This window comes from Microcaecilia unicolor, chromosome 3 (genome assembly GCF_901765095.1).
Source record: "Microcaecilia unicolor chromosome 3, aMicUni1.1, whole genome shotgun sequence".
NCBI lineage: Eukaryota > Metazoa > Chordata > Amphibia > Gymnophiona > Siphonopidae > Microcaecilia > Microcaecilia unicolor.
Window position 1 is genome coordinate 486,122,231 of NC_044033.1, and position 1,153,433 is coordinate 487,275,663.

The 1,153,433-nt window shown below is 45.5% G+C and overlaps 5 protein-coding genes across 9 annotated transcripts in view; 1 reads left to right on the forward strand and 4 right to left on the reverse strand.

The window, feature by feature from the left end:
* Nucleotides 1-10,124, forward strand: part of IRAK1BP1 (interleukin 1 receptor associated kinase 1 binding protein 1) — a 14,631-nt gene extending 4,507 nt beyond the window's left edge. Inside the window, exons 2-4 of the mRNA XM_030195628.1 lie at nt 2,501-2,566; nt 9,648-9,778; nt 9,881-10,124. Coding sequence (XP_030051488.1) covers nt 2,501-2,566; nt 9,648-9,778; nt 9,881-10,124 — 441 coding nt within the window. The remainder of the gene's footprint in view (nt 1-2,500; nt 2,567-9,647; nt 9,779-9,880) is intronic.
* Nucleotides 10,125-26,078: 15,954 nt separating this feature from the next.
* LOC115465226 lies at nt 26,079-64,299 on the reverse strand. Its single transcript, XM_030195629.1, has 7 exons — nt 64,217-64,299; nt 60,524-60,665; nt 54,474-54,563; nt 47,447-47,502; nt 39,158-39,327; nt 31,039-31,149; nt 26,079-26,266 (listed from the first exon to the last, which is right to left on the reverse strand). The coding sequence occupies exons 1-7, from the start codon at nt 64,257-64,259 to the stop codon at nt 26,168-26,170; spliced, it is 711 nt and encodes a 236-aa protein (XP_030051489.1). The 5' UTR covers nt 64,260-64,299; the 3' UTR covers nt 26,079-26,167.
* Nucleotides 64,300-92,081: 27,782 nt separating this feature from the next.
* On the reverse strand, nt 92,082-955,130 carry PHIP (pleckstrin homology domain interacting protein). The gene is made up of 39 exons (XM_030199061.1): nt 954,762-955,130; nt 954,590-954,619; nt 954,328-954,387; nt 924,509-924,659; nt 895,214-895,312; nt 863,276-863,436; nt 846,033-846,254; nt 832,815-832,915; nt 801,752-801,822; nt 780,829-780,929; nt 780,698-780,738; nt 755,798-755,896; nt 725,879-726,032; nt 697,300-697,434; nt 671,532-671,660; nt 649,901-650,126; nt 579,336-579,473; nt 552,170-552,353; nt 551,151-551,274; nt 516,501-516,638; nt 513,545-513,642; nt 502,940-503,180; nt 466,842-466,961; nt 448,000-448,107; nt 438,171-438,295; nt 423,187-423,269; nt 321,921-322,032; nt 321,184-321,245; nt 274,840-274,995; nt 257,775-257,895; nt 238,374-238,499; nt 215,683-215,755; nt 214,101-214,151; nt 192,068-192,217; nt 155,806-155,958; nt 148,407-148,570; nt 141,119-141,384; nt 100,838-100,999; nt 92,082-94,680 (listed from the first exon to the last, which is right to left on the reverse strand). The coding sequence occupies exons 1-39, from the start codon at nt 954,990-954,992 to the stop codon at nt 94,007-94,009; spliced, it is 5,640 nt and encodes a 1,879-aa protein (XP_030054921.1). The 5' UTR covers nt 954,993-955,130; the 3' UTR covers nt 92,082-94,006.
* Nucleotides 955,131-1,055,489: 100,359 nt separating this feature from the next.
* On the reverse strand, nt 1,055,490-1,100,858 carry HMGN3 (high mobility group nucleosomal binding domain 3). 5 transcript variants are annotated; one of them, XR_003941668.1, is made up of 7 exons: nt 1,100,569-1,100,858; nt 1,084,252-1,084,302; nt 1,067,331-1,067,360; nt 1,060,306-1,060,356; nt 1,056,688-1,056,801; nt 1,055,815-1,056,562; nt 1,055,490-1,055,651 (listed from the first exon to the last, which is right to left on the reverse strand). XR_003941668.1 is itself a non-coding variant. In XM_030199062.1 (7 exons), the coding sequence occupies exons 1-7, from the start codon at nt 1,100,581-1,100,583 to the stop codon at nt 1,056,140-1,056,142; spliced, it is 375 nt and encodes a 124-aa protein (XP_030054922.1). In that variant the 5' UTR covers nt 1,100,584-1,100,855; the 3' UTR covers nt 1,056,066-1,056,139. The 5 variants fall into 5 exon arrangements, 3 of the variants coding, with proteins under 3 accessions (XP_030054922.1, XP_030054923.1, XP_030054924.1); XR_003941669.1 differs by lacking the exon at nt 1,055,490-1,055,651 and having other exon boundaries at nt 1,056,055-1,056,153; nt 1,056,463-1,056,562; nt 1,056,729-1,056,801; nt 1,100,569-1,100,847; XM_030199062.1 differs by lacking the exon at nt 1,055,490-1,055,651 and having other exon boundaries at nt 1,056,066-1,056,153; nt 1,056,463-1,056,562; nt 1,100,569-1,100,855.
* Nucleotides 1,100,859-1,131,205: 30,347 nt separating this feature from the next.
* Nucleotides 1,131,206-1,153,433, reverse strand: part of LCA5 (lebercilin LCA5) — a 124,309-nt gene continuing 102,081 nt past the window's right edge. The window contains exons 8-9 of the mRNA XM_030199065.1: nt 1,140,763-1,140,916; nt 1,131,206-1,132,142 (exon numbers count right to left, since the gene is read on the reverse strand). Coding sequence (XP_030054925.1) covers nt 1,131,301-1,132,142; nt 1,140,763-1,140,916 — 996 coding nt within the window. The 3' untranslated portion in view covers nt 1,131,206-1,131,300. The remainder of the gene's footprint in view (nt 1,132,143-1,140,762; nt 1,140,917-1,153,433) is intronic.

The window sequence follows — 1,153,433 nt, forward strand, 5'->3', positions numbered from 1 at the left end:
CAAGTGAAATCAAATTCAAACATATCAGCACCGTGGAAAGCAGGCTGCGGAGTACCTCAAGGATCACCACTATCACCGATCCTCTTCAACCTACCCTACTAGCCAAGTCCCTATCCGACCAAGGTCTTAACCCTTTCATCTACACGGACGATGTCACAATATACATTCCTTACAAACATGATCCGACAGAAATCACCAACAAAATCAAGCTCGGCTTGAACATCATGGACTCATGGGCAAATGCATTCCAAGTAAAACTTAACACAGAAAAAACACACTGTCTCATCCTCTCTTCCCAACACAATGTGAACAACCCCTTAAATATAAACACACCAGACTACACCCTCCCCATCTCAGACAGCCTGAAAATCCTTGGCGTTACAATCGACCGCAACCTTACACTAGAAAGCCACGTGAAATCCATAACTAAGAAAATGTTCCACTCAATGTGGAAACTAAAACACGTGAAACCATTCTTCCCGAGGGAAATATTTCGGAATCTGATACAATCAATGTTACTATGCCACCTAGATTACTGCAATGGAATTTATGAGGGATGCAAAAAACAACTCACAAAGAAACTTCAGACCACCCAAAACACGGCAGCCAGGCTTATATTTGGAAAAACACGATTCGAAAGCGCCAAACCCCTCCAAGAAAAACTGCACTGGCTCCCAATCAAAGAACGTGTAGCTTTCAAAATCTGCACCCTGGTCCATAAAATTATCTACGGTGAGGCCCCAGGATACATGGTAGACCTCATCGAGCTACCAATCAGAAATACAACCAGATCAACACGGACATATCTAAACCTCCACTACCCAAGCTGCAAAGGACTCAAATACAAATCAACTTATGCATCCAGCTCTTCCTACATAAGCACACAACTATGGAACACTCCACCTAAAGCCGTGAAAACAACGCATAACCACCTAAACTTCCGGAAATCACTAAAAACTTACCTGTTCAAAAAGGTATACCCTATTGACCTTACTTAAATACCTGAACCCTGCAACACCATGAATCCAAAGCACGTAACGGACATAACAAAACTCTTCCTCTATACAATTCCCTAATACGTTTGTTCCAATGAACCTAATTCTACCATAACATCACTGTGTAACTGTTTATATCGGAATCGGTGATCGCCATTACGGTACTGTGTAAGCCACACTGAGCCTGCAAATGGGTGTGGAAATGTGGGATACAAATGCAATAAATAAATAAAAAATAAATAAATACATTTTGGATGTGTGCGTGCATCCTGCTGCGCTATTCTATAAAGATCCACATGCAAATCTTATAGCAATCAACTCAAAAAGGGGGCCTGGCCATAGTCCTTAGTGTGCATTCTGTGCTAAGTCAAATCATAGTAAGCATGTGCATTGCTGAAATCTTTAAACAGTCCTGCCATTAGTGTAAAATAATGAAGGAAGAAAAAGCCCCAAATCCTGGCAAATAGTTCAATGCCAACATGGCTAACAGTGATTGCCACACAAATGCTAGGTAATTACATATGGGGTAATTTTATATAAAATTCTTTGTACATTGGGAGAGCTGTTTACAGCACTCAGACAGAACAGGGAGAAAGCGGCTTCTCTAAACCAGATACTGGTGGGTGACATCACTAATTGTATTATTAAATGTGTGCTGCCAGGATTCTTTATCAGTCCAGACAGAGAGGCAATAAACTAAATATCATTTATTGTCTTAAAAAATTGAACAGTGGAACAAACAAAGTGCAATTAGCAAACAATAACAGGTGACTAAAATATGGATCAATTATAACACTTACTAAATATTTGTTTACTTTCTAGAAAGTACCTGGGAAGATCAGGAAATATGCTGCTCACATATTATCAAATATAACTGATCACAGGGCCTTATTAAAGAGATCCTGTTCGCTTTTCTTTCTGGCTAAGACTGGAGCAAAAGTCAGTACTCTCCAAATGAAAATGAGCTCCTGGGCCAATCAGAGCCCAGAACAAGAAAATTTCAAAAATATACTGCTTCTTGCTTTCTGTTTGTGTGTTAAAACTAAAGAAAAGAACAATCCTTTCTCTGTAATAGCTTTACAGCAAAGAAATACCACCTGCTGGCCAAATAGAAATACTCTTCAGGACATAAATAAGGCAGGAAAATATCCAATAATTACAGGCTTAAAACATGCTGTTTCTTCACAACTGCATTCCTGACAGATAACACCTATTTTAGGATAGCCTTTTTTTTCCAAGCACTCACTGTGCAAATGAGTAAGGCATAGGAGCCAGCTCTGTGGGTGCTTGATCAATATTCAGCAAACTCCTCAGCTGTGTCCAGGAAAGGTTAATTTCCACTGGGTTTTTAGTATCCTCAATCAGTTTGAATAGTTGTCTACTATGGAGTAAGGCATAGATTTCTGTATCATATTCTGATGCAGAGCCATTTTCATGCATTTACCTTTTTATCTCATTGTCAGTTTCCTAGAAAAATTAATGCATGCTGACCCATTTTGTTTTAGGATGAAGACATGACTGTGATGAAGACTTTTACTAGAATAGAAAATGCTTATCACATGGAAGCAGAGGTGTGTATGACTTTCGTTTTTTTAAATATATGGTTGCAAAATAATCAATTTATTATAAGTGCACTAGGCATCATAACACAGTGCTGAATCTTATCTTTAGTTGCCCTGGCAGGCAACACAGAAGAAAGGGTACAGCATGAATTCTAGAATTGGAGGAAAGGTATTTAAATATGTAGGCTAATTCAGGGCTGGTGTTACATGTGCTGGGGTTGACAGCAGAATTTTGGGAGGGGGCTGCAGAACCCACCAGCAAGCTCTTTCTACTTCAGGCAAACTTGGTGCCCCCGGCATTATGGAAGCCCAGAGCAACTGCCCTGTTTGCAGCCTCCCAACTCCAGCCCTGGGCTAATTCCATACAGTTACACAAATTAACTTGAATCTTTGTAAACAAATTAAATTTTGCTAATACAAGCAAAAAAGGGTTAAAAATCATCAAATGGCATAACTTTATAACATGTATAAGTTACACCATATTTAAGTATATGTGCTAGTAGAGCTGTACCAAATAGTATATTTTACTATTTGACCATATACAAATAATGGGGAAAGAAATACGAATACTGAATACAAATAATGGACATTGAGCTTTAACATAACAAATAAAAGAAACTATGTGAAATCAGAGATCAAGTGTACGTTTCAGTAGGATTTAAACTATATTTATACTTTACGGAATGAAACTCGATTACATGCAAAACTTGATAGACCTCCTGGCATGAAATGCATTTCCCTAACTGGAATAATAACAGAAATCTATAGTTACTTGCAGCTTCTCATATTTAAGCACAAAATGGTAGAACTTTCTTCCAAGAGAAATAAGACATAATGATAACTACCTGTCCTTCCGCAAATCCCTAAAAAGTTTCCTGTTCATAAAGTTTTTCTCTTAAGATGCTAATTAATTTCAGCATTTCCATTAACCATCATAATACTGCACTAGTTGTAAAATTGTTCTCTCACTTTGTAATCTTCAAAATCTTTAAATCTCACTCCAAAAAAATAGTCACGTATACAAAATAATCAGTGGCTATGAATTGTTTCTTGATTTTTTTTTTAAGTAATCTTGTACAGCTTATTGCAGAATTTTGATCTCTGAAGGCAACACCTTAACAAATAACAAATGAAATGTCCATGTAAAAAGTAGAAGTAAATGTAAATCGGATTTAGGAATCTAATGAGTTTGGCATGTTTCTTTAAAAAAAAAACTAATGGGTACTTTTACTAAGGTGTGCTGAAAAATGGGCTGCACTAATTTAGGCGTGTGTTTTGGGCGCGCGCAGATCCATTTTTCAGCATGCCTGTAAAAAAGGCCTTTTAAAAATTTTTGCCAAAAATGGATGTGCGGCAAAATTAAAATTGACATGCGTCCATTTTGGGTCTGAGTCCTTACTGCCAGCCATTGACTTAGCGGTAAGGACTCACGTGTTAACCTGCGGTAATCGTCCATGCACATAGAATGATGATTACCACCCGGTTTCTGCAGTGCGCCAGAAAATAAAAATTATTTTCTGGCACGTGTAGCGGACGCATGTCAAAAATGAAATTACCACAAGGGTCACAAGGTAGCTGGGCGGTAACTCCAAATTGATGAGCATTGGGCTCACGTAGGCGCCTACGTGGCTTAGTAAAAGGGCCCCTAAATGCTCCAAATTCTCATGGGTCAAACAAGTTCTTCTTTCAGAAAAAGTGGTCCCAGCATTATTGAAGAGGATGAATGGCACTTGATATACTACCTTTCTGTGGCTTTTACAAGTACATTCAAGGTTTCCATGGTATATACAGGTACTTATTTGTACTTGGGGCAATGGAGGGTTAAGTGACTTGCCTAGAGTCACAAGGGGCTAAAGTGGAAATTGAACCCAGTTCCCCAGGATCAAAGTCCACTTCACTAACCACTAGGCTACTCCTCCACTCCACATACATTTAACTTTGGGTAAGTGTGTTCATGTTTTTTCCACCATAGAATTGGATCTATAGTGCTTGGTAAGCAGGGTTCTGCAAGGAATTTGTTGATTTCCGTTTCAATCTCAGAAGTAGTAGAACTTGTCCGTCACTTCTCATTTGAGAATTAGAGGAATCCTATGCAGCCAAGAAGTCAAACAACTAAGTCCACAGACCCCAACATCTTTCAGAGTGTTACTTATATTGGCCCCATTGTCTTGTAACATGGACTCAGTTTTTCTCAGTGTTCCACTTTGTGAGCATTTCCAACAGAGCTTCTGCTAGATAAGCTTCAGTGTGACTACCATGAACATACTCCCAATGCAAGGCAGCAAACTGTTGCTGAAAATGATAGCTAATCCCATTGAGTAGTAAGACTTATAAATGATTCAGTTCTGCATAACCCTAGTAGCACTCTAGAAATGTTAAGTAGTAGTAGTAGTTGTTGTGTTTTCTGATGTTGTGACATAACAGTGGGGTTTTAAGTCTGTAAAACTGTATTATTTCTTGAACTGTATTTCTCTTGTTTGGCCAGCAGGTGGTGCACGTTTATGTTTAAAGCAGTTACAGAGAAATGACTGTTCCCTCTTTAGTTAACACAGATAAGAAATAACTTGCAGTGATGTGGCTAGCAACTTTCAAAACTTGTTGTTCTGGGCTCTGATTGGTCCAGGAGTTCAGCTAGGATGTACTGGCGTTTTCCCCAGTCTTAGACAGGGAGGAGAGAGAGAAAGATCTCTTTGCTGAGGCCCTGTGAACAGTTATATTTGATAACCTGCGAGCAGCTATATGTTCCTGATCACCCCAGGCACTGATCAGGTAGTGACTAAATGTTTAGATACTTTTATAATTGATCTATATTTAGTTGTCTGTTACTGTTTGCTGAATTGCACCTTTTCTGTTCATTGTTCTAATTGTTAATGACAGTAAACATTTTTAGTTCATTGCCTCTGTTTGTCTGGACTGACTAAGAATCCTGGTGGTTTGGGTCTGTGGGTGCTTTCTAGGAGCTGTAGGACCACTGGGAGTGTGGCCCCAGTAATCTGGGAATCACTGGGGATAATTTGAGAGCAGGAGACTTGCCCAGAGGCAGTTGGGACCCAGTCAGTGGGAGGAGGGTGCTAGTATCGAGCACAAGTGGCAGGTGTGGGCAGACCTAAGCTGAGCTGGGGATAGACCCTCTAAGTGGCCGCAGAGTAGCCCCAGGCAAGTGGCTAGGCATTTCATGATAGATGTGCAACAATCAGTCGTGAGAGATATTTTATTTGCCTTATCAATACCTGCTTGAACGTTACTTTTGATCCGTTCATACAACAACAGAATGACCTTTTCTGAAAAATACTTCCTTGATGGCAATTTATATTTAGGTTCTAAAGCCGCTACTAACTTCTGGAAGCCAATGTCCTCAACAATAGAGAAAGACTGGACATCTATGTCTATTATTTCACCTTTAGCTTTGTGAATCTTATGGGCCTCTGGAATACCTTTAAGCTGCTGTTTTATGGTTAAAATTAAATCTCGTACACTTTGTTGGTTTTCATTTTTTCCTGACTGGGCTTTGGATGGGCATAGTATCACACTTTGCCAATGTAGATTTAAATTCCTCATGATGTTTCTACTTTAAGTGGTTGTTTAAAGCGGAGGTCATGACATTTTTAGACTGACTGACACCACGCCAAATCATTGCTCTGCATATGCCGCAGATCGATTTGCTTGGATCTTTATCCATAATCGGAAAGTATTTCCATACTGGATTTCTTTTATCCATTTAATTTAATTCAAACACTTTAAAAACGAAACTGCTTTGAGTCAATGGACCCATACAGCTGCACATTAATGCTCTAAGCCAATAAAGGAGAGAGAGGAGAGAGGCAGGACCACCCCCTCTATTCTCATTGCCATGACAGTTGTACATGATGAAGCTATGTGACATTAAGGTTGGAGGGGGCAGTCCTGTGTCTCTCTCCTTCATTAGCTTAGAGCATTAATGTACAGCTGTATGGGTCACGCAGCTGGGAGTGAAGGAGAAAGCGCTTCATATCTTGCAGGAGCCGAAGAAACTGTTGAAGAGTAAACCACTTTCATGTGGTCTTAAACAGCTTAGCAACCAGTGCCAGATCTCTGGTCAACAAAGGAACCAGAAGTACAAAGGGAAACAGGGACAGATTTGAAACCAAATGGGCGTTCGCTTTTATAGCACAAATATCATTCATATTCAGATTTAAATCACTATTCGGCCAAATAAGAATAAGGTATTTGGTGCACTATTTGGGGCCAAATTGGTTCAAATACGAATATTTGTATAATCCCCTAGGAAAACCAGTGTTGGGAATGAAACGGGGCGAGTTTCCCCAGGGAATTAATGAATCATATCTGGCTCCTGGCCAGGGGCTGGGAGGAATGATGGGAGTGGTTATTGGCTGGAGGGATGTTCATACCAGCTGATTGACAATAGTGCTGGTACTATAATGTTCTGAGGGACAAGAAATTGTTACTGTAATGACTGACAGGGCGATGTAATCAGTGGGAGGGATGAAGTAAAATTAAAGTGTATGCCATTTTGTGCACAATGTCTTTGGTTGTCCAAACCCCCCTAGGACTCGTGGAGTGAGGAGGTATTCCGCTCAACAAAATAAGCAGGGACTGCTGTGACAAAGTAATTTGCTGCTGAAAAAGCAGAGTTTGAAGTAAGAAGGCTCTGGGGAAGACAAAGAGAGAATACCTGCCTCGTGAGTGGAACAGGGAGATACCTGGGGAAGAAGGACAGATAGGAAGGTTTGCTTCTGTATACATTTCGGCAGCTCCGGGGGAACAGCCCAGTGGGATGCTTGTCTGACAAGGAACTTGAGGGACTGTCCATCTGATTAATGCTCTGGGATTGCCCCTGAGGGAATGAGAGTTAATGTCTATTTAAATTTACCTGTTGTTGAAAGTTCCTGTTGATTTTGCTGTTAGTAAAGTTCACCATTTATTAAAAAGCTACCTTTGGAGTGATAGTGGATTCTTTTTCTCGACTGTACTCAAGTGACAAAGGTGGTGGCAAAACCCCTTGGCCTACCAGGATTTAACCTAGTCCTGGCCTGTGCCCAGCTCAAAAGGACAAATTACCTTTTCTATGCCCTGATTCGGATATCTGACCCAAAGAGCTTAGCCGGCATCCAAGACAGTCTGAAGGGGGACAAGCATTACCTTCGGTACAGCTCTATGTACTAATATTTGAGACAGCGTGGCAAGTAGGCAATTGTGAAATCAGGAGTTTGACTGTTTAATGTCTTCCCAGGGTGCATATATTCAATCCCATCACTATTTTTGTCTCCGCCAAGATGGTGATCCAGCATCTGCCACCCAGTTTACTTCCTTTTAGTTTTTATTTAATTTCTTATAGACTGCTTGCAAGCTATTGAAGCATTTAGCATTCAGATACAGTAGGTATTTTTTTTTTCTGTCCCTGGCGGGCTCATAATCTGAGTTTGTACCTAAGGCAATGGAGGATTATTGGACCTGCCAAAGATCACAAGGAACTGCAGTAGGATTCGAACCAGGCGCCTGTGGTTCTCAGCGCACTGCTCAACCATTAGGCTGCTCCTCCACACTTCATCTCATCTCCTCTTATTCTACAGCTTTCTTATCTTTGGAAAAATGAATTAATATCTTTCAAAACTTGAATATGTCCATCACATATTCCCTGTCCCTCCTCCAGTGGCTTAGGAAGGGGGGGGAGCGGGAGGGGTGGGGCAGAGGGAGCAGGGAACCAGCGGGGCCGATGCAACTCCGAGTGATGTTCACTTGGGGCGGATCGGCCCTCCCGCAGGTAAAAATGGGGTCCGGGGGGGTTGTGCCGTGCTGCACCCGGGGGGGGGGGGTACGCAGCGGCGACCTGCCCCGGGTGCCATTAGCCCTCGCTACGGCACTGCCCTCCTCTCCTCTAAGACAGGAGTTCTCAAAAACAGTCAGGACACACCTAGCCAATTAGGTTTTCAGGATACCCACAATGGATATATGTAAAGATAGATTTGTATAGGATGCAGGTAGTGCATGCAGATTTACCTCATATATATTCATTGTGGATATCCTAAAAACCTGACTGTCTAGCAGTGTCCCGAAGACTGGGTTGAGCAACCCTGAGTTAGTACATACTTAGCTCTACTCAAGTCTCCCTATATCCTCTCAACCCATTTCAGTCTGTTTATATGTTTAGCCAAATAACTACTACTACTACTACTACTTAGCATTTCTATAGCGCTACTAGGGTTACGCAGCGCTGTACAGGATAAAACATGGGGAAGGACAGTCCCTGCTCAAGAGAGCTTACAATCTAAGGCCTCCCAAACTGAACACAGTACTGAAAGTGAGGCCTCACCCAATAACAGGTAGATGGGCATTATCCTCTCTTCCTTCTGGCTTTGGCTACCACTTTGTCACACTGTTTCACAACCCCAAGATCCTCACCCACTATCATCCCAAGGGCTCTGTCTCCTGGTCTCTGCACCTCATCCACTCACCTCTTATTGCATCCCTCTACATCTGCGCTTCTCAGCCTAGTTCCTGGGACACTCCTAGCTAGTCAAGTTTCAGGATACCTACCTACCATGAATATGCATCACATAGATTTGCATAGGATGGAAGTAGTGCTTGCAAATTTAGCTCAGACACATTCATTGTGGAAATCCTGAAAACCTGACTGGCTGGGTGGGTCCTGAGAACTGGGTTGAGAACCCCTGCTCTGTATCCATAAGATTGTCTTCATGTTGGTGTAATGGTATTACTTTACAAGTCTGAACTGATCCAGTTTCAAGGCATCCATAAATGTAAATGTATCTACCTTTCAGAGTAAATGCATATTTGAGATATCCTGAGAAACAAATCTGTGGGGAGTTCTCAGTGATATGACCTGAAAACTATTGGCAAATTGCAAATATCCACAATGCGTCTGACCCATAATGCTCCAAGAATTGTAAGCTGCTGTTTTATAATAGTAGTAAAGGAATGCTGCAGCAGACAAAACAAAAATACATTTAGATAAGAAAATCAGCAACATTTCTATGCAGAAGATACCATTCTTATTCTAACAAATATTTAGGAATATAAGCCTGATTGCAGTACACCCCAAAATGTCTTCCATACGTGTGTCTAATGACAGGTCTGCATTACATTCAGCGACTTCGGAAAGATGCAGAATCTTTGTAATCTGCTTGTTGAAAAACTGGATAGTTCAGTTGTCTTCAGTCCAATTCAATTCTTTCATTCCGAAGAAGCCCTGGAAAAACTCCGGTATGTTATTTTATACCTTTACATAATTACATTGTATTTTGATTCTATATACTTTGTTCAAAGTCTATTACAGACTTTCTGTTGTTTTTTTTTAATCATAAGCCGGCAAGTGTGCCTCGCTGCTGTAGGAAATGCACGGCGCAAAGCTCAAGATGTCTGTCGACTGGTTGGCCACGCCTTGGGGAAGCCGTTACTGATCAGAGAAGAGGAGCTAAGAGAATGGGAATGCCAACCAGAATCATTGACAAATCAACAGAAAATTAAAAATGCAACTGTCTTTGCAAGCTCTAAAGTATTTGTCACTTTTGAAATAAAGGCAAAAGAAAAAAACAAAAAGAATATATAAATGATACAAGCCAACGTATTTCACATCTATTTTTCCTCAAGGGGTCTATTTACTGGTTTGTACTAAGGTTTTAATGCATGTTAACAGCCAAAGTTGAGTCACATTATAAAATCTCTTTCTTAAAGATTAGGGATGGTTTTGGTACTTCAAAAAAGGCAGCCATATCACTGACATGGAGTAATGGTTGCTACTGCATATGGGGAGGGCAATTCTACAAAGAGGCACCTAGTTTTAGGTACCAAGAACACAGGTATTTGGATCCTAATCTATATAGCAAAGTAGGCATGGCCCCTACGTTTCTTTATAGAATACTAGTATAAACAGGAAAAATGTGCATCTACATTTTGGGTGTGAGCACGTACTATGCAGCAAAATGTGCACTCTGTCCAACCCCCAACCACGTAAACACGCTCCTGCAATTTACACACTATCGTACCTAGGTAGGCTTTTTGCAGCTGGAACATGGTCATGTATGCTCTAGAATACTGCCATTTATTCATATCCTTGCTGCCTAAATCTAGGCAGCTCCTTATAGTATTTCCCACTAACAATACAGCCACTACTAGGGAAGAAATTAGTTATAGCTCTGGAGGTGTTGTTAACAATAGGGATGGATGGGCACCCAGAACATTTTTTATTTGATATTGTTTTTTGTGTAATTTCCATGAATGTTCATTTTATTTGTTTTCATTTGGCTATTTTTTGTCACAGGAGTAGAGTAAAGTCATCAGGTGCATGATTCTTGAAGTTGTCTGGGTCTTGCCGCTTCTGAGTAAGTGGAACCAATGTGTTCAGCCATCATTTTTTATTTTTATTACATTTGTACCCCATGCTTTCCCACTCCTAGCAGGTTCAATGCGGCTTACATATTATATACAGGTACTTATTTGTACCTGGGGCAATGGAGGGTTAAGTGACTTGCCCAGAGTCACAAGGAGCTGCCTGTGCCTGCAGTGGGAATTGAACCCAGTTCCCCAGGACCAAAGTCCACCACTCTAACCACTAGGCCACTCCTCACCTCTACTGTGGCTTTCTTCAGGATATGCTGTGGGCTCTGCAGTTTGTCTCTATATATAGTGGGTTCTCAAAACTGATTGGGTAGAGGTTGAGGTGGATAGTTTCCTCAGCAAGGAAGAAGATTTCAGCAGGGAAATTGAGGCAGAAAAATCCATCGGTCAATTGAGAATTTTGACAGAAAGGGTCATTGGTCATAACTTTAAATGCTGGAGAAAGAGACTTGAAATTCATTGGAACAGTTCTGTCTCTGGAGCGCACTCTTTTGAAAAAGGGCACACGATGGGGGTAATTCTTACAAGGTCACCTAAAGATAACTGCCGGGATAGCTCAGCATGGATTCTATAACAGCAATTGTACATCCAATCACTTTTATAGAATACTAGCAAAAGTCTGTGTTTATATGGTGAACTTTACGCACAGGTCCTTATGCTAGCTGAATAGCTGGTGTAAATGCTCAAGACTAACTGTAGACAATTAGGCAGGTCAATGCAACAAGCCAGACTCACCCCTGATCCATCCATGCCCCTCCCACATCCACACCCCCTTGCAGTTGCTTGTTCCAGAATTTGTATGCTCAATTTATAAAACACCAACCAGGAGAAGTTACACATATAGGACTAGGTTCTATATAGCACACCTAAAACATTGGTGCTGAAAAAAAAAATAGGCATACTTTATAGAATGTGCCTAAAAATCCACACAGTTTAGAGAATATGCCGAGCGCCCATCTGCATGACTAAATTTAGTAGTGGGCTGTTACACCAAGCGTAAATACAGATGCCTAAATTAGGCATGGACCAGGTCTATTCTATAAAATGCATATATTTTAGAAACACCCATGACCCACCCATTCTACACCGTGGCCTTGCCCCCTTTTCAACTATGCAACTTAGAATGTGCAGGCATCCCATTATAGAATACGCTTAGACAGTTGTGAATGTAAATTCTAATTAAAGCCAATTAGTGTTAATAATTGCTTATTTGGCAACTATCAGCACTGTTAACTTGTTGATTAATAAAGTTACACACACAAATCCAAAATGTGACTAGACTTGAACACTCAACTTAAGTCGTGCTATATAGAATCCAGGGATAACTGAAATTACAACAAATTAGCACCAATAGTTGGTCATTAATACCACAAGTAACTGACCTTATGCTACAATTTACACACACTTTATGAGCTTGTCAGAAAGTTAGGTGCACAATTTTATACAATTAAGGAGAATGTGCAACAAGTAAGCACTATTCACAATAGTTTACGCATGCACAATGGGTGCCCTCTTTGCGAAGTGTACACTCTCTTGAAAGAGTGTGCACTATTAACAAGTGGTAAAACAATTTTCATGGATCAGGTGATGCTATGCCAGGAAGAGGACGCTGATCGCTTCTTCTCCTGCCTTCCCGATCTAAAAGCCCTGCCAATTAGCAACTCAACCTCCTGCCTCGACTAGATTGGATTGCTGAAGTGCATCAGAGAGAGAGGTGGTGTGGAGCATGACAGTGCACAGCAAAATAGCCGCTAAATCGCTCTGAAAAGAATAAGATATGACAAGGATGCATGAGGACAAGATAGTGACCACGCAGAGTCCTGTGGGGCCTTTGCTGAGCTTGGCATGGGTGGCAGAGGTGGCCACCGAGGTAGCAATGGTGATGGAGTCCACGCTGGATTGGCAATTTCTCCTGTTGGAAGAAAAGCGGGGAAAGGTGCATGTTGCGTTAGAGGAGCTGAACCACGAATTTGCACAGTATCAGCACAGAACCAGTGACTTCGAGGATCGCACCCAAAAGCTGGAGCTTCCCAGGCACAGATGCACAAGGCTTTGGCGGCCTGCCAGAATAAATTAGAGGACCTGCAGAAATTGCTCCAGCAGGAGTAATCTGTGATTGGTGGGGTTACCAGAATCGGTGCTAGAGCCTGAGCTTATTGGTTTCCTGGAAACGTGGTGCCCCCAGGAGCTGGCACTCAGCTCTGATCAAAGAACACGTTGACTAGGTTCCCAAAGACTGGCCCACGGGAGACCCCAGGTGGTTCTAGTTGTAGGTATACAGAGGTACTTAGCTGTCAGAACACTACTAAATAGCAATTATATATATACTAGTAAAAAAAGGCCTGTTTCCGAAACCAATGAAACGGGCGCTAGCATGTGGCTTTTTCTTTTTGTGTGTGTGTGTGTGTGTGTATGTGTCACAGAGTTATTTTGTGTGTGTGTGTGAGTGTGAATGTGTGAGGGTGGGGTGTGTGAGCAGGTTGTTGATGTGTGTCTTTTTTTTTTGTTTTGTTTTTTTTGGGGGGTTTGGGGGATGTGCTGTGCTGGCAAAGTGGGATGGATTGGTGTGTGGCTTTGAGGGTGTGTTTCTGTTGTATTGTGTGTGTGTGGTTTTGTCTGTCAAGGAGGTTTGTGGAGGGGGGGGTCTTTCTGTTGGTGAAATGTAAATGTGGTTGTAGGGGGGTTAGCCTTTGCTGAGTGGTGGATTGTTTTTTCCGGGTTTTTTTTTTGTGTTGTGCTGAGGCAGCAGTGTTGTTTTAGATGGGCGGAAGGTAGAGGAGCATGTTCTTGGTCTGTCGGTATTTTTTGGCTGTTTCAGGGCTGTTGTAGGGGAACGCTGGAAGAGAAATGTGCTGTGAGAAGCAGCACTGTCTTTTTCCGTTGGGCTGGGGTTCTGGGCATCCTGGAGGTGTGAGACGGCTTGCCTGAGGACGGAGATGGTTGTTTTAAGTTGGCGGAAGGGAGAGGAGCACGGTCTCGGGCCATCGGGGGGGTGATCCGGTATGTTCGGTCCATTTCAGGCCGGCTGCTGGGGAATGCTGGAACATTTATGCACTGTGGGAAGCAGCGCCGTCTTTTTACGGGTGCTCAGGGAATCCCCGAGGTGGGAGACGGCTTGCCTGAGGCTGGGGATGGTTGGGCACGTCCTTGGCCGCTTCGGTAAAAGGGGAAGAGGAAGGGGGTGGGGAGTTACCTGCAGCCATGTGAGAAGCCGGGTATTCTTTGTTTGTTTTGTATTATTAGTTTGCATTTCTGTTGAAGAGTGGATGCCTTTCGAATGATGGAGGTGGTGCGTCGGTGTGCGGTTGTTTCGTTAGTTTGGCAGCCAGTCTCCAGCGATTCCTAGGCAGGGAAAGAGTAGGGAAACACTCCTCCCCCTTCCTTGGTCGCTGTTTGCTGCTGGCTGGGTCGCGGGTAATCCTTCCAGCTGAGCCGCAGCTTGTCCTGTTCGCCCACGTCCCAGATGGTGAGGGGCACGCTGTTCTCCGGCTCCACCGGCTCCACGTCAAGCGAACCCAAATATAGTCTGTGCTATAGGCCCTCTGGCACTCTTCAGTACCGGCATTAGGCATTTAAAATTTTCTCCCCCCCCCCCCCCCCCCGGTCTATTTTTGCACATACCCACAGCAGGAATATTCTTCTCTCGTTCAAGCGGTGCTTCTGTGCTCTCTGTGCTGCACAGATAATGAGCCATTCTGCTGGTGAATGCTCCTCCCTTATTGCCACGTAGTTTCCTCTGATAGGTCCGTCTTATGTTAGCCTAGCGTTGCCTGGGAACGGTTTTGTGATGGTCCTTTGTGTTTCAGAACGTTGAGGGTGTTTTTTTCTGATTGGTCCGTCATGCGAGGGCGGGGCAGAGAGACATGGTCAGTGTTGTGGCTTCACCACCATGAACTGACGAACCCTTCAGGGAGTGACTGAGTGACTTCAGAACGTTGTCTTCAGAATGTTGAGGGTGAGTTTTATTATAGTAGATATATATATATATAGTTCTGAAGCAAAATGCCAAGCCAAATACAAAATAACTTGCTATAAAAATAGATTATCACCAAAATATAGATAATGACATATGATTATCCTAATGGACTAACTAAATGAGTAATTACACAACCAATCACAATACTGATATCCTAATGATTATTATGAGAAGTTACACCACATGTCTTATGCAAAATACAGTTAGCAGCTAAATTCATAGACCAGAAGTCATGACATACAACCCATCTGTCTCAGACAAAAGCCAAGGACTAATTATCCCCATGACCATAGGTAGTAAATCCTGTTATCTCACCCTGCAGTCTGCGGCAGACTTCCAATGATGAAGAAGCAGATTCGTCCTCTGAGACTCGAGCTGAAACCTCATCGAATCTCTCAGTCCAGGAATAAAGTCCGAGATCTGTATTCTGGATGCAGATGGCACAGTCTTAATGTAAGGCTGTATATTATAGCTGAGCTAACCTTGTGAGTTTGTTACAAGGTATGCAGTCCACTGGTGTTTAGGAAATCAGTCTGGCTATTCTCGTGCCTTCTATCCACCTGCATAGTCTTCCGGTTGTCTCCCTACTCCTTCTCCTCGTCAGTCCAACTTTTAGTATCCAAGGGTCAGATGATACCTGTGGACCAATCACAGATGATGTAATAATGTCCAGCCAGCTTCTTGGTCACGAAGCAAGCCTTTGTTGTAGTATCGATGGCATGCAAACCTCCCTGTCTGATCCCATACTCCTGGAGCCATGTGTGTCTCTCTCCTCCAGGCTTCCCAGGAGATATCTGGGCTAGTTTGCAACAAAGAATATGTCCTTAGATGAAGTCATCTTAGAATGCTCAGCAGTAAATTTCCTTTTTAACAAAGCTGGTTTCTGATGGTTACTGTTGCAAACAGGATATGTAGGTAAAATCCAGATGGTAAAGCAATGGCTGAACAGGCCAAGACCAGCAAAGGTGAGATCTCAGGTAAATACTCCTACATAGTGATGCTACTAACCAACTCTCACAAGGTAGCTATACTCCAAGCTATGCGTGCTGGTAAACACTCACCTATGAGAATGAAGTGACAGGGGTAGCAGCCAAGTGTCATAGTTTCGCATTGGTCTGCTCCCAGCTTCATGCACAGAAAATTAAATTTGCCATGTTGTACCTGGTGAGACCCACCAGGCTCAGACACTTTTCTTTGAGATGGTGGAAGCAGCACAAGGCTTTTTGGACGGCCTGCATCTGCCTGGCGGTTAGAGGTGACAGGCTTAGTCAGTTGTGGAGCCCGTCATGAGGCGCTTAGTTGAACATTTTTTAACGTTTCTTTTTCCCTATGTTCCTCGTGGAATGGGTTGAGAGCAGAGTTAGCCCAGCTTTACTGTGTTCCCACTGTAAAGATGGATTGAACGCTGACACTGAGCACAGGGAAATGTGGACGGACCTGGAGAGGGGACATGTTTCAATCTGTTCGACAACAGGATCAGCCCTGTGCAAGGGCCAACTGGGCTAAGATTATTTTTTGGGACACTACATCCAGGCGAGATTCCACCACTGTCGGAGGCTGTGTGGAGTCCCCCAGTCACTAGCCTGGATGTTTTTTTTTCTCTTTTTCCCCTATGTACTGCGAACTTATGTACTTTACTAATCAGCAGATGAGACTGACCAGCGCTGGTGGAGTTTACCTGTGACTAGTTTTCTGTGGACATGCCTGGGGCGGGGGGGGGGGGGTTCAATTGAGGGGTTGCGTACTTCTTGGGGGTCCCCAGATTGATGTGTCCAGAGGCATGGATTCGAGTTCAGCACCTGGATGGGACTTGGATGTTGGGTACCCCACTCATTGTTTTGTCATACACCTAGAGGGATGCTGGGTAGGTGCCCCCTTTTTGTTTTGTCATACACGTAGGGAGTAGGGTGTAGGAGGGGGAGGGGAGGGTGGGACCATAAGTTATTGTGGGATCTGGCAGGATTTGGGTCAAGGCAGGCATCATAATGTGATAGCTCCACGCAGGAGCTATTAGTTTTTGGCCAGAGGGGTAGGGAAATGGGACTTGATATACAGCCTTTCTGAGGTTTTTGCACTACATTCAAAGCAGTTTACATATATTCAGGTACTTATTTTGTACCAGGGGCAATGGAGGGTTAAGTGACAGAAGTCTTTCACCCACCATTTCTCTATTGTCAGAGGCCTACAGCAGCCCTTATGTTTGGGCTCCAATTGCCTTGTATGACTGGGAGTTTATGTGGACCTGGTGAATCTTGTCTTGTGGAGTAGACTGGATTGCAGCCCAGTGGAATCTGAATCTATGCCTGTTAGCCTGAAGTCTGGACAGACCATACCCCAGGTCTGTGAGGCAGTCTGTGCTGAAGATGTGACCATTCCGGGAAGAGTTAGGGACTTTCCCATCAAGCTCTGTCTCACACATGGACAGCGTCTGTTGGACAAAGTGGTGTTCTTCAACCCACATTCTCACTGTCGGGACCTAGGGTTGTCTACCGGTGTTCTGCCATGTTTGCAGGTGACTTTTCACTTGTTGGTCACCAATCTGCAGTCAGATGAAGTTGTTGTGTCTGCAGGAGACCCTTTTGGCTTTCTGGTGGGAGAGTCTTTTCCTGATGTCGAGGTAGATTTGCCTATTTTTGGCAGGCTGCCTTCCTCTTGGAACACCTGCCGGGGGGGGGGGGGGGGGGGGGGGGGGGGGACACCTGAATGTCTGTTTACCTCTCCCAGAGGCCTCATATCTCTTGAGTTTGTTTGACTATATGATGCAACATGTTCACAAGTGCAGTTGGAAGATGACTTCTTGATTTTGTCTAGTAGGATGTCTTTACCCCAGAAGTCTAGAGTGGTGAATTCTGTTGAAACTTCGTCTCTGCAGGAGGAAATTGAAGAGCAAGTGGAAATTCCATCCAACCAGCCTCTCGGAGTTTGATGCTATGGTGAAATATCAAGTGGAACAGGCTGATACAGAGAAGGTGCAGTTGACTGAGTTGCTGTACAAATACAAGGACCTTTTTGCTGCAGACTTGTATGATTGTGGGCTCACAGACCTGCATGTCACCAGAGTTCCTACGGAGCCAAATAGCAAGCCTGTCTTTGTGCGCCAGTACAAGATTCCATTGGCTTCCTACGAATCCGTGCAAGAGATTCTCAACACTTTGGAGGCCAGGGGCATCATTAGGCAATGCAACAGCACATACAACTCCCCTCTGTGGCACTGGATTACCGTCAGCTGAATAAGCGAGTACCTTTGTCCAGGTGGCCTATGGCTCCTTTGGATCAGAATCTTGCTACCATCAAAGGGGCTAAGTATTTCACAAGCTTGGATTTGGCATCAGGGTTTTGGACAGTACCTGTTCATCCACACGACCAGCATAAATTGGTTTTCTCAATTCCCCTGCTGAATTTAACATCTTCCTACACCCCTGATGGCGAACCTATGACACGCGTGTCAGCACTGACATGCGTAGCCATTTTTGATGACACGCGGCGCCGCCGCAGTGTGGTCCGCCCTCCCTCCTCGCTCCCGGAAACTAACCTTAAAGCCTCCTTTCACGTCGCAGCAAGCAGCAGCAGGGCAGGCCACTCCTTCCTTCCGTGTCCCGCCCTCGCCTGACGTAATGTCCGCGAGGGCAGAGCACAGAAGGAAGGAGGAGAGGTCTGCCCTGCTGCTGCTTGCTGCGACGTGAAAGGAGGCTTTAAGGTTAGTTCTGGGCCCGGTAGCAGGTGGAGGGGGGGGCCCAGCGACCTCGGGTGGGCAGCGATCTCGGGTAGGGGGGGCCCGGGGGCGGTCCTAGTAGATTTTTCTCGAAGTGACACACCACCCGAGTTATGCTCGGTTTTTTCGCGAATTTTGACACACCAAGCTCAAAAGGTTGCCCATCACTGTCCTACACAAAGCATTTCCAGATGCCGAAGCTCCAGGAACTGTGGTTTATGTGGATGATATTCTGATCAAAAGCTCTACCTTTCAAGAACACTTGGCAGAGATTGAGCATGTTTGCTTACAGTTGGCAGATGCTGGAGCTAAACTGACACTGGCCAAAGGACAATGGTGCAGGAAATCGCTGAATTACCTAGGATACGAAATTTCTGCTGAGGGTCTGCAACCTCAGAAGAAGCGAGTGCAGGCCTTACAACAGCTGAAACAGCCCACCAATCTCACAAAACTTTGTTCCTTTTTGGGAATATGCAATTACTCCCGACAGTTCATAGATGAGTATGCGGAGATCAACTCGCCAAGGAAGGTGCACTTACAGGAGAATTATGGCAGTTCTCAGAGTCTGAGACATTGGCAGTTCATGCTGTCACTTGACAACAAAGACAGCCTAGTGAGACTCCAGTGTTCCAGTGGTGCAGTGACATCCCATCATTTGATCTTGTCACGGCTCAGAAAGCAGATCCAGTTGTTGGACGATTTTATGAGTACATCCAGAATCCGCAAGAACATCCGTTGTCAGAAGAGGAGTGTCAAGCTGAAGAACTGAGGATACTCTATGCCCCCTGAGAGAAGTTTAAGCTCTATTAGGACCTGCTTATTCGGACGAGTAAGCACGGTATTGAGCAATAGGTTGTGCCACAGGCATATCGTGGCATTATGTTGCAACATGCTCACGATGAACCATGTGCAGGGCATTGAGGTGAAGACATCACCTATGAGACTTTGAAGCAAGTGGCTTATTGGCCCCACATGTGTCAGGATGTACAGCTGTATACTCGAGGTTGTTTGACCTGTTGTCATTTCCAGCCATCTTCACCATCACATCGAGCACCACTCAGGAAGAGGGGTATTGCTATGTCCTGGTCAGATATCCAGATTGATTGGATTGGCCCCGTGGTTCGATCCACCTGTGGCAATAAGTATATGCATAGGAGCTGACTCTATGGGTGCTGTGGGTGCTTGAGCACCCCCAATATTGAGAAAATTCCTTCTATATGTCCAGGAAGGGGTTATTTCAATTGGGCTTAGCACCCCCAATAATTCTGAAAAGTTGGCTCCTATGAGTATATGCTTACGGTCACCTGCCTGTTCACCAAGTGGTTGGAGTGCATACCTGCACCCAATTGCACCGCAGAAACCACGGCTACCTTACTATTGAATCATGTGTTCAGCCAGTGGGGTCTGCCCATGCGAGTGGATTCAGACCAAGGATCCCAGTTTACTGCAGAAGTAATCTAACACATGTGGAAAATGCTCGGAGTGAAGACTAAATTGCACATTGCCTACAGGCCTCAGTCCTCGGGACAAGTGGAAAGAGCTAATCACACCATCATCACCATTCTGAAGAAGTATGTTTCATCTTCAGGTAAGGATTGGGACATGAAGTTACCATTGGTCCTCATGGCTATTCGTGCCACACCCTATCATTCTACAGGAGCGTCACCCTTTGAGATGATGATAGGTAGGGAAATGATGTTACCAATTCATTTGCTGTACAGGACTAATAATGTGAACTTGTCCAGTGCTACTACCTCTCATGAGTATGTCACTCAAAAGAACTTGGAAAGTAGTGCTAGAGGTAGAAAAGCCTATTATGATCAAGGGACTACCTCCAAAGAATACCAAATTGGCGACAAGGTATTCTATTTCAATTTTGCCAGAAACAAAGCGAAAGAAAAGACATTTCTGCCAAATTGGTATGGTCCATTCCCTATAGTGGAAAAGGCTTCACCTGTGGCTTACCAAATTCACTTCAAGAAAAATTTTCAAGGTCCTTAAATGGCTCCACATCAATCAGTTGAGACCATGTCATCCCTGTCATTTTGCCCCAGATACATGCATTGTTGAAATGACCCAAACTAACCATGAAGCAGAATAGCTTCTTCTTTTGTTTTTCAGCTACAGCAACAATCTTGAAGATTCGGTGCTGTAGCCAACCAGATTGACCCTGTTCCCATTCCTGATGTCATTCTTCAAGATGTTCCTGACTCCCTGCGTCCTCATCCATTTGTGGTTTTGAACATTCCTTCCCTTTGTTCCTCATGATTTCCATTGTCTAGTCATGACTGTTGGATTTTCTTTTCCCAATAATTTTTCTTCTTGTTGGGGGGGGGGGGGGGGTGTTTGGTTTTTATTTTGTCAGATCCAGTGTTCTTGAAATTGAAGTTATGGATGTGTTTTTTTGGACATTTTATGGAATTTTTTTTGAACTGTGTCCAATTGTTATGTTTTAAGGCTTTTTTCATCATCACCATTATGTGGACCATTTTGTTCCTGTATGATGTCTTCTTGGTGCGAGACGTTGTCCATTTACACTTCATCATTCTTCAAGGTCCACCACCATTGACTTTGTTGTATTTTGTGGAGGTCAATCATGCGTAATTTCCACTATGCAACATCTTTGTCTAATGATCATATTCTGTACTAATTTTGCTGATGTTTTTGCCATGCATTATGTAGAATCATGATTTGATGTTTATTATAATTTCATGTGTTAAGACATTATTACTACCACCATATTATTGTTCCAGTATTCAGTAATTTGCTGTATTAGCATTTTTAATTTACTTTTGAACATTGTTATATGATTATGAAGTATTTGCTTCTAGTTTTCATTTTGACAGAGTGTTAACTTTGAGTTGCTGATATTTACTGTGTATGCGTCTCTCTAGTCTTGTACATTTGGGAAGCTCGCCAGGTGCCCTTGGCCTAGATTGGCTGCTGTCATGGACAGGATGCTGGGCTTGATGGACCCTTGGTCTTTTCCCAGTGTGGCATTACTTATGTACTTATGACAAGTCCTGGTTCTAACCTGTCTAGTTGTATTGCTAGTTAGGTTGGAAAAGGCATTTACTCCTTTGTAGTAATTTCCATCTCCAAGGGGGGGGGGGGGGGATCTGTAGAGGTTTTTACCTGAGATCTCACCTTTGCTGGTCTTAGCCTATACAAACCTGAACCATTTTCTTATAACAATATGGATTCTACCTGAATATATCTATCAGAAACCAGCTTGGTTACAGAAAGGGAATATGTCCTTGGATTAAGTAAACTAGCCTGTATCTCCTGGGAACATTGGAGGAGAGAGACACGGCTCCAGGAGTATGGCCTCAGACAGGAAGTTTGCATGCCATCTATAACAAAGGCTCTCTTCATGACCATGAAACTGGCTGGACATGTGATTGGTCTACAGGTATCATCTGACCTTGCAATACCAAAACATTTGGACTGAAGAGAATAAGACAAACATCGGAGGATTTGCAGGTGAACAAAACGCTCGGAAGAGCCAGACCGATTTTCCTACCACCAGTGAACTGCGTGCCTTGTAACCAAGTGACAAGGCCTGCTCAGCTACAACATCAGGCCTTATCTAAGACTGTAGTATTTGCATCCAGAATTCAACTCTCGGACCTTATTCCTGGAGTGGGAGGCTCGCTGAGGTTTTCAGCTCGAGAGTCTGAGGAACTCCGCTTCTCTACCATTGGGAGTCCGTTATAGACAGCAATGTGAGATAACAGGATATATTACCTATGGTCACGGGGATAGTCAGTCCTTAGTTTGTCTGAGATAGGTTTACGTCAGGACTTCTTGTCTGTGTATGCAGCTGCTAATTGTATTTTGCATAAGACATGTGATAAGTTATAATAATCAGTGTATCAGTTGTGATCACTCCTTTAGGTAGGCTGTTAGGGTAATTATATTGTATTATCTATTCTGGTGATAATTGTTATAGCAAGTTATTTTTGTACTTTGCTTGGCATTTTGCTTCAGTACTGTTTATATATATATTTCTTTACATAATATATTCCATCTGTGGCATGGTTTCTTTTACAACAGCTAGCATGCCATTCGGGCTATAGAGGTACACCTCCTTAGACACGAGTCCATAGTACTGCTATCTGGTAATGTTCTCTGATATACAAGTAGCTCTAGCATGCCTACAGTACATCTCTGGATACTAGGATAACTTGAGAAAAACTTTCCACCACTCAACATCTGCATATAATGCTCCTTCAGAAAGGGATTCAACCCAAATCCACACAACCCTGTCTATCCAAACCATTCTTGGTTTTTCCCAAGGCTATGTCCATCTGAAACTAATCTGCACAAATATATACAGCAGACTGGATATTTTACCACCTCTGGAAGTTTACTGCAATTAGTTTTGCCAAAGTTAAGATGGTAGCAGCTGTGGGTAGATGGTTTTTGCAAACTGTACTCCAACATGGATTTCCCTTGTTTGACAGACTAGTCTGACCCTTGGCCAGGGTACCTTAAGACTACAGCTAGGGCGCACATGGCACCAGTTTTGTAAAGACAGCCACCAGGGCAGGACTGAGCAGGTTTGCTCCTACTCTCCACCCCCCTTTTGCTTCCTTGAACTGATTATGGCCTCATGGTGAAACGGGGGTGTGGGGGGGGGGGGGAGTAATCGGGGACTGATTCCCATTGGCACACATCTGCTTCAGCTCTTTCCACAGTCATTGTTTAAACAAGTGCAACAACCTGTACACAGCCAGACCCTCAATAAGTACTTTTGAAGTATACCTAAAATTCTGCCAGCTACCTTGATGGGCTAAAAGTTTCAAAAAGTAAGACACCAAAGAACCTAGAGTGGTGGACAGAAAGATCTTAGAATAAGGATCAATAGTTTTCTGCTTGCAGGGAAAGAATAGATTTCACAACATACAGAGTATTGACTCTTAACCATGAAACAATACATTTGCCCGCATGACTTTTCTACCAAAAGCTTCACTATTTTTATACAGAGATACGTGGAATGGCCTCCCAGTGAAGAGGCTATATCTGAATTCAAGAAAGCATGGGACCTCTTAGGTCAAATGGTCCATCTGCTCCTCTCCCTATCTGCTACATAGTGTGGTATATACATAGAACAAGATTTTTTTCCCTCCCTAAAACCACCATGTAGTTTCATTTTTTTTCCTCCACCATGTTACTCTACCAAGAAATCCAACACCCCCCCCCCGCCCCAGTGTCTCAATGTATCCAGTGTGCAGGGCAGCTTTAGACACTGGATTAGTGTTTTGAGGTTAAACACCAAAATTTCCATAAACACAAGTTTTATGCATCCAAATATCCTTGTTAATTACTACAGCAAGAGCTGAACGCAGTGGTCTAGTATTTTCATGCAATTTTTTTTCAAAGCTGAAATTGCCTCTCACTACTAAACAGTTACTATAAAAGCAAGCATGTAAATCCTCTCACACATTCATTGTAGGTATCCTGAAAACATGACTGGGTGTAGCCTTGAAAAGCCCCAATTCTAAAAAAAAAAAAAGTTACCAGTATTGTCCAGATGGTGGCTGCATAACATTATCAGGACATTAAAGGCAGTCTCAAAACAAGGTGTGAGCAAGGGAGCAGGGAAATCAACAGAACAAACCTGAAAGAGAAATATTTCTAAAAGTAGGCCTCCATTTCATACATCTGCAGGGAAGTGAATTTCCCACACTACTCAGGTATTACATCCTTGGTTTTATAGAAGTGTGTGGTGTTTTGGGGCTCATTTGAAAGAGAAAAATACCAAAAAAAGTGTCAAAGCATCATTTGGATGGATTTCTTCTCAAAATATCCAAATCGGTATTTTTGAAACCTGTTTTGCAGATGTCTATCTATACATTTCATCTGCAGTGCATCCAAATCACAAGGGGGCATGTCAAGGGGGGGGGGGGGGGGGGGGGAGTTTCAAAGGTGAGATTAGTGCGTGTATAATACTTGGATATTATACAGCCAGAATGGGAACAAAAATCAAGATATCTAGGACGAAAACGTCAATATTTTCATCTAGAATCATTTCTCTCATGAAGACAAAAAGGTGCCCTGAATAACCACTGGAGGGATTCAGGGATGACTCCCCCAGTAGTCACTGACCCCCTCCTATTCCCAAAAAAGTAGTACCAGTCTGACAGCCTCAGATGTTATAGCCAGGTCCCCAAAGTAGTGATGGGTGCAGTGCATTGTCAACAGGCGGGACCCAGGTCCATACCTCCCCCTACCTGTTATACTTGTGGTGGAAACAGCGGCCTCCAAAACTCACTAGAAACCCACTATTATCCACATATAGGTGCCCCCTTCAACCATAAGGGCTATTATATTGGTGTACAGTTGGGGGTAGTGGGTTTGGGGTGGATTTTGGAAGGCTCAGACTAAGATAAGGGAGCACTGGTGAGATGTAAGTGGAACTCCACAGCAGTGCCCCCTAGGGTGCCCCCACTGCTCTCCTGGGATGTCTGGGGGAACAGTCTGCTAAAACTGCTGGTCCCTCCTACGTCCCAATGGCTTTTGCCTCCCTCCCCCCCCCCCCCCCCCCCAAAAAAAAGTCACACAAAGCCTTGTTTGAAATAGTATTTTCAAAAAAAGGATGAGAGGTTTCTCTTTTTGAAAATGGGAATATCCTATATAATAATTCTCACCTCCAACGTTCCATGCTTGGGCCCGTGGGTCCCTGGCTGCAAGTGGTCTGCGAGGCAGACACGCAGGACGTCACTGACGTCAACACAGCTGATTGCAAGGCAAGGGGAATTTCCCTACTCCTCCTACTGCCTCGGAATCAGCTGTCACCCCCCCCCCCCACGCTATGGACCCCTCGAAACCCACCCCCTCCCGCAAATCTGTCGATCCCCCCTCCCCCCACCGTAACGCCGAAAACTGCCACCGCCGTTGTTGTGCTACCTTCCCTTCCCGTAGGTTGTTCAATCATCTTCTTAGAAAGTTTAACTCCGTGCGTCTGACGTCAGACACACTGAGTTAAACTTTCTAAGAAGATGATTGAACAACCTATGGGAAGGGAAGGTAGCACAACAACGGCGGTGGCAGTTTTCGGCGTTCCGGGGTGGGGGGGGGGGAAAATCGACAGGTTCGCGGGAGGGGGTGGGATTGCCTGCCTAAGGCCCGTTTCCTTGCCTACAGAAACGGGCCTTTTTTACTAGTTTCCAATATGGATTTGATACTTTTAGCACATCAAAGTCTGACTTACATGCACTATTGAAAATGCCTCTCCATGTGTCTTAGCTTACAGATTTTAGAAGATGTAAGAGTGCAGTTTAATTTACCAGGATACATAAGAGTAGCTATACTGGGTCAGACCAATGGTCCACGTAGCCCAGTATCCTGTTTTCCAAACAGTGGCCAAGCCAGGTCACAAGTACCTGGCAGAAACCCAAATCGTGGCAACTTGGATGCTCATTTGAATCATTTCTGAATATACTTTACTGCAATTGTAAGAAAAATATTTCAGGAATCTTAGGAATCATTTCTTTAATGAAAAAAGCTATAACATTACATGGCAATTTATTATTGCAGAAGATATCAGTAGAAAATGTAGACTTCAGTCATCATGTGGATAAATGCGCTGCAGCCAGGGATGCATAACATATCTAGATCCTTCAAACATGGAGAAGTAAATATGCAAAACAGGATGGTACAGCTGTAAAAAGAATAAGTAGATCATCAGAATGATTGGCAAGTTTATATATTTTTATACTCTTAATAGAACCACCATGAGATGGAAGCAAAAACATAGCTCACAGTCATAAATCTGTAAGGTTACTATATGGCCGCCCTCCCCTCCAGTGGAGCCACAGGTTTACGTTATAACAAAAAGTATACAAGGAAACAGACAAGCAGGAGTTTTCCCCAGAGCATTTCTTCCAGGATGGAGCTGGCCCATCTCAAGGAATAGAAAAACAAAACAGGAAAAAAAAATAAGTACCAGCTTAACAGACCTAATTTTGCCACCATGTATGTAGTAGTGAGGTGATAAACAAGGGACATATGCCTACTCAAACCTGGTAGAAATGCTGGTGCCCAATAACGCTAAGGCAGTAATTATATGTGCAGGTTTTCAGAACACCCCTGACACTGACCATGCTCCCTTTTGAGTTACACGCTAGTAGAGTAAGGCACCATACCTTATATAGAATAGTGTGAAGCCAGATGCATACACACATCATAATTGGGGCCCATCAATAATTGGTTGTTAGCATCTAATTGATCAAGGTCTAGGCACCATATACAGAATCTGGGAGCAAAGTTGGATTATAATCATTGTCCTACCAAACTGTCAAATTCCAGGGTACAATAAAAAGCGTGCAAAGGGCATTATGAAATATCCCTCTATAGTGATGGCATTAAATGGGAACTGTGATGCATCTGAAGCAGTCACTACCAGCTAATAAATGATTTAGAGATGGGAGTAACTAGCGAGGTAATTAAATTTGCTGACGACACAAAGTTATTCAAAGTCGTTAAATCGCGACATGATTGTGAAAAATTACAAGAGGACCTTACGAGACTGGGAGGCTAAATGGCAGATGTTTAATGTGAGCAAGTGCAAGGTGATGCATGTGGGAAAAAAGAACCCGAATTATAGCTACGTCATGCAAGGTTCCACGTTAGGAGTTACGGACCAAGAAAGGGATCTGGGTGTCGTCGTCGATAACACACTGAAACCTTCTGCTCAGTGTGCTGCTGCGGCTAAGAAAGCGAATAGAATGTTGGGTATTATCAGGAAAGGTATGGAAAACAGGTGTGAGGATGTTATAATGCCGTTGTATCGCTCCATGGTGCGACCGCACCTTGAGTATTGTGTTCAATTCTGGTCGCCGCATCTCAAGAAAGATATAGTAGAATTGGAAAAGGTGCAGCGAAGGGCGACTAAAATGATAGCGGGGATGGGACGACTTCCCTATGAAGAAAGGCTAAGGAGGCTAGGGCTATACAGCTTGGAGAAGAGATGGCTGAGGGGAGACATGATAGAGGTATATAAAATAATGAGTGGAGTGGAACAGGTGGATGTGAAGCGTCTGTTCACGCTTTCCAAAAATACTAGGACTAGGGGGCATGCGATGAAACTACAGTGTAGTAAATTTAAAACAAATCGGAGAAAATTTTTCTTCATCCAACGTATAATTAAACTCTGGAATTCGTTGCCGGAGAAAGTGGTGAAGGCAGTTAGCTTAGCAGAGTTTAAAAAGGGGTTGGACGGTTTCCTAAAGGACAAGTCCATAAACCGCTACTAAACGGACTTGGAAAACTCCAAAATTCCAGGAACAACATGTATAGAATGTTTGTACGTTTGGGAAGCTTGCCAGGCGCCCTTGGCCTGGATTGGCCGCTGTCGTGGACAGGATGCTGGGCTCGATGGACCCTTGGTCTTTTCCCAGTATGGCATTACTTATGTACTTATGACTGGAGGTTTTTTGTAAACTCTCAGGATTTAAGGTAAATTGAATGAACATTACCACCTTAGATCCAGGTGGTATGAGGGACGTGACCAGCACTTTCCCCTTTCAGGGTACCAAAGACCATGCTAAGATATTTGGAGGTCCAAATTGGGGGGAAAAAGTATTCCCCCCCCCCCCCCTTTTCTAGAAACAAGTTTGGTCCTATATTCAGAAAGTACTTAGAATCACAGCTCCTTTAACTTATGAAGGAATACTATTTAACATAGGTTCTGAATTTGAAGGTCATTTGCTCCTAGGTTCTCAATTACTGCACATCCAAATGGCCATAGCATTGTAGCACACTTTGAAAGTGTGGAAAAATGCCTACTTAATGTGCAGTTCTGCTCGCTTATATACATGAGATTATTATAGCAGAAACTGGTGGGAATGTTCAGAAAAGCTTGACGTGGACACTTGCATGAATTATTGGAAGGTAAGATTCGATTTAGATAGTTTAACAATAGTTGCTTCCTACCACATATGGGTAATCATCCTGTTGGTTGGGAGTAGAGGAATATTAGGTTTTTACTCCTAAAAGGTAATATATATCTGTTGATGTTTAGTGTGAAGTATTGCCACACTGGGACAGAACAAAGGTCCATCAAGTCCAGCATCCTGCCTCCAACAGTGGCCAATCCAGGTCACAAGTACCTGGCAAGATCCCAAAAAACAGTACATTTTATGCTGCTTATCCTAGAAATAAGCAGTGGATTTTCCTCAAGTCTATCTTAATGACTTAGCCTTTTTTTTTTTTTTTTTTTTTTTTTTTAAAAGGAAGCTAGCCACGCCTTTTTTTAAACCCCACTAAGATAACTGCTTTTGCCACATTCTCTGGCAAAAAATTCCATAAGTGGAATTAAATGAGTGAAGAAATATTTTCTGTTAAATATTACTGCTATCACTTAAAATATAATTGAACAAAATAAAACATATGGTTTTATATTAGTATTTTGTTACATTTTATGTATGTTTGGGAATGGCAAGATCATGTGGCATAGACATTTATAATAAAGCTATACCCAAAGTCCACATGAGTGTGCATCTTGTTGGAAAACTTGATTTAAAATGGAAAGGGCTGACTAGTCTAAGCCTCGCCTCCCTGCTGTGGAAAAATTGCATGCTGCCCTATCTTCCAACTGAACAGTAAGCTGTAGTTTGGTTTTAGCTCAACAGCCTATGGCCCTTTTTAGAAGGACCCCCCCACCAAAGCTTTTATAGGCATTGATGGTGATTTTAGAAAGCTACCATGTACATGAGGAGATCCATACCATGTCTGGGTAGATGGCAAGGGAGTGAAGTAAGGGTATGGAGATGGAGTATGTGGGTAGGACCAACACAAACATGCATTCCCCCAGAACACATGCATTGCAGCACGCAAAAGTGCCTGCTCCAAGGGGAGATAAAGGCCAAGGCTACCTCTGCCACCTGAACGTCCCTTGCAACAAGAACCCACCACCACCAGTCAAGGTTCTATGGGGTCCCTGATTTATGTATGTCTACTGGGAGCAGAAGCAATGTCTGCGCCTACTTCTCTGTGTCTCAAGTTCAAAATAGCAGCCGTGAGCCCTAGCAGTAAGAGAGGGGGTTTATCTAGGTGTGCATGGAAAAATAGGAGCAGCAATTTTAGAGAGCGGCATATGGAGAAACAAAAAATGATGTTCCTTCACCCCATATATGCATGTGTCTTTCTAATCGTTGATACCATCTGTCATTGACATGTACTCCTGCATGATGCCCTTACACGTAATTTACAAGATGCTCTGTGATAAGAGCCTTTGTAAAAATGGAAATTTCCCAACCTGGACATCAATTCTCGTCTTCACACTTTCTAAAGTTGGACTGTGTACCAGAAGCGATATATGTAGGACTTGTAGTCTAAGATGTTGCTAACTTGTAAATTTAGGTGTTTATCTTCCAGCTAATTAGGGGCTCTGAGGGTACCAAAAAAAAATAAAGTGTGTTACTTTCACCCCATATCTACTACTGCTGCATATCTTTTTAAATCAAGTCGGGGAGGGGGTACAAGTGTATTACGGACATTGTTATTTTTCCTGGTAATTACCCAGTACATGCTTTTTTTTTGTCATGCATCTGGGCAGTTTTATCAGTTAAAACTTTTATAGGGACATTAAGGGGAGCCTTTAACAGGCTTGGCATTGCTAGTGGGTGCTACCACTAGGCAGAATGACCAATGCCTCTGTTGGCTAGTGGCTTTTGAGATGAGGGAAGTGTCAAAATTGGACCTTTGGTATAGGTTTTGGGAGGAGAATTGTTATAAATACAATAAGGTGGCAATAAAAAAAGGAAGGAGGGGAAACGCATTTCTGCAGACCCTGACTTTTTAGTGTTTCCAGCTCAGTTTTAACTGTCCATATCTTTCTAATATAGTGTATTTGGTAAGTCTGGTGCTCTGTGTGTAGGAGATGAGGGATTCTCCTGTTATGTAAGGATCTTTAGCAGTCTAACATGTTTTTTTCAGTAGGTGCTATTTGGTTTTGTAGGGACTCGTGTAAAATTTGCAATTTATAATTGTATTCAACCCTTCTGGAAACACACAGGATGGATAACTGCTGCCTTTTTATAGTATCTGTTGCAGGGTGTGGGCAAGCCCTGTGCATTCACCCCCCTCCCCCCCCCAAGACTGGCCTTCATGTAAGTGCCAGCATCTTATTGCTGGCAACAAAGCAGTGTGCTTTTTTTTTTTTAACAGATGCAATACATACTGTTTAAATGAGTAAATTGTCCTAGATATTTAAAGTAATAAATTGGCAATTATGTTCTATTAAGTGGGGCTCAAAAAGCTTCCAGAATTATAGACACTTAAGATACAAGGTAGCTTGCTGTATTCTCCCAGATATCCTGAAGATTGTAATATTTGTAGTCGTTACATAAGCATTCTAAAAGGCTAAACCTACACAACATATACATGAGTTACATTCCAGAACATGGCCCATTCCCACCACCTTCCACATACCTGTAATCCCTTGAGTACTATAACCTCATCCTGAGCAATATAGGATATTGTTTTTCCATAATTCTGTGGGCGGCATATAAGGATTCTGTAGTGAGGAATATTCTTTTTAACCTACAAAAGCATATTTGAAATTTACAAAAAAGAGTTGTGTAAGCCCCAACCTCATTCTCCATATAATCTTGGACAAAATAGAGCAGAAGCTCTCAACCCAGTCTTTTAGGACACATCAAGCCAGTCAGATTTTCATACATTGAAAAACCGTGTGTGGTAATTTTCTCATGCATATTTATTGTGGGTGACTTAAAAACCAGACTCGTTCATTGTGTCTTCAGGACTGGGTTGAGAACCCCCTGCTATACAGTTTTCAATTGTTGAACAAAGCTATTTAGCCAGGTAAATTAATCTAATTGGGCAAACCAGCTGTCTTCCTGAAAATCACAGTGGATTATTCCCCCCCCCCCCCCCCATGTAGTGAAGCCAACGATGACCCAAAGATGCAGGTATATCAATTGTTGTAGAGTCTGTAGCTAACTTCAGAATCCCTCAAGCACACATACTGGTTCAAGGGTCCCCCCGGTGATAACATTAGCCACACCAAAACACAGAGAAATAAGAATTAGGGAGGCTAGTAGGTTTAACAATTCCCCATCTATTGGATCCTCTCAAAATGCACAAATATAAGTAGTAGTGTAAACTCTGGTGGTCAAGTTACACCTTTTAAAATTGTAAACTGTCAAGATGGATGCTATACTGTGTAATTGGGGAAACCAAAATATGTACAAAAAATACATTTCACAAATCTAACAAGATGTTAATATGCACAGTTTATCATTTCACATAAATCTTAAGATTGCATATCCAATTAGATGTTGCCATTAACCTTAAACAGCTGTAAACATTAACAAATGTTCCACTATTTTCTACACTGCCATATCAACCTTACTCTAAATCAGAGTTTCACATCCCAGTCCTTGAGGAACCCCAAGCCAGTCTGGTTTTCAAAATATCAACAATGAATATGAGATGAGGGGCATTTCGATTATCACAGCTGCGTCCCATGTCCAGACTCACCTTTTCTTCCAGTGGTCGGGCTCTGTGACTTCTCCAGATGTCCTTTCCCTGCACAGATACCACTGTTGCCCATTTCCCTGTTTCTCAAGACTCATTTCAAAGATTATTCAAGTCTCAGGCTGATGTCCCAGTATCTTGGCCTTGCTCTGGTTCCCTGTTGTGTTCCAAACCTCATTCCAAGTTGAGAAATCAGTGAAGACCTTTATAAGGAACCTTGGGACTTTCATGCTTTGCCTTCACAAAGGTGTTTTAGCCTTGACTTAGTGTTCCTGTGAGTCTTGCCTGAAGCCCTGTTCCAGTTCCTACCTTGCCAAGTTCCTGAAGCCCTGATCCTGCTTTGTCCTCTAGCCTTGCCCCAATTTTAATCTAGTTCATAGTCTTGCCTTGTTTTGCCTGAGTTCCAGTTCTAGCCCCTTTGCCTTGTTTTTCTTGCCTCATCTGGATCCAGTCCAGGTCCAGTCCTTGCCTAGCCTTGTCCTCATCTTGTCTTTTCTGGACCCAGTTTTAACCTAGTTCTTGTCTTGCCTTGTTCTGCCTGGGATCCAGTTCTAGCCTTTTGCCTTGCCTCATCTGGATCTGGTCCTCATTCTTGTCTGTTGTACCTTGTTACTTCTGAGCTGCCTGGTTTATTCTAGTACTGTCTTGTCTAGCCTTGCCCAGTCCTGTCTTGTTCCAACTTCTGCCCTGTGCCAGCCCACTTCAGCTGCAGTCCAAGGGCTCACCTACCTTGAATTTATGACATCAATAAGATGTCCAAATCGGTCTTTGGACGTTTTGCTCAAAACATCCAGAATCCAAGTAGCAAAGATACCAATTTTCAAAACAGTAAGTCTTCAAAAAGAATTTTTGAAAATAGCCACTTGCTAGATGTTTTTGTGCTCTGTGCATTTGTCTAATCTATTTTCAGGAAAAGAAAAAGTCCACGTGAAAGACACAAAAATCAAGCCACTGGTATGTAGGAAGAGTCAGCATTACTACTCCTCCACATTTCTAAAGCGCTACCAGGGTTACGCAGCGCTGTACAATTTTAAACGAGGAAGGACAGTCCCTGCTCAAAAGAGCTTACAATCTAAAGGATAAGTATTCATTCTTAGTAGACTAGCCACACAGACATCCCAGCAGAGCAGTGGGGCACCCTAGGGGGCACTGCAGTAGAGAGTTGCACGGGGACAGAAATCTTACCCGCCCCACTGGAATTTTACCCATCCCCATCCATCCCCGCAAAAATGTAATCCATTCCAACCCATCCCTGCAAGACTTTAACCCATCACTAAGAATTTAATGATAAATAAAAAAATTCCAATCAGCTCCCTCAGTCTCTCTCTGGATTTGAGCCACAGCACTGTAGGCAAGGAAGGCATGGAAGCTGAAACTTGGAACACTCTGGTGTGCACATGTAAGATGTGTCTCTGATTTACTGGCACTGTGTGCTGAGAGGTCACCACATGCACGTGCCAGTAGGTCAGGTGACATCTGATGCTCATGCCTGTGTCAGAGCTGAGGTCTGCTCATCAGCCCGGGAGCAAAGAGGATTAATTGTAACATAGTAAATGACAGCAAATAAAGACCTGAATGGTCCATCCAGTCTGCCCCCAATAGTCACACTCATTATCAATTCATGATTAAATCAACGAGTGTGATATATAGTTATGGTCTTTGTGTGTTTCTGGAACATAGACCATAGAAGTCTATCTGGCCCTATCCCTATGTTCCAACTGCTGGAGTTGTCGTTGAAGCCCACTCTAGTCTGGTCGTCTTCTCATTTGAGGGACACAGATCGTAAAAATCTGTCCAGAACTGCGTTATATACTTAAATATACACAGTTACATCCCATGTCAATGTTAAAAAAAAATTACTAAATGACAAATTGGAAAAGTGGCACATTAACCTCAACATACTGAGCATTGTTCCTGGATAAAGAAGTAATTATCCCCCCATCACATTTCTATGCATCATGACTGAATATATTTTAGCAATGAAAGCAAGTGATAACCTTTTAGGTAATGGTGTTAACACTACCTGAAAATTTGCTCAATTACTGACTGCTTCTTTCGTTCTTGCTCTCAAAGATGGCTAATTAAGAAAACATTTAATATAGACTTTTGTACTTTTGATTGATAATTCTGGTTACACATATACTATAGAAATTACCATTGGGGGGGCGGGGGGAAGCATATAATTTTTCATATTCATTCCATTTGCAAGATTTGTCTGTGGCCTTAAAAACAGCATCTTTGTACCAACAAGCAGGCCAGCAAAGGAAGTTTTGGTAATTGAAAAAAAGTGTTAAGTACATCTTACAACAGGCTTACTTCCTCATATCAGGGTTATACATAATCTGTGGTCTTCACTGTTTTTCCAATGGGGGGGGGGGGGGGGGGGTTCAAAACACGAAGTATCCAGCAATGGTACAGAACAGATTGGCATTCTATGCAAGCGGTTTGGAGGGGGGGGGGGGGAATTCTAATATAGCTGACCAAGCTTCTAAATTACACGCAGAACTCAAGTAAAAAAAAAAAGCCTGTTCCCGCATTCTCCCTCTCTCTTCAGCCCAATAGTGCCACTCATTTCCCCCCCCAGTCTCAACCCCCTTACATTTTTCCCCCCATGCATCCCCATCTTTCTCTTCAAGACGACTTCCCTCAGTTTAATCCTTTTTCTCAAATCTTCTGGAGGTTTCTTATGACAATAGCACCACATGATCTGAGTTTACAGAGACCTGCGTAGTGCAGACAGAAAACAGAACAGCTGATCTGGAGAAGCAGCAAGCCTCTACATAAGAAAGGAGTGTGCATGTTGTCGAAGAACCATACTTAACAGTTGATGACAGCTACTACTGGACCTCAGGTCTTACACTGAACACTGCCTAGAGTATTCAAGTCTGCATTCTCTAGGGCGACTACTAGGTCCACGCCAAACCACCCAGGGCCTCTGCTCCAGGTGCTGTGGAGGATTTGCAGCCCATCTGCATATCCTCCCAAACATTCTCCGGGTTGACATCCAGGTCCACTGCTCTGTCTACATCCCATCTGAAACCACAGTATATAAAAAAGGACCACATTGCCCACCTTCCGTTTTCATCATCATCTCACCATCCCTTTTGTCTTCTCTCTTTTTCCTCAGCTCAAGCTTCAACATTTTCTTCCTTTCATTTCAACCATCTACATTTTGTCTGAGTGCATCTCATCTTCATCATGCCTCTCCTCCATATTTGCTCCTTCTGCTGGGGATATGAATTCCAATCCTGATCCTCCAGATCAGCTCTCACCCTACTCGTGAAGGTCACACTGCAATGTCTCCAATATAAAATGTGTTCCTCTCCTCCCCCTCACCTATCCTGTTGAATGCCTGCTTTGTCTCCAACCACCTTTCCTACATTCACAGCCTCTCTTGTACTCTCCATCTGCTTGCACAGAGACTTGACTGCTTCAGCTGTTACCCTGCGTCATGAAGATTTTCTTCCACACACCTTGCCCAGTTGGCCACAGAGTTGGTGTCAGGCTACTATTTTCATTTCTTCCACCTCAGTCTCACTGCTTTTCTTCCTTCAAAGTTCACTCCATTTATTTACTCATCCACCTCCAATAAATCCCTTTCTTCCTTTCTCCTCACTGACCGACTCCTGGCTTTCCTTCTCTCTCAAACCTTCATCTCCTTCCCTCATTCTTGGGGATTTTAACATTCATGCTAATGAGCCCTTTGACTCTTATGCCTCTCAGTTTCTTGCTTTAACATCCTCCAATCTTCAGTTGTGCTCACTACCCCTACTCACCATAATGGCCACTGTCTTGATCTTGTCTTTTCTAACTGCTCACTTGGCAGTTTCTGCACTCAGTTCTTGCCCTCTATCATCTGATAACCTTCACACGTAAAACACCCTTCACACCAAAAAAACACCCTCCCATCCAATCTCCACCTATACAATTAGGAATCTTCAGGCTATTGGCTCTTGCACTCTCTCCACCAGTGCTTCATCCTTCTCAACCACTATGCTACCCAAGTCTTTCAATGAGACAGTCTTCCTATAATATTCTCTCCTCTGGATATTCACTCCTCCCATTCCCCATTCTGCAATACCAAAACCCAGCCTGACCTCTAAATCTGCTATGTTCCTGATCTGAATGCTTTTGGCTGAAATCCCATACTGACTTCATACATTTCAAATTCTTGCGACCTCCTTCCAGTCTGCTTTTTCACTTGCCAAAACAGGACTACTACATCCAGTTGACTCTTGGCTCAAAATGCTCAACGTCTCACTGAACCCCTCTTTCACTTTCTCCCCAGACTATGGCTGAATTCTTCCATGACAAGGTTCACAAGATTAACCTTGGGAGTTCAAAGTCACCGCCATCTCTACTTCCCCCAGTCCATTCTAGTCAGCCCTCCTTCAAACCCTGCCTCCTTTTCTAAAACTCACTGAACAGGAAACTGCACATTTTCTTTCCTCCTCCAAATGGAGTACCTGTTCCTAATCCCACCCATCTAGTCAGCACTCTCCTCCTCCTACCAGATATGTCCTCAATCTGTCACTTTCCACACAACTGTTCCTGATGCCTTCAAACATGCTATAGTTACACCACCTTCCTATCCAAGACACCTGAAAATGACTGCCATTGCCTTGACTTCATCTTATTCTTGATCCACCAACATGGCTTTTGCCCTCTACATTCAACTGAAACAGCCCTTGCTAAAGTCTCCAATGACCTGTTTCTGGCCAGATACAAAGGTCTCTGTTCTATCCTCATCCTTCTCCATTTATCTGCTGCTCACCACCTACTCCTCGATAAGCTGCCCTCAGTTGGATTTCAGGGCTCTTTCTTGGTTGTTTTATTCTTCTCTCCCATTGTACTTTTAGTGTATGCTCTGGCAGAGCCTCCTCAATTTCTATCAGTCGGTGTACCTCAGGGCTCTGTCTTGGAGCCTCCTTCTCTACATCTATGCTTCCCTTGCTCCTTCCATGGTTGTCAGTATCACCTTATGCAGACGCCCAGATCTGCCTCTCCACACTAGAAGTGTCAGCAGGATTCCAGACCCCCCCCCCCCCCAAGTCTCAGCCTGCCTAGCTGACATTGCTGCCTAGATGTCTCACAGCCATCTGAAACTGAATATGGCTAATCTTTCCCACCTCTTCTCTTCCCCCATTCTCTTGCTGTGGATTACATTCTCATCCTCTCCGGCTCATCAGCTCATAAAACCTTGGGGTCATCTTTGACTCCTCTCAACCTGCACATATTCAACGATTGCTAAAACCCGTTTCTCTCTCTGTAAAGATCACCAAAATTTGTCAGTTCCTTTCCGAGCACACTACCAAAAACCCTTATCCACACTCATCACCTCTCGCTTAGACTACTGCAACTTGCTTCTTACAGATCTCCCACTAAGCCATCTCTATCCCCTTCAATCTGTTCAAAGTTCTGCTGCACGATGTATATTCCTCCAGTGTCACTATGCTCATATTAGCCCTCTCAAGTCACAATTGGCTCCCTATCCATTTCCGCATACAATTCAATCTCCTGTTACTACTTGCAAGTGCATTCGCTCTAACTCCTCAGTACCTCTCCCTACACTCCTCCCCGGGAACTCTTGTTCATTGGGTAATCTTATCTGTACCCTTCTCCTCCACTGCCAACTCTAGACTGTTCCTTTTACCTTGCTGTACCATATTGCCGGGAATAGACTTCCTAAATAAGTACACCAAGCTCCAGCTCTGGTCATATTCAGATCTAGGCTAAAAGTCCACCTTTAGGCTGGGTTAACTCCTATTCACTTTTTCAGTACCTATGTCTGTTTTATAATTCCCACATTTATCCTGTTTGCTCCATCGAGCAGGGACAGTCTTACATATTCAATGTACAGCACTGTGTACTCTAGTGCTATAGAAATGATTAGTAGTAGTCTCCAGCAGTTCTAAGCTGAGTATGCTCAACATGCCCTTTTTCTTATCCTACTATATACAACAACATCTAATGGCTACAATAGTCTTACAATTAGATCTACCATGAAACCCAGGGCCAGAAAATAGCTCAGCATAGAAGAGGAAGTCATTCAGTGCATAGAAGGTGAAGATTGGAGGAACAGGTGGGGGGAGGGGGGTAACAGGCAAAAGACAGCATTGAAGGTCTTCTATATACAAAAAGACCCAGCTCTTATTTGAAGATCTCACTTGGCAAGTTAGAAGCTGGAATGATGGGGATGTTTTTTTCTTCTTTTGAAACATTTGGAGTTCTCTAGCTAGTACTGGCCACTTTTCAGCACTGTTTCATTCTAACATTTACCAAACTACATAAATGCTATGATCGGCACCTACCCCGGATATGCAATGCCAGGCTGTTTCCAGTGACCAGTATTGAATATCCAGGGGTCCTTTTTGGCCAGTGCTAGCTTAACCATCCAGCACCAAATATTCGCTTGGCTGGTTAAGTTTATAGAAGGCAAAGATCGGACTACATAAGAGCAGTCCTATTTGCCCACTTAACTTAGCCAGTGAACGCTGAATACTGCTGGTTATCATGCGACAGAGCCAGTTAACCTTTCAGCACCATCTGCAAATATTCAGTGAAGATAACCAGTTATCTTATGCTGAATATTCACAGTTAGGTGCCAAAATGCTATTTAACCGGTCAGCAGCCGTGTCCGAATAGTTAAATAGTTTTGACTATCCAGAAGAGCATAGCTTAAAAATACAAAAGCCTTTAATTAGAATGAAGCCAGGCTGTATTCAACCTAATTTTCCCACAGATTTGTTGAATCACCACAGACAATAAGCAGCACGCATTGTAGCACAGTTTTACCTTTAACTCCTGCAGGTTGCACATGCTAACAATTAGCAATTCATCCCCTTACTAAGTCAGGGCCCAAACTGACATTTGTGCATCTCTCTCTCATTAGGCCAGTGGTAACAGAAATTCAGTTAGTACACAAAGATTTCAGGTCACACATGCTTGGAGAAGGCCAACACAGCTGGCATGTCTTCTGCACAACAGAAAGAGGCAAGGTAATCTTCCCATAGAATAGCACCCTTACAGTTTAGAGGAAAGTCTGCCATACCTCTATCTCTTTCTCCGATGAATACGTCTCTTTCAGCCAGTCTTCTGGAGCCCTGACTTTTGGATCCCAGCCAGTAATCACCCCTGAATAGCCGAATTGCTTGTGTACTACCATTTGTCCCACACTAAACTTAACAAATGATGGCTTTGGGCTGCGAACATCAGTAGATTCTATGAAAGGAAAAAAAAAAAAGTCCAAAATGAGACTTCTGAAAAGCTGATAATGCCAGAGGGTGCTAACGTGCCAATTCCAAGAGTCAGTTTGATCCTTCTGAGGTTCCATTTTTAGCTTAACCAATGCGATTCAAATATTTATTGCATTTGTATCCCACATTCCCTCACCTATTTGCAGGCTCAATGTGGCTTACATAGATTTGTTGACAATCATAACAAGATATCAGATACAATTCGTAATGTGTAGCGATCAGGTAGGGAGGAGGGAAGAAGGAGGGAGTGATTAGGATAGTTGTATAAGGTGAGCTTTCATAATTGAGTGGGTTGTGAGGTAACTTAATGAGATTATAGGTGTTCATTGTAGGCCTTGTTGAAGACTAATGTTTTCAGAGATTTTTGAAAGATAGTTGTTTCGTTGATTGCTTTCAAGTCTGCGGGTAATGCATTCCATAACTGCGTGCTCGTGTACGAGAAGGTAGTGGCATGCATCAGTTTGTACTTCAGTCCTTTGCAGCTGGGGTAGTGCAGGTTGAGAAATTTACGATATGATCTTGTGGCGTTTCTGGGAGGTAGGTCCACGAGGTTTAGCATGTAGTTTGGGGCGTCTACATGAATGATTTTATGTACCATCGTGCAGATCTTAAACGCAATAAGTTCCTTAATTGGGAGCCAGTGAAGTTTCTCTTAGTGGTTTTGCACTTTCATATTTAGTTTTTCCAAATACGAGTCTGGCGGCCGTATTCTGGGCAGCTGAGTTTTTTTTTGTCTGTTCTTTGCACTCTGTGTACAGTGCATTGCAGTAGTCCAGATGGCTTCTTACCATTGACTGTACCAGGGTACGGAAAATGCATCTCGGGAAGAAAGGTTTTACTCTTAAGTTTCCACATGGTGTAGAACATCTTTTTGGTCGTGTTTTTCACGTGGGTGTCGATCAATGGTGACTCCAAGAATTTTCAAGTTTTGTGAGATCGGAAGGGAACAGTATGGTGTTGAAGTTTTTTGTGTTATGTTGTGAGGCGAGTACAAGGCATTGTGTTTTTTCTGCGTTAAGTTTTAATTGGAATGCATCTGCCCAGGTGTGCATTATTTGGAGGCTTTGGTTGATCTCATTGGTGATTTCTTTTAGATCATGTTTGAATGGAATGTAAATTGTGACATCATCTGCATAAATGTAGGGGTTGAGGTTTTGATTGGCTAGTAGCTTGGTTAGAGGTGAGTTATGATAATTAAAATATCTAAAAAGGGGATTTCTTTACTACTATTGTGGATGGAAACATTGAGACATGTTTATAAAAGACCGGGACACAAATAAAGTTTTGCATTACACTAGTTGTCATAGTAGAGCACTGAAACTAGTTTACCATCTAGCCAGTTTCTGCATTTGAAACAATTGTGTTCAACACAGATGGATTTTCTAAGTCAATCTGCAGTCATGCACAATTGATTTTTAGAAAAGGTGTTATCCAAGAGAAACAGTTGAGATGTTTTCAAGATAACAGTTGATTTGGATAGAAGAGATATTGAAATATAAGAGAAGATTGAAACCTAAAGTGCAAACAAAGTACCGTCTATCCAAGGACACGGCATCTTTTATATGAGGGGAAAAAAGAGCACTCAATAAGATTAATAGAACACAGAAGCATAAAGCATAATTAAAAGGCAAGCAATAGAGACGCCCCTGGTTAAACATTGAGGGGGTCTTTTACTAAAGCTTAGCTCGAGTTATCTGCAGTAGGGCCCATAGGAATAAAATGGGACCTGCTGCAGCTTGAGCTAAGCTTTACTACGAGACCCCCTCAATGAAAGCCAACCACAAAATTTGATTCATAAGCCCATGGTATCCTGGAGAGAAGGGGATGTAGATCTATTTCCAATCTGAACACCGTTATCTTTAAATGGAAGTTTTATAAGAGTGATTTGCTGTTTACATTTATTGGAGTTATGTTTAAGGTTATATTTGAAGATGTAATTTTATCGTTTAAAAAGGATACATACTTCAAGGATGGGCATGCACATATTTTCTCTTATAAAAACTATTTTATTTAGTATTTATGTTTTGTAAATCAGTTCCTTTAGTGTTAAAAAAAGTATCCATGACTACTTGTGAAAATGCTCTAGCATCTTGAATTAGCCAATTAGTCAAAGCAGTTGCGGATACATTTTTGTCCCTATCTACAGAAAGGCAGTATATGAAATGTGGAATAAGTTATGGGCTCGGTTTAAGCCGTGCTAATGCTAGAGACACTCGCTAAAACACACACATGCACTTTAGTAAACAGGACCCTATATAAATAAGAGGCAACATTAAATGCAGGTTTTTATTTATATGGAGTGGTGCATAGGATATTTATATATAACCAAGCTTATCATTCTCAAATGCTTGTCGCCATTTTGAGGCAATGCAGTTGAAGTGAAGTTCCTCCTCCAGAAGCAGCATGTTTTGAAACAAGGGGGCCCTTTTCAGGGTTTTGGATTTGAACTGTTGGCAGCCTTTACATGTGGAGCATTTGGAAGTAAACTGAATATATGAATGACGCGACTAGATATGATTTTGGCATGCCTAATTCTATCCTGTGGAACTGTCAGGTGTTCAACGTTTTTTTCCAGTGCAGAGTGAAAATTCTCTATAGTGGTTCTCTCTCCTTTAATAGGAGTTATTTCCCACTTTTGTTTTTGCAGTCTCGCACTGAGCCGATGAGAAGCCCTCAAGGGGTTATATTAAGTAAAGGTCTATGACTTTCCCAGGGCAGTTGAGGCTCAATTGAGTAAAAGGTTATCCAAGAGTGGTGCGTCTCCTCTTCCTTAATCTTAAAGAAGTATATTTACTAGTTATACTCATTTATGCCAGCTCCTGATTCAAACAAACTTAGGTGCATTTATATTTTGAGTATTTTGCATGTAATGTATGTGTAAATGTTAGAAGCTATTTTATAGAATTGATCACTATGTTATTCTCCGAGTTAGGAAGCAGAGAGTTTATGCAAGAAAGGGGAGCTCATGGCTTTTCTGCAAGAAGAGAGGAAAGGAAAACTTTGATTTTTAAGTGGTACCATTGGGTGCAGAATGACAAGGTTAGAAAGTGAGAGAAGGGTAGCACTGTACTGGCAGCATGAACTAGGACTGCAGATAACCAGGATGTAAATTTTTTTTTTGAGGCAACATGCAGAGATATGGACTGAAGTAACAGTTTATACTGCATCTCCTTCATTACATAAAAATGGTGGTAAAAATAATGGTTGGGAGACCTCAAACTATGTGGGAGGTACAGAAAAGAGCAAGGCACACTGGTACATCTTGGGTTGGGTCTTTCTGGCAGATAGTGTGCGGTAAGAAAAATTTGAGGTGGTCTGCAATCAAGATGCTAATATAAGCCATGGTCCTGATGTTGGGGGATATTTGGAGAAAATGGCACAGCACCATCTGGAAGAGATTTTGTTAAATTCCCATGTTACAAGGTAGGAAGTGAGTGTTACAGATGTAGCGGACTGGGGATACATCGCCCCACCTTGATATCCTGGGAGGAGCAAAAATCAAAATTTATTTAGCTGGAACAAATGAAGCAAGGTCTAGATTTAGAAAGTACTTACAAAGGGCCTCTTTTACAAAGCTGTACAACAGATTCTCAGTGCAGCAAATGAGGGGAAGCCCATTCAATGGTATCTATACCTCTAGGTTTCTCTCCCTCTACACAGCAGAGACCAGCTTCTGCCTACACTTGCTACAAACTCGCTGTCTGTGGCAGCTGTACTTTCCCATCCAACCAGAGAGAGGAACCAGGAACAACTTGAAAAGCTAAAGGTGGACAAAGCCATGGGGCCGGATGGGATCCACCCTAGGATATTGAGGGAGCTCAGAGAGGTTCTGGCGGGTCCTCTTAAAGATTTGTTTAATAAATCCTTGGAGACGGGAGAGGTTCCGAGGGATTGGAGATCGGCGGATGTGGTCCCACTTCACAAAAGTGGTGATAGGGAAGAAGCTGGAAACTACAGGCCGGTAAGCCTCACTTCGGTTATTGGAAAAGTAATGGAAGCGATGCTGAAGGAAAGGATAGTGAATTTCCTGGAAGCCAATAAGTTGCAAGATCCAAGACAACATGGTTTTACCAAAGGGAAATCGTGCCAAACGAACCTCATTGAATTCTTTGATTGGGTGACAGGAGAATTGAATCAGGGACGAGCTATGGACGTAATCTACTTAGATTTCAGCAAAGCTTTTGACACGGTTCCCCACAGGAGGCTCTTAAATAAACTGGAGGGGCTGAAGATAGGACCCGAAGTGGTGAACTGGATTAGGAACTGGTTGACGGACAGACGCCAGAGGGTGGTGGTGAATGGAATTCGCTTGGAGGAGCTAAGGTAAGTAGTGGAGTGCCTCAAGGATCGGTGCTGGGGCCGATTCTGTTCAATATATTTGTGAGTGACATTGCCGAAGGGTTAGAAGGTAAAGTTTGCCTATTTGCGGATGATACTAAGATCTGTAACAGAGTGGACACCCCAGAGGGAGTGGAAAACATGAAAAAGGACATACGGAAGCTAGAAGAATGGTCTAAGGTTTGGCAATTAAAATTCAATGCAAAGAAATGCAAAGTGATGCACTTAGGAAGTAGAAATCCACGGGAGACGTATGTGTTAGGCGGGGAGAGTCTGATAGGTACGGGCGGAGAGAAGAATCTTGGGGTGATAGTATCTGAGGATTTGAAGGCAACGAAACAGTGTGACAAGGCGGTGGCAGTAGCTAGAAGGTTGTTAGGCTGTATAAAGAGAGGTGTGACCAGCAGAAGAAAGGGGGTGTTGATGCCCCTGTATAAGTCGTTGGTGAGGCCCCACCTGGAGTATTGTGTTCAGTTTTGGAGGCCATATCTTAAGGATGTAAAAAGAATTGAAGCGGTGCAAAGAAAAGCTACGAGAATGGTATGGGATTTGCGTTACAAGACGTATGAGGAGAGACTTGCTGAACTAAACATGTATACTCTGGAGGAAAGGAGAAATGGGTGATATGATACAGACGTTCAAATATTTGAAAGGTATTAATCCGCAAATGAATCTTTTCTGGAGATGGGAAGGTGGTAGAACGAGAGGACATGAAATGAGATTGAAGGGGGGCAGACTCAAGAAAAATGTCAGGAAGTATTTTTTCACGGAGAGAGTAGTGGATGCTTGGAATGCCCTCCCGCGGGAGGTGGTGGAAATGAAAACGGTAACGGAATTCAAACATGCGTGGGATAAGCATAAAGGAATCCTGTGCCGAAGGAATGGATCCTCAGGAGCTTAGTCAAGATCGGGAGGCGGGGCAGACTTATACTGTCTGTGCCCTGAAGAGCATAGGTACAAATCAAAATAGGGTATACACAAAAAGCAGCAAATATGAGTTATCTTGTTGGGCAGACTGGATGGACCGTGCAGGTCTTTTTCTGCCGTCATCTACTATGTTACTATGTCATCAAGATTTGTAAATTGTATTCAGAAGTTATACTTCACTGTAACCAAGTTCAGATAATCTAACTTAATAGACATATGGAAACAAAGAAAAGCCTCAGAAGCTCAAAGGCACTAGAAAACAAAGTGAATGCAGTATGATAAATCACCGGCATAAAAACCTTCTGTATTCTTTCACTTCAGTCCTCACAAAGGTTTGGGTTGTTCTAACACTTGTATACCATTGTACAGAAAAACTTCATTTAAAATAGTATAAAGGAATCAGCACAAACAGGAGCTCCACATAGTTTCAGTAACAACTCAAAAAAAACTCCCACCTCAATTCTAAAATGCCTTTAAAAACACTTCCTCCGCTGTAAAAAAAACCAAAAACAAAACACCACTTTTTAAAAAATTGCTCATACCCTGCAACTCCTCTGGCATTTTATTCCAGCATTCCGAGACTACAACACAAGCACCACCTCATTTTCTGCATCTCCCTTAACGCAGGTATGGCAAGCAAGTTCTCCTGTTTCAGCCTCTTAATATCTTCAGTATCTTACCACAGTTAACGCGTGTGTTTTCTGTTTGAGCCCTTTGTTGAGTTAAACAGCTATCTAGACACTTTATTCTACAGTCCAAGGATCCAGTACAGCAAAGCATAATGTCTGTTGTATAACAAAACCTCCAGATAATGACTGTGCTGATCTCAAAGTGTGTGCACTTTGATATCAGCATTGCTACCAACGCTGTCCTGAACTTCTACTCAGCCACAAACCAATAACATCCACAAGGAATACGCTGTCCTGAATTTCAACTGTTTGCTATTGCAAAGTGTAAACAGTTTACTTGCTGCCTGCAGAAGCTGAAATCACAAGTCTTTCTACTCCAGGGCAATAAGCTTTGTACTGGATATTCACAATTACTGGCAGGCCAATTGGATATAGAGCACCTGAAGAATGCACAGATTTGTTGCAGAGGTACAGCAACGTGAGGAAGTTAGGTATAAAGGCTGGGCAAGAGAAAGTTTGAGTGAGCTGGTTTAAAAGAAAATTTGGTGAAAGTCTGCTCTTCTGGAGGAAAGGGATGGTTTGGCTGTGTATTGAGTGACTGGTTTTGAGACTTCTATTACTGGAGTTCTTATATCATTTAATTTTATTGTACAGTGGTATATCAAACCATAAAGCCATCTACGATGAATAATCTGCCTTGCAGTAAGGAGGGAGCAAGATGCCCCATAAGGGTCCAGGGCAAGGAAAGGGACTACTAGGATCAGTGCGTCACTAAGGTAAGTGAAACCACTTGGAGGAGCAGCCCAGTGTGACTATTAAGAGCATAATTTGTTCAATAAGTGATATCAGCACTGAACACACATTGGAACCACAAATAAGAAAAATGCAGAACAAGGGCTGGTAATATTGGCAACTTACTATTAGGGCTGTACCAAATATTCATTTTTGATTTGGGCCCGAATACATTATTCATCTTCGGCCAAATAGTGATTTGAATTCAAATACAGGTAATCTGGGGCTTTAGTGTACTAAAACAAACCACTTATCTCCAATTTCATGTTGCTTCTTGTATTTAATGTTAAAATCTCAATGCCCATTAGTTGTATTTGGCCAAACAAAGCATTGCCATACTGGGACAGGCCTAAAGGTCCATCAAGCCCAGTATCCTATTTCCAACAGTGGCCAATCCAGGTTACAAGTACATGGCCAGATCCCATGCTGCTTAGCCTAGAAATAAGCAATGGATTTTCCCCAAGGCCATCTTAATAATGGCTAATGGACTTAAGGAAGTTATCCAAACCTTTTTTAAACCCCACTAAGCTAACTGCTTTTACCACAGAAATTACACAGAGTGAAAAAAATATTTTCTTCAATTTGTTTCAAATTTACTACTTGGTAGCTTCATTGTGTGCCCCCTTGTCCTAGTATTTTTGGAAAGAGAAAACAAAAAGCAATTCACATCCACCCATTCCATAGACCTTTATCATATCTCCCCTCAGCCAGCCGCCTCTTGTATAAGCCAAAGAGCCCTAGCTGCTTTTGGCCGAATAGTAAATATGCTTTTCGGTACAGTTCTTGCTTTATTGCTTACCTGACCAAAGGGGTTTATAGACCGAAAAACAGGGATTTACTGACCTCTGATTGTATTAATACAGCGTTTGGCAATCTATAGTGCTCAGCTGAAAGCAACAAAGATGGGTTGCTTAGATCTCTTGGAGCATAGTCATGATTTGTCCCGTCCCCTTACTGTCCTGGATTTTTCCTCCTTTCCTTGGTGTGCTCTAGATGTTACATGAGCTGAAAATTATTGTAAAGGATCCAGTATGGTCTTTTTTTTGGGGGTGGGGGGGGGGAAGAAGAGTGGAGGAGTGGCCTAGTGGTTAGGGTGGTGGACTTTTGGTCCTAAGGAACTAAGTTCGATACCCAGCACAGGCAGCTCCTTGTGACTCTGGGCAAGTCACTTAACCCTCCATTGCCTGCCGCATTGAGCCTGCCATGAGTGGGAAAGCACGGGGTGCAAATGTAACAAAAATAAAAAAAATACATTTGACTGTGCAGTCACATGGTGTAAACTATTGCATTTGCAGTGCTGTGTACAGATTAAATGAACTGCTGAATAAATGGCTTTCAGAATTTAAAAAATAAAATAAAATAAAAAAAGTTGAGAAAAAAAATACCCGCAACCATTACCTGCAAAATAAGATTCAGCTGCTTCCTTTTCAATCTCATCTCTATAGTACCAAAGCCTGAAATGCAAGTTAAAAAGCATATAATTTGTAGAAATAAAATACAATAATGGCAAATTCCTATCTAGTCTGCACAATACTTTTTTTTGTTGTTGTTGCATTATAGGCCCTATTCTTTCTGATTTTACTATCATTTCTTCACAAATTAAGAAAACAAAATTCTGGATGAAATACGATAAAAAGGGTCCCCCCCCACCACACCACCACCTTCTCTGCCAAGAGGTTGTTCCATGTAAGTTAGATGGAAAATTGTTCCCAGTTTACTTTTTAATCTTGTCATTTTCCATAATTTCCTTTCCATTTAACAAGTTTTCTTGAGTATTATTTGAAGTACTAAAATGTCCACTCAATTCTCTTCACCTTCTTGAACTATATGTAGATTTTATTAAACTGCAATAAAGTCTTACATGCACTGTGCCCCAAGTACAAATATTGGGGGGGGGGGGGGGGGGGTGGGGGGGGGGGGAGGCATTCCTAGCATTTTCTCATACAGTCACAGCATGGAAAAATAATAGTACCGAGCACTTACTGCTTCCTTTTATAAGATTTTATTTAGTGCTCTATTGGCTTTTGAAGGCACACTTTAGACTTTTGAAGAAATTGCATAATAATTTGGGTCTCCTGAAGTTTGAAAAACATGGCCTCTGTCGGGACCCTGTTCACATGGATTTTGACTTCAGAATTTCTCAATAAGTACATTTATTCACAAGTTAAACAGACTCAGTGCAATGATTATGTATCATAAAAAGATTAAATGCTGTGATCTGTTTAGACTGTGGCAGCCTCCTACTTGTAATACAAGCAGTGGTGTGTGGGAGCTGGCTCGCAAGAGCCAGTTACATTTTGTACTGACTTGCTGAGCCGGTTGTTTCCTACTGCGAGCCGGCTCTCCTCCCTCCCGCCCGATCCCTCACTGTCACCGACCGTCACCTGACTCTTCTAATTCTTCGGTGGGGCAGGCAGTCTTGCCTGCTACCAGCACTGACTCTCCCCTGCCGGTTCGCGCAGGGGAGGGGAGAGAAGAGTGATGAAGGAGATGAGGGAAAAGGAAGAGAGGAGAAAAACTGCACATGGATGAAGAAAATAGGCAGAAGCTGAGGACCAGAAATGAAGAAAGGAGGAAAGGAAAAATAAATGGAAAGGAAGCCCTGGAAACAAGTTAAGAGGACAGATAGCAGCAGAATCGGATACTGGGCCAGCATGATCAGAAACACACAGAAAACAAAGGTAGAAAAAAATCATTTTCATTATAGTGTTTGGAATATGTTCACTTTGAGAATCAGGTGCTCAACATTAAAAGTTTGTGTTTACTTAATGGCATTTTATCGCACATTAAACATGAATTAGATTGGAACCTGGGATCATTTTTTTTCCTGGAGTAATGCATTGCCAACCCCCCCCCCCCCCCCCCCCCCCCCCCAGGCTCTCTCCCCGGCTATAGCCAGCTCTGCAATTTGGTGGGGGGGGGGGCGCAGAGGGGGACCGGGGACAGAGCCTGTTAAACATTTACCAGCACACCACTAAATACAAGTTATAATTTCTACTCTACATTTTTGGACCGCTTTCTATTATCACAAGCATACGAGAAATACCATTGAACTGATAGGCTTTGATATGACTAACATTGCCCTCCAGTAAATGAACTTCCTGCATGAGTCATGTGAAGTTTCCTTTTATACGAGGCAGCAGGAAAGGACCAGCGCTCAGTATTTTACTGCATACCACTTGCAATGTGCATTCCCTACCCTATATCAGGGTATGAAGTTAGCACATGAATTAAAATGCTGTCATACTGGCATGGTAATGTCACCATGGCCATGCACCAACACCACATAATAGGGTAACTAAGGCAGCACCAACTTCGCTCTTCTCACTGTAGAAAGTCAATAAGTTCTCAAACACTCACTGTAAACTGGACACCTGGCCCAGTTACCTATTAAAATCCACCCCTGACCGCTTCACAGGAGACCTCACAACCCACCTAAACTACATGCTTCAGCAAGGCCACTTCCCTAAGGACAATGGCAACATCCTACTCACCCCAGTACCAAAAAAACCCAACCACCACCAAGTAGCATCTATCCCACTGGTAATCAAACAACTCACCAACTATATAAATTCTCAATACTACATGAATCACAATCAGGGTTTCACCCCCTCCATAGCACTGAAACATTACCAGTTACTTTCTTAGCCAAATTCAAACAGGAAATAGCAACAGGTAAAAGCATACTCCTCCTCCAATTCGATATGTCTAGTGCATTCAACATGGTAAACCATAATATACTTCTAAGACTACTTGAGTACTTCAGGATTGATGGAAACACTTAGTTGGATCAAGGGTTTCCTAACCACCAGAACATATCAAGTGATATTAAATTCAAACATATCTTCACCATGGAAAGCAGACTGCGGAGTACCCCAAGGATCACCACTATCGCCAATCCTCTTCAACCTAATGACCCCACTAGCCAAGTCATTAACCAATCAAGGCCTTAACCCTTTCATCTATGCAGACGATGTCAATATATATCCCTTACAAACATGATCTGACAGAAATCACCAATGAAAATCAAGCTCAGCCTGATCATGAACTCCTGGGCAAATGCATTTAAACTAAAACTCAATGGGGTGGGGGGAAGTCTCATCCTCTCATCCCATTGCAATATGAACCACCCTACAAATATACACCCTCCCTATCTCAGACAGCCTGAAAATCCTCATTGTTATAAAATCGACCGAAACCTTACACTAGAGAATCAAGTGAAATCCACAACAAAAAATGTACCACTATGTGGAAACTCAAATGCATGAAACCATTCTTCCCGAGGGAAACATTCCGCAACCTGATACAATCAACGGTATTGCGCAAAACCCCTCTGGGAAAAACTACATTGGCTCCCTATAAAAGCACGTATTGCTTTCAAACTCTGCACCCTAGTTCATAAAATTATCTGTGGCGAAGCCCCAGGATACATGACAGACCTCATAGACCTACCAACCAGAAACACATCCAGATCCACACGAACATACCTAAATCTCCACTACCCAAGCTGCAAAGGACTCAAATACAAATCAACCTATGCATCCAGTTTTTCCTACATAAAGCACACAAACTGTGGAACGCATTACCAAAAGCCGTGAAAACATTATGACCACTTAAATTTCCGGAAATCACTAAAACCTAACCTGTTCAAAAAGGCTTACCCTACCGATCCAACTTAAATGCCTGGACTCTGCTGCAACACAATGAAACCAAAGCACGAAATGGACATAACATTCCGCTCAACGATGCCGTGTTCCACTCCAACCTATCTTACCCAACATCACACTGACACAAATGTAATAAATGTTTAGAATACTAGCATGTACACTTGCCAATATTCTAAGCACCTCATGCATTTCCAGGTGGGTGTACACATTATAGATCCCCTTTATAGATAAGTTATGCATATTTATCCCCTGAAACTAGGCTACAAGCACTTACACTATCAACACCTAAGTGCACATGTTTATAGTTTAAGGCTTACTATACCACTTTTCTAAAAATAAGTCAAGGCTGTGTTCGTAACAGGATTGTGATATGCCTGCTGCAGCAGAGTTGTATCAAGATGTGAAATCAGAAATGCATGAATAAGTATGTGCACTGATGAGTGATCAAGTTATTTTCCTGAGTGGGCAAAGTGTACAGAGAACCAAGAAACCTGATAGTATGACCTGAGACATGTTTTAGAAAGGAAAGTATCTATTGCACCTAAATATCGGAAAGATTCAACTAATTTAACTGGAGAATGAGTGTGAATGATAGAAGGGCAAATGGAGTAGCCTGTTAACAAGTAACTATTCAGTACTATACCTGGTAGTGGTTATGCTAAGGAAAAACTAGGCACCTCCTTCCAGGGGTGTAGCTATTATGGGGCCACAGGGGCCTGGGCCCCTGTAGATTTGGCCCTGGACCCCCCTTGCTGACACCGCCGTCTACTACCTTTGCTGGTGGGGGACCCGCCAGCCGAAGTCTTCTTTCTTCATTTTGTTTCCGAGTCTAACGTCCTTCACGTACTACATGCAAGATGTCAGACTCACAGAAACAGAACGAAGCCCAGTAGATCGCAAGGCTTCATTCTATTTCTGTGAGTCTGACAGACACTAGACTCAGAAAAACAAAGAAAGACGACTTCAGCTGGCGGGGATTGGAGTCCCCCCGCCAGCAACGGTAGCAGACGGCGATGGCGGGTTGGCGGTCAAAGTTGTTGGTGTCAGCCATGGCGGGGCGGGGGTCGGCAGTGCCAGGGAGGGGCTAAAATGTGCCCCCTCACACCAAAGTCTGGCTACGTGCCTGCCTATGAAATATGCACCAATCACATGCCCTCTGGGCACCTACATCTAGAACACTTATTAAAATAAAGTTAGTCCCTATGTACACCAGTGCCCAAGTCACAAATGACTTACAGGGGCTGCCACTAGCAGTTTGACAGGATGTTAGGGTGGTTTGCCACTGCCCTCCCTCATCACCTTTACCCCCTAGCTAAGGCCAGGTACTTGCTTACCAACCAAAAATGGTGGATGGGAGGGGACCACCTGATAGAAATTTAAGCCTGAATTCAGGTCAAGGGCATAGTATGCAAGCAACTTACAGATTGCATCTCCGTTATAGAATTACTCCCCTGATTAGTGATTTGGATCCGTAAGCCCTATGGTGCTAACCCTGCACCATTTCCATTTGGCTTATGTCTACTCTACAGAATTATTTTTGAAGGTGTCACAAATATTTGGGGGGGGGGGAGGGGGAGAAAAGAGGTCCTCCTGTATCTAAAAACCTCCAGTCTTAGCCAGTTTTTGTTTTAAAGTTATAGCTTCAACCATGTTAATCTATTCTTATGTTCACTCTATTTGAGGAAGGTCAGCTTTCTGTCCTGCCACATCTCAACATTGATAAGAGCAATACCTGTGCTTTTTTTTTTTTTTTTTTTGGGGGGGGGGGGGGGGGGGGAGATTTGAATTTCTATTTCTCTGCAGTATAAAAGAGCTAGAGGGTGAGAATTGTTCTGTGGGAACTCACCCGATACAGTTACTTCAGTTCATAGGGTGAGTGAGCTCCAGGCTCTAACAACAGATTAACCTTATATCACAATTTTTCTACAAGTTCGTCCAAAGCCGTTTCCCAAAGTAGTGATCAAGTTCCATGTTAAACAGTCAATAGTCAATCTTTTTGCAAAGCTTTATGCCCAAGCACATTGCATACTTTGGACTTCTATCTACTTAAGTATTGCCACACTGGGACAGAACAAGGGTCCATCAAGCCCAGCATCCTTTTTCCAACAGTGGCCAATCCAGGTCACAAATACCTGGCAAGATCCCTAAAAAGTTCAATACATTTTATGCTGCTTATCCCAGAAATAAGCACTGGACTTTCCCCAATGATGGTCTATGGACTTTTCCTTTAGGAAGCCGTCCAAACTTTAAACCCCGCTAAGCTAACCGCCTTTACCACATTCTCTGGCAACAAATTCCAGAGTTAATTACATGTTGAGTGAAAAATTCTCCAATTCGTATTAAATTTACTACTTTGTAGCTTCATTGCATGCCTTCTAATCCTAGTATTTTTGGAAAGATTAACGATTCACGTCTACCCGTTCCACTCCACTCATTTTATAGACCTCTATGATATCTCCCCTCAGCCGTCTTTTCTCCAAGCTGAAAAGCCCTAGCCACTTCAGCCTATCATAGGGAAGTCGCCCCACCCCCTTTATCATTTTCTTCACCCTTCTCTGTACCTTTTCTAATTCCACTATATCTAGAGCAGACTAAATACCCAAAGGAAGTCCACTTAGTTTTCTTTTCACCCAAACAGGATGGCGACTGCTATCAGCAAACACACTTTCCATTCGGCAAGCAAGACTACATTTCCATCACTTATACCAAGGCAGGCCTGACTTTATAGCCTTATGCCTTGGCTCAATGCCAGAGCTATGGCAATAGTGAAGAGACTCGATCAGCTCCCATAGAGAATATTTGCAAGGATGCAATATGAACCTCTGTCCAAACATTCACATCCCATTGTTAACTAGAACAGTGGGTTGGGTCAGTCAGTCCTCCAGAAACTATTTGGGATTTAGAATCCAGCTCAATTACCTCAAGGTCCTCTTTGTTCAATTTTACGCTGCTTTTTAAAAAGGAAAGGAAAAAAAAAAAATTACAAGCCGTAAAAGGAGATTTTGTCACCAAAAATAATTTGGTGGGTGCCTGCCTGAAGTGCTAGTCATATGTTCCCCCTCTTTTTTTTTCTGTTGAAGACCATCCCTTAAGTGGCTATTAGTTCCGCTTGTCCTCAGAGAGCACCTGCTACAGGTAACTTCTCATGAGGACAGAGCAGAGCATAAATCTTTTACAATCCACACCTCCAAGGAGCTGAATTCTTCTAGCTAGTTATGGACCAAGAAAGTCCCATGTGGCAGCAGCAGTGGAAACGGACATGCATGCATGGTGAACCTACTCAAAACGTTTGCTGGAGTAGCATTTCCCACACCAGGCTCTGCCAGTGACAGATGAGGATTTACATTCTGCTGTACTAGAAACCCCCAATATAGTATAACTACTAGTTAATGCCCGCAAAAAAAAAATATAGATATGAAGCATGAAAGGCTGGAACTGAAAGGAAAAAAAAAAAAGATCTTATTTAAGTTCACACACCATGACTTGTGTCATTTATGAAATTTCTCCAAGTATCTTCAGACACTGGGAAAACAATTTAAGTCATCTTGTGAAGAGAGCTATACACAGGAAACCTGATATATTGAGTGTTTCATATTATTCAAAATTGCTAAAAACCACACACAGGACTCGCTCAAATTTACCGTTATCAGTTTTGTACATCCAATCCCACTTTAAATATTTGTTCCTGATCAGTTCAGACCAAAAAAAAAAAAAAAAAAAAAAAAAAATTTACACAGCTCAATAGCCATTTAACTTACCTGACATTTGATATCCATTCGTTTACCTGCTCTATCCATACATTAGGACTCAAATAAGATTGTCTGAAATCGCTCCAGTGGAGAGTTATTCTGCAATTAAAGTTCATAAAAATGTTGCTAGTTAAGTGGAAGTTATCCAATACCTTATGATTTTATGCTCACAAAAAAGTAAATATGTTTTCAAGAGGGAGGTGGGAGAAGAGAACAAAATCATTCTATTGCAACGATTAGCTATACAATATACATTATATTTTGTGCCAATATTTATAAATTGGGATTTGTTAGGATAGACTCCTCAGGACCCCAGCCACAGATCGAGAGTGTGGGATTTTAGGTAGGAAGACAAACTACATAGAAAAAACAACCTGCCGGTGTTCAAGAATGTAATGTAAACGCTGTAATTACAATTCCATTCAAAATTCTATCAATTGTGTCACTGGGTTCCCACTTGGAATTTGTTGAGAACTCCGAAGTGGGAACCCAAGTATTTGGACCAGGTTCTGTTGTGCAATGAAGTTACTGTAAAACCCAAGCTTCAGTTATTTGTTCATTTTAATGAGCTGTTACCTTAAAGAAAAAAAAAATTAAAAAACACGTGATTAATTTAAATCGCTTTCAAGAGTGCAATAATAAAACAGAATATGCTTGCTAATTGTTAAAATCATAGTTAACACTTAAGTACAAAAGATATTTCCTGGAAATAAGTACGTCTTATACCCTGCTTATACCACAAGTTTCGTCACCGACAAACTCAGTTAAGTAGGTTTCTTTTTAAACTTTAAAAAGCTACCAAGGACAGTTTTTCAGCAAAAATATTTATCCAAAAATAATTCTTTGTTACCCCTCTTTTCCAGGCTCCAGGTCATCATGGAACACTGCACCTTGTTCCCTCAGGTAAGTATTTTCCCAGCTTCTCTTTTAAACCCCTTTGTAGGTCAGTCTCTTTCCCTCCCTGTGTGCTTCTCAGGACTAATGTGGCAAGGCTCACTTATATGGTTCTTCTTACTTGCACGGGAGACCATGGGTCACTGTGGTGGTTCTTTTCCTGGTTCCTAGTTCCGACTAGAGACTTGCATAGGAACTGGGTTTGTGGGAATCCTGTGGGGATGGAAGCAGTTCCTGCGAAAGTGTACACCGCACTTCTGCCAGCCTCTCGCCTATTGAGTACCGTCTCCTCCACCTCTTTGCTTTAAGAGCACATATGTGGAAAGTCTCCATTAAGGAGGTGGTAGACACAATGCAAAGAGGCATGGGATGAACACAGAGGATCTCTAATTAGAAAATGGAAGTTAAAACAAACAAAAAAAAAAAACAACAACCTAAACTTAAATGGCTGCATCGAACGATGCTTAGATAGCAACTCTGGCTGTGAAGAACTAGGGCCGATACCAGGCAGACTTGTAATGTTTGTCTCTCATATGGCAATCTGGTTTAGGATGGGCTGGACAGGGCTTAAGCCAGCAACTTTTAGTGGTTGGAACATGAGGACAGTGCTGGACACACTTTCACGGTCTGTGTCCCACAATTGAGAAGACGAATAGGCTGGAGTGCGCTTCGACAGCAGCTCCAGCAGTTGGAACATAAGGATAGGGCTGGGCGGACTTCTATGGTCTATGCTTCAAACGCCAAAGAGACCATAATCTCACATTCATTGTTGATTTAATCGGCAGACTGGATGGACCGTTCAGGTTGTCATCTGTCGTCACTTACTATGTTACTGTTAATCCTCTGCTCCCAGGCTGATGCGCTGACCTCAGCTCAGACAAGCATCAGATGTCACCTGACCTACATTCACATGCATGTGGCGGCCTCTTAGCACACAGCGCTAGTAAATCAGAGAAGTCTTATATGCGCACACCAGAGTATTCCAAGTTCCAGCTTCTGTTCCTTCCTTGCCTGCAGGGCTACGGCTCAAACCCAGAGAGACAGAGCTGCTTTTTTTTTTTTTTTAAGTGTACCATTATATTCCTCTAGGACCGAGTGGGGACAGGTAAGATAACCCTGTCGTTACTAGTGGTAACTTTCTTTAAAGAAAACCACCAACTAGTTTCCCTAAATTAGAAAAAGAATTAAAATCACTAAATATTTCCTAATCTTGGCACCGAGTCCCTTTACTGAAGAGGGGATGGCAGTTAAGACTCGCCACTGGTTCAGCATTCATACACACTATCACCCAGTTTGAAATGCTGCTGCACACATTAAACATTGTTACACAGACAGCTAGGACTCAAAAATGCCACAAGTCACCGCTGCTTTCTTCACAACCACAGCTGCTAGCAGCCCAGTGTTCTCTCCGATTTAGTAATGGCAACTGAGACACAAGCTCGGCGTGAGCGCACACTTTTGTCCTCAGCAACCCTACTCAGCCACCACCCAGTTCATGCAGATAGGCCTCACAAGGGGGGGGGGGGCAGCCTTTTTTTCCTCTCTGCACCTCTCACAGCCAAATCTTAATTCAATTGCATTATCAGCCAAAGAATGTAGACCGATTTCTCTAAAATCCAACATGCTTCCATTCAGACATTTATAGTTTCACTCAAATCCACAGAAGATTGTCTATGGTGTGACTTCAACTGAGTATCGCATTCAATTCTGGTCGCAGTATCTAAAAGATACAGCGGAAAAGATTCAAAGAAGATTAACCAGAATGATAAAGGGGGTGCCTATATGAGGAATGGCAAAAGATATAAAGACCAGGGGACACAATGAAATTGTTGTCCAAGTGGACTCAATACACTCCGTTGGGAGAGATAAATCACACCAAGATCATACAGAATCCTGTAAATTGAGTTCAAATTATAGACCAGTAAATGCTAGTTTCAAAATGGTTGGAAGGACTGGTATTTGTTCAGCTTAATTACTATTTAGTGAAGCATGTTTTGCATTATTCAAAGTCAGGATTTAGGTCCTGGCACAGTACAGAATCTTTTTGGTAGGTCTCTGCTATGTAAAAACAAAGTTCTCGTTCTACAGTTTGATCTTTCCTCATGGGCTGGGAGCCTAGTCAAGATATAGAAGAATGTCACCTGTGAATAAGCTAAATTTTACACTCCACTCCCCCCCCCCACCCTGATGCCCCTCAGTTGAGGGATCTCTATGGCCAAAGGATCAATAGCCATCAAGAATAGGAGAGGGGAAAGGAGGCATTCCTATCTGGCTCCTTATATCAAATGGAGCAGAAACTCCCATTCACCAATGAACATGCCCACGGCACAGTATACAAGGCATGCACCTATCCCAGAAAGAGCTCTTGCAGACCATAGCGCTCCAGAGCCCAAAATAAGTACTTCCAGGATATGCCATCAAAATGCCTTTTGCATATCAAGTCCCACAATAGCTGAAGTGCCACCCTTCTCTCCGATTTATTACATTTGTATCCCACATTTTCCCACCTATTTGTAGGCTCAATGTGGCTTACATAGTACCATGATGAATGATGGATAAAACCAGACTTATCTACCAGGTACAAATCACACCTGGTCAGGGTGGATGAGAGCTGGCAGATAAGCATTCAGGTGCCATGCCAATGTAGTTGCTAGTATCTAAGTATAGGAGCCTACGTGTGTCTAGTCCTTTCCCAGCTTAGGAAGCAAGACCACATGGGCCACGTTCTCGTATCAGACTATAATCCATGGCCATCACATTACACTGATCTCCCAGTGGATCACTAGGTCTTGCAGAATACGATAATATTCAGGACCAAGCCCATCAGGCCCGGGCAACAGTAGCCTAGTAACTAGTGCAGAGGGCTGATCCTGGGAACAGGGTTCAACTCCCACTGCAGCTCCTTGTGACTCTGGGCAAGTCACTTAACCCTCCATTGCCCTAGGTACAAATAAGTACCTGCATATACTATGTAAACCGCTTTGAATGTAGTTGCAAAAACCTTAGAAAAGGCAGTATATAAAAGTCCCATTCCCTTAAGATGTTTCATACAGTATAAAATCTCAGCTTTAGTCAGTGGGCTATTCAGAGCTGATCTGCATTAAATAGCCAAACAGAGCGCTTCCAAAATAGAGGTCCTGCTTCCCATAAAAGGTTCTTGTAAAAACAAACAAACAAAAAAAACTATTCTGTTGCTCCTGGGTACAAAAGGTCCGTCGTGGACCAAATTACCCATCTCTTTTTTGGGGTCCCTACTAGGGTAGCTAGCAATTTCCCCACCTTACCTCCCCAGCGATTAAGTTTATAACACTGGTAGTATAGCATTTGTTCCGCCCTGTTGGAAGATTGTTACCCCACTGCTGATGCCCATTGAAGGTGGAATACACCTCACCCAAGCACGGAGGAGCTGTTCCTTCTCCCTCCAATTAATGTACTGTGCAGTCACTGTCCTTAGCTTGTGTTTGCCTCAAGTTTTACCACCAATGCAATTAGTATGTTGCAGCAATACTGCCCCCCCCCCCCCCCCATCATGCACTGTACTATGCCCAGCTTCTCCAGAAGCCAGGTACTATAAAACAGTATACAGGTCGGCATCAGAGACAGACTCAGGGAGGCCCATGATTTTCAAGCTGTTGCGATGACTGCTATTACCTTGCTGCTCAAGTTGGTCCTGGAGAAATCTAGTCATCTGTAAAGTCTCACTTGTTATTCCAGCCAGACCTCCTGATCTTCCTCGTTGGAGACCCGGCGCTCCACTGCTGAGCTTGTCTGCGAGTATCATAACATTCCTGAAGCTCCTAAACTACAGCTTGTTGAGGCAATCTTCCTGAGCCACTGCCACCAACCTGAGAGACCTCCTGCACCCAGTCACCCACCAGAATGGTGATCATCACCTGGGACTCTGCCATCATGGAAGGGCTAGCTTTTGGCTTCTCATGTCATCAAGACAGTTTTTGCCAGAACGCTGCAGTGGGCTGCCCAATTAGCACCAGAAACTCTAAGTCCAAAATGTGTACCAAGGGTTTGTCTGTCTGCAGTATTACAACGGTGTTAGATTTGGGGACTAGGGGGGGGTGTACCACTGGAGCTCCACTCATGCTTCCTAAGCAATCACCACATGAATCCCCCCCCCCCCCCCCCCAACCAAAAAAAAAAATCTGTTGTGCCTTACTTTTTGGGCTCCTTTTACAAAGCAGCACTATTAGCGTGCAACTGACTGAATGGGCTTTTGCATTCAGCACGTCAATAATCAGTAGTGCCACTTGAAAAAAAAAAAAAGCCCATACTGCCTTCACAAAGCACAACACCCGTGACATGTCTGCATTTGCTGCTATCCCAACCCCCTCTCAACTGTAAATCTGTCTCCTTGGAGATTGAGTCTTCTGACATCACTAATGTCATTGTTCCCGCCAAAGAGGCCTCTGTCCAATCACAGACACATTTGAAACTTCTAATGAGTTTTGCATGCATACCTACTCCTGGTGTAAACCAAGTTTCAAAACTGAATTTACTTTCCCAATTTCTTCCACTGACTACAATGGCAGAAACCCAGTTTTTCACAATTGCTTCTCTGAAACCCAAATATTTTCCATATTTATTAAAATCTAAAGCCCCTTTTAAACCATTTTACAGTCACCACATATGAATTTTGATTCCCTCAAACACCATCTAAATCTCCCCCAACCCCCTCACACTGACCATACAATGAACATGCTGATCACCCTCAAGCAGCACATTCACTGTGCTGGCATTTAAACCATTTACACAATATCGATGTATCCCAGATGGGTAAAGCCAGAGTAACACGTATTGGAAATTCATACATACATTTTCAGTGTTAGAAAAGAATGTCAGTGGAATAGCCAGTGTTGGAGTTTAAGATAAAAATAGCTAAAATTTCATATTTATATCCCACCTTATCCCAAAGTGGTGGACAATTCAGAGAGATACATAAAACTTTAAACAAAAATAGAATATCATAAAAAAAACTCCGTCATTTAAAATATTGAATATTTCAATCCTCCAAGTAAATAACAGATCTTCAAATGCCTCTTAAATTGCTATACAATTACTATAAAATCTCAGATGGCCTGGAAGGCCAGCCCACAGAATTGCTAAATAGCTATTTCAAAGAGGGAGTAGTTAAGGAAGAAACCCCTTACAACCTTTGCATTAATTCAAGGCGTTCAGTAGAATCCGTCCCAAAATATCGAGATATGAAGTACTGTACTGGAACAGCAGAAAGCAGTAAGCCGATCTGCAGAAGTGTTGCGGGATTAATCCGAGGCATTGCCTTTTCTTCACAGCCTGCAAGTTGAAAAGTCACATTTTATGGTTTGTCCAAGCCAGGCCACACAGCAAGCTAAATAAAACCGCATGTTATTAACATTTAGCCTAGCGTTTAGAGCAGCATCCACAGAACCATGAAAACCAGGGTACAAAACAAAATTGCTCCTTGTAACCTGTACCCGAATGTAACTCACTTTGAGCTACTAGTGAAAAGTCATGAGCTAAATGGTTTTTTCCCCAGCAGGGTGCACTTCTGAAGCACAATTTGGAGAAAGGAAAAAAAAAAGTTTTAGCACTAAAACTGTACTTCAACCCCAGAAGCAGAGTTTAATCTTCTGATTGACTTCAGTCAGATGCTAACCAGAATGTCAGTGTTAAGACCCTGAAGGTCAGGGCAGAAAAATTGTGCCCACCAGCAGGATATGCCTATTTCCACCTCCCCTAACACCAGCCCTGCATGTCCAGACTCCATTCACATCCCCCCCCCCCCCCCCCCCACACACACACACACACACACACATTTCTCCACCTCATCCCTATCCACCATTCCCCTGCCCATCTAGGGCTGTTATGTAGATGATTGAGGAGTATCTTGTTTTCCCCTAAAAACAAAAAGTGTCCAATGCATTCTGGTCATGGTTTTAAGTCTGCATGCCTCAGGGATCCCAAATTATTTTGGGGGTCCTTTTACTAAGGAAATGCTGCACATGGAACTACTGCCAACGCCTGCATTGGGCCAGCAGTAGTTCCAAATTTCCACGCGGTAAGCCTGCAGTAGGCTTAACGCTGTTTTGTAAAAGGGCCTCCGAGTCAATCCACCTTTAACAGCTAAATTTAACAAAAATTTAAAAATGTATGTCAGATTTAGCACGTTAACTATTGTGCACTATTGAACTCCAAAACAGGAAAAAAAGTCTGCATTAAAGTTTTAACTGAGATTTTCAGTTCACTCTTTCTATGTCAGGATCCAAGAAATCCAGGTAGCCCTGCAAACGTGCAGAGGGGAAGCATGGGATATGCTGGCCCTGCCTAATACCTGGCTGTGATACACATACACAGCAAAATGGTGACTCTTACCAAGGAGAGCTGCCAGGTTACCCATTCCAGGAGAGAGACCTTTTGGCTGGTACTGGATTTCTGCCAACCTCATCCTGGTACATTTTGGGTCCTGCAGCACTGTTTTGGATAGAACCATGGACTACAAATAAAACACTGCTTTGTGATACAACTTTACAACCAGGACAGGTCAAAAAGTCTCCAGCCTTGAATGGGTAAGCAGCAGAACGGTAAAGTAACATAATATATGGCAGTAAAAACATGCATGGTCCACCCTGCCTGCCCAATAGACAGCCTAAGCTTTTGCTATACCAGCTGGTGTTAGACACTTAAAACACACCAAATCAAGAAACGAATGTGAACACAGAGCTGAGTTGCTATGCAGAAAGTCCAGAAGATGTAGGATGAAAGTTACAAATGATTTTCAGTTGGGATGTGCTGACCACCCAACAAGGAGACAGGACAAAGCCAATGACATAAAATTAGTTGAGATTTTAGTGGCTTTAGTTCACACCTTTTTCAGTATCATCTCAAGGTGCGTTACATTCAAGTACATTAGGTACTCCCCTTTCCCCCAGAGGGCTTACCAGCTAAGTTGGTACCTGAACCAATGGAAGGTTAAATGACTTGCCCATGAATACAAAGAGGCAGCGGTAAGATTTGGAACTGTCCTTTCCTGGTTGTCAACCCAGTGCTCTATCCACTAGGCTATTCTGCCACCGCAATACAGTGAGACGGGAAAGGTAACATTGAAGACACTTATTGCACTAAGTATTATGTAGCTGTAGCCCATAGTCATGATTGCTAGGACCCATCAGTTGCTACAGGTAATTAAGAAAAAACAAAAATAAGATGAAATAGAAGCGACTGTGCTTTGTTGTATGTCTACAGTTCAACTTCCCCATTTCAATGTTAGTTTCTAGTGTACATTAAAAAAAACATTTTTTTTTAATCTAAAAAGAAAAAAGTGAAACCTACTGAGTCCAGAAATACAACACCTGCAATAAAACATGTAGCTAGTGTCTAAATTCATATGAGGACTCTTGAGTTTCTGGTATAACTTCTGTTTATATTAAACTAATTCCAGTCACATTTATTGTTCATCTTGACCCTAAGAGCTGATATTAGTTCCTACTCTGACACTATTCTATGAAAAATGCCTTTCAAAAAAACAACTCTGCAGGACTCAGATCACCCTAAGATATTATTAGTGTAAATTATTCCAAATAGGATAGGAGAGTCTCTCTCTAAATCATAACGCCGCCTGCTGAGATGCTAAGTTATCCAGTTCCAGGAGGAAGACTTTTTGGCCAGTCCCGCTTTTAAACTTCCATCCTAAAGCAGTGTGGTATTTGTAGTCCTTGATTCTATACGTTGAATTCAGTGCTGCAGATCCCATAATGCATCAAGGTGAGAATGCAAGAAATCCAGGACTGCCCTCACTTTCACCTACTGGAACTAAGTGACTTGGAATCTCCACTCCCCTACTACTGCTAATTGGCTCCATTTTAGTGACAGGTTCATGCAGTCCTGGTTTTACTTGTTACATGCATGCCATTTGTTCTTAATTTAATATCAGTACATATATTCTACTCTTTCAAATCACATGTCAGAACAGCTTATAAAAAAAGTCACAATCAAATACAAAACCATGACGCCGATTCATTTCTACTTCATCTGACCTCAACACAATCTTGTATTTGTTATCAACCGAAATGGCAACACCTTTACGGTACTTTGTAAGCCACATTGAGCCTGCAAATAGGTGGGAAAATGTGGGATATAAATGTAACAAAATAAAACCATTTACAACAAACAAAATAAAGATTTAATGTTGCAATGTATGAAGTCTTCACACTAAAAAATATGTATACCCAATCTACTTTAAATCTTCAGTCTCAGCCATATACACACCTAGCATTTACCCCTGGATAGCCATATACTACTACTACTACTACTTATAATTTCTAAAGTGCTACTAGACGTACACAGCGCTGTATAGTTTAAAAAAAACAAAACTTGTCAAGTTAGTTCAATAAGAAGGTAGCAACCACAGCTTGTTCGTTGATATTTTTGTTTTAAATTACAACGTCAATAGGTAGCATTACAAACCCACAAGTGTGATAGGGTGAAACCAAGAATGCATTAAAATCTATCCTGAAAAAGATTACCACCCCACAACACTCTTGTACTCCTATTAATAACTCTTTAACCAGACTTCAGCTTTTAAGTAAGGGAAAGGGGCCTTGATATACCACCTGAGGTTTTTGCAACTACATTCAAAACGGTTTACATATATTCAGGTACTTATTTTGTACCAGGGGCAATGGAGGGTGAAGTGACTTGCCCAGAGTCACAAGGAGCTGCAGTGGGAATCGAACTCAGTTCCCCAGGATCAAAGTCCACTGCACTAACCACTAGGCTACTCCAAGTAAAAAAAAGTACTCTCCAGTCACATCCAAAGCACATCACTTTGCAGAACAATCCAACATACTCATAAACAACCAACCCACCTGCTTCCTCCTCCTTTCTGCTGATTGTGTGAACTGAGTCCATAGAGAGAGAGAGCAGGAAATAGCAATTCTATCAACTTTAACCCCACCCCCTCCAGTCCCTACAACAACAGGCAACACCTGGGACCTCTTGCTGTCCCTCATAGTTTTAGCTATAAACCTTTGGTTGCACAATGAACATGAGGAAGGATTGCTTTGAATACATTTTAGGATTATCTGTGAGGTCAGGGATAGGATCAACAAATTGGGAGGCTAGAAGACATTCATTTAGCACAATTCTCTCATCCAGTATTATAGTGCAGGCCAAAAGGTACAATTACAACTAGTTTGCTGAACTACCTCTCAGTAACTATTTACACAGTCATTAGCAAAAATAAAGTAGAATCAATCACTTAGTTTCTTTATAGGTAGGTAGTCTGATGAACCAAGGTTTGTTGCAAAGTCCTTTACAGCTGTTCTCTCTCTTGATAAACTTAGGGCTACATAGAGAGGTTGTTTGGTATTAAAAATTTTAAAGTATTCTTAGGAGGCTGGGCACTTTGAACCTGTAGGTGGAACCCCAGCCAGTCAGGGTTTTGGAATACCCATGAGATTCATTTATACACACTGCCTCCTTGGTGTGCAAATCTTTCTCATGCATATTTCTTATGGATATCCTGAAAACCTGACTGGCTGGGGTTCCCCCAGGACAGGTTTGGGAATCCCTGTAGGTAGATGGTCACTTCCCAGATAGGAATATATTATTGGGTTCTCTGTCCTGGTGCTTCTGCTGGATAACTTCCACTGTTCCTCTCCTTATTTCTCCATAACTAGGTGGGTTTTTTACTGTTTCCCTCACTCCTTCTGTCCCCCCCCCCCCCCCCCCCCCCCCCCCCATGCATTGGCTGTGTTAGTCAATCACAACTCCACCTTACTTAATGGTGCAGTGACCAGGAGCAAAAGGCCAAAGACATGGCCATTTCCATGTGTGTGGCATTTACAGTCCCTCAGTTTTCCTTTTGGGAGGGGGGGGGGGGGTCTCATCCCTCCACTATCACTCTCAGACAGGAAAATTCAGCCCTAGTTCTAGTGCAAAGTTCAGACTCCTAACACTAGCAGTTGAATAGAGATCACTGCCAAGCTGTTTCTGACAGGCAGAATCTGAATGACCCATATATAGATATATACACACATAAGCATATGCATACAGTAAGGCTAGAAAAACACTTTTTTGGTTAGGAGGGCCAAACAAACCAACCACATGCATCCTCCCCCTTCCTCAATAAAGTTCCCTAGTTGTTGACGCTGTGTGTACCCAAAAAAAAGAAATGACTGGACAAAGGGTTGACAATTGGATCCAGATTCGCCTGACAGGGTTGACCAAGGCCTGGATTTACCCCATTGCATGCATGGACTTGTAGTTCTGATTTCTCCATTGCATTTCTTAAGACAAGCAAGACTGCAAGTCTCTGCACGCAGTGAGTAAACTCAGGACTGGATTAACCCTGTCAGGCAAATGTGGATCCAGTTGGCAAACTTAGGGGCCCTTTTACTAAAGGGTTGGCGTGCGGCAACAGGTATGCCACGCACCAATCCACAACTACTCTGGACTACCGCAGGAGTCCGGCGGTAGTTTCCACTCCCAGCGTGCGCCATTTCTGGCACTACAAAAATATTTCTAGTGCCGGTGTTTACCTGGTGGTAATCGGGCAGTGCCACATGCTGCCCAGTTACCGCCGAGTTAGTGCAGGAGCCCTTTCCGCCACCTCAATGGGTGGTGGTAAGTGATCCATCCTCCCGAAATGGCCGCACGGCAAGTGGTTCACTCACCGCATGGCCATTTCTTTTCCAGCAAAAAAAGACAGCCTTTTACCCACTGCGGTAAAAGGGGCCTCAGCGCGCATCAAAAATACACTAGCACAGGCCTCCTTTACCGCAGCTTAATAAAAGGACCCCTTAGTTTGGCTCACCCTGTTCTGCTCCCTACACACACTTTCACAGGGGCTCATGTACAAAGCGGCGGTAAGGGCTAAAAGGGAAGTACCGCCAGGCTACCGCAGCAGCCCGGCGGTAGTTCCCACCATTTCTGACGCTATAAAAATATTTTTATTTTTGTAGCACCGGGGTAGCGTGGGAGCCCTTACCGCCACCTCAATGGGTGGCGGTAAGTGCTCCCAGTCGAAATGGGCGTGCGGCAAGTGCTTTGCTTACTGCACATCCATTTCTGGGAAAAAAAACACCTGCCTTTTACCCGCTGAGGTAAAAGAGGGACTCGGTGCACATCAAAAATACGTGCTTCATAAAAGGACCCCTTAGTTCAACAATTTATCCAATCGGCAATTACTGGACAGGAGTAGCTACAAAGAGGCTCATCCTGTTTGTATTGAACCAGAATTGGTGCAGCACTCTTGGTTTCAACTATCTACAGTAAGTTACTTGTTAATTAGTTGAAAATTAAGAAAATGAGTGTCCTTTTTGGATGTTGAAGTGGTTTAGCTTACTATTGAGTAGTGCACTGGGATAAGCATTATGAGAACACATTGAAGAGAATAGTTGCTTGGTAATTATGCTTTTATTAGTAATGATGATGTTTTTGTGGGTTTCCTCATTTCCACTATGTTGGGTTTTCTAGCGTAAAACTTTTTATTTGTTGGTTTGAGAAAGTCCTATGTGATTGAATGACTATACTTTATACAATTTGCATTAAAAATGTTGTGTAAACTTTAAGGGCCATGTTTACAAAGCTGCGTTAGTGCGTTAACGCATGGCTGAACGTGTGTATGGATGTGCGTTAGCTGCCGAAGTGTTAAAATCGGCACCTACGCGTGTTCAGTCACGTATTAATGCGTAACATGGACAAGGGAGGAGAAAGGGGCATTTTGTAGGCATGCCTACGAAAGGGTGCTTTCACATACATGAATTTTCCCAGCCGCACATTGCTGCGAGGGATGTGTGAGGACCGTGTGGTCGCCCTGTACCGTTGAGCTCAGCAGCTATAATGGAATTATATGAACACCTAAGAGCCGACCTCAAGTCCATTACAGACAGGTCCCAGCTGATACCTGGTCTGACTAAGCTGTTGAGCTTTTTACATTGTGTGGCCTCCGGCAGTTTCCAACAATCTATGGCCGCTCCGTCTCTCGTCGTATCCACTAGGTACTGCATGCCACGATGCGCCGGCTTGACTACATTCATTTCCCTAATACTAGGCAACAGTGGGAGGCCCTGGGTGACCAGTTTCTGAACATCGCAGGGCTACCGCAATAGATTGCACACATGTGATCCTCGTACCACCCAGTGAAAGGGAAGTGATATATAGGAACCGTAAACATTTTCATTCAATGTGCAGGTGGTGTGTGATGCAAATATGCAAATCCTGAATGTGGTAGCCAGGTTCCCAGTGGCCACCCATGATTCATATATCCTGTGTCACTCAGGCCTGTTCCAGCAGCTTGAGCAGAGCAGGTGTGGCCACGGTTGGCTAATAAGGAAGTGGAATGATGCTGTTTTGCTATAATATATGCAGTGTTTTTTTTGTGTCGATACGCACCGGTATGGTGTACCGGCATCTTTTTTTCTGAGGGCTGGCAGCTCCCCTACATTCCGGTCTGCCCCCTGCAAAATATTCTATTTACCAAAGTTGCAATGGCGAACCAGCAGGCAGGCAGGCAGGCTCGCCTCCGTCCTTCGCTTCCCTGCCCTCTCAGCGTCCCGCCTTCCTCTGATGTCATTTCCTTTCCGCGAGACTTTAATAGTCTCCTTTGTATTACAACCAGATAGAGATTGGATTCTTAAACAATTTTTTCTTCATAGAGATCAGCTTTTTATGAACTATAAAATAAGAATGTTTCCGGATGTTTCTAAAGCAACCCAAAAGTGGCGTCAAGAATTTCTTACATCTTTTTTAGTGCGAGCAAGAGCTGAAGGTGAGTTACATTCAGGTACACTGGGTATTGCTTTGCCCCTGGAGGGCTCACAATTGTATTTTGTACTGGAGGAAATGGAGGGTTCAGTGACTTGGTCAAAATCACAAAGAGCACTAGTGGGAGGGATTTGAACTGGCCACCTCAGGCTATCAAGACTGGTGCTCTAATCACTAGGCTATTCCTCCACTTCAAAATATGCTTCTCCAAGCCATAGAGCAGATTCACAGCATGTGGTGACCAGAGTGGTATTTATTTTGTTACATTTGTACCCCACGCTTTCCCACTCATGGCAGGCTCAATGCGGCTTACATATTGTATACAGGTACTTATTTGTACCTGGGGCAATGGAGGGTTAAGTGACTTACCCAGAGTCACAAGGAGCTGCCTGTGCCTGAAGTGGGAATTGAACTCAGTTCCTCAGGACCAAAGTCTACCACCCTAACCACTAGGCCACTCCTCCACACATGTGAGTAGGGTGTGACATTGGTAAACCCTGCGTCTGCATACTGTTCACCTCTCTTCTATTTGTAAATGGTCTGATCTCATCTGCATCCCTACATTGCTCATCTCCTGATGTACAGTGGATTTCCTTTGCTGTTTTGCCTGCTGATATCTATGTGTTACATTCTGGACATTTTACTGTTGAAGGTGAGATTTGCCTTAGCTGAGCAGAAATGCTGTTCTCAAGCGCTTAGTGCACTGTCTATGCCATCCTGGAGTGGTGGGTTCAAATCCACCTCTCCCTCCGATCCTGCCTGACTTCAGTGCAGGTTCTGTAGCCCCATTTTGCATCCATATGAACATCTGGCTAGAGTCCAAGCTTTCTGCATGTTCCCTGCATTGCAGATAGTTGATGTGGAGTGCTACAGCAACAGGTAGGTGTTGACACACCATGCTTCTTTTTCAGCCAGACAACTCAGTAGTGTTGCATGGTCCGTACATGATAGTTCTCTGCTGTAAGTAGGTATGACAGTACTGTAGTTTTGTAAGCATCTCTTAAATGGCTCTAGGACTATGGTCTGATGTGATAAGTACAATATAGAAATGTCCTGCAGACAATATTGGCGGAGGCTCCCTTAAAACTACTATGTACATATCAGAGATGGCCTCACTCTTAGCTGAGACATCATGGATCATGTTTTGGGGGTAGCCTAAGGATAGATTTGGAGATCAGGCTCTGAGGTTAGTTAAGAGATTTGCCCTTCATAGGGATGGTTTGGCTCTCTCAGTTGCCATTAATATTGAACATCCATGATGTAGTTGTAAAGAGATGTCCAGAGCACAAAAAAACACAAAGAGCCTTGAAAAATGGAACAAAGGCTTTTATTACAGTGTGTAGGGTTAGCATATCTACATGGTGAAATAAAAGCCTTTGTCCATTTCTCAAGGCTCTTGGTGCTGTTTTGTGCTCTGTATTGCGTTTTGTACCTTGAACCCTCTCTGGGCCTGATTTTCGAAAGAGATCGCCGGCCATCTTCCGAAACAAATCGGGAGATGGCCGGTGATCTCCTGAAGTCAGCCAAATCGGTATAATCGAAAGCCGATTTTGGCCAGCTTCAACTGCCTTCTATCGCGGGGCCTGCAAAAGTTCAAGGGGGCGTGTCGGCATGGTAGCGAAGGCGGGACAGGGGCAGGATGGGAGCGTGCATTGAGATGGCTGGCTTCGCCTGATAATGGAAAAAAGAAAGCCAGCCTTCACGAGAATTTGGTCCGCTTTATTTGGACCCTTTTTTTTCAGGTCCAAGGCCCAAAAAAGTTCCCGAACTGACCAGATGACCACCGGAGGGAATAGGGGGTCACCTCCCCTGACTCCCCCAGTGGTCACTAACCCCCTCCCACCCTCACAAAAAACAACTTTAAAAACTTTTTTTGCCAGCCTTAAATGTCATACTCAGGTCCATCGCAGCAGTATACAGGTCCCTGGAGCAATTTTAGTGGGTGCAGTGGACTTCAGGCAGGCAGACCCAGGCCCATCCCCCCCTACCTTTTACACTTGTGGTGGTAAATGGGAGCCCTCCAACCCCCCCCCCCCACCAAAACCCAATGTACCCACATGTAGGTGCCCCCCCTTCACCCCTTAGGGCTATGGTAGTGGTGTGTAGTTGTGGGGAGTGGGTTTTGAGGGGCTCAGTTCCCAAGGTAAGGGAGCTATGCACCTGGGAGCTATTTTTATTTATTGTTTTACTTTTTAGAAGTGCCCCCTAGGGTGCCTGGTTGGTGTCCTGGCATGTGAGGGGGACCAGTGCACTATGAATCCTGGCCCCTCCCATGACCAAATGCCTTGGATTTGGTTGGGTTTGAGATCGCTGGCTTCAGTTTCCATTATGGGCAAAAACCGAGGCTGCCCATCTCAAACTCGGCCATCTCTGGCATTTGGGTGGCCCCCAACCGTATTATCGCAAAAAAAGATGGCCGGCCATCTTTTTCAAAAATACAGTTGGCTCTGCCCCTTCGCGGCGCTGTACTTGGAGATGGCTGGCGCCGTTCGATTATCCCCCTCTCTGTGTCATATATAAAGAGATGTCACCACACACAGCCTGCAGAGTCATGGTCTCACACCTAGAATTATCAAGGTAATAGGCATGTGGATATTTGTGAGGAATATGTCATTCTTTTGTGCTCTAACATTCTTGTATTGGAAGTTGGATGCACACATACAGCAATGTGATAGGCACCTTTGTGATTACAACCAAGTGTCAGATCTACTGACTCTGGACCTTCTGTGCAGATGTGACCCTGAATTCATTCTATTCTCACTCCCAATTTCACATCTATAAACCTATTTACACCCTGAGAGCTGCTGCACAGATTTGACCTGTATGAGTTTCAGCTTGGGACAAAGAAGATCGACAGTGCAGTGGTTCTCAAGCCTGGTCCTGAAGGCACCCCAGCTAGTCAGGTTTTCAGGATATTCACAATGAATATTCATGAGAATATGCATGCTTCCACTGCATGCAAATATGTCTTATGAATATTAATTGTGGATAGCCTGAGAACCTGACTGGCTGGGGTATGTCCAGGACCAGCTTTGGGAAACTGACAGTGTTTACACAGTTCTAAACATCTGACTAGTTAAACTGTACATCAGTATAGTTGCTGAGTTTGCGCTGGGCCTCAGCTAATGTGGCAACACCCCAGGGCAGTGGTTCCCAAACCTGATCTTGGAGGCACTCCAGCCAGTCAGGTTTTTGGGATATCCACCATGAATATTCATAAGAGAGATCTGCATGCAGTGGAGGCAGTGCATGCAAATATCTCATGAATATTCGTTGTGGATATTCCAAAAACCTGACTAGGGTGCCTCCAGGGCCAGGTTTGGGAACCACTGCCCCAGGGTATGTCATGTCAACAGACTACCTCAATTGTATGACAACATGAAGAACTCATTGCACTATAGATAGTATGCTCATATATACATTTTACTGGTAAAAATAAAGGGAACAAAAATGGTTAACATCACCACAAAACAAAATATTCCAATAAGGAAACTAAAATAAGTCACTGTGGACCTCTTAGGGATCCAATTTCAGGATCTTTCTGGGGTGTCCATGGGTTTGGGGCTGTGGTGATGCTGGAGGTGGCGGTGGTGTTGCTGCTGCTGCAGCAGGGGCTGAGCTACGGGTGGGCCTGGATGGGCCTATTTATAATAGGGAGAAAGGTGCTGGATCTATGGGAGGGGTTAGAGGGAAGGGAGAGAGATGCTGGACAAGGGGATAAAGGAAGAGGGGGTCAAATGCTGTAACTACAGTGGGAGAAAAAGCCAGATGCATAATGCGAAGGAAAGAGAGAGGAAGAGAAGCTGTTTGGGGTGGGATCAGAGAGGAGAGGGGCACATTGGTGTGGAGGAGGGAGAAAGGGGACATAGGGAGGTGTACAGATACAGAAGGGAGATGATGGGCATTAGGTGGGAGCATGGGGACAGGGACACAAATGTGAGATGCTGTTTGAGGATGGTATATGGGTACAGAGGGGCAATGCCTGACAAGGGGGGAGAAGGGGGATATGGAATAGAGATACAATGCTGGACACTGGAGATGGGGGTATATGGACACGGGAGGGGGGGAGATACCAGACAAGAATAGGAACACAGAAGGGATATGCTGCGCATGGGGGTGCACAGAAGAATGATGATGGATGAGGGAATATGAACATAGGTGAGATACTGGACAAGGAAATATAGGAAAAGAGATGGGGCATGGATGATGGACATGGAGAAAGAAGAAATGTCAAATAGGCAGGAGCCCAGGCAGGTGAGTTAAGAGAAGACCAAGAAAGGTATCTAGATGTCGTCTTTGATGATACTTTGAAACCTTCTGCTCAGTGTGCTGCTGCTGCTGCTGCTGCTGCTGCTGCTGCTAAGAAAGCAAATAGAATGTTAGGTATTTTTAGGAAAGGAATGGAAAATAAAAATGAGGACGTTATAATGCCTTTGTATCGCTCCATGATGCAACCACACCTCAAATATTGTGTTAAATTCTGGTAACCGCTTCTCAAAAAAGATATAGCGGAATTAGAAAAGGTGCAGAGAAGGGCGACAAAAATGATAAGGGGATGGGACGACTTCCCTATCAGGAAAGGCTAAAGCAGCTGGGGATCTTCAGCTTGGAGAAAAGATGGCTGAGGGGAGATGTGATAGAGGTCTCTAAAATAATGAGTGGAGTGGAATGGGTAGACGTGAAGCATCTGTTTACGCTTTCCAAAAATACTAGGACTAGTGGGCATGCGATAAAGCTACAAAGTAGTAAATTTAAAACAAATTGGAGAAAAAGTTTCTTCACTCAACGTGTAATTAAACTCTGGAATTCATTGCCAGAGAATGTGGTAAAGGCAGGTTAGCTTAGCGGAGTTTTAAAAAGGTTTGGACGGCTTTCTAAAGGAAAAGTCCATAGACCATTATTAAACTGGACTTGTGGAAAAGCCACTATTTCTAGGATAAGCAGAATAAAATGTTGTGCACTATTTTGGGGATCTTGCCATGTATTTGTGACCTGGATTAGCCACTGTTGGAAACAGGATGCTGGGCTTGATTGACCTTTGGTTTGTCCCGGTATGGCAATACTTATGTACTTATGTAAGACAGAGGGAAGCAGAAACCAGAGACTTGGACCAATATGAATTGAAAAATAAAATGACCAGACAACAAAAAGGTACAAAAAATTATTTTATTTTCAATGTTGTGAATGTATGATGTTGGATTTGGAATGTACTTCTTGCCAGAGTTGATGTTCAACATGGCTGGGGTCCAGGACAGAAATCTAGGAAAGGACCCCAAAGTCCATTACCAGGCTGCCAGCAGACAGGCTTTCTCTGGCCTGGGAACCAAACATAACCAAGCATAGTTGCAACCCCTAACATCATCCCTGGTGTGTGCCATCGTTATATATTGCAAAGGAGGAAATGCTTTTCTTTCTTGTTTCTCTGATGTTGTACTATTTATTTATTTATTTTATTGCATTTGTATCCCACATTTTCCCACCTATTTGCGGGCTCAGTGTGGCTTACAATACATTGTGAATGATGGAAATACAATGTGTTACAGTACGATTATGGGTTACATTATGAGGAGTTATGGGAAGACAAAGTCAAGTCAAACATCATTTGGACTACATGCAAGGTCTGGTTTCTTGGGGGTTCTGTTTAATTTATATTTCTAGTTTGTGGTCACTTAGTCTGTATTTGGCACTGTTTATTGAATAGCATTTAGTGTTAACTTTTCTCATCACCATATATAAGAATTTGGTCCTAGGCGCATGACACATGCATTTGTCTGCTCTCACATGCATTCTGGTATCTTTTCCTCCATTCCACTCCTCCTGCCTACAGTCTGGCATGTTTCTCTGCTCGCCCCTCTCTCAAACCTTTAACTTGTCTTTGGCTGGCAACTGTAGTGAAGCACAGACACCTGTGGCTGGCCTGGGAGTCTTCCCTCTGACAATTCCTGCCCATGTTGAAACAGGAAGATGCATCAGAAGAGAATGGGACACTCAGAGGGAAGGAGTGGCCTATGTATATCACTGCTGCCCGCTGCTGCTGAAAGACAAGTTTAAGGTAGACCAGGGAGAGGGTTTGAGAGAGTGCTTACTTGTGCTGGAGTTGCCTTGAAGGTGCTGTATTTCTCTACCTAGTGAAGTAATCCCATTAACTTGCAGTAGCAGATAGTGACGTGAGAGGAGGAGAGGCGAATTTGGGTACAGCAGAGTAGTTTTGTTTAGAAAAGGGGCGGGGAAAAACAGAACTTACTTGCCTTGGATTCGTGTGGGGGAGCTTCAGGGCTGGTTTGCTTGGTGGCTAAGGCTGCCTGTGGTTTAAAACATTTCTTTCTCTATAAAGCTTTTTCTTATAACTGTCTGCCTCTATATCTCAACTAAAACAAACATAAAAAAAAACCAAAGAAAAAAAAACGTTGTTCTTTCACTGCTGAGGGTCTTTCCTCTCTAAGCCTCTTTTATCTACTCTATACTTGCTAGGTTTAATTCTGGGGCTGGTTGTTTCTTTTAAAACTGTGTGATGGGAAATTGCTTTACTTGTCCTGGAGTTGCTTTGAAGGTGCTGTGTTTCTCTACCAAGTGAAGTAATCCCATTAACTTGCAGTAACAGATAGAGTCTGACAGGCAGTGTAGGATCTAGTTTAGTCTGACATAAGATATTGGCAGGAAGTAGACTGTGATAGTAAGCGGATACATTTGAGACGAGAATATAAAATAATATAAAAAGTAAAAAAATCAGTATCAAGGCAAGAGGGGGTCAGTCAATGATTACATCCATCACCAAAAGGGTATACCAAGATAAATGGTTGATATAATTCCCTGGTGATTATATGAGATTTCCCCTGTTAAGAGATATAGTTACAATTAACGCAGCAATCCTGCAGCGTAAACCTCTACTATTGTAAGGTTTGTAGTCATACATTGGCAGTAGAGTATAGCCATATTAGTGTGACAGTATCTTAGAAATAAGCAGTAGATTTTCCCCAAGTCCACCTTAATAATGGCTTATGGACTTTTCTTTTAGGAAGCCATCCAAACCTTTTTTAAGCTAACTGCTTTTACCAATTTCTCTGGCAACGAATTCCAGAGTTTAAGTATACATTGAGTGAAGAAATATTTTCTCCAATTTGTTTTAAATTTGTTACTTTGTAGCTTCATTGCGTCCCTCCTAGTCCTAGTATTTTTGGAAAGAGTAAACAGGATGCTAGTAATTGTTAGGAAAAGGATCATAAATAAGACTAAGAATATTATAATGCCACTGTATTGCTCCATGGTGTGACCTCAACATCGTGCATTCAATTCTGGTCGATATATCTCAAAAAAGACATGGAGGGGCATTTTCAATATGATGTCTAAGTCTGACTTTGGACGTTTTGCACAAAACGTCCAAAATCCAAACCGGAAAGGTCATTAAAAAAAAAAGAAGTCTTTCTTGTTTTTCAAAAATATGGTTTTGAACAAGGTTTTGTAAGTTTTGTTTTTTGGCCTATTAAAAAAAAACGGGGAGGGGCGGAGCAAGATGGCGGCACGCTAAGTTCCCCGTGAGAGTCTCCACCATGCTAGCTGTGCTGTTTTTGGATGTTCTTCTTTTTCATCTAAATAACTATGCCTCAGACTAAACGAAAGGGCTCAGTGAAGGTCAATGCCCAGATGACCAGAACATCATCACCCTCGCAGCAGAGCATTGAGAGATTCACTACGAGGCAACCCACCTTGCATGGCGTCGGAGAGGATCCTGCTGTAGTCTCGGCTCAAGGAGAAGCTGAGACCTTGGGACTGAACGTAACACTTTCACCTCCAACTTTCAATCCACCGCCACATCCAGCCGGGCCCGACCCACGAGGAAGTGCTTCCATCCGTGAAGCGGATAATGGAGGCCTTCAACATCGGGGTCTCGCGGTTGTGGACCCGGCGGAAGTTCGGAGAACGACGGTTCTTCCGATAGCACCTGAAACAACAAAGGGCGTTTCTGCGGTGGTTACACTGGACTCCATTTGGAGTACACTCCAGCACTTAGATCAGACCATGTCAAATTCTGCAAGTCGAATAGAGACGCTTGTGAGTACTGTTGAAAATTTATCCACAGCATTTATTAATATGAAAACTGAAGTTAATGGGAGAATAGATATCATAAATGATGAAGTTAAAAAAGTGAAAGAAACTTCGGGATGTCTGATAAAAGATAATGCGATAATCCACCGAAAAATGGAACAATTTGAAAACTATAATCGAAGGTTAAACCTCCGATTACTGAATTTTCCACATGTGCCTGTTTATACTCCTCTGGAGGTATTCAAAAGATATCTTATTGAGAATTTAAAATTTTCCCCAGAATCTATTCCCCCTGTGAATAAAATTTACTATTTGCCAAATAAGAAAAATGAGGAGGATCAGCAGAAGCCACCACAAATTAAAGGAGAACTGAATATTTCGGAAATATTGGAAACATCTTTAACTTCAGTAACCGAGAGACAAACTTTGCTTGTGAGAAGATTAGCTTTAAAGAACTTACAAACATTATTTTATGGGGGGAAAATATGGGTTTTCCCTGATGTGACTAAGCAAACCCAAGAGAGAAGAAAAGCTTTTCTTGCATTAAGAACTGAGACTATAGCCGTAGGGGCATCATTCAATTTGAACTACCCCTGTAAATGTAATGTTAAATATTTGGGAACAAAATATGTGTTTTTTCTTCCAGAACAGTTAAAATACTTTATAGAGCAAAAATGAATATGAAACTGCAGGATTTATATGGTTAGGATCTAATATTTGGGAAGAAATGAAAATAATTAAGCCTTTATTGAAATATTTTCTTTCTAAATCTCATCTCTTGAGTTTATAACGGGTCCCTCCCCCTCTTTATTGGTGGTCTAATACAAGATGCAAATTTATTACTTTTTGATCTTGATGTTTCTAGAATATGCCTGTCTGTTTTTTTTCCTGTTCAAGATGTAAAGGCTTGTAAATAATTTAAATTTATAAATAATAAAAAAAACGAGTAAGTGCAAATGTAGTAAATTAAACCATTGGGATGTAGGAGAAGCAAGTATTTTTTTTTTAGCAGACTGGTTCCCCAGATATCCCAGGAGAGCAATGGGGCACCCTAGGAGGCACTTCTGTGCATTTCATAAAAATGCTCCCAGGTACACATCTCACCTTTGCTTCCTTATCTTGTCCCCCGAGTCCTCCAAAACCCACTGCCCCACATTACAATAGCCTTTATGGGTGAAGGGGGCACCTATATGTGGGTACAGTTGGTGACTTTGGGAGGGGTCACAGTTTTGACCACAAATGTGACAGGTAGAGGGATATAGGGACCCGAGTCCCCCACTCCATAGTGCACTGCACCGACCACTACACTACTCCTGCATGCTGTTCTAATAGACCTGTCTATAACATCTGAGGCTGTCATAAGAGGCTGGTAAGTCATATTTTTATTCACATTTTTGGGGGATGGGAGGGGGTCAGTCACCACTGGGATGGGTATTGTGGAGTCATCCCTGATTCCCTCCAGTGGTCATTTAGGGCACCTTTTAATGTCTTATTCATTGTAAAACAGGTCTAGCTCAAAACATCTAGATTTAGTTTTGTTTTGTTCCATTATGGCTGAAAAAGTCTGTCTTAGGAATGCTCAAACCCCTCCCTTAACACACTTTCAGCATGCCCCCTTGAGATTTTGATGCAGTGCAGATGAACAGTATAGAAAAAAAAAGTCTGAAAAATAGGTTTCAAAAATACTGATTTGGATATTTTTGTGAGAAAAAATGTCCAAATGCTGTTTTATGCTATTTTTTTTAGACGTTTTTCTCTTTTGAAAATGAGCCCCATAGTGGAATTAGAAAAGGTTCAAAGAAGAGCGACCAAATTATAAAGGGGATGGAACTCCCCTCATATAAGGAAAGGTTAGAGAGTTTGGGGCTCTTCAGCATTGAAAAGAGACGGTTGAAAGGGGATATGATTGAGATCCACAAAAGGCTGAGTGGTATAGAACAGGTAAAAGTGAATCAATTTTTCACTCTTTCAAAAAGTGCAAAGACTAGGGGACACTCAGGGAAGTTACATGGTACTATTTTTAAAATGAACAGGAGGAAATTTAGTTTTTTTTTCCACTCATTGAATAGAAGCTCTGGTACTCATTGCCAGAGGATGTGGTATCGGTGGTTAGCATATCTGGATTTAAAAAAGGTTTGGACACGTTTCTGGAGAAAAAAATCCATAGTCTGCTGTTGAGATAGACAAGGGGAAAGCCACTGCTTGTCCCTGGGATCAGTAGTATGAATCTTGCTACCATTTGCAATTCTGTCAGGTACTTGTGACCTGAATTGGCCACTGCTGAAAGCAGGATACTGGGCTAGATGGACCATTGGTCGTACCCAGTATGGTTATTCTGATGTCCTTATGATTGGGATTTCCCAATGTACATTGCCAAGGTCTACCTTACGACTTCAGCAACACAGCAAAGACAATAACTAGTCTTTGACTTTCCCTTTTTGACTGGGAATTCTTCCTAAACTCCCCTCATCCATGAACCTGACCGGAAACCCTTCCAATTTATCTGCACTCGATGCTCTCCCACGAAACTTAGATTATGTTAACGAAATATGTCATAACTTGCACATGAATTGGATGTAAGAAACCCTCACTCACTCATTCATAAAGGCTGGCCTGAATTCAATGACATTGTATACAGTGACTACAGAAAGTCTACAACCCCTTGAATGTTTTCCATATTGTGTTGTATCAGTACATCAGATTTGTTTGCATTTAAATGACACAAAACCTTGTAAGAATAGATATAATTATTAATATTAATTACTCCATCATTATTTAAAATCCATACTTTACATACTTTTCCCCCCACTTGTCAACACACCATATTCAACATTTTCAAGGGAAATATGTTTTATTGGGAGTCAAAGTATATATATATATAAAACAAAAATGAAATGCAATAACTGGATAAGTCTTCACCCTTCTGAGTCAATGCTTGGTGGAAGGACCTTTGGTACCAATTACTGTTGTCAGTCTGTCATGATAAGTCTCCACTAATTTTGCACACCTAGATCTGTCAATATTAGACCATTTTTCTTTACAAACCTGTTGAAGCTCTGTCTAGTTTCTTGGAGAGCATTGATGAACATCAATATATGAGCCATGCCAATGTATAAGTCATAATGTCACAATAAGATGAAATATCAGATTACCATAACAAAAAGTAACTAATTTGTTAATCTCACTCACTCACTCTCTCTCTCACACACAAGGAGTGACACGGGCTGCACATATGGCAGCAGGACATGTTTATCTACGCCTACCCTACCTGAGATAATCTATATATATAAAAGGCAAGACCAACGTTCTATGAAGCCTCCAGCCGGAAGTGTGAAGCGCCAGAGATATCCGGTTTCCCCATGAGTGAAGGAAAACAGCACAGCACGAAATCTCACACAGTGAAGGACTCAGAGGGGGGGAGGGGAGAGAGATGCCCTCACTCTCTCTGTAACAAAAACACAGAACAGCAGGAAACTTAACACTGAAGGACTGGACTCAGAGGGGGGAGGGGGAGGGAGTGAGGGCAGGGACACACACTCCCACATGCACACTCTGAAGAAAACCTTGCTAGCCCCCGTTTCATTTGCATCAGAAACGGGGCTTTTTTACTAGTATTTAATAATATTTAACCATCTCTCTGACCTCATGTGTAACTTTCTTTAAATCAGTCACCTTACTTTCTAACTCTTCTTACTCTCTTATGTTCCATCTTTGTTTATACCCTTCACTATCAATTAAAATGTTCTATTACGTATTGTGTTGACATTGTAAGTAGTATACTATATAGCCATACTTTGTATTATTTGAATATTTTGTCTGCTGTAAATGCCTGTTGATCATGTTTGATCTATTCATACTGTACACCGCCTTGAGTGAATTCCTTCAAAAAGGTGGTAAATAGATCCTAATAAATAAATAAATAATAGAAACAAACGAAAGGTAAATCTGAATCCAGTTCCAAAGGACCATCAGAACGTAAGCACAAACATCTAGACAGAGCAGCTTACAATAATGACATAAATAAGGTTGTTCCTCCATTCCTCATTGGTCCAAAATATGGATTTTATACATTTTTATTATATACAAATTACTTCAATTATCTTTTTAACTTCTGTCCAAAGTACATTATCAATTTTTCTTGTTTATTAATACTCTATATAAAAGTAGTGAAACTTAGTTTAGTTGATCTGAAGCAAGTCAAGCCCAATAGAGCCCCCAATATAGCATCATATTCACTTCAAGCTCTGTCAGGGAAGCGTAAAATGCAGATGAGAAAGTAAAATAAAATATTGCTATAGTCAAAAGTTTTTTCAAAATACAGTCAGTATGTTGGTCCTCACAATATACAGTTTCTCAAACGAGTTCCTGGCAAGTATCATATCCATATCAGCATAGCTAACTAAAGAGGGTGGCGGCATGTGGCATCAAATATGTGAGTCTCAGCCAATCAAATTCAAACTAGTGACATTCAATCAAATTCTTCACTGAGCCCCTAGTAGACATCATAGATAATTTAAATATCCAGTGCTGTTCTATATAATTTAATCTGCGCTCATAATTACCACTCTCCCACCCATGAAACAGTCAATAATGCACTATTTTATATCTGTAATTGAGTGTTTTTCTTGCAACCAATGGGATACACGAGGAGCAGAGAGTTGTTAATTTTTAATACAGGATTTATGTTCAATAAGATGAATCTTCACAGGTCTAGTTGTTCTGCCATCACATGCTTTTAAACAAAGGCATATAGGGGAAGATCCTATATATGGCGCCTAAAATAATTGGCACTGAAATCAGTGCCAACTAAGAGTATTCTATAATCAGTGACTAGATTTAGGCATTGATTATAGAATTCATTTAGTTGATATTTCAGCACCTAAATCTTAGAGAATTCCAATTAAATTCTTCATGGATATTTCTTAATTAGCTCTAGGCAATAGCTAATTTTGGTTTGAAGATAAATTTTATGCACAAACTCATGGCATTGCAATGGGTGCCTCATTTGCACCATCAGTGGCCACCATTTATGAAGCCTTATTGAAAAAAAACATTCTATATCCCTGTATTTGGTCCCAATTTCTCTTTACTTGGATATATTCTTCAATTGAACTGGTGATGAGACTATGTTTTTATAATTTGTATCTTGGCTCAATATAAGAGATAAACATCTTCAATTTACTTTAACCTATGATAAAGTGGCTATAGATTTCCTGGATGTACATATACACAAATCTTCAGCAAAATTTGAGATCACACTTTTTTGAAAATCTTCTGATTTTCCTCTTTAATCCTACAGCTTTCCCCCTAGAAAATTAAGAGTCTACCTATTGGTCAATTTCTCTGTTTATGAGGAATATGTTCTACACTGTCAGAATTTAAATATCAATCTCAAGACTTAAAATGATGTTTGTTGGATAGGGGTTATCCCACAAAGATGATAAAACAAGCATATTTGCATGCCAGATATGCACAACACGATTTATTACTCCATTACAAGTGTCAAACTGACTTTGATATACTTGCGTACTTACAGATTCTATTTTCACATCTTCGATATAATTTGTCAACATTCGCATGTTTTAAGCCTTCTGTCATCTCTCCTGAATTGCCTTTTATATCTTTACATAGAAATAAAATCTTTGGTGATTACACCTCTTGGAAGAGAACACAATATTAAAGATCAACAGGGTTCCTACAGTAGTTGTGGGAACTGCCAATGGTATCTTCCACTATTGAAGGTTCAGAATGGGAGTTCACCCAAAAAACCATCATCTTACTGAGAAAACAGACACTGATTATAATTCTTCTTTTGTGATTTATGCCATTATATGCACTTGTTTAAAAGAATATGTTGGCAGAACAACTAGACCTGTGAAGATTTGTGTTACTGAACATAAATCCTGCATTAAAAATGAACAGCTCTCTGCTTCTCTTGTATCCCATTGGTAGAAAGAAAAACACTCCACTACAGATAGAAAATGGCACGTTATTGACTCTTGTGTGTGTGGGAGAGTGGTAATTATGAGCGCAGATTAAATTTTATTGAACAGCACTGGATATTTGACTGATCTACGATGTCTCCTGGGGGGCTCAATGAACTGGATTGGATGTCGCTAGTTTGAATTTGATTTGGCTGAGATTCCCTTATATTTGATGTCAGAAGCCATCACCATCTTTAATTAGCTATACCGATAGGGACATGATACATGCCAGGAAGTAGTTTGAGAAACTATATGTTGTGATGACCATTTACTGACTGTATTTTGACTATAATTGATATTTTATTTTACTTTCTCATCTGTAGTTTATGCTTCCCTAATGCAGCTTGAAGCAAAACAATGGTGCCATGTTGGAGGCTTGATTGGGCTTGACCTGCTTCAGACCAACTAAGGTAAATTTCATTACTTATTTATTTTAGTTACATTTGTACCCTGCGCTTTCCCACTCATGGCAGGCTCAATGCGGCTTACATGGGGCAATGGAGGGTTATGTGACTTGCCCAGAGTCACAAGGAACTGCCTGTGCCTGAAGTGGGAATTGAACTCAGTTCCTCAGTTCCCCAGGACCAAAGTCCACCACCCTAACCACTAGGCCACTCCTCCACTCTTATATACTCATATACTTTTATATAAAGAGTATTGACAAAAAAATGTGATAATTTTGTACTTTGAATGGAAGATAAAAGTAATTTGTATATAGTAAAATTTTTTTAAAATACCATATATTGGACCGATGAGGAATGGAGGCATAACCTTATTTATGCTGTTACTGTAAGCTGCTCTAACTAGATGCTTGTAGCCAATTCCTTCCTGAGGTTGTTGATTTAATCTTTCATAGCAGATATCTGGAGACAGATGGCCAAGCTCTAAGGTTCCTGATTGTTTGCTTTAGGACTGAAGCTCAACATGTATTGCATTGAATGAAGGTCATGTTGATGTGATTCACAGGTGTGAAAAGGTGAATTATGTTAAGGGATATGAGTGAGGATGATTGACCAATGTAGGGTTTATTGAAGATATTTGTCTCTAGATGTTCCTATATAGGGGTTAACCTAGGCGTGGGTGGGAGAGGTGTGGGCATGGTGGTACTATAAAGTCAGGATAAAGTCAGTTATCCCTGAAAGTGAAAAGAAAGGGTTTTTTAAATATATTTTTTGTCTTTTTCAGATAGAGATAAATTCAGCAGATAGGAGATATTAAGAGAAGGAAACACAGGTATAAGCAGACAATTTGAAATTTCTCTGCTTAGCCTTCTGGCAGGTACAAATCCAAGTGTTCACTTGTTCAGAATATACTAAGGCTCTAAATACAAGCCCTGAATGGCACACAGACTGAGTCACAAGATAGAATGGAACTCAATTGATTGGCTAAAAAGTCACAGATAGCTCTGCAGTGGATTGCAGATACAACAGTTCAGATAGTGCTCCTCCTCCCGTCATCTGTACTAATTGTTGATATCCTCCACTGGCTCTTTCTCCCTTCAGAGAAGGAGCCAGTGGGGGATATCAGGAATTAGTACAGCTGATATCCCCCACTGGTGCTTCCTCCTCCCTTTGGCTGCAGGGTTACTGCAGCATGCCATTTATAGCCACGAAGGGAGCACTTTAGCAATGGAGTGTGTATACACACTAATGTGTGCATGTGCATATCAACTTTTGCAATAGATACCACACACGCATTATATATACAAGTCATGTATTTCATATTATTAAAGTTGTTTAGTGATGCAGCACCTTGTCTGTTGTGGTTGACTTAGCTGGCATTCAATAAATCAGGGGGTCAAATTATGGCTGTGGACAAAGCTGCTTCCAAGAACTATGCTTGTAGTAATGTTATGGCTGCTCTGAGATCTGGAGCTTGTTTGATATCTGTAACAGAGATTTACATAAGGTAGGCACTGATCTTGAGAAGGTTCTCTTTCTGGTGCCTGGTAGGCACTGTTTATAAGGAACCAACAGGACTAAGCAGACTTGGGCAGTGAACAGAGAAAGCACAAAGATGCAAAAAATGTGTGAAATTGTGAGACAACTGCAGAAGTAGAGCATATCATACCTTTAAAGGCTTCTAAGTCAAGATTTTAAAGCTGACATGATATATCAGAAGCCAGTGTAAAGATTTTAAAATCAGCAAGATCCTTTCAAATCATTGCTTGTGTTCAGTATCATTTGAGTCTCAGTATTCCAAGGGAGAAGAAATGACAGTAATCACTGTTAGGAAATCATGTATGCCTGGATGACTATGGCAAAGTTTGGACCATCAAAGAAGGGCTGGAGGTGATATAACTGAAAGAAAATTAATATAGCTACTGCTAGGACTTGCGCTTCAACAGCTAGCTTCGAGTCTAGCTTGAACTCCAGGCTCTGTATTTAGCAGCTGAAGGGAAGAGATCCCATTGAGGATCACGTTTTCAGTTTAGGTGGCTGAGGTCTTTTTTTGCGGATATAAATTGTTTAATTTATTGGACCCATCAGAAAAATGTTTTTTTTTTCTCAGCACTCACTCACATCGACAATTGTTTTGTCAGATTCTGGGATAAGAGGAATCAATAGCTGAGTATCATCAGGATAATAAAGTGCTTCAGTTTCTCATTAGTTTAGCTGGGGAAGGGAGGACCATGTAAATATTGAAGAGTGAGTGATAAGATAGATCAAAATGAGGATGAGTTAGGGTGTGATAGTGCTGAAAGTAATTATAGAAGAAGGATTTGAACCAGGGTAGCAGGACTTAATGGTCAACACTATTAAATCATACTGAGAGGGTAAGTATCACCTGCAGGGCTGCCTGCCCACTATCCAAAATACAAATTTGACTAAGTTTATTTTATTTTAATTAGTCCAGTCTCTGGGGCCGACACAAAAGTGTGTGCTAGTTAGCTCAACTTTAGCTCACAATTTTGTGGGTGCCCTATGCAAAAATGGGGTTTGCATACAAGCTAACAATGCAGAAATCCTAGCACACACACACCAGCACATAGCACATTTAAATCCATGGTAATGAGGCTTTTGGCAATCTAGCATAGATGCAAAGAAGTGTGCAGACGACAACAAGGCTCAACACAACAGTGGGGCTTTAATGCTAGGTCGGGGAGGATGGGTTACCTTGGAACATTGGTAACATTTGTGAGGATTTCATGCCTTTTTCTTCCCTTTACTGTGAACAAGATTTGCAACTTTTTTTTTTGGTATAGTATTTATCATACACAATCCCCATGATTACAAGTATAAAGAGCATGAAGTGCTGGACTGTGGGGACACACACATCTGGGTTCAACAAATTGTACAGGCATCTGAGCTGCATGTGCAGACACAACTTCCACTACCACAGACCTGTGTGCACCTCCATCCTTGAGCTCTCTCATGTGAGTACATGTTTTCTGTGCAGGGCCGATTTGGGTGTTATTTGACTACTACATACAGCTCTAATGCAAGGTAACTGCCATCAGTCCTCTGTGCTGCTGTGAGGCTTGAAAGCTCACTACTGTACAAAGGGATGATGCAGTAACCTTGCATTAGAGCTGTGCATAATAACCAAATAAAGTACATGCTGATCTTAGGCAATCAGACTATTATTTTATTCAGAAATAACACAAGATGTAAAAAGGCTTAGAAATACAGTTTTTCTATTTATTTAAAAATAATAGTTTGTAGTTACTACATTTAAGTGACAGTAATTCTTACACATACATTCTAATCTGTATAAAAGGATTAAAAGTAGTATGCATCCAAACTAACATAGAAAGTGTCCCATGTAACAGTAACAAAAGGTTCATTCAATATGTACAAAAAAAAGAAAGGGCACTATTATTCTGGTGCGATACTGTTGGTTATTTAACATAATAACTCCAGATATCTGGAGCAGAAAATTATAAAGCTAAAGAATTTCTTTTAAAATTTATCTTACACATCAAATACAACTTTTTGTGTTTTGTATGTTATTCTGTACAAAATTAGTATAACTCCTGTTAATCTGAAAACATGTCAGTTTGAAAACTTATCCTTCTAGGTCACTTTCATAAAGCTTGAACTACATTCTATACATTTACGTCTCATAAATGATACAACTCAAAGAGATGTACTAAAAGGCTGTGAATCTTTAGCATGTTAAAACCTAGGACAGTTTTGCCAATTTTAATATGGTCCAAAAATGTAAGAGTTTCTACATTCTAAAGGACATCATATCGGGACAGAACATACACAGACCCAAGTACAATAATACAATAATATGCTGTCTGAAAGAAGGATAGTTATACTGTATAACGTTTCCATTAACAAGGTATCCAAACTCATGCAAACTAATTTTCAATATAGGAAACTGTCCTTCCCATTCACTATTCGCTGTATTATGCAATATTTTAGTCCTTTTCTTTTTCCTAAGGTCACACTATAATTTGTTTTTAAGGTACTGTATACATTTTCCTCCAGTGGTATCTTTTTGAACCAAACAAGGGTTACATAATAATTTTAAATAAGTTAATCAGAAAAGTTGGTTTCTTACAGCAATATTATTGCTCAAAATACATATATATCAATTTTTATGTTGTAAATGTCAAATGAATAGCACTCTTTTATACCACAAACACAGGAAATATAATTTGAAAATGATTAATATGCACAACTAAATTATGAACAGTGATAACATTCTGCTTAAATCAAACCTATCACCCTTGTAGCCAGTTCAGTTTCAAAGCACAGAAGTCTTTTTGGAGGTTTAATTCTATTTTCTAAATCAAAACCAGATATGATCAATGGAAATATACTTGAGTTGGACAATTTGCCAATTTCAGTTTAAAATTTCTGATTAGACATGAATTCATTTTGAGGAGTGGAGCAATTAACAGGCACAACTACACCAGGAACTGCAATACCAAATATAGCTTAACAGATAATGAGGGGCATAATCGAATGCGAACGCCTATCTCCATGGGTGTCTATGTCCGAAAACGGGTACGTGAAGAGGCGGGACAGACCGTATTTTCTAAAAAATGGACGTTTTTCAGCTGGGTGTTTGTTTTTTTTTAGCGATAATGGACACTAAAAACGCCCAGCTCAAAAACGTCCTAATCCGAGCCATTTGGTCGTGGGAGGGGCCACGATTCGTAGTACACTCGCCCCCTGATATGCCAGGACACCAACTGGGCACCCTAGAGGTCAGTGCGGTGGACTTCAGACAACGCTCCCACATGCATAGCTCCCTTACCACGGGTGCTGAGCCCCCAACCCCCCTCCCCCAAAACCCACAAATGTACAAAACTACCATAGCTCTTAGGGGTGAAGGGGGCACCTACATGTGGGTACAGTGGGTTTTGCAGACCTCCCATTTACCAGCACAAGTGTTACAGGTAGGGGGGGGATGGGCCTGGGTCCACCTGGCTGAAGTGCACTGCGGTACCCACTAAAAGTGCTCCAGGGACCTGCATACACGCAGGCCTCTAGGACTTGTTGCTGCTGTATAACATTGGCACACCAGTTGACACCTGAAGACTAATCTCTCCGAAAACGTCCTTTATTGGAATAAGCACGCTTACTAACAGTTAACTGCAGATCAGAGGTTGTGCCCCACTGGTAACGAGTCTCCCTGGTACTGAGATGAGCAGTAGGTCAGAGCTGGCAGAATGCTGTACAATGCCCTCTTTCAGCCACATTCAAGGTAAGAACTAAGTTCTGTAATGTGGCTAACACGTGAAAGGGATCTAAAACTGGCTTACAAAAATGGCCACTACCTAATGGACTACCGGAAACAAAACAGGGCACACTCTGACCCAGTAAGCAGGGGGAAAAGCACCATGGGAGTAGAGCCTACCAACTACCAACATCGTGAGCATTTGCCACAAGCTAGTGGAATCACGGAGCCCGATACCCTACACCCACCACAATGCATTGCTGATGTGAATCTGCAGTGCCCTTAACAGAAAAGGTGTCACACTCACCCGAGAGCCACATCAGAACCAGGGAAAGGCTGTCACAGGATAGAACACATTCTGCTGTCATGGAGGTGGGTACGGCATTTGAGGCTGGCATAGAGGCTGGAAAAAAAGTTTTTTAAGTGTTTTTGTTTTTGGTGGGAGGGGGTTAGTGACCACTGGGGGAGTCCGGGGAGATCATCCCCGATTCCCTCCAGTGGTCATCTGGTCTGTTGGGGAACTTTTTTGGGACTTGTTCGTGAAAAAAAAGGGTCCAAAAAAAGTGACCCAAAATCGGGGTAAAAATGCCTTTTTTTTCGATTATCAGCTAAAGACGCCCATCTCTCCTCGGCCGATAGCCCCAGTTCCGCCTTCACCACGCCTCCAACACGCCCCCGTCAACTTTACCCGTTTCCACGACAGATTGCAGTTGGAAACGCCCAAAATCGGCTTTCGATTATACCAATTTCGGCGCCCATGGGAGAAAGACGCCCATCTCCCGATTTGGGTCGCAATATAGGCGTTTTTCTCTTTCGATTATAAGCTGGAATGTCACTCTAGCCATTTCTGGTTTGGTGGTATGGTTTGCAAATATCAGTGATATTTCTTAGAAAACTGCAGGAACACTAATTTTTGCAAATTCAGTCTTTTATGTTAAACTAAAAAAACATGATAAAGTATTTGTCTATAGTTAATCACAGATTTTGTTTTCTGAGATTTTGGCAGGGTTCTCCAGGTAGGTAACATTAGTACCCCATGCCAGCAAATGATTCATTCTAATCATGAGAAGGGAAACATCAAGTACACATCCACTGTCTAGCAAATTAACACCTTTAGAAGAAAGGAACAACAAGCAGACTATAAAAAAAAACTTCACATTTACTAACAAGAGATACAAAAAGCTTAATTGTAAGTATTTGCTTATGTAGTCTCAGAGAAGTCAATATTTTATGATTTATGAATCTCCTACAATGTGCATCAAGTTAGTCTGCACAATGCAACAGAATGCTGGACATATCAAACACTATTCTCTACTTTCAGACATGATTGTAGAATCTCATTCACATATATGAGAATGAACATAATATATAAGACTAGAATATTTGTTTCACATAATTACCCATAAGCTCAAGCAAACTTTAATTGATGGCAAAAGTCTGATGGAATGTTAACAGAGACAAAATGTTTCCCCTATTCCCATCATCATCATGTCAGAATTATCCCTGAACCTCTGACCTTCTGGATTTACACATTTAGCTCTGAATGCTTGACAGTGGCTATGTACAAATAATCTAATATTAAAATCCACTACTGCTTGGACCATCACTTCAATAATTCAAATAGTCTTAGCCAGAAAAACTCTTGCCACTGAGCATGTTTATTAAGAAATGATCTGATTGCTCCAATGTGTCTCAAAAACAGAAAACAAAAGTTGATGAAAACTGCCTCTCAAAAGAAATCTGTCTTGATGACCCTGTAACCCAGCTGTGCTTTCATGATATTCACAACAAAAAAGATACAAATTTACAAGAAAAAAATAAGATTAATCTATATACATTAGACATCACATATGCAAACTTAAGTCAAGCACATTGTGGGTATCATGAAAACCCAAGTAGCTGTGAGGTCACCAAGATAAATTTTGGAAGCCCTGCTGTAAGTGATAAAACTGTATTCCCTGTGTAATAAAGCAATAATCAGAAACAGCAATATTTACCCTCTAGTAATTAAATTGTAAGGTGTCACTCTAAAGAGGGAGCCATAATTCTTTTAAACAGTGTCACCATTGGCATGTGTGATACTATTTGCAATATTACAGTCAATATGAACCATGTGGAAACAAATAAGAATTTTGCAAAGACTGTTTCACCTGGAATTGCAGATTGGCAATGAGTTGCAGAACTAATTCAAGGACATACCAATAATACTAACAAGGTATACTACTACTAATCAACTATAAATTCATTTTAAAAGCTAGACAAAACATGGTAGTTTTCTTTTAAGTGTGCTTGTCATCTCCCCTTCCCCAAAATTTCATCCAAGGAGCAAGGGCTTTCCATGGAGGTATGATATGAGACTTATGATTGACCAATGGCGGCATCAATTTCAGCCATAAGTCTTGTACACCCACACATATAAATCATTTAAAAGATGAACCAATTTGTCTTTGCTTTAGGATAGTGGGGAGGACTTATTGACTTCTTCTGGCTTTCAGAGAAGCTTGAGCCTGTGCCTCTGGAGTACTAGGTATAACAGTGTAACTAATTCTTTGTCTTTTCTCTGACGATTATAATTTCTATTTCTGTCTTTTCTAATATATTTTGCAATATTGCTTTGTAAACCACTTTGTTAGGTCCTTATTCAATTCTGAAAGACAGTATATCAAAATGTAAAATTAACAAAACTTGTATACTAAAGCCATACTACTCTCCAGAACAATGTACTAGTGTTTGTACTGTTACCTTTAAACTTTTCAATTATAATTGAAATCAAATGTTTTGAAGTAGAGGAATATATTTACATTTTTATTCAACTGCAGTTTTTCTGCAGAATTAAGGCATGCCTTGCATTAGGGATAAGCTACATAAAAACATTTTTATTCAATAACAGATTTTTTTTCATGAGTTTAGGGCCTTTTTCAGTTCATTTTGGACATCTAATAAAAAAAAATGTAATGTGCATTAAATTTTTAATGCACACAAATTGGTTGTATACAGATTAATGCACATTAAGGGGTTCTTTTACTAAAATGCAGTAACTGCTAGTGCACGCTTACAGCAACTTAAAATGGCTTATTGTGGGATGAACTCAGGTGCCTTGCAGTAAAAGTTCCTAATCTGCAAGTGCTGCCTGTGCACTAAAAAATATATTTTATTTTTGAATGGTAGGGGCATGTTGGGGGTGGGGAAGAATGGACATTTCTGCACTAATCACTTAACACAGGTACATTAACTGCATACTAAGAGCTTCTTTTATCAAGCCACGTGGCAATGCTAACGAAGCCCATTTAAAACGAATGGGCTTTGTCGGCATTGTTGCACTGGGGACTGCTAGTGAGATTTGATAAAAGAGGCCCTAACTGATTAACACAGGATTACCAGGAGAGCCCTTACTGCCTACAAAATAGGTGTCAGTAAGTGCTAATGCAGTAATCTTTTTAAATGGCTGCACGCTAATGGCAATATTAGAACATGGCCATTAATGCAAAAAGTGGAAAACCTGCCATTTTACAAATGTGCTAAAAATGGCCTTAGTGCATGAGAAAAACTGGTGTAAGAGCGCATTAATGTCACTTTATACTGCAACTTAGTAAAACAACCCTAAAGTTTTCATGGCGAACTAATGAATGCACATCTCTAATGAGGTCAGATATTCCAGTTTACTACTTTATATGTATTTCTTTTATGCACATACACATCCTAAACTAAGCAGAACATTCTTATATAATGGAGAACAGATTAGAATTATTCTGTAACTCACTCTCTGAGCTCATACAATATTAAGAAATTAATAATTCTGTTCTGCTTGCTTTCATTGACAATATCCTGATCCTTTACAATGTGTAACAAACCACTGAAAATTTCTCCAACAGCTACAGAAATTCTCACAGTGCACAGTGTGCAAACATACTGCATGAATATGTTCAATTATGGGATTTTAGGTAAAAAGTCAGATGATTTTTATTGGGAAAATAAGGTACACAGCATAATCAATTTGTTTGTAACAGCAGAATCATACATCTATTCTGCATAAAGAAAATAAAAAAAAAAGTGTATTGTTTTTGAGACATTTGATCCTGTAAGTAAATCTAAGTAGCCACGCTGATCAACGTTATCAACTGCAAATTAATCTTAATGAAACTAAGAAATATTCCCCTTACAGTGTATAAAACAGCAATTTGTATAATTTAATATTTTTAAGCTTATAAATGTTTGTTCCATTTAACTGGTCCTAATGAACAGCTCCTACTTTGTTCACATTTTTGTACTATACTTTAGATGCCACTGCAACTGTCTATACTTTTATTTAAAAAAAAAACCCCGGGACAGTCTATATATTTAAAAAAAAAAAAAAAAAGAACATGGAGTTTCAATTTTAATTATAAGATAACATTGTACCATAAACAAATAAATAACTGCTTTTCTATTCCATAACAGTACATAGTATAATACATTCCCTTAAGTCATATAGCTATCGTTTTTACAATAGAGAACTTAAACATTTTACTAATGATGTAAGAAATAATAAAATACAAGGCACAATCATTAAATGGAATTTTTCAGTTGTATCTTGAATTATCAGTATAATAAGTATGCCAGAAGAGGTGCAGACAAAAAATATAATGTGCAATGAGACCACCGTATAAAACATGATTGCATAAAAATGATTTGGCCTTTTTTAAACCTTCGTTAATGGAAAATGTCCTTAAAATGAAGATACATACAACATCTTAATTTCTTTAACCTAGTGCTACCTAAAAAGAAAAAAAAAATCCCAAAAATGAATGTATAGAGTTATATATGTATATACACATGTAATATGTATACATGTGCACATGGTTCTTGGTAAGTTATTTTATCCTTTAAAGATGTCTGAAGTCACAGAAATGACAATCCTGAAGTTAGCATGGAGAGTAATGTACCCTTCCCTGCAGTTTTAATTTTTAAACTAATATTACATGTTTTTCCAAGCATCTCTGTCAATAGACCCCTGCTAGTGCACTGTCGTATTCTATCTTGTGTACCCAAAACAGACCAAATTATAGCACAATTTCTAATACCACGTGAAAACTATGATACAGCAATTTTTCACTACGGAAAATTGTATGCTGCTCTGACAGATAAAATAAAAAAGCTAGGTTTTCCACTGCACTGATTCTCAGTCTTTGGCACAATAAACAGAGATTAAGGGGGAAAGTTATCAATGTGGCCCGTCGTTAAGACATGTTGGTTTACCAGTAACTCATGCTATTTTAGCGCAGGTCCCATTTTATGCAAAGAAACCAAGTTACTAATAACTGGGGTTAACAGTATAATAGCACGTCTCAATTGTAGCACACACTGATAACTTCTCCGCTTAGTGATTGATTACAAGAATCAAGGTCTGAAAAATTAGACTTATTAATGAAACATTTTCCAATGTGGATACATTATATATATATATATATATATATATATATTCTTTTGCTATTACAACCAACTTTCCCTCCAAGCTGCATGTCCATGCGAGTGTGCAGACAGAATCTTAGCAGCACGTCAGTGTGTTGGTGCAAGGACTGCTATTGCCTTAATAGTGGTGACCTGAGCTGGCAAAGACAGAGGAGTGGTGTGCTCCTCTTAGAGAGAAACTTTTGATTACAACATCTATGCATTGACCGAAATGTGACCCAATAGAAGCCCCAGTTGAAAGGCTTCTCTTGCAGCTGCTATATTCCATAACCACTGAATATATATTTTCGAACCAGCTCAGCAAAGTTGAGTAAACATACATTTGTCCCTACTGGAAACTTTTTTTCAAGTTATCACCACAATTTGCCAAAACAGTCCTGGGAGATAAAGCATTTGCAATTAATAAAACACTACCTTGCATTGTCAAAAATAGACCTATTTCCTTTTGCTGCTTGAAAAGTTCTATTATTACCTCTTTAAAGGAATTTGAGGCAATATGCACATTCCAAGAGCATACACTTCTTCCACAAAGCAGTCAAAAATTATTTACAAAGTCTTCAAAGAAAATGACTGCTGAAATGCATAACCTATTTAGGGCAATAAATAGCAAAATTTTAAAATATATATTTCTTTCAAAGAAATTTTTTGGCTATTTCTTTTCACTGATGAAATATTGTTCAATACATAGTAGCAGCAGCAAAGCAGAAGAATTGGGTCTGCTTATTTTTCAATTATGTACCTGCTTTACAGCTTTATCAGTAAAATGTTAGGTACCAGTTACCAACCAATCAAATTAGCCTTTGCTTTTTCAGTCAACTTTCGAACTCTACCCCGGCTAGAGGTTCCAAAAGTCAAAGAGGTGTCCTCAAAGAGTAGCTGCCTTTGTTCCTCTTCAGAATCCTCTTCATTGTAAAATGCTGTCCTCCTGCCCTGATTTCTAGTTCTCATTTGTGTCTCTGAATTTTTACATTCCTTTGATCCTTCATCATTTTCTTCTAGAGGCTCCTCTGGTTTCCTGCGACTGCTTCTTGTTTGCATTTTGTCACTTTCAGGGCTTGTGTGCTTTAAGTCTGGTTGTGAGGTCTTTGCTTTGGGTTTTCGGCCTCTATGGCCTTTTTTGTGCAAGGAATCTTTTCCTACATTTAGTTCAGAATGAGAGTTCCAGGAAGAGGAAGTTGCTTGCTCCTCCACATTATTTGCAGTGCCTTTTTTGAGCTGTATCATGCCCTGCATATCACACTCTTGTTCAGTACTTGGTAGCTTTTTGGGTTTTCTGCCTCTCTTCTTGTGAACTACCACCTCATTGCTGCTGGTACTGGCACTGGTATCACTGGTAACATTTATCTTAGGCTTTCGGCCAGGACCTCTTTTCACTATAGTTTTAGAGGGCTGCCCACCATGTCCATTTATTTGAACAGCTTCAGGTGTCAAAGTATTATTTTTTTTGTCAACTGCAAAAGAAAAAGAGTCATTAGCAGGCTTGCAAATGTTTATGCATATATTATGCATGTATTTATATCTGTGCACAACTATAATTTTTCATGCAAAATGATGGGTTCTTGTTGACTGTTACTACTGAGGAAAACATTTGATCTTGGGTGTTAGTGTGGACAGTTCTCTAAGAACACTGATCCAATGTGCATCAATAGATACAATGATTATAAACATTAGATTTGGGAAAAAAACAAAACAAAACTTAAATATACAGAATACTGACATTTAGGTGAGCATGGGGCTTATTTTCAAAGCATTTAAGACTTAGAAAGTTGCATAATAATCAGTGGAACTTTGTAAGGGGGAAAGGGAATGGGACTTAATATACCGCCTTTCTGTAGTTTATACAACTACATTCAAAGCGGTTTACATAGTATGTATGATTTGCCCAGAGTCACAAGGAGCTGCAATGGGAATCAAACCCAGTTCCCCAGGATCAAAGTTCGCTGAACTAACCACTAGACAACAATATCAGGAAAAATTAAGAGAAGCTGCTAAAATAGTCAGAAAAGCAAAGATACAAATGGAAAAAAAACTAGCTAATACTGTAAAGTGGGGAGACAACACTTTTTTTTTTTTTTTAGGTATGTTAGTGATAGGAAGAAGTGCAAAGTGGCATTGTCAGACTTAAGGGTGAAGGGAAGGAATGAATACAAGCTAAGGGTAAGATGGAATTGCTTAACAAATATTTCTGTTCTGTGTTCACATATGAAGAGGCAGGAATAGTACCACAGAAAACAAACACAAGTAGGAATGAAAGTATCTTAGGAGCCTGCATGATTTTCAGAAGAATGTGTTCATGATGAGCTAGCCAAACTAAAGAGGGACAAAAATACATCTGAGGGTACTGAAGGAACTTAAGAGGTGGTCTCACGGTTCTTGCTTCTCCAGGTCTCTGAGACCATTACTGACTAAAGAAGGGCCTTGTGGTCCCTCTCCACATAAGTGGAATAAGTAGGCAGCTGGGAACCAGTAGTGTACTAAGGACGGGGCGGTAGGGGCAGTCCATTCTGGGTGCAGGCAGCAAGGGTGTATGCAGAGCAGGCGCATGGCTGTCGGCTCTGCCAGTCCCCTGCCCTCTCTAACATTACCTCCTGTTCTGGGGTAGGGGAACAGCAGAGCCGGCACTCCTTTGCTGGGAGGAAAGGTCAGGTGATGCGCAGCAGCGAACAGGCTAGGAATGCTACTGCTGGGAACTACAGGTTGGTTAGTCTGACCTCTATGGTAAGTAAATTTCATTCATTTTTTTGACTGGCAGATTAGGAAATTAGATCGAGAGAGAGCACTAGATGTGGTGTACTGCCTTTGACACAGTTCTGCACAGATGACATAAATAAATTGAGTACCTTAAATATGGGCCCTAAAGTGACTGATTGGATTAGGAACTGGTTGAGTGGGAGTTGATAGAGGGCTGTGGTAAACAGAGCTCACTCTGAGGAAAGGGATGTTACCAGTGCTATGCTGCAAGGTTTGGTTCTTGAACTGATTGTTTTTAACATTTTTGTAAGTGATATTGCTGAAGGGATGTCTGGTAAGGTTTGCCTCTTTGCAGATGATACCAAAATTTGCAATAGGGTAGATACACCTGATGATGTGGATAACATGAAGAGGGACCTACCAAAGCTTGAAAAATGGTACATAATTTGGGAGCTAAGATTTAATGCTAAAATATGCAGGGTCATGTACTTTAGCTGCAAAACATGAGGGAACAGTTCAGCTTAGGAGGTGATGTACTTTTGTGCAAGAGTGAAGATTGGGACTTGGGTGTGATCATACGTGATGATCTTAAGGGAGAGGAATGGTCAGCAGCAAAAAGGAGCCAAGTCTTCCGTAGGGATCCTTCCTGGAGGCAGTACCATCAAGAAAATACAATGTCTTTGCCGCGCATGCACAGAGCAACCATGTTTACTGATTGACTGTTCTGCGCATGTGCAGCTTACTCGCTGTTTTTGTGAGCAGCTCATTTTCATCTATTGGGGTTTTTTTGTGCATTGCTTGCTACTTCCACCTCGGTAATTCCGGGAGGAAAAGTCCATAATCTGCTACTGAGACAGGCATGGGGAAGCAACTGCTTGCCCCAGGATTGGTAGCATGAAATGTTGCTGCTAATTGGGTTTCTGCTATGTACTTGTACATGGATTGGCCACTGTTAGGAAAACAGGATACTGGGCTAGATGGATCATTGGTTTGACCCAGTATGGCTACTCTTATGTTCTTATACCTCTGTATAAACCTTTGGAGAGACTTCATTTAGAGTACTGTGTACAATTCTAAAGACCGCACCCTCAAAAATATATAAATAGGATGGAGTAAGTCTAGAGGGTGGCTACTAAAATGGTCAGTGGTCTAATTTTCTACTGTAGAAGTATATTCTCTAGGCATCTGTTATTTTATATTTTGGTTGGACATTATTTTTTGTTAGGGATTGACTCCTTTTCTCTTTTATGATTCTTTCTCAGGAGTCAGTTACAAGCATTATCTTGAGGCTTCTTTCATTTATCAAGTTCTTCATTTTTGGTCATCTCTATGCTCCTTGGGTTCTTAAGAAATTTTGTTACATCATTCCTTAATCGTTACCCGTTTTGAACCACTTTTTGTGGGAGTTAGCGGGTACAAGAGCTGTATTACATAATAAGATCAAGCAGCAGCAGCTGGCACGATAAGTGCACAGTTCTCAGGGTTGTCAACCATCTTTCCTGGAAGCCTGCAGGATTTGGGAGACACCCTCAGGCAGCTGCAGGGATACAAATTCTCCAGGCCTTGAGGGGCAGGGACTAGAATCTGGGATGAAGAAGAGACCCCTCGTTCTGCATGATGAAGGTTGGAAAACAGTCCAATCTCCACGGTACTTTGGAGGACAATTCCAAAAGAAGTGGGAAACAGATCTGTCTTGGCCAATAAGGCACGATGAGAATCATAATCTCCCTGCTTGAATTTCAGTAAAGTTTTCCTTACCAGAGGGAAGGAAGGATATGCATATAGGAGAGCCCTCCCCTTAATTCAAGAGAAAGGCATCCGATGCTAGTCTGTCATATGACCTAAGCCTACAGCAGTACTGAGAGATCTTGTTGTTGAGAGGAGTGATAAAAAAGATCTACCAAGGAGGTGCCCCACACTCAGAAGATCTTGTGGGCAATACCAATGCAGAGAGATCACTTGTGAAGTTGCATCACTCTGCTCAACCTGTTCACCAGACTGTTTTCTTTTCCCACCAGGTAAGCAACTCAGAGCATCATGCCTTGACTGATGGGCCACTCCCACATCCTAACTGCCTCCTGACACAAGGGGTTCGATATCGCACCTCCGGCTTGTTGACGTAGTACATGGCACCCTGATGATGCTGATTTGCAGCTTGGTTTAAGTGGAAACAGTCCCCTGGATGTACAGCCTGTCTACATAGGCCCTCCACTCTTGGATGGATGCATTCATAGTCAGAACATTTTGGGGCTGAGGAATTTGGAATGGGCACCCAGGGTCAAACTGGGCTGAATCATCCCAGAGAAGATGACTGGGCTAATTCTGGACTGACTGTGATGACATCCGCAAGGTTTCCCATGAACTGACACTACTGGGCAGCAAGAGTCCATTGGGCTCTCCTGAAATGGAGGCAGGCCATGGGAGTGACATGCACCGTGGAGATAATGTGGCCCATCAACCTCAACATCTGTCGAGCTGTGACCTACTGTTTGCCATGAACCTGAGTGACAGTGGCAATGAGGGCATCTGCATGTTTAGCAGGCTCCAATGTACTCCGATATCTGAACTGGGAGCAGATGGAGTAGTTGATGACGAATCCTGTTAATTCCAACACGAACAGTTCTCTGCATGGATTGCTGAGCTCCATCCTTTGATGTGCTCTTGACCAGCCAATTGTCTAAGTAAAGAAACACATGAACTCCCAGTTTGCGTAGAGATACTGCAATGATGGTATTGAGAGCTGAGGTGTGATGCTCTTGGTGGGCAGGTTGGAGGCCTCTTTCCTCAAAAAATTCAGCTTCTCTCCCACCGGTGGGTAATCTGAGACCACTACTTTTATGGGGCTATGCTCTCTTGGAGCCAGTCAAAAGCTTGTGCTCTCTTTAGACTGAGGAGCCGTCTGGGTCTTTTAAGAGTGCTGTTGTCTAGGCGGGAGCGCTGGGGCTGGGTCTGCTGTTGAAGATTTGAAGAAAGAGGTGAACCTATGCCCTTGAGAGAAATAGGAACCCCTTCTAGGTCCTCCAGAAAACCTATGAGAAGTGGAGGATGCAGAAGGATGCGGCCAAGAGAAGGACTTGTGTTAGCATGCTTCTTGATGAGGTCAGCAACATCCTCCACTATGCCCCCCAAAAGGATGTCACCTTGACATCGGCCGTCCATCAACTTCTCCTGAACCGCAGGCTCTAGGTCCATAACTGTGAGAGTCTATGCATACTGATACCTAAAGCGGAGCATCTGGACGCCACATCAAAAGAATCAAAGATGCCCCTAGCTAAATACTTTCTGTACGCCTACTTGGAGGCTAGCTGGCAAAGCTGTATGGCTCCGGCAGGAAAGTGTCTGCAAAGTCAAGCATACTGGATACCAGGGACTTCAAAAGTAAATGCTTGTGTAGAACTGATAGGTCTAGATGCGGGAGATAAGTATCACAACCTGATAAGCCTTCTTCTCAAAAGAATCCAGTGTCCGAGCCTCTCTGCTGGGGGTCCTGAAGCATGAGTCTTGGAAGTCTTGGCTGTTTGGAGGCGGATTCGAGCACCATGGAGTGGTGGGGCAACTGGGCCTTCTCGAATCAGGAAGCTTTTGAGCTCTATAAATAGAGTCTGTCTTTCCAGGGATCACATGCACAGAGAGAGGGGTCTCCCAGTTCTTTATCCGTGCATCCTGTAGGAATGATAACAAACATAAAGTACCACAAGTGAAGGCACACCCAATAGAAAAATCACTGAAAAACTTGGATGTGCTAAAGACAGATTAGGAACGTGACCTCTCTGCTCCACGGACAACTAGAGACTGCAGGTCCCATGCGCTCTCACTGGGCAGGAAGACACTCGGGCATGAATGGTGGGATGTTGCTAAAACCTTCTTTAAAGTAATAGAATGCTGGGCAGCATCCACATCGGGGCTCCATCTGATGACGTCACCCATATGTGAGAAACTAAGTTCTGCTTGTCCTCGGAGAAGTACCGGTGGCTAGCTCTTAGATGGTCATGCCTGGATATTCAATGTTGGAGCCCAGACATGGCCTGGCACTGCATATCCAGATCTAACTTAGCTGGCAGCATTTATAAAAACACTCACTGCAGCTGGCTGAATATTGACTGCAAAGTTTATCTACTTACGTTTCCAGTTGAAGAGTACAGGGGCTGCCTGCATCTATGCTGAAATTGCACAGCATGCAATGGCTAGATTATTCACCAGTACTTCAAGATTTGATCATAGCACCCCAGCAGTTTTACAGAAATTACATTGGTTGCCAGTAAAATGGTGTATACAATTTAACATTTTGATGCTTATTTATAAACCCTTGAATAATGATGTTCCCATTGCACTGGCAACCTCTTTAAGAATTTACTGTTCTTTGTGCTCACTGAGATCAGTAAATAAACTTTTACATGATATTCTCTCTTTTAGGCATTGCGATCAGCAAATAAACTTTTACTCGATATTCCTTTAGGCACATCTGTTTAGAAGATTACAAAACCAAGATGTTTTATATTGAAAGGACTCATTTGTGGAATGCGCTTTCTAAGAGTGTCTATAGTCTGAAGAACTACGTTCAGTTTTGAAAACTTTTAAAGGCGTTATTGTTCAAACAAGCATTTAACTGAAGGTGTGAACTGGATTAAGAGTTATTGAGAAAAGGCATTTATTGCTGAACATTTGATTAGATGATATTGTTTTGTTATAGATGTATTTTGCCTTTGTTATGTGACTTTTTAATTATATGTTAATTTGTAACCCGCCTGACAGTGCGGCATACAAACTGTGAAAATAAATGAATAGATAAGTAAGTAAAGTACTATCATAGTACACTACTCAGAGTGGTTCAACACAGCACTACTGAATCACTCATAAGACATGTTGCAGTTCTTAAATATTAACAAATATTCATGTAAGAAGCATAGTAAACATTACCCTGCTGATTGTTGATGGAAGTCTTCATCTTACGTTTGACTTGTTTATCCTTTTCCAGATTTTCACTTGAGAAGTTTGTCCTAGTGTTATGACTAGTACTGGACTGGCTAAGACTAGTCAGCGTATTCTGGTTCTTGAAATGTTTGCTGTAATTCTCTAGTACTGCAACAATAAGTGAACAAAATATCCTGAACACATCACATGGAAAATGACAGTATATTTTTTTCTTATACTTTATAGTCACCAGGAAGGTATATGTCTTATGTTCTCACACCAGCGACAGAAATTTTTTTCTGGGTGCTTCAAAAATGTTGCATGTGTGTATACATTTCTTAAACTAGCCTATTATTACCATCTAAAATATATCCTAAAAATCACACATTACTATTTTTGCAACTTGCATTCTTTAGCAATAGGTTCCAAAACTGTATATTAAAATCAACATTTTATTAATTTATTGGGATGTATTAACCACATTTATGAATAAATTCACCCAAAGTGATATACAGCAGGTTTAGTTTTATGTTTATAATGTTGTTAACAGCATACCAATAGTAAAATAACTAAATATAATTTGAGATATATAGACAGGGACATGATAAGCTGTATAAAGTCAATTGGGATAAACAGATGGGTGGCTAAGTCAAAGGCAAATTATATGTAGCGTTGAATAAGATATGACAAACTGGTGCAGCAAGTTAGTCTAGGTGCAGAGTGAGTAGTCAGTTGCCACATGTATTAAAGTTTTGGGAGAAGAGCCAGGCTTTTATCTGCTTCCTGAAATAGAGGAAGTCTTGAATTAGATGTAGCCCCTCTAGGAGTAAGTTCCAGAGTGTGGGGGCTACTCCTGAGAAATATAAACACAGTATATTCATTATTTCTTTAAAAAGTGTATCCTTATCATTGTTTACTTTGGAAAATAAGGTATGTTTGTCACTGTTATATATTAAGAGGCCAGTTTATGATTTGAAACATCTAACCGAGATGGTTTCAAATTACATATATATTCAGCGGTATTAAGGGCCCTGTTTACTAAAGTGCGCTAGTGTTTTTAGCTCATGCTAATGCTAGAGACACTCATATATTCTAATTATTGTTAGTAATATGCAATTTATCTTTAAAATCAAGCATGGTACCAGAATATTGGAGGCACAGGAGCCAACTTTTCACAATGATTGGGCGTGCTGAAATTTTTTTTTTTTTTTTTTTACAGGTGGTGCATTCCCTCCTCTCCCGTCCTCCCTCCCGAGTTCCAGGCCCCCCTCCCTCCCTCCGAGTTCCAGTCCCAACCTCGTCTCCCACAACAGTCCTCCACCGGTCTGCCCTCACCTTCCTGCGTGCCACCCAGAATTATAAAACTCATCTTACCTCAGGGTTCTGGCAACATCAGTGAAAGGCGAGCAGGCTCGGTGCTTCAATCTTCCCTTCTCTCTCAGCTCCGGTCCCGCCCTTGCGGAAAAAGGAAATGAGGGTGGGACCAGAGCTGAGAGAGAAAGGAAGGCTGAAGCGCTGAACTTGCTCGCCTTTCACTGCTGCCTCTGGGACCCCGAGGTAAGATGACTTTTAAAATTCTGGGCAACACGCAGGAAGGCGAGGGCAGACCGGAGGACTGTTGAGGGAGTAGAGGGCGGGCACTGGGCAGGTTGGGCTGGCTGGGAAGGGAACTTCCTGTTCCGACTTCTGGCGGGTGAAAATATTGGGGGTGCTCGAGCACCCACAGCATCCACGGAGTTGGCGCCTATGATTGGAGGGTGGCCAACGTAACACCGATTCTTAAAAAAGGTTCCAGAGGAGATCCAGGAAATTATAGACCAGTGAGCCTGACGTTGGTGCTGGGCAAAATGGTAGAGACTATTATAAAGAACAAAATTACAGAGCATATTCAAAAGCATGGATTTAGTGAACAGAAATCTTGTCTCACCAATCTATTACATTTCCTTGAAGGCGTGAACAAACATGTGGATAAAGGTGAGCGGTCGATATTGTGTATCTGGATTTTCAAACGGTGCTTGACAAAGTACCTCATGAAAGATTCCAGAGGAAATTGGAGAGTCATGGGATAGGAGGCAGTGTCCTATTGCGGATTAAAAACTGGTTAAAAGATAGAAAACAGAGAGTAGGGTTAAATGGTCAGTATTCTCAATGGAGAAGGGTAGATAGTGGGGTTCCCCAGAGGTCTGTGCTAGGACCGATGCTTTTTAACATATTTATAAATGATCTTGAGATGGGAGTAACTAGTAAGGTAATTAAATTAAATTTCACTCTGATGATGTGAAAAATTACTAGAGGACCTTACAAGACTGGGCATCTAAATGGTAGATGATGTTTAATGTAAGCAAGTGCAAAGTGATGTATGTGGGAAAGAGGAACCTGAATTATAGCTTTGTAATGCAAGGTTCCAAATTAGGAGTCACCGACTAGGAAAGGGATCTAGGCATCATCACTGATGATACGCTGAAAGCCTCTGCTCAGTGGGCGGCGGCGGCGGCTAAGAAAGCAAATAGAATGTTAGCTATTATTAGGAAAAGAATGGAAAACAAAAATGAGGAATTTATAATACTACTACTACTTAACATTTCTAAAGCGCTACTAGGGTTATGCAGCGCTGTACAATTTAACATGGAAGGACAGTCCCTGCTCAAGGAGCTTACAATCTAAAAGACAGGTGTACAATCTAAAGACAAGTGTACAATCTAAAAGACAGGTGTACAATCTAGAGACAGTGTACAATCTAAAAGACAAGTGTAGAGTCAATCTGATAGGGCATACTATATTTCTCGAAAGGTTAGGTGCCGAAAGCAGCATTGAAGAGGTGAGTTTTAAGCAGAGATTTGAAGATGGGTAGGGAGGGGGCTTGGCTTAGGGGTTGAGGAAGATTGTTCCAGGCATTGGTGAGGCAAGGCAGAATGAGCGGAGCCTGGAGTTGGCAGTGGTGGAGAAGGGTACTGAAAGGAGGGATTTGTCCTGAGAGCGGAGGTTACGGGCGGGGAACATAGGGGGAGATGAGGTAGAGAGGTAGTGAGGAGCCGCAGACCGGGTGCATTGTAGGTAAGGAGGAGAAACTTGAATTGTATGCGGTATCTGATCGGAAGCCAGTGAAGTGACTTGAGGAGAGGGGTGATATAAGTATATCGGTTCTGGCGGAATATAAGACGTGCGGCAGCGTTCTGAACGGATTGAAGAGGGGATAGATGGCTAAGTGGGAGGCCGGTGAGGAGTAAGCTGCAGTAGTCAAGGCGAGAGGTAATGAGAGCGTGGACGAGAGTTTGTGTGGTGTGCTCAGAGAGGAAAGGGCGAATTTTGCTGATGTTGAAGAGGAAGAAGCGACAGGTCTTGGCAGTCTGTTGGATATGCGCAGAGAAGGAGAGGGAGGAGTCGAATATGACTCGAGGTTGCGGGCAGATGGGACGGGGAGGATGAGGGTGTTATCAACTGAGATAGAGAATGGAGGAGAGAGGAGAAGTGGGTTTAGGTGGAAAGATGAGGAGCTTGGTTTTTGGACATGTTCAGCTTCAGGTGGCGGTTGGACATCCAGGCAGCAATGTCGGATAAGCAGGCTGATACCTTGGCCTGGGTCTCCACGGTGATGTCTGATGTGGAGAGATATAGCTGGGTGTCATCAGCATAAAGATGATACTGAAAACCATGAGATGAGATCAGTGAGCCTAGGGAAGAGGTGTAGATTGAGAAGAGAAGGGGTCCAAGGACAGATCCCTGGGAACTCCAACAGATAGTGGGATGGGAGTGGAGGAAGATCCATGAGAGTGTACCCTGAAGGTGCGGTGGGAGAGATAAGAGGAGAACCAGGAGAGAACAGAGCCTTTGTATCGCTCCATAGTGCAACCACAACTCAAATACTGTGTTCAATTCTGGTTACTGCATCTCAAAACAGATATAGTTGAATTAGAAAAGGTACAGAGAAGGGTAACGAAAACGATAAAGGGGATGAGATGACTTCCCAATGCGGAATGGCTAAAGTGGCTAGGGCTCTTCAGCTTGGAGAAAAGACTACTGAGAGGAGATATGATACAGGTCTATAAAATAATGAGTGGAGTGGAACAGATAAACATGAATCACTTGTTTACTCTTTCCAAAAATACTAGGACTAGGGGGAATGAAATGAAGCTACAAAGTAGTAAATTTAAAATGAATCAGAAGGTAAAATTATGTCCTTACCTGAAAAATCTCTTTCCTTTAGCTGCAGCAGATGAATCCATCTACCAGCAGGTGGACATAGAGATCACTAACTTTAGTGTATGGCATTGGATGGCCAGCCCCTCTGCAAGCTAGTATATGGCTCATCACAAAGCAAAGGAAATCCCATAAAGTAGAAAACCTTCACCATCGGAAGAGAAACAACAACAGAACCAGCAAAAAGTCAAGAAAAGATGAAACTCTGTTTAAATATTTTGAAACTTATGCTTGAAACTTCAAAAAAACCAAGAGCTGAGAACACCCACAGCGAATAGAGCAACAAAGTGACGGTAAGCTAGGGAGGGATGCTGGATTCATCTGCTGCAGCTAAAGGAAAGAAAATTATCAGGTAAGAACATAATTTACCTTCCTTAGCGCAGGCAGTAATTGAATCCATCAACTGGTGGGATGTACCAAAAGCAGTCTCTAAATAGGGTGGACACCGTCGCCCCCCCCTGACAATACCGCCATACCAAAAGAAGCATCAGATTTGGCAGCTACGTCCACTCTATAATGCTTGGTAAAAGAATGAACGGAGGCCCAAGTAGCTGCCCGACAAATTTCCTGTAAAGACAGACCGAAGACTCCGCCCACGAAGTTGCCTGCGCTCTAATAGAATGAGCACTTAAGGGCTCCGGCAAGGAACGACCAGCGAACAAGTATGCTGACGAAATAGCTTCATTAAGCCATCTTGCAATAGGTCGGTTTTGAAGCTGCCTGAACCACAACGAGCGCCTTGAAGAAGCACAAACAAATGATCTGTCTTCCGAAAATCATTAGACTTTGCCAGATAGCGAAGCAAAAGTGGACGCCCTGTCGCGTTCTCGAGGACCTTGGCATGCTGTCAGGTCCTCGAGGCGGAACTGGGAATAGTGAGTCCTTGGACCCCTGCCGAGGAGCGGCAGAGGCAGGCAAGACCACCCTGGAGCGGAACACATGGAAGGGCCGGACTGGACCTCTGGATTGGAAGCAGGCAACTGGAACTAGCAGAACAGGAACCTCTTCACCTGCACTTAGCCACCGTTCCGCTGGAGTTGAGCTCCAGCGTGCAGGCGGCCGGCAGGACTTGCAGGACAAGGTGGAACTGGAATCCAGAGGACCCGACCCCGGGTCTAGGAAACACGAGGGAACGAACTATACTAGACTGCACTAAGCGCTGCACGCAGCCGCTAAGCCAGACACACCGGACAGACTAGACAGACAAAAGCTTATCAGGAGCAGGGACTAGGGCAGACATGCAAGCAGGGAAAAAGGGGAGACAGGGAATACCCACAGGGCAAACCCACTAGCTAAGTCGAGGCAGGTAGGATAAATCCCCCAGAAGATACACGCTAGCTAGACAGATACAGGAATCAGGACACATAAGCAGGGATCCGGATAAGCACACAGGATCTACAAGCAAGGTACAAGGTAGACACACGGGACAGAAGGTAGCTAGGCAGAGCGGAAAGCCGGATAACACTAGCTAGCCAAAACCAGGCCTCAGGACGAACAAGCAAGGACCAGGATGTGCACACAGGATATACAAGGTTCAGGATGTGCACACAGAATATACAAGCAGGGAGTAGGGCAGGCTGCAAACACAGACGGGGAAACCCGGGCTGACCTGCAGAGGCTACTTCCGCAGCGAAGGCAGAAGGACTAGCAGCCAGGATGTGCACACAGGATATACAAGGTTCAGGATGTGCACACAGAATATACAAGCAGGGAGTAGGGTAGGCTGCAAACACAAACGGGGAAACCAGGGCTGAACAGCAGGCTCCAAACACAGACTAACGGCAGAAGGGCTAGCAGCCCACGCAGAAGGGCAATCAGCCCACAGGTACTGGGAACAGAAGGGCACCAGCCCACACAGAAGGACAAGCAGCCCACCGGTACTAAACAGAAGAGCAAGAAGCCCTCACAGAAGGGCAAGCAGCCCACAGGTCCTAAACAGAAGAACAAGCAGCCCACAGGGCCTAAACAGATGGACAAGCAGCCCACAGGTACAAAACAGAAAGGCAAGAAGCCCACACAGAAGACAGGCTTAGAAGCAGCGCAGCAACACACTGACTAACCTGTAGGCCTCTGGGCATGACAACAGACAATGACACCATGCGAAGGCCCTGACTGCAAGCACAGGCCTTCCTTATAAAGGAACTCACTGATGAGTCACCACCAGCAGGACAGAAGCAGGAAGTTCCTTGCCTCCAAGCAGAGGCTTGACACACAGAGAAGTGAGCCCACAGGAAGGACAAGCAGGAGCCATCTTGGATACTGGCATAGAGGAGTTGGCAGCCATCTTGAAAGAGGCATAGCCCACACAGGTGAGGTCCAGTAAGGCAATCAGCACACAGAGCCAGAGAGAAACTAAGGACAGAGACAGACACAGAGACAAGCAGAAGCCAGCACAGCCACTGACTCCCAGAAACAGGGTACGTATGAGGGGTGGTCACGGGCCCACAGACGTGACACGCACATCTAAAAGATTGAAGACTCTGAAAAGCCACAGGAAAATCTTCTTCTCTAAAGGGAGGAAGAAAAAGAGGCTGATTGAGATGAAAGGCTGAGATAACCTTCGACAAAAAAGAAGGCACAGTACGCAACCTTGACCCGGCCTCTGAGAACTGCAAAAAGGGATCGACAAGGAAAGGGCTTGAATCTCGGAGATTCTACGTGCAGAAGCAATAGCCACCAAAAACACAGTCTTCAGGGTGAGATCTTTATTGGAGGCCCTACGTAGCGGCTCAAAAGGAGAACCTTGCAACGCCTTAAGAACTAAATTAAGATTCCAGGACAGACAAGGTTGTCGTAAAGGGGGGCGAAGGTGAAGAGCACCACGCAAAAAACGTACTACATCAGGATGCGCTGCCAAAGGAGAACCTGACACTCTTCCCCGAAAACACACCAAGGCTGCCACCTGAACCCAAAGCGAGCTGTAGGCCAAGCCTCTCTGTAAACCGTCTTGCAAAAAAGTCAAAAGCTGAGCCAGGGAAGCTTGAAAAGGAGGCCAAGCGCAGGCCTCACACCAAGCCACAACAGTGCGCCAAACACGGGCATACGCTGTCGAAGTGGACCGCTATGAGCCTGCAATAGAGTAGTTATACAACATCAGAATAGCTTTTTTCCTCAACCGCGACCGTTCAATAGCCAGGCCGTAAGACCAAAGTGGTAAGGATCCTCCATGTTTATTGGCCACTGATGAAGATCATCAGGCAGAACCGGGAGACAAAAAGGCGACTCCACTAGGAGCTGCACCAGATATGCAAATGACGCCGAGGCCAATCTGGAGCTACCAGAATGACTCAGCCTGGGTGAAGAGCAATCCTGAGTAGCACCCTTCCGATCAGGGCCAAGGAGGAAACACATACAGAAGCCGTTCTCTGGCCACGGTTGTAGAACAGCATTGAGACTTACAGACTTGGGTTCCTTTCTTCTTGCTGAAGAAAAGGGAAACCATTGGTGGTCTTCTGTGTCGCCATGAGATCCATGTTCGGAGTTCCCCACCTCCGCTGACAACTCCCACTCCGCTGGATCCAGGGTGTGTCGACTGAGGAAATCCGCTTGTACATTGGAGATTCCTGCAATGTGAGCTGCCGACAGGAACTGCAAATGATTCTCCGCCCAATGGAGTCTCTGCAATTCTGACGAAAGAGCTGAACTCCGAGTGACGCCCTGGCGATTGATGTAAGCTACCGCTGCCGTGTTGTCTTAGAACACACAAACCTTCTTTCCTGCCAACAAGGACTGAACATGAAGGAGGGCACTGAACACTGCTCGGAGTTCCAGGCGATTGATCGGCCGACTGGCCTCAGTCGCTGACCAAGTCCCCTGGGCATAACGTTGGAAGCAAAGAGCCCCCCAACTCAAGAGGCTGGCATCTGAGACTACTATTATCCACTGCGGAACCGCCAGAAAACACCCCTTTCCGCAAGTTGAGACTGTGAAGTCACTATGTCAAACTGCATCGCGCCCTGGGAAGCCAAGGGAGACGGCACTGATAATCCTGAGAGATCGGGGACCATATGCGCAGCAGAGATGATTGAAGCGGCCTCATGTGAGCTCTGGCCCAAGGAACTACCTCCAAGGTTGCTTCCATGGAACCCAGAACCTGAACGTAATCCCAAGCCCGATGATAGGGCAAACTGAAGGATGCCGAATATCTAAGACCAGAGCTTGAGTACCTGCTCCTCTGGGAGAAAGACACACCCAGCGCGGTATTGAAATGCACTCCCAGGTAGGCAAACTGCTGAGACGAATCAAATGACTCTTTGGAAAATTGATGACCCATCCCAACGACTTAACAGAGAAATGACCTGGTCGGTAGCCTTGCGGCTCTCTAGAATCGAGTCCGCTCGAGTTAACCAGTCGTCGAGGTAGGGATGAACTCTGATCCCTTCCTTCCTCAAGAACGCTGCTACCACCACTATGACTTTGGAGAATGTCCGAGGAGCAGTGGCAAGGCTGAAGGGAAGAGCCCGGAATTAGAAATGACGCCCTAAGATGGCAAACCGGAGAAAACGCTGATGATGCTGCCAAATGGGGATATGAAGATATGCCTCCTTGAGGTCCAGAGCCGTGAGAAACTCTCCTGGCTGAACTGCTGCCACCACGGAGCGCAAAGTTTCCATGCGAAAATGCGAACCCTCAGGAACTGATTATTTTGCGGAGATTGAGAACTGGGCCCGAAAAGAACCTCCTTTTCGAGGCGCCACAAAATAAATGGAAAGATATCAGAAGAACAAATATTATCCGATTGCCAGGATGGAGTTTCGAGGGAGAGGAAGAGGATGTGGCAGAGGGAGAGGCAGGATGCCACATTATCATCACCAAACAAGAACTAGACACCCCAATCATCAATTTGCCAAAGTCTTATCAAATGCAGAGATTTCGGTTCTTAAGAAAGGCCTCAAATTTGTTCCCTCTAACAATTACGATCCTTTACAGACCAGAATTGATTTATGTAGATTTGAAAGAAAACTTAGAATTAAACATTTTTTTGGAGATACCACCTTGTAAGTGGTGGAGGGGCTTCTGTGTTTCAATGACTCAGAGGGCTATGCTGTAGGGTTACCCATATGAGACAGGCCTCTGAGGAGAAACCAGACAAAGAGTGTCCCAACCTGGAGGATCCAAGACGGCGTAGAGGGAGGACGTACGCTAGTTGAGTTCCCGTTTTACACCAGAATGCCTGAAGAAGAGGGCGCGCTCCCCAGAGAATGGGGAAGAGAAAAGGCAAAGTCATGGTGCTGTCCTCCTCGAACATGGCTGAGGTTCCCACCACTTCTCAGTCTATTTTGGAGAGATTCGGGGTCATAACGTCAGGGATATCGGTTCTTGCTTCGAGGAACAGCAAGGCTTTATTGCCGAATCTCAGTGGAGGGAGTGACTTTGAGTCCCCCTGTTGGCACGACCCCTCCAAGACCCGGAAATAGTAATGCTTCGTATGGAGGTCAATAATGGAAATGCCCGAAGTGGGTTAGGATTTTCACGTGACCCGAGGAGGTCCTGGCGCAGCATCGACTCGGATAATAAACCAACTGGGGGATTGGAGAGTGAGCTCTTCTCCCCCACCCCCCCCCCCCCCCCCCGAAGATATCTGGAGCGGTTTTCTGTGGAGAATTGGACTTGGTGAAGCCAATAATGTCATAATGGACGTACTATAGGAATGCAGCAGAATGTGAATAACTCTCTTCTTCAGATGTTTAAACTTTTTTCACTATGTGAGTTAAAGATTTATATTAATACTTATCTAACAAAGAGGAAGTCCAAGATATAAAATAGAGACTTTGATTACGGAAATGGCTTCTCTATGAAAATCAGATAATTTGGTAATGAAGAATAGTTACCTTTCTTGTAAAAATTGGAATTTCTGGAGAACCAATAAGGGAAATAACTTGAGAATGATAAATTTACCTATAATATCCTATATATCAGCTACTGAATTCTTGAAGAAATATTTCTCTGATACTTTGCTAATACCTTCTGATAGCCACCTTTTGGTGACTAAAATTATATTTCCTTTAAAATCTTCTTTATCAGAGAAAAGAGATGTAAGTTTAACTGACATTTTGGAAATTCAGAAGTTATAGATAGAGTTATGTTACTAGTGACTTTCGTCTTTGATTTAGATAGGAACAATGTTTTGAAATTGTATTTCTGATACATGGTTGATAGCTTTTGGGTTCAAAGATGCATATATTTCCTGACACATCAAGGGAATCGCAGACTGGGAGGTGTGAAGTCTTGGCTTTTAAGCCAGGAATCATTGCCCTAGGTGGGACCTTCCTAGCGCGATTCCCTTGTAAGTGTTTTATTTCCTTATAACTTATTTGTTTGAACCTAAGAAATAGAAGTTTGTGGAACAGATGAAGAAGAAGCCACTGCAGGCAACTTCCTTAGTTACCACTGTACCGGCTGCAAATAACCGATTAACCTTCCTCCCTCAGAAAATGTGAAGTGTAAGATTAACCATTTTGAGTTTTTCTTATTTTCTTTAAGATTGTTTTCCTGATCTTGGATCTTCCAATTGTGGACAATTATGTAAATATAATATGTTGAGAGAAAATGTTTTCCTTTTTATATTAATTTCTGTATTTCCTTACATTTATGTGATAAATTGAATGTAATTAAGTAAAATGATAAATAAAAAAAACAAAAAAAACAAACATTTTTTTTGGAAATAATGACACAAATTCGGATCCCTCAATTGTTAAACCTCCATCAAGATGGTTGCCACCAGGGCCCATTGACCCATTAACAACAACTTTTAATCAATGTGTACTACGAGATATAGAATTGTTAGAAAAAAAGAAAATTCTATAATCTTTCTACAGAAGAAAACAGAGCACTCAATGACCTCAAGTTCAATAAAGATATCATTTTAAAACCAGCGGACAAGGGGGGAGGCATTGAGGGGTGTAATCGAACGGTGCCGGCAAAATAGATTGCCGGCACTCTATTTTGGCGCCCGCCGCAAACAGCTGGCTGGAACCGTATTATCGAAAAAAATGGCCAGGCATCTTTTCTTTCGATAATACAGTTTGGACCGGCCAAATGCCAGAGTTCGCTGGGTTTTGTTTTTCAGCGATAATGGAAACTAAAAGCGGCCATCTCAACCCCGGCTAAATCCAAGGTCGTGGGAGGAGCCAGCATTTGTAGTGCACTGGTCCCCCTGACATGCCAGGACACCAACTGGCCACCATAGGGGGCACTTCTAAAAATTAAAAAATATATATACAATAGCTCCCAGGTGCATACCTCCCTTACCTTGTGTGCTGAGCCCCCCCCCCCCCCAAAACCCACTCCCACAACTCTACACCATTACCATAGCCCTTATGGGTGAAGGGGGGCACCTACATGTGGGTACAGTGGGTTTTGGGGGGGGGGGGGGTTTGGAGGGCTCAACACTTACCACCACAAGTGTAACAGGTAGGGGGGATGGGCCTGGGTCCACCTTCCTGAAGTCCACTGCAATCAACAAAAACTGTTCCAGGGACCTGCATACTGCTGTCAGGGAGCTGGGTATGACATTTGAGGCTGGCATACAGGCTGGCAAAAAAGGTTTTTATTTTTTTTAGTTTGGGAGGGGGTTGGTGACCACTGGGGGAGTACGGGGAGGTCATCCCCCATTCCCTCCGGTGGTCATCTGGTGAGTTGGGGCACCTTTTTGAGGCTTGGTCGTGAAAATAAAAGGACCAAGTAAAACCGGCGAAATACTCATTAACGCCGCTTTTTTTCCCATTATGCGCTGAAGCCAGCCATCTGTTAGCCACGCCCATGTCCCGCCTTCGCTACACTGCTGACACGCCCCCTTGAACTTTTGCCGGCTCGGCAACGGGGAAGCGGTGATGGTGTAAAAAAAGGGGGTTTCGATCATACCGATTTGGCTGCTTTTGAGAGATCGCCGGTGATCTCCCGATTTGTGTCGGAAGACCGCTGGCGATCTCTTTTGAAAATAAGCCTGATTGTGATCCTAAACACTAGTAGTTACATACAAGAAATTAATCGTCAACTCTCTGACACTGAATATTATTGCAAATTAGACATAGATCCAACGGAAGAGCTTAAAAAAAAGAAATCAATTTTTGGATAAATTTTGGGTTTAGTTCAGGATTTTTAACAAAGACAGAGATTTCCTGACAAACCAAACACCCCAATACACCAATTATGTATGTTTTGCCTAAGATCCACAAATCTTTAGTGGATCCTCCTGGAAGACCCATTGTATCTGGGATAGGCTCTATCCTTGAGCCTCTCTCTATTTTTGTAGACACCTTTCTTAGACCATTCATCCCGCTTGTGAAATCATATATTCGCGACTCATCTCATGTTATTAACTTATTAGAGGGATATGATGGAGACCTCAGTGATACCATTTTGGTCACCTTTGACCTAGAGTCACTTTACACCAACATCCCACATCAACCAGTTTTGCATATCATCACAGATGTGCTGAACGATAGAGAAAACAATACTAGGGTTCCAACTGCTTTCATTATCCAGCTTGCATCAATAGCACTTTAAGAAAATTTATTCTGTTTCCAGGAATCATTTTACAAACAAATCAGAGGAACAGCAATGGGAGCAATCATGGCCCCTGACCTTGCAATACTGTATGTAGCTTTCATTGAGTATCAACATCTGAAGAAATATACTGTCACTTGCTTGAAATACAGGTCAATGGCTCAGGGCTCAGGCTAAGAGCTAGGCCTGTAAGAATTAGAGATCACCTTTGACACAGTTACATTTTACAGTAACAAATGCTGAAGTAAGTGCTCAGAAAGCTGACAGAGGGTGGGGGAAATCTACTCTGTAAACAATAAGGAGACTGGCACCTACAAGATGTCATGAGCAAGATTGTTTTGGTTATGTAGAGATAGTACTGAGTCAGCTGCACCCTGGGTGAGAACATCCAAATGAGGGGGCTAAGGGAAGGTTTGGGGAACATGTGGAGTCATCTAACAAGATGCGCTCTAAGCATATCTTGTTTATACTTAGAGCTTGATAACATGTGAAGTCATTCTGATCAACTGATAAGGGCCAACAACCCTGGTGAGAAAGACTAGGGTCCATTGGAACCAATAGAGTCAAAATGGTATATAAGGACCAGTCTGAGGGGTATTAAATCAGAAGGAAGGCTACAAGAGAAGGTGGGTGACAGACGTGTCGTGAACTGCTGCTCAACCATATGAATACCTCATTTGCTTGTACTGCTATTGGTGAGATTGTAATAAACTGTCTTCTTATATCCCAGCGAGTCCTTCTGATTATGGAGTTTGTTAATTCCTAGATTGTGTAAAGAGCAGTCTTTGGAGGATGAGGTCAGAGTAATTGGTGGGAACACGCGGATTATAAACACATCTAGAAGATCATCCATTTAAGGAAGAACTCAAATTATGGAAGAGATACATTGACGACGTTCTAGTACTCTTGAAAGGAAGCATCATTAGACTAAATGAATTTCATTCATGGCTATAAAGTCTTAATCAACATCTCAAATTTTCCATGCATCATGATAATAATGAAATCCCTTTTCTGGATATTCTTATAAAGAAAAACACATATAACTTCTCTACCACAATATACAGAAAACCAACTGATAAAAATCATTTTTTGCATTTTCAAAGCTTTCACAATAGAAGCTTGAAACAGAATTTACCATAATCTCAATTCCTTAAACTCAGAAGAGTTTGCAGTGATTATACTGAGTTCGAAAATCAAGCAAAACCTATGGCAACAAGGTTTTTAAACAGAGGCTACCCGAAGGAGAGTGTCAGAAAAGGACTTAATAGGGCCAGAATGGCAAATAGAGATGAGCTTTTAGAAAGAAATCTAAGACGTAAGAAGCCAGATATAGTGTGCAGCCTTAGATTTTCAAACCTTTCATCGGATATACAAAAAATACTAAGAAAACACTGGCACATTTTGGAAAATCATGACTGCTTTAAAGATAAACAGCTCACGGTTGCTCACACCAGAAACAAAATATCAGGAAATCATCGCACCTTTGGTATTACCACCCATAAAACCACCTCTTCAACTCCTGACTGGACACAAACCATGCAGATCCTGCTCGGTCTGTGCATCGTCTATGTCCATCACTACTTTTACATATCCCCGCACTATGAGATCTTATGTACTAAATCACTCTTCAAATTGCAATACAGAATGTGTGATATATCTGATCATCTGCCCTTGTCAATTAATTTACATAGGCAAAACCATTCGCAAATAAAACCAGAATGATTGAACACAGGAGCAGTATTAGATGAGGGGATGTTTCAGTTCCCCTAGTCAAACATTGCATTGAACAGTCACATAACTTTGGAGATCTAAGATTTTGTGCATTTACATTTTTTTCAAAACATTGGAGAGGCGGGAACTTAAATTTTACTACAACATGAAGAAAGAACAATTTTTGAACAACACTATCCATCCAGCAGGACTTAATGCAGAATTAGATATTATAACAAAATGTTTTAAATATTATCATCACTTTTTATATTTAAATTTTCCATTATTTTTCATTAAGGAGCACTTTTTTAAGTTTAATATGAATCATTTATTCTTATTAATATACCAAATAACTATAAAAGTACAATTTGAATTTACTGTTTTTTTTGGTCCATATACATGTTGTTGCACTGTATTTCTAAATTGATGAGTATTTATTAAGATTTCATTTTTATTAATATTATTCTTTATTATGAAGAATTTGCTTAAAATTATTATGTGTCATTCAATTCCATTAACTGAATACTTTTAACGTAGAAATGGAATTAATTTTTATTTTTTTCGACATTATTTATAATTGTAGAGTATATATTTTTATGCATTCTCATGCAGTACTTATTATACTTTCTTAATAGATAAGACCTATACAAAAGGAACATGTTTTAAAAAGTATATATATATATATATATATATATATATATATATATATATATATATATATACAGGAGTTAACATTTAAATCATTCCATAGTGTATGCACTTTAGATTTATTTACATATGCTGTGTGCACCGATTAGGCAGATAAAGTATCACTTTAGAGAATTACGCTGCATCCATACGTCATTACGTCTGGACGTCGGTCCAGACGTTACCTCTGCTTTTGCTTTTGGCACCTTTTTGTGATAAAAAGTTAGTAATAGGCTGCCTTACCGATTTTATAACCTTTAAATTTATATATATACTGTGTGCAATAATTAGGAGGATAAAATATAATTAGACGGATACGCTGCACTAATATGTCATCACGTCTGGACGTCTGTTCTGACGTCCCTTCCGTTCTTTTTGCGCTTGTTTTTGTGATAAAAAGTCAGCATTAGGCTGCCCCGTCAATTCTATAATCTGTTTTTATAAAAAACAAGGCTAATACAGGAGTTACATTTCCACATCGTGGCTGTCTTTTCTGACAGAAACGTTTGGCTTCCAAGATTTTTTCCGTCTATTTTCAGAGGTAAGCACAGGATATACTAACATCTGAAACATTATTATAAGATCACGTTCACCTCATTTCATAAACCTGATATCTTTGATATACAATTGTCTTTGTATTAAATTTAAGACAGCAATTACACGCTATTAGTTTTTAAAAAAAAATTAAAGAAGAAAAGACTAATTTATGTCGTCTTCGATATAACGGATCGATCACTCACTGAATGCAGTTCTGTCAGATAAATAACTATACTTTAGTACTTGGGTTCAAATATAACACATGAATTATGTATGGTACATTTCTCATTACTTTTTTTAATATATTTTTTGATTTTTGCTCCGTTTTATTCTCCATAGGCATCGAACAAATATATATCAAATATTTTACTCGTTTTTTTTTGTGCCTCTCACCTTCCGCCGCTTGCAGTTGCGGAATCGGGAATCCCCCCGGGGGTGAGATCGTTGATAAAATAGCTGATTTTAAGCGCTTGAGTCGGAGCCGGTTTCAGAGGCCTCCGCTCAGCTCCACGTCATCACGTGACCCCCCCTCAAATATTTTACAAGCAAACCTTGGTAAGAACCTTAGCTACCTTTCAACATAATTGACTAATTCCCTTATGGGACTTAAAGAGATACGATTCAGTGAATAAATATATTCATAAAAATACAACCAACCTTTACCAGTAATTAATCATTCTAAATATATGGTTTTATCAAAATAAGAAATGAATAAGACTGCATATAAATCTTGTCACTAAGACTTATTGTTCTATAAGTGTATATGAATACATTAAATAATAATTCAATCACAATGTTATGAATGTATTTGTTTTCTATATAAAAACAATCCTTCATTAAGCTTAATAATATGACACACATAAATGTAAAAATTAGAATTTTCATGTAATTTAATATCTATTGAGTGCTCTGGATACATTTTACAAATATCTTTATTGCTATTATTTCTATCTTTTATTTTCAATTTCTGAACATATTTAATATAAATGTATTTGTTCATTTTTATTATTTATGTAGGTTTTATCATTTTGAAAGAATATTTTGCTATATGGATTTTTTATATAAAGGAATGTTCTTCTAATTATCAATTGTTTAATCAAAGAGGTAAGCTCATCCTTATGAAAAACCCGGACAGCCGAAGGGTCATCAAGCACATCCTGCTTCAAATCACCCTCCTCGAAATTATCTATTTTAGAAGGGCGGAGAGACTCCCTAGACAAGGCCGTAAGCGAAGGCAACGGGGAACCGGGGCCCAAAGATGCCCCCTCAGACATAGAGGTCACTCTTCTTCTCTTAGGAGGCACAGAATCAGGAGCCAAGGGGAGAATTTGCTCAAAACCTGCCCCTGAAGGAGTTAAGTGTCAGCAAAGGCCCCTGGAAGCAGGCAGAGGATTCCTTTTTAAAAGATATGCCTGATGTATAACAGCACAAACTGGGGAAACATATCCCCAGATCCCCCAGGTACTGAAATAGAATCCCCAGACAGATGCGCCGACGCGGGTGAAAAACGCTCCTATTCCGCCGGCAACAAAGGTTCCTGAACCGTCATCAGCTGACTGGCAGGAGCCGCTTCAGGTTAAGTCAAAATGGTGCACCTAACAGCGCAGGAACCCGAAGGCTCTGCGACGGAAGCCGCCTCAGCCGACTTCGAGCAGCCTGCCACACACAGACCCGATGCGGATATCTTTTTACCGCATCGGGAGCAGCACTTAGCTGCTTCAGCTGCCATAGAGATGCGATCTCCCCAAAGAAAAGAATTAACAGCACTCACCCAGAGTCTGCTGAAATAGAGAACAGCTGATGAACACACAGCGTCTGAGTTCCTGCTCTCTGCAGCCAAGACCAAAACACTTCCACTTAGGAGCCCTGTTTTTTTTTTCCCCAGACAGTTAAAGCTGCAGCAGAAGAACTGAAGCTGTTTCTCTCTCTGTCTCTTAATTTTTTTTTTAATGGTGAGGAAGGAAACAGCAACCAGGGAATCAGAAGGGGACACAGCGTGAGGCAGGGACCCCAAAGAAGTATTCCCCCAAGGATGGTACAAGAGCCAATCGCCCCTACACTCAACTGGCTAGCCAAAACTAACCCAGGAGGAGTCCCAAGCAGAAAAAATCCCGGAGCCGGCAAGGAAACGTCCACCACCCGCTGGAGATAGAGATATACTGGCTTGCAGAGGGGCTGGCTGTCCAATACCATACACTACAGTTAGTGATCCTATCTCCACCTGCTGGTAGATGGATACAACCCACCAGTTGATGGATTTATCTGCTGCCTGCGCTAAGGAAAAAATATTTATTCACTCAGCATATAATTAAGCTCTGGAATCATTGCCAGAGAATGTAGTAAAAGCAGTTAGCTTAGCAGGGTTTAAAAAAAAAAAAGGTTTGGATGGCTTACTAAAGGAAAAGTCCATAGACCATTATTAAAATGGACTTGGGGAAAATTCACTGCTTATTTCTAGGATACAGTGACACATTCAGTGATTAAATGTGTCACTGAATAGCAGGGGTGTAGCCACGGGGTGGCCTAGGCCCCACCCAGTTTTGGTTCAGGCCCACCCAGCAGTGGAGGCAGCGGAGCAGAGGGAGCAGGCTGAGCTCAGTTCCGCATCTACCTCCCTCACTCTCACGGCAGCGCTTCCCAAACGCTGTCCACCGCCGCCACGATCGCGGGATTTACCTCCCTCCTCTCAGCACTCAGCAGCAGCGGTAGCGAATCATACACGCTGCCTCCTTCTAACCCGGAAAGCGGCAGAGGAGACGCTTCCGGGTAGAAGGAGGCAGCGTGTATGATTCGCTACCGCTGCTGCTGAGACGGAGGGAGGTAAATCCCGCGATCATGCGCGGCGGTGGGCAGCGTTTGGGAAGCGCTGCCGGTGAGAGTGAGGGAGGCAGATGCGGGAACGGAGCTCAGCCTGCACTGTAAATTTTTTTTGGGGGGGGGGGGGGAGAAGAGGGCTCCGGGCGGGCAGGTGGAATTGCAGGACATGGATGGGAGCGGGAGGGGCGAGAGGAGAATCGCTGATGGCTGGAGGGAGGGGACAGGGAGAAAAGAGAATTGCTGGGTATGGTATAGATGGATAGAGGGGGGCAGGGGCAAGAACAGAAATTGCTGGGTATGGCTGGATAGGGGACAGGGCAGAGAGGAGAATTGCTGGGTATGGATGAATGGGAGGGGGGGGCAGGGGAGGGAAGAGACTTGCTGGGGATGGATGGATTGGAGGGGACAAGGGGAGAGAGAAGAGACTTGCTGGGTATGGATGGATAGAGGGGGGCAGGGAAGAGAAAAAGAATTGCTAGTATGGATGGCTGGAGGGGAGGAGAGTTGCTGGACATGCGTGGATGGAGGGGAGGAAAGAGGAGATAGGAAGGTTGCTGGACATGGGTGTATGAAGGGGAGGCAGGGGAGAGGAGGGTTGCGGGACATGGATGGAGGGAAGGACAGGGGAGAGGAGGGTTGCTGGACATGGATGGAAGAGAGAGGAAGGGAGAGAGAAGAAATGCTGGACATGGATGGAGGGGATTGGAAGAGTGAGGAAGGAGATGAGATGAGGGAAAAGGAAGAGAGGAGAAAAAACTGCACATGGATGAAGAAAAATAGGCAGAAGCTGGATCCACTGGACAGTCAAGTCTGCAGAGGACCCAGCTTTTACTTATGGATATAGAGCAAGAAATGAAAAGAAAGGAGGAAAGTAAAGAAATAAATGGAAAGGAAGCCCTGGAAACGGAGTTAAGAGGACAGATAGCAGCAGAATCGGATACTGGGCCAGCATGATCAGAAAAACAGTCACCAGACAACAAAGGTAGAAAAAAAATCATTTCATTTTCATTATAGTGTTTGGAATATGTCCACTTTGAGAATCAGGTGCTCAATATTAAAAGTTTATATTTATTTACTTATTTATGGCATTTTATCCCACATTAAACATGAATTAAATTGGAACCTGAGATCATTTAACTTTTTTTTTCCTGGAGAGAGTAATGCATTGCCCCCCCCCCCCCCCCCAAGGCTCTCTCGCCGGCTATAGCCAGCTCTGCAATTTTGAGGGGAGGTGCAGAGGTGGACCGGGGAGAGAGCCTGTTGTTAAACATTTACCAGCACACCACTGTCTAGTGCCCACCCATCCAACCTGTTGACCCACCCAAACATTGACTTCTGGCTATGCCACTGCTGAATAGGCCCCACGGGTGATAAGTGAATAGCCTCAGTGACTATATGAGACTTTCCCTGAACAACCTACTCTGAAATTATCGGAAACTTTTGCTTTATATTCTACTATTTTTTGTTTTGTAGTTAAGAAGTTTTTCAGTAGACTGATGCCATTAAAATTTGACAGATTTTCTAGGATAAGCAGCTTAAAATGTACTTTTTGGGGATCTTGCCAGGTACTTGCCAGGATAGGCTACTGTTGGAAACCGGATGGACCTTTGGTCCGTCCCAGTATAGCAATAGTTATTATTTATTTATTTATTTTTTTACATTTGTACCCCGCGTTTTCCACTCATGCAGGCTCAATGCGGCTTACATGGGGCAATGGAGGGGTTAAGTGACTTGCCCAGAGTCTATGCACTTATGTAGGTATAAGTGGAATTCCAAAGTATAGCATTTTACTTATACCTCCTTTTTTGGTGACTCAACTAGATGTATACCACCCCATTCTATAATCTTAGTGCCTAAATGTAAGCACCATTTGCCTGCTATGTTTATAGAGTACTACCACCCACATGCATGAACATCGATTGTAGAAGTCCGCCTGACTCTGTCCTTATGTTCCACCTACTGAAGTTGCCATCAAAGCCTTCTCCAGCTATATGAATATGTCTTGTCATTTGCAGGACCATGATTGTAAAAGTCTGCCCAGCACTGTCCTCAGTTCAGCTACTGAATTTGTTATTGAAGTCCTTTCCAGCCTATCCTAAACTTTTTATTTATACCATCTATTTTTCTAGATAGAGTTCCTTTCCTCTGTGTTCATCCCACGCCTTTTTGAATTCCATCACTGTTTTTGTATCTACCCCTCCTTTGGGAGTACATGCCAGTATCGACAACCTTCTCCATAAAAAATAATTTCCTGACATTACTCCTAATTCTACCATCCCGCAACCTCAGTTCATGTCCTCTAGTTTTATCATTTCCCCTTCTCTGGAAAAGATTTGTTCCTATATTAATACCTTTCAAGTACTTAAACGTCTGTATCAAATCTCCCCTGTCCCTTCTTTCCTCTATGCTATACATATTCAGGTCTTCCAGTCTCTTTCATACCTCTTTTGGCCCCAAACCCATATCATTTTGTTGCCTTCTTCAGGACTGCTTTCTAGTCTTTTACTCCTTAGGAAGATGTGGCCTCCAAACTGAACACCATACTCCAGGGGGGGCTCACCAGCGACTGTACAGGGCATCAACACCATTTGTTTTGCTGGTACTCCTCTCTCATATGCAGTCCAGCATCCTTCTGACTATAGCTACTACTTTGTCAAACTGTTTTTTTTTCGCTTAAGGTCCTCAGACACCATCACCCCAAGGCCCCTCCCCCGTCTGTACATATCAAGCCTCTCACCTCCTAGGCTATACAGCTCCCATGGGTTTTCTAATCCCCAAATGCATCACTTTGCACTTCTATGCATAAAATTGTAGTTGTCAAACATTAGACCATTCTTGTAACTTTGCAGATTCCTTTTCATGCTTTCAATTCCCTCCAGAGTGTCCACTCTATTACAAATCATGGTATCATCCGCAAAAAAGGCAAACTTTACCTTTTAATCCTTTGGCAAATGTCACTCACAAATATACTGAACAGAATTGTCCAAGCACTAATCCTGAGGCACTCTCACTACTCACTTTTCCTTCCTCCGAGGGGGGGGGGGTGTCGGGAAATCGGAGGAAGGGGGTGTCTGCAAATCGGAGGGAGGGAGGCAGGGAGGTGGGGTCTGAACTCGGAGGAGCGGGAGGGAGGGGGTCTGGAATTCAGAGGAAGGGAGGGAGGGAGGTGGGTCTGGAACTTGGAGGAGGGGACGAGAGGGGAGGAGGGGGGGAATGCACCACCTGTACAAAAACTAAAAAAAAAAACAAAACAAAATGGGGAGATGACCCTGGAACTCGGAGGGAGGAAGGAGGGACGACGACCCTGGAACACGGAGGAAGGGGGGACACTGGAACTGGGTGGGAGGGAGGGGCCCCAGGCCCACACACACACTCTCTCACAGACACATTCGCACCCAGTCTCACTCTCTCTGTCACACACACACACTCGCAGATTCACTCTCTCTCTCACACAGTCCCTCTACACACAGTCTCTCAAACATACACACTAGCGCCCGTTTCATTTGTGTCAGAAACAGGCCTTTTTTTTTTACTAGTTTACTTTGTTACTAAATTACCTCGACCCTTCTGCTTATTATGCCTCTTTGTGCAGCCCTATTAAGATGTAACACCTCAGATTTTTAAGAATTCAATTTAAGCTTACACCCTGAAATCCAAACAGAAAAAGCAATCCAAAATTAAGTTATGTAGACTCTCCCTCTGTACTGAATCAATATAAGCTACTATTTGAATATCATCTGGAAAGAAGAAATGAAAACCTAGAGACTGAATCAAAGTCCTCAAGGTTTCTAAAAATAAGCCACAAAGCACCATACTGATCCCTAAGAGACTCCAAGTTATTATTACTCTGAAGATAATTCAGTTTAACAAAAAATATTGAAATCGACCAAAGACAACTGGACAAAAATATTTTACTAATAGGAAGAGACCTCAGAGATTACTGCCCATATGAATTGCTTATATTCAAATTAAGGGCTAATCTTCTTGAATACAGAACAGGAAACCCTCCTTAATATAGAACATTATTTGCTACTTGAAATGTTATTCTAGTGTTGCTTCATAGTGTTTGTAATGAATATCATATAAAAAAGAATCAAGTTTTTGTGAATAAAATGTCAACTGATATAAAGAAATCTCGTTTAAGGGAGTAGTAGAGAACTACCATGCAGAGTTGCAATACACTTGTCTCAGCCTAGACTGAACAAAATGAGGGCCCCATTAGGCCTTTGGTTTGACATTCATGTATCAACAGTAAATGAAGCACCCAGATATACAAACATTAAATCATTTAAGATGCTGCTAGAGGAAAAGTCCATAGTCTGTTATTGAGGTAGACATGGGGGAAGCCACTGTTTTGCCCTGGGATTGGTAGCATGGAATCTTGCTACTATTTGGGATTCTGCCAGGTTCTTGTGACTGGATTTGCCACTGTTAGATGAGGATACTGGGCCAGATGGACCACAGGTTCTGACCCAGTACTGTTATCCTTATGTTGTTAAAAAATCTTAAACTCGGACAAACCTTGAAGACTGGTCTGATAATTGGCACCTAAGATTTAATGCTAAGAAATGCAGGGTCAGGCACTTGGGATACAAGAATCCAAGGGCACGGTACAATATAGGGGGTGAAGTGCTTCTGTGTATGAGAGAAGAATGGGATTGGAGGTGATTGTGTCTGAGACCTTAAGGTGGCCAAACAGGTAGAAAGGCAACTGTCAGCCAGAAGGATGCCTGGGTGCATAAAGAGAGGGATGACCAGCAGGAAAAAGAGAGGTGATACTGCCCTGTAAGTATCCTGGTGAGGCCCCATTTAGAATACTGCGTGCAATTCTGGAGACCGCACCTACAGATATACACAGGATGGTGGACAGTCCAGAGGGTGGCTACAAAATTGGTAAGCAGTCTTTGTCATAAAACTTATAGGGACATGCTCATGAACTTTAACATGTACACGCTGGAAGAGAGGCGGGAAAGAGGGGATATGGTAGAGATGTTTAAATACCTCAGTGGCGTTAGTGTACAGGAGGTGAGCCTTTTTCAAATGAAGAAAACTCTGGAATGAGAGGGCTTAGGATGAAGTTAAGAGGAAATAAGCTTAGAAGAAATCTAAGGAAATACAGTTTCCACGGAAAGGGTGGTGGATGCGTGGAATGGCCTCCCGGTGGAGATCATTGAGACGAGGACTGTGTCAGAATTTAAGAAAGCGTGGGACAGGTGTGTGGGATCCCTTAGGAAAAGGAGGAGTAGTGGCTACTAAGGAGGGGTAATCCATTTGGCCCTTATCTGCTGTCACGTTTCTATGTCTAAGAGGAAAAGCAAGTTGAAAGAGGTGGCAAACTGGTGAACCCCCCCCCCCCCCCCCCAAAAAAAAAAAAAAAAAATTAAAACAGTAATAAGTTACCTGACCAACAGACAAAGAAAAAAACGCAACCTATATGGGATCTGCAGAAACGTAGAACTCAGGAGGCCACACTCTTTGCCACACTGAACTCTCTCCTCAAAGTGCCTTCACCTCCAGATCCCTCTTCACTTTCTCCTCAGACTCTGGCGGAGTACTTTCATGATAAGTTTCACAAGATTAAACTTCTCAACCAAGTCACCTCCACCTCTCCTTCCCTTAGTCCATTCTCTCAACCCTCTTTCAACCCATGCCTCCTTTTCTTCCATTTCTGAATCACTGAAGAGGAAACAGCACATTTTCTTTCCACCTATAAACTACCTAGTCCTCTGATCTCATCTACTTAGCACTATCTTTCCTACTGTCATCCCTTTTATTTGTAATATCCTCAATCTTTCACTTTCCACTGCGACTGTTCCTCATGCCTTCAAACATGCTGTAGTCACACCACTCCTCAAAAAAATCTTCATTGGACCCTACCTGTCCTTCTAACTATTGTCCCATCTCCCTCCTTCCTTTCCTATCCAAGATATTTGAACGTGCTGTTCACCACCGTTGTCTTGACTTTCTTCATCTCAAGCTATTCTTGATCCACTTCAATCTGGCTTTCTCCCTTTTCATTCAACTGAAACAGCGCTTGCTAAAGTCTCCAATGACTGTTCCTGGCCAGATTCAAAGGTCTCTATTCTACCCTCATCATCTTGATCTATCTGTTGCTTTTGATACTGTTGATCACCACCTTCTCCTTGATATGCTGCCTCACTTCGATTTCAGGGTTCTGCTCTTTCCTCGTTTTCTTCTTCTCTCTCCCATCTTGTGACCTGGATTGGCCACTGTTGGAAACAGGAAACTGGGCTTGACAGACCTTTGGTCTGTCCCAGTATGGCAATACTTATTGTACTTTTAGTATATACTCTGATGGATCCTCCTCCACTTCTATCCCACTATCAGTTGGTGTACCTCAGGGATCTGTCCTAGGACCGCTTCTTTTCCCATCTGTACTTCTTCCCTTGGTACTCTGATCTCATCTATGGTTTCAGCATCACTTATGCTGATGACTCCCCGATCTACCTCTCCACATCAGAAATTTCGACAGGAATCCAGGCCCAAGTCTCAGCCTGTCTGACATTGCTGTCTGGATGTTCTCACTGCCATCTGAAACTAAACATGACCCAAGGCTGAGCTTCTTATCTTTCCCCCTAAACCAACCTATCCTCTTCCCCCATTCTTTATCCTCTGTGGTAACACTCTATCCTCCCTGCTTCATCAGCTCGTAACCCTTGACGCCTCTCTCTCCTCTACACATATTCAATAACTGCTAAAACTTGTTTCTTTCTCATATACACACAAAATTCATTCCTTTGCTTTCTGAGCACACTACCAGACACCCTTATCCACACTCTTATCACCTCTCGCTTATACTAGTGCAACTTGCTTTTCACAGGTCTCCCACTAAGCCATCTCTCTCCACTTCAATCTGCTCAAAATTCTGCTGCACGACTTATATTCTGCCAGTGTCGCTATGCTCATATTAGCCCTCTCCTCATGTCATTTTATTGGCTCCCTATCAGTTTCCACATACAGTTCATACTCCTCTTATTGACTTACAAGTGCATTCACTCTGCAGCTCCTCAGTACCTCTCCATTCTTAACTCTCCCTACACTCCTCCCCGGGAACTCCGTTCACTAAGTAAATCTTTCTTACCTGCATTCTTCTCCTCCACTAACTTCAGACTCTGTTCTTTTTATCTTGCTGCACCATATGTCTGGAATACAGTACATCAAGCTCCATCTCTGGATTGTCTTCAAATCTAGGCTAAAAGTCCACCTTTTTGATGCTGCTTTCAACCTCCTAACCCTTACTTACTTGTTCAGTACCAATGTTTATCACTTCCATCTTAGTAATTCTCTTATCCCTTATTTGTCCTGTTTGTTTTTCCCTAATTAGATTGTAAGCTCTGTCGAGCAGGGGACTGTCTCTTCATGTCCAATGTAAAGCTCTGCATATGTCTAGTAGCACTATAGAAATAATAAGTAGTAGTACTAGTAATAATACTGATGTTATAGAGCAAGGGAAAATTATGTCTTACCTGATACTATTCTTTCACAAAAAATGAATCCAGCAACTAGTGGGTTGTGTCCATCTACCAGCAGGTGGCTATAGAGATCACTGTCTTACACACAGTGATATGGGATGGATAGTTCCTCAGAAAGTCAGTATGAGGCATATTTTTAAAGCACTTAGCCTTCCAAAGTTCCATAGAAAACCTATGGAACTTTGGAAGGCTAAGTGCTTTGAAATATGCCTCTGGGTCCTCTATCAAAGCAGCCCACTGAGACCATGCCCCAACGGGCCACCATGTCCACCAGGATGGGCCCTAGATGGTCTTCGAGCAATATGGCAGTCCTCTGTTCCAGTCACATTCAGACATGTCCTGGACTCTCTTCCTCTCCCTATGTGCTTATTCCATGCTTTCTTGAATTCAGACACACCCTCCATCACCTTCACAGGAGAACGTTCTTTGTAGAAAGGGTGGTGGATGCATGGAACTATTTCCCTATATCACTCCTGAGTCTCTCTTTAAACAAGAATAGGTGATAACTACTTAAGTGGTTGCTCTGCTGCTTTTGATAGGACATAATACAATTCTGTCCATTTAAGTAATGTCAGAGACAAAAATTATCATACATCATGTACTTCTGTTTAGCTCTGCTGTCTGGCAGAGGGACACATTTTTGTCCACCAGTTTTTGCCTTCTCCTAAAGGACAACTGGGACTGTGACAGCAAATGCCTTATTTCTAGTTACCTGTGTATTTTTGCTATGCTTGTTAATTCTCTTGTCTCTACTCTAGTCATCACAATGACAAGTCAGAGGCTACAGATTTTGGCTCTCTCTGGAACACATACACAAACTCCCTAACTATTAAGTATCATTACCATGTACTGGCTAGAGTTTAATCCAGGAGATGCTCAAGAAAACTTCCAGGAGGAGGAATGCTGGCTTCGGCCTAACCCCTGGTAAGCCTTTCCTCAGCTGAGAGGTGCCCAGCTCTACCACCAGCTGCCTTTCAGGTGCTGTGGAGGACTTGCAGCTCATCTGCCTATCCTTACAGCCTTCTCCGGGGGTGACACCCAGGTCCACTCTGATCCACTCAGGGCCTCCGCTCTAGGTGCCCAGCGCTCCCACCAGGTGCTGTGGAGAACTTGCAGCCCTTCTGCATTTCCTCACAGCTGTATCCGGGGTGACTCCAGTTCCACCCCGATCTTCCCAGGGCCCTCGCTCCAAGTGCACAGAGTTTCCAGGTGCTTTTTGACTAGGATCAGGCGACCCTCAGGGGGAGGAATGCTGGCTTCGGCCTAACCCCTGGTAAGCCTTTCCTCAGCTGAGAGGTGCCCAGCTCTACCACCGGCTGCTTTTCAGGTGCTGTGGAGGACTTGCAGCTCATCTGCATATCCTTACAGCCTTCTCCGGGGTGACACCCAGGTCCACTCTGATCCACCTCAGGGCCTCCGCTCTAGGTGTCGTGCGCCGTACATCTCTAATCTTCTCAGTTGCTAAAGTACCTCAGTCATTTATGGCCCCTATTCACATTCTCTTCCTAGCCCTGTCCTTTCCTAATCTTTTCCCTCACCCCCTACCTCTCTCCGCTACAGGAACTCACTGCCCATCCATCGACTTCATCACCTCACCTTCTCTCCTACCCTCTTCCTCCCTCTTGGCTTTTAATCTCCGCCTCTTTCTTCCGTCCATTTTGCCTTCCCCATTCCACCTAAATACCTCTCGCCTTCGACGCCTTTGTGGCCACACCTCCCCTATTCTCCTCCGTTCTCTTTTACTCCTTCTCTTACTCTCAGCCAGTGACATCAATCCCAATCCTGGCCCCCATCACCAACTATTATCCCAACTCTACAGATCTCACCGCAACCTCTCTAACCTCATCTCTATTTCTCTACTCCCCTCCTCTTCTCTGCCCTTCTCTTGTGCCCTATGGAATGCCCGCTCTATCTGTAACAAACTCGCCTATATCAGGACCTCTATATCTCGCGTCACCTCCATCTGCTCGCCATAACAGAAACCTGGCTCTGCCCTGATGACTCTGCTTCAGTCGCAGCCCTGTGCCCTGGCGGTTATCTATTTTCACATACTCCTCGCCCTGCTGGCAGTGGGGGCGGTGTTGGACTACTTCTCTCTCCCTCCTCCAGATTTCAACCCCTTCTTCCACCTCAATCTCACTGTTTTTCCTCCTTGAAGTCCACTCTATCCGCCTTTTCTCTCCTCTGCCTCTTCGAATAGCAGTCATTTATCGTCCCCCTCATAAGTCCCTTTCATACTTTCTCAGTGACTTTGACGCCTGGCTTGCCTTCTTCCATGATCCTTCCTCCCCCTCTCTCATCCTTGGTGACTTAATATTCCTGCTAATGATCCTTCCAACTGTTATATTTCCAAGTTACTCGCTTTAACGTCCTCCTTTAATCTCCAACTATGCTCCACCTCCCCCACTCATCAAAATGGTCACTGTCTTGATCTCATCTTCTCCTCAACTGTTCACCCTCTAGTTTCCTGCCTCTGATTCACCATCTTATAACTTTCACACTTAAATCTCCTCCCTCCCAGTCCCGTCCCTATTCTTATCTAATTTATCTAGGAATCTTCACGATATTGAACGTTCATCCATCTCTATCCTCCCCATGTTCAAACCTCCTCTCTACTGTGGCCCCATCCACGTCTGTCAACAAGGCTGTTCTTCTTACAACAATACTCTATCCTCTGCCTTAGACCCTCTTGCACCTTTTGATGACCCGCCCTGTAAGGCGTTACAAAAACCCAACCTTGGCTGACTTCTAATATCCGCTACCTACGTTCCTGTACCCCACTCCGCCGAACGCCTCTGGCAGAAATCTCGGGCCCTTGCTCGATTTTCTACACTTTAAGTTCATGCTGACCTCCTTCCAATCTGCTCTTTTACGTTTGCCAAACAGGATTATTATATCAACTGACCAACTCTCTTGGCTCTAATCCTCGACTTCTCTTTACCACATTGAACTCTCTCCTCAAGGTGCCCCCTCCCCCCAACTCCCCCTTCATTATCTCCTCAGACCCTTGCTGAATTCTTTCACAACAAGGTTCAAAAGATAAACCTTGCTTTCTCTACCTCACCATCTCTCCCTCTACTAGTCCGTTCCCCTCTCTCTCCTTCCTCTCATTCTCTTTCCTCCTTTCCTGAAGTTACTATTGAGGAAACTACACTTCTCCTTTCTTCCTCAAAATGTACCACCTGTTCCTCGGATCCCATTCCCACCCACCTTCTTAATGCCATCTCTCCTGCTCTTATTCCTTTTATCTGTCACATTCTCAACCTCTCACTTTCCACTGCGACTGTCCCTGCTGCCTTTAAACATGCTGTGGTCACACCTCTCCTTAAGAAGCCTTCACTCAACCCATCTCCCTCCTTCCTTTTCTCTCCAAATTACTTGAGCGTGCTGTTCACCGCCGCTGCCTTGATTTTCTCTCCTCACATGCTATTCTTGACCCACTACAATCTGGTTTTTGCCCTCTCCACTCAACCGAAACTGCGCTTACTAAAGTCTCCAATGACCTATTACTGGCTAAATCCAGAGGTCAATATTCCATCCTCATTCTTCTTGATCTTTCCGCTGCTTTTGACACTGTCGATCACAGCATACTTCTCAATACCCTGTCCTCACTTGGATTCCAGGGCTCTGTCCTTTCCTGGTTCTCTTCCTACCTCTCCCTCCGCACCTTTAGTGTTCACTCTGGTGGATCCTCTTCTACTTCTATCCCTCTGCCTGTCGGCGTACCTCAGGGTTCTGTTCTTGGTCCCCTCCTCTTTTCTATCTACACTTCTCCCTTGGTTCATTAATCTCATCCCATGGCTTTTCCTACCATCTCTATGCTGATGACTCCCAAATCTACCTTTCTACCCCTGATATCTCACCTTCCATCCAAACCAAAGTTTCAGCGTGCTTGTCTGACATTGCTGTCTGGATGTCTCAACGCCACCTGAAATAAATATGACCAAAACCGAGCTTCTCATTTTCCCCCCCAAACCCACCTCCCCGCTCCCCCCGTTTTCTATTTCTGTTGATGGCTCTCTCATTCTCCCTGTCTCCTCAGTTCAAAACCTTGGGTCATCTTTGACTCTTCTCTCTCCTTCTCTGCTCATATCCAGCAGATTGCCAAGACCTGTCGTTTCTTTCTTTATAACATCCGTAAAATCCGCCCCTTTCTTTCCGAGCACTCTACCAAAACTCTCTTCCACACCCTTGTCACCTCTCGTTTAGACTACTGCAATCTGCTTCTTGCTGGCCTCCCACTTAGTCACCTCTCCCCTCTCCAGTCGGTTCAAAACTCTGCTGCCCGTCTCGTCTTCCGCCAGGGTCGCTTTACTCATACTACCCCTCTCCTCAAGACCCTTCACTGGTTCCCTATCCGTTTTCGCATCCTGTTCAAACTTCTTCTACTAACCTATAAATGTACTCACTCTGCTGCTCCCCAGTATCTCTCCACACTTGTCCTTCCCTACACCCCTTCCCGTGCACTCCGCTCCATGGATAAATCCTTCTTATCTGTTCCCTTCTCCACTACTGCCAACTCCAGACTTCGCGCCTTCTGTCTCGCTGCACCCTACGCTGGAATAAACTTCCTGAGCCCCTACGTCTTGCCCCATCCTTGGCCACCTTTAAATCTAGACTGAAAGCCCACCTCTTTAACATTGCTTTTGACTTGTAACCACTCGCCTCCACCTACCCTCCTCTCTTCTTTCCCGTTTCACATTAATTGATTTGATTTGCTTACTTTATTATTTTTTGTCTATTAGATTGTAAGCTCTTTGAGCAGGGACTGTCTTTCTTCTATGTTTGTGCAGCGCTGCGTACGCCTTGTAGCGCTATAGAAATGCTAAATAGTAGTAGTAGTAGTAAATAATATCAGAGAAACTGAGTGACATCTGCACTTTAAAGCCCTTACATAACTTTTCTGCAGCTGGATCCTCAGCTATTGTTTTTCCATACCAACAGATAATTTGAAAGAAAAGAACTTTTAAGAAGTGGAAAAGTTCTATTAAGATAAACTGAGCAGTGCCAAAGAATGGAAGCAGGTACCATGAATGCTAAAGTAGCAATAATGAGTCTTTGAAACCAGGACAAACTTGTGAAGAATACTTTCAATTGCAGATACATAAGAACACAAGCATTGCCAGACTGAAGGTCCATCAAACCCAGTATCCTGTTTCCAAAAGTGGGCAATTCAGGTCACACGTACCTGGCAAGAGCCCAGAACAGTAAAACAGATTTTATGATGCTTATCCTGGAATATGCAGTGGATTTTCCCAAATCCATCTTAATGGCTTATGGACTTTTGTTTTTGGAAATTATCCCAAACTATTTTTAAACCCTGCTAAGATAAAGTGAATGATACATACCTGTAGCAAGTGTTCTCGAGGACAGCAGGCTGATTGTTCTCACGACTGGGGTGACGTCCGCGGCAGCCCCCACCAACCGGAAGAAGCTTCGCGGGCGGTCCGCACGCAGGGCACGCCCACCACACATGCCGCGGCCGTCTTCCCGCCCGTGCGCGACCGTTCCCACCAGTTGAATGACAAGCAAAATGAGTGAAAACGCAACTCCAAAGGGGAGGAGGGAGGGTAGGTGAGAACAATCAGCCTGCTGTCCTCGGAGAACACCTACTACAGGTATGTATCATTCACTTTTCTCCGAGGACAAGCAGGCTGCTTGTTCTCACGACTGGGGTATCCCTAGCTCTCAGGCTCACTCAAAACAAGAACCCAGGTCAATTGAACCTCGCAACGGCGAGGGATACAACAGAAAATTGACCTACGAAGAACAACTAACTGAGAGTGCAGCCTGACCAGAATAAATTCGGGTCCTGGAGGGTGGAGTTGGATTTACACCCCAAACAGATTCTGCAGCACCGACTGCCGAACCGACTGTCGCGTCGGGTATCCTGCTGGAGGCAGTAATGTGATGTGAATGTGTGGACAGATGACCACGTCGCAGCCTTGCAGATCTCTTCAATAGTGGCTGACTTCAAATGGGCCACTGACGCTGCCATGGCTCTAACACTATGAGCCGTGACATGACCCTCAAGAGCCAGCCCAGCCTGGGCGTAAGTGAAGGAAATGCAATCTGCTAGCCAATTGGAGATGGTGCGTTTCCCGGACAGCGACCCCTAGCCTGTTAGGGTCGAAAGAAGAAACAAACAATTGGGCGGACTGTCTGTGGGGCTGTGTCCGCTCCAAGTAGAAGGCCAATGCTCTCTTGCAGTCCAATGTGTGCAACTGACGTTCAGCAGGGCGGGTATGCGGCCTGGGGAAGAATGTTGGCAAGACAATTGACTGGTTAAGATGGAACTCCGACACCACCTTCGGCAGGAACTTTGGGTGGGTGCGGAGCACTACTCTGTTGTGATGAAATTTGGTATATGGAGCATGAGCTACTAGGGCTTGAAGCTCACTGACCCTACGAGCTGAAGTAACTGCCACCAAGAAAATGACCTTCCAGGTCAAGTACTTCAGATGGCAGGTATTCAGTGGCTCAAAAGGAGGTTTCATCAGCTGGGTGAGGACGACGTTGAGATCCCATGACACTGCAGGAGGCTTGACCGGGGGGCTTTGACAAAAGCAAGCCTCTCATGAATCGAACGACTAAAGGCTCTCCAGAGATGGCTTTACCCTCCACACGATAATGGTAAGCACTAATCGCACTAGGTGATTCCTTACGGAGCTGGTCTTGAGGCCAGACTCTGATAAGTGCAGAAGGTATTCAAGCAGGTTCTGTGCAGGGCAAGAACGAGGTTCTAGGGCCTTGCTCTCACACCAAACGACAAACCTCCTCCACTTGAAAAAGTAACTCTTTTTAGTGGAATCCTTCCTAGAGGCAAGCAAGACACGGGAGACACCCTCAGACAGACCCAACGCAGCGAAGTCTACGCCCTCAACATCCAGGCCGTGAGAGCCAGAGACTGAAGGTTGGGGTGCAGCAACGCTCCGTCGTTCTGCGAAATAAGAGTCGGAAAACACTCCAATCTCCACGGTTCTTCTGAGGACAACTCCAGAAGAAGAGGGAACCAGATCTGATGGGGCCAAAAAGGCGCAATCAGAATCATGGTGCCGCGGTCTTGCTTGAGCTTCAGTAAGGTCTTCCCCACCAAAGGTATGGGAGGATAAGCATACAGGAGGCCGGTCCCCCAATGAAGGAGAAAGGCATCCGATGCTAGCCTGCCGTGTGTCTGAAGTCTGGAACAGAACAGAGGCAGCTTGTGGTTGGTCTGAGAGGCGGAAAAGGTTCCACCGAGGGGGTGCCCCACTCTCGGAAGATCTTGCGTACCACTCTGGAATGGAGCGACCACTCGTGCGGTTGCATGACTCTGCTCAGTCTGTCGGCCAGACTGTTGTTTACGCCTGCCAGGTATGTGGCTTGGAGGAGCATGCCGAACTGGCAAGCCCAACGCCACATCCTGACGGCTTCCTGACACAGGGGGCGAGATCCGGTGCCCCCCTGCTTGTTGATGTAATACATTGCAACCTGGTTGTCTGTCCGAATTTGGATAATTTGACAGGACAGCCGATCTCTGAAAGCCTTCAGTGCGTTCCAGATCGCTCAGAGCTCCAGGAGGTTGATCTGCAGATCCTTTTCCTGGAGGGACACAGTCCCTGGGTGTGAAGCCCATCGACATGAGCTCCCCACCCCAGGCGAGATGCATCCGTCGTCAGCACTTTCGTGGGCTGTGGAATTTGGAATGGACGTCCCAGGGTCAAATTGGTCCGAATGGTCCATCAGAGCAGTGAAGTGCGGCAACTGGTGGAGAGGCGGATGACATCTTCTAGATTCCCGGTGGCTTGAAACCACTGGGAAGCTAGGGTCCATTGAGCAGATCTCATGTGAAGATGAGCCATGGGAGTCACATGAACTGTGGAGGCCATATGACCCAGAAGTCTCAACATCTGCCGAGCTGTGACCTGCTGAGACGCTCTGGTCTGCGAAGCCAGGGACAGGAGGTTGTTGGCCCTCGCTTCGGGAAGGAAGGCCTGAGCCGTCTGGGTATTCAGCAGAGCTCCTATGAATTCCAGAGACTGGGTTGGCTGGAGATGGGACTTTGGGTAATTTATCACAAACCCCAGCAGCTCCAGGAGTTGAATAGTGCACTGCATGGACCGGAGGGCTCCTGCCTCCGAGGTGTTCTTGACCAGCCAATCGTCGAGATATGGGAACACGTGCACTCCCAGCTTGCGTAGATACACCGCTACCACCACGAGGCACTTTGTAAACACCCGTGGGGCAGAGGCGAGCCCAAAGGGCAGCACGCAATACTGAAAGTCCCGTGCGCCCAGGCGGAATTTGAGATACTGTCTGTGGGCTGGCAGTATCGGGATGTGAGTGTATGCGTCCTTTAAATCCAGGGAACATAGCCAATCGTTTTTCTGAATCATTGGCAGAAGGGTGCCCAAGGAAAGCATCCTGAACTTTTCTTTGACCAGGAATTTGTTCAGGCCTCTCAGGTCTAGGATGGGACGCATCCCCCTGTTTTCTTTTCCACAAGGAAGTACCTGGAATAGAATCCCTGCCCTTCCTGCCCGGGTGGTACAGGCTCGACCGCATTGGCGCTGAGAAGGGCGGAGAGTTCCTCTGCAAGTACCTGCTTGTGATGGGAGCTGAAGGATTGAGCTCCCGGAGGACAATTTGGTGGCAGGGAGGCCAAATTCAGGGCGTATCCGCACCGCACTATTTGGAGAACCCACTGGTCGGAGGTTATGAGAGGCCACCTTTGGTGAAAAAATTTTAACCTCCCTCCGACCGGCAGATCGTCCGGCACGGACACTTTGAGGGCGGCTATGTTCCCGTGGATCCAGTCAAAAGCCCGTCCCCGGCTTTTGCTGTGGAGGCGCAGGGGGCTGCTTAGGCGCACGCTGTTGACGAGAACGAGCGCGCTGGGGCTGTCCCTGTGCCTGACGAGGCCTTCGGGCAGGCTGGGTGAACCTACGCTTGGTAAAAGCATAGGGCGCAGCCTGCCGGGCCCGGGAAAAACGTCCACCTGCTGAGCTGGATGCTGAAGGCGCCCGGTGGGAGAGCTTGTCGAGAGCGGTTTCCCGCTGATGCAGTTGGTCCACCAGCTGCTCGACCTTCTCACCAAAAATATTATCCCCCCGGCAAGGGACGTCAGCCAGTCTCTGCTGGGTGCGTTTGTGCAGGTCAGAGGCACGCAGCCATGAGAGCCTGCGCATCACTATACCCTGGGCCGCAGCACGAGATGCCACGTCACAGGTGTCATAGATACCCCTGGACAGGAACTTTCTGCACGCCTTCAGCTGCCTGACCACCTCCTGATAAGGCCTGGACTGCTCCGGCGGGAGCTTATCAACCAGGTCCGCCAGTTGCTTCACAGTGTTCCGCATGTGGATGCTCGTGTAGAGCTGGTAAGATTGGATGCGGGTCACGAGCATAGAAGATTGGTAGGCCTTCCTCCCAAACGAGTCCAGAGTGCGAGACTCCCTCCCCGGGGGCGCCGAGGCGGTATCCCTCGAACTCCGTGCCCTCTTGAGAGCAGAATCCACGACCGCCGAGTCATGGGGCAATTGGGGCCACATCAACTCTGGGTCCAAGTGGATTCTGTACTGGGACTCTGCTTTCTTAGGAATAGTGGGATTAGATAATGGTCTCATCCAGTTCCGAAGCAGTGTCTCCTTGAGGACATTGTGCAACGGCACTGTGGAGGACTCTCTAGGTGGTGATGGATAGTCGAGGACCTTGAGCATCTCAGCCCTCGGCTCGTCCACAGAGACCACGGGGAAGGGAATGCATATAGACATATCCCTAACAAAGGAGGCAAAGGAGAGGCTCTCAGGAGGCGAGAGCTTCCTCTCCGGTGAAGGCGTGGGGTCAGAGGGGAGACCCACAGACTCCTCTGAGGAGAAATATCTGGGGTCCTCCTCTTCCCCCCACGAGGCCTCTTCCTCGGTATCGGACATAAGCTCATGTAGCTGAGTCCTTAACCGGGCCCGGCTCGACGTCGAGGCACCAAGGCCTCGGTGTCGTCGAGCGGTGGACTCCCGCGCCGGCGGGGACGAAGCTCCCTCCATCGACGTCGACGGGGACTCCACCTGTGTGGCGGTCGAGACCGGCGCCGCAAGCGGCGGCGGTGTTGAAGGCCTCGGCACCGGGCTAGAGCTCGCCGGCGCCACAGTCATCGGCGCCGAGGGCGCAAGCACCCCGGCGCCGGCACAGTCTGGCACATCAGCCCTTCCAGGATCCCCGGAAGGATGGCTCGGAGGCACTCGTCCAGGCCCGCTGTCGGGAAAGACGGGGGGGCCGGTAGAGGCGTCGGTGCCGGAAGCTGCTCGGGTCCAGGAGACTGCACCGAAGTGCTGGGACCCTGACGTGTCGTTACCTCCACTACCGAGGGGGACCTTTCCTCTCGACGTGGACGCTTCTGCGTCGGCTCCTCTCCGGCACCGAGGGCCGGGCGCACCTATGGGGACCGATGACGGTGCTTTTTCTGTTTTTTGCGGTGCCCGTCATCGGCGCCAGGTGGAACGGAGGAGGAGGAGGTCGATCCCCCTCGGTCTCGAGGGGCCAGGTCGGACAGGGTTCGGTCCCGAGGGCCATGAGTAGAGGGAGTGACCGGGACCGATTGCCCACGCGGCCTCTCACCCCTACCCTCACCGGAGGACCGGCGGGCCGACGGGACCTGTGCTCCTGGGGTCGATGCCATCGGTGCCGATTTCGCGGACAACGATACCGGTACCGAAGAACCGGGCCGTCGATACCGATGCCGTTGAGGTCGACGTCGAGGGGCCGGTGCAAGTTCCAAAAAGACGGTCCCGAAGAACTTGCCTCGCAACCTGAGTCCGTTTCCGGAGACCAAGACACAAAGAACACGACTTGATATTGTGCTCCGGCCCGAGGCACTGGAGGCACCAAGCGTGGGTGTCGGTCTGCGAGATAGGCCGGCCGCACCGACCACACTTCTTAAATCCACTCGGGACCTTCGAGGACATCGACGGAAAAATCGCGTCGGCGAAGTTAAAGTCGTCGATGGTGGCGGTAAATCACACCTCGAAAAATAAATCGACCGCGTGGCCACAAGGCCGCAATGCGACGCCCCAGCTAGAAACGAGGGAAAAATTAAGCGCGTTCTCTCTCTCACTTTTTTTTTTTTTAAAAAAGGATAAAAAGAAAGGCTTGGAGCGCGTGGCAACAAGAAACAGAAAATTAACGAATTCGCGAACGCGACGGTTTTCCGGGGCTGACTAAGAGAGAGCGGCGACGCACGACTCTCTCCAGCGCGGAAAAGACTGGCGGGAACGGTCGCGCACGGCCGGGAAGACGGCCGCACATGTGCGGTGGGCGTGCCCTGCGTGCGGACCGCCCGCGAAGCTTCTTCCGGTTGGTGGGGGCTGCCGCGGACGTCACCCCAGTCACCCTGCTTGTCCTCGGAGAACTGCTTTTACCACATTCTCTGGCAACGAATTCCAGAGTTTAATTACTTGTTTAGTGAAGAAATATTTTCTCAGATTCGTTTTAAATTTACTGTTTAGTAGCTTCTTTGGGTGCCCTCTAGTCCTAGTATTTTTGGAAAGAGTAAATAAGTGATTCACATCTACCTGTTCCACTTCACTCAGTAATTTATATACCTCTATCATATCTCCCCTCAGCAGTCTTGTCTCCAAGCTGAAGAGCACTAGCTGCCTTAGCTTTTCCTCATAGGGAAGGTCTTCCCATCCCCTTTATCATTTTCGTCTCCCTTCTCGGCACCTTTTCTAATTCCACCGTATCTTTTTTGAGACGTGGTGACCAGAACTGCACACAGTATTCAAGGTGTGGTCGCACCATGGAGCGATACAAAGAAATTATAACATTCTCAGTTTTGTTTTCCATTTCTTTCCTAATAACTCCTAACATTCTATTTGCTTTCTTTGCCACTGCTGCACATTGAGCAGAGGGTTTCAACATATCACCAACGATGACACCTAGATCCCTTTCTTAGTTGGTGACTCCTAACGTGGAACCTTGCATGACGTAGCTATAATTTGGGTTCCTTTTTCCCATATGCATCACTTTGCACTTGCTCACATTAAACGTCATCTGCCATTTAGACGCCCAGTCTTCCAGTCTTGTAAGATCCTCTTGCAATTTTTCACAATCCTCTTGCGATTTAACAACTTTGTACCATCAGTACATGTAATTACCTCACTAGTTATTCCCATCTTTAGATAATTTCTAAATAGGTTAAAAAGCAGCGGTCCCAGCACAGACCCCTGTGGAACCCCACTATCTACCCTTAGAATACTGACCATTTAACCCTACTCTCTGTTTTCTATCTTTTAAATAGTTTTAATCCACAATAGTACAATGCCTCCTATCCTATGATGTTCTAATTTCTTCAGGAGACTTTCATGATGTACTTTGTCAAATGCCTTTTGAAAATCCACCTACACAATATCGACCGACTCACCTTTATCCTTATGCTTATTCACCTCTTCAAAGAAATGTAGTAGATTGGTAAGGCAAGATTTCCTTTGACTAAATCCATGTTGGCTTTGTCTCATTAATCCATGCATATGTATACGCGCTGTAATTTTGTTTTTTTAAATAATATTCTTTACCATTTTGCCTGGCACCGACATCAGGCTCATCGGTCTATATAGTTTCCCATATTGCCTCTGGAACCCTTTTTAAAAATTGTCGTTACATTTGCCACCCTTCAATCTTCCAGTACCAAGCTTGATTTTAAAGGGGTAAACAGTTTTAATATAAACAAGCTTTATTTATAATGTTTGCAGTACAGATCAATGAATTACTGATAAGTTGAAGTTTCAGAAAGTCATATGGACACCAGAACTAGCCATAAGGTTTGTGCAATTTTTATTTTTAAACTCCATTTTATTGAGCAACAATATAGGGAAATATGATACAACATGAAAAGCAGAGCTCCCATTACGTGTTTGGGGGGTGGGGGGGGAGGAGTACGGATTTGTCAGATGATGGAAGCATCAACCTCAGGGAGAGGGATAAGATGGTCAGGGGTGCACAGTTGCAATGCTTTACCTGTTAGCAGCCATGTGACTGAAGTACTGATAACACGATTGCACATACTGCATTCTCTAGCTGTCAGAAACGACCACTCCTCTTCCCTCCCATACCATGCGCTTCTCCCACCCACTCCCGCGTTATGCAGCTAACATGGCCCTGTGCTAATGTCTGCCACACCCAACTAGCACTCATATGCGAATCTGTAACATTCACATGTGTAAGTGCTAGTATTCTGAGCTTGCAAATTGGCATATAACTTTAGGTGCCCTGTTATAGAATGAGAGAGATGTTTTGCCATATGCATTAAAGGTGACCAACTTCTATAACAGCTTTAGAAAGGTATCCTACGCGCCGTTTGAAATTGGATAGCTGTTGTGATAAAAATTTACATTTAGAATCCCTAAATGAACATTTTGCAGAGGGCCTTAGAACAAAGAAGTAAGGTGGGGCATCTCCCCCTATTCTAGGAACAGGATCACCTCAGAAGATCCAGGAGAGGAGGATATTGAGGGATCCCTTTTCTTTACCTCTTTCTTGATGTAGCAGCCCCTAAAGGAGAGTTTCTAGGTCAATTCTAACTCTTCCTGGGTAATCTTCCTCTTACCCTCCACTCAGTCTGCGCTCATATCCTCTCTGTGCAACCTTCCTCTACCTCTCCCTTCCCTCATTATCTATGGTCCATTCTTGTGTTTACCCTAACAGCCTCTTCTACATAGTCTTCTTTCCCTCCTAATGCTCTCCTTCCAGACCAGATTCATTTCAGAATTATATTCACTCCCCACTACTCCCTTCCTTGATCACCCATTCCCAAGACCTTTCCCCCCTACCTTCCTCATCACACTCCTTTGGCCCTTTTCCCCCCCCCCCCCCCCCGGTCCATCCTTATATCCTCCCCTCCCATCCTCCTCCTGTCAGCCCTTAAAACTCATATGGACAGACATCTTCAAGCTTCAGAAAACTTCAAGTCCAATGCTTGGCTAGGTCAGTTGAGCAGCATCAATTATTCCACACATTGTTGCTGAACTATATGGGGCCTGTGAACCCCGTTTTCCATCATAGGTTTTCAGGTCCCACAGAAACCGATGTAACCGATTTCAGTTCATAGGCCCCACGGTGAATTTTGCTAATATTAGAGCTACAGTGCAATTGCTATTCGTGGATCTCTCTAGGGTTGGCTGGTACTGATCAGTTAGCTTTGTCCTGTGCTGACTTTTACTGAGCATGCAATAACATTACCGCTGCAGCAAAGGTGGGCTGCAGGGCTCCCTTCTTGCTTGGGGACCCTCTCTGTCTTGGTGAGGTTGCCTTGGCAAAAATTTACACCACTTGTTTGCTGTACTTATAATACCACATTTCAACTTACCTGATTTTCCTAATATTGCAGATGTAATGGGCTTTGAAGTTAACGGCTTTAATCCTAAGGAAGTAGATGGCTGTTCATCAACTGTCAGATCTAGTTGACGCCTATTGCTTCTGGTGCGAACCACAGTGGCTAACTCTGCTGCTTTTCCATTCATCTGAATAACAGAGTGTTTCTGTGCCAAAGAACGTGCAGGTGTAGTAACCGGAGAAGAGGTAACAGTTTCAGTCGTTGGCAGAAATTTTATTAATTTTTTCTTCCTTTCTGGGCTGTAGATTAAAAACAAAGTCTGTAATTTGATGATATTAGTATGAACAACTCTTTTGTCTAGATTAGTGGTTTGCAGATCTAGCCAGCTGAGTTTTCAGATTTTGCCAAATAATTTATAACATCACTATCCTAATACCTTCTGTGTATTATGATTTAAATTTATTTATGGTGCTTTGCAAAACTATTCAGTGTCTTGTACGTTTTTCACATTCTGCTCTCAAAAAACACAATTAAAATACATTAAAATACAAGGTTAATTCATGATCTACTCAAAATGTTCTACACTTTGTGCAAAAGAAATATTCAAAAAAGTAATTAAGAATAAGGAAACAAAAAAGTTTTCATTTGAAAGTCTTCACAATCCTTGACACAATAATTAGTGGAATCCCTTTTTGCACATCTTTCTTGGCAGAATAGCTCAAACTGGATCATCTATAGACTGCCATCTTAATTTAATATGAACATTTATATTCCACTTAAACAGAAGTTCAAAGTAGATTACAAAATAAAAAGCTACGTCATACAATCAGCATTATATTACTACAAGACAATATCTCAACAAATATACAGGTAAATACTGACGGATTACAGGAAATTAGAAAACCATGGGATAGAAGGTAATGTGCGTACACTTACCTTTAAGGCATTTGACAAAGTACCTCATGAAAGATTCTGAGGAAATTAGAAAGCCATGGGATAGAAGGTAATGTCCTATCGTGGATTAAAAACTAGTTAAAAGACAGAAATCAGAGATTGAGGTTAAATGGTCAGTTCACAATGGAGAAGGATAGATAGTGGGGTTCCCCAGGAGTCTGCCCCCCTTCAACCTCAATCCATGTCCTCTTAGTTCTACCGCCTTCCCGTCTCCGGAAAAGATTCATTTTCGGATTAATACCTGTCAAATATTTGAATGTCTGTATCATATCACCCCTTTTTCTCCTTTCCTCCAAGGTATACATGTTCAGGTCAGCAAGTCTCCCCTCGTACGGTTTGCAACGCAAATCCCATACCATTTTCGTAGCTTTTCTTTGCACTGCTTCCAGTCTTTTTAGTCTTTAGCAAGACTGAACACAATACAAGTGGGGCCTCACCAATGACTTGTAGAGGAGCATCAACACCTCCTTTCTTCTGCTGGTTATGCCCCTCTGTACGCGGCCTAGCATCCTTCTGGCCACAGCCGTCGCCTTGTCGCATTGTTTCTTCACCTTCAGATCCTCCGACACCAACACCCCAAGGTCTCTCTCCTGAGTCGAGTTTACTAATCTTTCCCCTCCTATCCGGTATCTCTCTTTTGGGTTTACGCACCCCAAGTGCATCACTCTACACTTCTTGGCATTATATTTTAACTCCCATATACACATAGGAGAAACCATTGTACACTAATTGAGTTACTTATTTTGTATTTAGTTTTTATATTTGCTGTGAATAACATATCAAAAAAGTGATGTTGTTAAGAGTGCGCAGTAAAAACATGCTGCTACAGCTGGGCTGCTAAAAAGCAACATGAAGTAGTCAAACATCATTATTATGATCAATGTTCTCGTCAGTGAAACCATCTAACAGTTGTATAAACTGCGAAGAATCACACACATATGATGTGGCTTGATCCACAAATTTTTTCAAAGTATGGTCCAGATATTTTGACAATGGCTGTAATACCGAGTCCCGGGTAGACACTATAGGGCGAGTGGGGGGGGGGGGGGGGGGGGGGGGTGTTCTCTGTGGATCTATGGATTTTTGCCACGAAATACATATAGGGTATTTTTGGATTGGGGTGACATAGGAACCGTTGCTCCTTCTTGAACAAAACGCCATCCAGTACCGCCCTATCCACAAATTCAGCAATCATCTCCTTTATTCGTCCCGTAGAATCATCCGCTATACATTCATAATATTGTGGCTGTTGAAGATGACTTAACCCTTCCATAATGTATTTCTGCGTATCCATCACCACAGTGGATCCTCCCTTATCCGCTCTAACTATAGTTGTTTATTATTAGTTAACTAGTAAAAAAAGGCCTGTTTCTTGCTGAAATGAAACGGGCGCTAGCAAGGTTTTTGGCGGAGTGTGTATGTTTGAGAGAGTGTCTGTGACAGTGACTGTGTGCGTGAGAGAGAGTGAATGTGCAAGTGTGTGTGTGTGAGACAGAGAGTGGGTGCAAGTGTGTCTGTGAGAGAGTGTGTGTTTATGTGAGAATGAGTGTGTGCGAGTGTGTGTGTAAGACAGTGAGTGTTCTTCGCTTTCCCCCTCTCAGGTCTGAGGACCCCTCTTCCCCCCCCCTGTCTGTGGTGTGAGGACCCCCACTCTCTGTGCTCTGAGGGCCCCCCTCTCTCTGTGGTTTGAGGACCCCCTTCCCCCCTCTGTGGTCTTAGGGTCCCGCCTCCCCTGCCCCCCCCCTGCATAGTTCACCTTCGATAGAGTCGATGCGGGTTGCCTGTACCAATGAATCTTCCTATTTAGCAGCAGTGGCAGGCAGGCAGGCTTCAGAGTAGGCTATAGTAGTGAAGTCAGGGGGTTAAAATAGGTTTTGTTGCAGGTTTTTGGTGTGGGCACGCGGTTTGCAAGCCCCTTCGCCCCCCCCCCCCCGGCGATCTCACCCGACCCACTCCCCCCCTGGCGCATAACGAAGCCCCTCCCCCCCGCCCACATGAACCCCCTCGGCACCCGCAAATGCTAACTCTGTGGCTGCTGCTGCTTCTCCTGTTCAGCAGCAACAGCCGGAACATAAAGAAACAATTTTTAAAAAGTTGTTAAAAGTAAAATGCACCTCTGCAGCTGCTGCTCCTCTCCCTTCTGATGTCGCTGCGCTCCTCCGGGGTCTTCTCCAGGGGCAGCGTCGTAAGGGGAGAGGAGGAGCGGCTGCAGAGACGTCAGCTGTCTGTTCTCTTTTTTTTGTTGTTGTTAGTGTGGGAGAGCAGGTCGGCGGTATTCGGGTCAGCTGGCGGCAGGTTCGGGAGGGCGGCAATGTTGGGGCGGTGGTATTGTCCTCAAATGGGCGGTAGTTTCGGGAGGGCGGGAGTGTCGGGGCGGCGGTTTTCTGCTCAGCTGGGCGGCATGGGCGGTTAGGTTACGCGGAGGGGGACAGAGTGTGGGAGGGGCGTGAGGTGTAACGTCACTGATGGTGCCTCGTAGACCACGGATCCACGGTCCCTGGCACAGAACGTTGGAGGTGAGAATTATATTATAGGATTGGCGAATACAACCACGTTTGGCATTTGAAAGATTATTCCTACAATTAATTCTATTATTTTCAATCTGGACTAAATCACGGAGGACCAATCTCTGAAAGGCTGCTATGGAGGCGTCGATCGGACCTGGGGGAACTCATCTTGACCTACAACCTGTATGGTTCCGTTTAACTTCATCTTCAGATTCACTTTGTTTAGTCCCAAAAAATAACCGGAGTCTAAGCTCTCTAAAGAACCTGAAAAGACCTTGACGTGTTGCAAACCCATCATGCCTAGAATATCCTCTTGATCAGATGTCAACTGACATTTCGATATGTTAATTACATTGCTGCTTTCTTCGTTTTTTTCAGTTTGCTGGCTAATTTTGTTGATTCTATTTTGGGATCGCTTACCACCTCTTGTCTTTGTTCTGTCATGCGTAAAAAAGAACTAGGGAGAGTGTTTTCCATTTCCTGCATATTACTAGGCAGCACCTCCTTACTTTTGTTTTTTAAGGGTTTTTCTTTTCTCCAGTCTTCCTCCCCCGAAGATCCACTAGATGACATCTTAAAATTGACTCTTCTACCTCCCCTTAATCTTCTGCCCCGTCCCCGTTTGTCCATCCAAGTATATACATAGCCCTTAGTATAATCATATTCGTCTCTTTTGTATTTCGCTATTTTTAATGCACGTTGTTCCATCCGATATACCTCTATTTTCTGATTATGTTCACCATATTGTTTCTCAAATGTCTATCTTGAATTGATTTGATACTATCGATTTTTTGTTGTAAATCATCCTGATGTATTTTAATCTCATCTTGTAGTGCATCCACTGTGAGTAACATAAGATCCAACGAATATTGCGTGATGACAGAATTCCATTTAGCCGCATACTGATCATTACCCAGAAATCTGGGTTCTTTATTCATATGTAGCCTGCGGGGTACCCGCTGAGCATGAATATATTCCAACAATGCGGCTGAATGTAATTCCACCCTAATTAGTGTTTTATGTATCCTGAGCACCTCATCCCACCCACAAGCCGGAGATTGCTGTGCATCTGAAAACAACCGGACACCTCCTAATAACTCAGAGATGCGGTCACAGATGTGGTAAAAGGGGGCCATGGTGTGCGGCAAACCAGTGCACCGATGTCAGTGCAGGGTCCCTTTTACCACCAATGGAACTGTTATTTAGTATGAACAATGCTCATGGTTTATTTTAGATGTATATATTATATAAAGTACAACAGCAATTGTTTTCCCAACCCTCCTCTAGAATTGCTCTTGCTTATGTCACATGTGCTAGAGATATGCATTCATTCAATTTGTTTGGACACCTTAAAAAAAAAACATGAGCATACATAATTGATTTGGGATGTATTAATAATGAATTCACAAATATACAATTTCTGCATATTAGCATTTGTTTTATTTAACATGAATGTGTAAAAATAACCACAACAGCCCAACGTAAACCAAAATTTGTATGAAGTCCACATTGCTACTACTTGCATTCATGGCTCGATGTGCCTCAGTTTTATATAAGGATATTTCTGCAAAAAAAAAAAAAAAAGGAAGCATTTAGCTATCCATTACTTTCCTTTCCTTGAATTCTGTAAGATGAGTCCAGGCAAGAGACAGAGAACTACAGCTTCTCCCATTAAGTCTTCACTGGCATGGGCTCTGGGTAGCTGGAAATGATCCCAGTATACTAAGCTACAAGAACTTATGATCATAACTCTATACCAGTGGTTCTCAACCCAGTACTCACTGCACACCCAGCCAGCTGGGTTTGTAGGATATCCACAATGAATATGCAAGAAATAGGTTTGCATACCAAGGAAGCACTGCAGGTCAATCTCTCATATACATGACAGGCTAAGTGTGCCTCAAGGACTGGGCTGAGAACCACTGCTCTATACCTTACCTGAAACTCCAAAACAGGAGGGAAACCAACTCCATCTTATGTCCCTTAATTCCTAGTCCCTAAGGGACAAAGATTCAATTTCCAGGAGTCCCAGTAGTCCCTTCCCGGGTCTGAGAGAATCAGGACTGCATATCAGGCCTTTCATCTGAAAATAAACCTTCCAAATACTACTGAAGCCCTTGCCCTCTCGGGAGATTACTGTGCTTATCTAGAAGGATTGAAAGGAAATTAAAAGGTAACTGAATTTCTCATTCCTTATCATCCTGCCAGACCAGCTCAGGTATATGAGAAGTACTTAAGCTCTCCTTAAATCCACGCTGAGGACTGCTGCTCCACTGGCTTGCAGGTTCAAATGGTAATGTTTGGTGAATGAATAGGAGAACCATGTGACCACCCTGAAACTTCCTTCTTGGGAAAGTTCTTGTACTTTTCCTAGGACAATGTCTGAACCGTGGTCACATAAGCAATTAAGTTCTCTAAAAATCACAATCATGTGGGAATAAGCTGATTCAATTGACTTTATAATTAACCTTGAGAATTTTCAGGCCACCTTACTCTTGGGATAGTCTCTAAATAAACCCAACAATTTATTCAATTTTCCTGATTGGTTGTGACCTTTGGACATAAGAATAGTTCTTTCTGAACATCCAAGAGGTACTCACACCTGTGCAATCTGCTTTCTGAAATGCTTGAAGTGAATTGGCCTTGTTCTCCAGTTACTGAAGCCGAATCTGTCCAGCCATGATCAGGGCACAGACTGTAGAATTCTGACCAGCACTGGCCTTGATTCCCAATTACTGGTGTTGCCATTTGATCACTGCTAAGCTTATTATTCCATGCCTTCTATACAGGATTCCTTTGTGTTTATCCCATGTATTTCTGAATTCCATTACCATTTTTGTCCTCCAGGTATATACCACTCTCTCTGTGAAAAAGTACTTCCTAACATTATTCCTGAGTTGGCACCTCTGCAACCTCAAACATGTCCTCTAGTTCTACCACCTTCCCTCTCTGGAAAAGGTTTGTTTATACCATTCAAATATTTGAATGTCTGTATATCACCCTGTCTCTCCTTTCGTCCAGGGTATACATGTGCAGGTCCTCTTTATTTATCCATAGACGATACAGCCTCCAAAACTGAACATAATAATACATGGATATTCAGCACCGCTATCCGGGTTCAGCCCATTGCTGAATGTCCAGGTCTAAAGAACCTACAGCAGCTGGCGTTTAAAAAAGATTGATCACTGCCGGATAAATATTTTGGAGGGAGGGGGAGGTACGTTTCTTATTGTGTATAGAAGGAAACTAGCTTCTACGTTGTATTTTTAAACAGCAAAATATGAAAAATGTAGAAAGGCATCAAGATTTTTACAAGATACTTTAAATGATAGAAGATATAGACAGTAAACTCAGGCCACATTACCTACTCTTATAGAGTGTAACCAGACACTGGACAAGAGCAATGAAAATCCCATGCCTGGAGTTGCTTGGCACCATCCCCAATTCTATAGCTGAGTAGCTCTCACCCCTGGACTCTGAAGCTCAAATCCTGTTTCTACTGTGGCTATATGTTCTTATGCACAAGGTAGTAGAGAGGGTTTACTGGAATCAGCTTTCCCCTGCCTTGAAAGTTTCTACCACAGTGCCATTCAGGAGGGGAGGTGGGCAAGGTCCCCAGGCATTGGCCCTGAGGCATCAGATGAGGGAAAGTGGAAGGATATATGGGGGCAAGCTGAACCTCCTGAATGCACATTGCTTGTTCTGCCACAGCTAAGGCAACTGGCAACTAGCATCCCTCACGAAACCTCTAGCACATCATGGATTGATCTAGGAGAAAAGGAAGCATTACAAATGTGACCAAACTATGTTTTACTATATCCAAGTTAAAATTTGATCCTGTAGCAGAAAAATTACAATACCTTGATGCTGTACTACTGGAAACAGAGTTGCTTCTGTTTCTTTTCCGTCTGCATCTGGTCACTGTGCTCCTCTTGTGAAAGCGCAGAGCAGATTTATAATCTGTTATTATAGAACTAATGCGTTCCTCAAAAAACGCAGACAGGCGCAAACTCATGCTGTAAATCTAGTGAAAGAAAAAAATACAGTAGTATGCTACATGAATTTGGATTAAACCAAGATACATATCTGTAGCATGTGTTCTTCATAGAAAGCAGAATTCAAGCCCTCACAAATGGGTGTTATCATCTTGGTAAGGGAAAAAGCTCCCACAGCTTAGAATAATTTGTAGCAGCTTTCTGACATTCCGCTGTGCATGCGCACCATGTCCCATGCTGTATAGCTGTGTAAAGGAGAATCGCTGGGTGGCTGGAGGGGGGCAGGGGAGAGAGGAGAATCACTAACACTCTCTCTCACAGACACACTCGCACGGTGCTGCCAACCACGCGGGGGGGGGGGGGGGGGGGGGGGGGGAGAGGCAGGGGGTCCTGAGACTGGAGGGGAGGGGATCCTGAGACCAGGGGGTTGGGAGGGGGGAGGTATCTCTGTCACACACACACTCTCTCACAGTCAGTGTCTTTCTCTCTCTCACAGTCTCTCACACTGTATCACATTCACTCTCTATGTCACAGTCACTCACACACACTCTCGGTCTCACACACACTCTCGGTCTCACAGACAGTCTGTGTATTGCACACATACTCTCACACTCTGTCTCACACACATTCTCTATCTCACAGTGTATCTGTGTGAAACATGGGTGTAGTTTGACTGTTTCATTTGGGGGGGGGCAAAGGATGGGGCGGATCATATTAGCATATTCATTTGCATATATATATATATATATATATATATATATATATATATATATACAAATGAATATGCTAATATGGAGGAAAGATACACAATTTCTCTTTGTGGATTAACTTTTCACCTCATCTTAAATGGATGTGTGTTAACATGTATGCAGTGATTTCTGAGAAATAGCAGGCACCATACAGGACATTCATCTTCTGATTTTGGACACCATGTCTCAACCCACAGTAAATTATTAAATTCAAACATCTCAAAACACTCCCCTTTCTGCATGCACACATGATTAGCAGCACAAGCTTAATTTCACCCATTTCAGTTTTGGTTTTATGTGTTTCTAGTGAATTCTAAAGCAGGGATGGACACCCACGGTCCTCAACCCAGTCAGGTTTTCCGGAGGACCCCAATGAATATGTACGAGACCTATTTGCATGCACTGTCATACATTTTCACAGAGGAAATACTGAAAACCTGACTGGGATGCAGTCCCCTACAAGGCTGAGATTGCCCACAGTTTCTTTAAAGTGACCCTGCTTTTATCTAGCTTCTAGAAAGCGAGAATTCAGTGTCCATACTCATTCAATCTTCAGTTTCTCCCATAACTGCTAATAAAGGGGGCCACTTATGATAGCAGTTTTGTGGTGAGCTGTTTCTGCCCACTGAGAACTTAGACTAGCAGATTAATTCACACATAGCTTTTGGCCATTGATAGTCCAATTTGAACCCGTGGTCTGAAGACGAAGGCTCCATATATACTAGCATGCCTGTAAGTCATCCAGTCCTATTCACTCTTGAACAGCAGTGGTTAGACTAGAGAGATCTCAATGTAAATCCATCGAGTAGAAGGTGCCAAATCTGGGACAGATACTTTTTTGGGAGAAGTTACAATTATGCTGAATACATCTATAGAGCTAGCTGTCTGTTTCTCTGCTTCTACCCCACAAGCTGCATGAAGCAAGGCTGAGTCTTACTGTGAAGTTTCCATCTTTTACCCAATGCTATTCTTGTTAAGCATTTTTCTTCTTTAATAAGTTATTTTTATTAAAGACTAGTAAAAAAGGCCCGTTTCTGACACAAATGAAACGGGCGCTAGCAAGGTTTTCCTCGGAGTGTGTATGTTTGGGAGAGTGTATGTGAGAGTGACTGTTTGAGAGTCAGAGTGAAAGTGTGAGTCCAATCCATGCTCCTCTGTCACCTGGCCCCTCCATTCATCCCTATCCAGCAATTCCCCTCTTCCTGAGTCCTGCCCTTCCAATCCATGCCCATCCATGCTCCTTTGTCACCTGCCCCCTCCATTCATCCCTATCCAGCAATTCCCATCTCTCCCTGAGGCCTGCCCTGCAATCCATATCCATCCATGCCCATCTGTCCCCTCCATTCATCCCTATCCAGCAATTCCCCTCTCTCCTTGAGGCCTGCCCTCCCAATCCATGGCCATCCATGTTTCTCTGTCAGCTGCCCCCTCCATTCATCCCTATCCAGCATTTCCCCTCTCTGCCTGAGGCCTGTCCTGCAATCCATATCCATCCATGGCCATCTGTCCCCTGCCCTCTCCATTCATCCTTTTCCAGCAATTCCCCTCTCTCCCTGAGCCCTGCCTTCCCAATCCATGGCCATCCATGTTTCTCTGTCACCTGCCCCCTCCATTCATCCCTATCCAGCATTTCCCCTCTCTGCCTGAGGCCTGTCCTGCAATCCATATCCATCCATGGCCATCTGTCCCCTCCATTCATCCCTATCCAGCAATTCCCCTCTCCCTGAGTCCTGCCCTTCCAATCCATGCCCATCCATGCTCCTCTGTCACCTGGCCCCTCCATTTTTCCCTATCCAGCATTTCCCCTCTCTGCCTGAGGCCTGCCCTGCAATCCATATCCATCCATGGCCATCTGTCCCCTGCCCCCTCCATTCATCCTTTTCCAGCAATTCCCCTCTCTCCCTGAGCCCTGCCCTCCCAATCCATGGCCATCCATGTTTCTCTGTCACCTGCCCCCTCCATTCATCCCTATCCAGCATTTCCCCTCTCTGCCTGAGGCCTGTCCTGCAATCCATATCCATCCATGGCCATCTGTCCCCTCCATTCATCCCTATCCAGCAATTCCCCTCTCCCTGAGTCCTGCCCTTCCAATCCATGCCCATCCATGCTCCTCTGTCACCTGGCCCCTCCATTTTTCCCTATCCAGCATTTCCCCTCTCTGCCTGAGGCCTGCCCTGCAATCCATATCCATCCATGCCCATCTGTCCCCTCCATTCATCCCTATCCAGCAATTCCCCTCTCCCTGAGTCCTGCCCTTCCAATCCATGGCCATCCATGCTCATCTGTCACCTGGCCCCTCCATTTTCCCTATCCAGCAATTGCCCTCTCTCCCTGAGGCCTGCCCTGCAATCCATATCCATCCATGCCCATCTGTCCCCTCTATTCATCCCTATCCAGCAATTTCCCTCTCTCCCTGAGTCCTGCCCTCCCAATCCATGCCCATCCATGGTCCTCTGTCCCCTGCCCCCTCCATTCATCCATTTCCAGTAATTCCCCTCTCTCCCTGAGCCCTGGCCTCCCAATCCATGCCCATCCATGCTCCTCTGTCCCCTGCCGCCTCCATTCATCCTTTTCCAGCATGTCCCCTCTCTCCCTTCCATGACCCCCCCCCTCGCATCCATGCTCCTCTCTCTCCCATGTGGCAGCCTGGGCCGGCCTCTTCTCCCCCCCCCCCCCCTTCGCATCCATGCTGTGGTTTCTCCCCTGCCCTCCCGCTCCCATTGTTGTAGTTTACTGACCACCCTCTTCTCTCCCCCCAACATGCGTTTTTTTTTTTTTGTTTCTTGTTTTTAAATTTACCTCCGTGGCGGTTCCGGCAGTGAAGCGTCAGGGAAGGAGGCGGCGCTCTCGACGTCTAGCCTTCCCTTCGCTGTGTTCCGCCTTCTTTTGACGTCATCCTTGACGTCAGAAGAAGGCGGAACACAGCGAAGGGAAGGCTAGACGTCGAGAGCGCCGCCTCCTTCCCTGACGCTTCGCTGCCGAGCGATGCGATTGGTTGTGTCATAGCTCCGCCCTCGACGTCATCACGTTTGACGCGTGGGCGGGGCAGACACAATGCGATCTCACCCCCTTCACTTTGCTAAGAGAGGCTTCAATAGAACGTTGGAGGTGCGTTTTATATAGAGAGATAGTAAAACTATATACAGTAGGCGCAAACACCCAACCAGATCAGTTTGTCCATCTGCCAGTTTAAGCCAAGAGTAAAAACACAGCAAGAAAGATCTAATATACCTGGCATTCTGCTCCTCCCTCCTATATAGGAAGGCCTTCTTTCATTTTTTTTCTCTAGCCACCAAAAACTCCTGTATCCTCCGTTATTCACCTGCCTCCTCCGCTCGCTAACGTGCGAGACGCTACTTACACCAGGGATCCGCTTGCATCACACTTACCGAAGCAGTCCTCTAGGCGACTGCACCCCACCAGCCTCCTGATCACAAGCCATACCCTGATCAGCTCACAGCCCAGCAACACCATACGCAGCTCCCGCAGCGACGAATGGGCAGGCAGCGCTGCGGTAGTAAAAGCAACAAGCAGGCAGGTTCGACTCCGTCCGTCACTTCCCTGCCCTCTCAGCGTCCCGCCCGAAAGGAAATGTCATCAGAGGAAGGTGGGACACAGAGGGCAGGGAAGTGACGGACGGAGTCGAACCTGCCTCCTTGTTGCTTTTACTACCGGCGCAGCGCTGCCTGCCCGTTCGTCACTGCGACTTCAGGTAAAAGTCGCCGTTCCAGTCGTCGTCATTTGGGGGGGCAATGCCCCCCTCGCCCCCCAGTCTACGCCCATGGTGTGAAACACACTCTTTCTCTCACAGTCACTGTGTCTCACATACACACTCGCACACACTTTCATTCAAATACACAAACTCTCATTCTCACACACTCTCTCTCACACAGACACACTCACACCTAGACTCACTCTCTCTCTGTCACACACACACATTCGCACATTCACTCTCTCTCTTTCACACAGTTACTCTCACACACACTCTCTCAAACATACACACTCCGAGGAAAACCTTGTTAGCGCCCATTTCATTTGTGTCAGAAACGGGCCTTATTTACTAGTCTCATATAAAATCAACGAAAGAGAGGACATGGGGCGGAGAGTTTCTCCTTTTCTGTGGAGCAGATGGGTCTGAAGGGATGACAGTGAAGCTCTCCAGAGAACTCTGCTGGTTGATATTCTGAACCCTAAGAATGCTTGGAATATAACCCATAAAAACACTCCAAATCAGAAGTCTGGGCCTATGCTTGACCACCAGTACAAACCTCAGTTGATACTGACTTTGGTTGATACTGACTTTGGGGTTCTCAACATTGACATGGAGGCCCCTCTGGGGCCCCAGTGTCAATGAAACACTACCAGGCAGAACATCGGGTTTGAAGATTGGCCACATGATCACCTGCTTCAATGTCACCAATGTTGAGTTGTCAGACGGTGAGCGAGAAGTCTACAGTTAAAGCAGTTGGTTAAGAACCAGGAAAAACTAGTTAAAATCTCACTGTGGCTCCTTAGGAAAATAAATTAAACTCCTATTGCTTCAGGTACATACTTAGACTATAATCCCTCTGGAGACAGGAAAATACCTACTGTACCTGAAAGTAACTCACCTTGAGCTACAACTGAAAAAGGTATGAGCTAAAGCCAAAATCCCTTTTCCTATCCAGCTCCTCCTTGAAGACTTCCAATGCCAAACGTCAAAGAGTCATAACAGGGAATGGCACATCTTTTTTTTGTAATTTGAGGTATACTGGTGGTCTGCTCCCAAATCAATGGAGGCTAGCATGCCCCATCTAACTTCAAAGATGAACTGTTCCTCATTTCAGGGAACTTGTCAGATACCACAGCAGATATCATCTGGGTGCTCTTGAAATCCTACTCCAGTGAGAAACAATTTTGATGTTTTTCTGCTTCCACACCATGAATTGACACTGGTAGCCTCTGATGCTGATAAAAGGCATCACCGAATCCTTTTTCAGACAGGCTTCCATCAATGCACAACACTGAGGGAGACTAAGGTCTCCTCAATGCCAATACATCCCCAGCATCCAGTGCAGCCCTTGGACAATTTATGAACCAAAAAGAGTGGAGGAGTAGCCTAGTGGTTAGTGCAGTGGACTTTGATCCTGGGGAACTGAGTTTGATTCCCACTGCAGCTCCTTGTGACTCTGGGCAAGTCACTTAACCCTCCATTGCCCCTGGTACAAAATACGTACCTGAATTTACTATGTAAACCGCTTTGAATGTAGTTGCAAAAACCACAGAAAGGTGGTATATCAAGTCCCATTTCCCTTTCTTTCTGCTTTTTCTGTCCATGAAGTCTCCTCTGAATCATTTGAAAAGATTACATAGAGGGCTTGTAATGAAGCACCAGGCACAGCAAGAGCCAACTGTGACTATCCATAATGGATAGGATCTTTGCTGCACACCCTGCATTTTTTAAAGCTAGAGAAGGCTTTTTTTTCTGGGCCACACTGAATTCAAACAACTTAATTTTAAAACAGCAAGAGGCTCATTTTCAAAGCACTTAGACTTACAAAGTTCCATAGGTTACTATGCAACTTTGTAAGTCTAAGTGCTTTGAAAATACACCTCCAAGGCATTGCCAAACTGCTAAAGCCAAAAGAGGGGTGACAGAAAGGTAAACATAGAAAGAGAAATCTTGAAAAAATCGCTACAAACCTAAGGGGTCCTTTTACTAAGGTGTGCTGAAAAATGGCTTGCGGTAGTGTAGATGCGGGTTTTGGGTGCACGCGCTGATCCATTTTTTTAGTGCGCCTGTATAAAAGGCCTTTTTTTTTTTTTTAAAAACTGAAAATGGATGTGCGGCAAAATCAAAATTGCCGCATGTCCATTTTGGGTCTGAGACCTTATTATCAGCCATTGGCCTTGCGGTAAAGAATCCGGGTGGTAATGACCTGCGCGTGTCCATTACGCATGCCCGAAAATAAAAAATATTTTTCAGATGCGCACCAAAAATGAAATTACCGCAAGAGCCATGCGGTAGTCGGGCACTAGCTCCATTTTGGCGCATGTAGATGCTTACGCAGCTTAGTAAAAGGGCCCCTTAGTGTAATAAGATGGGAGGATGTCTGCGCAGGACAGAAATTCTACAGATAAAACTACGCATTTGTTAAACAAAAACATACAGCAACAGGAACAATGCCCAACTGACTCTTTAAAAACAAAGCTTGAGGAAGCAATGTGGGAAGTGGTGCACATGCAATCTCAAAAAGTTTCTAAACTTGTTCTAAGATGTGGAAGCTTTTTTCCTACTCTGGGCTCTGTTGGATACTGTCACACGTTAGGACATCCATTTTCCCTTGGAGAATTTTTTCACTTTTTATCTGTAGCAATTCTGCCTTATTTTTCCTAAAATAATCTCCAATTTAAAGCATGTATGCAAACAGTGCTCAAACTATCATGTTTTACAGGTTTCTTTTAAAATAAAAATGAGGACTTTGAGTTAATAGTACATTGCAGACGTGAAGCTATTCTTCAAAAACAATTCTTACCCTTGATCTTTTACTTGGTGTGTAAGACTTGGAGTTGCTGAAAATAAGTTTCACATCTTTACACAGTTCAATGGGGGTTTCATAATTCCCAGCCTCCAACGTTGCCCTAACAGTCCCAAAGTCCATTGGAGTGTCAATGATGTCTCTATAATCCTAAAAATAAAGTCTTATTAGTAAAACGTTATTTTAAATAAATAACTGGATGTATATATGCTAAAAACCATACTATATGAACCATTAGCCCTCAATACTATATGAGACTTGTAATACATGAAAAGAGGCCCTATCTGAAAAGGTGAAATATTCTGAATAAGGATTTAGCAAGAATCATCATCTAACATGATGAACTCAGAGGACTTTGTTTTGCAAAATTTGAAGTGAGAAAAAATGATCATGGATATTTCTTAAGAACAATATATGAGGAAACTGTTTGTAACTGACTAATAAATAGGGTCACTATTTGCTACAAAGCCACTAAATAAACATCTAAAAGCTGTCTTAGCAAAATACCAGGTACAGAGGTAAAGTTGGGTGCAAATGTTTAGCCACCATTGGTGAAACGGTATATTTCAGGTACACAGAAACCAGCACAACCTCAACATGGTTCAAAGTTGAACATGACACTTTTCTGAAAATTGTAATGCATTATTACTATTTGCAGTTTTTAAAAAATAGATTCAAAATAAGAAAACAGTGAATATGAGATGTGCCAAAGGTTAGACACATTTCCAGTTAATTCATTACTATTTTTCTTAACAAAGTTGTTAACAAGACCATAAAAGATGATTAGCTATTTAGGCCTTCAATTAGCCAGGTGAAGACAATTCCAAGGTTGAGCTAGGGACAGGCAGCCCAGAAATGTTCATTTTCTTTTGTTTCCAGTTTGTTAGTCATAATTTTCATTTCAGGAGCAATGTTGTTAAGAATAAACACTCCTTCTGGAATACTGCATCCTCTTTAAAAAGAGGGCGCATTCCTTCCAATACTGCAATGGTTCACACATGGACCACTGGAGTGTCAATGATGTCCGTACAATCCTAAATATAAAGTCTTTGCAGAGTGTATGCACTATTATCAGCAAATGAGAAAACACAAAATGTTGTGTTTTCTGCTTGCTTTTGTTTGTTAATGACATGCAACAACATAGGATATGCATTGACTCTTCCCACGTCACTGCAAACAGCCAAACCCTACATTAAACAAATACTATGACACTTAACTTTTCAGGATGTGATTCCACTGTCTACTGTTAACCAAGTATATTTGAAATGAAGATAAAACAAAGATACTTATCTATAGCAAGTATTCTCCAAGGACAGCAGCCCTTATATTCTCATGTATGGGTAACGCGATCCCGCATTGCCCAGCCCACAGTTTATGACAAAATATTAAGAGCATTGTGGAGCATGAGTCACGCTCCACTGCGCATGTGTGAGGGCCTTCCAGCCCGCTGCGAGAGTGCGGTTACTGCAGTAAAATACTACAGTATATATAATAAAAAGACAAAAAAGGAAACAACTCCAAGGGGAGATGGGAAGGTTGTGAGACTATAAGTCCTGCTGTCCTGGAGAATACCTTCTACAGGTTAAGTATCTTCGTTTTCTCTGAGGACAAGCAGGCCTATTTATTCTCATGTATGGGGAATCCCTAGCTACCAGGCTCACCAAAAACAATCACCATTGGTCAGCTGGGCCTCGACAAGGGCGATGACATAACATAGATTAACCTGAAACTATATACGTACAAACTATGAGACTGCAGCATGGAACAGAGGAAAATGGGCCTGGAGGGGGTGGGGGTGGAGTTGGATTCTAGACCCCAAACAGATTCTGCAATACTGTCTGTTTAAACCAACGGTTACGTCGGGTATCCTGCTCAAGGCAGTAGTGTGATGTGAATGTGAGGACCAAAGATCACATTGCAGCCGTGCAAATTTCTTCAATGGAGGCTGATCGCAAGTGGGCTACTGACGCAGCTATTGCTCTGACACTGAGCCTAGACATGACCCTCCAGGGTCAACCCAGCATGGGCATAAGCAAAAGAAACACAATCTGACAACCAATTAGAGACTGTGCGTTTCCCGATGGCGACCCCCATCCTGTTGGGATTAAAAGAAACAAAAATTTGGTTTGACTGTCTATGGGGCTTAATCTGCTCCATGTAATAGGCCAATTCTTGCTTGCAGTCCAAGGTGTGCAAGGTACTCTCGCCAGGATGGGTATGAGGTCAGGGAAAGAATGTTGGCAAGACAATCCGACACCATCTTAGGCAGGAACTTAGGGTGCATGTTGTGATGAAATTTGGTATAAGTTGCATCCACTACTAAGGCCTGAAGTTCAATGACTCTACGAGCTGAAGAAGTAACAGCCACCAAGAAAATAACCTTCCAGGTCAACAGATCAAGTACTTCATTTGGCAGGAATCCAGTGGCTCAAAAGAAGCTTTCATCATCTGGGTGAAACGATATCGAGGTCCCATGACACTGGTGGAGGTTTGACAGGGGGCTTTGAAAAAAGCAAACCTCTCATTAAGTGAAAAACTACAGGCTGTCCAGAGATATGCTTACCTTCTACATGTTGATAAGCACTAACCGCTATGAGGTGAACCCTTACGGAGTTGATCCTAAGACCAGACTTGGAAAGGTGTAGGTGGTGTTCAAGCAGGATGTGTGTAGGACACGAAATGCAATCTAAGACCTTGCTCTCACAGTAGACGGCAAACCTCATCCATTTAAAAGAGTAACATCACTTACTGGAATCTTTTCTGGAAGCCAGCAAGACCTGAGAGACACCCTCTGGAAGATCCAAGAAAGCAAATTCTAGGATCTCAACATCTAGGCTGTGAGGGTCAGATACAGGAGGATGGGATGAAGAAGAGATTTCCCCATTCTGTGTGATGAGGGTTGGAAAACACTCCAATCCCCACGGTTCTTTGGAGAATAACTACAGAATAAGAGTCGAGACCAGTAAGGAGAAATCAGAATCATGGTCCCACGATTTTGCTCGACTTTCAACAGTCTTCCCCACAAAAGGTATGGGAGGATATGCATACAGAAGACCTGTTCCCCAACGAAAGAGGAAGGCATCTGAAGCTAGTCTGTCATGGGCCTGGAGCCTGAAACAGAACTGATGGACACTGTGATTGATGTGAGTGGGAAAGAGATCCACTGAGGGGGTGCCCCATGCTTGAAAGATCTCACAGGCAACACCCATGTTGAGAGACCACTTGTGTGGTTGCATTACCCTGCTCAGTCTGTTGGCCAGGCCATTGTTTGTGCCCGCCAGATAAATGGCACAAAGGAACATTCCATGCCAAAGAGCCAACGCCACATCCGAATGGCCTCCTGACACAAAAGGCGTGATCCGGAACCCCCCTGCTTATTGATGGAATACATTGCAACCTAATTGTCAGTTTGAATGAGTTCAATTTGGTGAGCTAGCCAATCTTTGAAAGCCCATAGAACGTTCCAAATAGTCCGAAGCTCTAGAAGATCAAGCTGGAGATCTGATTCCTGGGTGGACCAAGCACCTTGGATGTGGAGCTCATTCACATGAGCTCCCCACCTCAGGCAAGATGCATCTGTGGTCAGCACTTAATGTGGTTGAGGAATTTGGATTAAAGTCCCAGAGTCAAATTGGATTGCATGGTCCACCACAACAGGGAGCGAGCAAGCTCCGGGGCACTCGGGACATCTTCTAGGTTCCCTGTGGCTTGGCACCACTGAGAAGCTAGGGTCCGTTGGGCAGTTCTCTTGTGAAGATGTGTCACAGGCATCACATAAACTGTGGATGCCATTTGTCTCAATAACCACAACATCTGCAGAGATGTGACCTGCTGAGAGGTTCAAACTCAAGAAGCTAGTGGAATCTTTCCAACTGTTAGTACAAGCGTTGATTTTTTCGAAACTTGATTATTGTAATATTATATATACTAGTTGTTTGAAATACTTGCTGAGAAAACTCAAAACCATCCAGAATACTGTGATTTGTCTTATATGTGGTTTAGGCAGATTTGATAGTTTCCCCATGCTATGAAAAACTCAACAGGTTACCAGTGGCGGCTAGAGTCCTTTTTAAGCTCTGGGGAGTGGCTCATTGCTATATGTATTCAATGTTAAATGTACTGATTTCTAAGCATGGTACCTGTAATAATCTAAATTTATCTGTCCACTCTTACAGGGGGTTTATTTTATGGCTTTATTTTCTTATCAAGCTTCTCAAATTTGGAATTCTCTACCAATCCTAGTTAAATCTCATTCACATTATCTATCTTTCTGCAAAATTTTAAACATGAACTTATTTAGGAAATATGTGCTTTCTAATTATTTATTGATGTTATGTTTTTATTCTATATTAATTGATCATATTGTGAACTCCCAGTTCTGTAGACTTGTTTTATCTTGAATTGTAATCCATTCTGAACCCAGTTTAAGGTGTTGAGGGGAATATAACGTTAATATTAACATTAGAGTGTCCGCTCTTGGTCCTGGGGAGAAAGGCTCGAACCTTCTGAATATCAAGCAGGGCTCCAATGAACTCCAACTGCTGGACAGGGTGCAGATGGGACAGTGTAGTTTAAAACGAACCCCAGTGGCTCGAGCACTCAAATAGTCCCCCGCATGCACTCCCGAGCACTGTTCTCCAACGTGCTCCTCACTAGCCAACCGTCGAGATAAGGGAACACATGAACTCCCAATATGCCTAGTGATGCTACAACTACTGCTAGACATTTGGTAAATACCCTGGGAGCTGACGTGAGGCAAAAGGGCAACACACGATACTGGAAGTATTGGGGTGTGTGTATAAGCATCTTTTAAGTCAGAGAGCATAGGCAACCGTTTTCCTTAATCATGGGTAGAAGAGTGCCCAGGGAAACCATACTGAACTTTTCTTTGACCAGGAATTTGTTCAAGGCCCTTAGATCTAGGATGGGTTGCATCTCCCCTGTCTTCTTTTACAGAAGGACGTACCTGGAATAGAATCCTCGCCCTTCCTCTTCTGGTAGAACAGGCTTCACCGCATGTGCCTTCAAAGGGCTGAGAGTTCTTCTGCAAGTAGCTGTTTGTGCTGAAAGATGAAGGAATGAGCTCTTGGTGGGCAATCTGGAGGTTTCTGAAGCTGAGGGCGTATCTGAGACGGACTATTTGAAGAACCCACCTGTAGGTCACAAGGGGTTACCTTTAGAGAAAAACTTCAGCCTCCCTCCCCGACCTGCAGATTGTCCGGCATGGACACTTGGACAGCGACTATGCTCTGCTAGAGCCAGTCAAAAGCCTGTCTCTTGCTTTGATTGGGGAGCAGCAAGAGCCTTAGGTGCATGCTGTTGATGAGAATGAGCACACTAGGGCTGAGCCTGAGAAGGTGGTGTACCCAGTAGTAGGTACCCCTTCTCAACTTGCCAAAAGAACTCCTAAAGGAGGAGGCAGATGTAGGTGTCCGGAGGGAGAGAGAAGAGATGGTATCAGTATGTTTCTTGATCAGGTCAGTGACCTCCTCCACCTTCTCGCCAACAAGGTTATCCCTCCAGCATAGAGCATCCGCTAATCTCTGCTGAACCGCATTGCTATACTTTGGGCAGAGATTCTGGATGCCATATCAGAAGTGTCATAGACGCCACGGCCAAGAATTTACGACACACTTTCTGCTGCTTGGCCAACTTGTGAAGAGACTCAGCCTGCTCCGGTGGGAGAGAGTCATCTGAATCAAACATCATGCGCACCAAGTCTCGCAAGTAGATGCTCGTGAAGAGCTAGTTTGATTGTAGCGGAGACACAAGCACAGAGGCCTGAAACATCTTATGCACAAATGAGTCGAGGTTCTAGCTTTTCTGCCCGTGGCGCCAAAGCATAGTCCCTAGAACTCTTGGCCCTTTGAGGGCAGATTCAACCATAAGGAAATGATGAGGCAACTGAGGCTTATCAAACCCAGGGTACTGTGAATCTGGTACATGGTAACGATTTTTTGGGGCAGTACCGGGACAGACAGAGGGAACTCCCAGTTCCACACGAAAATGCCCTGTGGTATCTCATGCAGTGGTATAGTCACAGCCTCTCTAGGAGGAGATTCGTCCAACAGAGTTCATTGGCATCAGGGGTTCTTGTGCCTACCATGCCTCCCATTGCAGACCCGCTTAGCCACCTCCAAAGGAAATGGAATGGCAGCTGCCATTTCCTTGACAAAAGAGGGAAAGGAAAGGATCTCAGGAGTAACTTTCTCTTTTCCTGTGGAGGGGTTGGAAAGGATACCATAGGGCTCATCCTCTGACTCCCATGAGTGCCCCTTATCGGTTCTGCCAGAAACTCCTCATGGGAGCGTTGAGACTGAGCCTGCATCACGTTAGAAGATTCATGCCCCTGCGAGAGGTGTTGAGGAGTTGGCTCCTGCCTCGATTCTGACAACGCTTCCTTTATCAACGTCACAGGTGTACCAGCTTGGGTAGCAGGCGACACTGGCTGCACCGCAGGCTGAGGGCCAAGTGGGGCTACAACGGGAGGCATGGTAGGCACAAGAACCCCTGATGCCAATGAACTCTGTTGCAGGAAGCCAGCTAGCAGCTCAGGGAGCAAGGCCTAGAAGCACTCATCGTGGGCCAATGCCGGCTCAAAGACAACCTGCAGAACTGCTGGGATCAAAACGGGAGGCTGGTCATGGCTGCTGGAAGACCGATACAGAGGCACCTCTTGAATGGAGGGGGAGCAGTCCTCCCAGCGCTGACACTTCTCGGGTGCAAAATCCCTTGATGCCCTGGAGCTCCCAGCATCATATGTCGAGGGGGATCGATACTGATGCTTCTTGGTCTTCGCACGAAGCCGGTTATTGAGGCTCCTCGGTGCTGACAAGGACGATCTCGGATTCTCACACTGCATCGATGTTAGGTCCAATGCAGGCTGGTCCCAGGGACCCTGCACAGCAGTCGGTGTTGAGGCAGGTAGAGACCCACTTGATGCACAATTGCTCACAGTGTCCACAGGCCAAGCCATATGTATCGATACTCCTGATGCAAAACCAAATGTTTATGCTGCTGCCACGGCTGCCGAAGATTCAGACCAGGCTCCAAAAATCTGCTCCTGCTGAGCCTCTCTGGCCAACTTGGTCCTTCTCTTCATATGAAGACACAGGAAACAGCTAGAAGGACTGAGCATGATGTAAATAGGAACAACAAACATAGTTTGAAATGTCTATCTGCGAATGCCAGAAGCCTAAGAAATAAGATAGGAGAGTTAGAATATATTGCACTAAATGAAAAATTAGATATAATAGGCATCTCTGAGATCTGGTGGAAGGAGGAAAACCAATGGGACACTGTCATAATGGGGTACAAATTATATTGTAGTGATAGTGTGGATTGAATTGGTGGAAGAGTAGCATTGTATGTTAAGGAGAGCCTTGAATCAAATAGATTGAAAATTCTGCAGAAAACAAAACACTTTTTGGAATCACTGTGGATTGAAATTCCATGTGTGAAGGGGAAAAGTATAATGATAGGAGTGTACTACCGTCTACCTGGCCAGGATGAACAGACGGATGCAGAAATGTTAAAGGAAAATAGGGACGCAAACAAACTGGGCAACACAATAATAATGGGTGATTTCAACTACCCCAATATTGACTGGGTAAATGTAACATCGGGGCATGCTACGGAGGTAAAATTCCTTGACAACATCAGGGACTGCTTTATGTAGCAGCTGGTACAGGAGAAGATTAGAGAAGGAAAATTCTACACCTAGCCCTTAGTGGAGCACATGTTCTGGTGCTGGGGCCGCTTGATAACAATGATCATAATATGATCACATTTGATATTAGCTTTGAAGTATACACAGGAAATCCAATACATTAGCGTTTAACTTTAAAAAAGGAGACTGTGATAAAATCAGAAGAACGGTGAAAAAAAAAACTTAGAGGAGCGGCTTCGAGGGTAAAAAATTTACTTCAGGCGTGGATGCTGTTCAAAAACCCCAATCCTGGAAGCCCAGGCCAAATATATTCCGCATATTAAAAAACGAGGACGGAAGACCAAACGACAGCCGGCATGGTTAAAAAGTGAGGTGAAGAAAGCTATTAGAGCTAAAAGAAAATCCTTCAAAAAATGGAAGAAGGAACCGACTGAAAATAATAAGGAACAGCATAAGGAACGTCAAGTCAAACGCAAAGCGCTGATAAAGAAGGCAAAGAGGGACTTTGAAAAAAAGATTGCGTTGGAGGCAAAACCAAATAGCAAAATTTTTGTTAGGTATATTAAAAGCAGGAGGCCGGCAAAAGAATTGGTTGGACCGCTAGGTGACCGAGGGGTAAAAGGGGCGATCAGGGAACACAAAGCCATAGCGGAGAGAGTAAAAGAATTCTTTGCTTTGGTCTTCACTGAGGAGGATTTGGGAGAGATATCGGTGCCAGAAATGGTATTCAAAGCTGACGAGTCGGAGAAACTGAATGAAATCTCTATAGACTGTAGGGGTATTTACCTGAGATCTCACCTTTGCTAGTCTTGGCCTATACCAGCATGAACCATTCTTTTATAACAATATGGATTCTACAGCCTCTGACCTGTACAGTAACCTTCAGAAACCAGCTTGGTTACAGAAAGGAAAATTCCACTAGCCGAGCAAGAGAGGACTACAGCCAAGGACATATTCCTTGTTGCAAACCTGCACTGTTATCTCCTGGGAAGAATGAAGGAGTGAGGTATACGACTCCAGGAACAGTGAGACCAGACAGGCAGTTTGCACACCATCTATAACAAAGACTTGCTTATTGTCCATGAAGCTGCCTTAACATTATGTTACCATCCGTGATTGGTTCCCAGGTATCATCTGACCCTTAGATACCAAAAGGTTGGGACTGAAGAAGTCAGTAGCCATAGGAGTCGGGAGCAAGAGAGTTTGAAAAAGATCCTGAGGACACACAAGCAAAGAAGGCTCTGAATCAGAGCTAGAGACCGATTTTCTTAATCAGTGTACTGTGTGCCGTGTAACTTGTTCCTAAGGGTTGCACCGCTTTCACAAGGACTTATCTACTGACTGTGCCATCAGTATAAACCTTGGACTTTATCTCAGGATTGAGACTCGCTGAGAAATTCAGCTAGAGACTCTGAGAAGTTCTGCATCTCTGCCAGTGGAGTCTGTGCATAGACAGCAAGGTGAGATCTGGATTTATTTCCTCTAGCCGGGGTAATTAGTTCTAGCTTGTTATTTCAGACAGACAAGTACATCAGGATTCCTGGTCTGTGTATTTTGCATAAGACTGTTGGTGTAAGTTCTGGTATGAATCATTAGGTTATCAGTTGTGATTGGTGGTGTCACCACCCATTTAGTTAGTCCTTTGGGAGAATCAGATTGTAATATATATATATATATATATATATATATATATATATATATATATATATATATATATATATATATATATATATATATATACACACATGATACATGATAATCTATTTTTATAGCTAGCTTTTGTATTTTGGCTTTGCAATTGGCTACAGAACTATTTTTATACTCTTATCTATAATAAATAATATATATTCCATCTGTGCCTTTAGTTCACTCTTACAGCACTGCTAAGCTAGTATGTTAGGCTGATTACTGAGGTACACCCCTAGACCCGAGTTTGTTTCATTGTTATCTTTTAATGTTATCTGATAAGTACCTCTGAGCGAACGCCCTACAAGACCCAGAGGATGTAATGGGGCAATTTCACATACTGAAGAGTAGCAAATTTCCTGGACTGGATGGTATTCATCCCAGAGTACTGACAGAGCTGAAAAATGAACTTGCGGAACTATTGTTAGTAATATGTAATTTATCCTTAAAATTGAGCATGGTACCAGAAGATTGGAGGGTGGCCAATGTAATGCGGATTTTTAAAAAAGGTTCCAGAGGAGATCTGGGAAATTATAGACAGGTGAGTCTTACGCCAGTGCTGGGCAAAATGTTAGAGACTATTATAAAGAACAAAATTACACAGCATATTCAAAAGCATGGATTAATGAGACAAAGCCAACAAGGATTTAGTGAAGGGAAATATTGCCTCACCAATCTATTACATTTCTTTGAAGGGGTGGACAAACATGCGGATAAAGGTGAGCCAGTTGATATTGTGTATCTGGATTTTCAGAAGGCATTTGACAAAGTACCTCATGAAAGACTCCAGAGGAAATTGAAGAGTCATGGGATAGGAGGTAGTGTTCTATTGTGGATTAAAAACTGGTTAAAATATAGAAAACAGAGAGTAGGGTTAAATGGTCAGTATTCTCAATGGAGAAGGGTAGTCAGTGGGGTTCCCCAGGGGTCTGTGCTGGGACCGCTGCTTTTTAACATATATATAAATGACCTCGAAATGGGGGTAATTAGTGAGTTAATTAAATTTGCTGACAACAGAAAGATATTCAAAGTAGTTAAATCGCAGAAGGATTGTGAAAAATTACAAGAGGACCTTACGAGACTAGGGGGTCTAAATGGCAGATGACGTTTAATGTGAGCAAGTGCAAAGTGATGCATGTGGGAATGAGGAACCCGAATTATAGCTATGTCATGCATGGTTCCACGTTAGGAGTCACCGACCAAGAAAGGGATCTAGGTGTCATCGTTGATGATACGTTGAAACCTTCTGCTCAGTGTGCTGCGGCGGCTAAGAAAGCAAATAGAATGTTAGGTATTATTAGGAAAGGAATGGAAAACAAAAATGAGGACGTTATAATGCCTTTGTATTTCTCCATGGTGCGACCGCACCTCGAATATTGTCTTCAATTCTGGTCGCCACATCTCAAAAAAGATATGGTGGAATTAGAAAAGGTACAGAGAAGGGCGAAGAAAATGATAAAGAGGATGGGACTACTTCTCTATGAGGAAAGGCTAAAGAGGCTGGGGTCTTCAGCTTGGCGAAAAGACGGCTGAGGGGAAATATGATAGAGGTCTATAAAATAACGAGTGGAGTGGAATGGGTAGACGTGAAGCGTCTGTTTACGCTTTCCAAAAATACTAGGACTAGGGGGGTATGCGATGAAGCTACAAAGTAGTAAATTTAAAACGAATCGGAGAAAAAATTTCTTTGCTTAACATTTATATTTCAACATTTTCATTGAAGTTTCAGGACAAGAAAAAAAAGCCTTCACATACAATCTCAAAATCTTGCTTTAACCAAACCAGAATAAAATCAATTGACACCGGAGTGTTTCTCCCACCCCTCCCTACCTCCAGACCCCCCCCCCCAAAATTCCACCCCTCACATCTCACCAAAGCAAACTTCCCACAAAAGCCCCCCACCCCCCTAGCCAGACACACTGACAAGCTCACTGATATGTCAACGTATTCAAAATAAGGCTTCTGCCTCTAGACGACATAGAGGTCAAATAGGGGTTCCACACTTTCAAAAATCCTCTTCTACATTTAAAAGAGCCTTTTGATTCCCGCGCCTCCCAAGACAGCAACTGATGCGCCATATTGCGCCAGTGCCAAAATTCAGGTGGGGCATCAGAGGTCCAGGTCTGTAAAATACACTTCCTTGCCAATAAGTAGAGTTTATGAACCAACATTCTATATGCCACTACAGGTCCACTAAAGCCCCCCCCCCCCCCCCGGGCATTCCAACACTAATTGAAGAGGAGATTCAGCCACCCTACAAGACAAAATTAGCGATAAGTAGTCAATAATCTGACGCCAGAATCGCCGTATCTCCACACAATCCCAAAACACATGAAAGAAAGTATTGTCCACTGTTTTGCACTTGAGACATTTCTGTGATGCGATACCACCCGCCCAAAAAAGCTGTGCCTGGGAAAAATAAGCTCTATAGTAAACGCGAAAAGAGCACTCCCTATAGATAGCACTATTAGTTAGGCGCGGGATGCTCTTAATAGAAGCCAGAAAGTCCCATATGTCCAGCCGACCTCCCACATCCCTTTCCCAGTTGCATTTAATGCTCTCTATACCTTTGGTTCCCCAGAATTGCAATAAGGCCCTATGCAAATAAGATATCGTGGGGGCATCCTCAGCGACCATCTCAAAAAAGTTCCTCAACCTGTCCCCCCCCCACTCCGAGCTCCCAGGGCTTCAGATGGCAGAGACCGAACGTAGTGCTTGACCTGACAGTATGCAAAGGTGTATCCTCATCTAATGTGTTCTTGTTCCTTTAATTGGTCCAGAGATTTCAACTGTCCCTCCCTGTCCAAGAGATGTTCCAAAGTTTTTACTCCCACCTGTTCCCACTGGCCAAAAACTGGGTTATCCAATCCTGGAGGAAAGGCAGGGTTCCCTCCAATGGTCAACAGCTCCGTAACCTGTGGATCCCCCCCTAATCCTTCCAACAAAAACCGCCATACTTCTCTAAGAGGACTTAGAAGCACGCTGTCTCTTAAAAAGCCAGGGATCTGCGACCTCTCCACATGGAGCAGCGCTGTCAAGTTATATGGAGCAAAATATGCCATCTCGAGTGCAAGAGGAGTGATAAAGTTCTAAAGGTACACCCAATCCCGAACGTGTCTTATCAAGCATGCATTATGGTAAAGTCTCCAATTTCGAAGACCCAACCCCCCTTGCGCCCAGTTACCCATCAAGTACGAGAAACGTAATTTTGCTTTCTTTTTGGTCCAGCAGAACCATGAAATAATATGATTTAGGCGGTGCAAATCTTTTTGTAATAACCTCAATGGCAAGGTTTGAAGCACATTAAGAGGCGTATTTTCAAAGCACTTAGACTTACAAAATTCCATAGTAACTTATGGAACTTTGTAAGTCTAAGTGCTTTGAAAATGAGCCCCAAAGTCACCTAGGAAAAATTACCATGCGTACTAAACAAATATGCCCTATCAAAGGCAACGGCAACGTCTGCCACTTCTCCAATTGTCGCTGAGTTTGTAGTAACATCTGAGTCACATTAAGTTGGTATAGTTCCTTAGTCTTTGCAGACAGGAGTACCCCCAAATATTTAAAAGATTGATCTGCCCACTGCACAGGAAACTGCCCAGGCCACGAATTCTTAATCTCCAACGAACTAGCCAAAGCCTCCGATGTATCCAAATTTAGCTTGAATCCTGCAAAATCTCCGAATTCTTGAAAAGACTCTAAAAGAGCTCCCAGGGAAGCCTGCGGATCGGTGAGAACTACCAAAAGGTCATCCACAAACGCAGCTAGCTTAAAACTTTCCCTCCCAATCTCCACCCCCCCCTAATATCCACATTAGAATAAATCTCCAGAATAAGAGGATCCAAGTACAGAACAAAAAGGAGTGGAGACAGGGGGCAACCCTGCCGGGTTCTACAACTGATAAAAAAAATCCGTAGACCTATGGCCATTGACCATTACCTTGGCCTAAGGAGAGGCATACAACATTCTGATTGCTTCTACAAACCACCCCTCAAAGCCATATGCACCCAGGGTAGCAAACAAAAACTCCCATCGAACACGGTCGAAAGCCTTTTCGGCATCAAAGCTGATCATTATAGCAGGTTTCTGATGCAGGTTCACCCACTCTAGGGAAGTTAATATTCGTCTAAGATTCCTTGTGGCCGATCGATTCTTAACAAACCCCACTTGGGATTCATGAATAACATGAGGCAACACCCGACCCAGCCTATTAGAAAAAATCTTTGCAAACAACTTTACTTCATAATTTAATAATGATATCGGACGATATGAGGCCGGTGAAGTAGCATGCCGGCCTGGTTTGGGCAGAACTATAATTTGCGCTACATTCAAATGCTGAGGCATCTTACCTTCCGCTACCCAAGTGTTCAATACTTTTGTTAAATGTTCAACAATGGCTTCCCCCAATATTTTATAAAACTCGGCTCGGAGCCCATCCGGCCCAGGAGCCTTACCCAATGGACTGCCGTTAATTGCCCCATATACCTCATCTGATTGAATAGGAGCGCACAAAGTTGCCTTATCTACCTGTGAAATCCTCGGGAGGTCCAAACTCTCTAAGTAAAGGCACCCAGGGAGGTCACCCGTCTCCTGTGCAGTATATAAAGTTTGATAAAAAGATTTGAAAACCTCACATATTGCTACACTGGAGTGCACCAACTTCCCCGTGGGGTCTTTAATTGACGTCACTGTCCTAGACGCCTGTTTCCTCACAATCAAACGGGCCAGCAATCTCCCATTTTTATTACCATGTTTGTAAAGTTGATATCTGTAAAAACACTGCGATTTAACCGCACGCTCTTGAATTAAGGAATTCAAGGCTGTTTGTGTAGACAGAAATTCACCTTTAAGAGCGGCCGACGAGTGCTCCCCAAACCTCTGTCTCAATTTCACAGTCTCTTTTTCCAAACGTAAAATTTCTCTATCCCTGGCCCTCCTTTTTTGACTGGCATAACTAATGATTGATCCTCGTAAAACCGCCTTAGCAGCTTCCCAGGATAAAACTGCATCGGAAACCGAAGCCTGGTTAAAATCACTGTACTCCACCCAGCTAGCCAACAGTCTCCCTGAACCTCACATCAGTATATAAAGCACAGGAAAAAGCCCAGGCTGACTGTAAAAGCCCCTGTCCTCCAGGCTCCCAATCTAGCCAAACCGCCGCATGATCAGAAATCAAATAAGGACCTATCTGGACATCCACTATGTCATTAAATAGTGCACGAGAGGTCAAAAGCTAATATAATCCTGGATTGAGTTCCACGTGCCCGCGACAAATGTGTGTAGTCTTTCTCCGAAGGATGCAATACCCTCCACACATCTAACAGATCCAACAAAGAACTAAATTGTGGAAGACCTTTAACAGACCTGGAGCTCGTCCCTCTTGGAGGATCCGATTAGTCTAGTTGTGAATTTCACACCATGTTAAAATCTCCCCCTACGATTAAAGGAATAGTATACTCCATACATAGAGTGTCAACCAATTTCTTATAAAATGCACAGTCCAACTGATTAGGAGCGTATATATTACCCACTCTTACTTCTCTGCGGGCTATCGTGGCTTGGCAAAAAACAAAGCGCCCCTCCTGGGTCGTTCACCACCTTCTCAATGTGCATGGTCACCCCTTTATGGAACAGCAAGGCAGCTCCTCCTTTCTTACCCACCGCTGAAGTGGCAACACACTCCCCCACCCACCACGATACCAATTTAGCATGCTCCACTTCGGAGAGGTGAGTTTCTTGCAGAATTGCCAAATCAGCCTTAAGACGTTGGAGATACTGCAAGAATTTAGATTGTTTAATGAGGGAGTGTATACCCCCTACATTCCATGTTACTACCCTAACCATCTTACCAGTCATAAAAATGAGCTACCCATAAGGAAACTAAATCTCTGAAAAAGAGAGACCACCCCAGCCTGCAGCCCCTCGCCTGTCTTTCCTTGAAGCTCCACCTAATCTTCCAATAATCTGTCAGTGTTAACCTATTCCATATAAGACCAAACCCATGTATCACCCCAAACCCCTCCCAATCAACCCCCCCCCCAGGACCAGAGCCCTCCCCCTCCCCCCAAGGCGTTCCCTAAAGGAACCATCACACTACCGACACCTCCCCCTCCCCATGATTGTGGCCGTGACCCCCCCCCCCAACTTACCTTATTTCTGGGGGTCAGCTTCTGTGCTGGCTTCTGTTTTCTCTGTCTGTCCTTTCTGAGCTAGCTCTGTCTCTCTGTGCTGGCTGCTTTCAGCAGCATAACTCTAATTGCTTCACTATACTGCAGCTGTGTGGGTTAAGCCTCTCGGTGTTACAGTATGCTGGCTGCCTGTGTCTAGTAGTTGTGACATCATCAGGCAGGGCCTTGATAGGGAAGTGGTGTTCTTTCCTTCAGGGCCTTTGCAACATTTGCTTTAGGTAGGGGTGGTGCAGTGTGCACTTCTGACTTGTGTTTAGCTTTCCTGCTTTTCCCTTGTGGCTCCCCTGTTTTCCCTTTTGGTGCTTAGGAGCACCTTTGGTAGTTTAGTGCTGTGGAGCACTGCTGTAGCTTGGTGCTTAGGAGCACCTGTGTTAGTTTATGTGTTTTGCTTCCCTGCTTTCTCCTTGTGGCTCCCCTGTTTCCCCTTGGTTAGTTTAGTGCTGTGGGGCACTGCTGTAGTTCAGTGCATAGGTGCAATGTGTTTAAGAGCACTTCTGTTAGTTTAGTGCTTAGGAATTCTCCTGTTAGTTTAGTGCTTAGGAGCACTTCTGTTAGTGTAGTGCTTAGGAGCACCCCTGCTAGTTTAGTGCCTAGGAGCACTTCTGTTAGGTCAGTACCTAGGAGCACTTGTTTCAAGCTTGTTTTAGTATCCTGGTCCCTGTGTTATCCTGTATCCGGTAAGTCCTGTCGGTCGCTCGAACCCAGGGGCTCAACTCCTGGGGGACCGTGGCTAAGTGCAGGTGAAGCTGTACGGACCAGTCCGGTGTACTCCAGTCCAGTGTGTTCCGGTCCAGGGTGTTCCAGTCCGGTGTGTTCCAGTCCAGTGGATTCCGGTCCAGTGTATTCCAGTCCATGTGTTCCGGCTCGCTGGGCGGTGCCTGCAGTCCTTGCCTGTGCTGGTGTGCTGGCTCAGTGTTGGTTGGTGGGTTTTGCCTGCTGCTGTCGCTCCTCGTCAGCAGCCCAAGGGCTCATGTTTGCTCCAGAGCCCGTCCCCGCGGGCTCTGAACCTGAGAACCTATCAAGCTACCATGCCTATTCCATATCCCCCCCAGAGTCGTACTTATACTCCATGACTAAAATTCAAAATTACCCCATCTTCCCAGCAAATTGACAAAAAACAAGTGAAATGCACTGTAAGAGAAACAAACAATAAACAGAAAAGACTTCTTGTGTGCAACAAAAATAAGGAAACAACAACAGTACTTCTGTTATCTGCGACCACATAATCCACGCTCCAAGTAATCAAACCGTTGTAAAGGGAGCCTCCTTATAATCTTAGCAGAGTCTAGCAGATGCTGCTCCTTATTCAAGTAAATACAGACCTAAGCCTGCTATAACATCCAAGTATCAAAACCAAACTATTGATCTTCCTCCTTGCCACATGCAATAAGTACCCTATCTCTTCAGAAAATGTCATGATGGCTAGTCAAATACCTTGTAATGTGAGCAAGCATGTAACATTAAGAGTCATCCTGTATACAGTCATGAAATTAAAGAAATATAGAAAGGCAACCATTTTGCCTCCCTATACTTCCATGATATTCAACCGTGCAGGCTTCCTATGACATCCCGGTTGTCAAACCAAGCTTGATCTATTCCTTCTCAGTCTTGTTTCAAATGTCAGATCGCCCTGTGAAACAGAGAAACCAACAACCACCAAAGTTTTCAAGTTTCAGCCGGGCCCAACTGACGTAAAAAGGTCTTTGCTTCCTCCATTGATTCATAGGTTTTCGTGATTGCTTGATGAGTGACTCTCAGCTTTGCCGGGTATAGTAATGCAAATTTAATTTTCCTTGCAAACAATTGAGAACAGGTGAAAAGCTCTTCCGCTGACTAGCCACAAATGCTGAGTTGTCTTGAAAACATAAAACTTTTTGGTTATGATATCGTAGCTCTTTGCCTCCTCGCAGCGCTTGTAGTATCGAGGTTTTCTGGGAGAAATTGAGAAACCGGCAAATTACCACTTGGGGTCTGGATTCCGGCTGACGTTTAGGGCCTATTCGGTGTGCCCTCTCTATTTGCAGTGTTCCCCCCGTCGGACTCAGCTCCAGCTCCTGGGGCAGCCATGACTCCAAAAATGTGCGTAGCTCCCGTTCTTCTACTGCTTCAGGCAGCCCCACGATACGCAAGTTATTTCTTCTTGACCTGTTCTCCAGGTCTTCAATTTTAGCTTCATATGAGGTTATCAGTGTCTGCATTCGGGCCTGCGCTTCTTCGACCGTTGTCAATCGGTCCTCCAGTTCCCCGGTTCGCTGCTGGTACGTACTTAGATCGTGACTGAGCTGTTCCATATTGCTTTGCAGTAGCTCTAGCTTGGTGTCGATTGGGCTCAGTCTTTTATCCAGGATGACCTCCATCGCCCCGTTACCTCCGCCGCAATCTCTGCTGCCCATGCCGAGGCTATCAATGAGTCCGCCGGGCTTGCAGGCACCGCCATCTTGTCTTCGGGGACCTTCCTGCGGTCTTTTTCTTTTAGCAATGATTTCATGGCCATTCTCTACCGCTGCTTCCCAGCACGTTCCTGTGGGGTAGCTTAAGGTGCTGCCCGATTAGCAAATCGATGTTGTGGGGGTTATGGTATTAAAATCGTGAGAAAGTTGGAGGGTAGGCAGGAGCACAGCCGCTATCGACTGCTCCTGGTCATAGCGTCACGTGACCTCATCTCGCTTAACGTTTAATTCAACGTTGGAATTCATTGCCAGAAAATGTGGTAAAGGCAGTTAGCTTAGCAGAGTTTTAAAAAGGTTTAGACGGCTTCCTAAAGGAAAAGTCCATAGAGCATTATTAAGTTGGACTTGGGGAAAATATTTCTGGGATAAGCAGCATAAAATGGTTTGTACTTTTTTTGGGATCTTGCCAGGTATCTGTGACCTGGATTGGTCACTGTTGGAAACAGGATGCTGGGCTTGATGGACCTTTGGTCTGTCCCAGTATGGCAATACTTATGTACTTATGACTATGGTCAGGTCCTAGGCACTAAGACACCAAGAATGGGTGTCATTGCCAAAGATGGTCTGATTGCACTGGGCACAGTGCTTAAAGCCACTGGGAACTTGAGCGGACATGAAAGTAAAAACCTCCGCAGCCAAATCAGACGACTCAATGGTGCTACAAAAAGGGCAAGGCACCAGAGAAAAAGAAAAAGAAAATGCAACCGAAGTCAAGGCCTATAAACAGCCCAGTGACACTGAAAAAGAAATAAAACTTAGAAGCGGGAAAAAGAGCTAAAAACAATAAGGGAAGGGAAAGGAGTCATCCGAACAGGGAAACAAGAAAAGGGCAGCGCAAGTACTTGTAAATAAAACTGTAAACCGCTTAGGTTTAAGTGGTATATAAATACTTCATGCTGAAAGGCACTCAGAAAAGCTCTTTGGACTGAGCTGTGAATTAAAGCAGAAGAAAACTACCACTTTTCACTGTGGTAGAAAAAGAAGTGCGGTAACCGCGCTCTCGAGGTGGGCAGGAAGGCACTTGAGCATGTGCAGTGGAGCTTGTCTCATGCTCCACAAAGCTCTTAATAGCTTGTCATAAGCTCCGGACCAGGCAATGCGGGATTGCGTTACCCATACGTGAGAATAAATAGGTCTGTCTTTGAAGAATTCACCCTTACAAAGCAGGGGAAGGCTACAGAGAAAAAAATCTCTCAAAAGCATTGTTAAAAATGGAAATTACATGGAAATGTTGAAGTCAAGGCAAGATCTGGAAGATGAAAAAAAGTCTTTGACAGACTTGCTTGAAAAAAAGGTCATATATCTGCAAAGTAGAACCTACAAATCACATATCAACTGTTGGTGGAGGTGTACATTGTACTTATGAAGGCCTGAAACAAGCAGTTTCAGTGCTGCTAAGTATCTAATATCTAAGAATTAATGTACAGACGATGAGAAGTGGAAATTTCTCTTTTTTCTGTAAATTACAATGATATTAAGCAGGCCAGGTGGAGCAAGTACCCCCCACCTCTTTCCCCCACCGTCCTCTGACCAAGCAAGTGAAAGACAATGAGCTCCTGCCATTTGTTGTCCATTTGCTGTTCACATGAATGTGTGTATTAGCCTTTGAGAGACTTTTAGGATGCAGATCAAAGGAAGTTCCAGGTGTAGGGGGCAGGGCTGACAGAGGAGAGAGAGATACAAATTCTGTAGTAAGGACTGGATAAGAAATATTATTGCAGAAGGGGGAGAATCTCTCCCTTTGAATATGGCCAGGCTTGGAAGTAAGGCTACTATCCAGGACAGAATTACCCTTTTACAACCATGAATCAGGTAACACCTTATTTCCTTCTCTGCCTAGAACAATTCAAACACTATCTCCCTGGTCCCTGGAGTCAAAAGCAATAGTTCTATTGACAAGAGAAACCTAACACCTCTATAGCAACTGGAAGCAGTAAACTTTTGTCTCCTCTTTTAGAATAGGGGAGATATTAATTAAAGGTTTGAGAAATGTATGTCCAAAACATTTGGACAACAGACCAAATGCATCTTCAAAAGGAAATATAAACAGATGCTGTGTATTTTATTGATACTAGAGATCCTGACTGACTGTAAGGTGCTAACTAAGGGGGTGTGACAACCCCTCCCCCTTGTGCTCCCTTTTTGTCTTGTAAGGGAAAAGAAACCCTATATAATATTTCTCTGCCAGATAGGAGGTTGGGCAGTGTACATCTCTTTTGGCTCCCAAGCCAGGGAGTCTGAAAGAATGTCCTGCTCCCACTTTCCATTGCCATTTCCATTTCTATATATGTTCTCATTTCTGTCATATTCTAGACTATACTTGAATATTTTCTTATTTTTGTATCCTAATCTCTGGATAATTAAATAAACCTGTGTTAACCCCAGGAAGCGCATCCTTGGTCTCTTTTTGTCTTTGTTGCAGTCTAAATAGTGCTACCAGTTGTCTGGTTCTTTTAAGGTATCGGTCTAGGGGATTGCATTTGTGTAAGTAGTGCTGACCGTGATTAGAGACTCTGGAGGCAGCACGAAAAGGCACAAACACAACATATCCTAGAAGTAAATGTCCAAAGTCAATGAAGTAACTGAAGCTGAAGACAGAGGATATTTCAAGCAAGATAATCCAAAACATACCTGATTCTGTTATTTTATGACTTTACAATAATATTTCTGTATGTTTTCTTTATTGTGCAATTTGCTTAGCAAATTAAACTAAACTAAATCACAGGCATTTCATATTAGAGTGCTAGCGAGATGCAGGAAAGCATTTTGATTTTTTCACTGCTGTTATAACAAGACAGTGACTAAACTTTTGCATGCCACTCACTGAACCCTTATCTTGAATCTTTAAAAAAAAGGAGGAACTAAAATATTAATTGTACATTAAAATTTGTAGCAAGATATTGTACTTAAGTTTGTATTATATAAAGGTTGTACCAGTTTCTGTTCACTTACAGAATCATTGAAATATACAGTTTTGACCAGGAGTACCAGCTCATGACCTACATGATGATTTGCACTAATGATTTATAAAATGGAGGTCATTTTAAAAGCATCTACTCAAGGAAATAGAGAAATTATGTCTTACCAGATAATTTTATTTCCTTTAGTTCTACCAAACCAATCCAGAACTATAGGGGTACAAGCCCCTGCCACTGTATCACACAGTGAGTACACCTGTGGATACCTTAAGGAACTCAATCCTGCAGTGTCTTGTGATTTACAATACAGAGACAATTCTAAGACTTGTGTTGTAACTAAGGACATATTCAGGAATGCCTGTCTGAACGAGACCTGTGGCCTGGTATTGGCTGATGCAATGCAAAGCAATTTCAATTCGCAACAACCCCTCAAGACTGAGATAGACACATCGAAGCTCGAGTCCCCAGAACTGATGCCGCAAGATGGGTTGGAGCCCTGAATTCTAAGAAATGTAGCTGGAATGACAACAGAAATCTGTGCTTAGCCAGAATTCTGAGAAATGAATCTTGAATCATGTTATACAGCCAACTGTCTTCTGAAATGTTATCAACATATCTGGTATTACTGTAATCAGAAATGGTATATAAGGTCGACATCTCTAGCTGGAAGGGACCTTATCGTTCCTGTTCTTACTTTCATCTGAACGTTTGGCATCACATCAAGTATCTAAACGTTCACAGCCTTCAAGACAACCAACCCTGCTTCTTCAAACATCTCCAAGTGACACTGGTAACCCGTGCAGGTTGTATGGTCAAACACTGTCATTACTAAGGGGTGACAGAGTAGGCAATGGCCGAGAGTTTTACTTTCAAAGAACTTTATTTTCTATATGTCATTTTCCCATTTTTGTAAATAGCGTGCACTATATGTAAATATCTTTTAAGAAATTTATTATACTTTTTATAGATGTGTGTTCTTATGGTTCATCAGAACATCAACAAAGGAGTGAGAACTCAGGATTGCTTATAGGAGGCATGTTTTCACATAAAGATAATAATTCCAGTGTTAAGAATATTCTTTGCAAGCCTCTACCTAATTACTGCGCTACTCCTACAATTATATAGTGTATGGTTCCATAGTTAACCCTTTGGATTATGAATTCAGTGATCAGAGTTCAAATCCCAGTAGAACCTCCATTATCTATAGGAGCAAATCAGACAAACACTGCCGCCTATGGAACAGCGCATATAGGGACATACGAAGAGTATTTTGATAGCACTCTGGATTGAAAAGATTATGGTGTCGTATCCCCTGATTGAGCAAATCTAAGCTCCTGGAAACACTGCAAGCAAATGACACAAGCCCTGAATGAAAATAAAAGCAGATTTATTTACAAGTAAAACAACCAAAATTAAGATGGACATAATTAGAACGCAAGAACTATGTACAAACGCTAGGTAGCTCTGAGAGAGGCAGAAGACAGAGTTAAATCCTTCAAATCCTTTCATGCACTGCTAGGGCATCACTAGAGTACTCCTTCATTAATTACATCAGGCCTAAGGACTTCATCCTTATGCCAAACTGTTGTCTTGGTCCATGCGCATATGGTGACAAATCCTCCTAAAGAGAAATGCACAGACTTGCCTTTTTTTTTTCTTTTTTAAACAGCTGGATGGGAGCTGTTAAGCACATGTCAAAAAAAGTTGCTAGTACTGATGCCTTATATGAAGAGAGATGTGCAAATTAATTAGGTGTGCAAAGCAGTGTGACCCCAAGAGCTGATTTACTGCCTTTAAAATTCTGATAAGGTGGATGGCAGAGAACCTCAATGAATTCAGACTTTACCAGCCCCACACACATACAACAGGAGGGACAGAGTTCCTTGCAGCCCAAGAGAAAGGAATTGACTGCTAACAAATAGCTCCCCCTGGAAAACAACACAAACTTGGTGCTTCTCGGTAGCTGTGATGCACACAACTGTAACAGTGAGCCTCAGAAAAAATCCCATGATTGTATTTTTGAAGTCAGCAAAAGGTGTGGTTCTTCTGACACCACTCCAAGGCAAAGTTCACCCATGGTAGAAATCTCTTACTTTTTCCCCACAGTGTTAATCACTATCATACACAAGCTAATGTTGAATCTGTGACCTTCAGGTTCTAAAGTAGCCACTGCAAGAGGAACCACTATGCCCTTTAAAAAAATGTTTAACTGCTCTCAGAGCAATCAAGTTATCCTGATTTTCAGTGTCCAGAGAGCAGCATAATAGCCTGACCAAGTTACTCTATATTACTAAAAAACTGGGTCTGAAAGATTTCATATCCAGCTCCCTGTCAAAGTCCCAACCCCACTATAAGGGGTAAAGCCCCATGCAACAATATAACCAATGTATCACAGACCTTGACTTATTAAAACCTATGGTGCAGGCTCATCATGTAATCTGACTATTCTGTACTGACTTGCTTTGCCTTTCATCTCATGACTCCTGGCTGTGACCCTGAGGATCCGTCTATCCAATGACACATCTGGCTCAGTTTGGAGGCTTGCAGATAACCTTAGACAAGGACTATTGTTTATGCAGCCCCAGGCTTTGGGGGGGTTTATGAAGATGACACCTAAGACATTCTTGTAGTTTGCAGCAGCAACAACAACAACAACAACAACAACAACAAAAGGGCACGAGCCAATCACCTATGATGATGATATATCCCAGTTTCTGTGGCTCTACCACTATCTTCTAACCCCACCCTTTCTAAGGAGTCCAATTCTCTCACTGCTTCTCTCTCAGTCTTTACCCCTCTTTACCTTACTCAAATAACAAAACTGCTTCAGTCTGTTCATCTGACTAACTGTTCCCTGGACTTGACTCTCTCATCTTAGCTAAAGATTTCCAGTCATGGTCTTTCCCCATTAGTCCTCTCAATGATTAATGCCAGTTTGAGAACAGAGGTTTACACAGAATACTGAAATACTGCCAACATCCGGTCTATTGTCAAGAAGCCTACCCTTGACCGTTCACAGTTGTCGAATTTCTGACCCATTTCCAGTTTGTTGCTAAGTTAGAGGAAAGGGTTGTCTTCAATGGGCTCTCTCAATTTGTCGACAACACTCAGGCCTTTCATCCATGGCAATCTGGATTTAAGACTGTTCACAGTACAGAGACTGTTGTAGCGAGTCGTCTTAATTATCTTCATTCTGCCCTCGACAGAGGTAAGATTGCACTACTAGTTTTCTTGGATCTTACCGTGGCATTTGACCTGGTCGACTTCAGGGTATTTATGTTACAGGTTTCGCTTTTAACTAGTTTGCTTCTTTTCTAATATACAATTTATGGTATCCCACTATGGCACCTTCTTCATAATCTCTTCCGTGTGAGGTTCCCCTCACATTTTCTTAAGTCCGTCAGTGTTTCTTCTTTATGACCTGGGCCTACCAACCTATCTCTATGTTGGTGATGGTTCTTATAGTTCACTACACAGATCCATCTGCCACTGATATCTCTTTCCCGCAGTCGGCACTATCCAGAGTATCTCTTTGGCTTTCAGAAAATCTTATCCTTAATACAGAGAATTCTGTGGGCTGTAGGATTACTGGCCAACACCCCATCCCGTCTTTAGCAACATTTCAGAATGGTACGCCTCTGATCTTAGTGCATACTCTCAAATATCTCAGCATACTCACTAACAGTAACCTTTCATCTGAACTGCAGGTTAATGCGTTGATGAAATCTTGCCTTTATTTGCTGTCGGGTTCTTGAGGGCCTTTGCATTCTGTCAGTCTTCTTCCCTGGAAGCACTGGGTTTGTGAGCCCTTGGACCACTACCGTGGAGCGGCAGTGGCAGGCAAGGTCACCTTCAAAGCAGAGACGAGGCAAGGCTGGTCTGGAACCCCGGACTGCAGTTCTGCACTGGAATACACAGGACTGGAACGCACCAGACGGGTGCGCACTGGACTGGAACCCACTGGACTGGTACACACTGGACTGGAACACACGGGACCGGAAGCTTAGCAACCGTTCCCCGAGGGTTGAGCACTCAGGTTCAGGTAGCCGGCAGGGCTTACAGGAAAACCGGAACTGGAACTAGCAAGCAGGAACAACAGGAATCAGGATACAAAAGTGCCCCCAGGCACCTAGGCGAAAGTAAGGCAGACAGGCAGGGAATGTCCGGGTTCCGGCAATAGTCAGGTCTGGCCACAGGCAGAGAGTATCCGGGTTCAAGCAGTAGTCGGGTCAGGCAGCAGGCAGCAAGTATCGGGGTTCAGGCAGTAGTCGGGTCAGGCAGCAACACTATGGCTGCCAGTAGCAAGGAGTACTGGCAGCGAACAGGACTAGGGCTGAAGCTCCAGAAGCAAAGGAAAACACACACGGGAAAACCAGAAAGCTAAACACAAGAAAACTAGTAAAGCTGTACACAAGCTAATAAGCAAAGCTATGCCCAAGCTAACTAGTCACACGCTAGGAACTCACACAACACAACACACAGGAGAACTAGTAAAGCTGTACACAAGCCAACAAGAAAAGCTATGCCCAAGCTACTAGTAACAAGCTAGAAACTCACACTGAGTTGGACAAGGTAGCAGTGCACAGAGCACTCTAACATACCAGGGACCTTAGACGATGCAAAGGCCAAGGCTGCAGTCTCTAAGTGATTAATAAAGCCCTTCAACACCTGAGGAGCAGCTGCAGCCATCAGTAAGCAACTACGGAGGCTGTCCAGGCACAAACAAGAGAGACAAGTCCGGCAGCCTGGAAGAACCGGACCGGACCAAAGTCTGGAACGGGTAGGAACAGCAAGACAAACTATGGCAGCCACTGGCTTTGGCCACCAGCGGATGAGAGGAGCACAAACCAAGGAGCAGGCAGAGCGCACACAGAACATAGAGAGACTTAGAATATCTAGGTGCAGCACAGAGGAGCAAACAGAGCCAGGATGGAGACAGAGGTAGAGCTAACTCAGGCAGCACCCCCAGGTGTAGTAGAGTGGAGTAATTAGAGCCATGCTGGAAGCAGCCAGCACACAGAAGGAAAACTACTCCAGAAAGGATAGGCAGAAGCCAGCTTAGAAGCTGACCCCCAGAAATAAGGTAAGTCTGAGGGTGGTCACGGCCACAGACGTGACAGTACCTCCCTCTCAAGACCCCCCTTCCGGTCTCCACGGGAGGTTCAGGTGTCCAGGGGTAACTGTGGTGAAACCTCCTGATAGGTTTCAGAACCCAAACATGGATCGCTGGACTGGAAGCAACAAGGAAGTCCAGCATTTGCGGCCAGGAGTGGGTCTTGTAAACAGGAAGCTCTTCGAACCACCGCTGGACGGAATCAGAATCTTGGATGCAGCAAGAGGAGTCCTACTCAACCGGAGCCCTTTTCTGAGGGGATCCACAACTTCTTGGGCCTCCTGGCATATCAACCTAGTAGCAGAAACAGGGCTAGCATCCAAAGCTGGGCTGGGATTGGGACCCAAATGGGAATCAAAAGCTTGACTGTAACTGGAACCAGGAACTGGACCGGGATCAGGAGCTTGACTGAACCTGGAACCCAGCGCGGCTTCAGCATCCTGGCTGGCACTGGAACTCGGAGTGGACTCAACATCATCTTGGCTGGAACTCGAACTCGGAGTGGACTCAGCATCATCTCGGCTGGAACTCAAATTCGGAGTGAACTCAGCATCTTGGCTGGAGCTGGAACTCAAACTCGGAGTGAACTCAGCATCTTGGCTGGAGCTGGAACTCAAACTCGGAGTGAACTCAGCATCTTGGCTGGAGCTGGAACTCAGCTCGGACTCCGTATCTTGGCTGGAGCTGGAACTCTGAGTAAACTCAGCACCTCGGCTGGAACTGGAACTTGGAGTAAACTCAGTGCCTGAGCTAGAACTGGAGCTTGGAGCAGACTCAGCATCTGGGCTGGAACTGGAACTCGGAGCGGGGATGGAACTGGAACTCAGAATAGATGCAACAGCTTGGCTGGAACTGATGCTCTTCTGGTTGGACTGGAATGACCTTCTAAGCTGTCTCCTTTCGGCGTTGGCTTCAGGAGTAGTCCGCAGGGCAGGCTCCAAGAGAAGACTGTGGCGGTACAGAGCGTGATAGAAGGATCAATTGCAGAAACTGGGTTTCTCTGGACCCCAAGCCGCTGAACTCGCCTTCTCTCAGCTACAGCTTCGGGGGTATTTTCCAAGGCTGGATCAGAACAAAGTCTATCATGGTACTCTTGGAGCGTCATCTTATCATTAAGGGCAGAAACTGAAGAAACCTTTATAGGCTGGATGCTCGGTCTGGTATCAGTAGCAGTCCCGGGATTGGGACCCGGACTGGAATCAGGACTTGAACCGGGGCTGGGACCCAGACTGGAATCAGGAGCTTGACTGGCCGCGGTCCTCAAACTGGACTTTAACGGAGGCTTGGCAGAAAAAAACCCCTCAGACAGGGATCAGAGGCTCAGTCTGAAGCACCACTCGAACTGGTCTTAGGAGCTTGACCGGACGGGTCACTCGCACAGGAATTGGAGGCTCAATTACAAGCGTCCCTCGGACTGGACTCAGAGGCTTGATTGGATGGGTCCCTTGGACTAGAACCGGAGGCTCGACCTGGAGCGCCACTTGAACAGGTTTCGGAGGCTCCGTCAGAAACACCTCCCGAGCGGGCCTCAGGGGTTTCACTGGTCGTGCCACTTGAACGAGGACTGGAGGCTCGGCCAGAAATGCCACTCAAGCAGGCATCAGAGGCTCAATCGAAAGCTTCCCTCGGACAGGACTCGGAGGCTTAACTGGAAGCGTTACTTGAAATGGAATCGGAGGCTCAGTATGAAACACCCCCCGAACTGGACTCAGGCGCCTAGGTGGCAGCACAGCTTGGACCGGAATCAGAGGCTTGGTCCGATGTCTCACTCGGCCTGACCTCAAAGACATGGTCAGGACCGTCCCTCGGACTGAACTCAGAGGTTTAACTGGACGTGTCCCTCGAACAGGTTTCAAAGGCTCCGCTTGAAACTCCCCTCGGACTGGACTTAGAGCCAGCGGACTGGAATCCCGAATAGGAACTAACCCGCTATGGTACCGCAGGCTGCTCTGCTGAGAAGACCCGCGCGGAGGAATTCCAAGGTGTCTTCTTTCAGCCTCAGGAGTATCCCGCAGAGCTGGCTCCTCGAGAAGTCTGAGGCGGTATTCAAAAAGCAGAGTAGAAGGATCAATATCATAAACTGGGCTATGGCGGACCAGACGCCACCAGAGACGCTTTCTTTCGGCTGCTGCTTCAGGAGTATCCTTCCAGGGCTGGATCAGACAAAAGTTCATCTCGGTACTCCTGAAGCGTCATAAAACAAGTCAGAGAAAAAATTGGGTTGGCATAGGGAACCGACCAAATATCAGGAGCAGCATCCGGGTTGGAACCTGGATTGTCAATAGGAGACAAGGTCATGGGCAGGAAGCCCAGCTAGACAGATGATCTTGCCGGACTCATGGCCTTTGCATTCTGTCAGGTCCTCGAGGGCCTTTGCATTCTGTCAGTCTTCTTCCCTGGAAGCACTGGGTTTGTGAGCCCTTGGACCACTACCGTGGAGCATCAGTGGCAGGCAAGGTCACCTTCAAAGCAGAGACGAGGCAAGGCTGGACTGGAACCCCGGACTGCAGTTCTGCACTGGAATACACAGGACTGGAACACACCGGACGGGTGCGCACTGGACTGGAACCCACTGGAGTGGAGCCCATTAGACTGGAACACATGGGACTGGAACCCGCTGGACAGGAACACACTGGACCTAGGCTTCACCTACGCTTAGCCACCGTTCCCCGAGGGTTGAGCACTCAGATTCGGGCAGCCGGCAGGGCTTACAGGAAAACCGGAACTGGAACTAGCAAGCAGAAACAACAGGAATCAGGATACAGAAGTGCCCCCAGGCACCTAGGCGAAAGTAAGGCAGACAGGCAGGGAATGTCCGGGTTCCGGCAATAGTCAGGTCTGGCCACAGGCAGAGAGTATCTGGGTTCAGGCAGTAGTCTGGTCAGGCAGCAGGCAGCAAGTATCGGGGTTCAGGCAGTAGTTGGGTCAGGCAGAAGGCAGCAAGACTATGGCTGGAGCTCCAGTAGCAAGGAGTACTGGCAGCGAACAGGACTAGGGCTGAAGCTCCAGAAGCAAAGGAAAACACACACAGGAAAACCAGAAAGCTAAACACAAGAAAACTAGTAAAGCTGTACACAAGCTAACAAGAAAGCTATGCCCAAGCTAACTAGTCACAAGCTAGAAACTCACACTAAGCAAAACACAGGAGAACTAGTAAAGCTGTACACAAGCTAATAAGCAAAGCTATGCCCAAGCTACTAGTAACAAGCTAGAAACTCACACTGAACTGGACAAGGTAGCAGTGCACAGAGCACTCTAACATACCAGGGACATTAGACGATACAAAGGCCAAGGCTTCAGTCTCTAAGTGATTAATAAAGCCCTTCAACACCTGAGGAGCAGCTGCAGCCATCAGTAAAGCAACTACGGAGGCTGTCCAGGCACAAACAAGAGACAAGTCCGGCAGCCTGGAAGAACCGGACCGGACCAAAGTCTGGAACGGGTAGGAACAGCAAGACAAACTATGGCAGCCACTGGCTTTGGCCACCAGCGGGTGAGAGGAGCACAAACCAAGGAGCAGGCAGAGCGCACACAGAACATAGAGAGACGTAGAATACCTAGGTGCAGCACAGAGGAGCAAACAGAGCCAGGATGGAGACAGAGGTAGAGCTAACTCAGGCAGCACCCCCAGGTGCAGTAGAGTGGAGTAATTAGAGCCATGCTGGAAGCAGCCAGCACACAGAAGGAAAACTACTCCAGAAAGGATAGGCAGAAGCCAGCTTAGAAGCTGACCCCCAGAAATAAGGTAAGTCTGAGGGTGGTCACGGCCACAGACGCGACATTTGCTCAAGACAAGTTTGCTCTGTCCGTTCCTTCCTTGACCACTCCTCACAAGTTACAGTCTTGCTTGCCCTTACTATTTTCAAGCATGTTTATTGTAATGTTATTTATGCCAAGTCTCCCTCAGTCACTACTCTGAAGACTTCAATCTGTTCAGAACTTAGCAATTTGGATCTTGTGTCAAACAAGTTGTTTTGATCATGTTTCACCCACTCCTTAAGCAGCATCACTGGCTCCCAGTCAAATACTGAATGCAAAATCAAGGTACTTATCCTGACACACAAAATCTTTCGCTCTGGTATTCCATCTTATCTCTCGTCCTCTATATCCCTGCTCATATTCTTCAGTCTCTGGACGATTGCCGGCTTTGCCTTCCCTCTTTATCCTTGACACATCTTGATGCTACCCGATAGTCTGCTTTCTTCTATCTGGCTCCATCCCTTTGGAACTCGATACCAAAACCCCTCAGTCTCAAGCTGTCTTTTTTCAAATTTAAGGCTGGTTTAAAAACGCATCTGTTCACACTTGCATTTGGGTCTTGAACGTACTTTTCATCATCCCACAGTTACCTGTATTTGCAACAGTAGTGTGTGTGTGTTGTTTTTAATGTCCTCCCCTTTTTTCTAACTCTGCCCTTTGCTTTCCTATTTGGATTTTGTAGTTCCTTTCATTTTTCTGTATTTTTGATATTGTACACCACCTTGACATTTGCTCGAAAGGCGGTACATTAAACCTAATAAAACGTAAGTCATATAAGGTGCACATGAAAAAGGCAGAGAACATACGTCACATGACTACAACATGTGCTGAGGCAACAACAACAGAAGAGGATCACCTGCCGCTTTAGTGCCAACATGATGAAATGACCCTATATAACAGACTGAAGTCATATAATTTAAGTTCTGTGATCAGTACCAGCTGGGATACAGGTGGCTTTGCCTATAGGGAGTGTGTGTTAGTATTCCACCTAACTTCTATTCATTTTATTATCCAAAGTATTTGTATTAGGGGCTTAGAAATCTGTTCTAAAACTTTATTTCTGTTTGCACTTTACCTTTGTAAACAAATCTTTTCCTATTTACTCCATGTAGTTCCTGTGGCTGATCAGTGAATAATAGAGGGCACTCTGAATTTAGGACCTTTGTTTAGATGTGTTCCCCCACCTCCCAGATTCAGTACCATCATTTACACCTGTAAGAGGAGTGTCATAGCTGTTTCCCTCATACCATGTGCAGTGAATTCTAAACTGATGTACTGCAAACAATCATCATGGAATTCTAGAACTCCATGCACTTACCCACAGGTCCCCCCCCCCCACACACACACACACAAAAACAACACTACAAAACTGAATAGAGGAGTGATAGAATACACCTTGATAAAATACACCTTACTACAGCCATGAGGGAGGGAGGAGGAGGGGAAGAAACTCCGTGGGCCCTGAGTAAACCCCAGAAACACAGCCCATGGAGTTTCTTCCCCACCTCCTCCCTCCAGGCTGGCTCCTCCATGTTACTTGAGTTTTCAGCATCAAAGAAAAGACATCCTGTCCAGATTTCAGTTGCACTTCAACCAGTAAAACCCCTGCTAGGTGACAGGAAGAAATAGAGGAAAGAATCTGGACGTTCAATAAACCACCAAAGTTTTACTACATGGAAATAAGGGGATGGCAGGGTAGAGAACTCAAAGATCTCTGAGTTACACCCCTGCTCCAAACTTCTTCAAATTCTTAAGGAGCTCATACATTTTAGAAAGGTATCCCCTGTACTCAATGAAACTCAGCTGCCAACTGGGAGTGGAGCTGTCACAATAAACAGAAGCTGAATAGTGTGTCTCCAAATATCTGCTGAACACAGAGAAAAACTGAACATTCTAAAATACACGGTGCCCTTAAGGGTCAAATTACACATAACTACTTTGTTTCTCTGTCTCCATTCACTTGCCGACGGATAAAATCCACTGGTTCTGGACTGGTCTGGTACAGACGCTAAGGAAAATGGCATTTACAAATGTAGACTGAATATAGATGTAAATGACAATTTCAGAAAGTTGCTGGTTACACATGAAAAGCCCTAGGATGCAGAGATTTTAAGGGGGCATAGTATGAGCAGGCAAAAGATTTATACACGTATATACAAAGAAATTTCACTATTGCGTTTTGCAGCAGCTCAGAGGGAAGCACTGATTTTAAAGACATGCTTGATTTGGCCAGAACTTTAGGTAAAGATTAAGTTAGTAATTCTCCTTAATCCTCTGTTTTGTTTTCATTAATGCCCACCTGCAAATAAAAAAAAATTGCAGTTTCACTAGTTAATTGATGGCACTTATATGTATAGGTTTGTAAAATAGCACCGCTATACGAAGAAGTTGTAAAATCACCATAATATGTTTATTATTTTACATTTGACTTGTTTTTATCATATATATATATATTTTTATAGACTTCTGATGCAGGCCTAACGGCCGAAACACAACGTTGTGTCAAGTCTTCATACTTCAAATAAACCTTCTTATTAATGTACATCTTCCTGTCTTTGGTTTCCTTGGTCGCTCTCCCACTTTTTTTGTTGTACTGTAAAATCACCATTTACATATACTTTATATGTGAGGAACATTACAGAACAAGAGCAAAGCGGGTCAAAAGGAGTTTTCATGAGAGATGTTAGGATGATATTCAGATCCCACGCCACTGAAGGCAGTTTGATAGGAGGTTTGGAATGAAACAAACCTTTCATAAATCTAATAAGAACTGAAACTGGCTTATTATCAACTTTAGAATGAAAAGCACTGATACTACTCAAATGTAATCTGACTGAGTAAGTTTTGAGGCCAGAATTCAAAAGGTGGAGAAGGTATTCCATAAGGGTAGAAAGACAGCTTGTAGTAGGATCGAATGTTCTGGCTGCATACCAGAGATAAAATGTTTTCCACTTTAAACTGTAACATTTTCATGTAGAAGGTTTCCTAGAGGCTAGGAGTATCCTAACGAAAGTAGAGACGCTTTCTGTGAAGCTTATGGAATTCTTCAGTTTTCTCAGGGGAAAGGAATTCTATGAAAGATAGAGTACTCTGCATTAGAGCTTTTAAGTAAATTGTGGAATAAAGTTGGTAATCCAATATGTGATTGGTTAGCACTGAAACCTGAAAATTGTTTCTGCAAAAAGAGTCTAATGTTCTAGCTTTTCCTGGAGGAGCAGAAGCATGAGAGCTTGCACTGTGAGTGTGTTTTAAAGTAGATTCCACAACTAGGGAATGATGAGGTGACTGTGTTTTCTCAAACATTTGTGCATTTCTTTATCCTATACATTCTATCAACTTTCTTTGGGGCTACTTGAACTGACAGTGGAGTCTCCCAAATTTTAAGTTGAAGTGAAAACGTGATGCCCTCCGTTCTTCCTCCATTTCCAATTTGAAAGGTATGGCTTGAGCCACTCTCGGACAAAGCCAGAAAAAGATATACTCTTTGGAGGAGATCTGTCTCTCAGGTGGCAGAGATGGATCAGGTGGAATGTCATAGGACTCATCAGCTAAGAGATCTTGTGGGTCTTGATCCATCTCCCAGGAGAGGTCTGGGTCTAACTCTTCAAAGTACTGTTCACAGGAAGTATGTAATGACTAGAGTGCCGGATCTGCGTTGAGGCAGATGAGTCTCTGAAGTTGGAGAAAGATCCTCTGATTATGTCAACACATGTGTTGGTCAGGCTCATGCCTCATTGAACAGTCGATGTCGAGACGGCTTGTTGGACCTCTCCTATGACTGTCTCTCCGATGAATTGATGGGCTGGGCTGAGGCTGGCACAAGCACCCTGTAAGCTCCTTCTTGGACATAGCCCATATTTCCTTGTAAAGTGTAGGCATTAGTACTGGCTGAGAAATAGGTGTGCAGATGTAGAAGATCTCAAAGGCTGCTGATGAAAAATGAGCTGGAGAGAAGGAGAGTGGTCATTATGGCATGGACGCTTCTTGTGCACTGAGGATGTCGATGCAGGGGAGGTATGGGCAGAGTGCCTGGAGTGAGAATGATGGCGATGATTCATAGGTTTTTTTAATGCTGCACAATGCGTGTAGCAATGATGACAAAGACATCGAGTCCTTATGGGTATGTGGTACAGAGTCCGATGTCTGACCTTCTCAATGCTGCATAGGTGCACCCGATGTCGATGCAGGTTCTGTGTCGAGTACTGAATCCCCTACCAGCTCAATGTCGATGCAGAACCAAAAAGATTTCCTTGCTGAACTCTGCTGACTAAGGGTGCTCTGGACTTAAGCACTGAACACCCCAGTTATGGGAGTGTGTGCCTGAAACTGTCCTATTACTTTAGACTCACTGAGGAGAGATTAAAAAGTGAACCTCTATGCTCTGGGGAACAATGATAAACTGCTGGTCCCGTACTTGAGTGTATGGTGGGAAGGCACCCGAGTAGTGGTGGGGGCACTGCCTGAAAGATTTAAAGTGACAGTGCACTTGGCAGTGTCTGCACTAGGCTCTATGGATGACATCACCCACATGATGCTGATGGTTCTGTTGGTCTCACCCCCTCTGATGTAAACTTCTAGTGCGAGAGAGGCGGGACCAGCAGAACTATCAGAGATGGATCCCTGGGTCTTGGTGTTATTTTTACATCTGCTTCTGCCAATGACACCAACAACGACAGGGTAAAACAACAACAGTGTGAGAAAGGGCGCAATGCTGGAGAAGGAAGGACAGGGAAAGAAAAATGGGGAAATGCTGGATGGAGAGGAGGAGAGACACAGGAGGTATTACATGGCAGGGGGCAGAGAGAGAGAGAGCAAGAAGGTGCTGCACAGTAGTGGTAGGAAAGAAAAAGAGTACACCAGCCTGGTAGGGGACAAGATATAGAATGAATCTGGGGGGGGGGGGGGGGGGGGGGGGGGAGGGTAACACGGCATGGGTGCATCTGGCAGAGGTAAGTAGGGGTGAGAGAACAGAAAACCTTTTGTCAATTATTTTGTCCTGATTGCTGATCTATGATTTTGATGATGATGCTGTAATATAAGATTGTTTTTAATGTACCTTATTATGTATGTTTTTGTTGTAAACCGCTGAGAATGGTAGATTGTATGGTATATAAATTCATAAATAAATAAATAAATTAAATGAATGAAAGAAAGAGGATAAGTCTGGGAAATTGAGTATGAATAAGGGGAAGAGAAAGGGAGTGAGAGAGAGAGAAGCGGTGGTGATGAACTGGAGAGGAGTGAATGAGTAGGGGTGGGAGTGGCAGAGTCTACTGCTGGGGATCATGAGGTAGGAGAATGAGGGCAAGAGAAGGGATAGAAGGCAGTACATAAGTACTATTAATTCACTCAAGCTCATAAGTTGTTATTAATTAGAAACTCAAAAACACAGCTTCACACTCACTGTGTAACAAAAAGGGTACAGGAAACAGCGCACTTCCTATAGAGATCAATTGCTACTATTTATATAGTTTTAAGTGGGAAAAAAAAGGCTTCCGTATCGCCACCCAGGCAGCCTGGTTTCTCTTTCCCACATGCATCACTTTGCACTTGCTCACATTGCTGCAAAATCTACCACTGCTGAGGAATAGCAAGAGACTGCTAAATAATGAAATACCACTGCCTAGGGCACTTCTTCCCTTGCTACAATTGCAGGCTGCTTTCCTTCCACGGCTTCTGCCAGGACCCCTTTTTTCCCTTCTGCTACTAACCAAGCTGCATCTCTCTCTCTCTTTGTCTGTTGCTTTTCCTATCATAGATCTGGCCATCTCTTTTTTCTTCCCAGTACTATAGACCACATCACCTCCCTTATTTGGGACAGTGTCGCTACTCTGGCTTCCTGGCTTCTCAACTGGTGTACTTCTCTTTTGCTACCAACACAAAGGTAGATCACAGAAATGAAAGAGAAAACTAGGAAGAATGACAGAGAGGATGGCTGACAGAGATGGAGGGAGGAAAGAAAATAAGAAATAATTTAGAGGATCAAGGCAGTAGGGGAAAAAAAGGAAAGGAGAGACAAACTAGGAAAAACCTTAAAAATAGAAAAATAATGGAAATGGAAAACTATATTAAAAGAATAAAGTAAATAATACAAAGAAATACAAAAAGCTGAAAAACTATTTTTCGTTATTTTCTTAATGATTTTTAAAGAAATATTTTCAGTAATACATGGTGCTTTTTAACATATCAAGATGTATGAAGCATATAAAAATACACTACTAAATGTTCTCTCACTGCTCAATTTACCCTTGAATTGCTATAAGAGATGAGAAGTTTAACATACACCTACCTTCTAAAACATTTCCACAAAACTAAAGGAAAGTTCTCTTTAGACAGAAGAATAGAAAGAACCTTGAGAAGGAAGACTGAATGACAATGTACAGCATAGTAATCATCAGGTCCTGCTGTTGCACTTCAAAACTGGAAATATTATTGTTAACACTGAAGAGGAGGAAATACTATAAAAACCAACTCACTGGATATTCAACGAGGTCTACTGGTTGTCGGAAAGGTTCAGAGTCTTCACACTGAAAAATTAGATTTAACAGCTCTTGACACTGTCTTTTCCATGCATGAATATCACAAGATTGAGCTCTGTTGCGTAGTCTCCGTTTAGGCTGAGGATCCTGAAATGGCAGTAATCGCTGTTCATAATATGCTTTTTTGTCAGGGTAGCAAATTCATACAGTTAATTTATTCACCTACACTGTATTAGTATTTCAATCATTTTACAGTACAAATGTAAAATTAAGCATTTTACCTATTTCTTGCTACAGAATGCTTTTTTTTTTTTTTTTTGATGTGTCATATTTTCCTGGACAAACTTTCATCCCTATGGATTGAATGAGGTGGTAGAGAGGGTAGAATTAATATGAAGCAGCTAAGAAATAGGATTGGCAATTAAGTATAAGTGTGGCCAATAGTGACGTTGCACAGCAGGATAGGTGGATCTTTAAATGCAGAGAGCTTCTACTGTGCATGTGACAGCGTCCTTGATGGTTCAAATGTGAGGAAGGGCAGTTCAACTTGAACAGTCTTCCATCTGAGGGACTGTGCTTTAAATGATGAAGAAGTATAGAATGTAAGCGTGATTAAGTTAGATTTATCTTGCATAGCAGTTTTTGTCTAGCTTACATGGATTGTAAACAGTGTTGTTACTGTGTTATAGTCAACAGCTACACTACTGTGGAGTGAGGCAGTTGAAAACTTTTGAATATTCATAAGTCACTGAATCGCAGTGATAATTACAGCTCCTGAAGACGCCAAATGGCGAAACGTAGCTCTGTGTACAGCTGCAAGAAATATTGAACAAAGACCTTCACTGGGTTAAATACGATTGGAAAATATAAACATCGTTTGAACTGTATTAAGTTTGATCACAAAGTGAGTTGTTGATGAATACAACACAGAACGGGGATTTATTGTTCATTTCTCCATAAGGATTACAAATGTCAAGTTCCTCTGTGGACAATGATTTTGGACATTATAACAAGTTGTGAATAATAACTTCTTAGGAGGATACATGATTCATTAGAGGTTATATTTTCAATAACGTTGTGGAGAATGATATATGTTAGAATGCTAAAATATGTGAAAAGAAATCCGCCAAAGAACGGAGAACTCAAGACACCCCATGGAATACAACAATCTAAAATAAAAGTGGGAGGACGACCAAGGATGCCAAAGACTGAGAAGATGTATAATAATAGAGAAGTTTATTGAAGTATGGAGACTCCATACATCTTCTCAGTCTTTGGCATCCTTGGTCATCCTCCCACTTTTATTTTAGAATGTTAAAATACCAATAATATGTAACTGTTAAGGTAATAAATAGATTTTGATACTTTACTTACAATATTCTATTCTTATCAATTAAGGCTATATATATTTTGAAGAATAGTGGCAATTAGTTATTCCTTAATACTGTTTTAATTTCTGGACAAAGATTCATTCCCATTTCCTTCCCAAAACAAAACAATTTTTCCTGTCCCCACCTCATCTCCGCAGTCAAGCAGATTTTGTAACCCCATCCCATCACCACATTCTCCTTCCCCATCCCCACAGTCTTAATTTTCTTTCCCGAATCTACCCGCTCAAAGCTGAAAGGAAGATTTTATGCAATTTTATAACAGGCATTGTAAATAAACAACTTAGACCTACAGTTTAAAAGTTCCAAAACAGAGAAAAGAGCTTTCTCGGATTGAAGGTTCAATTCTTCCTTGACGTAATTAAAGAAACACAAAAGCGCCGACAAAGATTTTTATTAATGAGACCTGGTGTAATCCAGTTAGGTGGAACTTTTTTCCTTAAGTACCCCTGCAAATGTATCATAAAATACCAGTTAAATAAGTATGTATTCTACGAACCTTCACAGCGCTCCGCTTTTCTGGCTGCCAAACAGAATAAGGGAGAAACTAGATCATATCTCTTCTTGTTAATATATAGGGGTAATAGATATGAGCCTCTGAAATAGTGAAGTTTCCTGTAACTTTGTCTTAAATTGTCCATAATCGAATATTTTGAATCCCATTAGTGCAGACTTTAGAAACTTGCTGTATGTATTTTTCTTCATTAGGGTTTTTTTTCCCTTTTTCTTATAAAATATGAGGCAGCAAATGTTTAATTTCTTGACAAGTAGTGTATTTTGCTTGTTTTTGTATTATATAATTTAATTAAAAAAAAAAAAGACAAATAATATTTAAACTGAAAATGAAACACTATTAATAAAATATTTCATTTTTTTTCAATCCATGAAGATACAGTAAATCATCTGTTTCTGTGTTTAACTGAGTCCGCTGATCCTCAGTTGTACGACCAGCTAATGAGAACACACGTTCAGAAGAGGTTTCTGTGGCTGAAACTGTCAAGATCATTTTTGGCAAAAGATGAACGCTTTGGTCAGACATCAGATTTAAGACACCAACAGCATAACAAGTCATCTTACAAATCCGTGCAAGCCAAATACAAATCCAACCCATGAGATTCTGGTTCCACAGAACACACAAGTCTACAAGAAAATTATCAGCAATTAGCTTTGTTTTTTTTGGAAGAAGGTGGTTTGACTTCTTCATCAACAGCTGAGGAGTTGTCCATCAAATCAATCACAGGACCATCAGGAATGACTGAGACCATTTTATGGATGCCCTCAATGGCAGCCTGTCGTTTCTATGTTAAATTGTACAGCGCTGCGTAACCCTAGTAGCGCTTTAGAAATGTTAAGTAGCAGTAGTAGTAGTGTTATATTTTAGGTGGGGATCCATAAGAACGGCCATATAGTGGAGTTCATGCAAAGGGAAATGGCTGTCAAGAAAATGACACAGTTTCAGTTTGAGATGCAGAACTGGTTCAACTTCATCACTAAGGACTGAAAGACGTTTTGCTAGCTTCACACAAACAGGGACTACTAGATGAAGTGTTGGTGTCTCATCAGATGAAACGAATCTTGTTGCATCAGCAAACAGTGCAAGTGCCTTAATTACATCCGAAAGAAGGTCCTCATTAATATCCAAGAGATGCTTGGTAAGTATGCAGTCTTTCCCACTGTCGGCAAGTAACCAAGTGCTCCAGATTTTCCGAGACAGATTTAAGCATAGTCAGTGTGCTGCTCCATCTAGTAGAAACAACCTGCTTTAATGTTGTTTCCAAACTGTGTTGTAGACAGGTACACATAACCCTAGTGACAGTTTCTATGCAAGTTGTAATCAGATCAATAACTGGTCAAAATGGTGAACTTTCCGCAACTGGCTTAGGATCCTCCAATGCATGAGACACAACCAAATTGATATTGTGCCCAGTACATGGGAGCCAGACCTAATTGAAGATAATATGAGATCGACAGACATTTGAAACAAGCGGCTGGGTAACTGGAACGAGTTTGTTAACAAGGAATCCCTAACAGAGGTTTTGTATTTGAAAATATTGGAGTGACTCAGATCCAGAAGAGTGTTCAAAGCAGTGAACTGTGGTCTTGAATGCAGGAGAGTGGATATAGACTCTTATTTACGGAGAATGTTTTAAACATCGAATTGGTTTATAGTGAAGGAGAGCATAATATGTAGAAAAATAATGTAGGCGTTGGTCTGAGATATTTATTTATTTATTTTTTTATATATTGTTTATTGGCACAACAAAACACGGTACAATATGCCAAAACCACAAACATTGCACTGAATAATAGGAACAGGATAAGGCCTATATATAAAGGTGCCATCATACAATTTTCCATTAGTCAATTATGCCCCTCTACCCCCCCCCCCCCCCCCGCATAAACCCCCCCAACCTCCCTCCCCACCCCTCCCCATCCCCCTAACAATTTAATAATCTACTTTTTGCCATGGGAGTGAGCGTGTCCCAATACGGAGACCAGATCTTGCAAAAATGGTCTCCTCGCTTAGAGGCAAGATCACGGACCCTCTGCTTCTCCACTGAGCAGCACTGCATCATGGCGCCTCGCCAATGCGCTATGCAGGGGGCCTCCCTGTTGAGCCATTGTTGCAAGATAGTTCTTTTCCCCATCAGTACAGATCTCTTCAAAAAATCTTTCATTCCCTCAGGCATGGGCCCTTGCACTAAAAACACATCAAACAGCTGGCCAGGGGCTGGTTTCCATCGCATTTTCCACAGTCTTGATACCTGTTTTCCCATATCCAACCAAAAAGAATGCACCAGCGGACAAGACCAAAACATATGGCCTAAAGTGGCGCTCTTTCCAGTACACTTGGGGCAATCATCTGACTCTCTCAGAGTTGCTCTAAAGGCCCTATGGGGTGAGATGTGTAAGCGCAGTAGGAACTTGTAGTTCAATTCCCACCACGCCGCATTCTCTGTCACTCTGCACATCAACTTCAGACAAAGCTCTAACTGTTGGGGTTCTAGACGCCATTTCAGCTCTTGACTCCACCGAGTGCATACAGAAGTGATGTCAAGTGGTGGCATAGAGTCTCGTAAGCAACCATGATAATATTTCAGAGGAGTTCTCAGCTGCGCCTCTAACCCCAACAGCTCATCCTGACGTTCCCACACCCCTCTAGTCAAGGAACTGGTCGGCAGTGACCGCACATAATGTTTTAGCTGTAAATAGGCAAAAGCGTCACCCCTGTCTAAACCAAATTCTTCACATATGGATTGGAACGGTTTTATACCTCCCTGCTCCGTGACCACCTGGAATAAAAAGCGGATCCCCCGGGAAGACCACCTCCTCCACAGAGTTGAGGACCCCCCCTCCGGGAAAGCCAGATTACCCCGGATTGGCAGCAAGGGCGACACTGATTTGTCCCATTTAAAAGTTTTACTGAGCCATTGCCATGTTTTACGTAGAGGGTTCAAAATGATTCGATAGGGGCCCAAGGGGGGAAGTTGGTCTGAGGGGGCCTGCAGCCAATATGCATAGTGAAGAGGTTCCATTAAGGTAGTCTCGACCCCCGTGCATGAGAAGAATTCAGTGGATCTAAACCAATCCGATAAATGGCGCATACAGCTGGCTAAGGAGAAAAGTTTCAGGTCCAGAAGCCCCAATCCTCCCCTTCCCCGTGGTCGCATTAGTGTCTTGATCCCAATTCGTGCTCTTTTTCCCTGCCATAGAAACCCATTAAGCTGCTTTTGAAGCCACAATTCTTCTTTGTGGGTCAAGACAAGTGGTAGCATCTGTAAGATGTATGTCCATTTAGGAAATAGGATCATGTTGTATAAAGCAATGTGGCCCTGTAACGAGAGTGGAAGCCCCCTCCATCCCCGCAGAGTATTCATAAGGTTATCCCTCATTGGTGTTAAGTTTGTGGCGGACAACCTGGCCAGGTCAGATGTAATCCACACACCCAGATAACGAACCTTCCCCTCAGCCCATTGGAATGGGAATTCCCCCGCCCACTCCTCCCTTATCACAGATTGAACCGGCAGAGCCACTGATTTTTGTAAGTTGAGAGTAAGACCAGAAAAAAAACCGAACTCCTTTATAACCTCAAGTACATGGGGGACTGAGACGGAAGGCTGTGTGAGGGTCAGAAAGAGGTCGTCCGCAAAGGCAAGCACTCGCGTCTCCCTCCCACGGCATGTCACTCCCCTAATGTCTGGATCCTTCAATATTGTACGTAAAAGCGGCTCCAGATACAGAAGGAACAACAGTGGGGAAAGGGGAAACCCCTGTCTTGTACCCCTCGCCACCGAGAAGGGGGTCGAGCGGAGCCCATTTACTAGCACTCTCGCCGCAGCATTGCAATAAAGAGTCTTTATGGCAGCCAAGAACAGCCCTCCCACTCCGATAAACTCTAAGACATGGAATAGGTAGTCCCAGCTCACTTTATCAAAGGCCTTGGCTGCGTCGAGACTCACCAAAAGCAGGGGGTCTCCAGCAACCTGGCTGTAGGCTGTAGCTAGCAGCACCTTTCTTACATGAGTGACCGCTTGTCGGCCCCTTACAAACCCCACCTGGTGTTCCCCCACTAGGGATGGAATGTGGATTGCTAGCCTATCTGCTAAGACTCTGGCCAAAATTTTTATATCCACGTTAAGCAGGGATATGGGTCGATAGGACTCCATCTGATCCGATGGCTTGCCAGGTTTAGGTATCAATGTAATAAGGGCTTCATTTTCTCCCCTAGAAAAGTACCCCCTCTCTATCACCTCATCATAATAAGCCACCATGGGGCCACAGATCTGAGGTGCTAAAATTTTGAAGTATTCATTAGAGAATCCATCAGCCCCAGGAGCAGAGCCCAACTTCAATGTCTTGATGACTTTTTGCACCTCTACCCCTTGTATTGGAGCAGATAGCGCCTGTTGTACTTCTACCCTCAACTTAGGCATCCCCGCATCTTCAAGATAATCCCATGGCGAGGGCCCAAGTTCGCGGTCACCCGTGGCATACATGTCCTCAAAAAAGGATCGAAACCCATCCAATATGGCTTGTGGGGTGGAGACCCGGGCCCCCCCCTGATTGACAATCGTGGGGATAAACTGACGCGGTTTATACGACCGTGCTACTCTTGCCAATAATCTACCCGATTTGTTACCAAAACATTGAAATTTTAGCCTGCCTGCCAATAGATGTTTCTGGGCTTGTTCATGGAGAAGGGAGTTGAGTGCCACCAGGGAAGCATCCATTTTTTCTTTATTTACGCGGGAAGGGAGCGCGATATACTTTTTTTTTGATTGCCTATACTCCTCTTCTAAGCGGAGTACCCCTGAAGCTAGTCTCTTGGCCCTCGCACTTAGATACGCAATCACCTCCCCTCTCATGACAGCCTTAGAGGCCTCCCAGAATGTAATGGACGAGTCACACGAGTCAGCATTTGTATCAATATAAAATTGCCACTTTGTCCGCAGGTGCTCTAGAAATTGCTTGTCCTGGTGTAGATATGATGGGAATCTCCAGGACCTTACCCCCGGTGGGCCCACAGCCAGGTCCAGTACTAACCAGATCATCGCATGGTCAGAAATCGCCATCGGTCCCATTTCTGCTTTCCTAACCCTGAAATACCATGCTTGGGAGACTAGAATGTAATCAATTCTTGACCAGGTTTGGTGAACTTTGGACTGATGTGTATAGTCTCGAGTAGTAGGATTGTGCACCCGCCAGGGGTCTACTAACAGAAGTTGGTGACATAGCGCCGGGATGCCCTTCCCGCTCCCTAACCCTGGGATCGCCCTGGGAGAAGATCTATCCAGGGCCGGATTCAATACTTGATTGAAGTCCCCTGCCCATATCCAAGGGGCGTCTGCATGTTGAAACCCCAATGATGTAAGTGTTTGAAAGAAGGTTGGGCTGTAGTCATTGGGGCCATACACTGCGCATAAATAGAATTTCAGGCCCTGGTAATTCAACTGTAGCAATACTATTCGACCCTCAGTATCTTTATAAACCAGTTTGGGCTGACAGGGAAGGCCTTTTTTAATCAGTATGGCGACCCCACTTTTCTTACCCCCCGAGGAGGAGTAAAAGCACTCGCCTACCCAGAGCTGCTTCAATTTCTGATGTTCTATGTCCGTGAGCTTGGTCTCCTGGAGACATGCTATTGTGACGCCCTTTCGTCTCAACTGTGTCAGAATTTTATAACGCTTCACCGGTGACGTGATCCCTGAGACGTTCCAAGAAGCTATTTTAAACTGTGAGTGGTCAGCCAGTCACCGGGGTTTCATTGACTATGGTAGCGGTAATGTACATTAGCCACCCCCAGGGGCCAGCCCCTCCCCCCGGGGGATCCACCTCCACACAGAGCAGGGATTCCCTTCCAGGATCCAAATCCACAATTGATGGCATCCGCCTTTCACCCATGTACTCACACACTCTCACCATGAACTTACAATGATTAATAACTCTCCCCCTATCCCTTCCCTCTATTAACCCCATGTGCTCTTCCCTTCCCTCCCCCCCGTGCCCCAGACCACCCTCCTCCCATACCCCTCCCTTCCCCCCCTCAACCCCCAACCCCCACATGACACACAACTGTGGAATCACCTAGATGTTTTGGGGAAAACCACGCCCTAACAAGCAATAACATTAGACCCTAATATATGAAACAAGCATTTTTGTACATTTAACGTATCCTCTATAGATATCACTGCTACTGTTACTTATCATGCCCAAATGCCAGAGTCCTAGCCCTTGTAGCCAGAGACCAGATAGTTCATCACACAGGAGGCTCCTCTTGGTTGTTGGATCCTTGGTGTTCGAGTCCAGCCACAAATTCTCTTGCAGCAGAGGCTGAAGTAAAAGATTGCCAGCTTCCATTCCTCTTTATCTTTAGAATAGCGGGGTAGATCAGCATGAAATGAATGTTCAGATCATGGAGGCGGCTGCACGTGGCCGAAAATGTCTTTCGTTTCTCTTGAAGCGCTGCCGAGTAATCTTGGAAGATGCGCACTGCGCCACCCTTAAAATTTGTAGTTTCGCGTTTCATCCGAAAGCCATTAAGGATTTCCACCTTGTGGATGTAATTGTGTATTTTAATGATCACCGTGCGCGGTCCTGCACGGCCATCTTGGGGCCTCCCGATTCTATGTGCCCGCTCCAGGCTTAATGGTCCCGCGTGGTCTGATAGCGCGAATTCCGCTTTTAACCAAGTTTCCAGCTCAGCCGCAAGTACTCTGTCTCCCACCGACTCCGGAATCCCAATCAATCGTAAGTTGGAGCGCCGTGATCTGTTTTCCAAGTCGTCCATTTTCGCCGATAGGGAGGCTACTGTTTGCTGAAGCTGCTCAATACCCTGGGGGGTGGATGCCGCTGCGTCTTCCAGGTCTGAGACCCGTTGCTCGAGTTCTCCAGTCCGGCGTTCAAGAGCTTGTTGCGCTGCTTCAAAGCTAGCGAACTGGTTGGAAAGTTTGGCGAGTCGTGGTTCCAAAGCTGCTTCCACCGCGGCGGTAAGCTGCTCGAGTTGTTCTTTTGTAAACCCTCCGTTCCCGCTTAGCGGTTTTTTACGTTCTGGCGGCTCGTCGCATGCTCGTGGTTTTTCTTTCTCCCGTTTAGCGCTTCTGCTCGCCATAGGTCTCGGGGAGGATTCTACAAATTTGTCCATGCGGTCCCCTTATGCCCCAACAAATTAAGGTCACTCTGGATCCGATTTTCGGGTCAAATAGCAATTTTGGGCCTGATTTCCCTCAGAGAGAGCAAAGCACGCGTCCTGCTCCCTCTAACACATCACGTGACTCCGGTCTGAGATATTTATATAGATAATTGTGATTGTAAACACCATATAAAGAAGAGTATAAGTTGTAATATCATCATAAAATTAGGAGAATTTTGTAATTATAGAAAATAGAACGTTGTGGGTATATTGTGGACTGTGAGTTGGAAAAGTAGAATGAGAGTGGTAAAGATAGGGAATGTATGACTGGTTGAGTGTTGAAGAAAAATATTTTATATGATTATTGATATAAATAAAGATGATTATCAATAGAGTATAATTATATGTGATCATTATATTGATGAGAGTATAATTATATTGGAATTTAGGTACCCATTTTAAGATATCCAATGATGTCATGCATCCGACAGCCAAGAAGGCGTGAAACTCCACTGAGGAAGAAACAGAGAAAGGCCTTACGGTCACAATCTAAGCCCAATGGGCTGACATGGGGCCGAACCAAGGTCTGCTTCCTTAGAGGCTTATTTCTATGATGAAAGGCTGACAACCCTTTCGGACAGAAACAGAGAAATGTCACAGGCCAAAATTGTACGAGATGCAGCATACCCGCTACGACAACCCTGAGAAGGGAATGGCAGCGCCAGGATTTAAGAAAACCTGCCATAGCCGAAGGCTTGCACAGCTGGTAGATGACCCAGTTCACAGCAACCACCAAAAACCTGCCACTGGTGCAGACACTGAAATACAAGTGGCGGTAAGGAAGTCTACCAGGCTTCTGACTAGTGAACTGCAAGAGACCATCAGCAAGACAGGGAAGCGTACCTAGTCAAAACACTGGGATATATTGCTGCTTGCACAATTACTGCTCAAAAACAACAGTCATACTCAGGAGCAGAACAGGCATGGCAACAGGGTAGAGGAGGATGCAGCAAGCTTGGCATTGGGCCCAGCGAAACTAAAAAAAAAAAAAAGCCAAGTTAGTTACTTACCTGCAACCAGGTGTTCTCCAAGGACAGCAGGCATATACTCTCACTTATGGGTGATGTGATACACAGAGCCTGGTGTGGACACTGCCAAGTGCACTGTCACTTTAAAGCTGCGACCCCACCACACATGCACAGATGCCATCCTGCCCAACGCATGAGCAGCACGGGACCAGCAGTACAGTGTTAATGCTAAGAAGATAATTCCAAGGGGAGGTGGGAGGGATGTGAGAATATATGCCTGCTGTCCTCAGAGAACACCTGCTACATGTAAGTAACTTAGCTTTCTTTGAGAACAAGCAGGCAAAAAATTCTCACATAAGGGACTCACTAGCTACCGGAATCACAAAAGAGATGAATTTTGTAACTAAGTAGATAGTGAGCCTTGGTGGAAATAATGGGCCGGAGTGTGGAGTTGGATTTTAAACAGTAAAAAGATTTTGCAGGATGCTTGTCCAAACCTGCTATTCTGCTTGGAATACTGCTCCAGACAGCAGTGAGCAGGGAAGGTGTGCTTAGAAGATCACGTAGCCGCATTGCAAATGGCTTGAATAGAGGCAAAGGAGAAATTGGCTACTAGGGCTGCCATGGTTCTCACATTATGAGTGGTGCGCTGGCCATGGAGGGTCAGCCCAGCATGAGTATTTGTATAGGAGATACAGTTAGCCAACCAAGAAGAGATTCTATACTTGGTGATGGGAATTCCCAACCTGTTCAGATCAATGGATACAAAAAGCTGCTGGGATTTTCTATGAGGTTTTGCCCGTTCCAGATAGTATTCTAGAGTACACGTGCAGTCTAAGATATGCAGTGTTGCTTCTCTAGGATGAAAGTGTGGTTTAGTAAAGAAAACAGGTATGAATGTTTATTTGTTACCCGCTTTGTATAAAGGCGAGATATAAATAAAATAAAATAAATAAATAAATAAATAAATAGTGCAATAGACTGATTGAGATGAAACTCTGAAACCATCATTAGGAGGAATCTAGGGTGGGTTCAGAGTATAGCCCTATCATGGTACAACCTGGAGTAAGGTGGATCTGCCACAAGGGCTTGAAGATCACTGACTCTTCTGGCAGAACTATCAAAATTCTGCGCAAAAAATTTCAAAATTCTGTGCACAAAGTTTGCAAATTCTACAAGTTTATTTGGCATAATTTAACCAATACTTTTTGCAGCCTCCTCACACCAAAAGCATCCTTTTTTTTTAAACTACTGCACAGCATCCCTCCTATTTTACAGTCCCTCCCTCGCACAAACATAGCATTGCCTTTTTGCAGCCCCCTCCCTCCACCCCCTTTTATACAGCCCCCCCACCCACCTAATCCTTTCTTTTACAGTCACCCACAGCATCCTCCCTTTTTTATACAGCCCCTCCTCCAGCCACCCCCTTGATGTAGGAGGAGCTGCGCTGGAAGACCCTCTACAGGGCAGGAAAGAACCTCACTTTTTCCTGCCTTGCTGCCCTCTCTTTGGTGCTGTGCTTTTTCCAAATGGCAGCTGAGATGTCAAGCAGAATATCTCATGAGTTTACTGCTTGAAGTTTCGGTGGCCATTTTGAAAAAGCATGGCAGCGAGACCAAGAGCGGCGGTGACAGCAGGGCAGGAAAGTGTGGGGTTATTTCCTGCCCCCGATGAGGCCACTTAGACCACCAGGGTGTGCAGTGTTCAGGTAGATGATAGCAGGCAGGGAGGTTGGGTGTCATCATCAGGCGAGCGAGTGGGAGAGAGAGAGTGCAGAAAACAGGCGGCAGCAGGTGTGTGGGCTGAGTAGCAGCGTCGGTCGGGGGGAGAATGCAGATTCTGCACCGACATATTGAATTCTGCGCGACTGGAGTTTTCTGCGCAAATTCTGCACGCCGCAGTCGCTCAGAATTCTGGCAGAGGTTTCATAACAGCAGCGAGGATGACATTGCGAACCCGTGCCCCCAGAGGTGATTTGATAGGTTGGTATGAAATAACCCCTTCATGAATCTAACTATTAAGGGATGAACTGAAATTGGTTTGTTATCGATTTTAATATGAAAGGTACTTATAGTGCTCAAATGTACTCTGAGTGAGTCAGTTCTGAGTCCTGAATGAAAGATGGAGGAGGTACTCCATATAAGTAGGAATGAAGCATGTAGTAGGGCTGAGTGATCTAACTGAACACCAGAGGGAGAATCTTTTCTACTTTAAACAGTAACATTTTCATGTGGAAGGTTTTCTAGAGGCAAGAAGTTTTCTAGAGAATGTATATGGAAGGTTCAATAAACACAGATCTATGTCGTCAAATACCAAGCTGTCAGGGCTAGAGAGCGAGGATCTGGATGAAGGAGGGATTCTTTGTTCTGTGTTAGTAGGGTTGGAAAAAGGATGCAACCTGAAGAGGTAAACAGATTTGATGAGGCCAGTATGGAGCAATTAGAATCATGGTTCCTCAGTCTCAGCACAGCTTAAGATGAGTTTTCCCTATGAGTGGTAGTGGGAGGCAAGTGTGTAGAAGATCCATCCCACAGTGGAGGAGGAAGGCATCTAGGCCTATTGGTTGCGAGCACAGAGTCCCAAACAGAAGCAGGGAAGCCTGTTGTTCTGAGTAGAAGCAAACAGGTCTATCGTTTTGGTTTCCTACTCCTGGAATATTTGACAAACAATTGAGGTACTGAGAAACCATTCGCTAGGTTGAAGAACTCTGCTAAGTTTGTCTGCTGGGCATTCTACTTGCTGGCTAGATAAACAGCTCTTATGAAGATATTCCAAGAAGCCGCCCCAAGTTCAGATTTGGATTTCTTGGTAACAGAGGAGGTAAGATCCGGTTCCTCCCTGTTTGTTCAGGTAATATATTGCTACTTGATTGTCTGTATGTACCATTATAACCTGATGAAGAACACAATTCTGGAAGGTTCTGTGAGCGTTCCAAACAATTCGCAATTCCAGGAGCTTGATATAATGTTGTTGCTCTTGTGGGGACCAAGAACACTGTGTATGGAGACTGTCAAGGTGAACGCCCCAACCCGTAATGGAAGCATCTCTGGTGAGAACCTTGTGATGTAGAGGGGCCATAGGTGTGATTGTAGGACACCGTCATAGATGTCGAGTTAATTGAATTTGAGCAGATAGCAATCCTGTGGCTTGGGACCATTAAGAGGAGAGTGTCCACTGAGGAATTTAGAAATAAAGACAGACCAATGGAGTTACATGGACTGTTGAAGCTATGTGGCTGAGAAGGAGGAGCATCTGACAAGTAGATATATGAGTCGACTGGGATACCTGAGTGGTAAGACATAATATACTGTTTGCCCTTGGTTGAGGAAGGAGTGCTTGACCTTGAGTTGCGTCGAATAGAGCCCCTATGATCTCTACCAGCTGGAAATGTGATTTGGGGTAGTTTGTGACAAACCTAAGGAGTTCTAGGAGTCTTATTGTGGACTCTATGGAAGCGCTGGCGGACTCCTGAGATATTGCTTTGCTTAACCAATCGTCCAGGTAGGAGAAGACATGGATGCCCTACCTGCAGAGTATTGCTGCTACGACTACTAGCCACTTTGTGAACACTCGAGGAGCCGAAGCCAAGCCAAATGGTAAGACCTTGTACTGATAATGTAGAGCTCCACATCGGAAGCAAAGAAATTTTCTGTGTGCAGAAAAAATAGATATGTGGGTATATGCCTTTTTAAGGCCTAGAGAGCAAAGCCAATTGTTGAGTTATATCAAGGGAAGTAGCGACCAGAGGGATACGATGCAAAAGTTATCTTTGAGGAGAAACTTGTTTAGGTCTCATAGAGAAATGGATGCACTCCTGTCTTGGCAAGGAAAACTGGTCAGTGGCAATGTCCTCTAGGAAGAAGTCAAAAGTTTGTTGTTTAGATTGAGAGGCCATTTGGGATTTTTGTCCCCACTGCTGTCTTGGAAGTAAGCGTTGGGGTGTAATGATGCTTAGATATAAAATAGTTGGAATGTCGATATCCTCTTGGAAATCTTCTAGTAGAGGAAGAAGCAGTAGTAGTTTGAGGCCTAGACAGAGTCTTTATCATACCTGTATGTTTTTCAATTAGGTCAGCCACCTCCTTAAATTGGTCACCAAACAAGTTTTCCATGACAAGGGACATCTGCTAGATGCTCTTGGATGGCAGATTCAAGGTCGGAGACCCCGAGCCAGGATAATTGGCGCATTGTTACTCCTATGGCAGAGATATGTGAGGAGACATCAAAGGCCTGCCTTGCAAGACACTCCTATGGCAGAGATATGTGAGGAGACATCAAAGGCCTGCCTTGCAAGACATTTACGATAGTCTAGAAGTTTTCTGTAAATTTTATAGAATTCCTCTTGCTTGTCAGAGGGAAGAAATTCTGCAAAGGATAGAGTACTCTGTATTGGAGATTTTATGTAAATGGTGGAATAAAGTTGATAATCCAAGATGCAACTGGTTAGCATTGATGCTTGAAATGTTTTTCTGCCAAAATAGTCTAATGCTTTCGCCTGTCTGGAGGTATGGTATGGTAGTTGAGTTTTCTCAAACCCTGCACATTTCTGTATCCTATACATTGTGTCAATTTTCTTTGGGGCAATCTGAACTGTCAGAGGGGTCTCCCAGATTTTTTAAGTAAAGTACTTTTCATAACAGAATTGGGGGGGGGGGGGGGGGGGAACTATAATACCCTTTCTTGACAGTCATAATCCAGAACTTCAAAGGGTTCTGAACGAGGTTTTTCCTCTGTTACTACTTTAAAAGGTGTAGCTTGAGCCTGGACAAAGCCTGGAAAGATATACTTTCTGGGGGAGACATATACCTCTGAGGTGGCGGAGAAGGATCAGACAGAATGCCATAGGACTCCTCATCTGAGAGGTCTTGTGGGTCCTGATCTGTCTCTCAGGAGAAGTCCAAGTCTGACTCTTCAAAGTACTGCTCATGAGGAACACAGGGAAAAGAATGTCGACCAGAACGTTGGCTTTGCATTGAGGCAATGAGCTTCTGAAGTTGGATAAAGCTTTTATGCTGATGATGTACGTGTCGTTTGGGTATGAGCTGTTCCCAATGGTCAAGAAACTGTGAATGCAGTAGCCCTGAAAGCTCTTCCTTTGAGCATAGCCCAGATTTTCTCATGAAGGGTAGGCTTCAGTATCGGCTAAGAAAGCAGTGTGGATGCAGTCAGAGAGCGCCTCTGCAGGTATGAGAGATCTCGAAGACTGCGTAGGCTCTCGATGTGATACAAGCTGGAGAGGAGAGCGGTCACTGTGGCAAGGACGCTTCCCATGCATCAAGTACATAGAGTATCTGGAGGGAGAGCGATGGCAATGATTCTTAGGCTTTTTGTGCTGCAGATCCCTCGATGCACGCAGCACCGATGATCAAGACATAGAGTCATGACATGTTCGCAACATTGAGTTCGATGTAAGCACCCTCTTGATGCTGAATGGATGCACCTGATTCCGGTTCTGCATCCAGTACTGAGTCTCCTGCCATACTCAATGGGATGCCATTGTCTATGGGCTTTAAGGGATCTTGTCTGCATGCGCTAGCAGAGGTTACAGTGAATATCTGGATCTAGGCACTGAATATACCAACTATGGGAGTCTTTGCTTGAAATAGTCCTATTGCGTCGAGTACATCTCTTAAAGCCACTCAGCACCCTCAATGACAGAGTGAAAAACAGCCAATGCAAGGTCAAAAGACTCTATGGCCCAGGGAGCTTGAGTAGCTACGAATCTAAAAAAGGTCAATGCTTCCCAGGTAGGAAAAAGGGCTCAGAGGTCCCTTGGGCCAAAAATTTTAAAAAATGTATAAAAAATGAGTAAGCTATATAAATTATTACTGAAAAAGATAAGATATGAAGAAAGAATATCCCGAAAAAAGGGAAGGTGCCAGAAGGCAAAAGTTTTCACACTAAGGAGAGATCAAAAGCACCTCTGTGTTCCAGGAAAAAATGATATTGCTTGTCCCACGCTTGCGCGTCTGGCAGGAAGGTACCCGCAGCACATGTGACATGGGGGCATTTAAAGTGACAGTGCACTTGGCAGTGTCACACCAGGCTCTGTGGATCATGGCACTCATGTGTGAGAATATAATTCCTGTTTGTCCTTGGAGAAAAGCCAATTCCATAGCCAGGGAGAACGCTAGCTTGGCATAGGAATCCCAAAGCACCGTGTGTTAGAACAAGCCGCCTTCAAGAAGAGTCCGGTGCCGCAGGCAATAATGAACTGAACTGAGCCTAACAGCAAGGCAGCTCCAGACTGCAAAGAGGAATACCGCCAGCCAAATGCAATGAAAAAAGGAGCCAGACACCACATACTTTCTAGGTAGACAGACCCAGACCTGAAGAGCGGGAGAGTGAGGTGGGAGGAGGAAACTGCACCACAGGATGTCACCCAACTCCACTGATAGCTGCAGTAAACTATAGGAGCTAAAATCCTCTAAGAGGAAACCCCCTGCTCAACTGACCCTCCGAGGGAACTGAGGCAGGAGCTGGCTGAGAGGCACCACAGAAGAGCTGCATAGTCAATCAACCATCCAACTGGAGACAGAGAAAAATTCTGAGCATTTCAGGCTGCAAAATACCCTTAAGGAGCGAATTACATTGAACTATTTTTCTCTATCTCCTTCTGCTGGTAGATGTATATAACCCATTAGTCTGAACTGATCTGGTATGACAAGGACATGGTTATTGCCACAATATGGGTGACCCGCGGCATTATGCTCAGATGAGGGTCAGTTTCAATGCTTCTTCACTTCTGCTCAATACATGACATTGGTAGTGGTATAGGAGGTTACAAAAGAGGGAAACCTTTGCCTTCTTTGAAGTAATACTGGTGGATGTCTGATCCAATTGGGTTCTGTTGATGCTTGATGTCTCCTCAATGCTGATGCACCCCAAGTATGAAGAGCTGCTAAAGGATCCTGTGGTTTTAATACTGTTAAAAGTGAATTGGGCATTGATGATCCAAAGAGCTTTTCCTTCTGTTCTTTACAGCCATGGAGACATCTTCATGTCATCAGTAGATGTAGTTTAGGGTCCAGTACCTTGCTCTGGCCATTAATGAGACAGGTTAAAATTATGTGGACTAAAGGTCCAGCTCTGAGGAATTGAGTGGCCAGTTCTTGAGTAGCCAAAGCAGATTATGGTATCAATGTTTGTCTTACAAAGAACTCTGGACAAGAAAATGAGTTTGATTCAAAGACAGTGAAGTCTATCTCAACAGGAAGAAGGCGAGTACAGACAGAATGACTCTTAACAGAATTACCAGAACCAGTAGTTAACCATGAATTAACACAAAAAGGGAATGGGACTTGATACACCAACTTTCTGTGGTTACAATCAAAGCAGTTTACATATTATATACAGGTACTTAAGGAGAATAAGGGACTGCTTTTACTAACTGTATGCCTTAATGTACAATAAGGAGGAGAACTGAGTAGTAATGCAACCACAAGGTCCACACCTGGAAACACAGCAACAGGCCTATCATGTGTGAAAAGACTTCTGTAGGCAAACTCCAAAGGCCTTGCAATGATGTTTCCATAAAAAAAGGGATTGGAGCCTAGCAACAACAACAAACTCCAAAGGCCTTGCAATGATCTAATATAATAAAACGCACCGTGAACGTTCTAATGAGGACAACGTTCTGAAGTCACTCAAACATTTCTTAGGGTTCGTGGATTCGTGGTGTGAAGCCAGCCAGGCTGCCAGCCGTCTCTGCCCCGCCCTCGCGTCAAACGTCATGACGTCTAGGGCAAACGTCATGACGTCGACGGCGCAAAAAAAAAACCAACAAAAAACGCAGCGTCAGGGAAGGAGGCGGCGCTCCCAACGTCTCTAGCCTTCCCTTCGCTGTGTTCCGCCTTCTTCTGACATCAAGGATGAAGTCAGAAGAAGGCGGAACACAACGAAGGGAAGGCTAGTCGTCGGGAGCGCCGCCTCCTTCCCTGACGCTGCGCTGCCGGAACCGCCGCCACGGAGGTAAATTTAAAAAAAAAAAAGGGATGTAGGGGGAAGAGAAGAGGGTGGGCAGTTGAACAATGGGAGCGGGAGGGCAGAGGAGAAACGACAGCAAGGATGCGAAGGGGGGGGGGAAGAAGGGGGCGGGACATGCTGGGACATGGGAGACAGAAGAGCATGGATGCGAGGGGGGGGGGTCATGGAAGGGAGAGAGGGGAATTGCTGGAAAAGGATGAATGGAGGGGGCAGGGGACAGAGAAGCATGGATGGGCATGGATTGAGATGGCAGGGCTCAGGGAGAGAGGGAAATTGCTGGAAAAGGATGAATGGAGGGGGCAGGGGACAGAGAAGCATGGATGGGCATGGATTGAGATGGCAGGGCTCAGGGAGAGAGGGGAATTGCTGGAAAAGGATGAATGGAGGGGGCAGGGGACAGAGAAGCATGGATGGGCATGGATTGAGATGGCAGGGCTCAGGGAGAGAGGGGAATTGCTGGAAAAGGATGAATGGAGGGGGCAGGGGACAGAGAAGCATGGATGGGCATGGATTGAGATGGCAGGGCTCAGGGAGAGAGGGGAATTGCTGGAAAAGGATGAATGGAGGGGGCAGGGGACAGATGGGCATGGATTGGGAGGGCAAGGCTCACACTCTCTCTCTCATATACAATGTCTTTCTGACTCTCACTCTCACACACTCTGTCTCACAATGTATCACATTCACTCTCTATGTGCCACACAGTCACTCACACACTCGCTTGGTCTCATACACTCTCTCACAGAGAATCTGCATCTCACACACACTCTCTCTCTCGCACACACACACACACACACTTTCACACTGTGTCTCACATACACACTTGCACACACTCTCATTCTCACACACACTCTCACAAACACACTCACACCCAGACTCACTCTCTCTCTCACACACACACACTTTCACTCTGACTCTCACACAGTCACTCTCACATACACTCTCCCAAACATACACACTCCGAGGAAAACCTTGCTAGCGCCCGTTTCATTTGTGTCAGAAACGGGCCTTTTTTACTAGTGTTTCCATAAAAAAAGGAATTGGAGCCTAGCAACAACAACAAACTCCAAAGGCCTTGCAATGTTTCCATAAAAAAAGGGATTGGAGCCTAGCAACAACACTGTCATTGGTTGAACACCACAGCCTAGGACTGCATTTACTGGTTCAAGTTTCACTGTTGAAGCCAGTACCCCCTTCCAATCAACACTGGGAAGCAAATTTCAGATTTCTACTACTACTAATCATTTCTATAGCGCCACTAGACATACGAAGCACTGTATACATTATATACAGGTATCTTCTCTATCCTTAGGGGGTTCACAATCTACGTTTTTTGTACCTGGGGCAATGGAGGGTTAAGTGACTTGCCAAAGGACACAAGGAGCTGCAGTGGGAATCAAACCCAGGTAGCTGGGATCAAATCAAGATGTTGTGCTGACTATGAGACTTTAAAAAAGACCACGAGGGATTCCTCACCTGTTACATGAAATTTCCCACATGGCATTTTAGTTGGACTTCTGGAAAAACCATTCTAATTGGGAGGAGTCAAATGTATGATATGAAATGCACATGACTGGTCAATGATGAAAATGCAGATGTTACATTTTGTAACTGGACTTTAGAAATACCATTATCCTACTTCATTCTCAAGTGAAGCAGCATATGGTAATTGCCTGCAATGCAAACACAAATGAAACTTAAGAACCATCATGATTGCAAGCATCATTTCTGGGTACCCATATTGGATTTTTAGAATCTGTTTTTGTTTTTTTTTTTTTTCCTTCCTTTTCTAAACTATCTTGTTTTTGGAATGAATGTGTTAGGTCTTCCTTATTGTGATTTATGGAGTTTTTTTTCTACTACACTGCTTGTACGTTTTAATGCTGAAGACTTTCTTCTGAGAAAAGTCACTGAAAAAAAGATGGGAAAGTAAATTTGGGACAAAAAGTGTGGCCAAGCTGTCAAGGCTCCTGAAAAACATTTTGGAGAGGTGGATGCACTAAAAGAAGGAAACTTACAAATCACTTGCAAACCCTAAATAGGGAAACCTAAAAGGAAGAAAGAGAAAGGGAACAGGACTTGGAGGCAGATGCACTAAACGTTTTTCATCGTTAAATGAGCCCTCGGGGAAGAATTTCCGATCCTTTCCATGCACTTAAGCCTATTTTCCGACGACAGTAGCAGCTAACGAAAACGGAATGGAGATGAGCAATTAGTGTGAAAACCCCATTGAAACGACATGCACTAACCTTTTCCGATTGCCTTTACGCAGGAAAAAGGCAGGAAAACTAACGAGAGGTCTGGACCTCTCGTTAGGACAGCTCTGTGCCAGGAAAAAGTGTTAAGTGAAAAAATAAACAAACTTTGAGCCAATCCCAGCGCATTAGCAGAGCTAAAAGCGCTGTGATTGGTCCAAAGGACCTCAGAAAACACATAAAAAATAAAACTAAAAAAAGGATCGGGAGGGGGCAAGGGCGCTCATCAGGAGCGTCCTGTACGGACGGCCTTGCCCCCCCCCCCCCCGCCGCTGCTCCCCACTTTCCGCCGCTCCCCCCACCCCGAAAAAGCAAAATTGTAGCAGCCCCTGCCCCCCTCCCTTCCTCACTACTCTCAGCTCCGCCTCCCGACATCCTCCGTCTGTGCCCCGCCCCCTTTGGGGGTCGTCGCCGCCATTCCCCTTCTCCATCGGGCCCCCCTCCCTCTTACCGGGCCCGTGCAGCGCCTCTCTCCTCTGTCCGAAGGCGCTGCACGGGCAAGAAGAACGCTGAATCAGCTGATGCCTGCCTTCGCGATAGAGCGTCTTTCTCCTCCTGGGCCCGCCCCTTTCTGACGTCGGTAACCTACGTAGGTTACTGACGTCAGACAGGGGCGGGCGCAGCAGGAGAAAGACGCGCCATCGCGAAGGCAGGCATCAGCTGATTCAGCTTTCTTCTTGCCCGTGCAGCGCCTTCGGACAGAGGAGAGAGGCGCTGCACGGGCCCGGTAAGAGGGAGGGGGGCCCGATGGAGAAGGGGAATGGCGGCGACGACCCCCAAAGGGGGCGGGGCACAGACGGAGGATGTCGGGAGGCGGAGCTGAGAGTAGTGAGGAAGGGAGGGGGGCAGGGGCTGCTACAATTTTGCTTTTTCGGGGTGGGGGGAGCGGCGGAAAGTGGGAAGCAGCGGCGGGGGGGGGGGGGGGGGGGGCAAGGCCGTCCGTACAGGACGCTCCTGATGAGCGCCCTTGCCCCCTCCCGATCCTTTTTTTAGTTTTATTTTTTTATGTGTCAATTCAATTTGCCATGTGCTTGTGATTTGACTGTTTGTGGCATGCGCAGAGCAGCTAACATAACGCTTGGCTGCTCTGCGCATGATTTGGGGGCCGATTAACGATGTGTATTGTGATTCTTTGATACATTGTACGTTTCAATACCGATTCCAGCATGTGTGACTTTTTTTTTTGGTGCATTTTTCGTTATTTTAAAATCGTTAGGGACTTTAACGATTTAGATTTTTTTACGTTTGGTTGCTGCATCTGTCTCTTGATATACCACCTTTCTGTGGGTTACAATTATATACAGGTACTTATTTTGTACCTGGGACAATGGAAGGTTAAGTGACTAGGCTACTCCTCCACATAAAAAAAAATGAGGCAACTAGTGCTGTCTAGCTACAAAAAATTAACTCTGAGAATGAATTAAAAAAAATATTATAAATTTTACCATGATGGGAAGGCACTGTGGAAAACAGAGAACTGCAGCACAGGAACTATAGCATATGCACAGTAAGAGTTAAAACTTTACAGTTAGAAAAGCTAAGTGAGGAGCTTTCCTATGTCGGCTCTGTTAAATGTCATCACCCAACTATTAGGACATTCCATCCTGCTTGTCCTCCGAGAACAGAGAAATATTTTATTTATTTGTTACATTTGTATCCCACATTTCCCACCTATTTACTGACCCTTTGATAAGTAGTAATAGTAATTTGACATTTTACTTTTGATAAGTAAAGGAAAATCAATACCTTCGTTTTTCTCACTGAGGTTCCTGGCAAATCAGCATCTTTCTCTTCTTCCTTTTAACAAAAAAGCAGGAATCACATAAATATTGTGCCGTAGTACCTGTGCAATTTAAAACATTACTAAATGATACATATTAGATTAGCAATGACATGGTAAAATTAGTGGATTTTATGAAATATTTCTACAGAAAGTCTATACAACTGATGTTTACATGTTTGTAAACAATTACTGAAGACTTGATCCTCAGATACAAAATAGAAGAAAACCTCTCAGTAAACCGGGCCCTCAATCAGTGTGTAGGGGGAAAAATAGCAATCAGATGACAACACAAAACATTTTCATTCATACGTGATGAATCTGAACCCTATTACACCTAGGCTTGCCAAATGGTTCCAGAATTGACAAGTGGGGTTTATCCAGTTCTGGGTTCACTCCAACACACAAACTTGTAATCTTACTTTTCTTAAGGAATGCAGTTGTGAAATCAGAACTCTAAGATCCTGCATCCAACAAGGTAAACTCAGGACTAGATCAACCCTACTAGGCAAATCTGGAAGCTGTTAGTAACTAAAGGTCATTCCATTAAACACTAACAGTAAAAAAAAAAAAAAAAAAATCAGGCAAGCCGTGCCCTCCACCTACAAAAAAAATGAACTCTGTGAGGAAGGAGGGTATTCCTTGTTGGCTTTTCTAGGAATGCACAGGGTTTCCCATGTAGTCCCTAAAATCCTATATGATACCTTAAAGAAGCCAACTGCAAAATGGGAGGAAGGAGGGAATGTGTGGCTGATTAACCTGCTGTCTAAAGAGAATACCTATATGAAAAAGCAACTTGGTTTTCCCAGTTGATAAATAGGATGAATCAGCCACACAAGTGGAAACTTATAACTAAGGGGGTCTTTTACAAAGGTGTGGTAGCGTTTTTAGCGCATGCAAATGATTAGCATGCAATAAATGCTAGAGACACCCACAGGAATATATGAGCATTTCTAGTGTTTAGTGAATGCTAAAAATGCTAGCACACCTTTGTAAAAGGACCCCCAAGTGTTATATTCTCATAAAAAGGGGAAAGATAATGAACTGCTAATGGATGGAAGAACAAATTTTTGTGGGGCAAGCCCTTTTACAATCTATCTAATCTGCTGTGTATTGTGTTGGTCATTTTTTCTTTCTTGTTTTCAAAGCCATATTAGTTCTGTCTTTTCATGGTTATTGCTTAATGAAGACATCTAATGGTTGAAATAAGGGACCAAGCTTTCAGATTTCTAGAAAGCTTTGGCATAAACACTGTCACTATTGGGGAAGTTACAGGACGGGGACAGACAGGTAGTTGTGAAAAAAGGCATTATGGCACAAGAAGGAAAACTGCCAGGTTCAAAAACGTTCCAAGAAAAACTAATCTAAACACAACTCTCTGATAATTAATTGGTCCAAATGGACCTCTGCAGATGTGCTTTGACTTTTGGCCTTAGACACTTCTTTATTTGGACAAGTGTTTATGTATAAAAATAATAGTACAGATAAAACATATATTGTTATAAAATCATGTGATAGTAAGAAAATATACTATCTGTAGTATCTTACCTCCTCAGAGTCAGACAAAACTTTCTTCTTCATGCTGTTGTACAGTGGAATTATATCATAGCAAGACTGGTCTCTGCACAGAAATAAATACACTTTCATTTTACAATATCCACTCTTTTCTCCCTACTGAAAAACACTATTCAATGAAATGGTCAAATCCCATTTTAAAAGAGGATACCAGTGCAGATTTTTGAAAATTTGTTAAAAAGTTTAAAAACAAATTCAGTCACTATAGGAAGAAGGTTCTTACACCATGAGAGTAAGTTTAAGTGCTTTGAAAATGAGCCCCATGGTGTCTGCTATCATTTATTTTATGAAAAGTTCTGATTAGTTATACAAATTACTACTAATGCTAGGGTTCTATTAGTTGCTTCCTATACGAAAACCAAAAAAAAATATAAGAGAATGCTGAGCATAATCGTCCTTTGGTCTGGTTCAATTTTGAAACACAGAAGATACTGGCAAGCATAGGAGCCGACTCTGTGAGTGCTTGAGCACCCCCAATATTGAAAAAATTCCTTGCAGGTTTCCAAGGAGGAGTTATTTTCATTGGGCTTAACACCCTCAATAATTTTGAAAAGTTGGCTCCTATACTGGCAAGTAAGACTCACCTGGTTATTTGTGCCTACCTACATACTCGTAGCTTTTATGTAATCTTTGCCTTTTTTGTTCCCTTGTTCTTTCATTAAGGTTCATCTTTCTCTTTCTTGCTCATACTTTACCAATGCTTTAGCAAAAGGCTCAAGTAATCATGCAATTCCTAGATTCTACCTATAAAAGAACACACATTTAGATAAAGTAGGTTGTGATCTTAACATGTATTTTGCAATGTTGCATTCCTCAACAACTGTTACATAGAAACATAGAAAAATGAAGGCAGAGAAAAACCATATAACTGAATCAGTCTGCCCATCCATGCCATCTACTATGCCATCCTCTCCTTTAGGGGCCCTTTTACTAAACAACTACCTTTATTCACTACAAAAGGTAGCCTGTGGCAGTGCAACAACATCATTTGAGCGGGTGCTGGGCCATTTTTTAACCACGTCCTGGAGAAGGGGTCTTTTTTTAAGGGGCCAGAAAATGAAAATGCGACAAAATGAAAACCAGGACGCGTCCATTTGCAGACTAAGACCTTACTACCACCCACTGACTTAGCGGTAAGCTCTCACGTGCTACCTGGACAGTAAGCATGCAGCGCGCGTCAACTGCTGTTAACTGCTGGGTAACGCCTTGAGGTAGAAAATATTTTCTATCGCGTATTTTTGGCATGTGTCAAATAGTAACAGAAGGAACTTCCAAGGGCATAATGTTCTTACTAACTGCCCCTCCATCTTTGCTGGAAGATGTGGTAACAGCAGTTAGCATATCTGTTTTTTTAAAAAGGTTTGGACAAATTCCTGGATGTAGACATGGGAAGCAATTGCTTGCCCTGGGAATTGTAGTATGGAGTGTTGCCATGATTTGGGTTTCTGCCAGGATACTGGGCTAGATGGACCACTGGTCTGACCCAGTACGGCTACTCTTATGTTCTTAATCTGTGACACAGGGGTAGATGTTGAGGAATTCACAAATGTATCCATAGGACCTTGCGTTTTTATTCGAGGTGTTGCTATTTCCTTCACAACCCCTTTCCATTTCCCCATATCACTGAAGTTCAACAAACCTCTAAGCAAAAGGCTACAAGAAAAGGAGAAGGGTAGAAAATAGTACCTGATAATATTCTAAGTTAGTAAATACTCCACCCAGATCCTGAAAAGTCTACAATACTTCTCAGTTGCTCAAAAGGGGCATGACCTGCCGCTTTGGGCACGTGACCATGGGCAGCATACCGCAGCAGCTATCATACTTGAAGGAGGCAAAAGTTGCGGGCCCTCTGATGTCACCGGAGTGTCAAGCAGCTGGTAACTATTCCCGCTATTGATGGCTTCAGTGTCCTTCTGGATTTTTTCACAGCAGCTCCAATCTGGGCTCAGGTAAGCTCTCCTTCCTCCACAAACAGTGCGGCAGCTCTCAAACGTGAAGGAGGCAAAAGGGGCGGACATCTGATGTCACTGGAGCGTTGGGCAGCTGGTAACTATTCCTGCTATTGATGGCTTCGGCATCCTTCCAGAACCCTTCCACAGAATCTCCAATCTGGGCTCAGGCAATGTCTCCTTCCTTCTAAATGGGTACATTTTTAACCCTAGTTTAAAGCTAGAGAAGGCTTCATTACAGAGGGAGTCGTTCCATAAGGTGAGCACTACAACATTAAACATAGACTTAAGAAATGCATTCTGAAAAATCTGATGGAAAGAGGGAATAGCTAAAAGATTCTGACTAGAAGAACAAAGAGTAAGAGAGGTAACGTAAAGGATTAATTACCCCGAGAGAAACAATGGTAAACCTGTGTGAAGAATTATATGTACCAAATGCAACATTTTAAATTCTAGTCTGTAATGCACATGGAGCCACTGTTCTAACTGTAACAATGGTTATGCAGATGACATTACTGTTTTAATTCCTTCTCACAAAAAGTGCTATCAGTTATTCAAAAATGTACTCTATTGATTGAAGCCTGAATGGTGAGACAATGTAAAGTTGAATACTGAAAAAACTAAGTTTCTTCTTGTTGATAAAAATCCTGATTCTAATTATACATCACTCCCTATAGGGCAACATAATTACACTCGTTCATCTACCACAAAGATATTAGGATATTTTTATTGATCAAACTCTATTGTTTGATGCTCGGCTTAACTCTGTAACTAAAAAATCCTTTAATCTTATGTGGAAACTTTGTAGGTTATGCCAATTTGTTTCCTTAGATCAGTTTAGATTACTGGCTCAGGTTTTGATCCTGTCGACACTGGATTATTGCAATCTTATTTATTTAGCTGCACCTAAACATAAATTAAAGAAGCTACAAACAATCCAGAACACAGCAGTTACATTAATTTTCTCACTTAAAAAATTTGATAGTATTTCAGATTATGTCATTTTTGCATTGGCTGCCTATTGAGGCCAGAATTTATTTTAAAATGTTTGTGCTTTCTTTATAGAAGTTTGAATGGTTTATATGTATGATCATTTTTTTCTGTTGAATACTGCTAGAAATGATCATTCTAGGGGGGTCTTTTACTAAGCTGCGTTATCATTTTTAGCTCACTGTAGAAATCAGCTGGCGATAAATGCCCATTATATTCCTATGGGTGTCTCTGTGTTTACTGCCAACTGATTTCTACTGCAAGCTAAAAGCGCTACCGCAGCTTAGTAAAAGACCCTCTGAAGTTAAATTTTTTTTTTGCTTTTCTTCTAAGAAAGGAAAAAAAGAGATTAAAGTTAGTTGATTATTTTCATACTAAGCTGCCAAGCATGGAAGGGAAATAACTGCTATCACGAGGGTCTTATCTAGTTATTTAGATTATAGAAAGTGGATAACTTTATTTCAAAGATATTTTATATACTCAATGTTGATTATCACGCTGATGTAAAGCGAATGCTACATACCTGTAGAAGGTATTCTCCGAGCACAGCAGGCTGATTTTTCTCACTGATGGGTGACGTCCACGGCAGCCCCTCCAATCGGAACACTTTTCTAGCAAAGTCCTTTGCTAGTCCTCGCGCGCCGATGCGCACCGCGCATGCGTGGCCGTCTTCCCGCCCGAACCGGCTCGTGTTCGTCAGTCCCATATGTAGCAAAACAAAGGCAAGGGAAGACACAACTCCAAAGGGGAGGCGGGCGGGTTTGTGAGAACAATCAGCCTGCTATCCTCGGAGAATACCTTCTACAGGTATGTAGCATTCGCTTTCTCCGAGGACAAGCAGGCTGCTTGTTCTCACTGATGGGGTATCCCTAGCCCCCAGGCTCACTCAAAACAACAACCATGGTCAATTGGGCCTCGCAACGGTGAGGACATAACTGAGATTGACCTAACAACTTATCCAACTAACTGAGAGTGCAGCCTGGAACAGAATAAACATGGGCCTAGGGGGGGTGGAGTTGGATTCTAAACCCTGAACAGATTCTGAAGCACTGACTGCCCGAACCGAATGTCGCGTCGGGTATCCTGCTGCAGGCAGTAATGAGATGTGAATGTGTGGACAGATGACCACGTCGCAGCTTTGCAAATTTCTTCAATGGAGGCTGACTTCAAGTGGGCTACCGACGCAGCCATGGCTCTAACATTATGAGCAGTGACATGACCCTCAAGAGCCAGCCCCGCCTGGGCGTAAGTGAAGGAAATGCAATCTGCTAGCCAATTGGATATGGTGCGTTTCCCTACAGCCACTCCCCTCCTATTGGGATCAAAAGAAACAAACAATTGGGCGGACTGTCTGTTGGGCTGTGTCCGCTCCAGGTAGAAGGCCAATGCTCTCTTGCAGTCCAATGTGTGCAGCTGACGTTCAGCAGGGCAGGAATGAGGACGGGGAAAGAATGTTGGCAAGACAATTGACTGGTTCAGATGGAACTCCGATACAACCTTTGGCAAGAACTTAGGGTGAGTGCGGAGGACTACTCTGTTATGATGAAATTTGGTGTAAGGGGCCTGGGCTACCAGGGCCTGCAGCTCACTGACTCTACGAGCTGAAGTAACTGCCACCAAGAAAATGACCTTCCAGGTCAAGTACTTCAGATGGCAGGAGTTCAGTGGCTCAAAAGGAGGTTTCATCAGCTGGGTGAGAACGACATTGAGATCCCATGACACTGTAGGAGTTTGACAGGGGGCTTTGACAAAAGCCAACCTCTCATGAAGCGAACAACTAAAGGCTGTCCTGAGATCGGCTTACCTTCCACACGGTAATGGTATGCACTGATTGCACTAAGGTGAACCCTTACAGAGTTGGTCTTGAGACCAGACTCAGACAAGTGCAGAAGGTATTCAAGCAGGGTCTGTGTAGGACAAGAGCGAGGATCTAGGGCCTTGCTGTCACACCAGACGGCAAACCTCCTCCATAGAAAGAAGTAACTCCTCTTAGTGGAATCTTTCCTGGAAGCAAGCAAGATGCGGGAGACACCCTCTGACAGACCCAAAGAGGCAAAGTCTACGCTCTCAACATCCAGGCCGTGAGAGCCAGAGACCGGAGGTTGGGATGCAGAAGCGCCCCTTCGTCCTGTGTGATGAGGGTCGGAAAACACTCCAATCTCCACGGTTCTTCGGAGGATAACTCAAGAAGGAGAGGGAACCAGATCTGACGCGGCCAAAAAGGAGCAATCAGAATCATGGTGCCTTGGTCTTGCTTGAGTTTCAACAAAGTCTTCCCCACCAGAGGTATGGGAGGATAAGCATACAGCAGGCCATCCCCCCAATCCAGGAGGAAGGCATCCGATGCCAGTCTGCCGTGGGCCTGAAGCCTGGAACAGAACTGAGGGACCTTGTGGTTGGCTCGAGATGCAAAGAGATCTACCAAGGGGGTGCCCCACACCTGGAAGATCTGGTGCACCACTCGGGAGTTGAGCGACCACTTGTGAGGTTGCATAATCCTGCTCAACCTGTCGGCCAGACTGTTGTTTACGCCTGCCAGGTATGTGACCTGGAGCACCATGCCGTGACGGCGAGCCCAGAGCCACATGCTGACGGCTTCCTGACACAGGAGGCGAGATCCGGTGCCCCCCTGCTTGTTGATGTAATACATGGCAACCTGGTTGTCTGTCTGAATTTGGATAATTTGGTGGGACAGCCGATCTCTGAAAGCCTTCAGAGCGTTCCAGACCGCTCGTAACTCCAGGAGATTGATCTGCAGATCGCGTTCCTGGAGGGACCAGCTTCCCTGGGTGTGAAGCCCATCGACATGAGCTCCCCACCCCAGGAGAGACGCATCTGTAGTCAGCACTTTTTGTGGCTGAGAAATTTGGAAAGGATGTCCCAGAGTCAGATTGGACCAAATCGTCCACCAATACAGGGATTTGAGAAAACTCGTGGACAGGTGGATTACGACTTCTAGATCCCCAGCAGCCTGAAACCACTGGGAAGCTAGGGTCCATTGAGGAGATCTCATGTGAAGGTGGGCCATGGGAGTCACATGAACTGTGGAGGCTATGTGGCCCAGCAATCTCAACATCTGCCGAGCTGTGACCTGCTGGGACGCTCGCACCCGCGAGACAAGAGACAACAAGTTGTTGGCTCTCGCCTCTGGGAGATAGGCACGAGCCGTCCGAGAATCCAGCAGAGCTCCTATGAATTCGAGTTTCTGCACTGGGAGAAGGTGGGACTTTGGATAATTTATCACAAACCCCAGTAGCTCAAGGAGGCGAATAGTCATCTGCATGGACTGTAGAGCTCCTGCCTCGGATGTGTTCTTCACCAGCCAATCGTCGAGATATGGGAACACGTGTACCCCCAGCCTGCGAAGTGCTGCTGCTACTACAGCCAAGCACTTCGTGAACACTCTGGGCGCAGAGGCGAGCCCAAAGGGTAGCACACAGTACTGGAAGTGACGTGTGCCCAGCTGAAATCGCAGATACTGTCTGTGAGTTGGCAGTATCGGGATATGAGTGTAGGCGTCCTTCAAGTCCAGAGAGCATAGCCAATCGTTTTCGTGAATCATGGGAAGAAGGGTGCCCAGGGAAAGCATCCTGAACTTTTCTTTGACCAGATATTTGTTCAGGGCCATTAGGTCTAGGATGGGACGCATCCCCCGTTTTCTTTTCCACAAGGAAGTACCAGGAATAGAATCCCAGCCCTTCCTGACCGGATGGCACGGGCTCGACCGCATTGGCGCTGAGAAGGGCGGAGAGTTCCTCTGCAAGTACCTGCTTGTGTTGGAAGCTGTAAGACTGAGCTCCCGGTGGACAATTTGGAGGTTTTGAGGCCAAATTGAGGGTGTATCCTTGCCGGACTATTTGGAGAACCCACTGATCGGAGGTTATGAGAGGCCACCTTTGGTGAAAAGCTTTCAACCTCCCTCCGACCGGCAGGTCGCCCGGCACTGAACTTGGATGTCGGCTATGCTCTGCTGGAGCCAGTCAAAAGCTCGTCCCTTGCTTTTGCTGGGGAGCCGAGGGGCCTTGCTGAGGTGCACGCTGCTGACGAGAGCGAGCGCGCTGGGGCTTAGCCTGGGCCGCAGGCTGTTGAGAAGGAGGATTGTACCTACGCTTACCAGAAGAGTAGGGAACAGTCTTCCTTCCCCCAAAAAATTGTCTACCTGTAGAGGTAGAAGCTGAAGGCTGCCGGCGGGAGAACTTGTCGAAAGCGGTATCCCGCTGGTGGAGCTGCTCTACCACCTGTTCGACTTTCTCTCCAAAAATGTTATCCGCACGGCAAGGCGAGTCCGCAATCCGCTGTTGGATCCTATTCTCCAGGTCGGAGGCACGCAGCCATGAGAGTCTGCGCATCACCACACCTTGAGCAGCGGCCCTGGACGCAACATCAAAGGTGTCATACACCCCTCTGGCCAGGAATTTTCTGCACGCCTTCAGCTGCCTGACCACCTCCTGAAATGGCTTGGCTTGCTCAGGGGGGAGCTTGTCCACCAAGCCCGCCAACTGCCGCACATTGTTCCGCATATGTATGCTCGTGTAGAGCTGGTAGGACTGAATTTTGGCCACGAGCATAGAAGAATGGTATGCCTTCCTCCCAAAGGAGTCCAAGGTTCTAGAGTCCTTGCCCGGGGGCGCCAAAGCATGCTCCCTAGAACTCTTGGCCTTCTTTAGGGCCAAATCCACAACTCCAGAGTCATGAGGCAACTGAGTGCGCATCAGCTCTGGGTCCCCATGGATCCGGTACTGGGACTCGATCTTCTTGGGAATGTGGGGATTAGTTAGAGGCTTGGTCCAGTTCGCCAGCAATGTCTTTTTGAGGACATGATGCATGGGTACCTTGGACGCTTCCTTAGGTGGAGAAGGATAGTCCAGGAGCTCAAACATTTCAGTCCTGGGCTCGTCCTCCACAACCACCGGGAAGGGGATGGCTGTAGACATCTCCCGGACAAAGGAAGCGAAAGACAGGCTCTCGGGAGGAGACAGCTGCCTTTCAGGAGAGGGAGTGGGATCAGAAGGAAGACCCTCAGACTCCTCGTCAGAGAAATATCTGATGTCTTCTTCTTCTTCCCACGAGGCCTCACCAGCGGTGTCAGACACAAGTTCACGGACCTGTGTCTGCAACCTTGCCCGGCTCGACTCCGTGGAACCACGGCCACGGTGGGAGCGTCGAGAGGTAGACTCCCTCGCCCGCACCGGCGAAGCTCCCTCCGCCGACGTAGTCGGGGAGCCTTCCTGGGAGGCGCCCGCAGTCGGTACCGCAAGCGGCACCGATGTCGGAGACCTCACCCCGGACAATGGGCCAGCCGGCGCCTCGCTCGACGGTACCGGTGGCGCAAGCACCCCCGGTACCGGAGGGGTAGGGCGCAACAGCTCTCCCAGAATCTCTGGGAGAACGGCCCGGAGGCTCTCGTGCAGAGCGGCTGTAGAAAAAGACATGGAAGCCGATGCAGGAGTCGATGTCAGAACCTGTTCCGGGCTGTCCAGAGTGGAGCGCATCGACACCTCTTGAATAGAGGGCGAGCGGTCCTCTCGGTGCCGATGCTTACTGGGTGCCGACTCCCTCGGCGACCCAGAGCTCTCGGTGCCGACACGGGAAGGGGACCGGTGACGCTGCTTCTTCGATTTTTTGGACCGAAGCACGTCACCGGAGCTTCCCGGCACCGACGAGGAGGACGTAGAATCCAGCCGTCTCTTCCTCGGGACCGAGGCCGAAGAGGGTCGGTCTCGGCGGGGCTGTACCGCAGGAGCCCTCAGGGTAGGGGGAGACCCACCCGAAGGCTCACCGCCACCAGCAGGGGAATGGACAGCCCTCACCTGCACTCCAGACGAAGCACCACCGTCCGACGACATCAGCAGACGAGGAGGTCTCGATACCACCGACGCCGACGCAGCCCTCCGATGTCGCCCCGATGCAGAGGGCCGATGCCTCGATGCACTCGATGCAATCGGGGGCGAGGATGAAGGTCCGGGCGCCGACGACGTCGAAGCAGTCGATACTCCCGGTGCCGATGCCGACAAAGAGCCCGAGAACAAAACGTTCCACTGGGCTAACCTCGCTACCTGAGTCCGCTTTTGCAAAAGAGAACACAGACTACAGGCCTGAGGGCGGTGCTCAGCCCCCAGACACTTAAGACACGACGCGTGCCTGTCAGTGAGCGAGATTACCCGGGCGCACTGGGTGCACTTCTTAAAGCCGCTGGAAGACTTCGATGTCATGGGCGGAAAAATCGCGCCGGCGAGATCAAAACTCGAAATGGCGAAAATGGCACCGCAAAAATAGGGGGAAGAAAAACTTCGACCGAGGCCTAAATAGGGCCTACCCCGACGACGAAAGAAAACTTACCGGGGCAAAACTAGAAGTACGGGAAGGGAGAAAACCAAAAGGTCTCCTTCCGACAGCTTTTTTTTTTTTTGAAGAACGAAGTCGATAAACGACGCGCGAGGTCAACTTTGGGGCACGAACGGCGAAACACGACCGTACCGAGCTCGGACAAAAGAAGACTGGCCGGCACGAGCCGGTTTGGGCGGGAAGACGGCCGCGCATGCGCGGTGCGCATCGGCGCGTGATGACTAGCAAAGGACTTTGCTAGAAAGTGTTCCGATTGGAGGGGCTGCCGTGGACTTCACCCATCAGTGAGAACAAGCAACCTGCTTGTCCTCGGAGAACCTATGCTCTCTCATTCTAGAGCTTTCTTTCAATTAAAAAAGGCTCACCCCTTCCTGTGCATTTATGCCACATAGGTATTTAAACATCTTTATCATATCTCCCCTCTCCTGTCTTTCTTCCAAGTGAGTTACTAAGATGGTTTATTTTCTCCAGTGCTGTAAAGATTTGCAGGGGATGACTTTCTGAACTCATCTGCTTCCATTTCCCACTCCGTACCCTCTAGTTTAAATGACTAGAAGTATATTGTCTGAATTTCTCAGCATGGATCTCTTTCCTGTCACAGAGATATAACCCATCATCACAATATAGACTTTTGTTTTCCTGTATATTGGGCAATACTCCTATATATCTAAAGCCTTCTTGATGACACCAGGTTTTGAGCTAGCTATTGAACTTCTCTATATTATGTATTTTTTTTCTCTCCTTTTACATAGGGAGTTAGCACTTCAGAAAAAGCTACAGTCCATGTTATTTGTCTCCAGGTTAATTACAACAGTAACATTAGAATCCTTACTCTGTTCTCTGATCACATTATTTGGTTGGTATTTCTGCTAGCTGAGGATCCTGGAAGGCATGTCACTTTGGGCCAGATGCACTAAAAAATCGTTAAAACCCTTCCCTTTCCAATTCCCTTAGCAAATCGGTAAGGAACGGGCATGCATCAAGGAAAAGGAATGCAAATGAGCTGCTCGTTGTAGCTCACTTGCATTCTCTATTCCATCGGTAACCAGTCGGCCAGTTGAGCATGCGTAGAGCATCCAAGCGTTATGCTGGCTGCTCTGCGCATGCCAAATACGTCCAAAAAGTGCCTAACAGCCATGTAAAAAAAAAAAAAAAAAACAAGCTGCATGTCCCAAGTCCTCGTGAGGGACTTAAATTTTTTTTTTTAAAGTTATGGCACCTTCGCAATGTCTGTGGCCGTCCCTGTGCCGACCGGGAAAGGAAGACGCCGTGCCGCTCACCCTCTCCACAGCCTGCTGCAGGAAGGCTCCGATGCGGCTCGATCCTAGCAAGAGAGTGCAGTTGAGGATGTCCATCCAAAAAGAAGTCCTTTTTGGACGTCCTCCCCCCTCGCTGTGATTGGCTCAGAGACTTCCAGGTCTCTCAGCTGAGTGGACATCCAAAAAGGCCGTTTTTATTATTGCCGGGGGGGGGGGGGGGGGGGGACGTCCAAAAAGGACGTCTTTTTGGATGGATGTCCTCAACTGCACTCTCCTGCTAGGATCGAGCCGCATCGGAGCCTTCCTGCAGCAGGCCGTGGAGGGGGTGGCAGCACGGCGTCTTCCTTTCGGGCGGCAAAGGTTTTTATTAAGTGAAGGACGTCCAAAAAGGACGTCCCTGACGATATTTTTTTCTTCCGATTTGCCCCAACGAGAGGTGTAGACCTCCCGTTAGGTTTTTTGATGGTAAGTGGATCGGAAAACTGTAGTGCTTCTCATTATAATAGCCTTGCAACGGTAGTGCAGCTCATTATAATAGCCTTTGGATCATCTGCATTCCGTTTTCTTTGGCTGCTACCATGATCAGAAAATGGCTCGGAGAAGCCTTTAGTGCATGCCACGGTTTACTGGTTGATTGGTTGGAATGAGCTTGAATATCTGTACTATGATAAGGAATACCAATCAGCAAGATTACTCGATTGCCACTTGATTGAATAATATTGTTTGCCTACCGGGATGACTATATAGGAACAGAAGGGGTGGGAAATGGTGGGTGGAATTTTAAGTGAGAAAATCTGCTCACTCAAAAAATTAACACCACAAAATGGTAATAAGCAATCAGCGCCATTTTAGAAGCATGCACTTGGGTTTGAGACACGAATATCCTGACTTTCTAAAATGGAGACTTAGATATCTATGTAAGATATAAGTTTAAGTGTCGGTTTATGCACATCTCAAACATGAACAGGAGCTGTAAAATGAGAGCCTGTATGTTTGAAGTACCACTATTAAAGTTATATTGCAGGAGCTAGCAGAAAGAGTAAAACCGTTAATTTAAGATGATACCTTTAATACAGAAAAACCTAAGTAGAGCAGTTATTGTTTTAAGACCTCCCTGGGATAAGTGAAAAACTCACTACAGAAGAATCATGGGACAGCATTTAAGCAGGTCCTGATTTTTAATGGCACAGACGGTAGACCTTTTCTATAGGGTTTACTCATGGAAGGCTTTCTTACAGAAATTAACAGTTGTACTTGCTGAAGGAGGTTTAAGGATGAAACTTAATGGTTGCTAAACATCCAAGCTCTCAAGGCTACAAATAAAATGCTGTGATGTTCTAGGGTTTCCTGATCCTGGGTGGTCAATTTGAAGACAGTTTTAGTCTTACGGGTTCTTTCTATTAGTAGTCCTAGCCAATATGAGGTTACGAGGATTCTCTTCTCTGTGTTTGAATAAGTTTCTGGATACTACAGGAACTACAAGAAATGCATATATGAAATTCAACATTCTACCTACTATTACAACATTGTACACTATTCTGCTCTTATTTGGTTTCCTGAAATAGAAATACCGTAGGCTTCTAGTTCTAGTAGGATACAAAGGGATCAGGGATGTTCCCATTTTCAAAAGTTTGCTGCATTGCTATCTAGAGACTATTTATGCAGCGATGGTGCTTGAGTGAGCCTCTCCCAGCTGATTCTGCATTCTGCCCATGCAAGGCCTGTGTTTCTATTGGGTGATCATCATCAGCTTGTAAAGTTGTACAATAAATATATAGCACCATGTCAGATGCTAGCAACTCTTAAAGACTATCTGTAAACTTCCTTTTTGTTAACTCAGAAAAAGCCATGACTGTTAGGTACATCTGTTCAGTGAATGCAAAAGACAAAGGCTACCTTTAACATTCCTCTTACTCCAGTAAGCAATCTTTAGGTGCACAGCTTCTTTCCAGTAAGAGTACATAAGAACATAAGAGTAGCCAATGGTCCATCTAGCCCAGTATCCTGTTTTCCAAACAGTGGCCAAGACAGGACACAATTACCTGACAGAAACCTAAATCGTGGCAACACTCCATACTACAAATCCCAGGGCAAGCAGTTGCTTCCCATGTCTGTCTCAATAGCAGACTATGGACTTTAACTCGAGGAATTTGTCCAAACCTTTTATAGACCCAGATATGCTAACCGCTGTTACCACATCCTCCGGCAAAGAGTTCTAGAGCTTAACTATTCGTTGAGTGAAAAAATATGTCCTCCTATTTGTTTTAAGTTTAAATCTTTTTTATTGAAGCTTCAAAGCACAGGGTAACTAAGATGCACGAGCTATTGCTCCAACTTAAAAAACAACAATAATCAGAAGCTTCAATAACAACATTATTATGCATCCCCCTCTCCCCGCACTCCCCCACCCCATAAACTGAAACTCAAGGTTAGATGTTCAACAAGTAGCTCCTAGCTTTCGAAGATAGAGTGAGCCAGAAAGGTTCCCATGTGTCACGGAACCGGCGCCCTGGTCCATTATCTAAAGTTATAATCCCTTGTCTAATCGCATCTGGAAGAGTAAAAGTGATCTCCAAAGTGAAAACGATAGGCCTGCATCCATCAGCCAGGTTAGTAGAATTGGTTTGATAGCAGAGAAGATGGCTAGCTAAAGGAAACTCTTGAAGCCCACCAGGGGTGGATTTGTATAACTATTAAAAAAAGATCAGCCGGTCATAAGCGATTGTGCAGCTCCAATAAGAATCCAATGCCAGCACACATCTCTAGAAGTTACTTATTAAAGGGCAAGATCAAAACATGTGCCCAGGTTGGTTGAAGTGTCCCACATTTACCACAGTTTGTGCTCTGAATCAAAGCTGCTTTGAACGCACGTTTTGGTGAAAAGTGGAGTCTAAATAGAAATTTGTAAAGTAGTTTTCTTTGTTGCACAGATAATCGTTGCGAATGAAGTTGTTTTATGTAATTTTTGCAATGCTCTACTTTTACAGTACACGTCAGGTCTTGAGACCAGTGAGTCACCAAGAGTTGATAATCTAACTCAGGCGTTGTGTCTTTTAAATGCTGATGTTGGTATTTTAGAGGTACCGATTGTTGAGATCCCAAAGTATAAGCGTCCGACAAAGTGTCTGTCACATCCTCCGTTAGATCAGTCCAATTCAAGGAGGAGACATAATGTCTAAACTGCAGGTAGGTAAAGTAATGCACTGAGTCTGCTCCTGTAGCAGAGAATTAAAGTGATTTGTAATGAGATATAATTTTCCTTATTACTACCCGTGGGACCCCTGGCATATGCATGCTTTGCTCTCTGTAACTGCAAGTCTAAGTTTTGGAAACTGTGGACCACACGCTTGCGAACTGGTGCTGTACAGGCAATGATCTCCCTGAGCAATATAATTGTGGATCATTTAAATGTTGTTGGTTATGGGTAAGGAAGGACTCCCATTTAGAGTTCAGGTAAGAGTGAAATTCCTAATTGTGAACAAGGTATCTGGGGAACCTCCACCTTGGGGATACCTGAAAATTCCCCGTTTCCTCCAGGTCGATCCAGACGGGTGCATGACCTGAAACTACATAAATCCCAATCTGAGCCTCCGTGACCATAGGAAACAAAGAGCAAAAGACCAAAATGTAATCCAATCTCGTGAGTGTATCATGCGCCCACTATCTCTGCGTAAAATCTCTTTCGCACGGGTGCAGCAGTCTCCAAGCATCCACCAGAGAGAGGGAGGTGCAAAAGGACTGCAGCATCTCCGTGCCTGGTCTAGAAGTATGGGCCCGGCACGCCATTCCTGAGCTGTCTAGAGCAGAATCTGCTAGCAGGTTCATATCTCCCAGCACCAAAAGAGCCTTTCCTTGACAATGTAACAATTTGTCCATAAGGGCCGGAAAAAACATAGGGTCATAAGGAATATCCCCTGTGCATCCCGCAACAGAACTTCTGATGTGCAGGCTAGATGTTTATGAATTAATATCACCACTCCTCCTTTCTGCTCCCCTCAGGCCACAAAGTGTACCTTAGCCACCCAGGGCTGTTTGAGCTTCTGGTGTTCACTATCTGAGAGATGAGTCTCTTGGATGCAGGTGATTTTGGCCTGTCTTTTTAAAGCAGATAGAACTTTCTTACACTTAATGGGAGAAGTAACCCCCCCCCCCCCCCCCCCAACATTCCATGTTATAATCCTACACTGAGGCACTGCGATTGACACTGTAAGAAAGTGCTGCCCATTACTACACTTCCCAATTGATCTGGAGATCCCAGCCTTCCTCCCAGACCTTGCAAGTCACCCTGTACCACAGGAACTCTATCCCCATACTGATCCCTTAAAAAACACTTTCCAGTAAGTAACCACCCACCACCGCCCACCGTTTTAAAAATTTTACAAAGACTCCCAACCTTGAACCCTTTTGTACAAAATTTCACTTGAACATAATCCCCATCACTTCCCCCCCCCCCCCCCCACAGAAGAGAGCCCCCATAACTGGGACCTGCGAATAACCAGATGGTTAGGAATCTCAAAACCCCTCTCCTCCCCACCCAACTGCCCTCCCTCCCCAACTTCAATCTTCAGACCCCATATACCTGCCTGCCTATTTGCCATGGCAGAGAACCAATCACAAAATGCTAGGTCCCTCCCCCCTCACAGAAAATCGAGCAACAGAATGTTCCACAAATAATTAAGAACTCTACGTTACTATTAAGATTATTAAACAAATTACTATTTAAGGGCTAACATCTGACAGCCAAGGTCCATTCCGCAATCCAACATGGACGATGCCATGTGCTTCACCTCCAGGATGCAGTCCCGCTTGCGATGACCATCCTGCTACTCTCACCCTGCAAGCATGTTGAGAGAATCCTGTGCTGCGGAAACAGTGTCATAAGCAATCCACTTCCCAGCCATGTTCACCTTTAAGAGTGCCAGATAAAGAAGCATAAAGCAAACCTTTTTTTCATTTAGTGGGGCACAGATTGAGCAATCTTGGAAAAATTTGATGGGCTCGCCCTCATAGATTAAAGTATCACGTTTAAGTTTTAGGTCTGCCTTTTTGCGGATGACATGAAAATAGCCAATAGAGTGGATACTCTGGAGGGAGTAGAAACAATGAGAAGTGATCTCCAAATGTTAGAAGAATGGTCGAGGGTCTGTTAGTTAAAATTTAATACTAAGACAGTTCTGGGGTAACAAAATGTTCTGGTTTCAAAGTTATGTTTCCATATACACACAGAAGAAACCGTTGTACACTACTTATATTCCTTATTTTTTTGTTTAATTTTTACAATTGCTGTGAATAACACATCAAAAAAGCGATAGCATAAAGCTAATGCTATAATGGGTGCTCAGTAAAAACATGCTGCTGAGGCTGGGCTGCTGAAAGGCAACATGAGGCAATCAACAACACTGCACCCCTGCCCTACCTACCGCCACTTTGCTCTTAGTCTATAATCTTAGCAATCAAACACATTTAATGCCAAGAAGTGTAGAGTGATACCCTTGGGGTGCAGAAACCCAAAAGAAAGATACTGGACAGGAGGGGAGAGACTAGTAAGCTTGACTCAGGAGACCTTGGTGTCCGAGAATCTAAAGGTGAAGAAACAATGTGACAAGGCAACGGCTGTGGCCAGAAGGATGCTAGGCTGCAAACAGAGGGGTATAACCAGCAGAAGAAAGGAGGTGTTGATGCCCCTCTACAAGTCATTGGTGAGGCCCTGCTTGGAGTACTGTATTCAGTTTTGGAGGTCGTATCTTGCTAAAGATGTAAAAAGACTGGAAGCAGTGCAAAGAAAAGCTACAAAAATGGTATGGGATTTGCGTTACAAAACATACCAGGAGAGATTTGCCAACCTGAACATGTATACCTTGGAGGAAAAGAGGAACAGGGGTGACATGATACAGACGTTCAAATATTTGAAAGGTATTAATCCGCAAACAAACCTTTTCTGGAGACGGGAAGGCGGTAGAACTAGAGGACATGAATTGAGGTTGAAGGTGGGCAGACTCAGGAGTAAAGTCAGGAAGTATTTTTTCACGGTGGTGGATATGTGGAATGTCCTCCCACGGGAGGTGGTGGAGATGAAAACGACAATGGAATTCAAACATGCGTGGGACAAGCACAAAGGAATCCTGTTTAGAAGGAATGGATCCACGGAATCTTAGCGGAGATTGGGTGGCAACGCTGCTAACTGGGAAGCGAAACCGGTGCTAGGCAGAATTCTACGGTCTACGCCCTGATCGAAACTGAACAGATATGGATGGGTTTGAGTGTAAATTTTATGGGGCTTGGACATTAGCGTCAGAACTTTTAGTACAAGAGGAGTGCTGGGCAGACTTCTACGGTCTGTGCCCTGAGAATGGCAAAAACAAATCAAACTCAAGTATACATATAAAGTATCACATACCATGTAAAATGGGTTTATCTTGTTGGGCAGACTGGATGGACCGTACAGTCTTTATCTGCCATCATTTACTATGTTACTATAAAATTTCAGTTTTGTTTGCATAATTATGGATTTTTATGACAACAATTCGCAGTCTCTGTTGGCCATCTTGAAAACGCCCAATTCTGTGAGCCATCTCGCTGCGTGACCCTGGTAGCGCTTTAGAAATGTTAAGTAGTAGTAGTAGAAAGGGCCAAAGCTGTCCGACAATGCTGAACCGTTATTACAAAGAGTAGCCAGATTTCTTTCAGGTATGTGCTCTGACAACCCCACTATACTGCGATCTGTTTTTCCAAGTCCTCGATTTTGTCTGCCTGCTCCTGGAGCCTCTGCTTCAGGTCTGACAATTCCGGGCCCTGCTGCGCCATAGTATCTTCCATTACAAAGACCCTTTTTTCTAAATCAGAGGTTTACTACCTGGAGCAATGGAGGGATAAATGACTTGCCCAAGGTCTGGCTGCAGTGGGAATCGAACCCAGTTTCTCAGGATCAAAGTCCACTGCACTAACTACTAGGCTACTCTTCCACTTTTGGCTGCCTGGCATATCTTAACTAGGGTGGTTCACTTCCTCCATTTAAGACATAGATGAACCTCTATCACAATGCACTGCTAAGAATAATGTGTGTGTTTATTTTCAGTATTTGATATACCGCTCCTCTTGTACATAAATAAATCTAAGCAATGTACAATGTAGCAAAACATTTAAAATATTAAAAAAAGAAATAAAAAGAAACAAAGAAAAAAATCCATATGGCAATATAGCCCCCATAGGCTGTTAATTTCATTTTAGTTAAAAAAAATCTAAGCAAAAGAGAGAGAGGTTCAAAACATCTGAGAAAACCTAGTTTTCCCAAATAATTTAATACAATTAACATCCAGAGGAGAAGATTTTATTTACACTGAATTAAAAAGTTTCAATCAAAAAGTAGTCAATCTTGGAAACTTGGAAGAGAGCACAACTGTCAGCATATTCATAGGCCCTTACCTCACTTACTAGTCTGGTTGATCACATGACTACAAAGAGAACCAAATTCAAGGCCAAAAAAATATAAGGAAGCCTTCCAAAGAGTTCAAAGGAAGGCTTCGCTAGTTTGCTAAAATTCAATTTTCAGGATGACTACACAATTGACCACTGCATTTTCTGAATTTGGAACACTGTTAGAATGAGTAGAATGAGAACATTAGATCCTTTATAGGTATGTAATTTGTTAAAAAAGCAACACAGATTCTTACTATACTCAGGCTACTACTGCTCAAATTTAGTCCTTTGAACAAAGCGCAGGATGTAAGAATGTCACAAAAAAACCCAAACAAATCAAAAAAGGCCATTGCAGTTCACAGAAATGATACAGAAATATAAACATGATGGCAGATAAGGGCCAATTAGCCCATCCTCAGTATCCACTAACTCTTCCTTTCCTAAGGGATTCCACATGCCTGTCCCATACTTTTTAAAATTCTGACAGAGTCCTCGTCTCCACAACCTCCACTGGGAGGCCATTCCACGCATCCACCACCCTTTCGGTGAAAGAGTATTTTCCTCCTAAGTCTATTTCCTCTTAACTTCACTGTACGTCCCCTCATTCCAGAGTTTTTCTTTATTTAAAAAAGCCTCGCCTCCTATATACTGACGCCACTGAGGTATTTAAATGTCTCTATCATGTCCTCTTCTCTTGCCTCTTTTCTAGAGTATATATGTTGAAGTTCTTAAGCCTGTCCCTATATGTTTTATGACAGAGACCGCTTACTAATTTTGTAGCCGCCCACTGGACCGACTATCTTGTTGATATCTTTCCGTAGGTGCGGTCTCCAGAATTGCACGTAGTAGTCTAGATGGGACCTCACCAGAGACTTATACAAGGGTACTATCACATCTTTTTTCCTGCTGGTCATTCCTCTCCTTATGCACCCAAGCATCTTTCTGGCTTTGGCTGTCACCTTTTCTACTTGTTTGGCCGCCTTAAGGTCATCAGATACAATCACCCCCAAGTCCCGCTCTTCTTTCGTACACAGTACTTCACCCCCTACAATGTACAGCTCCCTTGGATTCTTATACCCCAAGTGCATGACCCTGCATTTTGTAGCATTAAATCTTAGTTGACAATCATTGGACTATTCTTCAAGCTTCTCTAGATCCTTCTTCATACCATCCACACCCTCCAGAGTGTCCACCCTATTACAGAGTTTGGTATCATCCGCAAAGAGACAAACCTTGGAGAACGGCGGAGGTGGTCCCTCTTCACAAAAGTGGTGATAGGGAAGAAGCTGGAAACTACAGGCCGGTAAGCCTCACTTCGGTTATTGGAAAAGTAATGGAAGCCATGCTGAAGGAAAGGATAGTGAATTTCCTGGAAGCCAATAAGTTGCAAGATCCGAGACAACATGGTTTCACCAAAGGGAAATCGTGCCAAACGAATCTCATTGAATTCTTTGACTGGGTGACAGGAGAATTAATTCAAGGACGTGCTATGGACGTCATCTACTTAGATTTCAGCAAGGCTTTCGACACGGTTCCCCACAGAAGGCTCTTAAATAAACTAGACGGCCTGAAGATAGGACCCGAAGTGGTGAACTGGATTAGGAACTGGTTGACGGACAGACGCCAGAGGGTGGTGGTGAATGGAGTTCGCTCGGAGGAGGGAAAGGTGAGTAGTGGAGTGCCTCAGGGATCGGTGCTGGGGCCGAATCTGTTCAATATATTTGTGATTGACATTGCTGAAGGGTTACAAGGTAAAGTTTGCCTTTTTGCAGATGACACCAAGATTTCCAACAGAGTGGACACCCCGGAGGGTGTGAAAAACATGAAAAAAGATCAGAAGAAGAAGCTAGAAGAATGGTCTAACGTTTGGCAATTAAAATTCAATGCGAAGAAATGCAAAGTGATGCACTTAGGGAGTAGAAATCCAAGGGAGACGTATGCGTTAGGTGGGGAGAGTCTGATAGGCACGGACGGGGAGAGGGATCTTGGGGTGATAGTATCTGAGGACCTGAAGGCGACAAAACAGTGCGACAAGGCGGTGGCAGTAGCTAGAAGATTGCTAGGCTGTATAGAGAGAGGAGTGACCAGCAGAAGAAAGGAGGTTTTAATGCCCCTGTATAAGACATTGGTGAGGCCCCACCTGGAGTATAGTGTTCAGTTTTGGAGGCCGTATCTTGCGAAGGATGTTAAAAAAATGGAAGCGGTGCAAAGAAAAGCTACGAGGATGGTATGGGATTTACGTTCCAAGACGTATGAAGAGAGGCTTGCTGACCTGAACATGTACACCCTGGAGGAAAGGAGGAACAGGGGTGATATGATACAGACGTTCAAATATTTGAAAGGTATTAATCCGCAAACGAATCTTTTCCGGAGATGGGAAGGCAGTAGAACGAGAGGACATGAAATGAGATTGAAGGGGGGCAGACTCAGGAAAGATATCAGGAAGTATTTTTTCACGGAGAGGGTGGTGGACGCTTGGAATGCCCTCCCACGGGAGGTGGTGGAGATGAAAACGGTAACGGAGTTCAAACATGCGTGGGATATGCATAGAGGAATCCTGTGCAGAAGGAATGGATCCTCAGAAGCTTAGCTGAAATTGGGTGGCGGAGCAGTTGGGGGGAAGAGGGGGTGGTGGTTGGGAGGCGAGGATAGGGGAGGGCAGACTTATACGGTCTATACCAGAGCCGGTGATGGGAGGCGGGACTGGTGGTTGGGAGGCGGGAAATACTGCTGGGCAGACTTATATGGTCTGTGCCCTGAAAAGGACAGGTACAAATTTAAGGTAAGGTATACACATATGAGTTTGTCTTGGGCAGACTGGATGGACCATGCAGGTCTTTTTCTGCCGTCATCTACTATGTTACTATGTTTCTACTAACCTTCCGCAATATCACTCACGAAAATGTTAAAAGAGTTGGCCCTAGGACCAAACCCGGCAGCATAGCTGACGAGAGGGGATGTGGCGGGGGAAATTCCCTGGACCCGGGCCTCCAGGGGGGCCCGGCACAGGGGTCTCTCTCTCCTGCTCCTGACGGGACCCGGGTGATCGTGTCCCGACAGGAGCAGGAGAGAGAAAACTCCTACACCGGGTCCCCCTTGCATTGTCTGCCTAGCAGTTGTTGGGCCCTCAGGCCGCGTATGCTCAGTTTTGAGACTGAGCTTCTGTGACCTGAAGAAAGCAGGGGCAGGCAATGCTGGACACTAGAACAGGAAGGAGCAGTGCTGCCTGCAGCTGGTGGGGCCAGCCAAGGTGCTTTGGGTGGGAGGGAGGGGGGTGCGACAGTGATGACGATTCTGCCCCGGGCCTGCTTAGTCTCTTGGCGGCTCTGCTCTGCAATACACCACTGATAACAGCCTTTTTCCTCAGAAGAGCAAGCTCCATTTACCACTACCCTCTGTCTCCTTCCACTTAACCAGTTTTTAACCCAGTCAGTCACTTTAGGTCCCATACCAAGGGCACTCAGTTTATTTATTAGTTGCTTGTGCAGGGCCGTGTCAAAGGCTTTGCTAAAATCTAAGTACACCACATCTAGCACTCCTCCCATGTCCAACTGCTTGGTCAAGAAACAAAACAGCGAAGATGACTAACAAAAGCAAAAAACAAAAAATATAAAAATAAAAAATTTATATTAAAAACATCAAAATTTAAAATTAATCATAAAATATGTAGTTAAAAGATGAATCCATCAAAATCAAAAAATTACATAAAAAAGACGACACTTTGGATGTAAAAATGAAGAATCAACTTTATTAGCCAAACTGTAGCAGGGAGAAAGGGACTCGACACAGCTGTGTTTCAGCCGTACTGGCCTGCGTCAGGAGTCTTCTCTGCCGTCTGTTGATTATTAATTCTATCCAAATATAAAAAGAATATGTATGTCAATAAATTGAAGCTATAACGCTCAATTGTACTGGAAACGAAGTTGTTGAGCGGAGACGATCAGAGCAGCATCTCTGATCTATGCAATCAAAAGAACAGAAATTGTTAAGCAGCTCAGTTTTATCTCCTTATCAGCTTCTACATATTCCTCTTGCTCAGCTTTGAGTCTCACAATGCTATTATGGCACTTCTTCCTGTCATTTATATATCTGAAAAATGTCTTGTCCCCCAATTTTACCATATCAGCTATCCTTTCTTCCATTTGCTTCTTTACATTCCTGACAGCTTTTTCAGCTTCTCTTAGCTTTTCCAGATATTTTTGCCTACCCTCCTCTTTCTCAGTCTTCTTGTAATGTATGAAGGCTAATTTTCTTTCCCTTACCTTTTCAGCTACTACGTTCAAGAACCTGCTTTTTCTTGGCTTAGACCAAAGTAAAACTTGGAGGAATGGAGCCATACAATTGAAGATCACACAGTGGAGAAGAATCTGCATTTCCCACACATATGTATGCCTATTCCTTTTATTTTGGACAGTCAGGGAAAGTATTCTTAATGGAAGGAACTATGCAGCTGAAGACTGTATAGTGGAGCCATATGAATGTTAGAGGTAGCCTTTGTTGCAAATATATTCAACAAAGTCAGGGCAAAGCAGATTTACAATAATTTTAAGAGTTGCTAGCATGCAGATGCAATTCCTGATGGTAGGCATAGTCTATTTACACCTCTCTAATGAGACATCCCTAACTAAAGAATTAGAAAATGCAACTCAAATGGTCTTGCACTAATAATTTATAATATAAACTGAGCTTTTATCACTTAACTTACTTTATGAAATGTAGAAGAAGATCTGAAACAAATTTGGCAGCCTTTACAATAGGGCTTCCGGGCTCATTAAATGTACGTGCATTATGTTCAATGTACCGAACTTCCCACATAAGTGAAGAAAGACGCCTTTGAAGAGAAAAGAAGATATTAAGCAATTCAACTGTCATTGCAGCAAATTTAAACCATGTTGTTTAAGTGGAAGAAAATATACAGAAACTGGCTTAAAAAATGAAGTTGCTTACCTATGTGTTCTCTGAAGACAGCAATTCACCAGCCAGATGTGTCAGACACATGACAATGCCAGACAGGCAATCTTTCAGAGCTCTTTGGAAAGGAATAAGCCTTCATCTTTTCACTGTGCTGTGGTGACCCTAGGCAGAGACCCAAGGGCGGATGGTTTTGTGTGTCTATTGAACTGCTGTCTTCAGAAAACACAATAAATGTCACCGATATTAGGCAGCAGATCATTAGAATTGTTAAACTATTTGTGCACCTGTTCTCTTACCTGTGACGGGCAGTGAGCGAGGTTACTTGATGCAATATTATGATGAGTTAATATGTACCATGTTGTATCATTTTTGCTTTTATATAGAATTTGTTTTTCTAAATTTAAATATAGATGTTTTATTGGAATCTGCCTAAAACATGAGGGTAAGACAGAAAAGAAACTGAATAAACCAAATGAAGAATGTAAACAACTTCATTTTCTTGGAAGATAAGCAATTTACCCAGGTCACACATGCAGTAAGCCCTAAACTTTAACATTTATTAAAGTGGGAAACATCAACAACCGCAAACAGGTAGACAATATTTCTGATGAAAAAAAACCCTATTCTAATTATAATTTTTTTTAATGTAATATCATTTTTATTAACAGACAAGCAAACAACATCACAACAAAATGATACAGTGGTTTAATCGGAAGTCAAACTTATACATCATGATGCAATGTTCCATTATAATACAACACTGATGGAAACGCACCCACACTCCATTCATCCCATATATTTTTTTAAATAGGGAAACCTATGGAACTTTGGAAGGCTGTGCTTTGAAAATATGCCTCTTGGAGTCCAGTCTCTGACCAATGGAGTTCCTGCATGTGCAAAAGAAGGTTTATAGGGTTTTGCCCACACCAAAGACAAAAATCTTTCTCCATTTTAAACCAAATGTATGTCTAACAGCCAGGGCTTTGGGACAAACCGAGGGATAATACATGGAGTGGAGAAGTAGCCTAATGATTGAAGCAGTGAGCTGAGAACCATGAAAGCCTGCATTCAAAACCCCCAGACACTCCCTTGTGACCTTGGGTGGGCAAGTTACTTAACCCTCCATTACCTACAGCATAAACTTTGTCCCTTTGGGGACAGAGAAATAATTGCTGTATCTAAATGTAACTCACCTTGAACTACTACTTAGAATGTGCAAATTAAATCCTAACTAAATACATTTGGGTGTGAAGGCAAAGATTGGATGTTGAAGTGGAGAAATAATTCCTGGCTCTGTATCATCAGATTTAGAGAAGTTCCCAATCTGACTGATTTTCTCTGGGCTTTCTCATAAAAGGAGGAAGTCAAATCTGTTTCAGTCAGAAGGGGGCTATGGAGTTCAGAATTCCTTGGAGTCTTTTGAGTTTTATCAAGGTTTTGATCACTAAAGGCATGGCATCTGAAAACAGTCAAACTTGTGATATCCTGGGCTGCTATATTTCTCTTCTGGGCTGTTTTAAGAAGGGTGTGCTCTTCTTGAGAAAGAGCCAGATGGTCACATTATGATCTAGAGACTATTTATGGGAAGAAGAGGGGGGGGGGGGGGGGGGGGGGGGCTCAAGTGTTGATGGTCTCTGCCAGGATATGGTTTCTTACTGCCAGTTATATGTCTTTCTTGGGGGTCCTCCTGTGTGATAGGGAACAGTTTCATATCCAATACAAGAAGATGCTCCTCCTGGCTTAGTCAGGTAGAACATCACCTGATTGTTTGTTAGGGCTAGGTCAACTTTGTCAGCCACGTAATTTCTGAAAGCTTTAAGAATATTCAAAACAGCTCATCGCTTCAGCCACTAACTCATCCACATTATTACATTCTGAATACTCCTGGAAACTATACTGTCTGGGGCTATCAAGGGCCATTTTATTACCTTTACCAAAGGCTGTTCTGGAAGGGGAGCAGCTGGCAACCCATGTCAGGTGCCTGGTGGTGACATCAGCAACCGGGACATTTATATCATGCTGAATCCTGAGGCATCGTGCTGAAGGGGTATGCAAAAGGGGCAAGTCCTGCCTCTTTGTGAGCTCTAAACTTTGAACTCCTGACATGATAGAACTTCTGCTTATTTCTTGTCAATAAGGATAATGATAAATATAAATGGATTTTAAGATGGTAGAACTTATTTGTATTTTAGGTCTAATTACAATAAAGGGTATGATACATACCTGTAGCAGTTGTTCTCCGAGGACAGCAGGCTGATTGTTCTCACGACTGGGTTGACGTCCGCGGCAGCCCCCACCAACCGGAAGAAGCTTCGCGGGACGGTCGGCACGCAGGCCACGCCCACCGCGCATGCGCGGCCGCCTTCCCGCCCGTGCGCGACCGCTCCCGCCAGTTGAATGACAAGCAAGAAAATATGAAACACACAACTCCAAAGGGGAGGAGGGAGGGTAGGTGAGAACAATCAGCCTGCTGTCCTCGGAGAACAACTGCTACAGGTATGTATCATACCCTTTCTCCGAGGACAAGCAGGCTGCTTGTTCTCACGACTGGGGTATCCCTAGCTCTCAGGCTCACTCAAAACAATAACCCAGGTCAATTGAACCTCGCAACGGCGAGGGTACAACAGAAATTGACCTACGAAGAACAACTAACTGAGAGTGCAGCCTGACCAGAATAAATTCGGGTCCTGGAGGGTGGAGTTGGATTTACACCCCAAACAGATTCTGCAACACCGACTGCCCGAACCGACTGTCGCGTCGGGTATCCTGCTGGAGGCAGTAATGTGATGTGAATGTGTGGACAGATGACCACGTCGCAGCCTTGCAAATCTCTTCAATAGTGGCTGACTTCAAGTGGGCCACCGACGCTGCCATGGCTCTGACACTATGAGCCGTGACATGACCCTCAAGAGCCAGCCCAGCCTGGGCGTAAGTGAAGGAAATGCAATCTGCTAGCCAATTGGAGATGGTGCGTTTCCCGACAGCGACCCCTAGCCTGTTAGGGTCGAAAGAAATAAACAATTGGGCGGACTGTCTGTGGGGCTGTGTCCGCTCCAAGTAGAAGGCCAATGCTCTCTTGCAGTCCAATGTGTGCAACTGACGTTCAGCAGGGCGGGTATGCGGCCTGGGGAAGAATGTTGGCAAGACAATTGACTGGTTAAGATGGAACTCCGACACCACCTTCGGCAGGAACTTTGGGTGAGTGCGGAGCACTACTCTGTTGTGATGAAATTTAGTATATGGAGCATGAGCTACTAGGGCTTGAAGCTCACTGACCCTACGAGCTGAAGTAACTGCCACCAAGAAAATGACCTTCCAGGTCAAGTACTTCAGATGGCAGGTATTCAGTGGCTCAAAAGGAGGTTTCATCAGCTGGGTGAGGACGACGTTGAGATCCCATGACACAGTAGGAGGCTTGATAGGGGGCTTTGACAAAAGCAAGCCTCTCATGAATCGAACGACTAAAGGCTCTCCAGAGATGGCTTTACCTTCCACACGATAATGGTAAGCACTAATCGCACTAAGGTGATTCCTTACTGAGTTGGTCTTGAGGCCAGACTCTGATAAGTGCAGAAGGTATTCAAGCAGGTTCTGTGCAGGGTAAGAACGAGGTTCTAGGGCCTTGCTCTCACACCAAACGACAAACCTCCTCCACTTGAAAAAGTAACTCTTTTTAGTGGAATCCTTCCTAGAGGCAAGCAAGACCCGGGAGACACCCTCAGACAGACCCAACGCAGCGAAGTCTACGCCCTCAACATCCAGGCCGTGAGAGCCAGGGATTGAAGGTTGGGGTGCAGCAACGCTCCGTCGTTCTGCGAAATGAGAGTCGGAAAACACTCCAATCTCCACGGTTCTTCGGAGGACAACTCCAGAAGAAGAGGGAACCAGATCTGACGGGGCCAAAAGGGCGCTATCAGAATCATGGTGCCGCGGTCTTGCTTGAGCTTCAGTAAGGTCTTCCCCACCAAAGGTATGGGAGGATAAGCATACAGGAGGCCGGTCCCCCAATGAAGGAGAAAGGCATCTGACGCTAGCCTGCCGTGTGTCTGAAGTCTGGAACAGAACAGAGGCAGCTTGTGGTTGGTCTGAGAGGCGAAAAGATCCACCGAGGGGGTGCCCCACTCTCGGAAGATCTTGCGTACCACTCTGGAATGGAGCGACCACTCGTGCGGTTGCATGACTCTGCTCAGTCTGTCGGCCAGACTGTTGTTTACGCCTGCCAGGTATGTGGCTTGGAGAAGCATGCTGTGCTGGCATGCCCAGCGCCACATCCCGACGGCTTCCTGACACAGGGGGCGAGATCCGGTGCCCCCCTGCTTGTTGACGTAATACATTGCAACCTGATTGTCTGTCCGAATTTGGATAATTTGGTAGGACAGCCGATCTCTGAAAGCCTTCAGTGCATTCCAGATCGCTCGGAGCTCCAGGAGGTTGATCTGCAGATCCTTTTCCTGGAGGGACCACAGACCCTGGGTGTGAAGCCCATCGACATGGGCTCCCCACCCCAGGCGAGATGCATCCGTCGTCAGCACTTTCGTGGGCTGCGGAATTTGGAATGGACGTCCCAGGGTCAAATTGGTCCGCATGGTCCACCAGAGCAGTGAAGTGCGGCAACTGGTGGAGAGGCGGATGACATCCTCTAGATTCCCGGTGGCTTGGAACCACTGGGAAGCTAGGGTCCATTGAGCAGATCTCATGTGAAGACGAGCCATGGGAGTCACATGAACTGTGGAGGCCATATGACCCAGAAGTCTCAACATCCGCCGAGCTGTGATCTGCTGAGACGCTCTGGTCTGCGAAGCCAGGGACAAGAGATTGGTGGCCCTCGCTTCGGGAAGGTAGGCCTGAGCCGTCTGGGAATTCAGCAGCGCTCCTATGAATTCCAGAGACTGAGTTGGCTGGAGATGGGACTTTGGGTAATTTATCACAAACCCCAGCAGCTCCAGAAGTTGAATAGTGCACTGCATGGACCGGAGGGCTCCTGCCTCCGAGGTGTTCTTGACCAGCCAATCGTCGAGATATGGGAACACGTGCACCCCCAGCTTGCGTAGGTAGGCCGCTACCACCACGAGGCACTTTGTAAACACTCGTGGGGCAGAGGCGAGCCCAAAGGGCAGCACACAATACTGAAAGTGCCGTGCGCCCAGGCGGAATCTGAGATACTGTCTGTGAGCTGGCAGTATCGGGATGTGAGTGTATGCGTCCTTTAAATCCAGGGAACATAGCCAATCGTTTTTCTGAATCATTGGCAGAAGGGTGCCCAAGGAAAGCATCCTGAACTTTTCTTTGACCAGGAATTTGTTCAGGCCTCTCAGGTCTAGGATGGGACGCATCCCCCCTGTTTTCTTTTCCACAAGGAAGTACCTGGAATAGAATCCCTGCCCTTCCTGCCCGGGTGGTACGGGCTCGACCGCATTGGCGCTGAGAAGGGCGGAGAGTTCCTCTGCAAGTACCTGCTTGTGATGGGAGCTGAAAGACTGAGCTCCCGGAGGACAATTTGGAGGCAGGGAGGCCAAATTCAGGGCGTATCCGTACCGCACTATTTGGAGAACCCACTGGTCGGAGGTTATGAGAGGCCACCTTTGGTGAAAGAATTTTAACCTCCCTCCGACCGGCAGGTCGTCCGGTACGGACACTTGTAGGGCGGCTATGTTCCCATGGATCCAGTCAAAAGCCCGTCCCCGGCTTTGCTGTGGAGGCGCAGGGGGCTGCTTAGGCGCACGCTGTTGACGGGAACGAGCGCGCTGGGGCTGTCCCTGTGCCTGACGAGGCCTTCGGGCCGGCTGGTTGTACCTACGCTTCGCAAAAGAATAGGGTGCAGCCTGCCGAGCCCGGGAAAAAACGCCCGCCCGCGGGGGCGGGTGCTGAAGGCGCCCGGTGGGAGAGCTTGTCGAGAGCGGTTTCCCGCTGATGCAGTTGGTCAACCATCTGCTCGATCTTCTCGCCAAAAATATTATCCCCCCGGCAAGGGACGTCAGCCAGTCTCTGCTGGGTGCGGTTGTCCAGGTCAGAGGCACGCAGCCATGAGAGCCTGCGCATCACTATACCTTGGGCCGCAGCACGAGATGCCACGTCACAGGTGTCAAAAATCCCCCTGGACAGGAACTTTCTGCACGCCTTCAGCTGCCTGACCACCTCCTGATAAGGCCTGGACTGCTCCGGCGGGAGCTTATCGACCAGGTCCGCCAGCTGTTGCACATTGGTCCGCATGTGGATGCTCATATAGAGCAGGTAAGATTGGATGCGGGTCACGAGCATGGAGGATTGGTAGGCCTTCCTCCCAAATGAGTCCAGAGTGCGAGACTCCCGCCCCGGGGGCGCCGAGGCGGTATCCCTCGAACTCCGTGCCCTCTTGAGAGCAGAATCCACGACCGCTGAGTCATGGGGCAACTGGGGCCGCATGAGCTCTGGGTCAGAGTGGATCCTGTACTGGGACTCTGCTTTCTTGGGAATGGTGGGGTTAGTTAGTGGTCTCACCCAGTTCCGAAGCAGCGTCTCCTTCAGGACATTGTGCAGCGGTACCGTGGAGGACTCTCTAGGTGGTGATGGATAGTCGAGGACCTCGAGCATCTCGGCCCTCGGCTCTTCCACAGAGACCACGGGAAAGGGAATGCTTATAGACATATCCCGCACAAAGGAGGCAAAGGAGAGACTCTCAGGAGGTGAGAGCTTCCTCTCCGGTGACGGCGTGGGGTCCGAGGGAAGGCCCGTAGACTCCTCTGAGGAGAAATATCTCGGGTCCTCCTCTTCCCCCCACGAGTCCTCATCCTCGGTATCGGACATTAGCTCATGTAGCTGAGTCCGGTACCGGGCCCGGCTCGACGTCGAGGCACCGAGGTCTCGGTGTCGTCGAGCGGTGGACTCCCGCGCCGGCGGGGACGGAGCTCCCTCCATCGATGTCGACGGGGATTCCACCTGCGTGGCGGTCGAGACCGGCACCGCAAGCGGCGGCGGTGTCGACAGCCCCGGCGCCGGGCTAGAGCTCGCCGGCGCCACAGTCATCGGCGCCGGGGGCGCAAGCACCCCCGACGCCGGCACAGCCTGGCGCATCAGCCCTTCCAGGATCCCCGGAAGGATGGCTCTGAGGCACTCGTCCAGGCCCGCTGCCGGGAAAGGCGGTGGGGCCGGTAAGGGTGTCGGTGCCAGAAGCTGCTGGGGGCCAGGAGACGGCACCGAGGTGCCGGAACCCCGACGCGTCGGTACCTCCACCACCGACGGAGATCTCTCCTCTCTGCGATGACGCTTCGGCGTCGACTCCTCTTCAGGGTGCACCGAGGGCTCCCGGTGACGGCGCTTCTTATCTTTTTTCCGGTGCACGTCACCGGCGCCGGAGGGCATAGAGGAGGAGGAGGTCGATCCCCCTCGGTCTCGAGGTACCGGGTCCGACAGGGTTCGGTCCCGTGGCTCACGAGCTGAGGGAGTGACCGGGGCCGACTGCCCACGCGGCCTCTCAACCCCACTCTCACCGGCGGACCGGCGGGCCGACGGGACCTGTTCTCCTGGGGTCGCTGCCATCGGTGCCGATGTCTCGGGCATCGATACCGGTACCGAAGACCCGGCCTTCGATACCGATGCCGTCGGGGTCGACGTCGAGGGGCCGGCGCAAGTTCCAAAAAGACGGTCCCGCAGAACTTGCCTCGCAACCTGAGTCCGTTTCCGGAGACCGAGACACAGCGCGCACGACTTGAGATTGTGCTCCGGCCCGAGGCACTGGAGGCACCAAGCGTGGGTGTCGGTCTGCGAGATCGGCCGGCCGCAGCGACCACACTTTTTAAATCCACTCGGGACCTTCGAGGACATCGACGGAAAAATCGCGTCGGCGAAGTCAAAGTCGGCAATGGTGGCTAAAATCACACCACGAAAAAATTAGCCGACCGAGCGGCCACTAGGCCGCAACGAGGCGTCCCCGCTAGAAGCGAGGGAAAAGGGGAGCGCGTGCTCCACACGCGCGAAAATCTTTTTTTTTTTTTTTTTTTTTTTTACAATGCAAAGAAAGAAAAGAAAGAGGAAACCGAACGGGAATCCAAAGCAACGATCCGCGTAAACGCGGTCGAAAAATCCGGCGGCTGAACGGAGAGAGAGGCAATTGCACAACTCTCTCCAGTCGCGGAAAAAAAGTAACTGGCGGGAGCGGTCGCGCACGGGCGGGAAGGCGGCCGCGCATGCGCGGTGGGCGTGGCCTGCGTGCCGACCGTCCCGCGAAGCTTCTTCCAGTTGGTGGGGGCTGCCGCGGACGTCAACCCAGTCGTGAGAACAAGCAGCCTGCTTGTCCTCGGAGAATGTAGGGTTCCATTACTATGGAAGGCAATTTAAATAGGATAGATTAGAAAATGGGAAAGGGAAAGGGAAATGAGACTTGATATACCGCATTTCTGAGGTTTTTGCAACTACATTCAAAGTGGTTTACATATATTCAGTTACTTATTTTGTACCAGGGGCAATGGAGGGTTAAGTGACTTGCCCAGAGTCACAAGGAGCTGCAGTGGGAATCAAACTCAGTTCCCCAGGATCAAAGTCCACTGCACTAACCACTAGGCTACTCCTCCACTCCGACAGAGAGGCATCATTTTTCCTAGTTCCTTGGGAGAAAAGAAAGGTGGGAACCCTTAGAGAAAGAAAAGACTTTTTTTTTAAAATGAAATGAGTCATGTTTGATTGATTGTTGATAAATCAGACTATTACTACTATATTAGGAAGGGGTAGTAGGATGGTAGATTAAATAGACAGTGAGGAAAAGGAAGAGAATAGCTTATCTAAGATTAGTGAAACGAAGCAAAAGGCAGAAAGAGGAAAATATAAGAGCAGTTTAAAAACATAATTTCAATGCAAGGTTAGTTTGTAATGAGATAGATCTTATTAGGTATCCAGTCTGAAATAATTATTAAGGCTTGGTCATAACAATAGAAACATGGCAAACTGAGACAGCTCATTATTACAGATCTGCCCACATTCAATTTATACATAAAAAAAGGTGGAGTGAGGTGGCAATTTTTAATAAGACTTGAAGTAGAGATATTGAACTCAATGAATGGTCTCAGGTTTAGAGGACTAGCACTAAAAGTCAGACTGTATCAGGAATGTTTGGGTTTTCAATGATCTAAGATCGCCAAAGAAATGCGCACTTGAAATGGAAGAACTGCAAACAATGATATTACAAATGGTTATGCATGATTTTAATCTGCATTTAAGGAATAGTGAGGAAAAAGAAGCAATTGCTTATATGAGGTTTTTAAGTAACAAATTTGAGAACAATAAATAATGGTAGCTCCCATATAGGGGGGCATAAACTAGATGCAATCATTTCATCATCTTGTAAAAATAGGACAAGATATGTAGATGCTTGCTCATCAGCATTGATCTGGTCAGATCATTATTTACAAGAATTTGTGGTCAGATTAGAAATTGCATGCCCACTGCAAGACCTTCCTTATTAGACATTTAGGAACCAGTCTTCTCAGGAAGCACAGTAATCTGGGAGATGGCTAGAATCTTTCTTGGATCGATGATGAGTTGAGGCTCAAAAATGGTACTAGCGAGATTGAAGGACTTGGAAAGGGCATCCGCCCAGGCATTCTTTTCTGCCAGATTACAGGTCAACCAAAAATCAAAATAGGAGAAGAGTGACCAACTAGCCTGATGAGGGTTCAAGTCTTTTGGTCTCCTGTGGTTAAATCTTATGGTCGGTGGTTATGATTAAAAGGTGTGTGGCCCTTTCCAATAAATGTCTCCGTCAGCTGACAGTCTCCATTCTTCCAGAGCTAACTTGATGGTCAGAAGTTAACGGTCTCCAATGGTACAGTTCTGCTCAAACGGGGTGAACTTCTTAGAGAAGAAGAAACAGGGCAAGAGGTTCCCAGTGGGAGAAGCCTAAGAAACAGCTTGAGAATCTGAAGGTGGACAAAGCTATGGGGCCAAATGGGATACATCCCAGGATACTGAGGGAGCTCAGAGAAGTCCTGGTGCGACCTCTTAAAGATAGATCTTTACAGACGGGAGAGGTTCTGCAAGACTGGAGACGAGCGGATGTAGTCCCTCTTCACAAAAGTGGAGAAAAGAAGTGGGAAACTACAGACCGGTAAGTCTCATGTCGGTGGTAGGAAAAATAATGGAGTCGCTGCTGAAAGAAAAGATAGTTAACTTTCTAGAAGACAACTGGTTACAGGACCTGAGGCAACATGGCCTTATCAAAGGAAAATCCTGCCAAATGAATCTCATTGATTGACTGGGTGAGAAAAGAAATGGATGAAGGCCGTGTTCTAAATGTAATCTACTTGCATTTCAGCAAAGCCTTTGATACGGTCCCCCACAGAAGACTCGTGAATAAGCTGAAAAGGCTGAACTTAGGATCGAAAGTGGTGAATTGGATAGAAAACTGGCTGACCGACAGGTGGCAAAGGGTGGTGGTAAATGGAATCCGCTCGGAGGAAAGGATGGTGAGCAGTGAGGTTCCTCACGGGTAGGTGCTAGGGCCCATTTTATTTAATATATTTGTGAGAGATATTGCTGAAGTGTTGGAAGGTTTGCCTTTTTGCAGATGACACGAAGATAGCCAATAGAGTGGATACCCTGGAGGGAGTAGAAACAATGAGAAGGGATCTCCAAAATTTAGAAGAATGGTCGAGGGTCTGGCAGTTAAAATTTAATACTTATCCTAAATTGGGGTAACTACTCGTTCTGGTTTCACATGATCAATGTAACAGAACTATGAGAAACCGTTTTTTTTAAATGATTTTTATGTATGTTATTAAGTTCAAAATCACCCTTGTTGTATACAAATACTCACTTATAAATAAAGCGAATGATACATACCTGTAGCAGGTGTTCTCCGAGGACAGCAGGCTGATTGTTCTCACGACTGGGTTGGGCAAAGGATGGATAGGAAAAGATAAGGGGATAGGAGATTGGGAAATATAGTCTAAGGTATAATGATCATCAGGACTGAAATTAGGAGGAAGAGTTTAAAGTTAAGTCGGGTCAGGCAGGTAAGCTGTCTTGAAGAGATGGGTCTTCAGCATTTTCCTGAAGGGAAAACATTCAATGTTGATTTAATCATATATTGATAATGAGTGTGACTGTTGGGCAGACTAGATGGACTGTTCAGGTCTTTATCTGCCATCACTTACTATGTTATCATTAGATCATCAAGGCACATCAAGGCCACTGCGGAGAGACTGAATGGTTTGCTTTGGTCTTTACTGAAGATGATGCAAAGAATCTACCAGTACTAGAAACAGTTTTCAAGGGTGATGACTGAGAAATCTAGGATTTTGAAAGAAAGATAGCGTTAGAGGCAAAAACTGATAGTAAATATTTTTTTAGATACATTAAAAGCAGGAAACCGGCAAAAGAATCGGTTGGCCCTCTGGATGACCGGGGTGTAAAAGGGGTGATCAAGGAAGACAAAGAAATAGCAGAAAAGGATCGTATAGGAAGCGTCAACGGACACGCTTTTGAGACTGATCGAATCTCGCTGAAGAGAGCATCTTACCCCATCCGCGTGATGGGGAAAAGACGAGGCAAAGTTCGGGAAGCTCCCCTTGCCCCGGGCGGAATGCCCCAGCTCAAACAGACGACTTTGGATCGCTTTGGAGCAGTGCCCGTTCCTACGATGGTTTCTACTCCTTCTGCTCGAGTCAGTGCCTCGTCACTGAACAGCAGTGGAGACGGAGCTTCCCTAAGCCCCGTCGAACGTGCGGCGCCCCCTCAACCCGGAAGAGAATCTCTCTTGGTGAGCCCTGACGTCTTGGACCGAAGCGGAGTACTGAGCGTTCAGGGAGGGAGCCTACCGGAGAGAAGATCTGGAGCTGACAGCCAAAGAGCCTCGGAAGTGCCATCAACTCATGCAGTTTTATCTAAAACTGTGAGTATTCTGGAGCAAGCTGTGAAAGCCCCTCAACTGGAGGTTTTGTTGGGAGAGATAGAAAAACCAGCCGTAGTGACCTTAGAGTCACTATGGGACTTGACATTTAACACTCGAACTGCTTTACAAACTTTAATTTTTCAAAATATAGAGTCAATTAAAGCACTGTCTGAGACTGCATTGAACCAACTACAAATTAATGTTTCTCAAGCCTCTGAAGTCAAAAAACTGACTGAAAGAACTGAAAAATTGGAACTTTTTGAACAGGCTTCAATTAAGGAGAGAAACTTTACTCTTAGACGATTGGAATATCTGGAAAATTAATCTAAAAGATTGTCTCTTCGTTTTTTGAATTTTCCCAGATCACCTTTGATTTCTCCAGTCCAAATGCTTAAAAAATATTTAGTTGAGATACTAGGAATGCAGGAGACATCATTGCCCCCTATTACTAGAGCCTTTTACCTTCAATTAGATGTTAAATCATCTGAAAATGTACCTTTACAGGGGGCAATGAACTTAACTGAATTCCTGGAAACATCTCTTGAAGTAATTACACAGAGAACTACCTTGCTTGCAACGTTTGCGTTAGAAATGGATAGAGATGCAGTACTTAAACTATCTCTAAGGCATTTAGATTCTGAGTTTTTGGGTTCAAAGATAAGAGTTTTTCCGGATCTTTCCAGGGAAACGCAGAGGAGACGTAAGAGGTTCCTACTGCTGCGGTCTAGAACAGTAGCAGTGGGGGCGGAATTTCTTCTGCGGTTTCCCTGCATTTGTAGAGTTAAATTTCAATCCAAACTATATCAATTCTTTGACCCAAAGCAGTTAGAAGAATTTCTGAGTAGCAAAGAGGTTAGTGTACAAGTTTAACCCCATATGTACCACTGTATAGCAGGCTAGAGTTAACCACTTAGGAAAGACGCTTCTTTAGTTATAGTTATATTGATCAATGACTGTTTAATATAAGCTGGATTACTTTATTTTTCTTATCTTGGATCATTTATTTGATGTAATATTGTGGACGATAGTAAAAGGGAACTTAGATATTAGTTGTTATTTATAAGTGAAGACATTTTCTTTTTGTGTATTAACACTCATATAATTCATTATGTTTGTTAAAAATCTATAAATAAAGATTAAAAAAAAAAAAAGAAATAGCAGAAAAACTAAATGAGTTCTTTGCTTCAGTCTTCACCGAGGAAGATTTGGGTGGGATATAAGTGCTGGACAGGGTATTCGAAGCTGAAGAGTCAGAAAAACTTATTGAAATATCCGTAAATCTGGAAGACGTAATGCTACTACTACTACTTATCATTTCTATAGCGCTACTAGACGTATGCAGCACTGTACACTTGAACATGAAGAGACAGTTCCTGCTCGACAGAGCTTACAATCTAACTGGAGCAGTTCTGCAAACTGAAGAGTAGCAAATCTCATGGACCGGATGGTATTCACCCTATAGTACTGACAGAACTAAAAAATGAGCTGGTGGAGCTCCTGTTATTGATTTGTAATTTATCCTTAAGATTGAGCGTGGTACTGGAAGATTGGAGGGTGGCCAATGTAACGCCGATATTTAAAAAAGGCTCCAGAGGAGACACGGGAAATTATAGACCAGTGAGTCTGATGTCGGTGCCGGGCAAAATGGTAGAGACTATTATCAAGAACAAAATCACAGAGCACATTCAAAAGCATGGACTAATGGGGTAAAGTCAACATGGATTTAGTGAAGGGAAGTCTTGCCTCACCAATCTGCTGTATTTCTTTGAAGGGGTAAACATGTGGACAAAGGTGAGCCGGTTGAAATTGTGTATCTAGATTTTCAGAAGGCATTTGATAAGGTGCCTCATGAAAGACTACAGAGGAAATTAGAGGGACATGGGATTGGAGGTAGTGTCTTACTGTGGATTAAAAACTGGTTGAAAGATAGGAAACAGAGAGTAGGATTAAAAGGTCAATATTCGCAATGGAGAAGGGTAGTTAGCGGGGTCCCTCAGGGATCGGTGCTGGAACCTCTGCTTTTTAACATATTCATAAATGACCTAGAGATGGGGATAACTAGTGAGGTAATCAAATTTGCCGATGACACAAAGTTATTCAAAGTAGTCAAATTGCGGGAAGATTGTGAAAAACTACAAGAGGACGTTACAAGACTGGGCGTCTAAATGGCAGATGACGTTTTATGTGAACAAGTGTAAAGTGATGCATGTGGGAAAGAGGAACTCTAACTACGTCATGCAAGGTTCAGCACTGGGAGTCACGGACCGAGAAAAGGATCTAGATGTCATCATTGATGATACGTTGAAAATTTCTGCTCAATGTGCTTCTGTGGCTAGGAAAGCAAATAGAATGTTGGGTATCATTAGGAAAGAGACTGAAAACAAAAATAAGGATATTATTCTGCCGTTGTATCGCTTCATGGTGCGACCGCACCTCGAGTATTGTGTTCAATTCTGGTTGCCGCACCTGAAAAAAGACATAGTGGAATTGGGAAAAGTGCAGAGAAGGGAGACAAAGATGATACAGGGGATGGGACAACTTCCCTATCAGGATAGGCTGAAGAGGCTGGGGCTCTTCAGCTTGGAGAAAAGGCGGCTGAGGGGAGATATGATAGAGGTCTATAAGACAATGAGTGGAATGGGTCTATGTGGAGCATCTGTTTACGCTTTCCAAAAATACTAGGACAAGGGGGCATGCGATGAAGCTGCAGTGTGGTAAATTTAAAACGAATTGGAGGAAACATTTATTCACTCAACGCGTATTTTAACTCTGGAATTCACTGCCAGAAAAGGTGGTTAAGGCGGTTAACTTAGCGGACTTCAAAAAAGGGTTGGACAGCTTCCTGGAGGAAAAAGCCATAAAATGTTATTGAATGGATGAGGGAATAATACAGTATTTCTTGAATGGGCGGGACAAATTGCTTGTTCTTTTGGGCGCGGTCAGTGACAGGGTGCTGGGCTTGATGGACCTTTGGTCTGTCCCGGAATGGCGATGCTTATGTACTTATGTAACCTGGAAGATGTACTGAGCCAAATCAACAAATTAAAGAGTACTATATCACATGGACCAGATGGTACGCACCCCAGGGTACAAAAATAACTCAAGCATGGAATTGTTAATCTGCTGTTAATGATCAGTAACCTGTTGATAAAACCATCTGTAGTATGTGAAGATTGGAGGGTGGCCAATGTAAACTTATTTTTAAAAAGGGTTCCAGGAGTGATCCGGGAAATCACAGATCGGTAAACCTGACTTCAGTGCCGGGCAAAACAGTGGAACACAAAGACAAACATGGTTTAATGGGACAGAGTTAGCATGAATTCAGCCAAGGGAAGCCATGCCTCACCAATCTGCTTCATTTCACATGTGGATAAGGGTGAGCCAGGAGATACAGAGGCTCATTTTCAAAGCACATAAACTTAAAAAATGACATAGGTTACTATGTAACTTTGTAAGTCTATGTATCTACGTTTTCAGAAAGCTTTTTACAAAGTCCCTAATGAGAGACTACAGAAAAAATTAAAAAGCCATGGGATAGCAGGCAATGTTCTGTTCGGAATTAAGAACTGGTTAATGTATAGCAAACAGTGGATAGGGTTATATGGCCATTTTTCTCAATGGTGGTGAATAGTGGAGTGCCGCTGTGTACTGGGACAAGCACTATTTAATTTAACATATTTATAAATGATCTGGAAATCTGAACAAGAGAAGTGATTAAATTTGCAGATGACACAAAACTATTCATAGTAACATAGTAAATGATGGCAGATAAAGACCTGAATGGTCCATGCAGTCTGCCCCACAGTCTTCATGATCAATTCAAGATTAAATCAACAAAAAACATATGACATACTTGATCATGGTCTTTCTTTGGTGTTTCTGGGACAAAGACTGTAGAAGTCTTACAGGCTCTCTCCTTATGTTCCAACTACTGGAATTGCTATCAAAGACCAACCCAGCCTATCCAAATCTGTCTTGTCATTTGCGGGACACAGACTATAAAAAAGTATACCCATCATTGTCCTCACGTTCCAAATTACTGGAGGTACCGTTGAAGCTCTTTCCAGCCCATCCTACAACCGGATTGATATATGCACGACTCAACTGTACAAGCCAGACTAGCACCAAGCTTAGTTGATACAGCCAGAGTTTCCATCTAAGCACCAATTGACATGCAAACCCTTAGTTTTGTTTTTTATACCATTCACTTTCTAATTAGAGATTGTCTGTGTTCATCCCACGCCTTATTGAATTGTGCTACAGTTTCTTTCTCCACCACCACCTTCCAGGCATCAACCACCCTCTCCATAAAAAAGAATTTTCTGACATTACTCCTGAGTCTTCCAACCTGCAACCTCAATTCACGTCCTCTAGTTTAACCATTTTCCTTTCTCTGGAAGATATTTGTTTCTATATTAATACCTTTAAAGTATTTAAATGTCTGTATCATATTCAAAGTGTGCTTCTGTGGCTAGGAAAGCAAATAGAATGTTGGGTATCATTAGGAAAGAGACTGAAAACAAAAATAAGGATATTATTCTGCCTTTGTATCGGTCCATGGTGCGACCGCACCTCGAATATTGTGTTCAATTCTGGTCGTCGCATCTCAAAAAAGATATAGTGGAATTAGTAAAGGTGCAGAGAAGGGCGACGAAAATGATAAAGGGGATGGGACGACTTTACTATGAGGAAAGGCTAAAGCGGCTAGGGCTCTTCAGCTTGGAGAAAAGGCAGCTGAGGGGAGAAATGATAGAGGTCTATAAAATAATGAGTGGAGTTGAACGGGTAGATGTGAAGCGTCTGTTTACACTTTCCAAAAATACTAGGACTAGGGGGCATGCGATGAAGCTGCAATGTAGTAAATTAAAAATGAATCGGAGAAATTTTTCTTCACTCAATGTGTAATTAAACTCAGGAATTCGTTGACAGAGAATGTGGTAAAGGTGGTTAGCTTAGCGGAGTTGAAAAAAAGGTTTGGATGGCTTCCTAAAGGAAAAGTCCATAGACCATTATTAAATGGGCTTGGAGAAAATCCACTATTTCTGGGATAAGCAATATAAAATGTTTTGTACTTTGTTGGGATCTTGCCAGGTATTTGTGACCTGTATTGGCCACTGTTGGAAACAGGATGCTGGGCTTGATGGACCTTTGGTCTTTCCCAGTACGGCAATACTTATGTACTTATGGTAAAAGTGAATCGATTTTTTACTCTTTCAAAAAGTACAAAGACTAGGAGACACTCAATGAAGTTACATGGAAATACTTAAAATGAATAGGAGGATTTTTTTTCATTCAACAAATTGTTGTTGAACACTGCTCATTGTTCAGGGATCAGTAGCATGGCATCTTGCTACTATTTGGGATTCTGCCAAGTATTTGTGACCTGGATTAGTCAATGTTAGAAAGAAGATACTGGGATAAATGGACCATTGGTCTGATCCAGTATGGCTATTCTTATGTTCTAATGCCTCTGTGGGCACTAAGGAGTGAGCTCTGGAACCTCTGGCTCTTTTGAGAGCAGATTTGACCACCATAGAACGGTGAGGAAGCTGTTTCTCAAATCCTTGAGACTTCTGGCCTCTATACACAGAGTTGACCTTTTTATTAATAGAATGCATGCTCTTCCGAATGTTCTGAAGAGGCACTGCCACAGCCTCCAGGGGGAGTAGAGACAAGGAATTGGAAGATATCTAATATTTCTGCTCTGGGCTTCTCCTCCATCTCTAACTGAAATTCGATGCTGTGTGCCATCTCTTGTATAAAATCAGTGAAAAGTTCCTCTGGTGGGGATTTGAAGGGAAATCTGAACAAAAACTAATGGATTGTTCCCTGCGAAGCTCCTTAGTTCCTTCTCTGACTCCCAGGAGTGTCTGACTCAGACTCAAAAAAGGAATTCAGTTGGTGAAGCCTGAGTTTCTCACTGTCTCGCACTATTGACATAATGGTCAGGCCTCCTACGGAATCAAATCACTGACGACTCTTGGTGCCTTGGTAAGACTTCCTCCACCCACTGCACTAGAAATGGAAAACGTTGCAGCTAACCCTCCAGGTCTCAACACCAAGAAGTCTATTTCAGGCAGGGCATGGGTCTTGAGTACTAGCTACACTGCTCCTGCCATCAACATTGACGGTGTCGAATCTGCAGCATTGCATTCAGCAAATAAGTGCTCCATAAAGGTGGAGACATCATGGTAGGAGTGGCCATGTCCTCTTGAGTCACCTGAGGCATACTGGATCTGGCGTCTCAGGCTCATAAAAGCTGGTGCACCCTCTCCGATGGCACAGAGGATGAGTGGTCCTCATCCTAATGGGGCTTGGATGACCATCAGTGATCTCAGTGCCATCCTTCAACAGAATGATGTTGAGACACCTCAGCCTCTGCCCAATACCCTGTATCCCATTTCCTCAGCACTGATGAAGACAAGGTCAAATCCGTCCTCTTCTTTGGGCGGGAATTGGATGATGTCCACTTCTACTGTTCAATACTGAGGGTGACCAAGATATTCTCAATGTCAATGCATCCCATAGCATCCAATGCAGCTCCTGGACCTATGGAAACCGATTCTTCCAATGCCGATTGACCGTTCTTATCTCCAAAAAGATTCTCAATCTTTTTCTGCCTCTTTTTGACATGTGTGAACAAAAAATACAATGAAAAGGATCATGGTTTATAGAGATGAAAAAATATTTTGAAAAATGGTGGAAAACCTAAGAAAACAACAGGGAAATGTCAAAAAACTATGCAACAGGACATGCCTTAAAATAAACTTTGAGGTTTTAAGGGGTATCATGGTAGGAGTGGCTGGTGGGAATGGGTGCACATATGTGATGAGGCTTCTAGAAAAGCTTCTAGAAAAGCTTCTAGAAAAGGTTTCTGGCATACTGTTTCCCATGCTGGGCTCCATCAGTGATGTCACCCGTATGTGAGGATTCTGTGCTGCTTGTCCTTGGACAAAAGTACTCAAGGAACTTTAAAATAACAGTGAACGTATGTTATTTTATGAAATAGAGAAGTGTGCTGTGATGCCCATGCACAAAACTCTAGAAACCAAATCTGAATAGCATAAGCCTGAAACACACATTTCTCCTACAAAATTTTTAAAAAAACTGAGGAAAATAATTTAACTTCTTTTTTAGCTTATCCCTCCCAAATAAATCAGACTGAAACAAGTCAATTTTTATACTTAGTTTGATTTATCTCGGAAGTTCTACCTCTTAGCAAGCTCTGATCCTAAGGCATATACTTGATATAAAAGAAAAATAAATTTACAGCTTAGAATTTCTTTACAGTCAAAGGCTTCATTATATATAATAAAAGACTATAGACCTAACCTGTAAAATCTGTTTTCCAGTCTTTGCTTAATTGTACTGAGGTCAGTTGGATATGACACCACAGTGCAGTACATTGGATAAGCTTGGAGATCCACAGGTGCCATGAATGCAGAAGCAATATCTAAAACATATTAGAAAAGAAAACATTGCTTTGAACTCAACCATAAACCTACAATGCTCTAAAAACCACGTTCCTTGACACACAGTTTAAGGGACAGAAACAGAATGTTTTCTATTTTTCCAAAAACTGAAAGAAAAGTCTCTGACAAGGGTCAGTCTTTATCTCTGACATATGGAGGTAAACTCGCTGAACTAAAGGTCTTCTTACCTACATAAAGAGATCTACAACCTATACTCCAGGAGGATGAATTACTGAAAGAGATATTCCCATCCCCACCAGTACTGGCCTTCCGACAGCCACCCAATTTAAAATACAAGCTAATCAGAAGTAAACTTCCTTCACAGACTGAAAAGGAACAGAAGTGCACACTTCCCTGTAATTTATCCAGTTGCAAACTATGCCAAAATATTTCACAGGACCCCAAAGTCATCCACAAAGGAAAGATATTCAACATAAAGGGATCTTTCACTTGCTCATCTTCCAATGTGGTATATATCATTCAGTGTAAAAAATGTAACGAAGGATGCTATATTGGAGAAACAGGCCAGATGCTTAAGACAAGATTCAATTTACATAGACATCATATGAACAATACTGGTGCCAGCAGGGTTCCCACGCCTGTTGGTCAACATTTTACAGGACCAGGACACTGTACCAGTGATTTCACAGTGAGAATCCTCAAAGGTAACTTTAAAACCATACAAGAACGTAAGACCTTTGAAGTCAGAATGATTGAATATTTTAACACCCAACAGAAAGGACTTAACAAGGATCTGGGGTTCCTAGCCCATTATAAACCATAAAGCTGTATGTCTCTGTAGATCACCCCACCCCTCACCTATCCACACCCATCCTGTTAGAATATCAATGATATGCTTTGATGTCCCCATGCATACTTCCTACCCACCCCCCTCCTCCCACCCTGTCAGACTTTCATAGTAATGCTTGAATGTTTTCACTTATATACACTGTCAGCTAGCACATTTGCTTATTTCCGATCTGAGGAAGAAGGGCAACCTTCGAAAGCTAATCAAGAAATGTATTAAGTTATGTCCAATAAAAAAGGTATCATCTTATTTTCTTTTCCATGTTTTATTTTGTTTGATTTCTATTGAATATCTACATAAAGAAATGGAAGTGGTAAAGGGAAAGGGGATAGGACTTGATATATCGCCTTTCTGTGGTTACAGTCAAAGAGGTTATATACAGGTACTTATTTTGTACCTGGGGCAATTGAGGGTTAAGTGACTTGGCCCGAGTCACAATGAGCTGCAGTGGGAATCAAATTCAGTTCGCCAGGAGCAAAGTCCATTGCACTGATCACCAGGCTACTCCTCCATATGATGAAAACATATGCTTTGTTTACTTGCACAGAGCCATTAATTGGAGTTAATATTCTGAGAGAAGAGGACATCTCTGTGAGTAAGTGACATTATTCTATTCTGAGCTTGGTAACGTAAAGATTAGGGTTTAAAAGAGGAATTGTAGGATATTGATAAACACAGAATCTTCCTGTCCTATACAATAATTCTCACCTCCAACGTTCTAATGTGCCTGGTACCGTGGCTCCCTCGGAGGTGGTCTGCTAGGCAGGTAAGAATGCACTGACGTCAGTGATGTCACTGACAGCTGATTCCAAGGCAAGGGGAGGAGTATCTGCCTGGGAAACAGCTGTCAGTACCCCCCCCCCTCGGCGCAACACCCAAGCCCCTGCCCTGCAAAACCGCGAGCCAGGCAGTGCCCCTGCAGGAAGACCCCGGAGGAGTGCAGCGACGTCAGAGGGGAGAGGAGGAGCGGCTGCAGAGATGACAGCCAATGCCGTGTTTCAGGTTTAAAATCTTTTTTTTGGCTTTTTTCTTTTTGTACCGGCCGCTGCTGCTCAACAGGAGACGCAGCAGCGGTCGGACAGCGTTAGTATTGGCAGCTGCGGGTGGCGAGGGGGGTTGATGTGCCCGAGGGGCGGGGGTAGGGGCTTGGGTGATGCACTGGGGGGGGGGGGTAGGGGTTTGGGTGATGCACCGGGGGGGGGGGGAGGGGAGGGTCGCCGGACATGGGTAGCTGGAGGGGGCAGGGGGAGGGTCGGGTCGCTGGACATGGATGGCTGCAGCGGGGGGGAGGGAAGAGGGAGGTGGGGAGGGGGTCCTGAGAACAGATGGGTGGCTGCAGGGGAGGGCATGGGAGACAGAAGGGACGCTGCAGGGGGAGAGGAGGGTCACTGGGCATGGGTGGCTGCAGGGGGGGCAGGGGAGAGAAGTGGGTCGCTGTCCATGGGTGGCTACAGGGGGGGCAAGGGGAAAGGAGAGGAGGGTCGTTGGACATGGGTGGCTGCAGGGTGGCAGGGGAGAGGAGGGTCGCTGGACATGGGTAGCTGCAGGGGGAGAGGAGAGTCGCTGCACATGCGTGGCTGCAGGGGCAGAGGAGGGTTGGTGGGGAGGGGGTCCTGAGACCAAATGGGTGGCTGCAGGGGGGGAATACCTTGCTAGCGCCCGTTTCATTGCCTACCGAAACGGGCCTTTTATACTAGTAATATAATAATTTGTACCTCAACGTTCTATGGCTGGCTGGCTGGGTTCATAACATCCTGACGTCAGCCAGCCTCCAGCGTTCCCTTCCCTCTCACTGTCCAGCCCTCGCATAAAGACGAGATGATGTCAGAGGAAGGCGGAACAGTGAGAGGGAAGGAAACGCTGGGGGCTTGATGATGTCAGGATGTTACGAACTCAAGCAAAGCAACGGAACGCTGGAGGGGAGGGGACGCGAGCCCAACCTGACTGCAGGGAACGCTGGAGGGGAGGGCAGGGCAGAGGAGAATCGCTGGGGAGGGCAGAATCGCAGGACATTGAGGTGAGGGGAGGGCAGAGGAGAATCGCTGGACATGGAGGGGAGGCCAGAATCATGGGACACGGAGGGGAGGGCAGAGGAGAATCGCTGGACATGGAGGGGAGGCCAGAATCGCTGGACACGGAGGGGACGGCAGGGCAGAGGAGAATCGCTGCACAAGGAGGGGAGGTCAGAATTGCGGGACACAGAGGGGATGGGAAGGGAAGGAAGAATCGCTGGACATGGAGGGGAGGGCAGGGGAGAGAGGAGAAATCGCTTCGACGAGAGACTTAAAAACATAATCGTAAGACCTTTGAAGTCAGAATGATTGAATATTTTAACACCCAACAGAAAGGACTTAACAAGGATCTGGGGTTCCTAGCCCATTATAAACCATAAAGCTGTATGTCTCTGTAGATCACCCCACCCCTCACCTATCCACACCCATCCTGTTAGAATATCAATGATATGCTTTGATGTCCCCATGCATACTTCCTACCCACCCCCCTCCTCCCACCCTGTCAGACTTTCATAGTAATGCTTGAATGTTTTCACTTATATACACTGTCAGCTAGCACATTTGCTTATTTCCGATCTGAGGAAGAAGGGCAACCTTCGAAAGCTAATCAAGAAATGTATTAAGTTATGTCCAATAAAAAAGGTATCATCTTATTTTCTTTTCCATGTTTTATTTTGTTTGATTTCTATTGAATATCTACATAAAGAAATGGAAGTGGTAAAGGGAAAGGGGATAGGACTTGATATATCGCCTTTCTGTGGTTACAGTCAAAGAGGTTATATACAGGTACTTATTTTGTACCTGGGGCAATTGAGGGTTAAGTGACTTGGCCCGAGTCACAATGAGCTGCAGTGGGAATCAAATTCAGTTCGCCAGGAGCAAAGTCCATTGCACTGATCACCAGGCTACTCCTCCATATGATGAAAACATATGCTTTGTTTACTTGCACAGAGCCATTAATTGGAGTTAATATTCTGAGAGAAGAGGACATCTCTGTGAGTAAGTGACATTATTCTATTCTGAGCTTGGTAACGTAAAGATTAGGGTTTAAAAGAGGAATTGTAGGATATTGATAAACACAGAATCTTCCTGTCCTATACAATAATTCTCACCTCCAACGTTCTAATGTGCCTGGTACCGTGGCTCCCTCGGAGGTGGTCTGCTAGGCAGGTAAGAATGCACTGACGTCAGTGATGTCACTGACAGCTGATTCCAAGGCAAGGGGAGGAGTATCTGCCTGGGAAACAGCTGTCAGTACCCCCCCCCCTCGGCGCAACACCCAAGCCCCTGCCCTGCAAAACCGCGAGCCAGGCAGTGCCCCTGCAGGAAGACCCCGGAGGAGTGCAGCGACGTCAGAGGGGAGAGGAGGAGCGGCTGCAGAGATGACAGCCAATGCCGTGTTTCAGGTTTAAAATCTTTTTTTTGGCTTTTTTCTTTTTGTACCGGCCGCTGCTGCTCAACAGGAGACGCAGCAGCGGTCGGACAGCGTTAGTATTGGCAGCTGCGGGTGGCGAGGGGGGTTGATGTGCCCGAGGGGCGGGGGTAGGGGCTTGGGTGATGCACTGGGGGGGGGGGGGGAGGGGTTTGGGTGATGCACCGGGGGGGGGGGGGGGGGAGGGGAGGGTCGCCGGACATGGGTAGCTGGAGGGGGCAGGGGGAGGGTCGGGTCGCTGGACATGGATGGCTGCAGCGGGGGGGAGGGAAGAGGGAGGTGGGGAGGGGGTCCTGAGAACAGATGGGTGGCTGCAGGGGAGGGCATGGGAGACAGAAGGGACGCTGCAGGGGGAGAGGAGGGTCACTGGGCATGGGTGGCTGCAGGGGGGGCAGGGGAGAGAAGTGGGTCGCTGTCCATGGGTGGCTACAGGGGGGGCAAGGGGAAAGGAGAGGAGGGTCGTTGGACATGGGTGGCTGCAGGGTGGCAGGGGAGAGGAGGGTCGCTGGACATGGGTAGCTGCAGGGGGAGAGGAGAGTCGCTGCACATGCGTGGCTGCAGGGGCAGAGGAGGGTTGGTGGGGAGGGGGTCCTGAGACCAAATGGGTGGCTGCAGGGGGGGAATACCTTGCTAGCGCCCGTTTCATTGCCTACCGAAACGGGCCTTTTATACTAGTAATATAATAATTTGTACCTCAACGTTCTATGGCTGGCTGGCTGGGTTCATAACATCCTGACGTCAGCCAGCCTCCAGCGTTCCCTTCCCTCTCACTGTCCAGCCCTCGCATAAAGACGAGATGATGTCAGAGGAAGGCGGAACAGTGAGAGGGAAGGAAACGCTGGGGGCTTGATGATGTCAGGATGTTACGAACTCAAGCAAAGCAACGGAACGCTGGAGGGGAGGGGACGCGAGCCCAACCTGACTGCAGGGAACGCTGGAGGGGAGGGCAGGGCAGAGGAGAATCGCTGGGGAGGGCAGAATCGCAGGACATTGAGGTGAGGGGAGGGCAGAGGAGAATCGCTGGACATGGAGGGGAGGCCAGAATCATGGGACACGGAGGGGAGGGCAGAGGAGAATCGCTGGACATGGAGGGGAGGCCAGAATCGCTGGACACGGAGGGGACGGCAGGGCAGAGGAGAATCGCTGCACAAGGAGGGGAGGTCAGAATTGCGGGACACAGAGGGGATGGGAAGGGAAGGAAGAATCGCTGGACATGGAGGGGAGGGCAGGGGAGAGAGGAGAAATCGCTTCGACGAGAGACTTAAAAACATAATCGCCATTACATGATAGCCTTGCTAGCGCCCGTTTCATTTTTTGAAGCAATGGGCCTTTTTATTAGCTAGTCTCCATAGCCTTTTCCCCTAGTTTTAAAACTTGAAGTTTCTACCACAGCTTAAAGATCAGGGTTTAAAAAGGAATTAGGATATTGACAAACATAGAATTTTAAAATAAAAAAAGCAAGCAGATTTTATTAGTTAGTCTCCATAGCCTTTTCCCCATAGTTTTAAAACTTGAAGTTTCTGCCACAGATTAAGGGTTTAAAAGAGGAATTGTGAGATATAGAGGGGCATAATCGAACGGCGACGGCCATCTTCGGAGCCAACCATATTATCGAAAAAGATGGCCGGCCAACTTTTCTTTCGATAATACGGTTGGGCCCGGCTAAATCTCAACATTTAGGTCAAATGTTGAGATCGTCGGGTTTAGAGATGGCTGGCTTCGGTTTTCGGCCATAATGGAAACCGGGCCCAGCCATCTCAAACCCGGCAAAATGCAAGGTATTTGGTCGTGGGAGGAGCCAGCATTTGAAGTGCACTGGTCCCCCTCACATGCCGGGACACCAACGGGGAACCCTAGGGGGCACTTCTAAAAATTAAAAAAATAAAAATTGCTTCCAGGTGCATAGCTCCCTTACCTTGGGAGCTAAGCCCCCCAAATCCCCCCCAAAACCCACTCCCCACAACTCTACACCACTACCATAGCCTTAAGGGATGAAGGGGGGCACCTACATGTGGGTACAGTGGGTTTTGGGGGGGGGGGGGTTGGAGGGCTCCCATTTACCACCACAAGTGTAACAGGTGGGGAGGGGGATGCGCCTGGGTCCACCTGCCTGAAGTGCACTGCACCCACAAAAAACTGCTCCAGGTACCTGCATACTGCTGTCAGGGAGCTGGGTATGACATTTCAGTCTGGCACAGAGGCTGGCAAAAAAATGTTTAAAATTTTTTTTTTTTTGGGTGGGAGGGGGTTGGTGACCACTGGGGGAGTAAGGGGAAGTGATCTCCGATTCCCTCCAGTGGTCATCTGGTCAATTGGGGCACTTTTTTAAGGCTTGGTTGTAAAAATAAATGGACTAAGTGAAGCCGGCGAAATGCTCATCAGAGCCAGCCATCTTTCTTCCATTATCGGGCAAAGCTGGCCATCTCATAACCACACCCCCATCCTGCCTTCTGTACCCTGCCGAAATGCCCCCTTGAAGTTTGGCCGGCTCTGCAACGGAAAGCAGTTGAAGCCAGCCAAAATCAGCTTTCAATTATACCGATTTGGCCGGGTTGAGGAGATGGCCAGCCATCTCCCGATTTGTGTCGGAAGATGGCCAGCGATCTCATTCGAAAATAAGTTGGATTGATAAACACAGTTAGAATTTTAAAATAAAAGAAAAGCAAACAAACAAAAAAAAAAAACCAAGCAGACTTTATTAGCTAGTCTCTACAGGTTTAAAACTTGAAGTTTCTACCACAGCATTAACTGATAGTCTCTAGAAGGCACAGAAGGGCCCACTGCAGTCCTTATTCCCGCCCACCCTCCCCAACTTCCACTCACCTCTAGCTCAACTCTTCATTTATAGTCAATTCTAATTAAGACAATAAGAGGGGAATTTTCAATTTTCATTACTCTGAATTACATTTAATTATTTTCTAAGAAGCAAACCCTAAATAAATTGCAAATTACAACATTCAAATGATCATTATATTCATCTGATATCCCTAGTGCCTTAAGAAGTTTTAATTAAAAAACTCTATAATATTAAGATACAGACAGTAGTCCAGCAGCAAGAAGGGTGCTAGCCAGTCTTTTGATTTGAGTGTCACGTGTATGATTATCTCCCATTTGGTGAGATGTCCTATGTGTGTGCTTCATGCAAAGGGCTCCTAGCTCTCAGAGAACGAGTCCATTCTCTTGAGGCTAGAATAGCAGACTTGGACGAGCTGAGGGAGACAGAGAGGTACATAGAGGAGGCCTACAGGGATGTTGTAGAGAAGTCCCACCTCCAACCTGGCAGCCCCTATGCTGCCGCGGAGGAGGGAGGCCTCCGAAAAGGACAGCATCGCCCTGGTGAGGCTGGAAGTAATCCTGTAGACAGGACCAGCACAGCAGAGAAAGCAATATCCTCTCACACCAAGGATGTGTCTCCAGGAGCTACTGCCCAGGTGGGAAGGGACAGGACAGCTGTTGTAGTTGGTGATTCGATTATTAGGCATGTAGATAGCTGGGTGGTTGGTGGACATGAGAATCGCCTGGTGACTTGCCTGCCTGGTGCGAAGGTGGCGGACCTCAAGCGTCACCTAGATAGGATTTTACATAGTGCTGGGGAGGAGCCAGATGTCTTGGTACATATGGGTACCAATGACATAGGAAAATGTGGGAAAGAGGTTCTGGAAGCCAAATTTAGGCTCTTAGGTAGAAAGCTCAAATCCAGAACCTCTAGGGTAGCATTTTCTGAAGTGCTACCCGTTTGAAGAGCACAGGCAGAGCTCCGGAGTCTCAATGCGTGGATGAGAGGATGGTGCAGGGAGGAGGGTTTTAGATTTTTTAGGAACTGGGCAACATTCTGAAAAAGGGGGAGCCTATTCCGAAAGGATGGGCTCCACCTTAACCAGGGTAACATAGTAACATAGTAGATGACGGCAGAAAAAGACCTGAATGGTCCATCCAGTCTGCCCAACAAGACAAACTCATATGTGCTACTTTTTGTGTATACCTTACCTTGATTTGTACCTGTCCTTTTCAGGGCACAGACCATATAAGTCTGCCCAGCACTATCCCCGCCTCCCAACCACCAGCCCCACCTCCCACCACCGGTTCTGGCACTCTCTCTGTGAAAATAATACTTCCTGACATTTTTCTTGAGTCTGCCCCCCTTCAATCTCATTTCAAGTCCTCTCATTCTACCGCCTTCACATCTCCGGAAAAGGTTCATTTGCGGATTAATACCTTTCAAATATTTGAACGTCTGTATCATATCACCCCTGTTTCTCCTTTCCTCCAGAGTATACGTGTTCAGGTCAGCAAGTCTCTCCTCATACGTCTTGTAACACAAATCCCTACCACAAGTGTAACAGGCGGGGTGGGGGTGGGGGGGGGGGGGGGAAATGGGCCTGGGTCCGCCTGCCTGAAGTGCACTGCACCCACTAAAATATACTGCTGTCATGGAGCTGGGTATGATATTCGAGGCTGGCATCGAGGCTGGAAAAAATATTTTTAAAAAGTTTTTTTGAGGATGACCACTGGGGAAGTAAGGGGAGGTCATCCCAGATTCCCTCCGGTGGTCATCTGGTCAGTTCAGGCACCTTTTTGTGGCTTGGCTGTAATAAAAGGACCAAGTAAAGTCGTCCAAGTGCTCATCAGGGATGCCCCTTCTTTATTCCATTATGGGTCGAGGACGCCCATGAGTTAGGCACGCCCAAGTCCCGCCTTCGCTACGCCTCCGAAACGCCCCCGGGAACTTTGGTCGTCCCCGCGACGGAAAGCAGTTGGGGATGCCCAAAATCGGCTTTCGATTATGCCAATTTGGGCGACCCTGGGAGAAGGACGCCCACCTTGCGATTTGTGTCGAAAGATGGGCGTCCTTCTCTTTCGAAAATAAGCCTGAAAGTATTAGTAAAAGTACAGATCTAAGTTTAATTTCATGGAATGTTAATGGGTTACAACACCTGATTAAAAGGAAAAAAGTTTCTACTTATCTCAAGAAGCTAAAACCGTCAATAATATTTCTTCAAGAAACACATGTGCCAAATCTTATTTGTCAAGTTTTCCCTGGATCTCTCAGACAACAGATGCACCTTCTATTGGCAGAAAAAAAATGGTGTTTCTATATTATTTCATAAAGATCTAAATATCACCATATTAGAAAAGATAATAGATCCAGAAGGCAGGTGGCTTATACTCAAAATTGAATCGCAACTTAAAAAATTCCTGTTAGTGAATATCTAAGCACCCAATGCGGATTCACCAGATTTTTTCTAAATCTATCTCAAGTTCTATTTGAGCATGACTCACTCCCTATGTATATCGCAGGAGATTTTAATCTACCAATGGACATATGGCTTGATACACATTCCATCTCTAAAACTACCGTTACAAAGGCGAGTATTACATTAAAGTCACTATGTTCCACTTTAATCTTGTCGACCTTTGGAGAAATTTGCATTCAGATGCAGGAGAATATACCTTCTACTCCTCTCCTTATTCGAGTTTTCTAGACTCTTTTTTTAATCTCCTCCTCTGTTTTACCTAATGTTCTAAAGGTACATATAAATACAATTGTTATTTCAGATCACGCTCCCATTTCTTAATCACAAGCCCATTCTCTAAAACTACAAAATCTCCCCTTTGGAAAGCCAATCTCCACTCCTTAAATGATGAAGCTGTTAAATTTAGAATCCATAACTTTATAACAGATTTTTTTCAATTTAATTCTTTGCCGGAAAGTGATCCAACTTTGGTGTGGAAAGCTTTCAAGGCCTCATTAAGAGGTGAATTAATATCAATATCAGATTTCCATTATAAACAACAAAATAAGTAGCTTTCAATGTTGGAAACTCAAACCAAAGAAATTGAACAATTGTATATTCAATCAAACAATAATTCCAACTTAAATAAATTATGTCAGTTAAAATACTCCTACAACAAAATTGCTAGTGAAAGAGCTAATCAAAATATTTCTGCCTCCAAGACTAGTTACATTCTAGGGAAAAACAAGAATGGCAAAATGCCTGCAAATTAAAACATAAAAAAACTAAAATTCATGTTCCTACAGTGAAGGACCATAACAACATACCAACTACTTGCTCTAAAAATATAACGAGTATATTCCACAAATTTTATGAAAATCTATATAAATCAGAAGTTTTAGACCCTTCTACTTTAATTGATCAATTCTTGAATTCACTGCAAAGATCTCAAATAACTGACTCAGATAATGAACTGCTGAGAAAACCAATAGATGATGAAGACATCTCTAAGGCACTCAAAGAGATACCTCCAGGCAAAACTCCCGGCCTAGATGGTCTCCCTACAGAATTCTACAAAATTTTCAGGCAAACTCTTATTGCTCACTTAAAAACTTACTATAATTCATTGAATTTACAAAATGTTCACAAAACTAAATTTGCAAATGAAGTCATTACAGTTATCCTAAACCTAATAAAGACCCTCAAATACTACAAACTTATTGTCCCATCTCATTACTGAATTTAGATTAAAAAATATACACCAAAGTATTAGCAAACAGATTAAAAAAGATAATTTGTAAAATTCTCTCTCTTAATCAGGTCGTTTTTATGCCAGGACGACATAACAGACAACTCTAGATTATTTTTTCATCTATTTGATTTAGCAAAATACTACTCTGACCCTGTCATAGCACTCTCTTTAGATGCAGAGAAGGCTTTTGAAAGGGTTGAATGGGCTTATCTCTCTATATAAAACGCACCTCCAACGTTCTATTGAAGACTCACCTGCAAGCCGGAACTTTGAGGTGGTGTAGATATCCGGTTTGCCCATGAGTGTCTGCCCCGCCCTCGCGTCACAACATTATGATGTCGAGGGCAGAGCAATGACACTCATGACACCCAACCAATCAATGCACAGCAGCAGCAACAGAAGCCCCCCCCCCCAAACCACGAGACTGGCTGCTGACCTCCACAAAAAAATTGCCGCTGGACCCCCGCCCTCCTACCCGAGTCCCCGCTTCAGCTGCCTGCCTCGACTCCCCGTCTGCTCTCCCTCACCTGCACCCCGAGTCGCCACTGGACCCGCTGCTCTCTCCCTCCCCCTCCCGAGTCGCCGCTGGACCCCGTCCCCCTCACCCACCCTCCTCCACGATGGACACTTGCAGCTGCATGCTCGCCGTTCCGCTGCCCTCCCTCTCCAAGTCCGGGTTCGCACTCTCGGACAGGACGAAGAGGGAGGGCGGCGACACGGTGAGCGAACAGCTACGGCGAGTGTCCAATGTGGAGGAGGCGGGTGAGGCCTCAGGCCCAGGGTCGGGGACCACTGGCGACTTGGAAGTGGGGGGAGGGAAACAGCACCGGCTACGACTCCAGCGCAGCCGTCATCCCCGTTCACTGAAAACAAAAGAAGCAAACCAATGACATGCTTCAGGACGTTTAATACACAGGAGTGGAAGTGACCCAAGTAAGTGTACGGTAAGCAAGGAAGCCCATTGGTTAATCTCTGTTTCAACTCCCCCACGCATCCGTCATTGCTATACACTCACAAACAAGCAAACCTAGGAGCTGCTGCTTCACAATGCCGTTTTTAAATTGAGGACAAAAGGAGAGGGGGATACAGACAGACCCTGCAACTGGGAGGGAGGGAGACCCTGCAACTGGGAGACCCTATAACTGGGAGGGAGGGAGACCCTGCAACTGGGAGGGGGACCCTGCCAACTGGGAAAAAGAGAGGGGGGATCCTGCAACTGGGAAAAAGGGAGGGGGAAACCCCCCTGGAACTGGGAGGGAGGGAGGGCAGGAAATCCCCCTGGAATTGGGAGGGAGGGAGGGGGGAACCCCCCTGCAACTGGGAGACAGACCGGGGGGGGGGGGGGGGGAAGACCCTGGCACATACTCTCATTCTCACACACACACTCGCACCTAGTCTCACTCTCTGTCACACACACTCACACATTCACTCTCTCTCACACACTCTCTCTCTCAAACATACACACTCTCTCAAACATACACACTCCGAGGAAAACCTTGCTAGCGCCCGTTTCATTTCTGTAAGAAACGGGCCTTTTTTACTAGTCTTTTTCATAAAATGCACTGGATTGGTTTCCACCCTTCTTTTATTGACAAAGTTAAACTTCTGTATACAAAACCTTGAGCTCAAATCCTAGCAAATAACCATTTACCAAACTCTTCTTTAAAAAGAGGTACCCGTCAAAGGCTGCCCTCTATCCCCATACCTTTTCCATACAGCCATAGAACCCCATATAATTGCAATAAAATCTCACCCGCAAATCACTGAAATAAAACATAATCACTCTGAATACAAATATCTGCATAAGTAGATGATATATCACTATATGTTTTAATTCAGTCCTTTTCACAATTTTCCGGATACAGGCTCAATAAAACAAAAGCTGAAGTCCTACCCCTTAATGTGGAGTGGAGGAGTAGCCTAATGGTTAGTGCAGCGGGCTGTGAGCCTAGCGACTGGGGTTCAACTCCCACTGCAGCTCCCCGTGACCTTGGGCAAGTCACTTAACCCTCCATTGCCCGAGGTACAAAAACATAGATTGTGAGCCCCCTAAGGGACAGAGAAAGTACATACATATAAAGTGTATAGCGCTGCATATGTCAAGTAGCGCTATAGAAATGATTAGTAGTTGTAATGATGTGCACAAACATCCAAATTTGATTCAAGTATTTGGATTGCTTTGGAAGAAGCAATTCAATACTTAGGAATTGACTTATATTCAGATATTTCAGACACAGCTAGGAAAAATGGAAAACATATTTTCACTTTCCTAAAAGCTTTACTCTCAACTTGGCATCTTCTACACTTATTATTGTGGGGTAGAATTGAGACAATTAAAGTGATGATCTCTCCTAAAATTAATTACATACTAAGCATAATTCCTGTACTATTTCATAATTCCTTCTATAAACAACATGATAAGATGTTAACAGTATTTTTATGGAAAGATAAATCTGCCAGAATTTCATTAAACAAACTTAAAGCACCTAAGAGCAGATTTGGTATACTGTTTCCAGATTTCCTTCTCTATCATAAGGCATTTATTATGCAACCAGGTTGTCTTTGGTTTTCTTCTTCTGCTGAATATCTCCCTTCATGGCTTCAATTGGAGCAAACTCTTGCCAACCCTTTTCCACTAAACATTCTACCTTGCATGTCTTTACCAGTTTTGAAACAAATCAACTCATTAATCATCAATACTCAAAAATGTATACTTCTACCTTGCACAGTAAAGTAAATTCTGACCTTTAAATTCCAAACTTCTCAACTTTCTGGCTATAGGTACTGGACCCCTGAACCTAACTCTTGCACAGTAAAGTAAATTCTGACCTTTAAATTCCAAACTTCTCAACTTTCTGGCTATAGGTGAGATACCTGATATTCTCTTTAATTTAATGCTTATTGCTTAATGAATTAATTTGCCCGGTGTAACCTTTTTTCTTTTTCTTTCTTTCTTTTCCTGCCAAGCTCTGATAGAGAGGAGAGGCTGTTTTAAACTGCATAGCACTCAATTGAGGCTCTAAAGTAGCATTTTACATTGCTGAAACTGCTATTATTATAATTATTGGGAATATTTAGATTTATATCACAAGAAGGAAAGTTTTATATTCTAGGGCAATTTTGAAAGTTAAATCAATTGAAAATTCTTTGATTAGACTGTACCAATTCTGGTCCTCATCTAGAGAATTGCCTTAACAACAGTAGTTAGCTGACACTTTGGGACTTATAATCCCACCCACGCACCCCAGGGTTTTCCACTCATTTATAGACAAACCAAACCTCATTACCTTACTCAATCATACAAAGGCAGTCTTGCAGACTGTTAACCCAACATAGTACACCTGTTCATACCCATTTCAACCAATCAGGATGACTTTTATTCTCTGCAATAATTGTGGTGCTTTAGTTTCAAGGCCAATCATCTGGAGACTTAAAGCTTGTCCTCTCTGTCTTCAGCTATCTAGTTTACAACAAGAGCTCAGTAATTAGAGGAACTAGATAAAGATCTGATCGCGGATATTCAAAAATTAGGAAAGAAAAAAGAGGTTCTGTTGATGGGAGATTTCAATCTGCCGGATGTAGATTGGAAGGTTCTGTCTGCCAAATCGGAAAGGAGTAGAGAGATTGTGGATGCTTTCCAAAGTGCTCTGCTCAGACAGATGGTGACGGAACCCACGAGGGACGGAGCGATGCTGGATCTGGTGCTCACAAATGGGGATAGTGTGTCAAATGTCCGAGTGGGTGTACACCTGGGAAGCAGTGACCATCAAATGGTCTGGTTTGATATAACAGCTGAAGTGGAGGGCGGCCACTCCAAACTCAAAGTCCTGGATTTCAAGCGTGCTGACTTTAGTAAAATGGGGGAATACCTGAGGAAGGAGCTGATGGGCTGGGAGGACGTACATGAAGTGGAAGGGCAGTGGTCCAGGCTGAAAGAAGTAATAAATAGGGCCACAGACCTTTATGTAAGGAGAGTAAATAAAAGCAAGAGAAAAAGGAAACCGATATGGTTCTCCAAGCAAGTGGCTGAGAAAATAAAGGCTAAAGAGTTAGCGTTCCAGAAATATAGAAAATCTCAAGAACAGGAACACGGGGAGGAATACCGGATGAAACTGAAAGAAGCCAAGTGAGAGGTACGTCTGGCGAAGGCGCAAGCGGAAGAACGAATGGCTAGAAATGTAAGGAGGGGCGACAAAAATTTCTTCAGCTATATTAGTGAAAGAAGAAGGACTAAAAGGGAATTGTGAGACTAAAAGATACAGCGAACCGCTATGTAGATAATGATGAAGAAAAAGCCAATTTGCTAAATAGATACTTTTGTTCGGTTTTCACTGAAGAAAATCCTGGAGAAGGACCGCGAGGGACTGGCAAAAGTACACCTGAGAATGGAATGGATAGAGCACCGTTCATGGAAGAGAGTGTGTATCAACAACTTGGAAAGCTAAAGGTGGACAAAGCCATGGGACTGGACGGGATCCATCCCAGAATATTGAGGGAGCTCAGAGAGGTTCTGGCGTTGGTGAGGCCCCACCTGGAGTATTGTGTTCAGTTTTGGAGGCCGTACCTTGCGAAGGATGTTAAAAAAATGGAAGCGGTGCAAAGAAAAGCTACGAGAATGGTATGGGACTTGCGTTCCAAGACGTATGAGCAGAGACTTGCTGACCTGAACATGTATACCCTGGAGGAAAGGAGGAACGGGGTGATATGATACAGACGTTCAAATACTTGAAAGGTATTAATCCGCAAAAAATCTTTTCCGGAGATGGGAAGGCGGTAGAACGAGAGGACATGAAATGAGATTGAAGGGGGGCAGACTCAAAAAAGATGTCAGGAAGTATTTTTTCATGGAGAGGGTGGTGGATGCTTGGAATTGCCCTCCTGTGGGAGGTGGTGGAGATGAAAACGGTAACGGAATTCAAACATGCGTGGGATGTGCATAAAGGAATCCTGTGCAGTAGGAATGGATCCTCAGAAGCTTAGCCAAAATTGGGTGGCGGAGCAGGTGGGGGAAGAGAGGTTGGTAGTTGGGAGGCGAGGATAGTGGTTGGGAGGCGGGAAATACTGCTGGGCAGACTTGTACGGTCTGTGCCCTGAAAAGGCAGGTACAAATCAAGGTAAGGTATTCACATATGAGTTTATCTTGTTGGGCAGACTGGATGGACCATGCAGGTCTTTTTCTGCCGTCATCTACTATGTTACTATGGCATAATCCACACATCAAGATAGACAATGTACCACTATACTGGAAGCAATGGCACCATAGAGGAATACTAACTGTAGCAGACATTTGTGATGCCTCATCCAAAACAATTCTTCCATTTGATTATTTACAGAAGTCCTTCTCTTTACCTTCTTCACAATTTTATAGATGGTTGCAGTTGAAAACCTGTATTCAGAAGTCTGAGCTTCAAGTCTATTATCTTCCACTCCAAGCATTAGAACTCAAATAGTAACCATATCAGCAAATGGTCATATAGCATCATCTCTATACAAACTTTTGCTTGATAATAAATATAAACACAGTACTTTAATTCAAAACCTCTGAGAACTCGATACAAATTTCAAGTTAGATAAATCATTATATAACTCTCTATGGTATGCTATTTTGAAACCTGGTTCTGCAGCTTGTTTCCTACAATCAATACTCTTTATTTATCAAAGGGCCATATGGACTCCAAGAAAACTTCACTTGGCTAAATTAACCTCACACAATACTTGTTGAAACTGTACTTCTCAAGTTGGTACTTTCATGCACATGCTGTTGAAATGTAGAATAGTCAATATCTTTTGGTCAGACATATGGTCAATCATGGCAAAAGTTATTTTCACTGCTCAGAAAATGTATTTGTTTGGATTGGTGGTATAGAAATTGTAAAAAATACATTAACATAACTAGGTTACATATAGAATTAGAAGTCCCAGAAAGAGAGAAAACAGCAGGAATAAACAGATTAAGGATAAAAAAAATTTATGCTAGAAAGACAAGTAATTTTGGTGGCATTTTAAACATTTACATGTGTGAAACACCATTGGGGTTGTGTTAGTGATCCCCTCTGGCCTGTCTGTTGCTGTATAAATTGGGATCCTTAATTAAGGTATTTTCTGTGATATCAATAAAGGAACCGCACAATATTCAATATGTGTACACCTCATCCTTATTTTGCAAAAAAACAAATGCCATTTTTACCTAGCATCAAAAGCTGATTTATCCCCGAGATAATCCTCTCACATTCTTCATCCCTGCTTCTGGATCCCCATTCTCCATCCAGTGGTTTATATATCAATGTTCTGATCTCATCATTTGTCAAAAGTACACTAGTTCCAAGTTCCTCCGGAAATACAGCTGGAAGTTCAAAATTAGAAAAAGAACTGCTAAGATAAATGACAGCAATTCACACATAAGAGAGAATTATTTGGGCACATATGACAATGTTTTTAACAAGCTGGAAAGTCTAGAGGGGACTTGATAGTGTGATTATCTTATCTCTGCAGATTTGGACATGTCTATGTGGAAAGCTTAGTGAGGGATGTGGTGGTTTGTACATTAATAGGGATGGAAGATAGGAGTTTGTGATGATTCTGTTCATGTGTGTTGGTTTATGTGGGACATGTATGAGAGGTGCTGCATGGGGGGGGGGGGGTGTCTGGTGATTTGGAGATGAAGGAATATACATGCATGTGTTGGATGGGTGTCTGTGGAGCAGTATATATTTGGGGAAAGAGAGTATCTGTGAATTGTGTGTGTGTGTGTGCCTGTAGACATGTATATGAGTGTGTACAGAACTAGCAGAATTCTTCTCGCCCTTGCACATTTTTCACATTCTGGCATCTAAACAATACAATTCAAATTGTGCCACAGTAGGACCCTGTTTCATACAACATATTCTACACTTTCAATGTGAAAGAACAATTACTAAAAAGGGAAAATCAATTAAGAATAAGAAATAACAGGCATGTCTTAATCTGATTACCTCAAGAGACATGTTAAAAAATACATGGAGATTCTACAGGTACTTGAGAAAAATATATTTCCTTTCATTCAGGTTTACTATTTGCCTATGCCTAGCAGCTCAGAAAATATCAGCAAGCTTCATGGCAATCTGAGGTGCCTTCAGATGCGTCAATTATTTTAGAATTTCCAATAATTGAAACCCCAACTAGTTCTACATCAATTGCAGTATTTGCACTTGCTCCTGATAAACAGTGGCTCTTGAGACTATTTTTCAGACATAAGACAAAAAACCTTTTATGGTTTGAAGATCAGAGTTTCCCAGATGTGTCTAGAGACACCCAGAGATGGAGGAAACAGTTCATACTTATGAGAAGACCTGGAATGCTTCAGAGAGAAGCTACTTTCTCTCTTAGATATCCATGTAAATGTGTTGTAAGATATCAATCTTCTAAATATGTTTTCTTCAAATCAACTAATCTCACTGCTTTGCTAGCTACCAAACAGCTTGGTATAAGATCTCCATCTAACGAAGGTGGGACTTAACAAGGTTGTAATCTAGCAATGTTATCTGTGTTTAATTGTCAGAAATATTTCTCCTTAGTAGCTTCTATTGTTACTTTCGCTAGATCTCCTGGTCTATAATTCTTGGATCTAAAAATTGAGGACTTGAGTATATCAATAATTTTGTTTAATTTTTTCTTTATTGCAGTATTTCTTTTTTATATATTTCTTCACTATAGTGTATAAGAAGCCCACTGACAAGAGCAAGTTTTACAATAAGATAGTTTTCACCCAACTTCTTTAAAAACAGTTTACATTTTTCTCAATTTTTAAGATATAAACACATTTGTCCTACAACACATGAATTTAAATATCGAGCTACTGTATTATCTAAAAATCCTATTTGTAGGAGATATACCAAGACAGTGTTGATGAAGGCGAAGGCTTATACTAGTGCCTATTATAGTGATACAGAACAGCTTCTTGAGTAAACAGAGGGAACAGAAGGCTGCCATCGATTTCTCTAATAACATGACATGTGCTTTATGGTATTCTGCTTTATCTTCCAAAATCAGCACTATTCTTTATAATTACTGGTCTGCTTTGTCTGTGTATTCTTGTTTTGAGTCCTGCTCGCTGTTTAAAGCCCACAGTCATTGAAGGAATTTAAAGGATTATGTTGAGTGATGCGACCCCTTCAAGAAGAAAAAGGAAATTTGAATATTGGACACTGTCCTTGTGGAAACTGTAATTTTTGCAGTATGATGTTATCTGGAAATAAACTAATCCAACAGATGGAAAAATCCATAGATTGCAACATCTAACAACTTGTCAGACCAGTTATGTGGTTTATATTCTGTATTATCCCCATTCAAAGGTTTATATAGGTAAAAAATTCTCGGTTGCTTAAAACTTGTTTGATATAACACAGACGCTGCTTAAATTGTTGGAAACTTTCAGCTCCCCTAGTAGCACACAGCCTGGCTCAGAATCATTCTCTCTCTCTGGTTGTAAATGTTCAGTTATGGAGCATGTTCAACTACTTGCAGGGGAAGTGAAAGGATTAAAATGTTACAGCAGAAAGTCTATAGGATTACACTTGAGAATTGATTGGACTGGCTGTTGGTCTTTAATGACCTCCTCTCTTGTTACCAGAAGTTGAACCTGCAGAGCAGAAGGACGCTGTTAGGACGCTGTTTGAGCAAACATCATGATTTTGTGAAATGAAGTGAAGTTCAGGAAGTCCACCCTTGAAGCAAGAAAACCAAAATCAGAACCTGTTTGTGGATCCTGAACAATGTTTTGAACTTAACTACACTTCATAGGGATTAAAAAACTGGTAAAATAAATAGCAAGGAGTATTTTTATATCTATGATTGATCCAGCTAAGCTTTAGCACCATGAAATTGTGTGTAACTTGCTCTGTGGCACAAAGTTCATTTTTTTTTCTTGCAGGGTCTCTGTCTTTATAGTGTTTTGGGTTTCAGAACATAAGTATGTGCCTTCTTGTCAGTGTGTGTATCTATACAGGCATGTGCCTTCTTGTCAGTGTGTATGTGTACTTATCTGGCATATAATGCCACACAATCTTGTAACAGCTCCTTTCTGCATATAAAACATGCTTTACAAGCAGAATATTTAAAAAAATAAAATCACCCCCTATCTGAACGGTACTGTACACATCTCATAAATGCTACACAAATCAGTAATATTTTTCAGTTCCTTTATAGGTTTTTAACTTTAAACCTCCACTACCCAAGCAGCAAAGGAAATATACAAATCCACCTATGCATCCAGCTTTTCCTACCTAAGCTTACAACTATGGAACGCATTACCAAAAGCAGTAAAAACTAAGCTAGACCACCTAAATTTTCAGAAAGCACTAAAGACAGACCTGTTCAGAAGAGCATACCCACTGACCCAACATAAAAATACCTGAACACTTGCGACACAATGTAATCAAAGATTGTAACGGACATTACCTGACTCTTCTTCCCCCTTTCCCTCCCTAAGTTCCCCCCCAATTGTACCTACCATACATGTACCTCATTCTACCACAATATCACTTTGTATTCATTCATACAGTACCATGTATTTGTTCAGACTAGAATCGGCTAAAGCCGTTAACGGTTATATGTAAGTCACATTGAGCCTGCAAAAAGGTGGGAAAATGTGGGATACAAAGAATAATAATAATAATTATTATTACGTATAAGGATAATAATAATTATTATTATTATTACGTATAATAAGGATCCTCCATAACGAATTGATTCCTATACTACACCAGATACAACCTACTTGGAACCCTTCTAATTTGTTCATTTTAATAACACCTTCATTACTGAATATTATATATTGGCCTGATCTCATTATGTTATGCTTTATCTATTTATCTACTTCGAATCCTACATGATATTTTATGCACCTTATTTGTAACAGTTCTGAAATTCTTATTCCATTATTATGATTGCCATGATATTACTACTACTACTAACATTTCTAAAGCGCTACTAGGGTTACGCAGCGCTGTACAATTTAAACATAGAAGGACAGTCCCTGCTCAAAGAGCTTACAATCTAAAAGACAAGAGAACAATCTAAAGACAAGTTTACAATCTAGAGGACAAGTGAACAGTTAATCTAATAGGGTGGATAGATTGGGGCATTCTATATTTCTTAAGCGGTTAGGCGCCGAAGGCAGCATTGAAGAGGTGAGTTTTAAGCAGAGATTTGAAGATGGGTAGGGAGGGGGCTTGGCGTATGGGTAAAGGAAGATTGTTCCAGGCATAGGGTGAGGCAAGGCAGAATGAGCGGAGCCTGGAGTTGGCAGTGGTGGAGAAGGATACAGAGAGAAGGGCTTTGTCCTGTGAGCGGAGGTTACGGGCGGGAACATAGGGGGAGATGAGGGTGGAGAGGTAGTGAGGAGCCGCAGACTGAGTGCATTTGTAGGTAAGGAGGAGGAGCTTGAATTGTATGCGATATCTGATCGGAAGCCAATGAAGTGATTTGAGGAGAGGGGTGATATGAGTATATCGGTTCTGGCGGAATATAAGACATGCGGCAGCATTCTGAACGGATTGGAGGGGGGATAGATGGCTGAGTGGGAGGCCGGTGAGGAGTAAGTTGCAGTAATCAAGGCGAGAGGTAATGAGAACGTGGACAAGAGTTCTGGTGGTGTGCTCAGAGAGGAAAGGGCGAATTTTGTTGATGTTGAAGAGGAAGAAGCGACAGGTCTTGGCAGTCTGTTGGATATGCGCAGAGAAGGAGAGGGAGGAGTCGAAGATGACTCCGAGGCTGCAGGCAGATGGGACAGGGAGGATGAGGGTGTTATCAACTGAGATAGAGAGTGAAGGAAGAGGAGAAGTGGGTTTAGGAGGAAAGACGAGGAGCTCGGTCTTGGACATGTTCAGTTTAAGGTGACGGTTGGACATCCATGCCGCAATGTCGGATAAACAGGGCGATACCTTGGCCTGTGTCTCCGCGGTGATGTCAGGTGTGGAGAGGTATAGCTGGGTGTCATCAGCATAAAGATGATACTGAAAACCATGAGACGAGATCAGCGAGCCCAGGGAGGAGGTGTAGATTGAGAAAAGAAGGGGTCCAAGGACAGATCCCTGGGGAACTCCAACAGATAGTGGGATGGGAGTGGAGGAAGATCCATGGGAGTGTACCCTGAAGGTGCGGTGGGAGAGATAAGAGGAGAACCAGGAGAGGACAGGGCCTTGGAACCCAAAAGAGGACAGCGTGGCAAGAAGTAAATCATGATTGACAGTGTCAAACGCGGCGGAAAGATCGAGGAGGATGAGGATGGAGTAGTGACCTCTGGATTTGGCCAGAAACAGGTCATTGCAAACTTTAGAGAGTGCCGTTTCTGTCGAGTGCAGAGGGCGAAAACTGGATTTAAGTGGATCGAGGATGGCATGAGAGGAGAGAAAATCAAGGCAGCGGCTGTGAACGGCGCGCTCAAGTATTTTGGAGAGGAAGGGTAAAACAGAGATGGGGCGGTAGCTGGAGGGGCAGGTAGGGTCAAATGAAGGTTTTTTGAGGAGAGGTGTGACAACGGCGTGCTTGAAGGTGTCAGGGACAGTTGCAGTGGAGAGAGAGAGGTTAAGGATGCGACAGATGGAGGGGGTGACAGTATGGGAGATGGTGTTGAGTAGGTTGGTGGGGATGGGATCAGAGGAACAGGTGGTGCATTTCGAGGAGGAAAGAAGGCGGGAAGTTTCATCCTCGGTAATCTCAGGAAAGGAGGAGAAAGAGGCCTGGGTAGGTTGGAGGAGGGAGAGGGTTAAAGGGTGAAGAGGAGGTGGTGGCTTGGTCGTGAACTCAAGGTTGATCTTTTGCACTTTGTCGCGGAAGTAGTCGGCCAGTGATTGAGACGAGAGAGAAGGGGGAGTAGGAGCGGGTGGCACTTTTAGGAGGGAGTTAAGGGTGGTGAAGAGACGACGAGGGTTGGAGCTGAGAGAATTGGTCAATTGGGTGTAATAGTCCTGTTTTGCACGGAATAGGGAGGAGTGGAAGGAGGATAGCATGAATTTGTAGTGGAGGAAGTCTGAAAGGGTACGAGATTTCCTCCAGAGGCGCTCAGCGGATCGGGTGCAGGAGCGAAGGTAATGGATGCAAGGAGTCAGCCAGGGCTGGGGATTGGTGCGCTTTGTGGGACGGGAGATGGATGGTGCGAGGGTGTCCAAAGCAGAGGAGAGAGCGGTATTGTAAGCGGAGACCGCTTTGTCGACAGTTTCGGAGGACGTGATGGAGGGGAGGAGATTAGAGATAGTAGATGATAAGGTGGAGGGGTCAATAGCCTGGAGGTTCCTGGAGGTGGTGGTTAAAGTTGGACGGGGTGGAGGGGGGGTGAAGAAGTGTGAATGTGATCAGGTGATGATCGGAGAGAGGAAGAACTGAGGCTTGGAAATTGGTGGGTGAGCCGGAGGAGGAGAGGACGAGGTCAAGACAATGGCCGTCACGGTGAGTAGGGGTGGTGGAGCACAGCTGGAGGTTGAAGGAGGATGTTAGGGTGAGGAACTTAGAAGCGTGGGGGTCGGATAGGTCATCAGTGTGTACGTTAAAGTCTCCGAGAATGAGGGAAGGAGATGAAGGGTCAAGAAAGACGGACAGCCAAGCATCAAAGTCGGTGAGGAAGGAAGGGAAGGATTTATCAGGGAGGCGGTAAATGACTGCCACTCTGAGTGGTAGCGGGTAGAATAGCCGGATGGAATGGGCTTCAAAGGATGAGAAGCAGTGAGACTGCGGTAGGTGGAGGGGTTGGAAACTACAGGAGGGTGAGAGTAGTAGCCCAACACCTCCGCCGCAGCCAACTGGGCGGGGCGTGTGGGAGAAGAGGTAGCCTCCATGGCAGAGGGCTGCAACTGAGGAAGAGTCTTCCGGGGAGATCCAGGTTTCGGTTAGGGCGAGCAGTTGAAGGGAGCGAGAGATAAAGAGATCGTGGGTGACAGACAGTTTGTTGCAGACTGAGTGGGCATTCCACAAGGCGCATGAGAAGGGGAGGGAGGAGGGGGGAAGGAGGGGAATAGAGACGAGATTGGAGACATCCCGGAATCGTTCGCAAAGATAGGACGGGGACAGGTGAGGGGGACCTGGATTTGGGTTAATGTCTCCCGCAGATAGCAGGAGGAGGAGCAAGAGAGTGCGTAGGAGGGTGGGGGAGGTCGGGCGACGAAGACGGGGTGTACTTAGGAGGAATGGGGATGGGTTAATGGCAGGAAGGAAGTGCTGAAGGTTGAGAGCCAGGAAGGAGGAGGGGGACAAGAGGGATGGTGAGGTAAGGTTTGAGGTGAGTAGGGTATTGCGTTGGCGGGCAGGGTGGGAGGGCAGCGGGTTCTAATGGTAGACAGTGGGAGTGGGGGGGGGGGGGGGGGGGGAAAGAAGATTAGGAAGGGACAGGGCAAGGAAGAGAACATGGACAGGGGCCATAGGTGGTGACTGAGGTGTAATAGGTGACTATGTAGTGACTGAGGTGTTAAGCAGTTAACAGGTGTTAATAGGTGACTATGTAATGAATGAGGTGTTAAGCAGATAGATAGGGCTTGAAAGCTAGGTTTTGGGTTGGCGATTAGGTAAGTCAATGGCTGATAAGCTAGCAGGCAGGTAGGTAAGTCAATGGCTGAGAGGCTCCCAAGCAGGCAGGCAAGTTACTCGATGTGTTAACAGGCAGATGGATTGGAGCAAGCCGGAACAAGCTGAAACAAGCTGGGACAAGCCGGAACAGGCAGGAACAGATGGACAAGCTGGAACAAGCAGGAACAGATGGACTGTGTCAAGATGAGCAGATGGACAAGATGGGATCAGGAAGACTGGAACGAGCTGGAACACGCTGGAGCAGATGAACTGGAGTAAGCAAGGAGAAGCTGGATCAGGCAGGCTGGAACACACTGGAGCCGATGGACAGGACCAGGCAGGGGGAAGGCTGGATCGGCTGACTGGAACTAGCTGGACACGCTGGAACCGGTGGACTGGGGCAAGCAGGAAGAAGCTGAATCAGGCGGACTGGAACACACTGGAGCCGATAGACTGGAACAGGATCAGGCGGGCTGGAACAAGCTGGGCTCAGAACTGGAACGAGCTGGAACACGCTGGCTGGATCAGGCGGGTTGGAACACGCTGGAGCCGATGGACTGGAACAAGCGGGCTGGAACACACTGGAGCCGATGGACTGGAACAAGCGGGGGAAGCTCTGTCAGGCGAACTGGAACGAGCTGGAACACGCTGGCTGGATCAGGCGGGTTGGAACACGCTGGAGCCGATGGACTGGAACAAGCGGGCTGGAACACACTGGAGCCAATGGACTGGAACAAGCGGGGGAAGCTCGGTCAGGCGAACTGGAACAAACTGGGATCAGGAGGACTGGAACAAGCTGGAACACGCTGAAGCAGATTGACTGGAGCAAGCAGGGAGAAGCTGGATCAGGCGGACCGGGACACACTGGAGCCGATGGACTGGAGCAGGCAGGGGGAGAGATGGATCGGCGGACTGGAACAAGCTGGGATCAGGAGGACTGGAACGAGCTGGAACATGCTGGAGCCAGTGGACTGGAGCAAACAGGGAGAAGCTGGATCAGGCAGACTGGAACACACTGGAGCCGATAGACTGGAACAAGCAGGGGGAAAACTGGATCAGGCGGACTGGAGCTGGAACACGCTGGAGCCGAAGGACTGGAACAAGCAGGGATCAGGAGGACTGGAATGAGCTGGAACACGCTGGAGCAGAAGGACTGGAGCAAGCAGGGAGAAGCTGGATCAGCGGACTGGAACAGGCTGGGATCAGGAGGACTGGAATGAGCTGGAACACGCTGGAGCAGAAGGACTGGAGCAAGCAGGGAGAAGCTGGATCAGCGGACTGAAACAGGCTGGGATCAGGAGGACTGGAACACACAGGAGCCGATAGACTGGAACAAGCAGGTGGAAAGCTGGATAAGGCAGACTGGAACAAGCAGGGATCAGGAGAGCTGGAACGAGCTGGAGCAGGGAAGCAGGGAGAAGCTGGAGCAGGCAAGCAGGGAGAAGTTGGAGCGAGGGAGAAGCTGGAGCGAGTGGACCGTGCAAGCTGGAATAGTTGGGCAGCTACACACACTGCCTTCAGAGCAGCCTGCACCATGAAAGCACCGCAAAAGACTGCCCCGCTGGGATCCGCAATGCCCCACTACGACTGCCCTAGTCCCGAGGACTCAGCCACACGATGGGGGGCGGGCCGCGGAAGGACGAGCAGCGTGGGCGCCATGATCCGTGGCCAGCGAGGCCGTGCCCGGGCCGTTCCAGCCGGGGAATGCGGTGGCAGTACTGGACACGCTGGAGGACTGCCCGGCCCTTCTCGTATCGGGTCGTTAGGAGGGCTCGGGCCGCGGCAGAGAGGCAGTCGGGACGCGCCGCGTCGGCCCCGCAATCAATCCCGGCTCACCGGCCGAGTTCAGTGAGGTCGCCGCGATCCCGAGGTCCCTTCTCAGCCCAGCCGGGGGCAGCGCGGCTCGGTCCAGGCAGGTCCACAGACCAGATCTCGGGAGCTCAGTCGTGGGGCTCCTTACCCGTCGGCCATCTTGGGCCACTTCGGTTCAGGATCCGAACAAGGGATGTTCGATTCTGGTTGACTTCTCCGTACGCCCACAAATATTCTTGTGCACCTTATTTGTAACAATATTCTGAAATTCTTATTCCATTAATATGATTATTGTTATAACATATTGTAAGCCACATTGAGCCTGCAAATAGGTGGGAAAATGTGGGATACAAATGCAGCAAAATAAATAAATAATAATAAAAGCACATCAAATTAGAGTAGTGTTCTTCAACACAAGGTCTAAGTGCCAATGGCAGCCCCCAGTGACCTCTGGGGCAGCCCCCATAGTCTTTCTGGGTTTTTTCCCTCCTACTCTGCCTCTCTACCTAGGCTTACGATAGAAAGGGAAAGGTGGATGAGGGGAACATAGTAACATAGTAGATGACGGCAGAAAAAGACTTGCACGGTCCATCTAGCCTGCCCACGATAAACTCATATGTGTATACCTTACCTTGATTTGTACCTGTCTTTTTCAGGGCACAGACCGTATAAGTCTGTCCAGCAGTATTTCCCGCCTCCCAACCACCAGTCCCGCCTCCCATCACCGGCTCTGGCACAGACCCCCGTATAAGTCTGCCCTCCCCTATCCTAGCCTCTCAACCACCAACCCCTCTTCCCCCCGCCACCCAATTTCAGCTAAGCTTCTGTGGATCCATTCCTTCTGCACAGGATTCCTTTATGCCTATACCACGCATGTTTGAATTCCGTTACCGTTTTCATGTCCACCACCTCCCGCGGGAGGGCATTCCAAGTGTTCACCACCCTCTCCGTGAAGAAATACTTCCTGACATCTTTCCTGAGTCTGCCCCCCTTCAATCTCATTTCATGTCCTCTCGTTCTACCGTCTTCCCATCTCCGGAAAAGATTCGTTTGCGGATTAATACCTTTCAAATATTTGAACGTCTGGATCATGTCACCCCTGTTCCTCCTTTCCTCCAGAGTATACATGTTCAGGTCAGCAAGTCTCTCTTCATACGTCTTGGAACGCAACTCCCATACCATCCTCGTAGCTTTTCTTTGTACCGCTTCCATTTTTTTAACATCCTTCGCAAGGTACGGCCTCCAAAACTGAACACAATACTCCAGGTGGGGCCTCACCAACGTCTTATACAGGGGCATTAAAACCTCCCTTCTTCTGCTGGTCACACCTCTCTCTATACAGCCTAGTAACCTTCTCGCTACGGCCTCATGTTTGAAGATCAAGGTATTTCTTAATAGACAAAAGAGAACCGCTTTGAATGTAGTTGCAAAAAGCCACAGAAAGGCGGTATATGAAGTCCCATTTCCTTTTCTCTATTTATGATACATTGGGCAGTTTACCACTTGCTATACAGCAGTTTGATGCTACAGGCAGCTTCAGAAAGCCTAGAAGCATTCTGGAGATAGTGAGCTCAATGGATTGCTGGGAGACATTGTAACAGAGTCTTGCACTAAGAAATGAGCTGACATTGGAGACAGGTAGTCTAGAAAATGTAGACAGCAATCAACATGGATTCAATAACAAAATAAATGATGGCAGATAAAGACCTTCACACAGCCCACCCAGTGTGCCCAACAAAGCGGTCAGAGCCACACCCCACCACTCTGTGCAGGTTATATTCATTCATGAGTAAACCCTGGGTGGCTATTTGCCATCATGCAAACCACATATAGACAGTTCAATATGATGCAGACTTGGAACAATGTATGTTTAAACCAAAAGTATTAACAACAGTATTTAACTTGCTAATTTCAACACAGTTGAAGGTAATTAAGTACCTGAAGCTAATCGAAAGGCTGCCAATGGAAGCAAAGCCTAGATTGTTTGCAGAAAGGAGATGCAAAAGAAAAAGGAAAATAAATACAAAGTGGTTTCAGAAGGAACACAAAGGTGTTTAAAACTTAGTTGCCAGACCCTTAAGTAAGGCAGGAACTTAAATACGGATACAAATTTGGGGACCTGTTTACTAAGCTGCTCTGTAGGCGTGCTAACTTTTTAGCATGTGCTAATGATAAACACACCCATTATATTCCTATGGTTGTCTCTAGTTTTAGCGCATACTAAAATGTTTGCGCTCCTACAGCGCAGTTTTGTAAACAGGGCCCATGGAGATTAAGGAATTCAGGACGTTTTGGGACGCTGCCAGAAGAGCAACGCATTTGCTCTGTGAAAAATCCTGATTAGCAGCCATAGTAAAGCATACACCTAGTACTTTAAATATCTAGGCAGGCAAGTTATGTGTTGGGGAACGGTACTATGAATTAAGCTGTGCAAAATCTTTAAAGTTTCCTGTTTAAAAACACATAGCAACATAGTAGATGATGGCAGATAAAGACCTGTACAGTCCATCCAGTCTGCCCAACAAGATAAACTCATATGTGCTACTTTATATGTATACCTGACCTTGATTTATCCTTGCCATTTTCGGGTCATAAACCGCAGAAGTTTGCTCAGTACTTGCCCCGCCTCCCAACCACTGGTGCTGCCACCCAATCTCTGCTAAGCTTCTGAGGATCCATCTGAACAGGATTCCTTTACGTTTATCCCACGCATTTTTGAATTCTTGAGTCTGTCCCCCTTCAATCTCATTTCATGTGCTCTAGTTCTACCGTCTTCCCATCTCCAGAAAAGATTTGCTAGAAATTCAACAGTTTATGTATTTAATCACCGTACGGAGTCTTTCTGAAGGGGTAGTCCCTGCTACTCTAAAAGAGGCGCTAGTAAAGCCTATTCTGAAGAAGCCCTCATTAGATCCTTTAACACCCAACAATTATAGACCAGTTTCTAATCTTCCGTTCCTATCCAAAGTGATAGAGACAATAGTGTTCAGACAATTGCAAACGTATGTGGATTCCAAAAATTCGCTACATCCTAGACAATCGGGCTTTAGGAAAGGCCATAGCACAGAGACTATCCTCACTTCGCTGTTAAGTGAGATTCATGCAAAACTAGAGCATGGCTATATTGCCTTGGTTGTTTCACTTGACCTATCTGCAGCTTTTGATTTAATTAATCATAAACTACTTCTTGACAGATTAGGTGAGATTGGTCTTTCAGGGACAATTATGAAATGGTTTATATCCTTTCTTACCGAACGTTCATTTAAAGTAGTTCAGCAGCAATCATCCTCTACAATATACAATCTACCATGTGGGGTTCCACAGGGATCGGTCCTGTCCCCATTACTGTTTAATCTATATGTTAGTCCCTTGGCACTTCTCAATCAAACAATGGGTATTAGTTTTTATTCATATGCGGACGATTTCCTTCTTATTCATTATGTTAAACCGTCTAATATGGATCTTACACCGCTTCAAATCTGTCTGGATAAAGCGGCAGATTGGCTCACAACATATCAATTAATATTAAATCCAGATAAGACTATAACATCTTGGATAGTAGGACAGGGCACATGTCCAGCAGTGGTACCTATGCTATTTGGCCAGAACATCCCTACAGTTAAATCTTTTAGATACCTTGCTTGGGGTTATAATCGATTCTGCTCTGACTTTTGAGAAACAAATATCAGACGTAGTGAAAAAATCTTTTTTCCATCTTAGGAGACTTCAGTCAGTTAGGAATTCAATTAGTAAGGATTCCCTTAAAACACTGACATCTGCTTATATTACCTCACGCTTAGATTATTGTAATATCATATATGCAGGGATCACTCAAGCTAGCTTGAAACGACTACAAAGAATACAGAATACAGCAGCACGTATGATTTGTAGGGCCCGGAGGGATGACAGAGTCACACCTTTACTACATCAACTGCATTGGCTGCCGGTTGAAGCAAGAGTTAAGTTTAAAGCCTTAGTTTTGATCCATAAGGCTTTTTATACACTAAACCTGACTATCTGTCAAATCTAACTATTCCTTACACTGCCACACGAACCCTTAGATCCCTAACAGACAACAGGTTAGTGATTCCTCCTCACGCTAGGGCTAGATGGGAATCTACACGGAATTCGGCTTTTTTCTATTTGCCCCCCTCTCTTTGGAATGGCCTTCCAAAAGAGATCAGACTTGAGAAATCTTCCTTTCATTTTTGGAAACTTTTGAAAACCTTCTATTTTATCAATTATGTAGAACAGAATTTAGAATAATGGAAGAAAGGTTATAAATGGTAATCTGTAATGTATATTAAATCAAAACTGTACTGTTTGTTTGTGTAGATTATATTACGTACTTAATCCTGTATTTGCGGTGCTCTCCTGTACACTAAATCATGAGTTATACTGTTTTTCATCTTATGTAGCTAGTTTGTGGTTTTGCTGTGCTTTCCTGTAATTATTGGAGTTCTAATGTTTGTCCAACCTGTATATATTGTATTGTTTCTTTTATTTTATAAATTGTAAACCGTTCTGTCTTGCAGTAGCAATAAGATACAGTATATAAATTGACGTAAATAAAATAAATAAATAAAATACCTTTCAAATATTAGAACGTCTGTATCATATCACCCCTGTTTCTCCTTTCTTCCAGGGTATACATGTTCAGGTCAGCAAGTCTCTCCTTATATGTCTTGTAAAGCAAATCCCATACCATTTTTGTAGCTTTTCTTTGCACCACCTCAGTTCTTTTTACATTCTTAGCAAGATATGGCCTCCAAAACTGAACACAATACTCCAGGTGAGGTCTCACCAACGACTTGTACAGGGGCATCAACACCTCCTTTCTTCTGCAGGTCACACCTCTCTCTATACAGCCTAGCAATCTTCTGGCTACAGCCACCGCCTTGTCACACTGTTTCGTCGCCTTCAAATCCTCAGATACTATCACCCAAGATTCCTCTCCCTGCCTGTACATATCAGAATCTCACTGCCTAACACATACATCTCCCGTGGATTTCTACTCCCTAAGTGCATCACTTTGCATTGAATTTTAATTGCTAAACATTAGACCATTCTTCTAGCTTCTGCAGATTATTTTTTCATGTTTTTCACTCTCTCTGGGGTGTCCACTCTGTTAATGTGGACCAAGAGGGGTCAGAATATCTGTTTCTAGGGAATGCTATTGTTTGTAGATACTGCTAGGAGCTATATGATAGTTAAGTAAAGTTGTTAATGAGAAGCCCATGGTGAAACATCCACTTAAACATCAAAATAAAGCTTATAAATAGTAAACTAGCTTCCTGTCTCATCTATGAAAATGGGAGTATTGCTGAATTCTTGATCCAGAGAGCAAACCTAGAGGGACCAGTCTGACATATACTACAGATTTGAGACCAATATACTTATAGAAAGCAATGGAATAACTGAAAATAAAATACATCAAAAACATACAAACATATGATCATCAAAGCAAAAACAACATATTATTCAAAATCTATTGGTGGAACAACAGTTAACCCAAGAAAACTCTATGCCCTAGTAAATAATTTGTTAAATACTCAGAAAGTAACTATAACTAATGAACCTACCTCATCCGCCAACCAACTGGTGACTTACTTCAAGCAAGAAATAACTAAAATTAGACAAGAACTAAACAAATCACTAACATCAAAAGACCATTTCCTAAATCTACTCAAGCCATCTCCTTTTAGCACACAAGAAGAAAGGATTTGGTCTACCTTTCTCCCACTCACAGTTGACAAAGTTAAACAAACCTTACTCAAATATGCAAAATCACAATACTTACTTGATATGTGCCCAAACCACCTTCTGAAATCAGCCCCTACAATATTTATTCATTATCTACACTCAACAATTACTCTGATGCTATACCAGGGATGGTTCCCTAGAAACAATGAAGCATTGTTCTGACTCCCATACCGAAGAATACCCAGACAAGCTTAAGTATAGTCTCCAATTATAGACCGGTGGCTTCCATTCCTTTATTAGTAAAGGTAATGGAGGCACTTATATCTCAACAATTGATGGATTATCTTCAATTGCACTCCACCTTACTAGCCAATTTCAAAATAGAACTAAGTTTGGGTAAAAGAATCTTAATATTTATTAGGATTTATTTACTGCCTTTTTGAAGGAATTCACTCAAGACGATGTACAGTAAGAACAGATCAAACATGAGAAATAGGTAATTACAGAAGAAACATATTCAACTAACAATACAAACTATGGCATGGTATACTACTTGCAATGTCAACACAATACGTAATAGAACATTAAAATTGATAGTGAAGGGTAAGGCAAAGTTGTAACATATAGATGGGTAAGAAAGTAGGAAGTCTTAGAAGGTATGGTGACTGATTTGAAGAAAGTTGCATGTGAGGTCAGAGAGATGGTTAAATATTATCTCAGCTAGGGTAGGAGTGGAAACATGTCCCGCTGCAGTATGTGCAGCCCGAGTCACCCTTTGTGTGTGTGAGTGAGACTAACAAGTTACTTACTTCTTCCATTAAAGGCCTGGTTGAAGAGCCAAGCTGTCACCTGCTTCCTGAAGTAGAGATAGTCTTGTGTTAAGCGGAGCCTTTCAGGCAATGCATTCCAGAGTGTGGGGGCTACTCTGGAGAAGGCTTGCTTGCGGGTATCACATCGTGTAATGTCTTTTGGAGATGGTGTGGTTAGTGAAAGTCCTTGGGAGGACCTTAGTGTCCTTGGCAGTGTGTGGAGGATCATCCTATCCTTCAGATACTCAGGGCCATTTCCTTTCAGGGCCTTGAAGATCAGACATAGAGTTTTAAATTTAGTTCTGTATTATACTGGTAGCCAATGAAGTTTTTGCAAAAATGGTGTGACGTGGTCACATCGCTTGCAACCTTCTATGAGTCTTACTGCTGCATTCTGAATCAACTGGAGTTGGTGCAGGCCCTTTGTAGTCAGACCATTGTATAGTGCATTGCAGTAATCCAGTCTTGATGTTACCATGGCATGCACAACTGGGATAAGATTTACCTTCTCAATGTAAGGAGAGAGGCAGCATAGTTGTTGCAAATAGTAGAAGCAGTTCTTGAAGGTTGCTTGGATTTGGGAAATCAGAGTAAGTGTTGAATCTAACTGTATTCCAAGGTTCCTGACTTGTGATTTGAGAGGGGGGGAAGGGGGGAAGGGAAATGGGACTTGATATACCGCCTTTCTCAGGTTTTTGCAACTACATTCAAAGCGGTTTACATATACTCAGGTACTTATTTTGTACCAGGGGCAATGGAGGGTTAAGTGACTTGCCCAGAGTCACAAGGAGCTGCAGTGGGAATCAAACTCAGTTCCCCAGGATCAAAGTCCACTGCACTAACCACTAGGCTACTCCTCCACTTCCCAAAATGGATTTTGATGTCAGGTACGTATCCACTCGTGTTAGGGACCCAGAGAAGCTTGGTTTTACTTGGGTTCAGGCAAAGTTTGTTGTGTTTTGCCCATTCTTGAATTGATGTTAGACAGGTAATCAGTTTATTCAAGGCTGTAGGTAAGTCAGGTTCAATGGGTATGAGTAGCTGCACATCATCCGCATAGATGTAGAACTGAATGTCCATTGACTGAATCAGCTCAGCTAGTGGCTTGTGGTAGATATTGAACAGAATAGGTGACAGTATCAATCCTTGTGGCACCCCGCAGGTCTGTGTCCTTGGTGGTGATGAGTTGCTGTCAACCATTATGGATTGTTGCCTGTCTGATAGGATCTGAACCAGGCAAGTACTGTTCCATTGATACCTGTTTCTGTCAGTCGTGCTAGCAACATATCATGATCCACAGTGTCAAAAGTTGCTCAGAAATCTAGCAGTACTAACATCAAGGCGAATCCTTTGTCTCGGTTTCTGTGAAGATCATCTAGCAGGGATACGAGGACCGTTTCTGTTCCATAACATGGTCTGAATCCAGACTGACACGGATCTAGCCAGTTACTCTTTCCTAGCTAATCATTAAGTTGAACACAGACTGTTTGTTCTATGAGTTTCCCTAGAAACGGGATGTTGGATACTGGCCTGTAACTTTCAAGTTGTCCTGGTCACGGTTGTTTTTCTTCAGCAGAGGGCGAACCACTGCCCTTTTTAAAGCTGTTGGTAGTTGCCCACTAGAAAGAGAGGTGTTCACAATTTTTGTGGTGCCTTCTATAAGGCCCATACTTGCCTGCTGCACTATCTTTGATGGGCAGGGATCGAGGGAGCAGGTGGTGGGTCGAAGGTCTCTTAGGAATTTGTCAAGGCTCTCCTCTGTCATGTGTTAAAAGTGTCCCATCTGTCTCTGTTAGGAGGGGGTGAGTTTGTGCACTCCTGGTTGACTGGTTGGGGACTGGGTGGGATTGACTGTAAATCCTCGCGGAGACTTTTAATTTTGTTGGCAAAGTATGCAGTAAAATCATTGCAGTTCAGTTTAGACTGGGCAGGCTGGTTCTGTTGTGGCAGTTGCAGTAGGCTGTTTACTATACTGAACAGCTGCTTGGTTGAATTGGCAGCCTGTGCAATGCATTGAGAGAAATACTGTTTTTTGGTTGCTGTTAAGGCTTGGCGGTACTTTCCTATGTGCTTCCTGCAGTTTGGCCTGTCTTCATCCAGGCGAGATTTGACCCATCTCCTTCCCAGTTTTTGTCCTTTGCGTTTCAGGATCCAAAGTTCTGCATAAAACCAAGGTGAGCGTTTATGAGTGGGGCATAAGACCTTTTTTAGAGGTGCTGTTTTCTCTAAGGTCTTGGCTAAGTGTGTATTCCAGATGTCAACTTGTTCTGACACTGTTGTCTTTTCATCCACATGTGGATAGTCCAAGGCCTCTAGGAAATTCTCAGCGGTCAGCTTTTTCTTTTTTGTCTCTGATCTTCTTCCAAACTCTGGGAGGTGGCATTTGTTTCAAGTGGTCACTTAGTGATAATTTAATTAGAAAATGGTCTGACCATAAGGGTGTTATTTAATATTATCCCAGAATTCTCGGATATCCACCCCTTTATAGAATACCAGGTCTAGTATGTGACCCTTTTCGTGGGTTGGAAATCCTAGTGCTCAAAAACAGAGGGAAGTGGAAATAAAAACCAGGATTCCCAAAGACTGGACCACAGCAGTAGTGAAAATGAAGCAAAGTTTACCAAACAATAAAATGACTCGACACTGTCTCATCTGCGATCTAGCAAGGATTCTCAATAACGGTGTTTTTGAAGACCACCATAATCCGTCATCACCACTACTGGATTCTCATTTTTTGGTTACGAGTCAAAAGCAATGTTAAAGAGGTGGGCTTTCAATCTTTAAATCTAGATTGAAAGCCCACCTCTTTAACATTGCTTTTGACTCGTAACCACTTGTATCCACTCGCCTCCACCTACCCTCCTCTTTCCTCTACACATTAATTGATTTGTTTGCTTTATTTTTTTTGTTTACTAGATTGTAAGCTCTTTGAGCAGGGACTGTCTTTCTTCTATGTTTGTGCAGCGCTGCGTACGCTTTGTAGTGCTATAGAAATGCTAAACAGTAGTAGTAGTAAACACATAGACTCCTGCTGTAGGCCTTTTGGCTGAAACACAACGTTATGTCGAGACATTTTATTGCTTAATAAACTTTGATTCATTTTCACTATTGCTGTGGTCCAGTCTTTGGGAATCCTGGTTTTTATTCCCACTTCCCTCTGTTTTTGAGTTTCTCTGTGGGACTTCTTGAGTTCTCCACGTCAGTGGATTCTCTTTTAAATCCTAGTGCTGTCATCGTGTCCAGAAAGGCAGCTGTGGTGGTATCTGGGGTTTCGATGTGTACAATGAAGTCTCCCATGATCATCAGCCTACTTCAGTTCAATATGTCCAGTGTTTTTTTGACACTGTTGATTATGGCATTCTCTTAAATATTCTGGACCACTATGGTATATGTTGAAATGTTCTGAGATGGTTCTCTGGCTTCCTAAGATCCAGATCATATCAAGTAAAACAATCAGATGAAATTTCTTCAAAATGGTTACTGGACTGCAGCATCTGAAAGAATCGGAGCTGGGGAGGGGAGGGGGGGTTCCTGGAGAACTGGCTCCCGAAAACATTGAAGCTTAACAATTTGCCTGGCCCGCTGAGGATTGAAAGAGCCCATAGGCTGGGCCTGAGAAGATCTGGAGCCGCGAGACCACATGCAGTGATTATAAAAATTCTACACTACAGACAAAAGCAGGTGATCCTGCAAGCAATAAGAGCCGGAGGTGAGCTTTGCTATGATGAACAGAAAGTGCTCTGCTTTCAAGATTATTCGGCGCGTGTGGCTGCAGCTCGGAAGGCATTCGCGCCAGTTTGTGCAACGTTGCATCAGAAAAAGCTCCGGTTCGCCTTGATGTACCCAGCAAAGCTGAGGATTTATCAACATGGTGCAGAAAAGTATTTTGATACAGTGGAGGCAGCTAAGGACTTTGTGCAAGGGCTGGCTCAAGATTCGGACACTTGAATCGCTAACCGGCAGAGACAGAATGTGCAGGATCTGAGGAACCCTTGTGTTTTGGACTGGAAAGGAGCGAACTGTGCGTCTGAAACTGCAAGGACACTTTTGCAGGCTGATTGGGGAATATGCTAGTGAGTATGAGGAGTGGATGTTGATGTAGAATTGAATGGTTGGAAGGGCAATTTGGTAAAATGAATGCACGAATGGCGGACGAATGTATCTTGGAGGGATGGGGGGACAACTACGGTTGGCAAGTGCTTGAATGTTCACAGTTGGGATGCGAGAAAAATCTCAAGGTGGGGACTTGGGACACCAATACGTGATGAGTTCTTCTAGAGAACTCGAGGGAAAGGGGGGTAGGTACAGAGGGGGACACCTCTATATGCAACATGTGGGAAAGAAAGGGAGAAAGGAGAGAAGCTTGGGCTCTGGGGAAGGTAGAAGGGAGGGGTGTAGGCTGGGACACTGCTCCCAATATTTCAACCTTAATCGGTCACTTAAACCACTGCCTGTAGGATATGGTTAAGATAGTGTTTTGGAATGTGGGGGGGATTTCCTCCCCAATAAAACGGAGCAAGATCTTGCAAACTTTGAATAGACAAAAAGCACACATTGCCATGCTGCAGGAGACACACCTGATGGCGGTGGAGCATAAAAAGCTATGTAGATGGTGGGTGGGGGATTACGTGGAGAGTCCTGCTTCGAATAAAAAAGCGGGAGTAATTATATTATTTTGTAAGGGGCTCCAAATTGTTAAAAAACGGACGATCACAGACCCACTAGGTAGATATGTCTTCTTGGAGGTGCACGTGGATAATCATCCTTTGTTACTAGTCAATGTCTATGTGCCAAACCAATATGACAAGAGGTTTTTACAAACCCTAGTGAGGCTGGTGCATTCCTTTGATAAGATCCCAATAATTATAGGGGAGGGGGGGAGGGGATTTTAATGAAATTTATGATCCGTTACTGGATAGCACGGGATCCTCTAGAGTTAGACCAGTGAATTTGCAGCGGGGTGTACCCAGAATATATGCACTGTTGGATCTGGTGTACACATGGAGGCTGTTGCATCCAGGGGAGAAGGACTACACACACCTCTCTAGGGCCCATGACACGTTATCCCGCATCGATTATATACTTGTATCGGCTAATAGTATGGCAACACTTTCACAGGCAGAGATTAGGTCGACTCAGGTTGACGGACCATGCATTGATCTGGGTGACTATCTTGGGGGAGGGAAAGAAGTCAGGGAACAAGGTGCAGGTTTCCCAGGGAATTGTACTATGATGCACAATTTGCTCAATACTTACATAAGTACATAAGTACATAAGTAGTGCCATACTGGGAAAGACCAAAGGTCCATCTAGCCCAGCATCCTGTCACCAACAGTGGCCAATCCAGGTCAAGGGCACCTGGCACGCTCCCCAAACGTAAAAACATTCCAGACAAGTTATACCTAAAAATGCGGAATTTTTCCAAGTCCATTTAATAGCGGTCTATGGACTTGTCCTTTAGGAATCTATCTAACCCCTTTTTAAACTCCGTCAAGCTAACCGCCCGTACCACGTTCTCCGGCAACGAATTCCAGAGTCTAATTACACGTTGGGTGAAGAAAAATTTTCTCCGATTCGTTTTAAATTTACCACACTGTAGCTTCAACTCATGCCCTCTAGTCCTAGTATTTTTGGATAGCGTGAACAGTCGCTTCACATCCACCCGATCCATTCCACTCATTATTTTATACACTTCTATCATATCTCCCCTCAGCCGTCTCTTCTCCAAGCTGAAAAGCCCTAGCCTTCTCAGCCTCTCTTCATAGGAAAGTCGTCCCATCCCCACTATCATTTTCGTCGCCCTTCGCTGTACCTTTTCCAATTCTACTATATCTTTTTTGAGATACGGAGACCAGTACTGAACACAATACTCCAGGTGCGGTCGCACCATGGAGCGATACGGCATTATAACATCCGCACACCTGGACTCCATACCCTTCCTAATAACACCCAACATTCTATTCGCTTTCCTAGCCGCAGCAGCACACTGAGCAGAAGGTTTCAGCGTATCATCGACGACGACACCCAGATCCCTTTCTTGATCCGTAACTCCTAACGCGGAACCTTGCAAGACGTAGCTATAATTCGGGTTCCTCTTACCCACATGCATCACTTTGCACTTGTCAACATTGAACTTCATCTGCCACTTGCACGCCCATTCTCCCAGTCTCGCAAGGTCCTCCTGTAATCGTTCACATTCCTCCTGCGACTTGACGACCCTGAATAATTTTGTGTCATCGGCGAATTTAATTACCTCACTAGTTATTCCCATCTCTAGGTCATTTATAAATACATTAAAAAGCAACGGACCCAGCACAGACCCCTGCGGGACCCCACTAACTACCCTCCTCCACTGGGAATACTGGCCACGCAATCCTACTCTCTGCTTCCTATCTTTCAACCAGTTCTTAATCCATAATAATACCCTACCTCCGATTCCATGACTCAGCAATTTCTTCAGGAGTCTGCTTGTTCTCACTGATGGGGTATCCCTAGCCCCCAGGCTCACTCAAAACAACAAACATGGTCAATTGGGCCTCGCAACGGCGAGGACATAACTGAGATTGACCTAACAACTTATCCAACTAACTGAGAGTGTAGCCTGGAACAGAATAAAAAATGGGCCTAGGGGGGTGGAGTTGGATTCTAAACCCCGAACAGATTCTGAAGCACTGACTGCCCGAACTGACTGTCACGTCGGGTATCCTGCTGCAGGCAGTAATGAGATGTGAATGTGTGGACAGATGACCACGTCGCAGCTTTGCAAATCTCTTCAATAGTGGCTGACTTCAAGTGGGCCACTGATGCTGCCATGGCTCTAACACTATGAGCCGTGACATGACCCTCAAGAGCCAGCCCAGCCTGGGCGTAAGTGAAGGAAATGCAATCTGCTAGCCAATTTGAAATGGTGCGTTTCCCCACAGCCACTCCCCTCCTGTTGGGATCAAAAGAAACAAACAATTGGGTGGACTGTCTGTTGGGCTGTGTCCGCTCCAGATAGAAGGCCAATGCTCTTTTGCAGTCCAATGTGTGCAGCTGACGTTCAGCAGGGCAGGAATGAGGACGGGGAAAAGAATGTTGACAAGACAATTGACTGGTTCAGATGGAACTCCGACACTACCTTCGGCAAGAACTTAGGGTGAGTGTGGAGGACTACTCTATTATGATGAAATCTGGTGTAAGGGGCCTGGGCTACCAGGGCCTGAAGCTCACTGACTCTACGAGCTGAAGTAACTGCCACCAAGAAAATGACCTTCCAGGTCAAGTACTTCAGATGGCAGGAGTTCAGTGGCTCAAAAGGAGGTTTCATCAGCTGGGTGAGAACGACATTGAGATCCCATGACACTGTAGGAGGTTTGACGGGGGGCTTTGACAAAAGCAAACCTCTCATGAAGCGAACAACTGAAGGCTGTCCTGAGATCGGCTTACCTTCCACACGGTAATGGTATGCACTGATTGCGCTAAGGTGAACCCTTACAGAGTTGGTCTTGAGACCAGACTCAGACAAGTGCAGAAGGTATTCAAGCAGGGTCTGTGTAGGACAAGAGCGAGGATCTAGGGCCTTGCTGTCACACCAGACGGCAAACCTCCTCCTTAGAAAGAAGTAACTCCTCTTAGTGGAATCTTTCCTGGAAGCAAGCAAGATGCGGGAGACACCCTCTGACAGACCCAAAGAGGCAAAGTCTACGCTCTCAACATCCAGGCCGTGAGAGCCAGAGACCGGAGGTTGGGATGCAGAAGCGCCCCTTCGTCCTGTGTGATGAGGGTCGGAAAACACTCCAATCTCCACGGTTCTTCGGAGGATAACTCAAGAAGGAGAGGGAACCAGATCTGACGCGGCCAAAAAGGAGCAATCACAATCATGGTGCCTTGGTCTTGCTTGAGTTTCAACAAAGTCTTCCCCACCAGAGGTATGGGAGGATAAGCATACAGCAGGCCGTCCCCCCAATCCAGGAGGAAGGCATCCGATGCCAGTCTGCCATGGGCCTCAAGTCTGGAACAGAACTGAGGGACCTTGTGGTTGACTCGAGAAGCAAAGAGATCTACCAAGGGGGTGCCCCACACCTGGAAGATCTGGCGCACTACTCTGGAGTTGAGCGACCACTCGTGAAGTTGCATAATCCTGCTCAACCTGTCGGCCAGACTGTTGTTTACGCCTGCCAGGTATGTGGCTTGGAGCAACATGCCGTAACGGCGAGCCCACAGCCACATGCTGACGGCTTCCTGACACAGGAGGCGAGATCCGGTGCCCCCCTGCTTGTTGATGTAATACATGGCAACCTGGTTGTCTGTCTGAATTTGGATAATTTGGTGGGACAGCCGATCCCTGAAAGCCTTCAGAGCGTTCCAGACCGCTCGTAACTCCAGGAGATTGATCTGCAGATCGCGTTCCTGGAGGGACCAGCTTCCCTGGATGTGAAGCCCATCGACATGAGCTCCCCACCCCAGGAGAGACGCATCCGTAGTCAGCACTTTTTGTGGCTGAGGAATTTGGAAAGGGCGTCCCAGAGTCAAATTGGACCAAATCGTCCACCAGTACAGGGATTTGAGAAAACTCGTGGACAGGTGGAACACGTCCTCTAGATCCCCAGCAGCCTGAAACCACTGGGAAGCTAGGGTCCATTGAGCAGATCGCATGTGAAGACGAGCCAAGGGAGTCACATGAACTGTGGAGGCCATGTGGCCAAGCAATCTCAACATCTGCCGAGCTGTGATCTGCTGGGACGCTCGTACCCGGGAGACGAGGGACAGCAGGTTGTTGGTCCTTGTCTCCGGAAGATAGGCACGAGCCATCCGAGAATCCAACAGAGCTCCTATGAATTCGAGTCTCTGTACTGGGAGAAGATGGGACTTTGGGTAATTTATCACAAACCCCAGTAGCTCCAGGAGTCGAATAGTCATCTGCATGGACTGTACAGCTCCTGCCTCGGAATTGTTCTTCACCAGCCAATCGTCGAGATAAGGGAACATGTGCACTTCCAGCCTGCGAAGCGCTGCTGCTACTACAGCCAGGCACTTCGTGAACACCCTGGGCGCAGAGGCGAGCCCAAAGGGTAGCACACAGTACTGGAAGTGACGTGTTCCCAGCTGAAATCGCAGATACTGCCTGTGAGCTGGCAATATCGGGATGTGCGTGTAGGCGTCCTTCAAGTCCAGAGAGCATAGCCAATCGTTCTCCTGAATCATGGGAAGAAGGGTGCCCAGGGAAAGCATCCTGAACTTGCACGGGCTCGACCGCATTGGCGCTGAGAAGGGCGGAGAGTTCCTCTGCAAGTACCTGCTTGTGCTGGAAGCTGTAGGACTGAGCTCCCGGTGGGCAATTTGGAGGCTTCGAGGCCAAATTGAGGGTGTATCCTTGCCGGACTATTTGAAAAACCCAACGGTCGGAGGTTATAAGAGGCCACCTTTGGTGAAAAACTTTCAACCTCCCCCCGACCGGTAGATCGCCCGGCACGGATACGTTGATGTCAGCTATGCTCTGCTGGAGCCAGTCAAAAGCTCATCCCCTGCTTTTGCTGGAGAGCCGTAGGGCCTTGCTGAGGCACATGCTGCTGACGAGAGCGAGCGCGCTGGGGCTTAGCCTGGGCCGCAGGCTGGCGACAGGAAGGATTGTACCTATGCTTACCAAAAGAGTAGGGAACAGTCTTCCTTCCCCCATAAAAACGTCTACCTGATGAGGTAGATGCTGAAGGCTGCCGGCGGGAGAATTTGTCGAAAGCATTATCCCGCTGGTGGAGCTGTTCTACCACCTGTTCGCCTTTTTCTCCAAAAATGTTGTCCGCAATCCGCTGCTGGATCCTATTCTCCAGGTCGGAGGCACGCAGCCATGAGAGTCTGCGCATCACCAGACCTTGAGCAGCGGCCTTGGACGCAACATCAAAGGTATCATATACCCCTCTGGCCAGGAATTTTCTGCACGCCTTCAGCTGCCTGACCACCTCCTGAAACGGCTTGGCTTGCTCAGGAGGGAGCTTGTCCACCAAGCCCGCCAACTGTCGCACATTGTTCCGCATATGGATGCTCGTGTAGAGCTGGTAGGACTGAATCATGGCCACGAGCATAGAGGAATGATAGGCCTTCCTCCCAAAGGAGTCTAAGGTTCTGGAGTCTTTGCCCGGGGGCGCCGAAGCATGCTCTCTAGAACTCTTAGCCTTCTTTAGGGCCAGATCCACCACACCAGAGTCGTGAGGCAACTGAGTGCGCATCAGCTCTGGGTCCCCATGGATCCGATACTGGGATTCGATCTTCTTGGGAATGTGGGGATTAGTTAATGGCTTGGTCCAGTTCGCCAGCAATGTCTTTTTTAGGACATGATGCATGGGTACTGTGGACGCTTCCTTAGGTGGAGAAGGATAGTCCAAAAGCTCAAACATTTCAGCCCTGGACTCATCCTCCACAACCACCGGGAAGGGGATGGCTGTAGACATCTCCCGGACAAAGGCCGCGAAAGACAGACTCTCGGGAGGAGAAAGCTGCCTTTCAGGGGAGGGAGTGGGGTCAGAAGGAAGGCCATCAGACTCCTCGTCAGAGAAATATTTGATGTCCTCCTCCTCCTCCCACGAGGCCTCACCATCGGTATCAGACACAAGTTCACGAACCTGCGTCTGAAGCCGTGCCTGACTCTACTCCGTGGAAACACGGCCACGGTAGGAGCGTTGAGAGGTAGACTCCCTCGCCAGCACTGGCGAAGCTCCCTCCGCCAACGTCGTCGGGGAGTCTGCCTGGGAGGCGGCCGTAGCCGGTACCGCAAGTGGTACCAATACTGGAGACCTCACCTCGGGCAAGGGGCCAGCCGCCGCCTCACTCGACGGTACCTGTGGCGCAAGCACCCCCGGTACCGGTGGAGAAGGGCGCAACAGCTCTCCCAGAATCTCTGTAAGAACGGCCCGGAGACTCTTGTGCAGAGCGGCTGTGAAGAAAGACTGAGAAGCCGATGCAGGTGTCGAGGTCAGAGTCTGTTCCGGGCGTGGAGGCGGTTCCGGGCTGTCCAAGGGGGAGCGCATCGACACCTCCTGAACAGAGGGTCAGCTGTCCTCCCGGTGCCGATGCCTACTGGGTGCCGACTGCCTCGGTGACCCAGAGCTCTCGGTACCGAGACGGGAAGGAGACCAGTGACGATGCTTCTTTGACTTCTTCACGCGAAGCATGTCACCGGAGCTTCCCGGTACCGATGAGGAGGACGTAGAATCCAACCGTCGCTTCCTCGGGGCCGAGGCCAAAGAAGGTCGATCTCGGGGGGGGGGGGGGGGGGGCTGTACCACAGGAGCCCTCAGGGCAGGGGGAGACCCACCCGAAGGCTCACCGCCACCAGTAGGGGAATGGACAGCCCTCACCTGCACTCCAGACGAAGCACCACCGTCCGACGACATCAGAAATAGCGGAGGTCCCGGTACCACCGACGTAAACGCAGCCTTTCGATGTCTCGGTACCGACGATGCAGGAGGTAGAAGCCTCGATGCAGTCAATGCCGATGCCGAGGTCGAAGACTTCGATGCTGTCGACGTCCATGCACTCGATGCGTCCCGTGCTGTTGTCGTCGAAGAGCCCGAGAACAACGCGTTCCACTGGGCCAATCTCGCTACCTGAGTCCTCTTTTTCAAAAGAGCACAAAGACTGCAGGCCTGCGGGCGGTGCCCAGCCCCCAGACACTGAAGACAAGAAGCGTGCCTATCAGTGAGCGAGATTACCCGGGCGCACTGGGTGCACTTCTTGAAGCCGCTGGAAGACTTCGATGACATGGGCGGAAAAATCACGCCGGCGAAATCAAAATTCGCGATGATGACGAAAGGCACCAAAAAGAAGGGAGAAAAAACCCAGACCGAGGCCAAATAGGCCGGTCCCAAAAGCGAAAGGAAACTTACGTGGGGAAAAAGCTGGAAACACGGGAAAGAGGTAAAGACCGGATTGGTCTCTTTTTTTAGCGAAAATCGCGAAGACGCGCGAGGTCAACTTGAGGGGCACGAAATGGCGGCAAAACACGACCGTCCTGAGCGTGGACAAAAGAAGACTGACGAACACGAGCCGGTTCGGGCGGGAAGATGGCCACGCATGCGCGGTGCGCATGGGCGCGCGAGGGCTAGCAAAGGCCTTTGCTAGTGAAGTTTCCGATTGGAGGGGGCTGCCGTGGACGTCACCCATCAGTGAGAACAAGCAGCCTGCTTGTCCTCGGAGAAGGTCACGTTTCGTATCGCAAGTAAAAGATGTCCAGGGGAGAATTTGTAGTACACCTGAAGAGGTGAATGAGGTTTTCAGGAAGTTCTATGAAGGACTGTATTCTCCTCCAGAAGATCAGGGACTCGAGGCGGAGTGGTACTTGTCTGGAAAACAACTCCCCAAAATTACGGATAAGCAGCAAGAGGATCTTAATAGGGATATAACTGAAGAAGAGGTAAGTTGGTGTTTACGAAGCAGCCCCTTACACAAATCACCGGGCGTTGATGGGCTATCCTCAGAGTTTTATAAATTTCTAGTATTACTACTACTATTTAGCATTTCTATAGCGCTACAAGGCATACGCAACGCTGCACAAACATAGAAGAAAGACAGTCCCTGTGTCAGGTTCTCAGGTTCAGAGCCCGCGGGGCTGGGCTCTGGAGCAAACGTGAGCCCTTGGGCTGCTGACGAGGAGCGACAGCAGCAGGCAAAACCCACCAACCAACACTGGGTAAGCACACCGGCAGGGACTGCAGGCACTGCCCAGTGAACCGGAACACATGGACTGGAATCCCCCGGACTGGAACCACTGGACTGCAATCCTCCGGACTGGAACACACACCGGACCGGAACACCCTGGACTGGAGCACACTGGACTGGTCCCCCGGACTGGAGGACACAGGACTGGAACACGGGACTGGAGCACACTGGAATGGTCCACACAGCTTCACCTGCACTTAGCTACTAAGCCCCCCAAGAGTTGAGCTCCTGGGTTCGAGTAGCCGACAGGACTTACTGGACGACACAGGGACCAGGACTAGAACAAGCTGTAACTGAAGTGCACCAAACTCCTAAAGTGACCAAAAGTGCTCCTAAGCCCAGCACCAACAGAAAAGCTCCCAAGCCCTCCACTAACAGCAGTGCTCCCAACAGAAACTAACAGGGGTGCCCCTACGCCCTACACTAACAGAAGTGCAAAGAAACCACAAGGGAAAAGGAAGGGAAGACAAATGCCAGACCTAACACTGGTACTTCCTAAGCACCAAGCTGCAGCAGCTAAACATGGGTTCTCACCCTGGTGCTTCCAAAGCACCCAGCTACAGCAGCTAACCACAGGTCATGAGGAAAAGCGAGGCAAGCACAAGGAAACAAACAGGAAAGCCAAATACCCCAACAACAAAAGGTGCTTCCTACACACTTACTCATGTATAATTATACTACAGCAAGAGGCCCTCACTGGATGCCCACCGGAAGGGTGGAAGGCCAGATTTTAGGACTCAGGCTGTAAAAATACCAGCTAGGTTTAAAAATCAATGACTGGCTGAGCAAGGACTTGCTTTTCCTGCAAGTTAATATGTGTTCTAGCTAAAGACCTATCCACTGGAATAGTGGTGGGCCAAGCTACATAGCTTTAAACAGCTGAAAAGCACTGAGTAGGCCTGATAACAAGATGATGGCCTTATAGCAGAGAGCTTGGACTCTTGGTGAGTCCTAATGAAACCTGGTGCAACTTCCAAATAGAGTGTAACACACATAATGAAGAAATTAAAGACACTTGATATATCCAATTTTAGATATCTTCATAAAAAAAGTTGTTTTGTTCTTGTTTGGATGTTTGGATACCCGTATCTAAGGAAATGTTTACAAAGAAGGAAATGTCTCAATCTCTCAAAATAGCTAGAACAGGAAAGGAGATGGTACAGATGGTACAGCAAAGTATGACTCATAGATTGAGCAAGATTAGAAAAAAAGTCCCTCTCAATAGACTTGTATGGGGACCAGATGGTATATAAGGACTGGTCACCCAAGCATATTTCGGAGGTTCTCCCCAACGCATCTAGGACGCAGAGCTCCGGTCAGTTGAATCCAGAAATTGTCTGATGAATGTATCTGATTAAAGTCTGATTTGGTAAGACTAAAAAGACTATTTCTTTAACTACACTGTTTCTGTCCTTGCTTCAATTTATTCTCTATCTTCTATCTACTTTGCAAACTAAAACACACACACACAAGTAAGATTTCTCACTGAACATAAATAGCCAAAGATTTATTTAGATCCGAAGAGACAGAAAGCTGTGGTCATGGGAATAGGATGTGAACTGAGCCTTCTGATGCCTCCCCAGCACCAATACCCATGGGAAGGGGTGTCATTGGAATTCTGTACACCTCCGTGTGGAAGGATCCCACGGGGGTCTGTAGAGGGGTAGGTTAAACAGTGGTGACCACCGTCCGCTGTCGTCCTATTCCCTGTTCCATGCTTTCCTGTCCCTTTTCCTTTCTTTTGTGTTTCATCTTGGCCGCAAGAGGGGAGATTCTATGCGTCCAAGATCTCCTTGGGATGCTGCTCATGACTTCCCTTTCACCTTATGCTTTCCCCCTTTTTCCTTTTCCTCCCCGTCCCATGTCTTGCAGTTCTTACCTCTCCTATTTGCCCTCTCTGTTTTCTGCTGTTGTTTTATTGCCTGTAAGGGTTCTATGATGCCCCATCTCTGTCTTTCTTTATTCTCTGTCCTCCTCTCACTGCACCTGTATTAGGGCTGTGCAGTGCTTACTGTCTGTAATGCCTTCCCCATGTTTATCTGTCTGTAGATCTTGGGGAACACTAAGATCAAGATTTTCCTCCCCGTTGTCTCATGTCCCTTATAATAGCAATCTGCTCTTCTCTCTCTAAGTTTTCACTCTTTTCTGTGGTTAAGCCACTGCTACTTTCCCTTCCGTTATACTTTCCTATCGCAGTCAGTGAACTCTGTCCGTCCTCTCGTATACTCTCTGCCCTGTTCTCCCGTCTACCTTTATCTATTGCTCTTGTGACTGGGTCTTTATGACCTCTGTGCGGCATTGCGCTCACAGATTGCACCATCTGTCCTCTGTCTCTTTGTTTCTGTAGAGACTGTTCACTAGGAGGGTATCTTCATTTCCGTCCTCCCTTCTGTCTCACTTGCCTATTTTGTGTATTCCCGTTATGTATCTTATGTATGTCTACTAACGCTATTCTTCTGCCTTTATTTCACTGGACTGGCATATACCCTGGTGAAAAGTGCCCTTTTGAGGGGTACTGGGAACTGGTATTCAGTCCGCTCCTTTACTAACCCCTTCCTCTGGTACTATTCTGTTTTTCTGCCTTCTTCCTCTGCTCCCTTATCGCTTTCTCCTTCTGCTCTTGGCTGGCACATTTGTTTTTCTGTTCCTGTCCTTTTGTGAGTCTGTCTAACGATTATTATGTGATAAGTGCCCTTATATCTCTTCTTTTATTCATCTCCTATACACTGTCCCTTTCGAGCGCTTGGTGTGTGCAAGGGTACGAGTGGCATCTAGGTTCTAGGCTGGGAGACCACGCCTAGCAGATGCTGGCTGTTTTTTCTTGTTTCGCCACGATTGTCATTAGCAGTCTCATGCTGGCTATTCTTAGCCTAACGCCTTGACATTTCGTGTCTTAAGTCTCCTTCCTCCCTTGAGCGAAGCTTCTCCTGTCTTTTTAGGCTATTCAGTGTATGTTGAAGTTGATCCCCGTTATGTTTCCCACCTTCCCTACCTGTAGATCATGTGTTCCTACTTTTGTCTGAGCTCCTATTCACTGCAGTTCCCTGAAATCCTATATCTCTTCTTTGAAATCATTCTGGTTTGTGTGTTTTTTGAACTATTCTTCAACACTGACAGCCCACAGAGCCCCCACCTCCTTTCCTGCCTATACACTTCTGCTTTTAGATCTCGTACGGAGGGAGTGTCCCTTCCCTGCCCTCCTACAGATCTGTGCTTATTTCTTCTGCGCTGTACTTAAACCTCCGTGAGGTACTTAACCTCTACCTTACATGCTCTCTGATTCTGTTTTGATTTCTCCCCATCCCGGTTTGAAACTGTCCTGATGCGTCTTTGTGAAAGATTTCAATCTTAAAACTGCGTAGTAAGTCTTGCTTCTTTATTTTTCTGTTACTGCCACGCTCTATGGGCACTCTTACCCCTCCCCTCCCCTCCTTCCTTCCTGTCATACAGCTTTAAACCACATTTTTTCTATGCCTGCCAGCTTTGGAAACCCCCGTCTGAAACTTTCATGATATTATAAATCTTCGCTTGAGAAGTCCCGGTCTGTATTCCGTCTCTGTTCCCTGTAGCCACTTTAGTTGCATTTCCGGGTTTGATAGACCCCGTCTCTGCCACTTTCGGCACCTTTCTGTCATACTCACTATATATGAAACTGTTACTACGCTCCAAGTCCTGCACTAATCCTGACAGTTGTTTGCCTTAAGCTCCCGTTGTTACTGCTTCTCTGAGTGAATTTGCCACTTTTTTCTGTACCCCCTCTCTCCTGTCACAGCCTCGGCTGTAAGACTGTTAAATTTATCTCACTTCCACCTATACTTTCTCCTTGCAAAAGGTCTCTTGTCCATTATACAGCATTCTCCTGTCCCCTGGCTCTGTGACTTGTTTTTCTAAGCTATCTGGACTTCAGAAGCATGCTCTTCTCCTTCATGTATTGTCAGTGCTTTATACTGTAACTTATGGCTGGCTGTCAAACTATACGGCCATCTTCCGGTCTGATTAATGCTTTTTCTTCTCCTTTTACAGTTGTAATTTTAAATTTGTACTTGACCTAGTAGCTGTTATCACACCCTTTTAATTTATAATTTGTTTTGGGACAATGTTATATTTTTAATTAATAATGCTTAAGATTTGTCATTTATTTTCCTTATTTATGTCTTGGATAAGCTTTGGGCTCTCACTTTGACGCTCCATACTTGGGATACACCTCATGACCCTCCTCTCTGATGCTCTACCGACTCTTCCACCTTTTTATTCTCTTCCCTGCCCTCCTCTCTGATGCTCTCCTCTTACATAATTTTATTTATTTTCCTCCCTCCAAAACTGTCCCTCTTTGCCGCTACTCTTGTATATTAAGTTTACGGGGTAATTAATGGAATGTATCAAAAGTAGTAGCATTTATATCTATAGATTATTGTTATTAGACTTAGAATTGATACTTTGCTATGTAATATTGGGAACTGTAATCGTGCGAGTCCGTTTTTAAATTTGGACACACATATGCAGCATTTCTTTTGCCTTGAAGGGGGTAATGGAAGTGACTGTCTGCAATGTAGTTTCATGATAATATGACTTAGCCCTTATTAATGAGGTATTTTTGGCCCCGGGACATAGTTTATGCCATTGTTTCTGAACGGCATGATTATTTTGCACTTATTTCCTGTAGAACTGCTTGCCCGTAACTTTTCAGGATGCAAGTTAGATTGTAAACTACTGATTAGGTTTACTGTGAAAAGCAGGGGTTTTTCATTTTTAATTAAGGCTGTGATACTGTGCTTGCGTTCTATAAGTAAATGGTGTACAGCATTGTTGTCAGTTTTATCATAAATACAGTTTTATAAAGGTGTAACTTAGTTTTATGGTATACTTTTTTGCATGCATTACGCTATGCATATTTAATAGAAATATATTCCTCCCAAATACTTATCCTTTACGTCCACTTTCCTGCATAAACAATTGTGTTAGAATGCTTTTACTTTCGCTTTCATGATTGCAGCGCTGGTTCGTTGCTTTCTTAAAGACAGATTTTAACCCTTCCAGAACATTAATTTACAACCTGGTTTTATTTTATTAATTCTGTTCATTTATTCTTATTTGCTTTTTTGCTTTTGATCATTTCTAGCTTGTGTAATCGGTTCTGAATTCACTTTTATATTAAGATTTCCTGTTGTTGACAATGCCAGCCGATGTTTCTTTCTCCCTAGCTATGCATAATTTCATATATAATTGCTGAGGTTTTCCTGAACTAGTAGTTTGAAATGGGGCTTTATTGTGACATAATTAGGAAACATATCTTTACAGTTTGCTGTTTAGACATTATAGCTTATTTCCTGCTCTTGTTATAAGCTAGGCGTTATGCTGTCCCCGCCCATCAGCTACTATTGCTTGTACTATATATGGACATTTTACTGTTTGTGTTATACTGCGCTAGATATGAGATCTTATTCACCCTCTAGATAAGATTCTCATATGCTTTGCATTTCCGATACTCATATAGTTCAGGTTTCTTGTGCTCTGTCTTAATGGCGTACTCGTCTAAAAGAAATATAAGTTACAGCCCCTGCACCGTGCTATCGTGTTAGTTTATGGTTTGACTTTAAATAATACCACAAGCCTGCTTATCTTCAGGAAACATGGGTTTTTGAATCCTGGTTTTGAACAGTATTATAGATTGTCAGAATTATAAATTGTACTCATATTTAAGTCTCATTTTAAGGATGCTTTTTAATAATTTTAATAATCGAGTCTGACTACATTATAACGTTATCTACAGGAAATACTGCACTTCCTCGCTTGCATTGTGGTTTTCGTCCTCCAAGTGCATACAGCCTGGACTGGCTTATTTTAAACACTTGTAATAATGAGCTATGTTATAATGTTTCCTGATGAATATTTCCACGTCCTGAGAATGACAATCACTTTTAAATAATATGGTTCTATAATGAATTAAATTGTGTAAGTCTTTATAACAAGTTTTCTGTTTTTATTCGACAGCATTGTGAACTCGGATCCAATACAGCAAATCACATGAAATTACAATGGTTTATTGTTACATTAAGAGCTAGATAACCCCTTGTATAACTTATATGATAGTAGAAGTATTATGTACTATATAGAAGCATTTCTTAGCTTTTACCTTAATAGATATGCATATAAAATATGTTTTACCTTTCCGGTTGAGAAGATGATGGCTGCGTGCCATGAGAATACAGTGTTGCTTTCCTTCTTCAGTTATTTCCTGTTGGTTCTTTATAACCCAACCCACCTTCTCTTTCCTTCTCATGCTGCAGCTGTTCTGTTTGTCATCATTTAGACATATCATTTCAGTCACTGATTAGTATGTATGTTTTATGCCGTATCATTAGAAGTTCTTGGTGTACGAATCACATGTTTTAATTTGTTTTTTTCCCTTTCACCTGTTTAAGCACAAAAGCTTCCTGCCATCTCATCCGGGTTTATTTTATTTACTATGTTCCTTTTCTGAGTGTAATTTGTCATATTTATAGGTATTAACTTGTCATCTTTGCATCACGATTCTGGCGTTCTGTTTAAGAATTTATTATAATATATGCTTCTCTTATATTTTCCTGTTTAGATGCTACTTCCAACCTATCCGGTACACGCCCCAAAAGCATTTAATATGTATTTACCTTTATTTCATTTATTCTAGGGGTATAGCTCCGGACTACACATATTACAATGCCTTTCTTGCCTTTTGTTGAAATCGGTGTTTCAGTAACATATATGGTTATCCCCTGTTACTCTTCTTATAGTATGTAGAAGTTTCATGTCTTGTTTAATGTCTATATTTTGTTTCCATACACAGCTCCCAACATAACTTTACAATTTATTTTCTGCCTTACATTACAAATTAGGTAGGCCCAGTTTTTGCCATATAATATGTACACTTTATTTTTTATTTCGCAGCTGGATCCTTAAAGTCTTCAGAATCGGCTGCCGCCCTTAAGGTGCCCTACAGTTCGTCCCTCATATACGTAAATATACAGACATGATGCCATGATGCTGTTCCAGGCTGGAGATTATTGCCAGGTCCTTGTTTACATTTTGTAACTTAAAGTTGGGAAATTTTTACTCCAATTCCCTATACTCTATACCTTTTCTATTTCTATATCTTTATCTTGCAATAAGTTAGAACAATTGACAATTACTGGTACTGGCTGGGATTGCGGTAAACCACCCCATATTGGGACTAATATCTGCCATAAGCAGGTTAACCGTGGTTGGGGTGACAGTAACTAAAAATATAGATTTTGGAATATACACCTGTTTTAAGGTGTCCTCTAGTGAGGTGTTTGATTTTGCGTAACTGGCATATTTGGCCCCCTTGGATATACTTATAGCTGGTGTCGATCAGTTGCTTGGGTTTAATTACTGATCTAGAGGTTAGTCGGGAGAGTGCCTGTCCTAATTCCGGCAGGGTATATCCTGGATTTCTAAGTCTAGAACACTTAGGAACGTTAACTGGGGGTGTGTATAGGTCAATGATGGGGCTCTTGACTATGTATAATCCCTACTCTTCAGACTTTTTTCTTTAATACTTTCATTAATTTTAACGCTTATATTGGGTTGTGAGCAAATGTTAGTTCTCTGTCTCTCCGAATTGTGGGGATTCCTTTACCATCCATTTTGTGAGTAGTTAAATCTTGTACAAGTACTTTGATGGTGGAGTGAGTTCTTATTTCTTTGGACAGACTACATAATGTCTAGACATTAAAAGTTATTTGAGTTATGAAAGATACGTAAGAGTTATTGGATTTATTACTGAGGATGCATAAGAGTTTTTTTGGAGTTATTACAGAAGATACATAAGATGTTTGATATAGTGTAGAAACAGTTAGATAGAGTTCAGGGACTGATGCTCTGCGAAGCTTCCATTTGCTCAGGGGCAAATTCTTGTGTTGTCCCTATGGTAGGTGACAGTGCCTAGTTAGGGATTGTTACAAGGTTTAGATACAGCTAGGGTACTAACACAAACATAGTTTTAGGGACATGTAAATACTTGGATATAGCTTAGGTACTAACCCAGATTTCGTCATAAATAATGTAGGGAATTTAGTAAGCATGGTTAGAGTAGTTAGGGAATGACGGAACAGACATTTCAGTCCTTTAGCATAGATTTTGCACGGTGCGGTGTCCCCCGCCTTATATCTATCTGTCTACCCGGCGCAGGGTAACACAGTAGTGGGGGTGTGCCGTTAAGGTATCCCCACCGAGACGGTGGTGTGACCTTTCGGATTTCCTCCGTGGACCTGTAGTTTATTGTCACGTTAGTTGTGATAATCTATGGAGTTGGTGATTTTTAGTTGGATTCATAGTCGGATTTCTATTGGCAATTTTATATTCGGATTTCTTGTGGAGATAATAGTAACAGATAGTAGTGATATAGGTGTTGTATAAGACTAGATTTGCCAGTACAATTTGACACAACCCAGATATCGGTGTTCTACCATACCAGAGTTCTGGTACCCAATTCATTATGCTGCCTCTTGAGATAGTGATAAATCACTTCCCAGGAGACCACATAAATCTTATAAAGTTTTGCCAAATATGGCATTCCTGGAATAAGTTTCAGCCTGGACTCTCGTGGCCCCGTAAGGGCACCTTTAATACCAAAAATCTGCAAAGGTTATTAGACTTTATTTACACATACACACCCGATTCCACCCGTCATCTCCATTATCAGATCCTCAGTAGATGGGTATCGACTATCACAGATTATGTGATCCCAGACACTGTCGATCTGACATTGTTATTGATACCTGGTGAGGGCAATCTTAATCCGCGGCCTAGTAGACGGCCCCCTGTAAGAGCCGATTCACTCATTCCACATAAATCCAATGCTCCTAGTGCTAACAATCAGTGCCGGGACTATCGCTCTCAGCCTACTCCCAGCCACCGAGCTGAAGTACAGTACAACCGTTGTTTCCAATTGGGACATTACGCCATGGAATGTCCATGCCGGCACCTTCCTCATAGTCAATACCGTCAACCTCCTTCAGACTCCCCATCGCTACGTGTCTCCCGGATGCAGATACGACAGCCACAGAGAAACCGCAGACGACCGAGTGACCTCCCCTCGCTAGATAACCCACATCGCCGAGACTGTAGGAATGATTACCCTGATAATCATGGCCGCCGGTCTCAACCTGAAAAAGGCCCACCCGACACTAATAGACGACCTAGAGACTACCGTTCCCGGCCTAGTCCTTATCGCTTTCCAGATGTCCAGTGCTATCGCTGTCAGCAATACGGTCATTATGCACGGGAATGCGCGCTACCTCCACAAAATGGACTTAGAAATCAAATTCGCTGAAATCAACGGCAAGAACGGCAGTCATTCCCTTTGTGAACCCAGATCAACGCCGTCCGCAGTGACCACAGACCTAGGGATCAATATTACCCACCCCATAATGACAAGGTGTATTCCGAACCCGATCTGATTTTGTTGCTCTCAGTAACTCATGATACTCAGCTCCTCATTTAGTATCCAGAAACCATTTCTCTGTATATGTGTTCGTGTAATGTTTCTGTTTCTATTACAGGTGACATGTTTTTATTTTATATTTCTCTTGGTGTAATTGCAAGTGTATATTTATGGTACCATACAAATGACCTAACTGAGTCAGCAAGTTATTTATTTGCTTCTATGCATACCTTCCCTGGGGAGTTCTTATCAACTGCAGGGATGAGCGATCCCCAGAGGATATTCATTTTATGTTTATATATATATACCTTTACTGACTTATTTATGCCATTTTACTTTATACGGGATCCCTTTTAAATAAATGCTATGTATTGCTCATTGTTAAAATGTTTAAATTGATGTGACATTTACTTCTTTAGTTTTTTTCATGAATATAAAGCCTTCATTTTTGAAATCTCTTTATGGTGTGTGATATCTGAAAGCTTTTCATTATTTCCTTGTCTAAGAAAGAGGAAATATTTAATAACCATTATCCGTTATATGGAATAAATGCGAGAAATATTCCCTTGAACTGGCCATTTGGGGGAGCATTTTGCGCTGATCATAGAATTTGTAGTATTCTTGAACGGAGAATTGATGAAGCTTTCAGACATGAATAAGGAAAATTATGCACTCCACTTTTTAATTCCTTTCTATTTACAACAGGTTATCACAATAACCCCTGGAATGCCAACTATTGCACTTTTTATCTCTCTGTCTTTCACTGTGAGTGATTGTGAGAAAAACTGGTGTAGATTATTTGTCTGCACTTTTGAATGTTTTTTCTTCCATTTGTCTTTTTCAAGGAACCTTTTACTGGCATTGCCATCTGGATATGCCTTGCTGCAATTCAGATGTATAATATTTTGTTTTAGTTTTTTAAGCCTATTTTTATCTTACACCCTTCAGGGTGCTTTTCTAATATTATTATTTTTTTATTTTTTATTTTTTCATTCTCAATGCTTTGTTTCTTACCCTGCCTCCTTCCTGGCCCCCATTTATACCCACGCCTCCACGAAGCAGCCCCTTACACAAATCACCGGGCGTTGATGGGCTATCCTCAGAGTTTTATAAATTTCTAGTATTACTACTACTATTTAGCATTTCTATAGCGCTACAAGGCATACGCAGCGCTGCACAAACATAGAAGAAAGACAGTCCCTGTGTCAGGTTCTCAGGTTCAGAGCCCGCGGGGCTGGGCTCTGGAGCAAACGTGAGCCCTTGGGCTGCTGACGAGGAGCGACAGCAGCAGGCAAAACCCACCAACCAACACTGGGTAAGCACACCGGCAGGGACTGCAGGCACTGCCCAGTGAACCGGAACACATGGACTGGAATCCCCCGGACTGGAACCACTGGACTGCAATCCTCCGGACTGGAACACACACCGGACCGGAACACCCTGGACTGGAGCACACTGGACTGGTCCCCCGGACTGGAGGACACAGGACTGGAACACGGGACTGGAGCACACTGGAATGGTCCACACAGCTTCACCTGCACTTAGCTACTAAGCCCCCCAAGAGTTGAGCTCCTGGGTTCGAGTAGCCGACAGGACTTACTGGACGACACAGGGACCAGGACTAGAACAAGCTGTAACTGAAGTGCACCAAACTCCTAAAGTGACCAAAAGTGCTCCTAAGCCCAGCACCAACAGAAAAGCTCCCAAGCCCTCCACTAACAGCAGTGCTCCCAACAGAAACTAACAGGGGTGCCCCTACGCCCTACACTAACAGAAGTGCAAAGAAACCACAAGGGAAAAGGAAGGGAAGACAAATGCCAGACCTAACACTGGTACTTCCTAAGCACCAAGCTGCAGCAGCTAAACATGGGTTCTCACCCTGGTGCTTCCAAAGCACCCAGCTACAGCAGCTAACCACAGGTCATGAGGAAAAGCGAGGCAAGCACAAGGAAACAAACAGGAAAGCCAAATACCCCAACAACAAAAGGTGCTTCCTACACACTTACTCATGTATAATTATACTACAGCAAGAGGCCCTCACTGGATGCCCACCGGAAGGGTGGAAGGCCAGATTTTAGGACTCAGGCTGTAAAAATACCAGCTAGGTTTAAAAATCAATGACTGGCTGAGCAAGGACTTGCTTTTCCTGCAAGTTAATATGTGTTCTAGCTAAAGACCTATCCACTGGAATAGTGGTGGGCCAAGCTACATAGCTTTAAACAGCTGAAAAGCACTGAGTAGGCCTGATAACAAGATGATGGCCTTATAGCAGAGAGCTTGGACTCTTGGTGAGTCCTAATGAAACCTGGTGCAACTTCCAAATAGAGTGTAACACACATAATGAAGAAATTAAAGACACTTGATATATCCAATTTTAGATATCTTCATAAAAAAAGTTGTTTTGTTCTTGTTTGGATGTTTGGATACCCGTATCTAAGGAAATGTTTACAAAGAAGGAAATGTCTCAATCTCTCAAAATAGCTAGAACAGGAAAGGAGATGGTACAGATGGTACAGCAAAGTATGACTCATAGATTGAGCAAGATTAGAAAAAAAGTCCCTCTCAATAGACTTGTATGGGGACCAGATGGTATATAAGGACTGGTCACCCAAGCATATTTCGGAGGTTCTCCCCAACGCATCTAGGACGCAGAGCTCCGGTCAGTTGAATCCAGAAATTGTCTGATGAATGTATCTGATTAAAGTCTGATTTGGTAAGACTAAAAAGACTATTTCTTTAACTACACTGTTTCTGTCCTTGCTTCAATTTATTCTCTATCTTCTATCTACTTTGCAAACTAAAACACACACACACAAGTAAGATTTCTCACTGAACATAAATAGCCAAAGATTTATTTAGATCCGAAGAGACAGAAAGCTGTGGTCATGGGAATAGGATGTGAACTGAGCCTTCTGATGCCTCCCCAGCACCAATACCCATGGGAAGGGGTGTCATTGGAATTCTGTACACCTCCGTGTGGAAGGATCCCACGGGGGTCTGTAGAGGGGTAGGTTAAACACTCACAAGGGAGCTCCCAGCACCAAACTCCAGCACTGCACTAACAGCAGTGCTACACACCGTAACAAAAAGGGAAAACAGGGAAGTCAAACACACAAGTCTCGAGTGCACACTGCACTAAACTAACCTGGACCTAAAGCAAGTAGCCAGAAGCAAACGTTGCGAATGCCCTGAAGGAAAGAACCCACTTCCTTATCAAGGCCCTCCCAGATGATGTCACACTCCCTAGACCTAGGCAAAAGCACACTGACCCAGAGAGGCCCAACTCACATCAATGCAACACCGTGAAACACTTGAAGCCAGTACACCCAAAGAGAGTTAGAGCAACTCAGACTACCCACACAGGTGCAGTATAGTGAGACAATTAACCCCATGCTGCTGGAAGCTGCCAGCACAGAGAGACAGAGCCAGCTCAGAAAGGACAGAGAAAGAAACAGAAGCCAGCTAAGAAGCTGACTCCCAGGAAAGAGGTAAGTTTGAGAGGGGTTCAGACCCCAATCATAACAGCCTGCTCAAAGAGCTTACAATCTAATAGACAAAAAATGAAGTAATCAAATCAAATCAATTAATGTGTACGGGAAGGAAGAGAGGAGGGTAGGTGGAGGCGAGTGGTTACGAGTCAAAAGCAATGTTAAAGAGGTGGGCTTTCAGTCTAGATTTAAATGTGGCCAAGGATGGGGCAAGACGTAGGGGCTCAGGAAGTTTATTCCAGGCGTAGGGTGCAGCGAGACAGAAGGCGCGAAGTTGGCAGTAATGGAGAAGGGAACAGATAAGAAGGATTTATCCATGGAGCGGAGTGCACGGGAAGGGGTGTAGGAAAGGACGAGTGTGGAGAGATACTGGGGAGCAGCAGAGTGAGTACATTTATAGGTTAGTAGAAGAAGTTTGAACAGGATGCGAAAACGGATAGGGAGCCAGTGAAGCGACTTGAGGAGAGGGGTAGTATGAGTAAAGCGACCCTGGCGGAAGACGAGACGGGCAGCAGAGTTTTGAACCGACTGGAGAGGGGAGAGGTGACTAAGTGGGAGGCCAGCAAGAAGCAGATTGCAGTAGTCTAAACGAGAGGTGACAAGGGTGTGGACGAGGGTTTTGGTAGCGTGCTCGGAAAGAAAGGGGCGGATTTTACGGATGTTGTAAAGAAAGAAACAACAGGTCTTGGCAATCAGAAATAGCGCCTTGTCTAACGGTGGTATTTAACCAGCATGTGCAACGGGGGGTATTGCCCGATACGCTGAGGAAGGCTCAAATAGTGGTACTGTTAAAGCCGGGCCGTGATCCTCTTCAGGCTAGTTCATATAGGCCTATCTCTTTACTCCCCTATGAAACAAAGCTATTAGCAAAAATTCTAGCCAACAGACTGGCAAGGGTGCTGCCTAAGATAGTGGACGAGGCTCAGGTGGGCTTTGTCAGAGATAGGTCAGTGGCCCGTAATATGAGACGAATTTTGGCAGCATTAGAGAGTTTACACCATCAATCAACTCCAGCCTTAATAATTAGTTTCGACGCCGAAAAGGCGTTCGATCGCGTCCACTGGGACTTTATGTTTGCCATTTTGAGGGCATATGGCATAGAGGGATTTTTCCAGACAGCGCTTCAGGCCTTATATCAGGAGCCAATGGCAGAGCTGTGGGTGAATGGAATGGCATCAGCGACATTTAAGATTGCTAGAGGAACAAGGCAGGGATGCCCTCTCTCACCACTTATCTTTGTGTTGGTACTGGACCTCCCTTATACGAGAAATTCGGCGGATGGAAGAAGTGCAAGGTGTCCAGATAGGTATGGAGCAGTTCAAGATATCCGCATTTGCCGATGATCTTTTAGTAGTGGTGCAGGAGCCCCAGGTACCTCTCCCAACACTATTAAGTCTGTTTGCGGAGTTTGGGGATTTCTCTGGATTCAGCCTTAACCTAGATAAGTCTGAGGTCATGACAATTAACTTAGCGGAGGGGCAGTGGGATAGACTGAACTGCCCATTTAAGAGAGCTCAGGGAGCATTCACATACCTAGGAATCCAACTTACAGGAGATCCTAAACAACTCTATAACACTAATATAACGCATTTAATGGAGGTCACTAAGGAAATGCTTGGGAGGTGGGAGGGGATGCTGCTATCCTTGATGGGCCGAATTGCTTTATTTAACATGGTGCTGTTCCCTATTTTTTACAAACTTTGCCCCTGTCCCTCAAGCGGCGAGATCTAGGTGCTCTACAAAGTTTACTTTCCAAATTTTTCTGGGCAAAAAAGAGACCTCAGCTAAGTTACAGAAGCCTAGTGGGTAATTGGAGAACTGGAGTACTGGGGGGTCCCAGATATCAAGCTTTATAATAGGATGTGTTTACTGCGCCATCTGGGAGACTGGATCTAACAAAAGGAGGCCTACACCCCGTTGCAAATGGAGGCGGCACTTTGTAATCCTTTGCATTTGTACTATGTACTGCACGCTGAATGGAAAGATCTACCGGTGTACCTGAGAAATAGTGTTCTGATACGGCCTATGAAGGAGGGGTGGAAAGACTTGGCAAGGATGTGGGCCTTTGACGTTCGATGTAGCAGGTTGTTGCCATTAAAGGGGAATGGACGGTTTCTACCAGTGATGGGGAACTCGGGCATGAGGGCTTGGGAAGAACGAGGTATCATGCTGTTGCATGACATACTGGAGCCCAGTGGTGATCTTAAGTCTTTGAGGGCACTACAAATTGAGACCTTAGATTGGGGGGCGAGATTTGCGTATGAACAAGTAAGGCACTATATAGTATCATTGCCCAGAGTTCCTCTGGGGGTGGATTTGAAGACAAAGTTGGAGGAGTTGTTTGAGACGGTGACTGGAGAGCCCACCTCGATATCATTATTGCATAAAAGACAACTACAGATAAGCCCCCCACGAGACCTAGAGCAGGTGGCGAACCGGTGGGCGAAAGATTTAAGGATAGGGATCACCACACAGGATTTGTTGAAGGGACTGAGGGGGGTTCAGGGATGGGCACAGAGTGCAGAACTCCGGGAGTGCCAGGTACGAGTGACATACCGGGTGTACACATCTCAACAGCGGTTGTATAATATGGGCTTCCTGGAGTCTGCACAGTGTAAATGATGTGGGGCAGAGCATAATGACTTTTATCATGCTTTCTGGCAATGTTCCGCCATAACAGCTTTTTGAATTAGAGTGAGTAGGTATATAGCAGGGCTGGTGGGGCATACGATAAGACAGCAGCCGGAGTGCACACTATTGGGTTGTAAGGCGACTGTAGAGGGGGTGTCGGCTTATCAGAATGCACTGGCCCACAAGGCTTTTCTTATGGGGAAAAATGTATATTAGTTTATTGGACACGAGAAATTCCCCCCTCCTTTTGGCATTGGCGCAACCGCTTTCATGCGTTGCTTTTGATGGAACTTCAGGACTCTCTGCGGGGCCCCAAAACCCAGCGTAGCTTTTATCTTGCTTGGAAAGGGTACATTAACTCATTGGCGCACAAAATGCGGAGCCATATTCTCAATAAACTTGGAGGTTTGAAAGAATCTCCCGACACAGGCAGTGGTAATTAGAAGGGCTTTTCAACTCTCCTACTAGAGGGTTGGCGAAACCAGTGAGGAGGCAGTAGGGGGTTGGGGGGGGGGATTTAGTAAGTGCTGGGGTGTTTTATTATAAAGGGGATGGGGGACAGCTAGTTGGGGGGAGGGTCGTCAGAGTACAGGCCCTCTTTGCCTTTCTTTGGGGGGGAGCTTGCTATTCCCTGTTGGGTATTTAGAGTTGGGGGGGGGGGTTCTGGGGGGGAGGGTCTTTGATCACAAGGGAATCTGGGTATGGAGAGCCATGCTTAGTACGGGGTCTGTGGTTGGGGAGTCATATTCATGTGCAGAGTCTTAGAGGATAGGCGCTTGGTAGAAAATGTTCACACTGTAATTTGTTGGTATCTCATACAAATATGAGGGAGGGGGAATACATGTTTAAGCTGATGGAGGGGATAGCCGAATATGAATATTTTTGAATATTTTAGAAGGCCTCCCCTTGCCGGAGTCTCGGTACAGTGAAAAGGGGAAATGAGTTATTGTTAATTTGTTCTCAATAACACCTGTTGAACGCAATGTTAAGTGGGGAAGGAGGGAGATAAAAGTTAAAGGATTAATGAGGGTATGTAATATTTGATATTTATCGAGGCTTATGACTGCTAGTTGATTGTATTGGAATTGATAAAATGTAAGTATAATTTTTTGTGCGATCATTAATAAAAACTGCTGGAAACTAAAAATTATGTGTATTCATTCACCAAATTTTATATGGCTTGGCACCATTCTACAAGTACAATCTCATCGAATTGCCATCACGCAATGTCATTATGTCATCCAGAGAATATCTTATCTTACATTTTCCTAACTGTAAAAATGTGAGCTACAAATCGATCCATAACGTCAATTTCTCATATCACGGAGCCAAAATTTGGAACTCTTGTTCCCAAAATAATAAAATGCACAAACTACCTGACATTCAGAAGTCTTCTGAAAACATATTTCTTTAGATCAGCCTTTCATGACAACAATCAAATTTAAATTGAATGTAACTAATAAACTCTGAAAATAACATTGTTTGGTTCCAGATTAATTTGAAGCTTCTTCAACTCAATCTAACTTCATCATTAGTATATCTTTTCTATCATTTTTACCACCAAGACGTACCCCTACCCTAAAAACAATTCATCTCTCTTCATGTAATCAAACATATAAACGGCGAGTGACCGTACTCACTCGCAAAGGCGCAGTAGAGACTTCCCTCTCTGCCCCGCCCCCGCTTCAATACGTGATGATGGGGGCGGGACAGAGAGGGAAGTCTCTACTGGCATGCTGCAGACGTCGGAACCGCTCCCCCCCCTCCCCAGGAGTCGCCGTCGCCCCTCCATCTGGCCCGAGCACTGTGAACTTACATCAGCACGCAGCAGCAGGCACATCAGCAAAGCTGCCGTCGGGCTTCCTTCTCTGCCTTTGTCCCGCCCTCGCCGACGTTACGTCACACAAGGGCGGGACACAGGCAGAGAAGGAAGCCCGCCCCGACGGCAGCTTTGCTGATGTGCCTGCTGCTGCGTGCTGATGTAAGTTTACAGTGCTGCTCGGGCCGGGTGGAGGGGCGGCGGCAGCGACTCCGGGGGGAGGGGGGGCTCGGAAACCCCCCTCCCATTCCAAAAGTAGCCCGTTTTCACGGGCTCAACGGCTAGTATAAACATACTTAGTTTCTGCAGCAGTTCACATGCTATATTTTAATTTCAAAAATGTATTTCTCAATAATGTTTGTTATATAAGCCACATTCAATTAGAATACACTAAAAATAATTCACTTCTCTTCATGTAATATAAAATCATATTTAGCTTATGTAGTGTTTCACATGATGTACCTTAATTTCTGTTAACTTTCTATAATGTATTTCTCAATAATGTTTGTTATGTAAGCCACACTGAACCGGACGGAGTATACTCTCTCTGGATCATGCGGGATATAAATGTCATAAATTCATATAGCATATCTGCACGTACCATCATTAGGTATAACTTCCATATCCCAAGGACTCATCTTTTCAGTATCACCATTATCCCAGCTTAAAGAAAAAGAAAACATTTTATGAAAAGTGAATCGTCATTTTTACATTTCAGGTTGTCTATATCATGTCATAAGAGCAGATTATGATAAAAGCACTACATCTTTCCATACTCTCCTTTTTAAAACGTTTACATGAGGTTGAAGTTCTTGTACATTCTTTGTACTCATTTGCTTTTGCTCCACTACTAAATCCTCCTCCCTTACCCCTGTCAGGCTCGGCAGTTACCTCATGCCTATATGGGCTTACAAAGTAATTAGAACCAGCCTCTATTAAGCTAAAATACCATAGACCTTCATTCACAACGATCTAGTAGGATTATCTCAATTTTATAAAGCCACCACATGTGTATCTAGGACAGTCACTGTTGCCAACAGTTCTCGTTTAGTGCCTACAAACCATAGCAACTTTTGAAATCCAGTATAAGTAATCCTGAATATGATTGCTAAATGTCATTGTTTTTCCAGTGGGTGAATATCTCTTTCCCTCTTTTCCTTCATAGGTTGTAAATACTGCTTCTGCTGGCTAAAGGGCTTTCAGCCAAGATCTCTTGCATCATTCAGCCAAGACACTAGGCTGATCCTATCAATTACACATTTTACTGGGCGGAACTACAGAAATTTTAAAGTGAGTAATTAAATTGTAATAGGTGAAATATGAAAACCAAATGCTTACCAAACATTGTAACATTGAAATAAACTGTCTGGGTAAGCTGACTGAAGGGGTTCTTGGCTTTCAATTGTTCCAAACCACCATGCATCATCAATCACAGACCTGAAACGATCACCTGAGCAGAAACAGAAAAATATTACTTTTACCTGCAGGCACAGTGCAAGCATGGCAGAAGGCAAACTTCAGCCAACAGAAACCTCAACACTTGCTTTAGATTACAATGATTCACTATACAAATATCTTTTGATGCCTTACTTGTATTTTATGTAATCTTTGTAACATAAAACAGTGTTACAAACTCTACAATGAAGAATAATTTACCATTCGTAAATGTTGCACTACAATTGCTGTAAGTTCTAACACATTGCTGCTGCTGCTGCTGCTGCTGCATACTGAGCTGAGGCTATTCACCATACAGGTGGCTCTCATCTTTCAGGAGTTATTATACTATGGTGTACAATGTATGGACCGGACCCTGATGCAGCAAAAGCAAAACATGCCGCATGTCGGCCAGTGGTCCCGCTACTTATGACTGCAACTAAAGCTAAGTCTTTTTGTTAAATTTTCAAGAAATATATATAACAGATATTCAAATAAAATTAAAATAAGGAACTGGAATAAAAACTCAGACCGGTGAAGAGGCAAGGCGAGCTAAAAGATATTCTGGCTCTTATGAAACGAGTTGCCACTGAGGTCCATTACAGACTACACAGAATACTGCTTCACTAATAAGTCTTGGAAATAAAGTATTAGACGGTGGGCTCTTCTAGACTGTTCAGTATGGATGATCAGGCAACATCTCAGTACACCTTTAGAAAAGTAACTTAGCGTTCACAGGATTAATTTTGGGTAGGTTACAGCCATCCACAACTTAATTCACCTAAAGCATGTATCTAAAAATTGAAAGTAGCCTATAGTGACCTTTGAAAAAGGTCAATGACAACATCCTTTGATAAGGGACATCAAAATTCAATAAACTTGGGAGTGGTTCCAGAAGAATGGAGACCGGTAGATGTGGTTCCTCTTCACAGAACGTTTACTAAAGAGGAGTCTGGGAATTCAGGCTGGTTAGTCTGATGTCAGTGGTAAGTCAATTAACAGACTCACTGCAAACAGAGAGGATAGTGCAGTTTCTGGAATCCACTAGATTACAGGTTACAAGGCACAATGCTTTAAAAGAGTTATGTCTTGTCAGAAGAATCAGATCAATTTATTTGTCTGGGTGACAGAACAGTTTTTATTTATTTATTTGGGGGGGGGGGGGGGGGGAGAACCACTGGATATGGTGGCCTTGGATTTTCAGCAAGGTCTTTGATCTAGTTCCAACATAGGTAATTTATAAAGAAACTCAGCACCTTTTATACGGGCCTTAAATAATTACATAAGTACTGCCATACTGGGACAGACCGAAGGTTCATCAAGTCCAGCATCCTGTTTCCAAAAGTGGACAATCCAGATCACAAGTACCTGGCAAGATCCCAAAACAGTTCAATACATTTCATGCTGCTTATACTAGAAATAAGCAGCAGATTTTCCCCAAGTCCATTTTAATAATGGTCTATGGACTTTTCATTTAGGAAGCCATCCAAACCTTTTTTGAACTCCACTAAGCTAACCGCTTTTACTACATTCTCAGGCAACGAATTCCAGAGTTTAATTATATGCTGAGTGAAGAAATATTTTCTCCAACTCATTTTAAATGTACTAATTTGTAGCTTCATTGTGTGCCCCCTAGTCCTAGTATTTCTACCCGTTCCACTCCACTCATTATTCTATAGACTTCTATCATATCTCCCCTCAGCTGTCTTTTCTCCATTGAAGAGCCCTAGTCACTTTAGCCTTTCCTCATAGGGAAGTCGTCCCATCCCCTTTATCATTTTTGTCATCCTTCTCAGTACCTTTTCTGATTCCACTATATCTTTTTTGAGATGCGGTGACCAGACTTGCACACAATATTCAAGGTGCAGTTGCACCATGGAACGACACAAAGGCATTATAATGTTCTTATTTTTGTTTTCCATTCCTATCCTAATAATACCTAACATTCTATTTGCTTTCTTAGCTGCTGCCGCACACTGAGCAGAGAGTTTCAACATATCATCAACGATGACGCCTAGATCCTTTTCTTGGTGGACACCCCCTCACAGAACAAAATTAAAAGGGATCTAAGAAAGCATGGATTGGTTAAAAGTGTGGCAGTCAAGATTCAGTATCAAAAAGAGCCAAGCCAAACACCTGGGATGCAGAAATCTGAGACAGCAATACACAACTGGGGGAGAAGAGTTGATATGCACTGACCTATTTATTTGTAGCATTTGTATCCCACATTTTCCCACCAATTTGCAGGCTCAATGTGGCTTACATTTGCCATAATGGTGGTTGCCATTTCTGGTTAAAAGGATTACAAATGGTATTGCGTTAAGGTGCATACATACATGGTAACATGCATGGAACATATTATATATGGAACAGATCATGGTGTATATATATATACCACGTGCAAACATACATGGTAAAGAAGATTACATTATGGTATTGCAAGAAGGCTCCTGAGTAATAAATTGGGTTGTAACATACATTAGGTCATCGACTATAGAGAGACCCTATTCGACATAAGGTTTAAAGTGGTAGTGCTTGATCATTAATAGGAAGGAGGTTAAGCAGTCATGCGATAAAAGTTCGGTTTTGTATAAATCATGTATAATATTATTTAGTATTTAAGATGGATGTTTATGTATGCCTTCTTGAAAAGATCTGTTTTCAGTAGCCTTCGGAAGATGGTTAGGTCTTGCGTTGTTTTTATGGCCTTTGGTAGTGCATTCCATAGCTGCGTGCAGATGTATGAGAAACTGGTCGCGTATGTGGATTTGTATACAGTTAGGATAGTGGAGATTGAGGAATATGCGTGATGATCTTTTTACGTTCCTAATAGGCAAGTCTATAAGGTCTGACATGTAGGTCGGGGCTTCCCCAGAGACGATTTTGTGGACCAAGGTGCAAACTTTGAACGTAATTCGTTCTTTTAGTGGGAGCCAGTATAGTTTTTCTCTTAGGGGTTTGGCGCTTTCGTATTTCGCTTTCCCAAATATGAGCCTGGCTGCTGTGTTTTGAGCGGTTTGAAGCTTCTTGATGATTTGTTCTTTGCATCCGGCATAAATGCCATTGCAGTAGTCTAGATGACTTAGCACCATTGATTGTACTAGGCTGCAGAATGCTTCCCTTGGGAAGAAAGGTTTGATTCTTTTAAGTTTCCACATTGAGTAGAACATTTTCTTTGCTGTATTTTTCGCATGGTCTTCGAGTGTGAGATTTCTGTCAATTGTGACTCCCAGAATTTTCAGGCTGTCTGAGACCGGAAGTGTGTAGTCTGGGGTGTTTATGGTATTGGGTTTGTTTGTGTTGTATTGTGAGGACAGGATGAGACAATGTGTTTTTTCTGCGTTTAGCTTTAGTTGGAATGCGTCCGCCCATGAGTTCATTATTTGGAGGCTGTGTGTGATTTCATTTGTGATTTCGGTTATGTCTTGTTTAAACTGGATGTATATCGTGACATCGTCAGCATAGATGTACGGGTTAAGTCCTTGGTTGGATAACGATTTGTCTAAAGGTATCATCATTAAGTTGAAAAGGGTTGGTGACAGCGGTGATCCTTGTGGTACACCACATTCAGGTTTCCATGGTGTTGATGTTTTTGAGTTTGAGATCACTTGATAAGATCTTGCTGTTAGGAAGCCTTTAAACCATCTTAGTACGTTTCCTCCAATCCCGAAGTAGTCTAGGATGTTCGGGAGTATTTGGTGGCTGACCATGTCGAACGCGCTGGACATATCAAATTGTAGGAGTAGCACATTGTTTCCAGTTGCAATTAGTTGTTTGAATTTGGTTATGAGAATGGTCAGCACTGTTTCAGTACTATGGTTGGATCGAAATCCTGACTGTGATTCATGTAGTATTGTGAATTTGTTTAGGTAATTGGCAAGTTGTTTGGTTACCATACTTTCCATTAGTTTTACTATCAGGGGGATGGATGCTACTGGTCGATAGTTTTTTTGTTTGTTTTTTTTGTTACATTTGTACCCCGCGCTTTCCCACTCATGGCAGGCTCAATGCGGCTTACATGGGGCAATGGAGGGTTAAGTGACTTGCCCAGAGTCACAAGGAGCTGCCTGTGCCTGAAGTGGGAATCGAACTCAGTTCCTCAGGACCAAAGTCCACCACCCTAACCACTAGGCCACTCCTCCAGTTGGTTGTGCCATTTAATTTTTTCTTTAAGTCTTTGGGTATGGGTGTAAGTAATATATTTCCTTTGTCCTTGGGGAAAAGTTCATGTTGTAGCATGTAGTTCAGGTGTGACGTAAGTCTCTGTTATGAAGCGTTTGGGGGCGGACCTTATTAGACTACTGGGGCAAATGTCCAGTTTGGAATGGGTTTTGGAGAATTTGTTGAGTGCTTGAGTGATGGTTTCTTCGGTTAGCAGATCGAAGTCATTCCAGGTTCGGTCTGCTGGGTATTCACCGGGAGTAGGGTCCAGGCAATCCATAAATTTTTCAGTGATATTGAGTGGTAGTGTGGGTTGAAGTTTTATAATTTTCTCATTGAAGTATTTGGCAAGTTGGTCTGCCGATGGGGTGTCTGTGCTGGCTGTGGTAACCAGTGTGGTGTCTATTAGTTTATTCACGAGTTGGTAGAGTTTAGGTGCGTCTTTGTAGTTTGGTCCTATTTTGGTTTTGTAGTATGCTCTTTTGGTTTGTCTTATTGTATATTTGTATTTCCTTTGCATTTGTTTCCAGGCTTTGAGTGTATGTTCATTTTTTGTTTTTTGCCATGCGCGTTCGAGTCTCCTGACTTGTGTTTTTAGTTTTTTCAGTTCTTCGTTAAACCAAGGTATTGAGCTGTGTCTTCGTGTGGTTCTTGTTTGTAGTGGTGCAATTTCGTCTAGTATGTTCCTGAATCTGTCGTCCCAATTTTGGAGATAGTGTTTGGAGTCTGTCTGTGCTATCCATTCATTTTTGTAGATCTGTTGCCAGAATGTAACAGGATCAATCTGTCCTCTAGTGGTATAGGTTATGCATTCTTGCTTGGGTTGCGTGTCTTTTTTCCGCCATTGTAGGGCTACATTTAATTTATGGTGGTGATTCTAAGGATAGTTTGTAGGTAATGAGGTCAATTGTGTGACCTTTGACATGTGTAGCTTGCATATTAAGCAAGTTAAGGTCCCATAGTTGTAGGAAGTCTTTGCAATTCCGTGTATTGGTTGCATTAGGGTCTTAAAGGTGTAGGTTTGTGTCACCTATTATGAGGGAAAGGAGGGAAAGGATTGCCTGTAAAGCTGCTGCCGCTGCTCACCTGCTGGATCAGTCAGTTCCAGTCTCACTCTGCAGCCTCTCGATAAGCACATGGATCGGACTGGCAGGGAGAAGTAGGGTCGTGATCCAGGCAGAGGTTCCAATTTGGGGTATCTAGAGTAGTGCCCGGGCCCCCTGTGCTCCCTCCTTCCTGTTGTTCTGATCCCTCGGCTCTTGTTTCAGCCGTCCGGCCCCGGAGCACAGAGGGAAGGGGGGCGGCCACTCCCAGGGCTTCAGCTGTTCCCAATGCTGCTGCTGCAGGGACGTTGTTGCGTCGGGGCCGGGCGCACAGTCGAGGTCACGGTCGTGTGGTCTCCGGTAAGGAAAAGCTCGGTCACCTCTCGTTCCTACAAGTGGGCAGGCGGGCGGGAGGCAGAGCTGGACACGCGATCACCGTCGGGCAAGTCTCGCCTGTTCCCTCATGGGGAGAGGTTCGCCTGCCTCTCCCTGCACTGGAGGTACAATGGTATCATTTATTGACTCCACCCGGGTTTCGTCGGCCGATTCCTAGACTTTCAGTATAAATGTCTAATATCATGGGAGTAAAACTGGGCAATAAGGTAGTTGTCAGAGCCAGAAGGAAAACTGGGTGGACCAAGGCACCACATAACCAGAAGAAAAGATGATGATATCTTCTTTGTACAAGTTGTTTGCTAGATTTTGCCTACTGTACTATGCTCAGTATCTCAGAAAAAATATAGAGAGACTAGAGAATGTCCACAGAAGGGCAACCAAAATAGCTACGGACTTGCACCAAAAACTGTATGAGACTGAAAGACCTCAACATGTATACTCTACAAGAAAGGAAAGATGGAGAAATATGACCAATTAAGTGCCACTGAGGGGCAGTTCTTTGATAGTGTTCAGTTTTTTTGCAATGTGCTTGACTGCTGCTAAGGTGGTAGTCACTGCTGCTATTGAGCCAATCCATCTGTTTGTTGGTCTTCCTCTTGCACACCTTTTGTAGCATAATATTCTTTTCAAGCAAATCTTACCTTCTCACCAACACAATAATTCAAACTCAAGTCTTTTTTCTTGCCTCCTCACTGTCCAGCTTTTACAGTTGTATGATCGAAAAATCATAAAGGGAAAGGGAAATGGGACTTGATATACCTACCGCCTTGATATACCCAGTTTGATTCCCACTGCAGCTCCTTGTGACTGTGGGCAAGTCACTTACTTAACCCTCCATTGCCCCAGGTACAAAATAAGTACCTGTATATATGTAAACAGCTTTGAATGTAGTTGCAAAATACTACAGAAAGGCAGTATATCAAGTCCCATTTCCCTTTATGATATTTCTCCATCTTTCCTTTCTTGTAGAGTATACATGTTGAGGTCTTTCAGTCTCATACAGTTTTTGGTACAAGTCCGTAGCTGTTTTGGTTGCCCTTCTGAAACTGAACAAGTTATCTTTGTATTTTATGACACATCCTTTTCTCTGAATATCTTGTCCATTTCTTTTATAGCTGTCTTCCCAAGTATAATTCTTCACTTAACTTTGACTGCTCTTCGCTTGTCCACTGAACCCCGTTTTTGACTCTGATATTTGATCTTCAAAATAAGGGGACCAGGAGGGGCATCAAAAGTTCAACATTTCTACCCTGGGCTCATATTCAACCTCTAACTTAAATGGAACGGCCTGAACAACCTCACTTACTGAACTGGTGAAGGAAAGCTCCTCAGGGAGAGACTTTCTCCTGTAACATGGCAGGGAGGGATCTGATGGAAGTTCCAAAGATCCTTCCTCAGAGAGAAATTCATGTACTTCCTCAGAAACCCAGTAATGGTCCAAATTAGACTCACGTTAATATTCCTCTGTTTGAGTTCTCACTTGCCTCAGGCGACTAGACTGATGGGCAGGCTGTGCATGGAAGTGCCAAGGAACCATACAGGACCTGGACCTCGAGGAAGATTCCTCCTCTGAGGGGCTGGATATCAACACTGTCTCAACCAGAACTGACCTCGACACCCCTTCAGTCATTGAAGCTAATGCTCAGCCAAAAGTGAGTACATGGGCCTCTAGTATGGGTTGGACTGACACTGAGTCCAAAGAGGATCTGAAAAAGCACACAAATGGTCTGCAAGATCCAGAACAGCAGAAAAAAGCAGACCCAAGTGGAAAAATAAAACAAAATGTTTTCAACATAGATACGTAAAATCAGCATACAACATTCCTCTAACCACCCAAAATGGCCATGTTTCACCCTCTCAATGGCTGCATCAGGGGCTTAATATGAACTGTAAGATAAATACATAAAAGGCCATCAGATACAATGATATAAAAAAAACTACAATTTAATACACCTTAAATGTATAAAACAACTAAAAGCAGCAGCAATTCATTCATAGGTACAAAAGACAAACCATTGGTTGAACATTCTATTCAGGCAGGCCACTGTTTTTATGATTATAAGTTCTATGTTTTGGCAAAACCACAACAATCTTTGAGGGGTGGAGACATGGATCAACTACTATTGCGTACTGAGCAAAGAATTATTTTTAGGTTTAATTCCATGACTCCTCAAGGATTGAATTTAGAAATGGATTTTTCTGTGTTCCTTTAATCTATGTATTTATTCTATCATGCCTTCTTGTATTTACTGTTTTTTTTGCTATATTATTCATGTTTTATGTGACATATTACATTTTAGTTCAAGTTCCATTTGCATATGGATTTTATTTGGTTGACTAACAATATTGTTTGCATGTTATTTTTAAGTTTATATTTTACTTATGATTTTAACTGATATATTAATAATGTATTGATTTTATGTTGTATGGTTTTTCTTTGGTTTATGTATATCATATGGTTTTAGGTACTATATGTTATTTTATAGTACAATTATGTTTTTTTTATTACTTAAGATTTTTGTCTGATATTTATCTCTGTATCCATGAATGAAATTTTGTAAGATTTTATGGTATATATTCTTTAATTGATTATGGGGCTCAATTTCAAAGTACTTAGACTTACAAAGTGCTTTGAAAATACGCCTCATATGTCTGTTTACATACAATGTCTCTGTATTTATTTCATGATTTTATAGTGTTCTGTTATCTCACTGAGTGAACCACAGTCACTTTTTGTTTATTATGTAAGTTTATTGCTTTCCCTATTATTTTAAGGTTTTTTTCACTAGTAAAGAAGGCCCGTTTCTGAGACCATTGAAACGGGCGCTAGCAAGGTTGTCATCGTAGTGTGTATGTTTGAGAGAGTGTGTGTGACAGTGACTGTGTCAGAGAGACAGAGTGAATGTGCGAGTGTGTGTGACATAGAGTGAGGCTGTCTGTGTGAGAGTGTGTGGCAGGGGCCCCCCTCTGTCTCCCGCCCTCCTTCCACCTCCCCCCTGTCTTCCCTCCCCTCCTCCTCTTTCCTCCCTGCTCCCCCCTCTCACAGCTTCAGGGTCATGGGCCCCCCTCCCTCAGCCTTTCTGGCTCGTGGCCCACACTCCCTTTGTCTTTTCTCACGTTCAAGCGTGTGTTAACAATGCAGTATTGTTGGAGTCTCGTGCTTAATTGCGTGTTTTACGCTGGCCGGGTGTTCTGGTTCGTCCTGCCTGTAACCTGGTCGGGAGTCATCTGTTACGTGCCGGACGTGTGTGTGTCAGTGGGAGAGATGCTGTCTGTGTATGGCTGATTGCGTGTGTGTCTGTGTGTTAGTATTTTTGTGGTTTTGTGTAGGGCGCGTTTTGTGTTTGTGGGGTTGGGGGGGGGAGGGTGTTTCGAGTGGTAGGCAACTTGTGTTAGTTTGTGGAGACATAGTAACATAGTAGATGACGGCAGAAAAAGACCTGCACGGTCCATCCAGTCTGCCCAAGAAGATAACCCATATGTGCTACTTTTTTTATTTATACCGTCCTCTTCAGGGCACAGACCGTATAAGTCTGGCCAGCCCTATCCCCGCCTCCCAACCACCAACCCCGCCCCCCACCACCAGCTCTGGCACAGACTGTATAAGTCTGCCCAGCACTATCCTCGCCTCCCAACTACCAGTCCCGCCTCCCACCACCAGCTCTGGCACAGACCGTATAAGCCTGCCCAGCACTATCCCTGCCTCCCACCACTGGCTCTAGCACAGACCGTATAAGTCTGCCCAGCACTATCCCCGCCACCCAACCATCAGCCCCGGCACAGACCGTATAAGTCTGCCTAGCACTAGCCCCGCCTCCCAACCACCAGCTCTGCCACCCAATCTAGGCTAAGCTCCTGAGGATCCCTTCCTTCTGCACAGGATTCCATTATGTTTATCCCCGCATGTTTGAATTCCGTTACCGTTTTCATCTCCACCACCTCCCGCGGGAGGGCATTCCAAGCATCCACCACCCTCTCCGTGAAAAATACTTCTGACATTCTTCTTGAGTCTGCCCCCCTTCAATCTCATTTCATGCCCTCTCGTTCTACCGCCTTCCCATCTCCGGAAAAGGTTTGTTTGCGGATTAATACCTTTCAAATATTTGAACGTCTGTATCATATCACCCCTGTTCCTCCTTTCCTCCAGGGTATACATGTTCAGGTCCGCAAGTCTCTCCTCATACGTCTTATAATGCAAATCTCATACCATCCTCGTAGCTTTTCTTTGCACCGCTTCAATTCTTTTTACATCCTTAGCAAGATACGGCCTCCAAAACTGAACACAATACTCCAGGTGGGGACTCACCAACGACTTGTACAGGGGCATCAACACCTCTTTTCTTCTGCTGGTCACACCTCTCTCTATACAGCCTAGTAACCTCCTTAGCTACGGCCACCGCCTTGTCACACTGTTTCATCGCCTTCAGATCCTCAGATACTATCACCCCAAGATCCCTCTCCCCATCCGTACCTAGCAGAATCTCACCGCCTAACACATACGTCTCTCTTGGATTTCTACTCCCTAAGTGCATCACTTTGCATTTCTTCGCATTGAATTTTAATTGCCAAACCTTAGACCATTCTTCTAGCTTTTTCAGATCCTTTTTTATGTTTTCCACTCCCTCCGGGGTGTCCGTGTTACAAATCTTAGTATCATCTGCAAATAGGCAAACTTTACCTTCTAACCCTTCGGCAATGTCACTCACAAATATATTGAACAGAATCGGCCCTAGCACCAATCCCTGAGGCACTCCACTACTCACCTTTCCCTCCTCCGAGCGAACTCCATTCACCACCACCCTCTGGCACCTGTCCGTCAACTACTACTACTACTTAGCATTTCTATAGCGCTGCCAGGGTTACGCAGCGCTGTACAAGTTTAAACATGGGGAAGGACAGTCCCTGCTCAAGAGAGCTTACAATCTAAAGGTAAAAACTATGTAGTCAGTGTAGGTATCAGGAATGGGAAGGTGGTTAGGCACCAAAAGCAAGGGAGAAGAGATGGGCCTTGAGTAAGGACTTGAAAATGGGCAGCGAGGGCGCATGGCGTATGGGCTCAGGAAGTCTGTTCCAGGCATAAGGTGATGCGAGGCAGAAGGGGCGGAGTCTGGAGTTAGCAATGGTGGAGAAGGGTACAGAAAGGAGTGATTTGTCCTGAGAGCGGAGGTTACGGGTGGGAACATATGGGGAGAGGAGGGTAGAGAGGTAATGGGGGGCTGCAGATTGAGTGCACATGAAGGTCAATAGGAGAAGCTTGAACTGTATACGGTAGCGGATCGGGAGCCAGTGAAGCGACTTGAGGAGAGGGGTGATATGAGAGTATCGGTTCACGCAGTAGATAAGACGTGGGCGGAATTTTGGACAGATTGAAGGGGGGATAGGTGGCTAAGCGGGAGGCCAGCGAGGAGAAGGTTGCAATAGTCAAGACGAGAGGTAACGAGCGAGTGGACGAGGGTTCGGGTGGTCTGTTCCGTCAACCTGTTCCTAATCTAGTTCACCACTTTGGGTCCTATCTTCAGCCCATCCAGTTTATTTAAGAGCCTCCTGTGGGGAACCGTGTCAAAAGCCTTGCTGAAATCTAAGTAGATTACATCTATAGCACGTCCACGGTTCAATTTTCCGGTCACCCAATCAAAGAATTCAATGAGATTCGTTTGGCATGATTTCCCTTTGGTAAAACCATGTTGTCTCGGATCTTGCAACTCATTTTCTTCCAGGAAATTCACTATCCTTTCCTTAAGCATCGCTTCCATTACTTTTCCAATAATCGAAGTGAGGCTTACCGGCCTATAGTTTCCAGCTTCTTCCCTATCACCACTTTTGTGAAGAGGGACCACCTCTGCCATTCTCTAATCCCTCGGAACCTCTCCCATTTCTAAGGATTTATTAAACAAATCTTTAAGAGGACCCGCCAGAACCTCTCTGAGCTCCCTCAATATCCTGGGGTGGATCCCATCCGGTCCCATGGCTTTGTCCACCTTTAGTTTTTCTAGTTGTTGATACACACTCTCTTCCGTGAACGGTGCTATATCCACTCCATTCTCAAATGAACTTTTGCCAGTCCATCGTGGTCCTTCTCCCGGATTTTCTTCAGTAAAAACGGAAAAAAAGTATCTATTTAGCAAATTTGCCTTTTCTTCAGCATTATCTACATAGCGGTTTGCAGTATCTTTTAGTCTCACAATTCCCTTTTTAGTCATTCTCCTTTCACTAATATACCTGAAGAAATTTTGTCACCCCTCCTTACCTTTCTAGCCATTTGTTCTTCCGCTTTCGCCAGATGTACCTCTCTCTTGGCTTCTTTCAGTTTCCTCCGGTATTCCTCCCCGTGTTCCTCGTCTTGAGTTTTTCTGTATTTCTGGAACGCCAACTCTTTAGCCTTATTTTCTCAGCCACTTGCTTGGAGAACCATAGCGGTTTCCTTTTTCTCTTGCTTTTATTTACTTTCCTTACATAAAGGTTTGTGGCCCTATTTATAGCTTCTTTCAGTCTGGACCACTGTCCTTCCACTTCTCGTACGTCCTCCCAGCCCATCAGCTCCTTCCTTAGGTATTCCCCCATTTTACTAAAGTCAGCATGCTTGAAATCCAGGACTTTGAGTTTTGAGTGGCCACCCTCCTCTTCAACCGTCATATCAAACCAACCGTTTGATGGTCACTGCCGCCCAGGTGGGCACCCCTTGGACATTTGACACGCTATCCGCATTGTGAGCACCAGATCCAGCGTCACTCCCTTCCCTCGTGGGTTCCATGACCATTTGTCTGAGCAGAGCACTTTGGAAAGCATCCACAATCTCTCTACTTCTTTCCGATTACGCAGACGTTGGGTCAATGGGTATTTTGTTCTGGTAGGGCGTTTTTTCAAGGAAAAGCACATACTGTGTTCTTAAGCATGGGCCTCCAAATTGTAATCACCTTCCAGTGATGTTCGTTGTCTCCTTGTTGTTCTGAAAGTGGCCGGTTGTATTTCTCGTTCTGCTCCCTTGTTCTGTTGCATTGTTTCACGATGCGTTTGACGTCGCGGAGCAACGGTTCGTGGATTCCTTAATTATGTGCTGCGGGTTTTCATTGGTCCGCGATGCGTCTTACGTGACATTGCATCGCTTAGTAATGGTTGCGCGATCCGATTTGTTGAGTGTCCTTGCTCCGCCCTCGACGTCATGACGTTTGACGCGGGGGCGGGGCAAACAGTCATGGGTGAATTTTGGGTTTCACCACCATGCATGTAGAGCGTTGGGACTTGTGGAGGCTTCATTAGAACGTTGGAGGTGCGTTTTATATAGAGAGAAGATTGTTTATGTCAATTCTGCAGGGTATGCCTTTCTGAAGAGGTGGGTCATTAGGTTTTTTCATAAGTTTAGATGAATGTTCATGGTTTTTAGGTCTTTGGTAGCATATTCCAGAGCTGAGTTCATATGTAGGAAAAGCTGGATGCATATATTGATTTATATTTCAATCCCTTGCACTTTGGGAAGTGAAGGTTTAGGTACGTTCTTGATGATTCGACAATGTTTCTTGTTGGTAAATCGATTAGTTCAGTCATGTATGCTGGAGCTAGTCCATGGATTATTTTGTGAACCAGAGTACAAATCTTGAAGGCGATGCGTTCTTTAATTGGTATCAGCAAAACAAAATAGGGGATCCCTGTATGACAGAGTCACAGCAACAAAAGTAGAGGCTGACCAAAGACGAATCCATCACTGGGGATATGGTCCAACAGTCTTTATTGAAACAAATAAGGAAAGGACCTGACATGGTCTGTGTTTCGGTGCATATGAGCGCCTACATCAGGGGTCAATTGGTAAACACTGGACGGAGGTGCAGGTATTTTGCTCTGCGTTTATACAAAGAATGGAGTATCAATGCATTTAAGCACTGAACGCTAGTGAACCAACACTTGCAAAGACTGTAGAAACAAAACTCGCTTTTCTTATTTTCTTTAATTGGTAGCCAGTGCACTTTTTCGCGAATAGGTTTCATGCTTTCAAATCTTGTCTTTCTGAAGATAAGCCTGACTGCTGTATTCTGAGCGGTTTGAAGCTTTCTTAGGATTTGTTCTTTGTATCCTGCATATATACCGTTGCAATAATCGACGTAAGATAATACCATTGTTTGAATCATGTTACGGAAAGTTTCCCTTGGGAAGAATCATTTTACCTGTTTTAGGAGAAACAGGGGTGATATGATACAGACGTTCAAATATTTGAAAGGTATTAATCTGCAAACGAACCTTTTCTGGAGAGGGGAAGGCGGTAGAACTAGAGGACATGAAATGAGACCGAAGGGGGGCAGACTCAGAAAAATGTCAGGAAGTATTTTTTCACGGAGAGAGGTGGGGATGCTTGAATGCCCTCCCGCGGGAGGTGGTGGAGAGGAAAACGGAATTCAAACATGCGTGGGATAAACATAAAGGAATCCTGCTCAGAAGGAAGGGATCCCCAGAAGTTTAGCCGGTGGTGGGAGGCAGGGCTGGTGGTTGGGAGGTGGGGCTGGTGGTTGGGAGGCGGGGATAGTGCTGGGCAGACTTATACAGTCTGTGCCCTGAAAAGACAGGTACAAATCAAGGTAAAAAAATGGCACATGTGTTTATCTTGTTGGGCAGACTGGGTGGTCCGTGCAAGTCTTTTTCTGCCGTCATCTACTATGTTACTATGTTTGTGCTTGATCCTCTTGCAGCTCCGATGCTTAAACATAAAATGATGTTTTAGCTATATAACACCATAACTAGAAGGTGGGCTTTCATATGCCAACTTATTCTTTTTTTAATTATAATTTTTTTTTGCATTTTGGGTAACCAGGCAACAGTTAAAAGTAAGTATGTACTTTCTTGTTATCCTGTGGCAGTAATCTAAATAGAAAATACACATTTTTTTAAAAGTTTTTGATACTAAAGAAGAAGTGACAGGTATCTGAATATAAATATTTTATTTGCTCTGATATGTAGAGTAAGGTAGTATTTAAATGAGAACTTTGACCCCAGCCAGGCATTTATTAATCTGCATTTGTAAGCAGCCTAAGTGTCAAGCTTCAGTTGTCTGGAACAGCCTGCTCACTGCTTGTGAGCCTTATTCTTTGTGCTACACTGGTGAATAATCAATTTTGAAATATTCTTTTGTTTTTATTTGTTTTACTGGGCATATTTTGTACATTATGGCAGTTTTGTGGGATCTTTGTAATTAATTAAATTACATTTTTAGCACTAATCAGACACGGAAAATACTGGGACTGTTCCTGCTGGGTACTTAATGCTATTTTTTAGTACCTATAAATTAATTGCTGTTGCTTTTAGTTGTTTTATACATTTGTGTATTAAATTATAGTTTTTTTATATCATATCATCTAATGGCCTTTTATGTAGCAGGTGTTCTCTGAGGACATCAGGACTAGCATTCTCAAAGATACATGGTGTCCCCCGACGGAGCTTAGTGCTGACGCTACCCAGCATTCCTGTACCATTAAGAAGCCTTTGGTTGGCCTGTACTATGCATGTGTATGCGCCTTCCCAATAGCCCACATCATATGGGACCCTCAGTCCGATCCAAAAGGAATGCAACTCCTATGGTTGGTGGAAGGGTACGTAAGACTATTAGTCATACTATCCTCAGAGAACAGTTAAGTGAGTTCACTTTCTCTGAAGACAAGCAGGACTTAAGATTCTACTTCTAGAGCACGACCCAAAACTGTACCTTGAGGGCAGGCATCAGAAAAGACACGGACGATGACAGTGCCCAGAGAAGTCATTAGAGCTGGATGGAAAGTGGGATCCTGGCTTTGGGGAGATTAGCACAACAGCACTGCTGAAGAGGAGCAGTCCTCCTGGTGCTGATGCTTCTTGGGTACTGTGCATCAAGGAGCACCAATGAAGGTGCTTCTTTGCCATTATTTGGTCCCCGGCATCAGAGTTCCTCGGTGCCGACAAGGATGATGCAGAATCCACACATCTCCTCAGTGCCAGGTTGGAAGATGCCTGGTCTGCAGCCTGTTACTGATCCTCAACATCAAGGTGGGGTGGGGTGGGGGAGGAACCTCCTTGATTTCGAAGCATCACCAGTGTCTGGTGCAGCCATGGGGATTGATGCTTTCTTGCTGATGAACTGGATATCTGGGCATCAAAAAGCCTCTCACACACCAACTGCCCATACTTTTGTGTTCTCTTCTGCATTTGAGAACAAAGTGAACATGTTAGGGATTCATGATAGCGCCCCAAAGCATATGTCGTGAGAGTCAGTCACAGACATGGTCTTGTTGCACTGGGTTCAATTTTTAATACCAATGGCAGGTTTCTGGGACATCATGGGGAAGATAGCCACAGTGAAATCAAATGGCTCAATGGTGGACAGAGAAAGAAAAAAAGCACCCCCCCCCTTTCAAAAAACAGTGGATAACTCAGCTGGGAAACTCAGGCCAAAAAATGACTGCGAGCCGCAAAAAACAAAGGAAATCCATGGAAGAAAGGGTAGGGATAGAAAGGGCAAACCTCCCCCCCCCCCAAAAAAAAAAAAACCAAAACTACTCACACCACGCAGAAAGGCAAAAAACTAAACACACACAAAAAAGAAGTTTGCTTGTGTCATAAAGGAAGCAAAGCTCCTCACAGTTCTGTGAAGAGAAAACGACTGAGGGCATGTGGGAAAGCCCTCGCACATGCACTATGTGGCCTACCAAAGGCTTCTCAAAAGTACAGGAATGCTAGGTAGTGTTCACACCAGGGATCCATCGTGGGATGCCACCCATCTGTGAGAATCTAAGTCCTGAGGTCCTCGGAGAAAGATTAGTTTGTATATTAATACATTTTTACGTATTTAAACATCTGAATCATATCCCCCACCCCTACTTTCCTCTAGGGTGGCTCTTTTCATACATCTTTTGGCACAAACCCATATCATTTGTGTCACCTTCCTCTGAACTGCCGCAAGTATTTTGATGTACTTAGCAAGATAGAGCCTCCAAAACTGAACACAATACTCCAAATGGATCTTCACCAACTCCTCGTATAGAGGCACTAACACCTCCTTTCTTCTACTGGATATGCCTCTCTCTATGCAGCCTAGCATCCTTCTGGCTACAGCCACCACCCTGTCACATTGATTTGTTGCCTTAAAATCCTCCAACACTATTACCCCATAGTTCCTCTCTTGTTTATCAGCCTCTTATCCTCTAGCAAATGCAACTCATTCCTACCTGATTCATACTACACTTCTTTATATTAAATTTAAACTGCTAAACATTAGACCATTTCTCATGTTGTCCACTCCCTCCTGGATGTCCATTTTGTTGCATATTTTCATATTGTTTGCAAAAAGTCAAATGTTCCCTTCTAACCCTTCAGCAATGTCACTCACAAATATATTGAATAGAATCAAACCTAATACCAATTCTTGGGGCACTCCGCTACTCACTTTTCTTTCCTCAGAATGAACTCCTTTTACTACCAAACTTTGATATCTGTCAGACAACTAGTTTCTAATCCAGTTTACACTTCGGGTCCTAACTTCAGCCTGCTCAATTTATTCACAATCCTCCTATGAGGAACCATGTCAAAGGCTTTGCTGAAGTCCAAGTAGACCACATCGATCCAGTTCTCTGGTCATCCTGTCAAAGAAATCAATCAGATTCATTTGACACTATTTTCCTCTGGTAAAACCACTTTGCCTTGGATCTAGTAAGCCATTGTACTATCTTTTCCTTTAGCAGAGCCTCGATTATTTTTCCTACCACAGAAGTGAGGAGTTTCCCATTTCTTCTCTATCACCATTTTTCCGAAGAGGGACTATATCTGCCCTTCTTTAATCCTGTGGAACCTCCCCTGCATCCAAGGATGTTTAACAGGGCCCACCAGAACCCCTTTGAGCTCCTTCAATATCTTTTGATGTCTCTCATCTGGACCCATGGCTTTGTTCTCTTTCAGTTTTTCCAGTTGTTCATAAACACTTTTTTCTGTGAACACTGCAATATCTATTCCATTCCCATATATGCCTTTGCCAGCAGACAGAGGTCCTTCTCCAGGATTTTCTTCCATGAACACAGAACAAGTATTTGTTTAGTATGTCTGCCTTTTCCTTATCATTCTCCACATATCAATTCTCAGCAAAGAGCAAAAAAGGCTCTCGACAGGAGAGCTTAAGTTCCAAAATGTGTCTAGCTGAAGTGACAGCCACCAAAAAGATCACCTTCAACAAATGATCCTTGAACGCTGCAGCATATGAAGACTCAAAAAGTGCTTGGTCAATGCCTCCAAAACCAGATTCAAGTCCCATTGGGAGAACAATCCACTTGAACAGAGATTTCAAATGATTCACTCCCTAAAAAAAATCTGAATGTAGAGCCAAAGGCTTGCCCTGATAGGACCGCGAAAAGGATGCCAAAGCTGCCAACTGAACTCTAAGAGAGGACAACACTAGCCATCCTAAAGAAAGTCCAAGATTCTGCAACCAAGGCCCAGAGCAGAATGGTATCTCTGTTGCTATAACAATCCTCAAAAATACAACAAACCCCGAATGTAAGCTACTGAGGTAGGATGTTTTCTTGAGCTGAGCAAAGTGGAGATAACTCTGAAGGAATACCTGCTCAATAGTCAGGCTGTAAGCGAGAACCAAGCCATGTTCAGCATGCAAACGGGACCCTGGAGAAACAAGGAATCCAAGAGGGGCAGAAGGAGTGGCTCAATGACCTGCAAGTGGACTAGATCTCTGTAGCACAGATGACGAGGCTATTCTGAAGACACCAGTACAATCTATCATTCATGGAGCTCGATTCATTGGCAATGAGCCCCCAAACCAGAAAGGTTGACATCTGTGGTGACTAAAGTCCTCTCTGGGGCTTCCAGGTTTAACTCATGTTCCAGATGATGTCTGTCCAACCACCAAAGGAGACTGTGCCTGGACGAACATGGAAGAATCAGGCGACAATATATCTTGTCTAAATGGGGAGTCCAAGGGAATAAGATAGTCCCCTGATGAGCAAAAATAGAGCATGGTACCGGAAGATTGGAGGGTGGCCAATGTAATGCCGATTTTTTAAAAAGGTTCCAGAGGAGATCCGGGAAATTATAGACCGGTGAGTCTGAAGTCGGTGCCGGGCAAAATGGTAGAGACTATTATAAAGAACAAAATTACAGAGCATATTCAAAAGCATGGATTAATGAGTCAAAGTCAACATGGATTTAGTGAAGGGAAATCTTGCCTCACCAATCTATTACATTTCTTTGAACAAACATATGGATAAAGGTGAGCCGGTTGATATTTTGTATCTGGCTTTTCAGAAGGCGTTTGACAAAGTACTTCATGAAAGAATCCAGAGGAAATGGGAGAGTCATGGGATAGGAGGTAGTGTTCTATTGTGGATTAAAAACTGGTTAAAAGACAGAAATCAGAGAGTAGGGTTAAATGGTCAGTATTTTCAATGGAGAAGGGTAGTTAGTGGGGTTCCCCAGAGGTCTGTGCTGGGACCGCTGCTTTTTAACATATTTATAAATGACCTAGAGATGGGAGTAACTAGTGAGGTAATTAAATTTGGAGATGACACAAAGTTATTCAAAGTCAAATCATGGTAGGATTGTGAAAAATTAGGACCTTATGCCCAGTCTCCCAGTCTCAAAGGTCCTCTTGTAATTTTTCACAATCCTCTCGCAATTTAACAACTTTGAATAACTTTGTGTCGTCAGCAAATGTAATTACCTCACTAGTTAGTCCCTTTTCTAGATCATTTATAAATATGTTAAAAAGCAGCAGTCCCAGCACAAACCCCTCAAACCTAATATATACTCAAGCACACAAACCTGATATATACTCAAGCACACTTTGTGCCCCAATTCACAATACTACATATAGACAAAAGAATATAATACAAACCTTTAATCTTACATGGGGCCCAGTGCATGGAAGAGGAGTTGTGCTACAACGGCTGCTGGGTGGGGGTATTACCCACTTGGCAGCCCTGAGATAAGTGCTGTGCTTTCATCATTTTATTATGTAGGCAAGTAAGAGACCCAAACATTTGAAAGAAACGTGTCTGCATTTGTTAGATTTGTGGAGAAAAGTGAATGATACATACCTGTAGCAGGTGTTCTCCGAGGACAGCAGGCTGATTGTTCTCACGACTGGGTGACGTCCGCGTCAGCCCCCATCAACCGGAAGAAGCTTCGCGGGCGGTCCGCACGCAGGGCACGCCCACCGCGCATGCGCGGCCGTCTTCCCGCTCGTGCGCGACCGTTCCCGCCAGTTGAATGACAAGCAAAAAATGAAAGCGCAACTCCAAAGGGGAGGAGGGAGGGTAGGTGAGAACAATCAGCCTGCTGTCCTCGGAGAACACCTGCTACAGGTATGTATCATTCACTTTCTCCGAGGACAAGCAGGCTGCTTGTTCTCACGACTGGGGTATCCCTAGCTTTCAGGCTCACTCAAAACAAGAACCCAGGTCAATTGAACCTCGCAACGGCGAGGATACAACAGAAAATTGACCTACGAAGAACAACTAACTGAGAGTGCAGCCTGACCAGAAGAAATGCGGGTCCTGGAGGGTGGAGTTGGATTTACACCCCAAACAGATTCTGCAGCACCGACTGCCCGAACCGACTGTCGCGTCGGGTATCCTGCTGGAGGCAGTAATGTGATGTGAATGTGTGGACAGATGACCACGTCGCAGCCTTGCAAATCTCTTCAATAGTGGCTGACTTCAAGTGGGCCACTGACGCTGCCATGGCTCTGACACTATGAGCCGTGACATGACCCTCAAGAGCCAGCCCAGCCTGGGCGTAAGTGAAGGAAATGCAATCTGCTAGCCAATTGGAGATGGTGTGTTTCCCGACAGCGACCCCTAGCCTGTTAGGGTCGAAAGAAACAAACAATTGGGCGGACTGTCTGTGGGGCTGTGTCCGCTCCAAGTAGAAGGCCAATGCTCTCTTGCAGTCCAATGTGTGCAACTGACGTTCAGCAGGGCGGGTATGCGGCCTGGGGAAGAATGTTGGCAAGACAATTGACTGGTTAAGATGGAACTCCGACACCACCTTCGGCAAGAACTTTGGGTGGGTGCGAAGCACTACTCTGTTGTGATGAAATTTGGTATATGGAGCATGAGCTACCAGGGCTTGAAGCTCACTGACCCTACGAGCTGAAGTAACTGCCACCAAGAAAATGACCTTCCAGGTCAAGTACTTCAGATGGCAGGTATTCAGTGGCTCAAAAGGAGGTTTCATCAGCTGGGTGAGGATGACGTTGAGATCCCATGACACTGTAGGAGGCTTGATAGGGGGCTTTGACAAAAGCAAGCCTCTCATGAATCGAACGACTAAAGGCTCTCCAGAGATGGCTTTACCTTCCACACGATAATGGTAAGCACTAATCGCACTAAGGTGATTCCTTACTGAGTTGGTCTTGAGGCCAGACTCTGACAAGTGCAGAAGGTATTCAAGCAGGTTCTGTGCAGGGCAAGAACGAGGTTCTAGGGCCTTGCTCTCACACCAAACGACAAACCTCCTCCACTTAAAAAAGTAACTCTTTTTAGTGGAATCCTTACTAGAGGCAAGCAAGACACGGGAAACACCCTCCGACAGACCCAACGCAGCGAAGTCTACGCCCTCAACATCCAGGCCGTGAGAGCCAGAGACTGAAGGTTGGGGTGCAGAAGCGCTCCGTCGTTCTGCGAAATGAGGGTCGGAAAACACTCCAATCTCCACGGTTCTTCGGAGGACAACTCCAGAAGAAGAGGGAACCAGATCTGACGGGGCCAAAAGGGCGCTATCAGAATCATGGTGCCGCGGTCTTGCTTGAGCTTCAGTAAGGTCTTCCCCACCAAAGGTATGGGAGGATAAGCATACAGGAGGCTGGTCCCCCAATGGAGGAGAAAGGCATCTGACGCTAGCCTGCCGTGTGCCTGTAGTCTGGAACAGAACAGAGGCAGCTTGTGGTTGGTCTGAGAGGCGAAAAGGTCCACCGAGGGGGTGCCCCACTCTCGGAAGATCTTGCGTACCACTCTGGAATGAAGCGACCACTCGTGCGGTTGCATGACTCTGCTCAGTCTGTCGGCCAGACTGTTGTTTACACCTGCCAGGTATGTGGCTTGGAGGAGCATGCCGAACTGGCAAGCCCAACGCCACATCCCGACAGCTTCCTGACACAAGGGGCGATATCCGGTGCCCCCCTGCTTGTTGGTGTAATACATCGCAACCTGATTGTCTGTCCGAATTTGGATAATTTGGCAGGACAGCCGATCTCTGAAAGCCTTCAGTGCGTTCCAGATCGCTCGGAGCTCCAGGAGGTTGATCTGCAGATCCTTTTCCTGGAGGGACCACAGACCCTGGGTGTGAAGCCCATCGACATGAGCTCCCCACCCCAGGCGAGATGCATCCGTCGTCAGCACTTTCGTGGGCTGCGGAATTTGGAATGGACGTCCTAGGGTCAAATTGGTCCGGATGGTCCACCAGAGCAGTGAAGTGTGGCAACTGGTGGAGAGGCGGATGACATCTTCTAGATTCCCGGTGGCCTGAAACCACTGGGAAGCTAGGGTCCACTGAGCAGATCTCATGTGAAGACGAGCCATGGGAGTCACATGAACTGTGGAGGCCATATGACCCAGAAGTCTCAACATCTGCCGAGCTGTGACCTGCTGAGACGCTCTGGTCTGCGAAGCCAGGGACAAGAGGTTGTTGGCCCTCGCTTCGGGAAGGAAGGCCTGAGCCGTCTGGGTATTCAGCAGAGCTCCTATGAATTCCAGAGACTGGGTGGGCTGGAGATGGGACGTTGGGTAATTTATCACAAACCCCAGCAGCTCCAGGAGTTGAGTAGTGCACTGCATGGACCGGAGGGCTCCTGCCTCCGAGGTGTTCTTGACCAGCCAATCGTCGAGATATGGGAACACGTGCACTCCCAGCTTGCGTAGATACGCCGCCACCACCACGAGGCACTTTGTAAACACTCGTGGGGCAGAGGCGAGCCCAAAGGGCAGCACACAATACTGAAAGTGCCGTGCGCCCAGGCGGAATCTGAGATACTGTCTGTGAGCTGGCAGTATCGGGATGTGAGTGTACGCGTCCTTTAAATCCAGGGAACATAGCCAATCGTTTTTCTGAATCATTGGCAGAAGGGTGCCCAAGGAAAGCATCCTGAACTTTTCTTTGACCAGGAATTTGTTCAGGCCTCTCAGGTCTAGGATGGGACGCATCCCCCCTGTTTTCTTTTCCACAAGGAAGTACCTGGAATAGAATCCCTGCCCTTCCTGCCCGGGTGGTACGGGCTCGACCGCATTGGCGCTGAGAAGGGCGGAGAGTTCCTCTGCAAGTACCTGCTTGTGATGGGAGCTGAAAGATTGAGCTCCCGGAGGACAATTTGGTGGCAGGGAGGCCAAATTCAGGGCGTATCCGCACCGCACTATTTGGAGAACCCACTGGTCGGAGGTTATGAGAGGCCACCTTTGGTGAAAAAATTTTAACCTCCTCCCGACCGGCAGATCGTCCGGTACGGACACTTTGAGGGCGGCTATGTTCCCGTGGATCCAGTCAAAAGCCCGTCCCCGGCTTTTGCTGTGGAGGCGCAGGGGGCTGCTTGGGCGCACGCTGTTGACGAGAACGAGCGTGCTGGGGCTGTCCCTGTGCCTGACGAGGCCTTCGGGCCGGCTGGGTGTACCTACGCTTTGCAAAAGAATAGGGTGCAGCCTGCCGGGCCCGGGAAAAACGTCCACCTGCTGAGGTGGATGCTGAAGGCGCCCGGTGGGAGAGCTTGTCGAGGGCGGTTTCCCGCTGATGCAGTTGGTCCACCAGCTGCTCGACCTTCTCACCAAAAATATTATCCCCCCGGCAAGGGACGTCGGCCAGTCTCTGCTGGGTGCGGTTGTCCAGGTCAGAGGCACGCAGCCATGAGAGCCTGCGCATCACTATACCTTGGGCCGCAGCACGAGATGCCACGTCACAGGTGTCATAGATACCCCTGGACAGGAACTTTCTGCACGCCTTCAGCTGCCTGACCACCTCCTGATAAGGTCTGGACTGCTCCGGCGGGAGCTTATCGACCAGGTCCGCCAGTTGCTTCACATTGTTCCGCATGTGGATGCTCTTATAGAGCTGGTATGACTGGATGCGGGTCACGAGCATGGAGGATTGGTAGGCCTTCCTCCCAAACGAGTCCAGAGTGCGAGACTCCCGCCCCGGGGGCGCCGAGGCGGTATCCCTCGAACTCCGTGCCCTCTTGAGAGCAGAATCCACGACCGCCGAGTCATGGGGCAATTGGGGCCGCATTAACTCTGGGTCAGAGTGGATTCTGTACTGGGATTCCGCTTTCTTGGGGATGATGGGATTAGATAGCGGTCTCATCCAGTTCCGTAGCAGTGTCTCTTTGAGGACATTGTGCAACGGCACCGTGGAGGACTCTCTAGGTGGTGATGGATAGTCGAGGACCTCGAGCATCTCAGCCCTCGGCTCATCCACAGAGACCACGGGGAAGGGAATGCAGATAGACATATCCCTGACAAAGGAGGCAAAAGAGAGGCTCTCCGGGGGTGAGAGTTTCCTCTCCGGTGAAGGCGTGGGGTCAGAGGGGAGGCCCGCAGACTCCTCTGAGGAGAAATATCTGGGGTCCTCCTCTTCCCCCCACGAGGCCTCTTCCTCGGTATCGTACATAAGCTCATGTAGCTGAGTCCTTAACCGGGCCCGGCTCGACGTCGAGGCACCGAGGCCTCGGTGTCGTCGAGCGGTGGACTCCCGCGCCGGCGGGGACGAAGCTCCCTCCATCGACGGGGACTCCACCTGCGTGGCGGTCGAGACCGGCGCCGCAAGCGGCAGCGGTGTCGACGGCCTCGGAACCGGGCTAGAGCTCGCCGGCGCCACAGTCAACAGCGCCGAGGGCGCAAGCACCCCCGGCGCCGGCACAGCCTGGCGCAGCAGCCCTTCCAGGATCCCCGGAAGGATGGCTCGGAGGCACTCGTCCAGACCCGCTGCCGGGAAAGATGGTGGGGCCGGTAGAGGTGTCGGTGCCAGAAGCTGCTCGGGTCCAGGAGATGGCACCGAAGTGCTGGGACCCTGACGCGGCGGTACCTCCACAACCGAAGGGGATCTCTCCTCTCGACGAGGACGCTTCGGCGTCGACTCCTTGCCGGCACCGGAACCCTGGTGCATCGAGGGCGACCGATGACGGTGCTTTTTTGGTTTTTTCCGATGCCCGTCATCGGCGCCAGGTGGAGCAGAGGAGGAGGAGGTCGATCCCCCTCGGTCACGAGGAACCGGGTCCGACAGGGTTCGGTCCCGAGGGCCATGGGCCGAGGGAGTGACCGGGGCCGATTGCCCACGCGGCCTCTCACCCCTACCTTCACCGGAGGAACGGCGGGCCGACGGGACCTGTGCTCCTGGGGTCGATGCCATCGGTGCCGATTTCTCGGGCATCAATACCGGTACCGAAGAACCGGCCGTCAATACCGATGCCGTCGAGGGGCCGGCGCAAGTTCCAAAAAGACGGTCCCGAAGAACTTGCCTCGCAACCTGAGTCCGTTTCTGGAGACCGAGACACAGAGAACACGACTTGATATTGTGCTCCGGCCCGAGGCACTGGAGGCACCAAGCGTGGGTGTCGGTCTGCGAGATCGGCCGGCCGCACCGACCACACTTTTTAAATCCACTCGGGATCTTCGAGGACATCGACGGAAAAATCGCGTCGGCGAAGTTAAAGTCGTCGATGGTGGCGGTAATCACACCTCGAAAAAAGAACTCGACCGTGCGGCCACTAGGCCGCAACGCGACACCCTCGCTAGAAACGAGGGAAAATGGGAGCGCGTGCTCCTTTTTTTTTTTTTAAAGAAAAGAAAAGTGGAGCGCGCGGCAACTAAATAAAATAAAATAGAGAAGTTCGCGTAAACGCGACGGTCTTTCCGGGGCTGAAACAGAGAGAGCGGCGAAAGCACGACTCCCTCCAGTCGCGGAAAAAAAGGAACTGGCGGGAACGGTCGCGCACGGGCGGGAAGACGGCCGCGCATGCGCGGTGGGCGTGCCCTGCGTGCGGACCGCCCGCGAAGCTTCTTCCGGTTGATGGGGGCTGACGCGGACGTCACCCAGTCGTGAGAACAAGCAGCCTGCTTGTCCTCGGAGAACATGTGTTACCACTGTTGGAAGTATTGCTAAAAGTGTATTTATGAGGACATTAAAAAAGTATTAAGTTGCAAGATAGGATACCCATAAGAATATTTAAGAATATGAAGATAGGAATTGTTGCACTTATGTAAGATTAAAAGTTTGTATTACAATTTGTTGTATATATGGAGTATCGCAAACTGGGGAACAAGGTGTGCATGAATATATTAAATATAGTGGGGATATTCAATGATTGAGAAGCTTATCCACCCTCTAGGGTAGTATACTGCCACTGAGTGGATACCCCTGGAGTGGGTGAGTTACCACTCTGAGAGTTTCCCTAATATATTTAAGAAACTCTGTGTTTATTTATGGTAGGTTACTTGACACAGGTACTCCAATATACTTCAGAGTTTTGGGGGAAATCCCTTGAACAATAGATGTACATGTTCTCCAACAGTTGGTGGTATTGAAACCCCTGTTCTGTATTAGCATTGTGAGGTTTAAATACTGGTGTGTTATACTGGGATTTTTGTATTACATTTTTGGTTTACCACAGCTGCTAGGGCAGGTAAGTTGGGTACAGGAGACTGGAAATTGATGCTGGGGCTGAGGGGTTGAAAAAAGAGGGCTGAGTTTTGGGAGATGGGATATTGAGGCTGGAGGCTAATGCTGGTCTTGGGGACTTGGAGGAAGAGGTTGGAGGCTAATTCTGGTCTTGGGGCCTTGGAGGAAGGGGTTGGAGGCTAATGCTGGTCTTGGGACCTTGGAGGAAGAGGTTGGAGGCTAATGCTGGTCTTTGGACCTTGGAGGAAGAGGTTGGAGGCTAATGCTGGTGAGCAGGACAGAGGAGGGGGCTGGGGCTAATACTGGACTTGGCATTGGGAGAAAGGAGCTGGGGTTAGTGTTAGAACTGGACGGTGGGAGAATGGAGCTGGGATCAGGGAAAGGAAGCTAACAGTTTTTGCTGAGGCCTAGGAAAAGGGAGCTTGTGATTTATGTTGAAGCTGGCGCATGGGAGAAAGGAGCTGGAGGTTTTTGCTGAGGCTGTGGCCTGGGAGAAAGGAGATGGTAGAGGAGGAGGAGGCTGGGAGAAAGGATCTGATGGTTGATGTTAATTACCACTTACTGATTACGTTCATTTTTTTCCCACTGAAAATTTAGATTTTTTTGCCTTTTTGATATTATGCTTGAGAACCTTGAATTCTTAGTTATCATCAAATAAGTTATGCTTAGATCTTGAAAAGACTCAGATTTTATTCTTTCTAGTTCTTTTTGAGGATGATATTACAAATTTCTTTTCCTTTGATAGGACCAGTATCCCTATTTTGAAGGAACTGTGATACTTCGGGTGCAACCTTAGACTCATCTTTACAGATGAAGTCATATTTGAAAGCAGTGGTTCAAAGAATGTTTTTTAATCTCAGGATATTACATCATCTACGTGAATTTTTGAATTCTTAGAACTTTATAACTATTGTTCAAGAATTTATTTTTCCTTTATTTGATTATTGCAATGGACTTTTTCTTGGTTTAAACCATCTAAACAAAAAACAAAAATATGTGTGAACAAAAAGAATGTACATAAAAGGAAGGAAAAAGCCTCAAAGAGCTAAACATCAACCAATCTACAGAGCTAAAGAACAGATGCAGAACAGATCATTGTGATCGTCTTTAGCTCTATAGATCGGTTGATCTGGAGCTCTTTGAGGCTTTTTCTTTCCTCTTATGTACATTATTTTTGTTCACACATATTTTTGATATTTCAGTGGGTCATTTTTTTTTTTTGTTTAGATGGTTTGACTCAATTGAGTCCACATCCTTTTGAATTACTTTTTCTTGGTTTGCCTCAGAAATGCAATTCAAAGTAGCCCAGAATGCTACAACTCAATTGATATGTAATGTTCCTAATTTTGCACATATTTCTTCTGTTTTGTCTCAATTTCATTGGCTACAGATTTATTTTAGAATTCAGTTCAAGATTCTGATATTGATCTTCAAAAGACTGTATGATGATACACCATTGTGAATTTCTTCTCTTCTGAAAATGCATAATCCATCTCATCTGTTAAGAACTGCCAATAAAGGACTGATAGAAATACCTTCTTTCAGATTTATCGAGCTTAACATCTGTGAGTCTGTTTTGGATAAATAGTCCAACCTTACAGAATGTTCTACCTGACACAGTTCGTAACGCACCATCTTATCTGATTTTCAGAAAATAGCTCAAAGATTTTCAGAAAGCTTTTGACAAAGTTCCTCATGACAGACTCCAGAGAAAATCAAAAAGTTATGGGATAGGAGGCAATGTCCTTCTGTGGATTCAGAACTGATTAATGGACAGAAAACACAGGGTAGGGTTAAATGTCCATTTTTCTCAATGGAGGGTGAATAGTGGAGTGCCACAAGGATCTGGACTGGGATCGGTGCTATTTAACATATTTATAAATGATCTGGAAAACGGAACGAGTGAGGTGATTAAATTTGCAAATGACACAAAAGTATTGAAAGCTGTCAAAACACATTCGGACTGTGAAAAATTGCAGGAAGACCTTAGGAACTTGAAAGACTAGGTATCCAAATGGCAGATGCAATTTAATGTGGACAAATGTGGGAACAATAAACCAAATGATAATTACCTGATGCTAGGGTCCAACTTAGGAGTCAACACTGAAGAAAAAAATCTAGATGTCATTGTAGACAATACGCTGAAATCTTCTGCCCAGTGTGCGGAGGTGGCCAAAAAAGCAAATAGGATGCTATGACTTATTAGGAAAGGGATGCAAAATAAGACCAAGAATAGTATAATGCCTCTGTATTGCTCCGTGGAGCAACCTCACCTTGGGTATTGCATTCAATCCTGGTCGCTGTATCGCAAGAAAAAATATAGCGGAATTAGAAAAGGTTCAAAGAATAGCGAGCAAAATGATAAATGGGATGGAACTCCTCCCATATGAAGGAAGGTTAAAGAGGTTAATGCTCCTCAGCTTGGACAAGAGATAGCTGGGGGGGGGGGGGGGGTGGATATGATTAGAGGTCTATAAAATCCTAACTGGTGTAGAACAAGTAGAAGTGAATCAATTTTTCACTCTTTTAAAAAGTACAAAGATCGGGGGAAACGCAATGAAATTACATGGAAATACTTTTAAAACAAATAGCAGGAAATATTTTTTTCACTCAAAGAATAGTTAAGCTCTGTTGCCAGAGGATGTGTTAACAGTGGTTAGCATATACAGGTTAAAAAAAAAGGTTTGGACAAGTTCCTGGAGGAACAGTCCATAGTCTGTTATTGAGATGGATATAGGGAAGCCACTGCTTGCCCCAGCATTGGTAGCATGGAATGTTGCTACTAACTGGATTTCTGCCTAGTACTTGTGACCTGGATTGGCTAGTGTTGCAAGCAGGATACTGGGCTAGATGGACCATTGGTCTGACTCAGTATGGCTCTTTTTTTGTTCTTATTAATATTTTTTAATTCAAGCATATCCTGGATGAGAAGTTGACATTGTAACTGGCCAATACACACAGATATATACTTTTAAGTTTACTTTGGAATTTGTAGTATGTTTTAGATCGTATACAGCAATCTTTATTAACTTCTAAGATAAATCGACATGGGCTGTGATTCGGTTATATGGCGTGCATCAGAAGTCAAACAAATATAAATTTGGAACAATGTCAATATAGAAGCCCATAAATGATGTACATCACATCCAAAACAAATAATAATAATTAGTAGAATTAAAAAATTAGAAGAATATATATAATGTGGAGTAAAATAGTCTATCACAACAGAAACCAATGAGAGTAAAAATATAACAACTGATTTGAATAAATAATATAGGACAGTGTGAATTATAAGTATATTCATGTCAATAAAAATCATGCACAACATAATCCAGAAGTGTGGCATATAAAGGAACTGTTGTACACTGCTGTATCCAACACACCAGCAAATATGCGTTCTAATACACATCAAAGCAAATTTTTAAAGAAAAGACAAAAGAAGAACAAAAAAGGCAAAGAAGGAAATCCATAGGCCAAGAGGGGGCAGGAAGGGAAGGGAAGGAAAAAAGGAAAGGAGAAGGAAGAATGATGTAATGTGGTTCTGAATATAATCCAGTGATAAAACCTTGTGGAGTATACCATTGTGAAAATACTCATGGTCGCAAAAAGATATATGCCAGTGCCATTAAAAAAAAAAACCCAAACTGAGCTGACTTACATAGAAAACGTTAAAATCTCATAATGTTGGCAATGGTCAGAAAAGGCAAATTCTGTAATCCAAAGGGAGACAAATTATCATATACAATAAACATCATTATCTGGAGTGACTAATGTCATCCAAATAGAAAGGTCTGTGTAAGTAAGGATTAAACAAATGATCAAATATTAAGTAGCAGAGCTAAATCGTGACCACTACCCAGGGTACACCGCAATCTGTGACTAAATCGCTGTTTATGATGTAGCATCATGAGTACAGTACAGCTTGAAATGACATCATCAATGGTGTCACTAGCCTGCAAACTCTAAAAACATTTCATATCTAAAATTATCACAAACCTTAGAACAAAATCCGTAAATAAAAGTAACCAGTGAACATACCGGATTATCTTGCCACAAATATAGACTTTTGAATATACACATAAATGTAAAGATGTATAGGGCGACTAAGCCTGCCACACTGGTCAATACTTAAAATGTTAAATAGCAATGGCTTAAGACATCATTTTCAGATGTGAATAAAAAAGTATAAATAAAAGATCTGTTATAGTGCTCTGTAATATTTAGGTAGCTAGAGCTGCTCTTGCTATAGCTTGCTTGCTGGGCTCGAACAAATGTCTGTATACATTAAAGCTGTGGTTCCCAAACCTGGTCTTGGAGGCACACCATCTCGTCAGGTTTTCAGAATATCCACAATGAATATTCATGAGAGAGATCTGCATGCAGTGGAGATAGTGCATGCAAATCTCTCATATGAATATTCATTGTGGATATCCTGAAAACTTGACTGGCTAGGGTGACTTCAGGAGCAGGTTTGGGAACCACTGTGCTAAAGAACACTCATATTCATTATAACTTACCTCATAAACTGACCTGGTTTAGGCTCTGGTTTTCAAGGACCACAGCATCATATACCTGGGCTAGAGCAAACCCTGGAATTGAAGAAGATGGAACTCATGACGAGATATCTGCTATACTCCCTAATACTAACATGGACAATAAATGTGCAAGCCTGGTACATGGTCTAGAACACAATATACCCATGCTACCAACCACTAACCATCATTTGGGAAAACACAGAACTCACAGAGAATATAAGAACATAGAGTAGCCATACTGGGTCAAACCAATGGTCCATCTAGCCCAGTATCCTTTTTCCAAACAGTGGCCAAGCAAGTCCAAGTACCTAGCAGAAACCTAAACCATGGCAACACTCTAATACAAATCCCATGGCAAGCAGTTGCTTCCCATGTCTGTCTCAATAGCACACTATGGCCTTTTCCTCCAGGAATTTGTCCCAATCTTTTCAAACTCAGATATTCTAACTGCTGTTACACCTCCTCCGGCAAAGAGTTTCCAGAGCTTAACTATTCGTTGAGTGAAAAAATATTTCCTCCTATTATTTTTAAGTATTCCATGTAACTTCCTCGAGTGTGCCCTAGTCTTTGCACTTTGGAACGAGGTAAAAATATGATTTTCTTCTACTCATTCTACACCACTCAGGATTTTGTAGACCTCAATCAAATTTCCCCTCAGCTGTCTCTTTTCCAAGTTGAAGAGCCCTAACCTCTTTAGCCTTTCCTCATATGAGGAGTTCCATCCCTTTTATCATTTTAGTCGCTCTTCATCTTGAACCTTTCTCTAATTCTGCATACTCTTTGCAGCTACGGTGACCAGAACTGAATGCAATACTCAATGATATAAGAAGGGTTGGGCCTCCAACAATCTCTGCCCTCAGAAAACGACATTCTCCAGAAAACAACAAACCCACCAAAAAATCAAACAGAAATCAGAATAAATGACAATTAGGCATATTTTCAAAGCACTTAGCCTTCCAAAGTTCCATAGAAACCTATGGAACTTTGGAAGGCTAAGTGCTTTGAAAATATGCCTCAATGGCAACTAATCAACATCAACAATGAGGAGAAAGGCCCCCAAACATATGGACCAATACCAGTGGGTTACATAAATTCAGAATCAGTAGTAAACAAACGGAAGCAAATACGAGTATGGCTGGAAGAGGAGCAACTGGGCCTTCTCTTCATAACAGAAACATGGCTACGAAGCGAAGATGATCCAATGCCGAATGAAATATGCCCACTGGGTTACAAAATCATTACCCTAATATGGAAGAAAAAAAAGGAGGAGGAGGAATAGTTGTTTTGTACACATCAAGTTAAAACAAATATCAGACTACATAAATCCTTCTATAGAACTCCTAGCGTGCACGATCAATGACCCTACTCTCCAGGGTCAAATATGTCCCAAAGGTAACTAACCCAAACCTCAAGAAGATTTCTTTGACTTCATTTCGAACATCTGCACATCCCACTCGAATTTGGTTTTATTGGGTGACATTAATGTCCACTTGGAGTCCTGAGACAAACAGATCGCAAAGGATGTTCATGACTTTCTGGAATCCTGGGAATTTACTAGGCCAGAGAAAACATCGACCCATCTGAAAGGTCATCTCCTAGATCTGTTTGCCTACGGATGAAAGACTCACGAGGAAGTCTATATGTCAAACAACTGCTGGTCCTCTGTCCCATGGTCTGACCACAAAAAACTGTCTTTCACATTAGATTGGAGAGAGTCCAAGCAAAGCAAAGATCGCAAGACACACCAAGCGCTATCTACAACAGGGGCAACATAAGAGCCACAGAATTCTGGGAGCTGATCTTAAATATCCAAGACAATCTACAATCAGACTCAGCTGACTACAAGGGTCAACAGGACAAAAACAGAAACACCATCCTTGATAAAATAGCACCTGAGAGACTTAGAAGGAAACATAATAGAAGACCAATACCATGGTTCTATCAAAAATTACTAACCACCAAACAGCACTGCAGGAGACTAGAAAGAAAATGAACCAACAAAATAGCGAATGATACATACCTGTAGCAGGTGTTCTCCGAGGACAGCAGGCTAATTGTTCTCACCAACTGGGTAGACGTCCACGGCAGCCCCCACCAACCGGAAGAAAAGTCTCGTAGGAGGTCCCGCACGCGGGGCACACCCACCGTGCATGCGCGGACGTCTTCCCGCCCCTGCACGACCACTCCCGCTCAGTTAAATGACAAGCAAAGGAATGAGAAAAAAAGCAACTCCAAAGGGGAGGAGGGAGGGAAGGTGAGAACAATCAGCCTGCTGTCCTCGGAGAACACCTGCTACAGGTATGTATCATTCGCTTTCTCCGAGGACAAGCAGGCTGCTTGTTCTCACGACTGGGGTATCCCTAGCTCCCAGGCTCACTCAAAAAAAAAACAACAAACAGGGTCAATTGGGCCTCGCAACGGTGAGGACATAACAGAAATTGACCTGCGAAGAACAGCTAACTGGGAGTGCAGCCTGAACAGAATAAAACCAGGTCCAGGAGGGTGGAGTTGGATTTAAACCCCAAACAGATTCTGCAGCACCGACTGCCCAAACCGACTGTCGCATCGAGTATCCTGCTGGAGGCAGTAATGTGATGTGAATGTGTGGACAGATGACCACGTCGCAGCCTTGCAAATCTCTTCAATAGTGGCTGACTTCAAGTGGACCACTGACGCTGCCATGGCTCTAACACTATGAGCCGTGACATGACCCTCAAGAGTCAGCACAGCCTGGGCGTAAGTGAAGGAAATGCATTCTGCTAGCCAATTGGAGATGGTGCGTTTCCCGACAGCGACCCGCTTCCTATTGGGGTCGAAAGAAACAAACAATTGGGCAGACTGTCTGTGGGGCTGTGTCCGCTCCAGGTAGAAGGCCAACGCTCTTTTGCAGTCCAATGTGTGGAACTGACGTTCAGCAGGGCGGGTATGAAGGATGGGGAAAGAATGTTGGCAAGACAATTGACTGGTTAAGATGGAACTCCGACACCACCTTTGGCAGGAACTTAGGGTGAGTGCAGAGGACTACTCTGTTATGATGGAATTTTGTATAAGGAGCATGAGCTACCAGGGCTTGAAGCTCACTGACTCTACGAGCTGAAGTAACTGCCACCAAGAAAATGACCTTCCAGGTCAAGTACTTCAGATGGCAGGAGTTCAGTGGCTCAAAAGGTTTCATCAGCTGGGTGAGAACGACGTTGAGATCCCATGACACAGTAAGAGGCTTGACAGGGGGCTTTGACAAAAGCAAACCTCTCATGAATCGAACGACTAAAGGCTATCCAGAGATGGGCTTACCCTCTACACGATGATGGTAAGCACTAATTGCACTAAGGTGGTTCCTTACTGGGTTGGTCTTGAGACCAGACTCTGATAAGTGTAGAAGGTATTCAAGCAGGGTCCGTGCAGGACAAGAGCGAGGTTCTAGGGCCTTGCCCTCACACCAGACGACAAACCTCCTACACTTAAAAAAGTAACTCTTCTTAGTGGAATCCTTCCTGGAAGCAAGCAAGACACGAAAGACACCCTCAGAGAGACCCAAGGAAGCAAAATCTACACCCTCAACATCCAGGCCGTGAGAGCTAGAGACTGAAGGTTGGGGTGCAGAAGCGCTCCCTCGTTCTGCGAGATGAGGGTTGGAAAACACTCCAATCTCCACGGTTCTTCGGAGGATAACTCCAGAAGAAGAGGGAACCAGATCTGACGGGGCCAAAAGGGCGCGATCAGAATCATGGTGCCGCGGTCTTGCTTGAGCTTCAATAAGGTCTTCCCCACCAAAGGTATGGGAGGATACGCATACAGGAGGCTCTTCCCCCAATGTAGGAGAAAGGCATCTGACACTAGTCTGCTGTGTGCCTGTAGTCTGGAACTGAACTGAGGCAGCTTGTGATTGGTCTGGGAGGCGAAAAGGTCCACCGAGGGAGTGCCCCACTCTCGGAAGATCTTGCGTACCACCCTGGAATGGAGCGAGCACTCATGCGTTTGCATGAGTCTGCTCTACCTATCGGCCAGACTGTTTACGCCTGCCAGGTACATGGCTTGGAGAAGCATGCCGTGCTGGCATGCCCAGCGCCACATCCCGACGGCCTCCTGACACAGGGGGCAAGATCCGGTGCCCCACTGCTTGTTGATGTAGTACATTGCAATCTGATTGTCTGTCCGGATCTGGATAATTTGGAAGGACAGCCGATCTCTGAAAGCCTTCAGCGCATTCCAAACCGCTCGGAGCTCCAGGAGATTGATCTGAAGACCTGCTTCCTGGAGGGACCACACCCCTTCAGTGTGGAGCCCATCGACATGGGCCCCCCCCCCCCACCCCAGGAGAGATGCATCCATTGTCAGCACTTTTTGTGGCTGAGGAATTTGAAACGGGCGTCCCAAGGTCAAACTGGTCCGAATCGTCCACCAGTGCAGCGAATTGCGGCAACTGACAGACAGGCGGATAACATCTTCTAGATTCCCGGTAGCTTGGCACCACTGGGAAGCTAGGGTCCATTGAGCTGATCTCATGTGAAGGCAAGCCATGGGAGTCACATGGATTGTAGAGGCCATATGGCCCAGGAGTCTCAACATCTGCCGAGCTGTGATCTGCTGGGACGTTCTGGCCTGGGAGGCGAGAGATAGAAGGTTCTGAGCCCTCGCCTCGAAAAGATAGGCATGAGCCGTCTGTGAATTCAGCAGAGCTCCTATGAATTCGAGAGATTGGACTGGCTGGAGATGGGACTTCGGGTAATTTATTACAAACCCCAGCAGCTCCAGAAGTTGAACAGTGCACTGCATGGATCGAAAAGCTCCTGCCTCCGAGGTGCTCTTGACCAGCCAATCGTCGAGATACGGGAACACATGCACCCCCAGCTTGCGAAAGTACGCCACAACCACTACGAGGCACTTTGTAAATACCTGTGGTGCAGAGGCGAGCACAAAGGGCAGCACACAATACTGGAAGTGCCGTGTTCCCAGACGGAATCGTAGATACTGTCTGTGAGCTGGCAGTATCGGGATGCAAGTATAAGCATCCTTTAAATCCAGAGAGCATAGCCAGTCGTCTTTCTGAATTAGGGGAAGATGGGTGCCCAAGGAAAGAATCCTGAACTTTTCTTGAACCAGATATTTGTTCAGGCCTCTCAGGTCTAGGATGGGGTGCATCCCCACTGTTTTCTTTTCCACAAGGAAGTACCTGGAATAGAATCCCTGCCTCTCCTGCCCGGGTGGCACGAGCTCGACCGCATTGGCACTGAGAAGGGCGGAGAGTTCCTCTGCAAGTACCTGCCTGTGGTGGGAACTGAAGAATTGAGCTCCCGGTGGGCAATTTGGCGGAGTGGAGATCAAATTCAGGGTGTACCTGCACCGCACTATTTGGAGAACCCACTGGTCAGAGGTTATGAGAGGCCACCTTTGGTGAAAAACTGTCAACCTCCCCCTGATCGGCAGGCCGTCCGGCACGGGCACGTTTATGGCGGCTATGCTCCCATGGATGCAGTCAAAAGCCTGTCCCCTGCTTTTGCTGTGGAGCTGCAGGGGTCTGCTTGGTCGCACGCTGTTGATGGGAACGAGCGCGCTGGGGCTGGCCCTGTGCCTGAGAAGGCCTTCGGGTCGGCTGGTTGTACCTACGATTGCTGTAGGCATAGGGTGCAGACCGCCGGGCCTGGGAAAAACGTCCACCTGTGGAGGTGGATGCTGAAGGTGCCCGGTGGGAGAGATTGTCGAGAGCGGTTTCCCGCTGGTGGAGTTGCTCAACCAACTGCTCGACCTTCTTGCCGAAAATATTATCCGCCCGGCAAGGGACATCCGTCAGCTATTACTGGGTACGGTTGTCCAGGTCAGAGGCACGCAGCCATGAGAGTCTGCGCATCACTATACTCTGGGCAGCAGCTCTGGATGCCACATCACAAGTGTCATAAATACCCCTGGACAGGAATTTGCGACACGCCTTCAGCTGCCTGACCACCTCCTGAAAGGGCCTGGCCTGCTCCGGCGGGAGCTTGTCAACCAGGTCCGCCAGTTGCCGCACACTGTTCCGCATGTGGATGCTCATGTAGAGCTGGTATGATTCGATCTTGGTCACGAGCATGGAAGAATGATAGGCCTTCCTCCCAAATGAGTCCAGAGTGCGAGACTCCCGCCCCGGGGGCGCCGAGGCGGTATCCCTTGAACTCTTGGCCCTCTTGAGAGCAGAGTCCATGAACGCTGAGTCATGTGGCAACTGGGGCCGCATCAACTCTGGGTCAGTGTGGACTCTATACTGGAACCCTGCTTTCTTGGGGATGGTGGGATTAGATAGGGGCTTCAACCAGTTCCGAAGCAGCGTCTCCTTCAGGACATTGTGCAACGGTACCGTGGAAGACTCTCTAGGTGGTGATGGATAGTCGAGGACCTTGAGCATCTCAGCTCTCGGCTCATCCACGGTGACCACTGGGAAGGGAATGCTCACAGACATGTCCCGGACAAAGGAGGCAAAGGAGAGGCTCTCTGGAGGCAAGAGCTTCCTCTCCGGTGAAGGCGTGGGGTCAGAGGGAAGACCAGCAGACTCCTCAGAGGAGAAATATCTGGGATCCTCCTCCTCCCTCCACGAGGCCTCCTCCTCGGTGACGGACATGAGCTCTCTGATCTCAGTCCGCAACCGGGCCCGTCTCGACCCAGAGGAGCCACGTCCTCGATGATGGTGCCGAGAGGTGGATTCCCATGCCGGCGGGGACGAAGCTCCCTCCATCGACGGGGATTCCACCTGAGTGGCGGTCGAGACCGGCGCCGCAAATGGTACCGGTGTTGAAGACCACATCACAGGGCCAGAGCCAGCCGGCGCTTCCAACAATGGCGCCGAAGGCGCAAGCACCCCCGGTGCCGGTAGGGTCTGGCGCAACAGCCCCTCCAGGATACCTGGGAGGATGGCTCGGAGACACTCATCCAGGGCTGCTGTCGGGAGAGGCTGGGGAGCCGGTGTAGGCGTCGGTACTCAAAGCTGTCCGGGTCCAGGAGACGGTACCGGGGTGCCCGATGACCTGCGCGCATCAACACCTTTTCAATAGAGGGGGAGCGCTCCTCCCGGCGTTGGCGCTTTTTAGGGGCCTAGTCTCTCGACGCCCCTGAGCTTCCAGTCCCATGCGCCGTGGGCGACCGATGACGGTGCTTCTCTGCAAGCTTCTTCCGATGTCCGTCATCGGCGCTCCGCGGCACTGACGAGGAGGTGGAGTCCCTGCGCCCCCTTGGGGTCGGGTCCGACAGGGTTCGGTCTCGATGGCCCTGGGCGGCGGGACCAGCTGAGGCGGGTTGCCCACTCGGCCGTTCACCGTTCCCATCGCTGGCAGGTCGTCGGGCCAAAGGAACCTGTGTTCCTGGGGTCGATGCCATGCTCGGTGCCGAAGTCGTCTACACCGGTACCGATGCTGAAGTTCCCGCTGTCAACACTGATGCCGCTGACGTCGACGGGCCTGCGCAAGTTCCAAAAAGACGGTCCCGAAGAACTTGCCTCGCCACCTGCATCCACTTTTTCAAGCCGAGACAGAAGGTGCACGCTTCGGAATTATGCTCCGGCCCGAGGTACTGGAGGCACCAAGCGTGAGTATCGGACTGCGAGATTTGCCGGCCGCACCGACCACACTTTTTAAATCGGCTCGGGACCTTCGAGGACATCGACGGAAAAATTGCGTCGGCGAGGTCAAAACCATCGATGGTGGCAGTAAAAAGGGCCACAACAAAAAGGGAAACACGGACGCGGTGAAAATAAAGGGAGAAAACACACTCGACGGAAAAGGAGACGTCTCTACTTTTTTTTTAAACACGACAGAGAAACAGTAACGCGAACGCGCGTACACAAGAAAGAAATAGCGGACAAGGCCGCAAAACGGTTTTCCGGGGCTGACAAGGAGAGGGACAAAACTCCATCTCTCTCCAGCGCGGAAAAACAAAAACCTCCCGCGAGACTTTTCTTCTGGTTGGTGGGGGCTGCCGTGGACGTCTACCCAGTAGTGAGAACAAGCAGCCTGCTTATCCTCGGAGAAAACAGAAGACAACCACACCGTTTGAAGAAATGCAATACGGACATGTAAGAATGCGATAAAACAAACAAAGATGAAAGTCTAAGAATCACACATCGGATCTGGTCAACCCAATGTTAAAAAACTATATGGCTTAATGAACAACATGACAGATGTCTAGAAAGTGACGTCCTCAAACGAGATATCACTAGCTACTCATTTGAATTTAAAAAAAATCACCAAAATTAAGGCAGAACTACTGCAACCAACAATTCCTATCAATAACTACCTAGACGTCAATGAAAATAACCAGATAGATCCTAGGGCTTATTCAAAAAGTCAATCACACTTGAAATCCAAACCTTAATGCAGAAATAAGTGAAATCACACTGCTCGCTTGATGCCTGTCCTAATAACATCATGAGGCAAGCACTAACAGCCGAACACATATTCTACCTGCTACAAAAAGGAAGCTTTCCCTCAACAAGGGTAACATAACACTAACCCCAATTCCTAAGAACATGACAGCTAAGATCAGCAACACCACAAACTACAAACCTGTGGCCACCATCCTACTACTGGTTAAGACAATGGAGGGGCTGGTATCATAACACCTGATGGAATACTTGTCCCAACATTCCATCCTACACTACTCCCAGTCAGGATTTGGACCACACCACAGTACAAAATCCACTCTACTATCATTTCTGGGTAATACCAGAAGGGAGCTCAGTACAGGGAAGAAAATCCTCGTATTTCAATTTAACATGTCTAGCGCCTTCGATGTGGTGGATCACTACAATCCACTCTACATACTAGACAACCTTGGAACTGGAGGGGCAGTAATGAGATGGTTCAAAGGATTCCTCAGCAACAGATCAAATACAGCTATCACTACATCGCAACCCTGGACCCTATATGTCATCAATGTGATACTTTGTCCATACCTTGTATTATCTCTGTGATACTTTGTACCATACTTTGTAAGCTGCACTGAACCTGCTATCGAGCGTGAAAGAGCGGAGTATAAATGCCACAAATTAAAAAATAATAATAAATAAATAAATAAATAAATAAATATGTGGAGTACTACAAGGCTCCCCACTCTCACTGATACTATTTAACATCTTAATGGCACTTCTGGGTACAGAATTAGAGAAAGGTGGCTTTAACCCCCACATATATGCGGATGCCATCATGATGGACACCATGGCCACTTGGGCATCCACCTTCCGACTAAAACTAAATAGAGAAAAGTCTAAACTGCTTGCATTAAACAACACATACCATCAAACTGCAGAAAATGCTATCATGATAGGAAACACCAGTTATTCGCTTGAAAACAGCCTAAAGGTCCTAGGGGGCCTTAATAGACCAGCACTTAACGCCTGACATAAAAAGTATCAACAGTTACCGCAAAGGTATTAAGAACGCTTTGGAAACAGAGAACTGGAAGCTTCTTCTCCATGAACTCACTCCGAATCCTAAACCAATCCATCACAGATTGATTACTACAATGAGATCTATGCCAGGTGCAAGGAATCTAATATAAAGAATTATCAGACTGCCCAAAACACAGCTGCACATTTGATTTACAAGAGGCCCTGTTACCATAGAGCCACCCTCTATTAACAGCACTGCACAGGATCCCAGTGAAAGCCAGAATCTACTTCAACATTTCTGTCACAATATTCCAAATATTGTACGGACTGGCCCCAAGCTAGTTAAGTTCCTTTGTAACTCTACCACTGAAGAATGCACTGAAAAGCACCAGACAATTTCTTCTACTACATCTCCCCAGTAACAAGGGTGTGTGATACCAATCCATGCACTCAACGGGATTCTCGTATCAGGCCACAAAGATATGGAACTCAATACCTAGAGACATTAAGCAGATAACCGAATACCTAAGATTTCACAAAATGCTAAAAGCTCACTTAAAGATTTTCCTACTAGAACAAGGGTTACTACTGACTATTTGCATCACACCAGATAAAAAATAGGGTTAGTATATTCCTAATGCAGAGAACACCACTTGTTAAAATGACTGCCATTGGTAATGTTTCATTGCAACCTTGTACTGCTCCTTTGCAAAGCTGTGAATGTTAATGTTTCATGTTAACCTATAATTGTTTCTTTGCAAGCCTGTTATTGTTTAATTATTTCACTGCAAACCTGATATCGCTTTATAGTAAAACTGTTACAATGGTCATGTGATGCCATGACCTACTACTACTACTACTTAACATTTGTAAAGCGCTACTAGGGTTACGCAGCGCTGTACAATTTAACATGGAAGGACAATCCCTGCTCAAGGAGCTTACAATCTAAAAGACAGGTGTACAATCTAGAGACAAGTGTACAATCTAAAAGACAAGTGTAGAGTCAATCTGATAGGGCATACTATATTTCTCGAGAGGTTAGGTGCCAAAGGCAGCATTGAAGAGGTGAGTTTTAAGCAGAGATTTGAAGATGGGTAGGGAGGGGGCTTGGCATAGGGGTTGAGGAAGATTGTTCCAGACATAGGGTGAGGCATAGCAGAATGAGCAGAGCCTGGAGGTGGCAGTGGTGGAGAAGGGTACCGAAAGGAGGGATTATGACCGAGAAAGGACGCAGCGGATGAACTCTCCTGGTTTTCCTACTTTAACCATCTAGAAAGATTTCCTCTAATACATGCTATAGTTTTGAATCTTCCTACTTTAACCCACAGATTAATCTATTATTACCACGCCATCAAGGAGCCTTTTTTGATGCTCATCTCGAATCACAGCGTACTTGTATCCCTGCCAATAGTGTTATTCATGGCGTCTAAATCTTTGCGGAAGGGCAGTGAGAGAGCTCGTGCAGGGGGTGACAAGATGGTGGCAACCTGCCAGCCCAGCAGTTATGGGCCTTAGCTCAGCTTGGGTCACAGAGGTGGCATCTGAGGTTACTGCTGCAATGGAGTCTCTTTTGGAGAAGTGATTGCTCCCTATTGATACAAACGTAGAGCGGCTGCAGGAGTGTCTGGACACTATTACTCGCGATCTCACTCAATACCAACAGAGGATGAGTGACTTGGAGGATCGTGTGCAGAAGGTAGAGGATTCTCATGTTCTCCTTCGGAAGACCACTTCGCCGTATGAAGACAATCTGGAGGATCTTGAAAACAGATCCAGACAATAATTTATGTCTGGTTGGCTCGCCAGAATCAGTGAAGGAGAAGGAGCTGATCAGGTTCCTCAAGGCCTGGTTTCCTACATCAGGATTGAACATGCTCATAGACTGGGTCAGCGCCAGGCACCCACTGCTAGGTCACGAGTTTTCACCTTTCGGGTCCTTAACTATGTACATAGTGTCATCATCTTGCAGGCCCTGAGTAACGGGCAGTCCCTTACATATAATAACCACTGTTATGTTTTTAGGATTATTCAGCGAGGTGGCCTCCCAATGATGCAGTTTTGTGCCTCTTTGTACTCAGCTGGTGGACCACAACATTTGGTTCGCACTTCTGTATCCCACTCGTTTAAGGGGGACATATGGTGACAAAAATGCAGCTTTTTGGCACTCTACCTGTAGCACAAGAATTTAAATCCCGTTTGCCGACCCCGTCGTCAACTATTGGTGCTGCAGACTAAAGGCTGGCTGCATGACTCTCCCATTTGTGTATAGAGCCCCAGGGACATTTTACTGGAGGCCTTGTTTTGCTAGGCTCCATGGGCTAAAAATAATAAATCTAAATCTAGAATGAGTGGAAGTTGCTTTCGGTAGCGGGGCTGTGACGGGGCCACCTTTCCTTCATGGCGCTTTGTCAGCACTTTTCCCTCTTTTGCTGATGTGGCTGGTGGTTCGGATGCTCCTTGAGTGGGTTCTTTTGTATCTAAAACCTACTGCATGACAATCTCGAACAAATCCAATCTGCGACGATTGGATTGAAAACGGTAACGGAATTCAAAAATGCGTGGGATAAACATAAAGGAATCCTGTTCACAAGGAATGGATCCTCAGAAGCTTAGCGGAAATTGGGTGGCAGAGCCGGTGGGGGGAGGCAGGGCTAGTGCTGGGCAGACTTCTACGGTCTGTGCCCTGAAAATGGCAGATACAAATCAAAGTCAGGTATACACAAAGTAGCACATATGAGTTTATCTTGTTGGGCAGACTGGATGGACCGTACAGGTCTTTCTCTGCCGTCATCTACTATGTTACTATCCTGCTTATTTTCGAAGGAGAAGGGCGTCCATCTTCCGACACAATGGGCGTCCTTCTCCTAAGGTCGCCCAAATCGGCATAAATGAAAGCCGATTTCGGGTGTCCTCAACTGCTTTCCGTCGTGGGGACGACCAAACTCAAGGGGACGTGTCAGCAGTGTACCGAAGGTGAGACAGGGGTGTGGTTAATAGATGGACGTCCTCGGCCGATAATGGAAAAAAGGGCGTCCCTCACGAGCATTTGGACGACTTTACTTGGTCCATTTTTTTTCACAACCAAGCATCAAAAAGGTGCCCAAACTGACCAGATGACCACTGGAGGGAATCAGGGATGACCTCTCCTGACTTCCCCAGTGGTCACTAATCACCTCCCAACCCGTAAAAAACTTCAAAAACTTTTGTCTTTTTTTTTTTTTTTTTTTAAGGGTATGTCCTTCGCTATGCCTCCGTCCCTGCAACGGCAGTTGAGGACGTCCTTCCCTGCAACGGCAGTTGAGGACGTCCAAAAATGTGGATGTTTCTGTGAGAAGGACATCCATACCTTTGCTATGCCTCCAACACCCTCTTTATTTATTTCCTCCAACACCCTCTTTATTTATTTGGATTTTGGATCACAAGTAGCAGCAGTGGGATTTGAACCAGCCACTCCTTCACTCCACTCCCTTGAAATTTGGTCATCCCTGGGGGGGAGGTATGAATGTGTCAGCAGAGGCATAATGAAGGCGTGGACGTCCTTCTTTCAAACATTTTGGACGTCCTCAACTGCCCCCCCCCCCCCCCACAGCCAAATTTCAAGGGAGTGGAGTAGAGTGGAGGAGTGGCAGAGTGGCCTAGTGGTTAGAGCACTGGTCTTGTAATCTAGAGGTGGCCGGTTCAAATCCCACTTCTGCTACTTGTGATCCAAAATCCAAATAAATAAATAAAGAGGGTGTTGGAGGTGTAGCAAAGGCATGGACGTCCTTCTCACAGAAACATCCACATTTTGGACATCCTCAACTGCTGTTGCAGGGAAAGACGTCCTCAACTGCCGTCGCTTCCCCTCCTTAGGAAGGAAATCGTGTGCAAATGAGCTAACAGCGAGCAGCTCATTTGCATGCAATTTCCTTCATTCATGCCCATTCCTTTCCGGATCTGGAAGGGCTTTTTCCATTCAGTTAGTGGGACTAGTGCACTACGAATGCTGGCTCCTCCCACGACAAAATGGCTTGGATTTGGTCGTTTCTGAGATGGGTGTCCTCGCTTTCCATTATCGCCAAAAACCGGGGACGACCATCTCTAAGGTCGACCTAAATTTCATGATTTTGGGCGTCCCCAACCGTATTATCGAAACAAAAAAATGGATGTCCATCTTGTTTCGATAATACGGGTTGCCCCGCCCCTTTACAGGGCCGTCCTTAGAGATGGGCGCCCCAATTCGATTATCCCCCTCCATGTTACTATCTTCTACCCTTGAACCTTGGCCATGTGCTGTACCTGCCAGCTGAGCAAAACTCACCCACTGAAATGCCAGTCTTCTTCTCAGTTGTACGGTTTTATTTACTTATTTACAGACAATTGGCTACAATTTTGATATATCGCGATTGAATATAACATTGTTTTAGTTCTACATTTAAGTGCAATATTATTCAATGTCATGCAAGTACTTCTTGCATATGTATATTGTGGATAGCTCTATGATATGATATGGTTAATCACATCTCTCTCTCTCTCACATAGTTGAGTAAGGATGTCGTTATAAGTAATTATACATGCTCAATATAAGTACAGAAGTCGTTTAGACTCCATAGCCAGTATTCCTCATGCTCTGGTATGGAAACATTTCCAATGTTTCAAGCTCACTCTTTTTAGACCAGTTAATGATTATAGTATTGGTATTTCTTAAAACTGTACGGCCTGCACATCTCTATGTCATCCTAGAGATGTTCCACATCGTTTTACATTACCTTTTTTTTTCTTGAATTTTATTCTCTGTTATTGATAGTGCTGATTAATGCTTTCTTATCATAGTAGCTTAGCCATGCACCCCGCTGCCTTTGTCATTTGCGCCTTTGCTTACTGTATTTAATGTACAATTGGGAAGCGACAGGGCTTGGATTGGGTAGCTTCGCTTTCTCAGCTGTCCACACTAGAGTGGGTTAGGAGGTAGCTGTAGGTAAATGGTAGTTACCTATGGGTTTGGCATCTTTTGATGGGTGGAGTGAGGTGTTAACGTACCTGCCCCCTTTTATGGGGCAACTGTGGGATAGGGTATTTAGGAGGGGTGGGGGATGGGAGCTGAGGTGGTGGGGGAGTTTATCTCAGATCCATGGATGGCTTGAGGGGAGTCTCTCTTTTGGTATTTTGTACTGTTGGGGTTTGGAGATACAAACAGGAGGTGTGGTATCTATTATGGCCGTGCTGTGTGGAGGGAGGTTTCAGTGGTATATTTCAACCTCTGGTGTTGGAAATAGGGCTGACTTCGGATCATGCCCCAGTGTGGGTTGTGCTTAGAGTGGAGGGCCCCCTATGTGGAGATTTCCTCTTGATTTATGTACACTCAGTTTACATATTATATTCGTCAAAAATGGGAAGCTTATAGGACGTTTAACCACATACATAGTTCGGACTCTGTGCTTTAATGGGATGCAGCTAAGACTGTGTTGTGGGGGGACATAATTGCGTACTTTTTGGCAACAAAGAAGGCCCGTGATGAGCCATCCTCAGTCTGGAGAAACAGTTAGTGGATCTCCGCAGGCGTGCAGGTGGATCTCCTACCCAGAAACACATGAACTCATCCATCAGAGAGCTAAGAAATCAGAGGTCTATTATTGGTATCACCTTTATAAATTTAGGGATAAGGGTGGGAGACTGCTTCTGCATCCTCTAGGGTTATGGTGCTCAAGGAGGGGGGAGGGGGGAATTGGTGGTACCTGATAAATGATACTCTGGGAATTACTGATACTTTCACATGCTTTTATCAGACTTTATATCAGGGGGATATTGACTCGGGCTTGGATCCTGATGTCTATCATCTCCAGTATAGATCTGTCTACTTTGACTCAATTTAAAATTGCCTCATTAAACCACCCTGTTGGGGAAGACAAAGTCATCTGGGCTATAAACAAGAACTCCCATTTCAAAGCACCACGTCATAATGGCTACAGGCTGAGTTCTACAAGCTTTTGGTGTCAGATATTGCTAAGCCCCTTATGGCCGTATTTAATGATATTGTCATTAATAAATGACTGAGTCCTTGAATCTGGCTTATATCATAGTATTCCCTAAGCACCGTAAGGATCCTTACTTTACCAGCCTCGTAAAGGCCTATTTCATTCCTCTATTTCAAGGCTAAACTGTTGGCCAATAGACTAGCCAGGGAGCTTCCTACCATTATTGTCTCCTCGCAGATTGGATTTGTTCGAGATTGTCATGCAGTTAAAATTATCATACAAATCTTTGCCTCTCTGGAAGCGGTCTGGGCATGCTGTAAGCCTATGTTGCTTATCGGTTTTGATGCTGAGAAGCTTTTGACAAAGTGGCCTCACCTATTTTGCTCAAGGTACTAGAGAGATATGGTATCCAGGGCATTTTTATAATGCTATATGTGCGCTTTATCATGCTCCTAGAGCGTTCATTTGTTAGTGGGTGCACCTCAGCCCCGTTTCTGAACTGCAAGGTACTCATCAGGGCTGTCCTCTCTTTCCTTTGCTCTTTGCCCTGACCCTTGATTCTTTGATCTGGGAGATTTTAGCAAATCCTGAGGTTAGGGGACTGAGGGTGGGTATAGATCTTTAAAATATTGGCCTTTGCCGATGACTTCCTGGTTAATCTTGCAGATCCAGCTCAGTCCCTTACCAGTGTTGTTGGAGAGTTTTCAGGAATAAGGGGAGATCTCGGGGTTCAGGCTTAACATGGACAAATCAGAGGCATTACCAACCTCCCCCATTTATGTAGGGATTGGGTTGGTAGGTTCCCTCTTTCTGGGCTACAGATCAGTTTACCTATTTGAGTATCCCAACTTCCAGCTGACTCCACTCAATATTGGGGATCTTTTACAGGCTACGAAGCAACAGCTAGCTATTTGGCACTCCCTACCCGTCTCTACAGAATTTCCTCTCTGGCTTTACGTACTCCAGCAGCTTCCTCTCTGGGTTAAGAAATGGCATCTTAGAGTGCTAACTTGGGCCTTGAGCAGGTTTCTTTGGAGGGGAAGGAAACCTAGAATCTGCATCGAACTGCTCTATGGTTCCTGGGCAACAGGTGGGCTGGGGGTTCCTAACCTTCACCAATGTAATATGGCATGTCTCCTCTGGCACTTGAAAGATTGGGTGCTGGAGACAGATGACTATACTCCATGGCTTGTGGGGAATGCACTTTTTCAACCACTGCATCCTCATAATTTATTGCATGCACCCCAGAAATCTTTACCGTGCTTAAAATGTAATGTCTTGCTTAAATCTATGCGGGCCATGTGGCAGTCCTTATTAACATATTGGCATAAGAATCCCATTGATTTTTTGCTCCTGGAGAACAATCTGGACTTTACGCCTGGAGTTAACGCAGTCATTTTTAATGAATGGGGTCAGAAGGGTTACCTGTGTGTTGCTGATCATCTTACAGAGGAGGGCACCCTTAAGCCTTTTGATCTTATTGTTGGAACATTGCCTCCACATCCTGGGAATTTTTACTCCTATTTGCAGGTGGCCCAATATGTGAATCAGCTTTTATGTACAGGCTGTGCTCTGGCCAGGGTGGCTCAGTTGTAAACCTTTTTTTTACTTCATCACAAGTGTCTCGTATGTCCATATCATACTTCCATAAATCTTTGGTCTCCCTGATGCCTAATAGGTCCCATTCCTTCATTACTGCAAAATAGTACCTAGAGTTAGGTCTTCAACTGGGTGAGGATGCCCTGTTTGAAATGTTGAGACTTATCCCGTGGGTGGTCCACAGCGCTCATTATAGAGAATGTCTGTTTTGGACTTTGACGAAAGATTATTTCTCGCCCAGGCAGGCATTCCATGCCAGGTGTGTCCCTTCCCCCGTTTGTAGTGCTTGTGGGGAGGTGGAGAATACTTTATCATGCTGTGTGGACTTGTCCAACTATCCAGGGATTTTGGCAACAGGGATCTCCTTTGCAGTATACATTTTCCACATGTCCCGTAACTTGTCACCATTTAGTTTCTTATTGGGGATTGGGGCATCTGGTAGTTTTCTCTCAAAGGGGAAACACTTATTTTTATACAAAGCATGTGTAGTGGGCATGACATGTATACTTCAGCATTGGTGTTCTAGCAATGACCCTTCTTTTTGGCATTGGTGCAATGCTATTCAGCTGTTAGTGACATGGGAGGCTTAACCCTTTAGTGTCCAATGTTCCCGTAATAAGCCATATGGGCACAGATTGATGGGAACATTGGACACTAAAACTGTTCGTCTTACGCAGAAGCTTAGAAAATGGTTTTGGCTAGTTTGGGAACCCTTTTATTCAAAACCTCTCTCCTTCTGCTCACAGTTTGTTGACTTACCCTTACCCTTCTCATCTTGTTGGCAATGATGGCACCCCTCCTGTTTTATTTTTTTTTCTCTCTTTTTGGGAGGATTAGGGTTTCAGACTTGATCTGTTGGGTGGGGTTGGGAATGTTCCTATTGCTTCTACAGGGAGGGGAGAGTTGGAACTCTCTCTTTCCATTTTTTTAAGTTCTGGTGTATAGTGTTGCAGGTTGAATGTTCTCTGGGGTGGGGAGATGAGTTGGAATTGGGAACTATTACACAATAAAAAAGTTGGTTGCAATTGTACAATTGTACTATTCTTTGTACATGCATTGATGTATGTCGCTCATCTTTGTTTGGCTATCATAAATGAAAATGATTTAAAGTAAAACCTTAAACAGAATCGACTGTGCTTCGTTTGCAATCAAACCAACTAGCTTGTTTGTGTAAAATTTCATTGTCGCTTACACTGTAAAATAACTGATGACGTTATGTGATTGTTGGGCTCTGGATTTATAGACACACATTAGAAGCAGAGCATAAAACAAAAAATTGACACTTACCAAAAGCTTCACTTCGCAAGTTGCTTTGATTGCAGGGGTGTGTGCAATCAATGCTGTTTAATAAGATTTTATATACAATCCCATAGGCTAGTTTATAAGGTAAAGTACAATGAATATGAGTATTCATTGGTGTGTAACTTGACTGTCCTCAGAGTAAGTTCAATGTATGATTTTTTTTTAAAAGTTTAATACACACACACACACACACACATATATATATATATATATATATATATATATATAAAGTTTTATTTAAACACACATTTATTTGAGCCCAGCTAGCGAGAAATGTCAACAGCATCTCTAATTACCTAAATATAACAGAAAACATTTAACAAACTATTTTATTTATAATTTTTTATTCACATCTAAAAATGTCTTAAATAATTCCTATTTAACATTTTAAGAATTATCCGGTATGGCAGGCATAGTCGCCTTATACATCTTTACATTTATGTGCATATTCAAAAGTCTACATCTGTGGCGAGATGGTTCGGTACATGAAGTGGTTACTTTTATGTACAGATTTTGTTCATCATATGCTATTATAATCTTTATTTAACTTTTGTCTAAGGGTTGTGATAATTTTAGATATCAGATGCTTTTAGAATTTGCGGGCTGGTGACACCATTAACGACGCCATCTTGAGCTGCACTATACATGTGACACTATATTGTAAACATAACAATATTCGTACTGGGTCAGACCAATGGTCCATGTAGCCCTGTACCTTATTTCCAACAGTGGTCAATCCAGGTCACAAGTACCTGGCAGAAACCCAACATTCAATGCTACCAATCCCAGGGCAAGTAATAGCTTCTCCATGTCTGTCTGAATAGCAGACTATGGCCTTTTCCTCCAGGAACTTGTCCAAACCTTTTTTATACCCAGTTGCGCTAACTGCTTTACTACATCCTCCAGCAAAGAGTTCCAGAGATTTAACTATTTGTTGAGTGAAAAAATATTTCCTCCTATCCCATGACTTTTTAATGGTATTTCCATGAGACTTCCTTGAATGTCCTCTAGTCGTTATACTTTTGGAACAAGTAAAAAATCAAATCAATTCACTTCTTCTCGGTCAACACCACTCAAAATTTTGTAGACCTCAGTCATACCTCCCCTCATCCGTTTCTTTACCAAGGAGTTCCATCCCCTTTATCATTGTGGTAGCTCTTCTTTTAAACTTTTCTAATTCTGCTATATCTTTTTTGAGATATGGCGACCAGAACTGAACTCAATACTGAAGGTGAGGTCATACCAAGGAGCAATACAGAGGCATTATAGTATTTTTGGTCTTATTTACCAAACCTTTCCTAATAATTCCTAGCGTCATGTTTGCTTTTTTTTAGCAGACGTCGCACACTGGGCAAAGGATTTCAGTGTATTATCTACAACGACACACAGATCTTTTTCTTGGGTGCTGATACCCAAGGTGGACACTAGTATCAGGTAGCTATGGTTCGGATTATTCTTTCCAATGTGCATTACTCTGCATTTGCCCAAATTAAATTTCATCTGCCATTTAGATGCCTAGTCTTCCAATTTCCTAAGGTCTTCCTGCAATTTTTCACAGTCCGCATGAATGTTAACAACCTTGAACAGTTTTATGTCAACTGCAAATTTAATCACCTCACTCATCATTCCGATTTCCAGATCATTTATCAATATGTTAAATAGCACCAGTCTCAGTACTGATTCCTCCGGCACTCCACTATTCACTCTCCTCAATTGAGAAAAATGGCCATTTAACCCTACCCTTTGTTTTCTGTCCAATAACCAATTCCTAATCCACAGGACATTGCTTCCTATCCCATGACTCTTTAATTTTCTCAGGAGTCTCTCATGACGAACTCTGTCAAAAGGTTTCAAAAAATCTGGATACACTGCTTCAACTGGCTCACTTTTATTCAACCCTTCAGAGAAATGAAGCAAATTGGTGAGGCAAGACTTCACTGGGTTGAACCCGAGATGACTATCACATTAAACCATGTAATTTTATTATTTATAACAGTTTCCACTATTTTACCCGGCACTGACATCAGGCTTACTGGTCTGTACTTTCCTGGATCACCCTGGAACCCTTTTTAAAAATAGGTGTTACATTGGTCAACCTTGAATCTTCAGGTACTACGAATGATTGTAATGACAGATTACATATCACTACAAGCAAAAATAAAGTACCAGGGGCCTCAAAAATAGTTCCATTAATCATACACCTTTATAAAGTAATCTTCAACAACAGCAGATCAGCAATTTCATGCTTGAGTTCTTTCAGTATCCTTGGTTGTATGCAATCCTGTCTAGGTGATTTACTACTCTTTAATGGTCGATTTGGCTCAGTACATCTTCCAGGTTCACTGAGATTTCTTTCAATTACTCCCACCATCACCCTTGAAAACCACTTCCAGTACAGGCAGATCTCTTACATCTTCTTCTGTAAAGACTGAAGCAAAGAATTCATTCAGTTTCTCCGCTATGGCTTTGTCCTCCCTGAGTGCCCCTTTTGCTCCTTCATGATCTAATGGTCCCATGGATTCTCTCACACGCTGTTTTTGATGTACCTGAAAAAGTTGTTATTGTGAGGTGAGTTTTAACCTCTGCGGGAAGTTTCTCTTCATATTCTCTGAGTCATAGAGGGACAAATTCTATATATGGCGCCTAGAAAATACGTGCAGAAAACATTTCCGCCTAAGCGTAATCTATAGGTGGCACCTAGATTTAGGCGCAGGGTATAGAACACGCTTAGTTGATATCGTATGCCTAAAACTATGCGCCTCCATTTACACCAACAAAAATATTGCGTAAATCCTGGCACATAGATTTATATGCTGAGGGCCATATTCTATAACAATGCACGTAAATTTTGAAACGCCCATTTCTCCACCCACAACCATGCCCCTTTTTGCCTGTGCACAATGCATTACAGAATAAGCTTTGGGAATTATGCACGTAAATTCTAATTATGGCCAAGTGCTGTTAACAACGCTGATTGGCTTGTTAAGCCAATTAAGTTACAAGCGTTATTGAATATGCTTGGAGTTCGCATGCTATATAGAATCTGGGGGACAGTGTGACGCACCCTGTGTAGTTGTCATATTTAGCTCTGCTACTTAGTATTTGATCATTTGTTTAGTCCTCATTATTTATTATTTTATTTGTTGCATTTATACCCCGCTCTTTCCCGCTCGGTAGCAGGCTCAGTGCGGCTTACATAGTATGGAATTACATAGTATCACAGAAAGAACACAGCTGTAGCAACAGTAGAGGTATGATGTGGTTGTTAGGAAATAGGTTGAGATAGGTGAAGTGGGCAGGGGATGTAGGGGTAAGAGAGGTAGGAGTGGGTTCATAGGTTAAGTCTGGTCATTTGGGTAGGCTTGTTTGAAGAGGTAAGTTTTTAGCAACTTCCGGAAGGGTAGATGGTCGCTGTTCGAATGGGTCTTGGTAAGGCATTCCAGAGTTGGCTGCCTAGTACGTTTTGTACTTGAGACCTTTGCAGTTGGGAAGGTGTAGATTGAGATATGTTCGAGAGGATTTTGATCAGTTTCTAGCTGGTAGGTCAATTAGGTTGGTCATATAGCTTGGAGATTCTCCGTAGATAATCTTGTGAATCAGTGATTGGACTTTGAAGTTTATTCGTTCGTTGACAGGGAGCCAATGGCGTTTTTCACGAAGCGGTGTTGCGCTTTCAAATCGTGATTTACCAAAAATGAGTCTGGCTGCTGTGTTCTGGGCGGTCTGGAGTTTTTTCCGGATTTGGGCCTTACAACCAATGAAAATGCTGTTGCAGTAGTCAGCGTGGGTAAGTACAGTGGATTTTACCAAATTGTGGAAAGTTTTTAGGGGGAGATATGGTTTTACTCGTTTCAGCACCCACATCATGTTGAACATCTTCTTCGTCATAGCTTTTGCGTGAGGTTCCAGAGTTAGGTGATTATCTAATGTTACTCCTAGGATTTTTAGATTGTCGGATATGGGGTAATCAGGGTAGTTGGGAGGAGTGTAGAGTATTGGGATGAGAGGATTAGGCATTGTGTTTTTTCCTTATTCATTTTCATCTTAAAAGTGTTAGCCCAGGAGGCTAAGATGTTCATGCCAGTGATTATTTTATCGGAGATTTCTGCTAGGTTGGATTGGTAAGGGATGAATATGGTAACGTCATCTGCATAAATGAAGGGGTTTAGTCCATGTTTAGATAGGGTCTTGGCCAAGGGGATCATCATAAGATTGAAGAGGATCGGGGATAGAGGCGATCCTTGGGGAACTCCACATTTTGATGACCACGCAGACGAGATTGTTGTGGTTAATTTGACTTGGTAGGATCTTGTGGTGATGAAACTTTTTATCCATTTAATGATGTTTCCGCCGATCCCTAGTTTGTCCAGTAGTTTTGTAAGAACGTCATGATTTACCATGTCAAATGCGCTAGATAAGTCAAACTGCAGGAGAAGTATGTTGTTTCCGAATGATATTTCTTGTTTGAACTTGGATATTAAGGTGAGTAGTACCGTTTCAGTGCTGTGTGCAGGCCTAAAGCCCGACTGCGACTCATGCAGTATGGAGAATTTTTGTATAAATTCATTGAGTTGGGAGGTTACTCTGTTTTCCATTAGTTTGATCAGTAGAGGGATGGAGGCCACAGGGCGGTAATTGGTTATGTCATTTGCAGGTTTCTTGGGGTTTTTTGGTATTGGTGTGAGTAGTATGTTTCCGTGCTCGGTGGGGAAGGAGCCCTGTTGAAGTAGGAAGTTTAAGTGAGTGGTGAGGTCTGTAATGAATCGTGCTGGCGCATTTTTCATTAGATAGTTGGGGCAGGGGTCCAGGTGGCAGTGTGACTTGGAGAGTTTGGATAATACTGTAAAAATTTCCTCAGTGGTGAGGAGGACAAAGTTTGTCCAGGAGCGGTTTACCAGGATTTTCGTCCATGTTGGGGTCCAGTTCGTCAAGGAAACTGTCGATGCTGGGAATTGTGTTGCACAGATTGATAATTTTGTCGTTAAAGTATTTGGCCAGCTGGTTGGCAGGTGGACAGTTTGAGGATGAAATTGTGACTGGATCGGTATTGAGCAGATTCTTTATAATTTGACTAGCCGTTGAGGGGGGGGGGGGGGTTCAGAGCCCCCCCCCCCCCCCCCGGAGTCGCTGCTGCTGCCCCTCCACCCGGCCCAAGCAGCACTGTAAACTTACATCAGCACGGAGCAGCAGGCACATCAGCAAAGCTGCCGTTGGGACGGGCTTCCTTCTCTGCCTGTGTCCCGCCCTCGTGTGACCTAACGTCGGCGAGGGCGGGACAAAGGCAGAGAAGGAAGCCCGCCCCGACGGCAGCTTTGCTGATGTGCCTGCTGCTGCGTGCTGATGTAAGTTCACAGTGCTCAGGCCAGAAGGAGGGGCGGCGGCGACTCCGGGGGAGGGGGGGAGCGGTTCCGACGTCTGCAGCATGCCAGTAGAGACTTCCCTCTCTGTCCCGCCCCCATCATCACGTATTGAAGCGGGGGTGGGGCAGAGAGGGAAGTCTCTACTGCGCATTTGCGAGTGAGTACGGTCACTCGCCGTTTATATGTTTGATATTGTTTTTTTATGTGTGTTCCGGTGGATGTAATCCGTTTTGTATAATAGGATCTTTTGGCTCGTTTAATGGCATTTTTGTAGTTCTTTTGTGTCTCCTTCCATGCATTAAGGGTGAGAGTGTTTTTTTTATTTGCTCCAAGTATTTTCAAGTTTTCTGGTTTGTGTCTTTAGATTTTTAAATTATTCGTTAAACCATGGTGAAGGGTTTCATCTACGCAGAGTTTTGGAGTGTACTGGAGCGATTTCATCTAGAATAAGGCTGCACCTGTTATCCCTTTCTGTGAACCAGTGGTTTGAGTTTGGATCTGTTGACCAGTCATTGTCATAGATTTGTTGCCAGAAAGTTTGTCTATCCGTCTTCTGGTGCTAATTATTATGGGATCATGTGTTCTAGGCTGGTCTTTTTTTCGCCATTGTATGGACAGGGTCGCTTTGTGATGGTCAGACCAGGGAGAAGCAGACCAGTGGATGTCTGATAAGAGGAAGTTTTGGTCTGTGGAGTGTTTGTGGGTGATGATGTCTAGTGAGTGTCCTTTGAAGTGGGTTGGTTGCATTGGAGGGAGGTTGAAGTCACATAGTTGGAGTTACTTACACAGACTGCTCTATTTGGAGTGACACTAGTCACAATACTTATTGCATATGATAATTTATCGCCTTTGGATTACAGGATTTGCCTTTCTTGACCATTGCCAACATTATGTGATTTTAACGTTTTCTACATAAGCCCTGTCAAGTTTCATGGTACTGGCATGCGTCTTTTCACGACCATGAGTATTTTCTCAATGGTATACTCCACAAGGTTTTATCACTGGATTATATTTGGAACCACATTACATCACTCTTTCTTCCCCTTTCCTTTTTTCCTTCCCTTCCTCCCCCCTCTTGAGATGTAGATTTCCTTCTTTGTCTTTTCTTTTTTCCCTTTCTTCTTCTATTTTCTTCTTTTTTATTGTAACGGATGGATGCGGTGATGGGCAAAAAAGGAGGAATGAAAGACAGGGTCAATTTGTGGATTAAAGGTTAAATGTGAGTCAAACGTGAAACCAAGAATCTTGAGTGTCTTTTGAAGAGGAACAGGACTGGCGTCCAAGATGGGGCAAGGGGGTGGTGGAGTGTGGGGCCATGAGAAAGCAATTGCTTCACACTTGGAGGTGTTAAGAAATAAGTAATATTTCCTAAGCCAAGAAGAGACCTTAGACAAACAAGCATTAAGAACAGATGGGGTTGAGAAGAGATCAGAGGTATGATAAAGAATCTGGATATCATAGGTAAATGGTGTGCAACCCTGCTCCTGAATAAGAGTGAAGAGTGGGGAGAGAAAAAGGTTGAACAACATAGGGGCAAGAAGGGACCCCAGAACAAAGACCATAGGTAGGGGAACGGGAACTATCATGAAAAATCTGGAAAATACGATCAGAAAGATAGCTAGAAAACAAAGAAAGGACAGTGCCGTCAATGTCAAGAGAATGAAGGTGAGTGATAAGTGTGATCTACAATATCAAAAGCAGAAGAAAGGCATAGGGAAACAACAATTACAGAAAGATGCAGGTGTTTTTTGTTGCAACCCATTCAGATTTATAGATGGTGAAGGATATAAATGATTTTAAATAAATACATATGTTGCAGCTAAGGATTGGAAGAAGGGAGCTGGAAGCTGATGCGGGGAAAAGTAAGGGTATATATGCAGGAGGAGGATGCCAATGAAGGAGAGAAATAGGTATGGTGGAAAAGGCAGATTCAATGAGTGCCTAGGAAAGGGAGAAAAAGGGTCTGGAGATCAGATCTAAGGACATAAAGGTGAGGGACAGTAGTGACTCAGACTTAAGTACAACCACCAGGACTGAGTGAGAGACCAGAGAAAGGCAGACTCTAACTTTGGCTGAATATTGGGAGGGTAAGTAGAGACTCGAGATTGGGTGGATAGAAAAGTGAGAACTTGGGGATTAGGTGATTGGATGATAGTATAAATGCAGAAAAATGGGGAGGGGAAACAGTTTGAAGGGCCTGAAGGGGTTAAGAAACAGTTAGTACATAAGTGTTGTCATACTGCGACAGACCGAAGATCCATCAGGTCCAGTATCCTGTTTCCAACAGTGGCCAATCCAGGTCACAAGTACCTGGCAAGATCCTAAAACAGTACAATACATTTTATGCTGCATATCCTAGGAATAAGCAGGGGATTTTCCCAAGTCCATTTTAATAATGGCTTTTAGACTTTTATTTTAGGAAGCTATCCAAACTTTTTTTTTTAAACCCCCCTAACTGCTTTTACCACATTCTCTGGCAACGAATTCCAGAGTTTAATTACACATTGAGTGAAGAAATATTTTCTCTGAATCATTTTTTTAGTGTCCAATGTTCCCATCAATCTGTTCCCATATGGCTTATTACAGGAACATTGGAAACGAAAGGGTTAAATTTATTACTTTGTAGCTTCATTGCGCGCCCCCTAGTCCTAGTATTTTAGGAAAGAGTAAACAAGTGATTCACGTCTACTCGTTCCACTGCACTCATTATTTTACAGAGCTCTATCATATCTGCGCTCAGACATCTTTTCTCAAAGCTGATGAGGCCCAGCCGTTTCAGCCTCTCTTTATAGAGAAGTTGTCCCATCTCCTTTATCATTTTTGTCACCCTTTTCTGTACCTTTTCTAATTCCACTATATCTTTTTTGAGATGCGGTAACCAGAATTGCACATATTATTCAAGGAGCAGTCGCACCATGGAGAGATACAAAAGCTTTATAACATCCTCATTTTTATTTTCTATTCCTTTCCTAAAAATACCTATTTACATTCTATTTACTTTATTTGCTGCCGCAGCACACCGGGCAAAGGGTTTCAAAGTATCATCGATACCTTCTGCTCAGTGTGCTGCTGCGGCTAGGAAAGCGAATAGAATGTTGGGTGTTATTAGGAAGGGTATGGAGTCCAGGTGTGCGGATGTTATAATGCCGTTGTATCGCTCCATGGTGCGACCGCACCTGGAGTATTGTGTTCAGTACTGGTCTCCGTATCTCAAAAAAGATATAGTAGAATTGGAAAAGGTACAGCGAAGGGCGACGAAAATGATAGTGGGGATGGGACGACTTTCCTATGAAGAGAGGCTGAGAAGGCTAGGGCTTTTCAGCTTGGAGAAGAGACGGCTGAGGGGAGATATGATAGAAGTGTATAAAATAATGAGTGGAATGGATCGGGTGGATGTGAAGCGACTGTTCACGCTATCCAAAAATACTAGGACTAGAGGGCATGAGTTGAAGCTACAGTGTGGTAAATTTAAAACGAATCGGAGAAAATTTTTCTTCACCCAACGTGTAATTAGACTCTGGAATTCGTTGCCGGAGAACGTGGTACGGGTGGTTAGCTTGACGGAGTTTAAAAAGGGGTTAGATAGATTCCTAAAGGACAAGTCCATAGACCGCTATTAAATGGACTTGGAAAAATTCCGCATTTTTAGGTATAACTTGTCTGGAATGTTTTTACGTTTGGGGAGCGTGCCAGGTGCCCTTGACCTGGATTGGCCACTGTCGGTGACAGGATGCTGGGCTAGATGGACCTTTGGTCTTTCCCAGTATGGCACTACTTATGTACTTATGTACTTATCCTTTTCCTGGTAGGTGACTAATGCAGAACCTTGATTCACATAGCTATAATTTGGGCTCCTCTTTTCCACATGCATCACTTTGACCTTGAAAGGGAAACAGGGCTACAGAAAAGGCAAGAGACAAAGGAAGAGGACTAGTCTTTAAAGGAAATGAGAGAGAGCAGAAATGGGGGAAGTAAAAGGGAAGAATGGGGGTGATACATAGGAAAGGGTCTGGAGGCGGAAAGGGGTTATTTCACAGGGAAATAGATGATGTATGAGGATGGGGAGGGTGGAAATGGGGGACTATAAAGTGGGTAAACGGGAAGATAGGAAACTGTGGAAAGAATGAGAGACAGAGGTGGGGAACCAACTGGAAAAATAAAATGATCAAAGGTAAAAATTATTTTTTCAATTTTTATAGAATGAAAATGTACATTACTTATATTTTGTTCTGCAAAGGAGGAAATGCATTTCTGTTTTCCTTTCTTCAGTGTTCCATTGTTAATTGATTCTGGAATTTCTTGGGTTTCCCACTTAATTTATTCAACTGAATACTTGTTTCTAATTTGCAGTCTCTTATTTTCACTAGGTGATAAGACTATTTCCAACTGAAGTGAGGATTTTTTTTTTTAACATGTAGGTAGTGTGCAGAAATCTGTCGGAGTCCAGCTTGTCCTTATTATCCCAATACAGGTGCACTGCTGACTAGGTAGGGCTGGTGAATCTTGACTTCTTAGTCTTGGTGCTGGTATAGTAAGGTAAGCTTCCGAGTGTCCAATTGCAGGATTCTGTGTTACTGCACACAGTGTCTGGCAGTGGAGAGAGAAGAAGAGTGTGCTTGGGGGGAGGGAGGGAATGCATAGACAATAGAATGGGAATGTCCACAGGGACATGGCCATAACAATTTTCACACAACATAGCATCAGCATGGGATGGGGAAGGTAGGAACAGAGTTTGTTTTGTTTGGCTGTCCCAAATAAAAAGATGTTCTGGTGACCCCTAGGGAATAGGGCCCGGGGGGGGGGGGGGGGAGGAGTGAGAGATGGAGAAAGTAGTGGAGGAGAGGGTGTGCCAGAAAGGGCTGGAGGGTGAGAAAGAGTAGGCCAGGAGTAGGAAAAAAAAAGAAAGAGGGAGTATGCGCTGTAAGTGAGAAACATGGAGGGATGGGAAGGAATGAAAAGGAAAAAGATTAAGGAGTGAGAGAATGTGGAGGGAAGGGATGAAAAAAAGCAAGAGGAGAGTGAGGAAGGGGGAAGGAGAGAAATGAAAGGGGAGGAAGAATTGCTGTGAGAAGGGTGGGGAGGGCTAAAGGTAAAAAAGAAGGAAGGAGAGAAAGGGTGGTGTGAAGGAGAGAAGCAAGTAGGGAGCAGTTGAGAAAAAGATGAGGGTGAAGGGTAATTATGGAGAGGTGGGGGATAAAGGATGTGTATAGAAAGGTGAGGAGCAAGTGGTGTGAGCAGGAGGGGGAGGCAAAAAGAAGAGTGTAAGGGAATAAAGGGAAACACAAGGAAAAGTTGAAAACAAAAGAAACGGAGGCAAGAGAGTAAGCTAATCAGTGCCATCTGAGGGGAGCAGGAGAAAATTCTCTCCCAACCACTAATCTAAATTCTCTATCCCTTACACCGCCCCCCCCAACCAGATTAAGTAGGCAAAATATGCCTATGTATGTACCTTAAAGACGGTCTGTGGGCCAATTCCTAAGCTGAAGAAAATGCCTGTCAACCACCAACAGGGCTAAATTTTTGGATGAAATATTTTTTCACTCAACGAAAAGTTAAGCGCTAGAAATTTTGTGGAAGATACAGTAACAGTATCTGGGTTTAAAAAAGGATTGGACAACTTCCTGGACAAAAAGTCCATCGTCTGCTATTGAGAAAGACATGGGGAGATACTGCTTGCCATGAGATTGGTAGCATGGAATGTTACTACTATTTGGGTTTCTGCCAGATACTTGTTTCCTGGATTGGCCACTGTTGGAAGCAGGATACCGGGCTGACCCAGTATGGCTATTCTTATGTTCTTATCTGCCAAATAGGCAGTAACATAGTAACATAGTAGATGACAGCAGAAAAAGACCTGCACGGTCCATCCAGTCTGCCCAAAAATGATCATCTTGAAGTCAATGACAGCTTCCAAAAACTCTCCCTTGCAAACCGGCACTAGCAAGATAACCACCACCGATGGCCGCCTGCAGGCCAAGGTGCTCAAAGGATCTCTTTAAAAGTACTAAGATACAGCAATCTTGAGGGTCATTAAGAGCTATACCACATTCCACTAGAATAGCAGTCTTCTTCGTGACTGTTGTGAAGAGGGCATCCAACTTTGGTAAACGGAACTTCTATAACACTGAAAAAGGAAGCTGATAAAAGTCTCGCCATGGCCTGTCCAATCCTAAGAGCAGCATCCAGATTGCCACTCAGCCTGAACCATTTCCTTAAGGTCTTCAATGAAAAGAAAGTTTTTTTCCGGGGGGGTGGGGGGGGGGAATGACAGATCCCTTTAAAAGAGTGAAATTACAGACCCGTAAGCCTGATGTCAGTGCAAGAGGAGGAGTGGCCGCTGCTTCAAACAAAATGGCAGAGGTTCCTTGCAAAACTGGGGCCTCCGTTGAAACCTGAAGCATCTTTATTGTATTAGACAGTCCCTGAACACTGGAGGATGGCCAATGTAATACCGATTTTTAAAAAGGGTTCCAGGGGTGATCCAGGAAATTACAGACTGGTAAGCCTGACGTCAGTGGAAATTATTATAAAGAATAAAATTACGGAACACATAGACAAACACGGTTTAATGGGACACAGCCAGCAAGGATTCAGCTAAGGGAAGTCTTGCTTCACCAATTTGCTTCATTTCTTTGAAGGCGGGAATAAACATGTGGATAAAGTTGAGTCGGTTGATGTAGTGTATCTAGATTTTCAGAAAGCTTTTCACAAAGTTCTTCATGAGAGACTCCTGAGGAAATTAAAGAGTCATGAGACAGGAGGCAATGTAGTAGTCTTTCCAAAGTTTCTGTTCAAGGGCCACACCTATGGAACTCACTACCCCTACATCTTAAATTACAAATGTCCTTGCCTCAATTTAAAACAGACCTTAAGATTTTATTATTATTATATCTCTCTATATAAAACGCACCTCCAACGTTCTAATGAAGCCTCTGTTAGCCAACATTCTAAAGTGAAGGGGGTGAGATCGCATTGTGTCTGCCCCGCCCACGCGTCAAACGTGATGACGTCGAGGGCGGAGCAATGACACTCAACCAATCGCAACGCTCGGCAGCGAAGCGTCAGGGAAGGAGGCGGCGCTCTCGACGTCTAGCCTTCCCTTCGCTGTGTTCCGCCTTCTTCTGACGTCAAGGATGACGTCAAAAGAAGGCGGAACACAGCGAAGGGAAACCTAGACGTCGGGAGCGCCGCCTCCTTCCCTGACGCTTCGCTGCCGGAACCGGCACGGAGGTAAATTTAAAAACAAGAAAAAAAAAAAAAAAACAACCATGTTGGGGGGAGAGAAGAGGGTGGCCACTAAAGAACAACAATGGGAGCGGCAGGGCAGGGGAGAAACGACAGCATGGATGCGAAGGGGGGGGGGGGGGGGGAAGAAGAGGGTGGCCCAGGCTGGGACATGGGAGAGAGAGGAGCATGGATGCAAGGGGGGTCATGAAAGGGAGACAGGGGACTTGCTGCAAAAGGATGAATGGAGGCGGCAGGGGACAGAGGAGCATGGATTGGGATGGCAGGGCTCAGGAAGAGAGGGCAATTGCTGGAAAGGGATGAATGGAGGGGGCAGGGGACAGAGGAGCATGGATGGGCATGGATTGGGAGGGCAGGACTCAGGGAGAGAGGGAAATTGCTGGATAGGGATGAATAGAGGGGACAGATGGGCATGGATGGAAATGGATTGCAGGGCAGGCCTCAGGGAGAGAGGGCAATTGCTGGATAGGGAAAAATGGAGGGGCCAGGTGACAGATGAGCATGGATGGGCATGGATTCGAAGGGCAGGACTCAGGGAGACGGGAATTGCTGGATAAGAATGAATGGAGGGGACAGATGGCCATGGATGGATATGGATTGCAGGGCAGGCCTCAGGCAGAGAGGGGAAATGCTGGATAGGGATGAATGGAGGGGCCAGGTGACAGAGGAGCATGGATTGGAAGGGCAGGACTCAGGGAGAGGGGAATTGCTGGATAGGAATGAATGGAGGAGACAGATGGCCATGGATGGATATGGATTGCAGGACAGGCCTCAGGCAGAGAGGGGAAATGCTGGATACGGAAAAATGGAGGGGCCAGGTGACAGATGAGCATGGATGGGCATGGATTGGAAGGGCAGGACTCAGGGAGAAGGGAATTGCTGGATAGGGATGAATGGAGGGGACAGATGGGCATGGATGGATATGGATTGCAGAGCAGGCCTCATGCAGAGAGGGGAAATGCTGGATAGGGAAAAATGGAGGGGCCAGGTGACAGATGAGCATGGATGGGCATGGATTGGAAGGGCAGGACTCAGGGAGAGGGGAATTGCTGGATAGGGATGAATGGAGGGGACAGATGGGCATGGATGGATATGGATTGCAGGGCAGGCCTCAGGCAGAGAGGGAAAATGCTGGATAGGGATGAATGGAGGGGGCAGGGGACAGAGGAGCATGGATGGGCACACACACACACTCTCTATCACACTGTGTCACACATACACACTTGCACACACTCTCTCACAAACACACTCTCTCTCTCACACACTCACACTTTCACTCTGACTCTCAAACAGTCACTCTCACATACACTCTCCCAAACATACACACTCCGAGGAAAACCTTGCTAGCGCCCGTTTCATTTGTGTCAGAAACGGGCCTTTTTTACTAGTTTATTATTAAGAATACCTACTGCTACATCTACCGAACTGCAAAAACACCATCTACAAAACTATCTACACAGCAGGATTTAGCTACCTGGGTTCCAAATTGTGGAAATCAATACCAAAACCTATAAGAAGCAAATCTCCTCCAATTCAGAAAAGAAATGAAAACCTAAATTCTACCGCTAATCACAAAGATATAGTCGCCTCCCTTTCACAGCTACTGCTTCAAAAACTATATGAATAAATATCACCAAAACACTATAATTGAACACAAAAGCTACCACTACCTTTCCCACTTCAAATCTCTCTCTTTAAAGACTCTATGAATAACCACATGAACTATAGATGCCATCTCAACATTGCACAACACTATTGTAATTCCAACAAAATGTAAATTGTAAGTCACTTTGAACTGAAATTTGTTTTTGGATAATAGTGGGATACAATGCATAAATAAAAAACTGTTCAACGGTGCCTATTGCTAATTCTCTCCCTTATTCTAAGAGCCACCTAGGGCACTCCCCATAGGACAGCACGAGAACCTATCCTTTTTTTTTTTGTTCCCCTCTCCTGTGTTTCTTCTCTCAATGGAGTTCTACCCACCTCCCCCCACTATCTATCTTGCATAATATTTATATTTTGTTTTATTCGATTAAATATTGTAAACTGTCTAGATGGTATCTCCATATGGCGGGATAGTACATACAATAATACACTTCGAAACTTCTGGTGTGGATTAGAAATTGGTTACTGGACAGAAAACAGAGGGTAGGGTTAAATAACTATTTTTCTCAATGGAAGAGGTTGAATAGTAGAGTGCTGCAAATGGCAGATGAAATTTAAAGAGGACAAATACAAAATGGTGCACATTGGGAAGAATAATCCATATCACAGTTACTTAATGCTAGGGTCTACCTTAGGAGTCAGCACTCAAGAAAAGGATCCAGGTGTCATTGTAGACAATACGCTGAAATCTTCTGCCTAGTGTGCAGCAGAGCTTCGGCCAAAAAAGCAAACAGGATGCTAGAAATTATTAGGAAAGGAATGCAAAATGAGACAAAGAATATTATAATACCTCTATATCGCTGCATGGTGCGACCTCACTTTGAGTATTACGTTCAATTATGGTCACCGTATCTCAAAAAAGACAGAGGGGCACAATCGAAAGGGGCGCCCAAGTTTTCCTGAGGATGTCCTCGCAGGAAGTCCCGACAAAGGGGAGGGAAAACCCGTACTATCTTGAAATTTAGGTTGTCCCTAGAGATGGTCGTTTCTGATTTTTGGCGATAATGGAAACTAAGGATGCCCATCTCAGAAATGAGCAAATGCAATCCCTTTTGTCGTGGGAGGAGCCAGCATTCGTAGTGCACTGGTCCCCCTCACATGCTAGGACACCAACTGGGCACCCTAGGGGGCACTGTAGTGGACTTCAGAAAAAGCTCCCAGGTACATATCTCCCTTACCTTGTGTGCTGAGCCCCCCAAAACCCACTCCCCACAACTTTACACCACTAACATAGCCCTTATGGGTGAAGGGGGGCACCTACATGTGGGTACAGTGGATTTCTGGTGGGTTTTGAATGGCTCACTTTTACCACCACAAGTGTAACAGGCAGGGGGGGATAGGCCTGGATCCGCCTGCCTAGAGTGCACTGCACCCACTAAAACTGCTCCAGGAACCTGCATACTGCTGTCATGGAGCTGGGTATGATATTTGAGGCTGGCATAGAGACTAGCAAAAAATATTTCTAAAATTTTGTTTTGAGGGTGGGAGGGGGTTAGTGGCCATTGGGGGGAGTAAGAGGAGGTCATCCCCGATTCCCTCCGGTGGTCATCTGGTCAGTTCGGGGACCTTTTTGTGGCTTAGTCGTAAGAAAAAAAGGACCAAGTAAAGTCGTCCAAGCGTTCGTCAGGGACGCCTTTTTTCCTCCCATTATGGGTCGAGGACGCCCAAGTGTTAGGCACGCCCAGGTCCCGCGCCTTGCTATGCCTCCGACACACCCCCGTGAACTTTGGTCATCCCCGCGACGGAAAGCACTTGGGGACGCCCAAAAATCAGCTTTCCATTATACCGATTTGGGCAATCCTGTGAGAAGGACGCCCATCTTGTGATTTGTGTTGAAAGATGGGCGTCCTTCACTTTCGAAAATAAGCCTGATAGTGGAATTAGAAAAGGTTCAAAAAAGAGTTACCAAAATGATAAAGGGGATGAAACCCCTCCCATATGAGGAAAGACTAAAGAGGTTAGGGAACCTCAGCTTGGAAAAGAGACGATTGAGAAGGGGATATGATTGAGGTCTACAAAATCCTAAGTGGTGTAGAATGGGTAGAAGTGAATCGATTTTTCACTCTTTCAAAAAGTACAAAGACCAGGGGACACTCAATGAAATTACATGAAAATACCTTTTAAACAAATAGGAGGAAATACTTTTTTCACTCAAAGAAGCTCTGGAACTCACTGTTGGAGGATGTGGTAATGGCGGTTAGCGTATCTGGATTTAAAAAAGGTTTTGACAAGTTCATGGAAGAACAGTCCATAGTCTATTATTGAGATGGACATGGGTGAAGCCACTGCTTGCCCTGGGATTGGTAGCATGGAATGTTGCTACTAACTGGGATTCTGCCAAGTACTTGCAACCTGGATTGACCACTGTTGGAAACCGGATACTGGGCTAGATGGACCATTGGTCAGACCCAGCATGGCCATTCTTACAGGAGTGATGCTATTTAACATATTTACAAATAATCTGGAAATCAGAATGACAAGTGATGTGATTAAATTTGCAGATGACACAAAACTATTCAAAAGTTGTTAAAACACAAAGACTATGAAAAAATTGAAGGAAGTCTTTAGGACATTGTAAGACTGGGCTTCGAAATGGAAGATGAAATTTAATGTGTACAAATGCAAAGTGATGCACATTGGGAAGAATAATCCAAATCCTAGTTACCTGATGCTAGGGTCCACCTTGGAAGTTAGCACCCAAGAAACAGATCTAGGTGTCATTGAAGACGATATGCTGAAATCTTCTGCCTAGTATGCGGCAGTGGCGTCCATACAACCTAACAAAATGCTAGGAATATTAGGAAAAGGAGACTATTGTATGCCACATTGAGCCTGCCCGTGGGTGGGAATAATGGGAGATATAAATGCCATAAATAAATAAATAAATAAGTCCAAGAATACTATTATTCCTCTGTATCATTCCATGGTGCAACCTCGCCTTGAGTATTGCATTCATTTCTGGTCGTATCTCAAAAAAGATATAGTGGAATTAAAAAAGCGACCAACATGATAAAGTGGATGGAACTCCTCTTATAGGAGGAAAGGCTAAAGAGGTTAGGGGTCTTCAGCTTGGAAAACAGACTGAAGAGGGGAGATATGATTGAGGTCTACAAAATCCTGGGTGGTGTACTTAAGTATTGCCATACTGGTACAGACCAAAGGTCCATCAAGCCCAGAATCCTGTTTCCAACAGTGGCCAAATCCAGGTCACAAGGTTCCTGGCAAGCTCTCAAAACAGTATAATACATTTTATGCTGCTTATCCTAGAAATAAGCAGTGGATTTTCCCAAGTCATTTTTAAACCCTGCTAAGCTAACTGCTTTCACTACACTCTCTAGCAATGAATTCCAGAGTTTAATTACACATTGAGTGAAGAAATATTTTCTCCCAATTGGTTTTAAATTCACAACTTTTCAGTTTAATTGCATGCCCCCTAGTCATATTTTTGGAAAGAGTAAACAAGCAATTCATGTCTACCTGTTCCATTCCACTCATTATTTTATAGACCACTATCATATCTCCCCTCAGTCATCTCTTCACCAAGATGAAGAGCCCTAGCCGCTTTAGCCTTTCCTCATAGGAAAGTCGTCCCATCCCCTTTATCATTTTTGTCGCCCTTCTCTGTACTTTTCTAATTACACTATCAGGCTTATTTTCAAAAGAGAAGGGCGCCCATCTCTCGACACAAATCGGGAGATGGGCGTCCTTCTCTCAGGGTCGCCCAAATCAACATAATTGAAAGCTGATTTTGGGCGTCCCCAACTGCTTCCCGTCACGGGGACGACCAAAGTTCCCGGGGGTGTGTCAGAGGCGTAGCGAAGGTGGGACTGGGGTGTGCCTAACAGATGAACGTCCTCAAGCAATAATGGAAAAAATGGTGTCCCTGACGAAAACTTGGCCGATAGAGATACGTCTGGCGAAAGGGCAAGCGGAAGAACAAATGGCTAGAAATGTAAGGAGAGGTGACAAAAATTTCTTCAGGTATATTAGTGATAGGAGAATGACTAAAAAGGGAACTGTGAGACTAGAAGATACTGCGAACTGCTATGTAGATAATGATGAAGAAAAAGCAAATTTGCTAAATAGATACTTTTGTTCTGTTTTCACTGAAGAAAATCCTGGAGAAGGACCACAATGGACTGTAAAAAGTACAAATGAGAATGAAGTGGATACAGCACCGTTCACGGAAGAGAGTGTGTATGAACAACTTGAAAAGCTAAAGGTGGACAAAGCCATGGGACCGGACGGGATCCACCCCAGGATATTGAGGGAGCTCAGAGAGGTTCTGGCGGGTCCTCTTAAAGATTTGTTTAATATATCCTTGCAGACAGGAGAGGTTCCGAGGGATTGGAGAACAGCAGATGTGGTCCCTCTTCACAAAAGTGGCGATAGGGAAGAAGCTGGAAACTACAGGCCGGTAAGCCTCACTTCGATTATTGGAAAAGTAATGGAAGCAATGCTGAAGGAAAGGATAGTGAATTTCCTGGAAGCCAATAAGTTAAAAGATCTGAGACAACATGGTTTTACCGAAGGGAAATCGTGCCAAACGAATCTCACTGAATTCTTTGATTGGGTGACAGGAGAATTGAATCAGGGACGAGCTATAGACGTAATCTACTTAGATTTCAGCAAAGCTTTTGACACGGTTCCCCACAGGAGGCTCTTAAATAAACTGGATGGGCTGAAGATAGGACCCGAAGTGGTGAACTGGATTAGGAACAGGTTGACGGACAGACGCCAGACAGTGGTAGTGAATGGAATTCGCTCGGAGGAGGGAAAGGTGAGTAGTGGAGTGTCTCAGGGATCGGTGCTGGGGCCGATTCTGTTCAATATATTTGTGAGTGACATCGCCGAAGGGTTAGAAGGTAAAGTTTGCCTATTTGCGGATGACACAAAGGTCTGTAGCAGACACCCGGGAGGGAGTGGAAAACATGAAAAAGGATCTGAGGAAGCTAGAAGAATGGTCTAAGGCAGTGATGGCGAACCTATGGCACGCGTGCCAGAGAGGGCACGCAGAGCCCTCTCCCTTGGCACGCGCGCCGTCGCCATCGCTGGTCCGCCCACTCTCCCTCCCAGTTCGGCCTTCCTCCCGCCCTCCCTCCCTCCAACGCAATGAGCAACAGCCCGCCCGCCCGTCCTCCCTCCTTCCCAGCACCAGGGACCCCCCTCCTCCTAAAATTTAAAAAGCGTACCTCCTCAGTCGGGGTTAAGGCGGCGTGCGTCGGCAGCGAAGCGCCTGTGCTTCGCACGACGCGCCTTCGGCCTTCCCTGTCTCAAGCTCTGGTCCCGCCTCGGGACCAGAGCTTGAGAGACAGGGAAGGCCGAAGGCGCGTCGAGCAAAGCACAGGCGCTTCGTTGCCGCTGCCAACGCACGCCGCCTTAACCCCAACTGAGGAGGTTGGAGGCACGCTTTTTAAATTTTAGGAGAAGGGGGGTTCCTGGTGCTGGGAGGGAGGGAGGACGGACGGGCGGGCTGATGCTCCTTGGGTTGGAGGGAGGGCGGGCAGGAGGCCGGCCGGGTGCTGTCTGTGTGCTGCTGGGTGGGAGGGAAGCCTGATGGTGGGTGCTGGGTGGGAGGGAAGCCTGATGGTGGGTGCTGGGTGGGAGGGAGGCCTGCTGCTGGGTGGGAGGGAGGCCTGATGGTGGGTGCTGGGTGGGAGGGAGGCCTGATGGTGGGTGCTGGGTGGGAGGGAAGCCTGATGGTGGGTGCTGGGTGGGAGGGAGGCCTGATGGTGGGTGCTGGGTGGGAGGGAAGCCTGATGGTGGGTGCTGGGTGGGAGGGAGGCCTGATGGTGGGTGCTGAGTGGGAGGGAAGCCTGGTGCTGGGTGCTGGGAGGTAGGGCAGGGGGGAGAGGAGGGCTGCTGGACATTTGTGGCTGGAGGGGAGAGGATGGTTGCTGGACATGGATGGAGGGCAAGAAATGAAGAAGAAAGGAGGAAAGTAAAGAAATCAATGGAAAGGAAGCCCTGGAAACGGAGTTAAGAGAACAGATAGAGAGCAGCAGAATCCGCGACTAGAACCAATATGGATAGAAAAACAAAATCACCAGACAACAAAGGTAGGAAAAATCATTTTATTTTCATTTTAGTGTTTGGAATATGTCGAATTGGAGAATTTACATCTGCTGTCTTATTTTGCACTGGGCATACTGGAGCTGTAACAGCTTACAGAAATGATTTATAATGGAAGAAAGTCATGTTATTTTTTTCTCCTACACTAGTATAATATTTTCAATGATGTCTGTTTATATGCGCCATGGCAGGTGTAAGGGGTGTGGCTACCATAGGGGTGGAGTCATATGTGGTGACCCCGCCCATAATGAGTACCGGCACTTTGCGATAAATAATTCGGTTTTGGGTTGCTGTTTGGGCACTCGGTCTCTAAAAGGTTCGCCATCACTGGTCTAAGGTTTGGCAATTAAAATTCAACGCGAAGAAATGCAAAGTGATGCACTTAGGGAATAGAAATCCACGGGAGACGTATGTGTTAGGCGGGGAGAGTCTGATAGGTACGGACGGGGAGAGGGATCTTGGGGTGACAGTATCTGAGGATTTGAAGGCGACGAAACAGTGTGACAAGGTGATGGCCATAGCTAGAAGGTTGTTAGGCTGTATAGAGAGAGGTGTGACCAGCAGAAGAAAGAGGGTGTTGATGCCCCTGTATGTCATTGGTGAGGCCCCACCTGGAGCACTGTGTTCAGGTTTGGAGGCCGTATCTTGCTAAGGATGTAAAAAAAATTGAAGCGGTGCAAAGAAAAGCTACGAGAATGGTATAGGATTTGCGTTACAAGACGTATGAGCAGACACTTGCGGAGCTAAACATGTATACTCTGGAGGAAAGGAGGAACAGGGGTGATATGATACAGATATTCAAATATTTGAAAGGTATTAATCCGCAAACGAACCTTTTCTGGAGATGCGAAGGCGGTAGAACGAGAGGACATGAAATGAGATTGAAGGGGGGCAGACTCAAGAAAAATGTCAGAAAGTATTTTTTCATGGAGAGAGTAGTAGATGATTGGAATGCCCTCCCGCGGGAGGTGGTGGAAATGAAAACGGTAACGGAATTCGAACATGCGTGGGATAAACATAAAGGAATCCTGTTCAGAAGGAATGGATCCTCAGGAGCTTAGCCGAGATTGGGTGGCAGAACCGGTGGTGGGAGGCGGGGCTGGTGGTTGGGAGGCGGGGATAGTGCTGAGCAGACTTATACGGTCTGTGCCAGAGCCGGTGGTGGGAGGCGGAACTGGTGGTTGGGAGGCGGGGATAGTGCTGGGCAGACTTATATGGTCTGTGCCAGAGCCTGTGGTGGGAGGCGGGACTGGTGGTTGGGAGGTGGGGAAAGTGCTGGGCAGACTTATACGATCTGTGCCAGAGCCGGTGGTGGGAGGCGGGACTGGTGATTGGGAGGTGGGGATAGTGCTGGGCAGACTTATATGGTCTGTGCCCTGAAGAAGACAGGTACAAATGAAAGTAGGGTATACACAAAAAGTAGCACATATGAGTTTATCTTGTTGGGCAGACTGGATGGACCGTGCAGGTCTTTTTCTGCCGTCATCTACTATGTTACTTGGTCCTTTTTTTTTTTACGACCCAGCCACAAAAATGTGCCCTAAATGACCACCGTAGGGAATCGGGGATGACCTCCCCTGACTCCCCCAGTGGACACTAACCACCTCTCACCCCGAAAAAAAACAACTTTAAAAACTTTCGTCTTTTTCTTTTAGAGTATGGGTGAAGGACGTCCTTCGCTATGCCTCCGTCCCTGCAACGGCAGTTGAGGACGTCCAAAATGTGGATGTTTCTGTGAGGACGTCCATGCCTTTGCTATGCCTCTGATACCCCCTTTATTTATTTGGATTTTGGATCACAAGTAGCAAGTGGGATTTGAACTGGTCACCTCTGGATTGCAAGACCAGTGCTCTAACCACTAGGCCAGTCCTCCACTCCACTCCCCTGATATTTGGCCATCCCTGTTGGGGGGGGGGGGGCAGTATGTAGGTCCCTGGGGGGGAAGGTATATGTGTGTCAGTGGAGGCATAACGAAGGAGTGGACGTCCTTCTTTCAAACATTTTGGACGTCCTCAACTGCCCCCCCCAACAGGGACAGCCAAATTTCAAGGGAGTGGAGTGGTGGAGTGGCCTAGTGGTTAGAGTACTGGTCTTGCAATCCAGAGGTGGCCGGTTCAAATCCCACTGCTGCTACTTGTGATCCAAAATCCAAATAAATAAATAAAGGGGGTGTCGGAGGCATAGCAAAGGCATGGACGTCCTTCTCACAGAAACATCCAGGCATGGACGTCCTTCTCACAGAAACATCCACATTTTGGACGTCCTCTACTGTCGTCGCAGGGACGGAGGCATAGCGAAGGACGTCCTCTACTGCCGTCGCAGGGACGGAGGCATAGCGAAGGACGTCCTCTACTGCCGTCGCAGGGACGGAGGCATTGCGAAGGACGTCCTCTACTGCCGTCGCAGGGACGGAGGCATAGCGAAGGACGTCCTCTACTGCCGTCGCAGGGACGGAGGCATAGCGAAGGACGTCCTCTACTGCCGTCGCAGGGACGGAGGCATAGCGAAGGATGTCCTCAACTGACGTCGCAGGGTGGGAGGCATAGCGCAGGATGTCCTCAACTGACGTCGCAGGGACAGAGGCATAGCGAAGGACATCCTCAACTGCCGTCACAGTTTTTAAAGTTGTTTTTTTCGGGGTGGGAGGTGGTTAGTGACCACCGCATGCCTTTTTCCATTCAGCTAGTGCATCAGTTAGTCCACTGCAGTGCCCCCCCCCCCCCCTAGGGTGCCCGGTTGGTGTCCTGGCATGTCAGGGGGGCCAGCGCACTACGAATGCTGGCTCCTCCCACAACCAAAGGGCTTGGATTTGGTCGTTTCTGAGATGGGTGTCCTCGGTTTCCATCATTGCTGAAAACCGGGAATGACCATCTCTAAGGTCGACCTAAATGTTGAGATTTGGGCGTCCCCGACCGTATTATCAAAACGAAAGATGGACGCCCATCTTGTTTCGATAATACAGGTCTCCCCACCCCTTCGCCGGGACGTCCTGCGAGGACGCCCTCAGGAAAACTTGGGTGCCCCGTTCGATTATGCCCCTCCACATGTTTTTTGAGATGCGGTGAGCAGAATTACACACAATATTCGGGGTGCGGTTGCACCATGGGGCGATACAAAGGCATTATAACATCCTCATTTTTTTTCTCATTCCTTTCCTAATAATACCTAACATTCTATTTGCTTTCTTAGTCGCCACCATTCACTGAGCAGAGGATTTCAACGTATCAACAATGACACCTAGATCCCTTTGCTGGTCGGTGACTCCTAATCAGTGGCGTAGCTGGGGGGGGGCTGCGCAGAATTTAGGATGTTATGCCACTTACATTTCCTCCAGTCCGCGGCAACCTGGAGGAACCATGAACTTCCCTTCCCCTTGAACCAATGCCTCCCCGACTTGGCTGCAACAAAACAAAGCCGTGTGCCGGTCGGGCCATAGCCCTATGCACACCACTGCCTCCTCTGTCGATAACCCTTCTTCACTCCACCCCCAAGATGTACTTTCATGATTGGGAGGGAGCAGAAGAAGGAAACCGGCAGAGGTGCCAGTGGCACACATGGGGCTGTGGCCCTACGTACAGCTTCATTTTTGTAGTAGCCAAGTTGGGGAAGCAGTGGCGTGAACAAGTTGAAGCCATTAGGTAGGTCTCCCTTTCCCTCTTCTCTGCGCAGCCATTAAGATGTCAAGATGGCCGCTGCCTGAAAGGTCACGAAGCAGCTGGCTCCGAGGATCAGACCCAGACAGGGACAGAACCGTGCCGGGGCGAACCGAGGGGCGAGGCGCCCCGGACTGCGGCGGCCCCCAAGCTCAGTGGGAGACCAATGGACTGGAACCGGACGGTCGGTCGGGCCTGCGCTGACCATGAGGCGGCCTGGCCCAATCGGAGGTGAGGACAGAGGAGAGCCTTGTCGCTGAGCTGCCCACGCCGGGGACTGAGGGGACGGACAGACATGCACCCTGCTCGCCTGGCCTCTGGCCAAGACCCACCTGCCCTGCAGCGAGTCGAGGCATGAGGGACAGACTGAGCCCACTCCTTGGACGGAGCACACAGAGCTGTGCGGCCGAGTGCGGAGGGCTGTCCGTCCGGGACGGGAGCCCGAGTTCGCCACGTGTGAGCACAGAGGGTTGCTCTGAGGACGAGCAGAGCGGCGTGCAGCTCCCAACGGGTCGAGACACGCCTGCAAACAGGAGCTTCAGGCTCCCCGGGGGAAATCAGGAGAAGCGGATTACGGCTCCCGACCTGGGCAAAACGCGCCTACGAAAGCCCAGGACCAGGAAGCCGAGGCCTGAGCCGGAAAGCGAACGACACCCGGTCTGACCGAGAAGTGGCGGAGGGAGCTCCGCGACTGAAGACTGAGACCTGGTCTGGGCACTGAGGTCGCTGATACAGCATTCTAACTTGCGGAGTCTTTGCGCCCAGAGCAACACTTCTACACGTCTGGCTGCAGAGAGGGAGAGCAAGCCCCAGCTTGCGGGGCAAAGACTCCTGTCCAGCACATCTGAACAGTGAAAACACCCTTCCTCAGAACTGGGCTCTCTTATCGTCTAACCTGAACTGCCCCTACCTGCCCAGCTATCTGATCTTCTTGGACAACAACCACCACTCGGAGACCACTACACCTGACCATTAATACAGCTTCAAAACCACACATCTAAATGTGAGTAAATCAGTCACTCATAACCAACCCACCCACCCACCCACCATTACCACAGAGCAACAAACCAACTCCAGACCATACAAACACCATCCTCTGAACAAGGACCAACATCACAACCTTCATACTCGATCAACTAACAGCCCAAATTGAAATAACACCAAAATGAACACCACCAAATTACTCCTAATAATTTACTCAGTATCCCTAATTCACCACACACTAACCATCCCCCTCACGTACACCAACAATATACCCACAATACACAAGCTTAACAGACTACCCATATACAATACACCTCACAAGAATAACAACAATGAAAACAAAGGAAGAATTACCATACATGGACAAACTCAATACAAAGGAAAGAAAGGACACAACAAACCCACACTAAAGGAGAATAGACAACTAACGAAAATCAACACAACCTTGAACCAAACTGAACCCTACCAAACAATTCAAGTGGGATAAGTACATATTGCCATACTGACAAAAGGTCCATTGACCCCAGCATCCTGTTTCCAACAGTGGCCAATCCAGGTCACAAATACCCAGCAAGATCCCAAAAATGTACAAAACATTTTATACTGCTTATCCCAGAAATAGTGGATTTTCCCCCAAGTCCATTTAAATAACGGTCTATGGACTTTTCCTTTAGAAAGCCGTCCAAATCTTTTTTAAACTCCACTAAACTAACCGCCTTTACCACATTCTCTGACAATGAATTTCAGAGTTTAATTACATGTTGAGTGAAGAAACATTTTCTCTGATTCGTTTTAAATTTACTACATTGTAGCTTCATTGCATGCCCCCCTAGTCCTAGTATTTTTGGAAAGTGTGAACAGACGCTTCACATCTACCCGTTCAACTCTACTCATTATTTTATAGACCTCTATCATATCTCCCCTCAGCCGCCTTTTCTCCAAGCTGAAGAGCCCTAGCCGCTTTAGCCTTTCCTCATAGGGAAGTCGTCCCATCCCCTTTATCATTTTCGTTGCCCTTCTCTGCACCTTTTCTAATTCCACTATATCTTTTTCTGAGATGCGGTGACCAGAATTGAACACAATATTCGAGGTGCAGTCGCACCATGGAGCGATACAAGGGCATTATAACATCCTCATTTTTGTTTTCCATTCCTTTCTTAATAATACCTAACATTCTATTTGCTTTCTTAGCCGCAGCAGCACACTGTGCAGAAGGTTTCAACGTATCATCAACGTTGACACCTAGATCCCTTTCTTGGTCTGTGACTCCTAACGTGGAACCTTGCATGACGTAGCTATAATTCGGGTTCCTCTTTACCACATGCATCACTTTGCACTTGCTCACATTAAACGTCATCTGCCATTTAGACGCCCAGTCTCCCAGTCTCGTAAGGTCCTCTTGTAATTTTTCACAATCCTCCCGCAATTTAATGACTTTGAATAACTTTGTGTCATCAGCAAGGTAAAATTATGTATAATCATACCTGATAATTTTCTTTCCATTAATCATAGCTGATCAATCCATAGACTGGTGGGTTGTGTCCATCTACCAGCAGGTGGAGATAGAGAGCAAACTTTTGCCTCCCTATATGTGGTCATGTGCTGCCGGAAACTCCTCAGTATGTCGATATCAAAGCTCCATCTGCAGGACTCAGCACTTAGAGAATTACACCCACAAAGGGACACTCTGCCCAGCTCACCACCGCCGAAACGGGGGAGGGGAATTAACCCAGCTCATCCCCACACAAGTGGGGGAGGGGAATTAACCCAGCTCATCCCCACACAAGTGGGGGAGGGGAATCCGTCCAGCTCATCCCCGTGGAGCGGGGGAGGGACACCACACCCGCCGATGCGGGGGGATCTGGCTTATCCTGCAACCGCAACCGCGGGAGGAGCTGACTGACCCTAGCACCGCCGAAGCGGGAGGGGTACAAAACTGCCCTATAACCGCACGAAGCGGGAGGGAGTGCCGGCAGAATTTATGTCTCAATCCAGCCCCGTAAAACGGAGGGGAGAGGAATGCAGCAGCTCACTGTAACACAAACTCGTCTCAACTCTTGAAGAATCCAAGTGAAAAAACTTGAACCCGAAGTCCTCCTGAAGTAACTGAAGACTAAACTTGAACCTGAAATGCAACCAGAATAGAAACCATACAGATATCTGGGCGGGGCTATGGATTGATCAGCTATGATTAATGGAAAGAAAATTATCAGGTATGATTATACATAATTTTACCTTCCATATCATCAAGCTGATCAATCCATAGACTGGTGGGATGTACCGAAGCAGTACTCACCCAGGGCGGGACATAGAAATCCCTGAACTCAACACTGAAGCGCCACACCGGGCCTCCGCCCGTGCCGCCACAGTCAAGCGGTAATGCTTGGAGAATGTATGGGCCGATGCCCAAGTTGCCGCCTTGCATATCTCTTCCAAGGAGACGGACCCGGCCTCTGCCATCGAGGCCGCCTGAGCTCTAGTGGAGTGAGCCTTCAGCTGGATAGGCGGCACCTTCCCCGCGGCCACCTAAGCCGCGGCAATGACTTCCTTGACCCATCTTGCCACTGTAGGCTTAGCAGCCTGCAGACCCTTACGAGGACCTGCAAACAGGACAAACAGATGATCCGATTTCCGGAAATCATTGGTCACTTCCAAGTATCTGATGATGACTCGTCTCACATCCAGATATTTAAGAGCAGAGTACTCCTCTAGGTAGTCCTCCCTACGAAAGGAAGGGAGACAGAGCTGCTGATTCACATGGAAGCGAGAAACAATCTTGGGCAGGAAGGAAGGCACTGTGCTAATAGTCACTCCTGCCTCAGAGAACTGCAGAAAAGACTCTCGACATGAGAGTGCCTGGAGCTCGGAAACTCTTCTGGCTGAAGTGATAGCCACCAAAAAGACTGCTTTCAACGTCAGGTCTTTCAGAGATGCCCTCAACAAGGGTTCAAAAGGCGGCTTCTGTAATGCTCTGAGCACCAGGTTAAAATTCCACGCAGGCACCATTGAGTGCAGAGGAGGGCGCAGGTGCTTACCTCCCTTGAGAAAACGCACATCTGGCTACGAAGCCAGGGAAGCACCCTTCAGGCGGCCCCTGAAGCAAGCCAGGGCCGCTACCTGGACTTAAAGGGAACTGAGCGACAGGCCTTTCTCCAGACCTTCTTGCAGGAATGCCAACACTGGAGAAATTGGAGCAGTGAATGAAGAAAATGAGCCTGCTTCGCCACGCTGCAAAGGTACGCCAAACCCTGGCGTAAGCAGTAAAAGTAGAGCGCTTCCTCGCTCTCAGCATAGTGGCGATGACCTTGTCTGAGAAGTCCTTCTTCCTCAGACGCTGCCGCTCAATAGCCAGGCCGTAAGCCCAAAGGGGGAGGGATCCTCCATCACCACGGGACCCTGATGTAACAGACCCTGCTCCACTGGCAGCCCCACCAGGATTATCCGGCCCGGATGCTTTGCCAATCGGTCTAGCACCCTGCCCAACATGGGCCAGGGCGGGAACACATAGAGAAGCTCTTGTGTTGGCCACTGTTAGAGGAGAGCATCTACTCCCAGAGATCGAGGGTCCCGTCCTCTGCTGAAAAAGCGCGGCACTTGGCAACTGGCCGATGACGCCAATAGATCTAGGCTCGGCTGGCCCCAGCGCTTCGTGATATCCAAGAACGCCTGAGCCGATAACTGCCACTCTCCGGGATCCAAGGTATGGCGACTGAGAAGTCCGCCTTGACATTCATGACTCCGGCAATGTGGGCTGCTGACAGCTGCTCTAGGCTCGCTACCGCCCACTGGCATAGATTCATGGCTGCCTTGGCTAGAGGGGCGCTCTTGGTACCTCCCTGGCGGTTGACATAGACCACAGCCGTGGCATTGTCCAACAGGGCCCGTACTGGCTTCAACGCCAGTACCGGGATGAACTCCAAAAACGCCAACCGAATGGCTCTGAGTTCCAGGAGGTTGATAGACCACTTTGCCTCTGCAGGAGACCAGAGCCCCTGCGCTGTCCTTCCCAAGAAGTGGGCTCCCCAGCCCGACAAAGAGGCGTCCGTCGTGACGACAATCCACTCCGGGGTCACCAGAGGCATTCCTGCAGACAACTTGTCTGTCTGCGTCCACCAGCTCAGCGCCTTGCGCACTGCTGGGTCCAAGGGAAGGCGCACAGCATAATCCTCCGACATCGGAGTCCAGCGCAGCAGCAGAGATTGTCGAAGTGGTCTCATATGAGCCCTGGCCCAGGGCACTACATCCATCGTGGCCGACATAGAGCCCAACAGCTGCACATAGTCCCAAGTCCGAATAGGAGAGGCTACTAGGAACTAGTCCACCTGAGCCTGAGCTTGACAATCCAATTGTCTGGCAGGAACACTCTGCCCACTTGGGTGTCGAATCGAACTCCCAGATGCTCCAGGGACTGAGTCGGGCGCAGCTGGCTTTTCTCCCAGTTGATGATCCACCTCAGGGAGCTCGAAGAGCAAGCACCCGGTTCACAGCTTTGCCGCACTCTGCATAAGAGGGGCTTGGATCAACCAGTCGTCCAGATAAGAATGGACTTGAACTCCTTCCTTCCACAGGAAGGCCGTGATGACCACCATTACTTTGGAGAAGGTCCGCGGAGCAGTAGCCAACCCGAATGGGAGGGCTCTGAACTGGAAGTGTCGGCCAGTACTACAAAACGCAAAAAGCGTTGATGAGGAGGCCAGATGGGAATATGCAAGTACGCGTCCTTGAAGTCCAAGGATGCCAGGAACTCTCCTGCCTTCACTGCCGCTATAACAGAGCGGAGGGTCTCCATGCGAAAGTGCCGAACTTTCAAGGCCCAATGGACCCCTTGAGGTCGAGGATAGGCCGTACAGAACCTCCTTTCTTTGGAATCACAAAGAAAAAGGAGTAACGTCCCTTGCCAGGCTGATTCTCTGGCACCGGAACGACCGCCCCCAGGCGGAACAGATTGTCCAAGGTCTGCTGCACTGCCACAGCTTTGACCGGAGACTTGCAGGGAGAGAGTACAAACCCGTCTTTTAAGGGTCGGCAGAACTCTAGCTTGTAGCCGTCTCTGATGACTTCCAGCACTCAAGCGTCTGAAGTTATTGTGGTCCACTCGCCCATAAACGAGGACAGCCGTCCTCCAATCTGCACTGAGGCGTGGACCAAGGCCCCGTCATTGGGTACGAGACCCTGGGGGAGGACCGGAGGGAGCACCTCCGGGACGGCGGTCTCTGCGAAAGGAATGCTGCTTGGGGGAGAAGTTCCTCTTGAAGGAAGAGAGGGCAGAGGAGCCCGACCTGCCCGGGCGGTACCGACGGGCTTCCTGAGCCCGTCCTCTGGAGGTACCAGGGCGAGTACTAGCCCGAGCCCTGACCTCTGGTAACTTCTTGCCCTTAGACGTGCCGAGATCGGTCACGATTTTGTCCAACTCGACCCCAAAGAGCAGCTTGCCTTTAAAAGGCAATCTAGCCAGGCGGGATTTAGAGGCATGGTCAGCAGACCAATGTTTCAGCCAAAGCCACCGCCGCGCAGAGATTGTCTGAGCCATGCCTTTAGCTGAGGCTCTCAAGACATCATACAGCAAGTCTGCCAAATAGGCTAAGCCCGATTCCAGGGCCGGCCAAACAGCCCTCAAGGAATGATCCGAGGGGGAAGCCCGCTGCACCATAGTCAGGCACGCCCTGGCCACATAGGAGCCGCAAACTGAGGCCTGCAAACTTAAAGCAGCCGCCTCAAAGGACGACCTTAAGGCCGCCTCCAATCCTCTGTCTTGGGCGTCCTTTAGGGCCGTGCCACCTTCCACTGGTAACGCCGTTTTCTTAGTCACCGCAGTGATTAAAGAATCCACGGTAGGCCACAGAAAGGCCTCACGTTCACCTTCAGGCAAAGGATAGCGGCGGGACATAGCCCTAGCCACTTTAAGGCTCGCTTCCGGGACATCCCATTGAGCCGAAATTAAGGAGTGCATGGCATCATGCATGTGGAAGGTTCTAGGCGGGCGCTTCGTCCCCAGCATAATGGCGGAGCCAACAGGGGCTGAGGGAGAGACGTCCTCCGGAGAGGAAATCTTCAAAATGCCCATGGCCTGCACTAACAGGTTGGGCAAATCCTCTGAGCTAAAGAGCCGCTGCAGAGGGGTCATCCGCTCCATCCGAGCGGGGATCCGTCTCCTCCAAGGAATCCGCAAAGGACCGTTGGGAGACCTCAGACACGCTGCCCTCATCTACATCGGAGGAGACAAAGTCCTCCAAGGCCTGGGATTCAACCCGAGGGTGTTTACCTCTGGGAACCTCAACCTCTTTACCAGACGAGGGAGCAGGGGCAGCGTTTTGCATGAGGAAAGCCTGATGCAGCAGCAAAACAAACTCGGGGGAGAAACCCCCCAGACTGTGCACTTCCGCAGCCTGGGCAACAGCCCTAGACGCACCCTCAACCGGCGCTCGCAAGAGCGGGGGAGAGACATGCTGCGCATCCAAAATGGCGTCCGGCGCGACACTCCGCGAAGGAGCCGCGCGGGAAGAACGGCGCTTAACTTTAGCCGCTTTGTGCCGTCGCCCAAATTAAGGGCGTTCATGGCATTAATGTCTCCAACCTCAAGGGCGGCCCACGAAGAAGCCGTCCGAGCCGCGTGGCCGGCCAAGATGGCGGAGGCGAGGAGCGGGGGATGGGCGTTTATGGCGGGAAAAACCGCCACGCCGGAGGAAGGACCGGGACATTCATCGGTCACAAAACTGTCACCCAACAAGGGCGAATCAGGCTGTAAGACCCCCGCATCCCCTCTAGAAGCGCTCAAGCGATCCGGGGAGCGACCCTTTGCGCCCTCGCCCTCCGACGCCATATGCCACGAGGAGAAGAATCGGGGAACCCCCTGCCCGCTATAAAAAGGTAAAAATTACCTGCTGTCCGCTCCGAGCTGTAACGAACTGGTGTCCCAGTGAGTAGCTGCAATGAACGTTTAAATAAACGTCGAAATAAACGCCTTTAAGGACGTTTAAAATTTTTTTTTTTTTTTTTAAACGGAGCCAGCGGGAGGGGGGAGAAAAGGAGGGACCTGGCACCACCAGGTTTGCACTTGCTCAAAAGAGCCCTCAACCCCAGGCACTCAACAAAACCTAAAAATTAGGCTTGGAGGCCTAGCCAGAGCTGCTGCTGTGTGTGACCACCACCTGCTGAGATAGAGAACATACTGGGGAGTTTCCGGCAGCACATGACCACATATAGGGAGGCAAAAGTTTGCTCTCTATCTCCACCTGCTGGCAGATGGACACAACCCACCAGTCTATGGATTGATCAGCTTGATGATATGGAAATTTAATTACCTCACTAATTACTCCCATCTCTAGGTCATTTATAAACGCCAGATCAGTAGTCAACAAAACAACAGCAGCAGCAGACTGGATCACGGCAGATGACCTTGACCTACTATTCATCAGCGAAACCTGGATCCACGATCTAAAGGACCCCATAATTTTAGAACTGTGCCCCCCAGGTTATAAAATCACTCACTGGACAAGAAAAGAAAAAAAAAGGAGGAGGCATAGCACTAATCTATAGATCCCACTTCACCGTAACAACAACAGCCGAGTCTATAATCCCAAAACTTGAGATCGCCTCATCCACCGTACCACCTTGCTTGACCACCTAAACACTGTCTTGTTTTATAGACCACCAGGTAACTGGCAAGAATGCCAACCACATTTCATGGATTTCATATCGAATACCTGTGTATCCAACTCCAATCTATGTATAATAGGGAACATAAACCTACACCTAGAAGACCCTAACACAACCAATACACATGAATGCAAGGATTTCCTCCAACTATGGGACCTCAACTGGCCTAATATGCAAGCAACCCACTTCAAAGGACATACACTTGACTTCATCACACACAAACTGTCCTCAGATTTAAACCTAATACTAATAGACACAAAATGGACAGACATACCATGGTCAGACCACCACAAATTAAACCTAGCCCTACATTGGCGGAAAAAAGGCTCACGGCACAAGCAAGAACGCACAACCTACACCACGAGAGGCCAGTTAACCCTGTAACATTCTGGCAACAGATCTACAAGAACGAATGGATAGCACAAACAGACTCCAAACACTATCTCCTAAATTGGGACAACAGATGCAGGACCATACTAGACAAAATTGCAGCATTCCAAACAAGAACCTCACGAAGACACATCTCGATACCATGGTTTAACTAAGAACTGAAAAAAATTAAAAACATAAGTTAGGAGACTCAAACGAGCATGGAAAAAAATGAAAGATGAACACACACTTAATGCATGGAAACAAATGCAAAGAAAATACAAATACACAATAAGACAAACCAAAAGGTCATATTACAAAACCAAAATAGGGCCAGACTACAAAGACACGCACAAACGTTTCCAACTTGTGAACAAACTACTAGACACCACATCGGTCACCACAACCAATACAGACCCCATCAGTAGACAGCCTTGCTAAATACTTCAATGAAAAAGTCATAAAACTACGACTCACATTACCACCTAATACCACCGACCACGAAAAATTCATTGATTGTCTGGACCCCTCTCCCGATGAATACCCAGCAGGCTGAATCTGGACAAACTTCGATCTACTGACCGATGAAACCATCACCCAAGCAATCAACAGATTCGCCAAATCCCACTGCAAACTGGACATAAGTCCCAACAACCTAATAAAATCCGCCCCTCAAAGCTTCATAACAGACATCAAGTCACATCTAAACTACATGTTACAACAGGGATTCTTCCCTAAGGATAAAGGAAATATACTACTAACCCCAATACCTAAAGACCCAAAGAAAAAAGCAAATGACATAACCAACTACCGCCCGGTAGCATCCATTCCACTGGCAGTCAAACTAATGGAAAGTATGGTAACTGTTATGATCCTGTTGTGACTTGAGCAGTGAGCCCTTGTGCCCCGACTGAGCACAGTGGAAAAAGTCGCGTCACATTCGGTCAGGCAGCCGGACAACCCCTAGCTTCACCTGGGAAGTGACCACCGTTCCCCAGGAGTTGAGCCCCCAGGTGCAGGTGGCCACCAGGACTTCAGGATCCGGATGGGGTTGGGCCCCCCAGACCAGACTAGGTGACAAGGCGGGCTTAACTCAGACAGTGAGCCGGTACAGTCCAGAGAGCAAGCAGGCAGCAACACAATGGGTAAACAGGTGCGGTGCAAAAGGTCAGGGCAGGCAGCAATCCACGGGTAATCAGGTACAGTCCAAAGGTCAGGGCGGGCAGCAATCCACGGGTAATCAGGTACAGTCCAAAGGTCCAGTAACAGCTGACAGGAAAGGCAATGCAACACACTAGATGAGCACCACACCTCTATGAGCTTAGAAGCCGAAGCAAGGTGTGCCAGGAACTGCCAGCCTTAAGTAGTCCCCGCATCAGCAGTAACCATGGGTAGCTGCCGCAAATGCTCTAGATTGGTGCCTGCAAGGAAAAAGGTGGAACCTCGAGAAAGGCGCCCAATCCCGTGCAACCAGGCCATGTGAGCTACCCGAACTGGAAACCGACGTGGCTTCCGGAACGTCGCCAGACTGCCTGGCCGGCCAACGCCCGATGGCCGTCCAAACAATCAGCTGGATCCCCACCCACGGCCGGAGCGACATAGTCGGCCATCGGAACCGGACCCCAGAAGACTGCCGCTGACAGCCCGCATGGCCGGCTATCGCCACCGGGACGAGACTCGGCGGCGAATCGGCTGCGCGGACCGCAGCTCAGGTGAGGGACGTAACAGTAACCAAACAACTTACCAACTACTTAAATAAATTCTCAATATTACATGAATCACAATCAGGATTTCGACCTAACCACAGCACCGAAACAGTATTAATCACTCTCCTAACCAAATTTAAACAAACAATTGCAACTGGCAAGAGTGTACTTCTCTTACAATTCGACATGTCCAGCGTGTTTGACATGGTCAGCCACAAAATACTATTGAACATCCTAGAATACTTCGGTACTGGAGGAAACGTAATTAGATGGATCAACAGCTTCCTAACCGCAAGAACATACCAAGTGATATCAAATTCGAATACATCATCACCATGGAAACCTGAATGCAGAGTACCCCAAGGATCACCGCTCTCACCAACCCTTTTTAACCTAATGATGACACCTCTAGCCAAATCACTATCCAACCAAGGCCTCAATCCTTACATCTACGCAGACGATGTCACGATCTACATCCCGTTCAAACATGATCTAACAGAAATCACAACTGAAATCAAACACAGCCTTTAAATAATGAATTAATGGGCGGATGCATTCCAATTAAAGCTCAACGCAGAAAAAACACAATGTCTTATCCTCTCTTCACAATATAACACGTACAAACCCACCACTATAAACACCCTAGACTACACCCTTCCTGTTTCGGACAGCCTGAAAATTCTTACAGTTACAATTGACCGAAATCTCACACTAGACTGTCATGCGAAAAATACAACTAAGAAAATGTTCCACTCAATGTGGAAACTCAAAAGAATAAAACCTTTCTTCCCAAGGGAAATATTCCGCAGCCTAGTACAATCAATGGTGCTAAGCCACCTAGATTATTGCAATGCCATCTTTGCCAGATGCAAAGAACAAATCATTAAGAAACTCCAAAGTGCCCAAAACTCAGCAGCCAGACTGAAATTCGGAAAAGCGAAATACGAAAGCACCAAACCCCTAAGAGAAAAACTACACTGGCTCCCACTAAAAGAACGAATTGCGTTCAAAGTCTGCACCCCGGTCCACAAAATCGTTCACGGTGAAGCCCCGATCTACATGTCAGACCTCGTAACCCTAGTAGCACTCTAGAAATGTTAAGTAGTAGTAGTAGTAGATTTGTCAACCAGGAACACAAAAAGAGCCGCATGCACATTCTTGAATCTCCATTACCCCAGTTGCAAAGGACTCAAATATAAATCAATTTATGCATCCAGCTTCTCCTACATAAGCACGAAACTATGGAACGCACTGCCAAATGTCATAAAAACAATGCACGACCTAACAATGTTCCGAAAACTACTGAAAACCAACCTGTTCAAAAAGGCATACCACAATGATCCATCCTAAATACTAGACAACAAAATTCTACCAAAACTAAACAAAGCCGAACTCCCTACACTGGACTACCTCACTTACGCGGACACGCGTAACACGTTATGCACTACCACTTTATTTCCCATGCCGGAAATGAACTTTCTATATTTGGCTATCCAACCTACCCTATAATTTACTCTATCATCTATGAACTTTAATGCAATACCACCTTGTAATCTACTAGATCATTTATGAATTTCAATGCTATACCACTTTGTATTCCTCAGATCCGGAATTGGCGATCGCCACTATAGCATAATGTAATTTACTGTATCATCTATGAACACTAATGCAATACCACTTTGTAATATACTTTGTAATATCATTTACAAACTTTAATGTATACCACTTTGTATTTATCAAATCCGGAAATGGCGTTTGTCATTACGGAATAATGTAAGCCACATTGAGCCTGCAAATAGGTGGGAAAACGTGGGATACAAATGCAACAAATAAATAAATTATTCTCATCTACCCAAAACAAAGTAAGTAAATCTAGGAGCTGCTCTATCCAAGTTGTCATTTTTTTTTTTTTTTTTTTTACTTTCTTTGGACTGCTTTGAGTCCTGCTGATCTGTACATCTGCTGTCTAGAATTTTAGAAAATGGAAATGAGAAAATAAAAATTAAATTTTGGATGTACTCTGCAGAAGTTGTTGTTTACTTTTGCAATGTGATGGATGCCTGTTCTGGTGGGTGCATGTGATAATCTTTGAATAACTGTCTATACTTATGGCTATGACTTCTGAACATTTGGTATCATTAAAGGACAAACTTTTGAATGCTCAGTTGGGTATATATGCTAATCTCAACTTTGTAAAATTTTCAGACATATCCATCTATTTGTTCCAGGATATAACTGAATTCTATTATTCTGTCCTACTGTATTTTCAAATATAAGCCACATTGAATCCGACTTTGCTTGGGATAATGTGTGATATAAATGTAAAAAAACAAACAAACCTTTATCCTCCGCCTTTTAAGACACTGCCTATCCTGCTGGAAAGTGATGGCACAAGGAAAGCAAGTTTGGTCCAGTGAAGACTAACTCAAAATAATCTGTTCCTTAGCTGGGCCCTAGTATTACCATATTAAAAATGCAATCATACCATGCCTCTGTGGCTATGTTCCACTAATGTTAAACAATTAACTGGATTTCTTGAAAGGATCATATAAACGTAGAATGCATGACTAGGGACACAAACATACACTTATTTATTCAATATCACAATTCCTCATGTACAGCCACAAAACAACTTTTTAGGGTGGATAGTGTTCCTTTTATTATCGACCAGATAGAGATAAGAGTTTTCAGTTTTAGCACAATATTAGTCATCACAAGAACAAAATATAAGAAAACCAATGGACTGCATTAGGGGCTTATAGCCCATTTATGTTTAAACAAAAGAGATCTGCAAGAAACAAATTATTTATTTTTGACTTACAAAACCACTTGCCCCTGAAACATGTTGAAAACAGAATAATCCATTTGTGTATCTAAAAGGTAAACTTCTACAAAACAGATGAAGATGTGATTCCATGTGCCCCAATTAAAGGAGAGTTTAATTCTACTTCCATTTAATTTCAATAGATTCTATTATTTTTAAGACACCAGGCTTCCCAAGGCAGATTAAAACAACAGTTAAGATGAACCCATCAGGAAACTGGATATCTTCACTGAAATCTGGCCATTTTCTTCACTGTTAGAAGAACAGTAAAGAAAAAATAAGCACAAACTGCAGAGTTTGTAATTGCGGTTTCTACTAGCTATAATAATTTTTGAAGCTGTTTTAGTGATATTCAATGACAATGTGGATGCAGCAGCTCATAAGTTTGCTTGCTTTGTTTTGAGTGAACGGCAAGGACGGCTGCGCGAGAAAGTGGAAATAGATTAACCAAATTGGCTTCCTTGCTTACAGTGGACTAGATAGGCTCACTTCCACTCATGTCTATTAAACCTTCTTGGGCAGCTCTTTCTCCCTTCTCCACCAACCCACTCCTGTCTATTAAACCTCCTTGGGCAGCTCTTTCTCCCTTCTCCACCCCACCCCCAGTCATGCATCTTTCTCCCTCTCTTCTGCCAGCTCTCTCCCCCATCCGCGTGCTCATTTTTACTGCCCTGAAGCACTCTCCCTCCGGCACCAGCGATTCACAGTCAGCCTTCTGCCAGCGTCGGGGCCTCTCCTCAGGCGCGTCCTGCCTACTCTAATGCAACTTCCTTTTTTCCGCAGAGGTGGGACATGCCTGAGGAGAGGTCCTGATGCTGGCAGAAGGCTAACTGTGAATCGCCGGTGCCGGAGGGAGAACGCTTCAGGGCAGTAAAAATGACCACACAGATGGGAGAGGCAGAAAAGACAGGAAATGATGAAAGACTCGCGAGGGAGAGGGGACATCGGCATGAGGCGCACTGGCGCCATTTTTTCTAAAAATCTGTTTGGGGGAGCGACCGCACCCCCTGTGCCCCCCTCTGTTGTCAGAGGAAGAGACTCATTCTTTCCACTAAAGGAGTATCATGTTCCATCCCTCCCCACCTCCCTTTACGGATCCTCCACATGTAGAAGATTCACCGACTTTAATTCTATCAGGTTCTCATCAGGAATCCTTCCCTTTAAAGAACCTTTCCCTAATCCCTCTCCTCTGGTTCTTTTTGAAAATTTGGTTCGTTTCCTTCTCCTTTCTTTGGGCTCATTTGGATGCAGGACTGGAATCTGGAGCCAGGAGCCTTCATTTATAACCATGCCCTATTTTATATCACTCCACATCTCCCAAAAATTTACATACTGCAGACCTTAGTCAAGTCACAGTGCCATATGCCAGTGCTACTGCCATCACCTTGCAATCATCAGGGACCCTAAATCAACTTACCAAACGTTGTCTTTGTACGGTGTAATATTGAATGGAACCTCCATACAGAGTTTCCAAGTTATCCAGTTCCATAAGGCAGACTTTAGACCAGTCCTGGCTTTCTGATAGCCCTATCCTGTTGCATTATGGACTGTTTGAAAAATCTCCCTCCTCGAACTGGATCACTTGGCAGCTCTGTACACAGCTATTTGATAGCGGGAACATAAAACAAAAGCTCAGTGCCAGACAGATGTAGAGAAGGAAAGGAAGACAAGAGAAGAGAGAAGAAATGGAAAGGCCAACCTGGAAAAGAATTTGGAAGGCTGACTCATAGAAAGTGAAAAAAAAGAATGAGACCAGCCCAATTAGAAAATTAAATTACCAGACAACAAAGGTAGAAAAGAAAAAATTATTTTTATTTATACTTTGTAAGGACAGAAATGTACTTGCTTTGTAAAATGTACATTTTTTTTTTCTATTTTTATTTTGCAAAGTACAGGACAAAATGCATTTCTGTTTCTCTTTTACTAGTATTAAACTGTTCATAGAGTTTGGCTTTCTTGTCTGTGTTTTATTTATTTATTTTTTTTTTGGGGGGGGGGGGGGGGGGCGGCTCCTTATTCTGTATTAGACTGGTAGCATGGAATGTTGCCATGATTTGGGTTTCTGCCAGGTACTTATAACCTGGCTTGGCCACTGTTGGAAACAGGATACTGGGCTGGATGGACCATTGATCTGGCCCAGTATGACTACTCTTATGTTATGTAAATGAGGGTCTGTCCATGTTCTGCAAGTGCGACTGAGATGAAAGATTCTGCTAGCATGCAGTTTCTATGTAGGAATGTGTAACAATGCAGCTTGTTCCAGTTTCCCAATAGTAGGTATACTGGTGATCTAGAGCCCAATATATATCAGGGGCATAGCCACGGGTGGGCCTGGGTGGGCCTAGGCCCACCCAGCAACGGTGCACCTAGACGCCCAAACCGCCGGCGCACCACAAGTTTTATTACCTCCCTGCTCCCTCCTTCCTCCCCTATCATCCCCGTCCGGACTCCAGCAGCGGTGCCATCTGCTACGAGTGCTTCCTCTGCGCTGGCCCCGCCTCTTCAGAAAGAGTATCGGAGGTGAGGCCAGCCGGAAGGAAGCAGTCGTCGTGTAGCAGCGTGCTGGTGACGGATGCGGCGCCGTTGCAGACGAGCTGGGTTGGCTGGCTGGCGAGGGAAAAAGGTGCTTACAGCATGGCGGGGGCAGGGGAAAAAGGTGCAGCATGGCGCGCGGCGGCGGCAGGGGAAAAAGGTGCAGCATGGCGGGGCCATGGGGGGGGGGGGGGGGAGGAGGAGAGAGGGGGAAAAGGTGCAGGCTCCTGAGTGGAATTCTTTAAGGGGGATAATTCAGTCAAAGACTTTGAAGCGATGTATTCCAGGTGAGATCCTGATTGTCTAGCCACACTGTCGTGAAATGGTCATTAGATAAATCAAGGAGTGCACAAAGGTAAGCCCTTCAGTGATAACCAAAAGATTTCTACTCGCTGTACAGCCGGCCTGCTTTTTTTGGACGGGGGTTGAGGGGGCAATTGATCTCAAACATAATAAGGGAATGGTCCTTGAATGGCAGTGGGTCAATGGCTGTGGGGCAAGAAAGAATAGCAGGGCACAAATTGGAAAGCACCGTATCAATGTATGGCCTGAACTGTGAGTGGGAGAGGAAATATATTTTTAAAGGTTTAAAGACTACATAAGAGATAGGAAGGTCCTCTTTGAACAGCTAAGGATCTCCCCAAAGAGGGCCAGAACTCCCTTCTACCAAGCTCTGCAGTTGGCAACAGCATCCTTGAACCACTGACAAGCTTGGTAAAAGAGAGTTCTGGCCATCTTCAGAGAAAGTCTTCAGCTGACATTAGCTAAAGTATTTATATTTTGAGGTGGAGGTAGGGCAGGGCAAAGAAAATTTTGTGCCCACCCACTTTGGGCTCAGGCCCACCCAAAATTGACTGTCTGCCTACCCCACTGATATATATATAACACTGTCTTTTCACAGGTGGGTTAGGGCTGTTATGGTGTAGTAAGTTTGGTGTTCTAGGGCAGTGTTTCCCAAGTTGGTCCTGGAGTACCCCCCTTGCCAGTCAGGTTTTCAGGATATCCACAATAAATATGCATGACATTGATTTGCATATACTGCCTCCATTACATGCAAATCTCTTTCATGCAGATTCATTGTGGATAGCCTGAAAACCTGAATTGCAAAGGGGTACTCCAGGACCACCTAGGGAAGCACTTCTCTAGTGCTCAGAGTTAGGACTGTTATGGTGTGGCAAGTTTTCAGTATAGCTTTTGAGTGCCTTTTTGCAGGGTTTTGTGTTATTTCACAAAGTGTCTGGTCCTACTTGAAAGTAGACTCAGCCGCTCTGGGGCAAGGGCTGCCATTGTTGGCACTTCTCACCAAAAATAAAAATGCTCAGGACTAGTGGTCTCCACATCCAGTAGAGTCACCACACAAACAAAAGCTCATCTGATTTAACAAAAGTGTCTAGCAGTGGAAGGAATGTGTGTGCTATTCCTACGGTGACAGTCACAATTTGAATATTTTTACTTTGTAGTTAAGAACGCACGCTGCCTGTTCTGGCCAGTCCAGGGATCCCTTCTGCGTCTTGCCTCCTGATGTAACTTCCTGTTTCCTTGAAAGCAGAATGCAACAGAGACAGCCTGCATTAACCATTGCCCACCACAGCCACTGCACCTGAGCGACAGTACAGGCGTTGCTGTCTAGCTCACACCAACCGGTGCCTATTTTATAGAAGTCTGCTCCCCCTGATGTCAAAACCTATCTACGCCTCTGCTCCTAATATGGAACCTTGCATCATGTAGCTATAGTTCAGCCAGGGCCGCCGAGTGGGCCAGGCCTGGGGCAAGGCCGCCCCCACGAGGTCGTCGCCGCCGCTCCCCCCTCCACCAGATCCCCTCCGTTCGCCACCGGGCTAGGCCCCCTGCATTGAAATCACAGCACCTCTCACCTCCGTGTGAAAGCGCTGCAGGCAGATCTCCTCCCTTCGGGCCTCCTTCCCTTCCTGTGTCCTGCCCTCACGGAAGTTACGTCAGACGAGGGTGGAACACAGGGAGGGAAGGAGGCCCGAAGGGAGGCGATCTGCTGCTGCCTGACTTTCACACGGAGGTGAGAGGCGCTGTGATTTCAATGCAGGGGGCCTGGCCCGGTGGCAGACGGAGGGGGAGCTGCGGCGATGACCTCGGGGGGGGGGGGGGGGGACACGACCTTGCCCCGGGCCTGGCCTAGTCTCTCGGCAGCCCTGCATTTGACTTGACATTCCTTATGCTTTTTTTTTTAAATCCCTCTTTGCCTTCCTTATCAGCGCTTTGCATTTGACTTGGCATTCCTTATGCTCTTATGCTGTTTCTTATTATTTTCAGTCAGATCATTCTTCCATCATTTGGTCTTCCTTCCTCCTTTTTTAATACACAGGATATATTTGGCCTGGGCTTCCAGGATGGTATTTTTCAACAGCCTCCACACCTGATGTAAATTTTTGACCTTTGCAGCTGCTCCTCTAAGTTTTCACCGTTCTTCTCATTTTATCATAGTTTCCTTTTTGAAAGTTAAATGCTAACGTATTAGATTTTCTGTATTTACTCCAAAGCCGATATCAAATCTGATCATATTATGATCACTGTTATCAAGTGCCCTCATCACCATTACCTCCTGCACCAGATCAAGCGCTCCACTAAGGACTAGATCTAGAATTTTTCCTCCTCATGTTGGCTCCTGTACCAGCTGCTCAATAAAGCAGTCCTTGATTTCGTCAAGAAATTTTACCTCCCTAGCATGCTCTGACGTTATATTTAACCAGTCAATATTGGGGTAATTAAAATCACCCATTATTATTGTGTTCCCTAGTTTGTTAGCCTCTCTAATTTCTGATAACGGTTCTACATCCATTGTTCATCCAGGCCACGTGGACAGTAGTACATTGCTATCACTATCCTTTTCTTCTTTACACATGGAATTTCAATCCCTAGGGATTCTAAGATGTGTTTTGTTTCCTGCAGATTTTTCAACCTCGTATCCCTGCTAGATGATCTTCACAGAAACCGAGACAAGGGATTTGCCTCGATGTTAGTACTACTAGATTTCTCAGCAGCTTTTGACACTGTGGATCATATCTTGCTAGCACGACTGACAGAAACAGGTATCAATGGAACAGTGCTTGCCTGGTTCAGATCCTATCTATCAGACAGGCAACAATCCATAATGATTGACAGCAACTCATCACCACCATGGACACTGACCTGCAGGGTACCACAAGGATCGATACTGTTACTTATTCTGTTCAATATCTACCTCAAGCCACTAGCTGAGCTGATTCAGTCAATGGACACTCAGTTCTACATCTATGCAGATGATGTGCAGCTATTCATGCCCATTCAACCTGACTTACCTACAGCCTTGAATAAACTGATCACTTGTCTAACATCAATTCAAGAATGGGCTAAACACAACAAACTCTGCCTGAACCCAAGTAAAACTGAGCTTCTCTGGGTCCCTAACATAAGTGGACACATACCTGGCATCAAAACCCCTTTTGGGAAGTATGAACTCCCCCTCAAATAACAAGTCAGGAAACTTGGAATACAGTTAGATTCAACACTTACTCTGATTCCTCAAATCCAAGCAACCTTCAAGAGCTGCTTCTACTATTTGCAACAGCTACGCTGCCTCTTTCCTTACATCGAGAAGGTAAATCTTATCCCAGTTGTGCATGCCATGGTAACATCAAGACTGGGTTATTGCAATGCACTATACAATGGTCTGACTACAAAGGGCTTGCACCAGCTCCAGTTGATTTAGAATGCAGCAGCAAGACTCATAGAAGGTTGCAAGTGCCCCTCCGAAGGGACACCACCTTGTAGGGGTGGAGGGGCTTCCGTGTTTCAGTGACTCAGAGGGCTATGCTGAAGGGTTACCCATATCACACAGGCCTCTGAGGAGAAACCAGACAGTGTCCCAAACTGGAGGATCCAAGATGGCGTCGAGGGAGGACATACGTTAGTTGAGTTCCCATTTTACCCCAAAATATCTGAAGAAGTAGGTGCGCTCCCCAGAGAATGGGGAAGAGAAAAGGCAAAGCCGTGGTGTTGTCCTCCTCTAACACGGCTGGGGTTCCCACCACTTCTCAGCCTACTTTGGAGAGTTTCGGGGTCATAACATCGGGGATATCGGTTCCTGCTTCGGGGAACAGCAAGGCTTTATCGCCGAATCTCAGTGGAGAGGGAGTGACTGAGTCCCCCTGCTGGCACGACCCTCCAAGACCCGGAAACAGTAACGCTTCGCTATGGAGATCGACAGTGGAAACGCCCGAAGTGGGTTAGGATTTTCACGCGACCTGAGGAGGTCCTGGCGCAGCATCGACTCCGGATAATAAACCAACTGGGGGATTGGAGAGTGAGCTCTTCTCCCCCGAAGATATCTGGAGCGGTTTCTGTGGAGAAATTGGATCTGGTGAAGCCAATAATGTCACAATGGACGTACTATGGGTAGTGCTGCAGAGTGTGAATAACTCTCTTCTTCAGATGTTTAAAAATTTTCAGGAATAAACATGTGAGTTAAAGAATTTATATTAATACTTATCTAACAAAGTGGAAGTCCAAGATATAAAAATAGAGACTTTGACTACGGAAATGGTTTCTCTACGAAAATCAGTTAATTTGGTAATGAAGGACAGCCATGTTTCTTGTAAAAACTGGAATTTCTGGAGAACCAATTAAGGAAAAATAACTTGAGAATGATAAATTTTCCTATAACGTCCTATATATCAGCTACTGAACTGTTGAAGAAATATTTCTCTGATATTTTGCAAATAGCTTCTGATAGCCACTCTCTGGTGTCTAAAGTGATTTATATTTCCCTTAAAATTTTCTTTATCAGAGAAAAGAGTTGTGAAATTAACTGACATTTTGGAAAATTCAGAAATGACAGATAGAGTTATATTATTAGTGACTTTCGCCTTTGATTTAGATAGGAACATGTTTTGAAATTGTATTTCCGACACATGGCTGATAGTTTTTTGGGTTAAAAGATGAATATATTTCCTGACGTATCAAGGGAATCGCAGACTGGGAGGTGTGAATTCTTGGCTTTTAAGCCAGGAATCATTGCCCTAGGTGGGACCTTCCTAGTATGATTTCCTTGTAAGTGTTTTATTTCCTTATTACTTATTTGTTGAACCTAAGAAATTACAAGAGTTTGTGGAGTTGAAAGAACAGATGAAGAACACTCTGCAGCAACTTCCTTTAGTTACCACTGTACCGGCTGCAATTACCGATTAACCTTCCTCCCTCAGAATATGTGAATTGTAAGATTAACCATTTTGAGTTTTTCTTGTTTTCTTTGAGATTGTTTTCTTGATCTTGGATCTCCCAATTGTGGACAATTAAATAATATATATTGATAAGAGAAAATGTTTTTTTTCCTTTATATTAATTTCTGTTTTTCCTTACATTTATGTGATAAATGTGAATGTAATTAAGTAAAATGATAAATAAAATAATAATAATAAAAAAAAAAGGTTGCAAGTGACGTGACCACATCACACCATTTTTGCAAAAAATTCATTGGCTACCAGTACAATACAGGGCTAAATTTAAACTCTATGTCTGATCTTCAAGGCCCTGAAAGGAAATGGCCCTTAATATCTGAAGAATAGGATGATCTTCCACACACCGCCAAGGACACTAAGGTCTTCCCAAGGACTTTCACTAAACACACCCTCTCCAAGACATTACACGATGTGATACCCGCAAGCGAGCCTTCTCCGGAGTAGCCCCCACACTCTGGAATGCATTGCCTGAAAGGCTCCACTTAACACAAGACTACCTCTACTTCAGGAAGCAGGTGAAAGCTTGGCTCTTCAACCAAGCCTTTAACGGAAGAAGTAACTAACCTGCTAGTCTCACTCACACACACAAGGATTGACTCGGGCTGCACATACTGCATTGGGACATATTTATCCACTCCTACCCTAGCTGAGGTATTTAGCCATCTCTCTGACCTCACGTGCAACTTTCTTCAAATCAATCACCTTACTTTCTAATTCTTCCTACTTTCTTACCCATCTATATGTTACAACTTTGCCTTACCCTTCACTACCAATTATAATGTTCTAGTACATATTGTGTTGTCATTGCAAGTAGTATACCATGCTATACTTTGTATTGTTGTTCGAATATTTTTACTGCTCTAATTGCCTCCTGCTCATGTTTAATCTATTCTTGCTGTACACCGCCTTGAGTGAATTCCTTCAAAAAGGCGGTAAATAAATCCTAATAAATAAAATCTATTTGATTCAAGGCTCTGTTTAACATACAATGCTACCCCCTCCACCAATTTGATCCACGATATAATTTGTACCCTGGTATGACAGTCTCACTGGTTATCCTCCTTCCACCAGGTCTCGGAGATGCCTATTATATCTAATTTTTTTAATGCAATATATTCTAACTCTCCCATCTTATTTCTTAGGTTTCTGGAATTTGCATAAAGACATTTCAAACTATGTTTGTTGTTCCTCAGCGGTTGACAGTGTTAATTTGCAATTGTTTGTCTGCTTCTTATTTAAAGACACCTGGTCTACTAAGGTCTCTATTGCAACCTAGCTATCGGGATACCCTATCTTCCCTGTTTTGGTGATATCTTTGAAAGATACCTTGTTCCAAAACATGCGCTTTTGAACAACTGTCGGCCTTTTCCCAGGGTCTAGTTTAAAAGCTGCTCTATCTCCTTTTTAAATGCCGATGAAAGCAGCCTGGTCCCACCCTGGATAAAGTGGAGCCCATCATTCCGAAATAGGCTACCCCTTACCCAGAATGTCGCCCAGTTCCTTACAGATCTAAAATCCTCCTCCTTGCACCATCGCCTTATCCATGCATTGAGACTCCACAGCTCTGCCTGTCTCTTGGAACGGGTAAGCACTTTGGAAAATGCTACCTAGAGGTTCTGGATTTGAGCTTTCTACCTAAGAGCCTAAATTTAGCTTCCACATTGTAGAAAGGATAAAGGTGAATCAATTAATTGTACAGATTAGGGGACACTGAATAATGTCACACTGAAATATTTTTAAAACATAGAGGAAATATTTTTTTCACCCAATGAATAGTTAAGCTCTGGAACTTGTTGCCAAAGGATGTGGTAATGGCAGTTATCATATCTGGGTTTAAAAAAGGTTTGGACAAGTTCCTGGAGGTAAAGTCCATAGTCTGCTATTGAGATAGACTGCTTGCCCTCAGATTGGTAGCATGGAATATTGCTACAATTTGGGATCCTATCAGGTATTTTGTGGCCTGGATTGGCCACTATTGGAAACAGGATACTGGGCTAGATGGACCATTGGTTTGACCCAGTATGGGTATTATGTTCTTACTCTTATGGTCTTAGGCTATGCTCAGGATGGTCTAAAGAACCATTGACTGTTTCCTGTATGGCTGCATCTGCTGCCACACATTCCAAGCAGACACAGCTGAGCCTGGATACTGTGGAAAAATTTGGTGCCAAGGAACGCAAGATGCAGCAGTGCTGCTTTTCAGTGGGAGTCACTATAAAGGCGTCAACAGTAAAACTTTGTGGAGCCCTGACAAGACTACCCCCACTGCAGTTCCCTTAGTACCTGGTCTCCTAACCTCCCAAAGCAAACAGAAAGAGACCCGAAATGGCTCCAGCAATCTCATTTCGCTCTCTCTCTTTTTTTTTTTTTTAAAGCAACGGTTGCCTCCAAAGCCCTTCAGGGTGGCTCTTAAGGTACCTCTTCTCAGGAAAGGGGGCCGAAGCACATGCTCCAACTCAGGATTTATTTTCGGGGGGGGGGGGGGAGAGAGAGAGACCCAGACACCGGAGTGTGCATTCCTGGGGCCAAGCTCCAGTAATTGAAGCGCTCCAACAGCGATTGCAGATCCCAAGGGTGGTACTCTCAAGTCTCGTCTAAGCACTCCTTAAGTTCCCCTATTAAAAAAAAAACTTTTTAAGTCTGCTGTTGAAGAGAAAGTAAATCCTCACTTCTCTCTCTTTTTTTTTTTAATTGGGCCTAGAGGGCACATCAATATACTTTTTATTTATATATTTTTAATCAAAATAGAGCACAGCTGTACTTACCTACCATTTGTTGAGGAGACTGAGAAACACTGGCTGGCACACGGCTGCACACTGCCTTATTAGGTGATATCACTCAGTTGTTTTCAGTCTCCCCATCTGCTGATAGGAGGGCATATACTCAAATGTCGAGAGTGGTCTGGAGATAAGGAAGAATGTTTGATTTTTGTTCTTATTATTGCAATAACCTGTACCAAATTAATTAAAATTTTTACATACTACTGTCACAAATCTCAGTTCCCGACATGACTTAGTTACTTACTTAATCGCTGATGTCATTGTGCATTGTTAAACAAAACACTGTCAAAATAATATTTTGTTTTAATTAAAATATTCAGAGCCCGGATCTCAATCTGGTGGACTAACACGAGTCTAATACTGCCAAATCTGTGACTTTGATCACCTGAAAGAAAAACTGATTGAAAACTGGCGCCGTTTTGATCAGAGAATCATTGACAGAGCAGTGAACCTGTGGCAGGATCGACTGCATAAATGTACTCATGCAAAAGCGGGACACGTTAAACATTCCGACTAATCACGTTAAACATTCAGACTAATCAGAGTGATATTAACTGTGTTAGAAACTAACTTTTGGGTAGTGTTATTTAAAAATTTGACATCTCAGTAACGTTACGGTGGATTTCTATGAAACCACACAACATTGTTTGAAATAAATGTCACTTTGTGCACATAAAATTTTAATTAATTCGGTGCAGGTTTGTGGTTGTTATTGCAAAATATTTAGGGGGCCCACTTTTTTCCAGACACAGTGTATTTTGAAATGTATTTTGTAATGCTTTCCTCATTATTGATCTTTCAAAAGCTTGTCCAAAATGTATTAAATTAGTCCAATGAAAAAAGGTTATCACTTTATTTTCTTGTCTTTTGTATTGTTTTATTCTACTCTGAGGATTGTGAAAAACAGGGACACTGGGCATCGAAATGGCAGATGACTTTTTATGTGAGCAAGTGCAAAGTGATGCATATGGGAAAGAGGAACCCAAACTATAGCTACGAGATCCAAGGCTCCACATTAGAAGTCACCGACCAGGAAATGGATGTAGGTGTCATCGTTGATGATAATTTGAAAAACTCTGCTCAGTGTGCAGTGGCAGCTAAGAAAGCAAATGGAATGTTAGGTATTATTAGAAAAGGAATGGAAAGCAAAAATATGAATGTTATACTGCCTTTGTATCACTCCATGGTGCAAATGCATCTTGAATTGTGTACAATTCTGGTCACTTTATCTCAAAAAAATATATAGCAGAATTAGAAAAGGTACAGAGAAGGGCGGCGAATATGATAAAGGGGATGGGATGACTTCCCTATGAGGAAATTTATTTATTTGTAACATTTGTACCCCGCACTATCCCACTCAATAGCAATGCTAAAGTGGCTAGGGCTCTTCAGATTGGAGAAGAGACAGCTGAGAGGAGATATGATAGAAGACTTTAAAATAATGAGTGGCATGCAATGGGTGAACATGAATTCCTTGTTTACTCTTCTCAAAAATATGCGATGAAGCTGTTAAGTAGTAAATTTAAAACAAATCAAGAGAAAATATTTCTTCACTCAATGTGTAATTAATCTCTGGAATTTGTTGCCAGAGACTGTGGTAAAAGCAGTTAGCTTAGCAGGGTTTATAAACAGGGTTGGATAACATCCTAAAAGAAAAGTCCTTAAGCCGTTATTAAGATGACCTTGAGGAAAATCCATTATTTATTTCTAGGGTAAGAAGCATAAAATCTATTTTACTGTTTTGGGATCTTGCCAGGTTCTTGTAACCTGGATTGGTCACTTTTACAAACAGAACACTGGACTCGATGGACCTTCGATATGGCATAACAATATCGGGGGTGAAGTGCTTCTGTGCATGAAAGAAGAGCAGGACTTGGGGGTGATTGTGTCTGATGACCTTAAGGTGGCCAAGCAGGTAGAAAAGGTGATGGTCAAAGCCAGAAGGATGCTTGGGTGCATAAAGAGAGGGATGACCAGCAGGAAGAAAAGAGGTGATAGTGCCCCTACAGAAGTCTCTGGTGACGCTCCATTTAGAATACTGCATGCAATTCTTGAGACCACACCTACAGAAAGATATAAACAGGATGGAGTTGGTTCAGAGGGTGGCTACAAAATTGATAAGCGGTCTCTGCCATGAAACATATGGGAACAGGCTTATGAACCTCAACATGTATACGCTAGATGAGAGGGGGTATGTTAGAGACGTTTAAATACCTCAGTGGCATCAATGTACAGGAGGTGAGCCTTTTTCAAATTAAGGAAAACCCTGGACTTAGAGGTCATAGGATGACGTTGAGAGGAACTACACTTAGGAGGAATCTAAGAAAATACTCCTTCATGGAAAGGGTGGTGGATGCATGGAATGGCCTCTCGGTGGAGGTAGTGGATACGAAGACTGTGCTAGAATTTAAGGAAAAATGGGACAGGCACGTGGGATCCCTTACGAAAAGGAGGAGTTAGTGGCTACTAAGGAAGGGCAGAATGGAAGGGCCATCTGGCCATTATCTGCAGTCATGTTTCTAATGTCCGTATTTTTTCAAGTGGCTCAATTCAGTCTATATCCTATCAGAAGCACCAATGAAATTAAATATTTTATTTTGCTTCTTTCATTTGTAAAGCTTTGTTCACATATAAAATTTTGTAAATTTATACCTCAGACATATTGTCTGTTAATATCATTCTTTGAGGCAATCCACCCTTGGCATCTCTGATTTGGACCAGATGCAATGAAAGGTGAAAATGATTTGCCCTGTTACCCTGGTTCTCAGTTCACTGCTGCAGTGATGCCAAGCTACCCCAGGTCTAAGAGGGACACTTTTTGGCCAGTCCTATTTTTGAACTTACATCCCAGTTCAGCATGTTATTTGAAATCCATGGAAATCAGTGCTACAGGTCCCATAAAGCACCTGGATAGGGTTGTCAGAAATCTAAGACTGGTCAAATCTCTCTCTCCAGCTCTAACCACTAAACCATTCTATTTGAATCATGTGCCTGTCTATCCTCATGCTGAATCACAAACTATTACTGCTACCATGCTTCCAGTCAGGCTTTGTATTAGACTTTTCTGCTTCTGGAGAGTTGAAAAGTGGAGGTGGAGCCAAGGCATAAAGTTCTCGGGAACAGATGGTGAGGGGAATAGTAAACTGTGGTGGTGGGGTCGTGGTAGGGCAGCCCACAAATGTACAATATAGTTTTAATCTGACCATAATAACTCTTTCAAAATACTTTTGTTTATCTGGAAACCCCCTCCCCCTTACCTTTAACTTAACAAATAAGAACATAAGAGTAGCCATACGGGGTCAGACAAATGACCCATCTAGCCCAGTATCCTGGTTTCCAAACAGTGGCCAAAGCCAGGTCACAAATACCTAGCAGAAACCCAAAAGTATCTTCCATCCCTCCCTCTCTTGCCACTTTTAGCCAGCCTCTGCCCTCCTTTTCTCTCCCTTCAGGCTTCACTAGCTGTAAATATTTATAAGAAATTAAACCTCAATACATAAATGTTGCGTATCATCTTGCAACTGAACAAAAACAGTCACAAAAAAATGGTATGGTGTAATTTATACCATACCATTTTCTTGACTACTAGCACCTCTAGTTTATCTCTAATCATAACCAGTGCACAAAGGCATTTCATACAGTACAGTAAAAAGATATTTCAAAAACGATTTTCAATTTTTCCAAAACTTTCACTTTTTTCTACTTCTGGCCTTAGGTAATATTTTTTTTTTTTTGGGGGGGGGGGGGGGGGCTGGACATTTCCCCTGAAATTTTCCCAGACCTTCCCATCTCTACTGGTACTAAAGGAGATATGAAATATATCATGTTTGTAACTTACCCTCTTCTTGTTTATCTTAGTCTTTCTGCTTATCCAGATACAGTCTCTCTCAACTGCTTTCCTTAATGTTACATTTTTACACTATTTTTCAGTCATAGTTTTTTCAGCAAGAAAATATCTACCATAAACTTGAATTTGGTAATAAATCTACCTAACCCTCTTTTCTAGGGAGTAGACTTTACAAAGGAATGGGTAGGCAAAGTACACACAAACTATGCAAAAAGAATAAGTAATTTCAATAAAATCACTATTTATCCTTTCATGATAGCTATGTCCTACCTATATTCCACTGTCTGTGTCTTGCATCATCAAACTGCTGACGGAGGACAAGGAAATCAATAACGTCTGGCATATCATGGTACCTGGATATAAGCACAATAGAACAGCAGGACAACTATGAAACAAGAACACATTATTCTTCACCTGTAACAGGTGCATTTTGTAGGCAGCAAGAATGATCAGGCATACAGGTGAATGTCATTACTCATCACAACTACTACTTATCATTTCTATAGTGCTACTAGATGTACATAGCTCTGAATGATCTGGCCTGTACAAGAATCAAACCTGCAACCCTGGCATTATTAGCACCATGCTCTAACCAACTGAGCTAACCGGTCTCATCAGAACAGACCAGCTCTCCCAGCGGTAAGGAACTGAGTGTACAGTTCTAAGCTTGAGTGGCTCATCCCACTTGCAGAAGCTCCTCAGCAACTCAGTTAGTTCTAGAGCTAAAGAATTAATGCAAATATTAGGGGGGCAGGAGGGACTGTGTTACCGATCAATCATGCTGTCCTTAGAAAACATGTGTTATAGGTGAGCAACAATTCATTTTCCACTGACATGCAGGATTAAGTCTGCCACACAAGTGGGTTGCTACTAAAACTTAAGAGCTGCTCATAATTTTAGAAAGTATCTCTTGTTTAGGAGCAGCCCGCACAGGAAAAAACTGTAGGAGTTGCCACAACTTACAGATCAGCTAGCACAGCCTGACCAAAAGCAATGCTCTTTACTGTGAATTGGCCCAAGCAACAGTTCAAATGTGTGAAACAATAATTATGACAATGCTATACAAAAATTTCCTGTGAAGCAGACTTCAAAAGAGTCACAGGAGCTGCTGTGGCTCTGATTTGGTAAGAGGAATACCTATTTGTTTATAACAGAACTGGATTCAGGATGCCAGTAAATTTGCTAGAGCTCTGTGGCAACTGGTATGTTTCCTTTGACCCCAACAGAACTGGGAAAGAACTGCACAGATTTCCTACTACTACTACTTTTTTTTTTGTTTTGTTTTTGAGACACTAAGCAATGTGCGAAATTGTCACACACACGGATGCCTCACTCAGGGGGTCGTTTATAAAGGCGCACTAGCGTTTTTAGCACGTGCTAAAACCTAGAGATACCCATAGATTCCTATGGGTGTCTCTAGCAAATGCTAACTCTAGCACGCCTTAGTAAAAGGACCCCTCAATCTTGCTTGTTGATGGAAAATGAAAATCAACTTGAAAGTGTGAGCTGCTCTACCAAAAATAGGCAAAACCTTGACCACCCTGCTGAAAAAAGCTGGTAGACATTTATCCTAAACATCTCATGGCTGCTGTTGCTGTAATAGAGGCTTCGCCATGTATTGAGTCGAGGGGTGTGAACACTAACAGAAGAAGACAGCAGATAAAAACATGCATGTTCTATCCATTCTGCTCAACAAGATAAACTCATATCATATGATATAGTGCAATATAACACATGTATACTTGTTTAAACAGGTGAACTATGAATCCACTAAGCACCAAGCCTTCCTTTGGCTCATTCCTTCCCTATGGAATTCCCTCCCCTCTGCAATTCAACAAGGTTTTTACCCCAAATTTAGAACACTCCTGAAGACCTACCTTTTTGAGAAGGCATACAATCTATAGATGGGCCCTAATGATAGTTTGGAGATCCACTAGCTTATGCAGTCCTACTGGATATTACCTATCCAAACCAATAATTGGTGTCCCTTTCTCCCTTTTTCTTATTCACTGTACACCGCCTTGTTACCCTGAGAAAAGGCGGTATATTAAATAAACTAAAAATCCAATGGTTTATTAAACAAGGCCCTACTTTATTAAAAATAAGGGGATGACAACCTGTAAAGCACTACAATTCAGTGATAAGCACACCATCTTGTTGCTGCTACTCATATGGTTAACATTTTAATTAAAAGGTACAGAGAGCAATTACAGCAATTCATGCAGGTAAACTAATGTTACTAGAAGAAAACCATGTTTTGATACTGACCTTTCAACTCCTCTCTGTCTGTAGATAAAAGCATATTGTGAAAAATAAGGGGCTGTCCTGTCCCGGGTAGGCCACGAGATGGCGGTGTTCCCATAGAAGTGGGGGAAAATGTCCAGGATGAGCCACTAGAGGGAGCCAAGTAGGGGAATGTCCAGTGGAGGTTGCTAGGACCAAGGAGAGTCCTGGGCTGGAAACAGGTGTAGGTGATTATGGGCTGGGTCCTGCCTGTAATTAGGGGGAAGAGCCTAAAGGGGTGGAGAAGCTAATTAACCACCTTATACCTGCCTGTGGAGGAAAGAGAAGAGAGAAGCTAGAGACCTGGCAGCTGGAGGAAGAAGATCCTCTTGAAGGTACTGGCTGAACTCTGTGGACTTTTGAAGCTCTTTGCTGAAAAGGTGACAGCTGCACTACTCTCTGAGACAGAAAAGTAAATGCTTTTGTTTGGCTGTTTGAACTGTGAAAGTTTGAGGAACTGCTTTAAATGTTTGAATTGAAGAAGAAATGTTTAATTTAAGGAAGGAATAAGCCATGAAGAGTATGTTAAATGGCAACTAATAAAACCTTTAGATATAAGAAGCCTGGTGTTGGTGAACATTTGTGGAAGGTGAAGAGGAGGCAGAGAACTCCCCAGTGGTTGAGGCAGAGTCCTGGAGAATTACTGAGAAGTGTAGAGCCCAACCGTGACTGTGTGTGAAGGAAGCTAAGCAGGGTCAGCCCTGGACAGAGCCTGGAAGGGTGACCAGTTCACAAAGCGAATGCTACATACCTGTAGAAGGTATTCTCCGAGAACAGCAGGCTGATTGTTCTCACTGATGGGGGTGACGTCCACGGCAGCCCCTCCATCCAATTGCAGGGGCTGCCGTGGACGTCACCCATCAGTGCGAACAAGCAGCCTACTTGTCCTCGGAGAAAGGGAATGCTACATACCTGTAGAAGGTATTCTCCGAGGACAGCAGGCTGATTGTTCTCACTGATGGGTGACATCCACGGCAGCCCCTCCAATCGGATGGAGGGGCTGCCGTGGACGTCACCCCCATCAGTGAGAACAAGCAGCCTGCTTGTCCTCGGAGAATGTGTTTTCATAACACATACTTTTACATGCCCAAAATAATGGGTGGAGTTAGGTCAGGGGAAAGAAATTACACATGAAATTACATAATCGATTTCAGTCTCTTTTCTGGTGTGTACTTTTGCATCTACTCTATGAAAGCACAGAGGTCAAAAAAAGTATCTTGCTCCACAATTTATGCACTAGCCACGTTTTCAAAGGGGCAAATCCCCCCCCCCCCCCCCCAATTTTTTTTCCTTTAAACAGTAAACAACGCAAGACCTAACCATCTTCCGAAGGTTACTGAAAACAGATATTTTCAAGAAGGCATACCATAAGCATTCATCTTAAATACTAAAAAATGACAATATACAACGACTATACAAAACCGAACTCTTATTACATGACTGATTAAACTCTCTGAAATTAATGATCAAGCAAAACCACTTTAAACCTTATGCTGAATAGGGACTCTCTATAGTCTATGACCTAATGTATGTTACAATCCAATTTATTACTCAGGAACCTTCATGCAATACCATAATGTATTCTTCTTAACCATGCACGTATGCACATGATGTATATATACACCATGATCTGTTCCATTTATGTTATGTTATATGTTTGTTACCATATATGTATGCACCTTAACACAATACTATTTGTAATTCTGTTACCCGGAAATGGCAACCGCCATTACGGCAAATGTAAGCCACATTGAGCCTGCAAATTGGTGGGAAAATATGGGATACTAATGCTACAAATAAATAAATAGTGCCTGGGTATAGAGCAACCATGGGACTTTAACTCTTCTGATCTGATTTTGGGCTTCCCTATAGATAACAATTTACATAGAATATCTTCTGATTAATAAAAAGGGCTTTAATAAAAGAAAAGTATTTTTCATATTTATTTAGGGGGTCCATTTACAAGCTAAGGTGAAAACCGGCCTTAGGTTGCCTTTATGTGGGTTTTTTCCGCGTGCTAAGGCCATTTTTTACTGTGGCCACAAAAGCCCAATTTTCAATTTTGTCATTATAATGTTCATGCATCAATGTTGCTATTTTTGAAAATTACTTCAGCGCAGTTAGCACCGCCTATTTTGTAGTCGGTAATGGCTCTCGTGTTATCTATGTGCTAACCAGTAAGCACATGGTTTACCACACAGACACCCAAAACTAATACGTGATACTTTAGCGCATCCTGTATTAGGCAATTCTTTGCTGCATTAGGTGTGCATTAGAACTAAATGCAGCTTAGTAAAAGGTTCCCTTAGTTTGTAAACACAGTCTGTTCTAGCTTCTTATAGAGGTGGGCAGAGGGTCAGGTTGTATTTGTTGGGAGGGAGTGCTACTCTATTTTAAATTTTTGACGACTTAAGACATTTTTTTAAATGTATTTAGGACTATTGTAAAATAAGATTGTTGGCTTGTCCCATAGAGAGGCACGAGAAAGCTCAATTAATAATGTAAAAAAAAAGATTTACACTAACTAGAAAGCAAACCCTGAATTTTAATAGAAAATCATTTCACAAAGAAATTCAAAAATCAAAGTATAAAGTTATTTTATAACTAATTCAGGAATCTTACTTAGCTAGATTTATAGTATCCTGCAAGAATCCTCAATCCCATGCAACCTTTTACAAACTGCTGTCAAAAAAAATCAATTGAAAAACCATTAAAGAGTTTGTTTCACTAATCTATATGACATAAACTCTACATTTTTAATGTGAAAGAACAATCACAGAAATACCCAAAAAGTAATTAAGACTAAGCAAAAGTCTAGAAAGTATGAAAGACTGTGACTGAATTCAAGTTATGCTTGGGAAAAGAAAGGAGGTGATAATGCTATCATCTGGATGGGCTAAAGGTAAAATTATGTATCATACCTGATAATTTTCTTTCCATTAATCATAGCTGATCAATTCATAGACTGGTGGGTTGTGTCCATCTACCAGCAGGTGGAGATAGAGAGCAAAGCTTTTGCCTCCCTATATGTGGTCATGTGCTGCCGGAAACTCCTCAGTATGTCGATATCAAAGCTCCATCCGCAGGACTCAGCACTTAGAGAATTACACCCACAAAGGGACACTCTGCCCAGCTCACCACCACCGAAACGGGGGAGGGGAATTAACCCAGCTCATCCCCACACAAGTGGGGGAGGGGAATCCGTCCAGCTCATCCCCGCGGAGCGGGGGAGGGACACCACCCCGCCGATGCGAGGGGATCTGGCTTATCCTGCAACCGCAACCGCGAGAGGAGCTGACTGACCCTAACACCGCCGAAGCGGGAGGGGTACAAAGCTGCCCTACAGCTGCACGAAGCGGGAGGGAGCGCCGGCAGAATTTATGTCTCAATCCAGCCCCGTAAAACGGAGGGGAGAGGAATGCAGCAGCTCACTGTAACACAAACTCGTCTCAACTCTTGAAGAATCCAATTGAAAAAACTTGAACACGAAGTCCTCCTGAACAGGAACTGAAGACTAAACCTGAACCTGAAATGCAACCAGAATAAAAACAGTACGGATATCTGGGAGGGGCTATGGATTGATCAGCTATGATTAATGGAAAGAAAATTATCAGGTATGATACATAATTTTACCTTCCATATCATCATGCTGATCAATCCATAGACTGGTGGGATGTACCGAAGCAGTACTCACCCAGGGCGGGACATTGAAATCCCTGACTGCAACACTGAAGCTCCAAACCGGGCCTCCGCCCGCGCAGCCACAGTCAAGCGGTAATGCTTGGAGAATGTATGAGCCGAAGCCCAAGTTGCCGCCTTGCATATCTCTTCCAAGGAGACGGATCCGGCCTCTGCCATCGAGGCCGCCTGAGCTCTCGTGGAGTGAGCCTTCAGCTGGATAGGCGGCACCTTCCCCGCGGCCACATAAGCCGCTGCAATGGCTTCCTTGACCCATCTTGCCACTGTAGGCTTAGCAGCCTGCAGACCCTTACGAGGACCTGTAAACAGGACAAACAGATGATCCGATTTCCGGAAATCATTGGTCACTTCCAAGTATCTGATGATGACTCGTCTCACATCCAGATATTTGAGAGCAGAGTATTCCTCTGGGTAGTCCTCCCTACGAAAGGAAGGGAGACAGAGCTGCTGATTCACATGGAAGCGAGAAACAATCTTTGGCAGGAAGGAAGGCACTGTGCAAATAGTCACTCCTGCCTCCGTGAACTGCAGAAAAGGCTCTCGACATGAGAGTGCCTGGAGCTCGGAAACTCTTCTGGCTGAAGTGATAGCCCCCAAAAAGACTGCTTTCAACGTCAGGTCTTTCAGAGATGCCCTCGACAAGGGTTCAAAAGGCGGCTTCTGCAAGGCTCTTAGCACCAGATTGAGATTCCACGCAGGCACCACTGAGTGCAGAGGAGGGCGCAGGTGATTAACTCCCTTGAGAAAACGTACCACATCTGGCTGCAAAGCCAGGGAAGCACCCTTCAGGCGGCCCCTGAAGCAAGCCAAAGCCGCCACCTGGACTTTAAGGGAACTGAGCGACAGGCCCTTCTCCAGACCTTCTTGCAGGAACGCCAGCACTGAAGAAATTGGAGCAGTGAAGGGAGAAAGTGAGCCTGCTTCACACCACGCTGCAAAGGTACGCCAAACCCTGGCGTAAGCAGTAGAAGTAGAGCGCTTCCTCGCTCTCAGCATAGTGGCGATGACCTTGTCTGAGAAGCCCTTCTTCCTCAGACGCTGCCGCTCAATAGCCAGGCCGTAAGACCAAAGGGGGAGGGATCCTCCATCACCACGGGACCCTGATGCAACAGGCCCTGCTCCACTGGCAGCCGCAGAGGGTCGTCCACTGATAGCCTTATCAAGTCCACATACCAGGGACGTCTGGGCCTGTCCGGACCCACCAGGATTATTTGGCCCGGATGCTTTGCCACCCGGTCTAGTACCCTGCCCAACATGGGCCAGGGTGGGAACACATAGAGAAGCTCCTGTGTCGGCCACTGTTGGAGAAGAGCATCTACTCCCAGAGATCGAGGGTCCCGTCCTCTGCTGAAAAAGCGCGGCACTTGGCAATTGGCCGATGACGCCATCAGATCTAGGCTCAGCTGGCCCCAGCGCTTCGTGATGTCCAAGAACGCCTGAGCCGACAACTGCCACTCTCCGGGATCCAAGGTATGGTGACTGAGAAAGTCCGCCTTGACAATCATGACTCCGGCAATGTGGGCCACTGACAGCTGTTCCAGGTTCGCTTCCGCCCACTGGCATAGATTCATGGCTTGCTTGGCTAGAGGGGCGCTCTTGGTACCTCCCTGGCGGTTGACATAGGCCACAGCCGTGGCATTGTCCGACAGGACCCGTACTGGCTTCAACGCCAGTACCGGGAGGAACTCCAAAAGCGCCAACCGAATGGCTCTGAGTTCCAGGAGGTTGATAGACCACTTTGCCTCTGCAGGAGACCAGAGCCCCTGCGCTGTCCTTCCCAAGCAGTGGGCTCCCCAGCCCGTCAAAGAGGCGTCCATCATGACAACAATCCACTCCGGGGTCACAAGAGGCATCCCTGCAGACAACTTGTCTGTCTTCAGCCACCAGCTCAGCGCCTTGCGCACTGCTGGGTCCAAGGGAAGGCGCACAGCATAATCCTCCGACACCGGAGTCCAGCGCTGCAGCAGAGAGAGTTGTAGTGGTCTCATATGAGCCCTGGCCCAGGGCACTACTTCCATCGTGGCCGTCATATAGCCCAACAGCTGCACAAAGTCCCAAGCCCGAAGAGGAGAGGCTACTAGGAACTGGTCCACCTGAGCCTGAAGTTTGACAATCCGATTGTCCGGCAGGAACACTCTGCCCACTTGGGTGTCGAATCGAACTCCCAGATACTCCAGGGACTGAGTCGGGCGCAGCTGGCTTTTCTCCCAGTTGATAATCCACCCCAGGGAGCTCAAAAGAGCAATCACCCGGTCCACAGCTTTGCCGCACTCTGCATAAGAGGGGGCTCGGATCAACCAGTCGTCCAGATAAGGATGGACTTGTACTCCTTCCTTTCGCAGGAAGGCCGCGATGACCACCATTACTTTGGAGATGGTCCGCGGAGCAGTAGCCAACCCGAACGGGAGGGCTCTGAACTGGAAGTGTCGTCCCAGGACTGCAAAACGCAGAAAGCGTTGATGAGGAGGCCAGATGGGAATATGCAAGTACGCTTCCTTGATGTCCAAAGATGCCAGGAACTCCCCTGCTTTCACTGCCGCTATAACAGAGCGGAGAGTCTCCATGCGAAAGTGCCGAACTTTCAAGGCCCGATTGACCCCTTTGAGGTCGAGGATAGGCCGTACAGAACCTCCTTTCTTTGGTACCACAAAGTAAATGGAGTAACGTCCCTTGCCAAGCTGATTTTCTGGCACCGGAACGACCGCACCCAGGCGGATCAGATTGTCCAAGGTCTGCTGCACTGCCACAGCTTTGACCGGAGACTTGCAGGGAGAGAGTACAAACCCGTCTCTTAAGGGTCGGCAGAACTCTAGCTTGTAGCCGTCTCTGATGACTTCCAGCACCCAAGCGTCTGAAGTTACCCTGGTCCACTCGCCCAGAAACGAGGACAGGCGTCCTCCAATCTGCACTGGGCCATGGACCAGGACCCCGTCACTGGGTACGAGACCCTGGGGGAGGACCGGAGGGCGCACCTCCGGGACGGCGGTCTCTGCGAAAGGAATGCTGCTTGGGGGAGAAGTTCCTCTTGAAGGAAGAGGGGGCAGAGGAGCCCGACTTGCCCGGGGCGGTACCGACGGGCTTCCTGAAACCGTCCTCTGGAGATACCGGGGCGAGCACTGGCCCGAGCCCTGACCTCTGGTAACCTCTTGCCCTTAGACGTGCCGAGATCGGTCACAATTTTGTCCAGCTTGACCCCAAAGAGCAGCTTGCCTTTAAAAGGCAACTTAGCCAGGCGGGACTTAGAGGCGTGGTCAGCAGACCAATGCTTCAGCCAAAGCCACCGCCGCGCAGAGACTGTCTGAGCCATACCTTTAACCGAGGCTCTCAAGACATCATACAGTAAGTCTGCCAAATAAGCCAAGCCCGATTCCAGGGCTGGCCAATCAGCCCTCAAGGAAGGATCCGAGGGGGAAGCCCGCTGCACAATTGTCAGGCATGCCCTGGCCACATAGGAGCCGCAAACTGAGGCCTGCAAACTTAAGGCAGCCGCCTCGAAGGATGACCTTAAGGCCGCCTCCAATCTTCTGTCTTGGGCGTCCTTTAGGGCCGTGCCACCTTCCACCGGCAACGCCGTTTTCTTAGTCACCGCAGTGATTAAAGAAACCACAGTAGGCCACAGATAGGCCTCCCGTTCACTTTCAGGCAAAGGATAGAGGCGGGACATAGCCCTAGCCACTTTGAGGCTCGCTTCCGGGACATCCCATTGAGCCGCAATTAAGGTGTGCATGGCATCATGCACGTGGAAGGTTCTAGGCGGGCGCTTCGTCCCCAGCATAATGGCGGAGCCAACAGGGGCTGAGGGAGAGACGTCCTCCGGAGAGGAAATCTTCAAAATGCTCATGGCCTGCACTAACAGGTTGGGCAAATCCTCTGAGCGAAAGATCCGCGCTGCAGAGGGGTCATCCGCTCCATCTGAGCAGGAATCCATCTCCTCCAAGGAATCCCCAAAGGACCGTTGGGAGAACTCAGATACGCTGCCCTCATCTACATCAGAGGAAACAGAGTCCTCTAAGGCCTGGGAATCCACCCGAGGGCGTTTACTTCCGGGGGCCTCAACCCCTTTATCGGACAAGGGAGAAGGGGCAGCGTTTTGCATAAGGAAGGCCTGATGCAGCAGCAAAATAAACTCGGGGGAGAAACCCCCCAGACTGTGCACTTCAGCAGCCTGGGCCACAGCCCTAGACGCACCCTCAACCGGCGCTCGCAAGAGCGGGGGAGAAACATGCTGTGCATCCAAGATGGCGTCCAGCGCGACACTCCGCGAAGGAGCCGCGCGGGAAGAACGGCGCTTAACTTTAGCCGCTTTTTTGCCGTCGCCCAAATCAAAGGCGGCCATGGCATTAACTTCTCCCAGCTCAAGGGCGGCCCAAGAAGAAGCCGTCCGAGCAGAGTGGCCGGCCAAGATGGCGGAGGCGAGCAGCGGGGGATGGGCGTTTATGGCGGGAAAAACCGCCGCACCGGAGGAAGACCCGGGACACTGACCGGCCTCCGAACTGACACCCAACAAGGGCGAATCAGACTTTAAGACCCCCGCATCCCCGCTAGAAGCGCACACGCGGTCCGGGGAGCGATTCTTCGCGCCCTCGCCCTCCGACGCCATAGGCCACGTGGAGATCGATCGGGGAACCCCCTGCCCGCTATAAAAAGGTAAAAATTACCTGCTTCTCGCTCCGAGCTGTAACGACCTGGTGTCCCAGTGAGTAGCTGTAATAAACGTTTAAATAAACGTCGAAATAAACGCCCTTAAGGACGGTCAAATTTTTTTTTTTTTTTTTTTTTAACGGAGCCAGCGGGAGGGGGGAGAAAAGGAGGGACCTGGCGCCACCAGGTTTGCACTTGCTCAAGAAGAGCCCTCAACCCCAGGTACTCAACAAAACCTAAAAATTAGGCTTGGAGACCTAGCCAGAGCTGCTGCTGTGTGTGACCATCACCTGCTGAGATAGAGAACATACTGAGGAGGAGTTTCCGGCAGCACATGACCACATATAGGGAGGCAAAAGCTTTGCTCTCTATCTCCACCTGCTGGTAGATGGACACAACCCACCAGTCTATGGATTGATCAGCATGATGATATGGAAATTACAATTACCGGCCAAGTTCTCAAATGGTTCAACGAATTCCTCTCAAACCAAAACTACTCAGTTAAACAAAATAATACTTTCCAAATACTGGATTCCCCAAGGGACCCCACTCTCTTCCATCCTGTTCAACTTCATATCTTCCATTAGCCCTATTCACCTGGGATCAGGAGAATTACTTCTATCATACACGGATGACATCATGCTCCTCCTATCTCTAACATCCTAGCACCATGACCCTACCCGAACAGTAACAATCGGGATGAACACTATCCAGACTTGGGCCCTAGCAAACAAATTGAAACAATACTCAAAAGACTAATATTCTCTGGTTCCAGAATCAAGGAACCGAGGTCCTATCTTCAATAACACTACCCAACACAACCACCTTTCCTAGCTGAATCAGAAGCAAGCGTGCTTGGCATCGTCCTTGATTCTTCCCTCTCACTCACATCCCATATCAACCAACTATGGAAGAAAATAATGTTTAAAATGAGACAGCTTCGTCTAGTCAGGTCATTCTTTGATCAAAAAGCTTTTGCGATTCTGGTACAAATGTTTATCCTACCACAACTGGACTATTTCTTGGCCTTTGGAGAAAATACAAAAAAAAAAAAATATACAGGTCATATAGAATACAGTGGCAAGACCAATCTTCAAACTGAACAGATACACCAGTGTCTCAACTTACCTTGCAAAACTGCACTGGCTACCAATAGCTGAAAGAACTAAGCTTAAGGTTGCCTGTCTAGCCTTTCAGATTCTTCGAGGTGCTACCTCTGCACTCCTGATCAACATCCTATCTATTTGCATTGTTCACTCCAACAGACTAAAAGAACTGATCCTAGCCCCACCATGACTCAAGGGAACCTGATCTCAGAAGATCTTTAACTCGCTCTTCTCAGCGGCAGGGATCACATTATGGAACTCACTCCCTCTGGCTATCAGAACAGAGTAAAACTACCTCAGCTTCTGAAAGAAGCTAACAACCTTCTTCTTCCCAAAGACTGCTACATAATACTCACCGATTCCCAAATAAACTTTAGAAATACTGAATTTAACAAACACTGTAATAACATAGCATAACGCTCTATAACATAGTATCATTCCAATAAGAATTGTATTCACCCATTAGCCTACTTATAAAAATGTAACTGTTGTGCCATTAATGTTATAAACCGCACTGAACCCTAGACAGGGAATATTAGCAATATACAAGACCAAAATTGAATTGAAGTTTATGCCATCCACTATCCTGGTTGCAATTTCATGTAGATTCTTTTGAAGGGGATATAGATTGATATGTCACCAGCGTATATAAGAGGGCTGAAACTTTGTTTGACTAGTGTTCAGACAAGATGGACCACCGTCAAGCTGAATAGTGTTGGTGACAGTGGCGCACCCTGGGGGTCCCCACATTCTACTTTCTATGGAAGAAAGAGGGAGGAGTTTATTTTCACTTGGTAGGATCTGGTGGTCAGCAAGCCTAGGAACCATTTAAGCACCATCCCTCCAATTCCAATTTTTATCAAGTATTCTTTTGAGGATGTGATGTTCGACCATGTCAAAAGCACTTTGACATGTCAAATTGTAGTACAAGAATGTTTTTTCCATATGTGATTTCCTTTTTGAGGTTAGCTAGTAGTGTAATGAGCACAACTGTGTTGAGGACTGAAGCCTGACTGTGATTCGTGTAGTATGGAGAATTTGTTCATGTAGTCAGTTAGTTGGTTGGCTGCTATCCCTGCCATTATTTTTGCTGTTAGGGGTATGGATGCCACCTTCAACCGGAATCACGGTTTTCTTGGTATCTGCTGTTACTAGGGTGTGTACTTTAAAGTTGCCTCAACTCTTTTTTTCTCCTCTGGTACTAGAGAGTAAATATTACCCATGGCCCTGTCAAACCTAAGCCTTGCTTTGGGATACTCTCACTCTACTGAAATGAGGGTATGAATTTGATGTACCAGGAAAGCTATAGGGGACTTTCTAATCCCTTTCCAAGACTGGATTTCCCACTGAGGCCAGTTCTTGAACTAGAGCTTTTGCGATTACTAATGCTTCTAAGGTTCTAGCAATGAAAAAGGCATACCATAGTAGGTTCATTCTCCACTTCTAACTGGGAGCTCTCTCTTTTCTAGAGGGTCAGCCAGCAAGGTACTCACATTGGAAATGCTGCCACACTCCAGTGAAGCTATCAGTCCTACAGACTAGGACTCATAGTACTCTAGGGCGTTAAGCTCTGGTGTCTTGGACTGCCTAGATTCCTCCAAACCTCTGGGCACAGAGAGATTCTCCATGACTGGTGCCTGTTCTACCTTAGACCTTTTTAATAAAAAGGCTCTGAATAAAAGTAAAATAAACTCTGGAGAAATGAGTCCTCTGCTCCCAGGGGCCTCAAACTCTCCACTGGCCTTCATAAGGCTCCCCCCAGGGACACTGGATCTATCTGCAACTCTCTTTGCAAGACAGATGTAGAAACAGCCTCAGGCAAAGAAACAACAGAGGAAGGTGGAAAATAGCTGTTTCAGCATTTTCTCTGAGACTCAGGGCTGCTCATTTCTACAACAGAGCCCCCCCCCCCCCCCCCCAGGGCTAATGTACGTTCTATAACTTCATCTACGTGCTGGGCTCCCCCCATGTTGTTACTTTTCTACGTTCTTCTGTTGCAAGAACCGCATAGACCAAGTTTCCTCAGCAGCTGCCGGAGGCAACAACACTTGAATCGCTCCAACAGGGCCTCCATAAGCTGCTGTGGATTCAAAGTGTAGCTAAAAATGGCATGAAGTTGCCCCAACAAACTCCTCTACACTGCTCCTGGAATGGTCAGGCCTGCATTGCACTTGCCTTTTGCGCAAGCTCCCTAAAGCCATCAATCACTCAATAGCCCTTCCCTCACAAACAGCAATTCACTAACCTTCCCCAGTATCCTGCTCTTGTTTCTGCTGATGTGCCTTCCTCTAGACCTTTGTCTTTTTTCTTTTTTGAAACAGGAGGGGGAGGGAGGAAACTATGAACCAAGGGCTATGCTGAATACACCAGGGGGAGGGACCCATGTTCCTCTCAGTATTCCCTCTGATGACACTGTACCCTGGATTCCTGCTATTCCTCCTTGCTCAATTGGACACCAGTTTTCCAACTGGCTGAAGAGCTAACCACACCACCTCAGATCAATACTGAACAGTATGCCTGTTACCACCTGCTGGAGACAGAGAAAAATGTGCCCTTTAAAGGGGAGAGCTAAGTGATTAATCTGACTACATCTTCTGGTTGATGGGCCAGAACCAATTTGGTTCAGGACTGATCTGGTGAAGATGATGAAGTAGCAACATTAGGCCTCATACTGATCTTCTTTGGCAGATTCCTTAATCCATGGATACTGAGTTTGGAGAAACTGCCTGATCAAGACATTGCCTTGGTACTGCCAAACCTTTTCTGTTCTACAGTGATGGATCTAACAGTGCTCACTGCATATTCAAATACAAACTTTTGTTTCAAATTAATTGTATGCAATAGAAATAGCTGAATTCTTCATCCACGAGTATTTTAATCACCTCACCTATTTAGATAACATAGTTAGGCTCTATTTAACTTACCATGGATCTTGTTAACACAATTTTTGGAATGTAGCCAATTGGGTTTGCTATGATAGGGAATGAAGACATAGAAGATGTCTGGTTTCTTATTTACTTTTTGCTATTTCTTTAAATATCTTTTCATGTTTAAAGTGAAGATTATGATGTGTAGATTCAAGAAATAAGCTCCTACTTCAATGCATTTTGAATTATACTTTTAGAAAGCAGATTGTGAAGATTTTTACAAGGGACCGTATACAGTGTGTTTTTTCTAGCAAAAAAGGTGCCAGTACTCATATGCCAGGCCACCTTTCAGGGGTGGGGTGATCACTGAGAGAGCCACCCCTCAATAGCTAGGCCCCCTGCAACCAGTCACAGAAACTATGACAAGGCAGAATTGATGTGTAGCGCCTGAGATCTTTCATTAAAACTTGGGGACCATGGATCAATTTTAGCAGACAGTGGAAAAGGTGCAGGTACTCAGTACCCCCTCAAAAAAAGCCCTGACCGTATATAATCAGACTAATCACAACTAAAGATATCTGAAGGATTTCCAATAACCTGTTAAAATAATTCAGATTGATGAATTCTTCAAATACAACATATATACTAATGCATTTACTTCATTGTAAAGGATCCTCCAGTTAGTTTACCAGTGTCTGGATCAAGGAAAGAGAGTTTAAGACAGCAGAGGGTAGGCAATCCCACTTCATATTTAATACCAACTATTTTCATCAACTCTTGTTCCTGCAAAAGATAAAACAACAAGTCACCTACTTAATTCCATCAGAAATGATTCATAAACAGAGCTACGATTGAATCATTTATGCTCACAAAACATTTGGGTCACACATTTTTCAAACTGGTCATAATGGAATGTTACAGAAATATATCACATTTCTCAAACTGGTCATAATGGAATGTTACAGAAATATATCACATTTCTCATTCACTACTTTAAAATGATGGGGAGATATAACCAAAAATCAATAAAGGCAAACATAAAAACTGCCAAACTAAGTCAATCCAAAGATCCATCAAAATCCAGAATCCTGTTTCCAACAGTGACTGGCCACACAACAGTATCCAAACTGGGTCTGACCAATGGTTATTCTACACTCAGGATTTTGTAGACCTCAATCATATCTCCCCTCATCCGTTTCTTTTCCAAGCTGAAGAGCCCTAACCTCTTTAGCCTTTCTACATACGAGAGGAGTTCCATCTCCTTAATCATTTTGGTCGATCTTCTTTGAACCTTTACTAATTCCATTATATTGTTTTTGAGATATGGTGACCAGAAATGAACACAATACTCAAGGTGTTTATTTTTAAACCATTTATATTCTGCTCAAAACCAAAGCGAATTACAATTATTCATAAAAATTAAAATAAACCTACAGTCATCCAATCTATGCCCAGTTAAAAGTGGAATACATTACACCCATGCTTAGAAACAAATATGTCCCCAAAATGCACCAAACTACATTGAAGGAATATGTTAAAATAATATATGTATGAAATAGGAGGATGCCTCAGAATAATGTTATCGCTCATATTAACAACAAAAAAGGATCTAAATACCATATACAAAATAGAAAACTTCTAAATATAGATAATGGTAAGTATGTAGGAAATACAGGAAATGAATTAAATTGTTAACAAAAATAGGGAGAAAAAGACCTCATCAAGACGCAGACCACTAATAATCAGAGTCAACCTTTTTTTATGGCTACCTTTTAATGTGATCAGTCAAAAAGGCATCATTGGTCTAGAAAAACCTCCCTCAAAAAAAGTTGGCTAGATCCAGTGATTATCAAAACTTTTAATATTCTTCGTAATATCTACCAAACTAGAAAAAAATTTTAGAATTATAATATAGAAATTGAAAAATAATGACACAGCTTAGAGGGCACAGCTGAATCACATCAATCTGTTGTGATCTCTGTTCCACTGATTCTATCTTCATAGGGAACCGGATCAGCAGGTATCAAAATTATCAATTCACATAGGCAAAGGTCCAGACGGGGACCCGTTTCGAAAAGGCTTCATCCGGAGACCTTGCTGTCACTTTGAGCTGTGCAACACTTCAAGCTGTTCAATTCACTTAATCTGTTCCGAAAAGCAGCTTAGCCACACAATTATGATAAAAAGTTGCTGCTTGCATGGTAGGTTTAATATGAGCCATAACATTATTCTGATGTTTCCTCCTATTTCATACATATATTATTTTATCCTTCAAAATAGTTTGGTGCACTTTGGGCACATATTTGTTTGTGCCATATCAATTAGCATCTTGAGAAGTGTGGACCCCCTTAAAACTTAATAGAACTAAAGAAGGGAATTTATTGATTGACATATGTTGCCATTAAATTACAATAGTGGTTTGTCAGTATTTAGCACTTTAATCCAGAGCTCTCTACAACAAATTGCATAAAATTAAGTTCTAGCCCCAGAGATCATACAGCTTTATGTGAGGCTCAGATGATTAATTCTCCTTTCTGTTCTTAAGTAGAGGAGTGTGGTAGCTGTGTTAGTCCACTCTTAAGGTTATCAATAGAAATCAAACAAAATAAAACATGGAAAAGAAAATATGATACCTTTTTTTATTGGACATAACTTCATACATTTCTTGATTAGCTCCCGAAGGCCGCCCCTCCTCGCCAGACCGGAAACAAGCAAATGTGCTATCTGACGGTGTACACAAGTGAAAACATTCAAGCACCACCATGACAGTCTGACAGGGTGGGAGGACAGGGGCGGGCAGGAGGCATGCATGGGGACACCAAAGCACATCATCGATACTCCAACAGGATCTGGGGTTCCTGGCCCATTATGGACCATGGGGCCGTGTTTCTCTGTTGATCACCCCGCCCTTCGCCTATCCACACCCATCCTGTTGGAGTATCGATGATGTGCTTTGGTGTCCCCATGCATGCCTCCTGCCCGCCCCTGTCCTCCCACCCTGTCAGACTGTCATGGTGGTGCTTGAATGTTTTCACTTGTGTACACCGTCAGATAGCACATTTGCTTGTTTCCGGTCTGGCGAGGAGGGGCGGCCTTCGGGAGCTAATCAAGAAATGTATGAAGTTATGTCCAATAAAAAAAGGTATCATATTTTCTTTTCCATGTTTTATTTTGTTTGATTTCTATTGATATCCTTTCTGTTCTGAAACAGCATCGTAAAAATACCGCAAGAACATTGCGGGGATTTTACTCCCCAGTGATAAGAGCGAATGATACATACCTGTAGCAGGTGTTCTCCGAGGACAGCAGGCTGATTGTTCTCACGACTGGGTTGACGTCCACGGCAGCCCCCACCAACCGGAAAAAAACTTTGCGGGCGGTCCCGCACGCAGGGCACGCCCACCGTGCATGCGCGGCCGTCTTCCCACCCGTGCGTGACCATTCCCGCTCAGTTGAATGACAAGCAAAGGAATGAGGAAAACGCAACTCCAAAGGGGAGGAGGGAGGGTAGGTGAGAACAATCAGCCTGCTGTCCTCGGAGAACACCTGCTACAGGTATGTATCATTCGCTTTCTCCGAGGACAAGCAGGCTGCTTGTTCTCACGACTGGGGTATCCCTAGCTCTCAGGCTCACTCAAAACAAGAACCCAGGTCAATTTAACCTTGCAACGGTAAGGGCATAACAGAAATTGACCTACGAAGAACAACTAACTGAGAGTGCAGCCTGAACAGAATAAAATCGGGTCCTAGAGGGTGGAGTTGGATTCAAACCCCAAACAGATTCTGCAGCACCGACTGCCCGAACCGACTGTCGCGTCGGGTATCCTGCTGAAGGCAGTAATGTGATGTGAATGTGTGGACAGATGACCACGTCGCAGTCTTGCAAATCTCTTCAATAGTGGCTGACTTCAAGTGGGCCACTGACGCTGCCATGGCTCTAACAATATGAGCCGTGACATGACCCTCAAGAGCCAGCCCAGCCTGGGCGTAAGTGAAGGAAATGCAATCTGCTAGCCAATTGAAGATGGTGCGTTTCCCGACAGCGACCCCCTTCCTATTGGGGTCGAAAGAAATAAACAATTGGGCGGACTGTCTGTGGGGCTGTGTCCGCTCCATATAGAAGGCCAACGCTCGCTTGCAGTCCAATGTGTGCAACTGACGGTCAGCAGGGCGGGTATGCGGTCTGGGAAAGAATGTTGGCAAGACAATTGACTGGTTAAGATGGAACTCCGACACCACCTTTGGCAGGAACTTAGGGTGAGTGCGGAGTACTACTCTGTTATGATGAAATTTGGTATAAGGAGTATGAGCTACCAGGGCTTGAAGCTCACTGACTCCACGAGCTGAAGTAACTGCCACCAAGAAAATGACCTTCCAAGTCAAGTACTTCAGATGGCATGAATTCAGTGGCTCAAAAGGAGGTTTCATCAGCTGGGTGAGGACGACGTTGAGATCCCATGACACTGCTGGAGGCTTGACAGGGGGCCTTGACAAAAGCAAGCCTCTCATGAATCGAACGACTAAAGGCTCTCCAGAGATGGCTTTACCCTCTACACGATAATGGTAAGCACTAATCGCACTAAGGTGATTCCTTACTGAGTTGGTCTTGAGACCAGACTCTGATAAGTGCAGAAGGTATTCAAGCAGGTTCTGTGCAGGGCAAGAACGAGGTTCTAGGGCCTTGCTCTCACACCAGACGACAAACCTCCTCCACTTGAAAAAGTAACTCTTTTTAGTGGAATCCTTTCTAGAGGCAAGCAAGACACGGGAGACACCCTCAGACAAACCCAACGAAGCAAAATCTACGCCCTCAACATCCAGGCCGTGAGAGCCAGAGACTGAAGGTTGGGGTGCAGAAGCGCTCCGTCGTTCTGCGAAATGAGAGTCGGAAAACACTCCAATCTCCACAGTTCTTCGGAGGACAACTCCAGAAGTAGAGGTAACCAAATCTGACGGGGCCAAAACGGCGCTATCAGAATCATGGTGCCGTGGTCTTGCTTGAGTTTCAGCAAGGTCTTCCCCACCAAAGGTATGGGAGGATAAGCATACAGGAGGCCGTTCCCCCAATGGAGGAGAAAGGCATCCGACACCAGTCTGCCGTGCGCCTGTAGTCTGGAACAGAACAGAGGCAGCTTGTGGTTGGTCTGAGAGGCGAAAAGGTCCACCGAGGGGGTGCCCCACTCTCGGAAGATCTTGCGTACCACTCTGGAATGGAGCGACCACTCGTGCGGTTGCATGACTCTGCTCAGCCTGTCGGCCAGACTGTTGTTTACGCCTGCCAGGTATGTGGCCTGGAGAACCTTGCCGAACTGGCAAGCCCAACGCCACATCCTGACGGCTTCCTGACACAGGGGGTGAGATCCGGTGCCCATCCCTGCTTGTTGATATAATACATAGCAACCTGATTGTCTGTCCGAATTTGGATGATTTGGTAGGACAGCCGATGTCTGAAGGCCTTCAGTGCGTTCCAGACTGCTTGGAGCTCCAGGAGGTTGATCTGAAGATCTTGTTCCTGGAGGGACCCATTGACATGAGCTCCCCACCCCAGGCGAGAGGCATCCATCGTCAGCACCTTCGTGGGCTGCGGAATTTGGAATGGACGTCCCAGGGTCAGATTGGTCCGAATCGTCCACCAGTGCAGTGAATTGCGGCAACTGACGGACAGGCGGATGACATCCTCTAGATTCCCGGTGGCATGGCACCACTGGGAAGCTAGGGTCCATTGAGCAGATCTCATGTGAAGACGAGCCATGGGAGTCACATGGACCGTAGAGGCCATATGGCCCAGGAGTCTCAACATCTGCCGAGACGCTCTGGTCTGGGAAGCGAGACACAGAAGATTCTGAGCTCTCGCCTCGGGAAGATAGGCCTGAGCCGTCTGAGAATTCAGCAGAGCTCCTATGAATTCCAGAGATTGGACTGGTTGGAGATGGGACTTCGAGTAATTTATCACAAACCCCAGCAGCTCCAGAAAGTGAATAGTGCACTGCATGGACCGAAGAGCTCCTGCCTCTGAGGTGCTCTTGAGCAGCCAATCGTCGAGATACGGGAACACGTGCACCCCCAGCTTGCGTAGATACGCCGCAACCACCACGAGACACTTCGTGAACACCCGTGGTGCAGAGGCGAGCCCAAAGGGCAGCACACAATACTGAAAGTGCCGTGTCCCCAGACGGAATCAGAGATACTGTCTGTGAGCTGGCAGTATCGGGATGTGAGTGTAAGCGTCCTTTAAATCCAGGGAACATAGCCAATCGTCTTTCTGAATCATGGTTAGAAGGGTGCCCAAGGAAAGCATCCTGAACTTTTCTCGGACCAGATATTTGTTCAGGCCTCTCAGGTCTAGGATGGGTGCATCCCCCCTGTTTTCCTTTCCACAAGGAAGTACCTGGAATAGAATCCCTGCCCTTCCTGCCCGGGTGGCACGGGCTCGACCGCATTGGTGCTGAGAAGGGCGGAGAGTTCCTCTGCAAGTACCTGCTTGTGATGGGAGCTGAAGGATTGGGCTCCTGGTGGGCAATTTGGAGACCAAATTCAGGGCGTATCCGCACCGCACTATTTGGAGAACCCACTGGTCGGAGGATATGAGAGGCCACCTTTGGTGAAAAACTTTCAACCTCCCACCGACTGGCAGGTCGTCCGGTACGGATACTTTGATGGCGGCTATGTTCCCATGGATCCAGTCAAAAGCCCGTCCCCTGCTTTTGCTGTGGAGGCACAGGGGGCTGCTTAGGCGCATGCTGTTGACGGGAATGAGCGCGCTGGGACTGTCCCTGTGCCTGAGGAGGCCTTCGGGCCGGCTGGATGTACATGCGCTTGCTGTAGGCGTAGGGTGCAGCCTGCCGGGCCCGGGAAAAACGTCCACCTGCTGAGGTGGATGCTGAAGGCACCCGGTGGGAGAGCTTGTCGAGAGCGGTTTCCCGCTGGTGTAGTTGGTCCACTAACTGCTCGACCTTCTCGTCGAAAATGTTATCCCCCCTGCAAGGGACATCCGCCAGTTGCTGCTGGGTGCGGTTGTCCAGGTCAGAGGCACGCAGCCATGAGAGTCTGCGCATCACTATACCTTGGGCCGCAGCTCGAGATGCCACATCACAGGTGTCATAGATACCCCTGGACAGGAACTTTCTGCACGCCTTCAGCTGCCTGACCACCTCCTGAAAAGGCCTGGACTGCTCCGGGGGGAGCTTGCCGACCAGGTCCGCCAGTTGCCTCACATTGTTCCGCATGTGAATGCTCGTGTAGAGCTGGTATGATTGGAGGCGGGTCACGAGCATGGAAGATTGGTAGGCCTTCCTCCCAAATGAGTCCAGAGTGCGAGACTCACGCCCAGGGGGCGCCGAGGCGATATCCCTTGAACTCCGTGCTCTCTTGAGAGCAGAGTCCACGACCGCCGAGTCATGAGGCAATTGAGGCCGCATCAACTCTGGGTCTGAGTGGATCCTGTATTGGGACTCCGCTTTCTTGGGGATGGTGGGATTAGATAGTGGCTTCAGCCAGTTTCGAAGCAGTGTCTCCTTAAGGACATTGTGCAATGGCACCGTGGAAGACTCTCTAGGTGGTGATGGATAGTCGAGGACATCGAGCATCTCCGCGCTCGGCTCATCCACAGTAACCACGGGAAAGGGAATGCAGATAGACATAGCCCTGACAAAAGAGGCAAAGGAGAGGCTCTCAGGAGGCGAGAGCTTCCTCTCCGGTGAAGGTGTAGGGTCAGAGGGAAGGCCCACAGACTCCTCTGAGGAGAAATATCTGGGGTCCTCCTCCTCCCCCCACGAGGCCTCCTCCTCGGTGTCGGACATGAGCTCTCTCAGCTCAGACCTCAACCGGGCCCGTATCGGCTGCGAGGAACCACGTCCTCGATGATGGCGCCGGCGGGGACGAAGCTTCCCCCATTGACGTCGACGGGGACTCCACCTGCGTGGCAGTCGACACCGGTGCCGCAAGCAGCGTCGGAGGCCTCGGCATTGGGCCAGAGCACACTGGTGCCTCCATCAACGGTGCCGGGGGCGCAAGCACCCTCGGTGCCGGCAGTGCCTGGCGCATCAGCCCTTCCAGGATTCCGGGAAGGATGGCGCGGAGGCACTCGTCAAGGCCCGCTGTCGGGAAAGGCAGGGGGGCCGGTGTGGGTGCCGGTGCCGGAAGCTGCTCGGGTCCAGGAGACGGTACCGAGGTACCCGCGGACTGACGCAGCGACACCTCTTCAACCGAGAGGGAACGCTCCTCCCGGCACTGCCGCTTCCTGGGCATTGAGTCGTCCCTCGAAGTACCGGAGCTGGCAGTCCTGTGCGCCGTGGGCGACCGATGACGGTGCTTCTTTGCTTTCTTTCGATGCCCGTCATCAGCGCTCGGCGGAAGAGACGAGGAGGAGGTGGAACCCCCCCCCGGCCTCGAGGAATCGGATCCGACAGGGTTCGGTCCCAATGGCCCTGGGCAGAGGGAGTGGCCGGGGCAGACTGCCCGCGCGGCCGCTCACCCCCGCCGGCGGGCCAAAGGTACCTGTACTCCTGGGGTCGGTGCCAGAGACGGCGCAGATTTCGTCAACAGCTGTACCGGTACCGAAGACCCGGCCGTCAACACCAATACCGTAGAGGTCGATGTCGAAGGGCCAGCGCAAGTTCCAAAAAGACGGTCCCGTAGAACTTGCCTCGCCACCTGTGTCCACTTCCTTAAGCCGAGACACAAGGTGCACATCTTGGAATTATGCTCCGGGCCAAAGCACTGGAGACACCAAGCGTGGGTATCGGTCTGCGAGATCTGCCGGCCGCACCGACCACACTTTTTGAATCCACTCGGGACCTTCGAGGACATCGACGGAAAAATCGCGTCAGCGAGGTCAAAATCGTCGATGGTGGCAGTGAAAAGCACACCCGAAAAAGAAAAGGCCGCGACGAAGCGCCCTCGTGGCTAAGAACGACGAGGACAACTCCTTTTTTTTTTTTTTTTGAAGAAAAAACACGCGAACGCGTACGCAAAACAAAGAAAAACCGCGGCTAGGCCGCAATCCGGTTTCCGGGGCTGACAAAGAGAGAGACGGGTAACACGTCTCCAGTGCGGAATAGAAAAAAACTGAGCGGGAACGGTCGCGCACGGGCGGGAAGACGGCCGCGCATGCGCGGTGGGCGTGTCCTGCGTGCGGGACTGCCCGCGAAGTTTTCTTCCGGTTGGTGGGGGCTGCCGTGGACGTCAACCCAGTCGTGAGAACAAGCAGCCTGCTTGTCCTCGGAGAAAAAGAGAAGACGCTGGATGGAAGGTTATGGAGAGAAAGAGAAGACACTATATGGAAGGGTAGGGAGATAGAGGGAAGACGCTGGATGTAAGGGTACGAAAGAGGGGGAGACAATGGAAGAATGGGGAGAAAGAGGGAAGACGCTAGATGGAGGGGGGAGAGGATAGAGTTAGTGAAAGACTGGAGAGTAAGAGGAAAGGGTATAATAGGGGAGAACAATGGTGAGGGAAAGATGAAAAGCCATAGGTAGATGAAGTAAAAAGAGGGAACTTAAAGACTGGATAATAAGGATGAATTAAATCTGGACAGAGAAGCAAAAAAATAAATTGAAGAAAACTGAAAGAAACAGAACGGAGAAAAATGGCAAATGGACAAAGAGTTAAGAGAAGATGTAAAAAAGCAGAAACAAGAGAATGGGAGCAATACAATTGGAAAAAGTAAATGGCCAGACAACAAAGGTAGAGAAAATAATTTTACTAATATAGGATAAAGTAATATAGCTGTGTTAATAAAGGATAATAAATACAAATAAAACGCAAAATAGAAATAAGATGATACCTTTATATTGGACTAATTTTAATACATTTTTGACTAGTCTTCAGAGACCACTTCTTTCCTCAAGTTAGGAGAGGATACTATAACAGCAGTGACCTAAGGCAGGAGATTTTGGTCTTTTAAAGCTAATGAAAAAATGTATTAGGCTAGTCTAATAAAAAGGTATCATCTTATTTTCTATTTTCAAATGCCTGAACTGAGCATATGCAGGAAGTTCAGCATCGGTGGCTGAAGCACATAGCTGACTGCTGCACTGCTCAAACAGCAAGGTAGGGGGCATCTCCACCAGTGATTCAACCAGTGCCACAATTTTGGAGTGGGTCTAAGCTCAAAGTGGGGTGGGGTGGGGAGTCCCCCTAGTGGTTATGCCCCTAGGGGGAACAGATGCTGGACAGGGGGTATAATAGAGCGAACTGCAACACTCCTTACCTCATCCCTGCTGTCACTAGTGTAAATAAAATATTTTCTGCAATGGCCATGGGAGTGGAGCCATGAGGTAGAGTGGGGCGGGGCTGGAGCACGTACTAAAATTTTCCTCTCAAAAATCGGGACCCCTTGGCAGCTCTGTACATTTGAGATTGTGGCTTACATGGAACAAACTAAGCTACAGGAAATAATTTTTCAGGTCAGCTGGAAAGCATACTAAAGATATTTACACTGTAGATATAACAACAAAAGGGAAACTGGAGAGAAGGAAACAGCATACCCTTAATTCCATTTTATGCCATGGCTGCTTTTTAGGATTAATGCTATATATTCTGTTCTTTTTTGCCATTTCAACATATGCGTCATGTCCTTGCCGAAAATAGTAAACCTACAAAGACAAATTGTAAAGGAACTAGTAAACACCTTGTTAAAAATCAAAGAAAAAAACCCCACATAACATAGTTATGGACATCAGTTCTTCCAAATAAAGGCTTCCCAAACCTTATAGCTTTCAATTTATTGCATATTAGTTGTTTAACATGCACTGCCCTGAAACATTTTTTTTTAACAGGTAAGAAAGAAGTAACACCTAAAGCAACAATGGTATCTCAGATACACGTCTTATATTTAAAATAGCAATCTATTTCAGTTAATTGCATTACAAAATTTCTCTTAAAAACTGTACAAGCTATGGAATTTGTTGTCAGAGGATGTGGTATTGTAGCTGGGTTTCCTCCCCAACCTCTTCTGGAGCCACAGTACTAGGTGACATCCTTGCATCACCATTCTGGATTTTTTTTTTTTACTCTCCTTACAGCCTAGGAGTGGCCAAACAAATGCTTCTAAGTACACACTGTAATGCTTGTGGAGGAATAGCCTAGTGGCTAGTGCAGTGGACTTTGATCGTGGGGAACTGGGTTTGAGTCCCACTGCAGCTCCTTGTGATTCTGGGCAAGTCACTTAACCCTCCATTGCCCCAGGTACAAATAAGTACCTGTATATACAATGTAAACAGCTTTGAATGTAATTGCAAAAACCACAGAAAGGCACTATATCAAGTCCCATTCCCTTTCCCTATCTGTGTTTAATTACTATTATTTATTGTTTTGTTCTTTTGCTCTCTTTAATGTGGCTTATGGTTTATATCTCGTTTGAGCTTTACATACAGTGGTGGAAATAAGTATTTGATCCCTTGCTGATTTTGTAAGTTTGCCCACTGACAAAGACATGAGCAGCCCATAATTGAAGGGTAGGTTATTGGTAACAGTGAGAGATAGCACATCACAAATTAAAACCGGAAAATCACATTGTGGAAAGTATATGAATTTATTTGCATTCTGCAGAGGGAAATAAGTATTTAATCCCTCTGGCAAACAAGACCTAATACTTGGTGGCAAAACCCTTGTTGGCAAGCACAGCGGTCAGACGTCTTCTGTAGTTGATGATGAGGTTTGCACACATGTCAGGAGGAATTTTGGTCCACTCCTCTTTGCAGATCATCTCTAAATCATTAAGAGTTCTGGGCTGTCGCTTGGCAACTCGCAGCTTCAGCTCCCTCCATAAGTTTTCAATGGGATTAAGGTCTGGTGACTGGCTAGGCCACTCCATGACCCTAATGTGCTTCTTCCTGAGCCACTCCTTTGTTGCCTTGGCTGTATGTTTTGGGTCATTGTCGTGCTGGAAGACCCAGCCACGACCCATTTTTAAGGCCCTGGCGGAGGGAAGGAGGTTGTCACTCAGAATTGTACGGTACATGGCCCCATCCATTCTCCCATTGATGCGGTGAAGTAGTCCTGTGCCCTTAGCAGAGAAACACCCCCAAAACATAACATTTCCACCTCCATGCTTGACAGTGGGGACGGTGTTCTTTGGGTCATAGGCAGCATTTCTCTTCCTCCAAACACGGCGAGTTGAGTTCATGCCAAAGAGCTCAATTTTTGTCTCATCTGACCACAGCACCTTCTCCAATCACTCTCGGCATCATCCAGGTGTTCACTGGCAAACTTCAGACGGGCCGTCACATGTGCCTTCCGGAGCAGGGGGACCTTGCGGGCACTGCAGGATTGCAATCCGTTATGTCGTAATGTGTTACCAATGGTTTTCGTGGTGACAGTGGTCCCAGCTGCCTTGAGATCATTGACAAGTTCCCCCCTTGTAGTTGTAGGCTGATTTCTAACCTTCCTCATGATCAAGGATACCCCACGAGGTGAGATTTTGCGTGGAGCCCCAGATCTTTGTCGATTGACAGTCATTTTGTACTTCTTCCATTTTCTTACTATGGCACCAACAGTTGTCTCCTTCTCGCCCAGCGTCTTACTGATGGTTTTGTAGCCCATTCCAGCCTTGTGCAGGTGTATGATCTTGTCCCTGACATCCTTAGACAGCTCCTTGCTCTTGGCCATTTTGTAGAGGTTAGAGTCTGACTGATTCACTGAGTCTGTAGACAGGTGTCTTTCATACAGGTGACCATTGCCGACAGCTGTCTGTCATGCAGGTAACGAGTTGATTTGGAGCATCTACCTGGTCTGTAGGGGCCAGATCTCTTACTGGTTGGTGGGGGATCAAATACTTATTTCCCTTTGCAGAATGCAAATAAATTCATATACTTTCCACAATGTGATTTTCCGGATTTAATTTGTGATGTGCTATCTCTCACTGTTACCAATAACCTACCCTTCAATTATGGGCTGCTCATGTCTTTGTCAGTGGGCAAACTTACAAAATCAGCAAGGGATCAAATACTTATTTCCACCACTGTAGTTCTTCTTCTTAACATACTAGTTCTACAATATTTGTACATTTCTTAGACTACATTTAGAAATTTAAATTAAAAAAATAAAACCTACATGAAAGCTGCACATTTACTTTAGTGAACTACAAGTTATAACAGACAACGTTTTAATTTTCAACATCTAGTTTAATATAAAGAGCCAGCTAAAAAGAACAGTAGAAAGCAAATTTGGCATAGGTTGCTCAATGTGCAACAGTGGCAAAGAAAGCAAACTGAATTTTAGGAATAGAAAACGAAACAGAGGTCATCGTGTCTGTGCTGCTCCATGATGCAATTCTGGTAATCGCATTCCAGAAAAAAAGATTATAGCAGAATTAGAAAAAGTTCAGAGGTTGACCACAATGATAAAGGAAACAAAATGACTCTTAAGAATGGCGGTTAAAAAGGTTAGGAATCTTCAGCATGGAAAAAACACGGCCAAGGGAGATATGACAGAGATCTAGAAAATCCTATGTAGAGTTGAACAGGTAAATAGAAATCAGTTATTTATCCTTCCAAAAAGTACAAACACTAGGGGGCACACAATGAAGCTACTAATAGCAGAAAATATTTTTTCACTCAATGCGCAAGTAAGCTATGGAATTTGTTGTCGGAGGATGTAGTAGTATAGCTGGGTTTAAAAAAGGTTTGAACAGTTTCCTGGAGGAAAATTCCAAAAACTACTATTAAGGGTGTTTGGAGAAATCCACTACTCATCCCAGGAATAAGAAGCATGGAATTTATTTATTTATTGCATTTGTATCCCACATTTTCCCACCTCTTTGCAGGCTCAATGTGGCTTACAATACATCAAAATAGTGGAAATAAGAAGAGAATAGACATTTGGTATTATAGAAAGTTTTTGGGTTACATGATAATGTTAGAACATGATAGTAATATAATAAGAAAATATTATGAGACAATTGGGTACATGTGGGGGAGTTCACATGTGTTGATCTTTGTGGTATGTCTTGTTAAAGAGATGGGTCTTCAGTAGTTTGCGGAAGTTGGTTAGCTCATAGATCGTCTTTAGGTTGCGTGGCAGCGCGTTCCAGAATTGTGTGCTCAAATAGGAAAGGTTGATGCGTGTGTTAGTTTGTATTTTAGACCTTTACAATTGGGGAAATGAAGATTAAGGAATGTGCGAGAATTTTTTAGCATTCCTGGTAAGTCGATCAGGTCTGACATGTAGGCTGGGGCAATAATCTACTTTTTGGGATCCTCCCAGATACTTGTGACCTGGATTGGCCACAAGGATACTGAGCTTGAGGGACCTTAGATCTGACCCACTATGGTGATTTCTTATGTTCATTTGAGCTATATTCATGGTTTGGTGCAATAGGCTTTAGAAGAACACATGGGCAAGAAATATGCACATTGAAAGACTGCATCTACTTTTATGTGATCAATGCACAGGCGCTTTTGAGAGCATTGTCTGGGTGGGGCTGAGGCAGAATTGTAAAGTACAGGTATACGTTGTAAAATACGCATGTAAATGCCTAAAGCATATGCACACATTTATACCGGCATTGGAACAGGCTTAAATTTACTACTACTACTATTTAGCATTTCTATAGCGCTACAAGGCATACGCAGCGCTGCACAAACATAGAAGAAAGACAGTCCCTGCTCAAAGAGCTTACAATCTAATAGACAAAAACTAAATAAAGCAAGCAAATCAAATCAATTAATGTGAACGGGAAGGAAGAGAGGAGGGTAGGTGGAGGCGAGTGGTTACAAGTGGTTACGAGTCAAAAGCAATGTTAAAGAGGTGGGCTTTCAGTCTAGATTTAAAGGTGGCCAAGGAAGGGGCAAGACGTAGGGGCTCAGGAAGTTTATTCCAGGCGTAGAGTGCAGCGAGACAGAAGGCGGGAAGTCTGGAGTTGGCAGTAGTGGAGAAGGGAACAGATAAGAAGGATTTATCCATGGAGCGGAGTGCACGGGAAGGGGTGAAGGGAAGGGCGAGTGTGGAGAGATACTGGGGAGCAGCAGAGTGAATACATTTATAGGTTAGTAGAAGAAGTTTGAACAGGATGCGAAGACGGATAGGGAGCCAGTGAAGGGTCTTGAGGAGGGGGTAGTATGAGTAAAGCGACCCTGGCGGAAGATGAGACGGGCAGAAGAGTTTTGAACCGACTGGAGAGGGGAGAGGTGACTAAGTGGGAGGCCAGCAAGAAGCAGATTGCAGTAGTCTAAACGAGAGGTGACAAGGGTGTGGATGAGGGTTTTGGTAGAGTGCTCGGAAAGAAAGGGGCGGATTTTACGGATGTTGTAAAGAAAGAAACGACAGGTCTTGGCGGTCTGCTGGATATGAGCAGAGAAGGAGAGAGAAGAGTCAAAGATGACCCCAAGGTTTCGAGCTGAGGAGACAGGGAGAATGAGAGAGCCATCAACAGAAATAGAAAACGGGGGGAGCGGGGAGGTGGGTTTGGGGGGGAAAATGAGAAGCTCGGTTTTGGTCATATTTAATTTCAGGTGGCGTTGAGACATCCAGGCAGCAATGTCAGACAAGCACACTGAAACTTTGGTTTGGATGCAAGGTGAGATATCAGGGGTAGAAAGGTAGATTTGGGAGTCATCAGCATAGAGATGGTAGGAAAAGCCATAGGATGAGATTAATGAACCAAGGGAAGAAGTGTAGATAGAAAAGAGGAGGGGACCAAGAACAGAACCCTGAGGTACGCCGACAGGCAGAGGGATAGAAGTAGAAGAGGATCCACCAGAGTGAACACTAAAGGTGCGGAGGGAGAGGTAGGAAAAGAACCAGGAAAGGACAGAGCCCTGGAATCCAAGTGAGGACAGGGTATCGAGAAGTATGCTGTGATCGACAGTGTCAAAAGCAGCAGAAAGATCAAGAAGAATGAGGATGGAATATTGACCTCTGGATTTAGCCAGTAATAGGTCATTGGAGACTTTAGTAAGCGCAGTTTCGGTTGAGTGGAGAGGGCGAAAACCAGATTGTAATGGGTCAAGAATAGCATTTGAGGAGAGAAAATCTAGGCAGCGGCGGTGAACAGCACGCTCAAGTAATTTGGAGAGAAAAGGAAGGAGGGAGATGGGTCGGTAATTAGAGGGACAAGTAGGGTCAAGTGAAGGCTTCTTAAGGAGAGGTGTGACCACAGCATGTTTAAAGGCAGCAGGGACAGTCGCAGTGGAAAGTGAGAGGTTGAGAATGTGACAGATAAAAGGAATAAGAGCAGGAGAGATGGCATTAAGAAGGTGGGTGGGAATGGGATCAGAGGAACAGGTGGTACATTTTGAGGAAGAAAGGAGAAGTGTAGTTTCCTCAATAGTAACTTCAGGAAAGGAGGAAAGGGAATGAGGGGAAGGAGAGAGAGGGGAAAGGACTAGTGGAGGGAGAGCTGGTGAGGTAGAGAAAGCAAGGTTTATCTTTTGAACCTTGTTGTGAAAGAATTCAGCAAGGGTCTGAGGAGATAATGAAGGGGGAGTTGGGGGCACCTTGAGGAGAGAGTTCAATGTGGTGAAGAGAAGTCGAGGATTAGAGCCAAGAGAGTTGGTCAGTTGGATATAATAATCCTGTTTGGCACGTAAAAGAGCAGATTGGAAGGAGGTCAGCATGAACTTAAAGTGTAAGAAATCAGCAAGGGCCCGAGATTTCCGCCAGAGGCGTTCGGCGGAGTGGGTACAGGAACGTAGGTAGCGGATATTAGAAGTCAGCCAAGGTTGGGGTTTTGTACGCCTTACAGGGCGGGTCATCAAAGGTGCAAGAGTGTCTAAGGCAGAGGATAGAGTATTGTTGTAAGAAGAAACAGCCTCGTTGACAGACGTGGACGGTGCCACAGTAGAGAGGAGGTTTGAAACATGGGAGGATAGAGATGAAGGGTCAATATCGTGAAGATTCCTAGATAAATTAGATAGGATAGGACGGGACTGGGAGGGAGGAGATTTAAGTGTGAAAGTTATAAGATGGTGATCAGAGGAGGGATGATCAGAGGCAAGGAAACTAGAAGGTGAACAGTTGGAGGAGAAGATGAGATCAAGACAGTGACCATTTTGATGAGTGGGGGAGGTGGAGCACAGTTGGAGATTAAAGGAGGACGTTAAAGCGAGTAACTTGGAAATATAAGAGTTGGAAGGATCATTAGCAGGAATATTAAAGTCACCAAGGATGAGAGAGGGGGAGAAAGGATCATGGAAGAAGGCAAGCCAGGCGTCAAAGTCACTGAGAAAGGATGAAAGGGACTTATGAGGGGGACGATAAATGACCGCTATTCGAAGAGGCAGAGGAGAGAAAAGGCGGATAGAGTGGACTTCAAAGGAGGAAAAACAGTGAGATTGAGGTGGAAGAAGGGGTTGAAATCTGGAGGAGGGAGAGAGAAGTAGTCCAACACCGCCCCCACGGTCAGCAGGGCGAGGAGTATGTGAAAATAGATAACTGCCATGGCACAGGGCTGCGACTGAAGCAGAGTCATCAGGGCAGAGCCAGGTTTCTGTTATGGCGAGCAGATGGAGGTGACGCGAGATAAAGAGGTCCTGGATATAGGGGAGTTTGTTACAGATAGAGCGGGCATTCCATAGGGCGCAAGAGAAGGGCAGAGAACAGGAGGGGAGTAGAGGAATAGAGATGAGGTTAGAGAGGTCACGGTGAGATCTGTAGAGTTTAGATAATAGTTGGTGAGGAGGGCCAGGATTGGGATTGATGTCACCAGCTGAGAGTAAAAGAAGGAGTAAAAGAGAGCGGAGGAGAGTAGGAGAGGTGTGGCCACGAAGGCGTTGAAGGCGAGAGGTATTTAGGTGGAATGGGGAAGGCAAAATGGAGGGAAGAAAGAGACGGAGATTAAAAGCCAAGAGGGAGGAAGAGGGGTAGGAGAGAAGGTGAGGTGATGAAGTCAATGGATGGGAAGTGAGTTCCTGTAGCGGAGAGAGGTAGGGGGTGAGGGAAAAGATTAGGAAGGGACAGAGCTAGGAAGAGAATGTGAATAGGGGCCATAAACGATTAAGGTACTTTAGCAACTGGAAAAAGATTAGATGTAAAGAGAAAAAAGCCCCGCACGCCTAACGGCGCGCGGCACCTAGAGCGGAGGCCCTGAGTGGATCGGGGTGGACCTGGGTGTCACCCCGGAGAAGGCTGTAAGGATATGCAGATGAGCTGCAAGTCCTCCACAGCACCTGAAAGGCAGCCGGTGGTAGAGGTGGGCACCTCTCAGCTGAGGAAAGGCTTACCAGGGGTTAGGCCGAAGCCTAAGTTTATTTTACAAAGAGGCATATTTTCAAAGCACTTAGCCTTCCAAAGTTCCATAGAAACCTATGGAACTTTGGAAGGCTAAGTGCTTTGAAAATATGCAAAGTCACCCAGAAGGTTATGCCAAGTATATGAGATGGAGCATTGGCAGCAAATTCCTGAAAGAAAAAAATGTAGTAGTCAATCAGCTTATGGTTTTTGAACTTTTATTCAGCATACTGTTTCTGGCACCGTTGTGCTTCTAATGTGTTTATTTTCACTGAAGGTCCATCAATTTTTGATATGATGTGCTCGTGTGCGGGTGGTTTGGGACTGGGTTTTTATTGTATATGTACATTTTCTGAGTTGTGGGTATGGGGGGGGGGGGGGGGGGGGGGGAGTGGAGAGTGCATCTGGTGTAAGGGCTCAGGACCTTTATTGCCCATTTGGGGTCTCCTGCTGTTTTACTTTTTGGTGTACATTTAATCAGTGGGTGGGGGCTAAGGAACTTCCTTTATAGCTTCTATTACTTCTAGTTCTATGAGTGCTGATTTGAAAGTTCTTACTTGCAATGTTAGGTAGCTAAATTCTCCTTACAAAAGACACTTTTTGTTTCAGGAATTGCTCCAGGTACAATGCTGTTTTATTGAGACTCGCTTCTTGAAGCAACACGAGAGTTTGTTAACTCACCTGCGCTATCCAATTCTTTTTTGTGCTTCTGATGTGCATGGTGTTAAGAAGGGTGGTGTGACCATCCTGTTTAATTCATCGGTTCAGGTCCAGACCCAGGCCCAGGCCCAACACACTAAGCATGATCCAGAGGGTTGCTATCTTTTGTTACATATTCTATTAGATGTACTGATAGTCTCTGTCTATGTTCCTAATGAACATCAAGATCAGTTTTTTGCCCAGCTTCATTGTTTTGCAGTCCTTTGCAAAGGGTAAATTGATTCTGGCGTGTGATTGTAATGATTCAATGCATCCTGCTCTGGATTGCTCAGGCACACCATCTGCTACTGACCATAAAGTGTCTCATGCTTTAGCACAATAGGCAGAAGGACTGGGGCTGTTCGATATGTGGAACATGGGTCACCCTGAACATCAGGCTCATACTTTTTAATTTCATTCTCATGGTACTTATTCTAGACTAGATTACATATTTTTGAGTAAGACATTATCTGATATGGGAAGCATCTCAACTATAGGGCACATTACTATCTCTGACCATGCCCTGGTGTGGGTTACAATCCCAACTTTAAGGGAGGAGGATAGGGATCAATGGTGGACACTAAATTGGCATTGGTATCTCTCCCAAATCATTCTTTGCTTCAGTCTTCACCAAGGAAGATGTGGGAGAGATACAACTGCCAGAAACGGTATTCAGTTATGACGAGTCAGAGAAACTGAATCAAACCTCTCTTAAACCTTGAAGATGTAATAGGGCAATTTGACAAACTGAAGAGTACCAACTCACCTGAACCAGAAGGTATACATTCCAGAGTTTTGATAGAATTGAAAAATGAACTTGCAGAACTATTGTTAGTAATATGTAATATCTTTCAAATCAAGCATGGTACCAGAAGACTGGAGGGTGGCCAATGTAATGACAATTTTTTAAAAAGGTTCCAGAGGTGATCTGGGAAATTAGAGACCGTTGAGTAGAGATTATTATAAAGAACAAAATTACAGAGCATATAAATAAGCATGGATTAATGAAACAAAGCCAACATGGATTTAGTGAAGGAAAATCTTGCCTCACCAATCTACTATATTTCTTTGAAGGGGTGAACAAACATGTAGATAACGGTGCGTTGGCTGATATTGTGTATCTGTATTTTCAAAAGGGATTTGACAAAGTACCTCATGAAAGACTTCTGAGGAAATTAGAAAGTCAAGGGATAGGAGGTAATGTGCTATTGTGCATTAAAAACTGGTTAAAAGATATAAAAAAAAGAGTAGGGTTAAATGGTCAGTATTCTCAATGGAGCAGGGTAGATAGCAGGGTTCCCCAGGGGTCTGTGCTGGAACTGCTGCTTTTTATCATATTTATACATGATCTAGAGATGGGAATAACTAGTGAGGTAATTAAATTTGCTGATGACACAAAGTTATTCAAAGTTGTTAAATCAAAAGAGGCCTGTGAAAAATTGCAAGAGCACCTTAAAAGACTGGGAGACTGGGTATCCAAATGGCAGATGACTTTTGATGTGATCAAAGCAAAGTGATGCATGTGGGAAAGAGGAACCCAAACTATAGCCACATGATCCAAGGTTCCACATTAGGAATCACCGACCAGGAAAAGGATCTAGGTGTCATCGCTGATGATATGTTGAAAACCTCTGCTCAGTGAGCAATGGCGGCTAACAAAGCAAATAGAATGTTAGGTATTATTAGGAAATTTACTTGTTCCAACTGGGCAAACGCCTTTGACGGTACTATGTAAGCCACATTGAGCCTGCAAATAGGTGGAAAAATGTGGGGTACAAATGCAACAAATAAATAAATAAAAGTTAGGTATTACTAGGAAAGGAATAAAAAGCAAAAATGAGAATCTTATGCCTTAGTATCAATCCATGGTGCGACTGCACCTCGAATACTGTGTGCAACTCTGGTCACCACAGCTCAAAAAAAAAAGATATAATGGAATCAGAAAAGATGCAGATGTGTTTTGGTCCTTTTTCTTTTATGTTTTTAATGGAGTTCCTTTATGTTGCCTATTCCGATTTGACTTGCTATGCAAATAATGCCAGTATAGAAAAACAAACGATAAAGGGTATGGGATGACTTTTCTATGAGGAAAAGCTAAAGTGGCTAGCAGGCTCATTTTCAGAGGAGATGGACGTCCATCTTCCCACATAAATCGATACTTGGAAATCCATCGTCCAGAGACATCCAAATCAGTTTAATTGAAACCCGATTTTGGACATCTCTAGCAAAAGTCCGTCACAAGGATGTCCAAATCTCAAGGGGGCATATCGGAGGTGTGGTGAAAGCGGGACTTGGACGTTCCTAAGACTTGGACATCTTTGAACCATAATGGAAAAAAGCAGAGATGCTCATGACCAACACTTGGACGTTTTCACCCGCACGTGTTTTTATTACAAATAAAGCACAAAAAGGTGCCCGAAATGACCAGATGATCACTGGAGGGAATCGGGGAAGACCTCCCATTACTCCCCCAGTAGTCACTAACCCCCTCCCACCCTCTAAACACAGAATTAAAAATATTATGTGCTAGCCTCTATGCCAGCCTCAAATGTCATACTCAGGTCCATGACAGCGCATGCAGGTCCCTGGAGCAGTTTTAGTGGGTGCATTGCACTTCAGACAGGCGAACCCGGGCCTATACCCCCCTACCTGTTACATTTGTGGAGGAAACAGCGAGCCCTCCAAAACCCACCAGAAACCCTCTATACCCACATATAGATGCCCCCCTTCACCCATAAGGGCTATGGTAGTGGTGTACAGTTGGGAGTAGTGGGTTTTGGAGGGCTCAGCACACAAGGTAAGGGAGTTATGTACCTTGGAGCATTTTATGAAGTCCACTGCAGTGCCCCCTAGGGTGCCCAATTGTTGTCCTGACATGTCAGAGGGACCAGTGCACTAGAAATGCTGGTTCCTCCCACATCCAAATGACTGCGCTGCTCCAAGCGCAAGTGACTGCACAGCAATCCTAGAAACTGGAGAAAGTGAATACTGAGCTTCAAGAAATGGGGACTTTAGAAATTGCACTGGTTAAAGATAATAATTTCCTGCATAAACGAATGGAATACCTGGAGAACCAGGCTAGGAGACTTAACCTTAGGTTTCTTAACTTCCCCAAATCTCCTTTAATTTCCCCTTTGGAAATGGTGAAAAAATATATGGTAGACGTTCTTGGAATGGATAAGGACTCACTACCTCTCATTACACGGGCCTATTACATCTGGAACCCGAAGGGGACTGATGGAAACCCCCCAGAAGTGGGGGATGGAATGAATCTTACTTCCTTCCTGGAAAGTTCACTGGAAATAATAACTCAGACGTCAACTATGCTGGTCACTTTTGTGCTGGAGCCTTACCGCAATGCTGTTTTAAGACTTTCCTTAAGACACTTAGAAAACTTGTTTTTGGGCTCAAAGGTCCGAATTTTCCCCGATCTCTCGAGGCCTACACAAGTGAGGCGCAGGGCTTTTTTGGAGCAGCGCCCTAGAGCATTGGCACTGGGAGTAAACTTTGTATTACGATTTCCTTGTATTTGTAATGTATTGCTTGAGGGTAAACATTTTCAGTTTGTAGACCCAAAACAGTTAAAAGAATTTCTTGATGCTAGAGCTGATGTGAATGTTGTATGCCTTCCCTAAATAGCAGGCTAGGGTCGGTAACCCGAGGTAGCAACCGCTAGATTATTTTCTTTAATCCTTTTTAGACTTTTGAATTCTTGGAATCTAATTTCTTTACTTGTGGATGAATAGGCTGTTAAGAATTTTTCTTTACTTTAATTGTATCTTAAATTTCCTCTGTATAATAATACCGATTGCATATTCACATTGTGTAGTGAAATATTGAAATTTATTAATAAAGGAAAGAAAAAAAAGAAAAGGGTGAATTCCGTGGATAGGACTGGAATATGCTGGTAGGGAGTTCTGGATGCCGCAGGAGAGTAACAGGGTGTGGGGTGAAGTTGAGGCAATACTCCTGAGAAGACAATGTCCAGGGCCCATTGCTCAGAGGTGATAGCTTACCAAGGAGGAAGAAAGAAAGCTGTCTCTCTCTCCCAGAAAGGCAGCATGTCAAAAGCTGGGGGTGGATTTTAGAGAGGGCAGCTGAGTTGCGGTACCTGGCTTCTGTTCCTTGGATCTCTGCTATGCTGAATAGGGCTGCTGCTGGAGACAATGTGGATTAGACTTAGTATAGGGAATGAAGCGTCTGCATGGGTAGTACTGTTGGAAAAATTGCTGGTGGAAGGAGCAGATGTAGCCAGCAGAGAACGTCCAGTATTGCTGTGTCTGATCTGGTAGGTGAGAAGAGAGTTCACGAATGATTGAGACACGGTATTCCTTACTTTCTCTCCAAATAGGCTGTCCCCAAGGCAGGAAGCTTTAGTCAAGCGGTAATGAAGATCATCTTGGAGATCAGAGGCTTTCAGACAGGCCATTCAGCGAGTGTGCCCACTGCCACTGTTTGGGAGGTAATATCATACGCGTCATAATTGTTTTTGATCAAATGATAGCTGGATTCTTAAAGGGCAAACTGAAATTGGGTCATACTTTCCGGGGAAGCCCCCTCCAGCTGTTGCAAGACAGAATGCTGGAAATGAAGGATCTGCAGCTGATGAGCAATGATGTTTGAAAACATGTTTGGTGTGGTAGTTATTATCATGGCCTAGAGCCTTTAAAACCTTTTATTTGAGCTCCACACACTTGGAGGTAGTGAAAATAGAGTGAAGCTTCTACCAGCTGGAGAGTTGAAAGATCATGCAAAACTTGATGGACTGGGAGCGCACTGAGCTCCCTAGGAGGGGCCTGACAAGAATGGAGGATGGCTTGAAAGTCCTTCTTGCCTGCAGGTGTATTGATCTGGTTGGGAGACCGATGAAAGTGGAAACCATCTGGAGGAACATGGGGTAGGAGTATTCCTTGGTGAGGTCTGCGGCTTAGGAGGAGGGGAAAGTGGTTCCGGTGCAGGATCCCTTCAGTGTCCAATCAGACATGGCGGAGGTGTGGCGAGAACAGGAAGACAGATGCACAGGGTCCCCAGATGGAGGTACTGAGTGGATCCTGCAGCGTAGTACAGAGGTCCTGCTGACCATAGAGGTCTGGCGAAGAGGAGGGCTGAGAGGGTTTCTCAGGCCATACCAGCTCTGGTGTTGCAGAGGTGGTGGGGCTGGAGTAGGAAATGGGTTGAGGAGAAAGGCACTGTCCTGTACAAAGTTTTGTAGGAGCTGCAGAAAAAGCACAGCAGGAGGTGCAAGTCCAATTTTAGGTGGGGGGGGGGGGGGGGGGGACTGGCCTATTTTGGAGGAGGAACATTGGAGAGGTCTAGAATGGCAGGCCATTTTGATTTGGAATGTGCCTTTGCCAGGCCACAATGCTGCAGGGAAGGGGCCTCATGCTGCACATGCTGAGTGCCCTTACCTTTGTCAGAGAAAGATTTTTCTTTCCTGAGTGCTGAACATGGCTGTCCGACCAAGAATGGGACTCCTGGGAGTTTACTGCACTGTGATTGAAGACGGGGTGGGGATGGAGCAACAGTATGTGGACCGGTGCTAGTGCCCCGTTGGATGATCCCATGCACGCCGCTTGTGCGGGCACAGGGAAGGTCGTTGGTCTGTGAGTCACAGTTCTGTGGGTCACCTCCACCAGCGGTGTCAAAGCAGGGCCCTGGGGGAAGGGAGAAGCTTAAGTGGTCATTGGTCTGTGATGCACCTCCCCCAGCAGTGCCAAAGCAGGGCCCTGGGGGAAGGGAGAAGCTTAAGCGGCTGCCAGAGGTTCAGAAGGTTCCAAAGGTGCAGAGGGAGAGGAGTCTCTTGCAGAGAAAGCTACCAATGGTTTGAGCAGTCCTTGATCTTCCCCTTTTAATGCAGTATTTGGTTGATCCTCTTTGTTCTGGCGTCTATCATGTTTTCTTTAAACTGGATTGTCTAGTCTATTATGTATATTCTGGAATGTTATTTATTTTTTATTCAATGTGTGTGTGAGGAGACGGCCAATCTGTGACTGACCAGTAACAGTCGAAGAAAAAAACTGAGGGAAGGAGCATTCCAGACGCTGGAACTCCCATACATGCCCAGTAAGCTTAAAGCTTTACTACAGCTAGGGGAGAGCACTGACACTCAGGATCAGTCCAAGGACTTCCATTTCCTCTGCTTGCCTCCAGTGAATATGGGTTATCGGGTGGCCGACAGGCTTACTGGAATATAACTGGGAGGATGGAGGCTGGTTTGCTTGAAAATAAACTGGGGGAGGAGGTGGCTGACTGGAATTATGGGATGAAGGGTACGGGCTGATGTGGCCAATTTAAGGAAGCAAGGACATGGTGAGACAGGGAATGGAAACTGGTGAGGAGGAATGGGCTAAAAGAGAAAGACAATGACAATAGGGTAGGGTGAAAAGGGGTGGAGAGAGACAGAGATATCGAGAGACTGTGTGGGGAGGGTGGTTGCTGAACGTGTATTCCTGTCAGTGCTCTGCAGGGGTGCATTACAGACCTGATTTACTAAACTTTGTTTCTGTTACACACAGAATGGAAAAACAACCTTAGTAAATCAAGCCCTAAAGGAACTGTGGTAGACATCAGAAGAGATCTCCCTCGGCCTCCATTCCTAACAGTGGAAACAATGGGGGCAAAAGAGGTCTCGGTCACTGGCTCCTAAATTCAAAGAAAATTTGTCAAGGTCTGATTTAAGATTTGTGGCAACTAAAAGGATGCCACAAAAACATCAGCAACAAATGGAGTAGCCAGCTAATAGTTAGAGAGCTAGGGAAGCCAATACTCAAATCTCAATGATGCTCTGTTGTGAACTTGGGAAGTCATATCACCCTCCAACGCCTCAGGTACAAACTCACATTGTACTGTAATGCACAGCACCATGAGATACCGAGGGAAAGGTGAACACTAATTAAGAATAAATAGTTAATAGGTGATATAAAATCGCTTCTCACAAAACTCAAAGGTAAGCCTTTACAAGAAACCACTATTATAATCAAGAGTAACCTCTGGAATGAGGTAGCATAGGATGAAGGTGAAAGGGGACAGCCTCAGGAGTAACCTAAGGAAATATTTTTTCATGGAAAAAGTAGTGAATGCATGGCACAGTCTCCTGGTACAGCTGGTGGAGACAAAGACTGTATCTGAATTAAAGAAAGCTTCGAACAAGAACATACTATCTCTAAGGGAAAGGAAGGGCAGACTGGGCAGCTTCAAGAAGAAAATCCTGGAGAAGGACCGCGATGGACTGGAAAAGTACAAATGAGAATGACGTGGATAGAGCACCGTTCATGGAAGAGAGTGTGTATGAACAACTTGAAAAGCTAAAGGTGGACAAAGCCATGGGACCGGACGGGATCCACCCCAGGATATTGAGGGAGCTCAGAGAGGATCTGGCAGGTCCTCTTAAAGATTTGTTTAATAAATCCTTGCAGACGGGAGAGGTTCCGAGGGATTGGAGAATGGTGGATGTGGTCCCTCTTCACAAAAGTGGTGATAGGGAAGAAGCTGGAAACTACAGGCCGGTAAGCCTCACTTCGGTTATTGGAAAAGTAATGGAAGCGATGCTGAAGGAAAGCATAGTGAATTTCCTGGAAGCCAATAAGTTGCAAAATCCGAGACAACATGGTTTTACCAAAGGGAAATCGTGCCAAACGAATCTCATTGAATTCTTTGATTGGGTGACAGGAGAACTGAATCAGGGACGAGCTATAGACGTAATAAGTACATAAGTACTGCCATACTGGGAAAGACCAAAGGTCCATCTAGCCCAGCATCCTGTCACCGACAGTGGCCAATCCAGGTCAAGGGCACCTGGCACGCTCCCCAAACGTAAAAACATTCTAGACAAGTTATACCTAAAAATGCGGAATTTTTCCAAGTCCATTTAATAGCGGTCTATGGACTTGTCCTTTAGGAATCTATCTAACCCCTTTTTAAACTCCGTCAAGCTAACCGCCCGTACCACGTTCTCCGGCAACGAATTCCAGAGTCTAATTACACGTTGGGTGAAGAAAAATTTTCTCCGATTCGTTTTAAATTTACCACACTGTAGCTTCAATTCATGCCCTCTAGTCCTAGTATTTTTGGATAGCGTGAACAGTCGCTTCACATCCACCCGATCCATTCCACTCATTATTTTATACACTTCTATCATATCTCCCCTCAGCCGTCTCTTCTCCAAGCTGAAAAGCCCTAGCCTTCTCAGCCTCTCTTCATAGGAAAGTCGTCCCATCCCCACTATCATTTTCGTCGCCCTTCGCTGTACCTTTTCCAATTCTACTATATCTTTTTTGAGATACGGAGACCAGTACTGAACACAATACTCCAGGTGCGGTCGCACCATGGAGCGATACAACGGCATTATAACATCCGCACACCTGGACTCCATACCCTTCCTAATAACACCCAACATTCTATTCGCTTTCCTAGCCGCAGCAGCACACTGAGCAGAAGGTTTCAGCGTATCATCGACGACGACACCCAGATCCCTTTCTTGATCCGTAACTCCTAACGCGGAACCTTGCAAGACGTAGCTATAATTAGATTTCAGCAAAGCTTTTTTTTTTTTTTTTGTTACATTTGTATCCCGCACTTTCCCACTCATGGCAGGCTCAATGCGGCTTACATGGCGCAATGGAGGGTTAAGTGACTTGCCCAGAGTCACAAGGAGCTGCCTGTGCCTGAAGTGGGAATTGAACTCAGTTCCTCAGTTCCCCAGGACCAAAGTCCACCACCCTAACCACTAGGCCACTCCTCCACTCCACTTTTGACACGGTTCCCCACAGGAGACTTTTAAATAAACTGGATGGGCTGAAGATAGGACCCCAAGTGGTGAACTGGATTAGGAACTGGTTGACGGACAGACGCCAGAAGGTGGTGGTGAATGGAATTCGCTCAGAGGAGGGAAAGGCGAGTAGTGGAGTGCCACAAGGATCGGTGCTGGGGCCGATTCTTTTCAATATATTTGTGAGTGGTATTGCCGAAGGGTTAGAAGGTAAAGTTTGCCTATTTGCGGATGATACTAAGATTTGCAACAGAGTGGACACTCCAGAGGGAGTGGAAATCATGAAAAAGGATCTGAGGAAGCTGGAAGAATGGTCTAAGGTTTGACAATTAAAATTCAATGCGAAGAAATGCAAAGTGATGCACTTAGGGAGTAGAAATCCACGGGAGACGTATGTGTTAGGCGGTGAGACTCTGATAGGTACGGACGGGGAGAGGGATCGTGGGGTGATAATATCTGAGGATTTGAAGGTGAAGAAACAGTGTGACAAGGCGGTGGCCGTAGCTAGAAGGTTGTTAGGCTGTATAGAGAGAGGTGTGACCAGCAGAAGAAAGGGGGTGTTGATGCCCCTGTATAAGTCGTTGGTGAAGCCCCACCTAGAGTATTGTGTTCAGTTTTGGAAGCCGTATCTTGCTAAGGATGTAAAAAGAATTGAAGCAGTGCAAAGAAAAGCTACGAGAATGGTATGGGATTTGCGATACAAGACGTATGAGGAGAGACTTGCTGACCTGAATATGTATACTCTGTAGGAAAGGAGAAACAGGGGTGATATGATACAGACGTTCAAATATTTGAAAGGTATTAATCCACAAACGAATCTTTTCCAGAGATGCGAAGGCAGTAGAACGAGAGGACATGAAATGAGATTGAAGGGGGGCAGACTCAAGAAAAATGTCAGGAAGTATTTTTCACGGAGAGAGTTGTGGATGCTTGGAATGCCCTCCCGCGGGAGGTGGTGGATATGAAAACGGTAACGGAATTCAAACATGCGTGGGATAAACATAATGGAATCCTGCTCAGAAGGAATGGATCCTCAGAAGCTTAGCCGAGATTGGGTGGCAGAACCGGTAGTGGGAGGAAGGGATAGTGCTGGGCAGACTTATACGCTCTGTGCCAGAGCCGGTGGTGGTTGGGAGGCGAGGACAGTGCTGGGCAGACTTATACGGACTGTGCCAGAACCGGTGGTGGGAGGTGGGGCTGGTGGTTGGGGGGCGGGGATAGTGCTGGGCAGACTTATGCGGTCTGTGCCCTGAAAAAGACAAGTACAAATCAAGGTAAAGTATACACAAAAAGTGGCACATATGAGTTTATCTTGTTGGGCAGACTGGATGGACTGTGCAGGTCTTTTTCTGCCATCATCTACTATGTTACTATGGACAGGCCATAAGGTCTCTTTCTGCCTTAATTTTTTATGTTTCGCTGTTTCTTGTATTTAAAATGCCTTAAAGTGAGCAATTTTGAAAAAGTAGTTTTATTTGTTCACCTATCTAATAATTAACTGATTTGTTACACTTTGCTTTGACACTTCAGCAATTTACTAATATAATTTTTTCTTGGCTTGCAAGTCTGAATTATGACTTTATCAACATAAAATTACTTTTAATTGTGCTCCTAAAAAAAACAGATTGTACAGAAGTACAAATTTTACATTTTCCTAAGAAAATGCATTACAGCTGAAAAATTAAATATAAATACCTCATCCCCCATTTGTGGCACAAATGGACAACGTCTAGGAGCAGTATCTGTAATCCACACTGAAGGCAGCCATTCCTCCAGAGTCATGCCTTGTTCTGTAAGCTCGCCAACAGGCAGCCTCTAGCAAAAACAGGAATATGAGAATTTTTCTACCAAAACTTTAAAATTTAACTTATAAATGACTTTTCATCATAATTCATCATATAAATTTTGACAATTTCAACAAAACTTTATTATGTTTTTTTTCTCACAGTAAAAGAAAGCCTCAAACCTCAATGGAAGGCAGCCCTCATACACCATTACCTGTAAAGACGAAATGATTGTGGAGAAAAAACAGGCACAAAAACCAAAACAGGACTTGTGTTTTACATTCAATTACTGTTCCATTAATTCTGTCAGTAGCCATCTCCTGTGCAAGGAAAGTATGAACGGCTATGGAAGCAAGATGCAAAGCTGCAACTAGAAATTCCATAAAAATCTTCAAAAAAAGTTACAGAATACTTTAGTGATCTGCATATACCAAATTTAGAAGAATAATTTTTAAAGCTGCTATCATCCCCAGCTTCTTGAAATTCTACTTCTGTAGGTCCCTTGGCATAGACAGTGAGTGTGATATTGACAGAAATTATATTTTCATCAATTACTACCCCACTAATTTACAGTCCTCCCAGAATACAAATGCAGACTGACTATGGCAGGTGGTATACTCTTTGATATTGTATTTATTACAAAGGGGTCATATCACATAGGCGTGATATGCTGCATATTGCACAATATGCTACTAAGTGGTTTACAAAAATCATAGTATGATAACAGAGAGAAAAGAGAAAAAAAAAGAGGAGCAGAGGAGGAGCAGGGAGAAGGTGGAGCGGCAAGGTCTCTCAGTCGAGAGAAAGAGAATCTGACTGTAAATATGCTCAAATAACCAAGTTTTTATTTTTATTTTAAACTTTGCTAAAGAAGATTCAATTCTAACATCAAGTGGTAGTGCATTCCACAGGAAGGGTCCAGCATAACAGAATGCTATATGATTTACATCAAAATGTGAGGGGGAGTTATAACAGGACATTGATATGATCATAGTAGCTGAGAGAGAGAACAGCGTTATTAAAAGCTTAAACAAGCTGTCAGGGACCAAAAGTAATAACCCCTTGTAGACAAGGGTCAGGAGTTTGAAATTGATCCGTGCTGAGATAAGCAATCAGCATTCAGCAACTAAGAGTGTCATAACATGATCAAAACAGGCAGAGTTGTGAAGAAGTCTGAGAGCAGCAGATTTAAAAACTTAATTTAAGACATGAGAGCAGCAGGCCAGCACAGAGATTACAGTAATCCAAATGAGAGATCACAAGGACCAAAATGAGAATATGAATAAGAGAGGAAGGTAGAAAGGGTTTAACTGTATGTATCCTATAAGGTGCTAAAAAGGAGGCACATATAACTGAGCCAGTTTGTTGCCTAAATGAAAGTTCTGAATCAAAGATAGTAACATAATAGATAATGGCAGATAAAGACGTGAATGGTCCATCCAGTCTGACAATAAGATGAACTCATAGCATGTGTTACAACATAATATATATATTCCTGATCTTGCTCTATGCATGTCATTTTCAGGCATGTTGCCCATTATCAAAGTTTCTTATCTCTTTGCCAGCCTTATCTTCATTTAGAGTAATTTAAGTGGATGCATCTGGACACCATCCTATCCTACCTCCAAGAAAGCAGCTTTCCTCACCATTGACATTTCACTAAAAGTGCAAACTGAACTTGAGGACTTGTAGGCTGGAGATTCCAGTAATGCCTTTTGGATTTTAGAATCAAAAGCAGACTTCAGGAGGGAATGGAAAACCATCCTGGAGCATGAATCCTCATAGCTTCTAAGTCTTAAAACATATGCAATCTCTTCTGAGATATTTCTAACATTGTTAGCTACTCCTAGGCAACATAAGCACAATATGTTTATCTATGATAACAATTTTCAGTCACAATCTGTCCTTCAGTTATGGCCCATCACTTTTTTCAGCTGTGGTGGAGAAAACAATCAGTGAAACTGAACGAAAATATTTCTCTCTAGGAAGCAGCAGCCTGCCACATGGAAACTACAGAATAAGTTAAGATAAAAATCAGATGGCATAAAAGCATTTTGTGAGAAACATCACAACTAATGTTCGGAGCTCTGCAAGACCAGTCTTACATACTCTGTGGAAAAAGGAAGGTGGAGGACATGTTATCCAAGACTAGGCATGTGTAATACACATGATTAATAGGAATGCACATTCGTTTGAAAAAACATATCACAATTTTAAACTCAAAACAGGGAAAAAAAAATCCAAAAGCTTGATTCTTTACTATGTTGCCCAATAGTGTACATTACATTATTGCATAATAGGGCATACTATTGACAGTACCCCAGAAAAGGGGGAAAAAAAAGGTAAACAAAAATGGAAAAAATAAAACCACAAATGAAACAAATTCCCACATGATACAGGAAACAAACAAACAAAAAAAAAACCTCATAAATGTTTGGTCTGCACACACACAATGAGCATGGTAAAATTACTTGAGCCTGTTAATTTCCTTTCCTGCAGCCTGGACCAACTCTGTATGCTTAATGACAAAGTTGAAATTATTTAGACCAACCAGCAAACATAACATTTAACTATAACTAGGACCCCAGCGAGGAAACTCCTTCCACAAGAGTGACTTGTTAAAAAGCATGTCCAACTCAGAAAATGGACATCCAAGTCTTTATGTCACATATGGATGCCCATTTCTCATGTAGTTTCAGAACAGGATCTGCTGACAAAGCCTGTTCTAAATTACATGAGAACTGTATGTCGATTTCTCATGTAATTACGGTACATAAAGCCTGTTCTAATCAGTTCAAAGAAGGCTACAAAAACTAAGAGACCAGATCCAAGCATATACCCTTAAGATACAACAATTAAGGATCGGTTCGCGTAAACAAAGACGTTTTCAGATTCTTCCTAAATAATACATAACATTGACAACATCGCAAGAACAAAGGAAATGAATTCTATATTGAAGTAATCTGATAAAAAAACGAACAAGAAAAATGTCTAATTGATTTTAAAGCAGTAACACTGGGAAATTGTAAGAAAAATTGACTTCATGTATAAGATCTATGAAGGAATTTCATTAAGTCCATTACATACAAAGGAGCAAAACCTGACAAAAACCTAAATACCATTATACACACTTTAAATTGAACATGTTCTTTGATTGGCAACCAATGCAAGTTCAAATAGCATTCCTTCACTGAATCATAGCATATCAAACCATAAATCAACCTAAATGCCATATTTTCTATGACTTGTAATTGATCTAATAATCTCTTGGAACAAGCAGAGAGCCAAGTTACAATAATCAAATCTGGCCAACACAAGCGCCTGAACAATCTAAAAGATTTAATTACAAAATATTTCTTAACTAGTAGTAAAGAAAGATGGATGGAGATGTGCTAAATAGGGTCATTTTAATTTTATTTCCTTTATGTTGATAGGTATGGATTGGTATTTTATTTGTATCATTTTGTGTGTGCTTTATAGTCCTACTTTGAGCCTTTTCTAATTCAGCTATATCTTTTTTTTTTTTAGATATTGCAATCAGAATTGTATGCAATACTCAAAGTGAGGTCGCACCATGGAGTGATACAGAGACATTATTATATTCTTTGTCTTATTTTCCATCCCTTTCATAATAATTCTTAGCATGCCATTTGTTTTTTTTTTTGGCTGCTGCCACATAGTGGGCAGAAGATTTCAAAGTATTAACTACGATGATACCTAGATCTTTTTTCTTGGGTGCTAACTCCTAAGGTAGACCACAGTATCAAGTAACTATGATTTGGATTATTCTTCCCAATGTACATCACTTTGTATTTGTCTACATTAAATTTCATCTACCATTTGGATGCCTAGTCTTCCAATTTCCTAAGGTATTCCTTCAATTTTTCACAGTCCGCATATGTTTTAACAACTTTGAATAGAGTGAAGATACATACCTGTAGCAGGTATTCTCCGAGGACAGCAGGCTGATTGTTCTCATAATTGGGTCGTCGTCCGCGACGGCCCAGGAGACGGCCCAAATCTCTCAAGCAAAACAAAAAAAACTCTCTAGAACGCTCCGGCGCGTGGGCAGAGTGCACCGCGCATGCGCGAACAGCTTCCCGCCCACAGCACGAGCGTGACCGTCAGTTTAATAAAAAAGCAACCAAAAAATTAGAACAACTCTAAAGGGGAGGTGGGTAGGTTTGTGAGAACAATCAGCCTGCTGTCCTCGGAGAATACCTGCTACAAGTATGTATATTCACTTTCTCCGAGGTCAAGCAGGCTGATTGTTCTCATGATTGGGGTATCCCTAGCAGCCAGGCTCACTCAAAACAATGAACATTGGTCAATTGGGCCTCGCAACGGCGAAGACATAACAGAGATTGACCTGAAAAAAACACAACTAAGTGAGAGTGCAGCCTGGAACAGAACAAAAATGGGCCTAGGAAGGTGGGGTTGGATTCTAAACCCCGAACAGATTCTGCAGCACTGACTGCCCAAACCGACTGTCGCGTCGGGTATCCTGCTGAAGGCAGTAGTGAGATGTGAATGTGTGGACTGATGACCACGTTGCAGTCTTGCAAATCTCTTCAATAGAGGCTGACTTCAAGTGAGCCACTGACGCAGCCATGGCTCTGACATTATGAGCCGTGACATAGCCCTCTAGAGTCAGCCCAGCCTGGGCATAAGTAAAGGATATGCAATCTGTTAGCTAATTAGAGATTGTGCGTTTTCTGATGGCGACTCCCCTCCTGTTGGGATCGAAAGAAACAAACAATTGGGCGGACTGTCTGTAGGGCTTTGTCCGCTCCACGTAAAAGGCCAATGCTCTCTTACAGTCTAAGGCAGTGATGGGCAACCTTTTGAGCTTGGTGTGTCAATATTCGCCAAAAAACCGAGCATAACTAGGGTGGTGTGTCACTTAGAGAAAAAAAAACCATAATTTCTCGATATTTATAGTTTAAATAACAAAAATGTATAATTGTAATATATAACTGTATTTAATAAACCAAAAACTAATTATTTAACTTATCTGCTTAGTGACTTCTTTGTTCATCTGTCAGTCGGTTTCTTTTGTTGGTCTTGATATTATTTAACTTGTGTGGGGTGCTGTGAACTAAGATAAGTGAGGGGGAGGGGGAATTCTTTAACTAACCTGCCTATTAATGACTTTTTTATTGCTGAATTCCATTGACTAAATCTTCAATTGAAGGTTGATATTTTGTACACTTCAAGCCCAAGCAAGCGCTACTAACTTCATCTGTCAATCTGTTTCTTTTGTTGGTTTTGATATTATTTAACACTGAGAATAAGGTTTCACAAAAGTACGTAGAGGGAAAAATTGTGAGTAAAGCCATTGCTATATTTTTCAGGGTGCTAAAAGTGTCTGGTAATCGGTTCCAGGCACTCCAAATTTCCTGTTCGTAGTGGCACTCCTCTTGATTCTCCAAGCAGCACCTTTCCAGATTCTCAAGCTCTGACCTCAAGTCGACAAACACCTGAGCCCAGATGCTGTCTTGAAATTCTACAAGTTGCATCTCCAAATCATCAATTTGCATCCATTGGAAACCATTTAATTCCAAACTACTGTAGACTACTACATCAGAATACTTAATTATTTTCATGGTCTGTTCTAGGCTTCTAAATTGATTAAATATATCACTGAACTGGTCAAGTAACGAGTCTAAAACATGCTGGTACTTCATATGCAAGGGTTCCATTTCATTTTGTATAGCTGCACTGGCCTTCTCAAAATACTTTGTTACTCGAGGAAAATACCTATAAGTTTTAATTTCTTCATCTCGCTTGAAAATTTTAAGTTTACTTTTATGTATCCAAACATAATGTCAATACTTTTGCCAAAACCTTGTAACTTTAAGTTCAGTTCATTAATATGAACAGAGAGATCTGTAAAAAAAACATCAGGGTGTTGACCCACTTATCAATGAGCTGAGGAAAGTTTCCCAGATCCTTATCCTCAAGAAATACCTTAATTTCTTCAAAGCACTCTACAAAGCGCTCAAGAACTTTGCCTCGGCTCAGCCATCTTACATTATTGTACATCAGCAGTCCACTATAGGTGGAATCAACCTCCAGTAAAAGTGCAGAAAATTCTCACTTGTGAAGGGGGCGAGCAGCTATTAAATTAACTATTTTTGTAAAAATTGACATTAAGTCGTTTAAGTCGGTGAATCCTGCCTTGGCACATAAAGCTTCCTGATGGATAATACAATGAAAAGGATGTCCAATAGCTTCCGTAAACAATTTGAAAAAATCCGACTTTTTTCCCCACCATGTTTGGTGCCCCATCTGTCGTCACTGACACAACTTTAGAGATATCAATGCTTAGGTCACGGAATGTTTGTATAACAACCTTACATATTTCGCTTCCAGATGTACTTGTTGGCACTGATACTAACTTTATCAACTCTTCTCTCATTGTGAGACCATCAGAATATTGACCAATAATGGCCAACTGAGCATGTGATGTGACATCAGTAGTTTCATCAAGAGAGATCGAAAAATATTTACAATTACTTATGTCTCTCTTTAATTGATGTTGTACGTTTGTGTTCAGGCTCATTATTCGGTCTTTTATGATATTTCTACTGAGTGGTAACTCAGATATTCTCTTAATAATTGCATCTTTATTCTGCATATCGTGAAATAGAACTGGTGCACATCTTAGGAGAGTTTCTTTAATAAATTCTCCCTCACTGAGTGCTTTTCCATGCTGAGCTATGGAGTGAGCAATGCTCAAACTTGCAGATGTTAAATTTGTAGAACCTTTTACAAATTTAAGGATGGAATTAGATTGGCTCTTATAAAAGTGTAGCTGCCTGGAAATGTATTCCTTCCTTTCATCCTCACTTTTTTCAAGAGCTGGGAATGATTAGTTTCAAAATGTCTATTTATATTCCACGTTCTGCTTACTACCGTTTCAGTGCATAGAACGCAAAATGATCTGTCATTTTTTTCTATAATGCCATACATCTCGGTCCATGTCTCTTGAAAGGGTCGGCTACTGCTACTACCACTTCCTTTACTTAACCTTGTTTTTTTATTTCTTGGGTTCTCCAACAGGGGGGCAGTGACAGAAGATAGAATTATAGATAGCCTGTTAGCCCTGCAGGCAATTAGGGGTTAACTAGCCTAACTGACCACCTTATGTAAATTAAGATGGCTGCCGCTATTTCTAATGGCGGGAAACGGCACCCATAACACATGCCCTCGCCTCTCCCAGCCTCCCCCTCACTTATCTCAGTAATGATGGTCAGTTAGAAATCCACGACACCCCAGAACAGTAGATTGGATGATGGTTGCTGTGGTTACGTGGTTGCTGGTAAAGCAAATGCTACATACCTGTAGAAGGTATTCTCCGAGGACAGCAGGCTGATTGTTCTCACTGATGGGTGACGTCCACGGCAGCCCCTCCAATCGGAAACTTCACTAGCAAATGCGCGGCCGTCTTCCTGCCCGAACTGGCTCGTGTTCGTCAGTCCCATATGTAGCAAGACAAGGGAAGACACAACTCCAAAGGGGAGGCGGGCGGGTTTGTGAGAACTATCAGCCTGCTGTCCTCGGAGAATACCTTCTACAGGTATGTAGCATTCGCTTTCTCCGAGGACAAGCAGGCTGCTTGTTCTCACTGATGGGGTATCCCTAGCCCCCAGGCTCACTCAAAACAACCACCATGGTCAATTGGGCCTCGCACCGGCGAGGACATAACTGAGATTGACCTAACAATTTTTCCAACTAACTGAGAGTGTAGCCTGGAACAGTATAAATATGGGCCTAGGGGGGTGGAGTTGGATTCTAAACCCCGAACAGATTCTGAAGCACTGACTGCCCGAACCGACTGTCGCGTCGGGTATCCTGCTGCAGGCAGTAATGAGATGTGAATGTGTGGACAGATGACCACGTCGCAGCTTTGCAAATCTCTTCAATAGTGGCTGACTTCAAGTGGGCTACCGACGCTGCCATGGCTCTAACATTATGAGCCGTGACATGACCCTCAAGAGCCAGCCCAGCCTGGGCGTAAGTGAAGGAAATGCAATCTGCTAGCCAATTGGATATGGTGCGTTTCCCCACAGCCACTCCCCTCCTGTTGGGATCAAAAGAAACAAACAATTGGGCAGACTGTCTGTTGGGCTGTGTCTGCTCCAGATAGAAGGCCAATGCTCTTTTGCAGTCCAATGTGTGCAGCTGACGTTCAGCAGGGCAGGAATGAGGACGGGTAAAGAATGTTGGCAAGACAATTGACTGGTTCAGATGGAACTCCGATACAACCTTTGGCAAGAACTTAGGGTGAGTGCGGAGAACTACTCTGTTATGATGAAATTTGGTGTAAGGGGCCTGGGCTACCAGGGCCTGAAGCTCACTGACTCTACGAGCTGAAGTAACTGCCACCAAGAAAATGACATTCCAGGTCAAGTACTTCAGATAGCAGGAGTTCAGTGGCTCAAAAGGAGGTTTCATCAGCTGGGTGAGAACGACATTGAGATCCCATGACACTGTAGGAGGCTTGACAGGGGGCTTTGACAAAAGCAAACCTCTCATGAAGCGAACAACTAAAGGCTGTCCTGAGATCGGCTTACCTTCCACACGGTAATGGTATGCACTGATTGCGCTAAGGTGAACCCTTACAGAATTGGTCTTGAGACCAGACTCAGACAAGTGCAGAAGGTATTCAAGCAGGGTCTGTGTAGGACAAGAGCGAGGATCTAGGGCCTTGCTGTCACACCAGACGGCAAACCTCCTCCATAGAAAGAAGTAACTCCTCTTAGTGGAATCTTTCCTGGAAGCAAGCAAGATGCGGGAGACACCCTCTGACAGACCCAAAGAGGCAAAGTCTACGCTCTCAACATCCAGGCCGTGAGAGCCAGAGACTGGAGGTTGGGATGCAGAAGCGCCCCTTCGTCCTGTGTGATGAGGGTCGGAAAACACTCCAGTCTCCACGGTTCTTCGGAGGACAACTCCAGAAGAAGAGGGAACCAGATCTGAAGCGGCCAAAAAGGAGCAATCAGAATCATGGTGCCTCGGTCTTGCTTGAGTTTCAACAAAGTCTTCCCCACCAGAGGTATGGGAGGATAAGCATACAGCAGACCTTCCCCCCAGTCCAGGAGGAAGGCATCCGATGCCGGTCTGCCGTGGGCCTGAAGCCTGGAACAGAAGTGAGGGACTTTGTGGTTGGCTCGAGATGCAAAGAGATCTACCAAGGGGGTGCCCCACACCTGAAAGATCTGGCGCACTACTCTGGAGTTGAGCGACCACTTGTGAGGTTGCATAATCCTGCTCAACCTGTCGGCCAGACTGTTGTTTACGCCTGCCAGGTATGTGGCTTGGAGCACCAGAGCCACATGCTGACGGCTTCCTGACACAGGGGGCGAGATCCGATGCCCCCCTGCTTGTTGATGTAATACATGGCAACCTGGTTGTCTGTCTGAATTTGGATAATTTGGTGGGACAGCCGATCTCTGAAAGCCTTCAGAGCGTTCCAGACCGCTCGTAACTCCAGAAGATTGATCTGCAGATCAAGTTCCTGGAGGGACCAGCTTCCCTGGGTGTGAAGCCCATCGACATGAGCTCCCCACCCCAGGAGAGACGCATCCGTAGTCAGCACTTTTTGTGGCTGAGGAATTTGGAAAGGACGTCCCAGAGTCAAATTGGACCAAATCATCCACCAATACAGGGATCTGAGAAAACTCATGGACAGGTGGATCACGTCTTCTAGATCCCCAGCAGCCTGAAACCACTGGGAAGCTAGGGTCCATTGAGCAGATCTCATGTGAAGGCGGGCCATGGGAGTCACATGAACTGTGAAGGACATGTGGCCCAGCAATCTCAACATCTGCCGAGCTGTGATCTGCTGGGACGCTTGCACCCGCACTCGAAGTTGTTGGCTCTCGTCTCTGGGAGACAGGCGCGAGCCGTCCGAGAATCCAGCAGAGCTCCTATGAATTTGAGCCTCTGTACTGGGAGAAGATGGGACTTTGGATAATTTATCACAAACCCCAGTAAGCTCCAGGAGGCGAATAGTCATCTGCATGGACTGTAGAGCTCCTGCCTCGGATGTGTTCTTCACCAGCCAATCGTCGAGATATGGGAACACGTGCACCCCCAGCCTGCAAAGCGCCGCTGCTACTACAGCCAAGCACTTCTTGAACACTCTGGGCGCAGAGGCGAGCCCAAAGGGTAGCACACAGTACTGGAAGTGACGTGTGCCCAGCTGAAATCGCAGATACTGTCTGTGAGCTGGCAGTATCGGGATGTGCGTGTAGGCGTCCTTCAAGTCCAGAGAGCATAGCCAATCGTTTTCCTGAATCATGGGGAGAAGGGTGCCCAGGGAAAGCATCCTGAACTTTTCCTTGACCAGATATTTGTTCAGGGCCCTTAGGTCTAGGATGGGACGCATCCCCCCTGTTTTCTTTTCCACAAGGAAGTACCTGGAATAGAATCCCAGCCCTTCTTGCCTGGATGGCACGGGCTCGACCGCATTGGCGCTGAGAAGGGCGGAGAGTTCCTCTGCAAGTACCTGCTTGTGCTGGAAGCTGTAAGACTGAGCTCCCGGTGGACAATTTGGAGGTTTGGAGGCCAAATTGAGGGTGTATCCTTGCCGGACTATTTGAAGAACCCACTGATCGGAGGTTATGAGAGGCCACCTTTGGTGAAAAACTTTCAACCTCCCTCCGACCGGCAGATCGCCCGGCACTGACACTTGGATGTCGGCTATGCTCTGCTGGAGCCAGTCAAAAGCTCGTCCCTTGCTTTTGCTGGGGAGCCGAGGGGCCTTGATGAGGCGCACGGTGCTGACGAGAGCGAGCGCGCTGGGGCTTAGCCTGGGCTGCAGGCTGTCGAGGAGGAGGATTGTACCTACGCTTACCAGAAGAGTAGGGAACAGTCTTCCTTCCCCCATAAAAACGTCTACCTGTGGAGGTAGAAGCTGAAGGCTGCTGGCGGGAGAACTTGTCGAAAGCGGTATCCCGCTGGTGGAGCTGCTCTACCACCTATTCGACCTTCTCTCCAAAAATATTGTCCGCACGGCAAGGCGAGTCCGCAATCCGCTGCTGGATCCTATTCTCCAGGTCGGAGGCACGCAGCCATGAGAGTCTGCGCATCACCACACCTTGAGCAGCGGCCCTGGACGCAACATCAAAGGTGTCATACACCCCTCTGGCCAGGAATTTTCTGCACGCCTTCAGCTGCCTGACCACCTCCTGAAATGGCTTGGCTTGCTCAGGAGGGAGCTTGTCCACCAAGCCCGCCAACTGCCGCACATTGTTCCGCATGTGTATGCTCGTGTAGAGCTGGTAAGACTGAATTTTGACCACGAGCATAGAGGAATGGTAGGCCTTCCTCCCAAAGCAGTCTAAGGTTCTAGAGTCTTTGCCCGGGGGCGCCGAAGCATGTTCTCTAGAATTCTTAGCCTTCTTTAGGGCCAAATCCACAACTCCAGAGTCGTGAGGCAACTGAGTGCGCATCAGCTCTGGATCCCCATGGATCCGGTACTGGGACTCGATCTTCTTGGGAATGTGGGGATTACGTAAAGGCTTGGTCCAGTTCGCCAGCAATGTCTTTTTTAGGACATGATGCATGGATACTGTGGACGCTTCCTTAGGTGGAGAAGGATAGTCCAAGAGCTCAAACATTTCAGCCCTGGGACGTCCTCCACAACCACCGGGAAGGGGATGGCCGTAGACATCTCCCGGACAAAGGCCGCAAAAGACAGACTCTCGGGAGGAGAAAGCTGCCTTTCAGGGGAGGGAGTGGGATCCGAAGGAAGGCCATCAGACTCCTCGTCAGAGAAATATCTGATGTCCTCCTCCTCCTCCTCCCACGAGGCCTCACCATCGGTATCAGACACAAGTTCACGAACCTGTGTCTGAAGCCATGCCCTGCTCGACTCCGTGGAGCCACGGCCACGGTGGGAGCATCGAGAGGTAGACTCCCTCGCCTGCACCGGCGAAGCTCCCTCCGCCGACGTCGTCGGGGAGCCTTCCTGGGAGGCGACCGCAGTCGATACCGCAAGCGGCACCGATGTCGGAGACCTCACCCCGGGCAAGGGGCCAGCCGGCGCCTCACTCGACGGTACCGGAGGCGCAAGCACCCCCGGTACCGGAGGGGAAGGGCGCAACAGCTCTCCCAGGATCTCTGGGAGAACAGCCCGGAGACTCTCGTGCAGGGTGGCTGTGGAGAAAGACATGGAAGCCGATGCAGGAGTCGAAGTCAGAGGCTGTTCCGGGCTGTCCAAGGTGGAGCGCATCGACACCTCCTGAACAGAGGGTGAGCGGTCCTCCCGGTGCCGATGCCTACTGGGTGCCGACTCCCTTGGCGACCCAGAGCTCTCGGTACCGACGCGGGAAGGAGACCGGTGTCGATGCTTCTTTGACTTTTTCAAACGAAGCATGTCACCGGAGCTTCCCGGTACCGACGAGGAGGACGTAGAATCCAGCCGTCGCTTCCTCAGGGCCGAGGCCAAAGAAGGTCGGTCTCGGGGGGACTGTACCGCAGGAGCCCTCAGGGTAGGGGGAGACCCACCCGAAGGCTCACCGCCACCAGCAGGGGAATGGACAGCCCTCACCTGCACTCCAGACGAAGCACCACCGTCCAACATCAGCACTAGTGGAGGTCCCGGTACCGCCGACGCAGCCTTCCGATGTCTCGGCCCCGACGATGCAGAGGGTCGATGCTTCGATGCAATCGATATAGTCGCGGCCGAGGGCGGAGGTCTTGACGCTGTCGATGTCGACGCACTCGATACTCCCGGTGCCGATGCCGACGAAGAGCCCGAGAACAACACGTTCCACTGGGCCAATCTCGCTACCTGAGTCCTTTTCTGTAAAAGGGCGCAAAGACTACAGGCCTGCGGGCGGTGCCCAGCCCCCAGACAATGAAAACACGACGCGTGCCTATCAGTGAGCGAGATTACCCGGGCGCACTGGGTGCACTTCTTGAAGCCGCTGGGAGACTTCGATGACATGGGCGGAAAAATCACGCCGGCGAAATCAAAACTCGTAATTGCGGTAAGGCACCAAAAAGAGAGGGAGAAAAAACTCGACCTGAGGCCTCACTAGAAATACGGGGAAGGGAAAAAGACCGAAAGGCCCTTCTCTGAAATCCCTTTTTTTTTTTTTTTTTAAAGCGAGTCAAAAGACGTGCGAGGGTCAACTTAAGGGGCGCGAACGGCGCAAATACGACCGTACCGAGCGCGGACAAAAGAAGACTGACAAACACGAGCCGGTTCGGGCGGGAAGACGGCCGCGCATGCGCGGTGCGCATGGGCGCGCGAGGACTAGCAAAGGCCTTTGCTAGTGAAGTTTCCAATTGGAGGGACTGCCGTGGACGTCACCCATCAGTGAGAACAAGCAGCCTGCTTGTCCTCAGAGAATGGCGATCACAGGGCCCCCAGAGATGCGTCCCCCACGGCATTCCGCTGCTCTCTGCTCCGCTGGCCTGAAATGAGGTCAAAGATCCCTTAACGGCCGTGCAGGAGCCGGGGCAGAGGGAGCAGAAGGGAGGGAACGAGCGGAGGACTCGGAGGGAGCCAATAGGAGCGCGCACGGCACCCCCCCCCCCCCAGCAGGTAAACATGCACCGGGGGGGGGGGGCACATCGGCGATCCGCCCCAGGCGTCAGCAAGCCTGGGAATGCCGCTGCTTCTCTGTATGCGGCCGCAAGCGGCCGCGTTTCATCAAATATGGCTACGTGTGTCAGTGCTGACACGCGTGTCATAGGTTCGCCATCAAGGGTCTAAGGTGTGCAACTTGTCTTCACAAGGGTGGGTATGAGGATGGGGAAAAAATATTGGCAAGACAACTGAGTGGTTCAGATGGAACTCAGACACCACCTTCGGCAGGAACTTAGGGTGAGTGCAGAGGACTACTCTGTTATGATGAAACTTGATATAAGGCGCATGCACTACCAGGGCTTGGAGCTCACTGACTCTACGAGCTGAAGTAACAGCCAACAAGAAATGACCTTCCAGGTCAAGTACTTCAGATGGCAGGAATTCAGTGGCTCAAAAGGAGCTTTCATCAGCTGGGTGAGAACGACGTTGAGATCCCATGACACTGGAAGAGGTTTGACAGGGGGCTTACCCTCTACACGTTGATGATAAGCACTAATTGCACTAAGGTGAACTCTTACGGCGTGGGTCTTGAGACCAGACTCTGATAAGAGGTATTCAAGCAGGGTTCGTGTAGGACAAGAAATAGGATCTAGGGCCATGTTGTCACATCAGACGGCAAACCTCCTACATTTGAAAGAATAACACTTTTTCGTGGAATCTTTTCTGGAAGCAAGCAAGACTCGGGACACACCCTCTGAAAGACCCAAGGAGGCAACTTCTAAGTTCTCAACATCCAGGCCATGACAGCCAGAGACTGGAGGTTGGGATGTAGAAGCAACTCCTTGTTCCGGGTGATGAGGGTCGGAAAACACTCCAATATCCACGGTTCTTCGGACAATTCCAGAAGAAGACGGAACCAAATCTGACGCGGCCAAGACGGCTCAACAGGATCATGGTTCCGCGGTGTTGCTTGAATTTCAGCGAAGTCTTCCCCGCCAGAGGTGTGGGAGGATACGCATACAAGGCCTGTTCTCCAATGTAGGAGAAAGGCATCTGATGCAAGTCTGCCTGTGGGCCTGAAGCCTGGAACAGAAATGAGGGACATTGTGATTTAGTTGAGTAGCAAAGAGATTCACACTTGGAAGATCTCGTGGGCCACGCTCATATTCAGCAACCACTCATGCGGTAACATAACCCTGCTCAGCCTGTCGGTCAGACTGTTGTTTCTGCCTGCCAGATAAGTGGCTTGGAGAAATATGCCGTGACAGCGCGCTCAAAGCCACATCTGGACGGCCTCCTGACACAGAGGGGGTGAGATCCAGTGCTCCCCTGCTTATTGGTGTAGTACATTGCAACCTGATTGTCTGTTTGAACCAAGATAATTTGGACAGCGGATTTCTGAAAACATGGAGAGCATTTCCAGATCGCTCGGAGCTCCAGAAGGTTGATCTGAAGATCTCTTTCCTGGAGGGACCAGGCCCCATGGGTGTGAAGCCCATCTACATGAGCTCCCCAACCCAAGAGAGATTCATCAGTCATCAGAAATTTTTGTGGCTGAGGAATTTGGAATGGACATCCCATGGTCAAATTGGATCGAATTGTCCACCAGTAAAGAGAATGTAGAAAATCGGTGGATAGAAGGATGACGTCTTCTAGATTCCCTGTGGCCTGATACCACTGAGAAGCTAGGGTCCATTGAGCAGATCTCATGTGCAGACATGCCATGGGGGGTAACATGAACTGTGAAGGCCTTGTGCCCCAAGAGTTTCAACATCTCCCGAGCAGTGACTTGCTGTGACGATCGAACCTTGGAAACTAGGGACAGAAGATTGTTTGCCTGCGCCTCGAGAATATAGGCTCGAACCGTTCCCATGTCAAGCAATGCTCCAATGGACTCCAATTTCTGAACAGGAGTGAGATGGGACTAGGGATAATTTATTACGAACCCTAGTAGTTGGAGCACGTGAATAGTATTCCGCATGGACTACCAAGCACCGTCCACCAAGGTGCTCTTCACCAGCCAATCGTCGAGATAAGGAAACACGTGCACTCCCAGCCTGTGTAGCGACGCTGCAACTACCGCTAGGCATTTTGTAAATACTCTGGGAGCTGATGCTAGGCCAACGGGCAGCACGCTATACTGGAAGTGCTGCATTCCCAGCAGAAAATGAAGATACTTCCTGTGAGCTGGAAGTATCGGGATGTGCATATAAGCATCTTTCAAGTCCAGAGAGCATAGCCAATCATTTTCCTGAATCATGGGATGAAGGGTGCCCAGGGAAACCATCCTGAACTTTTCTCAAACCAGCAATTTGTTCAGGGCCCTTAGATTTAGGATGGGACGCATCCCCCCATTTTCTTCTGCACAAGTAAGTACCTGGAGTAGAATTCCAGCCCTTCTTTCCCTGGTGGAACAGGTTCAACCGCATGGGCCTTCAAAAGGGCGGACAGTTCCTCTGCTTGTGCTGGAAGCTGAAAGAATGAGCTCATGGTGGACAATTTGGAGGTTTGGATTCCAGACTGAGGGTGTATCCCAACCGGACTATTTGAAAAACCCACCGGTCAGAGGTTAATAGAGGCCACCTTTGGTGAAAAAACATTAACTTCCCTCTGACCAGCAAGTCATCCAGTATGGACTCTATTAGTTTGGCTATGCTTTCCTGGAGCCAGTCAAAAGCCCGTCCCTTGCTTTTGATGGGAGCACTAGTGGCCTTGGCCGCACGCTGTAGAACGAGCACGCTGGGGCTGAGCTTGAGTAGGCTGGCAAGATGCTGGAGTGTACCTACGCCTAGAAAAGAAATAGGGAGCACTCTGAGGCCCACCAAAAAACCTCCTAGTTGTGGAGGTGGTAGCAGAAGGTATCCAGCGGGAGAGAGAAGCCATAGCATCTCTGTGCTTCTTGATCTGGTCTACCAGATCTTCTACCTTTTCTCTGAAAAGGTTATCCCCCCAGTAAGGAACATCCGCTATCCTCTGCTGGACCAAACGGTCCAGGTCAGAGACACGCAGCCATGAGAATCTGTGCATCGCTATACCTTGAGCAGAGATCCTGGATGCTATATCAAAAGTGTCGTAAATGCCCCGGCCAGAAATTTATGACACGACTTCTGCTGCCTGACCAGCTGGCGAAAAGGTTCGGCCTGCTCCAGAGGAGGGGATCAACCAAACTAAACAGCTGCCGCACCGAGTTCCGCAAGTGGATGCTCATGAAGAGCTGGTATGATTGTATATGGGCAGTGAGCATAGAGGCCTGATACATTTCCTCCCAAAAGAGTCCAAAGTCCTAGCTTCTCTGCCTGGGGACACCGAAGAATAGTCCCTAGAACTCTTGGCTCTTTTGAGGACGGAGTCCACCACCATGGAGTTATGGGGTAACCGAGACCTCATCAACCCAGGCTCAATGTGGATCTGATACTGGGAATCTGTCTTCTTAGGGATCATGGGACAAGACAAAGGGGATGCCCAATTTCACATAAGGACTTCCCTGAGTACCTTATGTAAAGGAGCTGTCACTGCCTCATTGGGTGGAAAGGTGTAGTTCAGGACCTTGAGCATCTCAGCCCTGAGCTCATCCTCCATGTCTACGGGGAATGAAATGGCCTGAGCCAACTCCCGTACAAAAGATGAGACAGAAAGGCTCTCAGGAGGAGACAGTCTCCTTTCAGGTGGAGGGGAAGGATCAGAGGGAATCCGAAAGGACTCATCTGAGGAAAAGTACCTGGGATCTTCCTCTTGACTCCTACAAAAGTTCCTCCTCAGTATTGGAGAGCACTTCCCTCAGTGATTTCCAAGACCGGACCCGCCTTGATGCCGAAGACCCGTGGTCTCGATGGCGATGTCGAGGAACTGACTCTCCTGCACAGACTGCAGCGAAGCTTCCTCCACTGACGTCGATGGGAAAATCAACCTGGGTGGCAGCCAATACTGGAGCCACAAATGGCACAGAGTTCGGGGATCTTACCACAGGTGGAGGGCCAGAGACAGCTGCAGCAGACGGCAAGGTAGGTGCAAGCACCCCTGATGCAGATTGAGGCAGCAGTCCTTCCAGAAGTTCTGGAAGTAAGGCCCGAATGCGCTCATTGAGAGCTGCCATCAGAAGAGGCTGCAGGGCCGGTGGAGCAGTGGATGACAGAGCTGCCTGGGGCTCGGGAGCAGGAACCGGGCTGCTGCGAGACCGACAAGCCAGCACCTCTTGTATGGAATGTGAGCGGTCCTCCCGATATTGATGCTTCTCAGGTGCCGAGTCCCTCTGCGCCCCAGAGCTCTCTGCACCCTGCATTGAGGGATATCAGTGTCAGTGCTTTTTCGCCTTCGCTCGATGCACCTTACCGAGGCTCCTTGGTAGAGACGAGGATGACGTCGAATCCCCACGCCGCCTCGGGGTCACGTCAGACAATCGACGGCCCCAAGGGAAATGCATAGCAGGAGGCCTTGAGGCAGGTGGAGACCCACTCGATACCTCGCTGTGCCCAGTGTGTCGTAGTCTCTCAGCAGCTATGCTTATCTCCACTCCCGACGTCGATGCCAACGTTGAAGGAATGGACTGAGTCCCAAAAAGTTTTCTCTCTGGGCTTCTCGAGCCAGTTGAGTCCTTTTCTTCATACAAAGACAAAGGGCACAACAGGACAGGCTAAGGTCAGGCCCAAGGCACTGAATACATCAGGAATGAGTATCAGTAGATGAGATGGTCCAGTTACACTGAGAATACCGTTTGAAGCCACTGGGAGTATTCAATGACATGGAAGGGAAGACTGCCCTAGCTAAATCAAAAGACTCGATGGTGCCGAAAAAAGTGCACCAAAAACAAAGGGAAAAAACCCCGGCCGAGCAGGCCTAAGAACGGCCGCGACTGAAATTTAAAAAAAAAAAAAAAAAAACTTATACATGGGGCCAAAAAACTAAGATCCACAAGGAAAATAAAGAAGAAAATAAAGAAAAAAAAAAAAAAGAGAAAAAAAGTGAAAAAGGAACTGAGGCTCTCCTGGGCAACAAAGCAGAGCCAGGTAAATTAGCTGCCGCTCCTCACGTGGAAAAAAGAGGAGCATGGCTGAGCGGTGGGCAAGCACTCGGTGCATGCACAATCGGGTGAGTGGTGCTCTGGATGGCTCCAGCTAACTTTTTTGCTGTACTAAAGGCTGGTTCCCGGGCCAGCGCGAATCGCTGACCCACTTGTGAATATAATACAGCCTGCTTGTCCTTGGCGAAAAATTATATCGCAGTGATAGGGTGGATCAAATCGGTGGAGGAGTAGCACTGTATGTTAGGGAGGGCCTTGATTCGAATAGACTAACAATTCTGCAGGAAACAAAACACATCTTGGAATCGCTATGATTGAAACTTCTTGTGTAAAGGGGAAAAAGGATAGGAGTGTACTACTACCCACGTGGCCAGAATGAACAGGCAGATGTAGTAATGTTATCAGAAATTAGGGAGACTACCAAACTGGGGAACACAATAATAATGGGTGATTTCAGTTACCCCGATACTGACTGGGTAAATTTAACATCAGGGCATGCTAGGGAGGTAAAATTCCTTGATGAAATCAAAGACTGCTTTATGGAGCAGCTGGTAAAGGAGTCAACATGGACTGTTGAAGCTATGTGAACGAGAAGGCAGAGCATCTGATGAGCAGATGCACGAGTCAACTTAGATACCTGAGTAGCGAGGTGTAATATATTGTTAGTCCTCAGTTGAGGAAGGAATGGTTCACCTTGAGTTGGGTCGAGGAGAGCTCCTATGAACTCTAAGGTCTGTACCGGTCAAAGATGTGATTTGGGGTACTTGATGACAAATCCAAGGAGTTCTAGGAGTTGTATGGCGGGCTGTATGGAAGCGATGGTGGCCTCCCGAGATGATGCTCTGATTATCTAATCGTCCAGGTAGCGGAGGATACGGATGTCCCACCTGTGGAGTATTGCAGCTACAACTTCTTGACACTTTGTGAAGACTAGAGGAGCTGAGGACAAGCCAAACGGTAAGACCTTGTACTGATATTGTAGGGCTCCACAGCAGAAGTGGAGGAACTTTCTGTGAGCAGGGAGAATAGATATGTGGGTATATGCTTGATTGATATCTAGAGAGCAAAGCCAATCGTTGAGTTGTATCATAAGAAGTAGTAACACCAGAGATACCATGTGAAACTTCTTCAGGTCTCGTAGATCGAAAATTGGACTTATTCCTCCTGTCTTTTTCAAAATGAGAAAATACTTGAGTAGAACCCTCGAGCCCTGTCCAGTGGAGGAGCTGGTTCTAATGCATTCTGCTGAAAGAGGGATGAGGGCTCCTCTTGAAGTAATCAGATTTGGAGGGAGTTGAAATGAGACTCTCTTGGTGGATGATGAGGGTTCTTTTTTGTCAACTCAGAGCGCAGCCGTGTTGAATGGTAGGTACGACCCATTGATCAGTGGATATGAGAGGTAATTGCTGTTGGAAGAGAATGAGTCTCTGTGCAAGTCACTTGGAATGGACAACTGAACAGTGGCAATGCTCTCTAGGAAGGAATCAAAAATTAGGTTGTTGTTTAGATTGAGAAGGAGTTTGGGATTTTTTGTTCCGGCTGCTGTCTTGGACGCGAGCATTGGAGTGTGGTCTGTTGGGGAGGAGGAAGAGTAGGGGTGCAATGATGCTTAGATATATACTAGTTGGAACGTTGATATTCTCCTGGAAATCTTTTAGTAGAGGAAGAAGTGGTAGTAGTTTGAGGCCTATATAGAGCCTTGTATTTGCATGTTTTTTAATTAGGCTGAGCACACAGTACAATAAGGAAACCAGATGACTCTATTACTAGCATCAAGAACATCTGAAGGAGGACCTACCACAGCTGTGTTTCTGCACCAATGAGTGCCTGCACCAGGGGCAAACTTAATTCTCATTGTCAAATGCTAATAGATTGCAAGAGCGAACACTGGTCCAGATCCTATTGAAGGAAGGATTGTGGAAGACAGGAGAGCTAGACAGTGCTTCATAGGGCATATTTCTCACCTCTAGGGCATACAGAACGGGTTGTATTTTGTACACCTGCACATTTTAACAGGGTGGATTAGGATTCCTTGGGGGTAGTAGAAATCAGCTATTGTTCGGGTTGGGGAAGGGTAGAGGGTGGTGGTGAGGAGGGTTATTATAGCTGCTCACTGTTGTTGTTGTTTTCTATTTATAATTTGTACACAATAGTTGCACAGCATATTGTTCCTTTTAAATATAAAATCATAATTTTGTTCGAGGCTTTTGCAGATGAGGACGGAGTGAGGACGGGGCAGGGACAGAACTTGTGGGGACGGAGACAGGGCCTGCGAGGATGGGACGGGGAAGGAGACAGAACCCACGGAGATGGGGTGGGAACAAACTTTGTCCACATGTCATTCTCTAGTTCAGATGTAGAGGCTGCAAAGATAGAAGCAAACCTGGATTTAGCGGCAGTTACAGAGACATGGTTCACCGAGTGCCAGGACTGAGATTTAGTTATACCTGGCTATAATCTATTCGGGAAAGACAGGGTAGGAAAAAAGGGTGGAGTGGCATTATATGTTAAGAATAATATTAAATTGACAGAACTGCAGGATATATGGGGTAAGAAAGAAGTGTTGTTGTTGTGTACAAATTATAAATAGAAAACAACAACAGTGAGCAGCTATAATAACCCTCCTCACCACCACCCTTCTACCCTTCCCCAACCCCAACAATAGCTGATTTCTACTACCCCAAGGAATCCTAATCCACCCTGTTAAAATGTTAAACTAATGAGACGAAAAGGAAAATATATTTACATTGATGTAATATAAAGGTCACATTCACAGTCAGAAGAACTGGACGGAGACTTAATTGAAGACATCTACAAGATAGCCAGGAAAGGGGAAGTACTATTGATGGGTAATTTTAATATGTCAGACATCAACTGAAGTGTCCATGCTGTGGAGTCAACTAGAAGCAAAGGGATATTGGATTCTCTACAGGAAGAATTGCTTCAGTAGTGGGTAACGGAACCGATGTGGGATGGAGCTATTCTAAACCTAGTGCTTACAAACAGGGACAATGTGTATGATGTTATGGTGGGAGATCATTTGGAATCTAGTGATCACCGAATGGTGTGGTTCAATATTGCCACAAAGGAGGAGAGGGCTTTTTCAAGATTAAAGGTCCTAGATTTCAAAAGAACTAACTTTGCTGAGATGGGGGAATTTCTCAAGAAAGTTAGATAAATGGGAACAGCTGAAGGAAGTAGATCAGCAGTGGGCAAAACTGAAAGGAGTCATTTTAAAGGCAATAAACCTTTATGTTAGAAAATTACATAAAAGTATTTGAAAAAGAAGACTGCTCTGGTTCTCAAATGTAGTTGCTGAAAAGATATGGGAAAAAAAGGTTAGCCTTCATACAAGATGACTCAGAAAGAGGAAGACAGGCGAAAATACCTAGAAAAGCTAAGAGATGCTGGAAAAGCTGTCAGGGAAGCGAAGAGGGAAATGGAAGATAGCCAATACAGTAAAATTGAGGGAGATGATGTTTTTCAAATATGTAATTGTGTAATCCGTTGGGTTGGTCATGAGCCCTAGCCGAGGCCAGCGGGGCGCCGACCCAGGCCAAGGGGAGACCGACCCACCACCACACACCCCAGCTACACAATACCCCTAAGCTACCCCTCCCCGCAGTCCCTCAGGAAGAAGGGAAATAGGCAAACAGGCGGGCCTCGCAGCCGAACCGGAACCCACACACACAGAGCCACTCGTGCGGGCCTCACGGCCGAACAGGAACCCATACACACACAGGGGGGGGGGGGGGTGAAAGAACCCAGAGGGCCCCCGGGACCCCAAAATGTCAGATACGCACTGAACACCAGCGATAGGGCAGAGAGAGAAACAAAAGAACCAGAGCGGGCCACACCCACCCCAGGGACTAGCACAGGGCAGGGAAACTAACACAGCAACCCCCAAAAGGGTTAGGAAGCCCCAGGCAGAAGCCAGAGGAACCAGACACAAAAGGAAGGCAGAAAGCCTTTGCCCCAAACCCACAGCAGACAGAGGCAACCAGAACACAAAGGGTTAAGCTTGTAGAGCCAGCAGGCACACCGGAGAGAGAGAGAGAGAGCTCCCTAAATCAACAACCAAACAGAGAGAATGCTTCCCGAGGGGAAGCAGGGCCGATAGAACAAACACACTGTCAGAGGCAGGGACACAAAACACACAGTACACAAAGGGTTAAACTCACTGAGCCAACAGGCCGGGACCCTGGGAAGAGAAATCCTAGAGTAAACAAACAACTGGAGAGGATACTACCAGACAAGCAGCCTAGCTGAGACTAGAGCAGAATAAAGCCCAGCCCCCAACTGAGGAACAAGCAGCTGGCTTCCCACAGAGAGCTGCTGCCAGCGAAGAGAAGCCCAGCTGGAGGCAAGAGAACTAATCATACACACACACAGCCCCCAGCGAACACAAACAAAGGAAAAGGAAGGAAAGAAATCCCTGAACAGGGAACTCAGATCACAGTCAGAGCACAGAGCACGTTCTGACCAAGAACTGCGGCTTTCAAGTCACCACAAGAGTGTAAGTAACACCAAAGCAAGGCAGGGAGTAACACGCAGGCTTAAGTAGACTCACAGACATCAGCACAAACCCTGGCAGCCAAGCCGGCAGAATCATAACAAATTGATAGGAAGAAGTGCCATAATAGCATTGCGAGGCTCAAAGTTGAGGGGGAGGAATATGTAGAATCCAACAAGGATAAAGCTGAACTGCTTAACAATTACTTCTGTTCTATGTTAACGGATGAAAGGCTGGGGGTAGGACCGCAGAAAACAAATGCTAATGGGGATGGATGTATGGAAGACCTCGACTGATTCTCAGAACACTGTATTTGTGAGGAGCTGGCTGATGGGATACATTCAAGGGTGCTCAAGAAACTAGGAGATGTCCTGGTGGCTCCGCTATCTGATCCCTTCAATGCTTCCTTGGAGTCAGGAGTGGTCCTGGAGAACTGGAGAAGGGTGGATGGGAATTACGGACCTGTCAGACTGACCTCAGTGGTGAGTAAACTAATGGGAACAATTCAAAAGTGGAGGACTATGATGTTTCTCGAACTGAATGGACATGCAGGACCCGAGGCAGGTCATGTCAGACGAATGTGATTGATTTTTTTGAGTGTGTGACCAAACATTTGGACATGGAAGGGGCGCTAGATGTGGTGTACATGGATTTTAGCAAAGCCTTTGACACAATTCCTTACAAGCGACTGATTAATACATTGAGTACTCTTGGTATGGGACCTAAAGTGGCTGACTGGTTTTAAAAAACTGGTTAAATGGGAGGAAACAGAGGGTAGTGGTAAATGGAGCTGACACTGAGGAAAGGAATATTATCAGTGGTGTACCACAGGGATTGGTCCTTGGGAACTGTCTGGTAAGGTTTGTCTCTTTGCTGATGATACCAAACTCTGTAATAGAGGTGAACACCCTAGAGGGTGTGGATAGAATGAGGAAAGTTTTAGCAAAGCTTGAAGAATTGTCCGATAAGTGGCAACAAAATTTTAATTTTAAGAAATACAAGTTCATGCACTTGCATTTTAAAACTGTTTAGTGCCATCTTGTACCCTCAAACATTCTTTGAAAGTTCCTCCTCCTGACGCAGCTCCACCAAACAAGGGGGCCCTTGTTGAGATCCGGAATTTGGGTGAGAATTGGTCTGCCTTTCTTGAGCTGATGGCTGATTCTTCATTATACGGGACAGTGGATACTGACATTTATTGATAACTGGAACTATTTCAGGTAGGCTATGCCCTATTCCTTGGAACGAAGATATTTATGATAGTAAATTGAGTAGAGTCAAAGCTAAATGTTATTCATTTCTTGAGGTATAGTGATTTTTTTTTTTTTTGCAGTGCTTTTTTTCTCTAGATAGAGTTGTTCCCACTGCAGTTTTTGCACTATTTAAATAATCAAGCCAATGAGAGAAAACCCTTATGGGTTATTTATAGTTAAAAGTCTACGACTTTTCTGGGGTAGTTGAGGCTTTTGTTAAAAGCTTTAAAGGTATAGATAATGATAACTCTCTCAATTTATTGAGCAAAAAAACTTATAGCTTATTTTTAAGCAATGACCATGCCTGATTTGAAGTCCTAACATTCATGGCTGATCCTTTTAACTTCTTTTTAACCATTTTCCTCATCTCATCATAGTTGCTCTTTTGAAAATTAAATGCTGCTATAGTAGATTTCCTTAGTGACTTCACTCCAGATATTAGCTCAAATTTGATCATGTAATGATCACTGTTTCCCAGTAGACCCATCAATACCTCTTGTACTAAGCCCTGCATTCCACTAAGGACAAGCTCTCCCTCTTGTAGGTTCCTGGACCAGTTGCTCTAAGAAGCAGTCATTTATTACATCTAGAAATATTACATCCCTTGTACTCCCTGATGTGATATTTATTCAGTCAATATTACTGTAACTGAAATCACCATTACACTGCTGCCCAATTTGCCAGCTTTCCTAATTTCTGTTAACATTTCTTCATCTGTCTGTTCATTTTGCCCTAGTGAACGGTATTATAGCCCTATCAGTATACTCTTTCCCTTCCCACATGGAATTTCTATCCATAACGATTCTATGTTGCCGTTTCATACAGAATGTTTATTTTGTTTGACTCAATTCCCTCTTTAAAATACAGCCCAACTCTCCTCCAATCTGATCCACTCTATCATTGCAATACAATTTGTAGCCTGATAACACAGTGTCCCATTGATTGACCTTCTTCAGCCAGATCTATGTTGTCATTTTCTTTGTTACTTTTCTAAGGCAGAAGTCATGGTTCTAGAGAACGTACAGGTTTAAATTTCTAAAATAAATACATCCCCAAAGTACTAGCAGCTATTGAGTCAACACATTTTTTTTCTGTTGGTCATTATAAAAGTGTACAGGTGTATTGCTGTTCTGGGCCCCAACATAATATCTGAAGTGCTGCCTTTTCTTACTTAGCCACAAACTGCTATTTTAGGTACAACGCCTTAACCTGCAACCCTCTTGCATTTTTACCCAGTTTTAGAACTATGGGTCAGTAGGAAATTAAAAGGGCCTCTATCTGCCCCGCAAGCCTGTTGGAGTTGGGTGGAGATCCTGATGCTGCCAAAATTGCTGCGTCTGTTGGGATCTTCTGAGGGTTCAGACCTGAATAGAGATCAGTGTGGAAGTTTTTCTGAAGTTCCCACGGCCGTTACCCTCAATTCCATCTAGAAAACATTGCAAAAGCTCGACAATACAGTCATCCGATCTACTGTTGAGGTTAACAGCTCTTGTGGATACAGTCAACCAGTTTGCTAGACTGGTGGATACAGTTAAGCTCAATTTTTCTAATCAGCTAGAGCAAGTTCAAGAAAATGAGAGATCTTCAGGATTTTAAAAATACTGTTGCTCTTGATAAACTGGCCCTGCATAGAAGAACTGAATAGATAGAAAACTTTAATAGGAGACTCAATCCTCGTGTTTTGAATTTCCTGAGGACCCTTGGTATACCACCATTGGACCTGTTTAAAAGATATATGAATGAAGTTTTAAAATTATCTCTTGATACTATTCCTCCATTACACAAGATTTACTATTTATCTGTTTCTTCAAAATAAACCCAAGGGGAGATAAAAGAAGGTTTGGGTCAAGAGGTTCAACTAGATGTGGAGAAAATATCTGCTATTTTGGAAGATTCTATAATTCAGGCTAGTCAAATGGCCACTTTATTAGTTTCATTTGTTTCTGAGCAGGACATGAATGCTGTTTTAAGATTTTACTTTAAATATTTACAGGATTTGTTTGGTGGACAAAAAGTCTGGATATATCCTGATGTTACAAAGGGCACACAAGATAGATGTTAAGGCTTTTTTACCTATGAGGCAGGAAACAAGGAATCTTGGTGCCACATTTCTGTTGGCTTACTCTTCTAAGATTAGGGGGAGACTAAATATGTCTTTTTTTCTCCTGACCAATTACGTGCCTTTCCAGATTTGAAAAAGCTCATGTAGGATGTAGAGTTTTTGCGATCTTGTTAGACAATTGGAATATTGACAGAATATGTGATTATTAAGCCTTATTTTTTTTCTTCTTATTGGATCTTCACCTCCAACGCCCCCTTCACTTTCTCCCCAGACTCTGGCTGAGTACTTTCATAAGGTTCACAAAATTAAACTTGAATTCTCAACCAGATCACATCTACCTCTTAGTCCATTCTCTCAACCCTCCAACCCCTGCCTCTTTTTCTTCCTTTTCTGAAATCACTGAAGAGGAAACTTCACAACTTCTTTCCTCCTCGAAACTAACTACCTCTGATCCTATTCCCACCCATCTACTTAACACTCTCTTTCCTACTGTCATCCCTTTTATCTGTCATATCCTCAATCTTTCACTGTCCACTGCAACTGTTCCTGATGCCTTCAAACATGCCGTAGTCGCACCACTCCTTAAACCTTCATTGGACCCTACCTGTCCTTCCAACTATCGCCCCATCTCCCTCCTCCCTTTCCTATCCAAGATACTTGAAAGTGCTGTTCACCATCATTGCCTTGACTTTCTTTCATCTCAACCTATTTTTGATCCACTTCAATCTGGCTTTTGCCCCCTTCATTTAACCGAAACAGCGCTTGCTAAAGTCTCCAATGATCTGTTCCTGGCCAGATCCTTCTCGATCTATCTTCTGCCTTTGACACTGTTGATCACAGCCTACTCCTTGATACGCTGTTCTCACTTGGATTTCAGGGCTCTGTTCTTGCCTGGTTTTCTTATCACTCCCAGCGTACTTTTAGCATATACTCTGGTAGATCCTCCTCTACTTCTATCCCACTGTCAGTTGGTAAACCTCAGGGATCTGTCCTGGGACCTCTTCTTTTCTCCATCTATACTTCTTCCCTTGGTACTCTGATCTCATCCCATGGTTTTCAGTATCATCTTTACACTGACGACTCCCAGATCTACCTCTCCACACCAGAAATCTCAGCAGGAATCCAGGCCAAAAATATCAGCCTGCCAGTCTGACATTGCTGCCTGGATGTCTCAGCGCCATCTGAAATTAAACATGATCAAGACTGAGCTTCTTATCTTTCCCCCTAAACCAACCTCTCCTCCTCCCCCATTCTCTATTTCTGTGGATAACACTCTCATCCTTCCTGTCTCATCAGCTCGTAACCTTGGGGTCATCTTCCACTCCTCCCTCTCCTTCTCTGCACATATTCAGCAGACTGCTAAAACCTGTCGTTTCTTTCTCTATAATATCACCAAAATTCGCCCTTTCCTTTCTGAGCACACTACCAGAACCCTCATCCACACTCTTATCACCTCTCGCTTAGACTATTGCGACTTGCTTCTCACAGGTCTCCCACTTAGCTATCTCTCTCCTCTTCAATCTGTTCAAAATTCTGCTGCACGACTAATAATCCACCAATGTCGCTATGCTCATATTAGCTCTCTCCTCAAGTCACTTCACTGGCTCCCTATCCATTTCCGCATACAGTTCAAACTCCTCTTATTGACTTATAAGTGAAATTCACTCTGCAGCTCCTCAGTACCTCTCCACTCTCACCTCTCCCTAAACTCCTCCCCGGGAACTCTGGTCACTGGGTAAATCTCTCTTACCTGCACCCTTCTCCTTCACTGCTAACTCCAGACTCCGTTCCTTTTATCTTGCTGCACCATATGCCTGGAATAGACTTCCTGAGCCGGTACGTTAAGCTCCATCTCTGGCCGTCTTCAAATTTAAACTAAAAGCCCACCTTTTTGATGCCGCTTTTAATTCCTAACCCTTATTCACTTGTTCAGAACCCTTATTTTATCATCCTCACTTTAATATTCCCTTATCTCTTATTTGTCCTGTTTGTCTGTCCTAATTAGATTGTAAGCTCTGTCAAGCAGGGACTGTCTCTTCATGTTCAAGTGTGCAGTGCTACGTACGTCTAGTAGCGCTATAGAAATGATAAGTAGTAGTAGTAGGATCTCCTGTGATTTCTTAGTTTCAACTCCCCCCCCCCCCCCCACCACCACCACCACCTTTCTTACTGTGCTCTAAGGAAGACAGTATTTTTCTGTTTAGACAGTATTTCTTCTTTTTGTTTAAATTACTTTCTATGTTATTGGTTCAAGAGTAATCTTGCAAATATGTTAAAAATGTATTTAAAAAAAAACAACAAAAAAACAAACAGTGCCTCTATCAAGCTATGTGCAAACAATGCCGTTCTTTGGTTAGCCTTCATCTGCACTGCAGGAACCACTTTCTACCCTCATGCAGGACACATGCCTGCATATTAATGCCTTTTTCTGCATATGATAGAGAAGGTTTTCAAAAGAAAGAATGTCAGTGAAGCAATGTTCTTATGTTGTTAAGGTAAATATGTACCAGAACCAAATACGAGCAACGTGAGGAGAGAGGTGAGTGCTACTCAAAAGCATCATCTTTACAATGAAAGTTACATAGCCATGGGTTTTACATGGACTGGGGAACAAGACTGTTCTCTTCTGTTGTGTAGTGTTTGTGGGGAAAAATCTCAGTAACAAATGTATGGACCTAGCCAAGTTGAATTGTCACTTCAGTTCTAAGCATTGCTACTTGTTAGAGAAACCAGTTTGTTACTTTGAAACACTTGTAAAAACAAAAGACAGACAATGGCAACATTTTGTAAAGAAGGTATGTTCTACAATCCTTGAAAAGGCTCAAGAACCAAGCTATCTAGTAGCTGAGCTAATTGCAGAACAAATGAGAATCCACAGTACCACTGAAAGCCTGATAATGCTTGCTTGAAAAATATTAGGAAAAACCATGATAGGTAAAGAAGCTGAAAGTAAAAAAGGAAAGTAATACTATGAAAAGGTATATAAGTGACACGTCACACAGCATTGAAGATATCCGGTCAGAAATGCTAAAAACACACCTCCTTTGCCCTACAAGTTGTGTCATCAAAAGACAACAAGGAAAGCTCAGCTTTTACCATTTGTACATTTTGAAAACAACAGTAAAATAACGGCGAATTTTTTATACTACAAAGAAACAATCAGGAGCCAAGATATTTTCGAAATCTCGTCCTCTAATTTAGAATCCAATTGTTTGTCATGGAGCCAGTGTGTTGTAATTTGAACCTAAGATGCCCCTTCAATGACTCGTTCTATAAAGGGGTGTATTACGCTTGTCAAACAAAAAAAAACCTGATGTAATAATGACTCATTACTTCCTCCACTGGGAAATTCTTATTTCAAAAAGTACTGGGGAAAATTTAAAACAAGTCTTGGATGTCCCAGTGAGCATGGTCAGTTTTATAAAGTTGCATCCTCTTAAGACTTGCATGTTTGCAAAGCTGTGTGAGACTATGAAAAAAGATCATGTAACTCTCATATGTACATAAATATTGTCATACTGGGAAAGACCAAAGGTCCATCAAGCCCAGCATCCTGTTTCCAACAGTGGCCAATCCAAATCCCTGGCAACATCCCAAAAAAGTACAAAACCTTCTATACTGCTTATCCCAGAACTAGTGGATTTTCCCCTAGTCCATTTAATAATGGTCTATGGACTTTTTCTTTAGGAAGCCGTCCAAACCTTTTATAAACTCCGCTAAGCTAACCGCCTTTACCACATTCTCTGGCAACGAATTCCAGAGTTTAATTACACGTTGAGTGAAGAAAGATTTTCTCCGATTAGTTTTAAATTTACTACATTGTAGTTTCATCACATGCCCCCTAGTCCAAGTATTTTTGGAAAGCGTAAACAGACGCTTCACATATACCCGTTCCACTCCACTCATTATTTTATAGACCTCTATCATATTTATTTATTGTTCACTTATATCCCACTCATGCAGGCACAATGTGGCTTACAAACATTAAATAAAATACAGAATAGGAAAACTTACAAGAATATACAAGGAGTATGCAGGGGGAGAAGCATCTAACAGGGTGAACTAGCAGGGTAGGAGCCAGGGAGGGTGCATCAAGCAGCGGTATAAAGTGAGGAGTAGGTCTTGGCAAAGAAGTAGGTCTTCAACAACTTCTTGAAGAGGGCGTAATCCGCTTGAGTTTTAAGGTGTTGCGGGAGAGAATTCCAGTGCTTAGGACTCCAATAGCGGAAAGATGAGGCGAAGATCCTCTTGTACTTGACACCCTTACAGTTTGGGAAGTGAAGGTGGAGGAAGGAACGAGCAGCTGGGTTGGCATTCCTGGGCGGGAGGTCGATCAAGGGGTGCATACACTCCAGGGCAAACCCATAGATAATTTTATGGGTCAAGGAGCAGAGTTTAAAGGCAATGCGCTCCTGAACAGGCAGCCAGTGTAATTTGAACCGTAAGGGTTCGGCAAGTGCAAAGCGTTGCTCTCTCAGGATGAGTCTCGCAGCAGTGTTCTGAACTATTTGGAACTTTTTCAACAGAGAGGCCTGGCAGCCCGCGTAAATTCCGCTGCAGTAGTCCAAGTGGGAAAGGACAAGCCAGTGGACAAGTGTGCGGAACATATCTCCCCTCAGCTGCCTTTTCTCCAAGCTGAAGAGTCCTAGCTGCTTTAGTCTTTCCTCATAGGGAAGTCGTCCCATCCCCTTTACCATTTTCGTCGCCCTTCTCTAAACCTTTTCTAATTTCACTATATCTTTTTGAGATACGGCGACCAGAATTGAACACAATATTCGAGGTGCGGTCGCACCATGGACTGATACAAAGGCATTATAACATCCTAATTTTTGTTTTCCATTCCTTTCCTAATAATACCTAACATTCTATTTGCTTTCTTAGCCGCAGCAGCACACTGAGCAGAAGGTTTGAACATATCATCAACGACAACACCTAGAGCCCTTTCTTAGTTGGTGACTCTTAACGTGGAACCTTGCATGACGTAGCTATAATTTGGGTTCCTCTTTCCCATATGCATCACTTTGCACTTGCTCACATTAAATGTCATCTGCCATTTAGACGCCCAATCTCCCAAGGTCATTTTGTAATTTTTCACACTCCTCCCGCGATTTAACGACTTTGAATAACTTTGTGTCATCAGCAAATTTAATTACCTCACTAGAAACTCCCATCTCTAGGTCATTTATAAATATGTTAAAAAGCAGCGGTCCCAGCACAGACCCCTGGGGAACCCCACTAACTACCATTCTCTATTGAGAATACTGACCATTTAACCCTACTCTCTGTTTTCTATCTTTTAACTAGTTTTTAATCCACAATAGAACACTACCTCCTATCCCATGACTCTCCAATTTCCTCTGGAGTCTTTCATGAGGTACTTTGTCAAACACCTTCTGAAAATCCAGATACACAATATCAACCGGCTCACATTTATCCACCCCTTCAAAGAAATGCAGTAGATTGGTGAGGTAAGATTTCCCTTCACTAAATCCACATTGACTTTGTCTCATTAATCCATGCTTTTGAATATGCTCTGTAATTCTGTTCTTTATAATAGTCTCTACCATTTTGCCCAGCACCGACGTCAGACTCACCAGTCTATAATTTCCCGGAACTCCTCTGGAACATTTTTTTAAAAAGCAGAGTTACATTGGCCACCCTCCAACGCTAGTCTGTTGTGAGCCTGGAACAGAACCAAGGGATTCTGTGATTGATGTGAGTGGCAAAGAGATCAACTGAAGGAGTGCCCAACGCTCGTAAGATCTCCTGGACCACGCCCATGTTGACAGACCACTCATGCCGTTGCATGACCCTGCTCAGTCTGTCGACCAGGTTGTTATTTTTGCCCACCAGGTAAGTGGCGCAAAGGTGCATACCATGTTGGAGAATCCAATGCCACATGCGAATGGCCTCATAACAAAGAAGGTGTGATCTGGTGCCCCCCTGCTTGTTGGTGTAACACATTGAAACCTGACTGTCTGTTTGAATTAGTACAATTTGGTGAGACAGCCAATCTTTGAAAGTCTTTAGAACGTTCCAAATAGCCCGAAGCTCCAGGAGATTGATCTGGTGATTTGTTTCCTGAGCGGACCAAGACCTTGGGTGTAAAGGCCCATCTACATGAGCTGCCAAACAAGCAGATCAGTATCCGTTGTCAGCACTTTTTGTGGTTGAGGAATTTGGAAAGGAAGTCCTAAGGTCATACTGGATCGAATGATTCACCACTTCAGGAAGCGAGCAAGCTCGGGGGATACTCAGATGACATCTTCCAGACACCCCGTGGCTTTAAATCACTAAGAAGCTAGGGTCCATTTGGCAGTTCTCATGTGAAGACGTGTTATAGGCATCACATAAACTGTGGACGCCATGAGGCATATTTTCAAAGCACTTAGCCTTCCAAAGTTCCATAGAAACCTATGGAACGTTGGAAGGCTAACCTGCTGAGAGGTGCAAACCGGAGAAGACAGTGAGATTAGAGAGTCTGCTCTTGGCCCCAGGAGGAAGCCTCGAACCTTCTGCAGATCGAGCAGGGCTCTACTGAATTCTAATTGCTGGACCGGGTGGAGATGGGATAGCTCAAAAATGAAACATAGTACCTCGAGCACCCGAATATTCCTCCACATGGACTCCAGAGCACCATTCTCTGATGTGCTCTTTACCAGCCAATCGTCAAGATAAGGGAACACATGGACTCCCAATCTGTGTAGTGACACGACTACCGCTAGACATTTGGTAAATACCCTGGGAGCTGACAGGAGGCCTGATGACACAAGGCCAAAGGGCAACACGTGGTTCTGGAAGTGACGAGTACCCAACCAAAATCGTAGATATTTCCAGTAAGCTGGAAGTATTGGGATGTGTGTATAAGAATCCTTTAAGTCCAGAGAACATAGCCAATCATTTTCCTAAATCATAGAGAGTAAAGTGCCCAGGGAAACTTTTCCTTGACCGAGAATTTGTTCAGGGCCCTTAGGTCTAGAATGGGACACATCCCCCATGTCTTCTTTTACACAAGGAAGTACCTGGAATAGAATCCCCACCCTTCTTCCCCTAGTGGAACAGGCTGAACTCCATATGCCTTCAGAAGGGCTGAGAGTTTCCTCTGTAAGTACCTGCGCTCTCGGTGGACAATTTCAAGGTTTCTGACGCCAATTCAGGGCATATCCGAGATGGACCACCTTTACAGGTAATGGAATTTTGCTGGGTTTCTGCCAGGTACTTGTGACCTGGATTGGCCACTCTTGGAAACAGGTGCTGGGCTAGATGGACCACTGGTCTGACCCAGTATGGCTATTCTTATGTTCTCTTCACTGGTAAGCCTTGGCAGTGGAGGAAAAAGAGGCTGCTGTCCCTGGTCCTCTTCCCACCTCATAAAGGGATGACCTTTCAGAAATTTGTCGGTACTCACCTGGATGGAACAGACACATCTCTAGTCCCTGGAGCAAGACCTGGTCCAGACACTCTAGCTGATTGAACCCTGTCCACTAGAATACACTGGGGTTTGGCTTCACTCACATCCATAGCCAGTTTCTCCAAGTTCTCCCCAAATACCTCACCAACCACCCCCCCCCCAAAAGGGAAACTTGCTGAGATATAATTTGGAGACAGCATCAGTCAACCAGTTCCACAGACAAAGCCACCTATGGGCCCTCACCACCAAGATTACTGTGAGAGCACAGACTCTAACCAGGTCAGAAAGGACATTTGTTAAGAACAATGTTCCTGATTACAGCCTTACCACCTCTGGCAAAACCAGCAACTGATGAATCTAATGTAGAACAGCTGTTGCCACATACTCCCGAATATCGCTACCTAAACATCCAATGTGGAGGAACCAAAAACCTCTGCTTGAGGAGTTTTTTCAACCTATGGTGGAACCTCCTTCAGATTCACTCTACACTGAACTAGGATGGAGATCTTTTTGGTCACTGCTATATCAAAGCATGAACCCAAGGAGTCTACACAGATCCTCCCACTTATTTATTTTATTTCTTTACTTAACATATTGATAGCCTGCTCATCCAACCACAGAAGGAGAAACAAAAAGCCCAATACCTTAGTATCCCAAGGGACCATATCAAGGGCTTTCTACCTCACTAGAACCATCTGCGAGAGGGCCCTGGGGAGGGGAAAGGCTTTGGATAGCAGTCAGATGCCCTCCAGGACTGGATCCCCATATAACACCTCCTTCTGAGCTGCTGCTGCTTCCAAAATTCAGGGCACCTCGACCACCTGGTCAGTCTGGGAGGGCAGCTGTCACCAGATGTCTCAATATAAGGGTGTCACCCTCATCTTCTTCTGGGGTTGAATCTTCAGGTTCCAGTAAAGACCTACCCAGGGGGAGCTCTCCTTGCTTCAAAGCCTTTCAGACATCCTCCAAGGAAGACAGCCAAGATAGCACCCCTGTCATCTGCAGAGGAGCCTGGGATGCCTTAGTGTCCTGAAAAGCACCAGTTGCGACCCTTGTGGACACTTCCAAGGGACCTGCCCCTTGCCTCACCTCAGGTTCCATTCCAGGATCCCTAGAAACCTGCCAAAGTCACCCAAATGCCCTACTAGAGGGCCTGAACAAACCAGAACAAAACTCCATCTGAGCTCCCAACACCCAAGCAAGGCATGGAAGCAAAATGGTTGTCATTCCCATCAACGTTTGCTCCTCTACTGTGGTTCCAAAGCACTGCTCCAGTGACTGGGTAACCATAGTCTCTTAACTTCCTGCTCACTGTAGGTAGTAGGAGCTGGCCATGCTGCCAGAATTCTGGCTCTCGCAATCCCCACACATCTTTCCTGCCAGCATTGTAACCTGAATTGGCACCCTGCTTTTACTCCCACCATCCTCGGACTTGCCTGGACCCCCTTGCTTCAGCTCTAGCATGCTATCCCACCCCTACAAGGCTGGCCCTGTGATCTGCACTGAACAATTAAAAAAAAAAAAAAATCACACACCTAGCTAAGGTAGAAATCCTTTTATTTCCCTTGGCTGAGTGAGACCTGGGGAGAGAAAGGGAAGGGGGGGGGAGGTGGCCAAAAAACTAACCACCACTCATCCCACTGGCAGAGGCCCCTAGGAGTCACTGCCATCCTGAGCAGGCTAAGCTCTGGGGCAGAGAGGACTTGATAGAGAGTGACTCGGTGAGGGGGGGGGGGGGGGGGGGGAGAGAAAAATGGAAGCGGATGATTAAAAATAAAAGGGACAACACTTACTCTATTGGCAGAGGCCCAACACCTGCAAGCTCAACTCACGAAAGATCCATGCACCGATCCTCAGGAGCTGTGGCCACAGAATACTTCAGGACCACAGGCAATAGACTGAGGCCCAAGAAGCTAGGCCCAACTTTCGCCCTCCTGCACTATCTGCTGGAGGCAGCAAAATACCAAGTTATTCTAGGCTGCACCATTCCTTATATTAATGATATCACTAGAAAGTTTAGAGTCTCTTCCTCCATATGCTAGTAAGGTGATATAATCTACTGGTCTGGACTGATCTAGCAATAGAACTTTTACTCATTGCTGCAGCACTTCCATTCTCAGCATGAAGTTACCAACAAATGAGATTATTTTTTCTGCTTATCCATAGAGAAACTCTGTACACAACACCTTACCTAACAGCCTTACCTTTTGCTTTCTCTCTTTGGCTTTCCTTTTCTTTGGTGACGCTGTTGGGCCATTTCTATCTTCATTTCCTTTTTTCCTTTCTTTTTTAATATGCTTCAGCTTCTGCTTTTCAGCTTCTTCTCCATCATCGGAACTGCTTTCTGCTTTCTTAATTTTGTGTTTATGTTTTGGTGTTTTCTTTGGTGGTTGCAGATTTATTCCTGCATCAGCTGTCCAGTCTGAGTAATCACTAGAATAGTCACTAAACAAAGGGCAAAAGAAATACTTTGTATTAAATATACATAAAATTTTAAAGCAAATACATTACGCAATTAATTTGGCTGAACGAAACTTGTGACTATAAAATCCCCAAAGCCCCATTCTTCTCCTTTAGACTGGTATTAGGCATTCATTCAATTTTTGGATATAGCTCCTATCTTTTTCTTTTGTACTTTGCTTCTATCTAACACATTGTAGTTTCTTTCTCTTCCTTGATTAGTATGAAAACTGCTCTGCTGATACACATTAAAGGGTTCTAAACCAATAAATTAATAAACATGGGAGCTGACTTGGCATTTGAAGAAGGGAACCACCCACAACTCCTGCTGAGACTATTTTAAAAGATATTTGGACCTTACTTTCTAATAATCATTTATTGCTAAAGAGCATGACTGAATAGATTAACTTTTCACATGGAAAGGTTGAGAAAATGGGAGAGATTGATGGTAGACTTAAAAAGATTGAAGAAACACATGATGGTTTTACTTCTCAGCTTTCTTCAATGCAATCTTTAGGACCTGCAAGAGTTAAGGATAATTTGCTCCTTTATAGGCACGTAGAATATTTGGAGATTTCTCCAAGGATAAAGAATCTTACATTGTTGAATTTTCCAAAAAACCCAGCTTTTGTCACCAGAGAATTTGCTCAGGAATTACCTTAAACAAATTTTGCAATTACCTGTGTGAGGCGGCAGATGGTACGGGATCAAGGAGGTCACGGGAACAGGGGTCGCAAAGAGCAGGGGAACCCCGACAGGGAAGGTTTCGATGCCAAGGCCCCAGTATTCCGAAAGCTAGGCTCCTTGGGACAGAAAGGCCAATGGGAATAAAGAAGAAGGGTAGGAACTACCATTCCCAGAATCCCCCCCCCCTCTTCCCCACCAAACTATGCAGAAGCTAGGAGAGGGAATAGAGGATTGGGAGATGGGTTCTGAGGAAGGTAATGAGGAGCAGCTGGGGAGAGTGGGGGAGGAGGAAGCCGGTGATGAGGATAAAATGGAGATAGCTGAGGGACTGGAGGAGGAGAGGATAGAAATTGCTGCTCTGGCTCAAACAGGAAAAGATACTGTAGGTGGGTGGGTGGCAGCTCCTTTGAGACGGTGGTGGAAGGCTGGAGGAGAAAGGCTGAGGCATTGGGGAAGGTCTCTGTTAAAGAGGGGACAGGTGCTGGCCTCAGGAAAGAGACAGGAATGCGGCACGGTTTTAAACCCCAGGACAGGGAAGGTGAAAAGAAACTGTTTCTTTGTGCTGTAAGATTAAGGAAGGAAAGCTGTATAAACTGTTTGAACCTGGAAAGTGCTCTGACTGCAAAACACAGAACTACTGTGTCTTCCTTTGGTTGTGTTCTGATTAGAAGAGGAATTATTTTGGTGTTAAAAGAAGGAAAGTTATATGAACTGTTTGAGCCTGGAAAGTGCTTTGACTGCAAACACCAAACTAATATGTTATATTCTGATTAAAAGAGGACTAAGCAAGAAGCATTATTTTTTTTTCACTTTAAATGTTTTTATTCAAGAAGCAAAGCAATTCAACAGAGCAGTATAAATTTCAACAACAGTTCGCAAAGAAAAATGAATAACTATTACCGGTATAACCATAATGACTGGAATGTCATCCAAGTTATGCATTATAAATGTCAACAACAATTCGAAAAGTTAAATTTACAACTATTATAACCAAGAAGGATGGAACGACATCTCAGTCTCCCCGTTAGTTCAGAGCTGGTCTCTTTAAGCTGAAAGCTCACATTTCTAATACAGAGCCGTAAGAGACTACGCCCCCCTCAACAGCCTGCCCCTGTAAACCCTCTTGAATTTATATATATACCACTTCCCCTTCCTACCCTCCCCTACCCATCCCATCCCCCCTCCCTCATCCCCACCCTATCCTATCTGAATTGTCCTTACCCAATCACTTAGCCGAGTCCACCCCCTCTTATGCCGCAGCTCCCCATCTCTCCGATATGCAGTTAAGCGTTCCATAGCTATAAGTTGTTCTAATTTTCCCTTCCACTCACCCATGGAAGGAGGCTTAGTATCTTTCCATTTTCGCGCTATGAGGCATTTTGCTGCCGCTAGGCCCCATCTTTGCATTTTGTTCCGTTCCCATGTGTCACTATCATTATGGAGCCCCAGCAAACATACCTGTGGGTTACATACCAAGGAAGCCCCAAACATTTTAACCATCTCTTTCATTACCCCTATCCAGAATGGCCTCAATCTTGTACATGACCACCATATATGTAGAAATGAACCCTTGTCCTTACCACATCTCCAGCACCTGTCAGAAGCATTGGGATACATATGTCTAATTCTCTCCGGGGTATAATACCACCGTGAGAGTACCTTATAGGCGTTCTCCTGTACTAAAGCACATATGGACGCCTTTTGCACCTCCCTGCATATCTTTTCCCATTCCTGATCCGTAAATTGGTAATTTAAATCCTTTTCCCACGTCACTTTGAAACTAAAGGGGGTGGGATCATATCCTCTCATAAATTTGTAAATCACCGATATAGACTTAGGCATCTTCTGTAGTATGCCCCATAAATTCTCCAAACTCTCCTGTCCTTGTATGTTACCCTCCTTCCAGCCCATTGCTCCCAAAAATAACCTAACTTGTATATACGAAACTTGATCCCCCTCAGGGATCCCATAATGTGTTTTCAATTCCTCAAAACTTTTCAACCGACCTCCCTGCAACAGATCCCTAAAACATGAGATGCCTACTTGATCCCATCTCACAAACGTGCGATTATTCTTCCCCGCTCCAAACTTCGGTTCCCACCGAATTCCTGCCCTAGTGGATATCCCGGCTCCCTGTCCCCATTTGCTCCGGAACTCTTCCCATACACCCAGAAGGTGTCTAAGGAACGGATTTTCCACTCCTGCCACCAAGTCCCCCCTACCCTCTGTGGTCCATAACATCGACTTTAAGCTTCTCTGTGGGAAGTATGACTGTTCCACCTGTCCTACGAGCTTTAATCTTTTATTCTCCCATTCCAGAATCATCTTAACCTGAGCTGCCAAATAATACCATTCCAGCCGCGGAACTGCTCTTCCCCCCTCTTTCTGCCTCCCCCCATAACACCCTCCCTGCTAACCGGGGGTGTTTACCATCCCAAACAAATTGCAATATTAAGCGCTGTAACTGTTGCAGCTCTCTCCTGTGTAACGCCACCGGCAGGCTCTGAAACAAAAACAGCAATCTGGGTAATATATTCATCCTTATTACTGCCATCCTACCCCACCATGACAACCAGAGCCCTTTCCACCGTACTAGTTCACTTTTAATGCGTTCCACAATTTTCCCGTAGTTAAGGCCATATATGCTTGTCAAATCCCTTGGTAGAAGAACCCCCAGATATCTGATATAATTCTTAGCCCATTTAAAAGCAAACTTCCGTTTCAACCCATTTTCTTCCCCCCGAGGGACTGAGATTCCCAATATTTCACTTTTGTCCATATTGATCTGTAGCCCAGCATATTGTTCAAATTTCCCCAGCACCTCCACCACTACCTCCAATGTTTTCCCTGGGTCTGTCACGTAAAGCAGCAAATCATCCGCATATAGCGCCAGTCGGTGTTCCCTCCCTCCAACTATGATTCCTCTGAATTCAGGATGCCTTCGTATCATCTCTGCGAGTGGCTCAACATAGATGGCAAATAGTAATGGTGACAAGGGGCAACCCTGCCGGGTCCCGCGTTCTATTGTAAAAAAGGACGTATAATGGCCGTTGACTTGTATACAAGCCTTCGGAGCTTCATATAAAGCTGCTATCCACCTACAAAAATTATCCCCTACCCCCATACGCTGCATAACCTCTTTCAAGAACCCCCAATCCACCCTGTCAAACGCTTTTTCAGCGTCCACTGCTAACAATAAGGTCCCCGGGAGACCCTGTCCTGCTTCCCACTGTAGATGTAAAGTGCGGCGTATATTATCACCCAATTGTCTACCCGGGATGAACCCCGACTATTCCTCCCCTATCAATTTTGGTAACACCCTCCCCAACCTATTGGCCAACACTTTGGCCAGGATCTTGACATCCACATTTAAAAGGGAAATGGGTCTGTAAGAACCACATACCGTAGGATCCTTCCCTGGCTTAAGCAATAGTGAAATTCCTGCCTCCATCATTGAATTCGCAAACCCCTTTCCCTCTAGCACTCCATTTCCTAACCTTATCAGTTGAGGAACAAGTTCCTCTGCATAACACTTATAAAATCGCGCTGTAAAGCCGTCTAAGCCTGGGGCCTTCCCATTCTGGAGATTCTTAATCACCCCATATATTTCCCCCCAGCTAATTGGTTCTCCCAGCCGTCCCTGCTCTCCCTCAGTGAGGCAATGTAGCTGTAATTGGTCTAAAAATTGCCCGATCTCCTCTCATTGCCTACCCTCCCCCTTCTTATACAACTCTTTATAAAAGTTCCTAAAGCTGCTTGATATCTCTGTATCCCTGTAATACCACCAACCTTTCCCATCTTTTAGTTTTTGAATAAGAGCTTTAATTCATCTCGCTCTCAACCTACGTGCTAAAAAAGCACTTGATTTATTACCAAATTCAAATACCCGCTGTTTCAGTTTAGTTTGTAAAAACTCAATCTCTATCATTAGCAGTTGTGTCAACGCCCCCCTTACAGCTTTAAGCTCCTCCCCAATCTGTTTTGTGGGTTGTCTCTTATGTTGTTTCTCTCGTTGCACCAAACGGGTACGCAACTCTAGAGAATTTTGCCCTCTTTCCCTTTTTTTCCGGGCCCCCCATTTAACAAGAGTCCCTCGCACCACTGCTTTCATAGCATCCCATAAAAACCCATCATTCACTTCTCCATTGTCATTATGCTGGTAGAATTCTTGTATTTCCCACCTAATATCCTCTCGCACCGTTTCATCCCCCAGTAACGTTTCATTTAGCTTCCACCTGCCCCCCTTCTGTCTACTCCCCAGGCCCTTGATCCTAATCCAAATAGGGGCATGGTCAGAGATCTGACATCTTGGCTGCTTCTATCTGAGGCCAACTAATACGATGTGCCCAGATGCTATCTAATCTCTCATAAGACTGTGCAGCATTTGAATAATGTGTACAATTTCTTTGTACCCCATGCAGTAGTCTCCAACAATCCACCACTTCACATTCTTTCAGAAATTTCAGCAATGCCTTACGACCGGATCCCCCAGATCTCCCCCTACCTGCTGAGTGGTCCAAAACCGCATCAGGGGCAATATTAAAATCTCTGCCTATTATCACTTGACCCTTCAGGAAACCAGAGATATCCTCCTTCAGTGTATCGAAAAATTGCTTCTGACCCTCATTAGGTGCATAGATGTTGATAATAGTGACTGCCTTTCCTTGTAGGAGCCCCCCGATTCCCAAACAGCAACCACTCGAATCACGGAATTCTTCCTTTACTTCCAACCCACAGGTATGCCGCACTAATATGGCCAGTCCCCCTGCCCTTCGTGGCTCCCTGCTCTGATGTACCCATATATCTTTAAAAGGTTTGCGCTTCAGCAAGTGTATGTCCCTTGGTCTCAGATGTGTCTCCTGCAGCATTGTCACATCCCAATTCAAACTATTCAATTCCTTGAAAACTCGGCTTTGTTTCCCCTGGTGGTTAAGACCATTCACATTCCAGGACCCGATCTCCAATCTTTCCCCTAATCTTCCCCTTCCCCCTTCTCCTACTCTAGTCTTCTCCCCCCCCCCCCCCCTCCCGTTTACCTGTCCCCCCGCCCCTCTCTCCACCCTCCCTCCCTTCCCCTTCACCCCTTGCTGGTCCCTGAACCAACAAGTCAGTCATAGTAGGAAACCAGACGTATATTACCCAAGGCTGTGGTCAAATATGCCCTTATCGATAAACCCCTCCACCCACACCCTCTATTACCCTCCTAAACCCATTAAACCACCCCCCCCCCACCTCCCACCAAAACTCCCTTAGTCCAACCACATATTACATTATGTCCTGCTCATTTCTAGCAACTCAGGTCTCTTGCTCCTTCCAACTGCCTCCTCCATGTTTGGACAGGCTAGCAGTTGTTATCCAGCAGAACGACCATTCTCTTCCTTTCTATTCCACACTCGGTCTCTGTAAACTTACTCCGCCAATAGTTATATCCACCACCAGCAAATATTTTTGAACAGTTCTGCATGCCATCCCTTGGGAAGTACGTTAACTTGAAGCTGAGTAGTTACATTTCACTCACACAGCAACTCGCTTCCTTACCAGCCTCCACTCAAACCTTACAAACTTACTCCTCCAGTAGTTATCGTCACCACCAGCGAATAACTTCAATCAGGATTGCAGAACCTCCCTTGTGAGGAGTCTAATCTTTAAACTGCTAAGTCACTTGCGCTCACAAAGCAGCTCGCAATAAAATCCTTCTAACAATATATAACCAAGTGCTCTGCAGGAACTTATGCAGAAAAGTCATATCACCCAGACTTCTGTGATATTTGCAGTTAGTTTCGTTCTCAAGAAGCCTGTTTATCTTTTTTGGAACCTCTTCCAATCACCACTTGCCAAGTTGAGTCCCTTCTGGGAGACATGTGGGTCCGCGGCTCCTGGCGCTGCTCCGGAACTCCTTGACATCCCATCGCCCGTAGAGCTGACCATGTTTCCTCAGGCGTAACCGCCTTGCGGGATTTTCCATCCACTGTAAGCCAGATGGCAAATGGGAACAGCCACCTATACTTAATTCCCTTGGAGCGCATAAATCCAGTGACCTCTCTGAAAGATCCTCACTTCAGCAGCGTGGTACGGGCCAAGTCTTGAAAAACCTCAATTTTATAATTTTTCCAAATTAATTCCTTACGCAACCTGGCTTGCCTCAAAATCTGTTCTTTTATTTGGAAGTCCCGGAAGCACACCACCACATCCCGCGGTTGTTACTCCCTGCGTGGTCCCATTGCACGGTGTGCTCTTTGTAAACAGATCTCAGGTGGGGGGGTATCCGAACCACTGGCCAGAATATATTGGCAAAACTCCTTTATAACAACTTCACAATTTGAAAAAAGGTCCAGCTCCGGGATGCCTCTAAAATGTAAATTATTTCTTCGGGACCTATTTTCTAGGTCCTCAACTTGGTCTCGAAGGTGGTTCAGTCCCCCCTGCTCCTCAGTCGCTCTCCGTCTCACCGCATCCATTTCCGACTGCAGGGACAACATTCCTTCCTCCATTTCACTCACCCTGGATCCCAGTTCATGGACTTCCGCTCGAATGTCCTTGAGTGCCGCTTGTACATCTGACCTTATTCCAGCGAAATCGGATTTCAAGTCCTGCAGCAATCCTGCTACATCGGAGTGCAGCATACTGGCTGCTGCTGGGGGCTCCTTGCTCCTTATCATTTGTTCTTGGGAAGCTCGGGCGGTTGCCATCTTGAGGCCACGCAGCTCCGATCCCACTTTCGCTTCGCTCGTTTTCTCGCTCCGGTCCGAAGTAAATCGGAATCGCTCCAATGTTTTCTTGGGTGGCATAGCCCAGAGGAACCTTCTTGTTCACTTTTAATTCGTCCCACGCCTTGGGGGATAGGTTTGTTGCGCTAATTTCACTTCAGCCCCGATGGAGCTCCTCAGTTAAACCGCCACCTTGGGTGTCCTTTAGGGCCGTGCCACCTTCCACCGGCAACGCCATTTTCTTAGTCACCGCAGTGATTAACGAATCCACGGTAGGCCAAAGAAAAGCCTCCCGTTCACCTTCAGGCAGAGGATAGAGGCGGGACATAGCCCTAGCCACTTTAAGGCTCGCTTCTGGGACATCCCATGAAATCAAGGTGTGCATGGCTTCATGCATGTGGAAGGTCCTAGGCGGGCGCTTCGTCCCCAGCATAATGGCAGAGCCAGTAGAGGCTGAGGGAGAGACGTCCTCCGGAGAGGAAATCTTCAAAATGCTCATGGCCTGCACTAACAGGTTGGGCAAATCCTCTGAGCGAAAGATCCGCGCTGCAGAGGGGTCATCCGCTCCATCCGAGCAGGAATCTGTCTCCTCCAAGGAATCCCCAAAGGACCATTGGGAGAACTCAGATACGCTGCCCTCATCTACATCAGAGGAGACAGAGTCCTCTAGGGCCTGGAAATCCACCCGAAGGCATTTGCTTCCGGAGGCCTCAACCCCTTTATCGGACAGGGGAGCAGGGGCAGCGTTTTGCATAAGAAAAGTCTGATGCAGCAGCAAAATGAACTCAGGGGAGAAACCCCCCAGACTGTGCACTTCTGCAGCCTGGGCCACGGCCCTAGACGCACCCTCAACCGGCGCTCGCAAGAGCGGGGGAGAAACATGCTGCGCATCCAAAATGGCGTCTGGCGTGAAACTCCGAGAAGGAGCCGCGCAGGAAAAACGGCGCTTAACTTTTGCCGCTTTCTTGCCGTCGCCCGAATCAAGGGCGACCATAGCATTAACGTCTCCCACCTCGAGGGCGGCCCAAGAAGAAGCCGCCCGAGCAGAGTGGCCGGCCAAAATAGGGGGGGGGGGGGGGCCAGCAACGGGGGATGGGCGTTTATGGCGGGAAAAACCGCCGCACCGGAGGAAGAACCGGGACACTGACCGGACTCCAAACTGACGCCCAAAAAAGGCGATTCAGGCCTTGAAACCCCTGCATCCCCGCTAGACGCGCACACGCGGTCCGGGGAGCAATTCTTCGCGCCCTCGCCCTCCGACGCCATAAGCCACGTGGAGACCGATCGAGGAACCCCCTGCCCGCTACAAAAGGTAAAAATTACTTGCTTCTCGCTCCGAGCTGTAACGAACTGGTGTCCCAGTGAGCAGCTGCAATAAACACTGATATAAACATTGAAATAAACGCCCTTAAAGGATGTTCAAAATTTTTTTTTTTTTTTACAGAGCCAGCGGGAGGGGGGAGAAAAGGAGGGACCTGGCACCACCAGGTTTGCACTTGCTCAAGAAGAGCCCTCAACCCCAGGTACTCAACAAAACCTAAGAATTAGGCTTGGAGACCTAGCCAGAGCTGCTGCTGTGTGTGACCACCACCTGCTGAAATAGAGAACATACTGAGGAGTTTCCGGCAGCACATGACCACATACAGGGAGGCAAAAGGATTGCTCCCTATCTCCACCTGCTGGTAGATGGACACAACCCACCAGTCTATGGATTGATCAGCATGATGATATGGAAAGGCTCAGCCTGCTCCAGTGGGAGCACACTGAACAAGTCTGACAGCTGCCTCACCAAGTTCCACATGTACACGCTTGTGAAGAGTTGGTATGACTGGATACAGGCAATGAGCATAGCGGTCTGATACTTCTCCCAAAAGAGTCCAGGGTTCTAGCTTCCATGCCTTTGGGAGCCGAGGCATAGTCCCTACTACTCCTGGCTTTTTTTGAGAGCGGCATCCACCACCATGGAATCGTGGGTAACTGAGACCTCATCAACCCAGGTGCAGCGTGGATCCGATACTGGGTATCAGTTTTCTTGAGGACCAGAGGGACAGACAAAGGGGATGCCCAGTTCCGAATGAGGACTGCCTTGAGTACCTCGCGGAGAGGAGCCATCAATGCCGCTTTAGGAGGGGAGGTGTGGTCCAGGACCTCGAGCATCGTGGCCCTGTGCTCATTCTCCATTTCTACAAGGAATGGAATGGCCACAGCCATTTCCTGTACAAAAGAGGTGAATGAGAGGCTTTCGGGTGGAGACAGTCTCCTCTCAGGTGGAGAAGGCTCAGAGACGATCCCCATAGGAGTCGTTGGAGGAAAAGTACCTCGGATCCTCTTCTGATTCCCATGAGCGCTCCTCTTCAATATCGGACAGCACTTCCCTCAGGGATGTCCGAGACCGAGCCCGCCTTGACATCGAGGACCCATGCCCTCAAGAACAGTGTTGACTTCGGTGAAGCATCCTCTACCGACGTCAAAGGGGTACCGGCCTGGGTGGATGTCGACACCAGGGCCGCAACATGAAGGAAATCAAAGAAAATGTGTGTATGCATGGTTCATGGCCCTAAGACTTTATTATTTATTTATATTTTGCTCACACCTTTTTCAATAGTAGCTCAAAGTGAGTTAAATTCAGGTACACTGGGTATTTCCCTGTCCCTGAAAGGCTCACAATCTAAATTTGTACCTGAGGCAATGAAGGGATAACTGACTTGTCCAAGATCACAAGGAACAGCAGTGGGATTTGAACCAGGCATTTCTGGATGTCAAGACCAGTGCTCTAGCCATTAGGCCATTCCTCCTCCCTGTTTGAGCCCTTAACCTCCATCTTCTGTGTGTGACGCAATAGTGTGAAGAAACCACACACATTTTCAGGATAAAATAGAGCCCTTGATGGGGAGATGCCTCAAATTACAATGCACTTTATTTTAGCATATTACTTATAAGTAGAAATTCTCCCACCTTGAGCTGCTGCCATCACTGTTCCAGGCTTTTTCTTCATCTTCAGATGTTCCACCACTGGCACCCACTGCTTCACCTTCTGCTTCACCTTCACCATCCTAACAAACAAATGTTAGGCAATGTATTATATTGAAAAATAGAGTGGAATTCATTCTCTTATTCATTAAGCTCTGAATAACTACTATAAAACTAATAACATGCAAGGAAGTATGCGTCAACTGAGACACAAATCTTGGAAGATTATGCAAGGCTATATGCTTCCTATACCAGAGGACACCGGTGTCGCCCATTTGAACTGTAGAAATAATATTATTCCCTAGCTAGATATCATAACACCTCCAGCTTTTGACAAAACAGGGGCATGGACGGGAAGGGAATCAACAGGAGAAAAAATACTACTACTAATCATTTCTATAGCACTACTAGACATACGCAGCGCTGTACACATTATATATAGGTTCTTTCTCTGTAATGGGGGGACTCACAATCTAAGTTTGTTTTTGTTTTTTTTGTACTTGGGGCAATGGAGGGTTAAGTGACTTGCCCAAGGTCACAAGGAGCTGCAGTGAGAATTGAACCCAGGTTGCCAGGATCAAAGCCCGCTGCACTAACCATTAGGCTACTCCTCCACTCCCTGAGTGGACTCAAGGAGGTATTAGGTGAGGGTGGAGTAGGCCTTTTTCCAACATTCAGAGAGGCCCCAGATACAAAACCTGCTGTGTAAGTCTTAGGAGCGGAACCCTGCCACATACACGTGTGTCCATAGGATCTGTTAATACAAGTGTACCAATCACAGCAGTTCTAGATTCTGCATTCCATTTCCTCATCAACAAACTACCTGGGCTAATAGAGGCAATAGCTGTACACAATGAAAAATTCTTGGTTCTTCCTGGGCTCCAAAGGGGGCGCACATCACACACCAGGTTCCCTCTTATCTACTGACATTGGTCACTAAAGATGATAGCAGCATGACTGATGGGTTACGACACCACTGCCTTAGGTCCGGAATCTGCCTTCAAACTGTGGGGCTCCGCCACTCTCCAACAAGGAAACACCTCTTCTTCCAAAGGAAGAACCAAATTGGGCCCCCTTTTATATTTCAAAGCATGGTTATGCCATGCTTTGATTACTGCAATAATTTATTGGTGGAACTAAATTAAGGCCTTCTGAAGGCTTTACAGATAGTTCAAAATGCCGCAGTGTGTATCATTTTTTGTTTTTCACGATTTTGCCACATCTACTTATATTGTCAAGGTATACAACTCACTTTACTAATGCTTCTGAAGTCTTTTATAATATTCCAGTGATATATACTCCAAGACAACATCTACACTGGACACCTAATAGATTCCAAAATAATCTATCCACCTTAGAATTCAATCGTCTGGCCCATAATGGTGTAAACACAACACTTCCTACCAATCACAATAAAAAAAGGTTCAAAGATCACTCATAATAAACATCAATTAACTAAAACACCACCATCAAATCATGACAAGCACTCTTATTTACCTTTAACTATAGGCTATGTTAATGCTCACTCAGTTGTAAACAAAACTGAAATAATCAAAGACTGGATAAATGATGCTCAATTTGGTATAGTGTTAATTGCAGAAACCTAGTTATAAGCAAAAGCCAATCCAATAATTTCTATATATTTGTCCATCTGGATATACTATTCATCGCTCAAGAGACAAGAAAAGAGGGAGCAGCTTAGCAATTATTTACAAATCATTTTTTGAGGTAAAATTAATTTCAGAATTACAAACTCCGGCAATTGGAAATAGTTACTTGCTCTATAAAAGACAATTCCCTATGTAAACCTATTTGCTTATTATTACTATATCGCCCTCCAGGAAGTTGGAACCTTAGCACAGGTAGGCTAAATGAATTCACCGCCAATGCTTGTGTTAACATTGATATTATTTTAATGGCTGGCGATATAATTTACATCTTGAAAACATTAGTGATCAAAATGCTAACATTTCCTTGATTTTCTCAATATGAGGCAATTCTCACTCTTCAATGGATCACCCTCCCACATCAATTAGATATTCTAGCAACCAAATTTAGAGAACCAAACAACTTTCTTATTTCTGAACCACTATGGTCTCCAATTCCTTGGTCGGACCACAGTAGTCTCACATTTAAACTTAATTGGAAGGAAATCATCAACTGCACTAAAACAGTGAGTAATTCATATACCTTTAAAACTAGAGGGAAAGAGAAAGGGGAATGGGACTTGATATACCGCCTTTCTGAGGTTTTTGCAACTACATTCAAAACGGTTTACATATATTCAGGTACTTATTTTGTACCAGGGGCAATGGAGGGTTAAGTGACTTGCCCAGAGTCACAAGGAGCTGCAGTGGGAATTGAACTCAGTTCTCCAGGATCAAAGTCCACTGCAATAACCACTAGGCTACTCCTCCACTCCTCCAATTGACCTTATAAACTTCTAGTTTAATGAAAAATTCAGTAATTTGCTCACTTCCACTCCATATACACATTTCATTCAACAATGGGATGATACATGCAGAGTAGTTCTAGATGAGCTAGCACCAGTAAAAACCAAATCTAGATCTAAAAAGAAGGTATATCCTTGGTTTAATGAAGATCTTTTGCAAATGAAGCGCAAATGCAGGGGACCAGAAAGAATTTGGATCAAATTAAGACCACTGAACAATGGACTAATTGGAAACTGGCCAACGATAGGCCTAATATTTTGGCCGCCAAACTTAGCCCGTGATGCGCTAAATATTAGTGTATAGCTGGTTATATCACTCAATATAACCGGCAATCCACTAAGCACTAACTGGCAAAATTCAGCAGGAGATAACCAACGATCTCTTGCTGAATATCGCTGAACAGCTGGTTAAGTGCCATTTAACTGTGGAATTAAGATTGTATAAAACTAATTTTAAAATATCAAAAAATATATTGTACAGTATCTTACATCAGAAGAACTGATATTTTCTAACTCTTCAGCAGGTTCTGCCATTTCTTCTAATGCAGATCGGGTGCGGTAGTTGTGCAGGTTAGCCTGTTGTCTTTTTGTATCTCCACCATCCAATAAAAGGTCTTGAGAATGATTCTGTAATAGTACATAAAAAAATGAAAGAAAACAGTTTCTTTCTGAGTTTCTGAAGGACATTTTGGTTCATCTGAAATACAAGAATGCTATCAAAATATCAGCTTCTAGAATTTAGTTGCAAAATTAGTTAATAGATTTTACATGCCATTCAAAAAAGAAGAACAAATTTCTATTATCCACAAGGACCTCATCTACATTTCTGCATCTAACCTTTCAATATTACTCCATTATCATTTCATGCTGCACAATTTTCTTTAGTATAGACATGGGCACAAGAAATTCATATAACAACACAAACCTGGTAACTGACAAAAAGACAGGTACAAAATGTACACCTAAAGGGTACCCAAAGAGTAAAAACTGTGCAAAGCACCATTCTATAAAAGGAGGAATATATGCACACATATACATCATGACATTCAAATATGTCAAATACATCAGTCCAGCTAAAATAAATTCAGTAGTGGAGGTCATTCATACATGTACCATATAACACACAAAACTAATCAAAAATGATCAAACCACCATACGCTATAATAGTTTTCTAGACCTCAATGGCAATGTTTTTCACACAGGACCTCCGAGATCGTACCTGCCTCAACGCCGAAGACCCATGGTCTCAATGGTGATGCCAAGGGGCCAACTCTCGCATGGACTACGGCGAAGCTTCCTCCACCGACATCGATGAGGAGTCAAGCTGGGTGGCAGCCGATACCGGAACTGCAAGCAGCACCAAGCTCGGGGACCTCACCACAGTTGGGGGGGGGGGGCAGAGACAGCAGCAGAAGTCAACGCGGTAGGCGCAAGTACCCCCAACACTGATGCAGATGTACACAGCAGTCTCTCCAGAAGCTCTGGAAGCAAGACCCGAATAAGCTCATAGAGAGCCGCAATCAGAAGAGGCTGTGGGGCCGGTGGAGCAGTCGGTGGCAGCGTCGGCTGGGGTTCAAGAGCAGGAACCAAGCTGCTGAAAGGCGGACGCATTGGCACCTCTTGTATAGAGGGGGGAGTGATCCTCCCAGCGCTGACGCTTCTCAGGTGCCAAATCCCCTGGTGCCATGGCTCGAGGGGGAACAGTGTTGGTGCTTCTTAGCCTTCGCTCAATGCACCTCACCGAGGTTCCTTGGTGCCGATGATGACGTTGAATCCCCATGTCACCTCGGGGTTGGGTCCAACGATGGAGAGTCCGGGGGGAGGGGGAGGCTTGCACAGCAGGAGGCCTCGAGGCAGGTGAAGACCCCCACTCGATGCCTCACTGCTCCCAGCGTGTCGTACCATCTCAGCAGCCCTGCGTACCTCCACTCCTGATGTCGATGCATCCCTCGATGTCGATGCCGCCAACCTCAGTTCCGATATCAAAGGACTAGACCGAGCCCCAAAAAGTTTTTCTCTCTGGGCTTCTCGAGACAGTTGAGTCCTTTTCTTCGTACAAAGACAAAGAGCACAACGAGCTGGGCTATGGCCGGGCCCAAGGCACTGAATACACCACAAATAGGTATCGGTGCCTGAGATGGTCCGGTTGCACCGAGTACAGCATTTGAAGCCACTGGGAGTCTTCGATGATATGGAAGGGAAGACAGCACTAGCTAAATCAAAAGTCTCGATTGTATCAAGAAAAAAGGGCACAAAAGGAGAGAAGGACCCAGCTGAGCAGCCTACAAACGGCCGCAATGGAAAAGAAAGGAAACTTTACAGGGGAATAAAATAAGAAAAATAAAGGGAAAAATCGCTTTTTTTTTTTTTTTTTAACAAAATGAAACAAATAAGGAAAAAAAATTGTTAAAAATTCAAAAAAAACACTCAAGGCTCTTTCCCGGGCACAAAGAGGAGCCACAGAAACTCACTGTTGCTCCTAGCGTTGAAGAAAAAGAACTGAGGAGCGCGGCCGCGCGGCGAGTGGGAATACACTCGGCGCACTCAGAAGGTTCTAGCTAACTTTTAAAATTGTGAAATACCGGTTCCAAGGCCAGCGCGGATCGCCGACCCAATTGTGAGTATAATACAGCCTGATTGCCCTCGAAGAATATGAAATATTTCTACCTCCTGCTGACTTTATAGCCCACTGATTTTCAACCTTTTTCATCTCGTGGCACACTTACAAGGTGCAAACATTGTTGAGGCACACCACTGTAATCTAACCTATATCTGCTTGTCCCTACTAAGATTCATTCCATCCCCTCCCATATCTATAACCTTCAGAAGTAGTTATTTCATTTAAATGTGCTACTGAAATACATTACATTACAGCACCAATATACCTGTTACTGTCACTCTCCCTCCCTCCCTTCTTCCTTCCCTCCAAGGTCCGGTGTCACTTTCCCTCCCTCTCTCCCTCCACAAAGTCTGGTGTTGCATTCCTTCCCTCCATCCGTGTCCAATATTTCTCCTCTCTTCCCTCCCCTCCATCCGTGTGCATCTCCTTCCTGACTTCTCTTCCCTCCATCCATCCATGTCACGCAACTCTCCATTCTCCCCTGCCCCCTCCTCCATCCACCCATATCCAGTAAATTTGCTCTCTCCCCTGCCCCCTCCATTCATCCATCCATGTCCAGCAATTCTCCTCTCTTCCCTGCCCTCCCCTCCCATCCATCCATGTCCAGCAACTCTCCACTCTCCCCTGCCCTTCTCCTCCATCCATCCATATCCAGCAATTTTCCTCTCTCCCCTGCCCCCTCCATCCATCGAGGTCCAGCAATTCTCCTCTCTCCCCTGCCCTCACCCCCTCCATCCATCCATGTCCAGCAACTCTCCATTCTCCCTGCCCTCTCCTCCATCCACCCATATCCAGCAAATTTGCTCTCTCCCCTGCCCCCTCCATTCATCTTTCCATGTCCAGCAATTGTCCTCTCTCCCCTGCCCTTCCCTCTATCCATGTCTAGCAATTCTCATCTCCCCTGCCCTTCCATCCATCCATGTCTAGCAATTCTCATCTCTCCCCCTGCCCTCCCCTCCTCTCCATGTCCAGCGATCTCTTCTCTCCCCCTGCCTTCCCCTCCTCTCCATGTCCAGCGATCTCTTCTCTCCTCCTATGTCCAGCGATCTCTCCCCCTCCCCTCCCATCCATGTCCAGCGATTCTCCCTGCCCTCCCTCGCCTCCGTTCCTTCCTGCCCCCCTCCCCCACGCGTTTAAACCTTTTATTTTTCTCACAGCGACGGCAGTGAAGCACACAACACAGCGGGCTCGCCTCCAGCCTTTCCCTTCCCTCACAGTGTCCCGCCCTCGCGGAAAAAGGAAATACATCATCAAAAGAAGGCGGGACACTGAGTGATGGAAGGGAAAGGTTGGAGGCGAGCCCGCTGTGTTGTGTGCTTCACTGCCGTCGCTGTGAGAAAAATAAAAGGTTTAAACGTGCCGGGGGGGGGGGGGGGGGGGGGGGGGGGAACGAAGAGGAAGCCTGTCCGGGAGCTGAGGGCAGGAAGGAACGAAGAGGAAGCCTGTCCGGGAGCTGAGGGCAGGAAGGAACGAAGAGGAAGCCTGTCCAGGAGCTGATGGCAGGAAGAGCTGCCTGCAGCGTTGCGTCAGCCCTGCGTTTGGGGGGACAATGCTCCCCCTCGCCCCCCCCCCCCCCAAACTATACCCATGAGTAGGCGTCTGTTGTACGCGGGTGCAGGGGTTATTACTGCTCCTGTGGAGCGGGAAAATAACCTCTTTTTGCACCCGCGGTAAAACTTTGAAAATTTTCCCCATTCCTGTGGTTTCACTGTGGATTACTGCAGTTTACTGCAATTACCCGCTCCAGTGTCATTCTCTATTCTCAACAAGTTACCTCAACCTCTCTTTCCCTTAGCCAATTTTATCAACCCTCCTTCAACCCATGCCTCCTTTTCTTCATTTTCTGAAATCAATGATGAGGAAACGGCACATTTACTTTCCTCCTCCAAACTGACTATCTGTTCCTCTGATCCCACCCATCTACTTAGCACTATCTCTCCTACCCTCAATCCTTCACTTTCTACTGCGACTATTCCTGAAGCTTTCAAACATGTCATAATCACAACACTCCTTAAGAAACCTTCATTGGACCCTACCTGTCCTTCCAACTATCGCTCCCTCCTCCATTTCCTAGCCAAGATACTTGAACGTGCTGTTCACCACCATTGTCTTGACTTTGTTGTGTCTCAAGCTATTCTTGGTTCACTTCAGTCTGGCTTTTGCCCTCTTCATTCCCCTGAAAAAGCGCTTGCTAAAGTCTCCAATGACCTGTTCCTGGCCAGATCAAGATCTCTATTCTATCCTCATCTTTCTAGATCTATTTGCTGCTTTTGACAATATTGATCACAACCTACACTCCTTGATACTATGTCCTCACTTGGACTTCAGGGCTATGCTCTTTCCTGCTTTTCTTCTCATCTCTCCCATCATACTTTTAGTGTATACTCTGGTGGATCCTCTTTCACTTCTATCCCACTATCAGTTGGTGTACACCTCAGGGATCTGTCCTGGGACCTCTTCTTTTCTCCAACTATACTTATTCCCTTGGTACTCTGATCTCATCCTACGCTTTCAGTGGTAACACCTTTATGCTGAAGACTCCCAGATCTACCTCTCCACACCAGAAATCTCAGCAGGAATCCAGGACAAAGTATCAGCCTGCCTGTCTGACATTGCTGCATGAAATTAAACATGACCAAGACTGAGCTTCTTATCTTTCCCCCTAAACCAACCTCTCCTCTTCCCCCATTCTCTATCTCTGTGGATAACACTCTCATCCTCCCTGTCTCATCAGCTCGTAATCTTGGGGTCATCTTCGACTCCTCTCTCTCCTTCTCCGCACATATTCAACAGAATGCTAAAACCTGTCATTTCTTTATAATATCACCAAAATTCCTCCTTTCCTTTCTGAGCACACTACCAGAACCATTATCCACACATCACTTCTTCCTTAGACTACTGAAACTTGCTTCTCACAGGTCTCCCACTTAGCCATCTCTCTCCTCTTCAATCTGTTCAAATTTCTGCTGCACAACTTATATTCCGCCAGTGTCACTATGCTCATATTAGCCCTATTAGCCCTATGCTAATGGCTTCATTGGCTCCCTATCAGTTTCCGCTTAGAGTTCAAACTCCTTTTATTGCCTTACAAGTGCATTTACTCTGCATCTCCTCAGTACCTCTCCACTTTTAGCTCACCCTACACTCCTCCTCGGGAACTCCTTTCACTGGGTAAATCTCTCTTACCTACACCCTTCTCCTCCACCACTAACTCCAGACTCCGTTCCTTTTATCTTGCTGCACCATATGCCTGGAATAGACTTCCTGAGCCGGTGCATCAAGCTCCATCTCTGGCTGTCTTCAAATCCAGGCTAAAAGCCCACCTTTTTGATGATGCTTTAAACTCCTAACCCTTTCTCACTTGTTCAGTACCAATCATTCCCAGCTTAGTAATTCCCTTATCTCTCAGTTGTCCTGTTTGTTCTAAATACATTGTAAGCTTTGTCAAGCAGGAACTGTCACTTTATGTCCAGTGTACAGCGCTGCATACATCTAGTAGTGCTATAGGAATATTAATAGTAGCAGTGGTAGTAGATTTGTTAGGAACTGGGCAACATTCTGGGAAAGGGGGAGCCTGTTCAGAAAGGATGGACTCCACCTTACCAGGATAAAACCAGGCTGCTAGCGCTAACATTTAAAAAGGAGATACAGCAGCTTTTAAACTAAAATAGGGGGCAAAGCAGACAGTCGCCAGGAGCGCATGGTACAGTGTGGAATATCCTTAAAGGATACTACTGAAACAGGATATTTAGGAAATTCCAATAGAGAGATGTAGATGAAAGGGGGGAAAAAAACAACTTGAAGTGTCTGTATACAAATGCTAAAAGCCTACAAAATATGAACGGAGAGTTAGACTATATAACACTAAATGAAGAGGAAGATATAATGGGCATCTCAGAGACCTGATGGAAAGAGGACTGTCACGAAATGCCTAGCCAACCACCTGGAGTCACCCCGTGGCCACTTTGAGAGTCTATCCCCAGCACAGCTGGTCCACCTGCACCTGCCGCTCGTGCTCTACACTAGCATCCTTCTCCCACTGACTGGGTCACAACTGCCTCCGAGCAAGTCTCCCGCTCTGAAATTATCCCCACTGATTTCTAGTTTACTGGAGTCCCATAGCTCACAGAAAGCACTCACAGACCCAACACACAAACCACCAATCTAGACAGGCAGAACAAACAAACGTGTTATTCTCAGAACTTGGAAAAGTGGACAAAAAAAATTAGCAAACAGTAACAAGTAACTGAAAAATGAATTAGAAAACTAACTAAACATTTGCATACTACCTAGAAAGTGCCTGGGGAGATCAGTGCATATACAGCTGTTCACCAGTTATCAATTATAACTGTTTTTTTACAGGGTTCAGCAAAGAGCTCTCTCTCTCTCTTTCTCTCCTCCCAGGCTGAAACTGAAGCAACAGCCAACATCTGCTGGGTAATTTCAAACTCCAGGCCAATCAGAACCCAGAACAGTCTTTCAAATAAAAACCAGTTACATCACTACAGGCACTTCCTATTATCTGTCTGCCAAGTAAAAGAAAGAGAAGTCAGTCTTCTGTAACAGCTTTAAGCATAAACATACACCATCTGCTGGCCAAATAGGAGAAATACAATTAAGACATATTTAAGAAAGGAAAATATCTAATACATTTTAAAGGCTTAAAACACACTGTTTCTTCACGCCCTCCCCCTTGAGAGAGACCCTGGACTGCGGCATCCACAGACCACGTCTTGATAGTCCAGTATCAGGGTGGTTCTGGCTCTTCCTTTCTAGACAGGCCATCAGAGTTACCATGTTCACTGCCTTTCCGGTGCTGTATGGTGAAGTTGTAAATTTGCAGGGGCAGGCTCCATCGGAGTAGCTTCCCATTCTCTCGAGACCTCTTCAACAAGACCAATGGATTGTGATCTCTGATGACAGTAAAGTCTCGCCCATACAGATATGGTTATAACTTCTTGAGGGTCCATACTAAGGTCAGACACTTCTTTTCAATAGTGACATAGGCTACCTCTCAGTCAAGGAGCTTGCCACTTAGATATTCAATGGAAAGTTTGCTCTCCTCTGCTATTCACTTGACTGATTACAGCCCCAATACCAACCGCAGAGGCATCACTCTGTACCACAAATCTTTGCTGGTAGTCAGGTGCAGCTAGTACGGGATTGGAAGGTAATGATGTCTTTAATGACTGGAAGGCCGCTTCATACTCTGGGGACCAGGTAAATATTTCGTGTAGTCTCTTTTTTTTTTCAGGTCAGTTAGGGGCTCGGCTATAGTACTGTAGCGAGGCCCAAACTTCCGTTAATATCCCGCTGTTCCAAGGAAAGCCAGCACTTGCTTTTTAGTTTGGGAAATGGGCCAAGTTTGTGTAGCTTCCACCTTAGCTGGTTGAGGCTTCAGCTGTCCACCTCCCACTCTGTGCCCTAAGTATTGCACTTCTTCCATCCCCACCTGGCATTTGCTGGGTTTTATAGTCAGGCGGGCCTCCCTGATCCAATCCAGTACTCCACTTAAATGGATCAGGTGCTCATCCCAAGTCTGACTGTACACAGCAATATCAACAAGATAAGATATAGCATACTCCTGGAGTCCATCTAATAGACGATTCACTAAGGACTGAAATGTGGCAGGGGCATGTTTCATTCCAAAAGGCACTACAGTAAACTCAGACAAAACAAACGGGATAATAATTGCTGATCAACCCTGAGCAGCAGCTATGAGGCGAATCTGCCAGTACCGTTGGCTAAGGTCTATTGTAGCCAGGTACTGGGCCCCAGCTAAGTGGTCTAGTAACTCGTCCATCTGAGACATCAGATACGCGTCGAATACAGTACAGTCATTAAGTCTCCTGTAATCCATGCAGAAGCAGTTTGTGTCTTATTTTGGGGGGAAACGAGAACTACAAGAGAAGCCCAGGGACTATGAGACTTCTTGATAACACCCAGGACTAGCATCTCATCAACCTCCTGCCTCATCTACCATCCCACCTCAGCAGATATTTGATAGGGACACTGCTTTAGCGTATCATCGCCACCCGTGTTTACATTGTGATTAGCCAAAAGGGTAAGTCTTAGTTTAGGGGAAAAGACATCAGCATACTTTTGCAATACTGCTTCTAACTGCTGTCTACGGGTGGGGTTTAATTGCTCTCCCACTAGAATTAGTTGTATAGATCCCTCTGGTAAGGCCTCTGCTAAGAGGTTAGATATGGGCTCACTATCCTGACACTCCTCTGGTAGGCTGCATACATCTAGCACCAAAGCTGTACAATTTGCACAGGCCTTTAACATATTTACATGAAAAGTATGCTGCATTCTGTCTTGAGAGACCATAGATATAAACAAATTTTGTATCATTCAGGCATCTTATGACTTTGTAAGGTCCCGCTCAATTAGCTTGAAGTTTATTCTGATAAACTGGGACTAAAACAAGTACCTGATGGAGCTCATAAAACTCTCTATTTCGGGTCTTACGATCATACCAGGTCTTTTGCTTAGTCTAGGCTGCCTGCAAGTTATCTCTGCAGCATATTAACTAAATATTCAATTAAAGGGATGTCAGAGGTATCAACTTTCCCCTCCCAATGCTCTCTTATTAGGTAAAGGGGTCATCTCACCCTCTGGTCATAAAGCAACCCAAATGGGGAGAACCCTGTAGACTCCTGAGGTACTTCTCTATATGCAAACAGTAGGAAGACCAAGTATTTCTCCCAGTCATGGTCTCCTGTTTCTAAGAAAGTTTTTAACATGTGCTTTATAACAGTAAAGCTCACCACCAACCCATTAGTTTCAGGATGATATGGTGTGGTACATACAGATTTCACTTCACTGTGTGCCTACAGATTCTGTATCAATTCAGACATAAACTGTGTCCCTTGGTCTTTAGAGTATTTCTCATGGATATCTTACCCGGGAAAATATTTTTAGCAGGGCAGTGGCAATTTTCTCTAATTCTATGGAGGATAAGGCTACTGCTTCAGGATATCTGATAGCAAAGTCCACCACTGTCAATATAGCGAATGCTACATACCTGTAGAAGGTATTCTCCGAGGACAGCAGGCTGATTGTTCTCACTGATGGGTGACGTCCACAGCAGCCCCTCCAATCGGAAACTTCACTAGCAAAGGCCTTTGCTAGCTCTCGCGCGCCCATGCGCACCGCGCATGCGCGGCCGTCTTCCCGCCCGAACCGGCTCGTGTTCGTCAATCCCGTATGTAGCAAGACAAAGACAAGGGAAGACACAACTCCAAAGGGGAGGCGGGCGGGTTTGTGAGAACAATCAGCCTGCTGTCCTCGGACAATACCTTCTACAGGTATGTAGCATTCGCTTTCTCCGAGGACAAGCAGGCTGCTTGTTCTCACTGATGGGGTATCCCTAGCCCCCAGGCTCACTCAAAACAACAAACATGGTCAATTGGGCCTCGCAACGGCGAGGACATAACTGAGATTGACCTAACAACTTATCCAACTAACTGAGAGTGTAGACTGGAACAGAATAAAAAATGGGCCTAGGGGGGTGGAGTTGGATTCTAAACCCCAAACAGATTCTGAAGCACTGACTGCCCGAACCGACTGTCGCGTCGGGTATCCTGCTGCAGGCAGTAATGAGATGTGAATGCGTGGACAGATGACCAAGTCGCATCTTTGCAGATCTCTTCAATAGTGGCTGACTTCAAGTGGGCCACTGACGCAGCCATGGTTCTGACATTGTGAGCCGTGACATGACCCTCAAGAGCCAGCCCAGCCTGGGCGTAAGTGAAGGAAATGCAATCTGCTAGCCAATTGGATATGGTGCGTTTCCCCACAGCCACTCCCCTCCTGTTGGGATCAAAAGAAACAAACAATTGGGCGGACTGTCTGTTGGGCTGTGTCTGCTCCAGATAGAAGGCCAATGCTCTTTTGCAGTCCAATGTGTGCAGCTGACGTTCAGCAGGGCAGGAATGAGGAAGGGGGAAAAATGTTGACAAGACAATTGACTGGTTCAGATGGAACTCCGACACTACCTTCGGCAAGAACTTAGGGTGAGTGCGGAGGACTACTCTATTATGATGAAATTTGGTGTAAGGGGCCTGGGCTACCAGGGCCTGAAGCTCACTGACTCTACGAGCTGAAGTAACTGCCACCAAGAAAATGACCTTCCAGGTCAAGTACTTCAGATGGCAGGAGTTCAGTGGCTCAAAAGGAGGTTTCATCAGCTGGGTGAGAACGACATTGAGATCCCATGACACTGTAGGAGGTTTGACGGGGGGCTTTGACAAAAGCAAACCTCTCATGAAGCGAACAACTAAAGGCTGTCCTGAGATCGGCTTACCTTCCACACGGTAATGGTATGCACTGATTGCGCTAAGGTGAACCCTTACAGAGTTGGTCTTGAGACCAGACTCAGACAAATGCAGAAGGTAGTCAATCAGGGTCTGTGTAGGACAAGAGCGAGGATCTAAGGCCTTGCTGTCACACCAGACGGCAAACCTCCTCCATAAAAAGAAGTAACTCCTCAGTGGAATCTTTTCTGGAAGCAAGCAAGAAACGGGAGACACCCTCTGACAGACCAAAAGAGGCAAAGTCTACGCTCTCAACATCCAGGCCGTGAGAGCCTGAGACTGGAGGTTGGGATGCAGAAGCGCCCCTTCGTCCTGTGTGATGAGGGTCGGAAAACACTCCAATCTCCACGGTTCTTCGGAGGACAACTCCAGAAGAAGAGGGAACCAGATCTGACGCGGCCAAAAGGGAGCAATCAGAATCATGGTGCCTCGGTCATGTTTGAGTTTCAACAAAGTCTTCCCCACCAGAGGTATGGGAGGATATGCATACAGGAGACCTTCCCCCCAATCCAGGAGGAAGGCATCCGATGCCAGTCGACCGTGGGCCTGAAGTCTGGAACCTTGTGGTTGGCTCGAGATGCGAAGAGATCTACCAAGGGGGTGCCCCACACTTGGAAGATCTGGCGCACTACTCCGGAATTGAGCGACCACTCGTGAGGTTGCATAATCCTGCTCAACCTGTTGGCCAGACTGTTGTTTATGCCTACCAGATATGTGGCTTGGAGCACCATGCCGTAACGGCAAGCACAGAGCCACATGCTGACGGCTTCCTGACACAGGGGGCGAGATCCGGTGCCCTTCTGCTTGTTGATGTAATACATGGCAACCTGGTTGTCTGTCTGAATTTGGATGTTATAATGCCGTTGTATCGCTCCATGGTGCGACCGCACCTGGAGTATTGTGTTCAGTACTGGTCTCCGTATCTCAAAAAAGATATAGTAGAATTGGAAACGGTACAGCGAAGGGCGACGAAAATGATAGTGGGGATGGGACGACTTTCCTATGAAGAGAGGCTGAGAAGGCTAGGGCTTTTCAGCTTGGAGAAGAGACGGCTGAGGGGAGATATGATAGAAGTGTATAAAATAATGAGTGGAATGGATCGGGTGGATGTGAAGCGACTGTTCACGCTATCCAAAAATACTAGGACTAGAGGGCATGAGTTGAAGCTACAGTGTGGTAAATTTAAAACGAATCGGAGAAAATTTTTCTTCACCCAACGTGTAATTAGACTCTGGAATTCGTTGCCGGAGAACGTGGTACGGGCGGTTAGCTTGACGGAATTTAAAAAGGGGTTAGATAGATTCCTAAAGGACAAGTCCATAGACCGCTATTAAATGGACTTGGAAAAATTCCGCATTTTTAGGTATAACTTGTCTGGAATGTTTTTACGTTTGGGGAGCGTGCCAGGTGCCCTTGACCTGGATTGGCCACTGTCGGTGACAGGATGCTGGGCTAGATGGACCTTTGGTCTTTCCCAGTATGGCACTACTTATGTACTTATGTACTTATGGATAATTTGGTGGGACAGCCGATCTCTGAAAGCCTTCAGAGCATTCCAGACCGCTCGTAACTCCAGGAGATTGATCTGTAGATCGCGTTCCTGGAGGGACCAGCTTCCTTGGGTGTGGTCCATCGACATGAGCTCCCCACCCCAGGAGATACGCATCCGTAGTCAGCACCTTTTGTGGCTGAGGAATTTGGAAGGGGCGTCCCAGAGTCAAATTGGCCCAAATCATCCACCAGCAAAGGGAGTTGAGAAAACTCGTGGACAGGTGGATCACGTCCTCTAGACCCCCAGCAGCCTGAAACCACTGGGAAGCTAGGGTCCATTGAGCAGATCCCATGTGAAGACGAGCCATGGGAGTCACATGGACTGTGGAGGCCATGTGGCCGAGCAATCTCAACATCTGCTGAGCTGTGATCTGCTGGGACGCTCGTACCCGGGAGACGAGGGACAGCAGATTGTTGGCCCTTGTCTCCGGGAGATAGGCACGAGCCGTCCGAGAATCCAGCAGAGCTCCTATGAATTCGAGTCTCTGTACTGGGAGAAGATGGGACTTTGGGTAATTTATCACAAACCCTAGTAGCTCCAGGAGTCGAATAGTCATCTGCATGGACTGTAGAGCTCCTGCCTCGGAAGTGTTCTTCACCAGCCAATCGTCGAGATAAGGGAACACGTGCACTCCGAGCCTGCGAAGCGCTGCTGCTACCACAGCTAGGCACTTCGTGAACACTCTGGGCGCAGAGGCGAGCCCAAAGGGTAGCACACAGTACTGGAAGTGACGTGATCCCAGATGAAATCGAAGATACTGTCTGTGAGCTGGCAGTATCGGGATGTGTGTATAAGCATCCTTTAAAAGTCCAGAGAGCATAGCCATCGTTTTGCTGAATCATGGGGAAAAGGGTGCCCAGGGAAAGCATCCTGAACTTTTCTTTGACCAGATATTTGTTCAGGGCCCTTAGGTCTAGGATGGGACGCATCCCCCCTGTTTTCTTTTCCACAAGGAAGTACCTGGAATAGAATCCCAGCCCTTCTTGCCCCGGTGGCACGGGCTCGACCGCATTGGCGCTGAGAAGGACGAAGAGTTCCTCTGCAAGTACCTGCTTGTGCTGGAAGCTGAAGGACTGAGCTCCCGGTGGACAATTTGGAGGCATGGCGGCCAAATTGAGGGTGTATCCTTGCCGGACTATTTGGAGAACCCACTGGTCGGAGGTTATGAGAGGCCACCTTTGGTGAAAAACTTTCAACCTCCCCCCGACCGGCACATACACTTTGACCTCGGCTATGCTCTGCTGGAGCCAGTCAAAAACTCGCCCCCTACTTTTGCTGGGGAGCTGTGGGGCCTTGCTGAGGCGCACGCTGCTGACGAGAGCTCGCGCACTGGGGCTTAGCCTGGGCCGCAGGCTGTCGGGAGGGAGGATTGTACCTACGCTTACCAGAAGAGTAGGGAACAGTTCTCCTTCCCCCATAAAAACGTCTACCTGAAGAGGTAGATGCTGAAGGCTGCCGGCGGGATAATTTGTCGAAAGCGTTATCCCGCTGGTGGAGCTGTTCTACCATCTGTTCGACTTTTTCTCAAAAAATGTTGTCCGCTCGGCAAGGGGAGTCCGCAATCCGCTGCTGGATCCTATTCTCCAGGTCGGAGGCACGCAGCCATGAGAGTCTGCGCATCACCACACCTTGAGCAGCGGCCCTGGACGCAACATCAAAGGTATCATATACCCCTCTGGCCAGGAAATTTCTGCACGCCTTCAAGCTGACTGACCAGCTCCTGAAACGGCTTGGCTTGCTCAGGAGGGAGCTTGTCCACCAAGTCCGCCAACTGCCGCACATTGTTCCGCATGTGGATGCTCGTGTAGAGCTGGTAGGACTGAATCTTGGCCACGAGCATAGAAGAATGGTAGGCCTTCCTCCCAAAGGAGTCTAAGGTTCTAGAGTCCTTGCCCGGGGGCGCCGAAGCATGCTCCCTAGAACTCTTAGCCTTCTTTAGGGCCAGATCCACCACACCAGATTCGTGAGGCAACTGAGTGCGGATCAGCTCTGGGTCCCCATGGATCCGGTACTGGGATTTGATCTTCTTGGGAATGTGGGGATTAGTTAGAGGCTTGGTCCAGTACGCCAGCAATGTCTTTTTTAGGACATGATGCATGGGTACTGTGGACGCTTCCTTAGGTGGAGAAGGATAGTCCAAGAGCTCAAACATTTCAGCCCTGGGCTCATCCTCCACAACCACCAGGAAGGGGATGGCCGTAGACATCTCCCGGACAAAGGCCGAGAAAGACAGACTCTCGGGAGGAGAAAGCTGCCTTTCAGGGGAGGGAGTGGGATCAGAAGGAAGGCCATCAGACTCCTCGTCAGAGAAATATCTGATGTCCTCCTCCTCCTCCTCCTCTCACGAGGCCTCACCATCGGTATCAGACACAAGTTCATGAACCTGCGTCTGAAGCCATGCCCGGCTCGACTCCGTGGAAACACGGCCACGGTGGGAGCGTCGAGAGGTAGACTCCCTCGCCTGCACCGGCGAAGCTCCCTCCGCCTACGTCATCGGGGAGTCTTCCTGGGAGGTGGCCGCAAGCGGTACCGATGTCGGAGACCTCACCCCGGGCAAAGAACAAGCCGGCGCCTCGCTCGACGGTACCGGTGGCGCAACCACCCCCGGTACCGGAGAAGGGCGCAACAGCTCTCCCAGAATCTCTGGAAGAACGGCCCAGAGACTCTCGTGCAGAGCGGCTGTGGAGAAAGACTGGGAAGCCGATGCAGCCGTCGAGGTCAGAGTCTGTTCCGGGCGTGGAGGCTGTTCCAGGCTGTCCAAGGGGGAGCGCATCGACACCTCCTGAACAGAGGGTGAGCGGTCCTCCCAGTGCCAACTCCCTCGGCGACCCAGAGCTCTCGGTACCGAGGCGGGAAGGAGACCGGTGTCGATGCTTCTTCGATTTCTTCAAACGAAGCATGTCACCGGAGCTTCCTGGTACCGACGAGGGGGACGTAGAATCCAACCGTCTCTTCCTCGGGGCCGAAAAAGGTCGGTCTCGGGGGGGCTGTACCGCAGGAGCCCTCAGGGCAGGAGGAGACCCACCCGAAGGCTCACCGCCACCAGCAGGGGAATGGACAGCCCTCACCTGCACTCCAGTCGAAGCACCACCGTCCGATGACATCAGCAACAGCGCAGGTCCCGGTACCACCGACATCGACGCAGCCTTCCAGCGCTGTTAGGGACAGCTAAAGGCCTCACTATATCCACAGCTGTTCTCTCAAAGGGCTCACTGATAATGGGTAAAGGTTCAGGGGAGCTCGGGGGTGATCTTGGGTTTACCCACTGTTTGGCAAGCATCACAGGTTCAACAATAATCAGCTACGGCTCTAGATACTAACAGCCAATACACGTTCTGGGTCAATCTAGCGCGTGTGCATGTCACCCCCTGATGTCCTGCTAGTGGAATATCATGTGCAATCTGTAGGAGTTGTTCTCTGTATGCCATGGGCACTATAAGCTGCTGGCATGCTGTTCAGAGCCTATTAGGATCAGTCTCTCTATACAACAAGCACCCTTTCCATAGATACAATCTTTACCAGTTTCATTGGATGGCTGATGAGCCCTCTGCCTCAGGGCTTCCAGGTCAGGGTCAGAACACTGTGCTTCCTGAAAAGCATGTCTGTCCTACATCTGTAAGAGTCTCTGCTGGTAAATCTGATAATTCAGGGTCATCAGTATGATCAATAGGTGTGTCAGTAAAGTCAGGCTGTTTCATACTCGTGGCCCCAGTCACCTCTGGAACTGATGCTGCTGGAAGCACTGGAGTGTCTCCTCCTGTCGCTTGGTCAGCTAGTCCAACCTGGACTGGCTCAGGATCTGGAACTGGAGGTGTGATCTCTGCTGCTTCAGATTGCTGGGCCATACGGGCCTGACTACAGGTCACCATAGCGGAAATGCTGATTCCGCTATAAAGGGTAATATTCATTGGACCCATGTTGGACCCGCACACCATTGGTACCAGCATGTTTCTCATTATGCCTACTTCTCTGTATCCAGGCTTGGTTCCCCAATCAAGGAATACTAGAGCAATGGCTACAGTCTCTCTTCATCCATTGGCTAGCACTACCTCTGAAGTGTGCCCTGGTAGAATAGCATCTTCCGGCAATAGCAACAAAGTCATGCTAGAGTCAGTGTCCACAAGCTCAGCCACCTGTCCGGTTCACAGTTACTGGAGTGCTGTAGTGTTGTGGAAATCCATCTGCTTCTTTGCTTGATGAATGGCCAGTAACTTTTTGTGCTGCAGCAAATGTGTGGGCCTCCTTCGTGGTACTGGAGCCACCCATGAAAGCCACAAGCTTAGGTGCAGGAAATGGAATGCTCTTTAGTGCAGGTTTGGGATTATCTGGGCTATCCGCTTTGAAATGTCCTGTATGCCCGCACTGGAAACAAGGACGTTCATGTCTAAAGTCTTTGGGGGAGTACTGGAGAGTTTGATGACAGTCTCTGAAGTTGCAGGGATCCCAGTTGCTGCTGATAAGGATGGCTTCTATTTTCCAATCAGGGAAGGCTAGCAATAAAGATGTCAGCTAACTCAGCCACTTTCTATGGAGTATGGGGCTGGTGATCTTGAAAATGTTCCCTCACCTCTGGATGACAACGCTGCAGAAACTGCTCCAGGACAATCAGGTTTTGGCAGTCCTCCAGGGTTTTAACTTCAGTTCCACTGAGCCACCGCCAATGCTAGTATCTTAGCTAACTCACAAACTCGATGTATCCCCCCCCCCCCCTTCTACAAAGTACAGAACTTTAGTCTGTAGGTCTCGGGGGTAATGACATTAACGGCTCAACAAAGCTTTGCATTCTGGGAGCACGTCTCCATGGACAATCCTTGGAATGCCTTAAGTGCTCTACCAGTGAGCTTTGCTCCCACACAGCACACCCAGTGTTTCTGAGGAATCTCACTGAGGTGGCAAATGTTTTCAAAGACAGTTAGATATTCATCTATGTCACCTTGGGTATCATCAAACTGCACAATCAAGTTGGGCCTGATCCGGGCTGTGGGTCCTGCCTATGGCCTCAGTGCAGGGATTGGACAGGATCTTTGGATATGAGCCATTTCCATCTTTAATTTCTGCAGCTGGAACTCCCGCTCCTCATGCTGCTGTCGCTCTTCCCGTTCCTCTAGCAGCAGCTGCTGTTACTCTCCACGCTGGCACTCTTCCCGTTCTTCTCGCCGCTGGCACTCTTTCTCATTCCTCATGCCGCAGCTGATCTAGCACTGTCGCTCTAGCACGTAAATCTGCCAGATCTCAGCTGGTGTGGCATCTGGCCCTGCTAACTCATGGACCTCTGCCCATAGGAGAACTCTGTGCAGGCAGGTCCTGCAGCTTGTCCCGACTGAGGTCATCTGGTTGCTCTTGTGTCAGGACAGGCATCTCCAGTGCCTGCTGTCCGCTGCCAGTCACCATCAGCACACTGCTAATCTCCTAACACTACCAATAAAAAAAACTTAACAGGAAAGAGACCCTGTTACTGCTGCACTTGTTCACTGTGCTCTGCGTCTGGAGGTTTCAGATAAAAAAAAAGACTGTACCATTCAGTGCATGGTGACCCTCACACCACACACAGAGCCTGACAATCCTACCATGCTGCCACAAAAAAAGAAGGACTGTGTGTCATGAAACGCCTAGATACCCACCTGGGGTTACCTGTGGCCACTTAGCGGGTCTATCCCCAGATCAGCCTAGTGCAATCCCTCGTACTCAGCCATCTGGATTACTGCAACTCACTATACGCAGGTTGTAAAGAGCAAATACTGAGGAAACTTCAAACAGCCCAGAACACAGCAGCCAGACTCATCTTCGGAAAACCAAAATACGAAAGTGCAAAACCCTTACGAGAGAAGCTACACTGGCTCCCACTCAAGGAACACATTACTTTTAAAGTATGCACATTAGTCCACAAAATCATTCACGGTGAAGCCCCAGCCTACATGTCTGACTTAATAGACATACCACCCAGAAACGCTAAAAGATCATCCCAAACTTTCCTCACCTTCACTTCCCTAATTGCAAAGGCATAAAATACAAAGCGCTGCACGCATTAACCTTTTCTTATATAAGCACGCAACTCTGGAATACACTACCACGCAACCTGAAAACAATCTGCAAACTAACAACCAACTTCCGCAAATTATTGAAGACTCATCTCTTTGATAAAATTTATTGAAAGGATCAAAACACATGAAGTCCACACACACTGTTAGTAATGCATCAATACATTCTCTTCTGAATTCTTATCCCCCTTAATTTATACCTTTACTCACAGAGAAATGTTATACCAAATGTTCTCCTACTATTGTTCTGTTGCCCTATCAGTTTCCCGTTGTTTCTTTCCATTGTTCTTTCCCATTGTTCAATTCCCTCAACGATACTCTGACTTTGTCTTCGCATAACTCCTCACAATGTAATCCATAACCGAGTTGTAACAAATTGTATTTCCATCATTCACAATGTATTGTAAGCCACACTGAACCCGCAAATAGGTGGGAAAATGTGGGATACAAATGCAATAAATAAATAAATAAACAGCTCAGGTCCACCTGCCGCTTGAGCTCTACACTAGCACCCTCCTCCCACTGACTGGGTCACAACTGCCTCTGAGCAAGTCTCCCGCTCTGAAATTATCCCCAGAGTTATCTAGGTTACTGGAGCCACACTCCCAGTGGCCCCACAGTTCACAGAAAGCACTCACAGACCCAACACACAAACCACCAGGATTCTTTATCAGTCCAGACAGGCAGAATAAACAAATGTGTTTATTCTCAGAACTTGGAACAGTGGACAAAAAAGTGCAAATAGCAAACAGTAACAAGTAACTGAAAAATGGATTCATTAGAAAACTAACTAAACATTTGCATACTTCCTAGAAAGTACCTGGGGAGATCATGACGTATATAGCTGTTCACCAGTTATCAAATATAACTATTTTTTACAGCGCTTCAGCAAAGAGATCTCTCTCTCTATTCTCCCAGGCTAAAACTGAAGAACAGTTAGCATCTGCTGGGTAATTTCAAACTCCAGGCTGATCAGAACCTAGAACAGTCAAGTTTCAAATAAAAACTGGTTACATCACTACAGGCACTTCCTATGATCTGTGTGTCAATGAAAAGAAACAGAAGTCTGTAACAGCTTTAAGCATAAACGTACACAATCTGGCCAAACAGGAGAAATACACTTCAGACATACTTGAGACAGGAAAATATCCAATACATTTCAGAGGCTCATAACACACTGTTTCTTCGTGAGGACAATCAATGGAGCACTTATCAGGGTACAAATTATATTGTAATGATAGACTGGATCAAATGGGGGGGGGGGGGGGTTGCGATATATGTTAAAGAGGGAATTGATTCAAACAAAAAAATCATTCTACATAAAACAGATAGCAGCGTGGAATGCTTATGTAGAGAAATTCCATGTATGAAGGAAAGGAGTAAACTGGTAGGGTTGTAGTATCATCCACAAGAACACAAAAAAAGACAAATGAAGAAATGTTTACAGAAATTAGGAAAGCTAGCAATTTGGGCGACAGTATAATAATAGGTGATTTCAATTACCCACATATTGACTGGATGTTACATCAGGGAGCGCTCGGGAGGTAACATTCCTAGATGTAATAAATGACTGCTTCTTTGGAGCAACTGGTTCAAGAACTGAAAAAGAGGGAGCTATTTTAGATCTAGTTATTAGTGGAATGCAGGGCACAGTATGAGAAGTAACGGTGTTCGGTCTGCTGGGAAATGGTGATCATAATATGATCAAATTTGAGCTGATATCTGGAGTGAAGTCACTAAGGAAATCTACTGTAGCAATATTTCATTTTTGAAAGGGCAACCATGATAAAATGAGGAAAATGGTTAAAAAGAAGCTAAAAGGATCAGCCACAAAGGTTAGGACATTATATCAGATATGGACATTGTTTAAAAATACCACTGGGTAAGCCCAGACAGTGAATGATACATACCTGTAGCAGGTGTTCTCCGAGGACAGCAGGCTGATTGTTCTCACGACTGGGTGACGTCCGCGGCAGCCCCCACCAACCGGAAGAAGTTTCGTGGGCGGTCCCGCACGCAGGGCACGCCCACCGCGCATGCGCGGCCGTCTTCCCGCCCGTGCGTGACCGTTCCCGCCAGTTGAATGACAAGCAAAAATGATGAAACGCAACTCCAAACGGGAGGAGGGAGGGTAGGTGAGAACAATCAGCCTGCTGTCCTCGGAGAACACCTGCTACAGGTATGTATCATTCACTTTCTCCGAGGACAAGCAGGCTGCTTGTTCTCACGACTGGGGTATCCCTAGCTCTCAGGCTCACTCAAAACAAGAACCCAGGTCAATTGAACCCCGCAACGGCGAGGATACAACAGAAAATTGACCTACGAAGAACAACTAACTGAGACTGCAGCCTGACCAGAATAAATTCGGGTCCTGGAGGGTGGAGTTGGATTTACACCCCAAACAGATTCTGCAGCACCGACTGCCCGAACCGACTGTTGCGTCGGGTATCCTGCTGGAGGCAGTAATGTGATGTGAATGTGTGGACAGATGACCACGTCGCAGCCTTGCAAATCTCTTCAATAGTGGCTGACTTCAAGTGGGCCACTGACGCTGCCATGGCTCTAACACTATGAGCCGTGACATGACCCTCAAGAGCCAGCCCAGCCTGGGCGTAAGTGAAGGAAATGCAATCTGCTAGCCAATTGGATATGGTGCGTTTCCCCACAGCCACTCCCCTCCTGTTGGGATCAAAAGAAACAAACAATTGGGCGGACTGTCTGTTGGGCTGTGTCTGCTCCAGATAGAAGGCCAATGCTCTTTTGCAGTCCAATGTGTGCAACTGACGTTCAGCAGGGCGGGTATGCTGTCTGGGAAAGAATGTTGGCAAGACAATTGACTGGTTAAGATGGAACTCCGACACCACCTTCAGCAGGAACTTTGGGTGGGAGCGGAGCACTACTCTGTTGTGATGAAATTTGGTATATGGAGCATGAGCTACCAGGGCTTGAAGCTCACTGACCCTACGAGCTGAAGTAACTGCCACCAAGAAAATGACCTTCCAGGTCAAGTACTTCAGATGACAGGTATTCAGTGGCTCAAAAGGAGGTTTCATCAGCTGGGTGAGGACGACGTTGAGATCCCATGACACTGCAGGAGGCTTGATAGGGGGCTTTGACAAAAGCAAGCCTCTCATGAATCGAACGACTAAAGGCTCTCCAGAGATGGCTTTACCTTCCACACGATAATGGTAAGCACTAATCGCACTAAGGTGATTCCTTACTGAATTGGTCTTGAGGCCAGACTCTGATAAGTGCAGAAGGTATTCAAGCAGGTTCTGTGCAGGGCAAGAACGAGGTTCTAGGGCCTTGCTCTCACACCAAACGACAAACCTCCTCCACTTGAAAAAGTAACTCTTTTTAGTGGAATCCTTCCTAGAGGCAAGCAAGACACGGGAGACACCCTCAGACAGACCCAACGAAGCAAAGTCTACGCCCTCAACATCCAGGCCGTGAGAGCCAGAGACTGAAGGATGGGGTGCAGAAGCGCTCCGTCGTTCTGCGAAATGAGAGTCGGAAAACACTCCAATCTCCACGGTTCTTCGGAGGACAACTCCAGAAGAAGAGGGAACCAGATCTGACGGGGCCAAAAGGGCGCTATCAGAATCATGGTGCCGCGGTCTTGCTTGAGCTTCAGTAAGGTCTTCCCCACCAAAGGTATGTCCCCCAATGAAGGAGAAAGGCATCCGATGCTAGCCTGCCGTGTGCCTGAAGTCTGGAACAGAACAGAGGCAGCTTTTGGTTGGTCTGAGAGGCGAAAAAGTCCACCGAGGGGGTGCCCCACTCTCGGAAGATCTTGCGTACCCCTCTGGAATGAAGCGACCACTCGTGCGGTTGCATGACTCTGCTCAGTCTGTCGGCCAGACTGTTGTTTACACCTGCCAGGTATGTGGCTTGGAGGAGCATGCCGAACTGGCAAGCCCAAGGCCACATCCCGACGGCTTCCTGACACAGGGGGCGAGATCCGGTGCCCCCCTGCTTGTTGGTGTAATACATTGCAACCTGATTGTCTGTCCGAATTTGGATAATTTGGCAGGACTGCCGATCTCTGAAAGCCTTCAGCGCGTTCCAGATCGCTCGGAGCTCCAGGAGGTTGATCTGCAGATCCTTTTCCTGGAGGAACCACAGACCCTGGGTGTGGAGCCCATCGACATGAGCTCCCCACCCCAGGCGAGATGCATCCGTCGTCAGCACTTTCGTGGGCTGTGGAATTTCGAATGGACGTCCCAGGGTCAAATTGGTCCGAATGGTCCACCAGAGCAGTGAAGTGCGGCAACTGGTGGAGAGGCGGATGACATCTTCTAGATTCCCGGTGGCTTGAAACCACTGGGAAGCTAGGGTCCATTGAGCAGATCTCATGTGGAGACGAGCCATGGGAGTCACATGAACTGTGGAGGCCATATGACCCAGAAGTCTCAACATCTGCCGAGCTGTGACCTGCTGAGACGCTCTGGTCTGCGAAGCCAGGGACAGGAGGTTGTTGGCCCTCGCTTCGGGAAGGAAGGCCTGAGCCATCTGGGTATTCAGCAGAGCTCCTATGAATTCCAGAGACTGGGCTGGCTGGAGATGGGACTTTGGGTAATTTATCACAAACCCCAGCACCTCCAGGAGTTCAATAGTGCACTGCATGGACCGGAGGGCTCCTGCCTCCGAGGTGTTCTTGACCAGCCAATCGTCGAGATATGGGAACACGTGCACTCCCAGCTTGCGTAGATATGCCGCTACCACCACGAGGCACTTTGTAAACACCCGTGGGGCAGAGGCGAGCCCAAAGGGCAGCACACAATACTGAAAGTGCCGTGCGCCCAGGCGGAATCTGAGATACTGTCTGTGAGCTGGCAGTATCGGGATGTGAGTGTATGCGTCCTTTAAATCCAGGGAACATAGCCAATCGTTTTTCTGAATCATTGGCAGAAGGGTGCCCAAGGAAAGCATCCTGAACTTTTCTTTGACCAGGAATTTGTTCAGGCCTCTCAGGTCTAGGATGGGACGCATCCCCCCTGTTTTCTTTTCCACAAGGAAGTACCTGGAATAGAATCCCTGCCCTTCCTGCCCGGGTGGTACGGGCTCGACCGCATTGGCGCTGAGAAGGGCGGAGAGTTCCTCTGCAAGTACCTGCTTGTGATGGGAGCTGAAGGATTGAGCTCCCGGAGGACAATTTGGTGGCAGGGAGGCCAAATTCAGGGTGTATCCGCACCGCACTATTTGGAGAACCCACTGGTCGAAGGTTATGAGAGACCACCTTTGGTGAAAAAATTTCAACCTCCCTCCGACCGGCAGATCGTCCGGAACGGACACTTTGAGGGCGGCTATGTTCCCATGGATCCAGTCAAAAGCCCGGTTTTTGCTGTGGAGGCGCACGCTGTTGACGAGAACGAGCGCGCTGGGGCTGTCCCTGTGCCTGACGAGGCCTTCGGGCCGGCTGGGTGTACCTACGCTTGGTAAAAGCATAGGGTGCAGCCTGCCGGGCCCTGGAAAAAACGTCCACCTGCTGAGGTGGATGCTGAAGGCGCCCGGTGGGAGAGCTTGTCGAGGGCAGTTTCCCGCTGATGCAGTTGGTCCACCAGCTGCTCGACCTTCTCACCAAAAATATTATCCCCCCGTCAAGGGACGTCGGCCAGTCTCTGCTGGGTGCGGTTGTCCAGGTCAGAGGCACGCAGCCATGAGAGCCTGCGCATCACTATACCTTGGGCCGCAGCACGAGATGCCACGTCACAGGTGTCATAGATACCCCTGGACAGGAACTTTCTGCACGCCTTCAGCTGCCTGACCACCTCCTGAAAAGGCCTGGACTGCTCCGGCGGGAGCTTGTCAACCAGGTCCGCCAGTTGCTTCACATTACTCCGCATGTGGATGCTCGTGTAGAGCTGGTACGACTGGATGCGGGTCACGAGCATGGAGGATTGGTAGGCCTTCCTCCCAAACGAGTCCAGAGTGTGAGACTCCCGCCCCGGGGGCGCCGAGGCGGTATCCCTCGAACTCCGTGCCCTCTTGAGAGCAGAGTCCACGACCACCGAGTCATGAGGCAATTGGGGCCGCATTAACTATGGGTCCGAGTGGATTCTGTATTGGGACTCTGCTTTCTTGGGGATGGTGGGATTAGATAATGGTCTCATCCAGTTCCGAAGCAGTGTCTCTTTGAGGACATTGTGCAACGGTACCGTGGAGGACTCTCTAGGTAGTGATGGATAATCGAGGACCTCGAGCATCTCAGCCCTCGGCTCATCCACAGAGACCACGGGGAAGAGAATGCATATAGACGTATCCCTGACAAAGGAGGCAAAGGAGAGGCTCTCAGGAGGCGAGAGCTTTCTCTCTGGTGAAGGCGTGGGGTCGGAGGGAAGGCCCACAGACTCCTCTGAGGAGAAATATCTGGGGTCCTCCTCCTCCCCCCACGAGGCCTCTTCCTCGGTGTCGGACATAAGCTCATACAGCTGAGTCCTCAACCGGGCCCGGCTCAACGTCGAGGCACCGAGACCTCGGTGTCGTCGAGCAGTGGACTCCCGCGCCGGCGGGGACGAAGCTCCCTCCATCGACGTCGACTCCACCTGCGTGGCGGTCGAGACCAGCGCCGCAAGCAGCGTCGAAGGCCTCGGCACCAAGCACCAGCTCGCCGGCGCCACCGTCAACGGCGCTGAGGGCGCAAGCACCCCCGGCGCCGGCACAGTCTGGCGCATCAGCCCTTCCAGGATCCCCGGAAGGATGGCTCAGAGACACTCATCCAGGCCCGCTGCCGGGAAAGACGGGGGGCCGGTAGAGGCGTCGGTGCCGGAAGCTGCTTGGGTCCAGGAGACTGCACCGAAGTGCTGGGACCCTGACGCGTCGGTACCTCTACTACAGAGGGGGACCTCTCCTCTCGACGCTGACGCTTACTCGGCGTCGACTCCTCTCCGGCGCCGGGGGCCGGATGCATCGATGGCGACCGATGACGGTGCTTCTTTGTTTTCTTGCGATGCCCGTCATCGGCGCTAGGTGGAATGGAGGAGGAGGAGGTCGATCCCCTTCGGTCTCGAGGGACCGGGTCAGACAGGGTTCGGTCCCGAGGGCCATGGGCAGAGGGAGTGACCGGGGCCGATTGCCCACGCGGCCTCTCACCCCTACCGTCACCAGCGGACCGGTGGACCAACGGGACCTGTGCTCCTGGGGTCGATGCCATCGGTGCCGATTTCGCAGACATCGATACCGGTACCGAAGAACCGGCCGTCGATACCGATGCCGTCGAGGTCGACGTCGAGGGGCCGGCGCAAGTTCCAAAAAGACGGTCCCGAAGAACTTGCCTCGCTACTTGAGTCCGTTTCCGGAGACCAAGACACACAGTACACGACTTGGTATCGTGCTCCGGCCCGAGGCAATGGAGGCACCAAGCGTGAGTGTCGGTCTGCGAGATAGGCCGGCCGCACCGACCACACTTCTTAAATCCACTCGGGACCTTCGAGGACATCGACGGAAAAATCGCGACGGCGAAATCAAAGTCGTCGATGGTGGCGGTAAATCACACCTCAAAAAACAACTCGACCGCGCGGCCACAAGGCCGCCACGCGACGCCCCCGCTAGAAAACGAGGGAAAAGTACAGCATGTTCTCTCTTTTTTTTTTTTTTACAGAAAAAAATTTTAGAGGAACGCGCAACGAAAATAAACGAAAAAAAGAAGGTTCGCGAACAACGCGACGGTTTTCCGGGGCTGAGGAAGAGAGAGAGGTGAACACGTCTCTCTCCAGGCGCGGAAAAGAAAAGACTGGCGGAAACGGTTACGCACGGGCCGGAAGACGGCCGCGCATGCTCGGTGGGCGTGCCCTGCGTGCGGACCGCCCGCGAAACTTCTTCCGGTTGGTAGGGGTTGCCGCGGACATCACCCAGTTGTGAGAACAAGCAGCCTGCTTGTCCTTGGAGAAAAGATGTATTCAACATATTAACAAAGGTGAAAAGAAGAGCAAACGACAGCCAGCATGCTTAAAAGGTGAAGTAAAGAGACATTTAGAGCCAAAAGAATGAAAAAGGGATCCAAATGAAGAAAATAAGAAACAACATAAGCACTTGCAAGCTAGATGCAAAGCACTGATTAAGAAGGTTAAAAGAGAATGAAGAAAAACTTTTCACATAGATACAAACTCATAGTAACAACTGTTTCAGGAACATCAGAAGCAGAAAGCTTGTGAGGGAATATGCGACACTATAAATCATGAAGGAGCAAAAGTGGCACTGAGAGAGGACAAGGCCATAGGAGATAGACTGAATGAATTATTTGCTTCAGTCTTTACGGAAGACATCTACGTTTACCAGGAATGGCTTAAAAGGATGACAATGTGGAGGAACTGAAAGAAATCTTAGTGAATCTGGAAGACGTACTGAGCCAAATCGACAAGTATATACCCCATGATACTGAAAGAACTCGACCATGAAATTGCTGACCTGTCGTTAAAATCATCTGTAGTAGCTGAAGATTGGAGGGTGGCCAATGTAATGCAAATTATTAAAAAGGGTTCCAGGGGTGATCCAGGAAATTACAAACCGGTGAACCTGACATCAGTGCAGGGTAAAACAGTGGAAACTATTCTAAAGAATAAAATTACGGAACACGTACACAAACAAGGTTTCATGGGACACAGTCAGCATGGGTTCAGCCAAGAGATGTCTTGCCTCACCAATTTGCTTAATCTTTTAAAGGCATGAATAAACATGTGGATAAAGGTGAGCTGGTTGATGTAGTGTATTCTAGATTTTCAGAAAGCTTTTGAGAAACTTCCTCAAGACAGACTCCAGAGATAATTAAAAAGTCATGGGATAGGAGGCAATGTCCTTTTGTGAATTGGTTATTGAACACAAAACAGAGGGTAGGATTTAACAACTATTTTTCTCAAAGGAGGAGGGTGGAGTGCCCTTTGGGATCAGCATTGGGATCGGTGCTATTTAACATATTTTTAAATGATCTGGAAATCGGGACAAGTAAGGTAATTACATTTGCAGATGACACAAAACTAATCCAAGTTGTCAAAACATATGTCAACTATGAAAAATTGTAGGGCATCCAAATGGTAGATGAAATTGAATGTAGACAAATGCAAAGTTATGGACATCAGGAAGAATAATCCCAATCATAGTTACTTGATGCTAGGGTCCAGTTTAGGAGTCAGCACCCAAGAAAAAGATCTGGGTATTATTGTAGAACATATGCTGAAATCTTCTGTCACTCTGGTGTGCAGCAGCAGTCAAAAAGCAAACAGGATGCTAGGAATTATTAGGAAAGTGATGGTAAATAAGACCATCGTATAATTTACAAATTACTACTCCCTTCTTTATAAAATTCATTCCTCAGGTAAACCAGTTTACCTCTCTCGATTTCTTACCCCATACTGCCCTTCACAATTACTTCGATCTGCTCAAGAAAAACAATTGGTAATACCATCTTTTCAAGAAATCTGCCTTGATATTACAAGACAGTCCATTTTCTTTGGTTCAAGGACCAGAATTATGGAATAAATTGCCATCTTACTTGTGCTATCATCATCTCTAGCTAATTTTAAGCCTGATTGAAAACTCTTATTTTCAGATGCATATAGCTTTTATTTTTATCTCTTGTTCCTGGTAGTGACTTCAACATTACAAATTTCCCCTTTCCCTTTTGTGTTTTCCTTTCCCCTACTTTCCTGTCATGACTGTAGTTCTTCCCATCTCTCCTTATGATCATGTTATTATTGCTCTTCTTCCTTACTTTTAATTCTTTTATTGTAAGCCACTCAGACATTATTTGATGGGTGGGAAATAAGCCTTGAATAAATTTGAAAACCAAGAATATTATAATGCTTTTGTATCGCTCTATAGTGCAACCTCACCTTGAGTATTGTGTTCAATTCTGGTTGCCTTATCTCAAAAAAGATATAGCAGAATTAGAAAAGGTTCAAAGAAGAGCGACCAAAATGATAAAGGGGATGTAACTCCTCTCATATGAGGAAAGACTAAAGAGATGAGAGATCTTCAACATGGAAAAGAGATGGCTGAGGGGGCTATGACTGGGGTCTACAAAACCCTGAGTGGTGTAGAACGGGTAAAAGTGAAAGTGAATGATACATACCTGTAGCAGGTGTTCTCCGAGGACAGCAGGCTGATTGTTCTCACGACTGGGTGACGTCCGCGGCAGCCCCCACCAACCGGAAAAAGCTTCGCGGGACGGTCGGCACGCAGGGCACGCCCACCGCGCATGCGCGGCCGTCTTCCCGCCCGTGCGCGACCGCTCCCGCCAGTTGAATGACTAGCAAAAGAAGGATGAAACACACAACTCCAAAGGGGAGGAGGGAGGGTAGGTGAGAACAATCAGCCTGCTGTCCTCGGAGAACACCTGCTACAGGTATGTATCATTCACTTTCTCCGAGGACAAGCAGGCTGCTTGTTCTCACGACTGGGGTATCCCTAGCTCTCAGGCTCACTCAAAACAAGAACCCAGGTCAATTGAACCTCGCAACGGCGAGGGTACAACAGAAAATTGACCTACGAAGAACAACTAACTGAGAGTGCAGCCTGACCAGAACAAATTCGGGTCCTGGAGGGTGGAGTTGGATTTACACCCCAAACAGATTCTGCAGCACCGACTGCCCGAACCGACTGTCGCGTCGGGTATCCTGCTGGAGGCAGTAATGTGATGTGAATGTGTGGACAGATGACCACGTCGCAGCCTTGCAAATCTCTTCAATAGTGGCTGACTTCAAGTGGGCCACCGACGCTGCCATGGCTCTAACACTATGAGCCGTGACATGACCCTCAAGAGCCAGCCCAGACTGGGCGTAAGTGAAGGAAATGCAATCTGCTAGCCAATTGGAGATGGTGCGTTTCTCGACAGCGACCCCTAGCCTGTTAGGGTCGAAAGAAACAAACAATTGGGCGGACTGTCTGTGGGGCTGTGTCCGCTCCAAGTAGAAGGCCAATGCTCTCTTGCAGTCCAATGTGTGCAACTGACGTTCAGCAGGGCGGGTATGCGGCCTGGGGAAAAATGTTGGCAAGACAATTGACTGGTTAAGATGGAACTCCGACACCACCTTCGGCAGGAACTTTGGGTGGGTGCGGAGCACTACTCTGTTATGATGAAATTTGGTATATGGAGCGTGAGCTACTAGGGCTTGAAGCTCACTGACCCTACGAGCTGAAGTAACTGCCACCAAGAAAATGACCTTCCAGGTCAAGTACTTCAGATGGCAGGTATTCAGTGGCTCAAAAGGAGGTTTCATCAGCTGGGTGAGGACGACGTTGAGATCCCATGACAATGTGGGAGGCTTGATAGGGGGCTTTGACAAGAGCAAGCCTCTCATGAATCGAACTACTAAAGGCTCTCCAGAGATGGCTTTACCTTCCACATGATAATGGTAAGCACTAATCGCACTAAGGTGATTCCTTACTGAGTTGGTCTTGAGACCAGACTCTGATAAGTGCAGAAGGTATTCAAGCAGATTCTGTGCAGGACAAGAACGAGGTTCTAGGGCCTGGCTCTCACACCAAACAACAAACCTCCTCCACTTGAAAAAGTAACTCTTTTTAGTGGAATCCTTCCTAGAGGCAAGCAAGACACGGGAGACACCCTCAGACAGACCCAACGCAGCGAAGTCTACGCCCTCAACATCCAGGCCGTGAGAGCCAGGGATTGAAGGTTGGGGTGCAGCAACGCTCCGTCGTTCTGCGAGATGAGAGTCGGAAAACACTCCAATCTCCACGGTTCTTCGGAGGACAACTCCAGAAGAAGAGGAAACCAGATCTGACGAGGCCAAAAGGGCGCGATCAGAATCATGGTGCCACGGTCTTGCTTGAGCTTCAGTAAGGTCTTCCCCACCAAAGGTATGGGAGGATAAGCATACAGGAGGCCGGTCCCCCAATGAAGGAGAAAGGCATCTGACGCTAGCCTGCCGTGTGTCTGAAGTCTGGAACAGAACAGAGGCAGCTTGTGGTTGGTCCGAGAGGCGAAAAGGTCCACCGAGGGGGTGCCCCACTCTCGGAAGATCTTGCGTACCACTCTGGAATGGAGCGACCACTCGTGCGGTTGCATGACTCTGCTCAGTCTGTCGGCCAGACTGTTGTTTACGCCTGCCAGGTACGTGGCTTGGAGAAGCATGCCGAACCGGCACGCCCAACGCCACATCCCGACGGCTTCCTGACAGAGGGGGCGAGATCCGGTGCCCCCCTGCTTCTTGACGTAATACATTGCAACCTGATTGTCTGTCCGAATTTGGATAATTTGGTAGGACAGCCGATCTCTGAAAGCCTTCAGTGCGTTCCAGATCACTCGGAGCTCCAGGAGGTTGATCTGCAGATCCTTTTCCTGGAGGGACCACAGACCCTGGGTATGAAGCCCATCGACATGAGCTCCCCACCCCAGGCGAGACGCATCCGTCGTCAGCACTTTCGTGGGCTGCGGAATTTGGAATGGACGTCCCAGGGTCAAATTGGTCCGAATGGTCCACCAGAGCAGTGAAGTGCGGCAACTGGTGGAGAGGCGGATGACATCTTCTAGATTCCCGGTGGCTTGGAACCACTGGGAAGCTAGGGTCCACTGAGCAGATCTCATGTGAAGACGAGCCATGGGAGTCACATGAACTGTGGAGGCCATATGACCCAGAAGTCTCAACATCTGCCGAGCTGTGACCTGCTGAGACGCTCTGGTCTGCGAGGCCAGGGCCAGGAGATTGGTGGCCCTCGCTTCGGGAAGGTAGGCCTGAGCCGTCTGGGCATTCAGCAGAGCTCCTATGAATTCCAGAGACTGTGTTGGCTGGAGATGGGACTTTGGGTAATTTATCACAAACCCCAGCAGCTCCAGAAGTCGAGTAGTGCACTGCATAGACCGGAGGGCTCCCGCCTCCGAGGTGTTCTTGACCAGCCAATCGTCGAGATATGGGAACACGTGCACTCCCAGCTTGCGTAGGTAGGCCGCTACCACCACGAGGCACTTTGTAAACACTCGTGGGGCAGAGGCGAGCCCAAAGGGCAGCACACAATACTGAAAGTGCCGTGCGCCCAGGCGGAATCTGAGATACTGTCTGTGAGCTGGCAGTATCGGGATGTGAGTGTATGCGTCCTTTAAATCCAGGGAACATAGCCAATCGTTTTTCTGAATCATTGTTAGAAGGGTGCCCAAGGAAAGCATCCTGAACTTTTCTTTGACCAGGAATTTGTTCAGGCCTCTCAGGTCTAGGATGGGACGCATCCCCCCTGTTTTCTTTTCCACAAGGAAGTACCTGGAATAGAATCCCTGCCCTTCCTGCCCGGGTGGTACGGGCTCGACCGCATTGGCGCTGAGAAGGGCGGAGAGTTCCTCTGCAAGTACCTGCTTGTGATGGGAGCTGAAAGATTGAGCTCCCGGAGGACAATTTGGAGGCAGGGAGGCCAAAATCAGGGCGTATCTGCACCGCACTATTTGGAGAACCCACTGGTCGAAGGTTATGAGAGGCCACCTTTGGTGAAAAAATTTTAACCTCCCCCCTACCGGCAGATCGTCCGGTACGGACACTTTGAGGGCGGCTATGTTCCCGTGGATCCAGTCAAAAGCCCGTCCCCGGCTTTTGCTGTGGAGGCGCAGGGGGCTGCTTAGGCGCACGCTGTTGACGAGAACGAGCGCGCTGGGTATGTCCCTGTGCCTGACGAGGCCTTCGGGCCGGCTGGTTGTACATAAGTACATAAGTAGTGCCATACTGGGAAAGACCAAAGGTCCATCTAGCCCAGCATCCTGTCACCGACAGTGGCCAATCCAGGTCAAGGGCACCTGGCACGCTCCCCAAACGTAAAAACATTCCAGACAAGTTATACCTAAAAATGCGGAATTTTTCCAAGTCCATTTAATAGCGGTCTATGGACTTGTCCTTTAGGAATCTATCTAACCCCTTTTTAATAGGGTGCAGCCTGCCGGGCCCGGGAAAAACGTCCACCTGCTGAGGTGGATGCTGAAGGCGCCCGGTGGGAGAGCTTGTCGAGGGCGGTTTCCCGCTGATGCAGTTGGTCCACCAGCTGCTCGACCTTCTCACCAAAAATGTTATCCCCCCGGCAAGGGACGTCGGCCAGCCTCTGCTGGGTGCGGTTGTCCAGGTCCGAGGCACGCAGCCATGAGAGCCTGCGCATCACGATACCTTGGGCCGCAGCACGAGATGCCACGTCACAGGTGTCATAGATACCCCTGGACAGGAACTTTCTGCACGCCTTCAGCTGCCTGACCACCTCCTGATAAGGCCTGGACTGCTCCGGCGGGAGCTTATCGACCAGGTCCGCCAGCTGCTTCACATTGTTCCGCATGTGGATGCTCATATAGAGCTGGTATGACTGGATGCGGGTCACGAGCATGGAGGATTGGTAGGCCTTCCTCCCAAACGAGTCCAGAGTGCGAGACTCCCGCCCCGGGGCGCCGAGGCGGTATCCCTCGAACTCCGTGCCCTCTTGAGAGCAGAATCCACGACCGCCGAGTCATGGGGCAATTGTGGCCGCATTAACTCTGGGTCAGAGTGGATCCTGTACTGGGACTCTGCTTTCTTGGGAATGGTGGGATTAGTTAACGGTCGCATCCAGTTCCGAAGCAGTGTCTCCTTGAGGACATTGTGCAGCGGTACCGTGGAGGACTCTCTAGGTGGTGATGGATAGTCGAGGACCTCGAGCATCTCGGCCCTCGGCTCTTCCACAGAGACCACGGGGAAGGGAATGCTGATAGACATATCCCGCACAAAGGAGGCAAAGGAGAGACTCTCAGGAGGCGAGAGCTTCCTCTCCGGTGAAGGCGTGGGGTCCGAGGGAAGACCCGTAGACTCCTCTGAGGAGAAATATCTAGGGTCCTCCTCTTCCCCCCACGAGGCCTCATCCTCGGTATCGGACATAAGCTCATGTAGCTGAGTCCTGAACCGGGCCCGGCTCGACGTCGAGGCACCGAGGCCTCGGTGTCGTCGAGCGGTGGACTCCCGCGCCGGCGGGGACGAAGCTCCCTCCGTCGACGGGGACTCCACCTGCGTGGCGGTCGAGACCGGCGCCGCAAGCGGCGGCGGTGTCGACGGCCCCGGCGCCGGGCTAGAGCTCGCCGGCGCCACAGTCATCGGCGCCGAGGGCGCAAGCACCCCCGGCGCCGGCACAGCCTGGCGCATCAGCCCTTCCAGGATCCCTGGAAGGAGGGCTCTGAGGCACTCGTCCAGGCCCGCTGCCAGGAAAGGCGGTGGGGCCGGTAGGGGTGTCGGCGCCAGAAGCTGATGGGGGCCAGGAGACGGCACCGACGTGCCGGAACCCTGACGCATCGGTACCTCCACAACCGACGGGGACCTCTCCTCTCGACGTGGACACTTCGGCGTCGCCTCCTCTCCGATGTCCGGATGCACCGAGGGCGACCGGTGACGGCGCTTCTTATCCTTCTTGCGATGCACGTCACCGGCGCCGGGAGGTATGGAGGAGGAGGAGGACGATCCCCCTCGGTCTCGAGGAGCCGGGTCAGACAGGGTTCGGTCCCGTGGACCACGGGCTGAGGGAGTGACCGGGGCCGACTGCCCGCGCGGCCTCTCACCTCTACCCTCACCGGAGGACCGGCGGGCCGACGGGACCTGTTCTCCTGGGGTCGATGCCATCGGTGCCGATGTCTCGGGCATCGATACCGGTACCGAAGGACCGGGCGTCGATCCCGATGCCGTCGAGGTCGACGTCGAGGGGCCGGCGCAAGTTCCAAAAAGACGGTCCCGTAGAACTTGCCTCGCAACCTGAGTCCGTTTCCGGAGACCGAGACACAGGGGACACGACTTGAGATTGTGCTCCGGCCCGAGGCACTGGAGGCACCAAGCGTGGGTGTCGGTCTGCGAGATCAGCCGGCCGCACCGACCACACTTTTTAAATCCACTCGGGACCTTCGAGGACATCGACGGAAAAATCGCGTCGGCGAAGTCAAAGTCGTCGATGGTGGCGGAAATCACACCTCGAAAAAGGGGAAAACGACCGTGCGGCCACTAGGCCGCAACGCGGCGTCCCCGCTAGAAGCGAGGGAAAAGGGGAGCGCGTGCTCCACACGCTCAGGTTTTTTTTTTTTTTTTTTTTTTTAAAGAAAACCGGGCGGTCCAAAACAAATAGAAACAAAAAAAATAAACGATTCGCGTAAACGCGATCGACTTTCCGGCGGCTGAGAATAGAGACAGCGGCAAAGCACGACTCTCTCCAGACGCGGAAAAAAAGGAACTGGCGGGAGCGGTCGCGCACGGGCGGGAAGACGGCCGCGCATGCGCGGTGGGCGTGCCCTGCGTGCCGACCGTCCCGCGAAGCTTTTTCCGGTTGGTGGGGGCTGCCGCGGACGTCACCCAGTCGTGAGAACAAGCAGCCTGCTTGTCCTCGGAGAATTGATTTTTCACTCCTTAAGAAAAGTACAAAGACCAGGTGACAGTCAAAGAAATTACATGGAAATACTTTTAAAACAAGTTGCAGGAAATATTTTTTTTTCACTCAAATAATAGTTAATCTCTGGAACTCGTTACTGGAGGATGTGGTAACATTGGTTAGCGTATTTGGATTTTAAAAAGGTTTGGACAAGTTCCTAGAGGAAAAGTGCATAGTCTGCTATTGAGATAGACATGGGGGAAGCCACTGCTTGCCTTAGGAATGGTAGAATGGAATGTGGGCCATTTGTCTTACCTTAGGAATCGGGGAGATTTTATTTTCCCTTGGACCATGGTTTGAAGTATTTTTCTTCTTTTCTTCTAATTTATACATTTCTATTTCCTGTATTCCTTTTGCAGTTCTCCACTCTTCCTGCCTCCTGAAAAGAGAGTTTGAGAGCATGTGAACACAATGGCAGACACTGCTAGTTAAGCAAGTCAGATGGGTAGATTTCTTTTTAATATAGATATCAGTTTTATCTTTGGGAAAATGTTCAGTATAGTTATGTGCAAATGTTTAGGCACACTGCTAGTCAAATAATGTTTTAGTGAAACCAGAAGATAACACAATGTCTGCATGATACAACGTATATCACATTTTTTCTGGAACTTCAAAAGCAAAATTATTATTTGTTGATTTTAACAGACTGAAAATAATAAAAACATGAAAAACTCTGGATACTGTGGAACAAATCCTATGACCCTTCTAACCTCTTAAGTTGTGATTTTTCTTCTGCCTACTTTCAATAACTACTAGCTCCTCTAATTAGCTCTGGGAGATAAGTGGCTGTTTGAATGATCGCATGTTATTGATCATTTGTTTCAATATCTCTGGGAGAGTCGTTTTTTTCAAGACATCAACTGTATATTATATTACAGTTGCTTTTATCATCTTACTCCTCCTTTGATAGTGGAGAATCATTGAGTAGCCCCTGAAGCAGCCCAGCAGGGCGAAACACGGCCTGTGTCGGGCTATTGTATGCATATTTTAGTTTATTAATAAAAATCATTTTTATCTCTCAACGATCTGCTCTATATATTTTCCATCTAGGACTGTTTCCGTGCAGAAATTGAGTCTGAAGCCATATTGTGTATAGCGAAGAAGGAAAAGGAAGACAGATAATTCATAAGTTGGTGAGCGACTATGCCCTCAATCACCTTTACTAGTAAAGGGATACAGGCCACTGGCCTGTTATATCATTTATTTTTGACAGGGGATTTTTAGGGATGGGGGTTAAAATTATGGACCCCTTTTCTATTAGGCCATTTTCTTACCTTGATATGCCTAGAGGTAATTCTGGCACAACAACCCTTCGACTCCAGGCAACAAGATCTCGCTCAGTAGCCATTTCGCTCCTTGGTGCATTGCTGTGCATTTGCCGCACACCTTCAATCTGGCCACTGCGCCTCAAACCAATATTTGGTGGTGAATGCAATTCAGAGGTAGAACTTAAAGAGCCTGTGTACAAAATAAAATATATATGGCAATTTAGTTCACAATATACAAGGGTGAAGAGGACTGGCCTAGTGGTTAGGGTGGTGGACTTTGGTCCTGGGGAACTGAGGAACTGAGTTCAATTCCCACTTCAGGCACAGGCAGCTCCTTGTAACTCTGGCCAAGTCACTTAACCCTCCATTGCCCCATGTAAGCCGCATTGAGCCTGCCATGAGTGGGAAAGCGCGGGGTACAAATGAAACAAAAAAAATAAAACTCTAAACCAGGTAAACCAGTGTTCAAACCATCCAGTGACAAAGGTACCAATAATTTTAAGCAATCTGAAGACAAGGAAATATTTACTTTCACTGTACCTAAATTTAACTCATCATATGCAACTAATGAAAAAGCATGAGCTAAATCTTCTAAATAAATAAATGACACCTCTAGAATTGTTGAAAATGTACCCCCACACACACTAGACTCTATATATTATGGCAGTAAATCACAAACACTGAAGCATGGGAATTGTGCTATAGGGTCGCTTTCTCCAAAGCCTCATAAAACTTAAATGGGTCTGATAAATTCAGAATAACTTCAGTGTATCATAAGTATTGCCACACTGGGACAGACCAAAGGTCAATTAAGCCCAGCACCCTAGTTCCAACAATGGCTAATCCAGGTCACAAATACATGGCAAGATTCCGAAAAAGTTCAATACATTTTATGCTGCTTATCCCAGAAATTAGATTTTCCCCAAGTCAATTTAATAATGGTCTATGGACTTTTCCTTTAGGAAGCCATCCAGATCTGTTTTTTAAACCCCGCAAAAGCTAACCACCTTTACCACTACAAGTTGAGTGAAGAAAAATTTTCTCTGATTCGTATTAAGTTTGCTACTTTGTAGCTTCCTCGCATGCCCCCTAGTCCTATTATTTTTGGAAACAGAAAACAAATGATTCAGGTCTACCTGTCCCACTCCACTCATTATTTTATAGACCTATATCATATCTCCCCTCAACCAACTTTTCTCCAAGCTGAAGAGCCCTAGACGCTTCAGCCTTCCCTCATACAAAAGTCATCCCATCCCCTTTATCATTTTCGTCGCCCTTCTCTGTACCTTTTCTAATTCCACTATATCTTTTTTTGAGATGCAGCAACCAGAATTGAAAACAATTTTCGCGGTGCGGTTGCACCATGGACCGATACAACGGCATTATAACGTCCTCACTTTTGTTTTCCATTCCTTTCTAATAATACCTAACATTCTATTTGCTTTCTTAGCTGCCGCAGCACACTGAGCAAATATTTCAACGCATCATCAAGACGATGCTGAGATCCCTTTCTTGGTCTGCAACTCCTAATGTGGAAAGTTGCATTACGTAGTTAAAAGTCCGGGGTCCTCTTTCACACGTGCATCACTTTGCACTTGCTCTCATTAAAAGTCATCTGCCATTTAGACGCCCAGTCTCCCAATCTCGTAAGGTCCTCTTGTAATTTTTCACAATCCTCTTGCGATTTAAACAACTTTGAATAGCTTTGTGTCGTCAGCAAATTTAATTACCTCACTAGTTACTCCCATCTCTAGATCATTTATTAATATGTTAAAAAGGAGCAGTCCCAGCACAGACCCCTGGGTAGCCCCACTATCTACCCTTCTCCATTGAGAATACTGACCAATTAAACCTAATTTCTGTTTCTATCTTTTAAACAGATTTAATCCATAATAGGACTCTCCAATTTACGCCTATTGAAAATACAGACACACAATATCAACCGGCTTGACTTTATCAATGTTTGTTCACCCCTTCAAAGAAATGTTGTAGATAGGTGAGACAAGATTTCCCTTAACTAAATAAAAGTTGGTTTTGTCTCACTAATCCATGCAGCAAAACCTACATACCTGTAGAAGGTATTCTCCGAGGACAGCAGGATGATTGTTCTCACAAATGGGTGACGTCCACGGCAGCCCCTCCGATCGGAGATCTTCACTAGCAACAGCGTTTGCTAGCCCTCGTGAGCGCATGCACAGTGCACATGCGCGACTGTCTTCACGCTCGAACGCGAGCGTGATCGCCAGTCCAGTAAATAGCAAGACAAAGGAAGACACAACTCCAAAGGGGAGGCGGGCAGGTAGGTGAGAACAATCAGCCTGCTGTCCTCGGAGAATACCTTCTACAAGTATGTAGCATTCGCTTTCTCCAAGAACAAGCAGGCTGCTTGTTCTCACAAATGGGGCATCCCTAGCCCCCAGGCTCACTCAAAACAACAAACAGGGTCAATTGAGCCTCGCAACAGCGAGGACATAACTGAGATTCACCTAAACTTATTCAACTAACTGAGAGTGCAGCCTGGAACAGAATAAAAATGGGCCTGGGGGGTGGAGTTGGATTCTAAACCCCGAACAGATTCTGTAGCACCGACTGTCGCGTCGGGTATCCTGCTGAAGGCAGTAATGAGATGTGAATGTGTGGACAGATGCCCACGTCGCAGCCTTGCAAATCTCTTCGATAGTGGCTGACCAAGTGGGCCACTGACGCTGCCATGGATCTAACACAATGAGCTGTGACATGACCCTCAAGAGTCAGCCCAGCCTGGGCGTGAGCGAAGGAAATGCAATCTGCTAGCCAACTGGAAATGGTGCGTTTCCCAACAGCCACTCCCCTTCTGTTGGGATCAAAAGAAACAAACATTTGGACGGACTGTCTGTGGGGCTGTGTCCGCTCCAGATAGAAGGCCAATGCTCGTTTGCAGTCCAATGTGTGCAGCTGACGTTCAGCAGGGTGGGTATGAGGATGGGGAAAGAATGTTGGCAAGACAATTGCCTGGTTCAGATGGAACTCCGACACCACTATTACTACTTAACATTTCTAGAGTGCTACTAGGGTTACGCAGCGCTGTACAAATTAATAACTAAGAATGGCCCCTGCTCTGAAGAGCTTACAATCTAAAGGACGAAATGTCAAGTTGGGGTAGTCTCGATTTCCCGAGTAGAGGTGTTGTGATTAGGTGCCGAAAGTGACATTGAAGAGGTGGGCTTTGAGCAATGATTTGAAGATGGGTAGGGAGGGGGCCTGGCGTATGTGATCAGGGAGTTTGTTCCAAGCATGGGGTGAGGCGAGGCAGAAAGGGCAGAGCCTAGAGTTGGCGGTGGTGGAGAAGGGTACTGAAAGGAGGCATTTGTCTTGAGAGCGGAGGTTACGGAACTCCGACACCACCTTCGGCAAGAACTTAGGGTGAGTGCGGAAAACTACTCTGTTATGATGAAATTTAGTATAAGAAGCATGAGCTACCAGGGCTTGAAGCTCACTGACTCTGTGAGCTGAAGTGACTGCCACCAAGAAAATGACCTTCCAAGTCAAGTACTTCAGATGGCAGGAATTCAGTGGCTCGAAAGGAGGTTTCATCAGCTGGGTGAGAACGACATTGAGATCCCATGACACTGTAGGAGGTTTGATGGGGGGCTTTGACAAAAGCAAAACTCTCATGAAGCTAACAACTAGAGACTGTCCCGAGATTGGCATACCTTCCACACAGTAATGGTATGCACTATTTGCACTAAGATGAACCCTTACAGAGTTGGTTTTAAGACCAGACTCGGACAAGTGTAGAAGGTATTCAAGCAGGGTCTGTGTAGGACAGGAACGAGGATCTAGGGCCTTGCTGTCACACCACACGGCAAACCTCCGCCATAGAAAAGAGTAACTCTTTTTAGTGGAATCTTTCCTGGAAGCAAGCAAGACACGACAGACACCCTCGGAGCGACCCAAGGAGGCAAAATCTACGCTCTCAACATCCAAGCCATGAGAGCCACGGACTGGAGGTTGGGATGCAGAAGCACACCCTCGTTCTGAGTAATGAGGGTCGGAAAACACTCCAATCTCCACGGTTCTTCGGAGGACAACTCCAGAAGGAGAGGGAACCATATCTGACGCCTCGATCTTGCTTGAGTTTCAGCAAAGTCTTCCCCACAAAAGGTATGGGAGGTTAAGCATACAGGAGGCCTTCCCCCCAATCCAGGAGAAAGGCACCCGACGTTAGCCTGCCGTGGGCCTGAAGTCTGGAACAGAATTGAGGGACCCTGTGATTGAGTTGAGTGGCAAAGAGATCCACCAAGGGAGTGCCCCACACTTGGAAGATCTCGCGTACCACCCTGGAATGAGCGACCACTCATGAGGTTGCATTATCCTGCTCAATCTGTCAGCCAGACTGTTGTTTACGCCTGCCAGATAAGTGGCTTGAAGAAACATGCCGTACCGGCGAGCCCAAAGACAGATTCTAACGGCCTACTGACACAGGGTGCGAGATCTGGTGCCCCCCTGATTATTGATGTAATACATGGCAACCTGATTGTCTGTCTGAATTTGAATAATTTAATGGGACAGCCGATCTCTGAAGGCCTTTAGAGCATTCCAGACCACTAGTAACTCCAGGAGGTTGATCTGTAAACCTTTCTCCTGAAGGGACCAACTCCCTTGGGTGTGAAGCCCATCGACATGAGCTCCCCATCCCAGGAGAGACGCATCAGTCGACAGCACCTTTTGAAGGTGAAGAATTTGGAAAGGACATCCCAGAGTCAAATTGGACCGATTTGTCCACCAATGGAGAGACTGAAGAAAACTCGTGGACAGCAGGACTACATCCTCTAGGTCCCCAGCAGCTTGGTACCACTGAGACACTAGGGTCCACTGAGCTGATCTCATGTGGAGGCGGGCCATGGGAGTCACATGCACTGCGGAGGCCATGTGGCCCAGCAATCTCTACATCTGCCGAGCTGTGATCTGCTGAGACGCCCGCACCCAGGAAACGAGAGACAGGAGAGTGTAGGCACTCGCTTCCGGAAGATAGGCATGAGCCGTCTGAGAGTCCAGCAGAGCTCCTATGAATTCTAGCTTCTGGGTTGGAAGAAGATGGGACTTTGGATAATTTATCACAAACCCAAGTAGCTCCAAGAGTCAAATAGTCACCTGCATGGACTGTAGAGCTCCTGCCTCGGAGGTGTTCTTCACCAGCCAATCGTCGAGATAAGGGAACACGTGCACTCCCTGTCTACGTAAAGACGCCGCCACAACAGCCAGGAATTTTGTAAACACTCTGGGCGCAGAGGCGAGACCAAAGGGTAGCACACAATACTGAAAATGTCGTGTTCCCAGACGGAATCGCAGATACTGTCTGTGAGCTGGCAGTATCGGGATGTGAGTGTAAGTGTCCTTTAAATCCAGAGCGCATAGCCAATCGTTTTTCTGAACCATGGGAAGGAGGGTGCCCAGGGAAAGCATCCTGAACTTTTCTTGGACCAGATATTTGTTCAGGGCCCTTAGGTCTTGGATGGGACGCATCCCCCGTTTTCTTTTCCACAAGGAAGTACATGGAATAGAATCCCAACCCTTCCTGCCCCGGTGGTATGGGCTCGACCGCACTGGCGCTGAGAAGGGCGGAGAGTTCCTCGGCAAGTACCTGCTTGGGCTGGAAGCTGAAGGACTGAGCTCCCGGTAGACAATTTGGAGGTTTTGAAGTCAAATTGAGGGCGTATCCCAGCCGAATTATTTGAAGAACCCACTGGTTGGAGGTTATAAGAGGCCACCTTAGTTGAAAAAATTTTAACCTCCCCCCCCCCCCCCCCCCCCGACCAGCAGATCATCTGGCACAGATACTTTGACTTCGGCTATGCTCTGCTAGAGCCAGTCAAAAGCTCGTCCCTTGCTTTTGCTGGGGAGCTGCTGGAGCCTGTTGAGGCGCACGCTGTTGACGGGAACGAGCGCGCTGGGGTTTAGCCTGAGCAGCAGGCTGGCGGGAGGGAAGATTGTACCTACGCTTATTAGAAGAATAGGAAACAGTCCTCCATCCCCCATAAAAACGTCTACCAGTTGAGGAAGATGCTGAAGGCGCCGCCCAGTGGAAGAATTTGTCGAAGGCAGTATCCCGCTGGCGGAGTTGTTCTACCACCTTTTGGACCCTTTCTCCAAAAATGTTATCCCCCCAGCAAGGAGCATCCGCAATCCGCTGCTGGAGCATATTCTCCAGGTCGAAGGCACGCAGCCATGAGAGTCTGCACATCACCACACCTTGAGCAGCAGCCCTGGACACGACATCAAAAGAATCGTAAACACCCTTGGCCAGGAATTTACGACACGCCTTCAGCTGCCTGACCACCTGCTGAAAAGGCTTGGCCTGCTCAGAAGGGAGCTTGCCCACCAAGTCCGCCAACTGCTGCACATTGTTCCCTATATGAATGCCCTCCTGCGGGAGGTGGTGGAGATGAAAATGGCAACGGAATTCAAACATGCGTGGGATATACATAAAGGAATCCTGTGCAGAAGGAATGGATCCTCAGGAGCTTAGCTGAAATTGGGTGGCAGAGCCAGTGGGGGGGAAGAGGGGTTCGTGGTTCGGAAGTGAGGATAGTGGTGTGCAGACTTATATGGTCTGTGCCAGAGTCAGTGGTGGGAGGCGGGACTGGTGGCTGGGAAGCGAGGAATAGTGCTGGGCAGACTTATACGGTCTGTGCCAGAGCCGGTGGTGGGAGGCGGGGCTGGTGGTTGGGAGGAGGGGATAGTGCTGGGCAGACTTATACGGTCTGTGTCCTGAAAAAGGTAAGGTATATGTGTATACCTTACCTTGAGGTACAAATCAAGGTAAGGTATACACATATGAGTTTATCTTGTTGAGCAGGTCTTTATCTGCCGTCATCTACTATGTTATTATGTTATAGAGCTGGTATGATTGGATTTTGGAAATGAGCATTGCAGAATGGTAGGCCTTGCGCCCAAAAGAATCCAAGGTTCTAGAGTCACGGCCCGGGGGCGCCGAAGCGTACTCCCTAGAACTCTTGACCTTCTTAAGGGCCAGATCCACCACACCAGAGTCATGGGGCAACTGGGTCCTCATTAACTCTGGATCCCCATGGATCCGATACTGGGATTCAATTTTCTTGGGAATGTGGGGATTAAAGGCTTCGCCCAGTTCGCTAGCAATGTCTTTTTGAGCACATGATGCATGGGTACAGTGGACGATTCTTAGGTGGCGAAGGATAGTCCAAAAGTTCAAACATCCTCCGTAACCACAGGGACGGGAATGGCCGTAGACATTTCCCGGACAAAGGCCGCGAAAGACAGACTCTCAGGAGGAGAAGGCTGCCTTTCAGGAGAGGGAGTGGGATCAGAGGGAAGACCACCAAACTCCTCGTCAGAGAAATATCTTGGGTCCTCTGCTTCCCACGAGGCCTCGTCCTCGGTATCGGACATAAGTTCACGAACTTCAATCCGAAGCCGGGCCCGTCTCGACTCCGTGGAAACATGGCCACGGTGGACACGATGAGAGGAAGGCTCCCATATTGGCAGCGATGAAGCTCCCTCCATCGATGTCGTTGGGGAGTCAGCCTGGGAGGCTGCCGATGCAGGTACCGCAAGCGGTACCAGGAACAAAGACCTCATGACGGGCGAGGGGGCCAGCCGGCGCCTCACTCAATGGCACCGGTGGCGCAAGCACCCCCGATACCAGAGGAGATGGGCGCAACAGCTCCTCCAGAATCCCTGAGAGGATGGCCCTGAGGCTCTCGTTCAGAGCAGCTGTCGAGGAAGGCAAGGAGTCCGGTAAAGGCAATGAGCTGAGAATCTGTCCAGGACGCGGAGGCGGTACCGGGCTGTCCACAGTGCAGCGCATCGACACCTCCTGTATGGACATGGGAGGAAAAATCACCCCTCAAAGTCAAAATTCGCGATGATTGCTAATGGCACCAAAAAAATTAGAAAAAAGGCCGCGACCAACAACGAAAGAAAACTTAACAGGAAAACTCTCGAAATAAAGGAATTTTTTTTAAACGAAGTACGAACACGACGGAAAAGAAGAATCCGGACACTTCCAAACGGAAGAACGCGGCGAAAAGAAGCGAGGGGTCTCCTTGGGGCGCAGACCGACCAAAAACAGCAGTCCTGAGCCGCGGAAAAAAGAAGACTGGCGATCACACTCGCGTTCGGCCGGGAAGATGGTCGCGCATGCGCACTATGCATGCGCACACGAGGGCTAGCAAACGCTGTTGCTAGTGAAGATCTCCGATCGGAGGGGCTGCCGTGGAAGTCACCCATTTGTGAGAACAAGCAGCCTGCTTGTCCTCGGAGAATTTTGAATATACTCTGTAATTTTGTTCTTTTTAATCGTCTCTACCACTTTACCCAGCACCGACGTCAGGCTCACCGGTCTATAATTTTCCCTCTGGAACCTCTTTTTAAATATCGATGTTACATCGGCTACCCTCCAATCTTCTGGTACCAAGATAAATTATATATTACTAACAATAATTCTGCAAGTTCATTTTTCAGTTCTACCAGCACTCTGGAATGAATACCATCCGGTCCAAGAGATTTGCTACTCTTCAATTTGTCAAATTGCCTCTACTACTACTACTTAACATTTCTAGAGCGCTACTAGGGTTACGCAGCGTTGTACAAATTAACAAAGAAGGACGGTCCCTGCTCAAAGGAGCTTACAATCTAAAGGACGAAATGTCAAGTTGGGGCAGTCTAGATTTCCTGAGTAGAGGTGTAGTGGTTAGGTGCCGAAGACGACATTGAAGAGGTGGGCTTTGAGCAATGATTTGAAAATGGGCAGGGAGGGGGCCTAACGTATGGGCTCAGGGAGTTTGTTCCAAGCATGGGGTGAAGCGAGGCAGAAAGGGCGGAGCCTGGAGTTGGCGGTGGTGGAGGAGGGTACTGAAAGGAGGGATTTGTCTTGAGAGCGGAGGTTATGGGTAGAAATGTAAGGGGAGATGAGGGTAGAGAGCTAAGGAGGGGCTGCAGATCGAGTGCATTTGTAGGTTAGTAGGAGAAGCTTGAACTGTATGCGGTACCTGATCAGAAGCCAGTGAAGTGACTTGAGGAGAGGGGTGATATGAGTATATCGGTCGAGGCGGAAGATAAGACGTGCAGCAGAATTCTGAACGGACTGAAGAGGGGATAGATGGCTAAGTGGGAGGCCAGTGAGGAGTAGGTTCCAGTAGTCAAGGCGAGAGGTAATGAGAGTGGATGAGAGCTTGGGTGGTGTGCTCAGAGAGGAAAGGGCAAATTTTGCTAATGTTATAGAGGAAGAAGCGACAGATCTTGGCTATCTGCGGGATATGCGCAGAGAAGGAGAGGGAGGAGTCGAAGATGACACTGAGGTTGCAGGCAGATGAGACGGGGAGGATGAGGGTGTTGGCGACTGAAATAGAGAGTGGAGGGAGAGGAGAAGTGGGTTTGGGTGGAAAGACAATGAGCTCAGTCTTGGCCATGTTCAGTTTCAGGTGGCGGTTGGACATCCAGGCAGCAATGTCGGATAAGCAGGCCGATACTTTGTCCTGGGTTTCCGCAGTGATGTCTGGTGTGGAGAGATAAAGCTGGGTGTCGTCAGCATAAAGATGATAGTGGAAACCATTAGATCAGGGAGCCCAGGGAAGAGGTGTAGATTGAAAAAAGAAGGGGTCCAAGGACAGGTCCCTGAGGAACTCCAACAGAGCGGGATAGGGGTGGAGGATGAACCATGAGAGTGTACTCTGAAGGTACGATGGGAGAGATAAGAGGAAAACCAGGAGAGGACAGAGCCCTGGAACCCAAAAAAGGACAATGTGTCAAGAAGTAACTTGTGATTGACAGTGTCAAAAGCGGCGGATAGGTCGAGCAGAATGAGGATAAAGTAGTGACTTTTGGATTTGGCGAGGAACAAGTCATTGCAGACTTTTGATAGTACCGTTTCTGTCGAGTATAGGGGGTTAAAGCCGGATTGAAGTGGATCGAGGATGGCATGAGAGGAGAGAAAATCAAGGCAACGGCTGTGAACGGCGCGTTCAAGTATCTTGGAGAGGAAGGGTAGGAGGGAAATGGGGCGGTAGTTGGAGGGACAGGTAGAGCCAAGTGATGGTTTTTTGAGGAGTGGTGTGACTACAGCATGCTTGAAGGTGTCCGGGACAGTTGCAGTGGAGAGAGAGAGGTTGAGGATATGACAGATGGGGTGGGGGGGGTGATAGTAGGAGAGATGGTGTTAAGTAAGTTGGTGCGGATGGGGTCTGAGGAACAGGTGGTGCATTTCGAGGAGGACAGAAGATGGGCGGTTTCCTCTTCGGTGATATTAGGAAAAGAGGAGGCAGCGGCCTGGGTAGGTTGGTTGAGGGAGTGGGTTATAGGATGAAGAGGAGGAGAAAGTTTGGTGGTGAATTTGAGGTTGATCTTCTGGACCTTGTCTTGGAAGTAGTCAGCCAGAGATTGGGGAGAGAGTGAGGGGGGAGCAGAGGGCACTTTGAGGAGGGAGTTGAGGGTGGTGAAGAGACGACAAGAGTTACAGCTGAGGGAATCAGTCAATTGGGTGTAATAGTCCTGTTTGGCAAGGAATAGGGAGGACTGGAAGGAGGATAGCATGAATTTTTAGTGAATGAAATCAGTATGGGTGCGAGATTTCCTCCAGATGCGTTCAGCCAAACGGGTGCAGGAGCAAAGGTATCGGGTGCAAGGAGTCAGCAAGGGCTGGGGATTGGTACGCCTTGTGGGACGGGAGATGGACGGTGCAAGGGTGTCGAGAGCAGAGGAGAGAGTGGCATTGTAAGTGGAGACAGCCTTGTCAACAGACTCGGAGGACATGATGGAAGGGAGGAGATCAGAGATACTAGAGGATAAGGTGGGGGGTCAACAGCCTGGAGATTCCTGGAAGTAGTGGCTAGTGTTGGGCGACACTGAGGGGGAGGATGATGAAGTGTGAATGTGATCAGGTGATGGTCAGAGAGAGGAAGAGCTGATGCGCGGAAACTGGAGGGTGAGCAAGTAGAAGAGAGGACGAGATCAAGACAGTGGCCAGATTGGTGAGTAGGAGTGGTGGAGCTCAGTTGGAGGTTGAAGGAGGAGGTTAGAGTGAGGAACTGAGAAGCGTATGAGTCGGCTGGGTTATCAGTATGTATGTTGACGTCACCAAGAATGAGGGATAGGGATGAGGGCTCAAGAAAAACGGAGAGCCAGGCATCAAAGTCGGTAAGGAAGGGAGGGAGGGACTTATCAGGGGGGCAGTAAATGACTGCAACTCTGAGTTGCAGCAGGTAGAATAGACGGATGGAGTGGACTTCAAAGGATGAGAAGCAGTGAGACTGTGGTAGGAGGAGAGATTGAAAACTGCAGAAGGGCGAAAGTAGTAGCCCAACGCCGCCACCGCGGAAACTGGGCGGGGCGAATGGGAGAAAAGATAACCTCCGTGGCATAGGGCCGAGACTGAGGCAGAGGCGTCAGGGGTGAGCCAGGTTTCAGAAAGGGCGAGCAGTTGAAGAGAATGGGAGATGAAGAGATCGTGGGTGAAGGAAAGTTTGTTGCAGACCGAGTGGGCATTCCACAGGGCACACGAGAAGGGGAGGGAGATGGGGGGAGGAGGGGAATAGAGATGAGATTGGCGATATCGCGGAAACGTTTGCATACATGAGACGAGGACAGGTGTGGGGGACCTCATTACATCATCTAGGTTTATAGAGATTTCATTCAGTTTCTCTGACTCATCAGTTTCGAATACCATTTCTAGAACCAGTATCTCTCCCAAATCTTCCTCGGTGAAGACCGAAACAAAGAACTAATTTAATCTCTCTGCTACGTCTTTGTCTTCCCTAATTGACCCTTTTACCCCTCAGTCATGTAGTGGTCCAAAGAATTCTTTTGCCGGCTTCTTGTTAATATACCTAAACCAATTTTTACTATGTGTTTTTGCCTCCGACGCAATCTTTTTTTCAAAGTCCCTCTTTGCCTTCCTTATCAGTGCTTTGCATTTGACTTGACATTCCTTATGCTGTTTCTTATTTTCAGTTCTTTCTTCCATTTTCTGAAAGATTTTGTTTTAGCTCTATTAGATTCCTCCACCTCACTTTTTAATAATGACGGCCGTCATTTGGTCTTCCTCCCTCCTTTTTTAATACGCGGAATATATTTGGCCTGGGGGTCCAGGAAGGTATTTTTGACCAGCATCCACATCTGATGTAAAGTTTTGACCCTCACAGCCGCTCATCTAAGTTTTTTTTTCATTGTTCTTCTCATTTTATCATAGTCTCCTTTGTGAAAGTTAAACACTAATCTATTAAATTTCTTGTGTATACTTACTCCAAAGATAACATCAAATCTGATCATATCCGTTCAATTCCACTTATTATTTTATAGACCTCTATCATATCTCCCCTCAGCCGCCTTTTCTCCAAGCTCAAGAGCCCTAGCTGCTTTAGCCTTTCCTCATAGGGAAGTCGTCCCATTCCCTTTATCATTCTCGTTGCCCTTCTCTGCACCTTTTCTAATTCCACTATATCTTTTTTTGAGACACAGCGATCAGAATTGAACACAATATTTGAGATGCGGTCGCACCATGGAGCGATACAAAGGCATTATAGAATCCTCATTCTTTTTCCATTCCTTTCCTAATAATATCTAACATTCTATTTGCTTTCTTAGCCGCAGCAGCACACTGAGCAAAAGGTTTCAACATATCATCGACGATGACTCCTAGATCCCTTTCTTCGTCCGTGACTCCTATTGTGGAATCTTGCATGACGTAGCTATAAATTGGGTTCCTCTTTCCCACATGCATCACTTTGCACTTGCTCACATTAAAAGTCATCTGCCATTTAGACTCCCAGTCTCGTAAGGTCTTCTTGTAATTTTTCACAATCCTCCCTCGATTTAACGACTTTGAATAACTTTGTATCAGCAGCAAATTTAATTACCTCACTAGTTACTCCAATCTCTAGCTCATTTATAAATATGTTAAAAAGCAGCGGTCCCAGCACAGACCCCTGGGGAACCCCACTAACTACCCTTCTCCATTGAGAATACTGACCATTTAACCCTACTCTCTGTTTTCTATATTTTAACCAGTTTTTAATCCACAATAGAACACTACCTCCTATCCCATGACTCTCCAATTTCCTCTGGAGTCATTCATGAGGTACTTTGTCAAACGCCTTCTGAAAATCCAGATACACAATATAGCGAATGCTACATACCTGTAGAAGGTATTCTCTGAGGACAGCAGGCTGATTGTTCTCACTGATGGGTGACGTCCACGGCACCCCCTCCAATCGGAATCTTCACTAGCAAAGACGTTTGCTAGCCCTCGCGCGCCCATGCGCACCGCGCATGCGCAGCCGTCTTCCCGCCCGAACCGGCTCGTGTTCGTCAGTCCCGTATGTAGCAAGACAAAGACAAGGGAAGACACAACTCCAAAAGGGGAGGCGGGCGGGTTTGTGAGAACAATCAGCTTGCTGTCCTCGGAGAATACCTTCTACAGGTATGTAGCATTCGCTTTCTCCGAGGACAAGCAGGCTGCTTGTTCTCACTGATGGGGTATCCCTAGCCCCCAGGCTCACTCAAAACAACAAACATGGTCAATTGGGCATCGCAACGGCGAGGACATAACTGAGATTGACCTAACAACTTATCCAACTAACTGAGAGTGTAGCCTGGAACAGAATAAAAAATGGGCCTAGGGGGGTGGAGTTGGATTCTAAACCCCAAACAGATTCTGAAGCACCGACTGCCCAAACCGACTGTCGCATCGGGTATCCTGCTGCAGGCAGTAATGAGATGTGAATGTGTGGACAGAAGACCACGTCTCAGCTTTGCAGATCCCTTCAATAGTGGCTGACTTCAAGTGGGCCACTGACGCTGCCATGGCTCTAACATTGTGAGCCGTGACATGACCCTCAAGAGCCAGCCCAACCTGGGCGTAAGTGAAGGAAATGCAATCTGCTAGCCAACTGGAAATGGTGCGTTTCCCCACAGCCACTCCCCTCCTATTGGGGTCGAAAGAAACAAACATTTGGGCGGACTGTCTGTTGGGCTGTGTCCGCTCCAGATAGAAGGCCAATGCTCTTTTGCAGTCCAATGTGTGCAGCTGACGTTCAGCAGGGCAGGAATGAGGACGGGGAAGAATGTTGGCAAGACAATTCACTGGTTCAGATGGAACTCCGACACAACCTCTGGCAAGAACTTAGGGTGAGTGCGGAGGACTACTCTATCATGATGAAATTTGGTATAAGGAGCATGAGCTACTAGGGCTTGAAGCTCACTGACTCTACGAGCTGAAGTTACTGCCACCAAGAAAATGACCTTCCAGGTCAATAACTTCAGATGGCATGAATTCAGTGGCTCAAAAGGAGGTTTCATCAGCTGGGTGAGAACGACATTGAGATCCCATGACACTGTAGGAGGTTTGACGGGGGGCTTTGACAAAAGCAAACCTCTCATGAAGCGAACAACTAAAGGCTGTGCTGAGATCTGCTTACCTTCCACACGGTAATGGTATGCACTGATTGCACTAAGGTGAACCCTTACAGAGTTGGTCTTGAGACCAGACTCAGACAAGTGCAGAAGGTATTCAAGCAGGGTCTGTGTAGGACAAGAGCGAGGATCTAGGGCCTTGCTGTCACACCAGACGGCAAACCTCCTCCATAGAAAGAAGTAACTCCTCTTAGTGGAATCTTTCCTGGAAGCAAGCAAGATGCGGGAGACACCCTCTGACAGACCCAAAGAGGCAAAGTCTACGCTCTCAACATCCAGGCCGTGAGAGCCAGGGACCGGAGGTTGGGATGCAGAAGCGCCCCTTCGTCCTGCGTGATGAGAGTCGGAAAACACTCCAATCTCCACGGTTCTTCGGAGGACAACTCCAGAAGAAGAGGGAACCAGATCTGACGCGGCCAAAAAGGACCAATCAGAATCATGGTGCCTCGGTCTTGCTTGAGCTTCAGCAAAGTCTTTCCCACCAGAGGTAAGGGAGGATAAGCATACAGCAGGCCTTCCCCCCAATGCAGGAGGAAGGCATCCGATGCCAGTCGACCGTGGGCCTGAAGTCTGGAACAGAACTGAGGGACCTTGTGGTTGACTCATAATGCGAAGAGATCTACCAAGGGGGTGCCCCACACTTGGAAGATCCGGCGCACTATCCTGGAATTGAGCAACCACTCGTGAGGTTGCATAATCCTGCTCAACCTGTCGGCCAGACTGTTGTTTACGCCTGCCAGATATGTGGCTTGGAGAAACATGCCGTAACGGCGAGCCCACAGCCACATGGTGACGGCCTCCTGACACAGGAGGCGAGATCCGGTGCCCCCCTGCTTGTTGATGTAGTACATGGCAACCTGGTTGTCTGTCTGAATTTGGATAATTTGGTGGGACAGCCGATCTCTGAAAGCCTTCAGAGCGTTCCAGACCGCTCGTAACTCCAGGAGATTGATCTGTAGACCTTGTTCCTGGAGGGACCAGCTTCCCTGGGAGTGAAGCCCATCTACATGAGCTCCCCACCCCAGAAGACACGCATCCGTAGTCAGCACTTTTTGTGGCTGAGGAATTTGGAAAGGACGTCCCAGAGTCAAATTGGACCAAATCGTCCACCAGTGCAGGGATTCGAGAAAATTCGTGGACAGGTTGATTACGTCCTCTAGATCCCCAGCAGCCTGAACCCACTGGGAAGCTAGGGTCCATTGAGCAGATCGCATGCGTAGACGAGCCATGGGAGTCACATGAACTGTGGAGGCCATGTGGCCCAGCAATCTCAACATCTGCCGAGCTGTGATCTGCTGGGACGCTCGCACCCGCAAGACAAGGGACAGCAGATTGTTGGCTCTTGTCTCAGGAAGATAGGGACGAGCCGTCCGAGAATCCAGCAGAGCTCCTATGAATTCGAGTCTCTGTACTGGGAGAAGATGGGACTTTGGGTAATTTATCACAAACCCCAGTAGCTCCAGGAGGCGAATAGTCATCTGCATGGACTGTAGAGCTCCTGCCTCAGATGTGTTCTTCACCAGCCAATCGTCGAGATAAGGGAACACGTGCACTCCAAGTCTGCGAAGCGCTGCTGCTACCACAGCCAGGCACTTCGTGAACACCCTGGGAGCAGAGGCGAGCCCAAAGGGTAGCACACAGTACTGGAAGTGACGTGTTCCCAGACGGAATCGGAGATACTGCCTGTGAGCTGGCAGTATCGGAATATGCATGTAAGCATCCTTTAGGTCCAGAGAGCATAGCCAATCTTGTTCCTGAATCATGGGAAGAAGGGTGCCCAGGGAAAGCATCCTGAACTTTTCCTTGACCAGATATTTGTTCAGGGCCCTTAGGTCTAGGATGGGACGCATCCCCCCTGTTTTCTTTTCCACAAGGAAGTACCTGGAATACAATCCCAGCCCTTCTTGCCCCGGTGGCACGGGCTCAACCGCATTGGCGCTGAGAAGGGCGGAGAGTTCCTCTGCAAGTACCTGCTTGTGCTGGAAACTGAAAGACTGAGCTCCCAGTGGGCAATTTGGAGGTTTGGAGGCCAAATTGAGGGCATATCCTTGCCGGACTATTTGGAGAACCCACTGGTCAGAGGTTATAAGAGGCCACCTTTGGCGAAAAACTTTCAACCTCCCCCCGACCGATAGATCGTCCGGCACGGACACCTTGATATCGGCTATGCTCTGCTGGAGCCAGTCAAAAGCTCGCCCCCTGCTTTTGCTGGGGAGCTGAGGGGCCTTGCTGAGGCGCACGCTGCTGATGAGAGCGAGCGCGCTGGGGCTTAGCCTGGGCCGTAGGCTGTCGAGAGGGAGGATTGTACCTTCGCTTACCAGAAGAGTAGGGAACAGTCCTCCTTCCCCCATAAAAACGTCTACCTGATGAGGTAGATGCTGAAAGCTGCCGGCGGGAGATTTTGTCGAAAGCGTTATCCCGCTGGTGGAGCTGTTCTACCACCTGTTCGACTTTTTCCCCAAAAATGTTATCCGCACGGCAAGGGAAGTCCGCAGTCCACTGCTGGATCCTATTCTCCAGGTCGGAGGCACGCAGCCATGAGAGTCCCCTTTTAATCCTCGGTCATCTAGCGGTCCAACCGATTCTTTTGCCGGCTTCCTGCTTTTAATATATGTTAAAAAAGTCCCTTTTTGCCTTCCTTATCAGCGCTTTGCATTTGACTTGACATTCCTTATGCCGTTTCTTATTATTTTCAGTCGGTTCCTTCTTCCGCCACCTTCACACCAGACAGGCAAGTCACCAGGCGATCCTCACATCCACCAGCCACCCAGCTACCTACATGCCTAAAAGAATCACCAACTACAACAGCCATCCTAACCTTTCCCACCTGGGCAGTGGCTCCTGGAGACACATCCTCGGTGCGAAAAGATATTGCATTCCCTGGTGTGCTGGTCCTGTCTACAGGATTACTTCCAGCCTCACCAGGGTGATGCACTCCTTTTAGGAGGCCTCCCTCCTCCTAGGCAGCACAGGGGCTGCCAGACTGGAGATGGGATTTCTCTACATCGTCCCTGTAGGCCTTCTCTATGTATCTCTCTGTCTCCCTCAGCTACTCCAAATCTGCTACTCTAGCCTCAAGAGAATGGACTCATTCTCTGAGAGCTAAGAGCTCTTTGCATCGAGCACACACATATATGACATCTCACTAAATGGGAGATAATCATACACGTGACACTCAATGCAAAAGACTAGATAGCACCCCTCGTGATGCTGGACCACTGTCTGCATCTTAGTATTATAGAGTTGTTTAGTTAAAACTTCTTAAGGTACTAGGAATATCAGATGAATATAATGATCCTTTAGACTGGTGCAACTTGTAATTTATTTACATTTTGCTTCTTAGAAAATAATTAAATGTAATTCAGACTCTAATGAAAATTGAAAATTCCCCTCTTGTTGTCTTAATTAGAATAAGTGAGTATAAATGAAGAGTTGAGCTAGGGGTGGGTGGGAATGAGGACTGAACTGGGCCTTTCTGTGCCTTCTAGAGACTATCTGTTAATGCTGTGGCAGAAACTTCAAGTTTTAAAACTATGGGGAAAAAAGTATGGAGATGAGCTAATAAAGTTTGCTTGCTTTTTTTTTTATTTTAAAATTCTGTGTTTATCAATATCCTACAATTCCTCTTTTAAACCCTAATCTTTAAGCTGTAGCAGAAACTTCAAGTTCAAAAACTATAGGGAAAAGAGGATTAATTAATTAATCACTATATGCAAAGTTGTAGTAAACTGCAAATTTTAATATTAGGAATCATTTTTCAAATGGGATGAAAAGAAAAAAGATTAGTGCTTAATTTAACTGCCTTTATGAAGAGAATAGCAAATACAGCTTGGCATAAAACTTACAATTTTATTAAGAACATAATAGTGAAATAAGCAAAAATAAGCATAAATACAATCAATGAGTTAAACTTGAAGAAGTCAAACCGAATCTTAGAAATAGGAGTAACATGATATAGTATCAGAAATATATACTTATTGAACAGCATAGTAGAACAACAAAATGTAACAGCAGAGTACAAATGATACATCATAAAGGGCATCATAGCATCAGATCATAGATCAGCCCGCAAATTTCTCAATCTGCACTTCCCCAGCTGTAAAGGACTAAAATACAAGCTAATACACGCCACCACCTTCTCTTACACGAGCATGCAGTTATGGAGCGCATTACCTACAGCCCTGAAAACTATGGATGAAATAACTAACTTTCGCAAATCTCTGAAGATACATCTCTTCAACAAGGCCTACAAAGATAACCCATAGCCTTACAAACTACCTCACCAACCCATTCAGCTATTAAAGTCCACCTTCTATACTATCCTGCCTAACATCTTCCTTCTCTCTTCCCTTACTTAATGTTTGTACACTTCCAATTCTATCTGTTATACTGTACATTACCAATTGTATTTGTGAACCTGGAATGACTATGTTATAACAAAACTCTGTAAGCCACATTGAGCCTGCAAATAGGTGGGGAAATGTCGGATACAAATGCAATAAATTAAATAAAACACAGATAGGACACTCACAGTGTCAGTGTAATATAAATGAAACAGCGCTGCGTAACCCTAGTAGCGCTCTAGAAATGTTAAGTAGTAGTAGTAAATTACATAGATATAACAAACACCATGCCTACACAGTAAAAATGACATACCTAAATAGTGTAGAAGGAAATAAAGATTAAAAAAATAAAGTTGCTTTTTACTTAGCGTTACTGCTTATCTTTGGGTTTTACAAATATTATTCAACTTGCTTTCCTACTTGCCCTAATTTTACTTTTAGATTTTAAAACAGCGCCATACCCATGGCACCCTGTAATAAAGAAACAAAAATAGTAATACAGTATAAAATGATATACAGGAAGTCAACCAGATAAGATAATCACTGAGAAATGCAGTGTTAGGGTAAGCTAAAAGGTGACGCAAACCGGCATTGACTAGTCAAAGGGAAAATTGGGTTCTTACCTTGGTAATTTTCTTTCCCTTAGTCACAGCAGATGAATCCATTAACTGATGGGTTATATCTGCCTACCAGCAGGTGGAGATAGAGAACACTGAAAAACCATAGTGCCTCTTGGACGGCTAGCCCCCCAACTGCCTTCAGTATTTGATATTTCCAAAGCAGAGTGAACCATAAAGGTATAACAACATAAACTTTCCTCACAGCGAACAAACGCCCCAGAACAGGAGCAATAACCACACAAAGGAGGGATGAACGCAACCTCCTGTAGTAGAACATCATGTAGAAATTTTAAGAACTGGTATCCAACATCTCCCAATGAGATCTATATCTGCATGAAAGATCTGAACAAAAAACAAGTCAGACAGGGAGGGATCATGGATTCATCTGCTGTAACTAAAGGAAAGAAAATTACCAAGGTAAGAACCTGATTTTCCCTTCCTTGTCATCAGCAGCAGATGAATTCATTAACTGATGGGATGTACAAAAGCAATCCCTACTTAGGGTGGGAACAGGCCACACCGCAAGCAAGCACTTGTGCTCCAAAAATAGCGTCCTGCTTCGCTGCAACATCCAGTCTACAATGCCGGACAAATGAGAGCTGAGAAGCCCAAGTAGCCGCACTATAGATCTCTTTTGAGAGAGTGCACCCGTTTCAGCCCACGAGGAGGAAATCGCTCTCGTAGAATGCGCCTTAAACGCTTCAGGCGGAGACCGACCTAAAAGCAGATACGCAGAAAAAATGACTTCCTTGAGCCAAAGGGCTATAGTGGCCTTAGACACCGAGCCTTCACGCCGAGGACCTGACAACAAGACAAAAAGGCGATCAGAAGTCATGAAGTCATTTGACATCTGTAGATACTGCAACAGCGCCCTGCGGACATCCAGAAGATGTAACTGCCCAAAGGCGTCTGGGAACTGTTCCCTAGGAAAGGAAGGAAGAAAAATGGGCTGGTTCAGGTGAAACGCTGAAACCACTTTAGGCAGGAAGGAAGGCACTGTACGTACCGTTACTCCGGACTCCGAGAACTGCAGAAAAGGGTCCCGACAGGACAGCGCCTGCAGCTCAGACACGCGTCTAGCCGATGTAATGGCCACCAAAAAGACTGTCTTGAGAGTCACATCCTTCTCCGAAGCTCGCTTAAGCGGCTCGAAGGGCGAACACTGAAGAGCCTTCAACACCAGCCCCAGGTTCCAGGCCGGACAGGGCAACCGGACAGGAGGACGGAGCCTAAGCACCCCTCTGAGAAATCGGGCAATGTCTGGATAAGCAGCAAGGGACAAGCCAGCGACTTTCCCTCGATAGCATGATAATGCTGCCACTTGCACCCTCAGGGAACTGTAAGCCAGGCCTTTTTGTAAGCCCTCCTGAAAAAGGTCCAGCACTATCGAGACTGTAGCCCGCGTGGGTGTGATCACCTTTGAAACACCCCACGCCTCAAATTTGTGCCAGTTCCGAGCATAAGCTGCGAAGGTGGACCGCTTGCGGGCCAGCAAGAGAGTGGAGATGACCTTGTTAGAGTAGACCTTGTCTCTCAATTGCGTCCTCTCAATAGCCAGGCCGTAAGACCAAATCGGCAGGGATCGTCCATAGACACCGGACCCTGAACCAACAGGTTCGGCACCAGGGGCAAATGCACCAGAGCATCCACCAACATCTGGCGGAGATCCGCATACCACGGACGCCTTGGCCAATCTGGAGCGATGAGAATCACCAGACCTCGGTGCTGTCGAATCCGCAGGAGGACTCGCCCTTATCAAGGGCCAAGGAGGGAACACATACAGGAGCTCCGAGGGCCAGGATTTAGCCAGCGCATCCAACCCCGCCGAGTGAGGATCTCTCCTTCTGCTGAAAAAGCGAAGTACTTTGGCGTTTGCACTTGACACCATTAGATCCATTCTGGGAGTCCCCCATTTGGCACAAAACTGAAGAAAAACTTCTTCTGCCAGTTCCCATTCCGCCGGGTCGATTTGATGCCTGCTGAGAAAATTGGCTTGCACGTTGCTCTGACCTGCTACGTGAGCTGCCGACAGAAGCTGCGGGTGTAGCTCGGCCCAGTGGCAAATCTGAGTGGCCTCCGCAGCCAGTGCCCTGTACCGAGGGCCTCCCTGACGATTTATGTATGCCACCGCTGTCGTGTTGTCTGACAGAACCTGGACAGCAAGCCACTACATAGTCTTTTGAAAGGCCATAAGAGCCAAGAATATCGCTCTCAGTTCTAAGCGATTGATGGACCACCCAGCTTCCACGGGTGTCCACAGACCCTAAGCATATCTTCCTTGGCAATGCTCTCCCCAGCCTAGAAGGCTGGCATCTGTTATGACCAGGCACCAAGAAGGAAGAGCAAGAGGCATTCCTTGGCGCAGCATCCTGTCGGAGAGCCACCACTCCAAACTGAGCTGGGCCGCAGGAAAATGTTAGTCTGCATTGATATTCCTGGGACATCGGAGACCATTGTTGAAGCAGGGCAATCTGCAGAGGCCTCATATGCGCTCTCGCCCAAGGCACCACCTCCGAGGTGGCCGTCATCGACCCCCAACAGCTGGACAGTCCCAAGCTTGCGGGCGAGGCATCCGCAGGAGCAGACGGACCTTATTCTGAAGCTTGCACCACCTTTGGTCGGGGAGAAAGACAAACCCCGAGGCTGTGTCGAACCGGACCCCCAAATGCTTGAGAGACCGAGAGGGGGTCTGGTGGCTTTTGGGTATATTGCCCACGCAGCCTAGCGCCTGCAGGACCGCCACCACTCTGGCTGTGGCAAGACGACTCTTGGTTGCCGAATTTGCACTGATGAGCCAGTCGTCGAGATAAGGGTGAACTCTGATACCCTCTCACCTGAGGCAGGCAGCTACGACCACCATTACCTTGGAGAAGGTACGGGGAGCTGTGGCTAGGCTGAAAGGCAAGGCCCGAAACTGGAAATGATTTCCCAACACCGCAAAGCGGAGGAACCACTGGTGTGGAGGCCAGATAGGAATGTGCAAATATGCTTCTTTTAGGTCCAGAGACGTGAGAAAGTCTCCTGGCTGAACCGCCGCAATGACGGAGCGCAGGATTTCCATGCAAAAATGTCGCACTCTGAGGGCCTCGTTGACTCTTCGTAACATAGTAGATGACAGCAGAAAAAGACCTGCACGGTCCATCCAGTCTGCCCAACAAGATAAACTCATATGTGCTACTTTTTGTGTATACCTTACCTTGATTTGTATCTGTCATTTTCAGGGCACAGACCATATAAATCTGCCCAGCACAATCCCCGCCTCCCAACCAGCCCCCCCCCCTCCCACCACCAGCTCTGCCACCCAATCTCAGCTAAGCTTCTGAGGATCCATTCCCTTGGAACAGGATTCCTTTATGTTTATCCCACGCATGTTTGAATTCCGTTACCGTTTTCCTCTCCTCCACCTCCTGTGGGAGAGCATTCCAAGCATCCACCACTCTCTCCGTGAAAAAATACTTCCTGACATTTTTCTTGAGTCTACCCCCCTTCAATCTCATATCATGCCCTCTAGTTCTACCGCCTTCCCATCTCCGGAAAAGGTTTGTTTGTGGATTCATACCTTTCATATTTGAACGTCTGTATCATATCACCCCTGTTTCTCCTTTCCTCCAGGGTATACATGTTCAGGTCAGCAAGTCTCTCTTCATACGTCTTGTAACACAAATCCCATACCATTCTCGTAGCTTTTCTTTGCACCGCTTCAATTCTTTTTACATCCTTAGTCCAGAACTGAACACAATACTCTAGGTGGGGCCTCACCAATGACTTATACAGGGGCATTAAAACCTCTTTTCTTATGCTGGTCACTCCCCTCTCTATACAGCCTAGCAACCTTCTTCTTACAGCCACCGCCTTGTCACACTGTTTCGTCGCCTTCAGATCCTCAGATACTATCACCCCAAGATCCCTCTCCCCATCTGTACCTATCAGACTCTCACTGCCTAACACATCCGTCTCCCGTGGATTTCTACTCTCTAAGTGCATCACTTTGCATTTCTTCGCATTGAATTTTAATTGCCAAACCTTAGACCATTCTTCTAGCTTCCTCAGATCCTTTATCATGTTTTCCACTCCCTCCCGGGTGTCCACTCTGTTACAAATCTTAGTATCATCCGCAAAAAGGCAAACTTTACCTTCTAACCCTTCAGCAATGTCACTCACAAATATATTGAACAGAATTGGTCCCAGCACCGATCCCTGAGGCACTCCACTACTTACCTTTCCCTCCTCCAAGCGAATTCCATTTACCATTTAAGTCGAGGATCGGTCTGAAAGACCCGCCTTTTCGAGGCACGACAAAAATAATGGAATAGCGGCCGCAGTCGCGTTCGGCGGGAGGCACCGGGACCACTGCTCCGAGGTGCAGCAAGACTTGTAAGGTCTTCCCTACCTCCGCCCGTTTTACGGCAGTGCCGCATCGGGACTCCACAAACACGTCTCTCACCAGGGCACTGAATTTCAGTCGGTAACCTTCTCTGATCAGGTCCAGGACCCACTGATCCGAGGGAAAGACGTCCTCCTATTGCAGGCATGGAGGAGTGGACCGGCGTCCCATCATTGTGGAGGACGCCCCTGAACTCCTGGCCTTGAACCAGCCCCTGCGGAACGTTTGTCTGAGCGAAAGGCGTTCCTATGCTGAAAACGGGCACGTTGAGAAAACCCAGCAGAGCGCCCCGGGCGATACCTGCGAGCTTCACGGAAGCGAGGTCTGGAAGAGGAGGGAAACACAGAACCTTTGGAAGAAGGCCTCGGCCTTTCCTCAGGTAACCGCTGGGGTTTAGAGTCCCCCAGGTCTTTCACAATCTTCTCCAATTCCTCTCCAAATTAACAGGAGGCCCCAAAAGAAGGCGGCGGGCAGAAACCACCACAGACATCTGTTTAGCCGAAGCTCTGACCAGAACATAAAGGTAGTCAGCCAAAAATGACAGGGCTGAATCCATCCGCGGGGCAACCTCAGAAAGGGGACCCGCACCATCGGCGGGCTGTTCCCCCGCCTGCTGTAGCCAGGAAAGACATGCCCGGGCTGCATAGGAACTGCAAATAGACGCCCTCAAGGCAAGGCACGCAATTTCAAAGGACCGCTTCAGAGCGGACTCCAGCCGCCGGTCCTGTATGTCTTTCAAAGCGACCCCTCCCTCTACTGGGAGAGTGGTCTTTTTTGTCACCGCCGTGACCAATGCATCCACTTTAGGCATCCCCAAAGGGGCCAAGTGCTCCTCACACAAAGGGTAAAGCTGACCCATAGCCCTGGCCACTTTCAACGGCCCATCAGGGTCAGACCATTGAGCAGAAATAAGCTCTTGGATGGAGTCATGCACCGAAAAGACCAGAGTAGGCTTCTTAGTACTTGCCATCCTAAGATTAACAGAGGAGGCCTCGCCTTCCGCAGGATCATCAATCAAGAGGGCCTGCAAGGCGTCAGATATAAGAGCTGGCAGCTTGTCGCGATGGAAAATCCGGACCGCATTGGGATCATCCAAATCCAGTGGCAGACAGACACCCTCCTCTGGATCATCCGTCCCTGAGGGCCTGCCAGACCCCTCAGACTCCCCACAGCCCGACCATGGGGGGGGGGGGGGGGGGGGGGGAATATGCGCCACTTTCAGACGGCAAATTTACCCATCTACGTTTAGCGTGTTTCCAACGCTCGGGGGAGGAAATAACATCTGAAGCCATCCCCGGGGCCTCAGCACCCGGAGGGAAGCCAGGATGGAACGCAGTGTCAGACACCTGCAGCGGAGCTCTTTTCAGCATGAACGCCTTATGCATTAAAAGCACAAACTCAGGGGATCACAAGAAACAACAGTGGGATTTGAGGGAAATGGTTAAGAAGAAGCTGAAAGAATCGGCCATAAAGTTTAGGACTTTAAATCAGCAGTGGAAGTTGTTTAAAAATGCCATGTGTTTACAAAGGTGGAAAAAAGGGCAAACAACAGTTGTTAAAAGGTAAAGTGAAAGAAGCTATTACAGCAAAAAGAACATCCTTCAAAAAAATGGAAAAAGGATGCAAATGAAGAAAATGAGAAGCAACGACAGTCAAGTCAGATGCAAACCATTGATAAAGGCAGCTAAAAAAGAATATGCAGAAAAACATGCTGCGGAGAGGAAAACTAGTAGTAAAAATGTTTTAGGTATATCAGAAGTAGGAAACCTTTGAGGGAATCTGTGGGACCGTTAGGTCAGGAAGGAGAAAATGAGCACTTGGGCATCCCCAAGTGGGGAACAAGGCAATAGTGGAGAGATTGAATTATTTGCTTCGATCTTTACAGAAGATATATCAGATCTACTTGTACCGGAAATGGTTTTCAGAGGTGATGATGTGGAGGAACTGAAAGAAATCTTGGTGAACTAGAAATATGTAGTAAGCATAATTGACAAATTAAAGAATAATAAATCCTAGGGTACTGAAAGAACTCATACATGAAATTACCGATCTGCTGGAACTGATCTGTAACCTGTCATTAAAATCATCTGTTGTACCTGAAGATTGGAGGGTGGCCAATGTGATACCAATTTTTAAAAAAGGTTCCAGGGGTGATAGAGGAAATTACAGACTGTAAGCCTGACTTCAGTGTCGGGCAAAATAATGGAAACTATTATAAAGAATGTAATTACAGAATGTATCTATGATTTAATGGGACAGAGTCAGCATGGGTTCAGCAAACGGAGGTCTTGCCTCACCAGTGAGCCGGTTCATGTAGTGTATTCTAAACTTTCAGAAAGCTTTTGACAAGTACCTCATAAGAGACTCCTGAGAAAATTAAGGAGTCACGGGATAGGAGGCAATGTCCTTCTGTTGATTAAGAAATGGTTATTGTACAAAAAACAGAGGGTAGGGTTAAATAGAATTTTTCTCAGCAAAGGAGGGTGAATAGTGGAGTACTGCAGGGATCTGTACTGGCACTGGTGCTATTAACATATTTATAAATGATCTGGAAATAGGGACTTTGAATAAGGTGATTAAATTTGCAGATAACATGAAACTATTCAAAGTTGTAAAAACGAATGCGGACTGTGAAAAATTGTAGGAGGACCTTAGGAAACTGGAAGACTGGGAATCCAAATGGCAGATGAAATTTAATGTAGACAAAGGCAACGTGATGTACATTGGGAAGAATAATCTGAATCATAGTTACCTGATGCTGGAATCCACTTTGAGTACTGTGTTCAATTCTGGTCGCCATATGTCAAAAATACATAGCGGAATTAGAAAAGGTTCAAAGAAGAGCAACCAAAATGAAAGAGTGGATGGAACTGCTCCCATATGAGGAAAGGCTGAAGAGATTATGGCTCTTCAGCTTGGAAAAGAGACAGCTGAGGGGGGATATGATTGAAGTCTACAAGATTCAGAGTGGTGTGGAACGGATGGAAGTGAATCGATTTTTCACCAATTCAAAAGTACAAAGACCAGGGAACACTCAATGAAACTGAATGGAAATAATTTTAAAACAAATAGGAGGAAATATTTTTTGGCTCAAAGAATAGTTGAGCTCTGGAACTGGTTGCCAGAGGAACAGAAGTTGGAGTATCTGGGTTTACAAAAGTTTGAGACAGGTTCCTGGAGGAAAAGTCCATAGTTTGCTACTGAGATGGACATGGGAGAAGCCACTGCTTACCCTGGGATTGGTAGCATGGAATGGTGCTACTAATTGGGTTTCTGCTAGGTACTTGTGACCTGGATTGGCTACTGCTGGAAGCAGGATACTGGGCTAGATGGACCATTGGTCTGACCCAGTATGGCTATTCTTATGTTCTTATGATTTAGTAAAAGCTTTTGCTCACCTCTGCCCAGACGACTGGCACTGCTGGTTCCAGACTCAAAAGAAAGTCTCTGATCTTGTTCCCGCTGAAGTCTTTGAATCAAACTGTCTAATGGGCTAACTTCACTGTTTGCTTGTTGACTCAAAACTTGATTCAATCCTATGAAAATAACAGCACATTGTTGAACAAATATTAGCTGAAGTATTGCTGTTTCAATTATGTATATTATCCTTTCAGATGCAATGTTTATATGCCAAGGAAAAGCCAAGTAGCTTATCTGTAACAGGGGCTCTCCATAGACAGAAAGATATATCAGCTATACAACTCAGAGATAACATCTCACTGCACCCATGTAGAACAGCACTCCCATCACAGAAAGTCTACTTTTTAAAAATACACGAGAGTTTCCATGCAGTCTTCCTCTCATGATCACCTTCGGAATAATCAGGGATTTTACTTTTATGTGTTTTAGAAATTGTATTATTGGAATTCTGATTAGATGTTCTTTTTCTACCTGCTTGTGGAGAGAGGGTGTGAGAAATTGGTGTTTATTTGTTTGGTACAGTTTGTGCTTGAATCAAACATATCAATATCCTCAACTGTAGAGTCAACATAGGAGAAGTACAACACAGTAGAGGACCAAGACATGGAATGGGGTGAGAGAGTACATATAAGTGGTACTTCCAATATTCATCCAATAAACTTTTTTTTTTTTTTGCATGAAGTTGAAGGTGAGCTACCAATGCTACCGTAGCTCTGACTTACTCATCTTTTACTTAGTCCTGGACACTCATACCATCTTTTTTTTATATAACAAAAAGTAACAACAATCAGCAAACCAATTGGGGTTTTGTTTCAGCTACAGCGACACCAAGCTTCTTTAGGTTTGATTATATGAACAATTGAATTGATTTAAAATTACACTGACACTGACTATCTTACAGATAGTACACAAAATGCGTTTTTCAATTCAGAGGGCACAGCACTTGTTCAACATTAAGAGCATAAGGTCTTGCGAAAAACAATGGAACAACAAATGGTTAGGAAAATCTAACAGGTGTTTTCTATATGACAGCAAAGATTAATCAGCCACACAAGTATGTGATGTCATTGCATAGCACAAGAGAAGAACTGCTCTTCCATAACTGCAGAGACTTTTTCATATACACTGGTATCCCTAGTCTCCTCAAATACAAATATCAACTCATATTCTGTAAATCACAAGACTGTCTAATGCAGATTACAAAAGAAAAACAATTAAACATACAGAAATTTCCTAAGAAATAATAACTTTAACTTATTAAGAAAAATAATGTATTCTCTTTGTAATCTACCATCACATAGTAAAGCATTCCATACTAAAGCATCCTAAGTGAACAAGCATTCTCAAGCTTTTCACTCATTCAACCTCTGGCTAATGCAGCATCAAATTTTGTCTTGGTTTCAATTGCCTGGTAAAATTTCAAAGTACTATTAGATGACTCAGATAAAGTACAGCTTGACCCTGTAGAATATTATAAAACAAACAAGCGAGTTTACACATAATACGACCATCAATTGGTAACCAATTTAACTTTATCAACACTGGGGAAGCTTATGGGCTCACTAACATGTCACAATAATCGGGCTGATGTATTTTGAAGAGGTTTTGGTTTTTTTTTTTTTTTTTGTTACATTTGTATCCCGCGCTTTCCCACTCATAGCAGGTTCAATGCGGCTTACATATTATATACAGGTACTTATTTGTACCTGGTACAATGGAGGGTTAAGTGGCTTGCCCAGAGTCACAAGGAGCTGCCTGTGCCTGCAGTGGGAATCAAACCCAGTTCCCCAGGACCAAAGTCCACCACACTAACCACTAGGCCACTCCTCCACACCACAATTTCCAAATGCATCCAATATACACATTGAACTATAATTTTAAACTGATCAAAAAAAATTTTTTTAACCGAATTTGCTGAAGACTTCTCAGCTGCCAAAAAGCGAATGCTACATACCTGTAGAAGGTATTCTCCGAGGACAAGCAGGCTGCTTCTTCTCACTGATGGGTGATGTCCACGGCAGCTCCTCCAATCGGAATCTTCACTAGCAAAGGCCTTTGCTAGTCCTCGCTCGCCCATGCGCACCGCGCATGCGCGGCCGTCTTCCCGCCCGAAACCGGCTCGTGCCGGCCAGTCTTCTTTTGTCCGCGCTCGGTACGGTCGTGTTTACGCCGTTCGCGCCCCAAAAGTCAACCTCGTGCGTCTTTTTTTGGACTTCGCTACGAAAAAAAAAAAAAACATTTGGAAGGAGACCTTTTCGGTCTGTTCCCCTTCCTATATTTCTAGTTTTTGCCCCGTTAAGTTTTCTTTCGTCTTCGGGGTAGACCCCTTGGAGGCCCCGGTTCGAAGTTTTTCTTCCCCTCTTTTGTGGTGCCATCTTCGCCATTACGAGTTTTGATCTCGCTGGCGCGATTTTTCCGCCCATGACATCGAAGTCTCCCAGCGGCTTCAAGAAGTGCACCCAGTGCGCCCGGGTAATCTCGCTCACTGATAGACACGCGTCATGACTTTAGTGTCTGGGGGCTGGGCACCGCCCGCAGGCCTGTAGTCTGTGCTCTCTTTTACAAAAGCAGACTCAGGTAGCGAGATTGGCCAAGTGGAACGTTTTGTTCTCGGGCTCTTCGTCGGCATCGGCATCGGGAGTATCGAGTGCATCGACGTCGCCAGCGTCCAGACCTTCATCCTCGGCCGCGATTGCATCGAGTGCATCGGGGCTGAGACATCGAAAGGCTGCGTCGGCGTCGGTGGTACCGGGACCTCCTCGTCTGCTGATGTCGTCGGACGGTGGTGCTTCGTCTGGAGTGCAGGTGAGGGCTGTCCATTCCCCTGCTGGTGGCGGTGAGCCTTCGGGTGGGTCTCCCCTACCCTGAGGGCTCCTGCGGTACAGCCCCCCGAGACCGACCTTCTTCGGCCTCGGCCCCGAGGAAGCGACGGTTGGATTCTACGTCCTCCTCGTCAATGCCGGGAAGCTCCGGTGACATGCTTCGTCCCAAGAAGTCGAAGAAGCATCGACACCGGTCCCCTTCCCGTGTCGGCACCGAGAGCTCTGGGTCGCCGAGGGAGTCGGCACCCAGTAGGCATCGGCACCGAGAGGACCGCTCACCCTCTGTTCAGGAGGTGTCGATGCGCTCCACTATGGACAGCCCGGAACAGCCTCCACACCCGGAACAGACTCTGACATCGACACCTGCATCGGCTTCCATGTCTTTCTCCACAGCCGCTCTGCACGAGAGTCTCCGGGCCGTTCTCCCAGAGATCCTGGGAGAGCTGTTGCGCCCTTCCCCTCCGGTACCGGGTGTGTTTGCGCCACCGGTACCGTCGAGTGAGGTCTCCGACATCGGTGCCGCTTGCGGTACCGACTGCGGTAGCCTCCCAGGAAGGCTCCCCGACGTCGGCGGAGGGAGCTTCGCCGGTGCGGGCGAGGGAGTCTACCTCTCGACGCTCCCACCGTGGCCGTGGTTCCACGGAGTCAAGCCGGGCACGGCTTCAGACACAGGTCCACGAACTTGTGTCTGATACCGACGGTGAGGCCTCGTGGGAGGAGGAGGAGGACATCAGATATTTCTCTGACGAGGAGTCTGATGGCCTACCTTCTGATCCCACTCCCTCTCCTGAAAGACAGCTTTCTCCTCCCGAGAGTCTGTCTTTCGCTTCCTTTGTCCGGGAGATGTCTACGGCCAACCCCTTCCCGGTGGTTGTGGAGGACGAGCCCAGGGCTGAAATGTTTGAGCTCCTGGACTATCCTTCTCCACCTAAGGAAGCGTCCACAGTACCCATGCATCATGTCCTAAAAAAGACATTGCTGGCGAACTGGACCAAGCCACTAAGTAATCCCCACATTCCCAAGAAGATCGAGTCCCAGTACCGGATCCATGGGGACCCAGAGCTGATGCGCACTCAGTTGCCTCACGACTCTGGAGTTGTGGATTTGGCCCTAAAGAAGGCTAAGAGTTCTAGGGAGCATGCTTCGGCGCCCCCGGGCAAAGACTCTAGAACCTTAGACTCCTTTGGGAGGAAGGCCTACCATTCCTCTATGCTCATGGCCAAAATTCAGTCTTACCAGCTCTACACGAGCATACACATGCGGAACAATGTGTAGCAGTTGGCGGGCTTGGTGGACAAGCTCCCTCCTGAGCAAGCCAAGCCATTTCAGGAGGTGGTCAGGCAGCTGAAGGCGTGCAGAAAATTCCTGGCCAGAGGGGTGTATGACACCTTTGATGTTGCGTCCAGGGCCGCTGCTCAAGGTGTGGTGATGCGCAGACCCTCATGGCTGCGTGCCTCCGACCTGGAGAATAGGCTCCAGCAGCGGATTGCGGACTCGCCTTGCCGTGCGGATAACATTTTTGGAGAAAAAGTCGAGCAGGTGGTAGAGCAGCTCCACCAGCGGGATACCGCTTTCGACAAGTTCTCCCGCCGGCAGCCTTCAGCTTCTACCTCTACAGGTAGACGATTTTTTTTGGGGAAGGAGGACTGTTCCCTACTCTTCTGGTAAGCGTAGGTACAATCCTCCTTCTCGACAGCCTGCGGCCCAGGCTAAGCCCCAGCGCGCTCGCTCTCGTCAGCAGCGTGCGCCTCAGCAAGGCCCCTCGGCTCCCCAGAAAAAGCAAGGGACGAGCTTTTGACTGGCTCCAGCAGAGCATAGCTGACATCCAAGTGTCAGTGCCGGGCGACCTGCCAGTCGGAGGGAGGATGAAAGTTTTTCACCAAAGGTGGCCTCTCATAACCTCCGATCAGTGGGTTCTCCAAATAGTCCGGCAAGGATACACCCTCAATTTGGCCTCAAAACCTCCAAATTGTCCACCGGGAGCTCAGTCCTACAGCTTCCAGCACAAGCAGGTACTTGCAGAGGAACTCTCCGCACTTCTCAGCGCCAATGCGGTCGAGCCCGTGCCATCCGGGCAGGAAGGGCTGGGATTCTATTCCAGGTACTTCCTTGTGGAAAAGAAAACAGGGGGGGATGCGTCCCATCCTAGACCTAAGGGCCCTGAACAAATATCTGGTCAAAGAAAAGTTCAGGATGCTTTCCCTGGGCACCCTTCTCCCCATGATTCAGGAAAACGATTGGCTATGCTCTCTGGACTTGAAGGACGCCTACACACACATCCCCCGATACTGCCAGCTCACAGACAGTATCTGCGATTTAAGCTGGGCACACGTCACTTCCAGTACTGTGTGCTACCCTTTGGGCTCGCCTCTGCGCCCAGAGTGTTCACGAAGTGGTTGGCTGTAGTAGCAGCGGCACTTCGCAGACTGGGGGTACACGTGTTCCCATATCTCGACGATTGGCTGGTGAAGAACACATCCGAGGCAGGAGCTCTACAGTCCATGCAGATGACTATTCGCCTCCTGGAGCTACTGGGGTTTGTGATAAATTATCCGAAGTCCCACCTTCTCCCAGTGCAGAAACTCGAATTCATAGGAGCTCTGCTGAACTCTCGGACGGCTCGCGCCTATCTCCCAGAGACGAGAGCCAACAACTTGTTGTCCCTCGTCTCGCGGGTGCGAGCGTCCCAGCAGATCACAGCTCGGCAGATGTTGAGATTGCTGGGCCACATGGCCTCCACAGTTCATGTGACTCCCATGGCCCGCCTTCACATGAGATCTGCTCAATGGACCCTAGCTTCCCAGTGGTTTCAGGCTGCTGGGGATCTAGAAGACGTGATCCACCTGTCCACGAGTTTTCTCAAATCCCTGTATTGGTGGACGATTTGGTCCAATTTGAATCTAGGACGTCCTTTCCAAATTCCTCAGCCACAAAAAGTGCTGACCACGGATGCGTCTCTCCTGGGGTGGGGAGCTCATGTCGATGGGCTTCATACCCAAGGAAGCTGGTCCCTCCAGGAACGCGATCTGCAGATCAATCTCCTGGAGTTACGAGCGGTCTGGAACGCTCTGAAGGCTTTTCAGAGATCGGCTGTCCCACCAAATTATCCAAATTCAGACAGACAACCAGGTTGCCATGTATTACATCAACAAGCAGGGGGGCACCGGATCTCGCCCCCTGTGTCAGGAAGCCGTCATCATGTGGCTCTGGGCTCGCCGTCACGGCATGGTGCTCCAAGCAACATATCTGGCAGGCGTAAACAACAGTCTGGCCGACAGGTTGAGCAGGATTATGCAACCTCACGAGTGGTCGCTCAATTCCCGTGTAGTGCGACACCCCCTTGGTAGATCTCTTCGCATCTCGAGCCAACCACAAAGTCCCTCAGTTCTGTTCCAGGCTTCAGGCCCACGGCAGACTGGCATCGGATGCCTTCCTCCTGGACTGGGGGGAGGGTCTGCTGTATGCTTATCCTCCTATACGTCTGGTGGGAAAGACTTTGTTGAAACTCAAGCAAGACCAAGGCACCATGATTCTGATTGCTCCTTTTTGGCCGCGTCAGATCTGGTTTCCTCTTCTTCTGGAGTTGTCCTCCGAAGAACCGTGAAGATTGGAGTGTTTTCCGACCCTCATCACACAGGACGAAGGGGCGCTTCTGCATCCCAACCTCCAGTCTCTGGCTCTCACGGCCTGGATGTTGAGAGCGTAGACTTTGCCTCTTTGGGTCTGTCAGAGGGTGTCTCCCGCATCTTGCTTGCTTCCAGGAAAGATTCCACTAAGAGGAGTTACTTCTTTCTGTGGAGGAGGTTTGCCGTCTGGTGTGACAGCAAGGCCCTAGATCCTCGCTCTTGTCCTACACAGACCCTGCTTGAATACCTTCTGCACCTGTCTGAGTCTGGTCTCAAGACCAACTCTGTAAGGGTTCACCTTAGTGCAATCAGTGCATACCATTACCGTGTGGAAGGTAAGCAGATCTCAGCACAGCCTTTAGTTGTTCGCTTCATGAGAGGTTTGCTTTTGTCAAAGCCCCCTGTCAAGCCTCCTACAGTGTGATGGGATCTCAATGTCATTCTCACCCAGCTGATAAAACCTCCTTTTGAGCCACTGAACTCCTGCCATCTGAAGTACTTGACCTGGAAGGTCATTTTCTTGGTGGCAGTTACTTCAGCTCGTAGGGTCAGTGAGCTTCAGGCCCTGGTAGCCCAGGCTCCTTACACCAAATTTCATCATAACAGAGTAGTCCTCCACATTCACCCTAAGTTCTTGCCGAAGGTTGTGTCGGAGTTCCATCTGAACCAGTCAATTGTCTTGCCAACATTCTTTCCCCGTCCTCATTCCTGCCCTGCTGAACGTCAGCTGCACACATTGGACTGCAAGAGAGCATTGGCCTTCTATCTGGAGCGGACACAGCCCAACAGACAGTCCGCCCAATTGTTTGTTTCTTTTGATCCCAACAGGAGGGGAGTGGCTGTGGGGAAACGCACCATATCCAATTGGCTAGCAGATTGCATTTCCTTCACTTACGCCCAGGCTGGGCTGGCTCTTGAGGGTCATGTCATGGCTCATAATGTTAGAGCCATGGCAGCGTCGGTAGCCCACTTGAAGTCAGCCACTATTGAAGAGATTTGCAAAGCTGCGACGTGGTCATCTGTCCACACATTCACATCTCATTACTGCCTGCAGCAGGATACCCGACGCGACAGTCGGTTCGGGCAGTCAGTGCTTCAGAATCTGTTCGGGGTTTAGAATCCAACTCCACCCCCCTAGGCCCATGTTTTTTCTGTTCCAGGCTGCACTCTCAGTTAGTTGGAAAAATTGTTAGGTCAATCTCAGTTATGTCCTCGCCGTTGCGAGGTCCAATTGACCATGTTTGTTGTTTTGAGTGAGCCTGGGGGCTAGGGATACCCCATCAGTGAGAACAAGCAGCCTGCTTGTCCTCGGAGAAAGCGAATGCTACATACCTGATTGTTCTCACAAACCCGCCCGCCTCCCCTTTGGAGTTGTGTCTTCCCTTCTCTTTGTCTTGCTACATATGAGACTGGCCGGCACGAGCCGGTTTCGGGCGGGAAGACGGCCGCGCATGCGCGCTGCGCATGGGCGCGCGAGGACTAGCAAAGGCCTTTGCTAGTGAAGATTCCAATTGGAGGGGCTGCCGTGGACGTCACCCATCAGTGAAAACAATCAGCCTGCTGTCCTCGGAGAATACCTTCTACAGGTATGTAGCATTCGCTTCTTTCAGGGAAGGCCCGAGCAGCTTTCTTGGTACTAGCCATCCTGGGATTACCCGAGGAGGCCATGCCACTGTCAGGATCTTCAATCGAGAGGGCCTGCAGGGTATCTGAAATTAGCGCTGGCAGCTCATCACGGTGGAAAATCCTCACCGCGGAGGGATCATCCAGATCCTGTGGTAAATCCGCACCTGACTCTGGTTCCTCAGACCAAGAACGTCTGTCAGAGTTCTCCGAATCCTCACACCCCGACCACGGGGGGGGGAAAAAGGTGCACCACAATCTGAAGGGGAATTAACCCTTCTGTGCTTATCTTTAGGCCAAGCATCTGGGAAAAAAGCCTCACTGGGCAGTCCCAGGCCAGAATCCATCGGGGGGGCAATCAGAGGAGCCTCAGGCGACCCTTGAGGAAGGGCTCTTTTCATCATGTATGCTTTATGCAGCAAAAGCACAAAATCCGGGGAGAAAATCTCACCCTGGGCACCCAAATCCTGTCCGGTGCTAGCCACTCCTGAAATAACCTCATCTCGAGGTGCCCCACCCGGCTCAGGTCTCTCCGTGTCCACGGAGGCCGCGCCATGCGGTGTAAGCAAAATGGCGCCCGCTGCCAGCTCAGAGCGGGAAGAAACATCGCTCGTCATGCTCGGGCCGGCTCCTACGCCAATACAGCACGATTTACAGAGCTCTGCTGCTGATTTGCGCTTGCCACAAGTGGAACAGCGCTTTACATTGTCCGCAGCCATCGCCGAAAAACGGCAGTAAAATCCAAAATGGCGGTTCGCGCCAAAATCGCCCCGATCGCGGGCCCACCCCGGAGGAGTTGGAAAACACTCTTACCTCAAAGGATCTAGTGTACAACTACGATCCTGCTGAAAATCAGGTCAAAAACCTCTGTTCCAGCGTCTCTGCGTTTAAAAACGCGACGCAACTTTTTTTTTTTTTTTTTTTTTTTAAGCTGTGAGGAAAGCAGAGGTATTGAAGACTCCGGAGGCTCAGATGAGTGGGAAAGGCAGGGAAAGGGCGAACCTATATGCCTGCATCCACTGTTGGTGGGTAAGGACAGGGAAAGCAAGGCAATATGTCCACATCCACAGAGGTATGGGTAAGGCAGGGAAAGGGCTAACCTATGTGCCTTTAAAGTGAAGCTGCTATAGCCTCCAACACCCCGGTTAACAACTGGCAAGTCAGGAACCACCTCCCGGCAGATTTTTCTGGAGCTCGAACAAGCTGCAGCCACCCTGCTAAGGGAGATAGAGAATACTGAAGAGGCAGTGGAGCTAGCTGGCCAAGAGGGCACTGTGAAAGTTTGAGTGCTCTCTATCTCCCCTGCTGGTTGATGGACATAACCCATACATAATGGCTTCATCTGCTTGATGACAAGGAAAGACTGGTTTCAGGCCAACCAGGCAAAGGGAGTCGTTTAGCATCAGGGTCAGGAGACGACGACCAGAAGACAGGTGTACTCAGGGTAAATCAGGAAACAAGATCATCGACTCTCAGACTGGTACAGGTGGCTAAACAGGGATGTATTTCCAGAGCAAAGCAGATGGCTAGTCAAAGGTTCACACAGGTAAAGGGCAATAGTGTAATTGGAACCCATTCATACACAGAAGCAGAAAGCTTCTCAGGAACCCACACAGACAAAAGACAATGGCTTAACTGGAACCCATTCATACAAAGAAGGGGCAAGCTTCTCAGGAACCCACACAGACAAAAGACAATGGCTTAACTGGAACCCACTCATACAAAGAAGAGGCAAACTTCGCAGGAACCCACACAGGCCAAGAGAATAGCTGGAACCCACACAGGCCAAGAGAATAGCTGGAACCCACACAGGCCAAGAGAATAGCTGGAACCCACAAAGGTCAAGAGAATAGCTGGAACCCACAAAGGCCAAGAGAATAGCTGGAACCCACACAGACCAAGAGAATAGCTGGAACCCACACAGACCAAGAGAATAGCTGGAACCCACACAGACCAAGAGAATAGCTGGAACCCACACAGGCAGAGTAGGTGAAGCTCACAAACAGAGACAGCGCAGCTGGAGCTCAGACAGCGCAGCTGGAGCTCAGTCAGGCAGACAGTGTAACTGGAAGATGAAGGCATCTAAGGACCCACAGAAATGGAAGTGCAGATGGTGGCTAATGATGCCAAAGATGAAGGCAGAGGGGTTTAAGTCTCTATAGGCTTCACAGCAGGGCATCTATGGACCAAACTTGCTTTCCTTGTGCAATCACCATACAGTTGAATAAACAGTACTTTATAAGGTAAAGGATAAAGGATTTGTGCTTTTGACATTTATATCCCACAAAATCCCAAGTAAACTCGGACTTAATGTGGCTTACATTTGAAAATAGAGTGAGACAGAATAATAGAAATCAGTAACAATATGGGAGCAAAATGATGGATATGTCTGAAACATTTAACAAAGATGATATTTTCCATATATACCCAACAGGGCATTTAAAAGCCTTATTATTAATGATGCCACATGTTCAAAAATCATAGCCATAGGTGTAGACAGTTTTTCAATTATCTCATGCACACACCAGAACAGGCATTCATACAACACATTGTAAAAGTAAACAACAACTTCTACAGAGTTGGTCCATTGAAGACTAACTCAAAACAACCTGTTCCTTAGCTGGGCTCTAGTATTACCATATTGAAAATGTGACCATACCATGCCTTTGTGGTTATGTTCCACTAATAAGTTAAACAATTAACTGGCTTTCTTGAAAGGATTATAACCTTTGGATGCATGACTAGGAACACAAACGCACACTTATGAAATACCACAATTCCTCATGTACAGCCACAAAACAACATTTTAGGGTGGATAGTATTCACAATGAGCTCCCTTTTACTATCGACCAGAGAGACAACATAAGAGTTTTCAGTTTTGGCACAATATAAGTCAGCACACGAACAAAATAAAAGAAAACCAATGGACTGCATTAGGGGCTTATAGCCCATTTAGTTATGTTAAAACAAATGAGAGATCTGCACGAAACCAAATATTTATTTTTATTATTTTGACTTATAAAACCACTTGTCCACGCAAGATACTCAAAATAGAATAATCCATTTGTGTATCTAAAATATGAACTACAAAACAGATGAGGTGAAGATGCGATTCCATGTGACGGTCTTACCATGACTTCCAACGCACCTCGAAGCTATTGGGCTGTGGCAGAAAACCATCCTCCAGGGCCTCTGGGAGCGTTGACAAGGGCCGCGGGTACGAGTGCCTACATAGACGCCCTGCTGTGACGTCAGACATGGCTATCAAGACTTAAACCCATCTGCCTTCAAATTTGGCACTTTTGCCTTGTTGTATTGTCCTCTGCTCTTCCAGTTCCGTGTGTTATGAGATGCCTTCATCTTCTACCTACGTTCTCTGCCTGTGTGAGCTCCAGTTATCCTGTCTGCCTGTGTGGGTTCCTAAGAAGTTTGCCGATTCTGTGTATGAATGGATTAAAGTTATGCCATAGTCTTTTGTCTAAGTGGCTTCTTGAGAAGCATGCTGCTTCTGTATACGAATGTAAGAAAATAAGCGTTGCCATATTGGGACAGATCGAAGGTCGATCAAGCACAGCATCCTGTTTCCAACAGTGGTCAAATCAGGTTACAAGTACCTGGCTAGATTCCAAAAAAGTGCATTAAATTTTATGCTGCTTATCCTAAAAATTAGCAGTGGAGTTTCCCAAACTCCATCTTAATAATGGCTCGTGGACTTTTCTTTTACAAAGCTAGCCAAATCTTTCTTAAACAACACTAAGCTAACTGCTTTTACCACATTCTCTGGAAACAAATTCCAGAGTTTAATTACATGTTGAGTGAAGAAACATTTTCTCCAATTTGTTTTAAATTTATGACTTTGTAGCTTAATTGTATGCAACCTAATCCTAGTATTTTGGAGAAAGTAAACAAACGATTCAGGTCTACCCGTTCCACTCCACTCATTATTTTATAGACCTCTTTCAGAACTCCTTTCAACTGTCTTTTCTCCAAGCTGGAAAGCCCTAGACACTTTAGTCTTTCCCCACAGGGAAGTCGACCATCCCATTTATCATTTTTGTAACTATTCTCTGTACCTTTTCTAATCCCACTATATCTTTTTGAAGATGTGGTGATCAGAATTGCACACAGTATTCGAGGTGTGGTCGCACCATGGAGTGATACAAAGGCATTATAACATCTTCACTTTTGTTCTCCATTCCTTTCCTAATAATACCTAACATTCTATTTGCTTTCTTGGCAGCTGACGCTGCACACTGAGCGGAGGGTTTCAATGTATCATCAACAATGACACCTAGCTCCCTTTCCTGGTCGGTGACTCCTAATGTGGAACCTTCCATCATGTAACAATAGCTCAGGTTCCTCTTTCCCACATGCAACACTTTGCACTTGCTCACATTAAACATTATCTGCCATTTGGATGCCCAGTCTCACAGTCTCGTAAGGTCCTCTTGCAATTTTTCACAATCCTCTTGCGATTTAATAACTTTGAATAACTTTGTGTTGTTAGCAAATTTTATTACCTCACTAATTACTCCCATGTCTAAATCATTTATAAATATGTTAAAAAGCTGTGGTCCCAGCACAGACTCCTGCCAATCCCCACTGGCTACACTTCTCCATTGAGAATACTGAACATTTAACCCTACTCTCTGTTTTCTATCTTTTAACCAGTTTTAATCCACAATAGAACACTACCTCCTATCCCATGACTCTTCAATTTCCTCTGGAGTCTTTCATGAGGTGCTTTGTCAAATGCCTTTTGAAAATCCAGATACACAATATCGATCAGCTCACCTTTATCCACGTTTGTTCACCTTTTTAAAGACAAGATTTCCCTTTACTAAATCCATGATGGCTTTGTCTCATTAATCCATGCTTTTGAATATGCTCTGTAATCTTCTTCTTTATATTAGTCTCTGCCATTTTTCCCAGCACCGTCAGCATGATCGATCTTTAATTTCCTGGATCACCTCCGGAACCTTTTTTAAAAATCGGAATTACATTGGCCACCTTCCAATCTTCCAGTACTATGCATGATTTTAAAGATAAATTGCATTTAATACACAATAGTTGTTTCATTTTTCAATTCTATCAGTACTTGGGGATGAATAGTACCCAGCCCAGGCGATTTGCTACTCTTCAACTTATCAAATTGCGCCATTACATCTTCCAGGTTTATAAAGATTTCATTCAGGTTCTATGACTCATCAGCTTTGAATATTTTTTCCAGCATTGGTATCTCTCCCAAATCTTCCTCAGTGAAGACCGAAGAATTCATTTAATCTCTCCACTATGGCTTTGTCTTCCCTGATTGCCCCTTGTATCCCTGGGTCATCTAGCGCCCAAATGATTCCTTTGCTGGCTTCTTGTTTTTAATATACCTAAAAAAATTTTTTACTATGTTTTTTTGCCTCTGAAGCAAACTTTTTTTCAAAATCCCTCTTATCAGCACTTTGCATTTGAGTTGCCATTCCTTATGCTTCTTATTGTTTTCAGTCAGATCCTTCTTCCATTTTCTGAAGGATTTTCTTTTAGCTGTAATAGCTTCCTTCATCTCACTTTTTAACCATGCTGGCTATCATTTGTTCTTCCTTAGTCATTTTAGAATACATGGAATATAACTGGCTTGGGCTTACAGGATGGTATTTTTGAACAGCATCCACACCCTATGTAAAATTTGACTTGTCAGCTATTCCTCTAAGTTTTTTTCACAGTTCTTCTCATTTTATCATAGTCTCCTTTTTGAAACTTAAATGCTAACATATTGCACTTCCTGCATGTACTTATTGCAGAGCCGATATCTGATATTATAATCACTGTTATTGATTGCCACAGCACCATTACCTCCCGCACCAGATCATGCGCTCCACTAAGGACTAGGTCTAGAATTTTTCCTTCTCTTGTTGGCTCCTGTACCAGCTGATCCATAAATCAGTCCTTGATTTCGTCAAGGAATTTTACCTCCCTGGCATGCCCTGTTACATTTTCCCAGTCAATATCAAGTTAATTGAAATCATCCATTATTATTGTGTTGCCCAGTTTGTTAGCCTCCCTAATTTCTGATAACATTTCTACATCTGTCTGTTCATCCTAGCCAGGTGTTCAATAGTACACTCCTATCACTATCCTTTACCCCTTTACACATGGAATTTCAATCCATAGGGATTCCAAGATTGAAATTTCTGCACGACACAAAACAAACTATTTGGTTCTAGGCCCTCCTTAACATACAATGCTACCCCTCCACCAATTCGATCCACCTTATCACTACGATATAATTTGTACCCTGGCAAGACAGTGTCCCGCTGGCTATCCTCCTTCCACCAGGACTCAGAGATGTCTATTATATCTAATGTTTCGTTTAGTGCAATATACTCTTAACTCTCATGTCTTGCTTCTTAGGCTTCTGGCATTCGCATACAGACATTTCAAACTATGTTTCTTGTTCCTATTTACATCTTGCAGCTTTACCATTGGCTCTTCACCGAGAGGGTTCCTGAGAAGTTTGACTGTTCACGTTAATACTTCACAACCTGATTGGATGAGAACAGTTTGGTCGAGCAACTGATCTCTGAAAGCTTTTAGAGAGTTTCAAATTGTCTGGAACTCAAGAGGTTTATCTTTAAACCCATTTCCTTAGCAGATCATGGATCTTGAGTGTGAAGCCAATCCAAAGAATCTACCCATCACAAGTTGGATGCATTCATTGTCAGTACCTTCTGGGGCTGAGGAATTTGGAATGGCAGTCCCAAGGTCAAACTGGATAGAATCATCCACCAAAGGCGAGATTGAGCCAGCTCTGGGTTACTCAGATGATATGTATTAGATTTTTCAGTGGCCTGAGACTACTGAGAAGCTAGGGTCCACTGGGAAGATTTCATAAGGAGATGTGCCATGGGAGTGACGTGTAAAGTGGAAGCAATGTGGCCCAACAACTTCAACATCTATGGAGCCGTGATCTGCTAGCTGCTGCAAACATACAGCAAAGGCAACAAGAGTGTCTGCCAGTGACAGAGAGAGAAAGGCTCATGCTTGAAATGTATCTAGCAGGGCTCCTATGGACTCCAATTACTGAGCCACTAAAATGAGACCTGGGCTAGTTGACAACAATCACAAATTTAACAAAACCACTATGAAAGAACTATTCAACTATATCGGAGTGCTATAATTATTCTCTATAATATCTGTATATTTATTCTCTGCAATATTTATGTCAAATTTAGAAATAGAAGGAAAGCCCTCAGACCCAAGTCCAGAATCTTGAATGTTCTCAGGGACTAAAAACGGAAAACCTCGTAAGCATAAAACCTTCAACACAGATGCAAAAAAACTATCAACTGCATCTGTGTAGAATGTTTTTATGACTATGGGGTTTCCCGTCTTTAGTCTATGAGAATATTCAATGTTCCGAAGTTGGGTCTGAGGCTTTTCCTTCCATTTCTCATTCAATGTGATCTTCATCAACCAAATGACCAGGTAGAGAAACACATGGACACCCAGTCTGAATAGAGATACTACGATTACTGCTAGGCATTTGGTAATTGGGAGATGACGCGAGGCCAAACAGTAGAATGTGGTATAGAAAGTGATGTGTTTCCACCCGAAATCTGATATGCTTCCTTTAAATCCAGAGAGTACAGCCAATCTTGTTCCTGAATCATTGAGAGAAGGGAGCCAAGGGAAACCATCTGAACTTTTCTTTGACCAGATATCTGTTCAGAGCCCTTAGGTCTAGGCAGGGGTGTAGACACGGGCTGGCCTGGATGGGCCCAGGCCCAGCCACTTTCCCTCCAGGCCTGCCCAGCCAACATCCTCGTACCAAGGGCGGGGCGGAGCAGTCCACCCCGCCCCGGGTATCAGCAAGTAGGGGGGGTGCTCCGCTGGCGCCGCAGTCCCCACCTGCCAACCAGCTCTGTCGACAGAAGGACAGACTGACCCTCTTCTGCCACCCGGCACCCAGCCTTAAAAAAAAAAAAAAAAAAAAAAAAAAAATCGGTGAAGCGCCTCGCGTCTGCTCTGCCCTGCTCTGCTGCAGCTGTAAAGCAAGCAAATCGCCTCGTCACGTCGGCCCTTCCTTCACTGTGTCCCGCCCTCTGATGTAACTTCCTATTTCCGCGAGAGCGGGACACAGTGAAGGAAGGGCCGACGCGACGAGGCGATTTGCTTGCTTTACGGCTGCTGTAGCAGCACAGAGCAGGGCAGAGCAGACGCGAGGCACTTCACCAAATTTTTTTTTTAAGGCTGGGTGCCGGGTGGCGAAGAGGGTCGGTTTGTCCCTCCGTCGACGGAGCTGGTAGGCAGGTGGGGACTGGGTCGGGGAGGGGGCTCAGATGGGGGTCGGGAGAGGGCTCAGATGGGGGACGGGGCCTGGAGCTGGAACTGGGGTCTGAGAAGGGGGCAGGAGGGAGAATGGGTCTGGGACTGAAAAGGGGGACCCCAATGAAAGGCATATGGATGAAGGGAAACAGGGGGGCTGAAAAGGGGCAGGGGCTGAAACTATGTGGACTGGGGGCTCAAAACGGGACAGGGAGAAGTGGCTGGGGCTGAAACTTGGGACTGGTGGGAGAAAAGGGCTTGGGCTGAAACTGGGGACTGGTGGGCTAGTAGGGCTGAAACTGGGGGCTGAAAAGGAGGGGCATGTGGGAGATGAGAGCTGAGGCTGGAACTAGGGGTAGGTGAGATAATGGGGCTGGAACTGGGGGCCGAAAAGAAGGGGCAGCGAGAGGGAGGGCAGACCCTGGATGGATGGGAGAGGGAGGGCAAATGGTGGATTGAAGAGGCAGAGAGAAAGGGCAGACAGTGGATGGAAGGGGGGGCGCAGAGAGAAAGGGCAGACAGTGGATGGCAGAGAGAGTGAAGACAGATGCTGGATGGAAGGAAGACAGTGAAAAGAAGATGAGGAAAGCAGAAACCAGAGACAACAAACTGTAAATAAAATATATCTATTTTTTTCCTTTAGGATAAAGTAGTATTATAGATGTGTTAATAAATATTTATAAATAGAACATGTAAATACGGTAATCTTTTTATTGGACAAATTTTAATACATTTTGACTTTCGGAGAACAAAACCCCCTTCCTCAGGTCAGGATAGGATACTGTAACAGCACTATACTGTACTGACCTAAGGACGGAGGTTTTGGCCTCTGAAAGCTAAATGTATTAGTCCAATAAAATGGCATTTTATTTTCTATATTTTTTTATTTCTACTTGTTAATTTGTAAAGTAGTGATTGATATTTGTTAGCTTTTTTCAAATTTACATCTGCTGTCTTTATATTTTGCACAGTACTAGGGGACATTTTCTGTTTTTGTGGTGTTGCATTGTATGCAGAGTCTGGCATTGGGGGTTCAGTTTAATTTTTGTCTAAATAGAAAGTTTATGATTACTTATTCTATAGTGGATTAGGGTGTATCTGTGTTTGTGAAAAAGACATGGCTTTCAGTTGGCATTGACTGTGCAGGATAGACGATCTGTACTATTCTGTCTGGTTTCGTTTTACAATAGGTGAATTGATGTTCTAGTGCTCACTGTAGTGTTTAAGATGCTTTCCTTTTCCTTGTGTGGCTTGTAGAAATGACTGCTTATGGTGTGCTACAATTGCTCTATAAACTTTCTATTTAGACAAAAATTAAAATGAACCCCCAAGATGCCAGACTCTGCATACAATGCAACACCACAGAAACAGCAAATGTCCCCTAGTACTGTGCAAAATATAAGACAGCAGATGTAAATTTGAAAAAACTAACAAATACCAATCACCACTTTACAAATTAACAAATAGAAATAAAACAAATATAGAAAATAAAATAATACCATTTTATTAGACTAATACATTTAGCTATCAGAGGCCAAAACCTTCTTCCTCAGGTAAATACAGCATAGTGAATGATACATACCTGTAGCAGGTGTTCTCCGAGGACAGCAGGCTGATTGTTCTCACGACTGGGTGACGTCCACGGCAGCCCCCACCAACCGGAAGAAGCTTCGCGGGCGGTCCGCACGCGGGGCACACCCTCCGCGCATGCTGCCTGGCCGTCTTCCCACTCGTGCGTGACCGTTCCCGCAGTTGAATGACAAGCAAGAAACAACATGAAAACGCAACTCCAAAGGGGAGGAGGGAGGGTAGGTGAGAACAATCAGCCTGCTGTCCTTGGAGAACACCTGCTACAGGTATGTATCATTCACTTTCTCCGAGGACAAGCAGGCTGCTTGTTCTCACGACTGGGGTATCCCTAGCTCTCAGGCTCACTCAAAACAAGAACCCAGGTCAATTGAACGACCCGGGTCAATTGAACGGCGAGGATACAACAGAAATTGACCTACGAAGAACAACTAACTGAGAGTGCAGCCTGACCAGAATAAATTCGGGTCCTGGAGGGTGGAGTTGGATTTACACCCCCAAACAGATTCTGCAGCACCGACTGCCCGAACCGACTGTCGCGTCGGGTATCCTGCTGGAGGCAGTAATGTGATGTGAATGTGTGGACAGATGACCACGTCGCAGCCTTGCAAATCTCTTCAATAGTGGCTGACTTCAGGTGGGCCACCGACGCTGCCATGGCTCTAACACTATGAGCCGTGACATGACCCTCAAGAGCCAGCCCAGCCTGGGCGTAAGTGAAGGAAATGCAATCTGCTAGCCAATTGGAGATGGTGCGTTTCCCGACAGCGACCCCTAGCCTGTTAGGGTCGAAAGAAACAAACAATTGGGCGGACTGTCTGTGGGGCTGTGTCCGCTCCAAGTAGAAGGCCAATGCTCTCTTGCAGTCCAATGTGTGCAACTGACGTTCAGCAGGGCGGGTATGCGGCCTGGGAAAGAATGTTGGCAAGACAATTGACTGGTTAAGATGGAACTCCGACACCACCTTCGGCAGGAACTTTGGGTGGGTGCGGAGCACTACTCTGTTGTGATGAAATTTGGTATAAGGAGCATGAGCTACCAGGGCTTGAAGCTCACTGACCCTACGAGCTGAAGTAACTGCCACCAAGAAAATGACCTTCCAGGTCAAGTACTTCAGATGGCAGGTATTCAGTGGCTCAAAAGGAGGTCTCATCAGCTGGGTGAGGACGACGTTGAGATCCCATGACACTGTAGGAGGCTTGATAGGGGGCTTTGACAAAAGCAAAACTCTCATGAATCGAACGACTAAAGGCTCTCCAGAGATGGCTTTACCTTCCACACGATAATGGTAAGCACTAATCGCACTAAGGTGATTCCTTACTGAGTTGGTCTTGAGGCCAGACTCTGACAAGTGCAGAAGGTATTCAAGCAGGTTCTGTGCAGGGCAAGAACGAGGTTCTAGGGCCTTGCTCTCACACCAACGGACAAACCTCCTCCACTTGAAAAAGTAACTCTTTTTAGTGGAATCCTTCCTAGAGGCAAGCAAGGACACGGGAGACACCCTCAGACAGACCCAACGCAGTGAAGTCTACGCCCTCAACATCCAGGCCGTGAGAGCCAGGGACTGAAGGTTGGGGTTGCAGCAACGCTCCGTCGTTCTGCGAGATGAGAGTCGGAAAACACTCCAATCTCCACGGTTCTTCTGAGGACAACTCCAGAAGAAGAGGGAACCAGATCTGAGGGGGCCAAAAGGGCGCTATCAGAATCATGGTGCCGTGGTCTTGCTTGAGCTTCAGTAAGGTCTTCCCCACCAAAGGTATGGGAGGATAAGCATACAGGAGGCCGGTCCCCCAATGGAGGAGAAAGGCATCCGACGCCAGTCTGCCGTGTGCCTGTAGTCTGGAACAGAACAGAGGCAGCTTGTGGTTGGTCTGAGCGGCGAAAAGGTCCACCGAGGGGGTGCCCCACTCTCAGAAGATCTTGCGTACCACTCTGGAATGAAGCGACCACTCGTGCGGTTGCATGACTCTGCTCAGTCTGTCGGCCAGACTGTTGTTTACACCTGCCAGGTATGTGGCTTGGAGGAGCATGCCGGACTGGTAAGCCCACCGCCACATGCCGACGGCTTCCTGACACAAGGGGCGAGATCCGGTGCCCCCCTGCTTGTTGGTGTAATACATTGCAACCTGATTGTCTGTCCGAATTTGAATAATTTGGTAGGACAGCCGGTCTCTGAAAGCCTTCAGTGCGTTCCAGATCGCTCGGACCTCCAGGAAAAGGATCTGCAGATCCTCCTGGAGGGACCACAGACCCTGGGTGTGAAGCCCATCGACATGAGCTCCCCCACCCCAGGCGAGATGCATCCGTCGTCAGCACTTTCGTGGGCTGCGGAATTTGGAATGGACGTCCCAGGGTCAAATTGGTCCGGATGGTCCACCAGAGCAGTGAAGTGAAGCAACTGGTGGAGAGACGGATGACATCTTCTAGATTCCCGGTGGCTTGAACCCACTGGGAAGCTAGGGTCCATTGAGCAGATCTCATGTGAAGACGAGCCATGGGAGTCACATGGACTATGGAGGCCTATGACCCAGAAGTCTCAACATCTGCCGAGCTGTGACCTGCTGAGACGCTCTGGTCTGCGAAGCCAGGGACAAGAGGTTGTTGGCCCTCGCTTCGGGAAGGAAGGCCTGAGCCGTCTGGGTATTCAGCAGAGCTCCTATGAATTCCAGAGACTGGGTTGGCTGGAGATGGGACTTTGGGTAATTTATCACAAACCCCAGCAGCTCCAGGAGTTGAGAGTAGTGCACTGCATGGACCGGAGGGCTCCTGCCTCCGATCACAAACCCAGCAGCTCCAGGAGTTGAGTAGTGCACTGCATGGACCGGAGGGCTCCTGCCTCCGAGGTGTTCTTGACAGCCAATCGTCGAGATATGGGAACACGTGCACTCCCAGCTTGCGTAGATACGCCGCCACCACCACGAGGCACTTTGTAAACACTCGTGGGGCAGAGGCGAGCCCAAAGGGCAGCACACAATACTGAAAGTGCCGTGCGCCCAGGCGGAATCTGAGATACTGCCTGTGAGCTGGCAGTATCGGGATGTGAGTGTATGCATCCTTTAAATCCAGGGAACATAGCCAATCGTTTTCTGAATCATTGGCAGAAGGGTGCCCAAGGAAGCATTCTGAACTTTCTTTGACCAGGAATTTGTTCAGGCCTCTCAGGTCTAGGATGGGACGCATCCCCCCTGTTTTTCTTTTCACAAGGAAGTACCTGGAATAGAATCCCTGCCCTTCCTGCCGGGTGGTACGGGCTCGACGCATTGGCGCTGAGAAGGGCGGAGAGTTCCTCTGCAAGTACCCGCTTGTGATGGGAGCTGAAGGATTGAGCTCCCGGAGGACAATTTGGAGGCAGGGAGGCCAAATTCAGGGCGTATCCGCACCGCACTATTTGGAGAACCCACTGGTCGGAGATTATAAGAGGCCACACCTTTGGTGAAAAAATTTTAGCCTCCCTCCGACCGGCAGATCGTCCGGTATGGACACTTTTATGGCGGCTATGTTCCCGTGGATCCAGTCAAAAACCCGTCCCCGGCTTTTGCTGTGGAGCCGCAGGGGGCTGCTTAGGCGCACGCTGTTGACGAGAACGAGCGCGCTGGGGCTGTCCCTGTGCCTGACGAGGCCTTCGGGCCGGCTGGGTGTACCTATGCCTTGCAAAGGAATAGGGCACAGCCTGCCGGGCCCGGGAAAAACGTCTCCACTGCTGAGGTGGGTGCTGAAGGCGCCCGGTGGGAGAGCTTGTCGAGGGCGGTTTCCCGCTGATGCAGTTGGTCCACCAGCTGCTCGACCTTCTCACCAAAAATGTTATCCCCCCGGCAAGGGACATCGGCCAATCTCTGCTGGGTGCGGTTGTCCAGGTCAGAGGCACGCAGCCATGAGAGCCTGCGCATCACTATACCTTGGGCCGCAGCACGAGATGCCACGTCACAGGTGTCATAGATACCCCTGGACAGGAATTTTCTGCACGCCTTCAGCTGCCTGACCACCTCCTGATAAGGCCTGGACTGCTCCGGCGGGAGCTTATCGACCAGGTCCGCCAGCTGCTTCACATTGTTCCGCATGTGGATGCTCGTATAGAGCTGGTATGACTGGGGTGCGGGTCACGAGCATGGAGGATTGGTAGGCCTTCCTCCCAAACGAGTCCAGAGTGCGAGACTCCCGCCCGGGGGCGCCGAGGCGGTATCCCTCGAACTCCGTGCCCTCTTGAGAGCAGAATCCACGACCGCCGAGTCATGGGGCAATTGTTGGCCGCATTAACTCTGGGTCGAGTGGATCCTGTACTGGGACTCTGCTTTCTTGGGGATGGTGGGGATTAGATAATGTCGCATCCAGTTCCGAAGCAGTGTCTCCTTGAGGACATTGTGCAGCGGCACTGTGGTGGACTCTCTAGGTGGTGATGGATAGTCGAGGACCTCGAGCATCTCAGCCCTCGGCTCATCCACAGAGACCACGGGAAAGGGAATGCAAATAGACATATCCCGCACAAAGGAGGCAAAAGAGAGACTCTCAGGAGGTGAGAGCTTCCTCTCAGGTGAAGGTGTGGGGTCCGAGGGAAGACCCGCAGACTCCTCTAAGGAGAAATATCTGGGGTCCTCCTCTTCCCCCCATGAGGCCTCTTCCTCGGTATCGGACATAAGCTCATGTAGCTGAGTCCCTGAACCGGGCCCGGCTCGACGTCGAGGCGCCGAGGCCTCGATGTCGTCGAGCGGTGGACTCCCGCGCCGGCGGGGACGAAGCTCCCTCCGTCGACGGGGACTCCACCTGCATGGCGGTCGAGACCGGCGCCGCAAGCGGCGGCGGCGTCGACGGCCTCGGCACCGGGCTAGAGCTCGCCGGCGCCACAGTCATCGGCGCCGAGGGCGCAAGCACCCCGGCGCCGGCACAGCCTGGCGCATCAGCCCTTCCAGGATCCCCGGAAGGATTGGCTCGGAGGCACTCGTCCAGGCCCGCTGTCGGGAAAGACGTGGGGGCCGGTAGAGGCATCGGTACCAGAAGCTGCTCGGGTCCAGGAGACTGCACCGAAGTGCTGGGACCCTGACGTGGCGGGTACCTCCACCACCGAGGGGGACCTCTCCTCGCGACGCGGACGCTTCGGCGTCGACTCCTCTCCGGTACCGAGAGGCGGATGCGTCGAGGGCGACCGGTGACGGTGCTTCTTTGCCTTCTTACAGTGCCCGTCACCGGTGCCGGGTGGTATGGAGGAGGAGGTCGATCCCCCTCGGTCCCGAGGAACCGGGGTCAGACAGGGTTCGGTCCCGAGGGCCACGGGCTGAAGGAGTGACCGGGGCCGACTGCCCACGCGGTCTCTCACCTCTACCCTCACCGAAGGACCGGCGGGCCGACGGGACCTGTTCTCCTGGGGTCGATGCCATCGGTGCCGATTTTTCGGGCATCGATACCGGTACCGAAGGACCGGGCGTCGATACGATGCCGTCGACGTCGAGGGGCCGGCGCAAGTTCCAAAAGGTGGTCCCGCAGAACTTGCCTCGCAACCTGAGTCCGTTTCCGGAGACCGAGACACAGAGAACACGACTTGATATTGTGCTCCGGCCCGAGGCACTGGAGGCACCAAGCGTGGGTGTCGGTCTGCGAGATCGGCCGGCCGCACCGACCACACTTCTTAAATCTACTCGGGACCTTCGAGGACATCGACGGAAAAATCGCGTCGGCGAAGTTAAAGTCGTCGATGGTGGCGGAAATCACACCTCGAAAAAATAAATCGATCGCGCGGCCACAAGGCCGCAACGCGACGCCCTCGCTAGAAACGAGGGAAAAAGGAGCGCGTGCTCTTTTTTTTTTTTTTTCTGAAGAAAAGAAAAACTGGAGCACGCGGTAACCGAATAAACAAAAGTTAAACAAAATCGCGTAAACGCGACGGTCTTTCCGGGGCTGCGAAGGGAGAGCGGCGACGGCACGACTCTCCTCAGGCGCAGAAAAGAAAAGACTGGCGGGAACGGTCACGCACGAGCGGGAAGACGGCCGCGCATGCGCGGTGGGCGTGCCCCGCGTGCGGACCGCCCGCAAAGCTTCTTCCGGTTGGTGGGGGCTGCCGCGGACGTCACCCAGTCGTGAGAACAAGCAGCCTGCTTGTCCTCGGAGAAAGTGCTGTTCCAGTATCCTATCCTGAGGAAGGGGGCTTTGTTCTCCGAAGGTTTGTCAAAATGTATTAAAATTAGTCCAATAAAAAGATTACCTTATTTACATGTTCTATTAGAAACATTTATTAACACAGCTACAATACTACTTTATCCTAAAGCAAAAAAATAAAAAAATATATATTTTATTTACAGTTTGTTGTCTCTGGTTTCTGCTTTCCTCATCTTCTTTTCACTGTCTTCCTTCCATCCAGCATCTGTCTTCGTTCTTTCTCTGCCATCCAGTGTCTGCCCTCTCTGCTGTCCCCTCCATCCAATGTCTGCCCTCTCTCCTTGCCCTTTCCATCCATCATCTGCCCCTGTCTGACTCCCAGCTCTTATTAGGGCTGAAAATTAAGTATTATTTCTCTGTAAAGAAATATAAAGTCCTCCTCTGCGGGTGGGAAAAGACATTTTGGGTGATTCCAGGTACTTGCTGCACTGTGGAACAGTGGAATCCATCCATGGAAAAGGGCAATTAAGCAGTGAACCACTGTGAACTTTCTCGCAAAGGAAAATAAATGCTAAATATATGCAAATTCTACAGTTCACATACAATTATGCTGCATTAGGGAAAAAAAAGACTAACATGCAGCCATTCAGACCAGTGGATCCCTTGAAACAAACTCTGCACCTACCTAGGACCCAAGCCCATTAAGAGTAAGATTAACTGAATGCACCATCCTAATGTTTCGCTTTACATGTGAAGAGGGTGCTAATTGCTTGAAAGTATTTTTCTGAAGGCTTTGGAGAGCCACAGGCTTCAGTTTCCTTTTTGCTCTGGTTACAGATTTCAACTGCAAACAGTGCAAAAACTATTCTTTTACCCAGCTGCTCTTAAACAAGCGGCTCAGACCCTTGAGAAACAGCACAGTGGATGTTTGTTTACCTGACCTTTTCACAGCCCTGCTCAGTGACCCCTTTCAGAATAACTGTTAATATATGGTGGCTAATTAAAGCAGTACAAACACTGCTTTAGACCTGTCCCTGCCTGGAAGCCCTTCTCTCTCCTACACAGGAACAGGAAGTTGAAGGAGAAAGAAAGGCTTCTCGGGCAGGTCTAAAGCAGCGTGTGTACTGCTTTCTCACTGACACTATCCGCGGATCAGGGGATTGGAAGGCTGGGGGGGGGGGGGGGGGGGGGGGGGGCCCATACCTGGTGGCTGGTGCCGGGATGCTGGAAGGAGAGAGAAGAGCTGCTCTTTCCTGTTCGCTGCAGGGCTAAAGGCTGGCTGTGCACTGATTGGAGGAGCAGGGAAAACTGGGTGGGCCTAAGCTGAGATTGGGTGGGCCCAGGCCCACCCATAGCTACGCCCCTGATGTGACTGATGTAAAAGATTCTATGTGCATGTAGTTCGTGTGGGATCTATATGAGTCTGACTTCTCTGGCTTTTTAAATGGGAATGTCAGTTTCAGAATTTATCTGTTTTATGAATACAGCTTAATCAGACATTTGCATTTGTTACAAAGCAAAGTTTGAAGGATATGTGCCATTGACATGTTTGCCTTATAGCAGTCATATTTGGTCAAGTTTAAGATATGGGATAAATCACTATATTTAAAAATATCGGTGGTCCAAGAACCAGGTATGTGGTTTGTGTTAATGCAGGAGAGCTGTTGCACAGACTGTTTACTTAGAAATCCATCATCCACTGCACTCTAAGGTATTAGTAAGGAGTATCCCAAGAAACACTACTCACACCTAGTGCCCATCCATATTAGCTCTGGGCCCACCCAAAATGTCAGGTCTGGCTACGCCACTGGGTCTAGGATGAGACGCATCCCTCCTGCATTTTTGGTAAAAGGAAGTACCTGGAATAGAATCCCTTCCCTTGTTCAAATGGTGGAACGGGTTCCACCACATGGGCCATGAGAAGAGTGGAGAATTCCTCTACAAGTACTTCTCTGTTGTGAGAACTGAAGTAAGTAGCCTATGGAGGGCAATTTGGTGGTTTCTTTTGCCAATGGAAAATGTAACTGAGACGGATTATTTGACAAACCCACCAGTTGGAGTTTATGAGGGGCCATCTTTAATGAAAAAATTCAGTCTCCCCCTACCGAATAGGATTTTTAAACGGTCAGTGTAATTGTGGCTATGTTCTCTTGAAGCCAGTCAAAAATTTGTCTCCTGTTTTGACTGGGGAGAAAGCTGGGCCTTTTCCACATGCTGTGATACGCTGGGGTTGACCTGGCTGAGTGGAGCAAGGAGGAGTGTATCTACACCCTTGAGAGTAGTAGAGACCATGCTTCGACTTGCCTGAAAACATCCTGGAAGAAGAGGGCGAAGGTGGTGTACACCAGGAGAGGGTATCGATGGTATCAGTGTGTTTACTGATCAGGTCGGTGATCTCTTCCACCTTTTCCCCAAAAAGGTTCTCTCCACAGCAAATGGCTTCTGCATTCTTTGTTGGATCAACAAGTCCAATTCAGACACACGCTGCCATGAGAGCCTTCGCATCGCTATATCTAGGCAGAGATACTGGACACTGCCAAAGTGTCAAAAGCACCTCTGGTGTGAGGGGGCAGATGGTAGGGGATCAAGGAGGTCATGGGAACAGGGGTCGCAAATAGCAGGGGAACCCCAACAGGGAAGGTTTCGATGCCAAGGCCCCAGTATTCCGAAAGCTAGGCTCCTTAGGATGGAAAGGCCAACGGGAATAATGAGGAAGGGTAGGAACTACCATTCCCAGAATCCCCCCCCCCCTTCCCCGCCAAACTATGCAGAAGCTAGGAGAGGGAATAGAGGATTGGGAGATGGGTTCTGAGGAAGATAATGAGGAACAGCTGGGGTGAGTGGGGGAGGAGGAAGCCGGTGATGAGGATAAAATGGAGATAGCTGAGGGACTGGAGGAGAGGATGGAAATTGCTGCTCTGGCTCAAACAGGAAAAGATACTGTAGGTGGGTGGGTGGCTGGCAGCTCCTTTGAGACGGTGGTGGAAGGCTGGAGGAGAAAGGCTGAGGCATTGGGGAAGGTCTCTGTTAAAGAGGGGACAGGTGCTGGCCTCAGGAAAGAGACAGGAATGCGGCACGGTTTTAAACCCCAGGACAGGGAAGGTGAAAAGAAACTGTTTCTTTGTGCTGTAAGATTAAGGAAGGAAAGCTGTATGAACTGTTTGAACCTGGAAAGTGCTTTGACTGCAAAACACAGAACTACTGTGTCTTCCTTTGGTTGTGTTCTGATTAAACCATGGGATCGAAACCTCACACTCGATACCCACGTGAAGAATACAACGAAAAAAATGTTCTACTCGATGTGGAAACTCAAAAGAATAAAACCTTTTTTCCCAAGAAACATCTTCCGCACCCTAGTACAGACATTAGTGATAAGTCACTTGGACTACTGTAACGCTCTGTACGCAGGCTGTAAAGAACAGACCATTAAAAAACTCCAAACAGCCCAGAACACCGCAGCCAGACTCATTTTTGGAAAAACTAAATACGAAAGTGCGAAGCCCCTAAGAGAGAAACTGCACTGGCTCCCGCTGAAAGAACGAATTGAGTTCAAGATTTGCACAACCGTTCACAAAATCATCCACGCAGACGCCCCACTCTATATGTTAAATCTAGTGGACCTACCGCCCAGAAACGCCAAAAGATCGGCCCGCAAATTCCTCAACCTGAACTTCCCCAGTTGTAAAGGAATTAAATACAAACAGGCATATGCCACTACTTTTGCGTACAGAAGCACACAAATATGGAACGCATTACCCATGGTCCTGAAAACCATGGATAATCTAACCAACTTTCGCAAATCTTTGAAGACACATCTCCAACAAAGCCTACAAAAGCAATCCTCAATGAAACAAATCATTCCTTAAACCACTCATATGCACCCACTCATGGGCACCAAAAAACATCTCTCACACTACCTTACCTACCACCTTTCCATCTAAATCCCCATTTACCTTCAGCCTACTATCGATTGTACTTAAGATCCCTCAGCCTATCATCGATTGTATTTAAGATCTTGTAATGACTACATAACAACACTCTGTAAGCCACATTGAGCCTGCAAAAAGGTGGGATAATGTGGGGTACAAATGCAATACATAAATAAATAAAATTAGAAGAGGAATTATTTTGGTGTTAAAAGAAGGAAAGTTATATGAACTGTATGAGCCTGGAAAGTGCTTTGACTGCAAACACCAAACTAATATGTTATGTTCTGATTAAAAGAGGATTAAGCAAGAAGCATTATTTTGTGTTAACCAAGGAAAGCTGTATGAACTGTTTGGGCCTGGAAAGGGCTTTGCCTGCAAGACACAGAACTAATGTGTTTTCCCTTTTTGGTTATGCTGAGTTAAAGCAAGAAATAAAACCTTTTTACTTATAAGCAGTTTGCCTTTGTTGAGAATCTGTGAAAAGAAACGAAGGAGGAGGGAAGTCCTAAGAGCTCTCAGGAGTCTGAGACCAAATCCAAGAGCAGCCCGAGGAGGTGTGGAGCGGAACAATAGCTGTGCCGAGAAGAAAGCTAAGCAGGGTCTGGCTGGGCCGGGTCCTGGAAGGGCGACCCGGCTACACTGGCCAGAAATTTACAACATACCTTATGGCCAACTGAAGAAGAGACTCGGTCTGCTCCTGAGGGAGAGTGTCTGCCAAGTCAGTCATAATACGTACCAAGGACTGCAAGTAAGGGTTTGAATAGAGCTGGTATGAATGGATATAGAAGAGGAGCACTGAGGCCTGAAAATTCTAATGCCCCAATTACTTCAGTGTCCTAGCTGCTCTGCCTGAAGGAGCAGAGGGAAAGTACCTGAAACTTCTGACTCATTGAGCATTCAACTACCAAGGAATTATGAGGCAACTGAAGACTATCAAAACCAGGTGCATTCTGAATCCAGTACACAGTGTCAACCTTCTTGGGTTTGACCGAAACAAAGAGAGAGAACTCCCAATTTTTCACCTGAACATCATGTAGGACCTTGTGAAAAGGCAACGTCACAGACTTTCTAGGACAGTAGCAGTCTAGAACCTCAAATATCTCAGCTCTCGGCTAGCCCTCCATGTCTAATTTAATAGGGATGGCAGCCGCCATCTCTTTAACAAAATCAAGTAAGAACAGATTCTCAGGTGAAATTCCATAATACTCTTCCTTTGAAAAGTAAATAATTATCAGACTCCAATGAACGATACAAATTGCAATCAGCAACATAATCTGCATGGAAGAATGAGTCCACAACACCTCTGATGACAGAAAACACATTCATGCCTGGAATGGTGCCAAGATGCAGGTTCTCCCCTCGACTCTGGAGAAGATTCCTCCACAGATGTCAAGGGGATACCTAAAACAGGAAGGTTTTGACGATGATGCCCCATGTAGCAATGGCATCAGTGACTATGCCACAAAATGGGAGCCCTAGGAGGCAAGCAGAAGTAGAGACATGAATGGCACAAGCTGCATCTGAAGAAGCCCTGCCAAGTGCTCCTGGAGTATGGCCCAGATCCATTCTTCAAGGGCAGACATCGGTAAAGGCTTGGGTGCTGGTTTGGAGATAGTCTGAAGAGTTGCTGATGCTGTATCAGAAACTGGGTCCCGGGTAATTGGGGAACGGCATGAAGGCACACATTCAATAGAGGGGGAGCAGTAATAGCAGAGCCAAAGCTTCTCAAATATTGATGCCTTTCATGCTAGAGAGCTACCAGCGCTGTGCTTTGAAGAAGACCAATGCTTGTGCTTCATGGCCTTCACCGGATGCTGAACATCAAGGTCCCTTGGTGCTGATGAGAATGGCGTGAGCTCTCAGCCACTCCCAGTGTCAGATACAGGTACAGTAGTCAAAGGAACTGACTTTCAGATGCTACCCGTTCTACACAACTCAGGATATTGTACACTTCAATCATATCTCCCCTCATCCATCTCTTTTAGAAGCTAAGCCCTAACCTTTTTAGCCTTTCCTCATACGACAGGAGTTCCATCCCTTTTATCATTTTGGTTGCTCTTCTTTGAACCTTTTCTAATTCCACTATATCTTTTTTGAGATACGGCGACCAGAACTAAACGAAATACTCATGGTGAGCACGCACCATGGAACGATACAAAGGCATTATAGTATTTTAGGTATTCTTCACATTCCCTTTCCTAATAATTCCAAGCATTCTGTTTGTTTTTTCAGCCACAGTCGCACACTAAGCAGAAGATTTCAGAGTATAATATACAATGATGCCCAGATCTTTTTCTTGAGTGCTGACCTCCAGGTGGAACCTAGTATCAAGTAACTATGATTCGGATTATTTTTTCCAATGTGCATCACCTTGCATTTGTCCACAATAAATTTCATCTGCCATTTAGAAGCCTAGTTTTCAATTTCAAAAAGTCTTCCTGCAATATTTCAAAGTCTGCACATGTTTTAACAACCTTGAACAGTTTCGTATCATCTGCAAATTTTATCACCTCACTCGTCATTCTGATTTCTATATCATTTATAAATATGTTAAATAGCACACCAGTCCCAGTACAGATCCCTGGACACTCCACTGTTCACCATTGAGAGAAATGACTATTTATCTCTACCCTCTGTTTTCTGTCCAATAACCAATTCCTAATCCACACCAGAACCTTGCCTCCTACCCACGACTCTTTAATTTTCTCAGGAATCTCTCATGAGGTACTTTATGGAAAGCTTTCTGAAAATCTAGATAGATCAACCAGCTCACCTTTATTAACATGTTTATTCGTGCCGTCAAAGAAATGAAGCAAATTGGTGAAGCAAGATTTCCCTTGGCTGAATCCATGCTGACTCTGTACCATTAAACTATTCTTTATAATAGTTTCCACTATTTTGCCCAGCACAGACATCGGTCATACCGGACTATATTTATTTATTTATTTATTTGTTACTTATATCACACATTTTCCCACACATGCAGGCGCAATGTGGCTTACAGAGAATTACATAAGAGTACAAACTTAACAGCTTAGGCAAGCATAAAGAAGTAAACATGGGGGAAGAAACTAACAAAGTGAACTAAGTAGGGTAAGGGACAAGGGATGTTTTAATCAACATGGTAAATTGAGGGATATCTTCCCAACCCTACAATATTTTTAAAAAATAGGCATCAACATTGGCCACCCTCCAATCTTCAGGTACTATGGACAATTTTAACAAAAGGTTACATATTACTAACAGCTTATCAGCAATTTCATGCTTCAGTTCCTTGAGTACCCTTGGATGTACAGTGGTGGAAATAAGTATTTGATCCCTTGCTGATTTTGTAAGTTTGCCCACTGACAAAGACATGAGCAGCCCATAATTGAAGGGTAGGTTATTGGTAACAGTGAGAGATAGCACATCACAAATTAAATCCGGAAAATCACATTGTGGAAAGTATATGAATTTATTTGCATTCTGCAGAGGGAAATAAGTATTTAATCCCTCTGGCAAACAAGACCTAATACTTGGTGGCAAAACCCTTGTTGGCAAGCACAGCGGTCAGACGTCTTCTGTAGTTGATGATGAGGTTTGCACACATGTCAGGAGGAATTTTGGTCCACTCCTCTTTGCAGATCATCTCTAAATCATTAAGAGTTCTGGGCTGTCGCTTGGCAACTCGCAGCTTCAGCTCCCTCCATAAGTTTTCAATGGGATTAAGGTCTGGTGACTGGCTAGGCCACTCCATGACCCTAATGTGCTTCTTCCTGAGCCACTCCTTTGTTGCCTTGGCTGTATGTTTTGGGTCATTGTCGTGCTGGAAGACCCAGCCACGACCCATTTTTAAGGCCCTGGCGGAGGGAAGGAGGTTGTCACTCAGAATTGTACGGTACATGGCCCCATCCATTCTCCCATTGATGCGGTGAAGTAGTCCTGTGCCCTTAGCAGAGAAACACCCCCAAAACATAACATTTCCACCTCCATGCTTGACAGTGGGGACGGTGTTCTTTGGGTCATAGGCAGCATTTCTCTTCCTCCAAACACGGCGAGTTGAGTTCATGCCAAAGAGCTCAATTTTTGTCTCATCTGACCACAGCACCTTCTCCCAATCACTCTCGGCATCATCCAGGTGTTCACTGGCAAACTTCAGACGGGCCGTCACATGTGCCTTCCGGAGCAGGGGGACCTTGCGGGCACTGCAGGATTGCAATCCGTTATGTCGTAATGTGTTACCAATGGTTTTCGTGGTGACAGTGGTCCCAGCTGCCTTGAGATCATTGACAAGTTCCCCCCTTGTAGTTGTAGGCTGATTTCTAACCTTCCTCATGATCAAGGATACCCCACGAGGTGAGATTTTGCGTGGAGCCCCAGATCTTTGTCGATTGACAGTCATTTTGTACTTCTTCCATTTTTCTTACTATGGCACCAACAGTTGTCTCCTTCTCGCCCAGCGTCTTACTGATGGTTTTGTAGCCCATTCCAGCCTTGTGCAGGTGTATGATCTTGTCCCTGACATCCTTAGACAGCTCCTTGCTCTTGGCCATTTTGTAGAGGTTAGAGTCTGACTGATTCACTGAGTCTGTGGACAGGTGTCTTTCATACAGGTGACCATTGCCGACAGCTGTCTGTCATGCAGGTAACGAGTTGATTTGGAGCATCTACCTGGTCTGTAGGGGCCAGATCTCTTACTGGTTGGTGGGGGATCAAATACTTATTTCCCTCTGCAGAATGCAAATAAATTCATATACTTTCCACAATGTGATTTCCGGATTTATTTGTGATGTGCTATCTCTCACTGTTACCAATAACCTACCCTTCAATTATGGGCTGCTCATGTCTTTGTCAGTGGGCAAACTTACAAAATCAGCAAGGGATCAAATACTTATTTCCACCACTGTATGTCATCCAGCCCAGGTGATTTACTACTCTTTAATGGTAAAATTATGTATCATACCTGATAATTTTCTTTCCATTAATCATAGCTGATCAATCCATAGACTGGTGGGTTGTGTCCATCTACCAGCAGGTGGAGATAGAGAGCAATCCTTTTGCCTCCCTATATGTGGTCATGTGCTGCCGGAAACTCCTCAGTATGTCGATATCCAAGCTCCATCCGCAGGACTCAGCACTTAGAGAATTACACCCACAAAGGGACACTCTGCCCAGCTCACCACCGCCGAAACGGGGGAGGGGAATCCGTCCAGCTCATCCCCTCGGAGCGGGGGAGGGACACCACCCCGCCGATGCGGGGGGATCTGGCTTATCCTGCAACCGCAACCGTGGAAGGAGCTGACTGACCCTAACACCGCCGAAGCGGGAGGGGTACAAAGCTGCCCTACAGCCGCACGAAGCGGGAGGGAGCGCCGGCAGAATTTATGTCTCAATCCAGCCCCGTAAAACGGAGGGGAGAGGAATGCAGCAGCTCACTGTAACACAAACTCGTCTCAACTCTTGAAGAATCCTTCTATACCAGTTTTTCTTGAGAAATCCACCTTTTTACAGATTAACTGGCTGTGCTGCAGCTCTGTCTGTACATTTTAGACTTAGCAGCTCTGTCTCTGAATCTCCCCCACAAATTCAAACTTAGTGGGTGTGACCTGATTCTCTGTTAGAGGGGCAGCCTTCTATACCAGTTTTTCTTGAGAAATCCACCTTTTTACAGATTAACTGGCTGTGCTGCAGCTCTGTCTGTACATTTAGACTTAGCAGCTCTGTCTCTGAATCTCCCCCACAAATTCAAACTTAGTGGGTGTGACCTGATTCTCTGTTAGAGGGGCAGCCTTCTATACCAGTTTTTTCTTGAGAAATCCACCTTTTTTACAGATTAACTGGCTGTGCTGCAGCTCTGTCTGTACATTTTAGACTTAGCAGCTCTGTCTGAATCTCCCCCACAAATTCAAACTTAGTGGGTGTGACCTGATTCTCTGTTAGAGGGGCAGCCTTCTATACCAGTTTTCTTGAGAAATCCACCTTTTTACAGATTAACTGGCTGTGCTGCAGCTCTGTCTGTACATTTTAGACTTAGATCTCTCCCACCCACCCCTCTACCCACCCACCCCTAGGGTGATAGGTCTTATATACCCTCCCAAGCAACCTAATCTGCCTGCAGATAACTGCTCTGTCTCTGTGTTCAGGCTCTTCACCTCCTTTCCTCCCACATTTTTCAAACATAGTGGGTGTGACTTGTTCTTACTGGGCAGTGCCTACCTGCCTGCTGCCTACCATTCCAGTTTTAAGCCTCTAATCCAGCTCTGCCGTTCTATCTATCGCTTAACACCTCAGTCACTACATATATACCCGTAACACCTCAGTTGCTACTTATGGCCCCTTTACACATTCTCTTCCTTGCCCTGTCCCTTCCTAATCTTTTTCCCCTCCCCCTACCGCTGTCTACCACTGGAACTCACTGCCCACCCATGTCCTCTCCCATCTTGCTCACTACTGCAATACCCTACTCACCCCCCGTCCCTCACCACCTCACCATCTCTCCTGTCCCCCTCCTCCTTCCTAGCTCTCAACCTTCAACACTTCCTTCCTGCCATTAACCCATCCCCATTCCTCCTAAGCGCATCCCGTCTTCGTCGCCTTCGTCGCCCTACCTCCCCCACCCTCCTCCGCACTCTCTTGCTCCTCCTCCTGCTATCCGCAGGAGACATCAATCCCAATCCAGGTCCCCCACACCTGTCCTTGTCCTATCCATGCAAACGTTTCCGGGATGTCTCCAATCTCATATCTATTCCCCTCCTCCCCCCCTCTTCCCTCCCCTTCTCATGTGCACTGTGGAATGCCCACTCGGTCTGCAACAAACTTCCCTTCACCCACGATCTCTTCATCTCTCATTCCCTTCACCTGCTTGCCCTAACTGAAACCTGGCTCTCCCCTGACGACTCTGCCTCAGTTGCGGCTCTATGCCATGGAGGCTATCTCTTCTCCCATACTCCCCGCCTAGTTGGCCGCGGAGGAGGCGTCGGGTTACTACTCTCGCCCTCCTGTAGCTTCCAACCCCTCCTCCTACCACAGTCTCACTGCTTCTCATCCTTTGAAGTCCACTCCATCTGTCTATTCTACCCGTTGCCACTCAGAGTGGCAGTCATTTACCGCCCCCCTGATAAATCCCTCCCTTCCTTCCTCACCGACTTCGATGCCTGGCTTTCTGTTTTTCTTGAACCCTCATCTCCATCCCTCATTCTCGGAGACTTCAACATACACGTTGATGACCTGTCCAACTCTCACGCTTCTAAGTTCCTCACTCTAACATCCTCCTTCAACCTCCAGCTATGTTCCACCACCCCTACTCACCGTGATGGCCATTGCCTTGACCTCGTCCTCTCCTCTTCCGGCTCACCCTCCAATTTCCACAGCTCAGCTCTTCCTGTCTCTGATCATCACCTGATCACCTTCACACTTCTTCACCCTCCCCCTCAGCCCCGCCCAACATTAACCACTACTTCCAGGAATCTCCAGATTATTGACCCTCCCACCTTATCATCTAGTATTTCTAATCTCCTCCCCTCCATCATGTCCTCCGAGTCTGTTGACGAGGCTGTCTCCGCTTACAATGCCACTCTCTCCTCTGCTCTGGACACCCTTGCACCATCCACCTCCCGTCCCACAAGGCGTACTAATCCCCAGCCCTGGCTGACCCCTTGCATCCGTTACCTTCGCTCCTGCGCCCGATCTGCTGAACGCCTCTGGAGGAAATCTCGCACCCATTCAGATTTCCTTCACTACAAATTCATGCTATCCTCCTTCCAGTCCTCACTATTCCTTGCCAAACAGGACTATTACACCCAATTGACTAATTCTCTCAGCTCTAACCCTCGTCGTCTCTTCGCCACCCTTAACTCCCTCCTCAAAGTGCCCTCCACTCCCACCCCACCCCCGTCACTCTCTCCTCAATCACTGGCTGACTACTTCCGCGACAAGGTGCAAAAGATCAACCTTGAGTTCACTACCAAGCCACCTCCTCCTCTTCACCCTTCAACCCTCTCCCTCAACCAACCAACCCAGACCTCCTTCTCCTCCTTTCCTGATATCTCCGAGGAGGAAACCGCCTGCCTTCTTTCCTCCTCAAAATGCACCACTTGTTCCTCTGATCCCATCCCCACCAACTTACTTAACACCATCTCTCCTACTATCACCCCTCCATCTGTCATATCCTCAACCTCTCTCTCTCCACTGCAACTGTCCCCGACACCTTCAAGCATGCTGTAGTCACGCCACTCCTCAAAAAACCATCACTAGACCCTACCTGTCCCTCCAACTACCGCCCCATCTCCCTCCTACCCTTCCTCTCCAAGACACTTGAGCGCGCAGTCCACAGCCGCTGCCTTGATTTTCTCTCCTCTCATGCCATCCTTGATCCGCTTCAATCCGGTTTTCGCCCTCTTCACTCGACAGAAACAGCACTTTCTAAAGTCTGTAATGACCTGTTCCTTGCCAAATCCAGAGGCCACTACTCCATCCTCATCCTCCTGGATCTATCCGCCGCTTTTGACACTGTCAATCATGACTTACTTCTTGCCACACTGTCCTCATTTGGGTTCCAGGGCTCTGTCCTCTCCTGGTTCTCCTCCTATCTCTCCCACCGCACCTTCAAAGTTCACTCTCATGGATCTTCCTCCACCCCCATCCCCTTATCTGTTGGTGTTCCCCAGGGATCGGTCCTTGGACCCCTTCTCTTCTCAATCTACACCTCTTCCCTGGGCTCCCTGATCTCATCTCATGGTTTCCAGTATCATCTCTATGCTGATGACACCCAACTGTATCTCTCCACACCAGACATCACCGCGGAGACCCAGGCAAAGGTATCGGCCTGCTTATCCGACATTGCTGCCTGGATGTCCAACCGCCACCTGAAACTGAACATGTCCAAGACCGAGCTTATCGTCTTTCCACCAAACCCACTTCTCCTCTTCCTCCACTTTCTATCTCAGTTGATAACACCCTCATCCTCCCCGTCTCATCTGCCCGCAACCTCGGAGTCATCTTTGACTCCTCTCTCTCCTTCTCTGCGCATATCCAGCAGATAGCCAAGACCTGTCGCTTCTTCCTCTTTAACATCAGCAAAATTCGCCCTTTCCTCTCTGAACACACCACCCGAACTCTCGTCCACGCTCTCATTTACCTCTCGCCTGGACTACTGCAACTTACTCCTCACCGGCCTCCCACTTAGCCATCTATCCCCCCTTCAGTCTGTTCAGAACTCTGCTGCACGTCTCATATTCCGCCAGAACCGATATACTCATATCACCCCTCTCCTCAGGTCACTTCACTGGCTTCCGATCGGATACCGCATTCAATTCAAGCTTCTCCTTCTTACCTACAAATGCACTCAGTCTGCTGCCCCTCACTACCTCTCTACCCTCATTTCCCCTTACGTTCCCGCCCGTAACCTCCGTTCACAGGATAAATCCCTCCTCTCAGTACCCTTCTCCACCACCGCCAATTCCAGGCTCCGCTCATTCTGCCTCGCCTCACCCTATGCTTGGAACAACCTTCCTGAACCCTTACGCCAAGCCCCCTCCCTGCCCGTCTTCAAGTCTTTGCTTAAAGCCCACCTCTTCAATGCTGCGTTCGGCACCTAACCCTTACCGTTCAGTGAATCCAGACTGCCCCAATTTGACTGCCCCTATCGGACCGACCGTTCACTTGTCTATTAGATTGTAAGCTCTTTGAGCAGGGACTGTCTCTCTTTGTTAAATTGTACAGCGCTGCGTAACCCTAGTAGCGCTCTAGAAATGTTAAGTAGTAGTAGTAGTAATCCAATTGAAAAAACTTGAAGTCCTCCTGAACAGGAACTGAAGACTAAACTTGAACCTGAAATGCAACAAGAATATAAACAGTACAGATATCTGGGAGGGGCTATGGATTGATCAGCTATGATTAATGGAAAGAAAATTATCAGGTATGATACATAATTTTACCTTCCATACCATCAAGCTGATCAATCCATAGACTGGTGGGATGAACCGAAGCAGTACTCACCCAGGGCGGGACATAGAAATCCCTGACCGCAACACTGAAGCTCCAAACCGGGCCTCCGCCCGAGCAGCCACAGTAAAGCGGTAATGCCTGGAGAAGGTATGGGCCGATGCCCAAGTTGCCGCCTTACAAATCTCTTCCAAGGAGACGGACCCGGCCTCTACCATCGAGGCCGCCTGAGCTCTCGTGGAGTGAGCCTTCAGCTGGATAGGCGGCACCTTCCCCGCGGCCACATAAGCCGCTGCAATGGCTTCCTTGACCCATCTTGCCACTGTAGGCTTAGCAGCCTGCAGACCCTTACGAGGACCTGCAAACAGGACAAACAGATGATCCGATTTCCGGAAACCATTGGTCACTTCCAAGTATCTGATGATGACTCGTCTCACATCCAGATATTTGAGAGCAGAGTATTCCTCTGGGTAGTCCTCCCTACGAAAGGAAGGGAGACAGAGCTGCTGATTCACATGGAAGCGAGAAACAATCTTGGGCAGGAAGGAAAGCACTGTGCAAATAGTCACTCCTGCCTCAGTGAACTGCAGAAAAGGCTCTCGACATGAGAGTGCCTGGAGCTCGGAAACTCTTCTGGCTGAAGTGATAGCCACCAAAAAGACTGCTTTCAACGTCAGGTCTTTCAGAGATGCCCTCGACAAGGGTTCAAAAGGCGGCTTCTGCAAGGCTCTTAGCACCAGGTTGAGATTCCACGCAGGCACCACTGAGCGCAGAGGAGGGTGCAGGTGATTAACTCCCTTGAGAAAACGTACCACATCTGGCTGCGAAGCCAGGGAAGCACCCTTCAGGCGGCCCCTGAAGCAAGCCAGAGCCGCCACCTGGACTTTAAGGGAACTGAGCGACAGGCCTTTCTCCAGACCTTCTTGCAGGAACGCCAACACTGAAGAAATTGGAGCAGTGAAGGGAGAAAGCGAGCCTGCTTCACACCACGCTGCAAAGGTACGCCAAACCCTGGCGTAAGCAGTAGAAGTAGAGCGCTGCCTCGCTCTCAGCATAGTGGCGATGACCTTGTCTGAGAAGCCCTTCTTCCTCAGACGCTGCACTCAATAAGCCAGGCCGTAAGACCAAAGGGGGAGGGATCCTCCATCACCACGGGACCCTGATGCAACAGGCCCTGCTCCACTGGCAGCCGCAGAGGGTCGTCCACTGAGAGCCTGATCAAGTCCGCATACCAGGGACGTCTGGGCCAGTCCGGACCCACCAGGATTATCCGGCCCAGTACCCTGCCCAACATGGGCCAGGGCGGGAACACATAGAGAAGCTCTTGTGTCGACCACTGTTGGAGAAGAGCATCTACTCCCAGAGATCGAGGGTCCTGTCCTCTGTGAAAAGCGCGGCACTTGGCAATTGGCCGATGACGCCATCAGATCTAGGCTCGGCTGGCCCCAGCGCTTCGTGATGTCCAAGAACGCCTGAGCCGATAACTGCCACTCTCCGGGATCCAAGGTATGGCGACTGAGAAAGTCCGCCTTGACATTCATGACTCCGGCAATGCGGGCCGCTGACAGCTGTTCCAGGTTCACTTCCGCCCACTGGCATAGATTCATGGCTTCCTTGGCTAGAGGGGCGCTCTTGGTACCTCCCTGGCGGTTGACATAGGCCACAGCCGTGGCATTGTCCGACAGGACCCGTACTGGCTTCAACGCCAGTACCGGGAGGAACTCCACAAGCGCCAACCGAATGGCTCTGAGTTCCAGGAGGTTGATAGACCACTTTGCCTCTGCAGGAGACCAGAGCCCCTGCGCTGTCCTTCCCATGCAGTGGGCTCCCCAGCCCGTCAAAGAGGCATCCGTCGTGACGACAATCCACTCCGGGGTCACAAGAGGCATTCCTGCAGACAACTTGTCTGTCTTCAGCCACCAGCTCAGCGCCTTGCGCACTGCTGGGTCCAAGGGAAGGCGCACAGCATAATTCTCCGACACCGGAGTCCAGCGCTGCAGCAGAGAGTGTTGTAGTGGTCTCATATGAGCCCTGGCCAAGGGCACTACATCCATCGTGGCCGTCATAGAGCCCAACAGCTGCACATAGGTCCCAAGCCCGAAGCGGAGAGGCTACTAGGAACTGGTCCACCTCAGCCTGAAGTTTGACAATCCGATTGTCTGGCAGGAACACTCTGCCCACTTGGGTGTCGAATCGAACTCCCAGATACCCAGGGACTGAGTCGGGCGCAGCTGGCTTTTCTCCCAGTTGATGATCCACCCCAGGGAGCTCAAAAGAGCAATCACCCGGTCCACAGCTTTGCCGCACTCTGCATAAGAGGGGGCTCGGATCAACCAGTCGTCCAGATAAGGATGGACTTGTACTCCTTCCTTTCGCAGGAAGGCCGCGATGACACCATTACTTTGGAGAAGGTCCGCGGAGCAGTAGCCAACCCGAACGGGAGGGCTCTGAACTGGAAGTGTCGCCCAGGACTGCAAAACGCAGAAAGCGTTGATGAGGAGGCCAGATGGGAATATGCAAATACGCTTCCTTGATGTCCAAGGATGCCAGGAACTCCCCTGCCTTCCACTGCCGCTATAACAGAGCGGAGAGTCTCCATGCGAAAGTGCCGCACTTTCAAGGCCCGATTGACCCCTTTGAGGTCGAGGATAGGCCGGACCGAACCTCCTTTCTTTGGTACCACAAAGTAAATGGAGTAACGTCCCTTGCCAAGCTGATTTTCTGGCACCGGAACGACCGCACCCAGGCGGATCAGATTGTCCAAGGTCTGCTGCACTGCCACAGCTTTGACCGGAGACTTGCAGGGAGAGAGTACAAACCCGTCTCTTAAGGGTCGGCAGAACTCTAGCTTGTAGCCGTCTCTGATGACTTCCAGCACCCAAGCGTCTGAAGTTACCCTGGTCCACTCGCCCAGAAACGAGGACAGGCGTCCTCCAATCTGCACTGGGCCATGGACCAGGACCCCGTCATTGGGTACGAGACCCTGGGGGAGGACCGGAGGGCGCACCTCCGGGACGGCGGTCTCTGCGAAAGGAATGCTGCTTGGGGGAGAAATTCCTCTTGAAGGAAGAGGGGGCAGAGGAGCCCGACCTGCCCGGGCGGTACCGACGGGCTTCCTGAAACCGTCCTCTAGAGATACCGGGGCGAGCACTGGCCCGAGCCCTGACCTCTGGTAACCTCTTGCCCTTAGATGTGCCGAGATCGGTCACAATTTTGTCCAGCTCGACCCCAAAGAGCAGCATGCCTTTAAAAGGCCAACTTAGCCAGGCGGGACTTAGAGGCGTGGTCAGCAGACCAATGTTTCAGCCAAAGCCACCGCCGCGCAGAGACTGTCTGAGCCATACCTTTAGCCGAGGCTCTCAAGACATCATACAGTAAGTCTGCCAAATAAGCCAAGCCCGATTCCAGGGCCGGCCAATCAGCCCTCAAGGAAGGATCTGAGGGGGAAGCCCGCTGCACAATCGTCAGGCACGCCCTGGCCACATAGGAGCCGCAAAACTGAGGCCTGCAAACTTAAGGCAGCCGCCTCGAAGGACGACCTTAAGGCCGCCTCCAATCTTCTGTCTTGGGCGTCCTTTAGGGCCGTGCCACCTTCCACCGGCAACGCCGTTTTCTTAGTCACCGCAGTGATTAAAGAATCCACGGTAGGCCAAAGAAAGGCTTCCCGTTCACTTTCAGGCAAAGGATAGAGGCGGGACATAGCCCTAGCCACTTTGAGGCTCGCTTCCGGGACATCCCATTGAGCCGAAATTAAGGTGTGCATGGCATCATGCACGTGGAAGGTTCTAGGCGGGCGCTCGTCCCCAGCATAATGGCGGAGCCAACAGGGGCTGAGGGAGAGACGTCCTCAGGAGAGGAAATCTTCAAATGCTCATGGCCTGCACTAACAGGTTGGGCAAATCCTCTGAGCGAAAGATCCGCGCTGCAGAGGGGTCATCCGCTCCATCCGAGCGGGAATCCGTCTCCTCCAAGGAATCCGCAAAGGACCGTAGGGAGAACTCAGATACGCTGCCCTCATCTACATCAGAGGAGACAAAGTCCTCTAAGGCCTGGGAATCCACCCGAGGGCGTTTACTTCCGGGGGCCTCAACCCCTTTATCGGACAAGGGAGAAGGGGCAGCGTTCTGCATAAGGAAGGCCTGATGCAGCAGCAAAATAACTCGGGGGAGAAACCCCCAGACTGTGTATTTCAGCAGCCTGGGCCACAGTCCCAGACGCACCCTCAACCGGCGCTCGCAAGAGCAGGGGAGAAACATGCTGCGCATCCAAGATGGCGTCCGGCGCGACACTCCGCGAAGGAGCCGCGCGGGAAGAACGGCGCTTAACTTTAGCCGCTTTTTTGCCGTCGCCCAAATCAAGGGCGGCTATGGCATGAACGTCTCCCAGCTCAAGGGCGGCCCAAGAAGAAGCCGTCCGAGCAGAGTGGCCGGCCAAGATGGCGGAGGCGAGCAGCGGGGGGATGGGCGTTTATGGCGGGAAAACCGCCGCACCGGAGGAAGACCCGGGACACTGACCGGCCTCCAAACTGACACCCGACAAGGGCGAATCAGACTTTAAAACCCCCGCATCCCCGCTAGAAGCGCACACGCGGTCCGGGAGCGATTCTTCGCGCCCTCGCCCTCCGACGCCATAGGCCACGTGGAGATCATTCGGGGAACCCCCTGCCCGCTATAAAAAGGTAAAATTACCTGCTTCTCGCTCCGAGCTGTAACGACCTGGTGTCCCAGTGAGTAGCTGCAATAAACGTTTAAATAAACGTCGAAATAAACGCCCTAAAGGACGTCCAAAATTTTTTTTTATTTTTTTTTTTAACGGAGCCAGCGGGAGGGGGGAGAAAAGGAGGGACCTGGCGCCACAGGTTTGCACTTGTTCAAGAAGAGCCCTCAACCCAGGTACTCAACAAACCTAAAATTAGGCTTGGAGACCTAGCCAGAGCTGCTGCTGTGTGTGACCACCACTGCTGAGATAGAGAACATATTGAGGAGTTTCCGGCAGCACATGACCACATATAGGGAGGCAAAAGGATTGCTCTCTATCTCCACCTGCTGGTAGATGGACACAACCCACCAGTCTATGGATTGATCAGCTTGATGATATGGAATTGTCAATTTGGCTCAGTACATCTTCCATGTTCATCGAGATTTCTTTCAGTTACTCCCATCATTAACCTTGAAACTATTTCCGGTACAGGTAGATCTTTTACATCTTCTTCCATAAGACAGAAGCAAAGAATTAATTCAATTTCTCCGCTATGGCCTTGTCCTCCCTGAGCGTCTCTTTTGCTCCTTGGTGATCTAACGGTCCCACAAATTCTCTCGAAGACTTTCTGAATCTGATGTACCTGAAAAAGTTACAGTGAGTTTAAGCCTCTGCAAGACGTTTCTCCTCATATTCTCTTTTAGGCCTTTTTTATTAATGCTTTGCATTTGACTTGCCAGTGCTAATGTTGCTCCTTATTTTCTTCATTTGGGTTCTTTTTCCAATTTTTGAAGTACAATCTTTTGGCTGTAATGGTCTCTTTTATTTCACCTTTTAACCATGCTGGCTGACGTTTTCTCTTCTTTCCACCTTTCCAATACGTGGAATGCATCTGGATTGGGCTTCCATGATGATATTTTTGAATAACATCCACGCTTGAATTAGTGTCCTAACCTCTGCAGACGATCCTTTTAGTTTCTTTTTAACCATTTTCCTCATTTTATTATAGTCACCCTTTCGAAAATTAAATGCAGCTACAGTAGATTTCCTTTGCGGGTTCATCCCAGATAGTAGCTCAAACTTGATCATGTTATGATCACTGTTTCCCAGGGGATCCAACCATGCCACATCTCACACTATTGCGCTGCACGCCCACCAAGAAAACAGATCCAAAATGGCTCCCTCTCTTGTCGGATCTTGGACCAGTTGCTCCAAGAAGCAGTCATTTATTACATCTAGAAATTTTGGCATGCCCTGATATAAACATTTATGCAGTCAATAATGGAATAATTGAAATCAGCCGCCATTATAGCGTTGCCCAATTTGCCAGCTTTTCAATCTCTGTAAACATTTCTTCATCCGTCTGCTTGTTCTGTCACGGCAGACGGTAGTAGAGCCCTACAAGAATACTCCTTCCCTTCACACATGGAATTTCTATCCATAATGATTCCATGCTGCTATCTGAGTCATGTGGAATGTTTTGACTCATTTCCCTCTTTAATATATAGCGCTATCCCCCCTCCAATGGATTCTCTCTATCATTGTGATACAATTTGTACCCTGCTAACACAGTGTCCCATTGATAACCTTCTTTCCACCAAGTCTCTGAGATGCCTACTATATCCACCTCATCATTTACTGATATATATTCTAACCCTACGATCTTATTTTTTAGGCTTCTTGTATTTGTATACAGGCACTTCAAATTGTGTTTTTTCTTTTGATCTACAAGGTGCTTAGAAGTTGTAGATAAGGGATAATGTGCATCCCTTATCATGCTCTCCTCATTAAGCACACCTGGCTAACTTTCACAATTGTTGAAACCTATCAACTGGGATTCCCTAAATGTCCTGTTTCAACAGTATCCTTCAAGGATTACTCCACACTGAACCATGCGCTCCTGGGTGACTGTCGGCTCTCCCCCCCCCCCCCCCCCCCCCCCCCCCCCCCCCCCCCCAATCTTAGTTTAAATGCTCCTTTTCTCATTTTTAAAAGTTAGCACCTGTTAAGGTGGAGCCATCCTTTTGAAACAGTCCTCCCCCCTTTCCCACAATGTCGCCCAATTCCTAACAAATCTAAATCCCTCATCCCTGCACCATTATCTCAACAACGCATTCACACCTTCAGATTTCTGCCTGCCTTTTGCATCCTGCGCTTGGAATGGAAAGCATCTCTGAAAATGCTATACCCAAGAGGATCTGGACTTCAGCTTTCTACCTAAGAGACTACATTTGGGCAAGTCCTGGCTACAGGAGAACTTTCTACTTAATAAAGTGTGATGCACTCCTTCTAGGAAGCCTACCTCCTCCAAAGCAGCACTGAGGCTCCCAGACTGGAAGTGGGACTTCTTTACAACATCCCTGCAGATCTCCTCTATGTACCTCTCTATATCCCTCAGCTCCACCAAGTCTGCTACTCTAGCCACAAGACAACAGACCCGTTCTCCGAGAGCTAGGAGCTCCTTGCATCAGAAATACACATATAACTGCTCACCAACTAGGAGATAATCATACATGGGACACTCAATGCAAAATACTGGATAGCATCCCTCTCACTGCTGGACTGCTGTCTCCATCTTAATATTTTTAAGTTTTTCAATAACTTAAAACTTGCTCAGGTATTAAGGATATTAGCCTAATATAAAAATGTCTTTAACTTATATGCTATATTTTGTGATTCATTTAGTATTTTCTTCTTAGAAAGTAATGAAATGTAATTAAAAATCTGTAAGAGCACTCCTCGCTTGTTGTGCTAATTACAGTAACCAACAAGGTACTGCTGTGCCTGCTAGAGGCTGTTAATGTTGCTGTGGTACAAAGTTCAAGTTTTAAAACTAGGGGGGAAAGGCTATGCAGATTAGTTGATAAGGGAATAAAGAAACAAAAATAGTAATACAGTATAAAATGATATACAGGAAGTCAACCAGATAAGATAATCACTGAGAAATGCAGTGTTAGGGTAAGCTAAAAGATGACGGAAACCGGCATTGACTAGTCAAAGGGAAAATTAGGTTCTTACCTTGGTAATTTTCTTTCCTTTAGTCACAGCAGATGAATCCATTACGAATGGGTTGTGTCCACCTACCAGCAGGGGGAGATAGAGAACACTGAAAACCATAGTGCCTCAAGGACGGCTAGCTCCATCTGCCTCTCAGTATTTTGAAGCTTCCAAAGCAATGTTAAACCGCAAAGTAGCATAACATGAACTTTCCTCACAGCGAACAAACGCCCCAAAACAGGAGCAATAACACAAAGCAGGAACGAACTCAACCTCCTGTAGTAAAACAGAAATCCTGAAGACTGTTTTCCAACTTCTCCCAGTGAGGGAACATGTCTGCTGGAAAAACCGAACACAAAACAGAATCAATCGGGGAGGGATCATGGATTCATCTGCTGTGACTAAAGGAAAGAAAATTACCAAGGTAAGAACCTAATTTTCCCTTCCTTGTCATCAGCAGCAGATAAATCCATTACGAATGGGATGTATCAAAGCAATCCCTAGATAGGGCGGGAACAAGCCACACCAAGCGCAAGCACTTGTGCTCCAAAAAGCGTGTCTCTCCTGGCAGCCACATCCAGCCTGTAATGACGGGCAAAGAGAGCTTAGAAGCCCAAGTAGCTGCACTTCATATCTCTTGAAGAGAGAGTGCTCCCGTCTCAGCCCAAGAGGAAGAAATCGCTCTTGTGGAATGTGCCTTAAAGGCGTCAGGCGGAGGCCGGCCAGATAGCAGATAGCAGAAAACATGTCTTCCTTAAGCCAACGGGCTATAGTGGCTTTAGACACTGGAGACCCTCTGTGAGGACCTGACAATACAAAAAGGTGATCAGAGGTCCTGAAAGCATTAGACATCTGCAGATACTGCAACAGGGCCCGGCGCACATCCAGGAGGGTGCAACTGCCCAAAGGATTCTGGAAACCCCTCCCTAGTAAAAGGGCAAATAAATAGGCTGGTTTAGGTGAAATGCTGAAACCACCTTAGGCATGAAGGAAGGCACAGTACTTACCGTTACTACGGACTCTGAGAACTGCAGAAATGGGTCTCGACAGGACAGCGCCTGGAGCTCAGATACCCGTCTCGCCGATGCAATGGCCACCAAAAAGACCGTCTTTAGAGTCACATCCTTCTCCGAAGCTTGCTTCAGTGGCTCGAAGGGCGAACACTGAAGAGCCTTTAATACTAGCCCCAGGTTCCAGGCCGGACAAAGAGGTCTGCACGAAGGCCGGAGACAAAGCACCCCTCTCAGAAACCGTGCAATGTCCGGATGTGAGGCAAGGGAGAGGCCAGCGACCTTCCCCGAAAAGCATGACAATGCTGCCACTTGAACACGCAGGGAATTATAGGCCAAGCCTTTTTGTAAACCATCCTGCAGAAAGTCAAGTATCGGCAAGACAGAAGCCCACATGGGTGTGATCGCTTTAGAAGCACACCAAGCCTCAAACTGGCGCCAGATCCGAGCACAGGCAATGGAAGTGGAACGCTTGCGGGCCTGCAAGAGAGTGGAGATGACCTTGTTAGAATAGCCCTTGTCTCTCAATTGCGCCCTCTCAATAGCCATGCCGTAAGACCAAAGTGGCATGGATCCTCCATGGTCACCCTGCATCAACAGGTTCGGAACCAGAGGCAAAGGAAGGGGAGCCTCCACCAGCATCCGCCGGAGGTCCACATACCACGGCCGCCTGGGCCAATCCGGGGCAATGAGGATCACCACTCCTTGATGTTGCCGAATTCGCAGGAGGAGCCGCCCTATTAAGGGCCAAGGAGGGAACACATACAGGAGGCCCGGAGGCCAGGGTTGAGCCAAGGCATCCAACCCCGCCGAGCAAGGATCTCTCCGTCTGCTGAAAAAGCACAAGACTTTGGCATTTGTGCATGACGCCATGAGATCCATTACGGGCTTTCCCCATTTGGCACAGATCTGAAGGAACACTTCGTCTGCCAGTTCCCACTCCGCTGGGTCGATTTGATGCCTGCTTAGAAAATCGGCTTGCACGTTGCTCTGACCTGCTATGTGAGCTGCTGACAGAAGCTGCAGATGTAGCTCAGCGCAGTGGCAAATTAGAGCGGCCTCCTTGGCGATTTATGTAGGCCACTGCTGTCGTGTAGTCCGACAGAACTATGACAGCCAGTCCCTCCAGGGTTTTGTGAAAGGCCAGAAGCGCCTGAAATATCGCACTCAGTTCTAAGCAATTGATGGACCACCCCATTTCCTCGGGTGTCCATAGACCCTGGGCATAGCTTCCCTGGCAATGCGTTCCCCAGCCGACCAGGCTGGCATCCGTTACCACCAGGCACCAATCGGGAAGCGCTAGCGGCATTCCTCGCCACAGCATCCTGTCTGAGAGCCACCACTCCATACTGAGTCGGGCCACAGGGAGCCACGTGAGTCTGCGTTGATAATCCTGGGACATCGGAGACCATCATTGAAGCAGGGCAATCTGCAGAGGTCTCATATGCGCTCTCGCCCATGGCACCACTTCTAAGGTGGCCGTCATCGACCCCAACAGCTGGACAAGCAGACGGACCTGATTCTGAAGCTTGCACCGCCTTTGGTCGGGTAGATAAACAAACCCCGAGACCGTGTCGAACCGGACCCCCAAATATTCTAGAGATTGAGAAGGGGGTCAGGTGACTTTTGGGTATATTGACGACCCAGCCCAGAGATTGCAGTACTGAGACCACTCTGGCTGTGACATGATGACTCTCTTCTGCCGAGTCCACTCTGATGAGCCAGTCGTCTAGGTACGGGTGAATCCGGATACCCTCTCGCCTGAGGAAGGCAGCTACTACCACCATTACCTTGGAAAAGGTTCGGGGAGCTGTGGCGAGGCTAAAAGGCAAGGCCCGAAACTGAAAATGTCTTCCCAACACCGCAAATCGGAGAAACCGTTGGTGCGGGGGCCAAATAGGTATGTGCAAGTAAGCTTCTTTTAGGTCCAGAGACGTGAGGAACTCTCTTGGCTGTACCGCCGCAATGACGGAGCGCAGGGTTTCCATGTGAAAATGCCGCACTCTCAGAGAACTGTTGACTCCTTCAAGTTGAGAATGGGCCGAAAAGACCCGCCTTTTCGTGGCACCACAAAGTAAATGGAGTAACGACCGCAGCCGTGTTCGGCGGGAGGCACAGGGATCACCACCCCAAGGTGCAGCAAGACTTGCAGGGACTCCTCTACCGCCGCCGTTTGATGGCAAGTACCGCATCGGGACTCCAAAAACACGTCTCTCACCGTGGCATTGAATTCCAATCAGTAACCTTCTCTGATCAGGTCCAGGACCCACTGATCTGAGGTAATCTTGGTCCACTCCTCGAGAGAGAGGGAAAGGTGTCCTCCTACAGCTGTAAAGGAGGAGTGGACCGGCGCACCATCATTGAGAGGGTCGCCCTTGAAATCCAGGCATAGCACCGGCCGCTGCAGATCGCTTGTCCGAACAAAAGGAGTTCCTCTGCTGAAAACAGGGACGTTGAGTAAACTCAGCAGAGCGCCCCAGGCAATACCTTCTAGCTTCACGGAAGCGAGGTCTAGAGGAGGAGGGAACCACCTGACCCTTGGAAGAAGGCCGCGGCCTATCCTCAGGTAACCGCTGGGGTTTAGCATTCCCCAGGTCTTTAACAATCCTCTCCAACTCCTCTCCAAATAACAGAAGGCCCCGAAAGGGCAACTTCACCAGCCTTTGCTTAGAGGCCATATCAGCCACCCAATGCTGTAGCCATAGAAGGCGGCGGGCGGACACCGCCACACACATCTGTTTAGCCGAAGCTCTGACCAGATCATAGAGGGTGTCAACTAAAAATGACAAGGCCGACTCCATGCGCGGTGCAACCTCAGCGAGGGACTCCGCACCATCCACGGGCTGTTCCACTGCCTGTTGTAACCAAGAAAGGCAGGCTCAAGCAGCATAAGAACTGCAAACAGACGCCCTTAAGGCTAGGCCCGAAATCTCAAAGGACCTTTTAGCGCTGATTCCAGGCGCCGGTCCTGAGTGTCCTTCAGGGCAACCCCTCCCTCTACTGGGAGGGTGGTCTTTTTTTTGTCACAGCCGTGACTAAGAGGCATATTTTCAAAGCACTTTGGGAGGCTAAGTTCCATAGGTTTCTATGGAACTTTGGGAGGTTAAGTGCTTTGAAAATATGCCTCTAAGTCATCCACTTTAGGCATCCCAAAACGGGCCAAGTGCTCCTCACTCAGAGGGTAAAGATGCCACAATGCCCTGGCCACTTTCAAGGGCCCCTCTGGGTCAGCCCATTGAGCAGAAATAAGCTCATGGATGGAGTCATGCAAAGGAAAGGCTCGAGCAGGCTTCTTAGTACTCGCCATCCTCGGATTACCAGAGGAGGCCTCGCCTTGAACAGGATCATCAATAGAGAGGGCCTGTAAGGCATCAAGATAAGCGCTGGCAGCTCATCGCGGTGAAAAATGCGAACCACAGTGGGATCATCCAGATCCAGTGGCAAACCGGCACCTTCCTCTGGCTCCTCAGACCACGAAGGCCTGCTAGATCCCTCAGAGTCCCCACAGCCCGACCACGGCGGGGAAAAGGGAGGTGCACCACTCTCCGACGGGGAATTTACCCATCTATGTTTGGCGTGCATCCAACGCTCAGGGGCATCCACTTCTGACATCTGCCCCGGGCCATCATCAGTCGGAGGGAGAACAGGTAGCAACGCAGTGTCAGACACCTGCGGAAGAGCTCTTTTCAGCATGAAGGCTTTATGTAAAATAAGCACAAACTCAGGGGAGAAAAACTCAACCTGACCTCCCATCTCCGAATTAGGAGCGACGGGGAATAGAGCTCCTCTGGTAGCCTCGACCCGAGGCGCCCCTCTGCTCACAGACTCCTCCGCAACCGCGGGGGTTGAGCCATGTGGCGCTTCCAAGATGGCGCCCACTGCCAGCTCCATAAAGCGGGAAGACTCCTCGCTCGCCATACTCATACTGGCTCTACCGTCTACACAGCACATTTTACAGAGCCCCGCTGCTGACCTGCGCTTGCCACAACAGGAACAGTGCTTAACTCCTTCAACAGCCATCACCGAAAAACGGCGGAATAAAATACAAAATGGCGGCTTTGCACCAAAATCACCCCGATTGGAACGCCGTCCATGGGCCCTTACCTCAAAGGACCGAGTCCACCGAGCTCCGGTCACGCTGCACGTTAATAAAAGCATCAGAATAGCAGCGCATTAAAAGCGCATGGTTTTTTTTTTTTTTTAAATGCTGTGAGGAAAGTTGGACAAACAGCTACAGATGTATTCCAGAGGCAGTTAGAGGGTGGAAAGGCAGGGCAAAACCTATATGCCTACATCCACAAAGGGGAAGTGGGAAAGGGCGAACCTATGTGCCTGCATCCACAATGGGTAAGGCACGGAAAGGGCGAACCTATGTGCCTTTAAAGTGGGCACCACCAGCCAAAACACCCCAGCTCAACTGGCCAAGCACAAGAGCCTCCCCAGGCAGAAATTTTCAAGGACCTGAACAAGCTGCGTCCTACCCTGCTGGGAGATAGAGAAATACTGAGAGGCAGATGGAGCTAGCCGTCCTTGAGGCACTATGGTTTTCAGTGTTCCCTATCTCCCCCTGCTGGTAGGTGGACACAACCCATTCGTAATGGATTCATCTGCTGCTGATGACAAGGAAAGTTTGCTTTTTCACATTTTTATTCTGCCTCTCACTAACCTACAATTCCTCCTTTAAACCCCGATCTTTAAGTTCCAAAAGCACAAAGCAAAATAATGTTCACTTACCAGAGAAATGTCTTCTTCTCTCAGAGTTTCTCAGAAAGTTAAATGGGACCTTTCCTTTTTTCATAATTTTGAATATAAGACTGCTTCAAACAGACCTTTTCAAGCTAACTCTGTAATAAGATTGCCCTTAATAACCTTTGCAAATATTTACTTCCTCACATCTTAATTAACACCTAATTGAGTCAGTAGCAGTGCTACCTTTCCAGCAACCAAAGACAAGAAAATAACTGTCTTTTAGAACAAGATTTGAGCCTTCCTACTATCCTCTTTAAAGTTCTATTGCTGTTAAGTTTCTACGTCTAGAAATAAAATACAGTTTAAAACTATGTGAAAAGTGTCTACTTGTAGAGGAAATTTCAGTTTAAAACCATGGGAAATGCTTGTTTTTATCTCTTTTTTTCCCCCCTAAAACTAAACTAGATCCTGCGGTGCCTGCTAGAGGCTATCAGTTAATGCTGTGGTACCAGCATCGGAAGTAAATCAATTTTTTTACTCATTCCAAAAGTACAAAGACAAGGGAACACTTGAGGAACTTAAAAGCAAATACATTTAATACAAATAGGAAGAAATATTTTCTCACTCAACAAATAGTTAAGCTGTGAAACACTCTGCAGGAGGATGTGCTAACAGCGATTAGTGTATCTGGTTTTAAAAAGGGTTTGGACAAAGTCTGCTATTGAGACAGATATGGGAAGCAACTGCTTGCCCTGGTATTTGTAGTATGGAGTATTGCCAGGATTTGGGTTTCTGTCAAGCACTTGTGACCTAGCTTGGCTACTGTTTGGAAAACAGGATACTGGGCTAGATGGGCAATTTATTCTGACCCAGTATGGGTATTCTTATTTATTTTTATTTATTTATTCATGACATTTAAACCCCACCAATAGCCCCAAAATAGACTCAAGTTCAATGTGGCTTACAAACAAACAATAAAGTGAATAAACATAATAATGTACAGAATATAACACAACTTACAATAACTTCAAGAAGCAAATTAATACATGTGCAGTAAGTAACCAGGGATTTAGAATATCTCAAGGACAAAATATTAAGGGTGGCATAGGTGCTAGCAATAATTAGCAGGACTAGATGGAAAAAAAGATTAAGAAAAGGGGTTGTGGGTAAAATTCAAATAGAGTTCTTTGTATTCAGAAATGGCCAAACTGAACAAATGTGCTTTAAGACTTCTGAAACCTTAGGCAATCATCTGTAAACTTGATTGATTTAGGAAGAGAATCCAAATTTTAGTGCCTTGATAGGAGAAATTAGAGTGAATTGTTTTATATACCACATTCTTACAGATAGGGAAATGTAAGACACAGATATTCTCTAGATGATGAACGGCATTATGCGGGGCAATCCAGTAAGATATTCATATATGATGGAGCTTGTCCCAACAGAATTTGGTGAATCAAAACGCATAATTTGAAAGATATTCTCTCTCTTATTGGAACCAATGCAGCTCATATAAAAGAAGAGTGGCTTCGATGAAGCGAGGGAGGTCTACATATAAGACAAGCAGAAGTATTTTCAGCTGTTGCAATTTTTTTGAGAAGACCACCTTAAGTCCAGCATAGCTGGAATTGTAATAGTCAAATTTGGTGAGGACAAGGGATTGAACTAAAGTACGAAAAAACAGATTTACAGAAAAATAGCCTCATCTCTTTAGCTTCCAAAGTGAGTGAAATATACTCGAGGTCAACTAGAGACTTGGTTTTCATGGGTGAGGAAACAATCTATTGTGACTCCCAAAATTTTCATTGATGACTCAAGGGAATAGGTTTTGTCATAATAGTAAAGTTACTAAGATTCATAGGATGGTGAGGGTTAGTTATAATTAGAAACTTAGATTTATCAGTCATTAAATTTAGTTTGAAATCCGAAGCCCATGATTACATAGTTTTATCCCTAGACTAATCATCGTGAGTTATGTCAAGTAATTCCTTACAGAATGGGATATAAATGATTTATAAATATAAATCATCAGCATATATGTATGTCGAAAGACCATGCTTTTCTAAACGATGGCCAAATGTATCATTATAAATGTTAAACAAGATGAGGGAAAGAGGGAAACCCTGAGGGACCCCACAGCCAGGAGACCCAACTGAAGAAAGTATACCTGGCTGTTTGACTTGATACGAGCTACATCTTAAGCCAGAAAAACATTTCAGGACAGCTCCACAGATCCCATAATAGTCAAGAATATTTAAAAGAATATTATGATCAGTATCAAAGGCACTGGATAGATCAAACTGAAGTATCAATATTTTGTTGCCAAAACTTAATTCTCTCCTAAAGTTAGTTAAGGGGGTGGTAAGTACAGTTTCTGTATTGTAAGAGAGCTTAAAACCAGATTGTAAACTACGTAAAATGGCACGGAGCTGGAGATGGTCCATAAGTTGGCACATGACAAGTCCCTCCATTACTTTAACAGGAAGAGGAATTGAGGCTACTGGTCTATAGCTGGAAACTAAACAGACTAGTTTGGCTATTTTTAAGTATAGGAGTCAAAATAATATTGCCATTGTCAAAGGGAAAGAAACCTTGAGACAACAACAAGTGAGACAGTGCAAACTATGTAAGAATAAATCAGGAGCTGACCTGAGGAGATACGTAGGACACGTATCAAGACACAATGTGAATTTGCATATCTGTGTGACGCATGATTGACCTGATCAGTAGTGATGGGATGAAAAACAGACCAGATTCAGGACTGACAAACAGGACATATGAGAATAAGAGAATTACTAAGGAGGGAATGATAAAACATACATGGGTGAGGTTCAAGTGAATAGGGGTTAGAAGTTAGAAGCAGAAGCAAAAAATTGGGCCTTTTAGCCTAGATTTGAAGACAGCCAGAGATGGAGCTTGACAAACTGACTCAAGAAGTTTATTCCAGGCATATGGTGCAGCAACATAAAAGGAACATAGTCTGGAGTTGGCGACGTGCGAGAAGAAAGGCACAGAAAAGAGAGAATTGCCAAAAAATAAAGCTCAGGTGTATACTGTTGACAGCTACAGAATACGTACATAAGTAAATAAGTAGTGCCATACTGGGAAAGACCAAAGGTCCACTCTAGCCCAGCATCCTGTCACCGACAGTGGCCAATCCAGGTCAAGGGCACCTGGCTACGCTCCCCAAACCGTTAAAAACATTTCCAGACAAGTATACCTAAAAATGAGGAGAATTTTTCCAGTCCATTAATAGCGGTCTATGGACTTGTCCTTTAGGAATCTATCTAACCCTTTTTAAACTCCGTCAAGCTAACCGCCCGTACCACGTTCTCCGGCAATGAATTCCAGAGTCTAATTACACGTTGGGTGAAGAAAAATTTTCTCGATTCGTTTTAAATTTACCACACTGTAGCTTCAACTCATGCCCTCTAGTCCTAGTATTTTTGGATAGCGGTGAACAGTCGCTTCACATCCACCGATCCATTCCACTCATTATTTTATACACTTCTATCATATCTCCCCTCCAGCCGTCTCTCTCCAAGCTGAAAAGCCCTCGCATTCTCAGCCCTCTCTTCATAGGAAAGTCGTCCCCCATCCCCACTATCATTTTCGTCGCCCTTCGCTGTACCTTTTCCAATTCTACTATATCTTTTTGAGATACGGAGACCAGTACTGAACACAATACTCCAGGTGCGGTCGCACCATGGAGCGATCTACAACGGCATTATAACATCCGCCACACCTGGGACTCCATACCCTTCCTAATAACACCCAACATTCTATTCGCTTTCCCTAGACGCAGCAGCACACTGAGCAGAAGGTTTCAGCGTATCATCGACGACGACACCCAGATCCCTTTCTTGATCCGTAACTCCTAACGCGGAACCTTGCAAGACGTAGCTAATTCGGGTTCCTCTTACCCACATGCATTCACTTTGCACTTGTCAACATTGAACTTCATCTGCCACTTGCACGCCCATTCTCCCCAGTCTCGCAAGGTCCTCCTGTAATCGTTCACATTCCTCCTGCGACTTGACGACCTGAATAATTTTGTGTCATCGGCGAATTTAATTACCCTCACTAGTATTCCCATCTCTAGGTCATTTATAAATACATTAAAAAGCAACGGACCCAGCACAGACCCCTGCGGGACCCCACTAACTACCCTCCTCCACTGAGAATACTGGCCACGCAATCCTACTCTCTGCTTCCTATCTTTCAACCAGTTCTTAATCCATAATAATACCCTACCTCCGATTCCATGACTCTGCAATTTCTTCAGGAGTCTTTCGTGCGGCACTTTGTCAAACGCCTTCTGAAAATCCAGATATACAATATCAACCGGCTCCCCATTGTCCACATGTTTGCTTACCCCCTCAAAAAAATGCATTAGATTGGTGAGGCAAGACTTCCCTTCACTAAATCCGTGCTGACTTTGTCTCATCAGTCCATGTTTTTGTATATGCTCTGCAATTTTATTCTTAATAATAGCCTCCACCATCTTGCCCGGCACCGACGTCAGACTCACCGGTCTATAATTTCCCGGATCTCCTCTGGAACCTTTCTTAAAAATCGGAGTAACATTGGCTACCCTCCAGTCTTCCGGTATTACACTCGCTTTTAGGGACAGATTGCATATTTCTACCAGTAGCTCCGCACGTTCATTTTTTAGTTCTATTAATACTCTGGGATGAATACCATCAGGTCCGGTGATTACTACTCTTCAGCTTGCTGAACTGACCCCATACATCCTCCAAGGTTACAGAGAATTTGTTAGTTTCTCCGACTCCCCCGCTTCAAATATTCTTTCCGGCACCGGTGTCCCCCCAAATCCTCCCTCGGTGAAGACCGAAGCAAGAATTCATTTAATTCTCCGCTACGGCTTTGTCCTCCTTGATCGCCCCTTAACACCATTTTCGTCCAGCGGCCCAACCGACTCTTTGGCCGGTTTCCTGCTTTTAATGTATCTAAAAGTTTTTACTATGTATTTTTGCTTCCAACGCTTAATTTCTTCCAAAGTCCTTTTTTGCCCTCCTTATCTCCGCTTTGCATTGGCTTGGCATTCTTATGATCTATTCCTGTTACTTTCAGTTGGTTCTCTCTCCACTTTTCTGAAGGATTGTTTTTTGGCTCTAATGATTTCCTTTATCTTACTGTTTAGCCACGCCGGCTGACGTTTAGTCTTTTTCCCTTTTTTCTAATACGTGGAATATATTTGTCCTGAACCTCCAGGATGGTGTTTTTAAACAGCATCCACGCCTGATGCAAGTTTTTACTCTGCGAGCTGCTCCTTTCAGTCTTTTTTTCACCATTTTTCTCATTTTGTCGTAATCACCTTTTCTATAGTTAAACGCTAGCGTACTTGATTTCCTAAGTTTCACTTCCTTCAATGCCAATATCAAAACCGATCATATTATGATCACTGTTATCAAGCGGCCCTCGTTTCGTTACCCCCTGCACTAGATCATGAGCACACTAAGGACTAAGTCTAGTATTTTTCCTTCTCTTGTCGGCTCCCTGAACTAGCTGTTCCATGAAGCTGTCCTTGATTTCATCAAGAAATCTATAGTCCCTTGCGTGTACAGATGTTACATTAACCCAGTCTATATGCGGGTAATTGAAATCCCCCATTATTATTGTGTTGCCCAGTTGTTTGCGTCCCTGATTTCCTTTAACATTTCCGCATCCGTCTGTTCGTCCTGGCCAGGCGGACGGTAGTACACTCCTATCACTATCCTTTTCCCCTTTGCACATGGAATTCAATCCACAGTGATTCCAAGGAGTGTTTTGCTTCTGCAGAATTTTCAATCTATTTGATTCAAGGCTCTCGTTAATATACAATGCTACCCCTCCCACCAATCCGATTTTGATGCAATGCCACACTCAGCCCAAAATATTTACCAAGAAGCAAAGCAAACACTCTACTGAGCACTCAGATATTTCACTGACTCAGGAGATGCCTAAAATTGGAGGACTTGAGAAGTATCCAAGAGGAAATAATATCACCTGTAAGTGACACGAACAAAAAGGGAGCACAGGTCTAGAGCAATAACAGCCAGGGAGGGTTTCTAGACTAGTCTGGTTGGACCTAAACGAAAAAAATTATCAGGTAAGAAATAATTTCTCCTTCCTTTTTCATCTATACCAGACCAGTTCAAAACAAGTAGGATGAACAAAGCAATTCCCTACAGGTTGGGAGATGGAGCTGCGAAAGGGGTGCTATCAAGTCTTTAGCACCGAGTGTCACATGTATGATTATCTCCCAGTTGGTGAGCGGTTATAGTGTGTGACCAATGCACAGAGCTCCCAGCTATCAGATAATATGTCCGTTCGCTGAGGGTAGAGTAGCAGACTTGGTGGAGCTAAGGGAGGCAGGGAGGTACATAGAGGTATATAGAGGGGAGTCACTTTGGATCTGGTCCTTGGTTGCGTGCACGGAAAAGTGTGAGAGGTGGCATTGTTGGGTCCCCTGGGAAACAGTGATCATAACATGATCAAGTTTGAGCTACTATCTGGGAATGAACCCGCAAAAGGAAATCTACTGAAGATGCATTTAATTTTCAAAAGGGCGACTATAATAAAATGAGGAAAATGGTTTAAAAGAAACTAAAGGATCAGCTGTAAAGGTTAGGACACTAAATCAGGCATGGACATTTTTCAAAATAATTATCTTGGAAGCCACAGTCCAACTGCATTCTACGTATTTGCAAAGGTGGAAAGAAGAGAAAAGTCAGCCAGCATGGTTTAAAAGATGAAGTAAAAGAGGCCATTACAGCAAAAATATTGTCCTTCAAAGAATGGATAAAGGATCCAAATGAAGAAACTAAGAAGCAACATACGCACTGGCAAGTCAAATGCAAAGCATTAATAAAGAAGGATAAACAGAATATGAGGAGAAACTTGCCGCCAGAAGCAAAATTCACAGAAACAACTTTTTCAGGTACACCAGAAGCAGAAAGCAAATGAGAGAATCCATGGAACCTTCAGATCACGAAGGAGAAAAGGGCACTCTGGGAGGTCAATGGCCATAGCGGAGAAAATGACTATGAATTCTTTGCTTCTGTCTTTATGGAAGAAGATGTAAGAGATCTACCTGTACAGGAATTGGTTTTTCAAGGGTAATGATGGGGCGAACTGAAAGTAATAACGGTAAACCTGGAAGATGTACTGAGCCAAACTGACAAATAAAGAGTAGTAAAATCACTGGACTGGATGGCATACATCCCAGGGCACTCAAAGAACTCAAGCATGAAATTGCTGATCTGCTGTAGTAGTATATAACCTGTCATTAAAATCGTCCGTAGTACCTGAAGATTGGAGGGTGGCCAAGTGACATCTATTTTAAAAGGGTTCGAGGGGTGATCCAGGAAATTATAGACCAGAAAGCCTGATGTCTGTGTCTGGCAAAATAGTGGAATCTATATAAAAGAATTAAAATTACAGAACACGTAGACAACATGGTTTAAGGGACAGAGTCGACATGGTTCAGCTGAGGAAAGTCTTGCCTCACCCCAATTTGCTTCATTTCTTTCAAGGCGTAAATAAGCATGTGGATGTGAGCCAGTTGATTGTAGTGTATCTAGATTTTCAGAAGCTTTTGAAAAATGTTGGTTATGGAACAGAAAACAGAGGGTAGGGTTAAATGGTCATTTCTCTCAATGGAGGAGGGGTGAACACTGGAATACATCAGGGATCTGTACTCGGACCAGTACTATTTAATATATCTATAACTTTGTGGATTTAATGAAGGGAAATCTTGCCTCACCAATCTATTACATTTCTTGAAGGGTGTGAACAACATATGGATATAGGCGAGCCGGTTGACATTGTGTATCTGGATTTTCAAAAGGCATTTGACAAAGTACCTCATGAAAGACTCCAGAAAAAATTGGAGGGTCATGGAATAGGAGGTAGTGTCCTACTGTGGAATAAAACTGGTTAAAGGATAGAAAACAGACAGTAGGGTTAAATGATCAGTATTCTCAATGGAGAAGGGTAGATAGTGGGGTTCCTCAGGGGTCTGTGCTGGGACCGCTGCTTTTTAACATATTTATAAATGATCTATAGTGAGGTAATTAAATTTGCTCACGACACAAAGTTATTCAAAGTTGTTAAATCGCGAGAGGATTGTGAAAAATTACAAGAGGACCTTACGAGACTGGGCGTCTAAATGGCAGACGACATTTAATGTGAGCAATTGCAAAGTGATGCATGTGGGAAAGAGGAACCCGAACTATCTCTCTATATAAAAGGCAACCCCAACGTTCTGAAGCCTCCACGGAAGTTGAGGCGCCCGAGATATTCGGTGTGCCCTGGAGTGTCTGCACCGCCCTCGTGTCAAAACGTCATGATGTCGAGGGCGGAGCTATGACACTCGAGGGCCGAAACGGAAACGCCACAGCGAACAAGGCAAGTAGCTTGGAGGGACGGAGGGAGGGGGCCCCTTGCTAGCGCCCGTTTCATTCCGCTCAGAAACGGGCATTTTTTCCTAGTAGCTACATAATGCAAGGTTCTTCGTTAGCAGTCACCAACCAAGAAACGGATCGCGCATCGTTGTTGATGATACATTGAAATCGTCTCCTCAGTGTGCTACAGCGGCTAAGAAGCAAATAGAATGTTAGGTGGTATTAGGAAAGGAATGGAAAACAAAAGTGAGGACGTTATAACGCCTTTGTATTGGTTCACAGTGCGACCGCACCTCAAATATTGTATTAAATTCTGGCTGCATCTCAAAAAAGATATAGTAGAATTAGAAAAGGTACAGAGAAGGGTGACGAAAATGATAAAGGAGAAGGGACGACTTTCCTATGAGGAAAGGCTGAAGCATCTAGGGCTCTTCAGCTTGGAGAAGAGACGGTTGAGGGGAGATATGATAATGAGTGGAGTAGAACGGGTAGACATGAATTGTTTGTTTACTCTTTCCAAAAATACTAGGACTAAGGGGAATGCGATGAAACTACAAAGTAGTAAATTTAATACGAATCAGAGAAATTTTTCTTCATTCAACGTGTAATTCAAATCTGGAATTCATTGCCAAAGAATGTGGTAATGGTGGTTAGCTTAGCGGGGTTTAAAAAGTGCCTGGACGGCTTCCTAAAGGAAAAGTCCATAGACTACTATTAAGTTGGCTTGGGGAAAATCCACTGCTTATTTCTGGGATAAACAGCATAAAATGTATTGAGGTTTTTAATTATCTTGCCAGGTATTTGTGACCTGGATTGGCCACTGTTGGAAACAGGATGCTTGGCTTGATGGACCTTTGGTCTGTCCCAGTGTGGCAATACTTACGTACTTATGTGAAAATCAAGACGAGTGAGGCGATCAAATTTGCAGATGATACAAAACTATTCAAGGTTGTTAAAACACATACAGACTGTGAAATATTGCAGGAAGACCTTAGGAAATTGGAAGACTGGGCATCCAAATGGCAGATAAATTTAATGTGGACAAATGCAAGGTGATGCACACTGTAAAGAATAATCTGAATCATAGTTACCTGATGCTAGGGTCCATCTCGGGGGTCAGCGCTCTAGAAAAACATCTGGGTGTCGTCGTAGATAATACACTGAATCTTCTGCTCAGTGTGCGAAGGCAGCCAAAAAGCAAATAAGGTACTAGAAATTATTAGGAAAGGGATGGTGAATAAGACCCAAAAACACTATAATGCCTTCGTATCACTCCATGGTGGGTCCGCATCTTGAGTATTGTGTTCAGTTCTGGTCGCCGTATCTCAAAAAAGATATAGCGGAATTAGAAAAGGTTCAAAGAAGAGCAACCAAAACGATAAAGGGGATGGAACTCCTCTCGTATGAGAAAAAGCTAAAGAGTTTAGAGCTCTTTAGCTTGGAAAAGAGACGGATAAGGAGAGAGATGATTGAGGTCTACAAAATTCTGAGTGGTGTAGAAGTAAATCGATTTTTTTACTCGCTACAAAAGCACAAAGACTAGGGGAGACTCAAGGAAGCTACATGGAAATACTTTTAACACAAATAGGAGGAAATATTTTTTCACTCAACGAATAGTTAAGCTCTGGAACTCTTTGCCGGAGGATGTGGTAACAGCGGTTAGCGTGTCTGGGTTTTAAAATGTTTGAACAAATTCCTGGAGGAAAAGTCCATAGTCTGCTATTGACGCAGACATGGGACGCAACTGCTTGCCCTAGGATTTGTAGTATGGAGTGTTGCCACAATCTGGGTTTCTGCCAGGTACTTGTGACCTGGCTTGGCCACTGTTTTGAAAACAGGATACTGGGTTAGATGGACCATTGGTCTGACCCAGTATGGCTACTCTTATGTTCTTATACATCAAGTCGTATAGAAAGGATTGAAAATAGCAGAGGAAAAAAAACAATGACTGTGACTGAAGAACAACGGATGTAAATACCAAAATTCAGAGCTAACAAGGGAGAAGAAAATAAAGAAATGTAACAATGGATACAAATAGCCTACTAGAGTTTGGTAAGAAAGGCCTTCAAAGGAGACAGCCTAAGGCAGAAAGAGTCAAAGTAGGGACTGGACCAGAAAGTGGAATCCCCTGAGGAAATCCATCTCATTAAAGATCCAAAAACAGAGAAGAGAGAAAAAAGTTAAATTTGAAAAGCTAACTCTAAACTAAACTTTAAAAAATTCTTTCATACCACAGTAACCTTGCCAGTTCTATGCAGTTTACAAATAAAAAGAAGCCAGTCATGCCTAGGAAGTTACAACCAAATCAAAGAAAATGTATCATACATTCAAATACTCAGTGCAAAAACTCCTCAAATAGCCAAGTATTAATAATTTCCTAAATTGCGAGAGACGCCCAATGGATTTGAGAACTACAGAAAGATCATTCCAAAATTTGACTCCTGTAAAAGAAAACAAAGACAGAAATATCCTTTTATATCTAACAGATCTAAAAGATAGTAAGTGTAGAGACAAACTATTCCGTAGTTGCACAATATTATCTTGACAAAGAAAAATTAGTGATATCATGTATTCTCGGTCAAGACAATATAATGTTTTACAGATAACTGTACAATCCTTAAAGTATACCCTGGCTTAGGGAGCCAGTGAGATCTAAAAAGCAATGGAGTAACCTTAACATAACAACAGTCATACTGGGTGAGACCAATGGTCCATCTAGCCCAGTATTCTGCTTACAACAGTGGCCAATCCAGGTCACAAGTACATGGCAGAAACCTAATTAGTAGCAATATTCCATGCTGCCAATCCCAGGGCAAGCAGTTGTTTCCCATTCGTCCATCTCAATACCAGACCATGGACTTTTCTTCTTTTGTTTAAACCCTGATACTCTAACCGCTGTTACCACATCCTTCAGCAACGAATTCCACAACTTAACTATTCTCTGAGTAAAGAAATATTTCCTCCTGTTTTAAAAATATTTTCATGTAATTTCATCGAGTGTCCCCTAGTCTTCGTACTTTCTTAAAAATCGATTCACTTTTACCCATTCTATCCATTCTACAGCACTCAGGATTTTGTAGATCTCAATCATATCCATAAACCTCTTTAGCCTTTCCTCATATGGGAAGAGTTCCACCCCATCATTTTGGTCACTCTTCTTTGAGCTTTTTCTAATTTCGCTCTATCTTTTTTGAGATAGTGTGACAGAATTGAACAGAATACTCAAGGTGAGGTTGCACCATTGAGCAATACAGAAGTATAATAATATTCTTGGTCTTATTTTGCATCCCTTTCCTAATAATTCATAGCATCCTGTTTGCTTTTTTTTGGCTGCCGCCGCACACTAGACAAAAGATTTCAGCATATAGTCTAGTGACACCTAGATCGTTTTGTTCAGTGCTGACTCCTAAGGTTGACCCCGGCATCAGATAACTATGATTTGGATTATTCTTTCCAATGTGCATCACTTTGCATTTTTCCACATTAAATTTCACCTGCCATTTAGATGCCCAATCTTCCAATTTCCTAACGTCCCCCTGAAATTTATTTTCACTCCAATTTCCAGACCATTTATAAATATGTTAAATAGCACCATTCCCAACACAGATTCCTGCAGCACTCCACTATTCACCCTCCTCTATTGAAAAAAATGGCTGTTTAACCCTACCCTCTGTTTTCTGTCCAATAACCAATTCCTAATCCACAAAAGGGCATTGCCTCCTATGCCATGACTTTTTAATTTTCTCAGGATTCTATCATAAGGAACTTTGTCAAAAGCTTTCTGAAAAACTAGATACACTACATCAACTTTCTGAAACTTCTGCATGACTGAAAAAAATGACTGGAAAATTAAAACGGTGGAACGCGTGAACGATGCTTTTTTTTTTTTTTTAATAAATCAGTCCCACAGATGTTTGGAAGGAAACTAAGCTACATCAGGGCAGGAGACTAAAAGAATGGAAAGCAACCCTCACAGAGTGAGAGTGAAAGACTGAAAATAGAATGCTACAAGGAAGGAACACCGTCCTGCTTGTTCAAGAGTAAGGTTAAGATAGATTTCCAGGATGAGGTTCATTCAGTATGCTAGAAATAACCGAGCAATTGCATTGTTTGTGGAAGCCAAATAGTACGCTAGAGCTGTACAATAGAATTGGCTGGAACATCTGTCATACAGCTGGTGGGAGGCAGGCAAACCAGCCAGCTGTATGGAATAGGCATGCCCCTAGCTGGTTGTAGGGATAATGCAATACATCTACTGTTGCATGTGAGCTACAACAGTGGCTGTCACACATACAAGTGCTGCAGCAAAAAGTCTTGGCCGCCATTTTGGATAAGGAACCAGAGGAAGCAAGAATAACCGAGAATTGCTCTTGCTGGAAGAAGCCACTAGACCACCCAGGGAATTAAAAGGTAGGCCCGGGAAGAGAACTTGGGTGGCCAGGCAGCCAAGGTGGTGACGGAGAGTAATCGAGGGTGGGAAGGGGGAGGGTGTTTTGTTCCAGCCAAAAATGTCCTTCACATACAAAAAGATCCACCATTTACAGCCAAGCCACAAGATACCACCATATCTGCTCTGACCCAGGGGACAGAGACAGACACCTTAAAAGCCTGACTGCATCCTTCAAACAGAAAGGCTACAACCCCAAAATAATCTCCAAGAATATTGCCTCCTCCCTCAAAACACCCAGGGAGAATCTGCTACAGTACAAGGAGAAAAAAATCCCACAGACAGAATCCCCCTTGTAGTGACATACAATCCAGAGCTGGAAAAACTGAGGAAAATCATAAGAGATCTACAACCTATACTCCAGGAGGAAGAATGACTGAAAGAGATATTCCCATCCCCACCAGTACTGGCCTTCCGACAGCCACCCAACTTAAAACACAAGCTATCAGAAGTAAACTTCCATCACAGACTGAAAAGGAACAGAAGGGCACACTTCCCTGTAATTTATCCAGTGCAAACTATCTAATATAATAAACGCACCGTGAACGTTCTGAAGACAACGTTCTGAAGCCACTCAAACACTCCCTGGCTGTAGGGTTCGTGGATTATGGTGTGAAGCCACCCAGTCGCCTCTGCCCCGCCCTCGCGTTCAAACGTCATGACGTCGAGGGCGGAAACAAAAAACAAACAATTCCGGCAGCGCAGCATCAGGGAAGGAGGCGGCGCTCCCGACGTCTCTAGCCTCCCTTCGCTGTGTTCCGCCTTCTTCTGACGTCAAGGATGACGTCAGAAGAAGGCGGCACACAGCGAAGGGAAGGCTAGACGTCGGGTAGCGCCGCCTCCTTCCCTGACGCTGCGATGCCGGAACCGCCATGGAGGTAAATTTAAAAAGAAGAAGAAAAAAAAGGGGATGTTGGGGGAGAGAAGAGGGTGGGCAGTAAAGTTGAACAATGGGATCGGGAGGGCAGGGGAGAGAAACGACAGCATGGATGCGAAGGGGGGGGGGCATGGATGCGAAGGGGGGGGGGAGAGAGCAGGGCGGGCCAGGCTGGGACATGGGAGAGAGAGGAGCATGGATGCGAGGGTGGGTCATGGAAGGGAGAGAGGGGACTTGCTGGAAAGGATAAATGGAGGCGGCAGGGGACAGAAGAGCATGGATGGGCATGGATTGGGAGGGCAGGGCTCAGGGAGAGAGGGGAATTGCTGGAAAGGGATGAATGGAGGGGGCAGGGGACAGAGGAGCATGGATGGGCATGGATTGGGAGGGGCAGGGCTCATGGAGAGCGAGGGAATTGCTGGATAGGGATGAATGGAGGGGACAGATGGGCATGGATGGATATGGATTGCAGGGCAGGGCTCAGGGAGAGAGGGGAATTGCTGGATAAGAAAGAATGGAGGGGGCAGGTGACAGAGGAGCATGGATGGGCATGGATTGGGAGGGCAGGGCTCAGGACGGGGAATTGCTGGATAGGGATGAATGGAGGGACAGATGGGCATGGATGGATATGGATTGCAGGGCAGGGCTCAGGGAGAGAGGGGAATTGCTGGATAGGGATGAATGGAGGGGGCAGGTGACAGAGGAGCATGGATGGGCATGGATTGGGAGGGCAGGGCTCAGGGAGAGAGGGGAATTGCTGGAAAGGATGAATGGAGGGGGCAGGGGACAGATGGGCATGGATTGGGAGGGCAGGGCTCACACTCTCTCTCTCATATACAATGTCTTTTCTGACTCTCACTCTCACACACTCTGTCTCACACTGTATCACATTCACTCTCTATGGCCACACAGTCACTCATTACACTCGCTTGATCTCATACACTCACTCTCACAGAGCATCTGTGTCTCACCACACACTCTCTCTCTCGCCCACACACCACACTCTCTCTCTCACACTGTGTCTCACATTACACACTTGCACACACTCTCATCTCACACACACACTCTCACAAACACACTCACACCCAGACTCACCTCCTCTCTCACACACACACACTCACACTTGCACTCTGACTCTCAAACAGTCACTCTCACATACACCTTCCCAAACATACACACTCCGAGGAAACCCTGCTAGCACCCGTTTCATTTGTGTCAGAAAACGGGCCTTTTTTACTAGTGCCACACTATTTCACAGGGACCCCACAGTCATCCACAAAGGAAAGATATTCAACATAAAGGGATCTTCACTTGCTCATCTTCCAATGTGGTATATATCATTCAGTGTAAAAAATGTAACGAAGGATGCTATATTGGAGAAACAGGCCAGATGCTTCAAGACAAGATTCAATTTACATAGACATCCATGACAATACTGGTGCCAGTAGGGCTCCCACCCCTGTTGGTCAGCATTTTACAGGACAGGACACTGTACAGTGATTTCACAGTGAGAATCCTGAAAGGTAACTTTAAAACCATACAAAACGTAAGACCTTTGAAGTCAGAATGATGAATATTTTACCACCCAACAGAAAGGACTTAACAAGGATCTGGGGTTCCTAGCCCATTATTAAACCATAAAGCTGTATGTCTCTGTAGATCACCCACCCCTCACCTATCCACACCCATCCTGTTAGAATATCAATGATATGCTTTGATGTCCCCATGCATACCTCCTACCCACCCCCCATCCTCCCACCATGTCCGAACTGTCATAGTATAGCTTGAATGTTTTCACTTATATACACTGTCAGCTAGCACATTTGCTTATTTCCGATCTGACGAAGAAGGGCAACCTTCGAGAAAGCTAATCAAGAAATGTATTAAGTTCTGTCCAATAAAAAGGTATCATCTTATTTTCTTTCCATGTTTTATTTTGTTTGATTTCTATTGATTACCTGAATGAGAAATTACTGTAGGCAGATAGGAAACATGAAAAGAGCATATAAGTCAATAAGCAGAACTTGTCCCAGACAAAAGGCAGTATAAACTTTAAAAGTAACTGTAAAATTGTAAGCCACTTTGAACCGAAACTTGTTTTTGGAAACAGTGGGATACAAGATTGAGGGGGCCCTTATACTAAACGGCATCAATTTTGAAGTACCACAAGGCTACTGCATGGCTCGGGCGGTTAATTTCATTTTTTACGTGTGTCCACCAAGCACGCCCAGAAATTTTCTTGGCACACAGCACTAACCAGGCTGTAATCAGCATTGATGTGTGTAGACCATTACCACAGGGTTAACGCGTGAGACTTTACCACTAGGTCAATGGGTGGTGGTAAGGTCTCAGGCCCAAAACAGACACACATCAGTTTTTATTTTGCCGCATGTCCATTTTCGGGACCCCCCCCTCCCCCCCAAAAAAAGGCCTTGCCTTTTTTGTAGGTGACCTGAAAAATGGGCCTGCACGTGGTCCAAATATCACACATCTACACTAGAACAAGGCCACTTTTTGGCATCCTTAGTAAAAGGACCCCTGTATAAATAAATGTGGCAGGTGGTGCATTGTGTGTGTGTGTGTGGGGGGGGGGGTGACAGAAGGAGGGACAGCCACCACCAAGTGTCACCCCAACTCCAGAAAATCTTCACTTCTATAAAAGGAGCATCATCCTTCCAACAAAAACCGTCTTCTCTACTAACACCTAGTCACAGAACCGGGCTAGTAGCTGTCTGAGAAACACCAACTAGAATGATCTACCAAACATCTGCTGGAGACAGAAAAATAATGACCATTTCATGTCTGCACTGAGGGACCCTTAAAGAGCGAACCACATAAACCTACTTTCTCTTTCAGTCTCCATTTGCGGTCGGTGGACCACCACACTCACTTGCACTAGACTATTCTAGTATAGACACAAAATGATATATATTTTGTGATAAGAGAGGTGCTTTGCTAAGAATACGTAATTTTATGTGAATGCTTTGCTCCTGCACTGGGCAACTGGAAAAGTGAAAATCAGAGAATGCAAACTCAGACAATAAAAATATATATGAGAGAGAACATACATATTAGGTAAGCTGAAGGGTCTTACTAGAGTGCATCTATGTCAGTGTCTCTGGATGACATCATTATAATTACAATAAAACTATATTTCACACCACAGCAAATTTTGGATCAATGCGGATTACAATATGAAAAAATCTAGGCCAACCCTAGAAAGTAACATATCCAGAATTACATTAATTAACAATCTCTAAAAAAGTAAATATCCCATATACCAAAATTTCAATATCTCCTCATCAAATAAGTACCACTTCTGTGGATGAATCAACTGTTTGTCAACAGAGAAATCATAATCATTTGGGCCAATGTGCCTTGCATGTAAGTAGGGACACTGACAAAGTAGATCTCTTCCCATTTACCTTCCATTACCTTGATGGTAGCCCTTAGCAATGCAAACATATGCACTGGTACCAACATAGTTATTTGGGTCATTATCATACACATTAGAAAATACTCAATGAGTATCCTCTTGCCCCCATCCAAGCTACTCTTATCTTTTCGTCCAATTTAGTTGGACCTAAAATTTTATTCTCTGCTGATAAATACCCTTACATAATCTTTATGGGGGACACAAACAAGAACCTTCTCATGGTGAACAAAGTAAAAGAAAACTCTAAAAACACAATATTGAAAAAACCTGAGCACCTATAACTATGCCTATTTTCAACCACTCTTAAGAAGAACCTAAGTGTTCAGCTGAAAATTCAACTTTAATGGGAGCTTAAATATTCTTATAAATTTAGAATAGCAATTTATGACCCCTAATTTATGAGCATACGGTCTCTAGGTTCTAGACATGGTTACCTTCAAAATCGGCAGCTCAAAAAAATATTCCTAGGCATATTCTATAAACTACTGCCTAAAATTCCTAGGCAGATTCTATAAACTATGCCTAAAGTTAGGCGCAGTTTATAGAATATGCCTAGTGGCCATGCCTGTGCCTAAACTCCTGGCGTGTCCATTTACGCCAAGTAAAACTTAGTGTAAATACTCAGCACCTAAGTTAGGCACAGGGCACAGTATTCTATAACCGTCGTGCGTAAATTTTTGGAATGCCCACGGTTCACCACTCCACACTCCCTTTTTGGCAGCACACACTAGAATTTACACGCACCACTTTACAGCCTATGCTTAGCAATCTGTGCGTGTAAACTCTAATGCCAATTAGTATCAATAATTGCTTAAGTGGCATTATCAGCACTGACTTTGGCTTGCTAAGTAATAAATTGCACGTGTAAATCCACAATACAACTGGATTTGAATGTGCAATTTTGGTTATAATATAGAGAATATGTTTTGCTACAGCGCTGCTATGTTTGTACAGCGCTGCGTATGCCCTTGTAGCGCTATAGAAATGCTAAATAGTAGTAGTAGTAGTAGTAGAATCAGGGAATAGTGCTGAAAATATGGGCCTAAATTCCTAACACCCTGCCCTAAATCCACATAAATTTATACTCTCAGCCCTAGTAAATTTTCCAAAACACTAATTTAGGAGCATTACTCTCAAAATTAGAGCACTAAATCCTTTTAATACTGGATCCTTTGTTCTATGAACCTGATATGCCAAGTGTTTCTGCTATCGTATGCAACTGCAAAATGGGATAATGTCTCAAGATCAGTGGCTACTAAACATCTTTAAAAACTTGTGCTTCAAGCTATAATTTAGATTTGTTTCAAATCTGTTTTCCCCAAATCAACAAATTAATGAGTTTAAATATATACTAACATACCCAGAGGAACTTTAGGACCCTCTGTAGTAAAGTGTAAATGACTACTACTTTGCACGAATAATAGAGCAAACTGTCTAGAAACACAACACACCAAAATGAAGGTGTTTTGTGCTTGTTTTTTTTTTTAAACAAAAAGTGTACTTTTGCAAAGTCACTTCATAAAAAGCATATTTTGCAGTAGTGAACTTCTGCACAAAAGAGTTTCTGTAAACATTGCATTAATAAGTTGTTGTGATACAAAATCCTGCAAAGAAGCTCATTAATGCTAAAAAAAATAAATAAATTTTTTAAATGAGTATGGGCCTATCAAGCCATTTTCACATTTTCATTGGAAAATAAAGGGCTCTCCAACTTGAATCAATGGTCATACAAGGCCCTATTCCTTAAGGAACCTCCACTCCACTGTGGCCCTGTGAGACCAACACTGCCAACACCCCCACCTTCTCAGTTCTGATACAAGGCTAAAAAGGATCAAAAGCCTTCCCTCTTTGAAGACCCTTGGTGAAACCTCACCCCTTCCCAAAGTACAGGTCTCCTCCAGAACAATGTTGCAGATTAGTACATAGGCCCCTTAATGTCATGGCAGTAGGATTACAATTAATCAACACTGAACAAACCTACTGCAAATATCCCAATACATCACTGAAGAATGGATTTCCAAAAGAAAAATTCAAAACATCCCAAACCAAACTATCATAGAATACCCATAATACCTGAGGAAGTGACACCCATCTGTGGAATAAGCTGCTCATCTCTGCAGTTCTCACGTCCTGGGACTAATCTTTGATATCTTGGCGGGTGAGGGTTGCCATCAACATCCACTAAGAATGGTGGTGGCATTAGATGTGGAGCTTGTTGTGTCTGCTCATCTAAGACAAAGTTGTTGGCATCACGGATAAGAGGTCGATAATCGCTGTGAAAGAACATCTGATCTGCTATCTATGACATGAGAAAAGACAGAAAATTAACTCCATTTAATTAAAATCTTCAACATCTATTTTTATTAACAATATTTCTATCTCACAGTATTTTAACATTCTATCACACCTAACAAATAACAGAAATGGTAAAATTATGTATAATCATACCTGATAATTTTCTTTCCATTAATCATAGCTGATCAATCCATAGACTGGTGGGTTGTGTCCATCTACCAGCAGGTGGAAATAGAGAGCAGACTTTTGCCTCCCTATATGTGGTCATGTGCTGCCGGAAACTCCTCAGTATGTCGATATCAAAGCTCCATCCGCAGGACTCAGCACTTAGAGAATTACACCCACGAAGGGACACTCTGCCCAGCTCACCACCGCCGAAACGGGGGAGGGGAATTAACCCAGCTCATCCCCACACAAGTGGGGGAGGGGAATCCGTCCAGCTCATCCCCGCGGAGCGGGGGAGGGACACCACACCCGCCGATGCGGGGGGATCTGGCTTATCCTGCAACCGCAACCACGGGAGGAGCTGACTGACTCTAACACCGCCGAAGCGGGAGGGGTACAAAGCTGCCCTACAGCCGCACGAAGCGGGAGGGAGTGCCGGCAGAATTTTAAGTCTCAATCCAGCCCCGTAAAACGGAGGGGAGAGGAATGCAGCAGCTCACTGTAACACAAACTCGTCTTAACTCTTGAAGAATCCAAGTGAAAAAAACTTGAACACGAAGTCTTTCTGAAGTAACTGAAGACTAAACTTGAACCTGAAATGCAACCAGAATAAAAACAGTACAGATATCTGGGAGGGGCTATGGATTGATCAGCTATGATTAATGGAAAGAAAATTATCAGGTATGATTATACATAATTTTACCTTCCATATCATCAAGCTGATCAATCCATAGACTGGTGGGATGTACCGAAGCAGTACTCACCCAGGGCGGGACATTGAAATCCCTGACCTCAACACTGAAGCTCCAAACCGGGCCTCCGCCCGTGCAGCCACAGTCAAACGGTAATGCTTGGAGAATGTATGAGCCGAAGCCCAAGTTGCCGCCTTGCATATCTCTTCCAAGGAGACGGATCCGGCCTCTGCCATCGAGGCCGCCTGAGCTCTAGTGGAGTGAGCCTTCAGCTGGATAGGCGGCACCTTCCCCGCGGCCACATAAGCCGCTGCAATGGCTTCCTTGACCCATCTTGCCACTGTAGGCTTAGCAGCCTGCAGACCCTTACGAGGACCTGCAAACAGGACAAACAGATGATCCGATTTCCGGAAATCATTGGTCACTTCCAAGTATCTGATGATGACTCGTCTCACATCCAGATATTTGAGAGCAGAGTATTCCTCTGGGTAGTCCTCCCTACGAAAGGAAGGGAGACAGAGCTGCTGATTCACATGGAAGCGAGAAACAATCTTGGGCAGGAAGGAAGGCACTGTGCGAATAGTCACTCCTGCCTCAGTGAACTGCAGAAAAGGCTCTCGACATGAGAGCGCCTGGAGCTCGGAAACTCTTCTGGCTGAAGTGATAGCCACCAAAAAGACTGCTTTCAACGTCAGGTCTTTCAGAGATGCCCTCGACAAGGGTTCAAAAGGCGGCTTCTGCCATGCTCTTAGTACCAGGTTGAGATTCCACGCAGGCACCACTGAGTGCAGAGGAGGGCGCAGGTGATTAACTCCCTTGAGAAAGCGCACCACATCTGGCTGCGAAGCCAGGGAAGCACCCTTCAGGCGGCCCCTGAAGCAAGCCAGAGCCGCTACCTGGACTTTAAGGGAACTGAGCGACAGGCCTTTCTCCAGACCTTCTTGCAGGAACGCCAACACTGAAGAAATTGGAGCAGTGAAGGGAGAAAGTGAGCCTGCTTCACACCACGCTGCAAAGATACGCCAAACCCTGGCGTAAGCAGTAGAAGTAGAGCGCTTCCTCGCTCTCAGCATAGTGGCGATGACCTTGTCTGAGAAGCCCTTCTTCCTCAGACACTGCCACTCAATAGCCAGGCCGTAAGACCAAAGGGGGAGGGATCCTCCATCACCACGGGACCCTGATGTAACAGGCCCTGCTCCACTGGCAGCCGCAGAGGATCGTCGACTGAGAGCCTGATCAAGTCCGCATACCAGGGACGCCTGGGCCAATCCGGACCCACCAGGATTACCCTGCCGGGATGCTTTGCCACCCGGTCTAGCACCCTGCCCAACATGGGCCAGGGCGGGAACACATAGAGAAGCTCTTGTGTCGGCCACTGTTGGAGAAGAGCATCTACTCCCAGGGATCGAGGGTCCCGTCCTCTGCTGAAAAAGCGCAGCACTTGGCAATTGGCCGATGACGCCATCAGATCTAGGCTCGGCTGGCCCCAGCGCTTCGTGATGTCCAAGAACGCCTGAGCAGATAGCTGCCACTCTCCGGGCTCCAAGGTATGGCGACTGAGAAAGTCCGCCTTGACATTCATGACTCCGGCAATGTGGGCCGCTGAAAGCTGCTCCAGGTTCGCTTCCGCCCACTGGCAAAGATTCATAGCCTCCTTGGCTAGAGGGGCGCTCTTGGTACCTCCCTGGTGGTTGACATAGGCCACAGCCGTGGCATTGTCCGACAGGACCCGTACAGGCTTCAACACCAGTACCGGGATGAACTCCAAAAGCGCCAACCGAATGGCTCTGAGTTCCAGGAGGTTGATAGACCACTTTGCCTCTGCAGGAGACCAGAGCCCCTGCGCTGTCCTTCCCAAGCAGTGGGCTCCCCAGCCCGACAACGAGGCGTCCGTCGTGACGACAATCCACTCTGGGGTCACCAGAGGCATTCCCGCAGACAACTTGTCTGTCTGCATCCACCAGCTCAGCGCCCTGCGCACTGCTGGGTCCAAGGGAAGGCGCACAGCATAATCCTCCGACATCGGAGTCCAGCGCTGCAGTAAAGAGTGTTGAAGTGGTCTCATATGAGCCCTGGCCCATGGCACAACTTCCATCGTGGCCGTCATAGAGCCCAACAGCTGCACATAGTCCCAAGCCCGAAGGGGAGAGGCTACTAGGAACTGGTCCACCTCAGCCTGAAGTTTGACAATCCGATTGTCTGGCAGGAACACTCTGCCCACTTGGGTGTCGAATCGAACTCCCAGGTACTCCAGGGACTGAGTCGGGCGCAGCTGGCTCTTCTCCCAGTTTATGATCCATCCCAGGGAGCTCAAAAGAGCAACTACCCGGTCCATAGCTTTGCCGCACTCTGCATAAGAGGGGGCTCGGATCAACCAGTCGTCCAGATAAGGATGGACTTGTACCCCTTCCTTTCGTAGGAAGGCCGCGATGACCACCATTACTTTGGAAAAGGTCCGCGGAGCAGTAGCCAACCCGAAAGGGAGGGCTCTGAACTGGAAGTGTCGTCCCAGGACTGCAAAACGCAGAAAGCGTTGATGAGGAGGCCCGATGGGAATATGCAGGTACGCTTCCTTGATGTCCAAGGATGCCAGGAACTCTCCTGCCTTCACTGCCGCTATAACAGAGCGGACAGTCTCCATGCGAAAGTGCCGCACTTTCAAGGCCCGATTGACCCCTTTGAGGTCGAGGATAGGCCGGACAGAACCTCCTTTCTTTGGTACCACAAAGTAAATGGAGTAACGTCCCTTGCCAAGCTGACTTTCTGGCACCGGAACGACTGCGCCCAGGCGGATCAGATTGTCCAAGGTCTGCTGCACTGCCACAGCTTTGACCGGAGACTTGCAGGGAGAGAGTACAAACCCGTCTTTTAAGGGTCGGCAGAACTCTAGTTTGTAGCCGTCTCTGATGACTTCCAGCACCCACGCGTCTGAAGTTACTGTGGTCCACTCGCCCAGAAACGAGGACAGCCGTCCTCCAATCTGCACTGGGGCGTGGACCAAGACCCCGTCATTGGGTACGAGACCCTGGGGGAGGACCGGAGGGAGCACCTCCGGGACGGCGGTCTCTGCGAAAGGAATGCTGCTTGGGGGAGAAATTCCTCTTGAAGGAAGAGGGGGCAGAGGAACCCGACCTGCCCGGGCGGGGTACCGACGGGCTTCCTGCAACCGTCCTCTAGAGGTACCGGGACGAGTACTAGCCCGAGCCCTGACCTCTGGTAATTTCTTGCCCTTAGACGTGCCGAGATCGGTCACGATTTTGTCCAGCTCGACCCCAAAGAGCAGCTTGCCTTTAAAAGGCAACCTAGCCAGGCGGGATTTAGAGGCGTGGTCAGCAGACCAATGTTTCAGCCAAAGCCACCGCCGCGCAGAGATTGTCTGAGCCATGCCTTTCGCTGAGGCCCTCAAGACATCATACAGCAAGTCTGCCAAATAGGCTAAGCCCGATTCCAGGGCCGGCCAATCAGCCCTCAAGGAATGATCCGAGGGGGAAGCCCGCTGCACCATAGTCAGGCACGCCCTGGCCACATAGGAGCCGCAAACTGAGGCCTGCAAACTTAAAGCAGCCGCCTCACAGGACGACCTTAAGGCCGCCTCCAATCTTCTGTCTTGGGCGTCCTTTAGGGCCGTGCCACCTTCCACCGGCAACGCCGTTTTCTTAGTCACCGCAGTGATTAAAGAATCCATGGTAGGCCACAGATAGGCCTCACGTTCATTCACAGCCAAAGGATAGAGGCGGGACATAGCCCTAGCCACTTTAAGGCTCGCTTCTGGGACATCCCATTGAGCCGAAATTAAGGTGTGCATGGCATCATGCACGTGGAAGGTTCTAGGCGGGCGCTTCGTCCCCAGCATAATGGCAGAGCTAACAGGGGCTGAGGGAGAGACGTCCTCCGGAGAGGAAATCTTCAAAGTGTCCATGGCCTGTAACAACAGGTTGGGCAAATCCTCTGGGCTAAAAAGCCGCGCTGCAGAGGGGTCATCCGCTCCATCCGAGCGGGGATCCGTCTCCTCCAAGGAATCCGCAAAGGACCGTTGGGAGACCTCAGACACGCTGCCCTCATCTACATCGGAGGAGACAAATTCCTCCAAGGCCTGGGAATCAACCCGAGGGCGTTTACCTCTGGGAACCTCAACCTCTTTACCAGACGAGGGAGCAGGGGCAGCGTTGTGCATGAGGAAGGCCTGATGCAGCAGCAAAACAAACTCGGGGGAGAAACCCCCCAGACTGTGCACTTCCGCAGCCTGGGCAACAGCCCTAGACGCACCCTCAACCGGCGCTCGCAATAGCGGGGGAGAGACATGCTGCGCATCCAAAATGGCGTCCGGCGCGAAACTCCGCGAAGGAGCCGCGCGGGAAGAACGGCTCTTAACTTTAGCCGCTTCTGTGCCGTCGCCCAAATTAAGGGCGTTCATGGCATTAATGTCTCCAACCTCAAGGGCGGCCCAAGAAGATGCCGTCTGAGCCACGTGGCCGGCCAAGATGGCGGAGGCGAGGAGCGGGGGATGGGCGTTTATGGCGGGAAAAACCGCCACGCCGGAGGAAGGACCGGGACATTCATCGGTCACGAAACTGTCACCAAACAAGGGCGAATCAGGCTTTAAGACCCCCGCATCCCCTCTAGAAGCGCTCAAGCGACCCGGGGAGCGACCCTTTGCGCCCTCGCCCTCCGACGCCATATGCCACGAGGAGAAGAATGGGGGAACCCCCTGCCCGCTATAAAAAGGTAAAAATTACCTGCTGTCCGCTCCGAGTTGTAACGACCTGGTGTCCCAGTGAGTAGCTGCAATAGACGCTTAAATAAACGTCGAAATAAACGCCTTTAAGGACGTTCAAAATTTTTTTTTTTTTTTTTTTTTTTTTTTTTTTTTTAACGGAGCCAGCGGGAGGGGGGAGAAAAGGAGGGACCTGGCACCACCAGGTTTGCACTTGCTCAAAAGAGCCCTCAACCCCAGGCACTCAACAAAACCTAAAAATTAGGCTTGGAGGCCTAGCCAGAGCTGCTGCTGTGTGTGACCACCACCTGCTGAGATAGAGAACATACTGAGGAGTTTCCGGCAGCACATGACCACATATAGGGAGGCAAATGTTTGCTCTCTATCTCCACCTGCTGGTAGATGGACACAACCCACCAGTCTATGGATTGATCAGCTTGATGATATGGAAATGAACAATACCACCAAGTTCAGCTTATTGAAGCTAATCAAAAACTGGAAGGGTAATATTACTCAGGTCAATATTCAAAAGCACTTACTGTATATGGTTAATATCTGATGCAAACTGCTTAAGTGTCTATTTTATTTTTTAAATTAAAGTACCAAATAACTTGAAGCCCTGTCAAAATTTATCCATTTAGATTTAAGTAGTATCGGGGGCATTCTGGAGAAAGGCCCAAATTCATAGATGGCTCAAACAGCAGTCCTAACACTAACTAGATTAAGTTATCCATTTACATTCAGGACTGCATATTTGGCAGGCCAACACACACGAACAGGACCAAGGACTAATCAGGCATAAACATAAGCAGATAAGTCATCTACTCTTCTTTATGTGGCAGCCATAAACTTGAATATTGACTCTGTCTCATGTTACTTTTGGATTTCTAATGTGCTATTCTGAGAGTAAAGAAGGAAAAGAGCTTCGCTTTGCATCCAGACGTTGTAGATTTTTTTATCACAGGGTTCAACTTATCAAGGTACCATGTCATATATTGTCCCAGCCCCAGATTTAAAGTTGGTCTTCTGGAATCCGCAAAATTAAAAGATATCACCATTAAGTCAGTTTTTCTTGTACTTATCTATTCAGCTAGGCAAATTTTAGAATTACAGGCCTTGTCTTCTACTGAACTGTTTTGGTTTTTAGCAAGGAAGAGATTGTGTTTAGACCGGTTCCATCCGTCCTTCCAAATCACACTCTCTCTCTCTAAAGCTGTTTTTCAGGATCGTAAAAATGAAGGTAGTGCAGTTGTCTTGCACAAATTAGATATGGGACACCTGTTAAAGAAGAACCTGAAGAATACAGAGGCAATAAGGAAATTAGGTAAGTTCTCGGTAAAGCCTGTAAAAGGAAAACTGTATCTAAAACAACAGTGCCTTGATGAGTTAAAGAGGCTATTGCTTCTACATATATTCTCTATGGTCACCCAGTTCCAGAAGTTTTTGAAAGCTCATTCTATAAGGGGTCAGTCTGCTTCTTGAGCAGTACACTACTTAGTTTCTCCTCATGAAATCTGCAAAGTGGTAACCTGGAATCTATACATTCTTTCGTCCATCACCACAGATTGGCTGTTCAAGCTCAAAGTGATGTGGCCCTTGGGGCCAAAGTGTTAGCAGCAGGGATTTCAGTGTTCTCACTGTCAGTTATGCACTGCTTTAATACACCCCAAGCATCTGGACTAATCTGGTGGTGGGAAGGTAAGGAAGGGTAAATGGGACAATACTTCCGATGCTTATGTCACTGGACTGCACTTCTTGGCGCCACCAATACTTCTGTGCCGCTCTTGACTCGTGCTCAATGATAGCTATTATTTTGTCACCAAAGAGAGAGTATCCAGTACATTGAACATCTGCTAGCCTCATAGGAACATCTTCACAGAGGCCAGATGAACAGTCACGCAAGATAGCGAAAACTACATACCTGTAGAAGGTATTCTCAGAGGACAGCAGGCTGATTGTTCTCACATGTGGGTGACGCCCAACGGCAGCCCCAGATCAGAGATCTTCCTAGCAACAACGTTTGCTAGCCCTCGCGTGCGCCTGCGCGACCGCCTTCCCGCCTGCAACGAGAGCGTGCTCCTCAGTCCAGTAGAATAGCAAGACAAGGGAAAGGGGAGGTGGGCGAGTTGCTGAGAACACTCAGCCTGCTGTCCTCGGAGAACACCTTCTACAGGTATGTAGCTTTTGCTTTCTCCGAGGACAAGCAGGCTGCTTGTTCTCACATGTGGGGTACCCCTAGCCCCCAGGCTCACTCAAAACAACAAACAGGGTCAATTGGGCCTCGCAACGGCGAGGACATAACTGAGATTGACCTAAAACTTATCTAACTAACAGAGAGTGCAGCCTGGCACAGAATAAAAAAGGGCCTAGGGGGGTAGAGTTGGATTCTAAACCCCAAACAGATTCTACAGCACCAACTGCCCAAACCGACTGTCGCGTCGGAGGCAGTAATAAAATGTGAATGTGTGTACAGATGACCACGTCACAGCCTTACAAATCTCTTCAATAGTGGCTGACTTCAATTGGGCCACTGACACTGCCATGGCTCTAACACTATGAGCCGTGACATGACCCTCAAGAGTCAGCCTAGCCTGGGCATAAGTGAAGGAAATGCAATCTGCTAGCCAACTGGATATGGTGCATTTCCCAACAGCCACTCCCCTTCTGTTGGGACCAAAAGAAACAAACAATTGGGTGGACTGTCTGTGGGGCTGTGTCCGCTCCAGATAGAAGGCCAATGCTCGCTTGCAGTCCAATGTGTGCAGCTGACGTTCAGCAGGGTGGGTATGAGGACGGGGAAAGAATGTAGACAAGACAATTGACTGGTTCAGATGGAACTCCGACACAACCTTCGGCAAGAACTTAGGGTGAGTACGGAGGACTACTCTGTTATGATGAAATTTAGTATAAAGAGCATGAGCTACCAAGGCTTGAAGCTCACTGACTCTGCAAGATGAAGTGACTGCCACCAAGAAAATGACCTTCCAGGTCAAGTACTTCAGATGGCAGGAATCCAGCGGCTCAAAAGGCGGTTTCATCAGCTGGTGAGGACATTGAGATCCATGACACTGTAGGAGGTTTCATGGGGGGCTTTGAACAAAAGCAAACCTCTCATGAAGCGAACAACTAAAGGCTATCCCGAGATTAGCTTACCTTCCACACGTAATGATATGCACTAATCGCACTAAGATGAACCCTTACAGAGTTGGTCTTAAGACCAGACTCGGACAAGTGCAGAAGGTATTCAAGCAGGGTTTGTGTAGGACACGAGCGAGGATCTAGGGCCTTGCTCTCACACCAGACGGCAAACCTCCGCCACAGGAAAGAGTAACTCTTCTTAGGGAATCTTTCCTGGAAGCAAGCAGACAAGGGAGACACCCTCCGACAGACCCAAAGAGGCAAAGTCTATGCTCTCAACATCCAGGCCGTGAGAGCTAGAGACTGGAGGTTGGGATGCAGAAGCGCCCCTTCGTTCTGGGTGATGAGAGTCGGGAAAACACTCCAATCTCCACGGTTCTTCGGAGGACAACTCCAGAAGAAGAGGGAACCAGATCTGACGTGGCCAAAAAGGAGCAATCAGAATCATGGTGCCTCGGTTTTGCTTGAACTTCAGCAAAGTCTTTCCCACCAGAGGTAAGGGAGGATAAGCATACAGCAGGCCCTTCCCCCAATGCAGGAGGAAGGCATCCGATGCCAGTCGACCGTGGGCCTGAAGTCTGGAACAGAACTGAGGGACCCTTGTGGTTGACTCGTGATGCAAAGAGATCTAACAAGGGGGTGCCCCACACTTGGAAGATCCGGGCACTATCCTGGAATTGAGCAACCACTCGTGAGGTTGCATTATCCTACTCAACCTGTCAGCCAGACTGTTGTTTACGCCTGCCAGATACGTGGCCTGAAGAAACATGCGTACCGGCGAGCCCAAAGCCACATTCTGACAGCCTCCTGACACAGGGGGCGAGATCCAGTGCCCCCCTGCTTGTTGATGTATACATGGCAATCTGATTGTCTGTCTGAATTTGAATAATTTGCTGGGACAGCCGATCCCTGAAAGCCCTTAGAGCATTCCAGGAACGCTCGCAACACAGGAGATTGATCTGTAAATCTTGTTCCTGGAGGGACCAACTCCCTTGGGTGTGAAGCCCATCGACATGAGCTCCCCACCCTAGGAGAGATGCATCCATAGTCAGCACTTTTGCGGCTGAGGATTTGGAAGGGACGTTCCAGAGTCAATTGGATCGAATTGTCCACCAATGAAGGAATTGGAGAAAACTCGTGGACAGCAGGACTACGTCCTCTAGGCCCCCCAGCAGCTTGGTACCACTGCGAAGCTAGGGCCATTGAGCTGATCTCATATGAAGGCGGGCCATGGGAGTCACAATGAACTGTGGAGGCCACGTGGCCGAGCAATATCAACATCTGCCGAGCTGTGATTTGCTGCGACGCCCGCACCCAGGAAACGAGAGACAGGAGATTGTTGGCCCTCGTTTCGGGGAGGTAGGCACGAGCCGTCAGAGTCCAGCAGAGCCCCTATGAATTCTAGTTTCTGTACTGGAAGAAGATGGGACTTTGGATAATTGATCACAAACCCTAGCAGCTCCAGGAGTCGAATAGTCATCTGCATGGACCATAGAGCTCCTGCCTTGGAGGTGTTCTTCACCAGCCAATCATCGAGATAAGGGAACACGTGCACTCCCAGTCTGCTAGAGATGCCGCTACGACAGCCAGGGCATTTTGTAAACACACTGGGTGCAGAGGCGAGACCAAAGGGTAGCACACAATACTGAAAATGCCTTGTTCCCAGACGGAATCGAAGATACTGTCTGTGAGCTGGCAGTATCGGGATGTGAGTGTAAGTGTCCTTTAAGTCCCAGAGAGCATAGCCAATCGGTTTGCCTGAATCATGGGAAGAAGGGTGCCCAGGGAAAGCATCCTGAACTTTTCTCGGACCAGATATTTGTTCAGAGCCCTTAGGTCTAGGATGGGATGCATCCCCCTGTTTTCTTTTCCACAAGGAAGTACATGGAATAGAATCCCAACCCTTCCTGCCCCGGTGGCACAGGCTCGACCCGCATTGGCGCTGAGAAGGGCGGAGAGTTCCTCTGCAAGTACCTGCTTGTGGCGGAAGCTGAAGGACTGAGCTCCTGGCGGACAATTTGGAGGTTTTGAGATCAAATTGAACGGAGATCCCAGCCGGACTATTTGGAGAACCCACCGGTCGGAGGTAATGAGAGGCCACCACTGGGTGAAAACTTTTTAACCTCCCCCCCACACGGTAGATCGTCGGCATGGACACTTCTTTGATTTCGGCTATGCTCTCCTGGAGCCAGTCAAAAGCCCGTCCCTTGCTTTTGCTGGGGAGCTGCTGGGGCCCTGTTGAGGCGCACGCTGTTGACGGGAACGACGCGCGCTGGGGTTTTAGCCTTGAGCAGCAGGCTGGCAAGAGGGAGGATTGTACCTACGACTTATTAGAAGAATAGGCAACAGTCCTCCTTTCACCCATAAGGACGTCTACCAGTTGAGGTAGAGGCTGAAGGCGTTCCAGTGGGAGAATTTGTCGAAAGCGGTGTCCCGCTGGTGGAGTGCTCCACCACCTGTTTGACCCTTTTCTCCAAAATATTATCCCCCCCCCAGCAAGGAACATCCACAATCCGCTGCTGGATTCTATTCTCCAGGTCGGAGGCACGCAGCCACGAGAGTCTGCGCATCACCACACTTGAGCAGCAGCCCTGACGCGACATCAAAAGAATCGTAAACACCCCTGGCCAGGAATTTACGACACGCCTTCAGCTGCCTGACCACCTGCTGAAAAGGCTTGGCCTGCTCAGAAGGGAGCTTGGCCACCAAGTCCGCCAACTGCCACACATTGTTCCGCATATGAATGCTCATATAGAGCTGGTATGATTGGATTTGGAAATGAGCATTGCAGAATGGTAGGCCTTCCTCCCAAAAGAATCCAAGGTTCTAGAGTCACGGCCCGGGGGGCGCCGAAGCGTTACTCCCTAGAACTCTTGACCTTCTTAAGGGCCAGATCCACCACACCAGAGTCATGGGGCAACGGGTCCTCATAACTCTGGATCCCCATGGATCCAATACTGGGATTTCAATTTTTCTTGGGAATGTGGGGATTAGATAACGGCTTCGCCCAGTTCGCCAGCAATGTCTGTTGAGGACATGGTGCATGGGTACAGTGGACGATTCCTTAGGTGGCAAAGGATAGTCCAAAAGCCTCAAAACATCTCGGCCCTTGGCTTCTCCTCCGTAACCACAGGGAAGGGAATGGCCGTAGACATTTCCCGGACAAAGACCACGAAAGACAGACTCTCGGGAGGAGGAAAGCTGCCTCTAGGAGAGGGAGTAGGATCAGAAAGAAGACCGCAAGCATCCTCATCAGAGAAAATATCTCGTGTCCTCCTCTGCTTCCCACGAGGCCTCACCATCGGTATCGGTACACAGTTCGTGAACTTCAGTCCGAAGCCGGCCCGTTATCGACTCCGTGGAAACCTGGCCACGGTGGATACGCCAAGAGGAAGACTCCCGCACCAGCGGCGATGAAGGTCCCTCCTATCGATGTCGTCAGGGAGTCAGCCCGGAAGGTCGCCGAGGCCGGTACGGATCGGAGACCTCACCACGAGCGAGGAGCAGCCGCGCCTCTCTCAACGGCACCGGCAGGTGCAAGCACCGCCGGTACCGGAGCAGACGGGCGTAGCAGTTCTTCCAGGATCCCTGGAAGGATGGCATGGAGGCTCTCGTTCAAAGCGGCTGTCGAGGAAGGCAGTGGGGCCGGTTACAGGCGACAAACTCAGAATCTGCCTGGGGCGCGGAGGCGGGTACCGGGCTGTCTGGAGCAGAGCGTATCGACACCTCTTGTATGGAGGGACGAGCGGTCCTCCCGGCGTCTACGTTGAGGGGTGCGAATCCTTCGGGTCTCCGGAGCCTCGGTACCGTGACGGGAAGGTGACCGATGACCATGCTTCTTTGCCTTTGCTCGAAGCACGTCACCAGAACCTCCCGGTATCGAAGAGGAGGACGTTGAATCCAAAAGCCTCCTCGGGGCCGGGTCCGAAACAGGTCGATCACCGGGGGGCCTGTACCGCAGGAGCCTTTGAGGCAGGCGGAGACCTACTCAAGGGCTCACCGCTACCAGCAGGGAATGGACAGCCCTCACCTGCACTCCTGATGATGATGCACCTTCCGACGATATCGATACCTCCGATGACCTCGGTTACGCGGGCGTCGAAGTACCGGACGAGGCTCCGAACAAAAGGTTCCACTGAGCCAATTTCACTGCCTGGGTCCTCTTCTTCAACAGAAGACAGAGGAGTGCAGGCTTGGGGACGATGACCAGCCCCCAGATACTGAAGACATGAAAACGTGCCTATCAGGGAGCGAAATCGTTCCGGCCTGCACCATGTGCACTTCTTGAAGCCGCTGGCAGGCTTCGATGACATGGGCGGAAAAATCACGCCGGCAAAATCAAAACTCGCGATGATGCCAAAAAAGAACACCAAAACAGGGAAAAACCGGTACGGGCGGCCGAAAGGCCACTTCCGACGAACAAAAGAAAACTAACGGTACAAACTAAGGAATACCGGAAAAGGTTTTTTTTTCAAGAACACGATCAGACCCACTCTGAAACTTCCGAAACGGAAAAAGCGGCGGAAAAAAGCACCGATGGGTCTCCTGAGGCACAGAACCACTGTAAACAGCCATCCTGAAGCCGCGGAAAGAAAAAAGGACGAGGAGCACGCTCTCGTTGCGGGCGGGAAGGCGGTCGCGCATGCACACGCAAGGGCTAGCAAACGTTGTGCTAGAAAGATCTCAGATCTGGGGCTGCCCTGTGGACGTTCCACCCACATGTAAGAACAAGCAGCCTGCTTGTCCTCGGCGAAAGCACATTATTTAGCCAGGATTTGAGAGCCGGCAAATTCAATTTTTGGCCAATAAGGATTTGGGAATTAGGGAGCAGATAAGATATTTCACGATACAGTGGTTGTGTCATGGGTGTTTAAAGTTATATTCGGCTCTACTTCTTGATAATTTTTCTTGGCCACTGCTGAGGAAGTGGGTGACATGTGAGAAAGCTAAAGGCAATGTCATCTTGCTTTGATCCTGGTTTCAAATGGACTTCTAAAGGAAAGCAGGGAGAGAGTGGTACCACTACTCTCTGCAGACTGTAAATTCATATCTAACAAAGGATCAGCTTCTGGTAGTAATAAAGCAAGTAGTGGGCCGTAAATCCATAAAAGTGGTAAGTAGGAATCATCTGAATCTATCATTCCTTATCATTTCAGTTTTTCCGTTTCCTATGTGCAAAAGTTTGTTGATAAGTTTGAGTATAAGCAACTAGAATGAGATTTTGGAAATGGGGAATGGGCTTAGCCAGGACAATCTGGATTTCAGAGTGCTTGTCGGACAAAAACTGTGTAAGTATCTCTCCTGAGTTGCAATTCACTATGGCTTAGACAAGGGTAAGGATGTTCTGTATTGATTTTTTTTTTTTTTTATTGTTTGCAGCTTTAACCTGGTTAAGTACCATCCACTACTGAAGACGCGTGTGGATGTTGTTTGTGATGGTATTTTATTTGGTTGTCCTCATATTTTACTGGGTACAATGAAAAAGGTAGTCTAGGAGGGTAAAGAATCTGAGCTGGATGCTCTTCCACGTGACCTTCCATCGGCTCGGTATACCTCGCCCTCTTTTTTTAAACTTTATCTAGTCTCAGGTCCCAGGTTATGGAGGTTTGGTATTTCATGTCATTTTCTTCACAGATGACATTCAGTATGGACTGAGGTTGGATCTGACCAATCTGATTAAGAGAATCTGGTAAACAGCTGTCTTACTGAAGTTTCCAGATGGTTTAGAAAGGCTGAATTAAAAGTTAAATCTAGAAAAATCCCTATTTTGTAGGTAGTCAGAAACAAAAGTTTTATCCTTTCTGCCACCAATTAGTAGTATTTTTTTGAGCAAAAAAAACAAGTTTGTGAGAAACATCTGAAAACAAATGCTTGACAAGCATCCATGGACGATCAGACCTTGTTACAAGACTGCATTTGTTGTTGGATTAGCAGGATCTAGAAACTCTGATCCATTCATTTATTACTTCTAGGCTTAGCTACTGTAATACAGTACAGTCTTGATTATCCAACGTAAATGGGACAGACCTGTTCTCAGATAAAGGAAAAGTTGGATAATACTGAAAACAATGGTAACCCCTCAAACAATGCATAAACAAAGGCCTGGAGTTCCCGATTTTCAAAATTATTAACACTATAGCACATTCAGCAGCATGACTAGCATTAAAACATAATTACTGTATAAGTGCTTGTTCTAAAACAAAGATTTTTAATATAAACTTCAGTACTTTACCATACTGCAAAAGATCAATACTGTACCATACTATAAAAGACCAATACTGTAAAACCATAATCATAAAGAGTACTGTACTGTATAGTAGCAATGCAACTGGTAAACAAATTATAAAAGTGTTTGTATAATTTTGTGATTAATGTTTGTTTCCCATCTTACTTCTTTTCCTCACTGCAAGGTCATGCCAGCATCTCTATAACATTCGAAGTTTCCAAGTTTATTAACACTAGATATACTGCCTAGGGGCCAACCATTGAGGCAGTTTACAATACCAAAATCATAACAGAAAGGAACAGAACATACCAATTCTGCGGGAGACCTAAGATAGCGGCTTGAAGATAGACGCACCTGTTTGCTGCTCCGGATCTCAGCGAGTTTCTTGACCTGTGTTGAGATGGGCAAGAAAAGAGGGAAAGTGCAGGGGTTTCACTTGACACCCTCTGCTATACTCCTGCTAAAGCAGACCATGGAGAGGTTTTGCACTCTAGTGGGCCCCGTGACGACAGCCTTCCCCTTCCGTCGGAGCTGGCGTGATGGCGTCAATCAGTAGCGTTGATGGGGCTTCCCTGAGCCCCAACAAGTGGGTGGGGCCCCTAAAACCAGGAAGTAAAGGAAATTCAGGCAGTCCTGCACCAGGCGCCCAAGAGGTAGAAGAAACGGGAATGCAGTATGGGAACTCGCCCTGTAGCTGGGGCCTTGGAATCTGATCAAGAGGTTTTAATTCAATCAGCTATTCAAATATTGCCTTCAGCAACCGCAATTAAACTACCTATACCAGCACATCAGGTTTTTCTCAAGTCAGCCGTAGTGGCTTTAGAATCACTTTGGGACACTGCATTTGACATGCATTCATCCTTGCAGTTGCATATATTGGAAACCACTTAGGAAATTAAAGTTATTTCTGAAGCAGTTTTGCTCCAGGCACAGGCATCTGCCCAGCAGTCCTCATGATTTGATACCTTACAGATTAAGAGTCAGAAAATTTGGGTTCAGCCTTAAGGATAAGTATTTTCTGCACCACAACTTGGAGTACTTGGAGAATCAAATTTAGAGACATAACTTGAGACTGCTTAATTTTCCTAGATCTCCTTTGATTACACCAGTTGATATGGTCAAGAAACATTTAACTGAGGTTTTAGGAATGGCTAGTGATTCATTGCCCCCTATTACGCGTGCTCAGTATATCCTGGGCAGGGAGAGATATGTTGAAGAAACCCCACAAGATCCTGAAGGGAATATTATGAATCTTACATCCTTCCTGGGGTCCTCTTTGGAAGTAATTAATTAGAGAACTACTTTGGTGGTTTCTTTTGCTTTGGACCCTGACTACAATGCAGTTTTGAAACTTTCCTTCAGACATCTGGACACACAGTTTTTGGGTTTAAAAGTTTGCATCTTTCCAGATCTTTCAAGAGAGACACAGAAGAGGCACAAAGCTTAACTTGGCCTTAAGACAGGGTTCAAGCTTTAGACACCAACTTTGAAATTGTTTACCCTGGAATATTACAACACAAATAAGGACATTTAAGCACAATTCTTTGAGCCAAAGCAGTTGGAGGAATTTCTTTTAGCTAAGAAAGAGTTAAATGTAATTGTATAGTCCCTTATGCACACTATTGTGATGGGCTAGATTGTGCATCATCAGTAAGAGATAGCCTATTAGAATACATTTTTCTTCCCTGTATTAATATTTTATTCCTTACAAGAGATTATAAAAAGCCTGGAAAATGCTCAGTTTGCTCTTCTCTTGCGCTCTGGCCCTGCTCTTTCTCCGCTTCCTTCACACACATCCCAGATAAGACTTTATCCAGGATCCAGCAACAACTCTGCAACAAAAAGACTTCTCTTCCAGCAAGGATCTCCTTCATCACTCCAACCAGCCGCCTCCATCAGAGTGAGTTACCATTAATCCAGCGTAATTTATAATTTAGACTTTTCTAATCTTGAAGCACATTTCCCTGAAAGATCTCTGAAAACTGCCTCTCTCTTGTAACATTATTACATTACCTGTATTGTAAATAAACATTTTAAAGTTAAATATATGGTCTTTTTGTTTTGAGCACGTCCTTACACCTTACAGTGCAGGTTAATGTAATTCAACAAATATATTAGTTCATTCCCCCTTTTCTTACATATTATTATTCTTATATTATATTTAATTGGTGGAGAATATAGAACAGAATATTATATTATTATTTTACAGTGGTTCCAGGTTGGTCTGTTTTTTTTTTTTATAGAAGATATTTACAAAAGTCCTCCTCAAGAAACTTTACAATACATGCATTTACACTTCACATTCTTAAGCACTTATAGAAAGAATCACTAAAGAAGTATTACTCCATACAGCATACTTTGAGTGAGGCTAACCTAGGTTAAAGTTCACACTCATCAGTGCCTAAAGGTAACTACAGTAGTATGCTGAGTGCCTTCTAACATGAGCTGACTGTTTGACACAGATTACTTTTGACATGCCAGAAATATTAAGGCCTTTGAATTAAAGCATTCTGACTCCTAAGTACCCTGTATGGTAAAAATATATATTCACTAGGAAAAAAGGCCCGTTTCTGAACGCAATGAAACAGGCGCTAGCAAGGTTCTGTAATGGTAATTTTGTTTTTAAGGGAACTGTTAGAAGAGAGTATGTGTGAGAGAGAGAGCGTGTGAGTGAATATGAGTCAGTGTGTGATTGAGACAGAGCCAGAGTGTGTGTCTGTCTGTCTGAGTGTAGTGTGTCCTGTCCCCTGGCGTCCCCTCCTGTCCACATCGAGCAATGTTCTCTCCCCCTGGTCTCCCCTCCTCTCCATATGTCTCTGTATGTTTCCTTTCACCCCTCCCTGTCTCTCTGCCCTCTGAGTTGTAGGCCCTCCTCCCTGTCCCCTGTGAGTTATTGGCGTCCCCTCCCTCCCTTCCTCTCCCTCCATCTCCCTCTGTGGCCTTTGATTTCCAGGGCCCCTCCCTCCCTCTGTGTCATCTGATTTCCAGGCCCCCTCCCTCCGTCCCTCCGAGAACAGCACCCCCTCCCCCCACCAGGTCGCTGGTCACTCACTCCCCCCATCCCGAGGTCACCACTCACCCTCAATGTTTGCAGAACCCCAGCAACTGCAACCCCTCCCACCCACCCAAACACAGGGTCGCGGGGCACTCGCTCCCCCCCCCCCCCGGGAGGCTGCCACTCACCCCCCGAGGTCGACAGAGGCAGCGCTTTAAAGTAATGCCAGCTGAGAGGAAGAGAAGCACAGTACAGCAGCCTCGCGTTCAGCTTTCCCCTAACAGCAAATGAGGGTGGGACGCAGAGAGAGAAGGGGAAAGCTGAACGTGAGGCTGCTGTAACTGTGCTTCTCTTCCTATCAGCTGGCATTACTTTAATGCGCTGCCTCCGTCGACCTCGGGGAGTGAGTGGCAGCCTCCGGGGGGGGGGGGGGGGGGTGCGGGAGCGAGTGCGCGTTGACCCTGTGTTTGTGTGGGTGGGATTGCAGTTGCCGGGGTTCTGTGAACTATGAGGGAGTGTGGTGAGCGGCGATCTTGGTCCGCCTCCGTGCCTTGTCCGTTTCGCCCTCAGACGTTGTTCCTGACGTCCGTCCCACATTGTTCCTGGTTCGCTCCGTGTCGCAACGCTCTTTTTTTTTTTTCTTGCTCCGCCTCCGCGTCTTGTCCGTTTCGCCCCTCGAGTCATTGCTCCGTCCTCGACGTCATCACGCTGTGACATGAGGGCGGGGCAGACACTCATGGGCACACCGGATATCTAGACCGCCTCAAACTTCCGGCTGGAGGCTTCATTAGAACGTTGGAGGTGCCTTTTATATAGAGAGAGAGTCCTTAGATAATGACACTGGAAGGTCTGGTGGTGTTGCTGCATATACTTCCAAGAAGAACTAAGCAAACCCCACATTTCTCGTCTTGGTTCTCTAGCTAGTCTTGCGAGATGTGAACTCTTTATCTTGCACCCTGGAACTGCTTAATTTCTGTACAGTCCTTAAAGCACTTAACTGTGTTTTTCCACACATAGCTTGCGAGAGAGATAGAGATCCCTGCAAGCTATGTGAGGAAAAACACAGTATATGTACTTTAAGGACTGTACAGAAATTATGTATATACTAGTAAAGAAGGCCCCTTTCTGACACAAATGAAACGGGCACTAGCAAGGTTTTCCTCAGAGTGTGTATGTTTGAGAGAGAGAGAGAGAGAGAGAGAGAGAGAGAGTGTGTGTGTGTGTGTGTGTGTGTGAGAGATGGAGTGTGTGTGTCATAAAGAGAATGAGAGAGTGTCTGTGTGTGTTTGTGTGAGAGAGAGTGTGTGAGAGACAGAGTGTCTGTGTGTGTGAGACTGTGTGTGTGTGACAGAGATAGAGTGTGATAAACAGGGAGTGTGTCAGAGAGAGTGTATGTGAGAGACAGTGAGTGAGTGTGAGCCCCCACCCCCCTCTCACAGGGCCCCCTCCCCACCCCCACCTCTCTGGTCTCAGGACCCCCTCCCCACCTCCCCTGCCCCTCCTCCAGCCATCCATGTCCAGCGACCCTCCTCTCCCCCTGCCCCCCCTGCAGCTACCCATGTCCAGCGACCCTCCACTCCTCCCCCGGCGCATCAAACCCCAGGGTCTTACTCCAGGGGCAGTGAATTTTGGGGGGATGTTGCCAGGTATTTGTGACCTGGATTGGCAACTGTTGGAAACAGGATGCTGGTCTTGATGGACCTTTGGTCTGTCCCCGTGTGGCAATACTTATGTACTAATTGCTGGACATGGATGGAGAGGAGAGAAGGGGAGAGAGGATTGCTGGACATGGATGGAGAGGAGAGCAGGGTTGAGGGGAGAATCACTGGACGTGGATGGAGGGGATGGCAGGGGTGAGGGGAGAATTGCTGGACATGGATAGAGGACAGGGAAAACCAAGAAAGGAGATGCACATTGATCGAGTGGAGGGGAGAGAGGTAAAATGCTGAACATGGATGGAGGGGGAGGGAAAACAAAGGAGATGCATATGGATGGAGATGAGGGGAGAGAGGAGAAATGCTGAACATGGATAGAGGGGAGGAAAACAGAGGAAGGAAATGTACATGGATGGAGGGGAGAGGAGAACTGCTGGACATGGATAGAGGAGAGGGAAGAGAACAGAAGTGAGAAGAATGGTCCTCTGCCCCAAAACAGGAAGTTGACTGGCAGAGCCAACAACGCAAGAGGGAAGAGAACGGAAGTGAGATGAATGGTCCTCTGCCCCAAAACAAGAGGCTGACTGGAGAACAACAGCGCATGCCTTAAGTCTACTGTTCCACACTTGCTTTCTGTTGCTTTGCCGAGGCCACTGCTGCTCACTGGGAGAAGAGGCGGCGGCGGTGCAGTGGTGGCAGTGTGTGTCTCAGTGGGAGAATTTCCCACTTTTGCAGAAATGTGGGAGATTAATTATCAAAGCGGGAGTTACCTGCTGAATGCAGGAGATTTGGCAGGTATGCAGCAAGTCAATGGAAAGACAGGCTACTGCTGTCTTCTTCCTGCACCGCAAAGCCCCCAGCCTAAGTCTAATGTGGTACCCAAACTCCTGTGCTGATATTGCAAAACAGAGAATTGCTGGAGTATGGACACTGCACAACTGGCAGGCTAAAAGCTGGGTGTGGCAGGAAGACAGCTATACAGGGTTAGAGTGAAGGAGTCAAAGAGAGGGCAACCAGCTGACAGAGGCTGACAAGTGGAGACGTAGGAGAGTGATTGGAGAATGGAGTTGAGGAAAGGAATGTGAAAAAGGGATTAGCTGAGGGAGTGTGTGTTGTGGAGACAAACAGGTAAGACAATACGATGAGTGTGAGTTCAGGAAGACAAGCTCAAGAATAGGGGACAGTTGAAATAGAGAAGGGTAGGCAAGGTAATGGAAGAAATGAGGGGGGTGGGGGGAGTTCAATCTGAGTTTCCAGATTTCAGGGATTTTGATTTGGCAATTCACAATGCCCAACAACTGTAAACAGCATCAGCTTCTTTCAACTGATGACATCTCCAGTAATAACTACAGATATTGCTGTGATACTACAAGCATTGCCAACTGAAAAACGTAAACCCTGAGGATCTCCAGATTGTGGCTTGCTAAAGTAAAATAACTGAAAACCAGAAGCTTTAGTTATGGTGCACTATAACTTACAGGGGAAAAGTTTGCAATAAAAACTAACATTTTATTTCTTCCAGTAAGAATTTTTTTGTTCAAAAGTTTAAATTATTATTCAAAGACAATGCAAACTGCAGAGTATATTGTATACAATGCCAGTTATGAATAATTATAAACTAATTTAACAGTAACTATACTATATTAAGACAAATATGCAGAATTGTAATACACTGTACATAGAATTTTTTTTTTACGTTTTTTGCACAGAACTTCCCAGAAGTATATCTTACACATCTCTGAAAGTAGATTTCTATTTATTTATTTTAATAGGCCTTCATGGCTGGAGATTAATAGACAAGGATGTTGTGTCTCTTCATCTTACCTTGTCATATTTGCTACTGGAGCCAAAGCCAAAGATCAGAAGATGGCCATGGGAGTCAGTACATGCAAAGTGCTGACCATCTGGTGAACATTTGCAATCAAAAACAGCTCCATGACCCTGGCCTTCAATCTGAAATATAAGCAAAAAAAAAAAAAAAAACATGCTATGTAATGATGCTAAAAGCAGACTTAAATCCTTTCAATGCATCATATTCTGTAACATACACACTTCGTTTCCTCCATGGTGTATGCATACATAAAGGACATAGCATTTCAATACTCATGGAATTCATTCTCATCTAGGAATTTTACAACATTTACAGATACTATTCTATTCTATCTGGTTCTTTTATACAGACCGTTTTTCCCAAACTGGACTCACAGTGGTTTACATAAAAGAAGATCCCAAAAACATCAGAGCAAAGAAATTACAAAACCAAAAACATAACACATAATTAAACGTAGCCTTCAAATAGAAATGCCTTAAGCATTTTTCAAAAGTGTATATAAGATGGTTGTGTTTTCAGGAACATAGGTAGCGCATTCCATTGACGTGCCTCCTGAAAAGGGAAAGATTTATCAAGAATAGATTTTAATCTAACGTTTTTCATAGAGGGATAACAAACACATCCAAACCAGAAATCAATCTGGCTGCTATGTTCTGCATTAACTGCAGATGAGCTTTCAATTTACAATTAATCTGGGAATATAAGGAGTTGCAATAATCTAATTGGGAAAGAAGAGTGGCCTGTGCCAAAGTTCTAAAATCTTCTTTCCGTAAAGAAGACCTAATTGCACGTAGCTGTCTAAGATTTTTTTACAAATATTTTGCTCAGAGCAACAAACTAAGAGTACAATCTAAAATAACTCCCAATGCCCTAGAGCAACCCTCAATTTTAAAACTTTCACAATAAGTCAAAACAACAGAACTATTTGGGATATTTTACCCAAACCAGACTAACTTGGCCTTTGTTTAATCAAACACAAAAAAATATCTAGTGGCCTAATTATCAATATGCAAAATATAAAATTTAACATTTATTTGGATTTTGCACAGACCTTTTTCAATAGTAGCTCAAGGTGAGCTACATTCAGGTACACTTGGTGTTCAGAACTCAGAATAATGTCAGGAGTTCCTCTCCCAGGGCAAAGCAAAAACAAATATCATCTGAATACGATAATACTGCGATTCCCTCCTCAAGAAAGAAATTACCCAGAGAACTAAGATAAACACTGAACAATAATGGAGAAAATAAGAGAGCCTTGGGGCACTCCACAACCAGGATTCCAACTAGATAATCTTTCCATATATCCCTTAACACTACATGATCTCTTATATGTAAAAATTTCTCAAGTCAAGTTAGCATTATACCTGACACTCCTATCTCAGATAGCTTAGACCAGTGATGGCGAACCTTTCAGAGACCGAGTGCCCAAACAGCAACCCAAAATCGAATTATCTATCGCAAAGTGCCGGTACTCATTATGGGCGGGGTCACCACATATGACTCCACCCCTATGATAGCCACACACCTTACGCCAGCCATGGCGCATATAAACAGACATCATTGAAAATATTATACTAGTATAGGAGAAAAAAATAACATGATTTTTTTTCATTATAAATCATTTCTGTAAGCTGTTACAGCTCCAGTATACCCAGAGCAAAATAAGACAGCAGATGTAAGTTCTCAAATTGGACATATTCCAAACACTAAAATGAAAATAAAATGATTTTTTTCTACCTTTGTTGTCTGGTGATTTTGTTTTTCTATCCATATTGGTCCTAGTCTCTGATTCTGCTGCTCTCTATCTGTTCTCTTAACTCCGTTTCCAGGGCTTCCTTTCCATTTATTTCTTTACTTTCCTCCTTTCTTCTTCATTTCTTGCCCTCCATCCATATCCAGCAACCCTCCTCTCCCCTCCAGTCACAAATGTCCAGCCACCCTCCTCTCCCCTCCAGCCACCCATGTCCAGCCACCCTTCTCTCCCCCCTGCCCTCCCTCCCAGCACCAGGCAGCCCTCCCTCCCTCCCACCCAGCATCAGGCCGCCCTCCCACCCAACACCCAGCAGCACCCAGCATCAGGCCTCCCTCCCACCCAGCACCAGGCCTCCCTCCCATCCCGCACCAGGCCTGCCTCCCCCCCCCCCCGCACCAGGTCGCTCTGCCCCCCTCCCTCCCACCAACCACCCTCTCTCCCTCCAACCAACCAAGGAAGCACCAGGCTGCCCGCCCGCGCTCCCTCCCAGCACCAGGTCTGCCCGCACTCCCTCCCACCAACCAAGCACCAGGCCGCCCGCCCTCTCTCCCTCCAACCAATGAAGCATCAGGCCACCCGCCCGCGCTCCCTCCCAGCACCAGGGCCCCCCCCCTCCTCCAAAATTTAAAAGGCGTACCTCCGGGTTAAGGCGGCGTCGGCAGCGGCAAGCATGTCCGCATGTTCTTTGCTCGGCGCACCTTCGGCCTTTCCTTCTGTCTCTCAAGCTCTGGTCCTGCCTATGAGGGCGGGACCAGAGCTTGAGAGACAGAAGGGAAGGCCGAAGGTATTTGTTCAGGGCCCTTAGGTCTAGGATGGGACGCATCCCCCCTGTTTTCTTTTACACAAGGAAGATTGTACCTACGCCTATTGTAGGCATAGGGAGCATTCCTCCTTTCCCAGAAAAAACGTCTACCTGATGAGGTAGAAGCAGAAGGCGCCCGGCGGGAGAGATGGTCCCTAGCGGTTTCCCGCTGGTGGAGTTGTTCGACCACCTGCTTAACTTTCTCGCAAAAAAATATTATCCCCCCGGCAAGGGACATCCACAAGCCGCTGCTGAACTCGATTGTCCAGGTCAGAGGCACGCAGCCATGAGAGTCTGCGCATCACTATACCCTGAGCAGGAGATCTGGATGCAACATCAAAAAAGTTGTAAGCACCCCTGGACAGGAATTTGACACGCCTTCAGCTGCCTGACCACCTCCTGAAAAGACCTGGCGTGCTCCGGAGGGAGCTTATCCACCAAGTCTGCCAGTTGCTTTACACTGTTCCGCATGTGGATGCTCGTGTAGAGCTGGTATGACTGAATCTTGGACACAAGCAGAGAGGACTGATAGGCCTTTCTCCCAAACGAGTCAAGAATTCTAGATTCTCGCCCCGGGGGCGCCAAGGCGAAATCTCTAGTACTCCTGGCCCTCTTGAGAGCGGAATCAACAACCATAGAGTCGTGAGGTAACTGCGACTTCATCAACTCAGGTTCTCTTTGAATCAGATATTGGGAATCAGCTTTTTGGGGGATGGTGGGGTTAGTTAGTGGTTTCTTCCAGTTCCTCAGCAATGTCTCTAAGAACATTTTGCAGAGGAACAGTGGATGATTCCGTAGGTGGCGAAGGATAGTCAAGGACCTCGAGCATTTCAGTCCTGGGCTCATCCTCAGATACCACAGAGAAGGAAATAGCCACAGACATTTCCCGCACAAATGAAGAGAATGAATTGATGTGCTCTTTTCTGACCACTGACAGGTCATTTATGACCTATGAACTGCATAGCTATAAGGCTCAAACTTTTCTATACTTTTGCTGAGGGCTGAGTCTTTCTGAAAAGTCTTGAGCTCAGCATTCTGTGTAATACAGCAGCAATTTAATGAGAGCTGTGAAAAGCTGTGTATCCGAGGTCACTCTGACTCTTAAGAGCATTATTCCAACCTCCCTGACAGAGTCGGTGCCACTGAGACTACTCCACAAGGTTTGAAGGCGGAGAAGTGTTGAGGATCTAGAAAACACTTTGATAAGCCCTGGGTACTAGAAAATTCCTATAACAAAAGGGTGTCTATAATCCTCTGTAAAACAAAACTTGAACCTATTTTAAGATGCTGAATTTCATAAACATTGAGATAGTAGGTGCCATCTTATGTAAACAATAAAGTGACACAGAAATTAGCTGATGTAACATAAAATTTAGCTGAACTTGCAAGCTGGGAGGGGGGGATTGGTGCTCAGTCCAGTGTATATAAGGCACTGTGGTACTGAAGCTAGTCAGAGGGTCAGATGTTCTACAGAGAGTAAGTATTTGCAGCTGTGGTCCCTGTATTCCCTCTCGTAACAAATTGCTACCACCTCATTACTTTGGTATAGCCTAATTTTCTTTGCTATTTGTTACCTGCCACATTGCTTTATCTGATTGTTTTGTTGTTATCTATATTGGAATAAAGACTATCCTTTGTGAAGGAACGTAGCTTCTGTCCTTTATCTTGGGGTGGACGTAAGGAGATAGAAACCCTGTTGCCTCACCTGTCCAAACAATAATATTTTTTATGGTAAGTAGAAATATCAGAGAAATAATTCCCACATAATTACAGCCCTCTCTGAGAGGGGGCCATATAAGAACAAACTCCACTAAAAACAAGAAAGAAGACTCTCCGGAGGAGAAAGCTTTCTTTCTGGCGAAGGAGTAGGATCAGACGGAAGACCACAAAATACCACGAGACATCCTCCTCGGTATCGGACAAGAGTTCCTGAACTGCAGTCCGAAACCGGGCCTGTCTCGACGTCGAGGAACCATGACCCCAATGGCGGTGCTGAGAAGTCGACTCCCATGCCGGCGGCGATGAAGCTCCCTCCATCGACGTTGACGGGGAGTCGACCATAAGGCCAGAGCCAGCTGCCGCTTCCATCAACGGTGCCAAAGGCGCAAGCATCCCTGGCACTGTAACAGGCTGATGCTGCAACCCTTCCAGCAAACCTGAAAGAATGGCTTGGATGCGCTCGTCCAGAGTCGAACAAGGCTACAAGATCGGTGCAGGAACCGGGTCCAGAATCTGTTGAGGTTGAGGAGGCGGTACCGGGCTGTCCGAAGACCAAAACACCGACACCTCCTGAATGGAGGGTGAGCGGTCCTCCAGACGTCGGCGCTTCACGGGTGCCGAATCCTTCGACGCCCCGGAGCTCCCGGTACCATGTGTAGAAGGAGAGCAATGACGGTGCTTCTTAGCCTTCGCTCGATGCACGTCATCAGCACTCCTCGGTACCGACGAAGAGGACGTGGAATCCACACACCTCCTTGGGGTCGGGTTCGAAAGTAGTCGGTCCTGTGGGGCCTGCGCAGCAGGAGTCTTCGAGGCAGGTGGAGACCCACTCGATGGCTCACTGCTCCCAGCTTGTGGTCTCCGGACAGCCATTACCTGCGTTCCTGAGGCCAATGCCATCTCCAGTGCCGATTTCAACGACGCCGATCACGGTACCAATGTCGACGTCGAAAAACCGGGCAAAGTTCCGAAAAGACGATCCCGAAGAGCTTGTCTCGATGCCTATGTCCGCTTTTTCAAGCTTACATGCGTCTGGGCGATGGTCGGGCCCAAGGCACTGAAGACATCACACGTGAAGATCAGTACCCAACTGGTTGCACTGAGTACACTTCTTGAAGCCGCTGGGCATCCTCGATGACATGGACGGAAAAATAGCGGCGGTGAAATCAAAATTCTCGATTGTGTCAAAAATAAAGGCACATAAATGAGAAAAACATGTACGCGCAGTCTAAGAGGGCTGCAACGGAGTGAAAGAAAACTTAAAGGACCAAACTAAGAAATAAAGGGTTTTTTGTTTGTTTGTTTCTTTTTTAATATTTAAGGGAAAAAAACGTAAAAGAAAAAGAAAACGAGGGAAAAGAGACGAAAAACTGAAAAATAAGCGAAGGCTCTTTCAAGGGCGAACGGAGAGAGACCACAAGCAGTCACTCCCTTAATGCGGAGAAAATAAGAACTAAAGCGGGACTCTCGCGCAACAGGTGGGAAGATGGCTGCGCGCCCGCGCGCGCGAAGCCTCTAGCAATGCTAGGAAGATTTCCGTTCCTGCGGCTGCCATGGACGTCACCCAATCGTGAGAACAAGCAGCCTGCTCGTCCTCGGAGAATCTAAGGTTCTCGCCTCTCACCCCAGGGGTGCTGAGGCAAGAGACCGAGAGCTCCTAACTCGTTTGAGAGTGGATTCAACTGCCGAAGAGTGGTGAGGCAAATGGGCCCTCTTAAATCCAGGAGCCTTCTGGATACAATACTGTGTATCCAACTTCTTGGGTGCCAACTGCACTGAGGAGATTCCCAGTCTTCATTAGTTCATCCTTAAGGCACAGTGCCCCCTTCCTTAGGAGGAGACTTATAGCCCAAGACAGATAACATCTCTGCCCTGGGCTCCTTCTCCGTCTCCAACTTAAATAGGATGGCCACAGCCATTTCCCCTGACAAAATCAGTGAAAGAGAGTGCATCTGGAGGAAATTTCTGTCTCTCTTGAGGAGCAGAGGGATCTGAAGGTATTACATATGTCTCCTCCAAGAAGTAATGAGGATCTGTATCTGATTCCCATGAAGTCCTAGCAAGACTCCTTTTCTTCATGAGGATAAGGAGACTGCATCCGCAACAGCCTCAATCTTCAAGTGGAACAATGTTCACACTCCAAAGAGTGAGAGAAGGGCTGCATCTTGACAGACTCCGGGGAAGCTTCCTCCCCCGATGTCAGAGGGGGTAGTGCCTGCTCAGGCTGCAACTCCAGCACCCTGCGAGGTACCGGTGTCAATGACCTGAGCACCGGCATTGGTGGAGCCTAGAAGAGGGGATGGGGCTGCTCCACTGAGGGCTCAAGATCCCTCGATGCCAAAGTGGGAGTGCCCTGCTGCAACTACACCAGCTCATCTCGGAGCATACTCCGGAACCACTCATCGAGGGTGGGCAAAGGCATGGGAGCTGGTGCGGAGGCAGCCTGCAAAGTAACTGGTGCCAAACCAATGAAGGGGACCTGGCCACTTGATGACTGACGCACCGGCACCTCTTCCAAGGAGAGGGAGAGCTCCTCTCGATGCCAGCGCTTCTCGGGTATCAGAGTCTGATGCCCCGGTACTCCTGGCACCGTGCATGGAGGAGGACTGATGCTTATGTTTCTTGTGCTTCTCCCGATGCATAGAGCCTCAATCCCCCAGTGCCGACGAAACAACGTTGAATCTGAGTGTTTCTCAGATGTCAGGTCCTATGTTGACCAGTCCTGGGACCTGCTAACAGCTTCTGTGTCGAGACAGGTGGAGACTCAACTCAATGCCGGTGCAATCACGGTGGTTACCAGTGTCGGAGCAGCCATGGAGGTCAATGCCACTGGTGTCAAAGATGATGGTCCAGCCTTTGAAGAGCCAAAAAGCTTTTCCTGTTGAGCAGATCGCACTCTCTATGTCCTGGCTTAAATATGAAAACAAAGATCACAGATTGAGGAGTCAAAATTTGGCCCAAGCCACCCAATGTACCAGTAGTGCGGGTCCGTGAAAGAAATAATGTGGCAATATTTAATGCACCGTGTAAAGCCACTGGCAGCTTTCTTGGACATCGAAAAAAGAAGTTTGGCTAAATTAAACTCCTCAATCTTGAACAATTAAAAAAGGGAATTGTTCAACTGAGGTCAGGGCTGTGGCCCAATCACGCAGCCTCTCACAAAAAAGGAACAACAAAAAAAAAAGTGAAAAATACCAGGAAGAAATTAATTAAAACAAGATTATTAACCATAAGGGAAGGCTCTTGCAATATCAAAAAAATATGTTAAAATTGCAGTATAAGAAGACTATGTGAATGCATCCTCTCAGCTCCGCGGTAAAAAAAGAGACTGAGGGACAAGAGCTCAAGCGTCACTACTACTACTACTACTATTTAGCATTTCTATAGCGCTACAAGGCATACGCAGTGCTGCACAAACATAGAAGAAAGACAGTCCCTGCTCAAAGAGCTTACAATCTAATAGACAAAAAATAAATAAAGTAAGCAAGTCAAATCAATTAATGTGAACGGGAAGGAAGAGAGGAGGGTAGGTGGAGGCGAGTGGTTACCAGTGGTTACGAGTCAAAAGCAATGTTAAAGAGGTGGGCTTTCAGTCTAGATTTAAAGGTGGCCAAGGATGGGGCAAGACGTAGGGGCTCAGGAAGTTTATTCCAGGCGTAGGGTGCAGCGAGACAGAAGGCGCGAAGTCTGGAGTTGGCAGTAGTGGAGAAGGGAACAGTTAAGAAGGATTATCCATGGAGCGGAGTGCACGGGAAGGGGTGTAGGGCGTCAGGCAGGAAGGCACCAGCGCATGCACAGTGGGACACTGCTAGAACTTTCTATAGTGCCAGTGACTCAGCACCAGCACCAGGGCTCTGTCAGATGACATAACCCACATGTGGAAATAACGCGGACTGCTTGTCCTCTGAGAAAATACTTTGCATTATTAATATTTGGCCAAATAGTAAAATTTGCTATTCGGTACAGCTCTAGTTGTTATCCCCTCTTACCAGCAGATGGAGGTAGAAACTTACTTTTCCCAGTGACACCAGTACACTAGCCAATGCTCTATGGAAAGCTCCAGTATATCTCAATCAAAGCAGCTCAAGGTGTCTCTTTCAACCATACCCAACAGCAACTACTGCTATAAACAGATTTATAACCAGCCAATACACATTGCTTTTCTATTTTTTTTAACCACCACAAAGAGAAATAATACGAAGATTTCCAGGGTTCCTGTGAACCAAAGTGTTCTTTGGGAGGGGGGGCGCTAAGGATGATACAACTGGACTAAAGGAAAGGAAATTAATAGATACGAATAAATGTCACCTTCCTTAGAGTTCTGGCTACATCATTCTGACAAATAGGATGTGATCAAGCAGAACTCACTGGGTGGGAAAGATAAGGGTGGGGGTGACAAAAAGAAGCAAGGGAAATCAGAAAGTCAGCCCCGGGAAAAACATAATGGCAGTGGGGAAGGTAGTGTTAATATAGAAAAACATCTAAACTCACTTAATAATACATGGAAAGCAAAGGGCACAAATACTTGTAGTCTAAGTAAAAAGGTCCAAGAATTGCAAGCCATGTGGTTCAAGGAAGTCATGGATATTGTTGCTATTACAGAAACATGGTTCAGTGATTCCACTGAATGCGATGTGATTATAACGGGCTTAAATCTTTTTAGGAAAGACAGGGAGGACCAAAGAGGGAGTTGAGGGCACTGAATGTGAAGAATAACATCAGAGCAGCTGAAATGCAGGGAACCTGAGGAAAGGAAGAAGCTATATGGATCAGTCTGGAAAGAGAAAATAGAATCTGTATCCACATGGGTGTTACCTACAGCCCTTCTGCACATATGGAGAAGCAGAACAAGAATCTGAACGAAGATATCAATAAGCTTGGAATGAAAGGAGAGGAGCTCTTCCTAGGAGATTTCAACTTGCCTAATGTGGATTTAAACATCACATTGGCAGAATCGGAAAGAAGCAGAGAGATTGTGGATGCCTGACAAAGTTCTCTGTACAGATAAATGACGACGGAACCCACGAGGGAAGGGATGACACTGGATATAATGCTCACAAATGGAGAAAGTACGTCCAACGTTCATATGGGTGCCCAGACAACAGTGAAAATAATAGGAAACAGCATAAAGAATGGCAAGTCAAATACAAAAATGCTGATAAGGAAGGCAAAGAAAGCCTTTGAAAAAAGATTGTGTTGGATGCAAACACACATAGCAAAAACTTTTAGGTACATAAACAGCAAGAAACAGGTGATAGAATCAGTTGGACCACTAGATGACAGAGAGGTAAAAGGGGCACTCAGGGAAGACAAGGCCATAATGGACAGATTAAAGGCATTCTTTGCTTCAGTTTTCACCGAAGATATGGGAGAGATACCAGTGCCAGAAATGATATTCAATGCTGTAAGTCGGAGAAACAAAGAAAATATCTCTAAACCTCGAAGATCTAATGGAGCAATTTGACAAAGTGAAGAGTACCAAATCACCTTGATCAGCTGGTATAATATATATGCCAGAGTACTGAGAGAACTGAAAAATTAACTTGCAGAGCCTACTGTTGGTAATGTGTAATTTTCTCTCTAAAATCAAGCAAGGTACCTGAAGATTGGAGGGTGGCAAAAGTAACACCAATTTTAAATACAGTTCCAGAGGTGATCCTGGAAATTGCCAGGCAAAATGGTAGAGACTATTACAAGAAATAAAATAAAAGTGGGAGGACGACCAAGGATTCCAAAGACTGAAAGGATATATAATAATAAGATGATTATTGAGGTATAAAGACTCAACACAACGTCGTGTTTCGGCCGTTAGGCCTGCATCAGGAGTCTTAATGCCGAATGCTTTTGAGAACTATTTGATGAAGGCAAATCCTCAACAAAGGGAGGTCTTTAGAAAGACCATTGTGAAGGTGAGCGTGCTTCGTTGTCTCCTCTGACACAACGCTTGTATAGAATGCTGCAATAAGCAGCCCTCATGAACACTATTGGCTTATTGCAGCATTCTATACAAGTGTTGTGTCAGAGGAGACAACGAAGCACGCTCACCTTCACAACGGTCTTTCTAAAGACCTCCCTTTGTTGAGGATTTGCCTTCATCAAATAGTTCTCCAAAGCATTCGGCATTAAGACTCCTGATGCAGGCCTAACGGCCGAAACATGACGTTGTGTCGAGTCTTTATACCTCAATAAACATCTTTATTATTATATATCCTTTCAGTCTTTGGAATCCTTGGTCGTCCTCCACTTTTATTTTATTTCTTGTTGTTGTCCGTGGGGCGTCTAGAGTTCTCCGCCTTCTGGCGGATATTTTTCTCTCCTCAGAGACTATTACAACCAACAATATTACAAAGCATATGAATACACATTGATTAATGAGAAAAAGCCAACATGGATTTAGTGAAAGGAAATCTTGCCTCACCAATCTATTACATTTTTTGAAAAGGTGAATAATTATGTGGATAAAGGTGAACTGGTCGATATTGTGTATCTGGATTTTCAAAATGCATTTGACAAAGTACTTCATAGAAAGACTCCTGTGGAAATTAGAAAGTCATGGGATAGGAGGTAATGTACTACTGTGGAATAAAAACTAGCTAAAGGTTATAAAACTGAGTGTAGGGTTAAATGGTCAGTATTCCCAAAGGAGAAGAGTACACATTGGGGTTCCCCATGGGTCTGTGCTTGGACAGCTGCTTTTCAACATTTATAAATGATCTAGATATGGGAATAACTAGTGAGGTAAATAAATTTGCTTATTAGATGTTTTTAAACTGCAAAAGGATGGGACTTCCGGTGACGTCACAATCCGCAATGGCGATCTGAAAGCGGAGCTCCCGACTACCAGCCCGAAAACCAGCTAAATAGCAGGGCCACCGGTGCCCGAAACGAAGGGTGAGAAGCGAGAGTGGGAAGCGAAAGGAACGCCTCCCAAAGATGGCGAATTCAAAGCTCAAAGCGGCAGACTTAGCCGCGTTTGCATTCCGTCAACGAGAACACGTGCCAGAAATGCAGGCCGGAGATCAGAGCAGACAGGGGAACTGTAGGAGTATTTGCTGTGATCTCACCCACCCGGTGTGCACATGAGAGCACCTTTACAGCCAACATGGACGCTGCAACCTTTCACCTATATGTCTGACTACCAACTGTGCAGAAGTCAGCATTTCAGCTTGTAATAGATTTACTGAAGCCTGCACCACCTCCAAGGTCACTCTGTATCGGGGGAGAATGCATGTCCCTGAGAGAGAGAGAGCTTACGAGATAAGACGGACAATGGAAGCTTCATACAGATGCTGGGAGTACATGGTGGGATTATTTCTGATTGGCTCCCAGAAAACTGATGGGTCGGAGAAGCGGGAACAGAAGGAGAAAAAAGCTAGAGTTGGCGGGAAGAACGAGAAAGAAAGAACAGAAGAAAAGAAGAGGAGAGGACTTGCATTTCTGCAAGCACCTGATTTACCTGAGAGACTTACTGATAATACCTGGCAAAGCTTTTCCCCAGGTTACAGCTGTCTACAGGATCTATACTGAGTCTGTATCATCTGTTGCTGAGCAAGACAAGTGCATCACCTAAGCTCGTGGGACCTTGCTGAGACATTCAGCTGAGGTATCGGAAGGAACCTGATCTGGTGACCGGAACGGTGAGATCATAGCTTACTTCCTTCAAGCTGGGTTAGATAATTGGTCTGTGCTCGGACCCATCAGATGCGTGACGTCAGGATTTATGATCTCTACTCGCTGTTAGCCTAGTATAAGATTTGTGTGGTAATCATTAGGATCTCGGTATTGTGTTTATCTGTCATTACAGATTAGCCAATAGGATAATCATAGTTATTCTCTATATTTTTGGTATCATTGTGCATGCAATCAGGAATTGCTGATGCTATAAGCTGATAAGGATTTTTCTATATTTTTGTATATAACACTGTATAAATAAACTAATATATTCCATTGGTCTGTCCGTTATTTTCCATGTAGCGAATGTCGGGCGGAGGCCACACCCCCTAGACATAAGCGAGTATGTATGTAGGAATTGGCCTCTTACAAAATCTATATAACCACCTACAAATTGGGGGCGTTCGTCCGGGACGGTTGGTGCAGGAATAGCAGAAGTTAAGCCTTTTTCTGGGTCTTTTCAGAAGGCTGGTTTAACCTTCTGTTTCTCTTTGCACGAACTGCAGTTCCACCCTAGCTGACGGCAGACCTTTGTTTATACAGCTGTGTTTTATTGCTGTAATTGGTTGACAGATTTATTACTCTGAGCTCCAAAAGAGAAATAACGGTTTCTCTAACTCTCTGTCAGGAAGGAAAACAGGGTGTGTTTAGTCTTTAACATGGCGACCGGCACGGTTGGCACATTGCCTGAAATGCTCCTAAGTGAACAGGAGAAGGGCGTGCTGAAAATATTACTGCCACTCTCTCATAGTAAGACGAAACCAGCACCTCCTACAGTAGAGTCTGTACGTGCTTTATTTAGTAGCAGTTCACCAATAGCTCAGAAGTATATGCTACGGTTTTAAATACAATTATAAAAGAGAAACAGCATTTGTCGCATGGATGCTTTGTGAACTGGGCGTGTCTCTTTTGGCAGTTAAAGACTCTTTGATGAATGAGATAAGAGAGGTATCTGTACCTCTAACAGATCGCATAGCGGATTTGCAGTTAGATTTGTCCCAGACTAGGGAAACTGTCCAGGAGCGAGACAGCGAGTTAGCTGCATTACGAGTTGATTTAGAGACTGCCAAATCTGCTTTAGCAGGGACCAATGTAAGCCCCGCCCCACCTCACTCCTCTGAAGAGATGTGTACGGAGTGCCAGACACTGTATGATAAGTGTAAAACTTTGCAGTGTGACCTATCTGATTGTGAAGCACGTAATTACACATTAAAGCAAGAAATTGCCCAGTACCTCGTGTCTTTTGATTCGTTGCAAGAGAAATTTTCTCGTTTGACTGGTGCTTTACACAACCAGACTAGGGAAACAGATAAGTTGCAGACATTATATCGGGAGCTAAAACAGGTCTCAGAAGGTGTTCAGAGTGAGTTGCGCAGGGAGCTAGTGACCACTCAAGAAGAATCTGTGTCTGTGTTTCAAGATTGGCATGCGGCCAAGCTAGAGTTGGCGGAGTTAAAAGAGAAGCAGGAGACAGTCTCACTGCAATTACAATGTACAGTGAAGGACAGAGATTCATTGTCTAAAGCATTAGATGAGTGCACTGTAAAGATTTCCACAATGCAGCAAGAGCTTACGCACATGGCGCAGGAAGAAGTACCGTATACCTTAGAGTTCCCCGACAGTTTTGCTGCGGGTCACCCAAGCCCAGCTCCCGAAATGAACCGTTACGTGAGCCGGGAGGGACCCGAGTTAAACACACCCATTGGGGGCATGGCTTCGGCTCTTTCCCGCCCCTCTGTACAATCCAGCCCCATAGTGGCTGGTGACCGAAGCAGCAGACCCGAGACAGTGACACACCCATTGGGGGCACGGGATCAGGGACGGCCTGCTGAAATCATCAGCTCACTTGGTCAGGTGCCTAGCTCAGGGTTTCAGCCTTCGGCAGATCCACCCAGTTTTAGCAATACACCTGCCCCGAGGTTCTCTACACCTGGTAGTGATCAGCGGCATGTCAGGCCGGAACCCAAGAAAGGAATGTCTATGGAGAGGCAAGCATATATTATAAAGATGCTACGCACCGTAATAGCGCCTTTTAAAGAGTCTGCCTCGGTATCCATAGAAACCCATCTTAAGGCAGTGCATGAACTCCTGCAGACCATGCACGTCTCTTCTGAGGATGACATCAGAGCCCTCCTCAAATGGACCTTTAGCACCGAGTGCCATGAAGTTCTAGATTTGATCATGTCCGATAACCCCGATTTACGGTCAGTGGAGCAAGCCTTAGCGAAGCGCTACGGTCTCTTTGCCAACTCTCTTGAAGCTAAGCGTGCAGCGTATACTATTAGTTGTAATCCGGAGGAGAGTCCGCGGGAGTGGGCCCATCGCTTGAAGCGTGCATTTTACCAAGGGGGGGTGCCGCCTGATTCAAAAGATCTTGAATTTGGTGATTTCAGGGAACTTTTTATACAGGGTCTGCCTGATCCGATAAAGATTCCCTTGGCAGGAAAAAACGCAGAACCCTATTCCAGCCTTCTAAAGCAGGCTGAAGGAATTTTTGAAATCTGCCGCGCCAAGCCAATCGCAGAGACTCCGAAACCGGCATCCAAGAGTCGCAACAGGGTGATACCACCCGCTGTTTGTGCGGTCACTTCCACGCTTTCTCTGGAAAACAAAGCGCCGAGACCAACTACGCCGCCGGGCTCTCAGGCCCTGCCGCGGGATGCAGCGCCTCCTATTGCACAGGAGGGACAGCAACAACCTAAAAAGAAGCGGTTTAATCAGAAGAAGAATGCAGAGAAGATCCGTGCTATGCAAGCTCAGCTGGACCAATTGATGGCAAGATGTTCATCGCGGAGTCTAGCAGTGTACCTAAGACACCTTCATCTCATAAAAAGGTCAAATTCCAGAAGCAGAAGGACCAGTCTTCTAGACCGCCGACCCCTCCGGGGCTGAGTGTTAAATCTGTTGAGGTGGAACAGCCATCCTCTTCGGAGGAAGAACAAGCATGACTAGACGTGGCCACAAAACCTGTTACCGCAAGCGTCCCCACTGTCCACGTGGATGCGTTGTCGTCCATCAGTGAGGAGTCCCCCGTGAACCATGCTGCGTCGCAGCCCTCGAACCCGGAAGGGCCTCTTTCAAAAGACTCATCCCAGGAAGTCAGGTATTTTCTAGGTAAGCTTATATCTAAAGGTTACAGATATACCGTGGAGTTGTTAATTCAACAAGTACTTTCCTGTGAAGGTCTCCTGGATACAGCATCAGAGGTGACTTTGGTCACCCAGGGCCTGTTTCAGAAACTCGAGGCATCTCTAGGGGGGGGTCAGGATGTGCTGCGTGTCACACCGTGCGACTTGTCACTGATGGCCTATGGCAATCAAAGTATTGGAACTGTGGGACAGGTTTGGCTATCTTTACAGCTTGGACAGATGACCGTCAGGCACCCTGCCATCATCACTACCAGTGAGGGTGAAGAATTTCTGATTGGAAATGACCTTTTGAAGAGATTTCGGCCTGTTTTGGATTATGACGAGGAAACGATCTGGTCTAAGGTCACTCGACCCCTTAAATATGTGCGAGGGAGATACTGGCGTACAGTCGGTGATGCCAACTCTGTGGAGCTACAGGACACTCCCCTGCGGACTGATCTCCGGTGTTCCGCGGATCCGCCCATGCGGGAGCCTCCGTTGACAGAGGCACCAAAAGGGGGTCAGAAGCATGAAGAGCTGGTGCAACAAGCGGACCATCTAGAGATTGTTTCACAGGACTCAGCATCACTTGAAATCTCATCTCCTATCTCTGGTCCTGATTTTGCTCATCCTTGCAAGGTGACTGTCATCACCCAGAAAGGTGATGAATTCACCATACCAGTTCAGGTGGCTAACACCCAATTGCTTCAAGCTACTTTACTGTTCACTAGTGATCTCTCCTACATCAGTGACTCGTTGTACAGCCAAATTCGTAAGTCTGTACAACTTCCCTTCAGCAGATGTTCCTCTACTTCGGTACAGGTACCGGGACAAGGCTCCAAGCCGCTTGACGGAATATGTGGCCTTCCCTTGACTGTGGGAAAGAAGACATTCACTCACCACTTCTCTATTGTCCGGGGCGTGAGGGAACCCTTATGTTTGGGGTCAGATTGCCTTGCACGACTGGGAGTTTATGTGGACCTGGTGAATCTAGTCCTGTGGAGTAGAATGCAGAACAACCCAGTGGAACTTGAACCTACGGCTGTTTGTTTGAAGTCTGGACAGACCATTCCCCAGGTCTGTGAGGTAGTCTGTGACAAGGATGTAACCATTCCAGGTAGGGTACGGGATTTTTCCCTCAAGCTTCGTCTCGCTCAAGGACAACGTCTGCTGGATGAGGTAGTGTTCTTTAACCCACATGCCCACTTTCGAGACCTTGGATTGGCAATTGGTGTTCTGCCATGTTTGGAGGTCACCGGTACCACCTTATACCTGTTGGTCACCAATCCACAGTCTGCTGAAGTTGAGCTATCTGCTGGAGATTCTTTTGGCTTTCTGGTTGGCCAGTCTTTCCATGATGTCGAGGTAAGTTTGCCTATCCTTGGCAGGCTGCCTTCTTCTTGGGACACCTGCCAGGGGGGGGAGACGACTGACAGTTGGTTTACCTCTCCCAGGGGCCTCATATCTCTCGAGTTTGTTTGGCCCTATGATGCGACGTGTGCTCAGGTACAGGTGGAAGATGACTTCTTGTTTCTGTCCAGGGAAATGTCTGTACCTCAGAAGCCTCGAAGGGTGAATTCTGTGGAAACCTCAACCTTGCAGGAGGACATTGAAGAACAGGTGGAAATTTCATCCAACCAACCTTTCTCAGAGTTTGATGCTATGGTGAAAGAGCAAGTGGAACAGGCTGATGCTTGTACTACTCACACAGAGAAGAGGAAGTTGACTCAGTTGTTGTACAATTACAAGGACCTTTTTGCTGTAGATTCGTATGACTGTGGACTTACGAACCTACATGTCACCAGAGTGCCTACGGAACCTGGTGGCAAGCCTGTCTTTGTGCGTCAGTATAAGATTCCATTGGCTTCCTATGAGTCTGTACAAGAGATTCTCAACACTTTGGAGACCAGGGGTATCATCAGACAATGCAACAGCACGTACAACTCCCCTCTGTGGCCCATCTTGAAAAAGAATAACAGCTGGAGAATCGCTCTGGATTACCGTCAGTTGAATAAGCGAGTACCCTTGTCCCGGTGGCCTATGGCTCCACTGGATCAGAACCTTGCAACCATCAGGGGGGCTAAGTATTTCACCAGCCTGGATTTGGCATCAGGGTTTTGGACAGTACCAGTCCATCCCCACGATCAGCATAAACTGGCTTTTACGTTTGGGAAGAAGCAGTATACGTGGAACAGGACACCCTTTGGGTTTCTCAATTCACCTGCTGAATTCAACATTTTCCTACACAAAGCCCTACCAGATGCTGAAGCTCGAGGAACAGTGGTCTATGTGGATGACATTCTGATCAAGAGTCCTACCTTTCGGGAACACCTGGAGGAGATGGAGCATGTCTTCACGCAGTTGGCAGATGCTGGAGCTAAACTGACTCTTGCCAAAGGACAATGGTGCAGGAAATCACTGAATTACTTAGGGTATGAAATTTCTGCTGAGGGTCTGCGACCCCAGAAGAAGCGAGTGCAGTCTTTACAACAGTTGAAACAGCCCACCAATATCACTGAACTTCGTTCCTTTCTAGGAATTTGCAACTACTCCAGACAGTTCATAGATGAGTATGCGGAGATCACCCGACCGTTGGTCAAGTTGTTGAAGAAAGATACACCTTGGGTCTGGGGGCCAGAACAGAAATCTGCTATGCAGGAGCTGAAAGACAAGCTTAGCTGCTTCCCATGCCTCGCATACCCCGAGGGAGGTCGTGAGTTCTACGTGGACTTGGGATATTCCCAACACTCTATGAGTGCTGTCCTATATCAGAAGTATGACACGGATAAGAGGGTAGTGGCGTATGCCAGTAAAGGACCAACGGATGTGGAGAGGAAGTATTCCGACTGTGAGAAAGCACTCCTGTCTACCGTTTGGGCTTTGCAACACTTCAGAAGTTACATCCAAGGGGAGAAGCTAATTGTGGAGACTTGCCACCAGCCCATCAGTTTCTTGGGTAGTGACCGAATTAAGACCGGTCGAGTGTCAAACAGCAAAATAGTCTCCTGGACATTGGCTCTTCAAGGCTGGCCTCTGGAGGTAAGGTATGCTCAGAAACATCGTAACGCAGTAGCCCAAGGTATGGCTGACCTACATGATTGTGCAGAACAGGATTCCATTGCAGGTATTCCCGAAGCAGATGTTCCCCCGCCAGAGAAAGAACCTCATCGACACCATCTGTATGATGAACAGACTTGTGCTACCATGCCTAAGGTCTATGTAGATGGTTGTGCTTACCGTCGTGATACAGTCAAGGAATTGGTTGCAGGAGTAGGAGTGGTATGGGATCCAACCAATCTTGAAGAGACCCTGAAACACAGCTTGGGCTCGCGAACTAATCAGTACGCTGAGATTGTGGCAGCTCTGGTGGCGGTACAGTCTGCAATTCAGAAAGGAGTCCGACAGTTGGTCATATGTACGGATTCGGACTATGTGAGACAGAATTTTGTGTCCCATTTGCCCATCTGGAAGCAGAAAAATATGTTAAATTCCAAAGGAAAACCAGTACATCATGGAAACTTGATCCGGATTTTGGATCAACTGGTAAAGGACCATGACATGACCATCTATTGGAAGAAGGTCAAGGGTCATGCAAAAGTTGACAGTCCCGACAAGCTGGGAAACGACTTGGCGATCACCTGGCCAAGGAGGGTGTGCTTACAGGAGAATTATGGCGACCCCCAGATGTGGAGACTGCGGCTGTCCATGCGGTCACCCGACGACAGGCGAAGCAGTCCAACGACACGCCGGTGGTCCAGTGGTGCAGGGAAGTCCCATCCTTTGATCTTGTCATGGCACAGAAATCCGACCCGGTGATCGGTAGATTTTATGAGTACATATGGAATCCGCAAGACTGTTCCCTGACGGAAGAACACAAGCAAGATGAGGAAATGAGGATACTCTACGCCTCCCGAGAGAAGTTCAAACTTCACAAGGACCTGCTTATTCGGACGAGTAAGCATGGCATTGAGCAATGGGTGGTGCCTAAAGAATATCGAGGCATTATGTTGCAGCATGCCCATGACGAACCATGTGCTGGACATCGAGGGGAGAATATCACCTATGAGACCCTAAAGCAAGTAGCTTATTGGCCTCACATGCGACAGGATGTACAGTTGTACACGCGAGGGTGTTTGACCTGTTGTCGTTTCCAGCCATCTTCACCATCTCACCGAGCACCACTTAGGAAGAAGGGTATCGCCATGCCCTGGTCGGATATCCAGATTGATTGGGTTGGTCCTGTAGTTCGATCCACTCGTGGTAACAAGTACTTGCTCACAGTCACCTGCTTGTTCACCAAGTGGTTGGAGTGTCTGCCTGCACCCAACTGCACGGCAGAAACCACGGCTACCTTACTACTGAATCATGTGTTCAGCCGGTGGGGTTTGCCTATGCGAGTGGATTCAGACCAAGGTTCTCAGTTCACGGCAGAGGTGATTCAACATATGTGGAAGATGCTTGGAGTAAAGAGTAAGTTGCACATAGCTTACCGACCTCAATCTTCGGGACAGGTGGAAAGAGCTAATCGCACCATCATGACCATTCTGAAGAAGTATGTGTCATCCTCAGGTAAGAATTGGGACCTTGTCTTACCATTGGTCCTTATGGCGATTCGTTCCACACCCCACCGTTCCACCGGAGTGTCTCCTTTTGAGATGATGACAGGTAGGGAAATGACATTACCAATGCATTTGTTGTACAGGACTAATGATGTGAACTTGTCCAGTGCTACCTCCACTCATGAATATGTCACCCATTTGCGTAAGCATTTGCAAAGTGCCTTTGCCTTTGCTCAGAAAAATTTGGAAAGTAGCGCTAGAGGTAGAAAAGCCTATTATGATCAAGGGACTACCTCTAAAGAATACCAAATTGGCGACAAGGTATTCTACTTCAATTTTGCCAGAAACAAGGTTAAAGAAAGGAAGTTTCTGCCTAGTTGGCGTGGTCCATTCCCAATAGTGGAAAAAGCTTCACCTGTGGCTTACCAAATTTGCCTCAAGAAAAATACTAAGGGGGAAGACACCCTTAAATGGGTCCACATCAATCAGTTGAGACCACGTCATCCCAGTCATTTGATTCCAGACGTATGTGTTGATGACACGAACTGTACTAACACCCCAACAGCATAGTCTGTTTTCTTTGTACCTTGCAGATGCAGAAAAGAACCCTGATGATCGTGTTCTTGATCTCCGTGCTGCTGGGATCGTGGTCCAAGATGATCGAACCTGGTCCCATGTCTGGAGTTGTTCTGCAAGATACCCCTGGCTTCCTGATTACCCAGTCCCAGATTGTTCCCCAGAAAGTAGTTGTGTCCCTTGACCCAATGCATGTACTACTGAAACATTTCAATATGAGTAACTTAACTCTGTCTGCTGTTACCCATTCCTGGTTTCTCAATTATATGCAAAATGCCCGTGCACAAGTGAAGAACATTTTGCATCAACTGGACAAAGTCATGGTACAACCTATGCAACCTTATAATTCCAGGTCCAGATCTAAGCGTTTTCTTGGTCTGGCCGGTGGTTTGATTTTTTCGGCCATTGGTTCACTTTTTGGTATTTCCATGTCTGTTGCCAACGTAGTTTCTGTCCAAAAGCTGCAGGCCAATATACAAGCCATCCAAGCAGACTTGAAAGCCATTGAGACCAAATTGGTAGTCCAACAGAGCCAACTTGTGGCCCAGGGTAAAACTATTGCTGATACGGTCACTCTTGTGAATTTACATACACATAAAATTAGTGCTAACACAGCTGATTTGTTGACAATTAAAGGTACCATGAATGAAGACCGTGTGTTTATACAACCTGTTAAGGACCTTATCCAGGATTTATTTAGGGAAGTAGATACTAGTGTTAGTAAGCTAATGCAGGGACAGATATCAACGTACCTGATACCATCTGATGTTGTTAAAGATGCCTTTGCCAAAGTTACCCGTTTGTCTATTGAACCTTTTCAAATTCAAATCGCATTTCATTTAGGTACTGCCCTTCCCCTTTATTTGGATATGGAGCGTATGGAAATTGCCTTCATCCTTAATTTGCCATTTATTATGCCTGAGAATGTATACCAGCTTAAACAAGTTGTAAATGTAGGTACGTGGCATGAGAATTTGTACCTTAATGTTGATACACCTAAGTATGTTGCTTACCAACAGGATGCTCCGCAACATTATTTGGTCCCTAACTTAGACCTTTGCCACAAAACTAAAGATGTTAATTGGCTATGCCCTGGTAAACCTTTCCTGAAAGACACAACAGAAGCTCTTTGTGGCTTGTCCACAGAGAATGTCCAAGAGAAGTGTAAGGTTACCGTGTCAAAATATGACGATTTTTCTGATACCACTGTAGCTGTACTGGATACGGTATGGTTAGTTAGCACACCTAGTACGGAACTTACTGTCACCTTCCAGAAGCATGATGTAATCAACCGTTACACTCTTCCTTGCAATGTTTGTGTGATCGCTGTACCCAAGTATGCTGTTGCCCATGTAGGAGGAGTTTCCCTGTTTTATCTTGACACAGACCCGGTTGTTTCTGAGTTGGAAGTGCTTGATGTATTTCGTGGACATCCTATTGACTTTGCTATGGACCTTATACCATTTTTACAGTCCAAAGACTCTCACACTGTTGAATTATCTGTTGACCATGAGACTCTCGAGGTTGCAGATTACAAACGTCGTTCATCTGATGTCACCCAGTTCCACATGTCCACTCACGTTGTCATCCCACTTTTGACCATCTCGTGGTTCATCATGTTCCTGTGTGCTGTAGTGTTTTGGAGAGACCTTCGTCATTTACGCTATCGCGTAAACACTTTGTCACCTACGGCGATGAGATTGCAAGACTTTATGTAGTTACATCTGACCAGCGTTTTGCCAACAATTTATTCTGTTTTCACTTTTCTGTACTAATATGCTTTGCTTTGCATGATGTGATTATGGTTCATGATTTGTTTGATTAATTTTCATGTGTTAAGACTTTTAACTAACTGCACATGCGGGTTCTATTATTCAGTATTTTGCTGTATTAGCATTTTTGATTTCCTTGTGAACATTATTTTGCTTAATAGAACTGTTGGAAGTGTGTTAGTTTGCATTAGTTGAGATTTACTTTGAAACTTTTTGTAGTTGACCATGAAGTTGTACCTGAATCCTGACTGAACTGTCTGGCTTATTTTTGTAGTTAGGTTGGAGAAGGCCTTTACTCCTTTGTAGTAATTTCCATCTCCAAGGGGGGGAATCTGTAGGAGTATTTGCTGTGATCTCACCCACCCGGTGTGCACATGAGAGCACCTTTACAGCCAACATGGACGCTGCAACCTTTCACCTATATGTCTGACTACCAACTGTGCAGAAGTCAGCATTTCAGCTTGTAATAGATTTACTGAAGCCTGCACCACCTCCAAGGTCACTCTGTATCGGGGGAGAATGCATGTCCCTGAGAGAGAGAGAGCTTACGAGATAAGACGGACAATGGAAGCTTCATACAGATGCTGGGAGTACATGGTGGGATTATTTCTGATTGGCTCCCAGAAAACTGATGGGTCGGAGAAGCGGGAACAGAAGGAGAAAAAAGCTAGAGTTGGCGGGAAGAACGAGAAAGAAAGAACAGAAGAAAAGAAGAGGAGAGGACTTGCATTTCTGCAAGCACCTGATTTACCTGAGAGACTTACTGATAATACCTGGCAAAGCTTTTCCCCAGGTTACAGCTGTCTACAGGATCTATACTGAGTCTGTATCATCTGTTGCTGAGCAAGACAAGTGCATCACCTAAGCTCGTGGGACCTTGCTGAGACATTCAGCTGAGGTATCGGAAGGAACCTGATCTGGTGACCGGAACGGTGAGATCATAGCTTACTTCCTTCAAGCTGGGTTAGATAATTGGTCTGTGCTCGGACCCATCAGATGCGTGACGTCAGGATTTATGATCTCTACTCGCTGTTAGCCTAGTATAAGATTTGTGTGGTAATCATTAGGATCTCGGTATTGTGTTTATCTGTCATTACAGATTAGCCAATAGGATAATCATAGTTATTCTCTATATTTTTGGTATCATTGTGCATGCAATCAGGAATTGCTGATGCTATAAGCTGATAAGGATTTTTCTATATTTTTGTATATAACACTGTATAAATAAACTAATATATTCCATTGGTCTGTCCGTTATTTTCCATGTAGCGAATGTCGGGCGGAGGCCACACCCCCTAGACATAAGCGAGTACGTATGTAGGAATTGGCCTCTTACAAAATCTATATAACCACCTACAGAACTCCTTAAACCCACGATCGCCAGGCAGCCAGGGAGCACATGGAGAGGACGGGGAGAGCGAGGTACCGCCGGATAAGTGGGAAAACGTCTATCTCCCTGGCCTCTGCTGGTTCTCAACTTCAAGGAAGAGTGATGCTTCTTCAGTGCTGATGAACCATCAGCATCCTATGCAGCACCAGCACCCTTTATGACCTATCTAGCTAGAACAAACTTCCCCTTACAGCTTCTGTTACAAAGACCTCTAGAAGTTATCTATTGAGAATATTATTGTCTAGCATTCAAAACAAATACGTACAAGTCATGGGGAACAGTAACACACTGCCCCGCTTCACCAGATGCTCTTTCTGAAGAAGTTGGTCACCTTCTTTTCCAGGGCACTAATCAATCTGACACAGTAAAATAAAATAATTCATTTTTGGAAAAATAAGCCACTTGACCAAAGTTGTAGTTACAAAGCTTAAAAAAACTTTAAAATTCAATGGAAAAAATTGAACAGCTTTAAGGGGTAAAGGAAAGTCAAAAAACGTGTACCACTAAAAACAAATGGAAGTGCTAGTGTGAAATGAAAACTCTAAAAAAAAATTCACTGCAAAATAATCAACCAATAAAAATGGGCGCTGTGGAAAAAACTGAAATAAGGGTGTCCCATGTGAACACTGTGGCATCCCAGTCGTGCTTAATAATGCATGTCAGAAAGCTCTAGCAACTTTGCAAGCCACTGATTTGACTCAGGATCCATTAGATGTTACCCACTATGATGATTACATATCATGTTTGCCCTCGAAGAAAAAGAGTTAAAGGCTCAGAAACAGAGTAGCACATTCTAAGTTTCACTTCTGCTGACACCTCCATGCTAAAACAAGTCAACAATAAATAGGGAAGTGACCGGTAGTGGGAAGTTCAGAAGCAGAGGAAGGAAGATGACAAAAGCAATGTAGATGGGGAGAGGTAAGTAGAAAAAAGAATGGAGAGGGAGTGAATGGAGAGAGAAAATTAAAGAAGAGAAAGCAGACAATAATGAAGAAGTGAAAAAACCTTAGAGAAAAAGTAGGAAAAAGGATGATTAGAAATATAAGGGTGAAAGCAGATATTATTTATTTATTATTATTATTAGGATTTATTTACCGCCTTTTTAAAGGAATCCACTCAAGGCAGTGTACAGATATGGCAAAGGTATACATCACTTTAAAGCCTCTAACCCTTAAGTCTTTTTTTTTTTAATTCTTTATTTATAAGTTTCAGTTTTACATTCATGCATTAAACATAAATATATGGAAATATAGAAATTATTAAATACACCAGTAAACAAAGGTAAATTATCCAATAATTAGTCCCCAATATGATCCAAGTACAAAGAAATTGATCAATAAGATAAGAAATTAAAAAAAATTAGCAAAACAATGCTAGAAGCAGAAGCATACATTTTGAGCGCAGCCGGTACATAGTGTATATTATTCAGGTATTGGGAGCTCGCTCTTTGCTACAAATAAATTCAAGTAACTTTACTGGGTCAAAAAAAAGATAATTTGAGGAATCATATACTATCATACAGCGACAAGGATATCTAAGCAGAAAAGTTCCTCTCAAGTTACCGTATTTTTCGGACTATAAGACGCACCGGACCATAAGACGCACCTAGGTTTTAGAGGAGGGAAATAGGAAAAAAAAATTTTCCTCTTTCCCTCCTCTAAAACCTAGGTGCTCCGGTGCGTCTTGTCCGGGTTTTGGACCTCCGTCCCGTACTTACAGGATTCCGTGTTCCCTGGTGGTCTAGTGACGTCGGGGCAGGAAAGAGCCCCCTCTTTCCTGCCCATCGCGCTGCTCTCCGTGCTTCTCAATGCTTTCCGACGGTCTCGGCGAGATTCAAAATGGCCGCCGAGAATCTCGGCGGCCATTTTGAATCTCGCCGAGACCGTCGGAAAGCATTGAGAAGCACGGAGAGCAGCGCGATGGGCAGGAAAGAGGGGGCTCTTTCCTGCCCCGACGTCACTAGACCACCAGGGAACATGGAATCCTGTAAGTATGGAACGGAGGTCAAAAAATGCTACCTTCGGACTATAAGACGCACCCCCCATTTTCCTCCCAAATTTTGGGGGAAAAAAGTGCGTCTTATAGTCCGAAAAATACGGTAAGTACTCTAGATTTAAGCTGAAGAAATTCTTTCCGTCTTTTCTGAGTATCCCTGGCCAAGTCAGGGAATATTTGAACTTTTGCCCCCAGAAAGTTTTCATTAATATGGCGAAAATACAATTTGAAAATATTATTTCGGTCGAATTCGAGAGCAAATGTTCCCTTCTTAAGTCTTCAAGTGTCTACCCTCCGGCAAAGCTATGCTTCACATGGTTGAAACAAGTTAGTCATGGATAGTACTGTTGAGAAGCAAAAGAAGAGACATATTTCTTACATAGCTAAGTTATTTACCATGTTGAAATATGAGCGGATTTTGAATCCTCTTGCTAGATCCCAGACAATTACATTTCCATCATGGCCAGCAGAGAAGAGAATTCTAGGATCAAATGGATGAGACTCAAGTACAAAAACCTCATCTTCATGTCCCTGAAATAAGACAACAGCAGAAAAAGAGAACATTTGCTTTAAATAATTTGGATGTACTGTAAACAATCTCAAACAAGACCACCTTTCAGATAATCTTTTTGTAAATTTATTTGAAATTCAAAGATTTCTTCTCTCATCAGCACTCTGATATACAAAAATTGCAGATGAGTCAAAATCAAGATCTAAAATCATAATCCAATGAGCCATCCTTAAAACAGGTATACTGCCAGAAAACCTCACACCATTAATACCTGGATCAAGGGTGTCAGTTCATATTACAACAAATCATAATTTAAACTCAATTTCAACAAGATGCAGGCTCAACCCTATAAGAATATAATTTAATTTCATAACTAGATTACACCAGCAACTTTTGAATATAAATGTATCATAGAAAACATCATGCTGAACTCCAGAACAATACTGCAATATATATGATACAAATTAAAACTAGGTCATGCTCAATGCCTCAACTCTTGACTTATCTGGTAAACTTATGAATAGATCCAGGTCACCTTGATGGTACATGGATGAATCACTCTACAATATGAAGGTTTTGCACAGTGGTGTGCTGGAGCCGGCTCGCACCGGCTCGCAAGAGCCACTTGTTAAATTTTGACAGTTCTTGCGAGCCGGTTGTTGTTCGGGGCGAGCCGGCTCCATTGCACGAGGTAAGCATGGCAGGAGGGCGCCATGCTTACCTCCCCTCCCGCTCCCATCCATGTCTAGCGATGTTCTTCGCCCCACCCTCCCCTCCGTCAGTTTCAATTACCTCCCTCGAAGCGCCGCATTATTTAAAGCTCTGCTGCCCTTCTCCAGCTGCCTTCCCTGCTTGCTTCTGAGGAGCTCGCGCCCTTAGTCCCGCCTTCTGACGTCATTCTGACGTAATTTCCTTTTTCCGCGAAGGTGGGACTAAAGGTGCAAACTCCTCAGAAGCAAGCAGGGAAGGCAGCTGGAGACGGGCAGCAGGGCCTTAAATAATGCGGCGCTTCGAGGGAGGTAATTGAAACTGACGGATGGGAGCGGGAGGGGAGGGTGGGGGCAAAGGACATCGCTAGACATGGATGGGCAGAGGGAGGCAGGGGAGAGAACTGCTGGGCATGGATGGGCAAAGGGGTGCAGGGAAGAGAACTGCTGGGCATGAATGGGCAGAGGGAGGCAGGGGAGGGAATTGCTGGGCATGGATGGGGAGAGGGGGCAGGGGAGAGAACTGCTGGGCATGGATGGGCAGAGGGAGGCAGGGGAGAAAACTGCTGGGCATGGATGGGCAGAGGGAGGCAGGGGAGAGAATTGCTGGGCATGGATGGGCAGAGGGAGAATCAGGTGCTGAACGTTAAAAGTTTATATTTATTTACTTATTTATGGCATTTTACCCCATATTAAACATGAATTAGATTGGAACCTGGGATCATTTAATTTTTTTTTTCCTGGAGTAATGCATTGCCCCCCCCCCCCCCCCCATAGCCAGCTCTGCAATTTTGGGGGGGCACAGAGGTGGAGGGGCGCCGAGGTGGACCGGGGAGAGAGCCTGTTAAAAATTTACCAGCACACCACTGGGTGTGCAACTCTAGGAGGGTGAGGACCAAGGTTGGACACCCCCTAACCTTAGACCTATCCTCAGCACTTGACTTGGTGGATCACTCCATTCTACTTCAGAACCTCTCAGATCTTCATATATCTGACTCTGTTCTAGCCTGGTTCTGCGCATACTTGAAACACTGCTTCTTAGAATTCCATTGATATTATGTTTAATACTTTCACTGTAGCATTTCTCTTAACATTTACTATAGCCTAGACCTCCCTGTTTTCCTTTTCGCCTCCTCTCTGTTTTATGATGTTTTTATTTTTTTTAACCGCTTTGATATATTCTTGATATAGAAGTATATCAAATAAAACTGGGATATGAATTTATAAGTTATAAAGGTATGCCGATAATCAGTGCCATGCCTGCATGACTAAACCGGGGACTGCTATTTAAGCGGTCTTGCTTACCCAGATAGCTATACTGACACCAGCACTGAATATTGCCTGCATCCACATAACTTCCAAAAATACCCCAATTCTGTCCCAGCACAGAGTTGTGGTGGTCAGATATGTGCGGCAGCACTACTCAGATAAGTGCCACTGAATATCCCCTCCCAGCCTGCTTAGTGTGGTTTAACCAAGCAGGAGCTTATCCTAGTGGTTAGGGTGGTGGACTTTGGTCCCGGGGAACTGAGTTTGATTCCCACTTCAGGCACAGGCAGCTCCTTGTGACTCTGGGCAAGTCACTTAACCCTCCATTGCCCCTGTATACAATATGTAAGACGCATTGAGCCTGCCATGAGTGGGAAATCGCGGGGTACAAATGTAACATAAATACAAATATCATCCCTTGGTGGTTTTCTCCAAGAGCAAGGAGAATAACAAGTCCCCACAGTATGGGCTCTTCTCAGCTACAAGCAGCCTTCAAGAGAAAATGGGAAAGCACAGTAACAAAAAATACTGCAATGGATAGATATTAACATATATTTGGTACTCTGGTACCAACAAACTATTTTTTTTTTTTTTGGGGGGGGGGGGGGGGGGGCGGCAGCCTACAACAGACTTGAAGGACCTAGGACAGATCTAGGAGGGACGTAGCTAGATTGTAATTCCCAAAGAGATTTTGGAAGAATTACTGGCTAAACCTACTATTGCATCGGAAAACCTTTCCCAAACTGTAGTGGACTGTAAATGTTTGAACGGATGTCCATGTTGCAGACTTCAAATTCCCTCTTTGGAACCTGATTTCAAGTGGGCTACTGACGCCACTGTAGTTCTGACATTATGAGCTGTGACATGACCCTGAAGAGTCAAGCCTCCCTAAGGATAAGCAATTAGCCTGTACACTGCTCTGTTCTAGTCAGTTTAAGCAGTATAGCAAATGTAATAAACCATAAATCAAAGGAAATGCAGTCTGCAAGTCAATATTATTTGATAGCAGCCCCCTTCACATTAAGGTCAACCACAACAAAAAGTTGGGTAGACTTTCTAAGGGCTTTAGTCCTCTCCAAATAGAAAGCTAAGGTTCTCCAGAGCATGCAGTGCACTTTCACCTTTCTCAGCATGAGGCTTGGGAAAAAATTGGCAGGACAACAGACTGATTAAGATGGATGTCCGATACCACCTTTGGAAAGAAATGTCCATAGTCTGTTATTGAGATAGACATGGGGGAAGCCACTGCTTGCTCTAGGAATGGTAGCATGGAATGTTGCTACTACTGGGGTTTCTGCCAGGTAATTGTCACCTGGATTGGTTACTACTGGAAGCAGGATACTGGGCTATCATTGGTCTGACCCAGTATGGCTATGTTTATGTTCTTGTGAATTCACAGAACCACCTGGCTGTTGAAGAACTTAGTGTAAGGTGGATTGGTTACTAGAACCTGGAGCTAGATCACCCTTTGTGCTGAAGTCACTGCCACCAAAAACAGGACCCTTCCATATCAGGTACTTCAGCTCACAGGTATCAAAAGAACCTCGAAGAGAGATTTCAGTAGTTGGCTTAACAACACAGTGAAGTCCCATAACAGTGCAGGAGGCTGGATGGAAGGCTTCAACAGAAGAAAACACCATATGAATCGGACAACTAAAGGGTTTTCTCTCCCCATGCTGCTGATAAGCACCAAATACAATAAAGTATAACTTAACAGAGCTTGTTTTCAAACTTGATTCCGAAAATTTTATAAAATATTCAAACTGGTTTTGTATGGGGCAAAGAGGGATATAGGGCTCTTCCATCACAGCAAATAGTAAACCTCTTCTACTTAAAATCGTAATCCCTTTAAGTGGAATCTCTCCTAGAAGCAGGTCAGACAAATTGAAAGAAGCTATATGATGGAACCCAACAGAGTTACTTTAGCCTGCATGATCAATAACAGGGAATTCCCCAACTTTATGTATCTTTTTATTTATTTTATTTTTATTGTCATTTCAGCACTTATATCTCACATTTTCCAAAATTGTTTTGGTTCAATGTGGCTTACATTAAAAATCATAAATACTAACATATTGATCAATATAACAATCAATTAAATCAAAGAACCAGAGAACAGATCCTAATCCAAGTGCTCTTAAACAGGGAACCACACTTGTCTCTGCCAATATGGAGTGATAAGATTCATGATTCCCTGATCCCTTCCGAGTTTCAGGAGAGTTTTAACTATCAGGACTACTGAAGAATATACATACAGAAAAACTCCCCCAAATCTAGAAGAAAGGCATCACAACATGGCATGGAACAGAACCAAGGAACCCTCTAGTTCAGATCAGTGGCAAAAAGATCTACTGAGGGAGTACACCACTCTCATATTATACTTTCAGCTACTGCCTCATCCAAGGACCACTTGTGTAATTGCAGTATATGACAACTTTCTGCCCAAGTTGTTCTTCCCTGCCAGATAAGTGGCCCTGAAGGTCATCCAGTGAAAAACGATCTAGCTACCTTTCTTGAAAGTTTCCCAACACAGAAGGCACGATCCTGTTGCTCGCTGCTTGTTGATATATTACACCACAACTTGATTTTGTTGATCAACTGATCTTTGAAGGCATTTATATAATTCCACATTGCTCTCAATTCCAGTAAATTGATTTTTTTTTTTTATTAAGTGTCTCCTGGAAGGACCACAATCCTTGCGTGTGAAACTCATCTACATGGACTCCTCATCCCAGTTTGGACATGTTTGTTGTCAGTATGGTTTGAATTAGTAGAATTTGGAAGAGAGTGCGCCTTTTGCCAAATTAGACTTTAACTGTCCACAAGAACAGAGAGAATCCTTGAGAGATTTTGTGATAGATGTGACATCCGACAGCCTGTGAGAGGCCTGTGTGCACTTGTCTCATTTTCAGAAGTGAAAGGGGTGTTACATGTACTATCAAGGACACGTGTCCCAACGTTCTCCACATATTCTATTCTGATGTCTGCCAACTCCAATAGATTTCTATCACTGTAGACAGTAGATTGGTGATCCTTTTATATAGTAGAAAAGGCTTTTGCCCAAGTCTTGTCTAACAGAGCTCTAATGAATACAAATTGTGGTAACATGCTTGGTTAAGATGAGGTATTTTATAGCAAACCCTTGCAACTACAACACATGAATGGTTGTGCACAATGAACCTTCTGATTCTTCCTGAGATGTGCTTTTGACCTGCCAACCTTCCAAACACAGAAACACATGTATCTCCAGTCTGCATAGATATTCTGCTACGACCACAAGGCATCCGTGAATACCCACGAAGCTGACATGAAGACAAATATAGCACATGGTAGAGGTAGTGCTGTTTCCGTATGACGAATCTAAGATACTTCCTATGACTGGGATGTATTTCTACTAGGGCAGCGTTTTGATTAAAATTTTTAATCTCTTCTTTGGATGGAACTCAGATGATGAATGATCCCAATGGCCTCTATCGATGCTCCTTATCAAAGGTGAGTGATACACTCTTAATGTCAATGCATCTTTGTGACTAATGCTTCAGAAGCAAAAGTTGATAAACTGGATTTACTAATGCCAAAAACTAATTTATGCTATTTCTCATGACCACAAAAACTACAATAGGGATCATAATCGGGCCTAGGCATTGAAGGCATCAATTATATATATCTGTGATGGATATAGCTCTGTTCCACCTGGTGAACTTCTAACCTTCTAAAAGGTACTGAGGGCTTTTTTTCCCCTAACATCATTCAGAAAATCGAAATTACTCAATTTTGACAAAACATAACCCTTTTTCTGAACTCTACAAGGCATTATATTTTAGCCTTGTATATTCATAAGAATTAAACCTGGTCTTGCTTATCACCAAAAAAGAAACTTCAGTCCTTAATCTAATTCTTTTAATACAGTTGATGACAAAATAAAACAAATCAATCACTTAATTGCATTGAGCCAGATTAGGGATTCTGAACATACAAAGTCTGTGTCTATGATTAGCCCCACTCCCAGACAGGAGGAACTGTCAGTGATAGGTAAAGTGAAGATACATGTAAGCAGGTATTCTCTGAGGACAGCAGGCTTCATATTCTCACAAGTGTGTGACACCGATCTGCGTCGCCCAGTCCGGCATTTTGCCAAAGCTAAAAATAGAGTTTTGTGGAGTGCGAGATGCATACGTGCCCTCCCACCTGCAGTGAGAACATGGTCTCCTCAGTTTAGTACTAACGCAAAAAGTAAGTAAAAATAACAAAGCAGACAACTTCAAGGGGAGGTGGGAGGGATTGTGAGAATATGAAGCCTGCTGTCCTCGGAGAATACCTGCTACAGGTAAGTATCTTCGCTTTCTCTGAGGACAAGCAGGCTTCAATCTTCTCACAACTGGAGAATCCCTAGCATCCAGGCTCACCCAAAACAAGAAACATTGCTCAATTAGGCCTCAAGAACATAAATCAGATTAACCTGAAATTATATACAATCTGAATGAGTGTGCAGCCTGGAACAAAATAAAACAGGCCTAGGAGGGTGGAATTGGATTCTAGACCCCAAACAGATTCTGCAACAATGACTGCCCAAACCCACTGTCAAATTGGGTATCCTGCTCAAGGCAGTAGTGTGGTGTGAATGTGTGGCTACCCCCATCCTGTTGAGATCAAAAGAAAAAAAAATGGGAGGACTGTCTGTGGGGCCTTGTCCGCTCCATGTAGCAGACCAATGCTCTCTTGCAATCCAAGGTGTGCAAGCTGCTTTCACCAGGATGGGCATGAGGTCGGGGAAAGAATGTTGGCAGGACAATCGACTGATTCAGATGGAACTCCGACAACACCTTCAGCAGCAACTTGGGGTGCATGCAGAGGACTACTCGGTTGTGATGAAACTTAGCACAATGTGATTCCACTACTAAGACCTGAAGCTTCACTGACCCTATGAACTGAAGTAACAGCCACCAAGAAAACGACCTTCCAGGTCAAGTACTTCAGATGGCGGAAATTCAGTGGCTCAAAAGGAGTTCTCATCAGCTGGGTGACGACGATGTTGAGATCCCATGACACTGGTGGAGGTTTGACATGGGGTTTTTACAAAAGCAAACCTCTCATGAAGCGAACAACTAAAGGCTCTCCAGAGATGGGCTTACCTTATACACGCTGATAAGCACTAATTACACCAAGGTAAACCCTTACAGAGCTGATCTTAAGATGAGACTCTGATAAGGGTAGAAGGTATTCAAGCAGGATCTGTGTAGGGCAAGTAAGGAGATTTAGCGCCTTGCTCTCACACCAGACAGAAAACCTCCGCCATTTAAAAGAGTAACACACCTCATAGCGGAATCTTTCCTGGAAGCCAGCAAGACTCGGGAGACACCCTCCGAAAGACCCAAGGAAGCAAATTCTTGGCTCTCAACATCTAAGCTGTGAGTCAGAGAATGGTTGGGATGTAGAAGTGACCCTTCGTCCTGCGTGATGAGTGTCAGAAAACACTCCAGTGTTCACAGTTCTTCGGAGGATAATTCCAGAAGAACCACCAAATCTGCAGCGGTTAGAACAGCACGATCAGAATCATAGTTCAACAATCTTGCTTGAGTTTTAACTAAGTCTTTCCCACTAGAGGTATCAGGGGATAAGCATACAGAGGACCTGTACCCCAATCGAGGAGGAAGGCATCTGATGCCAGCCTGCCGTGGGCCTGAAGCCTGGAACAGAACTGAGGGACCTTGTGGTTGATCTGAGTAGTAAAAAGATCTATCGAGAGGGTGCCCCACGCTTGGAAGATCTTGTGGGCTATGCCCCTATTGAGAGATCATTCATGCAGCTGCATTATCCTGCTCAGTCTGTTGGCCAGGGTATTTTTTGTGCCCGCAAGATAAGTGGCACGAAGGAACATGCCATGCTGGTGAGCCCAATGCCACATCTGAAAAGCCTCCTGACACAGAGGGTGTGATCCAGTGTCCCCCTGCTTGTTGCTGTAATACATTGCAATCTGATTGCCTGTTTTGATGAGAATTTGGTGAGATAGCCAATCTCTGAAAGCCCTTAGAGCGTTTCAGATCCCCAAAACCTCCAGGAAATCGATCTGAAGATTCATTTCCTGGGAGGACCAAACTCCTTGAGTGTGAAGCCCATCTATATGACCTCCCCATCCCAGGAGAGATTCATCCGTCGTCTGCACATTTTGTGGCTGAGGAATTTGGAATAGAAGTCCCAGAATCAAAGTGGATCGAATTGTCCACCACTGAAGACAGCATACAAGATCTGGGCACACGTGAACATCTTCTAGACTCCCCGTGGCTTGATACCACTGAGAAGTCAGGGTCCATTGAGCTGATCTCATGTGAAGATGTGTCATGGGTGTAACATACACTGTGGAAGCCATGTAGCCCAGCAATCTCAACATCTGCCGAGCTGTGACCTGCTGAGAGCACGAACCTTAGACGCGAGACAACATTCTCCACTCTCATCTCCGGGAGGTAGGCTCGAACCCTCTTCTGTGAGTCGAGCAGGGCTCCTATGAACTCCAATCACTGGACAGGGTGTAGACTGGACTTGGGGTAGTTTAAAACAAACCCTAGTAGCTCTAGCACCCGAATAGTCATCCACATGGACGCCCAAGCACCGTCCTCTGAGGGGCTCTTCACCAGCCAGTCGTTGAGATACAAGAACACATGCACTCCCAGGCTACATAGCGATGCTGCAACTAACACTAAATATTTGGTGAAGACCCTGGAAGCTGACGCAAGGCGAAAAGTAAACATGTGGTACTGGTAATGATGTGTTCCCAGCCAAAACTGAAGATACTTCCGGTGGGCTGGAAGTATTGGGATGTGTGTGTATGCGTCCTTCAAGTCCAGAGAGCATAGCCAATCGTTTTTCTAAATCATTGGGAGAAGGATTCCCAGGCAAAGCATCCTGAACTTTTCTCGGACTAGAAATCTGTTCAGGACCCTTAGGTCTAGGATAGGACGCATCCCCCCATTTTCTTTTGCACAAGGAAGTACCTAGAATAGAATCCCTGCCCTTCTTCCCCTGTTGGAACGGATTCGACCGCATGGGCCTTCAGAAGGGCAGAGAGTTCCTCTGCAAGTACTTACCTGTGATGAGAGCTGAATGGAGTGGAGGAGTGGCCTAGTGGTTAGAGTGGTGGACTTTGGTCCTAGAGATATGGGTTCGATTCCCACTGCAAGCACAGGCAGCTCCTTGTGACTCTGGGCAAGTCACTTAACCCTCCATTGCCCCAGGTACAAATAAGTACCTGTATATAATATGTAAGCCGCATTGAACTTGCTATGAGTGGGAAAGCGCGGGGTACAAATGTAAGGGAAAATAATGAATGAGCTCTCGGTGGGCAATCTGAAGGTTTGAGATGCCAATTGAGGGAGTATCCAAGACAGACTATTTCAAGAACCCACCAGTCGGTTATAAGAGGCCAACTTTGTTGAAAAGGTTTAGCCTCCTGCTGATCAGCAAATCGTCCGGGACGGACACTTTTACTGCAGCTATGCTCTGCTGAAACCAATCAAAAGCTCATCCCCAAAGTCTCCATGTAGTAGCAGATGAAGGGACACGGTATCAGGAAATCAGCACTGGTTCTAACACAGCTGAAAGGAAAAAAAAGGAACCACCATACAAAAACATACCCAAAAAGCTATACTGAACGCACAGAACTTTCTTCCTCCCCTGCAGAAGTCATACAGTCAAAACAGTACCAGGCTTTAAGAAAGCAAAGGAACCAGTGGGGAAAAAATAGCCTAGCCTGGAGCCTGCCAAGCCTCAGCTCTGCCCAAGCTACACCACGGGAACACTTACACTCAGATCACATAAAAGCAAGTGCACATCACATCCTCCATTATATGGACTTTTTATGTGCATATGAGGTTGCACGATTTTATAAAAGCTCATTTCTATGTGTAAAACAAACTTTGCATGCAGAATAAGCTTTATAAAATGATTCCCACAATGACTGATAATGTTAACATAGAAACTGAGTTCTGTTTGAAATCTAGTAGACACAAATGCACATTTTTACAGATTTGAAGTGTTTTGCAATTGATTGCATTTATCCTTCACAACGCAGAGGTGACATCAATAGAATTTTGCTGCAGAGGTAGCTTTATTGGATTTTTCATTTATGCTCCTACAAACCTTTGGGTCTTAACACCAATGCTCAGTGGGGTTGCTCTATGTGAATTAGTTTTCCAACATTATGACAACTCTGAGCGCCAGGACACTAAAGCAAGTTCCTGTCAGCTGTTTTCTGAAGTTTTTTAAATTATTTATTTATTAGGATTTATTTACCTCAAGGCAGTGTACAATAAGAATGGAACAAACATGAGCAATAGGCAATTACAGCAGTAAAAATATTCAAACAATAAAAGGTATGGCATAGTATACTACATACAATGTCAACACAATACGTAATAGAACATTTAATTGATAGTAAAAAGTAAAGCAAAGATGTAACAAATAGGTAAGAGAGTAAGAAGAGTTAGAAAGTAAAGTGATTAATTTAAAGAAAGTTGCACATGAGGTCAGAAATGGTTTAATATTATCTCAGCTAGGGAAGGAGTGGATAAACATGTCCTGCTGCAGTATGTCCAGCCCATGTCACTCCTTGTGTGTGTGAGTGAGACTAACAAGTTAGTTACTTCTTCCATTAAAGGCCTCGTTGAACAGCCAAGCCTTCACCTGCTTCCTGAAGTAGAGATAACTGTCACATCCCTCGCTAACTCCGTCTGTGCTCACCTAGAGGCCGGCCCGCGGCCATGGCTGGCCTTGACCCCGTCGCCGGGCAATGCGCCTGCTCCTCGCCCTGATGGCCAGCCATTCCGGTCTCGAGGCGATACCGGCCAAGAGCGAGGGCCGGCCGCCACCGAGACTGCGGGCGAAGACCGGCCTACTGTGACTTCCAGTTCTCCATCGCCGGCTATGGAATCCACGCTTGCTCCGGCAGGGAAGATGGCGCCGGGAACCTGGAGCCAGCGTCTCTTCCGCCTAGTGAACGCAGGAACCAAGACCCCGCCCTGGAGGACCCTGATTGGGTGGTTGGAACCAAGGCTCCGCCTGAAGACCGGCCTTGAACCACTCCAAAGGGTTCCTCGAGGGAGATCATCCGAAGTCTCCACCCCTGTCAGCTGAGGCTCGCTTGCTGATCACTGGTAGTATTTAAGGCATAGCCTCCTGCAGGCATATTGCTTCGGCTTCTGTTTCGTGAGGCTCCAGCCTAGTGGTGATTCCTGGACTACTTTGCTTGTCGCCTGTTTTGACCTCCTGCCTGTCCCTGGACTATTCTGCTCGCCGCCTGCCTTGACCTCCTGCCTGTCCCTGGACTACTCTACTCGCCGCCTGCCTTGACCTCCTGCCTGTCCCTGGACTACTCTACTCGCCTCCTGCCTTGACCTCCTGCCTGTCCCTGGACTACGCTGCTCACCTTGCCTGCTCCTCTCCCCTGCTGGGGTTGGGAGGCTAGTCCCCTGGTGTCCGGTCAGTCTGTCCACCCCCGCGGTTCCGGAAGTCCCGTTGGCTACCTGCAGCTGGGGGCTCAACCCCTGGTGAACGGTGGTCGCCGCGGGTGAAGTCTCGGGGTGCTCGGCTGTCCTTTGGGGAACATTGAGGCATTCCTTACGCTCTCCTGGGGGACCTAAGGGCTCACACTCATCAGTCAGGACAATAGTCTTGTGTTAAGAAGAACCTTTCAGGCAGTGCATTCCAGAGTGTGGGGCTACTCCTGAGAAGGCTCACATGCGGGTATCACATTGTGTAATGTTTTTTGGAGAAGACCTTAGTGTCCTTGGCGGTGTGTGGAGAATCATCCTATCCTTCAGGTACTCAGGGACATTTCCTTTCAGGGCCTTGAAGATCAGACATAGGGTTTTAAATTCAGACCCGTATTGTACTAGTAGCCAATGAAGTTTTTGCAAAAACGGTGTGATGTGGTCACATCATTTGCAACCTTCCATGAGTCTTGCTGCTGCATTCTGAATCAACTGGAGCTGGTGCAGGCCCTTTGTAGTCAGACCATTGTATAGTACATTACAGTAATCCAGTCTTATCATGGCATGCACAACTGGGATAAGATTTCCCTTCTCGATGTAAGGAGAGAGGCAGCGTAGCTGTCGCAAATAGTAGAAGCAGCTCTTGAAGGTTGCTTGGATTTGGGGAATCAGAGTGTTGAATCTAACTGTATTCCAAGGTTCCTGACTTGTGATTTGAGGGGGAGTTCATACTTCCCAAAAGGGATTTTGATGTCAGGTATGTATTCATTTGTGTTAGGGACCCAGAGAAGCTCAATTTTACTTGGGTTCAGGCAAAGTTTCTTGTATTTAGCCCATTCTTGAATTGATGTTAGACAGGTAATCAGTTTATTCAAGGCTGTAGGTAAGTCAGGTTCAATGGGTATGTATAGCTGCACATCATCCGCATAGATGTAGATCTGAGTGTCCATTGACCGAATCAGCTCAGCTAGTGGCTTGAGGTAGATATTAAACAGAATAGGTGACAGTATCGATCCTTGTGGTACCCCGCAGGTCAGTGTCCATGGTGGTGATGAGTTGCTGCCAAACATTATGGATTGTTGACTGTCTGATAGGTAGGATCTGAACCAGGCAAGCACTGTTCCACTGATACCTGTTTCTGTCAGTCATGCTAACATGATATCACTATCCAGATTGTCAAAAGCTGCTGAGAAATCTAGCAGTACTAACACCGAGACGAATCCCGTTGTCACGGTTTCCGTGAAGATCATCTGGTAGAGATGCGAGGACCATTTCTGTTCCCGGTACTTCCTGTTAAAAGAGCGCCATGTTCTTGGCAGTCTGGCGGCAATAGCAGCATACAGCAGGCGTTTAGTTACTGTGAGCAAGGTCTTCGTGATTTTTTAGATTTATATTGGATGTTCACTGTCTTTATGTGTGACATTTATTATACCTTTTTTGCAGGTTTTGAGGCTCCAATCCCTTGATAAAGCGACAGCGAAAAGGATGTCCGTTGGGACCTAGTGAGCCAAAAGATAAGTGCCGCCCTGCATTATTTTTCAAGTTTATCACCAGTCACTTAGTACAATGTTTTTGCTTTTTTATTCAAATAGCAATTATATTTGGAGTTACATATTATATGGATGGAGGGAGGTTTTTGTCGATGATTACAACGATCGCCAAAGGGTTTTTCAAATTAATCTCCCTTAAGAGAGTTGTGGAGTGTTGACCCTGTGATAGATGAGACTCTCCCCCCCCCCCCACCCAAATCTCTCCATAGATATATATGTTTTCACAGTGACCCATTGGTCCATTATCTGTTGAACTGTTATTTTGATATGAATGGACTGTATTGAAAGCCTTTTAACGGATAAAATCTAGTAGAAACCAAGACTTATCTTGTGTTTTAGTTATCTTCTCTCATTAAAGGTATCCAAGTACAAGGTGACTTACAACCAAAGAACCAGCATATTTTTTGAGACCTGATCACATTAAATACTGGTCATTGAAATTATACAGCAGACTAGGAGGCATATTTTCAAAGAGCTCAGACTTACAAAGTTTCACAGTAACCAATTTTTATCACTTGCTGAATTTTTGATTGGTCGACTACACAGGTTTCCTGAAGTTTTTGAAATGGTTTTTTTATTTATGTTATTGTTATAATGTATGATTGTTGTACAAACTTATTGTCTTTATTTTGTTTTCTCTAGTAAGAAACATTTGTCTTTCTTTTCTATTTTTAAATGTTCCTAAATAATTTTTCCAATTTTTATCATAATATTTACTATGTGAACCGTTCTGATTTGCTATGCAATAAGTGACTGTATAGAAAAACAAATAAACTATAAACGCTTTGAAAATATGCCTTTAAGCGTCATTGTTCCCTCTTTCACAAAAAGCATCTGGGGAATGATACAGCAATGAATTTTTTTTTGTATGCTGTTAACCTGTGACTGCCTACTCAAACTTGTGTTAACTTATAGCATGACAGAATTCTGTTAAATTATTCTCTCATTTATATTGTTCTCCAACAGTTAATGCTTGCTACAGCTTGAACAACGCACTCATTGCGCCTATCAGGGCTGTGGAGTCTGTACAAAAATCCTTCGACTCCGACTCTGACTCCTCAGTTTATGGTACCTCCGACTCCTCAGTTTTTAATATGTATTTTTTTTCATGTTGACTGAAAGAGTGCAGCATGCAAGGCAGCATGTTAATGTTTGGGTTTAAAATCTATGTCATTGTGACTTTTTATTTTATTTATTAAAAGAAACTATAAATATTCATTAATCCTAAAGTTTAAACAAAAAAATACACATAAAAAAACAAGGTTATTGTTTTTTTATCAAGTATAAAGTCATCATAGCATTAGCAAGTATAAAAATCTGGAACAACCACATCCTTTGGAAATTCTAGAACAACATTCTTTGGAAATTAGAACAAAATCAAAGTTAACCTACATAAACCAAAAACATTTGGAAAACCTAAAACAACTTATATATTATTTAAACTTGGCATATATAGCTGTAGAATAGCTGTTAAACATAATCCAAATTAACTAATATATTGTTAGAAACAGAATTGCTTCTGCCAGATCAGGGCCGTGCCTAGGGTCTCTGGTACCCCCCTGCAGACTATCGGTTGCCCCCCCCCCCCCCCCCATTAGGAGACAGAGCAAAATCACTGGAGCTCACTTTGTTAAGAAATGCATCATCCACTCCACAGTTTGGAGAAAGGTGCTTTCCGCCTGGTGACACACTAAACAAGCATAAAGTTAACCCCCTTCCCCCCCTCCAAAAAAGAAGAGCAGCAGGGACACAGATGGGCAGATAAGAAACAGATTACTGACTACTCCTCCTCCCTTTCAAGCACGATCAGCAAAACCTGGACAACAGCAGAAGCCTTGGCCGACACACCCACCCTGGAGCGGGGAGCTGGAGGAGGGGGGGGGATCGGGGGCCTCACCTGCTACAACCACTGGGGGGGGGGGGGGGGAAGGGGGACTACAAACCTCCCTTCTCCCCCAGCCAGAGAGAATTGTACGCATGACGACCAAGCCTCCAGCGAAAGGTAAAGGACGGAGAGAGTGCAGCCAGGATCCTCTGGATTCACCCGGACACCAGCCCCCCTCGTTACATGCAGATACCGCTCCGGTAAATCATCAATCAAAGGGCGGCGAGGACCGGGAGTGGAAGCAAAGGCAACACTAGGGTCAGTAGTTTTGGAAACCACAGCCCATGCAGGGCTGTGAAGAAATCAATTCGTCTCATCTGTCTCCAAACAGTTTAGAACTTCCGGGCCTGCTAGACTCTTAAAGCGAAACCAAACTCATCCGCTGACTGACCTGGGTGGTGTGCTGCTGGGAACCGGTGAGGAGATGGGGTTCCGACGTGGTTGTGGTCATGTGACCGTGCCGTACCCTTCAATAGGCTGAAGCTAAGTGCTGAGTCCCTCGCGCGGCAAGAGGAAGCGTGCAGTGGCAGTAAGACCTTATTAAATGAACCTCCAGGAACGGGAAGGCAGCGCATGTGCATAGTCGCCAGCGCGCCAACGCGGTAACGTCTATTTTTAAAAACTTTTTCAATAGAACTCGACGGCAACGCCACAGAGCGGCGCCCTTGAAGGCAGGCGCCCCCCTGCGGCGCTTACCTCGCATACCGTGTTGGCACGGCCCTGTGCCAGATCCTCCTTCATAGAAGCCCTTAGTTTAATAATTTTTATTGATGAAAGCAGAGATAAAACAATTCCATATTAACAAGGATAACTCAGGCAATTAACATTGCATGCCTGTACTAATACAGCAAAAATTGCTATCATCAATTCCTTTATTTCTTCACCCCCCTCCCCCCCTCCCCTCCCCCCTCCGTATTACTATATTAATTGACAATGGCATATGCATACAAAGGTGTTATACATAACTATTATTCATAAATCTGCCTGTGATTTTGGAATGTATCAACTAGCAACCTGAGCATTATGTAACAAAATTTAAATAAATATAAATCACTGGTACCATTCTTTGTGCTTAGTTTTTATTCCTTTACTCTATTATACTGTGGCTCTGCCAGTCAGCAAGTTATCACCCACTAAACAGGAGAACCACATCACATCTGCATGGTACCACTATCTCCATCAGGCTTTATTTCTTTCTTTTTGAAGTTAGTTTATCTGCACAGTGCACATCAAGGGTCCTATTTACTAAACCGTTCCAGAGGCGCATTAGCCTTTTTAGTGCGCACTGCGCAGGTGTCCACACTATTCTGAAGGCGCCCACACAGCATATGCCAATTGTTCACTCTATTTAGATTAAGTTTCAACATTTTATTGATGGTATATGTTATCACAGCAACAATCATGGGTGCACACAGTGTTGCCCTAAGATATCCATTCCCATAATTCCATTACAACATCCATCATCAAACTTTTTGTGCCTCCCATTCTCCCTTCTACCCACCCTATAACTCTTCCAACCGAGCCTTAGGGTCTTATATTCTTGGTGGAATCCCTCCTATTCTTCTTTCCCGTGAGTGCTACTGCTTAGAACCCCCCCCCCCCCTTTTCCCCATCCCTTTCCTCCCACCCAACCCTTTCCCTCCAGCAACACAGGATATGACACCTTTGCCAGCTCCTCTAACTTGTAATCAGGAGAAACGCGCTTAAGCAACGGGGTCCAAGGTCCCCATGTTCTCTAAACCAGTGTATAGGTATCCGCCTATGCCCCCGTCACGCCTATAGTATGTGGGGAGGATCTGCTCATCACTTACTGCCTCAGACCTTTTATGTGTGACTACCCCCTCCTCCCCCAGGCCATGTGTTCAATGTTCGATATACTGTAATACCGATTTTAAAAGTTTAATAAGTAGCTCCTTCCTCTAGGTGTCAGGGTCTCCCACATTGGTTCCCATTGTGCCCTGAACCTCTGTCCCGGTGTACTATCTATCTCTCGGACTCCACATCGGTCAATTCGCATTTGTTTAATCATTTGGCCCCGCCATACCTGTAGGGAAGGTTCTGATACATCTCTCCAGAACTGCAGAATAGAAGTAATGCCATAATACATTCCAATGCATAAGAAAGCTTTAAATCCCTCTGGCGGCGTTGTTGTGTATTTAAAGTTATTGAATAATATTAGTGGGTCTCTAAGAAAGGTGCAATTCCAAATCCTGTCTATCTCCTGCCCCACCCTTAACCAAAAACTTTTGACATGTTTGCAGCTCCAAAACATATGCCCCAGAGAGGCCATCTCATAATTACATTTCGGACAGTTTCCGTTTTACGCAAATCCTGCCTTAAATGCCCTGCTCAGGGATACATGGGTTCTTAGGAGCCATCTGTACAATCTCTCTCTCTGCGGTATTGACAATCTTTGCCCGTACAGTGATTTCAGATACATTTTACAGACCTCGGGGGAAATCACACATTCTAAGTCACGTGACCACCTTCCTGGCCAACCCCTTGTATCTAGTTCAGCCGTTGATCCTTAAGCTGCTGATGGTGAAACTCAAAGGGAACATAAGCTGAGCTCCCAGGGTGAAATCCTCTGAAAGGACTTCTACTACATCCTCCGTTAAATCTTTCCATCTATGAGAGGCCAAATAGTGTTTTAATTGGTAATACGCAAAAGGGTATTTCCTGAGATCTTATACTTTTGTTGAAGCTCGGGGGTAAGAATATATCTTTCCTTCCTCCGTCACTATATGTGCCAAGTATAGCATTCCCTGTTTTTCCCATTTACGAAATATTCCACCTCCCTGTCCGTATAAAAGCCGGATTATTACAAATCGACAACCAAGGTGTTACCCGTGCCGAGAAGTGGTGTCTCCTACATGTCCACTTCCAGGTCTCCCTGAGTAGCCTCGCAACAGGGGATGTATTTGAATGCATCCGGGGGCGGAGTAACTCCGGTGTGTAGTAATGAACTAAAATGTATCCCTGGGAACCTGGAGACCTCCACAGAAGTCACCGAAAGTCTGTAGTCCCCCGGTACCAATCATTTATGTGTCTCATTGAACTGGCAACCGTCAAGAACTTAATATTTAAAAGACCCATTCCTCCCACGGTCCGTGGTGTTGTAAGCTGCTCATATGTTAATCTAGGTTTTTTTTCCCTTGCCAAAGGTATCCCTGTAGTAGTTTAATAAGTAATTTGTCATCCCTAGATTTAAAAAAGAGGGGCAACTGTTGGAATACATAAAGCCATTTGGAGCAATCATCATGTTGAAAAGCGCAATTCGTCCCCAAATTGTTAGTGGTAAGTCTCGCCACATGGTCAGTTTTACATTTAGTCATATCCATAAGGGGACCTATATTGTCCTTGTATAATGAAGCCAAATTTTTGGAAATCATCACCCCCCAAATATTTCAATTTAGAATCTACCCATGCAATGGGGAACTCCCCTTGCCAATGCGCCCTGGTAGTCTCATCAAGGACCATCGCTCCCGATTAATCGTAATTTAGGGAAAACCCTGACAGATCACCATATTCCCGGATCACCTCCGGCAGTTGTTAAGGAGCGTTGAGGGTCAGTGAGTAACATAAGAATGTCATCCGCATAGGCTAGAACTTTCACCTCTTGCTCTCCCAGTCTCACTCCGCTTATCCCAGTATCCGAGTTTAGCAAACCTAAGCAACGGTTTCCAGTGTCAAGTCAAATAACAGAGGTGGAGGGGACAACCCCTGACGAGTTCCCCTTTCCACAGTAAATCTTGTCGTTGTCCACATTAACCACTACCTGTGCGTTCCTGTCATTGTAAAGGGCCTGAACTGTCCGTATTAAGTCTAGTCGGCAATTTATCCACTCTAACAACTCAAATAGGAAGTCCCAGCTGACCCTATCGAATGCCTTAGCGGCATCTAAACTGACACCAGGCCAGGAATTTCTGGTGTCTACACTGGGCCATGGACATCAATGTCTCCGAACGTGCAGTACCGACTGTCTCCCTGGTATAAACCCTACTTGTGCTGGTCCAATGATTTTAGGAAGGTATATTTTAAGGCGCTCCAGCTAGAATCTTTGCCAATAACTTAATGTCCACATTAATTAATGAGATAGGTCTGTACGACTCTGGTTCTTCTATAGCTTTCCCAGGTTTTAATAGTAAGGATATACACGCGGTGTTCTCGTGCAGAGGAAACTTCCCCTCCGAGATGACCGCTTGATGGTATGCGTATAGGGGGCCTAGCAGTGAGAGCTCCAACATTTGTAAAATTCACCGAGTATCCATCTACCCCAGGAGCTGAGTGGGATTTTAGTCCCTTAATCGCGGGTTTGCAACTCCTTTAGCTGTATCGGAGAGTCTAACATAGCTATCTCTTCCTCTCCCAAATGCGGCATATTAGTTTTCTTTAGAAAACTCTCCAATTTCTTGTCTCCCTTTCAATTTATCCTTTTGTATAAATGCTTAAAGTGTTCTTGTAAAGTGCTCTGTATCTCTTCTAGCTTATTGGTAATACCTCCCTCTTATCCCGAATTACTGGATCGTCCGGTTTCCGCCCCTCTTATTAACCATCCTTGCTAAAAGTCCTCCGGCCCTATTGCCAAACCTGTTAAACTTATATTTTTGGAAGGTCTGATTTCTCAGTTCATTTTCATGCAGCATGGAATTGACGGAGGCTTGTATAGCCAAGTATCTGTCTTTATTAGTTTCTGTTGGCTGCGCCAAATATCGGCGCCTTGCCCCCGTCAATTGCCTATTCAGGTTAATTAAACTACGTGTTGACCTTTTCCTCCTAGCCGCAACATATGCAATCAGGTCTCCCCGTAAGACGGGCCTTCCCGGTGCACCAGAATAGTGAGGGTTAGATTGATGGGCTTTATTAAAATGTGTATACTCATCCCACCGGGCCTTTAAAAATTTTTGGAATGATTTATCATTAGCTAAATAATCGGGAATCTCCAACGTCTAGACGTTGCCGAGCTACGTGCGCCTTCCAATTCAATCCATACGGGGCTATGATCAGAGATGCAGTATCTCTTCCATTTAGAATTGGTAACCTGAGAGAACAGTGTCTCTGACACGAAATATAATCTATCCTTCCCCATGTTCCATGGGCCCTCGATCTGTGTGAGTACTCCTTAGTCTCTGGGTGCAAGTTCCTCCAAGCATCTATCACAGAGAGAGAATGTCCAAATTCTTTCAGCACTCTCCCTTCCTTGCGGCCTACATGCGCAAGCCCCTCTCACCCCTGTGCTATCTAGTCCGGGTCCAACAAACAATTCATATCTCCCATCACAATCAAGTCTTTATCTTGATATGGTGTCATCAGCCTTAACAAATTAGGGAAGAATGACCTCTCTGGTGGCGTGGGGGCATATACATTTAAAATATATAATTCCCTCCCCTGTAGCCATAATTTGACCAAAAGATACCGCCCCGCAGGGTCTTGCAACTCCTTTTTGACTGAATAGGCCAAACGTTTGTGAAAACATATCGCTACTCCGCTCTTTCTGCCCTCCGCTGAAGCGTAGAGTACCTGCCCAACCCAACTTTGTTGGAGCTTGTCATGTTCTAAGTCTGTTAACTTTGTTTCCTGTAGACAAACAATATCAGCATTTAAGTATTTTAGATGTTTTAAAATCTTTTTTCTCTTGCATGGGGATGTTATACCCCCAACATTCCATGATATTAATTTACAGTGTGGTACAGATAGGAATATGGTACCACTCTAAGGCAAAGTTATATCGTTTAGCAGCTGGGTCCCAGCCCCTCCCCAGCCGCCGCTTGGAGTGTATTAGCACTCCATCAACTGTGGCGGCCTTCACTGAACAAGTAAGTTCCAATTTATGTCTCTCCTGTCTGATATTATCTTAATTAGGAAACTTTCTCTTCGTGTCTCTAAGTGTGCTAACTGGTGTCCCTGTGTGTTATTTCTTTTCTGTTGTTGCTTTGCGCCCTCCCCCCCTCCCCCCCCGTATCCCTCCCATCGTGATTGAACCTGTGTGAACTTCTGTCACCTACATGAAGCCCTGACGTGACCTTCCCCCTCCTTTGTTCTGTATCATTCCTCCCCCCTATTATGTTCTACTTTGATGTATGTTAGAGTCTGGTTTCCGGGTCACATTTAAATCTCACATTATATTAACTTAATCCAACAGTGCAACTGAGAATATATCAAAGTGTAACTTCCACATAGATAATAACAATAGGAGACCCACTCCCGAGGCACCCTACAAAGGCCTCACTCCAGAGGTTCCTTTGGGATATTAAGAGGCAAAATGCCTCGTGCATGAGCCTGCAAATCCTAGACAGTGTCATCACATCTACCTTACCAGTCCTCAGAACTCCTGACCGGGTGGTCCATCACCATGGCGCGTGCTCCCCTGGACCACAGTCACTCCTGTGGATCTGACTCTTTCAGGTTTACATCCACGAATCGTTGGGCATCTGGGACCTTCTGAAATGAATGCCATTGGTTTTTATGCTGTATCTTCAGTGTGGCCGGATATATCAGCATAAATCTCTTGTTTTTATTGGCTAGAGCTGCACATATTGGATGAAAGCGTCTCCTCTGCTCCTGGACTCCGGCCGAGTAGTCTTGGAAAATTTTTATCGGAGACTCCTCATATGTAAGGGAGTCTCGCCTCGTCCTGAAGCCCCGGAGGATCTCCTCCTTGTGCAGATAGTTGTGCACTTTGATAATAACAATCCTGGGTCGTTGCATGCCCTGCTGCCAGCGCCCCAGCCTATGTGCTCTCTCTATGCATAGTTCTCCGTAACTGTCCGACAAAGCCAACTCTTTTTTCAGCCACTTTTCAGAAGAGGCCCCAGAGACCTCTCGGAATCCTCTCTGGCAGACCAACAAGTTTAAATTGCACCGTCGTGCCCGGTTTTCCATGTCCTCTAGCTTGTCCTGGTGCAACTTTAATTGTTCCTGCAGACGCGCTATTTCTTGTAGGTGCTGTGATCTTAAGTCCTCTATTGCCGAGATCCGGTTTCTCAGTCTCATCCACTCTCTTCTCTGTGTCCGCCATTGAAGACCTCATATTCTTCATCTGACCTGCCAGTAGATCAAATCTTGGACTAAGGGCCGCACTCACCGCAGCGGTAATCTGAGCTAGTTGCTTTTCAGTAAATTCTCCCACTCCAGTTGCTTCTGGTCCGCCATTTTCTGGCGGGGTTTAGGTGGGGATGCCTTCTCCTTATCAAACTTTGTTCCCCTGCGCGTAGTTCCAGAGGGCATATGTTTCAGATATTGCTCCATGCAAAAGTCGGGAGAGCCCTCCGTCACTTCTTGCCCAGGCTGTGAGTGCAATTGTAAGTAGAAGTTCAAATGTCCAAGAGCCCTGGCCCGCGTAAGCCTCTGGTATAATTCGCAAATTAAGTGAGCTTCCCCAGAAAGCTATTTATGCAATGCGGGGCCACAGTCCTAACAGTCCAGGAGTGCCAGAGAAGCCCCCGGTGTCCTCCGGTTGCTCGTTCTCTTCCCCTTTCTATCTTGCTTGGTACTCAGGGAAGTCGCTCTCTTTGAGTTACCAGCTATCACTGCGCAACCAATTCTACGGATCAAGGCACCGACCTCCCAAGGCCCCGTCCGCCCAGCAATCATTTACCACCACTCCGGCCTTCAGTTCTTTACCCGCCCTGGGTGGATCCCGCTGTCCTTTGGATTGCTCTTCTCTTGTTCCTGCAAGTGCCCGGTACTTAACTCTTTCTCACTGCGCTGCGTCTTCCTCTAAATGTTACCTTCTCCACTCTGCTTATTGTCGCCATGCAGCGTGCGATTCCCGCCTCAAGTCGCCATTTTGTTTGGTGGGGCGCGTCTTCCGTTTATATTTTAAATTTCTCGCCGTTACCATCGATTCCGGACGCTGTCCCATGTACATTAATTATCCCCCGGCCTTCCGCCAGCTTGCAGTGGGTCATTGGAACGGGTCGGGTCCGTCAGCTCGGGGCTTCAAACTGCGGTGCGACGGAGCTCACGGCAGCGCTGCCATTTTGCCGCCCGGCTCCACCGGAAGTCCCTCTCATAGAAGCCCTTAAACCTGATTTGATTATTTCAGTGCTGAAAACAGTCTTTCAACACTGACTTGGGTGGGTGGCATTGCTGTTACGGTTCTAGCTTAATCACTGACAATCTCTGGATAAACAATGATGGCTTCTTCTATAGTCAGTTTTGATGAGGCGTCAAACTTTTCCACTTCTTTTAATCCTTTAAAAAACTCTTGCATGAATTTCTTTATATGGACATTTACAGGTTGCTTTTCCACGCTTAACCGACATCGCTTTGCTTTTGAAGCTTCCATTTTGTCCAAATAGGCTTGAAAATTCTCTTCTTCATTTGAAGAGGATGAACCTGAGTTACATTACCACCAGTATTTATAGCTTTAGCTTCATCCAGTGGTTTATGAGTTTCAGGTAGCAACCCTTTCATTGCGAACTGCTATGTCATAGAGTGCCTGTTTTCCTGTACCAATTTGGTCACTGCTCAACAAAATTCGGCTCATTGGATCAACATAAATAGCAGCTAAGAGAATTTGATTATCCAGCAAGAGCTCCTCTCTTTTCCTCATTGAAGATACAATGCCATCAGCAATTAACCCCCCACTTTTGTTAAGGTATATTCAAGTACTTCCATTCCAGAAGAATTTACCTGGTGTTAAATCTTCATATTGCAGCTTCTTGGTAACAGCAAAAGGGTAAGAAAGTAGCCTTTCTAATTCTGTAACTAGAGCCCACTGGTTTTCTTTTAATGAAACATTACATAGTCCAGTTCTTCAAGAAAGTCTTTTAGTTCAAGCAAACGCTTTATCATCAAGTAAGGGCTTCCCCAGCGCGTTGCTTGATCCAAAATGGCTCCTTTTCCAGCACGTCTCTTTTATTTATTTTTTATTTTATTGCATTTGTACCCCACATTATCCCACCTTTTTGCAGGCTCAATGTGGCTTACAGGGTGTTAATATGGTATAGTCATTACATAATCTTAGATACAGTCGGTAATAAAGGTAGAAGAGGAATTAGTTAGAAGGTATTAGGTAAGGTCGTGTTAGAGGTGTTTTAAAGCGTTTGTGTGGTATACGGAGTAGCTATTCTTTCAGAATAGCATCTGTTTAGGGATCCTGGCTGCAACAGCTACTTGCCTCAACTTGCTAATTAGTGTAGCCGCATGACGATCCTTCAATCCATCTCTTATTGCTAGTTGCAGAGTATGAACAGCACAACGCATATGTTGAATGGTAATAAGCTTAGATGCTTCTTCAGCAATATCATCCAAACTTTCACAGCTTTCTTGAATTGCAGAACTGTCATCGTCTGATATTTGTATGCTGCTTTCTTCATCAACTTCCTTCATTTTTTCAATTGTGCTTAACATATTTGAAGCATTATCAGTTACAATACATAGAATGTGTTCCTTTTTAATTTCAAAATCTTCTAAAACACCTTCCACTAACTTCTGCAGATACTCACTGGTATGATGTGTCTGAGTGTCCTTTACTCCTAATGTCCGGGTTATTGTTTTTTTGTTTTCATCAGCAAATCTAACATTAATTGCAAAATAATTGACTCTGTGACGTGTGCATGCATCCATTTTAATAAAGACAAAACGTCCCTTCAGACTTTTCTTAGTTCTTCCTTCTTACATTTGGCCTCTTCAAGTATAAGTTTCCTTATACTTTCTCGTTCCAGAGAAACTCCAAGCTTTTTAGCCATTTCTCCATTTAAGCCTAAAAGGCTGGTTGTGAAAAATAGATAGTGGTATACTATTCTTTACTGCCATTTCAATTATGTGGTTTTTTGAATTTTTCTGGTGTCATGTTATAGTAACTTTGTCAGCTGTAAAAAATCTTGATAGTTGTGTCTGGCCTCCAGTAGATTTCTGATCTTTTATTGACCCTGAAGTAGATGGAATGTTTCATTGCTATCTTTCTCATTCACAGCTTCTAATGTAATGGTATCAGTTATTATATTTTGCTGAATTATATATACACCATATATTTGTGCAGCTTTTACACTGCAGCAGAGAAATAGTTTCATTCAAGCCCCTCTCTCCCCATTCCTTTTTCTGGGAACTTCTGAGAGCAGGGATAGTTAATTACAAACACTTAAACACAAAAGAGCTTCCTCTGCCCTCCCACCTAACAAAGGCATGACTAAGGTGGGCACCTGAATACCCCATTGAAAACAAAGAACTCAGAGGAAGACCATAAACAGGACATTTGCTTGTCAAACGTATACCTGCCCCTCCCATCAGCTTTCAGACATGTGCAGAAAGGAAGGACTTGTAATGTGTATCTGCCCCAGAGACTGAGCAGGACATCAAAAGACCATTTGCCAGTAAAATCCAGACAGCAACTCTCGTGATGTCATAAGACATGAGACCAAGGCTCAGGGGTCGTGTACAAACATGAGACCAGGACTCAGAGGTCGTGTGCAAAAAACCAGGAAGCCAGCAAAGATCCACATGGCATATCCTCCTGCAGCTTGCAAGGTATAAAAGGACAAGCTGTTTCCCAAGAGTCAGATTCTCTTCAACTGCAAGCAACTCAGATTCTCATCAACTGCAAGCAACTCAGACTCTCTTCAGCTGCAAGCAACTCAGATGATCCACTTACTGCAGAAGCCCTGTTCCTGTCCTGCAAACATGTGCTTACCTATGCTGTTCATACTGTGTAACAAGGACTTGTAAGTAACATAACTTTTGATCTAGACCTGCTACTTTGTTTCTATTTTATGCACAGATTACCTGTAAAGATCTCTTAAAACCTACCTCTCGTGTGCAATTGTATATTAAATCAACCTTTTTTGAAGCTAAAAATACGGTCTCCTTGTGTTCTGAGTATATGGTATCTTTTATATATACTTAATTTATTTAATTTATTGCAATTATCACCTTTGGTGATTGGTGGAGAAATTAATATCCTAAAACTTATAAATACAGCGCCTGCTCTTAAATTATAAACAGTGGCGAGTTGCTCTAGAGCTATTTTCCCCAAAATAAATCCTTTCTTGTAACACTAACACTTTAGGATGGAAACGCTGCAAGGTAAAATTATGTATCATACCTGATAATTTTCTTTCCATTAATCATAGCTGATCAATCCATAGACTGGCTCATCCTCTGTCTGTTACTCTCAGCTTCTCTGCTTGTTTAGCACATTTCTATCTTTGCCAGAGGTGTGCAACTCCTTCTCTGCCTGAGGTGCATGGCTCAGTTTGTGTTCTTTGAGTTCCTGTTGGGCACTGATGAGCAGTGCCCCACTGAAAGAGCTGGATGTTAAGAGGTACCTGTAGAACTGAAGCATAGCTCCTTGCCGGCGTCTGGAGCACAGCGCCTTGCCTGCAATGGAACTGTGTATAAAACGAAGGCAAGGCGCTGCACTCCAGACGTTACATACGCAAAGAGAGAGCTGCATGCCACACACAGACAAGGAGCTGCGTTCCACAGGCAGACATAGCACTGCACCCCACACTAGACCTGCAGAGAAAGAACTACGCTCAACATGTGACAATGGAGCTGTGTTCAACATGCAGAGATGAAAGGAAAGAACTGTGCCCCTTACAGAAAAAGGAAGGAGTGCCAAATGTGCCAGGAGAGAGGCGCCCGAAACTAGAAAAGGCAAAATCCACCTGTGCCAGGCTAAAATTCCCGCCCGAAAAAAGGGAAAGCAAGGAAGAACTGTGGCAAACTAGTCCTAAAAAAAGCACATTCCCGTAAAGAGACACTGAAATGAGTGCAAGCAAAAGACTGGTAAGAATGGCTCTCCCAAGGGTACTCAGAAGAGGGATATGAGCTAGCAGTTGCACACCAAGAGCAACTCGGACCCCCGCCAGAAGGAAAGTACCCTGCAGACAAACCAGAGCAGACAGGAGGGATCCATGGGGACGAGAGAACCAGAACCTCCTAAGGAAGAGAGGAAAAACTGCTGCCAAAAGAAGTATCAAATATCAGGGGCGTCTCAGTTAGATGCCAGAAGCAGAAGACCGCACAGTCTGAAAAAGAACTGACCAACGGCCGCGTAAGGCTGACAGGAATGAAAAAATAGCCCTGGACTAAAAAGACCAAGCCTGCAGCCAAACGGAGCCAGCAAGAGACTTCTCCCACTCTGGAAACAGCAGACTAAGACCGCCGAACCACAAAGGTACAAGTTCCAGCAAGAGGGCCGCCCTCTGAAACCAGCCCGCCATCTAGGACCGTGAAGAGGAGAAAAACAACTGAGTTTCGTAATCCAGACATGAGCCGTGCCCCACAAAAAAAATCAAAGCAACTGGTACCAGCTCGGAAGGGTCCAAGATCAGAATCAGACGTCGGGGAAAAGAGCAAAAACACCATGAGGGAACAAAATGGCCCTACAAAACCTGAGACAGCAGAGCAGAGAAGCGAAGCCAAAGGCAACAAACATCACCCGCCAAAAACAAAGGAGGTCCCGAGAAGAAGGAACTAAAAATAAATCTGGTAACAGGCAAGAGAAAGGAGGAAAAACAAAGTTGTTTTTTTTTTTTTAAACAACCTTCTTCACTAGTGACAGGAATAAAAAAAAGGTTTACCTCAGAGGCAGAAAAGGAAGGGGAAAAAGTTTCCTTTTTTTTTTCTTTGAACAACCTGCTCTGCCGTCATCTACTATGTTACTATGTATGTTCACTAGTGACAGGAATCAATAAAGAACCAGAAATTCAGATATACCTATCACCACAGAAGAGAAGAATCCCCCACAGGGGAGATAAGTTACTCCATGCCACAGTCAACCATCACCCTGCTAGAAAGACAGCCAGGGGAGGCAGGGGAGGGGAAGGAACCACGGTCACTGGATATCACCCTAGCTAGCTGATGAGGAACTCAGGACCACTGAGTACCATCTATAACTAGCCCCAACACGGCTACCAGCACACCCCTGGCTCCACTGTCACCAGAATAATCTGGGACAAGAGCTACCAGACAGCAATCCAGAGCAGCTACACGATCCATCCACCATCCGCTAGGAGACAGAGAAAATACTGAACATTCCGGGCTGAACAATACCCTTAAGGGGCGGTTTACTTGGAACTATTTTCTCTGTCTCCTTCCACTGGTAGATGGACACAACCCATTAATCTGGACTGGTCTGATATAGATGACAAGGAAATACAATTACTGAGCCCCAAGAAAGATGGAACCAAGATTGCCCCACATGGCGCCAATATGGGAGGACTCACAAAAGAGTGGTTCAATGTTCTGAAAAGCTCTGTCAGCTTGAAAAACAGCCTAGGTTCCAATGGACATAGCCATCCACTTATGAGGTCTATATCCTGGGTCTCAGCTTTTCTTGAGAATTCATTTAAAAAAAAAAAAAAAAAAAAAACAACAATAGTGTTCAATGGCAATATGTAGTAAATCCATCATACAGTAGCTTAAAAATATTCTGAGGTATCACTGAAAGAGAAACGCTGCTTCCTAGATACTTTCTAGTTAATTTAAAAGTTTTCTTCTGAAATGGGGCTGTTCCAGACAAACCTTCCCCTCTGGAAACATTTCTGTGTTAAGAAAAGCATGTTGCTGAAACAAAATTATTCAGATAGAGGAAGACCACCACCATCCGCGCATTTTCTTACCATCAGGATATGAATCAGCTGGCCAGTATAAGAGTTCCAAACTTTGAGTGTCATGTTATTGACAGCTGTTATAACAGTGTTGTCTTGGCGGTCCCATGCCACCATTGTGACTTTCAGTTTTGTGATTTTGTCTTCTGCTCCTTGCACACCATGTCTGAAAGTAGAAAAGCACAAATCATCAATTGTGTCAAACAAAGTACAACTGATCTTTGACCAAGTTTCACACCATCCCTAAATTATCAGAGTTTAGTCCATTTTATTTTTTCAGCTTAAAAGTCACACATAGGTCTTCAAGTTATCATGAAAATTGAAAATAATTTAGAGTACATTTTCTTGACTGAAAAAAACAACAAAGAACAAAAATGAATCCTACATAACTACACAATTTAAAAAATCATTTCCCTGATAAAAATTGTATATAACAGTTCGTTTATGAGGACAATAGTACAAAAAATGTTCCAAGCACAATTGAACATGACAATAGGGCAGGACAAAGAAGGGGAATCAGAAGTTATAATCTATCATTAAGCAACAGTGAGACTAAGAACAGCAGGTTAGGGTATAAGGCAGCAAAACAAATTGTCCTGGATGCCCACAGTTTACCCATCAGGGTTAACACATGGCTATTATCACTGGCCTATGGCAAATTTAAACCTGAGGTAGCCACTTTCAGCCTTCAATCTGTAGGATGAGGATTTCAGCAGGGAAGGAGTCAGGTCATAAGAGGCATTACTGCATGTGTACTGAACTCTGATTTCTTTTCTTTTTTTTTAAGGGGGGGGGGAGAATAGAAAGGGCACTGGAGGAAATTGCTCCCAAGGGTGGGGAGAGAGGCTTTAAAGGAACAAACAGTATTTTAAGGGATGAAGTAGATCCGAGTTGTACTTAGGAAGGCCTAGGTGCAGAGCACAGTGGCCCAACATAAGAATCTTAGATTTAATCCTTTACAGGACGGGCAAATCATGCTGTTCTCTCAGAAAAGGGCTGATGAGACCTAATTTCTTTGCAAATTTAATGATTTTCATAGCTGTATTTTGGATTAGCTGAAAGCACTGGATAGTAAGAATTAAATTTGAAGTTCTTTTTATACTGGATTTCTATACTTGTGTTTAGTTCTTCCCCTCTACTTGTTCCTTACTTCCTAAATTGTTCTCAGAGATTATCTTGTGAAAAGCTCTTATGTGTGCAACCATCTTCTAGAATTAAGCTTCAAGGATCAGATGCTGCATGTTTAACTATTTAGGCCCTATACACTGAAACTCACTCCATTTGCCCTGTGATGCAAGAACTCGTACAGTACATTAACGACGAAAATTAAAACTTGTAGGATAAATGAATGACTCATTCACTGTACATATTGCTCTTGGTCCTACCGTGCCCCATTTTTCTAAGAATTGTATCTCTTTTCCTAATGGTTCCTGCATTAAGTCACAATTGGCTGTCTGTCCACCTGAGCTGGAAACCACTGTAAACCGAATATCTGAGTAATAATGGATGATACAAGAATGTCTAAATAAATAGATTAGTAAATTTTAAAGAATGTGCTCAATTCAGGAGAAAGGACTTACAGTAATCAAGTTAAAAAAAAATGCATAATTGAACAAGCATAGATCCTTTTTCCTGAAGAAGGGTTGGACTAGACAGGCATAGTGATTTCCCATGTGCCATCAAATCTGCGGCTACTTCAAGACAAGCTTAGAAAAGAAAGGGTTGCATACAAATTTCAAAGGGATGTGGGTGGACTGTGGGTTCTTTATACTGCTTTCATTTTAATACCAATTACAGGCAAGCAATTTCACTTTTTAACAAGCAAGTGCAATGGTATCACAAATGGACCGTCTTTGGACAAAAAGTGAAAAGACAAAAATATGCCAACAGGCTAACAAAAGAAAAACAAATTTCTTGAAAGGAAACATTTATCATTACTTATTTTATCCTGTAGTTATAATACGATCACTTCACCAAAACATAACGAATAAAAGGTAAGTGCAGAATTGTTTTATATTTGCTATAGTAATATAGATGTTTTGTATATTTCAGGATAATCTTGATGCTTAAGAAGGTTTATTATCAAGACCTGACACAATACTGTGTTTTCAGGAGTCTTTAACAATAAGTGGATTACAAAATCTCCAATATCAAATCTTTCCAGTCGGTAATACAAAGGATTGGTCTTGAGAAAGACTTTTCAAACAATGTTGCCAACAGAAGGAAATATGTGCATCTTCTAATCATGCAGCATGGAAGTCAAGTACAAAGTATTCCTGCCTTACAAATGATAGTCCATTTGTTCAATGATATAACTTCCCCATCCTATAAAATAAAAAGCACCTCCAACATTCTGAAGCTGACTCTGTGGCACTGTGGCAGTGTAGGGTTCGTAAGTCTGTCATTCAGCGTTTCATTGGCTCTCACTGTCCCCGCCCTCACATCAAGGAAACGCAACGCAGCATAGTTGCCAAGCAAACAAACGCGACATCACAGGAACGAAGACCAATCAAACAGAACGGAACTTGGAGGAGGGAAGTGGAGTGGATTGAACCTCTAACAAACAATCATATACAGGAAGGTACGAACATCAGTGGAGGCAAGTGCACAGAACGGACGGGAAGATAAACATTTAATCACTTTGTCACTCACATACATCACACACACATTCAGACATCACACACACACACACACACACAATCACTCTGTGTATCTCTCTCTTACACTGTCTGTAAAACACACAGTCACTCTCAGTCTCTCACATGGGCAACTGTATGTTGCATTCTCACGAGTAAGGAGCTCTTCTGATGTGATTGTTAAAGAAATCTTACACATGTAAACAACAATTATATTCAGAATACAACCGTGGAAACATTAATGGCAGGAACTCATTACATTGCTAGCGCCCATTTCATTGCGTTAAGAAACGGGCCTTTTTTACTAGTGAGTCATAATTAAGTTATTTTAGGAACTTTATTATTTATTGTAATAAATGGAAGCATAATAGAAAAAGAGCGATGGGGGTCTTTTACTAAGGTGCATTAGCGTTTTTAGCTCACACTAAAAATCAGTTGGCGCTGTTGATCTAGTATAATGGACTCAAGCAAAGAGGAGTGCCAAAGTGGGATATCTGACAAAGATTCTATTTGGTGTTTAGTGACATTGTATAATTCTTTCAAGGAGCCAGCCAAAGATTTTAGGATTCTCAGTGATTTGGTATAAGTAAATTTGTCCATAAGAAGAAGGAGGCGTAAAGGGCATGGATGCACAAGAGAGGCCTCAAAGGAAAGTCATCTCGGTACTTCACAATTATACTCATCAATAAACCAGAATACATTTTGAGAGAATCTAAAAGCTATATGGTAAGTTTTAAAATCTGGAAGGCCTACCCCACCCTTTAGATTTATGGAGTTAACCCTTTAGATTTAGGGAGTTTAAGTTTTCTTAAGGCTCTTTTTCTTGCCAGATAAATTTACTGAGCAAGGTATCAAGTTTTTTATAGAGACTATGAGAGAAGGGAAGAGAAGTCATAATGAAGATACAGTTTAATGGGGGCTAAAACCATTTCCATGTCCCCTACGCAGCCCCACTAAGTGAAAAATAAAGGGGACCATGAGTCTAGAATAGAGGTGGTGATGGAGATGATAGATTTTCTTACTAAATTCAGTAATTTATCAATACAGTTCAAATAATGGATGCCTAAATGTTCCCAGGAAAATGGCAAAATGGGATAGATGATGTTTGAGTATGAGGGGATAGAGGCATTACAGCTGATTTAGACCAATTTATTTTGTATCCTGATATGGGTGAAAATAAGTAGATTACCTCAAGAAAAATCAGGAGTGAATCTAGGTTCATTAAAGCAAAGGTACTTACCTGTAGCAGGTATTCTCCGAGGACAGCAGACCGATTATTCTCACAGTTGGGTTGGCGATCTGCACCGAACCAGCATTTAGTACAGCAAATAAGATTGCTTTAGCATTCCAGCGTGCCATGCATCCAACTGCACATGCGCTGAGTGCTTTCCCACCTGCAGTGCGGCCGCATTCCTCAGTTCAGGCAAGAATAAAGACAGATAGAAAAGACAACTCCAAGGGGAGGTGGGCTGGTTTGTGAGAATAATCAGACTGCTGTCTCGGAGAATACCTACTAGTTTGCTTTCTCCAAGGACAAGCAAACTATATTATTCTCACAATTGGGGTATCCCTAGCATCCAGGCTCACCCAAAACAACAAAACATTGGTCAATTGGGCCTCGCAATGGCGAGGACAGAACATAGATTAACCTGAAACTATATATAAGTATCTGAGAGTGCAGCCTAGAACACAAGAAAATGGGCCTAGGAGGGTGGAGTTGGATTCTAGACCTCAAACAGATTCTGCAGCACTAACTGCCCAAACCGACTGTTGCATCGGGTATCATGCTCAAGGCAGTAGTGTGATGTGAATGTGTGGACTGAAGACCATGTTGCAGCTTTGAAAATCTCTTCAATGGAGGCTAAGTGAGCCACCAACATAGCCATTGCTCTGACATTATGATCAGTCACAAGGCACGAGTCAGCCGAGCTTGGGCATAAGCGAAGGAAATGCAATCTGCTAGCCAATTGGAGATTGTGCGTTTTCTGATGGCGACTCCCCTCCTATTGGGACCGAAAGAGACAAATAACTGGGCGGACTATCTGAAGGGCTTCGTCCGCTCCATGTAAAAGGCCAATGCTCTCTTGCAGTCCAAGGTGTGCAAGCTGCTTTCGCCAGGGTGGGAATGAGGATGGGAAAAAAATGTTGGCAAGACAATTCCCTGGTTCAGATGGACACCACCTTCGTGAGGAACTTAGCGTGCATGCAAAGGACTACTCTGTTGTGATGAAACTTAGTATAAAATGATTCCACTACTAAGGCCTGAAGCTCACTGACCAGCCACCAAGAAAATGACCTTCCAGGTCAAATACTTCAGATGGCAGGAATTCAGTGGCTCAAAAGGAGCTTTCATCAGCTGGGTGAGAACGACATTGAGATCCCATGACACTGGAAGAGGTTTGACAGGGGGCTTTGACAAAAGCAAACCTCTCATGAAGTGAACAATTAAAGGCTGTCCAGAGATAGGCTTACCGTCTACACACTGATGATAAGCACTAATTGCACTAAGATGAACCCTTATGGAGTTCATCTTGTGACCAGACTCTGACAAGTGTAGAAGGTACTCAAGCAGGGTCTGTGTAGGACAAGAAAGGGGATCTACGGCCTTACTGTCACACTAGACAGCAAACCTCCTCCATTTAAGGAGTAATACCTCTTAGTGGAATCTTTCCTGGAAGCAAGCAAGCAAGACTCGGGAAATACCCTCTGAAAGACCCAAGAAAGCGAACTCTATGCTCTCAACATCCAGGCAGCGAGAGCCAGAGCCCGGAGGTTGGGATGTAGAAGCGACCCCTCGTTCTGTGTGATGAGGGTCGGGAAACATTCTAATCTCCACAGTTCTTCGGAGGATAATTCCAGAAGAAGGAACCAAATCTGATGTAGCCAGTATGGTGCAATCAGGATCATGGTTCCGCGGTCTTGCTTGAGTTTCAGCAAAGTCTTCCCCACCAGAGGTATGGGAGGATATGCATACAGAAGGCCTGTTCCCCAATGTAGGAGAAGGGCAACTGATGCTAGTCTGTCGTGGGCCTGCAGTCAGGAACAGAACTGAGGAACCTTGTGAATGATTTGAGTGGCAAAAAGATCCACCAAGAGGGTGCCTCATGCTTGGAAGATCTTGCAGGCTACGCTCATATTCAGCGACCACTCATTGGGTTGCATGACCTTGTTCAGCCTGTCGGCCAGAGTATTGTTTATGCCTGCCAGATAAGAGACTAGTAGAAACATGGCGCGAAGGTGTACCCAAAGCAACATCTGGACAGCTTCCCGACAAAGAGGGTGAGATCCGGTGCCCCCCTGCTTGTTGGTGTACTACATCACAAACTGATTGTCTGTTTGAATTAAGATACTTTGGTTGTAAATTGGATCTCTGAAAGCCTTTAGAGCATTCCAGATCACTTGGAGCTCCAGGAGGTTGATCTGAAGACTCTTTTCCTGGGGGAACCAGGCTCCCTGAGTGTGAAGCCCATCTACATAAGCCCCCCACCCCAGGATAGATGCATCCGTCATCAGCACATTTTGTGGCTGAGAAATTTGGAATGGACGTCCCATGGTCAGATTGGATCGAATCGTCCACCATTGAAGAGAATGTACAAAGTGGGTGCACACATGGATGCCATCGTCTAGATTCCCCATGGCTTGATACCATTGAGAAGCTAGGGTCCATTGAGCATATCTCAAATGCAGACGTGCCATGGGCGTCACAAGAACTGTAAAGGCCAAGTGCCCCAAAAGTCTCAACATCTGCTAAGCTGTGACTTGCTGAGACGCTCGAACCTTGGACCCCAGGGACAGAAGGTTGTCTGCCCAGGCCTCGGGAAGATAGGCTCGAACTTGTTATCATATCGAGCAATGCTTCAATGAACTCCAATTTCTGAACAGGAGTGAGATAGGACTTGAGGTAATTCATTAAGAATCCTAGTAGTTCTAGCACCTGAACAGTCATCCGCATGGACTCCCAAGCACCATCCTCAGAGGTGCTCGTCGCCAGCCAATCGTCAAGATAAGGGAACACGTGCACTCCCAGTCTGCGTAGTGACGCCGCAACCACTGCCAGGCATTTTGTGAACACTCTGGGCATTGATGACAGAACAAAGGGCAGTATGCGGTACCGAAAGTGCTGCGTCCCCTGCCGAAATCGAAGATACTTCCTGTGAGCTGGAAGTATCGGGATACGAGTGTAAGCATCCTTTAAGTCCAAAGAGCATAGCCAATCGTTTTCCTAAATCATGGGAAGAAGGGTGCCAAGGGAAACCATCCTGAACTTTTCTCGGACTAGGAATTTGATCAGGACCCTTAGGTCTAGGATGAGATGCACCCCCCTGTTCACTTCTGAACAAGAAAGTACCTGAAATAGAATCCCAGCTCTTCTTCCACTGGTGGAACGGGTTCGAACGCAAGGGCCTTCAGAAGGGCGGAGAGTTCCTCTGCAAGTACCTGCTCATGCTGAGTGCTGAAAAAATGAAGTCCCGGTGGGCAATTTGGAGGTTTGGATTCCAGACTGAGGGTATATCCTAACCGGACTATTTAAAGAACCCACCGGTCGGATGTTATGAGAGACCACCTCCGGTGAAAAAAGATTAAACTCCCCCCGACCGGCAAGTTGTCCAGCACGGATACTTTTATTTTGGCTATGCTTCCATGGAGCCAGTCAAAAACCCGTCCCTTGCTTTTGCTGGAGAGCAGTAGGGGCCTTCGGCGTACGCTGTTGACGAGAACAAGCACGCTGGGACTGAGCCTGAGTAGGCTGGCGAGATGCCAGAGTGTACCTACACCTAGAAAAGGTATAGAGAGCAATCCGAGGCCCACCACCTAGTTGTGGATGTGGTAGAAGAAGGCGCCCGGCAGGAGAGAGAAGCTATAGAAACTGTGTGCTTCTTGATCTGATCAACCAGATCTTCTACCTTCTCTCCGAAAAAATTATCCCCCCGGCAAGGAGCATCTGCTATCCTTTGCTGGACCAATTGGTCCAGGTCAGAGACACGCAGCTGTACCTTGAGAAGAGATGCCACATCAAAAGTGTTGTATGCGCCTCTGGCCTGAATTTTACGGCACGCCTTCTGCTGCATGACCAGCTAGCAAAAAGGTTTGGCCTGCTCCGGAGGGAAGGCATCGACCAAACTAGACAGCTGACGCACCGAGTTCCGCAAGTGAATGCTCGTGAAGAGCTGATATGATTGTATACAGGCAGCGAGCATGGGAAAATTAGGTTCTTACCTTGGTAATTTTCTTTCCTTTAGTCATAGCAGATGAAGCCATTACGTATGGGTTGTGTCCATCAACCAGCAGGGGGAGATAGAGAGCACTCAAATTTCACAGTGCCACATGGTCAGCTAGCTCCACTGCCTCTTCAGTATTTGAAGCTTCCAAAGCAGTATAACAAACTGCAATGGGAATAACATGAACTTTCCTCACAGCTAACGATGGCCCCATAACAAGGGCATGAACTCAAAAGGAGGGAATGAACACATCCTCCTGGAGGGAATAAACTCGTCCTCCTCTTTGTATTTATGGAGGGAATACAAACATCCTCCTGGAGGGAATGAACTCAACCTCCTACACATGAACTGGAAGGAATGAACTCATCCTCCTATAAGTGAACAAGAATCCTGAAGACGATTTTCCAACTTTCTCCCAAGAAAGGATTAGAACTTCAGGAAACAAGAACAGAACCTGAAACAGATTCACATCATACAGACAATCATACAGGGAGGGCTCATGGCTTCTCTGCTATAACTAAAGGAAAGAAAATTACCAAGGTAAGAATCTAATTTTCCCTTCCTTGTCATCAAGCAGATGAAGCCATTACGCATGGGATGTATCAAAGCAATCCCTATATAGGGTGGGAACAAGTCACACCACGCGCTAGCACTTGTGCTCCAAAACACGCATCCTTCCTAGCAGCCACATCCAGCCTGTAATGTCGGGCAAATGAGAGCTTCGAAGCCCATGTTGCTGCATTGCAAATCTCATGAAGACAGAGTGCTCCAGTTTCAGCCCAAGAAGAAGAAATCGCTCTTGTAGAATGTGCCTTAAAGGCTACAAGCAGATAAGCTGAAAAGATAGCTTCTTTGAGCCAGCGGGCAATAGTGGCTTTAGACGCTGGAAACCCTCTGCGAGAACCTGATAGTAAAACAAACAAATGATCAGAGGTCCTGAAAGAATTAGTAACTCGCAGATACTGCAGCAGAGTCCTGCGCACATCCAACAGGTGCAACTACCCAAAGGATTCTGGAAACTCCTCCTTAACAAGAGAGAGTAGAAAAATAGGCTGGTTTAGGTGAAACGCTGAAACCACCTTAGGCATGAAGGAAGGCATGGTACGAACCGTGACCCCGGACTCTGAAAATTGCAGAAATGGGTCTCGACAGGACAGCGCCTGGAGTTCTGACACCCGTCTCGCCGAAGTAATGGCCACCAGAAAAACGGCCTTTAGTGTCAAAACTTTCTCTGAAGCTCGCCATAGCGGCTCAAAAGGAGAACCCTGCAGAGCTTTCAAAACTAGCCCCAGGTTCCAAGCTGCACAAGGTGCCCACACGGGAGGACGGAGCTGAAGCACCCCTCTAACAAACCGTGTCACATCTGGATGAGCAGCTAAAGACACGCCTGCAACCTTACCATGAAGGGAGGCCAATGCTGCCACTTGCACCCGCAAGGAATTATAGGCCAAGCCTTTTTGTACACATCCTGCAAAAGGTCCACAATTGGCGAGACAGGAGCCCGCATGGGTGTGATCGCTTTTGAAACACACCAAGCCTCAAACTGGCGCCAGATCCTAGCATAAGCCATGGAAGTGGACCGCTTGCGGGCCTGCAGGAGAGTGGAAATAACATTATTGGAATAGCCTTTGCCTCTCAATTGCGCCCTCTCAATAGCCATGCCGTAAGACCAAAACGGCAGGCGTCCTCCATGGCCACTGGTCCCTGCGACAACAGGTTCGGTATCAGAGGTAAAGGAAGGGGAGCCTCCACTACCATCTTTCGGAGGTCCGCATACCAAGGCCCCCTGGGCCAATCCGGGGCGATGAGAACCACTTCTCCTGGGTGAAGCCGAATCCGCAGGAGCACACGCCCTATCAAGGGCCACGGAAGGAACACATACCAGAGGCCCGAGGCCAGGGTTGAGCCGAGGCATCCAACCCGGCTGAGCGAGGATCTCTCCGCCTGCTGAAAAGCACGGGACTTTGGCATTTGAGCTTGTCGTCATAAGAGCCATTACAGGCTTGCCCCATTTGGCACATATCTGCAGGAATACTTCGTCTGCCAGTTCCCATTCCTCTGGATCGATTTGATGCCTGCTTAGATAATCAGCTTGCACGTTGCTCTGACCTGCAATGTGAGCTGCCGACAGAAACTGTAGATGCAGCTCGGCCCAGTGGCAAATCTGTTCGGCCTGCACGGCCAGTGCTCTGCACTGAGTGCCACCTTGTCGGTTTAAGTAGGCCACTGTTGTCATGTTGTCCGACATCACTCTGACAGCCAATCCTTCCAGGGTCACTTGAAAGGCCAGAAGCGCCTGAAACACCGCTTTCAACTCTAGGCGATTGATGGACCACTCCGACTCGTCGGGTGTCCAAAGACCCTAGGCATGCTTCCCCTGGCAATGTGCGCCCCAGCCCTTCAGGCTGGCATCTGTCACCACTAGGCACCAATCGGGGAGCGCCAGCGGCATTCCTTGCCGCAGCATGCTGTCTGAGAGCCACCACTCCATGTTGAGTCGGGCCGCAAGGAGCCAAGAAAGTCTGCACTGATAATCCTGAGATACTGGAGACCATTGTTGAAGCAGGGAATACTGCAGAGGTCTCAGGTGCACTCTCGCCCAGGGCACCAAATCCAAGGTGGCCGTCATCGATCCCAACAGCTGGACAATGTCCCAAGCTCGCAGGCGGGGCATCCTTAGGAGCAGACGGACCTGATTCTGAAGCTTGCACCGCCTTTGCTCGGGTAGGAATACATATCCCGAGTCTGTATCGAACCGTGCCCCCAAATATTCTAGAGATTGCGAGGGAGTCAGGTGACTTTTAGCTACATTGATGACCCAGCCCAGAGATTGCAGTACTGAGACCACTCTGGCTGTAGCTTGATGGCTGTCTGTTGCGGAGTCCATGCTGATGAGCCAGTCGTCTAGGTACAGGTGAACCCGGATACCTTCTCGCCTGAGAAAAGCAGCTACTACCACCATTACCTTGGAAAAGGTTCGGGGAGCTGTGGTGAGGCCAAAAGGCAAGGCCCGAAACTGGAAATGTTTTCCCATCACCGCAAACCACAGAAACTTCTGGTGCGGGGGCCAAATTGGAATGTGCAAGTAAGCTTCTTTCAGGTCCAGAGACGTGAGAAACTCTCCTGGCTGTACCGCCGCACTGACGGAGCGCAGGGTTTCCATGTGAAAATGCCACACTTTTAGGGACTTGTTTAATTCTTTTAAGTCCAGAATAGGGCGAAAAGACCCACCTTTTCGCGGCACCACAAAGAAAATGGAGTAGCGGCCGCAGCCGAAATCGGCGGGAGGCACCGGGGGAAACCGCCCCAATGTGAATCAAGCCTTGTAAGGTCTCCTCTACCGCCGCCCGTTTGGCGGCAGAACCGCATCGGGACTCCACAAACACGTCTCTTATCAGGGCATTGAATTCTATTCGGTATCCTTCTCTGATCAGGTCCAAGACCCACTGATCTGAGGTAATCTTGGCCCACTCCTCGAGAAAGAGGGAAAGACGTCCTCCTATAACAGGAATCGAGGAGGGGGCCGGCGCACCCTCATTGAGAGGGTCGCCCTTGAACTCCAGGACTTGAGCCTGCTGCTGCGGAACGTTTGTCCGAGCGAAAGGAGTTCCTCTGCTGAAAACCGGCCACGAGAAGTGGACCCAGCAGAATGCCCCGGGCGGTACCTTCTAGCTTCACGGAAGCGAGGTCTATAAGAGGAGTGAACCGCCTGACCCTTGGAGGGAAGCCGCAGCCTATCCTCAGGTAAGCGCTGGGGTTTAGCATCTCCCAGGCCCTTCACAATTTTCTCCAACTCCTCACCCAACAGGAGAAGGCCTTGAAAGGGCAACTTCACCAACCTTTGCTTAGAGGCCATGTCCGCCGCCCAATGCCGTAGCCACAGAAGACGGTGAGCCGCCACTGCTACAGCCATCTGTTTAGCCGAAGCTCTGACAATATCAGAAAGGGCGTCAGCCAAAAAGGACAAGGCCGACTCCAATCGCGGAGCCACTTCAGACAAGGGCTCCGCTCCATCACCGGGCTGTTCCACTGCCTGTTGCAACCATGCCAGGCAGGCTCCAGCAGCATAACAACTGCATGCAGACGCCCGAATAGTAAGACCAGCAATTTCAAAGGGCCGTTTAAGTGTTGATTCCAGTCTACGGTCTTGCATGTCCTTCAGGGCAACACCTCCTTCAACCGGGAGGGTAGTTCTCTTTGTCACAGCTGTGACTAGGGCATCCACCTTAGGCATTGCAAAGCGAGCCAAATGCTCCTCACTCAGAGGGTATAATTGCTCCATAGCCCTGGAAACTTTCAAAGGTCCTTCGGGGTCAGCCCATTGAGCTGAAATAAGCTCTTGGATGGAGTATGAAAAAAAGATAGCATTAGAGGCAAAAAAACATAGTAAAAATTTTTTTCGGTATATTAAAAGCAGGAAGCCGGCAAAAGAATCAGTTGGGCCGCTGGATGACCGAGGGGTAAAAGGGGCGATCAAGGAAGACAAAGACGTAGCGGAGAGACTGAATGAATTCTTTGCTTCGGTCTTCACCGAGGAAAATTTGGGTGGGATACCGGTGTCGGAAATGGTATTTCAAGCGGACGAGTCGGAGAAACTTACTGACTTCACGGTAAACCTGGAGGACGTAATGGGGCAGTTCGGCAAACTGAAGAGTAGCAAATCTCCTGGACCGGATGGTATTCATCCTAGAGTACTGATAGAACTGAAAAACGAGCTTGCGGAGCTACTGCTAGTGATATGCAACTTATCCTTAAAATCGAGCGTGGTACCGGAAGATTGGAGGGTGGCCAATGTAACGCCCATTTTTAAAAAAGGCTCCAGGGGAGATCCGGGAAATTATAGACCGGTGAGTCTGACGTCGGTGCCTGGGAAAATGGTAGAGGCTATTATTAAAAACAAAATTACAGAGCACATCCGAGGACATGGATTACTGAGACCAAGTCAGCATGGCTTTTGTGTGGGGAAATCTTGCCTGACCAATTTACTTCAATTCTTTGAAGGAGTGAACAAACATGTGGACAAAGGGGAGTCGGTTGATATTGTGTATCTGGATTTTCAAAAGGCGTTTGACAAGGTACCTCATGAAAGGCTACAGAGGAAATTGGAGGGTCATGGGATAGGAGGAAATGTCCTATTGTGGATTAAAAACTGGTTGAAGGATAGGAAACAGAGAGTGGGGTTAAATGGGCAGTATTCACAATGGAGAAGGGTAGTTAGTGGGGTTCCTCAGGGGTCCGTGCTAGGACCGCTGCTTTTTAATATATTTATAAATGATTTAGAGATGGGAGTAACTAGCGAGGTAATTAAATTTGCTGATGACACAAAGTTATTCAAAGTCGTTAAATCGTGACAGGATTGTGAAAAATTACAAGAGGACCTTACGAGACTGGGAGACTGGGCGGCTAAATGGCAGATGATGTTTAATGTGAGCAAGTGCAAGGTGATGCATGTGGGAAAAAAGAACCCGAATTATAGCTACGTCATGCAAGGTTCCACGTTAGGAGTTACGGACCAAGAAAGGGATCTGGGTGTCGTCGTCGATAACACACTGAAACCTTCTGCTCAGTGTGCTGCTGCGGCTAAGAAAGCGAATAGAATGTTGGATATTATTAGGAAAGGTATGGAAAACAGGTGTGAGGATGTTATAATGCCGTTGTATCGCTCCATGGTGCGACCGCACCTTGAGTATTGTGTTCAATTCTGGTCGCCGCATCTCAAGAAAGATATAGTAGAATTGGAAAAGGTGCAGCGAAGGGCGACTAAAATGATAGCGGGGATGGGACGACTTCCCTATGAAGAAAGACTAAGGAGGCTAGGGCTATACAGCTTGGAGAAGAGACGGCTGAGGGGAGACATGATAGAGGTATATAAAATAATGAGTGGAGTGGAACAGGTGGATGTGAAGCGTCTGTTCACGCTTTCCAAAAATACTAGGACTAGGGGGCATGCGATGAAACTACAGTGTAGTAAATTTAAAACAAATCAGAGAAAGTTTTTCTTCACCCAACGTGTAATTAAACTCTGGAATTCGTTGCCGGAGAAAGTGGTGAAGGCGGTTAGCTTAGCAGAGTTTAAAAAGGGGTTGGACGGTTTCCTAAAGGACAAGTCCATAAACCGCTACTAAACGGACTTGGAAAAATCCAAAATTCCAGGAATAACATGTATAGAATGTTTGTACGTTTGGGAAGCTTGCCAGGTGCCCTTGGCCTGGATTGGCCGCTGTCGTGGACAGGATGCTGGGCTCGATGGACCCTTGGTCTTTTCCCAGTATGGCATTACTTATGTACTTATGTACTTATGAGTCATGCAAAGGAAAGGCTCGAGCAGGCTTTTTAGTACTTGCCATCCTCAGATTTCCAGAGGAGGCCACGCCACTCCCAGGATCTTCAATAGAGAGGACCTGTAAGACAATCTGAAATAAGCGCTGGCAGCTCCTCGCGGTGGAAAATCCTCACCGCAGACGGATCATCTGGATCCAGTGGCCCTTCTGCACCTTCCTCTGGTTCCTCTGGCCACGAGGGCCTGCCAGACCCCTCACAGTCACCACATCCCGACCACGGGGGGGGAAGGGGGGCGCACCACTCTCTGAAGGGGAATTTACCTTCTGCGCTTCTCTTGCGGCCAGCTATCAGGGAAAAACGCCTCAGAGGGCAATCCCAGGCCTGCATCCACTGGAGGGGCAGTAAGGGGGGCCGTAGAAAACCCCTGTGGCTGAGCTCTTTTAAGCATATATGCATTAAGAAGCAATAATACAAAGTCAGGAGAGAAAAACCCGCCCCGGGCACCCGGTTCCAGTCCGGGGCTAGTAGCTCTTTGGCCAGCCTCAATTTGAGGGCCCCCTCCAGTCTCCAGACCCTCCGCCTCAGCGGGGGTCACGCCATGTGGTGCTTTCAAAATGGCGCCCGCTGCCAGCTCCACCGAGCGGGAAGAATCATCGCTCGCCATGCTCGGGCCGGCTCTTACGCCTGAACAGCACGTTTTACAGAGCCCCGCTGCTGATCTGCGCTTGCCACACTTGGAACAGCACTTAATCTCTGCAGCCATCACCGAAAAAACGGCGGAAAATTCAAAATGGCGGCTTCGCGCCAAAAACGTCCCGATCGCGGGCCCTCCCCGGAGGAGTCAGAAAACACTCTTACCTCACTGAACAGAGTATACAAGCTCCGGTCACGCTGTAGAAACTGAAGAAAACCTCTTGCTTTTTTTTTTTTACGCTGTGAGGAAAGTAGAGAAAACAGCAAAAGAGGCAATCAAATCAACTCCGAAGGTACAGAACAGTGGGAAAGGCAGGGAAAGGCGAACCAATGTGCCTGCATCCACCAAGTATAGAGTGGGAAAGAGCAGGGAAAAGTGAAACTAATGTGCTCACATCCACTGGGGGGATGGTTAAGGCAGGGAAAGGGCTAACCTATGTGCCTTTAAAGTGAAGCTGCTATAGCCTCTAACACCTCGGCTAACAACTGGCAAGCCAGGAGCCACCCCCAGGCAGATTTTTTAAGGAGCATGATCAAGCTGCAATCACCCTGCTTGGGGAGATAGAGAATACTGAAGAGGCAGTGGAGCTAGCTGACCATGTGGCACTGTGAAATTTGAGTGCTATCTCCCCCTGCTGGTTGATGGACACAACCCATACATAATGGCTTCATCTACTTGATGACAAGGAAAGCAGCCTGATACATTTTCCTCCCAAAAGAGTCCAAGGTACTAGCATCTCTGACTGGGGAGAGGAAGGAGGTTTCTTTAGCTATTTGAATATATTTGTAGTCTACTTCATACTGGATTGTGTTTATATCAAATTTTCATGTTTGAGTGGGCACTGACATTCTTATTTTATTTATTTATTTTTATTTTATTTATTGTATTTGTATCCCACATTTTCCCACCTATTTGCAAGCTCAATGTGGTTTACAATATTCCGTTATGGCATTCGCCAATTTTGTAAAATGTTCTTTGCTGTGTCTAGCATCGGGAGTGTGTTTATCATTTTTGTAGTAATTTTAACTCATACAGTAATGTGCTCGGTGAACATAGTAACATAGTAAATGACGGCAGAAAAAGACCTGCATGGTCCGTCCAGTCTGCCCTACAAGATAGCGAATGCTACATACCTGTAGAAGGTATTCTCCGAGGACAGCAGGCTGATTGTTCTCACTGATGGGTTGACGTCCTCGGCAGCCCCCTCCATCGGAAAGTTTACTAGCAAAGGCCTTTGCTAGTCCTCGCGCGCCCATGCGCACCGCGCATGCGCGGCCGTCTTCCCGCCCGAAACCGGCTCGAGCCGGCCAGTCCAGTATGTAGCAAGACAATACACGTCAAGGGAAGACTCAACTCCAAAGGGGAGGCGGGCGGGTTTGTGAGAACAATCAGCCTGCTGTCCTCGGAGAATACCTTCTACAGGTATGTAGCATTCGCTTTCTCCGAGGACAAGCAGGCTGCTTGTTCTCACTGATGGGGTATCCCTAGCCCCCAGGCTCACTCAAAACAACAACCATGGTCAATTGGGCCTCGCAATGGCGAGGACATAACTGAAATTGACCTAAAAAAATTTACCAACTAACTGAGAGTGCAGCCTGGAACAGAACAAACAGGGCCCTCGGGGGGTGGAGTTGGATCCTAAAGCCCAAACAGGTTCTGAAGAACTGACTGCCCGAACCGACTGTCGCGTCGGGTATCCTGCTGCAGGCAGTAATGAGATGTGAATGTGTGGACAGATGACCACGTCGCAGCTTTGCAAATTTCTTCAATAGAGGCTGACTTCAAGTGGGCTACCGACGCAGCCATGGCTCTAACATTATGAGCCGTGACATGACCCTCAAGAGCCAGCCCCGCCTGGGAGTAAGTGAAGGAAATGCAATCTGCTAGCCAATTGGATATGGTGCGTTTCCCTACAGCCACTCCCCTCCTATTGGGATCAAAAGAAACAAACAATTGGGCGGACTGTCTGTGGGGCTGTGTCCGCTCCAGGTAGAAGGCCAATGCTCTCTTGCAGTCCAATGTGTGCAGCTGACGTTCAGCAGGGCAGGAATGAGGACGGGGAAAGAATGTTGGCAAGACAATTGACTGGTTTAGATGGAACTCCGACACGACCTTTGGCAAGAACTTAGGGTGAGTGCGGAGGACTACTCTGTTATGATGAAATTTGGTGTAAGGGGCCTGGGCTACCAGGGCCTGAAGCTCACTGACTCTACGAGCTGAAGTAACTGCCACCAAGAAAATGACCTTCCAAGTCAAGTACTTCAGATGGCAGGAATTCAGTGGCTCGAAAGGAGGTTTCATCAGCTGGGTGAGAACGACATTGAGATCCCATGACACTGTAGGAGGCTTGACAGGGGGCTTTGACAACAGCAAGCCTCTCATGAAGCGAACAACTAAAGGCTGTCCTGAGATCGGCTTACCTTCCACATGGTAATGGTAAGCACTGATTGCACTAAGGTGAACCCTTACAGAGTTGGTCTTGAGACCAGACTCAGACAAGTGCAGAAGGTATTCAAGCAGGGTCTGTGTAGGACAAGAGCGAGGATCTAGGGCCTTGCTGTCACACCAGACGGCAAACCTCCTCCAATGGAAGAAGTAACTTCTCTTAGTGGAATCCTTCCTGGAAGCAAGCAAGATGCGGGAGACACCCTCTGACAGACCCAAAGAGGCAAAGTCTACGCCCTCAACATCCAGGCCGTAAGAGCCAGCGACTGGAGGCTGGGATGCAGAAGTGTCCCTTCGTCCTGTGTGATGAGGGTCGGAAAACACTCCAATCTCCACGGTTCTTCGGAGGACAACTCCAGAAGAAGAGGGAACCAGATCTGACGCGGCCAAAAAGGAGCAATCAGAATCATGGTGCCTCGGTCTTGCTTGAGTTTCAACAAAGTCTTCCCCACCAGAGGTATGGGAGGATAAGCATACAGCAGACCCTCCCCCCAGTCCAGGAGGAAGGCATCCGATGCCAGTCTGCCGTGGGCCTGAAGCCTGGAACAGAACTGAGGGACTTTGTGGTTCACTCGAGATGCGAAGAGATCTACCAAGGGGGTGCCCCACACCTGGAAGATCTGTCGTACCACACGGGAATTGAGCGACCACTCGTGAGGTTGCATAATCCTGCTCAACCTGTCGGCCAGACTGTTGTTTACGCCTGCCAGATATGTGGCTTGGAGCCCCATGCCGTGACGGCGAGCCCAGAGCCACATGCTGACGGCTTCCTGACACAGGGGGCGAGATCCGGTGCCCCCCTGCTTGTTGACATAGTACATGGCAACCTGGTTGTCTGTCTGAATTTGGATAATTTGGTGGGACAGCCGATCTCTGAAAGCCTTCAGAGCGTTCCAGATCGCTCGTAACTCCAGAAGATTGATCTGCAGATCGCGTTCCTGGAGGGACCAGCTTCCTTGGGTGTGAAGCCCATCGACATGAGCTCCCCATCCCAAGAGGGACGCATCCGGGGTCAGCACCTTTTGTGGCTGAGGAATTTGGAAGGGACGTCCCAGAGTCAAATTGGAGCAAATCGTCCACCAATAAAGGGATTTGAGAAAACTCGTGGACAGGTGGATCACGTCCTCTAGACCCCCGGCGGCCTGATACCACTGGGAGGCTAGGGTCCATTGAGCAGATCTCATGTGAAGGCGGGCCATGGGAGTCACATGAACTGTGGAGGCCATGTGGCCCAGCAATCTCAACATCTGCCGAGCTGTGATCTGCTGGGACGCTCGCACCCGCGAGACGAGGGACAACAAGTTGGTGGCTCTCGTCTCTGGGAGATAGGCGCGAGCCGTCCGAGAATCCAGCAGAGTTCCTATGAATTCGAGTTTCTGCACTGGGAGAAGATGGGACTTTGGATAATTTATCACAAACCCCAGTAGCTCCAGGAGGCGAATAGTCATCTGCATGGACTGCAGGGCTCCTGCCTCGGATGTGTTCTTCACCAGCCAATCGTCGAGATATGGGAACACGTGCACCCCCAGCCTGCGAAGTGCCGCTGCTACCACAGCCAAGCACTTTGTGAACACCCTGGGCGCAGAGGCGAGCCCAAAGGGTAGCACACAGTACTGGAAGTGGCGTGTGCCCAGCTGAAATCGCAGATACTGTCTGTGAGCTGGCAGTATCGGGATGTGAGTGTAGGCATCCTTCAAGTCCAGAGAGCATAGCCAATCGTTTTGCTGAATCATGGGGAGGAGGGTGCCCAGGGAAAGCATCCTGAACTTTTCCTTGACCAGATATTTGTTCAGGGCCCTTAGGTCTAGGATGGGACGCATCCCCCCTGTTTTCTTTTCCACAAGGAAGTACCTGGAATAGAATCCCAGCCCTTCCTGCCCGGATGGCACGGGCTCGACCGCATTGGCGCTGAGAAGGGCGGAGAGTTCCTCTGCAAGTACCTGCTTGTGCTGGAAGCTGTAAGACTGAGCTCCCGGTGGACAATTTGGAGGTTTTGAGGCCAAATTGAGGGTGTATCCTTGCCGGACTATTTGCAGAACCCACTGATCGGAGGTTATGAGAGGCCACCTTTGGTGAAAAGCTTTCAACCTCCCTCCGACTGGCAGGTCGCCCGACACTGACACTTGGATGTCGGCTATGCTCTGCTGGAGCCAGTCAAAAGCTCGCCCCTTGCTTTTGCTGGGGAGCCGCGGGGCCTTGCTGAGGCGCACGCTGCTGACGAGAGCGAGCGCGCTGGGGCTTAGCCTGGGCCGCAGGCTGTCGGGAAGGAGGATTGTACCTACGCTTACCAGAAGCATAGGGACCAGTCTTCCTTCCCCCGAAAAGTCTTCTACCTGTAGAGGTAGATGCTGAAGGCTGCCGGCGGGAGAACTTGTCGAATGCGGTGTCCCGCTGGTGGAGAGACTCTACCACCTGCTCGACTTTTTCCCCAAAAATGTTGTCCGCACGGCAAGGCGAGTCCGCAATCCGCTTTTGGATTCTATTCTCCAGGTCGGCGGCACGCAGCCATGAGAGCCTGCGCATCACCACACCTTGAGCAGCGGCCCTGGACGCAACATCAAAAGTGTCATAAACTCCTCTGGCCAGGAATTTTCTGCACGCCTTCAGCTGCCTGACCACCTCCTGAAAAGGCTTGGCTTTCTCAGGGGGAAGAGCATCAACCAAGCCCGCCAACTGCCGCACATTGTTCCGCATGTGTATGCTCGTGTAGAGCTGGTAAGACTGGATCTTGGCGATGAGCATAGAAGAATGGTAGGCCTTCCTCCCAAAGGAGTCTAAGGTTCTAGGGTCTTTGCCCGGGGGCGCCGAAGCATGCTCCCTAGAACTCTTAGCCTTCTTTAGGGCCAAATCCACAACTCCAGAGTCGTGAGGCAACTGAGTGCGCATCAGCTCTGGGTCCCCATGGATCCGGTACTGGGACTCGATCTTCTTGGGAATGTGGGGATTACTTAATGGCTTGGTCCAGTTCGCAAGCAATGTCTTTTTCAGGACATGATGCAAGGGAACAGTGGACGCTTCCTTAGGTGGAGAAGGATAGTCCAGGAGCTCAAACATTTCAGCCCTGGGCTCGTCCTCCACAACCACCGGGAAGGGGATGGCCGTAGACATCTCCCGGACAAAGGAAGCGAAAGACAGACTCTCAGGAGGAGAAAGCTGCCTTTCAGGAGAGGGAGTGGGATCAGAAGGAAGACCCTCAGACTCCTCGTCAGAGAAATATCTGGGGTCTTCTTCGTCCTCCCACGAGGCCTCACCCTCGGTGTCAGACACAAGTTCACGGACCTGTGTCTGCAACCTCGCCCGGCTCGACTCCGTGGAGCCACGTCCACGATGGGGGCGTCGAGAGGTAGACTCCCTCGCCCGCATCGGCGAAGCTCCCTCCGCCGACGTAGTCAGGGAGCCTTCCTGGGAGGTGGCCGCGGTCGGCACCGCACGCGGTACCGACGTCGGGGACCTCAACCTGGGCGATGGACCAGCCGGCGCCATGCTCGACGGTACCGGAGGCGCAAGCACCGCCGGTACCGGAGGGGTAGGGCGCAACAGCTCTCCCAGAATCTCTGGGAGAACGGCCCGGAGGCTCTCGTTCAGAGTGGCTGCAGAAAAAGGCTGAGAGGTCGATGCAGGCGTCGACGTCAGAACCTGTTCCGGGCGAGGAGGCTGTTCCGGGCTGTCCAGAGTGGAGCGCATCGACACCTCCTGAACAGAGGGTGAGCGGTCCTCTCGGTGACGATGCCTGCTGGGTGCCGAATCCCTCGGCGACCCAGAGCTCTCGGTGCCGACACGGGGAGGAGACCGGTGTCGATGCTTCTTCGACTTCTTCCGAAGCATGTCACCGGAGCTCCCCGGCACCGACGAGGAGGACGTAGAATCCATCCGTCGCTTCCTCGGGGCCGAGACCGAAGAGGGTCGATCCCGGGGGGGCTGTACCGCAGGAGCCCTCAGGGTAGGAGGAGACCCACCCGAAGGCTCACCGCCACCAGCAGGGGAATGGACAGCCCTCACCTGCACTCCTGACGATGCACCTCCGTCCGACGACATCAGCAGACGAAGTCTCGGTACCACCGACGTCGATGCAGTCGCCCGATGCCTCGGCGCCGATGCAGAGGTCCGATGCCTCGATGCAGTCGATGGAGCGGCAGCCAAGGAAGATGGTCCGGACGCTGACGACGTCGATGCACTCGATGCCTCCGGTGCCGATGTCGACGAAGAGCCCGAGAACAAAATGTTCCACTGGGCTAATCTCGCTACCTGAGTCCGCCTTTGTAACAGGGAACACAGACTGCAGTTCTGAGGGCGGTGCTGGGCCCCTAGACACTGAAGACACGCAGAGTGCCTATCAGTGAGCGAGATTACCCGGGCGCACTGGGTGCACTTCTTGAAGCCGCTGGAAGGCTTCGATGTCATGGGCGGAAAAATCACGCCGGCGAAATCAAAAGCCGAAATGGCGAAAATTGAAGCACCAAAATTTAAAGGGAGAAAAATCTCGACCGAGGCCAAACTAGGCCTACCCCAACAACGAAAGAAAACTTACGGGGCAAAAGCTGTGAAAATTACGGGAAGGGCAGAAAACCCGAAAGGGTCTTCCGGAACACTTCCGGAGCGCTTCCCGAACTTTTTTAAAGAAAAACAAGGAAAAAACACGTCGAAAAGGACGCGCGAGGTCGACTCTCTGGGGCACGAACGGCGTAACACGACCGTACCGAGCGCGGACGAAAGAAGACTGGCCGGCTCGAGCCGGTTTCGGGCGGGAAGACGGCCGCGCATGCGCGGTGCGCATGGGCGCGCGAGGACTAGCAAAGGCCTTTGCTAGTAAACTTTCCGATGGAGGGGGCTGCCGAGGACGTCAACCCATCAGTGAGAACAAGCAGCCTGCTTGTCCTCGGAGAAAAACTCATATGTGCTACTTTTTGTGTATACCTTACCTTGATTTGTACCTGTCCTTTTCAGGGCACAGACCGTGTAAGTCTGCCCAGCACTATCCCCACCTCCCAACCACCAGCCCCGCCTCCCACCACCGGCTCTTGACGCAGACCGTATAAGTCTGCCCAGCACTATCCCCGCCTCCCGCTCTGCCACCCAATCTCGGCTAAGCTCCTTAGGATCCATTCCTTCTAAACAGGATTCCTTTATGTTTATCCCACGCGTGTTTGAATTCTGTTACCGTTTTCATTTCCACCACCTCCCGCGGGAAGTTATATACTCGAACGGGGTGAAATACAATCCCTTTCAAAGTGAACACCACAGAAGTATTTTAACTTTGAAGTTCATGATTTTAAGCTTAGACTTTTATACTTTTCTTTTTTTTGAATTTTTGAAATGTATTTTAATAAAGTGGACAACATTTAGTATTTTGAGTTTTTATGAAGTTTGACTGTTCATTTGATATGACAACCTTTGTTTTAGTAGAGAGGTCAAGTTGTGAAAAAGTTTAATTATTGTTCATATTCATGTACATATAAATACATGCAAGTAACTGGAACCATAGTAGTACAATATGTATGTGTTCCTGGTTAGATATGTTTATATTTTCTTCATTTTTATATTATTTTGTATTCTCAATAAATTTTTTATGGATTTTCTGGAGATGCAAATGACGTGACAACCTTTTAGGAAGGATTCCATTTGTTTTAAAAAGAATATACGTATGTTTCACATGTTTTATATATTACCTCATTTTTATAATGTATTATTTTAGACCCCTGAGGCAGGCCAGTATGGCCAAAACACGAGTCATGTTGGGTCTCATCTGCTGTAGAACCATTTGGAAGATTTGATAAAGAAAATTTGGACACCAGCTGTGAGAGGTTCTTTTTGTCTCCTCTACTGTTTTGTGCTTGATGTGCTTCATACGTGGAGATTGTTTCTTCTACTTGTGACTGATTCTCAAATACAAACAACATTTGCTATTTCCAAATGGTGATGGCAGGGAGTTTTTTCTATATAGTTTCTTCCGGGTCAGGTGACTATCTCTATCCAATCATGCACATCAAACATATAAACGGCGAGTGACTGTACTCACTCGCAAATACGCAGTAGCGACTTCCCTCTCTGCCCCGCCCCCGCTTCAATACGGGGGCGGGACAGAGAGGGAAGTCTCTACTGGTATGCTGCAGACGTCAGAACCGCTCCCCCTTCCCCCCTCCCCCGGAGTTGCCGCCGCCCCTCCACCCGGCCCGAGCAGCACTGTGAACTTACATCAGCACGCAGCAGCAGGCACATCAGCAAAGCTGCCGTCGGGCTTCCTTCTCTGCCTTTGTCCCGCCCTCGCCGACGTTGCGTCACACGAGGGCGGGACACAGGCAGAGAAGAAAGCCCACCCCGACGGCAGCTTTGCTGATGTGCCTGCTGCTGCGTGCTGATGTAAGTTTACAGTGCTGCTCGGCCCGGGTGGAGGGGCGGTGGCGGCGACTCCGAGGTGGGGCTCGGAAACCCCCCCCCCCCCCCAACGGCTAGTCTATTAGAAATAAACAAATGTTATTTATTCAAGCCATCTGGAAACAAAGAACTCCATTCAAAAATACATCTCTGCACTTTATAGTTCATTTGCTCTTCCATATTCTCAATTCCCATCGACCATGGGAGACACTAGGAAACACTAACACGTCTTGGAATTGTTACATACTATATATATCAGAAGAATATTATAATCACAAAAGGACAATTACAAAAATCAAAATTATAGTGGATGAGAACGCTTTCCCAACTGTTATATAAAAGAGAGACCTCAGTAAGCGTAGCTTAACAGAAAACCAATCATCATAAAAACCACCACCAGTTTCCCAAAAAAGCTCCACAATATCAATAAACATTGTTAGAGACACTCTCAACATGAACTAATAAGAGAAAAGAACAATTCAAAATACTGTGCCACTGACAGTAAAGTGAAGACACTTACCTATAGTAGGTATTCACCAAGGACAGCAGGCCATGTACTCTCATAAGGGTAACACGGTCCACGTAGCCCTGTTACTCACACCACACATTGCTCCCACCACACATCCACGAGCGCCATGCCGCCTGCCGCAAAAGCGCGGAACCTTCAGTAGCACACTAAAGCACACTACAAAAAGGAAACAAGCTCACAGGGATCTGGTCATTGGTGGTGTGCAGGGCATAGTGCGAGAGGTGGTGATGATGGGTCCCCTCGGAAACAGTGATCATAACATGATCAAGTTTGAGCTACTATCTGGGATGAACCCCCAAAGGAAATCTACTGTAGCTGCATTTAATTTTTGAAAGGGCGACCATAATAAAATGAGGAAAATGGTTAAAAAGAAACTAAAAGGATCAGCTGCAAATGTTAGGACACTAAATCAGGTGTGGACATTATTCAAAAATACCATCTTGGAAACCCAGTCCAAATGCATTCCACATATTTGCAAAAGTGGAAAGAAGAGAAAACGTTAGAAGGCATGGCTAAAAGATGAAGTAAACGAGGCCATTACAGCTAAATGATAGTCCTTCAAAGAATGGAAAAAGGACCCAACTGAAGAAAATAAGAAGCAACATAAGCACTGGCATGTCAGATGGCAAAGCATCCTATATAATAAAACGCATCTCCAACATTCTGAAGCTGAGTGCATGGCTGAGGCATTCCTGCTCTCTGTATCCATCTCCTGAATTGACATCACATACTTCCGGGTTCGTCACAAGCAGAAGTGACCAACCACACGAGGCTTCTCAGCTTCAGAATGTTGGAGGTGCATTCTATTAAATAGGATTGGTCAGTTCCTTGAAGCACAGCCAGAGCTCAGCGTCCTGCACAGTAACGCTCAGACACCAGAGAGAGAGAGGGGGGGCCTGACACCAGAGAGAGGGAGTGAGGGGGGTCTGACACCAGAGAGGGAAAGGGGAGGTATCTCTGTCACACACACACTCTCTCTCACAGTCAATGTCTCTCTCTCTCTCACACACTCTATGTCTCACACTGTATCACATTCACTCTCTATGTGTCACACACTCACACACTCTCTTGATCTCATACACTCAGTCTCACAGAGAGTCTGTCTGTCTCACACACACTCTCTCTCTCGCACACACTGTATCTGTGTGAAACACACTCTCTCTCTCTCACGTCTCACATACGCACTTGCACACACTCTCATTCTCTCACACACACACTCTCTCTCTCACACAGTCACACTCGCAACCAGACTCACTCTCTCTCACACACACACTCGCACATTCACTCTCTCTCTCACACACAGTCACTCTCACATACACTCTCTCAAACATACACACTCCAAGGAAAACCTTGCTAGCGCCCATTTCATTTGTGTCAGAAACGGGCCTTTTTTACTAGTAAATAAAGAAGGCTAAAAGAGACTATGAAGAGAAACTTGCTGCAGAGGCTAAAACTCACAGTAACAACATTTTCAGGTACATCAGAAGCACAAAAGCCTGTGAGGGAATCTGTGGGACTATTAGATCAAGAAGGAGCAAAAGGGGCACTCAGGGAGGTTAAGGCCACAGCGGAGAAAATGAATGATTTCTTTGCTTCTGTTTTTCCGGAAGAAGATGAAAGAGATCTGCCTGTACCAGAATTGGTTTTCAAGGATGATGATGCGAAAGAACTGAAAGAAATCTAAGTGAACCTGAAAGATGTAGTGAGCCAAATTGACAAATTAAAGAGTAGTAAATCACCTGAACCATATGCCATACATCCAAGGGTACTCAAAGAACTCAAGCATGAAATTGCTGATCTGCTGTTAGTAATATGTAACCTGTCATTAAAATCGTCCTTGGAGAATGACCATTTAACCCTACCCTCTGTTTTCTGTCCAATAACCAATTCCTAATCCACACCGGAATCTTGGGGAAGAAAAATTATGCAGATTATAGTTGTAGTGATTATAGTAATACTTATCACTTGTGCTGGATTACAGTGTTGTATGCAATGTCTCTAATACTATGTTAAACAGATAACCACATTAAAAACACCTCCTATGACCTCTTAAATAACGTATGTTACAAATCACTCAGCTGAGGAACCAACTGGGTATGCAGATTTAACGTTCGATGGGGGAAACTGTGAAGAGATATTAGAGACAGAATCACTAATAAAAATTGATGAATGTTGTCTAAATGATTCCTAAGGAAGATTCATTTGACAAAAGGAGTGAATTGTGGATCTGGAACTTTTAGGGTTAAATATCTTTGGTCTGTAAAATTGCAGAAATTCTCTCTGGGGTACAACAGATAAATCTGCAGCCCTCAATCTGCAGCCCTCAGTTATGATTACTTTCAACAGAGCTGCTTATCTGTAGTTAAGGGCCCTATGAAGAAAGGTAAACTTCTCCAAGATAAGTTTCTAGTGCAAACTGTTTTATTTTTGGGAAGCGGGGCTGGTGGATGGGTTGCGGGGATAGTGCTGGGCAGACTTACACGGACTGTGCCCTGAAAAGGACAGGTACAAATCAAGGTAAGGTATACACAAAAAGTAGCACATATGAGTTTATCTTGTTGAGCAGACTGGATGGACCATGCAGGTCTTTTTCTGCAGTCATCTACTATGTCATCTACTATTTTTCAGTCTATATGTTTCTGAAAAAATGATTTAGATAGACAAGAATTAGTAATTATTCTTGTTCTCTCACCATATTGAGAAAGCATTACCTAAGACATGCTTTCTGTCCTGAAACTCATCTATTTTGGCTAAAGGTCAAAGTCTCATTTCTTTTCTATTTTGATGATTTACTAAACTGAATTTTAACTTACCTTATGATGTAAACTTTTTATGTCTATATAAGCTTATACTCTCCCTGTGCCTGGCAAGAAGCTCATGGGAGAAACCTGACTTCTGTCAGTGTTTAATCTTGTGTGCCTTCTTCAGCCATGGCAAATTTTCCCTCTGAATAAAGGAAAACTAACTGACCAATCTGTTTTAATGTGTTAATTAATAAGCTAGAATCCACACGTTTCTCCTGAACAGCTGGTTCAAAATATGAAACATACAACCGAATTTGCGCATTCTGATACCCAAAGTGAAGACTCTGAATGCTGCATCTAAAGCATCGTAGGTTGCCCAAGCCATGTGCTTTCAGTGTTTCTGCTTGGCCACTAACTCATGGAGCTCAACAGATCTCCACCACACTACACACCAAGTTCTTCAAGTGGAAGATCACGTAGAGCTGGAAGGACTGTATGATGGAAGCGAGCATAGAGCCCTGATAACCTTTCCTCCCAAAAATTCCAGTTTCTGCATCCTGCCATGGGAGTACCAGTGAGTAGGTCCTGGAATGTCTGGCCCTTTTGAGAGAGGATTCGACCGCCACAGAATGGCGAGGAAACTGCTGCTTCTCAAATCTGGGAGCCTTCTGAACTTTATACATAGAATCTGCCTTCTTATGAGTAGGCTGCACATACAGCAGAGTTTCCCAGTGGGCACTGTCACAGCTTCCTTGGAAGAGGAATCTTAGTCAAGAATGTCCAATATCTCTGCCTCATGCTCATCCTTACCATCTCCCTTAAAAAGGTGATAAAGGAGAACTCCTCTAGGTAAGAATCTCCTTTCTTGAGGTGGGGATGGATTAGAGCGAAGACTCAGGGAGCCCTCCTCCATGAAGTCCTCTGGTTCCTCCCTCAGACACCCAGGAGTGGTCCAAATCAGATTTACCAAAGTATTCCTCCTCACTGGAAGTCTGAGTCTGTACTCACCTCAGACTACTGGACTCATTTAGCCTAACTCCAGGCAGGAGTGTTCAAGGAAACTTCCTCCTCAAACAGGCTGAAGAGGAGCACCATTTTAGCCAGTTTCACTTCGATGCTCAGCGAGGTACCGATGTCAAGGCACAGCCCAAAAGACAGTGCATGGGCATTCAGGATCGGCTGTAGAAGTACCAAGGTGAACACCGATGCCCATAATGCCTCTGCATCACACTACGCCAAGATGCGTTACATCTCTTCCTGCAGCATGGCTCATATCCATTTCTCGGGGACAGGCATCAGTGAAGGCACGGCTGGTGCTGGTATGGAAACAGTCTGAAAAGTTGATGAGGCCAAATCAGAGGCTAGGTCCTTACTTCAAGCAAGGCTGGTGTGTCAGTACCAACGCTTCTCAGGTACCGGCAATGCTGGTGTCCTGGAGCTCCTGGCACCATGCTTCAGAGATGTCCAATGTCAATGCTTCTTCACCTCTATTCGACACACAATACTACGACTCCTTGGTGCTGAGGAGAATGAGGTCAAATCCTGTCTTGTACTCTGTATTGGGTCCAATGATGCTCAATCCTGATGCACATTAGTGACGCCCACCGTCAAGGCTGGCAGAGACGTACTCAGTGCTGGCATGTCCTCAGTGTCCGGTGCAGCCCCTAAAGCCATGGGGACCAATGCTTCCAATGCTAATGGCAATGGACCAGTCTTAGATGTGCCAAATGTTTCCTCGCACAGCACCGCTTGAATATTAAGGGTCCTTTTTCTGCACTGGAGGACACAGTTTACAATTACAGTCATGGTCAATTACATTTAGATCCTAGGTAAGGCAAGCACCAGCTGTGAGGGTCAGTCAAAGAGATGACCAAACTGCAAACACTTATTAAAACCACTGGAAATTTTATGGAACTTCGGAGGAAAAATAGCCGAAGCAAAATCAAACAGCTCAATTACGGAGAAGGGAGAAAACTCTTCAAAACCATGAAGCTCAGGCCTACATAGGCCAAGGAGCCACGAAAAAATAAAGTTTTTCAGCTCATTTAAAATCTAACAGAGAAACAAAAACAAATAAGGAAGGAGGGGGTGTCCCGCACTGCTATGGAGGGAAAACAAAAATATCTCTAAAAGTAATGGTGTGCTGATGAGAAGCAAACACACATCCTCTCAGCCCTGAAGAAAGATGATGACCGATATTCCAATCAGAAAGATTGTCCAATAGGACTCTGACATCTATGTGATATAAGCTTAAGATGTAAGCTACAGATTGCGAATTAAATGATTGAAAGAGTGAAATATTGGAGAAAAGCTGAGTTTGGACTGGATAGGGTGAGATTGGTGGACCGATAGTCCAAGGCAGCTGAGGCCAGCAAAAGTGTGTCCGTGCATGCGCAGACAGGGCTACTAAAGCTTTCTAGAACTATTCTGAATGCTGACTAGTGTCTGTATCGGGCTCCATCAGATGTCAATCACCCAATTGTGATAACTGCTGTCTTGCTTGTCCCTGGAGAAAATCAATTACAAACTCATGATGAAACAATTCCTACAAAAAGCATATCCATAAGAAAAAAATATTTCTCAACTGAGCAGCTGATACAAAAGTAGACTCACAGAGATATCAACTACTTTTCAAAAAGAAACCAAAATTTATACCTGGAAAAAAAAATCTAAACCTATATAGGTAGGGATCTTTTGTAAAGACCAAAAAAACACAAAAACAGAACCAAAAAAGCTTAAAGTAAAACCTACCTGTATGAGGTGTTTCAGTGAAAATCCTACTTGCACTAAATAGCCAAAAACTAAGGAGGTAAAATACCAGCAGCACATGGAAAAGATCTGCCCATGTCCAAAAAGCTCCAGAAACGTAATTTATACAAGCATAAAACAATTGGCTGATCAATGTGTATGGCTTCTTTGTTTCACTGGTGATGATCAGTTGCAATCGCCAGCTTAAGTTGAAAATATCCATACAAAAATTTTCTAACACAAACTACTTGCCAACTCTTACCCTGTAGGTCGGGTAGCCATATCTAGCAAAATGCTTCTCCATTCTCTTCGCTTGAACTGCCAGATGCGTGCTGTCCCATCACGACTTCCGCTAACAAATCTTTAAAAGAAATAATTTTTTAAAATGCAGGAAATTAAAAAAAAAAACAGAAATATTAACATCTAACAGTTAAAATTATCATATGAAACTGATGATACAGTAAACCTGAAGACACTACTCTGTCAGCATCTGCTGCTATACTCCATGATCTATGACAGTCAAACACAGTGATCTCCACTACTTTTGAGGCAGGATCCATATTAGCCTAAAGACTTCAATATGAGAGCCAAGGTCACTGCTGGATAAAGTGAATGGTGCCCAGAACCCTGAGTATTAAAGGAGAGTGGTCCCCCTCTAATCTTGTAAGAAGTCCAGATGCTCAGGTGTATTCAGAGCAATAAGCATATTTCATTCTCCAGGCTCTCTCTCTCTCAGCCCACCTTCTCTCTCCCAACCCATATTTCCCCCAATACATACTCTCCCAATCATTCTCAACTTCCACAAGCCTCTGCCTCCCAGTCAGCTATCATCATTTTGTCCACTATGCCTTCTACTACTACTTATCATTTCTATAGCACTACTAAACGTACACAGTGCTGTACAATAAACATGTAAGACAGTCCCTGCTCGACACAGCTTACAATCTAATCAAGATAGACAAACAAACAGGACAAATAAGGAATAAGGGAATTACTTAAGATGGGAATGATAAAACAGGTATGGGTACTGAACAAGTGAATAGGAGTTAGGCGTTAAAAGCAGCCTCAAAAAGAGGGCTTTTAGCCTAGATTTGAAGACGACCAGAGCTGGAGATTGCCGTACTGATTCAGGAACTCTATTCCAGGCGTATGTTGCAGCAAGATAAAAGGAATGTAGTCTGGAGTTGGAAGTGGAGGAAAGGGTACAGATAAAGTGAAGATACATACCTGTAGCAGGTATTCTCCAAGGACAGCAGGCTGATTGTTCTCACGATCGAGTCGTCATCCGCGACAGCCCAGGAGACTGGCAAAATTTTGTATAGCAAAATAAAGAACTCTCCAGAACGCTCCGTCGAGCAGGCAGAACACACCGCGAATCCCGCACGTGCCCTCCTCAGTTTAATAAAAAGCAAAACAGAGAACTGCAAAAACTCCAAAGGGGAGGAGGGTGGGTTTGTGAGAAGAATCAGCCGGCTGTCCTCGGAGAATACCTGCTACAGGTTAGTATCTTCACTTTCTCCAAGGACAAGCAGGCTGCTTGTTCTCACAACTGGGGTATTCCTAGCAGCCAGGCTCACTCAAAACAACGAACACTGGTCAATTGGGCCTCGCAACAGCAAGGACATAACAGAGATTGACCTGAAAAGAAACACAACTAAGTGAGAGTGCAACCTGGAACATAACAGAAATGGGCCTAGGAGGGTGGAGTTGGATTCTAAACCCCGAACAGATTCTGCAGAACTCACTGCCTAAACCGACTGTCACGTCGGGTATCCTGCTGAAGGCAGTAGTGAGATGTGAGAATGTATGGACTGATGGCCACATTGCAGCCTTACAAATCTCTTCAATAGAGGCTGACTTCAAGTGAGCCAATGACGCAGCCATGGCTCTGACATAATAAGCCGTGACATGCCCAAGCTGGGCTGACCCTAGAGGGCCATAAGTAAAGGATATGCAATCTGCTAGCCAATTGGAGATTGTGTTTTCCAAGGGCGACTCCCCTCTTGTTGGGACTGAAAGAAACAATTGGGCAGACTGTCTGTAGGGCTTTGTCCGCTCCACGTAAAAGGCCAATGCTCTCTTATAGTCGAAGATGTGCAACTTACCATCTCCAGGGTGGGTATGAGGACGAGGAAAAAATGTTGGCAAGGCAACTGACTGGTACCCACCAGTGGATACAATGCTTTTCAGACACGAGTAGACCTCTTTAAATTTAATCGTAAGCTACAGATTATACAGGCATTCTCTAATAATCTCAGTACAACACAAGAGGTCTCGGTGGTAAAAAAAACCTTCTTCTTGGATACCCCCCGGTCCTTCACACCCACTGATTGAAGCATTTCATCAATGCGTGGATAGAGATCTTAAGAAAGTTGAGAAGAATATCAAGCCCCGTTATTATAACATCACAACGCTAGAACGTAGAGCCATCAAAGATCTCTCCACCAATACTTCTATTGTGATCAAACCAGCGGACAAAGGGGGAGGTATAGTAATTATGGATCGAGCTAAATATGTACAAGAAGTTCAGCGACAATTAGATGATCCAAATTTTTATATCCCTTTACAAGATGACCCCACTGGAGGAATTCAGAAAGATATAGAAGAACTTATAAGTGTTTCATCTAAGATGGGCTTCCTTACCGAAAAAGAAAGGCAATTTTTACAGGTGAGACACCCTGTTATTCCAACCATTTACATACTCCCAAAAATACATAAGTCCACTGAAAATCCACCCGGAAGACCGATTGTTTCAGGAAACGGCTCCATTTTAGAACCATTATCTATTTTTGTGGACTTCTTCTTACGGCCCTTTGTTCCAATTATTCCGTCATATGTGCAAGATACTACCCACATGATTAACATCCTCGAACACTATGATGGTCCGATAACAACCATGGACATTGAGTCGTTATACACAAACATTCCTCAACTTGAAGCATTGAATATAATTGAAGAAATTTTATAAAAAAGGACCACGCACCGAAGAATACCCAATCACTTGATTCTGACTTGCGCAACCATAGCGCTTACTAAGAATTACTTCCGCTTTAATGATACGTATTATCAACAGATTAAAGGCACCGCCATGGGCGCCAGTATGGCACCTGATTTAGCCAACTTATATGTGGGAAAATTTGAAGAAAAATTCCTTACCAACCATCAATTTGCAAACCACATTAAAATCTATCGACGCTACATAGACGATGTCTTCATTCTTTGGCAAGGCAACGAGGAAACTCTCCTCTCATTTCATCAATGGCTGAATAGTCAAGATCCGAATCTCAAATTCACTTTAGAATATGATAGTAACAACATTCACTTCCTTGACATTTCAATTACAAAAACTGACTATTTTTTCAAAACGAGTATTTACAGAAAACCCACAGATCATAACATGTTTTTGCATTATTCAAGCTATCACAACCCCAGTTTGAAGAGTAATTTGCCTTTGAGTCAATTTCTTCGTCTTCGACGCCTCTGCTCAGACTTTGATGATTTCGACCATCAAGCAAGGATTTTGAAAGATAGATTTTCAGTCAGGGGCTATCCACTTCAACACATTAATAATGGACTCAATAGGGCTATAGAGAAAGATCGCTCAGAATTATTGCAACCATCAACACAGAAGAATACACCTGATATAGTGTGTACATTAAAATATTATTTTTTAGCTAAGCACATTTCACGGTCAATTAGGAGATACTGGCACATCCTAGAAGGACTAGAATGTTTTCAAGATAAACAACTGGTCATTGCCTACTCTAGAAACAAGAATTTGAAAGAATACCTTGTGCCCTCCACGCTGCCGGACATTACGGCAGCACCATCACCACTTGGACACCGCAAATGTGGACGTTGCAGTGTATGCATCCATTGTATCGATACTACTAATTTCATCCATCCAAAAACTAAGAAATCATTCAAACTGAACCATACCTCAGATTGTAATACTTCATCTGTAATTTACATTATTGTTTGCCCATGTCCAAGGTTATATGTGGGTAAAACTCTCAGAGCAGTAAAGACCCGAATTATTGAGCATAGGAGCTGCATTAAACGTAAGATTGAGTCCGCTCCCCTGGTCGAACATTGGCATTCAGCAAATCACTCTATTTCGGATCTTAAATTCTTTGTCTTCAAAACTTTGGTTAAGAAATGGAGAGTCTTCAAAACTTTTAATAAATTCTTTATTAACAAACATCCTCCAGGTTCTGGCATCCTTGGTCGCTCTCCCACTTTTTGCTTTCTTCTGTTTTTACCGTGGGGTGTTTGAGTTCTCCGCTTGTCGGCGGATCTCCTCTCAGAAGGAACTCCGACACCACCTTCTGCAAGAACTTAGGGTGAGTGCGGAGGACTACTTTGTTATGATGAAACTTGATATAAGGTGCATGCACTACCAGGGCTTGAAGCTCACTGACTCTACGAGCTGAAGTAACAGCCACAAAGAAAATGACATTCAAGGTCAAATACTTCAGATGGCAGGAATTCAGTGGCTCAAAAGGAGCTTTCATCAACTGGGTGAGAACAACGTTGAGATCCCATGACACTGGTGGAGGTTTGACAGAGGGCTTTGATAAAAACAAACCATTCAAAGCGAAGTACTAAAGGCTGTCCAGAGATAGGCTTACCCTCTACACGTTGATGACAGGCACTAATCGCACTACGGTGAACTCTTAAGGAGTTGGTCTTGAGACCAGACTCTAAGTGTAGAAGGTATTCAAGCAGAGTATGTGTAGGACAAGAAAAAGGATCTAGGGCTTTGCTGTCACACCAGAGGGCAAACCTCCTCCATTTGAAAGAATAACACTTTTTCGTGGAATCTTTCCTGGAAGCAAGCAAGACTTGGGAGACACCTTCTGAAAGACCCAAGGAGGCAATTTCTAAGCTCTCAACATCCAGGCCGTGAGAGCCAGAGACTTGAGGCTGGGATGTAGAAGAGACCCCTCATTCTGGGTGATGAGGGTCAGAAAACACTCCAATCTCCACGGTTCTTTGGAGGACAACTCCAGAAGAAGAGGGAACTAGATCTCACGGGGCCAAAAGGGCGCTATCAGAATCATGCTTCCACGGTCTTGCTTGAATTTCAGCAAAGTCTTCCCTACTAGAGGTACGGGAGGATACCCATACAGAAGGCCTGTCCCCCAATGTAAGAGAAAGGCATATGACGCTAGTTTGTCATGGGCCTGAAGTCTGGAACAGAACTGTAGGACCTTGTGATTGATCTGAGTGGCAAAAAGATCCACCGAGGGGGTGCCCCACGCTCGGAAGATCTTGCGGACTAAGCCCATATTCAGTGACCACTCGTGAGGTTGCATTATCCTGCTCACCTGTCGGCCAGACTGTTGCTTACGCCTGCCCGATAAGTGGCTTGGAGAAACATGCCGTGACGATGTGCCCAAAGCCACATCTGGACGGCTTCCTGACACAGAGGGCGAGATCCGGTGCCCCCCTGCTTGTTGGTGTAATACATGGCAAACTGATTGCCTGTCTGAATTAGAATGATTTGGTTGGACAGCCGATCTCTGAAAGCCTTGACAGCATTCCAGATTGCTCGTAATTCCAGGAGGTTGATCTGAAGATCCTTTTCCTGAAAGGACCAAGCTCCTTGAGTGTGAAGTCCATCTACATGAGCTTCCCACCCCAGGAGGGATGCATCTATCGTCAGGACATTTTGTGGCTGAGGAATTTGGAATGGACGTCCCAAGGTCAAAATGGATTGAATGGTCCACCACTGAACGGAACTGCAAAAGTCGGTGGAGAGATGGATCACATCCTGTAGATCCCCTGTGGCCTGGCACCACTGGGAAGCTAGGGTCCACTGAGCTGATCTCATATGTAGGCATGCCATGGGAGTTACATGAACTGCGGAAGCCATGTGCCCCAAGTGTCAACATCTGCCGAGATGTTATCTGTTGAGACGCTCAAGCCAAGGACACTAGGGACAGGAGATTGTCTGCCCTTGTCTGGGGAAGATAAGCTCGAGACGTCCGTGTGCCCAACAGAGCTCCAATGAACTCCAATTTCTAAACTGGCACAAGGTGAGACTTGGGATAATTGATTACAAACCCCAATAGCTCCAGTACTCGAATAGTCATCCGCATGGACTGTACAGCACCTGCCTCTGAGGTGCTCTTCACCAGCCAATCATCGAGATAAGGGAAAACATGCACTCCCAGTCTGCGTAGCAATGCTGCGACAACTGCCAGGCACTTTGTGAAGACCCTGGGCACAGACACCAGGCCAAAGGACAGTACACAGTACTGAAAGTGCTGTGTTCCCAGCCAAAATCGAAGATACTTCCTGTGAGCTAGGAGTATCGAGATGTGTGTATAGGCATCCTTCAAGTCCAGAGAGCATAGCCAATCGTTTTCTTGAATCATGGGAAGAAGGGTGCCTAGGGAAACCATCCTGAACATTTCTCGGACTAGGAATTTGTTCAGGGCCCTTAGGTCTAGGATGGGAAGCATCCCCCCTGTTTTCTTTTGCACAAGGAAGTACCTGGAATAGAATCCCAGCCCTTCTTCCCCTGGTGGAACAGCTTCGACCACATTGGCCTTTAGAAGGGCGGAGAGTTCCTCTGCAAGTACCTGCTTGTGCTGGGAGCTGAAGGACTGAGCCCCCAGTGGACAATTTGGAGGCGTGGATTTCAGAATGAGAGTGTATCCTAACCGGACTATTTGAAGAATCCACCTGTCGGAGGTTATAAGAGGCCACCTTTGGTGAAAAAAATATCTACCTCCCTCCGACCGGCAAGTTATCCGGCACAGACACTTTTTCTGAGGCTATGCTGCACGGGAGCCAGTCAAAAGCCCGTCCCTTGCTTTTCCTGGTGAGCCCTCAGTGGCTTTAGACGCACGCTGTTGACGAGAACGAGCACGCTGGGACTGAGCTTGGGCAGGCTGCAGAGAAGCAGGAGTGTACCTACGCCTAGCATAGGAATAGGGAGCACTCCTCTTCTCTCCCAAAAAAACTCCTAGATGGGGGCGTGTCAAGATGGCGCCGTGAGCAGATGCTTTGGAAGCGAGCTCCTGCCTTTGCTTGCGGAATTTAAAATTATATACCTGTTTTTTTTCGCAATGCCGCATACCAAACGAAAAGGGACGACTCGGGGGATTCCCCTTCACCCCGCGACGTCCACACCGGCAAGCGGAGGTTTGGAACGCTTCTTCCCTGCATTGTCCCGAAGAAGCGGAGCGGAGTCCTTAGCGGGTGGGGTCGGTGAAGCGATCCCCCGCAGGAAATAGAAGTTTCTCTCTCCCCGCCTTCTACGACGCCTCCTTGCCCTGCAACTGCCCTGAGCGAGACGGGGTTTCTCTTGGAGCCCGGAAAGGCTATCCTGGGGAGCCCAGAGGGGAGCCTGGCTCTGTAAAGATAACTGCAGCTGCAGAGGAGACGGAGGTGAGCTGGGCAAGATCTGGCTGAAGTTATTGGAAATAGAAAAAACCTTGAGACAATCTTCGGATGAGGTAAAGACTTTGCTTTCAATGGACGGGAAGTGAAAAGGCTCCACTAGATATGGCAAAACAAGATTTTACTTCGAAGATTGAGGCCTTACAGAGAGAGACAAAGCAAACTGAAGATTTTAAAAATTGCTGTGGTAAAAGACAATATGGAAAGTCAGAAGAAAAACTGGAACAGATAGAGAATTTCAATAGGAGATTAAATCTCCGAATGTTGAATTTTCCTAGAATATTGGGAGAATCTCCAAAAGATATATTCCAGAGATATCTAAAAGAAAACTTAAATTTTCCCCAAGAAGTATTTCCTCCTTTGAATAAAATCTACTATATACCTAGTACGATGAAAAAAGTCGGGACAGAAAATTCTATTGATTTACAAAATGTCACAGCCATTTTGGAGCAAACAATTGAGGAATCACCTGAAAGGGGGACATTGATAATTTCCTTTGTATTTCAACAGGATTTAAACGCAGTAATGCGTCTTTACTTTAAATCTACTAATCGAGAATTTGCAGGCCAAAGGATCTGGCTTTATCCGGACGTGACTAAATCCACACAAGAAAAACGTAAAAAGTTTCTATCTATGAGGTCAAAAGTATTGGATATGGGAGGTTCTTTCCTCCTGGCTTACCCCTGTAAATGTGTCATCAGGTTGAATCAAGTTAAATATATATACTATATGCCTGATCAGCTTCAGACCTTCCTAGACACTAAACAACGATAGAGTAAGAGTTTATTGGGACTGACGGAACCAAAATTTTCATTTATATGTTTTGATTCTGTATATCTTCACTATTTCCTGCCCCCCCCCATTATTGGGGTCTAAGGAAGCCAATATCTGTCTTTATTTAGACAATTTGTTGAATTATTATTTTCTCTTTTTTTTTTCTCATGTCATGAGTATTTAATGGCTGTATTACACTTTTGCAGTATGATAATTTCTGTAATAAGTATATAAAAAATTAATAAAAATTATAACAACAAAAAACTCCTAGATGAGGCGGTAGTAGCAGAAGACGCCCGGCGGGACAGAGAATCCATAGCATCATGGTGCTTTTTGATCTAATCGACCATGTCCTCTACTTTTTCTCCAAAAAAGGTTATATCCCCCCCCCCCCCCCCCCCCCCCCGGCAAGGAACATCCGCCATTCACTGCTGGGTCTTCTGATCCAGGTCAGAAACACGTAGCCATGAGAGTCTGAGCATTACTATACCTTAAGCAGCTACCTGGGATGCCACATCAAAAGTGTAGTAAGTACCCCTGGCCAGGAATTTGCGACACGCCTTCTGCTGCCTGACCACTTGGTGAAAAGGTTCGACGAGCTCCAGAGGAAGTGCTTCGACCAAACTGGACAGTTGCCTCACCGAGTTCCGCAAGTGGATGCTCGTGTTGAGCTGGGTATGTTTGGATCTTGGCTGTGAGCATAGCGGCCTGATACGTCTTTCTCCCAAAAGAATCCAAGGTCCTAGACTCTCTGCCTGGGGGCACCGAGGCATAGTCTGTAGTACTCTTGGCTCTTCTGAGAGCAGAGTCCACCACCATGGAATAGTGAGGAAGTTGGGCCTTCACCATTACTGGCTCTCCATGGACTCTGTACTGGGACTCAACTTTTTTGGGGACCACTGGATTAGATAGTTTCACATAAGAACTTCATTGAGTGTGTTATGCAAGGGGGCCGTTGCAACCTCTGTGGGTAGAGATGGATAGTCCAAGACCTCGAGCATCTCGGCCCTGAGCTCATCCACAACCTCCACAGGGAAGGGAATATCCTTAGACATTTCCCGACCAAAGGAGGAAAAAGAAAGACTCTAAGGGGGAGACATCCTTTTTTCAATTGGTGGAGTAGGATCAGAGGGGACCCCGTAGGACTCTTCTTCAGAAAAGTATCTGGGATCTTCCTCTTCCTCCCACGAGCACTCATCGGTATCAGACAAAAGCTCTCTAAGAGCAGCCCGAACCCGAGCCTGTCTCGACGTTGAGGAACGACAACCTCGAGGGGGATGTTGAGAAGTCGACCCCTGCCTGGACTGCGGCGAAGCTTCCTCCGCCGACGAGGGAGAATCAACCCAGGTGGCGGCCGACGTCGATGCCGACGGGGACCTCACCACAAACGAAGGCACAAATGCCGCTTCCACAGTCGATGCAGAAGGCGCAAGCACCCCTGCCACTGAAGTAGACTGGCGCAGCAATCCCTCCAGACGCTCAGGAAGAAGGACCCTGATGCGCTCATCAAGAGCTGCCATCAGAAAAGGCTGCGGGGCTGGTGGCAGAATCTGAGGGGGTTCAAGAGCCGGTACCAAGCTGCCAGAAGACCGACACATCGGCACCTCCTGTATAGAGGGTGAGCGGTCCTCCTGGCACCGACGCTTCTCGGGTGCCGAATCTCTCGGCTCCCTGGAGCTCTCAGTACTGCGAATAAGTACATAAGTAATGCCACACTGGGAAAAGACCAAGGATTTATCGAGCCCAGCATCCTATCCATGACAGCGGCCAATCCAGGCCAAGGGCACCTGGCAAGCTTCCCAAACGTACAAACATTCTATACATGTTATTCTTGGAATTGTGGATATTTCCCAAGTCCATTTAGTAGCGGTTTATGGACTTGTCCTTTAGGAAACCGTCTAACCCCTTTTTAAACTCTGCCAAGCTAACCGCCTTCACCACGTTCTCCGGCAACGAATTCCAGAGTTTAATTACACGTTGGGTGAAGAAAACTTTTCTCCGATTTGTTTTAAATTTACTACACTGTAGTTTCATCGCATGCCCCCTAGTCCTAGTATTTTTGGAAAGCGTGAACTGACGCCTCACATCCATCTGTTCCACTCCACTCATTGTTTTATATACCTCTATCATGTCTCCCCTCAGCCGTCTCTTCTCCAAGCTGAAAAGTCCTAGCCTCTTTAGTCTTTCTTCATAGGAAAGTCGTCCCATCCTGCTATCATTTTAGTCGTCCTTCGCTGCAACTTTTCCAGTTCTACTATATCTTTCTTGAGATGCGGCGACCAGAACTGAACACAATACTCAAGGTGCGGTCGCACCATGGAACGATACAACGGCATTATAACATCCTCACACCTGTTTTCCATACCTTTCCTAATAATACCCAACATTCTATTCGCTTTCCTAGCCGCAGCAGTACATTGAGCTCCCTGTAGCGGTATACTAAATAAAGATGAACTTGAGACAAAGTGACCAAAATTGCACATATTCTCAAAGTACATGGACAGATAAGTAGCCTAGTGGTTAGTGCAGTGGACTTTGATCCTGGGGAACTGAGATCCCCATTGCAGCTCCTTGTGACTCTGGGCAAGTCACTTAACCCTCTATTGCCCCTGGTACTACTACTACTTACCACTTCTATAGCGCTACAAGGCATAAGCAACGCTGTACACCATACATGAAAAGACAGCCCCCGCTCAAAGAGTTCACAATCTAAATAGGACAGGGAAACAGACAGAACAACTAAGAGGTAAGGGAATTAAAGAGGTGGGGATAAAAGGGTACAGGGCAAGTGAGTAGTGGTTAGGAGTCAAAAGCAGCGAGAGGTGGGCTTTTAGCCTTGAATTGAAAACGGCCAAAGACGGGGCTAGACGTACAGGCTCGGGAAATCTATTCCAGGCGTGAGGTGCAGCGAGATAAAAAGAACGGAGTCTGGAATTAGCAGTAAATGAGAAGGGGACAGACAAGAGAGATTTATCCACAGAACGGAGTACCCGAGGGGGGGGGGGGCGGATGTAGGGAGAGACAAGAGTGGAGAGGTACTGGGGAGCGGTAGAGTAAGAGAAGTTTGAATTGAATGCGGAAACAGATAGGGAGCCAGTGACTTGAGGAGAGGGCTAATGTGAGCATAGCGACTCTGGCGGAAAATGAGTCGCGCAGCAGAGTTTTGGACTGATTGAAGAGGAAAGAGATGGCTAAGTGGGGGGCTGGTAAGAAGCAGGCTGCAATAATCTAGGCAAGAGGTGATAAGAGTGTGGATAAGGGTTCTGGTAGTGCTCAGAGAGGAAGGGACAGATTTGCTGATGTCATAGAGAAAGAAACGACAGGTTTTGGCAATCTGCTGAATGTGAACAGAGAAGGAGAGAGAGGAGTCGAAGATGACCCCAAGGTTATGAGCTGATGAGACAGGTAGAATGAGAGTGTCATCCACAGAAATAGAGAAAGGGGGAGAGGAGAGGTGGGTTTACGGGGAAAGATGAGAAGCTCGGTTTTGGCCATGTTAAGTTTCAAATGACATTGAGATATCCAGGCAGCGATATCAGATAGGCAGGCTGATACTCTGGTCTGGATGCTGGTTGAGATTTCAGGGGTAGAGAGGTAGATCTGGGAGTCAGCGTAGAGATGGTATTGAAAGCCATGGGATGATATCAGAGAACCAAGGGAAGAAGTGTAGATGGAGAACAGGAGAGGATCGAGAACAGAACCCTGAGGTACACCGATTGGTAGTGGGATAGAAGTGGAAGAGGATCCACCAGAGTGTACACTAAAGGTGTGAAGCGAGAGGTAGGAGGAGAACCAGGAAAGAACAGAGCCTGGTGGCAAAAAGTACCTGAATATATGTAAACCACTTTGAATGTGTAGTTGCAAAAAACTCAGAAAGGCGGTTTATCAAGACCCATTTCCGTTTCCTAATAATTCCTTATTGAGTTTTAGTTGAAATGCATTTGCCCGTGAGTCCATGATGTTCAAGCTGAGCTTGATTTTGTTGGTGATTTCTGTCAGTTCGCGTTTATAAGGAATGTATAATTGACATCATCTGATTAGATTTATTTATTTATTGCACTTCTATCCCACATTTTCCCATCTGTTTGCAGGCTCAATGTGGCTTACAAAAACCTGTTATGGCATCGCCATACCAGGGTTAAGAATACAATTGGTGTTACAAAAAAGTCAAGGAAAACAAGAGGATTTGATAAAAGGGTTGAGGCCTTGGTTGGATAAGGACTTGGATAGTGGGGTCATCATTAGGTTGAAGAGGGTCGGTGATAGTGGTGATCCTTGAGGTACTCTGCAGTCTGCTTTCCACGGTGATGATATGTTTGAGTTTGATTTCACTTGATATGTTCTTGTGGTTATGAAACCCTTGATCCAGCTAAGTATATTTCCACCAATCCAGAAGTAATCTAGTAGTCTTAGTAATATATTATGGTTTACCATGTCGAATGCACTAGACATGTCGAATTGGAGGAGAAGGATGCCTGTTGCTATTTCCTGCTTGAATTTGGCTAGGAGAGTAATTAGTACTGTTTCAGTGCTGTGGAGGGGGCAGAATCCTGATTGTGATTCTTGTAATATTGAGAATCTGTTTATATAATCAGTAAGTTGTTTGGTTACCATGATTTCCATCAGTTTGATTACCAACGGGATAGATGCTACTGGACGGTAGTTAGTGATTTCATTTGTTTTTTTCTTGATATATTTTGGTATTGGGGTAAGTAGGATATTGCCATTTTCCTTAGGGAAGAGGCCTTGCTGAAGCATGTAATTTAGGTTGGATGTGAGGTCCGCTATGAAGCGGATAGGGGTGGATTTTATTAGGTAGCTGGGACAGGTATCTAGTTTACAGTGAGTGTTGGTGAACCTTCTAATCGCCTGGTAACTGTTTCAACGGTGAGGAGAGCGAAGTTTGACCAGGTTCGATCAACTGGGTATTCTTCAAAGGTTGGGTCCAACTCGTTAAGGAAGTTTTCGATATCGGTGTTGTCCTGAGGTAATGTGTTGTGTAGGTTTACAAATTTTTCACTGAAGTACTTAGCAAGTTTGTTTGCGGATGAGATGTATTTCTTGTAGTGACCAAGGTGGTGTCTAGGAGTTTGTTCACAAGTTGGTATAATTTCTTCGAGTCTTTGTAATCTGTACCTATTTTAGTTTTATAGTATGATCTTTTGGTCTGTCTTATTACGTATGTGCATTTTCTTTGGGTTTGTTTCCATGTGTTGAGTGCATGATCATCTTTTGTTTTTTTTCCATGCTCGTTCGAATTTCCTGGCTTGCGTTTTTAGCTTTTCAGTTCATCGTTGAACCATGGTATCGAGTTATGCTTATGTGAGGCTCTTGTTTGTAAGGGTGCTATCTCTCCGCTACGGCTTTGTCTTCCCTGATCGCCCCTTTTACTCCTCGGTCATTTAGCAGTCCAAGCAATTCTTTTGCCGGCTTCCTGCTTTTAATATACCTAATAAAATTTTTACTAGGTATTTTTGCCTCCAACGCAATCTTTTTTCAAAGTCCCTCAGCCTTCTTTATCAGCGCTTTGCATCTCACTTGACATTCCTCATGCTGTTTCTTATTACTTTCAGTCAGTTCCTTCTTCCATTTTCTGAAGAATTTTCCTTTCGCTCCAATAGCTTCCTTCACCTCACTTTTTAACCATGCCAGCTGTCGTTTGGTCTTCCGTCCTCCTTTTTTAATATGCAGAATATATTTGGCCTAGGCTTCCAGGATTGTGTTTTTGAACAGCATCCACGCCTGATCTAAATTTTTGACCCTCGCAGTCGCTCCTCTAAGATTTTTTTTCACTGTTCTTTTCATTTTATCATAGCCTCCTTTTTAAAGTTAAACGCTAATGTATTGGATTTCCTATGTATACTTACTTCAAAGCTAATATCAAATATGATCATATTATGATCTCAAGCAGCCCCAGCACCATTACCTCCCACACCAGATCAGGCGCTCCACTAAGGACAAGGTCTAGAAGTTTTCCTTCTCGTCGGCTCCTGTACCAGCTGTTCCATAAAGCAGTCCTTTATTTCATCAAGGAATTTTACCTCCCTAGTGTGCCCTGATGCTACATTTACCCAGTCAATATTGGGGTAATTGAAATCATCCATTATTATTGTGTTGTCCAGTTTGTTTGTGTCCCTAATTTCCTTTAACGTTTCTACATCCATCTGTTCATCCTGGTCAGGCAGACGGTAGTAAACTCCTATCACTGTCCTTTTCCCCTTTACACGTGGAATTTCAATCCATAGGGATTCCAAGGTGTGTTTTGTTTCCTGCAGAATTTTCAACCTATTTAATTCAAGGCTCAACTTAATATACAATGCTACCCCTCCACCAATTCGATCTATCCTATCACTACGATATAATTTGACAGTGTCCCACTAGTTATCCTCCTTCCACCAGGTCTCAGAGATGCCTATTATATCTAATTTTTTCATTTAGTGCAATATATTCTAACTCTCCCATCTTATTTCTTAGGCTTCTGGCATTTGCATATAGACATTTCAAACACTGTTTGTTGTTCCTATTTACATCATGCTTAGTACTTGACAGTATTAATTTGCATCTTTTGTCTGATTTTTATTTTAGGACACCTGATCTACTACGATCTCTTTTGCAACCTCACTATCAGGATATCCTATCCTCCCTGTTTTGGTGATATCTTTGAAAGATACCTCATCCCGAACCATGTGCTTTTGAGTGACTGTCGGCCTTCCTGACGTTTCTAGTTTAAAAGCTGCTCTACCTCCTTTTTAAATGCAGACGCCAGCAGCCTGGTCCCACCCTGGTTAAGGTGGAGCCCAACCTTTCGGAATACGCTCCCCCTTTTTCAGAATGTTGCCCAGTTCCTAACAAATCTAAAACCTTCTTTCCTGCACCATCGTCTCATCCACACATTGAGACTCTGGAGCTCTGCCTGTCTCTTGGGCCCTACGCGTGGAACAGGTAGCATTTCAAAAAATGATACCCTAGAGGCTCTGGATTTGAGCTTTCTACCTAAGAGCCTAAATTTGGCTTCCAGAACCTCTCTCCCACATTTTCTTATATCATTGGTACTCACACGTACCAAGACAGCTGGCTCCTCCCCAGCACTATCTAAAATCCTATCTAGGTGGTGAATGAGGACCGCCACCTTCGCACCAGGCAGGCAAGTCACCAGGAAATCCTCACACCCACCAGCCACCCAGCTATCTATATGCCTAATGATCGAATCACCAACTACAACAGCTATCCTAACCCTTCCCTCCCGGGCAGCATTTGGAGACACATCCTCAGTGCGAGAGGATAGTACATCCCCTGGTGGGCAGGTCCTGGCTACAGGAGTACTTCTTACTTCAGGGTGATGCTCTCCTTCTAGGAGACCTCTCTCCTCCAAGGTAGCACAGGGGCTACCAGACTGGAGGTGGGACTTCTCTACAACATCCCTGTAGGTCTCCTCTATGTACCTCTCTGTCTCCCTCAGCTCCACCAAGTCTGCTACTCTAGCCTCAAGAGAACAGATCTGTTCTCTGACAGCTAGGAGCTCTTTGCATCGGGCACATACATATAACCGCTCACCAACTGGGAGATAATCATACATGTGACACTCAATGCAAAAGACTGCATAGCACCCGTCTCGCTGCAGGACTGCTGACTCCATCTTAGTATTTTTGAGTTTTTCAATAATTTAAAACTTGCTAAAGTATTAAGGATATTAGCCTAATATAAAAATGTCTTAGTTTATATGGTATATTGTGTGATTTATTTACTGTTTCCTTCTTAGATGGTAATGGAATGTATTTGAAACTCTGTAAGAGCACTCCTTCCTTGTTATCCTAATTACAATAACTGACTATAAATGAAGAGTTGTCCTAGGGGTGGGCGGGAAGACTAAACTAGATCCTGCAGTGCCTGCTAGAGGCTGTTAATGCTGTGGTACAAAGTTCAAGTTTTAAAACTAAGGGGAAAAGACTATGGAGATTAGTTGATAAAATTTGCTTTTTTATATTTGTATTCTGCCTATCACTAACCTACAATTTCTCCTTTAAACCCCAATCTTTTAGTTACCAAAGCACAATGCAAAATAATGTTCACTTACCAGAGAAATGTCCTCTTCTCTCAGAACTTCTCAGAAAGTAAGTTCAGTGGGACCTTTCCTCTTTATATAGTTTTGAATCTAAGGGGCCTTTTTTAAACAAGCTCTTTGAAGCTAACTCAGCAACCTATGCAAATACTCTACTTCCCCCACCCCTTAGTTAACGAGCGGGAAAGAGTATAAATGATATAAATAATAATAATAATAACAACACCTAATTGAGGTCACTGGATGTGCTACCTCTCAGTTGTCATTTATTTATAACACTGTACATTATTGTAATCACATATTGTTACTATCATCCCGTTATGGATAATAATACATGATATATTAACCAATTGTTATTTTGCTTACTACGCTATAAGACCCATTTTATCAAGTTTTTTTTTCTTTTATCAATAGATGTGTACTATATTTGTAACAGTCTTCATTTTTTCACTTCTTTTTCTGCGGTTAATAATGTATGCATTTTAATTAGCATTGCAGAAAAGGGTATAGTTGCCTTATTTCATATTTATTTTTTTTGTTTTAACTTATTGCTATTTGCGCACCATTTTAAATTAATCTTTTAATTAATCAATTTATTTTCTTTATTTATTTTTTATGTTACAGCTTTGATTGATTACTTATTTTTGATTGATTTTTTATTAGTAGATATTATCTATGTTCAGTTTTAATCATTTATTTATTGTTTCATTTTGTATTTCATTGGTGTACTGTATTTTATAGATAAGTATATTAATATGCATATATTTATTTTTATGATAGATAAGGATCCTGATGAAAGGCACGTCTGCCAAAACACAGCCACGTTGAGCAACAACTGGTTTACATCATTTTCAAAGCACTAAAAGCGAATGCTACATACCTGCAGAAGGTATTCTCCGAGGACAGCAGGCTGATTGTTCTCACTGATGGGTGACGTCCACGGCAGCCACTCCAATCGGAAAACTTTACTAGCAAAGGCCTTTGCTAGTCCTCGCAAGTCCATAGACCGCTATTAAATGGACTTGGAAAAATTCCGCATTTTTAGGTATAACTTGTCTGGAATGTTTTTACGTTTGGGGAGCGTGCCAGGTGCCCTTGACCTGGATTGGCCACTGTCGGTGACAGGATGCTGGGCTAGATGGACCTTTGGTCTTTCCCAGTATGGCACTACTTATGTACTTATGTACTTATCTTCCCGCCCGAACCGGCTCGTGTTCGTCAGTCCCGTATGTAGCAAGACAAAGACAAGGGAAGACACAACTCCAAAGGGGAGGCGGGCTGGTTTGTGAGGACAATCAGCCTGCTGTCCTCGGAGAATACCTTCTACAGGTATGTAGCATTCGCTTTCTCCGAGGACAAGCAGGCTGCTTGTTCTCACTGATGGGGTATCCCTAGCCCCCAGGCTCACTCAAAACAACAAACATGGTCAATTGGGCCTCGCAACGGCGAGGACATAACTGAGATTGACCTAACAACTTATCCAACTAACTGAGAGTGTAGCCTGAAACAGAATAAAACATGGGCCTAGGGGGGTGAAGTTGGATTCTAAACCCTGAACAGATTCTGAAGCACTGACTGCCCGAACCGATTGTCGTGTCGGGTATCCTGCTGCAGGCAGTAATGAGATGTGAATGTGTGGACAGATGACCATGTCGCAGCTTTGCAGATCTCTTCAATAGTGGCTGACTTCAAGTGGGCCACTGACGCTGCCATGGCTCTAACATTATGAGCCGTGACATGACCCTCAAGAGCCAGCCCAGCCTGGGCGTAAGTGAAGGAAATGCAATCTGCTACCCAATTTGAAATGGTGCGTTTCCCCACAGCCACTCCCCTCCTGTTGGGATCAAAAGAAACAAACAATTGGGCGGACTGTCTGTTGGGCTGTGTCCGCTCCAGATAGAAGGTCAATGCTCTTTTGCAGTCCAATGTGTGCAGCTGACGTTCAGCAGGGCAGGAATGAGGACGGGGAAAGAATGTTGGCAAGACAATTGACTGGTTCAGATGGAACTCCGACACAACCTTTGGCAAGAACTTAGGGTGAGTGCGGAGGACTACTCTGTTATGATGAAATTTGGTGTAAGAGGCCTGGGCTACCAGGGCCTGAAGCTCACTGACTCTACGAGCTGAAGTAACTGCCACCAAGAAAATGACCTTCCAGGTCAAGTACTTCAGATGGCAGGAGTTCAGTGGTTCAAAAGGAGGTTTCATCAGCTGGGTGAGAACGACATTGAGATCCCATGACACTGTAGGAGGTTTGACGGGGCTTTGACAAAAGCAAACCTCTCATGAAGCGAACAACTAAAGGCTGTCCTGAGATCGGCTTACCTTCCACACGGTAATGGTATGCACTGATTGCGCTAAGGTGAACCCTTACAGAGTTGGTCTTGAGACCAGACTCAGACAAGTGCAGAAGGTATTCAAGCAGGGTCTGTGTAGGACAAGAGCGAGGATCTAGGGCCTTGCTGTCACACCAGACAGCAAACCTCCTCCATAGAAAAAAGTAACTCCTCTTAGTGGAATCTTTTCTGGAAGTAAGCAAGATGCGGGAGACACCCTCTGACAGACCCAAAGAGGCAAAGTCTACGCTCTCAACATCCAGGCCGTGAGAGCCAGAGACTGGAGGTTGGGATGCAGAAGCGCCCCTTCGTTCTGTGTGATGAGGGTCGGAAAACACTCCAATCTCCACGGTTCTTCGGAGGACAACTCCAGAAGAAGAGGGAACCAGATCTGACGCGGCCAAAATGGAGCAATCAGAATCATGGTGCCTCGGTCTTGCTTGAGTTTCAACAAAGTCTTCCCCACCAGAGGTATGGGAGGATAAGCATACAGCAGACCTTCCCCCCAGTCCAGGAGGAAGGCATCCGATGCCAGTCTGCCGGGGGCCTGAAGTCTGGAACAGAACTGAGGGACCTTGTGGTTGGCTCGAGATGCAAAGAGATCTACCAAGGGGGTGCCCCACACCTGGAAGATCTGGCGCACTACTCGGGAGTTGAGCGACCACTCGTGAGGTTGCATAATCCTGCTCAGTCTGTCGGCCAGACTGTTGTTTATGCCTGCCAGATATGTGGCTTGGAGCACCATGCCGTGACGGCGAGCCCAGAGCCACATGCTGATGGCTTCCTGACACAGGGGGCGAGATCCGGTGCCCCCCTGCTTGTTGATGTAATACATGGCAACCTGATTGTCTGTCTGAATTTGGATAATTTGGTGGGACAGCCGATCTCTGAAAGCCTTCAGAGCGTTCCAGACCGCTCGTAACTCCAGGAGATTGATCTGCAGATCGCGTTCCTGGAGGGACCAGCTTGCCTGGGTGTGAAGCCCATCGACATGAGCTCCCCACCCCAGGAGAGACGCATCCGTAGTCAGCACTTTTTGTGGCTGAGGAATTTGGAAAGGACGTCCCAGAGTCAAATTGGACCAAATCGTCCACCAATACAGGGATTTGAGAAAACTCGTGGACAGGTGGATCACGTCCTCTAGATCCCCAGCAGTCTGAAACCACTGGGAAGCTAGGGTCCATTGAGCAGATCGCATGTGAAGGCGGGCCATGGGAGTCACATGAACTGTGGAGGCCATGTGGCCCAACAATTTCAACATCTGCCGAGCTGTGATCTGCTGGGACGCTTGCACCCGCGAGACGAGGGACAACAAGTTGTTGGCTCTCGTCTCTGGGAGATAGGCACGAGCCGTCCGAGAAACCAGCAGAGCTCCTATGAATTCAAGTCTCTGTACTGGGAGAAGATGGGACTTTGGATAATTTATCACAAACCCCAGTAGCTCCAGGAGGCGAATAGTCATCTGCATGGACTGTAGAGCTCCTGCCTCAGATGTGTTCTTCACCAGCCAATCATCGAGATAGGGGAACACATGTACTCCCCGCCTGCGAAGCGCCGCTGCTACTACAGCCAAGCACTTCGTGAACACTCTGGGCGCAGAGGCGAGCCCTAAGGGTAGCACACAGTACTGGAAGTGACGTGTGCCCCAGCTGAAATCGCAGATACTGTCTGTGAGCTGGCATTATCGGGATGTGCGTGTAGGCGTCCTTCAATTCCAGAGAGCATAGCCAGTCGTTTTCCTGAATCATGGGAAGAAGGGTGCCTTGACCAGATATTTGTTCAGGGCCCTTAGGTCTAGGATGGGACGCATCCCCCCTGTTTTCTTTTCCACAAGAAAGTACCTGGAATAGAATCCCAGCCCTTCTTGCCCAGATGGCACGGGCTCGACCGCATTGGCGCTGAGAAGGGCGGAGAGTTCCTCTGCAAGTACCTGCTTGTGCTGGAAGCTGTAGGATTGAGCTCCCGGTGGGCAATTTGGAGGTTTGGAGGCCAAATTGAGGGTGTATCCTTGCCGGACTATTGGAAGAACCCAACGGTCGGAGGTTATGAGAGGCCACCTTTGGTGAAAAACTTTCAACCTCCCCCCGACCGGCAGATCGCCCGGCACTGACACGTTGATGTCGGCTATGCTCTGCTGGAGCCAGTCAAAAGCTCGCCCCCTGCTTTTGCTGGGGAGCTGTGGGGCCTTGCTGAGGCGCACGCTGCTGACGAGAGTGAGCACGCTGGGGCTTAGCCTGGGCCGCAGGCTGTCGAGAAGAAGGATTGTACCTACGCTTACCAGAAGAGTAGGGAACAGTCTTCCTTCCCCCATAAAAACGTCTACCTGAGGAGGTAGATGCTGAAGGCTGCCGGCGGGAGAACTTGTCGAAAGCGGTATCCCGCTGGTGGAGCTGCTCTACCACCTGTTCAACTTTCTCTCCAAAAATATTGTCCGCTCGGCAAGGGGAGTCTGTAATCCGCTGCTGGATCCTATTCTCCAGGTCGGAGGCACGCAGCCATGAGAGTCTGCGCATCACCACACCTTGAGCAGCGGCCCTGGACACGACATCAAAGGTATCATATACCCCTCTGGCCAGGAATTTTCTGCACGCCTTCAGCTGCCTGACCTCCTCCTGAAATGGCTTGGCTTGCTCAGGAGGGAGCTTGTCCACCAAGCCCGCCAACTGCCGCACATTGTTCCGCATATGTATGCTCGTGTAGAGCTGGTAAGACTGGATTTTGGCCACGAGCATAGAAGAATGGTAGGCCTTCCTCCCAAAGGAGTCTAAGGTTCTAGAGTCCTTGCCCGGGGGCGCCGAAACATGCTCCCTAGAACTCTTAGCCTTCTTTAGGGCCAGATCCACCACACCAGAGTCGGGAGGCAACTGAGTGCGCATCAGCTCTGGGTCCCCATGGATCCGGTACTGGGACTCGATCTTCTTGGGAATGTGGGGATTACTTAGAGGCTTGGTCCAGTTCGCCAGCAATGTCTTTTTTAGGACATGATGCATGGGTACTGTGGACGCTTCCTTAGGTGGAGAAGGATAGTCCAGGAGCTCAAACATTTCAGCCCTGGGCTCGTCCTCCACAACCACCGGAAAGGGGATGGCCGTAGACATCTCCCGGACAAAGCCCGCAAAAGACAGACTCTCGGGAGAAGAAAGCTGCCTTTCAGGGGAGGGAGTGGGATCGGAAAGTAGGCCATCAGACTCCTCGTCAGAGAAATATCTGATGTCCTCTTCCTCCTCCCACGAGGCCTCACCATCGGTATCAGACACAAGTTCATGAACCTGTGTCTGAAGCCGTGCCCGACTCGACTCCGTGGAAACACGGCCACGGTGGGAGCGTCGAGAGGTAGACTCCCTCGCCCGCACCGGTGAAGCTCCCTCCGCTGACGTCGTCAGGGAGCCTTCCTGGGAGGCGACCGCAGTCGGTACCGCAAGCGGCACCGATGTTGGAGACCTCACCCCGGGCAAGGGGCCAGCTGGCGCCTCACTCGACGGTACCGGTGGCGCAAGCACCCCCGGTACCGGAGGGGAAGGGCGCAACAGCTCTCCCAGGATCTCTGTGAGAACGGCCCGGAGACTCTCGTGCAGAGCGGCTGTGGAGAAAGACATGGAAGCCGATGCAGGCGTCGAAGTCAGAGTCTGTTCCGGGCGTGGAGGCTGTTCCGGGCTGTCCAAGGTGGAGCGCATCAACACCTCCTGAACAGAGGGTGAGCGGTCCTCCCGGTGCCGATGCCTACTGGGTGCCGACTCCCTCGGCGACCCAGAGCTCTCGGTACCGATGCGGGAAGGAGACCGGTGTCGATGCTTCTTTGACTTTTTCAAACGAAGCATGTCACCGGAACTTCCCGGTACCGACGAGGACGTAGAATCCAGCCGTCGCTTCCTCGGGGCCGAGGCCGAAGAAGGTCGGTCTCGGGGGGGCTGTACCGCAGGAGCCCTCAGGGTAGGGGGAGACCCAACCGAAGGCTCACCGCCACCAGCAGGGGAATGGACAGCCCTCACCTGCACTCCAGTCGAAGCACCACCGTCCGACGACATCAGCACTAGTGGAGGTCCCGGTACCACCGACGCCGACGCAGCCTTTCGATGTCTCGGTACCGACGATGCAGAGGGTCGATGCCTCGATGCAGTCGATGCCGAGGTCGAAGGTCTTGAAGCTGTCCACGTCGATGCACTCGATGCCCCCGGTGCTGTTGCCGATGAAGAGCCCGAGAACAACACGTTCCAGTGGGCCAATCTCGCTACCTGAGTCCTCTTCTGTAAAAGGGCGCAAAGACTACAGGCCTGCGGGCAGTGCCCAGCCCCCAGACACTGAAGACACGACGCGTGCCTATCAGTGAGCGAGATTACCCGGGCGCACTTCTTGAAGCCGCTGGGAGACTTCGATGACATGGACGGAAAAATCACGCCACCGAAATCAAAACTCGTAATGGCGGTAAAGGCACCAAAAATAGGGAGAGAAAAAACCCGAACCGAGGCCTCAAAAAGGCCTACCCCGAAAACGAAAGGAAACTTAGCGGGGCAAAAGCTGGAAACACGGGAAAAGGGAAAAGACCGTAAAGGTCTTCTTCTAATTTTTTTTTTTTTTGAGCAAAAAACGCGAAGACGCGCGAGGGTCAACTTGAGGGGCGCAAAACACGACCGTCCCAAGCGCAGACAAAAGAAGACTGACGAACACGAGCCGGTTTGGGCGGGAAGATGGCCACGCATGCGCGGTGCGCATCGGCGCGCGAGGACTAGCAAAGGCCTTTGCTAGTAAAGTTTTCCAATTGGAGGGGCTGCCGTGGACGTAACCCATCAGTGAGAACAAGCAGCCTGCTTGTCCTCGGAGAAGGCCTGATTGTCTGGATTTGTTTTGGTTTCCTCTTTACGTTTCCTCACTCCTGACTGTTGGTTTTACACACATTCGTGAGGTTTGACTCTGTTGATGCTTGACACCAAGGAAAATCAGTGATCTCTTGGTGTCAATGTATCCAGTGCCCCATTGCAGCTCCTCAGTTCTACTGCACTGATCTCTCTGACACCAATGACAACAAACTAAAGTTAGAAATTCCATAGATCCTCTCTCTTCTTTTCTTGGCTACAAAGCCAAGGTCAACTGGGAACACAAAAATGGCAATGAGAGAGTTCATGATCAGTTTTAAAGGCACTACAAGAAGCAATTATAAATATTCACACCACCCCATTTTCTTTTAAGCTTCTATCAGAGATAGGCTGTGAAAAAAAAAAACCACACACACACAGCTGTAGTGAAACAAATGACATGATATTCAAAAACAGAAGGCCCAGTCAGAACACCAAGCATCAAAAAGGGGTAACAAGGGCAAAATGTGGAAGAACAAAACATTTCAAAAACGGACAAAAGAAATAATTAAAAGAGCTAAGGGGAACACACAACCTCATGTGCAACTCAAAAAAACTGAGAAAAACCTGAAAAGGCCTGAAATTGGTACTTGACAGGCTCTAACTTGACACATTTCACGGGGTCTACAGAAGAAGAAAAACAAAGGTGCCCCACACAACATAGCACAAAAGTAAACAGCACATGCGCACTTGAGGCACTAAAAGTTTCAAAAAACTATCTGATGTTAATGAAGCTTTTTCTTTCACCAGACTCCATCAGATAACATGGCACGCATCAAGGGATTTGCAATCCTGCTTGTCCTCAGAGAAGTAGTCATTTACATGAACACATCAGCATTCTGAAAAATGTCTGTCCTCAATGCACCAAAATTATAAGCTTTATTCTACAACATTCATACATTCAGACACAATTAGAAGTAGCATTCACACAGAACATGCTTAGTTTGTGGAACAAAGAGTATGTGGGTAGGCCACATTTTCAGATATATGCAAGTTATTTCCCAAGAAAAACTACCAACGCAAACACCCATATGTACTCGGTATCTATGGCAAGCTTTAATAAAAGTACACATGTATTTTGAAAAGTGTGAAGTACCATATTTTTTGTCCTTATGTGGACACTTTGAATATTGTTCCCTAAATGTACAGTTTATAAAGCAGGAAGAATGTGGGAAGAAAAGTACACCAGTATTTATTGAAAATATTTATATCCAAATAATCCTTCAGTGAAGCAGAATAAAAACAAACTGGTCGATATTCTAAACAATTTAACCGGCCACAAATGACCACTGACCAGTTCAATCGCTTGCATGGGGCTATCTACTAATTTTCGGGAGCACTTAACCAGTTATCACCGCTGAAAATTAGAGTTAGCGCCTAAGTAAAAACCAGCTATTTTGAGGGAGGGAGGGGGCAGAATCAGCAGTTGGCCGGTTAAGTGCCAATATTCAGGACAGTCCAATCTTTATGTAGTAATCCACAGCCACTTAAGTTCTGAATATCGATTTAACCAACTATGTGTTAGCTGGATCCACTTAAACTGGATATTCAATGTCGAAGCTTGGACATATAATACAGGCAGCGATCAGTAAAATGCTCACCACTGCCAGCTGAATATTTACCCCAAAGTAAATAAGCCATGAACATCTTTCTGATATAGCAAATAAAACATACAGTATTCACCACTACAACAAACAGGGAGAAGACACAAATATGCTTGGTCTACTTACCTGTTACTGCTATTAGAAAACTGAATACTATCAACTTTGTCCTATACAAAAAAACAAAAATGAATAAAAGTTACATTAAGTAAAACTTAAAATAGTCAATAAAATATTTAAACATTTTAAAAAATACTTACAGCATGGAATTCTAGCTCTGATATCTTCACAGGCTGACCTGATCCAAAATAATAAACTCTTATAATGTGGTCTGTGCTTCCAGTTGCCAAGAACATTCCACCTAAGAAAAGTGAAAACAGAAAGTGTCATAGTACTAATGCTAAGCTTCTTAGTTTCTATCAAACTTGGGCATATTACATAAGAACTTCAGAACTGCCATACTGAGTCAGTTCAAAGGTTCATACAGCCCAGTATCCTGCTTCCAACAGTGGCCAATCCGGATGACAAGTACATGGCAAAAATTCCAAATAGTAGCAAGATTCCATACTATATACCACAAAGACCAAAACATGTGAAATCCCCACCTATATCTAATAATGTTAAGAATGCCCTTACATTGTATCATTATCATGTTGTCCATTATCGTGCAATCCAAAATACTTTCTGTAACCACTAAATGTCAATTCTCCTTTCATTTCCACTATCCATGATACATTGTAGCCACATTGAGCCTGCAAAGAGGTGGGATAATGTGGGATACAAATGCAATAAATAATAATAATAAATAATAAGTAATGGTCTTCCCCCTTGTCTACCTTAATAGCAGTTTATGAACTTTTCCACCAAGAAATTGTCCAAACTTTTTTTTAACCAGATATACTAACCTGCTTTTACTACATCCTCTGACAACAAGTTCCAGAGCTTATCTATTCATTGAAACAATATTTTCTCCTAATGTTTTAAAATATTACCATGTAATTTCATGGAGTACCCCCGTCTCTGTACTTTTTTGAAAGAATAGTGGTTTTATTTAAAGATTATAGAGTAAACACAAGATAGTAAATATGAATAGGTTGTGGTTGATTTCTGCTCATATCCTAAATTAGTACATTTTATTTATGAATTTATAAAACATATTCCATTATCTGTGCCTTGATAATTTTCATTAAATCTAGGACCCAACCCAAAAACTAGAAGCCAGCAGCTGAGACCTCTCTCACTTGTCCTTCCCCACCTGTCCCAAATTGTCCACAGTGAATTTTTTTTTTCTTGGGGGAAAAGGGAAGAGGGATGCAACATCCAGCCTATAATGCCGGACCAAATGAGAGCTGAGAAGCCAAGTAGCCCCCACTACAGATCTCTTGAAGAGAGAGTGCACCCGTTTCAGCCCACGAGGAGATGGCTCTTGTGGAATGCACCTTAAACACTTCAGGCGGAGACCGACCTGAAAGCAGATACGCAGGATATGCGCCACTTTCAGAGGGGGAATTTACCTGTCTTTGTTTAGCGGGTTTCCAAGCTCGGGGGGGGGAGGAAATAGCCTCTGAAGTCATCCCCGGGGCATCAACACCCCGGAGGTAAGCCAGGATGCAACGCAGTGTCAGACACCTGCGGCAGAGCTCTTTTCAGTATGAAAGCCTTATGCATTAACAGCACAAACTCAGGGGAGAGAAAAACTCACCCTGACCCTCCACCTCCGAATTAGGGAGAAACGGATGTAGTAGCTCCCTCTGGCAGCCTCTAAACGAGGCGTCCCCCTGCACTCAGACTCCTCTGCAACCGCGAGGGTCATGACATGCGGTGCTATCCAAATGGCGCCCGCTGCCAGCTCCATAGAGCGGGAAGAAACATCGCTCGCCATGCTCATACTAGCGTGAGCGTATAAGGAGCACGTTTTACACAGCCCCGCTGCTGATCTGTTTTACTACAATGGGAGCAGCACTTAACTCCTTCAGCAGCCATCGTCCGACAGGACAGGAATATAGCAATAAAATGGCGGCTTCGCGCCAAAACTTACCCCGATCGGAATGGCGTTGACAAAGATGGCCGACTGAACGGATGTGCCGAGAGGAGCTCCTCCGGACAATCGGAGTCCTCCACTCTAAGGCCCCGTTTAACAGCTCCATATCTAGCGTGGACGGTGAACGGTCCAACCGGAGCTGCATGCGTGTGCGTTTAACAGCTCCATACCTAGCGTGGACGGTAACGGTCCAAACGGAGCTGCACGCGTGTGCGGTCCAGCTTGCCCTACACTGCCCTGCACTGCGCGACCCACGCGGGCCCGAGGCTCGGCTTGGACCCAGCGGGTCAGCGGCCAGGCTACGGCCGACGGCGCAGCGGATGTGGTAGCGGCGAACGGAGGGAGCTGATCGCTGGGGTACTGTGCTGTGGTGGGATCGGAGCTTTGCTTTGATCGCTGGCCTGGTCGGAGCTTCGCTTTGATCGCTGGCCTGGTCGGGCATAGAGGCGGGAGGCCGGCGGTGCAGGACAGGTGAATCGGATCGGCAACGGATCCGATTAACAAGAGCAGCGCGACCGTCAGGAGGCAGGGCGCCGCGGGACCGAGCTGTCCCTCCCTCCTTCCGCTGCCTGGTGGCCGGTGCAGCGTGAGCCGGGAGATCTGAGTGGGGCGGCGAGGCAGAGGGCAGCGGCTCGTCAGCACTTGGGAGTGCTGCGAGTCATCTCCCTGCCTGTAGTGCTGGTCCTTCCGAGCGTGGTGAGCCAGGGGTCCTGGGCGGCTGCTCCCTCAGCCCTCCTGTCGATCCTCTGGCATAGGAGAGTGGGGAGCGAGGTGATCTGGGGCAGGTACTCCATGGGCCCTGCGTAGATCTCTCTGACAAGAGTGAGTGGCGAGCCAGGTGACCTGTGGCAGCCGATCCCTAGGCCCTCGTATGGATCCTCTCTCTGACCCACTTCTCTTGTCCAGCGATCCCTACTCTGCCCTGCTGCCCTACTTGACCGCGTCGTACACTGTCCGCTCCTACACTGGGCTGTCGGGGTGGCGGGCAGCCCAGCTCGGTTTGCTCTGAGAGGAGCCCAGCTGCTCCAGCTTTCCCTAGTCCCTGGTCCACCCGAGCCAGCTTCTCTCCGCTTGCCTGCTACAGTCTGACGGTTCCAGCTTGTTTCAGTACGCTGATCCAGCTTCCCCCCTGCTTGTTCCAATCCAGCTGCCCTAGCGTGTTCCAGTCCGTCTGATCCCAGCTTGGCTTGTTCCGGTCCGCCTGATCCCAGATTGTTCCGGTCCGCCTGTTCCCAGCCTGTTCCAGTCCGCCTGATCCCAGCTTATTCCGGTCCGCCTGATCCAGCTTGTTCCGGTCCGCCTGATTCCAGCTTGTTCCAGTCCGCCTGAGCCCTTCTTGTTCCAGTCCGCCGATCCAGCTTCCCCCTTGCTTGTTCCAGTCCAAAAGCTCTAGTGTGTTCCAGTCCGCCTGCTCCAGCTCGTTCCAGTTCGCCTGCTCCAGCTCGTTCCAGTCTGCATGATCCCATCTTGTTCCAGTCCGCCGATCCAGCTTCCCCTGCTTGCTCCAGTGTTCCAGTCCGACTGTACCAGCTTCTCCCTGCTTGTTCGAGCCCATCTGCTCCAGCCTACTTGCTCCGGTACACCTGCTCCAGCCTACCTACTCCAGTACATCTGCTCCAGCGTGTTCCAGTCCGCCTGAACCAGCTTCTCCCTGCTTGTTCCAGCCCATCTGCTCCAGCCTACTTGCTCCGGTACACCTGCTCCAGCGTGTTCCAGTCCGCCTGATCCAGCTCCTCCTTGCTTGTTCCAGTACACCTGCTCCAGTCTGCCTGAACCAGCTTCTCCCTGCTTACTCCAGCACCTGCTCCAGCCTGCCTGCTCCAGTACATCTGCTCCAGCATGTTCCAATCCACCTGAACCAGCTTCTCCCTGCTTGTTTCAGTCAATCTGCCACAGCCTGCTTGCTCCAGCTACTCCCTGCTCGCTCCTGTTCATCTGCACCAGCTTGTTCCAGCCCACCTGCTAGCTTGTCAGCCATTGACTTACTTGCCTGCCTACTAGCTTACTAGCTTGCTAACTCATCAGCCATTGACTTACCTGCTGTCCAGTTTCTCCCTGCTCGTTCCTATCCTTCTGCATCAGTATGCTCCAGCCCGCCTGCTAGCTTGTCAGCCATTGACTTACTTGCCTGCCTGCTAACTTGTCAGCCCTTGACTTACCTGCTCTCCAGCGTCTCCCTGCTCGTTCATGTCCATCAGCCCCATCATGCTCCAACCCGCCTGCTAGCTTGTCACCCATTTATTTACCTGCCAACCTGCTAACTTGACAGCCATTGACTTACCTGCCCCCCTGCCTCTCCCTGCTCATTCCTGTCCATCCGCACCAGCTTGCTCCACCCCGCCTGCAAGCTTGGCAGCCACTGCCTCACTTGCCTGCCTGCTAACTTGCCAGCCACTGACTTACCCACACTCCAGTCCATCAATCCCTCCAATTCCAAGCCTCCGGCTCTTCGCTCTATCTGCTTCTCACCTCAGTCACTACACTTACACCTGTCACACCGCAATCACTACTTATGGCCCCTGTCCACATCCTCTTCCTTGCCCTGTCCCTTCCTAATCTTTTTCCCCTCCCCTTACCGCTGTCTACCGCTGGAACTCATTGCCCACCTCTGTTCCCTCCCGTCCTGCCCGCTACGGCAATACCCTATTCACCCCCATCCCTCACCATCTCTCTTGTCCCCCTCCTCCTTCCTAGCCCTTAATCTCCAACACCTCCTTCCTACCATTAACCCTTCACCATTCCTCCTAAGTGCACCCCGCCTTCGTCGCCCGACCTCCCCCACCCTCCTCCGCACTCTCTTGCTCCTCCTCTTGCTATCCGCGGGAGACATTAATCCTAATCCAGGCCCCCCCTCACCTGTCCTCCTCAAATCCATGCAAACGATTCCGTGATATCTCCAACCTCGTCTCTATTCCCCTCCTCCCCCCCTCTTCCCTCCCCTTCTCATGCGCCTTGTGGAATGCCCACTCGATCTGCAACAAACTGCCCTTCACCCACGATCTCTTCATCTCTCGTTCCCTCCAACTGCTCGCCCTAACTGAAACCTGGCTCTCCCCTGACGACTCTGCCTCAGTCGCGGCCCTTTGTCATGGAGGTTATCTCTTCTCCCACACTCCCCGCCCAGATGGCCGCGGTGGAGGCATCGGGCTACTTCTCTCGACCTCCTGTAGTTTCCAACCCCTCCTCCTACCGCAGTCTCACTGCTTCTTGTCCTTTGAAGCTCACTCCATCCGGCTATTCTACCCATTACCACTCAGAGTTGCAGTCATCTACCGCCCCCCTGATAAGCCCCTCTTTTCATTCCTTACTGACTTCGACGCTTGGCTCACCGTCTTTCTTGATCCCGCATCTCCATCCCTCATTCTTGGTGATTTTAACATTCACGTTGACAACCCATCCAACCCCTACGCTTCTAAATTCCTCACTCTAATATCCTCCTTTAACCTCCGACTATGCTCTACCACCCCTACTCACCATGATGGCCATTGTCTCAACCTCGTTCTCTTCTCTTCCTGCTCACCTTCCAATTTCGGCACCTCAGTCCTTCCTATCTCAGATCATCACCTAATCACCCTCACTCTTCATCACCCTCCCCCTCAACCTCGCCCAACTATAACCACTGCCTTCAGGAATCTCCAAGCTGTCGACCCCCCTACCCTATCCTCTCACATCTCCACTCTCTTCCCTTCCATCTCGTCTTCTGAATCTGTCGACACGGCTGTCTCTACCTACAATGAAATTCTCTCCACTGCTCTGGATACCCTAGCACCGTCTGTCTCTCGCCCCACTAAGCGCATTAATCCTCAGCCCTGGTTAACCCCTTGCATCCGTTACCTTCGCTCCTGCACCCGCTCTGCTGAACGACTCTGGAGGAAATCTCGCACCCTGTCAGACTTCACCCATTACAAATTCATGCTATCCTCCTTCCAGTCCTCCCTATTCCTTGCCAAACAGGAATATTATTCTCAATTAACCAATTCTCTTGGCTCCAACCCTCGTCGCCTCTTCGCCACCCTCAACTCCCTACTTAAAGTACCCTCCGCTCCCACCCCACCCTCACTCTCTCCTCAAACACTAGCTGACTACTTCCGCGATAAAGTGCAGAAGATAAACCTTGAATTCACTTCCAAGCCTTCTCCTCCCTGTGACTTCTTAACCCACTCCCTCAACCAACCTAACCTGGCCTCCTTCTCCTCCTTCCCTGAGATCACCGAAGAGGAAACTGCTCGCCTTCTTTCTTCCTCTAAGTGCACCACCTGTTCCTCTGATCCCATTCCCACCAATCTGCTTACCAACATCTCTCCTACAGTTAACCCCTCAATCTGTCACATCCTCAACCTCTCTCTCTCCACTGCCACTGTCCCTGACACCTTCAAGCACGCTGTAGTCACACCACTCCTCAAAAAACCATCACTTGACCCCACCTGTCCCTCCAACTACCGCCCCATCTCTCTTCTACCCTTCCTCTCCAAATTACTTGAACGTGCTGTCCACAGCCGCTGCCTTGACTTCCTCTCCTCTCAGGCCGTCCTCGACCCGCTTCAATCCGGCTTTCGCCCACTACACTCAACAGAAACAGCACTCTCTAAAGTCTGCAATGACCTGTTCCTTGCCAAATCCAAAGGTCACTATCCCATCCTGATCCTCCTCGACCTATCTGCCGCCTTTGACACCGTCAATCATAATTTACTTCTTGACACACTGTCCTCATTTGGGTTCCAGGGCTCCGTCCTCTCCTGGTTCTCCTCGTATCTTTCCCAACGCACCTTCAGAGTATTTTCTAATGGCTCTTCTTCCACCCCCGTCCCGCTCTCTGTTGGGGTCCCTCAAGGATTTGTCCTTGGACCGCTTCTTTTCTCGATATACAACTCTTCCCTGGGCTTGTTGATCTCATCACATGCTTTCCAGTACCATCTCTATGCTGATGACACCCAGCTTTACCTCTCCACTCCCGACATCACAGTCGAAACCCAGGCCAAAGTTTCGGCCTGCCTTTCAGACATCGCTGCCTGGATGTCCAACCGACATCTGAAACTGAACATGGCAAAGACTGAGCTCCTTGTCTTTCCACCCAAACCCTCTTCTCCTCTTCCCCCACTTTCTGTCTCTGTTGACAACGCCCTCATCCTCCCCGTCTCTTCAGCCCGCAATCTCGGAGTCATTTTTGACTCCTCCCTCTCCTTCTCTGCCCATATCCAGCAGACAGCTAAGACCTGTCGCTTCTTACTCTATAATATTAGCAAAATTCGCCCATTCCTCTCTGAACAGACTACCCGAACCCTCGTCCAATCGCTCGTTACCTCTCATCTTGACTATTGCAACCTTCTCCTCGCTGGCCTCCCGCTTAGCCACCTATCCCCCCTTCAATCTGTCCAAAACTCCGCCGCACGTCTTATCTACCGCGTGAACCGATACTCTCATATCACTCCTCTCCTCAAGTCGCTTCACTGGCTCCCGATCCGCTACCGTATACAGTTCAAGCTTCTCCTATTGACCTTCAAGTGCACTCAATTTACAGCCCCCCATTACCTCTCTACCCTCCTCTCCCTGTATGTTCCCACCCGTAACCTCCGCTCTCAGGACAAATCACTCCTTTCTGTACCCTTCTCCACCACCGCTAACTGCAGACTCCGCCTCTTCTGCCTCGCATCACCTTATGCCTGGAACAGACTTCCTGAGCCCATACGCCATGCGCCCTCCCTGCCCATTTTCAAGTCCTTACTCAAGGCCCACCTCTTCTCCCTTGTTTTTGGCACCTAACCACCTTCCCATTCCTGATACCTACACTGACTACATAGTTTTTGCCTTTAGATTGTAAGCTCTCTTGAGCAGGGACTGTCCTTCCCCATGTTTAAACTTGTACAGCGCTGCGTAACCCTGGCAGCGCTATAGAAATGCCAATGAGTAGTAGTAGTAACGGCGTCCATGGGACCTCCACGGAGGAGCTGGGCACCACTCTCACCTCAGAGGACCAAGTCTACGAGCTCCGGTCAAGCTGCACAGAACCAGAATCACTGGAAAAAGCCTCAGAACAGCCACACAGTAAAAGCGCGCTCTTTTTGTTTTTTATTTTTTTTTTAACGCTGTGAGGAAAGTTGGAGGCAGGCAGCAACAGAGGGACTCCGGGAGGCGGGGGAATGGGTAAGGCAGGGAGAGGGCGAACCTATATGCCTTTAAAGTGGGCACCACCAGCCACCCATGCTCAACTGGCAAAGCACAGGAGCCACCCCAGGCAGTCTGAAATCCAGGAGCTGATCAAGTTACGTCCACACCTGCTGGGAGATAGAGAAATATTGAAGGCAGTTGGGGCTAGCCGTCCTAGAGGCACTATGGTCTTTCAGTGTTCTTTATCTCCACCTGCTGGTAGCGAGTGATACATACCTGTAGCAGGTGTTCTCCGAGGACAGTAGGCTCACTCAAAACAATAAACAGGGTCAATTGGGCCTCGCAACGGCGAGGACATAACAGAAATTGACCTACGAAGAACAACTGACTGGGAATGCAGTCTGAACAGAATAAACCGGGCCCAGGAGGGTTGAGTTGGATTCAAACCCCAAACAGATTCTGCAGCACCGACTGCCAAACCGACTGTCACGTTGGGTATCCTGCTGGAGGCAGTAATGTGATGTGAATGTGTGAACTGATGACCATGTCGCAGCCTTGCAAATCTCTTCAATAGTGGCTGAATTCAAGTGGGCCACTGATGCTGCCATGGCTCGAACACTATGAGCCGTGACACGACCCTCAAGAGTCAGCCCAGCCTGGGCATAAGTGAAAGAAATGCAATCTGCTAGCCAATTGGATATGGTGCTTTTCCAGACAGCGAGCCCCTTCCTATTGGGGTCGAAAGAAACAAACAATTGGGCGGACTGTCTGTGGGGCTGTGTCCGCTCCAGGTAGAAGGCCAATGCTCTTTTGCAGTTCAATGTGTGCAACTGACGTTCAGCAGGGCGGGTATGAGGACGGGGAAAAAATGTTGGCAAGACAACTGACTGGTTCAGAAGGAACTCCGACACCACCTTCTGCAAGAACTTTGGGTGAGTGCGGAGGACTACTCTGTTATGATGGAATTTTGTATAAAGAGCATGAGCTACCAAGGCTTGAAGCTCACTGACTCTACGAGCTAAAATAACTGCCACCAAGAAAATGACCTTCCAGGTCAAGTACTTCAGATGGCAGGAATTCAGTGGCTCAAAAGGAGGTTTCATCAGCTGGGTAAGGACGACGTTGAGATCCCATGACACTGCAGGAGGTTTGACAGGCGGCTTTGACAAAAGCAAACCTCTCATGAATCGAACGACTAAAGGCTGTTCAGAAATGGGCTTACCCTCTACACGATAATGGTAAGCACTAATTGCACTAAGATGGTTCCTTACTGAGTTGGTTTTGAGACCAGACTCTGATAAGTGCAGAAGGTATTCAAGCAGGGTCTGTGCAGGACAACAGCGAGGTTCTAGGCCTTGCTGTCACACCAGACAACAAACCTCCTCCACTTAAACAAGTAACTCCTCTTAGTGGAATCCTTCCTAGAAGCAAGACGCGGGAGACACCCTCGGACAGACCCAAGGCAGCAAAATCTACGCCCTCAACATCCAGGCTGTGAGAGTCAGAAACTGAAGGTTGGGGTGCAGAAGTGCTCCCTCGTTCTGCGAGATGAGGGTTGGAAACACTCCAATCTCCACGGTTCTTCGGAGGACAACTCCAGAAGAAGAGGGAACCAGATCTGACAGGGCCAAAAGGGCGCGATCAGAATGATCCCGCGGTCTTGCCTGAGTTTCAGTAAGGTCTTCCCCACCAAGGGTATGGGAGGATACGCATACAGGAGGCCCTCCCTCCAATGCAGGAGAAAGGCATCTGACGCTAGTCTGCCGTGGGCCTGTAATCTGGAACAGAACTGAGGCAGCTTGTGGATAGTCTGTGAGGAGAAAAGGTCCACCGAGGGGGTGCCCCACTCTCGGAAGATCTTGCGTACCACCCTGGAATGGAGCGACCACTCGTGCGGTTGCATGAGTCTGCTCAGCCTGTCGGCCAGATTGTTGTTTACGCCTGCCAGGTACGTGGCTTGGAGAAGCATGCCATGCTGGCATGCCCAGCGCCACATCCCGACGGCTTCCTGATACAGGGGTCGAGATCCAGTGACCCCCTGCTTGTTGATGTAGTACATCACAACCTGATTGTCTGTCCGGATTTGAATAATATGGAAGGACAGCCGATCTCTGAAAGCCTTCAACACGTTCCAGATCGCTCGGAGCTCCAGGAGATTGATCTGAAGACCTGCTTCCTGGAGGGACCACACCCCTTCGGTGTGAAGCCCATCGACATGGGGCCCCCCCCCCCCAGGAGAGATGCATCCGTCGTCAGCACTTTTTGCGGCTGAGGAATTTGAAACGGGTGTCCCAAGGTCAAATTGGTCCGAATCGTCCACCAGCGCACCAAATTGCGACAACTGGCGGGCAGGCGGATGGCATATTCTAGATTCCCGGTGGCCTGGCACCACTGGGAAGCTAGGGTCCATTGAGCTGATCTCATGTGAAGGCAAGCCATGGGAGTCACATGGATTGTAGGGACCATATGGCCCAGGAGTCTCAACATCTGCCGAGCTGTGATCTGCTGGGACGTTCTGGCCCGGGAGGCGAGAGACAAAGGTTCTGTGCCCTCGCCTCGGGGAGACAGGCATAAGCTGTCTGTAAATTCCTATGAATTCGAGAGATTGGACTGGCTGGAAATGGGACTTGGGGTAATTTAATACAAACCCCAGTAGCTCCAGAAGTTGAATAGTGCTCTGCATGGACCAAAGAGCTCCTGCCTCCGAGGCGCTCTTCACCAGCCAATCGTCAAGATACGGGAACACATGCACCCCCAGCTTGTGCAGGTACGCCGCAACCATCACCAGGCACTTCGTGAATACTCGTGGTGCAGAGGCGAGCCCAAAGGGCAGCACACAATACTGGAAGTGCCGTGTTCCCAGACAGAATCGCAGATACTGTCTGTGAGATGGCAGTATCGGGATGTGGGTATACGCATCCTTTAAATCCAGGGAGCATAGCCAGTCGTCTTTCTGAATCAGGGGAAGAAGGGTGCCCAAGGAAAGCATCCTGAACTTTTCTCGAACCAGATATTTGTTCAGGCCTCTCAGGTCTAGGATGGGGCACATCCCCCCTGTTTTCTTTTCCACAAGGAAGTGCCTGGAATAGAATCCCTGCCCTTCCTGCCCGGGTGGCACGGGCTCGACTGCATTGGCGCTGAGAAGGGCGGAGAGTTCCTCTGCAAGTACCTGCCTGTGGTGGGAGCTAAAGGACTGAGCTCCCGGTGGGCAAGTGGAGATCAAATTCAGTGTGTACCCGCACCATCTGGAGAACCCACTGGTCGGAGGTTAGAGAGGCCACCTTTGGTGAAAAGCTTTCAACCACCCCCGACTGGCAGGCCGTCCGGTACGGGCACGTTTATGGCAGCTATGCTCCCGTGGATCCAGTCGAAAGCCCGTCCGGTGCTTTTGCTGTGGAGCTGCAGGGGTCTGCTTGGTCGCACGCTGTTGACGGGAACAAGAACGCTGGGGCTGGCCCTGTGCCTGAGGAGGCCTTCGGGCCGGCTGGTTGTACCTACGCTTACTGTAGGCATAGGGTGCAGACCGCTGGGCCCGGGAAAAATGTCCACCTGCAGAGGTGGATGCTGAAGGCACCCAGTGGGAGACATTGTCGAGAGTGATTTCCCACTGGTGGAGCTGCTCTACCAACTGCTCGACTTTCTCCCCAAAAATATTATCCCCCGGCAAGGGACATCCGCCAGCCGTTGCTGTGTCCGGTTGTCCAGGTCAGAGGCACACAGCCATGAGAGCCTGCGCATCACTATACCCTGGGCAGCAGCTCTGGATGCCACATCACAAGTGTCATAAATACCCCTGGACAAGAATTTGCGACACGCCTTCAGCTGCCTGACCACCTCCTGAAAAGGCCTGGCCTGCTCCGGCGGGAGATTGTCGACCAGGTCCGCCAGTTGCCGCACATTGTTCCGCACGTGGATGCTCGTGTAGAGCTGGTATGATTGGATCTTGGTCACGAGCATGGAAGAATGATAGGCCTTCCTCCCAAACGAGTCCAGAGTGCGAGACTCTCGCCCCGGGGGCGCCGAGGCGGTATCCCTCGAACTCTTGGCCCTCTTGCGAGCAGAGTCCACGACCGCTGAGTCATGCGGTAACTGAAGCCGCATGAACTCCGGGTCCGTGTGGACTCTATATTGGGACTCCGCTTTCTTGGGGATGGTGGGATTAGATAGGGGCTTCAACCAGTTCCAAAGCAGTGTCTCCTTCAGGACATTGTGCAACGGTACCATGGAAGACTCTCTAGGTGGTGATGGATAATCGAGGACCTCGAGCATCTCAGCCCTCGGCTCATCCACAGTGACCACTGGGAAGGGAAGGGAATGCTCACAGACATGTCCCGGACAAAGGAGAGGCTCTCTGGAGGCGAGAGCTTCCTCTCCGGTGAAGGCGTGGGCTCAGATGGAAGACCACCAGACTCCTCGGAGGAGAAATATCTGGGATCCTCCTCCTCTCCCCACGAGGCCTCCTCCTCGGTGTCGGACATGAACTGTCTGATCTCAGTCCGCAACCGGGCCCGTCTCGACTCCGAGGAACCACGTCCTCGATGACAGTGCCAAGAGGTGGATTCCCGCACTGGTGGGGACGAAGCTCCCTCCATCGACGGGGATTCCACCTGAGTGGCGGTCAAGACCGGCGCCGCAAGCCATACCGGTGTCGAGGGCAGCATCAAAGGGCCAGAGCCAGCCGGCACTTCCATCAACAGCACCGAGGGCGCGAGCACCCCCCCCCCCCCCCCGGCGCCGGGAGAGACTGGCGCAGCAGCCCCTCCAGGATACCTAGGAGGATGGCCCGGAAGCACTCGTCCACGGCCGCTGCCGGGAGAGGCTGGGGGGCCAGTGTAGGCGTCGGTGCCCGAATCTGCTCAGGTCCAGGAGACGGTACCGGAGTGCCCGACGACCTGCGCATCGACACCTCTTTAATGGAGGGGGAGCGCTCCTCCCGGCGACGACACTTTTCGGGGGCCGAGTCTCTCAACGCCCCAGAGCTCCCGGTATCGTAAGCCGGGGGGCGACCGATGACGAAGCTTCTTCCGATGCCTGTCATCGGCTCTCCACGGCACGGACAAGGAGGATGTGGAGTCCCCACGCCTCCTCGGGGTCGGGTCCGACAGGGTTCGGTCCCGATGGCCCTGTGCGGCAGGACCAGCCGAGGCGGGTGGAGGCGCACTCGGCTGTTTCCCGCTCCCATCGCTGGAAGGTCGTCGGGCCAAAGGAACCTGTACTCCTGGGGTCGATGCCATGCTCGGCGCCGAAGTCGTCACCACCTGTACCAATGCCGAAGTTCCTGCAGTCAGCACCGATGCTGCCGACGGGCCGGCACAAGTTCCAAAAAGACAGTCCCGAAGAACTTGCCTCACAACCTGTGTCTGCTTTTTCAAGCCGAGACACAAGGTGCACGCTTTGGAATTATGCTCCGGCCCAAGGCACTGGAGGCACCAAGCGTGGGTATCGGATTGCGAGATTTGCCGGCCGCACCGACCACACTTTTTAAAGCCGCTCGGGACCTTCGATGACATTGACGTAAAAATCGCGTCGGCGAGGTAAAAACCGTCGATGGTGGCGGTAAAAAGGGGTCACAAAAAAGGGGAAAACTCGGATGCGCGGCCGATGGCGGTGAAAGGAAAAGTCGAGAAAACTCGAAGGGAAAAGAGACTTTCTCTTTTTTTTTTTTTTGGAAACACGAGGGAAAGGGAACGCGAAAGCGCTACAACGAAAGAAAATAGCGGATAAGGCCGCGAAAACAGTTTTCCGGGGCTGACAGAGGAGAGGGACGAAACTCCATCTCTCTCCAAGCGTGGAAAAACAGAAACTGAGCGGGAGCGGTCGCGCACAGGCGGGAAGACAGCCGCGCATGCGCGGTGGGCGTGCCCCGCATACGGGACCTCCCGCGAGACTTTTCTTTCGGTTGGAGGGGGCTGCCGTGGACGTCTACCCAGTCATGAGAACAAGCAGCCTGCTTTTCCTCGGAGAAAGGCAGATACAACCCATCAGTTAATGGATTCATCTGCTGCTGATGACAAGGAATAATAATATTAGGAACATGGGTAAGATCAGAGAGTACAGCATAAAGTATTTTCACTAGATTTGGTTAAGCTTTCACCAAAAAAGAAAGCTTTCTTCACCAAGGTCAAATGGAAAGTATAATAACGTTGACACTTTTTACACTGAATTAGTACTTCCTTGGCTTTGTATTTTCTCAGAAGTCTCTCCACTCTACTGATCTGACATTTAAGCACATATAACCCCTGGTGCTACCATGGTGATGGCACAATACAGAACAGGCAGAGAACTGTGATAGAAGATAGGATATCTGATATAGTCCAAAAGATGGTACCCCAACACTGAGCCTGATCATTCAGAATTAAGGGATGACCAAAGCTAGGAACGTCTGATTTTGACTTGTTCTATCCAGTTTAGCATGCACAAAGGGGTTCTACATCCATAATACCAATCTCGATAGGCAATAATAATCCTATGCAAATGAAATACAACGAGCCGATTAGTATTAAAATGAGAATTCTGAGTGATGAACAAAAAGGAGCACATACCTTTAATGTGTAAAATTTTCTATGAGGTCTGAAGCTCTCCTTGTGTGAAGGCAACTTCTGGGAGAAGCACTCTGCTTGCATTTTTCAATAGCAAAACTTTTTTGACAGAAGGGAACAGCTTAGAGGGGGAGCAGAGAAACAAGCAAGGAGGAGATTTTTTTTCTATAGCAAATTGCTCTGATGCTAGCTCCACCTTCCTCCTACAGCTTACTTGCCTTTCCTCAGGTTGCCCCCAAAGATTTCGCTTGGGAATCTCCTCCTTGATGAAATCCTCACCAACTGACATCATAGGGGCTTTCTCCCAGAGGACTCGCTATCTGCTAGTTTATCCACCCCCTCCCAGCTGGCATCACAAGGGCACACATTCAATCAACTGGGGGAAAGCCCTATGTCAGCGGGGGGGGGAGGGGGGGGGAGGGGGGGGGGACAAGCAGTCAATTGGCTGGGAAAGCCCCTATGATGGCAGCTGGGGGGGGGGGGGGGGGAAACACCTATCAGCTGGGAGAAAGCCTCTATAAAGTCAGCTTTCAGCAAGGAGGAGATTCCCAAGCAAAAATCATCTGGGACAGCCTGAAGGCAAGTAAGCTGCAGGAGGAAGGTGGAGCCAGCATCACTCGCTATTTCAAAATCAGTAACTTCTACCATGGATCTACATGGACACGGTTAATAACAGGGGCTTTTGAGCATGTCCATTAATGATGAAAAGTCTTATGAACTCACCAGAAAGAAGAAACATGGAAGTTAAATCTAACTAATGGATTCTCCTGGTTCAATATCCGGGAGGCTTCAAAGAGGGCAAGTAGTTAAGGAGCGTGTACAAAATAGTAAAATTATCAAACTAAGAAACTGGAGAGATTATTCAATTGAATAACAAGCCTAAAAGTATGCCCCAATTGATGTGTTGGAAAACAAGCATGCTTCTTACGGCCTAAATTGGATTGAAAGGACAAAAAAGCAAAGATATTTACCTGTAGCAGGTACTACTACTACTTATTTCTATAGCGTTACAAGACGTACACAGCGCTGTACACTTGAACATGAAGAGACAAGTCCCTGTTCGACAGAGCTTACAATCTAATTAGGACAAACAGGACAAATAAGAGATAAGGGAATTACTAAGGTGGGAATGATAAAATAAGGGTACTGAACAAGTGAGTAAGGGTTAGGAGTTAAAAGCAGCATTAAAAAGGTGGGCTTTTAGCCTAGATTTGAAGACGGTCAGAGATGGAGGTGCTTGACGTACTGGCTCAGGGAGTCTATTCCAGGCATATGGTGCAGCAAGATAAAAAGAACGGAGTCTGGAGTTAGCAGTGGAGGAGAAGGCTGCATTTAAGAGAGATTTACCAGTGAACTGAGTTCCCAGGGAGGAATGTAGGGAGAGATAAGAGTGGAAAGGTACTGAGGAGCTAAAGAGTGAATGCACTTGTAAGTCAATAAGAGGAGTTTGAACTGTATACAGAAATGAATAGGGAGAAAGTGAAGTGACTTGAGGAGATGGCTAATATGAGAATAAAGACACTGGCGGAATATAAATCATGCAGCAGAATTTTGAACAGATTGAAGAGGGGAGAGATGGCTGAGTGAGAGACCTGTGAGAAGCAAGTTACAATAGTCTAAGCGAGAAGTGATAAGAGTATGGATAAGGGTTGTGGTAATGTGCTCAGAAAGGAAAGGGCAAATTTTGGTGATATTATAGAGAAAGAAATGACAGGTTTTAGCAGTCTGCTGAATATGTGCAAAGAAGGAGAGAGAGGAGTCTAAGATGACCCCAAGGTTACAAGCTGATGAAACAGGGAGGATGAGAGTGTTATCCACAGAAACAGAGAATGGGGGAAGAGGAGAGGTTGGCACTCTCCCAGGACAGCAGGTCATTCGTTCTCACATGTGGGTGACATCATCTACGTCACCCAGTGCGGAGTTTAACAAGCTAGTATAGGTTTAAGAACACAAGCAGCATCCCCACTGCACATACGAGAGTGCCTTCCTGCCCACCATGAGAGCGCGGGACCATCAGTACAATAATATAGCATGGAAAACAATTGCAAGAGGAGGGGGGGGGAGGATATGTCAGGAACCTAGGGTGGGTCCAGAGAACTACTCCATTATGATGAAATTTAGTCTAAGGTGGATCCGTCACTACAGCCTGAAAGCTCACTGACCCTGTGAGCTGAAGTAACAGTCATCAAAAACAGGATCTTTCAGGTCAAGTACTTCAGATGAAAGGAATCCATTGGCTCGAAAAGAGCTTTCAACAGCTGGGTGAGGACAACGTTGAAGACCAATGATACAGAAAGAGGCTTGAAAGGGGGCTCTCACAAAAGAAAACCTCTAATGAAGCGAACAACTAGAGGTTGTACAGAGAATAGGCTAACCCTCTACACGGCGATGGTAACTACTAAACGCACCAAGGTGAACCCTTACAGAGTGGGTCTTGTGATCAGATTCAGAGACATGTAGAAAGTATTCAAGCAGGGTTTGTGTAGGGCAAGAAAGGGTGTCTAGAGACTTGCCCTCTTGCCCGACGGCAAACCTCCTCCATTTGAAAGAGTAATACCTCTTATGGAATCTTTCCTGGAAGACAGCAAGACCCTGGAGATACCTTCAGGAAGACTCAAGGAAGCAAATTCTAAGCTGTCAACGTCTAGGCAATGACGGCAAAACACTGGAAGGCAGGGTGTAGAAAAGATCCTTCGTTCTGCGTAATGAGTTTCAGAAAATACTCTCATCTCCAAGATTCTTCAGAGGACAACTCCAGAAGAAGAGGGAACTAGATCTGCCTGGGCCAGTATGCGACGATTAGGATCCACGGTCTTGCTTGAGTTTCAGTAAAGTCCTCCCCACAAGAGGAATTGGAGGATAATCCCACGAGAGACCGTTACCTCAATGAAAGAGGAAGGCATCCGACACTACTCTGTCATGGGCCTGGCGTCTGGAACAGAACTGAGGAACTTTGTGAATGATGTGAGTGGCAAAGAGATTCACCGAGGGGGTGCCCCACACTAAGATCTCGTGGACAACAGCCATGTGGAGTGACCACTCATGCGGTTGCATGACCCTGCTCAATCTAGTGTCCAGGCTGATGGATTTGCCGGCCAAGTAAGTGGCCTTGAGAAACATCCCCTGCTGGAGTGTCCAGTACCACATTCGGACAGCCTCTTGACACAGCAGATGTTTCCAGTACTCCCCTGTTTGTTGGTACAGTACATTGCAAACTGATTGTCTATTTGAATGAGTATAATTTGGTTGGACAGCCAATCTCTGAAAGCCCTTAGAGAATTCTAAATGGTCCAAATATCCAGAAGGTTGATCTGTAGATCTTATTTCTGGGCAGACCAAGCACACTGAGTGTGAAGTCCATCTAAATGAGATCCCCAGCTCAAGTGGGATGTATCCATTGTCAGCAACCTCTGGGGCTGAGAAATGTGTAATGGAAGTAACCTTTAGATTGTAAGCTCTCTTGAGCAGGGACTGTCCTTTCCCATGCTAAAATTGTACAGCGCTGCGTAACCCTGGCAGCGCTATAGAAATGCTAAGTAGTAGTAGTAGTAAAATGGATTGAATTGTCCACCAAACAGGAGACTGAACAAATTCTGGTGTCACTTGGATGACATCAGTTATGCTCCCCCATGGCTCGCCACCACTGGGAAGCTAGGGTCCACTAGGCAGTTCTCATGTGAATATGTGCCATGGGCGTGACATGGACAGTGGAGGCCACTTGGCTTAACAGACTTATCTTGCGAGACAAGACCTACTAGTTGGCTCGGACCTGAGTGGCAAAGGAGACAAGAGTGTCTGTCCTCAGCACAGGGAGAAAAGCCCATGCCTGCTGCATGTCTAGCAGGGCTCCTATGAATTCCAATTCCTGACTGGAATGGAGATGGGACTTGGGGTAATATAAAATTAATCCTAGTAGCTCTAACATTCAAATAATTATCCATATGGATTCCTGAGCACCGTCCTTTAACATGTCCATCACCAATCAATCATCCAGATAGGGGAACACATAGACCCCCCAGTCTGCATAGCAACGATGCAACTACTGCAAGATACTTGGTGAAGACCCCGGGAACCAACGCAAGGCCAAAAGACAACACAAAGTGATGTGTTCTCAGCCAAAATTGAAGATATTTCCTGTAGTCTGGAAGTATCAGGAAGTAAGTTGTAAACATCCTTTAAATCCAGAGAGCATATCCAATCATTTTCCTGGATCAAGGGGAAAAGGGTGGCCAGAGAAACCATCATGAATTTTTGACCAGGAATTTGTTCAGGGCCCTTAGGTCTAGGATGGGACACATCTCCCTCCTCTTCCTCTCTCTCCCCCCCCCCCCCCCCCCCGTTTTCTTGGAAACAAGGAAGCAGTTCAAAAAAAATCCCTGCCCTTCTTCCTCTGGTGAAATGGGATCAACCGCAGGAGTCTTATATGGGCAGAGAGCTCCTCCGCAAATACCTCCTTGTGCAGAGAGCTGATGTGAGACGCTCTTGGTGGGCACTTTGGTGGTCACTGACATCAATGCAAGGTGTAAACACCAGTTGAATGTAACAAGGGGCCACCTTTCCTGGAAAAATTTCGGCCTCCCACCCAAATGGCAGGTCATACGGGATGGTCACTTTTACTGTGCCTATGCTCTGCTGGAGCCAGTCACAAGCTTGCCCTTTGCTTTGACTGGGGTTCTAGTTGGGCACTGGGCGCACGGTGTTGACGAGAATGAGCACACTGGGGCTGAGCCTTTTGAGACTGGCAAGAGGAATAGCATACCTACATCTCAGAGTAGTATGGACCCTTCTTCAACTTGCCCAAAACCACTTGAATGAGGAGGATAGTGCAGAAGATGTCCAATGGAAGAGACTATCAACGGTATCAGTGTGTTTCTTGATGAGGTCTGCGATCTCCTCCACCTTGTCACCTAAAAGGTTATCCACCTGGCACGTGGCATCCGCCAACTATTGTTGGACCACGAAGTTCAAGTCAGAGATATGCAACCAAGAGAGTCTGTGCATCACTGTACTCTGGGCAGAGATCTTGGATGCCACATCAAAAGTGTCATAGTCACCCCTGGCCAAGAACTTTCAACACACCTTCTGCTGCTTGACTACTGTTGAAGAATCCGCCAAACCAAACACACTGTGCAACAAATTTCTGAAAGTATAGGCTCATGTAAACTTGGTAAGACAGAATACAGGAGATGAGCATACAGGCCTGATACATGTTATGCCCAAAAGAAACCAGGGTTCTAGTTCTCTGCCAGGTTGTCCTGAAGCATAGTCCCTAGAACTATTGGCTCTCTTGAGCACAGAATCGACCACCAAGGAGTGATGAGGAAACTACCCAGGGGAGCCTTCATCTGTGTTTTGTGTCTTTGTTTGAAGGAAAGAACCCAGCTGGCCAGAGAGGCTAAGCGAAAAAAAAACTTTTTGGAGCTTGGTCTGAATCCTCAACATCGCTACTGGCATTGGGGTAAAGAGTTGCGCCGGCATCGGTCGACATGGTTGCTAGGCCTGTCTCGAACACTGGGAGTGAGCGTGTTTCGAGCAGGTCTCCACCTGTGGAAATTCATCCATCTGCCTGCTGGAGATCGAGAATACTGAACGGTAGGAAGCATTCCGTCCCATAAGGCACAGTTCAAGTCAGTGCTCTCTTATCTCCACCTGCTGATAGACGGACACAACCCACACGTCTGCTGACACTAAGGAATGAGTATCGGTTCCAGAGATGGTCCGACTGCATCGAGCACAGCACTTGAAGTCATTGGGAACCTTCAATGACATGGAAGGAAAACTGCACGGCCAAATCAAGTGACTCGATGGTGATATCAAAAAAACGGCAAATCACCAAGAAAAAAATCAGGAGGGAAGAAGATTCTAAGTAGGCCTCATGAGCATGGAAAAATAAAAAAATTTAAAAGTGGGGGAAAAGTCTAAAACCATAAGGGGAGGGCAGGGAAAAAAAAAGAAAAATAAAGTGGGCAAAAAATACCCAATGAAAGATAAAAGCAGCAACACACCAGATGCTGTGAGGAGCCACAAGAAGCACGTTCTCTCTTCACGGTGGATGAAGAGAAACTGCTGGTCCAGCATTGTCATGGCTGGCGGGAAGGCACTCGCTCATGCGCAGTTGTGTAAATGTATACACTATTTTGTCACCATGCATACATTTTCATAAGTAAGTCTTGGAATAATTTCATAAAAACCTTTTTACGAGTAAAAAAAAGTTTATAAACTATTCCCTCAATATACATAATGTATGCACACAAATTTGTAAACACTGATCATGTCATGTGTTTTTTTTCCAATTTCCAGGTAAGAAGTAGACAAATAGTGCATCCCTCCAATACAGTATTTTTGTGAAGGAGACCAGCTTCATAATTTTTTTCAAACTACAAAATAAACTAACAATTCACCCTGTAATTGCTCACATTAGAAGTGATTTCATCTTTAGTAGTCCAGGAAGTACCTAATCAAAAGTTTCCACTGCCAACTAAAAGTTGAAAGACATACCTGCACTGAAAGAAGAGCAGATCATTTGAACTCCAGGTCGAGGACGCTCTGTGTATTTCACTGGCCTCTGACTACAAAAGCAAATAAACAAAAATGAACTCTACCTCTGGAGAACTTGCTATGTTTCACTTTTAAAATAATCAGGACAAAAAGAAGCACAAGGTAACAGACAGCTGCCCATCTATAAATAATCTGATGTGATATACCTCACTATAAGATTCTGTGAAAACTGATGAATGCTGATCTCTGCAATGTTTTTGGAGGTTTTCACATTGACATAACTCCTTCCTTACTCTCACAAATTAAGCACCTATCCAGTATTGTGTGTTAGGAAAAAGCAGAATTAAAGCAGTAGATCTCTAGGTATTTATTAAATTAAATACATGCTATAACAAACATGTATTTGTAATTGCTCAAAGATTAATCAATCTGTAGTACAGGAATTATACAAATTCTTAAAATCTATCTATTCGCCCCTGCTGTACCAGCTTCAAAGAGGCAAACAGCAGCAAAGTACTGGTTCTGATGTAAACTCAAACTCCAAAAATCTTACCCAAAATCAAAATAAAAAAAATTAAAATTAAGCAGAAAGCATATTTCACTTGTGCACTCCATCAAGGTGACTCATTTCTCCTGCTTAACAATAGCTATTCACCCATAACACATGGTTACTATTAGTCTCCTAAAAGCTACTACACCCAAATGTAACTTAATCCAACTCAGAGCACGATTAAGGCCAGTTGGCATCACTTTTGCTTGCATAATTCCTGAGGAGAAAAATACACAAGTAAAAAAGCATTTTATCATATAGACTGAAAATTGAAATTCCTTACCTGCAAAAGTTGGATATTTAAGGACAACAGGATATCAGTCCTTAGAAGTAGATGATGCCATAAAAAAAAAAAGCAGCTGAGCCAAAGACATACAAATAAATGTAACAGCTTTCAAGAGCAATACACTACACACGTGGGACCTCCTGCATCTGAAGCATCACATGAGACTACTTCAAGTATATATAAAGCAAAGACTAAGAGAAGTCAACATTTGAGAGAGGTAGGTGAGTTTCACGAGGGCTGATAGAATGCTGTCCTAATGATGCAGGTCAGCAACATTGGTTAATCCAAGGGCAAGCGGGCTATGTACTCTTCACAAAAGGAAATCCCTAGCAAGTTTTTCTTGAAAAAAAAAAAACAACCTGGGGAATAGAATACCAACAGGCAACAAAACATTTTTGTAGGAACAAGCCTTTTTGAATGTTTTCGTTTTCTTTTAACAAAAGCAACCTGGAAATAATAAACATGAGAAATAAGGGAGGATGGAACTGGACTGCAAAACTAGAAAAGATTAAACAGGACAAAGTGACCAAACCTGTCACACTGGAGATTTATTGTACATTTACACCCCACGTTTCTCCCACAGTTTTGCAGGCTCAAAGTGGCTTACAATGCACTGATAAGCTAACGCCAGATCAGAGGTGGTACAGATACAATTAATTAGATAAAATAGAAGAAAAAGGGTAAGAAGAGAATAGGGAAAGGATAAGCGAGTTCAAAATGGACCATAGACTTTAGGCCTCATGTTAAATCCACGGAGATGGCCGAACCTCGAGTGGCTAGAAGAGATGCAAAGCGACCAGGCACACCAGATGACCAAACATGATGGGAATGGAGCCGAAATCCGCTCCTCCAACTGTCCACGCCCGCTCCCTGGGCAGCCGACCCACACACTCACAGACTTCTTCAATGGCAAGCAGGCTGGTTTCACAGTTGGAATCAGCAGGACAGCACCTTCCAAGAGGACCCAATGATGCCACCGCAATGACCAACAGCTAGCAACCGACCGAGCGGCAGGTCGACATCGGCGGAAGATCCATAGCACTGAAGAAACCAGTGGCCCAGAAGAACAGACAGACGACCGCAGGCGGTGGATCAAACAAGCCCCCTGCAACCCACTGGACCCCGCTGGGTGATCCAGAATCGGTCCGCACCCACCTGCAGCCTCCACCACGCCCCCAATGCAAACGCACCACACTGCCACCCGACGCTAGAGGCGAGAAGGGAAATGATTGACCGCAGACGAGGGAACTGGCGACACTCAAAGCTCCGCGGACATCAACGATGGCACAGCCGAAAAGATCGGGCCAGACCATAGCCAGGCAACGGGCCGCAGCAGCAATGACAGCAGGAGCCAACGGCTCCTGAGTCTGCTAATCGGCATCCATTTTGGAATCCCTCTCCAAATGATAATAGAATGTAAATGTGCTAATGGAAGTCCAAACTGTATCCTTAAAAACCTCTTCGCTGAAGGCTGACCTCATGTGCCCCAGAAACCACTATGGCAATGCCATGAAAGAAAGGGATAGGGATTTTGAATTTTGCTCATGCCATTTTTTTTAATTGTAGCTCAAGGTGATTTACATTCAGTTTTAGTAGGTATTTACTGTCCATTTTGTAATCCAAGACGTGTATGGCATGTTCACGTTCATGGACATGCTGGAAAGACAACTCGTTATGGTGGAAATCTAGCACCACTTTAAGCAGAAATTTAGAGCACATAAAATCTTGTGTAGGGTGGGCAGACAAGTCACTAAGGCCCGGAGATCAACTTATTTTGTGTGTTGGGTGGGGGTGGGGGTGGGGGTGGGGGTGGGGGGTAGGATCTGATATAGGCAAATTCAAGTTACCTTTTCAAAAGCCAAGGTGAGGGGTCTAGGGACATAATGTTGGGGCATACAAGAATTCACTAACTCTGCGTGATTAGGATCAGAGAAGATCCGGACTGGATCAGTTCCCTCACAGGACTGTCACAAAAGAAGGAATCAGATCCGTGTTGTCCAGTAAGAAAGTATAATAACTCCCCAGTCTCTTCTGTTACATTCCTCACCTGGTTTCAGGCCTGCGTGGCCGAGTCGCCGGCGAGGCGCGGTCCGGCAGAGATAGCCGGCTATCTTGGTGGTGTTTCTCCAGGATAGGTCGGCCATCTTGGGATGGGCATCTCAGCTTATGGCGGCCATCTTGCGGTTGGCCGGCTGCAGGAAGGAAGCCCATTTTTGGGTGTTGTGCTTCTCTGCTGATGGGGGCAGCCATCTTGGATCAGCTAACATGCTTGAGACTGATTCCTACACTATTTAAAGCCCTGCCTCCAGTCCTTCGTTGCTTCGGCCTCAATTGTCTCAGAGGTCCACGCCGGAGTTCTGTTCACCGGCTTTTCTCAGTTCCTGTATTCCTGTGTTCCAGACCTCGGCTTGTTTTCCTGACCACGATTGTTTGCTACCTGCCTAGACCTTGGACTGATTTGATTATTCTTTGTCCTACGGATTACTTGGCTATTGGACTGTGTCTGATTGCCCGCCAGCCTGGTCAGCGGCTGTGCAGCCCCACCGGTTCCAGAAGTCCTGGTGGCCACCTACACCTGGGGGCTCAACTCCCAGGGAACGGTGGTCGCTTCCCAGGTGAAGCTAAGGGTTGTCTGGCTGCCTGACCAAGTGCAGTGCCACTCCATCTCCGCCGTGCTCAGTCGGGGCACAAGGACTCACATTCACCAGGTCATAACACCTTCTGACTTTCAGAAGAGGCTTTGCCACTAGAGGAATCTGACTGTATAGATACCGAAGGCCTTCGCTCCATTCAGGGATGACAGGTTGTGATGCTCACTTACCATGCATCCCTATTCCTCAAAAAAACTGAAAATGTATCTTCTTACAATGGTAAAATTATGTTCTTACTTGATAAATTTCTTTCCTTTAGCTGCAGCAGATGAATCCATCAACTGGTGGGTTGTATCCATCTACCAGCAGGTGCAGATAGAGATCACTAACTTAAGTGAATGGCATTGGATGACCAGCCCCTCTGTAAGCTAGTATATGTCTCATCACAAAGCAAAAGTAAAGCCATAACGAAGGAAACCTTCCTCACAATAAGAAGAGAAACAACAGAACCAGAGTATATTCAAATAAAGAGAAAACTCTTCCCATTTTTTTTTTTTTAGATTCTGAAACTTGTGTCTGAAACTGCAACAGCAAACCAAAGAACTGGAACAAACACACAGAGTAAATAGAAAAAACAAAGCAACGGTAAGCTAGGAAGGGATGCTGGATTCATCTGCTGCAGCTAAAGGAAAGAAAATTATCAGGTAAGAAAATAATTTTACCTTCCTTAGCGCAGGCAGCAGATGAATCCATCAACTGGTGGGATGTACCAAAGCGGTCTCTAAATAGGGTGGGACACCGTCGACCCCTAGACAAGACCACCATACCAAAAGAAGCATCAGATTTGGCAGCTATGTCCACTCTATAATGCTTGGTAAAAGAATGAACAGAAGCCCAAGTAGCCGCCCAACAAATTTCCTGTAAGAACAAGACCGAAGACTCCACCCACGAAGCCGCCTGCGCTCTAGTAGAATGAGCACGCAAGGGTTCTGGCAAGTTTCGACCAGCCAACAAATACTCTGAAAAAAATAGCTTCCTTAAGCCATCTCGCAATAGTCGGTTTTGAAGCCGCTAGCCCATGACGAGAACCTTGAAGGAGCACAAACAAATGATCTGTCTTCAGGAAGTCATTAGACATCGCCAGATAGCAAAGAACGTGATGCACATCCAAAAGATGAAGACTACAAAAAGCCACAGAAAAATCCTCTTCTCTAAATGAAGGAAGGAAAAGAGGCTGATTGAGACGAAAAGCCGAAATAACCTTCGGCAAAAAGAAAGGCACAGTACGAATCGTGACCCCCGCCTCTGAGAACTGCAAAAAAGGATCCCAACAAGAAAGGGCTTGAATCTCGGAAATTCTACATGCTGACGCGATAGCCACCAAAAACACAGTCTTCAGTTTGAGATCTTTATTGGAGGCCCTACGCGACGGCTCAAAAGGAGAACCTTGCAACGTCCTAAGAACCAAATTAAAGTTCCAGGACGGACAAGGGTGACGCAAAGGAGGGCGGAGATGAAGAGCCCCTCACAAAAAACAGACCCCATCTGGATGCGTTGCCAAGATGGAACCTGACACCCTTCCCCGAAAACACGCCAAGGCTGCCACTTGAACCCAAAGCAAGTTATAGGCCAATCATTTCTGTAAACATTCTTGCAAAAATGCCAATAGCTGAGACAGAGAAGCTTGAAAAGGAGACCAAGCACGGACCTCACACCATGCTACAAAAGTGCACCAAACACGGGCATACGCTGCCGAAGTGGAGCGCTTACGAGCCTGCAATAAAGTAGTGATGACATCAGAAAGCGAATGCTACATACCTGTAGAAGGTATTCTCCGAGGACAGCAGGCTGATTGTTCTCACTGATGGGTGACGTCCTCGGCAGCCCCTCCAATCGGAATCTTCCTAGCAAAGTCCTTTGCTAGCTCTCGCGCGCCCGCGCATGCGCGGCCGTCTTCCCGCCCGAAACCGGCTCGAGCCGGCCAGTCCAGTATGTAGCAAGACAATACAGTTCAAGGGAAGACACAACTCCAAAGGGGAGGCGGGCGGGTTTGTGAGAACAATCAGCCTGCTGTCCTCGGAGAATACCTTCTACAGGTATGTAGCATTCGCTTTCTCCGAGGACAAGCAGGCTGCTTGTTCTCACTGATGGGGTATCCCTAGCCCCCAGGCTCACTCAAAACAACAACCATGGTCAATTGGACCTCGCAACGGCGAGGACATAACTGACCTTGACCTAAAAAATTTACCAACTAACTGAGAGTGCAGCCTGGAACAGAACAAACAGGGCCCTCGGGGGGTGGAGTTGGATCCTAAAGCCCAAACAGGTTCTGAAGAACTGACTGCCCGAACCGACTGTCGCGTCGGGTATCCTGCTGCAGGCAGTAATGAGATGTGAATGTGTGGACAGATGACCACGTCGCAGCTTTGCAAATTTCTTCAATGGAGGCTGACTTCAAGTGGGCTACCGACGCAGCCATGGCTCTAACATTATGAGCCGTGACATGACCCTCAAGAGCCAGCCCCGCCTGGGCGTAAGTGAAGGAAATGCAATCTGCTAGCCAATTGGATATGGTGCGTTTCCCTACAGCCACTCCCCTCCTATTGGGATCAAAAGAAACAAACAATTGGGCGGACTGTCTGTGGGGCTGTGTCCGCTCCAGGTAGAAGGCCAATGCTCTCTTGCAGTCCAGTGTGTGCAGCTGACGTTCAGCAGGGCAGGAATGAGGACGGGGAAAGAATGTTGGCAAGACAATTGACTGGTTCAGATGGAACTCCGACACGACCTTTGGCAAGAACTTAGGGTGAGTGCGGAGGACTACTCTGTTATGATGAAATTTGGTGTAAGGAGCCTGGGCTACCAGGGCCTGAAGCTCACTGACCCTACGAGCTGAAGTAACTGCCACCAAGAAAATGACCTTCCAGGTCAAGTACCTCAGATGGCAGGAATTCAGTGGCTCAAAAGGAGGTTTCATCAGCTGGGTGAGAACGACATTGAGATCCCATGACACTGTAGGAGGCTTGACAGGGGGCTTTGACAAAAGCAAACCTCTCATGAAGCGAACAACTAAAGGCTGTCCCGAGATCGGCTTACCTTCCACATGGTAATGGTATGCACTGATTGCGCTAAGGTGAACTCTTACAGAGTTGGTCTTGAGACCAGACTCAGACAAGTGCAGAAGGTATTCAAGCAGGGTCTGTGTAGGACAAGAGCGAGGAGCTAGGGCCTTGCTGTCACACCAGACGGCAAACCTCCTCCACAGAAAGAAGTAACTCCTCTTGGTGGAATCTTTCCTGGAAGCAAGCAAGACGCGGGAGACACCCTCTGACAGACCCAAAGAGGCAAAGTCTACGCTCTCAACATCCAGGCCGTGAGAGCCAGGGACCGGAGGCTGGGATGCAGAAGAGCCCCTTCGTTCTGCGTGATGAGGGTCGGAAAATACTCCAATCTCCACGGTTCTTCGGAGGATAACTCCAGAAGAAGAGGGAACCAGATCTGACGCGGCCAAAAAGGAGCAATCAGAATCATGGTGCCTCGGTCTTGTTTGAGTTTCAACAAAGTCTTCCCCACCAGAGGAATGGGAGGATAAGCATACAGCAGGCCTTCCCCCCAATCCAGGAGGAAGGCATCTGATGCCAGTCTGCCGTTGGCCTGAAGCCTGGAACAGAACTGAGGGACTTTGTGGTTCACTCGAGATGCGAAGAGATCCACCAAGGGGGTGCCCCACGCTTGGAAGATCTGGCGCACCACTCGGGAGTTGAGCGACCACTCGTGAGGTTGCATAATCCTGCTCAACCTGTCGGCCAGACTGTTGTTTACGCCTGCCAGATATGTGGCTTGGAGCACCATGCCTTGACGGCGAGCCCAGAGCCAAATGCTGACGGCTTCCAGACACAGGGGGCGAGATCCGGTGCCCCCCTGCTTGTTGACATAGTACATGGCAACCTGGTTGTCTGTCTGAATTTGGATAATTTGGTGGGACAGCCGATCTCTGAAAGCCTTCAGAGCGTTCCAGATCGCTCGCAACTCCAGGAGATTGATCTGTAGACCGCATTCCTGGAGGGACCAGCTTCCTTGGGTGTGAAGCCCATCGACATGAGCTCCCCATCCCAGGAGAGACGCATCCGTTGTCAGCACTTTTTGTGGCTGAGGAATTTGGAAAGGACGTCCCAGAGTCAAATTGGACCAGATTGTCCACCAATACAGGGATTCGAGAAAACTCGTGGACAGGTGGATCACGTCTTCTAGACCCCCAGCAGCCTGAAACCACTGGGAGGCTAGGGTCCATTGAGCAGATCTCATGTGAAGACGGGCCATGGGAGTCACATGGACTGTGGAGGCCATGTGGCCCAGCAATCTCAACATCTGCCGAGCTGTGATCTGCTGGGACGCTCGCACCCGCGAGACGAGGGACAACAAGTTGTTGGCCCTCGCCTCTGGGAGATAGGCGCGAGCCGTCCGAGAATCCAGCAGAGCTCCTATGAATTCGAGCTTCTGCACTGGGAGAAGATGGGACTTTGGATAATTTATCACAAACCCCAGTAGCTCCAGGAGGCGAATAGTCATCTGCATGGACTGCAGGGCTCCTGCCTCGGATGTGTTCTTCACCAGCCAATCGTCGAGATATGGGAACACATGCACCCCCAGCCTGCGAAGTGCCGCTGCTACCACAGCTAGGCACTTTGTGAACACCCTGGGCGCAGAGGCGAGCCCAAAGGGTAGCACACAGTACTGGAAGTGGCGTGTGCCCAACTGAAATCGCAGATACTGTCTGTGAGCTGGCAGTATCGGGATGTGTGTGTAGGCATCCTTCAAGTCCAGAGAGCATAGCCAATCGTTTTGCTGAATCATGGGGAGAAGGGTGCCCAGGGAAAGCATCCTGAACTTTTCTTTTACGAGATATTTGTTCAGGGCCCTTAGGTCTAGGATGGGACGCATCCCCCCTGTTTTCTTTTCCACAAGGAAGTACCTGGAATAGAATCCCAGCCCTTCTTGCCCGGATGGCACGGGCTCGACCGCATTGGCGCTGAGAAGGGCGGAGAGTTCCTCTGCAAGTACCTGCTTGTGCTGGAAGCTGTAAGACTGAGCTCCCGGTGGACAATTTGGAGGTTTGGAGGCCAAATTGAGGGTGTATCCTTGCCGGACTATTTGCAGAACCCACTGATCGGAGGTTTTGAGAGGCCACCTTTGGTGAAAAGCTTTCAACCTCCCTCCGACTGGCAGGTCGCCCGACACTGACACTTGGATGTCGGCTATGCTCTGCTGGAGCCAGTCAAAAGCTCGCCCCTTGCATTTGCTGGGGAGCCGCGGGGCCTTGCTGAGGCGCACGCTGCTGACGAGAGTGAGCACGCTGGGGCTTAGCCTGGGCCGCAGGCTGTCGAGAAGAAGGATTGTACCTACGCTTACCAGAAGAGTAGGGAACAGTCTTCCTTCCCCCATAAAAACGTCTACCTGAGGAGGTAGATGCTGAAGGCTGCCGGCGGGAGAACTTGTCGAAAGCGGTATCCCGCTGGTGGAGCTGCTCTACCACCTGTTCAACTTTCTCTCCAAAAATATTGTCCGCTCGGCAAGGGGAGTCTGTAATCCGCTGCTGGATCCTATTCTCCAGGTCGGAGGCACGCAGCCATGAGAGTCTGCGCATCACCACACCTTGAGCAGCGGCCCTGGACGTGACATCAAAGGTATCATATACCCCTCTGGCCAGGAATTTTCTGCACGCCTTCAGCTGCCTGACCTCCTCCTGAAATGGCTTGGCTTGCTCAGGAGAGAGCTTGTCCACCAAGCCCGCCAACTGCCGCACATTGTTCCGCATATGTATGCTCGTGTAGAGCTGGTAAGACTGGATTTTGGCCACGAGCATAGAAGAATGGTAGGCCTTCCTCCCAAAGGAGTCTAAGGTTCTAGAGTCTTTGCCCGGGGGCGCCGAAGCATGCTCCCTAGAACTCTTAGCCTTCTTTAGGGCCAGATCCACAACTCCAGAGTCGTGAGGCAACTGAGTGCGCATCAGATCTGGGTCCCCATGGATCCGGTACTGGGACTCGATCTTCTTGGGGATGTGGGGATTAGTTAAAGGCTTGGTCCAGTTCGCCAGCAATGTCTTTTTGAGGACATGGTGCAGGGGAACAGTGGACGCGTCCTTAGGTGGAGAAGGATAGTCCAGGAGCTCAAACATTTCAGCCCTGGGCTCGTCCTCCACAACCACCGGGAAGGGGATGGCCGTAGACATCTCCCGGACAAAGGAAGCAAAAGACAGACTCTCGGGAGGAGAAAGCTGTCTTTCAGGAGAGGGAGTGGGATCAGAAGGTAGACCCTCAGACTCCTCGTCAGAGAAATATCTGGGGTCTTCTCCTTCCTCCCACGAGGCCTCACCCTCGGTGTCAGACACAAGTTCACGGACCTGTGTCTGCAACCGTGCCCGGCTCGACTCCGTGGAGCCACGTCCACGATGGGGGCGTCGAGAGGTAGACTCCCTCGCCCGCATCGGCGAAGCTCCCTCCGCCGATGTAGTCGGGGAGCCCTCCTGGGAGGTGGCCGCAGTCGGCACCGCACGCGGTACCGACGTCGGGGACCTCACCCCGGGCGATGGGCCAGCCGGCGCCACGCTCGACGGTACCGGAGGCGCAAGCACCGCCGGTACCGGAGGGGTAGGGCGCAACAGCTCTCCCAGAATCTCTGGGAGAACGGCCCGGAGGCTCTCGTTCAGAGCGGCTGCAGAGAAAGGCATGGAGGTCGATGCAGGCGTCGACGTCAGAACCTGTTCCGGGCATGGAGGCTGTTCCGGGCTGTCCAGAGTGGAGCGCATCGACACCTCCTGAACAGAGGGTGAGCGGTCCTCTCGGTGCCGATGCCTGCTGGGTGCCGACTCCCTCGGCGACCCAGAGCTCTCGGTGCCGACGCGGGGAGGGGACCGGTGTCGATGCTTCTTCGACTTCTTCCGAAGCATGTCACCGGAGCTCCCCGGCACCGACGAGGAGGACGTAGAATCCAGCCGTCGCTTCCTCGGGGCCGAGGCCGAAGGAGGTCGGTCTCGGGGGGGCTGTACCGCAGGAGCCCTCAGGGTAGGAGGAGACCCACCCGAGGGCTCACCGCCACCAGCAGGGGAATGGACAGCCCTCACCTGCACTCCACTCGATGCACCACCGTCCGACGACATCAGGAGACGAGGTCCCGGTACCACCGACGTCGATGCAGCTATCCGATGTCTCGGCGCCGATGCAGAGGGCCGATGCCTCGATGCACTCGATGCACTGGCAGCCAAGGAAGAAGGTCTGGACGCTGATGACGTCGATGCACACGATGACCCCGGTGCCGATGCCGACGAAGAGCCCGAGAACAAAACGTTCCACTGGGCCAATCTCGCTACTTGAGTCCACCTTTGTAAGAGGGAACACAGACTACAGTTCTGGGGACGGTGCTCGGCCCCCAGACACTGAAGACACGAAGAGTGCCTATCAGTGAGCGAGATTACCCGGGCGCACTGGGTGCACTTCTTGAAGCCGCTGGAAGGCTTCGATGTCATGGGCGGAAAAATCACGCCGGCGAAGTCAAAATCCGAAATGACGAATTTGGAGCACCAAAACTTTAAGGGAGAAAAATCTCGACCGAGGCCGAAAAGAGGCCTACCCCGACAACGAAAGAAAACTTACCGGGGCAAAAACTGGAAATACGGGAAGAGGCAAACGAAACCCAAGGGGGTTTCCGGAGCACTTTCCGAACGAAAAGAAACTTTTCCGAAGAAAAAACACGTCGATTAGATAACGGACGCGCGAGGTCGACTCTCCGGGGCTCAACACGGCAAAAAACACAGCCGTACCGAGTGCGGACGAAAGAAGACTGGCCGGCTCGAGCCGGTTTCGGGCGGGAAGACGGCCGCGCATGCGCGGTGCGCGCGGGCGCGCGAGAGCTAGCAAAGGACTTTGCTAGGAAGATTCCGATTGGAGGGGCTGCCGAGGACGTCACCCATCAGTGAGAACAAGCAGCCTGCTTGTCCTCGGAGAATATCCCTTTTTCCTCAACCGTGACCGTTCAATAGCCAGGCCGTATGACCAAAGTGGTAAGGGTCCTCCATGTTTATCGGCCCCTGATGCAGAAGATCGGGCCGAACCAGAAGACGAAAAGGCGACTCCACCAGGAGCCGCACCAGATCTGTATACCAGGGACGCCAAGGCCAATCTGGAGCTACCAGAATGACTCGGACTGTGTAGAGCAATCTTGAGGAGAACCCTTCCAATCAAGGGCCAAGGAGGAAACACATACAGACGCGCTTTCTCTGGCCAGGGTTGAAGAAGAGCATCGAGACCTGTTGACTTGGGTTCCTTTCTTCTGCTGAAGAAACGAGGAACCTTGGAGTTCTTGCGTGTCGCCATGAGGTCCATGATCGGAGTTCCCCACTTCCGACAGATCAACTGAAACACCTCCACCGACGACTCCCACTCCGCTGAATCCAGGGTGTGTCGACTGAGGAGACTCCTGCAATGTGAGCTGCTGACAGGCACTGCAGATGAGTCTCTGCCCATCGAAGAAGTCTCTGCGCCTCTGTCGACAGAGCTGAATTCCAAGTGCCGCCCTGGCGATTGATGAAAACCACCACCGCCGTGTTGTCCACAAACACACGAACCTCACTCCCTTCCAACAAAGGCTGAAAGTGGAGTAAGGTGTTGAACACTGCTCAGAGTTCCAGACAATTGATCGGCCAACTGGCCTCGGTCGCTGACCAAGTCCCCCTGGGCATAACGTTGAAGGCAAAGAGCCCCCCAACCCGAAAGGCCGGCATCTGATACTACTATTATCCACTGTGGAACTGCCAAATAGACCCCTTTCTACAAATTGAGACTGTGAAGCCACCATGTCAAACTGCGTATCACCATGGAAAACCAAGGGAGACGGCACTGATAATCCTGAGATACCGGAGACCACCTGCTCAGGAGCGAAGATTGAAGCGGTCTCATGTGAGCTCTGGCTCAAGGAACTACCTCCAAGGTTGACGCCATGGAGCCCAGAACCTGAACATAGTCCCAAGCCCGAGGTCAGGACAACTGAAGGATGCCGGATATCTGAGACCAGAGTTTGATCACCCGCTCCTCTGGGAGGAAGACACGCCCCAGTGCTGTATCGAAGCGGACTCCCAGATAGTCCAACTGCTGAGACAGAATCAAATGACTCTTGGGAAAATTGATGACCCATCCCAACGACTGTAAGAGACAAATGACCCGATCGGTAGCCTTGAGGCTCTCTGGAATCGAGTCTGCCCGAATCAACCAGTCGTCGAGATAGGGATGAACTCTGATCCCTTCCCTTCTCAGGAACGCTGCTACCACCAGCATGACTTTGGAGAATGTCCAAGGAGCCGTGGCAAGACCGAAGGGAAGAGCCCAAAATTGGAAATGACGTCCTAAGATGGCAAACCGAAAAAAACGCTGATGTTGCTGCCAAATGGGGATATGGCCTCTTTGAGATCCAGCACCGTGAGGAACTCCCCCAGCTGAACTGCCGCCACCACGGACCACAATGTTTCCATGCGAAAATGCCGAACCCTCAGGAACTGATTTACTTTGCGGAGATCGAGAATGGGCTGAAAAGAACCTCCTTTTCGAGGCACCACAAAATAAATGGAATAACGACCTATCCGAATCTTGGATCACGGAACAGGAACCACCGCCCCCAACTCCAAGAGAGAACAGATAGTGGTCTCGAAAGCTACCCTTTTGGAGACGGAGACACAACGGGATTCCACAAAAGCGACGCCTACGGGAGAAGAAAACTCTAGCTTGTAACCCTCTCTGATAATATCCAAGACCCATTGATCTGAGGTAATGTTGGTCCACTCTTCGAAAAAAAGGGTCAGCCGACCGCCAATTTCTGGAACCGAAGAGGGGACCTTTGCCCCATCATTGCAAAGAATGTCCTGAAACCCCTGGGTGTGACGAGGAGGCCGTGGAACGTTTATCATTCTGAAAGGAAGAACACTGCTGGAAACGGTTCCGCTGGAAGTTAGCCTGAGGCCGACCCGGCCGATAACACCTAACCTCTCTAAAACGAGGTTGAGAAGTAGAAGACGCAGGAGTCCTTGGAGTCAACCAAGCCCTGTTCTCTGGCAGACATTGACCCTTAGAGTCACCTACGTCCTTCACGATCTTTTCCAAATCTTCCCCAAAGAGAAGCTTGCCCCAGAAGGGCAGCCGAGTGAGTCTCTGCTTAGAGGCCAGATCCGCCGCCCAATGTCGCAGCTACAAGAAACGGCGAGAAGAAACTGAAAGAGCCATAAGTTTAGCTGAGGAGCGCACAAGGTCATAAAGTGAATCAGCCAAATAAGCTAGACTTGATTCCAAAAGAGCGGAGACAGATTCTAAACTCAGACCTTCCTCCGGCTCATGCTGCTGTGCCTGATGAAGCCAGCTAAGACATGCCCTGGCTGAATACGAGCTACAAATTGACGCCTGAAGAGCCAAAGCCGACACCTCAAAGGAGCATTTCAATGAAGCCTCCAGACGACGATCCTGCACGTCCCGAAGGGCAACCCCCCTTCTACCGGAAGGGTCGTCTTTTTGGGTAACTGCTGTCACCAAAGCATCCACAGTAGGGAGAACATACTTGTCCGCCTGCTCCGAAACCACCGGATAAAGGCGAGACATTGCCTTGGCTACTTTAAACGACCCTTCAGGATCGGACCACTGAGCCGAAATCAGTTCTTGAATTGCCTCATGAACAGGAAAATCCTTAGAAGGTTTTTGCGTACTGGTCATTTTAATATTGACCGAAGAAGGCTGAGGTTCCAGATCAGAAATATCTAAAGCCGCCAGAGCATTAGAAATCAAAGAGGTAAGCTCATCTTTATGGAACACCCGGACAGCAGAAGGGTCATCAGGTTCATCCTGCTTCAAATCACCCTCCTCAAAATCATCCACCCTAGAAGGGCGAAGAGAACCCCCAGACAAGGCAGCCAGCGAAGGCAACGGGGAACCGGGGCCCAGAGATGCCCCCTCAGACATAGAGGAGGGTCTTCTCTTAGGAGGCAGAAAATCAGGAGCAGAGGGGAGAATTTGTTCAAAGCCTGCCCCTGAAGAACTAAGTGTCAGCAAAGGGCCCTGAGAAACAGGCAGAGGGATTCGTTTTTAAAAGATATGCCTGATGTAAAAGCAGCACAAACTCTGGGGAAAACATACCCCCAGAGCCCCCAGCAACAGAATTAGATTCCCCAGCTAGACACGCTGATGCGGGAGAAAACCGCTCTGATTCTGCCAGCAACAAAGGGTCCTGAAAAGCTGAGCGGCAGAAGCCACTTAGGCCAAATCAAAATGGCGCGCGAAGCAACACCGTCAGCGTGAGAACCCGAAGGCTCCGCAAAGGCCACCTCAGCTGACCCCGACTTCAAACATCCTGCCCCACAAAGCCCCGATGCGGTTCTCTTCTTACCGCATCGGGGGCAGCGCATAGCTGCTTCGGCTGCCATTCAGACGCGATCTCCCCAAAGAAATAAACAGCACTCACCCAGCGTAAGAGAAGAACAGCTGATCAGAACAGAGCGTCTGAATTCCCGCTCTCTGCAGCCAAAACCAAATCGCTGTCACTAAATTCCCTTAACTTTTTTTTTTAAACAGCAAAAGCTGCAGCAGCAGCACTGAAGCTGCTTCTCTCTCTGCTTTTTATTTTTTTTTTTTTAAATGGTGATGAAGGAAACAGAGAGACAGGGAATTAGAAGGGGACACAGGGTGAGGCAGGGACCCCAAAGAAGTATGCCCCCAAGGATGGAACAAGAGCCAATCGCCTCCACACTCAACTGGCTAGCCAAAACTAGCCCAGGAGGAGTCCCAAGCAGAAGAATCCAGGAGCTGGCAAGGAGACGTCCACCACCTGCTGGAGATAGAGATATACTAATTACAGCGGGGCTGGTCGTCCAATGCCATTCACTTAAGTTAGTGATCTCTATCTCCTCCTGCTGGTAGATGGATACAACCCACCAGTTGATGGATTCATCTGCTGCCTGAGCTAAGGAAATAATATGATATAATACAATATGAGAGTCTTCTACTCTGCAACTTGCCAGAAGACTTAGTGGAAAAAAAAAAAAATTACAAAAATTGGTTAAAAAAATAAAAAGGCAAAACCCCTCTGATAATACAACAAAAATGGAGAGGTAAGACAAAAGATAATACTGTACAAAAATGATCTAAATCATCAAGAATTCAAAAAATAAAGAACTCTTCAATAGTTTCCAAAATCTTGGTTAATATGATTCCTGTCTTAACAGCAAAGGCAGGGAGTTTCATGATTAATTGCCTGATACAGAAAGGACAAATCACCCAAAGAGGAGTGAAATAAACCAATTAACCTCTGCACTGATGTGAGCTAAGTAACTGTATGGTAAAAGCCAATGATTGACTGACAGGTTATAAATAAGCTATACCTGCATTTTCTGATGCTTTTTCCTTTTGAATTTTCAAAAGAGTTTTGCCACATATACAATATTGAACACTGGTTTGGTGAAGTGGGTTTGATGGTTAACTGATACGGAAAAGATACAGTGAAAAATTGAATACAATGAATTTGTTCCTATGGATCTGGAAAACTTAGGGTTAACATTTCTAGTCTGAAATATTAGAAAACTGCCTTTAATTTAAAAGAGAAAAATGTGCTGCTTTTAGCTTTATCACTGACCTTAGAAGAAGGTCAAATCAATGTGAACCAGACTATTTATTTGTAGTTGAGAGGGCCTATAAAGATGAGTAAACTTCTCAAGGTAAAGGGTGCTGGTGACAATTATTTTCTTTTCTAGTCTACATACAGCTTAAAGAATGATTTAGTTAGATAAGAAGACATCAGTAATTGTTCTCTTTCTATTATCAACTAGTAAGAAAGGCCTGTTTCTCAATCAAATGAAACAGGCGCTAGCAAGGGTTTTATCTATTTGTGTTTGTTTTGACCTGAACTGTTTTAATATATGTTTGGGGTTGTTGTTGTGTTTTTTTTTACTGATAGTTTGTGTTTGAGTGGAGTTCCTAAGTGTTGTACATCATTGTTCTATTGACAGAGGAGGGGTAGGTTCTTGGCTTTTTCAGTGTGTGTGTATATGATTCAGACAGTAACTGTGTATGTGATAGATTGTGTGTGTGTTTCTGACAATGACAGTGGTGGGGGTGAGTTTGATGAACTGTGATGATGCGTGTGTGTGTGTGTATGAGTCAGTAATTGTGTGTGTGTGTGACAGTTACCTTGTGGGGGGATGGTGGGGTGGGTTGGGGAACTGTGTGTGTTGTGTGTCACAAACAGAGATCGTGTGTTTATGTGTAAGTGAGACAGGGGAGGGTTTTTAAGAGGGTGGTACAGGTTTTTTTTCTCTGTCAGAATGAGAAAGGGGGGTGGGATGATGGGTGGGGTGAAGTGGTCTGTGTCGGTGTTGGGCTTGTATTGGGGTTCTGAAGTGTTCATCATCTGTGTTGTATTCTCCAAGGAGGGGTCAATGTGTGTGTCTATGAGACAGACAGTGATTGTGTATGTGAGAGAGTTAGTGTGTGTGTGTGTGTGTGTGTGTGTGTGTGTCTGACAGTGCCAGAGGTGAGGGTTACATTTTTTTTCTCTGTCAGAATGACAGGGGGGGAGGTTTTAGATGTTGCATGAGTGTGTGTGTGTGTGGGGGGGGTGAACTGTGTGTGTTGTGTCATAGAGAGAGATTGTGTGTGTATGTGTGAGACAGGGGAGGTTTTCTGACGGTGTTACATTTTTTTTCTCTGTCAGAATGACAGAGGGGGGGAGGTTTTAGATGTTGCATGAGTGTGTGTGTGGGGGGGGGGGGGTGAACTGTGTGTGTCACAGAGAGTAGTATGTGTGAGACAGGGGAGGTTTTCTGACAGGGTGTTACTTTTTTTTTCTCTGTCAGAATGCTGCTGTTGCTTGGGCTTTCTGGATGACATCATCCGAGGCTTCAGTCCCTGGCACAGCCATCCAGAATGGAGGCAAGGACCCAGGCAGCTTCATGGAATGTTCATGGTACAAATTATTAAATAGGATGGTTGAGAAAACATTATCAAAGATGTTTTTCTGTCCTGAAAACCATCTGTTTTTTGGCTAATGGTCAAAGTCTCTTTTCTTTCGTTATTTTGCTGATATATTGAACTGAATATTAACTGGCCCTCTGATGTAAGCTTTTTATGTCTATACTAGTAAAAAAGGCCCGTTTCTGGAACGAATGAAACGGGCGCTAGCAAGGTTTTCCTGGGAGTGTGTATGTTTGAGAGAGAGAGCCAGAGTGAATGTGCGGGTGTGTGACAGAGCGAGACTGTCTGTGTGACAGTGTGTGTGTGTGAGAATGAGAGTGTGTGACAGGGCCCCCTCCCCTGTTCCTAATGCCCCTCACCCCGTTCCCTCCCCTCCTTTTCCTCCTCCTTCCCACACTTTGGGTTCCTTAAGGCTTTCAAAAGTCTATGTACCCCGATGGCCCTAACGCCCAGTATCCGGATACCCCACCGCTTTCCTCCTCACCCCTCCCCCAAGATGTAATACTTTCACGTCCTTCATTTTTTTAAAGAAGTGTCCTATCTACCCTGTGTACAAATGGCCGGCATTCAGATTGTGTTCCTCTCGTAAATTTTCATTTCTTTCATTCATTCAGAACTCCCCCCCCCCCCCCCCCCCCGAACACTTTTGGTTCCTTCAGTCTTTTAAAACTCTCCTATGTACCCTGTGTGCTAATGGCCAGCATTGAGATTGTTTTCCTGTCCCAAATTTGCATGTCTTTCAGTCATTCACAACTCCCCCCCCACAACTCCCCCCCCCCCCCCCTCTCCAGTTCAACACTTTCGTTTCCTTCAGTCTTTTAAAACTCTCCCATCTACCCTGTGTCCTAATAGCCAGCATTCAGATTGTTTTCCTTTCCCAAATGTTCAATGTCTTTCAGTCGTTCAGAACTCCCCCCATTTAACACTTTCGGTTCCTTCAGTCTTTTAAAACTCTATCAACCCTGTGTCCTAATGGCCAGCACTCAGATTGTTTTGCTTTGCCAAATTGTCTGTCACTGATGTCAGTGCCTGCCTGCCTGCCTAGCAGACCACTTCTGGCACGCACGGTCCCAGGCACATCCTGTTGGAGATGAGAATTATTATATAGGATGATCTTACATGCTTTTAGTCCACAAGAAACTCTTCAAAAGAAAACTGCTATGATTGTCTGTAGTCTAGCTCAAGAACTTCCTTCTTGCTAGCAATTTATTTCTCTGAATAAATGAAATTTTCAATAACCACTCTGCTTTGAAAATGTTAATGAAGCAGCCTGAAGCCACAATTTGGTGAACCCCCTCGTGATCATTAACTTCCTGCAGGGAGGAGGCTTTGCACAGAGATTTTGTCCTGTAGCCACATAAGTTTTTTTTTCTGCTCAGGAATTCTCTCAATGTAAATGCTAGGTTTCCTGTTTTCCCTAGTCATACTATGCTGAAAAGTCTATGAGAATTTGTAATATTTATCAGCACTGCCATCTTGTGGGTGAAGTGAATAGTGTATGTATTTTTGAAATTTCAATCAGATATTTGGTTAAAATTGTACCAGGTTTAAGTTTAATTTTAAGAAACAAAAGAAAGAAACTATATATGTGAAAGAGGTAGCCAATGTGTGGCTTTCAGGAGGGGTGTGACGTGATCAAATTTCTTAGAACCAGTAATTTCATAGCAGTGTTTTGGATTAATTGTAGGCAGTGTTTGTCTTTGTCTGAAGCCTTTGATAGGGGAATTACAATAATCTAGTAGGATGAGTACAAGAGAATGATCCAGGATCTTAAGATACTGCTGAAACAGTGGACAGTGGACTAACAGATCTGATCATACGCAACCTGTAGAAGCAGCGCTGCACAAGGGACGTAATCTGTGGTCTGAATTTTCAAGAACAGCATTAAAGACACTTGGTAACCACAAGCAAATCTGGTGATGATAAAGTGGTGTTACTGTTATCAGAGCAAAGGAGAGCTTTAGATTTGTCAGAGTTTAATTTTCACTTCTTCTCAGTTAGCCAAGAGGAGATGCGAGATAGACAAGTATTAAGAAGGATGATGTCCTGAGGATCAGTAGGGTTGAGAGAAAGCGAGGTTACTAACCTGTAGCAGGTATTCTCCGAGGACAGTAGGCTGATTGTTCTCACGATTGGGTGACGTCCAAGGCAGCCCCCAGGATCAGAAGATCTTCCTAGCAACAAAAGTTTGCTAGCTTTCGCGTGATCTGTGCGCATCGCGCATGCGCGGCCGTCTTCCCGCCCAAACACGAGCGTGCTCGTCAGTCAAATAGAAAGCAAAAGACAAGGGAAGACACAACTCCAAAGGGGAGGTGGGCGGGTATGTGAGAACAATCAGCCTGCTGTCCTCGGAGAATACCTGCTACAGGTTAGTAACCTCGCTTTCTCCGAGGACAAGCAAGCTGCTTGTTCTAACGATTGGGGTATCCCTAGCCCCCAGGCTCACTCAAAACAACAAACAGTGGTCAATTGGGCCTCGCAACGGCGAGGACATAACTGAGATCGACCTAAAACAGAACAACTAACTGAGAGTGCAGCCTGAACAGAATAAAATGGGCCTAGGGTGGTGGAGTTGGATTCTAAACCCCAAACAGATACTGCAGCACCGACTGCCCGAACCGACTCTCACGTCGGGTATCCTGCTGTAGGCAGTAATGAGATGTGAATGTGTGGACAGATGACCACGTCGCAACCTTGCAAATCTCTTCAATAGTGGCTGACTTCAAGTGGACCACTGACGCTGACATGGCTCGAACACTATGAGCCGTGACATGACCCTCAAGAGGCAGCCCAGCTTGGGCATAAGTGAAGGAAATGCAATCTGCTAGCCAATTGGAGATGGTGCGTTTCCCAACAGCCACTCCCCTTCTATTGGGGTCCAAAGAAACAAACATTTGAGCGGACTGTCTGAAGGGGCTTGTCCGCTCCAGACAGAAGGCCAAAGCTCGCTTACAGTCCAATGTGTGCAACTGACGTTCAGCAGGGTGGGTATGAGGTTGGGGAAAAAATGTTGGCAAGACAATTGACTGGTTAAGGTGGAACTCCGACACCACCTTCGGCAAGAACTTAGGGTGAGTGCGGAGGACTACTCTGTTGTGATGAAATTTAGTATAAGGAGCATGAGCTACTAAGGCTTTAAGCTCACTGACTCTACGAGCTGAAGTTAACTGCCACCAAGAAAATGACCTTCCAAGTCAAGTACTTCAGATGGCAGGAGTCCAGTGGCTCAAACGGAGGTTTCATCAGCTGGGTGAGAACGACATTGAGATCCCATGACACTGTAGGAGGTTTGACAGGGGGCTTTGACAAAAGCAAACCTCTCATTAAGTGAACAACTAAAGGCTGTCCCGAGATAGGCTTACCCTCAACACGATAATGAAAAGCACTAATTGCACTAAGATGAACTCTTACAGAGTTGGTCTTAAGACCAGCATCAGCGAAGTGCAGAAGGTATTCAAGCAGGGTCTGTGTAGGACAAGAACGAGGATCTAGGGCCTTGCTGTCACACCAGACTGCAAACCTCTTCCATTTGAAAGCATAACACCTCTTCGTGGAATCTTTCCTGGAAGCAAGACCCGGGAGACACCCTCAGAAAGACCCAAGGAGGCAAGGTCTACGCCCTCAACATCCAGGCTGTGAGAGCCAGGGACTGGAGGTTGGGATGCAGAAGCGCCCCCGCGTTCTGAGTGACGAAGGTTGTAAAACACTCCAATCTCCACAGTTCTTCAGAGGACAACTCCAGAAGAAGAGGGAACCAGATCTGACGCGGCCAAAAGGGAGCAATCAGAATCATGGATCCGCGATCCTGCTTGAGTTTCAGCAAAGTCTTCCCTACCAAGGGTATGGGAGGATACGCATGCAGGAGACCCCTCCCCCCATGCAGGAGAAAGGCATCCGACGCTAGTCTGCCGTGGGCCTGAAGTCTGGAACAGAACTGAGGGACCTTGTGGTTGGCCTGAGTGGCAAAAAGATCTACCAGGGGGTGCCCCACGCCTGGAAGATCTTGCGGACAACTCTCGAGTTGAGGGACCACTCGTGAGGTTGCATTATCCTGCTCAACCTGTCAGCCAGACTGATGTTTACGCCTGCCAGATACGTGGCTAAAAGGAACATGCTATGACGGCGAGCCCAAAGCCACATCCCGACGGCTTCCTGACACAGGGGGCGAGATCCGGTGCCCCCCTGCTTGTTGATGTAATACATGGCAACCTGACTGTCTGTCTGAATTTGGATAATTTGGTTGGATAGCCGATCTCTGAAAGCCTTTAGCACGTTCCAGAACGTTTGTAACTCCAGGAGATTGATTTGAAACCTTGTCTCCTGGAGGTACCAACATCCTTGGGTGTGAAGCCCATCGACATGAGCTCCCCACCCCAGGAGAGACGCATCCAGAGTAAGCATTTTTTGAGGCTGAGGAATTTGAAAGGGACGTCCCAAGGTCAAATTGGAGCAAATTGTCCACCAATGAAGGGAGGTAAGACAATTTGTGGACAGCCGGATTACATCTTCCAGACTTCCCGCAGTTTGATACCACTGGGAAGTTAGGGTCCATTGAGCCGATCTCATGTGAAGACGGGCTATGGGAGTCACATGAACCGTGGAGGCCATGTGGCCAAGCAATCTCAACATCTCCCAAGCTGTGATCTACTGTGATACTCGCACCCAGGAAGCAAGGGACAGAAGAATGTCTGCCCTCGCCTCGGGGAGGTAGGCATGAGCTGTCTGGGAGTCCAGCAGAGCCCCTATGAATTCTAGTCTCTGAACTGGAAGAAGGTGGGACTTTGGATAACTTATCACAAACCCTAGTAGCTCCAGAAGTCGAATAGTCACCTGCATGGACTGTAGAGCTCCTGCCTCCGTGGTGTTCTTTACCAGCCAATCGTCGAGATATGGAAACACATGCACCCCCAGCTTGCGCAGGTACGCCGCAACCACCACCAGGCACTTCGTGAACACTCTGGGTGCAGAGACGAGACCAAAAGAAAGCACACAGTACTGAAAGTGCCGTGTTCCCAGACAGAACCGAAGATACCGTCTGTGAGCTGGCAGTATCGGGATGTGAGTATAAGCGTCCTTTAAGTCCAGAGAGCTTAGTCAATCGTTTTTCTGAATCATGGGAAGAAGGGTGCCCAGGAAAAGCATCCTGAAGTTTTCTTGGACCAGATATTTGTTCAGGGCCCTTAGATCTAGGATGGGACGCACCCCCCTGTTTTCTTTTCCACAAGGAAGTACCTGGAATAGAATCCCCGCCCTTCCTGCCCTGGTGGCACAGGCTCGACTGCATTGGCGCTGAGAAGGGCGGAGAGTTCCTCTGCAAGTACCTGCTTGTGCTGGAAGCTGAAAGACTGAGCACCCGGAGGGCAATTTGGAGGTTTTGAGATCAAATTGAGGGCGTACCCTAGCCGGACTATTTGAAGAACCCACCGGTCGGAGGTAATGAGAGGCCACCTTTGGTGAAAAAACTGTAACCTCCCTCCGACCGGCAGATCATCCGGCACAGACACTTTTATCTAGGCTATGCTCACCTGGAGCCAGTCAAAAGCCCATCCCTTGCTTTTGCTGGATAGCTGCAGGAGCCTGAGGAGGCGCACGCTGTTGACGCGAACGAGCGCGCTGGGGCTTAGCCTGAGCAGGCTGGCGGGCAGGTGGATTGTACCTACACTTATTATAAGCCTAAGGAGCATTCCTCCTTCCCCCATAAAAGCGTCTACCTGTTGAGGTAGATGCTGAAGGCGTCCGGTGGGAGAGCTTGTCGAATGCGGTGTCCCGCTGGTGGAGCTGTTCTTCCACCTGTTCGACACGCTCACCAAAAATGTTATCCCCCTGGCAAGGAGCATCCGCAATCCGCTGCTGGACTCTATTCTCCAGGTCAGAGGCACGCAGCCATGAGAGTCTGCGCATCACTATACCTTGAGTAGCGGCCCTAGATGCTACATCAAAAGTATCGTAGGCACCCCTGGACAGGAATTTCCTACACGCCTTCAGCTGCCTGACCACCTCCTGAAAAGGTTTGGCCTGCTCCGACGGGAGCTTATCAACTAAGTCCGTCAGCTGCCTCACTCACATTGATCCGCAAGTGGATGCTTGTGTAGAGCTGGTAGGACTGAATCTTGGACACGAGCATAGCAGAATGGTAGGCCTTCCTCCCAAAAGAGTCCATAGTCTTAGACTCACGCCCAGGGGGCGCCGAGGCGTAATCTTTACTACTCTTGGCTCTCTTGAGAGCCAAATCCACAAATCCAGAGTCATGAGGCAACTGGGTCCTCATCAACTCTGGGTCCCCATGGACTCGATACTGGGACTCAATCTTCTTGGGAATGTGGGGGTTACGTAATGGTTTCGCCCAGTTCACCATCAATGTCTGCTTCAGGACATTATGAAGGGGAACAGTGGACGACTGCTTAGGTGGTGATGGATAGTCCAGGACCTCGAACATCTCAGCCCTGGGCTCGTCCTCAGTAACCACTGGGAAGGGAATGGCCGTAGACATTTCCCGGACAAAGAACGAGAAAGACAGACTCTCGGGGGGAGAAAGCGTTCTCTCTGGCGAAGGAGTGGGATCAGAGGGAAGACCACAGGACTCCTTGTCAGAGAAATACGTGGTGTCCTCCTCCGCCTCCCACGAGGCCTCACCGTCGAATCGGACACAAGTTCACGAACTTCAGTCCGAAGCTGAGCCCGTCTCGACACCGAGGAACCCAGTCCTCGATGGCGGTGCTGAGAGGAAGACTCCCTTGCCGGCGGCGAAGAAGCTTCCTCCAGCGATGTCGGCGGGGAGTCATCCTGGGTGGCAGCAGACGCCGATGACACAAGCGGTACCGGCGTCGCAGTCCGCACCACGGGCGGGGATCCAACTGCCGCATCTCTCTACGGTACCGCCAGCGCAGGCACCGGCAGTACCGGAGCAGAAGGTCACAGCAGCCCTTCCAGAATCTCTGGAAGTATGGCTCTGAGGCACTTGTCCAGAGTGGCTGTCGAGCAAGGCAGCAGGGCCGGTACCGGCAACGAGCTGAGAACCTGCCTGGGACGCGGAGGTGGTACCGGGCTGTCCGGAGCAGAGCATATCGACATCTCTTGTATAGAGGGCGAGCTGTCCTCCCGGCGTCGACACTTCACGGGTACCGAATTCTTCGGTGTCCCGGAGCTCCCGGTACCGTGATGGGAAGGTGACCGATGCCGGTGCTTCTTCGCCTTTGCACGAAGCACGGCATCAGTACCTCCCGGTACCAATGAAGACGTGGAATCCAAACGTCTCCTCGGGGCCAGGTCCGAAGATGGTCGGTCCCGGGGGGGCCTGCACCGCAGGAGCCCTTGTGGCAGGTGGAGACCCACTCGATGGCTCACTGCTACCAGCGTGGGATCTCTGGATAACCATCACCTGCACTCTGGACGTCGATGCACCCGCCGATGCCGACATCAATACCGGCGATGACCTCGGTACCGCTGGCTCCGCCGACCTCGAAGTACCGGACGAGGCCCCAAACAAGATGTTCCACTGGGCCAATCTCGCCGCCTGGGTCCTCTTCTTGAGCTGGAGGCACAAAGTACAGGCGTGCCTATCAATGAGCGAGATCGTCCGATTGCACCGCGTGCACTTCTTGAAGCCGCTGGCAGGCTTCGAGGACATGGGCGGAAAAATTGCGCCGGCGAGGTCAAAAGCGATGATGCCGAAAAAAGGGGCACCAAAAAGGGAAAAACCTGTATGTGCGGCGAAATAGGCCGCTCATGGAAAAGAAAAGGAAACTTACAGAGGAAAAAGTTCTATGACGTAGCGGAAACCTTTTTTTTTTTTTTAACAAACGAACACACAAGGAAGAAGAAAAGCAGAAAAGGCACAAAAACCGCGTGAAAAACGCGACGGGGGCCTCTCTGGGGGAGAGAACAAACGAAACACGTCCGTTCTGACCGCGGAAAAAGAGAGACTGACAAGCACGCTCGTGTTCGGGTGGGAAGACAGTCGTGCATGCGCGATGCGCACAGATCACGCGAGAGCTAGCAAACTTTTGTTGCTAGGAAGATCTTCCGATCCTGGGGGCTGCCGTGGACGTCACCCAATCGTGAGAACAAGCAGCCTGCTTGTCCTCGGAGAAATTGGAATTATCATCTGCATAGACATATAAAGTCAAGTAAATAGATAGAATCAATGTCAGGAGGGGTGCCATAAAAATGTTAAAGAGGGTGGGAGATAAGATGGAGCCCTGGAGTACTCCACAAGTAGGAGTGAATGGATCCGAAAGGGCATGCTGGTGACTTACCTTACTTCTAAGTAAATATTTCGTAAGACTGGAATCAGACTAGCATATTGCCTGAGATACCTATATGATGTAGTCATTGTAGCAATATTGAATGATTAAACTAGATCAAAGGCTGCTGAGAGATCTAACGAGAGAAGCAGTACACATTTAGATTGATCCGTATGGTAGCAAACCTGTGTTGTACACCTATTAAGCAGGTCTCAGTACAACGAGGCTGCTCCTTAAACCAGTCTGATTCAGATGAAAGACATTTATCTTCTCAATTAAATCGAAAAGCTGAGAAAGAACAATAGTTTCTGTGAGTTTTGCTATAAAAGGTAAGTTAGCAAACAGACAGTAATTAGAACATGATGTAGCGGGTTTGCAAGGATCTTTCATTTTAGGACGTACAATAGCTTTCCAAGCGGGAGGAACTTGGCCTTGGGAAGGCTCAATGTTACCATTAGATGAATGTATAGTCCTAGAATAACACCGTACTGCTGCTTGGAGGAGGGCATAAGATGAGGTACAGTAGTAGGCCTTATGGCTTTCAACACAGTAAGAACTGCAGAGGGTGTGGGAACATTAAAGCAGGTTAAGAGAGCTAGTATGCAATGTGCTGGAAGTGATATTCAGTAGGGAAGAAGCGACCAAGGGTGTATTGCCTAAGGAGTTTTGCAGGTATAGTATGTTGGTGGAGGTCACAAGAATTTGTGCTGACAGAGGGGAGTCATAAGATACAGACAAGGAAGGTGGTGTAGTGAGAGATGTGAGAACGGAATAAAGAGCTGCGGTATTGGGTGCCTTCATTATAATACTGTGTATAATACTGTTTTTTTGGCTTCTAAGATGGAGGATTTATACAGGCATGCTTTGCCTTCACAGAGTGAAAGCGGGGCAGGGATTTTACAACAGATTCCACAACTAAGGAATGGTGAGGTAACCACATTTTTTTTCAAACCCAGTGCATTTCTGTATCCTGCACACTGTATCAATTTTCTCTGGAGCAACTTGAACTGTCAGTGGACTTTCCCAGAGTATTCTTCATAACTGTATGAAGTGAACAGTGATTCCTTCTCTAGGAGGGGAGTCATAATCTAGAACTTCAAATAGTTCTAAAAGGGGTTCCTCCTCCTCTGTCTCCAGTTTGAAAGGAATGACTTGGGCCAGCTCACAGACAAAGACAGGGAAGGATTCTGGAGTAGACCTATGTCTCTCAGGTGGCAGAGAAGGATCAGATGGGATACCATAGGACTCCTCAGCTGAGAGGTCCTCTGGGTCCCAAGAGAGGTCTGAGTCTGATTCTTCAAAGTATCATACTTGGGAAGTACATGGACGAGTATGTCAACTACAGCGTCAGCTCTGCGTCAAGGTATGTCAAAGTAGATGAGTCTCAGAGGTTGGAGAAAGTTCCTCTGCTGTCGATGCATGCATTGGGCAGGTTCATGATGCCCTCAACAGTCGACGCCAAGCCGGTGAGTGGGTCCTCTCCCATGACTCTCTCTCAGATGTATCAACAGGCTGGGCTGAGGCTGGTGTAAGCACCCTGTAAGTCTGTATGGACTATGAATGCAGTAGCCCTGAGAGCTCTTCCTTGAACATAGCATAGATTTCCTCCTGTACAGAAGGTGTCTGTATTAGCTGAGGAACAGATGTGGGTGCAGCCCAAGTTCTAGCCTGTGCAGGCATAGGAGATCTCGAAGACCTCGAAGGCTCTCTATGAGAAATTAGTTGGAGAGGAGAGCGATCACATTTCCCAAGCATTGAGGATGTCAGTGAAGGGGAGGTGTTGGCAGAATGTCTGAAGCAAAGGGAAGGCACCAAAAGACAAAACTTTGAAGAATTAAGGATAGATTAGAAAAGCAACCTCTCTGCTCTGTGGAAAATGATATGACTGCTGGTCCTGTGCTTGAGCATCAGGTGGAAGCATCGGGCTCCAAGGATGATGTCACTCACATGTAAGAATATTATGCCTGCTTGTCTTTGGAGAAACAGTGGGTACTAGTGGAACAAGAGAACGTCTATTTTAACCTGAGGTTATCTTCCTTGGGTTAATATGGTAGAGGGGGATATTCATGGGATACCAAATCTGTTTATTCAGACTACAATGGGAATGTGGCTCAAGACTCGTTCTACTTTGCTTCAGGGAAAGCCTTGGTCTTATCAACCCTTGGGTCACACAGACAAATTTCAGCCAGGGCAGGACAGTGATGGGAGAAACAAGGCCTTCTTTGCTTTGACAAATTTATAGAGGAAGGGCGGATTCTTCAATTTGGGGATTTACAAGATACATTCCACTTAGTATCAAATGATTTATTTCCACATGTTCAGTAAAGCACTTCCTTCAAGTTGAAAAGTTTATGGAGGTGGGTGGGGGGGGGGGGGGGGGATTTGAGGTACTAAGTGTGGCATCTGAGAAACTGGTTTGTAGGGGTTTTATTTCTGTTTTGTATGATTTACATAAGTGGAAAGATAGCTTTCGGAGGGTGTGGGAAAGAGATTTAGGTAAATCTTCCTATAAAGAATTACAGGAAGATGAATGGAAAGATATAGCAATACGAACACACAAGTTACCTTATGCACCTCAGATTACTGAAAATGCAATTAAAGTATTGGTGAGATGGCACTACACCCCAATTAGAATGCAAGCAGTAGTGGGGAGAAGGGGAGGGTAAGCAGGAAGTAGGAAACATATAGCCATATCTGGTGGGAGTGCTCTAAGATTTAGAGGTTATGGAGGGAGGTTTCTGAATATGTACAATGCCATTTGGAGGTTCCCATACCATGTGTTATGGAAGTTGCTTTCTTGAATGGAAGGGGGTCACGGAAGCTATAGAAAAATTAATGCTATTGGCTTTCACTGCTACTCACTTACTTACTGAATCTTGATGGAGAAAGGTAGATACACCAATGCTGAGGGAGATTAAAGATAAACTTGGCTCTATTTGCGAACAATATAGCATGATGCCTTACAGACTCATAAGGGAAAGCAATTTCAAGAAATTTGTGGGAGATTTCTTCAAGAGGACTGTACAAAGTGGAAAAGGTGTTCTTTTTGAGATGTTAAGGTTGGTCTACATCCATCTTTGCTTAAGAAAATTGTTACTTGCTGCTGAGGTTGTGTTTAGATGGAACTGATTATGTAACACGGTTAATCTCAAAGAAACATTAAAAAAAAAAAAAGTCCACCAGTGAAGGAAAAAGAAAGAAGGAAGAGAGAGAGCTGTAACTGAATAAAAAGGAGGAAGATAGCAGAAAGAGAAAAACAGAGCGAGAGAGATGCTGAACAATAAAGGCAAGCCAGAGACTTGAAAGGTTGGACATGTCTATTGTCTGATAACATAGGCATTAGAATAGAGCGGGAAACCACAGAAGCCCTCAACCAACCATAATTTTATGTCCGGTCATGCACATTAGCTCCTATCTCCATTTTTCCTGCTCCAAGTCTGGCATTTCTCTCTCTCTCCTCCCCTCCCTTCCACCTCTCCCACTCTCTCCCTACTTGCCACCAACTCTCTCCCTCTCCCCCAACGGCTCTCCAAATTTGCCATAAGTCACCATTAGGAGCAGCAATGAAAATGGGCTGCCTCTGGCCACACCGGGGCCTTCCCTCTGCTGGATATGGGTAAAGGATAGGGACACAGATCGGCAATGCTGAACATGGGGAGGATGGATCAGCACAGATGGAAGGGACAGACACACAGCATTTTTCTTCTGAGGTGCTGTAAAGTTTTGGCATTCAAGGTTTTTTCTTGGAGGCACTATGAATGCTGTGTTGGTTAGCTTAATTTCCTCCAAGTTTTCATTATCCAGAGGCACTAGGCAAGGGTGCCCTCTTTCCCCCTTGTTATATTTATTATTTTTAGAGCTGTTTTAGAAGCATTTACAAAGCAACTCCCAGATTAGAGGAGCATGCCTAGGGCGAACGGAAATCGAGAGCAGGCTTTTGGAGATGGTCTTTATCGGCAGTCATCTACTACGTTACTAAAGGCCCATTTCTGACACAAATGAAACGGGCGCTAGCAAGGTTTTCCTTGGAGTGTGTATGTTTGAGAGAGTGTATGTGAGAGTGACTGTGTGTGAGAGAGAAAGTGAATGTGCAAGTGTGTGTGTGTGTGTGTGTGAGAGAGAGAGAGTGAGTCTGGGTGCGAGTGTGTCTGTGAGAAAGAGTGTGTGTGTGTAAGTGAGACACTGTGTGCGAGAGAGAGAGAGAGAGAGAGAGAGTGTGTTTCACCCAGATACAGTGTGTGCGAGAGAGAAAGAGTGTGTGTGAGACACAGACTCTCTGTGAGACTGAGTGTATGAGACCAAGAGAGTGTGTGAGTGACTGTGTGACACATAGAGAGTGAATGTGATACAGTGTGAGACATAGAGTGTGTGAGAGACAGTGTGTGCGAGTGAGAGAAAGACATTGACTGTGACAGAGATAGAGGGAGAGAGTGTGTGTGAGACAGAGATACCCCCCCCCCTCTCTGGTGTCAGGCCCCCCTCCCTCCCTCTCGTGTCAGCCCCCCCCCCCCCCCTCTCGTGTCTGAGCGTTACTGTGCAGGACGCTGAGCTCTGGCTGTGCTTCAAGGAACTGACCAATCCTATTTAATAGAATGTACCTCCAATGTTCTGAAGCCAAGAAACCTCGTGTGGTTGGTCACTTCTGCTTGTGACGAACCCGGAAGTACGTGATGTCAATTCAGGAGATGGATACAGAGAGCAGGAATGCCTCAGCCATGCAGTCAGCTTCAGAATGTTGGAGGTGCGTTTTATTATATAGGATGCAGAAGGTATGGTCTCCCTTTTGGAACTCTTTACCTCTGAAAGCATGTAATTTGTTACTGAATTATTGAGGAAGTGTTGTGATGTTGTAGGGGTAGATGACATCAAATGCTACAGCCACATGCCCCAATGTCTCCACAGCATAGGCAACTTTTCCAGATCACACCAGCAAGTATTCTTCCCTTTTCTGCTTCAGAAAGCCACAGGATTGGTGCTCTTTTAGGTTTTCCCAGTGGCAGCACTCTTAAATGATGTCAGACGACAACACCAAATGCTCTGAAGTCTCCATAGCAAAAGCAGGTGTTCTTCCCTTCTCTGCCTCAAAATTAAAAAATTCTAACCAGAAACAAGGTATATTCCAGAGGCTGCATGTGTCGATTTGGACACTTAGAAACCAATTCAAACTTTATATACGGTCTGAATCAGACATTCATAAATATGATACAGAGTTGGTTGAACCATCTCCAAGTTACTGAAGATAACATAAGTGAGTCAGTAACATACACAATACAACAAGATGGCAAATTACCTAAAAAAATATTTTCTTCTCATTTATAATATTAGTATTAAAAGCACACAGCTTAATACACAATTCCAAATATCATTTTATCCAGTCTGAATGAAATAAAATTAAAACTCACTTTATTTTCAAGGTACCAGCATCCCAAAGCCAAAAACATATAGTGCCATCTGCTCCAGTGGAAGACAGGTATCTCTTTGAGCCACTGCACAATGGAGAAAACTGAATAATACAAAACAAAGTTAACTTTACCAACATGCAAATGTTCTATAACATCCAGTTTTCTTTATGCACCAGAGATAAAAGTCAGATAAATAAAACTAAAACAGCTTACAACATATACACAAATGCCACCAATAAAGTGACAGTTTATAGCAGCAAATGGCAACAAATACATGTCAAGTTTTTCATCAAGCAGATTAAGTACTACAGTAAGGCTACTGTCAAAATAAAAGGTGAACTAGAATTTGAAAAACGCAAGGTTGTTGAGCCCGGAGCAAACTTCTGCATTTGCACCCCCATCTTGAGGCTAGTCTTGCAATATGAACCATACAGGTATCAAGGCTCGTACTGCAAGAATGACTCCACCCCAGAAGAAAACTGGTGTTGTAACTTAAATGTAATTGCTCACCACGGTTTTGGACTTCAAAATATTTCAAATGTTTATATCCCACAGCTCCTCGCCCTCCATAAATAACAATTTTTTCAGCTTCTGGTGCTGCTAGCATGTTCTCCCTCCTTATCACTCTATGAATGTGCACAATTTGTACCCCACTCCCAGCCACAGCCAATAGTAACAGAGCAAGCAGCGCAGGACAGAGAGCACCTCTAGTGGAAATGCAAACAACTCCAATTGGTCATTGAGCTCTCTCTTTAGACAGGTCACTGCTGCTCATATTCCAGCCCCAGCAACCAACTAAAACTACCATTATAATTTAATACTATTGTAACATACTTTTTAAAATGTAAATAATATAGTGAAGTTACTCACCTGTAGCAGATGTTCTCCAAGGACAGCAGGACACATTCTTATATATGGGTGACATCATCCAGTTGAGCTCAGGGCAGAGATCCCTCCCAGTATTCACAACTGTAAAAGCCTTTCACAGTATCCACTGTGCATGTGCACACCTTCCCGCCTGCTATCATCACATGAGACCAATGCAGTCTAATATAACTGCTTTAAAAATACAACTCCTAGGGGAGATGAGCGGGTATGAGAAATGTTGGTCCTGTTGTCCTCAGAGAAAAAAAATTTAAAAAATGCTTTAAAGGGTGTGGGGAACAATGAGGCCTGTAAGGGCTGGCCTAGTGGTTAGGGTGGTGGACTTTGGTCCTGGGGAACTGAGGAACTGAGTTCGATTCCCACTTCAGGCACAGGCAGCTCCTTGTGACTCTGGGCAAGTCACTTAACCCTCCATTGCCCCATGTAAGCCGCATTGAGCCTGCCATGAGTGGGAAAGCGCGGGGTACAAATGTAACAAAAAACAAAACAAAAACAAAAAAAACAAGCAAGGCATAGGAATTTTATTTCAGCTCTGTCATGCTTTTTTTATTTTTCTTAGGAACAGCCTAGAATAGTAAGCAAAATAGGCCTGAGGTGGGGGAGGAGTTGGTTTCTATATCTCAAATGCTGAAGGCCTGGCTGTTGTGCAAGGAATCTTGCTCTAGGCAGTAGTAAGATGTAAATGTGGACAGATGACCATGTCACAGCTTTGCAGATCTCTTCTATGCAGGTAGATCTTAGGTGGGCTACCAATGCAGCCATGGCTCCGGCATGATACGCCATGAAGTGACCCTTCAAAAAGTCAACAGCCTGAGTGTAACTGAAGGAAATGAAATCTGCTAGCCAACCCGACAAAATGTGTTTACCTATGGCTGCACTCATCCTGCCAGTCAAAAGAATCAAAAGCTGGGCAGACTGTCGATAAGCTTTAGTTCACTCCACATAGAAACCCAAGGCTCTCTTACAATTCAAAGCATGCAGTGCGCTCTCACAGGGGTTGAGGAAGAAAGTTGGAGAACTGACTAGTTAAAATGGAACTCTGATACCACCTTAGGAAAGAACTTAAAATGTGCATGTAGAACTACTTTGTTGTAAGTAAATCATGTATAAGGTGGATCAGCTACTACAGGTTGGAGCTCGCTACTGCTGCAGACTGAAGAGATCACCACCAAAAATAAGACCTTCCAGATCAGATAAGTATCAAGTGACTCAAAAGGAGCTTTCATCAGCTAGATGAGGACAACACTGAGATCCCATAACACTGGTAAGGAGCTTGATGGGGACTTAGTTAGCAAGTCCCACATAATGCGAACTAAAGGCTGATCAGAGATGGGCTTACTCTGTACACAATAAGCTCCAACTGTACTGAGGTGACGGTATCAAAGGCAAGTTTTTGTACAGGACTGGAGAAAAGGTCTAGGGCCATGCTGTCACGCAAGACAGCAAACCTCCAAAACTTAAAATTAATGACTGCTTAGTGGAATGCAAGCAGGACACAAGAGACGCCTCTATACAGTTATAGAGAGTCAACCTAGTCTCTCAACATCCAAGCCATGAAGGCTAGGGACTGAAGGCTGGTATGCAGAAGGGAAGTCACGAGAGTCACAAAGCACTCCAGTTTCCTCAGGTCTCTGGAAGCTCACACCAGAAGCAGAGGAAAACAAATCCCTCACATTAACAAGGGGCAATGAGGATCACAGTTTTGAGGCTTTGCTTGAGATTCAGCAGAACTTGTCTTATGAGAGGTATTGAGAAATCATGTCTTAGTGGATCATTTTCTTTTCTTTAGTTAGTGACAATGTTTCGTACACAAGAGTGTTATCCTTTCCTGAGAGCAAGCGGAGGTAGAGAAAACTGAATTCTACCAGTGACATCAGCAGTATAAGCTGTGGTGATCCCTGGAACTTAAAAAAAACAACAAAAAAAAACCAACAGATCCACACATGCTCCCAAGAAAAAATAATCCTTTATTGAAATAAACACCCAATGTGGACCACATTTTGCCCACTCATGGCCTGCCTCAAGGGTCAGTGTTAAAAAAAAAATAAGCAAATAATAATAAATAAAGTTTCATACACCTACAGCACAACCTACCACCTGCTAGCTCCCCACTCTGCTGGCCATGGCCAAACAGCAAGGTCAAGCCCAGCAACTGCTCCAAGGTCACGGTCTTGAGATCCTACCTGGTTGAGTATACCTGTATGAGAAGTTATAGGAGGCTATGCATACAGAAGTCCCCTGCCCCCAATCAAAGAGAAAGGCATCCAAGTCTAGTCCGTCATGTGATCCCAGTCTAAAGCAGTAGTGAGGGGCTTTGTTGCTGAGGCAAGGGGTGAGGAGATCTATGAGGGGTGCCCCACTCTTGAAAAGATCTCTCAAACTATGCCCATGCTAACAGACCGCTCATGTGGTTGCATTATCTGGCTCAGTCTGTAGGCCAGACAATTGCTCTTCCATGCCAAGCAAGTGGCTCTGAACACCATGCCATAGCTGGATGCTCAATGACACACCCCAACTGTTTCCTCACACAGGAGGTAAGACCCTGTGTCTCCCTGCTTGTTTCCATAATACATTGCAACCTATCAGTTTGAATGAAGATAATTTGGTGCACTGACCAATCTTTGAAAGATAATTTGGTGCACTGACCAATCTTTGAAAGATTTCCATATGGCCAGGAGTTCCAGGAGGTTGATATGATGCTGGGCTTCCTGAGAGGACCAGTGAACCTGAGTGTGGAGTCCATCTACATGAGCTTTCAAGCCCAGATTGGATGCATCTGTCGTTGATGTCTTATGGAGTGGAGAAATTGGAATGGAAGTCCCATGGCCAAACTGCTTCAAATTACCCACCAAGAGAAATTCCTGGAGAGGAGGAGTGAAAATAAATCACATCTGCTAGACTCCCCATTGCCTGGACCACTGAGAAACTACAATCCATTGGGCCAGCCTCACATGAAGGCTTGCCTTGGATGAGTCATGCAGAGTGGAGGTCATGTGGTCCAATGATCTCAACATCTGAGCTGAAACCTGATGAACTTGAAGCACCAAAGAGGTCAGCACCTCTGCTCACTGTTCTACAAGAAAAGCTTGAGTCCAAACATTATCTAACAGGGCGCCTATGAACTCTAATTCTGCTTCAGGAAGAAGGTGGGACATTGGGTAGTTTATGGTGAATCTAGTAGCTCTAGCACCTCTTGAGCTCCTTCCCTTAATGTACTCTTAACTAGTCAATTGTCCAAGTAGGGAAACAATGTGCACCTCAGTCTGCATAGCGATACTGCAACTACTGCAAGGTATTTTATAAATACTCAGAGTCAACAGGAGGCCAGAAGGCAGAACACAATACTGGTAATGGTGTTTCCCTACTTTTAATTTTAGATTCTTCCAGTGGGTATGATGTATTTGAATGTAGGTAAATCCACACTGCAAAGCAAATCATTTTCCTGAATCATGGGAATTAAAGAGCACTGGGAAACCATCCTGAACTGCTAATTTCAGAGATATCTGCTCAGGGCCCCTAGCACTGGGATGAGACAAAATCCTCCTGTTTTCTTGGGACAAGGAAGTACTCTGAGCAAAATCCCTTCCCTGCTTCCCCTGGTGGGATGGGTTGGACCACATCAGCCTGCAGCAGGGAGGAGAGCTCCACGTTTCCAAGTTTATTAAGAACTTGCTATCCCGCCTATCAGTAGTACTAGCTAGCCGGTTCACAGACTATATAAAAACAGTTAGAAAAGAGAGAGAGCAAAAAGAAGGACAGGAAGCCAGAGGGAGAAGGGGGGAGAACTACAATAATCATGATAGGGAAGCAGGGGGATACAGGAAAACACATATGGGAGGAAACATGCTCAGGGCAGTCGAAACCTGTGGCAGTCTTCAGGGAAATGCTTCCTGAAAGAGGTAGGTCTTCAAATCTATCTTGAATCAGTCAAGAAATGATTGGATTCGCAGATGCTCAGGAAGCTGGTTCCAGAGCTTGGGGCCCTATATTAAAAAAATACAGCACCTTAGAGTGATTTCTTTACACAACGGGATGATTAGAGGTTCTTGTGTATGCGAACGGACAGAGAAAGCAGGGATATAAGGAGACAGCAAACTTGCTAGGAAGGCTGGTTCTCCAGCAGTCAAAATTTTAAAGACCAAAAGTAAAATTCTGTATACAATACGTTGAGGAAGTGGCAGCCAGTGAGATGATTTCAGGAGGGGAGCTGCTTGATCAATTTCGGCCACTATGTATAAGTTTGATAGCTGTGTTCTACATAAGTTGCAGGCCGTAGATATCGTTAGACATGAGAGATTTATAGAGTGAGTTGCAGTAATCCAGTTGTGAAATGACTGAAGAGTGAACAAGACACAGTACTGATGGCTGAAGAAGGTAGCGAATGGAGCGAATCAACTTTAATTTGTAGAATGGTCAGCAGATGACATGAGAGAGTTGCTGGTGAAAAGTCAGTTTGTCATCAAGAACAACTCCATGAATCCTTGTAATCCAAACTCCTGTGTAATTAATTCCCAATGCTGAGAGCTTAAGTTTGATACTCTTGATGGGCATTTTGAGGGATTGCTTTCAACTGTCTAGACTGTTCTGTGAACCCACCCATCTGAGGTTACAAGGAGCCACTTTTTGTAGAAAAAAATGTAGCCTCCCTCCTACTTGTTGGAGTGGATTTTGGAACTCTTGGCTCTTTTGAGAGTGGATTCAACCACCGTAGAACGGTAAGGAAACTGGGACTTCTCGAATCTGGGACTCTTCTGGACTCTGTACATGGAGTCAGACTTCTAAAGAATAGGTTGTTCACGGGGTGGGGGGGTTATTCATCTGTACAGACTAAAAGATTCTTTGCTTGGGAACTGTCACAGCTTCTTTAGGGGCATCAAAGTCAAGGACGTCAAGTATCTCAGCCCTGGGCAAATCTTTGTCATACAATTAAAATGGGATGGACTTGATCATCTCTCACACAAACTCAGTAAAGGCAAGTTCCTCACGGGGAGACTTTCTCCTTTCATGGTGAAGTGAGGAGTCTGAAGGGATACCACTGCTACTACTTATTTCTATAGTGTTACTAGACATACACAGCACTGTACACTAAACACTTATGAGACAGTCCCTGCTCAACAGAGCTTTCAATCTATTCAAGACAAACAGGACAAATAAGGGATCAGAGAATTACTTCTTATGGGAATGATTAAACAGATTAGGAGCTAGGAGTTAAAAGCAGCCTTAAAAAGTTGGTATTTTAGCCTAGATTTGAAGACAGATAGAGAGAGCTTGATGTACAGACTTTAGAAGTCTATTCCAGGCATACAGTGCAGCAAGATAAAACGAATGGCGTCTGGAGTCAGCAACAGAAGAGAAGCGTACAGAAAAGAGAGACTTACCTAAAATGAATGGAGTTCCCAATAAGGGGTGAAGGGAGAGAAAAGATTGGAAAAATACTGAAGAGCTGCTGAATGAATATCAATAAGAGGAGTCTCAACAGTATGTGGACATAGGAAGGAAGCCAATGAAGCAACTTGAGGAGAGGATTAATATAAGCGAAGCAACATAGTAACTTGTGGTCAAGTGGCCCCTGGATGCCCAACCACCCACCTCCAAAGATATCTCTTTTGGCCCAAGTGGCCCTGGTACCGAACCCACCACTCTTTTCCGCAAAGATTTCCCTAGTGGCCCTGTGGTCCCAGGTCCCTAATCCTCCATCTGAAGATTATCCAGGTAATTCAATTTGCCACCTTGCACCTTCTGCCCACTCCCTCAACCCCACCAAAAATACCATGGGGGCCCTAGTGGACCCTCAAATATCCCACCAAAACTCCATGATCGCCATGACCCCTGTGGGAAAAAGGGATGAGGGCTGAGATAGAGAAGGAGAAAATAGACCTTACCTGCTAATTTGCTTTCCTTTAGTCCCTCCGGACCGGCCCAGGATTGGACTGATGGGTTGTGCATGTCTTCCAGCAGGTGGCGACTGAGAAACCTCTGACTCTAGAGAGTCAATAAGAGCCCTGACCATGTGACCCTAGCCTTAGTATTTGACTAACAAAGCAGGAAAGAAGAGAAAGACCAACCTTCTGTGCCCTATGGAATCTAAGCAGCCACAAAGCACCCATAAAACGTGCTTAAACGACAGCAAAGCCGTGTAGCAATGCTCACCACCAACTCCCAAAGGAGAAGAGATATGGCTATATCATAACTTTTATTTTGTACTTATATATATATATATTTTTTTTTTTTTAACAGAATTGTAAACTCACAGAGCAGATCTAGACTGAAAGCCCACCTCTTTAACATTGCTTTTGACTCATAACCACTTGTAACCACTTGCCTCCACCTACCCTCCTCTCTTCCTTCCCGTTCACACTAATTGATTTGATTTGCTTACTTTATTTATTTTTTGTCTATTAGATTGTAAGCTCTTTGAGCAGAGACTGTCTTTCTTCTATGTTTGTGCAGCGCTGCGTACACCTTGTAGCGCTATAGAAATGCTAAATAGTAGTAGTAGTAGTAGTAGCTCCATCGTACAACAATGAAAGAACTGGACTCCGGAACTATGTACAAGTCCCTACTCTTGAAAGAACACAGAACACGGGAGGGACCTGGGCCAGTCCGGAGGAACTAAAGGAAAGCAAATTAGCAGGTAAGGTCTTATTTCTCCTTCCTTAGTGTCCCTCCGGACCGGCCCAGGATTGGGCTGATGGGAAGTAACAAAGCAGCAGACCTAAGTGAGGGACCCCAGCAAACCCACTGTGAGTACTCGAGACGCAAAGACTGCCTCCTGCCGACACTGTACATCCAGTCTATAGTGCCTAGAGAAGAAATGGAGAGAGGCCCACGTCGCTGCCTTACAAATGTCCGCGGGTAGCACCAAGAACCACTCCGCCCATGAAGCCACTTGTCCCCATGTGGAATGAGCTTTAACACCTTCCGAGACTGATCTCCCGGTCAGAACGTAGGCAGAAGCTATCAGCTCCTTCAGCCACCGAGAAATAGTGGGCTTAGAAGCGGCCAAACCCTTACGCAAACCGGCAAGGAGAACAAAAAGGTGATCCATGGGCTGAAAGTCTTCCGTTACCCTCAGATAGCGTTTAAGAACTCTCTTAACATCCAACACACGCAACTTCCTCTGAGCCTCCGTGCCCGAAGAAGAACCCAGGACCGGAAGGAAGACTGATTGGGAAAGATGAAAACGAGAAACTACCTTAGGCAGGAAAGAAGGTACCAGGCACAAAATCACTCGCTCCTTGGAAAACAACAACAGAGGCCTGCAGGAAAAGGCTTGCTGCTGCGAGACTCTCCTAGCTGAAGAAATGGCCACTAAAAATACTGTATTGAGAGTCAAGTCCTTAAGGAAACAGGAAGACAATGGTTCAAAAGGGGGACCCGTCAATGCGGAAAGCATTGAGATCCCAAGACGGAAAGACCGCTCTGGCTGGCGGACGAAGGAGACTAACTCCCTTCAAGAAACGGGAGACATCAGGAAGACTAGCCAACTACTTACCTCGTATCCAACCTCGGAGACAGGAAAGCGCCACAACCTGCACCTTCTCTATAGTTGCTGTCATGGAGCCCAGAACCTGAAGATAATCTCTAACACAGAGGACGCGTCCGCGAAGCAAACCTTGAACCTGAGATCGCAGCTTGAGCACTCTGCCCTGGGGAAGAAAAACACAACCCCGCACCGTGTCGAAGGTAACCCCTAAATACTCCAGGGACTGCAAAGGAACGGCTCTTGGCAGAGTTCACCACCCAACCTAAGGACTGCAAGAAATGCACTACCCGGTCAGTGACCTGCAGACTCTCCTGATAAGACTTTGCACTGATGAGCCAGTCATCCAAGTACGGGTGGACTAAGATCCCCTCTTTCCTGAGGGCCGCTGCCACCACTACCATGACTTTGGTGAACGTGCGAGGAGCAGTAGCTAGGCCAAACAGCAAAGCCCGAAACTGAAAATGGTGACCCAGAATCGCAAACCGCAGGAACTTTTGGAGAACGGTCCGAATAGGAATATGCAGATAAGCTTCCATCAGATCTAAAGCCGTTAGAAACTCTGCGGTACGAACAACCACTATCACCGACCGAAGGGTCTCCATACGAAAACTTGTGACTTTCAGAGCCCGATTGACTGCCTTGAGATCCAAAATAGGACGAAAGGAGCCCTCCTTTTTGGGAACCACAAAATGGAATAACGACCCTGTTTGTACTCTGGAGGACTGGGCAAATGGCTTGAAGGTCCAAGATCCTCTGTAGAGTGTCCCGTACCGCGCCCGCTTTGAGGCTAGAGTGACAGGGAGATTCCAGAAAGGCATCTGAAAGAGGCTTGGCGAATTCTAAGGCGTAGCCATCTCGAATAACCTCTAAGACCCACTGGTCGAAGGTAATGTGGGCCCACCTCTGAAAGAACTGCGAAAGCTGAGCTCCTACAGGAATCAGAGGAGAGACCCACACACCTTCATTGGGAAGAACAGGAGGGGGACCGGAAAAGGGCGCCTGAGTCTCAACCTCCCCTACGGAAACCTCAAAAGGACTGAGTTCTGTGGAAAAACCTGGACCTCTGAGTCTGAGCTCCCCGGCCGGTGTGAAACCTACGGAAATCCCTCGCCCGACCACAGCCAAACAAAGCACCCTGACTAGACGGACAAGGCCTATCCTCCGGGAGATGAGGAACCTTCGTATCTCCCAAGGAACGCACCAATTTATCCAACTCCTCTCCAAACAACAGAGAACCCCGGAAGGGAAACTTACTCAGCTTAGATTTGGAGGCAGCATCCGCCGACCAACCTCGCAACCAAAGGGAGCGGCAGGCCATGACCCCCAACGCCAAGGACTTGGAGGATGCTCTCAACAGATCATTCAAGGCATCCGCCAAGAAGGCCAAGCCCATCTCAATCTTGGCGACCTCCGTGACAACAGATAGATCATCCGAGGGCCTATTCAGGACCCTCTCTGCCCAGCGGAAGCAGGCTCTGCCCACCAGGGAACTGCAGATGGCCTCCTGCACTGCCAGAGAGGAGACATCAAAACTATTCTTAAGAACAGCATCCAATCTTCTGTCCTGAACATCCCGGAGGGCCGTTCCACCGTCCACCGGAACCATATTATGTTTGGCAACCGCTGAGACCACAGCGTCGACCACTGGGACCTTAAGAAGAGTCCTGTCCACTTCCGGCACTGGATAAGACGGGTCATCAACCTGGCTGGACAAAAAAAGGAGTCGGGAACATCCCACTGCGCCTGAATAATATCCCAGATGTCTTGATGCATGGGAAAAGTTCTCCCTGAAGATCTGGTGCCTTTGACCAACAGGTCCACCTTCCAGACCTAGGAGATTGGGGCCGGTTCTTCTTCAAAATGTAGAGTGGAGGAGACCAAGTAGATGAGTTCCTGTAGGTCCTCCTTATGAAAGATCCGGACCACAGAAGGATCTTCTCCCTGAGGTAAGGGATCTGCAGCAGGCTCCGCAGGAACTTGGTCCTCCCAAACCTCTTCCGCTAGGCCCTCCTCCTCCTCCAAGAAGGGCACATCCCATTCCTGGTCATAAGCTGGGTCCCCTTCTGGATCCCAGCATCTAGCACGTTTTGAAGGAGGTAAGGGTCTGGCGGTGGACTCACCTGCAACTCCAACCCCCCAGGCCTGACTTTTTCATCAAGAAAGCCTGGTACATCTGGAGGACAAACTCAGGGGGAAAACCCCCCTCCTGAGTCCCTCTAGAATGCACCAGGGACACTGCCTCCATTGTTCCCTGCAACCCTGAAGGCTGCACGTCAGCAGGGAGCTCGCGTGCTGCAGGACCTGCAGCTGCAGGCAAGATGGCGGCCTTCTCCACCAAAACTGTTACCTCCACCACCGTACAAAATTTACAGGAGCCGAGCGCACCCTCTCCCTGTCGCTGGCAAACGAAGCAGTGCTTTAATCTGTCCGCCATAGCACTGCTCTCTCCCCACAAACCGCTGCTGAAACGAGAGCAAGGAGGAGGAAGGAAAAAATTCAGTAAGGAGCAATTTCCTCATTCAGGCCTCGGGACACTTTTTTTTTTCAGAGCAGCTGAGATGCAGGAGAAAAACAAACAACAAAACAAATAAAGCACGACAAAGCTGCCTGCTCGTTTGTGCTTTGGGGAGAGAAAGTATGATGTTCTTTTTTTTTTTTAATAAAGAACAGTAGTAAAATGGCTGCCTCTCCCAAAGGCTAAGCACCTTTCCTCCGAAAGGGTAGCCCTTCCCTGCACAGCAAAGGGAAATGAGAAGGAAGGGGGGAAGGGACCTGGGGACACCCGCATTTAACACCCCAGAGGCTGCCTAGCCTCTACATCAGATTCCCTAGGTACAGAAGGATTTTGGGATGTTGTTTTTTTTTTTATTTGGAGAAACAGAGAGAGAGATTAACGGGCTCACCTCCCACGGAATTCAAACATGCGTGGGATAAACATAAAGGAATCCTGTTCAGAAGGAAAGGATCCTCAGGAGCTTAACCGAGATTGGATAGCAGAGCCGGTAGTGGGAGGCGGGGCTGGAGGTTGGGAGGCGGGGATAGTGCGGGGCAGACTTATACGGTCTGTGCCAGAGCCAGTGGTGGGAGGCGGGACTGGAGGTTGGGAGGCAGGGATAGCGCTGGGCAGACTTATACGGTCTGTGCCAGAGCTGGTGGTGGGAGGCGGGGATAGTGCTGGGCAGACTTATACGGTCTATGCCAGAGCCGGTGGTTGGGAGGCGGGGCTAGTGCTGGGCAGACTTATACGGTCTATGCCAGAGCCGGTGGTTGGGAGGCGGGGCTAGTGCTGGGCAGACTTATACGGTCTGTGCCCTGAAGAGCACAGGTACAAATCAAAGTAGGGTATACACAAAAGTAGCACACATGAGTTGTCTTGTTGGGCAGACTGGATGGACCGTGCAGGTCTTTTTCTGCCGTCATCTACTATGTTACTATGTTACCTGCTGGAGACTGAGAAAATACTGAGGCTAGGGTCACATGGCCAGGGCTCTTATTACCTCTCTAGAGTCAGAAGTTTCTCAGTCTGGAGCAGGCAGCTGGAAGGCGTGCACAACCCATCAGTCCAATCCTGGGCCGGGCCGGAGGGACACTAAGGAATGAGCAAAGGATAATAGGTTTGAAAAGGGAATAAGACACAAAAGTTAAGGGAGGGATAGTAAAAGTCAAGAGGAAAAGAGAATAAAGGGAAAAATCAGAGGGACATAAAGACAGACTGGAAAACAACTCCAAATGAAAACAAGATAGAAAAAAGGCAAAAGAATACAAAAAGAAAAACATAAAATGAAGTTTAAAAATACTTACAAATTATTCAGACAAGTAAGGAAGGCAAGTACACCCTTTTTAATTATTTTGGCATTTTGATTAGGGACCAGGGGCCACAGGGCCACAAGGGAAATCTTTGAGGAAAAGCATGGGGGGGACTGGGGGCCATGGGTCACTATGCTGCAATATTCCAAGAACTATGCAACATAATTTTGTAACATATGCCTCAGAATCCACCCAAATTGCTGCAGTAATCAAAGGATCTTGAGCCTGATGACAAAAATCAAACCTTAGGAACTGCTGCCAAACCAAACTTGTATTACTTGTGCTTGAATCTCTTCCCCTGTTGCTTTAACAAGACCATCAACACTGTGCACTGGACTTAAAGTGAAACTGCATGTTCCTATATCTCTAATTTCAGTGGTGTTCCTTTTTAAACAGGAACTCCATGGGAGAAGGGGACAAAGATGCCACAGGGATTGTAATAATGTTAACAAAGTACTGGGCTCAGTGTACTATTCCTCCTCACTCTCCTCAGAAACAATTGCACTTCATAATCCCTAAATACCACACAATTGTTGATCTTTTTTAAAGGCAACCTTGAGGATTGTTTAAAATATAAGGCACTGCTACCACAACTTTTATCCAATATAATCCTATTTTAACAAGTAGAAATTCACATGACCTCAGATGATTAAAAGAAAATAGCCGACCTCACCGTCCTTCTCTTCCATCAGCTACTTCTTCCTCCCTACTTATCCTAAGCACGAAGGCAGCAGACAAGCACAGGGTCCTATGTGTCAATGTGTACTCACAGACACCAGTGACCTTTTTGGGTTTTCAGTCTACTAGGGAGCCCTAATAGATGTAGTCCAAGGTAAGGCACGGAGAGACTGAGCAATCCTGTGACTCCATCCAATGATGATGTGACTCCATTTGGGAGCCTAAACCACAATTTGGGAACCACTGACATAAGGAAACTTAAAACTTAACAATACACTACTATGGTTATTATTCATATTACTGATTCCTAAATATGAAACTGCAAAATAATACGCATCCCACCCAAAATAAAAAATCATTACCTGTAAAGATGTTATGGATGCACTGTGACCGTGCAAAACAGCCAAGGGTGCACACGTTCGGAGACACCACACTCTAATCATTTTATCGCAACTTCCAGCAGCGATCATAGTGTTTTCATAGTTGACTGCCATGTCAGAAATTTCAGCTGCATGCCCTCTTAATGTGGCCAGCAACCTGCCATCATCTGTTGCCCAGATTTTCACAAGGCAATCATCAGAACCCTAAAATAAAGAATACACAATACTGTTAAGACTATTTTGTTATCACAGTCAGTGGAGACATTTGCTGTATACTCACTTTTCATGTCAGTATGATTAGTTTTACATGTCATATTACACATGACTTCTTCTGCAGTGAGTCAAAATACTTGACGCTGATTTTTAAGATATTGATGCAGTAACGCCAGGCTAGGCTATTTACATAATCTCATACAGCTATACATTCCTTTCAGACTGCATTTAGCTACAATGTTGCAACAATTAATCCCATTTTTGAAATTGGAATGGATGTCAATTATATGGTAAACAAGTTTCATATCTGTTCTTTGGAAACAGCAGGATTGATCAGATTGTTTCTTAAAATCTGCTTGAATACTACTACTTTGTTTTTATCATCAGACTAACCAAGATCATGCAATACTAAATGTTTATATTACTAACACTCTTCCACTACTCATGATGTATTGTAAGCCACTTTGAGCCTGCAAAGAGGTGGGATAAGGTGGGATACAAATGCAACAAATAAATAAATAAACAAATGGACATCATGAAATGGCTTCAGGACTGAACAACTCTCCCAGCGCTCAGATCTACTGTCAATTTTGAGTTTGTGCAGCTCTTCCCTCTTGCACCAGTCACCTCAGTCCCCTCAGTTATTTCCATAAGTTGAAAAGATGTACTACTCTCAGGGATGGAGTGATTGCATGCTTAATTATTTTTGTCATCTATGGAGAACATCTATTACAGGTAAGCAGGACTAAAACAGGCACACAAATTCCCAAATGCTGAGCTCAACTTTACACATAGCTTTCCCATTGTTAAGGAGAGTTCCAATCAGTGGAAGCAGGAGTTTCACAGATCGCTGGGTCAGCATTTTCTGACAAAATGCACAGTCTCCAATTAAATACTAGCCCCAGTAGCAGTATGAAGAGAGGAGCAAGTGCCTACTTTGCATAACTGAGAAGCAGATTTTGAGAGAGATATGGTACCAACAGTTGCTCCTATTTGATGAGATTTAATTGTACTAATTACATGGATAACAGAAGTGAATGGAAGCTAGCAAATTAGCCGGATGTTCAGTGTTAAGGAAGCTGTAAATCAGCTATCAAATCTTTCCTGGTGCTCTCTCAGCTCAGCCAGTCTATGAAGCCCAGTCAGCTATTAACTTTGACCTTGCTACACTTCGCACACAGAAACACAGTTCACAGGTGTTTCTACCTAATCCAGACTCTCTGAGAGAAGTGCACACCATCAGGTCTTCTTCTGTTCTCTTTTTGTTCGTCCCTTCCCTTTTTCCAAGTCCAGCATTGGCACAGCCCTTCGGGTCCACAGGTGACAAAAATGGACCAATCACCAACTTCATACCACTGCCCCATAGGTTACATATGGATATAACAATGAGGGGCCTTCTGGGCTTCCAGCAAGAACATATCAATGGTACTCTCGCAGTGCCAAACTCCCCACCATGGTTCAAAGATATTACAGGAAACACTGTCTGTAAAGCTCGTTTCTATGCATCTTCCCAGGCGATAAACTGGAAGGGAAGACCGAGTAAACACCATGTCCTTGAATGAAGTCACTAGCACAGCTATGCCAGGAAAAAAAAATGCAGAGTCCTTGTTGTTTTACTTGTAAACAAGATGGTTCAGGCTGCAGAATCCATATTGGTTCAGAAAAGAAGGTTCAAGTTGAATTCAGGCCTCAGGCTTACCCAAGGATGAGATCCAGGGAAAGACCCCTACAGACTCCTAAGAAAATTAGTCATGGGAAAGGAATCAATGTTCTGTCGTGGATTAGGAATTGGTTATTGGACAGAAAACAGAGGGTAGGGTTAAATGGACATTCTTCTCAATGGAGGAGGTAGAATAGTGGAGTGCCAAAAGGATCTATACTGGGACTGAGCCATTTAACATATTTACAAATGATCTGGAAATTACAACGAGTGAGGTGATTAAATTTGCAGATGACACAAAACTATTTAAGGTTGTTAAAACGCATGCAGACTATGAAAAGTTGCAGGAAGACTTTAGGAAACTGTAAGACTGGACATCCAAATGGCAGAAGTAAAGCACATTGGGAAGAATAATCCAAATTATAGTTACCTGATGCAAGGGTCCACTTTAGGGGTCAGCACCCAAGAAAAAGATCTAGGTGTAGTTGTAGACAATACGTTGATATATTTTGCCCAGTGTGCGGTAGCAGCCAAAAAGCAAACAGGGTGCTAGGAATTATTAGGAAAGGGATGGTAAATAAGATCAAGAATACCATAATGGCTCTGTATCGCTCCATGGTGCAAACCTACCTTGAGTAATTGCATTCAGACTTGGTTGCCGTATCTCTAAAAAGATATAGCAAAATTAGAAAAGGTCCAAAGAAGAGCAACCAAAATGATAAAGAAGATGGAACTCCTCTCATATGAGGAAAAGCTAAAAAGATTAGGTATCTTCAGGTTTGAAAAGAGATGGCTGAGGGACGATATGATTGAGGTCTACAAAATCCTGAGTGGTGTAGAAGTAGAAGTGAATCGATTTTTTATTCGTTCAAAAAGTACAAAGATTAGAGGACAGCCAATGAAATTACATGGAAATACTTTTAAAACAAATAGGAAGAAATATTTTTTCACTCAACAAATAGTTCAGCTCTGGAACTCGTTGACAGAGGATGTGGTAACAGTGTGTCATGAAACACCAAGCCACCCACCTGGGGGTTACCTCATGGCCACTTAAGAGGGTCTATCCCTAGCACAGCTCAGGTCATCCTACACCTGCCACTTGTACTCTACAATAGCACCCTCTTCCCACCAACTAGATCACAACCGCCTCTAGGCAAGTCTCCCGCTCTCAAATTATCCCCAGTGATTTCTAGGTTACTGGGGCCACACTCCCAGTAGTCCCACAGTTCCCAGAAAGCACTCACAGACCCAACACACAAACCACTAGGATTCTTTATCAGTCCAGACAGGCAGGTTTATTGTCATACTTGAACAATGAGCAAAAAAAAAAAAAATGTGCAATCAGCAAACAATAACAGGTAACTGAAATATGGATCAATTATAATGCTAACTAAACATTTGGTTACTTCCTAAAAAGTACCTGGGGAGATCAGGACATATATAGCTGTTCACCTGTTATCAAATATAGCTGTTTTTTTTACAGGGCTTCAGCAAAGAGCTCTCTCTCTCTTTTCTCCTGGGCTAAAACTGAAGCAAAAGCCAATACAATTGAAATGGGGGAAAAAAACCACTCCTGGGCTAATCAGAGCCCAGTCAACAACATTTGAAAAAAGCTGGTTACAACACTCAGGCATTTCTTTATCTGTGTTAACTAAGGAAAGAAAGGTCAGTTCTTTGTAACAGCTTAAAACATAACACATACCACCTGTTGGCCAAACTACAGAAATGCACTTCAAGATTAATAAAGGCAATTTCACATTTGCTGGTGACTTCCCACAGGGCGCGCAAGCGCGAGTCCTCCAGTCTTCTTTTAAATCAGACCTGACAGGACGCATTCCTGTGTTCTCTCTTCAGCATAATGAACTGCAAGTCCAAAGCAATGCGCTGATAAGGAAGGCAAAGAGAGACTTTGACTTTGAAAAGAAGATTGCATTGGAAACAAACACACATAATATAAACTTTTTTAGATGTATTAGAAGCGAAAAGCCAGCAAAAGAATCAGTTGGATCTCTAAAAAAAAAAATGAGGGGTAAAAGGGGAAGACAAGACCATAGCGGAGAGATTAAATGAATTCTTTGCTTCGGTCTTCACAGAGGAAGATGTGAGAGAGATATCAATGCCAAAAATGATAATCAATGCTGACGAGTCAAAGAAACTGCATGAAATCTCTGTTAACGTGGAAGATGTAATGGGGCAATTTGACAAATTGAAGAGTAGCAAATCACCTGGACCAGATGGTATACAACCCAGAGTACTGGTAAGAATTGAAAAATGAACTTGCAGAACTATTGTTAGGAATATGTAATTTATCTTTAAAATCAAGCATGGTACTGAAAGATTGGAGGATGGCCAATGTAATTCCAATTTTGAAAAAGGATTTCAGAGGTGATCCAGGAAATTATAGACCGGTGAGCCTGACATCAGTGCGAGGAAAATGGAAGAGACTTATCAAAAACAAAATTACAGAGCATATACATTAGAATAGATTAATGAGAGAAAGCCAACATGGATTTAACAAAAGGAAATTTTGCCTCACCAACCTAAAACATTTCTTTGAAGGGGCGAATAAGCATGTGGATAAAGGTGAGTCGGTTGAAACAGTGCATCTGGATTTTCAAAAGGCATTTGACAAAGTACCTCATGAAAGACTCCTGAGGAAATTAGAGAATCATGGGATAGGAGGTAATGTTCTATTGTGGATTATAAACTGGTTAAAAGATAGTAAACAGTAGGGTTAAATGATCAGTATTCTCAATGGAGAAGGGTAGATAGTAGGGGTTCCCACAGAGGTCTGTGCTAAGACCACTGCTTTTTAACATTTATAAATTATATACATATGGGAATATCTAGTGAGGTGATTAAATTTGCTGATGACACAAAGTTATTCAAAGTTGTTAAATCAAAAGATAATTGTGAAAAATTACAAGAGGCTCATACGAGACAGAGACTGGGCATCCAAATGGCAGATGATATTTAATGTGCAAAATTACAAGAGGACCATACGAGACTGGGAGACTGGGCATTCAAATGACAAGATGACATTTAACGTGAGAAAGTGCAAAGTGATGAATGTGGAATAGAGGAACCCAAACTATAGATATGTGTTGCAAGTTCCACAGGGTGGGAGGATGGGGGTGGGTAGGAGGTATTCATGGGGACATCAAAGCATATCATTGATATTCTAACAGGATGAGTGTGGATAGGTGAGGGGTGGGGTGATCAACAGAGAATACAGCTTTATGGTTTACAATGGGCTAGGAACCCCAGATCCTTGTTAAGTCCTTTCTGTTGGGTGTTAAAATATTCAATCATTCTGACTTCAAAGGTCTTACGTTCTTGTATGGTTTTAAAGTTACCTTTCAGGATTCTCACTGTGAAGTCACTGGTACAGTGTCCTGGTCCTGTAAAATGCTGACCAACAGGGGTGGGAGCCCTACTGGCACCAGTATTGTTCATGTGATGTCTATGTAAATTGAATCATATCTTAAGCATCTGGCTTGTTTCACCAATATAGCATCCTTCGTGGTGGAATACAGAATGCGGGTACACGTTTTTGGAAACAGCCCGTCACCAGCAGTAGCCACCTACGGGCTCAGACAGACAGCACGTGAAGTAGAGAAGGAACACGGAGTTAATGCCAGGCAGTTCGTGGAGAGAGACTTCTACGTGGACGACGGGTTGAAGTCCTTACCCACTGAAACAGAAGCCATTGACCTGCTGAAAAGGACACAGATGATGCTAGCGGGAGCTAATCTGAGACTCCACAAAATCGCATCCAACAGCGCCAATGTGATGAGAGCGGTCTCTCCAGCAGACCACGCTACGAACTTGAAGGATCTGGACCTAGGAGTGGACACCCCTCCTCTACAGCGCAGCCTCGGCCTAAGCTGGGACCTGAAAACACAGGGAACCACCGTATCTGCTCTGACCCAGGGGACAGAGACAGACACCTTAAAAGCCTGACTGCATCCTTCAAACAGAAAGGCTACAACCCCAAAATAATCTCCAAGAATATTGCCTCCTCCCTCAAAACACCCAGGGAGAATCTGCTACAGTACAAGGAGAAAAAATCCACAGACAGAATCCCCCTTGTAGTGACATACAATCCAGAGCAGGAAAAACTGAGGAAAATCATAAGAGATCTACAACCTATACTCCAGGAGGATGAATTACTGAAAGAGATATTCCCATCCCCACCAGTACTGGCCTTCCAACAGCCACCCAACTTAAAACACAAGCTAATCAGAAGTAAACTTCCATCACAGACTGAAAAGGAACAGAAGGGCACACTTCCCTGTAATTTATCCGGTTGCAAACTATGCCAAAATATTTCACAGGACCCCACAGTTATCCACAAAGGAAAGATATTCAACATAAAGGAATCTTTCACTTGCTCATCTTCCAATGTGGTATATATCATTCAGTGTAAAAAATGTAACGAAGGATGCTATATTGGAGAAACAGGCCAGATGCTTAAGACAAGATTCAATTTACATAGACATCACATGAACAATACTGGTGCCAGTAGGGCTCCCACCCCTGTTGGTCAGCATTTTACAGGACCAGGACACTGTACTAGTGACTTCACAGTGAGAATCCTGAAAGGTAACTTTAAAACCATACAAGAACGTAAGACCTTTGAAGTCAGAATGATTGAATATTTTAACACCCAACAGAAAGGACTTAACAAGGATCTGGGGTTCCTAGCCCATTATAAACCATAAAGCTGTATTCTCTGTTGATCACCCCACCCCTCACCTATCCACACCCATCCTGTTAGAATATCAATGATATGCTTTGATGTCCCCATGCATACCTCCTACCCACCCCCATCCTCCCACCCTGTCAAGACTGTCATAGTAATGCTTGAATGTTTTCACTTATATACACTGTCAGATATTATTAGGAAAGGAATACAAAGCAAAAATGAGAACGTTATAATGCCTTTGTATCGCTCCATGGTGCGACCGCATCTCGAATTCGATAAATTCCTAAAAGTCTGTAAGCCATTATTAAGATGGACTTGGAGAAAATAAGCACATAAGCACATAAGTAATGCCATACTGGGAAAAGATCAAAGGTCCATCGAGCCCAGCATCCTGTCTCCGACAGCGGCCAATCCAGGTCAAGGGCACCTGGCAAGCTACCCAAATGTACAAACATTTTATACAAGTTATTCCCGAAATTGTGAATTTCCCAAGTCCATTTAGTAGCGGTCTATGGACTTGTCCTTTAGGAAACCGTTCAACCCCTTTTTAAACTCTGCCAAGCTAATCCACTACTTATGTCTAGGATAAGCAGCATAATCTATTTTCCTGTTTTGGGATCTTGCCAGGTACTTGTAACCTGGGTTAGCCACTGCTGAAAACAGGACACTGGGCTTGATGGACTTCTGGTCTATCCCACTATGGCAAGATTTACATTCTTATATTCTTATGCTATTATTTCAAAGTTCCTTTGCATGCGGGTTTATTTTTATTTTGTTCTTAATTTTTCTAAAACCAATTTTATTTTTTTTTTATGTTTGTTCGGTCTTTTTAAGTTTCCTTTGTTTTCGTGCATGGCTGCCCTATTTAGACCGCAGCCATGACCTCAATTTGAACACACTGCCTCCTTTTGAGAGTTCAAGATTGAGGCATTTAATTTGGCCAAGATTCTTTTTTCGATGTCACAAGAGACACCCAGTGGCTTCAAAAGGGGAGCCCTGTGTAATTGGATGATTTCTGACATGGACCCACATTCTTAGTACATCGGATGCCTTCGGTCAGATCGTGACCCCTCTCTGTGTGATCTCTCTTTAAAAATGCAGGTGAGAACTCAGCGGGTACAAATGGCTCAAAGAGAGTAGCTATTTAGCTCCTCTAAGTACAAAACATCAACTTTGGCACCAGCGGCAACAACCTCCATGGCTGCTCAGACTTCAGCATCCACTGGGAGCGTACCAGTATCAAGGTGGTCTCCGTCTCAACAATCGGCGATAATAGCAGGCCCCGGGACTGGTTAGCATCAGACCTGACAACAAGGACATGCACGAGTTCAGCAGAGTCTTTGTCAGCACCGGAGGATTGGAGCTCTGTGTATCAGGGGAAGCCCAAGAAGTATAAGCACCGATCTTCCTTTACGCATGATGCTGGGATCACTGGGACATCGGAACATCCGATGCCCAAGAAGTGCCAGTACTAGGAGGCGCATTCCCCCTCATTAGATGTGCTGGTGCGCAAATGAACAAGAGGTCCGGTCCCTGCTGGCAGTATGGCGCCAACGCCTTCTCAAGCTCCTTCTTCCCAGGCTCCCATTCCTTTGCTGATTCCCACCTTTGATAAGCAGTTCAGAGAGGAGCTGGTGCAGTTACTGCAGGGGTCTCCTGCTCAGGCATCGAGTGCGCTTGCGCCACCAGCGGAACAGCCCCAGGCCTCTCTACGGCTCCATCTGAGGCCCAGATCTTGGATGCCAACGCCTGCAGGGTATCGAATCTGACATCTGTATATGCAGTACTGCTCTCGACATCAGGAGAGAAAACTTCCCCAGAATTCAAGAATAAGGTTGTTCCACGGGCATGTACCTCACTCCACCAAGCCAAGATCAGTGCAGACTCATTCAGCTGCCTCAGAGTGTGCAGAAGACTCTGATTGGGACTGCTCTTGGGAATCAGATGAAGATTCACATTACTTCTCAGTGGAGTCATCATGTGGTATACCATCTGATCTTTCACCCTCCTTAAGAGAGATGGAAATCTCCACCAGAGGCATTCTCTTTCACTGGTTTTGGGAAGGAGATGGCTGTGGTCACCCCATTTAAGTTGGAGACGGAGGAGCCGCTGAGGGCAGAAATGTTGCCTGTCCTGGGCTATGTCGCCAACTAAGGAAACGGCCACTGTGCCATTGCACCCTATCTTAAGGGCACACTGTTGAAGCAGAACAAGGGTTCCCCTTCTGCATCCCAACCTACAATCTCTGGCCCTCACGGCTTGGATGAGTGTAGAACTTGAATCCCTGGGATTGCCTGAGGGTGTCTCCCATGTCTTGCTGGCTTCCAGAAAAGATTCCACTAAGACATGTTATTCTTTTAAGTGGAGGAGGTTTGCCGTCTGGTGTGAGGGCAAGGCCTTAGATACTTTCTCTTGCCCTACACAAAAACTACTCAAGTAACTCCTACACCTCTCTGAATCTTGTTTGAAAACCAACTCTATAGGTTCATTGTCAGTGCAATTGGCACTTATAATTACTGTGTTGGAGACGAGTCCATCTCTATAGAGCCTTTAGTTGTTTGCTTCATGGGAGGTTTGTTGCTAAAAAGCCTCCTACCAAAACTACCACTATGGCATGGGATCACAACGAAGTCCTCATCCAGCTGATCAATGGAATCCATAACTGATTGTAACAAACTGCATTTCCATGATTTACAATGTATTGTAAGCCACACTGAACCCACAAATAGGTGGGAAAATGTGGGATACAAATGCAATAAATAAATGCTCCTTTTGAGACTCTGAATTACTATCATCTGAAGTTATTGGCCTGAAGGTTCAGCTTCTGGAGGTGGTCACTTCAGCTCACAGAGTCAATGAGCTCCATCATTCACCATATCCTAATTCATCAGAACAGAATAGCTTTCCCCATGCCAGTGGTGGCACTACCATTAGGTCAACTGAAGCGGGGACTTCAGGCGGCACTCTTCTGAAGCAGCATCACCCTCACCCTTCCTTCCTCAACTTCATTCCCCGAATGTACTTTTTCTTTTCTTGCCTTTCAAAGGGCGGCAGTGAATCCCAAAAGCTGTCCCTGTCACCGTTCTCTACCCCTTCTCTCTACTGCAGCCCACCTCTCTGACGCAACTTCCTGTTTCCTTGGAAGCGGGCCGCAGTAGAGAGAAGAGGCTAAGACCAGCGGCAGGGCAGTCCATGGGAACCAATGCCGGTGCCGCCCTTTGAAAAACAAGAAAAGGTAAATTCAAGGAAGGGGGTTGGGGAAGGAAGGTGGGGAGGGTGATGTAAGACCGTAGCTGGGGGGGGGCGGGGGGGGGGCAGCAGAGAAGGTGCTGGTGTGGCTGTTCATTCTTCGTCTCAGGTGGCAGATAGGGTGCATGTGGCAGGGGAGGCCCAAGACTAAGTTCCTTCCTAAGGCAGTGTCGGAATTCTATCTTAACCAGTCAATCATTCTACAAACATTTTTCCCCAAACCACCTAGCCATCCTGGTGAAAGTGTACTGCATATTTTAGACTGCAAGCGAGCCTTAGCCTTCTATCTAGAGTAGTCTCAAGCCAGTCCACCCAGATTTTTGTTTCTTCTGACCCCAATAGGGGTGGCAATCAGCAAATGCACACTTTCAAACTGGATAGCAGATTGCATCTCCTTTGCTTATGCCCAGGCTGGGCTAACTTTGAGGGACATGTCACGGCTCCCAATGTCAGAGTCATGGCTGCACCAGTTGCCCACCTGAGATCAGCCTCCATAGAGGAGATTTGGAAGGCTGCAACATGGTCCTATGGTCCTCAGTCCACACATTCACTTCCCACTACTGCCTTGATCAGGATACCCGACACGACAGTTGGTTCGGACAGGCAGTTCTGCAGAATTTGTTTGGTGTCTAGACACCAACTCCACCCTCCTAGGCCCTGTTTTATTCTGTTCCAGGCTTCACCTACACAGCTAGTATGTCTATAGTTTCAGGTTGATTGAAGTTTTGGTCTCAACCTTTCGAGACGCCATTACCCTAGCTTACTTGTTTTTGGTGAACCTGGTAGCTAGGGATTCCCAGATGTGAGAAGAAGAAGGCCTGCTTGTCCTCGGAGAAAGCAAAGATACTTACCTGTAGCAGGTTTTCTCCTAAGACAGCAGGCCGATTATTCTTACATACCCTCCCAACCTCTCCTAGGAGCTGAATTTAGTTTATGCTATCTACTTTTGCTTTTTCATCTGACTGAAGGGCCCACACTCACACACTGGGCGAGAATACACCAGTGCAAGTGTGGTGGGACACTGCTAGAAACTTCTACATTACTCGCTAGTTAGTGTCCACACTGGGCTCTGTCAGACGACATCACCCAGATGTGGGAATAAGACTGCTGTCTTCAGAGAACATTTGCTACAGATAAGGATCTTTGCTTTATTGTTATGCTAGATCTACAATAACTTAATGATTAAAACAAAAGAAAAAATAAGCTGTCTGAGCAGTACAGGTGACCTGCGACTCCAGGTTCATCAACTTGTCAAAAAATTCAGGTTCAATTTTATTATTACATTTGATTAACCGCCCAAGGAAACAAATCCATCAGGGTGGAGTACATATAAATAGTAATAAAAAAAAAACACACACAACCAAAAAGAACTCCAATTTCATGATAGGACAGGAAAGAATAAATTTTGATGTCTGCTACCATGGCCAACACAGCTTAACTCATGAAAGAATATTATCATGAATCAACAGAAAGATTCATGAAAAAAAAATTATCTTAATTAGCTTCTTAAACGCAGGCAAGGACGCTTTGGAACACAAAAGTAATGGAAGCTGGCTCCAAAGCTCACAGTCTACCATGCTAAACATGGTTTTTCTATAAGTTGTCACAGAGATTTGGTGGAAGGAAGACACCAAGTGTAAATGCTGTTGCACTGAACAAAGCAAATGTGATGGAACACAAGAGATCAGAAATTTAGCAAAAAAAATTCTGGAAGACCCACATGAAGGACCTTATGAAACGAAAGCAACGTTTTATATAAAGCCCGGAAATTAACCAGCAACTAATGCTCCTCCCATAAAAGCGGTGTCGCATGACCAAATTTTTTCTTTCCCAATAGAAGTTTCACAGCTGCATCCTGTATCACCTGTAAAGGTTTCAATTCTCTCTGCCCAGTTCCCTGAAACAAAGAATTAGAGTAGTCCACATGCATTAAAACCAAAGCATGCAAAATGATTTAAATACTCCTTTTCCCAACAAATGTTGGGATGGAACGATCTGTCTCAACGTAAATAAATTTGTCCTTTCGAGCACATTTTGCATTAATGGTTCAGAAGGGTTTCTTTATTTTAAAATTTTTTATGATACTGGTGTACAGACGAACATGCACATTTTCCAAAAAATATATACATGGACAAACAAACTGCCTGCAAAGTGGTTCACTCTTCATATAAACAACTGAGCTTTCAATAACTTCCTAAAATATGTCCTGTTAGCACACTGGTGGAGCTGACCAGACAGTGTGGTCCACAATAAAATTCCAACAGAAACGAAGGCTGAGGCTCACATGTGTGCATAATGCAAATGCATAAGTACATAAGTCGACAATCGAATAGTGGTGTCAGACCTCAGTGCACCGCTGGAAACAGAAGTTCGGTACTCACAGGAACTTGTGCAGAACAGATGGATAGAAGCCCTGGTGGGACAAAGTGGTGACTTCTGTGAAAAAACACTGCCTTAGTTTTAGACATGACAGCTGCAGCTTCTGCCATTATAACCAGGCAGCAATTATAGTAAGGTGAGAATTTAAACAAGAAAACGTCTCCCTGTCTCCACTGTCAAATGTCATCAAGATCTGTCATCAGCATAAATATATGAGATCAACACCAACGACTGAATCAATCATGCTAAAGGAGCAATAAAGAGATTAAACAGCATCGGTGCCAACAATGAACCACGTGGCACTTCACTAGAAGAGGGGAAAACAGATTAGTCTGTTTTCCAGAGAACTATGAAAGATCTGCCAAGAAGGCAGGACTCAAACCATGCCAACACAGAACCATTGATCCCTATATCCTGGGGCCTAAGAGTAGGTGATGATCCACCAAGTCAAAAACCGCCAAGCGGTGCAATGAAAGAAGTAATACAACCTTTATTACGTTAAATTAACCACAGGTTCCTCACTTCTGCTGCTAATGACAAATAACCCAGCCTTTAGTACATTGATCACATCCTACCCGTCATCTTTTTTTCATGATTTTGGTTAAGCAATAGCTTATTTTTAAATAACCACTGAACAGTATTATTTCATTCCTGATCTGCCTTAGGCACTGCTCCTTTTATAATTTTACTGAAAGGACAAGTAGCTGGAAATTATAGTAACATAGTAAATGATGGCAGATAAAGACCTCTACGGTCCATCCAGTCTGGCCAACAAGGTAAACTCATTACACATGGTATGATGTGATACTTCACATGTATACCTGATCTTGATTTGTCCTTGCCAATTTCAGGGAAGGTGCACCTCACAGGCTAGACGAGCACTTTCATGTCCCTTTGCCTGTTGATATAGGCTACTACCATCACATAGTCAGAAAGGACCCGAACAGCCTTCACCTACAAGGCATTCCTGATGGCCCTCAGCTCCAGGCGATTTATCAACCACGTTGTCTCCACTTGAGCCCACAGGTCTTGGGCCTTCTGGCCCAGACAATGATGAGATCCCCAACCTGAGAGACTGACATTAGTGGTCACCACCACCCATGCTGGTGTTGCCAGAGAGATGCCCTTCCTCAAGTTCTCTGGAAGAAGCCACCAATGCAGACAATTTCGCTTTGGCTGTCCAAAGAAGACAGAGAAAGTAGTCAGCTAAAGTGGGGTACCAACGACTGAGCAGTGCAACTAGAGCGGCCAAATATGAAACCTCTGCTAGGAAAGAACATCCACTAGCACTTGCATAAAATCCCATGCCCGATCACAGAGTGCTTGGAGGGGGTGTTTGAAATATTTGGTCTTAGGCTTTAGTGGGAGGTGGGTCTTGGTTAGAAAGGAACTGTCGGAGGGGGGGATAGTAGGGGGGTATCACCTGCCTTTGTATGTCTGGTTAGCTTTTAGCTATTGTTTTGTATTTTCTACATCATAAATATAATAAACATTGTTTAAAAAAAAATCCCAAGCTCGAGGGTCTGGGAGAAGGAGCAGACTGGACACCTGGGTAACAATCGTCTCCTCCTGGATATTGAACATGACCCAGAGATATTCGAGGGACTGAGAGGGAGTCAGATGACTCTTGGAGAAGACCACCCAACCTGAAGATCCATCACTCTGGCTGTCACTTGAACACTCCCTTTTGCAAGAGAAAAATAAGACATAAGAAATAAACAAAGCACTTACAGAAATGGAGCTCCCAGTGGTACTTTGTTGGCAGAAATAATCTTGCTGCCTACAGCAGCGCTCTTTGTCCCTTTCTGGCAATGATCTAGTTCCCTTTGGTTTTTTTTTGGTTTTTTAAAGAGATAGGAGATTAATATTTTGTTCCCTGACCAGGAAATGCCAGCTAGGTAATTGGAGAGGGGGGTGATTTATGTCCATGCTGACTTCATACATTTCAAATTCTTGCTGACCTCCTTCCAGTCTGCTCTTTTACTTGCCAAACAGGTCTATTACATCCAGTTGACAAATTCTCTTGGCTCAAACCCTCGACATCTCTTTGCCACACTGAACTCTCTCCTCAAAGTGCCTTCACCTCCAACCCCCTCTTCACTTTCCCCCCAGACTCTGGCTGAGTACTTTCATGATAAGGATCACAAAATTAAACTTGAATTCTCAACCAGGTCACCTCCACCTTTTTTTTTTTTGTTGTTACATTTGTACCCCGCGCTTTCCCACTCATGGCAGGCTCAATGCGGCAGGCAATGGAGGGTTAAGTGACTTGCCCAGAGTCACAAGGAGTTGCCTGTGCCGGGAATCAAACTCAGTTCCTCAGTTCCCCAGGACCAAAGTCCACCACCCTAACCACTAGGCCACTCCTCCACTCCAGCTCTCCTTCCCTTAGTCCATTCTCTCAACCCTCCAACCCCTGCCTCCTTTTCTTCCTTTTCTGAAATCACTGAAGAGGAAACTACACAACTTATTTCCTCCTCCAAACTAACTACCTGTTCCTCTGATCCTATTCCCACTCATCTACTTAACACTATCTCTCCTACTGTCATCCCTTTTATCTGTCATATTCTCAATCTTTCACTGTCCACTGCGACTGTTCCTGATGCCTTCAAAACATGCCGTAGTCACACCACTCCTTAAAAAACCATCATTGGACCCTACCTGTCCTTCAAACTAATCGCCCCATCTCCCTCCTCCCTTTCCTATCCAAGATACTTGAACGTGCTGTTCACCGCCGTTGCCTTGACTTTCTTTCATCTCAAGCTATTCTTGATCCACTTCAATCTGGCTTTCACCCCCTTCATTCAACTGAAACAACACTTGCTAAAGTCTCCAATGATCTGTTCCTGGCCAGATCCAAAGGTCTTTATTCTATCCTCATCCTTCTCGATCTATTTGCTGCTTTTGACACTGTTGATCACAGCCTACTCCTTGATACGCTGTCCTCACTTGGATTTCAGGGCACTGTTCTTTCCTGGTTTTCTTCTTATCTCTCCCAACGTACCTTTAGTGTATACTCTAGTGGATCCTCCTCTACTTCTATCCTACTGTCAGTTGGTGTACCTCAGAGATCTGTCCTGGGACCTCTTCTTTTCTCCATCTATACTTCTTCCCTTTGTACTCTGATCTCATCCCATGGTTTTCAATATCATCTTTACGCTGATGACTCCCAGATCTACCTCTCCACACCAAAAATCTCAGCCGAAATCCAGGCCAAAGTATCAGCCTGCCTGTCTGACATTGCTGCCTGGATGTCTCAGCGCCATCTGAAACTAAACATGATCAAGACTGAGCTTCTTATCTTTCCCCCTAAACCAACCTCTCCTCTTCCCCCATTCTCTGTTTCTGTGGATAACACTCTCATCCTCCCTGTTTCATCAGCTTGTAACCTTGGGGTCATCTTAGACTCCTCTCTCTCCTTCTCTGCACATATTCAGCAGACTGCTAAAACCTGTCGTTTCTTTCTCTACAATATCACCAAAATTTGCCCTTTCCTTTCTGAGCACACTACCAGAACCCTCATCCACACTCTTATCACCTCTCGCTTAGACTATTGCAACTTGCTTCTCACAGGTCTCCCACTTATCCATCTCTCTCCTCTTCAATCTGTTCAAAATTCTGCTGCACGACTAATATTCAGCCAGTGTCGTTATGCTCATATTAGCCCTCTCCTCAAGTCACTTCACTGGCTTCCTATCTGTTTCCGCATACAGTTCAAACTCCTCTTATTGACCTATAAGTGCATTCACTCTGCAGCTCCTCAGTACCTCTCCACTCTCATCTCTCCCTACATTCCTCCCCGGGAACTCCATTCACTGGGTAAATCTCTTTTATCTGCACCCTTCTCCTCCACTGCTAACTCCAGACTCCGTTCCTTTTATCTTGCTGCACCATAAGCCTGGAATAGACTTCCTGAGCCGGTACATCAAGCTCCATCTCTGGCTGTCTTCAAATCTAAGCTAAAAGCCCACCTTTTTGATGCTTCTTTTAACTCCTAACCCTTATTCACTTGTTCAGAACCCTTATTTTATCATCCTCACTTTAATATTCCCTTATCTCTTGTTTGTCCGTCCTAATTAGATTGTAAGCTCTGTTGAGCAGGGACTGTCTCTTTATGTTCAAGTGTACAGCGCTGCGTACGTCTAGTAGCGCTTTAGAAATGATCAATAGTAGTAGCCCCTGGACTGACATAAATCACTACCTCATAACCCTGAAATGAAGTTCTGGACCTTCCCTCATTCTACATTATTCTACATTATACAAGTTAAAATCCCCAGCCACTATCAAATAATCAAACTGTATCAACAATCTAGAAACAATCTAAAATCCCATTACATTCCTACAGATTCATTGCTGTAGACAATATTAATTCAGAAACTAGATTAGGCCCATAAGGTATTGCAGGTTAGAATATAACAATTTACTGCCTACACCAATGCATGATAATATATCTCATGCATATTCATTGTGGATAGCCTGGAAAAAAAAAAACAGTCAGGTAGTCCCTGAGAAGTGGGTTGAGAACCACAACCACTGGCCTACACAACTATCAACAACTTTTCTCCTTACTTTCCTCTACAATAATAATGAACACTGAAAACTTGGAAAATTTCACAATCAAATCATGGTTTTATAATTTCAAAACAGAAAATACCAAACTGTAAACCTGAGACAAGTGATTGAAAATAATTTCATATTTATTTTCTATATTGTTATGATTTAATTTTAAAAATTCACAATAAAGAAAACCAAAAATATGCAACCCAAATAATCTGGTAGTCAAAGGAAAGTAAACTGCTTTTTCTTAGAGGGTACATATGTGTGCACATATCAAAAGCTCTCAAAGATGATAGTTCTTTAGCAAGTTCACGGTCTAAGAATCCTCTTAGACATCAATTCAGTTCAAGAAATAATTTTTCCTAATTACAATTTGAAATTAAAAAAAAAAAAAACTAACTTTAATGTTTGATACAAGAGAAACAGTAATTGCTAAAATTTAAACAGCACAGCACTTACAGTGAATATTCTCCTGCCAGTCCGATCAAATGTTACACAATACACAGACGATAAGTGCCCTAGAATTCGTTTGTGCATTTTCATATGCTGATACACTGGAGTTGGAACAAGATGTTCAGCTCTGTACTTTCCATTCAGACTTCTTGCAAAAAGTGTATTTGCTACAAATAAAAGAGAAATATCAGAAAATGAAAACATGGAAATTAAACACTATAATTAGAACTTCTGATTTTATGTTTTAACCAGTACCAATAAAACACCTCCAATGGGAAAACAAATTGAAATAGGTGTTTATTCACCTGAAAGCATCATTTCCCCAAGTACTCTCTCACCCCTGCCCTGCCTTGTTTTGTATCCTTTGCTCAGTTTTTGTGCTTTTTCTGTGCTGATGACTCCTGAGTCATGCAAACTTCCATGTTTAATTTCACCAGAAAAGAAACAACGCAATAATCACTGATTTTTGCATGCTGAAAAAAAAAAAAAAGTAATAATTAGCTGGAAAACCTATGGGCCCTGATTAGTAAGGTGCGCTGTTTCAGCGCACGCAAAAAATTAGCATTCGCTAATGCTAAAGTCATCCATATATTCCTATGTGTGTCTCTAGCGTTAGCGCATGTTAATTTTTAGCACTCGCTAAAAACGCTAGCGCGCCTACAGCACGGCTTAGTAAACAGGGCCCTAAATTTACAAACACTAGGAAGGTAAAATTAATCCTTATCTGATAATTTTCTTTCCATTAGTCCCAACAGATCAATACAGAGAAAATTGGGTTATGTCCTCTACCAGCAGGTGGAGACAGAGAGAACGCCAGAGCTCTGCCATAAAGGGTACTGTGCAGCAGTAAGAGACAATGTAGAAAAGTATCAAACTCCTGCCTCTGACTCAAGCAAGTAGATCATCAGCGGCTCTGTGGTCAATGGACCGTGGACATCCTCCCGTGATGTGAGTCCCCATTAAGCGATGTTCTCAAGACCTGCAAAGCATTCTCTGTGGGGAAGCATCAGAAAGAAACACTATACTCCAACACACTATGACTTAAAAGGAAAAACAACAAAGGGTGGGCCTCTAGATTGATCTGTTGGGACTAATGAAAAGAAAATTATCAGTTAAGGACTAATTTTGCCTTCCATATTGTCCCACAGATCAATCCAGAGACGAGTGGGATGTACCAAAGCAGTCCCCAAGTCGGGTGGGACCTCAAAGACAGAACACACCTCTACAGGACACGTCAGCACCAGAATCCACCAAAGGAGGCAGTGCACTGGTCAGGCAAAAAGATGGAAAAAGAAAAAGGCCTGGCATTCGGAGACAGAACCAGACCGAACGAAACGGAACCAGATTCAAGAAAGCTTGGAGCCAACTACGGGACAGGCCCTGACAGCAGCAGCTAACTGCCAGATCCGAAAAACTCTGACCACCCATAGGTGGGTTCGGCCAGCTAGACAGTGATGAAGGCCTTCCTGCCAGAGACGGAGCACATCTCGAAATCAGAGCCGTGCTCTGGCAAGACAACCAGCGAGGAGCCAAGGACCGACCGCCAAGGGAAAAGAAATTCCGCCAGTCAGAGAAGGTACCCATTCCGCCATCCAGGAAGGAGGCAAGGCTCACTCACCGCAGACGGAGTAAGGCTGGCCAACCAGAGATGGAGGCAGAAACCCCTCCCACGCCAGAGGCAGCACCGAGTGCGACAGCCACTCATAGTCCCAGCTGGCACCAAAGCCAGAATCGACTGCCAAAGACTGGACCAGATTGATTGCCTGAGCAGAGCCCAGTCCAACCAACAGCTACAGAGCAAAGGAGGACCGTGAAACACGGGAAAAGGTCCAACCGATATAGGAGGGGTAGCTCTACTCCCAGAAAAGCAGCACGGAAGAACCTGCTGAAGCGGTGCCCAGCGAACCTGGAAACATGAGACAAGGCTCATGGAATACTGGAGGAGAGCTGAAGACAAAAATGGGCTTGACCTCCAGAGACTATGGAAGGCCCGAACCTTGCTGTCAGAGGAAAAATCACCATTCAGTAACAGTGCAAGGCCTGACATCCAAAGATGGAACAGCACCCATCCTCCAAGCCTGAGCAAACATCGGTATGCAATGTCACAGGCCCGACCGCCCCACACAGAGAAGGCTCATCCTCCATAGATGGAACAAATCCAACGTCTCGAGACAAAGTCCCAATATCTGCAGACAGGGCAGAAACCAACCCGCAGAGGTGGAGCAAAGGTCGATCTACCAAGCTGGAGCAAGGCACTACAGTTAGGGCTGGAGCAAGGAGTAACAGCCAGCGAGGGTGCCACACACCAAGCCACACTCCCCACTGAAGCCAGAACAAGGCTCTACTTGCACAGAAGGACAAGGGTCGACAGACAGGGACTAAGCCAGGCGTGATAGTCCGAGATACCACCAGAGTCTGCACTAGGCCAACCATCCAGAACGAGGCCAGGAGCAGTACATTCCACAACGGGACAAGACTCGAGCTCCCAAGGTGGAGCATAGCATGACAGAGAATGGGTGTGCCTTGATTCCTAGAGCCTAATTCAGGCTCCAGAGCCAAAGGAGCAACGCTCCGAGATGGAACAAAGCTCGAAATCCAGTGATGAAACAAGGCTCGATGCTCCAAGTCGGAGCAAAACTCGATGCCCAGAGCTAGTTGACATGAAAAGATGGGCAGGAGTCCGACAGTCTGAGACGGAGCAAGGCCTGACCTCTAGAAGGGGAGCAAGACCCGACCCCCAGAGCTGGGTCAAGGCTTGACATGCACAGCAGGTCTACGAGCTCTATATCCAGAGAGGAAGTCTCGACCTCCAGACTCTGGCCCCATCCCAGCGATGGAGCAAAGGCTCGCCATCCCAGCAATGGAGTAAAGGCTCACCATCCCAGCAATGGAGCAAGGCTCGACATCCAGCGATACAGCAAGACACCCAGCGGAGTCAACATCCAACGATGGATCAAGTTGGTGAAGGGAAACCAGAAACAGAGAATTTACTACTTCCTGCAGGGATACAGACCCCGTCCAGAGGGCCACCACCAAAAACATTTTGGGCTCAGAGGTAGCATGGCTACAGGGCAAGAAAAGGTACAGGCCCTGCTTAGGAGAGTCCGAGACCACACCGCTGGTGTGCAATGAGAAAGTAGCAAGATACCACAGCCCAGTCTCTGAATCAAGAGAACAGTCTACCTATCGCTAAGGGGGCCCCAACACCTACCAAAAGGTGAGAAAGAGAAGTCTAGAATGACCCCAGATGGTCACACCAAGCCCGAGGGCAGGACCCAGCTGCCACACTGTGAGGACAGTCACTGCTAGTCAAGGAAAGCAGAAACCTCAATATGCTTTCCGTGGAGACCTATGTGATGCAACTAGGGTCAGGTGTGCTAGGCAGAAGACAGGGGGGGCTCAATGCCCAGGCCAGGCCTCTAGTCCTTAGAACACAGGACTGCTGTAACAGCAGGGTAGGTCAGACAACCCTGTTACAACCCTAGGAGTAATTACTCCTCATCCAGAACACACCGGCTACAAGCAAGAACCAACTTAACTGAGCACTGCTAAACATATGCCTAATGGACAACTGGCAAAAAGAAAAGGAATAAGGACATAAAAGGCTTGACGAGAAATAGCAGCCCAACTTGTGCAGGGCTGGTTGGGGGGGGGGGGGCGCTACAGTTTTCTAGATACCTGAACCATAGCATGCAGCATGACTAACTCCAAGGGGAGGTGGGACGGTTATAAAGATACTTGGCTGTTGTCCTCAGAGAACACCTGCTACAGGAAAGTAACTCCACTTTCTCCAAAGACAAGCAAGTATCGTTACATCTAGGAATCCCTAGCTACCAGGCTCACTGAAAACAGCAGTAGGACAATAGAGACTTGAACAAGACTATGTTGAACCAATTGACCTGAAACTATATATACACTGGTTGCAGAGATGCAGCCTACAACTGAATAAAAATGAGCCTAGGAAGGTGGAGTTGGATTCCAGATGCCAAACAAATTCTACAACACAGTCTGCCCAAACCATCATGCCGGGTATTCTGCTTGAGGCAGTAATGAGACGTGAATGCATGGACTGAAGACCACATCGTAGCCTCGCGTATCTCAATAAAGGCTGACCTCGTGGGCTACAGACGTAGCTATGGCTCTGACACTGTGAGCCGTGACATGACCCTCAAGAGTCAGCTCAGCCTGGGCGTAAGTAAAAGGAGATACATTCTGCTAGCCAAATGGATAAAGTGTGCTTACTGACAGCTGTCCCCATCTGATTGGGATCAAAAGAAATAAAAAGCTGGAATGACAGTCTAAGGGCTTTAGTCCACGCCAGATAGAAGGCTAAGGCTCGCTTGCTGCCCAAGCGATGGGCATGAGCTTTTGGGAATAATGTTGGCAGAATGATTGACTAGGAAGGAACTTAGGATGTGTGCATAGAACTAACCTGTTATGATGAAATCTAGTGTATGGTGAATCAGCTACTAGAGCCTGAAGCTCACTAACTCTGTGAGCTGAAGTGACCGTCACGAAAAACAATATCTTCCAAGGTCAGGTACTTCAGATGACAGAAATCTAGTGGCTCAAAAGGAGCTTTCATCAGCTGGTTGAGGACGATGTTGAGATCCCAGGACACCATGGGAAGTTTGAGAGGGGGCCTGGTCAACATCAAATCTTGCATGAAGAGAACAAGGCTGTACAGAGACAGACTTGCCTGCCACCTGATGGTGATAAGCATCAATTGCAGAGAGGTGAACCCTTACAGAATTGGTCTTTAAACCAGACTCGGAGAGGTGGAGGAGGTACTCAAGCAATTTTTGTGTAGGACAAGATAGCAGATCTAGGGCCTTGCCCTCACACCAAACAGAAAACCTCCTCCATTTGAACGTGTAACACCTCTTACTAGAATCTTTCCTGGAAGCCAGCAAAATTCTGCAGACACCCTCAGGCAGTTGTAAGGAGGCAAATTCTATGCTCTCAAACGCCAGGCTATAAGGGCCAGGGTCTGGAGACTATAATGTAGAAGGAACCCCTCGTTCTGCATGAGGGTTGGAAAACAGTCCAACCTCAATGGATCTTTGGAGGACAACTCTAAAGGCGAGAGAACCAGATCTGTCTTGGTCAGTGGGAAGCAAATAAAGTCATGGTTCCCTGATCTTGCTTGAGTTTCAACAGTCTTCCCTATGAGAAGATACACATAGAGGAGACCTTTCCCCAATGAAGGAAGGCATCTGATGAGCAACCACTGGAGAGACTGTTTCAGCTGTGGCATGACCTTAATGAAATCCACTAGGTTCCCCGTGGCCTGATGTCAAAGAAAAGCTAGGGTGTAACATGTACTGTAGAGGCCACGTGGCCTAACAATCTCAACATCTGCAGAGCTGTTACCTGTTAGCTGCTGCAATTTGATTGGTGATCGCCATGAGGGCAGTCGCTTAATCATGAGGAAAGAAGGTAGGTCTGCACTCTGTATCTAGCAGAGCTCCTATGTAACCCAACTGCCAAATGGGATGGAGATGGGACTTCAGCTAGTTGATTACAAACCCTAGGAGCTCCAACAAATGTACAGCTCTCTGCACTGATGCTTGAACACCCTCCCGTGATGTGCTCTTAACCAGCCAATTGTCCAGGTAGGGAAACACATGTACTCCCAGTTTGCACAGCGATGCTGCAACTACTGCGAGACATTTGGTGAGCATGTGGGTGTGAATGTGAGGCCAAACTGCAGGATACAGAACTAAGTGGTGCCCCCTACTAAAATTCTGAGATACTTCCACTGACTGGGAAGTATCTGGGTGTTGGTATATGCATCCTTCAAATGCAATGAGCAAAGTCAATTGTTTTCCTGAATCATGTTTAATATGATGTGGCTACTGAAACGAGTGAAGCCTTATCTCCCACTCAACACTTTCCGGAACCTGATACAGTCTACTGTTATTACCCACGCCGACTACTGCAACAGTGTCTTTTTAGGATGCAAAACCCAAATACTGAAGAGACTCCAAACTGCCCAGAACATGGCTGCCAGACTTATTTTTGGCAAATCAAAATTCGAAAGTGCATCACCTCTTCGAGCAAAGCTTCACTGGCTCCCCATCAAAGAAAGAATAAATTTTAAGGTCAACACAATAACCCACAAGATTATCCACGGCGAATCCCCTGGCTACATGAATGAATTGATCGACCTCCCTGCTAGAAACAGATCTATTTCATCACAAACTTACCTTAACCTACACCTTCCCAATTGTAGAGGAATTAAGTACAAGACCTACTACGCATCCAGTTTCTCCTTTTTGGGCAGCCAGCTTTGGAATGCTACACCCAGACCAATCCGATTAATAAACAACTTCTTGCCCTTTAGAAAAATGCTGAAAGCTCATCTCTTTAAGCAAGCCTACCCAAATGCCCCAACCTAATCTCGCCAACTTCCACCCTCAATTCTGTTCTGACTTAAATACCAACCTCCCATCCTTCTCTTTCCATCTCTCCTTAATTTTATCCCTCCTTACCCTTTCTCCCAAATTACACTATCCTATCCTGTCTACCTCTTTTATCCTAGTCATATTTTATCTAGCTCAACTTATCATACACTACTAAGCCCAACTATACATTGTTTTACTACTGTTTTATTAAAATTCTATTAACTTTGTATTTCAAATTACTATGAAAGCCGCATTGAGCCTGCATTATGTGGGAAAGCGCGGGGTACAAATGTAATAATAATCATAGAGAGAAGGGTGCCCATGGAAATCATCTTGAACTTTTCCTTGGCCAAATATTTGTTCAGGGCCTTTAAGTCTAGGATGGGGTGAAATCCCCCCATTTTCTTAGCTATGAGGAAGCCCCTGGAATAGAATCCCTGTCCTTCATGCCCTGGTGGGACAGGCTCGACTGTGTAGGCCTTGAGAAGGGCGGAGATTTCCTCTGTAAGTACCTGCTCATAGTGGATAATCTGGAGGTGTTAACTGCAAATTGAGAGTGTATCCCACTCAGACTATTTGGAAAACTCACCAGTCAGAAGTTACACAGAGAGTTGTATGGGGACAGAAATTTCACCCATCCCTACCAGCCCTCTGTACTAAAATAACCCGACTTGTGGTATAATAACCCAACCTATGTACATTTTTGTACTAAAATAACCCGACTTGTGGTATAATAACCCAACCTATGTACATTTCCCAAAGCTGACATGATCCACTTGATAAGTAAAATAAAATATTTTTTCTACCTTTGTAGTCTGAGCATGTTATTTTTCCATCTAATTTTGTCACTGTCTTCTGCTTTTCTCCACTTTACCCCCTTGCCTTTCCAAGGTCTCCTATTTGGCATGTCTTCTTTCTCCATGTCTGCCCTCCATCTTCCCCGTGTCCCTATCTGTCCTGCCCAGCACCTCTTTTTTGTGTCCCTGTTCCCCGTCTATCCCCATGTTCAGCATCTGCACTTTTAGTGTCCCTATACTCCCCTTATGTTCAGCATTGCCTTTATGTGTCCCCGTCCTTCCCCCTATGATCAACAATGTCCCTCTATGTTCCTGTCTCATCCCTTTTACAGCATTGCCCTGTGTCCCTGTCTCTATTTTCACTCCATGCCAGCATCTCGTCTGTGCCCTGATCCTCCCCTGCTCGTACTCAGTCTGACATAATTCACTCCAGCTCAACAGGGTCCAAACACATCTCCCTCCCCAGGATCCAGCACATATCCCTCCAGCCCCAGCCCCCAGGGTCTAGCACATCTCCCCCCAGCTCCAGCCCCGGGATCCACCATATCTCCCTCCAGTCCTAGCCCTAGCTCTCCAGGGTCCAGCGCATCTCCCCCAACCCCAGCCTCCAGGGTCCAGCACATCTCCCTCAAACCCAGCCCCCAGGGTCCAGCACATCTCCCTCAAATCCAGCCCCCAGGTTCCAGCACATCTCCCCTCAACCCAAGCCCCCAAGGTCCAGCACATCAAACTCTAGCCCTAGCTTTGCAGGGTTCAGGACATCTCCCCACAGCCCTAGCCTCCAGGGTCCAGGACATCTCCCCCCAACCCATCTCACTCCAGTCCTAGCTGTCTGGGGTCCAGCACATCTCCCTCCAGCCTCAGCCCCCAAGGTCCAGCACATCTCCCTCTCTCTCATTCCCACTACCCTCAAGTCCAGCATCTCTCCCTCACCACCCCCCTCGTCCTCCCCAAGTTCTAAAATAACCTGTTTCATTAGCTGGCAGCAGCGGCAGCAATTAGAACATGCTGCTGTCTGGCTTGCATTGGGGCCTTTCCTCTGCCAGGTCCAGGCAGGCCCCGGCATAGGAAATGTCCCGATGTCAGCTAGAGCAGCTTGTTTTAATCGCTGCCAGCCGGCCAAGGAAACAGGTTAGACTCTGGGACCAGGGAGGAGATGGGGTGGTGGTGGGGAGGGGGGAAGAGAGGCAGGATTCAGAAAGTGGAGGAGAGGGAGAGAGACACTGGCTGGATCTGAGCAGGGAGAGAAAAGGACTGTGGACACTATCGAGCTCTGAACTAAACTACCGAAGGACCACCCCTCCCCCCCCCAAAAAAAAAAAAAAAAACCTGAGTCCATCCCTACAAGATTCCCACGACCCTGGAGGGGTTCCCCATGGGATTTCCGCGACCCTGGAGGGGTTCCCCATGGGATTTCCGCGACCCTGGAGGGGATCCCCATGGGATAACCGCGACCCTGGAGGGGATACTCGCAAATCCCATTCCCGAACAGCTCTCTAGTTACAAGAGGACACATGTCTTGGAAAAAAATTTTAACCTCCCTCCTACCAGCAGGTTGTCTGGAACGGACACTTTTGACAGAGACTAAGCTCTCCTAGAGCCAGTCAAAAGCTTGCCCCTGCTTTTGCCTGGTGAGCAGGTTGTGACTTCTGTGGACGTTGCTGGCGGTAATGAGAAGACTGGGGCTGGGGCTGCTGCTGAGGATGGGCAGAAGAAGTAAGCCTATGTCTTTGAGAGTAGTAGGAACTTCAAGGTCAGGCAGGAAACCTCCTAGTACAGGAGGATGCAGGAGGTGGCCGCTAGTAGAGGGACTGGATGGTGTCAATATATGTTTTGATGAGGTCAACGACCTCCTCCAACTTGTTCCCAAAAGGGTTGTCTCCCAGCAAGGTAACATAGTACATGACGGCTGAGAAAGACCCGCACGGTCCATCCAGTCTGCCCAACAAGATAAACTCATATGTGCTACTTTATGTGTATACCTGACCTTGATTTGTATCTGTCATTTTCAGGGCACAGACCGTAGAAGTCTGCCCAGCACTAGCCCCGCCTCCCACCACCGGCTCTGCCACCCAATCTCCACTAAGCTTCTGAGGATCCCTTCCTTCTGAACAGGATTCCTTTATGTTTATCCCACGCATTTTTGAATTCCGCTACCGTTTTCATCTCCACCTCCTCCCGCGGGAGGACATTCCAAGTATCCACCACTCTCTCCGTGAAAAATACTTCCTGACATTTTTCTTGAGTCTGCCCCCCTTCAATCTCATTTCATGCCCTCTAGTTCTACCGCCTTCCCATCTCCGGAAAAGGTTTGTTTGCGGATTAATACCTTTCAAATATTTGAATGTCTGTATCATATCACCCCTGTTTCTCCTTTCCTCCAGGGTATACATGTTCAGGTCAGCAAGTCTCTCCTCATACATCTTGTAACGCAAATCCCATACTATTCTTGCAGCTTTTCTTTGCACCGCTTCAATTCTTTTTACATCCTTAGCAAGATACGGCCTCCAAAACTGAACACAATTCTCCAGGTGGGGCCTCACCAACGACTTATACAGGGGCATCAACATCTCCTTTCTTCTGCTGGTCACACCACTCTCTATACAGCCTAGCAACCTTCTAGCTACAGTCACCGCCTTGTCACACAGTTTCGTCGCCTTCAGATCCCAGATACTGTCACCTCAAGATCCCTCTCCCCATCCGTACATATCAGACTTTCACCGCCTAACACATATGTCTCCCGTGGATTTCTACTCCCTAGGTGCATCACTTTGCATTTCCTCGCATTCAATTTTAATTGCCAAAACTTAGACCATTCTTCTAGCTTCTGCAGATCCTTTTTCACGTTATCCACTCCCTCCCAGGTGTCCACTCTGTTACAAATCTTAGTATCATCTGCAAAAAGGCAAACTTTACCTTCTAACCCTTCAGCAATATCACTCACAAATATATTAAACTGAATCGGCCCCAGCACCGATCCCTGAGGCACTCCACTACTCACCTTTCCCTCATCCGAGCGAATTCCATTAACCACCACCCTCTGGCGTCTGTCCATCAACCAGTTCCTAATCCAGTTCACCACGTCGGGTCCTATCTTCAGCCTGTCAAGTTTATTCAAGAGCCTCCTGTGGGGAACCGTGTCAAAAGCTTTGCTGAAATCTAAGTAGATTACGTCTATAGCACGTCCATGATTCAATTCTCCGGTCACCCAGTCAAAGAACTCAATGAGATTCGTTTGGCACGATTCACCTTTGGTAAAACCATGTTGTCTCGGATCTTGTAACTTATTGGCTTCCAAAACTCACTATCCTTTCCTTCAGCATCGCTTCCATTACTTTTCCAATAACCGAAGTGAGGCTTACCGGCCTGTAGTTTCCAGCTTCTTCCCTATCACCACTTTTGTGAAGAGGGACCACGTCTAATCCAACGGAACCTCTCCCGTCTACAAGGATTTATTAAACAAACTAGTAAAAAAGGCCCGTTTCTGTTTGTAAGGAAACGGGCGCTAGCAATGGTTTTGTTTTGTTTTTTTTTGGTATCTGTAGAGTTGTTAGTAAAGTGTGTGTGTTTGAGTGTGTGTCAGTGAGACACAGAGAGTGGAAAAGAGTGTGTGTGTGTGTGACACAGAGCTACAGTGTGCCAGAGTATGTGTCTGCGTGTGTGCATGACCCCCTCATTCTGTCAGATGTGCAGTTACCCCCACCTTTTGTGTTTGAAGTTCTGGGACCACAGGGGCGAGCAGTGAGTCTGAGTGTGAGTGTGTGTGTGTGTGTCTGTCTCTGTGTGTGTGTGTGTGAGAGTGTGTCTGTCTCTGTGTGTGTGTGTGTGAGAGTGTGTCTGTCTCTGTGTGTGTGTGTGTGAGAGTGTGTCTGTCTCTGTGTGTGTGTATTTGTGTATGTGCATGACCCCTTCCTTCTGTCCATGTTGCAGGGTCGTCCCCTCCCCCCCATGTGTTTGTATTTTCAGTAACTTTTCCTTGTTTTAATCCTGCGATTGTGCTCTTTTGTCCATGCCCTCCATCCATCCATGTGTAACATTTGTCCTCTCCCCTTTCCCTCTCATTCTGTTCTCTCCCCCCTCTCCATGTGTTTTTGTCTGTCTCCCCTTGAAGTTCCAGGCCCCTCTCTTTTCCTCCCCCCCTCCCTGCATGTGAGAGAACATGTGTGTGTGTCAGACAGAGAGTATGTGTGTTTGAGAATGTGTGTCACACAAAGAGTGAAAGACTGTATGTTGTGTGTGTGTGTATGACCCCTTCCTTCTGTCTGAGGTACAGGGTAGTTCCCCCCCCCCCCCCCTGGTTTTTCAGTTCCTTTTCTTTTTTTTTTTTAATCTAGTGATTGTGCTCTTTTTTTTTTTTCCTGCCCTTTCTCTCCCATAAGTGTACCTGCTGTTAGGAAAGTTGGTCCGTCTGCTAGGCTTCAAGCAGCTTGCATTATAGTCGACCCCTGCTGATACGCTGGAGGCTGTGTCTTCACCTTTGTTTTTGTTAGTGCGGGTCCAGAGGGCTGTTCAGCTTCCTGCTGCTTGCTGAGGTGCCCGGAGCCTGTGTGTTCACTTTTTTTTTTTTTTTGGTTAGTGCAGGACTGGAGGGCGATTCAGCTTCCTGCAGCTTGCAGTGTGGTCGAGGGCCCCTGCTGAGTTGCCCGGAGGCTCTCTCTTCACCCTTTGGTTTTTTTTTTTTTTTTTTTTGTTACTGTGGGTCTGGTGCCTTTTTTTTTGCACGTGCCAGCAGCCAGTTCCTGCGTTCAGCTGTGTTTGTTGATGTCATTGAGTTCGATGCTGCCTAGTAGACCACCTGCTGAGGGAGCCACGGTCCCAAGCATTAGAACGTTGGAGGTGAGTTTTATTATATAGGATCTTTAAGAGGACCCGCCAGAACCTCTCTGAGCTCCCTCAATATCCTGGGGTGGATCCTGTCCGGTCCCATGGCTTTGTCCATCTTTAGATTTTCAAGATGTTCAAACACAAGGTACATCCACTAGCCTCTCCTGAACCATAGGTACAAGGTCAAAGACACTAAGCCGTGAAAGTATGCATATTCCCAAGCCCGAAGCAGAGAGTCTGGACACTATATGAATTTATGCTCAACTATTTTTGATACTCTTTCTGCCTCTTAGCCAACTGATGAAGCTCAGCAACCTGTTCCTATGGCAGAATGTCTGCAAAGTCTAGCACACTACGAACCAAGGACTGCAGGTAAATATTTATGTACAGCCAGTAGTCCTGGATGTGGGAGACTAGCATAAAGGCCTGATAAACCTTTTTCCCAAAAGAATCTAAGGTCTGGCGGGCACCAAAGCATAAGACCTGAACTCATAGCCCATTTCAGAGCGGATTAGACCACCAGGGAGTGGTGTGGCAACTAGGCCTTCTTGAATCTGGGAGACTTCTTTATCCAATATATGGAACCCACCTTCTTCCGTATGACCAGCACAGAGAAAGGGGTCTTCTAATCTTCATCTGTGCATCCCGGAGAGTCTTGTGCAGAGGGACTGTCACAGCATCTCTTGCTGGAGAATCATACTCCAGGACTTGAAATAACTCAGTCCTAGGTTTGTCCTCCATTTCCAACTTACAGGGAATAGCATCCACCATTTCCTTAACAAAATGAAAAAAGGAGAAAGACTCAGCTGGAGACTTTCTTCTCTCATCAGGTGGACAGGGGTCTGAGGGCATACCATATGACCCCTCCTCGGAAAGGTAGTCTGATCCTCAGTCTCCCATGACCAGTCCATATCAGACTTAGCAAAATAGTCCTGATAGGACTCCTGAGGCTGCACATGTCTTGGCCGACTGAAAGGATGTCCAGGCCTTGGGGTTCAGCGCCAAGGTGTCGGCTCACAACTCGATATCGAGAGACTCCTCTCCCGATGTCAAGTGGTGCCATGCATGTAGAGGAGCCAATATTGATGCCTCTCAAGGCAATGGGGCCAGAGACTGCTCCAAAGGTGATTAATGGGCCTCGGGACCAAAGCGGCTGAGCGCTTCAGCTGGCAAAAGTACCCTTGATGCCTGAGCACTTTGGAGTTGTACCCAACCTGGAAGACGTACTAAGCCAAGTCAACAAAGTAGTAAATCACCTGGACTAGATGGCATGCATCCAAGGATACTGAAAGAACTCAAACATGAAATTGCTGTTAGTAATCTGTAATCTGTTAAAATCATCCATAGTACCTGAATATTGGAGGGTGGCCAATTTTTAAAAAGGGTTTCAGGGGCGATCCATGAAATCACAGACCAGTAAGCCTGACACCAATGCTGGAGAAAATAATGCAAACTATTATAAAGAATAAAATTACGGAACACAAACAAACAGGACTGAATGTGACAGAGTCACTATGGTTTCAGCCAAGGAAAGTCTTACCTCACCAATTTGCTTCATTTTTTTGAAGGTGTGAATAAACATGTTTCAAGTTTATTAAAGACTTTCTATCCCGCCCAACAGAACGAGCTATCTGGGCGGTTTATAATCTGTAAAACAGGGGAGAGAAGAGAAGACGATATACAAAGAGACATTTTGAATACAACGGGAAAGGTGGAAAAACTCCATTTTCTATAGGAAAGATGGGGGAAAAGGTCAGTACATTAGGAGGGGAGAACAGTTAGTTGGTTTGTTGCAGAACGATTATAGGTTACATTGTGTCAATCTCAGTTGGCAAGATTGTGTATAAGGGGTAAGGTAGTATAAAGAGGAATCTGATAGCAGTGTCTTAGACTAACTATAGGCGATGCCTGTCCTTAACTCTAAGACCTAAATGGAAAGAATTACAGTAGTCCAACTGTGATATGATTACAGAGTGAATTAGAATATTGATAGCGGGGGAGGGGGGGGTTTAGTAAAGGTTGGCTAGAACTGACGAGACATAATTTATACAAAGTTCTTTGGACTACATTAGAAATCTGCTCATGGAAGGATAGAGAGGAATCAAAAAATAATTTATAGAAAGTTCTTTGGATTACATTAGAAATCTGCTCATGGAAGGATAGAGAGGAATCAAAAATGAAACCTAGGATGCGTGTGGAGTGTACTAAAGTCACTGTAGTGTTAAGAAGAATAGAGGTAGCAAGTGAAATATGGCCTGTTAGTGTGAAAATTAACGCTTTAGATTTCTTTGCATTGAGAACCAAACGATTGTCTGCTAGCCGAGAAGTAATGGAGTTCAATCGTAAGTTGATGGAAGAGATACCCTGAAGGTAGAGGGTTCAATTGAGAAGAGAATTTGGATGTTGTCTGCGTATACAAACATAGAAAGATCGAATGATTGAGCTAAGGTGAGTAGCGGAGCTAGAAAGATGTCAAAAAGTAAGAGGGAAAGAATTGAGCCCTGAGGGACACCTGTCGAGTGTGTGAAAGATTGAGATTAAGAATTGGCTGAGCAAATTATGTGTTCTCTGTTAATGAAATAGGAAGTGAGCCAATCATAAATTGTATCGGAGATTCCAACAGATTGTAGACAGGAAAGCATGGTAGTGTGATCAATGAGATCAAAAGCAGATGAAAGATCAAGGCAGTTAGCAAGACAGATCTTGATTTATCAAGATAGTAACAGATAGTATTTAGGACTGCTAGTAGAGATGTTTCTGTACTGTGGCTCTGTCAGAAACCAGTTTGATTAGGGTGTAAAACGTTGGTTAGGGAAATGAATGCTGTAAGTTGGGTGTGTACTAGGCTTTTGGTAAGGAATGGTAAGTTGGCAATCAGTCTGTAGTTAGATGAATCAGTGAAAAGAAGTTTGGAATCTTAATTTTTGGGTAGACAATGGCATATTTTCAACTTTGGGGTACAACTGTTTTCAGTGATACAGAAATCATAGAATGTAGAAAAGGCTATAGAAGCGAGACGTTTTTTAACCAGAAAAGTTGGTAAAGGGTATAAGGAGGAAGTTTTGCTAGCATCTGGGATATTGTTCTAGCTAGATCTTGTTTTGAAGGGATGTGAACGTTCAAGAAAGTATGGCTGATGTAGTGTATCTAGCTTTCCAGAAAGCTTTTGACAAAGTTCCTCATGAGAGACTCCTGAGAAATTAAAGAGTCATGGGATAGGAAGTAATGCTCTGTTGTGGATTAGGAATTGGTTATTGGACAGAAAACAGAGAGTAGGTTTAAATGGTAGGTTTAAATGGTCATTTCTCTCAATGGAGGAGGGTGAATAGTGGCGTGCCACAGGGATCTGTACTGGGACCGATGCTATTTAACATATTTATAAATATGGAAATCAGATCGAGTAAGGTGATTAAATTTGCAGATGACACAAAACTAATCAGGGTTGTTAAAAAAACATGCGGATTGAGAAAAATTGTAGAAAGACCTTAGGAAACTGGAAGACTAGGCATCCAAATAGCAGATGAAATTTAATGCAGACAAATACAAAGTGATGCACATTGAGAAGAATAATCTAAATCATAGTTATCTACTACTACTTAACATTTCTAGAGCGCTACTAGGGTTACGCAGCGCTGTACAATTTAACAAAGAGAGACAGTATCTGATACTAGGGTCCACCACTCAAGAAAAATATCTAAGTATCGTAGACAATACGCCAAAATCTTCTGCCCAGTGTGCAGCGACGGCCAAAAAAGCAAACAGGATGCTAGGAATTATTAGGAAAGGGATGGTAAATAAGACAGAGAATATTATAATGCCTTTGTATGTCTCCATGGTGCAACCTCACCTTGAGTAATGCGTTCAGTTCCAGTTGCCGTATCTCAAAAAATATAGCAGAATTAGAAAAGGTTCAAAGAATAGCAACCAAATTGATAAAAGGGATGGAACTCCTCTCGAATGAGAAAAGGCTAAAGAGGTTAGGGTTCTTCAGTTTGGAAAAGAGATGACTGAGGGTGAATATGATTGAGGTCTACAAAATTCTGAGTGGTGTAGAATGAGTAGAAATGAATCGATTTTTTACTCTTTCAAAAAGTACAAAGACTAGGAGACACTCAATGAAGTTGCACAGAAACATTTTTAAAACAAGAGAAAATATTTTATCACTCAATGAATTAAGCTCTGGAACTTTCTGCCAGAAGATGTAGTAACAGCAATTAGCTTATCTTGGTTTAAAAAAAGGTTTGGAAAAGTTTTTGGAGAAAAAGTCCATAGTCTGCTATTGAGACAAACATAGGGAAACCACTAATTGTCCTGGGATTGGTAGCTACTATTTGGGTTTCTACCAGGTACTTGTGACCTGGATTGGCCACTGTTGGAAACAGGATACTGAGCTACATGGACAATTGGACTGACCCAGTATAACTAGTCTTATGTTCTTCCCTCAGCATGGCCCAGAGAACCAGTCATCAAGGACAGGCATTGGTAATGCTAGGGCCAATATCGGTGTGGAGACAGCCTGCTGAGTTGTTGGTGCCAAATTAGAAGCAGGGTCCCAGCTGCACAGGGGCAAAAGCGAAGGAACTAGTATAACAGAGGGGGAGCAATCCTCTTAGGTGCCGCAAGGCCGATGCCCTGGAGCTCCATGCACCATGGGACAGATGTCGATACTTCTTGACCTTCTTCTGATGCCCAACACCGGGGTCCCTCGGTGCTGATGAGTACATCGTCAAATTCATAGATATCCTCAGTGTCAGGTCTGACATAGATAGGTCACAGGGCTTGCTACTAGCGCCCGACTTCAAGGGAGGTGGAGACCTCCTCAATGGCAGTGCACTCCCAGTGTAAGACCGTGCCTTGGCAGCCATCGGGGTTAATGCATCCGATGCCGATAGACCAGACTTGGAGGAACCAAAAAGTTCCCTCTGGTGGGCCCAACATGCTGTGTTCTTTTCTTCATTTTTAAACAGAGAACACAGTTAGATGGGTCATGAACTGGCCCCAATCACCCACATACCAACTGTGCAGGTCAGTGCTAGATACCACCCGATTAACTGGGTGCATCTCTTGAAATCACTAGGAGTCTTCTGGGCATGTCAAAAAGAATAGCAGGTAAATCAAAAGCTGCAAGCGTGAGGTAAAAAAAGGGCTTACCTCAAAGTGAGCTCGGTGCTCCGGCCTAAGAGAGCCTTGGGATGCATGAAAAAAAAATAAAACTTAAAAGAACCGAAAACACTAGAAAAAAAATAGAGGGGAAAGGAATATCTATGAAAAAAAGAAAATAAAGCAAAAATACCTACACAGGAACGAACCACACACAATGAAAAAATGCTCCGCTGAATATAGACTGAGGGTCCCATTCTCACATATCAGGTGGCAAAGAGCTCACATATGTGTGGTGGGGCCACTGCCAAAAGCCTCTTATAGAGCGCTGGACAATGTCTGCACCGGGCTCCGTTGGGAAGACGTCACCTAGATGTAAGGATACAACTGTCCTGCTTGTCCTCGGAGAAAATTCTTTCCAAGGAGAAATTTTTTTCCTTTTAATAAAAGAAAAAATGTACTGTACTGTTTTGAGATCTTGCCAGGTACTTGTGACCTGGACTGCTGGAAACAGGATGCTGGGCCTGACGGACCTTCGGTCTGTCCCAGTATGGCCATACTTATGTACTTTCCTTTAACATGGAGTTGGCATACATAATTTCTAATCCCTAGCCACAGAGCAGTGCTTTTCAGAATGCACAGTCCCCTATACACAACTCTGACAAACCCTAAAGACAGACAGGATTGGGGGGGGGGGGGGCTGCAAAAGATACAGAAAACAAATTCCTAGCACAGTGAGTTCCAAAAAAAGTAATTTTATGTTCAAAGAGGTGCATAGTAAGGCACATAGATACACATGAAAATGCTGGCCTAACACTCTGACAACAGTTCAGGTTCCATGTTTCCTTCTTACTGGGCATCTACCCTCAACCTCCTTCTGTCAGTTAGACTAAGTTCATTCAACAGGGACTATCTTACAAATATCCATAAAGCCCTACACATGCTTTGTCTTGCAATGGTGAAAATTTACTTTTACCTGATATTTTCCTTTCTTTGAATACTACTAGACCAGTGCAGTATAGTAGGTTAAGTCCCTTTATCAGCAGATGGAAGCCTTAGTAGTGGATGCACCTTATATACTAAGTTTCATCATAAATGAGTAGTCCTCCGCATGCACTCAAAGTTCCTGCCAAAGGTAGTGTCGGAGATCCCTCTGAACCAGTCGATTTGACTTGCCAACATTCTTTCCCCGACCTCATGGCCACCCTGGCAAAGGCAGCTTACAACACCTTGGATTGCAAGAGAGCATTGGCCTACTATATCGAGAGGACAAGGCCCCATAGACAGTCCACCCAGGTTTTTGTTCCTTTTGATCCAAACAGGATGTGGGTCGCCATCGGGAAATGCACCATCTCAATTTAGCTGGCAGATTGCATTTCCTTCACTTATGCCCAAGCAGGGCTGGCCTTGTAGGGTCACATTATGGCTCATAATGTCAGAGCCATGGCCGCGTCGGTAGCCCACTTGAGGTCAGCCTCCATTGAAAACATTTGCAAGGCTGCAATGTGGTCTTCAGCCCACACATTCACATCTCACTACTGCCTTGAGCACGATACCCAACGCGATAGTTGGTTTGGGCAGTCATTGTTGCAGAATGTTACTCTCGATGCCTGTGCAACACTCGACATCGGTGCCGATGTTGAGGAACCGGACCTGGCTCCAAAAATCTTTTCGCGTTGAGCTTCCCGGGAAACTTGGGTCCTCTTCTTCGTACAAAGACAGTGAACAGAGTTAGCATGGCTATAGTCGGACCCAAGACACTGGAGACACCAAGAATGGGTGTCTTTTCCCGAGATGGTCCAGTTACACTGGGTACAACACTTGAAGCCACTGGGAGTCCTCGTAATCATGGACCTAAGACCTTGCCAGCCAAATCAAATGGCTCGATGGTGTCTGAAAAAGGGGTGAAAGCATGAAAAAAGGTAGTTCCCAACCAGAGTCAGGCAAAACGCGACTAAGAAAATAAAGGTACTTTTTTTTTTTTTTAACAAATAAAAGAAGAAAAAATAAAGGCCAAAGGCACTCAAAAAAATTCTTGGACTTGTGATGAGAGACCAAAAAACGCAGCTTCTCCTCATGCAGAAAAATGAAACTGAGGAAACTGCTTTGTCACAGCGGACAGGAAGGCACTCGCACATGTACAGTGGAGCGTGGCTCGCGCTTCACAAAGCTGTTTTTTTTTGGGGGGGGGGGGCATAAATGCCGGACCAGACAACGTGGATCAGCATCTACCCACACGTGAAAATACGAGAGCCTGCTTGTCTGTGGAGAAAAATCGTTCTCATAACAGCAGACATTGAGGACTTACGTACTAATATTTCCCAAGAAGAAAGAAGTAGAGAGTGTGACACAAGCTTCAATACAGTGTGTCTGTCACAATTAATTTATTGCACCAAAGACCAGACATGAGGCTGTGTTTCAGCGGTAAAAACTGCCTACCTCAGGAATCAAAAATACAGTATCTGTGAAAAAAATACATAAAACAAGCATGACCGAATGTAATAGCTTATTAAGAAACATTGTATAAGCATAAAAATATAAATAAATGATTAAAAGTGTACTGCATATACATAAACAGGCATAAACATGCATCATGAAGTCAAACATATGTCTACAAAGTGGTATATGAATGGAGCCAGGAATGCGAATATGTTAAGGACATGGAAGAAAATGGTGCTTAAAGAAGAACAGCTGAAAACAAATGGGACCAATTAACCTATTGTTGAATGAATTAGAAATCAATGGTGACCAAAAGAAAATGTGTCAAATACTGTAACACAAAGATAAATATGAAATAAGAACACTATAATATTGAAACTTAACAAGTAGAATGCCGGATAAAAATGCCGGTTTTAAAAAAACGTCCGTTTTTAAAAAACAAAAAGACCAGTTAAGTAATCATATTTAAAAAATGTCGCAACTAGGACAAACTTAAAAGTCTTGATTATATTTGAATCTAAAGAAACAGATGAATATGACAGTAACTTACCACAGATTCCAAATGTGTACAAAAAACAAGTTGGCGTCAAAATCAACACTGTAGCAATCGCAAAATAAAGGGAAGTGCGTCAGACTATCAATCTATATGCATGCCACACATGAATAAATCATAAGGATAAAATGAATAAAACCCAATGTGCATCGTAGCACAGGCAGAGAGCGGAAAAACAAAAAAAACTAAGTGTTTTAAAAGAGCCATTTAAAAAGAAATCGGTTGCAAAATAACCGGACAAACTATAAAGCGAAGATACTTACCTGTAGCAGGTACTCTCCGAGGACAACAGGCTTCACATTCTCACAAATAGGTAGATAATCCTGTGTCGCCCGGGTCAGTAGAATATCAAAGAAAAAAACGACAGCTCTCTGGAGAGCGAGCAGCAGTCCAACTTGCATGCGGGAGTGCCTTCCCGCCCGAAGTGACCGTGCCTCTCAGTTTAATACAGAAGCAAAAAATGAAATAAAAAGTGAAGAAAAAACAACTCCAAGGGGAGGTGGGCAGGATTGTGAGAATGTGAAGCCTGCTGTCCTCATAGAATACCTACTACAGGTAAGTATCTTCACTTTCTCCGAGGACAAGCAGGCTTACGTTGTCACAAGTGGGAAAACCCGAGCATCCAGGTTCACCCAAGACAACAAACAGTGGTCAATTGGGCCTCGCAATGGCGAGGACAACGCAGATTAACCTGAAATTATATACAACTAGATAAGGATGTAGCCTGGAACAGAACAAAATGGGCCTAGGAGGATGGAGTTGGATTCTAGACCCCAAACAGATTGTGCAACACTGACTGCCCAAACCAACTGTCGCATCTGGTATCCTGCTCAAGGAAGTAGTGAGATGTGAATGTGTGGACTGAAGACCATGTTGCAGCCTTGCAAATTTCTTCAATGGAGGCCGACTTCAAGTGGGCTACCGACGCAGCTATGGCTCTAACATTATGAGTCGTGACGTGATACTCCAAAGTCTGCCCAGCTCGGGCATAAGTGAAGGAAATGCAATCTGCTAGCCAACTGGAAATGGTGTGTTTACCGTCGGCAACTCCCCTCCAGTTGGGATCAAAATAAACAAACACCTGGGCGGACTGCCTGAAGAGCTTCATCCACTTCATGTAAAAGGCCAATGCTCTCTTGCAGTCCAAGGTGTGCAAGCACCTTTCGCCAGGATAGGCGTGAGGACGTGGAAAGAATGTTGACAAGACAATCGACTGTTCAGGCTTTCCAAAAATACTAGGACTAGGGGGCATGCGATGAAACTACAGTGTAGTAAATTTAAAACAAATCGGAGAAAATTTTTCTTCACCCAACGCATAATTAAACTCTGGAATTCGTTGCCGGAGAATATGGTGAAGGCGGTTAGCTTAGCAGAATTTAAAAAGGGGTTAGACGGTTTCCTAAAGGACAAGTCCATAAACCACTACCAAATGGACTTGGGAAAAATCCACAATTCCAGGAATAACATGTATAGAATGTTTGTACGTTCGGGAAGCTCGCCAGGTGCCCTTGGCCTAGATTGGCCGCTGTCGTGGTCAGGATGCTGGGCTCGATGGACCTTTGGTCTCTTCCCAGTGTGGCATTACTTATGTACTTATGAACTTCAATACCACCTTTGGCAGAAACATGGGGTGCATTTGGAGGACTACTCTGTTATGATGAAACTTAGTATAAGGTGCATTCACTACTAAGGCCTGAAGCTCAATGACCCTACGAGCTGAAGTAACAGCCACCAAGAAAACGACCTTCCAGGTCAAGTACTTCAGATGGCAGGAATTCAGTGGCTCAAAGGAGCTTTCATCAGCTGGGTGAGAACAACGTTGAGATCCCATGACAAAATGGTGGAGGTTTGACAGGGGGCTTTGACAAAAGCAAACCTCTCATAAAGCGAAAAACTAAAGGCTGTCAAGAGATAGTGCTTACCATCAACATGTCGAAGGTAAGCCTAACTACACTAAGGTGAACCCTTACAGAGTTGGTCTTAAGACCAGACTTTGATAAGTGTACAAGGTATTCAAGCAGGGTCTGTGTAGAACAAGAAAAGGGATCTATGGTGTTGCCTTCTCCATTTAAAAGAAAAGCACCTCTTACTGGAATCTTTCCTGGAAGCCAGCAAGATCTGGGAGACACCCTCCGAAAGACACAAAAAAGTGAATTCTAGACTGTCAACATCCAGGCCGTAAGAGCCAGAGACTTGAGGTTGGGGATGTAGCAGTAACCCCTCATTCTGTGTGATAAGGGTCGGAAAACACAACAATCTCCATGGTTCTTTGGAGGACAATTATAGAAGAAGAGGGAACCAAATATGCTGCGGCCAATAGGGCACGATCAGAACCATGGTTCCGCAGTCTTGCTTGAGTTTCAACAAAGTCTCTCCCACCAGAGGTACTGGCGGATACGCATACAGAAGGCCTGTCCTCCAATGAAGGAGAATGGCATCTGACACTAATCTGTCGTGGGCCTGAAGCCTGGAACAGAATTGAGGGACCTTGTGATTGAGTTGAGTGGCAAAAAGATCTACCGAGGGGGTGCCCCTCACTCGGAAGGTATTCCGGGCTACGCCCATATTGAGAGACCACTCATGTGGTTCAATTATCCTGCTCAGCCTATCGGCCAGGCCATTGTTTACACCTGCCAGATAGGTGGCTTGGAGAAACATGCCGTGACGGCACGCCCAAAGCCACATCTGGACACAGAGGGCAAGATCCAGTGCCCCCCTCCCACACTTGTTTATGTAATACATCACAACCTGTCTATTTGAATTAGAATAATTTGGTGAGACAGTCTATCTCTGAAAGCCTTTAGAGCTATCCCGATCGCTCGGCGCTCCAGGAGATTGACCTGAAGACTCGTTTCCTGGAGGGACCAAGCTCCTTGGGTGTGAAGCCCATCTACATGAGCTCCCCAACCTAGGAGAGACACATCTGTCGTCAGCACCTTCTTTGACTGAGGAATTTGGAATGGGAGTCCCAAGGTCAAGCTGGGTCGAATTGTCCACCATTGAAAGGAGTGCACCAGCTCCGGGGACACTTGGATGACATCCTCTAGGCTGCCCGTGGCTTGAAACCACTGGGAAGCCAGGGTCCATTGAGCAGACCTTATGTGGAGACGAGCCATGGGAGTAACAGACTGTGGAAGCCATGTGGCCCAGTAATCTCAACATCTGCCGAGCTGTGACTTGCTGCGACGTCCGAACCTTAGATGCTAGGGAGAGAAGGTTGTCCGCACGCATCTCTGGAAGGTATGCCCGCACAGTCCTGGTATCGAGCATGGCTCCTATGAATTCCAATTGTTGAGCTGGATGGAGATGGTTCCCCGTGGAACCGATATTGGGTGTCAATCTTCTTAGGGACCACAGGGACAGAGGGGATGCCCAGTTCCTGACGAGGACTGCCTTGAGTACCTCGTGCAGAGGAGCCATCACTGCCTCCTTAGGTGGACAGGTGTAGTCTAGGACCTCGAGCATCTTGGCCCTGGGCTCATCCTCCATTTCTTCGGGGAATGGAATGGCCTCAACCATTTCGAGTACAAAAAAAGTGAAGGAGAGGCTCTCTGGTGGAGACAGTCTCCTCTCAGGTGGAGGAGAAAGCTCAGAAGGGATTCCAAAGGACTCATCAAAGGAGAAGTACCTGGGATCCTCCTCTGATTCCCATAATTGTTTTTCTTCAATATCGGACAGCACTTCCCTCACGGATTTCTGAGACCGGGCTCGCCTCGACATCAAGGATCCACCCCCTCGAGAACAGCGTTGAGGAGTCTGATTCCGCCTCAACTCCAGTGAAGTTTCCTCCACCGACAAAGGGGTAACGGCCTGGGTGGCAATCACCGGGGGCACAAGTGGCGCCAGAGGCCACACCGCAGGCTGAGGGCCAGGCGGAGCCACAGCAGAAGGCATGGCAGCTGCAGACACTCCTGATGCCGATGCACATCGCTGCATCAATCCCTCCAAAAGCTCAGGGGGCAAGGCCTGGATATGCTCATCGAGAGCTGCTATCGGTAAAGGCTGAGGAGCCGGCTGGAGTCCAGGTTGCCAAATCGCATTGGGGTGCAGAAACAGGACCCCAGCTACTGAGAGATGTACACATCAGCACTTCTTGGATGGAGGGGGAGCTATCCTCCCGGCATCGACGCTTCTCTGGTGCTAAGTCGCTCAGCATCCCGGAGCTCCCGGAACCGTGCATCAAAGGAGATCGGTGTCGGTGCTTCTTGGCCTTCACCCAATGCACCTCACCCAAGCTCCTCTGAGCCGCTGAGGAAGACATCGAATCCTCCCATCGCCTCGGGGTCGGGTCCGATGATGGACGGTCAGGGGGGGGGGGGGGTTGCAAGCAGGACGCCTCAAGACCCATTCGATGCCTCACTGCTCCCAGTGTCTCGCAGCAGCCATTCCTACCTTGACTCCCAATACCAGTGCCTCACTCTACGTTGACACCTCAAACCTCAATGCCAATGCCAACATCGAAGAACCGGACCGTGCTCCAAAAAGTTTCTCATGTTGAGCCTGTCGGGAAATTTGGGTCCCTCTTCATATGAAGACAAAGGACACAATTTGCCAGGATATGGTCGGGGCCGAGGCACTGAACACACCAAGAATGTGTGTCAGTACCCGAGATGGTCCAGTTGCAACAGGTACAACGTTTGAAGCCACTGGGAGTCTTCAATGACATGAAAGGAAAAATGGCTTCAGCAAAATTAAGTTGCAATTGTGCCTAAAAAAGAGGGAAGAAGAAAAGGAATTGGCCGCTGCATGAGTCTGACGTACCTGAGGCTTCTCTGATTCTTTCAGTCTTTGGTGATGCCGAAAAGAAGGGGTCGGTCCTCCTCCACCGTTCCTCAGCGGCAAAACCTTTCCCCTGGTTTGGCAACAATACAAACTTTTTTTTCAAAGAAGCACGGTGCCAGAAGCGTCGGGGAATAACCCGTTGGTCCGTTCTGGGGTGGATGGAGACCCCGCAGCGTTCCCAGGGCTGGAGCTTTCGCTCAGTCCCGACATAAGAACTCCTCCCCCTCAGCCCTCTGGCTACAGCACTCCTCGGATGGCGTCCTCTTCCTCGTTGCCCATCGATGGTACGGGAGAGGAGACACGGGAGGCGATAAGAACCGGAGAAATTCAGACTGAGGGAGACTTGGACAACCAGATTAGAAGGGTAATATCAGCTATTCCTGGAACAGCAAAGGAGACTCTAGCCATGAGTGAAGAACATGGTTCTTCTTCTACTAGCATACAGGTAACAACGGACAAACCAAGTGAAGTTACGCTGGATAGTCTATGGACATTAATATTAGAGCTGGGAAAAACAATCTGTCCGCAGATTAAAAAAAGTTTCTCAAGATTTCTCCATTTAGAACATAAGACAAAAGATATTGAAACTAAAATGGAAACTTTAATGAATAAAAATAAAGAATATGAAAATGATGTTAAAAAGATATAATATCAAGAATGTATGACTAAAGATTTAATATTCCTTAGAAGAAAAACTGAATCCTTGGAAAACTGTGTAAGAAATAACAATCTTCGTTTTTTGAATTTCCCCAAACAATTTGTGACTACTCCAAGAGATATGCTAAGGAAATATATAGAAGATATACTGGGAGTGGCTGAAGAAGCCATTCCCCCGTTTTCTCAAATATATTATTTACCAACAAAAAGAAAAGAAAATCAAACCCAAGATCTTAATGTTTCCAAAATTCTGGAAGCTTCTGATAATGAAACGGTAATACCGTCAACTTTGATTGCACAACTGTGGCATTGTCTCCCGATAAAAACTAGCTAATGAGACTATTCTTTCAAAATAGAGAAAAAAGTTTTCTTGGATTGAAAATTTGTGTATTTCCTGATGTGACCAAAGATACTCAGAAGCGTAGACAATTTCTAATGATAAAGCCAGGGGTACTTCAGTTGGGGGCGACATTTTTTCTTAGATACCCTTGCAAGTGCGTTGTTAAATACCAGATGAATAAATATGTTTTCTTCAATCCACCTCAGCCCACTGCATGTCTAACTGCCTAAAGGGTCCACACAGTGAGGGGAGAAAGATTCTGTGAAATAATTGACTGACACCTTTTGGGAATCAGACTCGGCAAATTCCTGTTTTGTTTCTTTATATAAATGATTTAAATATCCATATATGAACATCTTGAACCTCAATTGTGGACTTAGTATAATCTGGTGTAATAATATTCTTTATATTTTTTTTAATATAGAATATTTGATTTTATATATTATATAATGGAACCAGATAACTTTCTATACAAGTGATATGCTTGATTATAATTTAAAATTCAATAAATAAAAACATTTTAAAAAAGAGGGAAGAAGGCACAAAAAACAAGAGACTCATTCGAGCAGGCCTAAAAGCGGCCCACACCAAAAAACAAAAAGAAACTAAACACGGGCCAAAAGCAAAGAAAAATAAGGGACTCTTTTTTTTTTTTTTTTTAATAATGAGAAAAAAAAGAAAAGAAAGAAGGAACAAAAATCACTGCCAAAGGCACAAAAAATTAGCTCTCTCCCGGGTGTGTGTGAAGCAATGAGACAAACCGCCATTTCTCACGCGGAGAAAACAAAACTGAGAGGCACAGTTGCACTGCAGGCGGGAAGGCACTCATGAATACGCGTTACGAGCGCTGCTCGAACTCCAGAAAGCTCTTGCTCTTTTTCTTTGGTATTCTACCAACCACGGCAACGTGGGATCATCTACTCACTTGTGAGAATGTAAGCCTGTTTGTCCTCAGAGAAAAAAATAACTATGTATAAAGAGTGATATGTACTAAAGTACAAATGAAAATGTATGGAAACTGAGAACATGTTGATAATGTGCAGTGAACTACAATGAAAATAAAAATGAATCAGCACTAGTATGTCCCCTCTGGTAATAAAAGAAACTATAGAAATGGTCTTAAATCAAAGTCAGTATTAAGGCCGGTAAGTGTTTGTGTCTATAACTGAAAATAACCTTCTGTTCTTTTAAAAGTTGTCTGTCAATGCTCCACCTCTCCATACATTTTTTAATACCTTGTATACGAAAAAATTTAAATCTTCAATGGTGTGGATGGCTGTGGTCCAGTGTTGGACTAGAGGAGCAGTGCAAACATTGTGGTTTATGCAACTCCTGTGTTCAATTACCCTACTTTTTACTTGACATCTGATCTTACCCATATAGAGCAAATTATATGGGCATTTGATTATGCAAATGATTTTTGTAGTGTTACAATCAGAAGTATAATGAAAAATGTATTGCCTGTTAGTCCGTGGATGAGTGAAAATGTCAGTTTCAATAGCATGAGAGCAAATGCTGCACCAGCCACAAATTCTGTGCCCACTATTTAAGACCACAATTGAAGACAAGCGTTGGATCTTCTAAAGGAACTGAGAGAGTTGAAGGAACCAGTCACTCTTTTAAATTTCTGTCCCTGGAGTAGGCAGTAACAAGATTGCTGTCTCTGAAACAATCGTTAACTTCCAAAATGTGCCAAGGTTATCTGATGATCTTCCTAATTTTGTTGGATATGTGGGAATATCTCAATGTACAGACAATGTATGGGGCTTGTCTCGCAGGTCTAGTGCACAAGAGATCACTGCAGGATTTGATGCTAGCCTTGGTATAACCTTCAGTGATACATTACTGTGGATATCCTCTTCTCTGAAATCTGTCTTTCATGATTGTGGCTTGTCGTAGATAGTCTTTGTGATCAGAACATTTTTTCTTGAGTCTCAAAATTGGCTAAGGGTAGATTCGTTTTTAAAGAGGAGTTAAGGAAACAGGAAATATGTAGAAAACATTTTATCTGTTGGTTTCCGATATAATGTAGCGTTGAAACCCTAGTCATTTTTCTTGACAGTGAGATCAAGAAAATTAATTTCATATGGGTCATATTGAGGCATATTTTCAAAGCACTTAGCCTTCCAAAGTTCCATAGGTTTCTATGGAACTTTGGAAGGCTAAGTGCTTTGAAAATATGCCTCATTGTGACTTGAAGGTGAGATGTGGGTCTACTGAAAAAAGGTGTAAGCAAAATCCAAAAATAATAATTGATTGATCCAAGTGAGGAACTCTTCCAATGAGAAACTGTCTCCACGCCAAAGAATAAAAATATCATCTATATAACGCTTGTATTAAAGGGTTGGTCATCCAGATAAAGTTGCCCACGTAAAGATTTGCCATGTCAGCAACCATGGTTCCTCCCACTGCTGTTCTACAAATCTGTAAATAAAAATGGTCCAGGAAGCAAAATAAGTTTTTGGTTAAAGCTATGGTCGCTAATCCTATATAATAAAACGCACCTCCAATGTTCTGAAGCCGAGAAAGTGAAGCCTTCACGCCTTGAAGCATTCCCGCAACGTTCCGGAACTACGTGTCGTCAATTGAGGAGAGCCTTACAGAGCGCACGAATGCTTCAAGGCTTGAAGGTTTCACTTTCTCACACACACACACACTCTCTGTCTCTCACACACACTCTCACACACAGACTCTCTCACACACACTCTCTGTCTCTCACATACACTCACACACAGACTGTCTCTCACACACTGTCTCTCACATACACTCTTACACACAGACTCTGTCTCTCACACACTCTCTCTGACACAAACACACACATACACACACACTGTCTCTCTCTCACTCATTCTCTCTCACATACACACTCACATACACACCATCTCTCACCCACACACACACACACACACTCTCTCTCTCTCTCTCTCTCAAACATACACACTCCGAGGAAAACCTTGCTAACGCCCGTTTCATTTGTATCAAAAACGGGCCTGTTTTACTAGTGTTGTAATAAATCAATTGGGAATGTGGCCAACATTGGTGCTGTCTTGTAAGGCTGGTTCAATGATGTGGAAAGTTTCCAAATGAGGGATGTTGGTATATAAACTGTCTATGTCCATAGTAACAAGTAGGGTATCAGAAAGATTGCCATCAAATTCTTCACTTTTAATCATTTATTTTTATATACATTTTTATACTTATACAATGTTTCTTTAATAAGTTATTAAATTCAATCATGTATTTTTGACTCCTGAGGCAGGCGGTTCTTACCTCCAAAACACAGCCCCATGTCAGGTCTTTGTTTGGTGCAATAAAGGAATTGTGATAGACACTCCTTGTGTTGAAGCTTGTGTCGCACTCTCTACTACTTCTTTCTTCTTGGACTTCACGTAGAGGTGTTTCCCTATTTTGCTCTGTATTCTAACATTTCCCAAACCAGAGAAATTCAGAATCTGTTTGAGGCACTGGAACAGCGTATACCACCTATATCATCTTCCTGTTTTCTACTAGATTTGGCCAAGTTGGCACATTGTTTAATCACACATATTTACAGGTGAAAGGAGCCAGATGGTTCCCCACATGGCTAACCTGTATGTGGGGTATTTTGAGCACAGCTGTGGAGTCGGTACGTCAACCTTCAACTCCTATTCCTCTATTTTTCAACTGTCCGACTCCAACCTCTGACTCCTACCATGCATAATAAACTAAGTTATTACACAAACACAGCATATGTATGTACAAAATTGGGAAGTAACATGCCACAAAATATATTTGAATTTGAACAAAGAGCCTGAACAAAAATATGCTGTCAAATGAAAATATGCATACACTGTTATGAACGTAATGTTTTTAATAAATCTTTGAAGAATTTGTTCTCCGAAAAAAGAATCACCTCAGTTATAGCCTCCTTCATAGATACATTCAAATCCAATCTACTATTCTCAAAGCAGAGAACAACCTCTCAGCACTAACTTGGGTCAGTGGCAAAGCAGTAAGCACAGGAAAAATCTCTAACAATTTCAGGATATAATGAAATGGCTTCTTACATTGTTAGTTTTGATGAACAAGCAAACTTTTCAACTTCTTTTAATGCAGATGAGAAATTTAGTTGAAATTTATTCAGTTTATTCTCTGTGGGTTTTCCTGTACCTGTGCTAAATTAGCTGCAGTAAGCTGCCGCCAGTATAGCTTCCTTGAGTGTCCCACAGAACTAACATGATGCCTCAGAGCATGCCAAACCACGGCATCCACATGACTGACATTGTTGGGGCCTCTCATCACATATCGTGCTCTGCCATAGAATCTGCACTGCTTGACCCCCTGCTTTCTCTCACCACCAAAGCAATCTTGAACTGTGGTGACCATGACAGACCCTGACAAACCACAACAGCCAGAAAGAATAAGGTGCAGCAAAGTCAGGTTTGGTCTTCTTGGGGTTTGTTTTTTTATCTTCACAGATGCAGCTGCCAGGTATCACAAATGGCACTCAAGGTTCCCCCTTCCTAGTCAGAGAGAGAGAACTCGAGGAACACTGCGGCCCTCGGACCCAACCTGAAACTTGTGAGGGACACAGACAGAAGAGAGGGGGAGGGGACCCATCCCCCCGGATGTAAACACCCCCAGAGCAGGAAAGACTCCAGCAGCACTCAGCCTCAAACCTCACCAGAAGGCAAAGCTAACCTGAAAGGGAGAAAGCTAACCTAGATACACAGGCTTACCATGTCCACCATCTGCTGGAGACCAAGTATCTACTTTCTGTCTTGCCTCTGAGACAGAAGTAACCTTCTAGAGGTCTCCTGGTGGGGGGGGGGGGGGGGGGTGGACCCTTAAGTAAATCTTACTCTTCCAAGCAGAATTCCAGGCAAGGAAAACCTCTTGCTACTAAATAAGTATTAGACATAATAAATGTTTATTCAAATTGTCAAAGAAGGCAATCAGTAATTACTGAAATAGTAACAAATAAACTCCAATACAGTATAATATGTAGCAAATAAAACAGAGTTTTCCCTGGGAGCTGTCAATATGTCCACCTGCTAGTGGATACACTGCGGATCGCCCAACCTCAGTTTTGTATCCTCTTAAATACTTTTCTTCCTTTCTTCATTATCTTATTATAATTACCCTTCCTACCTAATGAATATGCATATTTCCAGAATATTCCGTTTCCTGTTATGATGAATCATGTTCAAACATTGTTCCATCAAATCCTATCATTTATTCCTTCATTATATTTCATCGTTAGGGCTTGTCACGCATATAAGCATAAGTTTTCATTACATAGTGGGTAAAGTACTGTTACCCCCCATCCTCTTGCTAAGGCTATAATTTTGCTCACACCCACTTACTTCTCCTTTTGATTGTTTATCTGGATACAGCAGAATGTCCTTAGTTCATTGGAGTCTCTGTCTTAGTTGCTGACCAGAAAACTTATCACAAGTTAGCATAGGCCAAATGTCAAACCACAACCTTAGAAAGGTAGTTTTCAGAAAAAGCACATTTACAGCTGTCTTGCAACTCTTAAGTCTGCTCCCAGCTCAAGAAAAGCAAAATAACTAAAATAAACAACTAGAACTATGTATGGTTTGCACCTTTTCATGGGCCTCTATGAGTAATACTGGTTCTCTGAGGGCTGTACAGGACAGTTATAGATTCACTCAGTAATCAGAAATTCTCAGTCTTTATCTGCGGAAGAAGTGCATAACCCAACGCAGGTTCCGGCCTGGAGGAACGCAAGGAATTTTTTATATCCTTAACACAGAGAATGATATTCAGTTCCCGCTCATCTAGTCCTATCATCGCTTCTACACTTCTCTTGCATGTATTTGTTGCTTTCATACTACAAAGAGTAATCACTAGGCTATCAAGCCAGCACAAGTCTTTTTATTCAATTTAAAATCAGCAGTGCAACATGAACCTAACAGGTACCTCATAATAACCACATATTCAGTTCTACAATGTTACCACTATAACCAATAACTACTTACCAACTAGAATGTTCTGAAACATTGCCACTTACTTCAAAAGAACTTTTTTTTTTTACATTACCTATACTTGGTGGACTGCCATAGTTTATTGGTGCCTCCGGAGGCCTTCCACAGTGTAATGCAGCAAGAGCAGATCCTTTCCACGCAACATGCTTGCAGCCTATTTCATAAAGAAAATACGTGAACTGAAAAATATGTGAACTGAAAGAGAACCAGAATGCCATACAGAAAACTAAGGAACCAATATTCCAAGGCATTTATCCAGTTAGCAGGCACTGCTAATCAGATAAGTGTCAGCAAGAGGGATATTCAGCAGCACTAACTGGACAGTGCAGCTGAGTGTGTCCTCTGACCACCTTGGCACTAGCCAAACAGTACTGGACTGGTCCATAAGCAGGGCTTGGGTGGAGACAAGTGGTTACCCAGTTAGTGGTCATATTCAGACCACTAACCAGATAACAAACTGACTAAAGCTGGGACAGCAAAAAGGCTGTCCTAACTGAATCAGGTTAGCTATTCAGTTAACATAATATCGCTGCTTAGCTATTCAGTTAACATAATATCGCTGCTAACAGGATAGTACTATCCGGGTCAGTGCTAAAACTAGATATTCAGCACCAATCGGTATTCAAATACCAGCACAAAGTATCTGGTTTCATCAATGCAGCAGCCAGAATTTTACTAACCACTTGACCGCCACAGTTAAATATTGGGCCCTAAGTACAAGAAAAAGGCAGTAAATTAAGAATCTAAACATAAAAAGTCTTTAGTTATTTTAATTGGCAAAAAAACAGCAAAGTTGTTTCCTGTTAAAGGGGTTCTCAACAGAAGGATAAATCAAACACAAAAGTTGGTGATGTCATCTGACAGGACAGCACCGATGTTGCCCCCCTCCCCCCCACCAATAGCAACTACCTCATAACCTCAGTCTAATACACAGCTTAGCTACCAATTCCCCAGAAAGGAGGCTAGTTGGGTATATGCGTCTGATTTATCCTGCTATCTACAGAGTCTCTGAAACAGGTAAGCAACTTTGCCTTTTCTACTGACAAGCAGGATGAATCAGCCACACGTGGGGAAACCCTTCACTGAGGTATTACTGATTACCCTTTCATATTTATTTTCTGCATTCTTGGGGCAACCCAAACAAGCATATTGTTGAGGGCACTGACTAGTAACTGAAAAGACCTTGTGTAAATGTTTGCCCAAAGCACTGTCTCTCTGAGATATTGTCAGAACAGCAATAAGATGTAAACATGTGAATGGGCAACCATGTTGCAAGCTCTACATATTTCTTCAATGGAAAGTGAGCAAAGATGGGCAACCAACTTTGCTATCACTGGGATCTGATGTTTTTTCACTCCATCATTCAGCAGCAGTCCTGCCAAGCCACACCAGTGGTATATACAGTCTACGAGCCAGTTTGATAACATTTGTTTAGGTACAGAAATTCCCATACATTAGGATCAAAACATGAAAAACTGAGTAAACAGTCAATGCAGTTATATCCTTTTCATCACAGTGTGCATGAAGTTTCAGGTAAAGAAAGTGGAAAGCATCATGGATTGATAAGAAAAAAATGAAACATCTGTGTTGAAATATAAGAGTGATTCCAAAGAACTATCCTATTGTAGAAGAACTGCAGATATATTAAACAGAAGATGAATAACAACATAAGAATAGTCATACTGAGTCAGACCAATGGTCCATCTAGCCCAGTATCTTGTTTTGAATAGTGGACAATCCAGGTCACAAGTACCTGGCAGAAATCCAAATAGTAACAACATTCCATGCTACCAATCCCAGGGCAAGAAGTGGGTACCGGACTGGGTGGCAGTCAACACTGGGGCTGCAAGTGGCTTCCCCATGTCTGTCTCAATAGCTAACTTACTCTTTGGACTGAAGTTATTGCCCTTAAAATTAAAAAAAGGTTAAGCATTTTAGCCTTGTTGACTCCATGGGTTAAAAGATAAATTTCATGAGCTAGAGTCAAACAACATCGAGTCCTCTGAGACAGGAGGATTCTTATGGAATAACTCCCTCCTGAACTTGGGACACTAACAGAAAAAGTGAAACAAGGTTTTCATTAAAGTGAGCATAGTAAGCAACTATCATACATCAATATACCTTTTACCAGGAGCTGCTCAGATTAGTCAAAGACAAGTGGAATAAATACTGGAAGAGGCAATAGGGGACACAGGTAACCAAATTCAGCCTTTCTTGATCACATCACACAGAAAAACTACTATGGAAGCTCTAACTGCAGCAAGGATGAACAAAGGCTCTAGAAAATCATCATCCTCGGACCAATTATCCTTGTACCTTAAAGACCTTTGATTGTGCGAGGAGGGAAATGAGGGGAGAGACTTTGAAAAGAAGGCTGTGTTGGAGGAAAAAATACATAGTAAAACTTTTTTAGGTATATTAAAAACAAGAAGACAGCAAGGGAATAAGTTGGACTGCTGGATGACGAGGGCTTGAACCTGACATGGGACAAAGGATGGAGCAGAAGAGCAACCTAAGCCAATGGCCAAAAAGCACCCCCAGACACCCTAAGAGTTTGGTGGAAACAAATCAATCCTGGAGAAATTGAAACCCAATCCAAAGGACTAAAGAAAATGAGATATTAGGGGTGAAATTTTGCAGACTCCTTAGATAAGAAGAGAAGCAAATCAGCCCAAAGGGCAAGAAAGAAGAACCTGAGGGCAAGCAAGCTTGAGACAGAGACACAGAATCTCTAATAGAGAGAAAGGCGAGGAACTTGCATGAATGGACAGACAAGATAGTCCATATAACATCTCTGCCTTTACATTTCTGTGTCCAACATCCAGGAATAAATTTGACTCCCTTATCTGTCCACATCCTTCCAAGAATTGGAAATCATAGAACAAAATCATGAAAGGAAAATCTGGGAAATAAAATCCCCACTTCCTAGAGATTCAGGGAGACCAGAACTCTCCCTGCTTGAACTGCAGTTATACCAGACATCCACATGGCCCATGTGACAAGGAGATCCTAAAGATGCGGTGAACTTCCTGAAGTTGAAACTCAGGGGAAGGCATTACCCTTAGCCTGAACACAATGTAAATGGGAGCACCCCAGAATTTCACGGGGCAGGACCACTATGACCCCTGTAACTGCCAACAGGCAGTGCCACTACTCAGAGAACCTGGTAGTCACACCACTATATAGAAATCTGAGGAGAGCATTGAGCCCCCACTAGTAAACAGTGCAGAAGAGACTCGGAGGAGTAGTTGAGACGTGCGAGCCAGAATGCTAAGCAACCAGATGTTGTTGAAGAGAGGATCCTGCCCACTAGCTAAGTGATTTCTGATTATTTTATTCTAATTTCTCAACTTTTTGGCTATAGGCTTAGCTATCTGATATATCTATACTCTTAATTTAATTCCTTAATTAATTTGTCCTGTGAATCTGTATTGTGGTGCACTTCTCTGTCTTCTAACCCTGTCCCCCCTCCCGAAAAGACAAAAAACAACAAAAAACTAATACCCTCTTTTCCTTTCTTGCCTAGCTCTGATAGAGGATAGGCTTTTCTAACTGCTTCTGGTCCTGTAAATTCTAATTTTGTAGAAAGGTTCTGCCAGTCCTAGGCAAAAACAAAAACTTAGTCTCCCAACTGGTTATAAATTTGCATTTTACATTGATGAAACTGCTATAATTATTGGGAATATTTAGATTTATTTACTAGGAAAGTTATATTCTAGTGCAATTTGATAGTTAAATCAACTGAAAATTCTTTGATCAGACTGTATCAGTTCTGGTCATACCTAGAGAACTTTTTTTTGATACAGCACTTGGCTGACTCACTGGGACTTATAGTCCCACCCACCCCAGGGTTTTCCAGTCATATACAGACAAGCCAAAACTCATTAACTTTACTCCTCAGTCATACACAGGCAATCTTGCAGACTGTTAACCCCATCATAGTGCACCTGTTCATACCCATTTCAACCAATCAGGATGGCTTTTATTCTCTGTAATAATTGTGGTGCTTTAGTTTCAAGGCCAATCATCTAGAGACTTAAGGCTTGTCCTGTCTTCAGCTTGCTAGTTTAAAACAGGAGCTCAGTAAAGCAGGAATTGGATGCACTTAAAGCAGCTTCTAAGACTGCACAGAATCATACCAACTTCTCACCACTGCCTCAAAGGATAAAACCACTTAAGAATAGATCGGTAGGCTCAGGCAGACTACGTTATGTGGCACAGAAGCATCCGCCCTCACAAGTGTTGCCCCTACAGAATTCTTTTGCTCCGTTACAGCACTGTGATGTCCCTGAAAATAGAACCGAGACGGAAGAAAAAGCAATGAAGGTGGAACAAAAAGATATGAAGGTGCCAAAAGAGAAAAGACACCCCCAAAGTACTAATGTTGAAACTCATACCAGGAAACTGTTGCTACTAGAGCCATTAACTTTGAAACAAAGTTCAAGGAGCCATGCAAAGTGAAATGCCTTCCAGCCTCCTCAGCTACCAGGAGTACCAAGCAAATTATCTCTATAATCAGAGAAGAAACTAAGGAGTCAAACACTGATGTTTTTATCCACCTGGGAACAAATGACTTGTCCAGTAATACCCCACTTGCCACACAGAGAGCTTTTCAGGAGCTGGGAGAGGGGTTAAAACCTTTGATACAAACAATAGCTTTCTCTGAAGTACTACCTACCTTTGGAAAGGGAGAGAAAAGATTGAAAGTACTGAAAATTTCAATAGCTGGCTCAAAGACTGGTGTCACCAAGAAGGATTTAGGTACATAGGAGGATGGGGCAATACATGGAAAAACAAAAGACAATGGGCTGCATCTCACTGTGGCAGGACAAAAAATCCTTGGGGAGAAGTTCAGACAATATATTTCTAGGCATTTAAACTAGGAGGAGGGGGTGGCATATGGAGGCAGTTCATTTCAAGTGGTCACCCCCAGCTAAAGCTAAAGACAAGATGCGACAGTATAAAAGAAAGCAATGAAAACAACAATCTTAGCAAACTACTTCTTACCAACACAGAAGAAAGTGAGACTAAACTAAAAACTAGGCAGAAGATAAAAATTCCACTAAAATGTAGATGGAAAGCGATGACCACAAATGCTCGCAGTCTAAGCAATGAAGTTCATGACCTGCAAGCCCTGATGTTAGAGGCAGACTTAGACATTGTTGCAATCACGGAGACATGGCTCAATGGTTCCCATGAATGGGATGCAAACGTACCAGGCTATAATCTATTTAGGAAGGATAGAGATGGTCGTAAAGGTGGAGGACATTCGTTGTGCTTGCACTTGGAGGGGAGAGAGAGAGAGAGGGAGGGGGTGTGGAACCTTGCTAGCGCCCATTTCATTTCTGTCGGAAACAGGCCTCTTTTACTAGTAATGGAATGGAGGAGTGGCCTAGTGGTTAGGGTGGTGGACTTTGGTCCTGGGGAACTGAGGAACTGAGTTCGATTCCCACTTCAGGCACAGGCAGCTCCTTGTGACTCTGGGCAAGTCACTTAACCCTCCATTGCCCCATGTAAGCCACATTGAGCCTGCCATGAGTGGGAAAGCGCGGGGTACAAATGTAACAAAAAAAAAAAAAATGCCCAGGACTAAAACTAAGACGCTTTGAGCTAGACCTATTTTTATAACGAATAAGGCACAAAAAGGTGCCCTAAATAACCAGATGACCACTAAAGAGAATCAGGGATGACCTCCCCTTATTCCCCCAGTGGTCACTAACCTCCTCTCACCCCGCAAAAATATGATGAAACACATTACATGCCAGCCTCAGATGTTATACTCAGGTCCATTAGAACAGCATGCAGGTCCCTGAAGTAGTCTAGTGGCGGGTGCAGTGCACTGCAGATAGGTGGACCCACGCTTCTACCTACCCCTACCTGTTACACTTGAGGAGGAAACTGTGAGCCCTCCAAAACTCACCTGAAACCCACTGTACCCACATATAGGTGCCCCCTTCACCCGTAAGGGCTATGGTAGTGGTGTACAGATGGGGGAAGTGGGTTTGGGGGGGGGGGGGGGGGTAAGCAGACAAGGTAAGGGAGCAATGGGTCAGATGTGTACCTGGGAGCATTTTATGAAGTCCACTACTGTGACCCCTAGGGTGCCCTATTTCTTTCCTGGGATGTAAGGGGGACCAGTGTACTAAAAATGCTGAGTCCTCCTACATGCCAATGGCCTGATTTTGTGCGTTTTGCACTTGGACAGGTTCCCCCCCCCCCTCCCCCCCCCCGAAAATGGACCAAAAAATAAAACATCCAAGTCACAAAACCTTCTATTTTCGAAAACAAGAGATAGACATTTTTCTTTTTTGAAAATGACCTTCTTTGCTATTCAGATTTTGGACGATTTTTGCAAAACATCCACAGTCAGACTTAAGACATCATTATCGAAAATGCCCCTCCACATTACAATTCAGCGGTCTCTAGCTCCACCTGCTGGTAGATGGACACAACCCACAAGTACCTGGATTCATCTACTGCTGATGCAAAGAACATGGATTTAATTAAGTGAAATCTTGCCTCACCAATCTACTACATTTCTTTGAAGGGGTGAACAAACGTGTACATAAAGGTGAGCCAGTCAACATTGTGTATGGATTTTCAAAAGGCATTTGACAAAATACCTCATGAAAGACTCCAGAGGAAACTGGAAAGTCATGAGATAGGAGGTAGTGTTTTATTGTGGATTAAAAACTGGTTAAAAGATAGAAAACAGAGAGTAGGGTTAAATGGTCAGTATTCTCAATAGAGAAGGGTAGATAGTGAGGTTCCCCAGGGGTCTGTGTTGCGACCACTGCTTTTTAACGTATTTATAAATGACCTAGAGATGGGAGTAAATAGGGAGGTAATTAAATTTGCTGATGACAAAGTTATTCAAAGTTGTTAAATCACATGCAAGCACGTCCTTGGAGAATACCTGCTACAGGTAAGTATCTTTGCTTTCTCCGAGGACAAACAGGCCTATAATTCTCACAGATAGGAATCTCTAGCTACCAAGCTCATTAAAAAAAAAAAAAAAAAAAAAACACAACCACCACCACCACCACCACCAACGGTCAATTGTACCTCGCAATAGCGAGAGCAAAAAAGTAATTAGCCTGAAACTATATACAATCTGAGTGACAGTAAAGTCTGAAACAGAACAAAACAGGCCTAGGGAGGGTGGAACTGGACTCTAGACTCCAAAATAAAATTCTGCAGCACTGTCTGTCCAAACAGACTGTTGCGTTGGGTATCCTGTTCAAGGCAGTAATGAGATGTGTGGACTGAAGACCATGTCGCAGCCTTGCAAATTTCTTCAATGGATGCTGACCTCAGAAGGGCTACCAATGCAGCCATGGCTCTGACACTGTGAGCCTTAACTTGACCCTCAAGGGTTAGCCCAGCCTGGGCGTAAGTGAAAGAAACACAGTCTGCCAGCCAATTGGAAATGGTAAGCTTCCCCGATGGCGACTCCCATCATGTTGGGATCAAAAGAAACAAAAGTTGGGTGGACTGTCTGTAGAGCCTAGTCCACACCAAGTAAAAGGCCAATGCTCACTCGCAGTCCAAGCGTGCAGTGCGCTTTTGCCAGTATAGGCATGAGGTGCATGCGGAGGACTACTCTTATGATGAAACTTCATATAAAGTGCAATTGCCACTAAAGCCAGAAGCTCATTGACCCTGCGAGTTGAAGTAGCAGACACCAAAAATATGAGCTTCCAGGACAAGTACTTCAGATGACTGGACTCAAGTGGCTCAAAAGGAACTTTCATCAGCTGGATGAGAATGACATTAAGGTTCCACGACACAGGTGGAGGTTTGACAGGGGCTTTGTCAACAGCAAACCTCTCATGATGTGAACACTAGAAGCTGTCCAGAGATGGACTTATCCTCTACACATTTATGATAAGCACTAATTGCACTGAGGTGAACCCTTACAGAGTTGGAGACCAGACTCAGATAAGTGTAGAAGGTATTCAAGCAGGGTCTGTGTAGGGCAGAAAATATAATCTAGGGCCTTGCCTTCACACCAGATGGCAAACCTCCTCCATTTTAAAAGAGTAACACCTCTTAGTGGTATCTTTTCAATGGAACTGTTCCTGATGACTTCAAACAGTAGAGAAATAACGAGTATAGAAACACAGAAACATGATGGCAGATAAGGGCCAAATAGCCCATCCAGTCTGCCCATCTTCAGTAACCACTAACTACTCTTTTTCCTAAGGGATCCCCTGTGTCTGTCTCGTGCTTTTTAGAATTCTGACAGAGTCAGTTCCGACAGTCTTTGTCTCAACCTCCACCAAGAGGCCTCTCCACACATCCACCACCCTTTCCGTGAAAGAGTATTTTCTTAGATTCTTCCTAAGCCTATTTCCTCTTATTCCTCATATTCTACTTTTCCTTCATTTAAAAAAGGTACTCCTCCTGTACATTAACACCACGGAGGTATTTAAACATCTCTATCGTATCTCCTCTCTCCTGCCTCTCTTCCAGCATATACATGTTGAGGTTCATAAGCCTCTCCTTGTATGTTTTATGATGGAGACTGCTTACCAATTTTGTAGCCGCCCTCTAGACAGACTCAACCCTGTTTATATCTTTCTGTAGGTTAGGTCTCCAGAACTGCACACAGTACTCTAAGTGGGGCCTCACCAGAGACTTATACAAGGGCACTATCACCTCTTTTTTCCTGCTAGTCATCCCTCTCCTTATGCAGCCAAGCATCCTTCTGGCTTTGACCGTCACTTTTTCTTCCTGGTTGGCCACCTTAAGGTCATCAGACACAATCACCCCCAAGTTTTGTTCTTCTTCTGTATACAGCAGCACTTCTCCCTTTATATTGTATCATTCCCTTGGATTCTTGTAACCCAAATGCATGATCCTGCATTTCTTAGCATTAAATCTTAGTTGCCAATTATCAGACCATTCTTCAAGCTTCGCTAGATCCTTCCTCATGCCATCCACATCCTTCGGGGTGTCCACCCTATTACAGAGTTTGGTATCATCTGCAAAGGGACAAACCTTACCAGACAGCCCTTCTAAAATATCACTCACAAAGATATTAACGAGAGCCAGCCCGAGGACTGACCCCTGCGGCACACCACTGATAACATCCCTTTCCTCAGAGCAAGCTCCATTTACCACTACCCTCTGTCTCCTCCCACTTAACCAGTTTTTCACCCAGTCAGTCACTTTAGGTCTCATACCAAAGGCACTCAATTTATTTATCAGTTGCCTGTGAAGAACCGCGTCAGAGACTTTGCTAAAATCCAAGTACACCACATGTAGCGCTCCTCCCACGTTCGACTGTTTGGTCACCCAGTCAAAGAAATCAATCAGATTTGTCCGACATGACCTGCCTCTAGTGAAGCCATGTTGCCTTGGGTCCTGCAGTCCATTCAGTTCAAGAAACCTCACAATCCTCCGCTTTAGAAGAGTTTCCATTAATTTACTCAACACCGAGTTCAGACTGATAGGTTCATAATTCCCAACCTCCTCCTTACTTCCATTCTTGTGCAGAGGGACCACATCAGTCCTTCTCCAGTCCTCCGGACCAATCCAGCCTTTAAGGAAGCATTGAAGAGGTCAGACAGTGGAGCCACCAGAACTTCTCCAAGTTCCTTGAGGACCCTCAGATGTATCCCATCAGACCCCATTGCTTTGTCTAGCTAGCTCTTCACGAATACAGTTTTCTGTGAATCAGTCCTGGTCTATCATATATCCATCCACACTTGCATTTGTTTTCTGCGGTCCTTCCCCTGGCCTTTCATCCATGAACACAGAGCAGAAATAATTGTTAAGCAGTTCAGCTTTATCCTTATCAGCTTCTAAATATTCCTCCCCCTCAGCTTTGAGCCTCACAAAGCTATTTTGGTGTTGGTTCCATTACCTACCGCTAAAACAATTCTTCCTGTAGAAAATCCAAGATCCCTTTGCTTCTAGACAACCCCGCAGCAGGGATGCCCCAATCGACATCTACTATGAAGAGTCAATCCCACAATGACCACAACAGGTTTGTAAGGCATACAAATGTTACTTACAAACTTTTAAATTAGCAATTGATACTTAGTGAAGGGGTACACAAAGAGTTCAGTATGGGCTGTTCCCACAGACGAGCTGATCTTAGTGAGTCTGGCCGCAAAGCGGCTCACTACGCTCCATACATCATTTTTTTAATCTCTTTGCATGTCTCCCCGTTTTTTGTGTAAATACAATTTTAATCAAAATACTAACGTGTGTGTCCAATCAAAAATCAATAAAACCTGTTGGTGTAACTTAAGGAAACCTTATAAACTAAGTAAATGAAGTCATTAAGACCACACATTTACTACAAAATATGCACTGGAAAAAAGGCAAAAGGAAACAAGCTTATCTGAATCTTGATCAATTATTCTCCATGATTTCTAAGGTAAAATTAGTTCTTACCTGATAATTTTCTTTCCATTAGTCCCAACAGATCCATCCAGAGACTTGAGGGTTATGTCCCTCTACCAGCAGGTGGAGATAGAGAGAACTTCAGAGGTTTACTATATGTGGTCATGTGCAGTCACCTTAACTTCAGTACTGTCGATATCAAAGATGGAAGACGAAAGAGGAAGTCCTCCCGTGTAGGCACCTCAACTGCTCCTGTGGGAGGGTAACAGAAGGTTTCCTTTATGTTTTGATTTGCCTTTTTTTTTTTGTAGCCAAAAATCAAATGAAGGAATCTGATGAAACTGAGGCAACTAGAAGAAAACACTCAATCCAGATCAATAAAGGGCAGGCCTCTGGATTGATCTGTTGGGACTAATGGAAAGAAAATTATCAGGTAAGAACTAATTTTACCTTCCAGTGTCCCACGGATCAATCCAGAGACTTGTGGGATGTACCAAAGCAGTCCTCAAGTGGGGCGGGGTACTACAACCTCAGCAGACTGGAGCAATGATACACAGGCCGCGGTTACATCCGCTGCCACGTCAAATCTGGAATGCCTAGTGCTGCCACACCAAGCCTGCAAAGCCTGGCAAGGGACGGAAAGCAGATCAAGTGGGCGACCTGCAAAAGCCATCCACGGCAGGACAGAGGACCAACTGGCCGAACTACAAAGGGCAGCCACGGAAGCCAGATGGGACACTGAAAATGAAGTCAACTGAGCTCTGGAAGAAAGCGCTACCACCTGCAATGGGAGAGACTGTCCCATACAGAGGCCAGCTAAAGTAATTGCCTCTCTCAGCCAACGGCCACTGCAGCTCTCGAAGCCAGATCCCCTTTCTTGTGACCAGCCAGAGGACAACATGAAGGTATGCCGGGAGGCATTTCTGCTCAGCAGGTCAGGAATCTGATAATCCTACCACAGTGTAGGTGTTTCGTAAGGAGTTGCCACCTTCCTATATACCTAAGGCTCTCCAGCTTCTGAATTTGTCTGCTTCTGATCCTGCCACCGCTACATCTGCTAATCCACTACAGTCTTTAGCAGTGCATAAGGCTATGTAGGAAGTGACTTCTGCTCAGTGGGTCATCCCAGGCACTGCCCCACTATGCAGAGACGTAACTATGTTGGGTGCAAGGGGAGCAGCTGCTCCCCTAAAAGGATTTTGAATAAAATGGCACTTGTGCGGAACAGCTCTTCAGCTTCACACCGATGCCTATTCTACAAAAGGTCTGCGCCTCCTGACATCAAAACCGCTATGCCCACATCTGCCATTCTAAAAATGGCGAGTCTTCTTATGGTACCTTCCTATGGTACCGAGCAAAGCAAGAAGCAAAGAGTTGACCAACGGAACTCGCTGGTCACTTCCAAATAGTATAGGAGTATATGGTGAACATCCAAGAAGCGAGAAGAGAAAAAGGTGGAATGGGATGGAAGGCAGAAACCACTGTATGCACGTCACCAGTAGAAATCCAGAGGATCTCAAACGAATGAAGCTGGGAGTTCTGAGAACCTGCCCGGACTGGATTGCTAATGAAAACTAGGTTGCCCAGGACGATAGCACTGGTGTCGTAAAGATAAGGGCGAGCCTGACCCAACCGAAAAGAACTTGTAGATATGTCCTCAGGAAGACGCTGAGTCTCTAACCAGTTTATTTTCGAAAGTGATTGCCGGCCATTTCCAGACACAAATCGGGAGATGGCCGGCGATTTTGGAAAAGCGGCGAAATCGGTATAATGGAAAGCGGCATTTTTGACAGCATCGCCGCTTTCCCGTCGCTTCACCGGTGAAAGTTCAAGGGGGCGTGTCAGTAGATTAGCGAAGGTGGGACATGGGCGGGCATGGGCGTGGCTACCAGATGGCCGGCTTTCGCCGATAATGGAAAAAAGAAAGCAGCGTTAAGCAGTATTTCACCGGCTTTACATGGTCCTTTTATTTTCACGACCAAGCCTCAAAAAGGTGCCCCAACTGACCAAATGACCACTGGAGGAAATCGGGGATGACCTCCCCATACTCCCCCAGTGGTCACCAACCCCCTTCCAAACTAAAAAAATAAAACTAAAAACCTTTTTTGCCAGCCTGTATGCCAGCCTCAAATGCCATACCCACCTCCATGACAGCAGAATGTGTTGTATCCTCCGACAGCCTTTCCCTGGTTGCGATGTGGCTCTCGGGTGAGTGTGACACCTTTTCTGTTAGGTGCCCTGCAGAGTCACATTACCAATGCATTGTGGTGAGTATAGGGTACTGGGCTCTACTCCCATGGTGCTTTTCCCCCCTGCCAACCAGGTCAGAGTGTCCCCTGTTTTGTTTCCTGTTGTAGTCCATGCGGTAGTGGCCATTTTTGTAAGCCAGTTTTAGTTCCCTTTCCTGTGTTACCCACGTTAGAGAACGTAGTTCTTACCTTGCATGGTGCTGAAAGAGGGCATTGTACACCATTGTGCCAGCTCTGAACTACTGCTAATCTTAGTACCAGGGGACACGCCAGTGGGGCACAACCTCTGATCTGCAGTTAACTGTGAGTAAACGTGCTTATTTCAAGAAAGGACTTTTTCAGAGAGATTAGTCTTCAGGTGTGAACTGGTGTGCCAAAGTTATACAGCAGCAATAAGTACTAGAGGCTGTATGCAGGTCCCTGGAGCAATTTTAGTGGGTGCAGTACATTTGTGGGTAGTGGGTTTTGGGGGGCTCAGCTCCAAAAGTAAGGAGCTAGTATGCACGAGGGAGCTTTCTGAAGTCCACCGCAGTGACCCCTAGGGTGGCTGGTTTGGTGTCCTGGCATGTCAGGGGGGCCAGTGCACTAAAATGCTGGCTCCTCCACGCCAAATGCCGTGAATTTGGCCGGGGTTTGAGATGGCCGACATAACTTCCATGATCGCTAAAAAACGAAACCAGCAATCTCAAACCCCCGGCCAAATCCAAGGCATTTGGCTGGCCAGAACCGTATTGTCGAAACAAGATGGCCGGCCATCTTTTTTGAAAATACGGGTCTGGCCAGCTGTTTGCGGCGCCGCCAAAATACATCGCCGGCCATGTATTTCTCCGGCGCCGTTCAATTATGCCCCTCTAGGTCACCCAGGTCTTCCACCAACTTCATGGACTCCTCGAACAATAGTTGTCCTGAAAGTGAGCTGAACCAGCCATCTTTAGAAGCTGTATTCACCACCCAGCAGCGCAACCACATCAAATGACAGGCTGTGACTCGGCCAAAAAACGTCTGTTTGACGCCTGAAACAAATCATAGAAGGAAACTGGCAATTAAGCCAGCCTCGACTCTAACATATGGCAAGTGAGGGTGGCGGCTCGACTGTCTGCCTTCTGGAAGGGATCCAAAATCTGTTGCCGCCAGCTACAGCACACCCTAGGAGCCTACAAGCTGCAGATAGCCACCTCCAGGGAGACAGAACTGAAATATCAGCAGAAAGCTGTGTTGAAATCACCCATTGAGACTAAGCTGGCTTGAAGGGAACCATAGAGATGAGGACCAAAGCAGAGAAGGAACCCCTGAAGTGGTCTGCTACGGACTCAGGCCCATGGGGGAATGTCCAAGAAAGAGAACCTTGTGCCCATAACTTGAACCTATTCCCATATCCTGGACCTGACTTGGGTTGGCATCTGTTGCTGAGGAGCAAAAGAAAGAAAGGACTTCCCAAGCCTATATGGAAAAGCACTCCCCGATAAGCCAAGATTTGTGAGGGAAACAGCTGACTCTTGGTGACACTGATTACCAATCCTAAGGACTGAAGGCGAGTAGGTATCTTGGATGACGTTTGCAGTCTCGTGATAGAGAGCCGCAAATCAGCCAGACACGAGGTATGGATGAACCTGCAATCCATCCACATGAAGGACAGATGCCACTACCACCATGACCTTGCAAAAATGTCCTTGGCAACATGGAAAGGCTGAATGACATGGTCATAAATCGCTAAGATCCCTCTGCAGCAAGGAGCACTGGGAATATGAAAGTAAGTTTCCTTGTGGTCCAGGGAAGCTAGAAACTCTCCTCACCAGACAAAACTATTACACACTGCAAGGCTCCCACTGTGAAAAGTTGAACCGTAAACACCCTAGACTCTTATGATGTCCAAACTCAGCTGGAAGCATGTTCCCTGGTTGGAACTACAAAGCAAATGGAACAACTTCCCATTCCCCAATTGCAACTGGGGACAGACTCGACTGTGTCTAAAGGAAGAAACATTGGCAAGGTGGCAAGAACTGCCTGACAGTGTTTGAGCTTGCATGTAGACTCCAAGAAAAATCTGTAGTAAAGTCCAGGTTATAACTGTGCGATAGGGGGGGTCACGTGATGCTCTGAACAGGAGAGGACGTGATTCTGTGCTCTCTGAGGCCCCTGCTCGATTAAAGACATTATTAACCTATAAAACTTGCAAGGAGACGATATAAAATCACCTTACCAGAAGGAGAAGGTTACATGGAAAAGTACCTGGGCACAACAGCTTCAAGTATGGCCAGCAGAAGCGCTAAAAAGGACAAAGAAAAAACGAAGGCAGCGAGCGCAGTGGGGGAAGGCCCGGCGCAAAATGGCAGCGTGCAGTTCACAGAAGAACAATTGAGGCAGCTCACAGAGGCGGTCGGAGCAGCGCTGGCACCAAAGCTAGAAAAACTGAGCGAACGGAGCGCGGAATTTGAAGCGCTACTTACAGATACGATCAGAAGAACAACGGAACTGGAAGCAAGAGTATCAGCAGCGGAGGATGAGATCGGGCCCACCACAGCGGCAAGTCAAGCGTGCTTCGAAGCCAAAGTAGAGACGCTGACGGCAAAGCTGGATGATATTGAAAACAGGTCGCAGACCGCGTGGCAATCTCAGGCTGTGGGCCTGCCTGAATCTGTTAGTGATCGGGTGCTTGCCTCTGTGCTAGAGACTTGGCATGGCAGCTGAATTCGCGCTATCGGATCATGCGGGGAAAGTTTGCTTAGAGAGAGCGCACCGAATAGGGGCGATTTCAAGATGGAAGACGGACCACCCCGCACGTAATTATAAAGGTGCATCATATGTGCCACAAAACAGAAATTATGCGAGGATACGATTAAAACGCATGAGGTACGCTCTATGATGGACATCAGATCAAATATTCCAGGACTACTCAGCCGCGTTGCAGGAGAAGAGGAAAAAATTCACCACCTCTCTGTCAACAACTGCATGATCAACAGTTCCATTTATGCTATGTAGCCCTGCACTGCTGAAGATCAATGAACGGAGCATGGAAGCAGTTTGACAATGTTTCCTACAGGCACAGCAATGTGTACAAGACATAAAGGAAAATGGACGAAATATTGAGCAGAAAGAAGGAGACGTCTGACATGTTTAAAAAAGAGTAGAATTGCTGGTTTACAAGGTTTATGGTAAGGTGTTGTTACCATGTTAAATGTGAAAATTGCAAGAGAACTGTTACTTGTAAGGGCGGGGGCCTGGACGGCACTGAACCCCTAGAACCTATCTTATGATGATAGGCGGGGCACTGGGGAGCCACGGGGCAAGGAAGAAGAGAGGGGGGAAGGGAGGAGGGAAGGGAGCAGCTGGGAGGGGGAGGGAAGGGGTAGAGGGAGGTTAGAGCCCCAGAATCCGAGGGAAATTAGAAGACAGAGCTATAGAAAAAGAGATCATGCTGCTCGACACAATAAGAGAAGACACCAGGTGGGGGTGGAGACCCGAGGGGGGAGGCTGGGCTCCCCGAGGGGTGTTAAAATGGATTTAGCTGAAAGGGGAAATATAGTTGATGATTATGGTTAAAGGGAGTAATAAGGGGATACGATTAGCCTCCTGGAATGTGGGAGGGATCACGTCCCCGATAAAAAGAACAAAAATATTAGACACATTGAAAAGACAAGGGGTAGACATAGCTTGTATCCAAGAAACGCGCCCTGCCACAGGAGGAGCAGAATAAACTTAAACGGCACTGGGTGGGAGAAATTTTCGGGTCTCCCTCTAGTTGGTAGAAGGGAGGAAAGTGTAATTATGCTGCACAAAAGTTTGGCGGCCCAAGCTAAACTGTTGTCGCAGACAAAGAGGGACATTATGTGGGAGTTAGCCTGAACCTGCAAGGGCAGTTGTGTACGCTGGTGGCAGTGTATGCACCACAACAGGTGGGAAAAAAATTCTATGCTCAACTGATGGCGGAAGTGCCAGAGACATGGGAGAGACCCTTTAATAATTGCGGGGAGACATGATCAGGTACTGGCATCCAGTTGATAGGTCAAACCCTAGAGGCGTGAGAGGAGACGATGAGGTCACATTGCTGGCCGGAGTTCTGCGACTCACTGGCTTGGTGGACCCGTGGAGGCTATTGCATGAAGAAGAGCGTGATTTCACGCACACGTCGCGGGCCCACCCGAACCCAGCACGAATAGATTATATTTTGATGGCGCAGGGCCTACTCCCCAGATACTTACAGCGGAGATAGGCACAGAAGGGTGTCTGATCATGCGTTAATATGGGTGGACCTGGAGAGGCAGTTGTATTATCAAAAACCCAGGGGTGCGCTTCCCGGCCTACCTATTTTCGTTACCCGAGTTTAAATCTTTTTCTAATAGACAATGGGAGGATTTTGCAGCAAACAATACCCAACACTCAGATAACCTGGCCTGTCTGGTCGACCGCAAAGGCGGTGATCAGGGGAGACCTGATAGCATACACTAGCTTCAGAAACCGGAAAATAGCGCAGAAAATTATGGAATTAGAACGGCGGGTTAGGTTGATGAGAAGGCGCTACACCAGGGGCCCCACACAGGTGTCTTTTGAAAATCTTATAAACGCAAGGACAGAGTTAAATAGCTTACTCCATGAACGAACCATGAGATCCATGGTAATGCGGAAATATGCTCTTAAGCGGTTTGGAGATAGACCTGGGGGGATGTTGGCACGCTTGGTAAAAGGAGCACGAAAGCCACATTTCATAACACGGCTCCGTAGGAGAGCGGGGGGGATTGCTACCCATCCAGCAGATATTGCGGAAATATTCCGGAAGCACTTTGAAGAGTTATATAAAGGGGAGCCCGAGAGGGACTTTAAAGAGAAAATTCGAGACTACCTGTTAAGATCCAACATGCCCAAACTCACTGATGCACAGATAAAAGAACTAGATTTACCCTTGACAACTAAAGAGGTGGGGGTAGCGATCCAGAAACTAAAATTGCACTCGGCGCCTGGCCCAGACGGCTTCTCCAGTGAATTTTATAAACTCTTAAGAGTTCAGCTAGAGGGGCCCCTGGTTAACCTTTATGAAGAGGCTGTGGAGGATGGTAGATTCCCTAAATATGCGAATGAGGCTATGATAAGCTTAATACCAAAGCCGGGAAGAGACTTATTAGATCCAGCTTCATATAGGCCCATATCGCTGATCAACGTAGATATTAAGATATTGTCGCGGGTCCTGGCAGAACGTTTGGCGCCGGTGCTGCCATCTATGGTGAGAGCTGAACAGGTGGGATTTGTCCGTGGGAGGCAATCTGTGCTGAATGTACGTCGGTTGATTGCGGCTTTAATAGAAGCCCCTGCCAGGGCACCCTCGAGTTTGGTGATAAGTTTAGATGCGGAACGTGCCTTTGATAGGGTGCTTTGGCCCTTTATGTGGGAAACATTAAACTGGATGGGCTTACAGGGGTGGTATTTCCATGCAGTGCAGATTCTTTATGCAGACCCGGCGGCATGCTTGTTAGTAAATGGGGTGAAAACACAAGGATTTAAGATAGAGAGAGGCACGAGGCAAGGTTGCCCGTTATCCCCCTTGCTGTTTGTGCTTACCTTGGAACCCCTGATAAATGTCATAAGAGAACATCCGGACATAGCAGGCATTGAGGTGGGAAATGAGGTTTTGAAAATCTTAGCATATGCAGACGATTTGCTACTGGCAGTGGATAAACCGCAAATATCAGTAAGACACCTGATGATGGAACTGCAAAACTATGGGGTACTATCGGGATTTAGATTAAATTACAGTAAGTCTCTGGCACTCCCAATATCAGAGTCCACAAAAACGCAGTGGAAGGGATCATTCCCATTTCAGTGGGTCGTAGGGCAAATAAAATACCTGGGGGTTATAATACCCATTCAGTTGGACACGGTATATGACAAAAATGTGGCCCCCCTGTTGGCAGAAACTGCGCGGCTGCTGGGGACTGTGGGGTCTTGCCCTCTGTCACTTGCGGGGCGAGTAGCGTTGTATAACATGGTGGTGGTGCCCAAGTGGCTTTATAAGTTCCAAATGCTGCCATTATATCTGGGGGGACGGGAAGAGAGGAAATTGCAGGCTGTGTTAGGCTTGCTTTAAACATTTTGTATAAGCCAAAAACGCATGGGGGAATGGGACTGCTTAATATGAGATATCTTACTGTGGCATGTGCCATGCGCCACGCGAGAGACTGGCTAGTGGGCTGCCAGCAGTTCACAAATGTACAATTAGAGGCCTCAATGCATTCCAAAATACACCTTAGCTGGCTGCTGCATACGACCAGAACGAGATCCGGAAGTCAGCCACGGAAGAATCTATTTATTAACTCATTGAGGGCAATGTGGCGGTGGCTGTGCCGCAGACACGGATTCTCAGCGAAGGCCACTCCATTCCTGTCCTTAAACTTGAACCCGGATTTCCCAGCCGGAACTTTGCAGCAGACCTATGTAAGGTGGAGGCAACAGGAGATACACTATCTTTATCAACTCCTAAATGAAGATGGGCAGATAAAGCCGTTTGAGGAGCTGCAGGCAGAACATCGGTGGCCACAGACAGATTACTTCGCCTATCTGCAGGTACGACACTACATAACATCTTTGGGGGCTGTAAATCTCAGTGAAGATGTGCAGGAAGTCCTAGCCACGGCACTAACATTAGGGTCACAAAATGTAGTGCCTTTACGTTATCACCATAGATACTTACTTGACTCCACAGAGGATATAGACTATCGTGGATTAGCCAATAGCTGGCAGGAAGATATTGGAGCAGAAATTACGGAGGATGTGTTACAGAGGTACCTAAATTCAATACTACAAAGATCAGCTTTTATTCGAGACTGGGAACAACAATACAAATTTGCGGTGCGCTTTTATATAGCACCGGCCCGTGCAAAGAAAGCTGGATTTGGTACTGGTGAATGTTTGAAATGTGGCGCTGCTCAAGCCTCTCTGGGTCATATGTTTTGGGCTTGTCTCCACGTTCGGCAATTTTGGACTCTAATTTTTGTGGAACTTACACGTTGCTGGAGTAGACGGCTGTTGGCTGACCCTCTGATTTTGTTTGACATTTTCAATCTCAAAAAACCTGCCCCAGCGGGATTAACAGGGTTTCTGCAGAGGACCTCAATGATTGGAAAGAAAGTAATACTACTTCTGTGGAGAGAAGAAAAACCCCCATCGAAAGATTTGTGGCGAACTAAGATGATAGAACTTCTACACACTGAACTTTGCGGAATGAAGGTGGCTACAGCACAAGATATCAGCTCCTTTAGGAAAGTCTGGAGAAGATTTATATATACTTTACATCCAAGCGCTCAACGGCGGATCCATCAAAGACTGAGAACTAGACTTGGGCAGCTAGAAAACAATAGACCTTGGAGAAAATAGCCTGTTTTAGATATTAGTATGAACTTGGCTGTTGGGGGAGGGGGGAAAAAAAGGGGGGGGGGGAGGAGGGAGATGGGCGGGACAAAAAAGTGAATGTACAAAACTGTGTAGTTACCAATGTTATTGTATTTGCATGATAAGAGCAGTGTTTTAAGAGATGTTATGAATGTATCTGTTAATAAAAATGATTAAACATAACTGTGCGATAGAAAACTAAGACCATCTAGCTGAGGTAATTGGTCCACTCCTCCTGGAACCAGTACAGAAGTCCTCCTGAGGAGGTGAACTGAGACTCCAACACGGAAATATGCAGCAGGCATAGGTTGACCTGAGTTGACAACAGAGCTCATTCTACCAGCAGCCAAGGTGGCTTGTCGTAGTGGAGTGGAAACCCTGAAAGTGGTTTCCTGCCCCACAAAACCGATGACAAAACCAAGCGGATTAAAAATCATCCTTAACCATCCCTGGCAATCTCAGAGACTTGGAAGTCCCTCAGATCTTTACCCAACTGCCTAGATCTTCTCCAATCCCAAGATTACTTCCAAAAGGCAGGTTGCCAAATGTGACTTGGAAGCCACATCAGTGGCCTGATGCCTAAGCCAGCACTAACTTCTTGCAGATAAGGACAAGAATTGGCTGGTGTGAATGTGCGCTATAACTGCTGCGCATTGGAGCTAACAAGGTGGGCTGAGAACCATAGACAGATGACGTAGCAGAATATGGTTGTTGCACCATTGGCGCACTACAGATAGCAAGCTGCATGGGTCGTGAAGCAGCACCCCTAGAGCTCTGTGCTAACTCTCAGCTGATGCAACAAGTATTAAGCTACCTGTACACTGAAGTAGCTCCTGGACTGCTCCTCATGAAATTAGGTACCCCATGCCATGAAAAGCTGCTAAAAATGCCATAGAAGCAATTAGAGGTACCTGGTACGCTGCAGATACTGGGGGTAGCTGAGGCTAGTACGCAAAGGTGTGGCCAGTATCGTGGTGCAAAGTGAGAGAGAAGGGGGCAATCTTTAGTAGAGTTCTGATAACTGTTCCAGTCATGCAAGAACTGCTTGGCCAAACCACAAGAGAGAATTAAAATAAAATATGCCCCACTGAACCTAGCTGAGCCCTACAGTTTCTAATAGGATGGATAAAACCAGCCATGAACCTGTAACCTTCAGCTGAAAGGCCAGCCACCCTCCTGATAAAACTAGTTTGATGTAGACAGTACACACAGAGAAATGCCACCAAGGCAGCACGAGGTGTAGGATTACCATGGAAACCGAGAGGAGTAAACCTGAGAGGCCTGCACTAGCCTCAAAATGTAACATTTCTCACAGAAACATGGAGTCAACAAGCCCTAAGCCTAACTAACAAACTGTATACTTGCATGCTCTGAGAAAGGGGAAGAGGGAAGAGTGTTAACCTAGAGTAGGATCCCTAATCTTGATACCCTTTCTCCCCTCCATTAATGATGTACACACACCCTGAACCTCCTCAAAGAGGGTCCAGAAATATTCTAAGTGTAAATCACCTAGTGAAGGACAGGCATTCTACCAGAAGACTTTAAGATAGTCAGTACTTTCCGAGCTGCAGCTTAAGGCTCTCGCTGCCGCAGAATAGTAGCAGGGGACTAATAGGTCTCCGACCTCGCCCCTGGAAAGTTGTGGGAGACTCAAAGCTGTGGGAGACCCAAGGCCACCACCCCAGGCCTCCTTCTTAGAAGCCCTTAAATATCAAATATGAAGAAACTGGGAGTGATCCACCCCAGTTCCCCAGTCACATTTCTGAAAAGCCTACATATAAAACTGCCTGAATCGCAAGCAAATCAGGCCCAGGAGATCGCTGGGCTTCTGCATTGCCATGTGGGAGTGGCAAGAAAGATGGCACCCTCAATCCTCACTGCCCTGTGCCCACCAAAATGACTGTAAGGGAAGGAGCACACTGCTCCACGGAGTTGGGCTGTACAGTGGATTTCCAGAACGGGAACTGCAGCAGCCCAGTGGCTCCCACACTGGGAGCTGCTTTTGCTGTGGCTCCCACACTGGGAGCTGCTTTTGCTGTGCCCCACCAGCGCAGATAGGATAATGACTACTCACCCCTTCGGAATCGCTGTCGCATGCCAAGTCGGTCCCTCACACCATTCAGCCGGTACTGCAAACTGGCATGAGCTTGCCGTGCTGGACAAATCAGACTGATGAGATTTTTTTTTAAGGCAGGAGAGGATGCCGGAGCAAAAGAAACCTCAGACTCCTCTTAAAGTCAGGAGAGTGAGACCACAAACCCCAGTCAGGCAGAGAGGAGGGGTTTGATGGGGGAGGAAGGGAGGGACCTGCACCACCAGGTGTGCACCCAAGACCAGGACACCTCAGACACCAGAAGTTCGACTAGACCGAGGGGGACCATGCCAGAAGCCAATCAATCCAGAGCTGCACAGATACGACCATCCACCTGCTAGAAGAGAGAATACTGAAGTAAGGTGACTGCACATGACCACAAATAGTAAACCTCTGAAGTTCTCTCTATCTCCACCTGCTCCGTAGAAGGACATAACCCTCAAGTCTCTGGATTGATCTGTGGGACGCCATGGAAAGAGTTTCCAAGAAGTTTTTTCACGACCCACATCCTACAGAAATTTCAGTTTTCAAAAATTCTTCGTCAGGGACGCCAGTGCTGGAAATCTCAAAGGTAATCCATGATTAAAAATCGATGTCTGGCATATTAAAATCATCTATCGGTAGTATCTCCCCTTTCCTAGCTATACTGTGGATGTCTTCAATTAAGTCCTGTTCATTTCTTCTGACTGTGAATGTGACCTGTATATTACACCAACGTAAATGAATTTTCCTTTCCCTCTTACCAGTTTGACCCACAATGCTTCTTCCTTACCCCACATGTCCTGCAGTTGTCACTTTAATATTATTCTTTACATATTTATTTATTTATTTGTAGCATTTGTATCCCACATTTTCCCACTGATTTGCAGGCTCAATGTGGCTTACATTTGCCGTAATGGTGGTTGCCATTTCCGGGTAACAGAATTACAAAGGCATTGCATTAAGGTGCATACATACATGGAAAAGAAGAATACGTTATAGTATTGTATATTGGTTCTTGAGTGATAGATTGGAATTGTAACATACATTAGGTCATCAACTATAAAAAGACTATATTCGACATAAGGATTAAATTGGTGGTGCTTGTTCATTTATATCAGAGAGGTTAATCAGTCAAGTGATAGGAGTTCGGTGTTTCTAGTTCATGTGCAGTCTTATTATTTAGTATTGAAGGCGAATGTTATTGGTATGCCTTCTTGAACAGATTAGTTTTCAGTAACCTTCAGAAGATAGTTAGGTCTTGCGTTGTTTTTATGGCCTTCGGTAATGCGTTCCATAGTTGCGTGCAAATGTAGGAGAAACTGGTTGCGTATGTGGATTTATATTTTAGTCCTTTACAGTTGGGGTAGTGGAGGTTGAGGAATGTGCGTGCTGATCTTTTTACGTTCCTAGTAGGTAAGTCTATAAGGTCTGACATGTAGGTCGGGGCTTCCCCGTGAACGATTTTGTGGACCAGGGTGCAAACTTTAAACGCAATTCGTTCTTTTAATGGGAGCCAGTGCAATGTTTCTCTTAGGGGTTTGGTGCTTTCGTATTTCGCTTTCCCAAATATTAGTCTGGCTGCTGTGTTTTAAGCGGTTTGAAGCTTCTTAATGATTTGTTCTTGCATCCGCAATAAATGGCATTGCAGTAGTCTAGATGACTTAGCACCATTGATTATACTAGGCTACGGATACTTCCCTTGGGAAGAAGGTTGATCCTTTTGAGTTTCCACATTGAGTAGAACATTTTCTTTGCTGTATTTTTCGCGTGGTCTTCGAATGTAAGATTTCGGTCAATTATGACTCCCAGAATTTTCAGACGGTCTGAGACCGGAAGGGTGGTAGTCCTAGGGTGTTTATGGTATGGTTTGTTTGTGTTATATTGTGAGAACAGGATGAGACATTGTGTATTTTATGCGTTCAGCTTTAGTTGGAATGCGTTCGCCCTGAGTTCATTAGTTGGAGGGCTGTGTTTGATTTCATTTGTGATTTCGTTATATCATGTTTGAACGGGATGTATATCGTGACATCGTCTGCATGGATGTACGGGTTGAGTCCTTGGTTGGATAGCGATTTGGCTAATAAGTTAAAAAGGGTTGGTGAGAGCTGGATCCTTGTGGTACTCCTTTGGCCACACCTCCACCATTTTTCCCTACCCTGTCCTTCCTGGATATTACAAGTAGTAGTAGTAATAGTAGCAGCAGTAGTAGTATGCCAAAAAAAACGTCAGTCTTTCCTCCCAGAGATTAATGGTGTTGAATATCAACAAAATGAGGTTTCAGATTACACTGAATTGTTTTTGGGTAGCTTCCTCTCTGCCTTGGCTTGGCATATATAGGGGGACCTTTTTCTTTGGTAAAAAAAAACAAAAAAAAAAAAATGACTCGTATAGGAAAGGACTGTTTCCTAGCTGATGCAGAGTGCTCCAGCTGTTGCAAATGTCAAGAAGTAGGGCAATGATCTTATTGGTCAACCATTTCCCTAACTTATCCCCAAATTTTCTTCTGTCTGGGCTAAACCTGCTTTTCTGTTTTAGATATATTTGCATAGTCTCAACACTTTAAGTCACTCTAGACTTCCAACCCCAGGTACTACTGAGGAACTGTGAGCAGAGAAATAAAATGCTTATGTCTTATAAGGCTGGCATACAAAACACCACCTGGTTCATTTAGAAAATTATCCTTTTCTTCTTGAGAGAAAGACTCTGGAAAGGCTTGAACTTCTGGACAAATTCCTGCATATACTACACTATGTACAGCTGATAAGTTGCAAATCTAGAACTGAGCAATGCACCCTGGAAAAAAAGTGTGTGTGTATATATATATATATATATATATATATATATATATATACACACACACACACATATACACACACACAATGCACTTCATTTAAGTGCATGTCGGATAAGCGCATGCTCTGTTTAACTGCATGCCGTACTTCGGTCCAGTTTTTTGCGCCATGGGGACAAACTTCGGTTTAGCGCACCACTGATAAGTGCAAGATTCACTTATATGCGTGGTTTAAGACTGCTCCTCTGCAGGAAACACTCCGCATAAGCGCACGCACGGAATATGGAAGCAATTGGCACATGACAAGGGGCAATAAATTTTAAATCTCGTTGGTTAACTGTCACAGGCAGAATAAGTGAAAGAAGTTGTTAGAGTGTACACTAGAGTCGTCGTAGTCGTCATCACGCAACTGTAAGACTTTAACACACTGGTTTGAACGAATAGAAGTTCTTAAAAAATTAGAATACAAAGTCAAGCATCTATTGCTAAAGAATATGGTGTCAATCTCAGTCAAATTTCACGTATCTTGAAGCAGAAAGACCAGCTTCTGGAAGACTGGCAAAACAATACAAATCCACAACGGAAACGAAACGGGCAGGAAAAGCTGAGACGGTAGAAGATGCTCTTCTTCGGTGGTTTTCCTCAAGTCAGGAGCAGACAGTTTCCTGTCAGTGGTCCACTGCTTATGGAGAAAGCTAAGCAGCTAGCTGAAAGTCTTGGACTAACTGAATTCAAAGCCACTGTGGATGGTTGGAAAGATGGAAGGAGAGGAACAACATAAAATTCAAGAAACAGCATGGTGAAAACAAGACACTGATGACTTTGGTGCTGAAAATTGGGTTGTTTCAGTTCTTCCTACCATCTTGAACGAGTTGCACCCTCGTGACATTTTCAATGCTGACGAAAACAGACTCTACTGGCGAGCGATTGGCTGATGGAACACTTGCATTCAAACAAACCGAAACTACAGGAAGTAAAATGTTGAAGGACCGACTGACGATCCTCCTTTGCTGCAATATGGATGGGAGTGAGAAGTTGGAACCACTCGTCATTGGAAAGAGCAAACAGCCCCGTTGCTTCAAGAATGTTAAGCGGCTTCCTGTGTCATACAAGGCTAACGCAAATTCATGGATGACTGGGGAAATTTGGAAGCAGTGGCTAAAGAAGTTAGACACTAGAATGCTGGGCACAAAAGTGTCAGATTTTGTTGTTTTTTTGTGATAATTGTGCTGCATACAGTGATGATGTCAGGTTGTCTAACGTCAAGGTGGTCTTCCTGCCACCAAACACTACCTCTCTGATCCAACCTATGGATCCGGGCATAATTGCCAATTTCAAAAAACATTATCGAGCTCTTGTGCTACGTTGTCTGATGAGTGTTATGGATGACCAGACTGGCAAGGATAAACGTGCTGTTGAACTGGCTCGTAATCTATCACTGTTGGATTCCCTACATATGCAGAAACAAGCCTGGAATCATGTTACACAGGCAATCCTTGTGAACTGTTACAAGCGGGCAAGCTTTGTTAGGGATATGGAGAGGGACAAAACAGCTGCAGCTGTTGCAAACGCATCAGATGAACAGGCTATTGACATCCCAGCCGGTGTTACTGAAGAGTTTCATCACTACGTAGCTGTTGATTACGATCTACAAACAGCTGACGACAGCACTGATGTCCAGATATGCGCCTACACACAGGCAACGGCTGATGATGAAACAGATGATGAAATGAGTAGCGAGGCACATGCTGACGAAATTCAACAACCTCCTGTCACTTTTGCACGAGCGCTGGAGAGTCTCAACAACGTGCAGGCCTATCTGGAGGCCACTGGATATAAGTGCTATGACAGTTTTTACCATCTGGCAGACGTAGTCTATGGAACTCACAGACACAATAGTGTACAGAGGACTATGACTGATTATTTCAAGTAAGCCTAACGTCAGTTAACGGAGCCTGCATACTGTACATATAACAGTACTGTACATATGTTTATCAGATGTCAAGCTTCTTTTTTGGGTCACAACGGTTAAGTGCACACTCCGGTTAACTGCATGTATTTCTTTGGTCCCAGACCCTTGCACTTAAGCGGATTGCACTGTATATGTATATATTTTTTTTTTTAATCTAAGATCCAAGATTGTTTTTAGATATTTCCCTGGTGGAGTGTCAAAATATTGCTTAAAATGCCAAGAGTGAATTCCACAAGAGTAAGATGGCAAGAATGCTTATACTTTATAGTTGGAGGTCCAGTTTACTTGCTATCCTGTCACTAGACATTAGATTCTGCTATATTGTACCACAGTACTACAACCATATCCTTGGTATCAGTGGTTCTCAACCCAGTCCTCGGGACACATCAAGCCAGTCAGGTTTTTAGGATATGAACAATGAATATGTATGAGATAGATATGCATACTATGGAGACAGTGCATACAAATTTACCTCATCCATATTCATTGTGGATATCCTGAAAGCCTAGACTGGCTGTGTGTGTCCTGAAGACTGGGTTGAGAACCCCTGCTTTGGACAGTCAATATACAACAGAAATATCTGTTCTTGATTTTTTTTGTTTTCATAATGTCAAAGGGAGTTCTCTATCCACTTCCATGAAAGGATATATAGTTTTCCAGCTGCAAGGAATATTGGAGATGGATCCAAAAGGAAGACCTGTGGACCCTTCTCTATCCAACCATTTTGGTGAATGCCCCCATAAATGCTCCAAGAACTCTGAACCTCTTGGCTTATCTAATGAGATAGGACCTTTATCTTGACCTAATCTGGTAACATTTTTCATGCCCACCTACAACTTGCAACAAAGAGGAACAGTCTTGCAAAGGATGATAATTAGATGATAAATGCTGACCAGCAATGGGAGCTGTTCCTGAAACACCTCCAATACTGATTCTACCAATTCCAGTAACTCAGAATTATTTGGCTTATCAACTAAAAACATTCTAATATTCTTTAAACCCCCTCTCACCTCTTCTTTGAGAACCGAGGCTTTAATGCTCCTAAAAGTGACCCAAGGAGCAGTAATCTTCCTCTGGAATAAGCTCTTGCAAATCTAGATTTCATTGGATCTTCTCTCCATCAAGAACTGCTGCACATATTGTGCCTGCACCAGGCTCTTCAGCACCAAAATCAACCCATGCTCTGTGCAGTCAAGCACTAGAAAGGTTGGCACAGAAACAGATGGTACAACTTTAAACAGTTGCTGCACAGAATCTTCCTGTGACTGGCTGGTCTGTTACACCAAAGGTTTCATCTGCATAAGGTCTTACAGCAGCAATTTCTTCTGCACAACCAGTTACTGAGTCAAGACCTGCTCTAGCCTTCTCTTTTTAATTATGTTCATCCTTTGAAGGATGCAGCCTGCCCAGCTTCCCAGTTCTCCTACCTGGAGTCCAGTGGCATTTTATCTTCTCCTCTTAAGGCCTGTAAAGAGACAGATCTTCTTTTCCTATTTTTCCCCTGTGACTTAGGTGGCAGAGGTGTCCACTGGTGAGGACTGAAGATTCTTCATCTTACAACCTCTGATGCACCTTGCCCTTGGGACGTCTTGTGAAGTTAACAAAATTAAGGGCTCTGTGGCTCAGTCCCAGACACTTCCGGTGGGTGTCAGACATCTTCCACTCACATTGGGCATCTTTTGTAGCCCTGTCAAAAAAATGGTTTGTGATGTCAAACCATTTTAAGATAATTTTCTATCTGTTTTTAAAAGATGTAGAGGAGTGTGCAATTCAGCTCAAGAGGGAGAAAAATCATCCAAAAGATGAGGAAAGGACAAAAAACATTTCTGAAACAGCAAAATGTATGCCTGTGCAAAAGCTTGGACAAAAACACAAAGACTGAAGAAGTCTTCTGAGATAGCAGCTCTATAGGAAGTCCTGCTCACGCTTAGAAAAATTAGAAACTCAGAGCTAACCCTCTCTCAGGACCATCCGATGGCATCACCTGTTTGTGTGACCGATTCATCCTACTTGTTGATGAAGAACCACAAAACATTTACAATCAATATCTACAGTATTCAAAACGTTTCATAGCTCACCAGCACACAATCCCCCAACATTCCTTTCCCCAACCATCACACTTCCCCACACCTAAGACCTCCCTCCTTTGCCACCACCTCCCCCTCCTTTGCCACCACCTCCCCCCCCCCCCCCCCCCCGTAAAAAAAATACTGTTACCTTCTGATCAACGCCCTTTGGTCTGAATCCTGTTACTTTATGTCAGCCCTAACCCCATTAAATCTGCAACTGAAAGAAGGCAGGATGCTTAACATGGTTGCATTTGAATGCAATGGAGGAGGGAAATTACATTTTTATCTATATATAGAACAAGCTGGTGACCAGGAAGACAAAGTCAAAAAATGGCTTTCAACTGGACAAGGGAGGATTGGAATATTAGCAGGGTACATCGAAAAGCCTGAAATAGAACACTGACTACATATCTATTACACATCTAACATTTAGAAACTTATTTCATTATTAGATAATCATACTTTTGCTTGTGCGCAGTAAAGACTGACGACCAGCTCCTAATAAGGTCTGCACTCCAGGAACACTCTGAGGAATTTCTTGCTCTAGAAGTGGCCCAAGTCGTCGACATATTTGCAACAAATGATCAGGTGCCAAATGCCTATAATACTTCACCTAAGATAAACAGAGAAATAAAGGAAGAACATTAGCTTACAGCAGCTTATTTGAAAAATAAGCAATGGCCATTTCTGAAGAACTGCACTTTGTTTTCTGTCTCTCACTTTCCATCATTTCCCACTTCAATTTTTAAAGACAAAAAGCAGAATGCTAAATAAAAGCAAATCACAGTATATATTTAAATGTCTTGTAAATTATGTGGTCACTAGAACTTCAAGGAAAAACTTTATGCAAATTACTTTCTAAATCACTTCAATGTGTCCCATTTTGTATACTGTGATTTCCCTTTTACTTAAAAATAAAAATACAAACGATTTTTGCTTAGAGAATGATGCGGGGACAGAGCACGTGGAGATGGGGCGGGGAAGAGGACAAACTCTGTACCTGTGTCATTCTCTACTTTGAAGGCTGTTAATGAAATGGACAGTTATTTATGTGATGCAGATGACAATGTTCATTTTTTGGAAAAACAAACATAAGTGATGGCCACAACTGGCAAAATTTGCATGGGGGATCCTGTGCATTCCTGCTACCAGAACGTCTTCTGAGAAGACATTTTCTATTGCAGGAAGGACTGTGGAAGACAGGAGAGCTAGTCTTAATCCTGAGATTATTGATGACTTATTATTCATTCACAGATTAAAAAATAACAATGCTTTGTAGGGCATATTTCTCCATCTCTAGGGCATACAGAGCGGGTTGTATTTTGTACCCCTGTACATTTTAACAGGATGGATTAGGATTCTTTGGGGTAGTAGAAGTCAGCTATTGTTGGGTTGGAAGGGTGGAGTTATTATAGTTACTCATTATTATTGTTTTCTCTTTGTGATACATAAACAGTTGCTTAGAATATTCCTTTTTATACTTTAACAAAAAGATTTAAATATAAAATCATAAGTGTTTGAGGTTTCTGCAGGTGAGGACAGAGCCCGCGGGGACGGGACATGGTGGGGACAGAGTCAGGGCATGCCCAGACAGGGTAGGGAGGAAAAAAAAAAACTTTGTCCATGTTATTCTCTATTCTTGCTGTGTATCTATTTGAAGCTAGTTAAAGAAAACAGCACTATAAATATGTTGTTTCATTTGCCATCCAATCACTTCAGCATACAAGTTCTATGATCTTTTTTTCTACTGTGTGGCCACTTTTCTACAAGAATACTACTTGTACGTATCTGTGTACGGTCATCTCAAATAATAAAATTCTACACCAAGGGAAGGGTAATCTGTATTGAGCTTAGCACTCCCAATCATTTTGAAAAGTCAACTCCTAATATTCCACAAGATCATGCAGATTATCTTTCAAAAGTAAAAATGTTGACTTTCACATCTTTAAAAAAAAAAAAAACTACATTAACAAGACCAAATTACACAAATATAGGAAAATTAGGTTCTTACCTTGGTAATTTTCTTTCCTTTAGTCACAGCAGATGAATCCATTAACTGATGGGATATGTCCGCCTACCAGCAGGTGGAGATAGAGAACACTGAAAAACCATAGTGCTCTATGGACAGCTAAGCTCCATCTCCCTTCAGTATTTGAGACTTCCAAAGCAGAGTGTATCCTCAAAGTAGAATAACATGAACTTTCCTCACAGCAAACGAATGCCCCAGAACAGGAGCAATAATCACACAAAGGAGGGACGATCTCAACCTCCTGTAACAGATCATTAAACAGAAATCCTGAAGACTGTTTTCCAACTTCTCCCAATAAGGGAACATATCTGCAGGAAAAACTGAACAACAAAACAGATACAAACAGGGAGGGATCATGGATTCATCTGCTGTGACTAAAGGAAAGAAAATTACCAAGGTAAGAACCTAATTTTCCCTTCCTTGTCATCAGCAGCAGATGAATCCATTAACTGATGGGATGTACAAAAGCACTCCCTAGTTAGGGCAGGAAGATGCCACTCCACAAGCAAGCACTTGCGCTCCAAACTGCGCGTCCCACTTCGCTGCAACATCCAGCCTGTAATGCCGGACAAAGGAGAGCTTAGAAGCCCAATTAGCCGCACTACAGATCTCATGAAGAGAGAGTGCTCCTGTTTCTGCCCACGAGGAGGAAATCGCTCTCGTGGAATGCGCTTTAAACGCGTCAGCCGGAGACCACCCTAACAGCAGATACGCAGAAAAAATGACTTCTTTGAGCCAACGGGCTATAGTGGCCTTAGACGCCGGAGACCCTCTTTGAGGACCTGACAACAAGACAAAAAGGTGATCAGAGGTCCTGAAGTCATTTGACATTTGCAGAAACTGCAAGAGAGCCCTGTGAACATCCAGAAGATGTAACTGCCCAAAAGATTCCAGAAACTCCTCCCTAGAAAAGGAGGGCAGATAAATAGGCTGGTTTAGGTGAAACGCTGAAACCACCTTAGGCAGGAAGGAAGGCACAGTACGTACCGTTACTCCGGACTCTGAGAATTGCAGAAATGGGCCTCGACAGGACAGAGCCTGGAGCTCAGACACACGTCTCACCGAGGTCATGGCCACCAAAAGGCCTGTCTTTAGAGTCACATCCTTCTCCGAAGCTCGCCTCAGCGGCTCGAAGGGCGAACACTGGAGAGCCTTCAACACCAGTCCCAAGTTCCAAGCCGGACGGGGCAACTGCACTGGCGGGCGGAGCCAGAGTGCCCCTCTTAGAAATCGGGCAACGTCCGGATGAGTGGCCAAGGAAACGCCAGAGACCTTCACTCGAAAGCATGCCAAAGCTGCCACTTGCACTCGCAGGGAACTGTAGGCCAAGCCTTTTTGTAAGCCATCCTGCAAAAAGTCCAGTATCGGTGAGACTGTAGCCCGCGTGGGTGTGATCGCCTTTAAAACACACCAGGCCTCAAACTGGCGCCAGATCAGAGCATAAGCCACGGAAGTGGACCGCTTGCGGGCCTGCAAGGGAGTGGAGATGACTTTGTTAGAATAGCCTTTGTCTCTCAATTGCACCCTCTCAAGAGCCATGCCGTAAGACCAAAGCGGCAGGGATCCTCCATGGTCACCAGTCCCTGCATCAACAGGTTCGATACCAGAAGCAAAGGAAGAGGGGCCTCAACCAGCATCTGCCGGAGGTCCGCGTACCACGGCCGCCTGGGCCAATCCAGGGCAATGAGAATCACCACTCCTTGATGTAGCCAAATTCGCAGGAGGACTCACCCTATCAAGGGCCAAGGAGAGAACACATAAAGGAGGCCCGGAGGCCAGGGTTGAGCCAAGGCATCCAACCCCGCCGAGCGAGGATCTCTTTGTCTGCTGAAAAAGCACGGGACTTGGCATTTGCGCTTGACACCATTAGATCCGTTACGGGCGTTCCCCATTTGGCACAGATCTGAAGAAACACTTCATCTGCCAGTTCCCACTCCGCTGGGTCAATTTGATGCCTGCTTAGAAAATCAGTTTGCACGTTGCTCTGACCTGCTGTATGCGCTGCAGAAAGAAGCTGCAGGTGTAGCTCGCCCAGTGGCAAATCTGAGCGGCCTCCACGGCCAGTGCTCTGCACTGAGTGCCGCCCCAGTCGATTTATGTAGGCCACAGCTGTCGTGTTGTCCGACAGAACTCTGACAGCCAGCCCCTCCAAAGTCTTGTGAAAGGCCAGAAGAGCCTGGAATATCGCTCTCAGTTTCAAGCGATTGATGGACCACCCCAATTCCGCGGGTGTCAACAGACCCTGGGCATAGCTTCCCTTGCAATGTGCTCCCCAACTGACCAGGCTGGCATCGGTTATCACCAAGAGGGAAACGCCAGCGGCATTCCTCGCCGCAGCATGCTGTCGGACAGCCACCACTCCATACTGAGCCGGGCCACAGGGAGCCACGTTAGTCTGCGTTGATAATCCTGGGACATTGGAGACCATCGTTGAAGCAGGGCAATCTGCAGAGGTCTCGTGCGCTCTCGCCCATGGCACTACCTCCAAAGTCGCTGTCATCGACCCTAGCAGCTGGACAAAGTCCCAAGCTCGCGGGCGAGGCATCCGCAGGAGCAGACGGACCTGATTCTGAAGCTTGCACCGCCTTTGCTCGGGTAGAAAGACAAACCCCGAGGCCATGTCGAACCGAACCCCCAAATATTCGAGGGACTGAGAGGGGATCAGGTGACTTTTGGGTATATTGACAACCCAGCCTAGAGATTGCAGTACTGAGACCACTCTGGCTGTGGCCAGACGACTTTTGTCTGCCGAATCCGCTCTAATGAGCCAGCCGTCGAGGTATGGGTGAACCCGGTTACCCTCTCGCCTGAGAAAGGCAGCTACTACCACCATTACCTTGGAAAAGGTGCGGGGAGCTGTGGCGAGGCCAAAAGGCAAGGCCCGAGATTGGAAATTTTTTCGCAACACCGCAAACCGGAGAAACCGTTGATGCGGGGGCCAAATAGGAATGTGCAAGTAAGCTTCTTTTAGGTCCAGAGACATGAGATATTCTCCTGGCTGTACCACCGCAATGACGAAGCGCAGGGTTTCCATGCAAAAATGTCGCACCCTTAGTGCCTCGTTAACTGACCTTAAGTCGAGGATTGGTCGGAAAGACCCGCCTTTTCGAGGCACCACAAAGTAAATAGAGAAGCAACCGCAGCCGCGTTCGGCGGGAGGCACAGGGATCACCACCCCGAGATGCAGCAAGACTTGTAAGGTCTCCTCTACCGCCACCCACTTGACGGCAGTACCGCATCAGGACTCCAAAAACACGAGGAATGGACCGGCGCCCCGTCATTGAGGGGGCCGCCCCTGAACTCCAGGCCTTGAACCGGCTGCTGCGGAACGCTTGTCTGAGCGAAAGGAGTTCCTCTGCTGAAAACGGGCACGTTGAGAAAACCCAGCAGAGCGCCCCGGGCGATACCTGTGAGCTTCACGGAAGCGAGGTCTGGAAGAGGAGAGCCACACAGAACCCTTGGAAGAAGGCCTTCCAACGCTCGGGGGAATCAGCCAGCCCCAGGCCATCAACACCCGGGGGAAACCAGGTAGCAGCGCAGTGTCAGACACGTGCGGCAGAGCTCTTTTCAGCATGAAAGCTTATGCATTAAAAGCACAAACTCCGGGGAGAAAAACTCACCCTGATCCTCCATCTCCGAATCAGGAGAAACGGGGACAGGAGCTCCTCTGGTAGCCTCTAACCGAGGCATCCCCCTGCACTCAGACTCCTCCGCAACAGCGAGGGTCGAGGCATGCAGCGCTTCCAACATTGAGCCCGCTACCAGCTCCACTGAGTGGGAAGAATCATCGCTCGCCATGCTCGTACCAGCTCTAACATCTAAAGAGCACGTCTTACAGAGCCCCGCTGCTGATCTACGTTTACCCCAACGGGAGCAGCGTTTAACTGCTTCAGCAGCCATCGTCCGACTGGCAATATATAAGTAAAATGGCGGCTTCGCACCAAAACCTACCCCGATCGGAAAGGCGTCTGCGGGACCTCCCCGGAGGAGCTGGGCACCACTCTCACCTCAAAAGACCGAGTCAAACGAGCTCCAGTCAAGCTGCACATGGAAAATAGCCTCAGAATAGCTACGCAGAGCCAATACGTACTCTTTTTTTTTTTTTTACGCTGTGAGGAAAGTTGGAGGCAGGCAGCAACAGAGGTACTCCAGTAGACAGGGGGGATGGGTAAGGCAGGGAAAGGGCGAACCTATATGTCTTCAAAGTGGGCACCACCAGCCACAACACCCCAGCTTCAACTCGCAAAAGCACAGGAGCCACCCCAGGCAGAATTTTTCCAGGAGCTGATCAAGCTACGTCCACACCTGCTGGGAGATAGAGAAATACTGAAGGCAGATGGAGCTAGCTGTCCACAGAGCACTATGGTTTTTCAGTGTTCTCTATCTCCACCTGCTGGTAGGCGGACATAACCCATCAGTTAATGGATTCATCTGCTGCTGATGACAAGGAATTACCCTTTGAACATATTCTAAATTATGACATAAAAGATGCTTACTACGGTAAAATTAGTTCTTACCTGATAATTTTCTTTCCATTAGTCCCAACAGATCAATCCAGAGACTTGTGGGTTATGTCCCTCAACCAGCAGATGGAGATAGAGAGAACTCCGAGTTTACTATATGTGGTCATGTGCAGCCCTCCACAACTCAGTATGACGATACCAAAGCAGATCATCATCCTTATAGAAACACAAATCACACTCTCCTGCCTCTCCCCTTGTCCTTCATGTTAAAGAACGGAATCACGCAACTGCCACCGCAGTGCTCCACAGCTGACTCGCTGAACTGACGAAGTGTAGACTTATCAATGAACCTAAATTCCAACAGACCAAAACAGGTGCAACCGAACCAAACTTGGAAACTAACAACCGGAACCACAAAACCTCAGAAATAACAGAATCAGGGAGGGCCTCTGGATTGATCTGTTGGGACTAATGGAAAGAAAATTACCAGGTTGTGGGATGTACCAAAGCAATCCTTCAAGTAGGGTGGGACACATCAGCCCCATAAGCCAACACAGACGCCCCAAACGCCGCATCCTGTTGCACCGCCACATCTAGCCAATAATGCTTCACAAAAGTGTGTACCGATGCCCAAGTAGCCGCTTTGCAAATCTCTTCCAGAGGAACCAAACGACTTTCCGCCCAGGATGCAGACTGAGCCCTCGTAGCATGAGCGCTCACCCGAACAGGAGGCACCTTGCCCACGCCAACATAGGCCGAGACAATGGCCTGCCGTAACCACCGAGCTATCGTGGCCTTGGATGCCATGTTTCCTTTATTAGCTCCAGCAAATAACACAAACAGATGATCCAAATGGCAAAAGGATTTAGTGACCTCCAAATACCTCACAAGCACTCACCTCACATCCAAACAATGTAGAGCTCGGAATTCCTTCGGATAATCTGCCTCCCGAAACGCTGGCAACATCACCGACTGGTTCACATGAAAACGTGAAACCACCTTAGACAGAAAGGACTGCACCGTCCTGACACATATCCCGGCCTCTGTGAACTGGAGAAAAGGGTCCCTGCAAGACAAAGCTTGCAGCTCCGACATAGAAAAACAGCCTTCAACATAAGATCCTTCAAAGAAGCCTTCCGCAAGGGTTCAAATAGAGAACACTGCATCGCCCACACCAAATTAAGACTCCACTCTGGCAGCACCGGAACTCTCGGAGGGTGGACATGGTTAATGCCCCGAAGAAAACGCACCACATCCAGACGTGAAGCCAACAGACGATCCTGCAGAAGGCCTCTGAAACATGCCAAAGTCGCCACTTGAACTTTCAAGGAACTCAAGGACAGGGCCTTATCCAACCCGTCCGGAAAAAAATCCAAAATATAATGCACAGAAGCCAACTCCGCCGCAATCCTAGCGGAAGCACACCAAGAAACAAAGGTGCGCCAGACCCGCGCATAAGACGCTGAAGTAGAGCGCTTCCGGGCCAGCAGCATCGTACCTATGACTTTCTCTGAATGCCCTGAGATCGCAAGTGGGTGGCGACAACCACCATCACTTTGGAAAAGGTCTGCGGCGCCGTTGCCAAACCGAAGGGCATGGCCTGAAACTGAAAGTGTTGACCCAGCACCACGAAGCGAAGGAAACGCTGATGTGGCGGCCAAATGGGAATATATAAATAAGCCTCCTTGAGGTCAAGAGCAGTCAGAAACTCCCCTGGCTGTACTACCGCCACCACCGAGCATAGGGTCTCCATCCGAAAATGCCGGATCCTCAGGGCCTTGTTTACCACCTTGAGATCGAGCACCGGGCGGTACTTCTCGCCCCTTTTTGGCACTACGAAGTAAATGGAGTAACGACCCTTTCCCCACTCGGCAACAGGAACCGGACGCACCGCTTCCAACTGCAACAGCTCTGCCAGTGTTCCGCAGACCGCCATCCGCTTGGCTACTGCTTTGCAAGGGGACTCCATGAAAAGTCTGGTACGGGACGTGCGAACTCGAGCCTGTAACCGTCCTGCACAATATCGAGCACCCATTCGTCTGAAGTTACCCTGGCCCACTCTTCCCAAAAAAGGGACAGGCGCCCCCCCTATGGGAGGAAAGAGATGGGCCAGGGCCCCAACATTGCGTACCTCTGGCGCCCTGCTGCGCTCTGGATCCTGACGACGAAGGTCTGCGGTCCCCCCTAAAGGACTGCTGCTGCTTCTGCTGAAAGTGAGGCCTTTGAAAGGTGCCAGACCGTCCCGGCCTGTACTGCTTAGCCTCCCTAAAACGGTGACGCGCCGAGCGAGAACTCACCTTCTCCTCTGGCAGCCGTTGACCCTTAGAGTCACCCAGCTCCTTAACAATTGCTGTGAGTTCCTCTCCAAAGAGGAGCTTGCCTTTGAAAGGAAGACGAGCCAGACGAGACTTAGAGGCGATATCTGCCGCCCAGTGCCGTAACCAGACCCAGCGGCGGGCAGTTACTGCCAGCGACACTCCCTTGGCTGATGCCCAAAACGCATCATACAGCAAATCCACCAGATATGCCAGCCCGGACTCCAAAACCGGCAGGAAGTCAATCAGCTCTTCTGCCGAAGCTGCCTTCTGGACCCAAGAAAGACAAGCTCTTGCTGCATAAGAGCCACACACCAATGCCTGCAGGCATAATGCCGTCACCTCAAATACTGATTTAAGCGATGAATCCAGCTTCCAGTCGTGGGGATCCCTAAGGATACTACCGCTCTCCACAGGCAAGATGGTCTTTTTTGTGACCGCTGAAATCAAGGAATCCACAGCCGACAACTTAAAAGGACACTAAGTCCTCCGGCCGCAAAGGGTAAAGCCTCATCATCGCCCTCGCTACCCTAAGGCAAGCGTCAGGCAAATCCCACTGCGCTGCAAGCAGCACCTTCATAGCCTCATGACCATGAAGGCTCTAGAGGGACCCCTAGTCCCTGTCATAATGGAGGGAGCCGCGCTAGTTGCAGGGACTGCATCTGGAGGAGAGATATTTAATACCTCCAAGGCCTGCAAAATAAACGAGGGGAGCTCTTCCTTCCGGAACAGTCTTACTGCCGTGGGGTCATCCCGTTCCCTCGATGGCAACTCTCCCTCCTCCAGGTCCTCCGAGGGAGCGTGCAGGGAGTCCCCTGAACCAAGCCCTTCCTCATTATCAGATGAACCCGACACCTCCTCTGCACCAGAGACTGCCAAATGAGGCCTTTTAAGCTGGTGAGCAGAAGTAATCTGCCTGGATCCTTGAACACCCAAGCTGGACGTCTGCTGCCCCGAAGCCTGCCATTCCCCTCATCTGAAAGGCTCTGTGCATCAGCCACACGATCTCCGGGGAAAAAGGCATTGCAGCTTCGTCCACCCGAGAGCGGGAAAGTGAGCACCGCACCACCCCCTCCCCCGCTACTTGTCTGCGGGGTGCCGACCACACTGCTCGCGTCCACCCGCGCCATATGTGGGGAATCAAAAATGGCGCCCGCGGGAGCGCACGATGCACTCACTGTTTAGGGCCCAATTCCTCCGTCTCTCGCCCCTGAACGAGCGGAGGACACCAGGGGATCCAACACCAGCCCACCCCGTGCACCAGGAACCCCCTTCTTTGGCTGTCTGCTCCTTCAGACATGCCTCGCACGCTTCCGATGCTGCTCGGCGGTTCCCACACCACGAGCAGCGCTTAGCCAATTCAGACGGAGCTGACATCCCTGCCGCTCCGTCTCACCCAGCCCTCCCCCGCGCTGTCAAAACAGCCAGCCAAGCATCCAATTTTGGTCTGAGGGAAAACCCTGACGGCCCCGAGGCTTTTTTTTTTTTTTTTAACCTTGAGAAGAGGCAGGAGAGCAAACGGGAGCCGGACCCTGCACGGACGAAATTGGGGAGGTATAGCCAGAGCTAACAGCAGCTCCCTCAACCCCACAACAGGCTCAACAAAACCCGAGGGAACGGGGATGGAGCCAGATCAACAGAGAGCTGCACTGGTTATGACCCTCCACCTGCTAGATAAGAGAGAATACTGAGTTGTGGAGGGCTGCACATGACCACATATAGTAAACTCGGAGTTCTATCTCCATCTGCTGGTTGAGGGACATAACCCACAAGTCTCTGGATTGATCTGTGGGACGAAATGGAATATGTCATTCTAGTTTTAAGAGTAGAGAGGTGTGGTAGCCATGTTAGTCCACTTTTAAAGGTAATCAACAGAAATAAAAACAAAATAAAACATGAAAAAGAAAATAAGATGATACATTTTTTATTGGACATAACTTAGTACATTTCTTGATTAGCTTTCGAAGGTTGCCCTTCTTCGACAGATCGGAAATAAGCAAATCTTGGTAGATGACAGTATATATAAGTGAGACATCAAAGCATTTCAGTAACAATCTACCAGGGTGGGGATGGAGGTGGATGGGTGAGACAGGGGGATATGCATGGAGACAGCAGAGTGACAAACAAAGCAGTACAATTTACAATTTTATGGCTTATAATGAGCTAGAAAGCCCAGATCTCTGTTAAGTCCTGTCTGGTGGGTGTCAAAATATTTAATCATTCTGACTTCAAAAGTCTTATGTTCCTGTATTGTTTTAAAGTTACCTTTCAGGATTCTTACTATGAAATCACTAGTACAGTGTTCTGTTTTTGTAAAGTGTTGCCCCACAGACGTGGCAATCTGGCTGGCAACGGCGTTTTTCATGTGATGTCTATGTAAGTTAAATCTTGTTTTTAGCATCTGGCTTGTTTCTCCAATATAGCATCCTTGGTCACATTTTTTACACTGGATGATGTATACCACATTGGAAGATGAGCATGTGAAGGATTCCTTTATGTTGAATGTTTTTCCTTTGTGAATGACTGTGGGGTCCTGTGAGATGTTTTGGCATAGTTTGCAGCTGGATATATTGCAAGGATGTGTGCCATTCTCTTCTTTTTGAGTCAGTGTTAGGAGCTTACTTCTAATTAGCTTGTGTTTTAAGTTGGGTGGCTGTCTGAAAGCTAGCACTGGTGGGGATGTCTTCTCTCCTGCAGAATCACACAGAGGAAAACAGCTTAACCTGGAACAGAAACAGCTCTGCAAAACCAACATCCCCAGACACCTTGTAGACACTTGGATATACATCTGAGGCATGTGAAAATCAGAGCCCAAAACCAACCAAGAAACACTGATCACACCTTTGGAGATGCAGATCACATGGGGATAATAAACCTCTCGAACCATCAATTATCACAGCATGAAGTCTCTGTACTCTCCAAAGAACTTTCATTTTGCCCATCCAGCAAGTGGATGAAATACAATTATACTCAGACCTGGAAGAATTTTTTAGAAAACTGCGCCTGAGGGCACATTTTCACAATAAAGGGGCACCCAACAAACCGGAATACAGTTCTAAACAAAAGAACACTTATTTCACCCCACAGGATGGACAAAACTACAAACTTGACAACTATATAGAAAACTTCAGACATAGGGTAAAATCACAACTTTCCACCAAACAAAAGAAAATTCTGTACAATCTTACCCCACCAGAAAGAGCGGCTATAAGAACACTGCAAACTAACGAATGCATTATCATCAAACCCGCAGAGACAAAGGAGGAGCAGTGGTAATTATGGACACACAAATATACATTGAAGAAGGGCACAGACAGCTCTTAGACAATACATACTACAGGAAACTAAATGAGGACCCAACACAGGATTATACAAAGCAACTAAAAGACCTTATTAAAACATTTCCTAAACAAGTACAGCCACATCTGAAGAAACTCATACCAAACCAACCTTCTGTGGGCACATTCTACATGCTACCCAAAATTCACAAACCCAGAAACCCTGGCAGACCAATCATATCAGGTATTGGCACACTCACGGAGGAAATATCTGGACTCATAGAAGGAATTCTGAAACCTCTCGTGCACAAAACAAACAACTTCATACAAGATACCACAGACTTTCTGAATAAATTGAAAACTATCAAGCAATTACCACCTAGCACCCTTCTGGTCACGATGGATGTAGAATCACTATACAGCAACATCCCCCATGCGGATGGCATAGCTGCATGTGGGAGGTTCCTAAAAACATCAACAATGGACCATCAATACTCACCAGAAACTATTACAAAACTAATCAAATTTATTTTAACTCACAACTAATTCTGCTTTAACAATGATATCTATCTACAAATAATGGGCACTGCGATGGGCACCAGGACAGCACCCCAATATGCCAACCTCTTTATGGCTGAACTGGAAGAGACATTTCTGAATACATACCAGACCAAACCCCTAAACTACTACCGGTACATTGATGATATTTTTATGATTTGGACTGAGGGGGAAGAATCTCTAAAACCATTTTACAATTCCTTCAATACATACCATCCTACAATCAGAATTGACTACTCCCCAGAAAAAGTCAATTTTTTGGACACCACAGTCTCAATCAGCAATGGTAATATACAAACATCTATATACAAGAAACCCACAGACAGATGCAGCTACCTCCACAACTCCAGCTTCCATCCTTCACATACAAAAAGATCCATTATTTACAGCCAAGCCACAAGATACCACCGTATCTGCTCTGACCCAGGGGACAGACAGACACCTAGAAATCCTGGCTGCATCCTTCAAACATAAAGGCTACAATCCCAAAATAATCTCCAAGGATATTGCCTCCTCTCTCAAAACACCCAGGGAAAATCTACTACAGTACAAAGAAAAAAAAGCCACAGACAGAATCCCCCTTATAGTGACATACAACTCAGAGCTAGAAAAATTAAGAAGAATCATAAAAGATCTACAGCCTTTACTCCAGGAGGATGAATTACTGAAAGAGATATTCCCATCCCCACCAGTGCTAGCTTTCAGACAGCCACCCAACTTAAAACACAAGCTAATTAGAAGTAAACTCCTAACACAGACTCAAAAAGAAGAGAATGGCACACATCCTTGCAATATATCCAGCTGCAAACTATGCCAAAACATCTCACAGGACCCCACAGTCATTCACAAAGGAAAAACATTCAACATAAAGGAATCCTTCACATGCTCATCTTCCAATGTGGTATACATCATCCAGTGTAAAAAATGTGACCAAGGATGCTATATTGGAGAAACAAGCCAGATGCTAAAAACAAGATTTTTAAAAGGGCGATCCTGACTTGTAAACAGCCTCACTCCTTGCTTCCCAATCAGGATCGCCCTTTTAGGAGCCAGACAGGCTCCATGACCAATCACAGTTGAGATGCGATTGGTAGCTTGCCCAAGCCACTTAGATTTCCTGAAACTCCATACAACTTGACATTAAGTGATGTCCCGGGGCTTGCCTGTGAACCTCCCATCTGCCTTGTGGCACCCCTGTGAGTTCGCCACTGTGCACTCAGGTGAAGCGCACACAGTTTAGGAAATGCTGGCTTATGGACTTTTCTTTCAGGAAGTTATCCACACCCTTTTTTTAAACCCCACTAAGGTAACTACTTTTACCAAATTCTCTGGCAACGAATTCCAGACTTTAATTACACGTTGAATGAAGGAACATTTTCTCCGATTTGTTTTAAATTTAAAACTTTGTAGCTTCATTGCGTGCCCCCTAGTACTTTTGGAAAGAGTAAACAAGTGATTCTACCCATTCCACTCCACTTATTTTATAGACCTCTATCATATCTCCAAGCTGAAGAGCCCTAGCCGCTTTAGCCTTTCCTCATAGAGAAGTCATCCCATCCCCTTTATCATTTTTGTCACCCTCTCTGTACCCGTTCTACTTGCTAATAATTTTTATTTTCGTTTTTGATGTTGTTTTAATTCTCTTGCTCCTGATGTATAAACCAGTCTTGCTTTCTGTATGTCACTTAGAACCTAAATATTGGGGATTAGGCAACAAACATAAATAGAACAGAATATCAAAAATAATTTAAAAATAAGTAAGTAGTTTACACAGAACAATAAAATTAAATAAACCAGGGAAAAAAAGAAGAAGGAACAAGAAGAGGCCAAGGTTACGAATATAAAATGAACAAGAGGAGGGAGGAAGTTATCAGCTCCGAGTTCAATTTACCCAAAGAAGTCATTTTAATTCACGAAATCATTATACATACCACTATTAACTTAGGTATACTTTTATATTTATATATTTTTTTGGCCTGCATGGCAGGATCCAAAATGGCTGCACATACCTGACGTGCTTTCAGTTGCTCCTTACTTCCCGAGTGTTTGTGTCCTTGGTTATGCCAAAGCGTCAGACTAAGACTACTGCCAGCGGTCCCTATACTCCCACCATCGACCCTATGGATGTCTTTGGCATGGAGAACCAGGTTTACAGCTAGGTCAGAGGGCAGCCTGCTCAAGATAAACGAGATGACAGGAGATTCTGGGGCATCTCCTGGGCTAGAGATCACGTTTAGCCTTGACCAAAGAGCTCCTACCTTGCTGCCGTGCAACAGTAGTTTGCCGCTGTTGATGCCGTCGGTGCTGCAGCCAGAAGTGTAGCAGATGCTGACCTGAGAGTAGCCTCTGAACAGCCAACAAGCAGCTTCTGAACAGCCAACAAGAAGGACTGTGACTACGACCTTGGTTTCCCCGAGTGATCCAGCAGAGACTGCAGCAGCTTTAATTTCCAACACAGGAAGTTGGAAGTCTCCCAGAGAGTCAGGCAGGTCCTCTTGATATTTCTGGCTGGCTCAAACTCAAGTGTGACCATAGTGTCCGCCCTTGGCACATGCCTGCAGTGTGTCTAGCAGGGCTCCAATTGCTGAATTGGAAGCAGATGAGACTTATGGTAATTTAAAATGAACCCCAGTAGCTCTAGCACCTGAATAGATTTTTGCATGGACTCCTGAGGACCGTCCTTCGACATGCTCTTCACCAGCCAATCATCCAGGTAGGGAAATACACGGACTCCCAGTCTGTGTAGTAACACTGCAACTACCATTAAACACTTGGTGAAAACCCTGGGAGCTGACCCGAGGCAAAACAGCAACACGTAGTACTGGAAATTATGTGTTCCCACCTGAAATCTGAGATACTTCCTGTGGCCTGGAACTATCAGGATGCAACTGCAGGCAGTCTAAGTCCATAGAGCATAGCCAATCTTGAGCATGAACCATTAAAAGAAGTGTGCTCAGGGAAATCATTCTGAACTTTTCTTTGACCAGGAATTTGTTCAGTGCCCTTAGGTCTAGGATGGGATGCATCGCCTCTCCTCCCATTTTCTTCGGGACAAGGAAGTACCTGTAATAGAATCTCTTCGTCCCCTGGTGGAATGGGAACTACAGCGTGAGCCTTTACAAGAGCAGAGAGCTCCTCTGCAAGTACTTCCCTGTGCTGAAAGAGCAAGCTCTCAGAGGAAAATTTGGTGGTATTTGACACCAATGAAGAGCATAACCTAGACGGACAATTTGAAGAACCCATCGGTTGGAGGTTACAAAGGGCCACCTTTCTTGGAAAAAAACTAATTATCCTCCCCACCAGTAGGTCGTCCAGAGCAATCACTGGTACGGCAGCTATGCTCTACTGGAGCCAGTCAAAAGTTCAAACCCTGCTTTGACTGGGGAGTCAGCTGGGCCTTTGGCGGACGTTGCTAAGAAGAATGAATACACTGGGGCTGTGACTGCTGAGGATGGAGGGAAGGAGGGGCATACCTACGCCATTGAGAGTAGTAGGGAGCTCTCTTCAGCTTGCTTGAAAACCTCCTGGATGCAGAAGGCATCTGGCAGGAGAGAATATCGATGGTATCAGCTTGCTTCTTTATGAGGTAAGCGACCTCCTCCACCTCTCCAAAAAGGTTACCCCTCCCCTGGTACGTGGCATCCACCAATTTCTGCTGTGCATCACTATACTCTAGTCACAGATCCTGTATGCCACATCAAAAGTATTGTAATTGTCCTTTCCCAAAGACTTATGACACACCTTCTGCTGCTTGGCCAGCTGACAAAGAAGTTCAACCTGCTCCAGTAGGAGAGTCTTCCAGATCAAACTGTGCACCAATTTCCAAAAGTAAAGACTCATGTAGAGCTGGTAAGGCCCATCATTTCAGGTAAAGGCTCTGTGCTTCAGCCACTTTCCAATTTTGTTGATTTTTTTTTCTTAGACCATTTGTACCTATGATTGGACCTTACATTCGTGACATATGATTACCCTGTTGAATGATTTTGATGGCGACCTCAGGGGGTCTTTTACTAAGGCATCTCTAACGTTTAGCATGCACTAAAAACATAAGCACGCCTTAGTAAAAGACCCCCCTCAATGACATCTCTTGTGACCATGGACATTGAGTCCCTGTATACCAATATAATCCCAGTGGAGACATTATTAGTAACAATGCACCGCACCTCAGTGGATACTTAATTTAACACTTGTATTATTGCTGTTACTGCAAAATTATTTCTATTTTAATGGCAGTTTTTACCCAACAAAACTAAGTGCACCGCTATGGGGGGCTTCAATGGTTCCCGATATTGCAAATCTTTATGTTGCTGAATTGAAGGACTACCTATGGTGCAAAATCCCTTTCGCAAACATCAGGATGTCCAAATCGATACACAACATGATATTGTATCCTGTAGAAAGGTGATTTGAATACTTTATAATCTTTCACACTTTGGTCAATAATAGAGATTACAATTTGAAATTTCAGATAAATTATCATCAACATGAGATAGTATCTTAGATATCTGATTAGAAAGGATCAATACCACTTCACCACAACACTATATAGGCATCTACAGATAACCTGAATAAACTTGCCTTATAGCTAATTTTTAAGGCTAAAAGGTTATGTACTTCTAAAGAAGAATTTACCGCTCGGTCTAAAATATTAGCTGCGAGATTTCAACACAGGTGTTACCCCACTAAGTATTACAGATGGGCATTGTAAGGCTAAAGATAATGTACGTGAACATCTTTTTAAAACAAGCCAGAATCACAAAACACCTCCTAATCTAGTGTGCACATTGAGATTTTCATACTTATCACATAATAATCAGAATATCATCTTTAGACACTAGAAAAGGAACTGAAGCCGTAGGACGTAAAACAAACGTCCTGAGCAAAAGAAAAATTACGCACCCCTGTCCAAAGAGTAGCAAAAGAAACAGCAAAAGATACTCATGCCAAAGGACCTCCCTTGGAGGAAGGCAACGGTCGTATCCGAGCAACAAGAAGAAGAACTGTCTCTCCTAGACCAGGATCCACTTCTCCGAACCCTGGAAGGACAAAGACTAACTCCCAAACCTGCCGGTCTCCCTTGAGTCCAAGATGGTCGGATGAAGCGACCCTAACAAGAACAGTGTGCCAAACAGTGTGCCATACTTCATAGAAGAAAGGAAGCAAGGCCCAGGAACCACCCAGACCTGTGCCTAGTGAGAGAATCAAACTCCACAGAACAAGAAGAGACTCCAGCGTCAAGAGAACCAACTAACTGGAACGCTAGTCTTCTCAGTAGAACCATGAAGAAAAGGGCAGCAGCATACCAGGGTACAACCATAGAAAGAGTACTCCTCAGCCAGCTCACTCTGGACTTAGGGATGAAAGAACAGAGCCAAGAGAACAAAAGGAGACAAAAAGAAAGAGTCGAGAGCCACACTGTGGAGAAAAGACACCCAAGGTGCCAAGTAGCCACAAAAGGAGCAGAGACGAATTCAAACTCCAGCAATGGAGAAGCTTCTCACCAGCCACCAAGAGGCTACGGCAAGAAAAGGTGCCACAAGAATGGTAGCAAACAGGAGACAAGACAGCCTTGTCTAGCAATCTAAACTGCGGTATGCCACAGCTCCCGAGAAGTTACTGTATCCAACCCGCAGAAAAGAGCTGGGGTTGACCGACAAGGTGAAACAGTGCCCAAAAGACAAAGGTGAAAATACACTTCACAGTCAGAGACTGAACTGTGCTCAAAGGACAGAAACGAAGCTGCGCTCATCAGGCAGAGTAGGATCCGTGCTCAACGAGAACGGATTTGCACTCAAAGCACACAAACTGAGCCACGCAAAATGGGCAGAGAAAGAGTTGCATACCTCTGGCAAAGATAGAAATGCACTGAACAACCAGAGAAGAAGCTGAGAGTAACAGACAGAGGATGAGCAGTGCTCCACTGAAAGAGCCGGATATTAGAAGTACAGAACTGAAGCTGCAGTAGCGATGGAACTGTGTACAAAACGCAGGAAAGGAGCAGCGCTCCATACGCCAGCAAGGAACTATGCTTCCTACGCAGACATGAAGCTGTGTAGCACCTGCAGTCACGGAGATGTGCTCCACATACCACCCTGGAACTTCACCCAATTTACAGAGAAGAATAGTGCTAAACACACAGAGATGGAGCTACACTCAACAGGCGGTGGAGCTGCGCTCTGCACGCAGACAGGGAGCTGCATGCCATACAGACAAGGAGCTGCGTTTCACAGGCAGACACAGAGCCAGTTCTACACACAGACACTGAACTGTGCCCCACACTGAGACCTGCAGAAAAAGAACTACATTCAACATCTGACAACAGACCTGCGTTCAACATGCAGAGATGAAAGGTTGCAGAATAAGCAGCGAAGGAACTTCACTCAACATGATAGAGCTGTCCCCAACATACAGCGATGGAGCTAAAGCCAACCTGGAACTGTGCCCCACATGCAGCAATGGAGCCATGCCCAACATGTAACGGTGGAACTGCATGGAATAATGGAGCTGTGCTCCACATGCGGCCATGGTGTCACGCCCCACATGCGGCAATGGAGCTATGTCCAAGAAGCAAAATGCATAGGTGGAGTCCCGTGAAACAGCCAGAGAAGGTGCTGCCAGGAGGCCAACAGGAAAGGGGCACAAATTGTGGAAATGCAGATCTGGCATTGCACTACCCTGGCCCAGAGGGACAAACTACAAGAAGAGAAAGCCCCGTGCCCCAAGAGACACTATCAGCCCCCAAGTAGTCTCTGAGCCACAATGACCGCCCTCCTAGGCAATCGATACGGAGCAGCAGTCAACGTAGAGAAAGAACTCCCAACAAGAGGGAGGTAAGAATCACAGATCTGGAATCCTCAGACCATAGGGAGCAAAATGCAGCCGTAAGGCAGTGAGGAAGAAACAACTCTCAACAGGCCAGGAACAAAGAGGAAGCTGGCCACTAACATCAAACTGTGGAAAAACCAGGTAAGGGAGAGTCAAACTCCACACCTAGAACAGAGCCACTTCCCTGCAGAAAAGTAGAGAAAAGCACAGAGCTAAGAGGCGATACTCCAGATGCACAGCAATAGATCTGCTCAGCAGGAAAGAACTGCGCCCCTTACAGAAAAAGGAAGGAGTGCCAATGTGCCAGGAGAGAGGCGCCTGAAACTAGAAAAGGCAAAAAACCGCCTGTGCCAGGCTAAAACTCCCGCCCGAAAGCAAGGGAAGCAAGGAAGAGCTGTGGCAAAAAGTCCTAACAGGCACATTCCCATAAAGAGACACTGAACTGAGTCCAAGCAAAAGACTGGCAAGAATGGCACTCCAGAGGGTACTCAGAAGAGGGATTTGAGCTAGCAGTTGCACACCAAGGGCAACTCGGACCCCCGCCAGACAAACCAGAGCAGACAGGAGGGATCCATGTGGAACGAGAGAACCAGAACCGCCCTAAGGAAGGGAGGAAAAACTGCTGCCAAAACAAGAATCAAATAGCAGGGGCGTCTCAAGCAAGATACCTGAAGCAGCAGAGACCGGACGGTCTGAAAAAGAACTGACCAACAGCCGCATAAGGCTGAAAGGAATGAAAAAATAGCCCTGGGCTAAAAAGACCTAGCCTGCAGCCAAACGGAGCCAGCGAGATACTTCCCCACTTTGGAAATGGCAGACTAAGACCTCCGAACTGCAAAGGTACAAATTCCAGCAACGGGGCTACCCTCTGAACCAGCCGCCGGCTAGGACTGTGAAGAGGAGAAAAACAACTGAGTTTCGTGATCTAGACACGAGCCGTTGCGACACAAAAAAAAAAAAAAAGCAAAGCAACTGGTACCAGCTTGGAAGGGTCCAAGATCAGAATCAGACGCCGGCCAGTGAAATTCAAAGAAATTCGCAAGCGGCCCCACTAGAATACATTGCCAAAGGCGGGAAAATAAATCAGGTAACAGGCAAGAGAAAGAAGGAAAAACAAAGTTTCTTCTTCTTTTTTTTTTTTTTTAAACAATCTTCTCCGTTGCTTAACTAGTGACAGGAATAAAGATTTACCTCCGAGGCAGAAAAGGAAGGAAAAAAAAATTTCTTCTTCTTCCTTTTTTTTTTGTAAACAACCTTCTTAACTAGTGACAGGAATTGGGTCATTCCATGCCAAGTGGTCTAAAATTAAAAAAGTTCCCACCATCATGTTCTCCAATTTGTTCAAATTTTATCTGTTGCGCGAGTCAGGTGTTAAACGAAGTTTCCCAAAATTTGAGGTCTCTAACTGCAATAGTTGCAGATCTAGACCCCCTTTTCTGAAAGGTTGTCAGTCCATGAGCGCGCAACATTTACCAAAATGCCATTTTTGGAGTCTAATAAAATCCAAACACATTTATAAGAATGGCTAAAAAATTCAAATCATGTACAGTTTTGATGCTAATTCCGATGAAATACATTTTAACTTATGGATGCAAAATCCAGTCAAACAAGTTGACTCAAACTATGCATCAAAATTGGTCGCAACTCATTGGAACATATTTGGACCAATATTCAGACCGCAACAACTTCCATGCAAACAAAGATACGGTCTTGAAATTTGAACAAGCATTATGCTTGTGTTGGACATCATACTGCCAGATTTGCAACTAACCAGCATCTATAACCGCCCTGCAGGATGTCTTCAAAGTTGGCACTGTCAGCCAAATGGTAAATGTACCAATGCTCAAAGCCAATTATTAAAAAAAGAGTCTGCCTGAATCAGCTTGTGAACAGTATCATCTGAAAGAGAAAATTGTGCTCTACAACACTGATATGTTTTTGTTTTGCAATGCCACCATTAAGTAGCCATTTACTCAGGTCAAAGTATGTATATTTAGTACGCTTGATGCACTAATTTTTCTTCATTCCTAGGAAATTGAGTCTTAATAGTCGCTTAAAAGTATTGATATATTTATTAATTCGTATTTATTGTTGATTGTCCAATCATTTATTGTGCGCTGTATCAGTTTGGTCATGCCATCTCAGGTGAATATTTCAGCTTAATAATTAGTGATGCTGAACAAATAGATAAAGTCAAAATCTTCAGCCCTGGGCAGTATGTTGCTTGCATTTATGGTGGATTGGAAACGTTTGTGAAATGTCAGTTGAACAGAAAGATGCTCTCATAAGCTTATGCATCCTCATGGTCCCGCTACTTCATTTATTGGCCGGTAAGATGCGATACTTGCTGGATGCATAAAGCTTATGAAAGCATCTTTCTGTTCAACTGACCGTTTCACAAACATTTCCAATCCACCATAAATGCAAGCAGCATCCTGCCCAGGCTGAAGATTTGGACTTTATCTATTTGTTCAGCATCACTAATTTATTAAGCTGGAATATTCACCTGAGATGGCACAACCAAACTGATAACGCACAATAAACGACTGGACAATCAACAAATAAAATACAAATGAATAAATAATTATATCAATACTTTTAAGTGACTATTAAGACTCAATTTCCTAGAAATGAAGAAAAATTAGCACATCAAGCGTACTAAATATAACATACTTTGACCTGAGTAAATGGCTACTTAATGGTGGCATTGCAAAACAAAAACATAGTGTTGTAGAGCACAATTTTCTCTTTCAGATGATACTGTTCACAAGCTGATTCAGGCAGATTCTTTTTTAATAATTGGCTTTGAACTTGGTACATTTTACCATTTGCGCTGACAGTGCCAACTTTGAAGACATCCTGCAGGGCGGTTATAGATGCTGGTTAGTTGCAAATCTGGCAGTATGATGTCCAGCACAAGCATAATGCTGTTCAAAATTTCAAGTCCGTATCTTTGCATGGAAGTTGTTGCGGTCTGAATATTGGTCCAAATATGTTCCGATGAGTCACGACCAATTTTGATGCACACTTTGAGTCAACTTGTTGACTGGATTTTGCATTCATAATGTTAAAATGTTTTTCATCGGAATTAGCATAAAAAACTGTACAGGATTTGAATTTTTTAGTCATTCTTATAAATGTGTTTGGATTTTATTAGACCCCCAAAAATGGCATTTTGGTAAATGCTCATAGACTGACAACCTTTCGGAAAAGGGGGTCTAGATAGGCAACTATTGCAGTGGAGACCTCAATTTTGGAAACTTCGTTTAACACCTGACTCGCGCAACAGATAAAATTTGAACAAAATTGGGAGACATGATGGTGGGAAGGTTTAAACCACGTGGCATGGAATGACCCAATTAAAGGTTTACCTCAGAGGCAGAAAAGGAGGGAAAAACAAAGTTTCCTTTTTGTTTTGTTTGTTTTTTTAAATAACCTTCACTAGTGACAGGAATAAATAAAGGCAGAAATTCAGATATACCTACCACCACAGAAGAGAAGACCCCACAGGGGAGACAAGTTACTCCATGCCACAATCAACCATCACCCTGCTAGAAAGACAGCCAGGGGAGATACTACTACTGCTTATTTCTTTAGTGCTACTAGACGTATGTAGCGCTGTACACTTGAACATGAACACAACTCCCTGCTCGACAGAGCTTACAATCTAATTAGAGGAGAGGGGAGGGACCAGTGTCACTGGATATCACCCTAGCTGGCAGATGAGGAACTCAGGACCACTGAGTATCATCTAAAACTAGCCCCAACACGTTACCAGCAGACCCCTGGCTCCACTGTCACCAGAAGAATCTGGGACAGGAGCTACCAGCCACCAACCCTGAGCAGCTGCACGATCCGTCAACCATCCACTAGGAGACAGAGAAAATACTGAACATTCCAGGCTGCACGATACCCTTAAGGGGCGGTTTACTTGGCTGGTAGATGGACAGAACCCATTAGTCTGGACTGGTGTGGTATAGATGACAAGGAAAGTGGAATTAGAAAAGGTTCAAAGAAGAGCAACCAAAATGATAAAGGGGATGCAATTCCTCTTGTATGAAGAAAGGCTAAAGAGGTTAGGGCTCTTAAGCTTGGAAAAGAGACAAATGAAGAGAGATATGATTGAGGTCTACAAAATCCTGAGTGGTGTAGAATGAGTAGAAGTAAATCGATTTTTCACTTGTTCCAAAAGTGCAAAGACTAGGAGACACTCGAGGAAGTTACATGGAAATACTTTTAAAACAGGAGGAAATATTTTTTCACTCAATGAATAGTTAGGCTACGGAACTCTTTGCCAGAGGATGTGGTAACAGTGGTTAGTGTATCTGGGTTTAAAAAAAAAAAAGGTTTGGACAAATTCCTGGAGGAAAAGCCCATATTCTGCTATTAAGACAAACAAGGGAAACAACTGCTTCCCTGGGATTTGTAGTATGGAGTGTTGCCACAATTTGGGTTTCTGCCAGGTACTTGTGACCTGGCTTGGCCACTGTTTGGAAAACAGTATACTGGCTAGATGGACCATTGATTGGTCTGACCCAGTATGGCTACTCTATATTCACATCAGGTAAAGAATATAAATTGCATTTCACTAGTAATTGCAACTCTAGTTGTGTTATATACATTGTCATATGCCCATGCAAACTGTTATGTGGTTAAGACCAAGAAAATGATCAGAACAAGGATTATCGAGCACAGTTGTCTTAACAAACAAATTAAGACAGCTCCGCTAGTAGAACATTGGATCGAAAAAGAACATACTGTAAATGATCTCCAATTTTTTGTGTTCAGAATACTTAATCAAAGCTGGGAGATTTAGATAAGAGTTTATTACAGTTGGAGCAACGATCGAATTATGAGCTTAATACTGTTGCACCTCTTGGGTTGAACCAGGATGTGGAGATGATTCATTTTTTTGTGAATGTGTTTATTTCTTTCACTTTTTGTGAATTTGTTTTTTTAAATTCATGTATGCAAGTAAGATTTTTTTACCTTAATATATTTTGAGATTTATGTATCTTAGTTGTTTTTTGGAGATATATTTTTTACCTAATATGCACAACTATGTTTCTAACGCTTTCTCTTTTAGTTCTAGTTCTTTACTGCTTAATTAGGTTAAACTGACCAGCTATGGTCTTTCTATATAGGCCCTTTGAGTAATATATATATATACACATATATATATATATATATATATATATATATATTGGGTAAGATTTTGCTTTTGTTTATAATTGTTGGTTTCCTGTTTTATTACTTTGGTCAAAAAGGCTCACATTCAGTATTCTCTTCCAATCCCACACGTTACTTTTTTTGCATATTCAGATTATGTCACATCATTTAGTACAAGTTTAGTATTCAGACATCACGTTTTGCATATGCACAGAATGACATGTTTAAAACCAACGTAATTACGGAGGTTTTTTGAATCATGGCAGTTTCTTGAAGTCTCTACTGAGATTGCTGTTCACTATCTTTTTGAGTATAGCGCTTTTAAGGTTAGTTTTGGTTTGTCTTTTTTTTTTTTTTTAAGGATTTCATTCAGTCCTCTTTGTATTAGTCAGAATACTGGAGGTTGGCTGCTTACTTTCAATTTGAATCACAATAATGTTATTACAGTAACGCTAGCAGCGGCTCATTACACGATTGATTAGAGCTGTAATCAGCTCCTCTCTAGCGCTAGTACTAGGGGCGATTTTTGTTTTTGCTGTCTTTATGGATTCCTTGTATACTTTTACATTTTTCTTATTTAACTAGTATTTATTAAGTTATTTTAGAATCTATTTTAACATCAGCACGGAGTAGTCTAAGCATTTTTAAAGAGTTGGAGTATTTGGTTTTTATTATCTCCAAATGGATGGCTTTATTTGGAGCATGTTCATAGCTCCTACGCTTCTATTTTTAAAAGCGCTTCCTTTGCTGTTTTTTTAGATACTGCAGAGCGCCAGCACTTATGGATCCTCATATAATTATGCTTTAAGACTGGAGTTGGTTTGTAATGCGCTCATGGTTAGTGCAGCGGACTTTGATCCTGGGGAACTTGGTTCGATTCCCACTATAGCTCCTTGTGACTGTGGGCAAGTCACTTAACCCTCCATTGCCCTAGGTACAAAATAAGTACCTGTATATATGTAAACCGCTTTGAATGTAGCTGCAAAATACTACAGAAAGGCGGTATATCAAGTCCCATTTCCCTGATTATTTATCTATTTATTTTGCTGCATTTATTTCCCACATTTTCCCACCTATTTGCAGGCTCAATGTGGCTTACAATATAATACAACTACAATCAAATTGATGGAATAGAAAATCAGAGTATATATATAACAGATAAGGTATACAGGAATATTACTGGCAGTCATATTAACGGAGAAGAATTTCAGAATTGTTGCTATTAAGGTGCATACGAAAATGATGTTAAATGGATAACAACATAACATAATGATATCAGGACAAGGTGTCATTATCAGTAATTAAGGTGTAAATAAAATAGGCAAATTAAAAGAGTTCCAATATAAATTGTGTCTGGTGTAGTTTAGGAGTCAGATCGTTATGAGGGATCCATTTTGTACGCTTTATTAAACAAAGTAAGTCTTCAGTAGTTTTCGGAAGGTCATTAGGTCGCGTGTTTTTCTTATAGTGGTTGGTAATTCATTCCATAGTTGTGTACAGATGTATGAAAAGCTAGATGTATGTATTGATTTATATTTAAGTCCTCTGCAGTTGGGATAATGGAGGTTCAAGAAAGTACGTGATGAACTTTTGTTGTTTCTCTCTGGTAGATCTATAAGGTCTGACATGTAAGATGGGGCATCTCCATAAATAATTTTATGAACTAAGGTGCATATTTTGAATGTAACTCGATCCTTTAGTGGAAGCCTGTGCAGTTTTTCTCTAAGGGGTTTGGCACTATAATATTTTGCCTTTCCGAACATTAGACTGGCTGCAGTGTTCTGGGCAGTCTGGAGTTTCTTAATGGTTTGAGCCTTGCATCCCGCATATAAGGAATTACAGTAGTCCAAATAACTCAATGCCAGTGATTGCACTAGTTTGCGGAATGTCTCTCTTGGAAGTAAGGTTTTACTCTTCTAAGCCTCCACATTGCATAAAACATTTCTTTATAACATTTTTCACATGGTATCTAGATTAAGGTTTCGATCGATTGTTACACCCAGAGTTTCAGGTTGTCCACAACAGGAAGAGTGTGATTTAGTATATTTATGTTGGTATAGTTGATTTTATTATACTGCGATGATAAGCATTGTGTTTTTTCTGCGTTGAGCTTCAGTTGGAATGCATCCGCCCATGAATTCATAACTATGTGGCGTTAAGTTTTTTTTAAATAGTAGAATAATAGAATTCATATATTTATCATTATTTTATATATCTTATTTTTGAGTGGAAGCAGATATAAGTGTCTTTCATTTTTGTTTATATTAGAGCGCCCATACTACGGTTCATTTTCACAGTACTAAAAATGTATTGCTGATCATTAAGATATGGTTTAAACAGTATTTTGCTGAAATATATATATATATATATATACACACACACACATACAGTGCACTCCATTTAAGTGCACTTCAGATAAGCGCATGCTGTTTAACTGCATGCCGTACTTCGGTCCCGTTTTTGGCACCATCAATTTCTACAGGGACAAACTTCAGTTTAGCGCACCACTGATAAGTGCAAGATTCGCTTATATGCATGGTTTAAGACTGCTCCTCTGCAGGAAACACTCCGCATAAGCGCACGCACGGAATATGGAAGCCGATTGGCACATGACAAAGGGACGATAAATTTTAAATCTCGTGGGTTAACTGCCACAGGCAGAATAAGCAAAAGAAAGTTGTTAGAGTGTACACTGGAGTCGTCGTCGTCATCACGCAACTGTAAGACTAACACTGGTGAACGAATAGAAGTTCTTAAAAAATTAGAAATCAAATAAAGTCAAGCACCTATTGCTAAAGAATATGGTGTAAATCTCAGTCAAATTTCACGTATCTTGAAGCAGAAAGATCAGCTTCTGGAAGACTGACAAAACAATACAAATCCACACCAGAAATGTAAACGCGGGAAAAGCTGAGGATGTAGAAGATGCTCTTCTTCGGTGCTTTTCTCAAGTCAGGAGCAGACAGTTTCCTGTCAGTGGTCCACTGCTTATGGAGAAAGCTAATCAGCTAGCTGAAAGTCTTGGACTAACTGAATTCAAAGCCACTGTTGGATGGTTGGAAAGATGGAAGGAGAGGAACAACATAAAATTCAAGAAACAGCATGGTGAAAAACTGATGACACTGATGACTTTGGTGCTGAAAATTGGGTTGTTTCAGTTCTTCCTACCATCTTGAACGAGTTTGCACCTCGTGACATTTTCAATGCACACTCAATCATACAAATACTAGGCTGGATTTGTATGATTGAGTGTGCAAAATTACTCCAGTTAAGGCAATAAATAAATAATTGTATTTATGTACAATTATGTTTACATCTTCATTCAAGGTGGAGGATTATTTGAATTGAATCAAAATTGTTACCTAGTGTGGTACACATATGCATTAGGGGTATTTTGTCTTAGACTGTGCTTAGTTAGAAAAGTTAAAAATGTAATGCCAAGAAGTGTAGTGATGCACTTGGGGTGCAGAAATCCACCAGATAGGAAGAGAGAGATTGATAAGCACAGCTCAGGAGAGGGACCTTGGGGTGATGGTGTCCGAGGATCTCAAGGTGACGAAACAAAGCAACAAGGTGGTGACCACGGCCAGAAGGATTACAGAGGAGTATAATTAGCAGAAGAAAGGACGTGTTGATGCCCCAGTACAAATCATTGGTGAGGAGGCCCCACTTGGAGTATTGTAGTCACTTTTGGAGGCCGTATCTTGCTAAGGACGTAAAAAGACTGTAAGTGGTTCAGAGAAAAGTAACAAAAATGGTATGGGGTTTGTGTCGCAAGATGTCTGAGGAGACTTGAGGACCTGAGCATGTATACCCTGGAGAAAAGGAGAGACAGGGGTGATATGATACAGACATTCAAATACTTGAAAGGTATTAATTTACAAACAAAACCTTTTCCAGAGATGAGAAGGTGGTAGACATGGATTGAGGTGGAGGGGACGACGACTCAAGTATGGTATCAGGAAGTACCTTTTCACGGAAAGAGTGGCAGATACCTGAAATGCCCTTTCACAGGAGGTGGTGGTGATGAAAAAGGTAATGACATACAAAAATGTGTGAGATAAACACAAAGGAATCCTGTACAGAAGGCAAGGAACCAAACAAGCTTTGTGTCGATTAGATGGCAATATCAGTAACTGGGAAGCAAAGGCAGTGCTAGGCAAACTTCCACAGTCTGTGCCCTGACCGTGGCTGGACAGATTCTGCTTCTCTAACTGGAGAACAAGGCCAGTACTGGGCAGACTTCTACAGTCTGTGCCCTAAAAATGGCAAGGCCAAATCAAGATCAAGTATATGTATGTAGTATCACATCACACCTTACACTGAGTTTATCTTGTTGGGTAGACTGGATGGACCATACTGGTCTTTATCTACCGTCATCTACTATATTACTGTGTTACCTAGGTTTGCCCTGGACCTGTTTGCCACACTGCACCACAAATGAAAAGCAGTAGTCTGAAAAGGCCTTGTGATTTTTCCATATGTTTCTGTGTCAAAATGTCTTCACAAAAAACAACACGTTAAAAACACCTTAAAAAAATCAAACACAAAAATATAATCCTAAAGAAAATTAAATAGATATGGCTAACAATTTATTTGGAGTAACAATTCACTGATGTCTGCTGTCCCATCCCACATTTTGCAAATTATGTAGTCATCAAAGTTGAATCATAAAACGTCTGGGAAGATAAATAAGGGCCTTTTGATGACTAGCTTAGACAACTTACTCGACCAACATAAAACTGTCGAGCTAAAAGCAAACAAACTGAAGTCACCACATATTTCTAAATGCACTTTTTTTTTTAAGTGTGTAATATCAGAGTCTAAAATAGTTTGAAGGCAAATCGCAAATGCCTGTCTTCAAACTATTTACAAAGAAACAGCAAACAAACGTTTTGCAAAACACAAATACAATATCTTGTAGATTTGTGATAGCTTTCACTGAATCAATCTAACAATTCAAAAAAATTTGGAATAGAAGCACCAAAAGGTTCAGAAATACATCATTGTATTTGAACAAGTCTTATACCGCTCCCATAAAAACATCAAACTAAAAAGAAGCCCACCAGCTCCTGCAAAAATAAAACTTTCCACAGACCAACAATAAGCCAAGGAAAAAGATGAAACCTAAGGCACACATTAAATAAGCATATAAAACTGAACACCCCACGTTTAAACTGAAGGGGCTGCAGTGGTCCCGAACGGGGAGCACAAGCCTATTCCATGGACAATCAGCAATGCCAGTCTGTGTCTGCTATTGTTGCAGAGGCAGCGAGCGCGCGCCCTCTTGCTCCCTCCCCTCGCCCCGCCCAGTAAAGCTCGAGCGCTGGTAGCTCAGCTTTTTGGCTCCTCCCCAACTCTCGTTCCCAGCAACTCATGACGTCGCTTTATTTCTGGCACATTACAGGGGAAAAAAAAAACACAAACAAAACAAATCTTCCTCCACTTACTAAAAGACCTCCAAATAGCAGCGCGTTTTATGCGAAATGTAAATTTCAAGTCTCGCTAGCTAACTGACTGCACTTGAACAATTTAAAATTTTTATATATTTTTTTTTTGGTTAGCTGTGAAAAAAAATTGCGGGAAATTCAATTTCTATTTCTCTCTGCAAAAAACTTTTTTCCCGGCGATAGGCATCTCTCACCAGGTTCTCGTAGGTCCGCGGGTGCTCTTTGCCCATCCAGTCTATCCTTTTCGGAAGCAGCTGCGAACATGAAAGAAAAAAAAAAGGGGATAAAGGAATGAAAGAAAAGTCAGCTCCCGTTCTTCAAACCACCGAAAACCGGGGCGCAAAAGCCAGGACACCGATGCGGCCCCCAAGAAAGGAGCGCTTTCCCAGGCGAAAGCAGAAATGCGTCCAGAGGGGGGCGGAGAAGAAGCGAGCGGCCGCTCTCATGAGCTCTTACCTCCTTTTCTTCCACTTCGCGAATCAGGACCTGCACCGACCCCCGCAGCGAGATGGAATAGAACCGAAAGAAAGAGAAAAAAAGAATAAATAATGTTAAGACGGCAGCTCTCACCCTCCGGTCACCCCCCTTCTTCAAGCCGTGAGACGGGCCGCAGTCGTGGGTCACGTACCTGAGCTGCTTGCTGACAGGGTCCGTCTTCCAGAAAGCGGGCTATAAGGAAGTAGAGCTCCGTAGCAGATGTTGATGAGTGATCAGCGCCGCTTCGCCGAGTAGACGCCACCGGGCCCGGGCGCACGCCAAATTCGGCTCCCGCGCGCGGCGGCGGCACCAGCTTCTGATGCTCGGCGGGGCCGCACTTGGCCGCTCTGGGCTCCCGGCGGTGTCTGCCGCCCAAAGACATGGTGATCGGCGAGCGGCCGGGAGGGCGTCGCGGGGCGCGCGCCCCTGCCCCCACCGGCCGGCGCGAGCGGGTTACCGTGCCTGCTCTGAGCAAAGCTGTCAGCGGTCGTTCACCAGGTAGAGCCTCGCGCTCGCACTATTCCACCATTCAAGCGAACTGAGAGGAGGAAACAACAAGCCAGCGGCGTCTGAGTACGTGCGCGCCGCCGTGCTGTCACACGCGCATGCCACACACATCTGAGGTTCGCGGATCACTCCGCCTGAGCGCGCCCGCGCACGCGAGGAATTCACGTCGCCGTCTATCACAGCGCAGCGGAACGCGGCCAAAAAAAAAAAAAAGCCAAGGAGAACAGAACAACAAGGCGGCGGATGAGGGGGAAGGATCCCTGAGCGTAGATTTGTCGTATCGTGTTCTAGTATGAATTTGTTTCGCGTCACCACACTCTTTCAAAAGAGTAGGGATTCCAAATACCGTACTATCCGCTTAACCTTAGCAAAGCGCTTGTGCCCTGCTGTGACAGTTTTTTTTTAATTTACAGTTCTCGCACGTACGGCTAGGGTACAGAGAAGTGTGAGCGTGCGCGTAGGAATATATGACGCGGAGCAACGTGAGGAAGAAGAAAACCCGAAATCTCTCGTTATCTTTCTTGTTAAGCGAAAAATAATAGGCAACAAACTAGGGTAGAATTAGCAGAATGTAGATGGTGCTGCTGTAAAAAATGTAAACTATTCGATCAAGTCTGTTGCAAATGTATTGATGCTGTTTTATCCTGTAAGCGCAAAGAAGGGTATCTGTAAGTTGTGTACACGAGTGTTTTATTTTTGCTGTATGCTGTTTTTTTAATTGCATTTTGTAAGCCTTTTATTTCTTGACAGCTGGTGGTTTTTTTTTAATTTTGCTAGTATTAATGTCTGAAATTGAATTGGCTTGCCTCCCATATGTCTCGTTCTCTTCGTCTCGTTATTTCCAGAAGCCTGCTGAGTGATGAATAAATATGTATGGTGTAGACTATTAGTACTAGGCCCAGGAGATTGGAGGAGCTGTAGGCCACTGAACTGATGATTAAAAACAGGCCGAAGCTTACATCGAAGATGAAGGATACACGTGGCTGTTGTCATCTTACTGGTGGCTTTTACATAGCGAATGGTTAAAACGACTTGAGCAAGAACATATACCTCGCCATTCTGAATTCGTAGTATACACACCTTTAGTGCTCATTTGAGTAAAAATAAAGTACCAAAAGTTTTGAAGTTCTGTGTTAATCACTGTACTTTTATTAACTGTGCAAATAAGTTAAAATATTATTCGGGTGACCTGTGAGGATGGATAGGTAGGTATCGTGTTTTGGTATAGTGAACATAGGTTGTGGGTTGGGAGGAATAAGGAACTGACTTGTCCATTTTCAGAACAAAGGAATATATTGGCCTATCTTAATTCATAAATCGTTTGTAGGCCAGTCTAAAAACACATCTTTGAATGTAAATTTTAAATATCGTTTTTCTCCTCCATTAGTAAAGCAAAATTATTAAATAAAATGTTCTTGTTAAAGCCTGCTGCATGTTAGGCATGTCCAAATTGTAGCTAGATTAAAAAAAAAAAAGTAATACTGGTGAAGTTTGTTTGAACAAGGTCTCTAAGCTTCTCCCACTTCTTTGCACAGACAGCTTTTATACCAAATGGTCATACTCCTGATTCAGACCAGACCATCCCTTAGTCCTCCTGTTCCATAAAACCATCAGATTTTTAGCTGAATGATTATATGTATAGATGGGATTGGAGGTAGCTAAGTTGTCTCCCCCCCCCCCCCAAAAAAAAAAAAAAAAAAAAACTAAAGCTGGGTGAGATGTAACTCACCTTGAGCCAGTAATCCGATTTCCTTTCTTTTATACCCCTATAATTTTTTTTTGGGGGGGGGAGGGGGGATGAATGAATTATATAATATTTTCTTCTACTGCTGAAATGTGTTTCAATCTAAACCCATTCTCAACTCAGGACACACCAGTGTGTTTCATTCTAGACCCAGAACTCGGGACACACCTAGCCTGTCAGGTTTGCAGGATATCCTCCTCCTCCGGAGTAACCCCCACACCCTGGAATACACTGCCTGAAAGGCTCCACTTAACACAAGACTATCTCTACTTCAGGAAGCAGGTGAAAGCTTGGCTCTTCAACCAGACCTTTAATGGGACAAGTAACTAACCTGTTAGTCTTGCTCACAAACACAAGGAGTGACACGGGCTGCACATACTGCAGTAGGACATGTTTAGCCACTCCTTCCCTAGCTGAGATAATATTTAACCATCTCTCTGACCTCATGTGCAACTTCCTTTAAAGTAGCCTCCTTACTTTCTGTTACCTATCTGTATGTTCCATTTTTGCTTTACCCTTCACTGTCAATTAGAATGTTCTATCACGTATTGTGTTGACATTGTAAGTAGTATGCTATGCCACATTGTATTGTTATTTGAATATTTTTACCACTGTAATTACCTATTGCTTATGTTTGATCTGTTCTTACTGTATACCGCCTTGAGTGAATTCCTTCAAAAAAAGTGGTAAATAAATCTTAATAAATAACTAAAATGGTGTATATCCTGAAAACCTGACTAGGTAAGTGTGTCCCAAGGACTGGGTTGAGAACCCCTGGTCTAGAGACCGCTTTGATAGACTTTGGGCTACTGAGACAGTATGTAGGGTTCTGTTTTAAATTTTTATATAAATGGCAGCGGTTTGCTGCATGATTGTTTCTACTTTAGTAAATCCATTTATTTAGGTGGAGCGTTTATTATCTTGGAAGTGAATACAATACACTAATGGAATTGATTTTATTAGTCCACTGTATGTTAGTCTAGTTCAGGGGTTTTCAACCTAGTTCTCAGGACAAACCTAGCCAGTCACATTTTTGGGACATCTACAATATTAATGAAAGAAGTAACTAGTTATTCCATATCATCAAGCTGATCAATCCATAGACTGGTGGGTTGTGTCCATCTACCAGCAGGTGGAGATAGAGAGCAAACTTTTGCCTCCCTATATGTGGTCATGTGCTGCCGGAAACTCCCCAGTATGTTCTCTATCTCAGCAGGTGGTGGTCACACACAGCAGCAGCTCTGGCTAGGCCTCCAAGCCTAATCCTTAGGTTTTGTTGAGGCCTGGGGTTGAGGGCTCTTTTGAGCAAGTGCAAACCTGGTGGTGCCAGGTCCCTCCTTTTCTCCCCCCTCCCGCTGGCTCCGTTTAAAAAAAAAAAAAAATTTTTAAGCGTCTTTAAAAGGCGTTTAATTCGACGTTTCTTTAAACGTTCATTGCAGCTACTCACTGGGACACCAGTTCGTTACAGCTCGGAGCGGCAAGCAGGTAATTTTACCTTTTTTTAGCGGGCAGGGGGTTCCCCGATTCTTCTCCTCGTGGCAATGGCGTCGGAGGGCGAGGGCGCAAAGGGTCGCTCCCCGGATCGCTGGAGCGCTTCTAGAGGGGATGCGGGGGTTTTACAACCTGATTCGCCCTTGATGGGTGATAGTTTAGTGACCGATGAATGTCCCGGTCGTTCCTCCGGCGTGGCGGTTTTTTCCCGCCATAAACGCCCATCCCCCGCTCCTCGCCTCCGCCATCTTGGCCGGCCACGCGGCTCGGACGGCTTCTTCGGGGCCGCCCTTGAGGTTGGAGACATTAATGCCATGAACGCCCTTAATTTGGGCGACGGCACAAAAGCGGCTAAAGTTAAGTGCCGTTCTTCCCGCGCGGCTCCTTCACGGAGTTTCGCGCCGGACGCCATTTTGGATGCGCAGCATGTCTCTCCCCCGCTATTGCGAGCGCCGGTTGAGAGTGCATCTAGGCTGTTGCCCAGGCTGCGGAAGTGCACAGTCTGGGGGGTTTCTCCCCCGAGTTTGTTTTGCCTGCTGCATCAGGCTTTCCTCATGCAAAACGCTGCCCCTGCTCCCTCTTCTGATAAAGAGGTTGAGGTTCCCAGAGGTAAACGCCCTCGGGTTGATTTCCAGGCCTTGGAGGACTTTTGTCTCCTCCGATGTAGATGAGGGCAGCGTGTCTGAGGTCTCCCAACGATCCTTTGCGGATTCCTTGGAGGAGATAGATCCCCGCTCGGATGGAGCGGATGGCCCCTCTGCAGCGCGGCTTTTTAGCCCAGAGGATTTGCCCAACCTGTTGTTACAGGCCATGGACACTTTGAAGATTTCCTCTCCGGAGGACGTCTCTCCCTCAGCCCCTGTTGGCTCTGCCATTATGCTGGGGACGAAGCGCCCGCCTAGAACCTTCCACGTGCATGATGCCATGCACACCTTAATTGCGGCTCAATGGGATGTCCCGGAAACGAGCCTTAAAGTGGCTAGGGCTATGTCCCGCCTCTATCCTTTGGCTGTGAGTGAACGTGAGGCCTATCTGTGGCCTACCGTGGATTCTTTAATCACTGCGGTGACTAAGAAAACGGCGTTGCCGGTGGAAGGTGGCACGGCCCTAAAGGACGCCCAAGACAGAAGATTGGAGGCGGCCTTAAGGTCGTCCTTTGAGGCAGCTGCTTTAAGTTTGCAGGCCTCAGTTTGCGGCTCCTATGTGGCCAGGGCGTGCCGGACTATGGTGCAGCGGGCTTCCCCCTCGGATCATTCCTTGAGGGCTGATTGGCCGGCCCTGGAATCGGGCTTAGCCTATTTGGCAGACTTGCTGTATGATGTCTGGAGAGCCTCAGCTATAGGCATGGCTCAGACAGTCTCTGCGCGGCGGTGGCTTTGGCTGAAACATTGGTCTGCTGACCACGCCTCTAAATCCCGCCTGGCTAGATTGCCTTTTAAAGGCAAGCTGCTCTTTGGGGTCGAGCTGGACAAAATCGTGACCGATCTCGGCACGTCTAAGGGCAAGAAATTACCAGAGGTCAGGGCTCGGGTTAGTACTCGTCCCGATACCTCCAGAGGACGGTTGCAGGAAGCCCATCGGTACCGCCCGGGCAAGTCGGGTTCCTCTGCCCCCTCTTCCTTCAAGAGGAATTTCTCCCCCAAGCAGCATTCCTTTCGCAGAGACCGCCGTCCCGGAGGTGCTCCCTCCGGTCCTCCCCCAGGGTCTCGTACCCAATGACGGGGCCTTGGTCCACGCCCCAGTGCAGATTGGAGGACGGCTGTCCTCGTTTCTGGGCGAGTGGACCACTATAACTTCAGACGCGTGGGTGCTGGAAGTCATCAGAGACGGCTACAAGCTAGAGTTCTGCCAACCCTTAAGAGACGGGTTTGTATTCTCTCCCTGCAAGTCTCCGGTCAAGCTGTGGTAGTGCAGCAGACCTTGGACAACCTGATCCGCCTGGGTGCGGTCGTTCCGGTGCCAAAAAATCAGATTGGCAAGGGACGTTACTCCATTTACTTTGTGGTTCCAAAGAAAGGAGGTTCTGTCCGGCCTATCCTCGACCTCAAAGGGGTCAATCGGGCCTGGAAAGTGAGGCACTTTCGCATGGAGACTCTCCGCTCTGTTATAGCGGCAGTGAAGGCAGGAGAGTTCTTGGCTTCCTTGGTCATCAAGGAAGCGTACCTGCATATTCCCATCTGGCCTCCTCTCCAACGCTTTCTGCGTTTTACAGTCCTGAGACGACACTTCCAGTTCAGAGCCCTCCCTTTCGGGTTGGCTACTGCTCCGCGGACCTTTTCCAAAGTAATGGGGGTCATAGCGGCCTTCCTGCTAAAGGAAGGAGTACAAGTCCATCCTTATCTGGACGACTGGTTGATCCGAGCCCCCTCTTATGCAGAGTGCGGCAAAGCTATGGACCGGGTAGTTGCTCTTTTGAGCTCCCTGGGATGGATCATCAACTGGAAGAAGAGCCAGCTGCGCCCGACTCAGTCCCTGGTGTATCTCGGAGTTCGATTCGACACCCAAGTGGGCAGAGTGTTCCTGCCAGACAATCGGATTGTCAAGCTTCAGGCTCAGGTGGACTAGTTCCTAGTAGCCTCTCCTATTCGGGCTTGGGACTACGTGCAGCTGTTGGGCTCTATGACGGCCACGATGGAAGTAGTGCCCTGGGCCAGGGCTCATATGAGACCACTACAGCTATCTCTGCTGCTGCGCTGGACTCCGATGTCGGAGGATTATGCTGTGCGCCTTCCCGTGGACCCAGCAGTGCGCAAGGCGCTGAGCTGGTGGACGCAGACAGACAAGTTGTCTGCAGGATTGCCTCTGGTGACCCCGGAGTGGATTGTCGTCACGACAGACGCCTCTTTGATGGGCTGGGGAGCCCACTGCTTGGGAAGGACAGCGCAGGGGCTCTAGTCTCCTGCAGAGGCAAGTGGTCTATCAACCTCCTGGAACTCAGAGCCATTCGGTTGGTGTTATTGGAGTTCATCCCGGTACTGGTGTTGAAGCCTGTACGGGTCCTGTCGGACAATGCCACGGCTGTGGCCTATATCAACCGCCAGGGAGGTACCAAGAGCGCCCCTCTAGCCAGGAGGCTATGAGTCTTTGCCAGTGGGCGGAAGCGAACCTGGAGCAGCTTTCAGCGGCCCACATTGCCGGAGTCATGAATGTCAAGGCGGACTTTCTCAGTCGCCATACCTTGGAGCCCGGAGAGTGGCAACTATCTGCTCAGGCGTTCTTGGACATCACGAAGCGCTGGGGCCAGCCGAGCCTAGATCTGATGGCGTCATCGGCCAATGGCCAAGTGCCGCGCTTTTTCAGCAGAGGCCGGGACCCTCGATCCCTGGGAGTAGATGCTCTTCTCCAACAGTGGCCGACACAAGAGCTCCTCTATGTGTTCCCGCCCTGGCCCATGTTGGGCAGGGTGCTAGACCGGGTGGCAAAGCATCCCGGCAGGGTAATCCTGGTGGGTCCGGATTGGCCCAGACGTCCCTGGTATGCGGACTTGTTCAGGCTCTCAGTCGACGATCCTCTGCGGCTGTCAGTGGAGCAGGGCCTGTTACATCAGGGTCCCGTGGTGATGGAGGATCCCTCTCCCTTTGATCTTACGGCCTGGCTATTGAGCGGCAGCGTCTGAGGAAGAAGGGCTTCTCAGACAAGGTCATCGCCACTATGCTGAGAGCGGGAAGCGCTCTACTTCTACTGCTTACGCCAGGGTTTGGCGTATCTTTGCAGCATGGTGTGAAGCAGGCTCACTTTCTCCCTTCACTGCTCCAATTTCTTCAGTGTTGGCGTTCCTGCAAGAAGGTCTGGAGAAAGGCCTGTCGCTCAGTTCCCTTAAAGTCCAGGTAGCGGCTCTGGCTTGCTTCAGGGGCCGCCTGATGGGTGCTTCCCTGGCTTCGCAGCCAGATGTGGTGCGCTTTCTCAAGGGAGTTAATCACCTGCGCCCTCCTCTGCACTCAGTGGTGCCTGCGTGGAATCTCAACCTGGTGCTAAGAGCATTGCAGAAGCCGCCTTTGGAACCCTTGTCGAGGGCATCTCTGAAAGACCTGACGTTGAAAGCAGTCTTTTTGGTGGCTATCACTTCAGCCAGAAGAGTTTCCGAGCTCCAGGCGCTCTCATGTCGAGAGCCTTTTCTGCATTTCACTGAGGCAGGAGTGACTATTCGCACAGTGCCTGCCTTCCTGCCCAAGATTGGTTCTCGCTTCTATGTGAATCAGCAGCTCTGTCTCCCTTCCTTTCGTAGGGAGGACTACCCAGAGGAGTACTCCGCTCTTGAATATCTGGATGTGAGACGAGTCATCATCAGATACTTGGAAGTGACCAATGATTTCCGGAAATCGGATCATCTGTTTGTCCTGTTTGCAGGTCCTCGTAAGGGTCTGCAGGCTGCTAAGCCTACAGTGGCAAGATGGGTCAAGGAAGCCATTGCAGCGGCTTATGTGGCCGCGGGGAAGGTGCCGCCTATCCAGCTGAAGGCTCACTCCACGAGAGCTCAGGCGGCCTCGATGGCAGAGGCCGGATCCGTCTCCTTGGAAGAGATATGCAAGGCGGCAACGTGGGCTTCGGCTCATACATTCTCCAAGCATTACCGTTTGACTGTGGCTGCACGGGCGGAGGCCCGGTTTGGAGCTTCAGTGTTGAGGTCAGGGATTTCTATGTCCCGCCCTGGGTGAGTACTGCTTCGGTACATCCCACCAGTCTATGGATTGATCAGCTTGATGATATGGAAGGTAAAATTATGTATAATCATACCTGATAATTTTCTTTCCATTAATCATAGCTGATCAATCCATAGCCCCTCCCAGATATCTGTACTGTTTATATTCTGGTTGAATTTTAGGTTCAAGTTTAGCCTTCAGTTACTTCAGGAGGACTTCGTGTTCAAGTTCTTCTTTCACTTGGATTCTTCAAGAGTTGAGACGAGTTTGTGTTACAGTGAGCTGCTGCATTCCTCTCCCCTCCGTTTTACGGGGCTGGATTGAGACATAAATTCTGCCGGCACTCCCTCCCGCTTCGTGCGGCTGTAGGGCAGCTTTGTACCCCTCCCGCTTCGGCGGTGTTAGGGTCAGTCAGCTCCTCCCGCGGTTGCGGTTGCAGGATAAGCCAGATCCCCCCGCATCGGCGGGTGTGGTGTCCCTCCCCCGCTCCGCGGGGATGAGCTGGACGGATTCCCCTCCCCCACTTGTGTGGGGATGAGCTGGGTTAATTCCCCTCCCCCGTTTCGGCGGTGGTGAGCTGGGCAGAGTGTCCCTTCGTGGGTGTAATTCTCTAAGTGCTGAGTCCTGCGGATGGAGCTTTGATATCGACATACTGAGGAGTTTCCGGCAGCACATGACCACATATAGGGAGGCAAAAGTTTGCTCTCTATCTCCACCTGCTGGTAGATGGACACAACCCACCAGTCTATGGATTGATCAGCTATGATTAATGGAAAGAAAATTATCAGGTATGATTATACATAATTTTACCGTCTCACACGCAAGGAGTGGCACGGGCAGGACATGTTTATCCCAGGGGCATAGCTATGTGGGGGCGTGGACCCCCTTGGATTTGGCCCTGCCCCCCCTCCCGCCGCCAACCCCTTCGACCCCCTCCCGCCGCCAACCCTTCTCCGGCGCGGCTGCATTGCTGATCTGCAAGGCTTCTGTTTCTGTGAGTCTGACGTCCTGCACGGCGGGGGGGGGGGATCGGCGGCGCCAGGGGGGGCTAAGATGTGCACCCTCACCTCAGGCTCTTGACCCCCTCCCACCGAAGTCTGGCTACGCCCCTGGTTTATCCATTCCTACCCTAGCTGATATAACCACTTCTCTGACCTCATGTGCATCTTTGAATTAGTCACCTTTTCTAAATCCTCTTACTCTCTTACCTAGCTATATGTTACTATGAGGCATATTTTCAAAGCACTTAGCCTTCCAAAGTTCCATAGAAACCTATGGAACTTTTGAAGGCTAAGTGCTTTGAAAATATGCCTCCAAGGCACATTCCAACATCTGTTCAGACTTGAGTATTCTAATAGGGCTAAACGAGATGTTGCATTAATAAGTATGCTCACATTGTTTTTAAGTTGCGGTTTCTCAAGTTTGCGGCATGGACACGCGATCAACAGACACCATAGTGTTTATATTGTCTCCACACTTCATTACACTTTGTCATTATATTTTATTGTAGCCTGCAAAGACTCATTGCAGTTGGTAAGGTCTTCACATCTCATTTCATTTTTTGCTTCACATTGGGCTCACATAAATGCACTAAGTACCCACAAGAAACGGGCACTTTTCATCACTTTGGATATATGGATTATTCCACTGGAGAGACGCACACAACCATCCACATGGACACTGATCTCATTCTGTTGTAACATTATAAATTTGTTTCAAAAGCTTTTTCTTTCAAATACACATGTGGTCATATTTGCATGAATCTCTTTTTCTGTGTAATTATTGGTTTGCAGAATACTTTATATATGAAATGATCATATGCATGAGATATGTTTTTCAACAATATGTTATTAGGACATTTTTTATTTACACATTCCTTATGATTTGAAAATATGTCACCTGTATGTGTGATGATTTTATATACATGTCATGCTTATGTATTTTTATCAAAACACGGCCCATTTCGGGTCCATTTTATTAAAGATTGTACCATTGTTCCAGTTCTGGAGGCCCTTTTGTGCTTTTTTGTGCTGCTTTACTCTGTGTACTTTTGGACCCTTTGTTTGCTATCTATATGTTAACCATCTCTCTGACCTCACGTGCGACTTTCTTTAAATTAGTCACCTTACTTTCTAACTCTTCTTACTCTCTTACCTATCTATTACTACTACTACTATTTAGAATTTCTATAGCGCTACAAGGCGTACGCAGCGCTGTACAAACATAGAAGAAAGACAGTCCCTGCTCAAAGAGCTTACAATCTAATAGACAAAAATAAAGTAAGCAAATCAAATCAATTAATGTGTACAGGAAGGAGGAGAGGAGGGTAGGTGGAGGCGAGTGGTTACGAGTCAAAAGCAATGTTAAATAGGTGGGCTTCCAGTCTAGATTTAAAGGTAGCCAAGGATGGGGCAAGACGTAGGGGCTCAGGAAGTTTATTCCAGGCGTAGGGTGCAGCGAGACAGAAGGCGCAAAGTCTGGAGTTGCCAGTAGTGGAGAAGGGAACTGATAAGAAGGATTTATCCATGGAGCGGAGTGCACGGGAAGGGGTGTAGGGAAGGACGAGTGTGGAGAGATACTGGGGAGCAGCAGAGTGAGTACATTTATACAGTGGGGGAAATAAGTATTTGATCCCTTGCTGATTTTGTAAGTTTGCCCACTGACAAAGACATGAGCAGCCCATAATTGAAGGGTAGGTTATTGGTAACAGTGAGAGATAGCACATCACAAATTAAATCCGGAAAATCACATTGTGGAAAGTATATGAATTTATTTGCATTCTGCAGAGGGAAATAAGTATTTGATCCCCCACCAACCAGTAAGAGATCTGGCCCCTACAGACCAGGTAGATGCTCCAAATCAACTCGTTACCTGCATGACAGACAGCTGTCGGCAATGGTCACCTGTATGAAAGACACCTGTCCACAGACTCAGTGAATCAGTCAGACTCTAACCTCTACAAAATGGCCAAGAGCAAGGAGCTGTCTAAGGATGTCAGGGACAAGATCATACACCTGCACAAGGCTGGAATGGGCTACAAAACCATCAGTAAGACGCTGGGCGAGAAGGAGACAACTGTTGGTGCCATAGTAAGAAAATGGAAGAAGTACAAATTGACTGTCAATCGACAAAGATCTGGGGCTCCACGCAAAATCTCACCTCGTGGGGTATCCTTGATCATGAGGAAGGTTAGAAATCAGCCTACAACTACAAGGGGGGAACTTGTCAATGATCTCAAGGCAGCTGGGACCACTGTCACCACGAAAACCATTGGTAACACATTACGACATAACGGATTGCAATCCTGCAGTGCCCGCAAGGTCCCCCTGCTCCGGAAGGCACATGTGACGGCCCGTCTGAAGTTTGCCAGTGAACACCTGGATGATGCCGAGAGTGATTGGGAGAAGGTGCTGTGGTCAGATGAGACAAAAATTGAGCTCTTTGGCATGAACTCAACTCACCGTGTTTGGAGGAAGAGAAATGCTGCCTATGACCCAAAGAACACCGTCCCCACTGTCAAGCATGGAGGTGGAAATGTTATGTTTTGGGGGTGTTTCTCTGCTAAGGGCACAGGACTACTTCACCGCATCAATGGGAGAATGGATGGGGCCATGTACCGTACAATTCTGAGTGACAACCTCCTTCCCTCCACCAGGGCCTTAAAAATGGGTCGTGGCTGGGTCTTCCAGCACGACAATGACCCAAAACATACAGCCAAGGCAACAAAGGAGTGGCTCAGGAAGAAGCACATTAGGGTCATGGAGTGGCCTAGCCAGTCACCAGACCTTAATCCCATTGAAAACTTATGGAGGGAGCTGAAGCTGCGAGTTGCCAAGCGACAGCCCAGAACTCTTAATGATTTAGAGATGATCTGCAAAGAGGAGTGGACCAAAATTCCTCCTGACATGTGTGCAAACCTCATCATCAACTACAGAAGACGTCTGACCGCTGTGCTTGCCAACAAGGGTTTTGCCACCAAGTATTAGGTCTTGTTTGCCAGAGGGATTAAATACTTATTTCCCTCTGCAGAATGCAAATAAATTCATATACTTTCCACAATGTGATTTTCCGGATTTAATTTGTGATGTGCTATCTCTCACTGTTACCAATAACCTACCCTTCAATTATGGGCTGCTCATGTCTTTGTCAGTGGGCAAACTTACAAAATCAGCAAGGGATCAAATACTTATTTCCCCCACTGTAGGTTAGTAGAAGAAGTTTGAACAGGATACGAAATCGGATAGGGAGCCAGTGAAGGGACTTGAGGAGAAGGGTAGTATGAGTAAAGCGACCCTGGCGGAAGACGAGACGGGCAGCAGAGTTTTGAACCGATTGGAGAGGGGAGAGGTGACTAAGTGGGAGGCCAGCAAGAAGCAGATTGCAGTAGTCTAAATGAGAGGTGACAAGGGTGTGGATGAGGGTTTTGGTAGAGTGCTCAGAAAGAAAGGGGCGGATTTTACGGATGTTGTAAAGAAAGAAACGACAGGTCTTGGCGATCTGCTGGATATGAGCAGAGAAGGAGAGAGAAGAGTCAAAGATGACCCCAAGGTTTCAAGCTGAGGAGACAGGGAGAATGAGAGAGCCATCAACAGAAATAGAAAACGGGGGGAGTGGGGAGGTGGGTTTGGGGGGAAAAATGAGAAGCTCGGTTTTGGTCATGTTTAATTTTAGGTGGCGTTCAGACATCCAGACAGCAATGTCAGACAAGCACGCTGAAACTTTGGTTTGGATGCAAGGTGAGATAGGGGTAGAAAGGTAGATTTGGGAGTCATCAGCATAGAGATGGTAGGAAAAGCCATGGGATGAGATTAATGAACCAAGGGAAGAAGTGTAGATAGAAAAGAGATGGGGACCAAGAACAGAACCCTGAGGTACGCCGACAGGCAGAGGGATAGAAGTAGAAGAGGATCCACCAGAGTGAACACTAAAGGTGCGGAGGGAGAGGTGGGAAGAGAACCAGGAAAGGACAGAGCCCTGGAATCCAAGTGAGGACAGGGTATCGAGAAGTATGCTGTGATCGACAGTGTCAAAAGCAGCAGAAAGATCAAGAAGAATGAGGATGGAATATTGCCCTCTGGATTTAGCCAGTAATAGGTCATTGGCGACTTTAGTAAGCGCAGTTTCGGTTGAGTGGAGAGGGCGAAAACCAGATTGTAGTGGGTCAAGAATAGCATGTGAGGAGAGAAGATCAAGGCAGCGGCGGTGAACAGCACGCTCAAGTAATTTGGAGAGAAAAGGAAGGAGGGAGATGGGTCGGTAATTAGAGGGACAAGTAGGGTCGAGTGAAGGCTTCTTAAGGAGAGGTGTGACCACAGCATGTTTAAAGGCAGCAGGGACAGTCGCAGTGGAAAGTGAGAGGTTGAGAATATGACAGATAAAAGGAATAAGAGCAGGAGAGATGGCATTAAGAAGGTGGGTGGGAATGGGATCAGAGGAACAGGTGGTACATTTTGAGGAAGAAAGGAGAAGTGTAGTTTCCTCAATAGTAACTTCAGGAAAGGAGGAAAAGGAATGAGGGGGAGGAGAGAGAGGGGAACGGACTAGTGGAGGGAGAGGTGGTGAGGTAGAGAATGCAAGGTTTATCTTTTGAACCTTGTCGTGAAAGAATTCAGTAAGGGTCTGAGGAGATAATGAAGGGGGAGGGGCACCTTGAGGAGAGAGTTCAATGTGGTGAAGAGAAGTCGAGGATTAGAGCCAAGAGAGTTGGTCAGTTGGATATAATAATCCTGTTTGGCACGTAAAAGAGCAGATTGGAAGGAGGTCAGCATGAACTTAAAGTGTAAGAAATCAGCAAGGGCCCGAGATTTCCTCCAGAGGCGTTCGGCGGAGCGGGTACAGGAACGTAGGTAGCGGATATTAGAAGTCAGCCAAGGTTGGGGTTTTGTACGCCTTACAGGGCGGGTCATCAAAGGTGCAAGAGTGTCTAAGGCAGAGGATAGAGTATTGTTGTAAGAAGAAACAGCCTCGTTGACAGACGTGGATGGTGCCACAGTAGAGAGGAGGTTTGAAACATGGGAGGATAGAGATGAAGGGTCAATATCGTGAAGATTCCTAGGTAAATTAGATAAGATAGGACGGGACTGGGAGGGAGGAGATTTAAGTGTGAAAGTTATAAGATGGTGATCAGAGAGGGAAGATCAGAGGCAAGGAAACTAGAGGGTGAACAGTTGGAGGAGAAGATGAGATCAAGACAGTGACCATTTTGATGAGGGGGAGGTGGAGCATAGTTGGAGATTAAAGGAGGATGTTAAAGCGAGTAACTTGGAAATATAAGAGTTGGAAGGATCATTAGCAGGAATATTAAAGTCACCAAGGATGAGAGAGGGGGAGGAAGGATCATGGAAGAAGGCAAGCCAGGCATCAAAGTCACTGAGAAAGGATGAAAGGGACTTATCAGGGGGACGATAAATGACCGCTATTCGAAGAGGCAGAGGAGAGAAAAGGCGGATAGAGTGGACTTCAAAGGAGGAAAAACAGTGAGATTGAGGTGGAAGAAGGGGTTGAAATCTGGAGGAGGGAGAGAGACGTAGTCCAACACCACCCCCGCGACCAGCAGGGCGAGGAGTATGTGAAAAAAGATAACCGCCATGGCAGAGGGCTGCGACTGAAGCAAAGTCTTCAGGGCAGAGCCAGGTTTCTGTTATGGCGAGCAGATGGAGGTGACGCGAGATAAAGAGGTCTATATGTTCCATCTTTGCTTATACCCTTCATTGTCAATTAAAATGTTCTGTTACGTATTGTATTGACATTATAAGTATACTATCAGGCTCATTTTTGAAAGAGATGGACATCCATCTTCCGACATAAATCGGCACTTGGACGTCCATCTCTCAGAGATGTCCACATCGGTATAATTGAAATCGATTTTGGATGTTTTTAGTGGAAGTCTGTCGCAAGGGTGTTCAAATCTGAAGGGGGCGTATCGGAGCCATGGTGAAGGCGGGACTTGGGCGTTCCTAAGACTTGGACGTCTTTGAGCCATAATGGAAAAAAGCAGGGATGTCCAAGACTAAAACTTGGACGTTTTCACCCGGACCTGTTTTTATTGCGAATATGGCACAAAAAGGTGCCCAAAATGACCAGATGACCACCGGAGGGAGTCAGGGGTGATATCCCCTTACTCCCCCAGTGCTAACTAACCCCCTCCCATCCTCAAAAAACATCATTAAAAATATTGGTTGCCAGCCTTAGATGTAATACTCAGGTCCATGACAGCGCATGCAGGTCCCTGGAGCAGTTTTAGTGGGTGCAGTGCACTTCAGACAGGTGGACCCAGGCCCATACCCCCCCCCCCCCCGTACCTGTTACATTTGTGGAGGAAACAGCGAGCCCTACGAAACCCACCAGAAACTCTCTGTACTCACATATAGGTGCCCCCCTTCACACATAAGGGCTATGGTAGTGGTGTACAGTTAGAGGTAGTAGGTTTTGGGGGGCTCAGCGCACAAGGTAAGGGAGCTATGTACCTGGGAGCATGTTATGAAGTCCACTGCAGTGTCCCATTGCTGTCCTGGCATGTCAGGGGGACCAGTGTACTACAAATGCTGGCTCCTCCCATGTCCAAATGGCTTGCATTTGGATGTTTTAGACTTGGACGACTTTGGTTTAGAAAATCAAAGACGTCCAAATCTAAGGGTGTCCGTGGTATTTTCAAAACAAAAGATGGATGTCCACCTTTTTTCGAAAATAACCTTTTCCCCGCCTCCAAATTTGGACGTTTTACAAAGACGTCCAGATTCCAACTTAGACGTTTCTTTCAAAAATGCCCCTCCATGCCAATTTGTACTGCTCTAATTGCCTAGTGCTCATGTTTGATTTATTTTTACTGTACACTGCCTTGAGTGAATCCTTCAAAAAGGCAGTAAATAAATCCTAATAAATAGCAAGTAAATTAATATGCATGGGATAAATTTGGTTGCATTACTTCCATTCTATGCAAATCTATCTCATTCATATTCATTGTGGAAATCCTGAAAATCCAAACTAAACTAAAGCACGTAATGGACATAACACAACTCTTCCGTTCTCCGATTCCCTAATGTGGCTGTGCCACATGAACTTGATCTTACCACAACATCAACCTATATTTGTTCACACCGGAGCCTGCAAAGGCCTCTCCAGTACTGTGTAAGCCACATTGAGCCTACAAATAGGTGGGAAAATGTGGGATACAAATGTAACAAATAAAACTCACGAAGGCTGAGGTTGGACACCCCTGTATTAGCCTTATTTCTGTATTCACATACTTTCATGTAGCATCTCATGTATATTAATTGTGTATATCCAGAAAACTTGACTGGCAAGGGGGTACTCCAGGACCAACTTGGGAAACACTGGTGTATGTTGAGGTGAGTTGTGGGGCTGTTAGTTGGTTCTCAAACCTGGTCCTGGAGGCAGGGCTGCCGAAAGACTGAGCTGAGCCCGGGGCAAGGCCGCCGCCCCCGCCCCCCAAATTGCTACCACTGTCGCCTCCCTCTCCTCTCAGGCCGCCGGCGCCGCAGTCTCCAGTCTCCACCTGGCCAGCCCCATCGATAGCCCCCCTCCATCCGCCACCGGGTCCTTCATTCAAATCGGCAGCACATAACTTCCGTGTGAAAGTGGCAGATTGCCTCCCTTCGGGCCCTACCTCACTGTGCCCCACCCTCGCGGAAACAGGACGAGGGCGGAACAGTGAGGGAAGGCCCGAAGGGAGGTGATATGCCGCTTTCACATGGAGGTGAGGCGCTGATGATTTGAATGCAGGGGGCCCGGTGGCGGACAGAGGGGGGCTGTCGACAGAGCCAAGGGCAGGCAGGTGAGACCAGGGACTGCAGCACTGGTGGCCTAGGAGAAGGAGAGAGACCCCGGCGCTGGGCCCCCCTTGGAGGCCCGGCAAATTTTGTCCCCCCTGCCCCCCTTGGAGGCGGCCCTGCCTGGAGGTTCCACAACCAGTCAGGTTTTTCAGGATATCAACAATGTATATTCATGAGATTTACATGCACTGCCTTAACTGCATGCAAATCTCTTATGAATGTATATCTTTGTCCCCAGGGGGGCTTACAGATTAATAGGCCAATGCAGAAAGCTACCACAAGCCTAACCACACAGTTACTGTGAGTTGTACGTGCACTTTACTGGCTGAGCAATACAGAGAGGGGCTTAGCACAGGTGCTAAGGGGGGAAGACAGGTGGACAACATTAAAATGAATGGTAATGAGGCCATTAGGTTTTCCATTGTGATGCAAAGATGGAAACACTTTTTGAGGTATGCATAAGACAAGAAAAACAATTTTTTTTTACATGTCTAGGGCAGAGTAGAAGGATTGCTTAAGAGGATTTCATGCCGTTTTTGTGATTTAAAATGCCTCATCTTTTTTTCTCCAGCCAGAGCAGAATCTGTAAGTTTCAAACACAGACGGGAGGTAAAAGTAATAATGTATGTGTGTTTCTAAACAAAAATGAAAGTGCCAGCACACATCTGCAGCTTTTTGTCGTGCACATTAGTTTTGCAAAAAAATGTCATGAGTAAGAAATTCATGCTCTCATTTCCTCCCTGAGGGAGAGATGAAGAAGGAACTAAGCTTTGCAACTAAACTCCAGTAGTTGGGAAGTAGGAGTGGTGCTGGGCAGACTTCTGCGATCTGTGCCCGATAATTTTCAAAGCAATTAGACTTACAAAAGTTTCATAGTAACCTGTGGAACTTTGCAAGTTGAAGTGCTTTGAAAATGAGCCCCTCAGTATACCAGTATTTGGTCATGAGGAAGTGGAGCCTGTGCAGAGTACCAGATTCATCTCTGGCCACCTCAGTGGGCAGACTGAATGGACCATGCAAGTCTTTATCTGTTGACATTCACTATCCTATATAATAATTCTCACCTCCAACGTTTGGTCTCTGCCTGGGACCGTGGCTCCGTGGTCTGAATCCGGCAGTAGATCAGGGACGTCATCCGCATCACACAGCCTCTTCTATCGCCTCTGTGGACCACATGAACAGCTGAAACAGAAGAGAAAGAAGAGGCTGTGTAAGGTGGCGTCCCTACAGTGCAGGAGGTAAAAACTTGCAGGAGGTGGGGAGGGGGGTCCTGAAATGACAGGGGAGGGAAGGGGGGGTCATGAACGACACGGGGAGAAGGGGGTCCTTTCGCTTCTGTTTCAGCTGTTCGTGTGGTCCCGCCAGGAACAGCTGAAACAGAAGCGAAAGAAGAGGCTGTGTGAAGCGTGCGGGAGGTTAAAACGTGCAGGAGGTGGGGAGGGGGTCCTGAAATGACAGGGGAGGGAAGGGGGGTCATGAAACTACAGAGGGGGGTCCTGAAATGACATGGGGGGAGGGGATTCCTGGAAATCAACTGGAAGGGTAGGGGCAGGTCCTGGAACTGGAAGGGGAGGGGGTCCTGGATCAGGGGGTAGGGGGGATGGGAAGAAGGGGGAGAGGAGGGGAGGGGGTCCTGGAACTCAGAGAGGGGGGGAGAGGCAGAGTGGGAAGGGGAGAGGGGGGATGGGAAGAAGTGGCAGGGGGGGCCCTGGAACTCACATGTGAAGAAGTGGGAGGGGTTTCAGGAACTCAGACGGGGGGAGGGGAAGGGGGTTCAGCAAACTCGGTCTCGCTGTGTCTCACATATGCACTCGCACACACTGTCATTCTGGCACACACACACACACTCTCTCACAGACACAATCGCACCCAATCTCACTCTCTCTCTCTGACACACACTCGCACAGTCACTCTCTCTCTCTCACAGTCACTCTCACACACACACTCTCTCAAACATACACACTACGAGGAAAACCTTGCTAGCGCCCGTTTCCTTAAAAACTGAAACGGGCCTTTTTTACTAGTGTTACAATAAAACTTGTGTGCAGAACAACAGCTGCAGATGTGTGCTGGCACTTCTGTTTTCTTCAGCCATGCCCACAAAAAAATCTCAATTACTACTGAACGTTTGTTCACATGTGTTCAGCAAGCATCCCTTGATTAGTCCACAAGTTCTGTGTACATAACATTTGCATAAAATTAGCTTTCTGCGTGGTGCAGTTTTAAGCTTGCAGTAAAGTGGTGGTGTAGCCGTGGTAGACCAATTTTAAAGGTAATACATATAAACAAAATAGAAAACAAAATAAGATCATATTTTTTTGATTAGCTTTCTAAGGTAACCCCCCCTTCTTCAGATCAGAAATGAGCAAATGTTGACAAATACGGGAATTATATAAGCGAAATACAAAAGCATTCCAATTACAGTCTTACATGAAGAGGGTGGGGTGGGTTAGGTGAGAAACAGGGAGAGCTGGCTAGTTAATAAGAGAGTGTCAAAGTAGTATAATTTTATGGTTTTTAGTGGGATAGAAAACCCAGATCTTTAAGTCCTGTCAGATGGGTATCAAAATATTTTATCATTATGACTTCAACGGTCTTATGTTCCTGGATTGTCTTAAAATGTCTTTTTAGTATTCTAACCATAAAATTATTGATGCAGTGTTTTGGTTTTGTAAAGTGGTTGATATTGTTGATGTTAATATGATTTCTGTGTAAATTGATTTTTGTCTTTAGCATCTGTTTTGTTTTTCCTATATAGCACCCTTCTTCACCCTTTTTCCATTGAATGATATATACCATACTTGAAGATGATTGTATGAAGGATCCCCTTATGTTGAATTTTCCCATGTGATTGACAGTAGGATCCTGTGAAACATGGTACAGTTTGGTATATTGCAGAGACGTGTGCTATTCTCATCTCATCTTTTTGAGTTTGTAGTGGAAGCTTGCTGTTCACTAATTTGTGTGTCAGCTTAGGTGGCTGTAGGAAGGCCAGCAGTGATGGAGCTGAGAATATCTTTCACCTCACAGTAGGAGCTGCATGGCTTTCTGCATCAACCCTTAAATTTATACCAGAGGAGAAAGAGGAATAAAATAACTTACTGAATATCAGGAGCAGCCATGGGATTTGAACCCTGGTTCCCCTAGTTCTCAGCCTGCTGCACTAACCATTAGGCAGCTAATCAACTTCATCTAATAAAATTATGGAGCCTAGAGGGGAAGCTTAATGTATGTGAAGGTTGAATCTGCTTCAGGAGAATTGTAGTTCTAGGATGTTTGTTAAGACATACATGCTGTTCCCAGTTTTAAGAGTGCCTGCAACAGTCATTCTGGTTACATTACTTTTTTTCCAAGCATAATATATTTTAACAATGTCTACGTTAGGGTCTTTATATTAAGCCTCTTCTACACACAAAAATGGGAAGTTACACTAAGTATTTGAGACCCAAATAATTTAGTTTGTGCTGTTTTGTGATTTTTAAAAGAAGTGCAAATGTTTTAAGAGATAGCCGTGTTACTGAAATGAGAGGCATGTGCCACCTCATAATCCATCAGATATATGAAGTGAAGTTCAAGAGGTGGGTGTATACATGATTCATTTGGGAGGAGGTGGGATACAGAAAAGAGAGAGTGTTGAAAACTGCAGGATGGGATGTGGAAAGGGAATGAAAATAGCATAGTTCAGTTAAGTGGCAATTGTGGTGAGATAGATAATAAAGACAGAATGACCCCAGAATAGTTAATTTAAAAAAATAGCTTTTTACAATTTTATTATAAATATGTTCAATCATAATCTATAAAACATTCCATTTTCAATATGAATCCCTACATTACTATCAAAAGTCTCTGGAACAATTAGTATCCACTTATATAATAGCTCTTTAAAATATTAGCTCCACCTTATAGAAGCTTTTATATAAATTCTATACAGCACTGTCAGTAGAGCCCTTAACCCTGAAACATTTTTCTCCAAGCAAACCTATCCAAGGCCACATGCACTAACCTAATGAGCCAGCAACGTGGTTTTTAGCGAGCATTAGTAAAATGAGACATGCACAAAAGGGTTCTCTGAGACATTTTCCTGTCACGGTAGCAGCTAATGAAAATAGAATGCAAAGCTATTATGAGCTAATTACTATTATAATATGCATGCACGTCGATGCACAGCCATTTCTGACCCCATGCACAAAAGCAGTCCCAACCTTTACCGTGGAAATTTCAACGGGAGGTCTGGAGCTGTCGTTCTTCATTGTCGCAAGTAGGAGATGGGGAGAAACAAGGCAGGGAAGATGGAGCACACAAAAAAAAAGTACACCAGCTTACACGCAGTTTCTTTGCATGTATGAAAGCCGTGCCATGCTTCTTTTTCAAATGACATTTTACTAGCAAGGAATTCGGGGGTGGGGAGCAATACCGAAATGTAAAGCATAAAAGTAATGATGACTTACCAAATATGCAAGGAAGACAAGTGTCCATCAAACAGCATATGTGGGAAACAGCATCCCCCATGCTAGAAGCACAACAGAGAGGGGCTAAACCAATTGGACAGTGTCAGCCTGGGATGTCCTGCCCACTCACTACTGGAGGGGGACACCAGGAAGTTCAGGTCCAATCAGTTTACAGCTCTAGAGTGATGTCATCAGGGAAGCCCTGCAGGGAGGAAGAGTTGGAACAGTAGCCAACCAATGAGAGTCCATCTTCAGGGAGATGGGCATGCTAGGATGTCAGCCGGCCAATAGAAGGAAGCAGCAGGAACAGCTGGGGGTGGAACCAAGTCCTGATGCTGATTCCTCACAGAAAATGAGAGCCGAGATCAGCAGAGGGGCTTTTCCCACTTTTTCCCAGCAGCGGGGAGGCAGGGAGCCCCAACAAAGGTCTGCCCATCCAAAAAAGGGTACATCTACTGCTTTCATACACGCAGCTTGTCTGCATGTATGATAGCCGTCTGTAGCATGTGCAGAGCAGCCACGCATAGCAATTGACTGTTCTGCGCATGCAAAGCTCACCGACTGGCTTCCCTTATATCGCATGCAAATTAGCTGGGTCGCAAAAGCACTGAGCAGCTCATTTGCATGCCATCCCTCTGTGTTTCCGAATCGGTACATTTTTACTAATTTGGAAATACAGACTGATTCTTAATGGGACCTTTGTGCATCTGGGCTCCAGAGAACAGTCCAGATATTCCTGCATTGATGTGTCCACTGATCATCATGGACAACATCGTGTTCCTTCAAGGATCCTATTAGTATATAAATCCAAAAGACAGTTACAGTCCAAGGTGAGGCTACCGATGAAAAACGTCTTCTCTAAATAATATAAATTCAACCATATTGTGTAGAGCTGTTTCGAAAAAGAATCTTCAATTGTCCTTTGGATTTATATACTAATAGGATCCTTGAAGGATCACGGTGTTGACCGTGATGATCAGTGGACACATCAATACAGGAATATCTGGACTGTTTTCTGGATAGGTTTGCTTGAAGAAAAATGTTTCAGGGTGGTAGAACGAGAGGACATGAAATGAGATTGAAGGGGGGCAGACTCAAGAAAAATGTCAGGAAGTATTTTTTCACAGAGAGAGTAGTGGATGCTTGGAATGCCCTCCCGCGGGAGGTGGTGGAAATGAAAACGGTAACGGAATTCAAACATGCGTGGGATAAGCATAAAGGAATCCTGTGCCGAAGGAATGGATCCTCAGGAGCTTAGTCAGGATCGGGAGGCGGGGCTGGTGGTTGGGAGGCGGGGATAGTGCTGGACAGACTTGTACGGTCTGTGCCAGGGCCGGTGGTGGGCAGCGGGACTGGTGGTTGGGAGGCGGGATAGTGCTGGACAGACTTGTACGGTCTGTGCCGGAGCCGGGGTTGGGAGGCGGGGCTGGTGGTTGGGAGGTGGGGATGGTGCTAGGCAGACTTGTGCAGTCTGTGCCGGAGCCGGTGGTTAGGAGGAGGGGCGGGTGGTTGGGAGGCGGGGATAGTGCTGGGCAGACTTATACGGTCTGTGCCCTGAATAGCACAGGTACAAATCAAAGTAGGGTATACACAAAAAGCAGCAAATATGAGTTATCTTGTTGGGCAGACTGGATGGACCGTGCAGGTCTTTTTCTGCCGTCATCTACTATGTTACTATGTTACTATGTAAGGGCTCTACTGACAAAGCTGTATAGAATTTATATAAAAGCTTCTATAAGGTGGAGATAATATTTTAAAGAGCCATTATATGAAACTCCTAAAGACTAACCTGTTCAAAAAGGCATACCCTAACAATCCAACCTAAATGCCTTAACCCTGCAACACAACAATATAAAAGTTCGTACTGGACATAACCTAACTTTTTCTCCCTATGACCCCCAATGTGTCTATCACTACCATAGCCCTTAGGGATGAAGGGGGGTGCCTACATGTGGGTACAGTGGGTTTTGGGGGGTTTTGGAGGGCTTAACATTTACCACCACAAGTGTAACAGGTAGGGGTGATGGACCTGGGTCCGCCTGCCTGAAGTGCACTGCACCCACTAAAACTGCTGTCAGGGAGCTGGGTATGATATTTGAGGCTGGCACAAAATATTTTTAAAGTTTTTTTTTTAGGGTGGAAGGGGGTAAGTGACCACTGGGGGAGTAAGGGGAGATCATCCCCGATTCCCGCTGGTGGTCATCTGGTCAGTTCGGGCACCTTTTTGAAGCTTGGTTGCAAGAAAAAAATGGACCAAGTAAAGTCAGCCAAGTGCTCGTCAGGGACGTCCTTCTTTTTTCCATTATCGGCCGAGGACGCCCATGTGTTAAGCACGCCCCAGTCCTGCCTTCACTACACTTCCGACACGCCCCCGGGAACTTTGGTCGTCCCCGCGACGGAAAGCAGTTGAGGACGCCCAAAATCGGCTTTCGATTATGTCGATTTGGGCAACCCTGGGAGAAGGACGCCCATCTCCCGATTTGTGTCGAAAGATGGGCGCCTTTCGAAAATAAGCCTGATTATAATATAATATATATGTAATTTGTAACTGTGCAATTCACTTAGCACCGAGTGTAATCTGATCTTGGTTGTGCATTAAGAATTTGTTCCCCCCAAATTGTAGAAATCCTTCTACTTCTGGCTTGATGTTTATTGCTGTTGTAGAACAAATAGCATTTCAGAATAGGAGAGGAGGTGGTCAGGGTTCGTTTGAGGCAAATTAGGTGCCAGGAAGCCAGGGTCAGATTGTGCATATTGTGGCCCATAATCTATAACATTTAAGAAGACTCTCTTGATTAAGTCAGAAGTACATCTTAGGTTTAATAGTAGTTCCATGCTAGTTAAGTGTGAAGCCCTAAGCTGTAGCTTGTCTAGCTTATATTTAAATCCTTCTCTGCAGACAGCAGTAGTCCATGTTGATAAAGATGTTGACTTTCAAGTGGTTTGTAGGAATTCAGGGAGTGGGTGGACAGCCTTTAGGTAAGTGGATTTTTTACACATTATTCCAACAGGTGTTGGATTTATATTTCCTCATTTTGTGTTATGGATATCATGTTTCCTGCCTGTATAACTTTACATAATATTTCCTCTCATAACAAAAAAAAAAGAGTATGTATCCTTTTTATGATGCACGAAAAACACACCTGCAGCAAAAGTAATGTAAAACTGGCAGTTGTGCAAGAGTGATATATAGAAAACAAGGGCAGATAAAGCCTACATGGCTTATCCAGTCTTTTTCTCCATCCACCCATCTACCATCCTTTCCTCTGCTTCAGAGATTCCATTTGCTTGTCCCATGCTTTCTTGAATTCAGATACAGTCTTTGTCTCCACTTCCTCCTCCAGGAGGCTGTGCCATGCATGCCCCTCATAAAACACAGATGAATATGCCCACAGGCCACAACAAACTCCTCTTCCCCACCACAAAAGAACTGCTGCCTAAGATGGAGATGAACAGGAGTCCTTTTTTATTAAGGTTCTAAGTTTAAACAGACAGAAACCAAGGGAGCCAGCAAATCAAGCAACTCCTTACAGCATTTTATTTCTATGAAGTGTTTGCTCACCCTTGGGCAATTGAACATAAGAATTTGCCATAATGGGTCAGAGTAAAGGTCCATCAATCCTGGTATCCTGTTTCCAACTGTGACCAATCAAGGTCAGAAATACCTGTGAGAATCCCAGAAAACAGTAAGATTCCTTCCTACCTACCCCAAGGGATAAGCAGTGGCTTTCCTTAGGTCTGCCTTAATAATGGTATTCATATGTGTGAAATGCTATCTGTATGAAACTGGAGTCTTAAAATCTAAGGTTTTATTGTTGCTGCCTTAGGCTGCCCTGCCTTTTCTGTGTGTTTATGTTTTTTAATTTGGGGACCCCCTCCAGCCAAAGTATTTACTGCTGTGGGGTACAGCAGGGCGGTGGGGGGGGAGGGGAGCAGCGAGGCGGTGGGACGGGTGGCAGACTAAAATGTGCCCCCTACCTCAGGCTCTGGCCCCCTCCCGCCGCGAGGTCTGGCTACGCCCCTGAAACTGTGCAACAAACAAAAACACTCAACTAATATCAGTATATCAGAGTTCCCAGCCTGTCAAACACGAGAGGACCTCTTTCATTTCTATTTGCAAAACAGAGATATACTGCTAGATGCACATTATATAAGCATTCCCTCTTTCTCCACACCTTATATTTCTTGAATTATATAATGTTAAGCCATATACAAGCAGCTTGAAGTTTATTTGAGCCAGAAAGATTTAAGCTGGCTTGAGTTTAACAGGGAAACTGGAATTGCCAATGATTGGCTGGAGACACTGAAAGTGGATCTGCCAATCCAAAGCTACCATGGATGGATTTTCTCAGAATTACTTCAGAATGGCTCTGGTCCATCCAGTAGTTTTTTGTAATATGTGTACTTGTTGTTGAAGTTTGTCAAAGTAGATGGCAAATCTAATTTAAAAAGATTCAAGCATCATTACATACACACTAAAATGTTCATCCTTTCCTCAGAAAATGCATGTTTTCTATTAAATGATGCCCTTATGGCTCACAGCTTCATTTACAAATGTGAAACGTTTGTGAAAGATAGTTTGTGCCATTACTTCTCCCAGGAGGGGAGGGGGCCAAAGTATCAAAATGGGCTAGTTTTGTGCATAACAAAATAGTAATGAATTTCACTCAATTTCTCTTCACAGAGTTATTGCTAATGTTTGCCATAGTTCGTGTGTAGTATCAAAGAGAACTTCCTTTGTTCATAATTTGTCTATACAGATTACATTCTATCAAGGTGTGCTTGGAAGCTGCTTTTAATCAGGCCTTTCCTTAGCATCATCTACAGATCAATACATAAACTTGTGGGTTATGCTCATCTACCAGCTGCTGGAGATAGAGGATTCAGAATTGAGTTGTGCCATACGAGGTAGTGTGTAGCTGATTCACTTCAGTAGTCCACTATCTCCAGCAGGTGGAAGACGTGCTCCTATATAGTTTCTGGATTGATTTTGAGACACTTGCTCCTGGCCCTCTGGTGCCAGTTGAGCAAGATGCCCAGGCAGTTTGGAAAAGCTTTTAGGGGTATACCTAGTGATGCCAAGTTCCTACCTCTCCCCCTCGTCACAGCCTTCCTGGTGTTAGGTCTCCTTTCTCTTAAAAAAAACCTCCAAAAATTACACAGGGAGAGGGCAGTGCTCTTCTCCCTCCATTGGTCCAGTGTATCATCCCTTCAGATATGATAGAGACATTTCAATACATATTAAGCATGAATGCACAAGAGATGAGTCTTTCAACTGAAAGGAAGCTCTGGAATGAGGGAGCATAGGATGAAGATGAAAGGGGACAGACTTGGAAGTAACCTGAAGAAATGATTCTCACAGAAAGGGTGGTGAAGCCATGGAACAGCCTCCCGGCAAAAGAGGTGGAGATGAAAACTGTATGTAAGAAAACTTTGGAGAAGTACTTAGGATCTGTAATGGAGTGAGAGTCAGTGGCATGGATGGGCAATCTGGATAGCCATATGGTATTTTATCTGCCTTCATTTTTCTCTCAGGTTTCAGTCTCTCTCTCTTTTCCCTCCACTTACCCAAGGGTGAGGCATCTGTCTCCCCCCCCCCCCCCCCCCCCCCCCCCCCCCTCCTTTCTGGTCTTTCTTTCTCCCCTCTACTTAGTCCCATGGGTCCAGCATCATCTCTCACCTTTTCTTCCTCAGATCCCTCTGCCTCGATATCCCCTCCCCCCACACAGGTCTTGGTATCTATCCCTCTCTTCCCCCCTCCCCACTCTCACACAGGTCCTGGTATCCCTCTCTTACTTTACCCCACCCCCTCTGTGGTCTGGCATCTTTCTAATCCTTCCTCTCTCTGCCCCCCCTCCACCAGTCCTGGCATTTCTCTCCTTCCCCCTGGCAAGTCCCAGCATTTCTTCTTCACTCTTCCCCCCCCCCCCCCCCACACACACAGCAAGTCTGATATCACCCTTCCCTCTACAGCACTTGAACCCCATGGCAGGCAACAGCAAGGTAGACAAACTGCTTCTAGCCAGTGTCAGTAGGGTATTACCTATGCTGCATCCCATCCACAGGAAGTGACATCAGAGAGGCGGGATGGTGCAGTGAAAAGGCACTAGTGATGCTGGCAACCATGAGTTCTGAGAGTCACAGGGGAATACCGGACCTGCAAGGGGGGGTGGAGAGAGGAGGGGGTGAAATGCCAGGACCTGGAGGCAGTGCCGTAGCGAGGGCGGCTGACACCCGGGGCGGGTCGCCGCTGTGCACCCCCCCCCCCGGGTGCAGCATGGCGCACCCCCCCCTGGGCGCACCCCCCCCCCCCCGGAACGCATTCTTACTAGCATAGGAAAGCAGGGAGCGGGTGGGAGGGCCAAGCCGCCTTGACTGCATGTCACTGGGAGCTGCGTCGGCTCCGCTGGTTCCTGCTCTCTCTGCCCCGGAACAGGAAGTAACCTGTTTCCAGGGCAGAGGGAGCAGGGAACCAGCGGAGCCGACACCCCCCCCAGCGGCGTGCACCCGGGGCGGACCGCCCCACCGCCCCCCCTTCCTACGCCACTGCCTGGGGGGGAGCAACAGCAGGTGGCCCCTACCATTGGGTAGCCCTGGATATTATGTCATGTTTACTTAATAGTAGCTATGCCCCTGGAAAGTGGAGAAGTAGAAAGTGTGGCATGAGCTTGGACTTGGACGTCCTTTACTTGAAAATAAAAAAAAAGGACGTTCCTGACGAGCACGGATGTTTTTTTCTTCAGCTTTTGTGATGGGCATCCTCCTCTGTATAATCCCGCTCAGCAGCCCCAACGAGAGGTGCAGACCTCCCGTTAGGTTTTCCACGGTGCATGGAGTCGGAAAATGGCTGTGCATCTGCTAATTAGCTCATTATAATAACCTGTAGATCATTTGCATTCCGTTTTCGTTAGCTGCTACCATGACAGGAAAATGGCTCGGGGAACCCGTTTGTGCATGTCCCGGTTTACTACTTGCGCACTAAACTGGCTAGAACCAGTTTAAAAACCACGTTGCTGGCTCGTTAAGTTTAGTGCATCTGGCCCTAGATTCGTTATCTTTATGCTGTGAGGCTAACACACAGGAGATAGCTTCACTGAGGAAAACTGTGAGAGAAATCGTTATTTTGAAGAAGGAGGTGGAGGATTTAAATAATAGAGCCAGATATAGTAATATCCAGGTTCTTGGGATCCCTGAAGGTGCTGAAGGTTTAGATCCTATTGCTTATATGCAGAATCTGCTCCTTGCTGTACTTGACATCCGTTTTGATGCGCCATTTGAAATTGAGAGAGCTCACAGAGTACCTTCAGGTAAAACTGCGAAACAAGCTTTGCCTCGTCCGATGGTTGTTAAGATTCTTTGATAGCCTCAGGCTCTTCTGATTTTGCAAAAGACAAAGTTAAAGTATCCACTTCTTCACGATGGCTCAAAAATTTTAATTTTTGCCAGATCTTAATAAGACCACAGTGCAGAGGAGAAAGCAGTTTCTTCAGCAAAGGGATTGTTTGAAATCTTTAGGTGCACAATTTGGTCTGTTATATCCAGCTCGAATTAGAGTAACTGTACACAACAATACTCGTACCTTCGAAGATCTAGGTGCTCTTAAGCAATTTTTGGACTTGCTCTGATCAGTATGATTCTTCTTACGCATAATATAGCTCTCAAATGGTAGCTGTGTTACTAATGTCATTTTGTCATTATATTGTTCTCTGTTAAGTGATTTAGTACAGACATGTTCTGAATAGCAGCTGATCTACTTCTTCTAACTATATTGTGAATTATAATGCCTTTATGTCCTCTGTTTTATGTTATTACTAGTATAAAAGGCCCGTTTCGGTAGGCAATGAAACGGGCGCTAGCAAGGTAATCCCCCCCCCCCCCCCCCGCAGCGTCCTTCCTGTCTCTCCTGCCCCCCCTGCAGCCACCCATCTGGTCTCAGGACCCCCTCCCAGCAACCCTTCTCTCCTCCTGCAGCCACGCATGTGCAGCGGCCCTCCTCTCTCCCCTGCTCCCCCTGCAGCCACCCATGTCCAGCGACTCTCCTCTCCCCCTGCCACCCCTGCAGCCACCCATGTCCAGCAACCCTCCTCTCCTTTCCCCTTGCCCCCCCTGTAGCCACCCATGTCCAGCGACCCCCCTCTCTCCCCTGCCCCCCCTGCAGCCACCCATGTGCAGTGGCCCTCCTCTCTCCCCTGCCCCCCCTGCAGCCACCCATCTGGTCTCAGGACCCCCTCCCCCACCAACCCTCCTCTGCCCCTGCAGCCACGCATGTGCAGTGGCCCTCCTCTCTCCCCTGCTCCCCCTGCAGCCACCCATGTCCAGCAACCCTCCTCTCCCCCTGCAGCTACCCATGTCCAGCGACCCTCCTCTCCCCTGCCCCCCTGCAGCCACCCATGTCCAACGACCCTCCTCTCCCCCGCCCCCTGCCCCCCCTGCAGTGTCCCTTCTGTCTCCCCTGCTCTCCCCTGCAGCCACCCATCTGGTCTCAGGACCGCCTCCCCACCTCCCTCTTCCCTGCCCCCCCTGCAGCCATCCATGTCCAGCGACCCTCCTCTCCCCCTGCAGCCACCCATGTCCAGCGACCCTCCCCTCCCCCTGCCCCCCTCCAGCCAACCCATGTCCAGCGACCTCCCCTCCCCCCTCAGCGCATCACCCAAAACCCTACCCCCCCAGTGCATCATCCAAGCCCCTACCCCCCCCCCCCCCGGGCACATCAACCCCCTCGCCACCCGCAGCCGCCAATACTAACACTGTCCGGCCGCTGCTGCGTCTCCTGTTGAGCAGCAGCGGCCGGTACAAAAGAAAAAAGCCAAAAAAAGATTTTAAACCTGAAACACGGCTCCGTAGACAGCCATCTGGCATTGGCTGTCATCTCTGCAGCCGCTCCTCCTCTCCCCTCTGACGTCGCTGTGCTCCTCCGGGGTCTTCCTGCAGGGGCAGTGACATGGAGGGGAGAGGAGGAGCGGCTGCAGTGACGACAGCCAATGCCAGATGGCTGTCTACGGAGCCACGTTTCAGGTTAAAAATCTTTTTTTGGTTTTTTTCTTTTTGTACCGGCCGCTGCTGCTCCACAGGAGAAGCAGCAGCGGCCGGACAGCATTAGTATTGGCAGCTGCTGGTGACGAGGAGTTGATGTGCCCGAGAGGGGGGGTAGGGGCTTTGGTGATGCGCTGGGGGGAGGGTCTTGGGTGATGTGTTGAGGGGGGGGTAGGGGCTTGGGTGTTGCTCCAAGGGGGGGCACTGAGAGCTGATTGGTAGGCAGGGGGAGGAGTAGGGAAACATGCTCCGCGTGTTTCCCTACTCTTCCTCCTGCCTGACTCGCGGTTTTGCAGGGCAGGGGCTTGGGTGTTGCGCCGAGGGGAGGGCACTGACAGCTGTTTCCCAGGCAGGGGGAGGACTAGGGAAACACGCTAAACTGCCTAGCAGACCACCTCCGAGGGAGCCACGATACCAGGCACATTAGAACGTTGGAGGTAAGAATTATTATATAGGATATGCTGCAATCTGCTCAGATTCTTATAGGTTTAACGGCACTATTGTTATATTTGGTGTGTGACCAAGGTGTAGTATTCTGTTGGCAAATAGTTTCTATGTAGAATTCTGTAGCAGTCCCACTTGTTCTGTTGTACCAGTGGTAGGTGTATTGGTATTATAGCACCCTGTGTATTGTTTGTTGTGCTGCCTGTTCTTACATAGGGTTCTTGTTGTTTAAATCATAGGAATCAGTGCTACTGTTCTATGGTAGATTTTCTACGTGTATGTTGAGCTGGAGGTGAGTTACATTTAGCTACAACAGGTATTTTCTTGCCTCTGGAGGCTTACACTCTAAGTTTGTACAGGAGGTAATGGAGCAGCAGTGGAATTTGAACCCTGGCTTCTCTGGTTCTCAGCTCACTTCTCTAACTATTACATTCATCTAATATAGATAATGCCTACTCCAAACATGTTTTGTAACTCTGCAGTAAACCTGGTGGCCATTTGGCAAACTATAAAAAATGTGATAGCCAAATCATCTTATGGTTGCCAGTAACCACAGGATTTCTGTTACAGTGCTGCTGAACATCACTGTTCATATGGCCAATAGGAAGATGCTGGACTAGAGAGCTAGGACTGATTGGGAGCCAAGTTTTAAAAGTACCTGCATATATTTACAGAATACTGTAAATAATATTCTGTTTAATAATTAGTATTATTGTGGTACAGTATATGGATGTTTTTGGCACATAATTCCCTGAAGTGTATTCAGTGTAAATACCTTCAGTAATAGAGATACTAGGGGGAAATGACTAGTGCAGGTGCACCAGAGACACAGTGAAGGGGTCCTTCACTAATGTGTTCAAAAGTGCCCTCACTGCCCCTTCGCTGCTGACATAGGTGCTGCCTTCACCCTAAGGATTTTTCCTAGCCCTGCCCTAACCCCACTCTAGGCCCACCTGTCATCTTAGCCCCCCCCCCCCCCCCCCCCCCCAAACAACTGAATCACTGACCACACACATATATGCCTATGAGGATTTTAACCCTTTCCTCTTTCCCAGCCCTTCAGCCTTGCACTGGCGCCGATTTTACAAAAGTCTGCTCCCCCTGATGTCAAAACCTGGCTACGCCTCTGAGTCAAGGTATCAGTGTCCATTAAAGCTGTGTATCAGATTAATCACCCTCCCTCCCCATCCTACACTCAACCTCAACATACCCAACATCCACCACAAAAGTACCAATTCCCACCCTCCCATACACCCCTGTTCCCTCCCGTCTGTGCCACACATAGTTCCCCAGCGTATGCGAAGTAACTAAGGCCAGTCACTTCTCGATGGTACTGAAGCACCCCAGTACAGTACCCCAAAACATTGGTTGTAAGTGATTTGGAACAAAGCCAAATTTAAAAAAAAAAAGGGCTGAGATCCATCTTGTACTGCGCAGGGCACACTCCGCTGTCGCAGAGAGCCACAATCACATGTCTGCAAGTTTTTCAAAGGAAATTCTATCAGCCATTAGTGGAGGGAGTAGCATCCATTGAGGTATTAATCCAGTTCTGTGCACTCTGCACAGTAGTAAAGGACCTCCATCCACCATTCAAGAACACTTTATGTTGCACCGGGTAGAGTAGCATAAAGCGGAGCTTGTGCTGTGACAATTGCGTGTATAGAGGAGTAAACACTCTGCTCCATTCAGTAAGCAGCACCAAGTAATCCTGAAAGATACGGATGATATTATCTTCATATTTCACTGCGTCGACATGCTGTTGGTAAAGATGCAATAATTCAGCTTTTTTAGTATAACTGTAGAATTTAGCAATGACAGGTCGCGGCCAGGACTCACCCTCTCATCTCCTGCCCAAGTGGTGCACTTGTTCCAGGTGGTAAGGCCACATGTCATGAGTCAGTGGGAATTGTACCGTAAGCTAAGCCTCTAGTGCCGCAAGCAAATGATGATCTGGAAGAGTCTCAGGGAATCCAATGAAGCAGAGGTTGTCCCTCCTTGCACGGTTCTCCAGATCATCTAGCTTTGCAGCCTGTTCTCTAAGTTGCAACTGAAGCGTTTCCAAATCATGGCGGCTGGCCTGTGCTTGATCTTCTATGTCGGAGTCTTTCACCTGTAGTTCCCCTGTATGCCGGGACACATCCGAGAGTAAATTCTTCACTAAGGTAAGTTGTTCGGCCAACTGCAAGAAATGGGGATCTAAGGCATTCACAACTGCATTGGTGATATTGTCACGTAGAGCCTTGGAGGAGGGCATCGGTGAAGCTGGGACAGACTCCGCTGTTTTACCCTGTGCTGTCTTAGGCCTCTCTCTGTCTCTCTTGTGTCCTTTACCCAACATCCACTTGCAGTTCCGCACATCAAACTTGTTTATATACTTACAGGAAGCTTAGGGTGACACTTTCAGGGAATAATATGCAGCAATCATTGAGAATTAAGGCAGATTCTAAGGGTGCTCCAGAGCCCCATAAACGCATACGTCTGCTCAGGCTTACAGCATCATGTGACTCCAATATTTGGATGTTTAAATATAAATGCCTGATACGGACTTCCGGCGGAGCCGAGCGGCAAGATGGCCGCGGTCTGAGAGAGCTCCGCAACACCGCTGACGGGCCCTCCGCCCCCCACTCTTAAGAACCCCTTCACGGCAAACTGGCGACACTTAAAGCTCCCCAATGCATGCGGGCGTATATAGAATACCTTTTGGTACGTCTGGGAGTGCAGCACAGTCGAAGGTAGCGACACGCGCGATCGGAACCAAAATGGCGGCCGGAAGTGCAGCGCACAAGAAAACGGAGAGCTACCAGAGCAGATGGCATGACATTCAGAGTAAGAACTCGGGGGCTTGAATCGAGGGAGTTCGAAGGGAGAACGGAATAGAGGATAAGGGGGAGCGTGATAAATTAAACCTCATTTGTTTTTCTCCCGGATTCCCCCCCCCCCCCCCCCCCCATCCCCGGCGGGTGAACAGTGGAAGCGGCGCTGGAATTCAGTGGGACCAAAGCCAGGCTTGCTATAGCAGAGACCAGGAACATTTGAACATTCAAGACAATTAAGTTAAATAATCCCCACAATCGCACACATACCTTAAAAGTGGATGCTGCAACAGTGTGCTGTGAACTTTTTTTTTTTTTTTGCACAGAGATTATATCTACCAGTGGAGAGTGGTGGAACGCTGTTCTTGGGGATCCTGGAGAGACACAGGGCTTGCAGTGTGGGCAGGACTGTGACGCTCCATTTGTGGACTAATTTAAACAAATATTTGTATATTATCACACAAGTACAAAGCTAATTAAATAGAATCGAGCTGCTTTCCTTGACAGACTGAAAAATCTGAGAGAGTTATAGACCCACAGAATTGACTCCCAATATTAGTGGAAAATAAGAGGAGGTGGGTTCGTGGGGCCCAGGCATAAAGCACCTCTATAATATATACACCACGAGTACCCACGCTGCAAGATCAGACGCCTAGTCTCTACAAAGACGTAACATACTCTGCATGGAGCAATTTTTGAAGCCTAAACTAACAGGAACAACCCGAAGCGGGGCCAAATACGATAAAGGGAAGAGTCCCACATTGAATACAGGAGCCAAGATGGCAGAAGGGAAGCTGGAAAAGCTTGGGGACTTCTCTGAAAAACAATTAGCACAGATAACTATGGCGGTCAGTGCCGCACTTAACCCAAGGTTTGATTTGCTCGAACGACAAATGAGCAGTTTAGAAGCTACTATGGCAGATACAGTGAGACGTGTGGGAGAGGTGGAAAATAGAATTTCAACTGTGGAAGACACAAGAGCACAAACTGCACAAGACGTCACCCGATTAATGGAACAACTTAAAGCTCAACAAGACAAGATTGAGGATATGGAGAACAGAGCAAGGAGATGCAATTTAAGAATCGTGGGCTTGCCAGAAACAATCCCTGAAAAATCCCTGGGACATTTACTAGAACAATGGCTTAAAAAAGAATTGGCTTTATCAGACAGCTATGGAGAACTGTGTATAGAGAGAGCCCATAGACTTGGCCGATGGCAACAAGGGCAACAACGACCTAGACTGGTGATCATCAAAGTTCACAACTACTTACACAAAGAGGAGATAATGAGGGGCTTTAGACTGAAAAGAGATACCTTGAAATATGATGGGAACCCGATTAAAATATTTCAAGATTACTCAGCCGGAGTACAAGAGCAAAGACGCCGGTTTCATCCGCTTTGTACAACATTGGTAAACAAGAGAACACGGTTTATGCTGATTTATCCGGCTATTTTGAAAATTCATCATGAAAACCGATGGTGGTCTTTCCACTCAGTCTCAGAGGCTCAACAATTTATTGACACAGAGTTCATGGCGCCAGCGGATGCACCACCGTGAACATGACTTCAAAAACTAATGTTTGAGTGTAAGGCCGGGCTTTGTCTTCTGCTTGCAGACTCAAAGAGAACAGCGCGGATGCAATTATGAAAGTAATGTTATATTTGCCATATAGAGTGGATTAAGAAATGTTATGTTAAATGTTTCACAAGTATTAACTGTTGATTAGAAAGTTACCTGAAGGTTCCATAAGGCAGTTCGGGGGGACCACATGGGGGGGAGGGGGGGAATTCCATCCCCCTTTCCGGATTAGGGAGAAAACAGGGAGCTCGGGGGGGGGGGGGGGGAGAGTCATAAAGCGGTACTACATCTAAGGAAGGGAAGAAGTTAGGGGTTAGACTAGAGGCAAAGGTCCTTAATGGAGGGCAAGGGGCGGGGGGAGGGAGAGCTTACAGGGGATTCCAAAACAAGGGTGGGGGGGATTTCAATAAGAGGGTATAGGTCTCTAATTCAGGTCAAACAAAAGAATGGCTCGCATAGGAACTGCATGGGTATGAAGAGCAGAGCAAGTAGTAGAGTACATCTTCTACAGCTACTGGGGAAGGGCTGGGACCCAGTGGCTGAATTTTACAAGCACACTATCATGATATCAGTAAGCTCAAGTGATAACACATTGTAAAATAGTCACTTGGAATGTGGGAGGTATTTCATCTCCTATTAAAAGGAAAAAGATTCTAACGCATCTAAAACACCTCAAAGCAGATATTGCGTGCCTACAAGAAACGAAACTGACAGCTGCAGAGCACGAAAAGTTGAGACAGGGCTGGGTGGGACAAGTGATTTATGCATCTCCAGAAGGGCGGAGAGGGGGTGTGGCAATTTGTATACGCCGGCAACTGGCGTGCACGGTGGAGACGATTTTGCAGGATCCTAATGGGAGATACGTGTTGATTAAAATGTGGTTGCAAGGGAGGGAATTATACCTTCTAAATATATATGCTCCCACTCCCCCAGATGATTCCTTCTTTCCTAGGCTGTCTAGGCAGTTGCTCCCTTATGAAAGTAAACAGTTGGTGATTGTGGGAGATATGAATGTACTGATGGACCCAAGAATTGACTGTTCGAGGGGAGGTCAGGAGGGGAGAGAGAATCGTAAAGGATATCGAATGTTAAAGGAATTCAGCAATTCACTATCTGTAATAGATACATGGCGTAATTTACACCCAGGCTCGAGGGAATACACACACAGATCCAGGGCGCACGGAACCTGGGGCAGAATAGATTACATGTTTACTTCCCCTGCACTATTTACATGTATTAAAAACACTAAAATCGAAGAAATATTGATATCAGATCATAGCCCTGTCTGGTTGGAACTGGAGGCACCAGGGAGTTACAAACCGACCAGACAATGGAGATTCCCTAGTTATTTAGTAAAGGATAAGTCTTTTCAAAAATTTTTAGTCAAAAAATGGGAAGAATATGTTTGGTTTAATAAACAACATGAATCTAATCCCCAACTATTTTGGTGCACTGGAAAGGTGGTTCTCAGAGGGGACATAATCGCCTTTATTGCAAATAAGCGGAAAAAGAACACGACTAGCCTCCTACACCTAAATAGACAATTACAGAAAGCTAGAAACCGTTATATGGCACGGCAAACCATAACGAATAGAGATACTTATCTATCTATTCAGGCAGCTGTGAATTCCCTGTTGCATGAGAGAGTGGAAAAAAATAGGATTTTTCAGAAGTATAATTTCCATAGGTTTGGGAACAGAACCGGGGGAATGTTGGCTCGGATAGTTAGGAGACGGGAGGGAGGTAGAACCATATCGGTTTTAAAAGAAAAGACGGGAAGTCTTACCAACTGCCCAGATAGAATTCTTCAATTACTCCAAGAACATTTTACACAACTATATACAGCCGAGCGCCCGGTTGGGGAAGCACAAATGAGTGACTTTCTGAAAAGGGCCAAGATGCCAAAACTCGGGGAGCCAGATATAGCGGGTTTAGAAGTTCCCATTCAACCTAGAGAATTAATAGAGGCAATAAAAGGACTGAAATCATTTTCGGCACCAGGGGTGGATGGGTATTCAGGAGAATTTTATAAGATATTACAGCCCCAATTGCTACGGCCACTTTTTGAGTACCACCAAGCGGTGATACAAGAAGGGAAATTTCCCTTATATGAAAACACTGCATGTATATCGCTATTGTTGAAACCTGGAAAGTGGTCGAAGAACCAGAATCCTATAGACCTATTTCGCTAATCAATGTTGATATTAAGTTATTAGCAAAGATCATGGCTTCACGGCTCGGCAGATGTATACCCAGTGTGATAGACCCGGCGCAGGTGGGCTTTATTCCTAAAAGACATTCTGTTGTACATATACGGAGAATGTTGCTTGCAATGGCGCAGTGTCAGTTCAACGAGACACCTGGGATATTGGTGAGCCTTGATGCCACTAAAGCTTTTGATAGAGTGGGGTGGAACTTTCTGTTCCATGTATTGGAGTGGATAGGACTCCCTCCTGGAATAATTCAAACTATTGAGACCTTATATTCTGGCATGGAGGCATGTATAACAGCTAATGGGGGACTCTCGACACGGTTCAAGATAGGGAGAGGAACACGGCAGGGTTGCCCCTTGTCCCCACTCCTATTTGACCTAACGTTAGAACCATTGTTGCGCCTTCTTAACTCCGACCCCAGAATTCATGGGGTACAGTTGGGGGGACAGGAGATCCGAGCATTAGCCTACGCAGATGATGTTCTCCTGGTGCTGACCAAGCCGCGGGAATCATTTGAGGCGGCCTTATCATTGATAAAGGAATATGGGACATTATCGGGATTTGAACTTAACCTCTCTAAATCTTGTGCGATGCCTATGAACTTGGGAACTGAGCCACACTGGCAGGGGGAGGCCCCCCTTAGGTGGGAGACAACAAAATTGAGATACCTAGGAGTATACATCCCTTGTGATAGGTCCACTATGTATAGAGTTAATGTAGGCCCATTAATGGAGATGACTAAAAGTAAACTGATGATGTGGAAGGAGCTCCCACTTACTATTTGGGGCAGAATAGCACTATTTAACATGATGGTGGCCCCTAGATGGTTATATGTTTTTCAGCAACTACCACTCTTTTTGAAACACAAAGATGATAAACAGCTACAACGTTTAATACAAACATATCTCTGGCAGGGAAAGAAACCAAGAATATCATACGGCCAAATAGTGACGCCAAGGGAAGGAGGTGGCATGGGACTTTTAAATATCAAATTCCTGGCGACTGCATGCTCTATGCGACATATAAATGATTGGTATCGGGGGACATCAGATTTCTCCGTTACATTGGTGGAGACCTCGGTGTTTCCGGATATACATTTCAGTCATTTGCTACACACGGGTGTTCCGTTGCCCACGATGGCATTTAAGAGGCATCCACTTTTGAAGCCTCTTAGGGAGACTTGGAGATGGGTGTGTAGAAAATATCATTTTTCTTCTCGTGTGTCCCCTTGGATGTCAATTTGTAATAACCCAGCATTCCCCCCCGGTAAAGGGATTAATACATTTAGTAGTTGGGCAAAAAAGGGGATCATATACTTGGCGCACATAGTTACAGAAGAGGGACGAATTCAGGAATATGCGGAGCTCCAGGCCAGATACGGGATTCCCCCAGTACACTACTTTGCATATTATCAACTGAGACACTATGTAGCCACATTAGAATGGACAGATCTTACAGAAGATGTGGTGGAGGTCCTATCTGAAGAGTTTACACTAGGAGCTCAGCTCCCGGTGCCGCTAAAATTTCACCATAGACAACTCAAAGATACCACAGCAGAGCTGGATTTCCGGCGGATAGCACGAGAATGGTCGGGGGATCTAGGTTGCACATTTACTGAGGAAGAATGTAGGGCATATTTAAAATCCATTTACAAGCAGAGGCTTTCCATCCCACAGAGGGAACGGCTATATAGGTGGCTGCTTAGGACACATATATCTCCGCAGAGAGCACAAAAAGCGGGATTTAATACATCAGGTGCGTGCCCCAAATGTAGTCAGAATGCGGCAACCCTAGGCCATATGTTTTGGAGCTGTCCTTACGCAGAGCGATTCTGGAAACAAGCACTAAAGGGAATAGGTCAAATGTGGGACTGTACCCTCCTGAGGGAACCTTTAATTTTATTTAACATATTTAAATACACAGCAGACCCCCCAGACGGTTTCAAAGCATTTGCAAAGGTAGCAATTTATTTTGGAATAAATACTATACTACAATTTTGGAGAGCACAAGAGGCGCCCCCATTACAGGTATGGTGCTCTCAATTAGTAAAGCAAATGAGAATAGATAGGTGTGGGGTGCCTGACTTAGAAAGCACAGGGGGTCTAAAGTTCTGGGCACAATGGGAGCCCTTGTGGGGTACTCTCACACCGAAAGCACGTAGTCTACTCTTGAACTTTTGACCCTTCCACGAGATTTTTTGAAATTGGTCTTTAGCAAAGAACTGGTTGACAGGATAATACCGTTTATATCTTCCTAATAAATGGGACTTTCAGTGTAAATCGCAACACATTGAGCACACTCCAGATACCAGGGATGTGCAGGCAAGTCAGTTGCATCTGCTACTGGTTGGAGGCCTATACAGTCCATCATATCATATTGAAGTTGTAGAGACAAAGATTAGGGTGGGGGGTGGGATGGGAGGGACTTAAAGACTAATTCAGGTAGGGAGGGAGGGAGGGAAGGTGGGGAAAATATTAAATAAAAATAAAATATATTGTATTATCTTGTATTAAACATAAGATGTTAGATGACAATTTTTGATATGTATTTTCTTTGACAAGTATTTGTTATCTGTCAATTTATTAATAAAAACGATTTAAACATAAATGCCTGATACTCTGAGTCCAGTAGAGTCTAATGATCTTCACTACTCCACACAGTCCAGGTAATGATTTGAAAAATATTCCTCTTCATTTAATATATTCCATGTTATTTCTGGCTCAAATTGAAAACCATGCAATCACAGGCAAAAGCTTATCTTCATGTTATGATTCTGCCGGTTTGGCTGAGGGGGAGGGGGGACGTCTCTTCTGATTGGCTGCCAGGGGTTGTGCTGACGTCAGGGGATAGTACTTTAGCCTGCAGCTGAAGAGTTTCTCTGCTTTTGCGTTACTTATCTGGTGGTAACAGGAAAGCCTGATAGGTTTCTCTCAGAACATGCTCTAGGTTCTGACAGGGATCTGTGTTGATTTAGAGTATTCTTTTCCTTCCCTCTGGGTTAGCTGCTGCTGTGTGTGTGTGTGTGTGTGTGTGTGTGTGTGTGTGTGTGTGTGTGTGTGTGTGTGTGTGTGTGTGTGTGTGTGTGTGTGTGTGTGTGTGTGTGTGTGTGTGTGTGTGTGTGTGTGTGTGTGTGTGTGTGTGTGTGTGTGTGTGTGTGTGTGCGTGCGTAGCTCTGTAATCAGGGTCAGCTGCTCGTTTGTTTAGTGGGGGCTGGGCATTGCTCAGCCTCTGGGGCTCTGGGCTGAGTGAGAGCGTACTCCTTGGTTTGTTTGTTTTAAGGATTTCTCTTCCCAGTGTCCTGGCCTGCTGGCTCAGTGAGTTTAACCCTTTGTATACTGTGTGTATTGTATTCCTGCCTCTGCCAGTGTGTTTGTTTGGATGGGCCCCACTCCCTCTCGGGAGGGGAAGCGTTCTCTCTGATTGTTTGTTGATTTATGGCACTCTCTCTCTGCTGGCTCTACAAGCTTAACCCTTTATGTTCTGTGTGCCTCTGTCTACAGTGGGTTTGAGGCAAAGGCTTTCTGCCTTCCTTTGTGTTTGGTTCCTCTGGCTTCTGCCTGGGGCTCCTACCCTGGTGGGGAGGGGTAGCTTGTTAGTTCCCCTGTCCTGCGCTAGTCCCCTGCGTGGGCGTGGCCCGCTCTGGTCCTTTGTTTCCCCCTCTGCCCTATTGCTGGTGTTCAGCGCGTGTCTGGCATCTTGGGGCCCTCTGGGTTCTTTCACCCCTCCCTGTGTGTGATTGGGTTCCAGTTCAGCCGTGAGGCTCGCACGAGTGGCTCTGTCTGCGTGGGTTCCGGTTCGGCCGCGAGGCCCGCCTGTATGCCTATTTCCCTTCTTCCTGAGGGACTGGGGGGAGGGGTAGCTTAGGGGGTATTGTGTAGCTGGGGTGTGCGGTGGTGGGTCGGTCTCCCCTTGGCCTGGGTCGGCGCCCTGCTGGCCTTGGCCAGGGCCCAAGGGCTCACGACCAACCCAACGGATTACAGAACGCAAAAGCCATGAGCTCGACCGATCCATCCCCCATGCAGCTGCTCCAGCAATTGCATGCTCAGCTACAACAGGTATCGGGAGTCGTGAACGCACTGTCTCAACGGGTAGACTCGCTGACTGTCACGGGGGCTGCGGAGGTCCCGCCAGCAGCTACTCCGCCTAGTTCCCACGCATGTGGCCGAGGGATTCGGGTGGCTACGCCCCGAGGTACGAGGGCGACAGTAAGACCTGCCGGGGGTTCCTCAATCAATGCCAAATTGTCTTCGAGTTGCAGGCCCGGGATTTTCCTTCGGATCGGGCGAAGGTGGCTTATATTATCTCTCTACTGGCAGGCCCCGCTCTGGCCTGGGCCTCGCCCTTATGGGAGAAGAAGGATCCCCTCCTGGATAATTTGGCAGAGTTTTGAAACAATTTCGGCTCATCTTTGAGGAACCCGGGAAGCCCTCCTCGGCGGCGACTCAGCTGTTGAACCTACATCAGGGGCGACTCTCTCTGGGTGAGTACGCCATCCAGTTTCGGACTTTGGCCGCAGAGCTAGGTTGGGATAACCCAAGCCTGACTGCGGTATTTTGGCATGGTGTCTCGGCCAACATTAAGGACGAACTCACAGGCCGGGAGCTGCCCTCAGATCTGAATGACCTCATCCGTCTCTGTACCCAGGTGGACATCCGGTTCAGGGAGCGGGCCTGTGAACGTCGCGCTGGTCAGCAGGTTGCAGGGGCTAACTCGAGGAGCTCGCACAAGAGCCCTGCTTCCCCGTCGCTGGGTGTGCCCGATGGGTCTGAACCTATGCAGGTTGACCGGGCGGCCCAGGAGAGACAGCGGAGACGCTCTAAGGGGCTGTGCCTGCATTGTGGAGTGAAAGGGCACTTTGTCCGTGAGTGCCCGAAGAGAAAGAAGTCGGGAAACCAGCAGCCCTGATACCGGCTAGGGAGACCGGGTCAGGGCCAAAGTCCTTCTCCCCTTGGATGCAGGTTTTGGTGCCAGTTCTACTGGCGATTAAGGATACCCCTTGTTTTGAGGCGCTAGTTGACTCGGGGGCGGGAGGCAACTTTATCAGCGCGGACCTGGTGCGGGTTCATCAAATTCCTACGATGGAGTTACCTCAGCCCATCACCGTCTCAGCGGCTTGGGGACTGGTTCGGGGAGTTCTCCGCTCCAGAACCGTGCCTATGACCATACGGGTAGGAGTCTTACACAAAGAAGTTATCTCCTTCTACGTCCTTCCGTCGGCCACTGAGGCCATAATCCTGGGATTACCCTGGCTTCGCCTGCATAACCCTTGCATTGATTGGGCCCGGGGTGAATTGACGGCGTGGGGCCCGGGCTGCCAGAAGGTCTGTTTGGATAAGGTCTCGCCAGCCCCAGTGACGCTTCCTTTGGATCGAGCCAATGTTATGTTACCGGGGCCCTACAGACCCTTTGGAGATGTTTTTTCCAAACAGCAAGCAGAGATTCTGCCTCCTCATCGCTCCTATGACTGTGCCATAGAGCTACTACCTGGCACTGAACCTCCCCGTGGCCGCGTATACCCCCTATCCCGGCCAGAGACGGAAGCCATGTCCCAGTATATTCGAGAGAACCTAGCTCGAGGCTTCATCCGGCCCTCTAAATCACCCGCGGGGGCTGGATTCTTCTTCGTGGAGAAGAAGGATGGGGGGTTGCGCCCCTGTATTGACTACAGGGGACTCAATGCCATCACGCGGAAGGACAAATACCCCCTTCCCTTGATTTCTGAGATGTTTGACCGCCTCCAGGGGGCCCAGATCTTCTCCAAGCTCGATCTCAGGGGGGCCTACAACCTTGTGCGGATCAAGGAGGGGGATGAGTGGAAGACGGCGTTTAACACCCGCGACGGGCATTACGAATATCTGGTAATGCCCTTTGGACTTGCTAATGCTCCAGCCGTCTTCCAAGCCTTCATGAATGACATCTTCAGGGATCTCCTGTATAAGTTTGTGATGGTCTACTTGGACGATATTTTGATTTTTTCAAGGGCTGAGGAAGAGCACCAGGAGCACCTGAAGACCGTATTGCAGCGGTTGAGGGAGAACCACCTCTATGTGAAATTGGAAAAATGTGAATTCCATCGCTCCGAACTGCTCTTCCTGGGGTACATCATTTCTAACCACGGGCTGCGTATGGACCCCAGTAAGCTGACAGCCATCCTGCACTGGCAGCAACCTACGGGGCGTAAGGCTCTACAGCGCTTCTTAGGTTTGCCAACTACTATAGGCAGTTTATTTGGAATTACTCGTCCCTGACTGCCCCTCTTACTGCCTTGACTAAGAAGAACGCTGACGCTCGCAACTGGTCGCCTGAGGCGTGTCAGGCCTTTGAGAATCTGAAACAGGCATTTGTTGGAGCTCCAGTGTTGCGCCATCCCAACCCGACAAATAAATTTTTCGTGGAAGTGGATGCATCATCGGTTGGCGTAGGAGCAGTGCTGTCCCAGGCCCACCCCAGTGGGAAACTTCTCCCATGTGCATTCTTCTCTAAAAAGTATACCCCTGCCGAGAAGAATTATGCCATCGGGGATCAGGAGCTATTAGCCATTAAATTGGCCCTGGAAGAATGGCGTCATCTGCTGGAAGGGGCGCAGGAGCCCTTCACAGTGTTCACGGACCATAAAAACCTGACTTATTTACGAGAAGCGAGAAGGCTGAATCCTCGCCAGGCCCGGTGGGCACTATTCTTCTCCCGCTTTGATTTCATTCTGACCTATCGTCCAGCGGAGAAGAACATCAAGGCAGATGCCCTCTCCAGGTCCATGGAGGCTGACCTGGAGGAAGAACCCCTGCAGTATGTAATTAAACCTGATGTCATTGTGCCCGCGATGACGCTAGCAGTACCTGCAGGTATGACCTTTGTGCCACCCCGGCTGAGAGAAAAGACACTCCAATGGGGGCATGCCTCTCGAATGGCAGGACATCCCGGGATCCTGGGAACCAAGCGGTTCATCTCCCAGCAGTATTGGTGGCCTTCACTTGATCGGGATGTGCAGGAGTTTGTGGCTGCGTGTCCTGAGTGCGCCCAGCATAAGGCTGACCGTCGGAGACCCCAGGGGTTGCTGATGCCTTTACCGGTACCTGAGAGACCGTGGACCCACATTGCCATGGACTTTGTTACGGATCTGCCTAACTCTGAAGGGCACACAGTTGTCTTGGTAGTGGTGGACCGGTTTTCTAAATTGGCCCACTTCATACCCATGCCTACCCTTCCTTCGGCGGTGAAGCTGGCACAGTATTTCATCAGCTCTATTTTTCGTCTCCATGGTCTGCCAGAATCTATTACCTCTGATCGAGGAGTACAGTTTGTCTCAAAGTTCTGGAGAGCCCTGAATCGGGCCCTTGAAGTAAAGCTGAACTTTTCGTCGGGATATCACCCACAATCCAATGGCCAAACAGAACGAGTGAACCAATGCTTGAAGCAGTTCCTACGGATGTATGTCAATGAGCACCACAACAACTGGAGTCAGCTGCTGCCTTGGGCAGAATTCGCTCATAACAACCGAGTGAGCTCGGCCACGGGCGCGTCGCCCTTTTACATCGTATATGGACGACACCCGCGGATACCAGCCCCCTTGAAAACCAACTTGGATGTCCCGGCAGCGGTTGATGCGGTGACCTCGCTCCAAGCAATTTGGTCATCAGTTCAGAAAGCGCTGCGAGTGACCTCCACTCGTATGAAACGCCAAGCGGATCGGTCTCGCAGAGTGGAACCGCACTTCCAGCCTGGCGACTTGGTGTGGTTGTCCACGCGTAATCTTCGTCTGAAGATTCCCTCCTCCCGCTTTGCACCTCGATTTGTGGGCCCGTATCCCATTGTGAGGCAAGTGAATCGGGTCTGTTATCAGCTAAAGTTACCACCTACATTACGGGTACATAACACCTTTCATGTGTCCTTGCTGAAGCCTGTGATTCTGAGAAAAGGGGCTTTGCCCGCGTTGCCTGCTAGTCCAGCCATCTCAGCCTCCCAGGGGGAATACGAAGTCCGGGATGTCTTGGATGCAAGGCGCTTCCGGGGACATCTCCAGTATCTCATTGCGTGGATGGGATATGGACCAGCAGACAATTCCTGGGAGGACGCTACTCATGTCCACGCGCCAATCCTAGTCAGACGGTTCCATCGCCTTTTCCCTCACAAACCTAAACCTCGTGGACGGGGTAGGGGGGGCCCTTGAAGGGGGGGTGATGTTATGATTCTGCCGGTTTGGCTGAGGGGGAGGGGGGACGTCTCTTCTGATTGGCTGCCAGGGGTTGTGCTGACGTCAGGGGATAGTACTTTAGCCTGCAGCTGAAGAGTTTCTCTGCTTTTGCGTTACTTATCTGGTGGTAACAGGAAAGCCTGATAGGTTTCTCTCAGAACATGCTCTAGGTTCTGACAGGGATCTGTGTTGATTTAGAGTATTCTTTTCCTTCCCTCTGGGTTAGCTGCTGCTGTGTGTGTGTGTGTGTGTGTGTGTGTGTGTGTGTGCGTAGCTCTGTAATCAGGGTCAGCTGCTCGTTTGTTTAGTGGGGGCTGGGCATTGCTCAGCCTCCGGGGCTCTGGGCTGAGTGAGAGCGTTCTCCTTGGTTTGTTTGTTTTAAGGATTTCTCTTCCCAGTGTCCTGGCCTGCTGGCTCAGTGAGTTTAACCCTTTGTGTACTGTGTGTATTGTATTCCTGCCTCTGCCAGTGTGTTTGTTTGGATGGGCCCCACTCCCTCTCGGGAGGGGAAGCGTTCTCTCTGATTGTTTGTTGATTTATGGCACTCTCTCTCTGCTGGCTCTACAAGCTTAACCCTTTATGTTCTGTGTGCCTCTGTCTACAGTGGGTTTGAGGCAAAGGCTTTCTGCCTTCCTTTGTGTTTGGTTCCTCTGGCTTCTGCCTGGGGCTCCTACCCTGGTGGGGAGGGGGTTGCTGTGTTAGTTCCCCTGTCCTGCGCTAGTCCCCTGCGTGGGCGTGGCCCGCTCTGGTCCTTTGTTTCCCCCTCTGCCCTATTGCTGGTGTTCAGCGCGTGTCTGGCATCTTGGGGCCCTCTGGGTTCTTTCACCCCTCCCTGTGTGTGATTGGGTTCCAGTTCAGCCGTGAGGCTCGCACGAGTGGCTCTGTCTGCGTGGGTTCCGGTTCGGCCGCGAGGCCCGCCTGTATGCCTATTTCCCTTCTTCCTGAGGGACTGGGGGGAGGGGTAGCTTAGGGGGTATTGTGTAGCTGGGGTGTGCGGTGGTGGGTCGGTCTCCCCTTGGCCTGGGTCGGCGCCCTGCTGGCCTCGGCCAGGGCCCAAGGGCTCACGACCAACCCAACGGATTACACTTCATTGTTAATAATGCTGTTAAATATTCATCCATCCTTTGACATTAACGGGAAAGATCCGAACAGTTCTCCAATATCTCTTGTCTGGAAACACTGCCTTCATACCTCTGAGCAATAATGTCTTTTTGTTAATAAAATTCCATTATATGTCCGTGATTCAGCGGATAACACTAATATTTTGAATACCATGACTTGTAGTGAAGGCATGCTTTTACTTACCTTAGACATAGAAAGTCTTTACACTAATATTCCTCAAAGAGAGGTGATTTGATATTATTAGTTTTTTTGGGATAGGATTCCTTTATAATTTGTTGTTGAGTTGCCACCATTGCACTTACAAGAAATTATTTTTCATTTAATGGCAAATAGTATCAACAGATAAAAGGCACCTCAATGGGTGCTACGATGGCACCATCCTTGGCCAACTTCTGTGTAGGTTATTTTGACGAAAAATACCTTTCTGACCATGCATTTTCTGATCATGTGAAAGAGGTATATTGATGATATCCTGTTGATTTGGAAAGGAACGGTGAATGAACTTGAGAGTTTTTACTTGTGATTAACTACTTTGGATACTAATCTGAAATTTCAAATGAGTTGTAATAAGAAAATTATTTATTTTTTCGATATTAATATTAGTATAGATGGCAAGTTTTTCAACAGATATTTACCATAAACCAACGGATGTGAATACATTTCTTAATTTTCAAAGCTGTCATAGTGCCTCGGTTAAGGCCAGTCTCCCTTTTAGCCAGTTTCTATGCTTGAAATGGCTATGTCAGACTCCCGTACTTATCAGGCAGGGTCTCTAGATATGAAAAGGTGGTTCAGTGAAAAGAAGTATCCAGTAAAATGCATTAATAGAGGATATAATAAGGCATCCAGTTGCTTGAAAGCAGATTTGTTGAAACCTGCTAAGAAGAGATACAATAATAAAGCTGTTTGTACACTTCCTTTTACACACCTGTCCCAACATATTTTGAAGATTATGAGAAGGCACTGGCATATAGTGCAAAGTCTAGCACCATTTAATGATAAAGAATGAATGGTAGCCTATAAACAGGAAAGAAATATAAGAGATATGCGTGTGCCATCTGCACTACCTGATATTGCACCATCAATTAAAAGTTTGTCCATTGGACATTAGCCTTGTGGCACCTGTTCAGTATGCATGGTTAATATGAGAACTAAAGTATTTTATATACCATCATCAGGTAAAAAAGTACATTTGAAACAATTTTCTAACTGCATAACTGAAAATTTGGTATATGCAGCTTTATGTCCACGTGGACTAGCAGACTAGCAAGGCGGAGAGGAAATGTAATATTAGGATCATTGAGCACAAGAGTGCACTCAAAAGAGGATAACAGGAAAAACCTTTGGTTGAACATTCTATTGCATTAGGACATAAGTTTGAAGATTTTTGCTTTTGTATCCTTTTTGTGTTGAAAGATCATGGAGAGGAGGTCCTGTTGATGTACTGCTTTTGAGAAGAGAACAGCAATTTCTTTTTGTTTGGGCACTCTCCATCCTAAGGGTTTAAATATAGATACAGATTTATCTGTTTTTCTTTGAAATGTTTTGGTACAAATAGGACATAATTTTATATTTTTAATATAGCTCTTAATACTTGTTTGACATATATATTTTTTTGCATTTTATTAGCCATCATCTCTGACTATACTTTATTTATAGCTATTTTTTTTTTTTTTAATTTACTAGTTATTATGAGCAGGCAATCGGCCCTGTGTTCTCCTTGCTGGTATATGAGCAGCATATTCTTTCTTTCTGTGTCACTGTATTTTTTCTTGATAGCTATTATGTTATGTGAAATTACTAAGTATAGTCACTATAAGCTGGCCATCAGCTCTGTTTGCTGGTATATAAGCAGAATATGTTTTCTTCTAGTGGCATTACATTTTTCTATCTGACCCCAACGATGTTCATTTTATGAGTTGATTTTGTATGTTAACTATACTTTTTAATGCACAATGATGTGGTTTTTTTTTACATGTTTATGTCACTGGGTGCGTTATTTATTTATTTATTATAATTTATATTGCATAATTTTTATGGTTTTTGTTCTTTGTAAGGCTGGCAGTTTAAACATCTATCTAAGTTACTTTTAAGTTCAAAGTCAGTTCTTCTGGCTGTTATTTATTTATTTTTTTTGGCACTATTAATTTGCATATTTGTTCCTCAGCAGTGTTTAATCAGTTTTTAAAGATGAGGTACTGTATTTTCATTTTGGTATGACTTAAATAGATTGATACTAATATAATTGTTTTTTTTTGTTTTTTTTTGTGGGCACATCTCTTTTTTAATTATTTATTTAAACTTTTCACATTACAATCTAAAGAAATAACACTTGATCAGGAATAGCATCAATATTACATTAGAAATTATAAAGAAAAATATTATAAATCTCATAAAGATACTCAAGTCCACATAGTAATGGATTCCAAGATTACGAAGATGAGGAGATATCGACCAAAATTTTTTCAGGAAATTTATACCTAAACTGAGAACAGACTATTATTTATATTAATAATATAATTGTTTTTAATTAAGTTTTGGCACCATGTGTGAATGACCTTTAACTCCTGTGACCTTTAACTCCTGTGACCTTTAACTCTTGTGATTGTATATCAGTCGTTTGTCCGCTAGAGTTTCTTTTTTTTTTCCCCAGCAATAATGTTATGTAGTTGTGTGTACGCTGCCATCTTCTGGAGAGTGGTGAGTTAAGCAATATTATTTTTATGGTTTATAAGTATGCACTGCCCTCTTCTGGAATGCAGCAGTAAGACAGTTTCTCTGAAGTATTAATGATTGGTTTTCTCATGTGATTGTCAGCACACTGCCATCTCCTGGAGAGTGGTAATTTAGGGGTCCTTTTACTAAGGTGCGCTGATAAATGGATTGCAATAGTGTAGGCCCAGGTTTTGGGCACGCGCTTATCCATTTTTCAGCTCGCCTGTAAAAAAAGCCTTTTAAAAATTTTTGCCAAAAATGGATGTAAGGCAAAATCAAAATTGCTGCGCGTCCATTTTGGGTCTGTTACCTTACTGCCAGCCATTGACCTAGCAGTAAAGTCTCACGTGGTAACCAGGCAGTAATAACCTACGTGCATCAAATGCCACTTGGCACGCGTCAAAAATGAAATTACCGCAAGAGCCACATGGTAGCTGGGTGGTAACTCCATTTTGGCGTGCATTGGGCTCAAGTAGTCACTTACTCGGCTTAGTAAAAGGGCCCCTAAAGTAGTACAACTTTTGCAGTATAAAAGTATGCACTGCCTTCCTCTGTAAAGCAGCAGCATGAACTTTTCTGTCATTTTAGTAATAGTAAGAACTTTTTATAAGACAAACACCTTTTTCTCTGTGTCATTTTCGCTTGTACATGTGACAGACGTTAAGCCACTATGCTGTTTTTTTTTTTATATACTACAATGCCTTTTCCAAGAGATTTTTGGTGAGTTTTAGGGCTTTGTTTACTAAGGTGCGCTAGTGTTAAAAATTAGCACACGTTAGCAGTATAGATGCCCATAGGAATATTATGGGCATCTACACGGTTAGCGCACGATAAACACTAATGAACCTCTAGCGCAGCTTAGTAAACAGGGCCCTTTGGTTTTTTAATTTTTTTTTTCTTTTCTTATGGAGAAGAACATTTTGAATACTGTAAAGACATGTCTTTCTACTAATATGTTTTTCAAGGAATCAATTGTAGTGTAATCTGCATGTTATAAACATTCATAAACACACTGTGTTATTTCTATATATCACTTTTTATGTTTATTATTGATGCTTTTATGATATAGTCTCTGTGTTATACTATGCATGTCATATTTGTTAGTGAAGTTTGAGATTGATATAGTTCTCTTACATATTTTTATGTACTTTTCACGTTATTACTGTTTGTTTTATATTATTCATATTTTTGATTATTATTGTTTGGCTAATATGTAATTTTGATTATTTATTATTTTGTAGCCCCTGATGTTGCGCTTATGTGGGTGAAACATGGCCTGTGTTGGGCATTTTCTTGGTTTGAGTGTCATCAATAAAGATTTCTTTGTGTTTTCTATTGATCTGCTTAGGGGTCCTTTTACTAAGCCATGGTAAAAAGTGGCCTGCGGTAGTATACACGCAGGGTGACTGGCACTCGTCAAGTGCTGATTACCGCCGGAACCGGTGTGCATAGGAGGAAATAAATAAATAATTCATCCAGACATTATGGGTGCGTGCCAAATCTGAAATTACCGCCAGGAGGGTGAGATAGCCTGGCGGTAGTTTAATTTTGGCACACACTGCACGCACATGGAGCCTACTGCAGCTTAGTCAAAGGGCCCTTTAGTTTGTTCCCACATTGGAGTTTGCAGATCAGCTACCCTGTTGCTTCCTTAAATGTAACATCAGGGCAGGCTAGGGAGGTAAAGTTCCTAGATGAAATCAAGGACTGCTTTATGGAGCAGTTTGTTCAGGAACCAACAAGAAGGGGAACAATTTTAGACCTAATCCTTAGTGGCAGGCATGATCTGGTGCAGGAGATAATGCTGCTGGGGCAACTTGATAACAGTGATCATAACATTGTTATGATTGGGGTCAGAACCCCTCTCAAACTTACCTCTTTCCTGGGGGTCAGCTTCATAGCTGGCTTCTGTTTCTTTTCTCTGTCCTTTCTGAGCTGGCTCTGTCTCTCTGTGCTGGCAGCTTCCAGCAGCATGGGGTTAATTGTTTTACTTTACTACAGCTGTGTGGGTGGACTGAGTTAGCTCTACCTCTCCTTGGGTGTACTGGCTTCAAGTGCTTCACGGTGTTGCATTGGTGTGGGTTGGGCCTCTCTGGGTCAGTGTGCTTTTGCCTAGGTCTAGGGAGTGTGACATCATCAGGGAGGGCCTTGATAAGGAAGTGGTGTTGTTTCCTTCAGGGCCTTTGCAACAGTGGTGTTTGCTTTAGATAGGGTGGTGCAGTGTGCACTTCTGACTTTGTGTCTAGTTTCCCTGCTTGCTTTTGCTAAGGGCCAGGTTAGTGTTAGTGCAGTGTGCACTGGTGACTGTGTGTTTAGCTTTCCTGCTTTTCCCTTTTGGTTCCCCTGCTTTTCCCTCTTGGTTTTGGAAGCATTGCTGTGTGTAGGGCTTTGGAAGCTCTGTTGTTGATAGAAGTACTTCAGGGTTTGGTGTTATTAGGAACACTGCAGAGTTTGCTGTTAGAAGTACTTCTGGTGTTTGTGCTATTGGGAGCATTGCAGTCTTTGCTGTTGGTGTTGGTGATTTAGAATCACTTTTGGCTTATGTGTTAGCTTACTAAAGAATAGAACGTAGCAATAATACTGGAAAAAAAGGGTAACCTAATACTCGAACGAAATTCCAGTAACAAATGTGCTTATTTAATGAATGAAGAAAAGCCCTCAGAAACCGCGGGTAAAATACCCTAGGTTTTGTGTACGGTCATATAAATATAAATGACACGTATCACGGTTCGATCATAGGGCTGATAGTGGTTGGAAAGATATAACTTTCAAATTTAAGAACATCGTTAAGACAGAATTAAACAGCGGCTTATTAATTGAGTATTGCAAAAGAGACTTAATTCCACGTGGGCTCCGTATCAACAAAGCCCCACAATCTTTCATCGAAGACAGTGAGTTTGTAGATAAATGGAATAAAATACTTAACAAGTGTTCATTTGATTTAATGTTATTGATCATTGAAAAAAGTCAATCTACTCTAAACAATCTTAAAACAGAATTAGACACAGAATTAATCAAAATTAAATCTGGTACCACAACAGCAGATTTTGACCAAAAACATCTAGAATTGAAAGAAAACATCGAGAAATTTCGAGAAAACATTAGAAAATCTAAAACAAAAAAATTAACAAGGGATGAAAAAGACTATTCTTCCAACAATGTATATCCTTGGATGAAAATTGATGAAACAGATTCAAATGTTTTAAAGAAACACACGACTTTTTCAGAATCATCATCATCTGGGAGTAACAGCGGAGATTCAGAGGATTCAAATAAAAAAGTTTTTTTAGGCAACAGATTTCAAAGAAGGGGAAGAGGAAACAGGAGAGGTTTCACAACTCAACGAAACAGACCGTGGACTCGTTCTCAGAAGTAGAATCGATAGTCATCAATTTATCGGATAGAGAACTAACCTCAATAGAAAAATCGGTCCTATCTAAAGGCCTTTCATTCGTCCCTTCAACTCATTTTAATAATTTTCAATTTCATGTAGATGTAGAAAAATTCATTAGGAAACTTGAACTTAAGACGTTTTTTCACAATACAACTGAAGTTCCAGATAGAATCATTGTGAAACCAAAATCAATATGGAAACCGCCTGTTTCCCCTGATCCAGCAATTCAGACTTTCAAATCTATGATTTATAACGATTTAGAAAAATTGAAAAGAAAAAAGGGTCGTTTACATTTAAAAAATTACAATATAAGTAAAGGTGAAATGCAAGCATTAAAAGAACTCAGAAACGATGGTAAAATCATCATAAAAAAAGCAGATAAAGGAGGCGCTATCGTGCTTCAAAATCGGTGTGACTACATTGATGAAGGATTAAGACAACTTAACGACATTCGTTATTACAAACAAATCCCTTTGGATCCGACTAAAAGGCTCAAGTCCTTTATCAATAGGATAACAAACAAAGCATTGAATGAAGGCTACATCACTGTGAAAGATAAAAAGTTTCTTTGCTGTCAACATCCAACCACACCAGTAATATATTTTTTACCCAAAATTCATAAACAACTTCATCATCCACCAGGCAGACCGATTATATCCGGAAAAAATTCAGTACTTGAACCATTATCAATTTTTGTCGATGAATTTTTGAAGAAAGAAGCATTAATATACCCTTCATACATTAAAGATACCACTCATTTTCTTCATAAGCTACAATACATTGATTTAGATCAGCATAAAAACATCTTAATGGTCACGTTAGACGTTTGTTCACTATACACGTCCATACCACAAGATGAGGCACTTGACACTATTAAACAAATTTTGGAAGATAGACCGAAACCACATTTAATACCTACTGAATTTTTGCTGACACTAGCCAGGACAGCGATGAAAGAAAATTACTTCACATTCCTTGATAAATTCTATTTACAAGTAGGAGGAGTGGCGATGGGAACAACGTTTGCCCCATCCATAGCCAACCTCTACATGTCCAGTTTCGAAAAGAGCTGGATTGCAAATTCTCCTTTTTATAGTGTCATATTACACTGGTGGAGATTCATTGATGATGTCTTTATGTTATGGACAGGCACATCAACAGATCTCAAATCATTCATGACATGGTTAAACAGTTGCAATCCAAACATCCAATTCACTGAACAACACTCAGCAGTCCATATACATTTTCTAGACGTAGAGATAAACATCGAGTCAAAAAAATTTATCACAAAAGTCCACAAAAAAATCACTGATAGAAACACATTTTTACATAGTAAAAGTTGTCATCCAGTACATCTTAAAAATAGTCTTCCCTTTTCTCAAATGTTAAGATTTAGAAGAATTTGTACAGATGTCTCTACTTTTAAAATACAAGCCAAACAACTTAAGTCTGATTTATCAAAAAGAGGTTACTCGAAATCTACGCTTAACACCGCATATCGTAGAGCGAAATACAACAATAGAGACTTACTTATATCCAACAAAGTATCACAAGAAAGGAATGACAACGTACTCACAATGGTCATGCAGTACAACGAACATAGCCCCATACTTGCTAATTTGATAAAGAAAAGATGGGATATCATCAAATCAATAAATATGTTTGAAAAAACCACGTTACGTATTGCATATGCCAGAACAAACAATATCAAAGAAATGATCAGTCCAGCGAACACAACAATCAGCATGACCAAAGACAAAAAAATCAAAGGACATTATAAATGTGGCCATTGCCAGATATGCAAGATCACCAAACAAATGAAATTTTTTATCAACCCAAAAACGAAGAAAAATCATGAACTCAAACATTTTACGAATTGCTCTTCAGATCATGTTGTATATGCCTTACGTTGCCCTTGCAACAAACTTTACATAGGCATGACAACCAGACCTCTTAAAGTAAGGATTTTAGAACATAAATCCAATATTCGCAGATCTGCTATTAAAGAGCCCATCGTTGAACACTGCATGTTACATCATCACAAATTTGACGAACTTGAATGTTTTGTTCTTGATCATGTACAAGCTCATTGCAGAGGAGGAAATCGCAGACTCAATTTATTAAGGAGAGAAACCAAATGGATTTTTGAATGTAATACTTTAGAACCGAATGGACTCAACAGTTCAATTGATTGGCACAATTTTTATTAAACGTCATCACGCAATACTAATAGTCCAATAGGATTCACAAAATCTCATTGGCATTCAACTTCAATTAACGTCATCACGTAACGTATTGCTCAGCATTTAAATGAACATACTCTATGAGAACGCCAAGGCGCCATTTTTGAATCACGATTGTGTTCTTTTGAAGTAAGTTATGATCTTGTGCAGATGCTCTTGTGCCTTTTTCTCATTTCACCATAAGAATCATATGTAATGCTTTATATTTCAGCATCTCCAAGTATCATGTTCCTGATGAAGCCACGTTTCTAGGCGAAACGGGTTCCCGTAGAACGGACACTGGAGAGTACAACATTCATTAAGCTCAAGGCTGTGATCATCATAATGAAAGCGCTCTGAATTTGAAACAAAATCCAAAAGCTAAGTGATTTAACTGTTTAAAAAAAGCTAAATGATCAATTATTCAAACGATCATTTATAGCGTGAAAAAAAGAAAAAAAGATTGTATTTGAAAAAATATTTTCTTAAATTTATATAGTATGAAGCTAGATATTTAAAAGCTCACTATAAGAAATGAAGTTTTTCAGCCCTATGATCGAACCGTGATACGTGTCATTTATATTTATATGACCGTACACAAAACCTAGGGTATTTTACCCGCGGTTTCTGAGGGCTTTTCTTCATTCATTAAATAAGCACAATTTATGTGTTAGCTTCCCTGCTTTTTCCTTGTGGCTCCCCTGTCTTCCCTTTTAGTGCTAGGAGCTCTTCTGGTTGCTTGCCAGAGTAGTGCTTAGGAAGCACCTTGTTAGTTTTGTATTTAGTTTGCTAGAGCAGTGCTTAGGTAGCTTGTTAGTTTTGTGTTTAGCTTGTTAGTGTAGAGCTCTGCTTGTAGCTTGGTGCTTAGTAGCACCTGTGTTAGCTTTGTGTTTAGTTCCCTGCTCTGTTAGTTTAGGGCTTAGGAAGTCCCTTTCTTGAGCAGGGCTTAGGAGCTCCTGTTTAGTATAGGGCTTAGGAAGTCCTTTTGTCAGTTTACTGTTAGGAACACTCCTGCTGGTTTAGGGCTTGGGAGCACATAGATCAGTTTAGGTTTAGGAGCACTTCTGTTTCCAGTCCTGGTCCCTGTGTCATCCGGTATCCAGTAAGTCCTGCCGGCTACTCAAACCCAGGAGCTCAACTCCTGGGGGGCTTAGTAGCTAAGTGCAGGTGAAGCTGTGTGGACCAGTCCGGTGTGCTCCAGTCCGGTGTTCCAGTCCTGTGTCCTCCAGTCCGGGGGATTCCAGTCCAGTGTTCCAGTCCGGGGGGTTCCAGTCCTGTGTCCTCCAGTCCGGGGAATTCCAGTCCAGTGTTCCAGTCCATGTGTTCCGGCTCGCTGGGAGGTGCCTGCAGTCCCTGCCGGTGTCGGTGTGCTTGCCCAGCATTGGTTGGTGGGTTTTGCCTGCTGCTGTCGCTCCTCGTCAGCAGCCCAAGGGCTCACGTTTGCTCCAGAGCCCAGCCCCATGGGCTCTGAACCTGAGAACCTGACAAACATGATCAGATTTTATATAATCTCTGGAGCATTTAACTTTCAAAGAGGAGACTATGATAAAATGAGGATAATAGTAAATAAACAAACAAACTTAGATGAGTATCTGCAAAGGTCAAGCATTTACATCAGGCATAGATTTTGTTCAAAAATACCATCCTGGAAGCCCAGACCAGATGTATTCCACATATTAAAAGAGATGGAAAGAAGGCCTAACAACATCCAGCATGGATAACAATCTAGAGATGGGAATAATTTATATGCTTTAATTTTGTAAGCTTTTGAAGGGTCTCCTATCGGCTATATGCTGACGATATCCAGTTTTTTTCTTTATTGAAATATCTGTAGGAGATGCACTTGATTATTTGTATCTTTTCATGTCAATAATAAAAGGTTTGATATCAGCAAACAGACAAACTTAACATGACTAAGACTCAGATAACGTTTCTGTCAGATAGATCCAGTATGTTTTTTCTAGCAAAAAAGGTGCCTGTACTCAAATGCTAGGCCACCCTTCAGGTGTGGGGTGATCATTGACGGGCCCACCCCACAATGGCCAGGCCCCCTGCAACGAGTCACAGAATCTATGACAAGGCCGAATTGGTGTGTAGAGCCTGAGTGCTTTCATTAAAACTTGGGGCCCATAGGTCAATTTTAGCAGACAATGGAAAAGGTTCCGGTACTCAGTACCCCCAAGTACACCCTCAAAAAAAGTCCTGGATAGATCTGACCTGTCCTTCCCTGTACAAATTGATTTGAAAGGCTCTAAGCTTGAGGTTAATTGGGAGATGAAGTACCTTGGGATTCTCCATGATTCTTCTCTTTCTTTTTCAAGTTATATAAGGGGTTGATGAGGCAAATTTTCTTTAAAACTTTTGAGTAGGTTGAGGGCCTTTCTTTAAGAAAATAACTTTAGGTCAGCAATTTTTGCCCGCTATCCCCCCGGATACTATATAGCATGCCTAGAGATCAGTGTGGATTCTATAATAATGCACGTAATTTAGCAAGCTTAACAAGCTAATGATCACTGATAACAGCACTTAACAAGCAATAATGAGCACTAATTGGCACTAATTAGAATTTTGGATGCACAACTCTCTAAGCATATTCTGTAATGATGTGTGCCAAACTTCTAAAGCATGCAGGAAAAAGGGGCATGTTATGGGCAAGGAAATGGGTGTTTTGTGGGCGTTCTGAAATTTACATGCCTAGTTATAGAATATGGCCCACTGTGCCAAACTCGACATGCTGGGATTTATGCTACATTTTCATTGGTATAAGTACATAAGTACATAAGTACATAAGTAGTGCCATACTGGGAAAGACCAAAGGTCCATCTAGCCCAGCATCCTGTCACCGACAGTGGCCAATCCAGGTCAAGGGCACCTGGCACGCTCCCCAAACGTAAAAACATTCCAGACAAGTTATACCTAAAAATGAGGAATTTTTCCAGTCCATTTAATAGCGGTCTATGGACTTGTCCTTTAGGAATCTATCTAACCCCTTTTTAAAATGGATGCGCTTAGATTTAGGCCCTGAAATATGAACTAAGCGTATTCTATAATCGGCACCTAAATCTAGGCACTGATTATAGAATATGCTTAGTTGGCACTGATTTCAGCACTGATTTTTTTGTTAGGTGCCATATGTAGAATCTCCCCCTATTTGAATATTGTTATGTTATAGGAGCTTCTGGGGGGGGGGGGGCTTGTTGCATCCTCTTCAGATGACACGTGGAGGGGCATAATCGAACGGGGCACCCAAGTTTTCCTGAGGACATCCTCGCAGGATGTCCTCGCGAAGGGGCGGGGAAACCCGTATTATCGAAACAAGATGGGCATCCATCTTTCGTTTCGATAATACATTCGGGGACGCCCAAATCTCAACATTTAGGTCAACCTTAGAGATGATCGTCCTTAGAGATGGTTGTCCCCAATTTTCGGCGATAATGGATACCGAGGACGCCCATCTCAAAAATGACCAAATCCAAGACGTGGTCATGGGAGGAGCCAGCATTTGTAGTGCACTGGTGCCCCTGACATGCCAGGACACTAACTGGGCACCCTAGGGGGCACTGCAGTGGACTTCAGAAAAAGCTCCCAGGTGCATAGCTCTCTTACCTTGTGTGCTGAGCCCCCCAACCCCCCCCCAACCCCACTCCCCACAACTGTACACCACTACCATAGCCCTTAGGGATGAAGGGGGGCACCTAGATGTGGGTACAGTGGGTTTGTGGTGGGTTTTGGAGGGCTCATATTTACCACCACAAGTATAACAGGTGGGGGGGGGGGGATGGGCCTAGGTCCGCCTGCCTGATGTGCACTGCAGTACCCACTAAAACTGCTCCAGGGACCTGCATACTGCTGTCATGGAGCTGGGTACAATATTTGAGGCTGGCATAGAGGCTGGAAAAAATATTTAAAAAACATTTTTTGAGGGTGGGAGGGGGTTGGTGACTACTGGGGGTGTAAGAGGAGGTCATTCCTGATTCCTTCCGGTGGTCATCTGGTCATTTAGGGCACATTTTTGTGGCTTGGTTGTAAAAAGAAAAAGAACCAAGTAAAGTCGGCCAAGTGTTTGTCAGGGACGCCCTTCTTTTTTGCATTATCAGCAGAGGACGCCCATGTGTTAAGCACGCCCCAGTCCTGCCTTCGCTATGCTTCCGACACGCCCCGTGAACTTTGGTCATCCCCGCGACAGAAAGCAGTTGAGGACGCCCAAAATCAGCTTTCGATTATGCCGATTTGGGCGACCCTGGGAGACGGACACCCATCTCCTAATTTGTGTTGAAAGATGGGCGCCCTTCTCTTTCAAAAATAAGCCTGAAAGTGCCCTGGTGAGGATAGTAGCACTATAGAAATGATAAGTAGTAGTAGTAGGATAGTGACTAGAACAGATAAATATGACCACATCACTCCAGTCCTAATAAAATTACATTGGATACTGATTAAATGGTGCTCATAATTTCAGATTTTGACATTAATTTATAAAGGTCTAAATAATGAAGCTCCAATCACTTTGGCTATACCAGTGGTGTTCCTTGGTCGGCTGTCACCCGGGGCGGATCGCCCTTGCAGACACCTCCCCGGGTGCAGCATCCTCCCCCAGTGCAGCATCGTCCCCCCAGTGCATCACCTCCAACCTTCCTCTGTGCATTGCTTCTCTTACCTCCTGGGGTGCTGGGAGCAGCTACATGGCTGTTGGCTCTGATGGTTCCCTGTTATCTCTGCCCCGGAACAGGAATATCAGAGGGAGCAGGGAACCGGCGGAGCTGACTGCCATGCGGCTGCTCCCTTCCTCTATTCCTGCAGTGTGCACCTGGGGTGGACTGCCTCACCCTCGGTATGCCGCTGGGCTATACTATTAGAATTTATTGTCCAACAAGGTCTCTCTGCTTAAATAACAAATTACTGCTTGATGTACCATCTGTGAAACACATACAGTTGGAGGATCACAGACTGAGACTGTTTTACGTAGAAGGAGCACAGTTGGGGAATCAGCTTTCAGATTAAATTTGTTTATTGAAGATCCATGGTCAATTTTGAAAACAGGTAAAGGCATTCTTGTTTCAGGATGCCTTTGGTACAGATCTGAAAGTTTGAGGACTATATATTAAGGTATCTATTGCCTGTGATGATTGTTTTGTTTTGTTTTGTTGAAAGATCATATGTTGATAAGTATTTGCTTCATTTTATCTTATTATGTTTGTTTTAGCTGTAAACTACCTAGAATTTTGATTGTGCAGTATAGAAACTCTGCAATAAATAAATAAATAAGTAAAAATTAAATCTGGACAGAGAGGGAGAAAAATAAGATGAAGACAACTGAAAGGAAAAGGGGGAAAGAGAAAAATGACAAATGAATGGTAAAACCTGGCAATTAAGTTAAGAGAATGATGAAAGCAGAAACCAGAGACTGGGACCAACACAATTAGAAAAAGTGAATGACCAGACAACAAAGCTGGAAAAAATAATTTTATTTTTTAGTTTAGGATAAAGTAGTTTGGTAGCTCTGTTAATAAATATACATAGAGAATGGAAATAAGGTGATATACTTTTTATCAGACTTAAATACATTTTTGACTAACTTTCAGAGACTAAAACCTCCTCCTGTTGTAAGCAGGGGCGTATCTGCGTGGGGCCTCAGGGGCCTGGGCCCCCGCAGATTTCGCCCTGGACCCCCCTACCGCTGCCAACCCTCCCCCTCCGTTGCTCGCCTACCTTCGCTGGCGGGGGACCCCAACCCCCGCCAGCCGAGGTCCGCGTCCTCCTGCCGCTGCCGGCTGCCTTTGGTCCTTTAATTCTTCCATTGAAGCTGGCGCCGACGAAAGTTTCTTTTGAGTCTGACGTCGCTGCACGTTGTACGTGCAGGACGTCAGACTCAGAAATTGTTTCTGAGTCTGACGTCCTGCACGTACAACGTGCAACGTGCAGCGACGTCAGATTCAAAAGAAACTTTTTCGTCGGCGCCAGCTTCAATGGAAGAATGAAAGGACCAAAGGCAGCCGGCAGCGGCAGGAGGACGCGGACCTCGGCTGGCGGGGGTTGGGGTCCCCCGCCAGCGAAGGTAGGCGAGCAACGGAGGGGGAGGGTTAGCAATGGCAGCGGCTGGGGGGAGGGGGATCGGCAATGGCGGCGGCGGCGGCGGCGGCGGCGGGGGGGGGGGGCTATAATGTGTCCCCCCTCTCTGGCCCTGGCCCCCCCTACCGCCGCAGTTCAGATACGCCCCTGGTTGTAAGGGCCCTGGAGGGGACCCAGAAGAACTGGCGAGTTGGGGGTCTAGTAGGGGATAAGGGAGAAATGGAAAATCTGTATCAGTCATAGAATGAAGAGGAATTGTTAAGTTCCTCTGAAGCTGAAAACGGTAGCCTTTAAGAGCATGAACTGTGAATGTTTGGCTGAGGATAATTACTGTGGAACCAAATGTACTAGCAAAGGCCTTGAAACCTAGGCATGAAGGAAACTGAGCAAATTCTGTGAAGCTTAGCCAAATAAGGTAGAGTGTGAACCAGAAAGATATGGAGGGGCATAATCAAAAGGGATGTCCTTACAGAACGTCCCGATCCAGGGACGGGGAAACCCACAAGATGGACGTCCATATTTTGTTTCGATAATACGGTCAGGGACATCCAAATCTTTAAATTTGGTCATCCCTAGATTTGGTCATCCCTAGACTTGGTCATTTCTGTCTTTCGGCGATAATCAAAACCAAGGACGTCCATCTCAGAAACGACCAAATGCAAGCCATTTGGTCTTGGGAGGAGCCAGCATTTGTAGTGCACTGGTCCCCCTGACATGCCAGGAGGACACCAACTGGGCACCCTAGGTGGCACTGCAGTGGACTTCATAAATTGCTCCCAGGTAAATAGCTCCCTTACCATGTGTGCTGAGCCCCCACTACCCACAATTGTACACCACTACTATAGCCCTAAGAGGTGAAGGGGGCACCTAGATGTGGGTACAATGGGTTTCTGGTGGGTTTTAGAGGGCTCTCTGTTTCCTCCACAAATGTAACAGGTGGGGGGGAGGGGGGATGGGGCAGGGTCCGCCTGCCTGAAGTGCACTGCACCCACTAAAACTGCTCCAGGGACCTGCATACTGCTGTGATGGACCTGAGTATGACATCTGAGGCTGGCAAACAATATTTTTAAATATGGTTTTTGAGGGTGGGAGGGGGTTAGTGACCACTGGGGGAGTAAGGAGAGGTCATCCCTGATTCTCTCTGGTGGTCATCTGGTCAGTTTGGGCACCTTTTTGTGCCTTGGTCATAAGAAAAACACGACCGGGTAAAGTCGTCCAAGTGTTCATCAGGGACGTCCTTGTTTCTTTCGATTATGGGTCGAGGACGTCCAAGTGTTAGGCACGCCCAAGTCCCGCCTTCGCTATGCCTCCAACTCGCCCCCTTGAACTTTGTCCCTGCGATGGAAAGCAGTTGGGGACATCCAAAATCGGCTTTCTATTATACCGATTTGGACGACCCTGTGAGAAGGACGTCCATCTTCCAATTTGTTTGCACCCCCCTCCCCCCCCCCAAAAAAACCCACCATCCCTGACATATGATACCTTTATATTTCGCACAGGAGGAAGTGCCTTTCTTTTTTGTTTCTTTAGTGTTGTACTACATGCAAGGTCTGGTTTCTTGGGGTTTCAGTTTAATTTATATTTATAGAGTTTGTGGTCACTTATTCTGTATTTGGCTCTTGTGTTCTGTGTGCGTGGCCCCGAGGTATTCTGTCACCATGAAGTTTTTATGTAGCATGCTGTAGTAATTTGGCTTGTTCAGTTTTCTTGATAGATGTATCAATATTTTAGAGCCGCTTTTCATAGGTAGAGGATCCTTGCTTTGGAAGTTAGTGCTGGCATGCTAGATTTGCTCTAGATTCTGAGTGACTTTTTGTTTGTAGATTTTTTAAAATTACTTTACGTATAATGGGTATAACAAAAGAGAGGGAACAAAGTACAAACTAAAGTCCAAACAAAAAAACAGCACCACGGGCCTTTAAAATGGAACAAAGTTCTTTAATGAATGAGCCTTGACCCGACACGGGCCGTGTTTCGGTGACTAGCACCTGCGTCAGGGGTCTACATAAAATACAAAACATAGAAATAATATATTTTTAAAAATTGTTAACATATAATGAATAAAACCAAGAATTAAAAATAATATTTAGACTCATCAAGCATACATATATAAGCCTATATAAACACCTAAAGCATTTAATATTTTAACATTGCATTTAATAATTTAACATTCTCATATATTATTATATAGTAATTTGAAAATAAATGGATAATTAATCAAAACAAAAATGGTAATGGTAACTCACCACAGTGATGACGTGGAAAACTTGGGGAATAACTCGAATATTTTCATCTACAATATTCCTTACTTTTGGACAAAAAATTTTTCATATATTAATATATGTTTAAAATGCTTATTTTAATTATTAATAATATATTTTATAGAAAGGCCATATTATATAATACTGGCTATAACTGAATTTAAAAATAATTTTTAAAAACATTTTAAAATATACAACAAATTTCAAACATTACACTGATAATATCATGAGCCTTTAAAAACATTCAAATCAGCACAGAATAAATAGATATATACATCTTCAAATATAAAAGCCAAAAATATAATATCTAGTGGCATTACTTGATCTTAATTTTGAAAAAACAGCATTTTGTCACTATATGTGTATATATATATACATATATATATATGCATATATATACATATGTATCTGTGTATATGTATATCTATATATTATAGCATAAACAGGGCTTCTATTATCTTTTGAAGCTCTGGGTATATTTATTTGGTTATCTGCCAATTGCAATTAATTATGTAAACTTTATTTGTAACTGCTACAGTGGGGGAAATAAGTATTTGATCCCTTGCTGATTTTGTAAGTTTGCCCACTGACAAAGACATGAGCAGCCCATAATTGAAGGGTAGGTTATTGGTAACAGTGAGAGATAGCACATCACAAATTAAATCCGGAAAATCACATTGTGGAAAGTATATGAATTTATTTGCATTCTGCAGAGGGAAATAAGTATTTGATCCCCCACCAACCAGTAAGAGATCTGGCCCCTACAGACCAGGTAGATGCTCCAAATCAACTCGTTACCTGCATGACAGACAGCTGTCGGCAATGGTCACCTGTATGAAAGACACCTGTCCACAGACTCAGTGAATCAGTCAGACTCTAACCTCTACAAAATGGCCAAGAGCAAGGAGCTGTCTAAGGATGTCAGGGACAAGATCATACACCTGCACAAGGCTGGAATGGGCTACAAAACCATCAGTAAGACGCTGGGCGAGAAGGAGACAACTGTTGGTGCCATAGTAAGAAAATGGAAGAAGTACAAAATGACTGTCAATCGACAAAGATCTGGGGCTCCACGCAAAATCTCACCTCGTGGGGTATCCTTGATCATGAGGAAGGTTAGAAATCAGCCTACAACTACAAGGGGGGAACTTGTCAATGATCTCAAGGCAGCTGGGACCACTGTCACCACGAAAACCATTGGTAACACATTACGACATAACGGATTGCAATCCTGCAGTGCCCGCAAGGTCCCCCTGCTCCGGAAGGCACATGTGACGGCCCGTCTGAAGTTTGCCAGTGAACACCTGGATGATGCCGAGAGTGATTGGGAGAAGGTGCTGTGGTCAGATGAGACAAAAATTGAGCTCTTTGGCATGAACTCAACTCGCCGTGTTTGGAGGAAGAGAAATGCTGCCTATGACCCAAAGAACACCGTCCCCACTGTCAAGCATGGAGGTGGAAATGTTATGTTTTGGGGGTGTTTCTCTGCTAAGGGCACAGGACTACTTCACCGCATCAATGGGAGAATGGATGGGGCCATGTACCGTACAATTCTGAGTGACAACCTCCTTCCCTCCGCCAGGGCCTTAAAAATGGGTCGTGGCTGGGTCTTCCAGCACGACAATGACCCAAAACATACAGCCAAGGCAACAAAGGAGTGGCTCAGGAAGAAGCACATTAGGGTCATGGAGTGGCCTAGCCAGTCACCAGACCTTAATCCCATTGAAAACTTATGGAGGGAGCTGAAGCTGCGAGTTGCCAAGCGACAGCCCAGAACTCTTAATGATTTAGAGATGATCTGCAAAGAGGAGTGGACCAAAATTCCTCCTGACATGTGTGCAAACCTCATCATCAACTACAGAAGACGTCTGACCGCTGTGCTTGCCAACAAGGGTTTTGCCACCAAGTATTAGGTCTTGTTTGCCAGAGGGATTAAATACTTATTTCCCTCTGCAGAATGCAAATAAATTCATATACTTTCCACAATGTGATTTTCCGGATTTAATTTGTGATGTGCTATCTCTCACTGTTACCAATAACCTACCCTTCAATTATGGGCTGCTCATGTCTTTGTCAGTGGGCAAACTTACAAAATCAGCAAGGGATCAAATACTTATTTCCACCACTGTATAATGGTATTTTAGCTAATGACAAAATACCTTAAAAATTTGCATTTATTTTGTTATCTACCAGTCACAATTAATTATACAAATGGCATCTTGAATAGTGGCAAAGGATTAACAGGGCTTTAATTCACATGTATATGTTTCTCACATCAGCATTCATTTAATAAAATGTCTTCAATATATCTTTTAAAACATAGCAAAGATGATTTTCATAAACAATAAAATACTGACTTTCATTTTAACTCAAGTGTCAAAAGAAAAAAATCTGTATACCTCAAACTATATTGCCAAACAGAAGGGTTTCAATGAGTATAACAAACCATAATGCCACAGACATTACCAAAAAGATTGTGCAATTGATAAAAGTTGTTAAATCATGAGGCCTTTCTATAAAATATATTATTAATAATTAAAATAAGCATTTTAAACATATATTAATATATGAAAAATTTTTTGTCCAAAAGTAAGGAATATTGTAGATGAAAATATTCGAGTTATTCCCCAAGTTTTCCACGTCATCACTGTGGTGAGTTACCATTACCATTTTTGTTTTGATTAATTATCCATTTATTTTCAAATTACTATATAATAATATATGAGAATGTTAAATTATTAAATGCAATGTTAAAATATTAAATGCTTTAGGTGTTTATATAGGCTTATATATGTATGCTTGATGAGTCTAAATATTATTTTTAATTCTTGGCTTTAAAATTACTTTACAACATGTCTATTATTGAGATTACCAGAATTTCTTTGTATGGTGAGTTTCATGGGGAAATGTCCTTGCTGTGCTCTGCATCCATTGTTGATGGAAGGCCAGGAGGTTCTCTGGATGTGGAATGTGTTTGGCGTTCAGTGTTTGGCTTTCAATACCATATGTGTGTTGGAGGACCATGGCTCAATGGGGGCTGAAGAAGAGTCCAGTTCCTTGTACTTCCTTTAGCTCTCAATTGGCCACTGAAGCCTGCACTGCTACCCTCATTTAAGTAATTGGGAGTGAGGTAGAGGTGGAGCATGGGGTGGGGGCTGGGGCAAAGCATGGGTGTATTAGGTAGCTGGGGTTTTTTTTCTCTTTCAAAATGTTGGCAACTCTAGTGCCCACCCATCCAACTTGTTGGCCCACCCAAAAATTGCCTTCTGGCTACGCCACTGGTTTAATAGACCCTCTCAGTCTACAATACCTCCAACACTGTTCAGATTCCCTCTTCCTCATGTGGTACAGTTGCATAGGGCTAACATAAATTCTAATTGCTACCATAAACTGTAGCTGTTTTTATTTTGTAACCCATGAATATTTATACACAAATTTATATACCCCTTCCCACTCCTGTGGAAGCATGGATGCTTCCCAAAGGGTGTCTCCCTCTCTTTTGAGGGCCTGCAATTCTAATCTCCTCTCTTCCCCTAACTATTATCAGAATGATACTTCAACTCAAACACGGCCACCTTGTAGGATGATCTCAGGATGAACAACCCCACTCTCCCTTCCTCCCTCAACCTCGCTAAACTCTGCAGACTAATTCTGGTCCTTCTCCCTTTCCAGATAAACTTGCGTATACCTCTCTTCCATTGCAAACAATAGCATGCAAGAATCAGAATAGGTAATTGAGTGAACATGAAATTAATCCTTGAGAGCATCACATTCTCATAAATTTTCTCTGTTAGGGTCAGATAATGGTAAGCAAAATAAAGCTGTTATAGCCCCAGAAATCTGAACCCCCAAGTATGTAAAGCTTCCTACTACCTATTTAAAGGGAAACCTCCAGAGCCAGTCCTCTTTTATATGAGCTACATATCTTTCAAATTATGTGTTTTCATTCACTAAATTCTGTTTGGTCAAGCCCATCATATATGAATAATCTTATTGAATTACCCCTTCGTAATGCTGTTTCATCATCTAGAGAATATCTTGCCTTACATTTCCCTATCTGTAAGAATGTGATTTATAAAATAATTCACTCTTATAATTTCTCCTATCAAGGCACCAAAATTTGGAATTCTCTTCCTAAATCAATCAAGTTTACAGTTGATTATGTAACTTTTAGAAGTCTTCTAAAACCACATTTCTTCAGTTTGGCCTTTCTGAATACAAAGAACTCTATTTGAATTTTACCCACAACCTTTTCTTAATCTCTTTTCCCATCTAGTCCTGCCTAATTATGCTCTAACCTAACCACCTTTAATTATCTCTTTGTCCTTGAGATAGTCTAAATCCCTGGTTACTTACTGCACATGTAATAATTTGCTTCTTGAAGTTATTGTAGTTTGTGTTATATTCTGTACATTATTATGTTTTATTCACTTTATTGTTTGTTTGTAAGCCACATTGAACTTGAGTCTATTTCGGGCTAATGTGGGGTATAAATGTCATGAATAAATACATTAATAAATATTTTGATATTTTGTGAATGTTTTTTCATCTATGGTTATGTATTTCTCAACGAATCAGCACTGCAGCGTTACTTCCTTGCAGCATGGCCACGGAGGAAGACGAAATATGAAGACTGCGGGTCGGACCTCGGCTGGCGGGGGTTGGGGCCCCCCGCCAGCAAAAGTAAGCAGCGGGGGAGGGTTGACGGCGGGGAGGGGGCCAGGGCGAAATCTGCGGGGGCCCAGGCCCCTGTGGCCCCATGCAGATATGCCCCTGCGCTGGCCAAATCGCTCGCTGGGTTTAGAGCAGGATCGCCAGGTTTATATGAGATGGCCGGCTTCGGTTTTCAGTCATAATGGAAACCAGGCACAGCCATCTCAAACCCGGTGAAATAAAAGGCATTTGGGCATGGGAGGAGCCAGCATTTGTAGTGCACTGGCTCCCCTCACATGCCAGTACACCAACCAGGCACCCTAGGGGGCACTTACAAAAAAAGCTTCCAGGTACATAGCACCCTTACCTTGGGTGCTGAGCCCCCCAAATCCCCCCCAAAACCCACTCGCCACAACTCTACACCATTACCATAGCCCTAAGGGGTGAAGGGAGGCACCTACACGTGGGTACAGTGGGTTTTGGGGTTTTTTGGAGGGCTCAACATTAACCACCACAAGTGGAACAGGTAGGGAGGATGGGCCTGGGTCCACCTGCCTGAAGTGCACTGCACCCTCTAAAAACTGCTTGAGGGACCTGCATACTGCTGTCAAGGAGCTGGGTATGACATTTCAGGCTGGCATACAGGCTGGCCAAAAACGTTTTAGTTTTTTTGTCTTTTTAGTGGGAGGGGGTTGGTGACCACTGGGGGAGTAAGGGGAGGTGATCCCCGCTTCCCTCCGGTGGTCATCTGGTCAGTTGGGGCACTTTTTTCAGACTTGGTCCTAAAAATAAATGGACCAAGTGCGGCCAGCGAAATGCTCGTTCGAGCCGGCCATTTTTTTTCATTATAAGGTGACGCTGGCCATCCCGTACCCACGTCCCTGTCCCGCCTTCACTACCCTAGCAACACGCCCCCTTGAAGGTTGGCCGGCACTGCAACGAAAAAACAGTTGGGGCCGGCCAAAATCGGCTTTCGATAATACCGATTTGGCCGGGATCAGGAGATCGCCGGCAATCTCCCGATTTGTGTTGGAAGATCACCGGCGATCCCTTTCGAAAATAAGCCTGATGGTAACCTTGCAGTAATCATCTATGCGCATAGAATGATGATTACCGCTCGGTTTCTGCCATGCGTCAGAAAATAAAAATTATTTTCCGGCGCGTGTAGTGGACATGAGTCAAAAATTAAATTACCGCAAGGGCCACATGGTACCTGGGTGGTAACTCCAAATTGACGCACGTTGGGAACACGTAGGTGCCAAAGATGACCAAAGAAAATATATCACTTTTTGTTACATTTCTCTCTATTCATTCTCCCAATAAACCTAATATTTATTCCTGGCCTTTCTTTGTCCTATTACAATTTCATTCAAAAAGTGCCCTGGATTAGGTAAAAGAATGTCCTTGACTTTGTCTTGCCCAATTACTTGTTAATCCTTGACTCTATTAAACTTCAATATCTTCAGTGTTCTTATAACGTGGATATATTTATATTAAAATAGAAAACAAATGTAGGTATTATAACAGCAAATTAAGAGTTAGAATTAATGAGAGATTTGGTATAATACCCCACCTTCTATCCCCAAAGTATTTCTTTTCATGCATGTGAACTGGTGGTTACACTTGGGTGTTGTGGGACCCAATTAACACTGCCATTGTCTGAGTCTCTATAGAAATTAAATATCAAGCTATCTCTAGGAGTTTGGTGTGCTCCAAAATCTTAATTATGTATTTTTTTTATTAACTATTCGTATATAGATCATGCTTTTCCACCACCCTTTGTCTATATTTTATAATACATAGGGAAGACTTGATATACATCTTGTAGACCAATAATTTCCTTTCTTGTGGTACAGGTTTCTTTCAGATACAGTACAAGATAAGAGAAAGGGGTAGGGGATGACCTTTGTGAAACCGAAGCCTTAGCTCCTAATAAGTCTTCCTGTGGCATAATTTTCATGCATGTGACTCCACTAATTAATGTTCCTCTCATTAGGAGGGCACCATATTTTGTTACAAGTCCTACATCTGTATTCAGTGTTGGTCACAACATGTGCACTTAAAACTGAAATCTAGAATTTACGATCACTTTCAAAATCCTGGATAGGTGAAGGGCAATTCTATAATTAGGCACTCGCATTTATATGCCTCTTTCACATATAAATGTACAGAATGAGGGAGTCACATGATGCTGTGAGCACCTCCAGATGCAGGTTGAGTGAGCTGCTCGGGATATCTCCCAAAACCCTCACCAATCTTACATAAATCAAAAGTTCCCACTTTGCAGCGGGGCTGCCAGAGAGCAGAATTGTATGGACAGATACTTAACTCGCTCAGGAGGCGGTATGATGGTGAAATCACAGCAAAAACAGCAACATCATCCACGTGGCCCAGATTCTAACATGGCACCCTTGCCACCTCCCTCTCAGCCAGCCGGCCCAGGAGAGCTGATTCTCAAAACCACAACTGCTGTGGTAGAGGCCCTGGATGCTGGTTTTAGTCAGCTATCAGAGTAAATTACTGGCATATCACAGGTGACCTCAGAACTAGCTTGGCAAACATGGGAGTTGGAATGTTGGGTATCGGAGGTGGAGGACATCACCAGCACGCATTCTACAGACCTGACAAGACTTAAAGTCTTGATCTGGGAGCAACAAGAGAAATTGGATGATCTTGAAAATAGATCTAGGAGAGAGAACCTACGAATAGTGGGTTTCCCAGAGGCCATGCCCGAAGCTTCCTTGTGCATCATATTGGAAAACTGGTTATTGGCCTGGTTTCCAGAAGCCAGTAGAGGGACACCAATAAAACTGGAATGTGTACACTGAGTTGGGCGACGTCGAGGGGGATAACAGCAGACCCCCCGAGTAATCCTGGTCAAGTTCTATAGGCACCCACATAAGGCCGTAGTGCAAAGGCTCTATAAATCGTGGTGAGAGGAGGTACGCTACAATAGACTTTTTCCAGATTATTTGGCCTCTCTATCAGCCAGGTGCAGAGAGTTTTCTCCAGTGTGCACCACTTTGGTAGAAAGAAAAATCAAATTTCAACTACAGTACCCAGCTACGTTAAAGATCACGCTGGGTCATGGACAGCCTATCATTCACCCAAGGCAGCTCAGGACTGGCAGAATTCAGTGGGCAATGCTTGATGAGAGCACCCAAAGTATGTTCATTGGAAATTGAGCTCTGTGGAGTGTTCATAGGAATTATGTTTGACTGGGTATTGGAAGTAAAAAAAAACAACAGGTTATGTAGCTTATGAAGGTGGAAGCTATGGCTGCTCAAAACCTCAAAGAGCATTGGTGTGCAAGCAGAACTGGTTTGACCGATTGGCATTGAACTTTAGAACTCAAGTGGGGTGAGAACGAGTTAAGTTTGTTTTATGTTTGAAGTTGGAACAAGCGCTTGAAGATAAAAAAAATTTCAATAACCAAAGAGAATGTAGGATTGGTGATGTAGATAGAGTGTTGTAAATGCAATTTTTGTACTTGTTACACAAACATAGAGGGCGGGAGATCTCCCAATAGCAAATTGTCGTTGACTTCCCTATTCCTCTTTAAGAAGAGGATAATAGTCATGGTGAGAGCTAAAAGGGTGGAGGGGGGGACTGGTAGGGAAGGGAGGGAGGGTATATGGTAATGCTGGGGGACTCTGGTCTAGCCACACCGAGGCACTACAAACCACAATAGGTATGGTCATATTCTTATTTCCTGGTTGAATGAGGTCCTGATCTATCTAGGAGAGGTACAATCCTGGGGCGAGCTGGGCACTCCTGGATGAGCTCACAACTGTAAAAGACCTTACAGCCTTTGGTATAAAGAGAAAGCAGGCACAGGTGTCATGCAGGATAGCTATGTGGAACGTGGGGGGCATAACATCTCCTGTTAAACGCGGAAAGATTTTGACACAGTTAAATCACTTGCAAGTGGATATAGCCTGCTTGCAATCATATAATGGAAATATACAGGGCTTTTATTGAGCCGGGACACGCAAGTATACTGTACCGGCACCTTTTTCCCAGCTGTACTTTCTTGCCACAGTTGGGTGCCCCTCCTGAACACAAGCATCCCCCTCCATAGACACTCCCCAGGCCTACTTTAAAATTCCTAGTGGTCTCTTTGAGGCAGGAATGACTCCTTCCCCTTACTCCTGCCCATCCTGGTTTTACAATCAAATTGGTTGCCACAACTTCTCGCAGCAGGTCCCGAGACTGCCATGGGAGGTTGTAGCAGCCATTTTGAAAATGAAACTGGCCTAGGGAGAAGTGGCTCCTATCTCAAAATGGCTGCTGTGACCTCCCACAGTGGTCTCACAAGCTGCCGCAGGAACTCGTGGCAGTCATTTGATTGCAAAACCAGCATGGTCAGGAGCGAGTGGGGGTGTCTCCTGTTTTGAAGAGATCACTAGACCACCAGAGGTTTTAAGATATGGCCTATGGAGGGGGAGAGTTTGTGGTCATGGGGAGACAGGGGGGGTGAAGTTGGCACTGGATTGGGGCAAGGGGCGTACTGGCACCTTTTCTCCTAGGAAAAAAACACTGGAAATATATCAGCAGAGTACAAATGATGCCATAATAGGCAACATGGAAAGAGCATTCAAATGGCATATGACATAGTAACATAGTAACATAGTAGATAACAGCATAAAAAGACCTGCACGGTCCATCCAGTCTGCCCAAAAAGATAAACTCATATGTGCTACTTTTTGTGTATACCCTACTTTGATTTGTACCTGTCCTCTTCAGGGCACAGACTGTATAAGTCTGCCCAGCACTATCCCCGCCTCCCAACCACCAGCCCCGCCTCCCACCACCGGCTCTGGCACAGACCATATAAGTCTGCCCAGCACTATCCCCGCCTCCCAATCACCAGTCCCGCCTCCCACCACCGGCTCTGGCACAGACTGTATAAGTCTGCCCAGCACTATCCCCGCCTCCCAACCACAAACATGATGTCAGTTTTGTAAGACTGTATTATATGTGCTGTACCTCCAAAGGGCCTTACTACTTATGGGCAAGTAAAATGCCTAAACAGATGCGCATCTATTCGCCTTCAGATCACTGTTCCAAACCACTATACGTTCAGGTGCTGCTGCAGTCCCATGGTTCATGTTACTTTCAAGTGGAGTGATTTTTCATGAGTTTCACTGTATGAAGAAAACAAAAGAGAAGAGGGAGGAGCAACTATTCTTCTTTTACTCTGGTATTTGGAAAGCTGTTCTTAAACTCTGCCTGAATTTACCCGTGCAGGAGCTCCTTTTAAAGTTCCAGTGCCGTTGTTTTATACAGAAGTCAGGTGCATTTGAAAATAGGAGTTTAGTTTGCCGACTTGGTAATGTGCAAAGGCTGGCACATCTTGGAAAAATATGAATAATTTTAATTTGAGAAATAGGAAAGATTTTTATAGCTTTCTTTTATTATATGCAGCTAGAATTACTTCGTTTTGATTAGTAACTGTAGGGAAAAACTGCATGGCTCAGATAGGCTCATGGATGCAAAGTCTGTTGCTATTTCTGATATGGGACAATTTGGTAAGGAGAGATTTAGGTTAGACATTAAAAACTGCTATGATTCCTCTTAGTATATTTATTCAAAAGGAGTGAGGCCTGTGAAACTGGGATTACCTTAATCAGTGGGGATTGGATTAGAGACTCAAGTGTTTGTATTGTTAAATAATTTCCGGTTTTAAAAGAGAAAAAAAAGAAATCAGTTGTATTATTTCCACTAATATTGGACAATAAGTATGTTTCCAACGAAATAAATTGACTATACACCGTTTGGGGTTTGAAGAAGCCAACCAGACGATCAATGTGGAATAATGATTCAGATAATAACTGGGGATAATCAGGTTAATACCACATTTTCTTTGTTTACTGTTGTTTAATTGATCTCCTTGTCTTGTTTCACTCTCCCTATTTTGTGGTCTAAGGAAGAGTTTATAATTACCTGATTGAAATAATTCTTGAATTATTTGTCTGTATTTCTGGCAAGTTATTTTAGTGCCTGGAAAATTAAATTCTTATAAATAAAATTAAAAAAAAAAGACATTAAAAAGTGCTGTCTAATTGTAAGCGTAGTTGAGCACCAAAACAAGCTACCTCCAGGGATGTTGTAATCTCTAACTGAAGATATATAATATCAAGGTCTGGGATGACAATTCCCCTTTCAGCCCTATTTTTATCCTTCTGGTTATGGCAGAAAGTCATTACATCTGCCAGTGGCTTGGTGGCCCATGTAATATGAAATGTCAGTGTATCAGAAGAGACAACAGGGACTAAATGGGGCAGGGAAAAAAGTTATTCTCTACCCAGGAAGAGGTGGTTTACCCAGGACAAACTTTTATGGAAAAAAACCAGCATTGCCATTACCAGTGTTCCTTGGGCATATGCTTATTCATTTAAATCAAATACTTCTTTCATAGCAAAAATACATTGGTTTTTGAAGGAGCTAAATACATTGAGGGCAGTAACTAGATTTCTTCTGCATGCTAATTATAACTATTGGGGTGAATTCTATATATGGCACCAATGAAAAAAAAATAATTATTCTATAAGCTGCGCTTAAAGTTAGGTGCAGTTTATAGAATAGTACTTACTCCCTGGAAAGTGCCTAACTTTAGGCGTGGCCATTTGCACCAGCTGAAACGTGGTGCAAATGTATACCCTTAAATTAAGCACGATTCCCCCCTTAAAATAGAACAACACGTGTAAATGCTAGGAACGACTCCGTTCTATTGATGACTCTCCCATTTCCATGCCCCCTTTTTTAACTTGTGCATACATGTACACACATAAATTCCAATTAATTCTAATTAGTGCCAAATTTTGATTGGTAAATAGCCAATTATTGGCACTCATTAGCTCGTTATTTAATTAAATTGTGTGACTTTTATAGAATTAGGGAGATTGCTTCTAAAAAAAGCCACCTGAATATAAATGGAGAATGTATCCCCATGTATGAATGGCCACATTTAAACATCTGGAGAGGCCTAGATGTTTAAATGCCATGTCAGAACAAGGGCCAATCACTCGTGGGGAAGCAGATGGCAAAGGGGCACGGGGATGGCAGGGAGAGGGACTGATCTGAGCAGAACTAAAATACAGATATGCATTCCCTATTTTACACAGGAAATGCACATCAGCATTGGGAAATCTGGACATTGGAATTTACAGCTGTTTTGAAGCATATGGAAGGGCAAATGAAAGCCTAACCATTAGCAGTAATACCACAGTATTACCATTAGAGGTCTCTGCAGTCAATTTGAAGAGCTGGGGCTATGCAGGGGGATTGAATGGGCATTGCTTCCACCCCACTAGACACCAGGGATCCCCATTAAGCCTGGGTATGGGTTGGGGGTGGGGGTATGCAGGCCAAGGCTCTTTTTTTTAAGGCCTTCAGTCTAGTTGGGAAAGATTTATCCTAGGGGAGGCTGCCACATGTCGGACTGGTGAGGTATGTGTTGCAAGAGGGGGTGCCTTAGTGGTAAGTTATGCTAGCAGTGGGATTGCGTTCAATTGCCAGGGATGGGGCTGTTGATGCTGGAAGTAGGATTGGAGGAAGTGTTGGCATCAGGACCTTAGCAGAAGAAGCAACAACTTTAGAAAACTGCTCCTATGTCTATGATTTTCTTGCACATGCAACTTTCTAAAATCACTGCTTCCACTGGGATGTGCAGCCCTACAAGAGGCTTTGGCGCTCCTTTTCAAAGCAGATGGATGCCTCAAAATACCTAAAAACATGTCCAAATCCATGTCTAAAAAGGACGTTTTTATCTAGACCTGTTTCAGTCATGTCCAAGTTACAAAAAGGTGATCTGATTGAGCAGTCGACCACTGGGGGGTTTAAGGCATGATCCCTCCTTAATTTCACAGTGGTTGTTGTTCTCCTCCCTGACTTTGAAAGTGAGACCAGAAAGGAAAACCAGGCTCTATGTCAGAACCAGGTATTAGTGCCATTCTGAACAAAGCAGCAAGTAGGACAGAGGAGTAGCCTAGCGATAAATAGAGCGGACTATGAACAGAGAAACACAGGTTCAAGTCCCACTGTAACTCTATTAATTTTATTCCTGGGGCTCCCTCCAGAAACAGCAAATTTCATACCTAAAGACAGTGCGTATTTCCTAGTAAAAAAGGTGCCGGTACTCAAATGCTAGGCCACTCTTCAGGGGTGGGGTAATCACTGAGGGACCCATCCCACAATAGCCAAGCCCCCTGCAACCGGTCACAGAATGTATGACAAGGCAGAATTGGTGTGTAGAGCCTCAGCTCTTTCATTAAAACTTGGGGTCCATGGGTCAATTTTAGCAGACAACGGAAAAGGTGCCGGTACTCAGTACCCCCAAGTACCCCCTCAAAAAAAGCCCTGCCTAAAGATATAAACACTAACTGTTATCTCTTAATCTACTATCTACTAACAACGACACATTGTAAGCCACATTGAGCCTGCAAAGAGGTGGGAAAATGTGGGATACAAATGCAATAAATAAATAAAAATAAGATACCTGCAAGCCTGAAGGCTATTGAAACAGTTTATATTCAGATATAATAGGCATTTTCTGTTCCTGGAGGGATCACATTTATTAAAAAAAAAAAGAGTTACAGTGGGATTTAAATGTGTGTCCCTTGGATTACAGTCCACTACACTAACCACTAGGCTGCTCCTCTGCTCTGCAAGGACATCTGTGTGACCATTTTCATTCGAATGCTGCCAGACAGATGTCCCTGTGGCTTGTTTCCCCCTGTTTATAATTTAAAGATTTCAGTTTGCAAAATGGTTGCTCAGAATGGATGTCTCCAGCATAAGGACATCCTCACATATTTTCAAACAGGAAATCTGGACATCTTTCCCGTTTATATATTGCTATGAGAGGAACCCTTTTTGTTTGTTTTGGATGTTATGAGCAGGACGTCCCACTTCTGATATAGACATTCCTTTGAAAATGCCCCTCTGTACATTTTACAGAGCCTTTTGGAAAATAGTATAGTAATTCCATACATCCTGACTTGGACATAATTCCCCTCTACTACTACTACTACTATTTAGCATTTCTATAGCGCTACAAGGCATACGCAGCGCTGCACAAACATAGAAGAAAGACAGTCCCTGCTCAAAGAGCTTACAATCTAATAGACAAAAATAAAGTAAGCAAATCAAATCAATTAATGTGTACAGGAAGGAGGAGAGGAGGGTAGGTGGAGGCGAGTGGTTACAAGTGGTTACGAGTCAAAAGCAATGTTAAAGAGGTGGGCTTTCAGTCTAGATTTAAAGGTGGCCAAGGATGGGGCAAGACGTAGGGGCTCAGGAAGTTTATTCCAGGCGTAGGGTGCAGCGAGACAGAAGGCGCGAAGTCTAGAGTTGGCAGTAGTGGAGAAGGGAACAAATAAGAAGGATTTATCCATGGAGCGGAGTGCACGGGAAGGGGTGTAGGGAAGGACGAGTGTGGAGAGATACTGGGGAGCAGCAGAGTGAGTACATTTATAGGTTAGTAGAAGAAGTTTGAAACAGGATGCGAAAACGGATAGGGAGCCAATGAAGCGACTTGAGGAGAGGGGTAGTATGAGTAAAGCGACCCTGGCGGAAGACGAGACGGGCAGCAGAGTTTTCAACCGATTGGAGAGGGGAGAGGTGACTAAGTGGGAGGCCAGCAAGAAGCAGATTGCAGTAGTCTAAATGAGAGGTGACAAGGGTGTGGATGAGGGTTTTGGTAGAGTGCTCTGAAAGAAAGGGGCGGATTTTACGGATGTTGTAAAGAAAGAAACGACAGGTCTGGCGATCTGCTGGATATGAGCAGAGAAGGAGAGAGAAGAGTCAAAGATGACCCCAAGTTTTCGAGCTGAGGAGACAGGGAGAATGAGAGAGCCATCAACAGAAATAGAAAACGGGGGGAGTGGGGAGGTGGGTTTGGGGGGAAAAATGAGAAGCTCGGTTTTGGTCATGTTTAATTTCAGGTGGCGTTGAGACATCCAGACAGCAATGTCAGACAAGCACGCTGAAACTTTGGTTTGGATGCAAGGTGAGATATCAGGGGTAGAAAGGTAGATTTGGGAGTCATCAGCATAGAGATGGTAGGAAAGCCATGGGATGAGATTAATGAACCAAGGGAAGAAGTGTAGATAGAAAAGAGGAGGGGACCAAGAACAGAACCCTGAGGTACGCCGACAGGCAGAGGGATAGAAGTAGAAGAGGATCCACCAGAGTGAACACTAAAGGTGCGGAGGGATAGGTAGGAAGAGAACCAGGAAAGGACAGAGCCCTGGAATCCAAGTGAGGACAGGGTATCGAGAAGTATGCTGTGATCGACAGTGTCAAAGCAGCAGAAAGATCAAGAAGAATGAGGATGGAATATTGCCCTCTGGATTTAGCCAGTAATAGGTCATTGGAGACTTTAGTAAGCGCAGTTTTGGTTGAGTGGAGAGGGCGAAAACCAGATTGTAGTGGGTCAAGAATAGCGTGTGAGGAGAGAAAATCAAGGCAGCGGTGGTGAACAGCACACTCAAGTAATTTGGAGACAAAAAGGGAGGAGGGAGATGGGTCGGTAATTAGAGGGACAAGTAGGGTCAAGTGAAGGCTTCTTAAGGAGAGGTGTGACCACAGCATGTTTAAAGGCAGTAGGGACAGTTGCAGTGGAAAGTGAGAGGTTGAGAATGTGACAGATAAAAGGAATAAGAGCAGGTGAGATGGCATTAAGAAGGTGGGTGAGAATGGAATCAGAGGAACAGGTGGTACATTTTGAGGAAGAAAGGAGAAGTGTAGTTTCCTCTATAGTAACTTCAGGAAAGGAGGAAAAGGAATGAGGGGAAGGAGAGAGAGGGGAACGGACTAGTGAAGGGAGAGGTGGCGAGGTAGAGAATTCAAGGTTTATCTTTTGAACCTTGTCGTGAAAAAAACTCCACTATATCAAATTCACAAAAACACTGCCGTAGTGCCTCAACAAACAATAATCATAGAGACTAAACTTTCAAAAAAACATCACTTGGAATGGGTACTTATCTTATGGGTATTTGATATAGTGGAGTTTTTTTTGTGAAGACATATGATTGAAGTGGTTCCCTCATTAAACAAAAGACGTGTCCTTTAAAACGAGGAAGTTCCGATTTTTTCTGAAGTCTTTTTTTCTCCACTTTTTTTCATCATTACCTGCTGTAGTTGCCCTCAAACATATTATATGTAAGGTAGAATTTTGGAAGATTTTTTGATATTGTATTCTACTTATTCCGAACACTTTCAGTAATGATTTTAATTACCCTCATATAGACTGGGTTAATGTAACATCGGGCACGCTAGGGAGGTAAACTTCCTCGATAAAATAAAGGACAGCTTTATGGAGCAGTTGGTACAGGAGCCGACGAGAGAAGGAAAATTCTAGACTAAGTCATTGTGGAGCGCATGATCTGGTATGGGAGGTAGCAGTCCGGGGGCCGCTTGACAACAGTGACCATAACATGATCGCCTTTGAAATTTGCTTTCAAAAAGGTAAACACAGGAAGTCTAATATGTTAGCGTTTAACTTTAAAAAAAGGAAGCTATGATAAAATGAGAAGAATGGTAAAAAAAAAACTTAGAGGAGCGAATGAGAGTGTAAGAAACCTACAACAGGCGTGGATGCTGTTCAAAAACACCATCCTGGAAGCCCAGGCCAAACATATTCCACGTATCAGAAAAGGAAGATGGAAAACTAAATGATAGCCGGCATGGTTAAAAAGTGAGGTAAAGGAGGCTATTGGAACTAAAAAGGAATCCTTTAGAAAATGGAAGAAGGAACCGAATGAGGAAAATAAGAAGCGGCATAAGGAATGTCAAGTCAGATGCAAAGCGCTGAAAAGAAAGGCAAAGAGGGATTTGAAAGAAGATAGTGTTAGAGGTGAAAAGTGATAGTAAAAATTGTTTTAGATACATTAAAAGCAGGAAACCATCAAAAGAATCGGTTGGCCCGCTGGATGACCGAGGTGTAAAAGGGGTCGATCAAGGAAGACAAAGAAATAGCAGAAAAACTAAATGAATTCTTTCCAATGCCTTTACGGTACTGTGTAAGCCACATTGAGCCTGCAAATAGGTGGGAAAATGTGGGGTACAAATGCAACAAATAAATACCAGTGCCGGACAGGTATTCGAAGCTGAAGAGTCGGAAAAACGTATTGAAATATCTATAAATCTGGCAGACGTAATGGAGCAGTTCTGCAAACTGAAGAGTAGCAAATCTCCTGGACTGGATGGTATTCACCCTAGGGTACTGATAGAACTAAAAAATGAGCTAGCAGAGCTACTGTTATTGATTGTAATTATCCTTAAAATCGAGCATGGTACCAGAAGATTGGAGGGTGGCCAATGTAATGCTGATGTTTAAAAACTTTCCAGAGGAGACCCGGGAAATTATAGACTGGTGAGTCTGACGTCGGTGCCGGGCAAAATGGTTAGAGACTATAATCAAGAACAAAATTACAGAGCACATTCAAAAGCATGGACTAATGGGACAAAGTCAACATGGATTTAGTGAAGGGAAGTCTTGCCTCACCAATCTGCTGCATTTCTTGGAAGGGGTAAACAAGCATGTGGACAAAGGTGAGCCGGTTGATATTGTGTATCTAGATTTTCCAGAAGGCGTTTGATAAGGTGCCTCATGAAAGACTACAGAGGAAATTAGAGGGACATGGGATTCGAGGTAGTGTCTTACTGTGGATTAAAAACTGGTTGAAAGATAGCAAACAGAGAGTAGAATTAAAAGGTCAATATTTGCAATGGAGAAGGGTAGTTAGCAGGGTCCCTCAGGGATCGGTGCTGGGACCTCTGCTTTTTAACATATTCATAAATGACTTAGAGATGGGGGGTAACTAGTGAGGTAATCAAATTTGCCGATGACACAAAGTTATTCAAAAGTAGTCAAATCGCGGGAAGATTGTGAAAAACTACAAGAGGACCTTACGAGACTGGGAGACTGGGCATCTAAATGGCAGATGATGTTTAATGTGAACAAGTGTAAAGTGATGCATGTGGGAAAGAGGAACCCAAACTATAACTACGTCATGCAAGGTTCAGCGTTGGGAGTCACAGACCAAGAAAAGGATCTAGGTGTCGCGTTGATGATATGTTGAAAACTTCTGCTCAATGTACTGCTGCGGCTAGGAAAGCAAATAGAATGTTGGGTATCATTAGGAAAGGGATTGAAAACAAAAATAAGGATATTATTCTGCCATTGTATCGCTCCATGGTGTGACCGCAGCTTGAGTATTGTGTTCAATTCTGGTCACCGCGCCTCAAAAAAAGACATAAAGTGGAATTGGAAAAGATGCAGAGAAGGGCAACAAAGATGATACAGGGGATGGGACGACTTCCCTATCAGGATAGGCTGAAGAGGCTGGGGCTCTTCAGCTTGGAGAAAGGCGGCTGAGGGGAGATATGATAGAGGTCTATAAGATAATGAGTGGAATGGAACGGGTCGATGTGGAGCGTCTGTTTACGTTTTCCAAAAATACTAGGACAAGGGGGCATGCGATGAAGCTGCAGTGTGGTAAATTTAAAACGAATCGGAGGAAATTTTTCTTCACTCAACGTGTAGTTAAACTCTGGAATTCGCTACCAGAAAAGGTGGTTAAGGCGGTTAACTTAGCGGACTGCAAAAAAGGGTTGGACGGCTTCCTGGAGGAAAAATCCATAGAATGTTATTGAATGAACGAGGGAATAATACAGTTTTTCTAGGATGGGTGGGACAAATTGCTTGTTCTTTTGGCCGCTGTCGGTGACAGGGTGCTGGGCTTGATGGACCCTTGGTCTGTCCCAGCATGGCAATGCTTATGTACTTAACCATTAGATATTGGATTTTGTGAGGAATGCTGGGTAAATTAGCTAATATTACTGGAGGTAATATTCAGCCCATGGCAGTCAGTGTTTTTTAAAAATTCAGTACCAGGCCATGTCCAGGCACTGGCACTGAATATCTGGGGCTAATTTAAGTGTGGCTGGTCACTGGAGCTTATGCAGGTCCCAGACAATATTCAGTTGGGACCCACATAAGACAGTTAAGCGAGCCCTAGCTGAATATCACCAGGACTCGCATTTTTAAAAATTTTGACCCGTTTCCCTCCAATTCCCCCTCCCACTACTGCTACTACTACTTATCATTTCTATTGTGCTACTAGATGTATGCAGCGCTGTACTCTGGACATAAAGAGATAGTCCCTGCTCGACAGAGCTTACAATCTAATTAGGACAGACAAACAGGACAAGTAGACTTAAGATAGCGAGAGATGGAGATTGGTGCAGCAAGATAAAAGGAATGGAGTCTGGAGTTAGCGGTGGAGGAGAAGGGTGCAGATAAGAGAGATTTACCCAGTGAATGGAGTTCCCAGGGAGGAGTGTAGGGAGAGATGAGAGTGGAGAGGTACTGAGGAGCTGCAGAGTGAATGCACTTGTAAGTCAATAAGAGGAGTTTGAACTGTATGCAGAAACGCCTCAAGACCCACCACCGTCTCTGCCACTGATGGAAACAAGGTGGTAGAAGAGAGGATATATCTAGCCTAGACAGCGTATCATGGGCCCTGGACCTATGGGTGTAATCCCGCTCTTCTGTTTGAAGCAAGCGCCAAGTTTCCATGAGCTCCAATGCCTAACAAAATGTCTTCAGCACCTGATGCTTCGAATCTGTTGAATGGTGAGTAGAAGAAGGCGTCAAGAAATCTAACCCTGGTGTCATGAGTAGGTTGAACTTGCCGACCACCAGTAATTCCTACCCCTTATAGGGAAGTGTGGATGCCCTAGTAGTGTGAAATAGTATTACAACTCTTTTCATAGAATGTTTTTCACGGCCTTTGGGCTTCCCTATGAATCAGCACCACTTAGGGAATTCACAAGAAAAAGACAATAATATGATGTTTTAAAAATATTTTATTGCACAAGGATGTTTTCAATAAATACTTTAAAAATGTTAAAACGGTTACAAATTTAAATATGATTTAACTTTAAAAATTCAATTTAAAAATACACAGCTGCATTAAAACTGTGTAATATGCAAAGGTGTTGAAATGCACACTTTGGTACAAAGTGCAGTGTCTTTAAAGTGCAAAGATTAATAATTGCATAACAATGCTGACACAAATAACTTTTTATTTACCATTTTCAACTAATTTTCTTCCTTCTTGGAATGTGAATACCAAAATTTACTTCAAACAATTTCACAAGTCCATTTGGATACGACCGGAAATATCAATCAGATTATTCCTTTCTTCTCTAAAAGGAAATCCCCTTTCCAGCAAATAGCCAGAAATCACAGAAACCATGTGTAACCCACTGTTATATTGTAGCCCTGTGTGTGAGGAACCCAGCATGGAAATAATCATGAGTCCATCTCACACTGGATGATGTCCTGATTCGTGGAGCCTCAGTGTGGGGTTAGTAAAAGGGCCCCTCAATGCCTGGACCCTCAGCAAATCTAGCTTTGCCCGCATTGTGCACGTGTCATCCTCCACTGTAGACACTCTTGCCTTCAGCTCCGATGTGCAGTCGTTGACCCCAGTAAGTAAAATCTCCAATCGACTAATTTGTGCGAAAGTTGTTTCAACCAGGGGTCAACCACTGTGGAAATCACTGACATGAGATCAGATAGGGCAGACTCAATGAACTGAGTAACCGCTGTTCCATAGATGTAGTTTGTTTCATTGGGGGGGGGGGATGTAGTTTGTTTCATTGGGGGGGGGGGGCAAAATGTGGGCTATGACACACTATCATATTCATTTGCATATCTTATACATATTCAGTATGGTTATCTAAAAAAAAAAATAGACTGGATAGGAACCCAGTTTGTTGGGCAAGGAAGATTTTTTTTTCACTGCAATGAGCTAGCACCAAGTGAAGTTTGTCTTATGGTGCCCTCACTCACATCCCCAAGGGTAGTGCACACTATCCCTCTCCCCTTCCCTCACACACTTCCCTAGAACATCAATACACCTCCTACTGGGAAAACTGAAAAACCTGGACTGTTACAAATCCATTGGTGGAAAATACACCCTAGCAAAACACACCACCACACTACAAAATGGTCTCAGCAACCCAACCACTCGACCTTCCATCTCAACACAACAGCACAAAAGATGCTTGACAAACCCACTACCCGACCCTCCATCTCCCCACAACAGCATAAAAGGGGTCATGGATCCTACCATTTCTACCCCTCCCACACTCCCACACACACGGCAATTCTATAACACAGCACATATATTTAGGCACCTGATAGGAGTTGATTCTTCCTTCACACAGTAGGCTCCCAGCAGGTACCTAAATATAAAGTGTCCTATTATAGAATTCCCTTAAAATATCCCTTCCAAATCCTCTTTTCTTCCTGAAAATTTTGCACAACAGTTTCCACATTTTCTTGCTCCTCATGCTGACCTCCACTTTCATCCTCCAGTCCATCATAGGCAGTCAATGATTCAACTGATTGGGGAGGTTCAGATGAGTGGGACTGAGGTGGTGGGGTGAGATGGGGTAAGTTAAAATCCTTAGGGTGTGGGGAGAGGAACTCCTACATCAACAGTAAAAGTACAGTAGGGGCATTTTTGAACATACCGTAGCAAGGAAGGACCCCTTGAAGGTCTCTCTGGTGTACAGCCAACAGCTGCCACCCCAATTATTTCTCTTACTGATAATACGCACACTGACCACACCAGGAGTGCCAAAAAATCTAAATAATGTACAGCAAAATTATACAGGAAGAAGGGGGGGGGGCACCTCTTCCACAGAAACACAGCACCAAGAGAGTAAGAGCTTCAAAAAAGTTATATGAAATAATACAGCACAACACCACAGTGGAGGAAGTAAGGACGAAACAACAACAGAGTGGGGAAAGAAACATATTAAACAGAATAGTATTTGTAGTATTCTGGTAATATATGCAGGTATTTTAAAACTTGTCTAGCAGTCAGGTCTATCTGTCCAGTTCAGCGTCTTCCTGTTGGCCATGTGAACAGTAATGTTCGGCAGCACTGTAACAGAAACCCTGATTTGCCTAGTATGTTACCAAATAGCCACCAGGCTTCAGATATGCCAACCTTTAGTTTATTGTTGGGTTACCAAACATGTCTGGATTAAGTATCATCTGTATTAGCTGTACCTAATGGTTAGAGTAGCAGGTTGCCAACCAGGGAAGCCAGGGTTCAAATCCCACTGCTGCTCCTTGATTGCTTGGACAAGACACAACATTCCATTGCCCCAGGTACATATGTAGACTGCAAACCTTCCAGGAAAAGGAAATAGCTACTGTACCTGAATAGAACTTGCCTTGAGTTACTACTGAGAAAGGCGTAATCTAAATTCAAATCCAAAATCCACCATCAGATATATTTTAAAGTAATACAAACCCTACAATTGTCACTAATTTTCAGGAGGCACACAAGAAAGGCCTACCTAAGAAAAAGCTGCACCATAAGAAGGGCCTACCTAAGAAAAGCTACAATAGAAAATCAATCCACCTACTGGAAAACTAAACAAGCCAGATTAGTACAGATTGATCGTGTATAGGCATTCAGTGCAAGCAGGATACCTGGTCTCTTCCACACACACAGAACGCAGATAAACCATCACCAAATATAGAATATGTAACTACAGACTGAAAATAGAAATATGTAGACAAAAATTAAACCGAACTCCCAAGCAGCCAGACTTTGCACACAATACATCAGAAAAACAGTAGTGTGTTTCGTCATACTGTGCAAAATATAGAGACAGCAGGTGTAAATTTCAAAAACTGACATATTCTATATACTACATTACAAATTAAGGGGTCCGTTTACTAAAGTGAGCTAATGGATTTAGCACACGCTAAATGCTAAGATGACCATTTTATACCTATGGGCTTCTTAGCATTTAACACATGCTAATCATTAGTGCGTGCCAAATCTATTAGCGTACCTTAGTAAAAGAACCCCTAAGCATGGTAAACTGTCTGAACCAGAAGAAGGTGGTTTAGGCTTTTGAAAGCTAACTGAAAATGTGTTTACTTAGTCCAATAGAAAATCATTACCTTATTTTCCACTTTGCACTGTCTGTAATATGCTAGTTTTTAAATTAAAAATATATATTTTTCTACCTGTGTGGTCTGTCATTAAATGCTTCTAATTGTGTTGATTCCAGTCTCTGGATTCTGCTAACTCTCTTGCCAGGGTTTCCTTTTCTCTCTCCTCCTGTCTTCTTCACTTTCTTCATTACATCCATATTCAGCATTGATCTTCTCCTTCCAGTTTCATCCATTTATTTTTCTGCTTTTCTGTCCAGATTTCATTATTACTAACCAATTTCCCTCTTTTTATTGAATCTACCTACAAGTTTCTATCTCTTTCCCTCACCCTTGCCCCCTTCCTCACATTCCCTAGACTTTCACTAACTCTGTCCTCTCCTTTTTCCGTCCTCTCTCCCCCTATTCCATCCTGTTTCCTTCCATCCCCTCTCCCCCCATTCCATCCAGTGTCTTTTTCCTCTCTCTCCCGTCCATCTAGTGTCTCCTCCTTCTCTCTCTTCCCCTTTCATCCAGCATCTCCGCTCTCCCTCCCCCTTCCTCCTCCACCTCCCCTTCCATCCAACATCTCCCATCTTTAATCTCTTTCCATCCAGCATCTCCCCCTCTCTCTCTCCCCCTTTGCAGTATCTCCCATCTCTCTCTCATTCCTTTCCCATCGTCTCCTCTTCCCCTTCCATTCAGCATCTCCCCCCTCTCTCTCCCCTTTGCAGCACCTTCCATCTCTCTCTCTCTCTCTCTCTCCTTTCCATCCAGCATCTCCCCCTCTCTCCCCATTTGCAGCATCTTCCATCTCTCTCTCTCTCTCTCATTCCTTTCCATCCAGTGTCTCCCCTTCATCCCTCCATTATCTCCACCTCACCCCTCCATCGAGTATCTCCCCTCTCTCTCTCCCCTGTGCAGCATCTTCCATCTATCTCTCATTTCTTTCCATCCAGTGTCTCCCCTCCCCCTTACCTCCAGCCATCTCCCCCTCTATCTCCCCCTTCACAGCATCTCCCATCTCTCTCATTTCTTTTCATCCAGCATCTCCCACTTATCTCTCTCCTTCTATTGCCTTCCCCTTCTATTCACTGTCTCTCTCCTCTTACTACTACTACTACTTAACATTTCTAAAGCGCTACTAGGGTTACACAGCGCTGTACAATCTAACATAAAAGGACAGGCCCTGCTCAAAGAGCTTACAATCTAAAGGACAAGTGAGTAGTCAATTCGAAAGGGGCAGTCAAATTGGGGCAGTCTGGATATCCTGAAGGTAAGAGTTAGGTGCCGAAGGCAGCATTGAAGAAGCGGGCTTTAAGCAGAGACTTGAAGATGGGCAGGGAGGGGGCTTGACGTAAGGGCTCAGGAAGGTTGTTCCAGGCATAGGGTGAGGCGAGGCAGAATGGGCGGAGCCTGGAGTTGGCAGTGGTGGAGAAGGTACTGAGAGGAGGGATAACAGTGATCATAATATGATCGGTTTTGATATTGGCATTGAAGGAAGTGAAACTAGGAAATCAAGTACGCTAGCGGTTAACTATAGAAAAGGTGATTACGACAAAATGAGAAAAATGGTGAAAAAAAAGACTGAAAGGAGCAGCTCGCAGAGTAAAAAACTTGCATCAGGCGTGGATGCTGTTTAAAAACACCATCCTGGAGGTTCAGGACAAATATATTCCACGTATTAGAAAAAAAGGGAAAAAAGACTAAACGTCAGCCGGCGTGGCTAAACAGTAAGATAAAGGAAATCATTAGAGCCAAAAAACAATCCTTCAGAAAGTGGAGAAGAGAACCAACTGAAAGTAACAGGATAGATCATAAGGAATGCCAAGCCAAATGCAAAGCGGAGATAAGGAGGGCAAAAAAGGACTTTGAGAAGAAATTAGCGTTGGAAGCAAAAATACATAGTAAAAATTTTTTTAGATACATTAAAAGCAGGAAACCGGCCAAAGAGTCGGTTGGGCCGCTGGAACGAAAATGTGTTAAAGGGGCGATCAAGGAGGACAAAGCCGTAGCGGAGAAATTAAATGAATTCTTTGCTTCGGTCTTCACCGAGGAGGATTTGGGGGGGACACCGGTGCCGGAAAGAATATTTGAAGCGGGGGAGTCGGAGAAACTAAACAAATTCTCTGTAACCTTGGAGGATATATGGGTCAGTTCAGCAAGCTGAAGAGTAGTAAATCACCGGGACCTGATGGTATTCATCCCAGAGTATTAATAGAACTAAAAAATGAACTTGCGGAGCTACTGTTAGAAATATGCAATCTGTCCCTAAAATCGAGTGTAGTACCGGAAGACTGGAGGGTAGCCAATGTTACTCTCCGATTTTTAAGAAGGGTTCCAGAGGAGATCCGGGAAATTATAGACCGGTGAGTCTGACGTCGGTGCCGGGCAAGATGGTGGAGGCTATTATTAAGAATAAAATTGCAGAGCATATACAAAAACATGGACTGATGAGACAAAGTCAGCACGGATTTAGTGAAGGGAAGTCTTGCCTCACCAATCTAATGCATTTTTTTGAGGGGGTAAGCAAACATGTGGACAATGGGGAGCCGGTTGATATTGTATATCTGGATTTTCAGAAGGCGTTTGACAAAGTGCCGCACGAAAGACTCTGAAGAAATTGCAGAGTCATGGAATCGGAGGTAGGGTATTATTATGGATTAAGAACTGGTTGAAAGATAGGAAGCAGAGAGTAGGATTGCGTGGCCAGTATTCTCAGTGGAGGAGGGTAGTTAGTGGGGTCCCTCAGGGGTCTGTGCTGGTTCCGTTGCTTTTTAATGTATTTATAAATGACCTAGAGATGGGAATAACTAGTGAGGTAATTAAATTCGCCGATGACACAAAATTATTCAGGGTCGTCAAGTCGCAGGAGGAATGTGAACGATTACAGGAGGACCTTGCGAGACTGGGAGAATGGGCGTGCAAGATGGCAGATGAAGTTCAATGTTGACAAGTGCAAAGTGATGCATGTGGGTAAGAGGAACCCGAATTATAGCTACGTCTTGCAAGGTTCCGCGTTAGGAGTTACGGATCAAGAAAGGGATCTGGGTGTCGTCGTCGATGATACGCTGAAACCTTCTGCTCAGTGTGCTGCTGCGGCTAGGAAAGCGAATAGAATGTTGGGTGTTATTAGGAAGGGTATGGAGTCCATGTGTGCGGATGTTATAATGCCGTTGTATCGCTCCATGGTGCGACCGCACCTGGAGTATTGTGTTCAGTACTGGTCTCCGTATCTCAAAAAAGATATAGTAGAATTGGAAAAGGTACAGCGAGGGCGACGAAAATGATAGTGGGGATGGGACGACTTTCCTATGAAGAGAGGCTGAGAAGGCTAGGGCTTTTCAGCTTGGAGAAGAGACGGCTGAGGGGAGATATGATAGAAGTGTATAAAATAATGAGTGGAATGGATCGGGTGGATGTGAAGCGACTGTTCACGCTATCCAAAAATACTAGGGACTAGAGGGCATGAGTTGAAGCTACAGTGTGGTAAATTAAAACGAATCGGAGAAAATTTTTCTTCACCCAACGTGTATTAGACTCTGGAATTCGTTGCCGGAGAACGTGGTACGGGCGGGTTAGCTTGACGGAGTTTAAAAAGGGGTTAGATAGATTCCTAAAGGACAAGTCCATAGACCGCTATTAAATGGACTTGGAAAAATTCCGCATTTTTAGGTATAACTTGTCTGGAATGTTTTTACGTTTGGGGAGCGTGCCAGTGCCCTTGACCTGGATTGGCCACTGTCGTGACAGGATGCTGGGCTAGATGGACCTTGGTCTTCCCAGTATGGCACTACTTATGTACTTATGTACTTATTTGTCCTGTGAATGGAGGTTCGGGTGGGAACATAAGGGAGATGAGGGTAGAGAGGTAGTGAGGGGCAGCAAGATTGAGTACATTTGTAGGTAAGAAGGAGAAGCCTGAACTGAATGTGGTATTGGATTGGAAGCCAGTGAAGTGACCTGAGAAGAGGGGTGATATGAATATATCGGTTCTGGCGGAATATAAGACGGCAGCAGAGTTCTGAACAGATGGAAGGGGGATAGATGGCTAAGTGGGAGCCGGTGAGGAGGTAAGTTGCAGTAGTCAAGGCGAGAGGTAATGAGAGCGTGGACGAGAGTTCAGGTGGTATGTTCAGAGAGGAAAGGGTGAATTTTGCTGATGTTGAAGAGGAAGAATCGACAGGTCCTTGGCTATCTGCTGGATGTGTGCCGAGAAGGAGAGGGAGGAGTCGAAGATGACTCCGAGTTGCGGGCAGATGAGACGGGTGGAGGATGAGGGTGTTATCAACTGAGATAGAAAGTGGAGGAAGAGGAGAAGTGGGTTTTGGTGAAAGACGATGAGCTCAGTCTTGGACATGTTCAGTTTCAGGTGGCGGTTGGACATCCATGTAGCAATGTCGGTTAAGCAGGCCGATACCTTTGCCTGGGTCTCTGCGGTGATGTCTGGTGTGGAGAGATACAGCTGGGTGTCGTCTGCATAGAGATGATACTGGAAGCCATGAGAAGAGATGAGGGAGCCCAGGGAAGAGGTGTAGATTGAGAAGAGAAGGGGTCCAAGGACAGATCCCTGGGGAACACCAACAGATAGTGGGATGGGGGTGGAGGAAGATCCATGAGAGTGAACTCTGAAGGTGCGGTGGGAGAGATAGGAGGAGAATCAGGAGAGGACAGAGCCCTGGAACCCAAATGAGGACAGTGTGGCAAGGAGTAGATCATGATTGACAGTGTCAAAAGCGGCGGATAGATCGAGGAGGATGAGGATGGAGTAGTGGCCTCTGGATCTGGCAAGGAACAGGTCATTACAGACTTTAGAGAGTGCTGTTTCTGTCGAGTGTAGAGGGCGAAAACCGGATTGAAGTGGATCGAGGATGGCATGAAAGGAGAGAAAATCAAGGCAGTGGCTGTGAACGGCACGCTCAAGTATTTTGGAGAGGAAGGGTAGGAGGGAGATGGGGCGGTAGTTGGAGGGACAGGTAGGGTCAAGGGATGTTTTTTTGAGGAGAGGTGTGACTATGGCGTGCTTGAAGGTGTCAGGGACAGTTGCAGTGGAGAGAGAGAGAGGTTGAGGATATGACAGATGGAGGGGGTGACAGTATGAGAGATGGTGGTAAGTAAGTTGGTGGGTATGGGATCAGAGGAACAGGTGGTACTTTTCGAGGAGGCAAGAAGGCGAGCGGTTTCCTCCTTGGTGATGTCAGGAAAGGAGGAGAAAGAGGCCTGGGTTGGTTGTTAGGGAGAGGGTTGAAGGGTGAAGAGGAGGAGATGGCTTGCTAGTGAACTCAAGGTTGATCTTTTGCACCTTGTCGTGGAAGTAATCGGCCAGTGATTGAGGAGAGAGCGAGGTGGGGGTGTGTGGGAGCGGTGGGCACTTTGAGGAGGGAGTTACGGGTGGCGAAGAGACGACGGGGGTTGGAGCTGAGAGAATTAGTCAGGTTGGGTGTAATAGTCCTGTTTGGCAAGGAATAGGGAGGAGTGGAAGGAGGATAGCATGAATTTGTAGTGAAGGAAATCTGAATGGGTGCGAGATTTCCTCCAGAGGCGTTCGGCAGATCGGGCGCAGGAACGAAGGTAGCGGATACAAGGGGTCAGCCAAGGCTGGGGATTAGTACACTTTGTGGGACGGGAGGTGGATGGAGCGAGGGTGTCCAGAGCAGAGGAGAGAGTGGCATTGTATGTGGAGACAGCCTTGTCGACAGACTCGGAGGACAAGATGGAGGGGAGGAGATTGGAGATACAAGAGGATAAGGTGGGAGGGTCAATAGCCTGGAGATTCCTGGAGGTAGTGGTTAGAGTTGGACGGGGCTGAGGTGGGGGGGGTGAAGAAGTGTGAAGGTGATCAGGTGATGATCCGAGATAGGAAGAGCTGAAGTGTGGAAATTGGAGGGGGAGCCGGAGGAGGAGAGGACGAGGTCAAGACAATGGCCGTCTCGGTGAGTCGAGGCGGTGAAGCATAGCTGGAGGTTGAAGGAGGATGTTAGAGTGAGGAACTGAGATGCATGAGGGGTCGGATTGGTCATCAACGTGTATGTTAAGTCTCCGAGAATGAGTGACGGAGATGAGGGTTCAAGAAAAATGGAAAGCCAGGCATCGAAGTCGGTGAGGAAGGAAGAGAGGGATTTATTAGGGAGGCGGTAAATGACTGCCACTCTGAGTGGCAATGGGTAGAATAGCCGGATGGAGTGTGCTTCAAAGGATGAGAAGCAGTGAGACTGCGGTAGGAGGAGGGGTTGGAAACTACAGGAGGGGCGAGAGTAGTAGCCCGACGCCTCCACCGCGGCCAACTGGGCGGGGGAGTATAGGAGAAGAGATAACCTCCATGGCAAAGGGCCGCGACTGAGGCCGAGTCGTCAGGGGAGAGCCAGGTTTCAATTAGGGCGAGCAGTTGAAGGGAACGAGAGATGAGAGATCGTGGATGAAGGGCAGTTTGTTGCAGACCGAGTGGGCATTCCAGAGGCACAAGAGAAGGGAGGGAAGAGGGGGGAAGGAGCGGGGATAGAGACAAGATTGGAGACATCACGGAATCGTTTGCATTGGATAGGAGGAGGACAGGTGAGGGGGGCCTGGATTAGGATTATGTCTCCTGCGGATAGCAAGAGGAGGAGCAAGAGAGTGCGGAGGAGGGTGGGGGAGGTCGGGCGAACCGAAGGTGACGAAGACGGGGTGCACTTAGGAGGAACGGTGATGGGTTAATGGCAGGAAATAGGCTTTCCCTGTTCCATCCAATGTCTCTCCCTTCCATCTAGAATGTCCTCTCGCACTCCCCTTCCTTGATGCAGCCATCCAGAACCCTCTTCTCCCATACCTCACCTGTCCTCGTCGTTCGCTCTTTCCAGCCCCTCTCAGGATCTCTTCTCCCCTGCCTCACATGTACTCTCTCCAGCACTCCCCCCCCCCCAAGCAAGGTTAGGGACATATGTGCTAAACTACTAGCTTCTCCTCCTGGCTGCTGCTGTGGCAGTCTGGAGGATCTGTGAGCTTCCATGCTGTACTCTGCCCTTCCCTTCCCTTCCCTGCCTCTCACTCACTCTGTCCATCCCCCTGCACCTGACACAGCTACAAAACAAAATTAAAAAGTGCACGGGGCCATGCTCCTGTGTGTGCTGCTGCCGGCTTCCCTCCTCCTCTCTCCAGAAACAGGAACTTACATTATGAGGCGGGTGAGGGAGGAGGAAAGCTGGCAGCGGCGTGCGCAGCAGGAGTATGGCCCTGTGCATGTTTTCATTATCATTTATTTTATATACCATTTCTTATTGCTGTTGCAAAACAGAACTGTTTACATTAAAAATAAATAAATAAATAAATTTAAAAAAAAAAAAAAATATATATATATATAACTCATACAAACAAACTCCAATCATTGTGTTGCCAAGGAGGGGGAGGGAGGGAGTGAGCGAGAGGCAGGGAAGGAAAGGAAAGGGAATTGCACTGAAGCTTGCAGTTCCTCCAGGCTGCCTCCGCAGCAGCCGGGAGAAGCTAGTGGTGGGTGTTTGCTTATGTCCCTACCCCTGCCCAGGTAGGGGCAGCTTGTTACACCCATACACTGTCTTCATGGTTGCCGCCATCTTTTCCTCTGCTTTCTTTCCCGAGCTCACCTCTTTTTGTTAGGTTTACCAGCCATATCTGGAGTAGTCCTCTGAAGATATCTGTCCATAAGTAATGTTGATGAGAAAGGGATCAAGAGAATTAAAACAAAAGCGGAAATAATCTAGAAATAGAAAGGGTTGGTATTTTAAAGGATGTTGTGGCTTTATGGTATGTTCATTATCACACTTCAGACAATCTGGCACGTAGCTTATTGTTCTAAAATGATTCTTTAGTATCACACATAGCCTTCACATGCTTTTGTCTTGATACTTGATTTCTGGTACAACTTTAAAATGCTTCATTATACAACACTTCTCTTTCAAAGGGCAGACCCAAAACTCAGTTTCCTTTACTAAGGTTTTATTCTAGAAGATCACATTTAAATTCTTCAATTTGCTTATTTGCTTCAGGTCTGAATTTAAATTAACTCCCAAAGCCTCCAGCCATCTAAGTACCAGCTGTTGTTTGAATACCCTACTATAGATTCCAACCAGCTAGAACAATATCACTTTTACCGGATGAGTGGGAGTGGCACAGGAGAGTGAGGACGCCTGGATATCAGGCTTGGGTATCACTTTGAATTCACATCCTTTCCAGTAATTATGACAGTCCCCTAAGCAATGACCTCATGCTCATCTGCCACGACGCACACCCCTTTTCACTAGAACAACCTACATCACCACCTCAGAGACTAAAACTGATCTGAGAGGCTTTTCCAAAGTACAATATTCATCTAGAAATTTAACAACAGGAGAGATTGCTCAGATCATGTTCTTTGTTCTACCTAACAGCAAGAATGATATACTTGCAGAGCTTCTCTTTAAATTTAACAATGATTCAGAATAGTTTTTCAGGTCCAATCTTTAACTGAGGTGACATGTCATGCATTAATTTATTTGTTATATCCCACATTTTCCTAGCCTGTTGGTTTCAATGTGGCTAACAATGAAGTTGGAGTGGAGGAGTAGCCTAGTGGTTAGTGCAGTGGACTTTGATCCTGGGGAACTGAGCTCAATTCCCACTGTAGCTCCTTGTGACTCTGGGCAAATCACTTAACCCTCCATTGCCCCTGGTACAAAATAAGCACCTGAATATATGTAAACTGCTTTGGATGTAGTTGCAAAAACCTCAGAAAGGTGGTATATCAAGTCCCATTTCCCTTTCCCTATTTGAGATTCTAGATGGAATGTTGCTACTATTTGAGATTCTACATGGAATGTTGCTATTCCACTAGCAACATTCCATGTAGAAGCCTGCCCTTGCAGATCAGCAATGCGGCCGCGCAGGCTTCTGTTTTTGTGAGTCTGACGTCCTGCACGTATGTGCAGGACGTCAGACTCACAGAAACAGAAGCCTGCGCGGCCGCATTGCTGATCTGCAAGGGCAGGCTTCTACATGGAACGTTGCCAGTGGAGGAGTAGCCTAGTGGTTAGTGCAGTGGACTTTGATCCTGGGGAACTGAGTTAAATTCCCACTGCAGATCCTTGTGACTCTGGGTGAGTCACTTAACCCTCCATTGCCCCTGGTACAAAATAAGTACCTCAATATATGTAAACCGCTTTGAATGTAGTTGGAAAAACCTCAGAAAGGTGGTATATCAAGTGCCATTTCCCTTATAGAAGGGAGATTTACATTTGAGAGAGTAGGTCTGGAAGAGAGATAGCTGTCCATAGGTGAGACAATGACTAGATAGGGTAAAAGGATAGATGTAGGGGAGCAGATGTAGTGCATAACAAGAAAGTGTCTAGATGCATATTGGTAGATATTGCATGGTAGTTAACAGAATATGCGTAGTGGATTACTGACAGTGACTAGGTGTGGGTGGTGGGATAATTACAGAAGTGTCAGTGACGTGGAAGGCTTTCCTGCAAAAGAAAGTTTTCAACTGTTTGTGACATGTTTGAAATGACATGGGGGGAAAAATCAGAATTGTTTTTTTCACACGTTAATAGAGCCCCCTGTTTCCAATAATGTGCACCATTGTGCGTGCACAAACAGTGCATGTATGTACACACTATCAGAAAAGAGTGCGCCCTCTTCCAAAAGTGAGTGTACTCTGCAAAAAGTGCACATTATTTCTGAAAGAGTGTGCACTATCAACGATATTGGTCCAGTAATACAAAATCTAAAGAAAAAAAAAACTTGAAAAACTGAAAGCTCCCACAAGTGGCACAAACGTGATACTAAAATTTGAAGCTAAAACCCCCTACTGTCTGCTACAACCTGTGTTCAGTCTGTGATAAGTCAATGGTTCAGAGCTAGCCAAGTGCACTCATAGAACGAATACATGTAGGTACTGATCATAAAGTTGCTATAGGCTGTGTACCGAACGAGCCTGATTCTGGTTAAATAGTAAGTTGAGACTGGCATTTAGCAGAGGACGCAATTTGAAAGAAATTTTGGCGCCGTCTGCTTTACGACAATCTATATCATTGCAGAGCAATGCTATGGGTCATACAAAGTGTGGACAGTGTGCAATGTGTTCCATCATGCTGGAAGCTACAGAATTTATTGACCCCCCAAACAAGGAGAAAATATATTTTACATCAGAATACTTCTTGTGTATCTGATTGGGTGGTTTATTGTATTCAATGCAGCTGTAATAAATTGTATGCTGGTCAGACATCCCGCATATTATCTACCAGATTGGGTGAACATAAAAGTAATATCATTACAAGAAAAGCTACAGCTCCTCTTGCTGTGCATTGCAATAAAGAAGGACATTCTTTTGAGAGTCTGAAATGTATTGTACTTCAACAATTGAATTGGTATCCAGGAGGAGGAGCCAAGAAGCTCCTCCTACTGAGACTGGAACAACGCTGGATCTTCCATTTACATACTTTACACCCATTTGGTTTAAATTCTAAAATAGAGTGGAATCAAATCACCCTTATTAACAAAAAAGTTTGTCTGTTCTCCGTAAAGAAGATTTTTACATCTGTTTGATTAATGCTTTTTAGGGGTGGAGTTTTAGCGGAGGCGTCTGACGTCAGCATATAAAAGACCATAGCCATCTTGCGATCATTTGGCAAAGGAGTCCAGATAGAGATCTCGCCTTGTAAGAGCTGAAGAAGTGCTGTTGAGCTCTGTAAGTTCGGGAGGACTGCACTGATGTATGTTTTCTTTTCTTATCTTTTCAGTCAAGCACCACGGACCCTGAGGCAGTATTTCGAAACTTTGGCCGCAGTTGGGCCGTGGATGGTGTCTGTTGACTGTTGTATAAAAAGATAAGTAACCGATTAGTGAATTTTCTCACGGTATTTTTATGAAAAAGTATTTTGAGCATATTAGCCATATTTAGAAGAGGTTTTTGCCTACTGTATGATGATTTAGAGGACCTCCTTATGTTGATATTATCAACGATAGAGTGTTCCTCTAGATTTTGAGGCTTTTCCTCTATTTAAAAATACATACATCAATTATTTGTGGATATTGAGTATAGCTTGATTTTCATTCGATATTTTTTGTATATCCTTGTTTGCTCTTTATGGTGTTCTAAAATATTTCCCCCCCACCCATTTACATTTATTATATCCTTTTGATGCTTTGCCCACTATCTTCCTTGCAAGTAAAGTGATACTTGCAATGTAGAACTGGCAGAATCACATCCATGCACATATGTCCACTTATACACTTACATAAAAAGTATTCAGCTCCTAGTATATGACTGTAACCCGGGTCTCGCTGCTACTAACTCAGGTCTAAAACCCCAACCTGAGTCACAGGGATAATCCACTCTCTTTTCTCCAGTCACAGGGGACCACACACGCACTGTACTCAAGTCCTAGTTCACCTGCAGTCTAGCTTGGGAGTGGGTCAAGAATCCGGAATAGAGTTCCAGGGTAGTGTGAGCTTAAGAGAGATTTACTAGTGGTACTCCCTTCTTAGTCTGGGAGCGAACATCCTCCTCTCATGCAAAAAAAACACTCTGCACTCTGGGAGTTTTATTTAATGCAAAATAACTTTACTGGAACTTCTGTAACCAGCAGGTGAACGCTTCAGAACTTTTTATGTACATTGTCCACCCAAGACTATTCGTGATAGTCTTAGCTGCTCCACTTCACTGAGTATTCCAAAACTGTATATATTTACACAGGCTCTTGTCCTTTGCCTATCCTGTTGTGCCAGCAATAAACCCAAGGTTGGTGCTGTTACTCTTGATACCAATCCAACTCCTTCAGGCACAGACCCATTGGGTTGTCTTTCTTCTAGCGATGAATCTCACAGGACTGCACCCCAGCCTTGAACAGGCTTCCCCTGCTCTGGTTCCTGCTTCCAGGCTAGATTCCCCTCATCCACCTGAAGCTCTGTCTCCTTTTCAGTTGCCACTTAGAGGGGCAGCAACTACTCCTTCACTCAGCCTGCATTTCTTTCTTTCACAGAAAACAAGACAGATGATCCACAAAATCCAACATAGAGACAGAGCAGATCAGTCAACAATATCAATCTTTATTTATAGGGTAAACACCTTCGACACCGGCTGTGTTTCGCCCAAAAGGGCTGTGTCAGGGGCTCTATAAAAATGTCTTCATTCACAGCAAATGTTAAAAAGTATATGTCCTAGTTGCCACCAAATGTAGTGATGTGCAAAAAAAACTAAGACACAATTTCAGGCAAAAAAAAAAAAACAGCATACAGGCAACATATGTAGCCACACTCTTCAATTTTGCTGGACTGTGCTGAGATTTGTATTCGCAGTGAATTCATATTAAAGAAGCAAGTTCTAATACTAAACGAGATGTTTACTAAGCTGCGTTAAGCAGCAAGCGGAAGTATTAGTGAGTGGTAGGTATTAGTGCAGACCTACAGGCAGGGACAGGGTATGGTTAGTACCGACAACTAGAGTGTGGGCGGGTGTTGCAAACTAGTTGTCATGACTGCCAACAGATTGGCCACAGCACATGATGGCCACCACTCTAATTTTCCTGCCACTCCAGAACTCAAGTGAGGGCTTCTCTGATAGTCAACAGGGCCAGGGCAGGAGTGGAAGGGAACTGCTCCCTTCCTGGCCCACTAACCTACCAGGGAAGCCCACAGCTAGGTCCAGGGGCGCGAGGGGGAGGGTTGGGGTATATTCTGGAGGTGGGAACAGCTGTGGGGTGGTCTGGTGCAGGGCTTGCATTACATGCCCTGGCAGTTAGCATGGGTGCAGCTGTACTATCTGCCAGGGCATTTAATATGGGCCCATGCAGTAGGTGTCTCTTGTGCAGAGATGTAGGGCAGAAGATGGGCATGCATGTTGCAATTAGTACACCTTAACTTTTATATGTTTATAAGTGTACTTTATAAAATACACATGTACATAGCTCCAGCACTGCCTGGGAACACCTACATGCAAATTACTGAAAAGTAGGCATACCTTGTGTCTATTACTTTGTATAAGGCCACAAATTTCCATATGTAAAACATGCAACCTTCAAGAGCTGCTTCTACTATTTGCGACAGCTAAGCTGCCTCTCTCCTTACATCGAGAAGGTAAATCTTATCCCAGTTGTGCATTCCATGGTAACATCAAGACTGGATTACTGCAATGCACTATACAATGGTCTGACTACAAAGGGCCTGCACCAGCAAGACTCATAGAAGGTTGCAAGCGACGTGACCACATCACACCATTTTTGCAAAAACTTCCTTGGCTACCAGTACAATACAGGGCTAAATTTAAAACTCTGTCTGATCTTCAAGGCCCTGAAAGGAAATGGCCCTGAGTACCTGAAAAATAGGATAATCCTCCACACACCGCCAAAGACACTAAGTTCCTCCCAAGGACTTTCACCAACCACACCCTCTCCAAAAGACATTACACAATGTGAAACCTGCAAGCGAGCCTAAAATTTATGTGCAGCCCGAAAAAGGAGGCGTGGAAAGGGGATGGATGGTCACAGGCTTTTTGGGGCGGTGTTTTGTTATGCATGTGTTTACAGAATAAGGGTGCTCTGTGCCCTAAATTGAGGTGCGGGCATTTGCACTACGTTTTCATTGGTGCAAACAGTGGTGCCTAAATTTACGTGCGACCATAATGCTTAAGCGTTATTCTATAAACTGTGCCGAACTTTAGGTGTGGCTTACAGAATAACACTTAAGTGGTACTTTTCAGCGACACATAAAGAATCTAGCCCCAAGGGCCTAATGGGGTTTAGCAAAAGGGTCCCTAAGTCCTGTTACATAATCCCCTGTTTACTAAGCCACGCTAGCTGCTGAGCGCTAATGCCAACACAGCCCATTCACTTTGAATGAGCTGTGTCGGCATTGCCGTGCAGCTTAGCAAATGGGGGTAATTTTCTGAGATACCACCAGACAGGGCCACCGGGGTTGGAGGCCTGGGCCGCAGTCCCGGTCTCACCCCACCCGCGGCTTCCGTCACAGCCCCTCTCCGTCCGCCACTGGCCCCCAGCATTCAAATTGATTCAGTAGCGCCTCACCTCCGTGTGAAAGCACAGCGCAGATCCCTCCCTTCAGGCCTTCCCCTCCCTGTGTCCCGCCCATCATCTGATGTAACTTCCTGTTTCCACGAGGGCGGGACACAGGGAGGGAAGGCCCGAAGGAGGTGATCTGCTGCTGCTCTTTCACACCGAGGTGAGGGTGCTGCCGAATCAAGTTGAATGCAGGAGGCCCGGTGGCCGGACGGAGAGGGGCTATAGACGGAGCAGAGGGACGAGGCGGGTGAGACCGGGGACTGCGTGGCCAGGTGGCCTGAGATAGCGATTTTTGGGGGGGGGGGGCGGCCTTGCCCCAGGCCCGGCTCAGTCTCTCAGCGGCTCTGCCACCAGACAGACATTTGCAGCCACTTCTTATCCAAGATTCAGCTGGGCTGGAAAGAACAAAAATGCATCATCAGAACAATTGTTTCCCAGCGGAAAATAATTCCATAATCAGACCAAGACAGCTGTATTCAGAGTTTACATTAGCAAACTGCATCTAAAAGATAACTTGCCAATCGTATTTTACTACATTTTTTATTTAGTCACAAAATCATACAACAGAAGCAAAGACAACGTGACCTTTATTTGATCTATTAAAAGAACCCAAACAATCACAAGTTACCACAGATACTCAGTTTTCCTTCAATTACTTTAGCCCCAAGTATAAAAGCACCACTAGTTATTGCTATAGAAAAACCACATGAGAAAAGTGGTCAGGTACGCAACCTATATAAAACAAAGAATTTATTCAAACCAAGATAAAGCAGTACCCTGGTTTGAATAAATTATTTCTTTGTTTTTATATGTGTGTATCGGTCTACTTTTTATAATAGACTTTTATGTAGCAAGAAGACTGTTGCCTTTTTTGTTTTTCTTTTAGGTACGCAACCTATACACTACATTACGTTTTTAAAGCAAAAAGTTACAGAATGATTTAATTTCAAACAACCACACCTAAAGCCAAGCTGATAAATATTACTTGAAAAAGGAGAAATATGAGCAAGAAATGTTCATGTACATAATATATATAATATGTAAAAGTTAACTACCATATAGTCCTAAAAAAATTAGCATTTACAAAATACTTGATAAAAATATTTATGTTTTGTTGTTGTTGTTTTTGTTGTAGTTTTTTTTTTTAAGTTCTCCAAGAGGTACATAAAATCAACTCAAAAGTTTCATGACCATTTCATTCTCTCTCGTTACCCACTCAGTCAGTTTTCTGCACCTGTACATTAAAGAGAGCATAAAGACGCTGTTAGAATTGTTCTTATTAAAAACAGTCTCCATAGAAACCTATTTAAAATACTAGTTTCCATTTTCCTAGGTATACAATTTTTTTTTTAGCAGTTCAGTATGAAGCCTGTTTTTGTATTATGCACCGATACATGAGACAGCTGCCAACATTAAGTGCTCTCCACTTTTCAGAAACCCAATGAACCCTTACCTGTAAACACCCATTGTTCAAAGTGAAAAAGCACCACACTACTAAGATTTTTTTTTCCTATTCACTGCACACAAGAAAGCTCTACCGTACCCTTAACTTTCACTGTTTCAATCTGCCCTTTTACTGACAGTGTGCTGGGCGTGGCACCTCTGGATGTGGAAACATTAACAGTTGAGCGAGAGATGCGAATCTGCAATATTATGGGCAATAAAGAGAAGCATTATGAACATGCAATCAAAGGCTGTCAGGCTAACGTAATTTTTAAATACAAAAAAAAAAAAAAAAACACCGCTAACTTAACACGTCAGAAAATACCTCTTCGGCTCTAGTTTCACCATTTTCAGACGGTGCAGTACCTTCCTTTCCAGCTTCCTGGTTTTCTTCTCTCTTCCCCTTGGCTCCCTTGGTGCCCTTTATTCCACGTTCCTTCTGAAAGACAAGAACATGGGAACAGATGCTTTAAACCTCTGCAAATGGAGCTTGCCAATTTGAATAAAAGCAAAAAAATTGTTTAGTAAATTAAAAAAATATATATATAAATGAGAACGCACTGGAATGCTGGGAGGAGATTGTATAAAATTTGTTTAAAAATTTAAGGCTCCTTTTACTAAGGCGCGCTAAAGCAGATTTAGCATGCGCTAATGAATTAGCGTGCATGCAGCCCATTTGATTCCTATGGGCTTCTTAGTATTTAGCATGCACTAATCATTAGTGTGTGCTAAATTCATTAGCACACCTTAGTAAAAGGAACCCTAAGATAAGGCTGCCAACTTTTGCAGGACAGGGTTGATCCAATCCTGGGTTTACCCCATTGCATGCATGGACTTATAGTTCTGATTTTTCCCATTTCATGTCCTAAGAAAAACAAGATTAAATCCCAGCATGCACTGGGGTAAACCCAAACCTGGATCCAGATTTGCAGGACAGGGTTGGTCCAATCCTGGCTTTAACCCATCGCATGCAGGGACTTGTTCAAATTTTCCCATTTCATTCCCTAAGAAAAGCAAGACTACATCCCAGCATGCACTGGAGTAAACCTAGGACTGGATCAACAATGTCCTACGAATCTGGAGCCAGTTGGCAGCCTTACTTTACAATCATCAAAAACCTCTGAATTAATGTTTGTTTGGGACAGAGTATGTGGGGGAGCAGACTGTTTTAGTTAAATGGGTCACTGAGTGCATCTGAGAAGCTGGACCTCCTCCAGCAAACTCAGAGCACCGTCCCAGAACTACCAAGTTACCAGTCCAAAGAGGGAGATATTTTGCCAGTTATGGTTTTAAACTTATCTCCTAATACAGTGTGGTATTTGTAGTGGGTCCCAGAATGTGCAAGGTTGTCGGAAATCCATTTCCAGGAGGCTAGTCCTTGATAACTTGGCAGCCCTGTCAGGTTCTTTATCTGGTATAAGTTCTGGATCAGACATTGATGGCTTTTTTTTTTTGCCAGCTTGGCTCACACTTGAAAAACAATGAAGATCGGTGGATCTAGCATCTCAGCCTCTACCCAAACTAGATGCACTTTTAAAGAACTGCTCTAACATTTGGAAAGTCTGGCACAGCATCACAAACTCTTTCACGTCAAGCTCACTGATGCTTTGAAATTTAGGCTCTTTTACATTCCCAGCCCTTGTGTACGAAAAAGGTTTGTGCAGTTTATTTTACTACACAAAATAATACAACCACTGGTTTAACAGAAGTAGCCATTCCTTATGCTCTAATGTTGGTCCTTTGAAAAGGAAGTACCTTAAATATTATTCAATGACAACCCCCTCCCATTCTTCCCCTATCAAATCTGTCCTAATTTGTACTTCCCTTTCTGCCATTATCCACCCGTCCAAACAGTACATGTACTTTCCCCATACTTTTATACCAGAAGTCCCTGCAAACTACAGTCCCTGGGCCAAATCCTGTCCGTGAAGCTTATCTTTTTAGTTCCCCAACCTTTCCCTGCCTGCAGCTGAGTCAGTCCAGAACAAGGCTTGCTTTTTTCTGTGACTCACACTTGGCAGAATGGTGGCATTGCCATTACTTAAGTGCCAGTGGAGTTCCTAATCCCCACTGGTGAAAAGGAATACCCTTGAGGTGGGAGAGACATGGGTGAGAGATGAATCAAGGTCCATCCTGAAGACCTTACTGGGTTGAGAACCTGTGGTGTATGAGGTTTGTATATTCTCAAAAATATACAATCAAGATAAGAATGAGGAATGGATTAATAGGAGGAAATATTTTTTCACTCAATGAATAATTGAGCTCTGGAACTCGTTGCCAGAGAGCGTGGTTACAGCGATTGGCATATCTGGGTTTAAGAAGGGGCTTGGATGGGTTCCTGTAGGAAAAGTCCATGGACTGCTATTCAGCTACACGTGGGGGAAGCCACTACTTGCCCTGGGATTGGTAGCATGGACATCTTGCTACTGTTTGGGATTCTGCCAGGTACTTGTGACCTGGATTGGCCATTGTTGGAAACAGGATACTGGGCTAGATAGACCTTTGGTCTGACCCAGTACGTCTATTCTTATGTAATCATCAGAGGAAGCAAATTTGTGTGGGGGTGCATAAGTGAGAGTGTGTGCCATCCACCCTCATACACATCATGCTGTTATTTACCAACCCCTTATTCCCCCAGCTCAGATGCTGGGATAGGAGAAGCAGGTGGTAGGGTTGCTGGAGGTGTGGCAGGCTTGCCAACTTACAAACAGTATTATTGACACTATCTGCCGTAGCTCTGAGAACGCTGGTATCTGCCTCCCCCCCCCCCCCCCTAGCATTTTGAATCAAGGAAAGGGCCAAGATGCCTCATGGGAACCCCCTCCCTTTTCCTCTACTCACATTCAGCCCTCTTGGTGATTTAAATTGGGTTACTTGACTCTGTACTTGAAAAGTTTGGGAATCTCTTTCCTGTACTTGTCTCGATCTCCTCCAGTGCCTGCCAATCCCCCATTTCAACAAGAAAAAGTAAGCCTTGATCCAAAAAGAGTACAGGAGGCTTATACCAGGGTGAGAGAAACAGGAACTGAATGAGAGCAAATGCTCTAAGCAGAAAACCTGGTCCTAAGTGATGGAGTTTCTGTTTACTTCATAATCTGAAGAAAAGCAGTAACCAGTGCACTTCCATAAAGTAGATAATTTCCTTAACAGCAGCACTAACACCGATCTCTAACAAAAACAAGCAGCATCAGATTTTAATTTTCCTTTAAGTTTGTAGATTTTGCACCTGAACAACAGAAAAGCTTGATATTTCTTTCGGTGGGAGGCGGGGATAGTGCTGGGTAGACTTATACGGTCTGTGCCAGAGCCGGTGGTGGGAGACGGGACTGATGGTTGGGAGGCAGGGATAGTGCTGGGCAGACTTATACGGTCTGTGCCAGAGCCGGTGGTGGGAGGCGGGGCTGGTGGTTGGGAGGAGGGGGATAGTGCTAGGCAGACTTGTATGGTCTGTGCCCTGAAAAGGACAGGTACAAATCAAGGTAAGATATACACAAAAACTAGCACATATGAGTTTGCCTTGTTGGGCAGACTGGATGGACCGTGTAGGTCTTTTTCTGCCGTCATCTACTATGTTACTATAGGTTACAGAGAGGGGACTCTATACTACACTTCAGAGACTACAGACAAAAAAGTTGGAACTTTTTCTACAGCCAGAAAAAGGAGCTTTTTGCTTTAGTGATCTTCTGCCTCCTCTGTCCTGCTGCTCCTGAGGTCTCAGCTCTCATGTCTCACTTTATTCCTTCCTGTGAGAACATTCCTCCTCCTCCTCTTCCTCTCCCATGTTGTTTTTTCATGCTATAAATTCTCAGCAGCAGGACATTCCTCTCACGCACTGTTTCTGTCACTCCATCCTGATCACACATTCTACCATACACTGTTCTATATATGAGGTGTATAATCACTGTGTGCACTATCTAGGCTACGTAAAAAAACAGTGGCTTACCTTTACAGCAGGCTTCTTTGGTTTGGTTTCCAGTTTTTGTGGAGCTGGTTTCTGTTAAAGAAAAAAAAAAAAGTTTTCAAGCAAACTGTGTTTTTATTCACAAGTTTTTTTTTCCAGAATTAACAGAGAAAATATTTGCATCACTGGTCCACTACAAGGTAATAAACTGACCCCATGCAAAATGTAATCATCAGAACACTTCAAAAAATGCAAGTACTGCACGCTTCCAGAAATTTTTCTGGCTTCAACTTAGGCTTCAGCTTAGTAAAATTATTAATTTGGAGGATAACTTTGTATAGGGCATCTATTTCAAGAAAACAGATAAAAGGGATGGAACGACTTCCCTATGAGGAAAGGCTGAAAAGGTTAGGGCTCTTCAGCTTGGAGAAAAGGCAGCTGAGGGGTGATATGATAGAAGTCTACAAGATAATGAGCGGAGTAGAGTGGACAGATGTGAAGCGTTTGTTTACACTTTCAAACAACAACAAAACCAGGGGACACAAGATGAAGCTAGAATATGGTAGATTTAAAACAAATAGAAAGTTTTTCTTTACTCAGCATGTAGTTGCCTCTAGAACTCGTTGGCAGAGAATATGGTGGCAGCGGCTGGCCTTATGGAGTTTAAGGGGGGGTTTGGACAGATTCCTGAAGGAAAAGTCCATTGAACATTATTAATTTTTTTTTTTTTGGGGGGGGGGGGGGGGGGGGTTGTTGCCAGGTCCTTGAAGCCTGAATTGGCTGCTGTTAGAGACAGGATGCTGAGCTTGGTCTTTTCCCAGTATGGTGGTGCTTATGCTGAAGTCTGTGTATTCAAAAAACAAAAAAAAACCCTAGGGGATCTTTTACAAAGGCACGCTTGCGTTTTTAGCTCACACAAAGTTTTAGTGCACGCTAAACGCAAGAGATACCCATACATTCCTATGGGTGTTTCCAGCGTTTAGCACGTGCTTATTTTTAGTGCACGCTAAAAACACGAGCGTGCCTTTGTAAAAGGACCCCTTAGTATTTTAGAAAATGCGCAGTCAGCATGGAGCCTTTTCTAAAATATGGGTGAAATCTCGTCATAGAGATGGTTAATAAATCCAATCACACCAATAAATTATAGGTGCTGATTATGCACAAGAGGAACAGCCATTTTAGAATAAATAAATAATTAAGAGTGGCATTAGTAGGGAGTTTCCATGTGTAAGTAACAGTACATACGCACAAGTGGTTATTTTGCAAGTGGTGCACTTTAGGAATCTGGACTTCGGTGGGGAACCAATTACTAGTCTAGAACAATCACCCAAGTTAAACATTTTGCATTTGGAAGTGGTTTTCAACCCCAGAGAGATAAGCACAACCCTCCCATTAAGCTCTCTTCAAAAGCCCAGATCCAAAAAAGACATCAGCCAAGAAATCGTAAAAGACAATACACACCTCCAGGAAAAATTTCCCCACCTTCATTAATACTTTGATGGACTGCCTAAACCATATCTAGAACACGTCTCCTTCAAATCTCTGTGTATCGCAGTATATAAAGAGCACTTTTTCTCAAACTGTCACCTCCATATGCATGCCAGCTTCCCTGTGCCAATGATTCTACATGCCAGACAAGACGTGATTTCTAATATCGCCTCATGTCTGAAAGCACTCTGCAGAGAAGCACTATCAAAAAAATTGAACAAAATCTAAATTTAGTGCATCAGTTCAACATCTGCTCTTTTAGGATCATTTTGACCTACTCTGCGGTACAGCATACAGAACTACACCCCAGACCAATACGAACCACCACAACCAGCAAAACTGGCTGCTCTTTGACTCTACTGTGTTCATTAGGTTTTCTGAGAATAGCAGTGTGATGAGCCACAGACAGTAGGCGAATTTTGTTAATGGATTGCTTGGTCGTTGGTGGGGTAGCACTCCTGGGAGGTGGTTGGATTTTTTTTCTTCTTTTTCCCTCCACTTATTATAACTTGCATTGTTGACTGGTTAACGATTGTTGTGCTATTTTACAGCCCCTTCCCTTTTGTGTTTTTTGATGTTTTAGTTTTGACTTTTGTTTATTTTTATACCGATCTTATCCTACATTGTAATCTGCCTTGATATATACTTTTTATGTGAAAGGCAGTATATTAAATTTTAGGAAATAAAATAGTGGTGTGATGCGGTATATGTTCCGTTACTGGAAAAGGGGATCCCTGGAGCAGAAGAGCTATCTCCAACAGCATGTTAGGTGACAACTTGGGTATAGTCCTTATGACCATAATTAAGGTGAACACCTGGGACCCTGCTTCGGTGGTAGTAGTCAATTGGAGAAGATTAAGTGGGAGGTGGCAGGGGAGGACTAAGCCATTCCAGGGAAGAAGGGGGTCATTTCAATATTTTTCCAGAGGGCTGGGGAAAAGGAAAGATTGGATTAACTTCTAATTAGCATATAATCTGCATACAACAGATAACTGGGACTTGGACTTATTATAAGCTCTAAGAGAAGGTAAACAAGACCCAGTGAGCCCTGAGGGGCCTTGGAGGGAGTACTAAAGCCCACCAGACTAAAATGAGAATAAAACTGGGTGGTGTCTTGGAACTGGGAATTTCACCCTAAGCAAAGAGAGGCCACAGTAGATGGAACTCTTCCTTCTATGGAATTGAGAGGTCTTTCAGTACATTAACTACTGATTTGGTCTATACCTTTGGGTAGGCTGTGGGTCCACAAGTGGTCATGTCCTACATAAGTATTACCATAATGGGACAGACTGAAGGTCCATCAAGCCCAGCATCCTGTTTCCAACAATGGATCCAGGTCACAAGTACGATACATTTATGCTGCTTAGCCCAGAAATAAGCAGCAGATTTTCCCCAAGTCCATCTTAATAATGGTCTATGGACCTTTCGTTTAGGAAGCCATTCAAACCTTTTTTAAACCCCACTAAGCTAACTGCCTTTACCACATTCTCTGGTAACGGATTCCAGAGTTTAATTACATGTTGAGTGAAGAAAAAGTTTCTCTGATTCATATTAAATTTACTACTTTGTAGCTTCATCGCGTGCCCACTAGTCCTAGTATTTTTGGAAAGAGTAAACAAGTGATTCATGTCTACCTGTTCCACTCCACTCATTATTTTATAGACCTCAATCATATCTCCCCTCAGCTGTCTTTTCTCCAAGCTGAAGAGCCCTAGCCGCTTCAGCCTTTCCTCATAGGGAAGTCGTCCCATCCCCTTTATCATTTTCGTCGCCCTTCTCTGTACCTTTTCTAATTCCACTGTATCTTTTTTGAGATGCAGTGACCAGAATTGAACAAAATATTTGAGGTGTGGTCCCACCATGGAGCGATAAAAAGGATTTAACATCCTCATTTTTGTTTTCCATTCCTTTCCTAATAATACCTAACATTCTATTTGCTTTCTTAGCCACCGTAGCACACTTAGCAGAAGGTTTCAACGTATCATCAATGACAACACCTAGATCCCTTTCTTGGTCCGTAACTCCTAACGTGGAACCTTGCATGACGTAGCTATAATTCGGGTTTCTCTTTCCCACATGCATCACTTTGCACTTGCTCACATTAAACGTCATATGCCATTTAGACGCCCAGTCTCCCAAGGGCCCCTTTTACTAAGCTGTGGTAAGGAATTAAGGCATGTTTTGGTACGCATGCATAGTTATCGTGGACGCGCGGTATTTGTAGACGCAGTAAAATCAGAATCTGCACACACTTAAAGCCGGCGGTATTGTATACTGAGTGATTGGGCGGAGATGGGTGGAAAATAGGCTGCCATCAAATGAGTGAAAGGATGCAGCGCTACTACTGCGCCTTACTGGTGTTTTTGAAGGCGTCATTAACACCAGGGCAGGTGTTAGGGCTTGTAACAGAATGTCCGTATGGACGCTCACACGTCTGTGTGCACATGCGCCTATGTGCGACATCACTAGACCTGCCTACAAACATGTTGTCAAATGGTCAGCATCAACATAGTATGCTCAAACAATGGCATCTCTGTATGCCTCAGTGTGGGGTGATATTGTTGATGGAGAGACTGAACAGCAGGCATTGCCACTACCAAAGGCAGTGGTAGTGGTACCTGTTATTCCTATCTGATCGAGGCGTTCGAGTAGCAATGTGTGGTCAACCGCATCAAACACCACCGATATGTCGAATTTTAGAAGAATTACTTGGTCAACTTTGCTTAGGTGTTGTTTGACATATGTAGTTAGAACTAGCAGTAATGTTTCCGTACTATGTGAAAATCTAAAGCCAAATTGTGACCAGTGTAAAATAGAAAATTTTTCTAGATAAAAAGAGAATTGTTTACTAATGTAGGTTTCTAATACTTTAGTAAAAAGGGGTATGCTTGCCATTGGACGGCAGTTTGCAGGCGATGTTACATCTAGCCCAGATCCCTTCAGTAGTGGAGCGAGAACAATTTTGCCTATATCAGGAGGAAGAAAGCCAGTTTTTAACAGCTCAATGAGATTGAGTACCCAGTTTACTGCTTCCATAGGGATGGATTTGAGTAGGTATTTTGGGCATTGATTCGGGGATCAGTTGGCTCAGGAGCATTTCAACAGTGTTGATCTTACATCCTCAGCTGTTAGTGGTTGAAAAGTTTCCTAGTTTTTCCAGAGATTAAGGCTGAACTACGGATTGGGCTATTTTCCTCTGCTTGAGTAGCCTTAGATAGTTCAGACCTAATTTGAGGATCTTATTGGGGAAATGATCAGTGAGGTCTTGGGCGGTGGGACATGTTTTCTGTGAATATTCATACTTATTAGTGGAAGCTAGTGTTTTAACTAAGGAGAAAAGATTGGCGTTTTGAGTCAGCTACCTTCTTTTTGTAGCATCTTTGTTCTTTCTCCATTGCTTTTCAAAGCGTCAACATTCCTTTTTTTTTAGGATGGATAAATCCTCTGTAAACCATCACGAAATTTCTGGATGTCTTGACTTTTTTTTAGTGGTAAATGGAGCAATTTTGTCTAGTATGGCTTTCATCTTGATGTCCCAATGAGATTTGATCAAACCACGTGTAGGAGATGCGGTAGTGAGGGAATCTGTTAGCTCTAACCAGAAAGTGGCCTCATTGATTTTACCTCTGGTGGAGATGAGTTTGGATGACTTGCGTCTGGTTAAGCTTGACATACAGATATCAATGGTGACATCTAGCTGGAAATGGTCAGACCGCCTTATTCAGTTTTTTTTTTGACTGGCACTGCTTGGAGGGGGGGTTCTAAACACTGAACATGGCAGCTGAATACTGACCCATAAGTTTCTTGTGTTTACTTTGCTGAAATTACCCATTTCGTTTTATTTTTTAAAAGCTAGTATAACTAAAATAGCAACAATTCAAAAATACCTTATCTACTATAATAAAACTCACCCTCAATGTTCTGAGGATACTGACATCAGTGAAGCCAAGCCCTGACTTCCTTCAAAAAGGTTCGAAGGTTCGTGGTGGTGAAGCCACCAAAATCCCTCCGGGCCCCGCCCTCGAGGGCGGAGCAACGGCAGAACAACGAAGGGGTTGGCAGGGAGGGAGGCGGGGGGGGGAAATCGCTCCGGGCTCCGCCCTCGCGTCAAATGTCATGACGGTGGGGGCGGAGCAATGGCAGAACAACGAAGGGGTTGGCCAGGGATGGGGGGGTTGGCGACGAAAACCTTGCTAGCGCCAGTTTCATTTGCTCTGAAACGGGCCTCTTTTACTAGTACTTATTTAATTAAAGTAATTTGTTGAAGAAAGCTAATCAGAATAAACAAGGTTACGAGTACAGTTTAAATGCCTGCGTGGTCAATTTCTGTCCTAGCATATCATAGCAAAAATTGTCCACCAAAGTTTCAATGACTAACCGAGATGGAGCCTATTCACTTCCCAGTGACTCCATAAACCTGTATCTTCTGTAGCGTTAAATAAAATGCCCAAAACATTATTCCACCATTTGATTAAAATTAATCTAAAAACATTCTATTTAATTTATTTGGAAAAATAAATATTTCTTTTATAATATATAGTGTGCACCTTACCTTTTCTAAAAATGAATCTTTCTTAATACATATTTATCAGTACTTAGAAGTAGAACACATTTTTACTAGAAAATGGCAATACAATTTTTTTGACAAAAGAATCAAATCTCAATTTAATCAATTTGATTTAAAGCAAATTTGCTCTGAGCCCTCATGTTTATTTTTAATGAGAAAAAAAATTAATCTCTTGATGTTTAATTTAATAGTTATCTCATGAAGTCCCCGGCAATACGGCTTTGGCTGGGCAGGATACAATGCTCCTTCTCATCCACTCAGAAGGCACAGGTTCTGTAACCGATAGATACAGACAAAACAGCAAAGCCGCACACACAGGACTCCTTTTACAAAACTACACTAGCGATTCTGGCACAGCAAATGAACAAAGGCCATTCAATTACTATGGGCTGCAATAATCACTAGCGCGGCTTTGTAAAAGGAGTCCACAGTTAGCTGTAAATGATGCAAGGACATACATCTGCAATTAAAAGGGCAGCAGGCATCTAACACACAAGACACACAGAGGCCCCTTTCACTAAGCCGCGTAGGCGCCTATGCAAACCCAGCACGTTTCAATTTGGAGTTTCTGCCTGACTACCATGTGGCCCTTGCGGCAATTCCATTTTTGACGAATGTTCGCTACCCGCACCAGAAAATAATTTTTATTTACTGACGTGCAGCAGAAACTGGGCGGTAATTGTCATTCTATACGTGTAGACAATTACCGCACACTTACCGCTAAATCAATGGCTGGCGGTAAGGTTTCAGACCCAAAATGGACGCACGCCAATTGTTATTTTGCTGTACGTCCATTTCCAGCAAAAATTTTTAAAAAGGTCTTTTTTTTTACAGGCATGCTGAAAAATGGATCTGCACGCGCCTACACTAGCGCAGCCCATTTTTCGGTGCACCTCAGTAAAAGGGTGCCACACTATTCTAATTCTTCCAACATTTCCCTCAGACACCACTGATGCTCCCATCTGCTTTAAGACAAAAGTATTTTACTTCGATTATGCCCTAAAATACTTACCGCTGACAGTCTTGCAGATCTTCTTGTGGGCTATGACAAAGAAAAAAAAAGTTCTAAGTTAAAAATAAAACAGACAGAAGCAAAAAGTACCATCACACATCATCTAGCAAACAAAAAAAAACCCCAAAATATATAAGACAAAAGAATAGTACACTTCGTTCTCTCCAGTTTACAAAGGGGCTCTTTTACTAAGCAGCAAAATTGCCCTAATGCAGGATGTACTAAAACGGTCTGCATTAGTCTGGCTATCTGCACATTTAAAGCGCATGATATTTATTTATTTTTTACATTTTTTTTGGGGGGGGGGGGGGAGTGGGGTGTTTCAGGGGCATGGAAGCACAATTCAGCCAGCACGCCAACGGTATCACACACAAACTGAATAACACTGTCTTAACACGCGAACCCTTAGTACTCCCGTGTTTAAAATGACTGTGCGCTAATGCTAACAGTGCATAGCCATATATTCAACAAATAGAAAAAAAAAACCTTTTTGATGGCGGAACTAAAAATGGGCTTTAGTGCATGTGTGAAAGTTCTGCATAAGAATGTACTAAGCCCATTTCCTAGGGTAGGTTAGTAAAAGGGATCCATAGTTTGGAATTTGTCCTTTAAGGCTACTATAAATTTAACTCAAAATTTATATTCCATCTTTGCATAAATAAAGCCAAAGTTTCAATGTGGAGCGTATGTATGTGTACATGAGTATGGCCTCACATTCCCTACAGCCTGCTCCTGTGTGTGTTTGAGGAGGAGAGACAACAGAATAGGAAGGGGGGAAATTACAAACATGAATTTTGGTGAATTGTTTTCAAGTTTTCCTAGTAAAAATCACTTTATATACTTGCCTTCTTGTTGAAACCCAGTCTACAAATGAAATCTTCAGATAAATTTAGTAATATTACAATCAGGGCCTAGATAAAGAGGCCTCAATCCTTAGTACATAGAGCTCTGGAAGAGGCAAATAGTTCAGTCTAACACAGTATTTCTTAACTTCTTAAAGTACCCTGCTGTAAGTGAAACAAATTTCAACCGAGTATCTCCAAGAGGATTTTGAAATGGGCATTCTGAAAACAGACATATTCTAACCATGAAATAGAAAATAAAATGACCTTTTCAACTTTTGTTATCTGGTTGTTTGCACTGGTTTCTGATTTTCTCCATCTTCTCTTAACTCTTTTGTCAGTTGTCCCTCTCCTCATTTTCCTTTCAGTTTTCTTCAATTTATTTTTCTGCCTTTTTGTCCAGATTTAATTCATTCTTACTATCCAATCTTCAATTTTCCTCTTTTTAGTATATCTACCTGTAGCTTTTCCATCTCTTTCCCTCACCTTAGCACTCCTATTCCCATTCCTCTTATTCCCTTCTTTCACCACCTCACACCCTCTTCCATCCAGTGTCTCCCCTCTCTCTCTCTCTCTTTGTCCTTCCATCCAGTATCTCCCACTTCTCTCCTGTATCTACCTTCACATCTTTGTCCACCCCCCTCCCTGCCACTGCTTCTTCAGACCAGTAGCAAACGAACCTGAAACAGTCTTGGGGCTGCATAAGTTGTCAGCTCTGCTAGTCCCCTGCCACAGTTCACACAGGGGGTGGGGGGAGGGAGGGAATGGGATGACTGGCAGAGCCGACAACGGTGTGCAGAGACTGCAGCCCCAAGACTTCTTCAGGCTGTTTTGTCGCGGCTAGTCTAAAGAAGCTGAAGGAGTGGTGGGGGTGGCAGCAAGAGGGAGTTGAAATTTGCCCCATATTCCCTGCAGAGGCCTTACGTACCCCCTTGGGGTATGATAATGTTCAGAACCTCTGTTCTGCCACACAGATTCCAGAGCTTGAGGCACCACAAAACTCATTATGCTAAGACAGCAGATGTACAGATTAGCAGGACCCAAAGTAGTCAGAAACACAGTTTATACTTAATTGTTCAACCACCCTTAGGATTCACCTTGGGTTTAAAAAGCAAAAACAAGTGCATGTAAGGACTGGATAAACGAATTAAAGCAAAGTTTAAATGCCCTTCATATATAATACTTAGCAGCAATCATGAAACAGTGATAGAATATTCACATAGCAGGCAGCCTGAGGCAACAGATTTATTTTCCACCGAACAAAATTAACTTTGTATAAACTTGGCTGCTAATAGTGTGTTGAACTGGATAATGTTGGCACACTTAGACTGACGAAGGACAGAACTTCTGCATGAAGGAAAACCTTCCCTCATTATTCAATACCTCTCTGTGAGACAGTAGTAATAAAAAAAAGGCAAGTAGGCAAGTGCATTTTTAAAATATACCACTGCAAGCCACAAAACAAAAGGAGCAAATTCCATCTTTTTCTTTTAATGTAGGCACAAGAAAAAAAAAAAAAGATTTTAAATGCTCCCAGGTTTCAACCTAATTCATGTTTAATGTGGGATATAAATGTAATAAGTAAATAAATAGATAGAAACTCTGTTGAGCACCTGATACTCATAACATGATGTATGTTTCAGTGGTCCATTACCAGGAGAAAAACATTTCTGCACACATATAACAGTGCTAGGGTGTCCGTTTAACCAACTCCTCCAAATGACATACTGATAACAATTATTCAACAACCTACCTATGAAAAGTTATTTCGTTATTATACTTCCTCTGTGTACATCCATTACTGCACAAGTCAGTATGTTGAAATATAAGTGAGATTAAATAAAATGCTACCAACAATAAAAAAAACGTGGATGCAGCTCATAGGTTTCTTTGCCTTTGTTTCGAGTGTACAGCGATGAGGGGTTGCGCAAGGAAGGGGAAATAGAGACTACCATAACTGGCTTCAACTCTCCTCCGACCCTGCACATAACCTCAGATTACCCTGGTGGTCTAGTGACTTGCTTCGGGACAGGTCCTGCCCGCTGCCGCCACTCGAGACAGCCTCGGTGGTCATTTTAAACAAGTGGTGGCGGCGAGAGGATCAGTGGCAGCAAGCAGGAAAGCGTGAGGACCTTTCCTGCCCTGAAGCAAGCCACTAGATCACCAGGGTAATTTGAGGTATGTGTGGGGAGGGAAAGCAAAGCTCCATTTTATGGATCAGCGGAATCCCTGCAGAACCCATGTCCATCCCTGTGGGATCCCAGTGGACCTCGGTTCATCCCCACAGGATTCCTGCGGTATCCCCATTCCTGTGCAGCTTCTATTCATGTGGCAGCATGCCACAGCCAAAATTTAATTTTTATTTTATTTGTTACATTTATATCCCACATTTTCCCACCTATTTGTAGGCTCAATGTGGCTTACATAGTACTGGAGAGGTGTTATAGACTCCGGTGTAAACAAATACAAAGTGATGTTGTGGTACGATTAAGTTCATGTGGCACAGCCACACTAAGGAATCGTACAGCGGAAGAATTGTGTTATGTCCATTACGTTCTTTAGTTTTGTTGTGTTGCAGAGATCAGGCATTTATGTTGGATCGGTAGGGTATGCCTTTTTAAACAGGTTAGTTTTAGTGTTTTCCGGAAGTTTAGGTGGTCGTTCGTAGTTTCAAGGCTTTTGGTAATGTGTGCACATAAGTTGATTGTATTAAGAGTCCTTTGCAGCTTGGGTAGTGCAGATTTAGGTACATTCGTGTTGATTGGGATGTGTTTCTAGTTGGTAGGTCGATCAAGTCTGTCATGTATCCTGGAGCTTCCACCGTAGATTATTTGTGAACCAGAGTGCAGATTTTGAAAGCAATGCGTTCTTTGATTGGGAGCCAATGTGGTTTTTCGCGAAGGGGTTTTGCACTTTCAAATTGCGTTTTTCCGAAGATAAGCCTAGCTGCCGTGTTTTGAGCGGTCTGAAGTTTCTCTCTTTCCTTTTGCGTTTTGCAAATATATCTGAACAAATAAGCAATTGATATCAATCTAGATAAGCTTAGCATTTTTTGCAAAACAATTTATGTACACTTACAATGAAAAGGGCTCTACATGTGTTTTGGCACAAGCCAGTGCTTTCTCTGTAATAGAACCCAAACTATGAAATGTGTTACCAGAATCTATTAGATGTGAGAAGAATTATTTGCCATTTAGTAAGAAGGTGATTAATGGCACTGATAATTATTTGGAATCTTGGGTAGAGTAAGGGATATAAGAATTGATAATTTGGAAGCAATATGCTGGAGTAATGGCTGGTGAGGTTTTCGAATAGAATAACAGAGGATGGGACAAGGACAGTAAGGTGGTCCTTAAATGGGGATGCAAAAGGATCAATAAGCAAGGAGAGTTCTTATTTATGGTTTGTATGTTCTGTTGAGTGCTACTTGTGTACTGCTACAACTGTTTAATTTTGAGTGGACTCTATTTAGGTCGAAGGAGGTGGCTTCTCAATTTTATAAATGAATAAATACACATTAGCAAGCATCATTGATAGCTGAAGGGGGGGGGGAATGGGGGACAGGCTAAAACTGCAGCTGCTAGGGATGGGTGTGGGTGCAGCCTTAGTCTATATTGCCCAGTTGCTCCCAGCAGGTGCAGTTTTAACCTTTCACCATTGCTCACCCACACATTTCTAGCAGCTACAGCCTATCCAGCCACCTCAGCAAAAGCCTTAGCGTTTCTCAGCTGTAGTATTGTATTAAAATAGGCTGGCGGAACACATTAGCAATTTGAGAAACCAAAAAAAAAAAAAAAAGCACCACCGTTGGTTTCTCATTGGATAAGCCAGAGCCACGTTATTGACGATCTAAAATGTTTGGTGTTGGTACAAGTAGCCCCTCCCACAAGGGGAGGAGACACGAGTGCTCAGTTATTCAGCATAGAACATCGTTATATTTTTGAGTGGAATACGATGGCTCCTAGGGGCCTCAACCTTGAAGTAGAATGACTATGATGTTAAGCTACGTCTAACAGGGTGGAGCTTACAGAGTTATTTAAAGCCCTTTTGTGAAGGGTACGCTATAACACATGGGGGCATCGTTCCGCAACCTCGACCTGGAAAGCAGTCTCAATTGTAAGCAGCCAGCAATTTATTCAAGTGTTGTTAAAAGCATAACAAGTCAAATGTCATATAATACGATGTGCCAAGGTTGCATTGTGTTTATGTATTATTGCAGATTGTGTTACATGGTTCCTCCTGATGAAGGAAACTACGAAAGGCGGTCTCGCATTGAGGGCCTGGACGATTTAAAGGCAAAATGTTGATTTGAACCGATTTGGACGGTTCCTTCGGTAGCCTTTTCCTTGCCTTGCATTGCCTCCTCGCAAGCAAACACCCACACAGTCCGTGAAGTGAATTTTGAATGCTGTATTATTCAATATTTGGTAACAGCTTTTGGGACACTTGAAGTATCGGATATGGTACTATGATAACAGTATCATCAAATGTGTGACATGATTGCAGCTTCAGAGAGTATTTTACTCAAAATTTGAACTGTGAGCACATCTGATTGGACTTTTGAGCATAACGATAATTACGGCTATTGCAGGACAAATGTCTATGATATGACTGTGTATGGGTGGGTTGCCTGAGTGAGAGTATATGATTGGCGAGTAGAAGTGAGTTCCGAGGAAACTATTATGTTATTCATGCAATTTGGGCATATGTATTTGTAATAAATGCTATAATTAAAATATATATTATTTAGCTTTGGAGTACTTTAAGTGATTGTACTTCTTTTACAAAGCCACGCTAGCGATTCTCACATGCAAATGAGAGGAAGCCCATAGGAACTGAATGGGCATCCTCTCATTTGCCGCACCGAGAACCGGCAGCGCAGCTTTGTAAAAAAGAGGCCCTTAGTTCTTACAGACACATCGGTTCTCCTGTATGCTCAATATTTTTGATTTAGTTCTTGCCTTTACAGTAGAAGTTCAAAGTAAGTTACATTCAGAAATACTAGGTACTGCCCTGTCCCCAAAGGGCACACAATGTATGGGGGATAATCACAAAGCGTGCTAAGCAGGCAGCACAGGTTTTAGCATGGGTAACAGAGGAGTTAGTGCAGGCCCGCATTAACAAATACTGTGTGCTAAAAACAACCATGCGGTAAAAATTCTTCATTAACTGCTTAGTGCTGGATGGAATGAGGTGAGATGGGGGGTGTGAAAAACGCTGGTAGTTAAGTGTACGGTAATGTACCACATGCTGTCAGAGCGGCTGGTAGCATAAACGCACTTATTACCTCAAGTGAAAAGTCATTCTGAATGTAGAAATCACTAGACACACGAGTGTGGCATTTTCCAGGGCATGGAGTGCAAGTTAAGATTTTACAACAAGTAGGGAGGAACAATGAGAAATTTCCAGTGTATTCGATTAATAAGAATGCCATCTGACCATGACATCAATTATCCAGATATGGTTAAACAAGAAAGTTCCTATGTTCTCAAACGAAAGAACTTAGTTCCAAGCGGAACAAATCTGTTCAGATATCTGTATTATCTAGTTATGGATCTGGTCAACAAAAAGCTCCCCAGGTACTTCAGTTGCTATAAGGATTACCAGGCCTTTACGGTAGATGCAACCGCTCAACAGTGGCACAGCAGCAACCAAAAGTAATTGACTGAGCTGGCTGCCTGCACCATAAGATTTTTGCTTCATTCTGCACATAGAGGGAACTGAAGTCCAGAGTGGGGAAATCTGTTCATGGTGAGGAATAGAGGGAACAAGACGGAAAAAGAAGTTGTCCATGTGTGTTAAGGTAACGAAGCAGCAGGAGCTCTCTAGCAGTGAGGAGTCTGAGTTTCTGTAGGGTGAAGAGATGAAGATGATGTGCAATATGTCCATGTTAAAGGAGATGAGAGTGTAAAGAATGAAGCAAAGAGCAGCGGCCAGAAAGAGAAGAGTGCCCCAAGACAAGACGTCTATGCAGAACCAGGGGATACAAGTATATACATCCCATTGAAGCTACTCACTAACTCTGCTCTATGCGATTTCCATACCCTGTCCCACTTGCTTTTATAATTTGGAAATAATGGAAATATAATTTTTAAAAAGTGGGTTTGTTTGTTTTTTTTGCAGGGGGGGGGGGATGTTCTTGACAATGCTTCCTGACAGTTAGTTACTTTGACAATGAGCTTACCTCTTTCTCCTGTAGCAATTTTATGGTTTTAGGGGTTATTTTTTTTAGCTTGGAAAATTTAGAAAGACTTGTTCAGTTTTTACTCTCCTGGCTCTTCTTTTGTCCACAAGTCTTCTCTCTGTCCACACTGTCTTTTCCAAGGAAGCTGCTGTTTCTCACAACATATTTGTTACTGTATATGCTTAAAAAGGGTTGGGAGATACTGTTATTCACTGTTCTCACTTTTGATCCTTAGATAAATTGCAGTGCTCACGCCAAGCAGGAAATTGTCTTGCTGCTTTCTGTCCCAATTAAGCATGTGCAAAGAAACAAGACTTCACTATCTGAATGTTAAAGCAGCATGGAAGATTTATTTGAAAGATTATTATTTGAAAGAGTTTCAGAAAGCCTGAACAGTTCTCCACAATCATAGTGAGGCCAGTTCCTGGCTGGAGCCATTTTGACCAGTACCGGTATTGAACCTACAGTGTGGGATTTGTACTGCATCCAATTCAAAATTCTTACCATAAGGTCCCTTAGTCCGGTAACCCTAGCTGCATCTTTCCTCACTCATTATCCCTCACACTTCTGCAAGAATCTAACATTCCCTTCATTACAGCCGTCTCTGTGTTCATCCCCCCCTCACTTTCGTGTGCCTAGATGGACTGTATACAGCATTCTGTTGTATTTGTCCCCTCCTCTGGAGCTCCCTTCCTCCTTCACTCCACACTGAAACTTTCCTTTCCCAAATTTAAGACATTACTTAAAACTACTTTTTTTGATCTTGTGTTTGGAAGCCATACGCAGCTGTGGGTGGCCACAGCAGTCCAGAGTTGCTTCAGTTGCTTCAGTCTACTCCCTGATTCAAATTTTTTCTGCCATTCCTTTTTTTTTTGTTTTTTAATGTAGTTCTTTTTTACTAGCCCCTCCCCTATCCTGGTAAATTATAGAACTTGCAGCACTGATTTCAATGAGCAGGATCAGACACATATCAAATGCAATAAACCATAAATCACAGTGCCTGATCCTGCCCATTGAATCAGTGCTGCAAGTTCCATAATTTACCAGGATGGGGGGGGGGGGGGGGGAGGGCTCAGAAACACAGGACTGTCCCAAAATCTCCAGCCTGGAACTAAGTAACTTGGAAACCTGTCATTGCTATCATTGCAATTTCTCTTATCTGTCAGCCCTTACACCCGATTGTTCTCTACTCATCACATGCAGAATACTTAACTATTTATATCCATCTCTCTCTCGCTTTGTTTCCTTTTTTATTCATTTTCTTGCATAATGGCAAGGACAAATCAAACTCGGGTATACATATTAAAGTATCGCATACCATATATAATGAGTTTATCTTGTTGGGCAGACTGGATAAACCATACAGGTCTTTATCTGCCGTCATTCTTGGTCTTACTGCGCTTCATATAAACATGCTGGTATGACAATCTGAATATCACTGCACAATGTTTGCTGATTTGAAAGATACCCCCGACGAAGACTGTGTTTGTCAAAACACGGACTGTTTTAGGTCATTTTATCAGCATTTACTTTGGAGAATAAACTTCGGTCATCCTGAACATTTTGGCTGGCTTCCTCCACTTTTTTGGTTTGGTTTGTGTGACTGTGTGGATTTCATCAGTGCCTTCAGATTTTGTTTTGTATAAAGCTGAGAGAGCCATGCTGTGGTGGACTCCAGTGGATGGTCTGATCTATTACATTATCAGGCTCATTTTCAACAGAGAAAAACGTCTAAAAGGTGACATAAGTCTGCATTTGGACGTTTTTCTCACAAAAACGTCCAAATCAGTATTTTCGAAACCTATTTTTAGACGTTTTTCTATGAAGTCCGTCAGAAGTACGTCCAAATCTCAAGGGGGCATTTCAGGGGCGGGACTTGGGTGTTCCTAAGACTTAGACGTTTTTCAGCAATAATGGACCAAACAAAAACATCCAGGACTAAAACTTAGTTTTTGAGCTAGACCTGTTTTTTTTTTATTACAAATAAGGCACAAAAAGGTGCCCTAAATGACCATATGACCACTGGAGAGAATCAGGAATGACCTCCCCTTATTCCCCCAGTGGTCACTAACTCCCTCCCACCCCCCAAAAATGTGATGAAAAACATTACCACTACTACTATAAATCATTTCTATAGCGCTACCAGTCGTACGCAGCACATTACTTGTCAGCCTTCGTACCACCCTGAGATGTTATACTCAGGTCCATCAGAATAGCATGCAGGTCCCTGGAGTAGTCTAGTAGTGGGTGCAGTGCACTGCAGACAGGTGGACCCAGCCTCCTACCTCTCCCTACCTGTTATAATTGTGGAGGAAACTGCAAGCCCTCCAAAACTCACTGGTCAGAACCCCACTGTACCCACATATAGGTGCCCCCTTCACCTGTAAGGGCTATGGTAGTGGTGTACAGTTGGGAGTAATGGGTTTTGGGGGGCTCAGAAGACAAAGTAAGGGAACAATGGTCAGATGTGTACCTGGGAGCATTTTATGAAGTCCACTGCAGTGCCCTATTGCTGTGCTGGGATGTCAGGGGGGGACCAGTGTACTAAAAATGCTAGCTCCTCCTACATCCCAATGGCTTGATTTTGTACTTGGATGTTTATTTTTCCAAAATGGACCAAAAAAAAAAAAAAAACCCCCGTCCAAATTGCAAACCGCCATATTTTCAACAACAACAACAAAAAAAAAGACAAGACGTTTTCTTTTTCGAAAATGACCTTCTTTCCTGTTCAGAGTTTGGACATTTTGTGTGAAAGGTCCAAATTCAGATTTACACGTCATATCGAAAATGCCCCTCTATGCCACATTTCAGCAACTCTGACTGTTCTTTGGCATTAATATAAAATCAACAGATAAAAAATAAGGTTTTTATCAACATTAAGGACTCCTCTATTAGCTGCAGGGCCCAACTAAATAAAGTAAACACCTGGAACAAAAATGGAACTGGGATCCTCTGTACTGATGTACCACAGTAGAAGATGGCAGACAATGACTAATTGTCTTCCTCTCTGGTTCTCCACCATTTTAGATAGATAATAAAATCACATACTGAGAATACCATTTCTTCCCCCTAGCCCCCAATGTTTTTTTCACCTAGCCTCTTAACTTTCTACCACTCTCCTCTATTATCCATCTCAACCGAGCATGCTTAGAATTCCAGTACAGAACTGACCTCCACCCACCAAACTAATGAGTGCAGTAGTTTACGGCAATGTTATTTGTCTTTCTGATTCCTACATATCCCATATTTTTCTTTATTTATTTATTAGGATTATTTACCGCTTTTGAAAGAATTCACTCAAAGCGGTGTACAGTAAGAATAGATCAAGCATGAGCAATAGACAATTACAGCAGTAAAAATATTCAAAAACAATACAAAGTATAGCATGGTATACTATTTACAATGTCAACACAATACGTAATAGAACATTATAGGTGATAGCGAAGGGTAAAGCAAAGATGTAACATATAGAAGGGTAAGAAAGTAGGAAGAGTTAGAAAGTAAGGTGACAGATTTAAAGAAAGTTGCACATGAGGTCAAAGAAATGGTTAAATGTTATCTCAGCTAGAGTAGGAGTGGATAAACATGTCCTGCTGCAGTATATGCAGTCCGAGTACTCCTTGTGTGTGTGAGTGAGACTTAATGAGTTAGTTACTTCTTCCAGTAAAGGCCTGGTTGAAGAGCCAAGCTTTCACCTGCTTCCTGAAGTAGAGATAATCTTGTGTTAAGCGCAGCCTTTCAGGCAGTGCATTCCAGAGTGTGGAGGCTACTCCAGAGAAGCCTCGCTTGCAGGTATCACATCGTGTAATGTGTTTTCGAGAGGGTGTGGTTAGTGAAAGTCCTTGGGAGGACCTTACTGTCCTTGGCGGCGTGTGATCATCCTATTTTTCAGGTACTCAGGGCCATTTCCTTTCAGGGCCTTGAAGATCAGACATAGAGTTTTAAATTTAGCCCTGTATTGTACTGGTAGCCAATGAAGTTTTTGCAAAAATGGTGTGATGTGGTCACGTTGCTTGCAACCTTCTATGAGTCTTGCTGCTGCATTCTGAATCAACTGGAGCTGGTGCAGGCCCTTTGTAGTCAGACCATTGTATAGTGCATTGCAATAATCCAGTCTTGATGTTATCATGGCATGTACAACTGGGATAAGATTTACCTTCTCGATGTAAGGAGAGAGGCAGCATAGCTGTCGCAAATAGTAGAAGCAGCTCTTGAAGGTTGCTTGGATTTTGGGAATCACAGTAAGTGTTGAATCTAACTATAGTCCAAGGTTTCTGACTTGTGATTTGAAGGGGCGTTCATACTTCCCAAAATGGATTTTGATGTCAGGTATGTATCCACTTGTGTTAGGGACCCAGAGCAGCTCAGTTTTACTTGGGTTCAGGCAAAGTTTGTTGTGTTTAGCCCATTCTTGAATTGATGTTAGACAGGTAATCAGTTTATTCAAGGTTGTAGGTAAGTCAGGTTCAATGGGTATGAGTACCTACATATCATCCGCCTAGATGTAGAACTGAGTGTCCATGGACCAAATCAGCTCAGCTAGTGGTTTGAGGTAGATACTGAACAGAATAGGTGACAGTATCGATCCTTGTGGTACCCCGCAGGTCAGTGTCCATAGTGGTGATGAGTTGCTGCCAAACATTATGGATTGTTGCCTGTCTGATAGGTAGGATCTGAACCAAGCAAGTACTGTTCCATTGATACCTGTTTCTGTCAGTCGTGATTGCATGCTATCATGATGCACGGTGTCAAAAGCTGCAGGAGAAATCAAGCAATACTAACAAACATCGAGGCAAATCCCTTGTCTCAGTTTCTGTGAAGATCATCGAGTAGGGATACAAGGGCCGTTTCTGTACCATAACCAGGTCTGAATCCAGATTGACATGGATCTAGCCAGTTTCTCTTTTCTAACCAGTCACTGAGTTGAACACAGACTGTTCTGAGTTTTCCTAGAAACGGGATGTTGGATACTGGCCTGTAATTTTCAAGTTTGTCCTGATCAAGGTTGTTTTTCTTCGGCAGAGGGTGGACCACTGCCCTTTTTAATGCTGTTGGTAGCTGCCCATTAGAAAGAGAGGTGTTCACAATTTTTGTGGCGCCTTCTATGAGGCCCATACTTGCCTGCTGCACTATCTTTGATGGGCAGGGATCAAGGGAGCAGGTAGTAGGTCAAAGGTCTCTTAGGATTTTGTCAAGGCTCTCCTCTGTCATTGGGTTAAAAGTGTCCCATCTGTCTCTGTCAGGAGGGGGCGAGTTTGTGCACCCCTGGTTGACTGGTTGGGGAGTGGGTGAGATTGCCAGTGAATCCTGGCAGAGACTTTTAATTTTGTTGGCAAAGTATACAGCAAAATCATTGCAATTCAGTTTAGACTGGGCAGGCTGGTTCTGTTGTGGGGGTTGCAGTAGGCTGTTTACTATACTGAACAACTGTTTGGTTGAATTGGCAGCCTGTGCAATGCATTGCGAGAAATACTGTTTTTTTGTTGCTGTTAATGCTTGGCGGTACTTTGCCATGTGCTTCCTACAGTTTAGTCTTTCTTCATCCAGGCGAGATTTGCGCCATCTCCTTTCCAGTTTCATCCTTCGGTTTAAGGATCCGAAGTTCTGGAGAAAACCAAGGTGAGCATTTGTGAGTGGGGCATAAGACCTTTTTTAGTGGTGCTGTTTTCTCTAAGGTCTTGGCTAAGTGTGTATTCCAGATGTCAACTTGTTCTGACACTGTTGTTGTCTTTTCATCCACATGTGGATAGTCCAAGGCCTCTAGGAAATTCTCAGTGCTCAGCTTTTTTTTGTCTCTGATCTCCTTCCAAACTGGGAGGTGCCATTTGTTTTAGGTGGCCACTTATGGAGAATTTAATTAGAAAATGGTCTGACCATGATAGGGGTATTATTTCAATACTGTTATCCCATTTTGGTGTAACTAGAACCAACTACTTCCCCCAGTTTCTCAGAATTCTCATCCCCTCCCTCTTCATCAAGGAAAAGGGACAAAAGTGAACCAGGTATGTAAGTTTTTGACATTAATACCTTTCTCCCAAGAGTGTCAAACTGCAATCCTGGAGGGATGAAAATGGTCCCTAATAGATATGAACTTGAGGTCCCTTAATGTACAACTAGTTGCAAATGGCCACATGGCCAGTACACCTATGTGGGTGCTACAGAGTCCTGAGCATTCCACATAATATCTCTCCAGTGTGATTTATCTACGTTGGAATTTTAGCTTGTTTCACATCCAGTCTAAAATGGGCTAGGTCAGTTTCAATTTGTTTAATCCAAAGTTCTCCTTCACGCATTTCTATAAACCTTTCATCTGGGCAGAAGTACTTTCCACAGTAGCCTATATGGATCCTGTAATGGATCCTACAAAATGTACCCATCCCATTTCAGCCACCATTTTTGGATTTTATCAGCTATGATTGGCTGATTGCAACATTGCTGGCAGATGGCTTCCCTCCTTATGTGGTCCCTCACAGTAATGGCAAAGATCCACCAGAGCAGTGCATTTGGAAGGTTTCCAGTTTTTGGATGTCCAACTGGAGAAGCATCCACAATTCAGCTCCATACACTAGCACTGGCAGTATTAGTGAGCAATATCTGCATTTTGGTCTGTACACTAAATGTTTAACTTCCACCATAAGCAACAGGTGAGTGACCTGAATGCTGCTGTAGAAGGACCAATTTGTTGTTGGTTTTTTTGTCATTTCTGCTGTTGAGGCAACTTTCTTCTGTACCACAGAGCCAAGATACATGGATTTTTCTAATTGTACTTTGTTCAGGTGTGCGACTGCTGGCAAACCATCATAAGTTGATATAGTTAGAAGTTGATGAGAGTTTTCCAAACAAAAAAGAGGAAAAAGAAAACGTTGTTTGGCAATATAAGCTTGTAGTGAAACAAGTCATCAGCGAGGTTTCTGAAGATTGATAAGAGAGGCTTCTGACTGTGTGCTTGAAGTTAGCTGTTTCATTGTTTGGAGAACTAAGTAGATAAGCGCTGGGATACTATCTGCTTTTCTGGCTTCCCAAGCATCAAGAAGCATTTGCATAAAGTTAGCTGGAATTCTTGCATGCCAGCAGGATCAGCAAATCAAAACCATTCCTTCTGGCCCACACTTTTGCTTTGAAACTGGGTCTCCAACTGGAGCTGCACAGACAAGATGGTGAATGGATGCATAGACTACACATAAATGTCTCTAAATGAGGTCCTGAACTGGCTGGGTACAATGAAATAATTCAGACAGAGGCATCCTTTTCATGTTAAGTTAATATTTTACATGGTAATAGACATACCGTTTTCACTGAACAGACCATTTTTCCTCAAATGATTAACAGGTGCAGACAACTATCATTTAGTTCTCCATGCCCCAAATTTTTGAGGGTGCCCTCCTATCCTTGCCAATTTGCCCAAACATGAGCATTCAGGTCTCCTGCAATAACAATCATATTGCTGTGTGGAAGGGAGTTCAATATGTTTTGGAGCTTGGAGTAGAATTTACCCTTCACTTCATCTGTGCTTGCTTCCATTGGTAAACAGTGACCATGTGCTTTTGGATAGTACCTAAGTACAGCCAGCCAACTTGAAAGAGACCACAATGATGTCAGATGCTTCAAAAACCAGACACCTTCTGCATTCTGATCTCCTCCTGTGTAACATAGCATCATCCAATCTTCACTGTCCGTAACCTTGCTTCACATGTTACCTGAACCAGACAGACATTCCAGGTGGCCTGTGTTAGCTGCTTCTTTGGGCTGAGGATTTTCTGTCATTGGTGCCCTGTTCTTGGTTATCTGCCAGTGCCAACAAACCAGCTGAAGCCCCAGATGTGGTAGCTTTGTTCAATAAACTTTGCCCATGAGTCACATAGTTTCATGTGTAGATTTATGATCCCTTGGCAGGATATCAACCATAGTAACATATAGGTGACAACAGATAAAGACCTGTATGGTCCCATCCAGTCTGCCCAACAAAATAAACTCATAAATAATGTCATAGTACATTTGCATACTTGATCTTGATTGTCCTTGCCATTTTCAGGGCACAGACACCACTAGCCTTATTCTCAAACTATCGAAACTGTGATTAAAGCCCATCCCAACCCATTCAAATCTCTCCAGCTATGATCAGAAAACAGACTGTAGAAGTCTACCTGGCAATGGGCTATCTGTCCAGCCATGGTTAAGGCATAGACCGTAGAAGTCTTCCCAGCACTGGCTTTGCTTCTCCATTACTGGTGTTGCCATCTGATCACTGCTAAGCGTATTTGGCTCCATGCCTTTCATACAGGATTCCTTTGTGTTTATCCCACACATTTTTGAATTCTGTTACTGTTTACATCTCCACCATCTCCTGCGGGAAAACATTCCAGGCATCTACCACCCTCTCCATGAAAAAGTACTTCCTGACATTATTCCTGAGTCAGCCGTCCTGCAATCTAAATTCATGTCCTCTAGTTCTACCCACCTGCCCTCCTCTGGAAAAGGTTTGTTTGTATGTTAATACTTTTCAAATATTTGAATGGCTGTATCACATTGCCCAGTCTCTCCTTCCCTCTTTTAGGTCATCAAGTCTCCTCATACGTCTTGCGGCGCAAACTCCATACCATTTTCATCACTTTTCTCTGAACCGCTTCAAAACAAGTCTTTTTACGTCCTTAGCAAGATGCGGCCTCCCTCACCCCGAGAGGAAAAGGGGCAGTGAGACAGGACTCTGGCAGCCAAGAGAGAGCCCAACCTCTTCTGGGTTTGAAATCAGCTTGCACTTTGGGCAAGCGGAACTGTGGAATGAATTTGGCTTGCACTCTTGGCATGCAGTGCTTGGATTGAATTTGGCTTGCACTTCGGCAAGCGGAACTATGGATGTGGTATTCCCCGGCCTATGCTTTCGAGTAGGCAGTGCAGGACAACAGCAACCCACTGAAACTGTTTGTCGAATGAGCTGTTCAATGAATTCTATTAAAGGGAAGGGAACTGGGACTTGATATACCGCCTTTCTGAGGTTTTTTGCAACTACCTTCAAAGCGGTTTACATATATTCAGGTACTTATTTTGTACCAGGGGCAATGGAGGGTTAAGTGGACTTGCCCAGAGTCACAAGGAGCTGCAGTGGGAATTGAACTCAGTTCCCCAGGATCAAAGTCCACTGCACTAACCACTAGGCTACTCCTCCACTCCACTCCATTTTTGTTTACAATTTCTAATTATATCTGACTGTTATTATTGTTTTGTTTTCCATTTGCTTTTGTGTGTTTGATGTTCTTTGATTTTGCAACTGGATATCGCTTTTAATGGTTGATCAAAAAATATATATATATTAAAAAAAAAAAAAAAGGAGAAATATATTTAAATCCCTTCTTTCCCACTGCAAAGATGAAAAACTTGAAGAAATCTGGTACAGTGAACATGGAAGAACAACCTGTTCCTCCATGAACACAGTTCCTTAGCTTTTAAATGTTATCTAGAGGAGCATCACCATTGAGCACCCTTCGCCAAGTATGATAAACTACCCAAGTCATAATTTAACACCACCACTGCTAAGTGAAAGAAGCAACAACTAGCTAATTTATATACAGGCTCCATAAAAAGCAACTTTACTGTGCATTAAAAGAGCAGAAATTGCAGTAGTCTCTGCACTAACGAAGCTTCTTCAAATATCAAAACAAGGCTGAGCAGAACACACTGTGGGGCACAAGGCGGGAGCAAGACTGAACCTCTTACAACATTAATTACTGCCACATTTTGGGGCTCTTTGAGCAGCAGTAATCCTGCAGTTCAGAACCAGAAGGGAACGTAACAGGAACGCGTGTCAGTCATCTAACAGAAAGTCTCTGGAGCAACCTGGGAACAGCCGAAGGATGAAGACAGGCCAAAGGGTAATGTACTTGCAAGATGCTGCACTTACCTCTTGTTTCGTAGCTTTTGCTGCATCTTTATTGTCTGCACCCTCTGGAGACTGCAAAGAGAAAAAAAAAATTAAATCCTCATAATCCATTTCTTTAAAATATTAAAAAACAAACAAACAAGGAGTGGAGGAGTGGCCTAGTGGTTAGACTGGTGGACTTTGGGCCTGGGGAACTGAGGAACTGAGTTCGATTCCCACTTCAGGCACAGGCAGCTCCTTGTGACTCTGGACAAGTCACTTAACCCTCCATTGCCCCAGGTACAAATAAAGTACCTGTATATAATATGTAAGCCGCATTGAACCTGCTATGAGTGGGAAAGCGCGAGGTACAAATGTAATAAATATAAATATACTGTGGCATTCTGCTGAACATATAGCTCAAGTTTGCACATTCAAAAGAAAAGCTATACAGATTGAAGTATTTCAGTTGCGAGATTCCTTCTGGAGACAGATTTATCAATTGTCTAGCCCACAGGCACAGGATAGGAGGAAACACATCACTCTTAATCCATAAGATGAATGAATAATCATTTTTCAGAAGGCATAAAGGGCATGAGAGGAACCACTAGTTCCCATTTACTGTTCAGTGCCATCTTCTGAACAATTCTTCAGGAGAGATTTAGAATACACACTTATGATCTGATTCAGGTATTTTACCACAGATGTACGATAAAAATACAGAAATACAGCTTCTGTGAACCAGGCACTTAGTAGAAAATATTTTCATATATATTTATCTTTCATGCCAGCATGACTCTGCATATTTCTTCTAGTTAGAAGAGGTGAATACACACACACACACCCTCAAAATCACCCTGGTCTCTATACTGCAAAGTACTATAAAAAGAAATGTGAATGAACAGAAAAACAGATGATCCTTTATCTCGGTCAAAAATGTTTTTTGCAGCACATGAATAATACCACTGGCCAATTATGACCAGTTTCAGTTACGGATATGGCTCAGGGATTCTGCAGAACCGAATCAAGGCTGAATTTATCAGCTATAAGATGAGCCCAGGGACTGGCCTCGCTTCCTGTGCTACAGTCAGTTACACTGCGAGCTGCCAAATGTAGACTACATGTTCATTGCAGCTTACAAACTATCCAGTTCATGCTGACCTATGGCTGAAAGGATCCTTATTACCCTTCAAGCATGCCTATAAAACATGAGAGATGCAGTTCTGTTGCACCATATCAGGACTTGCCTCAGACTAACTGTGCCCCTTCCACTCCCACTACACTTTCTAGAAGCATAGTAGCCAACGTTACAGAATGATTGGGGGGATACTCAGGTTAGCATATATTCTATAAGGAACCACCTTGTTTCAGGCAGCAGAACACACGTAAATCACCTTACAGAAGAAGACCAACTAGCAGAAAAGAATTCAGCATATTTTGATGGTATATACTTTCCCAGCAGGTGTGTGCATAGGTGGAGACTGGGTGGAGCATGCAGACATGCACATAAATTATAGAAAAGTATAGTATTTACATATGTTCTGGCTAACATCTAGGTGTGAAGACACGAACAAAGGTGGGACATGGATCACAGACCCCAGAAACGAGGAAAACAAACTTGATGCTTAAAAAGGTTTATTGATCAAAGACTCGACACAGTACTGTGTTTCGGCCTGTTTCAGGATTCTTGAGATAAAACGTAGATTAAGATATCTCCACTATTGTGCCTTATCAATCTTGTAACATAACAGATGGGTCTTGAAAAGGACCTTTATAGTAATAACGCAAAAGATAGAAGATGTATGCATTTTCTAAATGTACAACTTGAAAAACAAGGCCTCAGGCTGAAATATGGCAGCATGTCAAGTCTTTGATCAATAAACCTTTTTAACATCAAATTGTTTTCTTGGTTTCTAGGGAAACTTAGTTGTGTCTTTACTATATTCCATGGGATCTCAGAGTTCTCCACCTGAGTGGAATTCTACTGTAACATCTAGGCGTGAGCAGCCACAGAGCTGGTATAAGTAAGTGATCACATCTTAAATGTAGGCATATTTTCTGCCACTTGTCCTAGTATTCTGTGTGACACCCCTCCCCCCCAGAAGAATTACCTTGGCTCAAAACTGAGGGAAGGAAGATCTTCTGGGGGTCACAGTGGGATGAAGCCACTAGCCCTTTGTGTGAATACAGAGTCCCAGCCCTGGTGGACAGGGTGAGGAGGAGATAAATAGGATCTTTGGTTGCCTGCCCCCACCGAGACCTTGCGCACTGAGGAGAAGTCCCAGATGATAGTGGGGGAGGTTTGCAGGAACTGGTGGATGAGATCCTTGCCCAAGGGTATAGGGTGCCTGCAGCTGGTTTCCCTGGTGTGGGGAAAGACACCACAGGCAGGAGGGGAATGAGAGCAGAGGAGCCTCAATTCTAGCAGGATGCTGCCAGTGCTCATAAAAACCCTGATCCGGAGATGAGCCAGAGAGAAACGTGATGTTACTTGGATTTGACTTACGGCCTCTATATGTGTTGGAACTGTATATATTAGACAGTTTTCCATGAACTGGTTTTCAGCTTCTGCTGTTCAGTAAAAGGAAAGTTGAAGTTACTCACCAAAACTGCTGGTCATTAAAAGACTAACAAAATACTAAAAGCAAAAACAACATATGCCAAATACATTGGAGAATTGTCTTTAAATATCAGCAAACTATATGTTTTAGTCAATAAATTAATTCTCAACCTTTAACGATTAGCTGTGATCTAGTTCCATCCACTAAACAATTAACAAATTATTTTGCACAGAAAATCACGAGGTCCCAAAGCTTCAATAACAGATTTTCCCTATATCCCCACTATGACAATCGGTCAAGTACCAGCAGATAGAATATGGTTTTCTTTCCCACGACCATCACTAGACTTGGTAAAATATTATTTACATAAATATGCCAACTTACAATGTATACTTGACTCATGCCCAAGCTGCCTTCTAAAATCAGCATCATATTTATTTTTTATTTATTTTATTGCATTTGTATCCCACATTTTCCCACCTTTTTGCGGGCTCAGTGTGGCTTACAATAAGTTGTGAGTGATAGAAATACAGTTTGTTACTACTCGGTTATGGATTACATTGTGAGGAGTTAGGCGAGACAAACTCAGAGTGTCATTTAGGAATATAACAATGGAAAAGAGCAGTTATTTATACAGAGTCTTCAATCAAATATATCTCATTTTCTCATGGCCTCTTCCCCTCAACAAATGGTAAAATAATATTAACTCCCATTCCTAAAACCTCACAATCCAGCATGAGTGAGTGTCAAACTACAGGCCTGTTGCCTCCATCCCAATACTGGTGAAGGTAATGGAAGGACTAGTTGCTCAACAACTTATGGACTATTTTACGTCATTCTCGATCCTACATGCCTGTCAATCTGGATGCAGACCTACTCACAGCACTGAGACAGTTCACTTACAGCAATATTTAGAGTACAGCTGGGCAAAAGGTAGAAAAATCATCATTCTACAATTTCAAATGTCCAGTGCTTTTGACACAGTCGACCATGACATACTACTCAATCTTCTAGATCACTTTGGGATATGCAGCAATGTACTTAAATGGTTCAAAGGATTTCTTGTTTCAAGATACTATCAAGTAAAACAATCAGGCCATATTTCTGCCCCTTGGTCTTCAAATTGTGGTGTGCCACGAGGCTCTCCTCTTGCTCCCATTTTATTTAATACTAGTAAAAAAGCCCCGTTTCTGATGCAAATGAAACGGGGGCTAGCAAGGTTTTCTTCTGTGTGCATGTGGGAGTGTGTGTGTCCCTGCCCTCTCTCCCTTCCCCCCTCTGAGTCCTTCAGTAAAAAAAGCCCTGTTTCTGATGCAAATGAAACGGGGGGGGGGGGGCCTAGCAAGGTTTCTGTGTGCATGTGGGAGTGTGTGTGTCCCTGCCCTCTGGCCTCTCTCCCCTCCCCCCTCTGAGTCCTTCACTGTTACAGAGCGAGCGATTTGATTTCGTGCTTTGCTGTTTTTCTTCACTGACTGTTTGTGTTACAGAGAGGGCGGGGCAGACACTCATGGGGAAACCGGATATCTCTCCCCCTTCACACTTCCGGCTGGCGGCTTCATAGAATGTTGGTGTTGCCTTTTATATATAGAGATAACGATGGCACCATTAGGTAATATACTTGAATCAAATGGATTCCGTTATTTTATGTACGCAAATGATGTCACAATTTACATCCCTTTTGTTAAAGGCATCGAAGAGATCCTACCTAAAATCATACCTAAAATCAAAAACTGTTTAGACCTAATGGAAACCTGGGCAAATAACTTCAAGTTGAAGCTTAACAGGGAGAAAACCAAGTTTTTAACAACAACAAATCCCATAACCCAATAAATCTAAATAAATTCACTATTGACAACATAACTTATCTATTGCAACCCAGTATGAAGATCCTTGGAATAACAATTGATCAACAATTATCATTTGAACCACAATTATCCAAAACGCAGTCTCCAGTGTCTTCAAATCACTGTGGAAATTAAAGAGGTTAAGACCATACTTCACAAATTCAGTTTTTAGATCCCTAACTCAAATCACTAGTACTATCTGACTACTGTAACATCATTTATCAGGTGTTCAGCGCTGCGTGCGTCTGGTAGCGCTATACAAGTGCTAATAATAATAATTTATGCAGGCTTGAAAACCTCACTAATAAAGAAATTACAAACTGCTCAGTATATGGCGGCACATCTCGTGATGAGAGCAGCACGTTACTTCAAAGTGATCCCACTCCTACTTAATCTGCACTGGCTCCCAATACACGCTCGCATCATATTCAAATTATATGTATTCGTCTACCAATAATATATGGTCTAACTCCATCATATATGCAATAAGAAAACTTACAGAAACTCCTTTTTTCTATTCTTCCCTCATGCGACAAAATCAACTATAAAGCAATTCATACTGCTGGATTCAGCTATAAATGTACTAAGAAATGGAATACCCAACCTAACCAAATACATCATATTGATGATTATCTTGCATTTTGCAAACAACTAAAAGCCCATTGATAATAACAGACAACTAACCCAATATCTAAATTCTACAAAATTCCTGATCAACATAGTTTTTCCATTTATCTTGATTTTATAAAGAATGTTATTTGAGTGTTATAAAATGTTCTATGTAATTTCAATTCAGTTTTGTTATAATGTGAGCCACATTGAACTTGTACTTGTATTGAGTAAATATGGTATACAAATGACAAATAGATAAACAAATATTTCCCGAGTGATGAGTATTCCAGTGGGAAAGAACTCTTTGGCCTACCGGGATTTAGCCCAGCCCCGGCCTGCATCCAGTTCAACTGAAGTACAATTAATCAGTTTTGTGGGCCCTGGTCCCGGGTACCAGACCTGGGAGGCTTAGCTGGCTCTTGAGGGGTAAACTAGGTTACATCTGTAAAGAAAATCTATATAGGCTTAAAATAGGCTCCTGCTTACCCTCTTATGTTAGGTACTTGTTTTTGATAGAATTACCCTCATGATTTACAAGGATATGTGGTTGGGGCACCACTACAGCAATACACCCTCATTCATGGTGTCCTGTGCCGCCACATAGATCCCACATGCCAAAGGCCAGCCTTAAGTTGGGTCAGAAGTTGATCAACAGAGCAAGGAAGGAAGACAGGGCTCAGTAGCTTAGCCAAGAGGGAAACCAAAACAAGAAACACGTTGTTCTACCCTGGTTTTACAGCCTGCTTCACTGACACAGACTACTCAGTAATTACTGTGGATTCTTTTGGATTCGTATTAGGTAAATGAGACTTTTATTAGAGGTTCTAAAATCTAAGATGCACAATGATTTATATATATACAATGATTAGCTATATAACTGAAAAGAAACAATACCTATAAACAATCATCACTGGTCCCTAATCTCTATATCCAAGCAATGCTAGGAGTTTCTAGAACAGGAAAAGAAGCAATAATACACTATAATATACATACGTCCATCACTGATCATTACATCATCCAGGCTCTTATCATCAGCTGGGGGGAGGCCCTGTTCACAGCGAAAGCCAGGAGTTTCTTTGACCAGGAAATATGGTTCTCTGCACAGTTCGTACGTTACAGACGAGCTCCCAATTTCACTGATAGAAACTCCCTTTTTTTTAGGCTTAGAGCTCATGTTCAGAGCTGAGGAAAATTACAGAATGCTTGAGAATTTCTCTGTTTAGGTAAACAAGCCATACTGTGGGAATGTGCTCACATGTTTCTCAGTCCAGGTGGCCAGTCTGAACTCAAAACATGCTCCACCTCTCCCTTCACACACCAAATTAATTAGAGCTGTGTCTTATCTTCTACATTACAACTTATTTTCACACAAAGTTAATCATTTTTAAACAGAATTACTTCTAATCAAAAATACAGATCCCAAGTGCATTGGTCGGTCAAGGCAGAGTTGAAAAACAAATCTTTAAAATTCACTTTCATTACACACGTATAGCTTGGACATTATGTATTCCTTGCCCCCTTCCAAATTACACCCATCTCTCCTGTCATCTCTTCTTGCTACCACCATGCTATTGTTTTGAGCCAATACAGCATAATGAGCCCACCTGGTCCATCCCCACTGTCTCGTATGGAATGTAAAAGGGAGATAATTTGAATTTTTGTGAAAAACAGAAATGATCCCCTTCATTCATCTTTAATTTTGAGACTTGACTATAGGTTCTCTTTATTACAGAGTTACCAAACAGGAGCAATCTTTGAGATTTTTCTGACCATGACATCACATCAGCCACAACTTCCTCCTGCTCTCCCATGTCTCTCCACTGAAATAACTTATTTATATGCCACCTGCCTGTTGTGAACTTCACACAGCTTACTTATTTAACCTTTTATTTGTAGTCGTGAATTTGGTGATACTCTAACCTGTATTCAGCCCACAGGAGTCAGGTTAGACATAAGAAAATTACCTCATCCATAAAAGATGTTATTGGATGAAAAGTATTATAAAGGGTGATATCAAAGTGAAAAAAAAACTGTGAAGAGAATCAATAGATGTTACATGTTCTCAGATAACACAGCCAGGTAAGAATGAATTAACTATTCATTAAAATGCAATTAGTGAATTTATTGCACTGAAAATCTGCTATAATTAAAACATTAAAACCATAAATATTTAATAATTAAAATTCCCTTCTGGATCCAGATTTACAATACTAAAGTTTGTGTCTCTTTTACAGAATTTGGATCCCTCACAGATAACCTTTAAGTAAGTATTGCACATAAATTATATTACCTCTCCAGGGTACACGTTCAGACAAACTTTGTCCCTGTGTCATTCTCTAGTGAGCCCTTAACTATACCTATTTTGTAGGCAGTAAGGGCTCACGCGCAAACCACTTGCTAATCAGTTAGCATGCAGCAATGTAGCTGCACTGATTAGCTCAGAACACACCTACTCTGCCCCCAGTGTTAAAAAATAAAGGTTTTTTTTTCTAGAGTGTGGGAAGCACATGCAAAAGTTACCATGGGGGTTACGCCTCAGTGCACCCCATGGTAAGCGCACGTTAACGCTAACTGCAGGTTAGTAAAAGGGCCTCTAAGAGAGTACATTACCAATAGAAATAAAATAGGTATTAGTTATTTATAAAATGACCCCATGTATATGTATGTGTCTTTCTTTATATGTAACCACATCTTACATAAGTACGTAAGTATTGCCATACTGGGGCAGACCAAAAGGTCCATCAAGCCCAGCATCCTGTTTCCAACAGTGGTCAATCCAGGTCACAAATACCTGGCAAGATCCCAAAAAAGTACAGAACGTTTTATACTGCTTATCCCCAGAAATAGTGGATCTTCTTAAAGCTGGTAATGTGGGAAAGCCACCACAGACTTCTAACTATGACACATGCACATCACTTAATTTCAAATGTTCATTGGAAAATTGCTCCACTGTGATAGGCCCATGTATGTCTCTTCCCCCATCAACCTTTTACTTTAAGACTTATAAGAGATAATAGTGGAGCTTGTGTACTCTTACTCTTTTGGCCAAATAATTGTTTATGAAGACACAAAACAATGCCATCAGGATATTGATATTGTAATAGTGCTCAGACCGACACAAATGTATCCAATCACTTTAGACTAGACAGTCTAATATTTTCTACAGTGCTTACGGATGGCACATAGCATTAAATTTAACACCAAGGATAAACCAAGGTCTGTGACAGACAACTAATATTGTTTTTCATTAAAAACAAAACACAAAGCATTCACTACAAAACACTGGACGAAACTTTTTGAAAATGAATGAGGATGCTGAATTGACAAAACACAAATTTCACCCCCTGCAAGCATAAAAAAAGGAAAAAAAAATAGGGCTGGTCTGTATCTTACCAACATTATAGAGGTTAGTGCCTCTTAAGACCATGTATGGAGAAGTTAGGTCTTACCTGATAATTTTCTTTCCATTAGCCCTTCCCACTATTCCAGAACTTGTGGGATAGTTGTGTCTATCAACCAACAGGTGGAGACAGAGAAATGAAAATTGAGCCGAGACATATCTCTTGGCATCCAGTCCAGATCCTCAGTATTTACACAGACAAACAGCAAAGAGAAACTCAGAATAAAACACAACTTTAAACAACTCGCTAACCTAACACTAACCAGACAAGCAAAACATGTGTGGACCCCTAATCTGGGTAACTTGTAGAAAACATGAAATGTGCAGGAAGCACCATGCAAGGTGACAGTCGTTATTTGCCCCATTACTTTGAACTGACTAAACAGCTAAAAAACCTTAGGCGGGCCACTGGAATAGTGGAAAGGACTAACGGAAAGGAAATCAGGTAAGACCTATATTTCTCTTTCCATTACGTAACTTCCCACTATTCCAGAATCTGTGGCATGTTTAAAAGCAATCCCTAGAGTAGGTGGGTTCTTGGCATTGCCGCCCTGAGGACCAAAGCCCCAAAACTGATTTCCAAGCGTGCTGCAACATCCACTCTGTAGTACTTGACAAAAGGTATGCAATGTTGACCATGTTGCTGCCTTGCAAATATCCACCAGAGACAGTAAGGCAGTCTCCACCCAGGATGTCACTGTATGCCTCGTAGAATGAGCCCATAAGGCCAGAGGAGCCTGCTTCCCCACAAGCAAATAAGCCGATGTGACAGTCTCTTTCAGCCATCTAGCAATTGTAGACTTGGAAGTCATGAGGCCAAACCCCTGCTTACCAAAAGGAAGAGACAGTCTGTCCAATTTGCAAAACTCATTCGTGACTTCCAGATGTCTAATGAGGACTCTACACATATTAAGAAGATTGAAGGAAGAACACTGAGCTTTTGCATCCTCTCTGCGAAAGGATGGAAGCTCCACAGATTATAAGATGAAATGCTAATAAGACTTTTGGAAGAAAGAAAAGAAAAGAAAGAAACCATGTACAAGGAAGCTGCTGGCTCCAAAAAGCGGAGAAAGCCTGAGAAAGCCCGAAGCTCTGAAACCCTACATGCCGAAGCACAGGCCACCAAGATTGCTGTCTTTAGCGCAAGATCTTTCAAGGAGACATTTTGAGTGGCTCTAAAGGAGGCCGAATAACTAAATTAAGGTTCCACTCTGGACACAGCGTACAAAGGGGAGGTCTCAAACAGCTGCTCCCTGCAAGAATCAAATGATATCTGGGCGAGCTGCAAGAGACATCTTCTATAGTTGGCCCCTGAAACAGGTCAAAGCCATAACCTGAAATTTTAGAGAACCCAATGCCAATGCCTTCTGAAGGCCTGCCTGGAGAAATGCAAAGATGTGCGCAATCTGAGCAAAGAAGGGAGAGTCCATGCTCAGAACACCAGCCCTTGAACATCCTTCACACCTTTGCATACACCATGGATATAGAGCATTACCATGCCTGAAGCAAGATAGCAGTGACCGAATCAGAATAACCTTTCGTCTCCACTGAGCCCTTTCAATGGCCAAGCTGTAAGAACAAAAGGGGCACACATCCTCTGTGAGCACCGGATCTTGCTTCAGTAGGCTGTGTACCTGCGGAAAACGGAGAGGATCCCCGTCCAGCAGTTGATCAGGTCCACACACCATGGCCTCTGTGAGAATTATTTAACCCCAGTGTAATGCAATCCTTTTCAACACATGGCCTATCATAGGCCAAGGAAGTAAAACATACAGTAGATGTGTCTCCGGCCAGGGCTTCAGTAGGGCACCAATCCCCACTGAGCCCGGTTCTGGCAGCTGAAGAACTTGGCAACAAAAAGAAATGCCAAAGTGCTCATCAAGTTCTAAAGTGGAGAACCCCATTGGTTGGTCCACTATAGCTGAAAACCCTGGGTGGATAGTTCCCATTCTTCCAGGTGTAAGGAGTGCCTGCTGAGAAAGTTCACCTCCACATTCAAGGGACCCAGTGATGTGAGCTGCCAACAAGCAGAGAAGAGTTTTCTCCACCGCCATCGAATGGCTGTGGATCCCACATTGACATTGCTTGTGCCTGTGTCAGAGCTGAGGTCTGCACATCAGCCCAGGAGCAGAGAGGATAAATAGTAACATAGTAAGTGACAGCAGATAAAAACCTGAACGATCCATCCAGTCTGCCCAAAAGTTACACTCATTATCAAGTCATGATTAAATCAACAATGAACGTGATATTATGTATTTGATTATGGTCTTTGGTGTATCTGGGACATAGACCATAGAAGTCCACCTATCCTTATGTTCCAACTGCTGGAGTTGCCATTGAAGCCCATTCCAGCCTATTCGTCTTCTCATTTGTGGAACACAGACCGTGAAAGTCTGTCCAGCACTGTCCTCATGTTCCAGCCACTAAAGTTGCTGTCTAAGCCCTTTCCAGCCCATCCTAAACCAGATTGCCATATATGACACAGACATTACAAGTCTGCCCAGTATCGGCCCTAGTTCATCAAAGCCAGAGCCGCCATCTAAGCGTAACTCGACACATCCACACACATGCAGCCATTTAAGTTTAGGTTTTTTATAACTTCCATTTTCTAATTAGAGATATTCTGTGTTCATCCCATGCCTTTTTGAATTCCGTCATCATTTGTGTCTATACCACTTCCTTAATGGAGACTTTCCGCATCTGTGCTGTTAAAGCAAGAGGAGGAGGAGGAGACAGCACTCAAAGAACTTGGTACACAGTAGGTGATAAACACAGGACTGCCCTACCCTGAGGAGGCCGGCGAACTCCTAGAGAAAAGATGGGAAAATGCCCTGATCCAGTCCCTAGAGGGAGCTCCAATGAGACACCCGGGTCATGACTTGGAGGGGCCACTAGAGGGAGCTCCAGCCAGGAACACAGGGGCTGGGGAAGACCCAGAACCGAGGATTCCCCTTTAAGAAAAAGGCACCTTGGAGAAAGTACTGGACCCTTCTGGAACCAGGAGGGGCTCAGAAGGGATGTGGTGGGCTATAAGCAGCCCTATATAAAGACCACCTCTAGAGGAGCTAAGGGAGAAAGCTGAGAAAAGTGTTGTATTCCCCAGAAAGGTGACAGGGGGCATCTCAGGGGTACCAGAAATGTGACCTGCTTCCCAATGATGTTTCACAGAAGGATTCTAAGAAGTGATGATAAATGAGGAATGGTCACCCTGAGTTGAAGGAGGAACCCAACTGAACAAACTGAGGATACAGGCTGCCATAGGGGAGAACTGTCTTTGAGCCTTTCTCAGAGGCAAAGCTCTAGTGAGCCCTAACTGCAGGCTTGTAATGCTGGACAGGAGCCACCAGGGGGCCCTCAGCACATGAGTACCCCTGGGGGATTACAACTTCCACAGGAACCCCGCAGGAACTGCTTCCGTCCCCACGGGAACCCTGCAAATCCCATTCCCGTGCACTCTCTAATCTAAAACCGGACAAAAGGTGCTGTCCTTCTTTTGGACAATGAAGCACATGGAGTACCCAACTTGCTCCTGTTCGGCCTGGGGAACTGGAACAATGGCCAGAGCACCAGCAAGAAATCTACGGTGGCCTGAACCTCGAATGCCTTGGCTCCCTTTTGACAAGAAGAGAGTAGTGACCGGGCGGGAGAACTTCTACTTGTAATCTTCTGTAAAATTATCCAGAACTCACTGGTCTGATGTGAATTTTGGCCCACTCCTCCCAAAACACCTGAAGGTCCTCCTACCGGAGAAAGAAAAGAGTGGACCAGCCTTGCATCATTGCAAGGCTCAGGAGGCATTATGCACTTGACTGAGAGGAGGACTTCCTGTCCGCTCAAAAGGAAGATTGGCATGCCTTAAAGTGGCACCAGGCTGGTACCATTTGCTGTCTCGAAACAGAGATTGAGAGCCCTTTGAAGACACACTAGGGGATTCTGTCTTATCCTCCAGTAACCACTGTGGCTTAGTTTCTCCCAGTTCTTTCATCAAGATACCGAGATCTCCAAATAGCCATTCGCCCTGAAAGGGCAGTTTAACTAGATGCGACCGACACTACATCTGCAGCCCAATACTGAAACCAGAGCTTCTGAAGTGCTGTGACAGCCAAAGACATACTGCGAGCCATAACCCATAATGTCATAAATAGCATCTGCCCAATAGGTCAACCCTGCTTCCAGCTGGGCATTACTGTGGCCGTCTTGTGTTGCAGACTGCCAATACCACTTCAGGCATACTCTAGTCATTAACGAGCTGCACACTGTCATTTGAAGGCCTAAAGAGGCCACTTTAAAGGCTTATTTCAGCAATCCTTCTAGCTTCCTAACCTGTAGGCCATATAGGGCAAGGCCCCCTTCCAACAGCAAGGTGGTCTTCTTAAGTCACCACTGTAACAAGAAGTCCACCCTGGGAAACTGCAATTTTTCTTTCTCTGGAGGAATCATGGTTCTTCCCATTCTCAGCCCCACGGCAGGTCTTGAATGTCTGAATGCATCAGGAAAGCCTTAGAACAGCGGTTTTCGAATCAGTCCTCAGGACACACCTTGCAAGTCAGATTTTCAGGATACCCACAATGACTATTCATGAGAGATATTTGCATGCCCTACCTCCATTGTATTTTCATGTTGTTGTTTTTTTTTATGATGTTGTTGTTGGAAACGAATGTCATTAAGAGTGCACACTCTCCTGATATTACACACATATGTGAACCATCATGCATGCGCGCACTATCGGAAAATAGCATATGCAAACAGATGCTTATCTATGAGTGGCATTTGTTTGAAACCACTGCCCATCCCTATAAAGCAGTAATTCTCAACCCAGTCCTCAGGATATACTCAGCCAGTCAAGTTTTCAGACTATCCACAATGAATATGCATAAGACACGTTTGCATACAATAGAGACAGTGCATGCAAATTTATCTTATGCATATTCTTTAGGAGACATCTTGAAAACCTGACTGGCCAGAGGAATCAGTTGAGAACCCCTGATCAAAAGATATCCTTACTGGGAGCTAGGGTTGTGCAGAAATTTCTTTGTAAATGTATGGTTTGGTTTGAAAATAAGGTTTAAAGTTTTCTTTGCATTTTTCCAATTAAGTTTTATTTTAGGAATAGTTGAGGGCCCAGTGGTCACTGGATAACGGATAAGGGCAAAGATAAAAGCAAGTACTTTCTCTGTTCTTTGTGTGCTCACAATTATGTTTTTTTGTACTTGGGGCAATGGAGCATTAAGTGACTTGCCCAGGGTCGCAAGGCGCTGTAGTGGGAATTGAACCCAGTTCCCTAGATTCTCAGGCCTCTGCACTAACCACAGAGCTACGAATCTATTTATTTAGATTTTGCTCACACCTTCTTCAGTAGTAGCTCAAGGTGAGTTACATTCAGGTACACTGGATATTTCTCTGTCCCAGGAGGGCTCACAATCTAAGTTTGTACCTGAGGCAATGGAGGGTTACGTGACTTGCCCAAGATCACAAGGAGCAGCAGCAAGATTTGAACTGACCACCTCTGGATTGCAAGAGCACTGCTCTAACCACTAGGCCACTCCTCCACTCCAAAGTTATCCATTCTAGAAGGGAGGCTTTTTGGCCGATCCTGGTTTTAAGCAGTATAGTATTTGTAGTCCATGATTCTAAACATTGAAATCAGTACTGCAGGTCCCATAATACTCCTAGGATGAGGTTGGCAGAAATCCAGGACCAGGCAAAAAGTCTCCCTCCTGGAATGGCAGCTCTGTAACAATTAGGTTACTCCAATCATTCTGGAATACACATAAGGCAGGGGTTCTTAACCCAACTCTTGGGACACACCCACCCAGTCAGATTTTCAGAATATCCATAATGAATAAGCATGAGATTGATTTGCATACAATGGAAGCAGTGCATAACATGATTTCATAGACTAATACACATTTATTATTGATGTCCTAAAACCTGACTGAGTGGGTGTTTCCTGAAGACTAGGTTGAGAACCCCTGATATAGAGGGAGGTTACTAATTTAATACTATTAATTTCTTTTCCCCAGCTTCCTATGGCTTAGAGCCTGACCTCCCCCACTTCTTAGTTGTGGGCTACTATCATAAATTGCTACTTTTTTTTCCCCTGAGTCTTTGGTTTGTTTGTTTTTTTGATTAATATCTGTTTGCCAGGTATACTTTCCTGACTGCTGGTCTAGTAAATTGTGTAGCAACCCTCTAAAGTAAACACTTATTTACAAAAGCAGACTGAACACTGCCAGCTAGAGGATCCTACAGAACTCTGCAAAGGACTCACTACATTATTAAGCACACTGGTGAATGCTTATGTAGTGTACAGTAAAAAAAAAAAAAAAAAAAGACATACATAATTGCCTCAGGTACAAATTTAGATTGTGAGCCCTCCTGGGACAGAGAAATATCCAGAGTACCTGAATGTAACTCACCTTGAGCTACTACTGAAAAAGGTGTGAGCAAATCTAAATAAATAAAAAAATACAAATCAAAAATAATAAAAGGACCTCTTATTTTGATAGTAAGACCTAAAATACTCTCACAAGAATTAATTGAATCCATCCCCATTCAATCACAAATTGTGCTCTGCAGCTTCACCTCCCCCTCCATCCCCCCCCCCCCCCCAATAGAAGCCAGCTCTGTGGGTGCTTGAGCATCCCCAGTGTTGAGCAAATACCTTCACTTTGTCCAAGTATGGATAATTTTTATTTGTTCAGCACTCCCAGTCACTGTGAACATTTGGCTCCCATGCCCCCCCCCCCCCCCAAGTTGCTACTGCTAACTTGGTTCCTTTTCCCTTTCCAATATGCTTTTTCTTGTTTACGCTCCCCCCCCCCCCCCACTCCACCCCTACATATTTGAAATTCACTACCAGTCAACCAAGAAGGGCACTAGCATCTGATTGATAAGAGGACAAATTTCGGAAATTTAGTCGTGACAGCTTGGGCATATCGACAGATGCTCTGACACGACGGGGGAGGGTGGACACCTACCTTCTAAAAAGCTTTACAAAAGGAAAAGGCGAAGACACCTTTCTCGCATTGGGTAGGATGGACCTACCTGTACGATCTCTTAAGTCCCTCATTTTATGTCTGGAGCATTCTTCTTCTGCTGCTGCTCCAAGAATAAGGATCAGAGATCTCCCGTCGAGCTACTAAATATAAACACCAGCAAATCCTAGCCACCACCATTCAGAAGAGATGAAACAGCGGAGCTGGAGAAGGGAGGGGCCAAGTTATCACCAGAAAGGGGATAACCTCTTTTCTATGGCAGAAAAGGTATAAAAGGGAGCTAGCCGTCAAATAACGGATGTACATGAAACCCAAGCCGGACCCGACAAACTAGGGCTTGTCTAGCCAGCTCGGTGCACTGCAAATGAGCCCGATCCTCAGCGAAAGGCCCCAACTAGCACCAGCGCTGCTACTTAAGGGTCACAGCCGCTGGGTAGAAGGGTGTCGCTTGCAACCGTGGATTTCTCCCCAACAAGCTCTCAAGGCTTACAAGGGAAGAAAAAAATACAATCCTTGTTACTAGAGCAGCCCACAATAATTTGTTTCAATTATTTAAGTCCCTTAAAAAAAGACACCCGGATATGTGCAGTTTATTGCAAATAAGTAAATAAAATAAAATAAAAACATTACATAAAATAAGCTTCTCCAATCAAACATGCACCATAAAGCAATACATGCTGGTTATGCTGTTGTTTCATTATCATAAACACCTCTAGATCTCGTTATCAGATCATTAATGTAGAGGAAATAACTAGCAAACCAACACACCAAGGAGGACTGAAGGAAAAACAAATGGACATTTGCAAGCACCACCGAAAGCAAACAAAGTGTTAAACCGTCTCGTATCACTTAACTTGCAAACATAAATCCATATCCCAACAGCTGCTTGACAAACTTTAAGAACAATAATAAAATAAATCGTATAGCACATAACGCACGCTCACCTTTCTCTTAGGCATATTTAATTTCGACAGAGCGTGTTTGATACCCGAGATCAGGAACCAAACTGCAGCAGTCAGTGTACTGTACAAGCAAGAGAAACTGGGAATGATACAGTTACAGCTCCGGCTAAGAGAGTTCACCCCGCCCCACTCATATTTCTTAAACACCTAGGACAATAAAGTACACTTTCACTCTCCACGCCCATTGGCTCACGCAAGCTTCTAAAACAACTTCATAGAAAGCCATGCCTCGCCCCCTCTAGAGAAAGAGGGCGGAGACTGAACAAAGGGCCACCCAAGAAGGTTAACTTCCTTGGGGGCCACCTTTCCAGATCCCCTCCCCCGCCTCCCTGGCTGCAAGGTCTGAGGGCGGAGCCAATCAGAGACAGGGCAGGGTTGTTCTGGTTCAGGCGGAGGGCACGCGCGCGTAGTCGGGTGACGTAATTGTGAGCGGCCGTTTATAGAGGCAGATGGAGAGGGATGTTAGAGGTAATAATGTATTGTTTGTGTGTGGGGGGAAAGGCCTGAAATTGCGTTTAGAGGCTCAGCGCCATTTTACGGGGAATAACCCTTTTATTTTAAAGGATTATCTTTTTTTTTTTTTCCTTTTAATCGTTTTCGTGTTCAATAAGTTTAACAACAACAAAAAAAAGAGAAAATTAATAACGTTTGAGAAATAATTTTTTTGTGGAAATAAAATTTTACAGGTAGTTTATGTTTTTAATGACGCGGCTGCTGCTAGGGAATTGGGGCTAGGGAAATAAGCCTTGCTTATTTTAAATCTTTGCCAATTGCAGTCTGGTGGTGGTGGGTACAAGCTTCCCAGCTGCAGGAGTAATCGAGCTCCCTAATTTAAATGCTTGCTTTGTGTAAGGGAGGCTGATTGAACATTTACTTGAGAGTGTTTAGGGCATACAGTGCCTGCTTTCGGTGGTGGTGGTGGTATTAGGGACACCATACCTATGGGACCATTACTAGATTAAAAATTAAAAAAAAAAAGTCCATTAAGTGTGGGCTCCCAGGAACACACAAAGCCAAGGACCTGTAGAGCGTAGATCGAGTGTACACTCACTTGTGAGGTTTACCTTCACAACACCTCTGCGATGGGTCAATATAGGCAAATGATTCTCATACAACCCGTTGTGAAGTCACCAATTTCTTTATTTTTTTCTTCACCTCAAACAGCAGTCAATAAGTATAAGTGAAAGCAGAGTGCAAGCAGCTACTAATACTTAGAAAAGAGGGGGAAAAAAGATTAGAATTGGGAATAACTAGCAGACACCTGGCTCCCACAGGGGTTAATGTGTTCTCTCATTTTATAGGATTTTTCCACCATTCTCTATCTCCTTCTCATCTTCCTATCTGTACTTTCCATCTATCATCTCTCACCCATGCTTCTTCCTTCCCAAGTTTCAGAATAATCTTTCCCCACTTCTTATCCCAGTTTCTTTGTCCTGTCCAGCTACAATTTGTTGCTCTAAATTCCTAACATTCCAGAGTCAGTTAGCTCCTGGTACCTTCCATTACCTCCTTAAAATACAAGCTTAAGGATGCTGTAGCATGATGGAGGTGACGTTAAAACACATTTATTTGTTACATTTGTATCCCACATTTTCCCAGCTATTTGTAGGCTCAATGTGGCTTACATAGTACCGGAGAGGTGATTGCAGACTCCTGTGTAAACAAATACAAAGTGATGTTGTGGTAAGATAAAGTTCATGTGGCACAGCCACATTTGGGAATCGTACAACGGAAGAATTGTGTTATGTCCATTATGTACTTTAGTTTTGTTGTGTTGCAGAGAGCAGGCATTTATGATGGATTGGTAGGGTATGCCTTTTTAAACAGGTTAGTTTTTTCCCCAGAAGTTTAGGTGGTCATACGTGGTTTTCAAGGCTTTTGGTAATGCGTTCCACAGTTGTGTGCTTATATAGGAGAAATTGGATGCATAAGATGATTTGTATTTGAGTCCTTTGCAGCTTGGGTAGTGCAGATTTAGGTATGTTCGTGTTGATTCGGATGTGTTTCTAGTTGGTAGGTCGATCAAGTCTGTCATGTATCCCGGCACATATCTCCATGCAGGCTTCTTTTAAGGCAATAAATATGTGTAAGTCCCTTGTCTGAACAACTTATAATGGTACCTTTTCTGTCATGCTCACAGTGCACTGAATTCCCATACATTCTCATCAGCACTGCACACTCTGATCCAAGATCCTTGTCCTGTATCATGTCTTTCATATTTAAACTATGCGACAAGTCTGCACAATCCCTCTATTTGGTTCTTCTTATTTGTCTGTCCAGACCATTGGCCTGCTCTGGCCTACTTTTCCCCGACAGTAACAGGACCCAAGCAACCTAGAAAGGATCATTAAAAATTTACACCAGTGTAAGACAAGGAACAGTTTTTCTTACTATCATGGTGAAAAAAGAATGATAGACCATAGTTGTGGTGCTATAGTCAATTAATAGCTGCTGTTGTATGAAAAGTGAACACTCACCACCAGAGGCATAAATCCCAGACCAGTCCAGACTAATGGGATTATTGGTTTTTTTTTTTTTAACAGGAATTGCTTCCTCTTAACCTAGCTTTTCTATCTGACTTTTCAGTCAGTAACATGTTTCCATAACAAGTTAATGATATCTAAAGGAGCTTCTTGCCAGAACTATTGTTGTTAGGCACAAGCTCTCCATATCACTATTCTACTCTATTCCCCAGGGCTGGTGCGGTGCTAGGGTTTCTGGTGCCCCCTACCCATCCAGCATCTCCTCTCTCTCCCAATCTCTCCCCTCCCCTCAGTGAGAGCAACACAAACTCCTCCACTACCATACACCTGCCCCCTGTGCTTTTTTTGTAGGAAATAAAATACGGGTACTCAGCCATCGGTGAGCAGTTCGCTAGGGCAGCCTGGAACTGGAGATCGCGGGCTGCCCTTTGAACTGGAAGTTTCTCTGAGCCCCGACGGAAGGGCGCCTCCCACTCAGCCTATGCGGTGCAGTTCCCCACTGGCAGCGCCCGTTGCCCCAAACACCGAAGCGTTGCGGGGCGAGTCTGGGCAGGAGGCAGCCTTGGCTATGGCGGAGAAACAGGGAAGGGGTTTATCTTCCTCCCTGACTGCTCGCACAGCGGAAAACCTACAAGAGGGGGAACGAGAGAAAGCTGAAGGTGAGACGCATGCTTCACATGATACAGCTGAGGATATAGCACTCGTAAAATTTTCTCAAAAACCTAAAGATGTGACATTGGACAGTTTGTGGCTGTTAATTGCAGAGCTGGGGAAGGCTTTGTGCCCCCAGATGAAGAAAATAAATGAAGAATTGTGGTTTTAGGTGGAAAAGTGAGGGAAATTGAAAATGAGACAAAATCACTTAAAGCATTAGTTAAACAGAAAAAGGAATCTTTACAGATGCAGACTCTTCAAACGACTATGCTTAAAGATTTACTTAATTTGCGAAGAAAAACAAATGCTAGAGAATGCTTCAAGACTTAATAATTTACGTTTTATCAACTTTCCTCAACAACCACTAATTTCTCCTAGAGAAATGCTAAAGAATTATTTTCGAGAAGTTTTAGAGGTTGAAGAAAAAGATATTCCACCCTTCTCACAGGTTTTTTATATTCCTGTGAGAGGAAAAGAAAGTCAACAAAGAAATGATATTCAGAATGAACAACCATTGGACGTTTCAGCTTTGCTTGAAATGTCGGATACAAAGCAAATAACAGCGACAACTTTATTGGCTACAGTGGCGTTACCCTCAGACAAGATCTGGATTTTAAAGAAATTTTTCCAGAAAAAGGATAAAACTTTTTGTGGTTTACATACTCATGTTTTTCCAGATCTTGCGAAGGAAACGCAGGAAAACGTTTTTGCAAATTAAACGAAATACTTCAATTGGGTGCTACATTCTATCTTAAGCATCCGCGTAAATGTGTAATTTCTTATCAGTCTGTGAAATATATGTATTTTGATCCTGATCAGCTTTCTGCTTTTTTAACAGCTAGAAGTGCTCCTAGTTAAGGGTATACGAACAGAAACATGTCTATTTCTCAATTGTAATGTATAGAGATTATTTTTGTTTCTTCTTTTTCGCCAGTGTAGGAATATTGGACTCCTATTGTGGACTTTTATGAAACTATAGAGTACAATTTCTTGGTTTAAAAGTGTAATCTTGTGAATCAGAATATTATAGTGGAATATTTCTATTGCAAGCGATATGCTTGTTTAATAATATAATAATTATAAATAATTAAAAAAAATATGGGTACTCAATACTCCTCATCATTATAGGTAACCTTAGGGGTGGGATCAGTATGGCTCTGCCCCTACAGTAGCCACACCCCTTTTCCCAGCCATGGTGCATATAAACAGGCATCATTGAAAATATTACATCAGTATAGAAGAAAAATGGCTTGTGATTTTTTTCCATTATAAATCATTTCTTTAAGCTATTACAGTTCCAGTATACCCAAAATGACACAAGCCAAATTAGCACACAGACCAGGAATTAGGTTTTGCCAAATCTGAAACAATATGTTATGAAAATCTCAGAACCTAACAAACAGAGCCCTATTCATACACTTGGTCTTGTAGTCACACATGCAGAACAGATCGCACCTCTTCAAAAATGAACCTGAAATCCTAAGAAGCTAGACTCTGCAAGCAGCACAATACCAGAAAAACAGAAAGAAACATGTTTCCTCCTATACAGTGCAAAATAAGACAACAGATGTAAATTCTCAAATTGGACATATTCCAAATACTAAAATGAAAATAAAATTATTTTTTCTACCTTTGTTGACTGGTGACTTTGTTTTTCTGATCATATTGGTTCCAGTCTCTGATTCTGCTGCTCTCTATGTGTTCTCTTAACTCTGTTTCCAGGGCTTTCTTTCCATTTATTTCTTTACTTTTCTCCTCTCTTCTTCATTTCTTGCCCTACATCCATAAGTAAAAGCTGGGTCCTCCACGGACTTGACTGGAGGAGATATATAGTGGATCTAGCTTTTGCCTGTTTTCTCCATCCATGTGCAGTTTTTCTCCTCTCTTCCCTTTCCCTCATTTCCATCCATGTGCATCTCCTTCCTCTGTCTTCCCACCCCTCCATCTATGTCCAGCATTTCTTCTCTATCCCATCCTTTCCATCCATGTGCTTCTCTTTCCTCTGTCTTCCCTCTCCTCCATCCATATCTAGCAATTCTCCTCTCTCCCCTGCCCTCCATGTCCAGCGATTCTCCTCTCCCCTGCCCTCCATCCATCCATCTGCAGCAATTCTACTCTCTCCCCTGCCCTCCCCTTTATCCATGTCCAGTGAATCTCCCCTCCATTCATTCATGTCCAGCAATTCTTCTCTCCCCCCTGCATCCATCCATGTCCAGCAATTCTCCTCTCTCCCCTGCCTTCCCCTGCTTCCATCCATCCAGCAATTCTCCTCTCTCCCCAGCCTTCCCCTCCCATCCATGTCCAGTGATTCTCCTCTGCCCTCCCATCCCATCCATGTCCAGTGATTCTCCTTTGCCCCCTAACCTCCCATCCCATCCATGTCCAGCAATTTGCCCTAGTTCCCACCTTCCCTCTTTTCAGCCCCTGAGTTCCAGCCTTGGGCCCCTTCTCAGCTGCTGCTAGGTCCAGTTCCAACCCCAGCCCCCCATCTGCCCACCCCCTTTTCCTGTGACAGCCCCCTATTTGTTCCTGCCACCCCGCATTTAAATCTTGTAACTCAAAATGGTGGCAGCAGTAAAAGATGCAGACTCACCTCTAGCTTTCCCTTCCCTCAATAGTGTCCTGTCCTCACAGAAACAGGAAGTTACATCAAAGGAAGGTGGGACACTGAGAGGGAAGGCTCGAGGTGAGCCTGCTTCTTTCACTGCTGCTGCCGCTTTGAGGTACAAGATTTAAACACAGGGCGGTAGGAATAAAAAGGGGGCTTTTGGGGGAGCTGAGGGCAGGCAGGTGGGAGCTGGAACTGTGAGTCACCGCCAGTGGTAAGCATGGCTTGTGGTGCCCTCCAGAGATCAACGCCTCCCTGCCATGCCTACCACTCTTACCGGGTTGCTACTCCCCCCTCCCCACCCGAACCCTTTACCTTCCCAGGATCCTCAGAGGATGAACCTCCTCCAGTCAAGATGTTCTTTATGCCTCTGTAGCTCCCCCTGCACTAAGCCCTGCTGCTTTCCCCACTCTTTGCTAGTAGGAGTGCACCCACTACTCCATGTGTGCATGCATAGCAGTGTGCCAACTTTCAGGTTTGGAAATTATTTAGGGCCAGATTCACAAAGCTTACCGTGCTGGGAATGTTTTCTTTAGACTGGTTGTAGTCAGTCAAACGCAAACGTCATTATGCGAGTAATGTATAAAAGGGTTTTCCGTGGCTCTAATGTGTGAGGTTAACAGCCACCGAGAACCCCATGCAAATGTATTCTAATGAACATTCCAGGCGATGCACAGCTCCATCTAGTTTTAACAAGCTAATTTTTAAGGGCTGCTCTGGAAGAGGAGGGAAACACAAACAAGCAGTTTGCAAAGGCTGCTTGCTTGCGCTCTCTACCTCTCCCCTCCTGACTCCCCCCCCCCCCCATCTTTAAGATTCCCTGGTGGTCCAGTTGACCCTCCCCACTCCCACCACACCCCCCACAACAAGAATCACTCTGGTGGTCCAGTGACCCCCCTCCCCCCACACCAAGAATCGCCCTGGTGGTCTAATGACCCCCTCCCCATACCTTGAAAAAGAGAGACAAGGAAGCAAGAGTTCCTTATATAGCGCTTAGCCCTGCCCAGTGCATCCCAGAATGCACCGGGCAGGGGCTGGGTGCCGCCATTTTGCACAGAGCGGGCCGGGAGGGAGGAGGTGGTGTTCTTGCCTCCATCTTTTTCAAGGTACGGGAGGTCACTAGACCACCAGGGTGATTCATGTTGCAGGGGGAGAGGAGGGGTCACTATACCACTAGGGTGATTCTTGAGATGGAGGGAAGGCAGAGGTCAGGGTCCACTGGGACCACCAGGGATTATGGTGTGGAATGGGTAGGGGTCTCGAAAGGGGGGGGTCTGCTGGACTTCAGTGGACTCCCTCTCGAGCCCACCCCTGTGCAACTCAAAAAACATAAGTTGACAGCTGTGGGTCACAAACAGCGACAGTTGCTCAGAAGGGAATCTGTGCATCTTATTTGCATGCGATCTCCTTTGTGCATCGGTCGCTGTTTGTTACACTCCTACCTTGCTACTCCTGGCGGTGGCCATCTTGAGAGGTTCACCTGAGGGGCAGACATCTTGGAAGGTTCATCTGTGTCTGTTCCTGAGAGGCAGCCATCTTGAGAAGTTCATTTGTATCTGTTCCTGAGAGGCAGCCATCTTGGGAAGCTTATCCTTATGGAGCGTGACCAATGAGAGCCCTCGCCTGGCAGCTGTGGCAGGGATCCTCTGATGAGAGGCCTACTTAAGAGCAGAACACAGCATTTTGCTTCGGCTTCAACTTCGGTGGAGTTCGTGGTGTTTCCTGTGTCTGGTGAATGCGACAATTGCCTGATCATCTCTTTGTTTGCTGCCTGCCTTGACCATTGCCTGAATCCTGATCATCTCTTTGCTGCCTGCCTTGACCATTGCCTGAATCCAGACCATCTCTTTGCTTGCTACCTGCCTTGACCATTGCCTGTATCCTGACCATCTCTTTGTCTGCTGCCTGCCTGGACCTCTGCCTGACCTCCGACCGTGCTCTTGGCGTGCCTCTTGGCTGGAGTCTCAAAGTCCTGTTGACCCTGGGGCCTGGGGGCTCAACCACCCTTGAGGAAGGGGTCGCTCCAGGTGAAGTCTCAGAATTGTTCGGCTGCCTTGCGGAGCTCAGGTCCAACTTTGTCTCATCTGTGCTTCACTGGGCATAGGAGCTCACAAGCGCAACACTGTTTGTGACCCAGTAAATTTTCCCATGGCACCCGTATTTAATGGGTGCCTCTGTGCATCGGCCCCTTAGTTTGTAAGACCGCCACTTGCTCTCATACCTTGAGGGAGTCCAGACTGCCTCACTTGGCTTTCCTGGAATCTCTGGAGGGCCTTCCAGCCCTCTGATATTTCACCAGGGCCTCTATCACTAGGCTGAGCTTCTCCTCAATGCCTAGCTCCCTACCATGTACGTGTGACTTAAACGTGCATGTGTGCGCAACATCAGCCACATGCCCAGCTCAAAGTACTGATATTTGCCAGGTTCTCCCGGGCCTCCTTTTCCATGCTCCCTGCTTCTGACCTGGACCTCAACCAGACTAGAGAGTTGCACGGGGACATAAATTTCACCCATCCCTGCATGTAATTTCCTCCATCCCCGTCCATCCTGCATGTAATTGCCTCTATCCCTGCCCATGCCTTGTGGTAAAATAACTCAACAGGTGCCCATGTTGATAATTTCCCCTCTTAGTGCCTATGGGAAGTTTAATGCCGTCAGCCATATCCATTAACTTTTTTAGTACTATTATAATTGCCATGGAACAAAAAAAGGATAGATAGGCTGGCCTGGTACTACACTACCATGGGAACCCTGCAGGATCTGCATCCATCCTCAAGGGATGTCGTTTCTTTCTCTATAACATCAGCAAAATCCGTCCCTTCATCTCTGAGCACTCTACCAAAACCCTTATCCACACTCTTATCACCTCTCGTCTTGATTATTGTAACCTACTACTCACTGGCCTCCCTCTTAGCCATCTCTCTCCTCTTCAATCAATCCAAAACTCTTGCTGCTCGACTCATTTTCCACCAAAGTCGCTATGCCCACATTAGCCCTCTCGTTAAGTCACTTCACTGGCTCCCTATCCGTTTCCGTATTCAGTTCAAACTTCTCCTATTGACCTATAAGTGCATTCACTCTGCCGCTCCCCAGTACCTCCACTCTTGTCTCCCCCTACGTTCCCCCTCGAGTACTCCGTTCTGTAGATAAATCTCTCTTATCTGTCCCTTTCTCCTCTACTGCTAATTAAAGACTGTGTTCCTTTTGTCTCGCTACACCTCACACCTGGAATAGACTTCCCGAGCCTGTACATCTAGCCCCGTCTTTAGCTGTTTTCGTCCAAACTCAAAACCCACCTCTTTACCACTGCTTTTGACTCTTAACTCACTTGCCCTGTCCTTTATCCTCACCTCTTTATTCCCTTACCCCCTTAATTGTTCTGTCTGTTTACCTGTCTTATCTAGATTGTAAGCTCTTTGAGCAGGGACTGTCTTCTGTGTATGGTGTACAGCGCTGTGTATGCCTTGTAGAGCTATAGAAAAAAAATGATAAGTAGATAGAGACGGGATCCCTGCAGGACCTGCATCCACCCCTGTGGGAGTCCCATGGACATGGAGGGGTTCCCAGCGGGGAGCCCCGCTAACCCCATTCCCATGCAGCTGTCTAAACTGGTCCGAGGTTGCCTCAAGTGCAAGCACTTCCGGGTTCATGGGTATGTTTACCTCTTGACTCTTCATCTCAGCTATAATATTTGGCTCTAACAAAGTTGACAGAGAAAGCTTTTAAGCACTTTTGGACCGGTATTGACTTAGTATATAGCAGGACCGACTATACGCTGTAGTTTCAGATTTTCTACAGTGTGTGTTCAAACACTGTAATCTATAATACCAGACAGATTTTCTTACATCCTCCTACGACTCCTGATGGAGAATGATTAGGCAAAAACACGACTCGTGTTGAGTCTTGGATTGTTATAAACATTTGATATTTTCACATTGTCTGGCTATTATTACCTTCACTTTATTTGCTTTTACCTCTTGACTTCAGTCAGCAGTCCTCCCAGCATTACCAGTAGCTCCTGGCTCAGCACTAATCCCTCTAGCCAGGACAGAGCTTCTGAACTCCATAGACACAGTAGCCACTGCCCCCCCCCCCCTGCAACCAGTGATAGTGGAACCCAGCTAACTCAAATTCACCAGCTCTGTCCCAGGAGAGCTTCTCTTTTACGTTTTTTATCCTATTTATAATAAGATGTCAAAATATTTAAATTATATTGTTAGTTTGCAAATTTATTTTTATTTTAACTTTTCAATTTACAGGAGTAATCTCTTAATTTATGTACCTATTTTATTACTTTTATTTGGTGTGACTGATCTGGTATACGTGATTCATTTCTTTCCTATTATGTAATTGTACTTCTTTTCTGAAACTAAGATATTAGTCTGTAAACAACTCGTTTGATTAGGTAAGTCAGTGGTTAATAAAATGACAAATAAGTGTAAAAGTGGCTACAAGAGAACCAACAAGCCTAAGAATTTAGTTCAAGAGCTTACTGTTAAAGCCAATAAAAAGCTTGAGTTTAGTTTAGTTTGTTAAAACTAAAATCCAGCACGGGAGTCATGTGATGCTGTGAGCAGCCCCTAGACTTGTAGTTGGTGAGTTGTTCCGGAGTCCCCCCCTCAGAACCTCTCTATTCATCGTGGCAGCCTCGATTTTTGGCTCTACTGTTCATTTTCTTACTTGTCTTCCTGATGGATGGTTACATCACGTGATTTTTGTAATCTTCAACCTCTAAATTACCGCATGTAGATAAGAGGCGCGGCTGTGGCATGGACAATAAAATGGTGGCACCATCTTCCTTCCCTCTGCCTAGCACTTCTGCTGCACTCATACCTGAACTCACAGCGGCAGTAGTTGCAACGTTGGATTCCCGTTTTACATAACTCTCAGAGCTGATCTCCAGTATTACCCAGCTGACCTCCAATCTCACTCGTACCAGTGAACTAGAGTGCAGGGTTTCTGACATTGAGGATACGTCCAAGCTCACACAGCAGACTTGGCACGTTTGGAAGCTATGGTGGATGCCCCGCAACTGAAGATAGACGACCTCAAGAATTGTGCATGCCAGGATAACCAGCACTTTGTGGGGTTCCCTGAATCCTTGCCTGATTCTACCTTGCTGGCTAGTGTAGAGACCTGGCTGTTTGTGCATTTCCCTCAGGCTGGAGAAGGGTTGCCGATATGGTTGGAGCGGGCCCACTGGCTGGGGCCGTCCCAGTCTAGGGACCTACGACCTCGTGTTGTGGTCGTGAAATTTAATCGATATACTCACAAAGTTACTCTGTTGCAGCTCTATAAATCTCGCAAGGAAGACACTACCTTTGAAGGGAAACCCATATGGATTTTTCAGGACTACTTCGCCTTGCTTATGGCGAGGCGCAGAGCACGTTCGGGCGTATGCTCTGTGTTAGTGACTAAGAATATGCGGTTCACTTTGCAATAACCTGCAACACTGCGAGTCCTCTATGCCGGGCACTGTCAGTCCTTCCTTTCCCCTGAGAAGGCGTGAGACTGGCTCAACACCTTGGCGCTACCCTGAATCTTTTGCTCTTTGGAGATTGCCTCATGGTGGACTTTATGTTATGACTGCTGGTGCCCATGGCCTTATACAAGGATTCTTCTCTTGGAGTAGAAAGATCACAGTGTCTTGCAGTTGCTCTGCAGGGAATGTTTGGGGGATACTGGAAGTTTTACCGCAAGTATGTTATGAGGCATCGAGATAGTTTGATTAGTGTGTTGTCTGCATGATCGTGTGGAGGATGATGGCTTCAGGGGTATCTATCCACGTGTAGTATGTTTGTCATTTCTTATGAGGTTCCAGTATGTGTGGTGTTAGTTTTTTTTTTTTTGGTATGTGTGTGTGAGTGTGATCATCATCAGGGGGCTGGCCTTGTCATTATATTACATCCTTCTCTGTAAGGGGGGGAGAGGACTTCCTATGGCACGTATGTGACTGTCTTTCCTTCTCTTGAGGAGGGGAGACATATTTCTGTTGGGTTGGGAGGTAGAAGGGATGGGTTGGAGTGGGTTTGGGGGGGCTGGGGTCTTGTTTATTGTTCTTGTCAACATTTTGCTACTGTTGCTCCTTTTTGGATGTTTCTGGGATCACTGGTGGGTTTGTTCTGTTCCTACTGTGTATTGCAATTTACTTGAATTGGTGTTCCTTGGAGTGGGTCTGGATGCCCTGGGGCTCCTTCATGAGTATTTTCATGGCCTGTTTAGAGTCCTTTTCTTTGACATGGTTGACTTGGTGGTGCCCAGTCTCATCACTTGGAATGTGTTGGGGATAACCTCCCTGATTAAACGTTCCAAAATACTGTCTATGTTAAAGCATCATAAGGTGTCCATAGCATGTCTTCAAGAAACTAAGCTTTCTGATGTAGAACACGCCAAGCTCAGTCAACAATGGGTGGGTGTTACTATTCTTCCTCTGACGGCAAATGCAGCGAAGTGGCTGTTTTAGTATGGGTTGCCTTGCCATACCAAGCTGGTTGCCAAAGATGGAGCGGGCCACTACGTGTGCCTCTCTATTAACTATGTGGGGCAGAATTTTTATCCTTGTGCAGTTTAGTCTCAATGGGTATGATCCTCATTTTTTTGCACACCTTACACGTCTGGGACTGCGCTATACAGATACCCCCCCCTGGCTCTGGATGGGTGATTTTAATCAGGTGCTCAACCCTTTTCTAGGTCGCTCTTCCTCTAATACTCTGGGTGTGAAGGGTGGGGCTCATGGATGTGCCTCTTTTTTTTTTATAAAACTCTTACTTTGATAGACTTTGGCGTACTCTGCATCCAACAGCCCAGGATTATATGCACTATATTCTCAGGTGCATCATACCTGGTTGAGGATTGATTATGTCTTGTTTTTCCCCTCTTTATTCTCTCATGTTTGTGTGGTGGATATTGGGCCAATAGAGGTTTCTGACCATACTTTATTGTGGGTGGACTTGAGCATAGAGAGCCTTCAGGAAGGTCTTGGCGTTTCCTTTCCTACGTAGCACATGATTTGGGGTTTTGGGACTATTTACTGCTGAAATGGGTCCAGTATGTGAATTTCAGTTCCCTCCAGTGCAACTCTCCTCTTCTGGGAAGCCTCTAAGGCAGTCCTTCAGGGCAATGTTATTGCTTTTGTGAACATATCACAAAATACAAAACCACTAGAGGCTGTGTATAGCAAAAGACACAATCAATACTCCAAAATGCAATGATACCAGCACATCATATGTCATATCTAATACCTGAGAAGTGCTCCACCTGTGCTTTTTTTTTTTTTTAAAGAAGGAAAGAAAAGCTTATCCTATGTCTAACACTGGAATATCAACAGCCTTGGGAAACTGCAATAATCGTTCTTGGCAGCGCCGCCAAAAGCGACTACATAGATGTGCACACTTTTGGGTGGGGTCAAAAGTCCTCCCAATCTCCCACTATACCATCTGCACCATACTAGCTTACCACTGAGTGTTGTGTTTAGTTGTGAGCCCTTGGACCTAGGCTGAGACCTAAGGCAGACCGAGCCCAAGCTAGCACAGAGACTAAAAGGCTACAAAGCCTAGCATGCTCAGGGAGACCAGAGAGCACAACCAGGAAGGAAAGATAGCACATTCTTGTGGCCACAAGGCCGAACTGGAACCCACATGTAACAGAGTCCAAGTTCACAGGCCATAAGGCTGAACTGGAACTAGAGAGCTCCACGGGAATGGGGATGATAGTGGGAATCCCGTGGGTGCCGCGGGGATCCCCTCCATGTCTGCGTGGATGGATCCAGGTCCGCAGGAATCCCATGGGGGCTTAGATCCTTTGGGATCCCCACGGAAGCGCCTTCCCTCCCCTGAGAGCAGGGTGCCCTCCGGGCACATACCTCGAGGTACCTTGATGGTCTAGTGGCTTCTATGGGGCAGGAAATATTCCTACTCTTTTCTGCCCACTGCCATGGTGTTGATCCTCTCTTCTTTTACCATGGCTGCCGAGACTGCCATGGAAGTCTCGGCAGCCATGTTAAAAAAGCAGAGAGGAGAGGATCAGCACCACGGTACCAGGCACGAAAAAGTAGGAATATTTCCTGCTCTGAAGAAGCCACTAGACCACCAGGCTGCCTCGAGCTGTGTGCCAGGAGGGCACCCAGGGTCTGAGGGGAGGTGGATGGATGGACTGATGGAATCGGGAGGGTAAACGGATGAGTGTTTCTTCTTCCTCGTACCGTTGTCTTCGTCATACACTCAAAACAAAGCGAGCGAACATATGAGCTGCTGCATCCACATTGTTCTTTGTTAGTTGCATTTTTATTTAATCTCCCTTATATTTTTAAACATTCCAGCTTGTGCAGCAATTACACAGAGGAAGTATAATGACGGAATAACTTTTCATAGGTAGAGCAATAATTCATTATAAATCATAATCAGTGTGTTATTTGGAGGGGCTGGTTAAAGGGACACCTGAGCATGTGTTATATTCATGCAGAGATTTTTTTTCTCCTGGTACAGGGCTACTATAACAGACAAAATGTTATGAGAATCAGGTGATCAACGTTCAGAGTTTCTATTTATCTGTTTACTTATTTGTGATGTTTATATCCCACATTAACATGAATTAAGTTGAAACCTGGGAGAAAAAGATGGCATGTGGGAACGTGCTCCTTTTGTTTTGTGAATTGCAGTGGTATATTATAAAAATGCACTTGCCTTTTTTATTACTACTTTTTCCCAGAAAGGTATTGAATAATTAGAGAAGGGTTTTCTTCATGCAGAAGTTTTGTCCAGCATCAGTCTAAATGTGCCAACATTGTCCAGGTCAGAACACTATTAGCCACCAAGTTCATACAAAATTAATTATGTTCAGTAGAAAATAAATCTGTTGTCTCAGGCTGCTTGCTATGAGTGTACTGCATCAAATATTACATATTAAGGACATTTGCTTTAAACATTTTTAATTCATATATCCAGTCCTTACAAGTACATGGTTTTGCTTTTTAATCCCAAAGGTGAATCCTGAGGGTGGTTGAACAATTAGGTATAAACTGTGTTGTTTCTGACTTTACTTGTTTTGGAATGTGGACTGCGTTGGGTCCTGTGCTGATCTGTACATCTGCTGTCTTAGAGTACGGAAGAAAATGATATATGTTACTTTTACTAGTATTTTTACTGTTTATAGAATCTGGCTTTCTTGGGGGGGGGGGGGAGTCAAGGGCGGGCTGGGAGCTGGGATGGAGGAGATTACTTGTGGTGGGGACAGGTGGGATGAGTTAGATTCCCCACAGGAATGGATGGGGATAGGCTAATTCCAGCAGAGACAGGTGGGGACGGGCTAGATTTCTGGGCCCGTGCAACTCTCTAACTGGAACTCAAACAAACAGGAAGAAAGGGGAAAGGAACAGAACAAGGTCCTCTAAGAAAATACTAACCAGGCAGCGCACACTACGCAGACACAGCCACAAGCGAACGGTCAAAAGACCAGTACACATAGGCACAAAACAGTAACTGAAGGCCTAAAAACAACCCACACAGAGAGACAGCTCACACTGTACCACAAAGCACAAACAGGAGAGCAGTTCTCAGACTCAACAGCAGATTAAGTAAAAGGTTAAAGGCAAAACACTCAGAGACAGTTCACAGCTGTGCTAGAAAGCAGAGCTAAACAGAAGAGCAAGTTCTCACAGATTCAAACAGCAGATTCAGAAAGTAAAGGGTTAAAGGCTAACGACACAGAAAAAGAACACACAGTCTGTGCCTCAAGCACAGATAAACGGAGGATCAGAAGGTAAGCTCACAGCTGAGGGAATTAACGCTAGGACCATCCTATACAAGCAGGGGTAGGCTTAAATAGGGTCTGGTATCTAACATCATCTGCCTCAGATGCCAGCTCAATCCCTGACGTAGCTAATCAGGACCGAGAGCATGTCACTACTATGCTTGTCCTAGTATAATCATAACACTGAGCAAGGGGAGGAGAGTCTTATTCACTCAGTGCCATAAAATAATTTTCTTAGCCAGCATCAGGGCCAGGAGAAGGAATTTACACTGATAATCAAAATGTCCTTGGGCCAGAAGATCAGTATCCAAGCCCATAAGCAAAACCCCATAGGACTACTCTATCGAGATGTTGATGACCCCTCCAATAGGGCAATAACTCCCAACCAGAAGGTTTGAAGAGTAGGACATTCTAAAAATTGATGCACTATGGTGCCCTTGCCTCCCAAGCATTTATCACACTCATCACCCATGACCTTGCCTTTGCTTCTAGTGAGATCAGTATTATGCACGATTTTGATTTGTATTTCATGGAGCCCTACATTAGGAGTGACCCAGAAGGCCAAAAGAAAACAGCGAGAGAGTTCTTGCTCTGTTACCTCAGTCCCCAAACCTACATAGTAAATGACGGCAGATAAAGACCTATACGGTCCATCCAGTCTGTCCAACAAGATAAACTCATTTTATATGGTATGTGATACTTTATATGTATACCCAAGTTTGATTTCTCCTTGCCATTCTCAGGGTATAGACCGTAGAAGTCTGATCAGCACTCTTCTTGTACTAAAAGTTCTGAAGCTAACGTTAAAGCCCCTTAAAATTTACACTCCAGTCCATCCATATCTATTCAGTCACGATCAGGGCGTAGACCGTAGATGTCTGCCTAGAAACTGGTTTTGCTTCCCAATTACCAGTGTTGCCACCCAATCTCTGCTAAGAGTCCGTGAATCCATTCCTTCTAAACAGGATTCCTTTGTGTTTATCCCACGTATGTTTGAATTCCATTACCGTTTTCATTTTCACCACCTTCCGCGGGAGGGTATTCCATGTATCCACCACCCTTTCTGTGAAAAAAATACTTTCTGACATTACTCCTGAGTCTGCCCCCCTTCAACCTCAATTCATGTCCTCTAGTTCTACTGCCTTGCCGTCTCCGGAAAAGGTTTGTTTGCGGATTAATACCTTTTGTACTCCATAGTCCTGCCAAGTGTGAGAAAAAAAAGGGGAAGGCCGCCACACCTTACCTAAACAATACCACCTGGAGAGACAATTGTGGTCGGCAGGCATTTGCAAGAAAACAGTATTTAGAGTAGTAAAAGAGGGATGCTGTCAATCAGGGCTTTTCAAAGAATGGATATAGTGCTGAAGTTGCAGGTATGAGTAGAGAGATTTCTGAGGGAGTTGCCCAGTAGATTGACATTTAGAGAAAGAGGGGTACTGGCCCCCACCAGTAGCAATCAGCTGCCCTACATACCTACACCCTCCCCCCGGGACCACAATGTGAAAGGGGACCTACCCTATCCTGCGAGGAAGCTGGGGTGTTCTGTAATTCCAAAAAGGAAGATGGGCCAGTCGCTCCCCACAACTGGGTATGCCACCAATTCCAGGCTAGCTTCAGCGGACGCAAAAGCAGGGACAATTTGATCGGAGACCCCTGGGAGTGAATTACATTGAATACTGAAAAGGGAGAAGCAAAACCCACCCACACATATTGAGGGGGGGGGGGAGCATACACAAACTTCCCCGAGTGGAGCTCATGGATCCATTGAAGGGCCGCCACAACATTGTATAGTCTGAGATCAGGCAAATTAACTCTCCCTTCACTTCTATCCTGAACAAGTTTATTATAACCAATTCTCGCCCGTCATGCCCCCATATAAAAGAAGAGATTACCCCCTTATGTGCTCGTTCAATCCAAAGAGGCAGGCATTATCTGGAGAGGGTAAAGTACCTTAGGGAGAAGAACAATTTTAACTAGGGCCACCCAGCCTAGGAACGAGATAGGTAGATCTTTCCATTGGTGACAAAGAGCACAAACTATCTCCAATTTCTCGCATACGTTTTTCTTGTACATAAGACCAGTATCTAAGTGCAAATAAACTCATAGATATTTCAGGGGCCCTTAGCCCAAGTCAGAGGAAAATCAGGCAATTGCTTACATGAACAGTTAGTTGAGAGCACCACAGCCTCCGATTTCTCAAAATTAATCTTAGTCCACAGAAGGTACCAAATTGCTGAATAAGGTCTACTAAAAAAAAGGAATCCTCTGAGACGGCTGATCCAAGAAAATCAACATATCTGCAAAAAGATTAATTTTGTACTCATGTGTCCCAACCTGGATACCCATCACTTCTGGAGATTGTCTGATTTTACTAGCCAGGGGTTCAAGGGAAAGAACAAACAACATAGGGGACAAGGGACAACCTTGCCTCGTATCCTGTTCCAGTGCAAATGTAGAAGCGAGCCTTCCATTGATCAATATTTGTGCTGTAGGCTTGCTATACAAGGCCCTCACACCCGTCAAGAACTCACCGAAGATGCCAAAGTGTGGCAGCACCCAAAAGAGATGGTCCCATAATATTTTATCAAATGATTTTTCCTTATCTAAACTGGTGAGAATGGCATCTCCCTCCCCTAGCCTGTAAAGCACTCAAGGCATGAGTAATATTTGTAGAGGCATACCTTCCTGGAATAAAGCCCGTTTGGTCCTTATGGTCCAAAAAGGGTAGCACCTTCCCCAGTCTAGTAGTTAGGATACTGACGAACAATTTGAGTCCTGATTTAATAACGATATAGGGAGATATGAACCTAGCCTTTCTGGGTCTCGTCCAGTCTTGGGTAACACTACTATGGAGGCATGTGTCAAAGAGACCGTGGCTTGTCCCGGGGTACACAGACCCAGACCATCAGGGCTCAGTGCCTTTGCTAGTTTGAGCCCCTTAAAAGCAGCCTCAGTGCCTTGAATGGGTGCATTTAGGCTCGCTAGTTCTGACGTCAAGATAAGGAGCTGGAGTCCCTGAAAGAATCCTTCACACTGCATTATATCACAATGACCAGAATCATAAAAGATCTATAGACGTCTACGAATGGCCTCTGAATCTCAGACTCCTTAACAAGTGCCTGCCCTGACTGGGATTTAATGTGGGTAATCATCTGCTTAGCAGGCCTATTCTTAACCAAAGTGGCCAGCAACCTGCTCACCTTGTTCCCTCATCAATGGAGCTTATGCTTGTAGAACTGAATGTCCCTCAGGGTCCTTTGGTTCAAGATCATATTGATCTGTCCCTTCAATTCCCTGTAAATATCCAGAGCTCTGTCATCACCCTGCGTGGCCGCAGCCCTGACAGCTTGAAGTTGCTGAAGCAGGGCGAAGAGCTCCCCATCCCATTTCCTACGAGTATGAGTGGTATATTCTATGATCTTCCCCATCATCACCACCTTACCTGCCTCCCAGTACATAACAGGGTCCACATCTCCGGGGGTTTTTGTCACTGAGAAAACATCTCCACTCTTCCAATAAGAAGGTCCAGAAGTCAGAGTCCAAATACAACATGGGGTTAATTTGCCACCCTGTAGAAGCCTTCTCTGTGACAGTGCCAGACCAACCCAAACCATATTATGATCCGACACAACTCCTGCTTCAATTTCAGTTGTGCAGGCTATTGAAAAAAAGAGGTGGAGAGAGTAAAATATAATCCAGCTTGGCCTGGACCTTATGAACATGGGAATAAAATGTATAATCACAGGAATCTGGGTGAAGCACCTGCCAAATATCCACCAAGCCCAATTCATGTTGAAGAAAGCCTATACCCCTCCTTCCATCCCCTTAGGCCGCATCTTCATGGGGCTACAGTCAATAAGTGGATCTGCAGTAATATTAAAGTCACCTCCAGCCACAGACTGGTAGCCTCGTAGTGGTACCAATGCAGCCAGCAGTGCAGAGAAAAATCTATGAGTACACATTCGGGGCATATTGTCACGTTTTCAAGGCAGGAACTAGGTTTGTGAGCCCTTGGGCCACTGCCGAGGAGCGGCAGCGGCAGGCAAAACCACCCCACACAGGGATAAGACAGAACTCTGACAATGACAGCTAGACTTCACCTGCACTTGACCACCGTTCCTCAGGAGTTGAGCCCCTGGGTGCAGGTGGCCGGCAGGACTTACCGGACAGGGCAGGAACTGGATACCCACTAGGCAGGAAGTGGACAGGTCATAAGGGTCAGGAACTGAAAGCTGCAGAGCAGCCACTAAAACAGGGTCCAAATACTGACAGACAAGAGACAAGACAAAGCTGCCAGGCAGCCACTAAACAAGAAACACAGACAACGAAGAACTAGACAGAGAAATACAAACAAGAAACAAGACTGGGAACAAGCAATACAGTACAAGATAAACTACACAAAGACTATACTAGAAACAGGCAAGAATCTCAGACAATAAACTGGACTAGACAGAAGTGCACACCAGCATACCAGGGACCTTAGGCGATGCAAAGGCAAACACAGAAGTTTCTAGGTGATTAATAAAGCCCATCAGCACCTGAGGCTCAGCTGCAGCAATCTCAAGGCAACTACGGGTGCTGTTCAGGAACAAACAAGAAAGACAAGTCTGGCAGCCTGGAAGATCCGGACCGGACTGGGCTGAAGCCTGGAACGGGTAGGGACAGCAAGACAATCTATGGCAGCCACAGGTTCTGGTCACCAGAGGGCGAGGGGAGCACAAACCAAGAAGCAGGCAGAAAGCATACTGAAGCATAGAGAGGCTCAACATACACAGGTGCAGCAAAGTGGAGCAATCAGAGCCATACTGGAAGCAGCCAGCACACAGAGACAGAGCTAAGTCAGACAACACACACAGGTACAGTATAGTGGAGTAATTAGAGCCATGCTGGAAGCAGCGAGCACACAGAGACAGAACTAACTCAGAAAGGACAGACAGAAGCCAGCTCAGAAGCTGACCCCCAGAAATAAGGTAAGTCTGAGAGGGGTCACGACCACAGACGTGACACATATAGGAGAATACAAGGATACTCTACGACCCTGAAGAATTCCCACCCAAATCACAAATCATCTCTCTGGATCTTGCACAATCTTATGGCAAACACTATCTAGTGACTTGTGAATGAGTACAGCTACCCCTCGTTGTCTGTTATTAAAAGAAGCAAAGGCAAGTTCCCCAAACCATGTCTGTTTTAACTTGGCATACTCTGAGGGGGAAAGATGAGTCTCCTGAACCAGGAGAATGTCTACTCTTATACGTTTGCTATAAGTCAGAATTTTTGTTCATTTTATTGGTGAGTGAATTCCATCCATATAGAGATTGACCACTCACAAACTACCCATCCCACCACAAAAACACACTATCCTTAAAAGAATAAGACTCTGTGAAACCCCCGGGTAGTGGCGTCCCAGCTAGACCGCTCCAGCAGCAGCAGTAGAAGATTGGAGCTGGATGACATTTATGTTTTCCAAATAGTGATGCATAGCTTGATGGGATGTCCTTTTCGCAAGACCAGAGTAAGTCATTTCTTAGCTTTTTGGCATATTTAGTTGCCTTTTTGATGTGCTGAGATCACGAAATTTGAAATGTTGAGGTTCCAAGGCTCCATTGCAATCAGCAAACATAGTTGATAGGGAAGTCCATTTTAAATATTGTACGGTCTTACATAACATCTTTGAAGGAGTCCAGACATAAGTCTATGTTAGACTCAGTTCGTAAAACTGGATTTAAGGGGTTTATATTTTGATGATGCTCTATGACTTCTTGATTGGTAAACCTGTATATCAAATGAGATTCCTGTGTACCTTTAAATTAACCAAGAAAATTTCAAAACAGAAGGATCTCATTCACTTAAATACAACAGGTGAACAACCTTACATCACAAAGTGAATTCAAAACAAATACTTGAAAAGGGTTAGTGCATACATATAGGCTTCACAGTTCACTTTTAAAAAATTTTTCAACTATGTCAATATTCAAAGAAATACATAAAAAATACAAAAATGGGAGTAAAAGATCTCATCAAACTGAGGCTGCAACTTTACTATATTGTGGTTCTTACAGCCCTCAGCTGGAAAAAGTAATCACTGGTATGAAAACCTCCTAAAAACCTCACACAATCATATTTATTATCAATAACTTCTTCAATCACTTGAAAGGCACTGAAAATTACTTATCTTCATGTAAGGTCAGAATGCAATAGTGCAGCTTTGCTATACATTGACACACTGTGTCACTGAAAAGTCACTTAAAATTACTTATCTTCAGATGGATGGAGTAAAAAATGCTGTTAGTGCAACTCTGCTATTCTTTTGCACAGTGTCATACAGACACAGGTGCGGGAGCAAATCAGTGTCGGTCCTGATGGGGACCCGTTTCGCCATGTGCTTTTTCAAGAGACCTCACCACATTGATGCCTGTAAATTGAAAATACCTATGTTAAGTGGTCACAAATGGACATTTGCTTTTCAAAAAAATGCCTTTGCAAAAAATAGTCTGATTTAAACCCATACTCTAATTTCCATTAACTTAAGTGTATAAACAGCCACCAAGATGGCTCCCGCGCTACATGAAAAGATACCTTTGCCGCTGAATAAAAAGGTGCCTTCAAAACAGTCACCAATCACTGCACAGTGACGTCATCTTGCTTACATGTCACAAATATGGAAAAATACACCCAAAATCAAAAGAAAACCTGAAATGCAATACAGGGTAGCGAGAGCAAAATAAACATAAAGGAATAAATGAAAAATAGAAAAAACATGACAAGGATCAAAAGAATGATGTCCACAGTAACACAGTGTTTAATCCCCAAGGTTCGTATATCTTTAACTGAAAAATCCACCGTTGCTCCTGTTGGATTAACTGCTTACTTCTGTCACCTCTCACAGCTATAACCCAGCAATGGTGAACCTGCTTACAATGAGCAGCCATAAGTGCCCCCCAGTTTGCAGGTGGTTATACTTGATTTGTGTTCAGCCAGACGGATACATAGCTTATATGTGGTCTTGCCAACGTACAGTTTATTACGGGGGCACCTCAAAGTATAAATTACATTGTCAGATTTACAGTTAGTAGTTGAACATAATTTATATGTTTTTCCATCAGAAGGGTTGATAAATGCAACGCAATCCACCATCAAGTCGCAAAAGGTGCAAGCACCACAATTACTATGTTTTAATGTTATAGGTGCTTGTAGTTGCTCTTGCCCTACTTGTAAAACAGCTGGACTCAATCTTTCTTTCAAATTTGAGTCTTTAGAAAATGCTATTCTCAAAGCACAATTGAAGAACACTGGATGGGACTGCATAATTCCCAATTCTTCCGTATCACATTGGCCACCTCTTTCCCCCCCAACTTTGCAATACAAAACAAAAGTCTTACTAGGATCAGTGTCCGCCACAGTGTGTCCAGTGGATAACAACATGTTGTTGAACTTAGCCCATGTGTAAGATTGCTTCAAGAATTTTCTCAGATTCCCCCGTTGTAACAGATCTGTAGCCAACTTCGTCACCTGTTTATAAACCTTCATATCTCTGAAGATTCTGTGATGCCTCAAAAATTGGGAATAAGGCAAACTGTTTCTTAAAGTACGGGGATGACAACTTCTGTATTGTAGGATACTATTTCTATCAGTCAATTTCTTATACACTTTAGTTTGAAAAGTACCTGCTGAAAAGGTTTCCGATATATCTAAAAAAATTGATATTAGTATCAGAAACCTCATAGGTAAACTGGATAGCTTCACAGGTACCGATCAAATTCACAAATCTCTGCAATTGTTGCGTTTTTTTCACAAATTCACAAATCTTTGCATTTTTTAATAGTATTTGCACATGTTAAATGTGCCATGTGCGTGTTCCACTGTTTCACATGTAACAGTAGTGTGAAAAGTAACAGTAGTGTGAAAAAGTTGTCATGGAATATATATTAATAGAATCTGCAAGTGTTTGTGAAATGTACTGTGTGTGTGTATTATATGTGTGGGTGTGGGTGTCCCACACGAAACAGCACTGCTACAGTCATGGAACCTTATGATGCAGTCAGCACCTTTTTTCCCTGGGCATGTATATAACATATGACGCTTACCACGAGACTGTTCTACGCATGTGCTAGGCACTTTGCCTACCAAGCTGTTTGCAAAATTTCCATGCATCTCATTTGCATTCGATTTCCTTTGAGCACCAATTGCTGTTTCAAAATCTGTAAGTTCAACCACAGATATAGACGCATACAGTATATAATGGTGACTTTTGAGCATTGGGCCCTGAATCCCCACATCAGTTTAACAGTGACACTGACTAGCCTCCAAATAATGCACACCTGGGCAGATGCATTCCAACTAAAACTTAATGCAGAAAAAACACAATGCCTTGTACTCACCTCACAACATAACACAAAAGACTTCAACACCATAACCACGCCATACTATTCCCTTCCGGTCTCACGAAAATTCTTGGAGTCACCATTGATTGAAACCTCACTCTCGACACCCATGTGAAAAACACGACCAAAAAGATGTTCTTCACCATGTGGAAACTTAAAAGAGTAAAACCTTTCTTCCCGAGATATATCTTCCAGACCCTGGTACAGTCAATGGTAAGATACATCTTCCATACCCTGGTACGGTCAATGGTAATAAATCATCTGGACTACTGCAATGCACTGTACCCCGGGTGCAAAGAACAATCAAAAAACTCCAAACTGCTCAGAATACAGCCGCCAGACTCATATTTGGAAAAACTAAATATGAAAGTGCAAAACCGCTAAGAGAGAAACTTCACTGGCTTCCACTGAAGGAATGCATTGCGTTCAAGATCTGCACAATTGTACACAAAATCATTCATGCAGACGCCCCAATCTACATGCTAAACCTCGTGGACCTACCACCCAGAAATGCCACAAGATCATCTCGCAAATTTCTTAACCTGCAGTACCCCAGCTGCAAAGGACTGAAGTACAAACTGATGCATGCCACTACCTTCTCGTACATGAGCACGCAGTTATGGCATGCATTACCCACAGACTTGAAAGCAATCAATGAAACAACTATCTTTCGAAAATTGCTGAAAACATTCCTCTTCAACAAGGCCTACAATGAGCACCCACAACCTCATTAAGTCACCTCACCAACCCTCTCAACTATGAAAGCTTACCTTATACAGCTATCGTATTCACTCCCTCCCTTCTTCCCTCTTCCCTTTCTTGATCGCTACACACTATTAACTGTATCTGATATGACAATGGGGCTCATTTTCAAAGCACTTAGACTTACAAAGTTCCATAGTAACCTATGGAACTTTGTAAGTCTAAGTGCTTTGAAAATACACCTCAATGTCAACAAATCTATGTAAGCCACACTGAGCCTGCAAATAGGTGGGGGAATGTGGGATACAAATGCAATAAATAAATACTTAGAAGGCACATGTATCAGGTTTCAGAGGGAGCTATGATCTGTGGCCCCTAGTTAAGAACTGTCATTGCAATGGCTGGGCTAGGTGGGACATTACAGATAAAAAAAACCCTTGAGTTATTGTGAACGAGAGCTTATGGTACTGTAGCCATATAGAGGTCAGTTCTGATTTAACTGGTGGCCAAGGACACAGGACAAGATTGCAGCAGAATGTAACATGCCTGTTCTAATGTCTGTGTTCTCCTAGATCGTGTAGTAGGGATTTCCATTCTTCTAGAATGCCTCTGTGTAAATGCTTGATTAGATTGTCCTTGATACTTTGATCCTAAAACTGGCACCTTTATTCTTTTACCTAAATAGCTGTACAACTATCCAGCTTCCAAACATTTTTTTCTTTAACATTGTACGCTGAAAAATATAGTATTGTACTAACCTCCTAATTTTTCAATTTATCGTTAGTTAAAAATATCTGACGTGAGAACAGGGACTGTTCTTCCCAGTGAATCTAGCATCAGAAGTTCCTATGCCTAGTCAGGAATTTACCCCTATATAAATAAAAACAGGAAGTAGGATTAGTGAATGGGATCTGAAGATGGAAGAGAGGAAAGAAAAAAAAAACCCCAAAGTGCTACCAGGCTCCCAAATGAGAAGTACAATTTCGCAGAGTGAAACCAGCAAACCCAATCTTACAAAGGCGCAGACAACTTATTTAAGGAAGCTAAATAGAGTTTACAGATTGCTTGGTCAGTTTTATTAGTACATATGTTGGTAAGAAATTATATACAACTACTTTTTCCAGCATATTCCTATCCTTTATATTTGTATGCGTAAACTATAGATATACAGTTAACTCAATTACGGACACATTTCTGAGTTTCTAATCTTCTTACTGATTTCCACTAATTCAATGAAAACCGAGCTGCATATCAGCACTAACTGAATCTGCAAAAGGGTCCTCAGAAACCAACGATGTGGCCAATCTTCAATTAACTACATTCTAGGCATCACACAGATATGGTCTATCCTTGAAAGACTGCACCTATGCATCTTTAATGAGTTTTAAAAATCTTAAATATTGGAAACCATGTTAAAAATAACTTTCAACTAACTGACTGAATGACACAGAGGCATATTTTCAAAGCACTTAGACTTACAAAGTTCCATGGTAACCTATGAAACTTTGTATGTCTGTGCTTTGAAAATGAGCCCTAGGGTGTTGCATGTTGCTCTACAATACAACACTTGAAGGACAGGCAAGACTATTTTACCCACAATGAGCATAGGGTATCTGGAGACTTGAACTTTGGTTTACTCACCTGACTTGAACTGAAGGAAAAAAAGTTTAGTTACCAAACCTTGAAAGATTGTTAGAACAGCAGAAGACAAGGACACATAGAGGTGTATTTTCAAAGCACTTAGACTTACAAAGTTATAGTAACCTATGGAACTTTGTAAATCTAAGTGTTTTGAAAATGAGCCCCAAAGTCAAACTAGAGATACTGAACTACAGAGCACTTTTCAGGTCTCTTATCCTCACTTCTATATGATACTATCATATGATGATAATGATGATAATACTATCATCATAGTAATTTTGGTAATGATGATAATACCTTTGGTATTTCCTTTGGTAATGGTGATAATACTTTCATCATTACCAAAGGAAAATCCTGCCAAACGAATCTCATTGACTTCTATGACTGGGTGACAAAAGAAATGGATGAAGGCTGTGCGCTAGATGTAATCTACTTGGATTTCAGCAAAGCCTTTGATATGGTCCCTTACAGAAGACTCGTGAATAAGCTGAAAGGGCTGAACTTAGGACAGAAAGTGGTGAACTGGATAGAAAACTGGTTGACCGACAGGTGGCAGAGGGTGGTGGTAAATGGAATCCGCTCGGAGGAAAGGATGGTGAGCGGTGGGGGTCCTCAGGGGTCGGTGCTGGGGCCCACTTTGTTTAATATATTTGTGAGAGATACTGTATTGTTGAAGGGTTGGAAGGAAAGGTTTGCCTTTTTGCGGATGACACGAAGATAGCCAATAGAGTGGATACCCTGGAGGGAGCAGAAATGATGAGAAGTGATCTCTGAAAGTTAGAAGAATGGTCGAGGGTCTGGCAGTTAAAATTTAATCCCATTAATATAATCCAGAAACCCAAATACTTCCTTACTTTTTTATATAGTTTTTTTAAATATTTAAACAGTGCTCAGTATCTGGGCCGCCACTTGAACTGACTAGCAGTTCTAACATATGTCAAGCCCATCCAGCCATCATCGCACCAAAAACCTCCTACCCTGCCTTATAAAGTCTTGCTTAAGTGGTATTCTTAGAAGATGGAAGCTCTATTGGTTGCCCATTGGACACAAATGAAGCATGTGGAGAAGGACCTTCAATTTGTTGTCCTATTTCAGATAATCTCAACTACGGGTGGTGATGTAACATCCACTCTGACACATAAAGTGCAACAATTTATCTATCGGTGGCATACAATTATTCCTGCTGGTCAAAAACAAGGAGAGCGACTGGTGGTCTATGTCACACCCTCTGTATGATTTAAAAGAAAGGGGAGGGGTGGGTTGTGAGCGTCTGCGCATGCACCGGTGTTCTCTTGCCGGTTGGGAGGTTGAGAGGGCAGTTCCTATCGCAGGTCTGTTGAAGATAATCTTTGTACATATGTTAGCTTGTAAGAAATACTGATGAGAAGATAAGTGTGATTTTCTTATGAATCATGATTATGATATTCATCTGGATTTATTTTCAGATTTATGTTCCCCTGACGACGCAAATATGGGAAACATGCCAGCATGTCGGGAGCTGAAGTAATTACAAGGGAATAATGGTTTTAGGCACTTTTTTTCACTACACTCGTTTTCACAGATTTCATCAGGCAGCCACCGAACGCTAGGATACCTGAAGCCATCTCCTTACAAGTTAAGTGATTGCTTTATGATAGCTTATGCTGGAACTCTCGACGTTTGAGAGTTGGTCTAAGAATACCACTTAAGCAAGACTGTATAAGGAAGGGTAGGAGGTTTTTGGTGCGACGATGGCTGGATGGGCTTGACATATGTTAGAACTACTAGTCAGTTCGAGTGGCGGCCTGGATACTGAGCACTATTTGCATATTTAAAAAAATATATAAAAAAGTAAGTAAGTATTTGGGTTTCTGGATTATATTACTGGAATTAACCTATTGAGAAATCGAACAGTTATATATATCCCAGAGCATCTGATATAGTTAAAATTTAATGTCAAGAAGTGCAGAGTGATGCATTTCGGGTGTAGAAACCCAAAAGAGAAATACCGAATAGGAGGGGAGAGATTAGCAAGCTCGACTCAGGAGAGAGACCTTGGGGTGTCAGGAGGATATGATGATGAAGAAACAATGTGACAAGGTGACGGCCGTGGCTAGAAGGATGCTAGACTGCATAGAGAGGGGTATAATGTGTTGATGCCCCTCTACAAGTCGTTGGTGAGGCCCCACTTGGAGTATTGTGTTCAGTTTTGGAGGCCGTATCTGGCTAAAGATGTAAAAAGACTGGACGTGGTGCAAAGAAAAGCTACGAAAATGGTATGGGGTATGTGTTGCAAACCGTACGAGAGATTTGCCGACCTGAACATGTATACCTTGGAGAAAAGGAGAAAGAGGAGTGACATGATACTGATGTTCAAATATTTGAAAGGTATTAATCCGCATACAAACCTTTTCCGGAGACAGGAAGGTGGTAGAACTAGAGGACATGAATTGAGGTTGCAGGGGGGCAGAGTCAGGAGTAACGTCAGGAAGTATTTTTTCACGGAGAGGGTGGTGGATATGTGGCATGCCCTCCCACGGGAGGTGGTGGAGATGAAAATAGTAATGGAGTTCAAACATGCATGGGATAAACACAAAGGAATCCTGTTTAGAAGGAATGGATCTATAGAATGTTAGCGGACTTTCGGTGGTGACGCCGGTATTTGGAGAATAAAACCGGTGCAGGGCGAACTTCTACGGTCTGTGCCCTGAGAAAGGCATGGACAAATCAAACTTGGATATACCATGTAAAATGAGTTTATCTTGTTGGGCAGACTGGATGGACCGTTCAGGTCTTTATCTGCTGTCATTTACTATGTTACTATATGTTATGGAGCAGAATATAGATTTTGTGATCAGAACAAATGGTTCATATAGAACTCTAGAGCAGTGATTCTTATCCCAGTCCCTGGGGATCATCTGGCCAGTTGGGTTTCCAGGATATCCATAATGAATATGCATGAGCTATTTTCATACATCAGAGGCACTGCATATTAATATATGTATCATGCATATTTACTGTAGATATCCTGGAAACTTGACTAGGTGGGCAGCGTGCAAGAACTGAAATGATATTCACTACTCTAGAGAATGTCTACTTGCAAACTAAGACCGAATACCAAACAGCAGAATCTCCCAAACCAGTCTTGCAGTACCCCTTGACCAGTCTGCTTTTTAGGATATCCCAAATGAATGTGCATGAAATGGATCAGCATGTCCAGTGAATAGAAATCTCTCACACATTCATGCTGGATATCCTAAAACTAGAATAGCCAGGAGTACTCCAAGCCTGGCTTGAGAAAAAATGCTGTGTGGCTCTATGCAAGTAACTTAGCAGGCAATTTTCAAAAGATCTATCTGGGTTTTTTTTTTCACAGAGGTAAATGGATAGATCCCTTGTTCAAAAAATGTCTGGTTGCTGAAAAGCTAAAAATATATGCGTTAATTAAGTAGGCATTGCTGGGGCATGGTTGAGACAAAGGGACAGACAAACTATATGTCTATAACTGAAGTTTCAAATATATGTGTATGTGAGTTTGCTACAACTTCAGCTGCACAGGTATTTTAATACCCATATATTTTGGGTGAATTTTCAAAAATAATCTATGCAGCTAAATGAAAATTGTCTCCTTAATGTGCACTACTCTCTATTCTGCCATAGTGCTGATATAAAAATATACAGCATAAGAAAAGATACAGATACAAAAGTATCTCCAAAACTTTAACCATTTACGTAGCTCAGGAACTTTGCAGAATAAAGGCCTTAACTAATATTACTCCAATTCCTCCTCTTTCCTTTGAAACTTTCTTGGAATTCAAAAGACAGAAATATGGCATCAAATGGGCTGAAGAGAATTAGAAATTGTTACTAGTTTTTCAACTAGAAATCCCAAAATATCACTCAATAAAGAAAAACTTTAGCACATAGCTAAAGGGGCAGCTCCATCAACTGCCCATATAAAATTCTATCCTTTTATATCATACATCTATCCCAGAGGTGATCACGCAAAATGCTTTTGAAGTAATTAATTGTGGCAACTATTGGGAGCCTGGTTTGCATGAAAAGTACAATACATATTCAAGCTGTTAAATAATTATTGTCTTGCTTGTAAGTTGTATTCAAAAGAGCTGTGATGCCAATTATTACAGTACACAGATAAAAAGTAGGAAGAAAAAAATCAAGACCAAAATAACAAATGAGGAAATAAATATCCAAGCTCACAGCACAGAAATATCTACAAAACGTTTAAGGCAATTTGTGCCTTTAACCATTATCTTACACGGTACTTTAAAAAAGTATTTATTAAAATCAGCCTGTACAAAAATCAGTACTGTACTATCAGAAAGAGTCTGAAGACTGTGCATTATATATATATATATTTTTTTTTGCTACTTCTCAAAATCACTCTTTTGAAATGCTGGTTTTTTTTAAATATATGAGAATTTAAACAAATGAAGTAATAAATACTGTAGTGAAACATTTCTATATACATTTGGGAAAATGAATTATACAATTCTCACAAAACCACTTCTTCTATTTCATCTTCTAAAGAATCCACAACTTTCACTGCTGGTCTGCTTGTATGTGGTACACGGTGCCTAGAGCTTATATTTTTCCCTTCACTTGAAAAGACAGGGTCATCTTTTGCTCTGACTTTGCTCCCTTTATCCCAAAGGAGGGAATGACTAGCTTCAAAGTCATCCTTGCCTGAAGCAAAAGGACCAGAATCATTGAGTTTTGAAGAATTTGTAGTGCTGGCACTAGCACCAGCACCAAATAGTTGCTCCATTAGATTGGACTTTTTTTCTTTCTGGATATTAACATCTATACTGCCAATAGGTTTGTCTTCTAAAATGTCACTTTTTTGATTAAACATATTGGATCTCCCTGAACGTTTTCCAAAAGAAGGTGCATAACTGCCAAATGCCAAATCACTACTGGACTCTGTGGCCTTTAAGCCTCTGCGTCCCTGTCCTTCTGCCTTTGTGCTGGTTTCACTGTTTCCAAATATTGGAAGACCATTAAAAAGCTTTTGTGTGGACTCAGAAAACTTGTAGTTTTTATGTTTTTTCTCTGGTGTGTCATATTTTGGCACTGAATCTGAGAGTTGTATTTGGGAAGAGGATTTTGTGCCAAAGATGTCAGAGTAAGAGGTGTCTTGACTTTCCTTGTCAATTTCATTCATCCTTGCAAGCAAAATCTCTTTCATGCGCCTTTCTTCCAGTTTGTCAAAGTCCAGCTTTTCATTTTCCATCTTATACATTTCTGTCTCCAACTTAACCTTTTCTTCTTTTTCCAAATTTCCCTGGAAGGAATCATTTTCTTTTTGTATTCTTTCAAGTTCTTCTTTTTCCCATTCTGTAAAAAATAAAAATAAAATGTGTGGACTTAATATACATATTAACAAGAAGCAAAAAAAAAAAAAAGAAAGAACAATTCATGTCCCTATCACTCTCTTGTTCTTTTTTCCTCTCTTCATGCCTTTCTCCCTCTGTTGGGCCACAGGATTAAAAAATGCAGGGAGACAGAACCTATACCCCTCATTCCACTCCACGCTTCATTTTTAAATAGAAAACATATGAGCAGAAGCAGCCATGTGGACTGTAAGCATGCACTTTCACTATGCTCCTGTTCAGTCAGTCTACTGGTGCTTTGAGTCTTATGATATAAGGTGATGACAGAGGACCATACACCTAAAAGAAAGCTGACCATGTCTTGCTGTGCATCTTTGTATGTGGGCCTTCCTTATTTGCTTCAGGTTATTATAAAATAAAATTATACAACATAATGTTGACTTTTATATAGATATGAACATTTACAACAGTTAGCACTGAGGACGGCAGTGAATAGCTAGGATCTTTTCTAACTCTACCTTCCTCCCCACTTCTTATATCAGTATTGGCTGGAAAAGTGACTCTGGGAGCTCCCACACCTTGCTGTCTGCCACTTACCCTATTGGAGGACCAACACCATCTAATTAGGAAAGTAAGCCCAAGATGGGCTTTTCCCCACCAGCAGGTCACATCAAATTGCTCTTTGTATGGATCGAGGTAGTATAAAGCTGGATTCCGAGCCTGATTACAACTAAGTAATTTGGTAGTTATATAATGCCCTCAAGGTTGGTGGTGGTGTTGGGGGGGAGAAGCTTATGAGGGTATCTTAACATAACAGAAGGTATCCTAACTTTAATTTTGTATAAATTTTTTGAGGTGGGGGAGGTTTAATGTTTATGGATTCTTGTAAACTTCATTTTGTATTAGTTTGCTACTAATTGGGTTTCTGTCAGGTACGTGTGACCTGGATTGGCCACTGTTAGACGCAGGATATTGGGCTACATGGACCATTGGTCTGACCCCCATATGGCTATTCCTACGTTCTTATCCATTATGTGGGGGCTGGGCTGCCTGGGAGGAGTTCTCTGTTGGGTTAGTTCCTGAGACGAGTGAGTTGAATAACATACCTTAACGGATAGACTCCGGCAGGGAGATTAGCACCACGTAGGAGGAGAGGCTGATATTATGCAGTCAGGTGGTGTAAGGACTATATAAGAGGCAGAAGGGGGAAGTGCCTGACCTGTTGTGCTTAGCAGAGGATTTCTGAGCTGGTTTGGTTTGTTTGGCAGAAGCTGCAAGTGATCTAAAATCTTTTCTGAATCTAAAATCTAAACTTATATAAAAAGAAAACCAAACCAAAAAGCTGTTGTTTCTACTAGGGTGTGTTTTCTCTAAGCTTTCTGTCTATTATCTATCCTATTGCAGAAAAACTGCTCTTTTTGTGGGTACTTTTCTTTTCTGTGAAACTGTGATTCCTGTGTGTGGGGGCTGGGCTGCCTGGGAGGAGTTCTCTGTTGGGTTTAGTTCCTGAGCTGAGTAACATACCTTAACAGATAGACTCCGGCATTAGGAATGTAGATAGCTGGGTGGCTGGTGGACACGAGGATCGCCTGGTGACTTACCTGCCCGGTGTGAAGGTAGCTGACCTCACGCGGCACCTAGACAAGATTTTAGATAGTGCTGGGGAGGAGCCGGCCGTCTTGGTACACGTGGGTACCAACGATGTAGGAAAATGTGGGAGAGAGGTTCTGGAAGCCAAATTTAGGCTTTAAGGAAGGAAGCTCAAATCCAGATCCTCTAGGGTAGCATTTTCTGAAATACTACCCGTTCCACGCGCAGGGCCCAAGCAACAGGCAGAGATCCGGAGTCTCAATGCATGGATGAGACGATGGTGCGGAAATGAGGGTTTTGGATTTGTCAGGAACTGGGAAGCATTCTGGGGAAGGGGGAGCCTATTCCGATCTGATGGCCTTCACCTTAACCATGGTGGGACCAGGCTGCTGGTTTCAACATTTAAAAAGGAACTAGAATAGCTTTTAAACTAGAAGCAGGGGGAAGGCCGACAGTCGCTCAAAAGCGCATGGTTCAGGATAAGGTATCTTTTGAGGATATCACTCAAACAGGGAAGAATAGCTTCCTTGAAAGTAAGGATGTCAAAGAAACCGTAGTGGATCAGATGGCCGCAAGTAAAATTAATAATAACGCCATGTATTAAACGTGATACAAAACTGAGCAACAAGCATGCATTGAAATGTCTATATGCAAATGCAAGGAGCCTGAGACATAAGATGGGAGAGCTGGAATACATTGCACACAATGAAAAATTGGATATTATAGGCATCTCTGAGACCTGGTGGAAGGGAAAATTAGGTTCTTACCTTGGCAATTTTCTTTCCTTTAGTCACAAGCAGATGAATCCATTACGAATGGGTTGTGTCCACCTACCAGCAGGGGGAGATAGAGAACACTGAAAACCATAGTGCCTCCTGGACGGCTAGCTCCATCTGCCTCTCAGTATTTGAAGCTTCCAAAGCAGTGTTAAACCACCAAGTAGCATAACATGAACTTTCCTCATAGCGAAAGAACGCCCCAGAACAGGAGCAATAACACAAAGGAGGGACGAACTCAAACTCCTGTGTATGCCTTGTAGCGCTATAGAAATGCTAAATAGTAGTAGTAGTAGTAGTAGAACAGAAATCCTGAAGACTGTTTTCCAACTTCTCCCAATGAGGGAACATGTCTGCAGGAAAAACTGAACACAAAACAGAGTCAATCAGGGAGGGATCATGGATTCATCTGCTGTGACTAAAGGAAAGAAAATTACCAAGGTAAGAACCTAATTTTCCCTTCCTTGTCATCAGCAGCAGATGAATCCATTACGAATGGGATGTATCAAAGCAATCCCTAGTTAGGGCGGGAACAAGCCACACCACACGCAAGCACTTGTGCTCCAAAATGCGCATCCCTCCTGGCAGCCACATCCAGCCTGTAATGTCGGGCAAATGAGAGCTTAGAAGCCCATGTCGCTGCACTGCATATCTCTTGAAGAGAGAGTGCTCCAGTTTCAGCCCAAGAAGAGGAAATCGCTCTTGTGGAATGCGCCTTAAAGGCTTCACGCGGAGGCCAGCCAGACAGCAGATATGCTGAAGAAATAGCTTCTTTGAGCCAACGAGCCAGAGTAGCTTTAGATGCTGGAGATCCTCTGCAAGGACCTGACAACAAAACAAAAAGGTGACCAGAGGTCCTGAAAACATTAGTCATTCGCAGGTACTGCAACAGAGTCCTGCGCATATCCAAAAGGTGCAACTGCCCAAAGGATTCTGGAAACTCCTCCCTAGAAAAGGAGGGCAGAAAAATAGGCTGGTTTAGGTGAAACGCTGAAACCACCTTAGGCAGGAAGGAAGGCACAGTACGTACCGTTACTCCGGACTCCGAAAATTGCAGAAATGGGTCTCAACAGGACAGCGCCTGGAGCTCAGACACCCGTCTCGCCGATGTGATGGCCACCAAGAAGACTGCCTTTAAAGTCATATCCTTCTCCAAAGCCCGCCGCAGCGGCTCGAAGGGCGAACCCTGCAGAGCCTTCAATACCAGCCCCAGGTTCCAAGCCGGACAAGGTGCCTGCACAGGTGGACGGAGCCGAAGCACCCCCTAAGAAACCGTGCAATGTCTGGATGCGCAGCTAAGGAGAGGCCAGCGACCTTCCCTCAAAAGCATGCCAATGCTGCCACTTGCACCCGCAGGGAATTATAGGCCAAGCCTTTTTGTACACCAGCCTGCAAAAAGTCAAGAATCGGCGAGACAGAAGCCTGCACGGGTGTGATTGCCTCAAACTGGCCCCAAATCTGGGCATACGCAACAGAAGTGGACCGCTTGCGGGCCTGCCAGAGAGTGGAGATGACCTTGTTAGAATAGCCCTTGTCTCTCAATTGTGCCCTCTCAATAGCCATGCCGTAAGACCAAAGCGGCAGGGATCCTCCATGGTTACCGGGCCCTGCGTCAACAGGTTCGGTACCAGAGGCAAAGGAAGAGGAGCCTCCACTAGCATCCACCAGAAGTCCGCATACCAGGGCTGCCTGGGCCAATCCGGGGCAATAAGAATCACCACTCCCTGGTGCAGCCGAATTCACAGGAGTACTCGCCCTATCAAGGGCCAAGGCGGGAACACATATAGGAGGCCCAGAGGCCAGGGTTCAGCCAAGGCATCCAACGCTGCCAAGCGAGGATCTCTCCGTCTGCTGTAAAAGCACGGGACTTTGGTATTTGTGCTTGACGCCATCAGATCCACTACGGGCGTTCCCCATTTGGCACAGAGTTGAAGGAACACTTCGTCTGCCAACTCCCACTCCGCTTTTAACTCCAAGCGATTGATGGACCACTTCGATTCTTCGAGTGTCCACAGACCCTGGGCAAGCCTCTCCTGGCAATGAGCTCCCCAGCCCTTCAGGCTGGCATCGGTTACCACCAGGCACCAGTCTGGGAGTGCTAACGGCATTCCTCGCCGCAGCTTGCTATCTGAGAGCCACCACTCCATGCTGAGTCGGGCCGCAGGGAGCCAACTGAGTCTGCACTGATAATCCTGGGAATTGGGAGACCAACGTTGTAGCAGGGAACACTGCAGCGGTCTCATGTGCGCTCTCGCCCAAGGCACCACTTCAAGGTGGCAGTCACTGACCCCAAGAGCTGGACAATGTCCGAAGCTCGCGGGCGAGGCATCCTCAGGAACAGACGGACCTGGGTCTGAAGCTTGCACCTCCTTTGCTCGGGTAAAAAAAAACAACCCCGAGGCCGTGTCGAACCGAACCCCCAAATACTCTAGAGATTGAGAGGGGGTCAGGTGACTTTTGGGTATACTAACGACCAAGCCCAGAGATTGCAGTACTGAGACCACTCTGGCTGTTACATGACGACTCTCTTCTGCAGAGTCCGCTCTGATGAGCCACTTGTCGAGGTACGGGTGAACCCGGATACCCTCTCGCCTGAGAAAGGCAGCTACTACCACCATTACCTTGGAAAAGGTTCAGGGAGCTGTGGCGAGGCCAAAAGGCAAGGCCCGAAACTGAAAGTGTTTTCCCAACACTGCAAACCGGAGAAACCGTTGGTGTGGGGGCCAAACAGGGATGTGCAAGTAAGCTTCTTTCAGGTCCAGAGACGTGAGAAACTCTCCTGGCTGAACCGCCGCAATGACGGAGCGCAGGGTTTCCATGTGGAAATGCCGTACTTTGAGTGACTCGTTGACTTTCTTCAAGTTCAGAATGGGCCAAAAAGACCCGCCTTTTCGCGGCACCACAAAATAAATGGAATAACGACCGCAGCCGCGTTCGGCAGGAGGCACGGGGATCACCGCTCCCAGGTGCAACAAAAGCCTTGCAAGGTCTCCTCTACTGCCGCCCGTTTGACGGCAGTGCCGCATCAGGACTCCAAAAACACGTTTCTCACCGGGGCAGAAAATTCCAATCTGTAGCCATCTCTGCAGGTCCAAAACCAGGTAATCTTGACCCATTCCTCGAGAAAGAGGGAAAGACGTCCTCCAACTGCAGGAATCGAGGAGTGGGCCTGCGCACCATCATTGAGAGGGTCGCCCATGAACTCCAGGCCTTGAACTGGCCGCTGCGGAGCATTTGTCTGAGCGAAAGGAGTTCCTCTGCTGAAAACAGGCACGCGAAGTAAACCCAGCAGAACGCCCTGGGCGGTACCTTCTAGCTTCACGGAAGCGAGGTCTGGAAGAGGAGGGAACCGCCTATCCTCGGGTAACCGCTGGGGTTTAGCATCCCCCAGGCCCTGACAATTTTCTCCAACTCCTCACCAAATAGGAGAAGGCCATGGAAGGCAACTTCACCAACCTTTGCTTAGAGGCCATGTCAGCCGCCCAATGCCGTAGCCATAGAAGGCAGCAAGCGGCCACCGCCACAGACATCTGTTTAGCCGAGACTCTGACCAGATCATACAGGGTGTCAGACAAAAATGACAAGGCCGACTCCATCCGCGGTGCCACCTCCACAAGGGGCTCTCCGCTCCATCCCCGGGCTGTTCCACTGCCTGTTGCAACCAAGCGAGGCAGGCTCGAGCAGCATAACAACTGCACACAGACGTCCGTAAGGCTAGGCCTGAAATTTCAAAGGACCATTTCATTGCTGATTCCAGCCGTCGGTCCTGCATGTCCTTCATGGTGACCCCTCCCTCTACTGGGAGGGTAGTCTTCTTCATCACAGCCGTGACTAGGGCATCTACTTTAGGCACGGCCAAGCGTGCCAAGTGCTCCTCACTAAGAGGGTATAAGTGCCCCATTGCCCTGGCAACTTTCAAAGGCCCCTCGGGGTCAGCCCATTGAGCCGAAATAAGCTCTTGAATGGAGTCATGCAAAGGAAAGGCTTGAGCAGGCTTCTTAGTACTTGCCATCCTCGGATTACCAGAAGAGGCCTCACCAAGCGCAGGATCTTCAATAGAGAGGGCCTGTAAGGCGTCAGAAATAAGCGCTGGCAGCTCATCGCGGTGGAAAATCCTAACCGCGGTGGATTCATCTGGATCCAGTGGCAATCCGGCACCTTCCTCTGGCTCCTCAGACCACGAAGGCCTGCCAGACCCCTCAGAATCCCCACAGCCCGACCACAGGGGGGAAAAGGGAGGTGCGCTACTCTCTGAAGGTGAATTTGCCCTTCTACACTTGTCCTGCGGACAACTGTCTGGGGAAAAAATGCCTGACGGCAATCCCCAGCCAGCCTCCACCGGAGGGGAACCAGGTAGCAACGCAGAGTCAGACACCTGCGGCAGGAGCCCTCTTTAACCTGAACGCTTTATGTAAAAGCAACATAAACTCAGGGGAGAAAGGCTCTCCCGATTCCAATCCGGGGCAAGCAGCTCCTCTGGTAGCCTCCATCCGAGACTCCCCTCTGGCCTCAGACCCCTCCGCTCCTGCGGGGGTCGGACCTTGCGGCGCATCCAAGATGGCGCCTGCTGCCAGCTCCACCGAGCGGGAAGAGACATCGCTCGCCATGCTTGTGCTGGCCCTGACGTCTGAAGAGCACGATTTACAGAGCCCCGCTGCTGATCTGCGCTTGCCACAACGTGAACAGCGCTTAACAACCTCCGCAGCCATCACCGAAAACGGTTCCAATGACTGTAAAACATGGATCCACCACTGTTTACGGCAGATCAGTAACTTGTCTCAATCATACCCCCCCACCCGAACGTTCCGAGGAGGGTCCCGCGATTGGGGCGTTTTTGGCATGGATGTCCTTCTCACAAACATCTACATTTTGGACGTCCTCAACTGCCGTCGCAGGGAAGGACGTCCTCAACTGCAGTCAAAACTTCATAGAACATATCAGGCTGGGAAAGAGTAGCTGACCAAGGAGGAGTCGACAAAGAGGAGCAACTTTTACAATGAACCCACTGAGCGCACACCTGCGGGTATTTTGCCAGTGCTGTAGGTACAAAATCCATGCTGCAAATCACATGTGTGGTAGTTCAAAATGAAATCCCAGCATACAGTCTACCAACTCTGCCTTCCCTCCACGCTATTTAGTTTATTAATTTCTTATATATCACCTGCAAGCCCAAAAGATATTGAAAGATTTTACATTCAGGTGCAGCATTTTTATGACCTTGGAGGTCTCAAATCTGAGTTTGTACTTGAGGCAATGGAGGATTATGTGAAACACTCAATCTCAAGAAGCTGCAATGGGATTTGAACCAGGCTCCCCTGGTTTTCACCTCACTGCTCTAACCATTATGCTACTCCTCCACTATACTTCTGCAACACAGACATGAGTAAACATGCTACGTAACAGTGAAAATATGTTTACCTACAGAGGGGGAAGGCAGTTTTAAATTAATGATTCCACCCACATGACTCATCTGGAAGTTGTATATGAGCCTACATGCCTTTTATAAAAATTGCCCTCCTGAAAGCTTCTGCAAAAACATTTACACCTGCTCTGAGGCAGGAGTAGCTTTATCTGTGGACGTGTTGGAAAGAATCAGTGGTAAATTGTATAGTTTGTAAGATGCACACGTTAAAAGTGCCAGTCCTGTCGCTGTATTATTATCTAAATCTACATCAGATAAAAGCAGGAACCATATTTTCCTGGCATCTACTTTTATACATGTATAAACTTGGACAATTGAGCACATGTATCCCATACTTACTCCAAAGCCCGGCCTCTCCTCTTCTATTTATAACAACAGAAATGGCTATCAAAATTAGTGAAGCTCTTGCTTCAGCGACTGTCTGGCTATGTCCCTATGGCCATAGTGGATGGTACCTGGACAGGTCACTCGGTTAAACACCACCCCAAGAGGTAGGGTACAGAAAGGTCTTCAACTGAGGTGGCTGCGAAACTTTGAAGCTTACTTCAGCAGCTGGCCAGTGCACCATGCCACTGCTGTCATCTCTCAGCCTGGCATCAGTCTTGCTCATGTCTTCCAATAACCCTGTACCCAGTTACCAACGACCTACAGGCATTGATCTGGTTGGTTACTAGTTCCAACCAGCTAACATATGAAGCTATAAGAGCCTCCTCCCTTTATCAGATTCAGTGTAACAGAAAACAGAAGTACCAATGCAAATTTCAAGTGCTTCCGGAACATTTATTTTATTTTACTCTCATTGAAGTTTTGCGCATGCTAACAGTGTTGACTCTTACCATCACGCAGTTTCTGAGCTTTTTCCTCCAAAGCCTGCTGTTCATAATCTCTCTTCATCTTTTCCTCTTTTTCTCTTTTTCGTTCTTGCCATTCTCTCTCTTGTCTTACGCGCTCTGCCTCTTCTTTGAGCACTCTCTCTAGATTTTCTTGTTCCTTAAGAAATTTAAGAACCCCCCCAAAGGTTTAATGTTTTTCCCTTGCACACTAGAAGGGTAATTCTACAACCTAGAAGCCTTACACGTGCCTTACATGTGTAAATGTAGCAAAGATACTTACATGTAGCAGGTATTCTCCAAGGACAGCAGGTTTTATATTCTCAAAATTGGGTGATACCGATCCACATCGCATGGTCCAGCATTTGCCATAGCAAAAAACAAAAAGAGCTTTGTGGAGCTCCACCGTGCATGGCTTCCCGCTCATCGTGCAGACGTGGTCTCCAGATTAATTCTACAGCAAAAATTAAAGTAAAAGAACAAAGGAGACAACTCCAACAAGAGGTGGGAGGGAATTGCGAGAATATAAAGTCTGCTGTCCTCAGAGAATAACTGGGGTAAGTATTTTCGCTTTCTCCAAGGACATTGAGACGTGATATAACGTCCACACTAGGGTATTAAAGCTGTAAAAATATATTCCTATACTGTACACATTCTTGTTTTCAAAACATGAAAATAATGTTTTCATAAAAAAGGAACAGTAATCTGAATGACATTTTGTGTGTAGCAGAAGTGTGGGGGTGGATGAAAAGGACAAGGGTGGTTACCATAGGGCGTGTGGAATAGGCGCCACTCCGTGGGTGCTTGAGCACCCCCCCAATATTTTAGCTGCCGTCGGAACTTCCGGTTCCAGCCCGACCTGCCCGACCTCTTCTCCCTTAAGAGTCCTCCGTCCTAACCTTCCTGCCTTCCAGAATTTAAAACTCATCCTACCTTGCTCAGTCCCGGCAGCAGCAGTGAAAGGCGAGTAGGCTCGGCGCTTTAGCCTTCCCTTATCTCTCAGCTCTGCTCCCGCCCTCATTTCCTGTTTCCGCAAGGGCAGGACCAGAGCTGAGAGAGAAGGGAAGGCTGAAGCACCAAGCCTGCTCGCCTTTCACTGCTGCTGCCGGGACTGAGTGAGGTAAGATGAGTTTTAAATTCTGGAAGGCAGGAAGGCGAGGACGGAGGACTCTTGTGGGAGAAGAGGTCGGGCTGGGGTTGGGACTGGAACTCGGAGGAGAGGGGGGCTGAAAAGGGGCAGGTGGTGTTTGGGGTGAGTTACTGGACATGGAGGGGAGAGGAGAAATCGCTGGACATGGAAGGGAGAGCAGGGGAGAGATGAGACTTGTTGGACATGGATGGAGGGAGGGGAGGGCAGGGGAGAGAGGAGAATTCGCTGGGCATGGATGAGATGGGAAGGAGGGTAGGGGAGAGAGGAGAATTGCTGGATATGAATGGAGGAGAGGGCAGGGGAGAGAGGAGAATTGCTGGATAAGAATGGAGGGGGGTGGAGGGGGAGAAATGCACCACCTGTTAAAAAACAAAATTTCAGCACCCCCAATCATTCTGAAAAGTTGGCTCCTATGGCATGTGGTTCTTGTTCTGTATGCATGGTGATGTGGGGTTCTACCCAGTTTGTGGATGTCCACACTGGTAAAGTTCATCCTCTGCATGCCCAGGCCACATGTTCCTCCTATAATATGATTTATTTGATAAAATGTCCGTGCAATTTGTATTATGTGGGTCAAAACTCCAGACAATTAAAAACACGACTGATTGAACAGAGACATTGCATTCAGGCGAATAAGTTAAATGAACCTCTAGTAATGCATTGTTTAGAAAACCGATATGTGTTTGAGGACATCCAATGTGTAACACTGGAACAATTGTGTGTCACAGAGCGCAGAGGTGATATTAGACGTTTACTTCGGCAGCATGAACAGTGATGGATTTTTTTCCTTGCAATCTGTGACCACTAAAGAGATGAATTTAGCGACAGAATGGACAGCCTTTTCTGTGATAAGTATAGATGTTCAATACTCTGACATGGGACACCAGATTTTAAATCTGAGCGTTCTGGTGATGTCTTCCACCATTTTGAGAGTGCCTGGAGCTGGAAAGCCGTTTGAAAGTTACAATCATGTATTACTTGTTTCGCTGTCTTGGATCAGATATAATCTGTTTTCCTCTGAAGCAGCTTGGATTGGTGAAACAGGAAACCCCTGACGGGATTTGAGTGGCTATACTGGATTCACACTGGGATTAAAGAGACACATGTTATTCCAAGATAAGTACTATGTGAAAACATTGATGTGGCAACTGAAAATTTATTATACAGTTTCCTGAGTTTACTCTGTATCAGTAAGTGTTTTTGCTACATAAAGACCTATTTTGAGTCTATATGTAAGTGGAGTTTTTTTTTTAAACTGATGATTATTGTGAGCCACCTATACATTGAAGGCTTGCCTTACAACTAGTTGTGTTTCCTTTTCTACTGAGGTCTTTTTTCTCCACTTTATAGTTTTGTGGCAATCCTTCTGATACAGAATATTATTGTAGAAGCGGTTGTTTTTGAAGTGATTTTAAATACCCCAATAATGCCTGGATAAATGTTACATCAGGGAATGCTAGGGAAGTAAAATTCCTCGACATAATAAATGACTGCTTCCTGGAGCAAATGGTCCAGAAACCGACAAGAGGGGGAGCTATATTAGATCTAGTCCTTAGTGGAATGCAGGGCATAGTACGAGAAGTAACTGTATTGGGTTCACGGGGAAGCAGTGATCATAACATGGGTTGGCTGGGTGGACATGAGGATCACCTGGTGACTTGCCTGCATGATGCGGAAAGTGGCGGACCTCATTCATCACCTAGACAGGATCTTAGATAGTGCTGAGGAGAAACCAGCTGTCTTGGTACACGTGGGTACCAATGACATGTGGGAGGGAGGTCTGGAAGCCAAATTTAGGCTCTTAGGTAGAAAGCTGAAGTCCTGATCCTCCAGGGTCACATTTTCAGAGATGCTCCCCATTCCACATGCAGGACCCAAAAGGCAGGCAGAGCGCCGAAGTCTCAATGCGTGGTTGAGACGATGGTGCAGGGAGGAGGGGTTTAGATTAGTTAGGATCTGGGCGACATTCTAGGAAAGGGGAGATTGTTCCGAAAGGATGCGCTCCACCTTAAACGACATGGAACCAGGCTGCTGGTGCTAATTTTTAAAAAGGAGACAGAGCAGCTTTTATGTTTCAATCATTTTTATTCAAAACTTAAGGAAGAAGAAAAGTTAACATCATCATGTATGAACGTCTGATATTTTCCCCCATGTGGCTAAACTAACACATAGTACTTCTACCCCAACAAATAGGACTTAACCTTCCCTCCTATACCCTTCCCCTCCCACCCCTTATTTCCCTTGCTATGGCATCAAATGAACTAATAACGCAGGGTACAGGGCAATATCTAGAAGTTTAACAGTCTACTCCTGGCAGTTGGAGTCAGAGTATTCCAAAAGGGAGTCCAAGTGAGTTGGAAACGCACTCCAGTCTTCGTTTTTAAAGTCTGTAATTCCCACCCTCTCTACCCGCAGTAACGTTATCATACGCACACGCCACTGCGATACTGTAGGGTAGTTGTATGTAAGCCATTCTGAGAGTATTGCTTGTTTAGCCACTACAATAGCTTTGCGTACAAAGCGGGTAAATCCTGACGGGACAGGGTGTATGAGAACAGGATGCCTAGGAGCAATGCCGAGTCATACTTCCAGCCCGCCTTCCACATCTCAGAAACATATTGTACTAGCTCCTTCCAAAATCGGACTATGCCCTTGCAGGACCAAAACATGTGCCCGAGGGTGGCCCCCGGATCCCTGCATTTGAGGCACTCTCCCCAAGGCGAGGAGTCCCATGTGAAAGGCTCTTCTGGGAGAAATGTAGAGTCGAAGAGCAAATTTGTATTGTAGCTCCCAGTGCTGTGTCATGTTCATTGTTTTGCGCATTGTAAGCACATGGACTTGAACTGAGGCAATGTAAGGGCCATGGGATATCTCGTTTCCTGGCAGCCAGTAACTTGGCATAGTCCAGTTCAGTAACTGTGTCTCTGATGTGCCTGTGATGGAACCGTGAGGGGCACTTTTTGCTGTGCCTCTAAAGAGAATGCTGTTGCCAACTCTTCCTGGACATCCTCCGCCAGCGCCTCCCAGGACAAGGAACGTATATAATGCTTAGCTGTGCTTAATAGAACTCATTCAGCAGGGCATATCTCAGCCAGAGCTCCAGAACGGCTTTATCTGACCTTCACGGGTAAGTACTGTAACAAGTATACTATCCCTTTCCTTTTCCATCTGCGGAACACAAGAATATAGCCTTCCAGGTGCAAAGGCAGGGTCCCGCATATTGACAAATATGGTGTAACCTTCGAAGAAAATCCGTGTAATTTACAGATCCATTTCCAAGTTGCTTTGCTGATGTCATTATTCCTGTATGCTTCAAGTAGGGGCGGCAATGGTAATCCCATCGTATGCAAATAGCTGCTGAAGTGCGTTTCTGGGTATAATTGTAATTCCAATTCTGTATTTTGTATGGTCCTGTGTTCTGCGAAACCAGTCAGTGATGTGGCGCATGCCACTAGTTATGTTAGATATTTCACGTTCAGTAGTCCCAAACCTCCATATTCTACCGGTATACTCTGTGTTGGAATGTAAAGGCGGGGTTTCTTCCCACTCCACCAAAACTTTTTGCATTAACCTCATTAATTTCTTTTCCTCCCCCCTCTTTAAGTAAAGCGGGAGAGTTTGAAAAACGTAGAGCCACTTTGTAACTACAATCATGTTGTACAATGCAATATGCCCCAGAAGAGAGAGTGGAAGGGATCCCCATGCCTGCAATTGTACAGAACAGCTTTTTAAACTAGAATTGGGGGGGGTGGGGAGGGGGGTTAGCCAACAGTTGTTCAGGAATGCATGGTTCCGTGTGGAGTATCCTTAAAGGATACTATTGAAACAGGACGTTTAGGAAATCCCAGTAGAGAGGTTTCAACATGCTATAAGTAAGCCAGGTGTACTTAATGAGTTGAGCAGGACAAAGGATGCACATATTCCTTCAACTTCTAAGCATCTTGCAGATCAAAGGAAAAAAAACGCAGTTTGAAGTGCCTGTATACAAATGCTAGAAACCTAAAAAAATAAGATATAGAGAGCTAGAATAGCACTAAATGATGAGGTTGATATAACAGGCATCTCAGAGACTTGATGGAAAGAGGACAATCAATCAATGGGACACTGTATTAACAGGACCAAATTGGAAGGCAGCTGCGCTATATGCTAAAGAGGGAATTGAGATAAAAAAATAAACATTCCACACGACAGATAGCAGCATGCAATCATTATAGACAGAAACTCCATGTGTGAATGGAAGGAGTATTCTTGTAGGGCTGTATAGAACGAACAGATGGATGAAGAAATGTTTACAGAGATTAGGAAAGCTGGCAAATTGGGCAACGCTATAATAATAGGTGATGTCAATTACCCCGATATTGACTGGACAAATGTTACATCAGGGAGTGCCAGGCAGATAAAATTTCTAGATCTAATAAAAGACTGCTTCTTGGATCAGCTGGTCCTGGAACAGACAAGAGGGGAAGCCATTTTGGATCCGGTCCTTAGTGGCATGCAGGGCATAGTGCGAAAGGTGGTGGTGTTGGGTCCCCTGGGAAAGTGATTATGTTTAAATCATCTTTATTAAACCATAGAAAACAAAACAGTTCGTCAATAAAGATTTACTCCCCCCCCCCAACTCTACCCCATCCCCAACCCAACCCTGAATATACTTAACTCTATGTTATTGAGGAATATATAAACACTCTACAGGCAGCGCTGCAACATAAGAACCACAGTGATTCATTAAACATCTGAAACAGAACCCTCTATCAATATCAAGTACGGTCTTTAACTAAGCCCTCTCCCTTCCCCTTACCACCCTAACCCTCCCCCCGTAACAATTGTGGTCAATCAAATTCCAGAGCAAGTGAGTAAACAAACAATCTCCAATCTGAATCACTAATCACCGGAGGCAGAAAATCTCCTGTACCCAGTGCGGTACCAAACCCTTTCAAAAGTTCAAGATGAAGCTTTGCCCCCCAGAGGGTAAAGTCCACCACAAGGGTTCCCATTGTTTCCAAAATAGTTCACCAGGGGCACTATCCCAGGTTTTAACCTGAAATCTGTCCAATCTCATTTGTGCGATCATCTGTGATCTCCAATAGGCCAAAGAGGGTCCATGTTCTGAGATCCAATTTTAAGATCGTGGCAAGCCCAAAGTAAACTGCCAACTGTATATACCCCTTAAAACCTGCCGGAGGCGACGAAGAATAGCTAAATTTATGAAAAAGAATCATAGGATCCTTCAACAGCGTGCATCCCCATTGACTATCCACCATCCGCAACATCCCTCCCCAAAATCGCTGAACCAGAACATATGACCCAAGTTCGCATTAACAGTTCCACACTTTGGGCATGTACCGTCGCACTGGGCAACAAACTTAGAAGCCCGCCTCGGTGCCATATATGTTCTGAGTAAAATTTTATACAGTCGTTCTCGCTGTGGAATCAATACCCTCATTAAGTACAAATGTCTTAGAAAGGATTGGCATAACTCCGCTGTCACCACACATCCTAGATCCTCCCCCCAGCCACGGGCCAAGCGCGCATAATCTCTCTCTGACGCTGTGTCCCTCAATTGTTGAAGGTGAAATTTAAGTGGTACTGACAGTTGTGCACCCAGAGTATACATTTCTGGTAATACATCTTGCACATCCTCAGTTAGATCGTCCAATTTAAGGAGGCGATATAGTGCTGCAGCTGAAGATATGCATACTGGTGACCCGCCCCCCCTCCCACCAGCTCCTCTAACTCTGAGAAGGGCCACAGTCTCCCCTCTTCGTGAGCACCTGCGACAAATAAATTACCCCCCTTCTAGCCCAACGCGTAAATACACTTTTACCGTGGCCTGGCGGAAAATCCGGATTATCACAGAGGGGCAGGAGAGGGGTTACCCTTGCTGTGAACTGGTGTCTCCTACAAATCCATCGCCAGGTAGCCCTAAGGGCCGACAACACGGGATGAAGCTGGAGCGCCCGCTTTGGCATCCCTCTTCCCCTGTGTAGAAGGCAACTAAAATGCCAGCCCGGAAATCACGATGTCTCTATAGGAGTCAGGGAAAACTCAGATGTGCCTCTAAACCAGTCATTGATGTGTCTCATTCCACAAGCCACAGAGAGGAGATTTATACTGATCAATTCCATCCCACCACCCTCTCTAGGCGAGATAAGCGTCGACATCGGGAGTCTAGGTCTCTTGCCCTGCCAAAGATACTGTTGTAGAAGCTTATTTAAACCTTTCTCCTCTTTGCCTTTGAGGAATAGCGGTAATTGCTGAAATAAATATAACCACTTAGGGGCAATCATCATATTAAACAGGGCTATCCTCCCCACAAAGACTAGGGCAAAGACTGCCAGAGTGTCAACTTCTGTTTTGTCAGCTCAACCAGAGGTTTAACATTGCGGGAGTATAGCACCCCTAAATCTCTGGGGATGAGAACTCCTAAATATCTCACTTCCTCCTCTGCCCACCTTAAAGGGAAGTCCCCTCTCCACCTGCGCTGTAATGTCGTATCTATTGCCAGGGCACAAGATTTTTGGACATTTAATAAAAATCCTGAGAGAGCCCCATATTCCTTTATCAAGGACAAGGCACTCTCCAGCGAGGACTGTGGGTCGGATAAAACCATCATAATATCATCAGCATAAGCCAGTATTTTAACAGTTTCAGAACCCAGATCCACCCCCTTAATCTCATTAGAGCCATTCAGAAGTCTAAGTAGAGGCTCTAGGGAGAGGTCGAACAGCAGAGGCGATAGAGGACACCCCTGCCGCGTTCCTCTATATATAGAAAACCGCTCAGATCTTCCCCTATTAACAGCAATCCTAGCCCCCACATCAGTTATAAGACTTGTATAAATCTCCTAAACCCCCTCGGCACTTCCATCCACTCTAATACTTGAAAAAGATATTCTCATGACACACGGTCAAATGACTTAGAAGCATCCAAACTAGCCAAAATCAATGGATCCCCCTTAGCAGCGCTCCTAGCCATAGCCAAAAGTATTCTGCGTACATGTAACACAGAGTGCCTCTTCGGAATGAACCCCACCTGCTCCTGACACACCATCCCAGGAATATGCCTAATCAATCTGTTTGCCATCACCTTAGACAACAGCTTAATGTCCACATTGATGAGGGAAATAGGTCTGTAAGATTCAGGGTCATCAGCCATTTTCCAGGTTTTAGAAGCATTACTATTAAGGCTGTATTTTCGTGTTGGGGAAACTCCCCAGTATCCGTACTGCATTATAATAATCCAACAGTGACCCATTATGGGAAGTTGCATCGCTTTATAGAATTCCCCAGAAAATCCATCCATACCCGGTGCAGAATTTAATTTCAACCCATTAATTGCCAACTGCAGTTCCTTCGGCTGCAGGGGAGCATCCAAAAAATCCTGCACCTCCGTGGAAAACTTTCCCAACCCTGTTTTCGCCAAGAATGCCGATACTTCAGCTCTGTTCGGGGAGTTCCCACGAGCATATAATTGCTGAAAATGCTCCTGGAATATCCTCAAAATGTCCTTTGTTTGATTAGTGACCTGCCCTTTGTCATCTTTCAGGGCCGCTATTGTCCTACTATCCCTCCCAGATTTAACTAATTTTGCCAAGAGACCGCCTTGCTGGTTCCCATATCTATGGAACCTATAATTCTGAAAAACTGCCTGCCTTTTTTTGTTCATGTATCAGAAAATTGAGTGTCGCTTGCAGAGACAAATAGTTATCCTTATTAGTTTGGGAAGGTGTCCCCAACAATGCATGCTTGGCCCGCCGCAGACGCCCAGACAAGTTTAAAATATTTGCCGCTAATTTTTTACGCCTCAGGACTGTGTATTGAATGATGTCCCCTCTCGGAACAGCTTTGGCTGTGCACCAAAACAGCTTTGGGTTTGTCTTATGTTGCCCATTGTGAATAGAGAAATCCTCCCATTTCCCCTTCAGATATCTATTAAATTCAGGGTCCTTAATTAAGTAATTGGGAAATCTCCATTGTCGCACCGGCAGACAACCCTCCGGGGCCTCCAACTCCACCCAAACCGGCGCATGGTCAGAGACCACCACCTGGTCTATCTTCGCCTCCGTAACCTCAGGGAAAAGAGAGGTCGAGACAAACACATGATCAAGTCTAGCCCAGGTCCCATGTGCCCTGGATCTGTGGGTGTAGTCCCTATCTTCTGGATGCAGCAATCGCCAGGTATCCATTAACCCCAAGGAGGAGGCGAAGGTCGGTAAAGTCACCACCCCTCCCGCCCCTGGCCCCCAGACTCCTACTACCCGTGCAGTCCAATGTGGATCCATCAAAGCATTCATATCACCAGCTATTATTAAATGCTTACCCTGGAACGAGATCAGTTCCTTTAAAAGATGGGAAAAAAAACCTGGGACCTGAGGGGTAGGGCCGTAAAGGGATAACAAGTAAATCTCCCTCCCTTGCAGACATATCTTTACCAAGATATCTACCTTTGTCATCTTGAAGATTTTTTCCACTGAGTACACCAAAGACCGTAAATAAGATCGCTACCCCCCCTCTACGCTCTCCCGATGAAGCCCATTCTACCCTCCCCACCCACATTCTTTGTAGCTTTTTATGTTCCTCCTCAGATAATCTTGTCTCTTGGAGACAGGCCACATCAGCCTTAAGCCTATTCAGATGGGTCAGGATTTTCTCTCTTTATCACAGAGGAGATTCCCCCAACATTCCATGAAATTATCTACATGACGTAGAGGTCGTATTTTATGCCCCCCATAACAATAATCATTCATACCTGTACCGAGACTAGGGGCCCAGCCCTCCCCCAGCCTCTAAACATCCTATCCATTGTGTACCACTCACGAGATTGTTCCCTCTGCCTAATGCCCAAACACTTGCTTCTGGTTACCCCTCCCAACCAATGCCCCCTTCCCACCTTCCCCACCCCATTCCCAAATCTCTGTCCCATCCACCTAAATGTCTCCCCAGCCCACATCCCCTTATCCATCCCCCCACCTGTAACTTATAAAACAGAGATGAGCCAGAGCCCATCTGAGAAATCACATTCATGCAAGAGCCCCCCGCTCCCTCCCCTCAATTTAACAATTTACCTCATACTAGTATCATAACAAGACAACTTTAACTTGTCAAACCTTGTCCAGCAATGCATTACAAAAAGCGTCTTAAACCTGTGGCAGAGTGATGACACCATCGCTCCTCCGCCACAGTCTATGTCCCTGCACCACACCTCGTGTTTTCAAGTTAAGTGTGACTTCTCCTCATCCACCTTGTTAACAAACTCTGAGGCTGTCTTGATTGAGTCAAATGCATTCCATCTGCCCTCTGTGAATCGTTAACACTGGGGTAGACTAACATAAAGCGAATCTTTTTCTCCGCCAGCTTAGCGCACAGGGGATGAAACCGCTTTCTTCTCTCCTGGATTCCCGCCGAGTAATCCGGGAAAATCAGCACTCTTTGCCCATCATATTTCAAGGAATCTCTTTTCTCCTTAAAGCCACGCAGAATCTCTTCTATATGAAGATAGTTATGGATTTTTATGATAACTAACGTGCTTAGTCAATACACGTGGCTTAGTCTGTTCCGCGTGCTGCCTCCAGATGTGCTCGTTCCAAGCAAAGCGCTCCATTGCTATCTGACAGAGCAAATTCTTATTTTAGCCATGCTTCCAAGATGGGCCCCAGGTTCCTCTCCACCACTGACTCTGGGAAGCCCACAAGCCTTAAATTAGAGCGACGTGCCCGATTCTCCAAGTCCTCGAGCTTATCACTTTGCTGCTGCAATTTGAGCGCCATTTCCTGCAAGCGGGGCCCAGATGCGTTCCACGAGTCTTCCACAGCTGAAACTCGACTCTCCAGTTCCAGCGTTCGGTTGGTAAGTTCTGAGATGAGCATATCCATTTTGTCAAATTTACCCGCTAGCGCCTCCAATCGGCTCCAGAGCCAGCCCAACCGCCGCCGATATCTGCTCCAGCTGCTTTCTGTGAACTCCGATTGAGTTCCCACCATATCAACCGCCATCTTTGCAGCCGCGATAAGCAGCGCGGTTTTCTCTTTTCGGCTTTTAAGGTCTTGCGTGTGGCGATGGCATCGGTATTTCCCCGTAGTTTGAAGGCTCAAATTTGCCAAAATTATTGCCAAAAGGAGCGGGGGGGCTCAGGAGCACAGCTACAATGCAACCGGTGCTCTCACTGCATCACGTGATCTCCCCTGGGAAAGTGATTATAACATGATCAAGTTTGAGCTACTATCTGGGATGAACCCGCAAAGAAATCTAATGTAGCTGCATTTAATTTACGAAAGGGGGACTATAATAAAATGAGAAAAATGGTTAACAAGAAACTAAAAGGATTGGCTGCAAAGGTTAGGACACTAAATCAGTCCTGGACGTTATTCAAAAATACCATCTTGGAAGCCCAGTCATAATAACATAGTAAATGATGATGGCAAATAAAGACCTGAACTTTCCATTCAGTCTGCCCAACAAGATAAACTCATTTTACATGGTATGTGATACTTTATTGTGTACCCGAGTTTGATTTGTCCTTGCCATTCTCAGGGCACAGACTGTAGAAGTCTGCCCAGCACTGTTCTTGTACTAAAAGTTCTGAAGCTAACATCGAAGCCCTTTAAAATTTACACTCCAGCCCATCCATATCTGTTCAGTTATGATCAGGGCATATACCGTAGAAGTTTGCCCAGGACATGTTTTGCTTCCCAATTACTGGCGTTGCCACCCAATCTCCACTAAGATTCTGTAGATCCATTCTTTCAAAACAGGATTCCTTTGTGTTTATCCCACGCATGTTTGAATTCCATTACCGTTTTCATCTCCAACACCTCCTGCAGGAGGGCATTCCACATATCTACCACCCTTTCCGTTAAAAAATACTTCCTGACATTACTCCTCAATTCATGTTCTAGTTCTACCGCCTCGCCGTCTCCAGAAAAGGTTTGTTTGCGGATTAATACCTTTCAAATATTGAATGTCTGTATCATGTCATCCAAGTTTCTCCTTTCCTCCAAGGTATACATGATCAGGTCAGCAAACCTCTCGTATGGTTTGCAACGCATGTGCCAAGCACATTTCTCCTGCGCCAACGCACAATCCTCCCGCCAAACTCCCTAATGCTCAACGCTACGAGCGCACCTATATTTGCATCTCATTAGCATTGAGCATTAGAGCATTGTTCTTCTGTGCTGTTCTGATGGTATTTTACAGTGCTATTCGGAATAGCGCCGGAGTTTTGAGCATCAGGGCGCCAGAGAGGTGGCACCTATGGTTGGTGCAGAGTAGACCTCTAGTCCTCTGGAGGCTGGGAATTTAATGGGATGAACTTATGGAAACAAACAAAAACCGTGAGCTATGTATCACGAAAAACACTTGGGTACACGCCAGGAAGATAAAATTTCTTGATGAAATCAAGGACAGCTTCATGGAACAGCTGGTTCAGGAGCCGACAAGAGAAGGAAAAATACTAGACTTAGTTCTTAGTGTAGCTCATCATCTGGTGTGGGGGGTCACGGTGCGAGGGCCACTTGATAACAGTGATCATA

Bases quoted from the DNA above. Each gene is read 5' to 3' on its own strand.
- LOC115465226 (XM_030195629.1), bottom strand. From the start codon at position 64,259: ATGGACTCAGTTCACACAATCAGCAGAAAGGAGGAGGAAGCAG. The intron at 54,564-60,523 runs GTTGTAAGGGGT...CTTTAATTGCAG, and splicing joins CGCCTTGAATTAATGCAAAG to AATAACTCTCCACTGGAGCG. The intron at 26,267-31,038 runs GTATGTGGAAGG...TTCTTTTTACAG, and splicing joins TAGTACTCAAGGGATTACAG to CTGTACCATCCTGTTTTGCA.
- PHIP (XM_030199061.1), bottom strand. From the start codon at position 954,992: ATGTCTTTGGGCGGCAGACACCGCCGGGAGCCCAGAGCGGCCAAGTGC. The intron at 755,897-780,697 runs GTAAGTAGACCA...TTTCTTTTAAAG, and splicing joins TTTTCTAATAGCAGTAACAG to ATTTGTTAGCGGAAGTCGTG. The intron at 503,181-513,544 runs GTGGGAGAATTT...CCCTTTGTTTAG, and splicing joins AGTGATGGCAGCAGCTCAAG to TGACTATTCTAGTGATTACT.
- HMGN3 (XM_030199062.1), bottom strand. The intron at 1,067,361-1,084,251 runs GTAAGTGCAGCA...TCTTTGTCATAG, and splicing joins CAAAAGCTACGAAACAAGAG to CCCACAAGAAGATCTGCAAG. The intron at 1,056,563-1,056,687 runs GTATTTTCTGAC...ATAATATTGCAG, and splicing joins GTGAAACTAGAGCCGAAGAG to ATTCGCATCTCTCGCTCAAC.